General features: G+C 38.1%; 2 protein-coding genes across 7 annotated transcripts; one reads left to right on the forward strand and one right to left on the reverse strand.

Annotated features, from left to right (window-relative positions):
- Positions 1-22,445: 22,445 nt before the first annotated feature.
- Positions 22,446-268,210, forward strand: Tsen2 (tRNA splicing endonuclease subunit 2). 5 transcript variants are annotated; one of them, XM_090376069.1, is made up of 9 exons: positions 22,446-22,794; positions 36,278-36,366; positions 78,857-79,415; positions 93,713-93,769; positions 108,627-108,765; positions 155,477-155,637; positions 192,389-192,490; positions 241,415-241,482; positions 267,850-268,210. In XM_090376069.1, the coding sequence occupies exons 1-8, from the start codon at positions 22,582-22,584 to the stop codon at positions 241,472-241,474; spliced, it is 1,380 nt and encodes a 459-aa protein (XP_090232195.1). In that variant the 5' UTR covers positions 22,446-22,581; the 3' UTR covers positions 241,475-241,482; positions 267,850-268,210. The 5 variants fall into 5 exon arrangements, with proteins under 5 accessions (XP_090232195.1, XP_090232194.1, XP_090232197.1 ...); XM_090376068.1 differs by having other exon boundaries at positions 241,415-241,470; XM_090376071.1 differs by having other exon boundaries at positions 192,389-192,478.
- LOC150084438 (oxysterol-binding protein-related protein 1-like) lies at positions 266,373-973,413 on the reverse strand. 2 transcript variants are annotated; one of them, XM_090376066.1, is made up of 26 exons: positions 973,245-973,413; positions 932,420-932,603; positions 927,219-927,304; positions 914,691-914,765; positions 892,494-892,605; positions 868,640-868,725; positions 847,123-847,267; positions 838,184-838,296; positions 796,491-796,564; positions 770,288-770,351; positions 733,100-733,201; positions 715,758-715,889; positions 698,570-698,794; positions 692,483-692,672; positions 548,629-548,791; positions 524,172-524,247; positions 515,885-516,019; positions 480,108-480,205; positions 452,769-452,945; positions 425,638-425,716; positions 397,056-397,174; positions 371,819-372,044; positions 355,845-355,967; positions 335,763-335,883; positions 308,254-308,344; positions 266,373-267,757 (listed from the first exon to the last, which is right to left on the reverse strand). In XM_090376066.1, exons 2-26 carry the CDS (start codon positions 932,577-932,579, stop codon positions 267,655-267,657), a joined length of 3,075 nt encoding a protein of 1,024 aa, XP_090232192.1. In that variant the 5' UTR covers positions 932,580-932,603; positions 973,245-973,413; the 3' UTR covers positions 266,373-267,654. The 2 variants fall into 2 exon arrangements, with proteins under 2 accessions (XP_090232192.1, XP_090232193.1); XM_090376067.1 differs by lacking the exon at positions 698,570-698,794.
- Between the last annotated feature and the right edge of the window lie 74,226 nt (positions 973,414-1,047,639).

A 1,047,639-nucleotide genomic window follows, 5' to 3' on the forward strand; every position in this document is an offset into this window, starting at 1 on the left:
AAATCCGGGTTTTATCAGCTTTGGTGTCTGCAAGGAGATCATTCTGTATTCCATAAAATTACATGGAGGTCTGATGTTTTTGACAGTAGCAGAAGGCACTATGTAAAATGTACAATTCCAGACAAAATAATACTCCAGCTATGACCTCCAGGGTATCAGTTGAGAAAATCCTGCAGACATGGAGAAATTTAAGAATCACGGATCTTTGCAAGGAGGTTAGTTTTGATTTCAGTTTAATGTTCTTTATTCTGTCATACCAAACCGGAGCAGCATAGGTTGCAATAGGTATGATTACTGCCTAGTAATATAAGAGAAGAACTCTGCGTCCAAGCTCCCAATCAGTTCTTGTAATCCTAAGAATATCCATAGTAAATTTCTTGATTTTATCTATTAGGTGGTTTACGTGGAGAGTACGATTGAGTCTATCATCAATGATCACACCAAGATATTTTAAGTGCTTGACATACGGTATTCTTGTTAGCTATTTTCAAGATAGGAGGACGGTGAATATTTAGTTGATATTTAAAAATCATGAGCCGGGTTTTGGATGGAGCTATTTTAAATTTGTTGGTAGTTGCCCATTTCATGAGATCCTCTAAGACCGGAGAAGCTCTTTCTTGAATTTGTTACCTGGAGTCGCCAGAGAAGACAATGACAAGGTCATTGGCATATGCAAATGGAGTAGCAAAATCAAAATGTCTGGTAAGCCATGTATTTAGTGTAATGTTGCAGAAGAGCGGCCGAGAACAGAGACCTAAGGACATCCTCTATTGACAGCTCATGTTATACTGTAGGTTTTTCAAGTAACCTGTATAGATCTGTGTTAAAGTAGGTTCGGATAGCTTGGTACAACTCGGAGGAGCATGAGATGTTTCAAAGACTTGCAAGGGCACTCTCCGACCAGAGGCAGTAAAAAGCACATTCGAAGTCTATGAAGATGGTCATTTCATATTTTGATGTGGAATTCTGGATGTAATTTTTTAACCCAAGAAATGCATCTTGACTGAACTTACCCTTAACGAACCCATACTGGTCAGGTGAAAAGATGTCTTGAGTGTGGAAGAGATCATAGATTCTTGGGGCTAGTAGTCGTTCGTAGAGTTCCCCCGATTTCGGCAGGAGAGGAACAGGGAGGAAAGCTCTAAGGTTCGATGGGGGCTACCTGAGTTTTCTTGGTAGTTTGAATAGTGAATTCTTCCAGAGATGGGAAAAACTACCACAAAGAAGACATTTTTTGAAGAGATTTAACAAGATGTTAAATCTCTTCAAAAAGCAGTCATTAAGAAGTTCGAAGAAACCTGTCCTAACAGGACAGGTTTCTTCGAACTTCTTAATGACAGTATTCTCCAGCAAGTGAGGTCCAGGACATTTTTGGACACTGATTTTATTTAAAGCTGTTTGAAGCTCTTGTCGAGTAAACAGGTCAGTATCCACATTGGAGGAGCATTGAAGATTGAGGATTCTTGTTATGGATTGAGTGGAATAGTCTATTGACTGATCATCCTGAGGGAAAAGTTTATCCAGAATCATTTTGACAGTATCAAGCCAGGTCGTGGTTTCAGAGTCATCAGTCAGTATGGAATTGTAAATAACTGGACTCCCAAACAGTGGAAGTTAGTTATTTTCTCTGATGAGAACAAATAAAATTCGACCTGCATGGTTTTGATGGGAGACAAACGATTCGCCATAGACGTGGTGAAGAATAGCATCCAGACTTTATGGTGTCTACAGTGAAATTCTCTACCAGCTAAGTGATATGGGGATGCATTTCGCGTCGCGGTGTAGGTCACCTACAGTTTATAAAAGATTCCGTAAATGCCAATGGATACCTGGCTGTATTGGAAGGCAAATTGCTGCCATCTATTAGAGCCCGTTTCAACCTGCCAAGTAACTGCATCTTTCAAAACGATTTTGCTCCTTGTCATCGGGTGAAAAGTGTAAGTAGGCACTTCTGTGGTTATTTTAGCTTCATTTCTGTATTAGAGGTTCGAAAGTAATGTGTTTACATTTGTTACATGTGAAAAAATGTTTAGAAAGGTCCATTACAACTCTTACTTGCCACTTGGCCAGGAAACTGCCCGGACCTGAATCCTATAGAGAAGTGCTGGCATCGTGTGGAATCTGCAGTTGTCGGAAAGAAATCAAAGACCCTTCTTGAAATTCAGGAAGACATAATTCGTGTTTGGAACCACGAACTATTAGTTAATTGTCTTCAGAAATTGATCTTTTCAATGCCTCGAGGGTTTGGTGCTGTCATCACGGCTAGAGGCAGTTCAACTAAATATTAGGTTGCACCTGGTGAACTTTTCATTTTGTTTTCCCTTTAAAATGATAAACTGCAGCAAATTGAGGGCTTCTTGATAACATTTCTGTCCTAATTGTCATGTTTACCAAAACTGTTGTATAAAGGTTTTAAATGCACAATTTCGAATATTTTGAGAGTCCCTATCAAATATTACTTAGCTTTGCCTTAACTATTAATAAATATATTTTGTCTATATTTCTATTTGTGACCATCATCGTCAGCCATTTTCAATCCACTGCAGGACGAAGGCCTCTCCAGCAACTTTCCAGTTCCTTCTGTTTTGTGCAATGGCTATCCATTTACTACCCACAAACTCACGAATTTCATCTGTTCATCTCCGTCGTTGTCTTCCAGGATTTCTTCCAGCTCCTCTTGGGTACCATTCTATTATTCTCTTATTCCATCATGTCTTCGAGGTATGTGTCTTGCCCATGACCATTTTAGTTCTTTAGTTTTGATAAGAATGTCTTTACTTGAGTTTGCTGCCTAATCCATGTGTTTCTCTTCTTATCTAACAGTCTAATTCCCAATATAATTCGGAATCACTAACGCATTTTAAAAAATTAAAGGAAACGATTATAAACTTTAGAACAGATGAGCATTTTTTACGTGTACTTGAAAACTCAGCAAACATTGCTAGCTGATTACAAATTGACACTGATTTTCCGAAAGAATGAGAAGGAAACATAAAAAATTATTTGATTGTGAATCTGGAGATGAATTTGTGCCAATACCAAAAGATAATTTTAAAATAAACTTCTTTTTTCCCATTTTAGATAATACAAGCAACACAATAGAGGAACGTTTTGAACAGCTCGAGGTTTATAAAAACAATTTTAATTTTTTACAATGTTTAAGTGATATAAGTAAAATGGCAAAAGATAAAGTTTTAGTAGATTGTTCAAATTTAGAATTATAGTTATCAGATGTCTGCCAGGGGCAAAGGTTGATGACGTTGTAGAGCAGATGTCATCTTTTAAGGGCAGAAAAGGTGATATAGTTGTACACGTTGGCACTAATGATATTAAGAGTAGGAGACCGGCGGAATTACTTAAAATGTACAGGTCACTGATGAAAAAAAGCCGTGAATTAAGGTTGAATTTGAAAGTGTCTGCAATTCTGCCCAGCCACGATAGAAGGGAGTATATGATGAGAGCCCTGTCGATCAATTCGGCCCTGGAAAGTGTGCAAGGCTCAAGGGGTAGAATTTTTTTCAGCCTGGACTGTACTTGTTAACAGGAGAGACTGCCTCTACAGGGATGGGATACACTTAAATAGAAAGGGTGCAAGAATGTTTGCTGATGCTATCGAGGTAGTGTTAGGTGGGTCGGAAAACTGCTAGATTGGGGGGATACAAGGACTAATAGATTAACAGTAGCCACTGGCAGAGGTGAAAGTGATTCTTGCACTGCTTCTATTGCAATGAGCCGCAGCCTGGAAAATAAGATGCAGGATATTTCAGAGACTGCTGGGAATCATTGGGGTACAAGTAAACACATGGGTTGTGTTAGGGTAGCTAAGAAAAAGAACAGGTGCATGTATACTTGCGTGTACACCAATGCTAGGAGTTTAGTAAATAAATTTGATGAATTTGAGGTATTGCTGCCTAATTGTTGCAAAGGCAGATATTGTTAGGATTTCAGAGACGTGGTGTCACACAGATATAAGGAATGCAGAACTGGAATTTGGGGAGTAAAATGTCTACAGAAAGGATAGACAGGATAGGAAGGGAGTAGGGGTTATGCTATTAGTTAAGAAATACATAAAATCCAAGGAAGTGAAGCCAGTCGACATCGCCGGACAGTGCAGTGTCGAGTCAGTTTGGTGTGACATAAGCATTGGGAGATCAAAATTGAGAGTAGGAGTGTGCTATAGGCCCAATGACTCTGATGAGTATAATAAGAAACTGTACGGGGAAATAGAGTGGCCTGTAGGCCTCATTTCAAGAAGGATGTACAGCTGCTGGAACGAGTACAGAGAAGGGCAACAAGATTAGTGAATGGAACAAAGGGGTGCTCTTACGAAGAAAGGCTTAAATTTTGCAAATTACAGTGTCTAGAGACTAGGCACCAATGAGGTAATCTGATAGAGGTGTATAAAGCCTTGAATGGTTTGAGCATGCTCAATGCTGATGGGATCTTTCCTCTTGCTCAGAATAATCACACGAGAGGGCATAAATTCAAATTGAGGAAAGACAGATGTAGGATAGACGTGCGGAAATTTGCCTTTAGCCAGCGGGTGGTTGGTTAGTGGAACAGACTTCCATCCCTTGTCGTGGAAGTTGATAGCCTAAATAAGTTTAAGGCTCAGCTGGACAGGTATTTCGAACGAACAGAGGGGTGAAGTGGAAGTGGTTATTTTCTATTTATTTTTATTTATTTATTTTTTTTTTTTGGCTGATGCTGCAGAAGCTTGCTTTCTTGCATTAAATGCCTCTACTAATGCTAATGCAAATGCTAATGTCACCAACGAGGAATGTCCAAAAAATAGTGTTGCTGTTGATCTTGCAAATGAAATACAAATTTTTCAAAATTTTATATCCATGAATCAGACTGAACAAGAAATTTAAAATTTTATGTTCAAAAATAATTTAACACTGTACTTCCTAATATATTTATTTCGTTAAGAATAATGTTAATAATTCCCATATCAGCAGCTAGTGGTGAGCGCTCTTTTTCTAAATTAAAATTAATAAAAAATTACCTGAATTCATCAATTCATCACCAAAGATTAAATAATTTGGCAATAGAAAGTGATATTCGTGATTCTTTAGATTTAAAAAATATTGTGACTGATTTTGTTACAGACAAAGAAGACAAGTTAAATTTATATAATGTTTTGTTATTGTTTTTTATTATTATTTACATTTTTATTTTAAGTTTAGCATTAGCATTTAGCATTAGCATTAGTAGAGGCATTTGATGCAAGAAAGCAAGCTTATGCAGCATCAGCCAAAAAAAAAAAAAAAAACCACTTCCACTTCACCCCTCTGTTCGTTCCAAATACCTGTCCAGCTGAGCCTTAGACTTATTTAGGCTATCAACCTCCACCACAAGGGATGGAAGTCTGTTCCACCAACCAACCACCCGCTGGCTAAAGGCAAATTTCCTCACGTCTATCCTACATCTGTCTTTCCTCAATTTGAATTTATGCCCTCTCAGGTGATTTTTCTGAGCTAGAGGAAGAATCCCATCAGCATTGAGCATGCTTAAACCATTCAAGGCTTTATACACCTCTATCAGATCACCTCGCTGGTGCCTAGTCTCCAGACACTGTAATTTGCAAAACTTAAGCCTTTCTTCGTAAGAGCACCCCTTTGTTCCATTCACTAATCTTGTTGCCCTTCTCTGTACTCGTTCCAGCAGCTCTACATCCTTCTTGAAATGAGGCCTCCAGACCTGTATACAGTACTCTAGGTGTGGCCTGACCATTGCCTTATACAATGGAATAATCACCTCCTTATCCCTGCTGGAAAAATTCCTGTATATCATTGACAATACTCCATGAGCTACTCTTGCAGCCCGTCTGCACTGCTCAGAGAACTTCATATCTGCCTGCACAACCACCCCCAAGTCCCTTTCATTCTCTACCACTGTCAGTGTAGTACCACAGAGTTGATACGTTGCTCTGGGGTTGCTGTTTCCCATGTGTAGTACTTTACATTTGTCAATGTTAAACTTCATTTGCCACCTCTCAGCCCAACTGCTCAACCTTTCCAGATCCTGTTGCAGCAGCATAGTGTCAGTAGTGTCCTTGACAACCCTGCCAACCTTTGTATCATCTGCAAACTTGGACATTAAGCTTGATATACCATCATCAATATCATTTATAAATACAGAAAACAATAATGGACCCAACACTGAGCCCTGAGGGACTCCACTAATAACATTAGTCCACGATGAGCAGTGTCCATTGATTACCACTCTCTGTCTTCTCCCCCTCAACCACCTCTTTATCCATAGCAGCAATTTGCCTCCAATGTCACACTGCTCCAATTTGTGTAGCAGTCTTCCATGTGCAACAGTATCAAAAGCCTTTCTAAGATCCAAGTATATAATACCAAAGTTATTCCCTGCATCCAGTTCTTTTGTGACTGCATCATAATATCCAATCAAGTTGGTCAGGCAAGACTTCCCCTTAACAAAACCATGCTGTGTCCGAGCTATAACTGAAGTCTTGTCTAAATGATCCTGCAGTGCTTCTTTAACCAGTGCCTCCATTAATTTTCCTGGAACAGAAGTTAAGCTCACAGGTCTATAATTACTTGTGTCAGCCTTTGATCCTCCTTTGTGAATTGGGGTCACATTTGCACATTTCCAGTCTATGGGTACCTCCCCTGAGTCCAAGGAAGCTCTCATAATTATGGCTAAGAATTTGCTTACTTCCTTTACTGCCTCCTTTAATATAACTGGATAGATCCCATCCACCCCGGGTGCCTTTCTTGTGTTTATCTTCAACAGTTTCTCCTCCACTTTACTCCCAGTTATTTCAAGATTCTGTAGCTTACTGCTAGAGTTGAATACACCTCTGGCATTCCCCTTGCTGAATAACTCCTCATGTGTGAATGTCGATGCAAAATATTCATTTAGTTTGTTAGCTACCTGAGCAGGATCATCAACAGTTGACCCATCAATATCAAGTGGACCAATCTGATTCATTCCCTTCCTTCTAGAGTTAATATAAGTTTATATATAATCTAAATATAAAACAGTATGAAAAAGCTGTTTAAGTATGGGTAATGTATCTCCATCATTTCTACTACCCACGTAGTATGTGTACATCGTTTTATAATGTTTCATATTGTGAATACCTTCACAACGAGTTGACTAGGTATTGCACTACTTCGAATAAGTAACGCTTCTCTGGTAGAGAACACTACTGTTACTTATTCTGAGATGACCACCACCACCACCACCACCACCCAGTCGGCACCGTATCGAAGCTAGTTGTGTATGTGTAGGATAATAACTCTACTATCCACTTGTCCCTATTAGACTTAGAAAAGCAAAAAATTAGAGAGAAAGTTATAGTAGGAGAGGAAGAAGAAAAGAAACGGTGTAGAAGAATGAAAGCGACTAACTGCTTCAACTCACACCACTCAAAAACTCATAGACTCCTCGAATAGGCAACGCTGCCAGAGTGGGGAACACTGTTGTTACGTATTCTCGGAAACTCCGGCAGCATAAAGCTCCTCCTAACGGAACCGGTGTGAAGCTAGTTGGCTCATCATCGGTGAGTGGACAGGTTCCCTGTTGCAATAGTGACAACCCAGTTATGAAATACAACTTCACAATATGAGAGATGCTTGATTGGGTGCATGATTTAATCTAAATATATTTCTTGACTAAATGTCAAAGAGTATGAAAAAGCTGTTTAAGCATGGGTAATGCATCTCCATCATTTCTACAACCCAGGTAGTATGCATGCATCGTTTTATTATATCTTATATTGTGAATACCTTCAAAACGAGTTGCTTTGGTATTGCACTACTTCGAATAAGTAAAGCTTCTCTGGGAGAGAAGACTACGGTTACTTATTCTCATACCCATGCTTAAACAGCCTTTTCATACTCTTTGATATTTAGTCAAGAAATATATATAGATTAAACCATGCACACCATCAAGCATCTCTCATATTGTGGAGTTACACTTCATAACTGGGTTGTCACTATTGCAACAGGGTACCTACCCACCCATCAATGATGAAGCCAACTAGCTTCCAAACGGCGCCATCTGAGAATAAGTTACAGTAGCGTTCTCTGCTAGAGAAGCGTTACTTATTCGAAGTACTGCAATGCCTATGGAACTCGTTGTGAAGGTATCACAATATGAGATATAATAAAATGATGCATGCATACTACCTGGGTATTAGAAATGATGGAGATGCATTACCCATGATTAAACAGCTTTTTCAAGTTTATATAATGTTTAATTTTATTGTCTGCCAAAGGAAAATAAATGTATTTTGTTTTTTTATTTTACTTTTAACATATGCATTTACTTTATGTATCATAATATATGTTGTTTTGTGTTTAAAAAAATAAAATTATATGTTAAATTGGAAATAAATTTCCAAAAAAAGTTTTTGATATAAGAAAAATGATCATGGGGGCGGCTACATATTGTGGCCTGGTGCGAATTGACTATGTCTGTTGTTCGGATTACAAGAATTGACTTGGGGCTTGGACGCAGAGTTCTTCTCTTATATTACAAGGCAGTATTCATACCTATTGCAACCTATGCTTCTCCGGTTTGGTAGGACAGAATTAAGAACATTAAACTGAAATCAAAACTAATCTCCTTGCAACGATCCGTGATTGTTAAATTTCTCCATGCCTGCAGGACTGTCTCAATTGATGTCCTGCAGGTCATAGCTGGAGTATTACCTCTGGACTTGCATATTTTACATCGTGCCTTCTGTTACGTTCAAAAACATTAAACTTCCATGGAATTCTACAGAATACAGAATGATATCCTTGCAGAAACCAAAGTTGTAAAAACCGGGATGGTCTGATTTAATAAAAATGGCAAGTTCGTTGGGATACAACCCCTGAAGGCAGAACTAGATATTAATTTATATCAGATGTCTCCTTTACTGCCAACAAGAAAATATCCCTATAGTTCTCTCCAAACCATATGATAATAATATATCATTCATGATAAATGATATTATTATCATTTATCATAACCGAACATGGCTCTTTTATCTCCAAACACTTTCAGTTCAGAATAAGCAATATAGATTCTTGCCTATGTCTCCAACTGGAACAATCTGCTCTATTACTGCCCTTTTTATGCAGACCTACGGAAATCCCTAAAAGACCATATAAACACCTTCTCACCTGGCAATGAATAACATTTAGTACAATCTGCCTCACACCTTGGAATCTTACAACAATTTGCTTCTGATTTATTTGCTAGAAGAAAACTTCTATTGGCCAGTTCTGCTTCAGCTTCATCTCAGTCTCCTATGGTGCCTCCAGCACCTTCAATAATGTTGTCAGTTTCAACAGTGAGCAGTGTCTTGCAAAGTTAAAAATTGTCACCTTGAAAAGCTCTTAGAAGATCATCTTTTTGAAAATCCACCCCACATTGATCCAGTTTTATTTATTTTTTTTTTTACTTTTAATTCCCCTCAGGCCTGGCAACCTGAGGATTGCTGGCACCCACTGATATTGCACTGCCTTCAGTGGGTGAGGGATTGGGTCGATCTTAGACAATTCGCTTTATTATTTTATATTATTTATTTTTTTTTCCTATTAAAACTGTGGGTATGATTTTTATTTTATTTATCTTTTTTTATTTTATTTTATATTTACAATCATTACTTTATTTATTATTTATTTTTTACTTTTATTTATAATTTTTTTATCTTTTTTATTTTGTCACTTTATTTATTTATTATTATTTTTACTTGGTATCTATTTTTTTAAATCTTATTTGACTTTTATTTTTCTACTTTTATCTTTAAATTTATTTTTTAATATTTTATTTTCCTTTAATTTTTTTGTTAATTTATTATTTTTTTTATTTATTTTTTCTCTATGCTGGTAGCCTCAGTGTGAGTAGCTGTGGGTACGGGAGTACCCACAGCTACTCACACTGAGGGATATAAAGTGGGATATAACCAGTTTTGCCCGAGGCGTTTTATGGGCGTGGTTTCACTGGAGCTGCTTTCTGATTGGCTATTGTGCTGACCCCGTTCCTCTCTGTTCCTGATTGGCTGAGTTAAGTGCAAAAAAAATTATTTTGGTTATGATCTTGTTTGCTAGATGGTGCTGCGTGTTTTTTATTTTTTTAATTTTTATTTATTTTTACTGAGGTTCAAACCCCTGTCTTTTCGTGATGGCTGTCTCACGCTTATCCACTGGGATACTCTTTAAGTTGAGTATATGTGTGGAAATGTTGCTGGTATCAGTGTGAGTGTAACGTCAAGAGACCTGTATTCTGCAATGACTGGGGGCCCCGGCGCTGAACGTTATTTATTTCTTCTCTTATCTCGTCTGGTTCTATGTACTTGTAAGAAAAAAGTTTTTTTTATTTCCAGTGTTGATGCTATTGGAAATATATACTGTGTTGTTTTTATTAGTCCACTTTACCGACGAAAAGCTGAAAGTAAAGATTATTTTATTTTATGTGTTTGATGGTTAGATATATTTTTTCCCAATAAGTTAGTCTGTGGGTGTTTGCTCCTTCTATTGGTCCTTTTTGCAAGCTGAAAATGAAAATTTTTTTCCTTCTTAATCAAGAATGTAAATTTTTTTTTTTTTTTTTAAATTTTCTGTGTTGATACTATTGGTGATGTGTTCTATGTTTAGAGGCACACTTTACCGTCGAAAACCTGAAAGTAAAGATTTTTTTGTGTTCTATATTGTTTGATGTGTAAATTTATTTTTTCCCCAATAAGATAATCTGTGAGTAGTTGTTCCATCTATCGGTCCCTTTTGTAAGCTAATTATTTTCCTCTATATTGAAATACAGTATAATGATTTTACATTCTTAAAAGTAATTTCCCAAAGTTTAAGATTTTTAAAAACTATTGATTAGTTTTAAATTTTAAAAAGTTATTTCTCTTGTATCTAAGAAATGACAAGCTCAATATTAAAAAAAAGAATTTTTTTTATTATCACAAGAGATTTACAGGGTTAGCGTTAAAATGCACAAAAGGCTAAGCTATTAAGAGAAATGGTAAAAATCAGTACAGTCACTTACTTGATTTGTAGAGTACACAATACTTTTCTTTTTTCCTGGCTGAATGGGTATTTAGTACATTTAAAACTTTTAAATTCCACTCGATGTCGCAATAACACAAGCGAACTGTGAAAACGAATGCCTAGCCTCCTGTGGAAAATAACATTTTCCACAGAAGGCTAGGCATTCGTTTTCACAGTTTCCTGCTGTGGAAAATAACATTTTCCTGCTGTGGAAAATAACATTTTCCACAGCAGGCTGCTTTCGAACGAAAATAACATTTATACTTACAAACTTGGTAACAAACCCATATATATAACTCCCAGGGGCTCACATCTGGTGAGTATGGGCTTGGCACACCCAGGGTCCTGAGCTGGATATCATCATTGATTCCTTTCCCTTTCTACTTCTCTCTCTCTCTCTCAGGGTAATAGGGAATTTTTTTTTTTTTTTTTTTGGCCGGTGCTGTTGTTGTTATCTGGTTTTTTGGGAGCATTAGCAACTAAGGCCATATTGCTCCAGGATATAGGGTGGTCATTCCCTGACCTTTCCGCATCCTCCGTATTTGGTGGTGACGGGCTCAAACCCCGGTCTAATCAAGAAGCGTGTGCTATGCACTGCTGCTCCTTGCCACCTGGCTACGGAGGCGCCTTTTGGCCGGTGCAGCATACGCCTCAGGCTTCCTTGCACCACATGGCTAATAATAATAATAAACACACAGAAAGAGCTCAAAGCTGTAACTTAATTTTTGTAAGTCCACACTTCAGAATGCATGCGTCCTAGTTACTGATGTCACATTGTTGGCTTTTACACCCTTCTTCCCCAAAATATAAGGGGACTGTGTTACCCGTCCGAAGGAAATAACACTGCATGTATTTAAACTTTTGGTTTAAATACATGCGGTGTTTAAACTTTTGGTTTAAATACATGCAGTGTTTACACTTTTGGTTTAAATACATGCAGTGTTACTGCCTTTTTACCGCTTTACTTTCCCCACAGTACAAAAATAATCATGCCCCTTGGGCTGACCGCAGAAAAAAAAAACAACGCATGGACTCCATGGCATAATAACGCACGCGGACTATATATATAAAAAAAAAAACATTCTGCTTTCTAAGATCATCAAACTTTGTAGGCACTGACATTTTGACATCCGCACAGAGAAAGTTTCAAGCAGCAGCTGAAGTACAAAATGTTACCACCATGCGCAGAAGTTAACATCACGTAGTTTCCAGTTCTCTCTCAGTACATCCGCAACCCAACGCTCCCAGGCTGAGGGGGGCAATAAAACTACGCGACTGAAGCCGTGTTAGTCAAAACAGTTCCATCTTTTTGCTCCCCAAAAATACAAGAATAATTATGTTGCCAAGTCCGATTGTAATTAAACAAAGGTGCCAGTTTTACTTCAAAAGAATACCGCAGCTTTATGATAGCAGGTGTGGCAATAGAATTCGTTTGAATTGTGGTGTAACGAAAGCTATTTTTCTTCTTAGGAATAAAATTCTATAGATAAAATAAATATTTATTTCCATTTACTATATACAGTATTTTCTTAAATTCATGTTGATCCTTTAGAAAGGCAAAAAAATTAGAATTACAGAAAACCAGTATCTTTTTTTTTTTTTCCCTCGCAGCGCTCAAATGTCGCACTTCAGAGAGAAATGTTCTCAAAAGCACCTTTCATTTTTTTGAGTTTAAATGAAAATATATACTTTTAATTCGGAAATCAAACAGTATTCATCTTTAATACAAAAAATCTACAAGAATAGAGAAAGCGGCGTCACAGTGAGAGAAAAACCCGTTTATCGGTTAATTTGATTAAAATTCCATACTAATTTGATTATAATTCCATACAAAAATACGAAAGTTTTTACAATAAAAATCGCTATTTTAAATTCATTGTTGAATGTTCATTTCAGTCTATGATTCGTATGCGATGTCAATGTAAGCATATCTTAAACACTGAATATCACTGCAATCGTTAACAAAGTGTAACTTTCAGTCTGGAAACGCTAACTTTGCTTTTTAGCGATAATTTTAAAAGATATATTTCTGTCGCTTATTTGTTTAATCGTATTTATAGAGAAAAAAAAATCAGGTTCGAAGGTTTCCTATTGGCTAAGGCTTTTAGAATTAGCATTAGTAGAGGCATTTGATGCAAGAAAGCAAGCTTATGCAGCATCAGACAAGAAAAAAAAAAAAAAAAAAAAAACACTTCCACTTCACCCCTCTGTTCGTCCGAAATACCTGTCCAGCTGAGCCTTAAACTTATTGAGGCTTTCAACTTCCACGACAAGGGATGGAAGTCTGTTCCACCAACCAACCACCTGCGGGCTAAAGGCAAATTTCCGCACGTCTATTCTACATCTGTCTTTCCTCAATTTGAATTTATGCCCTCTCAGGTGATTATTCTGAGAAAGAGGAAGAATCCCATCAGCATTGAGCATGCTCAAACCATCCAAGGCTTTATACACCTCTATCAGGTCACCTCGCTGGTGCCTAGTCTCCAGATACTGTAATTTGCAAAACTTAAGCCTTTCTTCTTAAGAACACCCCTTTGTTCCATTCACTAATCTTGTTGCCCATCTCTGTACTCTCTACATCCTTCTTGAAATGAGGTCTCCAGACCTGTATACAGTACTCTAGGTGTGGCATGACCATTGCCTTATACAAGGGAATAATCACATCCCTGTCCCTGCTAGAAAAATTCCTATATATCATTGACAATACACCATGAGCTGCACTTACAGCCAGTCTGCACTGCTCGGAGAACTACATATCTCCCTGCACAACCAGCCCCAAGGTCCCTTTCATTCTCTAATACTGTCAGTGTAGTACCACAGAGTTGATACGTTGCTCTGGGGTTGAAGTTTCCCCTATGTAGTACTTTACATTTGTCAATAAACTTCATTTGCCACCTCTCAGCCCATCTGCTCAGCATTTCCAGATCCTGTTGCAGCAGCATAGTGTCAGTAGTGTCCTTGACAACCCTGCCAACCTTCGTATCGTCTGCAAACTTGGACATTAAGCTTGATATACCATCATCAATATCATTAATAAATACAGAAAACAATAATGGACCCAACATTGAACCCTGAGGGACTCCAATAATAACATTAGTCGCGATGAGCAGTGTCCATTGATTACCTCTCTCTGCCTTCTCCCCCTCAACCACCCCTTTATCCATAGCAGCAATTTGCCTCCAATGCCACACTGCTTCAATTTGTCCAGCAGTCTTGCATGTGCAACAGTATCAAAAGCCTTTCTAAGATCCAAGTATATAATATCAGAGTTATTCCCTGCATCCAGTTCTTTTGTGACTGCATCATAGTATCCAATTAAATTGGTCATGCAAGACTTCCTCTTAACAAAACCATGCTGTGTCCGAGCTATAACTGAAGTCTTGTCTAGATGATCCTGCGGTGCTTCTTTAACAAGTGCCTCCATTAATTTTCCTGGAACAGAAGTTAAACTCACAGGTCTATAATTACTTGTGTCAGCTTTTCATCCTACTTTGTGAAATGGGGTCACATTTGCACATCTCCAGTCTGTGGGTAACTCCCCTGAGTCCAAGGAAGCTCTCATAATTATGGCTAAGGGTTTGCTTACTTCCTTTACTGCCTTTCTTGTGTTTATCTTCAACAATTTCTCCTCCACTTTATTCTCAGTTATTACAAGATTATCTAGCTTACTGCCAGAGTTGAATACACCTCTGGCATTCCCCTCGCTGAATAACTCTTCATGTGTGAATATCGATGCAAAATATTCATTTAGTTTGTTAGCGACCTGAGGGATCATGAACAGTTGAACCATCGATATCAAATGGACCAATCTGATTCATCCTCTTCCTTCTAGAGTTTACATAAGTAAAGAACTCTTTGTTGTTTTTCTTTGCATCCTTTGCCAAAGATTTCTCATAATCTGCCTTTGCCTGCCTAACCTCCTTTGTGACTTGGTTACAGACCAGCTTATATCTATCATAGGCTTCTGTGTGATGTGTTAATTTATATGTATCCCATGCAGTTTTCTTCTCTGCCATGTGTCTCATTAGTTCATCTGACATCCATTTAGGCCTAAACCTTGAACAATATTTCTTAGTTGGTATGTAAATCCTGGTAGCTTCCAAGATAGGTTCTTTCAATGCTTCCCATTTTGAATTTGCTGTTGGTAACATCATCAGTTGGTCCCACTGTATAGAAATTAAATACTGTCTCAGACCATCGTAGTCACCTTTATGAAAGCAATAACCCTTCCCTTTACCCCTGATGATAGTTACCTCTTTGAGTAAATCCCATTTCAGCACACTGTGATCACTGCCACCTAGTGGTTCATTTATCCGCAGATTCTTAATGCATGAAGAATCACTACTGATAATCAAATCAAGAGTATTACTCCCTCTAATTCCCTTCCAAAAATTCTGATGTAGAAAACAATCATCCAGTAAATCCACTTAAGCCTTGCTAGTGTGTAACTGACCAACCCCGGACGAACCCGTTTGCAGTTCTTTCTCTTTTATGGGTTGTGTTAGGATAGCTAAGAATAGAAATAGGTGCATGTATACTTGCGTGTACACCAATGCTGGGAGTTTAGTAAATAAATTTGATGAATTTGAGGTATTGCTCAAAACATGAAAGGCAGATATTGTTGGGATATCAGAGACGTGGTGTCACACAGATATAAGGAATGCAGAACTGGAATTTGGAGAGTACAACATCTACAGAAAGGATAGACTGGATAGGAAGGGAGGAGGGGTTATGCTATTAGTTAAGAAATACATAAAATCCAAGGAAGTGAAGCCAGTGGACATCGCTGGGCAGTGCAGTGTCGAGTCAGTTTGGTGTGACATCAGCATTGGGGGATCAAAATTGAGAGTAGAAGTGGGCTATAGGCCTAATGACTCTGATGAGTATAATAAGTAACTGTACAGGGAAATAGAGTGGGCCAGTAAATCAGAATCTTATAATGGGAGATTTTACTTTCCCAGATATTGACTGGAATTTGGGGGCTGGTCACTCACACACTAGCAAGGCTTTTGTGGATTCATTGGATGATTGTTTTCTACATCAGCATATTCGGGAGGCAACTAGAGGGAGGAATACTCTTGATTTGATTTTCAGCAGTGATTCTTCATGCATTAAGAATCTGCAGATAAATGAACCACTAGGTGGCAGTGATCACAGTGTGCTGAAGTGGGATTTACTCAAAGAGGTAACTACCATTAGGGGTAAAGGGAAGGGTTATTGCTTTCGTAAAGGCGACTAAGGTGGACTGAGACAGTATTTAAATTCTATACAGTGGGACCAACTGATGATGTTACCAAAAGCAAATTCAAAATGGGAAGCATTCGAAGAACTTATCTTGGAAGCTACTAGGCTTTACATACCAACTAAGAAATATTGTTCAAGGCTTAGGCCCAAATGGATGTCAGTTGAACTGATGAGGCATATGGCAGAGAAGAAACATGCATGGGATACATACAAATTAACACATGACACAGAAGACTATGATAGATACAAGTTGATCTGTAAGCAAGTTACAAAGGAGGTTAGGCAGGCGAAGGCAGATTACGAGAAATCTTCGGCAAGGGATGCAAAGCGTTCTTTACTTATGTAAACTCTAGAAGGAAGGGGGTGAATCAGATTGGTCCACTTGATATCGATGGGTCAACTGTTGATGATCCTGCTTAGGTAGCTAACAAACTAAATGAATATTTTGCATCGACATTCACACATGAGGAGTTATTTAGCGAGGGGAAAGCCAGAGGTGTATTCAACTCTAGCAGTAAGCTAGAGAATCTTGTAATACCTGAGAGTAAAATGGAGGAGAAATTGTTGAAGATAAACACAAGAAAGGCCCCCAGGGTGGATGGGATCTATCCAGTTATATTAAAGGAGGCAGCAGAGGAAGTAAGCAAACCCTTAGCCATAATTATGAGAGGTTCCTTGGACTCAGGGGAGGTACCCATAGACTGGAGATGTGCAAATGTGACCCCAATTCACAAAGGAGGATCAAAGGCTGACCTGTGAGTTTAACTTCTGTTCCAGGAAAATTAATGGAGGCACTAGTTAAAAAAACATTGCAGGATAATTTAGACAAGACTTCAGTTATAGCTCGGCACAGCATGGTTTTGTTAAGGGGAAGTCTTGCCTGACCAATTTGATTGGATACTATGATGCAGTCACAAAGGAACTGGATGCAGGGAATAACTTGGTAGTATATACTTGGATCTTAGAAAGGCTTTTGATACTGTTGCACATGGAAGACTGCTGCACAAATTGGAGCAGTGTGACATTGGAGGCAAATTGCTGCTGTGGATAAAGGGGTGGCTGAGGGGGAGAAGACAGAGAGTGGTAATCAATGGATACTGCTCATCGTGGACTAATGTTATTATTGGAGTCCTTCAGGGTTCAATGTTGGGTCCATTATTGTTTTCTGTATTTATAAATGATATTGATGATGGTATATCAAGCTTAATGTCCAAGTTTGCAGACGATACAAAGGTAGGCAGGGTTGTCATGGACACTACTGACACTATGCTGCTGCAACAGGATCTGGAAAGGTTGAACAGCTGGGCTGAGAGGTGGCAAATGAAGTTTAACATTGACAAATGTAAAGTACTACACATGGGAAACAGCAACCCCAGAGCAACGTATCAACTCTGTGGTACTACACTGACAGTGGTAGAGAATGAAAGGGACCTGGGGGTGGTTGTGCAGGCAGATATCAAATTCTCTGAGCGGTGCAGAAATGCTGCAAGGTAGCTCATGGTGTATTGTCAATGTTATATATAGGAATTTTTCTAGCAGGGATAAGGAGGTGATTATTCCCTTGTATAAGGCATTGGTCAAGCCACACCTAGAGTACTGTATACAGGTCTGGAGGCCGCATTTCAAGAAGGATGTGGAGGTGCTGGAACGATTGCAGAGAAGGGCAGCAAGATTAGTGAATGGAACAAAGGGGTGCTCTTACGAAGAAAGGCTTAAATTTTGCAAATTACAGTGTCTGGAGACTATGCACCAGCAAGGTGATCTGATAGAGGTGTATAAGGTATTGAATGGTTTAAGCTTGCTCAATGCTGATGGGATTCTTCCTCTCGCTCAGAATAATCACCTGAGAGGGCATAAATTCAAATTGAGCAAAGACAGATGTAGGATAGACGTGCGGAAATTTCCCTTTAGCCAGAAAGTGGTTGGTTGGTGGAACAGACTTCCATCCCTTGTCGTATAAGTTGATAGCCTAAATACGTTTAAGGCTCAGCTGGACAGGTATTTTGACCGAACAGAGGGGTGAAGTGGAAGTGGTTTTTTTTTTTTTTTTTTTTTTTTGGCTGATGCTGCATAAGCTTGCTTTCTTGGATGAAATGCCTCTACTAATGCTAATGCTAACCCACAAATTCCAGTCAATATCTGGGAAATTAAAATCTCCCATTATAAGACTCTCTGATTTTACTGGACCACTCTATTTCCCTGTACAGTTTCTTATTATACTCATCAGCGCCAGATGCCAACCGCAACCAAACATTGCCGACCAAATGCAGAAGCGAAGGCTCAGATGGTTTGGCGACGTATGTAGAAGGGCACGAACAGAATACCATCCAGACTCCTTTGGAGACAACGATCAACCCAATGGAGCATCCAACAGACCGTTCCTTGGAAAACGTGGGCCAAGCAAGTGGAAAATGACTTGAAGAGCCGACGTCTCGACCTCAACCAGGCCAGGCCAGGACTGACACCATGGATCGTAAAGTATGGAAGAACATCACAGAGCAAGTCCGAAACCCTGCGGCACCTACAGCAGCATACTGGTTGCATGGCCAAACGCCTCCCCCAGCTGCCATCTAAGGACCAAGAAGAAGAAGAAGAAGAAGAATATTCATCAGAGTCACTAAGCCTATAGCCCACTTCTACTCTCAATTTTGATCTCCCAATGCTTATGTCACACCAAACTGTCTCGACACTGCACTCTCCAACGATGTTGACTGGCTTCACTTCCTTGGATTTTATGTGTTTCTTAACTAATAGCATAACCCCTCCTCCCTTCCTATCCTGTCTATCCTTTCTATAGACGTTGTACTCCCCAAATTCCAGTTCTGCATTCCTTATATATGTGTGACACCACGTCTCTGAAATCCCAACAATATCTGCCTTTGCAACAATTAGGCAGCAATACCTCAAATTCATCAAATTTATTTACTAAACTCCTAGCATTGGTGTACACGCAAGTATACATGCACCTGTTCTTTTTCTTAGCTACCCTAACATAACCCATGTGTTTACTTGTACCGCAATGACTCCCAGCACTGTCTGAAATATCCCGCATCTTGTTTTTCAGGCTTCTGCTCATTCCAGTAGAAGCAGTGCAAGAATCTCTTTCACCTCTGCCATTGGCTACTGTTAATCTATTAGTCTTTGTCTCTCCGCAAGCTAGTAGTTTTCTGACCAACCGAACACTGCCTCGATAGCATCAGCAAACATTCTTGCACCCTTTCTATTTAAGTGTATCCCATCCCTGTAGAACAAGTTTCTCCTGTTAACAAGTACAGTCCAGTCTGAAAAAAATTCTACCCCTTGAGCCTTGCACAATCTTTCTAAGGCCGAATTGAACGACCAGGCTCTCCTCATATACTCCGTCCTTTCGTGTCTGGGCAGAATTGCAGACACTTTCAAATTCAACCCTAATTCACGGCTTTTTTTCAACAGTGACCTGTACTTGTTAAGTAATTCTGCCGGTCTCCTACTCTTGATATCATTAGTGCCAACGTGTACAACTATATCACCTTTTGTGCCCTTAAAAGATGATATCAGAATAAATATCAGAAAAGATAATATCGTCACTTAGATGATCGGAATATCAGAGCAAGTACTCTATACTTCCTCTCACATTCCGAATCTCTAAGTGACGGTAACTGATCTGTTTTAATTGTTAAACTATACAAAATATACGAGACATTACCGAAGTAAATTTAAATTAATAGGAATCAAAATCGTTAGTGGAAGTTGAACATTTACAAAATTCCATGGTATACATGCAAAATAATCTCATTGGCTTCAAAAAATGAAACATTAGATTTGCATTTTCAAAACAATTTGAGTGATGGAAACTAGCATTACCCATTGTGAAAATTTCACAATTGGTAGCAAATCTTTTATTGTCTAATATTTTCCGGAAAATTTTTAAATAACTTTTTTAAAATTAAAAAAAATTTAAGTAAATAAATTTTTTTCCGACGCAATTCAACAGCCAATCAGAAAGCAGCTCCAGAGAAACCACGCCCATAAAACGCCTCCGGCAAAACTGGTTATATCCCCGCTTCAACTACTTAACGGATTTGCTATCTCCCCCCCCCCCACTGGTATACTACCTCCAGTAGGGTGAACTCTCGCAACCATTGGTATAGTACCACCTCCAGTGGGTGCGGGACTTCGCCCTCTTCAGGGCAGACAAGGATTGTAATGGTCTAAGTCCACTTGGCTTGGGACATATCTAGTTGTGACCCACTTCCTCGTAGCGTAGACGAGCACTGGGCACGCTTTCCTTCCTTTCGTTCACTTACTCCTTTCGTTATACTTTTTTTTTTTAAGTGACCGCTCTTGAAATTTATAAGAGTGCACTTCGGAGTCGGACTGTTTATTTTGCGCTATAATATCAAACCATTTCTTGCGGGGGGTTAAGTGTTCCTTTGTTCACTTTTCTCAAGTGCAGCTCCCGCTCTATTTACCGTAAACAAAACGGCCTCTAACTGACACTACAATTGTCCCGTTCGTAGACCGAACTGCCTCCATTGACAATGCTAATTTACGCTCTACCTCAAACAAACAAGAGTGCAAACATCAGCAATTTGCTTAACTCTGTTTGTTTAAAATATAATAAATTTCGAAATAAAAAATTTATTATTTTTCTGGAGTTATAAGATTGGGATCTTACACATCCCTATAAAAACTGTATGCGACCCGTTGACCACGTGAGGTACGAGAGTGCGATGTTAGTCGACCTACATAGCATAGATAAGGTTGCCAGTGGTTCAGTAGGTAGTAAAATTCCGAGCGTAATGGGTAAAAGGAAGGATTTATGGGACTTTGATAAAGGACAGATTGTGGGTGCTCGACAAGCTGGTGCCTCGATTTTCCAAACGGCTGAACTGGTGGGGTGTTCGAGTGCTGCTGTACTTAAAGTGTACCAGGACTGGAGTCAAAATGGTCAAACGACGACCTGACAGTGAAACTGCAAAGGTCAGCGAAAGGTTGATGTTAGAGGTAAGTTCCGGGTCCGACGACTTGAACAGGTACAACACTGTTGAAGAGTTGACTACCTAATACAACATGGGCCAACCCGGAACAATATCTGGCATGACCATGCTTCGCACCTCTGGACCATTCCATCATACGACCCCTACAGCATCCTCTTCTAACCAAGGTTCATCTGCGTAATAGACTCACCTGGTGCAAAGAGCATGCAAGTTGGATGTTAGAAGACAGGAAGAAGGTGTTCTAGTCGGGTGAGTCACGTTATTTACTCCACACCGTGGATGGTCGTGTACGGATTTAGCGTCAACAACATGAGGCTCTTGATCCATCATGCATGGTATCAAAGTGCAGGCTGGTGGAGGCGGTTGTATGGTGTGGGGCATGTTGCACTGGCAGGAACTTGGACCCCTGGTGCATGTGGAACAACATAACAGTGTTCTCCCCTCTATTACACTTTTTACCAAATGGCGATGGTGTCTTCCAAGATGATAATGCGCCGAGCCATCGGGCACTTGGTTTGCAGGAATTGTTTGAGAAACACACTTCTGACTTCCAGCATATCGATTGGCCTTTCCATAGTGTCACCTGTGGGACACTATGGAAAGGCATATCAGGCTTCTGGCTACACCAATTACCTCTATACTTGTATTGCTGGGCGCCTTACACACAGCTTGGTTGGCCATACCTCCCGAACGTTTACGACCTCTTGTTGAATCAATGCCACGTCTGATGGCTGCTGTACAGAGGGCAAAAGGAGGACCTATGAAGTATAAGGTAGGTGGTCATAATTCAGTGATCGCTCAGTATATAAAAATAATGTGTATTTAAAAATTTTTTTCTGAATTACTGAAAAAAGAAAGAGAGTACTGTACGTGGTAAATTTCCACCATAGAACTGGACAAATAGATTGAGTGACATGCACATGCTCCTTCAGAATACGCAAATTAGACATAATTTGGAATCAGAACTTCAATCCTAGGTAGGAGCTGTCAATTCGCCGCTGTCAGGATAAAGTAAAGAATTATCTAAAACTGTTTTGGTCAAAAATCCATATAGTTTAAATGTACCATAATAAATAATAAAAAAAAAGTAACGAGTTTTCATCGTTTTATAATCACGGTTATAAGTAATGAATCGTTACCGTTTTATGATAATTTCCCATATGTAACACGTTATGATGCAGCTGTAGCACAGCGAAGTATATGTTACTACTCTGTGAGCAGTAGCGTGTTGGAGTTGTTTCATTGTAATGCGATTTAGGACTTCAAAGTAGGGAATTATTGTACTTGTGAAATATAATTTTGTTCAGAGAGGCTTTACTACAGTTCTTTGATATTTCGTTATGAGCTACGTTCCAGAACTGAAATTAAGACCTAAACGTAATGTTTTTATAACAAAACAGGTTCCATTTCCACTGCCTCTTGCTTTTGGTGGAACGGGCCAGCTAGAAAAGAGCGAAATTGCCGTAGCATACTGGAATTACTATACTGGATATTTACAGAAGGATGGAATTGTTGTTACGGACCCGTCAAGTATAAATGCATTGTATTATATGGTAGGTGCAATAATACAATTTAGCAAAATTGCAGTCATCATACTCAGGTCTTGTTGTGATCATGAATATGATCATGACTAATGTCGAAAAGTCCCGTCCACTTAGGATTTTCGGAAGTTTTTAATTTATAGACACAATGTCTTCTCCCACTCGTCGTTCGTTGGAGTTCTGATGTATTTTGGTGATGGATTTAGAGCTCTCGGACCACGGATGCCGGGTACAATGGATTACTAATGGTTTGCCTCCGAGGGTAGAATTCATTTTCGTTATTTTAATATTCGTTAAAATTCAAGGAGAATGTGTGTATGAAGAAACGTCCTACATGCATATATTGAGGTAATTCCTCTCATTATTTTGAAAATTGATTAATAACGTAGGACATACTGAGCCTTGTTGCTCTTTCGTTTACCGACTTAAGTAAAGAAGTCTGCTGCTTTTCTTTGCATTATTTACCAGACTTAATTTGCCTTAGCTTGCCTAACCTCTTATTTGATTTGATTATAGTATGTCTGCTGTTGACTTCTGTATCATCTGTTAATTTATATGCAACCCATGCATTTTTTTTTTTCTCTGTCATAAGGTTCATCTGACATCCATTTCGGACAGTAATCGAGGCATGTGATACAAGAAAGCAAGTGCATGAGCTTATGTAGCATCAGCCAAAAAAAAAAAAAAAAAATTCACACAACCATTCCCTCTAAATGTTTGTCCAGTTCATCCTTGAATTTATTTAAGCTATCAACTTCCACAACGACATATGGAAGTTTGTTCCAACAATTAACCACCCACTGGCTAAAGGCAAATTTCCGCACATCAGTTCTACAACTGTCTTTCCTTAATTTGAATTTATGCCCCCTTAGGTTCGTATTCTGAGCAAGTGGAAGAATCCCATCAGAATTCAGCGTGCTCAACCCATTCAAGGCCTTATACACCTCAATCAGATCACCTCGCAGGTGCCTAATCTCCAGCCGCTACAATTTGCAGAACTCTTGGTAAGAGGATCCCTTCATTCCCCTCACCAATCTTGTTGCCCTTCTCTATACACGCTCAAGCAAATCTACATCCTTCCTAAAATGGTGCCTCCAGATCTGTATGCAATACTCAAGGCGTGTCCTGACCATTGCCTTATACAAAGGAATAATCACCTCCTTTTCCGGCGCCTCCGTAGCCAGGTGGGAAGGAGCAGCAGTGCATAGCACACGCTTCTTGATTAGACCGGGGTTCGAGCCCGTCACCACCAAATACAGAGGATGCGGAAAGGTCAGGGAATGACCACCTCATATCCCTGGAGCAATATGGCCTTAGTTGCTAATGCTCCTGAAAACCAAATAACAACAATAACCTCCTTTTCCTTGCTAGCAAAATTCCTGTATATCATTAACAAAACCCCATGACCTGCTCTTGCAGCCTCTCTGCATTGCTCAGAAAACTTCATATCTGACTGCACAATTACTTCCAGGTCTTTTTCATTTCCTACCACCCTAAGTGTAGTACCACACAGTTGGTATGTTCCTCTGGGGTTAATTCTACCCATATGCAGTACTTTGCATTTGTCAATGTTGTCTTCAGTTGCCACTTCACCCATCTGGCCAAATTTTCTAAATCCTGTTGCAGTAGCACACTGCCATTACTTCCATTAACAACCCTGCCAACCTTTGTATCATCTGCAAACTTTGACACTAAGCCTGATATACATTCATCAGTATCATTGGCCTTAGTTGCTAATGCACCAATAAAATCCAAACCAAAATCAATATCATTGATAAATATAGAAAACAACAGTGGGCCCAAAACTGAACCCTGTGGGACTCCACTAATAACATTAGTTCACAAATAGCAGTGCCTATTGATTACCACCCTCTGTCTTCTCCCACTCAACCACCCTTTTATCCATTGTAGCAACTTACCCTTAATACCATTCTTCTCCAATTTATACAGTAGTCTTCCATGTGCAACAGTGTCAAAAGCTTTCCTGAAATTCAAGTATATGATATCAAAATTATTTTTTGCATCCAGTTCCTTTGTAACCACATCATAGTATCCAATCATATTTGTCAGACAAGACGTTCCCTTAACAAACCCATGCCATGTTTGAATTATTGCTGCAGTCTTGTCTAGATGATCCTGCAATGCATCTTTAACCAGTGACTCCATTATTTTACCTGGAACAGAAGTTAAACTAACTGGTCTGTAATTACTCATGTCATCCTTCAGTACCCCTTTTTGAATTGCAGATACATTTGCACATCTACAGTCTGTGGGGACCTCCCCTGTGAGTCGAAGGATGCTCTCATAATTATGGCTAAGGGTTTGCTTAGTTCCTTTGCCGTCTCCTTTAATATAACTGGATAGATCCCATCCACCCCATTGGATAGATCCCATAGATCCCATTTGTTAACAAAGTGTAACTTTCAGTCTGGAAACGCCAACTTTGCTTTTTAGTGATAATTTTAAAAGATTATCGCTAAAAAGCAAATCTGACCACCCAGGTGCCTTTCTTATGTTTAACTTCAACAATTTCTCCTCCACTTTGCTCTCAGTTATTACAAAATCATTAAGTGCCCTGCTACAATTTGATAACCTTCTGGCATTTTCCTTCCTTAATAACTCATGTGTGAATAGATGCAAAATACTCATTCAGTTTGTTTGCTATCTGAGCAAATTGATATCAAGTGGACCAATCTGACTCATCCCCTTTCTTTTAGAGTTTATAAGTAAAGAAATCCTTGCTGTTGTTCTTAGCATCCTTTGCCAAAGATTTCTCGTTATCTGTCTTTACTTGCGCAATCTCCTTTGTGACTTGATTACAGACTAGTTTATATCTGCCATAGGCTTCTGTGTCACCTGATAATTTATATGCATCCCATGCATTTTTCTTCTCTGCCACGAGTCTAATTTATTCATTTGACAACCATTTAGGATGTCAGATGATTCTTGAATGGGATCTCTTAATTGGTATAAAAAGCCTAGTAGATTCTATGATTACTTTCCTGAATGCTTTCTATTTAGAATTTGGTTTACATCAGTTGGTTCCACTGCACAGAATTTAAAAACTATCTGAGATCACTGCAGTCAGCTTTACGAAAGCAAAGATTTGCCCTGGACTAGTTACATCTTTAAGTACATCCCACGTCGGTACACTGTGACCACTGTAGAATTTGTTTACTCACATTTATAGGATTATTTATTGGGTGGTCAGAAATTGTAATTCTGACCACCCAGTAAATACCTGGCAGTGATGGTGTGGCATCTGACATGTCTTTCAAAAATAATTCCCCCACATTACACTTTAAAATCCAAAAATTATTTCTAGTTTCCCAAATGTAGGCAAATTTTACTGCAGTATTTCCTGAATTTTTTTTATGGAGTAATTAAATATTAGCAGCTGTCACTACTCCCACAAGTTAAGCAAATATCTACAGTTACATAGTTGTTTTTGAAAAATTTGTTATTGTTTTCATATAGTAAAAATGCAGAAATGCAACATGATATTCATTCAAGATGGATGCTATTCCTCAAGAAGCAAGGTAAGTATCACATATTGTGCATTGTCAAGCACATCAGATTTGAAATAAAATTTTGAAAAATAGTATGTAATATGACATATTTTAAAAGTTTTTTGAAGTATTTGTACATACGATAAGCAGAAGTATATGCACATATGCATGTTTAAAATTTCACATGCTTAATGGCCTTTCAACAGAAAATATTTTCAGTATAATATATTTTTTGCCTAATATATATATTTTTTAATTTTCAGAAGAATTAATGTTCTGTATGATTTTTATAAAAATTATAAGTACATTTTATTATTATTTTTTTAGAATGAAAAGATCCATACAGTAATTATTGCAATCCTTTAATTGACTGTCCTGTAGCTATTTTGACACAATTACTTATAAGATGGATGTAGAAAATAATTTCAACATTGTATATTTGAACTTTAACAGTTCAAACGTTCCAGCTCAGACAGTAACCTCCTTTGTGAGAGGTTACTGTCTGAGCTGGAATGTTGTAATTATGTTTAAGATTCTAATATGGATCAGAAAGGGTGGCTGCAGGATGTGAAGCACAGGATTGCGAGCATTGGTTATGTTTTAGACTGGTCAAACATTAGTAGTAGGGTCTTCAAGGATTAGTTCGGGGACCATCAGTTTAGTAAGGACCATGGATGTCCTTTTGACGATTTAGCAAACATTTGCTTGTTGCAATAGGGGGTCATTATCCTGCTGTGTAAGGCTGCACTTAGAATACTGCATCCAAGTATGGAAACTAAATCTTAAACAGATATACTGCTCCTTGAAAGAGTACACAAATTGGCAACCTGTTTGGTAAAATCTACAAAAGGGCACTCATATAGTTATATATTTTGAATATGTTGGCTATTATAGAGCTTGGAAATCAGGCACCTTAGTGAGAACTTGATTGAGGTTTATGAGCCTCAGAGGGAATAGAAATGAATGAATACAAAATTTATGCTGTTAAATTTGTGCATAAATTCAAAGTACAGAGAAAGAGATTGTCTGTAATTGTAGAATATAAATTTAATTTTAAGTCAGTGAGTTGTTAATTGCTGAAATAAGTTACCTCCAAGGATGGTTGAGACTGACTGCTTTATGAAATTCTGAAATCACCTGGTCACCTTCATGAGGAAAGAAACAAATAGGTTATTTTCTGTTGTTTTATATTTTTCTTTTTTATTTTATATATATATATATATATATATATATTTTTTATGAGAACCCCAAACACGAGAGGTATTAGAACCTATAGTACTTAGTACCGTGCTTGGGTTGGAGGTTGAGAAGACGAAAGAAGATATTTGTTGATATTGGACTTGAACTTCTGTAGATTGTAATTTTCAGGAAATACGTATGAAGGAAGGTTGTTCCAGAAAATGGCAGTTGAATGAATAAATGAGGAAGATGAAAAGTTGGTTCTGTGGGTTTGAAGTTGGACAGTAAATGGATGTTGGCTGGTGGCGGCACGTGTTCGGACTGTTTTGAAAGAGAGAGCGGGAATTATAGAAGCCAATTCAGAAGAACAGTGCCCATGGAAGTATCTGTAGAAAAGGCATGCAGCCGAAACAGTGCGTCTATGAGAAAGCGAGTGGAGAGACTCTGTTAGAGATGAATCATTAATTAACCTAACTGCCCTCTTCTGAATGGAATCAAGAAGCCTGATAGAGGTTATGGGGGCACCACCCCAGATGTGGGAACAATATTCCATGGCGGATTTGCGATTTATACAGAGTGAGCAGTTGTTTGGAAGAAAAGTAACGCCGAGAGTGAAAGAGAAAACCAAGTTTTTTAGATGCAGAGGAAGCAATATTTGTAATGTGCTTGTGCCAAGAGAGATCAGAAGTCAGGGTAATCACCAAAAGAGATATATCATTTTGCCTAGAAATCGGAGTGTCACTAAAGATAAGCATAGGAGCAGAAGAATCCTTTTTGCGAGATATAAGACAAGACTGAGTTTTAGAAGGGTTGAAATCAACTAAGTTGTCTTTGCCCCACTGGAGAATTACCTGAAGATCGGCATTTAAGGAATTGGCAGCAGATTTTCGAGAACTTGAAGCTGATTGAGCTGGACAAGGTTTCTCAAAATGGAAAGTTGAATGCAATGTGCTATCATCGGCAAAACTATGGATAGGATTTCCATTCATTGGAAGAAGGTCATTAATATACAAGAGGAAAAGAGTGGGGGAAAGAATTGAACCTTGGGGAGACACCGGCATTAGTGGAGAAGTTAGAAGACAGAGAGCCATCTACCATCACCCTCAGTGAGTGATCAGAGAGAAAACTGGATAACTAATTACTAAAAACAGTTGGCAAACCATAAGATGGAAGCTTGTTTAGAAGACCTTTATGCCAAACACAATCAAAAGCCTTTGAGATGTCAAGAGCAACTACTTGTGTTTCACCGAACCTTTCCATTGAATTAGTCCATAAATGGGTAACATAAGCCAGAATATCACCAGTGGATCGACACTGACGGAATCCATACTGGCGATCGTTGATCAGATGGAAGGTTTCTAGGTAGTTTAAGAGTTGGCGGTTAATTGATTTCTCCATTACTTTAGAAAGAGTAGAAGTAATTGCAATGGGACGATAATTGGATGGGAGGGATTTGTCACCCTTTTTAGGAACTGGCTGGATATGAGCAAATTTCCAAGCAGAAGGAAAAACACCTTTGGAATAAGAAAGTGAAAAAAGGCGGCAAAGAATAGGAGTAAGTTCAGGAGCACAGGTTTTGAGAACAAGTGGAGAAGTACCATCAGGACCTGGAGCTTTCTTAGCATCAAGATTCATCAAAATCCTTCTGATATCCTTTTGACGGAAGACCACAGCAGGCATTGAATGGAGCGTGTTAGGAATGGTGGGAGGTGTTTTACCAAGATCATTAATACATGAGCTTGAAGAAAAATGGGATGCTAGCAGGTCAGCTTTATCCTTGGCTGAAGTGACAACAGAACCATCTGGTTTGGACAGAGGTGGGAGCAGAGATGGGCAAAAGTTGCGGCCAATAGCTTTGGCAAGAGACCAGAATGCTCGGCTACCATTAGGGCAAGAAGCAAGTTTTCTACTCTTAGCCTGTTCAAACTCTAGTTTGGACTGATTAATAACTAATATATATATATATATATATATATATATATATATATATTTATTTTGTACTTTTTTATTTATTTAGTTTTTTACCAGTGCAGGAAAAGCATGTGGAAAATTTGCACTGTATGGCTAATACGGTAAAAATATTTAGTATGCAGTATCCCTGGTCGTGGCCAATGATTTTTGCTTGAATCCATCCCCGAAGTCACGTAAAATCCTAACCTTTTTCACTAAACAAAAATGAAAGTCTATTAAAAACATGACTCTTCCTATAAGTGTTTTTTTCCTTCTAATTGTAACTATTATTCTCATTTTATGTCCTTCAGTTCGTAGGCCACACACAGTGGCTAGCAATTACATCCTTCACTTCGACAGAACCAATCATATCCTCCACTTCAACTTTTTGTTTACCACACTCAGGGGTATCAAATACTAAATTTCAACCGGCTAATACTAATGAAAGTGACAACCATGAATGCAATTGTCCATAGCTCTATTTGGATCCTTTTAAGTATACATATGCCCGTTTTACTTACTGAAATATTAAACAGCTATACAATACATAATTAGAAAGGCAAGAATAACCAATACAGCATAATAAACACCTAGGAAAAGCTTGCTGTGAATCATAAAACAAATTGTTCTGCAAGTTTTTTATTTACAGCGCAAACAGTACAGCCCACAGATGACACTCTCCCTTACTTTAGAAAGCTCTAAAGATTTATTAATATAAGATAAACAAAAATTAATATTGATAAAAATTAATTTTAAAAGCTAATAAATGCACGGCCACTCCAACTTGCATCGCTGATTGTTTAAGTTCAAAAATGTGAACCAAAACACTGTCCAATTTAGTAAAGTCCACCTCTTTTGTTTTGTCAACAATTGTTAAAGACCAATCTCAGACAAGTACAGAAATATATCATACAGTTTGATAAATGACAAACTGATCATAGCTTGTTACACTGCAGATTTTAGCCTAAGTGTTTATACATACAGTGAAAGTATGGCTCTCTTCATACAGTTATTCAAAAAATAAATAATTTTGGTAACTTTGGGACTTTTTGTGGCCAGTAGACTTTATATTGTGAATAAGACCATAGTACAGGGGTCGGCAACCTGCAGCTCTTTGAGCATGTAACTCGGGCTCTTTAACTTTTAGCCCACATGAAGCAAAGTTTGAAATGGAGTTAGAGGACTTAAAAATCAAGGATATGTGGAGTGCAAGACTAAAATGCCTTAAAACTGAAATTGAGGAATTGGAGAGGCAAAAGGCTGCCCTTGCAATTCTGCATAAATGGATGCCAATAGATGTGTTGAAAAAGCAAGGCCAAATTGTTTTCGATGTGTGGTGTAGCTTACTGGACACACATAAATTTGAAAATATTTGTGTTTCGACTTCTCAGTGTTTGGTTCGACTAATTTCTGCGGGCAAATATTTTCGAACATACTAAAAATAAATCAAGAAACCGTCTGAACAATGCAAGTCTCTCAGCATGCTTAAAGATGAAAATTATGGCATACTTCCCTGACGTTGAGAGACTCAAGAAGTTCAGCAGCAAAAGTCACATTAATTAGAAATATTATTAATAAATAATATTTCAAAATATATATATTTTTTAATAAAACACCTCACTCTATTCCATTTTCTAAAAACTCCCCCACCCCTCCCCCAGCTTGAGCTGAAGTAGGGCTCTTCGGATTCTCCTTTTTTTTTAAAATTAGATCAAAAATGGCTCTTCACTCAAAAAAGGTTGCTGACCCCTGCCATAGTATGTTCACTTATGTCAGTTGAAAAATGTTGGTCACCAAAAACAAATGCATCAGTATGAAGCTGTCAGTGAAGTTTTTTGAAAGTATTAAGTTGAACATAATGTATTTAACTTTAATATAATTTAATTGGGAGGACCAGTTTATCAGCAACGTTTGGAGAATAAGTTTTGATTAAACTGAAATGTCTAAGTTCTGCAAAAAAAAAAAAAGAAAACCACCCAGGTTTTTAAAATGTCTGGATTTTGGTCAATTCTGGTTTTTGGACAGTCCAAAGTAGTTAAGGAAATTATAAAATCAAGAGCGAATTACATATGACTAGTAAAGTTTGTGCCAACATATTACTAAATTGCTCTGTAAGAATATAAATTCTTTCTCTATTTCTCTCCCCCCCCCCCCAATTTTTGTTAATTTATGGTGGTAGTGAGCTGCCAAGCTGCCTAAAACGTTATGTATAAAAAACCATCGGTTTGTAGTAATTGCGGAATATTGCAGTTAGTTGTATGATATCACACTACAAATAAAAATCATCCTTATGATAGAAGTATATAGTCAGGCCTCCTAAGTCTGGCAGCCTTGAGACGAGATCCCAGAATTTGCTAGATATTGGGTAATTCTTAGGGTTGCCAACCATTCAACATTTTAAATTTTGCTTTTTAAGTGTCATATTTCATCCTTGAGTGCCAAAAAGAATACCAAATAGCATTTGTATTGACATCACAGTGCAAATGATGAAATGAAGGCAAAGCTTGCCTTCTTGCCTCTTGCTTATACAGCATCAGCCAATAAAAAAACATCTCCCATTTCATCTATTCATTCCTTCCAATAGTTTATTTTGTTCATTTCTTCCTTGAATTTATTTAAGCTATCAACTTCCACAATAACAGATGGAAGTTTGTTCCAGGATTCAACCATCTGCTGGCTATTCTGCAGTCATTCTTCCTCAATTTGAATTTGCGCCCTCTCCTGTGTGGTCTTAGCAAGAGGAAGAATCCCATCAGCAGTGAGCTTGCTCAATCCATTCAAAGCCTTAAACACCTCAATCAGATCACTTCGCAGGTGTCTAGCCTCCAGACACTGCAGTTTGCAGAACTGAAGCCTTTCTTGCTAAGAGCACCCATTTGTTCCCTCGCCAATTTTGTTGCCCTTCTCTGTACTCATTCCAGCAGCTCCATATCCTTCTAAAATGAGGCCATTGGATCATCACCTTATCTCTGCTAGCAGAATTCCTGTGTGTCATTGACAAAACGCCATGAGCTCTACTGGCTGCCTGTCTACATTGCTCAGAGAACTTCTTATCTGATTGTGCAATTATGCCCAGGTATTTTTCATTTTCTACTACCCTGAGTGTAGTACCACAGAGTTGGTATGTTACTTTGGGGTTGGTACATTAATACCACCCATATGCAGTACTTTTCATTTATCAATGTTAAACATCAATTGACATTTCTCAGTTCATCTGCCTAACTTTTCTAGATTCTGTTGCAGTAGCATACTGTTGTTAATTGTTGTGCCAACCTTTGTATCACCTGAAAACTTTATATTAAGCCTGATATACAGTAAACCCTCGATTTAATGGACCAGATAAATAACAATTCAGTTGTTATTTATTGTTATTATTTTTTTTTTTTTTTAGGAGCATTAGCTAGCAACTAAGACCATATTGCTCCGGGGATATGCGGTGGTCATTTCCTGACCTTTCCGCATCCTCCGTATTTGGTAGTCACGGTCTAATCAAGAAACGTGTGCTACGCACTGCTGCTCCAGCCCACCTGGCTGTGGAGGTGCCTTAATAATTCAGTAATGTACATATTAATCTCGACCATATTATTTTTTTTAAGTTATACAAAACTTTAGTGTTATTATTAATTAAAAATTAATAATAATTACCTATTTCCATTATTGTTTTGATAATTACCTACTTTTATTTTTATAATCAAATTCAGGAAATTGTTTTTTATTCTTTCTGAAAATGTGTTCATATAGCTGTTTTCCTAGATAAAAAACAGATAAGATAAGAGCAGGCGGTGACTTGCGAGCTGAATAGTGCTTGGGACACTAAACTGTAGGTCTACCGACTCGCTTTGTTTCGGTCTCAGTCTATCATGTGGTCAGGTTGTATACAGAGTGTTGTGATTTCCGAATTGTGACTTTATTTATTAAATAATTTTAAAATCCTTACAATTTAAAATGGCATCAAGTGATAGAAGAGTTAAAAGAAAGTGTGTGAACTTAAATGTGGCACAAAAAATTAGAGCTAATTGAGAAATTAGAACAAGGCATCTCAGTAGCACGTGTTTGTGAAATTTATGGCGTAAAAAAAACAAACTTTCTGATATCTGTAAATCAAAGGCCAAATTGCATTGCAACATAATTTTATGTTGTACAGTACTGTATATTGTATTAAAGCTTTTTTTTAACATTAAGAACAATAAAAGATTGCCCCCCCCCCCAGGTTACATTCGATTTAACGAATGTTCGGCATTAACAGACACCCCGTCTCCCTATTAGTCCGTTAAATCGATGCTTTACTGTACCTTCATCAGTATCATTGATAAATATAAAAAAAACAACAATGGGCCCAAAGCCCATTAATAACTTTAATCCATGAAGAGCAATGTCCATCGATATCCTACTTACTATAAAATATTCTACTTACAGTAAATTTTGTCCTGAGGCTCTCACAGACATTCTCTCACTTATGCCATTCTGGGTTTGTTACCTGGGAGTCTAAAACACTCAAGAAACTGATATTTAGGTGACAAGTCAAGTGTAACTTGAATGTCACCCAAAATTAAGCAAAGATTTTTGCCTAATTCGGCAAAGTCTGGTCTGTGACAGCCAAAACCTTTGCCTTATACCTTCACAGCGGTGAGACTGTTAGTAACCTGGGTATGATCCCCCATGTGCAAGTCCTGAAATAGAGCACCTAGCATACTGGAGGTGACCACCCAGGTCACCACCAACCAATGTAAGCAGAGGTTGAGGTGTGGCACCCACATCACATGGAGGAATGCCATCCCTCTGTGTTACCAGGCAGTACTAGGTGGTCGATGACTCACCAACTGGTGTAATACCACCACTTTGCTTATTGGAGACTTGAATTGTTGAACCCATGTTTATAGTCTCAAGCAAAGTTCCGACAACGTCCCACCTCTTCCACAATGCAGTATGATTGATATCTTTGTAATTATGTTGGACCTCATGGTGAAATCCAATCTTCCTTACATTTTGAGGTTTCAGCACTGTTTTAGAGTTGAACCCTTACATTTTGAGGGTTCAGCTCTAAAACAGTGTGTGCAGGCCGGCCACTAGATAGTTCACCAGACCGAACCTATTGGTAAATCTCCAAGAGGCTTCCAGATCAGCTAGTATATAATTATGCTGCCTCTACTCTGCAAGATAGTGATTGGAGGGAGTCTGAATAGTGTGTATGCAGGGGGGGGGCATTGTTAAGGTCACGTTATGAGCTGGTATATTCTTGCCATGTGTATGCCATATCCAAAAATTTCAGTACTTCATACAGCATGTCTTCACCACTTTTTCTTACTATTGAGTATGTCATGAATTGTCAAACTAATAGAACAAACTTATCTGTCTAAACTTCCCAAACACTTTCTTGTTCATTTCACAAATATATGTGGTCTCAGTTCTAATCTCAACGATGTCCATTTCCATTTACAGTCTGCTAAACCCCCATGTACTTTTTCTGACAGAATCTCAGTTATCAGTTGATTAAACCACTGCTCATCTCAGTTTTCCGAATTATTCACTGTATGATTCCTTTCTCCTCAAAGGTGGTACTTGTGTATGTGTCCATTCTGATATTCCCTGTTAGAGACTTTGTAATTTGGAATCTCCTCGTTTTGATTTTCTCTGGCTTAAAATCTCTCTACCACATTCTGTCAAATTCATCTGTTGGTTCTATCTTTCTCCCAGCTCCACTAATCATTTGGAACTCGTTGACTTCTTCTCTTTAAAACAATTTTCTCCAGTTCAACTTTCCTGACAGTGAGGTAATTTTCCTTGGTGATTTTAATGTTACAACTCTAACTGGCTTCTGTTTTTTTTAGTCGCACGGAATGCAGCTGAACATGACCACACTCAGCAGGCTCAAGCTTGCTAGAGACTCCTTATCATGAAGGGTTTGCATATTCCATTAAATCATTTACATTTCTATTACTCAAATAGAAATTGTTTTTTTATCTGTTTGGAACCATATGTGCAAGAAACATAAAAATAAAGGTACATTTCCCTAAAAAATAATTTCAAAGAAATTATTTTTTAGGGAAAATGTACTTTGTAACCCTCAACTGATAAGTGTTACTGTTGTTAAAAGATGTATGGGTGGTGTGTAAGGATTATTTTCCAATTGTTTACTCTGTGGTTTAGAAAATTGGTTAAAACTGTCAAGAAAGGCTTTCATAAGTAAAACTAATTATAAAGTCAAATGACATAAGAAAGCAAACTTTGCTACATCACCAAAAATAAAATAAAATAAAACAAAACGAATACTACTACTACTAATAATAAAATGTAATATAATCTAATGTGTTCCACAGACTGCGATATAAATATATTTGTAAAATATATTTAATCTAATGGTTATTAAATCATTTATATTCCAATTCACAGGTAAAAATCTCACAAATTATTTTTACTAATGATATAATCATTAATTATTTTTTATGTTAACAAGCCATACAAGAGTATAAGCTAAGCATGCAAAGCAATATTCATTCTGCACAGAGGAAAAAGAAATTAGAGGGAACTTGCTAAATTGTACTGTTTAGAATAGCACTTATTATAAATAACCTCAACCCAACCCTGCTTATACACAAAGTATTTGCTTTTTCTGTAGTTCCAGGAGAAAATGAAATTGAGCTGGTTGAAACAAATGAAAGTTAACAGTGAAGCAGAAGGATTAAATTTCTTTATTTGGTTAAAAGTTTTATCAGATATTGGTGATGCTACAGGCAGTTGCTTTAAAATAATTATTTTCTTGTTACAGTGAACATATTATATACACTTCTAAAAAACTTAGTTTCTCCCCTTCTAAGTATTGCACTCATTGAAAGAATTTTTTATATATCTAATTTCAGGGATTTTTTGGAAAGGGAACCATGTCCAGAGGTGCCCCTCTGTATAATAGATTATCTGAAAGTGAATTTCCTGTCATGAGCCAAAGAAGGTGAATATTGTTGCAAAATTGAGGTAGAATTCATGCATAATTTTTTATGTGTATTATACAAGTTTGTAGCTTACTTTCAGGATTAGTTTTTTTTTGCCTCCAGCTATGTACTTCAAATAATTTCAGTTCTAGTTTTATCTCTTCTAGAAGCTTGGTATATTATCTTTGCATAATCACAGTGATAGTTGGAAAATGTGATTATTGTGCAATGAATACACATTGCTCTAATAGGAAACTTATTTTTGCTATAAAAATAGTTTCCAGAAGGATATTAGGTATTTGTCATTTGAGTGAACCTTTGTCTAGGCAGCAACCTGGTCTTTCACCCATATGCTACTTATTCTTAGCTTAGCTACATCTTAACCTTTCTGGTTAATGATCCAAGTTTAAACAAAATCAAAATAACATGGAAGCAATGACCTTTGGCATTGCAACGGGGATGGCATCTCCGCCCACACCACGAGTTACCGTCCCCACCACGAGGAGTTAGATCACCCCATCCAAGAAACCTTATTCCTAATGACCAAACTCTCGTTGATCAAATTATTTTAATTTGATCAACGAGATGTGTATTGTAAGAAGAGAGACAGACTCGCTCTCTTCTTACAATATACATGTAATTGGCATCTACAATCACTACAACAATAAGCGATTTCATATTTCTCCATATTATTTTAACCTTTACACTGGGCAAGAGAACCCTTGCTGGGTCGTGCGTAGGTACGCACGAGCCAGCATATATCACTATTGGCACTTTCAGGCCATCGACTGGAAGAGCCACCCTAGATCCTGCACTTTAGGCCCTTTCTTCCAACCAAAGGTGGAGGCACCATACATCAACACCACAGAATTATATTCTAATTTCATAATTGGTTCTTCTTTTGATTATATCTTAATTTGCATAATAACAGTGATAGTTGGGAAATGTGATTATTGTCCAATGAATGCATTGCTCTAATGGGAAACTTATTTTTGCTATAAAAATAAATTTTTAAGAAGGACATTAGGTATAAGTAAATATTCTGCTTTGCACATTTGAAAGTGGAAACAAATACAGTAAGCGGCTAATTCTAATAACCAGTGGTTATTAGAATTAGCCGCTTTATAGAATCAAACTTCAAAGAACTGATCCAAATCAGTAAAATGCACTACACTTTCATCGTTTATTAGAATCCCATCTTCTGTTATAGAAATCAATTTTGAATACCTCTGTAATATTTTTCTAAAGCACATTTCTGGAGGTCACAACCATAAAACAATAAAAACAATTTGCAGTTTCCAGTTTATTGGGCTTTTCTGTTAGTGCAATAAATGGGTAGTAAACTCGATCATTGCATTTGCTATAATACCGGTATAGCTGGAATTCTGTTTTCACGTTATTTTGGTAAAATGTGTTTCCGCTTCACCGAAATCTGCTGTTCATTTATATATCTAAACTTTATCTCACTTGTGTGTGTTGTGTTAGTTCCAATTTGTGTGTGTGTGCTGTGTGCTTTATTGAAGCTGATCTTTTTTTACTGTGTTTTAAATTTTATTACTCAAAAAAAAAAAAAAAAAAAAAAGTCTGTGAACAGAAAGAGAGTGAATTTGAGTGTAAAAGATAGGTTGTGAATTATTGAAACATGATAAATTAAACTTAGGCAATATGTTTCAAAGGGAAGTGGCAGTAAAACAGGATTCTGATGATTCTGCAGCTGACATCTGGTTGAAAACCTCTTGGCAACTGTGTTAAGCACCTATGTTATTGTTGTTTGGTTTTTAGGAGCATTAGCAACTAAGGCCATATTGCTCAGGGGATATGCGGTGGTCATTCCGTGACCTTTCCGCATCCTCTGTATTTGGTGGTCATGGGCTCGAACTCCGGTCTAATCAAGAAGCGTGGGCTACGCGCTGCTGCTCCTGCCCACCTGGCTACGGAGACGCCTTAAGCACCTATAATCTTGAAGGTATTTTTAATACAGATGGAACAGGATTGTTCTACTGGTCTACCCCAGACCATTGCATGATTTAAAAAATTCCTCTACATCTGTAGGAAAGGTCGACAGGATTACAGTTCTTTTAACATGCAACATGACAGGAACGATCAAGGTGAAGCCGTTAGTTATAGGCAAGAGTAAAGCACCTAGATCAGCGTTTCCCAAACTGGGCAGACCCCTGGGGGTCTGTAGACCAGTTCCAGGAGGTCCGCAAAACATTCAGAAGGTATTAAGTAATATGTGTTTATTTTCTTAAAAAAATATATTGATAGAATCATGAATTTCATTATAGAACATTACTTATTTTTGATATAATTAGTATATATAATTGTATACATATTTCAAATTATTTGTTCTATCTAGAGCGAATTTATGATATGTATATTTGTAAGTATGTACACTGGAAAATGTTTAACATGAAAAATCGGTTAAAATGAAAAAATATTCTGAACCTGACAAAATGCTGTGATTTCATGCATTTATTTTCTTTTAACATGAAAATATTTCGCATCTCAGAAGAACAAAAAATATACCGGCTGCCGCGTCATCACTAAATTTTTACTGTTTATGGCTTTATGACTCAACTTTCTATTGACTAGGCTCAGAGGTGGATTTAATGGCGGGCGCACCGGGCGCGCGCCTTGGGCCCCGACTTCTGAAGGGCCCTTCAAAACCCCAAACTTTACACTTTTTTTCTAATGACACCAAGTTTGGTTTCATATGTGCAATTTTAATTACGTACAAGTTTACAATCGGTGGTAAAACCTGATAGTATGTTTATATTCACTTATTTTCATTATTTCATTACTACGCTGCATACTATACACATACTACGCTGCATAGGCCCCGCGCGGCTGCGCTACTGCTCATTGGAGCAATAGAATCGTATTTGCTACTTTGTACTTACAAAGGTTCTCCTGCTGTGCAGACTTAAGATATACGCGTATTTGCATATATCGTTGAAATTATATTAAGATAAAATTAATTCCCGTTGTTACATCAGCACCTGGATTTTCGTAGTTTATGAATATTTTTTGAATTTTAATTAACCATTAATTTATTGCACTATAACAAAAAATATCTTCTCTAGTATTGTAATCATTCAGACTATTAAATTTTATATTTTTCTTTTCATTGGTAGGCTACCAATGGTAGCTAGAAAAATGAAACGACATCTATCAGGGGCTGAAAAAAGACGTGAATATAATATAATACATATATTATATTCAAATTTTATTGGAAATAAAACATTAATAGTACATAATATTTTTTATTTATTTAAAAAAATGGTTAACATGCATTTCTATTTTCCCTGTCTCTTTTTTTTTTTTTTTAAGGGTCCCAATATTTTCTTCTGCGCCCGGGGCCTCAACCGACCTTAATCCGCTTCTGACTAGGCTGACATTTGATAATAAACAATATGTAGATAGTACAAGGATGCCGCTTGCAGCACATCATCTTTATCATTTTAAACAAATGGTATTACCCATCGGCAGCCAAAACATTTAATTTACAGTCTTGAAGTGAGTGACATGTACTGTATAAAGTGGTGAATTTCGTGTTTAGTAAAAAATCTGTAAATTTATCACCCTCAACTGTACAGTGGAAAAATCAGGGTGTAAACAAAGCCCAATTTTGCTTAAAGTTAAAATGGAGTTGCTTAAAGCAATAGATGTAGAGGATTCTTCAAAAGCAGACATTTGTAAAAAGTTCGGAATCGCTAACTCTATGTTGTTGGCGATCATAAAGAATAGAAACCAACGTATTGCAACGTTTGAGCCAGATAGGAAACGGATGAGAATGGCCACACACAAAGATTTGGAGGTTGCATTCCTTGATTGGTTCAAACAAGCTAGGTCTTAGAATGCTCCAGTATCGGGACCTCTATTAATGGAAAAAGCAGGTGTTTGCAATTCAAATGGGGATTGAATTCACTGTGAATCCAGGCTTGATGGAACGTTTAAAGTAAAGAAACGGCATCATTTTTAAAAATGTTTGTGGTGAAGCGAATCAAGTTTCACCGAGTATGACATCGGATTGGCTGAAGTGTATTGCCCACAGTGCTTGAAAAATATAGCACGAGAGATGTCTTTAACACTGACAAAATGGGGTTGTTCTATCGCTGCTTACTCGATAAAACTTTATCGTTTAAGGGACAGCAGTGTTCTGGCAGAAAAAAGTCCAAAGCATAAAAAATACCGGTTGAGTACACTGATAGGGTAATCCGAGGATGTAGGAGAAACTACTTCTTATTTGTACTACTATATTTTCTTTTCTCCTTCATGGAGTTCAGGTTCTATTATATCCCACTCTATTAGTTTTTATTCATCTTACTATCTACATGTTTCTCTTTGTGTTAACTTAATTTTAATTAATTAATTATTCTTTTTTACCATATCCATCACATAGGGGTCACCACATGTATATTAACTCACTAGAGGGATTGTTATTTCATGACGACTATTGTTGTTACTACATTATGTCCTGGATACAGTAGATATGCCTTATACTTTATATTTATTCTTATTTTAATTATTAAATTACGTTCTCTGTCGGGTCAACGATGTTCAATATGTGCTTGCATTTGTACTATGTTTCTTTTGATTCTAAAAATTTTTAACTACCTTTAATTGGTTTAGATTCAAATTACTTAATCTCTGAATTTATATATCTTAGCAAATATTGATCATTACAGAAACAGAGAACTCCCTGTCGTTTTTTGCCTTCAGTCTGGGTGGTTGGCCCCTATTGAAGTCACCTAGATTGTGGTAGACAACAATAAGTTTTATGTACATATTTTAATTTTTTGTATATATATATTTATATATCATACCTTAATTTACTAACCTTACTTTATCCCTTGCATTTCTTTAAATCCATCTTGGCATTGTCTGCTTGAATTGTTTTCAATATTATACAACATTTTATACACATTATGGTCGTAATGCATAATTGCTCTAGCAAGTGCATTGGCTCATAAGTATTACCATATCCAGTTATAATTTATTAACTTTCTTTCTTTTATATTGCTCATATAAATATATATACAGGGTGATTCACTACCAGTGCGACAAACTTGCAGGAGGTGTAGGTGCACAAAGACGAATCGGAATCACATAGCATTGCAGGGAATCACATCGGAATCACATAGCTCTACCGAAATGCCTTCGTCATGCGGTAGAGGACATTGAACGGGAGGTCGCGTGAACAGCAATCCTGCTGGAAGTCAGCATTTGCGAACCATTTCTGTTGAAGAAACCAAGTAGCAAAAGTCCTCCGGAGTGGATAATCTGCAGGCTCCAATGATTGGACGTGTTGCAGATGGTATGAACTCATTTGGTTTGTTGACAGTATCCTCCATACAGTGGATTGGGAAATACCCAATCGTTGGCCTATCGCTCGAGTACTCGTACTCAGATTGCCTTCTGCAAGACGTAGGACATTCTGTTCATTGTCTGGCGTCCTTTCGCTCTTGATTCACGGTACCTCTCGTGAAACAACCAGTCTCACGTAACCTTCTGTGCACATGTGCGAAAATCGTATGACGAGGAGCACGCCTGTGCATGAAATGTTCCTGGTACAAGCGCAGAGCGGCACGCCCATTACAGTCCTCAGCTCCATACGCGAGGTGCATGTTGGCCAGTTCAACGTTTGAATACTCGTCCATCCTACTGCCTCGGGAACTGGTTCACAAATGCTGACTTCCAGCGGGATCGCTGTTCATGCGACCTCCTGTTCAATGTCCTCTACCGCATGACGAAGGCATTTCGGACCCTGCAAAGCTATGTGATTCCGATTCGTCTTTGTGTCCCTTACACCTCCTGCAAGTTTGTCGCACTGGTAGTGAATCACCCTGTGTGTATATCGAACACACACACACACACACACACACACACACACACATATATATATATATATATATATATATATATATATATATAATTATAAAAATAAATAATATATATATACACACATCACGCAGAGCAAACCAGCATCTAAGGCTTCTAGCCTGAATGGTAATGAGGTCACCTCCTCCAAATATTATCATCCTCACTACAATCTAAAATTTAACAAATGCTCCAACAAACTTTGCCTTATGTGCCCATACATGCATGCACAACATATTTTGAACAATACTGAAGATCCAGTATTCTTCAAAAGCAGCAACGTAGTTTATCTTTTAACGTGCCGAACCTGTAATAAAAAATATGTGGGACAAACTGGTAATAAACTCCACCTCAGACTTAACCTGCATAGGTTAGATATCAAGAATTACAATAACTGCAACTCGGAGCTTGAAATAGTGTACAATCACTTCCAAACACATTGCTTTACTAACATCTATATTTCCATCCTAGCACAAGTAGCGGAACCTAATGCCCGAAATCAACAGGAAGAATTATTCATGTTAAAATTAAAAACTCTCTATTCGTATGAACTCATCAATAAGTTCAATCATAAGACCATCACAAATAATATTACAGATATGACAAATTCCAAGTTACTAAAGGTCTATATACATCCAGACCTTATAGGCAGAGGTGAAAGTGATTCTTGCACTGCTTCTATTGGAATGAGCAGAAGCCTAGAAAACAAGATGCAGGATATTTTAGAGACTGCTGGGAGTCATTGCGGTACAAGTAAACACATGGATTGCGTTAGGGTAGCTAAGAATAGGAACAGGTGCATGTATACTTGTGTGTACACCAATGCTAGGAGTTTGGTAAATAAGTTTGATGAATTTGCAATCAAAGCATCAAAGGCGGATATTGTTGGGATATCAGAGACGTGGCGTCACACAGATATGAGGAATGCAGAACTGAAATTTGGGGAGTACAACATCTACAGAAAGGATAGACAGGATAGGAAGGGAGGAGGGGTTATGCTATTAGTTAAGAAACACATAAAATCCAAGGAAGTGAAGCCAGTCGACATCGCTGGACAGTGCAGTGTCGAGTCAGTTTGGTGTGACACAAGCATTGGGAGATCAAAATTGAGAGTAGGAGTGTGCTATAGGCTTAGTGACTCTGATGAGTATAATAAGAAACTGTACAGGGAAATAGTGGGCCAGTAAAATCAAAGAGTCTTATAATGGGGGATTTTAATTTCCCAGATATTGACTGGAATTTGTGGGTTGGTCACTCACACACTAGCAAGACTTTTGTGGATTTACTGGATGATTGTTTTCTACATCAGAATGTTCGGGAGGGAACTAGAGGGAGTAATACTCTTCATTTGATTATCAGTAGTGATTCTTCATGCATTAAGAATCTGCAGATAAATGAACCACTAGGTGGCAGTGATCACAGTGTGCTGAAGTGGGAGTTACTCAAAGAGGTAACTATCATCAGGGGTAAAGGGAAGGGTTATTGCTTTCGTAAAGGTGACTACGATGGTCTGAGACAGTATTTAATTTCTATACAGTGGAACCAACTGATGATGTTACCAACAGCAAATTCAAAATGGGAAGCATTCATTCAAAGAACTTATCTGGGAAGCTACTAGGCTTTACATACCAACTAAGAAATATTGTTCAAGGTTTAGGCCTAAATGGATGTCAGATGAACTGAGACACATGGCAGAGAAGAAAAATGCATGGGATACATATAAATTAACACATGACACAGAAGCCTATGATAGATATAAGCTGATCTGTAACCAAGTCACAAAGGAGGTTAGGTAGGCAAAGGCAGATTATGAGAAATCTTCGGCAAAGGATGCAAAGAAAAACAGCAAAGAGTTCTTTACTTATGTAAACTCTAGAAGGAAGGGGATTAATCAGATTGGTCCACTTGATATCGATGGTTCTACTGTTGATGATCCTGCTTAGGTAGCTAACAAACTAAATGAATATTTTGCATCTACATTCACACATGAGGAGTTATTCAGGGAGGGGAATGCCAGAGGTGTATTCAACTCTGGTAGTAAGCTATATAATCTTGTAATAATTGAGAGTAAAGGGGAGGAGAAATTGTTGAAGTTAAACTTAAGAAAGGCACCTGGGGTGGATGGGATCTATCCAGTTATATTAAAGGAGGCGGCAAAGGAAGTAAGCAAACCCTTAGCCATAATTATGAGAGCTTCCCTGGACTCAGGGGAGGTACCCATGGACTGGAGATGTGCAAATGTGAACTCAATCCACAAACGAGGATCAAAGGAAGACACAGGTAATTACAGATCTTGTTAGTTTAACTTCTGTTCCAGGGAAATTAATGGAGGCACTGGTTAAAGAAGCACTGCAGGATCATCTGGAGAAGACTGCAGTTATAGCTCGGACACAGCATGGTTTTGTTATGGGGAAGTCTTGCCTGACCAATTTGATTGGATACTATGATGCAGTCACAAAAGAGCTGGATGCAGGGAATAACTTTGATATTATATAATTGGCTCTTAGAAAGGCTTTTGATACTGTTGCGCATGGAAGACTGCTGCACAAATTGGAGCAGTGTGGCATTAGAGGCAAATTGCTGCTATAGATAAAGGGGTGGTTGAGGGGGAGTTGTTGTTGTTGTTGTTTTGGTTTTTAGGAGCATTAGCAACTAAGGCCACATTGCTCCGGAGATGTGCGGTGGTCATTCTGTGACCTTTCCGCATCCTCTGTATTTGGTGGTCACGGGCTCGAACCCCGGTCTAATCAAGAAGCATGTGCTAGCACTGCCGCTCCTGCCCACCTGGCTACGGAGGCACCTCTGAGGGGGAGAAGACAGAGTCGTAATCAATGGGCACTGCTTATCGTGGACTAATGTTATTAGTGGAGTCCCTCAGGGTTGGGTCCATTATTGTTTTTTGTATTTATAAATAATATTGATGATGGTATATCAAGCTTAATGTCCAAGTTTGCTGACGATACAAAGGTTGGTAGGGTTGTTAAGGACACTGCTGACGCTATGCTGCTGCAACAGGATCTGGAAAGGTTGAGCAGTTGGGCTGAGAGGTGGCAAATGCAGTTTAACATTGACAAATGTAAAGTACTACATATGGGAAACAGCAACCCCAGAGCAACGTATCAACTCTGTGGTACTACACTGACAGTTAAAAAAAAAAAAAATAAAAGGTACCTGGGGGTAATTGTGCAGGCCGATATGAAGTTCTCTTAGCAGTGCAGATGGGCTGTAAGAGTAGCTCATGGTGTCTTGTCAATGATATACAGGAATTTTTCTAGCAGGGATAAGGAGGTAATTATTCCCTTGTATTAGGCAATGGTCAGGCCACACCTTGAGTACTGTATACAGGTCTGGAGGCCTCATTTCAAGAAGGATGTAGAGCTGCTGGAAAGAGTACAGAGAAGGGCAACAAGATTAGTGAATGGAACAAAGGGGTGCTCTTACGAAGAAAGGCTTACGTTTTGCAAATTACAGTGTCTGGAGACTAGGCACCGCGAGGTGATTTGGTAGAGGTGTATAAAGCCTTGAATGGTTTGAACATGCTGAATGCTGATGGGATTCTTCCTCTTGCTCAGAATAATCGCCTGAGAGGGAATAAATTCAAATTGAGGAAAGACGGTTGTAGGATAGATGTGTGGAAGTTTGCTCTCAGCCAGCGGGTGGTTGATTGCTGGAACAAACTTCCATCTGTTGTTGTAGAAGTTGATAGCTTAAATAGATTCAAGGCAGAACTTGACAAACATTTGGAGTGAGTGGATGGGTGAAATAAGTGTTTTTTTTTTTTTTTTGGCTGATGCTATATAAGCTTGCTTTCTTGTGTCTTGTGCCTTTGCTAATAACTAGGTCGCTATATTTATTTAGTTAAAAAAGTACAATTCAATTGACGAGGTATAAGGTATGTTCGTTTCAAATGGCACCTGGGATTTCTCTGAACTCCGCGTGTTTTGAGGGCAGTGTATCGAGGACAGTACACTGTCAAGCCAGAGACTTGAAAGTGCGTGGGCCATGTCTGTGCAGTGTTATATGTTGTGCCCATTATTTGACCAGCTTATTGGCCGCCAGGCCCCTAGTGGGGCCTGATGTTGCCCATACCTTGCCACGTGGAGGCTAGTCGGGTGTATCCAGTATCACAAGAAATTGCTCTGGCAGGTCTTGCCACCTAGTTTCCTGAGATTTCAATGGCTAGGATCTTAAAAATAAAAAAAAAAATTTACGCATTTGACTTTAGTGCTTAATGGGATTGCTGTTAGGAAATCGCTGGTTGGGGTTGAACGCTAAAGAGATGTGTTAAAGGCCTAATATGTCGGGCAAAATTTTGATGTTATTAAATTTAGACATGAGGCTACATGCTAGATAAAAGCTAATAGTGTTTGTTGTCTTAGAGATTTAGACGAAACCGGTGGAATTTAGATGTTGATTAGAATTTGGCGGCATTGTTAAGGGTGTACCTTGGTTGATTTAGTGAGGGGGGGAGACTGAATACTGGGGGGAAAACAGATAGAAATATAAGGATGATAGAGTAGGCATCCCCAAAGAGGTCAGTGGAGACGAGCCCCACCAGGCCAAGTATTGAGGGGTAGGCAGGAAGGAGAGGAGACAGAGATCCATCTCCCCTCCCTGCCTGGGGATGGGGTTTTAAAGGGAACCAGGTTAGAGTACCTAGTTCAGATCGCCAATGGCGTGTTGGCAGCAAAGCCGCAGAATGTCTTCGTCAGTGTCATGTCCAAGCAGTGTCGAATCCGGTATGAAGGTCAAGCTGCCCATCCTGTTCCGGGGGTTGGATATGTTAGCTGGCAGTGGGGAAACCAATAGGCGAGGAGGTGGGAGAGAGACACACATTATTTCATTCATAATCTGCATTCTCACTCTACTTGCATTTTTTTTTTTTTTTTTTTTCCCCCACTCAACTCATTCATCTATTTCTCACACACCAGGAGGGAGTGCAATGATGTGTAGTGTAAATTTAAATACTAATTAAAACAAGTTTTTGTGGTTTGTGTTTTTTTTTTCTCACACACTTACACTTTTATTCATTCTTCTAGATCTCATCTCATTTATTCGACTCTTACTTTCTGCACTGCACTCCCTGGGAACCTCAACTTACTGTTATTCTTCAGTTGTGGTGCAGGCCTAGCCGCAAGTTTTTTTTTTTGCAGGCCAGGGGAGAATGCAGTGATAGTGTTTATGTGGTTAGTAAAAGTTTGTTAGTACAGTATATGTAAAGTAATGCAAGTTATTTTTAACTTTCTATTTTTTCGGCCAATTACATTTGCTCTTCCACTCATTCCCATTCACTCTCTCTTTCCCCTCATGCTAGGTCACTCTTTCTTTCACCAAAACTGCCATTTATTCCCTTTTCCATAATTCCTAGTTCACTCAGTGCCCAGCCTATTCATTCTATCTTTCATTTTCATTCTTTTTTTCATTCTTCTTTCATTCTACATTGGATCCCCTTGCTGCTAGCTTACTGATATTTTTCAGTTAATCTGCTTCCCTGGCTGCCTGTACATCTCCCTTCCCTGCATGGTTACTTATTTGGTGTGGGGCCCTAGGTTCCTACACATGGCGGGGTAGTCCTGGGGAGTTTTCTTATATCATGTTGTGTCAGGGTGCAGAATACTGCTGCCCTAACAGTTTTTAAGTCATCATCTGGGCGTGGTGGGAAACCTGGGCAATTTTACTATTGATTATTGTCTAATTCTGGGGGGCTCAATTGCCATTCTTTGGATTGCTCTGCGCATTTCGAATACTTTCTGTGTAAAAGATGTAAAAGCTTTATAATTTTGCTCTTGTATGATGAACAGATGTTCTTCTCCCCTGGAAAGGGGACCAATCTGTGCTATTAGCTCTGTTCTGGGTTATGTCATATATTATACATTCATATAGAATGTGTGCCGTCTTCACTTTTGCCACAGGTGCAGTTTGGATCATAGGTCAGCCCTAAGGAGGTTAGTTTTGCCTTTAGGGAGCCATGACCTGTCAATATAAATGTTGCCGAAAGTCCAGGGGCATACCACTTGGGTGGCTCTGGGCTAACCGTGGCAGAAACTGTTTGGTAACCAGACCTTTGCTTTCCTGCTCCCACTTTGTTTGCCATATCTCATGGACCTTTGTGGCTATTCTTTTTCTTTCATCATTGAAGGTGTTGGTTGTGTCAAGGGCTATCCCCAGAAATTCTGTGGGTATGCCCTTTTTAAATCTATAATATAAGCCTCTTTTGGCTACTTCCAGGTAAAGTGGGAGAGTTCCGGCCAGCAACTGTAGTGCAGGTGTGCTTACTGTGTGACATGCTCTGGTAATACTGAGTAGTATTGCCCTTTGTATTGATTCTAATTTATTCCTATTTCTTACTATGGCTGAGCGGATGAACCATGCACCGGCTCCATAGGTGATAAAAGGTAGGAACATTGCACGGATGACTGCCAGGGTCTTTCTTTTTAGCCCCCAGTCTGCTCGACTGATCCTGGCAATCATACCTGCATAATTTCTCACTTTCTTTGCCAAGTAGATCAAATGGGGATAAAAAGTTAGTTTTGAATCAAAGACCACTCCAAGATGTTTTAGTTCTGTTACCATTTTTATAGTGGTTGTGTTAATTTTGATTTCTGGACGTCTGCTTATGTCCAAATTGCCTTTTAGAAGTATTTGTTTGGTTTTTTTGGTTTTGAGCATGTGAATTTGTGCCCACTCCTGCAGCTGCAAGAGGGCGGCGTTTGCTCTTTGCTCTAAAATCACTCGTGAGTTACCTTTTTACAAGGAAAATCATGTCATCTGCAAAGGCCAGGCTTTCCATGGGGCCCAGATCCAAGGCCAGAAATTCATCCAGAACAATGTGCCAAAAGAAAGGTCTAAGGATTGAACCCTGTGGACAGCCTTTATTCACAGGGCGTGTCAATTCCTGGAACCTTGTGCGTATTGAGACACTTCTGTCTGTAAGGTAGCTGTTTATTACCTTATAGAGGTTTTGTGGGGCATTTGCCTGGCGAAGTCCCCTAAGGACACTAGGCCACCAGAGTGAGTCAAATGCCCCAGCAAAGTCAATTGATTGCCAGCATATATTTCTCCTCTGTGTTTTTAACTGTTGTCAGTAAGTGGTGCATGGCATCCTCCGTGGAATTGCCCTGCTTAAAATGGTACTGATTGTTGGAATGCAAACCTGCTTCTGTGTAATATTGAGCTAATCTGCTATATATTAGTCTTTCATATATTTTCCCTAGTACAGGGAGTAGGGCTATTGGTCTATATGATTTGGGATCAGTAGGGAGTTTTTCAGCGTTTTTGAGAATCTTAACACAGCTTGTTTCCATATTTTTGGGAATATACAGTTATTATATAGTGCTATTAATTTATCTAGTGCTATTTCTGCTAACTTTTTGATAATCTCGCTAATTTTTTGATTATCTAAAACCAAAAAACCAAAGTTTTTTGGTTTTAGATAATGCTATTTCTAAGTCTTATCATATTCAGTGTTTTCTTTTATAATGTTTAGCTGGGTGGGGGAATGAGTCCCAGTTTCAGTCTGAATGATACTGTCTAGGATGTTATTTACAGAATCCACCCAACACAGGGTTGGGGTTCCATCTGGTTTGACAGTAGTTTCTAAGACATCTCCTCTTGGCAGCTTGTTGGTCACTATTCTGTAGACAACTCCCCAGGGGTTATTGTTTCCAGTAGTTCCCACTAAGTGCCTCCAGCATTCCCTTTTCTTGTTTCTTATGAGGGCTGTATACTGATTCCTGAGAGTTATATAAGAATCTCTCAGTGCATCCACCTCATTTTGTGGCCAAGATGTTCTTTGAAAATGTCTCCTCGCCTGGTGTACCCTACTTCTGAGTATAGTCAGTTCGGGGCACCACCAGGGAACTGTCTGCTCCCTCGGTTTTTTCCGTGGGATAGACAGGGTTGCTGTTTTTTGTTAAAATGTTTGTTATAGTCAGTGTTTGCTCGTCCGGGCTACAGTTGCCTGATCTAGACCACTCATTTTCCTGTTTTTGCGGCTCAGTTGCTGTATGTTCTGCAAAAATCTGCCAGTTTGCCTTTTTAAGGTTATACCTTTTGATATCCAAGGGAGTATTGGGTTGTTTGTAATTGCCTGTTCAGTTTGAAGGAAATGGCTCTGTGATCTGATGTGGTCCAAGCTGGCTGGATACACCAGTCTGTGATTTTATAAGCTATTGAATTGGTGGCAAGAGTAACATCAATGTCACTCTCCCACATGGTACTGCTAAAAGTTGGGAGGGTTATTTGGTTGGTTTAGCACTTGAAAGAGTGAGGTGGCTATATAGTCTGAAAGTATCTGGCCATTGTGGGTGCCTGCTCTCTTTTCTGTACGGCTGTGCCATAAGTCTGACCGGCAGTTGACATCAGCACACACTATGATATTTGCAGTAGGTAGCAAGTTTGTGACTACTTGTAGGTATTCAGTGGTTGGGTTTATATCTTCCCCTGGTCTGAATATAGTGAAATAATGTAAAACTGTCCTACAGCACTGGTGATATGGGCACACACTCCCACTGGGGAGCAGAGGTGACCCACCTTTGTGAATGTAAGGTCAGTATTTTTAACTACTATTGCTGTAGAAGGGACACCTCTCAGGTGATTATTCTGAGCAAGAGGAAGAATCCCATCAGCATTGATCATGCTCAAACTATTCAAGGCTTTGTACACCTCTATCAGATCACCTCGCTGGTGCCTAGTCTCCAGACACTGTAATTCGCAAAACTTAAGCCTTTCTTCGTAGGAGCACCCCTTTGTTCCATTCACTAATCTTGTTGCCCTTCTCTGTACTCGTTCCAACAGCTCTACATCCTTCTTGAAATGAGGCCTCCAGGCCTGTATACAGTACTCTACGTGTGGCCTGACCATTGCCTTATACAAGGGAATAATCACCTCCTTATCCCTGCTAGAAAAATTCTTATATATCATTGACAATAAACCATGAGCTATTCTTGCCGCCTGTCTGCATTGCTCAGAGAACTTCATATCTGCCTGCACAACCACCCCCAAGTCCCTTTCATTCTCTACCACTGTCAGTGTAGTACCACAGAGTTGATACGTTGCTCTGGGGTTGCTGTTTCCCATGTGTAGTAATTTACATTTGTCAATGTTAAACTTCATTTGCCACCTCTCAGCCCATCTGCTCAACCTTTACAGATCCTGTTGCAGCAGCATAGTGTCAGTAGTGTCCTTGACAACCCTGCCAACCTTCATATCGTCTGCAAACTTCGACATTAAGCTTGATATACCATCATCAATATCATTTATAAATACAGAAAACAATAAAGGACCCAATACTAAAGCCTGAGGGACTCCACTAATAACATTAGTCCACGATGAGCAGTGTTCATTGATTACCACTCTGACTTCTCCCCCTCAACCACCCCTTTATCCATAGCAGCAATTTGCCTCCAATACCACACTGCTCCAATTTGTGCAGCAGTCTTCCATGTGCAACAGTATCAAAAGCCTTTCTAAGATCCAAGTATATAATATCAAAGTTATTCCCTGCATCGAGTTCTTTTGTGACTGCATCATAATATCCAATCAAATTGGTCAGGCAAGACTTCCCCTTAACAAAACCATGCTGTGTCCGAGCGATTAGCATTAGTAGAGGCATTTGATGCAAGAAAGCAAGCTTATGCAGCATCAGCCAAAAAAAAAAAAAAACCCCACTTCCACTTCACCCCTCTGTTCGTTCCAAAAACCTGTCCAGCTGAGCCTTAAACTTATTTAGGCTATCAACCTCCACCACAAGGGATGGAAGTCTGTCCAACCAACCAACCAACCACCCGCTGGCTCAAGGCAAATTTCCTCACGTCTATCCTACATCTGTCCTTCCTCAATTTGAATTTATGCCCTCTCAGGTGATTTTTCTGAGCTAGAGGAAGAATCCCATCAGCATTGAGCATGCTTAAACCGTTCAAGGCTTTATACACCTCTATCAGATCACCTCGCTGGTGCCTAGTCTCCAGACACTGTAATTTGCAAAACTTAAGCCTTTCTTCGTAAGAGCACCCCTTTGTTCCATTCACTAATGTTGTTGCCCTTCTCTGTACTCATTCCAGCAGCTCTACATCCTTCTTGAAATGAGGCCTCCAGACCTGTATACAGTACTCTAGGTGTGGCCTGACCATTGGAATAATCACCTCCTTATCCCTGCTGGAAAAATTCCTGTATATCATTGACAATACTCCATGAGCTACTCTTGCAGCCCGTCTGCACTGCTCAGAGTTCTTTTGTGACTGCATCATAATATCCAATCAAGTTGGTCAGGCAAGACTTCCCCTTAACAAAACCATGCTGTGTCTGAGCTATAACTGAAGTCTTGTCTAAATGATCCTGCAGTGCTTCTTTAACCAGTGCCTCCATTAATTTTCCTGGAACAGAAGTTAAGCTCACAGGTCTATAATTACTTGTGTCAGCCTTTGATCCTCCTTTGTGAATTGGGGTCACATTTGCACATTTCCGGTGTATGGGTACCTCCCCTGAGTCCAAGGAAGCTCTCATAATTATGGCTAAGGGTTTGCTTACTTCCTTTGCTGCCTCCTTTAATATAACTGGATAGATCCCATCCACCTCCGGGTGCCTTTCTTGTGTTTATCTTCAACAGTTTCTCCTCCACTTTACTCCCAGTTATTTCAAGATTCTGTAGCTTACTGCTAGAGTTGAATACACCTCTGGCATTCCCCTTGCTGAATAACTCCTCATGTGTGAATGTCGGTGCAAAATATTCATTTAGTTTGTTAGCTACCTGAGCAGGATCATCAACAGTTGACCCATCAATATCAAGTGGACCAATCTGATTCATCCCCTTCCTTCTAGAGTTTACATAAGTAAAGAACTCTTTGCTGTTTTTCTTTGCATCACTTGCCAAGGATTTCTCGTAATCTGCCTTCGCCTGCCTAACCACCTTTGTAACTTGGTTGCATATCAACTTGTATCTATCATAGGCTTCTGTGTCATATGTTAATTTGTAAGTATCCCATGCATTTTTCTTCTCAACATCCATTTTGGCCTAAACCATGAACAATATTCCTTAGTTGGTACGTAAAGCCTAGTAGCTTCCAAGATTAGTTCTTTGAATGCTTCCCATTTTGAATTTGCTGTTGGTAACATCAACAGTTGGTCCCACTGTATAGAATTTAAATACTGTCTCAGTCCATTGTAGTCGCCTTTACGGAAGCAATAACCCTTCCCTTTACCCCTAATGGTAGTTACCTCTTTGAGTAAATCCCACTTCAGCACACTGTGATCACTGCCACCTAGTGGTTCGTTTATCTGCAGATTCTTAATGCATGAAGAATCACTGCTGATAATCAAATCAAGAGTATTACTCCCTCTAGTTGCCTCCCGAACATGCTGATGTAGAAAACAATCATCCAATAAATCCACAAAAGCCCTGCTAGTGTGAGTAACCAGCCCCCAAATTCCAGTCAATATCTGGGAAATTAAAATATCCCATTATAAGACTCTCTGATTTACTGGCCCACTCTATTTCCCTGTACAGTTCCTTATTATACTCATCAGAGTCATTAGGCCTATAGCACACTCCTACTCTCAATTTTGATCTCCCAATGCTTATGTCACACCAAACTGACTCAACACTGCACTGTCCGGCGATGTCGACTGGCTTCAGTTCCTTGGTTTTTATGTGTTTCTTAACTAATAGCATAACCCCTCCCCCCTTCCTATCCTCTCTATCCTTTCTGTAGACGTTGTACTCCCCAAATTGCAGTTCTGCATCCCTTATATCTGTGTGACACCACGTCTCTGATATCCCAACAATATCTGCCTTTGATGTTTTGAGCAATACCTCAAATTCATCAAATTTATTTACTAAACTCCTAGCATTGGTGTACACGCAAGTATACCTGCACCTGTTTCTATTCTTAGCTACCCTAACACAACCCATGTGTTTACTTGTACTGCAATGGCTCCCAGCAGTCTCTGAAATACCATGCATCTTGTTTTTCAGGCTTCTGCTCATTCTAATAGAAGCAGTGCAAGAATCTCTTTCACCTCTGCCAGTGGCTACTGTCAATCTATTGGTCTTTGTCTCCCCCCCCAAGCTAGCAGTTTTCCGACCCACCTAACACTGCCTCGATAGCATCAGCAAATATTCTTGCACCCTTTCTATTTAAGTGTATCCCATCCCTGTAGAAGCAATCTCTCCTGTTAACAAGTACAGTCCAGGCTGAAAAAAATTCTACCCCGTGAGCCTTGCACAATCTTTCCAGGGCCGAATTGATCGACAAGGCTCTCATCATATACTCCCTCCTATCGTGTCTGGGCAGAATAGCAGACACTTTCAAATTCAACCCTAATTCTCGGCTTTTGTTCAACAGTGACCTGTACTTGTTAAGTAATTCTGCCGGTCTCCTACTCTTAATATTATTAGTGCCAACGTGTACAACTATATCACCTTTTGTGCCCTTAAAAGATGATATTCGCTCTACAACGTCATCAACCTTTGCCCCTGGCAGATATACCCTGGTCCTGTTCCACCTATCATTTTTACAAAGCATGTTCCCCGTTTCCCTGACAATAGAGTCACCAACAACTACTAGTTCCTTCGGGACCAGCGCATTCTGCCTTGGGGGTTGTCTCTGTGTCATGCGATGCCCAAGTGCAAGCTCTGGCGTTGATGTGGGCAGCTGAGAGCTTGATGGGTCCCTCAATTTAGTTTCTTCGAGGGCATCCACCCTGTCCTTCAAGCTCTCATATAGGCCCACAAGAACGCCGAGTTGTTGCTTGATATCGATACACTCCTTGCATCGCGCACACACAAAGACATCCCCCTTGGCAGTATCATGTCCCGTACCCGATTGCTCTGCAAACATCAAGCAAACAGTGCATTTTATAAGGCTGTGAGTCAGTGGACAACTGCCCCCCTCAGTTCTGCTCTGAGCCACAGCACTTCCATTAGCTTGAGCCTTTTGCTTTGCCGCTCTGGTCTGAGTCATGATTCTATTAATTTATTAATTATTTATAATTAATTATGTTATATTATTTATGTTAAATATAATTAATTATATTACGTTTGTAATCTAAGTCGTTATATATATATTTATTTAAACGTACAATTTAACTGCTAACGAAGTTCAACTAACGCTATCTAGTACGGTATATAACTATCGTATCACAAAGGCGGGAAAATTATGAACGGTACCGGAGTTGAAACACGTGGAAACCTTTACCGATACTTTTATGCAATTACGAGGCCGAGTAAAGAATAAATACACCAAATTAATCAGAAAATCACAAAATAATGTTATACTACTAAATTTAAATCAAAAGTTTTAGAAAAACAATAATTTCAAATCAATAAATAAGAAAAATCCACTTAGCAGCTTTGAACACGCCAACTCTAGACGTCTCTATAACTGAAGTCTTGTCTAGATGATCCTGCAGTGCTTCTTTAACCAGTGCCTCCATTAATTTTCCTGGAACAGAAGTTAAACTCACAGGTCTATAATTACTTGTGTCAGCCTTTGATCCTCCCTTGTGAATTGGGGTCACATTTGCACATCTCCAGTCCATGGGTACCTCCCCTGAGTCCAAGGAAGCTCTCATAATTATGGCTAAATGTTTGCTGACTTCCTTTGCTGCCTCCTTTAATATAACTGGATAGATCCCATCCACCCCAGGTGCCTTTCTTGTGTTTGTCTTCAACAATTTTTCCTCCACTTTAATCTCAGTTATTACCAGATTCTCTAGCTTACTGCTCGAGTTGAATACACCTCTGGCATTCCCCTTGCTGAATAACTCCTCATGTTTGAATTTCGATGCAAAATATTCATTTAATTTGTTAGCTACCTGAGCAGGATCATCAACAGTTGACCCATCGATATCAAGTGGACCAATCTGATTCATCCCCTTCCTTCTAGAGTTTACATAAGTAAAGAACTCTTTGCTGTTTTTCTTCGCATCCCTTGCCAAGAATCTCTCGTAATCTGCCTTCGCCTGCCTAACCTCCTTTGTAACTTGGTTACAGATCAACTTGTATCTATCATAGGCTTCTGTGTGACGTGTTAATTTGTATGTATCCCATGCATTTTTCTTCTCTGCCATATGCCTCATTAGTTCATCTGACATCCATTTAGGCCTAAACCTTGAACGATATTTCTTAGTTGGTACGTAAAGCCTAGTAGCTTCCAAGATAAGTTCTTTGAATGCTTCCCATTTTGAATTTGCTGTTGGTAACATCATCAGTTGATCCCACTGTATAGAATTTAAATACTGTCTCAGACCATCGTAGTCACCTTTACGAAAGCAATAACCCTTCCCTTTACCCCTGATGATAGTTACCTCTTTGAGTAACTCCCACTTCAGCACACTGTGATCACTGCCACCTAGTGGTTCATTTATCTGCAGATTCTTAATGCATGAAGAATCACTACTGATAATCAAATGAAGAGTATTACTCCCTCTAGTTGCCTCCCGAACATGCTGATGTAGAAAATAATCATCCAATAAATCAACAAAAGCCTTGCTAGTGTGTGTGAGTGACCAGCCCCCAAATTCCTGTCAATATCTGGAAAATTAAAATCCCCCATTATAAGACTCTGATTTACTGGCCCACTCTATTTCTCTGTACAGTTTCTTATTATACTCATCAGAGTCATTAGGCCTATAGCACACTCCTACTCTGAATTTTGATCTCCCAATGCTTATGTCACACCAAACTGACTCGACGCTGCACTGTCCAGCGATGTCGACTGGCTTCACTTCCTTGGTTTTTATGTGTTTCTTAACTAATAGCATAACCCCTCCTCCCTTCCTATCCTGTCTATCCTTTCTGTAGACATTGTACTCTCCAAATTCCAGTTCTGCATTCCTTATATCTGTGTGACACCACGTCTCTGAAATCCCAACAATATCTGCCTTTGATGTTTTGAGCAATACCTCAAATTCATCAAATTTATTTACTAAACTCCTAGCATTGGTGTACACGCAAGTATACATGCACCTGCTCTTCCTCTTAGCCACCCTAACACAACCCATGTGTTCACTTGTACCCCCATGATTCCCAGCAGTCTCTGAAATATCCTGCATCTTATTTTCCAGGCTGCTGCTCATTCCAATAGAAGCAGTGCAAGAATCACTTTCTCCTCTGCCAGTGGCTACTGTTAATCTATTAGTCCTTGTAGAATACACCTGAGGTGTATTCTATTATTTTATAGCCTCTTGGGTATCCTTGAACCCTACCCATATGTGTGTAGGGCTCTTGGATTACCGAGATATCTATATTATTTTCTTCCAATTTGAGTTTGATCTGATCTGCAACGGCTCTTGCTCTTTGAGCATTCAATTGGACAAGATTTAGAGCCCTAGTCACATTTATGTTTTCAGTCTGGCCCATAGTTGGTCCTAGATTGTATAAATTTTACCCTAAATCCCCTGTTTTTTATAACAGGAGCATTTATCATTCCTGATACTATGTGCATAGTCAGTCAGCTGTTTTACAGGTAGCACATTTTGGCTGCTGATTTTTATTTTGGCAGTTCTTGTAATTGTGGCCACTGACTGCACAGTGGCCACTGACAGGGGAATTCTGACTGCAGTCTCTGGCAGTATGGCCATATTTATGACAGTTAAAGCACTGCTGTACAGGAAAGAATTCCCTGAATTTATGGCTGGTCCAGCCAGCGTAGACTCTTTGCTGTTCTTGTAGGTTTTTACAAATTCTGGGTGACACTTCCACAATGACGTTGAATTGCCCATTTCTTTTGTTTTTTGTCCTTCTTTTTAGAAGAAATTCTTTGGCAAACTCATCCAGTTCCATTATATTGATAAAGTTTTTTTTTTTTGTAGAAATCCAACATAAGATCTCTTTCCAGAGTTGTCTCAGGGATGTAAAATATAATAAGTACTGTATACAGGTCTGCAGGCCTCATTTCAAGAAGGATGTAGAGCTGCTGGAACGGGTACAGAGAAGGGCAACAAGATTAGTGAATGGAACAAAGGGTTGCTCTTACGAAGAAAGCCTTAAGTTTTGCAAATTATAGTCTGGAGACTAGGCACCGGCGAGGTGATCTGATAGAGGTGTATAAGGCTTTGAATGGTTTGAGCATGCTCAATGTCAATGGGATTCTTCATCTTGCTCAGAATAATCACCTCAGAGGGCATAAATTCAAATTGAGGAAGGACGGATGTCGGATAGATGTGCAGAAATTTGCGTTTGGCCAGCGGGTGGTTGGTTGGTGGAACCGACTTCCATCACTTGTTGTTGAAGTTGATAGCCTAAACAAATTTAAGGCTCAGCTGGACAGGTATTTCGAACGAACGGAGGGGTGAAATGGGAGTGGTGTTTTTTTTTTTTTTTTTTTTGGCTGATGCTTGCTTGCTAAGCTTGCTTTCTTGCATCATATGCCTCTACTAATGGTAATGCTAATAATGTTGGGGTTTCTGCCCCTTGGCTTTTTTGTATGCAGTCCCAGTTTTACTACCTCTGGGTTGGTTTCAATCTTTTTAACATCCCCCTTATTTGTTACTTCAGTTAAAACTCCATTATCTTTTATTTTTCTTATGTTATTCACTTTTATTTCTTTCAAATGAGGTTTTAATTTTGTCATGACAGTATCTCTGACTGCCTCACTGGATTTGTATGTAGAGTCAGGCTTAGCCTTTAATGATTATGTTTGTTTCTTTTGCCTTTGGTATTTCCTTAGTCTTATTGTTGGTTTGTTTAGTTTGTGATGAATCTGCTTTGGTGGCCCTTGCTACTTGGGCATAAGTCAAAGTATTTATTTCTTTATAATTATTCTTCTCTTCAGTCACTGTTTCTACTTTTGCCTTCAATACTTTGTTTTCTCTATTAAGTTCAACCACTCTATGTTCCAAAACAGACCAGCAGTTCACTATCTGCAATCTTGTTTCAGATGTAATCCTATTTGTCTGTTTATAAAGAAACTCTTCTAGGAACAGTTTCATTTCTTTAATTTGTCTTATGGGATCCTCTATTTGATTTATAATCTGAAATTTCCTCTCGTCCTCTGTTTTTGTTACCTGTGGTTCTAAATTACCATTCTCCTTTTGATCTGTATTTTCTACCTGGTTGTTGCCTTTTCTAGCCTGTTTTACACTAAGGTGCCATGATTCTAAGTCTTCGTTTGTGATTTCTTCATTGTTTAGTGCCTCTATCCCACAATCAGGCAGGTCCTTCAAGTTAGGATCGCTTTTTTTTTTTTTTTGATTTTTCAGTTTTTACCCATGAGTTTTGGTCTTTGCCAGTCATTCTGCTGTTATTATAAACATTTCTTATATCCAGGGGAGTAATTTAAGGTATATTTTATCGTCATGGGCCTATTAAAACCCAAGATGCAATGTTTTCCAGTTTTGGCGAGAAAACACACACACACACACACACACACACACACACACACACTCACACACACACACACACACACACACACACACACACACACACACACACACACACACAAAGAAAGGTACTCTTATAAGCAAGAATATGTTTAATCTGAGTGAAATTTACATTTCCCCTCACAAATAACATGTATCCAGCTAATTTGATTGAAAAATTTATCCCAATTTTTGGAATTTTGAGGCGTTGCAGTATCGAAATCGGCAATAGTAGGATTGCTGAAGCTGTAACAATCGTACTGTGCGTAAACACATTCAAAAAGCCAATAATAGCTACAAACAACTATAACTAACAAGCTTGCCTGAATAATACTAGTTGTTTTCCTCTGTACACAGCATGTAGAATCCAAGTTTTATGGTTTTTGAAGCCGGAAAATCCAAGAAATCTTCTCTGCCGCCATCGGTTACCATCCGCCGTTTACATCAAGTGGAGCTTCTTGTAGATGTCTCCTTTCAACTTCGCGATCACAGCACTGACAATGAAACTTAATAAGATTAATAAATTTTACTGATTAATTGATACTACCATACTTGCTATCTAGTTTTCCATTAAACCTTATGCTAGCACATGTATCTTATAACAATGGTGGCAAGTTATGAACGGTTAATCTAAGGAGACGAGGTATTATTTACTTTCCAAATCACATTATCTAAATTCAAAATAAACCACGGAGGTCTATAAGCTACTTATAGAAAATAATTGAATCTAACAATTACATCAATAAAACAGCTAAGTATAATTGCTTTTCGAAAACGTTTCGTTCGCGGGAGCTGCAAAACCTGTCTACACGTGGATTTGACACCCTTACCGATATTAAGTAATAACCTACAAAATCTCTATCTAAATTCAATTTAAACTAAAGTATTGTTACTAGGAATATAAAGCAACTCTAAAAAATAAATTAATGTGCCGATTTAAGTCAATAAAAGCAAAAACTTCTCTATTTGCGGGAGCCATAAAATCTTCACTTGTTCACATGTACTCTCGCACCCTGTTGTTGTTGTGACAGGCCCCCAATTTCCTGGTAGGCTAGCCCTGACTGCAGTGGGGACTAGCCTACCAGAAACCTCCCCTGCGTGGTTGATGTCATGCCTCTCTCTTCTGAAGCATTGCCTGGGATCTGCAGACACTGGCTTCAGCTGGCCTGACCATTATGCGATTTGAAATTGTACTTCTGTAATGTGATTTCCTCTCCCACATATGGTGTCTTTGCCCTCTGACTTTACTCCTTTTTAATACCCATTTCCCTACCCCACCTCCCATCGAAATCTTCTGTTTTCCAGGTGGAGGCCTTCCTACAAAAATACCTTCTTTTCTTCATCTATGTTCCCCTACTCAAATTGTCTCCCCTGCACTCTTTTCTAATAAAAACTGTTTTTTAAGGCAAGCTTTGGTGAAGCTAGGGTTTGCCCCAGCCAGTGAACCTTTCATGTTTTACAACCTGGCCCAATTCTCATGTACACATTATACTCCACATATTGAAATTCAGTGTCACTTTTATCTGAATTACACCGTGTCTCCGACATCCCTACAGTGTCTGCATTTGATGACGAAATCAGTAAATCAGTACAGCCAGTCTTCTTATTACAGAGTAGTTGTGTTCCTAGAAACCCTCATGCAATATAAATAATAGGCCTTATGGGAAAAATAGGGTTAGGTGCCAATGGCCCAAGGTTGAACGCACATTTGTAACCAAAACATTACCAAACACAATAAATAATCGTAATAAAATATGCAAGTATTTTATTACAATTTTTATATAATAAAATATTGCTAATGCTTATGCTTTTATCGTAAGCAAACTTGCTCCTGATCTCTTCTTTGTTTGATCTTCTATCCAAACAGATAACAGACATTCTATCTCTTACAATTTTTTGTGTCTTGATCTAATGTATTTTTTCACACTTTGTTCCTGCTATAAAAGTTGCTTTTATTTTATCTGCATTCTTTCTAATTGTTCTCAGTGGTTAGGTTAAGTTATTTCCTAACCTAACCTTAAGTTAGGAAATAAGGTTTCCTAACTTTGTCTGTCATGCCAACATGTCAATCAATATATCGTTCTCGACTTCTACTGCCACTACCGATAACATACACAGTCTGTTTATCAAGAATGCAGGGAGAAACTGTGGTACCAGCAAACCAGTTTGTCTGGTAAGTTTCTCATAGTTTGCCGTGGTTCTCATGTTGGCTTTCTTTACCTTAGCTGCATTTCTTTTTTTCTCTGAACCTGCAGTATCTTCACCAGCACGCTTCCTTTTCACAGTGTTTTCAAGTATTTTACTCATTTTTAGGGAATCAAGCACAGTTACAGTATAAAAAGAACAAAAATTACGAAGCACGTTTGATACACACAAACAAAGCAGCACACGTGTAGCAACTGAGTAAACATCGCAGTAAGTGTTGCATTCAGCTTTTGTGATTCTGCTGTGTTCAACTGCCATTTCTTGTAAATGCAAAGCCAAATCATGCAGAAGCAAATTCGGTTCGTTATATGTGACATTGTTCCCCTGTTTATAAATCATGTATGGCCGAATTCGTGTGGTGTAAACGCGTGTTATGCAAGGACTGACTGTACTTCAAATTCATAAGTTTTATTTGATGAATTTGAACTACTGATTGCATCATAAAATGTACACTAGCATTAATGTACATGCAAGTATACATGCACCTGTTCTTACTCTTAATTACTCTTAACACAACTACCCATATATTTACTTGTACCACGATAACCCACAGCAGGGCTTGTAATCCCCAATACCTTGCTTTCAAGGCTGCTGCACGTTCCATATAAGTAGTTAAAGAATCACTTTCACCTCTGCCTGCAGCTCTAGTTACTCTGTTAGTCTGTCTCTCCCCCCCACACAAGCTAACGGTTTTCAGAGCCACTTAATAACACTGCCTTAACAGCATCAGCAAATATTCTTGCACCCTTTCTATTTAAGTGTGGCCTATCTCTATAAAAACAGTCTCTCCTCTAAACAAATGTAGACTGTGCCAAGAAAAATTCTGCTCCACGAACCTTGCACGTTCTCCCCAGAGCTGAATTGATTGCTAAGACTCAGTATGTACTCCTTATTGGTTCTGTGCGGGATTGCAGACACTTTTAAAATTAATCCTAACCTGTGACTTTTTTCCAGCCTTGCTCTGTATTTGTTAAGTAAATCCTCAGATCTCCTACTCTTAATATTGTTATTGCCATGTGTACAATATTATCACCTTTTCTGCCTGTTAAAGATGATATTTGCTCATTTGCTCTACAACATCATCTACTTTTGCTACAGGCAGACATACCCTAGTCCTATTCCACATATCTATTTCGCATAAAATATATTTCCTGTTTCCTTAATAGTAGAGTCAGTGACAGTAACGACCTCCTGTGGGACCAGTGCACTGTCTTTTGGATTGTCTATGTTACCTGATGCACAAGTATAAACTCTGTAGGGGTGAGTCAGCTGTGGAGGGGGGTGTAATTCTTTCTCCATTTGGTGAAATGAACTTGAGGGGGAGGGAGCTTAGAATTTTTAGTTCTTCTACCCTTATATCAGGGGCCAATCATTTGCGTGAGTTTATTTTGTATATATTGTATTGAATTTTATTTCTTCCATTTAGCTGAGTTATACATTTATATAGTTTATATTGGAATTTTCTGTTTTATCTTGATTGACCAGATCAATACATCTTTGCATGGATGTGCCCATCTGCACACACACTGAGTTTCTTGGCTGACTGATTCCACTTAGCTTACTAATTTACTAAGCATAAATTTGTACATAGCTGGTGATCTGAATTTTGGATCTCCTTTTGTTGTGTATTATAGTATTTTATTTATAATATTTTTACTAGCATGTCAGTGAGGATAAGAAAATCTTTTATTGGCTCTCTTCCTAATATCAGTGAACATGAAGAACTGGGTGAGAATTCATGATATATATTTAATGACAGTGCCAGTGGCCTCTCTGATAGGTAGAGCTAGAAAAATTTTATCTCATGCTGCTGAGATGGTAATAAAATAGAAAATTAGAGAAGTTTGCTTTGGTTGTAGCTCCAAAAGTGCTCCACCTAAAAGAAAACAAGAGGTGGCCTTAAAAAATAAAAGGAAAAATACAGGAATGGATACGAAAAGTGTAAAAGAAAAAAGGTGGTGTGGTAGCAGAATACACTACTGAAATGGACCTAATGGAACTATCCTTCATAGGATCCAAAGCTGCTACCTCAGCAGAGAAAGAGGATACTAAAATATTCCAACCAAATTTGAAAGAGAAGAGAGGAATTTAGTTCAGGAAAGTCCTCAGTTCAATTTCATTTGAACTGAACTGAATAATTGAAAGAAAAAAAAAATTTAAATACATAATTTTGGTTAAACTTCTCAGTTTTATTGAGAAGTTTATTACTGATGGAATAGTAGTGACACAAATTTTGTTTTGTGGGGTGACTTGGTGGTTGAGAACCTGAGATGCACATTAAAAATAAAGTCATAGGGGCAAAATTAGAAGAACACAAGGTTAACAAGTTAGGCAATTAATTATTTATAGCCATTTAATTATTGATTAATTAAATAATAATATAAAAGTAATTGTTTTTAGTTCACTGCACATAAGATGTCCACAAATCAAATTTAACACAACCACTATAAAAATGGTAGCAGAACCAAAATATCTTGGAGTAGTCTTTGATTCAAAATTAACTTTTTATCCCCATTTGATCTACTTCGCGAAGAAAGTGAGAAATTATGCAGGTATGATTGCCAGGATCAGTCGAGCAGACTGGAGGTTCAAAAGAAAGATCCTGGCGGTCATATACCATGCAATTTTCCTACCTGTTATCACCTATGGAGCCGGTGTGTGGTTCATCCGCTCGGCCATAGTAAGAAACAGGAGTAAATTAGAATCAATACAAAGGACAATACTACTCACTATTACCAGAACATGTCGCACAGTAAGCACACCTGCACTACAGTTGCTGGCTGGAACTTTCCCACTTTACCTGGAAGTAGCTTATATTATAGATTTAAAAAGGGCATACCCACAGAATTTCTGGGATAGCCCTTGACACAACCAACACCTTCAATGATGAAAGAAAAAGAATAGCCACAAAGCTCCATAAGCTATGGCAAAAAAAGTGGGAGCAGGAAACCAGAGGTCTGGTTACCAAATGTTTTCTACCATGGGTGGCAATTGTTAGCCCAAAGCCACCTAAGTGGTATGCCCCTGGACTTTCTGCAACATTTATATTGACAGGTCACGGCTCCCTAAAGGTGAAACTAACCTCGTTAGGCCTGACTGATGACCCAAACTGTACCTGTGGTGAGAGTGAACACTGGGCACACACATTCTATATGAATGTATAATATATGACATCCCCAGAACAGAGCTAATAGCACAGATTGGTCCCCTTCCCAGGGGAGAAGAACATCTGTTCATCATAGAGTCAAATTATAAAGCCTTTACATCTTTCACACAGAAAGTATTTGAAATGTGCAGAACTATCCAAAGAATGGCAGTTCAGCCCCCCCCAGCAATTAATCAATAATTAAAATTGCCCAAGTTTCCCACCATGCCCAGACGATGACTTAAAAACTGTAAGGATAGCAGTATTCTGCACCCTGACATGGCAAACCTCCCCAGGACTACCCTGCCATGTGTAGGAACCTGGTGCCCTATGCCAAATAAGTAATCATGTAGGGGAGGGAGATGTACAGGCAGTCAGGGAAGCAGATTAGCTGAAAAATATCAGTAAGCTAGTAGCAAAGGGATGCAATGTAGAATGAAAGATAGAATGAATAGGCAGGGCACCGAGTGAACCAGGGATTATGGTAAAAGGGAATAAATGGCAGTTTTGGTGAAAGAAAGAGTGACCTAGCATTGAGGGAAAGAAAGAGTGAATGGGAATGAGTGGAAGAGCAAATGTAATTGGCCGAAAGAATACAAAGTTAAAAATAACTTACATTGCTTTATTTTATACCAACAAACATTTATTAACAACACAAACACTATCACTGCATTCTCCCTTGGCCTGCAAAAAACTTGCAGCTAGGCCTGCACCACAACTGAAGAATAACAGTAAGTTGAGATGCCCAGAAAGTGCAGTGTAGAAAGCAAGAGTTGAATAAATGAAATGAAAGCCAGAAGAATGAATGAAAGTGTAAGTGTGTGAGAAAAAGAACACAAACCATAAATGCTACAGTTAAGTGCACACTAACCCTAGTTTTAATTAGTATTTAAATTTACATTTTGCATCATTGCATCTTCCCCTGGTGTGTGAGAAAAAAGATGAACGAGTGTGAGTGAAAAAAATAATAATATATATATATACAGGGTGATTCACTACCAGTGCGACAAACTTTCAGGAGGTGTAGGGGGTACAAAGACGAATCGGAATCACATAGCATTGCAGGGTCCGAAATGCCTTCGTCATGCGGTACAGAATGTTGAACGGGAGGTCGCATGAACAGCGATCCCGCTGGAAGTCAGCATTTGCGAACCGGTTCCCGAGGCAGTAGGATGGAAGAGTATTCAAACGTTGAACTGGCCGACATGCACCTCGCGTATGGAGCTGCGGACTGTAACGGTCGCGCCGCTCTGCGCTTGTACCAGGAACGTTTCCTGCACAGGCGTGCTCCTCATCATACGATTTTAATCATATGATGAGAAGGTTACGTGAGACTGGTTGTTTCACGAGAGGTACCATGAATCGAAAGCGGCCGACGAGGACACCAGACAATGAGGAGAATGTCCTACGTCTTTCAGAAGGCAATCCGAGTACGAGTACTCGAGCGATAGGCCAACGATTGGGTATTTCCCAATCCACTGTATGGAGGATACTGTCAACAAACCAAATGAGTTCATACCATCTACAACGTGTCCAATCATTGGAGCCTGCAGATTATCCACTCCGGAGGACTTTTGCTACTTGGTTTCTTCAACAGAAACGGTTCGCAAATGCTGACTTCCAGCAGGATTGCTGTTCACGCGACCTCCCGTTCAACGTCCTCTACCGCATGACGAAGGCATTTCGGACCCTGCAATGCAATGTGATTCTGATTCGTATTTGTGCCCCCTACACCTCTTGCAAGTTTGTCGCACTGCCAGTGAATCACCCTGTATATAAATAAAATATAAGAAAAAAGTATAAAAATAGAATGCAAGTAGAGTGAGAATGCAGATTATGAATGAAGTAAATGTCTCTCTCCCAATCTTTCACCTGGTGGGTTCTGCGCTGCCAACTAACATATCCCACCCCCGTAGTGTGATGGGCAGCTTGACCTTCCTACAGGATTTGACACTACTTGGACATGACACCAATGAAGATATTCTGTGGATTTGCTGCCAACACTCCATTGGTGATCTGAACTGGGTACTCTAACCTGGTTCTCTTTAAATCCCCATCCCCGGGTAGGGGAGGGAGGACACAGGTCTCTGTTTCCTCTCCTCCCTGCCTACCCCCATACTTCACTTGGTGGGGCTTGTCTCCACTGACCTCTTTGAGGATGTCTACTCTATTGTCCCTATTCTTCTATCTGTCTCCCCCCCAGTCTTCAGTCTCTCCCCCTTCTCTCACTAAACCGACCGAGTACACCCCTTATCAATGCCGCCAAATTTTAATCAACGCCTAAATTCTACCATTTTCTTGTAAATCTTTTGGCCAAATTCTAGTGTACACCCCTTTTTTTCTTCTTATTTTTTTTAAGGCCTTGCCACTGAAATCCTTGGAAATTAGGTGGCAGTAGGGGCCCAATGACTAAATGGTCAGAGAAACAACAGAACGTAATGCTTCCCAACAGACCACTCCCCACACATTTTTTAAATCCCTGGCCTCCACAGAGTTCTGTGTCACTCACAAAGAATACAATGTGGAGATGGGGGAAACCCCTGGTGCCGTCAGACAATTAACACACTTTACACATAACTGCACAACTCTTTGTAATGTATATTACTTATTTCCTTCTGGATTGTTTTTCTTATTTCCTACTGGATCTGTGCAGATCTGTGATCTACAATGTTTTTTGTGATGTATGTTATTTATTTCCTTCTGGATTTTAATATAATTTGAAATGCAACATATATTTCATGGAATCTTTTGTGATTTAATAAAATATATAAAATAGCAACACATTCCTCAGTTCTTAGTTTGCTGACACTTTCTTAATATATTTTTCTTATTTTCTTCCTGGATTTTAATCATAATTGAAATATAGAGGCCGCTGTAGCCTAGTGGTCAGGCGCGCGGGTGCATAAGTACACGTGCCTTGAGTGACCGGGGTTCAAGCCCGTGACTGCTGAATACGGTGCTGTTTCTTGTATTCTGGCTATCTTGAGAACTCCTCTGACCGTTTGTTCGTCCTGGAGTATAAACAGAAAATTTATTTATTAATTCACGTATTTCGTATTTATGCTGTAGTAATTAATATAATTAACCTATCATTAGTCCTCGGAAAACTAGAAATTCCTCTGGTACATGAAAGTGAAAAAATCAGCAAAAAAATAATTCAAAAAATTGTTAATTTTTTTGATGCCACCAATATTTTCAAACTTTTCTGAACACATGTGAAAAAAATGCATGTTCTGTAAAAACATATGTTTAATTAATTTTTGAAAATTAAAATCTTTTTAGATCTGTTGAGCAAATGCAAATTTAAAAACTGTATGCTTCAACAAACCCTTTGATTTTGATTAGATGCCTAATCAAAGGGTTTGATTTTGATTAGGGATCTACTGTTTAAATCAAATGAGTACATACTACTAACATTTTAAATCAAATGAGTACATACTAATGTAATTATTTGATTTAAAATGAGTACAGTAGTATGATATTTATTTGTAATTTCCTGATTACTTGGCCTTTCTGATTGCTTAAAAAACCACAGTCTACTTCTGCCGTCATTGTGTTCTATTGATAAGAAGGTTCACATTTTGTCACCATTATTTTAGTATTCATATAGGATGGCATTTCCCAAACTGGGGTCCGCGAAACAGTGGTCAACCACTTATATATTCACATACAGGTAGTTCTTGACTTTACGAGTTAATTCGTTCCTAGCGCACGCGCTCGTAAAACAAAAACTCGTAAAGTGGGAATTTATTTCCCATAGACATAAGCTTAAAAACAGGGGTTATGTTCTCAACAATGAAATTATTTAGCTAATTAGTTTGTTTAAACAATGATTGATTTTTCAATCATTGTTTAAACAATTTTAAAAGTTCATTAAGAAATGAAAACGTAGCCTGTAAAATCAAGCAAATTATAATAATAGAGAAATTATTTACGACTTACAAATGTTAAAGAATATTTATTCTTCATCATCATCGACTAAATGCACACTTGTTGATCACTCATTATTGGCTCGGCACTTGTTGGTTTATTGCAGAAGGAGTCGTCGTCTTCAGAAATTTTTCAAGAGGCGTCTGTTTCCAAGATAATCTATTTTCTTTATAAATTTCACAATATCATGCATAAGCATTTTTTAACGGCACGCATAAATTGCAACTAACATGATTCGCATGAAGTAACAAGTTTACGAAGCTTAAAAAAAGGAACGAAGAGAAGATTCTGAAAATTTGTTTTTTATATGATTGAAAATTTCAATAAAGGGCAAACACATTTCACCGTAATAATGTGAAAACCACACAATTCCAGCTGTCGGTATTTTGGCAAATGCAATAACATTGAGTTTACAGGTGACCCCCGCTTAACACTGATCATTCGTTCCGGAAAAACAGAGCGCTAAGTGAATCCGCGCTAAGCGAGCGCGGCTTTCCCATAAGGTAACATATGTATTTATGAGCTGCGGTCAGTGCCATAGGATATAAACAGTAATGAAAAGATGCACAAATGTTGGTCAAAATATTTAATATTCAAATATTTGCACATATAAAATATTCTGCATTGCATACGTATAATTATGTGGTAACTACTTGCGTATCAAAAGTAAATTTAAAATTCCAATTAAAATAATGAATTTAATTTAATTGATGAATTTAATCATGAAAAATGTGTAAATTTTGAGTTGAACTTTGGCCCTCTTCCAAATAAACTAAAAGGGGTATTAATTTTAAATCCCCCGCAGCGTTACAACCAACAATAAAGTCAACCGATCCTTCGCCGCTTTGAAACCTGGCATGTTTTTTTCTTCTTTCAATGTGAAACTTCTTTTTAGGCATTCGTTTCCACAAAAGTCCTGCTTTATCTATGTTAAAAACGTATTGAGAAGGATAACACATAATACTGTACCCCTCTTCAATAATTTTAACAAGTTCTTTTTTGAAAGTTTCGGCTCCTTGATCTGCACTTGCGGCTTCTCCCTGGATTTTAAATCTATTCAACCAGCCCTTACTAGTTTTAAATGGTTCCACATTTTTTTTTTTTTTAGGCGAGTTTTCTTCAGATCATCATATTGGCTAATCTCTTTCTCTCTCTCTCTCTCTTTTAATATTTAACTTAACTGAATTCTGCATTGGAATATTATCTTCAATAAAATTAGTCTTTCCATTTCAATCCTAATAGCTGGCCTAGTCCTAGTTGCTTGCAGTGGAACAGCTATCTTTCCCGCTGCAAAAATTAATTCTTTATTTTTTTATAATTGTTCTTACAGTTAAAGTTGCAAGTCCTAAATTATGGCACACATCCGTTTGTCGTTGACCGGAATCGATTCGCTTCAAAACGTCTAATTTAATTTTCAAATTCAGTCTTTTTCTTACATTTATAGTCTTCGTACTGCGCCCAGACGTTGTTGCTTTTTCATTCCTTTCAGTCATTATTAGCTCTTCGAAAATGTAACTGCGTTGGTTGAATTAATTACGATACAATGTTCAAGTAAACTTTCCGTTACGCACGATGTCTAATACTCTACTGAGTGATGACTAGACTTCGGATAAATGCATATAACGCAAATATTACAAGCAATATACTTGATCATTTTTTAAAATGTTGATCTCGGAACTACGTAACAAGTCACTGTACTGAAACTAAATTAGCGTGCGAGAAAATTTCACTGAGCGTGGGAAAATTTCTCAAGTCGGCGTGGGAAACGTTTTAATGCTGTTTTGATATTCATTTTCAAGCTATCGACTCCATCAGATGAAATGATTTCGTTAATATGTCAAAAATGTAATCTGTAAAAGAGCGTTATAGTGATCTGTGACAGCATTATAGTCAGATACGGGTTATAATATAAGAACAGCGTTATAGCGAATCAGCGTAAAGCGAACCGCGTTATAACGGGGGCCTGCTGTACTACCCGTTTATAATTGCTTGCAGTAACAGAAAAGCCCAATGCACTGGAAAGTGCAAATTGTTTTTATTGTTTTATGGTTGTGACCTCCAGAAATGTGCTTTAGAAAAATATCACAAAGTCATTTAAAATTTACTTATGTTACTTATTGTTTGTTACTTATTGTTTATCATAATGCAAAAAAATTAGTTTTTTTGCATTATGATAGTATTTAGTATTTATGAGAGTTTAGTATTAGTAGTGGAAAATTATGCAAGAAAGCAAGCTTATAAAGTGTCAGCCAAAAAAAAAAAAAAAATCGCGTGCGTACCCCCTGTACACAGGAAAGATGTTTTATGTGTAAACATCTTTGACAACACCTACTAAATTTCTTACTTGATTCTTATAACGGAGCATATGATAAAAATTTCCTACTTGATTCTTATAACGGAGCATATGATAATGATGAAAGTGTAGTTCATTTTAATGATTTCAATTGGTAACTAATACAATTTACAAACCATGCTCACGACCTTTTAGATGGCCTTAAGGTCACGTTTGTGACCTTAAAATGACATTTTAGAGAGATAAATAGCTTCATTATACAGCGAAAATTTCAACTTCCGAGATCTTAAAAGGAATTACCAAAAAACAAGGTGTTATTCGGTTCACATTACGATATTTTAAATACGAGGGTGTCTCTGGAACTAATTAATATCGTAAACGGGGTACCCTTTATTGTATAACTATGCACATGGTTTAGAATGCGATATTTATGAATGTTTAACATTCAATTTTTTGCAATTAAATGTTCATATTTTTGATTTTGTTGATACTTGATACTTGGAAAAAAAAAAAAAAACTCGTAAAGCGAAAACTGCCTGTATATGAATATAACATACATGCATATGTCATATATATATATACTATCATTGATTTGTATTAAATATTAACATAAATTAAATTATCATAAAGGGAATAAATAAATAATTAGGCGTTCATTAGAGGCAGCGACATGCAATTCCTCCATATGAAGCTGAAATACATCCAATATTTTAAATTAAATAAAACATAAGCCAGTAGTATGGCAAAAACTATAGAGCGAAAATTAACATAAAAATAACCCAAATAAACAAACAAACAAAAAAAGAAATAGTCATAATAGTAGCCCGATAACCCTTATGTAATTTCGAGTTTTAAATCCGATTAATAAAACTATACAAATTTTAGAATAATGCCAATTATATAATAATTTAGCGGTACCCCCCAGAGGTACCAGTTTCCGAAAGACGTTATCGTTTGGTAGTTCCTTTAACCCTCTTTTGGTGGGTTTGAAATAAATTGAAATAAAATATAGACTGATGGTCAGTCTATATTTTATTTCAATTTAGTTTGATTTTGTTATCGTTTGGTAGTTCCTTTAACCCTCTTTTGGTGATATTTCACGTCTTTCGGAACTGGTACCTCTGGGGGGTACCGCTAAATTATTATATAATTGGCATTATTCTAAAATTTGTATAGTTTTATTAATCGGATTTAAAACTCGAAATTACATAAGGGTTATCGGGCTACTATTATGACTATTTCTTTTTTCGTTTGTTTGTTTATTTGGGTTATTTTTATGTTAATTTTCGCTCTATAGTTTTTGCCATACTACTGGCTTATGTTTTATTTAATTTAAAAAAAAAAAAAAAAAAAAAATATATATATATATATATATATATATATATATCTGATAATTAAAATAAATATGATATTTAAAATAAAAAACAATAAAAAACATCAGCCAGTAGTACGGCAAAAATGCAGAGCGAAACGAAACGCAAAATAATATAAGATAAACAAACAGGGAAGGGAAAGTAGAGATAAGACAAAAAGGTAGTCGATAATCCCCTGTATAATTTAGTAATTAAACCCAATTAATAAAAACGATGTAAATTTAAAATAATGCCAATTATATATAATTTAGCGGTACCCCCCTCGAAGGTACCAGTTCCAAAAGACGTGAAATATCACCAAAAAGGGGTTAAAGAAACTACAAAAACTAAAATATCAAAATAATAGACTGACCATTATGCCCCATATCGACAGAGGACCATGAGGCCAATAATGGTCATGGAATATATATATATATATATATATATATATATATATATATAGGGGTCTGTAAAAATTTTTTTGATATCTGAAGGGGTCTGTGAACTTTTTGGTTTTTGAAAGGTTCCGTAGATCTCAGTAGTTTGGGAACCACTGATACAGGAGATACTTGTAGAGTTATTAGTTTTTAATTATTTGTGTAATCAGTATTAGAAGAGGCTTATGAATTATATAATTTATAGCAATGCATACGTGTTTCAATAATTTAGCTTTATCACATAGTACATAACATACGACATTAATATTCATACAGCTATTGGTATCAGGGATTTGGTGTAAATATAGCATTGCATAACTAATATAGTGGAATTGTAGGTTTTTAATAAAAATATATATAATAGCATATTATATAATAATATATAGCATATATATATATTTTTTTTGTTTTAGCTAATAACCCTGCCTGTTACTTTGAATTTGTTTGTTACTTATTGTTTATAATCGCTTAAGAAACCACAGTCAACTTGTGTCATCATTGTTTTGTATTGATAAGAACATTTTAATTTTGTTACCATTTTTATAGTAATGAGGGCATGGTAGGGGAATTCTGGTGTTTTAATTGTGGAAAATAAGTAGCTCAAAAGTTCGTATCACGTCCATTAGATAAATTTATTGTCTGTTATAATTACTTAGAACTTACAAATGTAATGGTTTAGCATTGGTAGAGGCATATGATGCAAGAAAGCAAGCTTATACAGCATCAGCCAAAAAAAAAAACCCCTTCCCATTTCACCCATCCATTTGCTCCAAATTGTTTGTCTAGTTCTGCCTTGAATTTATTTAAGCTCTCAACTTCTACAACAACAGATGGAAGTTTGTTCCAGTAAACAACCACTCACTGACTAAAGAAAAATTTCTGCACATATATTCTACAACTGTCTTTCCTCAATTTTAATTTATATTCCTTGAGGCAATTAATCTGGGCAAGAGGAAGAATTCCATTAGCATTGAGCTTGCTCAAACACTTCAAGGCCCTTTACATCTCAATCAGATCACATCGCCGGTGCCTAGTCTCCAGACACTGTAATTTGAAAATCTTAAGCCTTTATTTGTAATCGCAACCCTTTGTTCCATTCATTACATAACGTATATAACGTAAACTGAGAGATAACAAATGCATGCAATGTAAACTTGATATTGCAATATGAATGTATGTTTAATAACGTAAACTTCTCAACATGATACATATTACTGCGGCACAACTGGTGCAGAGTGTTATTACTGCATTGGGTATGTTAGTTTAGTAGTGTAGTATTTTTAAATAAATTGAATTTGAATGGATATTGTGCCTTAGACTAGAGCAGCAAAGCAAAGGACTCAAAAATAGTGGGAGAACTGAGGAGGGCAGTTGTCCTCTGAATCATGGCATAAAATATACTGTTTGTTCCATGTTTGTGGATGGAACAGGACATGATATCGACAAGGAGGATGTCATTATATGTGTGTTCAATGTAAAGAGTGTTAGGATATTAGGGGCCAATCAGCATTGTTATGGGCCTTTATGAGAGCTTGAAGAACAGGGTGTATGCCCTCAAGGGATTTAAATTGGGGCCCCATCAAGCTCTCGGTGCTTACCTCAATGACAAAGCTTGCACTTGAGCATCGGGCAACAGAGGCAACCATCAAGGCAGAAAGCGCAGGTCCCATATACAGCAACTAGTTGTTATTAGTGGCTCTATTGTCAGGGAAACAGGAAATGTATTGTGCAAACAGGATAGATTGAATAGGACCAGGGTATGTCAGCCAGAGACAACAGTTGATGACATTATAGGGCAGCTGTTGTCTTTTAAGGGCACAAAAGGTGATATATTGTTATACACGGCACTAATGACATTAAGAGTAGGAGTTCAGCAGATATACATAAAAAGTACAGGGCAACGTTGAAAAAAAAGTCATAAGTTAGGGTTAAATTTGAAAGTGTCTGCAGTTCTGTCCAGACACGATAGGAGGGAGTATATGATAGCCTTGTCAATCACTTTGACCCTGGAGATAGTGTGCAAGGCTCGTGGGGTAGAATTTTTCTCAGCATGGTCTGTAATTGTTAACAGGAGAGATTGCTTCTACATGGATGGGATACACTTAAATAGAAAGGGTGCAAGAATATTTTCTGATGCTATTGAGGCAGTGTTAGGTGGGTCAGAAAACTGCTAGCTTGAAGGAATTCACAGACTGATAGATTAATAGTAGCACAGACAGAGGTGAAAGTGATTCTTGCACTGCTTCTATTGGAATGAGCAGCAGCCTGGAAAGCAAGGTGCTGGGGATGTCAGGGACTACTGGGAGTCATGGAACAAATAAATACATGGGCTGTGTTAGGGTAAATAAGAGTAAAGACAAGTGCATGTATACTTGCATATACACCAATGCACAGCATTGGTGTATAAGCAAGTATATACACCTCAGATATTGCTTTGTTATTTAAACCTACATTTCCGCTTATAAAACAAATTAACAGACAGGCTGTCGGTTAATTTTTTTTTATTTTTATTTATTTGATTAATTTGTTTTATTTGTTGAAAGATTTTAAATACCAAAGTGTTTTTGTTTATTCTCCATTAATATAACACGATATTTAAGTTAGTCTTATTTCTGTCAATAGTGAAGAGCAATTGGGGTTATTTGTAGCTGATAATTTTTTTTTTTTTTTTACTTGTTCCCAAGAATCATACTAGCAACTGTGCACGTGGTTATCACTACATGTATAACTTTAGTAATTCATTTCAACTATGATAAAATGCCTCAAAGACAAATTATCTAGTATAATGAATATATCACTTCCAGTCCATTTTTATAAATAGTTTTTTTGCATTATGATAGTATTTAGTATTTATGAGAGTTTAGTATTAGTAGTGGAAAATTATGCAAGAAAGCAAGCTTATAAAGTGTCAGCCAAAAAAAAAAAAAAAAATCGCGTGCGTGCACCCCCTGTACACAGGAAAGATGTTTTATGTGTAAACATCTTTGACAACACCTACTAAATTTCGAACAGCTAGAACTGAAATCACGAACGATGTAATTTATGCTCATGTCCGTTACTTACCCTACCAAACCAATAGGCGCCTCCGTAGCCAGGTGGGAAGGAGCAGCAGTGCGTAGCACACGCTTCTTGATTAGACCGGGGTTCGAGCCCGTCACCACCAAATATGGAGGATGCAGAAAGATCAGGGAATGACCACCGCATATCCCGGAGCAATATGGCCTTAGTTGCTAATGCTCCTAAAAACCAAATAACTAACTAACTAACTAACCAAACCAATGTTAGTGATAAATAGGATGCATGCTCCTGCTGCTTACTGTACCAAATCAATTTGTTTTGAAGAGGTTAGGCCAATAGCCTAATTGCCCATTTGATTGTAGAGTAAGCAGCGGGCTTTTGTATTCTATTTATCACTATTATTTATTCGGTAGAGTAAGTAGTGGGAGTGAGCATAAATTACATCGCTGCTATTCATTCAATCATGATCCAGCATGATGCTGGATCCAAGAGCACATCCAAGATCACCTCCCATGATCCTTTGCTTTAAATGCTTTACTTTACGTTAAATTTTGCAAGATATCCATTTCTCCAGTTACCAAAAGGTTTCTACCACGGGTGGCAATGGTTAGTTCAAATTGCAACAATACAAGTATTTGTATTGTTACAATCATGCTATCATGTTGAATCATGTTACTCTGTCATGCTTTATCGCAAATTATACATGCAATGCTATGAGATCTACAAGAAATGACAGTATCCACTCATAATACGCTATCAAAACTGACTTTGCTCAGGATCTCAACGAGTATAAGCATGAGATGGTAATGCTGCACATTCCATTTTGCAATGGGGAACCAGAGATACTGTCAGAGATGAAATATGTCAAGATCTACAACGACAATGAAGAGCTCATACTAGATCATAAATTGTATGAATTGGACTTGGACATTAACAAAACAATTGAAATATGTAAGATGTGTCGAGACAATGACGACATTGACCCTGATGAAGCATTCAGACCTGCATAGCCTTTAATGCAACTGCGAGAAGAAGACTCCTTTCGAAATTTTTACAATCATCCAAACAGTGAGATGAATGAGGATCTACAGCTCACCATGCTCAACTAACTCAGCACAATTGCAAAAAAATGCAAAAACTTGATGACAAACGAAGACTTCTGAAACTTAATGAGAATGACCAATGAGAAGCAAAAGATTCTGCTCATACATGTAATTTGGAGTCTTATCTCCCAATCATGAACCAAATCAAATATTTTTGACCGGCCCAGCTGGTTACAGAAAAACGTTTATGATTTGCTTCTTGATGGAAATATACAACCCCTTTCAGTAATACAGATGGGTACCGTAACACCTACATTACATGTGCTTCAACTGGTAAGGCTGAAGCGCATGTAATGTAATGATATTGGATGTGCTCAGAGTTGGTTTATGTCAGTTCTGAGCACATCTAAGATCACTGCCCTCGAGATATCCATTTCTTTGGTTACCAAAAGGTTTCTGCTATGGGTGGCAATGGTGAGGCCAAAGCTACCTAAGTGGTAGCTTTGCTGCTGGTTGCAGAAAAATGTTTTTCTGCAACCAACCGGTTTTTTGCTAGCTTTGAGCACATCCAAGATACCCCTGTAATCCTTTGCACGATCTCCTCTCCCAACTCCATTCTTTTTGCCTTTCCCATGTTTTTTACGCAACTAGCTGGTTCATGCCAGCTGTGAGCACATCCAAGATCACCTCCCATGATCCTTTGCTTTAAATGCTTTACTTTACGTTAAATTTTGCAAGATATCCATTTCTCCAGTTACCAAAAGGTTTCTACCACGGGTGGCAATGGTTAGTTCAAAGCTACCTAAGTGGTATGCCCCAAATCATAAACATTTTTCTGCCACCAGCTGGTTTATGCCAGCTCTGAGCACATCCAAGATCACCTCCCATGATCCTTTGTGGGATCTCTTCTCCCAACTCCGTTTTTCTTTGTTATGAAACGGGAATGACATAATTTCAGTCGCAAAATCGTGACAAATTGAGTTTACTACCGTCCAAAATTTAGTAGATGACGCCAAACACATCAAAAAAAAAAAAACAAACATCCACACACTTCACCCATCCATTACCCTCCAAGAATCTGTCTAGTTTTTCTTTGAATTTTTTCAAACCACCCACTTCCATAACAACAGATGGAAGTTTGTTCCAACAATCAACCACCTGCTGACTGAAGGCAAACTTCTGCACATCTATCCTGCAACCATACTTTTGCAACTTGAATTTATGCTCCCTCATGTGTGTAGTCTCAGCAAGAGGAAGAATGCTAAAATATATAGCTTATTCAATCAATTCAAGGCCCTTAAAGACCTCAATCAGATCTCCTTACAGTGCCTAGTCTCCAGATGCTGTTATTTGAAGGGCTAAAGTCTCTCTTGGTAAGAGCAACCTTTTGCACCCTTCACCAATCTGGTTCCCTTTCTCTGTATCCATTCCAGCAGATCCACCTCCTTCCTAAACTGAGGTCTCTAGACCTATATACATCTTCAGGATGCACCTAACCATGGCTTTGTACAAAGGGATAATCACTTTCTTATCCCTGCTAGCAAAGTTTCTGTATATCATTGACAAAACTGCATCAGCTGTCCTGGCAGCCTGTCTGCACTGCTCAGAGAATTTCATATCTTACTGCACAATTACCCCCCATTTGTTAGCTCCTTGAGTGTAGTACCACATAACTGGTATGTTAAAATTTGTCAGGTTTTATCAATCTTATTGGCTGCTACTGGGTACTTAAATTTAATGCTAAAAGTTACTAGAAGTTATCAAAAGTTCTGTTGTATTTTATAAAATAAAAAAAAAAGTCTGCTAATATATAAGAAATATGATAAAAGTTAATCAATGTTTTTAGGTATGAGCGTCATTTGAAAAGAAAAAGAGAGGAAGAGGAGGGGGAGCAACAAAGAGATGCTGAAAAATGTCTTGAAAATTTAGAAGTATCAAGGGATTATTGGAGCCATGTTGACAAAAGTGAGCATTCGGATGATTATAGTGAAGATGATGATGCAGATGATAACATGCATGAGCAAGAACAGGATGGTCAAAAACAGTGTATGGTAAAAGTAATCATTGAGAATAATGAATTGCCAAAAGAAAATATGAAAGATGATGTAAAAAGAAAGAGTGAGCAGAATAGTGTTACAGAATTAACAGGTTTAGATGAGAATAAAAAAGTTAATATGACAGACTCTGAGAAGAAAGAATCTTTAAAAGACACCACAATAGCTGATGCTGACCAAGGGGATGAAATTAATAACAAAAGAGTAGATAACAAAAAAGGTGAACAGAGAGAAACACATAGCCACCATAGCGATGGTATAGATGTCAGCCAGTTGCAAAGCACTCCTCCAAGTTTTATAGTTGAGGATCCATGGCCTGTAGAAGAAATGCTCAAGTTAACATTTGAAGAGGTATGATTTTTAAATTTTGATCTTCCAAGTGATGTTTTTATTTCTGTATATACAGTAGTTTTATTTTTTTAGAAGTTAACAGTTAAACACCATTAAGTTATTAATCCTTTATATTAAATGAGTAAGTGAGTAATACTAGTTCATTATAGGTTAACTGGTAGATTTCTCTGTTGATAATTTCTGCATATATTTGTTCTTGTTATATTAATAAGTTATTACAAAATAAATTTGGCATTTTCTATAATAGATTTGAATATAGTTATTGTTAACTATGTACTAGCATTATAATCATGCTCTGCAAATACTCAATAAAAAACCGTTACATTTGTTCTGCACACTTTTTTAATTAGTGAAAAGAAATTTGATATATCTGTGTAAATGTGTTTGTTATACATATAGGAATATAAGTGTTTTTTTTTTTTTTTTGTAACAGTTTTTAAAATAATGCAAACATTTTTAAAGTGATTGCTTCATATCCTATTTGATGTTACTTAAACTAAAAATTTATCAAGTGAATTAAATTTTTTTATTTTACAAATTCGTAGTTTTCCCTTAAAAATATTTATTTTGGAAAAATTAGTTTAACGGATGGAATTTTATATTTCACTGTGGTTGAAACAGTGTAATCGTATTTATCCAGGAGTGATATCTTATGACTTGATTTTGTTTTGCACAGATACAAACAGTATCATCTCAGAATGCAAGCTTTGCTGGCGGTATATGGTATAATAAGTTGCTGTTGATATAAAAAATCATTAGTACAGAAAGAAAAAGTCTGAAATATGAAAATTTATATATATTTAAAACATGAAGCATATGCAAATATTGAACTTAGGATAAATAAAACAGATCTATAATGCTCAATGAGTTCTACACTTATATTAATAAAAAGAAATAAAGAGGAATTTAGCTCAGTGCTTTTTTGTAGACTGCTTCACTACAACACCCTCCTAAATTCAATCAGATATAAAATTATTTCTCAATGGTTTCCTTCCCTCACAGACATGAATGGTCCGATGTATCCACGATCAATAGTCAAGATCTCCCAACCCAACCATCAACACATCAAACCACCACCACATAACCCCGAGAGTCAGAAGATCATTTATATGTCTGTGAGGGAAGGAAGCCATTGACGAACCCACCGCTTGACAGTTAAATAGGTACACTGCATCACTGCATTCACTGCATTCACGTACATGGTAATTCGATGTCAGTATGGATAAACATTGTAAGTTAACCGACTTTAAAGAGGGATGATGGTGGGTGCCTGATGCATGAGTTACTCTATCGCAAAGGTGGGACAGAAATTGCACTATCCCCGTTTGCCCGTATCAGTAGGGTATCGGGAATATGCCATTTCTGGAATAACATCTCTGTGGCAGGAGAAAGGTGTTAGATGAACGTGGTTGCTGATGTCTGTTTTGCATTGTTTCAGCCAACCAGAGAGCGACAGTGGCACAAATCGCTGCCAAATTCTATGAGGGAGGTGTCAGAAACATCTCCACCAAGACCATCAGGTAATCATTAGCCACATAGGTTATGGGAGCCACCGACCCACCAGAGTCCCATTACTAACACCACGACACAGGACTCTGCTTCAATTGGGCAAAAGAATATCGGCACTGAACCTTGATTGATTGGAGACTGGCCTCCTGGTGTTTCGGGCAGACGGGAGGGTGTGTATCTTGTGGAAACAGTGTGAAGCTATGCACCCATCATGTTAACAAGGAACTGTTCAGGCAGGTGGACAGTTAGTAATGGTCTGGGTGTGTTCAACTGGCACACGTTGGGACCTCTGGTACATCTAAACACCATCTCTGAATGGTCCAGGTTATGTCTAAGTCCTTGCAGACCATCTGCATCTCTTCATGACCATCGTGCACCCACAGAGCAATGAACCCTTCCAGCAGGACAATGCGCCTCCCCACAGAGCTGTGGAGACTAGAACATGGTCCAAAAAGCAGTCCGCAGATTTTACCACCATGGAATGGCCTTCCTGGTCACTGGACATGAACCCTGTGGAGCATCTTTGGCATGCTGTGGAAAGGTCCGTTTGAGCTTTGGATACTCCATCCAGGAATGTGATGAAATTATGGACAACTGCGTAGCAGGCATGGATGGAAATACCTCTGGAACGCTTTCATGAACTAGTGGACTCAATGCCTCACTATGTGACTGCCCTTATCCGGGCAAAATGTGGGCCTGCCCATTACTAGGTAGGTATCCCATGATTTTTGCCCACTCAGTGTATACTACTGCAACAGGATCTGGAAAAGTTCAACAGTGGGCTGAGAGGTGGCAACTAAAGTTTTAACATTAACAAGTGTAAAGTACTACATATGGGTAGCAGTAACCCCAGAGTAACGTACCAACTGGGCGGCACTACACTGAGGGTAGTGGTGAAAGAAAAGTACCTGGAGTAATTACTCCAGGTATTGTGCAGTCAATACCTGGAGTAATTATTCCAGGTACTGACTGCACAATTGTGCAGTCAGATACAAAGTTTTCAGAGCAGTGCAGACAGGCTACAACAGTAGCTCATGGGGTCTTTTCAATGATATGCAGGAATTTTGCTAGCAAGGATAAGGAGGTGATTGTCCCATTGTATAAGGCAATGGTCAGGCCACACCTTGAATGCTGCATATGTCTGGAGGCCTCATTTTAGGAGGATATAGAGCTGCTGGAACGAGTACAGAGACGGGCAACGAGATTGATGAGTGGAACAAAGAGTTGCTGTTACCACGAGAGGCTTAAGTACTGCAAATTGCAGCATCTGGAGACTAGGCACCTGTGATGTGATCTAATTGAGAAGGCTTTGAATGGTTTGAGCTAGCTCAATGCTGATGATTCTTCCTCTTCCTTAGATTACTCCTCTGAGGCGACTTAAATTCAAATTGAGGAAAAACAATTGTAGAATAGATGTGTGGAAATACACAGCAGGCCCCCGTTATAATGCGGTTTGCTTTACGCTGATTCGATATAACGCTGTTCTTATATTATAACCCGTATCTGACTATAATGCTGTTACAGATCACCATAACGCTCTTTTACAAATTGCATTTTTGGCATATTTAACGAAATTGTTTCATTTGATGGAGCCGATAGCTTGAAAATGAATAGCAAAACAGCATTAAAACGTTTCCCACGCTAACTTGAGAAATTTTCCCAAGCTCAGTGAAATTTTCTCGCACGCTACTTTAATTGCAGTACAGTGACTTGTTACGTATTCCGAGATCAACATTTTAAAAAATGATCAAGTATATTGCTTGTAATATTTGCGTTATATGCATTTATCCGAAGTTTAGTCATCACTCAGTACAGTATTAGACATCGTGCGTAATGGACAGTTTACATGAACATTGTATCTTAATTAATGCAACTAATGCAGTTACATTTTCGAAGAGTTAATAATTGCGGATAAGTATGAAAAAGCAACAACTTCTGAGCGCAGTACGAAGACTATAAATGTAAGAAAAAGACTGAATTTGAAAATTAAATTAGATGTTTTGAAGCGAATCGATTCCCGTCAACGACAAGCAGATGTGTGCCATAATTTAGGACTTGCAAGTTTAACTGTAAGAACAATATAAAAAAATAAAGAATTAATTTTAGCAGCTGGAAAGATAGCTGTTCCACTGCAAGCAACTAGGGCTAGGCCGGTTATTAGGATTGAAATGGAAAGACGTTAACTAATTTTATTGAAGATAATATCCAATGCAGAATTCAGTTAAGTTAAATATTATTAAAAAAGAGAGAGAGAGAGAGAGAGAGAGAGAGAGATTAGCCAATATGATGATCTGAAGAAAACTCACCTAAAGAAAAAAAAATGTGGAACCATTTAAAACTGGTAACGGCTGGTTGAATAGATTTAAAATCTTGGGAGAAGCCGCAAGTGCAGATCAAGGAGCCGAAACTTTCAAAAAAGAACTTGTTAAAATTATTGAAGAGGGGTATTGTGTGTTATACTTCTCAACAAGTTGATAACATAGATGAAGCAGGACTTTTGTGGAAACGAATGCCTAAAAGAAGTTTCATATTAAAAGAAGAAAAAAGCATGCCAGGTTTCAAAGTGGTGAAGGTTCGGGTAACTTTATTGTTGTGTGGTAACGCTGCGGGATTTAAAATTAATACCCCTTTTAGTTTATTTAGACGAGGGCCAAAGTTCAACCCAAAATCGACACATTTTTCATGATTAAATTCATCAATTAAATTAAATCAATTAAAATTAATTTAGATCATGAATTAAACTGATTTTAATTGGAATTTTAAGTATAATTTTGATACGTAAGTAGTTACCACATAATTATATACGTATGTAATGCAGAATATTTTATATATGCAAATATTCGAATATTAAATATTTTGACCGACATTTGTGCATCTTTTCACTACCATTTATTATTGATTAGGAAATATCCTATGGCACTGACCGCAACTTACAAATACATATGTTACTTTATGGGAACGTGGAGCTCGGTTAGCGCGGATTCACTTAGTGCTCTGTTTTTCGGGAATGAATTATCAGCGTTAAGCGGGGGTCACCTGTACTTTTAGCCAGTGGGTGGTTGATAGTTGGAACAAACTTCCATCTGTTGTAGTGGAGGTCAACACTTAAATAAGTTCAAGGTAGAACTAGACAAACATTTGGAGTGAATGGATTTGTGAAATGGGAAGGGGTTCTATTTTTTTTTTTTTTTTTTTTTTTTGTTGATGGTATATAAGCTTGCTTTCTTGCATCATATGCCTCTAGTGATGCTAATGTTATTGTCACAATGTCTGAATTTGATGACTTATTCAGTACAGTACTTATTCATTCTTGTATGTAAAGGTTACTGCCTTTGCATACAAGAATTCTTTGTACCTCTTAAGTAAGTCCTTAGATTCTTCTACTCTCAACATCATTAGTGCCAACATGTACATCATCATCACTTTTTATGCCTTTAAAAGATCATATCTACTGTACAGCATTTGCACTTTTGCATTCTACTTTTGCTTCTGGCAGACATGTCCTTGTCCCATTCCACACAAACGTTTTGCACAGTATATTTACTTTTCCCTCTGACATTTATTTATACATCTACCTAATAATGAGGTGTAACCCCTTTAGCCATATTTGTCCATGTTTATTCAGTTGTTTACACAGATGTTTCAAATTGGTTGGTTGTGGATCTCTATTCTGAAGAGTTTGTTCCACTTCATCCTACCAAGGGCTCGGTTGGATTCACATGCTGACTGGGGAGACTCTCACAGCAGGCGGAATTTACTGTTATGTTTTTGGAACCAATTCTATGCAATGCTATCCTTTTGACATGATACATTATCCTGTTGGGAGGTGAACTCATTGCATTGTTAGAAACAGTTTCCAGATTATCTGATGTTGCTCCAGGATGTCAAAGGTGTCAAGAATAAAGATATCGACCATATCAATCCACCTGAGCACTTTGTAGGATGAAATGGAACAAGTTCTTCAGAGTACAGATCCACAACTATCCAATTTTCTGGTATCAAGGTTCCCACATCTGCAAAGATATGTACAAGACTTGCTGTTTTTGACATATTCTGCTCTTTCCAATAGCATGAAACAGCAGGAACCAGCAGTCATCAGACCAGGCAACATTTTTCCAATCCTCCATTAAGTATTGGTGTTTCTGACGCCACTGTAACTGTACTCTCTTGTTTTTAGCTGACAGGGATAGAACCTGGTTTGTTTGTTGGCTATAGTACCCCATCCTTGAAAATGTATGATGAATTGTGCATTCCGAAATACCTATTTGGTTACCTCTGTTCTACTGGGTTGTTATTTATTACCATGCACAAGTTTTGTCAGGCTCTGCTGGCCTCCTACATCAATGAACTATTTTTGATCAGAGGAATTCCATTGGTTGGTTGTTTCTTGGTTATTGGATAAATCTTAATACTCCTGAAACTGGTCCTTGAGGTTGTCACAGGCATTCTCAGATATGCCAGACAAGCTGTACTTGCTACCTGGGAGTCTAAAACGCTGATGATAAAAAACTGATATTCGGGTGACACTCAAGTCAAGTGGACCCAATTTCAGCTAAGTCCGGACGGTCTGTGACAGCCAAATTCTCTGCTTGCACCTTCATGATGGTGGGACTGTTAGTAATCCTGGGTATAACCTCCATGCACAAGTACATGGTGGGTGACCACCCAGTTATGAACCAATGTAAGCATGGGTCGAGGTGTGGCACCCACACCATGTGGAGGAATGCTGCCACTCTATGTTACCAGGCAGTACTAGGTGATAGATGACTCATCAACTGGTGCAATACCACCACCACTTTGCTTATTGGAGGCTTGAAGTGGTGGAACCCATGTTTAGTCTCTAGAGCTAAGTTCTGGTCATCTCTTCCATCATGCAGTATAATTGATGACATTTGAGGTTATGATGAACATCGTGGCGAGATCCAGTATTCCTTACATTTCGAGGGTACAGCTATAAAACGGTGTTCACAGGCCGGCTGTTAGTACACTGGACTGAACCTATTGGTAACTCTCTAGGAGGCTTCCGGATCAGCTAGTGTATAATCTTGTTACCTCTACTCTGCCAGATGGTGACTGGAGGGATTCAGAGTAGTGTATATGCGGGGGGCATTGTCGAGGCCACGTCATGTTAAGGATCTGGGTATATTCTTACCATGTGTACTCCATATCCAAAGATTTCATTACTTCATACAGCATGTCCCACCCACTTTTTTCTTACTATTGAATACACCATGAATTGTAAAACTAATAGAGCAAGCTTATCTGTGAAAAGATCTAAACCTCCCAAACACTTCCTAATTCGTTTCACAAATATACGTGGTCTCAATTCTAATCTCAACGATGTCCATTTCCACTTGCAGTCTGCGAAACCCCATGTACTTTTTCTGACAGAATCTCAGTTATCGGTTGATTCAACTACTGCTCATCTCACATGCCCAAATTATTCGCTGTATGATTTGTTTCGCCTCAAAGGTGGTACTTGTGCATATGTCTGTTCTGATATTCCCTGTCAGAGACTTGGTAATTTGGAATCTCCTCTCTTCGATGTTCTCTGGCTTAAAATCTCTTTACCTCATTGTGTCAAATTCATCTGTTGTTTCTACCGTTCTCCCAACTCTACTAATCTCTTGGAGCTCTTTGACTTCCTCTCTTTGCAACTTGATTTTCTCCAGTCCAACTTTCTTAACAGTGAGGTAATTTTCCTCGGTGATTTTAATGTTCACAACACCAGCTGGCTTCCATTTACTAGTCACACTGACCCAGCTGGTCAATATACTGAGGCTTTTGCAATTACTAATGACCTTGCACATATTGTTCGTTTACCTACAAGAATACTGGACAATCCTAATCATACAGTCAACACGCTTGATCTGTTTCTCACAAGCAACCCTTCTTAGTACACGGTTGAAGTGAGAGATCCTTTAGGCACTTCAGATCACAACTTGGTGATTGTCCCTTCTCCAATGGAGCCTTTATCTCATGGCTATTCCCAAGTTCGTGTTGTTTGGCATTACAAGAATGCAAAATGGGATGACCTGCAAGATTTCTTTTCCTTGGTCGGATTACTGTTTCAAAATTTCTGATGTCAACATTTGCTCAGATCATGTCAGTGAAATTATTCTTGCAGGAATGGAATTCTTTAACCCACACTTCACTTTAAAATCTCATCCTTTATCTAAACCTTGGTTTTCCAATAAATGTGCTAAGGCTGTTCAAGAGAAGAATGTTGCATATCGTAATTGGCTTGTTTCTATTTCTTCAGTTTAATTTTCTGCCTACACCAAAGCTCGCAACAATTGTAAAGCAGTTATTAATCAGTCCAAACTAGAGTTTGAACAGGCTGAAGGTAGAAAACTTGCTTCTTGCCCTAATGGTAGGCGAGCATTCTGGTCTCTTGCCCATCTCTTCTACCACCTCTGTCCAAACCAGATAGTTCTGTTGTCACTTCAGCCAAGGATAAAACTGACCTGCTAGCATCCCATTTTTCTTTCGACTGATGTATTAGTGATCTTGGTAAAACACCTCCCACCATTCCGAACACGCTCCATTCAGTGCCTCCTGTGGTCTTCCGTCAAAAGGATGTCAGAAGGATTTTGACAAATCTTGATGCAAAGAAAGCTCCAGGTCCCAATGGTATTTCTCCACTTGTTCTCAATACCTGTACTCCTGAACTTCTATTCTTTGCTGCCTTTTTTCACTTTCTTATTGCAAAGTTCTTTTTCCATCTGCTTGGGCGCCTCCGTAGCCAGGTGGGAAGGAGGAGCAGTGCGTGGTACACGCTTCTTGATTAGACTGGGGTTCGAGCTTGTCACCACCAAATATGGAGGATGTGGAAAGGTCAGGGAATGGCCATATTCCCGGAGCAATATGGCCTTAATTGCTAATGCTGCTAAAAACCAAATAACCAACAAACAAATCTTCTGCTTGGAAATTTGCTCATATCCAGCCAGTTCCTAAAAAGTGTGACAGATCTCTGTCATCCAGTTATAGTCCCATTGCAATTACTTCTACATTTTTCTAAAGTGATGGAGAAATCAATTAACTGCCAACTCCTAAACTACCTAGAACCCTTCCGTCTGAATAATGATCGCCAGTATGGATTCTGCCAGTGTCAATCCACTGGTGATATTCTGGCTTATGTTACCCATTTATGGACCAATTCAATGGAAAGGTTCGGTGAAACACAAGTAGTTGCTCTTGAGATATCAAAGGCTTTCGATTGTGTTTGGCATAAAGGTCTTCTAAACAAACGTCCATCTTATGATTTGCGAACGGTTTTTTGTAATTGGTTATCCAGTTTTCTCTCTGATCGCTCACTGAGGGTGATGGTAGATGGCTCTCTGTCTTGTAACCTCTCCACTAATGCCGGTGTCCCCCAAGGTTCAGTTCTTTCCCCCACTCTTTTCCTCTTGTATATTAATGACCTTCTTCCTTTGACTGGAAATCCTATCCATAGTTTTGCCGATGATAGCACATTACATTCCACTTTCCATTTTGAGAAACCTTGTCCTGCTCAATCAGCTTCAAGTTCTCGAAAATCTGCTGCCAATTCCTTAAATGCTGATCTTCCGGTAATTCTCCAGTGGGGCAAAGACAACTTAATTGATTTCAATCCTTCTAAAACTCAGTCTTGTCTTATATCTCGTAAAAAGGATTGTTCTGCTCCTATGCTTATCTTTGGTGACAATCCGATTTCTAGGCAAAATGATATATCTCTTTTGGGGATTACCCTGACTTCTAATCTCTCTTGGCACAAGCACATTACAAATATTGCTTCTTGTGCATCTAAAAAACTTGGTTTTCTCTTTCGCTCTCGGCATTACTTTCCTTCCAAACAGCTGCTCACTCTGTATAAATTGCAAATCCACCCTACCATGGAATATTGTTTCCACATTTCGGGTGGTGCCCCCAAAACCTCTCTCAGGCTTCTTGATTCCATTCAGAAGAGGGCAGTTAGGTTAATTAATGATTAATCTCTAACAGAGTCTCTCCACTCACTGTCTCATAGATGTACTGTTTCTGCTGCATGACTCTTCTACAGATATTTCCATGGGCACTGTTCTTCTGAATTGGCTTCTATAATTCCTGCTCTCTCCTTCAAAACAGGCCGAACTTATGCAGCCACCAGCCAACATCCATGTACTGTTCAACTTCAAACTCACAGAACCAACTATTCATCTTCCTCGTTTATTCATTCAACTGTTGTTTTCTGGAATAACTTTCCTTCATACGTATTTCCTGAAAATTACAGTCTACAGAAGTTCAAGTCCAATATCAACAAATATCTTCTTTCGTCTTCTCAACCTCCAACCCAAGCACGGTACTAAGTACTATAGGTTCTAATACCTCATGTTTGGGGTTTACATAAAAAAAAAAAAACTCAGTTGTACATGAAACCTCTGTGGAGTTGCAGTTTTTGAGATACTCATTCCAGCCACATTAAAATTCACTTAATTCTTTCATCTTGCTCATTCTCATATCATTGTGGACCATTCCATTTTACCTGTCTGATATACAGGAATTATGGAGTGGTCATGATGTATTGGTTGAGTTCCTAGAACACATGCATAGACAAAGATTCGCGCAAATTAAGACCTGTTATGCAATAGCATTAGTATTAGTTGAGGCATGTGATGCAAGAAAGCAAGCTTATACAGCATCAGCCAAAAAAAAAAAAAAAAACCCAAACAGATTCGCATTTCACCCATCCAGTCACTTCAAATGTTTGTCTAGTTCAGACTTTAATTTATTTAAGCTATCAACTTCCACAGCAACAGATGGAAGTCTGTTCCAGCAATCAACTACCTGCTGGCTAAAGGCAAACTTCTGCACATATATTCTACAACTGTCTTTCCTCAATTTGAATCTATGCCCCCTCTGCTTCTTAATCCAAGCAAGCGGAAGTATCCTGTCAGCATTGAACTTGGTGAAACCATTCAAGGCCTTATACACCTTGATCATATCACCTCGCGGGTGCCTAGTCTCCAGATGCTGCCACTTGCAGAACTTAAAAGCTTTCTTCATAAGTGCACCTCTTTGTTCCTATCACCAACCTTGTTGCCCTTCTCTGTACTCGTTCTAGTACCTCTACATCCTTCCTAAAATGAGGCCTCCAGACCTGTATACAGTACTCAAGGTGTGGCCTGACCATTGTCTAGGACAAGGAGACAATCACCTCCTTGTCTCTGCTAGAAAAATTCCTATATCTCATTGACAAAACTCCATGGCCTGTTCTGGCAGCCCGTCTGCACTGCTCAGAGAACTTCATATTCGACTGCACAATTACCCCGAGGTATTTTTCACTTTCCACTTCCCTGAGTGTAGTACCACACAGTTGGTACATTTCTCTTTCTTTATTACTACCCATATGCAGTACTTTGCATTTGTCAATGTTAAACTTCAGTTGCCACTTCTCAGCCCATTTTCCCAACTTATCTAGATCCAGTTGGAGTAGCATACTGTCTTTAATGTCATTAACAACCCTGCCAACCTTTGTATTATGTGCAAACTGGGACATTAAACCTGATATACCTACATCAACATCATTGATAAATATATAAAACAACAATGGGCCCAACACTGAACCCTAAGGAACTTCACTATAACATTTATCCACGAAGAGCAGTGTCCATTGATTACCACTCTGTCTTCTCCCACTCAACCGTCCCTTTATCCATTGTAGCAACTTACCCTTAATGCCATATCTCTCCAATTTGTACAGCAGTCTTTCCTATGCAACAGTATAAAAAGCTTTCCTGAAATTCAAATATATGATATCAAAATTATTTTTGTCATTCACTTTCTTTGTGACCACATCATAGTATCCAATAAAATTTGTCAGACAAGACTTTCCTTTAACAAACCCATGCTGTGTCTTAACTATTACTGCAGTCTTGTCTAGTTGATCCTGCAATCCTTTAATCAGTGATTCCATTATTTTCCCCAGAACACAAGTTAAACTAACAGGTCTGTAGTTACTTGTGTCAGTTTTTTGAACCCCCTTTGTGAATTGGTGATACATTTGCACACCTCCAGTCCATGAGGACCTGCCCTGAGTCCAAGGAAGTTTTCATAATTATGGCTAAAGGTTTGGTTACTTCCTTTGCTGCGTCCTTTAATATAACTGGATATATCCCATCCACCGCAGTTTCCTTTTTTATGTTAAACTTCAACAATTTCTCCTCCACTTTGCTCTCAGTTATTACAAAATCACTTAGCTGCCTTTTAAGAGTTTGATAAACTTCTGGCACTCCCCTCATTGAATAACTCCTCATGTGTGAATGTAGATGCAAAATACTCATTTAGTTTATCAGTTACCTGAGCATGATCATCAATAGTCAACCCATCTATGTTAAGTGGTCCAATCTGATTCATCCCTTTCCTTCCAGAGTTTACATAAGTAAAGAACTCTTTGATGTTCTTCTTTGCATCCTTTGCCAAGTATTTCTTGTAATCTGCCTTTGACTGCCTAACCTCCTTTGTGACTTGATTACAGACTAGTTTATATCTGCCATAGGCTTCTGTGTCACCTGATACTTTATATGCATCCCATACATTTTTTCTTCTCTGCCATGAGCCTCATTAGTTTATCGGAAATCCATTTAGGTCTGAACCTTGAACAGTATTTCTTAGTTGGAATGAAAATCCTAGTAGCCTCCAAAATTAAGTCCCTGAAGGCTTCCCATTTAGAATTCAACATTGGTAACATCATCAGTTGATCCCACTGTACAGAATTTAAAAACTGTCTGAGACCCCTGTAGTCACCTTTACGAAAGCAGTAGCCCTTCTCTTTAGCCTTGATGGTAGTTACATCTTTAAGTTATTCCCACATTGTGATCACTGTCACCCATTGGTTCCTTTATCTGCAAATTCTTAATGCATGAATAATCACTACTGATAATCAGATCAAGAGTATTACTCTCTCTGGTTGCCTCTCAAACACTTTCTTGTAGAAAACATCATCCAATAAATCCACAAAAGTCTTGCTAGTGTGTGAGTGACCAACCCAAAAGTTACAGTTGATATCAGGGAAGTTAAAATTCCCCATTATAAGACATTCTGATTTACTGGCCCACTCGGGCGCCTCCATAGCCAGGTGGGAAGGAGCAGCAGTGCGTAGCACACGCTTCTTGATTAGACCGGGGTTTGAGCCCATCACCACCAAATATGGAGGACGCAGAAAGGTCAGGAAATGACCACCACATATCCCGGAGCAATATGGCCTTAGTTGCTAATGCTCCTGAAAAAAACACAAATAAGTGGCCCACTCTATTTCTTTGCACAATTGATTGCTCATTATACTCATCAGATTCATTAGGCCTACAACACACACCTACTCTAATTTTTCCATTCTCAGAGTTTAGGTCACACCAAACAGACTCAAAATTGCATTGTCCACCAACATGAATTGGATGCACTTTCTTTGATTTTGTGTTTCTTAACTAACAACATTACCTTTCCGACATTTCTGTCTTGTCTATCCTGTCTGTATACATTGTACTCCCCAAATTCCAATTCTGCACTGCTTATGTCTGTGTCAGACCACGTCTCTGATATCCCAACAATATCTGCCTTTGATGTCTTGACTAGCACTTCAAGCTCATCGAATTTATTAACTATACTCCTAGCATTGGTGTACATTCAAGTATACATGCTCCAGTTTCTACTCTTAGTTACCCTAACACAGCTCATGTATTTATTTGTTTCACTATGACTCCCAGCAGTCCTGGAAATCTCCATTGCCTTGCTTTCCAGGTCCCATCCCTGTAGAAGCAGTCTCTCCTGTTAAAAAGCACAGACCAGGCTGAGAAAAATTCTACCCCTTGCTTGAGCTTTGCACAGTCTCTCCAGGTCCGAATTGGTCAACAAGGCTCTCATCATATACTCCCTCCTATTGTGTCTTGGCAGAATTTCCAGTTGCTGATGCGCCAATAAAATACAAACAAACAAACTTGGCAGATTTGCTGACAATTTCACATTCAATCCTAAATCACGACTTTTTTCAACATTGACCTGTACTTGTTGAGTAAATCTGCAGATCTCTTACTCTTAATGTCATTAGTTTCAACGTGTACAACAATATCACCTTTTGTGCCCTTAAAAGATGATATCTGCTCTACATCGTCATCAACCTTTGCCCCCTGGCAGACATACCCTGGTCCTGTTCCACCTATCAATTGACATTATGTTATCTAACATAGTGTCAATAAAAAATAGAATCATGTAGTGCACCAATTTGAATTATATCTTGCCTTTTATATAAAAATATTAAGTGTTGAGTATTATATTGTTGCATCACATTTAGCACACAATTAATGTTGTTTGCTTTTACTAATTGATTGATGCCGACCGGGCTAGCCGGGTTTGTAAAGTGCCTTCCTGGCAACCCAAAGGTTGCGGGTTCGAATCCCGCCTCGGGCTTGGATCAGAGTACTGCAAAAATCTTGGGAGGTGCATTATGGCCACAGAAGCCGAAGCGCCAACAACTAACTTAAAAAAAAAAAAAAAAAATTGATTGATACTTTTTACTTTTAATTACCTTATTACACTGTGTTAGCCTTTCTTCTTTACTTTTCTGTTCAAGGATGTGATAATTTGCCTATTGTTGTATTATCTTTACTCTGGTAGAATTTTCTACCAGGTCTTGCTAAAATGTGTAGCTTTGATTTTATATTGATAAAAACTGATATAAAAATTAATAACCTTCAATTAATATGAGAGTTATTGTAATAAACTTACAAATTTGTTTTGTTGAAGTTTTCAGATATTTCATACATGTCTTCCAATAGGCTTTCTTCCTTTCATATGGACTTGGATGTTTAATTGTTGTAGATGAAGATGAAAATGTAAGTTGTTTAACTTTTAATTCAGATATGAACTTGAAAAAAAAAAAACAAGTTTCTTATTAAGGTATTCATTTTATCTTTTTTCGATCTTTTATGTGTAAATATTTTATCTAGATTGATAACAGAGCATTTCGTGTTTTTTTTACTTATACATTATTAAAAATTAGTAGAGGGTTACTACTGAATATTGATTTAAGCTTAGATAAGCTGATATATTAATGGAGTATTTTTATTCCTTTAATATTAGTAAAATAATAAGAGGAGTTTACCTCAATATAGTGCGTAGAACACTTCCGTATGATATCCTCCAGAAATTAAAACGGAAAAAATCGACAACTTACCGGTACATTAGAGTAAAATATAAATAATTAAATAATCAATTTAACACAATTCAAATCAATTTAAAACAATTAAAATTCAAATTAACACAATTAAAAGAATCTAACGAAAATATTCAAAACGATTTTCCTTCCTCACTAAGGAAGGAAAATCCTGCATTTTGAATATTTTCGTTAGATTCTTTTAATTGTGTTAATTTGAATTTTAATTGTTTTAAATTGATTTGAATTGTGTTAAATTGATTATTTATATTTTACTCTAATGTACCCGTAAGTTGTCGGTTTTTCCATTTTAATTTCTGGAGGGTATCATACGGAAGTGTTCTATGCACTATATTGAGGTAAACTCCTCTTATTATTTTACTAATATTATTATCAACGTAGAACATATTGAGTAGTACAGCTCTGATTCATACTATCTAATCTTATTCCTTTAATATACAGCTGTCTGCAATCAGTTTTTGTTTTAAAATAATATTTATAAAATATTTATAATTTATAATTAATATTTATAAAATAATTCCTATAATTTCACATCACAATTTCTACATATACAAATTTGTCTTTGCCCATAATATGTAAATATTACTACATATTATGGAAGTAGATTAATCAGTTGTTATCACCTGTAAATAACAATGATTGCCTGTGCTCATAGATGGCAATGTTAGGTAGAGCTAACACGTGAAACTTGTCTGTTTTCCACCTCTCTCTCTCTCTCTCTCTCTCTCTCTCTCTCTCTCTCTCTCTCTCTCTCTCTCTCTCTCTCTCTCTCCCTAATAATGGAAAGACAGCTTGTTGATGTTGGAACATGTAGTATATGTGTGATGATAGCATTTGAAAAATTGGGCAGTGATGTATAATATTTGATAATTTTAGTGCACAGCTGGTGTAGTAATCCTCCTAACATGAAGGCAGCAACAGCAGCTGCCTTCATTTTAGGAGAATTTCCAGGAAATTCAGAAGCAAATGGAATTGCCAAAACATCACTTTACAGAGCATCCAGCTATCCAGTGGCTGACTCTTGAACTGGCAGTTCAGCCTTCTTAGATCAGCGGGAAGTTGCTAACCTGGTGATGGTGGCAGCAGATCATCTTACAGGTATCCCCCCCCCAAATGACATTTCCTGTGTTAACCATTTTCAATGATTAAAAGTCTGAAATTTTTTGAACCGTCTTAAATATATTTGAACTTAACTGCAATAGTTTTGGAAGTGATTTTCATAAATAAATTATAGGTGAGAATCTGGTGACTTGCCACCACCTTTACAACTTTTTAGCTTCAAGAGTGGTACCATGCAAGCACCTGCTGAGTTTGTTTATAGTTTAAGGGTACTTGTTTTTCATCTCCCACCCACTAGTTCAGTAAACATCTACAGTCTTATCTTAGTTGTTTTTGAAAGTTTTTTTTTTTTTTTTTTTGTTGTTTTCACATAGTAAAGATCGTAACCATTTGAGTATAATATGCAAGGCTGGCAGTTCAGGCATTCCCAAAAAAATTTAGGTATTGATTCTTTCAAAACAGGAATATTACATCATGTGAAAGAATTTCAAGCGAGTCAGGGCAAAAAGCATGCAAAAAATATGCAACACAGAAATTTTAATAGAGACTGTCACCAAACCTGATCCTGAGGGCATAAGGGCCCAAGAGGTGGATAAGTTAGGACTTTAAAGCAGTGTCCCCCTCCCCAAAGGCAGAGGCCCATCAGTAATTATCTTTGATGTTGAGAAATAAAAAATCATGAACTCTCTGATGAGCGAAATTTGCGACAAAACCTTCCTTAGAAGGTTTTGGTTTTGTCATAATTTTTCCATCCTTCTTTAAAGAGTACTCTGAAAAGGTCTCTAGTCATCGGAGTTAATAACATATCTATACCAATAGTAAAGGAATTAAAGTACGTGGAAGTTGTATTTGACAATAAGCTAACCTTCTTCCCACATCTAAACTATTTAGCCAATAAAGTCAGAAATTATGTAGTCATGATTGCCCGAATCAGTAGATGGCCTAAAAAGGCAAACATTAACTTTAATTCAGAAAGCTATCTTCTTACTAGTAATCACCTGTGGAGCTGGTTTCTGGTTCACCAGAGCAGCCATAGGAAGAAATAAGAGGAAAATAGAATCCATGCAAAGGATAATTTTGCTCACTACCACCAGTGCTTGTTGCACAGTCAGCAACATCCACTGTGCAAATTTTGGCTGGCCCCCTACTGTTGGACCTTGAGATAATATGCTGAGGATTTTACTACTGCTTAAAGAAGGGTGTCCCCACTAACTTCGTGGAAATAGTCCTCAACCTAGACAGTCCAATCAACTAAGAAAGGTAACATATTGTCCTCAACCTAGACAGTCCAATCAACTAAGAAAGGTAACATATTGCTACGCTGCTGAACTAGAAGTGGCAAACCAGTTGGGCAAAAACCACAAAGGGGGAGGTGACCAAGAAATTCCTGCCCCAGGTATCTGGTTAGCCCCAAATCTCCACTGTGGTTTATCCTTAGACTTTACATTACTTTTATTCGTGTGCCAATGAGGACTGGACTCACATGTTATATAACTGCCCACAATATGACACTCAAAGAAGTACCCTAATCACTAAAATTGGATCTCTCCCAAGAGCATATGAACATTATTCATTACTGAGGAGCGCCTCCGTAGCCAGGTGGGAAGGAGCAGCAGTGCGTAGCACACGCTTCTTGATTAGACCGGGGTTCGAGCCCGTCACCACCAAATACGGAACATGCGGAAAGGTCAGGGAATGACCACCGCACCGGAGCAATATGGCCTTAGTTGCTAATGCTCCTAAAAAAAAAAACCAAATAAATAAAAAAAATTACTGAGGAAACCTATTACAAAGCACTGGAAGACTATCTATGCCCTGAGAGTATTTAATATAAGAAGATTAAATATGAGGACCTTAATTCAATCTTGTAGGCATACTAAAATGAAAATGCTAGCAGTCTTTTCTCCTACTGGCTGCCACTAGATGAAGGATACAGCAAAACTTGACGTTCCCTGTAAAGTTACCTATAAAAATGGATATGCAAACAAACTAAATCACCATAGAGAAGTAACCCAAACCTGATGTGACCAGGGACTGCACAAGAGTGCAAATTGAAAGGTATAGAACACAAAATTATAAATGTGCAAGCTAGGAGGTTAGGATGTTACCACCAGCCAGGAATTAAAGGACTCTGGAAGTGTGAGAGTGTGTATATGAATGGAAGATTGTAAATGATAACTCTGCTCATGTATATATCAGTAAGTGTATGTGTACTGGTTGTTGCTAGTGTTTAATTATGTTTTGGACCTGGTGATATGCAAAATGAAAGTGTAACTAGTATATGAACTGAATTATTGTGTGCTTGGATTATTTAAGAATGTGTGTGACAGGATGTCATGCTAGCTTGGGTGGTTTCACACATACCAGCAAGTGTGAATATGAGATGGAGCATGAGTTTGAGTATAAATATGAGTATGATTTTGGATTGAATGTTTATTGAAAGTATGTGAATATCTGCTTATAAATGAGAGTGAAGGTGTGTGATTGATGATTGATTTTGTATGAAAGCTAAGTTGTTGGTGGGTGGATGGTTAACTCTGTGCATGCATGAATGACTAGAGTAAGGATGGATGTGAACATACATGATTTTGTAGAATGAAAGCCACTGTCAAGCATGTCAGGTTATTACTCATCCTGTGAGTGCCAGTGATGTATTATTTACAAGTGCTGGTCCTGTTCGTGTGGTGGATGAATGCTGGTATGATTACTACGAAAATTTTTATTTTTATTTCTCAGAGCAAACTAAACTAAAATTACAATTAATTAGCTTTCGGCTGAATAGACAGCCTTCTTCAGATAGAAAAATACTTTGAGTGGCAGTTGGAATAGAGATGTGCACTGCCAGGATGGTGTGTGAGGTGCGTTGGCTAATTGTTTGAGGTTGATGTTTGTGGCTGTGACGTATGGTGGTGACGGGGCCAGCATTTGTCTATGGACAGAATTACTGCTTCTGAGAAATAAAAATAAAAATTTTCGTAGTATGAATCCAGAGCACGTAGGCCTCTTTCATTATAGCTGGTATGATTGTTTATATGCCTGCATATGATGAGTCTGTGTGCAAACGTTCATGTCCCCACCATGTGTGAATGTACTCATGACTGTTTACCTGTCCTGAATGTGTAGAAGTGAAAAAAAAATTGCAAAATATGTGTGCTGTCTGTATTCAGGGTGCTGTGATGAGTGTTTTTGTGCAAGATTTAGTGAGCGAGTGAATACTTGAGTAAATCCTTTTTTATTGTTCTTGACTGTGCACCCTTGAATATACATGAAAGAAAAAGAAAAATTGTGATGTGTAATTACTTGTTGTGGCTACGTGTTAGGTATTATATTTGTTAGTATGACTAAACTGTGGCTAGTTATATATAAAAAAAGTTTTTATATTTGTAAGCAAGAAAGCTATATGTGTTTTGTGTTGTTGTGGATATCATCATCAGCCGTTTTTTCCGCCACTTTTTTCCTTTCTTTTCTTACATCTATATCAAGTGTGCATCTTAACCATTCTGTGATCACTTCTAACATTTACCTTGTTCAGGACGGTAACATCATTCACAATATATCTTCTCTTAGTGAGGATGAAGTAGATTTCATTAGTTGTTAATCCATTTGGGCTCTTCCATGTCCACTTTCTGTTCTCCCTTTTCTTGAAAAAAAGTGTTCGTTGCTGACATTCCTCGAGATTCTGCAAATTCCACAAGCTTTTCACCTCTGTTGTGGATAGTCTCCTACCAAATGTGACTTACAGCTGGTGGGTGGTGCTCCTGATGGGGCCTACATCCTCAGCCGCCCCTGATTGAGACCATACTTCCTGACACCATGCTGACTCCTTGGCAGCATGGTATGGGATATTGACACTGGGGGCAGCCAGTGTTGGGGTTAATTGCTCAATAAACTAGGGCCCTGTCTCTATCTCTATGATTTTTACCCCACTCTATTAGTCTCTCTCTCTCTCTCTCTCTCTCTCTCTCCTCTCTCTCTCTCTCTCTCTCTCTCTCTCTCTCTCTCTCTCTCCTTACCTAAACATTTCACCTAGAGGAGCCTACCATTACAAACACTTTATATTGACCTTATCGGTCTTCCTCTGTGGAGGATGGGCACCTTCCACAGGGTACCCCTTCTGTTCCCTATTCTTCTAATTCCTGGTGGAAGTCTTCCTATCATCCACCACCTTTGCCTTCTACTATACTTCACACTTTCACTGTCTCCCCCACACCCCTTTTTAACAAAAAACACTTTTTTTTTTTTTTTTTTTTGGTATTCCTGGTAACCCAGACGATGCCAGGGTTCCCCCCTGCCATAGCTATTATGAGTCCCTACTTACTTAGCCTGGTTATCCATGTTCAGTTCTTCAAATAGACCTTTGGGGTTGGGAAAAGTTCTGACTCATAACTGTAATGCAACACACCAACCGTATAACTGAAACTTTATTAAAATAATAATATAAAACCAGATCAAATTTTGTAAAAATAAAAAACACTGTTTGTACAATGAAAGTGATAAAATAATAGATAAAAATCAAAACATAGAAATTACACTATACAGGTAGCCCTCGATTTGCACCGGGGTTAGGTTCCTGGGGAGATAAGCACACATGGATTCGGCACAAATGAAACCCTTTAATATAATGGAGTCAATCGGAAATCACAGGGTTAGGTTCCGGGCACCAAAAATTTTACCTACCTCTTTGCATCGATTGTTTTATTTTATTAGCATTCTTCATAGTTGTAGTAATAGTCGATGGAGGCATATTCTTAGCCCTACACACATTAGGGTGGCTTTCATCAGATTCTATCCTCCGAATATTGCACTAGGATTCAATTAACTACTTTTACCAGACATGGCGTGTCTTTATTCTATTAAATTAAAAACTTTATAACACGATTGGAAAAAACTGCACACGGCTATCACTATTGTTATTATTTAATTTATTAATAGCACAATTAATAAAAAAATGTTAGTGTAATAAATTTCCAACATGTGTAAATAGCGTAAACAACAACCAACTAAATGCTTCACCATATGCACCTTTACTATCCGCATCCACGACTGGTTACTTTGAGGGCGGGAATCTTTCTCGTCTCTGATACAAATGCGCTAATTGCTGATTGGCTCAGATTGTCCTAAATCACGTGAACAGTGCACAGTATGATGCTGATAAATTGTCGGACTATTTGAAACTTTCAATTTATAAAAAAAATTCCAAAATAATAATAAAAAAAATATGGTGTTCTGGTTAGTGATCGGCACTATTGCAAATTGGCGCAAATCGGACCAGTGCAAAACGAGGACTACCTGTACAGAATTAAAAGTGATAAAAACAACCGTAGCTTTCAGAGGCAACTGCCTCCTTGATCAACAGTAAGACTTAACTTGTCACTGTACATCCTTAAATAACTTCAAGAATTATGGTTGAATATGGATTCCCCTGTCTCTATTAATACTTTTATGCTCAGAAGATGTCTCTATTAATACTATTATGCTCAGAAGAAGGATGTAGCCCAGAAGGGCTATGTCCTTTTAATGTAGTTTGACATTGTCCCCTTTTTTTATTTTTTATGCATTTCTTTTACTTTGTTGCCCATGCCTCAGTGTATTGACTGTGGCTGGCTTATCTGGCTGGAGTGGCTGATATCTTCTGTTATGGTTTGAATGCTACTGCTTGATGACCAGTGTGTCTCTGTGGTGTTGACGCAAGGGAAGCTGAATGTTATTGTTTAGGACAACCTTTGGATGGGGAAGTTGTTTCATCATTTCTGTTTAAATTAGAAGTGTTCCTGTAAAATGAATAGTTCTAAAAATGTTCTGCTGTTTTCTTTTCTGTTTGTTTTTCTTTTTCTGCATTGGTGGACTTAGCGTTAGTTGATATATATATGATACAAGAAGCAAGCTTATACAGCATTATCCAAAAAAAAAAAAAAAAACCTTCCCATTTCACCCATCTGGTCACTCCAAATGTTGTCTAGTTCATCCTTAAATTTATTTGAGCTATCAACTTCCGTAATGACATACGTCTGTTCCAGCAGTCAACTACCCGCTGGCTAAAGGCAAACTACTATACATCTATTCTGCAACTGTCTTTCCTCAATTTGAATCTATGCCCCTCAGGTTTGAAATCTGAGTAATCAGAAGAATCCCACCAGCATTGAGCCTGCTCAAACCGTTCAAGGCCTTATACACCTCAATCAGATCACCTCACAGGTGCTTAGTCTCCAGATACTGCAACTTGCTGAACTTAAGCCTTTCTTGGTAAGAACACCCCTCTGTTCCTCTCACCAATCTTGTTGCCCTTCTTTGTACTCCTTCTAGCAATTCTACATCCTTCCTAAAATGAGGCCTCAAGGCAAATTTCCACATATCTATTCTACAACTGTCTTTCCTCAGTATAAATCTATGCCCCCTCAGGTTCTTAATCTGAGCAAGAGGAAGAATCCCATCAGCATTGAGCTTGCTCAGCCCATTCAAGGCCTTATACACCTCAGTCAGATCACCTCGGATGTGCCTAATCTCCAAGTGCTGCAATTTGTGGAACTTAAGCCTATTTTGGGAAGAGAATCCCTTTGTTCCCCTCACTAATCTTGTTACCCCTCTTTGTATTCATTCTAGCAACTCTACATCCTTCCTAAAATGAGGCCTCCAGACCTGTACATAGTATTTCAAGGTGTGGCCTGACCATTGCCTTGTACAACGAGATAATCACCTCCTTGTTCCTGCTAGCAATATTCCTATATATCATTGACAAGACTCCATGACCTGCTCTGGCAGCCCATCTGCACTACTCAGTGAATTTCATATCTCACTGCACAATTACCCTCAGGACTTTTTCACTCTCCACTTTGCTGAGTGTAGTACTGCACAATTGCTATGTTTCTCTTTGGTTACTGCTACCCATATGCAGTACTTTACATTTGTCAATGTTAAACTTCAGTTACCACTTCTTAGCCCATTTGCCCAACTTATCTAGGTCCAGTTGCAGTAGCATACTGTCTTAACTGCGATAAGAACCCTGCAAACCTTTGTATCGTCTGCAAACTTGGACATTAAGCCTGATATACCTTCATCAATATCATTAATGAATACACAAAACAACAATGGGGGGCCATCACCGAACTCTGGGGAACTCCACTATTAACATTAGTCCACAAAGAGCAGTGTCCATTGATTACCATTCTTTGTCGTCTCCCACTCAACTATCTCTTTATCCATTGTAGCAACTTGCCCTTAATGCCATATTGCTCCAATTTGCACAGCAGTCTTCCATGTGCAACAGTATCAAAAGCTTTCCTGAACTCAAAGTATATGATATCAAAATTATTTTTTGCATCCAGTTCCTTTGTGATCACATCATAGTATCGAATCAAATTGGTTAAACAAGACATCTCTTTAACAAACCCATGCTGTCTTAATTAGTGACTCCATTATTTTTCCCAGAACACAAGTTAAACTAACACATTTATAATTACTTGTGTCACCTTTTTCAACTCCCCTTTTTGAATTGGGGATATATTTGCACACCTCCAGCCCATGGGGACGTCCCTTGAGTCCAAAGAAACTCTCATAATTATGGCTAACTTCCTTTGGTGCCTCCTTTAATATAATTGGATAGATCCAATCTACCCCAGGTGCCTTCCTTATGTTTAACTTAAACAATTTCTCCTCTACTTTGCTCTCATTTATTACAAAATAACTTAGCTCCCTGTTAGAGTCTGAACTTCTGGCATTCCCCTCCTTGAATCACTCCTCATGTGTGAAATATAGATGCAAAATACTCATTGTTTATCAGCTATCATGAGAACATGATCATCCATAGTCAAACCATCAATGTTAAGTGGACCAATCTGATTCATTCCATTCCTTCTAGAGTTTACATAAGTAAAGGATTCTTTTCATCCTTTGCCAAAGATTTCTCGTAATCTGCCTTCGCCTGCCTAACCTCCTTTTTGACTTGATTACAGACTAGCTTATATCTCCATAGGCTTCTGTTTCACCTGATAATTTATATGCATTCCATGCATTTTTCTTCTCTGCCAAGAGTCTCATTAATTCATCTGACATCCATTTAGGTCTAAACCTTGAACAGTATTTCTTAGTTGGTATGAAAAGCCGTAACCTCCAAGATCAAGTCCCTGAAAACTTCCCATTTAGAAATCCCCATTGGTAACATCATCAGTTTATCCCACTGTATAGAATTTAAAAACTGTCTGAGACCACTGTAGCCACCTTTATGAAATCAAAAGCCCTTCCTTTTACCCTTAATGGTAGTTACATTTTTAAGTAAATCCCACATCAGTACACAATGATCACTGTCAACCAATGGTTCCTTTATCTACAAATTCTTAATGCACGAATGATCACTGCCGATAATCAGATCAAGGGTATTGCTCTCCCTGGTTGCCTCTTGAACATGTTGTAGAAAAGTCATCCAATAACTCCACAAAAGTCTTGCTAGTGTGTGGATGACCAATCCACAAGTTCCAGTCAATACAGCATGCCCCCGTTATAACGCGTTTTGCTTTACGCTGATTCGCTATAATGCTGTTCTTATATTATAACCCGTATCTGACTATAACGCTGTCACAGATCACTATAACGCTCTTTTACAGATTGCATTTTTGGCATATTTAACGAAATCGTTTCATTTGATGGAGTCGATAGCTTGAAAATGAATAGCAAAACAGCATTAAAACGTTTCCAGTGCCGACTTGAGAAATCTTCCCACGCTCAGTGAAATTTTCTCGCAAGCTAATTTAATTGCAGTACAGTCACTTGTTATGTAGTTCCGAGATGAACATTTTAAAAAAATGATCAAGTATATTGCTTGTAATATTTGCGTTATATGCATTTATCCGTAGTCTAGTCATCACTCAGTACCGTATTAGACGTGCGAAACCGGCAGTTTACTTGAACATTGTATCGTAATTAATGCAACCAACGCAGTTACATTTTCGAAGAGTTAATAATGGCTGATAAGAATGAAAAAGCAACATCTGGCGCAGTACGAAGACTATAAATGTAAGAAAAAGACTGAATTTGAAAATTAAATTAGACGTTTTGAAGCGAATCGATTCCCATCAACGACAAGGGGATGTGTGCCATAATTTAGGACTTGCAAGTTTAACTGTAAGAACAAATATAAAAAAAAAATGAAGAATTAATTTTAGCAGCAGGAAAGACAGCTGTTCCACTGCAAGCAACTAGGGCTAGGCCCGCTATTAGGATTGAAATGGAAAGACTAATTTTATTGAAGTTAATATCCAATGCAGAATTCAGTTAAGTTAAATGTTATGAAAGAGAGAGAGAGAGAGATTAGCCAGTATGATGATCTGAAGAAAACTCACCTAAAAAAAAAAAATGTGGAACCATTTAAAACTGGTAAGAGCTGGTTGAATAGATTTAAAATCTAGGGAGAAGCCGCAAATACAGATCAAGGAGCAAAACTTTCAAAAAAGAACTTGTTAAAATTATTGAAGAGGGGTAAAAAAGGTAAAGTGCAGCCATTATCAACCCACTGCAGGATGGAAGCCTCCTCAACAATTAATGCTGAGGGAAATGGACCATAATCTGCCATGCTGGTCCAGTGCGGGTTGGCAGATCGACCGTATTCAGCAGTCAGGGGCTTGAACCCCGGTCTACTCAAGGAGCGTGTGCTACTGCATTCCCGCTCCTGACCACTCGGCTATGGAGGCTGTCTTGTGTGTTATACTTCTCAACAAGTTTATAACATAGATGAAGCAGGACTTTTGTGGAAACGAAAGCCTAAAAGAAGTTTCATATTGAAAGAAGAAAAAAAACATGCCAGGTTTCAAAGCGGTGAAGGATTGGGTGACTTTATTGTTGGGTGGTAACGCTGCGGGGGATTTAAAATTAATACACCTTTTAGTTTATTTAGAAGAGGGCCAAAGTTCAACCCAAAATCTCCACATTTTTCATGATTAAATTCATCAATTAAATTAAATCAATTAAAATCAATTTAGATCAATTAAATTCATAATTTTAATTGGAATTTTAAATTTAATTTTGATATGTAAGTAGTTGCCACATAATTATATACGTATGTAATGCAGAATATTTTATATGTACAAATATTGAATATTAAATATTTTGACCGACATTTGTGCATCTTTTCACTACCGTTTATTATTTATTAGGAAATATCCTATGGCACCGACCGCAACTTACAAATACACATGTTACTTTACGGGAATGCTGAGCTTGCTTAGTGCGGATTCACTTAGCGCTCTGTTTTTCTGGAACGAATTATCAGCGTTAAGCGGGGGTCACCTGTATATGGAAAGTTAAATTCCCCCATTGTAAGACATTCTGATTTACTGCCCACTCTATTTCTCTGCACTATTGCTCATTGTAGTCATCAGATTCATTAGGCCTATAACATACACAGCTCCTCTCATTTTCCCTTTTCCAGTGCTTATGTCATACCACACTGACTCAACGTTGCATTGTCCACCAATATCAATTGGATGCACTTCCTTAGATTTTGTGTTTCTTAACTAACAGCATAACCACTCCCACTTTTTCTGTCCTGTCTATCCTTTCTGTACACATTGTACTCCCCAAATTCCAATTCTGCACTGCTTATGTTTGTGTGACACCACGTTTCTGATATTTCAACAATATCCAATTTTGATGTCTTGACCAGCACTTCAAACTCATCAAATTTATTAATTATGCTTCTAGCCTTGGTGTACATGAAGTATACATGCACCTGTTCCTATTTTTAAAAAAAATAAATTATCTGTTTGTACTCCTTGACGACCAAACGGTCAGAGGAGTTCACAAGATAAGACAGAATACAAGACACAGCACCATATTCAGCAGTCACGGGCTTGAACCCCTGTCACTCAAGGCACGTGTACTTATGCACCCGCGCGCCTGACCACTAGGCTACAGCAGCCTTATTAAGCTACCCTAACACAGCCCATGTATTTACTTGTTCTACAATGACTACCAGCAGTCTCCGAAATCCCCAGCACCATGCTTTCCAGGGTACTGTTTATTCTAATAGCAGCTGTGCAAGAATCACTTTCACCTTTGCCTGCTGCCACTGTTAATCTTTTAGTCAGTGTATTCCCCCAAGCTAGCAGTTTTCTCACCTACCTAACACTGTCTCGATAGCATCAGCAAATATTCTTGCATCCTTTGTATTTATGTGTACCCCATCCCTGCAGAAGCAGTCTATCCTGTTAACAAGCACCGACCATGCTGAAAAAAAATTCTACCTCATGAGCCTTGCTCAATCTCTCCATGGCCAAATTGATTGATAAGGCATCATCATATACTCCCTCCTATCATGTCCGGACAGAATTGCAAACACTTTCAAAATCAACCCTAAGTCGTGACTTTTTTTCAACAATGACCTGTACTTGTTAATTAAATATGCAGATCTGTTACTGTTAATGTTATGTACAAGGGGATAATCAGCTCCTTGTCTCTGCTAGCAAAATTCCTATATATCATTGACAAGACTGCATGACTTGCTGTGGCATCCCATCTACACATCTCAGACAACTTCATATCTGACTGCACAGTTGCCCCCCCATGTCTTTTTCATTCTCCATTTCCCTGAGTGTAGTACCACACAGTTGGTACATTTCTCTTGGGTTACTGCTACTCATATGCAATACTTTGCATTTGTAAAACTTTAGTTGCCACTTCTCAGCCCATCTGCCTAACTTTTCTAGATCCTGTTGCAGTAGCATACTGTCTTTACTGTCATTAATACCCCTGTCGACCTTTGTATCATCTGGAAACTTGGACATTAAGCCCTATATACCTTCATCAATATCTTTGATAAATACACAAAATAACAATCGGCCCAGCGCCGAAATCTGGGGACTCCTCTAAATAACATTAGTTCATGAAGAGCAGTGTCCATTTATTACCACTCTGTTGTCTCCCACTCAACCATCCTTTTATCCATTGTAGCAACTTGCCCTTAATGGCATTCCACTCCAATTTGTACAGCAGTCTTCCACGTGCAACAGTATCAAAAGCTTTCCTGAAATCCAAGTATATGATGTGATAATTATTTTTTGAATCCAGTTCCCTTGTGACCACATCATAGTATCTAATCAGACTGGTCATACAAGACCTCCCCTTATCAAACCCATGCTGTGTCTGAACTATTACTGTGATCTTGTTTATCTGATCCTGCAATGCTTTAACCGGTGACTCCATTATTTTCCCCAGAACCGAAGTTAAACTAACAAGTCTATACTTACTTGTTACACTTTATAACTAAAGGTGTGGTTCTCAATTCCCACATGATATGCAGCATCACTGGTTCTAATGTTGCCTTGTTAGTGTCATATGTGCATTTATCATCACTTTTCTATACATTTGTTTGATATACAAATTTATGTGTTCCTGTCGGTGAGTTTGTATACAGTTCCTGTTTCCACGAGAGAGAGAGAGAGAGAGAGAGAGAGAGAGAGAGAGAGAGAGAGAGAGAGAGAGAGAGAGAGAGAGAGAGTGTCACTGTGTGCAAATTAACCATGGACACTCTTTAGTTTGGGTCCATCCTTTGATTATTGTTGTTAACCTTTGCCAGTTCTTTTGACAGACTTCCCAAAATCTGGGTGGTAGGAAGGATTATATGTTTTGGGAAGGAATATTTCTCCCCCTTGTGTCTTTGATTTTGTAATTTAGTGTTGTTTTCCACATAGTATCAACTACAGTGTGGTTTGATATCTATTTGGAATAGTGTTTATTTTGTTTCACCCAGGTGTGGGATGAATATGTGAGGAGCCTTAAAATAAGAACAGTTATCATTCCTGCTTCCCTACTTCTGGGGTGGTTCGTGGTGAAGTAGAGTAATCTTCCTGTATATGATTGCAATCACTGGCTTTTCCTTTGTTGAGCACATTTAGGATCTATTGATTTGTCAGGCTCTTTCGCTAAGGTGAACTGGATATTGCAATAACTTAAGAAGGAATAATGGACAAAGAAATTGTTGAGACAGAGAGGTCATCAGAACTATGTCATTAGACTTGGATTGTTCTGTCCATTTTGGTGTTAGTCTTGAATTCCCTGCTTGCTGTCACCAGAGCAAGATGCTATCTGGAAATTGTTTTTCTTTATAAGCTAACTAAAACTTTGGTGGAGTTCTCAAGTTTTAGAGTACTACTGTCATTACAAATATGATAATTTTTTACACTAGTTATAATCATGTTGACTAGAAAAAAAATATATATATGAAATATCACTCAAACTATCATACTATAAGAATTTAAAAATTCAACTCTATTAGCACTGCATGCACTTGCTCATGTTACATTAAGTATCATGCCCTGATAAAAGGGTAGTGATTACATTGCATAACAATAACACACATTTTATACAATTCTCTAATTAATATTAACTATATTATTATTAATATAGCTTATTTTTCTAGTAAATATTGGATTTTCAGATATAGGTAATTAAAATTCTGTTTTCAATCATAGATGTTGACAATAGAAGAAATATGGAATAAGTTTTGTGAGTCTGCAGGCATTAGTTTCCCAGTGATGTATACTGTTTATCATCATTTCCGCAGTAAGGGTTGGGTTGTTAGATCTGGACTGAAATATGGAGCAGATTTCTGTAAGTACTGAAAGTTTGTATAAATATAGATGGGGGGGAAATGTGTATATACATGTATATAGTTGAAATTAAGTTTAAATTAATATGCGTTAAAGAAAAGCATACAAGAATAAAGTAAGAAAAATAATATGAAAAATGTAGTAAGGCAAAAATTGGTAGCTGCAGTACATTTACAATCTGCATTCTGCTTGTAAAACACCTTATTGAATTTGAAAAAGTATGCAGTGTGGCTAAGCCAAGTAAGAAGCAAATAGAAAGGAAAACAATAAACTGTAGTAACAAAAAACTGGGTTGGGAGAAATAAATCAAGAATAAAAGGTTGGAAAAGAATGTTTTTGAATTAATTTAGAATTTATAGTCAATTAAAACAAATTTAGCAGTATCCCATTGATGGCATGCAAGGCTGAATTATGGGAAATATCACTGTGTACAGAACTAAAAACCTACCACAACAACTTTACCATAATGTGAAGGAAAAATAAATCAAGACTGACTGACTATTGGGCCCCATCTCTTCAGAAGGCCACAAGACCTATAATGGTCATGGATCAGTGCATTGACCCAAGTGACAAATAATCAAAATGCCAATGTAATGGATTTGCTTGGTAGCGGTCATCATGGAGTGAGAAAATAACATGTAGCAGAAGAAAGTACCCACAAAGCAGTGCCAAACTACAAACAAAGAATAAAGTTAATAGGAAATAACTATGATATAGATGGCAGTATGGGTGGCGCTTTTGCATTACATCCCACTACTACCATGTAATTGGGCCGCATGTGCCCACATTGTTACCACCATGGGAGCCCTTTACGTTGTGGCCCTGTACTACCGCCCAGGCGAGGACATCACCTTCGCCATAAATTACCTTCGGTAATCAACAAACTCAAGAATAATCATTGGCGCAGACGGCAACTGCAGATTCTCTGTGTGGCACAGTCACACACCTGATCGACCAGGCACAAGGAACGGTCAAAAATTAGAGGAGTTCCTGGCAAATGCACCAGTAACGGTATTAAGCCTCCCACACAACCTGCCGACCTTCTGCAATACGTTGTTGGAGTCAACTATAGATGTCACCATGGCCTCCAGAAACATAGCCAGCAATATTACTGGATGGTCGGTCCAAGATGCCTGGACCACCTCTGACCACCGTGCCATAACCTTCCAGGTTACCTGCTCACTAACCAGGAACCCAGTACCAAGATGAATACAGCACGGTACGCTATTCAGGAAGCAAATTGGGACACCTTCCAGACTGAAATCTCAGTTGCCTTACAGGAAAATAATGCCGAATTCCAGACCACTAGGAACCCAGAACTCCTTCAGCGAAAGACAACAACCTTCATCACTCAGGCCCATGAAGCTGCAATACCTGGGAAACACCCAGCCCCTGGTGTTTCCCCGGGTGCAGTGCCATGGTGGAACTGGGACCTGCAGCACCTTAGAAAGAAAGGGCCAGAAGATCTTGGCCAGCTGCAGACGTGGAGGCCTTATGGCAGCAGTACAGAGAAGTGAGAAATGCCTACACCGTGCAGATACGTCACTGCAAACAGGAGACTTGGCAGCGATTGGTTACAACTACTGGCAATAACAGTCCCTGGGGGGGGGGTGGTCTACAAGATCACCACAAACAAGCTCCCTCGGGGGGAGGTTGTCGCTACTACCAGAACTCCACAAGGTGCCATGACTACAAACTTGGAAAGCACCATAAACGATATTCTGGACGTGGTCTTTCAACCACCGGCTGAACTGCAGACTGACGATCAGAAGAAAATGTGCCAAGATAATGCAACCTACAATTACCAAGCAATGGAAATGCCTTTCACCAGGGAGAAGTTAGCAGCATCAACTATCAGAGGAAATATATGCCCAGGGCCAGACCTGCTAGAACCAGAAATTGTTAAAAAAAAAACAGTGGAACATGCCCCTGACCTGATGCTAAATCTTTACAACAAATGCCTCCAGGCAGGAGCCTTTCCAACATCTTGGAAGGTTGCCAATGTCAAACTTATCCTAAAAAATCCTTCCAAGTCGCCTATCCTCCCAGACTCTTACAGGCCTCTATAACCTTGCTCTCCATGGTCAGCAAGCTCTTCGAGTGCCTATTACATGCTCGTCTCCAACATCACTACAATACTGCAGGACTAACAACACCCAACCAGTTCAGCTTTCGACAGGATCATTCTGCCATAGATGCCCACCAGCACCTCCTGGGGAAAGTGGAGAACCGCAACATAAAATACTTCTTTGTGATTTCTGTGGACTTCGCTGGGGCGTTCGACACACTTTGGTGGCCGAGCGTCCTGGCCAGACTTAGAGCGGCAAATCTTCCCAGCAACCCCTATCAGACCTTACAGAACTACCTATCCAACAGATTCATAGTAGTGAATGCGCCCTATCAGACCCTCTGTAGAAGTATCCACCGGGGCTGCCCGCAGGGTTCGGTCCTGAGACCATTCCTATGGAATGTTGTCTTGGACAGCTTCCTCATCTTGGAGAAGTGGATGCTCAAGCATTTGCCGATGACCTCATTCTCTCCGTCTCGTCGAACTCAAGGACAGAACTGGGCAAAACAGAATCACCTGAGAATATCACCGGAAAAAACCAACTCAGCCTTGCTGAAAGGGAACTTGGACCTATGACAGCCTCCTCAAATTGAGATAAACCAGACGACAATAAAATTCTCCAAACAACTCAAGTATTTAGGTGTCATCCTAGACCACAACCTATCCTTCAAAGACCACCTACAAAACATCCAAACCAAGATTAGGAAATATGCTGCCCTCGTTGCTAGGGTCGCTCGAAGGGACTGGGGCCTTGGCCAGCGTATGCTACATATCTTCTACAAAGCCATATTTATACCTATCGTCACATATGCCTCTGGTGTATGGCATCACAAGGCTACTACTGCAGTCAACCGACATATCATCGACTCAACCCAAAGATCAATTCTACTATTTACTTCTCGTGCCTGCAGCATGGTGAGCATCCACAGTTTACAGGTCCTGACCGGAGTACTCCCCCTTGACCTGGAGATTGTGGGCCAAGGATTACTTTACCACCTGGCAAAGGGCACCTCAAGGACTTGTCTCAGACATACAACTGACCCAGCAAATAACCGCACCGCCGAAAAGAAGAGGCTCTACGCTCACCTGCTACAGGTGTGGCAAGAGAGATGGACAAACTCCCATATAGGGGAGATAACCAGAAAGTTTATACCTGATGTCGGCAGGGTCTATCCTAAGTTCCCAACATGGTTCTCAACTGGACTCCATGCGGCATACCTTCTCACCGGACAATGCACCATCAATGCCAAACTTTTCCTTTTGGGAATTGAAGAGGACCCTACCTGTGTTTGTGGCGGTCTGGAGAGCTGGCAACATCTAATGTATGATTGCCAGCTTTATGACGACCTCCACAACATTCTAATAACAAAGATCCTATATTGTTCTAGAGGATGGGAGCACAACATACTGGATACAAAACAAGAGTACCTGGCTTTCTCCTGCTATGCCCAAGAGCTCTTCGCAAGAAGATGAGTGCTCGCTGCAGTGGAGCACAACTGAACCCTATACATGACAACCAGGAATAACAACTTAACCTACTTAATAAAGGACAAGAACTGACTTGACTAAACTGGATGGGACCTGCTCCCATGAGTGATATCCCAAATGGGAACACCAATACCACTAAAGACCAACTGCAGCTTGCTGCTGGCCATCTCGGCTCTCAAACCATGCTCCCTTGCATGGTCCTATCTTTTCCTCTCTCCCCCGGCAGGGGGAGGGGACGGTATTTTCCGTCCCCTCACCTCCTTGCCACTCCTCTCTTAGCCTGGTGGGGCATGGGCCTGCCCCACTGATTATCTGGGGTTGCCTTCTCTATTGTCCCCATATTTCTGTCTTTTCCCCCCAGCCTTCTGTCTCCCCCCACTCTACCTAATACGCAAGTGTATACCCCACATAACTTAAAATTTAATAATGACTAAATTTAATTGCGTTCACACTAAACTCATTTAGCCCTTCTACTCAATTTTCTTAACTCCCACTGAGCGAATATTTTATTATATATATATATATATATATATTTTTTTTTTAGGTCCTAGCCACTGAAATCTCAGGAAATTAGGTGGCAGGACCTGCCAGAGTAAATATTTCAATACTAGTATACCTGGTCTGCCTGCACGAGGCATAGTGTGGACAACATTGGGCCCCAGCAGGGGTCTAGCAGCTAAATGGCCAGAAGAACAACAATACACAATACTACACTCATACAATATCCATACACTTTTAAATCTCTGGCCTTTACAGTGAACTGTTACACCCACAATGAAAGCAACGCGGAGATGGGAGAAACCCCTGGTGCCGTTAGACACGAACATACTATACACTATACTACCATGTAATGGGGGTGGCGCTGTGGTTGCTTATGTGAACAGATGCATCAGCACGAAGCTCCACTTGATGTAAACGGCAGACAGGCCCGACAATTTTGCTGGATTTGTATTGCTACTAGAATTTCACAATAGATTTTTTTAGTTCTGAGTGCAATTGCTGATGGAGATAAGTAATTTAATCCAGGTAAGAGTTTTGTTGGTTGTCTTTGAGTGTGTTTTGTGCAGCGGAATTGTTACAGCCATTGGATTTCTTGCACCTCAAAAACTCAAGAGATTTTGAGTATATTGAATTAAAACCACTTACACTAAACTTATTTTGGATGGGGAACTTGATTCTAACAGTAGTTTTAATCTATCATTAGAATTTGAGATAGTTTTCTTTATTCTTAGCGGTTTTCCCGCCAAAACTGGGAAATCACGATTCTTGAGTTATAATAGGCATAGACTGAAAATAAGAACATTAAATTACTCCCCTCAACATAAGGGACAATATGAAATGGATAAAATGACTGGAAAAGAACAAAATCTGGACGATAAAATCCAAAAATACCAAATCACTACTTAAACACGAGATTATCCGAGACTCTGAAGTAAAAGTATTAAGGGAAAGGACTCCCAATAACAATGATGAGATAAATAATGAAGACATAGATACATGTTATCTAGGCCTCCTTAGTATGAAAAGGGCCAAAAAAGGGAGGAACCTAGTTGAAAATAGAGGGTAAAGAGAAAGAAAATAAAGAACAGATTGATAACAAAACAGAAGAGGAAAAAAGGTTTCAGACGATAAATGAGATGGAAGACCCAATTAAACAAATAAGAGTTAAAACTCTACTTAGAAGACCTCCTCCACAACCAGACGAACAACTAACATCTGCAACTAGACTGCAGATTGTTAGTTGCTGGACAATCTTGGAGCAAAGAGTCCTAGAACTAATCCACAAGCACCAAATGGCTTTCTTTATTCATCACGGTTACTTGAGGTGACAAAGTCGCTAATTAATGATCCACCGGCGCTCTTTGATAAATAATGAGTAGATTAATAAAGTGACATTCTACCTGGGTTACTCAAACGATAATTACGCTTGCCATAAATTCTACAGCAGCCTGCCTGTCTGGTGGGAAAATGTTCTCCTCAAGGCCTTAAATCTTCCGTACTGATGTCTGTTTAAGGCACATTGCTGTGTCACTCGCCGTTTGGTTTTGTGTGCTGCAAATGACTTAATTAGCATTCTCTTTTATCATTTGGACGCGGAGGTTTCTTAAATGAAACAGCAAGAAAACTTCTTTGGATTGTATTAAGTTGGAGGATATTTTCTAATTTTCTGAGAAAACCCACACACTTTCCGATAAACATCGCATGCATTCTACGCTTATAAAATTGTTTTCCGGATAAGCTGGTTTCTTATAAAACAGCCAGTAACAATTAGAGAATAACAGTGTCTAGTTTTAAGCAAGAAACTTTGATAATAACCGAGGTTGTTGTTTCTGTTGTCGTCCTTGGGAATTTCGTGGCATCAACTGCTCCGATCATAATGCAACAGATCTCATAGTGGTCCAGTTCCTATGGCTTGGCTGAAAAATCTGGAACACCTCACCAGAAAAGCTTATTCTCTCCCTCTGCCTGAGATTGGCTATTTATCAACCTAACTGAAGAGGCCTTTAAGACGTTAACCGCCATGAGACATGAAGTAGTGTCTCAGGCTTATTCGTACGAAAGACCTTGTGACACACATGCCGTGTCACATGGTATTTATTCATTTGAGCTCTCTGAGATGGTACACCATTCAATTGGGACTATAGTTACTGCTGGAACTTGAATATAGTTTTATCCTGTAGTTATTGTGAAATTTTCTAATAATTGAAACAGTCTTGATAATTAGGCTGTTTTATGATTGAATGTCGTTTGCTCGTTTCAAATAGACTTACTGGAGAAATATGTAATTTTTTTAAAATCACAATAATGCAAATAGACTCATTGGCGAAATATTAAAAACTTTTACTCAGTATTACAGCACGTATATGTCCCTGCATTGATTCAACATCTAGTCGGATCTATGCAGAGACGAATAGTGAAAGGAAAAATAGTAAAATCTGGAGCCTGTCTCCAGATTTCACCATTCTTTCATCACGATTTTGGCAACCGCGGCGTTGTGGTAAATTGAACTGCAAAGTCGAACTGCTCTTACAAAAATAACACAAACATTCTCAATAGAATTTAATCTGGAGAATTAGGTGGCCAAGGAAGATGTTTGTAATGTTCCTCGAACCAATCATATACAATTTTTGCATGGTGATAGTTGGGCGTTGTCGTCTTGAAAGAATCCGTGGCCATCCGGGTAAGAATGAAGTATTGCAGGGTAAATTTGGTAAGAAAGGACAGAAATATTTGGAAAACAAAACCTTTTATGAATGGACCCAGTCATACCAACAGAACAAACCATGACACTACATTCAGCCGCTTGAGTGGTGGACGCGAGACAGTCTGGATCTATGGCTTCATGAGGCTCACGTCAATTTTTTGCCCTACCATTTGTGCAAAAATGTGTAAGTCGAAACTCGTCACACCATATGATCTTTTTATACCTGGCCTGGGCAAGCTTTTGGCTGAGGGGCCACAATAGGAATTCAAAAAGAAGGCGTTTTTAGATATATATTATTTGTTATCATGAAGAAGAAATATAACATAAAAAAATTATTCTGGAACAACCAAGGATTTAATGAGATGAACGGAACTGTTTTACATCTTTTAACATTTTTTTTAAATTCGGGTGTTAATTTTGTAGTTGAGATTCTTAAAACTGCTTGTAAATGTTCATCGGTGATGCTTGATCGTAAAGAATTTTTATTTAGATTCATGATGGAAAATGTTTGTTCACATATGTAGGTTGATCCAAAAATTACCAACATTTTTCGGGCAAAATCTTTAAGTTCGTCGAATTTGTTCGAATTAAGAGTATTGTAAAATTTACAGATTTTCTCACAACGGCGCAATTCCCTTAAATCGGTATCACACTTCAGATCTATAATCTGAAGCTGTAGTTCACTCGGTGCACTATCAATTTCTATTGAAAATGGGTCGCGCACTATTGCCAAACTTGTCTCAATTTTTTGGAAGTCGCCAGATCTTTGTGAAAAGTCGTCATTCAAAGCGTCGATAATTTCACAATATTTTTCAAACTTATTTTCTGAAAACTTATTTTCATTTGTTAATCAATAAATGTCGAAGGAACAACTGGAGTTTTAATTGAAATCCATTCAAACTTTTTACCATATCATGGGCGTATAAATTTTTCCCTTGTAACATGGTGTCGAAAGTATTTAAGTGTGTCACGATGTCCAGGGTAAACGCAAAATTACAAATCCAGTTATTATCAGTTAATTCGGGAAAGTCCATAATATTTTTCAGTTTTAAAAATAGAACGATGTCATCTTTAAGATTGCATACTCGCCGAAGAACTTTTCCTAAGCTAAGCTATCGAATTTGGTTATGATAAGGAATATCTTGAAGAAAATTAATGAGTTGTCTGTGTTTCAGACCCCTCGATCGTATTAAATTTACTAGTTTAATGATACAAGATGTGACACATTCAACTTTTAACACATTTTTACATAATACTTGTTGATGTATAATACAATGAATTGTAATTAAATTATAACCAGGATAATTTTCACAAATTTTATCCCGAATTTTCTTTAACGGTCCAACATTTTTTACCTGTCAAACTTGGTGCTTCGTCAGTTGTTACGCTTACCATTTTGTTCCATTGTAAATTATATCTTGTTAAGCATTTTTCAAATACTGTATATCAGCCCGTTGTTTGGTCTTTAAGAGATTCCATTGAATGAAGCTCTTCAATAATTTCAAAATTAGAGGTACATCCACATATGAAAATGAATAACTGCGCAGTATTCTTTTGGTCGTTACTTTCATCGAGAGCTATCGAGTACCATGTTATGGATTCTAATACTGATAATAATTGCTCATTCAAATTTGTATCGATACACTCAATTCTTACTACGGTTCGCCGAAATAAACTTATATTCTCAAATTTGTGTTTACTGTCAGGACATATAATTCCACAAGCTTCAGTCATACATTCTTTAATATAGTCTCTATCAGAAAAAGGCTCGTTGCTTTTTTCAATTATACGAGAAATAACAAAACTTGCCTCTACAGTAGCTTCTTGTTTCTTAGCCACATAAACACATTTTGTTGTCTAGATAAATTTTGAATCAATCCATCAGCAGTTTTCTTTCTCATTTCCGGAGTTGAATTGGCACCATATTCGGAATGTTTAGTAGTGAAATGTCTTTTAATATTATACTCTTTCAACACTGAGACACTCTCCCGGCAGATGAGACAAATAGTCTTGTAATTTACCGGTATGTTAGCAAAAAAATATTTTGTTCCACTCTGCCTTGAAGACACAATGCTCTTGTTGAATTTTTCGTTTTATTAATTTTTAAAAGGGTGTAAATATTATTTTTATGGCTACTGGCACCAAGATGATAACCGAAGATAACGCAAAAAAACTAATTGCTGGATGGCTGTCAGAGAAAACAGATTGGAACTGCGGCCGGTCAGCAGTCCTATCCTATTACTCCACCACTGCAGCAAAGCCATTGTCGTTTGTTTTGTTTGTTATTTGGCTTTTAGGAGCATTAGCAACTAAGGCCATATTGCTCTGGGATATGCGGTGGTCATTCCCTGACTTTTCTGCATCTTCCGTATTTGGTAGCGATGGGCTCGAACCCCGGTCTAATCAAGAAGCGTGTGCTATGCACTACTGCTCCTTCCCACCTGGCTACGGAGGTGCCGAAGTCGTTGTCGTCATCACTGGTTGTCTGTTACCGTAGTTTCGTGCGGTTAGTTTATAATCGCAAATTATACCATTATAAAAGCACCCGTTGGCTCGCTCCAGTTCGCGCACAATTTCAAATTCTATCTCAATTTGAACAATACAGAGATAAAACAATTTACAAGTCAACAAATTCTATAATGTATTATATATACAAATTTATTTTCTAAAAAGGCGTCGCAAAAGGTATAAAATAAGTAAACTTTTTTAGAAAATACAATTAAAGCTCGTGGGCCGCATGTGGCCCATGGCCCATAGTTTGCCCGGGCCTGTTTTATAGTACTGTGCCATGGTCCGGTCTAGTCTAGGCGTTGGCTGCACCATTGTGTTTTCTTAGTTTTGGCTCCTGGATGTGAATCTCATTTTTTTTTTAAGTCAAAAAGTGGCTTTCGTATTGGCACACGACTACCATTTCCCAGTTTCTTTAACTCTCGCCACATAGTTTGGCTAGAAATAGGGTTTTCTTAGCCTAAATTGAAAATTTCAGTCATTTTCTGTGAACTGGAACTTCTATTCGGATGCACAATTCACTTTAAATTCCAGTGGTCTCGTTCTTAGAGTACCTACTTTCTGCTGCATTTCTTCCTTTTTAGAGCTGCAGTCTCCTTTCATCTTCCATTCATTGTATACTTTCAAGATGGCTTGCTTTCGACACACACACCAGTGCTTTCCTTTGTTTTCTTAGTTTTGGCTCCTGAACGTGCCTCAACAATAACAACTTTCTGAAAATTAGAAAGATCGGTAGTGAATCGATTAAGACGCCCAGAAAAAGAATTTTAAAAAAATGAGCAAACTCTCGTATTAGGGTTAACTGAGGACAACCTCATCCACCCATTTGTATTATGTTCACTAATTGCGTGTGTTCTTTGGTCCATTTGCCCGTTTTTTCTGGACGAAAAACCAGAGTTTTCTCGGATGAAAAATCGTACCATTATCAGATGAGACCGACTAACGGCCATGGAGTGGGAAAAATCCCAAAATATCCCATTCCTCGCATCTGAACTCGGGCTTTGTGCACCTGGTGTGGGAAGGATGGTAATTATAATCACTATACTACCCGTGAGGATAAACCAGGAAGGATACAGTATTTATTTGATACCAAGGAACTTGTGATCGCACCATGTGACAACTTGCAAATGCAAACCGGAAATTTAATTATCTGTTGACGCAAATTCCAAACGAATTCTAATTTTTTGACAATGAATGTATAATAAAGCATCGTATTTAAAATTGATCAGAACAGAACTCAAATATCGTAGATAACCCCGGGGACTCACATCTGGTGAGTATGGGCTTGGCACACCCAGGGTCCTGAGCTGGATATCATCATTCTTCTCTTTCTTGGTGATTCCCCTCTACTTTTGTCTCTCTCTCTTTCTCAGGGTAACTCGGGAAGTTTTTTTTTTCCTGGTGCAGAATAAGCCTCAGGCTTCTTTCACAATGTGGCTATTAATGATGATAATAATAATAAACACAAAATATAGAGTATTAAGATCTAAAATAGACAATGTGACTGAGGAAAGAAACAATTATGAAGAAATGAACACCCTAAGTTAGCGGTCAGCAACCTGCGGCTCTTTGAGCATGTAACTGTGGCTCTTTAACTTTTAGCCCACATGAAGCACAATTTGAAATGGAGTTAGAAGACTTAAAAATCAAGGGCACATGGAGTGCAAGACTAAAATGCCTTAAAACTGAAATTGAGGATTTGGAGAGGCAAAAGACTGCCCTTGCAATTCTACACAAATGGACGGTGAAAGATGAGTTGAAAAAGTAAGACCAAATTGTGTTCGATGCATGGAGTAGCTTACTGGATACGTATATAAATTTGAAAATATTTGCGTTTGGACTTCTCTCAGTTTTTGGTTCGACAAATTAAATTTAGACAAATTTCTGTGGGCAAATATTTTTGAACATAAACTATATTTATTAAAAATAAATCAAGAAACCGTCTGAAAAATGTGAGTCTCTCAGCATGTTTAAAGATGAAAGTTACACACACTTGCCTGATGTTGAGAGACTCACTCAAGAAGTTTAGCAGCAAAAGTCGTATTAATTCATACCTAATTGGATGTTCGTTACGTTTTTTCAGTATTAATAAATAATATTTCAAAATATATATTTTTTAATGAAACACCTTCCTACTCTATTCCATTTCTTAAAAAACTCCCCCCCCCTCCCTCTCCTCCCAGCTTGAGCTGAGGTGCAGCTCTTTGGATTCTCTTTTTTTTTTAATTAGATCAAAAATAGCTCTTCAGTTAAAAAAGGTTGCCACCCCCTGCCCTAAGTTATGCTCAAGTAGCAAGAGCAGGCAAAACAGAGTTATGCCCAACCCAACTTAATAAATCTAAGGAAACACCCAGTAGTAAAGATACTAATATAGTTATATTAAAAGCAAAACCTGACTCAGTCTACAAATCTAGTGAGGCAGGCAGGCAGGGAAGCTTTAGTGACCCAACTAAAGCCCCACCTAAAAAAACATTAAAATAAATAGCATGAGAAAAGTGAGAGAAAATAGTGTGCTACTGGAAGTAGCAAACAAAGAAGATCTGAAAAAGGGAAACAACTTGAAATCTTAAAACTTGGATTAAAACCTGAAAAACCAAAAGGAACGAATCCACATACACTGCTTTTTGACATCATACAAACTACACCAGAGAAACAACTAATGACAGACATATACCATAGAAACTTCCAAGAAATATTTGAATATAGATGAGTTTGCTGAACAGTTTCAACTTAAAAGAGCTACAAAATGTCGAAAAAAATGGCCAGTAAATGTCACAGTGGAGATTTCCCCCAAGATCTGGAAGCACCTACAAGGAGAACAAAGAATCTATATTGGCCGGATTAGTCATAGATTCAGGGAGAACTTCCCTGTACAAAAGTGCTTTAATTGTCATAGATCTGGTCATACTGCCAGGGACTGCAGTCAGAAAACCCCTGTCTGTGGTTACTGCACAGTTACTGGCCGGACATGACTACAAGAACTGCCAAAACAAAAAATCACAGCTGAAATGTGCTACTTGTAAGGCAGCATGGCTGACTCACTATGGCCACAGTATCAGGGATGACAAATGCCCCTGTTATAAAAAAATTATAAAACTTATTCAATCTGGGACCAATTATGGGCCAGATTGAAAACATAAATGTGATTAGGGCTCTAAATCTCATCCAGATGAATGCTCAAAGAGGAAGAGCTGTTGCAGATCAGATCAAACTCAAATTAGAAAAAAATATAGATACCTTGGTGTACTATATGTGTAGGGTTCTTGGTACTCCAAGAACCCTACACACTTATATATGGGTAGGATACCCAAGGATACCCAAGGGGCTATAAAATAATAGAATTCACCTCAGGTCCCTTCTACAGCAATAGTAGTTAAAAATACTGACCTTACAGTCCAAAGAGGGGTCACCTCTGCTCCCCAGTGGCAGTGTGTGTCCATATCACCAGTGCTGTAGGACAGTTTTACATTATTTCACTATATTCCAGACCAAGTGAAAATATAAATACAACTATTGAATGCCTACAAGCAGTCATAGACTTGCTACCTACTGCAAATATCATAGTGTGTGCTGATGTCAGCTGCTGGTCAGCCTTATGGCATAGCCATACAGAAGACAGAGCACAATGGCGCACACAATGGCCAGATACTATCAGCCTATATAGCTACCGCACCCTTTCAAGTGCTAAACCAACCAAATAACCTCCCAACTTTTAGCAGTACCATGTGGGAGAGTGACATTGGCGTTACTATTGCCACCAATTCAATAGCTTATAAAATTACAGACTGGTGTATCCAGCCAGTCTGCAACACATCAGATCATAGAGCCATCACCTCCAAACTAAACAGGCAATTACAAACAACCCAATACTCCCTGTTAGATATCAAAGGGTATAACTTTAAAAAGCCAACTGGCAGATTTTTGCAGAATATGCAACAGTTGAGTTGCAAAAACAGGAAAATGAGTGGTTTAGATCAGGGATCTGTAGCCCGGATGAGCAAGCACTGACTATGACAAACATTCTAATAAAAACAGCAAACCTAATTTATTTATTTTTGTTACAGAGCATTAAAATTATGATAAATGCTCTGTGTAACAAAAATAAATAAATTATGAATCCAGAGCACGCAGGCGTGTTTTATTATGTACAGCAAACCTGTCTATCTCATGGAAAAAACTGAGGAAGGGAAGAAGGGTGTATCAGGCGAGGAGAAATTTTCAGCCAGAACATCTTGGCTACAAAGTGAGGTGGATGCATTGAGAGATTCTTATAGAACTCTCAAGAATTATTATACAGCCCTCATAAGAGACAAGAAAAAGGAATGCTGGAGGCACTTGGTGGGAACTACTGGAAACAATAACCGTTTGGGAGTTGTCTACAGGGTAGTGACCAACAAGCTGCTAAGAGATGTCTTAGAAACTACTGTCAAACCAGATGGAACCCCAACCCTGTGTTGGGCAGATTTTGTAAATAACATCCTAGACAGTATTACTCAGACTGAAACTGTGGATCATTCCCCCACCCAGCTAGACATTATAAAAGAAAACACTGAATATGACAATGCCAATATTGAACCTCTGTTTACTATACAAGACATAGAAATAGCACTATTTAAAACCAAAAATAATAAATGCCCAGGCAAACTCTTAGAGGTTGAGTTTATCAAACAATTAGCAGAAATAGCACCAGACAAATTAATAGCACTATATAATAACTGTATGACAGAAGGTATATTCCCAAAAACATGGAAAAAAGCTGTGTTAAGACTAATTCTCAAAAGCCCCGAGAAACCCCCTACCGATCCCAAATCATATAGACCAATAGCCCTACTCCCTGTACTAGGGAAAATACATGAGACTAATATATAGCAGATTAGCTCAATACTACACAGAAGCAGGTTTACATTCCAACAATCAGTATGATTTTAAGCAGGGCAACTCTATATAGGATGTCGTGCACCACCTACTGACAACAGTTAAAAACTCAAAGAAGAAATATATGCTGGTAATCTCTGTTGACTTTGCTGGGGCATTTGACTCACTCTGGCGGTCTAGTGTGTTTAGGCAAATGCCCCACAAAACATCCATAAGGTAATAAACAGCTACCTTACAGACAGAAGTGTCTCAGTATGCACGGCGCCTCCGTAGCCAGGTGGGAAGGAGCAGCAGCAGTGCGTAGCACACGCTTCTTGATTAGACAGGGGTTCGAGTCCATCACCACCAAATGCAGAGGATGCGGAAAGGTCAGGGAATGACCACCGCATATTCCCGGAGCAATATGGCCTTAGTTGCTAATGCTCCTAAAAACCAAATAACAACAACAACATCAGTATGCACAAGGTGCTAGGAATTGACATGCCCTGTGAATAAAGGCTGCAGGGTTCAATCGTTGGCCTTTTCTTCGGAACATTGTTCTGGATGAATTTATGACCTTGGATCTGGGCCCCATGGAAAGCCTGGCCTTTGCAGATGACATGATTTTCCTTGTAAAAGGTAACAGGCTAGTGGTTATAGAGCAAAGATCAAATGCCTCCCTCTTGCAGCTGCAGGAGTGGGCACAAATACACATGCATTTTTAGCATTAGTAGAGGCATATGATGCAAAAAAGCAAGCTTATGCAGCATCAGCTAAAAAAAAAAAAAAAAAAAAAAGCTCCCATTTCACCCCTCCATTCGTTCCAAATACCTGTCCAGCTCAGCCCTAAATTTATTTAGGCTATCAACTTCCACAACAAAGGATGGAAGTGTGTTCCACCAACTAACTACTCGCTGGCTAAAGTCAAACTTCCGCACATCTATCCTACATCTGTCTTTCCTCAATTTGAATTTATGCCTTCTCAGGTGATTATTCTGAGCAAGAGGAAGAATACCATTAGCATTGAGCATGCTAAAACCATTCAAGGCTTTATACACCTCAATCAGATCACCTAGTCTCCAGACACTGTAATTTGCAAAATTTAAGCCTTTCTTCTTAAGAGCAACCCTTTGTTCCATTCACTAATCTTGTTGCCCTTCTCTATACTCCTTCCTACAATTCTACCTCCTTCTTAAAATGAGGCCTCCAGACCTGTATACAGTACTCAAGGTGTGGCCTGACCATTGCTTTATACAAGGGGATAATCACCTCCTTATCCCTGCTAGAAAAATTCCTGTATATCATTGACAAGACACTGAGCTACTCTTGCAGACCGTCTGTACTGATCAGAAAACTTCATATCTGCCTGCACAATTACCCCCAGGTTCTTTTTGTTCTTTACCACTGTCAGTGTAGTACCACAGAGTTGATATATCACTCTGGGGTTACTGCTTCCCATATGTAGTACTTTTTATGGCACTATATCCGTATTAACTAAAGAAAAGGACTGAAGGTTAAGCTTGGTGAGGAAACCAAATCTATGTAGTTGGGGGGGGAAGTATTTATTTATTTATTAATTTTTATTTCCCTGTACCTTAGTATCACCGTCAGTGACCATTGTTATGATTTTCGTACAGCAGCCCCACAAGCTGCCTGACTGCGTAAAAAAAAAATGAGAATTTCCAGGAGCTGAGGAATATTCCCCCCCTCCCCACAAGATTATATATTTTATATAGTATATCCTATATATATTATATGTGAGCTGTCAGTTTCTCAAGAGCTATGACAAATATAAAACAAAAGTCATTTATTTTACAGATCTACTTACAATACATAACTGGTGTTCATTTACATCTAATCTATTCATTTTTCTTATTTAATCTGTTAATACATGCTATCATTTCCATAAAATTTCTCTCAATTAACAATCTAAATTCTCTACAACTTCAAACACTAAACTAATCAATCTTAATCACTTCCTCATATTTCTCTTCACAACAGCAATCCATATGTCGCTAACTTAATGCTAACAATTCCATGTAATCTCTCTTAATTTTTAATTATCAATTTTCTTTACAAGGTCAACCAATAAACCAATTCAATACTACATTTCCTTATTTCTCGTGTTTCTTCACCCTTACTCTAAAATAATCTCCCACTTTATCTAAGTACCATTTTGAAAACAACACAGTTCAGAGGACTTGCCTTTCTACTCTTTCACGGTGGGATTCCTTTGTGCAGGTTTCTTCCATGGAGTGCGGTGATTCTCTCTCTCTCCCTCCCTCCCTCCCTCCCTCCCTCCCTCCATAGTTGAACTCTTCATCTCTGCTATATAGCTCTTCCAGTACTGTCTTATTTTGAGAACAGTTCTCTGTTAATACTGAAAGAAATTACCAGTAGTAGTAGTAGAAGCCAAGGCGCAATCTGACTGGGCTGTTATTCAACTTTCCAGATTAACTTCTACATGCCCTGCGGAACCCTTCACTATATAGCTGGACACTCCCAGAACTGGACCCGAACTGAACCCAAAACTACCACTGGAAGTCTGCAACTCCTCCGAAAAACAACAACAAACCAACCCCTCTTTTAGTATGAGCACCTTATTTATTTCCTTCTCATTTATTTATTTATTGAATTGATTGCATTACAATCGCCCCTTGTACTACTTTTTTGTATGCAAGCTTATATGCAAACCCCTCTGGAGTTTGCACACATTTACCTATCTCCCCCTATATAATTTAAACCTGATGCAATCATGGTGTTATTCTTTAAACTCACTATTCTTACCTTTGGTGGGAAAAACAGAATATTTTCCCCACACAACGAAACACTTTCATCTTTTACTGCAAGATCACCTGTTCACAATACCTTCGAACTGCTCCATGCCGACACCTTTCCCAAAATGCACTAAGTGTCGCATCCTCAAGTAGCAGTGTAACGGAGGGATTAAACTATTGTTCAGAAGCTTTTAATTTTAACCCTTCTGCACCTGCCATACCATTGTTCACCATATTCCTTAATTGCACTACGAGGCCTATAGCCACTAATGGAAATATTTCAAAAATGATGTTTTCGTTATTCTTTAAGTGTTTACTTCCACACACACACTGTACTTAATAAGACAAATATATTTGTAAGATTTTATGTCTTACAGTCTCATGACATTTTCAGGTTTCCGTTGCATTTGTACTGTGTATAACAATCCCTCATTTGCAAATTCAGCAGTATTAATGATTTATTTTTGTTGATTTTATAACCTTTACGTGAATAAATCATAAACAATTATTTTTTAAATTAGTACCAAAAAACCAGTATTTTTGTATCAATACCGGGATTTGAATACTGGAAAAAATTACCGGAATCTCGGTATTGTAAGCCCCACTGCCAGGGAATGCAGTCAGAAAATTCCTGTGGTAGTGCCCACTGTGCAGTCACTGGCCATGATTATAAAAACTGCTGAAACAAGAATCAGCAGTAAAAATATGCTACATGCAAGTCAGCATGGCCGACTGACACAGCATCAGCAATGTTAAATGTCCTGTTACCAGAAAATGGTTAAATTAACTCAATCTAGAATCAATTATGGGTCGGATTGAGAATGTAAATGTGACTAAGGCTCTAAATTTCATCCAGTTGAATGCTCAAGGAGCAAGAACTGTTGTTGTTCAGATCAAACTCAAACTAGAAAAAAATGATATAGAATTTGACTCTGTACTCCAAGAACCCAAAATGGGAGAAATTCAAGAAATTCAAAATGGGAAGCATTCAAGGAATTAATCTTGGAAGCTACCAGGCTTTACAGACCAACTAAGAAATTTTGTTCAAGGTTTAGGCCTAAATGGATGTCAGGTTAACTAATGAGACATGCATCAGAGAAGAAAATTGCATGGGATACATATAAATTAATGCGTGACATGGAAGCCTATGCTAGATATAAGCTGGTCTGTAACCAAGTCACAAAGGAGGTTAGGTAGGCAAAGGCAGATTATGAGAAATCTTTGGCAAAGGATGCAAAGAAAAACAGCAAAGAGTTCTTTACTTATGTAAACTCTAGAAGGAAGAGGATGAATCAGATTGGTCCACTTGATATCGATGGTTCTACTGTTGATGATCCTGCTTAGGTAGCTAACAAACTAAATGAATATTTTGCATCTACATTCACACATGAGGAGTTATTCAGGGAGGGGATTGCCAGATGTGTATTAAACTCTGGCAGTAAGCTAGATAGGACATTTAGTCCTTGAGGTTGTCACAGACATTCTCTCAGATATGCCAGACAAGCTGTACTTGCTACTTTGCAAGTCTAAAACGCAGATGGAAATGATATTCAGGTGACACTCAAGTCAAGTGGACCCAATTTCGGCGAAGTCCGGATGGTCTGTGACAGCCAAATCCTCTGCTTGCACCTTCACGATGGTGGGACTGTTAGTAATCCTGGGTATAACCCCCCATGCACAAGTACATGGGGGGTGACCATCCAGGTGTGAACCAATGTAAGCAAGGGTTGAGGCGTGGCACCCACACCACATGTAGGAATGCCACCCCTGTTACCAGGCAGTACTAGGTGGTAGATGACTCTCATCAACCGGTGCAATACCATCACTTTGCTTATTGGAGGCTTGAAGTGGTGGAACCCATGTTTAGTCTCTAGAGCTAAGTTCCGGTCAACCCTTCCCCATCTCTTCCATCATGCAGTATGATTGATGACTTTTGAGGTTATGATGAACATCATGGCGAGATCCAATATTCCTTACATTTCGAGGGTACAGCTCTAAAACTGTGTTCGCAGGCCAGCCGCTAGTTAGTACACTGGACCGAACCTATTGGTTGCTTCTAGATCAGCTAGTGTATAATCTTGCTACCTCTACTCTGCCAGATAGTGACTGGAGGGAGTCCGAGTAGTGTGTATGCGGGGAACAATGTCGAGGCCACATTATGTCAAGGATCTGGGTATATTCTTACCATGTGTACTCCTTATCCAAAGATTTCATTACTTCATACAGCATGTCCCACCCACTTTTTTCTTACTATTGAATACACCATGAATTGTCAAACTAATAGAGCAAGCTTATCTGTGAAAAGATTTGAACCTCCCAAACACTTCCTAATTCATTTCACAAATATACGTGGTCTCAAATCCAATCTCAATGATGTCCATTTCCACTTGCAGTCTGACAAACCCCATGTACTTTTTCTGACAGAATCTCAGTTATCACTTGATTCAACTACCGCTCATCTCAGATGCCCAAAACATTCCCTGTATGATTCCTTTCGCCTCAAAGGTGGTACTTGTGCATATGTCTGTTCTGATATTCCCTGTCAGAGACTTGGCAATTTGGAATCTCCTCTGATCTTCTCTGGCTTAAAATCTCTCTCTACCTCATTGTGTCAAATTCATCTGTTGTCTCTACCGTTCTCCAACTCCACTAATCACTTGGAGCTCTTTGACTTCCTGTTTGCAATTTGACTTTCTCCAGTCCAACTTTCTTAACAGTGAGGTAATTTTCCTTGGTGATTTTAATGTTCACAACTCCAGCTGGCTTCCATTTTCTAGTCACACTGACCCAGCTGCTGAGCCTTTTGCAATTACTAATGACCTTGCACAGATTGTTTATTTACCTACAAGAATACCGGACAATCCTAATCATACAGTCAAAACGCTTGATCTGTTTCTCACAAACAACCCTTCTAAGTACACGGTCGAAGCGAGAGGTCCTTTAGGCACTTCAGATCACAACTTGGTGATTGTCTCTTCTTCAATGGAGCCTTTACCTCATGGCTATTCCCAACCTCGTGTTGTTTGGCATTACAAGAATGCAAAATGTGATAACCTGCGAGATTTCTTTTCCTTGGTCGGATTACTGTTTCAAAACTTCTGATGTCAGCGTTTGCTCAGATCATGTCAGTGAAATTATTCTTGCAGGAATGGAATCCTTTATCCCACACTCCACTTTAAAATCTCGTCCTTTATCTAAACCTTGGTTTTCCAATTAATGTGCTAAGGCTGTTCAAGAGAAGAATGTTGCATATCGTAATTGGCTTGTTTCTAATTCTTCAGTTTCATTTTCTGCCTAAACCGAAGCTCACAACAATTGTAAAAGCAGTTATTGATCAGTACAAACTAGAGTTTGAACAGGCTAAGATTAGAAAACTTGCTTCTTGCTCTAATGGTAGCCGAGCGTGCTGGTCTCTTGCCAAAGCTATTGGCCGCAACTTTTGCCCATCTCTGCTCCCACCTCTGTCCAAACCAGATGGTTCTGTTGCCACTTCAGCCAAGGATAAAGCTGACTTGCTAGCATCCCATTTTTCTTCCAACTCATGTATTAATGATCTTGGTAAAACGCCTCCCACAATTACCAACATGATCCATTCAATGCCTCCTGTGGTCTTCCATCAAAAGGATGTCAGAAGGATTTTGATGAATCTTGATGCTAAGAAAGCGCCAGGTCCCGATGGTATTTCTCCACTTGTTCTCAAAACCTCTGCTCCTGAACTTACTCCTATTCTTTGCCACCTTTTTTCACTTTCTTATTCCAAAGGCGTTTTTCCTTCTGCTTGGAAATTTGCTCATATCCAGCCAGTTCCTTAAAAGGGTGACAAATCCCTCCCATTCAATTATCGTCGAATTGCAATTACTTCTACTCTTTCTAAAGTAATGGAGAAATCAATTAACCGCCAACTCTTAAACTAACTAGAAACCTTCCGTCTGATCAACGATCGCCAGTATGGATTCCGTCTGATCAATGATTGCCAGTATGGATTCCGTCAGTGTCGATCCACTGGTGATATTCTGGCTTATGTTGCCCATTTATGGACTAATTCAATGGAAAAGTTCGATGAAACACAAGTAGTTGCTCTTGACATCTCAAAGGCTTTCGATCGTGTTTAGCCTAAAGGTCTTCTAAACAAGCTTACATCTTATGGTTTGCCAACTGTTTTTAGTAATTGGTTATCCAGTTTTTTCTCTGGTTGCTCACTGAGGGTGATGGTAGATGGCTCTCTGTCTTCTAACTTCTCCACTAATGCCGGTGTTTCCCAAGTTTCAATTCTTTCCCGCACTATTTTCCTCTTGTATATTAATGACCTTCTTCCTTTGACTGGAAATCCTATCCATAGTTTTGCCGAAGATAGCACATTCCATTCCGCTTTCCATTTTGAGAAACCTTGTCCTGCTCAATCAGCTTCAACTTCTCGAAAATCTGCTACCAATTCCTTAAATGCTGATCTTCAGCTAATTCTCCAGTGGGGCAAAGACAACTTAGTTGATTCCAACCTTTCTAAAACCCAGTCTTGTCTTATATCTCGAAGAAAGGATTCTTCTGCTCCTATGCTTATCTTTAGTGACACTCCGATTTCTAGGCAAAATGATATATCTCTTTTGGGGATTACTCTGACTTCTAATCTCTCTTGGCACAAGCACATTACAAATATTGCTTCCTCTGCATCTAAAAAACTTGGTTTTTTCTTTCGCTCTCGGCGTTACTTTTCTTCCAAACAGCTGCTCACTCTGTATAAATCGCAAATCCACCTTGCCATGGAATATTGTTCCCACATCTGGGGTGGTGCCACCAAAACCTCTCTCAGGCTTCTTGATTCCATTCAGAAGAGGGCGCCGACCGGGCTAGCCGAGTGGGTAAAGTACCTGCCCGGCAACCCAAAGGTTGCGGGTTCGATTCCCGCCTCGCGCTTGGATCACAGTACTGCAAAAACCTTGGGAGGTGCAATATGGCCACAGAAGCCGATGCGCCAACAACTACCAAATCAAAAAATCAAATCAGAAGAGGGCATTTAGGTTAATTAATGATTCATCTCTAACAGAGTCTCTCCACTCGCTGTCTCATAGATGTATTGTGTCTGCTGCATGCCTCTTCTACAGATACTTCCATGGGCACTGTTCTTCCGAATTGGCTTCTATAATTCCCGCTCTCTCTTTCAAAACAGTCCGAACACGTGCCGCCACCAGCCAACATCCATTTACTGTCCAACTTCAAACTCACAGAATCGACTTTTCATCTTCCTCGTTTATCCATTCAACAGCCGTTTTCTGGAACAACCTTGCTTCATACGTATTTGCTGAAAATTACAGTCTTCAGAAGTTCAAGTCCAATGTCAACAAATATCTTCTTTCGTCTTCTCAACCTCCAACCCAAGCACGGTACTAAGTACTATAGGTTCTAATACCTCTCGTGTCTGGGGTTTACATAAAAAAAAGAATCTTGTAAAAACTGAGAGTAAGTGGAGGAGAAATTGTTGGAGATTAACATAAGAAAGGCACCTGTGGTGGATGGGACCTATCCAGTTATATTAAAGGAGGCAGCAAAGGAAGTAATCAAGCCCTTAGCCGTAATTATGAGAGCTTCCTTGGACTCAGGGGACATACCCATGGTCTGGATATGTGCAAATGTGACCCCAATTCACAAAGGAGGATCAAAAAAACAGACAACACAAGTAATTATAGACTTGTTAGTTTAACTTCTGTTCCAGGGAAATTAATGGAGGCACTGGTTAAAGAATCACTGCAGGATCATCTGGACAAGACTTCAGTTATAGTTTGGACACAGCATGGTTTTGTTAAGGGGAAATCTTGTCTGACCAATTTGATTGGATACTATGATGTGGTCACAAAGCAACTGGATACAGGGAATAACTTTGATATCATATATTTGGATCTTAGAAAGGCTTTAGATACTGCTGCACATGGAAGACTGCTGAACAAATTGCAGCAGTGTGGCATTGGAGACAAATTGCTGCTATGGATAAAGGGATGGTTGAGTGGGAGAAGACAGAGTGGTAATCAATGGACACTGCTCATCGTGGACTAATGTTATTAGTGGAGTACCTCAGGGTTCAGTCTTGGGTCCATTGTTGTTTTCTGTATTTATAAATGATGTTGATGATATCAGGCTTAATATATATCAGTATATCAGGCTTAATGTGTATGTTTGCAGACGATATGAAGGTTGGCAGGGTTTTTAGTGACACTAATGACAGTACACTGCTGCAACAGGATCTAGAAAAGTTGAGCAGATGGTCTGAGAGGTGGCAAATGAAGTTAGCCTGTGCGGACGTTGCTGCTTAAAGCTCATGAAACAGAGAAGTTTTTCCTGATTTATTTTCTGCTTTATTAGTTTAAATTGTCATATTAACTTATTTTCTAGAGTAGCTTTATATTCCTAGTTACGATACTTAGTTTAAAGTTTAACTTAGACAGAGATTTTGTAGATATTACTTAGTATCGGTAACGGTATCAAATCCACGTGTCACAAATTGAACGAGAGGTCTTTTTTTTTTTTTTTTTTTTTTAACCAAATTTAGTCGATTTATTAACCAATTGTTATATCAAATTATCTTCTATAAGTAGATTATAGACCTAGTTAGGATCCTTAGTTTATTCTAAATTGAGATAGCGAGACTTGGAAGCTAATCAATACTTACGAGTCCGTAGAAATACCGTTCGTGAATTCCCGCCATTTTTACACGATAGCATAAGCTTAGTGTAGTATAGTGCATAATATAATATTGTCAATTAATCAGTAAATCTATTAATCTTGATAAACTTTATTGTCAATTAAATTGTATTTTTAACTCTATATATATATAACGACTTAATCGTAACAAATAATTAATACATAACTATAGTGGTACACGTGATACGGAAGTTGTATAAAGGGAACTCGTAGAAAACACTAGATACCGAAAAAAATAAAAAATAAAAAAAATAATTGTTTTGGGATATAACTTAAGGATTTAATTTTTGTTTTGAATTTTATTAAATTAAATCGGAATCATGACTCTGACCAGAGCAGCAAAGCAAAAGGCTCAAGCTAATGGGAGTGCTGTGGTTCAGGGGAGAACTGAGGGGGGGCAGTTGCCCTCTGAATCACAGTCTTTTAAAATGCACTGTTTGCTTGATGTTTGCGGAGCACTCGGGTACGGGACATGATACTGCCAAGGGGGATGTCTTTGTGTGTGCACGATGTAAGGAGTGCAAGGAAATCAGGCGACAACTCAGCGTTGTTATGGGCCTTTATGAGAGCTTGAAGGACAGGGTGGATGCCCTCGAAGGAAATAAATTGAGGGGCCCATCAAGCTCTCAGCTGCCTACATCAACGCCAGAGCTTGCACTTGGTCATCAGGCAACACAGAGGCAGCCCCTTAGGCAGAATGCACTGGTCCCACAGGAACTAGTAGTTGTTGGTGACTCTATTGTCAGGGAAACGGGCAACATGCTTTGTAAAAAGGATAGGTGGAAATAGGACCAGGGTATGTCTGCCAGGGGCAAAGGTTGATGACGTTGTAGAGCGGATATCATCTTTTAAGGGCACAAAAGGTGATATAGTTGTACACGTTGGCACTAATGATATTAAGAGTAGGAGACCGGCGGAATTACTTAGCAAGTACAGGTCACTGTTGAAAAAAAGCTGTGAATTAGGGTTGAACTTGAAAGTGTCTGCAATTCTGCCCAGACACGATAGGAGGGAGTATATGATGAGAGCCTTGTCGATCAATTCGGCCCTGGAGGGATTGTGCAAGGCTCAAGGGGTAGAATTTTTTTCAGCCTGGACTGTACTTGTTAACAGGAGAGATTGCTTCTACAGGGATGGGATACACTTAAATAGAAAGGGTGCAAGAATTTTTGCTGATGCTGTCGAGGCAGTGTTAGGTGGGTCGGAAAACTGCTAGTTGGGGGGGGATACAAGGACTAATAGATTAACAGTAGCCACTGGCAGAGGTGGAAGTGATTCTTGCACTGCTTCTATTGAAATGAGCAGAAGCCTGGAAAACAAGATGCAGGATATTTCAGAGACTGCTGGTAGTCACTGCGGTACAAGTAAACACATGGGTTGTGTTAGGGTAGGTAGCTAAGAATAGAAACAGGTGCATGTATACCTGCGTGTACACCAATGCTAGGAGTTTGGTAAATAAATTTGATGAATTTGAGGTATTGCTCAAAACATCAAAGGCAGATATTGTTGGGATATCAGAGACGTGGTGTCACACAGATATAAGTAATGCGGAACTGGAATTTGGGGAATACAATGTGTATAGAAAGGATAGACAGGACAGGAGGGGAGGAGGGGTTATGCTATTAATTAAGAAACACATAAAGTCTAAGGAAGTGAAGCCAGTCGACATCGATGGACAGGGCAGTGTCGAGTCAGTTTGGTGTGACATAAGCATAGGGAAATCAAAATTGAGAGTAGGAGTGTGCTATAGGCCTAATGACTCTGATGAGTATAATAAGATATTGTACAGGGAAATAGAGTGGGCCAGTAAATCAGAGAGTCTTATAATGGGGGATTTTAATTTTGCAGATATTGACTGGAATTTGTGGGTTGGTCACTCGCACACTAGCAAGGCTTTTGTGGATTTATTGGATGATTGTTTTCTACATCAGCATGTTCGTGAGGCAACAAGAGGGAGCAATACTCTTGATCTGATTATCAGTAGTGATTCTTCATGCATTAAGAATCTGCAGATAAATGAACCACTAGGTGGCAGTGATCACAGTGTGTTGACGTGGGATTTACTCAAGGAGGTAACTACCATCAGAGGTAAAGGGAAGGGTTTTTGTTTTCGTAAAGGCGACTATGATGGTCTGAGACAGTATTTAAATTCTATACAGTGGGACCAACTGATGATGTTACCAACAGCAAACTCAAAATGGGAAGCATTCAAGGAACTAATCTTGGAGGCTACCAGGCTTTACATACCAACTAAGATATATTGTTCAAGGTTTAGGCCTAAATGGTTGTCAGATGAAGTAATGAGACATGTGGCAGAGAAGAAAAATGCATGGGATACATACAAATTAATGGGTGACATGGAAGCCTATGATAGATATAAGTTGGTCTGTAACCAAGTCACAAAGGAGATTAGGCAGGCAAAGGCAGACTATGAAAAATCCTTGGCAAAGGATGCAAAGAAAAACAGAAAAGAGTTCTTTACATATTTGAACTCGAGAAGGAAAGGGATGAATCAGATTGGTCCACTGGATATTGATGGTTCAACAGTTGAGGATCCAGCTCAGGTGGCTAACAATCTAAACGAGTATTTTGCATCTACATTCACGCATGAGGAGTTATTCAGGAAGGAGAATGATGTAGGTAAAGTAAACATTGGCAGTGAGCTGGATGATTTTGTAATAACTGAGAGGAAAGTGGAGGAGAGATTGTTGAGGATAAACATAAAAAAGGCACCTGGGGTGGATGGGATCTATCCAGTTATATTAAAGGAGGCAGCAAAGGAAGTATGCAAACCCCTAGCCATAATTATGAGACCTTCTTTGGACTCAGGGGAGGTAACCATAGACTGGAGATGTGCAAATGTAACCCCAGTTCACAAAGGAGGATCAAAGGCTGACACAAGTAATTATAGACCTGTTAGTTTAACTTCTGTTCCAGGTAAATTAATGGAGGCACTGGTTAAAGAAGCACTGCAGGATCATCTAGACAAGAATTCAGTTATAGCTCAGACGCAGCATGGTTTTGTTAAGGGCAGGTGTTGCCTGACCAATTTGATTGGATACTATGATGTAGTCACAAAAGAACTGGATGCAGGGAATAACTTTGATATTATATATTTGGATCTTAGAAAGGCTTTTGATACTGTTGCACATGGAAGACTGCTGCACAAATTGGAGCAGTGTGGCATTGGAGGCAAATTGCTGCTATGGATAAGGGGTTGGTTGAGTGGCAGAAGACAGAGAGTGGTAATCAATGGACACTGCTCAACGTGGACTAATGTTATTAGTGGAATTCCTCAAAGTTCAGTGTTGGGTCCGTTGTTGTTTTCGGTGTTTATGAATGATATTGATGATGGGATATCAAGTTTAATGTCCAAGTTTGCAGATGATACATAGGTTGTCAGGGTCGTTAAGGACACTACTGACGCTATGCTGCTGCAACAGGATCTGGAAAGGTTGAACAGATGGGCTGAGAGGTGGCAAATGAAGTTTAACATTGACAAATGTAAAGTACTACATATGGGAAACAGTAACCCCAGAGCAACGTATCAACTCTGCGGTACTACACTGACAGTGGTGGAGAATGAAAAGGACCTGGGGGTAATTGTGCAGGCAGATATGAAGTTCTCTGAGCAGTGCAGACGAGCTGCAAGAGTAGCTCATGGTGTCTTGTCAATGATATACAGGAATTTTTCTAGCAGGGATAAGGAGGTGATTATTCCCTTGTATAAGGCAATGGTTAGGCCACATCTTGAGTACTGTATACAGGTCTGGAGGCCTCATTTTAAGAAGGATGTAGAACTGCTGGAACGGGTACAGAGAAGGGCAACAAGATTAGTGAATGGAACAAAGGGTTGCTCTTACGAAGAAAGGCTTAAGTTTTGCAAATTACAGAGTCTGGAGACTAGGCACCGGCGAGGTGATCTGATAGAGGTGTATAAGGCTTTGAATGGTTTGAGCATGCTCAATGCCAATGGGATTCTTCATCTTGCTCAGAATAATCACCTCAGAGGGCATAAATTCAAATTGAGGAAGGACGGATGTCGGATAGATGTGCGGAAATTTGCCTTTGGCCAGCGGGTGGTTGGTTGGTGGAACCGACTTCCATCACTTGTTGTTGAAGTTGATAGCCTAAACAAATTTAAAGCTCAACTGGACAGGTATTTCGAACGAACAGAGGGGTGAAATGGGAGTGGGGTTTTTTTTTTTTTTTTTTTATCTGATGCTGAATAAGCTTGCTTTCTTGCATCATATGCCTCTACTAATGCTAATGCTAAGTACTACCCAGAGTAATATATCAACTCTGTGGTACTACACTGACAGTGGTATAGAATGAAAAGGACCTGGGGATAATTTGCAGGCAGATATGAAGTTTTCTGAGCAGTCTGCAAGAGTAGCTCATGGTGTCTTCCTGTATTCAATGATATACAGGAATTTTTCTAGCAGGGATAAGGAGGTGATTATCTCCTTATATAATGCAATGGTCAGGCCACACCTTGAGTACTGTATGCAGGTCTGGAGGCCTCATTTTAAGAAGGATGTAGAATTGTAGGAAGGAATACAGAGAAGGGCAACAAGATTAGTGAATGGAACAAAGGGTTGCTCTTAAGAAGAAAGCCTTAAGTTTTGCAAATTACAGTGTTTGGAGACTAGGCACCTGCTAGGTGATCTGATTGAGGTGTATAAAGCCTTGAATGGTTTTAGCATGCTCAATGCTGATGGAATTCTTCCTCTTGCTCAGAATAATCACTTGAGAGGGCATAAATTCAAATTGAGGAAAGACAGTTGTAGGATAGATGTGTAGAAGTTTGCCTTTAGTCAGCTGGTAGCTGATTGGTGGCAGATATGAGTCCCCAGACTTCCATCTTTTGTTGTGGAAGTTGATACTCTAAATAAATTTAAGGCTGAGCTGGACAGATATTTAGAATGAACGGAGAGGGTAAACTTCATCAGCCAAAAAAAAAAAATAAACCACTCCAAAACAAAATTGGAGTATTTTTTTTTGGTTGATGCCAGATAAGCTTGCTTTCTTGCGTCATATGCCTCTACTGATGCTAATCCTACACACATATAGATAGAGTTCAAGGATACCCATGGGACTATAAGATCCTGGAATACACCTCAGGTGTCTCTTCTACAGCAATAGTAGTAAAAATCACTTATCTTGCTGTCACAAAGGAGGGTCCCCTCTGCACACAATGCACTGGGGAGCAGAGGTGACTCATAATGGCCAAATTCTCACAGAGTATATTGCTACCTCTACATTTCAGGTGTTAAATCAACTGCGCAACCTGCCTATGTTTAACAGTACCATGTGGGAGTGTGACAATGATGTCAGTCTTGCCACAAATTCTGTAGCATACAAAATTTCAAACTGGTGTGTCCAGCCTGGACTACATGAGATCACAAGCAATAACTTTTAAGTTAAACACACAGCTACAGATAGCACCACAGTCTCTATCAGATATAAGAAGATACAAAATAAAGAAAGCAAACTGGAACATTTTCACTGAACTCACAGCAGCTACAGAGCTGCAGAAACAGGTAAATGAGCAGTCTAGCTCAAACAACAATTATAGCTCTGATGACCATGCATGATCACCAAAACAACAAACCTGTTTATCCCGAGAAAGATAACCAGGAAGAAGGTAGTTCCCTGGTGATTCCCTGAACTGACTATGCTCAGGAGAAGGATACACCAGGCAAGGAGACATTTCCAGAGGTCCCGAGCATCTTGGCTCCAAAATGAGGTTGATGCTCTGAAAGATATCTATAGGACTCTCAGGAACCAATATACTTCTCTCATAAGAGAAAAGAAAAAGAAATCCTGGTGGCACTTAGTGGGAACTTCTGGAAATGTCGACCCATGGGAGTCATGTATAGAATAGTGACCAACAAGTTGCCAAGAGGAGTCATCCTTCAAACTACACTAAAATCAGATGGAACCCCAAACCTACATTGGGCAGTGTGTGTTAATAACATATTAGATACTATTATCCAGACTGAGGCTGGGGATTATTCTCCTACCCAGAGTGACATAATCAATGAGAATGCACACTTTGAAAAAGCCAATGTAGAGTCTCTATTTACAATGGAAGAATTACAAGCAGTTTTAATTAAAGCCAAAAACAAATGCCCTGGCCTCATAGATTTCATGTAAATAATAAAAGAATTGCTGAAATTGCATCTGATAAATTAATAAAAATTTATAATCACTGACTGAGTGGGAAAATTCCTCAAAATTTCGAAAGTAGCTGTGCGCAGGCTCATATTAATGAACTCTGAGAAAAACCTCCCACAGACCTCAAATCATATGGACCTAGAGCTCTACTTCCAGTAATGGAGAAAGTATAAAGCATCAGTCACCTGCACAGATGATTCTGGGTACTTGTCCACACCATGGGAAGGTGGGCCAGTCCCAGCAAAATGCATACTCTCTCAAGAGAGACTCTGACCCACCTATTATTGCCAAAATTTGGGCCAAATTCCTCTGGCAGGCCCATTCCAGAGGGAGGAGGAAAAAGAAAGAAGAGTGGAAAAAAAAATAGAGGTAAAAAGGAAGAAAAATAAAAATAAATAAATTAATTAAATAAAATAATTAATAATAATGAAATAAATTGGCTGCACTAGAATTGGAACTCAAACTAGAAAGGCAGAGCACGTGAATAAAAAAGAAAAGAAAAAATTAAGCAAATAAAAAAATAATAAAAAAATAAAATAAATAATAATAAAAAAAAATAATAAATAAGTAGAAATAAAAATAAAATAAATAAATAAATTGGCTGCACTGGAGTGGGAACTCAAGGCAGAGCACGTGAAGCACAAATTAAATAAATATTAAAATAATAATTTAATCAAATAAAAAAAATATATTAAAATAAAGAAAAAAAAATAAAGTAAAATAAAATAAATGAAATTAAATGAAAATAAATGAATAAATAAACTAGCTGCACTAGAGTGGGAACTCCAGACAGAGTATGTGGAGGGGGAAAGGAGAAAGAAGGTGGTGGCATGCGAATATGGAACCCTTAAGTCTCTGAGAGGTATTGTTAGGTACAGTAACATGTTGCTCTGCTTCCTGCACTCAAAGACTTGGGATGCATAGGATTGGAATGCCTTTAGATTGTCAGGTGTTTGGAGTAGAGGCTCTGGCAGAATCTCAACCTACTAGACTAAAGCAGGATACCATTCAGTCAGTATGGATTTAAACAGGACAACTCTATGGAGGATGCCATGCACCATCTACTCACAGCAGTAAAAAACACATAGAGGGGAAAAATATATGTTGACAATTTCAATAGAGTTTTCTGAAGCATGACTTACTCTGGTGGCATAATGTCCTTAGGAGCCTCTGGCAGACAAATGCCCCAGAAAACCTCTATTAGATAATAAACAGCTACCTTAAAGACAGAAGTGTCTCAGTTCATACAAGGTTCCAGGATATGACATGCCCCGCAGGGCTCAATCCTTGGCCCTTTCTTCTGGACAATTGTTCTAGATTAATTTTTGCCTTTGGATCTGGGCCCATTGGAAAGCCTAGCCTTTGCAGACAATTTGATTCTCCTTGTAAAAGGAAACACAAGAGTGGTTGTAGAGCAAAGATCAGATGCTACCCTCATGCAACTGCACGAGTGGGCATCTATATAAATATAGATGAGCAAGTTTGAATGTCTTATTATGGATGATTTCAATTTGTCCCTTATTGATTGGAGCAAGTGGAAGGGAAACTTACCAGGAGGAACAAAATAAACTAGATGATTATTATAATTTTTATCAGCATGTTAGAGAAAATATTAGGGGATAATATTTCATACCTCGCTCTCCAAGTGGTCAGGAAAGGGAGTGCAGCAGCATGCACTCTTTTATGGTTCATGTCTGTGACTGCTAAATACAATTAACAATTGTATTCATGATTTATTGTAAACTTCTCTGATCATTCCAGAGTATAAACAAGAGGCTCTTGTTATACTTCTGGTCTGTGGCAGACTTATTTTATTTTACTTTTGCACATAACTGCTTCACACCACACTGATTCTGTGCCACCATGTGCAAGTTCTGAATCTGGAAAAGCTTTTGTTACACTCAGCCTGACACTCCCCTCCCTTAAACACATTATACATATCACAGTGAAATTTATTATCTGCTATTTTTGGATGGCATCACCTTTATGTTAGCCTTATTTTATCAGCATTAGTTATCCAAACCAGAAGAATTCACTCATTTTATTGTTACAACTCCTGACATTACTATAAACAAAGTTAAGATTTGTGTAGTTTATGACCTGGATATCATCATTCTTCTCTTCCTTTTATCCCTTTTATCCCTCCCTCTCTCTCTCTCTCTCTCTCTCTCTCTCTCTCTCTCTCTCTCTCTCTCTCTCTCTCTCTCTCTCTCTCTCTCTCTCTCTGGGTAGTTCAGAATTTTTTTTTTTTTTTTTTGACTGGTGCAGCATAAGCCTCAGGCTTCCTTGCACCATATGGCATAATAATAATAATGCTGGCACACCCCTTCAAGTTATTTGAGCTTGTTTATATGGCATTTTTTTCCTGTTTGTAGGAAATATCTCTATCCTTGGTACATCTTTCCAATATTAGCATTTAAAGTCTTAAACAAGAACCCATTAGCAGTGGTTGCAATGGTCCCAAACAATTGGGCCTCTGCAGCCACTACTCTTAATTGGATTTCAGACTGTGATGCATCATAAGTTCTCTCGCCCCTTCCCAGGTGGCAGTTTGTTTTTTTCACCATATTACTACTGAGTAACACACTTCTCCTTTTAGAGAAGTGTGTTACAAGTAATGCCACATAGAGAAATTTGCGGTGGTATCTATACAATTTCAGGGGTCAACGCTTTTCATAAGACTTTTGGTGTCTTTTTTTTCTCTCTGCTATAAAACATGAATGTTAGTCCTACCATAGCTGTAACAGTGAAAATGAGAAAGTATCAAGAAAGGTTTCACATTAACAGAGTGGCATTATGAATATCAATTTAATTTACATGTTAACTGCATAATCAGCACAATTATGAATTATATGAGCTAAACCATAGTTTTTTTTGTTTTTTTTAAGATTGTTTAATTAAATAAAAAAAATAAATTTTCTTGTTATACTTAGGGATGATCACATGGTTAGAGGAGTTGTTGTTGTTTGTTGTTTTGGTTTTTAGGAGCATTAGCAACAAAGGCCATATTGCTCCGGGATATGCGGTGGTCATTCCCTAATATTTCCTCATCCTCTGTATTTGGTGGTGACGGGCTTGAACCCCAGTGGTTAGAGGAGTTCAAAAGACAGAGAGCATACAGGAAATAGTACCATATTCAATGGTCACTCGAAGTTTGTGTACTTCTGCATCCTTGCGCTTAACCACTCATCTACAGCAGCCTTAAAACAACCATTATCACTCACCTACTGAAAGCATTTTTTTATAAAATGCACATTATTTTTCCCATCCAAATTTATATTTGTATTATTAGCTGATCATGTAATATATAGTTTGTTTTTAATTCTTTTAATATATTTGATGACAATACTTCTGTAGTTCCTTTGCTGATGTCAGAAAAATTGATTAGCTTTGGATTTTCTTATATATAATTGGGAATGGAAATGGTTTTTACAGTAGATTCCCCATTATCTGGGACTTAAAGGAAATTAATTTACCAAGATAATCAAAACTTGAATTTATTTAAGCTATAAACTTCCACAACAACAGATGGAAGTTCCAGCAATCAACTATCCGCTAGCTAAAGGAAAATTTCCGCACAATTATTCTACAATTGTATTTCCTCAATTTGAATTTATGCCCTACTTTCGCTTTCTCAGTTTTGTAATCTGAGCAAGCGGAAGAACCCCCATCAGAATTCAGTGTGCTCATCCCATTCAAGGCCTTATACGCCTCAATCAGATCACCTCGCAGGTGCCTTGTCTCCAGCCACTGCAATCTGCAGAACTTAAGCCTTTCTTGGTAAGAAGACCCTTCATTCCCCTTGCCAATCTTGTTGCCCTTCTTTGTACATGCTCAAGTAACTTGGACATCCTTCCTAAAATGAGGGATGTCTGTCCTCCAGAACTGTAAACAGTACTCAAGGCTTATTGCCTTATACAAAGGGATAATCACCTCCTTTTCCCTTCTAGCAAAGTTCCTTTATATCATTGACAATACCCCATCACCTGCTCTGGCATCCTGTCTTCATTGTCAGAAAACTTCATATCTGATTGCACAATTACTCCCAGGTCTTTCATTTTCTACCATCCTAATTATTTTTTGCATCCAGTTCCTTTGTAACCACATCATAGTATCCAATCAAATTTGTCAGACAAGACTTTTCCTTAACAAACCCATGCTGTGTCTGAATTATTACTGCAGTCTTGTCTAGATGATCTTGCAATGCTTCTTTAACCAGTGATTCCATTATTTTCCCCGGAACAGAAGTTAAACTGCCGACCGGGCTAGCCGGGTGGGTAAAGTGTCTGCCTGACAACCCAAAGGTCAAGGGTTTGAATCCCACCTCGGGCTTGGATCAGAGAAAATGCAAAAACTTTGATAGGTGCAATATGGCCACAGAAGCCGATGCGCCAACAACTATAAAAAAAAAACAAAAAAAACCTAACACATCTATAGTTACTTGTGTCACCTTTTGATCCCTCTTTGTGAATTGGGGATACATTTGCACATCTCCAGTCTGTGGGGGACTTCTCCTGAGTCCAAGGATGCTCTCATAATTATGGCTCAGGGTTTGCTTTCTTCCTTTGCTACCACCTTTAATATAACTGGATAGATTCCATCCACCCTAGGAGCCTTTCCTCTGTTTAACTTCAACAATTTCTCCTTCACTTTGCTCTCAGTTATTACAAAATAATTAAGCTCCCTGTTAGAGTTTAATAAGCTTCTGTCCTTCACTTCCCTAAAGAATTCCTCATGTGTGAATGTAGATGCAAAATACTCATTGTTTGTCAGCTATTTGAGCAGGATCATCGACAGTGGAACCATCGATACCAAATGGACCAATCTGATTCATCCCGTCCTTCTAGAGTTTATATAAGTAAAGAAATCCTTTCTTTTTTTCTTAGCATCCTTTGCCAAAGATTTCTCGTAATGTACCTTTGATTGCCTAATCTCCTTTGTGACTTGATTACAGACTAGTTTATATCTGCCATAGGCTTCTTTGTCACCTGATAATTTATATGTATCCCATGCATTTTTCTTCTCTGCCACAAGCCTCATTAATTAGTTCATCTGACATTCATTTAGGCCTAAACCTTTAACAATATTTCTTAACTGGTATGAAAAGCCTAGTAGCTGCCAAGATTAATTCCTCGAATGCGTCCCACTTTGAATTGAATGGATTGAGTGGATTGAGCAAGCTCAGTGCTGATGGCATTCTTTCTTTTGCCCACACTACACAGTGAGGGCATAAATTCAAATTGAGGAAGGATTGTTGCAGGATAGACGTGCAGAAGTTAGCCTTCAGCCAGTGTGTGGTTGATTGCCAGAACAAACTTCCATCTGTTGTTGTAGAAGTAGGTAGTTTGAATAAATTCAAGGAAGAATTAGACAAACTATTGGAAAAGTTGGACAGGTGATGTGGGAACTTTTTTTTTTTTGGCTGATGCCGTATGCATTCTTGCATCATTTCCCACTATTAATCCTAATGCTAAAAACATAAAATTTATATATATATATACATGTTGTATTCATGTTTATAAAATTGTACTACAGAACAAATAGATTTTACATGAAATTTAATACAAACATTTTTTGAACAAGGAAAACGGTGAAGTTTGCTTTTCCTACTTGTGAATGATACTAAGTAAATCTCAAAACACCTTTGTTGTTCTATGTATTTGAGGAAAGACATGTCAAAGTGCACTTTTTCATATATATTTAAGAGCTAAAGTTTTTGTTTGCCAGAAAGAATAGTCCTTTTCTTACCCAAATTCAAACTTAGATAAGAATGTTAATAACCACAAACTGGCAGTGAAATTGATGGATTACTGAAATATGAAATATGGGTTACTGAAATATGTACAACAATGCTAGGAGTATAGTAAAAAAAAATTGATGAATTTGAAGTGCTGGTCAAGTCATCAAAGGCAGATATTGTTGGGATATTAGAGACATGGTGTCACACAGATACTGCTCTGAAATTACAGAAACTAGTCTGTAATCAGGTCACAAAGGAGGTTAGGCAAGCAAAGACAGATTATGAGATATCTTTGACAAAGGATGCAAAGAAAAACAGCAAAGACTTTACTTATGAAACTTTACAAGGAAGGGGATGAATCAGATTGGTCCACTTGATATCGATGGTTTGACTGTTGATGTTTCTGCTCAGGTAGCTGACAAACTGAATAAGTATTTTGCATGTAAATTCACACATGAGGAATTCTGTATAGGAGTGGAGGCCAGAAGCTTATCAAACTCTACCTGAGAGCTAAATGATGTAATAACTGAAAGTAAAGTGGAGGAGAAATTGTTGCAGTTGAACATAAGAAAGACAGCTGGGGTGGATGGGATTGATCCAGTTATATTAAGGGAGGCTGCAAAGGATGTAAGTAAAACTTAGCCATGATTATGAGAGCATCCTTGGACTTAGGGGGATGTCCCCATGGACTGGAGATATGCAAATGTATCCCCAATTCACAAGGGGGATCAAAGGGTGACATGAGTAATTACAGACATGTTAGTTTAACTTCTGTTCCCGGGAAAATAATGGAGTCACTGGTTAAAAAAGCACTTGCAGGATCATCTGGGCAAGGCCACACCTATATATCACACACACATGTGTGTGAAATATAAAAGGGGACGTCTTGTTTCTTTTTTCTGATTAATCTGATTGGATATAGTGTTATTTGTACTGTGGCTCCGGAGGTTTCTCCCAACTCCACGTCAGACAATGTGATGAATACAAAACTCTGTAAAGGCCAGATTTATGTAGGTTAGTGAGTAGAGTTGTGTTATTCATCTAATCTCAATTTTACCATCCAGTGCCACAACAAGGCAGACTGGGCAGTAGGGAGTGTAAAGATTTGGCAGGGCTAACTCTCTGTGGTAGCTAAGTCAACAAACAGGGAGAGCCCAGTAAAAAAAAAAAAAAGAAAAAAAAAAAGGTGAAAATAGATGATAGTGCTAAGAAGACAGGAAGTGGGAGAGAATTAAAATGGTAGAATAAAAGAAGAGGGCAGTAATTTGATTGGATGCAAAAAGTAATTTTGATGTCATATACTTGGATTTTAGGAAAGCTTTTGATATTGTTGCACATGGAAGACTACTCTACAAATTGGAGCAGTATGGCATTAAGGGCAAGTTGCTACAATGGATAAAAGGATGGTTGAGTGGGAGAAGACAGAGAGTGGTGGTCAATGGGTACTGCTCTACATGGACTAATGTTATTAGTGGATTCCCCCAGGTTTGGTGTTGGGCCCATTGTTGTTTTTTGTATTTATCAATGATATTGTTGAAGGTATATCAGGCTTAATGTCCAAGTTTGCAGATGATACAAAGTTTAGCAGAGTTGTTAATGACAGTACGCTACTGCAACAGGATCTGGAAAAGTTGAGCAGATGGGCTGAGAGGTGGCAACTGAAGTTTAACATTGACAAATGTAAAGTACTGCAGTAATCTCAGAATAACGTACCAACTGGATGGCACTACACTCACGGTAGTGGAGAATGAAAAAGGACCTGTTTCTTGTCACACCCTAGGCACAGCAAAAGACATACTTTTAATTTTCCCCGTTAGCCACAGCACATATGTGGAGTCCAACGTTTGTGATTATCAATCTTGCAACCAAAATACAAAGAATGTGCATGTTTAGTAATACTCTAGATTTTCTGCCACTAACCTTTTTATTGTAAATTGTCCACACAGGTAGCAGTTTGAAAACAAAAGCAAATGAAGTATCTGAATCACCCTTACAATTTTGTCATAGTGATTCAGACAATTCGTTTGCTTTTGATTAAATATTTTAACAATATAATTCTAAGAAAAACACAGAAGAAACAAACAATATGCAATAGGTATGCAGCTGAAATGTACATGCTCACACTACAACTGTCTTTACATTACGAGAGAGAGAGAGAGAGAGAGAGAGAGAGAGAGAGAGAGAGAGAGAGAGAGAGAGAGAGAGAGAGAGAGACGGTTGAATATGTTAACGCTCCCTGTCATTACCATCACCTGTGAGTACGTGCAGCCATTGTTATTTTTCTGGTGATACAACTGATTATCTGCATTCCATCTACTTCCCTAAATTGTAGTAAGATATACATATTATGGGAAACAAAAAAATGCAAACTTCTATATGTATAAATTGTGATGTGAAATTGTAAGAATTATTTTATAAATTTATGCACAGAAATTGACTTTAAACAGCTGATATATTAGTGGAGGTAAAAAATCTTGTTGGTCAGTATTATTTTATATCATTTCCCATGAAAAGGATGTGGGCACAATGAATACAATGCTGTAGGTCAAAAAATGCTCCAGATTAAAAAAAAAAAAAAAAATTAAATTAAATTCTCTGTTGCTTTTGTATATAAGTTATAGGCTTTCCATGATATAATTGGTGTAGATGATAAAAATTATAGTCATTAAAAGTTTTAAAATTTTTAAAAATCAGAGTTTTAAAATAAATCATAAATTCAGTTAGCCCTTTCTTTTACTCTATATAGTGTCTATGGCTTGACATTTGCCATATGCTAGTTACAACACTGACATTTACACTAATGCTGCCAAAGTTAAATTTTTATTCTAATGACACTAAGAGCATGTTGCTCATATCTGTGTGCATGTATTTTGTCTGTGGAAGTGCATGTTCACAGGCTGATTTGCACGATTGTACTGGCTGAAAAAACCTGGTAATAACTAACTTATTTGTTATTTTATTTATTTATTTATTTATTTTTTTAGGAGCATTAGCAACTAAGGCCATATTGCTCCGGGGATATGTGGTGGTCATTCCCTGACCTTTCCACATCCTCCATATTTGGTGGTCACGGGCTCGAACCCCGGTCTAATCAAGGAGTGTGTGCTATGTACTGCTGCTCCTGCCCCCCTGGCTACGGAGGCACCGTAATAACTAACAGGGTAAAACCATATCCCCTTCCAGCTGAGATTGGTTAACTACAACCTTGATTGAATAGAACTTTAGAAATTCCTCCAATCACCAAAATACCCACACCAAATGAGTCTTTGACATTTGCAGGGGGGATTGGGTCTAGTTCTGTTTGCCTGAATAGTGGTAAGGGAATCTGCTATTTTTGATAATTTTGAGATATCTCCCAGTGAGAGTGCAGGTGGCATGATATATCCTGGCTGCTACTTGTTTGGAGAGGTCTGGGTTCTATTCTTGTTGATGCTTGAAGGAATTTCTAAAGCCCTCTTCATTTGAGGTTGTATTAGTTAGCCAATCTCAGGTGGAGAGAGTTCAACTTTTGCCCCACCAGCTATTCTCAGTTTTTCAGCCTACACAACATGCAGACCAACTTGTGAAAACACTTCTACAGACAAATATAGTCTGTCCTCGTATAGCACGATAGTTGTGTTCCTAGAAACCCTCGTGCAATATAAACAACAGGCCCTATGGGAAAAGTGGGGTTAGGTGCCGACCACCCAAAATTGAACACACATTTGGAACCAAAACATTACCAAACACAATAAATAATCGGGTAATTTTAATCGTTATAAAATACTTACGTATTCTATAACGATTAAAATACGTAATAAAAATATATATATTTTTAATTATAATAAATAATAAATATTTTTTATTATTTCTTATATTATAATAAAGTATTTTTAGTATTTTTTAATACTAAAAAGTATTTTTTACAAATAAAATACGTATTTTATTTGTAAAAAATTTATTATATTAAATAAAATAGTCGTAATAAAATACTTACGTATTTTATAATACGTAAGTATAAATTATAATACGTAAGTCGTAATAAAATGCTTACGTATTTAATTACAACTATTACGTAATAAAATATTGCTAATGCTTTTGCTTCTATCGTAAGCAAACTTGTTTTTTGTTTGATTTTCTTTCCAAACAGATGACAGCTGTTCCATCTCTTCCAATTCTTGTGTCTTAATCTAATGGATTTTAATTACACTTTGAGTTGTTCCTGCTATGAAAGTTGTTTTTATTTTCTCCGCATTCTTTGTAATTCTCGGCGTTGCCTCATTTAGGTCTGTAGCATGTGCAATATCACATGGTCTTTCATTTCGCTCAAAGCGTTTCACAATTTCATATTTTTTTCTCTATCGACAGAGGCAGACTGGCCATAAGCCTTACCCGGGAAATCCCGGAGGCCGGTGTGATTTTGGCCATAAACCATAGTATGAGGCCACTATAAATTTTCCCGGGTAAGAATTCTTGATCCAGTCCGCCTCTGTTTATCGATATTGCTTTTTTTTTTTCTCTCTCTGAATCTGCAGTGTCTTCGCCAGGACGCTTCCTTTTCACACCTTTTAAGTATTTTACTAATTTTTAGGGAATAAAGCCCAATTACAAAACGAGGAGGCACGCTTAAACATAAACAAAGCTGCGCGCGTATAACAACTGAATAAACAACGCCGTAAAGGCCGAGATACACTATTAACACCCCACATTTTACTAAAGCACATTTCTGGGGGTTACTACCATAAAACAATAAAAACAATATCCAGTTTCGTTTCTGCTAGTGGAATCTGTTATAAACTGGTAGTAAACTCCATCTAATTGCATTTGCGATTATATCGATAGCTGGAATTGTGTTGGTTTTTACGTTATTATGGTGAAATGTGTTTCCCCTTCACTGATATAAAACACATAAATACATTTTCAGAATCTTCTCTTCATTCCTATCGTGTTGCTTTCAGTTGGGGTGATTCCACGTTCGACTGCCATTTCTTGTAAACACAATGGCGAATCGTGCATAAGCGAATTCGGTTCGTGTTATATAAGATAACGTTACCCTATTTATAAATCGTGTATGATCGAATTCGTGTAATGTAAACACGTGTTATACGAGGACCGACTGTACATGATATGGAAGGTGCCTCCGTAGCCAGGTGGGCAGGAGCAGCAGTGCGTAGCACACGCTTTTTGATTAGACCGGGGTTCGAGTCCGTAACCACCAAATACGGAGGATGCGGAAAGGTTAGAGAATGACCACCACTCACCCCAGAGCAATATGGCCTTAGTTGCTAATGCTCCTAAAAACCAAACAACAACATGATATGGATGTGAGTGACAGTTACTAGTACCATTAATAATCATTTGAATTTGATAATTTTGAAAGCGCTTCACTTAAACTGGAACACTGCCATTAGCTGTGTTCCAGTTTTAATTTTAGTCTGTTTTGAGACAGTGTCTCATTAGATGGCAAGTGGCTTCTCTTAGTAACTTTTGATTAACGTTAAATAATATATCAAGCCTTAATGAAAAGCCAAGAAGTATATAGAAGAAGCACTTCTGATTAAATATAGAGAGAAAGTGAAATATATTTTAACCCTTAGTACTATGTTGCCTTGACCCATTTCAAAAAATTGCTAACAGTGAAGGGGTTTTATTTGAACGCAGGCATGGAAATTATATGATAAGAGATGCTACGCTACTTCATGTTTTTCTCTCATTTTATCTGGGGACAGTTTGGTTGTTCTGTTGATTGTGACAGGGTTTATTATCTTTCTATACATTAAAATAATTTATCTCCTAGTGATATTTATTCAGCTAATGGGAGAAGAGGAATGTGGGTTGTGTGGTAATACGTAACAAATACTAAAATACGTAACAGAAGCTTGTTTATTGTCTAAAACAAGCTTCTGTTTTAGCATGCTCATACTAGATAAATCTTGTGCAAGTGCTTTGTTTATCTAGCATGACCACGTGGTACTACTTTTGATTTCCATATGTGATGTATTTATTTAAAGACTAAATGCACAAGGCATAATATTAACCGATATTGGTTTAAATTAACTATATAATAATTATGTACATACACCATAGTTTACCTATAAAATTAAACTACATATGTAGTGTAAAGGCATCGTTTAATTTTATCTCATATTTTGGCTACCTTCATATAAAATTTTATTTGAATAATTTATTCAGATAAAATTTAAACAAAGGTCCAATTAAAAAATTGGACCTTTACACTATGTATATAGTTTAATTTTATGGGTAAACTATGGTGTATCTACACCGATATTATACAGGGTGTTTCAGTTAAACGTTTCAGAACTTCTAAGAGGGGTAGGGTACATCCTGACAACTCGAAATCATATAGCAATGTGGGGTCGGAAATGCTTTCCTGAAGCGGTGTTGTACACAGAAGCACCATAAAGAAAAGAGACCGTAAGTGAGAAATCGTTTTAATAATACATGAAAAGAAGCAAAAGGTACATGGATTAAAGTAAGTGTTCGAAGTTTCTTCCACGGGCTACAATGCATGCCTCACATCTCCGACGCATGGACATCCGAACATTCTGGAATACTCCAGGCGAATTTCGAATTTCTTGAACAAGAACGCCAAGTTAGTAGGATGGATGAATACACGAACGCAGAGTTAGCCGATATGCATTTGGCGTACGGGGCTGCAAATTGTAGTGGGCCAGCCGCACAGCGTTTGTACGCGGAACGATATCCGACGAGGCGTATTCCCATTCATAATTTCTTTGCAAGACTGCACCAGAGGTTAGCTGAGAGAGGTTCATTTGAAAGAGCTGACAGGGACAGGGTAAGAACAGCATGGACTCCAGCCGTCGAACAGAATGTGCTGCAGCATGTACAGGGGAATCCAAGAACGAGTACGTGAAGTCTAGCAAACGCAGACTTCGCGTTTCCGATTGCAGCGTCTGGAGGATTCTCCGAGAAGAAGACATGCATCCGTTTCACGTGCAGCGTGTCCAGACACAGCAACCGGAGGATTATGCACCTCGTATTGCTTTCGCACAGTGGTACCTTGGAAAATGTGTACAAATCCCCTTTTTCCTGCTGAAGTGTTGTTTTCCGATGAGGCATCCTTCACAAGGGAAGGAATTTTCAACACGCATAACGACCATATCTGGGCAGTCGAGAACCCGCATGCAATACGACGTCGTGCAGCACAGATTCGAGTTTCGGTCAATGTATGGGCCGGTATTATGGGAGATCACCTCATCGGACCTTACCTGTTACCGTGTCGTCTAACCGGACCTATCTACTTGATCTTTCTGCAGCAAGTATTGCCACAACTTTTGAGAGATGAACAGATTTCTGCATCGACGCAACAGACAATGTGGTTCCAACACGATGGAGCCCCTGCCCATTATAGCGGAGATGTTCGTAACTACCTGGATGTCACATTTGGTCAACAGTGGATCGGACGTGGTGGTCCCGTGCGTTGGCCTGCTCGGTCACCCGACCTATCATGTCTTGATTTTTATTTCTGGGGTCATATGAAATCGCTAGTTTATGACACCCCTGTTGACAATGCTGAGGAGATGGTTGCAAGAATTGCAGTAGCTGCCGAAGAAATTTGAAATTCGCCTGGAGTATTCCAGAATGTTCGGATGTCCATGCGTCGGAGATGTGAGGCGTGCATTGTAGCCCGTGGAAGAAACTTCGAATACTTACCTTAATCCATGTACCTTTTGCTTCTTTTCATGTATTATTAAAACGATTTCTCACTTACGGTCTCTTTTCTTTATGGTGCTTCTGTGTACAACACCGCTTCAGGAAAGCATTTCCGACCCCACATTGCTATATGATTTCGAGTTGTCAGGATGTACCCTACCCCTCTTAGAAGTTCTGAAACGTTTAACTGAAACACCCTGTATAGTAACATATATATGTATTCATAGCTGAGGAAGAGACACACACAGTATCGAAAGCTTCTGTAAGTATTTTATTTTATCAAAAGAAGCGAGAGCAACAAGCAGGGGGCGAAGCACACTAGTTTTTATTATTTTTTTTTTATGAAAGGTATCAAACCCTATAGTACTTAGTACCATGCATGAGTTGAAGGAGATGCCAGAAATTTTAGCATTAGCATTAGTAGAGGCATACAATGCAAGAAAGCAAGCTTACGCAGCATCAGCCGAAAATAAAATCCTCCCATTTCACCCCTCCATTTGTTCCAAATGCCACAACAAAACTTCCATACATCAACAACAGACTTCCACAACAAAAGATGGAAGTCTGTTCCACCAAACAACCACCTGCTGGCTAAAGGCAAATTTCCGCACATCTATTCTACAACTGTCTTTCCTCAATTTGAATCTATGCCGCCTCAGGTTCTTAATCTGAGAAAGAGGAAGAATCCCATCAACATTCAGCTCGCTCAACCCATTCAAGGCCTTGTACACCTCGCAGGTGCCTACTCTCCAGGCATTGCAATTTGCAGAACTTAAGCCTTTCTTGGTATGAGCACCTTTTGTTCCCCTCACCAATCTTGTTGCCCTTCTTTGTACTTGTTCTAGCAACTCTATCAACATCCTTCCTAAAATGAGGCCTCCAGACCTGTACACAGTACTCTAGGTGTGGCCTGACCATTGTCCTGTACAATGGGATAATCACCTCCTTGTCCCTGCTAGCACAATTCTTATATATCATTGACCAGACTCCATGACCTGCTCTGGCAGCCCGTGTGCACTGCTCTGCGAACTTCATATTTGACTGCACAATTACCCCCAGGTATTTTTCACTTTCCACTTCCCTGAGTGTAGTATCACACAGTTGGTATGTTTCTCTTGGGCTATTGCTACCCATATACAGTACTTTGCATTTGTCAATGTTAAACTTCAGTTGCCACTTCTCAGCCCATTTTCCCAACTTATCTCGATCCAGTTGGAGTAGCATACTGTCTTTACTGTCGTTAACAACCCTTCCAGCCTTTATATCATCTGCAAAATTGGACGTTAATCCTGATATACATTCATCAATATCATTGATGAATACTCAAAACAACAATGGGCCCAGCACCAAACCTTGGGGAACTCCACTAATAACATTTGTCCATGAGAGCAGTGTCCATTGATTACCACTCTGTTGTCTCCCACAATTTTGCTATGGAGACCAAAGATGGGTTTCACCACTTCAAGCCTCCAATGAGTAAAGTGGTGGTATGATGAGTATCTTTTAACATATATTGTTAGTATCAGTATTAGTGTTATATCTTTCTATACATTAAAATAATTTTCCTCCTAGTAATATTTATTCAGCCCATGGGAGGAGATATGCAGGTTATGTGGTAATATGTAACAAATACTAAAATATGTAATAGAAGCGTGTTTTACTGTCATAAAACAAGCTTCTGTTTAAACGTGGTACACGCCATGTTTATCTAATAACCACGCAGTGCCATTGTTGATTTCCATATGTAACGTTTTTATGTATTCATAGCAGAGGAAGAGAGAGTGTTGAAAGCTTCTGTAAGTATTATTTTTCTTTATCAAAAGAAGCAAGTGCAGCGCCCTAGTTACTATTATATTATTAGTGTTATATTATATTAGTATTAGTAATGGTACTTGTTGGTATCAGTACTAGTATTACCATGCATGGGTTGAAGGAGATGGTGGGGCAGTTGCCAGAAGCTCTGCTCTGGAGGCTAAACATGGGTTTAGAAACAACATCCTTATCTGTGAATTTACCTAAAATTACTAATTTTGTTTTTAATTTGAATAGCATCACTAAAGGAGGCAAATACGCTGTTTAGTTAAAAACTGAGATGTTGCCATTAATAGTTGTTTCAAGAATTACTAGTCTTTTGTCGTATGGCACCAGTGGCCTTAATTATTACTAATTTGTTACAGTGGATCAACATAGCCCAGTACCAGGGTTAAAATATGCTTGTACCTCTCAATATGTACTTAATCATAAGTTTTTCTTCTCAGCATGCTTAGCTCTCATTTGGATGATATTTTATTCACCTTTTGGCACAAAGTTTTTTGCTAATTGAGGCCAAATTCCAAAACAGGCTGCAGTGGCAGTGTTCCAATTTTAATTGAATAGCACCACCTTGTTACCCTTTTGTCACTGTTGACAGGGGGAACAAAGCATCCCCAAACAAAATTTAGTAACATCTGTTATCATATTAAAATCAATGCCTGCATTAAAATAAATCTCTGCACTTTTACTGACGTACAGAGTATTGAGCTGGAAAGAGAATATCTTCTAGTGCATGATAATTGCAGTTCTTGTGTCACCTTTCCAGGGATATATTCTAGAAATCTAGGACATTACTGAGGATAGTATTAGAATGGGCAAATGGTGCAAGGAAGTGGACTGTTATTGCATCTCCCAAAAAAAAAAAAAAGTTTTACATTCTCAATCTCAACACTTTTCCCATCAAACTTTTGCCTATTTTGGGAGGTAATTTATTCAACTGATCTGCAACATGCTGCTCAAAGGAAAACAACTTCATAACATCCAAATTGGGAGATACTATATGTAAGTGGAAGGAAGTTAGCCTTTGAAATATCATATATATGCGAATCACTGTCTTGTTCTCTGTCCATTTCTAAGAGTAACATTGAACTTCCACTGTGCTCATAACAAGGTTATAGAAATCGTACCTGGTGAAGCAGCCCCCTTTCGATATTTTCTAGACTTCCTTGGGTTTACTAGAGAAGATTGAACTTGTTTTGTTCAGTTGGGTTCTTTTAGAGTAGACCCAAAATGGAATATCCTGGTTTTTTTTTTTTTTTTGTGACACTGTATGTCACCTGTTTTTCTAGGTTGAATTTTCTGTTTGTAAAGGAAGGAAACTAAAGAATCTTGTAGAAAATCATACTCCCGATCTGAGGCCTACAGTAATAAGATAATCAGTAATGAGGAGAAAAGAACTAAATCAAAACAGTAGGAGGAATTGAATTGTTGTTTCCATGCTATGCTAAGCAGATGACTGTTTGTCACAACACTTGTTATAGGAAGTTTGATTTTATTTCATTTATTAAACATTTGTTCAAAGTTTAATGGCATTGTTCTGCACCATTTATTCATTATTTAGTATTAGTAGTGCTAAATGAAGTAAGGAAACAAGCTTATCAAGATCAGCCAAAAAAAAAAGGAAAAAACAGTAATGAAAGATTATATACAAATTTAGAGCTGATCAAGTCACAATAAAAGTGTTTACACCTAATATATATATATTTTTCTTCCTAGTATTATATAAAGATGGCCCTCCTTTCTATCATGCTTCATATTCAGTTCTTGTAAGAAATGCCTATTTGGGATCGTTACAAGAGGTTCATTCACTTTGTCCACGACGATTAACTTGGACAGTCCTTGCAGCTCTTGCTCGTGTTAGTGCACATGCTGCTAAGGTATGTATTTTTATAAAAATTTTGGGGAAAAAATACAAAATACTGTTTTTTTTTTTTTTTTTTTTTTTTCCCTTCTCCTTTCTTAAAGGGAATTTTAAAATCAGTGATTAGTGAAATTAAGTAAATGCCAGTTTTTTTTTTTTTTTTTTTAATTTTAATTATTTTCAAGAAAATCTAGAGACAAAAGAAATGCAAACTTTCATATCTCTTAAGATGTTTGGCCTGCAAACTTTCTACTCAGAAATACAGTCAAGTTAATATGTGGTCAAAAAAAAAATCTTATTCTTTCTTTCTTTTTTTTTTATGAAAACCCCAAACACGAAAGGTATCAAAACCTATAGTACTTAGTACCTTGCATGGGTTGAAGGAGAAGTATGGGGGGAGGGGGATGCTGGAAACTTTGCTCTAGAGACTAAACATGGGTTTCACCACTTCAAGCCTCCAATAAGCAAAGTGGTGGTATTTCACCGGTCGATGAAAGTCATCTACCACCTGCTTGAGCCTGTAACCAAAGTATACCGGCATTTATTATTGAATTATACATTAACAAGACAAGATATGTGGTGTGTCAATAAAGTTTCTGGACTGGTTATGTTTCAATCATGTTTCAGTCAGTTTGAAAATAAATGGAAGTGGTATGTTGTAGTTCAAACTTCCTCCAGTAGATGGTGCTACGGAGATTGTCCAGTAGGCTGAACAGACTGCAAATAACAACCAATTTCATTAGTGGCAATAACTTTAAGTGTTGTGATTTTGCAAAGCAATAAATGAATATCAAACTTGCTTTAAACTGGAAAATCTGCAAAAGTAATCATATGAAATGTTAAGAACTGTTAATGGTGATGAAATGTTAAGTTGTATTAGTGTGTTTGAATGGTATAAGCAGTTCAAAAACTGACGTGAAGATGTTTGTGATGACCCAAGGATTGGGTCATCGCAACTTCTTGAAATGAGAACTGAAATGAAACTCATCGACTTCTTGAAATGAGGACGTTTGGGAAATTGTGGCAAGAGATCGTTTTTTGACCCTAAGAAATGATGGCTGATGAGTTGGATGTGAATTAGGAGAACATTTGTCAAATTCTGCGTGAATATTTAAGGAAAAGGAAGGCCTGTGTAAAATTTGTGCTGCATAGCTTCACAGATGACAGAATCACCAAAGAATGTCATCGTGCAAAGACTTCATCCAGACTTGTCAAGACAATCCTAATTTCCTTGACTATTGTTACTGGAGATGAGTGCTGGGTGTTTCAGTATGACTCAGACCATGCAGTGGACTTCAAAATCATCACCAACTTTATGGAAGTCCAGTAGCAAGATGATCAGCATCATCTTGCTACTGGACGTTTTTTGATAAACTGGGTATGATTTACAAGGAATTTGTACCTGAAGGGTAGAGGGTCAATGCTGCATTCTATGTACAGGTGCATCAAAGACTATTGAAGAACATTTCCCAAGTGTGGAAAAAGTGCTTCAGTAGTCTTTTTTTTTTTTTTTTTTGAGAGAAAGGCAGCTGGTTTTTGTCACAATAATACCCCCACCCATTCCACATTTGTTGTCATTCCTGATGAAACATGGCATTGTGCAGGTCAACTATTCATCCTACTCTCCCACTGCAGCACCTGCAGACTTTTTCTTTCTGAAGGTGAAAACTGCCCTCAAAGGAAAGAAATTTCAGGATATTCAGGACATAAAGAAAAACAAGTGCCAAATTCAGCATTATCTCTTTGGATGTCTTTGCTGACCCTTTTCAGAAACTTTTAGAATGCTGTAATAAGTGCATTCAGTCAGCTGGTGATTACTTTGAATAAAAATAAACCATTTTTGAGCTCCTTCACTTTGTGTTCTTTTTATTACACCAATCCAGGAACTTCATTGCCACACTAGGAACTTCATATGTGAAATCTCTTCAATCAGTGTTATCATCTAAGCATAGTGGTGTCCAACCTGTGGACCTGATCCAGCCCGCGATTAATTTTTATAAGGCCCGCATGGAAAGTGAACTAAAACAGCATCGATTGCCACTGCGTGTACAGGCATGCAACTGTCTAGCTCAACTGTGTCAAACAGATACATGTGGTTCAGGGAAGTCATGTGTATGCTAAATACAGTTATGTATTTTGATATAGCTTGTTCATTGCATTGAATTAATTATTAATTTGTATTGAATTTAAAAAATCAATTAAAAAATGTTCGAAAAAGGGGGAAAATCGATGTCGTGTTTTTGATCCAAGGTGGACTGAAAACTATTTCTTCATTGATTACCACGAAAGAGCAGTGTGATTGGTGTGTCAGGAGACTGTGTGAGTTTTTAAAGAATATAATTTAAAACGACACTGATTCCAATCATAAATCTTATGATCAACATAAAGGAGTGCTGAGAAAAGAAAAGTGTTCAAAGTTACAAAACAAATTAAGAAAACAACAAAATATACTGAAAACATATCAGTAAAGAAATTTATCTGCTGTACGTGTCAGTTATCAAGTTGCACATTTTATTGCTTTTGAAAGTAAACCATTCAATGATGGTGAATTTATTAAGTGTTGTTTGTTAAAAGTTGTAGAGGAAATTTGTCTGGAAAAATGGACAGTGATACAAGACATTAGTTTGTCTCTTAGCATTAGCATTAGTAGAGGCATATGGTGCAAGAAAGCAAGATTATGCAGCATCAACCGGAAAGAAAAAAAAAAAAAAACTCCACTTCCATTTCACCTCTCAATTCGTTCGAAATACCTGTCCAGCTGAGCCTTAAATTTATTTAGACTATCAACTTCCACAACAAGGGATGGAAGTCTGTTCCACCAACCAACTACCTGCTGACTAAAGGCAAATTTCTGCACATCTATCCTACATCTGTCTTCCCACAATCTGAATTTATGCCCTCTCAGATGATTATTCTGAGCAAGAGGAAGAATCCCATCGGCATTGAGCATGTCAAACCATTCAGGGCTTTATACACCTCTATCAGATCACCTCTCTGGTGCTTAGTCTCCAGATACTGTAATTTGCAAAACTTAAGAATTTCTTCGTAAGAGCAACCCTTTGTTCCATTCACTAATCTTGTTGCCCTACTCTGTACTCGTTCCAACAGCTCTACATCCTTCTTGAAATGAGGCCTCCAGACTTGTATATAGTACTCAAGGTGTGGCCTGACCATTGCCTTATACATGGGAATAATCACCTCCTTATCCCTGCTAGAAAAATTCCTGTATATCATTGACAAGACGCCATGAGCTACTCTTGCAGCCTGTCTGCACTGCTCAGAGAACTTCATATCTGCCTGCACAATTACCCCCAGGTCCTTTTCATTCTCTACCACTATCAGTGTAGTACCACAGAGTTGATACGTTGCTCTGGGATTGCTGTTTCCCATATATAGCACTTTACATTTGTCAATGTTAAACTTCATTTGCCACCTCTCAGCCCATCTGCTCAACCTTTACAGATCCTGTTGCAGCAGCATAGCGTCAGTAGTGTCCTTAACAACCCTGCCAACCTTTGTATCGTCTGCAAACTTGGACATTAAGCTTGATATACCATCACCAATATCATTTATAAATACAGAAAACAATACTGAACCCTGAGGGACTCCACTAATAACATTAGTCCACGATGAGCAGTGTCCATAGATTACCACTCTGTCTTCTCCCCCTCAACCATCCCTTTATCCATAGCAGCAATTTGCCTCAATGCCACACTGCTCCAATTTGTGCAGCAGTCTTTCATGCGCAACAGTATCAAAAGCCTTTCTAAGATCCAAATATATAATATCAAAGTTATTCTCTGCATCCAGTTCTTTTGTGACTGCATCATAGTATCCAATCAAATTGGTCAGGCAAGACTTTCCCTTAACAAAACCATGCTGTGTCCAAGCTATAACTGAAATATTGTCTAGATGATCCTGCAGTGCTTCTTTAATCAGTGCCTCGATTAATTTTCCTGGAACAGAAGTTAAACTCACAGGTCTATAATTACTTGTGTCAGCCTTTGATCCTCCTTTGTGAATTGTGGTCATTTGCACATCTCCAGTCTATGGGTACCTCACCTGAGTCCAAGGAAGTTCTCATAATTATGGCTAAAGGTTTGCTTACTTCCTTTGCTGTCTCCTTTAATATAATTGGATAGATCCCATCCACCCCAGGTGCCTTTCTTGTGTTTATCTTCAACAATTTCTCCTCCACTTTACTCTCAGTTATTACAAGATTCTCTAGGTTACTGCCAAAGTTGAATACACCTCTGGCATTCCCCTTGCTGAATAACTCCTCATGTGTGAACGTCAATGCAAAATATCCATTTAGTTTGTTAGCTACCTGAGCAGGATCATCAACAGTTGAGCCATCGATATCAAGTGGACCAATCTGATTCATTCCCTTCCTTCTAGAGTTTACATAAGTAAAGAATTCTTTGCTGTTTTTCTTTGCATCCTTTGCCAAAGATTTCTCGTGTTCTGCCTTCGCCTGCCCAACCTCCTTTGTAACTTGGTTACAGATCAGCTTATATCTATCATAGGCTTCTGTGTCACCTGTTAATTTATATGTATCCCATGCATTTTTCTTCTCTGCCATATGTCTCATTAGTTCATCTGACATCCATTTAGGCCTAAACCTTGAACAATATTTCATAGTTGGTATGTAAAGCCTAGTAGCTTCCAAGATAAGTTCTTTGAATGCTTCCCATTTTGAATTTGCTGTTGGTAACATCATAACTGCATAGAATTTAAATACTGTCTCAGACCATCATAGTCGCTTTTATGAAAGCTAAAACCCTTCCCTTTACCCCTGATGGTAGTTACTTCGTTGAGTAAATCCTACTTTAGCACACTGTGATCACTGCCACCTAGTGGTTCATTTATCTGCAGATTCTTAATGCATGAAGAATCATTACTGATAATCAGATCAAGAGTATTGCTCCCTCTAGTTGCCTCCCAAACATGCTGATGTAGAAAACAGTCATCCAGTAAATCCACAAAAGCCTTGCTAGTGTGTGAGTGACCAACCCAAAATTCCAGTCAATATCTTGGAAATTAAAATCCCCCATTATAAGACTCTGATTTACTGGCCCACTCTATTTCCCTGTACAGTTTCTTATTATACTCATCAGAGTCATTAGGCCTATAGCACACTCCTACTCTCAATTTTGATCTCCCAATGCTTATGTCACACCAAACTGACTCGACACTGCACTGTCCACCGATGTCGACTGGCTTCACTTCCTTGGATTTTATGTGTTTCTTAACTAATAGCATAACCCCTCCTTCCTTCCTATCCTTTCTGTACACATTCCAGTTCTGCATTCCTTGTATATGTGTGACACCACGTCTCTGATATCCCAACAATATCTGCCTTTGATGTTTTGAGCAATACCTCAAATTCATCAAATTTATTTACCAAACTCCTAGCATTGGTGTACAAGCAAGTATGCATGCATGCACCTGTTCCTATTCGTAGCTACTCTAACACAACCCATGTGTTTACTTGTACCGCAATGACTCCCAGCAGTCTCCGAAATATCCTGCATCTTGTTTTTCAGGCTGCTTGTCATTCAAATAGAAGCAATGCAAGAATCACTTTCACCTCTGCCAGTGGCTACTGTTTATTTATTAGTCCTTAATCTATAGAAATATAAATATAGTTAAGCGATTAGTCTTGAGAAAGAATTATGCAAAGAGTAGAAGATATTGGAAAGAATTTGTTCGATCAACTTTCGAAAACATAAAACAAATGAAATATTTTAGTGTGGCACTGGATGACAATACTGATGTAAATGACATGGCCAAACTCCTCATCTTCATAGTGTATATAAAAGAAATCACAGTACGATGAATAATATATATAAAAAAACAGTTAATATGCTGGACACAAATTTGAATATTCATATTCTGAAAGGAAGAATCACTTTTCCAACTGGACTAGCTCTTGCTCATCGGTATGCTTCTGACTGCTATGTTGTCTTCCATGGCGAAATGATACCAGCATACAAAGATAGCATGCTGGTATCATGTGGGCATGGATTAATGATAATTTTGTACCAGTTGGAGATATAGCTGATCTACAGAGTGCGGAAGAACTACAGGTGAGAATCTTTTTGAAAATTTTTGCCAATCTATCGAAAAGTTTGGATTAAATATTAAAAACCTGGTAGGAGCCACAACTGGCGGTGCAAATATTATGATTGGTAAAAACATTGGGCTTATGGGTAGAATAACCAAGAAAATGATAGATATCGGAGCTGAAACTCCAATTGGAATTCACTGCATTGTGCATCAAGAAGCTCTTTATGGAAAAGTATTGGATCTCCAACACTTTATGAAGTGGTTATTTCAATTGTAAATTTTACAAGATCACATGGCCTTAATGATGTGGCTGTTCAAGCATCACTGAATGTTTCAACACAGAATAAGGGAAACCAATAAAATAACTTATCAAATATGGAGTGGCTGTTTGACCTTACAATTCATACATACATTTCTAGCCATTTAAATGCTCTTAATTTAAAACTACAAGGGAAAAGAAAATTGGTCTGATTTGTTTGGTGACATCAAATCATTTCAGAATAAGTTGTTATTATTTAAATCCCAGTTGAGCAAGACAATTTAGTTCACTTTGAATGTTGTACTGAGCTAAAGGAGAAACACATTTTCAAAGAATCGTTGCCTTTCGTTATTACAATTACTTTTTGACAAGTTTGAAAGCCGATTTTCTGATATAACATCCCATGAAAAAAAAATAAGCTTTTGTACGAGAACCCATTTACTTCTATGGCTGAAAACTACAATCCCAGATTGAAACTTGAAATTATTGATCTTCAAGCCAAAATATGATTCAAAAATAAGTATATAGGCTGCAAAAATAAACTATTTGAATTCTACAAGGGTTTTCCCATCCGAAGATTTTCCTCTAATAAAAGAAAATGCCACGAAAATGGCTACTTTGTTCGAATCAACATATGTTTGCAAGGAGATTTTTTTTCACTCTTAAAATCAAATAAATATTTAAAAAGAAACAGAATAACAGATGAGCATTTTTTTTTTTTTTTTTTTTTTTTTTTTTTATGAAAAACCCAAACACGAGAGGTATTAGAACATATAGTACCATGCATGGTCACAATATTACATTAATACACCATCCGTTGAGTTAAAATAATTTAATACTGTATACAGGGTGATTCATTATCAGTGCAACAAACTTGCAGGAGGTGTAGGGGACACAAAGATGAATCGGAATCACATAGCATTGCAGGGTCTGAAATGCCTTCGTCATGCGGTAGAGGATGTTGAACGGGAGGTCGCGTGAACAGCGATCCCGCTGGAAGTAAGCATTTGCGAACCGTTTCTGTTGAAGAAACCAAGTAGTAAAAGTCCTCCGGAGTGGATAATCCGCAGGCTCCAATGATTGGACGCATTGCAGATGGTATGAACTCATTTGGTTTGTTGACAGTATCCTCCATACAGTGGATTGGGAAATACCCAATCGTTGACCTATCGCTTGAGTACTCATATTTGGATTGCCTTCTGCAAGACATAGGACATTCTCCTCATTGTCTGGCGTCCTCGTTGTTCGCTCTCGATTCATGGTACCTCTCGTGAAACAACCAGTCTCACGTAACCTTCTGTGCACACATGCGAAAATCATATGATGAGGAGCACACCTGTGCATGAAACGTTCCTGGTACAAGCGCAGAGCGGCACGCCCATTACAGTCCGCAGCTCCATACGTGAGGTGCATGTCGGCCAGTTCAACGTTTGAATACTCGTCCATCCTACTGCCTCGGGAACTGGTTCGCAAATACTGACTTCCAGCGGGATTGCTGTTCACGTGACCTCCCATTCAACGTCCTCTACCGCACGACGAAGGCATTTCGGACCCTGCAATGCTATGTGATTCCAATTCGTCTTTGTGCCCCTTATACCTCCTGCAAGTTTGTCGCACTGGTAGTGAATACCCTGTATATACAAACAATACAGAGGATACTGTAACAAAATCTATTTACAATAACTGATAGTGAATAAAGCCTAAAAACAAAATAAAATACAAATTTTAAAATACAATAAAATATATAAGATTAAAACTATTAAAACTATACAATTGTAGCTTTTGGGGGCGTCTGCCTCCTTTCTCAACAAGAAATAATACTTGTGCAGCACATCCTTAAGTATCAGGTTCAATGCACATGTGGTTGATCAGGCGCATGAACAAAAGGACTGTAGCCTCAAAAAGGGGGTGAAGCCGCACATCACTATTCATAGTATTGTTGTTGAATACTATTCATAGTATTGAATGAGCAAATCCACAAGCTCTCGAGCCACTTGTGGTCCCAGAACTTATGCGCCCAATCAAGGATGACAGCATTTTCTGGGGAGAACTGGTGCTGTATTTCCCAGAATTGTTCAGCAACAGCTAACTGTAGTCTGACTGTAGTCAAACCCTGTAGTCTGTATGGCACTCATGTGTTTCCCCCAGATGATCCTTAAGCTGCCGCCCCGATTCGCCGCCGAAGGTACCATGCATGGGTTTGAGGTTGAGAAGACGAAAGAAGATATTTGTTGACATTAGACTTGAACTTCTGTAGACTAATTTTCAGGAAATACGTATGAAGGAGGGTTGTTCCAGAAAATGGCAGGTGAATGAATAAACGAAGAAGATGAAAAGTTTGTTCTGTGAGTTTAATGTTGGACAGTAAATGGATGTTGGTTGGTGGCGGACTGTTTTCGGACTGTTTTGAAAGAGAGAGAGTGGGAATTATAGAAGCCAATTCAGAAGAACAGTGCCCATAAAAGAAGTATAATGGAAGTAGAAAAGGCATGCAGCAGAAACAATACATCTATGAGACAGTGAATGGAGAGACTCTGTTAGAAATGAGTCATTAATTAACCTAACTGCCCTCTTCTGAATGGAATCAAGAAGCTTGAGAGAGGTTTTGGGGGAACCGCCCCAGATGTGGAAACAATATTCCATGGTAGGGCGGATTTGCGATTTGTACAGAATGAACAGCTCTTTCGAAGAAAAGTAACGGCGAGAGTGAAAGAGAAAACCAAGTTTTTTTCGATGCAGAGGAAGCAATATTTGTAATGTGCTTGTGCTAGGAGAGATTAGAAGTCAGGGTAATCCCCAAAAGAGATATATCATCTTGCCTAGAAATCAAAGTGTCACCAAAATTATTATTATGTATTGAGATTGGCATCACAAATTTGCAACCAAATTTTGAAAAATTATTTAAAAATATCTAGCCTCAATCATTTCATTAAATGTTAAGTTTTGTCCAGTAACTGTTATTGTAATCAAATTTTTGAATATTTCAATTTTAGTTTTATCATTATATAGTCAGTTCTCGTATAGCATGATAGTTGTGTTCCTAGAAACCCTCATCGTGCAATGCAAAATCGTGCAATATAAACAATAGGCCCTATGGGAATAATAGGGTTAGCTGCCCGACCACCCAAGATTGAACACACATTTGTAACCAAAACATTACCAAACACAATAAATAATCATAATAAAATACATAAGTATTTTATTACGACTATTACGTAATATAAAATATTGCTAATGCTTTTGCTTCTGTTGTAAGCAAACTTGTTTTTTGTTTGATTTTCTATCCAAACAGATGACGGCCATTCCATCTCTTCCAATTCTTTGTGTCTTGATCTAATGGATTTTAATTACACTTTGAGTTGTTCCTGCTATGGAACATGAACATGAACTGTTTTTATTTTCTCTGCATTCTTTCTAATTCTCGGCCTTGCCTCATTTAGGTCTGTATCACGTGATATCACATGGTCTTTCATTTCACTCAAAGTGTTCCACAATTTCATATTTTTTCTCTGTCGACAGAGAAAAAATATGAAATTGTCGACAGAGGCAGACTGGCCTTAAGCCTTACCACGGTAACCCTTGTGGGCCGGAGGCCGGTGTGATCTTGGCCATAAACCATAGTATGAGGCCACCACAAATTTTCCCAGGTAAGGACTTTTGACCCAGTCCACCTCTGTTTATCGATATTGCTTTTCTTTTTCTCTCTGAATCTGTAGTGTCTTCACCAGGATGCTTCCTTTTCACACCTTTTAAGTACTTTACTCATTTTTAGGGAATAAAGCACAATTACAAAATGAGGAGGCACGCTTGATACACATAAACAAAGCTGCGCATGTGTAGCAACTGAATAAACAACACTGTAAAGGCAGAGATACACTATTAACAACTCACATTTCTGAGGGTTACTACCATAAAACAATAAAAACAATTTCCAGTTGCGTTTCTGCTAGTGGCATCTGTTATAAACTGGTAGTAAACTCAATCTAATGGCATTTGCGATAATACTGATAGCTGGAATTGTGTGTGTTTTACCTTATTATGCCGAAATGTGTTTCCTCTTCACTGATAAAAAGAAACAAATGCATTTTCAGAATCTTCTCTTCATTCCTATCATGTTATGTTCAGTTTGGGTGATTCCGCTTTCGACTGCCATTTCTCATAAACACAAAGGCGAATCATGCATAAGCGAATTCGGTTTGTGTTATATACGATATCGTTCCCCTATTTATAAATCATGTATGATCGAATTCATCTAGTGTAAATACGTGTTATACGAGGACTGACTGTATTTATTTATTCACCTTAATATTGAAAAGTAGTGATCCTTTTCAGATTGTAAATTTTCTGAAATGAGCATTTAAGCAAAAGTAAAGTATTTTTTTTAAAACAAAAGTGAAGTATTTCAAACAGAAACAAAAGTAAAGTATTTAAAAAAACAAACAAAAGTAAGTCATATTTTTATAATTTTAATAAAATCTAAAAAATAAATCAATGACATGTATCTGTTGCAATAAAAGTGCTGGGAATTTGCATTTTTTTATATATAGCTTGAAAAGAAAAAAAAAAAAAAAGAAAAAACTTTTACGAGTAACAAGATATAGAAAATGTGACAATTTTTTCTCGAATCAATTTGTGTGGCCCACGAAACAAATCTAACTTTGAATACGGCCCCCTTACGGGAAAAGGTTGTACACTGATCTAGCAGATTCCTAATGAAAATATGTCATACCTACTATAATTAAGATTGAGTAGGGGCCTAACCCACTGCCATAAGTTAAAGAAATGAGAAATTGGAAGGGGAAGCTGTTTGTCTTCCCCCTCTCAATGGACTCACAATAACTTTAGATACTCCTGGAAGTATCTACCGGACAACACCAGAAAAATTTTAATGAATTTTCACCAGTCATGTTAATGATTTGTATAACTGTTTGAACAATCACAACTGAATCAAAATCATTATATCCTCATTGATGAATAAAATTCAATTGAAAGGTCTTAAATGTTGTTCAGTAGTTAATTTTTTTCAAAATCTCTATTGTCCTGGAAATGTTTTATATTAATAATAATATTATTTCATAGTGTAGCACTAGAACAAAATTTTGGAGAATAGTGAATCTAAGTGCTATTCAACCTGTGTAGATTGAGATCAAGCTTTAATGTCTACAAGGAATGAAGATAATTTTCAGTCATTTTGTGGTACTTATACAACTTCCTCAGTGTAAGAACAGTGAATGTGTGAGTGTGAAATTAAAAATTTTATTTTTTTATTTTTTTTTATGAAAGCCTCAAACACGAGAGGTATTAGAAACTATAGTACTTAGTACCGTGCTTGGGTTGGAGGTTGAGAAGACATTTGTTGACATTAGACTAGAACATATGTAGACTGTAGATTTTCAGGAAATACTTATGTAGGAAGGTTGTTCCAGGAAACAGCAGTTGAATGAATAAATGAGGAAGATGAAAAGTTAGTTCTGTGAGTTTGAAGTTGGACAGTAAATGGATGTTGGCTGGTGGCGGCACGTGTTCGGACTGTTTTGAAAGAGAGTGTGGGGAATTATAGAAGCCAGTTCAGAAGAACAGTGTCAATGGATCTGTAGAACAGGCATGCAGCAAAAACAGAACATCTATGAGACAGTAAGTAGAGAGACTGTTAGAGATGAGTCATTAATTAACCTAATAGCCCTCTTCTGAATGGAATCAGAGAAGCCTGAGAATTTGCAATTTGTACAGAGTAAACAGCTGTTTGGAAGAAAAGTAATGCCGAGAGCGAAAGAGAAAACCAAGTTTTTTAGATGCAGAGGAAGCAATATTTGTAATGTGCTTGTGCGAAGAGAGATTAGAAGTCAGGGAAATCCTTATAAGAGATATATCATCTTGCTTAGAAATTGGAGTGTCACCAAAGATAAGCATAGGAGCAGAACAATCCTTTTTGCGAGTTATAAGACAGGACTGAGTTTTAGAAGGATTGAAATCAACTAAGTTGTCTTTTAGTTTATTGCGGTGTACAGTTTGGAAACCACTGGCATATGCTAAACATAACATTATTCTTTGTTCAGTGTAGGTGAAATACTAACATATTCTATCAGTGTTCAGCATGAGATGATTAGCATTATTAGTCATATGATGCAAGGAAGCAAGCTTATACAGCATCAGCCATAAAGAAAAAAAAAAAAAAAAAAAAATTCAATTTCATCAATCCATTTGCTCCAAACAGTTGTCCATTTCTTCCATGAAATTATTTAAACTAACAACTTCCACAATGACAGATGGAAGTTTCTTCCAGCAATCAACTACCCACTGGCTGAAGGAAAATTTCTGCATATTTATTCTACAACTGTCTTTCCTCAATTTGAATATATGCCTCCTCAGGTGCATAGTCTGAGCAAGAGGAAGAATCCCATCAGCATTCAGCTTGCTCAAACCCTTCAAGCCCTATACACCTCAATCAGATCAACTCACAGGTGCCTAGTCTCCAGATCCTGGAATTTGCAGAACTTAAGCCTTTCTTGGTAAGAGCAACCCTTTGTTCCCCTCACTAATCCTGCCCTTTTCTCTGTACACATTCCAGCAACTCTACATCCTTCTTAAAATAAGGCCTCCAGACCTGTACGCAGTGTCCATTGATTACCACTCTGTCTTCTCCCACACAATCATCCTTTAATCCATTGTAACAACTTGTCCTTAATGCCATACTGCTCCAATTAGTACATCAGTCTTCCATGTGTAACAGTATCAAAAACTTGGCTGAAATACAAGTATATAACATCAAAATCATTTTTTGCAGTACTCAAGGTGTGACCTGACCATTGCCTTAAACAAAGCGATAATCTTGCCTCCTTATTTTGCTAGCAAAATTCCTGTACCGACAACTCTTGGTTTACGAACGAGTTCCATCCCAAGACATTGTTCGTTATACGTTTTGGTTTGTATTTGATATGTGCATATAGCACAGTGGTATCGTCACCATCCTCCTCAAACCGGGTGGAAAAGGCCCGGATTCGAATTCCGTCGATGACGCGAGGAACTTTAATGGGCTATTTTAATTCCATGGCTGAGTTAGTCTGTCTCAGGCATAGATAGCAAGCATTTTTTCCCCAGATATTGGGGTTTTTTTTGTCCAGCAAAACAGGCAACTCGACCAGAGAACATGCACAATTTAGAGACATAATACATACATCGATGAGCCAAAATATTATTACCAGAGAGTCGTTATGCAAATCGAAGCAACTGCAGGTGAACTACGGTGCATGCGCAGGTTGGGACATGGCGTAGAAAACACATGATACTGAGCTCCATTAATTAGTGTTACTCTTGTTCTTCAGATGGGAAAGGCAGCGGACTTAAGCAAGTGTGACAAAGGCCAAGTTGTAATGGCCAGATGACTGGGTCAGAGTATATCCAAAATGGCACAGCTGGTGGGATGTTCACGGTCAGCCACGGTTAGTACCTACCAAAAGAGGGGAACCTACGAACCGCCGGCAATGTGTTGGACGACCATGGTTCATCTATGCTTGAGGTGAGCAAAGGCTCTTCCGGATGGTACGTGGGAACAGAAGGGTGGCTGTGGTGCAACTTGCTGGTAATTGGAATGCTGGTGACGGGAGTAATGTGTCACAACACAGAGTACATCAAGCCCTGCTGAAAATGGGGCAGCGTAGCCGCAGAAGACTCCAAGTGCCCATGCTAACCACGGTTCATCAGCAATAGCTCCTGCAATGGGCACACGAGCATCGAAACTGGACCTTGAGTGATTGGAAGAAGGTCGTCTGGTCCGATGAATCGCATTTCCTGATGCACCATGTCTACGGCCGGGTACGTGTGCATCATTTACCTGGGGTAGTGATGGTGCCTGTATGCACCGTGGGATGAAAACAAGCCGGTGGTGGCAGTGTCATGCTTTGCGCGATGTTCTGCTGGGATGCCTTGGGTCCAGTTATTCAAGTGCCTGGCACTGTGACATCTACCACCTACCTAGTCATCATTGCTGACCAGGTACACCCTTTCATGGCAACAGTCTTCCCCTCTGGCGGTGCTGCCTTTCAGCAGAATAATGCACCATGTCACATTGCCCGGATTGTTCGAGACTGGTTCGTGGAACATGAGGAAGACTTCCTGGTATTTCATTGGTGTCCAAATTCCCTAAACATCAATCCCATCAAGCATCTGTGGTTTGTGTTGCAACAGCTGCTCCGATCTCTTACTGACCTGGTTACGGACCTTACAGAAGTTAAAGGATCTGCTGGTTATGTGTTGGTACTAGATACCACAAGACACATTTAGAAATCTTGTGGCGTCCTTGCCTCACCGGGTACAAGCTGTTTTGGCTGCACGTTGTGGACCAACATCATATTAGGGTGGTCATAATGTTTTGGCTCATTGGTGTACGAGGATATATGTAAGAAATTATGGGTGGCCCTAAATAATAATTTGAATTTGTTCATTATGTGTATCTTGCATTCCTGAGCTTTTATGATACGTATTGTGTAAGTTAGCAGCCATTTTGAAGCATTAACTATACCATGTACTAAACATTACAATAAAACAATGTTTTATTGTATAGACCATTCAATGTTTAGTGGCGCGCAAACTTATTTCGCTTGCAACCCCCTTTATTAAATATAAAATTGACGCGACCACCCATGTAAATACAGAGGTGGGATGACCAGATTTTTAGAGAAAAAACAGCATTTTATAAATTATAGAGTAGACAATTTTATTCGAGTACCGAGAAAGGAATAAAACATTTCTTTCTTTTTAATTTATCCATTAAAATAATTGTTTAATTGAATATAGTAAAAACAACAAATCAAATTCTTATTCTTCAATTAAAATTACAAACCAATAAAAAATTAACAAAACAAAACAATTAATGAGAAGGATGAGCCTGAATAACCCGTATAATATTTGGCTCAATATTTGAAATTGCTAATCTCTTGTCCCCTGGATCAAGTCTGGAATGCTGTTTTGTTTTTATAGCTGTTTATTTTGAGAAACCAACCTCACATAAATATGTAGACCCAAAAGGTAGCAATGTTTGTATCACCATTTTTGATAATTCTGAATACTCGTCTTGAAGAGAAAGCCAAAATTTTTCATTAGTTGTAATGTTGAAACGAGCATGTAATGCTTCGTCACACGACAGGTCGATATGATCTTCCTTTTGCTCAATGGTAATTTAGGGGCATGAAGAAATATCAAAAGCAAAGGGACCATGAATCCAATACAACTTTTTTTCTGGAGAAACATGAAATCGTTTGGAAAAATTCTTAATTAGCATTGTCAGGTGGGTGGCAATGATATCTCTAAATAGTAAAATGTCAATATTACTGCTATTAACAAAATCAGAAAAACATGGGAACATTTCAATGTTATTATGCTCAAATTCAGTTTTCCAAAGATTAAGCTTCTTTTTGAAAGCTTCTATTTTATCACTGAGTATTAATACAGTCAGTCCTCGTATAACACGTGTTTACACTACATGAATTCGATCATACACGATTTGTATATAGGGGAACGATATCTTATATAACACGAACCGAATTCGCTTATGCACGATTCGCCTTTGTGTTTACAAGAAATGGCAGTCGAACGCAAAATCACACCAACCGAACGCAACACGATAGGAATGAAGAGAAGATTCTGAAAATGTATTTATGTTTTTTATATCAGTGAAGGGGAAACTCATTTCGCCATAATAACGTAAAAACACACACAATTCCAGCTATCGGTATAATCGCAAATGCAATTAGATCGAGTTTACTACCAGTTTATAACAGATTCCACTAGCAGAAATGCAAATGGAAATTGTTTTTATTGTTTTATGGTAGTAACCCCTAGAAATGTGCTTTAATAAAATGTGAGGTTTTAATAGTGTATCTCTGCCTTTACGGTGTTGTTTATTCAGTTGGTACACGCGTGCAGCTTTGTTTATGTGTATCAAGCGTGCCTCCTTGTTTTGTAATTGTGCTTTATTCTCTAAAAATGAGTAAAATACTTAAAGGTGTGAAAAGGAAGTGTCCTGGTGAAGACACTGCAGATTCAGAGAGAAAAAGAAAAGCAATATCGATAAACAGCGGCGGACTGGGTCAAAAATTCTTACCCGGGAAAATTTATAGTGGCCTCATACTATGGTTTATGGTCAAAATCACACTGGCCTTCGGCCCACCGGGGTTTTCCCGGTAAGGCTTATGGCCAGTCTGCCTCTGTCGATAGAGAAAAAATATGAAATTGTGAAACGCTTTGAGCGAAATGAAAGACTGTATGATATTGCATGTGCTACAGGCCTAAATGAGGCAATGCTGAGAATTACAAAGAATGTAAAGAAAATAAAAACAACTTTCATAGCAGGAACAACTCAAAGTGTAATTAAAATCCATTAGATCAAGACACAAAGAATTGGAAGAGATGGAATGGCCGTCATCTGTTTGGATAGAAAATCAAACAAAAAACAAGTTTGCTTACGACAGAAGCAAAAGCATTAGCAATATTTTATTACGTAATAGTCATAATAAAATACTTACGTATTTTATTACGATTATTTATTGTGTTTAGTAGTGTTTTGGTTACAAATGTGTGTTCAATCTTGGGTGGTCGGCACATAACCCTATTTTTCCCATAGGGCCTGTTGTTTATATTGCACGAGGGTTTCTAGGAACACAACTATCATGCTATACGAGGACTGACTGTATATTTGTTCCCTGTCCTTGAAGATTTAAATTTAAATCATTAAGTGTTTCAAATATATCAACAAGGTAACTAAGTTTTCCAAGCCATTTTTGATTTGTAAACAATTCGGCAAGGTTCTGATTTGTATCTGATAAAAACAATAAAACTTCATGTTTGAGGTCAAAAAGACGTCACAACGCTTTACCACTGGACAATCACCTCACTTCAGTATATAAAAGAAGCGTTTCATAAGCGGATCCCATTTCATTACAAAGTATAGTGAAAAGTCTGCTATTTAAGCTTCTACTCTATTAAAAGTTGATCACACTTACTTCATCTTTCAAAACTTCGTACAAATCAGTTTGCATTTCCTTCGCTACTAATGCTTCCCTACGTGTAATGCAATGATTAAAAACTATTTGGAGCAACTTCGTTTACTTTGCCCTTTAAACCTTTATTTTCTCCTGTTAATGCAGCCTCACCATCAGTACAAATCGCAACACAGTTCTTCCACGTCAGATTATTTTTTGAAAGAAAATATAACATCAAAAATATTCTCGCCTGTCGTTCTTCCTTCCAAAGCTTTGCAAAATAGAAAATCCTCCAAAATATCTCCCTCATAGCAGTATCTGACATATACAATTAGTTGAGCAAGGTTTGAAATATCTGTGGATTCATCTAACTGCGTTGCAAAAATTGGACTTTCTCTCAATAGATTTAATAAATTGAATTTTATGTTGTCCGCGATAACTGCAATACGCCGCCAGACTGGGTCTCTGGACAGAGGAATGGTTTTTAAATCGTTGAAGCACTTTTCTCCATGCATAATTGAAATCATTTTTATTACAGCAGGGAGAACAAGGGATTCAGAAATAGTATGTGATTTCAAATTTTTTCCTATTAAATACGAAAATTCTAATGATGCTCTTAAAGCTTTACAAGGAACTGTTGTATTTTTCTTCATGAAAGATTTCTGACTTTGTATGGCGTCGGCATGGCTTTTGAAAAAGGAATCAGTTTTTTTTATTAGCTCTGGATGTTTCGTATGCAAGTGTCTTTTGAATTTAACAGGTTTCATGCTTTTGTTAGCCAGTTTTTCGTAGCATATTACGCACAAAGGATGTTGCTCATCATCAACAACACTGTAGGTGAAGCCGTACGTAATAAATTCCTCTTGATATTTTCTATTCTTTTTCGTTCCTTTTGATTTGGAATATGATGGCTGTCTACAAGAAATTGGTCATTGCACTTCACTTGAAATAACGTTAGTGTCCAAATTTTCACACGATATAATATTTCTTACCTTATTAGCTTCTGAAATACCTGTAGCAATATTATTGTCATCACTCCTTGGCCTTTTTGTTCTGATTACCCAGTTGTCCATGGTAAAATATGTATTTTTTTCTTCTTAAAAACAACGATAATAATAATGAAACGTGCAATAGAAAAAGTAGCAGAAGAATGAAAAACACATCCAAGTTGTATGAAAGCACCGAATTATGAAGCAGAATAAAGCACACACGCAACACACTTGCTATATATATTTACTGCTACCGCATATTCGCACCTCTGTCCTTTAGTCAATTTGAGAATTTCTGCTGTAGCATAGCAAGCACGAATTAAGAGCTAAAGGGATTACAGCAAAGGGTTTAATTGAATATTACTTCTTGGTACTACTCGTTGCTGAGTTGTACTGAGAAGTATTAATATATACTGAGAAGCTGCATCAGTCAGCCACTTTTTGTGTCCATGGTCAGTGAGCAAATTAAGGCAAATTGCAGAAGCAGTAGGGTTCATTCGTATCTCAGACTTAGTTTTAGTAGTAAGATTTCTACATGTACGGTATCGAAAAGTAATGTTAACAACAGATTTAGTAACAACAATATCTTCTATATGCATTAAAAAAAAAAAAAAAAAAAAAAAAAAAAATTATTTAAAAATTTTTTTAAATAATTTTTTTAATTATTTTAAAATAATTATTTTAAAAATTATTTTACAAATGTGTGTTCAATCTTGGGTGGTCGGCACATAACCCTATTTTTCCCATAGGGCCTGTTGTTTATATTGCACGAGGGTTTCTAGGAACACAACTATCATGCTATACGAGGACTGACTGTATATTTGTTCCCTGTCCTTGAAGATTTAAATTTAAATCATTAAGTGTTTCAAATATATCAACAAGGTAACTAAGTTTTCCAAGCCATTTTTGATTTGTAAACAATTCGGCAAGGTTCTGATTTGTATCTGATAAAAACAATAAAACTTCATGTTTGAGGTCAAAAAGACGTCACAACGCTTTACCACTGGACAATCACCTCACTTCAGTATATAAAAGAAGCGTTTCATAAGCGGATCCCATTTCATTACAAAGTATAGTGAAAAGTCTGCTATTTAAGCTTCTACTCTATTAAAAGTTGATCACACTTACTTCATCTTTCAAAACTTCGTACAAATCAGTTTGCATTTCCTTCGCTACTAATGCTTCCCTACGTGTAATGCAATGATTAAAAACTATTTGGAGCAACTTCGTTTACTTTGCCCTTTAAACCTTTATTTTCTCCTGTTAATGCAGCCTCACCATCAGTACAAATCGCAACACAGTTCTTCCACGTCAACACAGTTCTTCCACAGTGGTGCACAACCCCTCTAGGGGTTGTGCACCACTGGTATAGACCATAAACTAATCTAGCCATTATGGTTTCTCGTATACGATACATAACGTAAAATAAAATAAGAAAAGAATGAAAAAAGAAGATATCTTACTTGTTAATTTTAATTAAAAACATAGAGAGTTACAAAATAGAAATAAAGAAAATAAGTACAGTACTAACATAATATATGTACTGTATTCAACTTTTACTCGTCAGTATCTTCATCAGAGTTCAATATTTTCCATATAAGTGACACTAGGTTTAGATGAGGTAAATGGAAGGGCGTCTGATAATGAAGAAACAGCTGGGTTTCCACTTTTTTAAAATATGTTTTTATAGAAGATTGCATAGTTAAGTTTCTTTTTTTCTTCAAAAAATCTCACTGTAGCATGCTAGACAGTCATAAACGCCTCATTTTACTTTTGCAATTCTTTCCATATTTACGTCTTTTTCTTCCAAGATTGCCAATCCCTCAGAAATTGATATAAAAGCTTCAGCCATTTTTCTCCCAAGAGAAAACATTCTATGCGGCGTGACATTTAAACCAATGTTTTTTTTACTGGTTAGATTAATTTTATTAACCAAAAACAGTTCAGTATAAATAGACAAATTCTGTATGATCCAGTAAAGTTTTATAATAAACGATAAGTGACATGTTGCTTTCAGGGTGACAAATTTAACAGATACAGAGTTGTGCATGCATGAGATTAAACATTCAACTACCAGGATGCTGCTCATTGTTGTTGCACTGATGTGTGTGGATTTGCTGTCAGCATTTATCCAGTTTCAAGATAGTTGCCTGTAAGATAGGGTGTAGCCTTGTGCCCTTGCAGCGATTCATAGTCCTTGAATTGCACGAGATGTTAAGCGACTCTACCCAGAGGCGGTGGCAAAAGTGTCAGGATTGGTCAATAACTTCGTAGTCGCGCTTGGGATTAAGTTCATGGCGGGTCACCAGAAATGTTCCGCAATTGCAGATTGATCAGTCTCACCAAGGCGACTTGACCTGTCATGCTCTGCAAGGCATCTTGAGCTTTTCCCTATGTAGCAGCTGGTACAATCTTTGCAAGTTATGTGGTATACCACACCGTGGTGCATAAGAGGGGCGATCGGAGTCTTCATGTTAGAAACCAGAGAACGCAAACTTCTACCCCAGGTAGTTGCAAGCATTTTATGCAGTATTCCCGGAGGATTTTTGAAATCTGGCCCGACATGTCCAGATAGTAGGGAATGTAGGCGGTGGGTATATTGTCATGCGTTGATAACAGTCTCGGGTGGATCGAGAGCTCCTGCACTTGCAATAAGCACTTGTCCAATGTGTGGGTTGGATAGCCACAATTGACCAGGTCCGTTCTCACTCTGGAAATCTTGGTATGCCTAGCTTCATCTGAGCTGGAATGGCTCCAAGCATGGGAGAATAGGGTGCGGATGGTGCTGTTGAGATGGCTACGGGCGTGGCCTGATCTGTAGTTGGTAAACTGCCTGCACCACATTGGCTTACGGTACACAGAGGTTTCCAGGTGTGGACCCACACATTTTACAAGGACATCTAAGAATGGAAGGGGCCTGTCAACTTCCAGCTCTAAAGTGAACTGGATGAACACTGACAACGAATTGAGGTAGTCCAGTAATGTTGCTTCAGAACCACGTGGGATGACAGCTAATATGTCATCGACGGAGTCATTACTGTAAGCCAATTTGGTGTGGACAGTTTACCAACTACAGATTTGGCTATGCCCCTAGCCATCTCAACAGCACCGCCCGCACCCTATTTTCCCTTGTTTGGAGCCATTCCAGCTCAGATGAAGCTAGGCGTACTGAAATTTCCAGAGGGAGAATGGACCTGGTCAATTGTGGCTATCCAACCCACATATTGGAGAAGTGCTTATTGCAAGTGCAGGAGCTCTCGATCGACTCGAGACAGTCATCAATGCATGACAGTATACCCACTGCCTACATTCTGGACATGTTGGGCCAGTTTTCAAAAATCTCCCGGGAATACTGCATAAAATGCATGCAACTACCTGGGGTAGAAGCTTGCGTTCTCTGGTTTCTAACATGAAGACTCCGATTGCTCCTCTTATGCACAGCAGTGTGGTATACTGCATAACTTGCAAAGATTGTGCCAGCTGCTACATAGGGGAGAGCTCGAGATGCCTTGCAGAGCACGAAAGGTCAATTCGCTTGGTGAGCCTGACCAATCTGCAATCGCGGAACACTTCTGGTCGACCCGATCTGTCTGACCTTAATCCCAAGTGAGACTACGAAGTGATTGACCAATCCCGACACTTTCGCCACCGCCTCTGGCTAGAGTCGCTTAACATTTTGTGCAATTCAAGAACTATGAATCGCTGCAAGGGCACAAGGCTACACCCTATCTTAGAGGCAACTATCTTGAAACTGGATAAACGCTGACAGCAAATCCATACATGTCTGTGCAACAACGAGCAGCATCCTAGTAGTTGAATGTTTAATCTCGTGCACGCATCACTGCATGCACAACTCTGTCTGTTAAATTTGTCTCTAATGTCTTTATCGCATTAGAATTTTGCTGAAGAAGGGGTCCATTTAACCCTGAAAGCTACATGTCATTAATTGTTTATTATTAAAAACTTTACTGGATCATACAAAATTTGTCTATTTATCTACTATGGAATTTAGTACAACAGGCCCATTTATCTACAACAGTTCAGTATAATTATCATATAATAATTTTCTAATAATTATTTTAATAAATAAATTTATTTAAATCTTACAATTATGTTCACTATACGTTTGGCATTTCGTTTTATAAGGAACTCTGTCTATTGCCGACTTTAAGAAATTTTGAATGAATTGTGACGTTTGTTATAGTGAATGTTCTTAAATCTAACATTTGTAAACCGAGAGTTGCCTGTATATCATTGTGAAGATCCCATGAGCTGCTCTGGCAGCCTGTCTCTACTGCTCAGAAAACATCATATCTGACTAAACAATTATCCAAAAGTCTTTTTCATTCTCTGCTACCCTGTGTGTAGTACCACACAGTTGGTATGTTACCCTGGGGTTACTGCTATCCGTATGCAGTACTTTGCATTTGTCAATGTTCAACTTCAGTTGCCACCTCTCAGCCCATCTGCCCAGATTTTCTAGATCCTGTTGCAGTAGCATACTGTCGTTAACCACCCTGCCAACCTTCATATTGTCCTCAAATGTGGACATTAAGCACAATATACCTTCATCAATATCATTGAATACAAAAACAAACAACAATGGTCTCAATGCCAAACCCTAGGGGACTCCACTAATAACATAAGTCCACAGAGAGCAATGTCCACTTTTTACCACTCTCTGTCTTCTCCCACTCAACCATCCTTTTATCCATTGTAGCAACTTGCCCGTAATGCCATACTGCACCAATTTGTACAGTAATCTTGCACGTGCAACAATATCAAAAGCTTTCCTGAAATCCAAATACAGCAATACCTCGAATAGCATGGCTTCAAATAGCATGGGTTTCACTATAACACAGTTTTTAATTAAGTTTAAATCGAAAATTTATTGTACATAATAAAACTCATTCAATAGCCTAGACATGTACTCTACATATATGCTGCATTATAGTAGCCTAGGTACACGTACATATATGCTGTGGTGCCAACTCTGTTGTCTCACATGCACATGTGCCAATAGCTTCCCTCAGGCAGTCAGCAGTAACATGCAGCAGTGTTCAGTATTCTTAATTTCATCCTGACGAGATGATGTTGATAGCTTTTCAAACTTTTCATTTCACAATTTATTTTTTACCCCTTTAAATACATTTGCATCTTGGCTAGAAATCAACAACAACATGTGTTCTGTTTGGAAGCATGTTTTGCCCCATTTGGCAAATTATTTCACTGGTTTTGAATCAAATTCAGACAATTGCCAAATATGTGAAGATTGGAAAAGACTTGGGATTCAAAACATTGGACACTGCCAATGTACGTGACTGTATTGACTCACATGCAAATGACTTAGATGATGCAACTCTCCTTGAAATTGATGAGCAAACTGCATAAGAAGAGGAAAACAATTCTGAAGTGGATAACACTGTAGTGGCAACAAAAAAGAATTTTCAACAGATGAATTGGAGAAAGTTTTTTGGGGGGGTTTACATGGCCTGCGAGGCAATTATGAATGGAGATCCAGATGTTGAATGTAGCATCAAGATATGGCAAATTTTACAAGATGGGATGCAATGCTAAAAAGACTTGAACACTGAGAAAAAGAAGAGAAGACTTCACCAGACTTTATTATTGAAATACCCAAATGAACAGTAAACCTTTATTCTCATCTCTCATGATGTTACCTTTTCATTAGGTGCCTCTGTAGCCAGGTGGGAAGGAGCAACAGTGCGTAGCACACGCTTCTTGATTAGACTGGGGTTTGAGCCTGTCGCCACCAAATATGGAGGATGTGGAAAGGTCAGGGAATGACCACCGCATATCCCGGAGCAATATGGCCTTAGTTGCTAATGCTCATAAAAACAAAATAACAACAACAACCACCTTTTCATTAATAAAATTTTTGAAATATTTTTTATTTCAAATAGCTTTAATTGGCTATCGCAAAGTGCAAATTGTTTATAGATTTATTATAATTTGTTTATAGACTGTTTTTCTGGTACTCATTCAATTAAAACCCATTATAATTATACCTCAATCAGCACAGTTTCATATAACATGGAACAGTTTCGGTACTAATTATCAGTGCTATGCGAGGTATTGCTGTATATGATATTAAAATTAATTTTTGCATCCAGTTTCTTTCTGACCACATCATAGTATCCAATCAAATTAGTCAGACAAGGCTTCCCCTTAACAAACACATACTGTTTGTGAACTATAACTGCAGTCTTGTGTAGATGATCCTGCAATGCTTCTTTAACTAGTGACTCCATTATTTTCCCTGGAAAAAAAAGTTAAACTAATAGGTCTGTAATTACTTGTCACCCTTTTATCCCTCCTCTTTGAGAATTCGGGATACATTTGCATGTCTCCAGTCTGTTGGGACCTCCCCGGAATCCATAGATGCTCTCATAATTATGGCTGAGGGTTTGCTTACTTCCTTAACTGCCTCCTTTAATATAACTAAAGAGATCCAATCCACCCCTGGTGCCTTTATTATGTGTAACACAATTTCTCTTCCACTTTGCTCTCAGTTATTACAAATTCTTTTAGCTACCTGTTAGTTTGATAAACTTCTGGCCTCCACTTCCCTACAGAATTCCTCAGGTGCGAATGTAGATGCAAAATACTCATATAGTTTGTCAGCAACCTGAGTAGGATCATCAATAGTCAAACCATTGATATCAAGTGGACCAATCTGTTCATCCTCTCGCTTGTACAGTTTACATAAGTAAAGAAGTCTGCTGTTTTTCTTTGCATCCTTTGCTAAAGGTTTCTCGTAATCTGTTTTTATTTATCTATCTAACCTCCTTTGTGATTTGAATCCAGACTAACATATCTAAATTTCTGTGTTGCCTAATCATTTATATGCATCCCATTGTATATTTATTCTCTGCCATGAGTCTCATATGTTTATCTGACATCCATTTAGGCCCTGGAGATAGTGTGCAAGTGAGCCTTGCACACTATCTCCAGGGCTTACTTAACATGAAGAGTATTTCTTTATGGATATGAAAATCCAGTAGCTTCTTGAATGCTTCCCATTTAGAATTTGCTGATGGTAACATCATCAGTTGGTACCACTGTATAGAATTTAAAAATTGTCTGAGGCCACTGTAGTCATCTTTACAAAGTGAAAACCCTTCCCTTTACCCTTCATGGTAGTTACATCTTTAAGAAAATCCCACTTCAATAAACTGTCATCACTACTACAGAGTGGTTCCTTTATTTGCAGATTCTTAATGCATGAATAATTTCTGCTGATAATCAGATCAAGAGTACTACTCTGTTTGGTTGCCTCTCATATATGCTTCTGCAGAAAACAGTTATTCAGTATATCCACAAAAGTCTTGCTAATTTGCAAATGACCAACCCACAACTTTCGATCAATATCTGGGAAATTAAAATCCCACATTATATGACTTCTGATTTACTGGCCAACTCTATTTTTCTGTACAGTTGTTTGTTGTACTCATCAGAGTCATTAGGCCTATAACACGATAGCTTCAATAGATTCAAGGCAGAACTCGACAAACATTTGGAGCGAGTGGATGGGTGAAATAAGGGGTTTTTTTTTGGCTGATGCTATATAAGCTTGCTTTCTTGCATCATGTGCCTTTGCTAATGCTAACGCACCCCTACTCTTATTATTTTTGCTTTTCCAGCACTTATGTCACACCAAAACTGACTCATTATTATTATTATTATTATTATTATTAGCCATATGGCGCAAGGAAGCCTGAGGCTTATGCTGCACCAGTAAAAAAAAAAAAAAAAATTTATGAATTACCCCGAGAGAGAGAGAGAGAGAGAGAGAGAGAGAGAGAGAGAGAGAGAGAGAGAGAGAGAGAGAGAGAGAAGGGAATCACCAAGAAGAGAAGAATGATGATATCCAGCTCAGGACCCCTGGGTGTGCCAAGCCCATACCCACCAGATGTGAGCCCCTGGGGTTAAATATTGCACTATCCACTAATGCACTGCCTTAGATTTTGTGTTTCTTAACTAACAGCATATCCCCCACTCCTACCTTCCTATCCTTTCTGTACACTTTGTACTCCCCAAATTACAATTCTGCATTCCTTATGTCTGTGTGAAACCACGTCTCTGATATCTCAACAGTATCCACCGTCGATGTTTTGACCAGCACTTCAAATTCATCAAATTTATTTACTATACTCCTAGCATTGTTGTACATGCAAGTATATATGCGCCTGTTCTTACAGGTGCCTCTGTAGCCAGGTGGGCAGGAGCAGCAGTGTGTAGCACATGCTTCTGGATTAGACCGGGATTCGAGCCCGTCACCACCAAATATGGAGGATGCGGAAAGGTCAGGGATTGACCACCGCATATCCCGGAGGAATATGGCCTTAGTTGCTAATGCTCTTAAAAACCAAATAAACAAACAAACAAACCTGTTCTTACTCTTAGTTACTCTAACCCAGCTCATGTATTTACTTTTTTCATGATGACTCCTTGTATTTCTTGAAATCCCCAGCACCTTGCTTTCCAGATTGCTGCTCATTCCAACAGAAGCAGTGCAAGAATCACTTTCACCTCTGCCTGCTGCTACTGTTAATCTATTAGTCTGTGAATTACCTCAAGCTAGCAGTTTTTGGAACCACTTAACATTGCCTCAATAGCATCAGCAAATATTCTTGCACCCTTCTAGTTCAGTGTATCCCATCCCTGTAGAAGCAGTCTCTCCTGTTAACAAGTAAAGACTGTGCTGAGAAAACTTTTACCTCACGAGCCTTGCACACTATCTCCAGGGCTTACTTAATTGATGAGGCTCTCATAGTATACTCCCTCCTATCGTGTCTGGGCAGAATTGCAGACACGTTCAAATTTAACCCCAACTTGTGACTTTTTTCAAAATTGACCTGCACTTGTTAAGTAAGTGCTTTTGCCCCTGTCAGACATTCCCTGGTCCTGTTCGAACTATCCTTTTTGCGCAATATATTTCTAATCTCCTGATAATAGAATTATCAATATTAACTGGCTCCTGTACGACCAGTGCATTTGCCTTGAATATTGCTACTGTGTTGCCTGATGCACAAGTGTGAGCTCTGTCGTTGAGTTGAGCAGCTGAGAGCTTGGTGGGCCTCCCATTTTAACTCCTTTGTTGGGTATTCATGCTACTCTTCAAACTCTCATAGATGCCCATCAAAATTTCTCCTTCATTTCTCCTCCACGCCACAGCACTCCTGCTGCCTTGTGCCTGTTGCTTTGCTGCTCTAGTCTGGGGCATGATTTCCATTTAAATACAATTTAATTGATTAACAATGGAAATTAGTAAGATTAATAAATTTAACTGATTAATTGACAATACTACACTAAGCTAATAGATTCCTAAATCCAGTAATATATATTACACTATCTAATTTTATGCTGTCAAGTTTGAGATATATGTAACGTTATACTACAGGGATTCTGAACGGGGCAATATTTCCCCCAAGGGGGTGAAAATTGTTTTTTTGGGGGGGGGGGCAACAATCATGGGATCACAATGGTTTGTGGCCTTCCAAAGTTCAACCCTACCCGACGACATAAAAATTAGTAATTAGACGAAATTAAAAATTAGACTAAATTAGTAAGATTACTAAATTTAACTGATTAATTGACAATACTACATTAAGCTAATAGATTCCTAAATCTAGTAATATATATTACAGTAATACCCCGACTTACGCTACCCCGACTTACGCGAACTCGGAGTTACGCGGTTCTTGATTTTTTCGTTTGGCAACGCTGCCGCCCACTATCTTCAAGGTCGTTTTTCATATGTTATCGATATACGGTGCGACGGCGGAGATTGAGAGCGAAAGATGAACAAAATTCAACTTTGCTGCTTTTATGTTTTTTATATCAGTGAAGGGGAAACACATTTCACCATAATAACGTAAAAACCAACACAATTCCAGCTATCGGTATAATCGCAAATGCAATTAGATCGAGTTTACTACCAGTTTATAACAGATTTCACTAGCAGAAACGCAACTGGATTTTTATTGTTTTATGGTAGTAACCCCTAGAAATGTGAGGTGTTAATAGTGTATCTCTGCCTTTATGGTGTTGTTTATTCAGTTGCTACATGCGCGCAGCTTTGTTTATGTGTATCAAGCGTGCCACCTCGTTTTGTAATTGTGCTTTATTCCCTAAAAATGAGTAAAATACTTAAAAGGTGTGAAAAGGAAGCGTACTGGTGAAGACACTGCAGATTCAGAGAGAAAAAGAAAAGCAATTATCGATAAACAGAGGCGGACTGGATCAAAAATTCTTACCCGGCAAAATTTGTAGTGGCCTCACACTATGGTTTATGGCCAAAATCACACTGGCCCACCGGGGTTTCCCCGGTAAGGCTTATGGCCAGTCCGCCTCTGTCGATAGAGAAAAAATATGAAATTGTGAAACGCTTTGAGCGAAATGAAAGACTATGTGATATTGCACGTGCTACAGGCCTAAATGAAGCAACGGCGAAAAGCACATGACAATTGCAAACTTGACAGGTTGAAAATTGAAAAGGGCTCAATTGTAAAGGGCTTAAAAATTTTAGAAAACATAGACTCCAACGAAGAACGCGTTATAGCTACAAAGCAAGGAATAAAAAAATTATTAGCTTGCTACGAAGAAATTCTGCGTGAGAACGCGCTGTGTCGAGAGACGAATTTGTTAGATTTTATGAAGCCATCGACATCGAAATAACTTTTTAACGTAAGTCATTTGTTTTTTTAATACATATTTTGTATTAATATGTATAAAGAACTGCAATTTTATTAATATTTTTCTTCTAAACTAGTGTTTTTGTTGGTCCTTGGTCCCAATTAAGCAAAATTTATATGTATTTATATGCAAAGTTGTACCCCGACTTACGCGAATTCGACTTACGCGATTTTCGTCGGACCCACCTATCGCGTAACTTCGGGGTATTACTGTACACTATCTAGTTTTATGCTGTCAAGTTTGAGATATATGTTACGCTATATTGCAAGGATTCTCAACGGGGCAATATTTCCCCCAAGGGGGTGAAAATTGGTTTGGGGGGGAGACAACAATCACGGGATTACAATGGTTTATGACCTTCCAAAGTTCAACCCTACCCAATGACATAATCTCATTCCTTAATATTTAATTTCTCTCATTGGGTTTTCTTTTCCCCTGATACAACTGACTTTTAACATATAGATATATTTTATTAGGAGTGAGTGAGAAATTTTGATAAAAGGAAGTGGCTTGATTTAATTCAACCACCTTTGCCCTTCATAGGCATTAAATGCCTAAGTGCTTCCAGAGGTAGTCTCCACAAACCTTGGCGTTTGCACCTTTCCAACAGCTGCGACATTGGTAGTAGTGTTGCCGTGGTTTATTTATTTATTCTTTTGTTTCATTGGTCAGTATATGAGGCATGGATGGGATCAGGAAATGTTTCAGTCTATTGTTTCCACTTTCTAAGCGACAATCAGTATTGATTTATTGGTTCCTTGTGGAAGTTGGAAATTGTTTATTTTTGATCCACAGTTCTTTTTGTGAGCGACATGAGCTACGAGAGTTAAATAAAAATAGTTTAAATTTTATTATTTAATTCTTTGTAGTTATTCATCCCATCATCAATCATGTAAAGTGCTGAAAAGAAAAAGTGAAAAGAAAAGAAAAAAGGTGGCTAAAAGCAAATTTCAGCAATTCTATTCTACAATTGTCTTTTTGCCAATTTCAATTTATGTCCCCTTTGGGTTGAGTAATCTGAGCAAGAGGAAGTTTTCCACCAGCATTAAGCTTGCTCAAACCATTCAAGGCTTTATACACCTCAATTAGATCACCTCACAAGTGCTTAGTCTCCAGAGACTGCAGTTTGCAAAACTTAAGTCTTTTTTGGTAACAGCAACCCTTTGTAACTCTCACCAATCTCGTTGCCCTTCTCTATACTCATTCCAGCAGCTCTACATCCTTCCTAAAACGCGACCACCAGACCTGTATACAGTACTCAAGGTGTGGCCTGACCATTGCCTTATACAGGGGGACAGTCGCCTCCTTATCCCTGCTAGAAAAATTTCTGTATATCATTGACAAGACACCATGAGCTACCCTTGCAGCCTGTCTGCACTGCTCAAAAAACTTCATATCTAACTGCACAATTAATCCCAAGTCCTTTTCATTCTCTACTACTCTGAGTGTAGTACCACATAGTTTCATTCTCTACTACCTTGAGTGTATTACCACACAGTTGGTATATTACTCTTGGGTTATTGCTGCCCATATTCAGTACTTTACATTATTCAATGTTAAACTTCAGTTGCCACCTCTCAGCCCATCTGCTCAACTTTTCTAGATCCTGTTGCAGTAGTACACTATTGTTACTGTCATTAACAACCCTGCAAACCTTCGGATCGTCTGCAAACTTAGACATTAACCTTCATATACCTTCATCAATATCATTGATAAATATAGAAAACAACACTGGGCCCAACACCGAACCTGAGGGGGGGGGGACTTCACTAATAATAACATTAGTCCATGAAGAGCAGTGTCCATTGATTACCACTCTGTCTTCTCTCACTCAACCATCCTTATATCCATTGGAGCAAATTTTCCTTAATTATACTTCTCCAGTTTGTACAGTAGTCTTCCATGTGCAACAGTTCTTGCATACACTGTATTGTGCATCGACATCATCTGGTTGCAAAAAATATTAGTCCAGTTCTTTATCAATCTTTCAGTATAGTTATTAAAACCATCAATAAAATAAAGTCACATAGCAAATATTATCACCTTTTCAAAAAATTTTGTGTTGATAATGAAGAAAGTATGAGGCTTCTTTTACATACAGAAGTCAGATGTCTTTCTAAAGGAAACTGTCTAACAAGATTTATAAACCTTTTTGATATGATAATTAATGTTTTAGAAAGCAAAGGAGGTACAGATTTAACCAAGGAGATCAGCAAACACAAAAACAACATATACTATATGGCTTTAATTTTTTGAAAACAATGAAATATCACTTCAACCTCAAGGGAAATTAATTACAGTGATAGACTGCAAATGTGTATTAAAAGCCTTCACTGAGAAACTGGAAATATTTGAAAGGAGTTAAATGAGAAAACAATTTCATGGTATGCAAGAGTTAGTTAAATCAATGAATCTCTCAGTGAGAATGATCTTAAGAATTATTTGGATCATTCGTGTTCTTTAAAAGGTGAAATGAAAAATAGATTTTCAGATTTATTTTCTTTTGAAGTAAAGCCTTGGATGTTAGATCCAATTGGATGTGATGCTGGGTCTGCTTGTGAAGAACTTGTTGAATTAAACTGTAAAGAAGAATGCAAATATAAATTCGAAAAAGGTGAAATGGCTGAGTTGTGGGGACCAAAAAGAACTAAACTTCTTTATCCAACAATGTGGTTTGAAATGGCCAAAGTACTTCTTTGTTTTCCAATGTCTTATATGGTTGAAAGTGGTTTTAGTTAAGCAAATGAAATATTAACAAAGGAAAGAATCAGAATTGATATATGTTCAAGAGGAGACATTAGAATTAAACTTACTAATACCGAGCATTGAACTTTTAGCTAAGAAGCATCAGGCTCAGGGATCCCATTGAATAAATAGTAGAATATGAAGTATTTTCTTGCTTAAAATTTCATGGCAATTAGGAAAAAAAATTGTCTAAAAAGCCCTTTAGGGGGTGATAATTAAAAAAAAAAGGTTGAGAAACAATGCTATACCGTAAGATCACATTGTTAAATTAATTATACCCTTACCTAAACAAAAGAGATATATGCCCAAGAAGTGATTAGAGCAGTCGAGCTGCTTAATTATCACATTTAAAACCTTACTATTTCTCTGCACTACTGGTTACATGCTATGATATTCATGCCAAAATACCGATACAATAGCGGGACAAGTAGCAAGTCTAACTTACAAAGTCACTAGCTTACTTTAAAAAAATAAGATAACGAACTTGACTAAGGCTATTTAATCTGTTTGTAAAACAAAATTTAATATCTTAATTAATCAAAAAAAGTAAAAATTTCCAAAAATTTTACCTATTTGCAGGAGCATAAAAATTCTTTCTGGTACTTTATTTATGACTGCAGGTTTTTTCTCTCAGAAACTGAATGTTATACACCATATCACTGAATAGATTACCAAAACCACCTGTTATAAGATTATTTATAAAAAAAGAAACCTGCAAGTGCAAAAATGAATTTTTAAATTGGAAGACAGTAGCCCTTCACATGACTAATGGCATCATGAAGGTCACTTGACTGCCTAAGATTTAAGTCACTACATAAGCCTTACCTTCTGTCAACAAGTGCATGCTATGCTAATTAAAATTCTATCCAATGAGCCTTGCACATTCTTTCCAGACTGGAATTTATTGGAAAGCTCATACCATAAATTTTCTCACTTTTTATGCCTTCACAAAATTCCACACACTTTTACATTAAATCCCATTTAGCATTAGTAGAGGCATATGATGCAAGAAAGCAAGCTTATATAGCATCAGCCAATAAAAAAAAAAAAAAAAAACCTTCCCATTTCACCCATCAAATTTCTCAATACGTTCCCATAATTCTGAATTTAAGACCTTAGATCAGTGGTTTTCAACCTTTTTTTTTTTTTTTAATAACGGAACCCCTAAGTAATTTATTTTATTTTGCGGTACCCCTACTCAATACTCAATTTTCTGTCTGTTAGATCAGATTTTCTCTCTCTCTCTATATATATACACACACACACACACACACACACACACACACACACACACACACACACACACACACACACACACACACACAGTATATAATAATTTTATTCTTTATATAGAGGTACTAAGTAAACATCAATTATAGATCACCACAAATATGATTAAAGAGGCCTGTGCACTCTGGATTCATTAATTTAATAATAATAGATCACCACAAAATTAAAAAGATACTGTACACCTTTTTATAATGAAATAAACATAAATTTTAAAAAATAATACGTTTAAGTAACTTAAACCCAAATTACGTGGCACCCCTGTAATGTTCTTGCGGCACCTTGGTTGAAAACCACTGCCTTAGATGATCAATGTTTAATATCATTAGTGTTTGCGTATCTAACAATATCATATTCTGTGTTCTTAAAATAAATAAATAAATTAATTAATTTCTATTTATATATGGCCAAAGCTAGAGGAGTTCACACATGTATGGCTGAGGACAGAGAATCTTATAACTGTTAATACAATTATACAACTTCTTATAGCTGTTTTATTGCAGCTGATGTGCAAGAGCAGCAGATAACAATGGGCCAAGCATTTTTTGTGCAGCATACTGGTTCAATACAATAGTAGGCATTCTTACATCTGTGTATGTTATCCTGGTGCCACAGCCAGCTCAAAAGTGATAATTGTTCTACATCATGAAATTTTACCCCTGAAAGACATAACCTAATCCTTTTCCACCTATCTTTGTTACATGGCATATTCCCTGTTTCTCTAACAATTGAATCATCCAGAATTACAATGTCCAGGAGGACCCTGTGATTTCTGCCCCAGTGATCCATTGCTTCTGCATCTGTATGGAGTGATGGATCACTGCGGTAAAAGGTCACTGGACTTATACTCAGAAGTATAAGTCCAGTTTTGAGTTGAATTTGTTAGTACAGCTGAAACTCATTAAAACGTGATGCCGCTTATAATGCAATACAAGCATGGCTCCCATTTTTTATCAGTTGAAACATGTTTTTAGTCATTGAAGATCAACATTTTGTATACCTTCTGAACAAGTGGCAATATTTGCAATTTAATGCGAATCTGTGATACGCATTATCTTTTGATTTCCTTAAGAACAATAATAAATGACTTGTCAACTTTACTTGTTGACTTGTATTGTCGAGGCACTCACTTGTTTGCAAACTGGACTTAAATTTCTTGAAACAGAAAAGGTAGATTCCCTTTCAATTTTACAGCTAAAATGCCTTATTGAAATCGTTAAAAAGAAACGGAGATGCAATGAAACAGTCAACCTCTGATATAGTTTTTTTTAAATATGAAAGAAACTACTAAAATGTGCAAAAGTTTGTTCACTAATGTCTACTTAGTGGAAAGAACATGGAGTGCATTGTTTTCTTTTCCTTCCAAATTTTCGGCCATTTATTAATTTCAAAACATGAATGTAAAGTCAATACAACAACGTGGAAAAGCAGTTTTGATTAGTTTTTGACAAAAGGTGTGTGTTTATAATGTTTAATGTATATTTAACAACATGAATATTGTTTTTTTTTAAATAGTTTATTGTACAGCGTGCATCAATAAAAGATTGAAACAATACAATTGCATATTATTTCCATTATTGAATTTTGGGTGATTTTTCTAAGACATAGTATTGCAATTATCTCACAGAAAAGAGACGAGCAAAATTAATAGCATGTATGAAGTTTGAATGCTGAAAAATGGCTAGAATTTTCTAACACGACCCTGCTTATATTGCAGTGTGATTCTTTGGACCCCAAGCATAGTGTTATAATGGGTTTTGTATGTACTCTGAGGCCTCAATTTAATTTGATCCAGATCATTAACTCTTTTTCTCAGACATTGTTCTTGTCCATGAAAATGCTTGATTTCCTTCCACTGTTTTTGTATGAAGCACACAATGAGCAGCAGGCTGATTAGCATCCTGCTAATACTTAATACATGAACACTATTATTTTTCTAATGTCCACAGCAAGGTTTTCTAATGCTTGCTCTAAAGCTTTCTGCACTGTCTTGTTGTAAGACCAAGGCCGTTTCTTTCATACTGCTTTTATGAGTCTGCTGATGGGAGTTCCATGTCATAATTTTTGCATAAAACAGCCATCATACTTTGTCCGTTGTTTCTAATTTTGGTTTCTTTAAAGTGGGATGAGAACTTCACTACCTTTTTGAAACAAGGTGAGTGAAAAGTTCTTATAGATTTCTTTAACAATTTTTACTCAGCCTTTTACAGTTCTCTCCCATATCTGCATTCAACAGCATTTTTTTTTTTTTTTTTTCGATTGACCTTTATTGATTCTTTCTAGAGTATCCATCTTAGTTTTTGTAGAAACAACAACTCTCTTTTGTTACCCATATTTCATTAGTTTATGTAATAATTAAATTAAGTACTGTAATAAAAATAACAAATAAATTCACTGGAAGAAACACAACTGCCCTCTTGGGATGCATAAAACTCAACATGTGGGTGTGGCATACCACACTAGACTAGCTTACTATTGCAAGCATACTAAGTGAGTGGCAATGGCAGTGTGCCATTGGGCAACAGACAGTATGTTTTAAAGGGGGAAGGGAGAAAGCATTGGTTAATCTGGTGAGTTGGTTAAGCAGTGAGTTAAGAGAGCTTTACTTTATTGGCAAGATAATGCAAGGAAGCAAGTTATACAGCATCAGCAGAGGGGAAAAAATTTTACCCACTTCATTTGCTTATTTCTTCTAATAATTTATTCAGTCCTTTAATTTATCAAACTGTCCACTTTACATTACATGAAAGTTTATTCCACCAATTGATTACTCTCTGACTGAAAACAAATATCTGTCTATCAGTAATCATCCTTTTTCAATGTAAATTTTTTTTTTTTTTTTTTTTTTTGTGTGTCATCAGTGAAAAAGTTTGCTCAACTCTTTTAAAGCCTTAAGCAAGCACTTCATTTTACTACATAGATGCCTAGTTTCCAGACTCCAAAATTAATAGAACCCTTCAGTCTTTCTATGTAAGAATAGCCTTTTGGCCATCCAACTAATCTTGTTGCTCTTCTCTGAACTCTTTCTTACAGATGTTCTTCCAAAAAATGAGGTTTCCAAATGTGTAGTACTGTATTACGTATATGATTTAACTAGTGCTTTATATAATGTGATAATCACCTAATTACCTGTTTTGCAGGTAGTGTTCATGTATATCACTGACTGAATCACAGAGCTGTTCCAGCAGATGGTCTACATTGCTCAGTTCAATTTTCCCAGCTTGTATATTATTTTGGGATCACTATTGTGCAAATGATTTGCACCCCGATTTGCCTTTCTACAGCCCATCTGCCTAGTTTAAAGAAATCTGCTCAAAGTAACATTCCCTGATTAATGCCATTAACAATATTCTTGTATCATCAGCAACTTAGACATTAAACTTAATGCCTAAGTTAGAACTTTACTGTTTTAATAAATATTGTTGAAAAGTAAGGGATCCAACATCAGACCCTGATAGACTCTGCTAATAATATTAATCCATGAAGAGCATTAGTCACCTCTAACTATTTTCTGTCTTGTATCACTTAATTGCTCCTTTATCAATAGTATTAACTCACCTCTAATACCACATTGCTCCTCTGGTAAATTTTAATAACAAGGACAGTCAAAAAAAATTCTTAAGTCTAGACTGTTTTTATGCTTAAATCACATTTTTAATTGTTCTGTGAGATTAAAAAGCAGAAAAACATTTTAATTATAATATTTCTCTCTCTCTCTTACAGGAAGTTTTGTTATGCTACGTACTGCATCCCGACAAACTGTCTGAACATGATTTTTCTAATCCTTATTGTCTTTCCAGATTTAAAATACAGGCAAGTAAAAATGTAAATACAGTAAGACCTTGATTATCTAAGTTTATATTAAGTAGTAGTAGTAGTAGTACCATGTGATACAGGAAAGCAAGTGTATGAGCTTATGCAGCATCAACCAAAAAAAAAAAAAAAAACCAATCATACCATTCCCTCCAAATGTCTGTCCAGTTCCTCCTTAAATTTATTTAACCTATCAACTTCCACAATGACAGATGGAAATTTGTACCAGCAATTAACCACCCGCTGGCTAAAGGCAAATTTCCGCACATCTATTTTACATCTGTCCTTTCTTAATTTGAATTTATGCCACTTTAGGTTCGTAATCTGAACAAGTGGAAGGATCCCATCAGAATTCAGTGTGCCCAACCTATTCAAGGGCTTATACACCTCAATCAGATCATCGTGCAGGTGCCTAGTCTCCAGCCACTGCAGTTTGCAGAACTTAGCCTCTCTTGGTAAAAGGATCCCTTTGTTGCCCTTCTCTGTACACGCTCAAGCAAATCTACATCCTTCCTAAAATGAGGCCTCCAGACCTGTACGCAGTACTCAAGCATGTGGATCAATCCACTTGATATCGATGGTTCGACTGTTGATGATCCTGCTCAGATAGCAAACAAACTGAATGAGTATTTTGCATCTACATTCACGAGGAGTTATTAAGGTTTGAAAATGGCAGAAGGTTATCAAATTGTAGCAGGGTGCTTAATGATTTTGTAATAACTGAGAGCAAAGTGGAAGAGAAATTGTTGAAGTTAAACATAAGAAAGGCACCTGGGGTGGATGGGATCTATCCAGTTATATTAAAGGAGGCGGCAAAGCAACTAAGCAAACCCATTTACTGATATCAGGTAAAATAATGGAGTCACTGGTTAAAGATGCATTGCAGGATCATCTAGACAAGACTGCAGCAATAATTCAGACGCAGCGTGGGTTTGATTATTATTATTTGAGTACTGCAAATAAGTAACTGTTGGGCAGCTGGGCAAAGCAGAAATAAATATTAATAATAAAAATAAAGAATGTTAGATGTTAAAAGAATGCACAATAATCCAGAAGTGAAATATTTTATGTTAGTCAATAGTGCATGTCTTGAAATTATTTATTTGACAGCGTGTGGATCGATAAGCCTTGTCACTTACTTTAATCGGATGCAAATCAGGTTAAACAGAAAACTTGACTTGATAAATATTGACAGCTGGAATAGTATTAGTAGCGGCAAATGATCCTAGAAAGAAAGAAAGCTAATGTTATTATTTGGTAACAAAATTCGTTTTTGTTTTTTTGTCAAAAGTTGATCCAGTACATGCATCATATTATATAGCATTTTTCACTGGTTCTGATGTTGGGATGTTACAATTGATATTAAAAATGTTGTTCAATTTGTAATATGGAATGATAATCTTAAGCTTAATTTTTAAAAAGTAAACTTATCACCCAGTGCATTTAGAACTTTTTTAAACCAATTTTATTAAATACATGCGATAATAAAAAGAATAAAATTTTAATGTTGTTAATGCCTACTGTTTAATTTTGTTTAAAAACTTTTCAGAATTACTCTGTTCATATATATTTTTATTGCATTTGAATAATAATAAATGCTAAGCATTAATAAATGAATCCCAATCCCTTAGGTGCACCTAGGTTCTGAGGGTACTAAAGCCCCCAAAACAAAAGTTAACAGTGTGAAATATATGCTCCTCTCCCCAAACAGAATATCTGGATAAATTTTAAAAATTTCTATCTGCGGTTTACACTGGATTCCTGTGGTTTTGTATTTGATAGTTAATATCCTCTGGCATAGTCTGATAAGAAAGGTTTTTAGTATTAGCTTATGTAATATCATTCACGTAGAATTTATGGTTAAAAAGCTTCAGACTGCAAGAGTTTACTGTCATATAAATTAGTGCAGTAGCATTATTTCTGTACACATTGAATCAGCTGATGAAGTTGTGCAGTGGCATCATTACATAATATCTCATATTGTGAATTCATTTGATTGGTACTACCCCACACAAGAGCACCATTATCATCAGTTGCCTATCTCATTATGTCTTGAATAAGTAATGCTTCCTCAATAGAGAAGGCTATTGTTACTTATTCTTGTGAGGAGAATAAGTAATAAGAATTCTCGAGGAGGTGAGTGGATAGGTACCCATTCACAGAGGAGGGGGCAAATAGCCCCGAAACAGCTGTCTGGGTGGTGGTATCCACTGAGAATATGTAACAGTCTTCTAGAAAAAGTGGAGAAAGAATTCACAATATGAGATGTTTACATAATGATGCCATTCCACTAATTTATATGACAGTTAACATTATTCTTAAAACACAAACACACAAAACTGTCACTAGATTTAATCTGGGCCTTTGTTAATCTCAAAGAACTAGCAGGTCTTACAAGATTGATTAAGTGATATGTTTATCTAATGGTTAATAACTCTAGCTGAAAGAAAATTTTCTTACACCTAGAATGCAAAAAGATAAAAAAACAAAAAAAAACCTCACCTCTTAAAGTCATCCTCACACAGACATCTGGTATGAGTGATAAAAAATAAAGAGAACATATGAAGAACCCATTTTGAAAGCTGTTGCTCTGATACAGTTCTAAATGTTGAATCTTTCTTAATCTGTATTAAAATATTTGGATTATATCTCAAAAGATTTAATCACAGATTTACTTTTACAAAACAAAAATAAACATGGCAAATATTGTAAAAGCACATCTCTTTCTCATGTAAAAACGTCACAAAACCCAAAGGCTCTCAGGGAATGCTCAATAGGAATGCAGCAACCATTCTCCCCCCCCCACATCCATTAAACACAAAATGTACAGAAAATACATCTACAATTGGCAGTTTTATGCAGGCTGTTTTCTGTGACATTTACATTGCCCATGATGAACAACAAGCTCATGTTTCTGCATGAAGGTGCTGAATTTCAAACATGAGTTTCCAACTGATTTGGAAAACGTCAGTGTAGTTTTTGCAATGAATTGTTTGTGGCACTTGTAATGGCTTGGCTGTCTAGCTTCACAGAATTCCTCAAAATATAATGTGAACCTTGAGCAGATATTAATATTAACAGTAGTAGTGACTTATGGTGCAAGAAACCAAGCTTATAAAGCATCAGCCAAAAAAAAAAAAAAAAACACCTCCCACATCACTTGCCCATCCCCTCCAATAATTTTAGTTCTTCCTTGGATTTATTCAAACTACCTACTTCCACAACAACAGATGCAAGTTTGTTCCAGAAATCAAGCATCCGCTGTATAATGGCAAACTTCCACACATCCACCCTGAAACTATCCTTCCTCAGTTTGAATTTGTGACCCCTCATGTGTATAGTCTAAGCAAGAGGAAGAATGCCAGCATCATTGAGCTTCAATCCATTCAAAGCCTTAAACACCCCAATCAGATCATTTTGCATGTGTTTAGTCTCTATATGGTGCAATTTGTAGAATTGAACCTTTTCTTGGTAGAACCATCCTTTCATGCGATTCACTTATCTCATTGCCCTTATCTGCACCCATTCCAGATCTACATCCTTCCTAAATTGAGGCCTCCAGACCTGTATGCAGTACTCAAGATGCAGCCTAACCATTGCTTTGAACAGTAGGATAATTACTTTTATTGCTGTAAGCAAAGTTATTGTATGTCATTGACAACCCTCCCCATGAGCTGCCTTAGCAGCCTGTCTGCACTGCCTAGAGAACTTTACATCTGACTGAACAGTTACCCCTGATCTTTTTCATTTTCCATTACTCTGATGTAGTTCTAGAGTTGGTGTGTTAATCAGGGATTACTGCTACCCTTATGCAGTACCTTGCATTTGTCAATGTTAAACTTCAATTGCCATTTGTCACACTATCTGCCTAATTATTTTAGATCTTGTTGATGTAGCTTACCCTGATTGCTGTTATAGACCACCTTTGTGTCATCTGCAAATGTAGACAGTAAGCCTGATATACCTTCTCAACATTAGCATTAGTTGAGGCATATGGTGCAAGAAAGCAAGCTTATAGAGCATCAGCCCAAAACAAAACAAAAAATCCCCCTTCCCATTTCACCCATCCTGTCACTCCAAATGTTTGTCTAGTGCAGCCTTAAATTTTTTTAAGCTATCAACTTCCACAACACCAGATGGAAGTCTGTTCCAGCAATCATCTACCTGCTGGCTAAAGGCAAACTTCTACACATCTATTGTACAACTGACTTTCCTCAGTTTGAATCTATGCACCCTTAAGTTCTTAATCTGAGCAAGCGGAAGTATCCCGTCAGCATTGAGCCTACTCAAATCATTGAAGGCTGTACACACCTTGATCAGATCACCTTGCAGGTGCCTAGTCTCCAGATGCTGCAACTTGCAGTACTTAAGCCTTTCTTCGTAAGCGTACCCCCTTTGTTCCTCTCATCAACTTGTTGCCCTTCTTTGTACTCGTTCTAGCAACTCTATATCCCTAAAATGAGGCATCCAAACTTGTATACAGTACTCAAGGTGTGGCCTGACCATTTCCTTATACAAAGGGATAATCACCTCTTGTCTCTGCTAGCAAAATTCATATATATCGTTGACAAAACTCCATGACCTGCTCTGGCAGCTTGTCTGCACTGCTCAGAGAACTTAATATCTGACTGCACAATTAACCCCAGGTCTTTTTCATTCTCCACCTCCCTGAGTGTAGTACCACACAGTTGGTACTACACTCGGGGAGAATGTTGATTTCTTTTGGGTTACTGCTACCCACGTGCTTTGCATTTGTCAATGTTAAACTTCAGTTGCCACTTCTCAGCCCATCTGTGTAACTTTTCTAGATCCTGTTGCAGTAGCACACTGTCTTTACTGTCATTAATAACCCTTCCAATCTTCGTATCATCTGCAAACTTGGACATTAAGCCTGATATACCTTCATCGATATCATTGATAAATACACAACAAAACGACAATGGGTCCAGCACCGAACTGTGGAGGACTCCACTAATAACATTAGTCCATTTAGAGCAGTATCCATTTATTACTACTCTCTGCCATCCTACTCAACCATCCCTTTATCCATTGCAGTAACTTGCCCTTAATGCCATACTGCTCCAATTTGTACAGCAGTCTTCCATGTGCAACAGTATCAAAAGCTTTCCTGAAATCCAAGTGTATGATATCAAAATTATTTTTTGCATCCAGTTCCTTTGTGACCACATTGTAGTATCCAATCAAATTGGTCAGACAAGACTTCCCCTTAACAAACCCATGCTGTGTCTGATCTATTACTGCTATCTTGTCTAGGTGATCCTGTATCACCCCTTTAACCAGTGACTCCATTATTTTCCCTGGAACAGAAGTTAAACTAACAGGTCTATAATTATTTGTGTCGCCCTTTGAATCCCCTTTGTGAATTGGGGATACATTTGCACATCTCCAGTCCATGGGGCTCTCAGAGTTATGGCTAAGGGTTTGCTGACTTCCCTTGCTGCCTCCTTCAGTATAACTGGATAGATTCCATCTGCCCTAGGTGCCTTTTTTATGTTTAACTTCAACAGTTTCTTCTCCACTTTGCTCTAAGTTACTACAAAATCACTTAGCTACCTGTAAGAGTGTGATAAACATCTGGCATTCTCCTCCTTGAATAACTACTCATGTATGAATGTAGATGCAAAATACTCATTCAGTTTATCAGCTACTTTAGCAGGTTCATTTATAGTCGAACCATCTATGTTAAGTGGACCAATCTGATTCATGCCTTTCCTTCTAGAGTTTACATAATTAAAGACCTCTTTGCTGGTTTTTTTTTGCTTCCTTTGCCAAAGATTTCTCGTAATATGCCTTCGCCTGCCTAACCTCCTTTGTGACTTGATTACAGACTAGCTTATATCTGCCATAGGCTTCTGTGTCGCCTGATAATTTAAATGCATTACATGCATTTTTCTTCTTTGCCACGGGCCTCATTAATTCATCCAACATCCATTTAGGCCTGAATCTTGAACAGTATTTCTTAGTTGGTATGAAAAGCCTAGTGGCCTCCAAGATTATGTCCCTGAAGGCTTCCCATTTAGAATTCACTGTTGGTAACATCATCAGTTGATCCCACTATATAGAATTTAAAAACTTTCTGAGACCGCTGTAGTCACCTTTATGAAAACAAAAACCCTTTCCTTTACCCTCGATCATAGTTACATCATTATGTAAATCCCACATCAGTACACTGTGATCGCTTCCACCTAGTGGTTTCTTTATCTGCAAATTCTTAATGCATGAATAATCACTGCTGATAATCAGATCAAGGGTATTACTCCCTCTGGTTTCCTCTCAAACATGTTGCTGTAGAAAACGATCCTCCAATTAATCCACAAAAGTCGTGCTAGCGTGCGAGTGATCAACACACAAGTTCCAGTCAATATCTGCAAAGTTAAAATCCTCTGTTACAAGAAATTCTGATTTATTGGCCCATTCTATTTCTCTGCACAACTGTTCATTGTACTCATTCGTCATTAAGCCTATAACATACTCCTACTCTCATTTTCACTTTCCGAGTGTCTGTTTGGAAAATTTTCATTTTCCAAACAGACTCAACATTGCACTGTCCATCCATGTCAACTGGATGCACTTTCTTAAATTTCGTGTTTCTAAACTAACAACATAACCACTCCCACCCTTTCTGTACATATTGTACTCCCCAAATTCCAATTGTGTGTCACTAAGTCTCTGATATCCCAACAATATCTGCCTTTGATGTCTTGATCAGCACTTCAAATTCATCAATTTTATTTACTGTACTTTTAGCATTAGTGTACATGCAAGAATACATGCACTTGTTCTTACTCTTTGTTACCCTAACACAGCCCATGTATTTACTTGTTCCGTGATGACTCCCAGCAGCTCTTGAAGTCACCAGCAACTTGCTCTCTAGGCTGCTGCTCATTACAATGCTCATTACAATGCTCATTACAATAGAAGCAGTGCAAGAATCACTTTCACCTCTGCCTGCGGCTACCGTTAATCTTTTAGTCTGTGAATCCCTCCCCCCAATCTAGCAGTTTTCTGACCCACCTAACCACTGCCTGGATAGCATCAGCAAATATTCTTGCACCCTTTCTATTTAAGTGTATCCCATCCCTGTAGAAGCAATCTTTCCTGTTAGCAAGCACAGACCATGCTGAAAAGTATTCTACCCGGTGAGCCTTACAAAATCTTTCCAGAGCTGTATTTATTGACAGGGCGCTCATCATATACTCCCTCCTATCGAGTCTGGGCAGAATTGCAGACACTTTCAAATTAACCCTAACTTACAACTTTTTTCCAGCATTGACCTGTACTTGTTAAGTAAATCTGCAGCTCTCTTACTCTTAAAGTCATTAGTGCCAACACTACAGTAGTCAGTGTAGGAACACAACTATCGTATAGCACGATAGTTGTGTTCCTAAAAACCCTCCTGCAATATAAACAACAAGCCCTATGGGAAAAATAGGGTTGGGTGCCAATTACCAGATTGAACACACATTTGTAACCAAAACATTATAATCGTAATAAAATACGTAAGTATTTTATTACGACTATTACATAAAAAAATATTGCTAATGCTTTTGCTTCTATTGTAAGCAAACTTGTTTTTTGTTTAATTTTCTATCCAAACAGATGACAGCAGTTCCAATTCTTTGTGTCTTGATCTAATGGATTTTAATTAATTAAACTTTGAGTTTTTTCTGCGTTGAAAGTTGTTTTTATTTTCTTTGCATTCTTTCTAATTCTTGGCTCATTTAAGGCTGTAGCCCATGCAATATCACATGGTTTTTCATTTCACTCAAAGCATTTCACAATTTCATATTTTTTCTCTGTCAACAGAGGCGGATAAGCCTTACTGGGAAAACTCCGGTGGGCCGGAGCCCAGTGTAATTTTGGCCATAAATGCTAGTGTGAGGCCACTACAAATTTTCCCGAGTAAGAATTTTTGACTCAGTCCGCCTCTGTAAATATTGCTTTTTTTTTTCTCTCTGAATAATGTCTTCACCAGGATGCTTCCTTTTCACACCTTTTAAGTATTTTACTCAGTTTTAGGGAATAAAGCACAATTACAAAATGAGGAGGCACACTTGATACACATAAACAAGCACACTTGATACACATAAACATAAGCTGTGTGCATGTAGCAACTGAATAAACAACACCATAAAGGCAGAGACACACTATTAACATCTCACTAGCTCACATTTTACTAAAGCATATTTCTGGGGGTTACTACCATAAAACAATAAAAACAAGTTCCACTTGCATTTCTGCTAGTGGAATCTGTTATAAACTGGTAGTAAACTCTATCTAATTGCATTTGCGATAATACCAATAACGGGAATTGTGTGGGTTTTTACGTTATTATGATGAAATGTGTTTCCCCTTCACTGATATAAAAAACATAAATACATTTTCAGAATCTTCTCTGCATTCCTATCATGTTGTGTTCAGTTGGAGTGATTCCACGTTCGACTGCCATTTCTTGTAAATGCAAAGGCTAATTGTGCATAAGCTAATTCGGTTTGTGTTATATATGATATCGTTCCCCTATTTATAAATCGTGTATGATCGAATTCGTGTAGTGTAAACATATGTTATACGAGGACTGACTGTATCACCTTTTGTGCCCTTAAAAGATATTGGCCCTACAATGCCATCAAGTTCTGCCCCTGGCAGACATAACCTGGTCCTTTTCCACCTATCCTTTTTTGCATAATATGTCCCAGTTTCTCTTACAATAGAGTCACTGACAATAACTAGTTCCTGTGAGACAAGCGCATTCTGCCTTGGACATTGGTGTTGTTGTATTGTCTGATGCACAGGAGTGAGCTCTGGCATTGAGTTGGGCAGCTGAGAGCTTGATGGGCCCCTCAAATTAATTTCTTCGAAGGCATTTACCCTACACCTCAAACTCTCATAGACGCCCATCAGAACGCTGAGTTGGCACCTAATTTCTTCACAGTCTCTGGACCTAGCACACGCAAAGACATCCTCCTTGGCTAGATCATGTCCTGTTCTAGACAATTATGCAAACATTTCGTGCATTGTTTTGGACTCTGATGCATTGGAGAAGCACCCCCTTCGGTTCTCCTGCAAGCCATAGCACTCTGGCTATTTTGTGAATGCTGCTTTGCTGCTCTAGTCTGGGTCATGATTCCATTAAGTATAATTTAATTAACGATGAACTTTAATAAAATTAATAAATTTTACTGATTAATTGATAATACTATACTAATCTAACAGATTTCTAATACTGTGCTACATTTTTTGCTATCTAGTTTTATGTTAAACCTTACGCTATTCCATATTGTATAACAATGGTGGCAAGTTATGAACTTAATCTATGGACACTAAGTATTAGCTTTCAAAATTTCTATTTAAATTCATAAATAAACCATGAAGCTTGGCTAGAACTATAAAGCTACTTATAAAAAATAATTTAGTATAACAATTAAGTTAATAAAGCGACTAAATATAAATGAAAACTTAGCATTTGCCTGAGCTGCAAAAAGTTTGGTCAACATGGTGATAACCTCGTACCCAAACCGTATATCATTAATAAATACAGGTGACCCCCGCTTAATGCTGATAATTTGTTCTCGAAAAACAGAGCGCTAAGTCAATCCGTGTTGTGAGCATTGCATTCCCATAAGGTAACATATGAATTTGTGAGTTGCGGTCGGTGCCATAGGATATTTCCTAATCAATAATAAACAGTGGTGAAAAGATGCACCAATGTCGGTCAAAATATTTAATATTCAAATATTTGTACATATAAAACATTCTGCATTACATACATATATAATTATGAGGTAACTACTTACGTATCAAAATTAAACTTAAAATTCTAATTAAAATCATGAATTTAATTGATCTAAATTGATTTTAATTGATTTAATTTAATTGATGAATTTAATCATGAAAAAAATGTGTCGATTTTGAGTTGTACTTTGGCCCTCTTCCTGGTAAACTAAAAGGGGTTTTAATTTTAAATCCCCCACAGCGTTATCGCCCAACAGTAATGTTTTAGGCATTTGTTTCCAAAAAAGCCCTGCTTCATCTATGATAAAAACTTGTTGAGCAGTATAACACATAATACACCTCTTCAATAATTTTAAGTTATTTTTTGAAAGTTTTGGCTACTTGATCTGCACTTGCGGATTCTCCCTGGATTTTAAATCTGTTCAACCAGCCCTTACTAGCTTTAAATGGATCCACATTTTTTTTTTTTTTTTAGGTGAGTTTTCTTCAGATCATCATATTGGCTAATCTCTCTCTTTTTTTTTTTATAATATATAACTTAACTGAATTCTGCATTGGATATAATCTTCAATAAAATTAGTTAAAGTCTCTCTATTTCAATCCTAATAGCCGGCCTAACCCTAGTTGCTTGCAGTGGAACAGCTGGCTTTCCCGCTGTTAAAATTAATTCTTTATTTTTCATAATTGTTCTTACAGTTAAACTTGCCAGTCCTAAATTATGGCACACATCCGCTTGTTGTTGACTGGAATCGATTTGCTTCAAAATGTCTAATTTAATTTTCAAATTCAGTCTTTTTCTTACATTTGTAGTCTTTGTACTGCATTCAGACTAGGGATTGTTTCCCTTGATCCTGGGATCACGGTTGATTTTTGCTGCGGGATTTCCCGGTCTGAATTACTAACTTTAATAATCAATATTAACAGTCTTACACACACATTTTATATATATATGTGATCATCGTGCGCTGACAAGATAAATAGTTTCTTCATAATTTGAGATATCATCAGCAATAAAGATGTGTATTATTTTAATTTAGAAAACTATTTATTTTCATACATTATATATGCTTTATATACATATTTGCAATATGTATATAAAGCAGAAAGCGAAAGGCCAGCACTTTCTTACATATCTCTGTAATGTCATCGTCGGCATTTCTCAAGTCTCGACTCTTCTCGATTATACATGTAATTTGTCCTAGAAAGATCCTCTTGCAGTTAAGCCGCTTTATATTATTTTGTTTTAATATTTTGTGACAATGGAGAGATCAAAAACATTCGTCTGGCAGTACTTCATTAAATGTAATAATGATGAAGAAGCAAAGTGTAGTCATTGTGGTGTAATACTGAAATGTAGAGGTTTTTCTACAAGTGGCTTGTAGAAAAACCACTTTGGCATTTAGAAACTAAACATTCTATTGAGAAGCCTACGTCGGCAAATGATTGTAACCTTAAACGTTCTGCAGGGGATGAATCTGTAGAAATGTTTGAAATGTTTGCTCTTTGAAATGTTTAAAAAGTGTTCATTCTCAGCCAACATTGTTTAGTTTTTTAGAGAAAGACACAAAAGAAGAAATCATTGCAAAACTTGTAGCTGTAGATGGATTTCCTATCAGTGCCATATGTAAAAGTGAATTTATTCAGCAAGCATTCAGTGAAAAAGGTTTGCTTCTTCCTAAAAATCCCAATTATGTTATGCAATTAGTGTATAAACAGTATATTATAAAAGAAAATATAATAAAAGAAATTGAACAATCATTAAAAAATGGTAAGAGATTCAGCCTTTCTCTAGATGAATATTCTTCGCTTAAAAACAAGCGTTATTTAAATATTAATGTTCATCAAGATAAAGACAAATTTTGGAATCTAGAAATGATTGCTATTAATAGTAGAATAAATGCCGAAGAAATGGTTGAAGAAGTAAAACAGAAGTTATTGGAGTTTAAATTATCAATAGAGCATCATATAGTTGCGTGCATAACGGATGGGACGAGTGTTATGGTGAAATTCGGACAGTTGATAGATTGTGAACATCAGCTTTGCTATGCCCACGGTATACACCTTGCAATATGCGACGTTCTATACAAGAGACGGAATGATTTGGAAGGTGTAATTGAGGTAGAAACAACTGAAGACAGCAAGGAAGATTTAGAAGAGGATGAAACTGAAAATTACGATTCAAATCTAAGCTTCGAAAACAATCCTGATAAGGAACAATGTGATTTCAGAGATGACCTATTCTCCAGTGCATTAAACATAGCTAATATCATTAATAAAGTTAGAACGATTGTGCGGATGGTTCGAAAGTCTCCTTTGAAAAATGATACTCTTCAGAATTATGTTAAATCTTCATTCAAGCAAGAAAATTTAAGCCTAGTACTCGATTCTAAAACTAGATGGAACAGTTTGGTAGCCATGTTAGAATGATTCTTACAGTTAAAATCACAAATTGAAAAAACAATGATTGACTATAACATGAAAAATTCAATATGTGAAGCAGAGTGTACAGCTCTTAACGACCTTGTCTGTGTGCTGAAACCCATCGAAATCAGATCGCAAAACCTTTGCAGTCGTGATGCGACACTTCTTACTGCATAGGGAGTTTTTTCTTTCATCATACAAGAACTTTCTGAGCAAAATTCTATCTTTTCGAGAAAAGTTCAGAAACCACTAATTTTAAGGATAAACGAGAGAAGGCAAAAAGCTTTGGTTGGATTATTGAAGTATATAAAAACTGGAAAACCGTATTATAGAAAAATAGTAGAAACCGAGTTGCCTTGTTGGTTACAGCAAAACGAATAATAACTCGTCTTGGGTTTTCCTCTTCTGAATCATCGCAATCTGATTCGTCACATTCCGATTCCGAGAAAGTGTGACAGTGAGAGCGAAAGACAGCAGACGCTTTGTGAGAAATTGGCGCGTCAAATTAAAAAACAAACTGAATGTGTTTCTAAAGACCCTCAACATGAAGCTGAAGGTCAATCACTTGCAAAGAATATATCCAAGGAGTTCGAAATCTTTGAGGCAACTGGTGAAAAAACAAATGTATTAAAATTAATGGACGCTTTCGAATCCATACCACCAACAAGTGTAGAAGCTGAAAGGTCCTTTTCGGCTACAGGACTATTTATAACCAAACTTAGAACTAGACTCAGCGATAAAAGTGTAAATTGCCTGTGTTTCTTACGTTCATATTACATGTAAATTGCCAAATCAGTTTCAAAATAAAGTGAAATAAATTTTTGTTTAACAATGTAGTCACTAGTCTGTCAAGGTTTAAAAAGAACATTAGCATTAGTAGAGGCATTTGATGCAAGAAAGCATATTTATGCAGCATCAGCCAAAAAAAAAAAAAAAAAAACCACCTCCACTTCACCCCTCTGTTCGTTTGAAATACCTGTCCAGCTAAGCCTTAAACTTATTTAGGCTATCAACCTCCACGACAAGGGATGGAAGTCTGTTCCACCAACCAACCACCCGCTGGCTAAAGGCAAATTTCCGCACGTCTATCCTACATGTCTTTCCTCAATTTGAATTTATGCCCTCTCAGGTGATTATTATGAGCGAGAGAAAGAATCCCATCAGCATTGAGCATGCTCAAACCATTCAAGGCTTTATACAACTCTATCAGATCACCTTGCTGGTGCCTAGTCTCCAGACACTGTAATTTGCAAAACTTAAGCCTTTCTTCGTAAGAGCACCCCTTTGTTCCATTCACCAATCTTGTTGCCCTTCTCTGTACTTGTTCCAGCAGCTCTACATCCTTCTTGAAATGAGGCCTCCAGACCTGTATGAAATTTCGGCTTTCGAGGGCCCACCCGTTTGCCTCTGAGCGGTTTCACGTACTCTTGAACTCTCTCTTCAAAGTTCTTTGCAACTTTCCCTCACGGTACTTGTTTGCTATCGGTCTCACGGCCGTATTTAGCCTTAGGTGGAGTTTACCACCCACTTAGGGCTGCACTCCCAAGCAACCCGACTCCAAGGAGATCGCAACCGACGGAGACGGCATCAGCTATGGGCCTCTAGGTGTGGCCTGACCATTGCCTTATACAAGGGAATAATCACCTCCTTATCCCTGCTGGAAAAATTCCTGTATATCATTGACAATACTCCATGAGCTACTCTTGCAGCCCGTCTGCACTGCTCAGAGAACTTCATATCTGCCTGCACAACCACCCCCAAGTCCCTTTCATTCTCTACCACTGTCAGTGTAGTACCACAGAGTTGATACGTTGCTCTGGGGTTGCTGTTTCCCATGTGTAGTACTTTACATTTGTCAATGTTAAACTTCATTTGCCACCTCTCAGCCCATCTGCTCAACCTTTCCAGATCCTGTTGCAGCAGCATAGTGTCAGTAGTGTCCTTGACAACCCTGCCAACCTTTGTATCGTCTGCAAACTTGGACATTAAGCTTGATATACCATCATCAATATCATTTATAAATACAGAAAACAATAATGGACCCAAAACTGAGCCCTGAAGGACTCCACTAATAACATTAGTCCACGATGAGCAGTGTCCATTGATTACCACTCTCTGTCTTCTCCCCCTCAACCACCCCTTTATCCATAGCAGCAATTTGCCTCCAATGTCACACTGCTCCAATTTGTGTAGCAGTCTTCCATGTGCAACAGTATCAAAAGCCTTTCTAAGATCCAAGTATATAATATCAAAGCTATTCCCTGCATCCAGTTCTTTTGTGACTGCATCATAGTATCCAATCGAATTGGTCAGGCAAGACTTCCCCTTAACAAAACCATGCTGTGTCCGAGCTATAACTGAAGTCTTGTCTAAATGATCCTGCAGTGCTTCTTTAACCAGTGCCTCCATTAATTTTCCTGGAACAGAAGTTAAGCTCACAGGTCTATAATTACTTGTGTCAGCCTTTGATCCTCCTTTGTGAATTGGGGTCACATTTGCACATTTCCAGTCTATGGGTACCTCCCCTGAGTCCAAGGAAGCTCTCATAATTATGGCTAAGGGTTTGCTTACTTCCTTTGCTGCCTCCTTTAATATAACTGGATAGATCCCATCCACCCCGGGTGCTTTTCTTGTGTTTATCTTAAACAATTTCTCCTCCACTTTACTCCCAGTCATTTCAAGATTCTCTAGCTTACTGCTAGAATTGAATACACCTCTGGCATTCCCCTCCCTGAATAACTCCTCATGTGTGAATGTCGATGCAAAATATTCATTTAGTTTGTTAGCTACCTGAGCAGGATCATCAACAGTTGACCCATCAATATCAAGTGGACCAATCTGATTCATCCCCTTCCTTCTAGAGTTTACATAAGTAAAGAACCCTGCTGTTTTTCTTTGCATCCCTTGCCAAGGATTTCTCGTAATCTGCCTTCGCCTGCCTAACCTCCTTTGTAACTTGGTTGCATATCAACTTGTATCTATCATAGGCTTCTGTGTCGTGTTAATTTGTAAGTATCCCATGCATTTTTCTTCTCTGCCATATGCCTCATTAGTTCATCTGACATCCATTTTGGCCTTAACCTTGAACAATATTTCTTTGTTGGTATGTAAAGCCTAGTAGCTTCCAAGATAAGTTCTTTGAATGCTTCCCATTTTGAATTTGCTGTTAGTAACATTATCAGTTGATCCCACTGTATAGAATTTAAATACTGTCTCAGTCCATCGTAGTCACCTTTACGGAAGCAATAACCCTTCCCTTTACCCCTAATGGTAGTTACCTCTTTGAGTAAATCCCACTTCAGCACACTGATCACTGCCACCTAGTGGTTCATTTATCTGCAGATTTTTAATGCACGAAGAATCACTGCTGATAATCAAATCAAGAGTATTACATGTTAAGTGTTTCAGAAACACTTAACGTGTATATATATATATATATATATATATACAGTCGAACTTCCCTATAACGAATTCTATAAATCCAGCGAAAAAATTCGTTATAGAGAAATTTCGTTATACAGAGAATACCTTTTTTATTAGAAATTGTTATTTAATTAGAAAATGAAAATGAATCTACATTTATTTTTAATGTATTTTATTTCAAAAACACTTATTTAAATTACGCTTACACAATTTTCGCCAGTAAGTATCACAAATTAAAAAAAATCCGTAATTTTCGTTTGCACAGTACAATTAAAAAATGTCTGATTCTCAAAGAAAACCTCACATTTGTTCAGAGCATTAAAAACATTATCAGGAACATTTTCACAAAACTGTAGACCCATACGAACCGTTTTAAAAGTGTTAATCATTTCTTCACGAGTTGGCTTTTCTACGGGTTGTTCTGATGTGTCTTCAGCGTCATCGTTAATTTCTTCGTGATCATGGCCGTGTCTAACACTGTTCAGCAGTATTTCATCTTCATTTGGATGTTCTGTTGTAGTCAGGTCTTGATCTACATAAACATAACTATCCAGTGTTATTTCATTTTCGATGTTTCCGGACGATTCTAATATTTTCCAAAAGTTTTTCAGTTGTGAAAGGGGCAGTTCATCTTGTTCATCCAGTTGATGTTCGACTTCTGCATTCAATGCAAATCCCGCTTTCGAAAAACAATTTTGAATAGTGTATTCAGTGACATCGTTTGTCCAAACTTTTGCCAGTTCAGAGATGCAATCTCTAAGGTTAATTGTAACTTCCAAGTTTCTATTGTCTGATAACGCATTGACAATCTTCATTATTATTCTCTTTTTTTCGATAATGAAATTTAAAATTTTTAATTATGCCTTGGTCCATTGGCTGGAGTTTTGATGTCACGTTTGGTGGTAAAAACAATAACTTCACACTTTTAAGTTTGGCAGAAATACTGGCAGGATGTGCTGGACAGTTGTCAGTTACCAACACGATTTTCCTTTTTTCTTTTGTTATACGCTTGTCTAGTTTTAATATCCAGTCTTCAAAGATATCACTGGTCATCCATGCTTTTTTATTAAAGCTGTAGTCAACTTCCAAAGATTTTGTGCCTCTAAAAACATCTTGGGTTTTTTGATTTTCCGATTACTAAAAGTCTTAATTTTTCACTTCCTGTCATATTTGCTCCAACTAGCACAGTGATTCTTTCTTTGCTTTGTTTTCCGCCAAAACATTTATCATCTTTAAAAGCAAGAGTTCTATTCGGTAAACATTTAAAGAATAAACCCATTTCGTCAGCATAAAAAAACATCCTTAGGTTCATATTCTTCCAAAATCTTCTTTAAGGTATTGTTCCTCCAACTGTTGCAATCTTCTTCACTTACATTAACACTTTCTCCACAAATAACCTTTTCCACAATTCTGTGGCGCTTCTTAAATTTATCTAGCCACCCAGTGCTCGCATTAAATTCTGTATGTCCCAGGGACTGTGCAAATTTCAGAGCTTGTTGCTTAATTATTGGACCCGATATTGGTATATTCTTTTCACGTATCATTTGCACCCATTTTAGAACAGCTTTATCAACATCTTCGTATATACACAACTTAATTCGCTTCTTGTCTGCTGCTCCTTCAATTGCATTTAAAATTGATTCTCGATTTTTTAAAATCGTAGATAAGCTGCTTGCAGGTATGCCATATTTCTCCGCAATATCTTTTTTCTTAAAACTCTGGTCAATATCATGAAGAATCTTTACTTTATCATTAATACTTAAACATTTTCTCTTCGACATTTTTTCCCCAAATTTAAAAATCACTGGACTGTAGCTCTTGCCGATACATACACCGCAAACTTCGCTGCGCTGGCCATATAGTGAATTGTTAGTACAGGTACCTCCTACTCAATGACGTTTGCTTGCCAATTCAACAGTATCACGTGACTTTTCCTATCAATCACTTTGAAGAAATATACGACTTTCATTCATATATAAAATTTACGGTTAATGTATGCTGTATGTTACTTTTCAAAAAAAAAAAAAAAAAAAAAAAAAATACAAGAGCATATAGCCTATGTGATTGATGACAAATTGTTCTAAAAGAACTAAATAAAAAAAAAAAATTTTTTTCATGAAAACCATCTACTAGGAGTCCAGTTAGATGAGAACGGACATATCATATAATGATTGACAGGAAGGTCACGTGGTACGGTTGAGGTGAGAAGCGAATGTCACTCAGTAGGCGTTCGTTACTAAAAATCGACTATGGCATCATTCTATGTATTGCCGCCGCAGCACGCTAAAGGCTTACCGCAGCGAATTTCGTTTTCCCCTGAGCCAACATCAATTTACAAATCTATCCTATTTATTGTAAAGTTTATGACCACTTTTAAGAAAACCCATTTGGTTTTATAACTGTAACAAAAATGAAACAAAGACCTTCCTACGGGCGTCAATGACCACAAGTATTCACTAAAAGAATGATTAATTCCAGATGCTAATGCGTAATTTCGGAGGGAAGGAGGTCGTATATTTTTAAAAATTCGTTATAGAGAGACTAACACTTCGCTATATGGGGTTAATTTTACATGTAATTTCGTTTCAAGGTGCAATGTTTTGCGAAAAAATTCGTAATATAGAGAAATTCGTTAAATAGAAGTTCGTAATAGAGAAGTTCCACTATATATATATATATATATATATATATATATATATATGTGTGTGTGTGTGTGTGTGAATAAATAAAATGCTGTAAAATTTTCAGTTTTAATTCCACCTACAATAATCCCGGGAAAAGAACATTTTTATTCCCAGATCCCGGGATTACCGAAATCCGGGAAAAAGACAATCCCTAGTCCAGACGTTGTTGCTTTTTCATTCTTACCTTCCATATTGTTAACACTTCGAAAATGTAACTGCGTTGGTTGCATTAATTATGATACAATGTTCGAGTAAACTGTCCGTTACGCACGATGTCTAATACTGTACTGAGTGATGACTAGACTTCGGATAAATGCATATAATGCAAATATTACAAGCAATATACTTGATAATTTTTAAAATGTTTTTTCTCGGAACTATGTAATAAGTCACTGTACTGCAATTAAATTAGTGTGTGGGAAAATTTCTCAAGTCGGTGTGGGAAACGTTTTAATGCTGTTTTGCTATTCATTTTCAAGCTATCAACTCCATCAAATGAAATATTTCATTAAATATGCCAAAAATGCAATCTGTAAAAGAGCGTTATAGTGATTTGTGACAGTGTTATGGTCAGATACGGGTTATAATATAAGAACAGTGTTATAGCGAATCAGCGTAAAGCGAACCGCATTATAACGAGGGCCTGCTGTATAAAAAACAACATTAGGGTCCAGCACTGAATCCTGGGAGACTCCGCTAATAACATTCCTCCATGAAGAGTAGTGTCCATTAATAACCACTCAACCATCACCTTTTCCAGAGAAGTAACTTGTACTTAGAGCTACACTGACTGCACTGTCTTTTATGTAAAACAGTATCAAAAGCTTTCCTGAAATCCAAATGTATGATACAAAACTTATTTTTTGTATCCAGTTCCTTATTACTGCATCACAATATCCAGTCACATTAATTGGGCAAGTTGCCCCTTAAAAGATTTATGCTGTGACTGCAGTATAATTCCATTCCTGTATACCTGGCCCTACATTAAATCTTTAAACAGAGACACCATTATTTTTCCTGGAACAGAAGTTAACATAACAGGACAGTGATTACCATTGTCACCTTTTGATCTCCTTTTGTTTGTGAATTTGGGATATATTTGTACATCTTCAGTCCATAGGGACAACCTTCCTCCACTGAATCCAAAGATACTTTCCTAATTATTGCTAAGGTTTTGCTTATCTCCCTTGCTGCCTCCATTAATATAATTGGACAGATCCAATCCCCTCCAAACACCTTTTTTTTTTTATGTTGAGCTTATTCCTCTTCCATTTTCCACTCTTAATTTATCACATTATTTAGTATTAGAAATGGGCACATGTTGCAAGGAAGCCTATGGCTTATGCTGCACCAGCCAAGAAAAAACAATAATAAAATAAAATATAAAATAAAATAATAATAATAATAATAAGAAAATTACAAAAAATAATAATTAATAAGAGAAAAGGAAATGGACAACCTATGCGTTTCCTTCCTCCTGTAGGTAATTCAGCTGACCTTTGAATTTCCCCAGACTGTCAGCTTCTACCACCCATGTAGGTAACTTATTCCAGTAATTTATAACTCGTTGGCTAAAATAAAACTTCCTGCAATCCAGTCTGAACGTCTCCTCATGTAACTTGAAATTATGGCCCCTTAGTCTAGAATCATTTATAACTGTGAAATTATTCATTTTACTTATGCCTCTCAAAGCCTTAAACACCTCAATCATGTTTCCTCTAAAGTGCCTAGTTTCCAAGCCACATATTCAAAGTCTTTCCTCATATGGACGCCCTTTTGCTGATCTCACCAGGCAAGTTACCTGTCTCTGGATCCTTTCAAGAAGCACAATGTCTTTCTTTAGGTGCAGTCTCCATACTTGCAGTATTCCAATTGTGATCTAACAATAGCCTATATAATGGGATTATGATGTCCTTATCTCTACTAGCAATTGTTCGATAAATCATCGATAGGACACTGTGGGCCTTCTTACAACCAGTGTACAATGCTTGGAGAACTTCATATCTCACCGTATTGTCTGCTGGCTTTAGTTCAACTCTGCCAAGTGTATAAGTTATTTTGGGGTTACTGTTCTCCAGGTGCAATACCTTACACTTTGCTGGATTAAAGCATAGCTGCCATTTTTCTAATCATTTGGTGCAAGAATATATCCTGATGCTATCGAGGCAGTGTTAGGTGGGTCGGAAAACTGCGAGCTTGGGGGGGGGGGAGACAAAGACGAATAGATTAACAGTAGCCACTGGCAGAGGTGAAAGTGATTCTTGCACTGCTTCTATTGGAATGAGCAGAAGCTTGAAAAACAAGATGCAGGATATTTCAGAGACTGCTGAGAGTCATTGCGGTACAAGTAAACACATGGGTTGTATTAGGGTAGCTAAGAATAGAAATAGGTGCATGTATACTTGCGTGTACACCAATGCTAGGAGTTTAGTAAATAAATTTGATGAATTTGAGGTATTGCTCAAAACATCAAAGGCAGATATTGTTGGGATATCAGAGACGTGGTGTCACACAGATATAAGGAATGCAGCACTGGAATTTGGGGAGTACAACATCTACAGAAAGGATAGACTGGATAGGAAGGGAGGAGGGGTTATGCTATTAGTTAAGAAATACATAAAATCCAAGGAAGTGAAGCCAGTGAACATTGCTGAATAGTGCAGTGCCAAGTCAGTTTGGTGTGACATAAGCATTGGGAGATCAAAATTGAGAGTAGGAGTGTGCTATAGGCCTAATGACTCTGATGAGTATAATAAGAAACTGTACAGGGAAATAGAGTGGGACAGTAAATCAGAGAGTCTTATAATGGGAGATTGTAATTTCCCAGATATTGACTGGAATTTGGGGGCTGGTCACACACACTAGCAAGGATTTTGTGGATTTATTGGATGATTGTTTTCTACATCAGCATGTTCGGGAGGCAACTAGAGGGAGGAATACTCTTGATTTGATTATCAGCAGTGATTCTTCATGCATTAAGAATCTACAGATAAATGAACCACTAGGTGGCAGTGATCACAGTTTGCTGAAGTGGGATTTACTCAAAGAGGTAACTACCATTAGGGGTAAAGGGAAGGGTTATTGCTTTCGTAAAGGCGACTACGATGGACTGAAACAGTATTTAAATTCTATACATTGGGACCAACTGATGATGTTACCAACAGCAAATTCAAAATGGGAAGCATTCAAAGAACTTATCTTAGAAGCTACTAGGCTTTACATACCAACTAAGAAATATTGTTCAAGGTTTAGGTCTAAATGGATGTCAGATGAACTAATGAGGCATATGGCAGAGAAGAAACATGCATGGTATACATACAAATTAACACATGACACAGAAGCCTATGATAGATACAAGTTGATCTGTAACCAAGTTACAAAGGAGGTTAGGCAGGCGAAGGCAGATTACGAGAAATCTTTGGCAAGGGATGCAAAGAAAAACAGCAAAGAGTTTTTTACTTATGTAAACTCTAGAAGGAAGGGTATGAATCAGATTGGTCCACTTGATATCGATGGGTCAACTGTTGATGATCCTGCTCAGGTAGCTAACAAACTAAATGAATATTTTGCATCGACATTCACACATGAGGAGTTATTTAGCGAGGGGAATGCCAGAGGTGTATTCAATTCTAGCAGTAAGCTAGAGAATCTTGTAATAACTGAGAGTAAAGTGGAGGAGAAATTGTTGAAGATAAACACAAGAAAGGCACCTGGGGTGGATGGGATCTATCCAATTATATTAAAGGAGGCAGCAAAGGAAGTAAGCAAACCTTTAGCCATAATTATGAGAACTTCCTTGGACTCAGGTGAGGTACCCATAGACTGGAGATGTGCAAATGACCACAATTCACAAAGGAGGATCAAAGGCTGACACAAGTAATTATAGACCTGTGAGTTTAACTTCTGTTCCAGGAAAATTAATCGAGGCACTGATTAAAGAAGCACTGCAGGATCATCTAGACAATATTTCAGTTATAGCTTGGACACAGCATGGTTTTGTTAAGGGAAAGTCTTGCCTGACCAATTTGATTGGATACTATGATGCAGTCACAAAGGAACTGGATGCAGGGAATAACTTTGATATTATATACTTGGATCTTAGAAAGGCTTTTGATACTGTTGCACATGGAAGACTGCTGCACAAATTGGAGCAGTGTGACATTGGAGGCAAATTGCTGCTGTGGATAAAGGGGTGGCTGAGGGGGAGAAGACAGAGAGTGGTAATCAATGGACACTGCTCGTCGTGGACTAATGTTATTAGTGGAGTCCTTCAGGGCTCAGTGTTGGGTCCATTATTATTTTCTGTATTTATAAATGATACTGATGATGGTATATCAAGCTTAATGTCGAAGTTTGCAGACGATACAAAGGTAGGCAGGGTTGTCAAGGACACTACTGACACTATGCTGCTGCAACAGGATCTGGAAAGGTTGAGCAGATGGGCTGAGAGGTGGCAAATGAAGTTTAACATTGACAAATGTAAAGTACTACACATGGGAAACAGCAACCCCAGAGCAACGTATCAACTCTGTGGTACTACACTGACAGTGGTAGAGGATGAAAGGGACCTGGGAGTGGTTGTGCAGGCAGATATGAAGTTCTCTGAGCAGTGCAGACGGGCTGCAAGAGTAGCTCATGGAGTATTGTCAATGATATACAGGAATTTTTCCAGCAGGGATAAGGAGGTGATTATTCCCTTGTATAAAGCAATGGTCAGGCCACACCTAGAGTACTGTATACAGGTCTGGAGGCCTCATTTCAAGAAGGATGTAGAGCTGCTGGAACGAGTACAGAGAAGGGCAACAAGATTAGTGAATGGAACAAAGGGGTGCTCTTACGAAGAAAGGCTTAAGTTTTGCAAATTACAGTGTCTGGAGACTAGGCACCAGCAAGGTGATCTGATAGAGTTGTATAAAGCCTTGAATGGTTTGAGCATGCTCAATGCTGATGGGATTCTTCCTCTTGCTCAGAATAATCACCTGAGAGGGCATAAATTCAAATTGAGGAAAGACAGATGTAGGATAGACGTGCGGAAATTTGCCTTTAGCCAGCGGGTGGTTGGTTGGTGGAACAGACTTCCATCCCTTGTTGTGGAAGTTGATAGCCAAAATAAGTTTAAGGCTCAGCTGGACAGGTATTTTCGAACGAACAGAGGAGTGAAGTGGAAGTGGTTTTTTTTTTTTTTGGCTGATGCTGCATAAGCTTGCTTTCTTGCATCCAATGCCTCTGCTAATGCTAATGCTAATTTTTATGATCATCCCTGAAGTCTATTTAGGTCATTCTGAAGAAGCTCTGCATGGCAGTGATCGTTAAGTAATCTACCAATCTTTAATATCATCTGCAAATTTAGACATCACACCCTCTCAACTATCCCTTTATTGATGTTATGAAAAACAAAAACGACAGTGGTCCTAATACTGATCCTTGGGGAATCCCACTTCTTACAGCTTATAAAGTAAATGCTTTGATGAAATCCAAATAAACAATTATTCAAAATTAAAATTAAAAAGTATCAAAATTATTCCCAAAGTCTTGCTCTTCAGTGACCCTGTCAAAATAGTTAACCAGATTAGTTAAACCTGATTTTCCCTTTACAAAACCATGCTGAGTATCCTTCAGAATTTCATTTCTATCTAAGTGACTCTGAATTCCACCCTTGATTATAGTCTTCATGATTTTCCCTGCTACTGAAATTAGACGAACTGGCCAATAATTTCCCATTTCTCTCTTAGAACTGCCCCTATGTATTGGAGATACATTGGCACTTTTCCAATCCAATGGAATCACTTCCGAGCCGAGTGATGCTCTCATAATTAGCCTCAATGGTTCAGTGCACTCACTTGCAGCCTCCCTTAAGATTATATGCCATTAACTCCTGGAGCATTACTGGCCTGTAGGCTCGAAAGTTTTTTCAATAAATAAACGTGAAATTTCAACATCATTAATTACATTTTTTTTCAACTTCACTCCCATAATTTCTCATTGACCTAAAGGGTTTTTCTTCTGTAAATATCGATGCAAAGTAACTTGAGTTCATCTGCAACTTTAGCTGCGGGTATCTAATACTATCCCATATCCATTATATAAGGGTCCCATATGGTTTGTCCTTCTCTTCTTTGCATTTAGATATGTGAGGTAATCCTTAACCCTCTCTTTTTATTACTCTAACTTTTTCATGCTGTATTTTTCTGCTCAAGTAATCTGGCAACTTCATTATTCATCCAATCTGGAATACTCCTCATGGAGTGTTTTTTTAATGGTATATATGCATTCAAGGCTTCTGTGATTAATGTTTTAAAGGTATACCATAATTCAGTTGTATTCTCTCACTGTGAAGTATCTATCTGGTTAATAGGGGCCATGTAGCACTTAAGCTGTCGTAATTTCCTTTCCTGAAATTATAACCCATTCCTTTGCCTTTTACTACTGTTACCTCTCTCTCTATCATCCACTGTAGAACTCCATGACCACTTCCTGCTAGTGGTTCTTGTACTGGCAGACCTATTATGTCATCTGGTTAATGGGTGATGATGAGGTCTAGAGCAGTGGTCTCCAAAATGTTTTGGTCGCACACCCTTATTTTACTTAAAAGGACTAGCATTGCACCCTGGAATAAAAAATTAAATACAGCAATACCTCACTTAGTACGGCTTCAAATCGCACGGGGTTTCACTATAACACAGTTTTCAATTAAGTTTTTGAGTGAAAATTTACTGTACATATTAAAACTCATTCGATAGCCTAGTCACGTACTCTACATATATGCTGTATTGGCATAGCCTAGGTACGCGTGTATACTGTATATACTGCAGTGGCAATTCTATTGTCTCGAGAGAGAGAGAGAGAGAGAGAGAGAGAGAGAGAGAATGAATGAATGAATGAATCTTTATTGCCCTTCATGGCCATAAAGCCAGAGTTTACAGTCTCCTGATACTTCTGGGATACTTGAACAATTATTAATAATTTGAAAAAAGGTAATTATACAAATGAAAGCATATTTCAATACAAAGGAAAGAACTCCTCACAAGAATTGGGTCTGATCGAGCTGGATTAACATAGAGATGAGAGCACCAGCTCAATCAGACAGAAGCAGATGCAAGGTACAGATCAGTCATTTCTGATTAGTCCTGCTCATCATAATTTTTTCCCCATATGTCCAATCAATGGTGAATTTGTTCAGGTCAGCATCAAGTGCCTGGGTTTGATAGATTTTCATTTCACTATTTTTTACTCCTTTAAATACCATCGAAACTGTATTTGCATCTTGGCTAAAATTCAATGCCAACAACATGCATTTGTTGCATTCTGTTTGGCAGCATGTTTTGTCCCATTTGGCAAATGATTTCACTGGTTTTGAATCTGAAGTTCAGACAATTGCAGAAGAAATTGTGAAAATTGGAAGAGACTTGGGATTCGAAACTTTGGACACTGCCAATGTACATGACTGCATTGACTCACATGAAAATAACTTAGATGATGCAAATCTCCTTTAAATTGACAAGCAAATTGCATATGAAGAAGAGGAAAACAATTCTGAAGTGGCACCAAAAGAATTTTCAGCAGAAGAATTGGAAAAAAATTTTCGGGGGGGGGGGGTTGACATGGCCTGTGAGGTGATTATGAATGGAGATCCAGATGTTGAATATAGCATCAAGATATGGAAAATTTTACAAGATGGGATTCGATGCCACGAAGACTTGTATGTCAAGAAAAAGAAGAGACAACTTCACCAGACTTTATTTTAATACCTAAATAAACAATAAAGCTTTTTTCTCATCTCTCATGATGTTACCTTTTCATTAATAAAATTTTTGCAATATTTTTTATTTCAAATCCTTTTAATTGACTATCAAGTGCAAATTGTTTACAGACTGTTTCTCTAGTATGCATTCAATTAAAGCCCATTATAATTATATTTTCAATCAGCACGGTTTCTCGAGCCTGTGACCATCGCACATCCCCGGAGCAATATGGCCTTAGTTGCTAATGCTCCTAAAAACCAAATAACAAACAAACAGCAAGGTTTCACATAACATGGATCAGTTTTGGTATCAATTATCTGTGTTATGTGGGATATTGCTATATATAAGTTTAATACTTTTTTTTTTTTTTTTATTTATAAATCATTTACACGGAAATCATTTGTTTGATCTACGTTTGTTCAGTAAGTTAAACAAGGATGGAAGATATATTCCGAGCCCGAAGCGCGCAGGTGGCTGCTTTGTTTCAATGGGTGAAACTGACAGCATGATCAAACAAAACAGCATATTGAAGTATTAAAAAAAATTTATAATTTTTATTTTCAATTACATTTCGAAAAACTGAAGTTTTCATAATTAACAAATATTGATTTATTGCGGATTATCTCCCACACCTCCATGGATCATCACCCAACTTTGGCGACCACTGGTCTTGAGTATTCTTAGGCGCCTCTGTAGCCAGGTGGGAAGGAGCAGCAGTGCGTAGCACACGCTTCTTGATTAGACTGCAGTTCGAGCCCGTCACCACCAAATACGGAGGTTGCGGAAAGGTCAGGGAATGACCACCGCATATCCCCGGAGCAATGTGGCTTTAGTTGCTAATGCTCCTAAAAACCAAAATAACTAACTAACTAGAGTATTCTTTTCCTTGATATGTTGATACAAATAACAATAATCTAATTGATTTAAAAATTTTGTCTCCCATGTGGAATTTCCTTTCCATTTGCTCCAATTAATTAGAGGCAAATTAAAATCACCCATAATAAGACAGTCACACTTATTTGCTCATGCCATTTGCATGTAGAGGCTCTCATCATAATCGTCACAGTCACCTGGCCTGTAGATTACTCCCACTCTCATTATATCATAGCTTCCAACTATTTCACACCATAGAGATTCTATACTAGCATGCGAAATGTCGTAATCCGGGAAAGCTTTTGTCACGCTCGGGCTTCCTTTGATAAGAAGCATGCTTCCACTATCCTTTCTATGTTCTCTATCCTTCCTAAATACATTATATCTCTGGATGGCACCATGTTTCTCTAAGCCCTATTTCGTCAGCATTACTTGTTCTAACCAGGAGTTCAAATTTGGTCATTTTATTGACGACACTTCTGACATTATTGTATAAACAATTAAGACTTAGTGTTCTTGTATAGTTAACCACCCTGACATACCCCTTAAAGTTATTTAAGCTTGCTTCCCTGGCATTTGTTACCTGCTCATTTGAAACGTTTCTCCCTCAGAACATCTTGTTAATAAACTAATACGTTCTATCGCGATAACAGACAAGAACTCTTGAGGTACGTGCAAATGTTAATTTGACCAATATTATCGGATAAACACATACCTATATTACCCTTGTCCCCCCAAACCCCTCAACGTGGGCACCTGTACGTGGTGAGGGGACCTCCCAGTGATGCTGCTGGACTTGCAGACTAGCATCACTGGGATCCAACGCCCACAGCCCAGGTTCCAGGCTTACATCAATGGAATCCGGCGTTTTTGCCGTGCGCTGCAACCCGTGGAAATTCGGAAAGGGGGATCCTGGTGGTTGAGAGGCCCAGCTTCAATACACCACTTTGGCCCCTGCTTCGACAAGACGGGAGGTCCTGGAAGGCCCGGCTAGGATCAATCGGCTAGTAGGCTCGCCTGCGAGGGTCAACCGTGTCAATGCCATGCCCCTACCCTCATGGTCCGAGGGACAGGATTCAGGCTGGTGGCAGTGTGGGTATGGTGTCTGGGTAGCCCTGGCGTTCCACTCCCGAGCGCATTTATTGCATGCCGGGTAGTGGGCGTCCCTTTGGGCTCCGTGGTGAGTGGGGAGCCCGGGCACTGAACCATATAAAAACTTTATGAATCCTGATAAATTAACTCCTTCAGGGGCCCCAACCCGGTCCCTATCCGAAATCAATGAGAAAGACACAGACAGCAGTATTGCTAAAAAGAGGCAGCGAACCAAATTACCATCAGGGCCTGTCCCACGGTTCTTAATCATGCATTCTACCAATGAAACGCCGATTGGTAAAATGTCGCCCTTTTTTATTCAAAAAGGTTTACATGGGTTAGCAGATTTACCCAAATCAGTTAAGAGGCTTCGTTCTGGAGACCTTTTAATTGAATCTAAAAATGATAGGCAATCTGAACATCTACTCCGAACAACATCAGTCGGAGGAATACCCATAACAGTGACACCACACAGAACACTCAATTCATCGAGAGGTGTCATTTTGGAGTGGGACCTTCTCGACGTAACCGAGGAGGAAATCTGCTCCGAATTAAAACCACAGGGAGTCATTGCCGCCAAGAGAATCACTGCGCGAAGGGATGGAAAAATTGTTAAAACCAGGAGCGTTATCCTGACTTTTAACTCTCCTAAATCTCCTGACGAGATTAAAGCTGGATATATCAATTGTTCAGTACGTCCATACGTTCCGAACCCTTTACGGTGTTTTAAATGCCAGAAGTATGGACATTCTCAAATGGCCTGCCGTGGAGTCCTTGCATGCGCTTGATGTGGTGCAAAGGACCACGAAACAACAGCATGTTCAGCCGCAAAACCGACCTGTATTAACTGTGAGGGAGAACACCCGGCCTACTCACGAGCATGCCAGAGGTGGAAAGAAGAAAAAGAAATTCAACGGCTGAAGACAGAGCTAAACATATCATACCAGGAGGCAAGGAAATCGGTGAAACCCCTGAATATCAACAGACCTAACTACGCCCAGAAGGTAGCAGGGAGATGTTCCGTCGGAACTCAGACGGACATGACCATTCCTCCAAAGGAGTCTTTCACTTCCATCGCGCGTTATCTCTTAAGTTCTCAAAAACCTGCACAGAAGGACCAATCAGCTGCCACTCCCATATCGGTACCTCCTAATGCTCCACAAGTAACAAAGGTAATTATGAAAGAAAAGAATAAGAAAGGGGAAGTCCCCCCAGTACCCAAGAAAAGATGGATGTCGAGCAGAAGGAGGTACCCGAAGATTCAGTCTTTTAACTCTTTGCGGAGGAAGAAATGGACACGGGACAGCGTCCATTCTTCCCCAAAAAAGACAAATCCAAGACTGATAAAAGTAAGCCCTCAGCACCTCGGAAGCCGCCTGATGGACCCACCAAGCCAAAATAATGGCTAAATTCCTACAATGGAATTGTCGTGGATTCCAGCAAAATATTGATGACATCAAGGCTCTCCTGCAAAAGCATGAGCCAGTTTGCTTTTGCTTGCACAATTAGCCCCAGGTCCTTTTCGTTCTCTACCACTGCCTTTGTAGTAAAACAGAGTTGATACATCACCCTGGAGTTACTACTTCTCATATGTAGTACTCTACATTTGTCAATGTTAAACTTCATTTGCCGTCTCAGCCCATCTGCTCAACTTTTCTAGATCCTGTTGCAGCAGCATACTGTCATTAGTGTCCTTAACAACCCTGCCCACCTTCGTATTGTCTGCAAACGTGAACATTAAGCTTGATATACCATCATTAATATCATTTATAAATACAGCAAACAACAATGGACCCAACACTGAACCCTGAGGGACTCCACTAATAATAATATTAGTCCACAATGAGCAGTGTCCATTGATTACCTCTCTCTGTCTTCTCCCCCTCAACCACCCCTTTATCCAAAGCAGCAATTTCCCTCCAATGCCACATTGCTCCAATTTGTGCAGCAGTCTTCCATGTGCAACAGCATCAAAGGCCTTTCTAAGATCCAAATATATGATATCAAAGTTATTCCCTGCATCCAGTTCCTTTGTGACCACATCATAGTAATCAATCAGATTGGTCAGGCAAGACTTTCCCTTAACAAAACCATACTGTTTGGGAGATATAACTGAAGTCTTGTCTAGATGATCCTGCCGTGCTTCTTTAACCAATCCCTCCATTAATTTTCCTGGAACAGAAGTTAAACTAACAGGTCTATAATTAATTGTGTCGCCCTATGATCCTCCTTTGTGTATTGGGGTCGCATTTGCACATCTCCAGTCCATGGGTACCTCCCCTGAGTCCAAGGAAGCTCTCATAATTATGGCTAAGGGTTTGCTTACTTCCTTTGCTGCCTCCTTTAATATAACTGGATAGATCCCATCCACCCCGGGGGCCTTTTTTATGTTTATCTTCAACAATTTCTCCTCCACTTTCCCCCTCGACGTGGGCACCTGTACGTGGTGAGGGGACCTCCCAGTGACACTGTTGGACTTCCAGACTAGCATCACTGGGATCTAACACCCACAGCCCAGGTTCCAGGCTTACATCAATGGAATCCAGCGTGTTTGCCGTGCGCTGCGACCCGTGGAAATTCGGAAAGGGGGATCCTGGTGGTTGAGGGGCCCAGCTTCAATACACCACTTTGGCCCCTGCTTCGACAAGGCGGGTGGTCCTGGAAGGCCCGGCTAGGATCAATCGGTTAGTAGGCTCGCCTGTCAGGGTCAACCGTGTCAATGCCACGCCCCTACCCTCATGGTCCGAGGGACAGGATTCAGGCTGCCGGCGGTGCGGGTATAGTGTCTGGGTAGCCCTGGCGTCCCACTCCCGGGCGCATTTATTGCATGCCGGGTAGTGGGCGTCCCTTTGGGCTCCGTGGTGGGTGGGGAGCCCGGGCACTGAACAATTTAAAAAACTCAATGAATCTTGATAAACTTATTTCTTCAGGGACCCCAACCCGGTCCCTATCTGAAAACAATGACAAAGATACTGATAGCAGTATTGCTAAAAAGAGGCAGCGAACCGAACTACAATCAGGCCTGTCCCAAGGTTCCTAATTATACACTCCACCAGTGAAAAACCAATTGGTAAAATGTCGCCCTTTTTTATCCAAAAAGGGTTACATGGGTTAGCAGGTTCACCCAAATCAGTTAAGAGGCTTCGTTCTGGAGACCTTTTAATTGAAACTAAAAATGACAGGCAATCAGAACATCTACTCCGAGTAACATCAATCGGAGGAATCCCTATAACAGTGACACCACACAGAACACTCAATTCACCGAGAGGAGTCATTTCGGAGTGGGACCTTCTCGATGTAACCGAGGAGGAAATCTGCTCCGAATTAAAACCCCAGGGAGTTATTGCCGTCAAGAGAAATACTGCGGGAAGGGATGCAAAAATTGTTAAAACCAGGAGCGTTACCCTGACTTTTAACTCTCCTAAACCTCCTGATGAGATTAAAGCTGGATACATCAACTGTTCAGTGCGTCCATACGTTCCGAACCCTTTACGGTGTTTTAAATGCCAGAAGTATGGACATTCTCAAATGGCCTGCCGTGGAGTCCTTCATGCACTCGATGCGGTGCAAAGGACCGTGAAACAACAGCATGTTCAGCCGCAAAACCCACCTGTATTAACTGTGAAGGCGAACACCCGGCCTACTCACGAGCATGCCAGAGGAGGAAAGAAGAAAAAGAAATTCAACGGCTGAAGGCAGAGCTAAATATATCATACCAGGAGGAAAGGAAATCGGTCAAACCCCTGAATATCAACAAACCTACCTATGCCCAGAAGGTAGCAGGGAGATGTTCCGTCGGAACTCAGACGGACGTGACCATTCCTCCAAAGGAGTCTTTCACTCCCATCGCACGGTATCTCTTAAGTTCTCACAAACCTGCACAAAAGGACCAATCAGCTGCCACTCCTATATCGGTACCTCCTAATGCTCCACAAGTAACAAAGGTAATTATGAAAGAAAAGAATAAGAAAGGGGAAGTCCCCCCTAGTACCCAAGAAAAGATGGATGTCGAGCAGAAGGAGGTACCCGAAGATTCAGTCTTGGAACTCTTTGCGGAGGAGGAAATGGACACGGGACAGCGTCCATTCTTCCCCAAAAAAGACAAATCCAAGACTGATAAAAGTAAGCCCTCAGCACCTCGGAAGCCGCCTGATGGACCCACCAAGCCAAAATAATGGCTAAATTCCTACAATGGAATTGTCGTGGATTCCGGCGAAATATTGATGACATCAAGGCCTTCCTGCAAAAGCGCGAGCCAGTTTCCTTTTGCTTGCAGGAGACATATCTAAAGGCAAATGACGATCCCACGATGCATAACACCACCATTTTTCGTAAGGATAGAATTGCGGATGGCTCTGTACATGGGGGAGTGGCTATCATTGTGGGTAACCGGACCCCAGTGCAGCCCTTGCTAATTACAACTAGCATAGAAGCTGTTGCAATTCGCCTTACGGTGGGTTTTCTATTAACCGTCTGCTCTATCTATTTGCCACTTGGGACTGACATCTCCCAGGAAGACCTTGATGATCTTCTAACGCAGTTGCCGTCCCCTTTCTTACTTCTCGGGGATATGAATGGACATAACACCCTGTGGGGTAGTGCTAAAATCAATGGAAGGGGACGAGTCATAGAGCATATGCTAAATGACAATGACCTTTCCCTTCTAAATACTGGAACAAACACCTTCTTCCACATGCCTACCCGTACTTTTTCTGCCATTGATCTGTCTATCTGCTCCCCTTCTCTGCTCCCTTCACTCACTTGGGAAGTGGAGGAGAATCCATACGGAAGTGATCACTTCCCTGTGATAACCTCGTTACACAGTGGGAGACCATGTCTTCCCTACAGTTTACCACGGTGGAAGATTGATTAGGCTGACTGGACTGCCTTCCAACATCAGGCAAATTTTGATCTTAAAAATGTTGTCCAAGTAGCTGCGAATGCTGTTCCAAAAACATCTGCCCGGTTTCCACCATTTCCCAAACCTTGGTGGAATTCACAATGCACAGCAGCAAAAAAGGCTCAAAACAAAGCGTGGGGGATATTCCGCCGATATCCTACCACGACCAACCTTATACCCTTTAAACGTGCCCGAGCCAAAGCACGATATATCCGCTGTCAGAGTCAAAAGGAATCGTGGATCCGTTTTACATCATCTATTAACTAGTCTACCAACTCTAAGGTAGTCTGGGATAAAATCCGGAAAATGAAGGGGAAATATACATCCCACCCTTCTTCAATCCTAGATTATAATGGATGCGCTATTGCAGATCCAACTGCAATAGCCAATTCTCTTGGGGAAACATTCTCTAACATCTCTGCAACATCTTCATATTCCCCAGAGTTCCTGGTCCTGAAATATAAAATCGAAAAACAGGCACTTAACTTTAAATCTAAGAGCATTTATCCCTACAACGGGGATTTCACTATTCAGGAACTGAAAAGAGCCCTCTCTCTTTCCAAAGCAAGTGCCGTTGGACCAGATGGCATCCATTATGAAATGGTTAAACATCTTTCACCAAAATCTATGGATTGTCTGCTCCTTCTGTATAACAGAATCTTTACTGAAGGGCAAGTTTCCGAACGAAAGGCAATCGTTCTTGCCTTTCCTAAGCCAGGAAAGGATCCAAAAGTCACCACCAATTATCGTCCTATTGCTCTGACTAGCTGTCGGTGCAAAATCCTGGAGAGAATGGTTAATTCTCGTTTAATATGGTATCTCGAATCAAATGACCTTCTCTCCAACATCCAGTGCGGCTTCCGAAGGAACCGGGCCACTTTGGACCATCTTATTAGGTTGGAAGCATCCATCCGGGATGCTTTCCTAAAACGCGAACACTTGGTGTCGGTGTTCTTTGACATGGAAAAAGCGTATGACACAACTTGGAGATTTGGCATTTTAAAAGATTTACATAGCCTAGGCCTTAGAGGGCATCTCCCCTTTTTTATTCAAAACTTTTTAGCCAATTGATCGTTCCAAGTTTGTGTGGGATCCTCACTCACGCTCCTTTAGCCAAGAGGAGGGAGTACCACAAGGATCAGTATTAAGTGTCACGCTTTTTGCCATCAAAATAAATTCCATCGCAGAACAACTTCCTCCAACTATAAACAGTGCCCTCTATGTTGATGACTTTAGCATTTTTTGTCAGTCGTGCAACATGAGGGTTATTGAAAGACAACTGCAGAAAGCCATTGATAGTCTGAATTCCTGGGCACTTGCTAATGGCTTCAGGTTCTCGCCAGAGAAGACCGTTTGCGTACACTTTTGTCGCAAGCGTAATCTTCATCCTGAACCTGAATTAAGGCTCGGACAAAATGCTATTCCAGTAGCGGCGAACACAAAATTCTTGGGACTCATATTTGATAAAAAACTGACCTTTTTGGATCATATTCGTCAACTCCGCACAAAGAGCACACGTGGACTTAATATTGTCCGCTCTCCTCTACATCTTGGGGAGCAGACTGATGTATCCTTCTTCGGCTTTACCGTGCACTTGTTCGATCCAAACTAGACTATGGGTCCCAGGTATATTCCTCAGCCAGAGACAGTGTCCTGCGATGGCTGGACCCCGTCCATCATCAGGCCCTACGTATTGCTACTGGAGCATATTGCACATCTCCTGTCCAGAGCTTATACGTCGAAGCAAACGAACCACTGTTATCGCTGTGACGTAAGCAGTTGTCTTTAAAGTACGCTTTAAAACTGAAATCCCTGCCAGACCATCCTACATGGCCATTCGTTTTTGAGCCACGATGGGAAAATTTATACAATACCCGTAAGACTGCCAATCGTCCTTTTGGTATTCATCTGGAGGCAAATCATGGAGGCATTGATCAAGGGTGGAATTCAGGATCATTTGGATAGAATTGAAATTCTCAAGGATACTCAGCATGGTTTTGTAAAAGAAAATCATGTTTAACAAATCTGGTTCGCTATTTCGAAAGGGTCACTCACGAGCTGGATTTAGGGAATAATTTCGACATTGTTTATTTAGATTTCAGCAAAGCTTTTGACTCAGTCCCACATGAGCGGTTGCTTTATAAGCTGGAACAGGTTGGAATCACTGGGAAAATCCTTAGATGGATAGAAGGATGGCTTCAGGGCAGGAGGCAGAGGGTTGTGATAAATGGCTATTCCTCAGATTGGGTTGATGTAAGAAGTGGGGTTCCCCAAGGATCAGTATTAGGACCACTGTTGTTTTTAATTTTCATAAACGACATTGATGAAGGGATAGAGGGCGTGATGTCTAAATTTGCAGATGATGTTAAAATTGGTAGAGTAGTTAATGATCACTGTCAAGCTGAGCTTCTTCAGAGAGACCTAGATAGACTTCAAGAATGGTCAGAAAAATGGCAGCTGTGCTTTAATCCAACAAAGTGTAAGGTATTACACCTGGGAAACAGTAATCCCAAAATAACTTATTCACTTGGTGGAGTTCAACTAAACCCAGTACTGGAGGAAAGGGACTTGGGTGTTACGATACGGTCAGACATGAAATTCTCTGAGCATTGTAAACAGGTTGCAAGGAAGGCCCATGGTGTCCTATCGATGATCTATCGAACTTTTGCAAGTAGAGATAGGGACGTGATGATCCCATTATATAAGGCCTATGTTAGACCACACTTGGAATACTGTGTTCAAGTATGGAGACCGCACCTAAAGAAAGACATCGAGCTTCTTGAAAGGGTGCAAAGAAGGGTAACTCGCCTGGTGAGATCGGCAAAAGGGCGTCCTTATGAAGAAAGACTTCGAATATGTGGGTTGCAGAGTTTGGAAACTAGACACCTTAGAGGAGATTTGATTGAGGTGTTTAAGGCTCTGAGAGGCATCAGTAAAATGAATGAGGACAATTTTCAAGATTATAAATGATGCTAGAACTAGGGGACATAAATTCAAGTTACGCGGGGAAATGTTTAGATTGGACTGCAGGAAGTTTTATTTTAGCCAGCGAGTTATAAATTACTGGAATAAGTTGCCTTCATGGGTGGTAGAGGCCGACAGTTTGGGGAAATTCAAAGGTCATCTGGATAGTACTTTCGGGTAAGGGAAGCGCATAGGATGATAGGATTAATTTCCTTTTTATTTAATTTTTAATTTCCTTTTTATTATTTTTATTTATTTATTAATTATTATTATTTATTTATTTAATTTTTGTTTTTATCATTGTTTTGTTCGGATTTTTTTTTTTTTTTTTGGCTGGTGCAGCATAAGCCATAGGCTTTCTTGCACCATACGGCCGTTACTAATACTAATACTAATCTCCAAGAGCTACTCAAAGAACTTAATATCAAGGTAGACAAGGTTGCCCAAACACCAAAGCAGCCCTTTCCACCCTGGCATGCTTATGTCCCGGCATGTGACAGTCTAGTCTGCGCAGGAATCGTAAGGAGGAAGTTGTTCTTGCCCGGACCCGCATAGGACATAGTCATTTGACACATTCGTTTTTGCTGAGGGCTGATGACCCTCCTATGTGTGAGTCCTGTGGCACAATTTTAACTTTTAGACACATTTTAATTGATTGTCCAGTTTTTAGCAATATCCGTCTTACCGCTTTTAATCATTTGGCTGAGCCGTATACACTCAGTCAGATTTTATCTGACAATGACAATGTGTCTGCTATTTTTAGTTATTTTAAATCAGTAAAGGTTTTTACTTGTATTTAATATTTACATGTTATTGTTATTTCTTTACTGATTTATTTTTTCTACATTTTATACCTTTGTTATTTTATATACTGACATGGTGACCTAAGTAATTAGGTCAGTGGAAATTTAAATATCACCTTAGTTTGGTGCATTATAGCCTTAGTTGCTAATGCGCCAATAAAAACCAAACAAACAAACAAATCCCCCCGAACTAGCAGTTTCCCTGAACTTTTAAGGTATCCTCCATAATACTGGCCAAAACTCTTGCACCACCTTTGTGTAAATGTATTTTGTCTCTACAAAACACATTCCTATTACCTACAAGTGCTGGCCAAGCTGAGAGAAATCCCCCCCCCCCCAAAGCCTTGCAGAGTCCTTTAAGTCTTGAGTTAATCCACAAGGCTGTCAGCATATAATCCCTCCTATTGTGCCTGGACAGAATTGCAGACACATAGACATTGTGACCTAACTCAATACATTTCTTCAGCATGGGCCTATATTTGTCTAACAAATCATCAGATCATGTGCTTAATGTCATTAGTCCCCACATGAATAATAATATTCTTTTTACCCCCCCTTAAAATCTGAGTGTGTTGGTGACATCATTAACAGTTACTCCTGGCAGACATACCCTGGTTCTAATCCACCTGTCCTTATTACAAAAAATATTTCCTGTTTTCCTGACAATAGTCTCCTAATAAAACTAAGTCCTTTTGAACCAGAGTAGTTTACACTTAGTTATTCTGTTCTGGGGCCTGAATCGGGGGTGCATCACTTGGTATGTTACTAGAGTCCCCGGCGAGCTCCCAGTTACATTATTCTCGAGGGCAAACACCACCCATTTTTTCAATCACTCAAATTGTTCTAGCAATACACCAAATTGTAACTTAAGATCGATGCACTCCTTACAACTGTGACAAAGAAAAGAATCTCCAAGTGAGCTAGGATTATCCACTAGGTTGACCTTGGAATACATGCCATAGATGCTGCAAAGAACAAAATCATGACTCATCCGGAAATCGGCTATTTTCGTATGAGTCGTGGCACCCTCTGACAAAGTGTTCAAGGCAGCTGTAATAACCATTATAAAATTTACTAATTATTTTAATAAAAGAAATTTTTAAAAATTATATTTATAATAAAAAAATTAAACTATTACAGGAAAAAAACTTTAAAAATAAACTTTACAATATGCTAAATAACCTTCAAAATCCTGCTCTACTTCACTAATTCTCTCTTATCTATACTTCTTTACTCTCGCTGTGAAGAGCTCTAATAGGCATGTATGCTCACCACGAATGCCAATAGTAGAAATCAATTTAGCTGCCTCTCAGATTCTGATGAACTTCAAGAATTCCCATCAATAAAGAACTCCTCATGTATGAAAGCAGATGTAAAATATACCTGTTCAGCTAGTCAGCAACATCATTCATAGTTAAACTATTGACATCAAGTAGACAAGTGTGATTCAACCCTTTCCTTCCTTCCTTCTACTGTTAATATAAGTAAAGAAGTCTTTGCAGAGATTTCTCATAATCTGCCTTAGTTTGTCTGACCTCCTTTCTCAATTGATTACAGACTAGTTTATATCTACCACAGACTTCTGTATCACCTGATAATTTATAAGCATCCCATGCATTTTTCCACTCTGCCATGTGTCTCAATAGTTCATCTGACATCCATTTAGGTTTAAGCCCAAAACTGTATTCCTTAGTTGGTGTGAAAAGCCTATTAGCTTTTAAGACTACTTCTTTGAGTACTTCCCCTTTAGAGTTTGCTGTTGGTAAAAATATCAGATGGTCCCACTGTATAGAATTTAAAAGCCTTCTGAGACCCCTGTAGTCACCTTTGCAAAGGTGAAAGCCATTCTCTTAACCCTTGAGAGCAGTTGGGTCATTATGTAAATTCTATATTAGCACCCTTTGATCACTGCCACCCAGAGGATTTTTTATCTGCAGATTCTTAATGCATGAAGAATCACTGCTGATAATCAGATCAAGAGAATTGTTTCCTCTTTAACATGCTGCTGTAGAAAACAGTCATGCAATGAATCTACAAGTCTTGCTAGTGTGTGAGTGACCATCCCACAAGTTCCAGTCAATATCTGGAAAGTTAAATTCCACATAACACATTCTGAGTTACTGGCCCATATAGCTTTTTGTCATTGCTGTCATAGTAATTAGGCATATAACACAATCCTACTCTCTTTTGTTTTCTCATTGAAAACTGACTCAACATTACTGGCTGCCCATGTCAACTGGATTCACTGTCTCAGGTTTAATGTTTCTTAAAGAGCATAACTTCCACATACATATTCCTGTCCTTTTCATACATATTGTACTCCCCGTATTCAAATTCTGCATCCTGCCCGAGTGACACCATATCTCTGATATCATCACAGTGTCGCATTTGATGGTTTAATCAGTATTTAGATTTATTTATTATGCTCCTAGCATTAGTGTACACGCAAGTATACATCACCTGTTAGTTACTCTAATACAGCACCATGTATTTACTTGTTCTGTGGTGATTTAGAGTAGGCTCTGAAATCCAGGACATCTTGCTTTCTAGGCTGCTGCACATTCTAATAGAAGCTGTGCAAGAGTCACTTTCACTTCTGCTTGCTTCTATAGTTAGTTGATTAGTCGGTGTATTTCCCCTAGTTATCATTTTTCGAACCCACCTAACACCTTCATCAATAGTATCAGTGAATGTTCTTGCAACCCTTCTATTGAAGTGTCTCCCCCTGTTAACAAGTGACCATGCTGAGAAAAATTTTACCCAACGAGCCTTGCACAGTCTTTCCAGGGCCAACTTGGCTGACAAGGCTCTCAACATGTACTCCTTCATGTCATGTCTTTTGTTAAGATTTCTGACACTTTCAAATTTCATCCTAACTTGCAACTTTTTCCCAACATTGCCCTGTACTTGTTAATAAGTTCCCAGATCTCCTACTCAATATCATTTGTGCCAACACATACAAAAGTATCACCTTTCATGCCCTTAAAAGGTATTTGCTCTTCAACATCATCTACTTTTGTCCCTAATAGACATATCCTTATCTTATTCTTATGCGAATGAGTTTTTTTTTTATGATGATGGTTCTGGATGGTTAGAACCATCAAGTATGGTTATGTGATTCAATTTGTGCAATACAAATAACTAAATTTTATTCCACAAAGAATATGCGACACAAGAATAAGAATTATGCCCTAGGAGTCCTTCATCACTTTTTCAAATTTTAATTTCACAAAGGCTGATGAACCAAAATGAGGAATGTGCATGTTTCTCAGATGGGATCTTATTAATTTTTATTTCATTTCAATACTGCAAGTTCATCAAATTGCATGGATTGAAGAGGTGTATTTCATTACAGTAATACCCTGAAGTTATGCGATGGGTACAACGAAAATCGCTTAAGTCAAATTCTCGTAAGTCGGGGTACAACTTTGCATATAAATACATATAAATTTTGTTTAATTGGGACCAAGGACTAACAAAAACACTAGTTTAGAAGAAAAATATTTAATAAAATTGCAGTTCTTTATACATATTAATACAAAATATATATTAAAAAAAATAAATGAGTTACATAAAAAAGTTATTTCCATGTCAATGGCTTCATAAAATCTAACAAATTCGTCTGACGACACAGCGCCTTCTTTTTTTCATGCAGAATTTCTTCGTAGCAAGCTAATAATTTTTTTATTCCTTGCTTTGTAGCTTATAACGTGTTCTTCATTGGAGTCATGTTTTCTAAAATTTTTAAACCCTTTTCAATTGAGCTGAGACCTTCTGTCAAGCTTGCAATTGTCATGTGCTTTTCTGGTGGAACTCTGTCTGAAGTGTCAGATACTTCAGTGACGTTTTGCTCACACATCTCTATGAGCTCATTCATTGTCAGCTCCTATGTGAATCCAACAGCTCGTTGACATCATCATCACCATTGGCTTCCAAATCTAATTGCCTGGCAAGATTAACAACTTCTTCTATCACATGAGCGACATGATCAGTTTCTGGCATTGTTTTCTTCTCATTTTTGAAAAAAAATGGACAAAGTTTCTTCCAGACACCATTCAATGTTTTTTGTGAATTTCATCCCAAGATTCTTCAATGATTCTTACGGCATCTAAAACATTGAATTGTTTCCAAAAGTCTTTAACAGATATCTCGCTATTTTGTCTCATAGCTTCATTCAGACGTGCAAACGAACGCCTCGTGTAGTAAGCCTTGAATGTTTTGATGACTCCCTGGTCCATCGGTTGAAGCAAGCTGGTTGTGTTTGGAGGCAAAAACACAACTTTCACACATGGGTCGAAATTAATTAGGGTGGCAGGAGGGTGACCGGGTGCATTGTCAATAAGAAGCATCACTTTAAATGGAATCTGTTTAGACTTGTAATAACGTTCGACTTCGGGTATGAAGTGGTGACCAAACCAGTCCTCAAAAACGGAAGCTGTCACCCAAGCTTTATGATTTGACTTCCAAATCACTGGTAAGCTAATTTTAGATATATTTTTTAAAACTCTTGGGTTTTCGGAACAATAAATTAAGAGAGGTTTTAACTTGCAGTCACCAGCTGCATTCCCGCCAACCATCACTGTCAATTGATCTTTGGAAACCTTAAAGCCTGGAAAGTTTTTTTCTTCACGCACAATAAAAGTTCTTTTAGGCATCTTCTTTCAGAACAGGTCAGTCTCATCCATGTTAAATACGGTTTCACTGCTATAGTCACCTTCTTCTATCATAGCCTTGAGTGTCTCAGGAAAAGAAGACACAGCTTCTTTATCGGCAATTGCCGCCTCTCTGCGATACTGTGCCAGTTACAGCGAGTTTTAAATCAGTTGAACCAACCGTTACTAGCTACAAAGTTTTCATCTTTTCCCGCCTACCCAGCTTCTTCTTTCAACCTCTCAAATCAGCTTAGTTTAATAGCATACAGTGTTCTGATTGACTGGACAATTCTTCACTTTTACTTGATTATCACACCATAATTTCAGCATTGTTTCCATCTCAGCAATAATACCATGACGTTTACGAATTATGCTTGAGTTCAAGGATTGAGCATTTTTCACCACTTTGAGAATTCTTTCTTTATCTTTTATGATTGTTCTTACTGTGGATTCCGGTAGCTCAAACTTCTTTGCAAATTCACAAATTTTCACTCTGCTATCAAAATCCTTGATAATGTTAAGTTTACATTTCAAAGATATCGTTTTCCTTTTCTTACTAGGTGCAAGAGAATCAGATTTACTTCGTTTTAAACGACATAGTTTTTTTAAGGGTTTAGAAAATATATAACAAAACAATCTTAACTTTCGTTGATTGTAGAATCATAATTGTGCACGTAGAGTTCACATGAAACACGTCCAATGCATATCACAGCAAGAGAAACACTGAGGGTCGTTTTTCATATGCCATCGATATACGGCTCGACCGACGCAATCCATTTCTCTCGCGAAAACAATGTAATTTCCGACAAAAGTTGAGCACGAATTCGAACGCTCACACATAAATATGACAGTTGGAACACAAATTCTTGTATATGTGTGCAGCTCATGTGTGGCAGCAAAGTTGAATTTTGTTCATCTTTCACTCTCGCTCTCCGCCGTCGCACCGTATATCGATAGCATATGAAAAATGACCTTGAAGATAGTGGGCGGCAGTGTTGACAAACGAAAAAATCAAGAACCGCTAACTCCGAGTTCGCGTAAGTCGGGGTATTACTGTATACAGAAGCAATTGCTATTGTGTTTGTTAATTATTTTTCACAAGGCTTCAAGCATTAGAAAAAACATTAACTTTATTTTACTTCACTTCAACAGAACCAGTATTAACACATTAGATCTTCATTATGTAAGAATTTGGTAATCTGGATCTCTCACTCCCATCAGCTTCAGTGAAATTGTCTTCACTGGATCAGATTCACCAACTCTAACAAGATGTTATGGTAGTCATTAGGTAATATCTTCTTTATGTAAGAATCTGGTACCTAGGATCTCTCTCTCTCTAATCAGCTTCCAACCACTCAGTGAAATTGGCTTCACTGGATCAGTTTCACTATCTCCAACAAGGCTTGTGTTAGTAACTGCCCTTGAACAAGAGGGTTCTGAAAAGTAAGTTAACACATTTTTTTTCTCAATGATGTTTAATAATACAAAGTTGAAATTACACACCAAGAAATAAGTGAACGTGCACTACTTCTCCACAAAGTCTCCAGTTTTATCGATGCACTTGTCCAAACGATGGATCAGTTTATCAATACCAGTACTGAAGTCTGTACCCACACACAGTATCCAACATCGCACTGCCTGATGAACTTCCTCATCTGTGGTGAAATGCTTTCCTGAAAGATGTTTTTTCAGAGAGCCGAACAAAGGGAAGTCTGAAGGCACTAAGTCTGGGCTGTAGAGGGGATGTGACAGTTTCCCAATGATTACGGTGCAACCACTCACGAGTGGTGTGGGCAGTGTGTGGAGTTGCATTGTCATGCAACAAAATTGTGCTGCTTGTCAGGAGTCCTAGTCATTTGCATTGAATGTTGGCTTTTAGCTTTTCCAATGTTTCACAGTAAAGCTGTGCATTGATTGTTCCTCCCTTCGGCAAGAAATCCACCAACAGAGAATGCCTTGGCGCTCCCAGAACACTGTGGCCATTACTTTTTGGACACTGGGAACAGTTTTAAATTTTTTGTGCACAGGAGATTGTGGATGTTTCCAGGTCATGGAGTCTTGTTTGCTCTCTGTGGTAAAGTGATGAACTCACATTTTGTCTACTGTGATTATGCGAGCGAGAAAATCTTCTCCTTCGTCGCTGTATTGCAACAGGTTCTCCAGACACATCCCCATGCGTTTTGCTTTGTCCTCCTCTGACAATTGTTGGGGCACCCAGCAGTAGTACACTTTTCAAAAGCCAAGGACATTGCAAACAGTCGACTTACTCACGTTCACTATTTGTGCACCTGTTTTCAAGAACGATGTCCCTAATGCACAAAATGTCTTCTGACTTGCTCGATGAAGGCCTGCCCGCCCGCCCGATGTCGATCTTCAATGTCAACACGGTCCACTCTAAATTCATTGCACCAAAAACACACCTGCTTCTTTGTCATCACCTTTTTGCCATACACAGCAACCAATTCATGGTGAATGTCACTTGGTGAAGACCCTTTTGCTTGCAAAAAGTGAATAACTTCACAAACACCTGTTTTGGCCCACGCTCGCATGGTAGCTGCCATTTTGCAGCTGGAATCTGCTGTGAGGCAAGAGTACTGCAACACTACGCTGGCAGTCTTTTTGAATGTTATTAATGGGTCTATCTGTCCACCATGTTTCATCTCATTCCCTTTCACCATTATTAAGAAAAAAAATGTGTTACCTTTTTTTGGAAACCCCTCACAGTGTCTTCCATTTTGTCCAGCTCCTCCACAATCATTATTACTTCAACAAGGAATTTCTTCCAGTAGAACCTTTTGCATGTGAAGACTTCTTGATCCGTCAGCTGGATCAAAGCAGTTGTGCTATACTGTAATGCTAGGCACCTAATTTTTCCAGCATAGCTGCAGTTTTTATGTTGAAGGAATTTTGTCAGTGATCAATGAAGACATGTATCCTACAAGGAGGGGGGAGGGAACCTTGAGGACTTCAATCTGATAACATCAAACCTCAGGTTTGAAATAGTTGTAGAACTAGTCAGAGATTGGATAAACTGTAATAAATCTTCTAAATCTCAGGGTAACTTGGGAATATTTTTTGACTGGTGTAGCTTATGCCTCTGACTTCCTTGCACCATATGGCTAATAATAATAAATGACTGAGAATTCATACGTGGTATCCTTAACCGCTCAAGATCACCATGACTGCTCCAAAACAGTGTAGCTAGTAGTCAATAATAAAAAAACATGCAGTCTTATTAGCATTATTTTACATGGACTAAGGAGTTCTGAGTTTATTTTCTAATTGAGACATTTTATATCATGTCATTTGAAATAAATTTTGAAAAAAGTTGAAAATGGAAGTAAATAATATCAAATATTATTATTTTACATCAGGTAATATCTAGTATTATTATCTATTATATACATAATCAGAAATATGTGCATTTAATGTTTTTTTAAACTGGAAAATGGGAGAGATTAAGATTCATTTTTATATTTTATACCTATAATGTAATTTTTTTTTTTCAGCAGAATTAATAATTGTATGTTTTTGAAAGTAAAAGGTGTAAAAAACACACTTTTTAAATATTTAGTTTTTATTAAAAACTAAAAAAAAAATCACATGTATTGCAATCTATTAAAAAGATGAAATATGGTATACTCCAAGCAGAATTAAAAAAAAAACCTATAAACATTTTCCAGAAATTAAAGTTGTCACCTGTCAAGTCATGGGCTACTAAGGATGTTACTACTAGGGGGTCACAGTACTACAGAATTAATGTGGTGGTGTCTGTGGCAAGTTACCTGTCAGATGACCTTCAAAACTAATGTTCCAACATTAATCAATGATTAAAAATGAGAAATTTTTTTTACCTTCTTAAATATAGGCATACTTTAACTTCAATAATTTCTAAAGTGATTTTCTTATGGTTTTCATGCATGTTCTTGAGAAGTCAGATGATCCCACCCCACCATCTTTGCAACCTATGTGGCTTTTTGCTTGAAGAATTGGTACTGACCAATTCCGTGTTTGTTTATAGTTTCAGGTTACTTGTTTTTCTTCTCTCACTAGTATAGTAAACATCTACAATCTTATTCTTTTTTTGAATTTCAGTTGCATGCTGTAATGCACGCAAAAAAATTGAAATTAACATGAAAAAACAAAAATAACTAGTAATATTGAATTTAAAAATTTTTTTTTAATATTATTTATATACATATGTAATAAGCATAAATCTTATGCACATGGGCATGTTTTAAATTTTGCACATTTAACAGTCCTTTTAATGAAAGAGAATAAGGACTGATGTTTCTATTTTGTCTTTTTATAGTTTTTTTTAAATTTAGTTTTCAGCAATTTTTTTTTTTTTGTTTTTTGAAAATAAATGATGTGAAACATAGCATGTTTTAAAACTAAATTTTTTTTATTAAAACTTAAGAAATACATACAATAAATAGTGCAGCCCATTAAGACCAGATGGAATATTAACATTATTTAATTAGCATTCAGAAATTAAAGAGTTGACACCTGGCAGGTTGTTATTGTTATTTTTGGTTTTTAGGAGCATTAGCAACTCAGGCCATATTGCTCCGGGATATGCGGTGGTCATTCCCTGACCTTTCCGCATCCTCCATATTTGGTGGTGACGGGCTCGAACCCCGGTCTAATCAAGAAGTGTGTGCTATGCACTGCTGCTCCTTCCCACCTGGTTACGGAGGCGCCTACCTGTCAGGTGACCTATCACTTTTTGTTAGACTTTGGAGTGGCACTACTTGCTGGGCTAATGAATACAGGTTTTTTTTTTTTTTTTTTTTAATACTAAATTGAGAGTTTTCACAAAATGGGATTATGTAGAATGACATTAAGAAGCTTTCATCTTCTAATAAGATATTGTGTATCGTTATAATTTCTTTAAAATTAATTTCTGATTATTAAACTGATTGATAGTATTGTGGAACTTTCTTTCAGATCACTCTGACACGTTCAATTCATGTGGAGTTGCTACACCTTTGCTTTTTAATTGTGCACCTAGAGAAACACTTAGTTTTTCATTAAGATCCACCACTTTTTTGCTACCCTCTTTTCAACATGATGTGCAAGATCAAATTTTTTTGCCATTTCTATTTCTGGGATGTTTTAAATTTTACTCCTTCATGGATTTATAAAGAGTAGTAGGTATGAATACTATTAGGGTGGAAACACACTATTATCACTTCACGAGACTTCACTTGTATACATATCTCTGTCAAATGTGGGGGAGCATTATTTTATTGCTTGGAAATGCAGTGTTGTGATTGGCTGTATTCATTCACAAGATAACACGTCGGGCTTCAAGGCCGAATGACATTGTCAGGAAGTCAGATTTTTTTCTGTTCGAACAGAAATTTCATTAGCCATGACAAGAGGAAAATGCTAATAGAAAATTAAATTTAAGTAAATAATCTGTTTTCAGCGCACAAGCAGGAATATCCGAAAACAAGTAACTTCAAGGACGTGGCTCCTGTGCCTTTCCAAAGCACCCTCCACTTCGACCAGCTACTCGGCATACTCACCACAAATGTCCAGTCACAGGGATGCTCAAAAATGGCAAAACTAGGAAAATAGACTAACAGAATTACAAATTGAAAGGACGAACAAGTCGATCATTTCAATTTGCACAACTCGTTTCTTACAAGTTTAATTTTTAGGGTTGAGAAGTAGTTTTTTGTTATTAAATTTCATTAAAAATTTTTGTTTCATATTTTCAAAATTTTTTGAATAAGTCCTTATTCAAAATTAAACTTGTAGTATTTCAACTTTCCTTTAACATATAATTAATTTTTCCTTAGCGTTTATTGAATTTTGAAATTGCGTATTTTGCCCTGGAATGTTATCCTTAATTGGATTATATAGGAAATTAAATTCTTCTTTATTCATTCGTAAGTACATCTTGAAACGATTTTCATCTTCTTCTAAGTCCTGCAGTAAATGATGGAATTCGCCTTTTTCTGTTCTCTTCCAGTTTATGTTGTGTTTTTGGGTACTCTTTTGTTTTCTCGGCTATAAGAAAAGCGCATGCATTTTCTAAATCTTCTTCAAAATCTGAAGAGGAGGATGAACTGTGGCAATTCATTTCGCTTCAGCTTTCCTCAAAGAGAGACACATATACGTTACAGGTTGCCAGATGTACCCTTTTGGAAGTATAATGAAATTTCCAAGATACCCCTTTTTTAACATTTGAAAAAAGCAGAAATCATAAAACACCCTGTTGAGATGATTATATAGGAAGAAAGAACTAACTGACGATAAAGTTGTTGAAATGCACCCTTAATTAAAGACTCAAATACGACATTATATCCTATTTACAAAGAGGGTTGTAGAATATTCATATTATGCTTACTTTGTAACATTCTACTGTGAAGTAGAATGTGACTTCTTTTTTATTTCGTTGTAATGTTTTAAGGCTCAAGCAACAAACATTTTTTTAATTTAAAATTCCCAATATCAATATCGATTTGCTGTATGAAGAATATGTTCTGTTGAAATCATTTTGTAGAAATATTGTGAAAAAAGACCTCAAAATACTACAGATGTTTGGATAAAAATTTTAAATGCATACGAAGTACGTAATACAGAAAAAAATATTAATTTTGTTTTTGCATTTGCCTCAAATGCAATGAGTGAGTGAGTATTTAGCTCAATGTTTAACATATGGAAAAAGGATAGAAATAAGAATGTTGAAGAACTGTTGCAGAAAACCAATCACAATATGTCATGCAAAGAATTTTACGCATATGCACTAAAAAATGAAAAACTGTTAAAGAAAATTTGCTAAAATGAAAAGTATTGCTAGGTAAATATTTTCTTTTTGATAAAATAAATCAGGTTTATTGAATATGCATTGTAAACAATTATGTAAAACATTTGATGTTAATATTTATAAAAGATTCCTTTAGTGTTTATCAAATTTTCCGAATTAAACGAATTAAAGCATGGGCTATAATTTGGTTAATTTTATTTAAATTTGACTAATTTTGCATTCCAAGAATTTGTAAAAATCAACAAAATATAGAAATAAAATGGTAATTAAAATTGTTTGGTTTTCTTAAGATATAATGCGAGTACCCCTAAACAAGGAATGAATACCCCAAACATAAGCATGAGTACCTCGAGATCAAATTTACATTAAACAGGGACCACAGAGTACTATTTTTGTGATGAGATTCACATGATGTGATAATAGTGTGTTTCTGCCCTTATCTACAAAGCACCACCTCAACCAAGAATAAGCTGATTTCGTGCCACAGGCAGTGTGGCTTTGCTGCATGTTCAATATGAGATACCACCACTTGTAAAAGATTATTGCTGTGAAGTAACGATTTCTGGCAGAGAGAAAATATCAGTGCAGCCATAATCAAGCTGAATCGAGCAACAATTTCTGGAAGGTCAAAACATTCTAACACAAACTAAGTTATATACTAAAGTGAAATTCACTAAACTTAATATTTCACGAAATGTGTGAACAATAAAAGGATTTCAGTGTTCATAACTTGCAAGTTAACTGTTAATATATTTGTTATTTTTTTCTTTTTAGGGCAGCTGCAATCTTCCAGTTTTGCATGTGTGTTTATTGATTTATTATTATTATTATTTTTTTCTGTTATATAGGAAATACTTTTAAGAAGGTGGGTTGCTTCCCAAGGTAGAGAAGATGAAGGCAGTTTGTAAGCTTCAATGTGGGTGTTATATATAAAATGAATTTTTAAATTTAATTAAATATTTTCTGATAGATTTATTAATTTCTCTCAAGGTTTGTTCTAAACCTAAGTAGTAGACTGCAATAAAATATATCAAGTTCTTTGTTGATGTTTTTTCAGATTTTAAATGAAATGTAAATATACATCATCCTTTGAAACTCTATGAAATTGTAATGTCAAAAGTTGTAAATAGTCACTTGTTATTGCAAAAGTAGAAATGGGGAGGGGGAAATTTTAAATTTTATAATATGCATTTTTCCTCGAGGTTTTTTTTTTTTTTTTTTTTACTACCCAGTCTGCAATGGTTATTTAAACAGTGTTAGATACTTCACTTTTTTTTTTTTTTTTTTAAAACAGGAAATATCAGCTGTTAGCTACCATAAAAATAGGTGACAAAGTATAGCCATACATTGAGTTTTTTTTGCCAGCTAAAAGTTATGATTTGATCTTCACTTTTTTGTTAAAGGTGATTAAAAATTAGTTTCCCCAAGATATTTTAAATTTTTTTATGCTATTACTTTATCACTTGGTGTGCCACAGCATTTATAAATACAGTCAAACTCACTGCATTTCATCATGATTATTTGAACACAAAGCAATATCATTCTTTCCTTCAACTGGCAGCTAGCACTTGCTATTTGTTGTTATAAATGGTGTTAGTCATATTATGATCAGAATTTGTAAATAGGGTAGATCTGCCTCAGGTCCAAACTGATTTAAACTAGCACAAGCACTTTCCTTACTACACATAAAAAAAAAAAAAATACTTTTGCATGTGGTATTGATCTCTCATATTGTAAGATTATTGTTATGGGTTACTTCAGTGTTACAAATAAACAGCAGTTTACAAACAAGTATTGTAATGAGTGTTTTATCTCTCCAAGAAGCAATGCAGTCACATGCCTTGCAAGTCACTGTTCTATTGCACTGTGTTGATTAGCATTAGTAAAAAACCCTTTCCCATTTCACTTATCCATTCGCTCCAAAAGTTTGTCGAGTTTTTCATCGAATTTATTTAAGATTTCAACTTCAATAATGACAGATGGTAGTGTCTTCCAGCAATCAACATCCTGTTGGCTAAATGAAAATTTCCACACATCTATTATACAACTGTCTTTCTTCAATTTGAATTTATTCCCCCTCAAGGGCGTAATCTGAGTAAGAGAAACAATCCCATTAGCATTGAGCTTGCTCAAACAATTCAAGGCCTTATACACCTCAATCAGATCACCTTGCAGGTGCCTAGATACAAGATGCTGCAATTTCCAGAATTTAAGCTTTCCTTGGTAAGAGCAATCTTTGTTCCACTCACCAATCTCATTACCATTCTCTGTACTTGTTCCAGCAGCTCTACATCCTGTCTGAAATGAAGCCTCCAGACTTGCATGCAGTACACAAGGTGTGGCCTGACCATTATCCCTGCTAGAAAAATTGTTGTATATCATTGACAAGACCCCATTACCTGCTCTAAAGCAGTACAGACTGCTTTAGAAACTTCATATCTGACAGAATAATTACCCTCAGGTCTTTTTCATTCTACACTGCCCTTGAATGTAGTACTGCACAGTTGGTACATTACTCTGGGGTTACTGCTACCCATATGCAGTACTTTGCATTTCTCACCTCAGCCTAAGTTTTCTACATCCTGTTGCAGGAGCATACTGTCATTAACAACCCTGCAAACCTGTACATTAAGCCTGATATACCTTCATCAGTATCATTGATAAATACAGAAAACAACAATGGGCCCAACACAGACTGCAGGGACTCCACTAATAACATTAATCCATGAATCATTGATTATCACTCTGCCTTCTCCCACTCAACCATCCCTTTATTTCATACTGCTCCAATTTGGACAGCAGCTTCCACGTGTAACAGTATAAAAACCTTTCCTAAAATTCAAGCATATGATATCAAAGTTATTTTTTGCATCCAGTTCCTTTTTAATGACATCATAGTATCCAAACAAATTGGTCAGACAAGACTTCCCCTTAACAAACCCATCATGTGTCTGAATTATTAGTAGTGCAGTCTTGTCTAGGTGATCCTGTATCACCTCATTAATTGATTAATGAGGTGATACAATTGGGGTGAATTGGGGATACATTTGCACATCTTTATTCTGTGGGGACTTCCCCTGAACCCAAGGCTGCTCCCATAATTACTGATAAGTGTCCTTTGCTGCCTCCTGTAATGTAATTGGATAGTTCCATGCACTCCAGGTAGCTTTCTTATGTTTAACTTCAATTTCTCCTCCACTTTGCTCTCAGTTATTACAAAATGATGTAGCACCCTGGTAGAGTTTTATAAACTTCTTACCTCCACTTCCCTACAGAATTCCTCATGTGAATGTAGATGCAAAATACTCATTCAGTTCGTCAGCTACTTGAGCAAGATCAACAGTCGAATCATTGATTTCAAGTGGACCAATCTGATTCATCCCCTTCCTTGTAGAGTTTTCACAAGTCAAGTTTTTGCCAAAGATTTCTGGTAATCTGCCTTTGCTTGCCTAACCTCCTTTGTGACTTGATTACAGACTAACTTATATTTACCATAGGCATATGTATCACCTGATAATTTATATTCATCCTATCAATTTTTCTTCTCTGTCATAAGTCTCAGTTCATTTGATATCCATTTGGGCCTAAATCTTGAACAGTATTTCTTATTTGGTATGGAAAGCCTGGAGGCGCCTCCGTAGCGAGGAGCAGCATTGCGTAGCACACGCTTCTTGATTAGACCAGAGTTCAAGCCCGTGACCACCAAATATGGAGGATGCGGAAAGGTCAGGGAATGACCACCACATATCCTCGGAGCAATATGGCCTTAGTTGCTAATGCTCCTAAAAACTAAATAACAAACAAACAAACAAAAGCCTGGTAGCCACCAAGATTTAGTCGCTGAAGGCTTCCCATTTAGAATTTAGCTTTGGTAACACCATCAGTCGACCCCACTGTATAGAATTTAAAAACTGTTGGAGACCACTGTAGCAAAAACCCCTCCCTTTACCCCCTGCTGCTAGTTACATCGTTAAGTAAATCCCACATCAGTGCATGATCCGTGCTGCCTAGTGGTTCCTTTATCTGCAGATTCTTAATGCATGAATAATCACTGCTAATTATCAGATCAGCAGTGTTACTCCATCTGGTTGCTTCTGTAGAAAACAATCATTCAATAAATCTAATATGTGAACAACCAACCCACAAGTTTCAATCAATATCTGGGAAGTTAAAATCCCCATTATAATACATTCTGATTTACTGGCCCAGTTTTTTTCTGTACAGTTGTTCATTGTACTCATCAGTCATTAGACTATAATACACTCCTACTCTCATTTTTGCTTTCCCAGTGCTTGTCACACCAAACTGACTCAACATTGCACTGTCTTAGATTTTGTACACACTGTATTTCCCAAATTAGAATTCTGCATTCCTTATATCTGTGTGACACCATGTCCCTTATATGCGAACAAATCTGCCTTTGATGTCTTGACCAGCACTTCAAATTCATCAAATTTATTTACTATACTCCTAGAATTGTTGTACATGCAAATATGTTCATACTCTTAGTTACCTTAACATAGCCCATGTATTTACTTGTTACATGATGAACCCCAGCACCTTGCTTTCCAGGCTGCTGCTCATTCTAATAGAAGCAGTGCAAGAATCACTTTCTCCTCTGCCTGCACTACTGTTAATCTATTAGTCTGTGAATTTCCCCAAGCTAGCAGTTTTCTGACCCACCTAACCCACCTCAACAGCATCTGCAAATATTTTTGCACCCTTTCTAATTAAGTGTATCCCATTCCTGCAGAAACAGTTTCTCCTGTTAACAAATATAGAGCATGCTGAGAAAAATTTTACCCCATTAGCCTTGCACAATATCTCCAGGGCTGAATTGATTGATGAGGCTCTCATCACATGCTCCCTCCTATTGTGTCTAGGCAGAATTGCAGACACTCTTAAATTTAACCCTGAATTGTAACTTGTTTCGATATTGACCTCCACTTTAGCATTATCAAAAAAACAAGCTTATATACCATCAGCCAAAAAAAAAAAAAAAAAAAAAAAAAACTCATTCTCATTTTACCTATCCACTTGCTCCAAATGTTTGTCTGGTTCTGCCTTGAATCTATTTAACCTATCAACTTCTACGACAGATGAAAGTTTGTTCCAGCAATCAACCACACACTGGCTAAAGGCAAACCTCCGCACATCTATCGTACAACTGTTTTTCCTCAATTTAAATTTATGCCCTCTCAGGCAATTTTTCTGAGCAAGAGGAAGAATACCATCAGCATGCTGAAACCGTTCAGGCTTTATACACCTCAATCAGATCACCTCGCAAGTGCCTGGTCTCCAGACACTGTAATTTGCAAAAGTTAAGCCTTTCTTTGTAAGTGCAACCCTTTGTTCCATTCAGTAATCTTGTTGCCTGTCTTTGTACTTGTTACAGCAGCTCTACATCCTTCTTAAAATGAGGCCTCCAGACCTGTATACAGTACTCAAGTTGTGGCCTGACCATTGCCTTATACAAGCGGATAATCACCACCTTATCCCTGCTAGAAAAATTCATGAATATCACTGATAAGACACCATGAGCTACTCTTGCAGACCGTCTGCACTGCTCAGAAAACTTCATATCTGCGTGCACAATTACTCCCAGGTCTTTTTCATTTTCTATTACACAGTTAGTACATTACTCTGGGGTTAATGCTACCTGCCTGCACAATTACTCCCAGGTCTTTTTCATTTTCTATCACACAGTTAGTACATTACTCTGGGGTTACTGCTACCCATAAGCAGTATCTTTGTATCCCCCCAAAAGCAGTTTTCCAATCCACCTAACACTGCCTCGATAGCATCAGCAAATATTCTTGCATTCCTTCTATTTAAGTGTATCCCATTAAGAATATATTGGGAATACACCATTTCCAGAATAACATTGTGGACAATGCTGTTGGTGCAGAAAGGTGATGGATGAACATGGCTATCGATGTCTGTCGCATTGTTTCAGCCAACCATAGAGCGACAGTTGCACAAATCGCCACTGACTTCAATAAGGGAGGTTCCACCAAGACCATCAGGTGATCATTAACCGCCACAGGTTATGGGAACCGCCAGCCCACCAGAGTGCCATTGCTAACACCACAATCGTACACCTCAACTGGGTGAAAGAACATTGGCACTGGACCTTGCATGATTGTAGACGGGTCTCCTGGTCCAATGACTCCCATTTCCAGTGGACGAAAGGGTGCATATCTGGTAGAAACCGCACGAAACTATGCACCCGTCGTATCAACAAGGAACTGTTCAGGCAGGTGGACGGTTGGTCTGGGGTGTATTCAACTGGTACATGTTGGGACCGCTGGTACATCTAGATGCCTCTGTGAACGGTCCAGATTACATACCCATCCTTGCAGACCATCTGCATCCCTTCATGGTCATTGTGCACCCACAAGGCACAACTCTTTCAGTAGGACAATGCACCTCCCCAGAGCATTGGTGACTAGAACATGGTTCAAAGAGCATTCTGCAGATTTTACCACCATGTAATGGCCTCCTTGTTCACGAACCCTGTGCAGCATCTTTGGGATGCTGTGGAAAGGTCCATTCGCGCTTTGGATCCTCTACCCAGGAATACGACAGAATCATGAACAGCAGTGCAGCAAGCATGGATGGAAATACCTGGGGAATGCTTTCATGAACTAGTGGACTCAATGCCTCGCCGTGTGACTGCCCTTATCTGGGCAAAAGGTGGACTTACCCATTACTAGGTTGGTATCCCACGATTTCTGTCCACTCATTGTACATGTTAAGTAAGTCCTCTGATCTACTCTCCCTTCCGCACTCAATCCAGTGACATTTTTTCCCTTTTGCATCATGTTAAGTGTGACATCATATTTATTAGTGACCACCTGGGAGTATCAGGTGTGGTTGCTTGTCAGCATCAACTAACTGTACTTGGATCTTATCCAATGTGAACAGTAATTTTCCAAATGGAAATTCCAACCTCATGGATTGACCATGCAAACCCATTCAGTTGGATCAGTGCCATGTACTACAATATCATCTTATATCTGCTCTACAACATCATGTACTTTTGCTCCTGGCAGACTTACCCCAGTCCTATTCTACATGTCCTGTTTCCCTGACAAGAGAGTCACTGACAATAACTGCCTCTTGTGGGACCAGTGCATTCTGCTTTGGAATTTACCGCCTTATTGTCTGATGCATAAGTAAGCTCTGATTGCCTGATGCCAAAGGGACTGCATCGAGTTGGGCAGCTGAGAGCTTGATGGGTCCCCCATTTTAATTTCTTTGAGGGCATCTACCCTCCTCTTCAAAGTCATAAATGCCCATTCATGAAAATGCTGAGATGATGCCTAATTCTTCACACACTCTCTGCACAGAACACACACAATGACATCACCCTTGGCTATAACCCATCCTGTTCCAGAAAGATCGGTGAACATTGCACAATTTGGACATTTTTTATTCCGTGATTCGTAGGAGAATCGCTCCCTTCAGTTCTCCCCTGAGGTACTCCTTTGTGCCCGTTGCTTTGCTGCTCTAGTCTGGGTCATGATTTCCGTTTAAATACGATGTGTAATTGATCAACAGACGCTACCACTAAGCTAATAATGCAGTGGCAGAAAAAAGGGCCAAATAACGGATTACCATTCTCCTAACAGCAAACATGACTGGCACAGAGAAGCTTCCTCCTTTAATCATTGAGAAAGCTCAGAAGCCTCACCGCTTTAAAGACATTATTTCTGTGGGCAAATATTTTCGAACATGAACTATATTAAAAATAAATCAAGAAACCAACTGAACAATGCGAGTCTCCTCATCATGTTTAAAGATGAAAATTACAGCATACTCGCCTGATGTTGAGAGAATTGCTCAAGTTCAGCAGCAAAAGTCACATTAATTCCTACATAATTGGATGTTAAGCTTTTTTCAGTATTAATAAATAATATTTCAAAATATATATTTTTTTAAAAAATATCTTCCCACTGTATTCCATTTCTTAAAAAAAACTCTCTTCCCAACTTGAGCGGAGGTGTGGCTCTTCGGATTATCTTTTTTTTTTTTTTAATTAGATCAAAAATGGCTCTTCACTCAACAAAGGTTGCCGACCCCTGTTATAGACCAAAGGAGGTCATATTAAATATTTAAAAAGTGTATTTCTTTGGTTTTTGTAGTTGATGAAATAAATATAACTTTGAAAAATATCTCTCTCTTCACATTCATTTGAATAAGTCTCTAGCTAAGTGAAAATTGGGATAAATAGCATACCTAAAACTTTTTTGGGGACAGCAGGACATTATGCCCAAAACTGGGACATCCGATCACCCTAGTTTTGAGTGATCTTGATATTTATCAGTGGGGGCTGACTGATGCTCAGATGAAAGTTTTCATTAACATAGTTTTGGTTTTGCACAAAAAGGATGGAAGGGAGGGGAACAGGAGTAATGTTTTTGGTAAGAAGTACACAGAATCTAAAGCTGTGCAACCAGTTGACATGAGCTATCAGAATAATGCTGAATCATTTTAGTCTAAAACATACAGTAGCAGTATGTTTTAGGCAAATAACTGTGATGAGTATAATAGTCCAGGCAAACTAAAGCAATTTTCCCCTTTAACCTGGGCAAAATTGCTTCAGAAGTATTCTAAAGAGTTTTTAGCTCAGGAATCATTGCTGAATAACATTTCCAAAATCCGACCCCGGGAACACCCCCAAAAATGGATTTCAAGATGGCGGACAGGGCTGTGTCCTAATAAATGCAAAAAAGAAACTAATTTACACTTTGTAGAGAGACATAATGCTTTTATTTACAGTCAAAAATGTTCCAAATAAAAATAACTCAAAAATATACCACACAACCATTTTTTGAAATTTTGATATTAAAAATATTTTACAGAATTTAAAAAAAAAAAAAAAAAAAAAAAAATGATTATTTCAAAATCTGTTTCTTATTATTATTCTGTTCATTACTCCAAAGTGCCGCAATAACGCCGAAGATCAAAATCCATCCAATTATTCATAGCTGTAATGTTAGTGAAAGTGATATTAAGAAGGTTGCAACAGTTGACATTAGGGAATAATAGAAATGCGAGAAGCATGCTGAGGGGCATCTCATTCAGCAGACTTCCAGTACCCACTGCCTTGATAAGTAAATTTAGTCTTCTCTGGCAGATCTGTGCAGCAGAAAGATCAGGTCCAAGTTGGTCAGGAACAATGCAAGCAATTCGCTGTGGATCAACTGTTTCACATCCAGGTGTGGCATCGATCATGTTCCTTCCCATCATAGATATAGCGGCAAGTGACATGACCTGCATATTCTCAACTCTTATGATATCTGAGCAAGATAGCACACAATCAAAATGTCCCATGTATTATTACCTTTGATCAGCCTTTATTTTGGAAAGCTTCCAAAATCATCAATGAACACCTGCAAGAGACTGTTTAAATGCTGGGAACATTTTACACTCTGATTAATCTTTTGGGTGCAATTGGTACTCTGATGAATGGTTCAGGATTGTCTGAAGTACTTCAAGAAATCCATGGACCAAATGCTGTGCTACAATATGATGGCTGGAAAAGCTGTTTCCAGAGCGATTCGAGGTCATATGATAGTAGATGCAGCTCTTAGTACTTGTTGTTGTTTTGGTTTTTAGGAGCATTAGCAACTAAGGCCATATTGAGGCTTTTGCTGTACCAGCAAAAAAAAAAAAAATCTGAGTTACCCTGAGAGAGAAGTAGAAGGGAATCACCAAGGAAGAGAATGATGATATCCTAAAGAATGATGTACAAATTGTAGAGGTATGGCATCAAGGTTAAGCTGCTACAATGGATAAAGGGATGGTTGAGTGGGAGACAACAGAGAGTGATAATCAGTGGACACTGCTCTTCATGGACAAATGTTATTAGTGGAGTTTCCCAGGGTTCGGTGTTGGGCCCATTGTTGTTTTGCATATTTATCAATGATATTGATGAAGGTATGATGAAGGTTTAATGTCCAAGTTTGCAGATGATACAAAGGTTGGCAGGGTTGTTACCGACAGTAAGCTATTTCTAATGGATCTAAATAAGTTGGGAAAATGGGCTGAGAAGTGGCAACTGGAGTTTAACTTTGACAAATGCAAAGTACTGCATATGGGTAGCAATAACCGAAGAGAAATGTACCAATTGGGTGGTACTACGCTCAGGGAAGTGGAAAGTTAAAAAGACCTGGGGGTAATTGTGCAGCCAAATATGAAGTTTGCTGAGCAGTGCAGATGGGCTGCCAGGGCAGGTCATGGAGTCTTGTCAATGATATATAGGAATTTTGCTGGCAGGGACAGGGAGGTGATAATCCCGTTATACAAGGCAATGATTAGGCCACACCTAGAGTACTGTGTACAAGTCTGGAAGCCTCATTTTAGGAAGGATGTAGAGTTGCTAGAAAGAGTATAAAGAAGAGCAACAAGATTGGTGAGGGGAACAAAGGGGTGCTCTTACCAAGAAAGGCTTAAGTTCTGCAAATTGCAGCACCTGGAGAGTAGGCACCTGCGAGGTGATCTGATAAGGCCTTGAATGGGTTGAGCAAGCTGAATGCTGATGGGATTCTTCGTCTTGCTCAGACAAAGAACCTGAGGTGGCACAGTTTCAAATTGAGGAAAGATAGTTGTAGAATAGATGTGTGGAAATTTGCCTTTAGGCAGCAGGTAGTTGATTGGTGGAACAGGCTTCCATCTTTTGTTGTGGAAGTTAATAGCCTAAATAAATTTAAGGCTGAGCTGGACAGGCATTTGGAACGAATGGAGGGGTGAAATGGTTTTTTTTTTTTTTTTTTTGGCTGATGCTGAAGCTTGCTTTCTTGCATCGTATACCTCTACTAATGCTAAAATGGTGAGATGGAGAAGGGGTAAACTGAATAAAATAGATAATTCTCTATTATAAATCATGAGAGTTGGCAGTTATGCTCATCCTGCACATAGCCTAGACTTGTCTCAGTTTGATTCTTTCCCCCTATTTAGACATATGAGAATCTTTTTTTTTTTTTGTTGTTAAAGACAGCCAGGACCAAATTGTACCTGTCTTAAAATGGTAAAGAAGAAAGATGGAACTTTATTATAAATTACTCATATTTTATTGTATAGTCCAGTCTGATTAAAGTAAGTAAAAAGTCCTATATTAGCATCATCTCTAGGAAGGTGAAATAATGCCAGTACAATTGTACATCTTCAAGTGACTGAAAAGTGCTTGAGCAGATGATCAGAACGTGACAGTCTATTAATGTTAATTAACAGTCAATTGTGTATGCCAAGATTCAGAGTGTTGGCATTCATCAAGAGATGGAGGTGAGCAAGATGTTTTTGCCTGTTCCTTATTCATGATAATATTACTTCATCCCTCATGCTTTGTCAGAAGCTAGAGGGCCACAGCTTTGGATCTGGTTTTATCAGGTAAAGTCAGTTTGCTGAGTAACCCATCCAAATTAGTGACCAGCTCTCATAATGTGCTTTATGGGTAATAGGTTTATAATCAGTTATGGCACTTGAAAAGATTGTGAAGTTTCTGAACAGTTGGTACATTTCTCTGGGGTTACTTCTACCCATATGCAATACTTTGCATTTGTCAAAGTTAAACTTCAGTTTCTGCTTCTCAGCCCAGCTTTTCTAGATCCTGTTACAGTAGCATACTGTCATTACATTAAGTTGGGTATGATTGAGAGTTTAGTAATGTGATCCAGAGCTAGGTTGATAGTGTAAAGCTCATATCAAGTTACTACCCAATACTGGTAATGACTGAAGCAGCAAAAGAGAGGAAGGCTGTTGCAACTGCTATCAGAGTATCAGTTTTCAATTCATCAATATAGATTTTGCAGGCCTGTGAGTTAAAGGGAATAGGATACAACTACTGCCTAATCCCACTTTTGAAAATGGCCATCATAAATTGCATGGATATTGATCCAAGATGGGTATGGTAGAGTTTTGCCCGAAATACATTGCCTATTTTGATATTCCAAGCTTGAGTAGTTCCTTAAGTCTAAATGGAACAGGCCAGTTTTCACTTAGTCCACTATCATAAATTGTATACCAAATTTATGATAGTAGATCGTTGGAAAACCAGTACAGATTACTGTTGCTGTAAGCTCACAGCAAGAGTAATTTTTTCCTATGGAGATGTAACAGAGGTTCATGGGCTTCGACGTAAAAATTGTGAACTGGGAAGTTGCTGAAATTTTCAGAGCACTATGTTCAATTGTGTTTAATCACTGTATTGATAAGCAGGGTGGATACACAGAATAAAATATACATACTTCTCATTTTTTTAGTAAATGATATAAATTTAACTCTGTATCTGTTGTATTTATACTTTTATGGCCAAAAGAGGCAGCACTTATATATAAAATAACCTCAAAACAAGCAAAGAACTGTTTACAGACTTGGTATATGCAAATACCAATTCTGTAAACAAAAAAACAAGTACTGCTACAAATAGCACAGAGTTCAAGCAGTGCCAATATTAAGCAGTTAATTTTCTGTGCCTTTACCTTTATAGCACTGCTCATTGACTACATATGTCATAGCAAACATCACTTTTAGTGGAGTTTGAGGCATATATGGAACAAACATTAAGAAGACTAGACTGAACTGTGTATATATGTAAAAAAAAAAAAAACCATTTGCATAACAAATATAAATCTACAGTTGGGCAGGGATTACTGTTATAATATGCCTTCAAACAGATACATAGGATTTTTTATCTGTGGATTTCTGTTTTGATTACTTGTTAAGACAACTGATTATGACTGTTTCAAAATACTCCTGCAGATTTTGCTCTCTTCAAAAATGTTAAAAGTTTTGTTTATAACAATGGCCCTACTGTCTAGACTTTCTGTCAGCAGCACTTCCAAAGCTTCAATGGAAGATATGAACCCCCAACCCAAGAACTGATACTGAAAAATGTACTGCAAAGGATTGAAACTAGTTTTTTTTTTTTTTTTTTGGGAAAACCAATTCTTTTCGATTTGGTTCAAAAAACAGATTAGGGCTATTCGATGACAAACTGATTTTCCAAATAAGAATAATTGCATTTGGAAAAGCAATTCGTAGAATTCAAATTAAAGTAAGTTATATAATATCACAATAATAAACTCATGCACCAACCGTTTAAATTGGATTAAGAAAATTTTAATACTGTAAAATAAAATATAGTTCTATTTACAATAAATATAAAACTTGAAATGGATTAAAAAATATATATAAAACAATTAAAATATAGGATAGAAGCGCTAAAACTAGACTAGCTTTCGGAAGCATCTGCTTCCTTCCTCAACAGTACGTTAAAACTTACACAACACATCCTTAAATAGCAGGCTCACGGCACTTACACAGGTGGTTTGACTGGTGCATGGGTGGCACTCCCTTCATGTGTATTAAAACTGGAAATGGCTGAGGAGTGCGGAAAGCAAAACCGTTCATCTGTACTGAGGACCACAGCCTCAAAGAGAGGATGCATACGCATACCCCTGTCTCTGTTAATAGTATTATTGTCTGATGAACAGATTCGCAAGCTCTCGAGCCACTTGCGGTTCCAGAACCCATATGCCTGGTCAATGATGACTGCATCCTCTGGGGAGATCTGGTGCTGCTTCTCCCAAAAATGTTCAGCCACAGCAGACTTTCCATAATCTGCGGCTTTTAGCATTCATGTGTTCCCCCAGATGATCCTTAAATCTCCGCCTAGTTTCACCCACATAACACTTCCCACAATCCGGGCACTTTATCACGTATACGACCCCAAGTTTGCACTTATACCTTCCAAAACACCTATTGCTGAAATAACCATAGGTATTGAAAAGGCAATTGGTAAATTGCCAGTGACTGTGGCTAACGAAATTCATTTTAAACCTGCTGCTATTCTGAGTCAAGCTAAGACGCCGCCCTCTAACCTTAACTTTAGTCAAAGAAGAGCATTAAAAGAACTTAGACATGATGATAAAATCGTGGTCTTACCAGCTGATAAAGGTAGATCGACTGTAGTTTTAGACAGGGAGGATTATCATAAAAAAGCTTTGAAACTTTTACAGGACAGTTCTACATATAGGGTTACCCGAAGAAATCCGCTGGTTAACCTAGAACGACATGTTAATAAAGTTGCGCAGCATTGGCTAAAAGCGGGGAAGATCACCAAAGAGGTATTTTGGTCTTTGCATGCAACAGGATGTCAGCTTCCCAGATTCTATGGTCTTCCGAAAATACATAAAGTGGGGGTCCCACTCAGACCTATTGTATCTTTTATTGGAAGTCCCACTTACGCTTTGTCTAGATTTTTAGCTAAGTTGATTGCCCCTATAGTAGGACACTCTATTTTCACTGTCAAGGATAGTAAGGATTTTGTGAGCTTTATGAAGGATCAAACTATAGAAGGAAGTGAAATTATGATATCCTTTGATGTAGTATCATTATTTACATGCATTCCCATTTCTCATGGGGTACAGTGTTTAAGAATGGCTTTAGAAAGAGATGATACTTTAAGTAGTAGGTCTACTTTAAATGTGGAGGATATTTGCTCCGGTGTGGAACTTTGCCTTTCTAGCACCACTATGGTGTACCAAGGAGTTATGTATAAGCAGGTTCATGGTACAGCCATGGGTTCTCCCATTAGCACCATAGTAGCGAATTTGGCCATGGAGGAACTGGAAAACAGGATGGAGTACTTCATTTGCTTAACAGCTTCTCCCAATTTATCCAGTTCACCTCAGAGGTGGAAGCAGCTGGTACCCTCCCATTTCTAGACATATTGGTCTCTAGAGCAGGACTTAGGCTTAAAACAACAGTGTTTAAAAAAACCTATGTGCCAGAGCCAACACACTCACTATAGTTCGATGCAAACTATGCAACATAAGAACAGCGTCACTAAGTCATTATTAGATAGGGTAGAGTCCCACTGCAGTACCTCTGAGGATAGAGAAAAGGAAATTAGACGAGTCACAGCAGACCTTAAGAAATGCGGCTACCCCCAGAGGGTCATGGACAAATATATAAGAGGGGTGATGCCCAGGCAAAGTGAACCGTTTGTGCCAGTTGCCACAGCATACATTCCCTACTATCTGGGCCTTACTGAGCATATAACGAGTGCTTCTTGAATGCCAGGCACGCTGTGTGCAGCTTCCAGGCGTAGGTTGCACATGGTGGTGTCCAGGTTAAGGACCCTATAACGAATGATTTCAGTAGTGGGGTCATATGTGATAAAGTGTCCGGATTGTGGGGAGTGTTATGTGGGTGAAACTAGGTGGCAATTTAAGAATCGTCTGGGGGAACACATGAATGCCATAAAAGCCGCAGATTATGGAAAGTCTGCTGTGGCTGAACATTTTTGGGAGAAGCAGCACCAGATCTCCACAGAGGATGTGGTCATCGTTGACGGGGCACATGGGTTCTGGAACTGCAAGTGGCCCGAGAGCTTGCAAATCTGTTCATCAGACAATAATACTATTAACAGAGATGGGTATATGTATGCATCCCCTCTTTGAGGCCGTGGTCCTCAGTACCGATGAACGGTTTTGCTTTCCACGCTCCCGAGCCATTTCCGGTTCTGGTTCTAATACACATGAAGGGAGTACCACTCCTGTACCGGTCGAACCACATGTGAGCCTGGTTTTTAAGGATGTGTTGTGTAAGTTTTAACTTACTGTTGAGAAAGGAAGCGGATGTTTCCAAAAGCTAGTCTAGTTTTAGTGCTTTTATTCTATATTTTAATTGTTTTATATATATATTTTTATACATTTATTTTAATCCATTAAGTTATATATTTATTGTAAATAGAACTATATTTTATTTTACAGTATTAAAAATTTCTTAATCCAATTTAAATGGTTGGTGTATGAGTTTATTATTGTGACATGAGTTTTTCGAACCTCAGAAGCCTGTTTCAAGATAAAGTTATATAATATTTTAACTTACTGTTTTAAAAACTCAGTTGACAACTTGTTAGCTATAAATTCTGTTTGTACACAGCAGACTTTTGACTGCTGTAAGGAAACATGCTTTGATCTTAGGAATTCACAACAAAGTTGTCTGGCCACCAAACTAATTCCACACTTTACCCAGTTTATTATCTCTCTTTTTTTTTTTTTTTTTTTTTAATGAAAACCCCAAACATGAAAGGTATCAAAATCTATAGTACTTAGTACCGTGCATGGGTTGAAGGAGAAGTATGGGGGGGGGGGGAAATGCCGGAAAACTTTGCTCTAGAGACTAAACATGGGTTTCACCACTTCAAGCCTCCAATAAGCAAAGTGGTGGTATTTCACCGGTTGATGAAAGTCATCTACCACCTGTACTATAATAAATCTATCTTAATACAATTAAATATTTTAAGTTGTAACACATCATTGCTAGAACAAAGTGTTATTACTACCAGTATTTGCATTACGATTATGTCTTTTGATGTTATGATGGGCATCACGGCAAAATGTGTCTTCCTTACATTTCAAGGGTACAGCTCTAAAAAGTTTTGGCAGGTTGGCAACTTGATAGTTCACCTAGACTGAACCTATTTGTAACTCTCTAGGAGTAGAGTATCAGTGGTCTCAACTACTTCTCATCTTAGTTGGCCTATTGATTTGCTCTATAATTCCTTTCACTTTAAAAGTGGCACTTGTTCATCTGTTGCCTCTATCATTCTCCCAACTCCACTAATCAGAACTCTGACTTTCTTTCTTTGAAACTCATCTTTCTCCAATCCAACAGAGAGGTAATTTTTCTTGGAGATTTTAATGATTCCAATTTCAGCTAGTCAAGGTACTGAAGCTTTTGTTTACAGTTACTAATGACCGCACTCAGATTGTTCATTTACTTATCAGAATACCTGACAATCCTAACACACCCAAAACCATTGAAAGTACACGATCAAGGTGAGTTGTTCTCTAGAGCCTCAGATTACAATTTGGTGATGGTCTCTTCTCCAGTGGAGACTTTCTCTCATGGCTGTTCTTAGCTTAGTGTTGTTTTTGTTTGGCATTACAAGAATGCAAAATGGAATGATCTGCAACAATTCTGTTCTTCCTTTGCATTTAGTGTTTACTGAAACCAAATTGTGTTAGTAAAATTATTCTTGTGGGATAAAACCCTTTATTCCACAATCAACCTTAAAATCTTGTCCTTTATCTAAAACCTTAGTTTTCCAATAAATGTGCTAAGGCTGTTCAAGATAACAATGCTACATATTGCAATTGGTGTGGGTCCAAATCTCCAGGTTCATTTTCTGCCTACACTAAAGTTTGCAACAATTGTAAAGCAGTTATTAATCAATCCAAACTTGACTATCATTTGACAAAATGATAGTCAAGCATTCTGATCTCTTGCCAAAGCTACTGGCTGCAACTTTTGTCCATATATCATAATGCAGTCCCATCTCTTTTTGATCAGTGTTATCAATACAGTAATTAAAAGTGAAATTACACTGGTCAAAACAATTGTCCTTTGGGGGAAGGTCGTAGGTTTTTCACTGTACGGTCGCATGTTTTCAGGCTCCTGTTCAATGAATAGTTTAAAGGATTATGCTCAACATCTTGTCGAGTTTCTGATATCCAGCAAATCAGTTTCTAGCGTGCTTTTTCCTGAGGCAAGTTGTACCCACTAAATGATCAGGTAAACAACTTTATTCTCAATTTAAAAACTTGAATACATATCTTATTTTGTTCAGCCAAGCATTATAGCCAGCGGAATGCTTTCCAGCACAAGGTCACGTTGACCAGCATTTTAGAGATCACCTAAATTAGGTCAACCAGCAGGTGGTCTGTATACTTTGTCTTACTGCAGCGGACATTGGCTACCCGCTGGGGCACTTAAAGAAGGGAAAGTCGTGCTAACGCTAAATATAACTGAACACAAACACTCCTCACATAGTAGGAAGTGCTTTTATTGCCTAGCAGTTGAACACTTTAAAAATAAGGAACTTGAGAAACTAAATAGAATTTGCAGTAATTTTTCTAATAAATAAAAAAAATAATAAAAATTGCAGAAGCCTTCTGCCCCAACTGTAGTGCTACCTTAAACATTTGTTCTTTGCCAATTCTCCCTCCTTTTAATAATCATTATGCCTCGCGCAAGCCAACAAACTTGTGATTGCTGCGGAAAAAATATTAAAGTCTTTTTGATCTGTAATGGCCCCTGCAAAAGAAGCCTGGGGGAGTGCTGTTCTGGAAGATCTACGATTCCAAAGATAATTTCCATGGCTTGATCTAGATACTACTGCAGCCAATGCAAAAGCAGCATTTCAAGTGCTGGAAAAAACAATGCAGAGAGACAGCACAACAACTGACCAAATCTCTCCCGCTCCTGCGGACTTATCTGTCAAGGAGCTACAATTAGGCGAAATCTACTGCCCAGAAAAGGGAAAGAGAAGCAGTTGTGAACCCAAGGATTCACAACAATTGACTCGCTCGCACCCGGACGTGACCGAAGAGACCAGCAAAGAGGTGAACAAAGATGCACATGAAGAAACAAATGAAGTGCCAGAACCAGCTGCAAACCCAAACCCCACTCTACCCCCCTCTAACTGGAACCCCAATTGACCAAATTATGGCTATCAGAGGGACGCCCGAGGAGTATGTGGGAAAATCATCGAAAATTACTGCTGCTATCCGCACTGACCTCATTACCATATTCAGCAAGATGGAAACGGTGATTTTAAACTCTACGTCAAATACGAAAAACTGCAAGCGAAATGGGAGGTTCGCCCTCAGAAAGGGGGAAAACAAATGCAACAACGCCCCTACCTTTGCGGAGGCGTTGCGGAATGGTGCTAAAGTAGCACCATTCCGCAATGGTGCTAATGGACCCCAAACCAAAACACATTAGCACCATTGCGGAATGGTGCTAATGGACCCCAAACCAAAACACTAACAAGAAAGACAGAATCACATACAATCCTGATTAAGCAGACAGAAGACGCGCAGCTTGACACAAGTGACGCTGTAAAGGAGACCTTAACCAAAAATCTAAAAGATCAAATGAAGACAATCCAGATCAAAAGTATGCGGAATAAAAATAGACACCCAGGTGTGGTAATTGAAACCAACTCCAGAGAAGAGGCACAAACAATTTTAAGTAATGAAAATATGACCAAGTACAGTTTAAAGGCAGAGGCTCACAAGAAAAAAGGACCCTCAATTGTCTTATTTGACATACAGCAAGGTGTAACCCCCAGAAGAACTCAAAGAGGAAATTTACCACAAAAATCTAAGTCTGCACCTACCTGTGGAGGAAGAAGACGTTAGCCCAAAATACAGTACTAAATCTAAAACACATTCAAATGTCAATTGGTTAATCCAGCTCTTCACGCGAGCATGGCAAATCTTAGAAACACAGAGTCGCATTTTCATAGGCTGGGGAAGCCATAGGTTTAAGGAGCATATTTCAGTTACGAAATGTTACAAGTGCCTTCACTTTGGCCACACATCACACACACATGCAACCAGCGTGATTCAACATGTGGCCACTGTGCCCAGAAAGGGCACAAGTACAGAGACTGCCCAGCAAAAGACCAGCTCCCAGTCTGTGCAAACTGCAAAGCAGTGAAAGCTCCTCATCAACACTCAATCAGGGATGAGAACTGTATGGTATACCTGAAAGCCAAAAGCCAATACCAAATGAGAATCAACTATGGATAGAGGCCCCCTCTACAAACTGCCACCATGAAATAAAAATAGTTCAACTGAACGCACAAAGAGCGAGGCTGGTAGCTGACCAACTAAAAGTGAAAATAGAAGAAAACCAAATTGATGTGGCCTTATTACAGGAACCGTATGTTCGCTCAGGTGTGGTCACAGGTTACCCTGATAAAATGGTCTACTGTAAAACCGAAACCCCATGGGCAGCAATAATCATCATAAACCCAGAAATCAGCACAACAAAGATTACACCACTCTGCACTGCAAACAGTGCCTGTGCACAAATCATAACTCAGTTAGGGTCTTTGTTCCTGTTAACAATATATACTCACCCTGGTGAAGACATCACCCCAGTGATCTCAACCATTCGGATGGCTCTTGAGACTCTCCCGGGGGGGGGGGGGACGACTACTAATAGCCATGGATGCAAACTGCAGATCTCTGCTCTGGCACAGTCACACCCCTGACAGATCTGCACAAAGAAATGGTGCAAAACTAGAAGAATTCTTCCTAGCCACAGGCCTCCAAGTAATAAACCGACCAGATCAACTTCCAACTTACAGCGGCCCCCTTTGGGAGAGCACCATAGATGTTACAGCAGCCACCCCAGACATAGCCAAATGGACTGTACAAGAAGCCTGGACCACGTTGGACCACAGAGCGATACCATTTTCTCTGATTCACTCTGTGGAACGGACCCCTCCGATCCCACGAGATGTGATACGGTACAATTCAAAAAAGGCAGACTGGCAACGTTTTCGGACTGAGCTAACAAGAAGACTCCCTGAAGCACTCCTTCAGACGATTGCGTACAGATTATTACCACTGCCATAAGATCTGCATGTGATCTCTCCATCCCACGCAGAAGGCCCTACTGGTATGCAGTTCCCTGGTGGAATCCCCAACTACAGGATCTCAGAAGAAGAGTCCACCATGCAAGAAAAATGTTCCAGCAGGCTCGATCAAGGCTACCTCCCCATGAGGTAGATGCCGCCAGGGAGGCTTACCGCATTGTCAGAAATGAATATGCAAAGCTAATTCGTAAAAGTAAAAAGCAAATGTGGTAAACCCTGGTATCCACTTCTGGGGCATCGTTTTCAAGATCGTAACAAACAAGCTGCCGCGAGGAGAGGTACTCGATACGACACTAAAGATGGATGGCTCCTCTGCTTACACCTGGAAGGATAGCATTAACAATATTCTAGACACCATTTATCCCATTGAAGCTGCAGCTATGACTCAACAACAACAAGAAATAGTAGATGAAAATCACAACTATCATCCTGCCTCTGTGGAATCCCCCTTCACTAACATTGAGATTTTTGATTTTTTTTTGATTTGGTAGTTGTTGGCGCATCGGCTTCTGTGGCCATATTGCACCTCCCAAGGTTTTTGCAGTACTTTGATCCAAGCCCGAGGCGGGAATCGAACCCGTGACCTTTGAGTTGCCGGGCAGTTACTTTACCCACTCGGCTAGCCCGGTCGGCCTCACTAACATTGAGATGGACTTGGCAATAAACAAAATGAAAGTAGGAAAAACACCTGATGCTGATCTGCTAGAAGTGGATGTGGTTAAAAAATTTGCAGAATGCCATCCTGTTACTCTCCTAAGCCGTCTAAATAGGTGCCTGACAGAAGGCACCTTTCCAACATCCTGGAAAACAGCAACCCTCAAATTTATATTGAAAAATTCTGACAAGCCACCACAAATTCCAACCTCCTACCACCGGATTGCCTTGCTCTCTGTAATGGCCAAGCTACAAGAATGCCTGCTCCTATTTTGCTTTACCGCCAGATATGAAGAACAAAAACTTCCAAGTGACAAGCAATTTGGAATCAAAGCAAGTAACAGCACAGAAGATGCCATTAACAGATTAATCACTCAAGCAACTCACACAGCCTTTAAGTACTCCCTTGCAATCATGGTAGACTTCGCTGGGACCTTTGATAGACTATGGTGGCCCAGTGTTCTTCGGAGGCTTCGGCAATCAAATGTTTCCAACAACCTATACAACAGTTTAGGGTCATATTTAACTGGTAGAAAAGTCCAAGTTACCAACAGATTCCAGACAGTGACTAGGTACATCGATCGAAGCTGTCCGCAGGGCTCTGTGCTTGGCCCTTTCCTCTGGTCTATTGTCCTGGATGAGTTCCTGGGCATGGACCTGGGAGGTGTTGAGTCCCTTGGCCTTCGCGGATGATCTTGTCCTTTTGGTATGTACTAACACCAGGACGAACCTGGAGAAAATGGCAAATGGAGCACTGGTAAAACTTCAGAACTGGGCAGCCCTGCACAACCTTACCATTTCAGGAGAGAAAACAAAGTCCGTACTCCTTAAAGGCAGGCTACAAATCACAAGACCACCTACAATAAAATTAAACTTTATGCCCATAACGGCTGCACAATGAAGTCAAGCTCCTAGGTATCTTCTTAGACTCGAGGCTTACCTTCCACCACCACTTAAAGTATCTAGCCAACAAAATTCAAAGGTACAGTGCTATAAGGTGGGTCAGCAGGGCAGACTGGGGGCTGAAGCACAAAGCTCTTACTTTGATATACCAAGCGGCATGCGTGCCAATTGTGTGTGTTATGGTGCCTCCATCTGGTACCAAAAAGCCATCCTAGCAAGAAATAAACATAAGCTGGATTCAATCCAGAGATTCATGCTCATTTCAATTTGCAGGGCGTGCCATACCGTCAGCACCCCTGCTCTGCAGGTATTAACTGGATGTCAGCCATTATACTTAGAAGTGGTTAAAAGAGGGCTTTTTTATCACTTAAGGAAGGGAGTTCCAACCCAACTGCTAAATTTTCAACTTGACACCACAAATGGCACCAGGCAGGAAAGACAACAGATATGGCAACATGACTGGGACACTACAACAAAAGGGGCCATCACAAAACGATTCCTTCCATCCGTAAGTTCAACTCACCCAGAACCTCCACCCTGGTTTTCACCTGGCCTCCATGTGACCTTTATCATCACCGGCCATGGATCCTTCCAACAAAAACTGACCACCATGGGAATCGAGAATCAACAAAAACTGATCCACATTGCCAATGCGGCGAAGAGGAGTCCTGGGGGCACCTCATATATGAGTGCCCCAGCTACGACAACATTAGGCTTAAATTCCTCACCACAATACAGAGAAACCCTCGCAATCAAGAATCCACTCTGCTACTTGAGGAAGATACCTATAAGGCATTAACCACCTATGCGCTTAGGCGAGCTAAGATTGCAGAACTCAGAGCCCAAGAATTAAACCAGACCGGCGTGTGATCCTAGGGTAGGATCTATTGCAGGCACCATCCAAGGTGCAGGATGCTGGCACTCCTCGGAGTGCAAGATTTAAAAGTCATCGTAAACCCGAAATGGGTAGGATATACTGCTGGCACCGATCTAGGTGCGGGATTGCTGGCACTGACCTCAGTGCAGGATCTACAGGCACTATGCCATTGGCAATTACACAGGGGCACCTGCCCCCTGTGACTTTTAAACCCACACTATTTCCTATACTTCGCCTAAATTAGGGTGGATTTATTCTCCCCTGTCAACCCACCCAAATTCATTCCCCCTCAAATCCTCTCTTTTTCTATGCCTCTCTCTCTCTCTCTCTTTTTTTTATCTTATTATTTTTATTTATTTATATATATTTTTTAATCTGTTACTTTATTTTAATTTAATTTAATTTATTTATTTTATTATTTTTTTTTCTTGGTCTGTCAGGAAGCTCGTGCAACCCTGGCGGAGGCCAGCCAGAGTATAATGGGCAGCCTGGCTCACCTCCCAGTGGTGGTGGTGGGCAACGTGGGGTTCCCTTAGGGGCCTTGCGGCTAAGCAGCCAGAGACAGAACAACAGACCACAGCACAACTCTGTCACAAACCAGACACCACACTTTTTCTGGCTTTTACAGAGATTCTGTAAATTCTTCACAAAGTACCATGGTGCAGATGTGGGAAACCACATCTGCACCATGGTACTTTCACAAAACACTATGCCACTATGGTCAAAACAATTAGGGTATTATTTTACAATCCATCGGACAATTTAGAGTAATATTCATTGTGGTGGAACAGCAATAACAGCTTTTATTCATTCATGGATTAATGAGCAGATTACAGAGTTTTTGACAAATACAGGCTGGGGACATGCAAGTTTAGTGAATACTTGACAACACAGATGCATCTCAAATGGATTTTCCCAAAGTCAGAGTTCTATTTAGTGGATTTGGGAGAATGATAGAGGCAACAGATGAACAAGTACCACTTTTGAAGTGCTTTATAACCTTGGAGAGTCATCAGGAGACTGGAAGTGGAACAGTTAACAAAATGCCAAGCTGTACCATGGTCTTGTGTGTCTCAAGCATATCAGCAGATTAAGAAAAAATCAGTCCAAAGGATCCAGACCATTCGTAAATGTCTAGGCTAGAGTTGTAAACTATCAACAACATTAGAGGAGATTGCTATCCCTTCCCTGTTGCAATTGACAGATGAATGCTAGCCAGCTACTTGGATGCTTTGCAACAGAAACAGACAAGAACCTGAGTGTCAAGACATGGGTCCTGCTAGAGCCTGAAGTCAGATTCTCATTGGATCTTAGTGTTTTTTTTTTTTTTTTTATGTGAACCTCAAACACGAGAGGTATTAGAACCTATAGTACTTAGTACCGTGCTTGGGTTAAATGTGACATAACTCTCTGTATGTAAGGGATCATCAGTTTGGTGGATTGCCGATATGGGGTGGTATTAGTCTCTATTGTCATATACAGATCTCAACTAATGGTTTTTCCCTATATTGATTCTGTTGGGATGACAATGCTCAATCCCATAGGGCACAGCTGGTCAACAATATGTTGTAAAATGAGTGTATTGTATGGATTACCTTTTGTGTTCCTCTGATCTGAATCCTATTGAGCACATCTGAGATGCCATAGGAAGATGTATTGCAGCTCTTCTAGACTGTCCAGTGACACTTAGCAGCTGGAAACAGCACAGACACAAGAGTGATGACTAATTTCACAACTTACAGATACCTTGTTTTATTGCTGCATCACAGGTGTGGGGACCAAGCACCAAAGTTGCCTGTATATATAATCTAGAATGGTGACAAAAACTGTTCCTACAAGTTCTACCTTTATTTCTGTGGTGATGGTGCTCATCATTCAAAATAACAATTTCTATGTCGAAATAGTGATTACTACTTTTTTAACTTTGAAAAGTTTCAATGTGTACTGACTGGAACTTAGTTTCAGCTCCATTATGAAGCTGAAACATGTCATATTTAATATGCTATGATCTAATTGTTTATACCAGTGTATTTTATTTAAAAAAAAAAAAATTGTAATGAACCACAGAAAATACACTTTATGCAGATAGTGGATTTGTTTATTTGTGTATATTTAATTATTTAATTTGCACCAAGGTAATTAAGGTCAAGTGGCATCTGTAAACAACGTGTACAGTGATTAACTGCTGTTTTGGCTGTGAGTGCTTCAGTTGCTTTTGTTTTTATAAATGATAGATAATTATATATCAATAGCACTTGAGAAGATATTGTTGCTTGGTTTTTTCAAGTGTCACTGGACACTTTTCTTAATGGTTGCATGACACTCAATATTTTCCAAATGCTTAGCCACTCTTCTCAACTGACCTGATTCAACGTGACATCTAGATGTTGGAGGGAAATTTTACTAAGAAATATTCAAACTCTGTAATCTTGAAGTGCCATTAATATCACACTTGATTGTAAAGAAGGGTCAATTTTGGCTACACTTTCACATTGTTCATTCCAAGTTTCACTTTGGGTCACTGTGTTCCATGTTACAAACTTTCAAGTTGACAGTATAATTGCAATGATCATGCATGATCATTATAATTCTCACAGAAGCTTGTCCCATTTGATAAATTTTTACTTCTTATAATAAAACTTATCTTCTTAGTGATGTTTGTGTTATATTGTGTGTAATGTTTGTGTTGTCAACATTAATATAATTATGTACACAGAATTTAAAATAAACATAAAACATTTTGAAACTTTATTCAGTTGGAACAAAGTTGTACAATTATACAAGTAATTAAATAACTTTGCTAGGTTTTATGATTATCTATATGATATGCTTGAATAGGGAACTAAATGTTTATAATAAAAAAAAATTATACAAATAGTCAATGCTATATAAAAAAGGAGTGGGAAGGAGCTGTAAATAATTTAAAACATTAAGCATACAATAAATTTTTAACAAAGCCGAAGTGAACATATTTAGCAATCTTATATTACTTTATATAATGTACTATATTGGTTTCATTAGTTATGAAATATTTTTATAAGCCAATAATTGTAAGGTAAATTACAAAAGTAGTGATCTATTCAAATAATCCAATAAAAATTTAGGGTACTTGTCTATTATTACTCCACCAGTGTAAGTTACAAGTAAGGCTGGTCTAAACCTAACCAGTATATATTTATGTATATTGACTTAACGTAAATATACACTGGTTAGGTTATGTTAAATTTACTTAACATTTTTGGCAGGAGGCTAATTGACAAGTACCATATTTAATTTTTTTTGCAATGGCCAGAAATGATCCTTGATATGTTTAAATCTCTCAACAAAACACTATTAAGAAGGGTAGTCAAATTTCCAACTGAACAAAGTAATCAGCTTTGTATTATAAAATGTATTTACACATATACACAACCACTACAAGTGTTGTCACCACTGAGGATGGCATAACTAAAGTCCCTGGTATGGGTGTCTGTTTTATCAACACTTGCCTATGCTATAAAATTTAAGAATATGTGAGCAACATTTATATACATTTTTTTACATGAATATTATCTTTTGTATTTTCTGAAAAATCAAGTTGGCATCTTTTCCTTAATACCTGCAGCTCATTATCTCAAATTGTATGTTCTATGGCAAGTAGTATTTCTCACTTAGAGGCATCTTAACCACCATAGTGCTATACATCTGTATAAATGGCGTCTTTTGAAAAGCCATAAAAGAATGGACGTCAATAAAAGTTTTCACAGCATTTATCAAAATATTAGAAAAAACATTTACAAAATAGTACAGGCAACCTCGTCCATGTAATATGTTCATGCTATATGTTGAGACAGTTGTTTGGCTATTATCATGGAATTGCATAATTTCAAGTAATTTTCAAAAACAAAATATTAACTGTTATCAAGGCCTCATCAGTGAGCACAAAAACAACTGGTATGATATAATTTTCTGTTTCAAATAACTTATTACTGTAGACTACAATAAAAATGCAACCAAGACTGGGAAACATTAATATCAGACATATGTACAGTCATTTACAGAATTACAAACCTTGGTATTTACTGGTGCTTTTATATACAAACCATCCTTGACTAGTGACAGGACTTTTAATCTGGTTCTGATCAAGATGACCAGCCCTGATAACTAGCTTCTTGTATATAAAAAAGGACATCCCTAATATATAATTGTCAAAAAATATCTGGACAACTTGTATAATCTCGTTCCCAATAATTGCCATTGAAAGTCCAAACTTCTTCTCTTTTAAATGGGTGAGGTTTTAACTCAAACCACCTATAAGAATAAATATATATTAGTTAATATACTGCAAATGAATGTGCATCTAATATTGCAAATGAACTTTTGTTTTTTACAATTTGTTTCAGAGTAAGTTGAATATTGAATATGGAGTAATTTGGAGTCCTGAGCCAAATTTTGAATTAACAGGCAAAGCTGAACATTTCTGTGGCACAAACTGTATAAGAAAAAATGTTTGTTCAGTTTCAGAAGTCCTTTTCAAAGTGGTGGAGGCCAAATCAGTGTATGCAGGAGGGTTTTATGGAAGATGGGACAGATCCATTTGTGTTCTACAAGAGCTGCACTGACATTATTAAAAGCATGATTCCTTTCACTGTCCCAAAATAAAGAGAGATTAGTGAATGGCTGTTTCAGTGAGATAATACATTGTCACAAAGAAAAAAGTTATTTGATTTTAAAAATTGTGTGTTTAACTAGCCAACTGCATCACTGGGCCAAAACACAACAGAAAATATTTGGTCAACTATTGATAGCAAGCCTGAAATCACCAATGCATTTGGTTCAAGGATTACAAGAAAAGATCAAGTTTTTATAGGAAAATCTAGATAAATCTTTTTGTAAAAGCAGTGTTCATCATTACTGTTTTTTGTAAATAGCTTGCATAATCTTTGCTCACAATAAAATACCATGTTTGGAACTTTGATAGCTACAAATTTTTTTCATAGCTACATAAATAAGAACATTGATGTCACACAAACTACAAACAGATAGGTATAATAATCATTTAATCAATTTGTTTTTTAATACATAATTTTAAATTCAGAACCAAAAGATATCATGTGCTCCATATTTTTCAACAGTACTATACACAGTTGATAGACTGATGCTAAAAGTTTTACTTAATCAGTTCACTGGAGTTTCACTCTTGAGTTCCTTCTTGGAAAAGGTTACAATGTAACCTTTTCCACAATAATCTCTTGGCATTTTGCACCACTACATCATAATTTTCTAAGCTACCTGCTGTTCTTTTAGCTGACATAATTAAGGGAAAATGCAGCTAAAATTATATATGCAATTCCTGAACTATGAATCTCTCTATATACCATACAAACTCCTGTTGAAAATAATTAAATTCCTTTTGAAAATGATCAAGAAAACAAGCTTTATAAGCTTGTTTTCTTGCATCATTTGCCACTACTAATACTAAACCAACAGCAAATATGGTAATAGGGACAATCACAGATTTGTACAATAAGTCACAATTCCAAAGTTTAATCTGCCCCAATCCTTTCTAGAAACTCATAGAAGTTGAGCAATATATTTCTTAACCTGCCAAAAATTTACAGAAGTATTTCTGGTAGGAGAAAAGTTTCCCCTTGAAGACTATTATTTTAGATAGAAACTCTTTTAACTTGTTGCAGACAGTCCAGCAATGAAGTACAAAACAAATTTAGCTCATTTCATATATCCATACACCAAAATTAAGAGATCACCAGCACATGCTAATAGAACAGTATTAAAATCTTGGGCAAGCCACTCATCAAGGACAACATTCCAGAAGAGTGGCTTGAGAATGGATCTTTGTGGGCATTCATGACTAACATTTCTAGAGATAGAGTGGGCTTTGGTTGTGATAGAATGTTGCTTAAATTATATTAAAATGTCTAGAACATACTTATGGTCATCTTGCATAATGAAGTTATGAATTCCACTAAGATATCAACTGTATCCTTTGCTGGAGGTTAAGTCATCCTGGTTAGTAGAAGTAAGACTAAAACTTTGAATTCAAAATAGTAGATATTAATCTTTCAAAAAGCTAGGTGAAAGGTATGTATGCTTTTGGATTCAACCAAAATTTGTCAGGCTTGGGTATTACTTTTAATAGTGCAGTCTTTCAAGCAGAAGGAAAATAGGCTTCATCTAGGCATCTGTTAAATAAAAGTAATAAATACATTCAGTTTAAGTGAATGAAATTTCTTAATGAATTCTCCTTCTAGCAATTCAGGAGCACGGCACTTGTTTTATCAACAGCAGTGGAAAGTTCAATAGCAGTAAGTGAAGGAGTAATCTCTGAAGGCCTCATTTTAGCAAGGATGTAGAGCTGCTGGAATGGGTATAGAGAAGGGCAATTAGATTGGTGAGGGGAATAAAGGGAGTGAGATAATGCATTGAGAAAAACTTTATTTCTGCAATTTGCAGTATCTGGAGACCAAGTACATGCAGGGAAATGATTGAGGTGTTTGAGACCTTAAACACTTCTGAAAGATATGTTTAAGGCCTCGAATGGATTGAGTAAGCTAAATGTTTACTGCATTCTTCCTCTTTCTGAGACTACACATGAGGGGGGCATAAATTCAAGATGAGAAAAGATGGTTGCAGGATAGATGTGTGGAAGTTTGCCTTCATTCAGCGGGTGTTTGATTGTGTATAGAGGTATAAGAATTACCAAAAAGGTTACATTAACAGAAGTCGATACAAGATAAAAGTGAAGGAGTAATCTCTGAAGACTTAAGACCTCTTAATTTCATAATGGATGGAAAATTCAGTGGTAGTTGCCAACTGAAAACAATCTATTTAAAATTTTGTTGACAGTATCCTCCCACGAATAGATCTCAGCATTATCATAAGACTGAAGTTATACTTCAGACCCAGCATGGGTTTGTTAAAGGGAAATCTTGTCTGACCAATCTGATTGGATATTATGATGTGGTCACAAACGAACTAGACGCAAAAAAATAAGCTATGGCATTATGGATACCAGACTATATGATTCCTAATCAACCTATGTACAATGCTCGACAAAATTAACAGAACACACAGAAAACAAGGTGTAACTTGTACAGCAATGAAGTGGGACAAAATTTTGTACAGTGGTGTACCATAGAATAACGATGAAATGAGCAGACAGAGAGAAACTTCGGGCAGGTAAAAGGGACATTTATGGATGTATGAGAATTACCAAAAAGGTCACATTACAGAAGTCAATACAAGATGCTCGAAAATATGGACACATGACATCAGTACTGCATATGAGAATCTCCAGCGGCTAAACAGGCCTGACAGCAATGAACTACACTTGATATAAGGGTGTTTATAAGATTCTGTAGCAACAAATCCCATTCTTCCACCAGCACAGACCTTAGCTTACCAAGTGACCAAGGAGTTGGCTGTCGGTGTGCGATGTGATGCCCAAGAGCACCCCACACGTTTGATCAGATTTAAGTCTGGTGATCGTGCTGGCCATGGCAGTTGGATATCTTCAGTTTCAAGATGTTCCTCCACCACTTGAGTTCTGTGTGCAGTGGCACTGTCATGCACAAAAAGAAAATCTGAGTCAACTGCACCCCTAAAAAGTCACACATAGGTTTCAAGGATCTGTTCTCTATGCAGTTACAATACCCTTATTAAAAACATGAAGAGGGGTGCTGCCAATGATGATTATTCTGCCCAATACAAGAACACTGCCTCCACTGTGTCCCCTTCTCTGATGTTGGAGGGATGGTATCGCATTCCTAGTCTCTTTAGTCTACAAACAGATTTTAGAACGTCTAAAATCTGTTTGTAGACTAAAATGGGACTCATCAGAGAACAGAAGTGTACCCCTTTGTCAGGGCTCCAAGTCACAAGTTCGTGGCACCAGTTTCGATGAGCAGTGGTTTGGAATTAATGGGATACAAACCACATGCTTCCTTGTGTAGTCCACTTGAAATGAGCCTTCTTAACACAGTCCATTTGGAAATGTTTTCACCTGTGGCTGCAGCAATCTGAAGAGACAGTTGATGACAGAACATTGTAGAGTTCAGTCTGGCTGTTAGTGCCAGATAGCGGTCTGTTCTGGTTGCCCGAGGGCAACCTTGGGCAGCCAGCTCTTCCTGTAACTGTTCCTGTCTCCTGAAACTGCTTCCACAGTGCTGAGACGACACTGCGTGACACATTAAGTCAGCGTGCCACCTATGCCTGCAACTGCCCAGCTTCAAGTAGTCCAATGGCCTGCCATCTCAAAGAATCATCTAAATGATGATGACTTACCATCCCGAGTACTGGAGATGTGGCTATTCCACTGAGCAAGCCAAAAAACGGGAATGAAGTGATGTGATCGCAACCTATGGTTTTATAGGCATGAATAATTCACATAATGTGAGGATGTGTAAGGTGATATATTGGATAGTCGGAATTTGCTTGCCATGATGCCTATTATATCAAATATTCGCCTTCAGTAACACTGTTCATGAAAAACATTTTGTTCTGTTAATTTTGTCGATCAGTGTATTAAGCCCTGTGGATCAGAATTCCCAGTAGCTTTGACAATTTGCTTCCAATAAGCAGTTTTATCTTTTATTATCTTTTTATAATATTTCCGTTTGGATTTACTGAAGACTTGTTTAGAACATTCATTTTCTTGGGCAGGCCAGGATCTGTGCATCCTCTGAAGATTGTGATGGGTGGCAGAGTTGTCCTCAAGAGCAGTGAGAGTTGGGTTCCACCAGGGAATAGGTGAACGTTTTGAGTGTTTCTTCTTAGTGGCAGACAAATAAGCGTTATAAAGGACATTCTTGAAAACATAAAAGTAGCAGTTATGTTTTCAAGCAAAGACAAAGCTTGCTCAGAAAATAAATTAATGGAATAAGAAAATTTAGTCCAGTTTAAACTCTTCTGCAAAAATCTCATTTATTATCAGGAGATATAGCCAGAGGCATTAGAAACAATCAAAATAAATTGCCTGATGTCAGAGTTACCAACTGCCCTAGTTGGTAACTCTGACCAACTTCTAACATCCACACCTAACTTCTTTATATAAGCTTGTCAGACATTGCCATTGTTCTACTAGCCAATTTAAACATATATCCAGAGACAGTTAACATGTATACATGCTTCAAAATCTATTTGTTTTTACTTCAGTAGTTTGCATTAATTTAAACTCTTTAAATTCTATCTTTTTGTTTAGCACGTCTGTGTAGATAATAGTAAATGTAATATTAAGTGCTATGCAGTTTTTTGAAGTAATCAATTCCACATGTTTACAGTTTCTAGCATATACCCAATGCTGTACTGTAGGGTAACCTTCAATGCTGGCACTAAGAACAATTGATTTTGATTCTTTTTTTTTTTTTTTTTTTTTTTAAATTTTATGAAAGGTCAGCAGTGGAACATAGCTTGGAATCATGTAATTACCGCCAATTATCGCATTCAAAAATCGCATATTTTTCAATGTCACCACCTCATTTCCTCTGTAATTTCACCATCAGGAATATATTTCTTGAACAGTGCACCCACATGATTAGCATGATTCAGAGGAAGATTAAGTTCTGTGTTAAAGTGCTAATAAACATTCAACAAATATGACTAACACCTTCATTATGAAGGGATAGCTGAGTAGCAGAAGACAGTGGTTAATAATGGCTATTGCTCTTTGTGGATAAATTTTATGAGTAGCGTTTGGTGTTTGACCTATTACTGTTTTTACTATTTTTCAATGATACTGATGTAGATATATCTAGCTAACTGTCCAAGTTTGTAAATATTAGAAAGGTGGGCAGGGTTGTTAATGACAGTAGTCACAGTAGTATAGAAAATTTCTCTATGTTTATGATTTTTATTTCATAACTTTATGGATTCTTAGTGTGGACTAATGCATGAGGAACTGTTTCATTTACTATTAAGGAAATAAAATGAAAACTATCTGCAAGACATGGAATAGCCATCAGTGGTATTGAGTACCTAGGCTTAATTTTGTGTGCATAGTAACTGCAAATAAATGACTTTGTTCAAAGAAACTATAATTTTCTCTGAATAAAGTTGTTTATAGTTGTCTTGCACTTAGTCTTGAAACTAGTAATTTAAAGTCATCTTTGCACTTATAGTCTCGAGACTATAAGTGCGAAGTCGTACACTTTTTGAGCTCCTGCAAAGGGATATTTTTTGGAAATTTTTACTGTAATCTTGATTAATTAACATATTAAACTGTGTTTTACAAATAGATTAAATTGGCATAGTAGCAATCATTAGCCCTTTTTTTAAAATTTAGCTAGTGATTTTGTAAGTTACGACTCACTACTTGTACCGCTATTGTATCAGTGTTCTGCCGCGAATATTGTAGAAAGTAAGCAGTAGTGCAGAAGAACAGTAGGGTTTTAATTGTGATAAATAAGTAGTTTGAATTCTAATCGCTTCAGGATATATATTTTGTATTTAGCTAAGGATATAACTAATTTAACATTGTGATCGTTACAGTACAGCATAACTTGATAGCATAAGTCAGTGGTTTTCAACTGGGGTGCCGCAGCAACAATTCAGAAGTGCCACGTAATTTGAGTTTAAGTTACTTAAGCTTATTATTATTATTATTTTTAAATTTATATGTTTATTTCATTATAAAAAGGTGTACAGTATCTTTTTAATTTTGTGATCTATAATTGATGTTTACTTAGTACCTCTATATAAAGAATAAAATGATTATATACTGTATATATATATATATATAATTTGTATTATGAAATGTAATCAACTATCATATAACATATATTTTAATATTATATATAATCAAGTTAATCCAAAAATTAAACAGAGAGATAGAAATTAATATATATTAAAAATAAACAGAAAAAATAGTAGGAAAGCTAACATCACCCCTATATCTTTACACCCCCCTATATATTTTTCTGTTATTTTATCGGTTGGGTTAAGTTCTTTTTCACTTTACTGGTTTGCCATGCTACTGGCAAATATCCTATTTTAATTTAGCGCACACAGAGAGAGAGAGAGAGAGAGAGAGAATCAGATCTAACAGGCAGAAAATTTAATAGCGGTGCTGCAAAATAAAAATAAAATAAATGACTTAGATGTGCCGTTATTAAAAAAAGGTTGAAAATCACTGGCGTAAGGTATAACCTAAAAATGGATAATGCAGATTACTGCATTAGCTTAGGGTAGTATTGTCAATAAATCAATTAAATTTATTAACCTTATTAATTTTCATTGTTAGTTAAATTGTTTTTAAACATAAATATTTCCCCAGACTACAGCAGCAAAGCAACAGGAGTGCAGTGGCTAGGTGGAGAACCAAAGGGGACAATTCTCTAACACATCACAGCATAAAAAAATGTGCAACTTGTGATATGTTTGTGGATCTTTCTGGTACAAGACATGATCTAGCCAAAGAGGATGTCTTTGTGTGTGCTAGGTGCAGAGAGTGTCAAGAAATTAGGTGCCAACTTTGCGTTCTGGATGAGAGTCTGTGAGAGTTTGAAGAGTGGATGCCCCCAAAGAAATTAAAATGGGGTGCTCATCAAGCTCTCAGCTGCCCAACTCAATGCCAGAATGTGCTGGTTCCACAGGAGCTAGTTATTGTCAGGGAGACGGGAAATATACTGTGCAAAAAGGATAGATGGAATAGGAACAGGATATATATATCTTCCAGGGGCAAGGGTTGATCTTGTAGAGCAGATGTTATCTTTTAAGGGCATAAAAGGTAATACTGTTGTACATGTTGGCTAATAACTTTAAGAGTAGGAGAACTGCGGACTTACTTAACAAGTACAGGTCAACGTTGAAAAAAAAAAAAAAAAAAAAAAAAAGTGTGAGTTAGGGTTAAATTTGAAAGTGTCTGCAATTCTGCCCAGATACAATAAGAAGTATATAATGGGAGCCTTCACAATCAATTCGGCCTTGGAGAGATTGTGCAAGACTCATAGGGTAGAATTTTTCTGTGCGGACCGGTGCTTGTTAATAGGAGAGACTGCTTCTGCAGGGATGGGATACACTTAAATAGAAAGGCTGCAAGAATATTTGTTGATACTATTGAGGCAGTGTTAGGTGGGTCTGAAAACTGCTAGCTTGGGGGTTTTTGCAGACTAATAGATTAATAGCAGCAGTCTGGAAAGCAAGGTGCTGGAGATTTCAAGAAATGCTTGGAGTCATCATGAAAAAAAGTAAATACATGGGTGGGGTTAGGGTAACCAAGGGTAAGAACAGGTGCATGTATACTTGCATGTACAATAATGCTAGGAGTATAGTAAATAAATTGGATGAATTTGAAGTGTTGGTCAAAACATCAAAGGTGGATATTGATGGGATATCAGAGACATGGTATCACAGATATAAGGAATGCAGAATTGGAATTTGGGGTGTATAATGTGTAAAATAAGGAGAGGATAGGAAGGGAGGAGGGGCTATGCTGTTAGTAAAGAAACACAAAATCTAAGTAAGTGCATCCAATTAACATGGGTGGACAGTGCAATATCGAGTTAGTTTCGTGTGACATAAGCACTGGGAAAACAAAATTGAGAGGACCGTGTTATAGGCCTAATGATTGCAATGAGTACAAAGAACAACTGTACAGAGAAATACAATTTGTCAATAATCAATTTTCTTTTAATGGGGGATTTTAATTTCCCAGATATTGACTGAAACCTGTGTGTTGGTCACTTGCACACCAGCAAGGCTTTTGTGGATTTATTGAATGATTGTTTTCTACAGCAGCATGTTCGGGAGGCAACTAGAGGGAATAATACTCTTAATCTGATTATCAGTAATGATTCTTCATGCATCAAGAATCTGCAGATAAAGGAACCACTAGGTGGCAGTGATCACAGTGTGCTGAAGTGGGATTTACTCAAAGAGGTAACTACCATCAAGGGTAAAGGGAAGGGTTTTTACTTTCGTAAAGGTGACTAAAGTGGTCTCAGCTTTTAAATTCTATACAGTGGGACCAACTGATAATGTTACCAACAGTAAATTCTAAATGGGAGGAAATCAAGAAATTAATCTTGAGAGCTAAAGGCTTTTTGTTTGAACTAAAAATACTGTTCAAAGTTTAGGCCTAAGTGGATGTCAAAGGAACTAATGAGACTCGTGGCAGAGAAGAAAAATGGATAGGATGTATATAAATTATCAGGTGACACAAGTTGGTAATCAAGTCACAAAGGAGGTTAGGCAAGTGAAGGCAGATTGCCAGAAATCTTTGGCAAAGAAAAACAGCAAAGAGTTCTTTACTTATGTAAAATCTAGAAGGGGATGAATCAGATTGGCCCACTTGATACTGATGATTCAACTGTTGTTGATTCTGTCAGGTAGCTAACAAAATGAATGAGTATTTTGCATCTACATTCACACCTGAAGAATTCTGTAGGGAACTGGAGGCCAGAAGCTTACCAAACTGTAACAGGGAGTTTATCAAACTCTAAATGATTTTGTAATAACCTGAGAGCAAAGTGGAGGAGAAATTGTTGATGTTAAACATAAGAAAGGCACCTGGGGTGGTTGGGATATATCCAGTTATATTAAGGAGGCAGCAAAGTGTTAGCAATGATTATTGTTGTTGTTATTCGGTTTTTAGGAGCATTAGCAACTAAGGCCATATTGCTCCGGAGATATGCTGTGGTCATTCCCTGACCTTTCTGTATTTGATGGTCATGGGCTCTAACCCCGATCTAATCAAGAAGCGTGTGCTACTCACTGCTGCTCCTTCCCACCTGGCTATGGAGGCGCCAGACCTAGGGGTAATTGTGCAGTGAAATATGAAGTTTGATGAGCAGTGCAGAGGAGCTGCCAGGGCAATTCATGGAGTCTTGTCAATAATAAATAGGAATTTTGCTAGCAGGGACAGGGAGGTGATTATCCCATTATACAAGGCAATGGTCAGGCTACACCTAGAGTACTGTGTACAGGTCTGGAGGCCTAATTTTAGATAGGATGTAGAGTTGCTAGAACAGGTACAGAGAAGGGCAATTAAATTGGTGAGGGGGAACAAAGGAGTGCTCTTACCAAAAAAGGCTTAAGTTCTGCAAATTGCAACGTTTGGAGACTAGGCACCGGATCAAATTGAGGAAAGAAAGTTGTAGAAAAATTGACAGCTTAAATAAATTCAAGGCAGAACTAGACAAACATTTGGAGTGAATTGATGGGTAAAATGGGAAGGTTTTTTTTTTTTTTTTTGGCCGATGTTGTATAGGTTTGCTTTCTTGCATCATATGCCTTTACTAATTCTAATGCTAATGCTATTTACTTGTAATGATGTCATAGTGCTATTTTGTTTATCCATTTTGCAATTGTTTATATGAGATGATTAAACATGTGATCTTCAATTAGAAATCTTACCTGCTCTCACTGCACGTTTTTCAATCAATGTGATATTATTTGAGTGATTTTCCAATAAAAGTTATTAATGGGACATGCATTTAAAAAGTAAAGAGACTGCTGATTAGAAACATGAGAACTGATGGTGGGGAAGTAAAAATATCAGTTTTCCTGGCTTAATATGAGTTTTTGAATATGTTTTCTTGTGTAATAGAGAAGACACAGTTATTCGGTACTTTGAAGTGATTCATGGAAATAATTACTTTTTGGAAATCTTCATTAGTATTTTGAGTTGAATGCAGTGGAAACTGCATTCCACTCAAATGGATCCTTCTGACTGAAATATGTATCACTGCTCATGTATAAAAAAAGATAGACATTGTTATCAATGGATTTAAGTATAACTTACAGCAATTATACAAGTATGCAATCGATACAATAAATTTTATATATACACCACGCAATGATTAAAACGTGAACAGTCTTTGTGAAATTTCAATACTGAACTGTGATGGTTAAGGTTACTACTTATCCACTCATTTGTAGTTAAAATAGTAAATTGATTAAAGAAAACTATCTTATAGTCAAGAAAGTTCAACTGTTCTTCTAGAAATAAAGGGTGTCTGCAATAACTTAGGTTTTATACAAGATAAAAACAATCTGTAAAATGCATTGGAAAGTTAATTTATTTTAGTGTTCAGGATATGTAATCATAAGATTTAGATTCAACATAATCTTATCATTACTGATGTAAAGTGTAGTATCATTTTGCGATTCCATAAACAAGTTCTTCAGTTGTGTTTAAATTATGGCATTAATTGCATTTGTGATCTTGTTATGTAGAGCTGCTGGATGAACATATGAACATCATTTTACACTTTCGCTGCTGGCTTTCCCAACAACCTTTTTGGGCTTTCTTCTCACTATGACTGCATTAATCAGCCCTGGTGAAGGTGGCCTGACAAAAATATCTGGTTTTCCTTCTGTGAAGTTGGAAGTTCTAAAAATAGGGATGTTTCCCTTCCAAGTGGATTAAAATCCAAATTGCATATTTGTGATCAGAAAGCAGCAAACATGTTAAAAAGTAAGGTTTCAAGGAGTAAACCACACCTTTAACATGCTCCATAGAAAAAGCCAATGGGGTATATAAGGTAAGTGAGCTGGCCAATAACTGGCCTACCTCTGCTGATCCATTTATTTGGAAAGACTTCATTTAAATATTGTTGAACATTCTGATCAAAGTGCTCCATCTTGCTGAAAAACTGTATTGGCTTTAATTTTACATTTTATTACTTACTTTTTGCATTGTTGCTTTAGATACACTGAGTTCCAGAGATACCCACCTTAAAAGAGTGATTTTTGTGGGCTTTGCTGAAAAGCTTCTTCACAGATGTCACAGTCTCCTTATTTAATTTGCACCTTCGAGTTTGCAGCTTATCATTAAAGGAATCAATCTCTTTAAACTTTTTTACGCAGTGTGAAATTGAATTTCTGTGTAGTGATTCCGTTGCATAATGTGCTGTAAATTTCAATGGAAGAGAACATGAACACAGTTCATGTTCTCTTCCATTGAAGAAATCTCTTGTAGGGTAGGTAAATTATCTGAAAAAATTAAAAAAAAAAAAAAAAACTTATTTTTGTTCATAAGAACTAGAATAAATTATCTTTCCAATGCAGTTGGATTGTTTTTATTTCAAGTGATTGCAGTTTTAAAGTGCACAAGGAATTTCTGAACACCCTGTATGTGTATGCATTCATATTCTCTTTATCTAATATCAATATAAACAGTATGCTACATCAATAAGATTTGGATAAATTTGGCAGATGGGCTGAAAAATAGCAACTGAGATTTAAGTTGCTATTTTTCAGCAAAAATACAGCATTTGGGTAATAATAATCACAAAAGGGTACTGTACAGTTCAACATGAAGGTCTCTGAGTAGTCCAGACAGGTTGTTATCAGCCAGAGAGTAAGTCATTATTGTATGAACTTCTACCTAGTTGTGCTGAAGTGGGCAGTTTGAATAATTTTAAAGTAGAATACAAAACAGATTTTTTATTTTTAAATGGCTGAAGCTGTATAAGCTTGCTTCCTTGCATGTCTGCCAGGGGCAAAGGTTGATGACGTTGTAGAGCGGATATCATCTTTTAAGGGCACAAAAGGTGGTATAGTTGTACACATTGGCACTAATGATATTAAGAGTAGGAGACCAGCGGAATTGCTTAGCAAGTACAGGTCACTGTTGAAAAAAAGCCGTGAATTAGGGTTGAATTTGAAAGTGTCTGCAATTCTGCCCAGACACGATAGGAGGGCGTATATGATGAGAGCCTTGTCGATCAATTCGGCCCTGGAGGGATTGTGCAAGGCTCAAGGGGTAGAATTTTTTTCAGCCTGGACTGTACTTGTTAACAGGAGAGATTGCTTCTACAGGGATGGGATACACTTAAATAGAAAGGGTGCAAGAATTTTTGCTGATGCTGTCGAGGCAGTGTTAGGTGGATCGGAAAACTGCTAGTTGGGGGGGATACAAGGACTAATAGATTAACAGTAGCCACTGGCAGAGGTGGAAGTGATTCTTGCACTGCTTCTATTGAAATGAGCAGAAGCCTGAAAAACAAGATGCAGGATATTTCAGAGACTGCTGGGAGTCATTGCGGTACAAGTAAACACATGGGTTGTGTTAGGGTAGCTAAGAATAGGAACAGGTGCATGTATACCTGCGTGTACACCAATGCTAGGAGTTTGGTAAATAAATTTGATGAATTTGAAGTATTGCTCGAAACATCAAAGGCAGATATTGTTGGGATATCAGAGACGTGGTGTCACACAGATATAAGGAATGCGGAACTGGAATTTGGGAAATACAATGTGTATAGAAAGAATAGACAAGACAGGAGGGGAGGGGAGGAGGGGTTATGCTATTAGTTAAGAAACACAAAGTCCAAGGAAGTGAAGCCAGTCGACATCGATGGACAGGGCAGTGTCGAGTCAGTTTGGTGTGACATAAGCATAGGGAAATCAAAATTGAGAGTAGAAGTGTGCTGTAGGCCTAATGACTCTGATAAGTATAATAAGATATTGTACAGGGAAATACAATGGGCCAGTAAATCAGAGAGTCTTATAATGGGGGATTTTAATTTCCCAGATATTGACTGGAATTTGTGGATTGGTCACTCTCACACTAGCAAGGCTTTTGTGGATTTTTTGGATGATTGCTTTCTACATCAGCATGTTCGTGAGGCAACAAGAGGGAGCAATACTCTTGATCTGATTATCAGTAGTGATTCTTCATGCATTAAGAATCTGCAGATAAATGAACCACTAGGTGGCAGTGATCACAGTGTGCTGAAGTGGGATTTACTCAAGGAGGTAACTACCATCAGAGGTAAAGGGAAGGGTTTTTGTTTTCGTAAAGGTGACTATGATGGTCTGAGACAGTATTTAAATTCTATACAGTGGGACCAACTGATGATGTTACCAACAGCAAACTCAAAATGGGAAGCATTCAAGGAACTAATCTTGGAGGCTACCAGGTTTTACATACCAACTAAGAAATATTGTTCAAGGTTTAGGCCTAAATGGTTGTCAGATGAACTAATGAGACATGTGGCAGAGAAGAAAAATGCATGGGATACATACAAATTAATGGGTGACATAGAAGCCTATGATAGATATAAGTTGGTCTGTAACCAAGTCACAAAGGAGATTAGGCAGGCAAAGGCAGACTACGAAAAATCCTTGGCAAAGGATGCAAAGAAAAACAGAAAAGAGTTTTTTACCTATTTAAACTCAAGAAGGAAAGGGATGAATCAGATTGGTCCACTGGATATTGATGGTTCAACAGTTGAGGATCCTGCTCAGGTGACTAACAATCTAAATGAGTATTTTGCATCTACATTCATGCATGAGGAGTTATACAGGAAGGAGAATGATGTAGGTAAAGTAAACATTGGCAGTGAGATGGATGATTTTGTAATAACTGAGAGGAAAGTTGAGGAGAGATTGTTGAGGATAAACATAAAAAAAGCACCTGGGGTGGATGGGATCTATCCAGTTATATTAAAGGAGGCAGCAAAGGAAGTAAGCAAACCCCTAGCCATAATTATGAGAGCTTCTTTGGACTCAGGGGAGGTACCCATAGACTGGAGATGTGCAAATGTAACCCCAATTCACAAAGGAGGATCAAAGGCTGACACAAGTAATTATAGACCTGTTAGTTTAACTTCTGTTCCAGGTAAATTAATGGAAGCACTGGTTAAAGAAGCACTGCAGGATCATCTAGACAAGAATTCAGTTACAGCTCAGATGCAGCATGGTTTTGTTAAGGGCAGGTCTTGCCTGACCAATTTGATTGGATACTATGATGTAGTCAGAAAAGAACTGGATGCAGGGAATAACTTTGATATTATATATTTGAATCTTAGAAAGGCTTTTGATACTGTTGCACATGGAAGACTGCTGCACAAATTGGAGCAGTGTGGCATTGGAGGCAAATTGCTGCTATGGATAAGGGGATGGTTGAGTGGCAGAAGACAGAGAGTGGTAATCAATGGACACTGCTCAACGTGGACTAATGTTATTAGTGGAGTTCCTCAGGGTTCAGTGTTGGGTCTTTTGTTGTTTTCTGTATTTATAAATGATATTGATGATGGTGTATCAGGCTTAATGTCCAAGTTTGCAGATGATACCAAGGTTGGCAGGGTTGTTAAGGACACTACTGATACTATGCTGCTGCTACAGGATCTGGAAAGGTTGAGCAGATGGGCTGAGAGGTGGCAAATGAAGTTTAACATTGACAAATGTAAAGTACTACATATGGGAAACAGTAACCCCAGAGCAACATATCAACTCTGTGGTACTACACTGACAGTGGTGGAGAATGAAAAGGACCTGGGGGTAATTGTGCAGGCAGATATGAAGTTCTCTGAGCAGTGCAGACGAGCTGCAAGAGTAGCTCATGGTGTCTTGTCAATGATATACAGGAATTTTTCTAGCAGGGATAAGGAGGTGATTATTCCCTTGTATAAGGCAATGGTTAGGCCACATCTTGAGTACTGTATACAGGTCTGGAGGCCTCATTTCAAGAAGGATGTAGAGCTGCTGGAACGGGTATAGAGAAGGGCAACAAGATTAGTGAATGGAACAAATGGTTGCTCTTACGAAGAAAGGCTTAAGTTTTGCAAATTACAGAGTCTGGAGACTAGGCACCGGCAAGGTGATCTGATAGAAGTGTATAAGGCTTTGAATGGTTTGAGCATGCTCAATGCCAATGGGATTCTTCATCTTGCTCAAAATAATCACCTCAGAGGGCATAAATTCAAATTGAGTAAGGACGGATGTCGGATAGATGTGCGGAAATTTGCCTTTAGCCAGCGGGTGGTTGGTTGGTGGAACCGACTTCCGTCACTTGTTGTTGAAGTTGATAGCCTAAACAAATTTAAGGCTCAACTGGACAGGTATTTCGAACGAATGGAGGGGTGACATGGGAGTGGTGTGTGTGTGTTTTTTTTTTTTTGGCTGATGCTGAATAAGCTTGCTTTCTTGCATCATATGCCTCTACTAATGCTAATGCTAATCATTTTGTCACTATTAATACAAATTCTAAATGAGCAGCTATAAATTTTTATTTTATCTTTCATCACAGGCTTCCTCTGACAGTTGCATTCATGTTTTTGGTTATTTTATTTTATTGCAAAACAATCAGTCATTGGCCATGCTGTGCAATGTGGCAGAATGATGGGTCCCTCCTACAGGTCTTTAACTGTACTAGAACATTGGTTACTCAATTTCATCCCAATTAGATGAAATAGCCATGATGTTTCTTATAGGATTTCAGTCATATCGTCATTTGAAGAGCTGATGACCTCATTTACAAAACTCTTTACAGCAGATACACTCCTGATGATTGGTGTTTGTATTATACAGTAAAATTAATAAAACATGGAAGATATCTAAATTTTCAGATTTTTGTAATAATGAGCTCTATCAAAAATGCCAAAACTCAACTATTTTCTTTGACCTATTCACTTTAGGGTTTGTCTAATAATAATATTTGGATTTTCTTTATAAGAGAAACCAAGAAAAGAAACTGTGTCATTGAAATGAAAAGATATAACTAGTAACCAAACTGGTAACACTAGAATTAAAGTTTTAATATTAAAGGAAATGTGAAAACCAATTACAGGTGACTCCCCCGCTTAATGCTAATAATTCATTCTGGAAAAGGAGTGCCAAATGAATCAGTGCTAAGCAAGCATCATATTCCCATAAGGTAACGTGCATTTGGAATTGAGGTCTATGCTATAGGATATTTCCTAATCAATAATAAAATGTCAAAAGATGCACAAATGTCAATCAAAATATTTAATATTCAAAAATTTGAACATATATAAAGTATTCTGCATTACATATGTATATAATTATGTTGATGTCACTACATCACATATCAAAATTAAACTTAAAATGACAATTAAAATCATGAATTTATTAATCTGATGGTCCTGGGCTGTAGAGTTTTGTATTTAGGTTAGGCAGGCGAAGTCAGATTACGAGAAATCCTTGGCAAAGGATGCAAAGAATGCAAAATAAAAACAGGAAAAATTACTTATGTAAATGCTAGAAGGAAAGGGATGAATCAGATTGGACCACTTAATATAGATGGGTTGACTATTTATGATCATGCTCAGGTAGCTGATAAACTGAATGAGTATTCTGCATCAAAATTCACACGAGGAGTTATTCAATGAGGGGAGTACCAGAAGTTTATCAAACTTTAGCAGCAAGCTAAGTGATTTTCTAATAACTAAGAGCAAAGTGGAGGAGAAATTGTTGAAGTTAAACATAAAAAAGGCAGCTGGGGTGGACAGGATCTTTCCAGTTAATATTAAAGGAGGCAGCAAATGAAGTAACCAAACCCTTAGCCATAATTATGAAAGCTTCTTTGGACTCAGGGGAGGTCCCCATGGACTGGAGGTGTGCAAATGTATCACCAATTCACAAAGGGGGGTTCAAAAGGTGACACAGGTAACTACAGACCTGTTAGTTTCACTTGTGTTCTGGGAAAATAATGGAATCAATTAAAGAAGTATTGCAGGTACATCTAGACAGGTCTGCAGTAATAGTTAAGACAGCATGGGTTTGTTAAAGGGAGGTCTTTTCTGACCAATTTGATTGGATACTATGATGTGGTCACAGAGGAACTGAATGCCAAAAGTAATGTTGATATCATATACTTGGATTTCAGGAAAGCTTTCGATACTGTTGCACATAGAAGATGTTGGGCCGATTGTTGTTTTGTTGTTATTTGGTTTTTAGGAGCATAAGAAACTAAGGCCATATTGCTCTGGGGATATGCGGTGGTCATTCCCTGAGCTTTCCGCATCCTCCATATTTGGTGGTCACGGGTTCGAACCCCGGTCTAATCAAGAAGCGTGTGCTATGCACTGTTGCTCCTTCCCGCCTGGCTACGGAGGTGCCTGTTGTTTCGTATATTTATCAATGATATAAATGGAGGCATATCAGGTTTAATGTCCAAGTTTGCAGATGATACAAAGGTTGGCAGGGTTGTTACCGAGAGTAAAGACAGTATGCTACTCCAACTGGATCAAAATAAGTTGGACAAATGGGCTGAAAAGTGGCAACTGAAGTTTAACATTGAGAAATGCAAAGTACTGCATATGGGTAGCAATAACCGAGGAGAAACGTACCAACTGTGTGGTACTACACTCAGAGAAGTGGAACGTGAAAAGACCTGGGAGTTATTGTGCAGTCAAATATGAAGTTCGCTGAGCAGTGCAGAGGAGCTGCCAGGGCAAATCATGGAGTCTTGTCAATGATAAATAGGAATTTTGCTAGCAGGGACAGGGAGGTGATTATCCCGTTATACAAGGCAATGGTCAGGTCACACCTAGAGTACTGTGTGCAGGTCTGGAGGCCTAATTTTAGATAGGATGTAGAGTTTAGATAGGATGTCGAGTACAAAGAAGGGAAACAAGATTGGTGAGGCGAACAAAGGAGTGCTCTTACCAAGAAAGGCAAATTGCAGCACCTGGAAGTAGGCACCTGCAAGGTGATATGATTGAGGTGTATAAGGTCTTGAATGAATTGAGCAAGCTGAATGCTGATGGGATTCTTCCTCTTTCTCAGATTAAGAACCTGAGGGGTACAGATCCAAATTGAGGAAAGACAGTTGTAGAATAGACGTGTGGAAATTTGCCTTTAGCCAGCAGGTAGCTGATTCGTGGAAGACTTCCATCTTCTGTTGTGGAAGTTGATAGTCTAAATTCATTTAAGGCAGAGCTGGACAGGCATTTCGAACGAATGGAGGGGTGAAATGGGAGTTTTTTTTTTTTTTTTGGCTGACGTTGAAGCTTGCTTTCTTGCATCGTATGCCTCTACTAATGCTAATGCTATTTTTTGGATTGAAAAATGTGTCGATTTTGGGTTGTACTTTGGTCCTCTTCCTGGTAAACTAAAAGGGATTTTCATTTAAAATCCCCACGGCGTTACCACTGAACAATAAAGTCAACTGATCTTTTGCTGCTTTGAAGCCTGCATGTATTTCTTCTTTCGATATGAAACTTATTTTAGGTATTCGTTTCCAAAAAGTCCTGTTTCATCTATGTTAAAAATTTGTTGAGAAGTATAACATCCCTCTTCAATAATTTAACAAGTTCTTTTTTGAAAGTTTCAGCTCCTCCTGGTGGCTTCTGCATGGATTTTAAATCTATCGAACCAGCCATTTCCAGCTTTAAATGGTTCCATATTTTTTTTTGAGGTGAGCTTTCTTTAGATCATCATATAGGCTAATTGCTTTTTCTTTAATAATATTTAACTTAACGGAATTCTGTGTTGGATATTATCTTCAATAAAATTATTTAGAAGTCTCTTCATTTCAATCATAATAGCTGGTCTAGCCATAGCCAATTTATTGGTTTCAGTGGAACAGCTATCTTTCTCACTGCTAAAATTAATTCTTTATTTTTTTATAATTGTTCTTACAGTTAAACCTGCCAATTCTAAATTATTGCACATATCCATTTGTCTTGATTTGCTTCAAAATTTCTAATTTATTTTTCAAATTCAATCTTTTTGTTAGATTTGTAGTCTTTGTTTGTTATTTGATTTTTTAGGAGCATTAGCAACTAGGGCCATATTGCTCTGGGGACGTGCGGTGGTTATTCCCTGACCTTTCGGCATCCTCCATATTTTGTGGTCACAGGCTCGAACCCCGGTAGAATCGAGAAGCATATGCTATGCAGTGCTTCTCCTGGCTACGGAAGCGCCTTTGTAGTCTTCGTACCACATCCATATGTTGTTGCTTTTTCGTTCTTATCTGCCATTATTAACTGTTTGAAAATGTAACTGTATTGCATTAATTATGATACAATGTTCAAGTAAATTGTTCGTTAAATTATGATACAATGTTCAAGTAAATTGTTCGTTACGAACAATGTCTAACACTGTACTGAGTGATGACTAGACTCAGAATAAATGCATATAACGCAAATATTACAAGCAATATACTTGATAATTTTTTAAAACATTGGTCTCGGAATTGCACAAGTCACTGTACTGCAATTAAATTAAAATAGCATGGGAAACATTTAATGCTGTTTTGCCATTCATTATCAAACTATCGATTACATCAGATGAAACGTTTTTGTTAAACATGCCAAAAATTCAATCTGTATGGTGGTAAAGAGCATTATAGTGAGATATGGATTATAATATTAGCATTAGTAGAGGCATATGATGCAAGAAAGCAAGCTTATTCAGCATCAGCCAAAAAAAAAAAAAAAAAAAAAAAACAACCACTACTCCCATTTCACCCCTCCGTTCGTTCGAAATACCAGTCCACCTGAGCCTTAAATTTGTTTAGGCTATCAACTTCAACAACAAGCGATGTCAGTCTATTCCACAAACCAACTGCCCGCTGGCTAAAGGCAAATTTCCGCACATCTATCCGACATCCGTCCTTCCTCAATTTGAATTTATGCCCTCTCAGGTGATTATTCTGAGCAAGAGGAAGAATCCCATCGGCATTGAGCATGCTCAAGCCATTCAAAGCCTTATACACCTCTATCAGATCACCTCGCCGATGCCTAGTCTCCAGGCTCTGTAATTTGCAAAACTTAAGCCTTTCTTCGTAAGAGCAACCCTTTGTTCCATTCACTAATCTTGTTGCCCTTCTCTGTACTCGTTCCAGCAGTTCTACATCCTTCTTGAAATGAGGTACCCAGACCTGTATACAGTACTCAAGGTGTGGCCTGACCAATGCCTTATACAACAGAATAATCACATCCCTGTCCCTGCTAGAAAAATTCCTGTATATCATTGACAAGACACCATGAGCTACTCTTGCAGCTCGTCTACACTGCTCAGAGAACTTCATATCTGCCTGCACAATTACCCCCAGGTCCTTTTCATTATCTACCACTGTCAGCGTAGTACCACAGAGTTGATACGTTGATCTGGGGTTACTGTTTCCCATATGTAGTATTTTACATTTGTCAATGTTAAACTTCATTTGCCACCTCTCAGCCCCTCTGCTCAACCTTTCCAGATCCTGTAGCAGCAGCATAGTATCAGTAGTGTCCTTAACAACCCTGCCAACCTTGGTATCGTCTGCAAACTTAGACATTAAGCCTGATACACCATCATCAATATCATTTATAAATACAGAAAACAACAATGGACCCAACACTGAACCCTGAGGAACACCACTAATAACATTAGTCCACATTGAGCAGTGTCCATTGATTACCACTCTCTGTCTTCTGACACTCAACCATCCCTTTATCCATAGCAGCAATTTGCCTCCAATGCCACACTTCTCCAATTTGTGCAGCAGTCTTCCATGCGCAACAGTATCAAAAGCCTTTCTAAGATCCAAATATATAATATCAAAGTTATTCCCTGCACCAGCTCTTTTGTGACAACATCATAGTATCCAATCAAACTGGTCAGACAAGACCTGCCCTTAACAAAACCATGCTGTGTCTGAGCTATAACTGAATTCTTGTCCAGATGATCCTGCAGTGCTTCTTTAACCAGTGCCTCCATTAATTTTACTGGATCCGAAGTTAAACTAACAGGTCTATAATTACTTGTGTCAGCCTTTGATCCTCCTTTGTGAATTGGGGTTACATTTGCACATCTCCAGTCCATGGGTACCTCCCCTGAGTCCAAAGAAGCTCTCATAATTATGGCTAGGGGTTTGCTTACTTCCTTTGCTGCCTCCTTTAATATAACTGGATAGATCCCATCCACCCCGGGTGCCTTTTTTATGTTTATCCTCAACAATTTCTCCTCCACTTTCCTCTCAGTTATTAGAAAATAATCTAGCTCACTGCCAATGTTTACTTCACCTACGACATTCCCCTTCCTGAATAACTCCTCATGTTTGGTAGATGCAAAATACTCGTTTAGATTGCTAGCCACCTGAGCTGGATCCTCAACTGTTGAACCATCAACATCCAGTGGACCAATCTGATTCATCCCTTTCCTTCTTGAGTTTAAATAGGTAAAGAACTCTTTTCTGTTTTTCTTTGCCTCCTTTGCCAAGGATTTCTCATAATCTGCCTTTGCCTGCCTAATCTCCTTTGTGACTTGGTTACAGACCAACTTATATCTATCATAGGCTTCCATGTCACCCATTAATTTGTATGTATCCCATGCATTTTTCTTCTCTGCCATATGTCTCATTAGTTCATCTGACAACCATTTAGGCCTGAACCTTGAACAATATTTCTTGGTTTGTATGTAAAGCCTGGTAGCTTCCAAGATTAGTTCCTTGAATGCTTCCCATTTTGAATTTGCTGTTGGTAACATCATCAGTTAGTCCCACTGTATAGAATTTAAATACTGTCTCAGACCATCATAGTCGCCTTTACGAAAGCAAAAACCCTTCCCTTTACCTCTGATGGTAGTTACCTCCTTGAGTAAATCCCACTTCAGCACACTGTGATCACTGCCACCCAGTGGTTCCTTTATCTGCAGATTCCTAATGCATGAAGAATCACTACTGATAATCAGATCAAGAGTATTACTTCCTCTAGTTGCCTTCCGAACATGCTGGTGTAGAAAACAATCATCCAATAAATCCACAAAAGCCTTGCTAGTGTGTGAGTGACCAACCCACAAATTCCAGTCAATATCTGGGAAATTAAAATCCCCCATTATAAGACTCTCTGATTTACTGGCCCATTCTATTTCCCTGTACAGTATCTTATTATACTCATCACAGTCATTAGGCCTATAGCACACTCCTACTCTAAATTTTGATTTACCTATGCTTATGTCACACCAAACTGACTCGACACTGCCCTGTCCATCAATGTCTACTGGCTTCACTTCCTTGGATTTGATGTGTTTTTTAACTAATAGCATAACCCCTCCTCCCCTCCTGTCCTGTCTATACTTTCTATACACATTGTACTCCCCAAATTCCAGTTCTTCATTCCTTATATCTGTGTGACACCACGTCTCTGATATCCCAACAATATCTGCCTTTGATGTTTTGAGCAATACCTCAAATTCATCAAATTTATTTACTAAACTCCTAGCATTGGTGTACACGCAAGTATACGTGCACCTGTTTCTATTCTTAGCTACCCTAACACAACCCATGTGTTTATTTGTACCGCAATGACTTCCAGCAGTCTTTGAAATATCCTGCATCTTGTTTTTCAGGCTTCTGCTCATTCCAATAGAAGCAGTGCAAGAATCTCTTTCACCTCTGCCAGTGGCTACTGTTAATCCATTAGTCTTTGTCTCCCCCCAAGCTAGCAGTTTTCCGACACACCTAACACTGCCTCGATAGCATCAGCAAATATTCTTGCACCCTTTCTATTTAAGTGTATCCCATCCCTGTAGAAGCAATCTCTGCTGTTAACAAGTACATTCCAGGCTGAAAAAAATTCTACCCCTTGAGCCTTGCACAATCTTTCCAGGGCCGAATTGATCGACAAGGCTCTCATCATATACTCCCTCCTATCGTGTCTGGGCAGAATTGCAGACACTTTCAAATTCAACCCTACTTCACGGCTTTTTTTCAACAGTGACCTGTACTTGTTAAGTAATTCCGCTGGTCTCCTACTCTTAATATCATTAGTGCGGCGTTATAGCGGCATTAGAACAGCGTTATAGCGAACCCTGTCATAATGAGGGCCTAATGTAAATAAAAAATTAATTTATTAGTTAAATTAATAAAGATCCAATTAAATCCAATTTTATTTGCACAGTTTATGTCATACATCACTCTTAACTAGAACAAACACATTAACTGCAGAAATTTTTTTTTAAATTTTTTTTTATGTAAACCACAAAACACGAGAGGTATTAGAACCTATAGTACTTAGTACCGTGCTTGGGTTGGAGGTTAAGAAGACGAAAGAATATATTTGTTGACATTGGACTTGAACTTCTGTAGATTGTAATTTTCAGGAAATACGTATGAAGGAAGGTTGTTCCAGAAAACGGCAGTTGAATGAATAAATGAGGAAGATGAAAAGTTGGTTCTGTGGGTTTGAAGTTGGACAGTAAATGGATGTTGGCTGGTAGCAGCACGTGTTCGAACTGTTTTGAAAGAGAGAGCAGGAATTATAGAAGCCAATTCAGAAGAACAGTGCCAATGGAAGTATCTGTAGAAGAGGCATGCAGCAGAAACAATACATCTATGAGAAAGCGAGTGGAGAGACTCTGTTAGAAATGAATCATTAATTAACCTAACTGCCTTCTTCTGAATGGAATCAAGAAGCTTGATAGAGGTTTTGGGGTCACCACCCCAGATGTGGGAACAATATTTCACGGTAGGGCGGATTTGCGATTTATACAGAGTGAGCAGCTGTTTGGAAGAAAAGTAATGCCAAGAGCGAAAGAGAAAACCAAGTTTTTTAGATGCAGAGGAAGCAATATTTGTAATGTGCTTGTGCCAAGAGAGATTAGAAGTCAGGGTAATCCCCAAAAGAGATACATCATTTTGACTAGAAATCAGAGTGTCACTAAAGATAAGCATAGGAGCAGAAGAATCCTTTTTGTGAGATATAAGACAAGACCGAGTTTAGAAGTGTTGAAATCAACTAAGTCGTCTATGCCCCACTGGAGAATTACCTGAAGATCGGCATTTAAGGAATTGGTAGCAGATTTTCGAGAAGTTGAAGCTGATTGAGCAGGACAAGGTTTCTCAAAATGGAAAGTGGAATGCAATGTGCTATCATCGGCAAAACTATGCATAGGATTTCCAGTCAATGGAAGAAGGTTATTAATATATAAGAGGAAAAGAGTGGGGGAAAGAACTGAACCTTGGGGGACACTGTCATTAGTGGAAAAGTTAGAAGACAGAGAGCCATCTACCATCACCCTAAGTGAGCGATCAGAGAGAAAACTGGATAACCAATTACTAAAAACAGTTGGCAAACCATAAGATGGAAGTTTGTTTGGAAGACCTTTATGCCAAACAAGATCAAAAGCCTTTGAGATGTCAAGGGCAACTACTTGTGTTTCACCGAACCTTTCCATTGAATTAGTCCATAAATGGGTAACATAAGCCAGAATATCACCAGTGGATCAACACTGACGGAATCCATACTGGCTATCGTTGATCAGACGGAAGGTTTCTAGGTACTTTAAGAGTTGGCGGTTAATTGATTTCTCCATTACTTTAGAAAGAGTAGAAGTAATTGCAATGGGACGATAATTGGATGGGAGGGATTTGTCACCCTTTTTAGGAACTGGCTGAATATGAGCAAATTTCCAAACAGAAGGAAAAACACTTTTGGAATAAGAAAGTGAAAAAAGGCGGCAAAGAATAGGAGTAAGTTCAGGAGCACAGGTTTTGAGAACAAGTGGAGAAATACCATCAGGACCTGGAGCTTTCTTAGCATCAAGATTCATCAAAATCCTTCTGATATCCTTTGGACGGAAGACCACAGGAGGCATTGAATGGAGCGTGTTGGGAATGGTGGGAGGTGTTTTACCAAAATCATTAATACATGAGCTGGAAGAAAAATGGGATGCTAGCAGGTCAGCTTTATCCTTGGCTGAAGTGACAACAGAACCATCTGGTTTGGACAGAGGTGGGAGCAGAGATGAGCAAAAGTTGTGGCCAATAGCTTTGGCAAGAGACCAGAATGCTTGGTTACCATTAAGGCAAGAAGCAAGTTTTCTACTCTTAGCCTGTTCAAACTCTAGTTTGGACTGATTAATAACTGCTTTATAATTGTTGCAAGCTTTGGTGTAGGCAGAAAATGAAACTGAAGAATTAGAAACAAGCCAATTACGATATGCATCATTCTTCTCTTGAACAGCCTTGGCAAATTTATTGGAAAACCAAGGTTTAGATAAAGGACGAGATTTTAAAGTGGAGTGTGGGAGAAAGGATTCCATTCCTGCAAGAATAATTTCACTGACACGATCTGAGCAAACGTTGACATCAGAAGTTTTGAAACGGTAATCCGACCAAGGAAAAGAAGAAAAGAAGTCTCGCAGGTCATCCCATTTTGCATTCTTGTAATGCCAAACAACATGAGGTTGGGAATAGCCATGGGATAAAGGTTCCATTGGAGAAGAGACAATCACCAAGTTGTGATCTGAAGTGCCTAAAGGACCTCTCACTTCGACCGTGTACTTAGAAGGGTTGTTTGTGAGAAAAAGATCAAGCGTATTGGCTGTATGATTAGGATTGTCCAGTATTCTTGTAGGTAAATAAACAATCTGTGCTAGGTCATTAGTAATTGCAAAAGCCTCAGCATCTCAACCTGCTGGGTCAGCGTGACTAGAAAACGGAAGCCAGCTGGAGTTGTGAACATTACAATCACCAAGTAACATTTTGTCCTTATCAATGATAATCCAAGCCATCAACCTTTTTTATTTAGTGGACAGCATGTGTACTTAACTTTCATTATTGGTAACAAAACCATTTTTCTTGGTGGTCAACAGCTCTTGTACAGTTGCTATAGTAACAACAAAAACAGTGGAGTGCACAAGATGGAGCATGCAAAAACATTACCATTTTATTAGTCATATAGGCTTGAACCCAGTCACTCAATTGTGTGTACTGATGTCATCATCTGCTTTAAAAAACTCCAACTAAATCCATATGCTCCTACAACATCTCATCCCTCTGTGTCAATATCAACATTTGCTTGCTAGACCATGTTTTCAATGATATTTCCAATGTGGACACTCTCTGAACCACTTGATACAATACTGTTCCAAGCTCCTGGTCTGCACTTGTTAACAGGAGAGACTGCTTCTACAGGGATGGGATACAATTAAATAGAAAGAGTACAAGAATATTTGCTGATGCTAACGAGGCAGTGTTAGGTGGGTCGGAAGACTGCTAGTTTGGGGGGATACAAGGACCAATAGATTAACAGTAGCCACTGGTAGAGGTGAAAGTGATTCTTGCACTGCTTCTACTCGAATGAGCAGCAGCCTGGAAAACAAGATACAGGGTATTTCAGAGACTGCTGGGAGTCATTGCAGTATAAGTAAACACATGGGTAGTGTTAGGGTAGATAAGAACAGGAACAGGTGCATGTATACTTGCATGTATACCAATGCTAGGAGTTTGGTAAATAAATTTGATGAATTTGAGGTATTGCTCAAAACTTCAAAGGCAGATATTGTTGGGATATCAGAGACATGGTGTCACACAGATATAAGGAATGCAGAACTGGAATTTGGGGAGTACAATGTGTACAGGAAGGATAGACAGGATAGGAAGGGAGGAGGGGTTATGGTATTAGTTAAGAAACACATAAAATCCAAGGAAGTGAAGCCAGTCAACATCGCTGTGCAGTGCAGTGTCGAGTCAGTTTGGTGTGACATAAGAAATTGGGAGATCAAAATTGAGAGTAGGAGTGTGTTATAGGCCTAATGACTGTGATGAGTATAATAAGAAAATGTACAGGGAAATAGAGTGGGCCAGTAAATGAGAGAGTCTTATAATGGGGGATTTTAATTTTCCAGATACTGACTGGAATTTGTGGGTTGGTCACTCACACACTAGCAAGGCTTTTGTGGATTTATTGGATGATTGTTTTCTACATCAGCATGTTTGGGAAGTAACTAGAGGGAGTAATACTCTTGATCTGATTAGTAGTAGTGATTCTTCATGCATTAAAGTGATCACAGTGTGCTGAAGTGGAATTTTCTCAAAGAGGTAATTACCATCAGGGGTAAAGGGAAGGGTTTTTGCTTTCGTAAAGGCGACTGTGGTCTGAGACAGTATTTAAATTCTATACAGTGGGACCAACTGATGTTGTTACCAACAGCAAATTCAAAATGGGAAGCATTCAAAGAATTAAATTTGGAAGCTACTAGGCTTTACATACCAACTAAGAAATATTGTTCAAGGTTCATCTGACGTAACTGGAGGTCAGATGAACTAATGAGACATAGCAGAGAAGAAAAATGCATGGGATATATATAAAAATTAATGAGTGACATGGAAGCTTATGATAGATATAAGCTGGTCTGGTCTGTAACCAAGTCACAAAGGAGATTAGGCAGGCAAAGGCTGCAAAGAAAAACAACAAAGAGTTTTACCTATGTCAAATCTAGAAGGAAATGGATGAATCAGATTGGTCCACTGGATATTGATGGTTCAACTGTTGATGATCCTGCTCAGGTGGCTAACAAACTAAATGAGTATTTTTGTATCTACATTCAACCATGAGGAGTTATTCAGGGAGGGGAATGACAGTGGTGAGTTAAACTCTGGTGAGCTAGATGACTTTGTAATTACTGAGAGGAAAGTGGAGGTTTGTTTGTTTGTTTGTTTGTTTTGGTTTTATTGGCGCATTAGCTACTAAGGCTATAATGCGCCAAGACCATGTCATTTACAAAAAAAATTTAAACTTTCAGTGACCTAATTAGTTAGGTCACTATGTCAAGAAGTATAAGAAAAATGTACATTTTATAAACAAGTAAAAATATTTATTGATTTTAAAAATCTAAAAATAGCAGACACATTGTCATTGTCGGATAAAATCTGACTGAGTGTATATGGCTCAGTCAGATGATTAAAAGCAGTAAAACTGATATTACTAAAATCTGGACAATCAATTAAAATGTGTCTCATAGTTAAAATTGTGCCACAGGACACACACACATAGGAGGGTCATCAGCCCTCAGCAAAAACGAATGAGTTAAATGACTGTGTCCTATGCGGGTCTGGGCAAGAACAACTTCCTCCTTACGATTCCTGCGCAGACTAGACTGCCATGGTTCAATTACATGCTTTATACAATATAGTTTATTTCCAGTCTGTCTATTCCACGAGTCCTGGCATTGGGAGTGTATGTTTTGGTGTATTATTTGCCTGTAGTCTGTATAGGGGACTGACAGGCAGCGGTTATTATTGGGAATTGCTGATTTGGCTGCGGCATCAGCCAAATCATTTCCCCTAATCCCAATGTGGCTGGGAATCCAGCAGAAGCGGATATCATATTCACGTCCAAGGAGGAAGTGAATCTTCTGCTGAATACTAGACAGAACTGGATGAGGATTATACCTCACAGATATTAAAGCCTGTAACACACTGAGAGAATCGGAATATAAAATGAACCGTTGGTTCATTTTATATTGTTCAAGGTTTAGGCATTCACTAATGTGATCCAAGGCTAACTCTATAGCATGCAGCTCTGCAGTAAATATACTGCATTCAGAGGGAATCTGCTCCGATGTAGTGCTGTCTGTAAAGACAGCAGCAGATCCCACATATGAGTCCAACTTCGAACCGTCTGTGTAGACTGGCGCGAAGTCGGAATGTTCAGCTCGGTGTGCTGAATAAAGCTGCAGGTAGACCGATGATGGAGTGTCCGACTTTCCCCAATTTCTAAGGGACAAGTCACATGCTGGGACATGAGCATGCCAGGGTGGAAAGGGCTGCTTTGGTGTTTGGGCAACCTTGTCTACCTTGATATTAAGTTCTTTGAGTAGCTCTTGGAGACGAATACTAAAAGGACGATTGCAAGTCTTACGGGTATTATATAAATTTTCCCATCGTGGTTCAAAAACGAAGGGCCACGTAGGATGGTCTGGCAGGGATTTCAGTTTTAAAACGTACTTTAAAGACAACTGCTTACGTTGAAGCGATAACGGTGGTTCGTTTGCTTCGACGTATAAGCTCTGGACAGGAGATGTGCGATATGCTCCAGTAGCAATATGTAGGGCCTGATGATGGACGGGGTCCAGCCATCAAAGGACACTGTCTCTGGCTGAGGAATATACTTGGGACCCATAATCTAATTTGGATCGCACAAGTGCACGGTAAAGCCGCAGAAGGGTGCACCGGTCGCCACCCCAAGATAAAGAGGAGAGCGAGCGGAATATATTAAGCCCTCTTGTGCACTTTGTGCGGAGTTCACGAATATGATCCAAAAAGGTCAGTTTTTTATCGAATATGAGTCCCAAGAATTTTGTGTTCGCCGCTACTGGAATAGCATTTTGTCCGAGCCTTAATTCAGGTTCAGGATGAAGATTACGCTTGCGACAAAAGTGTACGCAAACGGTCTTCTCTGGCGAGAACCTGAAGCCATTAGCAAGTGCCCAGGAATTCAGACTATCAATGGCTTTCTGCAGTTGTCTTTCAATAACCCTCATGTTGCACGACTGACAAAAAATGCTAAAGTCATCAACATAGAGGGCACTGTTTATAGTTGGAGGAAGTTGTTCTGCGATAGAATTTATTTTGATGGCAAAAACCGTGACACTTAATACTGATCTTTGTGGTACTCCCTCCTCTTGGCTAAAGGAGCGAGAGAGTGAGGATCCCACACGAACTTGGAACGATCGATTGGCTAAAAAGTTTTGAATAAAAAGGGGGAGATGCCCTCTAAGGCCTAGGCTATGTAAATCTTTTAAAATGCCAAATCTCCAAGTTGTGTCATACGCTCTTTTAATGTCAAAGAACACCGACACCAAGTGTTCGCGTTTTAGGAAAGCATCCCGGATGGATGCTTCCAATCTAATAAGATGGTCCAAAGTGGACCGGTTCCTTCGGAAGCCGCACTGGATGCTGGAGAGAAGGTCATTTGATTCTAAATACCATATTAAACGAGAATTAACCATTCTCTCCTGGATTTTGCACAGACAGCTAGTCAGAGCAATAGGACGATAATTGGTGGTGACTTTTGGATCCTTTCCTGGCTTAGGAAAGGCAAGAACGATTGCCTTTCGCCAGGAGTCCGGAAACTGCCCTTCAATAAAGATTCTGTTATACAGAAGGAGCAGACAATCCATAGATTTTGGTGAAAGATGTTTAATCATTTCATAATGGATGCCATCTGGTCCAACAGCACTTGCTTTGGAAAGAGTGAGGGCTCTTTTCAGTTCCTCTATAGTGAATGCCCCGTTGTAGGGATAGAGGCTCTTGGACTTAAAATTAAGTGCTTGTTTTTCCAGTTTATGTTTTAGGACCAGGAACTCTGGGGAGTACGAGGATGTTGCGGAGATGTTAGAGAATGTTTCCCCAAGGGAATCGGCTATTGCAGTTGGATCTGCAATAGTGCATACATTATAATCTAGGATTGAAGAAGGGTGGGATGTATATTTCCCCTTCATTTTCCGGATTTTATCCCATACTACCTTAGAGTTGGTAGACTGGTTAATAGATGATGTAAAACGGAACCACGATTCCTTTTGACTCTGACGACGGATGTAGCGTGCTTTGGCGCGTGCATGTTTGAAGGCTATACGGTTGTTCGTAGTAGGATATCGTCGAAATATCCCCCACGCTTTGTTTTGACCCTTTTTTGCTGCTGTGCATTGTGAATTCCACCAAGGTTTGGGAAATGGTGGAAACCGGGCAGATGTTTTTGGGACAGCATTAGCAGCTGCTTGGACGATGATTTCTGTGATGTACTTTACTGCGTCATTGATCGGCTCCCGACTGACTGTACTGAAGTCGAAATTTGCCTGATGTTGGAAGGCATTCCAGTCACCATGATCAAATTTCCACCGTGGTAACCTAAAAGGAAGACATGGTCTCCCACTGTGTAACAAGGTTATCACAGGGAAGTGATCACTTCCGTATAGATTCTCCTCCACTTCCCAACTGAGTGAAGGGAGTAGAGAAGGGGAGCAGATAGAGAGATTAATGGCAGAAAAAGTACGGGTAGGCATGTGGAAGAAGGTGTTTGTTCCAGTATTTAGAAGGGAAAGGTCATTGTCATTTAGCATATGCTCTATGACTCGTCCCCTTCCATTGATTTTAGCACTACCCCACAGGGTGTTATGTCCATTCATATCCCCGAGAAGTAAGAAAGGGGACGGCAACTGCGTTAGAAGATCATCAAGGTCTTCCTGGGAGATGTCAGTCCCAAGTGGCAAATAGATAGAGCAGACGGTTAATAGAAAACCCACCGTAAGGCGAATTGCAACAGCTTCTATGCTAGTTGTAATTAGCAAGGGCTGCACTGGGGTCCGGTTACCCACAATGATAGCCACTCCCCCATGTACAGAGCCATCCGCAATTCTATCCTTACGAAAAATGGTGGTGTTATGCATCGTGGGATCGTCATTTGCCTTTAGATATGTCTCCTGCAAGCAAAAGGAAACTGGCTCGCGCTTTTGCAGGAAGGCCTTGATGTCATCAATATTTCGCCGGAATCCACGACAATTCCATTGTAGGAATTTAGCCATTATTTTGGCTTGGTGGGTCCATCAGGCGGCTTCCGAGGTGCTGAGGGCTTACTTTTATCAGTCTTGGATTTGTCTTTTTTGGGGAAGAATGGACGCTGTCCCGTGTCCATTTCCTCCTCCGCAAAGAGTTCCAAGACTGAATCTTCGGGTACCTCCTTCTGCTCGACATCCATCTTTTCTTGGGTACTAGGGGGGACTTCCCCTTTCTTATTCTTTTCTTTCATAATTACCTTTGTTACTTGTGGAGCATTAGGAGGTACCGATATAGGAGTGGCAGCTGATTGGTCCTTTTGTGCAGGTTTGTGAGAACTTAAGAGATACCGTGCGATGGGAGTGAAAGACTCCTTTGGAGGAATGGTCACGTCCGTCTGAGTTCCGACGGAACATCTCCCTGCTACCTTCTGGGCATAGGTAGGTTTGTTGATATTCAGGGGTTTGACCGATTTCCTTTCCTCCTGGTATGATATATTTAGCTCTGCCTTCAGCCGTTGAATTTCTTTTTCTTCTTTCCTCCTCTGGCATGCTCGTGAGTAGGCCGGGTGTTCGCCTTCACAGTTAATACAGGTGGGTTTTGCGGCTGAACATGCTGTTGTTTCACGGTCCTTTGCACCGCATCGAGTGCATGAAGGACTCCACGGCAGGCCATTTGAGAATGTCCATACTTCTGGCATTTAAAACACCGTAAAGGGTTCGGAACGTATGGACGCACTGAACAGTTGATGTATCCAGCTTTAATCTCATCAGGAGGTTTAGGAGAGTTAAAAGTCAGGGTAACGCTCCTGGTTTTAACAATTTTTGCATCCCTTCCCGCAGTATTTCTCTTGACGGCAATAACTCCCTGGGGTTTTAATTCGGAGCAGATTTCCTCCTCGGTTACATCGAGAAGGTCCCACTCCGAAATGACTCCTCTCGGTGAATTGAGTGTTCTGTGTGGTGTCACTGTTATAGGGATTCCTCCGATTGATGTTACTCGGAGTAGATGTTCTGATTGCCTGTCATTTTTAGTTTCAATTAAAAGGTCTCCAGAACGAAGCCTCTTAACTGATTTGGGTGAACCTGCTAACCCATGTAACCCTTTTTGGATAAAAAAGGGCGACATTTTACCAATTGGTTTTTCACTGGTGGAGTGTATAATTAGGAACCTTGGGACAGGCCTGATTGTAGTTCGGTTCGCTGCCTCTTTTTAGCAATACTGCTATCAGTATCTTTGTCATTGTTTTCAGATAGGGACCGGGTTGGGGTCCCTGAAGAAATAAGTTTATCAAGATTCATTGAGTTTTTTAAATTGTTCAGTGCCCGGGCTCCCCACCCACCACGGAGCCCAAAGGGACGCCCACTACCCGGCATGCAATAAATGCGCCCGGGAGTGGGACGCCAGGGCTACCCAGACACTATACCCGCACCGCCGGCAGCCTGAATCCTGTCCCTCGGACCATGAGGGTAGGGGCGTGGCATTGACACGGTTGACCCTGACAGGCGAGCCTACTAACCGATTGATCCTAGCCGGGCCTTCCAGGACCACCCGCCTTGTCGAAGCAGGGGCCAAAGTGGTGTATTGAAGCTGGGCCCCTCAACCACCAGGATCCCCCTTTCCGAATTTCCACGGGTCGCAGCGCACGGCAAACACGCTGGATTCCATTGATGTAAGCCTGGAACCTGGGCTGTGGGTGTTAGATCCCAGTGATGCTAGTCTGGAAGTCCAACAGTGTCACTGGGAGGTCCCCTCACCACGTACAGGTGCCCACGTCGAGGGGGAAAGTGGAGGAGAAATTGTTGAAGATAAACATAAAAAAGGCCCCCGGGGTGGATGGGATCTATCCAGTTATATTAAAGGAGGCAGCAAAGGAAGTAAGCAAACCCTTAGCCATAATTATGAGAGCTTCCTTGGACTCAGGGGAGGTACCCATGGACTGGAGATGTGCAAATGCGACCCCAATACACAAAGGAGGATCATAGGGCGACACAATTAATTATAGACCTGTTAGTTTAACTTCTGTTCCAGGAAAATTAATGGAGGGATTGGTTAAAGAAGCACGGCAGGATCATCTAGACAAGACTTCAGTTATATCTCCCAAACAGTATGGTTTTGTTAAGGGAAAGTCTTGCCTGACCAATCTGATTGATTACTATGATGTGGTCACAAAGGAACTGGATGCAGGGAATAACTTTGATATCATATATTTGGATCTTAGAAAGGCCTTTGATGCTGTTGCACATGGAAGACTGCTGCACAAATTGGAGCAATGTGGCATTGGAGGGAAATTGCTGCTTTGGATAAAGGGGTGGTTGAGGGGGAGAAGACAGAGAGAGGTAATCAATGGACACTGCTCATTGTGGACTAATATTATTATTAGTGGAGTCCCTCAGGGTTCAGTGTTGGGTCCATTGTTGTTTGCTGTATTTATAAATGATATTAATGATGGTATATCAAGCTTAATGTTCACGTTTGCAGACAATACGAAGGTGGGCAGGGTTGTTAAGGACACTAATGACAGTATGCTGCTGCAACAGGATCTAGAAAAGTTGAGCAGATGGGCTGAGACGGCAAATGAAGTTTAACATTGACAAATGTAGAGTACTACATATGAGAAGTAGTAACTCCAGGGTGATGTATCAACTCTGTTTTACTACAAAGGCAGTGGTAGAGAACGAAAAGGACCTGGGGCTAATTGTGCAGGCAGATATGAAGTTTTCTGAGCAGTGCAAGAGTAGCTCATAGTGTTTTGTCAATGATATACAGGAATTTTTCTAGCAGGGATAAGGAGGTGATTATCCTCTCATATAAGGCAAAGTTCAGGCCACACCTTTAGTACTGTATGCAGGTCTGGAAGCCTCGTTTTAAGAAGGATGTAGAGCTGTTGGAAAGAGTACAGAGAAGGGTAACAAGATTAGTGAATGGAACAAAGGGTTGCTCTCACAAAGAAAGGCTTAAATTTTGCAAATTTCAGATTACAGTGTCTGGAGACTAGGCACCTGCGATGTGATCTGATTGAGGTATATAAAGCCTTGAATGGTTTGAGCAGGTTCAATGCTGATGGGATTCTTCCTTTTGCTCAGAATAATCACCTGAGAGGGCATAAATTCAAATTGAGGAAAGACAGATATAGGATAGACGTGCGGAACTTTGCTTTTAGCCAGTGGGTAGTTGGTTGGTGGAACAAACTTCCATCCTTTGTTGTGGAATTGATAGTCTAAATAAATTTAAGGATGAGCTGGACAGGTATTTGGAATGAATGGAGGGATGAAATAGGAGTGGGTTTTTTTTTTTTGCTGATGTTGCATAAGCTTACTTTCTTGCATTGTATGACTCTACTAATGCTAATGCTGAGCAACATTATGAATAGCTTCTATGATACTCTACTTTGTAAATTGTTCCCTCCATCTATGTTGCAGATCAAGTACCTACCTTATCAGGCAGGCTTCTTGTGTTGTCTTGAGGTTAATAATGCCTTGATCCAGTTAAAAAGCATAAAGCTGGTTAGTTTGGGTGGTGTGTGTTCTGCACAACGATTTAATATCATCAAAGTGTTCCTTTTTCCAGATGCCATTCGTCTGTTTATGCTTGCCTACCAAGACCGAAAAACTCTGAATACAAACCAATATAATAGCATGGAAGTTGGTTAACTACATTAAGACATCTGGTCTTGAAAATTTTTTACTTAATTTTGGGATTTACTTAAATCTGGAATTCTTTACTTAATTCTGCAGCATTCCAAGACCCTTTTAAAATATCAAATGCTATCTTTGGGAAAATAAATTAAATTTAATTAGGATTGCTAATAAATTAATTAGGATTGTACCAAGCTTTATATTAGTTACACAAAATAATATTTATTTTCTGGGGATGAAACAAATAGACTTTGCAATGTATATTAACTGAATTTTGTAACTAAATTCAAAAAATAGCAAGGGCTTAATTTTTCAGTACTCACCTTGATCGATCTGCAATTGTTATGATTTGAATGGCAAGAGGTGACTAGCTTTAAGGTGATTGGTTCTTAAAATTAAAGGGTGGGTAAATAGTAATTATGATGGAAATGGGATTAAAATATGTGCAAGGAAGTAGAAGTGCACTAACTTCGTCGTTGGTTGTTATTAAATTGGGTTCAATTGGGATTCTAAATAGTAGATAAACGAAAAGTCGTAACGAAGGACTTTCATTAAAAAACGTCTTCAGTTGGCGAGTTAAATGAAAAGGGAACGCGTACTGTATTTAAGAAGAATTTTGTAATCCCGTGATGCACTTTGTTACTTGTGGGAATCTCAGATTGGTGAGATTCCAAACCGGAGAAAGATTGAAGGGGAGTTTCGCATTTATAATATTTAGATCGGAGTGGTGACGAAACCATTCTATAATGAGGGCTTTGAATTGTAAAATTTTGTAACTGTTTTTTAATTTTAATATGGTAATAGCCGAGTCAACTAGGGGAGTATGGTTGTTGGAGTGGGCATGTAAAGTAAGTTCAGTGCTAGATTGTCCAGTTCTGAAGCTATTGTAGTGATAGTATGCTCTGGTATTAGATGATTGGGTTGAACCAAATTTGGTTGTGGTACTACCAATGTAACAGGCATTACAATTGTGGTGACATTTTATTAAATAAATAATATTATTCATTTCATTTGTTCGATATTTGTGTGTTTCTTTATATTTATTGAAAAGTGATCCGAGTTTGTTATAAAAGGAAAAAATGAGTGATGTCTGTACCTGCAAATATTCGCCGAAATTGTCCTGCAAGATTACTATAAGGAAGCACAAGACATGTTTTACTATTTATGATGTGTTTTATAGGGTTATTGATATTATTTTTTGTGATGGAAATGGTGTGTTGGATTAATTTTGGAGGGTAATTTCTGGCCATGAATTTTTTTGTGAGATATTGTAACTCATTGGATAGGTCGTCTTGTGAGGTACTGAATTTAATGGCATTGTAGGTTTGGTTATAGAGAATGGATTTTTTTATGTTGAAAGGGTGGTGCGATGTAAACTGTAAGAATTTCCCTGTGTGTGTATGTTTTCTAATGATCTTAGTTCCTAGTTTAGTACCTATTTTATATATGGTGAGATTGAGAAAATTAATTTGTTTTATTGGTTTCTGTTTCGAGTGTGTATTTAAGTCAATTGAATTGAATTTTGTAAAAAGGTTATCAATTATAGTTTTGTTTCCTATTAAAAGTACATCATTGGAGTATCGCATGTATAACTTAATCTCGGAAGGGTAAGGTTGAAAATAAAAGGATTTTATTTTCAACTGTGGCTAAGTAAATTTCAGAAAGGGGAGCAGAGATGCCCAAGCCCATGGGTAACCTGAATATTTGTTGGAAGATCTGATTGTGAAATCTGAAATGCCTGGCGTCTAATAGTAGAGAGGTGAGTTCTAAAATATTGTCTATAGAAAGGGAAGTGCGATTAATGAGACTATTGTCGGAAGTTAAATATCCACGAAGGGCTTGTAAGGTGAAAGGTATATATACGTTGGTGTAGAGTGATACGACATCAAAGATGCTAGAATATCATCGTCAGCGATTATGGTGGTTTTAATTTTCTCAAAGGCTTGGTTGGTATTACTGATTTTAAATTTGGAAAACCTGGTGAGTGGAGATATGATTTTTACTAGAAATGAGGATAAGTTTGCGAAGGCGGATTTACTAAAAGAAATAATTGGTCTTAAGGGGTGGCCCGGTTTATGTAGTTTGGTAATTCCAAACACATGGGGGAGAATATTGCTTCGTATGCCTATCTGCTGTAAGGTAGGTAGGGTGATTTCTTTATTAGACTGGAGTTTTCTAAGGATAATGTCAAGCTTGTTTTTTTAATTTAGATATATTATAGAAATTATTAATTATATAGGTGTCTTGGTCTGCTAGAATTTGTTTCATTTATCTCCTCTGTCTGCTTTTTGGATAATAATGTCGGGGATTTTACTTAGTTTATGAATATCATTGAGTTGTTGTTTAGATATATTAGATTGGGAGGGGAGTTTGAGTTAATAATAGTGTTAGTCTGATGTAAAATGTGCCATTTGTCAGGGTGATGTTTGAGTTTTGTTTGAAGTTCAATAATACTTTCTTTTATGGGATATTGATGGCTTTTTATTGCAAAGTTGAATCGATGCTCTAAACTTGCGAGTTTGGTAGGAGTGAAAGTTTTAGAAGAAATGTTAACTGTGGAAATTTGTGGAGCTGTTATTTTTGTTTCCTGGGTAAGTGTGATCCATTTTTTAGAATGTCTTAGTTCAACCTCTTTTAAGAGCTGTATTAATACGTATATTGTTGAGGTTCGTGAATTCCATCTAGGTATTAGGTTGCAAGTTTCTCTTAAGTAATGTATCTGGTGTTGCAGTTGATATTTCTTATTAAATCTTTTCCGTAGTTCATCTCGTATGATGGCGATGGAAGTTTGACGTGCGATGCATGGGTATTTTTTGTAGATTTTATTTGGGAATATACGGGTGAATTTTGGAATCACATTGTGATTTAGGCATTTCTGTAGAAAGGTGATATGTAATTTGTTAATGAAATGCTTGATAAGTATTTTTGAAAATCGTATCTTACTATCTGGCAGGTTGAAAGGCATTGGGATGAAAATTAGATAGATGGTGCAGATTAGGTGTATTTTATGCGTTAAGAAAATCTAATAATTGGACACTTAGAAGTTAATAGTATGTCTTAAAGCACTGTTTTATTGGACTAAATTCAAAAAATAGCAAGGGCTTAATTTTTCAGTACTCACCTTGATCGATCTGCAATTGTAATGGTTCGAATGGCAAGAGGTGACTAGCTTTAAGGTGATTAGTTCTTAAAATTAAAGGGTGGGTAAATAGTAATTATGATGGAAACGGGATTAAAATATGCGCAAGGAAGTAGAAGTGCACTAACTTCGTCCTTGGTTGTCATTAAATTGGATTGAATTGGGATTCTAAATAGTAGATAAGCCAAAAGTCATAACGAAGGACTTTCATTAAAAAATGTCTTCAGTTGGCAAGTTAAATGAAAAGGGAATGCATACTGTATTTAAGAAGAATTTTGTAATCCTGTGATGCACTTTGTTACTTGCGGGAATCTCAGATAACGTGTACCAATGTAACAGGCGTTACAATTGTAACGTCTGTTACATTGGTAGTACCACAACCAAATTTGGTTCAACCCAATCATCTAATACCAGAGCATACTATCACTACAATAGCTTCAGAACTGGACAATCTAGCACTGAACTTACTTTACATGCCCACTCCAACAACCGTACTCCTCTAGTTGACTCGGCTATTGCCATATTAAAATTAAAAAACAGTTACAAAATTTTACAATTCGAAGCCCTCATTATAGAATGGTTTCGTCACCACTCCGATCTAAATATTATAAATGCGAAACTCCCCTTCAATCTTTCTCCGGTTTGGAATTTCACCAATCTGAGATTCCTGGAAGTAACAAAGTGCATTATGGGATTACAAAATTCTTCTTAAATACAGTACGCGTTCCCTTTTCATTTAACTTGCCAACTGAAGATGTTTTTTAACGAAAGTCCTTCGTTACGACTTTTGGCTTACCTACTATTTAGAATCCCAATTGAACCCAATTTAATGACAACCAACGACGAAGTTAGTGTACTTCTACTTCCTTGCGCATATTTTAATCCCGTTTCCATCATAATTACTATTTACCCACCCTTTAATTTTAAGAACCAATCACCTTAAAGCTAGTCACCTCTTGCCATTCAAACCATAACAATTGCAGATTGATCAAATTAAGCCCTTGCTATTTTTTGAATTTAGTCCAATAAAACAGTACTTTAAGACATACTATAACTTCTAAGTGTCTGAATTTTGTAATTAAATAATATTTATATAAACCAAGCCTGTATTAATGAGATTAACTTAGTTCATAAAATGGCAATGCATTAAATGTTGTGTCTGACAGTGGATATTGTATTAATTTTGAACTTAGTTGCCTATAGTTATCAATTTCTATAGTAAAAAGTCATTCTGCAATGCATTCACTGCAGCATATTTAAAGAATAAAATGAATGAATGATTTTGATTAGACATTAGCAACCTGTGAACTACTTGATTCATAGGTTGCTAATGTCTCATCAAATCAGTAATGAGGTTCTTCACAGCATTACTATTTACAAATTGTGTTTCTTTATGATCCTGCTAACAAAGCTGCGAATTAAAAAAACTCCAGTTCTTCAATCTCCACCACCCGCAAAGTGAAAAAAGAACAGGTATTGTAAAGTGATGAGGATAATCTTTACAGCCAGATATCCTACAGAAATGAGCAGCCAATAGAATGCTAGTGTCAATGTTGTTGTTGTTATTTTTGGTGCAAGGGCTGCTTATACCATACTGCACCTCCAGTGTCAATGAACCATACTATGCTGAATTTTTGCACATAATATTGGAACATTTGGAGGAGGGGGAGGGTACAATATATTCTCCTTTATTATGATAATCATGCTGTGTTTATTAGTTCAAATTCAGCACCATATGATTTTTGGTTCTTTCCAGAATTGCAGGTAGACGAGGGTGGATGATTTCCATTGATTAAGATATACATAAAGCACACAAGCAAAATTCAAGCTGTTAAAGATAAGTGGATCGCTCTCCAAAGTAGATGGTCGGAAAAGGGAACATGTGGATCAAAACAATTAAATATTTATAATTGTCTTATTAATTATGAACAGTCATTCTTCAAAGATCACTATGATTGGCTAATGGAAAAAAAAATATTTTGGTTTTAATATTTGTGGGAGAAAGTTTTAACAATTGCATTATTTTATATAATTTAAAATATCAGCACGTAATACATACTTTGGTTTCCACACTTCATTATTTTTTTTCCTTAATTTTCGTGTAACTCTCTGTTTTTCTTCCATTCTATTTTTTTCAGCTGCTGCACCATCTAAAAAATATACAAAATTTATTTTGTAGTTCATTGTGTCTCTAACTGCATTATATAGAGAAAACTAAAATTGCACTAATAATGGGAAAACAAAGTTTTTTTTTTTTCTCTGAAATATTTTAAATGAAGACACACAATCCATTTGCTGGTAATGAATTTTAATTTTATTTATACACACTAGAAGGTACAAAACCTTTGATTCTCATACTGCTAAAACTTTACAGGCCTATAATACAATGTACTAGAACAATGGTTTTGTACAGTGTGTTTCAATAAAACTAAAATTTGTTGACAACAACATAGATTAAATGTCTCTGCATTTAAAATATTTTGAAAGCTCCATATAATGTCTGTTAATTTCTTTTTTCCTTCAAATAATTATTTAATCTATAATATTATTTTAGCTTACATAATCACAAACAGTGAATAAACACTAATTCAGCTTAATAAATAAAACTTCATTATTTTTTTAATTTGAATTTTAATGGAATTTTTAGTTTTCCCATAGCACAGGTCACAACTTTTGAGTTTCAAAATCCTGGAGTTCAGGTAATTGCAAGATTAGGAGGAAAACAGCAGATTGAAAAATGCAGCAATTTTTTTTTAAAAGTCACCACTTCATTAGAAATTAAATTTTACTGAAAAATTACACATTTTATGCTAAAGTACAGTAATAGGACTGTCTATCAGTATAGCATGCTTATAAACATTATTCTCTGTGGATTTCTGTTGGATTGTCTTTTAGACAAACTGATTACGACTGCTTCAAGAAAAATGTTGTGGCAGATTTTTCATCTCTTCAGAACGTTGAGTAAAAGTTTTGTTCATAATAATGGCTTTGCTGTTTAGACTTGGCCGTCAAGAACATTTCCAAAGCTTCACCAGAAAGAAAACATCTGAACATGGCTTGGGATTTGTTGTGTTTCAAGCAACCTTTGTATGTATACTTTTCAGTTTATCCAACCATATACCACCCACACATCAGTTGTACATTGATTATTTTTTCTTATATAATAACATCTAGTAAGTTCTCACACTGAAATTGACAGAACTGATGCTGCCAAACACCTAGTCCTTCATTTCTTTCTTTATCTTCTAATGACAACAAGAAGTACTGGAAACTTGTGCACCAAAAATTTAAAACTTGAAAACAATGCATTGCCAAATGATGAAATTTGTGCTACCTCAGCATTTATAAGAACACCATTTTTTAATGGGAACTTGTGCACATACAGATAAAAAGTACTTGAAGTTCTTGTTGTTAGTTGCCCTGTTTGCCATTTGTTTATTCATCATTGCTTATCTGTCACATGCACACCATAGTCTGTGATAGCTCACATTGGATCATATTGCTATTACATCAGTTTGCTTTATATATTTATTGAAAATTTCTCAAAATGGTTTATTTCATTGAAACCTTAATGTTACTTTCAATTATTTAAATATTTTCAAGATAACTTAAGAGTTAAAAATATTTTCAGATATTTTATTTTAATATACTTCTTGCTATTATTAATGAAATTAATAAAAATTTTCTAATGAACTTTACAAATGCACATAAAGCAAGGATTTGGCAAAGATGTGAATAAAGAAGTTATTTAATGCTAGTCACAGATGTTTGTTTGTTTTTTTTTAATGAAAACCAAACCCCAAACACGAGAGGTATTAGAACCTATAGTACTTACTACCGTGCTTGGGTTGGAGGTTGAAAAGATGAAAGAAGATATTTGTTGACATTTTGATATGTTTAAATGCAATTTCCTGTTACAAATAAATTTACAAAGAGGAAGAAAAATAAAACTGAAAATTATTTTTTTAAGAATCATGAAGCTGCAGAAATAAACTGGTGACTTTATTTAGAACATCTACTTTATGAAGTTTATACTAAGAAAAACAGTTAGCAACTCAAAAACGTGAATTTTTTTTGAGTGTGAGGGTAAGACATACATGGAGCAAGGTTAAGCAGTCACCTATTTTTCTATTTATTAATATTCTTATATTAAAAGTGATAAATGTGACTTTAAAGAACATCTGTGCTTTTTATGCACATATATATATATATATATATTTTTTTTTTTTTTTTTGCCTTTGGAATGTATATTTTCATGCAATACATGCATATGCAAATCAGTACACATGGAAGTTGATTAACAATATTCATCATGGCTTCAATAATGTAACTATGATGAAAAATAAGGACTTCCTGTACTTCTTCATTGAACAAAAGAACAGAATCTTCTCTTCTTTTAAGCTATCCATGACCTTGGTAGTAGAAATGCCTATGACTAAGTCAAAATAATTTTTCCGGTTTGGTATTATTTATTTATTATTTCTTTTTTAATGAAAACCCCAAACACAACGTATTAGAACCTACAGTACTTAGTACCATGTATGAACTGAAAGCAGAAGATACTTGTTGAGAACAGACTTGAATTTCTGTAGATTGTAATTTTCAGTAACACATGTGAAGGAAGGTAGCTTCAGAAAACATGCAGAAGAGATAAATGTGGAAGGGGAAATTGGTTCTGTGAGTTTGGAGTTGGAGAGTGAATGAATGCTGACTGTTTGCAGCATATATTCAGACTAGTTTGGAAGAGAGTGGGAGAATTATAGATGCCAATTCAGAAGAATAATACCTGCTGAAATATCTATAGAAAAGGCACGCAGCAGAAACTGAACATCCATATGGGTCATTCATTAACTTAGCTGCCCTCTTTTGAATGGAGTCAAGAAGCTTTAAAGAAGTTTTGGGCACACCACAATACACATGGGAACAATATCCATGGTAGGGCACATTTGAGATTTATACCGATGAGTGATTGCGTAGAAAAGTAACACCATAAGCAAACAAAAAAACCCATTTTTTTTTCTTTTCTTTTTCCTATTTTTTTCTTGCACAGGAGGCAATTTTGTGATGTGATTGTGCCAAAAGAGATTAGAAATAAGAGTAATCCCTAATAGAGGTGTGTTCTTGAAATCTGAGTGTCATTGCTTTAGAAGGATTGATGTTTCCCCAGGGGCTCACATCTGGTGAGTATGGGTTTGGCACACCCAGGGTCCTGAGCTGGATATCATCATTCTTCTCTTTCCTGGTGATTCCCTTCTATTTCTGACTCTCTCTCTCTCTCTCTCTCTCTCTCTCTCTCTCTCTCTCTCTCTCTCTCTCTCTCTCTCTCTCTCTCTCTCTCTCAGGGGTAACTCACTTTTTTTTTTTTTTTGGCTGGTGCAGCAAAAGCCTCAGGCTTCCTTGCACCATATGGCTAATTATAATAATAATAATAATAAAATTAAGTTTTCTTTACCACATTGGAGAATTACCTGGGAATATGATTAGCATCTAAGGAATCAGTGGTGGATATTTGAGAAGTTTAGGCTGTTTGTGCAGGGAAAAAATTTCTCAAACTGGAAGGTAGTGTGCATTTCTTAGCAAAACTGTGGATAAGGTTTCCAGTTGGTGGAAATCATTAATATACAGGAAGAGTGGGAAAAAAAGATCTGACCCTTGAGGAACACCAGCATAGTGGAGAAGCTAGAAGACTGAGTGCCACCCTTCATCATCTGCAGTGAGTATTCAAAGTTTATTTATTTATTTATTTAATTTTTTTTTCAGTGAAAGGTCTTCCACTGAAATACCCACTACAAGGGAGGGGAAATGGATACCCAATTACAAAAAACTGACTTTTTTTGGTAATTGGTATCCACAGGTTTCAGCAGGCCATAAGATAGGAGCTTGTTCAGAAGACCTTTATGGTAGACTTGATCAAGAGCCTGAGAAATATCAAGGGCAATTGCTTGAGTTTCATCAAAAAAAAACACAAAAACACTTCTATTTAATCTGTACAAAGATGAAAACACAAGCCAATATATCACTACAGGATTGACACTCATGGAATCCATACTCAATATATTCAATATATACATATCATTCAACATGTCTACGAGTAATGACATCAATACATGGATGCGAGGTATACTGGACTGAAGAGCTATGTGTGGATTTTCAAAAAGCATAATATTTAAAAGAAACAAGCAAATTACTTCATTCAACCCAGACGATAGGAATGTGAACAAACTTTCTACACAAGCAAGGATAACATACCTAGAATTATCAGCTTATTTAGGATTGCTTTCACCAGAAGTTTGTGATTCAGATTTCCTTTTTTTTTGTTCATCAATTTGTCTTCATTGAAAACTTTTGACCCATGAACTGGACTGGAACATGAATCAGTGACACTCACTGGTGATTACCTGTACTTTTCAGTTTGGTAACTATGAATGGCTTTTCCAACCTGTTCATCAACTCTTCAGAAATTGTGCTCTCCTTACAGATGTCCTCCAAAAACATGTTGTTCATTAATGATTAAAAATCTAAATTTTTTTTTTTATTTGAGATGTTTGGAAGAGAAAAATTATTTACTTGGAATTAAAATTAGTAGAGGCATTTGATGTAAGAAAGCCCTTCGATGCAATCATAATGCCAATGTGCACAACACTTTGGGCTCCATATAAGAGTAGTCCTGGCAGTGCAATGTTTTCTGGCATGTGAGCACTTCTTATTCCACTTGGCAGTTTCTTTTTGGGAGCAGATCCAGTTTCTTCAAAATTACTCACCTATGTTTTAATGGCATAAGCAGGCAATACAATATCTCTATGCTTAAAGCTTCGAGATCCTGTACTGCCTGCTTAAAGCTTGAAGTGAGTGCAAAATAAACATCAAGCAATGTTATAACTATTGTTTTAGTAAAATGCCTTGACAGCAAAGAGCACACTTCCACAGCTTCATGATTACTAATTGGCAAGGGAGCATGTCAGGTGACACAATCCTCCTCACCACATTGGTACACAGAAAATCAGTTTTTAAAATCAGCGGTTTCCTTGCTCCACCATGTAACTGCTTTCGATTTTAGGGTGTTACTATAAAAAATCAGTTTCATCCTTCTGGAACAATGAATAAAAAGGTACTGATCATTTGCAAAGATAGACTGTGTCTTAGAGGTTGAGCTGAGTAAAGCTTCTTTTGTTGTTCCATATGAGACTAATCGATACACAGAGCATGCCCTTGAAAGGCATACAAACATAGAAGTGGTTTCAGATTTGTATTCATGCACCCTTTTCAAACAATAACATTTTAATTTTGTAAAGGAGGTTTGGGGACACCCTGTTCTCACCTTCAGTACTGCTTGGAACTTAGTACCAAAATTTCCAAGTTCTTTGGGTTTGTGGAATGCTGTATAATTTTTTAAATTATTTTAAATTATTTTAAATTCTATCATTTGGATAGAATTGAAATTCTCAAGGATACTCAGCATGGTTTTGTAAAGGGAAAATCATGTTTAACAAATCTGGTTCGGTATTTCGAAAGGGTCACTCACGAGCTGGATTTAGGGAATAATTTCGACATTGTTTATTTAGATTTCAACAAAGCTTTTGACTCAGTCCCACATGAGCGGTTGCTTTATAAGCTGGAACAGGTTGGAATCGCTGGGAAAATCCTTAGATGGATAGAAGGATGGCTTCAGGGCAGGAGGCAGAGGGTTGTGATAAATGGCTATTCCTCAGATTGGGTTGATGTAAGAAGTGGGGTTCCCTAAGGATCAGTATTAGGACCGCTGTTGTTTTTAATTTTCATAAACGACATTGATAAGGGATAGAGGGCATGATGTCTAAATTTGCAGATGATGTTAAAATTGGTAGAGTAGTTAATGAACACTGTCAAGCTGAGCTTCTTCAGAGAGACCTAGATAGACTTCAAGAATGGTCAGAAAGATGGCAGCTATGCTTTAATCCAACAAAGTGTAAGGTATTACACCTGGGACACAGTAATCCCAAAATAACTTATTCACTTGATGGAGTTCAACTAAACCCAGTACTGGAGGAAAGGGACTTGGGTGTTACGATACGGTCAGACATGAAATTCTCTGAGCATTGTAAACAGGTTGCAAGGAAGGCCCATGGTGTCCTATCGATGATCTATTTAACTTTTGCAAGTAGAGATAGGGACGTGATAATCCCATTATATAAGGCTTATGTTAGACCACACTTGGAATACTGTGTTCAAGTATGGAGACCGCACCTAAAGAAAGACATTGAGCTTCTTGAAAGGGTGCAAAGAAGGGTAACTCGCCTGGTGAGATCGGCAAAAGGGCATCCTTATGAAGAAAGACTTCGAATATGTGGGTTGCAGAGTTTGGAAACTAGACACCTTAGAGGAGATTTGATTGAGGTGTTTAAGGCTTTGAGAGGCATCAGTAAAATGAATGAGGACAAAATTTTCAAGATTATAAATGATGCTAGAACTAGGGGACATAAATTCAAGTTACGGGGGGAAATGTTTAGATTGGACTGCAGGAAGTTTTATTTTAGCCAGCGAGTTATAAATTACTGGAATAAGTTGCCTTCATGGGTGGTAGAGGCCGACTGTTTGGGGAAATTCAAAGGTCATCTGGATAGTACTTTCGGTTAAGGGAATAGGATGATAGGTTTAATTTCGCGCATAGGATGATAGGTTTAATTTCGTTTTTATTTATTTTTTATTTTATTTTTTTTATTTATTAATTATTATTATTTAGTTATTTATTTTATTTATTTATTTTTTTTTTTTTTTGTTTTTATCATTGTTTTGTTCGGAATTTTTTTTTTTTGGCTGGTGCAGCATAAGCCATAGGCTTTCTTGCACCATGCGGCCATTACTAATACTAATACTAATTTAATTTTGTTAGTAAGAAAATTGGAAGAAGAACCAGTTCCAACTGCAGGAATTTTCACAATAAGTCCCAGTAATACTACTAGGATTACTGAGGGAAACATTGGCTGCAGCAGACACAGCAGGAGAATGAGCTCTGATGGCATATACTCCAATTGCACAATCTTTAACTGACTCAACTGTGTAGTAGTAGTGCCATGTGATGCAAGAAAGCAAATGTATGAGCTTATGCAGCATCAGCCAACAAAAAAAAAAAAAAAAAAATCACACCATTCTCTCCAAATGCCTGTCCAGTTCCTCCTCAAATTTATTCAACCTATCAACTTTCACAACAACAGATGGAAGTTTGTTCCAGCAATTAACCACCCGCTGGCTAAAGGCAAATTTCCCGCACATCTATTCTACATCTGTCTTTTCTTAATTTAAATTTATGCCCCCTTAGAGGTTGGTAATCTGAACAAGTGGAAGGATCCCATCAGAATTCAGCGTGTTCGATCCATTCAAGGCCTTATATACCTCAATCAGATCACCGCACAGGTGCCTAGTCTCCAGCCACTGAAATTTGCAGAACTTAAGCCTCTCTTGGTAAGAGGATCCCTTCATTCCCCTCACCAATCTTGTTGCCCTTCTCTGTACACGCTCAAGTAAATCTACATCCTTCCTAAAATGAGGCCTCCAGACCTGTACACAGTACTCAAGGTGTGGCCTAATCATTGCCTTATACAGAGGGATAATCACCTCCTTTTCCCTGCTAGCAAAATTCCTATATATCATTGACAAAACCCCATGACCTGCCCTGGCAGCCTGTCTGCATTGTTCAGAAAACTTCATATCTGCCTGCACAATTACTCCCAGGTCTTTTTCATTTTCTACCACCTTAAGTGTAGTACCACACAGTTGGTACGTTTCTCTGGGGTTACTTCTACCCATATGCAGTACTTTGCATTTGTCAAGGTTAAACTTCAGTTGCCACTTCTTAGCAAATCTGCCCAAATTATCTAGATCCTGTTGCAGTAGCACACTGCCATTACTGTCATTAACAACCCTGCCAACCTTTGTATCATCTGCAAACTTCGACACTAAGACTGATATACCTTCATCAATATCATTGATAAATATACAAAACAACAGTGGACCCAACACCGAACCCTGTGGAACACCACTAATAACATTAGTCCAAGAAAAACAGCACCCATTGATTACCACCCTCTGTTTTCTCCCACTTAACCATCCTTTTATCCATTGTAGCAACTTACCCTTAATACCATTCTGCTCCAATTTGTACAATAGTCTTCCATGCGCAACAGTGTCAAAAGCTTTTCTGAAATCCAAATATATGATATCAAAATTATTTTTTGCATCCAGTTCCTTTGTAACCACATCATAATATCCTATCAAATTTGTCAGACAAGACTTTCCCTTAACAAACCCATGCTGTGTCTGAATTATTGCTGCAGTCTTGTACAGATGATCCTGCAATGCATCTTTAACCAGCGACTCCATTATTTTTCCCGGAACAGAAGTTAAACTAACTGGTCTGTAATTACTCGTGTCACCCTTTGATCCCCCTTTGTGAATTGGGGATACATTTGCACATCTCCAGTCCGTGGGAACCTCCCCTGAGTCCAAGGATGCTCTCATAATTATGGCTAAGGGTTTGATTAGTTGCTTTGCCGCCTCCTTTAATATAACTGGATAGATCCCATCCACCCCAGGTGCTTTTCTTACGTTTAACTTCAACAACTCCTCTTCCACTTTACTCTTAGTTATTACAAAATCAGAAGGTTATCAATTTGATAACCTTCTGCCATTTTCAAACCTTAATAACCCCTCACGTGTGAATGTAGATGCAAAATACTCATTCAGTTTGTTTGCTATTAGCATTAGTAGAGGCATTTGATGCAAGAAAGAAAGCTTATGCAGCATCAGCCAAAAAAAAAAAAAAACCCACTTCCACTTCACCCCTCCGTTTGTTCAAAATACCTGTCCAGCTGAGCCTTAAACTTATTTAGGCTATCAACCTCCACGACAAGGGATGGAAGTCTGTTCCACCAACCAACCACCCGCTGGCTAAAGGCAAATTTCCGCACGTCTATCCCACATCTGTCTTTCCTCAATTTGAATTTATGCCCTCTCAGGTGATTATTCTGAGCTAGAGGAAGAATCCCATCAGCATTGAGCATGCTCAAACCATTCAAGGCTTTATACACCTCTATCAGATCACCTCGCTGGTGCCTAGTCTCCAGACACTGTAATTTGCAAAACATAAGCCTTTCTTTGTAAGAGCACCCCTTTGTTCCATTCACTAATCTTGTTGCCCTTCTCTGTACTCGTTCCAGCAGCTCTACATCCTTCTTGAAATGAGGCCTCCAGATCTGTATACAGTACTCTAGGTGTGGCCTGACCATTGCCTTATACAAGGGAATAATCACCTCCTTAACCCTGCTGGAAAAATTCCTGTATATCATTGACAATACTCCATGAGCTACTCTTGCAGCCCGTCTGCACTGCTCAGAGAACTTCATATCTGCCTGCACAACCACCCCCAAGTCCCTTTCATTCTCTACCACTGTCAGTGTAGTACCACAGAGTTGATACGTTGCTCTGGGGTTGCTGTTTCCCATGTGTAGTACTTTCCATTTGTCAATGTTAAACTTCATTTGCCACCTCTCAGCCCATCTGCTCAACCTTTCCAGATCCTGTTGCAGCAGCATAGTGTCAGTAGTGTCCTTGACAACCCTGCCAACCTTTGTATCGTCTGCAAACTTGGACTTTAAGCTTGATATACCATCACCAATATCATTTATAAATACAGAAAACAATAATGGACCCAACACTGAGCCCTGAGGGACTCCACTAATAACATTAGTCCATGATGAGCAGTGTCCATTGATTACCACTCTCTGTCTTCTCCCCCTCAACCACCCCTTTATCCCTAGCAGCAATTTGCCTCCAATGTCACACTGCTCCAATTTGTGTAGCAGTCTTCCATGTGCAACAGTATCAAAAGCCTTTCTAAGATCCAAGTATATAATATCAAAGCTATTCCCTGCATCCAGTTCTTTTGTGACTGCATCATAGTATCCAATCAAATTGGTCAGGCAAGACTTACCCTTAACAAAACCATGCTATGTCCGAGCTATAACTGAAATCTTGTCTAAATGATCCTGCAGTGCTTCTTTAACCAGTGCCTCCATTAATTTTCCTGGAACAGAAGTTAAGCTCACAGGTCTATAATTACTTGTGTCAGCCTTTGATCCTCCTTTGTGAATTGGGGTCACATTTGCACATTTCCAGTCTATGGGTACCTCCCCTGAGTCCAAGGAAGCTCTCATAATTATGGCTAATGGTTTGCTTACTTCCTTTGCTGCCTCCTTTAATATAACTGGATAGATCCCATCCACCCCGGGTGCCTTTCTTGTGTTTATCTTCAACAATTTCTCCTCCACTTTACTCCCAGTTATTTGAAGATTCTGTAGCTTACTGCTAGAGTTGAATACACCTCTGGCATTCCCCTCACTGAAATAACTCCTCATGTGTGAACGTCGATGCAAAATATTCATTTAGTTTGTTAGCTACCTGAGCAGGATCATCAACAGTTGACCCATCAATATCAAGTGGACCAATCTGATTCATCCCCTTCCTTCTAGAGTTTACATAAGTAAAGAACTCTTTGCTGTTTTTCTTTACATCCCTTGCCAAGGATTTCTCGTAATCTGCCTTCGCCTGCCTAACCTCCTTTGTAACTTGGTTGCATATCAACTTGTATCTATCATAGGCTTCTGTGTCGTTTGTTAATTTGTAAGTATCCCATGCATTTTTCTTCCCTGCCATATGCCTCATTAATTCATCTGACATCCATTTTGGCCTAAACCATGAACAATATTCCTTAGTTGGTACGTAAAGCCTAGTAGCTTCCAAGATTAGTTCTATGAATGCTTCCCATTTTGAATTTGCTGTTGGTAACATCATCAGTTGGTCCCACTGTATAGAATTTAAATACTGTCTCAGTCCATCGTAGTCACCTTTACGGAAGCAATAACCCTACCCTTTACCCCTAATGGTAGTTACCTCTTTGAGTAAATCCCACTTCAGCACACTGTGATCACTGCCACCTAGTGGTTCATTTATCTGCAGATTCTTAATGCATGAAGAATCACTGCTGATAATCAAATCAAGTGTATTACTCCCTCTAGTTGCCTCCCGAACATGCTGATGTAGAAAACAATCATCTAATAAATCCACAAAAGCCCTGCTAGTGTGTGAGTGACCAGCCCCCAAATTCCAGTTAATATCTGGGAAATTAAAATCCCCCATTATAAGACTCTGATTTACTGGCCCACTCTATTTCCCTGTACAGTTTCTTATTATACTCATCAGAGTCATTAGGCCTATAGCACACTTCTACTCTCAATTTTGATCTCCCAATGCTTATGTCACACCAAACTGACTCAACACTGCACTGTCCAGCGATGTCGACTGGCTTCACTTCCTTGGTTTTTATGTGTTTCTTAACTAATAGCATAACCCCTCCCCCCTTCCTATCCTGTCTATCCTTTCTGTAGACATTGTACTCCCCAAATTCCAGTTCTGCATCCCTTATATCTGTGTGACACCACGTCTCTGATATCCCAACAATATCTGCCTTTGATGATTTGAGCAATACCTCAAATTCATCAAATTTATTTACTAAACTCCTAGCATTGGTGTACACGCAAGTATACCTGCACCTGTTTCTATTCTTAGCTACCCTAACAGAACCCATGTGTTTACTTGTACCGCAATGGCTCCCAGCAGTCTCTGAAATATCCTGCATCTTGTTTTTCAGGCTTCTGCTCATTCCAATAGAAGCAGTGCAAGAATCTCTTTCACCTCTGCCAATGGCTACTGTTAATCCATTAGTCTTTGTCTCCCCCCAAGCTAGCAGTTTTCCGACCCACCTAACACTGCCTCGATAGCATCAACAAATATTCTTACACCCTTTCTATTTAAGTGTATCCCATCCCTGTAGAAGCAATCTCTCCTGTTAACAAGTACATTCCAGGCTGAAAAAAATTCTACCCCTTGAGCCTTGCACAATCTTTCCAGGGCCGAATTGATCGACAAGGCTCTCATCATATACTCCCTCCTATCGTGTCTGGGCAGAATTGCAGACACTTTCAAATTCAACCCTAATTCTCGGCTTTTGTTCAACAGTGACCTGTACTTGTTAAGTAATTCTGCCGGTCTCCTACTCTTTATATCATTAGTGCCATCGTATACAAATATATCACCTTTTGTGCCCTTAAAAGATGATATTCGCTCTACAACGTCATCAACCTTTGCCCCTGGCAGACATACCCTGGTCCTGTTCCACCTATCCTTTTTACAAAGCATGTTCCCCGTTTCCCTGACAATAGAGTCACCAACAACTACTAGTTCCTTCGGGACCAGCGCATCTGCCTTGGGGGTTGCCTCTGTGTCACGTGATGCCCAAGTGCAAGCTCTGGCGTTGATGTGGGCAGCTGAGAGCTTGATGGGCCCCTCAAATTATTTCCTTTGAGGGCATCCACCCTGTCCTTCAAGCTCTCATATAGGCCCACAAGAACAGGGCCCACAAGAACTATCTGAGCAGGATCATCAACAGTCGAACCATCAATGTCAAGTGGACCAATCAGATTCATCCCCTTCCTTTTAGAGTTTATATAAGTAAAGAAATCCTTGCTGTTTTTCTTAGCATCTTTTGCCAAGGATTTCTCGTAATCTGCCTTCGCCTGCCGAACCTCCTTTGTTACCTGATTACAGATTAACTTATATCTGCCATAGGCTTCTGAGTCGCTTGATAATTTATCTGCATCCCGTGCATTTTTCTTCTCTCTTACGAGTCTCATTAGTTCATTTGACAACCATTTAGGCCTAATCCTTGAACAATATTTCTTAGTTGGTACGTAAAGCCTAGTAGCTTCCAAGATTAGTTCTTTGAATGCTTCCCATTTTGAATTTGCTGTTGGTAACATCATCAGTTGGTCCCACTGTATAGAATTTAAATACTGTCTCAGTCCATCGTAGTCACCTTTACGGAAGCAATAACCCTACCCTTTACCCCTAATGGTAGTTACCTCTTTGAGTAAATCCCACTTCAGCACACTGTGATCACTGCCACCTAGTGGTTCATTTATCTGCAGATTCTTAATGCATGAAGAATCACTGCTGATAATCAAATCAAGAGTATTACTCCCTCTAGTTGCCTCCCGAACATGCTGATGTAGAAAACAATCATCTAATAAATCCACAAAAGCCCTGCTAGTGTGTGAGTGACCAGCCCCCAAATTCCAGTTAATATCTGGGAAATTAAAATCCCCCATTATAAGACTCTGATTTACTGGCCCACTCTATTTCCCTGTACAGTTTCTTATTATACTCATCAGAGTCATTAGGCCTATAGCACACTTCTACTCTCAATTTTGATCTCCCAATGCTTATGTCACACCAAACTGACTCAACACTGCACTGTCCAGCGATGTCGACTGGCTTCACTTCCTTGGTTTTTATGTGTTTCTTAACTAATAGCATAACCCCTCCCCCCTTCCTATCCTGTCTATCCTTTCTGTAGACATTGTACTCCCCAAATTCCAGTTCTGCATCCCTTATATCTGCGTGACACCACGTCTCTGATATCCCAACAATATCTGCCTTTGATGATTTGAGCAATACCTCAAATTCATCAAATTTATTTACTAAACTCCTAGCATTGGTGTACACGCAAGTATACCTGCACCTGTTTCTATTCTTAGCTACCCTAACAGAACCCATGTGTTTACTTGTACCGCAATGGCTCCCAGCAGTCTCTGAAATATCCTGCATCTTGTTTTTCAGGCTTCTGCTCATTCCAATAGAAGCAGTGCAAGAATCTCTTTCACCTCTGCCAGTGGCTACTGTTAATCCATTAGTCTTTGTCTCCCCCCAAGCTAGCAGTTTTCCGACCCACCTAACACTGCCTCGATAGCATCAACAAATATTCTTACACCCTTTCTATTTAAGTGTATCCCATCCCTGTAGAAGCAATCTCTCCTGTTAACAAGTACATTCCAGGCTGAAAAAAATTCTACCCCTTGAGCCTTGCACAATCTTTCCAGGGCCGAATTGATCGACAAGGCTCTCATCATATACTCCCTCCTATCGTGTCTGGGCAGAATTGCAGACACTTTCAAATTCAACCCTAATTCTCGGCTTTTGTTCAACAGTGACCTGTACTTGTTAAGTAATTCTGCCGGTCTCCTACTCTTTATATCATTAGTGCCATCGTATACAAATATATCACCTTTTGTGCCCTTAAAAGATGATATTCGCTCTACAACGTCATCAACCTTTGCCCCTGGCAGACATACCCTGGTCCTGTTCCACCTATCCTTTTTACAAAGCATGTTCCCCGTTTCCCTGACAATAGAGTCACCAACAACTACTAGTTCCTTCGGGACCAGCGCATCTGCCTTGGGGGTTGCCTCTGTGTCACGTGATGCCCAAGTGCAAGCTCTGGCGTTGATGTGGGCAGCTGAGAGCTTGATGGGCCCCTCAAATTATTTCCTTTGAGGGCATCCACCCTGTCCTTCAAGCTCTCATATAGGCCCACAAGAACAGGGCCCACAAGAACTATCTGAGCAGGATCATCAACAGTCGAACCATCAATGTCAAGTGGACCAATCAGATTCATCCCCTTCCTTTTAGAGTTTATATAAGTAAAGAAATCCTTGCTGTTTTTCTTAGCATCTTTTGCCAAGGATTTCTCGTAATCTGCCTTCGCCTGCCGAACCTCCTTTGTTACCTGATTACAGATTAACTTATATCTGCCATAGGCTTCTGAGTCGCTTGATAATTTATCTGCATCCCGTGCATTTTTCTTCTCTCTTACGAGTCTCATTAGTTCATTTGACAACCATTTAGGCCTAATCCTTGAACAATATTTCTTAGTTGGTACGTAAAGCCTAGTAGCTTCCAAGATTAGTTCTTTGAATGCTTCCCATTTTGAATTTGCTGTTGGTAACATCATCAGTTGGTCCCACTGTATAGAATTTAAATACTGTCTCAGTCCATCGTAGTCACCTTTACGGAAGCAATAACCCTACCCTTTACCCCTAATGGTAGTTACCTCTTTGAGTAAATCCCACTTCAGCACACTGTGATCACTGCCACCTAGTGGTTCATTTATCTGCAGATTCTTAATGCATGAAGAATCACTGCTGATAATCAAATCAAGAGTATTACTCCCTCTAGTTGCCTCCCGAACATGCTGATGTAGAAAACAATCATCTAATAAATCCACAAAAGCCCTGCTAGTGTGTGAGTGACCAGCCCCCAAATTCCAGTTAATATCTGGGAAATTAAAATCCCCCATTATAAGACTCTGATTTACTGGCCCACTCTATTTCCCTGTACAGTTTCTTATTATACTCATCAGAGTCATTAGGCCTATAGCACACTTCTACTCTCAATTTTGATCTCCCAATGCTTATGTCACACCAAACTGACTCAACACTGCACTGTCCAGCGATGTCGACTGGCTTCACTTCCTTGGTTTTTATGTGTTTCTTAACTAATAGCATAACCCCTCCCCCCTTCCTATCCTTTCTGTAGACATTGTACTCCCCAAATTCCAGTTCTGCATCCCTTATATCTGCGTGACACCACGTCTCTGATATCCCAACAATATCTGCCTTTGATGATTTGAGCAATACCTCAAATTCATCAAATTTATTTACTAAACTCCTAGCATTGGTGTACACGCAAGTATACCTGCACCTGTTTCTATTCTTAGCTACCCTAACAGAACCCATGTGTTTACTTGTACCGCAATGGCTCCCAGCAGTCTCTGAAATATCCTGCATCTTGTTTTTCAGGCTTCTGCTCATTCCAATAGAAGCAGTGCAAGAATCTCTTTCACCTCTGCCAGTGGCTACTGTTAATCCATTAGTCTTTGTCTCCCCCCAAGCTAGCAGTTTTCCGACCCACCTAACACTGCCTCGATAGCATCAACAAATATTCTTACACCCTTTCTATTTAAGTGTATCCCATCCCTGTAGAAGCAATCTCTCCTGTTAACAAGTACATTCCAGGCTGAAAAAAATTCTACCCCTTGAGCCTTGCACAATCTTTCCAGGGCCGAATTGATCGACAAGGCTCTCATCATATACTCCCTCCTATCGTGTCTGGGCAGAATTGCAGACACTTTCAAATTCAACCCTAATTCTCGGCTTTTGTTCAACAGTGACCTGTACTTGTTAAGTAATTCTGCCGGTCTCCTACTCTTTATATCATTAGTGCCATCGTATACAAATATATCACCTTTTGTGCCCTTAAAAGATGATATTCGCTCTACAACGTCATCAACCTTTGCCCCTGGCAGACATACCCTGGTCCTGTTCCACCTATCCTTTTTACAAAGCATGTTCCCCGTTTCCCTGACAATAGAGTCACCAACAACTACTAGTTCCTTCGGGACCAGCGCATCTGCCTTGGGGGTTGCCTCTGTGTCACGTGATGCCCAAGTGCAAGCTCTGGCGTTGATGTGGGCAGCTGAGAGCTTGATGGGCCCCTCAAATTATTTCCTTTGAGGGCATCCACCCTGTCCTTCAAGCTCTCATATAGGCCCACAAGAACAGGGCCCACAAGAACTATCTGAGCAGGATCATCAACAGTCGAACCATCAATGTCAAGTGGACCAATCAGATTCATCCCCTTCCTTTTAGAGTTTATATAAGTAAAGAAATCCTTGCTGTTTTTCTTAGCATCTTTTGCCAAGGATTTCTCGTAATCTGCCTTCGCCTGCCGAACCTCCTTTGTTACCTGATTACAGATTAACTTATATCTGCCATAGGCTTCTGAGTCGCTTGATAATTTATCTGCATCCCGTGCATTTTTCTTCTCTCTTACGAGTCTCATTAGTTCATTTGACAACCATTTAGGCCTAATCCTTGAACAATATTTCTTAGTTGGTACGTAAAGCCTAGTAGCTTCCAAGATTAGTTCTTTGAATGCTTCCCATTTTGAATTTGCTGTTGGTAACATCATCAGTTGGTCCCACTGTATAGAATTTAAATACTGTCTCAGTCCATCGTAGTCACCTTTACGGAAGCAATAACCCTACCCTTTACCCCTAATGGTAGTTACCTCTTTGAGTAAATCCCACTTCAGCACACTGTGATCACTGCCACCTAGTGGTTCATTTATCTGCAGATTCTTAATGCATGAAGAATCACTGCTGATAATCAAATCAAGAGTATTACTCCCTCTAGTTGCCTCCCGAACATGCTGATGTAGAAAACAATCATCTAATAAATCCACAAAAGCCCTGCTAGTGTGTGAGTGACCAGCCCCCAAATTCCAGTTAATATCTGGGAAATTAAAATCCCCCATTATAAGACTCTGATTTACTGGCCCACTCTATTTCCCTGTACAGTTTCTTATTATACTCATCAGAGTCATTAGGCCTATAGCACACTTCTACTCTCAATTTTGATCTCCCAATGCTTATGTCACACCAAACTGACTCAACACTGCACTGTCCAGCGATGTCGACTGGCTTCACTTCCTTGGTTTTTATGTGTTTCTTAACTAATAGCATAACCCCTCCCCCCTTCCTATCCTGTCTATCCTTTCTGTAGACATTGTACTCCCCAAATTCCAGTTCTGCATCCCTTATATCTGTGTGACACCACGTCTCTGATATCCCAACAATATCTGCCTTTGATGATTTGAGCAATACCTCAAATTCATCAAATTTATTTACTAAACTCCTAGCATTGGTGTACACGCAAGTATACCTGCACCTGTTTCTATTCTTAGCTACCCTAACAGAACCCATGTGTTTACTTGTACCGCAATGGCTCCCAGCAGTCTCTGAAATATCCTGCATCTTGTTTTTCAGGCTTCTGCTCATTCCAATAGAAGCAGTGCAAGAATCTCTTTCACCTCTGCCAGTGGCTACTGTTAATCCATTAGTCTTTGTCTCCCCCCAAGCTAGCAGTTTTCCGACCCACCTAACACTGCCTCGATAGCATCAACAAATATTCTTACACCCTTTCTATTTAAGTGTATCCCATCCCTGTAGAAGCAATCTCTCCTGTTAACAAGTACATTCCAGGCTGAAAAAAATTCTACCCCTTGAGCCTTGCACAATCTTTCCAGGGCCGAATTGATCGACAAGGCTCTCATCATATACTCCCTCCTATCGTGTCTGGGCAGAATTGCAGACACTTTCAAATTCAACCCTAATTCTCGGCTTTTGTTCAACAGTGACCTGTACTTGTTAAGTAATTCTGCCGGTCTCCTACTCTTTATATCATTAGTGCCATCGTATACAAATATATCACCTTTTGTGCCCTTAAAAGATGATATTCGCTCTACAACGTCATCAACCTTTGCCCCTGGCAGACATACCCTGGTCCTGTTCCACCTATCCTTTTTACAAAGCATGTTCCCCGTTTCCCTGACAATAGAGTCACCAACAACTACTAGTTCCTTCGGGACCAGCGCATCTGCCTTGGGGGTTGCCTCTGTGTCACGTGATGCCCAAGTGCAAGCTCTGGCGTTGATGTGGGCAGCTGAGAGCTTGATGGGCCCCTCAAATTATTTCCTTTGAGGGCATCCACCCTGTCCTTCAAGCTCTCATATAGGCCCACAAGAACTATCTGAGCAGGATCATCAACAGTCGAACCATCAATGTCAAGTGGACCAATCAGATTCATCCCCTTCCTTTTAGAGTTTATATAAGTAAAGAAATCCTTGCTGTTTTTCTTAGCATCTTTTGCCAAGGATTTCTCGTAATCTGCCTTCGCCTGCCGAACCTCCTTTGTTACCTGATTACAGATTAACTTATATCTGCCATAGGCTTCTGAGTCGCTTGATAATTTATCTGCATCCCGTGCATTTTTCTTCTCTCTTACGAGTCTCATTAGTTCATTTGACAACCATTTAGGCCTAATCCTTGAACAATATTTCTTAGTTGGTACGTAAAGCCTAGTAGCTTCCAAGATTAGTTCTTTGAATGCTTCCCATTTTGAATTTGCTGTTGGTAACATCATCAGTTGGTCCCACTGTATAGAATTTAAATACTGTCTCAGTCCATCGTAGTCACCTTTACGGAAGCAATAACCCTACCCTTTACCCCTAATGGTAGTTACCTCTTTGAGTAAATCCCACTTCAGCACACTGTGATCACTGCCACCTAGTGGTTCATTTATCTGCAGATTCTTAATGCATGAAGAATCACTGCTGATAATCAAATCAAGAGTATTACTCCCTCTAGTTGCCTCCCGAACATGCTGATGTAGAAAACAATCATCTAATAAATCCACAAAAGCCCTGCTAGTGTGTGAGTGACCAGCCCCCAAATTCCAGTTAATATCTGGGAAATTAAAATCCCCCATTATAAGACTCTGATTTACTGGCCCACTCTATTTCCCTGTACAGTTTCTTATTATACTCATCAGAGTCATTAGGCCTATAGCACACTTCTACTCTCAATTTTGATCTCCCAATGCTTATGTCACACCAAACTGACTCAACACTGCACTGTCCAGCGATGTCGACTGGCTTCACTTCCTTGGTTTTTATGTGTTTCTTAACTAATAGCATAACCCCTCCCCCCTTCCTATCCTGTCTATCCTTTCTGTAGACATTGTACTCCCCAAATTCCAGTTCTGCATCCCTTATATCTGTGTGACACCACGTCTCTGATATCCCAACAATATCTGCCTTTGATGATTTGAGCAATACCTCAAATTCATCAAATTTATTTACTAAACTCCTAGCATTGGTGTACACGCAAGTATACCTGCACCTGTTTCTATTCTTAGCTACCCTAACAGAACCCATGTGTTTACTTGTACCGCAATGGCTCCCAGCAGTCTCTGAAATATCCTGCATCTTGTTTTTCAGGCTTCTGCTCATTCCAATAGAAGCAGTGCAAGAATCTCTTTCACCTCTGCCAGTGGCTACTGTTAATCCATTAGTCTTTGTCTCCCCCCAAGCTAGCAGTTTTCCGACCCACCTAACACTGCCTCGATAGCATCAACAAATATTCTTACACCCTTTCTATTTAAGTGTATCCCATCCCTGTAGAAGCAATCTCTCCTGTTAACAAGTACATTCCAGGCTGAAAAAAATTCTACCCCTTGAGCCTTGCACAATCTTTCCAGGGCCGAATTGATCGACAAGGCTCTCATCATATACTCCCTCCTATCGTGTCTGGGCAGAATTGCAGACACTTTCAAATTCAACCCTAATTCTCGGCTTTTGTTCAACAGTGACCTGTACTTGTTAAGTAATTCTGCCGGTCTCCTACTCTTTATATCATTAGTGCCATCGTATACAAATATATCACCTTTTGTGCCCTTAAAAGATGATATTCGCTCTACAACGTCATCAACCTTTGCCCCTGGCAGACATACCCTGGTCCTGTTCCACCTATCCTTTTTACAAAGCATGTTCCCCGTTTCCCTGACAATAGAGTCACCAACAACTACTAGTTCCTTTGGGACCAGCGCATCTGCCTTGGGGGTTGCCTCTGTGTCACGTGATGCCCAAGTGCAAGCTCTGGCGTTGATGTGGGCAGCTGAGAGCTTGATGGGCCCCTCAAATTATTTCCTTTGAGGGCATCCACCCTGTCCTTCAAGCTCTCATATAGGCCCACAAGAACAGGGCCCACAAGAACTATCTGAGCAGGATCATCAACAGTCGAACCATCAATGTCAAGTGGACCAATCAGATTCATCCCCTTCCTTTTAGAGTTTATATAAGTAAAGAAATCCTTGCTGTTTTTCTTAGCATCTTTTGCCAAGGATTTCTCGTAATCTGCCTTCGCCTGCCGAACCTCCTTTGTTACCTGATTACAGATTAACTTATATCTGCCATAGGCTTCTGAGTCGCTTGATAATTTATCTGCATCCCGTGCATTTTTCTTCTCTCTTACGAGTCTCATTAGTTCATTTGACAACCATTTAGGCCTAATCCTTGAACAATATTTCTTAATAGGTATGAAACTTTGTAGCTTCCACGATTAATTCCTTGAATGCTTCCCACTTAGAATTTACTGTTGGTAACATCGTCAGTTGATCCCACTGTACGGAATTTAAAAACTGTCGGAGACCGCTGTACTCGCCTTTATGGAAGCAAAAACCCTTTCCTTTACCCCTGATGGTAATTATATCTTTAAGTAAATCCCACAAATGTACTTTTAGTTAAAATTATGCCTCAAATCAGAGCAGCAAAGCATGTGGCTAAGAGTTGTGAGGATGACTAAGCTTGTTAGAGGAGGGATTGTCAAAGGCAGGTCTACAAATTAAGGCCTTACTACAGCATATATTTAAACTGACTACAGCCAGACAAAATGACATATGTGCTAAATACAAAGGTATGTGGTGTGTGTGTGGAGGGGGGAATTAAGTAAAAATTCAGCATTTGATGGATGAATTTGGGTGCATGAAGAAAAGTCATATTCCTCAAAAGAATCAAATTGGGATTTATCAAGTAGTCAGTTGTACAATTATAATACAATTCAATGCTAGAGTCTATCCTCACATCTAGCTGCATAGCAGGATCAAAAGAAGGCACTGGTCCTAAAGGAATTATTGATTTAATTGACAGGAAGTATGAAATACAGGTAGTTCTCAACTTATAAGTTAATTCGTTCCTAGCGTGTGCTCGTAAAGCGGGAATTTATTTCCCATTGACAATGTTAAAAATAGGGGTTACGTTATCAACAATGAAATTAGTCAGCTAATTAGTTTATGTTTAAACAATGATTGATTTATCCAAAGAAATGAAAACATAACCTGTAAAATCAAGCAAATTATAATAATAGAGAAATTATTTATGACTTACAAATGTTAAAGAATGTTTATTTTTCATCATCATCGACTAAATGCACACTCGATCACTCATTATTGGCTTGACACTCGTTGGTTTGTGGCACAAGGAGTCGTCTTCTTCAGAAATGCTTCATTTCCAAGATAATCTTCTCTTTATAAATTTCAATAGCATGTATAAGCATTTTTTAACGGAATGTACAAATTGCAACTAACCTGATATGCACAGAGTAGCAAATTTACAAAGTAAAAAAAAAAAAAAAAAAAAAAGGAATGAAGAGAAGATTGAAAATTTATTTATGTTTTTTATATGATTGAAGATTTCGGCAAAGGGTAAACACATTTTGCCATAATAACGTAAAAAGCCCCACACAATTCCAGCTATCGGTATTTTCACAAATGCAATAACACCGAGTTTACTACCTGTTTATAGTTGGTTGCAGTGACAGAAAAGCCCAATAAACCGGAAAGTGCAAATTGTTTTTATTGTTTTATGGTTGTGACTTCCAGAAATGTGCTTTAGAAAAATATCACAAAGCCGTTTAAAATTGGTTCTTATAACATATGATAACGATGAAAGTGTAGTGTGTTTAATCATTTGAATTGGTAACTAATACAATTTATACTATAAAAACGACCTTTTAAGGAGTTATATAGCAAAAATTTGAACTTTCATGAATGAATTAACAAAAAACAATGTGTTACTGGGTTCACATTACGATATTTTCACGATATGATGGTAACGGATTAATATTGTAAAGTGGGGTACACTATTGTGTAGTATTGTATAGCTATGCGTGTGGTTTGAAATGCAGTATTTATGGATGTTCAACATCATTTTTTGCAATTAATTTTCACATTTTTGATTTTGTTGACTTGAAAAGAAAAAAAACTTGTAAACCCGGGAACTTGTAAAGCGAGAACTGGCTGTATTAGCTTTAGTAGTGGAAAAATAATGTAAGGAAGCATACATATGCAGCATTGGCCAAAAACACATGGGCACTATGCACTTCAGTTTGCCCATCACTTCTAATAATTTGTCCAATCCATTTTTAAATTTACTCAAACTACCCCCTTCTACAATAGCAGATAAAAGTTTATTCCAACCATCAATTATTGTTGGATTTATTGATGCATCAGCAACTAATGCTATAATGCACATATCAGAGTTTTAATGAGCCTGGGGTTGAGAAGGAAAAGCTATTTGCTCTTAGGTATAATGGGCATTCAGTGATTAGATATTTCATCGTGGGATGAGTTTGATGGTAATGCACAGATGAAGGTCATTCCTGTGAGTAGGTAGCCATGAGTTAGATGGGTATGTGTAATATGGAAAGTAGTATTTCTTCCTTCCCACTTCTTCTTAAGCTTGATAGTTATTACTTATAATCATTTTTAATCTCAAAGAGTGTGTGCTTGCCAAATTAGTAACCATTCTTCCCTACAGATGCATTGCATAATGGATTTATAATCAGTGTAAGGGAAGCAAGATCATTTCCAGTTTGATCAGACTGGAAACAACCTTGGCAGCAGAGTCTGCTAGTTTATTTCTATTATATGAAAATGCTGATTAGGGCAATCAAGTTTGAAGCAAAATGTTTCAAAGTGTTATTGTTAAAGATTTTTGTCTTTTAAAACTTTATTGTGAACTTCCACTATAGGTTCCTTAGGTTACTCAAACTACCACTATAGGTAATAATGTTCACAAAAAAAGAATCTTTAATTGCAGCAATGATAGACATACAATTAGTCCCGTCATGGCAAGGTGGTGCCAAATCAAATCACTAATCTTCTATTTTAAATTAAAAAAAAAAAAAAAAAAAAAACTTTTTTTTTACTTGTAGAATACCCATTAGGCTCCTGTATAACATTAGAAAATCCTGAAAGAGTAATAGCCTTTGTAGCTTGCATTTTTTTTTTTAACAGAAAACTTCACTTTTAGATCTTTTCATATGGTTTAGATTTTTTTTTATGGGTTCCAAAACTCTAATTATTAATGAAAAGTCACTATTAAACTAATATTCCACTGAAGTGCATTTAAATAAATTATTAAATAAAGTATTTTAGTTTTGGTATATGTTTAGAGTGACAAATAGGCAAGTCAACTATTTGAAATACATATGTTGTATGCTTAGAACATTGGCTAGAAGTGTTGTTTACAGTGAATGTTTATTGGTATGGCTCCAAGAAAGAGGATAGCTTTGCCAGTCACTATCACAACTAATGCAGTACGATAAACTAACAAAAACTTAATATTACTGCAATTAAGTACTCCATAAATTCTCTGATAAAACTCAATTATTACAGTAATACAGTCGAAGCTCTTTATGGCAACCTTCTTTTTAACATCCCAACATGTTATAACATCTTATGTGGTTGGTCCAGGCCAATTTCTATTTTACATTAACATTTCTATAACATTTCTATTTTACATTTCTATAATGCTATTTTACATTTAGTATAACAATCTTGAAAGTAAAAGGATTTCTCTTTAACGACCATAAATTTCTACCTCTTAATCTGAATTTTCACTTTCTTATTGCAATATTCACAATTAAAAATGACAACAATGCTTCAAATATATTGAGCAATTGCAGCCTGACCATGGGAAATTATTTTTTAAGGTTTCCTACGCTCTTCCTCACAGTGTAGTAATCAATTGAACATCAGCTAGAAGTGAGTTGCAGTGTATGTTTATTGGTATGGCTCCAAGAAAGCAGATAGCTTTGCCAATTGCAGAAAATTAGCATTTTGCAAGCTGTAGATAATGTGTATTCTAAGACTGACATCGCCAAACAGTTCTGCATTCCTAAGAGTACTCTGTTGACTATTCTGAAAGATTGGTTATTATTTGGTTTTTAGGAGCATTAGCAACTAAGGCCATATTACTCCGGGATATGCGGTGGTCTTTCCCTGACCTTTCCGCATCCTCCGTATTTGGTGGTGACGGGCTCGAACCCCGGTCTAATCAAGAAGTATGTGCTACGCACTGCTGCTCCTTCCCACCTGGCTACGGAGGCGCCAGTGAAAGATTGGAAAAAGATTGAAAGTTTAAAGAAATCTGCTGCTGTTGCAGCAGATAATATCTAAGCATGAAAGGCAAAGTATCCGGATCTTGAAAAGGTAATTTTGGAATGGCTAATGATGACGCATTCCAAAAAGAGTTCTTGTAGATGGTAACCTTTTAAAAGCCAAGGCTGAATCGTTTGCACATCGAATGGATATTGAAGAATTTAAAAGTTCAGATGGATGGTTCCAGAAATTTAAGACTTGTCATGGCCTGTCTACAAAAAAGTGTGTGGTGAAAGTGCAGCCGTGGACAGTGACGCTACAAAGGAATGGAAGGAAAATTGATGACATACGACCACAATGACATCTTCAATACTGATAAAACTGGACTCTTTTTTTTTTTTATTTTTTTTATTTTTTTAAATTTCTACCGGATAAAACACTTACATTTAAAGACAAGAACTGCAGTGGCAGAAAAAAGGTCAAATAAAGGATTATCGTTCTCCTAACAGCAAACATGTCAAGTAAACGACCTACGTGCAATTACTTCAGTTCTTAAACCACTTGATCATGATGTAATCCAGTTTTTTTAAGGAAATTAACTACCGAAGAATGCTATTAAATAAAATTGTGTAATGTCTTGAAAGCAAAATTCAATACAAAATTGACATCCTGCAGGCAATGTATTTGTGTTTAAGCATGGAATGAAGTAGATGAAAAATTGATTGCCAACTGCCCCAAACATGCAGGATTTACTGCCTTGAATGATTAATGAAACTGCTAAGGGTTAAAGTATACAAAAATATACATGAACTGAGAAGTGATTTATGGAGAAATCACATGACTTCACTTTGGCACTATGATAGGCTTTGTAATTTGGTTCTGATCTAGTTTTCTCACAACACAGTAAATTCTAATGCATCATATATAAATACACAGCAAAATTACTATATCAGTAAGACTGACGTAATGGTCACCAAAAGAAAAAAATTTACAGTTGAATAAAAGTTAAAGATTATGAAGGGGGGTCGAAACAAAATGCAGTATATTTCGCAAGAAATCCAGAAGAAAAGATCCATGGTTGAATGAAAGAGGAAGAAAAATTGCATTCATTTGTAGACTCTGTAGAAGATGAAATAGGCCTCCAAAGAAAAAAAAGAAAATTGGATTTTGTGAAAACAGTGATGTGGGCCAATATTTATACAAGTAGTTTCTACAGAAGCAAATTGAAGGAGTACCGATAAATGGGATAATTCTGAAAGCACAGACACTTAAATTTCACAAGCTACTTGATGAAGATGACGCATTTAAAGCTGCTGGAGGGGGATCATCATGGAGTATCCCAGGTTAGTCTCGTAGGTGAATCTGCATTTGGTGACGTTACAGAAGCAGAAGCATTTCCTGAATTTCTGCGTAATGTGATTCAAGATGGTGAATTCACAGGACCGTTGGACAATTATTAAACAGTGCATTTCAGGTTAAGAAGCAAAGGCTACTTGTACTTAGTGGCAGTCTTGGTGCAAATGTTGCTTGAATTGAGGTGGATGCGGAAGCTCCAGTTGCTCATTATCTGAGTGAGGAAGAAATCACAGTCTGTAAATATTGGGAAGCCAATCAACAAACAGAAGGCCAGTCATACAGAGTGACTAAGAAGATAATGTGGATAACTTGTGTAAGGAACAAAGCTCCAGAAATTAACAAAGTGCTTGAAAACATTAATGAGGTGATGACATGGTTAGAATGTCAGAGTGATAGTGAACATCTACATTTATTGTATTGACCACTATTAAGAATTATGTACTGAAAAAATGCTATTGTTAGATCTGGCAAACTAAAGCAGTCACTGGACACCTGCATTATATCAAGGTTGCACTGTATTTTATAAACATATTCAAATGCAACTGACACCAAAAACTATAAAAAGATCATAAGTTTACTAATATATGACAATTAATTCACACACAAATCTCTGGCTGACTGACCTCGCTGAGAGGTTTGCTTTATTATACCAACTGACATGCAGGGAGCAGGTCAGGGTTGAAATAGCCTAGAAATTTCTACCCTCAGCAGCCTCAAAAGCAGCAAGGTCGAGAAAACTCTTAACCAGAACCTCTCAATCAACAGTCCAGCTAGCATGAAAAGATGGACTAAAAACTATGTGAAAAGTATGAAATATTTTGCAAAAAACTGAGGATGCTTGGGGAGGGGGGGGGAAGTGGACTGCACATTCAAAATCAGTGTTAAAAATATGCCAAGTCCACTATATTTCTGTCAAAAAACAATTTTCATTGCTGTTCAGTGTAACAAAGTCAATAGTTAAGGAAGTCAATAGTCAATAGTTCAATATCATCCAGATAGGAATAAAGCCATAAGGCAGTAATTTGTCATCTCTTGTGTTGTCTTTTTGACTTGTGTTGCTTCGGCAGATGGGTAATAGCTAATGTATCATTTGTATTAATTTAACACAGAGGTAAAACTTAATCATGTAAAGAAATTTAAAAACTTTTAATTTTCACAGATGGACCATCCCATACCACAGCATAAGGTTGACTGATATTGGCCTTTGAGAAGATGTCATTTTGCCACAGATATTTTTGCCTTATAATGTGACTTGAGTTTACTACATAGTGGCTGTTCCAAAAGACCCTTTTTTTGCATCTATCCCTCCCACCCCAATCCAGAATTGGTTACTAACTTTCAGTGGTGGTGCCTGAAAGAGATCTTAAACAAGTTTGATAAAGCCTGCTGAGAATTGGAATAAATCTGTTAATTTTTATCTTAAATGGTGAAAATACACACCCTAAAATATTATAGTTATGGATATCAAAATCATTCCAAATTATTACTAAACTTAACCAGTACGTGCCTATGTCACCTTCTTCAAGTCGTCTAATATCTGGTCGAAATCTACAGTCTGTTGGAGGCAATATTTCTGAACCATCATCCAACTCATTTAATGCCATGGTAAAAAGAGAGAACTGGTAATACTGAAATTATTTCAATGAAATATATTAATAATGAAATAAGAAAAAAAATAGAATATTAACATATATGATGGTAAGGAATAACTCATTTCTCCAATTTTTACTAAATCAATATTTGTAGATATGCATTTCACTTCTAGAGGATATCACCAATTATAACCTATAAATCAGAGTATGAAAAAATATAACAAAGGTTTCAACAGCACACAGACTATTGCTAAAGTTGTATCTTAGGAGATCTCCTCTTGACTGAAATTCTGCCATTTACTTAATAAAATGTTAATTATTGCTATTGAAAAGTTTGGAAACAAACCATCTAAATCCACAGCCTGCCTTCATCTCATAAAACCTAGTATGCATAAAATGCATGCCATCTCTCTCTCTCTCTCTCTCTCTCTCTCTCTCTCTCTCTAAAAACATCACAAATATATAAAATTACCACTAACCTCAAAGCATTCAACATTTTGTAACATTCACGGAATGCTGGTGATGCTCCAAAAATTAGAAGCTGTAACAAGTACGTCAATTTTTCATTACTTTTTTTTTCTTTTCTCTAGTTAATATTAACAGTAATAGCAAATGAGGCAAGCAAGCAAGCTTATATATCATATATTTTGGCTTCATATCCCATATCATTTTGTAATAAGTGTAGGTGGAGAATGAAGCCAAAATATATGATATATGGGCACTTTGTGGTTGTTATCTAAAAGAAACAATACCATTAAACAAAGAAAGATGTTATAAATATCTGTGGAAGAGGTTACCAGTGTCTACAGTGAACAGCCTCAAAAGATATAGATAAGGGTAATATAGATATGCGTTCCTCCAGTGATATCGGTCAAAGTAATATTCTTGTTTGTTACTGCAACAGAACATATTAGCAAGACGTTCTGAGAGGAGAAACATTTCAAATGAGCAGGTAACTAATGCCAGGGAAGCAAGCTTAAATAATTTCAAAGGGTGTGTAAGGATAGTTAACTATACAAGAACACTAAGTCTTAATTGTTTATACAGTAATGTTAGAAGTGTCGTCAATAAAATGAGTGAATAAAGGAGAATGGGCCCGTGGTACTGGATTCCATGATTTAAGAGAGCAGGAGAGTAGGTGATTGAACAGGCTAGGTGATTGTGAAGATTATGATGAGAGCTTCTACATGCAAATGGAATGGGCAAGTGAGTATGGATATGCGGTATTACTCTCTTAAAATGAGTGAATTCGAACTACTGGTCAGGACAACTAATGCTGACATAATAGGACTTAAGGAAATGTGGTGCCACCCAGAAATAGGGGATGACGAATTTCAGTATGGTATGTACAACGTATTTAGGAAGGATAGGATAGATAGAAGGGGTGGTGGGGTGTGGTTCTTATCAAAAGCAGCCTAAGTGCGACAAAAGCTTTCCTGGATTCAGATGTTTTGCATAATAGTATAGAATCTGTAGGTTGTGCGATAGTTAGAAGCAAAGGTATAATGAGAGTGAGAGTAATCTATAGGCCAGGTGATTGTGAAGATTATGATGAGAGCCTTTACATGCAAATGGAATGGGCAAGTGAGTATGAATGTCTTATTATTTGGAAGGAAACTACATGGGGGCCAAAATTTTTAAATCAACTAGATCAGGGGTGTCCAACTTAATCTGTGATGCCATCTACTTTTTTTCTTCAAAATGTGCCAACATCTACCATCTCAAGAATTTCATTGCACATGGTTAAAAAAGTTAATCAACACATATTGAAAAATGTTGTTTATAAATTTTAAATGCATACTTATTTAAATTTTTAATTTATACGAAGTTTGCGTCTTCAAGTCATTTTCCAAGCTTTCAAAATCGGGGATATACTGTGATAAGGTCAACCGTAAACAATCTTCTGTATATAAGTCCGTAAAAGTAGAGCGATTCTTCGTCTTTGTTTGTTTCAAATATGAAAAGGTTGATTAACATAGATATGTGGAACCAAAACAGGAATTTAGAAGTTCACTGCATTTTTTTACAATTGGGTACTTTTCTCGGCAAATGTATTTCCAAAAGACTTTTTCTAATGATCTGGCTTTTAAGAAGATATTGTTTCGGAATGTAATAATTTCATTTCCAAGTAATATTTTCTCCAGATGAAAAATCTCAGGGATTTTTTCTGCAATTTGTTTCATATCTAAGTCGACATTAAATGGATTGAACAATGTCTTCAATTGTTTAAAAATCATCCACAACTTTCTCAATTTCAGAAACATATTTCTCACTATTAAATTCAAAAACTTGATATTTTTGCAAATGACCTTGCTTATTTGCAAAATGATAGAATTTTTTTTCTTTGAGATCCTTAGCCATTGCCAAAAATTGATATTTATATGCAGAAATACTACTAATCTTGTCACCCACATTTTTATTTTTTACTTGGAATTCCAAATTCAGATCACTTAATTTACTGGTAAAATCTGCCAAAAAAGCCAAATTACACAACCACTCTGTATCTTGTAGCTATTGATAATCATCCCCACTTTGATCAACAAATTTTTTAATTTCATTCAGCAAATTTTGAAATCTCTGTAGAAACTGCAGTTTCTACAGAGTTATTGCGGTACAAGTAAACACATGGGTTGTGTTAGGGTAGCTAAGAAAAAGAACAGATGCATTGTACACCAATGCTAGGAGTTTGGTAAATAAATTTCATGAATTTGAGGTATTGTTAAAGCATCAAAGGCGGATATTGTTGGGATATCAGAGAGATGGTGTCACACAGACATAAGGAAGGCAGAACTGGAATTTGGGGACAACGTCTACAGAAAGGATAGGAAGGGAGGAGGGGTTATGCTATTAGTTAAGAAACAAATAAAATCCAAGGAAGTGAAGCCAGTCGACATCGCTGGACAGTGCAGCGTTGAGTCAGTTTGGTGTGACATAAGCATTGGGAGATCAAAATTGGGAGTAGGAGTGTGCAGGTATAGGCCTAATGACTCTGATGAGTATAATAAGAAACTGTACAGGGAAATAGAGTGGGCCAGTAAATCAGAGAGTCTTATAATGGGGGATTTTAATTTCCCAGATATTGACTGGAATTTGTGGGTTGGTTATTCACACACTAGCAAGGCTTTTGTGGATTTATTGGATGATTGTTTTCTACATCAGCATGTTCAAAAGGCAACTAGAGGGAGTAATACTCTTGATTTGATTATCAGTAGTGATTCTTCATGCATTAAGAATCTGCAGACAGAGGAACCACCAGGTGACAGTGATCACAGTGTGCAGAAGTGGGATTTACTCAAAGAGTTAACTATCATCAGAGGTAAAGGGAAGGGTTATTGCTTTCGTAAAGGCGACTACGATGGTCTGAGACAGTATTTAAATTCTATAAAGTAGGACCAACTGATGACGTTACCAACAGCAAATTCAAAATGGGAAGCATTCAAAGAACTTATCTTGGAAGCTACTAGGCTTTACATACCAACTAAGAAATATTGTTCAAGGTTTAGGCCTAAATGGATGTCAGATGAACTAATGAGACATATGGCAGAGAAGAAAACTGCATGGGATACATACAAATTAACACATGACACAGAAGCCTATGATAGATACAAGTTGATCTGTAACCAAGTTACAAAGGAGGTTAGGCAGAAGGCAGATTACGAGAAATCTTTGGCAAGTGATGCAAAGAAAACAGCAAAGAGTTCTTTACTTATGTAAACTCTAGAAGAAAGGGGATGAATCAGATTGGTCCACTTGATATCGATGGTTCAACTGTTGATGATCCTGCTCAGGTAGCTAACAAACTAAATGAATATTTTGCATCGACATTCACACATGAGGAGTTATTCAGCGAGGGGAATGCCAGAGGTGTATTCAACTCTGGCAGTAAGCTAGATAATCTTGTAATAACTGAGAGTAAAGTGGAGGAGAAATTGTTGAAGATAAACACAAGAAAGGCACCTGGGGTGGATGGGATCTATCCAGTTATATTAAGAGGCAGCAAAGGAAGTAAGCAAACCCTTAGCCATAATTATGAGAGCTTCTTTGGACTCAGGGGAGGTATCCATAGACTGGAGATGTGCAAATGTGACCCAAATTCAAAAAGGAGGATCAAAGGCTGACACAAGTAATTATGGACCTGTGAGTTTAACTTCTGTTCCAGGAAAATTAATGGAGTTAAAGAAGCACTGCAGGATCATCTAGACAAAACTTCAGTTATAGCTCGGACACAGCATGGTTTGGTTAAGGGGAAGTCTTGCCTGACCAATTTGATTGGATACTATGATGCAGTCACAAAAGAACTGGATGCAGGGAATAACTTTGATATTATATACTTGGATCTTAGAAAGGCTTTTGATACTGTTGCACAACGAAGACTGCTACACAAATTGCAGCAGTGTGGCACTGGAGGCAAATTGCTGCTATGGATAAAGGGGTGGTTGAGGGGGAGAAGACAGAGAGTGGTAATCAATGGACACTGCTCATCGTGGACTAATGTTATTAGTGGTGTCCCTCAGGGTTCAGTGTTTGGTCCATTATTGTTTTCTGTATTTATAAATAATATTGATGATGGTATATGAAGCTTAATGTCCAAGTTTGCAAACGATACGAAGGTTGGCAGGGTTGATAATGACACTAATGACAGTACACCGCTGCAACAGGATTTAGAAAAGTTGAGTAGATGGGCTGAGAGGTGGGAAATGAAATTTAACATTGACAACTGTAAAGTACTGCATATGGGAAGCAGTAATCCCAGAGTAACATATCAACGCTGAGGTACCACACTGACAGTGGGGGTAATTGTGCAGGCAGATATGAAGTTCTCTGAGCAGTGCAGATGGGCTGCAAGAGTAGTTCATGGTGTCTTATCAATGATATACAGGAATTTTTCTAGCAGGGATAAGGAGGTGATTATTCCCTTGTATAAGGCAATGGTCAGGCCACACCTTGAGTACTGTATACAGGTCTGGAGGCCTCATTTCAAATAGGATGTAGAGCTGCTGGAACGAGTACAGAGAAGGGCAACAAGATTAGTGAATTGAACAAAGGGTTGCTCTTACGAAGAAAGGCTTAAGTTTTGCAATTTACAGTGTCTGGAGACTGGGCACCGGCGAGGTGATCTAATAGAGGTGTATAAAGCCTTGAATTGTTTTGAGCATGCTCAATGCCGATGGGATTCTTCCTCTTGCTTAGAATAATCAGCCGAGAGGGAATAAATTCAAATTGAGGAAAGACAGATTTGGATAGATGTCCGGAAATTTGCCTTTAGCCAGCGGGTAGTTGGTTGGTAGAACAGACTTCCATCCCTTGTTGTAGAAGTTGATAGTCTAAATAAATTTAAGGCTTAGCTGGACGGGTATTTCGAACGAACGGAGGGGTGAAGTGGAAGGTTTTTTTTTTTTTTTTTTTTGGCTGATGCTGCATAAGCTTGCTTTCTTGCATCAATTGCCTCTACCAATGCTAACTTACTCCGACTCAGCCCTCTCACATCTGTGTGTAATATCAGATCTGGTTAAATTTCATTGAGTTGCATTTTGAAGTCTCCTTTGAAGAGATTGTCCTTTGATGGAATTCACAATTTTGAAAGCTATGCTATTAACATTTTTGATATTAATTTTTGCTGGCTAACACTTCTTAGTGGATGATACCGAGGTAAATCAAAAAATCTGGGAATTCATCATCCTTATGGCATAATGCGATGAATCGGTTAAGATGCCCTGTCATTGCTTTAAATCCATCTTTTATTATTATTACGAGCTTAAATAGCGGTAATTTAATTTTTTAAATAAAATTTTTGAATGCGTTAAATATATCAAGACCTCTAGTTTTTTCTTTTAACAAAACCATACCCAGCAATTCTCCTCTAGCGGCAGAATTATTGAAAACCATACATATAAAAATGAGCAATTGAGCAGTATCACTGATGTCTGCAGATTCATTCATTTGCAAAGAAAAGGAAACACAATCAGCAACATGAGCACGCAATTCGTTCACATTTTTACTCATTTTTTTGATGGTTCGCATCACAGTATTTTGAGATAATTGCAAATGGTCCTTGAGGTTGTCGCAGACATTCTCTCAATTATGCCAGATAAGCTGTACTTGCTATCTAGGAGTCTAAAACGCTGATGGAACTGATATTCGGGTGACATTCAAGTCAAGTGGACCCAATTTCGGCGAAGTCCGGATGGTCTGTGACAGCCAAATCCTCTGCTTGTACCTTCACGATGGTGGGGACTGTTACTAATACTGGGTATAACCTCAATGCACAAGCAAACTGTGGGTGACCATCCAGGTGTGAACTAACGTAAGCAGGGGTCAAAGTGTGGCGCCCACACGACATGGAGGAATACCGCCCGTGTTACCAGGCAATACTAGTTGGTATATGACTCGCATCAACCAAGGCAATACCACCACATTGCTTATTAGAGGCTAGAAGTGGTAGAAACCATGTTTAGTCTCCAGAGCTAAGTTCCAGTCAACCCTTCCACATCTCTTCCATAATGCAGTATGACTGATTACTTTTGAGGTTATGATGAACATCACAGCAAGATCCAATCTTCCTTACATTTCAAGGGCACAGCTCTAAAATGGTGTTTGCAGGCCAGCAGCAAGTTAGTACACCGGACCAAACCTACTGGTAACTCTTTAGGAGGCTTCCGGATCAGCTAGTGTATAATCTTGCTACCAGATACTCTGCCAGCTAGTGACCGGAGGGAGTCCGAGTAATGTGTATGCGGGAGGCATTGTCGAGGCCACATTATGTCAAGGATCTGGGTATATTCTTACCATGTGTACGCCATATCCAAAAATTTCATTACTTCATACAGCATGTCCCCCCCCCACTTTTTCTTACTATTGAATTCACCACGAATAGTCAAACTAATAGAGTAAGCTTATCTGTGAATAGATCTAAACCTCCCAAGCACTTCCTAGTTCATTTCACAAATACACGTGGTCTCAATTCTAATCTGCATGATATGCATTTCCACTTGCAGTCTGCCAAACCCCATTTACTTTTTCTGACAGAATCTCAGTTATTGGTTGATTCAACTACTGCTCATCTCAGTTGCCCAAATTATTCACTGTATGATTCCTTTTGCCACATAGGTGGTACTTGTGCATATGTCCATTCCGATATTCCCTGTCAGAGACTTGGTAATTTGGAATCTCCTCTTTTTGATCTTCTCTGGCTTAAAATCTCTCTACCTCGTTGTGTCAAATTCATCTGTTGTCTCTATCGTTCCCTACTCCACTAATCACTTAGAGCTCTTTGACTTCCTCTCTTTGCAACTTGACTTTCTCCAGCTTTCCTAACAGTGAGGTAATTTTCCTTGGTGATTTTAATGTTCAGAACTCCAGCTGGCTTCCATTTTCTAGACACAACGACCCAGCTGGTCGAGATGCTGAGGCTTTTGCAATTACTAATGACCTTGCACATACTGTTCATTTACCTACAAGAATACTGGACAACCCTAACCATATAGTCAACATTTAATCTTTTTCTTACAAACAACCCTTCTAAGTACACAGTCAAAGTGAGTGGTCCTTTAGGCACCTCAGATCACAACTTGGTGATTGTCTCTTCTCCAACGGAGCCTTTATCTCATGGCTATTCCCAACCTCATATTGTTTTGCATTACAAGAATGCAAAATGGGATGACCTGCGAGATTTCTTTTCTTCTTTTCCTTGGTCAGATTACTGTTTCAAAACTTCTGATGTCAACGTTTGCTCAAATTGTGTCAGTGAAATTATTCCTGTAGGAATGGAATCCTTTATTCCGCACTCCACTTTAAAGTCTCGTCCTTTATCTAAACCTTGGTTTTCTAATAAATGTGCTAAGGCTGTTCAAGAGAAGAACATTGCATATCGTAATTGGCTTGTTTCCAATTCTTCAGTTTCATTTTCTGCCTACACCAAAGCTCGCAACAATTGTAAAGCAGTTATTCATCAGTCCAAACTAAATTTTGAACAGGCTAAGAGTAGAAAACATCCTTCTTGCTCTAATGGTAGCCAAGCATTCTGGTCTCTTGCCAAAGCTATTGGCAAGAGACCACAACTTTTGCCCATCTCTGCTCCCACCTCTGTCAAAACTAGATGGTTCTGTTGTCACTTCAGCCAAGGATAAAGTTGACCTGCTAGCATCCCATTTTTCTTCCAACTCATGTATTAATGATCTTGGTAAAACACGTCCCACCATTCCCAACACGCCCCATTCAATGTCTCCTGTGGGCTTCTGCCAAAAGTATGTCAGAAGGATTTTGATGAATCTTGATGTTAAGAAAGCTCCAGGTCCTGATTTTATTTCTCCATTTGTTCTCAAAACCTGTGCTCCTGAACTTACTCCTCTTCTTTGCTGCCTTTTTTTTCATTTTCCTTTTCCAAAGGTGTTTTTCCTTCTGCTTGGAAATGCTCATATCCAGCCAGTTCCTAAAAAGGGTGACAAATCCCTCCCATCCAATTATCGTCCCATTGCAATTACTTCTACTCTTTCTAAAGTAATGGAGAAATCAATTAACTGCCAGCTCTTAAACTACCTAGAAACCTTCCGTCTGATCAACGATCGCCAGTATGGATTCCGTCAGTGTCGATCCACGGGTGACATTCTGGCTTATGTTACCCATTTATGGATATCGTTGTTGTTGTTTGTTTTTTAGGAGCATTAGCAACTAAGACCATTTTGCTCCGGGAATATGCAGTGATCATTCCCTAACTTTTCCACATCCTCTGTATTTGGTGGTGATGGGCTCGAACCCCGGTGTAATCAAGAAGCGTGTGCTACACACTGCTGCTCCTTCCCACCTGTCTATGGAGGTGGCCCATTTATATTGAATAAATTCAATGGAAAAGTTTGGGGAAACACAAGCAGTTGCTTTTGACATCTCAAAGCCTTTCGATAGTGTTTGGCATAAAGGTCTTCTAAACAAGCTTTCATCTTATGGTTAGACAACTGTATTTGTAATTGGTTATCCAGTTTTCTCTCTGATCACTCACTGAAGGTGATGGTAGATGGCTCTGTCTTCTAACTTCTCCACTATTGCTGGTGTCCCCCAAATTTCAATTCTTCCCGCTACTTTTCCACTTGTATATTAATGACCTTCTTCCATTGACTGGAAATCCTATTCAAAGTTCTGTCAACAAATATCTTCTTTCATCTTCACAACCTCCAACCCAAGCATGGTACCAAGTATTACAGGTTCTAATACCTCTCGTGTTTGGGGTTTTCATGAAGAAAAAAAAAGAAAAAAGATCTTTAAGAGCACATTTAATTTCATTTTTGTTTTTAAAATTTTGAAAAAGAGAATCTGTTATTTCTAAAAATGTGTCTTTGATGAATTGACCATGAGAAAATGGTTTGCATCTTTTTGAAAGAAGATAACTCACTTTAAATGATGCTACAGTTATTGCTTTAGATTGTAAATTAGGTGTCATGAAGAAATTTTGTTGTGCGAATAATCTGGATTTAAGTTCTTTCAATTTATATTTTCTAAAGTCACTATTAGGTGGAAAATCCGATAGGTATTTACCATGGAGTGCGTTTAAGTGGCTTTCTAAATTTTTTTTTGGGCACAGCCATAGAAGCATTGCAAATCAAACAACATTTTTCTTTTATCATTACAAAAAAGTATTCTAGTTCCCACTCTTGATGAAAGTGATACATTTTACTCTTTTTCGTAGTATTTATTTTAAATTAAAGGGTATTAAATTAACGTATAAGTATTGTCCAGTTATTAAGTAAGCTTAATAAGAATTCAACACATACACTATGCTTTCCACAACGTAACTGCTTGAATTTTCGCTAGACAAGCCTAGCAGCTGCGCAGCAACAAAAGTAGTCACTTGGTTCAACGGATTTGTAATAAGGGTATGCAGTGACACGCATAACAACAGCAACAACATTTAGATTTTAACAAATCTATTTTTTATATATATTTCAAATTCGTCATGACTGACCAAAATTAAAGCCGTGATCAACTTGTTGGCCACCCCTGAACTAGATGATTGTTATTTGCATCAACATGTCAGGGAAAGTACTAGGGAAAAGAATATTCTAGACCTGATCATCACCCATGAACCAGATGGCATAATAGGACTGACAGTACAGGAACCAGTAGTAGGAAGTGATCACGGAGTTCTACAGTGGAAGATGAAGAGAGAGAGAGAGAGAGAGGTAGTAGTAGTTAAAGGCAAAGGAATGGGTTATAATTTCAAAGAACAGAAATTAAAACTGTTTAAGATGCTATATGTCCTCTATTAACTGGGTCCTTAATCACAGAAGCCTTGAATGCATATATACCATTAAAAAAAATACTCCAAGAGGAATCCATGTTGCCAGATTATTTGAGCAGAAAACGATGGCATGGAAAATTTACAGAGCAATAAAAAGTACTGAAGCCCATAACAGCTACAAATTGATCTGTAATAGTGCCACAGAAAAGGTTATGTTGACAAAGGCAGGTTATGAGAAATTGCTGACAAAGAGTGGGGATAAGGAATTCTTCACATATATAAATGCAAAGAGACGGACATATCAGATCAGACCCTTATGTAATGGACGTGGGATAGTATTAGATACCCCAGCCGTTCAAATTAACGTTCAAGTTCCTTTGCATCGATATTTCCAGAAGAAAAACATTTCATGTCAATGAGAAATTATGGGAGTGAAGTTTAAAAATATGTAATTAATGATACTGATATTTCACATGAATTTTTAATGAAAAACTTTCGAGCCTACAGGCGAATAAGACTCCTGGGGTTGATGGTATATACCCCTATAATTTTAAGGGATACAGTGAGTGCACTGAACCATTATGGATAATTATGAGAGCATCACTGGACTCAGGAGAGATTCCATTGGATCGGAAAAGTGGCAATGTATCATCAATATGCGAAGCATTGGCACTTTTCCTCTTCAGTAGTAGGGAAAATCATGGAGACAATGATCCAGGGTGGAATTCAAGATCATTTAGATAGAAATAGAATTCTGAAGGATACACAGCATGCTTTTGTAAAGAGAAAATCATATTTAACAAATATGGTTAGATATTTTGACAGTGACAGGGTCACTCATGAAGTGGATTTAGGGAATAATTTCGACATTGTTTATTTAGATTTCAGCAAAAAGCATTTCACTCAGTCCCACATGAGCAGTTACTTTATAAGCTGGAACAGGTTGGAATCATAGGAAAAATCCTTAGACGGATAGCAGGAGGCAGAGCATTGTGATAAATGGCTATTCTTCAGATTGGGTTAATGTAAGAAGTGGGGTTCGCCAAGGACCAGTATTGGGACCACTGTTGTTTTTAATTTTCTTAAATTACACTGAAAAATTTATAGATGATGTAGAGTAGTAAATGATCCCCGCAAGCAGAACTTCAGAGTGACCTAGATAGACTTCAGGAATGTTCAGAAAAGTGGTAGCTATGCTTTAATTCAGCAAAATGTGAGGTCTTATACCTGGGGAACAGCAACCCCAAAATAACTTAACTCCACTAAGTAAATGCAACCAAGCATAACAGCCTGGTTGCATTTACTTAGTGGAGTTGAACTAAAGTCAGTATTGGAAGAAAGGGACTTGAGAATTACAATAGGATCAAACATGAAGTTCTCCAAGCATTGTAGACAAGTTGCAAGGTCCATGGTGTCCTTTCGATGATATATTGAACATTTTATAGTAGAGACAAAGATGTCATAATCCCATTACATAAGACTATTGTTAGATCATACTTGGGATACTGTGCTCAAGTATGAAGACCGGCACCTAAAGAAAGACATTGAGCTTCTTGAAAGGGTCCAAAGATGGGTAACTCACCTGGTGAGATTGGCAAAAGGGCATCCATATGAGGAAAGACTTTGAATATGTGGGCTGCACAGCTTGGAAACTAGACACCCGAGAGGCAAAAGTAAAATGAATGAGGATGAAATTTTCATGGTCGTAAATGATTCTAGAACCAGGGACCAAAAATTCAAGTTGGGGGGGGGGGGTATGTTTAGACCAGATTGTAGGAAATTTTATTTTAGCCAGCGAGTTATAAATTACTGCAATAAGTTACCTACATGAGTAATTGAGGCTAACATTGAGGCCTATGGGAGGAGGAAAATGCATAGATTCTCTATTTTTTTAAAATTATTATTAATTATTTATTAAATTTAATTATTATGATTTCACTCTTTTTTTTTTTTTTTGGCTGGTGTAGCATAAGTTTTAGGCTTCCTTGCACCATATAGCCTTTACTAATACTAGAAGCGTGTGTGTTATAGGGGTTTATCGGCGCATAAGCTGCTGTGGCTATAATGCGCCTATTCACATGAAAATGCTAAACACAAAATTTAAGCATAGCTAAAAACATAATTTAGGCATAACAGCTTGGTTGCATTTACAGAGATATTTTAGAATTTATCATAAAGTCCAATTATTCTCAGATAAGAGAAAAACTCGATGTTTGCACCATCTCGAATAATATGTTGTAATGTCATTGGTTCTCGCAGATTTCTCAGGGAACACAGGATTGATGTTCTGTCCTGTTGATAGTGAGGGCAGTCAATCAGAATATGTTTCACTGTTAAATTTTCTGAACAGTATGGACATTGAGGAGGATCTTCGCCTCGAAGCAGATGGAGGTGGGTCAGATATGTGTGTCCAATACGTGCCCGTGCAAGAACCACTTCTTCTCTTCGCACTGTTTTGGTGCTAGCGTGCCAATGCTTTGGATCATGTTTCAACTGGTAGAGTTTATTATTCGTTTGGGTGTGCCATAGCTCTTTCCACTTTGCGAAACCTGCTGTTTGTATGATGTGACAGTAGTCAGAGGCTGGAACCGGAATGGAGGTTAAATCAAAGGTTGACGGATTTTTAGCATTTTCATCAGCAAGTTCGTTACCCTTTATCCCCGAATGTGCTGGGATCCGGCAAAAGGTCACTGATTGATGGCATTCTTCAATTTGTAATAGGAGTCTTTCAATTTGATTTAACACAGGATGAGCCTTGTAGGACGAGTTTTGCATTGCAGTTATTGAGCTGAGAGAGTCTGTGTATACAACATATTTTATAGATGGGTTGAGATTCAGGTTTTCTAAAGCTAATTTTATTGCATGAAGTTCTGTGGAGAAGCTGCTGTACTCAGGTGGAAGGGCAGCTGAGATGATAGTAGAGGGAAATACTGCCGCTGCTCCAACGGCTGAATGTGATTTGGAGCCATCCGTATATATGGGCAAAAAATCAACGTATTTCTGAATATGGCTTGCATGGAGTTGTTTCATATTGAGTGTTGGTAGACGATTCTTTCCCCATTTGTCGAGATAAGTATCGAAATATAACTGAGGAGGCGGAATCCATGGTGGTTGGGAGTAATTCATTAAATGTTGCCTGTTGAAAATTTGAACATTCCAACTCTGCATTAACTCAATGAGGCGTAAGCCTGCTGGTCTTATTTTACTGGGTTTATTTCTATAGAGGTTTTGAAGTGGTGGATTAAAGAAGTATGGCTGAATAGGATGATGATCGCAATTTTGTATTCGGGCTGCATACTTAAGAAGCAGCGTTTTTCTGCGGAGGTGAAGGGGGGGCTCATCAGCTTCAATGTACAAACTATGAGTAGGAGATGTCCTGAAAGCACCAAGTGCAATGCACTATGCTGTATAAGATCCAGCCATCTCAGTGTACCCTTACGGGCGGAATCATAAAGAGGAGCACCATAATCCAATCGGGATCTGATCAATGCTCTATATAAGAGCAACAAAGATGTACGATCTGCTCCCCAAGACAAGGCAGATAAAGCTCTGAGTATATTCAGCTTTTTGAGGCAGGATATACACACAGATTTAATGTGCTCAAGGAAATTCAGTTTCCTGTCAAGGATTAATCCCAAGAATCTGATGTTGTTAGTCACTGGAACAGTAAAGTTTTGCATCTGAAGTTCGGGATCTGTATGCATTTTCCGTTGATTACAAAAGTGGATTGCAACAGTTTTTTGCTGTGATAGATGCAGCTGCCGTTCAATGGATCTCATATTCAGAGAATGGCAAGAAACAGAGAGATCATCGGCATAAAGGTAGGTCTCAACAGTATTTGGAAGATCTTTTGTGATGGAGTCGATTCTTAGGGCAAAAAGGGTTGCACTCAGTACGGACCCTTGTGGCACTCCTCCTTCCTGTAAAAATGTCATAGAAAGCGAGTTGCGGCATCGAACTTGGAACGAACGAGTCCTGAGAAAGTTCCTGATGAATATAGGAAGGTTGCCTCGTAGACCTAGAGCATGGAGGTCACTGAGAATGCCACGACGCCAGGTAGTATCAAATGCCTTTTCTATGTCTATGGAAACCATAACAAGATGTTCATTTTTCACAAAGGCATTACAAATTGCAAACTCAGCTTTGATCATGAGATCTAAGGAGGACCTGTTCTTTCGAAAGCCATGCTGATTATTGCTAATTAGTTGTTGCGTTTCGATGATCCAAACAAGGCGATTATGGATCATTTTTTCAAGTAATTTACCGAGGCAACTGGATAGAGAAATAGGTCTATAACTGTTAGGACTGGTAGAATCTTTACAGGGTTTCAAAAAGGCAAGAACTGTGGCATGATGCCAAGAGCTGGGATAAATGTTTTCCATAAATATCCGGTTATAATAGACCAGCAGTATTTGTAAATTTCTGTCACCAAGGTTTTGTAACATAATGTAAGATATTCCATCTGGCCCAGCGGCACTGTTGCGTGTTGTTTTAATGACATGTATAAGTTCATGATATTGAAGAGGCTGATTGTATGGAAAGAAAACTGAGGTTCGAAAGTTGATGGCTCGTTGTTCAGTCTTGGTCTTTATTTTCTGGAAATCCGGAGAATAATTTGATGTCGCAGAAACTTCGGCAAAAGTTTTAGCCAAGGCATTTGCAATGTCTTCAGGAGCAGATAGTTCTTGCCCATTCCATGAAAGAATTGGTGAAGGGGTGGTTGGAAATTTTCCGGAAATCTGCCTGATTTTCTTCCATATTAACCTGGAGTTAGTGTTTCTGTTTATGGTAGATGCAAACCGAATCCAAGAATTTTTCTTTGCTTCTCTTTGAATGCGACGTGCTTTTGCTCTTAGTTTATTGTAATTGATAAGATTAGCTGTGGTTGGGGATCTACGAAATAAATTCCACGCTTTATTTTTTAACTTCTTAGCTATCGTGCATTCTTGATTCCACCAATAGTTAAGGTGCCGTCGGGATTGGGGATTCGACAATGGAATTGAACATTTAGCTGCAGATATTATATGTGAAGTGATATAATCTGTGGCTTCATCTATTGACTGTGTTCGTATATATTGTTCATCCAGGGTGACAACTGATTGAAATTTGACCCAGTTGGCTTGAGAGAACTTCCATTTCCTGCAGGGTATGACTAATAGTGGTTGTGCAGTGAGCAGATCGCAAATAATCAGAAAATGGTCACTGCCCATGGGATCGTCCATAACAGACCATTCTATAATTGGAAACAGAATCGGGAACATATTGATAGATTGATTGCAGAGGTTTGTCCAGTTGGTAGTTGTATGTGAGTCGGTCCACAAGTATTAAGAACAGTAAGGTTTTCCTTATCCAGAAAGGTTTCAATTAAGCGGCCATGTATATCTAATTTTGTCGATCCCCATAAAGGGTTGTGACCATTGAAATCACCCAAGAGACAGACAGGGGGTACTAGTTGCATTAGCAGGTTTTCAAGATCTTGGCAAGAGAAGGTATGACTTGGTGGGAGATAGACTGATACCAGTGTTAAAGCAATCTGGGTTATCAAACGTACAGCGACAACTTCAATTGTAGTTTGCAAAACAATTTGCTTGGTCGGGATCTTTGAGCTGACTAAGATGGCCACGCCCCACGGGCAGCATTTGAATTATTACGATCGTGCCGATAGATGGCATAGTTCTTTATGTTGGTGGAAATTTGCGGAGTTAGATAGGTTTCCTGTAGACAGAAAGGCAGGACCAGTGCCCGGTGTGACCAAGTGTAAAGTAGTAAGTGTTAGTAAAAGAAATATGAAAAATAAAGAAAGGTAACTTTTCTTTCTTGCTCTGTACAAGTACTTTTGTAACAGTAGCTGATTTTAAACAAATAAATTTCTTAAGGGCAGGAACTTAATATAACTCAAATTGCTTTTGGATAATCACACTTTATGCACAGAGAAAACGCTCGATCACAATCGCTTGGCACCAGGGGCCAATACTAGAAGCATGACCCCTGCACCCCTTCTATCTTCCCTCTCTTTCCAATGCATTATACCAATCATCATCACCAATTTCTGGAGGATACCACATTTTTGTTAGCCCTATTATATCAGCATTAGTTGTCCTAACCAGTTCAAATTAAGCCATTTTATTGACGGCTCTCCTAACATTACTGTAGACACATTTGAGACTAAATAATCTTCGACAGTTTACTACCCTGACACACCAGGTTTGGTTTGTATCTCAAACTAAAATGTTCCCTCTCCTTTGAAACATTACCCTCAGAATATCTTATCAACCTTGGCTGTTGTGGCAAAAAACAAGAATTCATGAGGTGAGTACGAGCATTACTTTCAACCATATCATCAGATAAATGTGGATCTATATTACCCTTTCTCACCTCTAACCAACAGTTTCCCCGAACCCTTGAGGCATCTTCAATGATAATAGCAAAAATCCTTGGCCCACCTTTGTTCCAACGAATACTAGCTCTACAAAATAGATTTTTACTACCTACATAAAAATAGCCTGCATTTGTAGGTAGCAAAAATCTGTAATAAAAATTCTCCCACTCAAAGAGTCTTGCAGATTCTCTCGAGTCCACTAGGCTTTCAGCATATATTCCCTCCTATGGTGTCTGGGCAGAATTGCAGACACATACACATTCTGACCTAACTCACAGCATTTTTTCAGCATAGTCCTATATTTTTCCAACTGACTTACTATCGTTAGTCTCCACATGATTAATAATTCTCTCTTTACCTCCCTTAAAATCTGACAATGTGTTGGTAACATGCATGAACTGGCAAACACACTCTGGTTGTAGACCACCTATCTTTATTACAAAAAAATGTTACCAGTTTCCTCGACAATAGAGTCAACCAATAAAACTAGATCACTTTTGACCAGAGCAGTCTGAGCTTGACTATTCTTTTCTGGGTCCCAAATCAGGTGGATCACTTGGCAGGTGTGGAGATACTTGAGTCCCTGACAAGCTCCCAGTTACATTTGTTTCTAGGGCAAGCACTCATTTCTTCAGATTCAAATTTTTCTCGTAACACACCAAGTTGTAATTTGAGATCAGGATGCTCCTTACATCGATTGCAAAGAAAAGAATCACCAGATGAGCTAGGCCTGTCAACTAGACCAGTCTTAGAATACATGCCGCACGCTGTACAAACGATGAAGTTATGACTCACACCAGAAATGCCTGCAGGTACAGTAAATCCCCGCTATTCATGGGGGTTATGTTCCTGAGAAATGCCGTGAATACTGAGTTATGGCTCCCATAGTAATAAAGGGGTTCCGTTCCAAAGTATGACATATATAAGAAAAACTAGTCTAAAATTTTGTCTATGTATGTATTATATGTACCTTCATAATATGACTATGTACATAGTGAAATGCAAGCGTATGGCATCGAAATGAAAATAAGAAACAATTTAATATTAAATGTAATATTTATTAGAAATTTGAAACCAGTGCCTTTGCTAGCTAAAAAACTTATCCCACCAGTGCTATCACCAGTTTCGCTAAAGTGTTGATAAAGGAGTTTTACCTTTTCACGAATGATGAGTGAACTTAACGGAATTTTATTTCGAGTTCGGTCTCTATCCACAGATTTAAAGCTTTTTCCATTTTTTCTAATTTAACATCACGAGTTACAGAGCAAATTTTGAAGCAATTAGCACGTTTTCATGGACACTACGGCAGATTTTTTCTTCTGATTTCTTGATTGATTTTATAATGTTTTGCCACTGAGGAGACACTTTCACCATTAGAAATTTTGTCTAATAACTCAATTTTATTCGCTAATGTCATCGCCTTCTTTGATCTTTTCACATTTTCCTTGTTATTCGTAGCCATATTTTTGTATGGGTTAGAAAGAACTTGTCCACAATAAAGTCACCTTCTTCTGCTAACACACTCGAAAAAGTCTGTTTTACACTGCAAAACGGTAGATTTATCACTTTTGTAAGCATATCAATTTACAAAAAGATAAATTTTATTCAATTTATAAGCATATAAATTAAAAGCAAACGATGAAACCTTCCATGACAAGCGCATAACACATACTGAACAAGGATTAGTGAGAAACATCCACGCTTGCAATTTTGTCACCCCCCCCCACCCACTGAGTGCTGTTTTGACCGGGAAAGATAATTTTAGACACGCCCATATTTTTTTATGGTGGAAAATGTTCACGCTGCTTTAAAATTCACATTTTTTTAGGTTTCATTTTATATTAAATCAGTGACTGTGAATTCACGAATACAGATACCACGAATAGCAGGGGTTTACTGTATTTCCATTTGAATCCAAATGTCCCTAGACTTTGTATTGTAAGTGGATCTTGTAGCAACCATAATTTAATTAAAATATGAACGTTACAAAGATTATGAAATTAAAATATCGCAGAAATTAAACTGTTGCCAAAAAAACTTAATTCACTAAACAAGTTAAATTTAAGCTACTGAACGAAAGTTACGAAATTCCTGCCAAAATATCGATAGAATAACAAGTGTCGTCACGGGAAGACTTCAGACTTGTCAAGACAATCATCATTTCGACTTTATTGTCACTAGAGTATTGGGTGTTTCTGTATGACCCAGAGATGAAGTGTTAGAGCATGCAGTAGACTTCAAAATTATTGCCACGGTCCAAAAACTTTTTTGTACAGAAGTAAAAATTTATGTAAGTTCAAGATCAAGACAAAATGCTGATCACTTCAGAGAACAAGGTATATTTACAGAAAACAATAACTACTTTTTTAGTAACTAACTTTTTACAAAACGCAAGCTGGTCATCACGAACAGTATGTAAAGCCATTAGCGATTTTTTGTAATTCTGAATGTGATTTCAGTCTAGAAAATGATGCAACAACCTGAAATTCAGTCTATAACTGAACATACTCAACTGACAACCACTGTAAGTGGTTCACTTTTTAGAAGTTGAATGTTTAGCAAGTTTCTTGTAATGGAGATAGCCAGCATTATTCTTGTAAAATAATAAGTTCCAGAACACCCTCACCAATTCCTTTCCATTTACATTAGACCTCCCCCTTCCTAAATTAAATTTAATTTCTCAGATGTTCAAGGTTTCATTTTAAAAAATCTTAAAAGAAAAATTATCCACAAAAAAAAAAAAATAAATAAACTTCAAAACAAATTATCACCATATGTGAAAAAAGGCCTAAGTACCCAGGATTTATGCTTGGAGAAACAATGTTGTGCCACTGGGAAAAACGGATTAAATAAACAGGTTGAGTTAAAATTCTTTTAATAAACTAGGTTAGGAACAAAAAAAAACAAAAGTAATAAACACAAAGGCTTTTGGACATCATTCTTCAGTTGTGACTGTGGCCATTATTGTAAAATACAGAATATTATGTGCATGCCATGGTGGTCAATCACGTGACAAAAATGACGTGCTAAAGGTGCTTGCAACAATTAGCTGGTTGAAGCGGAGACTTGTGGTCGTAGTTATAATACTTGGGAATGCTCTGAGTGCCAACATTTGTCAGCTATTAACAATAAATATTAACAGTAATACCTATTAATCTTTGTGTAATAACATGTCTAAATAGAATGTCTTATTATTTGAACATTAATTTTTGCTTTAATGTGTTTTGTTAAACAAGGTTCAGAATGGCATTCTGGAGTGTCCCCGTACAAAAACAGCTGTTCTTTTTTGTTAACAAGATAAAAGGTATTGACAGTGAAAACTTGGCAAAATCAAACATGAAAAACAGTATATTTGGGGAGTAGATTTTAACAAATACACAATATTCATACCTCGTCTGAATAACTTGGACGTGGGTCAGCTTTCCAAAGTAGTACTGAGTTTTGAACGTCTAATGAAGAATCAGAATTAGGTTTTGGAGCTTCATCTTTTTCATCATCTAATTTGCTAGAAGCCTTATGAAATGGAATGGTAGAGAAAAAAAGAAAAGAAAAAAAAAAAAAAGCCATTAAAATATATTCAGCTATTAAAATATAATCAGTCTTCAAGTTTCCATTTAACCAGTATAACTGAATTAAATTCATTTTGAAAAGCAACCAATAAATAGCAGAAATACTTGTTTTTAAAGAAACAATTTGTCAACATGCACACTTATTATGCCTCATAAGTATACAGCACTTCATAGAATTACTTCATACTTGATCAATGTTGAATAATATAGTGCTAAGTGACGATGAATATAAAGTTGCAGAAATGCTACTAACTTCTGGAAGAAATAAAAAATACAATATGTGTAGTTAGTTGAGTGCAGACAACAATTGATGAAGTTAACAAACTCAGCAATATTATTTATATCCAGGGATGCTTTATCCAATGGGCAAAGTGGGAAACTACCCAAGGAGCCCCTAATTTGAGCAGTTCCCAAAACAATAGTTACCACTAGTTCTGAAACTTTCTCAAAGTATTTCTGAATATCTTACGAATATATCCGAAGATCTTTTTTTTTTTCTCAATGCTATAGTAATTCTCCAAAAATTTATACCATAAAAAATATGTGGCACAGAAAAAAAAAAAAAAAAGTACCTGTATTTGTGCATTAAATGCATACAAACCTAGATAGAGCCACTCTCAAAGTACTCTCTTTGAATAGCGATGGAACTGTGTTGGCTGGATAGCACAGTGAACACCTGGAGCAACAATAATATTTCATTTTCTGTGGAGCCTCATTAATGCTTTCAGTTTCAGGAAAAAAGAAAAAATAGCATAGTGACAGAACAGGCATGTAAGGGGACACAGATGTAGTAATAGAAGAGTACTGTGTTTAGCGAGCTCTTGTTGCATGAGAAATGAGTAGTGTGCAAGTGCAATGTCATGCAACAACTACAATTCTTTCACTGACCCTGATATTTCTAACGAACTGCCTCGCACAGCCAACATAGCACCTGTACTTTTTCCTCATTCATGATGGCACCTTGGGGAATAAATTTATATCCACAATAACAAGTGGGGGTGGGGACCTTTTCTTTATGATCTGTCTTGCTGAATTTATTTATTTGCACCAAATGGAATGGTTTTCTTTTCTTTTTTTAAATTGATGATTCACACTGTTGTGGGTCATAAACAAAACACCAAGTCTCATCCCCAGTGATGATGGACCCTAGGAAGAAAACTGCTACCAGATGCCATTACAAGATTGCCATAAACTGGCATCTGCTTATTGCATTTGTTGAGGCATCTAAGACATATGCTGAGCAATATGATGCATGATGAAGTGATTACTTAAAATTACACGGTAGCTTATATATGAAATGTTTAAAACTTCTGAAAATTTATTAACGGTCATACTGATTCTGATTCACAAGCTGTCTGGCTGTTTCAGTTTTTTTCTGGCATATGGGCAGTTAAAGTTAAGTTTGTCACCATGATAATCCTCTTGGTAAACCTGATGCACCATTTCCAACATTTCAGATTTCTTCAAGCATTTGAAAATTTTAATGTTTATGTGATGTCCCAAATTTGATATTTTTCACACTTAGAAAATTGTTATAAAATAAATTCCATTTTTTTAATAACAATTTCTAACATAACACAACAATTTTACATCAATTTATTATACACAGCAAAATATATTTACTGAATGATGAGAGATCAAAGATTAGTTTTATTCATTAAATCTAATTACTGCCCTTTTGTTTACTGTGTCTAAATCTATTCATAAATCCGCCACAACAATATATTGTGAAGTACTAACTTTTATTAATATCATTTTGTTGAAGAACAAAATGATATTAATACTTCATATACTTATGTGCAGCAGGGTTCCAGGGTATGTAAATTTGTCAAAAGGCAATTTTCACAGATTGTTGTTGTTGTTATTTGGTTTTTAGGAGCATTAGCAACTAAGGCCATATTGCTCCAGGAATATGCGGTGGTCATTTCCGCATCTAACCTGCAATCATCCTTCCTCAGTTTGAATTTATGCACCTTAATGTGTGTAGCCTTAGGAAGAGGAAGATGTCGTCAACACTTGGAGAATCCATTCAAAGTCTTAAAAATCTCAGTCAGAAAGCCTCGCATGTTCTGCAATCTGTAGAAGTGTAGACTTTCGTGGTAAGACCATCTTGTTGGCCCTCCCCTCCACTAGTCTTGTTGCCCTTCACATTCCAGCAGATAAGCACTTCCTAAAATCAGGCCTCCTTGAATGTTGAATGCAACATTCAAGATGCAGATTAACCACTGCCCAGTACAATGGGATAATCACCTTCTTATCCCTGCTAGAAAAGTTCCTGTATATCATTCACTAAACCCTGTGAGCTGTGCTGGCAGCATTCTACACTGCTTATAGAACTCCATAATCTGACTGCAGAATTACCCCCATGTGTTTTGCATTTTCCACTACCCCGAGTGTAGTATCACACAGTTGGTACATTAATTTGGGGTTCTTCTTCTCTGTGTGCCACCTCCTAATGGAGGTCGGCGGTGACCATGGCAAATGCCTCTGTCTCTTGTAGCTCTGAACAGCTACTCTGTGTTCAGTCCTGTCCAATTCTTAATGTTATCAAGCTCCTCCCAGGCTTTCTTCTTCCTTCCATTCTCCCTTCAATAATTAGTTGTGGAATGACGTATTTGTTGTTCCTCATCAGGTGTCCAAGATATGCCGTTTTCATTTTCTTTATGTCCTTCAGCAATTCAGGGGTTTTTCCAATTCTTTGCAGGCTGCTCTCATTAGTCACTTTTGCTGTCCATGGTATCTTTAACATTCTTCTGTCTTTGAAATGTCAACATTTCAAATGCTTCTAGTTTTTTCGAGGTGTTAGTTTTCAGTGTCCATGTCTCGGCACCATACAACAAAACTGACTAAACGTGACATTGAAGATGACATCCAAGTAAATGTTAAACAAGAGTGGGGGAGAGTCACATTTTTGTCTCGCACCACGTTGAATGTTGATGTTTTCTGTCTTTCTGCCATCAATTACAACAGATACTGTTTGGTTACAGTAGAGGTGTTTGATTATTCGGATGTCCTTTTCATCAAGGCCAGACTCCACAAGGATCTCGATGAGATCAGTGTGTTAAACTCAATCAAGGGCTTCTCAAAGTTAATAAAACAAAGATGGACATCAGTCTGTTCTCTGTACCTTTGCATCATGACATGGGCACAAAATAGTGCTTCTCTTATACCCAGTCCTTTTCATCATGGCCCTACACCTCAAGGATCTCGATGAGCTTGGTGCGTTGGACTTAATCAAAGGTCTTCTGAAAATCAATAAAACAAAGATGGGCATCAATCTATTGTTCTCTGTGCCTTTGGGCACAAAACAGTTCTTCTCTTGTATCCAGTCCTTCCCCACTATAAGACATTTATATTTGTCTTTTATTATTTATTTATCTTTGCCTACTCAAAAGTTATTTTGAGTAGGCAATGTTTTCCCTCCCCACAACTTCTGTATAAACTTTTGCTCACTGATTGACAGCTTCTACTAAGGCAAATACATCTTTCAGGTTGAAATTTTTAGCGTCATTAGGCATGGGTTGATTGTCTTAAATATGAACCCTGAAAATGTGAATAACTTCAAGGAAAAGAGTGCTAAAGACATTAAATTTACAAGCAAAAAAATTTTTTTTACTCTATGCATGGTGTCACAATCTGTTGACAATATAAATGTGCATATCCAATGCAAACAGTAAATGAACACAATGTTCAGAGAGGAGCATTATCTCAAACCAGAGTTGTGTAACTACTCAATGTGATTTTTGTAGGCAAATTCATTCTATTTCATTTTTTTTAATGATAACCCCTCAAATGTGAAGTGTTTAGGAACCTAAGGTAGTTTAGTGCGTGCATGTGTTGAAGTTTGAGAAAGAGGAAGATACTTTCTGACATTAGATTTCAATTTCTACTGATTGTAATTTTCAAGAAATGTATGAAGGAAGGGATAAATAAGAGGAAAAGTTAGTTATGATAGTTTGGAGTTGGAGAATAAATCGATGTTGACTAGCTCAGAGATGTTTGTACTGTTTCAGAAGAGGGCAGTGGAATCCCAGATGCCAATTCAGAAAAATGATGGTCATGGAAGTATGCATAGAAAAGCCATGCAGCAGAAAATGAATATCTATATAACAGAGGGTAGACCTGATATTTGTATAGTGAGCAGATGTACAAATCTAAGAAATGAAAAAGAATATCCAGTTTATTTGATACAGAGGAAGCAATACTTGATTATAGTTTAAGATGAGCGTGGAAGAAACATTCTTTTTTGAGAGAAATAACACAAAACTGAGTTTTAGATGGATTTTATGAGTATGTACATATATGTAAATTTTGATTCATAACCTGTGGAGTGCATATTTATATATGTTTCAAGTCAATTCATGTGTGTCAATTTATGTGTAAATTGTCAAGAAATATTCAAAGAGGTGTTGCGAAATCTAAGTGTTTCCAAGTAATTGTAGACTCAGGTTATAATAGATGACAGTACGCCACGATTCTTATAGAAGTAACCATTCTATCATATGCATATTCTGTGATGTGAATAATGCGAGGCAGTCTGATTGAAGTGTATTGAGAGTGGGTGCAAGAGTACATGTGAACAGGCAAAGTTTTTACGGCTCCAGCAAATAGAGACGTTTTTGCTTTTTATTGACTTAAATTGGCATATTAATTTATTTTATAGAATTGCTTTATATTCCTAGTAACAATTCTTTAGTTTAAATTGAATTTAGATAGAGATTTTGTAGGTTATTACTTAGTATCGATAAGGGTATCAAATTAAATTTCATTGCCAATTGAATTGTACTTTTTTAACTAAATAAATATAGCGGCCTAGTTATTACAAACGTAACATCATAAATTAATACATATAAGTTGACGGGGGATAAGAAAGTCATATAACGTAACTCGGAGATAAAATTCAATACAGAAATACATATATATGGGTATAACTGCATTGGATATAGGTTTAAGGTTGTATTTTGTATTGGAATTGTATTGAATTTGAATAGAAATCATGATTCAGACCAGAGCAGCAAAGCAAAAGGCTCAAACCAGTGGAAGTGCTGTGGCTCAGGGGAGAACTGAGGGGGGGGCGGTTGTCCTCTGAATCACAGTCTATTGAAATGCACTGCTTGTTTGATGTTTGTGGACAATCAGGAATGGAACATGATATTGCCAAGGGGAATTTCTTTGTGTGGGCGTGATGTAAGGAGTGCAAGGAAATCAGGCGCCAACGCGGCATTGTTATGGACTTATATGAAAGCTTGAAGGACAGGGTGGATGCCCTCAAAGGATTTAAATTGAGGGCCCATCAAGCTCTCAGTTGCACACATCAATGCACTTGAACATCACGCAACACAGCGGCAACCCACAAGGCAGAATGCACTGGTCCCAAAGGAACTAGTTGTTGCAGGTTACTCTATTGTCAGGGAAACGGAACATATTGTGCAAAAAGAATAGATGGAACAGGACGAGGACTTTATCATCCTTTAAAGGCACAAAGGGTGATACTGTTGTACACGTTGGCACTAATGATATTAAGAGTAGGAGACCGGCAGAATTACTTAACAAGTACAAGACAATGCTGAAAAAAAGCCATGAGTTAGGGTTGAATTTGAAAGTGTCTGCAATTCTGCCCAGACACGATAGGAGGGAGTATATGATGAGAGCCTTGTCGATCAATTCGGCACTGGAGAGATTGTGCAAGGCTCAAGGGGTAGAATTTTTCTCAGCCTGGTCTATGCTTTTTAACAGGAAAGACTGCTTCTACAAGGATGGGATACACTTAAATAGAAAGGGTGCAAGAATATTTCCTGATGCTATCGAGGCAGAGTTAGGTGGGTTGGAAAACTGCTAGCTTGGGGTGATACACGGACTAATAGATTAACAGTAGACGCTGGTAGAGGTAAAAGTGATTCTTGCACTACTTCTATTGAAATGCAATTGAGCAGCAGCCTGGAAAGCAAAGCAATGTGAATTTCCAGGACTGCTGGGAGTCATAGTGGAACAAGTAAATACATGGGTTGTGTTAGGGTAACTAAGAGTAGAAACAGGTGCATGTATACTTGCATGTACACCAATGCTAGGAGTATAATTAATAAATTCGATGAGCTTGAAGTGCTAGTCAAGATATTAAAGGCAGATATTGTTGGGATTTCAGAGACATGGTGTCACACAGACATAAGCAGTGCAGAACTGGAATTTGGGGAGTACAATGTGTACAAAAGGATAGACAGGACAGGAAGGGAGGAGGGGTTATGCTGTTAGTTAAGAAACACAAAATCTAAGGAAGTGCATCCAATTGATGTGGGTGGACGATGCAACGTTGAGTCTGTTTGGTGTGACATCAGCACTGGGAAAGAAAAAATGAGAGGTGTGTGTTATAGGCCTAATGAATCTGATGAGTATAACAAGTAATTGTGCAGAGAAATAGAGTGGGCCAGTAAATTAGAGTGTCTTATAATGGGGGATTTTAATGTCCCGGATATTGATTGGAATTTGTGGGTTGGTCACTCATACACTAGCAAGGCTTTTGTGGATTTATTGGATGACTGTTTTCTACAGCAACATGTTCAGGGGGCAACTAGAGGGAGTAACACTCTTGATCTGATTATCAGAAGTCATTCTTCATGCATAAAGGAACCACTAGGTGCTAGGTGGCAGTGATCAATGTGCTGAAATGGGAATTACTCAAAGAGGTAACTACCGTAAAGGGAAAGGTTTTTGCTTTCGTAAAGGTGACTACGGTGGTCTGAGACAGTATTTAAATTCTATATAGTGTGACCAACTGATGATGTTACCAACAGCAAAATCAAAATGGGAAGCATTCAAAGAATTAATCTTGGAAGCTACTAGGTTTTTCATACCAACAAAGAAATATTGTTCAAGATTTAGGCCTAAATGGATGTCAGATGAACTAATAAGACATGGCAGAGAAGAAAAATGCATGGGATACATACAAATTAACACATGACACAGAAGCCTATGATAGATACAAGTTGATCTGTAACCAAGTTACAAAGGAGGTTAGGCAGGCGAAGGCAGATTACGAGAAATCTTTGGCAAAGGATGCAAAGAAAAACAGCAAAGAATTCTTTACTTATGTAAACTCTAGAAGGAAATGGATGAATCAGATTGGTCCACTTGATATCGATGGTTCAACTGTTGATGATCCTGCTCAGGTAGCTAATAAACTAAATGAATATTTTGCATCAACATTCACACATGAGGAGTTATTCAGCGAGGGGAATGCCAGAGGTGTATTCAACTCTGGCAGTAAGCTAGATAATCTTGTAATAACTGAGAGTAAAGTGGAGGAGAAATTGTTGAAGATAACATACGAAAGGCACCTTGGGCGTATGGAATCTATCCAGTTATATCAAATGAGGCAGCAAAGGAAGTAAGCAAACCCTTAGCCATAATTATGGGGGCTTCCCTGCATTCAGGGTAGGTACCCATGGGCTGGAGATGTGCAAATGTGACTCCAATCCACAAAGGAGGATCAAAGGGAGACCCAGGTAATTACAGACCTGTTAGTTTAATTTCTGTTCCAGGGAAATTAATGGAGGCACTGGTAAAGAAGCATTGTACGATCATCTAGACATGACTTTAGTTATAGCTCGGACACAGCATGGGTTTGTGAAGGGGAAGTCTTGTCTGACAAATTTGATTGGATACTATGATGTATTCACAAAGTAACTGGATGCAAAGAATAACTTTGATATCATATATTTGGATCTTAGAAAGGCCTTTGATACTGTTGCGCATGGTTTTTTTTTGGTTTTTAGGAGCATTAGCAACTAAGGCCATATTGCTCCGGGAATATGCGGTGGTCATTCCCTGACCTTTCCGCATCCTCCGTATTTGGTGGTGACGGGCTCGAACCCCGGTCTAATCAAGAAGCGTGACTGCTGCACATGGAAGACTGCTGCACAAACTGGAGCAGTGTGGTGAAGTAATTTTCTGTGGTGACTTTAATGTTCATAACTCCAGCTGGCTTCCATTTTCTAGTCACAGAGACTCAGCTGGTTAAGACGCTGAGGCTCTAGCATATTAATAACCTCATAGAGATTATTCATTTACCCAGAATACCCGACAATCTTAACCACACAGCCAATGCTCTTGATCTTTTTCTCACAAACAACCCTTCCAAGTACATGGTCGAGGTGAGTGGTGCTCTGGGCACCTCAGATCACAACTTAGTGATGGGCTCTTCTTCAGTAGAGCCATTCTCTCATGGCCACTCTTGCCCTCGTGTTATTTGGCATTACAAGAATAAAAAATGGGATGATCTGTGAGATTTCTATTCTTTTTTTTCCCTTGGCTGTATTACTGTTTTAAACCCTCTGATTTCCATATTTGCTTAGATCATGTCAGTCAAGTTATTCTTGTAGGGATGAAATCCTTTATTCCACACTCCACCTCAAAATCTTGTCCTTTAGTTAAAACTTGGTTTTCCAATAAATGTGCTAAGGCTGTTCAAGATAAGAATGTTTCACATCACATTTCACGTGCATCCATTTCTTCAATTCATTTTCTGCCTATACCAAAGCTCATAACAATTGTAAAGCAGGTATTAATCAGTTCAAACTAGATTTTGAATAGGATAAGAGTAGAAACTTGCTTCTTCTCTAGTCAGTAGTCGAGCACTCTAGTTTCTTGCCAAAGCTATTGGCTGCATCTTTTGCCAACATATCTCAAATCTGTTAAAACCTGATGGTTCTATTGCCACCTCAGCTAAAGCTTGACCCTCAGCTGACCTGCTTGCACCCTACTTTTCTTCTAATTCTTGTGTTGATGATTTTGGTAAACCATCTTCTATCATAAATTTGAAAGTGTCTGCAATTCTGCCCAGACACGATAGGAGGGAGTACATGATGAGAGCCTTGTCAATCAATTCGGCCCTGGAGGAAATGTGCAAGGCTCAAGGGGTGGAATTTTTTTTAGCCTGGTCTGTGCTCGTTAACAGGAGAGACTGCTTCTACAGGGATGGGATACACTTAAATAGAAAGGGTGCAAGAATATTTCCTGATGCTATCGAGGCAGTGTTAGGCGGGTCGGAAAACTGCTAGCTTGGGGGGGGGATTCACAGACTAAAAGGTTAAAGTAGCCACAGGCAGTGTAGGTGATTCTTGCACTACTTCTATTAGAATAAGCAGTGGCCTGGAGCGAGGGGTGTAGGGGGTTTCAGGCACTGATGGCAGTCATCTTGAAACAGGTGGGTATTGTTCAAGTTAAACATAAGAAATGATGGATGGGATCTATCCAGTTATATTAAAGGAGGTGGCAAAGGAAGTAAGTAAACCCTTAGCCATAATTATGAGAGCATCCTTGAACTCAAAGGAGGTCCACACAGACTGGAGAGGTGCAAATGTGTCCCCAATTCATAAAGGTGGATCGAAGGGTGACACGAGTAATTAGAGACCGGTTAGTTGAACTTCTGTTCTGGGTAAAATAATGGAATCTCTGGTTAAAGATGCATTGCAGGATCATCTAGACAAGACTGCAGCAATAATTCAGACACAGCATGGGTTTGTTAAGGGAAAGTCTTGTCTGACAAATTTGATTGGTTATTATGATGTGGTTACAAAGGAACTGGATGCTAAAAATAATTTTGATATTATATACTTGGATTTCAGGAAAGCTTTTGATACTGTTGTACATGGAAGACTACTGTACAAATTGGAGCAGAATGGTATTAAGGGTAAGTTGCTACAATGGATAAAAGGATGGTTGAGTGGGAGAAGACAGAGGGTGGTAATCAATGGGTGCTGCTCTTTGTGGACTAATGTTATTAGTGGAGTCCCACAGAGTTCGGTGTTGGGTCTACTGTTGTTCTGTATATTTATCAATGATATTGATGAAGGTATATCAAGCTTAGTATCAAAGTTTGCAGATGATACAAAGGTTGGCAGGGTTGTTAATGACAGTAATGGCAGTGTGTTATTGCAACAGGATCTAGAAAATTTTGGCATATGGGCTGAGAAGTGGCAACTGAAGTTTAACATTGAAAAATTCAAAGCACTGCAGATGGGTAGAAGTAACCCCAGAGAAACATACCAACTGTGTGGTACTACACTTAAGGTGGTAGAAAATGAAAAAGACCTGGGAGTAACTGTAGAGTCAGATATGAAGTTTTCTGAGCAATGCAGATAGGCTGCCAGGGCAGGTCATGGGGTGTTGTCAATGATATACAGGAATTTTGCTAGCAGGGAAAAGGAGGTGATTGTCCCTCTGTATAAGGCAATGGTCAGGCCACGCCTTGAGTATTGCATGCAGGTCTGGAGGCCTCATTTTAGGAAGGATGTAGATTTGCCTGAGCATGTACAGAGAAGGGCAACGAGACTGGTGAGGGGAATGAAGGAGTCCTCTTACCAGGAGAGGTTTAAGTTCTGCAAATTGCAGCAGCTGAAGACTAGGCACCTGTAAGGTGATCTAATTGAGGTGTATAAGGCCTGGAATGGGTTGAGCATGCTGAATTCTGATGGAATTCTTCCACTTGTTCAGATTACAAACTTAAGGGGGCATAAATTGATGAAATTGAGGAAGGACAGATGTAGAATAGATGTGTGGAAATTTGCCTTTAGCCAGCAGGTGGTTAATTGCTGGAACAAAGTTCCATCTATCATTGTGGAAGTTGATAGGTTAAATAAATTTAAGGAGGAACTGGACAAACATTTAGAGGGGATTGTTTTGTAATTTTTTTTTTTTTTTTTTTTTGGCTGATGCTGCATAAGCTCATACACTTGCTTTCTTGCATCACATGCTACTACTACTACTACTACTACTTATTCCCAGTACACTCCACTCAATGCTTTCTGTGTTCTTCAGTCAAAAGGATGTCAGAAGATTTTTGAACAATCTTGATGCCAAGAAAGCTGCAGATCCTGATGGTGGTTTTTCACTTGTTCTAAAAACTTATGCTCCGGAACTTACTCTTATTCTATGTCGTATCCAGCCAGTTCCTAAAAAAAGGGGCAATAAATCGCTCCTATCCAATTATTGTCCCCTTACACTTTCTTCTACTCTTTCTAAAGTAATCGAGAAATCCATTAGCTGCCAAGTCCTAAATTATCTAGAAACTTTCCACCTGATCAATGATTGCCAATACTGATTCTGTCAGTGTTGATCCACTGATGATATTCTGGCTTTTGTTATCTGTCTATGGACAAATTCAGTGGAAATGTCTGATGAAACTCAAGCAATTGTTCATGACATTTCAAAGGATTCTGATCGTGTTTGGCATGAAGGACTCTTCAATAAGCTTCCATCTTGTGGACTGACAAAGTTTTCTCTCTGATTGCTCACTGTGGGTAATGTAGAGGGCTAGTCCTCTAACTTTTACACTGATGTTGGTGTTCACCACAGTTCAGTCCTTTCTAGCACTCTTTTCTTCTTTTATATTAATGACATTTTTTTCATTTACTGGAAACTTTATCCATAGTTTCACTTATGACAACACACATTGCATTTGGCCTTCCAGTTTGAGAAACTGCATCCTGCACAAACAGCTTCAACCAATATCTACTACCAATTCATTAAATAATTATCTCCAGGTAATTCTCCAGTGGGCCAATAACTTAGCTGATTTCAAACCTTCTAAAACTGAGTCCTGTCTTATATCTCTGAAAAAAAAAAAAAAAAATTTTTTTTTTTTTTTTTTTTGGGAGATATAAGACAGGACTGCTTACAGGACAGGACATTTCTGCTCGCATGCTTATTTTTGATGACACTAGGATCTCTAGACAAGATTACATATCTCTATTAGGGATTACCCTGACTTTTAATCTCTCTTGGCATAAGCACATAAATATTGCTTCCTCTTCATCTAAAAAATTGGGTTTTCCTTTTTGCTCTCTGTGTTACTTTTCTTCCAAACAGCTGTTCACTCTGTACAAATCGCAAATCTACCCTCTGTTGAATATTGTTCCCATATCTGGGGCTGTGCCCCCAAAACTCCTCTCAGGCTTCTAGATTCCATTCAGAAGAAGGCAGTTAAGTTAATTAATAACTCATCTCTAACAGAGTCTCTCCACTATCTGTCTTACAGATGTTCTGTTTCTGCTGCATGCCTTTTCTATAGATACTCCCATGGGTACCATTCTTCTGAATTGGCTTCTATAATTCCTGCTCTCTCTTTCAAAGCAATCCAACCTTATGCCTTAACTAGTCAACATCCTTTTACTGTCCAACTTCAACCTCACAGAACGAACTTTTCTTTTTCCTCATTTATTCATTCAACTTCCATTTTCTGCAACAGCCTTCCTCCCTACGTATTTCCTGAAAATTACAGTCTACAGAAATTCAAGTCTACAAGTACCTTCTTTCATCTTCTCAACCCATGCACAGTACTAAGTACTATAGGTTCTAATACCTTTTGTGTTTGGGGTCTTCATTAAAAAAAAAAAAAAAAAAAAATCCCATATCTAAAAATTTTTAAAAAATATTGAGTATAGAGCAAATACAGCCAATAAATAATAAATTTAGACCAGAACCGCCTGACCATGCTGAGACCAAAAAGGTGTGAAATATTGCTAAATTGATACGATAAACCAACCAAAAAATATGGACAAAGTATATTTGTGGAAGTTATACTGCTTTACCCTCCTATTTGTTCTCACGTATTTTTATTTTTAAAATTCCCCTCTTTCACAAATAGGGATAAGTATAGAAATGCAGTTTTTGATACATTTTGATCAGGTGTAGTCCCCTGATTATGTATTAATATTTATTTTTAGCTAACAGCAGATTTTAATTTTATAATTTTTCTCTCCCCTTTCCTGGACTTATAACCAAAGTATCCAACCCTTATCTGGTGTTTGCTATTTGCTATTACTCTATATATTAATCCAATCATTTTTGCTTTACAGTTCCCTTCTCTCTCTAATTGGCTATCCAATTCAGCCTATAATTTTATTTAATTCATTATATCATATAAGATATTCACATTCTTTTTCTCTTTCTCATGCCTTCAGTATCTCCAATTTCTGCTATTCTTCTATTAGTTTTGGCATTCTGTGTAATTTAAGCCTCCAGCTTTGCACTTTTTAACAGATTTATTACTTTTACCTCATATATATAAACTTTTCTTTCCTTTGCTGCTGCTTTTTTTTTGCACTCAGGTGCAACTGTCATATTATTTTTTATTTTTAGCTCTCTATTATCACTTTAACTTTTCACCCCATTTTTATCCTTATTACATATATATATTACACAATTAATAATAAAAATAGGTTGTAGTGATAAAATGGAACGTCTAAAAAAGAAGGAAAAAAAAATAAATAAAAATAAAATAATAATATATAATAATGGATTATGGATCCAGGACACTGCTACTAACAGCAGAAATGCCCAGCAACCATAATGAGATTTAGGCAAATAGATTAGATAAGATAAGTGCATGGGTAGGAGTGCTGACCTGATAGGTGTAGCTTCAATGGAAAAAATTAAAAGTACCTGCAAAATTATATAAATAAAATTACATGAAAATATATAAATGGTAAAGTCCTAAGATTTTAGCTATGTAATCAAGGGCTGGCAGCCAAAACCAAAGGAAACACAGCAATAAGCAAGGTCCCTGTTTCTGTTATGATGTACACGTGGCAGGCAGAAAAAGTGAGCAAACATATACATCATAGCCGACCAGACAGAGACCAAAAAGAAAAAGAAATAAAAAATGAAAACAATTTTGAATAGTGTATTCAGTGACATCGTTTGTCCAAACTTTTGCCAGTTCAGAGATGCAATCTCTAAGGTTAATTGCAACCTCCAAGTTTCTATTTTCTGATAGCGCATTGACAATCTTCATCATTATTCTCTTTCGATAATGAAATTTAAAATTTTTAATAATGCCTTGGTCCATTGGCTGGAGTTTTGATGTTACGTTTGGATGAAATACTGTCAGGATGTGAAGGACAGTTGTCAGTTACCAACACGATTTTCCATTTTTTTCTTTTGTTATATGCTTGTCTAGTTTTAATATCCATTCTTCAAAAATATCACTTGTCATCCATGCTTTTTTATTAAAGGTGTAGTCAACTTCCAAAGATTTTGTGCCTCTAAAACATCTTGGGTTTTTTTGATTTTCCAATGACTAAAAGTCTTAATTTTTCACTTCCTGTCATATTCGCTCCAACTAGCATAGTGATTCTTTCTTTGCTTTGTTTTCTGCCAAAACATTTATCATCCTTAAAAGCAAGTGTTCTATTCGGTAAACATTTAAAGAATAAACCCATTTCGTCAGCATTAAAAACATCCTTAGGTTCATATTCTTCCAAAATCTTCTTTAAGGTACTGTTCCTCCAACTGTTGCAATCTTCTTTACTTACAATAACACTTTCTCCACAAATAACCTATTCCACAATTCTGTGGCGCTTCTTAAATTTATCTAGCCACCCAGTGCTCTCATTAAATTCTGTATGTCCAAGGGACTGTGCAAATTTCAGAGCTTGTTGCTTAATTATTGGACCCAATATTGGTATATTCTTTTCACGTATCATTTGCACCCATTTTAGAACAGCTTTATCAACATCTTCGTATATACACTACTTAATTCGCTTCTTGTCTGCTCCTCCTTCAATTGTATTTAAAATTGATACTTGATTTTTTAAAATCGTAGATTGCAGGTATGCCATATTTCTCCGCAACATCTTTTTTCTTAAAACCCTGGTCAATATCATGAAGAATCTTTGCTTTATCATTAATACTTAAACACTTTCTATTCGACATTGTTTCTGCAACTGTAAAAATTACTCGACTGCAGCTCTTGCCGATACATACACTGCAAACTTCGCTGCGCTGGCCACATAGTGAATTGTTAGTACTTTCTACTCAGTGACGTTCGCTTGCCAATTCAACAGTATCACGTGACCTTTCCCATCAATCACTTTAAAGAAATATACAACTTTGTGAATTTCTTTTATTCCGCTTTCATTCATATATACACAAAAGAAAATTTATGGTTAATGTATGCTGTATGTTACTTTTCAGGAAAAAAAAAAAAAAAAAAAAAAAAAAAAAGAGCATATAGCCTATGTGATTGATGAAAAATTGTTCTAAAAGAATGAAATTAAAAAAAAAAAAAAATCATGAAAACCATCTACTGGAGTCCAGTTACATGAGAACGGACATATCATATAATGACTGACAGGAAGGTTACATGGTACGACTGAGATGAAAAGTGAATGTCACTCAGTAGGCGGTATTAAAAAACCGACTATGGCAGCATTCTATGTATTGCCGCCACAGCACGCTAAAGGTTCACTGCAGCGAATTTCGTTTTCCCCTTAGCCAACATCAATTTACAAATCTACCCTATTTATTGTAAAGTTTATGACCACTTTTAAGAAAACCCATTTGGTTTTATAACTGTAACAAAAATGAAACAAAGACCCTCCTACGGGCATCAATGGCCACAAGTGTTCACTAAAAGGATGATTAATTCCAGATGCTAATGAACAATTTTGGAGGGAAGGAGGCCATATATTTGAATGGCTGTTCAGCAGTAAATGCTTGAAAATCTTCAAATTTGCTTTTACTAATTTTTTTAAAAATTCACTATAGAGAGACTAACACTTCGCTATATGGGGTAATTTTATATGTAATTTCATTTCAAGGTGCAATGTTTTGCAAAAAAATTCGTAATATAGAGAAATTCGTTAAATAGAAGTTCATAATAGAGAAGTTCCACTGTATATATAGAAAATGTATAATTTTGTGCAAAGAAAATATATAATTTTATTGAAAAAATTTTTTAATATTGTTTCACGCGCGTAAATTAATTACAGAGACCAAAGATAACTTTGCTTCACTTACCTGTTCTAAACATCTCTCTTTATCTTTTACTTCTGCTGTATTATTTTCTTTTGTAGGTGAGTGTGTAGTTGGCTGTTCAGTTGAACTTGAATTTTTGGGGGGATTTGAATTTCTTTTCTCCTTATCTTTTTGCTCCTTCAACCATAAGTACTCATCATACGCCTCAACATCAGTGGTTTTGAAATATGAAGTCCAGTTTCCAAACATGAAACGAAGCTTCCGCTTTCTGATAATAAAATAATTACAAATAGTTCTAGCAGTGACACTTTAATCTTCTAACAGCAATGAGGCAAAAGAAATTTAAAAAAAAAACGAATAAAATTTTTTGTACAATTAGTGCTGAGGTATATTCTGCATGCAGGTAGTTATAATGCTAATAATGACAAATTCTATGACAAATTTAATATGAGGTTATTACTATGTTGGCCAAGATTTTTGCAACTCTGGCAAATGCTAAGTTTTTATATATATTTAGTTGTTTTATTGACCTAATTGTTATGCTATATTATTTTCTGTAAGTAGCTTTATAGTCCTAGTCAAGCTCCTTGGTTTATTTGAATTTAGATAGTGATTTTGAAAGTTAACTCTTAGTGTTCGTAGATCTTACCATTCGTAACTTGCCACCATTGCTAGACCATACAGAATAGCGTAACGTAAATCCCGAACTTCATAGTGTAAGATTCAACATAAAACTAAACAGCGGAATACGTAGCAACATATTACAAATCTGTTAGATTAGCATATTATCAATTAATCAGTAAAATTTTTTAATCTCATTAAATTTCATTAAATAAATTACACTTAAATGGAATCATGCCCCCAGACTAGAGCAGCAAAGCAGCGAGCACAAAGTAGCAGTAGGGCTGTGGCTCTCGGGAGAACCGAAGGGGGCAATTCTCCGACACATCAGTCTAAAAAAATGTGAAAAATCTGAAATGTTTGAAGACCTGTCTAGAAGAGAATATGATCTAGCCAAGGAGGATGTCTTTGTGTGTGCTAGGTGCAGAGACTGTGAAGAAATTAGGCGCAACTCAGCGTTCTGATGGGCATCTATGAGAGTTTAAGGTCAGGGTATAGGCTCTCGAACAAATTAATATGAGGGCCCATCAAGCTCTCAGCTGTCTAACTCAATGCCAGACCGCACTCCTGTGCAGCAGGCAACACAGCAGCAATTTCAAAGGCAGAATGCACTGGTCCCACAGGAATTAGTTATTGCTGGTGAATCTACTGTCAGGGAGAAGGGGAATATATTATGCAAAAAGGATAGGTGGAACAGGACCAGGGTATGTCTGCCAGGGGCAAAAGCTGAGTACGTTGTACTCAACTTTTGCTGTTAGTTAAGATATCATCGTTTAAGGGCATAAAAGTTGATATTGTTGTACATGTCATTAATGACCTTAAGAGTAAGAGATTTGCAGATTTACTTAAAAAGTACAGGTCAAAGCTGAAAACAAAGTCAAGAGTTAGGGTTAAATTTGAAACTATCTGCAATTCTGCCCAGAAACGATAGGAGGGAGCATACAATGAGAGCCTTGTCAATCAATTCGGCCCTGGAGAGATTTTGTAAGGCTCACGGGGTAAAATACTTTTCAGCATGGTCTGTGCTTGCTAACAGGAGAGAGACTGCTTCTACATGGATGGGATACACTTAAATAGAAAGGGTGCAAGAATATTTGCTGATGCTATCAAGGCAGTGTTAGGTGGGTTGGAAAACTGCTAGCTTGGGGAGATTTACAGACTAAAAGATTAACAGTAGCCACAGGCAGCGGTAAAAGTGATTCTTGCACTGTTTCTATTGAAATGAGCAGCAGCCTAGAGAGCAAGTTGCTGGGGATTTCAAGAGCTGCTGGGAGTCATCATGGAACAAGTAAATACATAGGCTGGGTAACTAGGAGTAAAAAAGATGCATGTATACTTGCATGTACACCAATGCCAGAAGTATTGTAAATAAATTTATTGATGAATTTGAAGTGCTAATCAAGGCATCAAATGCAGATATTGTTGGGATATCAGAGACATGGTGTCACACAGATATAAGCAATGCAAAATTGGAATTTGGGGAGTACTTCCTACCCAGTCTATCTTTCTATACATCTATACAGAAAGGATAGACAGGGTAGGAAGGGAGAAGGGGTTATGCTGTTAGTTAAGAAACAGAAAATCTAAGGAAGTGCATCCAGCTGACATGGGTGGACAGTGCAATGTTGAGTCTGTTTGGTGTGACATAAACACTGGGAAAGGGAAAATGAGAGGAGTGTGTTTTAGGCCTAATGACTCTGATGAGTACGACAACCAGTTGTGCAGTGAAATAGAGTGGGCCAGTAAATCAGAATATCTTGTAATGGGGGATTTTAACTTTCCAGATATTGACTGTAACTTGTGGATTGGTCATTCGCACGCTAGCAAGACTTTGGTGGATTTATTGGAGGATTGTTGTCTACAGCAACATGTTCGAGGGGCAACCAGAGGGAGTACTCTTGATCTGATTATCAGCAGTGATTATTCATGCATTAAGAATTTGCAGATAAAGGAACCACTAGGTGAGAGTGATCATAATGTACTGATGTGAGATTTACTTAAAGATGTAACTACCATCAAGGGTAAAGGGAAAGGTTTTTGCTTTCATAAAGGTGACTACAGTGGGATCAACTGATGTACCAATGATGAATTCTAAATGGGAAGCCTTCAAAGGGACTTAATCTTGGAGGCTATTAGTGTTTTCATACCAACTAAGAAATACTGTTCAAGATTCAGGCCTAAATGGATGTCACATGAATTAATGAGGCTCATGGCTGAGAAGAAAATTGCATGGGATGCATATAAATTATCAGGCGACACAGAAGCCTACGGCAGATATAAGCTAGCCTGTAATCAAGCCACAAAGAAGGTTTGGCAAGCAAAGGCAGATTACAAGAAATCTTTGGCAAAAATCCAAAGAAAAACAGCAAAGAGTTCTTTAATTATGTAAACTCTAGAAGGAAGAAAATGATCAGATTGGTCCACTTAAGATAGGTGGTTTGACTATTGATGATCCTGCTCAAGCAGCTGATAAACTGAATGAGTATTTTGCATCTACATTCACACATGAGGAGATATTCAAGGAGGAGAATGCCAGAAGTTTATCAAACTCTAACAGGGAACTAAGTATTTTTGCAATAACTGAGAGCAAAGTGGAGGAGAAATTGTTGAAGTTGAACATAAAAAGGCACCTGGGGTGGATGGAAGCTATCCAGTTGTATTGAAGGAGGCAACGAGAGAAGTTGGCAAACCCTTAGCCATAATTATGAGAGCATCCTTAGATTCAGGGGAGGTCCCCATGGACTGGAGATGTGCAAATGTGACCCCAATTCACAAAGGGGGTTCAAAGGGTGACTCAAATAATTATAGACCTGTTATGGTTTAACTTCTGTTATGGGGAAAATAATGGAGTCACTGGTTAAAGAGGTGATACAGGATCACCTAGACAAGACAGAAGTAATAGTTCAGATACAGCATGGGTTTGTTAAGGGGAAGTCTTGTCTGACCAATTTGATTGGCTAATACGGTGTGGTCACAAAGGAACTGGATGCAAAAAATAATTCTGATATCTTGGATTTCAAGCAAGCTTTTTATACTGTTGTACATGGAAGACTGCTGTACAAATTGGAATGGTATAACATTAAGTGCAAGTTGCTGCAATGGATAAAGGGATGGTTGAGTGGGAGACGGCAGAGGGTGGTAATAAATGGAAACTGCTCTACATGGACCAATGTTATCAGTGGAGCCCCCCCCCCCCAGAGTTTGGCCCATTGTTGTTTTGTGTATTTATCAATGATGGTATATCAGGCTTATTAATGACACTAAAGACAAGATGCTATTGGAATAGGATCTAATAAAGTTAGGCAGATGGGCTGAGAAGTGGAAACTGAAGTTGAACATTGACATCTGCAAAGTATTGCATATGGGTAGCAGTAACCCAAGAGAAATGTACCAACTGTGTGGTACTACACATTCAGGAAGGTGGAGAATGGAAAAGACCTGGGGGTAATTATGCAGTCAGATATGAAGTTCTCTGGGCAGTGCAGACAGGCTGCCAGAGTAGGTCATGGAGTTTTGTCAATGATATATACAAATTTTGCTAGCAGAGACAAGGAGGTGATTATCCCTTTGTATAGCTCAATGGTCAGGCTACACCTTTAGTACTGCATACAGGTCTGGGGTCCTGATTTTAGGAAGGATGTAGAGTTGCTAGAACGAGTACAGGGAAGGGAAACAAGACTGGTAAAAGGAACAAAGGGCTGCGCTTAGGAAGAAAGGTTTAAGTTCTGCAAGTTTCAGCATCTGGAGACTAGGCACCTGCAAGGTGATCTGATTGAGGTGTATAAGGCCTTAAATGGTTTGAGCAGGCTCAATGCTGATGGGATACTTCTGCTTGCTGAGACTAAGAACCTCAGGAGGCATAGATTTAAAGTGAGGAAAGACAACTGTAGAACAGATGTGTGGAAGTTTGCCTTTAGCCAGCAGGTAGTTGATTGCTGGAACAGACTTCTTGTATCTGTTGTTGTGGAAGTTAAAAGCTTAAATAAATTTAGCACTGAACTAGACAAACATTTGGAGTGACCGGGTGGGCGAAATGGAAGGTCTTTTTTTTTTTTTCCATAAGCTTGTTTTCTTGCATTATACGCCTCAACTAATGCTAATGCTCATGCTAAATCAAATCTACACACAGCATCAATCATCACATGTTGTGATGCATATCAAGCATGAGTTACGACACTCCTAACTTTCAGATAAATGGCAATTCCCCAATAAAGCAAGGTACAGTAGACTGTTGAAATAACAGCACCCCAAATAAAGGCACATTCAAAATAATGGCACATTGAGATCTGATATATACATACACATAGCACAGATGTCTTACAGTGCCAAAAAAAGAAAACAGCAAGTTATGTGATTACTGTATTGATTTATGTTCGCCATTTTGAAAGTGATTACTGTATTGATTTATGTTCGCCATTTTGAAAGTGAATTCTGTATTGATATCACTGATTATACCACTGCTTTACATTTATTTAAACCCCCCCCTCACTATATCTCCTAAAATTAATAAACCTCATACAGAGAAAAAAAAAAAAGATCAACAATAAAGCTTAGTGACAAACTTGATATAATCCAAACTATTACATCACCCAGAATGTTAATTCATATACCCACGTGTATTGTGTCTGTAAATTGCGTGTTCCCTACCCAATTTGCCTGGTTTTCTGGACGAAAACTCCTAGTTTCTGGGAAAAAAACCTTGCTATCTATTCCTGAGAACCACTAACTCAGCCACGAAGTGAATAAAGCCTATAAAAGTTCCTTGTGTCATCCACTGGATTCGAACCCGGGCCTTTTCCACCTGGTGTGGAGAGGGCGGTGATGGTACCACTGTGCTACCGTGCAGACTAAACTTAATATAATAAAGAAAATAGAACGGGGTGTAAGCAGAAGTGTATTAATTGCAGAATATAACACTGGATCGCCAACAGTTTTGTTTTTTTTATGTGCAGTTAATAAAATTGCATTCTTAATCTCTCTATTTCTTATTTGGCCTCATTATTTCTCCATTAAATACATTAAAAATAAAACTTTCTAGATAACAGAAAAATTGAAAATCGAAATAACGGCACCTTGAATCCCCAAAGCTACCGTTATTTCGAAAGTCTACTGTATATTTCTTTTAATTTTCAGTGAGTGCCATTACTTAGATGGACCTTTCATTAGTTATTTTCACTTCACTAGCAGGCAGGTACCAAAAACTCACGAACTGAAAATAATCAGCAGTATATTTCACTTTTGTTGCTGTGGGTTTAATGGCACATTGGTAACTGTGGCCATAATATGCCAATAACAGGCTTTATAAGATTTGTGGTTTTCTTACAGAGACAGCAAATATGATATTTATTGATTTCTTACAGTTGGAATGGGTGTAGAGAAGGGTAATGGGATTAATGAGGGGAACAAAAGGATACACAACAAGAAAAGACTTCAGTTCTGCAAACTGTAGTGTCTGGTAACTAGGCACATGCAAGGCGATCTTGTAAAGGTGTTTAGGGTACTGAATGGCTGAGTAAGCTAAATGCTGATGGCATCCTTATTATCTTGGACAACACACATAAGATGTACCAATTTATATTGATCAAGGATGGTTGCATGACAGATGTACAGCAATTTGTTTTCAGCCAGAGGGCACCTGATTGATCAGCTTATGGAAGTGGTTATGTTGAATGAATCTAAGGAAGGACTAAACAAATTATTAGAGGGATTGGAGAGGTGATGCAAGAATTTTTTTTTTGTTGTTGATGCTGCAAAAGCTTGCATCATTTGCCAATACTAACACTATGCTGATATGCATGCTGTGGAGAGAGAGAGAGATAATGGTTAACCTTGCTTTTTTTTTGACGGAGTTTGCAGCACATTATTAAATGGCATTACTGACAATTTTGGCACTGTGGATAGTCTCATTATTTTGAAAAGGCAACTTTTTTAGATGTGTAGGTAAAAATGGATTTGAGCAATGGTGAATTCCTCTTTTCTATTTGATCTTAAACTGGATATCCACTGTTCAGGTTTATGTTTGATTTGAAATGGTTTAGTTAAATGTTGTGCTCCCCCAGTGCAATGACATGTCAGTTTCACATAAAGAATATATGTCAATACATAGAATCTTAGAGAGAAGCGAGACTGGATTTATAGAATTTTTAGCATTATAATCTGTACATTCATTTCCAGGGATTGCTGCATAACCACAAATCCAGCCAAAACTGACTAGTTGATTGTTTTTAAACTTTATTAATGTGGCTCAGATTTTGTGCAACAAAAGGTGAGTGGAAGAGTGTTCACATTGAACAGCCCAGAGAGCACTAAAAGAGTAACTAATTCAACTTTATTCTGTTTTTTAACAGAATAAAGATATAGTGAGGGTTCAGAGACTTCTGTAGAGTCTTAAAACTGGTTATGTTCGAAAGGCTCCTAGCACGTTGATTATATATATGGTCAAGCCATTTCAATACACCACTTTTGTTTGACTGAGGCATAAAAAGAAGTATCATACCCTAGTTTTGGTCTGATCAGAGTGCAATATAAAGCAGTAGCATGTAAGAATCTGCACTCTTGGGATTTTCATGCTCACAACTGAAGTGGGATTCAGTTTTTCTAGTTGCATGAACACAGCTGGTGCAGGTGCTGAGGCTTTTGCAATCACTAATCACCTCACACTCAGCTTGTTCATTTTTTTTTTTTTTTTTATGTAAACCCCAAACACGAGAGGTATTGGAACCTATAGTACTTAGTACCGTGCTTGGGTTGGAGGTTGAGAAGATGAAAGAAGATATTTGTTGACATTGGACTTGAACTTCTGTAGACTGTAATTTTCAGGAAATATGTATGAAGGAAGGTTGTTCTAGAAAACGGCAGCTGAATGAATAAACGAGAAAGGTGAAAAGTTGGTTCTGTGAGTTTGAAGTTGGACAGTAAATGGATGTTGGCTGGTGGCAGCACGTGTTTGGACTACTTTAAAAGAGAGAGCGGGAATTATAGAATCCAATTCAGAAGAACAGTGCCTATGGAAATATCTGTAAAAGAGGCATGCAGCAGAAACAGTACGTCTATGAGAGTGAGTGGAGAGACTCTGTTAGAGATGAATCATTAATTAACCTAACTGCCCTCTTCTGAATGGAATCAAGAAGCCTGAGAGAGGTTTTGGGGGCACCACCCCACATGTGGGAACAATATTCCATTGCAGGGCGGATTTGGGATTTATACAGAGTGAGCAGCTTTTTCGAAGAAAAGTAACGGCGAGAGTGAAAGAGAAAACCAAGTTTTTTAGATGCATAGCAAGCAATATTTGTAATGTGCTTGTGCCAAGAGAGTTTAAAAGTCAGGGTAATCCCCAAAAGAGATATATCATTTTGCCTAGAAATCGGAGTGTCACTTAAGTTAAGCATAGGGGCAGAAGAATCCATTTTGCGAAATATAAGACAAGACTGAGTTTTAGAAGGGTTGAAATCAATTAAGTTGTCTTTGCCCCACTGGAGAATTACCTGAAGATAAGCATTTAAGGAATTGGTAGCAGATTTTCGAGTAGTTGAAGCTGATTGAGCAGGGCAAGGTTTCTCAAAATGGAAAGTGGAATGCAATGCGCTATCATCGGCAAAACTATGGATAGGATTTCCAGTCAACGGAAGAAGGTCATTAATATACAAGAGGAAAAGAGTGGGGGAGGGAACTGAATCTTGGGGGGGACACTGGCATTAGTGGAGAACCATAAGATGGAAGCTTGTTTAGAAGACCTTTATGCCAAACACGATCGAAAGCCTTTGAGATGTCAAGAGCAACTACTTGTGTTTCACCGAACCTTTCCATTGAATTTGTCCATAAATGGGTAACATAAGCCAGAATATCACCAGTGGATAGACACTGACGGAATCCATATTGGCGATCGTTGATCAGAAGGAAGGTTTCTAGGTAGTTTAAGAGTTGGCAGTTAATTGATTTCTCCATTACTTTAGAAAGAGTAGAAGTAATTGCAATGGGACGTAATTTAATGGGAGGGATTTGTCACCCTTTTTAGGAACTGGCTGGATATGAGCAAATTTCCTAGCAGAAGGAAAAACACCTTTGGAATAAGAAAGTGAAAAAATGCGGCAAAGAATAGGAGTAAGTTCAGGAGCACAAAAGTTTAAGAACAAGTGGAGAAATACTATCGGGACCTGGAGCTTTCTTAGCATCAAGATTCGTCAAAATCCTTCTGACATACTTTTGAAGGAAGACCACAGGAGGCATTGAATGGAGCATTTTGGGAATGGTGGGAGGTGTTTTACCAAGATCATTAATATGTGAGTTGGAAGAAAAATGGGATGCTAGCAAGTCAGCTTTATCCTTGGCTGAAGTGACAACAGAACCATCTGGTTTGGACAGAGGTGGGAGCAGAGATGGGCAAAAGTTGCGGCCAATAGCTTTGGCAAGAGACCAGAATGCTTCGTTACCATTAAGGCAAGAAGCAAGTTTTCTACTCTTAGCCTGTTTGAACTCTAGTTTGGACTGATTAATAACTGCTTTACAATTGTTGCGCGCTTTGGTGTAGCCAGAAAATGAAACTGAAGAATTAGAAACAAGCCAATTATGATATGCAACGTTCTTTTCTTGAACAGCTTTAACACATTTATTGGAAAACCAAGGTTTAGATAAAGGACGAGATTTTAAAGTGGAGTGTGGAATAAAGGATTCCATTCCTGGAAGAATAATTTCACTGACACGATCTGAGCAAACGTTGACATCAGAAGTTTTGAAACAGTAATCCGACCAAGGAAAAGAAATTTCACAGGTCATCCCATTTTGCATTTGTGTAATGCCAAACAACACGAGGTTGGGAATAGCCAAGAGATAAAGGCTCCACTGGAGAAGAGACAATCACCAAGTTGTGATCTAAAGTGCCTAAAGGACCTCTCACCTCGACTGTGTACTTAGGATTGTTTGTGAGAAAAAGATCAAGCGTGTTGGCTGTATTTTTTTTTTTTTTTTTTTTTATGAAAACCCCAAACACGAAAGGTATCAAAACCTATAGTACTTAGTACCGTGCATGGGTTGAAGGAGAAGTATGGGGGGAGGGGGATGCCGGAAACTTTGCTCTAGAGACTAAACATGGGTTTCACCACTTCAAGCCTCCAATAAGCAAAGTGGTGGTATTTCACCGGTTGATGAAAGTCATCTACCACCTATAGTATGATTAGGATTGTCCGGTATTCTTGTAGGTAAATGAACAATCTGTGCAAGGTCATTAGTAATTGCAAAAGCCTCAGCATCTCAACCAGCTGGGTCGGTGTGACTATAAAACAGAAGCCAGCCGGAGTTGTGAACATTAAAATCACCAAGGAAAATTACCTCACTGTTAGGAAAGTTGGACTGGAGAAAGTCAAGTTGCAAAGAGAGGAATTCAAAGAGCTCTAAGTGATTAGTGGAGTTGGGAGAACGGTAGAGACAACAGACGAATTTGACACAATGAGGTAGAAAGATTTTAAGCCAGAGAAGATCAAAGAGAGTAGATTCCAAATTGCCAGTCTCTGACAGGGAATATCAGAATGGACATATGCACAAGTACCACCTTTAAGGCAAAAGGAATCATACAGTGAATAATTTGGGCATCTGAGATGAGCAGTAGTTGAATCAACTGATAACTGAGATTCTGTCAGAAAAAGTACATGGGGTTTGGCAGACTGCAAGTGGAAATGGACATTGTTGAGATTAGAATTGAGACGATGTATATTTGTGAAATGAATCAGGAAGTGCTTGGGAGGTTTGGATCTTTTTGCAGATAAGCTTGCTCTATTAGTTTGACAATTCATGGTGGATTCAATAGTAAGAAAAAGTGAGGGGGGGGCATGCTGTATGAAGTAATGAAATTTTTGGATATGGCGTACACATGATAAGAATATACCCAGATCCTTGACATAACGTGGCCTCGACAATGCTCCCCGCATACACACTACTCAGACTCCCTCCAGTCACTAACTGGTAGAGTAGAGGTAGCAACATTATACTAGCTGATCTGGAAGCCTTCTAGAAAGTTAGCAATAGTTTCGGTCCAGTGTACTAACTAGTGGCCGGCCTGCGAACACAATTTTAGATTTGATTTGATTTGATTTTTTTATTTTTTATTGGCGCATTAGCTTCCGAGGCTATAATGCGCCAAGGCCACACCATTTTAGAGCTTTACCGTCGAATTTACCTTGTAGAATAGCAGGCAACCCTAATCACATACCAAATACTCCTGATTTTCTTCTCACAGACAATCTTCAAAGTACATTATCAATGTTAGTGGTTCTCTAAGCACCTCAGATCACAACTTGGTAATAGTCTTTTCTCTAATGGAGCCACTCTCTCATGGGCATTCTCATCTTTGTGTTGTTTGGCATTAAAATAATATAAAATGGAATGATCTGTGAGATTTCTATTCTTCTTTTCCTTGGTTCACTTACTGTTTTAAACCTTGTGATACGTTTTCTCAAATGATGTCAGTGAAATTATTATTGTAGGAATGAAATTCTTTATTCACATTCCAAACATTTTATTGCATTCCTTGGTTGGATTACTATAGCAAATTTTCTGATCTCAACATGGTAAAGGTATATAAAGAGTCTACAGAAAAGCTATCCTTAAACTACTGAAACCTATGAGTACACTGCTTTCTGTTAAGTGCTGATTTATCTGAATCATTACATCAAACAATCATTAAAACTTAGGATGTTATAACTTATGCCCATGTGCTCTCAGCGTATCTTCTGTTTATGTTCACAAGTCAATCAGTTTACTGCCTGCAACTCCCAAGTCATTCAATCAACTGGTTGCATACTCTTCTTCGTTATTATGATATATAATGTTAATTTTATGCAGCCCACCCGTTAACTGTGTATATTCCCAAGAAATTAACCATGTTTGGTTTGCTCTTGGGGTGTTCTTCAATTGGCTGTTCAATCATTTCCAATCAGTAGTTAGTTATATTAGCCACTGAAATATGTTATCAAAATGAAATAGAAGGTAGTTAGCTTTTAACTATGCATTGAGCAGAATATCAGGTATCAGGGACTTGCTTGATATTTATATGTTCTTATTTATACTCCAGCATGGCCACTGGCATGACCACCAGGTCAGACAAGTTTACAGTAAATCATGAAAAATCATTAATCATATTTAGCAGTCATGCGGGCTGAACCACTCAGGATCCACTTAGAGAGCATGTGCTATTGCACTCTCACTCCTGACCACTTGGCTACATCAGGCCTAGTACTTCACTTACAATTAGTTATGTAATCAAATCACAGGTCCTCACTTTTATGCAATGGCATATGAGAGAAATACTACCCCTCAAATTATTCACTTGAACAGCAAGATACGGGAGCAGTACTATCCCCCCCCCCTCTTTTGCCTTTGTATAAGTCAGGGACTGTAATTCACTTAACAGTATCAGTTATGTAAATGAATCATGGCTCTCCACTTTTGTATAAGGGGAAAAAGGGAGAAATAGTTTTACTCTCATATCTCACTATTAAAATTAATATATATCTACTATAAGTACTAAATTATGATATCAAGCAAGTCACTGATACCTGATTTAAAAATTGTTAGGTTTTTTTTTTTAAATTTAGAAATAATTGATCACACCATGTTTATTTTATACTTAAGTTTTCAACCTTTGTTCCTTTGTGCAGGATATTAAGCCATTAATTGGGGGGGGGTCATGACCTACTAATTTTGATTGGAGATTTTAGATGCTACCATGTTTCCTGTTCAAATAAATTTCCAAGTAGCACATAACTTTCTAATTCCATCAGAGCTATTTTAAGCATGAAAGTTGCTTATGTTTTTTGGCCAGTGATGTTACACTGATGACCAAGTGCCAGTGTTCTTCATACACATGATTTGCAATTTGATGTCTCAGCGTGCTGATTACCAAACCCACGGAAGAAAACCTTGTGTACGATTGACATGTTTTTCTGTTTATCGAGTGTAGTGGGAAGCAGCCGAGTAGTGGAAAAGCAGTTTGCCAGTGGATATTTTGTAGTCTCTTTCTTTACCTTTGCTCCCATTGTTTGCTTAGACAGTTTCAGTGAAATTATCCTTGTAGGGATCCTTTATTCCACACCACACCTTAAAACCTTGTCCTTTATGTAAACCTTGGTTTTCCAATGTTATATACCTTTGCACTAAGGCTGCTCAAGATAAGGATATTGCATATTACAAATGGCTTGCATTCAAATCTCTAGCTTGATTTCCTGCCTAAACTAAAGCTCATAACAATTGTAAAACAGTTATAAATCAGTCCAAATTAGATTTTGAACAGGATAATAGTAGAAAACTTGCTTCTTTTACAAATGGTTGTCAAACATTCTGGTCTCTTGCTAAACTATAGGCTGCAACTTCTGTCCACCTATACTCTCACCTATGTTAAAACCTGATGGTTCTACTGCATTCTCAACTAAAGATAGAGCTGACTTACTTCATTTATCCCTTCTTTCACAATTCCACTCAATTCCTTCTGTGGCCTTCTGACAGAAGAATGTTACAAGTTCCAAATAATCTTGATGGAAAGATTATTTGCTGCCCTGCATTTTGCAGGGCAAGAAAGCTCAGGAAATTGATGTAGAAATGAAAGTTGTGTATGGGCAGAATTGTCCATTCTATGACACTGTAAAAAGTGGAAACAGGAGTTCGCGTGGACAAGTGTTTTTGATGAGACAAGAGAAGGAAGGCCATCAACATCCACAGACAGTGAGATGGTTGTAAAGGTTGAGTAGCTGGTGCTGAGTGACAGACATGCGACAATTCATTTCATCACAAATGCAGCGGGAATTAATTACGGGTCTGCCATAGCATTTTACATGACCATCTGCACATGTCTAAGGTCTCCGCATGATGGGTTCCAAGTTTGCTGACGCCTTTGCAGAAGCAATGTCAAATGCAATGTTCTTGCCAACTGTTGGATTTGTGTAATGCAGATGTTGAAAACTTTTCTGACAGTTTGGTGACAAATGACGAATGCTGGGTGTACAAGTATGATTTGGAGACTAAAGACATGTGTGGACGCCGCTTTGATTTGTCTCAGGAAGTCATCAATGAAGTGGAATTGTGGTTTCAGGCAAAAAGTGCAGACTTCTATGATCAAGGCATTAAATAACTAATTCACAGATGGGAGAAATGTGTTACTATACATCAGGCATGTCAAACTCGTTTTGCACCACATGCCTTCAATACTCAAAAAATAAACAAAATACAATTTTTAGAATTACTGTATTTAGTATATAGATAACCTGTTTTGTATCTTATGTTAGTTTTTAAATTAAAAATACTTTACAATATTTAATAAAAAATAAAACAATAAAACCACAATTTATTATTATATAATTTTTTAGAGGACACTTGGCATCATTTTCCACAAAGCAGATCATCAAAATTTGGTTGAATGTCTTGAGCTGATGTAATCTTTAAGATTGATGATACATGGTGATTGGTTAATCTTGACCTTTCTGGAGTTTTGTTATTTTTCATCGAAGAAAACAGTTGCTCGCATAAGTACGCACTCTCAAACATAGCCAGTATATTAGTAGTGAAAGATAACATATCTGGTAATCGATCTGCGGGTAAATAAAAGTGCAAAAGTCTGGAATTCCAACTTCCGTATATTTTTGCTTTAGCAAAGAGTCACATTGGATTTCAATTAATTCCATTTGTAAGCTGCCATAAACAATTTCAATATCAATAGACATAGGCGAAGTAAAAAGACAAAACTGTAATTCTCAGTTTTTGAAATCAGAAAATCTTCTATCGAACTCCACTTCTAACAACTTTAATTTGGTGCGTATATTTTGTAAATTTTAAGTCAGGTGATTTTAACAAGAGATTAGTAACTTTTAAAATGAGGTGAGTTTTCTTTTTCTATTTTTTTGCACCAAAGTAATAATTTTTCTTTGAAAACATTAATATTATCAAATAACACTGTAACAATGTGATGTTTTCCTTGAAGTTTAAGATTAAGTTGGTTAAGATGACTCGTAATGTCAACTATCCAGATCCTTTATCTATTGTACATCTTTTAAATTCAGTACATTCATAATTCTTTGTTTCCAAGAACATTACGATTTCATCCAGAATTTCAAAGAATGGTTTTAAGACTTTATGACTTGAAATCCATCGAACTTCTGTATAATACGGTAGATCAGTGTTGTTAACTTTCTATGTCTTCCAGAAATGAAACAAACTGTCGATGGTTTAAGTCCACGTGATCGAATAAATTTATAATTTTGGAGACTGTTTTTTAGCATATGTCCGATATTTAAAACCTTGGAACATAATACTTGCTGGTGAATAATGCAATGAAAATGTTCGAAATGATTATTACCACGTTGTTTGCACGTTTCTTTTAGTTTTGCAATGACACCCTTAGTAATACCCGTCATGGCAGGTGCACCATCAGTTGCAAGACAAACTAACTTGTTCAATGGTAATTTATATTTATTGAGAATTTCCATGATTGCACAAAAAATATCAGCTCCAGTGGTTGTATCATACATAGGAATAATTTCTAAAAGTTCTTCACTTACTTTGAAGTTCACATCACACCCACGAATAAAAATGGTCAGTAGAGCAATATCTCAAATGTCTGTACTTTCGTCAATTGTAAGAGAATAAGCTTCAAACGTGGATATCATTGAATTGAGCTGATTTCTTAAATTCTCAGCTATTTCATCGATCCTATTAGCTACTGTGTTTCTACTTAAGCTTACACTTTTGAAGCTTTTTACTTTCTCTGGACACAACACTTCTGCTACTTTAATTAAACACTTACTAATAAAATCTCCTTCTGTAAAAGGTTTTGATTTGCTTACAATTAAATGTGATAACAAGTAACTAGCTTTTGCAGCTGCTGTATTTTCCTCAGAAGGTTTGGTAAATAAGTTTTGCTGCTTTTTAAGAATTGATTTCAATTCTAACAACTTACTTTCACGATGTTTCTCAATGTATTTATCATAGATTTATTTATTATATGTATCATGTCTCCTGATATTGTCTTCTTTGCAGACTGAAATAGATTTACTACATATTATGCATACTATTTTGCTCTTTTTCTGGATGCAGTAATAGTCTAGCTCCCATTTCACTTGGAAGTTATGGTGTTCTTCTTTGACTGTTCTTTTCTTACTCATACTGGTATTAGGGGTTGACATAATGTTTATTATTATGCATCTTTTTAATTTAATACAAATAAAACACAAAATTAACTGCACACAGTTAAAAATATAATTCACGAATATACAACTGAGCAAACACTTTTTGCAGTCTGTAGTACTCGAAGCTGCAGGTGGAGGCTTAAAAATGAAACATTATGTCCTATATTTTCTCTCTTTTTTGAGCGCTGCATTGAAAATTGCTTAAATGTAAAATTCGAAATAAATTATGTGAAAATAAAAATAAACTTGATTAGTATTTTTTTCCCATTTCTTTTAATTAAAAAAAAAAAAAAGAAAAAGATTTTCAAGAAATCTCGGCAGGCCACAGCCTTTACTTTGGAGGCCTGCAGGTTTGACATGCCTGCTATACATGGGAAGTACACAGAAAAGGATTAAAGTTCCTGTGAAGTTTCACCTTTCTAGGGCTATTATTTCTAAGTAAGGGTACAAACGTTTTGATACCCCCTCATATTAATGACCTTCTTCCACCAACTGAAAATCCTATCAAGAAATTTGTTGATAAAGCACTATGTTGGAAACTCTTGCAAAAAAAAAAAAAGAAAAAAAAAGTCCACTGCTCCTTTGTTCAATTTCAACAACATTTCTAGTTAAGATCACATATTTCTACTAGGAATTACTCTACATTTCAATCTTTCTTGGCATGAGCATATCACAAATGCTGAATGAAAAACCTGATTTTTTTTTTTTTTTTTTTTTGCTCTTGCTTTATACCTAAACAATTCACTTTGTGCAAATCTCAAATCCATCCCACCATGGAATATTGTTCCCACATCTGGGGTGGTGGCCCCAAAACCCTCTCATAAAACTTCCAGACTCCATTCGAAAGATGGTAGTTAAGTTAATCAATGACCCATCTCTTACAAAGTCTCTCAACTCACTATCTCATAGCAGTTCAGTTTCAGCTACATGTGTCTTCTACAGATACTTCCATGAGCACCATTCTTCTGAATTGGCATCTGTAATTCTGCCTTCTCATCCCTCAACCCATGCATAGTACTAAGTACCATGGGTTGTAATATCTTTTGAATTTGGGGTTTTCATAAAAAAAATTTTAAATAAATAAATAAATAAAAATTCACCTATTTGAAGCCAGTCCGGATATATATATATCTGGGCTGGCTTCGAATTCCTATAAATAAATAAATAAATAAATAAATAAAAAAAATAACCATTCACTGTTCAAATTCAAACTCGGAACCAACTTTTCCTCTTCTTCATTTATCCCTTCTACTTCTGTTCTTTGGAACAACCTTCCTTCAGATGTATTTCCTGAAAATTACAATCTTCAGAAATTCAAGTCTAATGCCAACAAGTATCTTCTGTCAACGCAATTTAAAACCCATACATGGTACTAAGAACTGGATGGTTATAAAATAAGTTTCCCTATTCAGGAGACCCTAGTTTCAAAAACGGTTAGAGATAGTACTGTGAAAATCAGTGGGCATGTCATTTAAGGTATCGGGAAGCAATCTGTAGAAGAAAAAAAATTAGTTCAAATTTCAGCCACCAGGGGAGAAATTGGCTGTAAACACAAGATGGAATACTTAACTTAGGATTAGATTTTAATATCAGAAATCTACAGATATTGTTCTACATACTTTCCTTCACTTGAGATGACATTCTGAAAACGGAGGAATGCATGCGACACAGTTTCGCATAGCATCTCATTGGGGATGTTGGCTATATGCTGTTTAATGCTTGCTTTCAAATTGACAAGCATCTGTATGCTGCCATGATAAACTGTCTTTCAGGTATCCCCATAGCCAGAAATCACAGGGATTGAGATCTGCTGATCAGGCTGCGGAAAGTCTCTAGAAATGATTTCCGAATGTTGAACGGAGCAGTTCCTTCACTTGTTGACCAACGTGGGGAGGGGCACCATCTTGCAGAGCAGGAACAATGTGATCTCTTAGAAGAGCGCAGTACTACGCATTACTTACTATACACCTTACGGGGCCATGAGGTGTAGACTCTTCAAAGAAAAACGGTCCAATTATAAACACTGCCGTGAGTCCACACCATACTGTAATGCAGTGGTCTCAAACTGGCAGCCCACGGGCCGCATCCAGCCCCCAAAGCAATTTTACAAGGCACGCGAATACATTTCAATTATGTATTTGTTGTAAATACGGTGCTTAGAGTTTTAGAGACATAGAGATAGGGACTGAGCTCATGTGCGCGACTGCTATTGAAGGAAAAAGAGATAGAATGAATAGGTTGGGGCTTTGTCTTGTGTCACTGTATGCTTGTATGCCAGGCCACGTGACTGGGGTAAGGTGGGAGAACTTCCCACATCGGTCCAATCAGTAAATTTAGTTTGCCAGCCGACAGTTGGTGGCACTTCAATATTCTGGTGTTTCAGATTTTTTCTGAGTTGGTACTTCTGATATATATTTTGCTTGAGTCAGTCACTAGTTGATTAGCTGGATGCACAGCTACACAGTTCATATTGCTATATAGATGGAGACAAACTAACATATTTATTTGTGCTTGTTTATACTTGTTGTTAGATTAACAATGTAGATCTAACGTATTGATATAATGTAGATTCTACATTATATCAATACCTATCGTTTAGAATTGTGCATAACTTTTGAGTGTTACTTTCATACGAAAATTCATCTTGTTAAATTAAAGTTGTAAATAAAATTATAATAGTGATTTTAATTAAGAGATTAAACCGCCATGTCTTTAACAAATGGTAAAAGAAAAGTGGATGAAGGAGGACGTGTTTTTCAAGATAAATGGAAAATTATGTACTTTTGTAGTGTGCAATAAAATTGTATGTTTTATTTGTAATAAGGGAATATCAGTTCCAAAAGAATACAATTTACGTCACCATTACAAAACAAATCATAAAGAAAAATTTGAAATGTTGTAAGGCAAATTGAGGGAAGAAAAGTTTCAGTTTCTGAAATCTGGCTTACAACGACAACAAATTTTTTTTTACTGAAGCAAATAAATCCAGTGAAGCAACAGTTAACACAAGTTTTGCTCTTGCGCACATCATTGCAAAACAATCAAAATCATTTACTGATGGCGAATTTCTTAAAGATTGTTTGATTAAGTCTGCTGAACTTCTTTGTCCTGACAAACAACAATTATTTAAAAATATTAGTTTGGCAGCCAACACGGTAGCGGAATGTATTGACGAAATCGCTAGTGATTTACGATGTCAGTTAAAAGAAAAAAGTATAGATTTTGCAGCATTCTCAATAGCAGTTGATGAGAGTACTGACATCACAGATGTCACAACTTGCCATTTTCGTACGAGGTGTTACTGATGAATTTGAAGTAATTGAGGAATTATTGGAAATAATTCCTATGAAAGGAAAAACTGGTGCAAAGGATATTTTTTCTGAAATAAAAACTGTAATAGATAAATACAAATTAAGTTGGGATAAAATAGTTGGATTTGCAAGTGATGGTGCAGCTGCTATGGTTGGTAAAAAAAACATGAAGTAGCAGTAAAATTAAGAAATACAGTGAAAGAAGAAAAATTTCAGTATAATTTTTGCACTATACATTGCATTATTCATCAAGAAGCACTTTGTGCCAAAAGTTTGCAGATGGATAATGTTATGGAAACAGTAAACTTTATCCGTGCACGAGCTCTGAATCATCGAGAATTTGTTGCATTGCTTGAAGAAATTGAAAGTGAGTACAGAGAAATGATTTATTATAACGAGGTGAGGTGGTTAAGTCGAGGAGCTGTATTAAAACGTTTTTTTGATTTAATAAATGAAATTAAAATTTTCATGACACAAAAAAATAAAACCATCGACGAGCTACATAATGATACATGGATAACAGATTTAGCATTTCTTGTTGACTTAACCGGCCATTTAAATATTCTCAATAAAGAGCTGCAAGGAAAGAATAAACTTATCACTGACATGTATGCTTGTATTAAAGCTTTTAAAGTTAAACTGCAATTATGGGAAACACAACTGGAATCAAAAAATTTCATACATTTCCTACATCTTAAATCCTGCCCTATTATTTCAAATGAAAATCTCTAGAATATGCAAGAAAGATAGCATTATTACGACAAGAATTTGAAGAAAGATTTAAAGATTTTAATGATTTGGAGTCCGATTTTACATTATTTTCATTACCATTAAAAACAAACGTGAATAACGCACCAGAAAATCTACAAATGGAGCTAATTAATTTTACAGTGTGATATAAATCTTATTCAAAGATTTGAAGATAACGATTTGATTAACTTTTATTTGTACTTGTCAAAAGATAAATACCCTCAGTTACGAATTTTTGCAATAAGAATAATCGCTTTGTTTGGGAGTACATTTATATGTGAACAGTTTTTTTTCGCAGATGAAAATTAATAAGTCTAAGAAAAGAACCTGACTGACTGATGAGCAGCCTGTGCGAACGTACATTTTTGCTGCTCCTGGAACAGAGAAGTTTTTTCTGATCTATTTTCTGTTTTATTAACTTAAATTGGCATATTAACTTATTTTCTGGAGTAGTTTTATATTCTTATTTATGATACTTAGATTAAAGTAACTTAGATAGAGATTTTGTAGGTATTATTTAGTATCGGAAAGGATATCAAATCCACGTGTTACCGTTTGTAAATAGCCGCCATTGTAACGCGATACAAAATATCTCAAACTAGATAGCATAAGCTTAATATAGTATAGTATAGTACATAATATTGTAAATTAATCATATAATTAATCTTGTTGAATTTCATTGTCAATTAAATTGTACTTTTCGCTATACATATAACGACTTAGGTTACGTAACATAAATAATTAGTAAAAGATAAATAATTAATACTTAACTTGATACGGAAGTTATATAAAGGGATTTCGTAGATAACACTCGATACTGAAACATAAATATAGCGTTATAACTGTGTTGAGATATAAGTTTAGAGTTTTTAATTTTGTACTGAAATTGAAATTTTATTGAAATTAAATCGAAATCATGACTCTGACCAGAGCAGCAAAGCAAAAGGCTCAAGCAAATGGGAGTGCTGTGGCACAGGGGAGAACTGAGGGGGGCAGTTGCCCTCTGAATCACAGCATATTAAAATGCACTACTTGCTTGATGTTTGTGGAGCAGTCTGGTACGGGACATGATACTGCCATGGGGGATGTCTTTGTGTGTGCACGATGCAAGGAGTGTAAGGAAATCAGGCGACAACTCAGCATTGTTATGGGCCTATATGAGACCTTGAAGGACAGGGTGGATGCCCTCGAAGGATTAAAAGTGAGGGGCCCATCAAGCTCTCAGCTGGCCACACCAATGCCAGAGCTTTCACTTGGTCATCACGCAACACAGCGGCAGCCCCCAAGGCAGAATATGCTGGTCCAAAAGGAACTAGTAGTTGTTGGTGACTCTATTGTCAGGGAAATGGGAAACATGCTTTGTAAAAAGGATAGGTGGAACAAGACCAGGGTATGTCTGCCAGGGGCAAAGGTTGATGACGTTGTAGAGCGGATATCATCTTTTAAGGGCACAAAAGGTGATATAGTTGTACACGTTGGCACTAATGATATTAAGAGTAGGAGACTGGCGGAATTACTTAACAAGTACAGGTCACTGTTGAAAAAAAAGCCGTGAATTAGGGTTGAATTTGAAAGTATCTGCAATTCTGCCCAGACACGATAGGAGGGGGTATATGATGAGAGCCCTGTCGATCAATTCGGCCCTGGAAGGACTGTGCAAGGCTCAAGAGGTAGAATTTTTTTCAGCCTGGTCTGTACTTGTTAAAAGGAGAGATTGCTTCTACAGGGATGGGATACACTTAAATAGAAAGGGTGCAAGAATGTTTGCAAAATTATTAGCCTTACAGTGGAATACGGCATGTCCACTTCGTGAGAAACAGCTGGCACACTTGCACTACCACGTGGAAATTGACTTGATAAATCCACGACAGCCATAGCCACATCTTCAACACAAGAGGAGTCCACTCGTTTTCGACCTCTAACTGGTTGAACACCAAGATGTCCTGTCGCTTAAAATTTTGCAATCATTTTGAGGACAGCACAGTCATAGGTCCATGCCTTATGTGCTTCTGATGCTGGAATTCTCTGATAGCCGCAGCTGCATCTTTGCTGTTCTGATAGTTCAGCTTCAATAGCACCTTTTCGTGCAACGTTGTTGGCATTGCTGCTATAGTGCAGGCAAACATGTATGATTTTGAAGAGACTTTTATACAGTACAGTAGAGCTGAGTAGTGGTGCTGTGGGAATAATTTACGATCATGCAAATAACATAAGTTATTTGCATAATCGTAACTAAGATAGTTACGCACTATACAGTGACAAATTTTGTAACTAATTTTTTTCTTCCAATAAATGTGAGCACATTCTTTATTGTACCTGTTGTCCAAATTTCTCTTCAGTACGAGCCTTAGAACTCACTCCACAGCCCTCTACATAGGGATACTTCAATTTTAACAACCCTGTATATATGCTACTTTATGTGTTTCTTCAGTAATGTCAGTCTCTTGTCCTGAAGTAGTTTTGAATACTTGTTGCTGATACTTTCCATCTTTCATTTTCTTAAGCGCAGACTTTTGATGTTCTCCTTATAGTTTAGCACATTTGTTGTCCTTATAAGTCGCATAATCCTGATGTGCATTATATTTCTTCACTGTTGCCAATATGGCATCGCAGAGCAAACACATTTTATTGTTCACTGCAACAATGCAATACTGCAATTCCCATTCTTCATCGAATACTCTCTTTTCTTCCTTTAATGCTCTTTTCTTATGACACAATCGGGTTACCAGTAAAAATTAAAAATGAAATACACAGACTGATTGATTGAAGATTCAGTTTTAAAGGAAACACGCAATGGAAATTGATGGCAATGGAAGTGGAGAATGACCGGAACATCAAATGATACAAGTCAGCGAGATGAGTCAGCTGATAAGTAAGGCAGCATTGCCAAATGAAGTTCAGTTTCAAGTGGAAGCAATGCCATATCATCTATATGGGAAAGAATAATATTCTGTAAAGATTAGTGAATTAGAATAAATGCTTAATTTGTATTTACTTTAATATATAATTCATTATTTTCCTTAACTAGAAAAGGCAATGCATATATTTTATTTAATGCATACCTTTTCTTTAACATGTTACAGTTCTTTCTTAAGAAGCTCTCAGGCCTGTGATGCGAATCATTGGGTGGTTGCCAGTTTGCCAATACCGAGTTGCCACTGACAGGCCTGTCGCTAACTACACAGTTATCGATATAAATAATTTTACCACTTCACTTTGTTTTGTCCTCTATCGATCTATCTAATATTAGAATTTTTATGCCTTTTATGTTTCTTTTGCTAATGTAAGGCGTAAATGTAAACAAATTTATGTAAGGAGAATAATGATATATAAAATTTACCTTAAAAATATTTTGTGTTGGGTGTTATGTCATGAAATAAAAGGCAGATTTTGCACTTCAGAGAAATAGACAAAAGGTCGCAACTGGTACCCCACCCCCACTCCTAAGCTCTGCTAGTAGATGTTGCAGGATATTCTTCTTCCATGGATTGTTAAAAACACAGAAGATAGACTGCCATTTCCACAGGACTAAGATTTGATACACTCTTGAAGATATCTGTGAAAGAACCCATACTGTATAACCATTCATTCATATTCTTTCATAAAAAATATGACAGAATGTAACTGATCAAAGAAAACTACAAAGCAGACAAGTGTGTAATAACCAATTTTTTCAGACACTGGACTTCTATCAACACTGTTTATCTAACTTCCTGTTGTTTTCCACAAACTTGTCTTTTGTAAATACAATTAGAAAACAAAGAATATAAACATTTCTGCATTACTGTTGCCATAACCCCACAAATGATTGTAAATTTACTCTTTGCAATACAAAATATTATAAAGGGGGAAAAATTCCAGGAATAAATGCAGATCCACTACCAGCTCTAGAAACTTACAGAAGAACTTGGGTTTTTCATGGCATAACTGTGTGCTGTGTCTTGCTGGTTGGAAATATCTACTCTAGAATATGACTGCTGAAAAGCATCACTTTATCAGTTAGTACTGAAATAAAAAATAGCAAAAGGATGCAAGGCAGCAAAGCTTATGTGGCATCCATCATCAAGCAAACAAAAATATCCGAAAAAAGTTAGCTTCCCTATTTCCACATTTTACCAATCGTTTATTCAGCATACAAGCAAATGTCTATTGCCTGCTTTGGAAATCCATGCTAAATCATATCACCACATAAGACAGTCACCTTTCCCATCTTACAGAGTGGTGCATTACAGTAAAATTTGCATTAAAAACCACAATCTTATTTTTGATGCAATTATTACTGCTCATTCTTTTAAGTTTACATTGTGACATTTTAATATACTGCATAGTAAACTGCAAGGAAAGCACTAAGAGTACACACAGGCAGAACTCGATTATGTGGAAGTCATGAAATCAGAACTATCGGCACAGATGGCTGCATGACATCACTCTTAAGTGCATTTGTTATAAGAAACTGATAATCTGGAAAGTTTACTTTTCACGAGACTGCCAAGTAAAAAAATGTATATTTTGCAAAAATATATTTATGTTATAAATTCTAAATATATTGGTATTAATTCATGTCATGTTAACCCTATGTATGTGTCTTTAATTCAAGTCTAAGATTTTATACTCAGCACTTAAATTAACCTTAAAGCTAGTTAAGACACCTCTGTAGCCAGGTGGGCAGGAGCAGCAGTGTGTAGTACACGCTTCTTGATTAGACCGGGGTTCTAGCCCGTGACCACCAAATACGGAGAATGCGGAAAGGTCAGGGAATGACCACCGCATATCCCTGGAGCAATATGGCCTTAGTTGCTAATGCTCCTAAAAACAAAATAACAAACAAATAAAATAAAACAAGTCTTTTTAGTTTTATTTATTTTTTTATTAATTAATAAAGAATATAAGGTATGTTCTAAAACTTATGCATTTTGTAACTCGATTTAAAATTCCTTAAAACATCAAATGAAATTCTGCTTCACTGTAGAAGTGTCTTATTTACTAACTGTTACCTACCTATGTTATTCATCATGCCTTTCAACTCTTGTATCAACGAAGATTAGAATTGTCAGATATATAGCAAAACAAAAGGTGCTTAGTCATTATTTTTGAGTTTGTAAAAGGGTTGCACAGTGGTGTACTTAATAAGCATCATGCATTTGTTCATACATTAATATTAAAATCTCTTATAAGCTTTTACAAGCTTAATAAAGCTTTTATAAGCTTATAATATTAAAATCTCTTATAAGCTTATAATATTAAAATTTCTTATAAGCTTATAATATTAAAATCTCTTAAAAGCCTTGCATCATGTTACTAATACTAAAGACATGGTATAGCAGCACTGTTAAAACAACCTAGTGGTTTCACAGTAATTTTCAGTTTCATTAATTACTATAAAATAATGTTGATCAATATACAAAATTTATAGAACTGAAATATACAACTTACTCGGGACTAAAAATAAAGCCTTCAACACAGTTAAGATCACGCCAAAACCAACCGGCTGGTTTGAAATTAACAATCGTCCTGAGTCCATTTGTGTGACAGGTAATTTCCATCGAGCCACACTACAAAAAAGAGTAAGGGTTGATAATTTCCTGGTTAACTGGTTTTTCATTAATACTTACTAAAACATAAAATAAAATTACTATTTAAAGTAAACAATGTCAAAATAAAATTTATCAAACTGAATATGAAAGGGTAAAGCTTCAAGGTTTACACAGATATGACTCAGCATATTCAAATGTGCATTATACAGTGGCGAAAAATGCATCATCCTTAAAAAACGTAACATTTGTAGAGAAACGTATAAGATATTGTTTGATTACAGCCATTTTTTTTGTCGCAAAGCAAAGGTATTGCATCAGCCGTTTCTATAAATATGGCATTAGAAGGGTATACACACTCATTAGTGTCCTGTTTTGCAGAGGTGTAAGCATGGCTCCATACGTTCAAGTTGCCACCAAGAAAAAAAGTGTAGCTGTTGCTCTGTCCCAGGAAGGGCTTTCTATGTGTGCTATCACTGAAAAAATAGGCTGCCACCAGTCAACAGTATCCCAGTTGCTGAAATTAAAGTGTGAAAACAGTGACGTGAAGAGAAGACCTGGATCAGGCCGTAAGAGGGCGACTACACCTTCCCAAGATTGATATTTGAAATAGCTATGCTTTCGTAATCACCATGCTGGTGCTCCTGATCTTAAACTGGACTTTGAGATGGCTTCTGGAATGTGGTCCGCATGCCTATCGGCCAAAAAAAGAGAAGAAGCCTTTGTTAACCCAATAAATGAGGAAGAAGTGACTTGGTTGGGCTAAAATGCATGTTTTATGGACAAAAGAGCAATGGGACACTGGCATTTTTTCTGACGAATTGAAATTCAACCTGCATGGCTAGGATGGGAAGAGATATGTCAGAAGATGAAAATCGGAGGCATACCATCCCAACTGCATAACACCGACTGTAAAGTTCCCAGTGGGTCAGATGGTCTGGGGATGCATAACAAGTAAAGGGGTGGGGCGAATTAAGTTTATTAATGGAATGGTGAATACAGAAACCTACACTGCTATCTTGGAGGAGTGCCTGAAACCCGTTATTAGTGATCACCACACAAATGTCCAAAACTGCAGTTTTCAACAGAACTCAGCACCTTGCAGCACAGCAAAATTGGAAAGTTTTATGCTATTTAGATTTAATGATGAGATTGTCTTCTTGTCTCACAAGGACACTACTGACACTACGCTACTGCAACAGGATCTGGAAAGGTTGAGCAGATGGGCTGAGAGGTGGCAAATGAAGTTTAACATTGACAAATGTAAAGTACTACATATGGGAAACAAGCAACCCCAGAGCAACGTATCAACTCTGTGGTACTACACTGACAGTGGTAGAGAATGAAAGGGACCTGGGGGTGGTTGTGCAGGCAGATATGAAGTTTTCTGAGCAGTGCAGATGGGCTGCAAGAGTAGCTCATGGTGTATTGTCGATGATATATAGGAATTTTTATAGCAGGGATAAGAAGGTGATTCTTCCCTTGTATAAGGCAATGGTCAGACCGCACCTAGAGTACTGTATACAGGTCTGGAGGCCTCATTTCAAGAAGGATGTAGAGATGCTGGAACGAGTACAGAGAAGAGCAACAAGATTAGTGAGTGGAACAAAGGGATGCTCTTACGAAGAAAGGCTTAACTTTTGCAAATTAAGGTGTCTGGAGACTAGGCACCGGCGAGGTGATCTGATAGAGGTGTATAAAGCCTTGAATGGTTTGAGCATGCTCAATGCTGATGGGATTCTTCCTCTTGCTCAGAATAATCACCTGAGAGGGCATAAATTCAAATTGAGGAAAGACGGATGTAGGATAGACGTAAGGAAATTTGCCTTTAGCCAGAGGGTGGTTGGTTGGTGGAATAGACTTCCATCCCTTGTCATGGAAGTTGATAGCCTAGATAAGTTTAAGGCTCAGCTGGACAGGTATTTTGAATGAACAGAGGGGTGAAGTGGAAGTGGTTATTTTTTATTTATTTATTTATTTATGTGGTTTTTTTTTTTTTTTTTTGGCTGATGCTGCATAAGCTTGCTTTCTTGCATCAAATGCCTCTACTAATGCTAATGCTAAAGTTTTAAAACATACTTACACCAAAGTTTTCCCTCATTTTTCTCCCTTAAGGTGCAGTCATACCTCTGAAATGCTGGCATTATAGTGCCCGGCAACAGTTCACATTTGAACAATATTGAAAATTGCTGGTACATAATGTGGCCTAAAATTTTTCAGAAGCCAACAAGTAAGTTTCAGCTGCAGGAGAGCATTGTAAGGGTGTGGGACCACGAAAGTGGGCAACTTTATATATCCAGAAGTTGAGTAACTCTATGCCAGATTGTTGCAAGACTGTAATTGCAGCTTGAGGAGGAATGACAAAAAATTGAGGACTTACTTTGCTGATTTACAGTACATAATAATATTATGTTAGTGCATCATAGCCTAAGTTGCTGATCCACCAAAAAATCTAACAGCAACAACGACTATTACATCAACTTGTCTTTTCAGTTTGTACACATAAATGCAAGGAAATGTACGTTTGGTTGTCATGATTGCTATGTACATGATTTCTCATATTTCCATAAATTATGCATTTTACCCTTTGAGAAGATATTTATGGCAATTACGTATTAATGGACAGGAAGGGAGGAGGGGTTATGCTGTTAGTTAAGAAACACAAAATCTAAGGAAGTGCATCCAATTTAGAAATAGAGTGGGCCAGTAAATCAGAGTGTCTTATACTGGGGGATTTTAATTTCCCAGAGATTGACTGAAATTTGTGGGTTGGTATAAATCCACAGCATAAATCCAATCATCCAATAAATCCACAAAAGCCACAAGGCTTTTGTGGATGACTTATTGGATGATTGTTTTCTACAGCAGCATGTTCGGGAGGCAACTAGAGGGAGTAATACTCTTGATCTGATTATCAGTAGTGATTCTTCATGCATTAAGAATCTGCAGATAAAGGAACCACTAGATGGCAGTGATCACAGTGTGCTGAAATGGGATTTACTCAAAGAGGTAACTACCATCAATGGTAAAGGGAAAGGTTTTTGCTTTCGTAAAGGTGACTACGGTGGTCTGAGACAGTATTTAAATTCTGTACGATGGGACCAACTGATGATGTTACCAACAGCAAATTCAAAATGGGAAGCATTCAAAGTATTCATCATGAAAGCTACAAGGCTTTTCATGCCAACTAAGAAATAATGTTCAAGATTTAGGCCTAAATGGATGTCAGATGAACTAATTAGACATGTGACAGTGAAGAAAAATGCATGGGATACATATAAAATAACAGGTGACACAGAAGCCTATGATAGATATAAGATGGTCTGTAACCAAGTCACAAAGGAGGTTAGGCAGGATAAGGCAGATTACGAGAAATCTTTGGCAAAGAATGCAAAGAAAAACAGCAAAGAATTCTTTACTTGTGTAAACTCTAGAAGGAAGTGGATGAATCAGATTGGTCCACTTGATATCGATGGTTCAACTGTTGATGATCCTGTTTAGGTGCCTAACAAACTAAATGAATATTTTGCATATACATTCACACTTGAGGAGTTATTCAGAGAGGGGAATGCCAGAGATGTATTAAACTCTGGCAGTAAGCTAGATAATCTTGTAATAACTAAGAGTAAAGTGGAGAAAAATTGTTGAAGATAAACATAAGAAATGCACCTGGGATGGATGGAATCTATCCAGTTATATTAAAGGAGGCGGCAAAGGAAGTAAGCAAACCCTTAGCCATAATTATAAGAGCTTCTCTGGACTCAGGGGAGGTACCCATGGATGTGCAAATGTGACCACATTCCACAAAGGAGGATCAAAGGGAGACACAGGTAATTACAGACCTGTTAGTTTAACTTCTGTTCCAGGGAAATTAACGGAGGCACTGGTTAAAGAAGCATTGCAGGATCATCTAGACAAGACTTCAGTTATAGCTCGGACAAAGCATGGGTTTGTTAAGGGGAAGGCTTGTCTGACAAATTTGATTGGATACTATGATGTAGTCACAAAGGAACTGGATGCAAAGAATAACTTTGATATCATATATTTGGATCTCAAAAAGGCTTTTGGTACTGTTGCACATGGAAGACTGCTGCAAAAATTGCTGTTATGGATAAAGGGATGTTTGAGTGGGAGAAGACAGAGAGTGGTAATCAATGGAAACTGCTCTTCGCGGATTAATGTTATTAGTGGAGTCCCTCAGCATTCGTTTGTTTGTTATTTGGTTTTTAGGAGCATTACCAACTAGGGCCATATTGCTCCGGGATATTGTTGGTCATTCCCTGACCTTTCTGCTTTCTCCATATTTGGTGGTGATGGGCTCGAACCCGGGGTCTAATCAAGAAGCGTGTGCGACGCACTGCTGCTCCTTCCCACCTGGCTATGGAGGTGCCTCCTCAGCATTCACTGTTGAGTCCATTGTTCTTTTCTGTATTTATAAATGCTATTGATGATGGTATATCAGGCTTAATGTCGAAGTTTGCAAACAATACGAAGGTTGGCAGAGTTGATAATGACACTAATGACAGTACACTGCTGCAACAGGATTCAGAAAAGTTGAGCAGATGGGCTGAGAGGTGACAAATGAAATTTAACATTGACAAATGTAAAGTACTTCATATGGGAAGCAGTAATCCCAGAGTAATGTATCAACGCTGTGGTACCACACTGACAGTGGTAGAGAATGAAAAGGACCTGGGGGTAATTGTGCAGGCAGATATGAAGTATTCTGAGCAGTACAGATGGTCTGCAAGAGTAGCTCCTGGTGTCTTGTTAATGATACATAGGAATTTTTCTAGCAGGGAGAAGGAGGTGATTATCCCCTTGTATAAGGCAATGGTAAGGCCATACCTTGAGTACTGTATACAGGTCTGGAGGCATCATTTTAAGAAGGATGTAGAGCTGTTGGAAAGAGTACGAGAAGAGCGACAAGATTAATGAATGGAACAAAGGGTTGCTCTTATGAAGAAAAGCTTAAGTTTTGCAAATTACAGTGTCTGGGGACTAGTCACCTGCAAGGTGATCTGATTGAGGTGTGAATGGTTTGAGCATGCTCAATGCTGATGGGATTCTTCCTCTTGCTCAGGATAATCGCCTGAGAGGGCATAGATTCAAACTGAGGAAAGACGGTTGTAGGATAGATGTGTGGAAGTTTGCCTTTATTCAGCAGATGGTTGATTGCTGGAACAAACTTCCATCTGTCGTTGTAGAAGTTGATAGCTTAAATAGATTCAAGGCAGAACTAGACAAACATTTGGAGTGAGTGGATGATGTGTGAAATAAGGGTTTTTTTTTTTTTTTTTTTGGCTGATGCTATATAAGCTTGGTTTCTTGCATCATGTGCCTTTGCTAAGGCTAATATTTATAATGGAAATTGCACTACCCTTTCATCGTTATCATATGTTCCCACTATAAGATTCAGTTTTAAATGCCTTTATGATATTTTTCTAAAGCACTTTTCTGAAGGTCACAACAATAAAACATTAAAAACAATTTGCACTTTCCGGTTTATTGGGCTTTTCTGTTACTGCATTTAATTATAAATGGGTAGTTAACTCGATCTTATTGCATTTGTGATAATACCGATAACTGCAATTATTTGGGTTTTTACACTATTATGATGAAATGTGTTCCCTTCACTGAAATCTACAATCACATAAAAGACAAATTTTCAGAAACATCTCTTCATTACTATTTACATATTACAATAATGAAGGGAAAGCGACCAACGAAAAGTGCAAGTGATGGTAGTGCCAGGAAATGAAATAAAATTCATTTAGAAATTAAGATGAAAATGATTAAGAAGTATGTAGCAGGACAAAGTTTGTCATCTATTGCAAGGAAATTAGGTCTCGCTGCTTCAACAGTGAATACTATTTTAAAGGACAGTGCACATATAAAAGAACATGTCAAAGGATGAACACACTTAAGATCAACAATGATCACAAAACAACGTTCTGGTGCTATATTGAAGATGGAAGAGCTGTTAATAATATGGATGGAAAATCAGATTCAGAAGCGAGTGCCCGTGAGTCTAATGACCATTCAAGCAAAAGCAACAAGTATTTATAAAGAGCCGAGTGCACAGGAGTGGGAGTGCAGTAGCACACGCTCTTTGAGTAGACCGGGGATCAAGCCCCTGACTGCTGAATACGGTCGATCTGCCAACCCGCACTGGACAAGCGTGGCAGATTATGGTCCATTTCCCTCCGCATGAATTGTTGAGGAGGCTTCCATCCTGCAGTGGGTTGATAATGGCTGCACTTTACTTTACTTTTATGGCAAACCCTAAGCCAAGTTCATGGTAAGCATCGGGTGGTTTAATAGGTTCAAGCATTGCGCTGGTTTCCACAATGTTTATGTATGCGGTGAAGTAGCCAGTGCCGATTCTGGAGCTGCAGAGAAATTTTGTGACATGTTGGAAAATATTATTGATGAAGGCGGCTATTCAATGCAGCAATGTTTTAACATTGACGAGATGCTCTGAACTAAAAAAAAAAAATGGCAGATCAAACTACATTGCCAAAGAAGAAAATACAATGACAGGTTTCAAGGCATCAAGAGATAGGGCCACGCTCTTGCTTGGGGCTAATGCAGTGGGAGATCACAGATTAAAACCACTGCTTGTGTACCATTCTGGAAATCCTAGTGCATTTAAGGGAATCAATAAAGCAACCTTACCCGTGCATTTCCGACTGAACCAGAGAGCACATATAACAATATCTCTCTTTGAGGATTGGTGTAAATGCTGCTTCATTCCCGAGGTTGAAAAATATTGTAAAGACAAAGATGTTCCTTTCAGGATTTTGCTTCTATTAGATAATGCTCCTGGACATCCTATGCATCCAGATGATTTCAATTCAAACAGGAGAGTCATATTTCTATCGCAAAACACGACTTCACTCATCCAACCTATGGATCAGGGTGTTATTTCGAATTTAAAAGCACACTATTTATGCACATTTGCTCAGGCACTGTCTTGCAGCAGACAATGAGAAAAATTTTACGTTAAGAGACTTTTGGAAATCTTACAATATTTACCACGCCATCTTAAACATTAATAAGGCCTGGGCAGAAATTACTAAAAGTTGTTTAAATGCCACGTGGAAGAAAGTATGCCCATGGCATGTAAAAGGCTTCGAAGGATTTTAAAAATATGAATCATATGAAAAGGTTACAGATAAGATTGTAAAGAATGCAGAGCTTCTTCAGTTGGAGGTTGATGCCAAAGACGTTGAGGATTTAATAGAGGAATAAGAGAAGGAATTATCTAACGAACTTATTGACTTGCAGGCAGCAATAGTGAAAGAAGAAAATGCTGATAAAGCTCAAGATGAACCAAATGAGGAGCCGAGACGCTTCATCAACAGAGAGATGGCAATGGCATTTCGTGAAATTGCAGCGGCAACATTGAGGTTTGAGAAGATGGATCCTGACAGCGATTGATTCTTAAAAGTTAACAGAGGAGTGAATGATATGCTTGCTTCCTACAAAGAAATCTACGATGAAAAAAAAAAAAGCCACCGTCCAGTCATCCATTAATATGTTCTTTCGTAAGGTTCAGTGGCCAATCCCTTCTAAATCTCCACAGCCCTGAACCTCTGTAGTGGCGTACTTATCAGTTGAAGAGGTCAATTCTGGAAACGATGCTTGAGATGTAAAACTTACTGATGTTATTCCTATCTCCTCTCTTTCTTTGTAATTTTATAATTTTGAAATACACACTTTTATAATTTTTCCTGTACATGAGATAAAAAATTGAATAAATACAATAAATAATTCCATTCACACGTTCGTTGAACATTTATTTTTTGGTTCAATCAATTCAGCGAGCACAGCTGCAACTGCTCCGACTTACGTAGCATTCCGTGGAATGCATCCATTACATAAGTCGGGGAGTTCCTGTACTTGAATTTCATGAAAGCTTTTGTTACTGTTGCATATGAAGGACTGCTTTAAACTGGAGCAGTGTGGTATTAAGGTCAAGTTACTGATATGGATAAAGGGATGGTTCATTGGGAGAAATAACAGAGTGGTTTCCAATGTTATTAGTGGAGTCCTGCAGGTTTCAATGCTAGGTCCACTGTGACTTAATGTGATATATCTTCATCAATATCTAGCAGGAATTGTAGAAGCCAATTCAGAAGAACAGTGCCCATGGAAGTATCTGTAGAAAAGGTATGCAGCAGAAACAGTATGTCTATAAGACAGCGAGTGGAGAGACTCTGTTAGAGAGGAGTCATTAATTAACCTAACTGCCCTCTTCTGAATGGAATCTAGAAGCATGAGAGAGGTTTTGGGGGCACCACCCCAGATGTGGGGTGGTGCCCCCATGTAGGGTGGGGTGGCATCACCCCCACCCTACATGGATTAGGCAGCAAACTCAAGTAAAGGACATTCTTATCAAAACTAAAGAACTAAAATGGTCTTGGGCAGGACACATAGCTCGAAGACATGATGACAGATGGACTAAGAAAATAACAGAATGGTACCCAAGAGGACCTAGAAGAAAACCTGGAAGACAAAAGCGGAGAGCGATAGATGAAATTCATGAGTTTTTGGGTAGTAAAATGGATGGCCGGTACTCAAAACAGAAGGAACTGGAAAGTTGCTGGAGAGGCCTTCATCCTGCAGTGGATTGAAAATGGCTGATGATGATGATGATGACCCCAGATGTGGGAACAATATTCCATGGCAGGGCGGATTTGCGATTTGTACAGAGTGAACAGCTGTTTGGAAGAAAAGTAATGCTGAGAGCGAAAGAGAAAACCAAGTTTTTTAGATGCAGAGCAAGCAATATTTGTAATGTGCTTGTGCCAAGAGAGATTAGAAGTCAGAGTAATCCCCAAAATAGATATATCATTTTGCCTAGAAATCAGAGTGTCACCAAAGATAAGAATAGGAGCAGAAGAATCCTTTTTGAAAGATATGAGACAGGACTGAGTTTTCGAAGGATTGAAATCCTTCTAAAACTCATTGCCCCACTGGAGATCAGCATTTAAGGAAATGGTAGTGGATATTTGAGAAGTTGAAGCTGATTGAGAAGTGCAAGTTTTCTTAAACTGGAAAGTGGAATGCAACGTGCTATCATTGGCAAAACTATGGATAGGATTTTCGGTCAATGGAAGGTCATTAATATACAAGAGGAAAAGAGTGGGGGAAAGAACTGAACTTTAGGGTGACACCAGCATTAGTGGAGAAGTTAAAAGACAGAGCCATCTGGTTTACAGAAAAGTGGCCGCCATCATTTCGCCTCCAGTAGATAATGAGTAGGCTACAGAAATGCAAATACTACAGAAGTACAGTCAACTCTCGATAACTCGAATTTTTATTGAAGTCCCAGCCCCTTTAGTGGAGATTCCATGTTAAACTCTCTTGATTACTCGAACTGAACTTCCGATAACTCTAACTTTTCTGAACAAATTTTCAAAATGACATTCGTGTACAAATTGTCACGTAGCTTTTAAACTAATTTCTCCCCTTTTGTATGTCTTCAGGGTTCTCTTTCCATTGTGAAAGGATTAACTGGAACTGTTAATAATTTTTAAATGGAAAGAATACATACTCGACCACGAGGGCGATAGTCACGTGGTTAGTAACGGACATGGGGGAGGGAACAATGACTAATCTTATAGGAGTCTTTTCAGTAACAAGTGAATCTTGTTCTGATTTGTCTAAATTCAAACAATAAAAGTTCCTGCATCTGGCTCCCCTCACATTTCGTGGTGCAGTCGACAGCACGCGTTGGCTGTTTTCGCCGCCTCCACAGAGAAGTAAGATATAGAGTGGACTCTTGCTTAATTCAGAAATGTTCCACCTGCAAAGGGCGTGTTTGGAAGGCCAAGTTGTGAAAGTCATAACTAAACATAACCATGCAGCTCAAGCTGCAAGGTCGGAACCATTGCAATTGATTGGTCAAATACGGCAACATGCAACAACCACGAACGAATGGCCACAGCAAATCGTTGCATCAGTTATTGCAGAAGCTCATACCAATGTCACAGCATTACTTCCTAAAAAGGATTCACTTAAACGAACCATTCGTCATGTTCGATGAAACAATGGTACTCCTGCTTTACTGGGCAATCTCCAGGACCTAGTAATTCCATAAAATTATCAAGAAATTATTATCGATGGCAATGTACAACAGTTTCTAATTATATTATAGCTCTTCAGTTATAGCTCAGACACAGCATGGTTTTGTTAAGGGGAAGTCTTGCCTGACCAACTTGATTGGATACTTTGATGCAGTCACAAAAGAACTGGATGCAGGGAATAACTTTGATATTATATACTTGGATCTTAGAAAGGCTTTTGATACTGTTGCACATGGAAGACTGCTACACAAATTGGAGCAGTGTGACATTGGAGGCAAATTGCTGCTATGGATAAAGGGGTGGTTGAGGGGGAGAAGACAGAGAGTGGTAATCAATGGACACTGCTCATCGTGGACTAATGTTATTAGTGGAGTCCCTCAGGGCTCAGTGTTGGGTCCATTATTGTTTTCTGTATTTATAAATGATATTGATGATGGTATATCAAGCTTAATGTCCAAGTTTGCAGATGATACAAAGGTTGGCAGGGTTGTCAAGGACACTACTGACACTATGCTGCTGCAACAGGATCTGGAAAGGTTGAGCAGATGGGCTGAGAGGTGGCAAATGAAGTTTAACATTGACAAATGTAAAGTACTACACATGGGAAACAGCAACCCCAGAGCAACGTATCAACTCTGTGGTACTACACTGACAGTGGTAGAGAATAAAAGGGACATGGGGGTGATTGTGCAGGCAGATATGAAGTTCTCTGAGCAGTGCAGACGGGCTGCAAGAGTAGCTCATGGAGTATTGTCAATGATATACAGGAATTTTTCCAGCAGGGATAAGGAGGTGATTATTCCATTGTATAAGGCAATGGTCAGGCCAAACCTAGAGTACTGTATACAGGTCTGGAGGCCTCATTTCAAGAAGGATGTAGAGCTGCTGGAATGAGTACAGAGAAGGGCAACAAGATTAGTGAATGGAACAAAGGGGTGCTCTTACGAAGAAAGGCTTAAGTTTTGCAAATTACAGTGTCTGGAGACTAGGCACCAGCGAGGTGATCTGATAGAGGTGTATAAAGCCTTGAATGGTTTAAGCATGCTCAATGCTGATGGGATTCTTCCTCTAGCTCAGAAAAATCACCTGAGAGGGCATAAATTCAAATTGAGGAAAGACAGATGTAGGATAGACGTGCGGAAATTTGCCTTTAGCCAGCGGGTGGTTGGTTGGTGGAACAGACTGCCATCCCTTGTGGTGGAGGTTGATAGCCTAAATAAGTTTAAGGCTCAGCTGGACAGGTATTTTGAACGAACAGAGGGGTGAAGTGGAAGTGGGTTTTTTTTTTTTTTTTTTTTGGCTGATGCTGCATAAGCTTGCTTTCTTGCATCAAATGCCTCTACTAATGCTAATGCTAACACTACAGTTCTGACAGTGGGGAAGTTGTCCCACCTGTTTTGAAAGTTCGGAATTCACATAGAATACTGTTATGAGGACAATCCATTCTTTTTTATGTCAAACACGAACGAAAACCTTTGAGATGTCAAGAGTAACTGCTTGTGTTTCACCGAACTTTTCCATTGAACATGTCCATAAGCCAGAATATCATCAGTGGATCGACACTGACGCAATCCATACTGGTGATAGTTGATCAGACGGAAGGTTTCTAGGTAGTTTAAGTGTTGGCGGTTAATTGATTTCCCCATTACTTTAGAAAGAGTAGAAGTAATTGCAATTGGATGATAATTGCATAGGAGGGATTTGTCACCCTTTTTAGGAACTGGCTGGATACGAGCACATTTCCAAACAGAAGGAAAAACACTTTTGGAATAAGAAAGTGAAAAAAGGCGGCAAAAACAGGAGTAAGTTCAGGAGCACAGGTTTTGAGAACAAATAGAGAAATACCATCAGGACCTGGAGCTTTGTTAGCATCAAGATTTGACAAAATCTTTCTGAAATCCTTTTAACGGAAGACCACAGGAGGCATTGAATGGAGCGTGTTGGGAATGAAAGAGGTGTTTCACCAAGATCAGTAATACACGAGTTGAAAGGAAAATGGGATGCTGGCAGGTCAGCTTTATACTTGGCCAAAGTAACAACAGAACCATCTGGTTTTGACAGAGGTGGGAGCAGAGATGGGCAAAAGTTGCAGCCAATAGCTTTCGCAAGAGACCAGAATGCTCAGCTACCATTAGAGCAAGAAGCAAGTTTTCTACCCTTAGCCTGTTCAAAATCTAGTTTGGACTGGGTTAATAACTGCTTTACAATTGTTGCGAGCTTTAGTGTAGGCAGAAAATGAAACTGAAGTAATTGGAAACAAGCCAATTACGATATGCAACATTCTTTTCCTGAACGGCCTTAGTACAGTTATTGGAAAACCAAGGTTTGGATAAAGGACGAGATTTTAAAGTGGAGTGTGGGATAAAGGATTGCATTCCTACAAGAATGATTTCACTGATACAACCCAAGCAAACGTTGACATCAGAAGTTTTGAAACAGTAGTCCGACCAAGGAAAAGAAATCTCCCAGGTCATCCCATTCTGCATTCTTGTAACGCCAAACAACATGAGGTTGGGAACACCCATGAGATAAAGGCTCCATTGAAGAAGAGACAATCACCATGTTGTGATCTGAAGTGCCTAAAGGACCAATCACTTACACCGTGTACTCAGAAGGGATATTTGTGAGAAAAAGATCACGCGTGTTGGCTGTATGGTTAGGATTGTCTGGTATTCTTGTAGGTAAATGAACAATCTGTGTAAGGTCATTAGTAATTGCAAAAGCCTCAGCATCTCAACCAGCTGGGTTGGTGTGACTAGAAAACGGAAGCCACCTGGAGTTGTGAACACTGAAATCACCAAGAAAAATTACTTCACTGTTAGGAAAGTTGGACTTGAGAAAGTCAAGTTGCAGAGGCGAAGAGTTCCAAGTGATTAGTGGAGTTGGGAGAATGGTAGAGACAACAGATGAATTTGACACAATGAGGCACAGAGATTTTAAGCCAGAGAAGATTGAAGAGAGAAGATTCCAAATTACCATGTCTCTGACAGGGAATATTGGAACAGACATATGCACACCTTTGAGGCGAAAGGAATCATATAGCAAATAATTTGGGCAACTGAGATGAGCAGTACTTGAATCAACCAATAACTGAGATTCTGTCAGAAAAATTACATGGGGTTTGGTAGACTGCAAGTGGAAATGGACATCGTTGAGATCAGAAATAAGCTTATTCTATTAGTTTGACAATTCATGGTGTATTCAATAGTAAGAAAAAGTGGGGGGGGGTGATGTATGAAGTAATGAAATTTTTGGATATGGCGTACACATGGTAAGAATATACCCAGATCCTTGACTAAACGCGGCCTCGACAATGCCCTCTGCATATACACTACTCTCGGACTCCCTCCAGTCACTATCTGGCAGAGTAGAGGTAGCAAGGTTATATACTAGCTGATCCAGAAGCTTCCAAAAATGTTACCAATAGGTTCGGTTTGGTGTACTAACTAGCGGACGGTCTGTGAATACCGTTATAGAGAGGTACCCTCGAAATGTAAGGAAGATTCGATCTCACCATGATATCCATCATAAGCTCAAAAGTCATTAGTCATACTGCATGATGGAAGAGTTGACTGGAATTTAGCTCTGGAGACTAAATATGGGTTCCATGACTTCAAGCCTCCAATAAGCAAAGTGGTGGTATTGCACCAGTTGATGAGAGTCATCTACCACCCAGTATTGCCTGGTAACACAGAGGGGCGGTATTCCTCATTTTGTGATGTGGGCACCACACTTCGACCCTTGCTTACATTAGTTCACACCTGGGTGGTCACCACAGTTTGCTTGTGCATGGGGGTTATACCTAGGATTAGTAACAGTCCCACCATCAGGAAGCTGCAAGCAGAGGATATGGCTGTCACTGAGTGTATGTACTTTGCCAAAATTGGGTCCACAAGGCTTGATTATCACTCGAATATCAGTTCCATCAGACTCCCAGGTAGAAAGTATAGCTTGCCTGGCTTATCTGAGAGAATGTCAGTCACAACCTCAATGACCAAAAAGTACACAAAGTACAGCATCTGGAGACTTGGTATCTGTGAGGAGATTGGTTTAAGTTGAGGCTTTGAATGGATTAGCATTAACATTAGCAAGGGCACATGATGCAAGATAGCAAGCTTATATAGCATCAGCCAAAAAAAAAAAAAAAAAAAACACACACACACACACCGCCTTCTCCTTTCACTCATTCACCCGCTCCAAATGTTTGTCTAGTTCCACCTTGAATCTGTTTAAGCTATCTACTTCTACAATGACAGATGGAAGTTTCTTCCAGCAATCAACCACCCGTTGGATAAAGGCAAACTTCTGCACATCTATCCTACTACTGTCTTTTCTCAGTTTGAATTTATGCCCTTTTAGGCGATTATTCTGAGCAATAGGAAGAATCCCATCAGCATTGAGCATGCTAAAACCATTCAGGGCTTTATACACCTCAATCAGATCACCTTGCAGTGCCTAGTCTCCAGACACTGTAATTTGCAAAAATTAAGCCTTTCTTGGTAAGAGCAACCCTTCCATTCACTAATCTTGTTGCTCTTCTCATACTCGTTCCAACAGCTCTACATCCTTCTTAAAATGAGGCCTCCAGACCTGTATACAGTACTCAAGGTGTGGCCCGACCATTGCTTTATACAAGGGGATAATCACCTCCTTCTCCCTGCTAGAAAAATTCCTGTGTATTATTGACAAGACACCAGGAGCTAATCTTGCAGACTGTCTGCACTGCTCAGAAAACTTCATATCTGCCTGTACAACTAACCCCAGGTCTCTGGGGTTACTGCTTCCCATATGCAGTACTTTACATTTGTCAAGGTTTAACTTCAGCTGCCACCTCTTAATCCATCTGCTCAACTTTTCTAGATCCTGTTGCAGCAGCGTACTGTCATTAATAACACTGCTGACCTTTGTATCAACTGCAAACTTGGACATTAAGCCTGATATACCATTATCAATATCATTAATGAATACAGAAAAAAACAATGGTCCCAACACTGAACCCTGGGGGAGTCCACTAATAACATTAATCCACAAAGAGCAGTGCCATAGATTACCACTCTCTGGTCTTCTTCTTCCACTCAACCATACCTTTATCCATAGCAGCAATTTGCCTCCAATGCCACACTGCTCCAATTTGTGCAGCAGTCTTCCATGTGCAACAGTATCAAAGCCTTTCTGAGATTCAAATATATGATATCAAAGTTATTCTTTGCATCCAGTTCTGTTGTGACTACATCATAGTATCTAATCAAATTGGTCAGACAAGACTTCCCCTTAACAAACCCGTGCTGTGTCCGAGCTATAACTGTAGTCTTGTCTAGATGAACCTGTAATGCTTCTTTAACCACTGACTCCATTAAATTCCCTGGAACAGAAGTTAAACTAACAGGTCTGTAATTACCTGTCTCCCCCCCCCCCTTGATCCTCCTTTATGGATTTGGGTCACATCTGCACATCTCCAGTACATGAGTACCTCCTCCGAGTCCAAGGAATCTGTCATAATTATGACTAAGGGTTTGCTTACTTCCTTTGCTGCCTCCTTTAATATAACTGAATAGATTCCATCCACCCCAGGTGCCTTTCTTATGTTTATCTTCAATAATTTCTCCTCCACTTTACTCTCAGTTACTATAAGTTTATCTAGCTTACTGGCAGAGTTTGTTACACCTCAGGCATTCCCTTCCCTGAATAACTCCTATGTGTGAATGTAGATTTGTACATTTAGTTTGTTAGATACCTGAGCAGGATCATCAACAGTTGAACCATTGATATCAAGTGGACCTAACTGATTCATCCCCTTGTTGTTGTTGTTGTTGTTTGTAGTGCAAAAGCTGCGTTGGCTATATTGTGCCGATTCATCCCCTTCCTTCTAGAGTTTACATAAGTAAAGAACTCTTTGCTGTTTTTCTTTGCATCCTTTTCCAAAGACTTCTCGTAATCTGCCTTTGCCTGCCCAACCTTCATTGTGGCTTGGTTACAGACAGCTCATATCTATCATAGGCTTCTGTGTTACCTGTTAATTTATATGTATTCCGTGCATTTTTCTTCTCTGCCACAAGTCTAATTAGTTCATCTGACATCCATTTAGGCTTAAATCTGGAACAACATTTCTTAGTTGGTATGAAAAGCCTAGTAGCTTCCAAGATTATTTCCTTAAATGCTTCCCATGTTGAATTTGCTGTTGGTAACATTATCAGTTGGTCCCACAGTATAGAATTTAAATACTGTCTCAGACCACAATAGTCACCTTTATGAAAGTTAAATCTCTTCTCTTTACCCCTGATGTTAGTTACCTCTTTGAGTAAATCCCACTTCAACACACAGTGATCACTGCGCCTAGAATTTCCTTTATCTGCAGATTTTAATGCGTGAAGAATCACTACTGATAATCAGATCACAAGTATTACTCCATCTAATTGCGTCCCAAACATGCTGCTGTAGAAAACAATCATCCAGTAAATCCACAAAAGCCTTGCTAGTGTGTGTGAGTGACCAACCCACAAATTCCAGTCAATCACTGGGAAATTAAAATTCCCCATTATAAGACACTCTGATTTACTGATCCACTCTATTTCTCTGCACAATTGCTCATTATACTCATCAAACCAAACAGACTCAACATTGCATTGCCCACCAACATCAATTGGATGCAACCTTAGATTTTGTGTGTTTCTTAACTAACAGCATAACCCCTCCTCCCTTCCTTTCCTGTCTATCCTTTCTGTATACACTGTACTCCCCAAATTCCAATTCTGCACTGCTTATGTCTGTGTGACACCACGTCTCTGATATCCCAACAATATCTGTCTTTGATTGAGCAAGCTCAATGCTGACAATGATGGCATTCTCCCTCTTGGTCGGACTAAACATGAGGAGAAAAAAATTCAAATTGAGGAAGGCTATTTGCCGTTTAGATGTGCAGAAGTTTGCCTTCAGCCACCAAGTGGTTGATTATTGGAACAAACTTCCCTCTGCTGTTGAGGATGTGGGTAGTTTTAATAAATTCAAGTAAGAACAAAATAACAAATAGAATTCAATTGTGAATAAGCATTTTTCATGAACAACCATACTGCTTGCTATTTCTAGTTCAGCTGGGAATTAAAACCAAACCAAGCTGCATCACATATCAACTGCGCAGTTGACTCGAGCACACGGTGTGTGACCTTGGAAGTCAGTCAATTTATGCCCATTCGGTTTTGCCTAAGTAACAATGGAAGTGGCATCCAGGAACAGTATGCTGATCTAAAATTTTGTTTCCATCTCAAACAGACATCAGGTGGAGCATATGAAAGGTTAAAAGAGACTTATGGTAAGTCTATGCTTCTATAGAGCACAGCTCACAGGTTGTTTAGAATGTTTAAAAATGGATGTGATTCAATTAGAAAAATTCTGGAGCTTCAAACACTGCTGTCATCATGGAAAATAAACAATGAACACTGCATCCATGAAGGAAGATTATCATATAACAGTACCGCAACTGGCAGAGATGTAGAGAATATCAGTAGGAAGTTAGCACGGTATTCTCCTTGGCCATTTGCATGACACGTATTTGTAAATGCTGGGTTTCAAGACTACTCACATTTGAGTAGCAGCAAGTTCGAATGAAGGTCTGTTAGGTGCTGCAATGAATGGTTACTGAAGATGGTGAGGCTCTGCATAAGGTCGTAATGGCAAATGAGACAGTTTCTTCATTTCGATCCAAAGAGTAAGCAATAAAGCTCTATTTGGAAGTCTACATCATCACAACACTGAAAAAAGCAAAAGTTGTGGCTTCTGCAGGAAAGGTTATGGTTTCCCTCTTTGACATTCAAGGAATGGTTTATAAGCATGTTGGGACTTGTCATATGAGTGTTACAAAACCTTGCTACAGAACTGTACCATACACTTTGCAGGATCAAATTTGTAGCAAATGAGTGGATGCAGGTGAGACCTCACATCGTGCATACTGTCATCGAGTACTTAGCCAGCATCAAAGTCAAATGTGTTCCTCATCTACCCAACAGCCTTGACTTCATACTCTTATGATTTTTTAAAAAATTTTTTATTTCCTAAGTTAAAGCTGCAAGAAAAACATTTCCAGCCAGAAGAAGTTGTAAAGGCACAGGTTGTTGTTGTTATTTGGTTTTTTAGGAGCATTAGTAACTAAGGCCATATTGCTCCGTGGATATGCGGTGGTCATTCCCTGACCTTTCCGCATCCTCCATATTTGGTGGTCACGGGCACGAATGCCGGTCTAATCAAGAAGCGTGTGCTACGCACTGCTGCTCCAGACCACTGGCTATGGAGGCGCTAAAGGCATAGGAGGCAATTCTCAAATGCATGTAAAAAAATTGGCTTCCACCATGATTTTGAAGAATTGCAGAGTAAGTGCATTCAGTAGTGTAAGAATGCCAAGGGCACCGATATTAGAAGGGTGCCACTGACAGGCCACACCAGTTCTGTGACAAGCTATTTTGACACTCAAGACTAGTGACGAAATGGGGCCCCAAGATGGTGTTAAATCAGGATCAGTGCATAGGGTTGGGTGAAAATTAATTTTTGCCAAATGGTATTTTCAGGGAGCAATTCAAGCCTACAAGCATCCTTAAATCTGAGTACAAACTGCATAACAGCATAGCTCTATTTGCCATCCAGAATGTACCTTTGAAGGGACCCATTTCGCTATTTCTTAGATCATCGATTAATGAAATTTATATTTTACTGAAATTGAGGAAACTTGCAAAAAAAAAAAAAAAATAGTACCAGTTGAAAAGAGGAAGGCAAAACAAGAGACAGAAAAAAAAAAAGGCCAGGTGTGCATGTTGAAGATAAATCATCGAACTTCGATGGAATAAAAATTTTTTGTTTTTCAATAATTGATTCTGTTATAATGCAGTTAAATGAAAGATTTGAATTTCCAAAAAAGATAGTAGAAGACTAATTTTTTGACTGGTGAAGCGTTCTATTCAATGACAAGTGAGGATTTAGAAACTAAATCCCCCATTATAAGACACTCTGATTTACTGGCCCACTCTATTTCTCTGCACAATTGCTCATTATGCTCATCAGATTCATTAGGCCATTTTATTGCTAGAAAAATACACTGAAATTAATCAAGACCAACTTAAAATTGAAATCAATTGCTTCAAACACCAAATAATTGAAATTGAAATATTAGAAAACAAAAATTCCCATACAATATATTACTTAGATGTTTTAAATGTATTAGATAAATGGCAGTTACAAGAAACCTATCCAACTATTGAAAAAGCTCTTAATATTCCTTACAATGCCAACGAGAGTAGCCACTGCTGGAAGGAGTTAAAACTTAAGAATTATTTGAAATTGATGTCAGGACAAGAACGCACATCATATCTATGTCTCTTTTCAATTGAACATGAACTTGCTAGCAAAATAGACTTCAATGAAATATCACAAATTTTGACACTAAAGCAACAAAAATTAAGCTTTGATGTCATTTAATAATTTTACGTTTCTATATAATAACTTTATGTACCTATTCATATAAATCTGTGATTTTATATATTAATATTGTTTCTTCTGTATTTTTTTTATTTTGTTATTAAATAGGAAGTTTATTTGTTTTACATTATATATGTATACACAACCAATGATATTATTTATGTTTCAACTCAATAAAACAATCGGATCTCTTTAAAATACAGTCAGATCTCTATTTAAGGAATTCGATTGTTTGTGTGCAAAAATTCATCAATTAAACAGAAATTTCGATATAAAGAAATATGACCTTTTCAACAATTGTTTTTAATTGTTGAAAAGATAAAATAAATAAATAAATTTTCTAACATTTTAAAATTCATACATACATAATACATACATATATTAGGAGTATAGTTAATAAATTTGAAGAGCTTGACGTGCTAGTCAAGACATCAAAGGCAGATATTATTGGGATATCAGAGACGTGGTGCCATACAGATATAAGCAGCGCAGAACTGGAATTTGGGGAGTACAATGTGTTTGTTTGTTTTTTAGTTTTTAGGAGCATTAGCAACTAAGGCCATATTGCTCCGGGGATATGCGGTGGTCATTCCCTGACCTTTCCGCATCCTCCGTATTTGGTGGTCATGGGCTCGAACCCCAGTCTAAATCAAGAAGCGTGTGCTATGCACTGCTGCTCCTGCTCACCTAGCTAAGGAGGCACCAGTACAGTGTGTACAGAAAAGATAGACAGGACAAGAAGGGAGGAGGGGTTATGCTGTTTGTTAAGAAACACACAAAATTTAAGGAAGTGCATCCAACTGATGTTGGTGAACAATGCAATGTTGAGTCTGTTTGGTGTGACATAATACAAAAGTTGGCAGGTTTGTTAACGACAGTATGCTACTCCACTGGATCTAGATAAGTTGGGCCAATGGGCTGAGAAGGGGCAACTGAAGTTTAACATTAACAAATGCAAAGTATTGCATATGGGTAACAATAATCCAAGAGAAATGTACCAACTGTATGGTACTACACTCAGGGAAGTGGAAAGTGAAAAAGACCTGGGGGTAATTGTGCAGTCAAATATGAAATTTGCTGAGCAGCGCAGATGGGCTGCCAGAGCAGGTCATGGAGTCTTGTCAATGATATATAGGAATTTTGTTAGCAGGGACGGGGAAGTGATTATCTCATTGTATAAGACAATGGTCAGGCCACACCTAGAGTACTGTGTACAGGTCTGGAGGCCTCATGTTAGGAAGGATGTAGAGTCACTAGAATGAGTACAAAGAGGGCAACAAGATTGGTGAAGGGAACAAAGGGGTGCTCTTACCAAGAAAGGCTAAAGTTCTGCAGATTGCAGTGCCTGGAGAGAGTAGGTTTGGTTTAGTTTGGTTTTTTTTTTTTTTTTAGGCGCATTAGCAACTAAGGCCATATTGCTCCGAGGATATGCGGTGGTCATTCTCTGACCTTTCCGCATCCTCCGTATTCGGTGGTCACGGACTCGAATCCCGGTCTAATTAAGAAGCGTGTGCTACGCACTGCTGCTTCTGCCCACCTGGCTACGGAGGCGCCGAGAGAGTAGGCACCTGCGAGGTGATCTGAATGAGGTGTTAAGGCCTTGAATGGGCTGGGCAAGCTGAATACTGATGGGATTCGTTCTCTTACTCAGATTAAGAATCTCAGTGGGCATAGATTCAAATTGAGGAAAGACAGTTTTGGAATGGATGTGCGGAAGTTTGCCTTTAGCCAGCGGGTGGTTGATTGGTGGAACAGACTTCCATCTTTTATTATGGACAGGCATTTGGAACAAATGGAGGGATGAAATCCCTCCATTTCTATTTATCACTAACATTGATTTGATTCGGCAGAGTAAACAACAGGCGCGAGCATAAATTACATCGTTCATGGTTTCGGTTCTAGATGTTCAAAATTTAGTAGGTGTAATGAAAGATGCTTATACATAAAACATCTTTCGTGCGTACAGGGTACACACACGATTTTTTTTTCATAGTACATGATGCACACAATATTACTACACTTAAGAATTATTATTTTGGAAAATATTTGGCTATCTTTTGTTTAATAATATGGGTAAACTATGGTGTATCTACACCGATATTATCTAGTTATTTAAATCCATATGCTATTATGCCCTGTGCATTTTCTTTTGGAACATTGTTTTGGATGAGTTTCTGGCCTTGGATCTGGGCCCTGTGGAAAGCCTGGCCTTTGCAGATGACATGATTTTCCTTGTAAAAGGTAACTCATGAATTATGAGTGGTTATAGAGCAAAGAGCAAACACCGCCCTCTTGCAGCTGCAAGAGTAGGCACAAATGCACCTGCTCAAAATATTGCCTAAAAAAAACCAAACAAATACTTCTAAAAGGCAATTTGGACATAAGCAGACATCCACAAATCAAAATTAACACAACCACTATAAAAATGGTAACTGAACTAAAATATCTTTGAGTGGTCTTTGATTCAAAACTAACTTTTTACCCCCATTTGATCTACTTGACAAAGAAAGTGAGAAATAATGCAGGTATGATTGCCAGGATCAGTCGAGCAGACTGGGGGCTCAAAAGAAAGACCCTGGCGGTCATATACCGTGCAATATTCCTACCTGTTATCACCTATGGAGCCGGTGCGTGGTTCATCCGCTCGGCCATAGTAAGAAATAGGAATAAATTAGAATCAATACAAAGGACAATACTACTCACTATTACCAGAGCATTTCGCACAGTAAGCACACCTGCACTACAGTTGCTGGCCGGAACTCTCCCACTTTACCTGGAAGTAGCCAAAAGAGACTTATATTATAAATTTAAAAAGGGCATACACACAGAATTTCTGGGGATAGCCCTTGACACAACCAACACCTTCAATGATGAAAGAAAAAGAATAGCCACAAAGCTCCATGAGCTATGGCAAACAAAGTGGGAGAAGGAAACCAGAGGTCTGGTTACCAAACGGTTTCTGCCACGGGTGTCAATGGTTAGACCAGAGCCACCTAAGCGGTATGCCCCTGGACTTTTTACAACATTTATATTGACAGGTGACGGCTCCCTAAAGGCGAAACTAACCTCCCTAGGCCTGACCGATGACCCAAACTGCACCTGTGGCGAAAGTGAAGACTGGGCACACATTCTATATGAATGTATAATATATGACATCCCCAGAACAGAGCTAATAGCACAGATTGGTCCCCTTCCCAGGGGAGAAGAACATCTGTTCATCATAGAAGAGCAAAATTATAAAGCTTTTACATCTTTCACACAAAAAGTACTCGAAATGTGCAGAGCAATCCAAAGAATGGCAATTCAGCCCCCCCCCCCCCAGCAATTAGACAATAATGAATAGTAAAATTGCCCAAGTTTCCCACCACGCCCAGACGATGACTTAAAAACTGTTAAGACAGCAGTATTCTGCACCCTGATAGAAACCTGATATAACAAAACTCCCCAGGACTGCCCTACCATGTGTAGGAACCTAGGGCCCACACCAAATAAGTAACCATGCAGGGGAGGGAGATGTACAGGCAGGGAAGCAGATTAACTGAAAAACATCAGTAAGTTAGTAGCAAGGGGATCAAATGTAGAATGAAAGAAGAATGAATGAATGAAAATGAAAGATAGAATGAATAGGCTGGGCACTGAGTTTTTTTTTTTTTTTTATGTGAACTAGGAATTATGCTAAAAGGGAATAAATGGCAGTTTTGGTGAAAGAAAGAGTGAATGGGAATGTGTGGAAGAACAAATGTAATTGGCCGAAAGAATACAAAGTTAAAAATAACTTACATTACTTTACATATACTGCACTAACAAACATTTACTAACCATATAAACACTATCACTGCATTCCCCCCTGCCCTGCAAAAAAAAAAAAAAAAAATATATATATATATATATATATAAAAAAATGCAAATAGAGTGAGAATGCAGATTATGAATGAAATAAATGTGTCTCTCCCCCACCCCCTCGCCTGATGGATTCCCCACTGTCAGCTAACATATCCCACCCCCAGAGCGGGATGGGCAGCTTGACCTTCATACCGGATTCAACACTGCTTGGACATGACACTGACGACGACATTCTGCGGCTTTGCTGCCAACACGCCATTGGCAATCTGAACTGGGTATTCTAACCTGATTCCCTTTAAAACCCCATCCCCAGGCAGGGGGGAAGATAGATCTCTGTCTCCTCCCCCTCCCTGTCTATCCCCCATAGTTTGCCTGGTGGGGCTCGTCTCCACTGACCTCTTTGGGGATGCCTACTCTATCATCCCTATTCTTCTATCTGTTTTTCCCCCAGTCTTGAGTCTCCCCCCTCTCTCACTAAATCGACCAAGGTACACCCTTAACAATGTCGCCAAATTCTAATCAACGTCTAAATTCCACCGGTTTTGTCTAAATCTCTAAGACAACAAATACTGTTAGCCTTTATCTAGCGTATAGCCTCACGTCTAAATTTAATAACATCAAAATTTTGCCTGAGCTATTAGGCCTTTAACACATCTCTTTATTGTTCAACCTGAAGCAGCGATTTCCAAACAGCAATCCCATTAAGAACTAATGTCAAATGCGTAATTTTTTTTTTTTTTTTTAGGTCCTAGCCACTGAAATCCCAGGAAACTAGGTGGCAGGACCTGGCAGAGAAATTTGTTGTGGTACTGTATACACCCGGCTAGCCTCCATGTGGCAGGGTATGGGCAACGTCAGGCCCCACTAGGGGCCTGGCGGCCAATAAGCCGGTCAAACAATGGGCACAACATATCACACTGCACAGACATGGTCCACACACTTTCAAGTCTCTGCCTTGACAGTGTACTGTCCTCGATACAGAGAAACACATGCGGAGTTGGAAGAAATCCAAAGTGCTGTTTGACATGAACATACCTTATACCTTATGTGCATTTCATCTTTAAAATACGGGATTTTGGTGTACATCGATCATTAAAAAATGTTCATATTTGTTTTAACACTTAAATACGTGTATGTTCAGGAACATTTTCTTCACACTGAAGTCTTCAACAAAGTTTCAGAAGCTGCCAACATTTCATGTTCAGAAGGTCTAATATCTTCGTTGCCCTCATTTTCTTCCTCTTGTTATCGGTATTGTCCCTAGTTCTTGAAACTAGTCTTTAAATTTGAATTTTTTTTTTTTTTTTTTTTTGAAACTGTTCAAAATGTCGGCGTCATTTGGATATTCAACTACTGTGACTATGTCAACAGAAATAGGGGAAATTCACTTCCGCAAAACAAAAGATGACCAACTGTAGGATTAAAGGAAACCATTCTCTCCTAAATCTCTGACAGGGGGCATGCAGTAGAAGGATGATCATAGCCTACTGTTCGAATGTGGAATATGCCTTGCTCTGCTCACTGGCTATGGATACACAGAAAGTAGTTGACCAACTCTACTTCTTGGTACGTGTAATAGGTAGTTGGTTGGATAGATTTTAAGGGTACCACTGAGTTTGAGATGGTAATTTCTTTAGCCCTTAATTCATACTTAAGCAACAGCACTATTGCGTCAACTGTTTGCAGGCCAGAGGTGCGAATAGCAAGTACCCAGTTAAGTCTCTCATAATCCATTCGTTATTATGGAAAATTTCCTTCATTCTGCAGAAACTATTTTAAATGTAATTACCAATAGGAACTCAAAAAAATTCGATATAAAGAAGTTTGTTAAACAGACTGTACTTATTATTTATTATGATTTTACTAATTATCGAAAAAAGGCACGTAGCCACGAATTTGCCAAGGGCGTCAAAAACCTAAAAAGCCAAGTACAAAAGTAAAAAAGAGGTAAATTGTGGCATCCAAACCTGAAGTAAATTCAAATTTACGTTTAACTTTAATTGATTTTTAATTAAAAATTAATTAAAAATCACTGCACACACACACGTTGTGAGTGTGTGCAGAATGACTCTTACGTGCACAGTCAGTGTCAGTAAGATGCCGACTGTGCAACAGAAAGTGCAGTGTGTTATGGTACGCCAAATTTAAATTTGTCATAACAGTGCAATGTCGATTACGTACTTACAGACAAGATGCACCAACCGACAAGACTATAATATGTTGGTTTAATCAGTTTAAGGAAACTGGCAGTGGAGACATTAAGAAATCTCCAGGCCAACCACCAGCATCTGAAAAGAATGTGGAGTGCTTGAGACAGTCTTGCTTATGTAGTCCAAAGAAATCCATTGCTTGTTGCAGCTTGGCATTCCAAAGACCACCATTCAGAATGTGCTTCATAAATGACCGAGACTGCATGCATACAAGATTCAACTCAAACACGAAATCAAACCTGAAGACTGTCCCAAATGTACTCAATTTGCTAGTGTCATGTTAAATGAGATTGACAATGAAAGTTATTTAAAACGCATTTTGTTTAGTGACAAAGCAACCTTCCACATAAATGGGTGTGTTAATCATCACAACTGTAGAATTTGGTGGTCACAGCAACTAAATGTGTGGCGTGGACTAATGCACGATCGCTTGCTAGGAGTTAGTTAGTTAGTTATTTTGGTTTTTAGGAGCATTAGCAACTAAGGCCATATTGCTCCGGGATATGCGGTGGTCATTCCCTGACCTTTCCACATCCTCCGTATTTGGTGGCGACAGGCTCGAACCCGGTCTAATCAAGAAGCCTGTGCTATGCACTGCTGCTCCTTCCCACCTGGCTACGGAGGCGCACCGCTTGCTAGGACTATTTATGTTTGCTGAAAGGAGAATTAACTGGCAACATTTATTTGGATATGCTTCAGCTTTATGTTTTCCCTCAAGCTGAAGGCATAGAAAGAGAGAAAGGAGTAACTGTAATTTTTCAGCAAGATGGTGCACCGCCTCAGTTCAGCAGTAATGTGCAGAATGCCCTAAATGGCAGGTTTGCTGATCATTGGATTGGAAGAGGTGGACCTGTGCCTTGGCCATCAAGAAGTCTTGACTTGACACCATTAAACTTTTTCTTGTGAGGCTACCTAAAGAACATCGTCTACACAGAAAAGATTCGCTATCTGCAACATTTAAGAGAGAGGATCACAGCTGCAATAGCAATCGTTATACCGAATATGACTGAGCGCACATGGACAGAGAACGGTGCTCATATTGAAACATACTAAGATATGAAGTAAAACTTGAGATATTAACAAATAAATCAATTGATTGATGTAAGTATTTGTGTAGTTTTTTATGATGAAATCACAAACACCTTTTTTGATGATCCTGTATATATACAGTGGAATCTCGTTAATACAAAATTCAAAGGACTTAAATTTTCACATTTTGTAATAACGAGGTTTGTAGTAATGAAGTCCCCCAAAAGTGTCTAAATTTTACCTTTTTTTTGTATGTGCTGTATTGCTGTATATCTAATAATAATAAATAACAATAATATCAAAAATAAATTAATAAAAATAAAATAAAATAAAAACAAAAGCCTTGTCTAACAATACAGTAATAGAAATAATGATTTTTAAAGATTCTATTTTATTTGTAAGATAAACTAAGAGAAAAGCAATATTAACGGAAATGAAAATATTGTACGGTATATATTTTGATATATACAATATTTTAGTGTCACAGTAAAAAGAATTATAATATTAATAGAAAAGGAGACATACAAACCATTAACGTTTTAATTGATTAATCTAATTTAAAGAAAGAATCCAATGTTGTTTGCACAGTTTTTGTCCTATATGCATTTTTAACTACAGCACAGACGTTATCAAACGCAATAACAACACTTTCACCATTAGAAATTTTATCTAATAACTAAATTTTATTCGCTAATGTCATCACCTTTGATCTTTTCACATTTCCCTTGTTATTCGTAGCCATATTTTTGTACGGGTTAGAAAGAGCTTGTCCAAATCAAGTCACTTTCTTCCATTAACACACTTGAAAAAGTCTGTTTTACACTGCAAAACGGTAGATTTATCACTTTTGTAAGCATATCAATTTATAAATTGATAAATTTATTCAATTTATAAGCATATAAATTAAAAGCAAACGACGAAACCTTCCATGACAAGTGCTTACACATACTGAACAAGGATTAGCGAGAAACATCCACGCTCGCGATTTTGTCACCCCTCTCTCCCCCCACCCACTGAGCGCTGTTTTGACCGGGAAAGATAATTTTAGCCATGCCCATGTTTTTTTATGGCGGAAAATGTTCACGGCGCTTTAAAATTCACATTTTTTAAGTTTTATTTTATGTTAAATCAGTGACCGCGAATACAGATACCGCAAATAGTGGGGGTTTACTGTATTTAGAAATCACGTATGTTAAAGCAATTTGGATAGGTGGTTGTGCACATAAGACTACCCTCAATTATTACAAATCTCTTCATATGACTTCCCCCCGCTCCAGCCGAAGGAGGCCCACTGTACACTTTTGTTACCTACACAACTGGCATAGCTTGCATTTCTTTTATATTAAGGTGTGTCTAATTCCACCTCCACCGCCATTTTAGAGTGAATGCTTCCCTTCTGAGAAAAAAAATTAGCTACTACTACTACTACTCATTTTCTTTAAAGTATGTCAATCAATAGTCTTATTTTTCTGATATGTTGATGCTAGGCCTTTTCATTTATTCTAACAATTTATGCTGAAATGATACTTACATTAAGGCATTTGACAGCCATAACCCTATAATAATATTACAATGCCTTATTCACTTAAACTAATTTGTAGCAAGAGAAAGAAAGCAGCCGGAACCAGTCCTTGGTCTCATTTTCACATAATCAAAACTTTAAGAAAGCTGTTATAATGTTATGCTGTAAAATAAATGTTGTGTTCTTAAGTTTAATTTCTATATGGAGAACCCTGCAAACAAGTTATTTAAACTAATGAAAATCAATAATGGTATCCAAAATACAGATAACCAAAACTCTTCAAGAATTTGCAAATTATTTTTAAAAAATTATATCAATTTTACTTACCTGTTCAAACCATAATTTTCCAACAATAATATTATGAACACAGCAATTAATATTACTCCACGAATAAACCTCATTATGCCTATAAATAAAAATGAGAGTACTGAAAGTTAAATACAGCATCAATGAATAAGTTGTATTCATTACTTTTAAAAGCCATCAAATAAATAAAGCCAAATGCAAGAAACGTTATGCATTTTCCTTCAGCAGTAACTGTACAAAGCTTTGAATGTATGATAGTATTTGAGAGTTCACTTACAAGTGACTGAAATATGTGTCATGGCAAAATTATACGAGGACACACATATTTTATGTTAAATCAGCGACCGTGAATACGCGAAAACAGATACCACGAATAGCGGGGGTTTACACCTTTCTGTGTGTGTGCTTGTATGTATGTTAATGCAACAAACTGATTATTAATAAAATTACAAACCTTCGAAGTGATATCCCTACTCTAAGTTTTCAAGCTGCATCATATTGCTAATTTCACTTTTTGGTAAAGGTACACCCCAAATGCCATAACACGATTGTTATTATTGTATGTAGCATATTAGTAACTAAGATCATATTGTGCTGTGCATATTATGTCTGTATGAATGTGTGTTCATGGGAAAATTTGCAATTTTGTGGGAACTGAAAAATCTGGAATAACTCAGAGAAGTAATCGTAGAAGCTACTAAGCTTTATATACTGATTAAGAAATACTGTTCAAGGCTTAGAACTAAATGGATGTCAGATGAACTCATGAGATGCATATAAATTATCAGGTGATACAGAAGCCAATGGTTGCTATAAACTAGTCATCATCACACCGCAAAGGAGGTTAGGCAAGCTAAGACAGATTACAAGAAGTTACTGGCACAGAAAAGCAGCAAAGACTTCTTTACTTCTGTTAAAAGAAAAAAGAAAAGGGTTGAATCACATTGGATGACTTGACATTGAAGATTCTTGCTCGGGTTGCTGAAAAACTGAATAAGTATTTTGCATCTAAGTTCACACAAGACGAATTTTTTAGGGATGGGATGCAAAGTTTATCAAATGCTAACAAGAAGCAAAATGATTTTATGATAACTGAGAGAAAAGTTTTCTCACCTGTTCAACAACAGACGTCATTGTACAGGTGAGAAAAAGACAGAATCAGTGTAATAAATCTGTAGAGTTGGCAGCTCTCTTATCCCAAGAAAATTTAGAAATCATGGTTGGCTTACAATAAAATCACGTGATTTATCTACAAATGTAGTTATTGATGAAAATGAGAATGAAAGCAACGGACTCTTCTGCTAGAAATAAGGCAGAACTAGATTTTAAAAGGACTGAAGTTAACTAAGTTATTTTTTCACTCCAATGGAGATTTATCTGGCTATACATAAAGGATTTCCAATCAATGGGGAAGTTCACTAATATACACTGGAAATGTGCTGTGAATCACTGTGCTGATGTATGTAGAATAACCAGCTGTGAGGATTAGGTGAGTATCACAGTAAGTGTGGGGGGATGTTGTTGTTTTGCAACTAGCTCTCATTTTTGGCTTAAGGAGGTGTACCATCAACTTTGAAAACAGTTTGGTTAATTACATCAACCTTAGAGTTGTGGTGCTATCTCCTGAGAACACAACAATGGTGGGACCATTTCCAGCAGGCTAAGACCTGCTGGGAATGACCCAAAAATCAAAGGAACAGAAGAGGTGAGAACATAAGTGTGGGAAGTTTTAAATGATAGAAAAGAATCATTCCACTGCTGTCAGCAAGATCGCATGCCAGTGAGCAGAGAACCCCCCTCCCAAGCATCACCACCATGAGCTAGGTAGGGATCAGCAAGAATGGAAGGGGAAGAAGTCAAAGTAATAATGGCAAGGGAAGAGCAGCTTTGGCAGAACCATGGATTAAATTGGAAAACCATGGATTAAAGAAAGGTTTCATTTGATTTCTATTTTTTTGGTGCAAGAGCGAAAGAGTATAGTGTGCCATAGCCAAACCACAATTAAAAGAAAAAGTTCTTTTTTTTTTTTTTTTCATAACCTTTTGGGAAGGTTACAGCATCAAAATACATATATAAATATAAAATCTTTATAGTTGTATTTAACTTGCGTTGCCTTAGTTTTGCATCTGCTTCTCTTCTATTTCTTCTTCTGTTAATTTTTTTACCACTTCCATATAATTTTTACTTGATGACTATGATTTTATAACATATCAATAATATACTATATGGGCAGAGTAGGTCCCAGGTTCTGTTGTTCTGGGCAGTACCCTGTCTCAATACTATAGTACTTTACATATACACAATACACACATTCTGCAGAGCACTTCAACATTGAATGCTTCCTACATTAACTATCATGGGATTCATACTGCCTATCTATATAACTCTGATCTTAAGTTTAATGCTTGCAACAATAAACTTTGCCTTACATGTCCTAGCATAAATCCTCAGCACCATTCAGATAACTCATCTGCACCTATCTTCTGTAAATTATTTAATGTTATTTACCTCATTACTCGCAATATCAAATATGTTGGGCAAACCAGTAAAAAAATTACACCTCAGATTCAACCTACACAGATCAGACATTAAAACAATGGCAAATGTAAAAAATACTAATAAAAACAATAATAGTATACAGAACATAAAACTGAATAACAGCAATTTCAACTACATAGTTTTATGAATATATGTATCGCTGTGCTTGCCCATATTCAGGATACTACTTCTCGTTTAAGACACGAGGAACTCAATAGGTTAAAATTTAAAACCCTTTACCCATATGGGCTTAATAATAAATTCATCATACATTTATCACTGATCACAACATGGACATGCGTATTTATGGAAAATTCCAAATGGTTAAATTTCTGGTCAAACCAAGGGTTTATAGATCACATAATAAATCTAAGAACAATTTTAAAAAGACATAAAACCCTTGATGGTATCTTCAACTTGTCGTAGTGATGGAGCTTGTCTGCTCCGACAACCTTGGGAGCCATGCTGGCAGTAGCGTAGCTACTAGTAGGGTCACCCAAACCGGACAGATCTTCGTGAGGTAGGAGCTAGACCATAGGTTCCCAAACTTTTTCGGGCCACCGCACACTTTGCAAGACATAAATTTTGTAACGTCCCCCATTGTAACAGTTTTCTGCGCTCAAGCCGTTTGATATTTTCGACGTAAATAGCAACTAATGATACATTACTGCTTATGCCGTTAAATTATTGAAAAAGTAGTGGCCAATATGTGCTTATTGCTATTCTGATTTTGATGAAACAGCCCATATGTAAAGATTGTAAAGTGTATGCTTGAATAACATTATGCACAGTTTCATACAATGGTTTAAATATGAAAATTCGGAATACATATTAAGAGATTGCAAATGCATTAGTAAGAATCTTATTGTAATAATTAAAACACTATCAAATATATTACAAAATTGTTTATTTCAAACTTATAAAGTAAAAATACAAAGCAAAAATAACAAATTAATGTGAAGTTTCATATAATGATTTAAATATGAAAATTCGGAATACATATTAGGAGACTGTATTACATTAGTAAGAATCTTATTGTAATAATTAAAACACCATCAAATGTATTAAAAAATTGTTTATTTTGAACTTACAAAGTAAAAATACAAAGAAAAAATAATAAATTAATGTGAAGGATGAGCCTGATGCATTTTTAAAAGTTTGTTAATATCGGGTTCAACTTTCATTAAAAACAGTTGTAAATTGCCATGCTCAGTTATATGCAATCGGTTCCTTTTCTTAGATAGTAAATTCGCTACAGCACTAAACCCACGCTCAGCCAAATAAGAAGATGGAAATGTAATTAAAAATTTCTGCACTATTTCCCATAATTCAGGGTACAGTGTCGGTATTGATTTCTGAAGCCAGAACTCTTGGTATCCACTTTTGAATTTTATTTTTAGTTCTTCATTTGTTGTGAGTTCTATGAGTTCCTCTTCTAAATTTGATGATCCTGCTGTGTTTACATGTGAGAAAGGATCTAGAACCCAATTTGTTATATTCATGTTTAGAATATCCTTGAATCGCTCATTAAAATCAGCATGGAAAACCTCCAAGTGTTGGCAGTATGTAAATAAATCTTCCTTTTTGAGAGACACTGCTGATAAATTTGAAAAGTGGCTATATTCCCCTCGTACGATTCTTTTATGAATCGTACGTATGATAAGAGTAGTGCTTCATTACTTGGGAGAGTTGATTCGTTGAGTTGAATGGAAAATTGGCATGTCTTCAAATAATCGCACAATGATTTTTCAACGTCTTGAGCCATTTCATTGATTCTTCTTTGCACTGAATTATTACTCAAAGGAATTTTCCTGATGATATCTGACGCTGGCTTATGGAGCACATTGTTTATTACTTCTTTTACTGCCGGCAAGATTAATTCCTCACCAATTGTGTGTGATTTTCCTGCTTTTGCGATTAATAATGAAATATTATAAGAAGCTTGTACTCCGTCATTATCTTGTTTAGTGGACGACGCAAAAAGTTTTGATATAGTTGGACCTTTAAAATATTTTTCTTCTAGTACCTGAAAATAGGACAAATCTTTATCCTTTTCGTCAGCATGCATTTTAGTCAAATGCTCTTGTAGCCTAGAAGGCTTCATTGCTTCATTTGAAAATACTTTTTTTGGCAAATCAAGCACATAGGTAATAACTGGTTCATAGGAGACTGAATAAAGCCATATTTCAAATACTCAATACTGTACTGTCGACATTTCTTCTTAGATTCAGACGTAATGAAGTAATAAAATTTGCAACAATATTCACAAAATAAAAGATTTAATTTACACTTTGTATGACTCCACTTATCTATCACACTTTCGACTGATGATTGTAATGAAACTTATTCCTAAACAGCAAAAATGTACGATCACATATCAATTTATGAATTATTACATCAGCAAAACGGCCTCGGAAGCTTTGAAGATGAAACGCGCTATGGCATTAGTTTAAAATTCGTGCCTAATCTGTCTCAAACGAATCAACAGATGCGGAGATATAATTGACTGGTCAAGCTTACGTCATTAGCGTTACCAAGGTGATACAAGGAGAAAATAAAACTGTAAACAATTTTCATGGAAAACAAACAGTTGAGCATCATTACTTGCGAACAATATTTTGCATTGTCACTCCGTCACAACATTTTGCTTTTACTGCTTTTCATAATTGTTGTACGAAAGAATTGCAACGAATTGGTTTTGAAAAACAAAAATATCGCATTTCCTTTCATCAGTATGTATTGTATCTACTAACAAAAAATATAGAAAATTCATCTATTGGAAGCCATACTGGAAATGGAAGGAAAAAAAAAATTGTCGTAAAAGTGATCACTACAATGTGCATTTCATAAAAAAAAAGTTCGCTTTATTGTAATTGCTTCTAGAGGACTAAATAATAACAGCAGTTTCATGGATGTATATTTGATCTTCTTATGAACTTTCAAGAAAATATTTCTATTCGTAGCTGTGTTATAAACTTCGAAAACTGATGTCGAAGGAACTTCGCATGCATCTTACCTGGTGTGCAAACAGGGGGGGGGGATATATATATATATATATATATATATATATATATGCTACGAGTAACAGATTGTTTTATATGTATTTGAAACCATCAAAAAATTTGAGGGAAAAATTGAATTTTCATTATCACACACACACACACGCCCGAAAAATTCACCATAAAGTGTCGTAATTTCACTTCTCTTGCGCTGACAGAGCTGCTGTTTGCCGAATGAAGGAAAACGGGGTTCATTTTCCTGAAATTTCCACTTCCTTTTATTCACTTGGGGGGGGAACTCCTTAGGGGAGGGAGTTCACCCTTTCTAGTCCGACCCTAAGGGAAAGAGACAGAAAGAAAGAAATAAAAATACTCTTTTGGTGGGAGGAAGGCCAGGAGATTGTCAAAGGTCCACAACTGTAACTTTCAACCCAGATGCTGAAGTTCTAGTAAGTCAGTTTCATCACGGATTCGAAAGTATTTGTTTATTGCATTCAGTTTCACAACAGATGCTAAAGTTCTAATAAGTCAGCGTCATAGTAGGATGCCTAAGTTCAGATTAGTCCGATTTTTGTCCAGTGTGCATTCAATAAAAAACCCTCTTTGCTTTATTGTAATTGTTTTTTGGAACAATTTTCCTTTGAGTGACTGCCTTGTACAGTTGTAGACACTTCCTTCCAGTCAGTAAAATCATCAGTAGTCGTCCTTTATTGTACCTAAAGTACAAGCGGTTTTTGCTCCTAATCGAAGTAGAAATTTCGAATTTTGCCCAAGTCGATTATCTGCACATATTGAAAATTAGGATGGTAAAAGAGTTCATAATTGGTGCCATTGGTGGGCAGCATTCCGACTAACAAATTTTCTGTTTATAGTCCAGGATGACCACACGGTCAGAGATCCCGAAATAGAGAGAGAGAATACAAAAAACCGCATTGCATTTAGCAGTCACTACCTTGATTGTGTGAAATTGCTCGCCATAAACCACAGCAAAACAAGAGAAGTGATGGGGAGAAAATCAATTTTTCAGCAGGGTTTATCTTTTTATTGCAGCTCAAAACAGCATTATGACCGTGAATAGTGAATTTATTCAGCTTCTGTACTAAAACAGAATTTCTCCCTTTGCGATGACATCAAAGCGTAACAAGCAAATATCTTCTAAGAATACTTTTTGGGCAGCCGTTAGTCGCAATCTGTTAGCTTTGTACTGTTAGAAAATATTGCAGTTTTGTGAAGAATACACATTTCAAGAAACAATCTGTTATTCATAGAGGATAATTTTTTTCTTCTTCTTTTGTCCACAAGTTTTCAAAGTTTATAACGCAGCTACAAATAGAAATATTTTCTCGAAATTTTGTTAGATCAAACCCAGGAAACTGCTGTTCTGATATTGTTTACTAAAAACAATTACAATAAAGCAAACTTTTTTTTTATTATCAAATGTGCATTGCAGTGTTATCAGTTTTACACCAATTTTTCTCGTTTCTAAAAGATGAATTTCCCTGATTTTCTGTTCGTAGGAGTAATACACGTTGAAGAAAGGAAATACGATCTGTTTGCCTGTAAAAACAGTTGTTGCTATTGTTTCGCTTTATTGCTTTTTATGTCAACACACAGTAGCTCGCGTTGTTGCATTTCAAAGGCCCTAGGCTAATTAGGGTGGGTTTAGAAAAATAACAGAAAAAGGCCTAAAAAAACACACACTTGATGTCAGATTTTTGTCATTTGCGTGAAATTCAATAGAAGGTTTTGAAAACTGAAGTGGGAAATCGAAGAAAACAGTTCTGTCTTCACCTATAGCGAATTTCATCTGTGTCCATATAGTAAAAATTATAGAATTTATTAGATGACCTTTGAACTGGGTCCACTGTACCCGAGGAGTTAAAAATATGGATAATCCTAGAACAATCACCATGGCAAGAAAACTACAACAACCGGCCTGGAGTTCTCAGTGTCCCTTTAATGGGACACTGAGAACTCCAGTTAGGGGTGCTAAGAATCCCCAGACTCAAAACGGTGAACGTTTTGCGAATTGGAACATAGTCAGAACACTGTCTGCTGTGGGAAAACTTAAGAATGCAATCCAGGAGATGAAAAGACAGTATACAGGTGATGGGGCTATGAAAACTAGATGGCCTAGTTCAGGCACGTGTGTTTCCGATGACACAACCTTGTACTACTCTGAAAATGACAACAGCATACACCAGCATGAAGTGGAGATCCTAGTCACAAAGGATGTTTCCAACTGCGTCCTCAACTTTGTGCCACATTCCAAGTGAACATTGTTACTCCAACTGAAGGGACAATTTTTAAATGTCAACATAATTCAAGCATATGCTCTGATGGCTGAGGAAGATGTGGAAATTGAACGTTTTTATACAGAGTTGAAAGGAATAGGCAAACTAACAAAGAAACAAGACCTAAATTTTGTTATGGGATATCTGAATGCTAAGATTGGAAAAGGCAGATCTGGTGAAACTGTAGGAGAATTTGGTCTTGGAGCAAGGAATGAAAGGGAGGATGGGCTGATACAATTCTGCCAAGAGGAGAACTTGATGATTGCTAACACCTGGTTTCAACTCCCCAAGAGAAGGTTCTGTGCACAGAAATCGCAACTAGAGAGCATACACAATGTGGTCAGAAATCAAATTGATTTCTGGTTTGTTGTAGTGGTGTTTTCTGGCACAAGGGCAACTTAGGCCATATTGCACCTCCCAAATCAATTGATTTTACATATAGGAACTGCTTGTACAGCAGTTAGAAATGGTCATACATTTAAATTTGTTTTAAATAGAAAAAATTCAGAGATATTTGCTTCTTTACCTATGATGCTATTGAGAGACAGAGGTTGTTGCAGATCTGGAATGAAACTAAAATCCATTCATCGGGTGTTGTTAAACAAGCTACATTCAAGGAGTATGTTTTACTGTAAGTGGTTGCGAGCAGTGCACACACTGAGGAGGATCATTCCTTGTAAGCAGATATAGATGGGTGAGGTGAGTGTGACCTATTCGGATTCTGGCTAAGATTACTTCTTTTCTATTTTTACAAAGGCTAGAAGTCCATAATTGTAGTTCGGGTTTTATTTGAAATAGCTTGTTATTTGTTTGCATTTTCCACAGAAGTGTCCATTGTTCCATGCATGTTCTCCATATTTTGTGTCTATAATCAGGATATGGGACTAGGTCATTTGTTGAGGCTATGTTGGAAGGATGCTTTGCAGCATCATCTGCACATTCATTTCCTGGAATACCACTGTGGCCAGGGATTCAAGAAAAGATAACAGTTTGTTGATGCTCATGAAGCTGTATCAGCTTATGTCTTATGAGTTTTAATAAAGGATTGTTAGGTGAGAAAGTGCCTTTCGAAGCTAAAATAGCACTTTGTGAATCAGTATATATTATACTTTTATTTATTGACAGCAGTAAGATATTTTTCAGAGCAAGCTTAATGGCATGAAGCTCAGTGGTATAACTGCTACATTCGGCTGGAAGTAAAAATGAGACAATTGAATTAGGGAAGACAGCAGCTGCATCCACTTGATTGTCAGACTTTGAACCATCAGTATAGATCTTGGGGAATTGGGGGTACTTTTGTGTATGGGCATAATGTAGTTGTTGAATGTTAATCTTTGCTATGGAACCTTTACCCCATTGCTCAAAGTATTCATTAGAAGAGAGTGTGAAGTTAGTCCAAGGGGGATCTGGATCTTTTGATTCTCTGAGGATATTATAAAATTGGATGTTCCAGCTTTCTGCTAGAATCTGCAGTCTGATACCAGCAGGCCGAATTGTTCTGGGTTTATTTGTATAGTGGGTTTTCCACTAAGGATCATGCAGGAGTGGCCAATCAGGATGAGTAGGCAGGCTTTTAATTTTAGCTGAGTAATTCATCAGCAACATCTTTCTTCTGATGCTAAGTGAAGGTTTGTGAGCCTTAACATAAGACTTTGAACTGGTGATGTTCTGTATGCACCTAGGGCTATCCGAAGAGAGGAATGTTGGATGGGTGCAAGATGAGCTAAGGTGCTTTTTCCCTAGCTGAGCCATAAACAGGTGCTCCGTAGTCTAGCTGAGATCTAATTAGGGACTTACATAAGTGGAGCAGGGTATAACAATCTGCACCCCAAGATGTACTGGAGATGACCCGGAGTATATTCATTTTCTTTGCGCAAGTGGTTCTTAGATATTTTATATGCTCCTGGAAGTTTTAATTTCTTATCAAAAATTAGCCCTAGGAGATGAATACTGTACACGATTGGTAGAGGGTGATTGGCCAAGTGTAACTAAGGTTCAGGATGCATTCTGTGCTTTGTGTAGAAATGTATGGCTGTAGATTTGTGGCTTGACAGTCTGTATCCATTTTGTACCATCCATAATTCAATGTTGTTTATGGATATTATCGTAGATGCCTCACTATATAGTTCATATTCTGGGAATCGCAGGATGGTAAGGTCATCCGCATAGAGATATAAGCCAACAGTGTTTGGAATGCGGTTTGTGATATTGTTTATTTGTAGTGAGAACAGAGCCTGGGACTCCTTCTTCTTGTATATATGTTTGAGATAAAACGTGCTGGTACATAACTTGGAAAGATCTGTGTCGAAGGAAGCTTTGAATAAAATATGGTAAATGCCCTCTCATATGAATAGAATGAAGATCTCTTAGGATGCCATATCGCCATGTGGTATCAAAAGTCTTCTCTATATCAAGGCATATCATGACGAGATGTTGATTTCTGATGAATGCGTTTCTTATGATTGATTCAGCTTTTGTCATGAGGTCTAGGGAAGATCTTTTCTTTCGAAAACCAAACTGATTGTTACTGATTATGTTTCGGGATTCAAGATACCAGGTGAGACGATGGTGAACCATTTTTTCCAAAGTCTTACTCAAGCAGCTGGTTAGAGAGATTGGTCTATAATTGTGTGGAATCGAATGATCTTTTCCAGTTTTCGGTATAGCTATTATATAAGAATTTTGCCAGGAAGTGGGGAATACATGTTCTGAGAATATCCGATTGTAAAGTTTAAGCAATGAAGATAGTGATTTCTGATTGAGATGTTGAAACATTATATAGTAAATTTCGCAAGGGCCAGGAGCACTGTTTCTTGAGGTATATATAGATTCTTTCAGTTCAGATATTGTTAATGGTTGGTTGGTTATAGGGTAAACACCATGTAGCTTTGAAGTTCAGTTTCCTTTTCTCAGTTTCAGCTTTAACTTTTTGGAAAGACTGTTGATATGCGCTTGAGGTGGACAATTCACAGAACACAGTTCCTAAGGCATTGGCAATCTCTCCAGGAGAGGAGATCTCCTTCCATTCCAGTTAATAATAGGAGAAGGTGATAGATGATATTTTCCACTTTGATTCTTTATTTTTTTCCAGATTATTCGGGTATCAGTATCTTTGTTGATTGAGGAGGCAAATTTTACAAATGAATCTTTTGTGGCCTTTCGCCGGATGAAACGAGCTTTGGCTCTCAGTCTCTTGAAGTTAATAAGGTTGGCAGTGGTGGGATATTTGTGGAAGGTATTCCATGTTGCATTTTTTTCCCTTTTCGCTTTATTGCAATCACCATTCCACCAGTGATTGGTATGCCGACGGTTTCTTATTTGAGACTGTGGGATGACGGCTGTTGAAGCTGTTAGTATCTGCTTTGTAATATATTCGGTGGCAGCGTCAATAGCACAAGATGTAATGATATCCTCATCAAAAGATACACGATTGGTAAATTTTGTCCAGTTCGCTTTGGAAAATTTCCATTTTGTTTTTGTTTCTGTTTGTTTGGAATGGGTGGTTTGAATGCTACAAATCAGCAGAAAATGATTGATGTTTAGAGGATTGTTGTGTATTATCTACTCTATGGTTGGGAACAGGATCGGAAAGCAGTGCTTGACCCAGTAGGAAAATGGATGTAGGTGGGTAAGCCAGTGTTCAACAGTGTCAGATTCTCTCTATCAAGTAGCATTTCTATAAGTTCACCATGTCCATCTGAGACCAGAGAACCCCACAATGGATGATATCCATTAAAATTACCTAATAGACAGATCAGAGACAGTAATTGAGAAATAAGGTTTTCCAGATCCTGAAATGTGCATGGATGGTTTGGCGGAAGATATATCGAGACTACTGTCAATGTGATACTGATAACTGTGCGGACGTGCCTTTCTGCCGCTCTTGGAACAGAGAAGTTTTTTCTGATTTATTTTCTGCTTTATTAGTTTAAATTGACATATTAACTTATTTCTAGAGTAGCTTTATATTCCTATTTACGGTACTTAAAGTTAAAGTAACTTAGATAGAGATTTGTAGGTATTACTTAGTATCGGAAAGGGTATCAAATCCACGTGTTTACCGTTCATAAACAGCCGCCATTGTTACGTGAAAATTAATCAGTAAAATCTATTAATCTTGTCGAACTTCATTGGCAATTAAATTGTACTTTTAACTATACATATAACCACTTACGTTACGGAACATAAATAATTAGTAAAAATAAATAATTAATACATAACTTGATACGGAAGTTATATAAAGGGACTTCGTAGATAACACTCGTTACTGAAACGCGATACAGCATATCCGGAATTCGATAGCATTAGCTTTGTATAGTATAGTGCATAATATAATATTGTCAATTAATCAGTAGATCTATTAATCTTGTTAAACTTCATTGTCAATTAAACTGTACTTTTAACTATATATATATAACGACTTAGAGTACAAACGTAACAAATAATTAATACATACTTGATACGGAAGTTATATAAAGGGAACTCGTAGATAACGCTCGATACTGAAAAATAAATATAGCGTTATAACTGTGTTAAGATACAAGTTTAAGGTTTTAATTTTGTTCTGAAATTGTAATTTTATTGCCATTTAAATCAAAATCATGACTCTGACCAGAGCAGCAAAGCAAAAGGCTCAAGCTAATGGGAGTGCTGTGACTCAGGGGAGAACTGAGGGGGGGCAGTTGCCCTCTGAATCACAGCCTTTTAAGATGCACTGTTTGCTTGATGTTTGCGGAGCAATCGGGTACGGGACATGATACTGCCATGGGGGATGTCTTTGTGTGTGCACGATGCAAGGAGTGCAAGGAAATTAGGCGACAACTCGGCGTTGTTATGGGCCTATATGAGACCTTGAAGGACAGGGTGGATGCCCTCAAAGGAAATAATTTGAGGGGCCCATCAAGCTCTCAGCTGCCCACATCAATGCCAGAGCTTGCATTTGGTCATCTTGCAACACAGAGGCAGCCCCCAAGACAGAATGCGCTGGTCCCACAGGAACTAGTAGTTGTTGGTGACTCTATTGTCAGGGAAACGGGGAACATGCTTTGTAAAAAGGATAGGTGGAACAGGACCAGGGTATGTCTGCCAGGGGCAAAGGTTGATGACGTTGTAGAGCAGATATCATCTTTTAAGGGCACAAAAGGTGATATAGTTGTACACGTTGGCACTAATGATATTAAGAGTAGGAGACCAGCGGAATTACTTAACAAGTACAGGTCACTGTTGAAAAAAGCCGTGAAGTAGGGTTGAATTTGAAAGTGTCTGCAATTCTGCCCAGACACGATAGGAGGGAGTATATGATGAGAGCCTTGTTGATCAATTCGGCCCTGGAAAGATTGTGCAAGGCTCAAGGGGTAGAATTTTTTTCAGCCTGGAATGAACTTGTTAACAGGAGAGATTGCTTCTACAGGGATGGGATACACTTAAATAGAAAGGGTGCAAGAATATTTGCTGATGCTATCGAGGCAGTGTTAGGTGGGTCGGAAAACTGCTAGCTTGGGGGGAGACAAAGACTAATGGATTAACAGTAGCCACTGGCAGAGGTGAAAGAGATTCTTGCACTGCTTCCATTGGAATGAGCAGAAGCCTGAAAAACAAGATGCAGGATATTTCAGAGACTGCTGGAAGTCATTGCGGTACAAGTAAACACATGGGTTGTGTTAGGGTAGCTAAGAATAGAAACAGGTGCATGTATACTTGCGTGTACACCAATGCTAGGAGTTTAGTAAATAAATTTGATGAATTTGAGGTATTGCTCAAAACATCAAAGGCAGATATTGTTGGGATATCAGAGACGTGGTGTCACACAGATATAAGGAATGCAGAACTGGAATTTGGGGAGTACAATGTGTATAGAAAGGATAGACAGGACAGGAGGGGAGGAGGGGTTATGCTATTAGTTAAAAAACACATAAAATCCAAGGAAGTGAAGCCAGTCGACATTGATGGACAGGGCAGTGTCGAGTCAGTTTGGTGTGACATAAGCATAGGTAAATCAAAATTGAGAGTAGGAGTGTGCTATAGGCCTAATGACTCTGATGAGTATAATAAGATACAGTACAGGGAAATAGAATGGGCCAGTAAATCAGAGAGTCTTATAATGGGGGATTTTAATTTCCCAGATATTGACTGGAATTTGTGGGTTGGTCACTCACACACTAGCAAGGCTTTTGTGGATTTATTGGATGATTGTTTTCTACACCAGCATGTTCGGGAGGCAACTAGAGGGAGTAATACTCTTGATCTGATTATCAGTAGTGATTCTTCATGCATTAGGAATCTGCAGATAAAGGAACCACTGGGTGGCAGTGATCACAGTGTGCTGAAGTGGGATTTACTCAAGGAGGTAAATACCATCAGAGGTAAAGGGAAGGGTTTTTGCTTTCGTAAAGGCGACTATGATGGTCTGAGACAGTATTTAAATTCTATACAGTGGGACCAACTGATGATGTTACCAACAGCAAATTCAAAATGGGAAGCATTCAAAGAACTTATCTTGGAAGCTACTAGGCTTTACATACCAACCAAGAAATATTGTTCAAGGTTCAGGCCTAAATGGTTGTCAGATGAACTAATGAGACATATGGCATAGAAGAAAAATGCATGGGATACATACAAATTAATGGGTGACATGGAAGCCTATGATAGATATAAGTTGGTCTGTAACCAAGTCACAAAGGAGATTAGGCAGGCAAAGGCAGATTATAAGAAATCCTTGGCAAAGGATGCAAAGAAAAACAGAAAAGAGTTCTTTACCTATTTAAACTCAAGAAGGAAAGGGATGAATCAGATTGGTCCACTGGATGTTGATGGTTCAACAGTTGAGGATCCAGCTCAGGTGGCTAACAATCTAAACGAGTATTTTGCATCTACATTCACACATGAGGAGTTATTCAGGAAGGGGAATGTCGTAGGTGAAGTAAACATTGGCAGTGAGCTAGATTATTTTCTAATAACTGAGAGGAAAGTGGAGGAGAAATTGTTGAGGATAAACATAAAAAAGGCACCCGGGGTGGATGGGATCTATCCAGTTATATTAAAGGAGGCAGCAAAGGAAGTAAGCAAACCCCTAGCCATAATTATGAGAGCTTCTTTGGACTCAGGGGAGGTACCCATGGACTGGAGATGTGCAAATGTAACCCCAATTCACAAAGGAGGATCAAAGGCTGACACAAGTAATTATAGACCTGTTAGTTTAACTTCGGTTCCAGGAAAATTAATGGAGGCACTGGTTAAAGAAGCACTGCAGGATCATCTGGACAAGAATTCAGTTATAGCTCAGACACAGCATGGTTTTGTTAAGGGCAGGTCTTGTCTGACCAATTTGATTGGGTACTATGATGTAGTCACAAAAGAACTGGATGCAGGGAATAACTTTGATATTATATATTTGGATCTTAGAAAGGCTTTTGATACTGTTGCGCATGGAAGACTGCTGCACAAATTGGAGAAGTGTGGCACTGGAGGCAAATTGCTGCTATGGATAAAGGGATGGTTGAGTGGCAGAAGACAGAGAGTGGTAATCAATGGACACTGCTCAACGTGGACTAATGTTATTAGTGGAGTTCCTCAGGGTTCAGTGTTGGGTCCATTGTTGTTTTCTGTATTTATAAATGATATTGATGATGGTGTATCAGGCTTAATGTCCAAGTTTGCAGATGATACCAAGGTTGGCAGGGTTGTTAAGGACACTACTGATACTATGCTGCTGCAACAGGATCTGGAAAGGTTGAGCAGATGGGCTGAGAGGTGGCAAATGAAGTTTAACATTGACAAATGTAAAGTACTACATATGGGAAACAGTAACCCCAGATCAACATATCAACTCTGTGGTACTACGCTGACAGTGGTAGAGAATGAAAAGGACCTGGGGGTAATTGTGCAGGCAGATATGAAGTTCTCTGAGCAGTGCAGACGAGCTGCAAGAGTAGCTCATGGTGTCTTGTCAATGATATACAGGAATTTTTCTAGCAGGGACAGGGATGTGATTATTCCCTTGTATAAGGCATTGGTCAGGCCACACCTTGAGTACTGCATACAGGTCTGGAGGCCTCATTTCAAGAAGGATGTAGAGCTGCTGGAACAAGTACAGAGAAGGGCAACAAGATTAGTGAATGGAACAAAGGGTTGCTCTTACGAAGAAAGGCTTAAGTTTTGCAAATTACAGAGCCTGGAGACTAGGCATCGGTGAGGTGATCTGATAGAGGTATATAAGGCTTTGAATGGCTTGAGCATGCTCAATGCCGATGGGATTCTTCCTCTTGCTCAGAATAATCACCTGAGAGGGCATAAATTCAAATTGAGGAAGGACGGATGTCGGATAGATGTGCGGAAATTTGCCTTTAGCCAGCGGGCAGTTGGTTTTTGTGGAATAGACTCCCATCGCTTGTTGTTGAAGTTGATAGCCTAAACAAATTTAAGGCTCAGCTGGACAGGTATTTCGAACGAACGGAGGGGTGAAATGGGAGTAGTGGTTGTTTTTTTTTTTTTTTTTTTGGCTGATGCTGAATAAGCTTGCTTTCTTGCATCATATGCCTCTACTAATACTAATGTTAATGCTAATGCTAACTATATGTGTAGCAACAGCTTCTAATGGCATTTTCAAAGGAATGTGCCTGGAGGGGACTCGTGATTCCACGGGCACAGCTACTCCTCCTCCGTGGGGCTATTAGTTTCAGATCGATGTTTTCTGAAGGTAGTATAATTTTTGACTGAAACTGAGATTTTTGGTGTTAAATTCATTTCTTGTAGGCACATGGCAGCAGGTTTGAAACGGTGAGTTCATTTACAGATATTGTCAATATTGCTGCGAAAACCTGTGCAATTTCCCTGTATGATTTGTTCCATTATTTAGTTTTGTGGGTGGCTTGTTTATATCTTTCGAGTTTTGGTTTTTCTTTTCTTGAAAAATTAGGGGCATTCTGAGTCACTGCTTTCTTTCTTATCGTCATCTGCATGTATTTCAAGCAGATCTTGGTTGGTTATGTCATCTGTGTCCATGCCTCATCAGGATCTGATTTCTGCAAATTATTCACTGCTTGACAACAGGAAAGTCTCTGGGATGGAACAGTTAGTGGTGTATTATTGCATTGGTCTACTATGTTTGGTGGAGATGGATGTGACTGGAGGAATGGTCACTTCTGTCTGATATGCTACTGATTGGTGACTGTAAGTAGCAGAAGCATAGGTGTATTTTGGCATACTTAATTTTACTTGTTTTCTTGCCTCTTGGTAGGAAACCTTATTTTCAATTTTATATTTTTGTATTTTTTTCCCCAACTTCCAGAGGTTGCAGTCTTTGGAATATGCTGGATGGTTACCCTTGCAGTTTGGACACTGTGCAGTTGATACCTTACATTCTGTTTGTGTATAAGTTTTACACCCACAGTTTGCACAGGTTGTATCTCCACGGCATGCTGTCTGCGACTGGCCAAATTTCTGGCATTTAAAACATCTTAGAGGGTTCGGGATATAGGGCCAAATGTGACAGTTTAAATATCCTGCCTTGACTGAAGATGGTAGGTTTGGAGAACTGAAAGTTAAAATTATACTCCGGGTTGGGACTAAATTGCCATCTTTTCGGATCATGATCCTTTTTGCCTGAGTGACGTTTTGTTCTTTTAAGTTGCTGAACTATTTCGTTTTCGGGGATGTTCAATAAATTCCATTCAGTGATCACTCCCTTTGAAGAATTGAGGGTGGTATGTGGTGTGATTTGAACTGGGATTCCACTCAAGAATGTTAGACGTAGTAGTAGTTCAGAGTGTCTAGAATTGGTGGTCTCTATTAACAAATCTCCAGATTGAAGACGTTTCACCATTTTTGGTGAACCTGCAGCACGTTCAAGGCATCTCTGAATGGTGAAGGGGGAGAGCTTGCCGACAGGTTGCACTGACAGAGAATGTATAATCAGGAATGCTGGTAATTCCTGACTGCCAGTGTCTTTCTTGATTGTCTTTGAGATAGAGAAGGCATGGTCAGTATCGTGATTGTCAATTTGTTGAGAGCTCTTTGGCTCTAAACGTGGGAATTCATTTGTTTCCATCTCTGCTCCTTTTAGCCCTGAGGGTTGGATTTCCTCCCAGGTTACAGGCCCCACCATGTGGAGGCAGGAGCAGTGCCACCAGTGACCAAGCGGATGTGTAAATTAGTAGAGTTGGTTAGTAATAAATATAAAGACTAAGAAAAGAAAGGTGGATTTCCTTTCTTGGTTCTTACTTTTGATCTCTAAAGTGCAGAACTGCTTCAAATAAACAAAAGAATAAGCACACTAGAAAAGAAACAAAACTATATCACTTTAGAGAGCCCTCTATTATCACAGTAAGAAAATCGCCTGTCACTATCGCTTGGGGCCAGCGTTTCTGGAGCAGTATTAAAAGCACCAAGGCACCCCAGTGCACATACTGATTCTAACCACAATGCAGTCATAACCAAGATCAAGCTGAGATTGAAAGCTATTAAGAGAATTAAACCAATGAACGAAGTTGACTTAGAGAAGTTAAAAAATCCATCGTAAAAAACATATCAGTTAATGAAGACTTGCCTTAAAGGGAGAATGCAACACATTCACAGGCAGAAGAGGGGAGTAGAAGATCTTTGGAAGAGTTTTAAATCAGTTCTGACTGAAACGAGCTTAGAAGTTCTAGGTTATGAAAAATGCCTGAAGGAGGGCTGAATGACATTAAATTTTGACATTCATGAAGAAGCACAGAGCATTTAAGACCTGCAATGCGCTAAGGTACAAGGAGGTGAATAGACTGATTAAAAACAAAATTAGAGGAGCTAAAGAGAGCTGGAACACAGAAAAATGCAGAGAAATAGAAGCACTGCAAGAAAAGCATGATGATTTGATGATTTCAATCCTCATAAAAAGATTAAAGAGATTTCAGGAATTAATATAATAAAATAACCAACTTCAATCAGAAATGACAAAGGTGATATTATCATGGGAGAATCAGAAAAACTGGAGATGTGGGCTAAATACATAAAAGACCTCTTCGCCGATAGTAAATATAAGTTAGATGATAACAACAATGCAGTGGTAGGGCCATCCATCCTACGATCTGAGGTGAAGAGGGTGATTAAATCAATGAAGAAGGGAAAAGCCAAAGGACCTGATGAAAGCAGAGTGGAAATAGTCAAATTGCTTGACTATAAAAACACCAACATTCTTGTTGAATTACTTAACAGAATTTATGACATGGGCAACAACCCTCGGGACTGGTTGACATCAACGTTCATTACTCTTACCATCAAATTTTCAGGAATTGTGAGCAGTCGATGGACGGTTTGCATTTAGGGTAGGACTGGGTATAAGACAAGCACTATTTTGTGCCCACGTCATGATGCAAAGGTACAGAGAACAACAGACTGATGTCCATCTTTGTTTTATTATCTTTGAGAAGCCCTCTGATTGAGTCCAACACAATGATCTCATCGAGATCCTTGAGGAGTCTGGCCTTGATGAAAAGGACATCCGAATAACACCTGTACTGTAACCAAATGGCATCTGTTGTAATTGATGGCAGAAAGACAGAAAACATCAACATTGAACGTGGTGTGACACAAAGATGTGACTCTCCTCCACTGTTGTTTAACATTTACTTGGATGGTATCTTCAAGAGAGCATTAGATGAAAAAATTAAGAAATATCTGTTAATGGTAGAGTGATTAACAAACTATGTTATGCAGATGACCCTGTACTTTCACAACTAATATGCAGGACTTACAGATACTTCTCAACCTTGTGAGCGAGGAAAGTGAAAGAATGGGCGTAGGGATTAATATCAATAAGACTAAGCTCGTGGTCCTTAATGGGGCAATGCCAAAACCTCCCCTCATATTAAATGGAAGGCTGATAGAGAGAGGTGAGAAAATCAAATATCCAGGCTGTTAGATCAATAACAAAAACGACCGTATATGGAAATAAAAGCAAGGATTGAAATGGCCAGGTAGTATTTTCTTAAAATGAGACCTGTATTGTGCAATGGAAACCTGGATTTCCACCTTTGAATCTGGATTATGAGATGTCACATCTGGTTAGTTCTGTTGTATGGACATTGAAAAGCCCCTCTAAAAAACTAGAAGCATTTGAAATGCAGAAGTACAGAAGAATGTTAAAGACACCATGGACAGCAAGAATGACCAATGAGATTGTCCTGCAGAGAATTGAAAAAACCTGTGAATTGCTGAAGGACCTAAAGAAAAGAAAAACGGCATATCTTGGACACCTGATGAGGAACAACAAATATGCAATTCCATGGCTAATTATTGAGAGGAGAGTGGAAGGAAGAAGAAAGCCTGGGAGAAGATGCACATCATGGCAAGACATCATCAAGAATTGGTCAGGACCGAACACCGAACAGCTGTTCAGAGCTACCAGAGACCAAGAGCCATTTGCCATGGTGGTTGCTGACCTCTGTTAGGAGACGGCACATGGAGAAGAAGAAAGATATAAATAAACTAGGTGATTTCATCTGTTCTTAAAGATTGGGACAATGGTGCTGTATATCTATATTCTATATACAATATACCGTATTTCCCATGTATAAGACGCATCTTTTTTTGAAAAATTTGTGGTCTAAAAACTGGGTGCGTCTTATACAGTGGTTGTAGATTTTTTTTACTTGCATTTCCCGCTTTGTCGTGCTTGTTTTCTTTGCACTCATTGTTTCGCACTTGGTACCGGTATATTAGGTTACGTTTTGCCACGTTCTGCCCAGAAATGGCTCAGAAAAGATTTTCGTACAGTGCTGAATTCAAGTTAAAAGTGATCCAGTTTGCAAAAGTGAATGGAAATCGTGCTGCTGAACGTAAGTTTGGTCCTCCTCCAACTGAGAAAACAATCTGAGACTGGCTACGGGAAGAAGAAACCCTACTGAAAACGCCACGGCAGAAGAAGGCCATTAGAGGCAAGTCAGCAAAATGGCCTAATTTAGAGAGGGAATTGAAGATATAGATTGATGAGCAAAGGGCAATTGGAATTCCTGTGTCCACAAAGATGGTTCACAGCATGAGGCAAGAATTGCTGATGAAAAAGAAGTTACTGATTTCAAAGGAGGACATAATTGGTGCTTCAGGTTCATGAAACGGAATGGACTAAGCATGCGTACACGCACCAGACTTGCCCAAAAGATGCCTGAAAGCTATGAACAGAAGGTCTTTGAATTTCGTCGTTTTGTCATTCAATGTCGGAAGACATATCAGTTTGGGTTGGGACAGATTGCAAATATGGACAAAGTCCCCTTTCAATTTGATGTCCCAAGTAACAGAACTGTTCATAAGAAGGGGGTGAAAACTGTAACTGTGAAGACAAGTGGACATGAAAAGAGCCATTATACAGTTGTTCTAGCTTGTTGTGCCGACAGAACCAAGCTGCCTCGGCGCCTCCGTAGCCAGGTGGGAAGGAACAGCACTGCGTAGCACACGTTTCTTGATTAGACTGGAGTTCGAGCCTGTCACCACCAAATACGGAGGATGCGGAAAGGTCAGGGAATGACCACCGCATATCCCAGAGCAATATGGCCTTAGTTGCTAATGCTCCTAAAAACCAAATCACAAACAAACAAACCAAGCTGCCTCCTATGCTGATTTTCAAACACAAAACAATGAAAAAAGAAGACATTCTTCGAGGAGTGATTGTCCACGTTCATGACAAGGGTTGGATGGGATGAAGATCTGGTTTGAGAAAGTTTGGAGCAGGAGACCAGGTGGGATCTGAATATTATACAATTATCATTGTTGGGTGTTTTCTGTCTATCAGTGGCCCTTGTCCATAAATAATTTTTTCCCATTTTTCCTACCTCTTCATATAATCTTTATATATATATATATAATTAGATCAGAGTATAAATGGAGGAATGATGACCACATCAGATGTATTAACAATGGAAAAAATAAATAGGTAATTGTAAAATAAAATGTAAATTAAAATAAAATTAAATAAAAATACATATAGTACTTAATGCAATAGATCCATGATTTTAACTTCGTCATCAAGGGTCAGCAGCTAAACTCAATACAGCAAAAAGCAGCTATGTATGTTTCTGATATAAAACATACGTAGTAAGAGGTAAAAATGAAGGCTGATGTATATTTCATAGCTGACCCGATAGAGACCAACAAGGAAAGGAATAAAAACCAGATCATATCTAAAGTAAAAATTAAGATAAGATTAAATAAAAAGAAATAAAATAAAATAGCAAGCCACCCAAGAGGAATTTAAAAACAAAAGTAATGTAAAATGCAGACGAGTTGATATTGAAAGGGTGGATAACTTACATCGGTGAAATGGGCTGAGGGAAGCAAACTTCAGTCAAGCTGTATTGGCGAAACAAAGAAGTTAGCAAATTAGTTCTCGGCGTATTAATAACATGTTGAAATAACCCCAAATGTGGGAAGGGGAGAAGGTATAAATAGGTCAAAGTTACCTGTGTAGTAGGAAGGTTGGCAATTAAACAAATGAAACATAAACAACCCAGTATAGGGGAGAAATATCAAACTGACAAAGTAGAGACAAAAAAAGGCTCTAAACTTTGTTGGAGACGAAAAAAGCCTTCCAAGCATGGATCAATTCAGTGTCTGCTAATATATTCCATAACTATAAATCTTTATTGCCTTATGGTCACTCTTTCTGCTGGTATTAAATGCCAACTTTCCAAAATTAAACAACAATTAGCAGATATACATAAACATTTTGTTATCATTTCAGTGGACAAAGCTTCTAGCAATTATGCCATTATTTGTAAAGCCTTTTATTTACAGACTTTAAATGCAGAACTTAATTTCAGTGCTGCCTACAACTCCATCACCAATGACAGCAGTATAATCACTATACACAGTGGCAACCCCCAAGGCAGCATGCGCTGGTCCCAAAGGGACTAGTTGTTGTAGATCACTCTATTATCAGGGAAACGGGGAACATATTGTGCAAAAAGGATATTTTGTTTTGGTTTTTAGGAGCATTAACAACTAACGCCATATTGCTCAGGGAATATGCGGTGGTCATTCCTTGACCTTTCCGCATCCTCCGTATTTGGTGGTGACTGGCTCACACCCCGGTCTAATCAAGAAGCGTGTGCTATGCACTGCTGCTCCTTCCCACCTGGCTACGGAGGCGCCTGCAAAAAGGATAGATGGAACAGGACCAGGGTATGTCTGCCAGAGGCAAAGGTCAATGATTTTGTAGGGCAGATATCATCCCTTAACGGCACAAAGGGTGATATTGTTGTACACGTTGGCACAAATGATATTAAGAGTAGGAGACTGGCAGAATTACGTAACAAGTACAAGACAATGCTGAAAAAAAAGCCATGAGTTAGGGTTAAATTTGAAAGTGTCTGCAATTCTGCCCAGACACGACAGGAGGGAGTATATGATGAGAGACTTGTTGATCAATTCTACCCTGGAGAGATTGTGCAAGGCTCAATGGTAGAATTTTTCTCAGCCTGGTCTGTGCTTGTTAACAGGAGAGACTGCTTCTACAGGGATGGGATACACTTAAATAGAAAGAGTGCAAGAATATTTGCTGATGCTATCGAGGCAGAGTTAGGTGGGTTGAAAAACTGCTAGCTTGGGGGGATAACCGGACTAACAGATAAACAGTAGCTGCTGACAGAGGTAAAAATGATTCTTGCACTACTTCTATTGAAATGCAATTGAGCAGCAGCCTGAAAAGAAAGGCAATGGGAATTTCCAGGTTGCTGGGAATCATAGTGGAACAAGTAAATACATGGGCTGTGTTAGGGTAACTAAGAGTAGAAACAGGTGCATGTATACTTGCATGTACACCAATGCTAGAAGTATAGTTAATAAATTCGATGAGCTTGAAGTGCTAGTCAAGACATTAAAGGCAGATATTGTTGGGATATCAGAGACATGGTGTCACACAGACATAAGTAGTGCAGAACTGGAATTTGGGGAGTACAATGTGTACATAAAGGATAGACTGGAAGGGAGGAGGGGTTATGCTGTTAGTTAAGAAACACATAAAATCTAAGGAAGTGCATCCAATTGATGTGGGTGGACAATGCAATGTTGAGTCTGTTTGGTGTAACATAAGCACTGGGAAAGGAAAAATGAGAGAAGGTGTGTGTTATAGGCCTAATGAATCTGATGAGTATAATGAGCAATTGTACAGAGAAATAGAGTGGGCCAGTAAATTAGAGTGTCTTATAATGGGGGATTTAAATTTCCTAAATATGACTGGAATTTGTGGGTTGGTCACTCACACACTAGCAAGGCTTTTGTGGATTTATTGGATGATTGTTTTCTCCAGCAGCATGTTCGGGAGGCAACTAGAGGGAATAATACTCTTGATCTGATTATCAGTAGTGATTCTTCATGCATCAAGAATCTGCAGATAAAGGAACCACTAGGTGGCAGTGATCACAGTGTGCTGAAGTAGATTTACTCAAAGAGGTAACTACCATCAAGTGTAAAGGGAAGAGTTTTTGCTTTCGTAAAGGTGACTACGGTGGTCTGAGACAGTATTTAAATTCTATACGGTGGAACCAACTGATGATGTTACCAACAGCAAATTGAAAATGGGAAGCATTCAAAGAATTAATCTTGGAAGCTACTAGGCTTTTCATACCAACAGAGAAATATTGTTCAAGATTTAGGCCTAAATGGATGTCATGTGAACTAATTAGACATGTGACAGAGAAGAAAAATGCATGGGATACATATAAATTAACATGTGACACAGAAGCCTATGATAGATATAAGCTCGTCTGTAACCAAGTTACAAAGGAGGTTAGGCAGGCGAAGGCAGATTACGAGAAATCTTCGGCAAAGGATGCAAAGAAAAACAGCAAAGAGTTCTTTACTTATGTAAACTCATAAGTTTTTCAGATTTGCCCCAAACAAACGGCTGCCCTGATTAAAAGGTGGCCCAAATAACCAGAATCCACTATATATATATATAACTATTGACAATTCTACATAATTTCTAAAGTTGCTTATTTCTAGTGTTCGACTACCAGGCAATAAATCACTTCTTACACTATGAGGACATAGTTTGTCATTCAGTTATTTTAGCATAGCACGACTTTCCCTTCTTTTAAGTACCCCAATGGGTAGTCATTCTCTGCTGCAGAAAGACAACATAAACAGACTACCTGCAGGCTGACCTGATTAAGGGGAAGTGGTGATCTCTAAGTCGCTGGTCAGCATGACTTTGTACCGGATTGCATTTCGCTGGCTATTATGAGATGAAGGGCTTGGCTGAACGTACAAGATATCCATTCAAGTTTTGAAATAGAAAATAAAGTTGTTTACCTGATCATTTAGTAGGAGCAACTTGCCTCAGGAACAAGCACGCCACTGAAAGTGGTAGAGAATGAAAAGGACGTGGGGGCAATTGTGCAGGCAGATATAAAGTTTTCTGAGCAGTGCAAGAGTCTGTGAGAGTAGCTCATGGTGTCTTGCCAATGATATATAGGAATTTTTCTAGCAGGGATAAGGAGGTGATTATCCCCTTGTATAACCAATGGTCAGGCCACACCTTGAGTACTGTATACAGGTCTGGAGGCCTCATTTTAGGAATGATATAGAGGTGCTGGAGCGAGTGCAGAGAAGGGCAATAATGTTAGTGAATAAAACAAAGGGTTGCTCTTATGAAGAAAAGAAAGGCTTAAGTTTTGTAAATTACAGTGTCTGGAGACTAGGCACCTGCGAGGTGATCTGACTGAGGTGTATAAATCCTTGAATGGTTTGAGCATGCTCAATACTCATGGGATTCTTCCTCTTGCTCAGAATAATCATCTGAGATGGCATAATTTTTTTTTTTGGCTGATGCTATATAAGCTTGCTTTCTTGCATCATGTGCCTTTACTAATGCTACGAGGGTAACGTTGACCTATTTACACTTTCTCCCCTTCCCACACTTGGGGGTTACTTCATGCAGAGAACTAATTTGCTAACTTTTTTGGTTCACCGATACAATTTGGCTGATGTTTGCTCCCCTCAGCCCATTTCACCGGCTCCTCCTTGGCATCACCGTAAGTTGTCCGCCTTTGTCAATATCATCTCGTCTGCGTTTTACATTACTTTTGTTTTTAATTTCCTCTTGGGTGGCTTGCTATTTTATTTTATTTCTTTTTATTTAATCTTATCTTAATTTTTACTTTTATTTTTTACTTTAGATTTGATCTGGTTTTCGTTCCTTTCTTTGTTGCTCTCTCTTGGGTTGGCTATGAAATATATGTCAGCCTACATTTTTACCTCTTGCTACGTATATTTCATTTCAGAAACAGAAGCCTTGCTTCTTGCTATATTTCTATTGGTTTTTGCTGCTGACTCTTGACGATGAAGTTAAAGTCATTGGATCTATGGCATTAAGTACTATATGTATTTTTATTTAATTCTGTTTTAATTTACCTTTTATTTTACAGGTACTTATTTATTTTTTCCATTGTTAATACATCTGATGTGGTCAGCAGTCCTCCATTTATACTCTAATCTACTTATCTATATTCCATTATGGTCAGTGGGTATTTCTCCTATTACTGGCAGTGCCCCTTGTCCATAACCCATACCAAATTTTTTAATTAACATTCTTTTCATTTAAGCTGTTACTATTCACTACAACTACTTGTTATTAATACATTATATATATAGAAAGAGAGAGAGAGAGAGCACACACATTATACTATTCAACAAACATACCAGTGAATGGTGGATACATGACTAAGAATGTACATCCCACCCGTATATGTAGATTTCCTGCCCATCTCAGCAGAAAATCTCATATATGGGTGGGACGTACATTCATAATATTACATGCACAGTGGATGTGTATTCATTAAAACGTCACATGCATATTGAACTATAGCAAACCATGTCAACAGACTAAGTCTGCTGACAGGGTGGTTTGCTGTAGTTCACTGTGCATCTGATATTTTTTTAATTAAGTATATATAAAAAAGTTCTCATTTTTCTTATTAATGTATACTTTGAAATAAAATTACAAATATCATTTTCAAGTGTTTTGTAATAATAAAAAAAAAAAAAAAAGAGAGAAATAAAATATATTATTTTAATATTTTACAATATATTTCTTTTGGTACACACTGCAAAGAACTAATTGGTGACCAACGATTTTAAGTCCTTGAAAGGTAGCAAGACCTTCCCTCAAATAATATACCATTTTAGTCTAGATTCAGTTATCTGTTCAGTTTGACTGATAAAGACAGCAAATGCTGCACAATAAAAATCTGCTATAATAAAATGTGTGTAACTGGTATCAGAGTGGCAAAACAAGTTGAACTGATACAGATAGCCACATAAACTTCAAAATAACAATCAAATAATGACTTACTTAAGCAGATGTAAAGTAATAGTTCCTTCAGGTTTAATTTCAACATATTTTCCCCAGAACTTTAGTTTTGGATAAATAGATCCATAAAACATAAAATGAGAAGAATCTGCATGGAAAGCACTCACAGGAGGATGATGACTCACTTGTTCACAAACTATTCTGAAATCCATATCTTTTCTGAAAAATATATATCAAACAACTAATGTATATATTTTTTTATTTCAATACTTATCAAATGATTATATTTATAAAAATCTGTAATACTGATACATCAAGGAAAATTTGACATTAATAAACGATTGCAAGATGGAAAAAATCACACCAAAAGTTACGACGACTTATACAGACATAAGTCAAAGAAGCTTTTGATTCTACATATTACTTTCATTAAATGAGCAGCATGTGGAAGAAAGTTTTTCTTCCATTTGCTGCCTGGCTGATCATCTAGATTTCATAATCATCATAATTAAAGTGCATTAATAGTTTATAAAAATTGGATCCTACTGAAACTTGAGTACCTTTTTCAGGAAAATTCTGAGGAATGAATAAACAATGCCAAAGTTTATTTAAAAATTAGTTATTAAAAAAAGGGGGGGGGGGATGGCAACCATTAAGAATGACCAAAGTTTTTGAACAAAAGATCAAATCTCAGTTGCCCAGCTCTCAAATGCATGAAGACAGTTTTTTTTGGTTATCAATATTTAACTTTTAATTATAGTATAGAAGATATTAGACAGTAATCAGTGCATTATAGCCTAAGTTGCTGATGCACCAACAAATTTAACAACAACAACAACAACAATTATAGTATAAAACATTCAGAGAAATATATGCCATTTTTTGTTTATAATAGCAAATTGCAATGAATGGCATCGATTTAATTGTATCTCATATTGTGATTCCCATCACAATGAGTTATCATGTATTGTACTACCTCAAATAAGTAACACTTCTCCAATGGAGAAGACTATTGTTACTTATTCTCAGTGGATATCACACCACCACCCAGATGGCACGATTTCAAGGCATGTCGGCCTATCGTCTGTGGGTGAGCAAGTACCCTGGGGATGGCAACACCAGACAACGATAGGCTGAATAAGTTGTTGTTGTTGTTTGGTTTTTAGGAGCATTAGGAACTAAGGCCATATTGCTCCGGGCATATGAGGTGGTCATTCCCTGACCATTCCGCATCCTCCGTATTTGGTGGTGATGGGCTCGAACCCGGTCTAATCAAGAAGCGTGTGCTACACAATGCTGCTCCTTACCACCTGGCTACGGAGGCGCCGCCAAATAAGTAATGCTTCTCTAATAGAGAAGACTATTGTCTTCTCCATTGGAGAAGCATTACTTATTCGGGGTAGTGCAATACATGGTAACTCGTTGTGAAGGGAGTCACAACATGAGATACAATTAAATCGATGCCATTCATTGAAATTTGCTATTATGAACAAAGAATGGTGTGTATTTCAACAAATGTTCTATAGTGTGGTCCTTGAGGTTGTCACAGACATTCTCTCAGATATGCCAGACAACCTGTACTTGCTGTCGGGAGTCTAAAACACTGATGGAACTGATATTCGGGTGACACTCAAGTCAAGTGGACCCAATTTCGGCGAAGTCTGGACGGTCTGTGACAGCCATATCCTCTGTTTGCACCTTCACGATGGTGGGACTGTTAATAATCCTGGGTATAACCTCCATGCACAAGTACATGGTGGGTGCCCACCCAGGTGTGAATTAACGTAAGCAGGGGTCGAGGTGTGGCACCCACACCACATGGAGGAATGCCACCCCCTATGTTACCAGGCAGTACTAGGTGGTAGATGACTCATCAACCAGTGCAATACCACCACTTTGCTTATTGGAGGCTTGAAAGTGGTGGAACCCATGTTTAGTCTCTAGAGCTAAGTTCCGGTCAACCCTTCCCTATCTCTTCCATCATGCAGTATGATTGATGACTTTTGAGGTTATGATGAACATCGTGGCGAGATCCAATATTCCCTATATTTCGAGGGTACAGCTCTAAAACGGTGTTCGCAGGCCGGCCGCTAGTTAATACACTGGACCGAACCTATTGGTAACACTCTACGAGGCTTCTGGATCAGATAGCGTATAATCTTGCTACCTCTACTCTGCTAGATGGTGACTGGAGGGAGTCCAAGTAGTGTGTATGTGGGGAGCATTGTCGAGGCCACGTCCTGTCAAGGATCTGGGTATATTCTTACCACGTGTACGCCATATCCAAAAATTTCATTACTTCATACAGCATGTCCCACACAAATTTTCTTACTACTGAATACACCATGAATTGTCAAACTAATAGAGCAAGCTTATCTGTGAAAAGATCTAAACCTCCCAAGCACTTCCTAATCCATTTCACAAATATACGTGGTCTCAATTCTAATCTCAACGATGTCCATTTCCACTTGCACTCTGCCAAACCCCATGTACTTTTTCTGAGCGAATCTCAGTTATCGGTTGATTCAAATACTGCTCATCTCAGTTGCCCAAATTATTCGCTGTATGATTCCTTTCGCCTCTAAGGTGGTACTTGTGCATATGTCCGTTCCTATATTCCCTGTCAGAGACTTGGCAATTTGGAAAACCCTCTCTTTGATCTTCTCTGGCTTAAAATCTCTCTACCTCATTGTGTCAAATTCATCTGTTGTCTCTACCGTTCTCCCAACTCCACTAATCAATTGGAGCTCTTTGACTTCCTATCTTTGCAACTTGACTTTCTCCAGTCCAACTTTCCTAACAGTGAGGTAATTTACCTTGGTGATTTTAATGTTCACAACTCCAGCTGGCTTCCGATTTCTAGTCACACCGACCCAGCAGGTCGAGATGCTGAGGCTTTTGCAATTACTAACGACCTTACACAGATTGTTCATTTACCTACAAGAATATGGGACAATTCTAATCATACAGCCAATACGCTCGATCTTTTTTTCACAAAAAAAAAAAAAAAAAAACCTTAAAATTACATGGTCGATGTGAGAGGTCCTTCAGGCACTTCAGATCGCAACTTGGTGATTGTCTCTTCTCCAATGGAACCTTTATCTCATGGCTATTCCCAACCTCGTGTTGTTTGGCATTACAAGAATGCAAAATGGGATGACCTGCGAGACTTCTTTTCTTCTTTTCCTTGGTCGGATTACTGTTTCAAAACTTCTGATGTCAACGTTTGCTCAGGTCTTGTCTGTGAAATTATTCTTGCAGGAATGGAATCCTTTATCCCACACTCCACTTTAAAATCTCATCCTTTAAATAAACCTTGGTTTTCCAATAAATGTGCTAAGGCTGTTCAAGAGGAGAATGTTGCATATCGTAATTGGCTTGTTTCTAATTCTCCAGTTTCATTTTCTGCCTACACCAAAGCTGGCAACAATTGTAAAGCAGTTATTAATCAGTCCAAACTAGAGTTTGAACAGGCTAAGAGTGAAAACTTGCTTCTTGCCCTAATGGTAGCTGAGCATTCTGGTCTCTTGCCAAAGCTATTGGCCGCAACTTTTCCCCATCTCTGCTCCCACCTCTGTCCAAACCAGATGGTTCTGTTGTCACTTCAGCCAAGGATAAAGCTGCCCTGCGAGCATCCCATTTTTCTTTCAACTCATGTATTAATGATCTTGGTAAAACAACTCCCACTATTCCCAACACGCTCTGTCAAAAGGATGTCAGAAGGATTTTGATGAATATCGATGCCAAGAAAGCTCCAGGTCGAGATGGTATTTCTCGACTTGTGATCAAAATCTGTGCTCCTACACTTGCTCCTATTCTTTGCCGCCTTTTTTCACTTTCTTATTCCAAAGGTGTTTTTCCTCCTGCTTGGAAATTTGCTCATGTCCAGCAATTCCTAAAAAGGGTGACAAATCCCTCCCATCCAATTATCGTCCCATTGCAATTACTTCTACTCTTTCTAAAGTAATGGAGAAAGCAATTAACCGCGAACTCTTAAACTACCTAGAAACCTTCAGTCTGATCAACGATCGCCAGTATGGATTCCGTCAGTGTTGATCCACTGGTGATATTCTGGCTTATGTTACCCATTTATGGACTAATTCAATGTAAAGGTTCGGTGAAACACAAGTAGTTGCTCTTGATATCTCAAAGGCTTTCGATCGTGTTTGGCATAAGGGTCTTCTAAACAAGCTTCCTCTTATGGTTTGCCAACTGTTTTTAGTAATTGGTTATCCAGATTTCTCTCTGATCGCTCACCGAGGGTAATGGTAGATGGCTCTCTGTCTTCTAACTTCTCCACTAATGCCGGTGTCCCGCAAGGTTCAGTTCTTTCTCCCACTCTTTTCCTCTTGTATATTAATGACCTTCTTCCATTGACTGGAAATCCTATCCATAGCTTTGCCAATGATAGCACATTGCATTCCACTTTCCATTTTGAGAAACCTTGTCCTGCTCAATCAGCTTCAACTTCTCAAAAATCTACTACCAATTCCTTAATTGCCGATCTTAACGTAATTCTCCAGTGGGGCAAAGACAACTTAGTTGATTTCAACCCTTCTAAAACTCAGTCTTGTCTTATATCTCTTAAAAAGGATTCTTCTGCTCCTATGCTTATCTTTAGTGACACTCCGATTTCTAGGCAAAATGATATCTCTCTTCTGGGGATTACCCTGACTTCTAATCTCTCTTGGCATAAACACATTACAAATATTGCTTCCTCTGCATCTAACTTGGTTTTCTCTTTCACTCTCGGCGTTAATTTTCTTCCAAGCAGCTGCTCAAGTCTGTATAAATCGCAAATCTGCCCAGCCATGGAATATTGTTACCACATTTGGGGTGGTGCCCCCAAAACCTCTCTCAGGCTTCTTGATTCCATTCAGAAGAGGGCAGTTAGGTTAATTAATGATTCATCTCTAACAGAGTCTCTCCACTCAATGTCTCATAGATGTATTGTTCCTGCTGCATGCCTCTTCTACAGATACTTCCATGGGCACTGTTCTTCTGTATTGGCTTCTATAATTCCCGCTCTCTCTTTCAAAACAGTCTGAACATGTGCCGCCACCAGCCAACATCCATTTACTGTCCAACTTCAAACTCACAGAACCAACTTTTCATCTTCCTCATTTATTCATTCAACTGTCGTTTTCTCGAACAACCTTCCTCCATACATATTTCCTGAAAATTACAGTCTACAGAAGTTCAAGTCCAATGTAAACAAATATCTTCTTTCATCTTCTCAATCTCCAACCCAAGCATGGTACTGAGTACTATAGATATCAATACCTCTCATGTTTGGGGTTTACATAAAAAAAAAAAAGAAAAAAAAAAAAAGTAAATTCCCAATTCATAATATATTATGCTTCATGCATTTATTTACTTAGTAAAATTTTTAGTATTTTTTAAAGTTATTTAATGTTCCAGATTCATCTACTGAAGTAATTAGTCCATATTGCTCCTATTGAAAAAGGAATGGTATTTTCTTCATAACAATGCATTTTCGTGATTGAGATATTTTATTTTTAGTTAAAATAATTAAATGCACTTGGCATAATACTTTAAGAGTTTAATATCTATATAATATCGGTGTTTAGATACACCCTAGACACTCTTAAAAAACTACAAAGTAGTTGTTGTGGGCATCATTTGCTCTTTCTCATATTGTGCTCTGCCTTCACGACGAGTTGCCATGATACTGCACTACCTCAAATAACTAACGCTTCACTAATAGAGAAGACTATTGTTACTTATTCTCAGTGAATACCACCACCCTTTTGGCATCTCTCATATTGTGCGATTAACTTCACAACTGGGTCGTCATGTCTGCAATACTAGGGTACCTGCCCACCCACTGATGATAGGTGAATAGCCTTGAAACATGTCTGGGTGGTGGTACTCACTGAGAATAAGTAACAATAGTCTTCTCTATTAGTGAAGCGTTACTTATTTGAGGTAGTGCAGTATCATGGCAACTCGTCGTGAAGGCAGAGCACAATATGAGAAAGAGCAAATGATGCCCACAACAACTACTTTGTAGTTTTTTAAGTGTCTATAGTGTATCTAAACACCGATATTATATTTATTTTTAGTGTATACAGTTTGTTAACTATAGAAAAAAAAAAAAAAATCTGAATAAAGAATCTATTCACTGATGTATTCTCTATACATATATTTATATCTGTAATAAAAAAGAAAGTCAATAATTATAACGACTGTAACTAATATTTATGGATCAATGCAGTTGCAGAGCAATCATGCATTACAACCATAATGTGTATAAAGTATTGAGGGTAATAATAGAAAATAACAGAAAAGGTAAATCAATCAAATAATACCATTCAGGGAATTTAGCAAAACGCAAAGGATTTAAAAAAAATAATAATAAATAATTATCGCTTTTTACCCACAATCCTTATATATGACTTGAACTGGGGCCAACCACCCAGACTGAAGGCAAAAAATGACAAGAAGTTCTCTGTTTCTGTAATGATCAATATATGCTAAGTAATTTAAATCTAAACCAAATATAAACCAACTATAGTAATCAAAAATGGTTAAGAAATTTTAGAATCAAAAGTAAGAAAATATAATTATAAATGTAAGCACATATATTAATCATCGTTGACCAGACAGAGAACGTAATTTAATGATTACGATAAGATTAAATATATAATACATACTACATATCTACTGTATCCAGGACATAATGTAGTAACAATAATAGTCGTCAAGATCAAAATAATATGTGGTGCCCCCTATGTGATGGATATGATAAAAATAAATAAATAATTAATTAATTAACCAATTAAATTTAAGTTAACGCAAAGAGAGAAACATGCAGATAGTAAGAAGTAAAACTAAAGGAGTAGGAATAATAGAACCTGAAAAATAGTGGTATAGATAAGAAATAGTTTCTTCTACGTCCTCGGATTGCCCTAATAATTTCGGAGAAATGAAAATAAAGAGTGTAGGACAGCTTAAAGACAATACAAGATATAAGTTGTGGCTTGGGTATGCCTGGGATCGCAAACCTGTTCCTATAGTAGGACCCTGAGCTGAATTTGCATGTTACCTCAGCGTGAACTTAAGTAAACTTAAATGAATTTAACTATGTAAAAAAAGATACACTGTAATTTGCAAGCTGGTGGGTACAAGTTTTCTACGCCTTAAGACACCAAGAAAGCAAAGTGTATCCTATGTACATATATACATGGCACTTTGTTAGTGGGGAACTGGTGCAAAAGGTGACCTCTCATACTGATCTTGGCCTCACCTGGGACGTTGGGCTCACATTTCAGCCTCACTTTGCCAGGATGAGGCAGAAGACGTAATAATAGCTGCTCTTTGGGCAGTGCGTCAAGAGCTCATTGGTGTGCATCAGCCAGCGCTGCTTGTTCGGCACATCCTGAGGTGCATTACGCCGATTCCTCTCTATGCTTCAGAAATTTGGTCATCTGCACCTGCCTCATACCTTCAGAAGTATCTCAGTTTAGAGTACTGGTTGCTTAGATGGATGAACAGGGTGGTAGGCCACCCCCTTACTATCCCCAGACCTATCCTACAAGCAAATCTGGGCACCACTCCCTGGAGACATATATCATGACAAAAAATGTCCTCATGCTTGCACGGCTTATAACGAGGCGAACTGATGCTCCATCGGTATCCACATTAATCTCTGGCCCTAGGAGGGCAAGAGGGGAGCACCCTGACTCCTGTCTCCCTCTACGTCTTATGCTGTCAAACATCGATTCCCTGAGGAACATGTTTCCAGCAAATTGTCTTCGGATCTTTAATAAATTTAGGATCCATCCTGATAGGTTCTGTGAAGACAGACCCTATAGGAAGGAAATCCTCAAGAACTGCTACCAAATTATGAACTTATAATACTCACCTGCTCCTGGACAGACTGTTTTTTTTTTTTTTTAACTTGCCTATTTGTATATGACAAAGATTTTTTGTCTTCATGCAATCATATGTTTTGTATATTACTGTATATTTTGTACATTATTGTATATTTAATCCTGTAAATATCTCGGGTCAAGCACGCATGTACTGTTGTTAATTGTATATGCATTACTCGCACCTTAGTCTGTATATATTCACACCCTTCTGGCACAGAGCCGTCCCGGGGTGACCCAAGATTTCTTAGGAAATAAACTGATTTTAATAATAATAATAAAAAAAAATATGACAATTATAATTGTATTGAACCAATGGGTTCAGAAAACAAATTTTTGAAATTAATTATGCTTATCGCTTTCCTGAAGTGGTATTTCAGGTAAGCGATGGGGAAATTATTATTAATCAACTTGTTCTACAATGCTATTATGTTTGCTGAACAGTTTTTATTATTATTGCAAATATAAGCAATACTCAGACACTGGGATAAAATGATATTAGCATGCCGACTACATTGAAATTAAATGCGTCTCTATTATATAGGTTTACGCTATATTATTATAGAATATTTCTATATGAAGATCCAGGTAATTTGCTATAGTATCAGAACTATTAGTTTTTTCTAATACAAATTCTTCTGGATATAATTTACTGTAATTCTGAACAAAATGTGGACAATTAAACACACATAGATCATCTATATATCTGAATATAAGTAGGTTATCTTGGAATGCTCTTTCTGTATAATATAGATAAAGGTTTGCGATTATGATTTATGCTGGACTTCCCATAGGGATGCCATTCACTTGCAAGTATGACGATGTTCCATCATATACATAATTATTAAAGATGCATAAATTTATTAGAGTATCCCAATAGGTTAAATCAACCTTTATAGCATTTTTATTTTCCAAATATAGTTTCTGAAGAAAGATAATAATAATATAGACGTAATAATATAGACGTAAATGTATATAATAAAAGAGACGCATTTAATTTCAATGTAGTCGGCTTTACAAACTGGAGATCTAATATATCAAAATCAGTGCATACCAATATCATTTTATCCCAATGTCTGAGGATTGCTTATATTTGCAATAATAATAAAAACTGTTCAGCAAATATAATAGCATTGTACAACAAGTTCATTAATAATAATTTCCACATCGCTCACCTGAAATACCACTTCAGGAAAGCGATAAGCATAATTAATTTCAAAAATTTGTTTTCTGAACCCATTGGTTCAATACAATTATAATTGTCATATTTAGTGCCATGTATATATGTACATAGGATACACTTTGCTTTCTTGGTGTCTTACGGCGTAGAAAACTTGTACCCATCGGCTTGCAAATTACAGTGTATCTTTTTTTACATAGTTAAATTCATTTAAGTTTACTTAAGTTCACGCTGAGGTAACATGCAAATTCAGCTCAGGGTCCTACTATAGGAACGGGTTTGCGATCCCGGGCATACCCAAGCCACAACTTATATCTTGTATTGTCTTTAAGCTGTCCTACACTCTTTATTTTATTTCTCCGAAATTATTAGGGCAATCCGAGGACGTAGGAGAAACTATTTCTTATCTATACCACTATTTTTCAGGTTCTATTATTCCTACTCCTTTAGTTTTTCTTCTTACTATCTGCATGTTTCTCTTTGCGTTAACTTAAATTTGATTGGTTAATTAATTAATTATTTATTTTTATTTATTTTTGCCATATCCATCACATGGGGGGTACCACATATCATTTTGATCTTGACGACTATTATTGTTACTACATTATATCCTGGATACGGTAGATATTGTCCTGGATATTGTATAGAATCTGATTGTAGTATGTATTATATATTTAATATTATTGTAATCATTAAATGACATTCTCTGTCGGGTCAACGATGATTAATATATGCTTACATTTATAATTTATTTATATTTTCTTACTTTGTTTTCTAAAATTTCTTAACCATTTTTAATTACTATATTTGGTTTAGATTTAAATTACTTAGCATACATTGATCATTACAGAAACAGAGAACTTCTTGTCGTTTTTTGCCTTCAGTCTGGGTGGTTGGCCCCAGTTGAAGTCATCTGGATTGTTGGTAAAAAGCGATAATTTTTTTTTTTTTTTTTTTTTTTAAAATCCTTAGCGTTTTCCTCAATTCCCTGAATGGTATTATTTGATTGATTTACCTTTTCTATTATTTTCTATTATTATCCTCAATACTTTATACACATTATGGTTGTAATGCATGATTGATCTGCAACTGCATTGACCCATAAATATTAGTTATAGTCGTTATAATTATTAACTTTCTTTTTTATTACTGATATAAATATATACAAAAGCTTTGCTTAGGTTATGTATGCACTACCTAAGATTGCTTTTTCTATTATATTTCTTTTTTCTTAATTTTACCTTCATTGAATTTTTCTGAATTTTACCTTCATATATTTTATGAGTGCGCATTTTGGGTTTTATCTATATTATATTTTATTTTATATTATATTTCGACATTTTCAATAACTTTGTTCTTATTATGCTACTTAAAATCTCTAATAAGAAAATACTGCATCGGCAGAGTAGGATAAAAGTGACTGAGGATACTATTGTTACCCTGGTTAGTAATCCTAACCATGTTAATACCTTGACACATACACAAATATCACACACTTTACAGAGCAATTTAGCATATAATGCTTCTGGCACTAATATCCGATTACCACTTCTTAAATTTCAACCTTGTAATAACAAATTATGTCTTACTTGCCCCTATATGCATTCAAATCATGCTACAATTAATATAAATTCGTAAACATTCTGTAAAATGAATAATGTTATATATATGATCACTCGTCATACTTGCAATGTTAAATATACTGGTCAAACCAGCAATAATCTACATATCAGAATGCACTTTCATCATTCCGATATTAATACTTATAATAACAAGTCCAGTAAGGAAACAGGTAATCTTGAACACGATACTGAATTTAGACATTTCCAAAAACATACTTTTGGCAATATTTTCATTTCAATACTTAATGTAATTAATAACACAAATGAAAGATTATTGCAAGAAGAAATTAGCATGTTACAACATAAAATACTATATCCATACGGTCTGAATAATAGATTTAATCAAAAATATATGACGAACAATTTGAAAGATATTTGTGTTTATAATATGTTTCAAATTGCCAAACTTCATAAATCTAATTGCAAAAGAAAATATAGTAAATCCAAAACATATAAAAGCAACCAAGAGAACATCTAGGAGACTTCATAGATTTATTCAAAATGTGGGACACCAATCCTATAAATATTAGTAAAATACATAACACACTTTTCAGTATTAAACTTAGTGTACTCAAAGCACTGAGCAGGAAAGCCAATGATGATGTCTTTGCATCTTCTCACCTTATGCACCTTATACTAGACACTGTTAAATTCAGAATTAATATTTTGAATATTAACAAGAAACCAGAAAACTCTGTTCTCGTCTTATATTTTCAAAATAAAATGATGGATAATTTGGATATACAAAAAACTATTAATTTACGTAATGACTTGCTGCCTATTAATAACTTACATATTAATATCAGATTTAGATATTCTAAACCATTTGGTCTTAAAGTGTGTAACTATAAAATAATAGCTACAAACCTTCACAAAATTAACATCAGACAGGATACATGTGTTTGCCACAAACCTTCATTTCATAGATACGTGGATCCTAACCATAACCACATTATAACCAGCGATTTAGATATAATCCATGTCCTGAACTTAGAGATATTTTATAGCTTGGTTTTAAATTTCGACTTAATCTACCTATTAATAAATCTACCTTTAAAAAATTGTTATTTATAGATTTAATAAAATACTGCATAAGATCAGCACAGAAATATAACATACCAGTTGAGTCAGCATACCACATGTGGTTATTTACAATGCTTAATATCATATCTAACAAATATAACCAATTGAAATTCATACCGTATAATCTATATAATACAAAATTAATAAATAGGCAGCTCAAAGATATACATGAACATTTTGTAATTACTCCCGTTGACAAAGCTGCTTGCAATTATGCAATTATATGTAAGTCATATTACATAGAAATTATTAAAAATGAACTACAGTCTGACTATACACATAAATACATAGCATCTTTCCATAATATAATAATCAAAAAATTAATTGCATTGCATAAAAAATTAAAGTTAAAGTATAATAACCTAAAATATCCGTTTATATATGGTATACCCAAATTTCATAAATCACCTATTGCATTTAGATTCATAACATCATGTAGAGATAGTTATGCTAAAATTCCAGGAAAAACAGAAAAATTACTTAAAATTATATTAAATAACGTAAATAAAACTATCATAATAAATAATAACTTACAGATTATAAATGCAATAAAAAATAACAATATTCCACAAATAAAAACATTTAACTTTAACAGTTTACTTACTAGCATTAATCTTGATAATTTAAAAGTCGTTCTCAGAAACTATATTTGGAAAATAAAAATGCTATAAATTGTGATTTAACCTATTTGGATACTCTAATAAATTTATGCATCTTTAATAATTATGTATATGATGGAACATCATTAGCATTAGTAGAGGCATTTGATGCAAGAAAGCAAGCATATGCAGCATCAATCAAAAAAATAAAATAAAATAAAATAAAATAAATAAATGAATAAAAAAAAAAATAACCAATTCCACTTCACCCCTCTGTTCGTTCGAAATACCTGTCCAGCTGAGCCTTAAACTTATTTAGGCTATCGACTTCCACAACAAGGGATGGAAGTCTGTTCCACCAACCAACCACCCGCTAGCTAAAGGCAAATTTCCTCACGTCTATCCTATACATCTGTCTTTCCTCAATTTGAATTTATGCCCTCTCAGGTGATTATTCTGAGCAAGAGGAAGAATCCCATCAGCATTGAGCATGCTCAAACCATTCCAGGCTTTATACACCTCAGTCAGATCACCTCGCTGGTGCCTAGTCTCCAGACACTGTAATTTGCAAAACTTAAGCCTTTCTTCGTAAGAGCAACCCTTTGTTCCATTCACCAATCTTGTTGCCCTTCTCTGTAGTCGTTCCAGCATCTCTACATCCTTCTTGAAATGAGGCTTCCAGACATGTATACAGTACTCTAGGTGTGGCCTAACCATTGCCTTATACAAGGGAATAATCACCTCCTTATCGCTGCTAGAAAAATTCCTATATATCATTGACAATACACCATGAGCTACTCTTGCAGCCCTTCTGCACTCCTCAGAAAACTTCATATCTGCCTGCACAACCACCCCCAGGTCATTTTCATTCTCTACCACTGTCAGTGTAGTAACACAGAGTTGATACGTTTCTCTGGGGTTGCTGTTTCCCATATGTAGTACTTTACATTTGTCAATGTTAAACTTCATTTGCCACCTCTCAGCCAATCTGCTCAACCTTTCCAGATCCTGTTGCAGTAGCATAGTGTCAGTAGTATCCTTGACAACCCTGCCAACCTTCGTATTGTCTGCAAACCTGGACATTAAGCTTGATATACCATCATCAATATCATTTATAAATACAGAAAACAATAATGGACCCAATACTGAACCCTGAGTCCACTAATAACATTAGTCCATGATGAGCAGTGTCCATTGATTACCACTCTCTGTCTTCTCCCCCTCAACCACCCCTTTATCCATAGCAGCAATTTGCCTCCAATGCCACACTGGTCCAATTTGTGCAGCAGTCTTCCATGTGCAACAGTATCAAAAGCCTTTCTAAGATCCAAGTATATAATATCAAATTTATTCTTTGCATCCAGTTCTTTTGTGACTGCATCATAGTATCCAATCAAATTGGTCAGGCAAGACTTCCCCATAACAAAACCATGCTGTGTCTGAGCTATAACTGAAGTCTTGTCTAGATGATCCTGCAGTGCTTCTTTAACCAGTGCCTCCATTAATTTTCCGGGAACAGAAGTTAAACTAACAGGTCTATAATTACTCGTGTCAGCCTTTGATCCTCCTTTGTGAATTGGGGTCACATTTGCACATCTCCAGTCCATGGGTACTTCCCCTAAGTCCAAGGAAGCTCTCATAATTATGGCTAAGGGTGTGCTTACTTCCTTTGCTGCCTCCTTTAATATAACTGGATAGATCCCATCCACCCCAGGTGCCTTCCTTGTATTTATCTTCAACAATTTCTCCTCCACTTTACTCTCAGTTATTACAAAGATTCTCTAGCTTACTGCCAGAGTTGAATACACCTCTGGCATTCCCCTCGCTGAATAACTCCTCATGTGTGAATGTCGATGCAAAATATTCATTTAGTTTGTTAGCTACCTGAGCAGGATCTTCAACAGTTGACCCATCGATATCAAGTGGACCAATCTGATTCATCCCCTTCCTTCTAGAGTTTACATAAGTAAAGAACTCTTTGCTGTTTTTCTTTGCATCCCTTGCCAAAGATTTCTCATAATCTGCCTTCGCCTGCCTAACCTCCTTTGTAACTTGGTTACAGATCAACTTGTATCTATCATAGTCTTCTGTGTCACGTGTTAATTTGTATGTATCTCATGCATTTTTCTTCTCTGCCATGTCTCATTAGTTCATCTGACATCCACTTAGGCCTAAACCTTGAACAATATTTCTTAGTTGGTATGTAAAGCCTAGTAGCTTCCAAGATAAGTTCTTTGAATGCTTCCCATTTTGAATTTGCTGTTGGTAACATCATCAGTTGGTCCCACTGTATAGAATTTAAATACTGTCTCAGTCCATCGTAGTCGCCTTTACGAAAGCAATAACTCTTCCCTTTATCCCTAATGGTAGTTACCTCTTTGAGTAAATCCCACTTCAGCACACTGTGATCACTGCCACCTAGTGGTTCATTTATCTGCAGATTCTTAATGAATCAAGAATCACTACTGATAATCAAATCAAGAGTATTACTCCCTCTAGTTGCCTCCCAAACATGCTGATGTAGAAAACAGTCATCAAATAAAAGCCTTGCTAGTGTGTGAGTAACCAGCCCCGAAATTCCAGTCAATATCTGGGAAATTAAAATCCCCCATTATAAAAGTCTCTGATTTACTGGCCCACTCTATTTCCCTGTAAAATTTCTTATTATACTCATCGGAGTCATTAGGCCTATAGCACACTCCTACTCCCAATTTTGATCTCCCAATGCTTATGTCACACCAAACTGACTCGACACTGCACTGTCCAGCGATGTCGACTGGCTTCACTTCCTTGGATTTTATGTGTTTTTTAACTAATAGCATAACCCCTCTTCCCTTCCTATCCTGTCTATCCTTTCTGTAGACATTGTACTCCCCAAATTCCAGTTCTACATTCCTTATATCTGTGTGACACGACATCTCTGAAATCCCCACAATATCTGCCTTTGATGTTTTGAGCAATTCCTCAAATTCATCAAATTTATTTACCAAACTCCTAGCATTGGTGTACACACAAGTATACATGCACCTTTTCTTTTTCTTAGCTACACTAACACAACCGATGTGTTTACCTGTACCCCAATGATTTCCAGCAGTCTCTGAAATATCCTGCATCTTATTTTTCAGGCTGCAGCTCATTCCAATAGAAGCAGTGCAAGAATCACTTTCACCTCTGCCAGTGGCTACTGTTAATCTATTAGTCCTTGTATCCCCCCAATCTACCAGTTTTCCGACCCTAGATTGGGGGGATACAAGGACTAATAGATTATACATGCAAGTGAATGGCACCCCTATGGGAAGTCCAGCATCAAGCATAATCGCAAACCTTTATCTATATTATTATACAGAAAGCATTCCAAGATAACCTACTTATATTCAGATACGTAGATGATCTATGTGTGTTTAGTTGTCCATATTTTGTTCAGGACTACAGTAAATTATATCCAGAAGAACTTGTATTAGAAAAAACTAATAGTTATGATACTATAGAAAATTACCTGGATCTTCATATAGAAATATTTCATAATAATATAGACGTAAATGTATATAATAAAAGAGACACATTTAATTTCAATGCAGTCGGCCTTACAAAACTGGAGATCTAATATATCAAAATCAGTGCATGCTAATATCATTTTATCCCAATGTCTGAGGATTGCTTATATTTGCAATAATAATAAAAACTGTTCAGCAAACATAATAGCATTGTACAACAAGTTGATTAATAATAATTTTCCCATCGCTTACCTGAAATACTACTTCAGGAAACCGATAAGCATAATTAATTTTGAAAATTTGTTTTCTGAACCCATTGGTTCAATACAATTATAATTGTCATATTTAGTGCCATGTATATATGTACATAGGATACACTTTGCTTTCTTGGTGTCTTACGGCGTAGAAAACTTGTACCCATCGGCTTGCAAATTACAGTGTATCTTTTTTTACATAGTTAAATTCATTTAAGTTTACTTAAGTTCACGCTGAGGTAACATGCAAATTCAGCTCAGGGTCCTACTATAGGAACGGGTTTGCGATCCCGGGCATACCCGAGCCACAACTTATATCTTGTATTGTCTTTAAGCTGTCCTACACTCTTTATTTTTATTTCTCTGAAATTATTAGGGCAATCCGAGGACGTAGGAGAAATTATTTCTTATCTATACCAGTATTTTTCAGGTTCTATTATTCCTACTCCTTTAGTTTTTCTTCTTACTATCTGCATGTTTCTCTTTGCGTTAACTTAAATTTGATTGGTTATTTAATTAATTATTTATTTTTATTTATTTTTACCATATCCATCACATAGGGGGTACCACATATCATTTTGATCTTGACGACTATTATTGTTACTACATTATGTCCTGGATACGGTAGATATTGTCCTGGATATTGTATAGAATCTGATTGTAGTATGTATTATATATTTAATCTTATTGTAATCATTAAATGACATTCTCTGTCGGGTCAACGATGATTAATATATGCTTACATTTATAATTTATTTACAATTTACTTATATTTTCTTACTTTGTTTTCTAAAATGTCTTAACCATTTTAAATTACTATATTTGGTTTAGATTTATTACTTAGCATATATTGATCACTACAGAAACAGAGAACTTCTTGTCGTTTTTGGCCTTCAGTCTGGGTGGTTGGCCCCAGTTGAAGTCATCTGGATTGTTGGTAAAAAGCGATAATTTTTTTTTTTTTTTTTTTTAAATCCTTAGCGTTTTCCTCAATTCCCTAAATGGTATTATTTGATTGATTTACCTTTTCTATTATTATCCTTAATACTTTATATATATATATATATATATATATATATATATTGATGATATTTTAAGGAGTCCTTATGTGGTGTGATGTAATGACTAGATCGTAGATATAGCTTAGCTTAATTTTTCAGCACTCACCTCATGGTAATCCGCTTAGATGATTGAAAGTTTCACCACATATAGAGTGGTTATGAGATTCTAATAACTTACGGGGATTATAAATTTAAAAAGTAAGTTATGGGGGTTTAAAAATTTTACTAAGAAAGGAAAGTGCACCTTACATTCTATGGTTGTCTAATTAAAATAAATTAAATGAAGTGAGATAAAGGCTAATAGCCGCGCACGAACGACTTTCGAAATCGTCTTCAGTTAGCTATGGTGGGGAGGGAAGAGCGGGCATGTGTGTTATATACAGGTTGAGTTCCCGAAATGCATTTCTGTGCACGTGGAAACTTAATACGTGCTAAATAACCAATTATGGGGGGGGGGGAGAATTAGCGGGAATCTTTTTGTTTAATATGTTAAGTGATGTGTGGCACTTAACCCACTCAATGACGAGGCCTTCGTTTTGAAGGATTTTGTAACTGGAATTGAGTTTAACTATTGCGATTGCTGAATCAATGAGTGGGTTATGATTAAAAGATTGAACTTGTTGTGTTAGTTCTGTACTTGCTAAATTAGATTTGAAGCTATTAAAGTGGTAGTATGCAAGTGTGTTTAGAAATTTTTGATGTCCCAAATTTTGCTGTTGTACTGCCTAAGTAACATGCTTCACAATCTGATTAGCATCTAATCAAATATATAATGTTATTATGATCTTGTGTCCCGTACTCGTACGTTGTCTTGTATGAATTGTTAGAACTTAATTTGTTATAAGATGTAAATATTAATTTGATATTTGTATTCTTAAAAATCTGTTGAAGTCGTCTAGCATATTGTTGATGGTATGGGAGGGCGATAAGGGGTTTGTGTATCTTATTCATGTGGTTATTAATTTTGCTTGGGTTATTAGTATTATTATGGACTTTGGTGATGGTTTCTTTTATTAGTTGTAATAAGTATTGCCTGTCGATGAATTTTTTGGTAAGGTATTGCAATTCTACGAATAGGTCTGTTTGTGTGTGACTATATTTGATAGCATTGTTGGTTGGTTTTTTTTTTAGGAGCATTAGCAACTAAGGCCATATTGCTCCAGGGATATGTGGTGGTCATTCCCTGACCTTTCCGTATTTGGTGGCTCACGGGCTCAAACCCCGGTCTAATCAAGAAGCGTGTGCTATGCACTGCTGCTCCTGCCCACCTGGCTACGGAGGTGCATGATAGCGTTGTATATCTGATTGTATAGAACTGCTTTTTTGATGTATAGAGGATGGTGTGAGTGGTAATGTAAGAATTACCTGTATGTGTGTTCTTTTCTGTATATTTTGTTGCTTAAAGATGTATCTATTTTGTATATAGTGAGGTTTAGAAAATTAATTTTATTATCGGTTTCTACTTCAAGGGTAAATTTGAGTCTCTCATGTGTTGTATTAAAAGTGTTCAGTAAAGTATCGATATTGGTTTTGTTGCCCATTAAGAGGACGTCGTCCACGTATCTCATATATAGTTTAATCCCTGGGGGAAAGGGTTGGAGTATTTTTTTCCAATAGAAGCGAGGTAGATTTCAGATAAAGGGGCAGAGATACCGAGGCCCATGGGAAGGCCGAAAATTTGTTCGTAGATGTTATTTTAAAATTTAAATTGTTCAGCATCAAGTAACAGTGACGTAAGTTCTAAAATGTCATTAATGTTTAAGTCAGTACGTTTTATCAAAGTGCTGTCTTTAATTAATAGTTCTTTAAGAGCCAGTAGCATGGTTTCGATGTGTATGTTTGTATATAGGGAGACGACGTCGAAGGATGGGAGAATATTGTTTTCAGATATGGTCATGGAAGTTATACATTCGTGTGCCTGTTTAGTATTGTAGACCCTGAACAGAGAAAATCTCATTAAAGGTGAAATAATTTTGACAAGGAATTTGGATAGATTAGCATAGGCGGACTGTTTATAGGAAACAATGAGCCTTAAAGGATAATCTTGTTTATGGAGTTTGACTATTCCAAAAGGAGCCTCCATAGCCAGGTGGGAAGGAGCAGCAGTGCGTAGCACACGCTTCTTGATTAGACCAAGGTTTGAGCCCGTCACCACCAAATACAGAGGATGTGTATTTGGTGGTGATGAAATAACAAACAAACTATTCCAAAAATGCGTGGGAGAATATTACTGCGTATCCCTATTTGCTGGAGGGTGTGTAAATTAATTTGTTTGTTGGCTCTGAGTCTTCTTAGGATCTCATCAAGTTTATTTTTAAGTTTGTTAAAGTTAAACGTGTTGCAAACTCTGTATGTCATCGAATCTGACAGGATGTGTAACCTTTTCTGTATATATGTATTTTTGTCCATGATTGCGACATTATAATTGTATTATAATGTTCGGAATTTTCGTGCTCTCGTATGTGGGTTAGTTGTTGTTGGTGAATATTAGCTTTACTAGTTAATTGGGAGTTAAAAACAGCATGGTTTCACGTATGATATGATATTTATCTGGGTGGTCATCAAGTTTAGTTTGTATTTCAATCATGGCGTCTTTAACTGGGTAGTGGTTGCTGTTAATGGCGAAACTGAATCCATATTCTAGACTAGAAAGGGGTAAATGTTTGTGTAGAGATGTTAACAACCGAGTTGTTGGGGTTCTTTTTTGTATCTTCTGGTGAGTGTATCCCATTTCTTGGTGTGATTTTGTGTAATCTGACTTAAAGGTTTCGTGTGTTGTTCTGTTGTACGTAATTGTACCAAGTCATGGGGGTTAGTTCTCTAAGCTTGAATTTGAGGGTATGTATTTGATCTAAAAGGAGATATTTTTCTCTGTATCTTTTCCTTAATTCAGCTTTAATTATGGCAATACAGGCTTGGTGTATAATAAAACGGTATTTTTTAACAGTATTTTTGGTGCAAATACGAGCGAAATTGGGGATTATGTCATACGTGAGACATTTCTTTAAGAATGTAATGTGGAATTTTTCGGAAAAGTATTTAACTAATAGTTTTGTGAAATGAAGTTTTCTATCGTGCAGATCTGAATGCATTTGGGAAAACGTGGAAATGATAGACATGCGGAAGAGATGTAATAAATAGTTAAAGGATTTGTGTTAAATTGGCTGATGATATTTTAAGGAGTCCTTATGTGCTGTGATGTAATGAGTAGATCGTAGATATAGCTTAGCTTAATTTTTCAGCATTCACCTCATGGTAATCTGAAAAATGCATGTATCCCATGCATTTTTCTTCTCTGTCATATGTCTAATTAGTTCATCTGACAACCATTTAGGCCTAAATCTTGAACAATATTTCTTTGTTGGTATGAAAAGCCTAGTAGCTTCTAAGATTAATTCTTTGAATGCTTCCCATTTTGAATTTAATGTTGGTAATATCATCAGTTGATTCTACCGTATAGAATTTAAATACTGTCTCAGACCACAGTAGTCACCTTTACGAAAGCAAAAATCCTTCCCTTTACACTTGATGGTAGTTACCTCTTTGAGTAAATCCCACTTCAGCACACTGTGATCACTGCCACCTAGTGGTTCCTTTATATGCAGATTCTTGATGCATGAAGAATCATTACTGATAATAAGATCAAAAGTATTATTTCCTCTAGTTGCCTCCCGAACATGCTGCTGTAGAAAACAATCATCCAATAAATCCACAAAAGCCTTGCTAGTGTGAGAGTGACCAACCCACAAATTCCAGTCAATATCCAGGAAATTAAAATCACCCATTATAAGACACTCTAATTTACTGGCCCACTCTATTTCTCTGCACAATTGCTCATTATACTCCTCAGATTCATTAGGCCTAGAACACACACCTACTCTCATTTTTCCTTTCCCAGTGCTTATGTCACACCAAACAGATCAACACTGCATTGTCCACCAACATCAATTGGATGTACTTCCTTAGATTTTATGTGTTTCTAAACTAATAGCATAATCCCTTCTCCCTTCCTGTCTATCCTTTCTGTACACATTGTACTCCCCAAATTCCAGTTCTGCACTGCTTATGTCTGTGTGACACCATGTCTCTGATATCCCAACAATATCTGCCTTTGATGTCTTAACTAGCACTTCAAACTAATCGAATTTATTATCTCTCTTTGCACAGTCTCTCCAGGGCCGAATTGATCGATAAGGCTCTCAACATATACTCGCTCCTATCGTGTCTGGGCAGAATTGCAGACACTTTCAAATTCAACCCTCACTCACAGATTTTTTTCAGCATTGTCTTGTACTTGATAAGTAATGCTGCCAGTCTCCTACTCTTAATATCATTAGTGCCAACGTAGCCAACAATATCACCCTTTGTGACCTTAAAGGATGATATCTGCCCTACAACATCATCAACCTTTGCCCCTGGCAGACATACTCTGGTCCTGTTCCATCTATCCTTTTTGCCAACAACTAGTTCCTTTAGGACCAGTGCATTCTGCCTTGGTGGTTGTCTCTGTGTTGCATGATGTTCAAGTGCAAGCTCTGGCATTGATGTGGGCAGCTGAGAACTTGATGGGCCCCTCAATTTAAATCCTTTGAGGGCATCTACCTTGCCCTTCAAGCTCTCATATAAGCCCATAACAATGCCGAGTTGGCGCCTGATTTCCTCACACACACAAAGACATTCCTCTTGGCAATATCATGTCCTGTTCCTGATTGTCCACAAACATCAAACAAGCAGTGCATTTCAATAGACTGTGATTCAGAGGACAACTGCTCCCCCTCAGTTCTCCCCCTGAGCCACAGCACTTCCACTAGTTTGAGCCTTTTGCTTTGCTGCTGTGGTCTGAGTCATGATTTCTATTCAAGTTCAATAAAAATTCCAATACAAAATATAACCCTAAACCTATATCCCAATGCAGTTATACCACTATATATATGTATTTCGGTATCGAATATTATCTCCGAGTTACATTATATGACTTTCTTATCCCCTGTCAACTTATATGTATTAATTTATGATGTAACGTTTGTAATAACTAGGTCGCTATATTGATTTAGTTAAAAAAGTACAATTCAATTCACAATGAAATTTAATAAGATTAATAAATTTTACTGATTAATCGATATTACTATACTTGCTATCTAGTTTTGCGTTAAACCTTATGCTAGCACACGTTGTATTCTATAACAATGGCGGCAAGTTACGAATGGTTAATCTATGGACACGAAGTATTATTTACTTCACAAATCGCGCTATCTAAATTCAAAATAAACCACAGAACTTGACTAGGTCTATAAGCTACTTATAGAAAATAATTTAATCTAACAATTAAGTCAATAAAGCGGCTAAGTATAATTAAAAACTCTCATTTGTGGGAGCTGCAAAACCTGTCTATACGTGGATTTGATACCCTTACTGATACTAAGTAATAACCTATAAAATCTCTATCTAAATTCAATTTAAACTAAAGTATTGTTACTAGGAATATAAAGCAACCCTAAAAAATAAATTAATATGCCAATTTAAGTCAATAAAAAAGCAAAAACTTCTCCCCTGAAGTTTTATGAAGGTATATCAGCGTTAATGTCTAAGTTTGCAGGCAATACAATGGTTGGCAGGGTTTTTAATGACAGTAAAGACAGTATGCTACTGCAACAGGATTTAGGAAAGTCAGGCCTGGTTTGGTTTAGGTTTTTATGGCGCATGGCCAACTAAGGCTATTATGTGCAAAAGTCCAATATTTAAATAACACAGGTTAAATACACAGGAATATATTAATATGTATAAATGGTTAAAAGGCAAGTAAAATATCTGATAAAAGAAATATACACAATGTGCATAAAAAAAAAAAAAACCATTAATAAAAGTGTATAGTTTGTTTGTTGTTTTTAAAAAGTTAAAATTTGCAGACATATTGTCTTTGTCAGTTAAAATCTGACTGAGTGCATAGGGCTCAGTCAGATGGTGGAAACACTAAGAAAGTTAGGCAGGTGGGCTGAGAAGTGGCAACTGAAATTTAACATTGACAAATGCAAAGTACTGCATATGGGTAGCAGTAACCCAAGAGAAACGTACCAACTGTGTGGTATTACACCTAGGGAGGTGAAGAATGAAAAAGACCTGGGGTAAATGTGCAGTCAGATATGAAGTTCTCTGAACAGTGCAGACGGATTGCCACAGCAGGTCATGGAGTTCTGTCAATGATATATAGGAATTTTGCTAGCAGAGACAAGGAAGTGATTAACCCTTTGTATAAGGCAATGGTCAGGCCACACCTTGAGTACTGCATACAGGTCTAGAGACAACTCTACATCCTTCCTCATTTTAAGAAGGATGTAGAGTTGTCAGAACGAGTACAGAGAAGGGCAACAAGATTGGTGAGAGGAACAAAGGGGTGTACTTACGAAGAAAGGCATAAGTTCTGCAAGTCACAGCATCTGGAGACTAGGCACCTGCAAGGTGATCTGATTGAGGTGTATAAGGCCCTTGAATTTGAGCAGGCTCAATACTGACAGGATACTTCCGCTTGCTCAGATTAAGAACCTGAGGGGGGCATAGATTCAAATTGAGCAAAGACAGTTGTAGAATAGATGTGCGGAAGTTTGCCTTTAGCCAGTGGGTGGTTGACTGCTGAAAGAGACTTACATCTGTTGTTGTGGAAGTTGATAACTTAAATAAATTTAAGGCTGAACTAGGCAAACATTTGGAGTGACCGGATGGGTGAAATGAGAAGGTTTTTTTTTTTTTTTTGGCTGATGCTGTATAAGCTTGCTTTCTTGCATCGTATGCCTCAACTAATGTAAGATAATGTCTCTTCATACAATTAGTGCTCAATTTTATTCATTAACATGATCATATTATGGTGACCAACCATAGCTTAATCTGCTTAATGAACAATTACTGGTCACTCAGTAATTGTTCATTAAGCAGAGCAATCCACTTCTGGTTGCCAGTTGTTGGTTGCCAAGTGCGATGATCTTTTGTCTGTTTTACTGATATCCAAAGAAGAAATATTTTTTACACTCCCCACCTTACAAGCAAGTTGCAGTTTATGTAAGTGTATATGTCAAGTATTTAAATTTTTTATTATAAAACCAATATACCTCATTTTGTAAGTAGCAATCGGATGGAGTAACCGATATCAGTGGGTCACAACTGTCTTATTCTGGGGTGAAGCAATCCAATGGTAGGTTGCTAATTCACTTCAAACTATAAAACTTCATGTCAATATAACTGATACATTTACCTTCTGCCCTTCATACCTCAAGTACAGTATATCTAATAATATACTAACAAACATAATATCATAAAATTTTAGATATTTTGAAATTTATGTATATTGTGAAAAAATTGTGATATTATTTACTGTATGGTAAATAAAGTGAATTAGCATTAGTAGAGGCATATGATGCAAGAAAGCAAGCTTATGCAGCATCAGCCAAAAAAAAATAATAATAAATAAATAAAAAAAATAAAATAAAAAATAAAAAAAAAAACCCACTCCCATCTCACCCCTCCATTCGTTCGAAATACCTATCTAGCTGAGCCTTAAATTTATTTAGGCTATCAACTTCCACAACAAGGGATGGAAGTCTGTTCCACCAACCAACCACCCGCTGGCTAAAGGCAAATTTCCTCACGTCTATCCTACATCTGTCTTTCCTCAATTTGAATTTATGCCCTCTCAGGTGATTATTCTGAGCAAGAGGAAGAATCAAATCGGCATTGAGCATGCTCAAACCATTAAGGCTTTATACAACTCTATCAGATGACCTCGCCAGTGCCTAGTCTCCAGATGCTGTAATTTGCAAAACTTAACCCTTTCTTCGTAAGAACAACCCTTTGTTCCATTCACTAATATTGTTGCCCTTCTCTGTACTCATTCCAGCAGCTCTACATCCTTCTTGAAATGAGGCCTCCAGACCTGTATACAGTACTCTAGGTGTGGCCTGACCATTGCCTTATACAAGGGAATAATCACCTCCTTATCCCTGCTAGAAAAATTCCTGTATATCATTGACAAAACACTATGAGCTACTCTTGCAGCCCATCTGCAATGCTCAGAGAACTTCATATCTGCCTGCACAATTACCCACACGTCCTTTTCATTATCTACCACTGTCAGTGTAGTACCACAGAGTTGATACGTTTCTCTGGGGTTACTGTTTCCCATATGTAGTACTTTACATTTGTCAATGTTAAACTTTATTTGCCACCTTTCAGCCCATCTGCTCAACCTTTTCAGATCCTGTTGCAGCAGCATAGCATCAGTAATGCCCTTAACAACCCTGCCAACTTTGTATCGTCTGCAAACTTGGGCATTAAGCTTGATATACCATCATCAATATCATTTATAAATACAGAAAACAACAATGGACCCAACACTGAACCCTGAGGAACTCCACTAATAACATTAGTCCACAATGAGCAGTGTCCATTGATTACCACTCTCTGTCTTCTCCCCCACAACCATCCCTTTATCCATAGCAGTAATTTTCCTCCAATGCCACACTGCTCCAATTTGTGCAGCAGTCTTCCATGTGCAACAGTATCAAAAGCCTTTCTAAGATCCAAATATATAATATCAAAGTTATTCCCTGCATCCAGTTCTTTTGTGACTACATCATAGTATCCAATCAAATTGGTCAGGCAAGACTTTCCCTTAACAAAACCATGCTGTGTCTGAGCTATAACTGAAGTCTTGTCTAGATGATCCTGCAGTGCTTCTTTAACCAGTGCCTCCATTAATTTTCCTGGAATAGAAGTTAAACTCACATGTCTATAATTACTCATGTCAGCCTTTGATCCTCCTTTGTGAATTGGGGTCACATTTGCACATCTCCAGGCTATGAGTACCTCCCCTTAGTCCAAAGAAGTTCTCATAATTATGGCTAAGGGTTTGCTCACTTCCTTTGGTAAAGAACTCTTTTCTGTTTTTCTTTGCATCCTTTGCCAAGGATTTCTCATAATCTGCCTTTGCCTGCCTAATTTCCTTTGTGACTCTGCCTAATTTCCAAAACCTCTCTCAAGCTTCTAGATTCCATTCAGAAGAAGGCAGTTAGGTTAATTGAAGGCTCCTCTCTAACAGAGTCTCTCCACTCTCTGTCCCATAGACGTACTGTTTCTGCTGCATGCCTTTTCTACAGATACTTCCATGGGCACTGTTCTTCTGAATTGGCTTCTATAATTCCTGTTCTCTCTTTCAAAACAGTCAGAACACGTGCAGCTGCCAGCCAACATCCATTTACTATGCAACTTAAAACTCACAAAACCATCTTTTTATCTTCCTTGTTTATTCATTCAACTGCCATTTTCTGGAACATATGTATTTCCTGAAAAGTACAGAAGTTTAAGTCTAATGTCAACAAATATCTTATTTCGCCTTCTCAACTTCCAACCCAACAGTACTAAGTACTATAGGTTCTAATACCTCTCGTTTTTGGGGTTTTCATATAAAAAAAAAAAAAAAAAAAAAACATGAAAAGCTACTTGTCAGCATTCTTTGCTCTCTTAGCTAGTGATTTCTCATACTCAGTCTTTACTAACTTAATTTTTTTCTGTAGAACTATTATAGATAAACTTGTAGTTTTTAAATGTATCACTACTTTTCATCACTGTAACTTTCCTGTGTCATCTTTTGCTGCTGCATTAGGCTGGCCAGCTCTGTATTCATCTATTTCAACATCCTTCTAGTAGTGACTTGGATGAATACATGATTGATGTAAACACTTACAGGAGACCTGATTGAGGTCTATAAAGCTGCAAGAGGGGAAAGAGGTTTAGTCTGGGTAGTGGGAAATTTTAGCCAGTGAGTTCTTACATACTAGAATAAATTACCTCCATTGGTATTTGATTCTGACAGTTTGGAGTTTGGCTAAAGTTGGCGGGATTGTTGCCTATGTGAGGAGAGAAACGTATAGATAGTTTATTGTTTTCTTCTTTATATATTTTATTTTTATTATTATTTTCATTGTTTTTTTTTTTTTTTTTTTTGTTTATTTATTTTTTGGCTGGTGCTCTCTTTTACTATATGATTAATACTATTTATGACTAAGTACAAAAGTAATATTGCTAACGTGCTTTTATTGTTTGTACTAGTCATTATTATTAGTTAAAAAACAAAAAAGAGACCCTTTACATAACTCACTTAGTGTGTGCAATAACAACAAAAATGCTAGTATAGAGCCTTGTATTACCTTACAAGTTCATAAGTTTCTCCAAGCAGAGGATTGAAAGGTTTACCCAGTCTCTCCCAATTAGATGCCAGAGCTGACACAGCAAATGCTGCAACGTGCTAATTAGGAAAAATAGAATAAATTATTTTCCTATTGCAATACAGTTTATATTATGTATTTATCAAATATGCTTAAATTTGTATATATCTAACTGCAAAACATTATACTGAAGAAGCACTTAAAGGTTTATGTACACACAGATGTGAGACAAAAAAAATTAGTAACTTGTGGTATGAAAGGCACATAATAGTTTAAACATATAATAATAATAATAATATATCTTCTATGCTTATTTGCTTACAGCAATGAAATTAGAGTTTAAGGTTAACCCACTTTTTTTCTATTTACAGGTGCCAGTTATGACTGCAGAAACAAGGGTTTCCGGCAAGAAAGATTGGGTGCAGAAAAGATGTTTGTGAGTGGCAAAAAGGAGTGAAAGCATTTGGCAGGTCTAAATGACATACTGTGCTAAAAAAAGTAGCTAAATTTGTTGGTGTTTCAGAAAGAATTTATGGAATAGTGCAAGTTCAAATAAACCAGAAATCAGCAGCAGAATTCTGATCAAAACCTGTGCTAACTGATCATGATCAATAAATTTGCTTGATATGATCAATCAGGATCAATTCAGAGTCAATTCAGAAATTGACTGATGAAGTCCATGGTTAATTGTTTGCAGCACTTCTGTTTGTTCTCAATATGCAATTCCATGAATTGCATAATATGGATATTTGGAGTAGAGTCCCCCAAAACAAGGTTGATATTAACAGCTACATATGGTGCCTCCCTAGCCAGGTGGGCAGGAGCAGCAGTGCGTAGCACACGCTTCTTGATTAGACCGGGGTTCGAGCCCGTTACTACCAAATACGGAGAATGCGGAAAGGTAAGGGAATGACTACTGCATATCCCCGAAGCAATATGGCCGTAGTTGCTAATGCTCCTAAAAACCAAATAACAAATAGCTGCATATAAAAAAAAGCCCGACAAATACAGGCCTAAAAGTCATTAAAACTCTACTTTGGATGACTGAAAAGCTGTGATGTGGTCTGATGAAACCAAATTTTGCCCATACTCTTATCATGCCAGCATCAAAGTTCACAGGAGAAGCAATGAGGCACTTCATCCAGACTGAATAAAAGGTGTCACATAAGCTAGTGGTGGGTCAGTGATGCTTAAGAGATGTTTTAATTGAGTCCCCATCTTGAAATATCAACCAGGATGAACCAGGCTCACTGTACAAATATTTTGGATGACAACTGTCCAGTTCTTCACTGTTTTAAAATGGTACAAGGAACACACGGGAGTAGCGGAGCATTTAAATTGGGCAGCCAGGTTATTAGATTAAATCCTACTGTGAATGTATAGGACTATCTTGAAGGGAAAGCGAAACACACCAGCTTTTATAAAATCTAAATGAATTCCAGGCTCAAATGTTTTAAGAATGGACTTATACTGATACAACTATTTAAGGGGCATAATTGAAACCCTACCAATGAGAATTCATGAAGTAATTTGAGGTAAAGGAGGGCATTACACATTATGAATTGAAAAATTACTCAGGTAACTAATTTTTTGCCATCCTGTGTCGGTATATAATTAGTAAGAGTAATGGTAGAGAGAGAGAGAGAGAGAGAGATGTGATTTGATTTTTGTGGGGCAAAAAAAACAAGGTTATAGTGCACCACAACAAAGATAAAATTCAAAATCGATTTCAAAATTTTAAAAACTGCTGACACATTGTCACTGTCAGTTAAGTCTGAATGAGTGTATATGGTTCAGTCAGATGGGTAAAAAGTGGTAAAACAAGCATTTCTAAATCTGGTACAGTCATATAAAATATGTTGAACAGATAAAATGGTATCATATTGCTCACACATAGGAGTGTCATCAGCCCACAGCAGAAAGGAGTGTGTCAGATGACAATCCTATGCGGAGCTGAGTAAAAACAACTTCCTCTTTACGATCCCTGTGAGAGAGACCCACAGTTTTTTTACAGGCACACCCAATTTTATTAAAACATCTTAAAAATAGGAAATTTCATTTTTAAAACAAACTGAATTTTTTTTTTTGTAGCATTACTTGCTGGGCCACACAGTCAAAAATGTAAAATTTTGAAACAATATGAATAAAGTAATGTTTACGCACAAACACAGGACAGCTAAAAGTCAGAAAGTATTTGATATTTTTTACTGTACTTGTGATAATATGAATTTTTTTGTGTTTTTTGGATCAAAGAGGATTTCTCATAATGAATAATGTAATGAATAAAATAATATATAATATTTCAAGGGTGTCCTGAATTTTGGCCCACTGTGTGTATAAACAAAAAAATGTCAATAAGAATGCTAGTTCTGCAACAAAAACAAGATTAAATATACAGCTGAAACCCATTAAAACGCAATGCAAGTGTGGCTCCTATTTTTGTCAGTGTTTTTAGTCACCGAAGATCAACATTTTGGATTCCTTGTGAATACGTGGCAATATTTTCAGTTTAAGAATCCGTGATAGACATTATCCTTTGATTTCTGTAAGAACAATAATAAATGACTTGTAACTTTACTTGTTGACTTGTATTGTGGAGGCACTCGTTAGTTTGCAAACTGGACTTAAATTTCTTGAAACAAAAAAGGTAGATTCCCTTACAATTTTATAGTTAAAATGGTTTATTTTATTGAAATTTTTAAAAAGAAACAGAGATGCAATGAAACAATCAATCCTTGATACAGTTTTTTTTAAATATGAAACTGAACATGACTAAAATGTGCAAAAGTTTATTCACTAATTCTACTGAGTACAGTAGTTGAAAGAACATGTGAGTGCATTATGTTTTCCTTTTTCTCCCGAATTTTTGACCATTTGTTAATTTTAAAACACAAACATAACAGTCAATATAACCACGTGGAAAAGTGGTTTTGTCAGTATTGATTTGTTTTTGTGACAAAAGGTGTCTGTATTTATATATTCACAACAATATGAATATGGTTTTTTTTTTTAAATACTTTATTGTACAGACAGTACAGTGTATCAATAAAAGATTGAGACAACACAAATTATTATTTCCATTATTATGTAATGCAATTATCGCGCAAAAAAAGAGATGAGCAAAAGAGATGAGTCTGACTGCACAAATACATGCAGGTCTTTTTCAATTTGCATTACCCAAGTCGAGAATGAACTATACACTACATAGTTGGTTTGGTTTATTATTCTGGGATTACCGCTACCAATATGAAGCGGAAACAATATGTTAAAGCTGTCAACAGGGCTAAGATTATGTTGTGGAGAAAATATGTTGAAGAGCAAGGATCCAGAGATCCATGGAGTACTGTTTTTAAAGTACTAACAAACAAGAAAAATCTATATGAAGTTGTTAATACCATTGGAGTTGGCAAAAATCAACTTTAACTTGGCACAATTCTGTGGACAGAATTCTGGAAGACCTCTTTCCTGATATTGAAATTGCGAATGAAAACCTAGAAAAACAACAAATGATTATTGAAAATGCTCAGCATCAATCAATGAACGTGGAGCAAAAGTTCTCGATTGAAGAAGTTAGTGAATCCATGAGCTGCGCAAAGAGTGGGAAGTCACCGGGCCTAGATAAAATTGAAGTTGATGTTATGAAAAAGTCATATGAATTGAAACCGGAATTGTATATTGAGCTATTTAATAAGTGGATAGAAGAAGGAGTCTTCCGCCAATGTTGGAAGAATGCTCGGGTGAAATTAATTGTTAAAGGCATGGACAGAATGTTTAATGAGACAGGGTCGTACCGACCTATTGCTCTGCTCCCTGTTATAGGCAAAGTGTATGAACGGCTGTTGATCAACCGCTTAATGATTATCCACAGAGGATGCTGTGTAGCAATTGATACACATGGTCAAGCACAGAGTGATACTAGGTACTTCCTTGCTATATTTGTGGATTTCAGGGAAGCATTCGACCGGCTATGGTGGGAGGGAATTTTGAGTAGAATAAAGATTTCTAACTGTTCACAGAATTTATATTCTGTGTTTAAGAGTTATTTTTGTTCTAGAGAAATAGTTGTTAAGACAAGCTATACTCAATTTATTAAGAAGGTTTCATGTGGATGCCCACAAGCCTTGATGACTGGCCTCTTTGCGTGGAACACCGTATTAGATGAATTTTTAAAGGAAACAGATTTCTGGCATAACATTTATAGTGTATGCTGATGATTTAGCAGTATTAATACAAGGAAACTCTCGTTCTTTGATTGAAAACAGAGCAGCAGAGGTTTTAGGTATGTTAGAAAATTAGTGTCAAAATTACAAGTTGCAAATTTCCAAGGGAAAGACTGTTCAGATGCTTCTGAAGGAGCGCCTTAGTATAAATAGAGCCCCTACTGTTAGGCTTTATGGGGACGCCATTCAGTATGCATGCGGTATTGAGCACGTCAAGTTTTTTTAAACTAAAATTAGAACATTATATGCCAAGCTTCGGAGGATCATTAGGACTGATTGAGGAATCAAAGGATGATCTTTAAATTTATTATATGACTGTTTGTTCCTCCCAATCGTGACCTATGTTGTTGTTGTTGTTGTTTGGTTTTTAGGAGCATTAGCAACTAAGGCCATATTGCTCCGGGATATGCGGTGGTCATTCCCTGATCTTTCCGCATCCTCCGTATTTGGTGGTGACAGGCTCAAACTCCGGTCTCAAGAAGCGTGTGCTACGCACTGCTGCTCCTTCCCACCTGGCTACGGAGGCGCCTTCGTGACCTATGTCTCTGGAGCTTGGGTTCACAGAATTCATAATGTTATAATACAGAAATATTTGATTCAAGCCCAGAGATTCGCTCTTCTCGGGTTGACATGTGCATGCTGCACTGTCTCCTCTGAAGCCTTACAGATTATTTTTGGAAGGTTTACTGTTCAGTATGGGGTTTTGTTGGCTGGATTATTATATTATAAAAAACGTAATATTAGAAGGACTATTCTGGGCATAACATCTTGCCCAGAGGAAAACAGGAACTATTCTAAAGCTGATTTGAAATCTGAGAAAAAAAGAATTGTCTTGCAAATAATGGACATGTGGCAAGATGATTGGGAAAATGCAGAAAAAGGCAGTCAGACCTTTATGTTTTTCCCCCAATAATAAACTTATTAATCCAAAGTTAAAACCATGGCTTCAATTTGGTTTTGATGCCACAAGCCTCATTACTGGACATGGATTGGCATATAAATTGTCATTGTTAAGACTACGTGAGCAAGGGTCATGTGTCCTGTGGTGAACTGGAAACATCTGAACATGTTATGCTGGATTGTCATTGTTGTTTGGATGTCAGATCAAAATCAGAAAGATCAGTCGGTATTTTAGAGAAAGAGTAAATCTGGGTTCTGTTCACAGATTGTCGCCTATTTGCATATTTTAATGAGTTTGTGAGTGAAGTATTTAGAAAATGTTTTGTTTGTTTGTTTGTTATTTGGTTTTTAGGAGCATTAGCAACTAAGGCCATATTGCTCCGGGGATATGCGGTGATCATTCCCTGACCTTTCCGCATCCTCTGTATTTGGTGGTCACGGGCTCGAACCCCGGTCTGATCAAGAAGCGTGTGCTAGGCGCTGCTGCTCCTGCCCGCCTGGCTACGGAGAAGATGGAAAACACTAATGTGAGATAGCGATGGCCCACCACCTTGCAGATGGGAGTGGAACCCACCTGATTAAAATGAAGAATAAAGTCGGTTTTCCTTACTTGGGGCCTAGTGGCCAAATTGAAAGTTCAAAAACAAAAATAAGAAAGGAAATTATGCATTGAGCTCTTTTCACTGCCTATATCAATCCACTGTAAATAAACAACTTCAATTCAGTTAACAGCACAGCGTTGCAACTGATTGTCATGGATAGGCTGCAGCCTAGGGAGTGGCCTTTAGCATTAATGGAATTTTAAATGTACCCATATGAAGTACTTTGTAAATTTTAAACTTCAACTATTTTTCTGCACATCTGAATAATTTTTCTATATCTTGTTACAATAGCAAATCTGATTACTGTGATTAAACAACCCATCAACCTTTATATTGCTGGCAAAATCAGACATTAAGTCTGATATGCATTCATCAATATTATTAATAAATAAAAAAAAAAAAAAAACAGGGAAAGCAAAATTGAGAGGAGGAGTGTGTTATAGGCCTAATGACATTGATGAGTACAATGAACAACTGAACAGAGAAGAGTAGGCCAGTAAATCAGATCATTTTATAATTGGGGATTTTAACTTCCCAGATATTTACTGGAACTTGTGGGTTGGTCACTTATACACTAGCAAGGCTTTTGTGGATTTATTGGATGATTGTTTTCTACAGGAGCATGTTAGAGAGGCAACTAGAGGGAGTAATACTCTTGATCTGATTATCAGCAGTGATTCTTCGCAGATTAAGAATCTGCAAATAAAGGAATCACTAGATTGCAGTGACCACAGTGTGCTGATGTGGGAATTACTTAAAGATGTAACTACCATCAAGGCTAAAGGGAAGGGCTTTTGCTTTCGTAAAGGTGACTACATGGGTCTCAGACAGTATTTAAATTCTGTACAGTTGATCCCACTATACAGAATTTAAAAAGCCTTCAGGGACTTAATTTTGGAGGCTAGTAGGCTTTTCATTCCAACTAAGAAATGCTGTTCAAGGTTTAGGCCTAAATGGATAGCAGATGAACTGAGACTTGTGGCAGAGAACAAAAATGCATGGCATGCATATAAATTATCAGGTGACACAGAAGACTATGGTAGATACACGTTAGTCTGTAATCAAGTCACAAAGGAGTTTAGGCAAGCAAAGGCAGATTATGAGAAATTTTTGGCAAAGGATGCAAAGAAAAACAGCAGAGACTTCTTTACTTATGTAAACTCTAGAAGAAAGGGGATGAATCAGAATGGTCCACTTGATATCGACAGTTTGATTGCTAATAAACCTGCTGAGATAGTTGACAAATGAATGAGTATTTTGCTTCTACATTCACACATGAGGAATGTAGTAGAAATGTCTGTAGGGAACTGGAGGCCAGAAGCTTATCAAACTCTAGCAGGAAGCTAAATGATCTTGCAATAACTGAGAGCAAAGTGGAAGAGAAATTGGTGAAATTGAACATATGAAAGGCACCCGGGGTGGATGGGATCTATTAGCAAACCCTTAGCCAAAATTATGAAAGCTTCCTTGGACTCAGTGGAGGTCCCCACAGACTGGAGATGTACAAATGTGTCCCCGATTCACAAAGAGGGATCAAATGGTGACACGAGTAATTACAGACCTGTTAGTTTAATTTCTGTTCCAGGGAAAATAATGGAGTTGCTGGTTAAAGAAGCACTGCAGGATCATCTAGACAAAACTGCAGTTATAATTCAGACACAGCATGGATTTGTTAAGGGGAAGTCATGTCTGACAAATTTGATTGGGTACTATGATGTGATCAGAAAGGAACTGGATGCAAAAAGTAATTTTGCTGTCATATACTTGGATTTTAGGCAAGCTTTTGATATTATTGCACATGGAAGACTATTGTACAAATTGGAGCAGTATGGCATTAAGGACAAGTTGCTACAATGGATAAAAGGATGGTCGAGTGGGAGAAGACAGGGTGGTAATCAATGGACACTGCTTTTCATGGACTAATGAAAAGATTCCCAGGGTTTGGTGTTGGGTCTAGTGTTGTTTTCTGTATTTATCAGATATTGATGAAGGTATATCAGGGTTAATGTCTAAGTTTGCAGGGTTGTTAATGACAATAATGATAGCATACTGCTGCAACAGGATCTGGAAAATTTGAGCAGATGGGCTGAGAGGTGGCAACTGAAGTTGAACATTGACAAATGTAAAGTACTGCATACAGGTAGCAGTAATTCTAGAGTAACATACCAACTGTGTGGTACTACACTCAGGGTAGTAGAGAAAGAAAAGGAACTGGGGGTAATTGTACAGTCAGATATGAACTTTTTGAGCAGTGCAGACAGGATGCAAGAGTCGCTCATGGTGTCTTGTCAATGATATTTAGAGAAATTTTTCTAGCAGGGATAAGGAGGTAATTGTCCTCTTGTATAAGGCAATGGGTAGGCTACACTTTGGGGTGCTGCATACAGGTCTGGAGGACTCATTTTAGGAAGGATCTGATTTGATTTTGGGTTTACTGGCACAAAAGCAACCTAGGCTATAATGCACCAACGACGATCTTTAGGAAGTATGTAGAGTTGTTGGAACAAGTACAGAGAAGGGCAAAGAAATTGGTGAGTGGAACAAAGGGTTGCTCTTACCAAGAAAGACTTAAGTTCTGCAAATTGCAGCGTCTGGAGAATAGGCACCTGCAAGTTGATCTAACTGAGGTATATAAGGCCTTGAATTGTTTGAGCTTGCTCAATGCTGATGGGATTCTTCCTCTTGCTCAGATTACCTGAGGGAACATAAATTCAAATTGAGGAAAGACAATTGTAATATAGAGGTGCAGAAATTTCCTTTTAGCCAGTGGGTGGTTGATAGTCGGAACAAACCTCTATCTGCTGTAGTGGAAGTCGAAACTTACATAAGTTCAAGGAAGAACAAGCATTTTGAGTGAATGAATTTGTGAAATGGGAAGGTTTTTTTTTTTTGGCTGAGTATATAAGCTTGCTTTCTTGCATAATAAGCCTTTATTAATGCTAATGATAATGACAGAACCAACACTAAACCCTGGGAACTCTGTTAATAAAATTAGTCCAAAAGGAGCCGTGCCACTGTTAACCACTCTGTCTTGTACCACTCAACCATCCCTTTACCCATAGCAGTACCATGACCTTAATGCCACAGTGTCCCAATTTGTATAGCAGTCTTTTTTTGTGCAACAATAATGCAGTCTGAAATCTAAGAATATGATGAAAAATTATTTTTTTGCATCTAGTTCCTTTGTTACTGCATTATACCCAACCAGGCTGGTCAGACAAGATCATCCCTTAAAAAATTCATGCTGTGACTGTAGCATAACTCCATTCCTGTCTAGATGGTCTTGGATTACTTCTTCACCAGTGCCTCCATTCTTTTCCCTGGAACATTAGTTAAGCTAATAGGTCACCTTTTAATTCCTTTTGTAAATTTTGGGATACGTTGATATATTTTCTCTCCTTAGATACCTCCCCTGAATCCAAGGATATCCTAACAATCATGGCTAAAGCTTTGCTAACATCTTTTGCTGCCTCCTTTAATATAACTGAATAGATCGCATCAGCAACAAGTGTCATTTATTTATTTTTTTTTGTTTAATTTCAACGATATCACTTTTTTCACATTCCTCTCAGTTATCATCAAATCAATTATCTCCCTATTAGAATGTGATAAACTTCTGTCATCATCATCCCTAAAAAATTCCTCACATGTGAAGGCAGATGTAAAACGTCTATTCAGTTTGTTGGAAACCTAAGCAGAACCATCATCACTTAAACCATTCATATCTAGTTGGTCAATGTGATTTATCCCCTTCCCTCTAGTGTTTCCATGAGTAAAAAATTCTGCTTCTTTTCTTTACATTCTTTCCGAAGACTTCTCATAATCAGCTTTAGCCTACCTAACCTCCTTTGTGATTTGTTTGCAGACTAGTTTATATCTATTGTAGGTGCCTATATTACATAATTTATATGAATGCCGTGCATTTTAGATCTCTGCCATGAGTATTCTCAGTTCATCTGACATCAGTGTAGATCTAAGCCTTGAACAGTATCTCTCAGTTCATATAAAAAGCTTAGCAGCTTCTGCGATTTCATCCAGAATGTTTCCCATTTTGAATTCGCCTATTGGTAACTACATCAGCTGGTGCGTACAATTAAATCTCACATCAATACAATGTGATCACTGCCACCTGGTGGGTCTTTTATCTGCAAATTCTCAATTCATGAAAGGTTGCTGCTGATAATCAGATCAATAGTATTACTTTTCTCATTGACTCTCTAACATGCTGGTATAGAAAACAATCATCTAATAAATCCACAAAATTCTTGCTACTGTTTCTGTGAACAATCCACAAGGTCCAATCAATACCTGGAAAGTTAAAGTTTCCAAAGAGTTTCCCGCTCTGTACATCTATACAGTAATTTGTTGTATGCACCATAGTTATTAGACCTATAACACAGATGAGAGGATTGAAATTGTAAAGTGGCAAGTAAAATATAAATATGAACTGGCATGAAGAAGTTGCACACCAGTTCAAGTTTTTTGGACATAAACCACCTGTATACAATGAATTGTGAAGAAGTTTGATGCACAATCTTTGCAGAATAACACTGTGATTACATAACCCTATAGGCCTTGTATCTCAAAGACATCTACCAATTTGGAACTAGTAAGAGAAAGATAGGGCATCAAAAAAATTCTGAAAAAAAATATCTAAGAAAGCAAAGTTTGAAACTTAAAATATCTAAAACATGCTTAAATAGAATCATAAAGGAACTTAAAAGCAAAGTTTATCATATCATTTTGCCAAGAAGTTTGAATGAGGATGACCTAGATATAAGATTGGAATTTGCTGAATGATTTTTGACTGTGAATGTTACAAACCCAGATACAGTTGACAGTGTTTTGTGGACTGTAGAATTCACGTTAACATACATAGAACTGTTAGTCACCATAATTGTGTTTATTCATTATAATCACACCATAATCCATAATTATTCTTTAACAGGGATTTAAATGCTCCTGGCTTGACAGTCTGGACTGGAATTTAGATTGCAAGTTCTTAGACCTTTTTCCTTTGATGGAACTGTGACAGGAGAAAGCTACCTGAGACTGCTAAAAGACAAAATCATTCCAGTAATGCAGTCTGAAATCAATTTTCAGTAATGATTTCCTTTTTTATGTAGGATGGAACACTAGGTCACTATATTTAGATCAGACAGTAAGTTTTCACTGAATGGCCAATGTACTCACCAGATTTAACACCTTGTGATTAATTTATATAGGGATTCTTAAAAGGTAAGTATTTAGTAATAAACATTGAACTCTACTTGATATTCAGCAGTTAACAGTTGGAGAATTGGAGAATACTTCTGAGGAACTGTGCTTGCATGTCTGTGGCCTGTAATTTTGGAAACACCAAAACAGTAGCAATATTGAACAGATGTAACTTTTTTTTATTTTTTTTTATTTAAGGTTATTTATGCACATTCTATTGTACTAGCATTAATTGAAATATATACTTATTTCCTTACTTATTGGACCACCCTCTTGTATACAGGGTGACTCATTTCTACACAACTATCCTACAACCATCCTGTCGCAATATAAATTTATATTCCCTTATGCATGTTATTTGAGCTGAATTATGCCATCCAAATTTAGCTTACAAAATCAATTCAGAGCCATAAACACTTCAGTCAGATTTACCCATATTAATTTACCTTAATAATCTTGCTCTTCTCTATACCCTTTCAACAGATCCCTCATAAATTAGGCTTTCAGGCCTGTCAGGTTGTGGCCTAAACAGTGCTTTATATACATTGAAAGGTGCCTCCTTATCTCTGTTGGCAAAATTCTTATATATCATTTAAAAAACTTGATGAGCTGTCCTAAAAGCCTAGCAGTATTGTGGAGAATACCACATGGTTTGTGTTATTCTGAGATTACTTCTACATATATGCAGTATATTGCATATGTCAATATTAAACTACAATTGCCACTTCTCAACCAAGTCACCTAATTACCTTTGTATCATCTGAAAACTTAGGCTTTGTCTGATATGCTTTAATCAATATCATAGTAAATAATGAAAACATCAATAGGCAGCGCAATGAACCCTGGGGTACTCTACTAATAACAGTCCAAGAGGTGCAATGCCAATTGATAACTACTCTGTCTTCTCTCACTCAACTATCTCTTTATCATCATCGATGTTGATGTCTCACTCTAGAAGGAAGAGCTCTTGGAAGAGATTTTCAATAGAAATCTATTTGGACACACAGACAGGGAGGAGGCAGCCAATGAAATGAAGATTCTGTTCTCAATTACTACCAGGTCACAGGAAAAGCTCAACTGGATTTTCCAGATATCTCCCAGGATTAGAAAATTTCTGCATAAGCAAGAAAGGATCTTCTTGGGCTGGTTATCATACCGTTTCCGGAACTTTGTACCAGTTATGAAATGTTACAATTGCCTAGGATATGGCCATACCTTCAAGAAGTGTCTCAAAAACCAGCCAATCTGTGAGTTTTGTGCAGAGGCAGGACACCTTACAAGAACTGTCCAAATAAATCCTCCCCACCAACCTGTGCCAACTGCAAAGCTATTAATAAACCCAGCAATCACTCCATTCGGGATGGAGAATGCCCTGTATATAAAAGAGCAGCTGAAATAATCTGTAACAATACAAATTATGGATAATAGGCCATTAACCTGACAACATCCAGACTTCACAATGCCCAAATAAATGGACAAAAATCAATCTCTGTGGTTTCTCAGCTCCATCCCATCATGAAAGAATTTGACCTTGTCCTTCTTCAGGAACCCTACAGCATTTGCGGCAGAATCTCTGGATATCCACTTACATACCGGAAGAAACAGACTACAAACCAGCTATGCCTTGCAACCCGGACCTAGTTGTGACCAGACTTGATTGCTTATGCACCTCCCACATGGCTGCTACCACTGTGGAAGGCTGCTTTGGCCACATCTCAGTCCTTACATCCTACTTTCAGTTTGGCACTGACATCCACCTGCATATTGCCACCCTGGAATGGTCTCTTGCCCTGCATGAAGATTCACATGTTATCATCGAAGCCGACTCCAATGCACACACTACTAGTTGGTACAATGCCACCACTGATTTACTTGATGAATTTATTGCTGCCCGCAGATTGCAGGTCACTAATCTACCGGGTCAACCAACCACCTACTCTTTAGGAACGGGGAATCCAATTTGGATGTTACCCTTATAACGCCTTCCCTCAGCAACTGTCTCCAACAATGGCAGGTGCATGAATATGCAACCACCAGTGATCACCGCCTTATCACAATACTGTATTACTGATCAAGTTACCCCTCGCCAAATCTACATGCATGATACTTCCAGGTTCTCTATAAGATCGGCTAAATGGGACATTTTTGATGAGACCGGGAAGCCACCTGCATCCCCTCTGCCCTCAATAGGTATCACTCCATGAATAGTAGGGACATTTTTGATGAGACTGGGAAGCCACCTGCATCCCCTCTGCCCTCAATAGGTATCACTCCATGAATAGTACCCAGAAAACAGATTTTGTTCAATCATTGTTCCTGAAAGCCTCACAAGCACCGATGAAGAAATGTTCTAAAAGTCCAAGGTCCATCCCCTGGTTGCAGGATCTTACTAACCTATGGAATGATCTCAAGTATCCACGTAGAGCATACCAGCATAAATGCAGAAATGAGCCTCCCCACATTGCTGATCAATACATAGAAAGATTCAGAGCCCTTCACAGAGAATATGGCAATAGGATTTACCATGCCAAACAAAACTTGTGGCACACACTGGTAGAGATAGAAAGGAAGAAGAACCCTTGGGGCCTGGTGCATAAACTTGTCAGGAACAAAATCAGGTCAGGTCTACAGACATCATCAATTCCATATGCAATAATGGCTCTCCTGAGACAACAAATTGGTTGGACTCAATGAACAAAATTCTGGATGATTTGATTTACCAAGATGATGCTGCCCTAAACACAGATTTCCATAATCAAGTCACTATCGACAACCAACACTTAAAACCTACTAAAATTGAAGATCCTTTTACTGAAGAGGAAGTGGCCATGGCCATCAACATGATCATGAATGGCAAGGCTCCTGGTCTGGACCTCATCGAGGGGGAATCTGTCAAACGTCTTTGGACTGTTGCTCCTGCTATCCTCATTCAGGCTTTCAACACCTGCCTGAAAGATGGCATATTTCCATCATGCTGGAAGCTTGCAAACCTGAGACTTCTATCAAAGGATCCCACTGGCAGGACATCAGCTTTACCAATACTGGGTAAAGTGTTTGAGAGACTCTTGCTATTTCGCCTCCAGCCTGCATACGAAGCTAAAGGGGTCTTGTAGCTCCCCTTCAGGCCGAGTTGTTGCACAATTGATGCTCTGACCACGATTCCGAAACTTGCAAGAGATCCTGAGGCTACCAATGTCTTTGCAATTTTTATAATTTTAAGGGCGCCTTTGACACCATTTGGTGGTCGGCCATCCTACAGAGGGTCAGGGCCACTGACTGCTCTCAGAATCTGCTCAACTGCCTCAAGAGCTACTTCTTTAACTGACATCTCACCATCAAAACATAGTTCCATTCCATCACCCGGCAATTTACCAGAGGCTGCCCCCCAAGGCTCCATCCTTGGTCCAGCAGTGTGGAATATCCTGGATGATTGGCTTCTGAGGATATATCCCATCGTCACACAAACTTCTTATGCTGACGACCTTGTCATCGTCGTTGAAGAACCTACAATAGAAACTAGGGCCAGTGCAGTACTGCCTGCCCTTTCCGAGTGGGCTGAGAACAACAAACTTTCAGTCTCTACTGAAAAGAGCAAAACCCTTCTCCTGAAAGGAAAGTTGGATGTGAGGAGGGCTCCGACCATCCGCTATAAAGGGCAATCACACTGGTTGACCGAGGAACTTTCATTCCCCACCTATGTTCCATCAAATAGAAAATTAAAGCCTATATTACCATGCTGGCACGCTTCACCCGCAAAGACTGGGGCCTCAAAGGCCGGGTTTTACATATTCTTTACACAGCTCTATTTATTCCCATTGTCACATATGGTGCTGCAGTGTGGTATACCAGGATAACGATAGTCTAACGATATTCTGGTATACCAGGATAACGATAGTGAGAATGCAATGTCTGATCTTTCAGGTCCAGTGGCTTATGATGCTGCAAATGACTCGTGTATGTCGGACCATGTCAACCGCTACACTACAAGTTCTTACTGGATGCCTAGCCCTAGTTCTCCATGTCATATATTTCGGGCTCTTTCATGCCATCAAGAAGAATAAAGAGGTTGAAATACTCACCATTAAAAAGCGTACAGACACTAACATCAAACATGAAATGACCCGTGTGTGGACTGAACTGGTTTCCCTATGGCAGACATAATGGAATAACTCATCAACAGGTGAAATTACTAAACTCTTTATTCCGGATGTCACCTTCCTCAACAAATGACGTTGCAACTGGTTCTATCCTAACGTCCTTTCGAGTGGCCATGGATCATTTAAAAGGCGTCTTCTTGACTTTGGTCTGGCTGACGATGCTTTTTGCATCTGTGGTGAGTAGGACTGGAACCACGTGATACACTCCTGTCCGATCTATCTTAACCACCACAACCAGCTTCTTCTGGCCCTCAATGCACCCACAATCCATCCAGAGGGTATTGGAATCAGAAGAAGCCTACAAAACATTCTCGACCTATGCCACCATGGTCTTAAACAGACGACGCCATCATTCACAACCACTAACTCTGGCACAACTATGACTACTGCAGCTCATTCCGTCAACTAGCTTCCCCACTGCCAATCGCACCAGAAATTAAATAACTTGTCAGCCATAAGGTTATACCAAACCTGGTAATGATTCTCTACTTTACAGAATGCACCATTGCAATCACGTCACCAAATCTCTATTAAGTGGTCACTCAAGAGCTGCTTCTAATTTTTTTCCCTGTACATCCACAGTAACTTCATCTTCTCCTGCAATGCTCCAACATGTTCTTTGCTGCTCCTAGAAGACTTCACCGGGTGATTCTCAACTTCTCTTGACAAAGCTTCCACCAGATATTCTTGCCGACACCGACACTTCTCTCTGCAGGGGAAAAACCAATGGGATTCCTGCCTTCACCTCTTCTCCTTGAAGTTCCTTTGCTGATGCCACCTCTCCATCGGCATGGGATTAGATGCTTTCAGGACACTCCCCAGGCGGGATTTTAACTACCCTTGATGAATCCTCATTGAAGGGGTTCTGCTGACGCTGGTCAACTCACAGGGGTGGGATCATCTGGCTGTTTGGCCTTCTGCTGGGGATAGCCTTCCGCTCTGCCTACCCTTGCTTCCTTCCCCTTTTCTTACCTTTCCTATCCTATCCAACTCGCTCTGTTCCTCTAACTTGGCCTCTCTCCTCTCTTGCTTTGCAAGTAGGGAGAGAGCCCGTCAGGCGTTCCTTCTACCTTCCTGGCCCAGCTCCTTGTGCTGGTGGATGCATGCCAAAAGGCTCCTTCCATGGTGATCAAGCCTCCCAGTAACTGAGGCCAGTCAAACAACACACTACTCACACATAACCCACACTGACTGGCCTTGCAATGTTGTGCATACATCACAGAGTACTCAATGCAGATTTGTGGAGAACCACAGGAACCACTTGACAAAAACACTATGTCCACTATCTCTTTATCTGCACTACAGCCAGTGACTGATGCACCCAAAATCCCATCCCTTTATCCAGAGCAGTAACTTGCCCCTAATACAACACTGCTCCAATTTGTACAGCAGTCTTTCATGTGGAACAGCTTAAAAAGCTTTTCTGAAATCTAAGTATATGTCAGAATAACTTTTTCATCCAGAACTGGATACAAAAAATTTGTCACATCCTTCTGTAAAGAAGTAATGCAGAACCATTTAAACAGGAAGCCTGCATTATTTCTTTCACCAATGGCCCATTACTTTTACTGGAACAAAGGTCAATCATACAGGTCTTTAATTATTCACTTCACCTTTTGATCCCCCTTCAGCTATAATTATTGCTAAAGGTTTACTTACCTCTTTTGGTGCTTTGTTTAATATAATAGGATAGATCCCATTTGCCGTGGGTATTTTATTTAATTTTGGCTTCAATAATTTCTCTTCCACTTTCTTCTCTATTATCACAAAATAATTTAGCTCTTAATTATATAGCAAAAATAAATTATATAAAGAAAATCAGTTATCAATAATGAGCTGTACGGTGTGATTTAATAGGATGCAAGGAAGTAAAGCTTATACAGCACCAGCAAAAAAATAAAATAAATAATAATAATAAAAAAAATCACCATCTGCCATTCCTCCCAATAATTTTTCCAAACCTTCCTTAAATTTTTTCAAACTATCTACATCCACAACATTAGTAGGTGGCAGTTTATTCCAATGATTGATTACTCTTTGGCTGAATGCAAATTTCCCCACATTTATTCTGTAGCCATCATCCTTTTCTGATTCTAAGTTACGCTCCCTTTTGTGTTTCAACTTAGAAAGAGTAGAAATGCTATCAGCATTTAGTTCACTTCTCCAATTTAAAGCCGTATACACTTTAACTAAATCACAATGCAAATGCCAGACTGCAATTCAAGTATCACTATCTTCCTTGGTAAGAATATCATTTTCAGCCTCCCCACCTAATCTTGTTGCTCATTGCTGCACACTGGGAGAGAATTTCATGTTAGATTGTACAATTAACCTTAGATCTTTTTCATATTCCACTAGTTTGAGTTTTGTACCACCCAAACAGTATGTTATTCTGGGATTGCACAGCTCGCTACACCATATGAACAGCAAAAGGCATCCTTATAATTTTCCCAGTTATCATTGTTGTCACATTAGCATTAGTAGAGGCATAGGCACCTCCGTAGCCAGGTGCGCAGAAGCAGCAGTGCGTAGCACACGCTTCTTGATTAGACCGGGGTTCGAGCCCGTGACCATGAAATACGGAGGATGCGGAAAGGTCAGGGTATGATCACCGCATATCCCCGGAGCAATATGGCCTTAGTTGCTAATGCCCCTAAAAACAAAATAACGACAACAGTACAGGCATATGATGCCTCTACTGTTTTTTGGCTGATGCTGCATAGCCTTATGCAGCATCAGCCAAAAAAAAAAAAAAAAAAAAAACCACTTCCACTTCACCCCTCCGTTCGTTTGAAATACCTGTCCAGCCGAGCCTTAAACTTATTTAGGCTATCAACTACCATGACAAGGGACGGAAGTCTGTTCCACCAACCAATCACCCGCTGGCTAAAGGCAAATTTCGGCACATCTATCCTACATCTGTCTTTTCTCAATTTGAATTTATGGCCTCTAAGGTGATTATTCTGAGCAATAGATGACTTTCATCAACTGGTGAAATACCACCACTTTGCTTATTGGAGGCTTGAAGTGGTGAAACCCATGTTTAGTCTCTAGAGCAAAGTTTCCGGCATCCCCCTCCCCCCATACTTCTCCTTCAACCCATGCATGGTACTATGTACTATAGGTTTTGATACCTTTCGTGTTTGGGGTTTTCATAAAAAAAAAAAAAAAAAAAACAGGAAGAATCCCATCAGCATTGAACATGCTCAAACCATTCAAGGCTTTATACACTTCTATCAGATCACCTCGCTGGTGCCTAGTCTCCAGACACTGTAATTTGCAAAATTTAAGCCTTTCTTCGTAACAGCACCCCTTTGTTCCATTCACCAATCTCTGTACTCATTCCAGCATCTCTACATCCTTCTTGAAATGAGGCCTCCAGACATGTATACAGTACTCTAGGTGTGGCCTGACCATTGCCTTATACAAGGGAATAATCACCTCCTTATCCCTGCTAGAATAATTCCTGTATATCATTGACAAGACATCATTAGCTACTCTTGCAGCCCGTCTGCACTGCTCAGAGAACTTCATATCTGCCTGCACAATTACCCCCAGGTCCTTTTCATTCTCTACCACTGTCAGTGTAGTACCACAGAGTTGATACGTTGCTCTGGGGTTACTGTTTTCCATATGTAGTACTTTACATTTGTCAATGTTAAACTTCATTTGCCACCTCTCAGCCCATCTGCTGAATCTTTCCAGATCCTGTTGCAGCAGCATAGTGTCAGTAGTGTCCTTAACAATCCTGCCAACCTTTGTATCATCTGCAAACTTGGACATTAATCTTGATATACCATCATCAATATCATTTATAAATACAGAAAACAATAATGGACCCAACACTGAACCCTGTGGGACTCCACTAATAACATTAGTCCCCTATGAGCAGTGTCCATTGATTACCACTTTGTCTTCTCCCACTCAAACATCCCTTTATCCATAGCAGCAATTTGCCTCCAATGCCACACTGCTCCAATTTGTGCAGCAGTCTTCCATGTGCAACAGTATCAAAGCCTTTCTAAGATCCAAATATATAATATCAAAGTTATGCCCTGCATCACGGTATCCAATCAAATTGGTCAGGCAAGAACTTCCCCTTAACAAAACTATGCTGTGCCTGAGCTATAACTGAAGTCTTGTCTAGATGATCCTGCAGTGCTTCTTTAACCAGTGCCTCCATTAATTTTCCTGGAACAGAAGTTAAATTCACAGGTCTATAATTACTTGTGTCAGCCTTTAATCCTCCTTTGTGAATTGGGGTCACATTTGCACATCTCCAGTCCATGGGTAACTCCCCTGAGTCCAAAGAAGCTCTCATAATTATGGCTAAGGGTTTGCTTACTTCCTTTGCTGCCTCCTTTAATATAACTGGATAGATCCCACTCACCCCGGGTGCCTTTTTTATGTTTATCCTCAACAATTTATCCTCCACTTTCCCCCACTGTATAGAATTTAAATACTGTCTCAGACCACCGTAGTCACCTTTACGAAAGCAAAAACCCTTCCCTTTACCCCTGATGGTAGTTACCTCTTTGAGTAAATCCCACCTCAGCACACTGTGATCACTGCCACCTAGTGGTTCCTTTATCTGCAGATTCTTAATTTGAAGAATCACTACTGATAATCAGATCAAGAGTATTACTCCCTCTAGTTGCCTCCCGAATATGCTGATGTAGAAAACAATCATCCAATATATATCCACAAAAGCCTTGCTACTGTGTGAGTGACCAACCCACAAATTCCAGTGAATATCTGGGAAATTAAAATCCCCCATTATAGGACTCTCTGATTTACTGGCCCACCCTATTTCCCTGTACAGTTTCTTATTATACTCATCAGAGTCATTAGGCCTATAGAACACTCCTACTCTCAATTTTGATCTCCCAATGCTTATGTCACACCAAACTGACACGACACTGCACTGTCCAGCAATGTCGACTGGCTTCACTTCCTTGGATTTTATGTGTTTCTTAACTAATAAACATAACCCCTCCTCCCTTCCTATCCTTTCTGTGCACATTGTACTCCCCAAATTCCAGTTCTGCATTCCTTATATCTGTGCGACACCACGTCGCTGATATCCCAACAATATCTGCCTTTGATGTTTTCAGCAATACCTCAAACTCAAATTCATCAAATTTATTTACCAAACTCCTAACATTGGTGTACACGCAAGTATACATGCACCTGTTCCTATCCTTAGCTACCCTAACACAATCCATTTGTTTACTTGTATCGCAATGACTCCCAGCAGTCTCTGAAATACCCTACATCTTGTTTTCCAGGCTGCTGCTCATTCCAACAGAAGCAGTGCAAGAATCACTTTCACCTCTGCCAGTGGCTACTGTTAATCTATTAGTCCTTGTATCTCCCCAAGCTAGAAGTTTTCCGACCCACCTAACACTGCCTCGATAGCATCAGCAAATATTCTTGCACCCTTTCTATTTAAGTGTATCCCATCCCTGTAGAAGCAATCTCTCCTGTTAACAAGTACATTCCAGGCTGAAAAAAATTCTATCCCTTGAGCCCTGCATAATCTTTCCAGGGCTGAATTGGTCGACAAGGCTCTCATCATATACTCCCTCCTATTGTGTCTGGGCAGAATTGCAGACACTTGTGTGTAGAGAATAGAATATGTATGTGGAGCCTCCAAGTTTTGTCCTGATCACCAATTTTGCAACTAAAGTACAAAGAATGCACATTTGGTAATACTGTACCTTGCATTTATCACCGTTAAATCTCAATTGCCATTTTACAACTGATCTCCTTAGTTAATCAAGATCCCTTTGAAGTAGCACATCCTGATTACTATCATCAAGCACTTAGCGATGATATATCATCACCAACCTTAGACATCAAGCCTGAAATAGTTACAAGAATATCATTATTATGAGGGACGGTCAATAATTTACTCTCAACTAGAATATACTTCAGTTAGGAATTCATATTATGCAACAGGTGGCATGAAGCTGAGGGCCGATCACTTCTAAAATTTCTTCATTTGCAAACAAAAAAACAAAACAAATCCTTGAGGAGAAATCCAAGAAACAAATCGTAGTGAGCAATTCCTACGTATGTCTAAAGTTGCAACCATATGCTAACAACTCCTCAACAGCTCTATATGAAAGTGTTCTGCACAACAGTCGGATCTTCCTAGAGAGAATGTTGATGATTTTTTGACTGAACTGTGAAATGGATAACTACTGGTATATCACCCAGAAACAAGGTAAGAAAACAATGGACACAATCACCTTCACTTATCTCACAGAAAAGCCCAGCTTCACTTGTCGGCCAACAAGATCATGTTGTTGGTCTGGTCTTCCAGGATTCTAAAGGTATTATCCTTACAGATTACCTCCAAAAAGGTAATACATCACTGTGCAGTATTACAGAAACCTCTCGAGAAAGTTAAGAGATGCTATCAAATTGAAGAGATGTGGGAAGCTAACCAAAGATGTCTTCCTCCTAGCCAACAATGCTCCTGCTCACATGTATGCTGTCACAAGGTATAAGGTATGTTCGTGTCAGACGGCACCTGGGATTTCTCCCATCTCCACGTGTGTTTCGCTGTATCGAGGACAGTACACTGTCAAGCCAGAGACTTGAGAGTGTGTGGGCCATGTCTGTGCAGTGTCATATGTTGTGCCTATTGTTTATCCGGCTTATTGTCCGCCAGGTCCCTAGTGGGGCCCAACGTTGCCCATACCCTGCCACATGGAAGCTAGCCGGGTGTATCCAATATCACAACAAATTGCTCTGGCAGATCCTGCCACTTAGTTTCCTGGGATTTCAGTGGCTAGGACCTATTAAAAAAAAAATTTTATGCGTTTGACATTAATGCTTAATGGAATTGCTGTTAGGAAATCGCTGGTTGGGGTTGAACGCTAAAGAGATGTGTTAAAAGCCTAATAGGTCGGGCAAAATTTCGATGTTATTAAATTTAGACATGTGAGGCTATACGCTAGATAAAAGCTAATAGTGTTAGTTGTCTTAGAGATTTACACGAAGCCGGTAGAATTTAGACGTTGATTAGAATCTGGCAGCATTGTTAAGGGTGTACGGAGTCGATTTAGTGAGAGGGGGAATTCTGAAGATGGGGGGGGACATAGAAGAATAGGGACTGATAGAGTAGGCATCCCCAAAGAGGTCCGTGGAGACGAGCCCCACCAGGCGAAGTATGGGGGGTAGGCAGGGAAGAGGGGAGACAGAGATCCGTCTTCCCCCTGTCTGGGAATGGGGTTTTAAAGGGAACCAGGTTAGAGTACCCAGTTTAGATCGCCAATGGCATGTTGGCAGCAAAGCCGCAGAATGTCTTCCTCAGTGTCATGTCCAAGCAGTGTCGAATCCGGTATGAAGGTCAAGATGGCCATCCCACTCCGGGGGTGGGATATGTTAGCTGGCAGTGGGGAACCCACCAGGAGACGCACACATTTACTTCATTCATAATCTGCATTCCCATTCTACTTGCATTCTTTTTTTTTTTTTATTTTAATATTTTTTTCTTATTTTATAATTTTTTTTCCAAGTTTTTTTTTATTTTTATAAATATATATTTATTTATTTTTTGTAATACTTTTTTCTTATTTTATAATTTTTTTCCCAAGTTTTTTATAAATACATATATATATTTATTATTATTTTTTTTTTTTTATTATTTTTTTTGCATTCAACTCATTCATCTTTTTCTCACACACCAGGAGGGGATGCAATGATGTGTAGTGTAAATTTAAATACTAATTAAAACTAGGGTTAGTGTGTACTTAACTGTAGCATTTATGGTTTGTGTTCTTTTTCTCACACACTTACACTTTTATTCATTCTTCTAGCTCTCATCTCATTTATTCGACTCTTACTTTCTGCACTGCACTCTCTGGGCACCTCAACTTACTGTTATTATGTATGCTGTCACAATGAACTTTGTAATCAGATGTGGTTTTGAAAATTGGCTACATTCTAAGCTATAATACACATCCTATGATTCCCTGCACCCCGATAGCCATAAACTAGTAAGTATCTACTGTGACAAAGTCTTGAAAAGGAAAGGAAGGTAGGCTGCAATATAAACCAATATATACCCCGAGACAGTGTTCTCTTAAATAAAATTTAAATAAGATATACTGGGATGAAAATATCTTCTAGGGAACTACATAAAACTAAACTGCTATAAAACACATTGCAGGATTTAATGGTAAGAGTCATATAGTGCAAGGAAGCCACAGGCTTTTGCTCCACTGGCTGGGAAAAAAAAAAAAAAAAATCCACAAATAGACAAGAATATACAAATTATTTGCTTCCCTTCTCACATAAGTAACTATAACTACTCAGTTGACCTTTGAATTTATTCAAACTGTCAGCCTCAACTACCTGAGAGGGCAACCTGTTCCAGCAATTAATGACTAGCTGGATAAAAGAAAAATTCCTACAATCTAGTCTAAAAGCTCTTCCCCTGTAATTTGAATTTATGCACTCAAATTTTAGAATTCTCTATAACAGTGTGAAAATTCCATCTTCATTCATTTTACTAACCCCTCTCAGTGCCTTATAAACTTCAATCAGATCACTTCTGAGGTGCCTGGTTGCCAAGCTCTGCAGCCCACATAATTGGAGTCTCCTTGTATGGTCGTCTTTTGCCAATCTCACCATGCAAGTTGATTGTCTTTGGACCCTTTCAAGAAGCTCAATGTCATTTTCAGATGAGGTCTCCACATTTGAATACAATATGCCAAATGTGGTCTTACAATTGCCTTATACAGTGGGACTATGACCTCCATATCTCTACAGGATAATGTTCGACAAATCACTGATAAGACACCATCGGCTTTCCTGGCTGCCTGTCTACACTACTCAGAAAACTTCATATCCACCCATATTATGTCTCAGATGCCTTTCTTCCTCTACTGTTTTTAATAAAGTCCAAAGCTTATAATTTATTTTTGGGTTGCTATTCCCCAAGAGTAAGACCTTGCATTTTGCTACATATAAACATAGCTGCCACTTTTCTGACCATTCTTGCAGCCTGTTCAATAAGCCTAAAGGAGCAGTTGGTAGTGACCATTAACTACTCTACCAATCTTTATATCTTCTGCAAATTTTGGCATCAAGCCTTCTATATCCCACAGGTGATGCATTTATGAAAATCAGAAACAACAGTGGTCCAAGAACTGATCCTTGGAGCACCCCATTTCTGACTTTACACCAATCTGAAGAATATCCATTAATCACAACCCACTGCCTTCTGCCCACAGTCACCCAACAATCCATCATAGAATTCTTCCAGTAATCTCATATTCTAGCTCATAAAGTAACCTCTCATGAGGGACTGAGTCAAATGCCTAACTAAAATCCAAATAAACTGTTTTGAAATTGTTCCCTACATCCAACTCATGAGTAATTGTGTCAAAATAGCTTACTAAGCCAGTTATACATGATTTTCCCTTAACAAAACCATGTTATGTGTTATTCAGAATGGGATTAAATGTCCCCAGATTGCACTCTTAATCACCAATTCTAAAATTTTTCCTACCACAGAAATCAGACTAACCTGTCTTTGGTTACCAAATTTGCTCTTAGAATCACCTTTATGTATTGGTGATATGCTGGTCCTTCTCCAATCCAAAGGAATCTCTCCCAAAGATGCCCCCATAATTAACTTCAATGGTTCAATACACTCCTTGGCAGTCTCCCTCAAAATATGCCACAAACTCAAGGAGCCTTACATGCTTTTACGCTCAAAAGTTTTTCTAACAGTCATCTATAATTTGGAAACCACAAAGTTCATATGACTGCCTCACTTGCACAGCCTCTTCTCATCATGAAGGGTCTTTTTTTGGTCAAGACAGATGCAAAGTAACTGTTCAATTCACCCGCAACATCGCCTGGGTTGGCTAAGACTTTCCCACACACGGTGCACAAAGGTTCGATCTGATTTGCTTTTTTCTTCCTTGTATTCAAGTACATGAAAAATTTCTTGTCCCCATTCTTTGCTCTCTCTCTCTCTCAGTGCTTTTTTTTATATGCAGCTTTGGTATCTTTAACCTTCTATGTGGTACTATTACACAACTTGTAGCTGTTGTAGGCTTCAGTACTTTTAATTGTTCTGTAACTGGCCAGCTCCACATTCATCCATTTCGACATCCTCCTCCTGCAATATTTTCTTAATGGTACATATGCATTCATAGCTTCTCTGATTTTTGCTTTCAAGGGATTCTATAATTCAAGACTATTGGTCTTCACTCTGCAATATGCCCAATTAACAGTTGCCATATAGCACCTTAAACTGTCACAGTCCCCTCTTTTTAAATTAAAACCTGTGCCTTTACTTTTAACTACTGCAACATTTTTCTTCATCTTCCAACTGACAACTGTGTGTGATCCCTACCTACCAATGGTTGTTGTATTTTAAGTATTGTGATGACATCTAATTTGTAAGTAATGATAAGTCAAGAATATTCTCACCCCTAGTATTATCTCTCACATGCTGGTTCAAATAATAATCTTCTAGTTTATTTAGAAATTTTTTTTTTCCCAAGGTGAGTTTCCCTACCACTTATTCCAATCAATCTCAGGCAGATTGAAGTCGCCCATAATAAGACATTCACACTTGCTTGCGATTCCATCTGCATGTAAAGTCACTCATCATATTCTTCTGGTCTGTAGATTACTCCTACTCTCATTATAGCTTTGCTTCGAACTAACTCACAAAACACAGATTCTATGATGACAAATGCTCAGCACAGAATTAGCAAATGCTCTTTTTGTACTCAGGCTGATTTGATGACAACACCACCCTTCCTATCTTCCCTATAAACATTATATGCACCTTAGTGAAATCGCATCCCCAATTCCCTGAACCTTTAAGGTATCCTCAAAGGCGGTGAAAAACTATTTGTACCACCTTTGTTCAAATGAATACTATCTCTACAAAAGAGTTTCCTTCTATCCACCAACACCACTAAGGGAAGGCATACACACTGAACTGTGTGAGACCCTGCTTACTTATAAGCCTACTCTAAAGAATGTCCATTAACTATTCTCCCCTCTCCTTTCACTTAACCAGCCTCCATCCTCTGGAGGATCTTCCCAGTAATCCCAACACCCTACAGTTTATACAACAGTCTAAACTCTTTACTGAAATTTGCATTTTTTCCTGGACAGAAATGGAATCTTCCAAGACAATAATGTGCATTTCATCAAGCCAGAGAGAGAGAGAGATCTCACGATTTTGACTGGCCCCCAAATTTGCCTGACCTCAATTCATTTGAACACTTGTGGAATGTTTTGGAATAGAAATGAGGCATATGGACAAGCAACTGTCATCTATTCCGACATCATGCTGGCAGGCAGCATGGCTGCAGATGCCTATAACATTTTCAGACATCTAGTGGAATCAGTGCCTAGGTGAACAGTAACTGTTATCCACGTGAATAATGGCTGAACCCAGCATTAGGTAGGTGATTATAATTCAGTGTTCACTGAGTGTAAATGATACTGACAAGGGTATCTCCAAGGTAAGCAGTTGAAGTTTTTTGATTTGAATGTGGGAAGGATGGTTAACAATCTAAGCAGGTCATGTGGATCAATGGTATATACTATCCAAAAAATAGCAACTAAATTTTAATGCTTCTAAACATAGCGTTTCATTTTTAGAACAGAAATCTGAGAGTCACGTATAAGCTAAGGGGAAAGGAGCTAAGAGCAGTTTACGACAAGAAAGACTTAAGTGTTTTCATTCAATCTGATGTGAAATTTTGCATATGGTGGTGGCTAGAAAGGCACACAATGTCCATGATTTACAGGGCCTTTGTTAGTAGCAATCTTTGTTGCTTTCAGTGGTAAATTTTGTGTTCTAGATCTAAAATGTCTATTGAGAGCCACATGTTAGCATTAGCAGAGGCACATGATGTAAGAAAGCAAGCTTTATATAGCATCAGCCAAAAAAAAAAAAAAAAAAAAAAACCCTTCCCATTTCACCCATCCATTCACTCCAGATGCTTGTCTAGTTTTGCCCTGAACTTATTTAAGTTGTCGATTTTGATTACGACAGATGGAAGTTTGTTCCATCTGTCATAGTGGAGATTGTCTATTTTCTTTTCTCTTATTAATTTTATATTTATTTGTTAACCATCCACTGGCTAAAGGCAGATTTCCACACATCTATTCTACAATTGTCTTTCCTCAATTTGAATTATGTCCCTTCAGGTGAGTAATTTGTATTACATCAGCATTGAGCTTGCTCAAACCATTCAAGGCCTTATACACCTCAATCAGATCACCAGTTTTATTTTAGCCAATGAGTTATAAATTACTGGAATAAGTTACCTACATGGGTGGCTCGTGGACAGTGAGGAAATTCATAGGTCAGCTGGGTGACCTTTGAATTTATTACCTACATTTGAATTAATTACCTACGTGAGGAGGGAAATGCATAGGTTGTCTATTTCATTTTCTCTTATTAATTATTATTTTTTTAAAAATTTTCTTCTTATTATTTATTTTATTTTATTTTTTGGCTGGTGCAGCATAGGCTTGCTTGCACCATGTGGCCGTTGCTATACTTTGGTGCCTAGTCTCGAGACACTGCACTTTGCAGTACTTAAGCCTTTCTTGGTAACAGCAACCCTTTGTTCTGTTCACCAATCTTGTTGCCCTTCTCTCTACTCGTTCCAGCAGCAGCTCTACATCCTTCCTAAAGTGAAGCTTTCAGACCTGTATGCAGTACTCAAGGTGTGGTCTGACCATTGCCTTATACAAGGGGGCAATCTCCTCCTTATCCCTACTAGCAAAATTCCTGTATATCATTGACAAGCCACCATGAGCTACTCTTGCAGCCTGTCTACACTGCCAGAAAACTTCACATCTGACTGCACAATTATCCCCAGTTGTCTTTCATTCTCAACTTCCCTGAGTGTACCGAACAGTTGGTACGTTGCTCTGGGGTTACTGCTGCCCATACGCAGTACTTTGCATTTGTTAATATTAAACTTCAGTTGCTACCTCTCAGCCCATCTGCTCAACCTTTCCAGATCCTGTTGCAGCAGTGTACTATCATTAACAACCCTGGCAACCATCATATCATCTGCAAACTTGGACATTAACCCTGATTTACTTTCATGAGCAATTCTTGCAACCTGTCTGCATTGCTCAGAAAACTTCATATCTGACTGCTCAATTACCCCCAGGTCCTTTTCATTCTCCACTATCCTGAGTTTACCTTTATTTTTGATATAAAAAAAAAGGTAAACTGCAGTCATTATCAACCCACTGCAGGATGGAAGCCTCCTCCTCAACAATTCATGCTAAGGAAAATGGACCGTAATCTGCCACGCTGGGCCAGTGCGGGCTGGCAGATCGACCGTATTCAGCAGTCAGGGGCTTAAATCCTGGTCTAATCAAAGAGCGTGTGCTACTGCACTCCCACTCCTGACCACTCAGCTACGGAAGCTGTATTTTTGATGTAGGATGCTTCTTTTCCAACCAACTCTCCTAGTCCAACGTGCTAACAATTCTTTGCGAAGGTGATATAAATTTTACAAAAATGTGAAACATCTTCCCCAATGTCAGAACAGTAGTGTACAAACCCATTGGTCTCAATATTGAGCACTCACCCCAACTTATGTCTTCAAACACCATACCTCTGCCAGCAAGGAAAGCATTATGTAGATTGACATTAAAATTTAAAGGTCCATATTTATTAAGCCTTTAAAATTTTAAATTTTAAAGGCTTAATAAATATGGAGCGATTATTCTCTTCGTTCCTGTAGATTGACATTAAAACTAAAATTTAGGGGTCTAAAAAGCTTAATGAATTTGGGGCAATTATTCTCTTCATTCCTTAAGTCGGACTAGAACTTTTCAAAGCGTCATGTTCACGGGAATAAGAGCAACATACAATTAATCCGAAACTTTTGTCTTATGTTGTAATGTTTGTTCTTCACTCATGCGCATAAGTGATCAATCGTCGGATAATAGGAATGGTCTACGGATATTGATTGAATTTTCAGTTTCATCTCTAGGGTTTCCGTGATAAGTAATTTGTGGTAGTTGTGTTGAATATTTATTATTTTTATTTCATTAAAGCCGAGAGAATGTCGTTCATTTACTGTGTGAAACGAAAGTTCCAATGCATTTGAACGACCCGCCCAAAACCGAAGCTTCGTGTTGTTTTGCTCGAAGCTGTGCCACTCCCATGGTAGATCCTACATAAATGGCGTTGCAATTTTTGCATAGCATGCTGTGATTGGAATATAGTGTTTGAAGGTCGATTTCTGAAGAATTTATTCATCGGTTTTGCTATAATTTTCATGTCGGTTCCCCTGCATATTTGGTTAAGTTTATTGTACCAGTACGCGACATATGGAATGGTAGTGAAATGTATTTTGGCCTTGTCGGAATTTTATGCAATGTTTTTTGGGAGGTTGTTATTTATTTTTTCACATGCTAATGTTTTAATTTTACTTATATAGGTTAGCGGGTAATGCCTATTTGAGAATCTTATTGTTAATTCATTTATTTCTGCCGTTAGAGAAATCTGAGTGGAAGAATTTTTAAAGGCGTTAAGAAAATGTAGCAACAATATTTTGCTGCTTCAGGTTATTTGGAAATTTCTTCTGACCAGGCACAATCCTTTCATAACTGAGGCATATTAATCTGGTGGAAATTCTTCCAGCAGGTTAATATGTCTCACACTAGGCCAGAACATGCATTCTCATGTTACTGACTATTGTTATCAAAATTGATTCATCATACAGTGGTGGCACACCCAGTCATCATATCTTAGTCCAGTTGAACACTTAAACTTGTTCCACCTCAGTGGAACAAGCTTCAGAGCAGAGATATACAATCAATTTGCAAAACTCTGGGAAGCAGTTGAGTTAGCATGGACCAGCAGCCCTGTGGAACCCTTTCGACACCTCGCTGAGCATATGCCACAAGGAATCTAGGCTGTTCTAAGGACCTAAGTGGGAGCTACTCCCCATTAGGTAGGTGTACCATGACAGTAGACAAAAATCGTGTTATACATATGGTATATGTATTCTGAAGAGTCCATATGTGAAAAATTATACATTCATTCATGTGTGCATACACATATGCACAAATGTCAAGGGTTTAGTGTCAGGCAACTTTTAACTACAAAATCATTTTGTACTCAACATTTTTGTAATTAACCAAGAAAAAGCCATTTGACATTTTCTTGGTTTACCAGAAATGTGCTTATAGTCCGAACTAACTTGTAAAGTACTAGAGAGATACAGTTTCATGACATGATATGCATTGTTATTTGTATAAAGTAAAACTAAAGTTGTCTCAAAACAAAAACGCAATTTTGTAGTTAATGTCTGACACTAAACCCTTGGTGTGTGCATGAAGGGGGCTAATAGTTGTCCTCATGGACGTTTTTGGGTTCTTCAGAAGGGAAGTATGTGATCTACACGGAATGGTCTGCTATATCCCCAGAACTCAATGCATTAGATCATGTGTAGGATGATCTAGGCAGATATGGCTGTCATCTCCAAGCAACTTCAAGCTTGCATCAGTTGTCAGGTGGTAGATGACTTTCATCAACCGGTGAAATACCACCACTTTGATTATTGGAGGCTTGAAGTGGTGAAACCCATGTTTAGTCTCTAGAGCAAAGTTTCTGGCATCCCCCATACTTCTCCTTCAACCCATGCACGGTACTAAGTACTATAGATTTTGATACCTTTCGTGTTTGGGGTTTTCATAAAAAAAAAAAAAAAAAAGGAAGAAGGATGTCATTATGACTCTATGCATCACAATTGTTAGACTGTTTGTAATACTGTATTCAAGTCTGCAGATTACACCTAAAGAGACAGACCCCCTGGAGAGAGTGCAAATGGTGATAAGTGCAAATTAATGAAAATATGAAGAACAGCTGAGAAGATATGAACTATAGAATTTACCCATCAGGCATCTGAGGGAGATATGCCTGAAGTGTATAAGGTGCAGAAGAGGTTGACTAAAATGAATGAGAAATGCCTGCTCTCCCTCATAAGTGAAAAAACCCAGGGTAAACAAGTATAAAATATCAAGGAATAACAGAAGTTCAAATCTCTTGAAGTTCAACTATGGGTGGTAGGCTGCAGAAATAATGGAATAAGTTGCCTCCCAACATGGCAGAGGCAGTGAACCTAGCTAAGTTATAACTGGAAATGGATGGTTACTGTGTGGGAAAGGGAATAGCATGAATATTCTTTTTATTTTATTATTATATTTTTTGGCTAATGAAGAAAAATTCTGGTTTCTCACATCATTTGATCTTACTAATATGAAATTGAGGTTTACCATATTTAGTGTTTATCAAGTTTGACATTTAATATTAAAATCTCCACAACATAAGCATCTCCTAAGTATATGGCAAAGGAGACAAAAAATCTGAATAAGTCTATCATATATTTCAAGATTGTTTTATTTAAATAAAAATATTTTTAAATTTTACACTTTTTGAACATACAGACAGTGAAGCTTCAGCAGGTATAATAGTGGGATGTGATGCAAGAAAGCAAGTGTATGAGCTTATGCAGCATCAGCCAAAAAAAAAAAAAAAAAAAAATCACACCATTCCCTCCAAATGCCTGTCCAGTTCCTCCTTAAATTTATTTAACCTATCAAGTTCCACAACGACAGATGGAAGTTTGTTCCAGCAATTAACCACCCGCTGGCTAAAGGCAAATTTCTGCACATCTATTCTACATCTGTCTTTTCTTAATTTAAATTTATGCCCCCTTAGATTCGTAATCTGAACAAGTGGAAGGATCCCACAAGAATTCAGCGTGCTCGACCCATTCAAGGCCTTATACACATCAATCAGATCACCGTGCAAGTGCCTAGTCTCCAGCCATCGCTATTTGCAGAACTTAAGCCTCTCTTGGTAAGAGGTTCCCTTCATTCCCCTCACCAATCTTGTAGCCCTTCTCTGTACACGCTCAAGCAAATCTACATCCTTCCTAAAATGAGGCCTCCATATGCAGTACTCAGGGTGCAGCCTGACCATTGCCTTATACAGAGGAACAATCACCTCCTTCTGCCTGCTAGCAAAATTCCTATATATCACTGACAAAACCCCATGATCTGCCCTGGAGGCCTGTCGCATTGCTCAGACAACTTCATATCTGACTGCACAATTATTCCCAGGTATTTTTCATTTTCTACTACATTAAGTGTAGTACCACACAATTGGTATGTTTCTCTGGGGGTTACTTCTACCCATAAGCAGTACTTTGCATTTGTCAAGGTTAAACTTCAGTTGCCACTTCTTAGCCCATCTGCCCAAATTATCTAGATCCTGTTGCAGTAGCACACTGCCATTACTGTCATTAACAACCCTGCCAACCTTTGTATCATCTGCCAACATCGACACTAAGCCTGATATACCTTCATCAATATCACTGATAAATATATAAAACAACAGAGAACCCAACACCGAACCCTGTGGGAATCCATTAATAACATTAGTCCACGGAGAGCAGCACCCATTAATTACCACACTCTGTCTTCTCCCACTCAACCATCCTTTTATCCATTGTAGCAACTTACCCTTAATACCATTCTGCTCCAATTTGTACAATAGTCTTCCATGTGCAACAGTGTCAAAAGCTTTCCTGAAATCCAAATATATGATATCAAAATTATTTTTTGCATCCAGTTCCTTTGTAACCACATCATAATATCCTATCAAATTTAACAAACCCATGCTGTATCTGAATTATTGCTGCAGTCTTGTCTAGATGATCCTGCAATGCATCTTTAACCAGTGGCTCCTTTATTTTACCCGGAACAGAAGTTAAACTAACTGGTCTGTAATTAATCGTGTCAACCATCGATCCCCCTTTGTGAATGGGGAACACATTTGCACATCTCCAGTCCGTGGAGACCTCCCCTCAGTCCAAGGATGCTCTCATAATTATGACTAAGGGTTTGCTTAGTTGCTTTGCTGCCTCCTTTAATATAACTGGATAGATCCCATCCACCCCAGGTGCCTTTCTTATGTTTAACTTCAACAATTTCTCTTCCACTTTGCTCTCAGTTATTACAAAATCATTAAGTATCCTGCTACAATTTGATAACCTTCTGGCATTTTCAAACCTTATGTGGGAATTGTAGATGCAAAATACTCATTCAGTTTGTTTTCTATCTGAGAAGGACCATCAGCAGTCGAACCATCAATATCAAGTGGACCAATCAGATTCATTCCCTTCCTTTTAGAGTTTATATAAGTAAAGAAATCCTTCCTGTTTTTCTTAGCATCTTTTGCCAAAGATGTCTTGTAATCCGCCTTCGCCTGCCTAACCTCCTCTGTGATCTGATTACAGATTAGCTTATATCTGCCATAGGCTTCTGAGTCGCTTGATAATTTATATGCATCCCATGCATTTTTCTTCTCTGTCACGAGTCTCATTAGTTCATTTGATAACCATTTAGGCCTAAACCTTGAACAATATTTCTTAATAGGTATGAAACTTTTAGTAGCATCCACGATTAATTCCTTGAATGCTTCCCACTTAGAATTTACTGTTGGTAACATCATCAGTTGATCCCACTGTACAGAATTTAAAAACTGTCTGAGACCACTGTACTCACCTTTATGGAAGCAAAAACTCTTTCCTTTACCCCTGATGGTGATTATATCTTTAAGTAAATCCCACATCAGTACATTGTGATCACTGCCACTTAGTGGTTCCTTTATCTGCAAATTCATAATACACGAATGATCACTGCTGATAATCGATCAAGAGTATTACCCTCTCTGGTTGCCTCTCGAACATGCTGCTGCAGAAAACAATCATCCAATAAATCCACAAAAGTCTTGCTAGTGTGTGAATGACCAACCCACAAGTTCCAGTCAGTATCTGGGAAGTTAAAATCCCTCATTATAAGACATTCTGATTTACTAGCCCACTCTATTTCTCTGTACAATTGTTCATTGTACTCATTCGAGTCATTAGGCCTATAACACACTCCTATTCTTATTTTTGCTTTCGCAGTGCTTATGTCACATCAAACTGACTCAACAGTGCACTGTTCCATCTATATCAACTGGATGCACTTCTTTTGATTTTATGTCTTTCTTAATTAACAGCATAACATCTCCTCCCTTCCTATCCTGTCTATCCTTTCTGTACACATTGTATTCCCCAAATTCCAGTTCTGCATTCCTTATATCTGTGTGACACCATGTCTCTGCTATCCCAACAATATCCGCCTTTGATGTCTTGACCAACACTTCAAATTTATTTACTATACTTCTAGCATTGGTATACATGCAAGTATACATGTACCTATTCCTAGTAACCCTGACACATCCCATATACCCACCTCTTTCACGATGACAGTCATCAGTCCCTGAAACCCCCAGCACTCCTCGTTCCAGGTCGCTAATTATTCTAATAGAAGTTGTGCAAGAATCGCAGGGCCTTCACCTCTGCCTGCGTCTACTTTTAACCTTTTAGTCTGTGAATCCCCCCAAGCTAGCAGTTTTCCGACCTACCTAGCACTGCCTCGATAGCATCAGCAAATATTCTTGCACCCTTTCTATTTTAATGTATCCCATCCCTGTAAAAGCACTCTCTCCTGTTAACAAGCACAGACCAGGATGAAAAAAACTTTTACCCCTTGAGTCTTGCACATTTCCTCCAGGGCTGAACTGATTGACAAGCCTCTCATCATGTACTCCCTCCTATCGTGTATGGGCACAATTGCAGACACTTTCAAATTTAATCCTAATTCATGACTTTTTTGCAATATTGACCTGTACTTGTTAAGTAAATCTGCAGATCTCCCATTCTTAATGTCATTGGTGCTAATGTGTACAACAATATCACCTTTTGTGCCCTTAAAAGATGACATATGCTTTACAACGTCATCAACTTTTGCCCCTGGCAAACATACCCTGGTCCTGTTCCATCTATCTTTTTTACACAATATATTCCCCATCTCCCTGACAATAGAGTCACCAACAATAACTAGTTCCTTTGGGACCAGCGCATTCTGCCTTGGAGATTACCGCTGTGTTGCCTGATACCCAGGAGTGAGCTCTGGCGTTGATTTGGGCAGCTGAGAGCTTTACGGGCCACACATTAATTTCTTCGAGAATTTCATCTACCCTACACCTCAAGCTCTCATAGACGCCCAGTAGAATGCTGAGTTGATGCCTAATTTCTAGACACTCTCTGTATCTGGCAAACACAAAGACATCCTCCTTGGCTAGATCATGTTCTGTTCCAGAGAGTTCGGCAAACATTTCACAAGTTGCACATTTTTTAGGCTGTGATACGTTGGAGAATTGCCCTCCTGAGTTCTCCCCTGAGTCGCAGCACTCCTGCCACTTTGTGCCCGTTGCTTTGCTGCTCTAGTCTGGGGCATGATATTTTAAATTAATAAGATCAATAAATTTAATTAATTAATTGTCAATACTATGCTATCTAATAGAATCCTAAATGCAGTGATGCGTATTATGCTATATAATTATACATTAGAACTGCCTAGTTACCACAATTAAAAATGTATATAATGACTTTAAGTTGGTTCTTTAAATTAAGAAATGTAGTGCAGCATGAATAATGAACATTTATATAAAATCATCAAAAATCAAAACATTTAGTAAATACTTTAAAAATGGTAACAGTTAAAAAGGAATGCAATACCTCGAGCCTTTGCACTGGGTCATCACAATCAACTGCCTTCTTTATCAGATGATTATATTCCATATATTCTGATATACGTTGTAAAAAACTAATTGGCTCATTAAAAACAACTGGCATGGTGATTTTTGATAATTCCTAAAGTAATTAAAGAAAATTTAGTCATTAATGTTACTAAACATAATAATTAAATTGGAAAATAATATATTATCTGTTAGGACAATGAACAAGCTTAAAAGCAATTTCTCTTGGAATACATACAAATCATTTAAACATTTTCCCAATCAAATCCTCAATCTAAAGAATATAAAGTATAACCAGTTAATTATTGTTAATCAATGAAAAAACTTTATAGTAAGTCTTAAAGTACCGTATTAATTCTGAAATCAATAATATGGCGATGGCTTAATTTATCAGTACTCACCCCAAATTATCCATGTATTATCACATTGAAGTTATAGAAAATGTAAAAATATTAAAATACAATTAATTAAAAATAGAAAAGTTGAGCTACATTAGTAATTTAAGATTAAGCCCAGAGGAAGAAGTGCACCACCCATTCCCCCGGTTGTCATTTATAAAATCACTATGTAAATAGAAAAACTAAAATCTTAAAAAGTTGTAACATAAGAGGTCAAGAGTCCAAACGATATACTATCGAACTATTCACCTCCAATTAGCTGAAAGTGTAAGCGAAGACAGAGTTTAAAAAGAAGTTCTAGGTCCCCATGATGCACTGCTTAGACACGTGGGAATTTAATATGTGCAAGATTCAATATTGGAGAAAAACTAACTGGTAATTTTGCATTTAATATTTCGAGTGAAGTGTTGTGACGGAACCATTCTATTGCTAGTTTCAAGTATTTTATAATTAGACTTTAATTTAATTAAAGTAATGGTGGCATCAACTAATGGATTTTGATTCTGAGCCTCTGTGTAGTGTAAGCTCAGTATTTGACTGATTGGTTCTGAAACTATTGTAATAGTAGTATCCTTGTGTATTCGCTGTTTTTGATGAACCATATTTTGTAGTGGTCCTGCCTATGCAGCAAGCGTCACTACCATTTGAAAAGATATACTATACTGTTAACGTCCTGTGTTTGGTATGTGTATGTTTCTTTATATTTATTGAAAGACGCACCTAATTTATTATAAGAAGAAAATATCATAGTGATGTCAGTGCCTGCGAACACTTTACGAAGTTGTCTGGCAAATCGGCTATTGTATGGGAGTACTATTTGGGTGCCTTCTGTATAATTTTTTTTAGCAGAAGAAGAAGAACAACAACTCTTTATTGCATACAAAATGCACATGTCGTACACAATACTCTTCACAGCTACAAGCCAGGGGTTTACAGTAAAGACTAAAGGTTATAGAGTCTAATACAAGGTTACAAAGGCTAATACAATATTACAGTACAGGCTAATACAATGTAATAAACAAGGATGAGATAGGAGAAAAAAAATATTATTACTAATTATACAAGTGTAGGAAAGCAAATGAAAAATTTACATATGAACATATATACACAACAGCATGTTATAATGTTAAATTATTCTCCAGGGAGCAGCCTTTTACAGTGCTGGAGTCATCTAAGCAGAAGCAGAAAGTTGGAACAATGTAGTGAGGGATCCATGGGAGTGATGGACAGGTCCTTGGGAGCAGTTTGTAATGTCCTGTGACGGGTCCTGAGAAGGAAGTGGATGGAGTAAGTTCTGCCTGTATTTTTTATCCAATTCGAACTTGTAGAGGTCGCCATCTAAGGAGTATATGTACTGCAGACTGCAGCATTTGCACAGGTAAAAACCAATTGGATAACTTTAACCGGTTTGGGGTGGCCTGAAGGACTGGATTGGCCCGAAGGCTTGGGACTGAGATCCTCCAACCGCAGTTAGCCCAGAAGTCTGTGTCCGAAATGATGCCAACCATCATTTTTACAGCAAAGACGAGTCTTCTCTCATGGATAATGGCAGGAATATTTTGTAGTGGTCCTGCCTATGTAGCAAGCGTCACAACCATTTGAAAAGATATACTATACTGTTAACATCCTGTGTTTGGTATGTGTATGTTTCTTTATATTTATTGAAAGACGCACCAAATTTATTATAAGAAAATATCAGAGTGATGTCGGTGCCTGTGAACACTTTACGAAGTTGTCTGGCAAATTGGCTATTGTATGGGAGTACTATTTGGGTGCCTTGTGTGTAATTTCTACAAATATTACTATTACGAGGACTGTTGATATTGTTTTGTACACACTGCATTGTGTTTTGAATTAAATGTGTGAGATAATTCCTAGCTGTGAACATTCTTGTTAAGTATTGCTATTCTGTGGTTAAAACTTGCGAATGACTATATTTAACAGCATTGTATATTTGATTGTCTAGTACGAACTTTTTTGTGTTGTATGAATGGTGAGAGTGAAAATGTAAATATTTCTGTGTTTTCTTTTTGAATGTCTTAGTCCTGAGCCTATTGTCTTTTTTGTATATGTATTGTTAAATTTAAGAAATTAATTAATACTATCGCCTTCCCTTTAGTTCAAGAGTGTATTTCGATCTGTTATGTACGGAGTTGAATTTTATTAAAAGGTTATCAATAATAGTTCTATTACCAATTAGTAACACATCATCGACATATCATATAAACAATTTGACTTTGGGAGGGGGGGAGTGGCTTAAGTATATGTTCCGCTGCAGCTAAGTTAATTGCTGGAACAAACTTCCATCTGTCGTTGTGGAAGTTGATAGGTTGAATAAATTTAAGGAGGAACTGGACAGGCATTTGGAGGGAATGGTGTGATTTTTTTTTTTTTTTTTTGGCTGATGCTGCATAAGCTCATACACTTGCTTTCTCGCATCACATGCCACTACTACTACTACTACTACTACCTCAGAAAGAGGAACTGAAGTACCTAATCCCATAAGGAGTCCATAAATCTGCTTGAAAATTTCATTTTGAAACCAAAAGTGTCTTGCTTTGATTAAGATAGAGACCAATTCTAAAATTCTGTTAATGCCAAGGGTAGTACGACTTGAAAGTGTGTTCTCCATTATTAATAGTTCCCATAATTTTTGTAATGTGTAGTCTATATTCATGTTAGTATAGAGAGAAACGACGTCATAATAAGCAAGTATGCCATTGTCTGATATCGTAACAGTATTAATGCATTCAAACACTTGGTTTGTATAGTGTAAATCTGTTTTGTATTTTGGTTTGTATAGAGTAAATCTGTTTTGTATTTTGGTTTCTATTGTTGTTTGTTGTTGTTATTTGGTTTTTTAGGAGCATTAGCAACTAAGGCCATATTGCTCTGGGGATATGCGGTGGTCATTTTCTGACCTTTCCGCATCCTCCGTATTTGGTGGGCATGGGCTCGAACCCCGGTCTAATCAAGAAACCATCAGGGTGCCTCCGTAGCCAGGTGGACAGGAGCCCACCTGGCTACGGAGGCACCCTGATGGTTTCTATTGTGTAAAATCCAATAGGTTCTTTCAGACAGTGAAACATATAAAATAGACAACACACAGGTTCATGGTTAAAGAACCAACTCAAGAGACTTAGTACGAGTAAAGAGATAAACTTACACACACTGCAAAATATTGGCATTCAGAATAACATTGTTTCACAGCATTGTAAAATTGCACAAACGAGGTATCTGTTACAACCCATCGTTCATTTAACAATTGGCTTTCGCAACTTTATCGTCGTTCTTCGTCAACATAATATCACCTTTAAGGAATTTTCAGAATTCAGGGTACACAATACAAACCAATTGTTTGAATGCATTAACACTGTCGCAATATCAGACAATGACATACTTGCATATTACAACATCGTTTCCCTCTATAATAACGTGAATATAGACTACACATTACAAAAATTATGGGTCTATTAACAATGGACAACACACTTTCAAGTTGTATAACCCTCAGCATTAATAGCATTTTAGAATTGGTCTCAATTAATCAAAGCAAGACACTTTCGGTTTCAAAATGAAATTTTTGAGCAGATTTATGGACTCCTTATGGGACTAGGTACTTCAGCTCCTCTTTCTGAGATTTACTTAGCTGCAGTGGAATGTAAAACACTTCAGCTACTCCCCCCGAAGTCAAATTGTTTATATGATATGTCGATGATGTGTTATTATTTGGTAACAGAACTATTATTGATAACCTTTTAATAAAATTCAACTTGGTACATAACAGACTGAAATACACTCTTGAACTAGAGGGAAGGCAATAGTATCAATTTCTTTAATTTAACAATACATATACAAAAAAAACAATAGGCTCCAGACTAAGACATTCAAAAAGAAAACACATACAGAGAAATATTTACATTTTCACTCTCACCATTCATATAACACAAAAAAGTCCGTAGAATACAACCAAATATACAATGCTGTTAAATATAGTCATTTCCAAGAAGATTTAACCACAGAATTGCAATATTTAACAAGAATGTTTACAGCTAGGAATTATCCTTCACAGTTAATTTAAAACACAATATCATATGTTCACAACAACATCAACAGTCCTCGTAATAGTAATATTTGTAGAAATTACACACAAGGCACCCAAATAGTACTGTCATACCATAACAAATTTTCCAGATAACTTTGTAAAGTGTTCACAGGCACCGACATCACTGTGATATTTTCTTCTTATAATGAATTAGGTGCTTCTTTCAATAAATATAAAGAAACATACACATACCAAACACAGGACGTTAACAATACAGTATATCTTATTAAATGGTTGTGATGCTTGCTACATAGGCAGCACCACTACAAAATATGGTTCATCAAAAACAGCGAATACACTAATGTACTACCATTACCATTGTTTCGGAACCAATCAGTCAAATACTGAGGTTACACAACATATACAGCCTCATAATCCATTAGTTGATGCTGCCATTACTTCAATTAAATTAAAGTCTAATTATAAAATACTTATATTTGAAAATCTAGCAATAGAATGGTTCCATCACAACACTTCACTCGAAATAATAAATGCAAAATTACTTTTCTCCAATATGGTTGTCTTGCACATATCAAATTCCCATGTGTCTAAGTAGTGCATCATGGGGACCTAGAACTTCTTTTTAAACTCCGTCTTCGCTTACACCTTCAGCCAACTGGAGATGAATGGTTCGAAAGTCTATCGTTTGGACTCTTGGCCTCTTATGTTATAACTTTTAAGATTTTAGTTTTTCCATTTACATAGTGATTTTATAGATGACAACCGGGGGAATGGGTGGTGTACTTTTTCTTCCTCTGTGCTTAATCTTAAATTACTAATGTAGCTCAACTTTTCTATTTTTAATTAATTGTATTTTATTATTTTTACCTTTTCAATAACTTCAATGTGATGGTACATGGATAATTTGGGGTGAGTACTGATAAATTAAGCCACTGCTATATTATTGATTTTTAGTTAATCATTGTTAGCATAGCATAGCAAGAAATAAAATTAATTTTATTTATTTCTTGCTATGCTTTGCTGGAGTCTGTGCCATCTCGTGCCCTAACACCAGTGGTATCCAACTAAACAATATGATACTTTGCCATGACTAAGTTGTGCATCTCACATTGCACAATGTAAAATTACATCTTCGTATTCAGATTCAATTTCTAAAAGAAACTGGAAACATTTGGTGATTAAAGCCATGTGATCTTATAAAATTTACAATTGAAATAACCACATTCATAACATGTTGGAAGTTCAATACTTTTCCATAAAGAGCTTCTTGATGCATAATGCAGTGAATGTGTGTTTTAAAATTTCATTTTAAGAATGATAACGTTTAAATACAGAGACTCTCCGACTTACGTAAAATAGACTTACGAAAATTCAACTTTACGTAAGTTTTGCCGGCCAGTGTAAACTTAAAAAAATCGTGGAAATGTATTTTGCATCCCATAGGAATAAATGGAGGTATCGTGAAAATATCGTAATGTGATTCCAATAACATGGTTTTTTTTTTTATAATTCGTTCCAAGCCCTTGGAAGTTGAAAAATTCGCTATATTATTAAGCTATTTATCTCTCTATAAGGTCATATTTATAATAGAAATTGCACTACCCTTTCATCGTTATCATATGTTCCTGTTATAAGAATAAATTTTGAACCCCTTTGTGATATTTTTCTAAAGCACATTTCTGGAAGTCACAACCAAAAAACAATAAAAACAATTTGCACTTTCCCGTTTATTGGGCTTTTCTGTTAGTGCATCTAATTATAAATGAGTAGTAAACTCGATCTTATTGCATTTGCAATAATACTAATAACTGCAATTGTGTGGGTTTTTAAGCTATTAAGGTGAAATGTGTTCCCATTCACTGAAATCTTCAATCATATAAAAAACAAATTTTCAGAAACTTCTCTTCATTCCTATTTAAGTATTACAATGATGAAGGGAAAGCGACCAACAAAAAGTGCAAGTGGTGGTAATGCCAGGAAATGAAACAAAATTGATTTAGAAATGAAAATGAAAACGATTAAGAAGTACGAAGCAGGACAAAGTTTGTCATCTATTGCAAGGGAATTATGTCTCGCTGCTTCAACAGCGAATACTATTTTAAGGGACAGTGCACGTATAAAAGAACCCGTCAAAGGATCAATGCACTTAATATCAACAGTAATCACAAAACAGCGTTCAGGTGCTATATTGAAGATGGAACAGCTGTTAATAATTTGGATGGAAAATCAGATTCAGAAGCGAGTGCCCCTGAGTCTAATGACCACTCAAACAAAAGCAACAAGTCTTTATAAAGATATTAAGGATAAGTACGACAAATCCCAGCCCAAGTTCATGGCAAGCAACGGTTGGTTTAATAGGTTCAAGCATCGCTCTGGTTTCCACAATGTTAAAGTATGCAGTGAAGTTGCCAGCGGCGATTCTGAAGCTTCAGAGAAATTTTGTGATGTGGTGGAAAAAATTATTGATGAAAACAGCACGAATTTTTGTTTTAATTATTTCAATGATTTGTCATTAAAATAATTCAATACTGGTGGATCAATGACACATTCTCTGGTAAATTATAACTTCTAGCAGAAATGGATTCTCTCATAAAATTTCTTCTCATTAATGTCTGATGGATATAATATCTAAAGTAGCAAGATGAGAAATAATCTCTGCAAATCATATTGTCTATGTACATATTTTAAAACTGAAAATTTTGGTTAATAATTTTTTACTTGAAATATCTGGGGAATTTTCACAATTTTTATATCCCTCTTCAATGGTAATTTTGTGGACCAGATTTAAAATGCCTATGCAAGCCACATATTGATGATCTCTTTATAGATCATCAAATTAGAAACTGTTTTGCATATGGCTTTGTCTTTATTGTCATCCCACTTGTCAAAATATCTCGAAACTCTGATCTACTCCACTTCCATCACTAATTTCCATAATGTAACTAAAGGTTAATTAAACAAATAAAATTGAAACAAAATTATACTAAAGTCTTATAAATATTAAATAGCCATTATTATTGCCTGTCAATATACAAAGTGAGAACAAAGACTCAAAAAAACATTTCAATAAATGTTCGTTTGAGATCATTATTTCAGAAAATTTTAAAATGAGGATTTGTGTGAATCTTAGTACACTCCTGGAAAAGGAATTCCCAGTTCCTAAGCACTAATATCAAATAAAAATATGCACTGTCAGCAAAAAAAAAAAAATAAACAAAAAAAAAAACCATAACTGATTAAGTTAAACAGAATTTCCCGGGTTAGGTTTATTATTTTATATGGCAAAAATAGCTTGTAAAAATGGATGATGAAAAGCAGGGGCTACATTACAACTCCATGAATCCTAAATGGCAGTTCTAACATTTTTGTTTGAAGACATGCAATATAGTTTGTGTAATTTAAAAAATTTCAGGCAGCTTGTTTGACTCAAAAAAATTCTATCAACAAGTTCATTACAGATTTACATTAAATAAAAATCCAGACATGCTTTCAAAAATGTTTCTAAGCATGCACATATATGAAAACAAACGTCTTGAGTGTACCTATATAATATTTTTGCCACTTGTTATTCATCAACTGGACAAGTCTAATGTCTAATGGTTTAAATGTATGGTGGAAATATCATAGCAAGGCCTTTTTGCTCTTCTATAGTTTGCCAGTCTCAGTGGGTATGCAGAACTTCCCCTGTGAGGTAAATTGGGGGGGGGGCATGCTTCTACAGACAACAAACATCAATCAGTACAGCTTTCATCAATGGTTGGTTGTATACTTAATAAACAAATTAATAAAAACATCCACTTTACCCTTCCAATGCATTGCTTAAGTATACTCCACACGCTGAAATCATTCCTAGAAAACATTGGGACTGGTAAGCGTGACCTAGAGATAAAGTAAAGAATATTAACAATAAATAATATAAATATGACAATTGGTAGAAATGTCTAAATTTTGCATAATCCAGTAATTCAAATGCATTGGTCACATATACAAGTTTAGGGACTGAACTAATACAGGTAGTTCTCAACTTTAAGAGTTAATTCGTTCCTAGTGTGCGCTCGTAAAGTGAGAATTTATTTCCCATAGACATAATATTAAAAATAGGGGTTACGTTATCAACAATGAAATTAGTTAGATAATTAGTTTATATTTAAACAATGATTGATTTATCCAAAGAAATGAAAACGTAGCCTGTAAAATCAAGCAAATTATGATAATAAAGAAATTATTTATGACTTACAAATGTTAAAGAATGTTTATTCTTCATCATCATCATCGACTAAATGCACACTCGTTGATCACTCATTATTGGCTCGGCACTCGTTGGTTTGTTGCACAAGGAGTCGTTGTCTTCAAAAATACTTCAATAGGCATTTATTTCCAAGATAATCTTCTCTTTTCTTTATAAATTTCGATAGCATGCATAATCATTTTTTAATGAAAAGCACAGATTGTAACTAACACGATTTGCGTGGAGTAACAAGTTTACGAAGCAAAAAAAAAAAAAAAAAAATAGGAATGAAGAGAAGATTCTGAAAATTTATTTATGTTTTTTATACGATTGAAAATTTCAGTAAAGGGCAAACACATTTCACCATAATAACATAAAAACCCAAACAATTCCAGCTATGGGTATTTTCACAAATGCAATAACATCGAGTTTACTACCCGTTTATAATAGCTTGCTCTAACAGAAAAGCCCAATAAACCGGAAAGTGCAAATTGTTTTTATTGTTTTATTGTCGTGACTTCCAGAAATGTGCTTTAGAAAAATATCACAAAGCTGTTCAAAATTAGTTCTTATAACATATGACAATGATGAAAGTATAGTGTGTTTAATGATTTGAATTGGTAATTAATACGATTTCCACTAAAAACAATCCTTTAGGGAGTTATATAGTGAAAATTTGAACTTCCGAGGTCATGGAATGAATTACCAAAAAACTGTATTACTGGGTTCACATTACGATATTTTCGCGATACAATGGGAATGGATTAATATCGTAAAGCGGGTTACACTGTATTGTATAGCTATGCGCGTGGTTTGAAATGTGGTATTTATGAATGTTTAACATTCATTTTTTGCAATTAATGTTCATATTTTCGATTTTGTTGATACTTAAAAAAAAAAAAAACTCGTAAACCCGGGAACTCGTAAAGCAAGGACTACCTGTATTTTGGAATTATGAAGCTTACGTCTTATGTGGATGGCTCCCCTTCATAGTAGTCTCCTGAACATAAACACTTCCAACTTCTGGAAATAATCCCGAATGTTTCTTTGGAATTACTAATATTTACTGTATCACAATCTGATAATTTCTTCAATCATTGCAAATCTGTGACCTTTCAAGGGGCCTTAAGCTTTTGGTTGTTGTTGATATGGAGGTTTGATGGCGCATAAGCTACTTTGGCTATAATGCGCCTATTCATTTATTATAAAAAGAGATGAAAAAAAGTTTCATAAATTCAGAATTGATTAAAAAGTCCAGTTTGCTTTAAGAAGTTGAAAAATTCGGAAATATCTGCATCATCTCCAATGAGATTCTCTAAAGTTATTGGTCTACGAAGATTAACCAGTGATAGCAGGGTTGAAGTTCTGTCTTGTTCATAGTAAGGACAGTCAATGAGAATGTGTTTAATACTCAGATTTATATTACAAAGTGGACACTGTGGCGGATCATTCCCTGTGAGTAAATAAAGGTGGGTCAGATAAGTATGTCCTATTCTTACCCTTGAAAGGACTACCTCTTCTCGTCTTGATGTGTGGACCCTGGAGCGCCAAATTTTTGGATCATGTTTAAATTGAAAGAGTTTATTATTAATTTTAGAGTGCCATATTGCTGTCCATTTTGACAGGCATGCAGCCTGAATGGTTAATGCATAGTCTGATGGCGGAACAGGGATATCAGTTAAGTCGAAGCTAGTTGGATTTTTTGCAGCTTTATCAGCCAGTTCATTGCCCAAAATGCCAGAATGAGCTGGAATCCAGCAGAAGGTGACCAGTTGACTGCGTTCTTCAATTTGTAATAATATGCTTTTTATTTCGTCTAGAACAGGTGTACTTTATCTAAGGAGTTACATAAAGCCAAAATTGAGCTGAGGGAATCAGTGTAAATAACAGATTTTAAAGCACAGTCAGAAGAGAGATTCTGTAAAGCTAGTTTGATTGCATATAATTCAGCTGAGAAGATACTGAATTCAGATGGCAAGGATGCTGAAATAACGGTATTTGGAAACACTGCAGCCGCTCCAACGTTTGAATTAGATTTAGAGCGTTCTGTATAAATTGGAGAAAAGTCAAAGTACCTTTGAATGTGAGCTTCGTGAAGTTGTTTGATATTTGATGTTTGTAAAATGTTCTTTCCCCATTGAGAGAGGTAAGTGTCACAGGTCGGTATAGGAGGTGGAACCCATGGTGGTTGAATACAAGTCGTTACCTGTTGTATGGAAAGGATGGAAACATTCCAAATTTGCATCAGTTCAAGAAGGCGAAGACCAGCTGGCTTTACTATGCTTGGTTTATTTCTGAAAAGGTTTTCTAATGGTGGATTGAACAGGTATGACTGAGTCGGATGCATGGCACAGCTTTGTATCTTGACAGCATACTTCAATAACAGTGTTTTCCTACGTAAAGTTAGTGGGGGTTCATGGGCATCAATGTAGAGACTTTGTGCTGGTGATGTTCTGAAAGCACCGAGTGAAAGTCTCAAAGCACTCAATCTGGCTGAATCATAGATGGGAGCTCCATAATCAAGACGGGATCTGATTAATGCCCGATATAGCCGAAGTAGAGATGTACGATCTGCGCCCCATGTTTGGGAGGATAAAGCTCTGAGTATATTTAACTTTTTTAGACAGGAAGTATGCACATTTTTAATGTGGTCTATAAAATTTAACTTATTATCAAGTGTTAATCCTAGAAATCTGATGCTATTAGTGACAGGGATGGAGACATTATAAATTTGAAGTTCAGAATCCGGATGAAGTTTGCGCTGTCTACAAAAATGGATGGCAACTGTTTTCTGCTGTGAGAGTCGATAGCCATTGATGCTGGCCCACTGTTGTATTTTATTAAGTGATATCTGGAGCTGCCGTTCAATAGACCTCATGTTTTGGGAATGGCAGGAGATGGAAAGATCATCTGCATAAAGGTAGGTCTCAACTGTATTTGGAAGATGATTGGTGATGGAATCTATTCTAAGAGCAAACAAAGTGGCACTCAGTACTGATCCCTGTGGTACTCCTTCTTCCTGTATAAACGTTTTGGAGAGGGCATGCTGGTACTGAACTTGAAACGATATAGTATGTAGGAAGTTCCGAACAAATATAGGAAGGTTGCCTCGCAGACCAAGAGAGTAAAGATCACTAAGTATGCCATGCCGCCAGGTAGTGTCAAAAGCCTTCTCGATATCTATCGAAACCATTACAAGATGTTCACATTTAACAAAAGCATTTCGAATGGCGAATTCAGCCTTGACCATAAGATCTAAGCATGACCTATTTTTACAAAAGCCATATTGGCTATGGCTCATTAGATGTTGTGACTCAATGATCCATACGAGTCTTCTGTGGACAATGTTTTCAAGGATTTTGCTCAGGCAGCTTGAGAGAGAGATCGGTCTATAGTTATAGGGGTTAGTTGGATCTTTTCCAGGTTTTAGGAATGCCAAAACAGTAGAGTGATGCCAAGAAGTTGGAAAAACATTTTCTAAAAATATACGATTGTAAAAAAACCAGAAGCAGGCTTAAAGCTTTGTCATCGAGATGTTGAGGCATGACATAATAAATCCCATCTGGCCCGGCAGCACCATTGTGGGCTGTTCTAATGGCATGCAGAAGTTCAGAGTATTGCAGAGGTTTGTTATATGGAAGAGTACGTGCGGTTTGAAATTTTATGGCATGCTTTTCTCTAGTGGTTTTAATTCGTTGGAATGATGTAGAATATGCTGATGCCGCTGATATTTCAGCAAAAGTATTGCCCAAAGCATTAGCAATATCTAAGGAACTGGATAGATCTTGCCCTTTCCAGGAGAGGATTGGAGAAGGTATAGTAGGAAACTTACCAGATAACTGTCTAATTTTTTCCATATAGTTTTCGGATCAGTGTTTCTGTTAAAGGTCGATGCAAAACGGGTCCAGGATTCTTTCTTGGCTTGCCTTTGTACAAATCGCTTTTGCTCTTAGCTTCTTATAATTAATGAGATTGGTTGTGGTTGGACATCGCCGAAATAAATTCCAGGCTTTGATTTTTGCTTTCTTTGCTTTTGTGCACTCGTCATTCCACCAGTAATTATAATGCTTGCGATCAGGGGGATTTGATAATGGTATTGTGTCCTTGGCCACTTTTAGGAGATGTGATGTAATCTGTTACATTATCAATATTCTGGAGCTGGATTTTTTCCTCGTCAAGAGAGATTGATGATCGAAATTTTGCCCAGTTTGCATGAACAAATTTCCATTTCCTCCGGAGCTTGTTTGAAGGAGTCTGTGATATTAAAACATTGCATATGATTGGAAGGTGGTCACTGCCCATTGGATCATTTAAAACGTACCACTCTATGGTTGGAAAGAGTATTGGAGAACAAATTGAGAGATCTATTGCTGTTGTTGTTGGCTTAGTTTTATTGGCGCATCAGCAACTAAGGCTATAATGCGCCAAAACCTTGTCATGAAAATGATAAAAATCTTTCAGTGACCTAACGAATTAGGTCACTAAGTCAGGGTATAAAAGCCACGTATAAATTGTAAAAGACGAATATCAGTAAACAAGGTAAAAATAATAAGATTTTTTAAATATGGTTAAAAAGGTTTACTGATTTCAGGAAACTAAAAATAGCAGACACGTGGTCATTGTCAGATAAAATCTGACTGAGTGTATAAGGCTCAGTCAGATGGTTAAAAGCGATAAAACGAGCATTACTAAAACTGGAACAGTCACATAAAATATGTTTAACGGATAAAATGGTGTCGCATTGCTTGCACATAGGAGGGTCATCCGCCCTCAGCAGAAACGAATGTGTCCTATGCGGAGTCGGGCAAAAACAACTTCCTCGCTCCGATTCCTGCGCAGACTGGACTGCCATGTTTGTATTAGAGGCTTTATTTGGTATAATTTATTTGTTCTCTCTCTATGCCATAGTTCTTGCCATTGGGAATATATCTTTTGGTGTATTATTTGCCTGTAGTCTGTATAGGGGACTGACAGGCAACGATTGTTAGTGGGAGCTGCTGATTTGGCTGCAGTGTCAGCCAAATCATTTCCCTTTATCCCAATATGGCTAGGAATCCAGCAGAAGCGGATATCAAATTTATATTTATGAAGAGAATATATCTTCTGCTGAACCCGAGAGAGAACTGGATGACAGTTGCGTCTCAAAGATAATAAAGCCTGTAATACACTCAAAGAATCAGAGTATATTATTAACCTTTGGCATTGAGAAGTTCGAATGTGATCCAAGGCTAACTCTATAGCATGCAGCTCTGCAGTGTATATGCTGGATTCAGGAAGAATCTGCTGAGATATTATAGTGTCCCGAAAGACAGCAGCAGATCCTACGCACGATTCAGACTTAGAGCCGTCTGTGAAGACGGGCAGGAAGTCGGAATACTCAGCTCGGTGTGCGGAAAAGAGCTGATGGTAGACAGATGACGAGGTCTCAGATTTTACCCATTTCTTAAGGGAGAAGTCGCACAATGGAGTATGAGCATGCCAGGGTGGAAGAGTCTCTTTTGGTGTTTGTGCAACCTTGTCTACCATGATGTTAAACTCTCTTAGTAGCTCTTGGACACGAATATCAAAAGGTCGGTTGGCACTCTGACGGGTATTGTACAAGTTTTCCCAACGTGGCTCAAAGACAGATGTCCACGTAGGATGGTCTGGCAGGGATTTCAACTTTAAAGCATAGCTTAAAGACAACTGCTTACGTCGAAGGGATAACGGTGGTTCATTTGCTTCGACGTATAAGCTCTGGACAGGAGATGTTCGAAATGCTCCAGTAGCTATACGGATAGCCTGATGGTGGACGGGATCCAACCATCGAAGGACACTGTCTCTAGCTGAGGAGTATACCTGGGCCCCGTAGTCCAATTTGGATCGTACAAGTGCACGATAAATACGTAGTAGGGTGCACCTATCTGCTCCCCAACGCGTAGAGGAGAGAGAGCGAAGAATATTTAGTCCCTTCGTGCACTTTGTACGAAGCTGACGAATATGTTCAAGAAATGTCAACTTTTTGTCAAACACAAGTCCCAAGAATTTTGTGCTTGACGCTACTGGAATAGCATTTTGTCCAAGCATTAATTCAGGTTCAGGATGAAGATTACGCTTGCGACAAAAGCGTACGCAAACGGTCTTCTCCGGCGAGAACCTGAAGCCATTAGCCAGTGTCCAGGAATTAAGGCGATCAATGGCTCTCTGCAGTCTTTCAATAACCCTCATGTTGCACGACTGGCAAAAAATGCTAAAGTCATCAACATAGAGGGCACTGTTTACAGTTGGAGGAAGTTGTTCTGTGATGGAATTTATTTTGATGGCGAAAAGCGTAACACTTAATACTGATCCTTGTGGTACTCCCTCCTCTTGGCTGAAGGAACGAGAGAGTGAGGATCCCACACGAACTTGGAAAGACCGATTGGCTAAAAAGTTTTGAATAAACACGGGGAGATGCCCTCTAAGGCCTAGGCTGTGCAAATCTTTTAAGATGCCAAATCTCCAAGTTGTGTCATACGCTTTCTCCATGTCAAAGAACACCGACACCAAGTGTTCACGTTTTAGGAAAGCATCCCGGATGGATGTTTCCAGTCTAATAAGATGGTCCAAAGTGGAACGGTTCCTTCGGAAGCCGCACTGGATGTTGGAGAGAAGGTCATTTGATTCTAAATACCAGATTAAACGAGAATTAACCATTCTCTCCAGGATTTTGCACAAACAGCTAGTCAGAGCAATAGGACGATAATTGGTGGTGACTTTTGGATCCTTTCCTGGCTTAGGAAAGGCGAGAAGGATTGCCTTTAGCCAGGAGTCCGGAAACTGCCCTTCAGTAAAGATTCTGTTATACAGAAGGAGCAGATAATCCATAGATTTTGATGAAAGATGTTTAATCATTTCATAATGGATGCCATCTGGTCCAACGGCACTTGCTTTGGAAAGAGCGAGGGCTCTTTTCAGTTCCAGAATAGTGAAATCCCCATTGTAGGAATAAATGCTCTTAGATTTAAAGTTAAGTGCCTGTTTTTCTATTTTATGTTTCAGGACCAGGAACTCTGGGGAATACGAAGATGTTGCAGAGATGTTAGAGAATGTTTCCCCAAGAGCATTGGCTATTGCAGTTGGATCTGCAATAGCGCATCCATTATAATCTAGGATTGAAGAAGGGTGTGATGTATATTTTCCCTTCATTTTCTGGATTTTATCACAGACTACCTTAGAGTTGGTAGACTGGTTAATAGATGATGTAAAACGGATCCACGATTCCTTTTGACTCTGACGGTGGATATATCGTGCTTTGGCTCGTGCACAAGCATAAGGTTGGTCATGGTAGGATATCGGCGGAATATCCCCCACGCTTTGTTTTGAGCCTTTTTTGCTGCTGTGCATTGTGAATTCCACCAAGGTTTAGGAAATGGTGGAAACCGGGCAGATGTTTTTGGAACAGCATTCGCAGCTGCTTGGACAATATTTTCTGTGATGTACTTAACTGCATCATTGATAGACTCTTGGCTGACTGTGCTAAGATCAAAATTTGCCTGATGTTGGAAGGCAGTCCAGTCAGCCTGATCAATCTTCCACCATGGTAACCTAAAAGGAAGACATGGTCTCCCACTGTGTAACAAGGTTATCATGGGGAAGTGATCGCTTCCATATGGATTCTCCTCCGCTTCCCAAGTGAGTGACGGGAGTAGAGAAGGGGAGCAGATAGAGAGATCAATGGCAGAAAAAGTACGGGTAGGCATGTGGAAGAAGGTGTTTGTTCCATTATTTAGAAGGGAAAGGTCATTGTCATTGAGCATACGCTCTATGACTCGTCCCCTTCCGTTGATGTTAGCACTACCCCACAGGGTGTTATGTCCGTTAAAATCCCCGAGAAGTAAGAAAGGGGGAGGCAGCTGCGTAAGAAGATCATCAAGGTCTGCCTGGGAGATGTCAATCCCAGGTGGCAAATAAATGGAGCACACAGTTAATAGAAATCCCACTGAAAGGCGAATTGCAACAGCCTCCATGCTGGTTGTAATCAGCAAGGGCTGCACTGGGGTCTGGTTACCCACAAGGATAGCCACTCCCCCATGTACAGAGCCATCCGCAACTCTATCCTTTCAAAAAACTGTGATGTTGTGCATGGTGGGATCATCATTTGCCTTTAGATATGTCTCCTGCAAGCAAAAGCAAACTGGCTCGTGCTTTTGCAGGAGGGCCTTGATGTCATCAATATTTCGCCGGAATCCACGACAATTCCATTGTAGGAATTTAGCCATTATTTTGGCTTGGTGGGTCCATCAGGCGGCTTCCGAGGTGCTGAGGGCTTACTTTTATCAGTCTTGGATTTGTCTTTTTTGGAGAAGAATGGGCGCTGTCTGTGTCCATTTCCTCCTCCGCAAAGAGTTCCAAAACTGAATCTTCGGTTACCTCCTTCTGCTCCACATCCATCTTTTCTTGGGTACTAGGGGGGACTTCCCCTTTCTTATTCTTTTCTTTCATAATTATCTTTGTTATTTGTGGAGCATTAGGAGGTACCGATATAGGAGTGGCAGCTGATTGGTCCTTTTGTGCAGGTTTTTGAGTACTTAAGAGATACTGCGCGATGGGAGTGAAAGACTCCTTTGGAGGAATGGTCATGTCCGTCTGAGTTCCGACGGAACATCTCCCTGCTACCTTCTGGGCGTAGGTAGGTTTGTTGATATTCAGGGGTTTGACCAATTTCCTTGCCTCCTGGTATGATATATTTAGCTCTGCCTTCAGCCGTTGAATCTCTTTTTCTTCTTTCCACCTCTGGCATGCTCGTGAGTAGGCCGGGTGTTCGCCTTCACAGTTAATACAGGTGGGTTTTGCGGCTGAACATGCTGTTGTTTCGTGGTCCTTTGCACCGCATCGAGCGCATGCAAGGACTCCACGGCAGGCCATTTGAGAATGTCCATACTTCTGGCATTTAAAACACCGTAAAGGGTTTGGAACGTATGGACGCACTGAACAGTTGATGTATCCAGCTTTAATCTCGTCAGGAGGTTTAGGAGAGTTAAAAGTCAGGATAACGCTCCTGGTTTTAACAATTTTTCCATCCCTTCGCGCAGTAATTCTCTTGACGGCAATGACTCCCTGTGGTTTTAATTCGGAGCAGATTTCCTCCTCGGTTACGTCGAGAAGGTCCCACTCCGAAATGACACCTCTGGATGAATTGAGTGTTCTGTGTGGTGTCACTGTTATAGGGATTCCTCCGATTGATGTTGTTCGGAGTAGATGTTCTGACTGCTTGTCATTTTTAGTTTCAATTAAAAGGTCTCCAGAACGAAGCCTTTTAACTGATTTGGGTGAACCTGCTAACCCGTCGAACCCTTTCTGAATAAAAAAGGGCGACATTTTACCAATTGGTTTTTCTCCGGTGCAATGCATGATTAGGAACCTTGGAACAGGCCCTGATGGTACTTCAGTTCGCTGCCTTTTTTTAGCAATAATGCTATCTGGATCATTGTCTATGTTTTCAGATAGGGACCGGGTTGGGGCCCCTGAAGAAATAAGTTTATCAGGATTCATATAGTTTTTTAAATGGTTCAGTGCCCGGGCTCCCCACCCACCACAGAGCCCAAAGGGACGCCCACTACCCGGCATGCAATAAATGCGCTCGGGAGTTGGACGCCAGGGCTACCCAGACACTATACCCGCACCACCGCCAGCCTGAATCCTGTCCCTCGGACCATGAGGGTAGGGGCGTGGCATTGACACGGTTGAACCTCGCAGGCGAGCCTACTAGCCGATTGATCCTAGCCGGGCCTTCCAGGACCACTCGTCTTGTCGAAGCAGGGGCCAAAGTGGTGTACTGAAGCTGGGCCCCTCAACCACCAGGATCCCCCTTTCCGAATTTCCACGGGTCGCAGCGCACGGCAAACACGCCGGATTCCATTGATGTAAGCCTGGAACCTGGGCTGTGGGCGTTGGATCCCAGTGATGCTAGTCTGGAAGTCCAGCAGCGTCACTGGGAGGTCCCCTCACCATGTACCGGTGCCCACGTCGAGGGGAGAGAGAGAGAGAGATAGAGAAGAGAGGAAGAGAGAGAGAGAGAAGAGAGGAGAGATATATTGCTGAGGTGTGTCCAGTTGGGAGTTGTATGTGAGTGTGCGCACCAGTATTGAGTAAGGTGAGGTTTTGTGACTCTAGAAAGCTTTCAACGAGTCGACCATGTGTGTCTAGTTTGGGATCGCCCCCATAAGGGGTGGTGCCCATTAAAATCCCCTAATATACAGAGAGGTGGAGGTATCTGTATGAAGTGATCTTCAAGATCTTTTAAACAGTAAGTATGGTTTGGTGGTAGGTATATTGGGACATTGAGATATTAGTTGGGATCTTTGAATTTATCAGGATTGCTACACCACCATGGGCAGCATTTGCTGTGTTATGATCTTTTCGATAAAGACAATAGTTCTTTATTGAAGGAGAAATTTGCGAGGTTAGGTAAGTTTCCTGAAGACAAAGGGCAACTGGAGAATATTGGTTAATTAGATCACGGATATCATCTGTGTGCTTATGACGTTCTAATTTAGATTTATCGTTTTTGGAGAAAACTGGCCGACCTGTGTCCATTTATTCTTCTGCATGGATTTCTAGAAGGGGATCTTCCTGTATGGATGTGCCATCTGTGTCCATGGTTGTGTCCTGAAAATTTTTTACTACATTTGCATTTGAACTATGGGATATAGTATCTATGACTGGAGTAGGAGATGGCCCTGGTATTGTCAGAGGAGTATTGTTTGCGTGGTCAGAGAACTTGGATTGTTGCTTAGAAAGAACATTTCTAGCCCAATCAGAAATTGATTTGTTGGTGGGAACTGTTACATCAGTTTGAGTGGAGACTGTCTGATATTTTTTTACAGCATTGGCATAGGTCATATTTTTGATTATAGTAGGAGCAACTAATTTTCTCGCTTCTGGGTTACTGACTTTGTTCTCAACTTTGTATTTTTACTATTTTTTTCTCGGTTTTCCACTTTTCACATGTCTTGGAATATGCAGGATGGTCACCTTTGCAATTTGGGCAGGTCATTTTTGTAGCTGTACTTTGTATGTGATCTGCAGATCCACAATTTGGGCAGACAGGAACTCCTCTGCATACAGCTTGTGAGTGGCCATACTTTTGGCATTTGTAACATCTTAAAGGGTTTGGAATGTAAGGGCAGATGCGGCAAAGTAAATAGCCTGCTTTTACAGAGGAGGGTAAGTTGGGTGTATTGAAGGTGAGAATAATATTTCTTGTAGGTGTAAGTTCATTATCTTTTTTAACCATTATTCGTCTTGCTTCAATTGTGTGTTGTCCCTGCAGCTCTTGGGTTATTTCTTCCTCGGTGACGTTCAATAAGTCCCAACTGGAGATCACACCCTTAGATGAATTTAGGGTTGTGTGTGGAGATATTTTAACTGGAACGCCAGCATAGCTTGTAAGTTGTAACAGCTTCTCGGAATGTCTGTGGTTGGTGGTTTCTACTAGTAAGTCTTCTGATTGCAGTCTCTTCACCGTCTTGGGAGATACTGCAATACCCTCCAGATGTTTTTGTATGACAAATGGAGACAATTTATTCATGGGCTGACTAGTAAGAGAGTGGATGATTAAGAATGATGGGCAAGGTTGCTCCATCCGATCAGTCTTTTGTCTCTTTGGATTTTCGTTCTCAATATCCTGATGGTCTGTGTTTGCCATGTTTGCTCCTTTTAGCCCTTGGCAAGTGGACTTACTTGCCAAGATTTCCGGCCCCGCCACGGGGAGGCAGGAGCAGTGCCACTGGGAGGCCAAGCGGTTAAAGTGTTAGTTAGTTAGTGGAAATAGAAATATATGGATAAATAAATTAGATAGTATGAATCAGAGCTGTACTACTCAATATGTTCTAAGTTGATAATAATATTAGTAAAATAATAAGAGGAGTTTACCACAATATACTGTGCAGAACACTTCTGCGCAGTATATTGAGGTAAACTCCTCTTATTATTTTACTAATGGATAAATAAAGAAAGGTGAGTTTCCTTTCTCTGTTCTAACTTGTGGCTTTTAAGTGTAGAACGATATAGAAATAAAGCTGCTAATAGAAATGTATGAAATTAGAAAAAACTTTAATCGCTTTTGATGAGCCCTCTATATATTGAAGAAAAATCGCTTGACCTTGAATTCCCTTGGCACCCGGGGCCTTAAGCTTTGGGGGGGGCGGAGTATCACAGAGCTAAATCCATTGAGCAGATGAAAACTGCACTCTATTTGCAAGAAATCAGGGATAGAAAGTGTCAAGTGTGTGGGAGGATTGTCATGATGCAAGCATTAATTCCCTAAAGCACTTTCCCAGCCATTTTCCCCAACAACATCAGGCAATCATCACAAACCTGTTCCTGTTTTCCTGTCTCGAAGGACAAACTCATAATAATCAATGCCATGTCAGCCAAAAAATACAGTAAGCACGATCTTCACATTTGATCAAGATTACCTTGCTTTTTCGAGCCCTTGAAATGATCAAGTCTTCCAATAAGATGATGGTTCCAGGTCATAGCCCCACAACTTTTACAGTAATGATGGAAGAAGCCAAGTATGGTTCAGCAGCACACTGACAAAGGTGCTTACATGTGAGAACTTGCTACTCTCCGTGATCATTGGTGAGGTTGCAAATCACAACTTGGCTGAAGCACACTGAATTGACCTTGAGTTGCCATGTCCTATAAGAAATACCAATTTCACTAGAAATTCAGTGGATAGTTAAACTTCAATCATGATCAAAAGCGAGTGAATCATCACTGGTTTTTGAATTTGATGGATGCCCATGGTGCGAATCATCTTTGATATAAAAGTATCCCTTTCAACTTTGCAAACCATTTAAAAAATCTACAAACGACATAGGGTATCTTCTCTGAAAGCTGTTTTTAACATTGCATGGATTGGATTTCTGTTGTATTTTCCCTTATTTGAGACAACATTTAACACAACTTCTCTGCTCGGTAAAATCAATTGTTTTTAAAATGTGGAAAAACAAATAAAACACCTTCTATTCAATAAGTGCTTCATACTGACTGCAATAAATGGGCATTTCATGCTATTATGTCTAGACAAGTTGCCAAACATGGTGCAACAAGCTGAAACTTGCTGCAATTTAAAGATACAAAATCAGCCTCTAAACTTTTTGATAATATGTCATAAATGGTGATACCATGTTAACTCTATACAGTTTTATGATTTGATGGCTGGCTTCCATGGAAGTCTACTCATCCACTCAATTTAAATAAAGCTGTTTTTCATAAACGACTAGCTGAAGATACATTATATTACGCATAAATATTTAATTGGAAAAAATAATCCAAATTAAATACATACAAAGCACAAAGTTTCTCAAAATTAATAAAAATACTGTACTGTATATTGAAAATATATTGACAGTTTTGAACCATGCATGTGAAGTACCAAAATCAGCTGCTAGGTATTTGGTAACACTGCATCAGCTACCTACATGCCCACCTGTTACCGCTGCTCCTGTTCTCTCAGTTTTTTGTTGTTCTTGTTCAGAGTAGACCAGTGTTTTTCCTGTTACAAAGACTCAGCTATTTCCCTAACATGGCCCAAAGCAAAAAAGAAGTGAGACAGTAGTAGAAAATAGCACTCTATTATAATGGAGATGAAACTAGACATTATAAAATGAGTGGAAAAGAGTGAGAAGCAGGCTGATGTAGCAAGTGCGTTGGGCTTAAGTCACTCTAAAGTGAACAAATTTTTTCCAGGACAAAAATCAAATTCTTGAACATGTAAAGCATTCTATGCCAATGCAGTCGATAATAAGCAAGAAAAGAAGTCCAGTAATTGAGGAAATGGAGAAACTTTTAAGTGTGTGGCTGGAAGATAAACGAAAGCAAATGACTTGTAGCCTACAGCTCCTTCAAGAAAAAGCAAAATTTATTTGAAGACAATGAGTAAACATGGTGAAAGTGCTGCTGAAGAGCACACACACTGAGGAGGATCATTTCCTGTCAGTAGATAGAGATGTGCGAGGTAAGTGTGACCTATTTGGGTTCTGGCTAAGATTACTTCTTCTTTTCTACTTTTATGAAGGCTAGAAGTCCATAACTGTGGTTCAGGTTTTATTTGAAATAGCTTGTTATTTGTTTGCATTTTCCACACAAGTGTCCATTGTTCCATGCATGTTCTCCGTATAGCGTGTCTATAATCAGGATATGGAACTATATGGAACTATGAGACTAGGAGGAAGTGGCTTTCAAAGCTAAAATAGCACTCTGTGAATCAGTATATATTATGCTTTTATTTATTGAGAGGAGTGAGATGTTTTTCAGAGCAAGCTTAATGGCATGAAACTCAGCAGTATAACTGTTGCATTTGGCTGGAAGTGAAATTGAAACAGCTGTATTACAGAAGACAACAAATGCACCCACTTGATTGTCAGACTTTGAACCGTCTGTATAGATCTTGGTAAAGTGAGGGACTTTTGTGTATGAGTAAAATGTAGTTGTTTGATGTTAATATCTGCTATAGAACCTTTACCCCATTGCTCAAAGTATTCATCAGAAGGCAGTGTGAAGGTATTCCATGGGGGATCTGGATCATTTGATTCTCTGAGGATATTATCAAGGCAGGCTTTTAATTTTAGCTGAGTAGTTCATCAGCAACATCTTTCTTCTGATGCTAAGTGGAGGTTCGTGAGCCTCAACATAAAGACTGAACTGGTGATGTTCTGTATGCACATAGGGCTATCCTAAGAGAAGAGCTTTGGATGGGTGCAAGATGGGCTAAGGTGCTCTTCCTAGCCGAGATCTAATTAGAGACTTATATAAAAGGAGCAGGTTATAACGATTTGCAACCCAAGATGTAGTGGAGATGACCTGAGTATACAGGAGACCCTCGTTATAATGCAGTTCACTCTACGCTGATTCGCTATAATGCTGTTCTTATATTATAACCCATATCTCACTCTAATGCTGTCACAACTCACTATAATGTTCTTGTACCAGCTTACAGATTAAATTTTTGGCATTTTTAACAAAAATGTTTCATCTGATGTAGTCAATAGCTTGAAAATGAAAAGCAAAATGGCATTAAAACATTTCCCACGCCAATTTAATTGTAGTACAGTGACTTGTTACGTAGTTCCGAGATCAACATTTTAAAAAATGATCAAGTATATTGCTTGTAATATTTGCATTATATGCATTTATCCGAAGTCCTAGTCATCACTCAGTACAGTGTTAGACATCTGTAATGGACAGTTTAATCAAACACTGTATCATAATTAATGCGACGCATTTACATTTTCGAGGAGTTAATAATGGTGGATAAGAATTAAAAAGATTACAAAGGTAAGAAAAAGACTGAATTTGAAAATTAAATTATACGTTTTGAAGCGAATCGATTCTGTTCAACGAAAAATGGATGCGTACAATAATTTAGGACTGGCAGGTTTCTGTAAGAACAATTAAAAAAAATAAAGAATTAATTTTAGCAGCGAGAAAGACAGAGGTTCCACTGCAAAGCAACTAAATGGGTTAGTGCTAGACTGGCTATAATGATTGAAATGGAGAGACTTCTGAATAATTTTATTGAACATAATATATCCAACAGAGAATTTCATTAAGTTAATTATTATTAAAGAAAAAGCAATTAGCCGATATGATAGACTAAAAGGTTAACAGTGGCCGCAGGCAGAGGAAAAAGTGATTCTTGCACTGTTTCTATTAGAATGAGCAGCAGCCTGGAAAGCAAGATAATGGAGATTTCCAGGACTGCTGGGAGCCATAGTGGAACAAGAAAATATATGGGCTGTGTTAGGGTAACTAAGAGTAGGAACAGGTGCATGTATACTTCCATGTACACTAATGCTAGGAGTAGAGTTAATAAATTTGATGAGCTTTGAAGTGCAAGACATCAAAGGCAGATATTGTTGGTATATCAGAGACGTTGAGTCACACAGATATAAGAAGTGCAGAATTGGAATTTGGGGAGTACAATGTGTACAGAAAGGATAGACAGGACAGGAAGGGAGGAGGGGTTATGCTGTTAGTTAAGAAACACAAAATCTAAGGGAGTGCATCCAGTTGACATGGATGGACAGTGCGACGTTGAGTCTGTTTGGTGTGACACATAATCACTGGGAAAGGAAAAATCAGAGTAGGTGTGTATTATAGGCCTAATGAATCTGATGAGTATAATGAGCAACTGTGCAGAGAAATAGCGTGGGCCAGTAAATCAGAATGTCTGAAAATGGGGGATTTTAACTTTCCAGATATTGAGAGGAATTTGTGGATTGGTCACTCGTACACTAGCAAGACTTTTGTGGATTTATTGGACGACTGTTTTCTACAGCAGCATATTCGAAAGGCAACTAGATGGAGTAATACTCTTGATCTGTTTTTCAGCAGTGATTATTCATGCATTAAGAATTTACAGATAAAGGAACCACTGAGTGACAGTGATCATAATGTATTGATGTGGGAATTACTTAAAGATGTAACTACCATCAAGGCTAAAGTGAAGGCTTTTACTTTCATAAGGGTGATTACAGGGGTCTCCGACAGTTTTTAAATTCTGTACAGTGGTAAAAATGAATCTTCACATTCATGTTACAACCTAGTATTTTTCTGAAACTAGTAAAGCGGGTTATTGCCAATCTCCGTACAAACTTTGATTTATAAATGTCTAAAAACATTTTCAAAACATTCTTGAATGCTAACCAAGTCTCCACTATTTTCTGAGACCTAGAATTTGTGAAATCACCTTGCCGCTGCTCTCTGATTTATGGTCTGTCAAAAGCACCACAAGACAGTTTGGGATCACTTATCTCAAGAAATTGAAACAATGTAGCAAAACTAACCTCCATATTTATCTATGGCTTGTTTCATTAGATCCAGATTTATACGTAGTACTGATATGGTATGTGATCAGTATCACAATGTACTGATATGGGAATTACTTAAAGATGTAACTACCATCAAGGCTAAAGGGAAGGGCTTTTGCTTTCATAAAGGTGACTATAGGGGTCTCAGACAATTTTTAAATTCTGCACAGTGGGATCAACTGATTATGTTATCAACGTTGAATTCTAAATAGGAAGCTTTCAGGGACTTAATCTTGGAGGCTACTAGGCTTTTCATTCCCACTAAGAAATACTGTTTAAGGTTCAGGCCTAAATGGATGTCAGATGAATTAATGAGGTTCGTGGCAGAGAAGAAAAATGTATGAAACGCATATAAATTATCAGGTGACACAAAAGCTTATGGCAGATATAAGCTTGTCTGTAATCAAGTCACAAAGGAGATTACGAGAAATCTTTGGCAAAAGATGCAAAGAAAAACAGCAAAGTGTTCCTTACTTATGTAACCTCTAGAAGGAAAGGGATGAATCAGAGTGGACCACTTAACATAGATGGGTTGACTATTGATGATCATGCTCTTGTAGCTGATAAACTGAATAAGTATTTCGCATCTACATTCACACGTGAGGAGTTATTCAATGAGGGGAATGCGAGGAGTTTATCAAACTCTAACAGGGAGCTAAGTGATTTTGCAATAACTGACAGCAAAGAACCTGAGAGGGCACAGATTCAAATTGAGGAAAGACAGTTGTAGAATAGATGTGTGGAAATTTGCCTTTAGCCATTGGGTGGTTGATTAGTGAAACAGACTTCCATCTTTTGTCGTGGAAGTTGTTAGCCTAAATAAATTTAAGGCTGAGCCGGACAGGCATTTGGAATGAATGGAGGGGTGAAATGGGAGGTTTTTTTTTTTTTTTTTTTGGCTGATGCTGCATAAGCTTGCTTTCTTGCATCATATGCCTCTACTATGCTAGTAGTAGTAGTAGTAGTGGCCTGTGATGCAAGAAAGCAAGTGTATGAGCTTATGCAGCATCATCCAAAAAAAAAAAAAATCACACCATTCCCTCCAAATGCCTGTCCAGTTCCTCCTTAAATTTATTCAAGCTATCAACTTCCACAACGACAGATGGAAGTTTGTTCCAGCAATTAACCACCCGCTGGCTAAAGGCAAATTTCCGCACATCTATTCTACATCTGTCTTTTCTTAATTTGAATTTATGCCCCCTTAGGTTCGTAATCAGAACAAGTGGAAGGATCCCATAAGAATTCAGCATGCTCAATCCATTCAAGGCCTTATATACCTCAATCAGATCACCGTGCAGGTGCCTAGTCTCCAGCCACACAATTTGCAGACCTTAAGCCTCTCTTGGTAAGAGGATCCCTTCATTCCCCTCACCAATCTTGTTGCCCTTCTCTGTACCCGCTCAAGTAAATCTACATCCTTACTAAAATGAGGTCTCCAGACCTGTACGCAGTACTCAAGGCGTGGCCTGACCATTGTCTTATACAGAGGGATAATCACCTCCTTTTCCCTGCTAGCAAAATTCCTATATATCATTGACAAAACCCCATGACCTGGCCTGGCAGCCTGTCTGCATTGCTCAGAGAACTTCATATGTGACTGCACAATTACTCCCAGGTCTTTTTCATTTTCTACCACCTTAAGTGTAGTACCACAGAGTTGGTATATTTCTCTGGGGTTATTTCTACCCATATGCAGTACTTTGCATTTGTCAAGGTTAAACTTCAGTTGCCACTTCTTAGCCCATCTGCCCAAATTATCTAGATCCTGTTGCAGTAGCAGACTGCCATTACTGTCATTAACAACCCTGCCAACCTTTGTATCATCTGCAAACTTCGACATTAAGCCTGATATACCTTCATCAATATCATTGATAAATATACAAAACAACAGTGGACCTAACACTGAACCCTGTGGGACTCCACTAATAACATTAGTCCACGAAGAGCAGCACCCATTGATTACCACCCTCTGTCTTCTCGCACTTAACCATCCTTTTATCCATTGTAGCAACTTACCCTTAATACCATTCTGCTCCAATTTGTACAATAGTCTTCCATTCGCAACAGTGTCAAAAGCTTTCCTGAAATCCAAATATATGATATCAAAATTGTTTTTTGCATCCAGTTACTTTGTAACCACATCATAATATCCTATCAAATTTGTCAGACAAGACTTTCCCTTAACAAACCCATGCTGTGTCTGAATTATTGCTGCAGTCTTGTCTAGATGATCCTGCAATGCATCTTTAACCAGTGACTCCATTATTTTACCCGGAACAGAAGTTAAACTAACTGGTCTGTAATTACTCGTGTCACCCTTCGATCCCCCTTTGTGAATTGGGGATACACATTTGCACATCTCCAGTCCGTGGGAACCTCCCCTGAGTCCAAGGATGCTCTCATAATTATGGCTAAGGGTTTGCTTAGTTGCCTTGCCGCCTCCTTTAATATAACTGGATAGATCCCATCCACCCCAGGTGCTTTTCTTACGTTTAACTTCAACAATTTCTCTTCCACTTTGCTCTCAGTTATTACCAGATCATTAAGCACCCTGCTACAATTTGATAACCTTCTGCCATTTTCAAACCTTAATAATTCCTCACGTGTGAATGTAGATGCAAAATACTCATTCAGTTTGTTTGCTATCTGAGCAGGATCATCAACAGTCGAACCATCGATGTCAAGTGGACCAATCAGATTCAACCCCTTCCTTTTAGAGTTTATATAAGTAAAGAAATCCTTGCTGTTTTTCTTAGCATCTTTTGCCAAGGATTTCTCGTAATCTGCCTTCACCTGCCGAACCTCCTTTGTGACCTGATTACAGATTAACTTATATCTGCCATAGGCTTCTGAGTCGCTTGATAATTTATATGCATCCCATGCATTTTTCTTCTCTGTTACGAGTCTCATTAGTTCATTTGACAACCATTTAGGCCTAAACCTTGAACAATATTTCTTAATAGGTATGAAACTTTTAGTAGCTTCCACGATTAATTCCTTGAATGCTTCCCACTTAGAATTTACTGTTGGTAACATCGTCAGTTGATCCCACTGTACAGAATTTAAAAACTGTCGGAGACCACTGTACTCGCCTTTACGGAATCAAAAACCCTTTTCTTTACCCCTGATGGTAATTAAATCTTTAAGTAAATCCCACGTCAGTACACTGTGATCACTGCCACCTAGTGGTTCTTTTATCTGCAAATTCCTAATACATGAATGATCACTGCTGATAACCAGATCAAGAATATTACTTTCTCTGGTTGCCTCTCGAACATGCTGCTGCAGAAAACAATCATCCAATAAATCCACAAAAGTCTGACTAGTGTGTGAGTGCCCAACCCACAAGTTCCAGTGAATATCTGGGAAGTTAAAATCCCCCATTATAAGACATTCCGATTTACTAGCCCACTCTATTTCTCTGTACAATTGTTCATTGTACTCATTCGAGTCATTAGGCCTATAACACACTCCTACTCTAATTTTTGCTTTCGCAGTGCTTATGTCACACCAAACTGACTCAACAGTGCACTGTTCATCTATATCAACTGGATGCACTTCTTTTGATTTTATATTTTTCTTTATTAACAGCATAACACCTCCTCCCTTCCTATCCTGTCTATCCTTTCTGTACACATTGTACTCCCCAAATTAAAGTTCGGCATTCCTTATATCTGGGTGACACCACGTCTCTGATATCCCAACAACATCCGCCTTTGATGTCTTGACCAACACTTCAAATTCATCAAATTTATTTACTATACTTCTAGCATTGGTATACATGCAAGTATACATGCACCTATTTCTATTCCCAGCCACTCTAACACATCCCATATACCCACCTGTTTCACAATGACTGACATCCGTCCCTGAAACCCCCAACACCCCTCGCTCCAGGTCACTACTTATTCTAATAGAAGTTGTGCAAGAATCACCTTCACCTCTGCCAATGGCTACTGTTAAACTATTAGTCCTTGTATCCCGCCCAAGCTATCAGATTTCCGACCCACCTAACACTGCCTCGATAGCATCAGCAAATATTCTTGCACCCTTTCTATTTAAGTGTATCCCATCCCTGTAGAAGCAATCTCTCCTGTTAACAAGTACAGTCCAGGCTGAAAAAAATTCTACCCCTTGAGCCTTGCACAATCTTTCCAGGGCCGAATTGATCGACAAGGCTCTCATCATATACTCCCTCCTATCGTGTCTGGGCAGAATTGCAGACACTTTCAAATTCAACCCTACTTCACGGCTTTTTTCAACAGTGATCTGTACTTGTTAAGTAATTCTGCCGGTCTCCTACTCTTGATATCATTAGTGCCAACGTGTACAACTATATCACCTTTTGTGCCCTTAAAAGATGATATCTGCTCTACAACGTCATCAACCTTTGCCCCTGGCAGACATATCCTGGTCCTGTTCCACCTATCCTTTTTACACAATATATTTCCCGTTTCCCTGACAATAGAGTCACCACCAACTACTAGTTCCTTTGGGACCAGCGCAATCTGCCTTGGGGGTTGCTGCTGTGTTGCGTGATGACCAAGTGCAAGCTCTGGCGTTGATGTGGGCAGCTGAGAGCCTGATGGGCCCCTCAATTTAGATCTTTCGAGGGCATCCACCCTGTCCTTCAAACTCTCATATAGGCCCATAACAATGCTGAGTTGTCGCCTGATTTCCTTACACTCCTTACATCGCGCACACACAAAGACATCCCCCATGGCAATATCATGTTCCGCTCCAGATAGTTCGCCAAACATTTCACAAGTTGCACATTTTTTTAGGCTGTGATGCGAAGTGTATTAGTGATTGAGAAGTGTATCTCCTCCTCCAATTTTAAAGACATTTTCTGACTGCTTGTTATTATAAACTGTATGTATTTACAAATTACTTGGAAATGCAGATGGGGGACATAAGCACTTGCTAGAAGATTTAGACAATTCATACATAAACAGACACATCACAACTTGAAGTGACCTCGAAAAATGTATATATGTACATTTTTGCAAATGTACATATGCAGCCCTCAAGGCCTATATGTGAAAAATTAATATAATGAAATGAATATAAATATATGTACTCCACAAAAGGATACACACAGTAAATGGAACAGTATTAGCCAGATATTATCACAGAAGTATAAAACCCACTTTGCATAAAATATTAGCAGAATTTTGGTAACATCATGTGAAGTATTTGTTAGTAAAAAAAAAAAAAAAAACTCGTGTTACTGAAGGTACACACAGAATCTTTAATTATTTGAACACTGGTTGGTTAGTTGAATTTATTCAGGGGAAAAAAAAAAAAAAAAATATATATATATATATATATATATATATACAAGGTGATTCACTACCAGTGCGACAAACTTGCAGGAGGTGTAGGGGGCACAAAGACGAATCGGAATCACATAGCATTGCAGGGTCCGAATTGCCTTCGTCATGCAGTAGAGGACATTGAACGGGAGGTCGCGTGAACAGCGATTCCGCTGGAAGTCAGCATTTGTGAACCATTTCTGTTGAAGAAACCAAGAAGCAAAAGTCCTCCGGAGTGGATAATCCGCAAGCTCCAATGATTGGACGTGTTGCAGATTGCATGAACTCATTTGGTTTGTTGACAGTATCCTCCATACAGTGGATTGGGAAATACGCAATCATTGGCCTATCGCTCGAGTACTCGTACTCGGATTGCCTTCTGCAAGACGTAGGACATTCTCCTCATTGTCTGGCATCCTCGTCGTTCGCTCTCGATTCATGGTACCTCTTGTGAAACAACCTGTCTCACGTAACCTTCTGTACACACGTGCAAAAATCATGTGAGGAGGAGCATGCCTGTGTGGGAAACGTTCCTGGTACAAGCGCAGAGCGGTGCACCCATTACAGTCCGCAGCTCCATACGCGAGGTGCATGTCCGCCAGTTCAAAGTTTGAATACTCGTCCATCCTACTGCCTTGGGAACCGGTTCGCAAATGCTGACTTCCAGCGGGATCACTGTTCACAGGACCTCCCGTTCAATGTCCTCTACCGCATGACGAAGGCATTTCGGACCCTGCAATGCTATGTGATTCCGATTCGTCTTTGTGCCCCCTACACCTCCTGCAAGTTTGTCACACTTGTAGTGAATCACCCTGTATATATACTTTGATATTTTTAAAAACTGATATATAAATAAACATTCTTTAAAAAGTATATTTTCATGCTTCAGGAGCACATATGTGAAAAATATATGTGCACACATATGTTGTGCAAAAGGGTTAAAGAGAAATAGTGAAACTTGTGAAAGAAGTAATAAACATGGATTTCAATTTGAGTGAATTTTGATTGCACCTACCTCAAGTGTTAACCCAAACAAAGCGATTTTTATATTTTCAACTTAAACTACAAGCATTAAATTGAAAATACTGTAATAACAAGTTGGGTTATTACGTCTGTGTGGGAAAATGGCTATGTTATATAATTTCACTTTCTTTCAAAGGGATCGGGTAAATTATACTGTTCAAATATCTTTTCTCTTTCAGTTAGCAAAACCTGGGGTACATATACTGAAATTAATGGTGGGGGGGGGATGAAGATTAGACACCAGAAAAACTGTTCTTCACTGAAAGAGAAATTAGCTATCGGGACAGAACAAACTGAAACTAATTGTGCAGAGCTGGAGAGATATCTGTATGAAATAGGTGAAAATAAGTTACAGGAAATAAATTAGTTACATTTTATTTAGCTGTCTAATGATACATAGTCCAAACTCCTTGCATTATTTTGCCTATAGCTCCCATACTAACTTCTACGTGAGTTGTAAATTATTCAGCATATCAGTTTATTTGTTATATACAAATAAATTTTAATTAACATTCAGCCAAGATAAACTTACCAAGTATCACCAAAAGAAATCTGTTATAATAAAGAGAGGTTTGATCAAGTTAAACTCCATTTAAAATGACTTTTGCCTGATGATAAAAGGATGCCAATTAAATGCCTCCCTATTGGAAAATGGTCGAGAACCTCCTGCTCTAGCAGTTTTAAACATGCCAGTAACAATGACTCGGTTAGAAAGTTTGAGATATTTGATATAATTGTATTTTTTTATGCCCCTAAACTAAAGAAACAAGAAAAAATAAAATAAAAATAGCTAAATTATTCACATCATATTATACTTATGTATTTGCAATCAGCATTAGGAGAAATCATTTACCTTCCCCATTTTGATCTTTCTCTTTCTTTCATTGAAGCTGATATTGAAGCTGCAGTGGATGATGGAAAAGAAACAAACACGTCACTTTCTGTAGCTGTCTTAATGGAATGTTGTTCACTTGGTTCTTGTTCCTCTGGAGAAGCTATGGGTGTAGGTGAATCATCTGTTAGAAAACAAGTCATTAAAAATTAGTTTCTTTTTTGTTTTTTTTTACATATGTAATGAAAGATGAGAGAGAGAGAAAAAAAAAAAAAGAATTACAAATCTCAGTCCCTACCACCCTGCATTGAAATTGAAAAAAAAAAAAAAATAATAAATAAATAAATAAATAATAATAAATATTTAGTCACTCAAGAAAATACATCAAAGCTTGCTGAGTTAAATTGCACAAGTTACATTATTTAATGCCAACTGGGCGGGTAAAGTGCCTGCCGCAATCCAAAGGTCGCGGGTTTGAATCCCACCTCGGGCTTGGATCAAAGTACTGCAAAAACCCTTGGGAGGTGCATTATGGCCACAGAAGCTGATGTGCAAACACCAAAAAAAAAAACAAAAAAAAAACATTATTTAATTTTTCTTCCATTCCACATAGATCTTTTTCTATCCTATTAACTCGAATATAACCACAGCTGAAGTTGCAGATGAACTCAACAGTTACTTTGCATCGATATTTACAGAAGAAAAACCCTTTACGTCAACGAGAAATTATGGGAGTGAAGTTGAAAAAAATGTAATTAATGATGTTGAAATTTCACATTTATTTAATGAAAAAACTTTTGAGCCTACAGGCCAGTAAGGCTCCTGGGATTGATGGCATTTACCTTTAATCTAAATGGAGACGGAAAATTAGTGCACAGAACCATTGAGGCTAATTATGAGAGCATTACTGTACTTGAGATTGATTCGATTGGATTGGAAAGTTAGTCTAACTAAGTTAGAAAGTTAGACTACGTTAGTCTAACTTCAGCAGTAAGAAATATGTGGGTTTAACTAATCTGGTTAGCTATTTTGACAGGGTCACTCAAGAGCTGAGCCTAGGGAATAATTTCGACATTGTTTATTTGGATTTCAGCAAGGCATTTGACACAGTCCCACATGAGCAGTTACTTTATAAGCTGGAACAGGTTGGAATCACAGGAAAGTCCTTAAGACGGATAGTTGGATGGCTTCAGGGCAGGAGGCAGAGGGTTATGACAAATGGTTATTCCTCAGATTGGATTGATATAAGAAGTAGGGTTCCCCAAGGATCAGTATTAGGACCACTATTGTTTTTGATTTTCATAAATGACATCGATGAAGGGATAGAGGGCGTGAGGTCTAAATTTGAAGATGATGTAAAGATTGGTAGAGTAGTTAATGATTGTCGCCAAGCACAGCTTCTTCAGAATGACCTAGATGGACTTAGGGATAGTCAGAAAAATGGCAGCTATGCTTTAATCCAGCAAAGTGTAAGGTATTGAACCTAGGGAACAGCATCCCCAAAATAACCGATACACTTGGCAGAGTTGAACTAAAGCCAGTAGTGGGGGGAAGAGACTTGGGTACTGCGATACGGTCAGACATGAAGTTCTCCGAGCATTGTAAACTGGTTGCAAGGAAGGCCCATGGTGTCCTATCGATGATTTATCGAACAATTGAGAGTAGAAATAAGGATGCCATAATCCCATTATATAAGCCTATTGTTGGACCACACTTGGAATACTGTGTTCAAGTATAGAGACTGCACCTAAAGAAAGACATTGTGCTTCTTGAAAGGGTTCAAAGATGGGTAACTCACCTGGCGAGATCAGCAAAACGGTATCCATATGAGGAAAGACTTCAAATATGTGGGTTGCAGACCTTGGTAACTAGGCACCTTAGAGGAGATTTGATTGAGGTGTTTAAGGCTTTAAGCAAAATGAATAAGGACGAAATTTTCACCGTTATAAATGATTCTAGAACAAGGGGGCCATAATTTCAAGATGGGGGGGGGAGTTATTTAGACTGGATTGCAGGAAGTTTTGTTTTAGCCAGCAAGTTAAAAATTACTGGAATAAGTTACCTACATGGGTGGTAGAGGCTGACAGTTTGGGGAAATACAAAGGTCAGCTGGATAATTACCTAAAGGAGAAGGGAAATGCATAGGTTGTCCAGTGGTCTCCGACAGTTTTTAAATTCTGTACAGTGAGATCAATTGACGATGTTACCAACAGTAAATCCTAAGTGGGAAGCATTCAAGGAATTAATCGTGGATGCTACTAAAAGTTTCATACCTATTAAGAAATATTGTTCAAGGTTTAGGCCTAAATGGTTATCTAATGAACTAATGAGACTCGTAACAGAGAAGAAAAATGGATGGGATGCATATAAATTATCAAGCGACTCAGAAACCTATGGCAGATATAAGCTAGTCTGTAATCAGGTCACAAAAGAGGTTAGGTAGGTGAAGGCAGATTACGAGAAATCCCTGGCAAAAGATGCTAAGAAAAACAGCAAGGATTTCTTTACTTATATAAACTCTAAAAGGAAGGAGATGAATCTGATTGGTCCACTTGATATCGATGGTTTGACTGTTGATGATCCTGCTCAGATAGCAAACAAACAATGAGTATTTTGCATCTACATTCACACATGAGGAATTATTAAGGTTTGAAAATGGCAGAAGGTTATCAAATTGTAGCAGGATACTTAATGATTTTGTAATAACTGAAAGCAAAGTGGAGGAGAAATTGTTGAAGTTAAACATAAGAAAAGCACCTGGGATGTAGATGGGATGGGATCTATCCAGTTATATTAAAGGAGGCGGCAAAGCAACTAAGCAAACCCTTAGACATAATTATGAGAGCATCCTTGGACTCAGAGGAGGTTCTCACGGACTGGAGATGTGCAAATGTATCCCCAATTCACAAAGGGGGCTCGAAGGGTGATACGAGTAATTACAGATCAGTTAGTTTAACTTCTGTTCCGGGTAAAATAATGGTTAAAGATGCATTGCAGGATCATCTAGACAAGACTGCAGCAATAACTCAGACACAGCATGGGTTTGTTAAGGGAAAGTCTTGTCTGACAAATTTGATAGGATATTATGATGTGGTTACAAAGGAACTGGATGCAAAAAATAATTTTGATATCATATACAGTGGATTCCGGTTATTTGGGCCACCGGTTAATCGGGGCAGCCGTTTATTTGGGGCAAATCTTAAAAAACAAAAACCAATCGAGAAAATAGCCAGGGTTTACTTCGCTTAATTGGGACAAAATGCCGTTTAATCGGGGCAGGAGACCTCAGCACTGGAGATTACCCTACGATTGTCTCCGACCGTACCACGTAGTTCGGTCGGATTTTTGGAGGTCACAACCATAAAACAATAAAAACAATTAGCAGTCACCTGTTTATTGGGCTTTTCTGTTAGTGCAATCTATCATAAACGGACAGTAAACTCGATCTTATTGAATTTGCGATAATACCGGCAGCTGAATTCTGTGGGTTATTATGGTAAAATGTGTTTACACTTCCATGGAATCTTCAATCATATAAAAAAAATAATTTTCAGAATCTTCTCTTCGTTCCTATTTTTAAAGCTTCCTAATTTGTTACTCCGTTCTCACTTGCGCGTGTTGTGTTACTTGCAATTTGTGTGTGCCCTCTTCTTTGTTATTGATTGCTTATCTTTTTACTGTTTTAAATTTCAGCCCCCACCAACAAATGTTCAGTGAACAGAAATGTCAACTAGTTTAGTTAGTATGTACATATTACAGTACGTATTAATTATTCCGGTTATCACGTATATTCTTCCAATTTTCACGTATCATTTAATTTTTTAATTGGTAAGGTAATAAAGGGTAAATTTGTGCTTAATATATCTTTACTTTTATAGCCTGTGGATAATATTCCTCCTATTTTCGCTAATTAGAATCGCTGTTTAATAGAATTAAAATTCAATTCACAAACGTGATCATAATGACCGGCGCTTACTGCACATCGTATAGTGAACGGTACTTTACTATTTTGAGTTCGTCGTAACGTGATTTGATTGTACAGTGAACTAATTGTAAAGGGGGGGGTAAATTGTATTTTTAACTATTTACGTGAAACTTCGGATAATTGGGGCAGCCACTTAATCGGGCCAAAATGCACTAGTCCCGATGTGTCCCAAATAACCGGAATCGACTGTATTTGGATTTCAGGAAAGCTTTTGACACTGTTGCGCATGGAAGACTATTGCACAAATTGGAGCAGAATGGTATTAAGGATAAGTTGCTACAATGGATAAAAGGATGGTTAAGTGCGAGAAGACAGAGGGTGGTAATCAATGGGTGCCGCTCTTCATGGACTAATGTTATTAGTGGAGTCCCACAGGGTTCGGTGTTAGGTCCACTGTTGTTTTGTATATTTATCAATGATATTGATGAAGGTATATGAGGCTTAATGCCGAAGTTTGCAGATGATAAAAAGGTTGGCAGGGTTGTTAATGACAGTAATGGCAGTGTGCTACTGCAACAGGATCTAGATAATTTGGGCAGATGGGCTAAGAAGTGGCAACTGAAGTTTAACCTTGACAAATGCAAAGTACTGCATATGGGTAGAAGTAACCCCAGAGAAACATACCAAATGTGTGGGAGACATACCAAATGGATGGTAGAAAATGAAAAAGACCTGGGAGTAATTGCGCAGTCAGATATGAAGATTTCTGAGCAATGCAGACAGGCTGCCAGGGCAGGTCATGGGGTTTTGTCAATGATATATAGGAATTTTGCTAGCAGGGAGAAGGAGGTGATTGTCCCTCTGTATAAGGCAATGGTCAGGCCACGCCTTGAGTACTGCGTACAGGTCTGGAGGCCTCATTTTAGGAAGGATGTAGATTTACTTGAGCGTGTACAGAGAAGGGCAACAAGATTAGTGAGGGGAATGAAGGGATCCTCTTACAAAGAGAGGATTAAGTTCTGTAAATTGCAGTGGCTGGAGACTAGGCACCTGCGTGGTGATCTGATTGAGGTGTATAAGGCCTTCAATGGGTTGAGCACGCTGAATTCTGATGGGTTCCTTCCACTTGTTCAGATTACGAACCTAAGGGGGCATAAATTCAAATTAAGAAAAGACAGATGTAGAATAGATGTGCGGAAATTTGCCTTTAGCCAGCAGGTGGTTAATTGCTGGAATAAACTTCCATCTGTCGTTGTGTAAGTTGATAGGTTGAATAAATTTAAGGAGGAACTGGACAGGCATTTGGAGGGAATGGTGTGATTTTTTTTTTTTTTTTTTTTTTGGCTGATGCTGCATAAGCTCATACATTTGCTTTCTTGCATCACATGCCTCTACTACTACTATTTCTTTTTCTCTTATTAATTATTATTGTTTTTTTCTTATTCTTCTTTTTTCTTCTTATTATTATCAATTTGTTTTTATTCTTATTTTATTTATTTATTATTGTTATTATTTTTCGTTTTGTTATTTTATTTTTTATTTTTTTTGGCTGGCACAACATAAGCCATAGGCTTCCTTGTACCACGTGGCCATTACTAATACTGTTGTGCCTCCGTATCCGCTGATTCAGGTACCCGCAGCTAACCACGAAAAAACAATGTTTCAGTTTATTTTTTATGATGTTGCATATGGTTTGGCCACCAACATTATAATGTTTCTTTAGAGATTTAACGGATGCACCGTTTTCAAACTTTTGAATAATTTCAAGTTTTTGTTTAATTTGAAAGCACAACTCTTGCATTTGCCCATCATTTTACTGATTTCTAAACAAAAAGATAAAATAAAATAGTTATTATAAAAAAAAAAAAAAAAAAAAATCCGACATCCGTGACATAAATAACGAAATAAAATTTGTTCTTTTGCGGTGCGATGGAACACAACAATTGACATGATGCACTAAATGAAACTAAACATTTGGTCTCTCTTTTTTTTTTTTTTTTTTTGTTTTGAGCGGTAAGAGTGAAGACAGCAGGGGTTGCAAGATAATAGGTACACTAATCTCCAATGGCGACTTATAACACTGGTTCTTGTCACTTATTTACGACTTGCAAAATAAATGTTTATACCTATTCTAGTTATTACTTGAATTTTATGATTTCTGATTGATATACAGGGTGTCTCAAAAATACATGGCATAACTTCAGGAATGAGTTCCTCATATGTAGACAATAAAAATATTTTATATCAACATAGTTCCGGAAATTCTTGGTTCCCGAGTTATTAAACGGAATGTCTTATCTCCCACAGGTGATTTCCTTCATCGCAAGGTACTTCATTCATTTTTTTTTTTTTTCATTTACACACACACACAGTTTATGTACAATTTCAAGATAAATATACAATTAATTTATATACATGATTTGTTATATAGTATCGGCATAAATACACCATAGTTAACCCATAAATTTCAACTACGTAAGTAGCATTGAAGGCATAATTTTAATTGTATCTCATATTGTGGTTGCCTTCACAATGAGATAGCGGTATTGCACTACTTCAAATAAATAATGCTTTCTAGTAGAGAAGACTACTGTTATTTTTTTCCAGAGGATACCACCACCCAGACAATCATTCCGAAGCTAGTGGGTTTCATCATCAGTGAGCGGGGAAGTTACTCTGGTAATGCAACATGCCATCACGGTTGCGAAGTTATATCCGCAATATGAGAGATGCCAGAGGGTGTTGGTAAAAATGTAATTTGAAAACGAAATTCACAAGGCATAATTCTTATGGGTTTTGGTAATCAACTATATAGTATCGGTGTAAATACACCATAGTTAACCCATAAATTTGAATTACGTAAGTAGCATTGAAGGTATTGTTTTAATTGTATCTCATATTCATCAGTGGATGGGCAGGTACTGATGATGAAGCCCACTAGCTTCGAAACGATCGTCTGGGTGGTGGTATCCTCTGAAAATAAATAACAGTAGTTTCTCTATTAGAGAAGCGTTATTTATTTGAAATAGTGCAATACCGTATCTCATTGTGAAGGCAACCACAATATGAGATACAATTAAAACGATGCCCTCAATGCTACTTACATAGTTCAAATTTAGAGGTTAACTATGGTGTATTTACACCGATACTATATAGTTAATTACCAAAACCCATAAGAATTATGCCTTGTACATTTCGTTTTCAAAATACATGATTTATATACATTTTCCACACACACACACACACACACACACACACACACACACACACACACACACACACACACACACACACACACACACACACACAGTGTGTGTATTCTGGTATCAGGGTGGCTCCTATGCAGATGCCCATCTCCACCTTGTCCTCTGTGATCGTACAGAAACTCTGTATAGTGAGCTTGAAAAAGTGTTGGTATTTGGTGTTAGAGTGGCGAGTTTTGTTGTTATCATCTATCTGCTTTTTTTTTTTTGCATATAGATCCCGCACCCACCGGAGGTAGTGCAATACCGATGGGTGCCATCAATCCCACTCCCAGGTTGCCCATACCTGGGAGCCAGCAAAAAAAATAAAATAAATAAATACTGAGCAGCTGAGGACCACAGTTGAAGTCGCTTTCTAAAGACATTAGACGTGAAGTCTTGCAGGGCTCTGAAATTGCCAGCATTATCCATTAGAACACTGACATTCTCTTCCGATAATTCTGGAACCAGACTTAATAGTGTGTGCCTGAATTGTACATACTCTGGGCAATGCAGGAGAACATGTTCCCAGGTCTCAAAACCGCGACAAGTACAAAACGGGTCCGGCTCTAAACCACGCTCAAAAAGCTTAGCCCTCAAAGAGCCATGCCCCATTAATAAATAAGACGTATACATTTTATGCGTGAACCATAATTTTATACTTGGAGATGCTAAGTAATCAGCTTGTTGAATATATCTCTTTGTGGTTAGGCCATGTTGACTCCCATCCCATCTTTGTTGCCATATTTCTGTTAGCTCTCTCCAAATTCTTTTCATATTTTATATCATTTGCAGGATCAGATGTTATGCCATGCACAGTAATCGAAAGGGCCTTCTTTAGTTTGTACAGCATTCCACGATACGTAATGTATAGATCTAAGGGCATCACTCCTCCTAAGACTTGTAGGGCATTTTGAAGTAGTTCTAGGAATATTAAGTATCGTCAGTAATACAGATTTCTGCAAATAAATTAACTTAGTTTTCATGTTTACTTTGATAACGGTTTGGTGTCAGACACTAGCTGCATAGGATACCACAGGAAAATTGTTTTGTAGTATAATAATAAAGATTTCTTAGTCAGGCCCCAAACTTTCCTGGAGATCCTGACCACCGATGCAGTAAAATTTCGAATTTTGTTCTTTAAATTTGAGACATGTGGCTGCAAACTCATCCTATCATCTAATAGAACACCTAGATATTTGGTCTGAGGTACATAAGGTATTTGTCTATTATTGAATAGGATCCTAGGAGGTCTGTTATAATTAAAATGTTTGCTGAAAGTCAAAGTTTGTCTTGCTTTGAGAAATTTTCAGTTTGTTAGGCCCAGGATAACAAATCATCAATAATAGGTTGCATCTTCTCTTCAAGGATTTTTCTTGACCTTCCTTTGATAGCCACCACCAGGTCATCAGCGTAAGCAATTTTGAGTACATTGTGATGCGATCTCAAGAGCCATTGATCCAGGACTGCATTCCAGAGGAGAGGCCCCAATATCGACCCCTGGGGGCATCCTCTGGAAACCTGAGAATTACAAGTAAGATGCTTAGCACTAACCTTGACTGAACGTTCACAAAAATAAGACTGTAAGACTTATTTTACTTACTTACTATCAGTTTATTAACACAAGGTTCACCCCATGTACAGCAAGTGGGCTAGGAGGGTGAAAATAAATTTTCTGTTTATACTCCGCGATGACCAAACGGTCAGAGGAGTTCACAAGATAGACAGAATACAAGAAACAGCACCATATTCGGCAGTCACGGGCTTGAACCACGGTCACTCACGGCACGTGTACTTATGCACCCGCATAAGTACACGTTTAAAAATATAAAGGCTACGGTGGCCTTTGTAGACATAATCGTCACAATTTGCAGACCTCAAGGCGCTCTCCCACCACAATGAGTCGAAAGCACCCTCAAAGTCCACAAACACGGCCAGGACATATTTGGATGCAGTTTTGTGCAAAAGAAGTCAGAGTTGTTATTGCTTCCTCAGTTGATTTTCCCTTTTTAAACTGATTTAGAACAGAGTTGTTTTTCTTCTAGCATTTTTTGAAATTGTGGGGCTAAAAGTCTCTCAAATAGTTTTCCTAAGTTCGCCAGCAGCGAGATAGGTCTATAAGCAAGAGGATCCGATGGTGGTTTCCCTGGCTTATGAAGGATCTTTAATAGAGCCACTTTCTACTGCCTAGGAAAAAGTCCCTCTAGGAGGCATTTATCTATAAGATTTAATAAGATCTATAGGTAAAGATCAAAAAATAACTATAATAAGGTTCTCAATCAGATCTGTGCCGGGACATTTCTTACTATTTAGTTTACCAATAGCAGCTCCAAGATCCAAAAGAGTGAATGGTTCAATGTCCGTAGGACCACAATATATTTCATTATTTTGCCTTATCTCCTGTTGTTCCGGTGTGTCAAGTTCAAGGATATCTTTAGGAAAAAGATTAGAGACGATAGATTCAATTGTTGTCTCCCAGTCATGAGTTTCCTGACCTTGTACCAAGACAGTGTTATACACATCTCCAGCAATCATTTTGTTTTTTTTTTTTTCTTCAAAAAGGCCTCTGGGGTTGGGAATATTCATATTCATAATAACTGCACAATCATACACCAACCGTTATTAAAAATATAAATAGTGTTATGTTATATTAAAATAATGATGTAGATAAATGAAATAAATAGAATGATATAATTCCAACAGATAAAACTGATAAAAAGGTAACTGTCTGTACAATAAAATATGAAATTTTAAACTCCAAAAGAATTATTTACAATAAAACAATGTAGATAAAACACAAGATAATAAAAGCGCTAAAACACTAGCTTTCAGAGGCATCCGCCTCCTTTTTCAACAGTGAGGTTTATCGTACGGCACATCCTTAAATATCAGCAGGCTCGTGGTTCTCAGCACATGGAACAGGAGCATGGGCAGTATTCTCCTCATGTGCACTGGAACTGGAAATGGCTCGGGAGCATGCCAGGTGGAACCGCTCATCCAGTCGAAGAGGGGATGAATGTGGATTCCCATCTCTATTAATGGTATTGCTCTCAGAGGAACAAATCCGCAAGCTCTCGAGCCATTTGCGGTCCCAAAATTTATGTGCCCGGTTGTCCATAACAGCTTCGTCTGGGGAGATTTGATGGTGCTCCTCCCATAAATGTTCTGCCACAGCAGACTTCCCATAATCCAGTCTTTATCGTGTTCACATGCTCCCCTAGATGATCTTTGAACCGACGTTTTGTTTCACCAACATAACATTCCCCACAATCCGGGCACCTGATCTCATACACGACCCCACTTCTAAATTCCCTTGGTATGGGGTCGTGTATGAGATCAGGTGCCAGGATTGTGGGGAATGTTATGTTGGTGAAACGTCAGTTCAAAGATCGTCTGGGGGAGCATATGAACACAATAAAGACCGCGGATTATAGGAAGTCTGATGTGGCAGAACATTTTTGGGAGAAGCACCATCAAATCTTCCCAGTGAAGCTGTTATCGTCGACAGAGCACATAAATTTTGGGACCTAAAATGGCTCGAGAGCTTATGGATTTGTTCTTCCGAGAGCAATACCATTAATAGAGATGGGAATTCGCATTCATCCCCTCTTCGAGGCGGTGGCTCTTGGATGGGATGAGTGGTTCCGCCTGGCACACTCCCGAGCCATTTCCGGTTCAAGTGCACATGAGGAGAATACTGCCCATGCTTCTGTAGAAACACGTGCTGAGAACCGTGAGCCTGCTGATATTTAAGGATGTGTCGTATAATAAACCTCACTGTTGAAAAAGGAGGCGGATGCCTCTGAAAGCTACGGTGTTTTAGCGCTTTTGTCATCTTGCATTTTATCTACATTGTTTTATTGTAAATAATTCTTTTGCAGTTTAAAATTTCATATTTTATTGTACAGACAGTTACCTTTTTATCAGTTTTATCCGGTGGAATTATATCATTTTATTTATTTCATTTATCTACATCATTATTTTAATATAACATAACACTATTTATATTTTTAATAATGGTTGGTGTATGATTGTGCAGTTATTATGAATAATCATTTTGTTTCTGGTTAAATGGTATATTAAACCCCACAGTTCTGTTTCCTATTTCTTCCACCAAGTTCTGCCAACAATTACATTTAGAGTTGGCAATTTCCTTGTGGTATCATTTCCTAAGATTACTATATGTTTCTTTATAGTTCTGTACATCCTCATTTGATAAGTTCCTTCTCGATTGGAAAACTTGGGTCCTCAAACAGGTCGGCTCAGGGAACTAAAACTTTTTCGTGTTGTTTTCTTTTGGCAGACTGTTGCATTGCGAGAAAAAGACAAGGTACTGACAGAATCTGGTAGTTTTCCATTCCCACCATGTACTCAAATCAGGAGCAAGCAGATATGCACTTTATGTAGGGTTTGTCAGATGGCAATGCTCTGGAGGATTGTCGTTTGTACCACGAAAGGTTCCCAGAACGAAGATGTCCAGACAGGAAAACGTTTGAAGGTATCCATTACCACTTTTGTGAACATGGGACCTTTACACCTTGTGCTGCTGACAGAGGATGACCAAGTTCTATGACTCCTGAAGTAGAGGAGATTTTGGATGTTGTGCATGCCACTCCTGGAATCAGCACATGCAGAACAGCAATGTAATTGGCTGTTCAACGTTCGACTATTTGGAGAGTGTTGCGAGAATACCAACTGTATCCTTACCATCTGCAACGGGTACAATGATGACAACGGGAATTTGACATCGTCTTCGCGAGTCCATGAGATGTCGATGTGAGGCCTGTATTCAGGCAGAAGGTGGACATTTTGAACAATTACTATAAGGTGATGTGAACAGTTAAGTGTCATAGACAGACCTTCAAAACTCGGAAACCAAGCATTTCTGGAACTACATTGATATACAATATTTTTATTGTCTACATATGAGGAACTCATTCCTGAAGCTATGACGTGTATTTTTGAGACACCATGTATATATTTTTTTAATTTGGAGTCTTGAAGTGTCCCGGTTAATCCAATCCCGGTAAATCGAGAGTCTGCTATACTTTATTATTACCGTATTTAATGTTGGTAATGTCTTACTGCGTGTTTAATTTATCAATTAAACTCTATTATACATATGTATGTACAAGAAAATAATGTTGTATATGGGATCAGCAGGTGTTTGCTTATATCTGTGATTTCAGCCATCCACGGTATATCTTGAAACGTATCCTCCCGCGGATACGGGATCTTACTGTACTATAGTATTCAAGGTTATAGGTTGTCATTACAGTAGTGGTCATTATTATATACAGTCCATTCTGGTTATTTTGGACACATTGGGACTAGTGCATTTTGGCCCAATTAAGTGGCTGCCCCAATTATCCGAAGTTTCACGTAAATAGTTAAAATACAATGTACCCCCCCTCTACAATTGGTTCACTGTACAATCAAATCACATTACGACGAACTCAACATAGTAAAGTACCGTTCACTATATGATGGCAGTAAGCGCCGGTCATTGCGATCACGTTTGTGAATTGAATTTTAATTCTATTAAACAGCGATTCTAATTAGCGAAAATAGGAGGAATATTATCCACAGGCTATAAAAGTAAAGATATATTAAGCAAAAATTTACCCTTTATTACTTTATCAATTAAAAAATTAAATGATATGTGAAAATCGGAAGAATATACGTGTTAATCGTATATTCTTCCGATTTTGTTTAGAGATATTTTGTTAAGAATATATGTACATACGAACTAGTTGAAATTTCTGTTTACTGACATTTGTGGGTGGGGGTTAAAATTTAAAACAGTAAAAAGATAAGCAATCAATAACAAAGAACACAGGGCACACAAATTGCAAGTAACACAATATGCGTAAGTGAGAACGGAGTAACGAGTTACAAAGCTTTAAAAATAGGAATGAAAAGAAGATCTGAAAATTAATTTTTTTATACGACTGAAGATTTCATGGAAGTGTAAACACATTTCACCATAATAACCCACAGAATTCCCGCTATCAGTATTATCGCAAATTCAGTAAGATCGAGTTTACTGTCCGTTTATGATAGATTTCGCTAAAAGAAAAGCCCAATAAACAGGCGACTGCTAATTGTTTTATGGTTGGACCTCCAGAATTTCGACCGAACCACGTGGTACCGTCGGAGACAATCGTAGGGTGCTGCGGTCTCCTGCCCCGATTAAACGGCATGCTGCCCCGATTAAGCGAAGTAAACCCTGGCTATTTTCTTGATTGGTTTCTGGTTTTTAAGATTTTCCCAAATAAACGGCTGCCCCGATTAACCAGTGGCCCAAATAACCGGAATCCACTGTACTTTTTCAATCAAGAATAAGTGACACTACATTCAAAGTATAAGACAAAACAAACAAAGAATGAACGGACTATGTAAAGCTGACAATACTGCATTAAAACTATGAATTTATTTTTCCAATTCTAATTGAAAAAAAATTCAGAATGGGTCAATAAATATTTTTAAACGGTCCAAATGTAAAGTTTCATAAAAATCTGTCCACTGGGAGTTGAGCTGGTACTTGCAGGCGGATGGATGGTCGGACATGGCGAAAACAATAGGTATATATATATATATATATATATACACACCCCCTTCCAAGGATATCACCTTTTTTGTGGTGGAAGGGATTGAGTACCTCAGTGAACCTGCCAGCCATGCTGGCAGTAGCTAAGCTACTGCCAGGGCCTCCCTTGCCGGACAGGTCAATGCAGAGAGGTCAGATAAAGTGCGTCCAAGGCAGGACTGAAGGTAGCCCCCATCATCAGTCTAGGCTGTGAACAGTTATTATTTCAGATGAAATAATAACTGTTCTGAAACAATAACTACTCAAAAGTCTCAAGAAAAAAGAAACCACATCGTTAACATGGATTATAACTTGGCCTGGAAAAAGGAATCGAGATGGAAAACAAAATTAAAATTTAATTATTGGAATATAGCCACTTGGAATGTGAGAAGTATACATCATAAATACAGTGCATTCTGGTTAACTGGGGCACCAGTTAATCAGGGCAACCTATGAAGAACAGAAACAAAACAAATATTTAGCCTGAATTTGTTCCGCTTATTTGGGCCAACTCACTGCTTAATTGGGACAATGAAGGTCGTGATTGAACAATAAACTAATTTAGACGGTTCGTAACAAAGAGATCATGCAGGCAGCAGCCGAGTCAGTTATTGCGAAGTCGTGCTGTACAGTGGTTGTTTTACATTTGTTGTGTCGTGGTAATCGGATTCTGAAGAAATTTTGCTTGCAGTTGTTTATGATCACACTAGGTACATATGTATACATCTTGTGGGTTAGAATGATTTTGGTTTCCCCTCCCCTTTTTTTCAGTACATTTAAGACCCCTGTCAAGATGTCACGTAAAGATTTGTTGCTTTCAGAAAAAAATCGCTATTCTTGATAAGATAAAAAAGTCAACCTCCTAACATCAGTCATCGTCAGCTAGCGGAGATAATAAAGGTGCCAAAATCTACAATTTCACGACTTCTACAGCAACAATAAAAACTTGAGTGGACATTGCACGTGGATTTAAAGAAAACATCTCATGTGGGTGTAAGCGGCCCTATGCTAAAAACCAAGTCAGAAGAGTTGGCCAAAAAGCTAGGTCACAAATTTCAAAGTGACGGATGGTTGGTTGTCTCGATGGAAGTGTAGACATGACATTAGTTACAAAAAAAGCACATGGCTTGAAGGACAGTGCTGAGCAATGGAAATCTGAAAAACTGCCAGAGTTGCTTAAAAAATTTAGTGGGGATGACATTTACAACACCGATGAAACAGGTCTGTATTATCGTACTATGCCGGATGGTTCCCTCAGCTACCAACACATAACACTGTCCGGTTCAAAGAAATCAATGGATCGTGTAATAGTGTTGTGCTGCTCAAACATGTCAGGAAATGATAAACTCAAACTTTTGGTTATTGATAAAAGTGTCAAACCTCATTGTTTCAAGGGGCTTACAATAGGCAGTTTGCCAGTTTCATATTATGCCGATAAGAAGGCACGGATGACCACATATTTTTATGCAATGGCTAATGAACTGGGACGCAAAACTGCAACAGAAATCCAGAAAAATTCTGTTGATATTGGACAAATGCACCGCACACTCTAATGTAGCTGGTTTAAAAAATATTGAACTGGAATTTTTATCCCCTAACACCACATCCCTGATACAGCCTATGGATGCGGGAATTATAAAAAATTTGAAGACCTATCATCGCAGAAAGCTGGTTAATCACATCCTTGAAGCAATTGAGGAAAATCTGCTGACATCATCTTCGAAATCAATAGAGGTTAGTGCAAAAGTTTCAATGTTAAAAGCTGTACAATTTATCGTCGATAGGTGGCGAGGAATAAGCAGCAAAACAATTCGGAATTGTTTTGCTAAATGTGGTTTCACAACTAATTGTGATTCAGACACGATAAGCTGTAAAGAAAATGAAATGGCTTTGGAACTGCAACAGGTCCAAAATTGTGAAGAATTTTTAACGATCGATGATAACCTTCAATGCCACGATGAAAATGAAGATTACGAGGAAACGATTATTGAACAAATTGCGGCAAACACTCAGAGACACCAAAAGACCAAGAAAATGATGACAATGATATACCTAAGCGAGTGACTAACCAGGATGCCAGGAAATGTATCGCTGAATTGAGATGTTATTTCATGCAGGAAGGCAATGAAGGCAGTCCTTTATCAGCATTAGATACCTGCGCCGACTTTGTTCAATTGCAGTCCATAAAGAGAACACGTCAGTGTACACTTCATAATTTTTTTCAAAGTAAGAACCCTTAAGTAATGTGTAACCTTTGCTTTACACGGACATTATTCTGTACTGTATCTTCATTTTACATATGTACATTTTGTTTGCTTTTAGCTTTAGTTATTTTTAAATAAATGTTTGTACCAAAAGAACTTAAATACGGTGTGCTTTCTTTAAATACCACATTCCCTTTATTTTATTCATACCTTTTTGCCTCCGTTAGAATGTGCTTTTCAGCTCATTAAAATTTCGCTTAATTGGGCCAAATCCTTCAATCACAAGAGCTTAGCCTTAACGAAAAGTTAGGAGGTGACCCGTCTTTTACTGCGAGTTTGCGGTAGTTATCAAGGTGGAACGAGTGTCATGGAATCCGACAGCTCAGAATTACAGGTGAAAGTCTTTCTGGTGATTGTGTTGCAAGCAAAGAATTTAAAGTACAGTTTCTCAAGTTTATTAGTGAAGAAAGTTTAGTTCCATCCCAAATTTTTAATGCTGACAAGTCTGGTTTATTTTTCAAAATGTTACCCAAAAAAACGCTTGTCTCAAAACTTGACACTTCAGCTAAAGCACATAAATCAAGTAAGGAAAGAGCAGTATCGCATCTGGAAATTTCAAGTTACCACTGTTAGTCATAAGAAAATCTGCTAAGCCCAGTCCTCTTAAAAATGTGAACTTAAATGCCCTCCCAGCTAAGTACACGTCACAAAAATCAGCTTGGATGAGCTCAGATCTTTTTAAACATTGGTTTTTCATCTTGTTTGTTCCCTTAGTTAAAAAATATTTAAGGGATCAAGGACTGGAAGAAAAAGCAGCTTTATTCATTGAAAATGCTCCAACCCACCCAACAAAAGAAAAACTGAGATCTGGCAACATCTCCGTAAATTTTTTGCCACCCAACATTACTGCACTATTACAGCCTATGGATTAAGGAGTTATAGAAGCTGTGAAACGACGGTACAGAAAGAAGCTGATAATCTCACTGTTAGAACAACAAGAGGGAACTTGAAGGAAAATCAAACTTTATGGACCTTCTTAAAAATGTCAATATAAAGACTCATTTATTTTTCTGCTGCAGCTTGGGACGAAACTGATAAGAATGCCCTTATAAAATGCTGGAAAAAACTTTGGCCTGAAGTTCCAATAGAAAGATCTGAGGAGACAATATTTCTTCGGATCCTGATGATGACAAGGATAATTTGTATTCTTTCAACCTTAAGGAAATAAAAACCCTTCCCTTTACCCCTCATGGTAATTATATCTTTAAGTAAATCCCACATCAGTACACTGTGATCACTTCCACCTAGTGGTTTCTTTATCTGCAAATTCTTAATGCAAGAATAATCACTGCCGATAACCAGATCAAGAATATTACACTCTCTGGTTGCCTCTCAAACATGCTGCTGCTGTAGAAAACAATCATCCAATAAATCCACAATAGATTCCTAAATGCAGTGATACATGTTATTTGGTTTTATAGGAGCATTAGCAACTAAGGCCATATTGCTCCGGGGATATGCGGTGGTCATTCCCTGACCTTTCCGCATCCTCCGTATTTGGTGGTCACGGGCTCAAACCCTGGTCTAATCAGCAGTGATACATATTACACTATCCAATTTTATGTTAGAGCTACCTATTTACCACAATTAAAAATTTAAATTCCTTACTACTCACTATACGAAATCAAATCAACGGCTGCAAGATTCAAATGAAACCAACGGTTTTACGAATATTAAGTAGTAACCTACAAAAACTTCTCCCGCTCAACCTTTATAAATAGCAGCAACTTGCTCTTAATACCATACAGCTCCAATCTGTAGAACAGTCTTTTATGTGCAGCAGTATTAAAAGCTTTCCTGAAATCCAAGTATATGATATTAAAATTATTTTTTGCATTAATTCCTTTGTGACCATACTGTTGTAGCCAATCAAATTCGTTAAGCAAGATTTCCTCTTAACAAACCCATGCTGTGTCATCAGTCTTGTCTAGATGATCCTGCATTGCTTCTTATTATTCCTGGAACAGAAGTTAACTTAACAGGTTTCTAATTACTCGTTTCACCCTTTGTGAATTGGGAATACATTTGCACATCTCCTGTCTGTTGGAACCACCCTTGAATCCAAGGATGCTCTCAGAATTATAGCTAAGGATTTGCGTACTTCCTTTGCTGCCTCCCTTAATATAACTGGATATATCCCATCCACCCCGAGTGTCTTTCTTATGCTTAGCTTCAACAATTTCTCTGCCACTTTCCTCTCAGTTATTACAAAAATCATTTAGCACCCTGTTAGAGTTTGATAAACTTCTGGCCTCCGCTTCTCTACAGAATTCCTCATGTGTGAATGTAAATGCAAAATACTCTTTCAGTTTATCAGCTACCTGAGCAGGATCATCAAAATTCAAACCATTGATATCAAGTGGACCAATCTGATTCATTCCCTTCCTTCTAGAGTTTACATAAGTAAAAAAAGTCTTTGTTGTTTTTCTTTACAAAAGATTTCTCGTAATCTGTCTTCGCTTGCCTAACTTCCTTTGTGACTTGATTACAGACTAGCTTATATCTACCATAGGCTTTTATACATCCCATGCATTTTTTCTTTTCTCGTAGATTGAAAGATTAATTCCTTCAATGCTTCCCATTTAAAATTTGCTGTTGGTAACATCATCAGTTGCCCCACTGTATAGAATTTAAAAACTGTCTGAGACCACTACAGTCAAATTTACAAAAGCAAAAACCTTCACTTTACCCCTGATGGTAGTTACATCTTTAAGTAAATCTCACATCTGTAAACTGTGATCACTGCCACCTAATGGTGGCTTTATCCAGATTCTTAATGTATGAATAATCACTGCTGATATTCAGATCAAGTGCATTACTCTTTCTGTTAGAAAGGGTAATACACTTGATCTTGAACATGATGCTGTACAAAACTCTCATTGAATAAATCCAAAAATCTTGTTTGTGTGCAAGTGACCAACAAGACATCCTCCTTGGCTGTAACATGATCTGTTCCAGCGACATCTGGAAACATTAAACAAACAGCACATTTTGTAAGGCCATGATTTCCCTTTTAGTTCTCACTGGAGCCACAGCATTCCTGCTATTTAAGCCCATTGCTTTGCTGCTCTAGTCTGAGACATGATTTCCATTTTAATTTAATCTGATAATACTACACTAAACTAATAAATACCTAAATGCAATAATATCTCTAGTTCAGGATTCAGTGATACGTATTACACTAGCAAGTTTAAGTTATTATATATTTAGCAATAGCAGAGGCTATTGTGCAATAGCAGATGCAAGAAAATAAGTTTATACATCAGCAAAAAAAAAAAAAAAAAAAACCAACCCATTTCACCCAGCCATTTGCTCCAAAAGTTTATCCACTTCTTCCTTGAATTTATTTAAGCTATCAATTTCCACAACGACAGATGGAAGGTTGTTTCTGCAACTACCACTGGCAAAGGCAAATTAGCACATGTGCATTCTACAACTGTCTTTCCTCATTTTGAGTTTATGTCCCCTCAAGTTTGTGATCTGAGTAAAAGGAAGAACCCCATCAACATTGAGCTTGCTCAAACCATTCAAGCCATTATACACCTCAATCAGACCACCTCGCAGGTGCCTAGTCTCCAGCCACTGTAATTTACAGATCTTAAGCCTTTCTTCATAAGAGCACCCCCTTTGTTCCCCTCGCAAGTCTTGTTGCCCTCCTCTGTGCTTGTTCTAGAAGCTCTGCATCCTTCCTAAAATGAAGCCTCCAGACCTGTACACAGTACTCATGGTGTGGCCTGAGCATTGCCTTATACAAGGGGATAATCACCTCATTTCTGCTAGCAAAATTCCTGTATATCATTAACAAGACCTCATAACCTGATCTGGCAGCACATCTGCAATGATCAGAAAACTACATAAAATATTTAGCATTAGTAGAGGCATATGATGCAAGAAAGCAAGCTTATTCAGCATCAGCCAAAAAAAAAAAAAAAAAAAAAAAAACACACACCACTCCCATTTCACCCCTCCGTTAGTTCGAAATACCTGTCCAGTTGAGCTTTAAATTTGTTTAGGCTATCAACTTCAACAACAAATGATGGAAGTCGGTTCCACCAACCAACCACCCGCTGGCCAAAGGCAAATTTCCGCACATCTATCCGACATCCGTCCTTCCTCAATTTGAGTTTATGCCCTCTGAGGTGATTATTCTGAGCAAGATGAAGAATCCCATTGGCATTGAGCATGCTCAAACCATTCAAAGCCTTATACACCTCTATCAGATCACCTCGCCGGTGCCTAGTCTCCAGACTCTGTAATTTGCAAAACTTAAGCCTTTCTTCGTAAGAGCAACCCTTTGTTACATTCACTAATCTTGTTGCCCTTCTCTGTACCCGTTCCAGCAGCTCTACATCCTTCTTGAAATGAGGCCTCCAGACCTGTATACAGTACTCAAGATGTGGCCTAACCATTGCCTTATACAAGGGAATAATCACCTCCTTATCCCTGCTAGAAAAATTCCTGTATATCATTGACAAGACACCATGAGCTACTCTTGCAGCTCGTCTGCACTGCTCAGAGAACTTCATATCTGTCTGCACAATTACCCCCAGGTCCTTTTCATTCTCCACCACTGTCAGTGTAGTACCGCAGAGTTGATATGTTGCTCTGGGGTTACTGTTTCCCATATCTAGTACTTTACATTTGTAATGTTAAACTTCATTTGCCACCTCTCAGCCCATCTGTTCAACCTTTCCAGATCCTGTTGCAGCAGCATAGCGTCAGTAGTGTCCTTAACAACCCTGCCAACCTTTGTATCATCTGCAAACTTGGACATTAAACTTGATATCCCATCATCAATATCATTCATAAACACCGAAAACAACAACGGACCCAACACTGAACCCTGAGGAACTCCACTAATAACATTAGTCCACGTTGAGCAGTGTCCATTGATTACCACTCTCTGTCTTCTGCCACTCAACCATCCCCTTATCCATAGCAGCAATTTGCCTCCAATGCCACACTGCTCCAATTTGTGCAGCAGTCTTCCATGTGCAACAGTATCAAAAGCCTTTCTAAGATCCAAATATATAATATCAAAGTTATTCCCTGCATCCAGTTCTTTTGTGACTACATCATAGTATCCAATCAAATTGGTCAGGCAAGACTTGCCCTTAACAAAACCATGCTGCGTCTGAGCTATAACTGAATTCTTGTCTAGATGATCCTGCAGTGCTTCTTTAACCAGTGCCTCCATTAATTTACCTTTCTAAGATCCAAATATATAATATCAAAGTTATTCCCTGCATCCAGTTCTTTTGTGACTACATCATAGTATCCAATCAAATTGGTCAGGCAAGACTTGCCCTTAACAAAACCATGCTGCGTATGAGCTATAACTGAATTCTTGTCTAGATGATCCTGCAGTGCTTCTTTAACCAGTGCCTCCATTAATTTACCTGGAACAGAAGTTAAACTAACAAGTCTATAATTACTTGTGTCAGCCTTTGATCCTCCTTTGTGAGTTGGGGTTACATTTGCACATCTCCAGTCTATGGGTACCTCCCCTGAGTCCAAAGAAGCTCTCATAATTATGGCTAAGGGTTTGCTTACTTCCTTTGCTGCCTCCTTTAATATAACTGGATAGATCCCATCCACCCCAGGTGCCTTTTTTATGTTTATCCTCAACAATCTCTCCTCCACTTTCCTCTCAGTTATTACAAAATCATCCAGCTCACTGCCAATGTTTACTTTACCTACATCATTCTCCTTCCTGAATAACTCCTCATGCGTGAATGTAGATGCAAAATACTCGCTTAGATTGTTAGCCACCTGAGCAGGATCCTCAACTGGTGAACCATCAATATCCAGTGGACCAATCTGATTCATCCCTTTCCTTCTTGAGTTTAAATATGTAAAGAACTCTTTTCTGTTTTTCTTTGCATCCTTTGCCAAGCATTTTTCGTAGTCTGCCTTTGCCTGCCTAATCTCCTTTGTGACTTGGTTACAGACCAACTTATATCTATCATAGGCTTCCATGTCACCCATTAATTTGTATGTATCCCATGCATTTTTCTTCTCTGCCACATGTCTCATTAGTTCATCTGACAACCATTTAGGCCTAAACCTTGAATAATATTTCTTAGTTGGTATGTAAAGCCTGGTACCCTCCAAGATTAGTTCCCTGAATGCTTCCCATTTGGAGTTTGCTGTTGGTAACATCATCAGTTGGTCCCACTGTATAGAATTTAAATACTGTCTCAGACCATCATAGTTGCCTTTACGAAAACAAAAACCCTTCCCTTTACCTCTGATGGTAGTTACCTCCTTGAGTAAATCCCACTTCAACACACTGATCACTGCCACCTAGTGGTTCATTTATCTGCAGATTCTTAATGCATGAAGAATCACTACTGATAATCAGATCAAGAGTATTGCTCCCTCTTGTTGCCTCACGAACATGCTGATGTAGAAAACAATCATCCAATAAATCCACAAAAGCCTTGCTAGTGTGCGAGTGACCAACTCACAAATTCCAGTCAATATCTGGGAAATTAAAATCCCCCATTATATTATGCTATTATTACACTATAGCCTCCATATCTGAGTGGTCAGGAGTGAGAATGCAGTAGCACACACTCTGAGTCGATCGGGATTGAAGTCCCCAACTGATAAATATAGTCGATCTGCCAACCCGCACTGGACCAGCATGGCAAAATATGGTCCATTACCCTTAACATGAATCATTCAGGAGGCTTCCATCCTTCAGTGGGTTGACAATGGCTGCTGTTTATGTTACAATTTTTATCTTTTTACTGTTACAATGGCAGAGTTTTAAATTAGTTATGGCCTTATGAGAAATAAACAGTAAATGTCTTAAAATTGATAAATGTGCAATATTTAGTGATACAATAAATCAGTTCTATGTCTAAAGACGTTCAGTATTTGAGCCAATGACCTAAACATAAGTGTCTCGTGAAGTAAGGGGAAAAAAATGGCCCAAGTGATCTATTCGAATCTTCAATAAAGGGAATAAACCTTCAAAAAACATTGTTTTCATTCACATTTCCAAGAAAGAGCAGCTGACAACACTTTTCAGCATTCAGTAATTTCATATTAAATATGGATGGTAGAAGGTGTGACAGATTTTTTTTTTTTTTTTTTATGTGAACCCCAAACACGAGAGGTATTAGAATCTATAGTACTTAGTACCGTGCTTGGGTTGGAGGTTAAGAAGACGAAAGAAGATATTTGTTCACATTGGACTTTAACTTCTGTACATTGTAATTTTCAGGAAATACGTATGAAGGAAGGTTGTTCCAGAAAACGGCAGTTGAATGAATAAATGAGGAAGATGAAAAGTTGGTTCTGTGGGTTTGAAGTTGGACAGTAAATGGATGTTGACTGGTGACGGCACGTGTTCGGACTGTTTTGAAAGAGAGAGCGGGAATTATAGAAGCCAATTCGGAAGAACAGTGCCCATGGAAGTATCTGTAGAAGAGGCATGCAGCAGAAACAGTACGTCTATGAGAAAGCGAGTGGAGAGACTCTGTTAGAGATGAATCATTAATTAACCTAACTGCCCTCTTCTGAATGGAATCAAGAAGCCTGAGAGAGGTTTTGGGGGCACCACCCCAGATGTAGGAACAATATTCCATGGGCAGGGCGGATTTGTGATTTATACAGAGTGAGCAGCTGTTTCGAACAAAAGTAACGCCGAGAGCGAAAGAGAAAACCAAGTTTTTTAGATGCAAAGGAAGCAATATTTGTAATGTGCTTGTGCCAAGAGAGATTAGAAGTCAGGGTAATCCCCAAAAGAGATATATCATTTTGCCTAGAAATCGGAGTGTCACTAAAGATAAGCATAGGAGCAGAAGAAACCTTTTTGCGAGATATAAGACAAGACTGAGTTTTAGAAGGGTTGAAAACAACTAAGTTGTCTTTGTCCCACTGGAGAATTACCTGAAGATCGGCATTTAAGAAATTGGTAGCAGATATTCGAGAAGTTGAAGCTGATTGAGCAGGACAAGGTTTCTCAAAATGGAAAGTGGAATGCAATGTGCTATCAACGGCAAAACTATGGATAGGATTTCCAGTCAATGGAAGAAGGTCATTAATATACAAGAGGAAAAGAGTGGGGGAAAGAACTGAACCTCGGGGGACACCGGCATTAGTGGAGAAGTTAGAAGACAGAGATCCATCTACCATCACCCTCAGTGAGCGATCAGAGAGAAAACTGGATAACCAATTACTAAAAACAGTTGGCAAACCAAAAGATGGAAGCTTGTTTAGAAGACCTTTATGCCAAACACGATCAAAAGCCTTTGAGATGTCAAGAGCAACTACTTGTGTTTCACTGAACCTTTCCATTGAATTAGTCCATAAATGGGTAACATAAGCCAGAATATCATCAGTGGATCGACACTGACGGAATCCATACTGGCGATCGTTGAGCAGACGGAAGGTTTCTAGGTAGTTTAAGAGTTAGCGGTTAATTGCTTTCTCCATTACTTTAGAAAGAGTAGAAGTAATTGCACGATAATTGGATGGGAGGGATTTCTCGCCCTTTTTAGGAACTGGCTGGATATGAGCAAATTTCTAAGCAGAAGGAAAAACACCTTTGGAATAAGAAAGTGAAAAAAGGTGGCAAAGAATAGGAGTAAGTTTAGGAGCACAGATTTTGAGAACAAGTGGAGAAATGCCATCAGGACCTGGAGCTTTCTTAGCATCGAGATTCGTCAAAAAATCCTTCTGACATTCTTTTGACGGAAGACCACAGAAGGCATTGAATGGAGCGTGTTGGGAATGGTGGGAGGTGTTTTACCAAGATCATTAATACATGAGCTGGAAGAAAAATGGGATGCTAGCAGGTCAGCTTTATCCTTGGCTGAAGTGACAACAGAATCATCTGGTTTGGACAGAGGTGGGAGCAGAGATGGGCAAAAGTTGCGGCCAACAGACCAGAATGCTTGGCTACCATTAGGGCAAGAAGCAAGTTTTCTACTCTTAGCCTGTTCAAACTCTAGTTTGGACTGATTAATAACTGCTTTACAATTGTTGCGAGCTTTGGTGTAGGCAGAAAATGAAACTGAAGAATTAGAAACAAGCCAATTACAATATGCAACATTCTTCTCTTGAACAGCCTTAGCACATTTATTGAAAAACCAAGGTTTAGATAAAGGACGAGATTTTAAAGTGGAGTGTGGGATAACGGATTCCATTCCTGGAAGAATAATTTCACTGACAAGATCTGAGCAAACATTGACATCAGAAGTTTTGAAACAGTAATCCGACCAAGGAAAGAAAGAAAAGTCTCGCAGGTCATCCCATTTTGCATTCTTGTAATGCCAAACAACACGAGGTTGGGAATAGCCATGAGATAAAGGTTCCATTGGAGAAGAGACAATCACCAAGTTGTGATCTGAAGTGCCTAAAGGACCTCTCACTTCGACATGTGTACTTTGAAGGATTGTTTGTGAGAAAAAGATCAAGCGTATTGACTGTATGATTAGGATTGTCCGGTATTCTTGTAGGTAAATGAATCTGTGCTAGGTCATTAGTAATTGCAAAAGTCTCAGCATCTCGACCTGCTGGTTCGGTGTGACTAGAAAACGGAAGCCAGCTGGAGTTGTGAACATTAAAATCACCAAGGAAAATTACCTCACTGTTAGGAAAGTTGGACTGGAGAAAGTCAAGTTGCAAAGAGAGGAAGTCAAAGAGCTCCAAGTGATTAGAGGAGTTGGGAGAACGGTAGAGACAACAGTTGAATTTGACACAATGAGGTAAAGAGATTTTAAGCCAGAGAAAATCAAAGAGAGGAGATTCCAAATTGCCAAGTCTCTGACAGGGAATATCAGAACGGACATATGCACAAGTACCACCTTTGAGGCGAAAGATTTGAGATTACTGGAAAGCAGGGTTGGTCCTAGAGTCAGATGCAAGAATTAAAGTTTGTACCATCTGCCTCCTTTCGTTGGGATCCTTTTCAGTCAGGGGGCTGGGTACATTGTATATCCACCCACATGATCATCCCTGCTAGAGAAAAGTTTCCTAAAAGCACTGCACAATAATCAACCAGTAGCAAAGGGAAGAGCACAATATGCTTCTCCTGCCCATCAGATTGAGGACAACCACAACTTATTGTGAACACTCGGAGAAGTCAATATACAGAGCACCAAAAAAAAAAAAAAAAAAAAGCTTTGGATATACAGTGAAACATTCATAAACAGACCTCTCTAAAAGGAACAACTCTTTTTGTAGGCACTCAGGCTTGCGTGCCAACCATAACTATTAGAGATTACACATTAAATGACTTCTCCAAAACAGACATTCCATGATTCAGGTGTAGATATTTAAGTGTCCTTTTGGAATTTGCATGCAACCTCCCTAGACACTTTCAAGGGTAATTGATACATGTGCATTTTCATTTGTCAGTGCATGAAGGTAAAGGTCAGTATAGTAATACTAATTAGCGTTGTGATAGACACAGACTACTCATGGAGCAGATGGCACATTTTGTTGATACACTCTCCCCTGCAAGTAAGGGGTGCATACAAACTTATTTGGTCTGTCCAATGCAGTTCCACTGTTGTGCATCATGCAGTAAGGCAATAAAATTGCCAAAATTTAAAAAAAAAAAAAAAAAAAACAGTACTGTAGCTAGTCTGTATATAGGTTATTTGTGATATGTACATACAAAAAAAAAAAAAAAAACTAAAAGAAAGGAATAGAGCTATAATACATTTCTCTATCCTTTTCTTTCTCTAAAAAAAAACCTCTATCAGCAGGCTGTAGAGAATTTTCCACATCCACGAATCTCCATTACAAAACATTAATATGTGAATAGAGTACATGATACAAATCTGAAACCACTTCCAGTTGATGAAGATATGTTCAAGTGTTTATTCACCAATTGGAAAGTAGGCAGCAGCAAAATTGTAGGCTGCAGCTCATTGCACTAAAGTGTGCATCCCTGAGAATGAACACTTTAGTACAATGAGCTGCAGTCTGCCACCACTTACATTTCGAAATAAATTTCAAACACAGTTTAAAAAGAAACCACCTAATAGATCCACAGTTCAGCAACAGTACAGAAAATTCATAAAGGACACCTACTTGCACAATCATCCTGGCAGAGGTGGTAGGCAAACAAAAGTCAGCAAAGGTGGCAGTGGAGCTAGCTCAAGGAAGTTTTACATAATGCCCAGGGAAATCCATACGATCTAATGATCATGAGCTTAACATGCCAAGGTAAACAGTGGGTACTGAGGATGAAACCATACATAGATGATCAATGACAAAACCAAGATGACAGAATTTTGTTGGTAAATTTCTATATGATTACAAATTTGCAATTATGCCCTTTTGCAAATGCCCTTCTGCAATTTTCCAATTAGTGAATAAAAACTTGAAAATATCTTCTCTCACATAAGTGTTTTCAGATTTGTATCATGTACCCTATTGATGCAATAACATTTTATTTTTCTAAAGGAGGTCTGTGGACACACTGTCCATTTGATATTCTTGTATATTCAATAAAAACTATGTAATGCTTGACATTACTTTCATAACTGCAGTTTCCAGCTTTTTTGACTGAAGGACAATGAGATTTTCTCATGTTGTCACTTACCACTTTCGCTCAACAGTGAAAAATGGTGGTAATTTAAGTACCTACATAGAAATTTTGTGTATGCAGTTTTTCCTTCAGAATACTGGTGAAACTTTTCCTAGGCATTACATTAATTGAATGCTAATTGTTTTTAAGAAATAAAATTTCTTGTTGTTTGTAACAGGATTATGAAAGAGAAGAGTTTTTAATTATTGGTGGGGGAGGGGGATTTATGGTTTTTTTTGAAAACCCCTAGCACAAGAGGTATTAGAACTTATAATACTTAGTACCATGCATGGGTTGAAGATGAAAGAAGGAACTTATTGACATTAGACTTGAATTTCTGTAATTGTAATTTTCAGGAAATACATATGGAGGGAGGTTGTTCCAGAAAACTTATTCCTCATTTATTTTCCATATGGAAAATAAATGAGGAATAAGAAAAGTTGGATCTGCGAGTTTCAAGTTGGAGAGTAAAAAGGTGCTGACTGGTTGCAACACATGTTCGAAATGGTTTGGAAGAGAGAGCAGGAATTATAGAAGCCAATTCAGAAGAACAGTGCCTGTGAAAGTATCTATAGAAAAGTATGTAGCAGAAACAGAACATATATGAGATAGAGAGACTGTTAGAGATGGATCATTAATTATGATCCACCATTCACATTCATAAATGCCCAAAAATGAAATGCTCTAAACAAATCAATTTATATAGTTGCTTTTTTTTTTTTTTTTGATTTGGTAGTTGTTGGCGCATCGGCTTCTGTGGCCATATTGCACCTCCCAAGGTTTTTGCAGTACTTTGATCCAAGCCCGAGGCGGGAATCGAACCCGCGACCTTTGGGTTGCCGGGCAGGTACTTTACCCACTCGGCTAGCCCGGTCGGCTTATATAGTTGCTTACTAACAGTTAATTAGGTGTTGACTAAATTATTATTATTATTAGCCATATGGTGCAAGGAAGCCTGAGGCTTATGCTGCACCAGTCAAAAAAAAAATCCGAATTGCCCTGAGAGAAAGAGAAGTAGAAGGGAATCACCAAGAAAGAGAAGAATGATGATATCCAGCTCAGGACCCTGGGTGTGCCAAGTCCATACTCACCAGATGTGAGCCCCTGGGGTTAATATGTTGTGTTTATTATTAAGACTTAATTTTAATACAATATGTACAATGATAATAATAATAATAAAAAAAAAAAAAAAAACTGTTAGTAAGCAACTACTTAGAGTGAATTGCATTTAACTGAATTATTGAAACTGGCTACACTGACTCGACTCTGCAAAATCGGACGCCTGTCTATAGTGGATACTATCTCTGACAAAATAGTGTCCGCTTTATATAAATGTGCAATCTTTAATATCCTTCTTAAATAAATTTATTACTCAAATATATTGTTTTGTTTTTTTTTGACAGAGTAGTAAAGTTTACGATCGGTAGTATTAATACTCATCACTGATCAATAGTTTTGTAGGGTTAAAGTGAGAAAAAAAATTTAGTAAGCTTTGTGCTTGTGCTTTTTTGTCAAAGGAAAATTTAAAGCACTTATGGACTTATTACTTAAGGTATCCATGATACTAATTATAGTTTGACAATAACTTACGAAAATTACATCGTCTAGATATCTACTTATCATTTGAATTTAAAAATAATAATATATGCTAATTATCAAATGGGTGTACAAGCCAAAGTAGAAAATTACCTGTTCTACCGTTGATATGGTGAACGTTATTTGCATTATTAATCTCTCTTGCTCTGAAAGGATTCAAATAATCCACAAGAGAAGCTAACATGATTTTCGGTATAAACGCTAAACAGCAGTTGAAATAATTAGCATTACGAACGAGTTTCGTAACACAGATTTCTTACTTCGAAATGAAAAAGCAGCAAAATGTAAATCGTACAGAGACGCACCAATCATACACATGTAGCTGCTCGTAGCGCCCCAGCTGTTAACGAAGCCGTTACGGTACCTACTAATGAACAAAACAATCATTCTTCGCAGGGAATTTTTGCCCATTTGAGAACAATGTGTGTGTGTTTTTTTTTTTTTGTTTTATGAGTTGCAGAAACATTTTGGGTATGCTTTGAAAACACCGACGTCCGGATGAAACTCATCAGATGGTGTCATAGGTTTTTGTATTTTTATTCATTATTTTTTTTTTTTTTGGTGTGTGGAGCGTGGCATAACTTTACTCTCAGATAAAACTTGCCCACAGTATGTATCCAGATTCCTATGTAATTCTAATCCAAGTGAAACAACCATGCTAAGAAACTGTAGCAGAAATGAGTTGTAATTCGTCGGCAAAAATAAGATCCGAAACAATGTTCAAAACATATCAACCAGAAACGTCTCCGTTGATCGATTTACTTGTTAAAATTAAGCTGCAAACATTTCGGGTAAAAACTTTCAAAGAAAAGTTTTAAACAAACAATGGATTACTATTGCCGAAAATTTGAGCACATTCCGAATTAATCGTTGGGTACAAATATCTGAGGTAATGAGCAGTGGCGTAAATGTCAGCACGCTGGAGAAACTTTTGACAAAAAGTATATTCTGTTCCAATATTAACATTAGGATAGGCTTCAGTGCAAGGTGATTACCCATGGATCTTTGCGACAATTAATGGCAAGCAGGTCTAGTTCCTCCCACTGCTTCGCAGTGATCAGAAGATCTAGTCCTCGAAGCAAAATCGCTCCCTGGTTTTAAACTGGGGGGGGGGGGGGGGGCGCTTCCCAATTTTAGACTAGCACTCAAGGGGTTAAATCGGGGAAAGTATTCCACCTTTGCTGCTGGTTTTAAATCAAGAAATTAAAATTTCACACAGTTACAGACAGCAAAACTGCATTCACTCTAACCCAAAGTCATGGTGATTAGCAGTCAATTACTGTGAAGAAGTGAGAGGTGCTAGACCTGCCTATCATTAGCAAAGGCACATGATGCAAGAAAGCAAGCTTATATAGCATCAGCCAAAAAAAAAAAACCCTTATTTCACCCATCCACTCACTCCAAATCATTCACTGTCACAAAGATCCATGGGTAATAACCTTGTATTGAAGACTAAACTAACATTCCTGTTATTGATATTTTCCAATTCAAAATACCGAGCATTAGTGGTTTTTATGCTGTGCAATAACTTGGTATTTTTTCGACTATTTTATGACCTGTCACTAACAGTGGTGAAATTACCATACCATCCCCAAGACGGGGAGTAGAGCATACCAGAATTTGTAGTTTCGGCTCTGGTCACTCACACATCATAAACCTCTGTATACTAAATCAAAAAAAAAAACCTGCAAGACACGTTGAATGAATATTGCAACATCTATCAAACAATAATACAGGCAACCCCAATATAACATGGTACTTCTACAACAAGGTTTTACTCTAACACAATTGATAAATTGTGGCAATCCTCGCATAACACGGTACTTATATAATATGGTTTCGCTCTAACATAGTAAGAGAATTGTGGCAAACCTCACATAGCATGACATTTTGGGCAGGGTAACTCTTGCTGTTATGTTGGATGTAATTTTTCAATATTTTCATTCTTTTTATGTATCCCCACTGTTGACTCACTAGTCGTTATGCAAAAAAAATTGAGAAATCCCTGTATTTTATTTTGTTGGGAAATCTCCATGTTAAGTTCTGTGCTATTGAACTTGTGCTTGTTTGAGACCATAAAAATTTGTGACTTCAATGAGTGCAGTTTGTGACTTTTAAGGTTTTTATTGATTGTTTATAAAATTTTCCAGGTATGTATTACTAAACTTTGTTCTTAAGAACTGTATTGGAATAATTTCTTTGTTGCAAATTAAATTCCAGCCCTAAATTATACCTAAGGAAAGTAAAAAAAGCACTGCTCAAAAGAACTTTATTTCTCTAGAATCAAAGATACAAATTTTGGAATGTTTGAAAAAGGGGAAAGGTATCATAGATTGCAAAAAGTTTAAATTTAAATTAAGCAACAATCTTGCCATAAAGCAAAATGAACAGAAAATTAGAACTGTTGTTGCTGTAGGATGTTTCTGCAAATAAGACAGTTCGTCCCCGAGCACTAATAATTGAAAAAATGGAAAAAGCACTCAGTATTTGGATATTACTATTTTTAATAAAAATTAAGTTTCTAATAGTTATATATAAATATAAAAAAAAAAGATGTATTTTGTGCTTTTGGAATGTAACCCCCTCCCCTTTTTGTACTGATTCTTAGTCCTGTATAACACGGGGCACTATACAAGATTTTATAGGGACCTAACTACAGTGTTATATGAGGGTTACCTGTATTTATAAATTGCTCACTTTGTATCTATATAATTGCCATATAGCTGAGTGAAAATAGCTGTTATTACATTTCCTAACACAGAAGGCAATCCTATATATAAGTAACATGTGCTATTATCACTTTTTATGTTTATTTTCTTTCAGAAGAAAATCTGATGCATTTAATGAACCTATTTATTCTGATACAGCAGTTGACTACAGAAACTGTTCATAGTACATCCATCTAGACTGGTAAATCTCACTTGTACACACACACGAGGCTGGAAATGTAGGTGGATGCAACCCCCCCACTGACTAGTTCCAGAGCAGTTGTGACTATCTATCATGTTCCTGGGAGTTGAAACTATCTTTCTTAGAACTACATAAATAAAGTGCCCATCTAGGTCTGAAAAGCCATTTATACCACTATATAGAAAACAATATAGACTATCTACATAATATATATATATATATAATTTTCCAAAAATATTTTTTTTAAAGGTTTTTCTTTTACTACCCTGTGCAAAAGGAAAACAGACTGCCCTTTGAAGGGAGGAATCACAATCTATTAAGCATCTATACTGGGAAGTCCCTGGATTTTCTAAAGGGGGTAAACAAGTTCAGGGACCTAATTATTATTATGTCATATGATGCAAGGAAGCCTGAGTCTTATGCAGCACCAGCCAAAAAAAAAAAAAAAAAAAAAAAATTCCCATATTACCCTGAGAGAGAGAGAGAGAGAGCAGAAGTAGAAGAGAATCACCAAGAAGGCAAGAAAGAGAAGAATGACGATATCCAGCTCAGGACTCTAGGTTTGCCAAGCCCATACTCACCAGATGTGAGCCCCTGAGGCAATTCAGTGTTCTGGGAAATTGTACTTTAATCACGTAGCAGTAAAAAATCCAAATTATTTTAATTATAGTGGGAGCTGCAGTCCCTAAGATGGGACTGCAGAGGCACTAAGATTTGAACTCATTGTTTTTAATATTGTTTGTACAGAATATCACCACATTTCAATTTTTATACAGAAAACTTAATGGCATAATTAAAATTTTAAATGACAGACACTCATTTAAAAAATAATACAATTTTTAAAAAATAATACAATTTCACATCAAAATGTCATTCTTGAAAATTTATCATTTCAGCTACTTGTTCTCATGATATAACAGTTCAAGGCCAAGGTTACTGCTCTGACTCTGATAATTTCAACTTTTTTTGTTAGCTTTAACTTTGAAAGGACTTGTTCACCTATTGCAAAATGAAACATATTGAAATTAGATTTCAGAATGTTCCATTGTACAGCAGAACTGTGAGGAAAATAATATGCACATACACAAGATATCAATAAGAGTTATTCACATCAAAGCAATGAAAGAAGTTTACATAAATGGATGTCTCCCAAGGCTCTATTTTTGATTTATGAAATTTTGAAATGGAAGGAAAATGCTACAGAAAATAAATCAAAGGAAGAATTATTATTTCTATAAAAATCATTAATGTTCAAATATTTATACTAACTGAGAAATAATAAATTTTCTGTTTATACTCCAGGACGACAACACGGTCAGAGGAGTTTACAAGATACAGAGAATACGAGAAATAGCACCGTGTTCAAAGCAGCTACAGTCACACATGAGAGATTCTTTAGGGAAAAAGATGCCAGAAGTTTATCAAACTTCTGGCATCAAGAAAGATGCTAAATGATTTTGAAATAACTAAGAAGAAAGTGGAAGAGAAATTGTTAAAGCTAAACATAATAAAGGCATCTGGGATGGATGGGATCTATAGTTATAAGAGAATTTTTGAGTCAGCAGAGGTGCTTATGGACTGGAGATGTGCAAATGTATCTCTAATTCAGAAAGGGAGATCAAGAGTAATTACAGATCTGTTGGTGTAACTTTTGTTCCAGCAAAATAATGAGATCACATTAAAGAATTAATGCAGGACCATCTAGTGAGGATTGCCATTATACTGCAGTCAAAATATAGATTTGTACAAAATGCAAAAAGTAATTCGGATATCATATACTTGGATTTCAAAGAAGCTTTTGGTTCTGAAGCAGTATGGCATTAATGGCAATCTATGGCTATGGATAAACGAATGGTTGAGTGGGAAAAGACAGAGAGTAGTTATTAACAGACACTGCTCTTCATGGATTATGATTATTAGTGGAGTCCCCCGGGTTCAGTGCTGAGGTCATTGTTGTTTTCTATATTTATTAATGATATCGATGAATGTATATCAGGCTTAATGTCTAAGTTTGCAGATAATACAAAGGTTAGCAGAGTGATTACTGACAAAGTATACTATTGCAAGAAGAGCTAGAAAAATTAGATGGGCTGAGAAATGGCAGTTCAAGTTTAACACTGACAAATGCAAGGTATTGCATAAGGGTAGCAGTAATCCCAGATTAATGTACGAAATGTGTGATACTACACTCAGGATAGTGGAAAATTAAATTAAAAAGGCTTGGTGTAATTCTTCAGTCAGATATGAAGTTCTTGTTACATTGTAGACAAGCTGCCAGTGCAGCCCATGGGGTTTTGTCAATGATATTCACAAATTTTGTTAGCTGGGATTAGGAGGTGATTATCCCTTTGTACAAAGCAGTTGGTAAGCCATGTCATGAATATTGCATTCAGGTTAGAGGACTCATTTTAGGAAGGAGATAGATCTGCTGGAATGGGTACAGAGAAGGGCAACAATAAAAAGTTGTTCTTACCAAGAAAGGCTTCAGTTCTGCAACTTGTAGCATATGGAGACGAAGTATCTGCAAGATGATCTGCCTGAGTTGTTTAAGGCTTTGAATGGATTGAGCAAGCTCAATTCTGATGGCATTCTTTCTCTTGCTCAGACTACACACAATGAGGGGGGCATAACTGAGGAGGGACCGGTGCAAGTAATTGTGTAAAAATTTGCATTCAACCAATATGTGGTTGATTATTGGAACAAAAGTCCATTGAATGTTGTGGAATTGGTTAGTTTAAATAAATTCAAGGAAGAACTAGCAAATTAATATTGGAGAGCATGGACAAGTGATGTGAAAAGTTTATTTTTTTTTCCCTCACTGATGCTTTATAAACTTGCTTTGTGGCATCATTTCCCACTACTAACACTATTCATGTGTATATATAACCTATGTATAAGTATAATGCAAAAGCATCAATAATACATAGCCAAATCTGAATTAACAGAATGTTAGCAAAACGGCATCGTTTTAAGTTATATCACATATTGTGAATACCTTCACGAGTTGCCATGATATTTTACTACTTCGAATGAGTAACGCTTCACCTGAGGAGAAGACTAATGTTACATATTCTCAGATGGATACCACCACCCAGACGGCACCATTTCAGGGCTATTTTGTATATGTGTGGGATAATAACTCGACTATCCACTTGTCCCTATTAGACTTAGAAAAGCAAAAAAGGTAGAGGGAAAGTAATAGTAGGAGTGGAAGAGGAAAAGAAACGGTTTAGAAGAATGAAAGGGACAGTAACTCCAACTCAAAAACTCCTCGAATAGACAACGCTTCCCCAGTGGAGAAGGCTGTTGTTACCTATTCTTGGAAACTCCCGACATCATCAGGCTCCCCCTGGTGCCGTTTCAGGGCTATTTGGTCCTTCTTCAGTGGGTGGGTAGGTACCCGAGTGATGCAATGATGACAAAAACAGTTATGAAGTATAACTCCACAATATGAGAGATGCCTGATGGTGTATGACGTGTTTAGACTCTAAAGCGTTTAGGGCTGAGGCCTCAAGCTATGGAAAAGTCTAGACTATGTATATGCCTGAAATGGTGCTGTCATTCATGGGATATTATATAAGGTGGTAGATGACTTTCATCAACCGGTGCAATACCACTACTTTGCTTATTGGAGGCTTGAAGTGGTGAAACCCATGTTTAGTCTCTAGAGCAAAGTTTCCGGCATCCCCCTCCCCCCATACTTCTCCTTCAACCCATGCACGGTACTAAGTACTATAGGTTTTGATACCTTTCGTGTTTGGGGTTTTCATAAAAAAAAAAAAAAAAAAAAAAATCATGGCAACTCGTTGTGAAGATATTCACAATACAAGATATAACTTAAAACAATGCCATTTTGCTAACATTCTGTTAATTCAGATTTGGCTATGTATTATTGATGCTTTTGCACTATACTTATACATAGTCTAGACTTTTCTATAGCTCGAGGCCTTAACCGCTTTATATATATAACCTTTAAAGTAAGTACTCAAAATGACCTTTGTTGGCTTAATAATGACCGGTGTTCCACTAATTCATTGACACTATTCTACACTCCTCTATCTTCTGTAATTGTAGACAATTCTTGATTTTTCATACCAACTGAGAAATACTGTTCAAAGCTTAGACCTAAGTGGATGTCAGATGAACTTAGGAGACTTGGTGCAGAGAAAAAAAATGCATGGGATGTATATAAATTATTGGGTGATACAGAAGCATATCGTAGATATAAACTAATCTACAGTTCACAAGGTTTAGGCAAGCTAAAGCAGATTAGGCTTTTGCATTCTTTTCCAGAAGTCTCTAGTAAAAAAGAAATCAGCAAAAACTTCTTTATTTATGAAAACAACAGAGGGAAGTGACATTGGTCCACTTGATATCGATGGTTTAACTGTTGATGATCCTGTTCAGGTTGCTGGCAAACTGAATAGGTATTTTGCATCTATATTCACAAATGAGGATTTCTTTAGGGAAGGGGATGCCAGAATTTTATCAAACTCATAATAAACTAAACAATTTTGTGATAACTTAGAGGGCAGTGGAAGAGAAATGGAAGTTAAACATTAAGTCACATCAGGTGGGTGGAATCTATTCAGTTATGTTAAGTGAGACAGCAAAGGAGGTAAGCAAATACTTAGCCATAATTATGAGAGCTTCTTTGGATTCAGAGAATGTCCCTATGGACTGGAGATGTGTGAATGTGTCCCCAGTTCACAAAGGGGATCAAAACATGACATGAGTAAATACAGACTTATTATCTTAACTTCTGGTCCATGGAAAATAATGGACAGGAATGCAATTGTTATACTGCAATCACAATACGCATTTGTTAAGGGGCAATCTTGTCTGACCAATCTGGCTGGATACTATAAAGAACTGGATGCAAAAAAAACAAATACTAAGATTAGGGGTCGAAGTCCAAGCCAAACCTTCTTCTGGTGACACCTGGGAAATGCTCAGTAAATTCACAGTAGACTAACTTGGCTGGTGAAGCATATTAAGGCCAATCACCTAATATGTGGATTTTTTTCAAGATTACAAAATCTTTTATTTGCACTAATTCTGCTCCCTCTTCTCTCTCAGATGATATGATACTTGCAGGCCAAAACCCTTTGGGAAGTTTACAGGTTTGGTTTGGTTTAGTTTTATTGGCGCATCAGCAACTAAGGCTATAATGCGCCAAGTTTACAGGTTGATAAAGGAAAGAATAAATGCTCTATAAACATCAATTCTGGAAAAACTCCTTTAACAATATCTATTTATAACTTTCGCAGCCTTTTGAAATGCGGAAAACCTCAATGTAATCTGTATTCAAGAAGACCAATGGAAAACAGAATTAGAGTGGAATGAAATTAGATCAGGAGACAACAAATGGACCCTTATCCCCACAGCTGACAAATCTAGCAATGGTTGGAATTCTTGTCAATATCAGAATTTATAATAAACTATCTTCAATTTAAAGTATTTCAAACAGAATAATTTCAATTTCACTAAATTCAAATCCAAAAGCTACCATTACCTGTATATATGCGCCCATAGAAATTAGTTAGTTATTTGGTTTTTAGGAGCATTAGCAACTAAGGCCATATTGTTCTGGGATATGCGGTGGTCATTCTGACCTTTCCGCATCCTCCGTATTTGGTGGTGACGGGCTCGAACCCCGGTCTAATCAAGAAGCATGTGCTACGCACTGCTGCTCCTTCCCACCTGGCTACGGAGGCACCTTTCCATAGAAATGGGTGAAGAAATAGACAAAGAAAGATTTTACAAAGATCTATCAAACTATGTGATCAATACCCACAATCTTCACCTCATTGGAGGAGACTTCAATGCTCAAAAGGAAGTTTCTGGCACTAATCAAAATATAGGGCACTAATCAAAATATAGGTCATTATGCCTTTCATGAATACACAAATGAAAATGACTATTTACTGAACTTTGTAACTCACATAACCTCGTAAACTTACAGTCCATATACTCACATAGACCTGGGAACACCCAAATGGAGCAAAAACACAAACGCTTATTAATGCAAATGGACACGATCAGAACAAAACTGCAGAGCCTACAACAATGTAGAGATAAACTTGAATCATAGAATAGTCAGTGCCCACATTAAACTTTGTGTTAGTGCACCCAAGCCTACCAGCAAAAATAATCCTAAATATAATTGGACTGGTTAAACAAATAAATTCAAGCACCCTCAATAAAGAAGCATTAACAGACAATCTAGTTTTCAGTAATATAATAAATACTTTCAGAAAATTCGCAAAACGAGAGAAATGTACAATATAGCCAGTTCATTAAGTAATAAAGAAAGAAAGCCTAGGAAACTAAGAATCAGAGGCAGGGATGGAAGAGCACTCGAAAAGAAATGGAAGAATGGAAAAAACATTTCCAAAACCTATTGTCTCCAGCACTCCCCACATACACAAAAACCTTACCCAATATAGTAGTCCAAAATGTTCTCCCAATCAATTGTAACTATACAGGAATTAGAAAAAGAGTTACAGCAACAAAAAAAAAAAAAAAAAACAGGAAGGCATCAACAGCAGAGGCCATTAAGTATGGAGGATCCAATCTCAAAGAACAACTCTTAAACATATTCAACACAGTCCTAGCCATTGGGACTATTCTTTCACAATGGAAGGAAAGACTTATTATACCAATATCAAAAAAGGGTTATCTCAATAGATCCAAAAATTACAGAAGAATTACACTTCTATCAATTGTTTTTGAAAATTTATAACAGGATGCTATTAAATAGAATAGAACCTCATATTACTCCTCTATTCCGCACGAATCAAGCTGGATTTCTTAAAAACCACAGTACTCTTGAATATAACCACTGTATTACATTACTTGAAGAAGCTAAAGACAAAAATCTTCCACTGATTTTAAGTTTCATAAATTTCACCAAAGCATTCGACTCAGTTAATAGGTCAAGAATGTTTGAAACATTAAAATTTTAGGGAATTTCCAAACAAATTATTAAAGCAATAGCAGCGCCCTATGAATATTATTTTTTGCCAAAGTCCTCATCAAAAGTGAAAAAAACAGACAAATTTCCAATCACCACCAGAGTTCTACCGGGAAATACCTTAGCTCCTTTTCTTTTTATAATAACCCTAGATTATATTCTCAGGCTAACAGGGAAGGAATTCAGGCTCATCCTAAAGGATTCTAAAGGTCAAATTTTCCTAATTGGGATCTGAGCTTTGCAGACGATATTGTGCTTATTAATTACAGCATTTCATTGGCACAAAAACATTTTGACATGCTTTGCCAAATAGTAGAAACCTTTGGACTAAAAATCAACAGTAGCAAAACAGACGTTTTTATAAATTAATTAGAAGGATCCATTCAAGTAAACAAAACTGACAGATTAGAATTAAAAGATTTTCAATACCTAGGTGCATTCATAAATGACTCACTAAATGATTTTGGCTTTGCAATTTCATTCAACATTAAACAAAATATGGAAATCCCCTCTAATCCTACAGATAGAAAATTAAGATTATACAAAAGCACTAGTTTGTCATTATTCCTTTATGGTGCACAAATCCAGAATGTTTCGATTAAAAAGGCTTCTAATATCATCAATAGTTTTGGCACTTTCTGCCTCAGGACTTTATTAGAGTACTCCAGGAGGGACCATATTACCAATACAACAATTTTAGAAGAAAGCCTTTAGGAACCTTTGGTGATGACTCTCTAAAAACGCCAATTGAGATGGCTAGAAGACCAACTCAGACATCTGCCAGCAGCCCATTTCATTCCACTTCCTCTCGGCCATAGGAAATGAGGAAGACCTAAAATTCAGTTTTGGCAGCATCAGTAAAATCCTTAACGAATCAGCACAATTATCTCCTACTGACACTTTCAAAATAGCACAACACAGAGAGACTTGGCTCTTGCTCATACAATACTTTTCCTTTATCAGATTTCTTATTTCAGAATTGCTTGTTTACTTGTAAATTTATTTATTATATACAGTCAAAGCTCTTTATAGCAACCCACATTTTAATGTCACAGGACATTAAAATGTCCTATGTGGTTGATCATGGCCAATTTCATATTAACCTAATGCTATTTTACATTTGGTTTAATGACATTGAAAATAAAAGGATTTCTCTATAACGACTATAAATTTCTACCTCTTAAACCGAATTTTTACTTTTTCATTACAATATTCACGTTTAAAAATGACAGAATGCTTCAAATATAATGAAGTAATTGATGAGATTGCAGTTGGACCGTGAGAAATCATTTGTTAAGATTTCCCATGCTTAAAATTTACAGTACTGTAATGAAATTAACCTCAGCTAGATGTTCATTTCATTAAACAGAGTGTATATTTACTGGTATGACTCCAAGAAAGCGGATAGCTTTTCCAATCGCAGAAAAAATTTCGATTTTGCAAACTAGATAATGGGTGCATTCTAAGACTGACATTGCCAAACAGTTTGGCATTGCTAAGAGTACTCTGTTCACTATTCTGAAAGATCAGAAAAAGATTGAAAGTTTAGAGAAATCTGATGCATCAGGTAGGATTTGAGCAAGAAGAACACTCCAATAACAGGGAAGAAATATTTGAGCATGTGTGTCATCACCTAAACTTAAAGGAAAACTTGTGCTTCTAAGATTATACAGAAGTGGATGCAGACATTGAATATTTCAAGATATGCATGGATGATGAGGAACTCATTGCAGACATAATAGAATCTTCAGAAATTTGTAGTGATCCAGACGAGGAACCTACTGTGGTTGAACAAGAAGTTTAAGTGAAAGATGCTTATCAAGGACTAGAACTTGTACATTGATTTTTTAAAACGCAGCCTAACTGCAAAAGTGAAAAGGCTGCTATTGCACATCTTCATAATTATCTTTTAAAAAAAGCTCTACGATTGAAACAGCGTGTTTTGACAGATGATATTAAAGCATGCATAGCCGAGTGGGCAGGAGCAGGAGTGCAGTAGCACACGCTCTTTGAGTAGACCAGGGTTCAAGCCCCTGACTGCTGAATACGGTCGATCTGCCAATCTGCACTGGACCAGCGTGGCAGATTATGGTCCATTTCCCTCAGCATGAATTGTTCAGGAGGCTTCCATCCTGCACTGGGTTGATAATGGCTGCACTTTACTTTTTTTTTTTTTTTTTTATTAAAGCATGAAATAATTCTCTTGTTAGGTATTGATAGATATGTAGCCTATAATGAAATTTACAATTTAATTGTAACCTTAATATATTCTACAATCATAATTTTCTTGTTTAATACAGTAGTACATATTATAAATAAGATTATACTATATTGTATTAGTAGAATTACATTAAATATTCAAGCTTTTACTTGTTTTGTTGCTGAGTTTATAAACGATCGATATAACGTCCTTCCAATATATAACAACTGTTTTTCTCATACCCTTGGGGAGCTGTTATATAGAGCTTCGACTGTATATTGCTTCCCTATTTCCATTGTATTTTTGTAAATAAACTATGATGATGATACTTAGATTTAGGAAAGCTTTTTATACTGTTGCACATAAAAGATTGGTGCAGTTTAGCATTAAGAGCAAGTTACTGCTATAAATAAAGAGTTGGTTGAGTGACAGAAGACAGAGAGTAGTTATTAATAAATTCTGCGCTTCGTGAAATAATGCTACTAGTGAAGTTTCCCTGGGTTCGATGCTATGCCAGTTATTGTTTTCTATATTTATAAATGACACTGATGAAAGTATGCCTGGCTTAATGTCTAAATTTGCAGGTGATACAAAGGTTGGCAGGTTAGTAAATTACAGTAATCAATGTAAAATATCACATCAAGATCTAAAAAAATAGGTTGATGGGCTCAAGCCAATGGGAGTGCCGTGGCTCAGGAGAGAACTGAGGGGGGCAGTTGCCCTCTGAATCACAGCCTATTAAAATCCACTACTTGCTTGATGTTTGTGGAGCAGTCAGGTACGGGACATGATACTGCCATGGGGGATGTCTTTGTGTGTGCGCGATGCAAGGAGTGTAAGGAAATCAGGCGACAAGTCAGTGTTGTTATGGGTCTATATGAAAGCTTGAAGGACAGAGTGGATGCCCTCGAAGGATTAAAAGTGAGGGGCCCATCAAGCTCTCAGCTGCCCACACCAATGCCAGAGCTTGCACTTGGTCATCACGCAACACAGCGGCAGCCCCCAAGGCAGAATGTGCTGGTCCCAAAGGAACTAGTAGTAGTTGGTGACTCTATTGTCAGGGAAACAAGAAACATGCTTTGTAAAAAGGATAGGTGGAACAGGACCAGGGTATGTCTGCCAGGGGCAAAGGTTGATGACGTTGTAGAGTGAATATCATCTTTTAAGGGCACAAAAGGTGATATAGTTGTACACGTTGGCACTAATTATATTAAGAGTAGGAGACCAGCGGAATTACTTAACAAGTACAGGTCACTTGAAAAAAAGCCGTGAATTAGGGTTGAATTTGAAAGTTTCTGCAATTCTGCCCAGACACGATAGGAGGGAGTACATGATGAGAGCCCTGTCGATCAATTCGGCCCTGGAAATATTGTGCAAGGCTCAAAGGGTAGAATTTTTTTCAGCCTGGTCTGTACTTGTTAACAGGAGAGACTGCTTCTACAGGGATGGAATACACTTAAATAGAAAGGGTGCAAGAATGTTTGCTGATGCTATCGAGGCAGTGTTAGGTGGGTCGGAAAACTGCTAGATTGGGGGGATACAAGGACTAACAGATTAACAGTAGCCATTGGCAGAGGTGAAAGTGATTCTTGCACTGCTTCTATTGGAATGAGCCACAGCCTGGAAAATAAGATGCAGAATATTTCAGAGACTGCTGGTAATCATTGGGGTACAAGTAAACACATGGGTTGTGTTAGGGTAGCTAAGAAAAAGAACAGGTGCATGTATACTTGCGTGTACACCAATGCTAGGAGTTTAGTAAATAAATTTGATGAATTTGAGGTATTGCTCAAAACATCAAAAGCAGATATTGTGAGGATTTCAGAGACATGGTGTCACACAGATATAAGGAATGCAGAACTGGATTTTGGGGAGTACAATGTCTACAGAAAGGATAGACAGGATAGGAAGGGAGGAGAGGTTATGCCATTAGTTAAGAAATACATAAAATCCAAGGAAGTGAAGCCGGTCGACATTGCTGGACAGTGCAGTATCGAGTCAGTTTGGTGTGACATAAGCATTGGGAGATCAAAATTGAGAGTAGGAGTGTGCTATAGGCCTAATGACTCTGATGAGTATAATAAGAAACAGTACAGGGAAATAGAGTGGGCCAGTAAATCAGAGAGTCTTATAATGGGGGATTTTAATTTCCCAGATATTGACTGGAATTTGGGGCTGGTCACTCACACTAGCAAGGCTTTTGTGGATTTATTGGATGATTGTTTTCTACATCAGCATGTTTGGGAAGCAACTAGAGGAAGTAATACTCTTGATTTGATTATCAGTAGTGATTCTTCATGCATTAAGAATCTGCAGGTAAATGAACCACTAGGTGGCAGTGATCACAGTGTGCTGAAGTGGGATTTACTCAAAGAGGTAACTACCATTAGGGGTAAAGGGAAGGGTTATTGCTTTCATAAAGGCGACTACGATGGACAGTATTTAAATTCTATACAGTGGGACCAACTGATGATGTTACCAACAGCAAATTCAAAATGGGAAGCATTCAAAGAACTTATCTTGGAAGCTACTAGGCTTTACATAACAATTAAGAAATATTGTTCAAGATTTAGGCCTAAGTGGATGTCAGATGAACTAATCAGACATGTGGCAGAGAAGAAAAATGCATGGGATACATACAAATTAACACGTGACACAGAACCCTATGATAGATACAAGTTGATCTGTAACCAAGTTACAAAGGAGGTTAGGCAGGCGAAGGCAGATTACGAGAAATCTTTGGCAAGTGATGCAAAGAAAAACAGCAAAGAGTTCTTTACTTATGTAAACAGTAGAAGGAAGGGGATGAATCAGATTGGTCCACTTGATATCGATGGGTCAACTGTTGATGATCCTGCTCAGGTAGCTAACAAACTAAATGAATATTTTGCATCGACATTCACACATGAGGAGTTATTTAGCGAGGGGAATGCCAGATGTGTATTCAACTCTGGCAGTAAGCTAGAGAATCTTGTAATAACTGAGAATAAAGTGGAGAAGAAATTGTTGAAGATAAATACAAGAAAGGCACCTGGGGTGGATGGGATCTATCCAGTTATATTAAAGGAGGCAGCAAAGGAAGTAAGCAAACCCTTAGCCATAATTATGAGAGCTTCCTTGGACTCAGGGGAAGTACCCATGGACTGGAGATGTGCAAATGTGACTGCAATTCACAAAGGAGGATCAAAGGGCGACACAAGTAATTATAGACCTGTTAGTTTAACTTCTGTTCCCGGAAAATTAATGGAGGCACTGGTTAAAGAAGCACTGCAGGATCATCTAGACAAGACTTCAGTTATAGCTCAGACACAGCATGGTTTTGTTAAGGGGAAGTCTTCCTGACCAATTTGATTGGATACTATGATGCAGTCATAAAAGAACTGGATGCAGGGTATAACTTTGATATTATATACTTGGATCTTAGAAAGGCTTTTGATACTGTTGCACATGGAAGACTGCTGCACAAATTGGAGCAGTGTGGCATTGGAGGCAAACTGCTGCTATGGATAAAGGGGTGGTTGAGGGGGAGAAGACAGAGAGTGGTAATCAATGGACACTGCTCATCGTGGACTGATGTTATTAGTGGAGTCCCTCAGGGCTCAGTGTTGGGTCCATTATTGTTTTCTGTATTTATAAATGATATTGATGATGGTATATCAAGCTTAATGTCCAAGTTTGCAGATGATACGAAGGTTGGCAGGGTTGTCAAGGACACTACTGACACTATGCTACTGCAACAGGATCTGGAAAGGTTGAGCAGATGGGCAGAGAGGTGACAAATGAAGTTTAACATTGACAAATGTAAAGTACTACATAGGGGAAACAGCAACCCCAGAGCAACGTGTCAATTCTGTGGTACTACACTGACAGTGGTAGAGAATGAAAGGGACCTGGGGGTGGTTGTGCAGGCAGATATGAAGTTTTCTGACAGTGCAGACGGGCTGCAAGGGTAGCTCATGGTGTTGTCGATGATATATAGGAATTTTTCTAGCAGGGATAAGGAGGTGATTATTCCCTTGTATAAGGCAATGGTCGGGCCACACCTAGACGACTGTATACAGGTCTGGAGGTATCATTTCAAGAAGGATGTAGAGATGCTGGAACGAGTACAGAGAAGGGCAACAACGTTAGTGAATGGAACAAAGGGGTGCTCTTACGAAGAAAGGCTTAAGTTTTGCAAATTACAGTGTCTGGAGACTAGGCACCAACGAGGTGATCTGATAGAGGTGTATAAAGCCTTGAATGGTTTGAGCATGCTCAATGCTGATGGGATTCTTCCTCTTGCTCAGAATAATCACCTGAGAGGGCATAAATTCAAATTGAGGAAAGACAGATGTAGGATAGACGTGAGGAAATTTGCCTTTAGCCAGTGTGTGGTTGGTTGGTGGAACAGACTTCCTTCCCTTGTCGTGGAAGTTGATAGCCTAAATAAGTTTAAGGCTCAGCTGGACAGGTATTTCGAACGAACAGAGGGATGAAGTGGAAGTGGTTATTTTTTTTATTTTTTTTTATTTATTTATTTATTTATTTTGGCTGATGCTGCATAAGCTTGCTTTCTTGCATCAAATGCCTCTACTAATGCTAAAAATGGCAGCTGAAATTTAACACTGACAAATGTAACGTACTGCATTTTGCTAGCAATATGTAGTACCCAGAGTAATCAATCAACTGTGTAGTACTACACTCAAGGTAGTGGAAAATGAGAAGGACATGTAGGGTAAAGTGCTCTCAGCATTATAGACAGGCTGCCAGGATAGCTCATGGAGTTTTTCTCAATGATATACAGAAATTTTGCTAGCAAGAATAAGGCAATGGTCAGACCACTGCATACGGGTAGGTCTGGATGATCTTATTCTAGGAAGGCAGCTCAGCTTCTGGAATGGGTAAAGAGAAGAGTACCGAGATTGGCGAGGGGGAACAAAGGGGTGCTCTTACTAAGAAAGGATTCAGTTCTGTAAATTACAGCATCTGCAAGGTGATCTGTTTGAGGTGTTTATGGCTTTGAACAGAATGAGGAAGCTCAAATGTTGATGGCATTCTTCCTCTTGCTTAGAGTACACACGAGATGGCATAGCTTCAAATCAGGGAAGAATCAGGGTTGGACCAAGGTACTTTTTGTTCCAGAGGCCAAAAAATTTTTTCAGAGCTCTTTTACTTGTAAAATTTGTAAAAATTGGTGCCTCGGGCATGAGCCCTGGTAGCCTATACTTTAATTCGGCACTAGGAAGAATGGTTGCAGGATAGATATTTGTCTTCAGACGTATAGAAATTTGTCTTCAGCTAGAGAGTGGGTGACTGGTTGAGTAAACCTCCATTTCCTAACGAATGTAGGCAACGTGCCTGTCAAAACTTCCGCCACAAGACCCTCAACATTTGGATCGGCTGCCTTCATTGAGATTTACAAAATGCTTCAACCAGTAAAGCAGCCCTGCTGGTCGAACTTAGAAGTTTGGTTCCTGATCTTGTTTACTCCAATATAATCCATACTTTGTGCTCCCAAGCTGTGAGAGAATCTGATCACTACTGTACACACCAAAAACGTAAGTTCGCAGTTATAATTGGTGAGTCCCTTGAATTTCGTCATCAGCATAGTACCACTTCCACAAATTGCACACAATTTGTATTGAACTTAAGCAACAAGTAGATCAGTTGACCCTGGGTATGAAATTTGCTGTTCTCCCACAAAACCCACCAATCACTGATATTGCTTTAGATGTAGAAGCGTGTTTAACACATTTCCCTGAAGGAGTGGCAAACACAATTCGCCTGAAAACCACAGCAATATTACATCATGCTTGCTCTGCTTCGTCCAATCCCAACCGCAAAGAAATCTCTGCTCTTAAAGCAGTGAAACAAGACTCATCCATCATCATCCTACTGGGAGATAAAGGACGTCGAACTGTCATATTGAATCACACAAATTATGAGACGAAAGCCCTGTTGCTCCTGCAGGACAGGGCACTTCTGTTTACCAACCTTTAACCGTTCCTCCCATCAAAGCCTTGGAACGATGGAAGTCGAAAGTAAACATCCTTGTCAATGGTTGGTTTAAACAGAAGAAAATAATAGAATCCACATGTAGAATCGCCTCCATGCTTCCAGTTGCCAGATTTTGCAATTAAACAGACTACCAAAAGTTCACAAAGAAGGTATACCGTTAAGACCCATTGTCTCCTGTTGTGGCTTGCCGAGTTATGAGTTGGCGAAGTTTGTCTCGGGACTTCCTTTTTTCCCTAGTAGGGCAAGATCACCAACACCGTTTCCAACAGTACTGAATTTATAGAATGGATCTGAACCCTATCCATCTCAGAAGATCAAATCATAGCATCATTTGATGTAGTCTCAATTTTCACCTCCATCCCAGTGGAACTTGCCATCACATGTGCAAAGGAACTTTTAGCATTAGCATTAGCAGAGGCATTTGATGTAAGAAAGCAAGCTTATGCAGCATCAGCCAAAAAAAAAAAAAAAAATAGAGTAAAATAAATAAATAAAAAATAACCAAAAAAATTCCACTTCACCCCTCTGTTCGTTCGAAATACCTATCCAGCTGAGCCTTAAACTTATTTAGGCTATCAACCTCCACGACAAGGGATGGAAGTCTGTTCCACCTACCAACCACCCGCTGGTTAAAGGCAAATTTCCACACATCTATCCTATATCTGTCTTTCCTCAATTTGAACTTATGCCCTCTCAGGTGATTATTCTGAGCAAGAGGAAGAATCCCATCAGCATTGAGCATGCTCAAAACCATTCAAGGCTTTGTACACCTCTATCAGGGCGCCTCCTGCACTGCCGCTCCTGCGTGGGCAGGAGCGGCAGTGCGGTAGCACACGCTTCTTGATTAGAAGCTCGAACCGGAGTTCGAGCCCATTACCACCAAATACGGAGGAAGCGGAAAGGTCAGGGAATGACCACCGCATATCCCCAGAGCAATATGGCCTTAGTTGCTAATGCTCCTAAAAACCAAATAACAGTACACCTCTATCAGATCACCTCGCTGGTGCCTAGTCTCCAGACACAGTAATTTGCAAAACTTAAGCCTTTCTTCGTAAGAGCACCGCTTTGTTCCATTCACTAATCTTGTTGCCCTTCTCTGTACACGTTCCAGCAGCTCTACATCCTTCTTGAAATGAAGCCTCCAGACCTGTATATGTAAGAGCACCCCTTTGTTCCATTCACTAATCTTGTTGCCCTTCTCTGTACTCGTTCCAGCAGCTCTACATCCTTCTTGAAATGAGGCCTCCAGACCTGTATACAGTACTCTAGGTGTGGCCTGACCATTGCCTTATACAAGGGAATAATCACCTCCTTATCCCTGCTAGAAAAATTCCTATATATCATTGACAATACACCATGAGCTACTCTTGCAGCCCGTCTGCACTGCTCAGAGAACTTCATATCTGCCTGCACAACCACCCCCAGGTCCCTTTCATTCTCTACCACTGTCAGTATAGTACCACAGAGTTGATACGTTGCTCTGGGGTTGCTGTTTCCCATATGTAGTACTTTACATTTGTCAATGTTAAACTTCATTTGCCACCTCTCAGCCCATCTGCTCAACCTTTCCAGATCCTGTTGCAGCAGCATAGTGTCAGTAGTGTCCTTGACAACCCTGCCAACCTTCGTATCGTCTGCAAACTTGGACATTAAGTTTGATATACCATCATCAATATCATTTATAAATACAGAGAACAATAAAGGACCCAATACTGAACACTGAGGGACTCCACTAATAACATTAGTCCACGATGAGCAGTGTCCATTGATTACCACTCTCTGTCTTCTCCACCTCAACCACCCCTTTATCCATAGCAGCAATTTGCCTCCAATGCCACACTGCTCCAATTTGTGCAGCAGTCTTCCATGTGCAACAGTATCAAAAGCCTTTCTAAGATCCAAGTATATAATATCAAAGTTATTCCCTGCATCCAGTTCTTTTGTGACTGCATCATAGTATCCAATCAAATTGGTCAGGCAAGACTTCCCCTTAACAAAACCATGCTGTGTCCGAGCTATAACTGAAGTCTTGTCTAGATGATCCTGCAGTGCTTCTTTAACCAGTGCCTCCATTAATTTTCCGGGCACAGAAGTTAAACTCACAGGTCTATAATTACTTGTGTCAGCCTTTGATCCTCCCTTGTGAATTGGGGTCACATTTGCACATCTCCAGTCCATGGGTACCTCCCCTGAGTCCAAGGAAGCTCTCATAATTATGGCTAAGGGTTTGCTTACTTCCTTTGCTGCCTCCTTTAATATAACTGGATAGATCCCATCCACCCCAGGTGCCTTTCTTGTGTTTATCTTCAACAATTTCTCCTCCACTTTAATCTCAATTACAAGATTCTCTAGCGTACTGCTAGAGTTGAATACACCTCTGGCATTCCCCTCGCTGAATAACTCCTCATGTGTGAATGTCGATGCAAAATATTCATTTAGTTTGTTAGCTACCTGAGCGGGATCATCAACAGTTGACCCATCGATATCAAGTGGACTAATCTGATTCATCCCCTTCCTTCTAGAGTTTACATAAGTAAAGAACTCTTTGCTGTTTTTCTTCGCATCCCTTGCCAAGGATCTCCCGTACTCTGCCTTCGCCTGCCTAACCTCCTTTGTAACTTGGTTACAGATCAACTTGTCTATCATAGGCTTCTGGGTCACATGTTAATTTGTATGTATCCCATGCATTTTTCTTCTCTGCCATATGCCTAATTAGTTCATCTGACATCCATTTAGGCCTAAACCTTGAACAATATTACTTAGTTGGTATGTAAAGCCCTAGTAGCTTGCAAGATAAGTTCTTTGAATGCTTCCCATTTTGAATTTGCTGTTGGTAACATCATCAGTTGATCCCACTTTATAGAATTTAAATACTGTCTCAGACCATCATAGTCGCCTTTACGAAAGCAATACCCCTTCCCTTTACCCCTAATGGTAGTTACCTCTTTGAGTAACTCACACTTCAGAACACTGTGATCACTGCCACCTAGTGGTTCATTTATCTGCAGATACTTAATGCATGAAGAATCACTACTGATAATCAAATCAAGAGTATTACTCCCTCTAGTTGCCTCCCGAACATGCTGATGTATAAAACAATCATCCAATAAATCCACAAAAGCCTTGCTAGTGTGCGAGTGACCAGCCCCCAAATTCCGGCCAAGAGTCCAGCCAACTCTTGGATAATGACCAGACCCTTGGCAGCAGGACCAAACTAAGATCAGACGATATCTCCGCCGTCTCCAGACTGGGCTTAACAGGTGTCGCAATTATGTTCGACGACTCCATTTACCAACAGGTTTATGGCACAGCCATGGGTTCCCCAGTTAGTTCAGTCATGGCAAATATCGCGATGTAAGAATTAGGGGGTCATGCACTTACGAATGTAGCAGATCTCATCACCTTTTTGTTGTCGCTACATGGATGATGTGTTTGTGGTTATTCCAAGAGATTCGAGCGACCGGCTCTGAGAACACCTCAATTCTCGCCTTTCATAAAATTCACCATTGAACTAGAATTGGACAATACCCTGCCATACTTAGACACCCTTGTCCAATGCGAGGGCACATGCTTGAATACAACTGTCTACCATAAACCAATTTACCAACTTTCAGTCAGCACCCATGCGCAGCCATCTTCTTGGCACTGCATGGGACCTTGTTAACTTGTGCCTGGATCCACTCTAGTTTTGTAGATGAGAGGTGCACCGAGATTGCTCAAGTCAAGGTGTATCTTGCAAGGTGTGGCTATCCCACCAGTGCCCTTGTCAGGTGTGACCTACAGACATATGACCACGTAGCAACCAACAGGAACATCCAAGGTAATGACTCAACCGCTACCGCCTTCATCCCATACTACCCAAACCCATCGCAACAAGTTTCTAGGGTCCTAAAATCACATGGGATAAAGTGCATACAGTTCCCAAGCAGAAAGTTGCAATCCTTCATCTCTAAAGTGAAAACACCAGTTCCCACCTTACTACAAAGTGGTCTAGTGTACTGCATCTCTTGCCATGACTGCACTAGCTGCTACATTGGGAAAACTGGTAGACGGCTCGGCAAACGTCTTTCAGAACATGAAAGAACCATCTGCTTAGCAGACATAGAACACTTCTGGTCAACCCGCCATGACATTGACCCACACCGCGATGTCGTGATTGCAGATAGGGCCCGCCACTCTTGGCGACGCACCTGGTTGAAGTCGTTGAACACCACATGCTCTAATACCTCAGTCAACAGAGGATGTCGTGTCCACCCTATTATTGAAGCAACCATTTCAATGAATAACAAACGTTGGAAATGTTCACATACGTCACAGCCACAGGCTTCAACATCAAACAGTTAACTATTGCATCACACATCATGCCAGTATACACCTTCATGTTCCACACTCTTAACTGTCAGTTTGACTGATGAAGGTTACCATGATAACCGAAAGCTTTTATGCTGTATGTATTTAATATATTTGGTATATAATGTATATAATATAGTTGGTTTTACAATTAGTATTAAACCTGTCATTATTTATTCTGTCTTCCGTTTCGCTCTGTGTCACACAATAATCCAATAATAATGAATCCAGAGCACACAGGGCTCTTTAATTAATGCTATGATGTTATCTGTCACGCCTACATGTCAATCAATATATTGTTCTCAACTTCTACTGCTGCTACTGATAACATGCACTGCCTGTTTACTGAGAATGCAGGGAGAAACTGCAGTAGCGACAAACCAGTTTGACCAGTAAGTTTCCCATAGTTTGTGGTGGTTCTTGTGGTGGCTTTCTTTATCTTCACCCATTAACCTACATTAATACTAATGTGAACAACAGTATCACCTTTTGTCTTAAATGCAAGATAATTGCTCTACAATATCGTTAAGTTTAACCCCTAGCAGACATACCCTGGTCCTATTCCACTTTTCCTTTTTTGAACATTTTTCTCTGATAATAGATCACTGACTGTAGCTGGTTCCTGGGGAACCTGATATCACTGCTGTGGAGGATGTCATCATGTTTTCTGGTACTTAAGCACAGGCTCTAGCATTAAGCTGGGCAACTGAGTGCTTGATGGGTCCATCTCTTTTATTCCTTTGAGAGCATTAATTTGTACTTCAGGCTATCATATAAGCCCATTAGAACACCAAATTTGTGCTTACTTTCCTGATACTCTTTAAAATGAACTCACCAAAGGCATACCCCATGGCTCTGTCATGTCATGCTACAGGCAGTACACAAAAAGGGAACAAGAAACATACATAATGTATGTCCTAATTTGCAGATCTACCCTAAGCAGGTCTCTGAGTATGGGCTTGGCATACCCAGGGTTCCTGAGCTGGATATCATCATTCTTCTCTTCCTTGGTGATTCCCTTTTATCTCTCTCTCTCTCTCTCTCTCTCTCTCTCTCTCTCTCTCTCTCGGGGTAGTTCACAATTTTTTTTTTTTTGGCTGGTGCAGCATAAGCCTCAGGCTTCCTTGCACCATATGGCATTATAATAATAATAATAATAATAATAATAACCAAAGCACCAAATTCCTGCTACTTTAAGCTTTTTCTGCTCTTGTCTGAGGTATGATTTTAGTCTCAACTTAATTTAAAAGTGACACACAAAACTAAGAGATATGAATGTGATAATGCTGTTCTAATCCTAGATTATTTGATGGCAGTATGAACTACACTATTTAAGTTATGTATGTAATTCTTAGCTAAATACAAAAATATACCAAACAACATGATTAGGACCTTTCAGCTGCTTATTAAAAATTTAAATCATCACAATCACTGCTATGATGTACTATACTACAAGTTCCTAATTATGTGATACAATGTTTGTGTCAAAATTACCAATAACAAAGCTAAGAATATAAGTTGTACCATAATATTCTTAGCTCAGGAGTACAGGTTTTGAGAATAAGTTGAGAAATACCATCAGGACCTGGAGATAATGCCTTTCTTGATATCATGACTGTTCAAAATTCTTCTAACATCCTTTTGATGGAAAACCACAGGAGGCATCAAGTAGAGTGTACTAGGAATAGTAGGAGGCAGTTTACCAAGATTATCAATACAAGAGTTTGTTGTTGTTGTTTTGGTGTTTATTGGCCCATTGACAACAGAGATCATAGTGTGCCAGTTCATTTGTTATACAATGTTCTCTTTATATAAATCTTGTTCAAATGTAAAAGGTTAACTGTTTCTGTAGTATTATATTAATATTTACAGCAGATGGTATATGTTGATTGTTTGTACGAATCTAAAAACATCTGATACGTGTTCCTTGTCACTTAAAAGATCTTTAAGGGTGATGTTTTGGTTTCCTTTATATAATGATGAAAAAATTCGGTGTCAATCATTTTCATATGTTGGGCATTCTGTAAGTATATGTTTAACTGCTTGGATAGTATTGCATACTTGGCATCTTGGAGGTTCTTCTGCACGTAATAGATAACCATTTGTGAAATGCGTATGGCCTATTTGCAATCTGGTCAGAACAACTTCTTCTCTCCTTGATTTCCTTATGCTCATTTTCCAGTGCTCAACTTTTGGTTTCATTTCATATAATTTATTCCATGTTTGTTTTTGCCAGAGTTCTTGCCATTGGGTTAGACAGCGATTTTTAATGATTGGTTTGTAGTCCTTATGTGGAACTGCAAAATATTGTTCTTGAAGGTTAGTGGTTGATTTTGCAATTCTGTCCGCTTCTTAATTTCCTTGTATCCCTTTGTGTCCTGGTATCCAGCAGAAAAGTATCTCTTGTTTTTATTTGTGAAGCCTGTTAGTATCTGTTTAATTTGTCAGAGTACTGGATGGGTTATATTGCTTGTGTTTTGTATGGCTTGGATAACACTTAATGAATAACAGTATATTACTGTTCTCAAGTGGTAGGTGGTTCTGAAATGCTCCAGGGCTATCTGAACTGCTACTAATTCTGCAGTGTAGACACTGAATTCTTTTGGGAGTTGGCATGACAATGTAACATCTGGAAATACTGTTGATGCACCTACATGGTTCTCTGATTTTGATCCGTCTGTATATATTGGTATGTGATTGGGATATTGCATTCTGTGTGCTGCATGCAGTTGCTGTCTGATGAAGTATTTTTATTCCAGTTTTGTGTGAGGAGTTCATAAGCTGTGGTATGGTTTATCCATGGTGGATCTATATGTCCTTCTTGATTTGCAACGTTATCTATTTTGAGATCATGTGTTATCAGTAGCTCCTGTAGTCTGATGCCTAGAGGCTGGTTTGCTCTTTTGCAGTTCCTATGTGTGTGTGTGTGTTTGTCTGTGGTATGGTTGTTTATTGGCGCATTAGCTGCTATGGCTATAGTGCGCCTATTCGTAGGAATATTAAAAAATAATCCAGTTTAAATTAGTTTCAGTTCTGAAGCCTATTTATAAAAGATGATACACTCCAATTTGTTTTAAAAAGCAGAAAAGCTCATTAACATTTGCGTCCTCTCCAATGATATGATGTAAATTCAATGGTTCTCGACGATTAGCCAGATTTTGAAGTATTGCAGCTCGATGTTGTTGATACTGTGGACAGTCAATCAGAATGTGTTTGACTGTTAGATATGCTAAGCAGTGTGGACACTGAGGAGGATCATCGCCCATTAGTAGATGGAGGTGAGTCAGATGGGTGTGTCCTATTCTCATTCGTGTGAGTACCACTTCTTCCCGCCGCACTCTGTGATTGCTGGAGAGCCAGAACTTTGGGTATTGTTTCAGCTGGAAAAGTTTGTTATTCGTTTGGTTATGCCATAATTCTGTCCACTGTGCATGGCATGCTGCCTGAATTAAGATATTATAATCGGGCGCTGGAATAGGGACAGAAGTTAGGTCTGAACTTGGACTTTTGGCAGATATATCAGCCACTTCATTCCCTTTTATGCCTGAATGTGCTGGAATCCAGCAAAACTTCACTAGTTGTTGACGATGATAAATCTGCAATAACAAACTCCTGATTTTCATTACAATATGGTGATTCTTTTGAGATGTATTCTGCATTGCTTTAATTGAGCTGAGAGAGTCAGTATAAACTATATATTTTGCAGATGGATGTAGAGTAAAATTTTCTAGAGCTAACTGTATTGCATACAGTTCTGCTGAAAAGTTTCTATACTCAAGTGGGAGAGAAGCTGATATGATAGCAGAGGGAAACACTGCTGCTGCTGCTCCAACAGTTGACAGAGATTTGGAACCATCCGTATATATCGGTAAGAAGTCGGCATAGGTTTGAATATGGCTAGCATGCAGTTGTTGCACAGTTACTGCCGGTAGGCAATTCTTTCCCCATTGAAGAAAATAGGTATCAGAGGTCAGTTGAGGAAAGGTGGTCCATGGTGGATGAGAGTAATTCTTTATCTGTTGCCTATTGTGGAGAGGAACATTCCAGTTCTGTGATATTTCAAGGAGCCGTAGGCCAGCCGGTTGGATTTTATTTGGTTTATTTCTATAGAGATTAACTAGTGGTTGATTAAAAAGGTATGGCTGAATAGGATGCAAAAGGCAAGTCTGTATTTTGGCTGCATATTTAAGTAGTAACATTTTTCTACGAAGATGCAAAGGGGGCTCATTAGCTTCAATGTATAGACTCTGAGCTGGAGATGTCCTGTATGCACCAATTGCAATCCACAATGCATTATGTTGAATAGGATCCAGCCAGCGTAGCACACTCCTTCAGGCAGAATCATAAACTGGAGCACCATAGTCTAAATGGGATCTAATCAGTGCTCTATATAAGAGCAGCAAAGTTGTACGATCTGCTCCCCAAGAGAGGGCAGATAAAGCTCTTAGCATGTTGATCTTTTTAAGACAGGCAGTACGTATTAATTTAACACGATCTAAGAAGTTGAGCTTACTGTCCAGGATTAGTCCTAAGAATTTCATATTTCTGGCAATCGGAATGGCGGAATTTGAAATCCGAAGTTCAGGATCTGCATGCAATTTGCATTGACAGCAAAAGTGGATCGCAACTGTTTTCTGTTGGGAAAGACGATATCCATTGAGCTCAGCCCACTTTTGAACTTTATTGAGGGACATCTGCAATTGCCTTTCGATAGATCTCATGTTCTGAGAATGGCAAGAAATAGCGAGATCGTCAGCGTAAAGGTAAGCCTCTACAGTATTTGGGAGTACTTTTGTAATGGAATCAATTTTAAGGGCAAACAAGGTTGCACTCAAAACTGATCCTTGTGGTACTCGTTCTTCCTGCGAGAATGTAGCAGAAAGGGAATTTTGATATCTCACCTGGAAAGATCGGCTCTTGAGGAAGTTCCTAATAAATATGGGTAGGTTGCCTCGTAGACCAAGATTATATAGGTCACTGAGAATGCCATACCACCAGGTAGTATCAAATGCCTTCTCTATATCAATGGAGACCATGACAAGATGTTCGTTTTTCACAAAGGCATTGCGAATTTCAGATTCCGCCTTGATCATCAGATCTAGGGATGACCTGTTTTTGCGAAAGCCATGTTGACAATTACTCAGTAGATGTTGAGTTTCAATGATCCAAGTGAGTCGACTATGGATAATTTTTTCAAGAATTTTACCAAGGCAACTTGACAAAGATATTGGTCTGTAACTATTCGAACTGGAGGGATCTTTTCCAGGTTTCAAAAACGCCAAAACTGTAGCATGGTGCCAAGAGGTTGGATAAATATTTTCCAGGAAGATCCGGTTAAAAAAGATTAGAAGCAGTTGTAAGTTTTTCTCATCGAGATGCTGCAGCATGACATAATATATGCCATCTGGCCCAGAGGCACTGTTTCGTGTTGTTCTGATGGCCTGTAAAAGTTCACAATATTGCAGAGGCTGATTATATGGAAGTGACAGTGAGGTCTTAATTTTCTGGAATTTTGGAGTGTAGTTTGATACAGCCGATATTTGAGCAAAAGTTTTGCCCAAGGCATTGGCTATATCTAGAGGAGCAGAGAGTTCTTGCCCATTGCAGGAGAGAATTGGGGAAGGAACAGCTGGAAACTTCCCAGAAAGCTGCCTAATTTTTTTCCATATTAGTCTGGAGTCAGTGTTCTTATTGATAGTTGATGCGAACCTAGTCCAAGAATCTTTCTTGGCCTGCTTTTGAATGTAACGCGCCTTTGCCCTTAGTTTCTTGTAGCTAATTAGATTAGCTGTGGTTGGAGATCGACGGAATAAATTAAATGCTTTATTTTTTTCCTTCTTTGCTTTTGTGCACTCTTCGTTCCACCAACAGTTAAAATGGCGTCGGGACGGGGGATTTGATAACGGAGTTGAGTACTTAGTTGCAACTAAAAGGCAGGATGTAATATAATCAGTAACTTCATCTATGGGCTGTAGTTGAATAGTTTTTTTGTCAAGAGTGATTGCTGACTGAAATTTGGCCCAATTGGCTTTAGAGAATTTCCATTTCCTGCAGGGCTGTTGTAATTGTGGTTGTGTAATCAACAGATTACAAACAATTGGAAAATGATCACTGCCCATGGGATCATCCAGGGTGGACCATTGCATAGCTGAAAACAGTGTCGGGGAGCAAATCGATAGGCAGAAGTCTGTCCATTGGATAACTGTATATGGGTGTGCGAGCCACTGTTAAGAAGAGTGAGGTTTTCTTTTTCCAGTATTTCAATCAGTCAGCCGCATCTGTCTAATTTAGATGAACCCCATAAAGGGTGGTGGCCATTGAAATCCCCTAGCAGACAGATAGGGGAGGGTAGCTATAATAAAAGTTCTTTAAGATCATTATAAGAGTAAGCATGATTTGGTGGGAGATAAACTGAGACTAGAGTTAATGCAGTCTGAGTAATCAGACGCACAGCGACAGCTTCGATTTGGGTTTGGAGAGTGATTTGCCTAGCTGGAATCCTTGTACTAATTAAAATAGCTACACCACCACAAGCAGAATCAGATGTATTCCGATCTCGTCTATAGACCGAGTAGTTTTTTATAGAAATGGAAATTTGAGTAGTTAAATAGGTTTCTTGCAGGCAGAAACCAACTGGAGAGTAGCGATTAATTAAGTAACGGATGTCGTCAATGTTTCCATGAAAGCCTCTGCAGTTCCATTGCAAGATGTTAGGCATTACTTGAATTTAGAAGAAGAAGCTGTACCTGACGTGGCTGTCTTATGGCGTTCTGGCTTTGGTTTGTCTCTTTTTGGAAAGGAAGGGCGACCAGTGTCCATCTCTTCTTCGGCAAATATTTCCAGAATTGGATCTTCCTGTTTGGATGGGTACTCTGCCTCCATCGATGATAGCGATTAATTAAGTAACGGATGTCGTCAATGTTTCCATGAAAGCCTCTGCAGTTCCATTGCAAGATGTTAGGCATTACTTGAATTTAGAAGAAGAAGCTGTACCTGACGTGGCTGTCTTATGGCGTTCTGGCTTTGGTTTGTGTCTTTTTGGAAAGGAAGGGCGACCAGTGTCCATCTCTTCTTCGGCAAATATTTCCAGAATTGGATCTTCCTGTTTGGATGGGTACTCTGCCTCCATCGATGTGTCCCGAGTAATCTTTTTTGAAGTCAAACTATCATTATTTGTAGTAGTGGCATTCACTGGTGGAGATTGAGATTTTGTTGGTATTGTGAGAGGCGTATTATTTGCTTGGTCTGAGTGCTTAACGGGACTGGACTTGCTGAGAGAGGACAGCCTGAGCCCAGTCAGAGATGGAAGTGTTTGAAGGAACGGTAACATCAGTTTGTGTGGCAATGGTTTGATATTTTTTTGCAATATTGGCATAGGTACGGTTAGGCATACTGGGTGCAATTAATTTTCTTGCCTCTTGATAACTAACTGTTTTCAACTTTATATTTTACAATTTTTTTCTCTGTTTTCCACCTCTCACACGTCTTAGAGTAGGCAGGATGGTTCCCTTTGCAGTTCGGACATATCATTTCTTTCACCAAACAATCACTTTGAATGTGATCGGAGGATCCACAGTTGGGACAAATTGGGTTGCTTCTGCATGTCGTTTGAGAGTGGCCATACTTTTGGCATTTATAACATCTCAACGGATTTGGTATGAAAGGACGAGTGTGGCAAAGTAGAAATCCGGCTTTTACTGATGAGGGCAGGTTTGGACTGTTGAAGGTAAGAATGATATTTCTGGTAGGTGTGAGAATATTGTCTTTTTTTATCATTATTCTTTTTACAGCTATTACATTTTGTTCCTGAAGCTCTTCTTTAATTTCTTCCTCCGTCACATTCATCAGGTCCCAACTAGATATTACACCCTTTGATGTATTTAGGGTTGCATGTGGAGTTACTTTCACTGGAATACCAGCAAAAGTTGTCTTTTTTTAGTAATTTCTCAGAGTGCCTGCTATTTAGAGTTTCAATAAGTAAGTCCCCTGATTGCAGTCTCTTAACCGTCTTGGGAGACCCTGCAATACTTTCAAGATGTTTTTGAATTAAAAAGGGGGATAGCTTACTGAGAGGCTGTTCAGATAGTGAGTGCATTATTAAGAATGCAGGTAAGTCTGACGCCGAGGGATTGGTTTTCAACCTCTTTGCTTGCGATGCATCATGGTCATGGTCATTTTCTGTGTTTGGCCGACAGCTTGACGGCTCTAACGTTGGAAACATATTTTGTTCCATGTTGGCTCCTCTTAGCCCCTGGCAGATGGACTTTTCTGCCAAGATTGCCAGCCCCGCCACGGGGAGGCAGGAGCAGTGCCTGGTGTGACCAAGCGAAAAGTAGTAAGTGGTTAGTAGTAAACTAGAAGAAATAAAGAAAGGTGCCTTTCCTTTCTTGCTCTGTACAAGTGTTTTTGTTACAAGAGCTGTTTTTAAATGAATAAATTTATTAACGTCAAGAACGTAAAATAACCGTAGATCACTTTTGGGAAATCGCAGTAATAGCACAGAGAAATCGCTCAGTCACATTCACTTGGCACCCCGGGCCGAAAATAAAGTTGTCCAAGTCGGATGTTCTCTTATGCATCTTATCCTGTAAGCATACAGCAGTGACAACTGTTGTCTCATCAGGAACAGTGGTGATTCATTTGCCTCTGTATAGAGACTGTATATAGGGGATGTGCGGAAAGCTCCTGTTGCTAACAAGAGTTAGTAGAAAAGTAGTCTTCAACTAAAGCTTTATCTTTTGTTGAAGATGCAATGGAACAATCAGGTTTTATTATAAATTCGATGAGCTTGAAGTGCTAGTCAGGACATCAAAGGCAGATATTGTTGGCATATCAGAGACATGGTGTCACACAGACATAAGCAGCGCACAACTGGAATTTGGGGAGTACAATGTGTACAGAAAGGATAAAAAGGACAAGAAGGGAGGTGTGGTTATGCTGTTAGTTAAGAAACACATAAAATCTAAGGAAGTGCATCCAATTGATATGGGTGGACAGTGCAATGTTGAGTCTGTTTGGTGTGACATAAGCACTGGGAAAGGAAAAATGAGTGGGTGTGTGTTATAGTCCTAATGAATCTGATGAGTATAATGAGCAATTGTGCAGAGAAATAGAGTGGGCCAGTAAATTAGAGTGTCTTATAATGGGGGATTTTAATTTCCTGGATACTGACTGGAATTTGTGGGTTGGTCACACACACTAGCAAGGCTTTTGTGGATTTATTGGAAGATTGTTTTCTATAGCAGCATGTTCGGGAGGCAACTAGAGGGAGTAATACTCTTGATCTGATTATCAGTAGCGATTCTTCATGCATCAAGAATCTGCAGATAAAGGAACCACTAGGTGGCAGTGATCACAGTGTGCTGGAGTGGGATTTACTCAAAGAGGTAACTACCATCAGAGGTAAAGGGAAGGGTTTTTGCTTTCGTAAAGGAGACTGCTGTGGCCTGAAACAGTATTTAAATTCTATACGGTGGGACCAACTGATGATGTTATCAACAGCAAATTCAAAATGGGAAGCATTCAAAGAATTTATCTTGGAAGCTACTAGGCTTTACATACCAACTAAGAAATATTGTTCAAGGTTTAGGCCTAAATGGATGTCAGATGAACTAATGAGACATATGGCAGAGAAGAAAAATGCATGAGCTACATATAAATAAATGGGTGACATGGAAGCGTACGATAGATATAAGCTGGTCTGTAACCAAGTCACAAAGGAGATTAGACAGGCAAAGGCAGATTATGAGAAATCCTTGGCAAAGGATGCAAAGAGTTTTTAACTTCTATAAACTCTAGAAGGAAGGGGATGAATCAGATTGGTCCACTTGATATCGATGGTTCAACTGTTGATGATCCTGACATTCACACATGAGGAGTTATTCGGGGTGGGGAATGCCAGAGGTGTATTCAACTCTGACAGTAAGCTAGATGGATGGAATCTATCCAGTTATATTAAAGGACGTGGCAAAGGAAGTAAGCAAACCCTTAGCCATAATTATGAGAGCTTCCCTGGACTCAGGGGAGGTACCCATGGACTAGAGATGTGCAAATGTGACCCCAATCCACAAAGGAGGATCAAAGGGAGACACAGGTAATTACAGAGCTATTAGTTTAACTTCTGTTCCAGGGAAATTAATGGAGGCACTGGTTAAAGAAGCATTGCAGCATCATCTAGACAAGACTTCAGTTATATAGCTCGGACACAGCATGGGTTTGTTAAGGGGAAGTCTTGTCTGACTAATCTGATTCGATACTATGATGTAGTCACAAAGGAAATGCATGTAAAGAATAACTTTGATATCATATATTTGGATCTTAGAAAAGCCTTTGATACTGTTGCACCATGGAAGACTGCTGCACAAATTGGAGCAGTGTGGCATTGGATGCAAATTGCTGCTATGGATAAAGGGATGGTTGAGTGGGAGAGGACAGAGAGTGGTAATCAATGGAAACTGCTCTTCGTGGACTAATGTTATAAGTGGAGTCCCTCAGGGTTCAATGTTGGGTCCATTGTTGTTTCCTGTATTTATAAATGATATTGATGATGGTATATCAGGCTTAATGTCCAAGTTTGCAGACGATATGAAGGTTGGCAGGGTTGTTAATGACACTAATGACAGTACACTACTGCAACACTTTTCAAATAGGGTACTGTCTTGAGCAGATGGGCTGAGAGGTGGCAAATGAAGTTTAACATTGACAAATGTAAAGTACTACATATGAGAAGCAGTAATCCCAGAGTAACGTATCAACTCTGTAGTACCACACTGACAGTGGTAGAGAATGAAAAAGACCTGGGGTAATTGTGCAGGCAGATATGAAGTTTTCTGAGCAGTGCAGACGGTCTGCAAGAGTAGCTCGTGGTGTCTTGTCAATGATATACAGGAATTTTTCTAGCAGAGATAAGGAGGTGATTATCCCCTTGTATAAGGCAATTGTCAGGCCACACCTTGAGTACTGTATACAGGTCTGGAGGCCTCATTTTAAGAAGGATGTAGAGCTGTTGGAACAAGTACAGAGAAGGACAACAAGATTAGTGAATGGAACAAAGGGTTGCACTTACAAAGAAAGGCTTAAGTTTTGCAAATTACAGTGTCTGGAGACTAGGCACCTAAAGGTGATCTCATTGCGGTGTATAAAGCCTTAAATGGTTTGAGAATGCTCAATGCAGATGGGATTCTTCCTTTTGCTTAGAATAATCGCCTGAGAGGGCATGCATAAATACAAATTGAGGAAAGAAAGTTGTAGGATAGATGTGCGGAAGTTTGCCTTTAGCCAGCGTGTGGTTGATTGGTGGAACAAACTTCCATCTGTCGTTGTAGAAGTTGAAAGCTAAAGCAGAACTTGACAAACATTTGGAGAGAGCGGATGGGTGAAATCAGGTTTTTTTTTTTTTTTTTTGGCTGATGCTATATAAGTTTGCTTTCTTGCATCATGTGCCTTTGCTAGTGCTAATAAGTAGGACTACAGATGGACAAAAGTTGCAGCCAACAGCTTTGGTAAGAAATCAAATTGCTCAACTACCACTTGGACAAGTTTTTACTGAAAGCCTGTTAAAAATCAAACCAGGAAATCTGGATGCAAATGAAATGTGATATGCAATGTTCTTGTCTTGAACAGCCTTAATACTTATCGGGAAAAACCAAGGTTTAGATAAAGGATAAGTTTTAAGGTAAAGTGTGGAATAAAGGATTTCATCTATACAAGAATAATTTCACCAATACGATCTGAGCAAATATTGGCATCAGAAGATTTAAAACAGAAATCCAACCCAAATCTCGCAGTTCGTTACATTTTGCATTCTTGTAATGCTAAATAACATGAGACTGAGAATAATCATGAGAATAGCTCCATTGGAGAAGAAAACCATCATTAAGTTGTTATCTGAGGTGCAAGAGGACCACTCAACTTAACTATGTACTTTTAAGAGTTGTCCACGAGTAAAAGACCAATGATTATTTATGATTTTCTTGTATTCTAATAGGTAAATAAGAAATCTGTGCATGGTAATTAGTGACTGCAAAAGCCTCAGCATCTTGACCGTGGATCTGTGAAAACTGAAACTAGAAAACTTAAGCCAGCTGGAATTGTGAACATTAAAATCACTAAATAAAATTACTTCACTGTTGGGAAGGTTAGACTGGAGAAAGTAGATTCAAAGAAAGAAAGTTAAGGAGCTCCAAGTGAGTGATTAGTGAAGTTAGGAGAACAACAGAGACAACAGGCAAATTTGACAGCGTTGTTATTTGTTATTGTTATTTGGTTTTTAGGAGCATTAGCAACTAAGGCCATATTGCTCCGGGAATATGCGGTGGTCATTCCCTGACCTTTCCGCATCCTCCGTTTTTAGTGGTGATGGGCTCGAACCCCGGTCTAATCAAGAAGCGTGTGCTACGCACTGCTGCTCCTTCACACCTGGCTACGGAGGCGGCGCAAATTTGACAGCTGAGGGTTTTAAGCCAGAGAAGATCAAAGCGAGGATAATCCAAATTAATAAGTCATTGATATGGAATATCAGAAAAGACATATGCACAAGTATTGCCTTGAAGCAAAAGGAATAGTAGAGGGACTTGCTACCTAGTGGAATTACCAATTTTCTCACCTCCTAATATGGAATGTTCATTCTGCTCTTTGTGGTTGAATTTTCTTTTCTTGTTTCCAATGTTAGTATGTATATCTACAGAGTGCAGTGCTCACTTTGACAACTGATACAAATGGGTTTTGTTGCAGAACATGCCTTGCTGTTGTTGTCTTTTGCACCACAGGTGAGCACAGGCAAGTGTTCCACAACAGGTCACATGCAAAATCCTCTCACTCTTGTCTTCCCCAAGGTATCCCTCAGAGGAAACAGCAGTGTCAAATCTGATACCACAAATCTCAAATAAAATACTTTTCTTTGAAAAATAAGTCAAACCTGCATGAGCAACGTAAGTCTAAAGCACCTGTAAGGTGTCCATTGAAACAGCCCTACATGTGCCATGATGATTGAAATTCCTTCAGAGTAGTTGTTCTTAGTGTTTGTCATTTTTGGTTTTAATTACGGGATCCCCTGAACAAAGCCTCTTAACTGATTTGGAGGAACCAGATAGCCTCTCTAAACCATTTTGAATGAAAAAGGGTGAAATTTTACCAATAGCGTTCAGGCTGTTGGGTGAATGATTATTTGAGTAGAGCCTGATATTACTTTGGCTCAAAGATTCTTTGCTGCATTGGCATTATCTATATAATATCGGTGTAAATACACCATAGTTTACCCTTAAATTAAACTACATAAGTAGTGTAATGGCATAGTTTGATTATATCTCATATTGTGGCTACCTTCACAAAGGGATACCAGATATTGTACTACTTTGAATAAATAATGCTTTTCTAGTTGAGGAGACTACTGTTATTTATTCTCAGTGGGCACCACCACCCAGACATGTTTCGGAGTTTTTTGGCTCACTCGTTGGTGGGCGGGCAGGTACCCTAATAATGCAGACATGGTGGTGCCCACTGAGAATAAATAACAGTAGTCTCCTCTACTACAGAAGTGTTATTTATTCGAAGTAGTACAATACCTGGTATCTCGTTGTGAAGGTAGCCACAATATGAGATATAATCAAACCATGTAGCTAATAATAATGCCGTTACACTACTTATGTAGTTCAATTTATGGGTACACTATGGTGTATTTACACCGATATGATATAGTTAATTTCAATCCATAACATATTATGCCTTGTGCATTTAGTCTCCAAAATATTGGCATTATCTGTATCATGGCTTAGATAGGAACCATGTTGGGGCCCAGAATCAATTACATATTAGTATTTGTGAGATTTTTAATATGCTTGACTCCCCACCCATCACAGAGCCCAAAGGGACACCCATTACCAGGCAACAATAAATGCACATGTGAAAAGATAGTTGCCTAGGATCACTTCGCTTACAAGGGCTGTTGTGTTAATGCCATGCCCCTACCCTCATGGTCCAAGGGCAAGGATTCAGGCTCACAGATGTGGTGGCCGAATAGTCCTGGCATCTCGTTCTCTGCTCCAACAAGACAGGACCTCCTCTCTTGTTGAAACAGCAGAAAAAGTGGTACTATGAAGTTGGACCCCTTTGACCATCAGGACTCCCTTTTCACAGGTTGCAGTGTATCATAAAAATGCTGGATTCCTATGGTGAACTTAGGTTGTGGGCAGTGGATCCCAGTGAAGCTAATCTGGAGGACTAGCAGCATTTCTGGTGGGCCCCTTCACCACATACTGGTGTCCACATTCAGGGAGGAGAATAGATGTGTGAAAACTTACTTTCAGCCAGAGAGTAATTGATCGTTGGGAAAAACTTCCATCTGGAGTTGGAGAAGTGGGTAGTTTGAATGATTTATAGGATTAGACAAATTGTTAGAGGATTCTGCTAAAGTTAATTTTTATCCACTTAGATATAAATTGTTATTTTGAATGGGGGGGGAGACAGCTTGTCAACATTCAGTGAGAAATTAAATAGGTGCTTCTTGACAATGGGAACAATATTGGAGTTTTTTTTATTTCATTTTGCAGTTGCAGAAGCTCACTTACTTGCATCATTATTCCTTAATACTACTACTACTAATATGAATTAGTAACTGAAACACATAACTATTGCTTTATGATAAAAGAATGACTATTTGTGATATGTTGTTGTTTGTTGGATTTATTGGTGCAAGGGCTACTAAGGCCGTATGCACCTATTACAATCTTATTTGGTAATATTTGTGATATGGCTAAACTGGCGAATACTCTTTATGCTGCATGTGAGAATTTTACTGGGCATTTGCAAATGAAGTACACCAGGGGTGGCCAACTTAATTTGTGATGTGATATACTTTTTTTTCAAAATGTGCCGGAATTTACCATCTCAAGAATTTCATTGCACATGGTTAAAAAAGTTAATGAACACATATTTAAAAATGTTGTTTATAAATTTTAAAATTAAATATAATTCAAATTCTTATTTTAAATTCATACGTACAATATTTAAATTTTTAATTTATGTGAAGTTTGTGTAATCATGTCATCTTCTAAGCTTTCAAAATTGGGGGTATATTGTGATAAGGCTGACAGTAAAAAATCTTCTGTATGCAAGTCCGTAAGAGTACAGCGATTCTTCGTCTTTGTTTGTTTCAAATACGAAAAGCCCAATTCACATAGATATGTGGAACCAAAACAGGAATTTAAAAAATTCACTTTTTTTTACATTTGGGTACTTTTCTTGGCAAACAGATTTCCAAAAGTATTTTTCTGATGATCTGGCTTTTAGGAAGATATCATTTCGCAACGTAATAATTTCATTTTCAAGTAATATTTTCTACATGTGAAAAATCTCAGCGTATTTTCTGCAATTTGTTTCCTATCTAGGTTGATATTAATTCAATAAGAAATATATTGAACAATGTCTTCAATTGTTTTAAAATCACTGAATCTAGTTGCAAAATCGTCCACAACTTTCTCAATTTTGGAAACATATTTCTCACTATTAAATTCAAAAATAGGATATTTTTGCAAATGATCTTGCATATTTACAAAATGATCAAATTTATTTTCTTTGAGATCTTTAGCCTCTGCCAAAAATTGATATATATATATATTTTTTTTTTTATGAAAACCCCAAACATGAGAGGTATTAGAACTTATAGTACTGTTGCTTGGGTTGGAGGTTAAGAAGACAAAATAAGATTTTTTCTGACATTAGACTTGCATTTCTGGAATGTAATTTTCAGGAAATACATATGAAAGAAGGTTGTTCCTGACAACAGCAGTTGAATGATAAAGGAGAAAGATGAAAACTTGGTTCTGTGAGTTTTAAGTTGGACAATAAATGGATGTTGGCTGATGGCAGCATATGTTCGGACTGTTTTGAAAGAGAAAGCGGGAATTATAGAAGCCAATTCAGAAGAACAGTGCCCATGGAAGTATCTGTAGAAAAGGCATGCAGCAGAAACAGTACATCTATGAGAAAGTGAGTAGAGAAACTCATTTAGAGATTGAGTCATTAATTAACCTAACTGCCCTCTTCTGAATGGAATCCAGATGCCTGAGAGAGGTTTTGGGGGCACCGCCCCAGATATGGAAACAATATTCCATGGTAGGGCGGATTTGCGATTTGTACAGAGTGAACAGCTGCTTGGAAGAAAAGCAAAGTCAAGAGCAAACCAAGTTTTTTTAGATGCAGAGGAAGCAATATTTGTAATGTGCTTGTGCCAAGAGAGATTAGAAGTCAGGGTACTTCCCAAAAGAGATATATCAACTTGTCTAGAAATCAGAGCATCGCCAAAGATAAGCATAGGAGCAGAAGAATCCTTTTTGTGAGATATAAGACAACACTGAGTTTTAGAAGGATTGAAATCAACTAATTTTTCTTTGCCCCATTGGAGATCGGTATTTAAGGAATTGGTAGTGGAGAAGTTGAAGCTGATTGTTCTTCAAACAGGCCTCTGAGGTTGGGTATGTTCATATTGTAGTTTTAAATGTTTTTCACCAACCTTATGTAGAAATAAAACACAAAGAAAACGAAAACTGGAATCTTGATAACTATGTATTTATAATAAGTTATATTTGTCTGTATTTACAATAAATTATATTTAACTTTACAACTAAAATATATGAAATATACATATAAAATATACATTAAAATATACTGGGTTAAGAACAATAAAATACATTAAAATATACTAAATTAAAATCGATAAAACCAAAGCTTTCGAAGGCTCCTGCCTTCTTCTTCAGCGGTCTTCTTCTTCTTCACCGCTGAAGAAGAAGGCAGGAGCCTTCGAAAGCTTTGGTTTTATCGATTTTAATTTAGTATATTTTAATGTATTTTATTGTTCTTAACCCAGTATATTTTATATGTATATTTCATATATTTTAGTTGTAAAGTTAAATATAATTTATTGTAAATACAGACAAATATAACTTATTATAAATACATAGTTATCAAGATTCCAGTTTTCGTTTTCTTTGTGTTTTATTTCTACATAAGGTTGGTGAAAAACATTTAAAACTACAATATTGAAGCTGATTGAACAGGGCAAGGTTTCTCAAAATGGAAAGTGGAATGCAATATATGCTATCATCGGCAAAACTATGGATAGGATTTCCAGTCAATGGAAGAAAGTCATTAATATACAAGAGAAAACTGGGGGGAAAGAACTAAACCTTGGGGGACACCACGATTAGTGGAGAATTTAGAAGACAGAGAGCCATCAGAGAGAAAACTGGATAACCAATTACAAAAAACAGTTGGCAAACCATAAGATGGAAGCTTGTTTAGAAGACCTTTATGGCAAACACGATCAAAAGCCTTTGAGATGTCAAGAGCAACTGCTTGTGTTTCACTGGACTTTTCCATTGAATTTGTCCATAAATGGGTAAATAAGCCAGAATATCACCAGTGGATTGACACTGATGGAATCCATACTGGTGATCGTTGAGCAGACGAAAGTTTTCCAGGTAGTTTAAGAGTTGCCGGTTAATTGATTTCTCCATTACTTTAGAAAGAGTAGAAGTAATTTCAATTGGATGGGAGGGATTTTTTAGGAACTGGCTGATATCCAGCCAGTTCCTAAAAAGGAACTGGCTGGATATCAGTAAATTTCCAAGCAGAAGGAAACACACCTTTGGAATAAGAAAGTTAAAAAAAAAAAGAGGCAAAGAACAGGAGTAAGTTCAGGAGTGCAGGTTTTGAGAACAAGTGGAGAAATGCCATCAGGACCTGGAGCTTTCTTAGCATCGAGATTCGTCAAAAAATCCTTCTGACATTCTTTTGATGGAAGACCACAGGAGGCATTGAATGGAGTGTGTTGGGAATGGTGGGAGGTGTTTTACCAAGATCATTAATACATGAGTTGTAAGAAAAATGGGATGCTAGAAGGTCAGTTTATCCTTGGCTGAAGTGACAACAGAACCATCTGGTTTTGACAGAGGTGGGAGCAGAGATGGGCAAAAGTTGCGGCCTGTAGCTTTGGCAAGAGACCAGAATGCTCGGCTACCATTAGGGCAAGAAGCAAGTTTTCTACTCTTAGCCTGTTCAAAATCAAGTTTGGACTGATTAATATCTGCTTTACAATTGTTGCAAGCTTTGGTGTAGGCAGAAAATGAAACTGAAGAATTGGAAACAAGCCAACTACGATATGCAACATTCTTCTCATGAACAGCCTTGCCACATTTATTGGAAAACCAAAGTTTAGATAAAGGACGAGATTTTAAAGTGGAGTGTGGAAAAAAGGATTCCATTCCTAGAAGAATAATTTCACTAACACGATATGATCTGAGCAAATGTTGACATCAGAAATTTTGAAACAGTAATCCGACCAGGGAAAATAAATCACGCAGATCATCCCACTTTGCTCTGGAGTGGGTTCCACCATGTCAAGCCTCCAATCACACCTCTTTGGTGTGATATATTGCATCAGTTGATGAGTCATCTATTGCCTGGTAACACAGAGGGGCAGCATTCCTCGGTGTGGTGTGGGTGTCACACCTTGACCCCTGCTTACATTGGTTTGTACCTGGAGGTTATGCCCAGGGTTACTAACAATCCCACCATCATGAAGGTGCAAGCAGAGGGTTTGGTTAGCACAAACTGACCAGACTTTGCTAAAATGAGCCACTTGACTTGAGTATCACCAGAATATCAGTACCATCAGCATTTTAGACTCACAGGTAGCAAGCACAGCTTGGCATATCTGAGAGAATGTCTGCGACACTCAAAGACCAAGGCTCTTAGTTAAGAAGCATATTAAATCTGAGGCAGTGTCCAATCGACACGGGTGTCCAGTGAAATACGGAGTCAGTTTGGCGTGATATAAGCAGTGGTAAAACAAAACTGAGAGGAGCGTGTTATAGTCCTATGACTGTGACGAGAATACCAAACAGCTAAATTAGAGAAATAGATCAGGCCAGTAAATCAGAACATCTATAATGGGAGATTTTAACTTTACAGATGTTGACTGAAATTTGTGGGTTGATCACTCACACACTAGCAAGACTTTTGTAGACTTCTTCGATGACTATTTTTTACAGCAGCATGTTAGAGAGAGGCGACATGAGGAAGCAATACTCTTGATCTGGTTATCAGCAGTGATTCTTCATGCATTAATAATCTGCAGATAAAAGACACACTGAGTGGCAGCGATCATGGTGTAATAATGTGGAATTTAATTAAGGACATAACTGTCAAGGGTAAAAGGAAAGGCTTTTGCTTTCATGAAGGTGGCTACAGTGATCTCTGACAGTTTTTAAATTCTATACACTGGGACCAAATGATGATGTTACCAACAGCAAATTCTAAATGGGAAGCATTCAAGGAGGTAAATATAGAAGCTACTAGGCTTTTCATATGAATGAAGAAATGACATTCCAGACTCGGACCTAAATGGATGTCAGATGAACTATTGAGACAAGTGGCAGAGAAGAAAAATGCATATAAATTACCCGGTGATACAAAAGCCTATGGTATTTGTAGAAGAATAAGAGAAATTTACCTCAATATTGAACGTAGAACATAAATATAAACTGTCTGTAATCAAGTCATAAAGGGAGTTAGGCAGCCTAAGGCAGATTATGAAAAGTCTCTGGCAAAAACAGCAGCAAAATCTTCTATGCTTATATTAATAGCAGAAGGAAGGGGTTAGATCACATTGAGCCACTTCAGGGCCGTGCTGAGCCATTTTAGTACTACCTGAGGCAAGAAAGATAAATTGTGCCCTACTGTTAATGTTGGCAGTTATTTAATCATTCTTTTGGTGCTCCTTTCAGCTTTTAACCTGAGGAAAGAGCCTCGTTCACTTCACCCTCTGAGCCTCTTGATGTCAAAGTTAACTGCTGATGACTCTGCTTGGTTTCTGACAAATTGAATATGTATTTTGCATCAACATTCATACATGAGGAATTCTTTAGGGAAGGAGATGCCTATCAAAAGTTTATAAAATTCTAATGGAGAGTTAAACATTTTATGATAACTGAAAGGAAGTGGAGGAGAAACTGTTAAAGCTTAACATAAAAAAGGTACTTGGGGTGGATGGAATCTGTCCAATTATATTAAGGAAAGCAGCGAAGGAGGTAGAAAACTCTTAACCACAATTATGAGCATCCTCAGACTCAGTGGAGGTCCCTGTGGACTGGAGAAGTGTGAATATATTGAAATTCATAAAGGGGGATCAAAGGCAACATGAGTAATTATAGATCTGTTAGCTTAAAGTCTGTTTCAGGGAAAAATAATGGAATAAATGGTTAAAGAAGTAACGCAGGACCATCTGGACAGGAATGCAATTATACTGCAGTCACAGTATGGATTTGTTAAAGGGCAGTCTTGTTTAATCAATCTGATAGGTTACTATGGAAGTGAATGGAAGAAAGAATTTTGATATCATATACTTGGATTTCAGAAAGGCTTTTGATACTGTTGTACATAAAAGATGGTGGTACAAACTGGAGTAATGTGGCATTAAGGGCAAGTTACTGCTATGGATAAAGGGATGTTTAAGTGGAAGAAGACAGAGTGGTTATCAGTTGGCACTGTTCTTCGGGAACTAATGTTATTACTGGCGTTCCCCGGAGTTCACTGTTGGACCCATTGTTGTTTTTAATATTTATTAATGATACTGATTAAAGTATATCAGGCTTAATGTCCAAGTTTGTAGATGATACGAAGGTTGGCAGGGTGGTTAACGACAGTAATGACATGTTACAGCAACAAGCGTCTAGAAAAATTAGATCAAGGTGAGAAATGGCAGCTGAAGTTTAACAGTGACAAATGCAAGGTACTGCATATGGGTAGCAATAATTCTAGAGTAACTTATCAACTGTATGGTACTATATTCAGGAGAGTGGAAAGTGAATATGACCTGGGGTAATTGTGCAGTTAGATATGAAATTCTCTGAGCAATGCAGACTGGCTGCCAGGACAGCTCATGGGATTTTCTTAATGATATACAGAAACTTTGCTAGCATGGATAAGAGGTGATTATCTCCTTGTAAGGCCATGGTTAGGCTGCATCTTGAGTACTGTATAGTCTGAAGGCCTCACTTTAGGAAGGATATAGATCTGGTGGAATGGGCGTAGAGAAGGGCAACCAGATTAGTGGATGGAACAAAAGCGTGCTCATACCTAGAAAGGCTTCATTTCTGCATAGTGTAGCATTTGGAGACCTGGCACCTGCAGGATGATCTGATTGAGGTGTTTAAAGCCTCGAAAAAGCTAAATGTTAATGGCATTCTTCCTCTTGCTGAGATTAAACATGAGGAAGCATAAATTAAATTGAGGAAGGATGGCTGTAAGATAGCTGTACGGAAGTGGATGGTTTGAATATTATTATTATTATTATTAGCAGCCATATGGTGCAAGGAAGCCTGAGGCTTATGCTGCACCAGTCAAAAAAATTCCCAAGTCACCCTCGGAGAGAGAGAGAGAGAGAGAGAGAGAGAGAGAGAGAGAGAGAGAGAGAGAGAGAGAGAAGTAGAAAGGAATCACCAAGAAAGAGAAGAATGATGATATCCAGCTCAGGACCCTGGGTGTGCCAAACCCATACTCACCAGATATGAGCCCCTGGGGTAATATATCAAGGAAGAACTAGACAAATTCTTGTAGGGTATGCATGGGTGAAGTGTGTGGCTTTTTTTTTTTGGCTGATGCTACATAAGCTTGCTTTTTTGCATTGTTTTCCACTACTAGTACTACTATTTGAATTATTGGGTGACCAATACACACAATCATGTCAGTTTACTATACTACTGAGATTGAACATTGCCTCATCCACCACAGAATTTTGCATCGTCGCTCATCTTCACTTTAAACCATTCACAAAACAAAACTTGGCAATTGGGACCATCTTTATTCCTATCAAAAAACACAAAGTCACACTTAACTCTGTCATCTTGAAACATGCATAGACATTATTACTTTAAAATACCAAGTGTAAAATAATCGTGATGGGAAACCAGTTTAACCAGGCTATGATAAGATTGGTACAGACCAGCAGATGGACCCAAATGCCACTCTTCATATGGCTGTTTTGGTGCTTTTAGTCACTTCATTAGTTAAGAGCTAGGCAAGAATGAAAGGCTGTATTAACCAACTCCTCTTTATGCTTTGTAAGTGCAACCATTTTATTTCAGTAGAATGGAAAACTAATGTTACAAAGATCGAGACTTCAACCGAAAATGCAAAAAACACAAAATACTCAAAGAAATAAAACTATCTTTTCAAGAAAAAGAAATAAATAAAATAAGTCACATAAATACAACCTAATATGAAATGCACATAAGTGCTATTGTCTCAAAATTTACATAGACATTTTAAATTTACATTTTAATGTATTTTAAAATATTTGGTATGAGACCTGCTAATAAATGAAGGAACACCAGTTTAACTGAGCTATGAAAAGATTACTATTGACCAGCATATAGACACAAATACTGGTCAACAATAAAATGGTTAATGCAATATTTATTTTAGGTCTTTCAGTCTTGCCTAGCTCATCACCAATGATGTAACAAAAAAAGCATTGAAATGGCTGTATGAAGAGTTATATTTGCATTCATCTGTTAGTCAATAGTAATTTTGTCATAGCCTTGTTAAACTGGCTTTCCTTCATTTATTAGCGGGTCTCACACTTGGTATTTTTATGTTATAATAAATTCATCCCTATTGTGTAGCAACATCGGGATTGCTACATGATAAGAACAAAGTGTAAGCATACATTGCCATCTCAGAAGAGATTTCAATGTACATTTACAAGTCTCAAAAAGAGAAAGAATGCCATTAACATTCAGCTTACTCAATCCATTCAAGGCCTTAAACACCTCAATCAGATCACCCTGCAGATCTGAAGCCTTTCTAGGCTTTGATTTGATTGGGGCATTAGCAACTAAGGCTATAATGTGCCAAAACCAGGTCATATATAAAAAGTTGCCTTTCTAGGTAAAAACACCCTTTTGTTCCCTTTCTCTACACCCATCCCAGCAGATCTACATCCTTCCTAAAGTAAGGCCTCCAGACCTGTATACAGTACTCAAGGTGTGGCCTGACCATTGCTTTATACAAGGGGATAATCACCTCCTTATCCCTGCTAGCAAAATTTCTGTATATCATTGACAAAACCCCAAGAGCTGTTCTGGCAACATGTCTGCACTGCTCAGAGAATTTCATATCTTACCGCACAATTACCCCAGGTTTTTTTCATTTTCCACTACCCTGCGTGTAGTAGTATCACATAGTTGATAAGTTACTGTGAGATTACTACTATCCATATGCAGTACCCTGCATTTGTCAATGTTAAACTTCAAATGCCATTTCTCAGCCCATAAACCCAATTTTCCTAAACTTGTTGTAGTAACTCACCCTGATTAGTATTGTTAACCCCCATGCCAACCTTTGTATCATCTGTAATCCTTATTCATATTTCAATCTCCTTCCAGCATTATTTGGATAATTCTCACATAACTACATGTAATTTTTCTTATAATTTAATTTTTGCTTATTACTGGTCTTATCCTTGAGTACTGCAATGCTATCCTGGTATATCCAATAAAAGTTTCTCACCAGTGGGGTCAGATCTACATTCATTTCTCTTAGGTTCAATTCTTCTCAGTATCCTCATTCCTTTAGACTTAATCCTCATTCTGTCCTTGGACATTTAAACTTATTATCAAATTTTACTTGAACTAAAAATTACTCTGGAATGGTATGCACTCAACCTTTAATGGACATTCTCTTAGTCATTAATATAACACATGCATAGTCTGAAATTTGGTGGAGTATAATTTATTTGATTTTTCCATACTTGTATGCCTGAAATATAGGATTCCAAACTGAATCTGGAAATGCCAATTTAGCTAGTAGTTATATCAGTTGATTGTTTGTAATATGTTTAATGCAACAGTTACTGTTCAAATAATTTATATGATGCAATCTATTGTTTTCTTTACCTTTATATATATAATTTTTTTTCTGTTTATGCATATTATAAAATCATAGTATTATGTTTTGTTTGGTTTTCTTAATTTTGTATTTTGATCTGCTTGCATTGGCAGATTTTATTATTAGTAGTGGCAAGTGATGCAAGTAAGCAAGCTTATACAGTATCCCCTCCAATAGTTTGAATTTATTCAAACTACTAACTTCCACAGCAACAGATAGAAGATTGTTCCAACAATCAATCACCCACTGGCAAGCTTCTGAATTTATGTCATGTGCATAGTCTGAGAAAGAATGTCATCACTACTGAGCCCCAAACACTCCACTCAGGCCACCTTGCAGGTGCCTAGCCTCCAGATGCTGCTGTTTGCAGCCTCTGCATGTACACAACACATTTTTCAATATCATTTCAAGTAAATCTCAAATAATGCTACAAAGTATAGTCCTACTGTCATGAGAATGAACTCAAGTTCACCACCATACCCAGCCTATCTAAGAAGTATAGAAAACAAGAGTGAATGCAGATATATCATAGATTGATCAAAATGTAATGAGAATTGCTTATGTATATTTATTTAAAATTAATCTCAAAATCAAAGTACCTTAATCACTCCTAAAACAGACTGCATACAGTGGTGACCTCAACTGTAGTTATAGTCCCCTAACAAAGTTTGCTATGACATTCCATTTTACTTTGTTTTCTTCCTGGCATTAATATTGTACCCATTAACTTTCATCTCAGGCCTTACATAAGAAATGTCTATTATTACCAGCTGCATTTTAGTCACATTACAGGAAAATTTGCAGTGTTTACACTGAACTATACGTGAGTGTGGGCGTGGCACACCCAGGGTCCTGAGCTGGATATCATCATTCTCTTTCTAGGTGATTCCCTTCTACTTCTCTCTCAGGGTAATGCGGAAATTTTTTTTGGCTGGTGCAGCATAAGCCTCAGGCTTCCTTGCACCATATGGCTAATAATAATAATATACCAATGCTTGTGACAAGTGGTATATATGGTCATGATCATATTTAACATGTATTATATCGTTACATTAATCTAATCATCAGCATTTTTTATATTCTTTCAGCCCTCTATATCTTCCTTCCTTACTCTTACATTTCCTTTCCTTTCTTCTTATAGGTTGGCAGCTTGCAGAATGAATATTTCAGCTTATTGCAGTACTTTGATAAAAAAAAAAAAAATTCCCATTAATTTGAAGTGTTTAAAATAGGGGGAAAAAAACAGGAAATGTCAATATCATTAATTTAAGTAACTGAATAAATCATGTTTAATTAAGTTCAAAAATAATCACTGATTTAAATTAAAAATATATATATTTGCTGCACGGACCATAAAAGGCCCTCATCTTTGCACACCATTTGGTCTTACTAAAATTAATATTGTGTAAAACTGTGTGATTACTTCAAAATTTGTCAGTGTTTACTAAGCTGTTTTGTCATTAAAATTAGAATTTTAACATAGTAATCGTTAAATTGTTTTAAAAATGGGCAAAAAAGAAAGAAAATAATGACAAAGGGTAGCTTACCAAAGAATGATGATCCTTCGGCCATTTAAATAACACAATCCCGAAAGAGGAGATAAATATGTTATGCAGGCAATAACGTCATGCCTCTAGTATCAACTCATGTAGGTGGAATATTATTAGCCTCTCAATAAACTTTTACATTATCTCGTAACTCCATTAACATTTTAAATGCTTAAAACTTTTCAGAGGGGACTATTCAACACATACATTCTTTCCATATTATATATATACACACATATATCTGCAATTTCACATATATATCTATAAGTTCACATATATATTCGCCTGAATCGTCATAAAAGTCGCTATTTGTGTGACTCCACGTGATATCTCGAGACCGAATAAACATGCATTGATCTTATCAATGAGCCGGAGTAATTTCTCATCCTTTTGTGCTATTTATTGGTTTTATCTTTTTAAGAAATAAATTACTTAAACGTAATAAACTGCTTATGTATTAATTTCTTTTATTATACACCTTCTTTCCATCGTTTCATTACTCTGCGTTATGCATTTCTCATCCATTCTTGTTTTGAAATGGAAACAACTCTTCGAATTTGTACAAATAAAATGTAATGTTCGTTTGCTTCTTTTCTGAATATATTTACAAAGTGCCCACTTTGGCTATACGTAACAAAATGACAGAAAGCATTTTATACAAAGTAGAAAGATGTACTGTACTACTTTCAGTTTCACTCCTTGCCGCAAGAGGCAGTCACACAAGCGGAGTAGTCATTTCGTTGCAATTGGAAGACTTAGCCAATCACAAACAATTCAACCACTCAGCTATAATAAAATGTGCGATCAGCTGTCTTATGAGTCACCACCTGTATATAACAAAGAGAGAGAGAGAGAAAAAAAAAGAAGCCAAATCAACATATAATTTATTTATTCATTCATTTAACATAAAAATAATATATTATTAAAAATGAAATCTATCTCACCTAGGATTGCCACTTTTTGACATGAGGTTTATCTGCGGGCGTATCACTTCAGAAATGATTATATTACGTAAGCTAGTTTTTATTGCGAATTACTGAACTCATCTTTAGGTCAATAGCGTTGCTAATAGTGAGAGATAACTCACCTGATATTAAACCATCATATTAGCACATGATAATTAGCTTATCTAATATTTTAGATTTCAAAAAAATATCGGCAGGAGCAGTTAAATGATAAATTATGTGATTTTATGTTTCTGAACGATCGACGATATATATAAATAAAGATCTAAAAACATGCATTTCTGCTGTAGGTGAAGGGCATAGTAATACCGCAATAAATAATATTATTATTAGCTATATGGTGCAAGGAAGCCTGAGGCTTATGCTGCACCAGCCAAAAAAAATTTGAGTATCCTGAGAGAGAGAGAAGTAGGAGGGAAGAACGATGATATCCAGCTCAGGACCCTGGATGTGCCAAGCCCATATTCACCAGATGTGAGCCCCTGGGGTATAATAGTCTAGGAACCAGCTGTTTGATCGCATCAGTGTTTTCGTGATTGAATCCCAACAAAGATACCTAATTCTCACCCCCCCCCCAGTTGTATTAGTAGCTACTGTAAAAACAATGAAGTTATAAACCTTGTAACTAGGAGGTTGTAAGAAAAATATGCTTTTCTATTCTAAACATAAAAAAATTCTTATATGGCATCTACTCTTTTGCCAGGTAGCTCAGAGTATAAAGGAAAATATTTCATCAAAGCTGTATACAGGCAGTCTGATTATTACATTGTTTCAATATATCATTTATAACCTTAAAATTTTAAATTCTAAATTTAAAAATATTCACTTATTTTATCCTATCAAGAAGTACTGTAATGAAAAAATCTCAAACAAGGTCTTGTTTGTTTTTGACAACAAGGCTTATAATCCTGTTAATATTGAAGATCTGGATGACATAAGGCATTTTTGTCATCCAAAAAAAATGACCTCCTTGTTGAAACCAAGGGGTGACAGCAACATTCAAAGCATATCTCCTGCAGATCTTGAAAGTGATCACCGCTGCTGCTCCTCTTATGTTTCAGGTGCATCAGTAGCTTAGACTGTATCGTGCTATTGTATACTCAGGACCGTACTTATACTTCTCGGGAGCCAAGGTACTAAGCTCTTACAGGGACCCCTTTAAAGATACCAGAGGTCCAGAGTCCAAAAAGAAAAAATTTGCATATATAAATATAATCAGAAAAAAAAAAATATTTTTACCAATCTGTTTAAACACAAACATTGCAATACAAAGATTGCTTTAAAAATTTGAGATTACAGAGGCCATGCGAGGCCCCCCCCCTCTATGTTGGGGCCCAAGCCTTATGCGCCTGTTTATAAGTACAGCCCTGTGCACATTGTGTGTGTACAACTGTGTTTGTAGGCTGAAGAACCCATTACAACTTATTTTGTTATTTATTACTTATTATTTCTTCTCTTCACCTAAGGTCAGCTAACTACAGCCTTGATTGAAGAAGCCTTTAGAAATTCTCCAGTCTAACACGAGACTCAATCCAGACCGCTCCAAATGAGTAACAAGTAGTGAAACCACTATACTGTCACAGAGAACTATGTGATCATCAAGGCAGCCGACAAGGACTAGATATCTGGAGGGAATATAATATTAAGAAAGCCATGGATAATATTGAAGCATTGTGGGAGAAGTCATTCAGGTTGTGATGAATGTTGTGTGACCAAGGCCATCTTTTGGTGTTCACAGGCCTTAGGTACTCCTCATTTGGTATTTGTAGGTCCTTCATTCCAAGGCCTCACTACATTATATCAAAACATTAAAATGCCATTGTCTTAATTTTTTTTTCATGTTTTTAAAGAAATTCAAAAGCATTCCTATAAATTTGGTTTTGAAGTTATTTCCACAACACTTAAATCACTCACAATACAAACTTTGATTACATTGTGAATGATTTTGCTAACAGAAAATGCCAAAGCAAGAATTCATCTTAAAAATCAGCATTTATTGCTGATTTTTAAGATGAAATTTTATTCCTGGAATAAAACTGTTGAATTAAATTTTTGGGGCCCTATTTTTTGTAGGACTTAGGCATAGTGACTAATACAAAAGGTGGCCTTGTGTGTGATAGAATATATGCCAGAGTGCATTCACAGTGTTCAGGAACTTGTCAGTCTTCCTGAAAGCCAGTTACAGATTGTGGAATTGGCAAATGATAGAGACAGTTTAATCATTTGAGTGAGTTGTAGTAACAAAATGTAAAAGTATAGGAGGAGAAAGAAATGCAGTGCAAGTACAACAGCTCGTTAAAAAACATGTGACTGATACTCAGTTTTTTTGAGAAATGGGTGGCCATTCTTCTTGAAGATGACTAAAACATGGAACATAGTGACAAGTTTGAGTTCAGTCAAGACTTGAATGATCTGGCACTGCTATAATGAACCATATGAATATTTATCTATACAGTATACTACTTGTGTTTATTTTTATTGCTTTCCCATTTTATTATTGATTTGTTTAACTTTTGTTTTTAATGAGCATTTAAGTGAAGCTGAAATTTAAGTTGGTAAGTCCAAAAATTTGACCACTGGAATGCATCTCGCCTTTAAATATAAATGCACTTATGTAAAAAAAAAACATTTTTGATTTATTTTATTTTGATACGTTGCCCTGATATAAATTGAAGATTATCTGTACTATCATTCAAATACTGTTTTCTATTGGTTATCCATGCTGCCTATGCATCCTTGCACTGCTCTGGCCTACTAGGTTATGATTACTATTTTTCAAAAAAGCAATCCATTCTACTAGAAACTGTTGACTCCAGTAATAAAGCTACCTCATTGTGTCTGTATTTGCTATGCAGATAAACTTATGTTCACAAAAAGAAAAGTAAAGAAGGAAAAAGCCTTTAACTGCTGGAGCCATAAATAATCTAAAATGGGTTGGTTGGTATATGAAAAATATTAATCATTGACTTCATTCTAATCATGACGAGTCTGTGCAAGCAATTGTGTATCCTTCTTTGTACAATAAAAATACAGATTTACCTATTTAATGATCACCAGTTGTCTTTTCTCAGTTCAATTATTTCAGTTTCAAACATTTGAAACCTGACTTGCAGTATCATTAACGCTATCATCATCTTGAAAAGGTTTTGAAATTAATCACTACCTTGTATTATATATAAATAAAATAAAAAGATTTTTTAAAAACTATCTGAATAAAGAACCATTATTAGTAATAACACTAGTATTATTATTTATATTTTATAAAGAGCTGGATCAATATAGGCTGTACAGTATATTCTAATGATATTTAAATTGCATTTAGCTCTGCAGTGGCGCCTCCGTGGGCAGGAGCAGCAGTGTGTAGCACACGCTTTTTGATTAGACTGGGGTTCGAGCCCGTGACCACCAAATATGGAGGGTGCGGAAAGGTCAGGAAATGACCACTGCATATTCCCGGAGCAATATGGCCTTAGTTGCTAATGCTCCTAAAAACCAAATAACAACAACAGCTCTGCAGTACACAACACACACACTAGATATGTTTGGAGGCTCTGGGGAAATCACAGTTATTGTTGTGACAACTAGTGAGTCTGAGTTGGATAATCAATAAAAATGTGGTGATAATCTGCGAAGTTTGGTGCATAAGCTGCATGTAACTGTTGGAGGGCTCTGTTTTGGGATCCCCCCCCCCCCATTTTTGAAAGTAATCTTTGCATTAAGTGGGGGGGGGGGTTGATGTGATGCTTGGCTATCCTGAATGACATTGTTAAGTTTAATTTGCCACTCCATGAGCAGGTTTCGCAAACAAAATTTTACTACAAATTTTTAAAGCATAATTCAGGAAGAGATTTTGTTTACATAAATGGAGAGGTGGTTCATAAGCTTCAATACAGACTTTGCACTCATGATGAGTAAAAATCTAAAAGTTCTTGCAGCTATTTGCAGGGCACTGTGATGAATGGGATCAAGCCATTTCAACAAGCTTTTTCTTTCCAAATTGTATTATAGTCCAGTATAAAGTTAGCAGAGTGTAATAATCTGTTATAAATGTTTAAGGCCTTTAATACACACTGTCCCAAATGTCACTGTGTATTTTGGTGAAATCAGGTGAATTAGAGATTAATGACTTAATAGCATGAGTACAAGTTTCTTTTTATACAATATCCAAGTTTGAAACAGAAAAAAAAACATACAAAGGTCAAGAATTTAATTATTGCTTTCCACATGTGCCCCCATCAGTGTCCCTGCAAATTTAAAATCGCTACTGTGTTGCAGAACACATTTGCAAGCATTTCAGGAGTAATTTACTGTACTGCCTCCCCAGTGGCGTAGCTAAGTTTTTTGGGCCCCTTATTTTTATTAAAATAAATTTTAATTAGGTATAATATAAAAAAAAATGTTTAATCATTTTAATAACATAAATATGTATTTTATTTACGATTTCTTTATAATTTTACAAACATCAAAAACATGAAAATTAATATTACAATATGATACTACTTATTAAATGCAATTTGACAAACAAAAATTATACTATAGCTAATAAATTTACAAAAAAAGTTAAAATATTACTTTTAGCACTTTTTCATTTGCACAAGCATTAATAAAATCAATTTTAATAGCATATTTATGCTCAATAGCCAACATTGCAAGATTGCACAGTCTACACCAATAGCATTTCTTTTATAGTATTTTATTATTCGTAATTTACTAAATGATCTTCTTTCGGCAGAGGCAGCTGGCAGGGTAAAAAATAACATAAATAAAAATAAAAATTTCTGAAAAGTCAAATAAAAAATTGTCTGATAGACATGTCTGCTGATAAATCTTGTTTAATAAGTGCGATTAAATTACAATATTGAATTGGCAGTTGGCGAGAGAGTACAGATGAATACTTTATGAGATTTTCACACTCACTTAATATATCGGCATTTGACATATTATTTTTTTCGATTCTAGTATTCAAAATAATTTTTTACTAACTCCATACTTTCAAAACGATTTTTAATTTGTATTATAATTTTGACTAAAACAGTAAAAAACACTGATTGAAAAAAAACAACTAATGTCTATTATCAAAAAAAATCTGAAGCTAATTCATCGTACTGTCTTTTAGTTCTATGTTGTCGTTTGTCTTCAAATTTGGGATCTACCCCGAACTCCTTGGGAATTTCCTCAGACTCGTATTTAATTTGTTCATATGAATTTCGAATGTTTTGTAAATTTTTACTGATTCGATCCAATAGAGAAGTACATTCATTGAGGTTTATATCTTGCTTCTGTTGAGTTTTTGAAGCATAATTAATTTTGCACATCATATTATTCAAAAATAAAATCAAATGTCATCATTTGCTTCATTATTCTAGGTGCTTCGTCTTGGTCTGCTTTTTTAGTTGATTTAAGATTCATTCTGTCAAAGCTTTTATAATATCTGCAAAACAAACTTTCACAGCTGTTATTGACTGTAATCTACCACACCAGCGATTATGGTTGAGTTTTTTAATGTAACTTCAGATTCCCCAGTAAATTTAGAAAGAAGATCCCATCTTTTTGTACTATTTCCAAAAAAATTATACAAAACTTGAAGAATGTCGAAAAATGATGAAACATTATCACAACAATTTACGCTATCATTAGAAACTAAATTTAAATTGCAACTTGCACAATGAATGTACTCTGCATTTGACTGGATCTTTTTAATGTGTGACTGCACACCATTATAAACCCCACTCGTGGCATTAGTCCCCCATCACATCCCTGACCATAACATTTTTCAATGGGGATATTTAGTTTGTGTAATATTTTCATTATATTATCAGTCATCATTTCTGCCATGTGTGATCATTCATGTCACAGAATCCTAAATATGTTTCACAAATTTCAAAATCATTGGATTTTTCATTTTTGTCGTGAATTAGCATTAGCATAGGCATATGATGCAAGAAAGCAAGCTTATGCAGCATCAGCCAAAAAAAAAAAAAAAAAAAACACACACCTTCCACTTCACCCCTCCGTTCGTTCGAAATAGTGGTTTGTTCCACCAACCAACTACCCGCTGGCTAAAGGCAAATTTCCGCACATCTATCCCACATCTATTCCGCACATCCACTTACGGTCCCAGAACCGTAAGTGGCTCGAGAGTTTGCGGATCTGTTCTACTATCAACATTAATAGAGATAGAGGTACGCGGATTCATCCCTTCTTTGAGGCCACTATCCTCAGAAGGGATGAACGGTTCCGTATGACTCCCGCTCGAGCCACTTCCGGTTCCACAATGCAAGAGAACGGAACGCGTGAGAATGAAACACGTGATGAGTACCATGAACCTGCTGATATTTAAAGATGTACTGCAGAATAAGAAAATACCACTGAAGAAGAAGGCTGGAGCCTTTGAAAGCTATGGTTTTTTATCGCTTTTAACTTAGTATATTTTAATGCATTTTATTGTTCTTAATGTAGCAGATTTTAATATTTTATATGTATAGTTTATCATAAAGTTAAATTTATTGTATATACAGGTTATTATAATTTATTATAAACACAGTTATTAAAAGTCCAGTTTCCTTTGTGTTTTTATTTCTACGTAAGGTTGGTGCAAAACACTAAAATCTACAGTATGAATATACCCAACCTCAGAGGCCTGTTTGAAGAATCACAGGTCTATAATTACTTGTGTCAGCCTTTGATCCTCCTTTGTGAATTGAGGTCACATTTGCACATCTCCAGTCTATGAGTACCTCCCCTGAGTCCAAGGAAGCTCTCATAATTATGGCTAAGGGTTTGCTTCCTTCCTTTGCTGCCTCCTTTAATATAACTGGATAGATCCCATCCACCCCAGGTGCCTTTCTTGTGTTTATCTTCTCCTCCACTTTACTCTCAGTTCTTACAAGATTATCTAGCTTACTGCCAGAGTTGAATACACCTCTGGCATTCCCCTTGCTGAATAACTCCTCATGTGTGAATGTCGATGCAAAATATTCATTTAGGTTGTAGCTACCTGAACAGGATCATCAACATTTGAACCATCGATATCAAGTGGACCAATCTGATTCATCCCCTTCTTTCTAGAGTTTACATAAGTAAAGAACTCTTTGCTGTTTTTCTTTGCATCCCTTGCCAAAGATTTCTTACAATCTGTCTTCGCCTGCCTAACCTCCTTTGTAACTTGGTTACAGATCAACTTATATCTATCATAGGCTTCTGTGTCACGTGCTAATTTATATGTATCCCATTCATTTTTCTTCTCTGCCGTATGTCTCATTAGTTCATCTGACATCCATTTAAGCCTAAACCTTGAACAATATTTCTTAGTTGGTATGTAAAGCCTAGTAGCTTCCAAGATAAGTTCTCTGAATGCTTCCCATTTTGAATTTGCTGTTGGTAACATCATCATCAGTTGGTCCCACTGTATACAATTTAAATACTGTCTCAGACCATCGTAGTCGCCTTTATGAAAGCAATAACCCTTTCCTTTACCCCTGATGGTAGTTACCTCTGAGTAAATCCCACTTCAGTACACTGTGATCATTGCCACCTAGTGGTTCCTTTATCTGCAGATTCTTAATGCATGAAGAATCACTACTGATAATCAAATCAAGAGTATTACTCCTTCTAGTTGACTCCCGAACATGCTGATGTAGAAAACAATCATCCAATAAATCCACAAAAGCCTTGTTAGTGTGTGAGTGACCAAACCAAAAATTCCAGTCAATATCTGGGAATTTAAAATCCCCCATTATAAAACTCTCGGATTTACTGGCTCACTCTCTATTTCCCTTTACAGTTTCTTATTATACTCATCAGAGTCACTAGGCTTATAGCACACTCCTACTCTCAATTTTGATCTTCCAATGCTTATGTCACACCAAACTGACTCGACTCTGCACTGTCCAACGATGTCGACTGGCTTCACTTCCTTGGATTTTATGTGTTTCTTATATAATAGCATAACCCCTCCTCCCTTCCTATCCTGTCTATCCTTTCTGTAGACGTTGTACTCCCCAAATTCCAGTTCTGCATTCCTTATATCTGTGTGACACCACGTCTCTGATATCCCAATATCCGCCTTTGATGCTTTGAGCAATACCTCAAATTCATCAAATTTATTTACCAAACTCCTAGCATTGGTGTACACGCAGGTATACATGCACCTGTTTCTATTCTTATCTACTCTAACACAACCCATGTGTTTACTTGTACCGCAATGACTCCTAGCAGTCTCTGAAATATCCTGCATCTTGTTTTTCAGGCTTCTGTTCATTCCAATAGAAGCAGTGCAAGAATCACTTTCACCTCTGCCAGTGGCTACTGTTAATCTATTTTTCCTTGTATTCCCCCAAGCTAGCAGTTTTCCGACCCCCTAACACTGCCTCAATAGCATCAGCAAATATTTTTGCAACCTTTCTATTTAAGTGTATCCCCTCCCTGTAGAAGCAGTCTCTCCTGTTAACAAGTACAGACCAGGCTGAAAAAAATTCTACCCCTTCAGCCCTGCACAATCTTTTCGGGGCCGAATTGATTGACAAGGCTCTCATCATATACTCCCTCCTATCGTGTCTGGGCAGAATTGCAGACACTTTCAAATTCAACCCTAATTCACAGCTTTTTTTCAACAGTGACCTGTACGTGTTAAGTAATTCTGCCAGTATGTGAACATGTCGTACAATAACACTTAATTGATCTTTTTTTGTTAATAGAATTGCTCTAACAATTCTGTTAACTCATTTTGGATAGTGGGGCTTAAATAAGTTACTGAACCAGATGACTTATTAATAATTTTTCATTACGTCATCATAGTAGGAAAGTAAACAGACTTGCGATAAAAAATGCCATTGTAAACTTCCGAAAATCCTTCCCAATGACCGCGAAATGCTAAGAATTTTTAGCCAACATAAGTTTTATCCAAAATAACCTCATTTTCCAAAATGAGGATCTGTATCTTACTTGTTCCTGAAGATCTTTATCAATTGTGTTCTTTGCCACATTGCATGTATAGCACATGCCTTGATATGATGTTGAGAAACACTAAGTTTTTATTGAAAAGAGATTTTTCCAATCTCATAGTCCGGAGTAGAACAGCCACAAATGAGGAACTGGACCATACATTGAAGTAGAATAGTAGTATATGTCACTAAAACTTCTATTTTGTTGTTCAGGATCCTTTGGAAATAGTCCTTTAGGTCTCTGAGGTGACAAACGCATAATTTTTCTTTTTGTTTCATCAGAAATGTTGATGTCCACGTATTCTCCAAGATCGCTTGAGGGAATAAATGGTGCAGTGCGTACAACACTAATTTCCGACAAAGGCATATCTATTATTGTTCAATTGTTTTTGTTTGATGACCCTGATTGATTTAAATGATCCACAGATATATTTCTGTGTATATATTTCAGATATATTTCTTATAAAGTTCACAAATTCCTTGCTATCCTTAACTACTAAACTGGAGCATCCCACTATAGGAGCAATAACATTATAAGAAGCCAGTCTATAGGTGAAGATGAACTAATGATCTAGTTTGACGTTGTATCTCTATTCACATGTATCCCCATTGGACATGGAGTGCATTGTACAAGGTTGGCCTTGGAGCAGGATGATAACTTAAGTGCTAGATGTTTACTAAGTATTGATGATATTTGTAAAGGCATTGAGTTTTGCCTCGCTAGCACTACCATGATCTTTCAAAAAGTTATGTACAAGCAGGTCCATGGCATGGCCATGGGTTCCCCCATTATTGCCATTGTGGCCAATTTGGCAATGGAGGAACTGGAAACCAGGATGTTTTCATCAGTTGGATTTCCCCATGCGTGAGTGGGGGGAGATATGTGGACGATACGTTCACCATTTTAAAAAAGGGGAAGGAAGATGAGGTTCTCAGTTTACTTATCAGATTCTCCCCATTTATACAATTCTTGATATTCGGGTGACACTCAAGTCAAGTGGACCCACTTTCGGCGAAGTCCGGACGGTCTGTGACAGCCAAATCCTCTGCTTGCGCCTTCACGATGGTGGGACTGTTAGTAATCCTGGGTATAACCTCCATGCACAAGTACTTGGTGGATGACCACCCAGGTGTGAACCAACGTAAGCAGGGGTCGAGGTGTGGCACCCACACCACATGGAGGAACGCCGCCCCTCTATGTTACCAGGCAGTATTAGGTGGTAGATGACTCTCATCAACTGGTGAAATACCACCACTTTGCTTATTGGAGGCCTAAAGTGGTGGAACCCATGTATAGTCTCTAGAGCTAAGTTCCGGTCAACCCTTCCCTATCTCTTCCCTCATGCAGTATGATTGATGACTTTTGAGGTTATGATGAACGTCGTGGCGAGATCCAATATTCCTTACATTTCGAGGGTACAGCTCTAAAACGGTGTTCGCAGGCCGGCCACTAGTTAGTACACCAGACTGAACCTATTGGTAACTCTCTAGGAAGCTTCCCGATCAGCTAGTGTATAATCTTGCTACCTCTACTCTGCCAGATAGTGACTGGAGGGAGTCCGAGTAGTGTGTATGCAGGGAGCATTGTCGAGGCCACGTTATGTCAAGGATCTGGGTATATTCTTACCACATGTACGCCATATCCAAAAATTTCATTACTTCATACAGCATGTCCCACCTACTTTTTCTTACTATTGAATATACCATGAATTGTCAAACTAATAGAGCAAGCTTATCTGCGAAAAGATCTAAACCTCCCAAGGACTTCCTAATTCATTTCACAAATATACGTGGTCTCAATTCTAACCTCAACGATGTCCACTTCCACTTGCAGTCTGCCAAACCCCATTTACTTTTTGTGACAGAATCTCAATTATCGGTTGATTCATCTACTGCTCATCTCAGATGCCCAAATTATTCGCTGTATGATTCCTTTCGCTTCAAAGGTGATACTTGTGCATATGTCCGTTCTGATATTCCCTGTCAGAGACTTGGCAATTTGGAATCTCCTCTCTTTAATCTTCTCTGGCTTAAAATCTCTCTACCTCATTGTGTCAAATTCATCTGTTGTCTCTACCGTTCTCCCAACTCCACTAATCACTTGGAGCTCTTTGACTTCCTCTCTTTGCAACTTGACTTTCTCCAGTCCAACTTTCCTAACAGTGAAGTAATTTTCCTTGGTGATTTTAATGTTCACAACTCCAGCTGGCTTCCGTTTTCTAGTCACACCGACCCAGCAGGTCGAGATGCTGAGGCTTTTGCAATTACTAATGACCTAGCACAGATTGTTCATTTACCTACAAGAATACCGGACAATCCTAATCATACAGCCAATACGCTTGATCTTTTTCTCACAAACAACCCTTCTAAGTACACGGTCGAAGTGAGAGGTCCTTTAGGCACTTCAGATCACAACTTGGTGATTGTCTCTTCTCCAATGGAACCTTTATCTCATGGCTATTCCCAACCACGTGTTGTTTGGCATTACAAGAATGCAAAATGGGATGACCTGCGAGACTTCTTTTCTTCTTTTCCTTGGTCGGATTACTGTTTCAAAACTTCTGATGTCGACGTTTGCTCAGATCGTGTCAGTGAAATTATTCTTGCAGGAATGGAATCCTTTATCCCACACTCCACTTTAAAATCTCGTCCTTTATCTAAACCTTGGTTTCCCAATAAATGTGCTAAGGCTGTTCAAGAGAAGAATGTTGCATATCGTAATTGGCTTGTTTCTAATTCTTTAGTTTCATTTTCTGCCTACACCAAAGCTCGCAACAGTTGTAAAGCAGTTATTAATCAGTCCAAACTAGAGTTTGAACAGGCTAAGAGTAGAAAACTTGCTTCTTGCCCTAATGGTAGCCGAGCATTCTGGTCTCTTGCCAAAGCTATTGGCCGCAACTTTTGCCCATCTTTGCTCCCACCTCTGTCCAAACCAGATGGTTCTGTTGCCACTTCAGCCAAGGATAAAGCTGACCTGCTAGCATCCCATTTTTCTTCCAGCTCATGTATTAATGATCTTTGTAAAACACCTCCCACCATTCCCAACACGCTCCATTCAATGCCTCCTGTGGTCTTCCGTCAAAAGGATATCAGAAGGATTTTGATGAATCTTGATGCTAAGAAAGCTCCAGGTCCTGATGGTATTTCTTCACTTGTTCTCAAAACCTGTGCTCCTGAACTTACTCCTATTCTTTGCCACCTTTTTTCACTTTCTTATTCCAAAGGTGTTTTTCGTTCTGCTTGGAAATTTGCTCATATCCAGCCAGTTCCTAAAAAGGGTGACAAATCCCTCCCATCCAATTATTGTCCCATTGCAATTACTTCTACTCTTTCTAAAGTAATGGAGAAATCAATTAACTGCCAACTCTTAAACTACCTAGAAACCTTCCGTCTGATCAACGATCACCAGTATGGATTCCGTCAGTATCGATCCACTGGAGATATTCTGGCTTATGTTACCCATTTATGGACTAATTCAATGGAAAGGTTCGGTGAAACACAAGTTGTTGCTCTTGACATCTCAAAGGCTTTTAATCGTGTTTGGCATAAAGGTCTTCTAAACAAGCTTCCATCTTATGGTTTGCCAACTGTTTTTAGTAATTGGTTATCCAGTTTTCTCTCTGATCGCTCACTGAGGGTGATGGTAGATGGCTCTCTGTCTTCTAACTTCTCCACTAATGCCGGTGTCCCCCAAGGTTCAGTTCTTCCCCCCACTCTTTTCCTCTTGTATATCAATGACCTTCTTCCATTGACTGGAAATCCTATCCATAGTTTTGCCGATGATAGCACATTGCATTCAACTTTCCATTTTGAGAAACCTTGTCCAGCTCAATCAGCTTCAAGTTCTCGAAAATCTGCTGCCAATTCCTTAAATGCCGATCTTCAGGTAATTCTCCAGTGGGGCAAAGACAACTTAGTTGATTTAAACACTTCTAAAACTCAGTCTTGTCTTATATCTCGCAAAAAGGATTCTTCTGCTCCTATGCTTATCTTTAGTGACACTCCGATTTCTAGGCAAAATGATATATCACTTTTGGGGATTACCCTGACTTCTAATCTCTCTTGGGACAAGCACATTACAAATATTGCTTCCTCTGCATCTAAAAAACTTGGTTTTCTCTTTCTCTCTCAGCGTTACTTTTCTTCCAAACAGCTGCTCACTCTGTATAAATTGCAAATCCGCCCTGCCATAGAATATTGTTCCCACATCTGGGGTGGTGCCCCCAAAACCTCTCTCAGGCTTCTTGATTCCATTCAGAAGAGGGCAGTTAGGTTAATCAATGATTCATCTCTAACAGAGTCTCTCCACTCGCTTTCTCATAGACGTACTGTTTCTGCTGCATGCCTCTTCTACAGATACTTCCATGGGCACTGTTCTTCTGAATTGGCTTCTATAATTCCCGCTCTCTCTTTCAAAACAGTCCGAACATGTGCCGCCAACAGCCAACATTCATTTACTGTCCAACTTCAAACCCACAGAACCAACTTTTCATCTTCCTCATTTATTCATTCAACTGCTGTTTTCTGGAACAACCTTCCTTCATACATATTTCCTTAAAATTACAATCTACAGAAGTTCAAGTCCAATGTCAACAAATATCTTCTTTCGTCTTCTTAACCTCAAACCCAAGCACGGTAACAAGTACTATAGGTTCTAATACCTCTCGTGTTTGGGGTTCACATAAAAAAAAAAAATTCACCTCGGAGGTGGAAAAAGCTGGGTTCCTCCCGTTTCTGGATGTCCTGGTTAGCAGAGATGGGTCTAGAATTAAGACAATGATTTATAGAAAGCCTATGTGCCATTGCCAGTATGTTCATTACAGCTCGGCACAGGCTTATCATCATAAGAATAGAGTAGCCAGGACGTTGTTGAATAGGGTGGGGACCCACTGTAGTACCCCCAAGGATAAGGAAATGGAAATTTGCAGAGTCACGGCAGACCTCAGGAAGTGTGGGTACCCCCAGAGGGTCTTGGACAAATATATTTATAGGGTAGAGTCCAATCGTAGGGAGTCGCCTGCCCCTGTGGCTACCGCATACATTCCTTACTATCCGGGCCTTTCAGAATGCATTGTACGGGCATTGCGGGAGTGTCAGACCCGCTGTGTGCAACTTCCGGGACAGAGATTGCACACAGTGGTGTCTCAAGTTAAAGATCCCGTAGCCCAGGACTATACTATTAGTGTGGTCTATGAGATTAAGTGCCCGGATTGTGAGTAATGTTATGTGGGGGAGACGGGGCGACGTTTAAAAGACCGTCTGGGGGAGCACATGGCTGCTATTAAGACTGCTAATTATGCGAGGTCTACTGTGGCAGAGCATTTCTGGGAGAAGCAGCATCGGATCTCCCCTGAAGACGCAGTCATTACGGACCGTGCCCATGGATTTTGGGAACGCAAGTGGCTCGAGAGCTTGCGAATCGGTTCATCCAGTCGTAATACTATTAACAGGGACAGGAGGACACGTTTACACCCCCTGTTTGAGGCCGTTGTCCTCAGACGGGATAACCGGTTCTGTTTATCACGCTCCCAAGCCACTTCCGTTTCGGATGCGCGCGTGGGGAATGCCGACCATGTGTCTGATGGACCACGTGCATGAGTGCCATGGGTCTGTTACTTAAGGATGTGTCATTGTAGTAACAGTATACTGTTGAAGAAGGAGACAGCAGTCTCCGAAAGCTTCAGGTTTTATCGCTTTTAATCCGGTTTATTATAGATAATTTTATTGCTTCGGTATATTTTTAACGTTTTATCATAGTTTATTTTATCGTAATTTATTGTAATATTTTAGTCTTCCGATAGTGTATCACATTATTTTATTATTTTTATAGTAAAAATTTTTTTTATTCCTTGGCTGGTGTTTGTCTTTAATTATTGCAGTATGGAATTTCCCAGCCCCATAGGCCTGTTTGAAGATAAACTTCAGTTGCTACTTCTCAGCCCATTTGCCCAACTTTTTCATCGTGTTGCAGCAGGATACTGTCATTACTGTTATTAACAACCCTGCCAACCTTTGTATCATGGTCAAACTTTGACATTAAGCTTGATGGTAGATTGTCTCTTCCTATAAAAAGACACCTTGATACCCTTTCCAAGAAGATTCCCCTGCTGATGCCATGATCCTAATAACTGAGCCATTGTTTTGGAGAGTTTCAAATCTCTGACCAAATCATTCAATTCTGCCTGAGTGATTAGATGCGGCTTTGCAGTATCAAGAGTTGAAAAGTCTGGATCTATACTCGTTTTGGGTTCTGCATCTACTGGTGACTCCTTTTTCAATCCTATATCAGAGTCAATACCATAAGTTTTTGGTGACATTGGACTGGCATTGTATCATTATGAGGAACAGGTCTCAGAGCAGAAGATATGTTGGGATACTCAACTTTATGCTTGGATTTCCCAGAAAACTTCTTTTGCATGACCAGTATGACCAGTATCTTTACCAACTTGTGTATTAAAATCCCCCATAACAATTTGATCTTCTTTTTCCTTTAAATACTCCTCAATCTCTTCTCCATCTCCATATAACGTTGTTATATTTGAGGAAGAGATGTGGTGTCACACAAATAAGGAATGTAGAATTTGGGGAGCACAATGTGTACAGAAAAGATAGACAGCATAGGAGGGGAGGAGTTATGCTCTTAGTTAAGAAACCCAAACTCTAAGGCAGTGTATCCAGTTAACAATTATTTGCTGTGCAATGTTGAGTCAGATTGGTGTGACATACGCACTGAGAAAGCAAGATTGAGAGTAGGAGTGTATTATAGGCAAATAACTCAAATGAGTACAACAAACAACTGTACAGAGAAATAGAGTGGGCCAGTAAATCAGAGTGTCTTACAACGCAGAAGGAATTTTAACTTCCCAGATATTAATTGGAACTTGTTGGTCACTTGCACGCTAGAAAGACTTTTGTGGATTTATTGGATGATTGTTTTCTATACCAGCATGTTTGAGAGGCAACCAGAGGGTGTAATACTCTTGATCTGATTATCAACAGTGATTATTCATGCATTAAGAATCTGCAGATAAAGTAACCACTAGGTGGAAGCGATCAGAGTACTGAGGTAGGATTTACTAAAAGATGCAACTACCGTCAGGGGTAAAAGGAAGGGTTTTTGCTTTCGTAAAGGTGACTACAGTGGTGTCAGACAGTTTTTAAATTCTATACAGTGGGACCAACTGATGATGTTGCCAACAGCATATTCGAAATGGGAAGCATTCAAGGAATTAATCTTGGAAGCTATTAGGCTTTACATACCAACTAAGAAATACTGTTCAAGGTTTAGGCCTAAATGGATGTCAGATGAACTAATGAGACTTGTGGCAGAGAAGAAAAATGCATGGGATGCATATAAATTATCAGGAGACACAAGCCTATGGTAGATATAAGCTAGTCTGTAATCAAGTCACAAAGGAGGTTAGGCAAGCAAAGGCAGATTATGAGAAATCTTTGGCAAAGGATGCAAAGAAAAACAGCAAAGGTTTCTTTACTTACTTGCAAAGACGTCTTTACTTAATGGCCAAAAGGCCAGGGCCTTTTGGCCATTGCAACTATCCAATTCTGTAACTGTTACAATTGAAGGTGGTACAATAAAAAAAAAAATTAAAAAATAAGATTCTCATCTTAACAGTAAAAGGAAGGGGATGAATCAGATTGGTCCACTTGATATCGATGCTTCTACTCTCGATGATCCTGCTCAGGTAGCTGACAGACAACGGAACCCCCACAACAACAACATGATATTATTTTAATATCATGTTGTTGTTGTGGGGGTTCCGTTGACACATAAGCAGCCTTGGCTATAATTTTGCCTCTTAATTAATATCATGTACTTGGATTTTAGGAAAGCTTTTGATACTCTTGCATCTACATTTATACGTGAGGATTTCTGTAGGGAAATGGAAGCCAGTAGCGTATCAAACTCTGGCAGAAAGCTAAATGATTTTGTAATAACTAAGAGCCAAGTGGAGGAGAAATTATTGAAGTTAAACATAAAACTTGGAGTGGATGGGATCTATTCAGTTATATTAAAGGAGGCAACAAAGGAAGTAAGTAAACCTTTAACCATAATTATGAGAGCATTCTTGGACTCAACAGAGGTCCTCATAGACTGTAGATGTGCAAATGTATCACCAATTTGCAAAGGAATGATCAAAGGGTGACATAAGTAATTACAGACCTGTTAGTTTAGCTTCTGTTCTGGGAAAAATAATGGAGTCACTAATTAAAGAAGCATTGCAGGATCATGTAGACAAGACTGCAGTTATAGTTCAGACACAGCATGGGTTTGTTAAGTGGAAGTCTTGTCTGACCAATCTGATTGGATATGCTGATGTGGTCACAAATGAAATCGATACAAAAAAAAAAAAAAATTATTTTAATATCATGTTGTTGTTGTGGGGGTTTTGATGACACATAAGCAGCCTTGGCTATAATTTTGCCTCTTAATTAATATCATGTACTTGGATTTTAGGAAAGCTTTTGATACTCTTGCAAATGGAAGACTACTGTACAAATTGGAGCAATATGGCATTAAGGGCAGTGTTGCTGCTATGGAGAAAGGAATGTTGAGTGGGAGAGGACAGAGAGTGGTAATAAATGGACACTGCTTTTCGTGGAATAATGTTATTAGTGGAATCCCCCCCAAGGTTTAGTGTGGGACCCATTGTTGTTTTCTATATTTATCAATGATACAGTTGAAGGCATACCAGGTGTTCGTATATGATACAAAGGTTTACAAGGTGGTTAATCACAGCAATGACAATATGCTACTGCAACAGGTTCCAGAAACATTAAGCAGATGGGCTGAGAAATGGCAATTGAAGTTTAACACTGATAAATGTAAAGTATGCCATATGGGTAGCAGTAACCTAAGAGTAATGTATCAACTTATGTGCGGTACTACACTCAGAGTAGTGGAGAATGAAAAAGATCTGGAGTAATTGTACAGTCAGATATGAATTTTTCTGAGCAGTGTAGACAGGCTACAAGAGTAGCTCATGTGGTCTTGTCAAATATATATAGGAATTTTGCTAGCAGAGATAAATAGGTGATTAGCCTCTTGTATAAAGCAATGGTACGGCCACACATTCAGTGTTATACCAGTCTGGAGATATTAAAAAAAGATGTAGAGCTGCTGGAACAAGATTGGTGAATGTAACAAAGGGTTGCTCTTACAAGGAAATGCTTATGTTCTGCAAATTGCAGTGATGGCTGGAGACTAGACACCTGTGAGGTTATCTGATTGAGGTGTATAAGGCCTTGAATGGTTTGAGCAAGCTCCATGCTGATGTGATTCTTCCTATTGCCCAGATGAGTTGCCAGAGGGGACATAAATTCAAATTCAAAAGACAGTTGTAGAATAGATGTGTGGAAATTTGCCTTTAGCTAGCGGTTGGTTCGCCAATCCATTCACTACAAACTTTTGTAGCGAATTGGTTGGGTGAAATGGGAGGATTTTTTTTAATTTTATTTTATTTGGCTGATGCTGTTTAAGCTTGCTTTCTTGCATCATATGCTTCTACTAATGCTAATGACCTTTTCCTTACTTTTATGTCCTATTTGCACACCAACCTGCAGAATGTTGGTGTATGTATATACATCAACATTCTGCAGGTGTATATACATACACCTGCAGAATGTTGATCCCTTTTTGTCCTAGTATCATCTTGATCTCACCTTATGTCATTTATTTGGTTAACCTCCAGAACTCTTTCCCTTCATTCTGGGATCACTATACCCACTCCACTTCCCCCCGCCCCCTCTTTGTGTCCTGACCACCAAAGCTTAATTCTTTTCTAGGTCCTTCTGTCCTTTGTCCCTCAACTTCCCTTCACTCAATCCCAATGCATCTAGCCTTCTCTCCATTACACCTACTAACTCTTCCTTCCTGCCTTTAAAATTTCAGTGTTCAGAGTTTCACACCCTTTTTTTCCATTTGCCATTGTTAATTATACAATTCTCTCTGTCATTAACTATAGAATTATCAGACTATGTATATAAAAATGAGATTTTCAGTTAGCTTCCACAATGTATATCAGTTTACTTATTTTTTCCCTTCCCCCAACTCAAACATTCAGGTTTGTAGTGGTATGGCCTCCGTAGCCAAGTGGTCAGGAGCGGGAGTGCAGTAGCACACACTCTTTGAGTAGACCAGGGATCAAGCCCCTGACAGCTGAATACGGTCGATTTGCCAACCCACACTGGACCAAGCATGGCAGATTATGGTCCATTTCCGTCAGCATGAATTGTTGAGGAGGCTTCCATCTTGCAGTGGGTTGATAATGACTGCACTTTACGTTTTTTTTTTACATCTTGTTACTGCAGCATCTTACAGTCTAAAATCATAAATATTTATGATTATAATCATATAATAATAAATAAATATATAAATAATCATAAATATTTATGATTATTATTTTTCATAATCATTATTTTATTTTTTATATAATTATTTTATACAATATTATTTTTCATAATCATAATCATAAATGATTATGATTATGAAAAAAATCATAAATAAAATATTTATGACTATAAATAATCATAAATATTTATGATTATTTATAGTCATAAATATTTTATTTATGATTTTTTTTTTCAGCAGAATTATTTTGTTTTGTTTAAATTAAGTGTAAAACATACATTTAAAGAAGCACTGCAAACCATTAATAAAAGGTCAAGCATTGGTGTACCCCAAAACAGTAATCCATAAACCAAAAATTTTTTTTGAGAAATAAAACAGAAAATCAGTGGCGTAGGAACTCCTTGACATTGGGGCAGGTGTCAAGGGCGCCGACAGGAGAAGGGCGCCACTGACAGGCCACATCAGTACAGTGCCAAGCTAATTCGACACCCGAGGCTAGCTGATGAAATGGCGTCCCTCGACGATGTTGAATCAAGATGACAGCACAGGGAGGGTGAAAATTAATTTTCACATGGTGATTCAAGCCTGCATGCATCCTTACATCTGAATACATACTGCATAGTATCATAGATCTATTTGCTGTCCAGAATGTAACTTTGAAGGGATCAATCAGGTGATCGCTTCATCAGCGCATGCTCGAACGCACAGTAGTCGCAATTCATGCATTGTGTACAAACTGAATAAGTTATAGTGTTTTTGCGATTGCTATATAAATAGGTTATCATGAATATTGTGATTTATAATTTAAATAAAATAATAAAGGCCAAATTAATTTTAGACATGCCACCAAAGGGAAAAAGTGGACATCAGTACCACACAGAAAGACTGCATAAAGAGGAAATTAGAAAAAACATTCCGCTAGTTTACAAAACTGGCTTACAATACGCCACTCCAAACTTGAAAGTGACAAAGAAAACGAAAATGATCTGAATAAAGATAAAACAAATGATGATACCACTGAAATGGAAGTCCAAGAAAAAGCTCAAACAGTTGAAGTTATTTTAAAAGAATTAGAAAGTGTGGACAATAACCAACAACAGTCGGCAGAAGAAACAATTATGACAGCAATAATATTAACATGGAACATGCAAGTCTGAATTTTAATGATCCAATCACTTGGAACTTTAATACCCACAAAAACAGATATCTTATGGTGCAACATGGTCCCAAACATATAGTCTTAAATACGTATCCTGTCACTAATGGCCAATGTTTCAATAATTCGTGGAAATACAAAAATAAAGGTATTGAAAAAAAAAAAAAAAAAAAAAAAGAGAGAGAGAGAGAGGAAATGGTTATTTTATTGCAAAAACAAAGATGCAATATATTGCTTTCCGTGCCTCTTATTTGTATCTGGCACAAATAATGTTCCATTTTGCAGCTCAGATGGATTTAAGGATTGGAAACATCTAAATCCAAACGTTCTTTTTCATGAGAATTCATTACAACAACACATAAACAATTTCACAAATTGGAAATTATTAGAAAAGGGTCTTCAAAAAGGTGGACTAATTGACGATGCTGCACACAAGCAGCTAAGAAGCAAAATTTCGAAATACCGTCATATATTGAAATCTATATTGTTCTGTGCTGAAAATAAGTTGGAATTTCGTGGACATGCTAGTAATATCGATACCGAAGAAAAAAATTGTGCCGTATTTTTACAGTTGATAAAATTTGCCAGCCAATTTGACTTTCATGGAAGTGAAACGGCATCGTTTCAAAGCTATTGGCCTATCTTCGGAAATTCAGAATGAATTTATTAATTTGTTAGCAACAAAAGTACGAAGTGAAATAACTTAAAATAACAAAATGCAACAAGGCATAATATGTTAAGAGCAAGAGTTTTATATCTATATAATATCGGTGTGGATACACCATAGATTACCTCTTAAGAAAAAACTAGATAGTAGTGTGAGAGGCATCATTTCCTCTGTATCTCATATTGTGGCCGACGATAGGCCAATAGCTTTGAAATGATGCCGTTTCACTTCCACGAAACAACAGATGACCGCTTGTCGGGATAAAGGGAAACCACTCTCTTTTAAATCTCTAACAGGGTGCTTACAATAGAAGGTTGACCAGAGCCTAATGTCCGAATGTTTAATACACGTTGGTCTGGCTATGGATACACAGAAAATAGATGACCAGCTCGATTTCTCGGTATGTGGGACAGGTAGACAGATAGGTTTTAGGGATCCCACTGAGTTGCAGATGGTAATCTCTTTATCTTTTAATTCGAGCATAACAACAGCACTATTGCTTACTTGATGGGTGCAAACGATGTGTACTCAGTTAAGTCTTGTAATGCAGTCGTTATACGTAAAATTTTAGTTTCCATAAAACGAAGAAATAAAAAAATTCGGTAAAGAATAAAATTCTATTTAGAGAATTCTAAAAAAATTTGGTAAAAAGAAAACATTTATCTCTAAATAGAAAAATTCGCTATAAAGAAGTTTGTTAAACAGAAGTCTGACTGTACTTATTGTTTATTATGATTTTACCAATTATCGAAAAAAGGCGCGTAGCCATGAATTTGCTAAGGGGCCAAAAACCTAGCTAAGCCTCTGGCTACCACATCCAAGTTTATGGGCTGTTGTTATGAAGGCTTAATACGAGTTTGTTTTTGGGTCATATGCCGCTTGAAAAGGATCCATAGCAGGGGATCCCCAAACTTTCTGGAGTTGCGACCCCTTAATGAAATCCTTTATACTTCATTGACCCCCAATTATTTAATAAAAAAATAATAAATATAACAACAATATTTTAAGGACTGTTTCTGAGTTTAATTGCAGTGAAGAGGATGAATTTATAACGAAAAATGTGGGAAACATTTAATGAAGCTCTAAATGGGGTCTTTGATGTATATATCATTTAAAATTAAAATATTTCAAGTATTTTTTACTTATTTTAATTTAAAAATTTACTTTTGAAGTCTCCGTTTTTTTTTTGAACTCCTCTGTAAAAATAAAACCTATATAATATCGGTGAAGATACACCATAGATAACTCTTAAGAAACTATGAGGGTAGTGTGGGAAGCATCATTTGCTCTGTATCTCATATTGTACTCTTCCTTCACAACGAGTTTCCATGGTATTGCACTACCTCAAATAAGTAACGCTTCACTAATAGAGAAGACTACTGTTACTTATTCTCAGTGAGTACCACCACCCAGACGGCACCGTTTCAAAGCTATTGGCTTATTCAGTGGGTGGGCAGGCAGGTACCCTGGTATTGCAGACATGCAATACCAGGGTACCTGCCCACCCCAGTTGTGAAGATAATCACACAATATGAGAGATGCCAAAAGGTTTATACGATAATATTTAAAAATAACTAAATGCAACAAGGCATAATACGTTAAGAGTAAGATATTACTCTTACTCTTAACATATTATGTTAAGATACACCGATATTATATAGTTTAATATCTATATAATATCGGTGTAGATACACTATAGATAACTCTTATTATTATCGTAAAAATAAAACATATTAAAAATAAAGTAACATATTCTTTATTGAATTTTATATATGATATTAAATATTACATTTATTGAACATCATTAATGTGAAGCATCTGGTTGATGGGTTTTAATATAGGGTTTGAGGCTTGTGAGTTTTAATCTTAACTCACCATGCTCTTCCAAGTCTAGTCAGTTCCTCTCTTTTGCTATTTATGTGACTAAAACTGACTTCAACCATGTAAGTGCTCAGAAAGGGGGAAACAAATAAAAATGGCTCAACAACTGCAGAAAGTTTGGGATTTTTTTTTTTTTTTTTTTTTTGTAATGTTTATATTCTTCCAATAATAAACTTCTGGCATCCCCTTCCCTAAAGAGTACCTCTAGAAAACAGTCTCTGAGTATTTCTCAATCATGCAGACCTTGATCTCCTTGTGTTCTAACTGGTGGGCCTGCATCATCCCCAGATATTTGTATGTCTCTCCAGTCATGGCTTCAATCTCTTCAGCTGGTAGTTTTGTCCAACTACGTGTCCTTGATGTATTTTTCCAGGCCATTTTTCCAGGCCAAATTGTATCCAAATGTCAAGATATGGTCCGGAGTAGCTGTTAGAGTTGATTCTCAGTTGTGGCAGAGTTTGATCATCCATGTACATCAGGTGAGAGAGGGTGTACAGGTTCTTCTTCCCTTCCTTTAGGGTATATTCATATTTGGTGTTATGAGCATGGTGGACAGTGGGTTGAGTACTAGACAGAAACATAGTAGGGCTTAGGGTATCTCGCTGGAAGATTCCTCTTCTGATGGGTATTAGTCTGGTCATGATGTTCTTAAACTTGATGGTAGTCCTCCATTTTTCCATGGTTGCTTCTAGGAAGTGTGTCAGTTTTGGGTTGACTCTGCAGATCTTCAGTGTCTCTATCAGCTAGCTATGGGGCACGTTAAGACCTTGAAGCAGTCAATGTAGATCGTGTACAGGTTGCGGTTCTTCTTGTAGGCTTTCCCCATAATTGCAGCTTCAATGGTCAATTGCTCCTTGCATCCTTTGCCCATCTGCTTTCATCCCTTCTGCTGCTTGGCCATGAAGTTCTGGCTCTCCAAGTGGTTTGATATTTTTTTAGTTATGCAACTGGTCACGATCTTGTACACTGTTTGGGGACAGGTGATTGGTCTATGCTCTGCCGGGTTTGTGGTGTCTTTGTCCTTAGTCTTGAGGTAAGTGATTCCTTGAGTGAGAGACTCTGGGATTGTGTCAGGGTGCCTTATTATCTGGGTGAATTGCTCTGCTATGTGCTTGCATGTGCAACTGAACTTCGTGAACCAGTAGTTATCTATTTCTGGGTTTTGCCAGTTGTGCGACTTCCTGATCAACTTTTGTACTTTTCCTCCTGAATCTCCCATTCTGTTATCTCTTATAAGTTCTTGGTTTTCTTCTTTCTAAATCTATCCAGGGGGCACAGCAGTTATGGATAACTTCACTTCTTCACAGGGTGCCTCAGAACTCTTTGAGTGCCTTCTGGTTGTGGGGGGGGGGGCATTGCATTCTTTCTCCTATTGTCCAGTTTTCCCGTAGAAAGCTCTCTGGTGGCAAAGTCTCTCACTGCGTGCCAGGAATTTCTGCTTGAAGGTGTCAAGAGCATTCTTTGATCCTCTGATTATAGGTCTCATGTTTGCTGTGGATGTAGTCTTTTTTGAGGATGGCCTTAGCTTTAATGATCAGCTTTTTACTTCTGTTACCCCTTTGGTGCTGCTGGTTCAGTTGGCCTACTTCACTCTTATCTCTTCTATCTTCTGCTGTAGCCTTCTTTCCGAGGCTGGTGGTTCTTTGCATTTTGTGTTATGTTGTTCTTTGGTTTCCCTTCCGTTCATCCTGGTGGCTGCACAGTAAATGGCTGTGTGGATGATGTCCAGTACTACTTTGTTATTGTTGAGAGAATCTGGTATTATTCACCTATTGAGGCGGTCTGTCACTTACCCCAAGATTCTGTTGGGTTTCTTCTTTGGTATGGTGTGGGTCTTTGTGGGGTCCATTCTCTCTAATTCTGCTAAAGTTTTCTTCCACTTTTTTTTTTCTATTCTGGAGATTGTGATCTCATCTGTTTCTACTTGGGCTGCTCCAGGTTGTAGTTCTTGTACTTGCTGTTCCTCCTCCAGTTCTAGTTCCATTTTGTCTGTATTCATTGTTGTTTATAGCTCACATCCTGCTTGATTTTTTTCAAGATTGTTATTAAGTTCTTCTTGACGGTGTCTGCTATTCTCTGTTCATTGACCTGATCAGTTAGGAACCATTCCAACCACTTGTGTAGTTTCTTTCTGTACATTGTCATGTCTGTCTCTAGCTTTGTTACTTTGTAGTATGCTTGCACAATGAATGTATTCATTTCGATGTATTGGCTGCTTCCTTCCTGGGTGGTTACTAGCACAGTTGCACAGGAAGCACTTCCAGTTGGTTAGGGATGGGTGGTCTGACAAACTAACCCCTCTGCCTAAGGCCTGAATGCGAGTCACTTTATCCTGTGCCATACTCAGTGCAGTAGGTTCACTATTTTTACTTCTCATCTTTATTCAACTATGGAGGTGGACCCGTTTTAGCTTTAGCTTCCAGTGATGGGTGGGTGGTAGTTATGGGAGTGATACTAGATGGTGCCAGTCTATGCCTCAGGTGCCACTTCGACATTGGGGAACGTAGGTCTGATGAAGCAATTTTTGTGATTTTTTTTTATTATTATTATATAAAAATAAACTTATCAAACTGTGCATTTAGAAGTTTAAACAGTTATATTAGTTGGTGTAAGAGAGATAGAGAGAGAATAAAATTACAAATTCATTAATTTTGTGCATAATACATATAAAGCACATTTTAGATATATGAAGTGCTACCCAAACGTTCCCGAAATTTGAATGTTGCGCGGGAACTATGTCTAGTATGGACTTGTGGCGCTAAGTAACATGCGTGATTCCTTTGTGAATCAGTGTGCCACGTGGCATCGGGCTCGACAGAGTGACTGAATATTTATGTGCAGTTCTTTGGCAGTGTGTTTCGAGTAGTTTGTGATTGTTGTGATGGCTGATGTGAGAGAGCAACGTGCTTGCATCAAGTTTTGTTTCCTTCTTAACGATACAGCAGCAGAAACCCATAATAAGTTGAAACAAGCTTTTCGTGACAATGCTTTAGGCCAGACGCAGACCTACTACTGGTTTAATCGTTTTAAAAATGGTTGAATGTCAGTTGATGATGACGATCACTCTGAGTGTCCATCATTGAGTAACACCCTGGAAAATGTTGCAAAAGTTCAGGTGCGGATCCGTGAGACCACAGGCAGACCATCCACGACATTTGTGGCATTGTAGGACTATCGTACCACACGTGTCAGCGGATTTTGTCAGACGAGTTAAACATGAGAAGGATTGCGGCTTCATGCCACAGTGACTGAGTGAAGACCAAAAGCAACATCACATCAAATTAGCAGAGATCTTCAAGAACGGGCCAGGAATGATCAAAACTTCCTTTCTAAGGTAGACACTGGTGACAAGAGTTGGGTTTATGGGTATGATCCAGAAACCAAGCAACGATCATCCCAGTGGAAGAGCCCATCTTTGCCCCTGACCGAAGACAGCCTGACAAGTGAGGAGCAATGTGAAGTCCATGCTGATCTGTTTTTTGGACATTGACAGGATTATCCATAAGGAATTCATCCCTCCTGGCCAGACTGTCAATGCAAAGTTCTACTGCGATGTCCTGAAGTGATTAAGGGAAGCAAGCCATCAAGAGGAAACATCCAGAGAGGTGCCTGACAAAGAACTGGGTCCTTCATCATGACAATGTGCAGGTCCACATATCTCTCACTGTGGTACAGTTTTTGGCATCCAACAACATGAAAATCATCCTCCACCCTCATTATTCGCCAGGCTTAGCCCCCTGCAATTTCTTCCTCTTCCCAAGAATGGAAATCAAGCTGAAGGGTCGAAGATTTGATAGTGTAGAGGATATCCAAACTGAATTGCAGGTGGTACTGAACACTATGATGAAGGACTTTCAGGACACATTCAAATCATGGGAGAAGTGCTGGGATCGGTGTTTATGCTCGCAAGAGAACTACTTCGAAGGTGACAGTGGCGAATAATACTCAGGGTGAATCTAATTTATTTTATAAATACATTTCGGGAACTTTTGGGTAGGACCTCATATTACCGTACTACAATTTGTTTAATGAAAGCTTTTTAAAATTATTCTGCACATACGTTTATTGCAATTACTGTATGTAATAAATATTGTACAGTAATAAAGTAATCCCAAACCGCTACAAAAATTGGTAAAAAAGTTGGGTGCCTGTTATTCAAAATTTCTGTTATCTCAGGCAGCTCCAGTGCCATTCACTATGGCTCAAGGTCCCACTATTTATTTTCACTATATGACGGAGTTTCACTTGATGATATTTTGCACTTATGTAGCTGATAAATTAGGATACAACCCCCACCCAATAACATGTTTCAAATTTTCAAAATTTAGAAAGAGCCAAAATCTGCAAAGCTATGTGGTTGCCATTTTCCAGATTTACAGCTGTCTAATTTATTTTAAGAAAATATATAATGTTGATGTTGCTTTCAACACTGTTTAAAATAACCCTGCAGTGTGGCCTAAAATCTTAAACTCTTCTACACCATATGAATCACGATAAAATGATTAGAGAATCAGCATATTGCCATTAAAAGCATCAATTGACTTCACAGAAAATAAACTGCCTCCCAGGCTATAAATCAATTGAATTAAAACAGAAACTAAATCATGACTATAGCTACAGTGGCAGTTTGAAAGTACAAGATTTTTATATGGAGATGGCATTTTACAAAAGAACTGTCATTTCTATGTTTATCACATCTATGTTTAACTTCTCCCGAGACTATTAATTAAAATACATACATGATACTATATGATACTATATGCCAATGATACTGTATGTTTCTCAGCGGATAGCAGTGGTAACTAAATATTTTGTTCAAAATAACACTAGTGTACCATAGTTTTCAATACTCCTTTGAATAGTTAAGATAAAAGCTTGTAATATTTCAGCTGTGGGAAAATTAAGGTTGTAGTATATGGTATGAATTTTTGAGTCAGAAAACCAGTGTTTTTCTTCGAAAAAAAAAAAAAAAAAAACACTGGTTTTCTGAACATGTCTAAATTAACTTTCTTTGAGTAAATATCACAATTTCTCAGCAGATAGCAGTGTTAACTAAAATATTATGTTCAAAATAACACCGGCATATGGGCACTCCCTGGCTTATGTAATACTCGACTTATGGAAATTCAACTTTACGTAAGTTTTTGCTGGCCAGTGCAAACTTAAAAAAATTGTGGAAATGTATTTTGCATCCAGTAGAAATAAATGGAGGTATCGTGAATATATTGTAATGTGAATCCAATAACTGTTTTTTTTTTGGTAATTTGTTCCAAGACCTCAGAAGTTGAAATTTTCGCTATATAACTAAACTTTTTATCTCTCTAAAAGGTCATTTTTATAATGGAACTTTCGCTTCACTTTCATCGTTATCATATGTTCCATTATAGGAATCAATTTTGAACCTTTGTGATATTTTTCAAAAACACAATTTTTTCCTTTTATTTTTATTTTTTACCCTAGATTTCATCTGGTTTTCATTCCTTTCCTTGTTGGTCTCTGTCAGGTCAGCTATGAAATATACGTCAGCCTACATTTTTACCTCTTGCTAAGTATATTTCATATCAGAAACAGAGGCCTTGCTTTTTGCTATATTTCCATTGGTTTTGGCTACTGACCCTTGATGATGAAGTTAAAATCATTGGATCTATATCATTAAATACTATATGCATTTTTATTTAATTTAATTTACCTTTTATTTTACAGGTACATATTTATGTTTTTCCATTGTGAATGCATCTGATGCGGTCAGCATTCCTCCATTTATATTCTAATCTACCTATCTATATTCCATTATGGTCTTTGGGTATTTCTGCTATTACTAGCAATGGTCCTTGTCCATAATCCATACCAATTTTCTAATTATCATTGTTTTCAAGCCATTACTATTCACTACAACCACTTGTTATTAATACATTATATATATATATATATATATAAATACAGTCAAACCTGAATATAACGAAATCGATTATTCATTCAAAAAAAATCGTTATACAGAAATTTCATTTTAAAGAAATATGACCTTTTCAAAAATGAAAAATACTATAATTCAACATTCAAAAAATACAGTAAAATATGGGAAATAAATCTGAAATAAGTGTGAATTAATAAATTTTCTAGCATTTTAAAACAATTAATTTATTAATACACACATATTAAGAAATGACTACTTACATGAGACACACAATATATTAGTACACTTTTAAAAATTATTTCATAAAATATATATATATTTTTTTGTACATTGAATTTTACTGGTCATCGTTCATAAAAATGTTTGCATTTGTTTAAGCACTCAAATATATTTTCTGGCACATTTTCTTCACACTGAAGGCCTCGACTCAGAGTTTCAATGCTGTCAACATTTCATGTTTGGAAGGTTTAATATTGCCCTCTTTGACCTCATTTTCATTCAACTCATCATCAATATTGTCACTAGTTCTTTGAATGTTCTCCAAAATGTTGGAATCACTCAGATATTCAGCTACTATGACATCATTATCAACTCCTAAAAATTCAAGAACAATTTCTCCACTGATCAAACCTTTCGCTTGGAATTCTGCCCAAGATTACTTAATGTCTTAGCATTAGCATTAGTAGAGGCATTTGATGCAAGAAAGCAAGCTTATGCAGCATCAGCCAAAAAAAAAAAAAAAAACACACTTCCACTTCACCCCTCTGTTCGTTCAAAATACCTGTCCAGCTGAGCCTTAAACTTATTTAGGCTATCAACCTCCACGACAAGGGATGGAAGTCTGTTCCACCAACCAACCACCCGCTGGCTAAAGGCAAATTTCCGCACGTCTATCCTACATCTGTCTTTCCTCAATTTGAATTTATGCCCTCTCAGGTGATTATTCTGAGCTAGAGGAAGAATCCCATCAGCATTGAGCATGCTCAAACCATTCAAGGCTTTATACACCTCTATCAGATCACCTCGCTGGTGCCTAGTCTCCAGACACTGTAATTTGCAAAACTTAAGCCTTTCTTCGTAAGAGCACCCCTTTGTTCCATTCCCTAATCTTGTTGCCCTTCTCTGTACTCGTTCCAGCAGCTCTACATCCTTCTTGAAATGAGGCCTCCAGACCTGTATACAGTACTCTAGGTGTGGCCTGACCATTGCCTTATACAAGGGAATAATCACCTCCTTGTCCCTGCTGGAAAAATTCCTGTATATCATTGACAATACTCCATGAGCTACTCTTGCAGCCCGTCTGCACTGCTCAGAGAACTTCATATCTGCCTGCACAACCACCCCCAAGTCTCTTTCATTCTCTACCACTGTCAGTGTAGTACCACAGAGTTGATACGTTGCTCTGGGGTTGCTGTTTCCCATGTGTAGTACTTTACATTTGTCAATGTTAAACTTCATTTGCCACCTCTCAGCCCATCTGCTCAACCTTTCCAGATCCTGTTGCAGCAGCATAGTGTCAGTAGTGTCCTTGACAACCCTGTCAACCTTTGTATCGTCTGCAAACTTGGACATTAAGCTTGATATACCATCATTAATACCATTTATAAATACAGAAAACAATAATGGACCCAACACTGAGCCCTGAGGGACTCCACTAATAACATTAGTCCATGATGAGCAGTGTCCATTGATTACCACTCTGTCTTCTCCCCCTCAACCACCCCTTTATCCATAGCAGCAATTTGCCTCCAATGTCACACTGCTCCAATTTGTGTAGCAGTCTTCCATGTGCAACAGTATCAAAAGCCTTTCTAAGATCCAAGTATATAATATCAAAGCTATTCACTGCATCCAGTTCTTTTGTGACTGCATCATAGTATCCAATTAAATTGGTCAGGCAAGACTTCCCCTTAACAAAACCATGCTGTGTCCTGTAGTCTTGTAGTCCATGTCTTGTAGCAGTTCATCATTCTCATCGCTGTTAACTGGTGTTTTTGCGAAACACTTCTCATTTTCCGTCACGTCTTGACTCCGCACTTTTTGCCAACTCTGATATGCACATCAGCAAATCTATAACAGAATCTATAGGCTGGTTGGTTTCTATTATCAGTATAATTTTTTTCAGTATGCGCCTTCAATAGTGCATTTTCAAATTCTCAATAATGCCTTGGTCCACTGGCTGCAGTTTAGATGAGGTATTCAGAGGGAAGAAAACAAGATTCACACTTGTAAGTTTCCAAATTACTGAGTGAAGGTGGGCAGGGTAGTTGTTGACAATCAAAGTGATTTTTCTGTTTCTTTCATCATCTTTCTATTGAAATTTAAATCCACTGTTCAAAAATTTCACTTGTCATCCAAGCTTTTTTGTTGTAGTTCAAGTTGAACGACTTTACTCCTTTGAAACATCAGGGTTGTTTATTTTTGCCTATTACCAAAAGATTCAGTTTTTCATTACCAGCCATATTTGCACCAAACAAGACTACAATTCTCTCCCCACTATTTTTACCACTTAACACATTTATTGCCTTTAAAAGTCAGTGTCTTGTTCGACAAACATTTAAAAAATAAAACTTGTTTTGTCAACGTTGAATATGTCTTTGGCCTTGCAGTCTTCCATAATTTTTTTCAAAACTGTTTCTTTCCAATGGATACAATCTTCTTCAATTACAACCCCACTTTTACCAGAAATAACCTTTTCGAGTAAGTCATGGTGCTTTTTAAATTGGTCCAGCCAACAAGAACTGGCTTTGAATATTTTATGCCCCAGAAAAGATGCATACTCCCTAGCCTTTTCTTTTATTAATGGCCCTGATATTGACATGTTTTGGTCTCAAATCAACTTCACCCACATAAAAACGGCTTTATCTACATCTTCATACAAGCATAATTTCACACGCTTCTGACTGGGTCCCGTTTCCTCAAACAGTTTGAGAATCGAAACATGGTTTTTCAGAATGATTGACACGCTACTGGCAGGGATACCAAATTTTAAAGCGATTTCTTTTTTTTTTTTAAGCCCCGATCTACACTATTATGCACTTCCACCTTTTCCACTACACTCAAGGATTTCTTCTTAGACATTGTAAGGTTACTTGCACAGCAGTTAAAACAAAATTGATTTAGGGACCACTTGTACTTACAATACAGAGACAGGTGAAATTTAGTGAAAGTGTGGGAGACTCATTTCTGCAAAACAACATATGAATATCTGGGATAAAGGAAAATCACTCTCTCCTAATTCTCTAATAGGGTGCTTACAATAGAAAACAGGTTGACCAGAGCCAATGTCCATGTTGGGAATATGCCTTAATCTTTACCAACATACTGTCGACATAGGGATCAGTTGACTAGCGCAACTTCTTGGTACAGTAAAGGCTTTGCGGGCACCACTAAATTGTGAAATGCTCTTAAGAATTAAACCCTTTAGCTATTAAAAGCTAAAGTGATTAATTCTTAATCCTTTTAGCTCTTAATTCATGTTTTCAACAGCATCAGCTCTACTGCATAAAGGCTAGAGGTGTGAACAATGAGGTCTCCCAAAATCTGTTCATTATATGGAAATTTTCTTTGTTATATGGAAACTATTTTCAATGTAACGACCAAGGAGAAATCAAAAAAAGTTCACTATATGGAAGTTCGTTAAACAGGTCCAATTTATGTGTGTACATATATATATATATATATATATATATTGATTTTTATTTTTTTTTATATATTGACATTCCTAAGTTTACAAATTACCCACACTTACAAATAGCTTACAAACCACTTGAATATATATATATATAGTGTGCATTGGGATATAGCTTGAAACAGGCCTATGGGGCTGGGAATTTCCATACTATAATAATTAATGATAGACACCAGCCAGGAATTAAACTAAAAATTTACTATACAATGAAATAATATACAATGAAATATGATGCAAATAAAATAAAACACTGATTAAATTATAGTTAAAATATAGTTAAAAACAATAAAATTAATTAAAATAAACTAGGTTAAAAGCGATAAAACATACAATCTGGAGCTTTCGGAGAACTGCCGTCTCCTTCTTCAGCATACTACCAGTGCTACAACACATCCTTAAGTAGCCGGTCCATGGCACTCATGCACGTGATCATCAGACACATGATCTACATTCTCCATGCGCGTATCGGAAATGGAAGTGGCTCGGGAGCGTGTCAAACAGAAACGGTCATCCCTTCTGAGGACAACAGAAGGGATGACCGTTTCTGTTTGACATGCTCCCGAGCCACTTCCATTTCCGATACGCGCATGGAGAATGTAGATCATGTGTCTGATGATCACGTGCATGAGTGCCATGGACCGGCTACTTAAGGATGTGTTGTAGCACTGGTAGTATGCTGAAGAAGGAGACGGCAGTTCTCCGAAAGCTCCAGATTGTATGTTTTATCGCTTTTAACCTAGTTTATTTTAATTAATTTTATTGTTTTTAACTACACTATAATTTAATCAGTGTTTTATTTTATTTGCATCATATTTCATTGTATATTATTTCATTGTATAGTAAATTTTTAGTTTAATTCCTGGCTGGTGTCTATCATTAATTATTATAGCATTGGGATATAGGTTTAGTGTACTATTTTTAATTTATTGAAACTGAATCGAAATCATGCCTCAGATCAGAGCAGCAAAGCTCATGATAGTTGGAGTGTTCTAGCTCGGGGAGAACTGCGGGGGATATTCCTCTGAATCACAGCCTTTTGAAATGTACCGCTTGTTTGATGTTTGTGGAGCTATAAGAAATGGGACATGATAAGGCCATGGGGGATGTCTTTATGTGTGCTCGATATAAGAAGTGTGATGTTAGGCACCAACTCAGCATTGTTATGGGCCTTTATGAGAGCTTTAAGAACAGGGTAGATGCCCTTGAAGGATTTAAATTGGTGGACTCCGCAAGCTCTCAGCTACCCACATCAATGTCAGAGCTTGCACCTGATCATCAGGCAACACAGATGCAATTCCCGAAGCAGAATGCGCTGATCCAAAAGATTTGTCGGTGACTATTGTCAAGGAAACAGAGAATATATTATGCAAAAACGATACGGGGAAAAGGACCAGGGTATGTCTGCAAGGGACAAAAATTTATGATGTTGTACAGCAGATATCACTTTTTAAGGGCACCAAAGGAGATAATGTTGTACATGTTGGCACTAATGACATTAAGAGCAGGAGAACGACGGAATTACTTATCAAGTACAGGTAAATGTAGAAAAAAAAACTGTGAGCTAGGGTTCAATTTGAAAGTGTCTGCAATTCTGCTTAGAAACGATAGGAGGGAGTATACAATGAGAGCTTTGAAAAGCAATTCAGCCCTGGAAACCTTGTGCAAGGCTCATCGGCTAGAATTTTTCTCATGGACAAATTTTTCTAGAATTTTTCTCAGCCTGGTCTGTGCTTGTTAACAGGAGAGACTGCTTCTGCAATGATGGGATACATTTAAATGGAAAGGGTGCAAAAATATTTGTTCATGCTATTGAGAGTTAGGTCGGTCGGAAAGCTACTAGCTTGTGGGGGGGGGATACGCAGACTGATAGATTAACAATAGCTGCTGGAAGAGGTGAAAGTGCTTCTTGCACTGCTTCTATTGAAATGAGCACCGGCCTGGAAAACAAGTTGCTGGGGATTTCAGGTACTGCTGGGATTCATTGCGGAACAAGTAAATACATGGGCTGATATAGGGCAGCTAATAATAAGAACAGGTGTGTGTATACTTGCATGTACACCAATACTAGGTTTGTTGTTATTTTGGTTTTTAGGAGAATTAGCAACTAAGGCCATATTGCTCTGGGATATGCGGTGGTCATTCCCTGACCTTTCTGCATCCTCCATATTTAGCCCAATGCTAGGAGTTTAGTAAATAAATTTGATGAATTTGAGATGCTGGTCAAAACATCAAATGCAGATATATTGTTGAGATATCAGAGACATGGTGTCACACAGATATAAGAAATGCAGAATTGGAAATTTAGGGAGTACAATGTGCACGGGGAGGATAGTCAGAATAGGAAGTGAGGAGGGGTTATACTGTAGTAAGAAACACATAAAATCTAAGAAGGTACATCCAGTTGACAGTGCAAGGTTCAGTCAGTTTGGTGTGACATAGGCACTGGGAAAGCAAAAAGAGGGTAGGAGTGTGTTATAGGCCTAATGACAATGAGGTGTGTAATGAACAACTGTACACAGAAATAGAGTGGACCAGTAAATCAGATTATCTTATAATAGGGGATTTTTACTTCCTAACTGGAACTTGTGGGTGGGTCACACGCATACTAGCAAGGCTTTTGTGGATTTATTGGATGACTGATTTCAACAGCAGCATGATCGAGAGGCAACCAGAGGGAGTAATACTCTTGATCTGATTATCAGCAGTGATTCTTCATGGATTAAGAATCAGCAGATAAAGGAACCAATAGGTGACAGTGATAACAATGTACTGACGTAGGATTTTCTAAAAGATGTAACTACCATCAAGGGTAAAGGGAAGGATTTTTGCTTTTGAAAAGGTAACTATGGCAGTCTCAGACAATTTTTAAATTCTATACAGTGGGATCAAATGATGATGTTATCAACAGCAAATTCTAAATGGGAAGCATTCAAGGAATTAATCTTGGAAGCTACTAAGGTTTTCTTATCAACTAAGAAATATTGTTCAATGCTTAAGCCTAAATGGATGGCAGATGAATTAATGAGACTCGTGGCAGAGAAGAAAAATGCATGGGATGCATATAAATAATCAAGAGACACAGAGGCCTATGATAAATATAAGACAGTGTGTAATCAAGTCACAAAGGAGGTTAGGCAAGCAAAGGCAGATTACAAGAAATCTTTGGCAAAAAATGCAAAGAAAAACAGTAAAGATTTCTTTAGTTACGAAAAAATTCTTACCCTTCCTTCTGCTACTGCTAGAAGGCAGGGTAAGAATCACATTGGTCCAATTGATATCGATGGTTCGATTGTTGATGATTCTGCCTGGTAGCTGACAAACTGAATGAGTATTTTGCATCTACATTCACACATTGAAAGGCACCTGGAGTGGATGGGATCTATCTATGTATATTAAAAAAGGCAGCAAAGGAAGTAAGCAGGCCCATAGCAATGATTATGAGGGCATTCTTGGATTCGGGGGGGGAGGAGATGATTCTCCAGTCCGTGGGGACTGGAGATGTGCAAATGAGATGTCCCAACTCACAAAGGAGGATTAAAGGGTGACACAGACCTGTAAGTTTAACTTCTGTTCCAGGGAAATTAATGGAGGCATTGGTTGAAGAAGCACTGCAGGATCATCTAGACAAGACTGCAGTTACAGTTGAGACAAATTATGGGTTTGTTTAGGGGAAGTCTTGTCTGACCAATTTGATTGCATACTATGATGTGGTCACAAAGGAATTGGATGCAAAAAATAATTTTGATATCATAAACTTGGATTTTGGGAAAGCTTTTGATACTGTTTCACATGGAAGTTTACTGTACAAATTGGAGCAGTATGACATTATGGGCAAATTATTCCTATGGATAAAGGTATGGTTGAGTGGGAGACGATAAAGAGTGGTAATCAATGGACACTGCTGTTCATGGTAATATTATTAGTGGAGTTCCCCAGGGTTCGGTGCTGGGCCCAATGTTGTATTTTTTGTATTTATTAATGATATTGATGAAGGTATATCAGGCTTAATGTCCAAGTTTGCAGACAATATGTAAGTTTATAGGGTTGTTAATGACAGTAAAGACAGTATGCTATTGCTACAAGACGAGAAAAGTTGAGCAGATGGGTGGAAACTGAATTTTAACATTGACAAATATAAAATAATGCATATGGGAAGCAGTAACCCCAGAGTAACATATCAATAGTGTGGTACTACAGTCAGGGTGGTAGAGAATGAAAAAGACCTGGGGGTAATTTTGCAGTCAGATAAGAGCTGCTGGAACAAATACAGAGAAGGGCAATAAGATTGTTGAATGAAACAAAGGGTTGCTCTTACAAGGAAAGGCTTAAGTTTTGCAAATTGCAGTGGTGTCTGGAGACGAGGCACCCGTGAAGTTATTTGATTGAGGTGTATAAAGCCCTGAATGGTTTGAGCAAGCTCAGTGCTGATGGGATTCTTCCTCTTGCTCAGATTAGTCACCTGAGGGGACATAAATTGAAATTGAGGAAAGACAATCACAGAATAGATGTGCAGAAATTTGCCTTTAGCCAGGGGCTGGTTGATTGCAGGAACAAACTTCCTGCAATCAAGGCAGAACTAAATGAACATTTGGAGTTAATGGATGGGTGAAATGGGAAGGTTTCTTTTTTTTTGTTGGTTGATGCTACATAAACTTGCTTTCTTGCATCATCTGTCTCTACTAATGCTAATGCTAACATATGCTTTATAATTACCATATAAAATGATGTCACCCAATAGCCATGATGCGGCATGTTTTTTTTTGTGTATGATATGATTTTTTTTTCCGATTAAGTCTTTCAGTTCCTACTTTAATACAGTAGAAAGTCAGTTATCCGGAATAATTTGAAAGGCTGATCCTTCTTCTTTATTTTATTAATGGTAGTACAGTAAGCTCCGATTATAGTGATCGCATTTGCAAATTGAATTTTGATTATAATAAGCCAAAGATCGAGTTCACTAACTGTTTATAACAGATTGCACAAACAAAAAGTGCAATAAACCAAAAACTGCAAATTGTTTTTATTATTTTATGGTTGTGATCTTTAGAATTCTATGTGACGTTCAGAAATGTATTTTAGAAAAATATCATAGAGACTATTGGGTTTTCTCGGAAACCACAAGTGAATTTCAGATTAGTTTTAACTCCAGATTTGGTAAGAATAATATCGGCCTGAAACTGTGTGATTTACTATTTTTCTCAATTTTTATGGTAAAATGTGAACAAAAAAAGGAAATTATTAATAGAATTAGAAAAGGTGAAAATTTAGGAAATCTCTCCAAAGAGTTTAATGTGGGAACTTCGACAATTTATGACATCAAGAAAAATTCCAATGCTATAACAGAATTTGTGTCGATTATGGATAGTGAAGGAGGATCTAGCAAATAAAGCACACTTTATTTGTGGTTTCTTCAGAAGCAAAGTATAGGTGAACCAGTATCTGGCCCAATGTTGTGTGAAAAAAGCTTTGGATTTTAATCAAAAATTAATAGGTAATGAAGATTTTAAGGCAAGCACAGGTTGGCTGAAAAACTTCAGCAAACCTTTTAGATATTCAAGGCGAGAAACTTTCTGCAGACAAATTGGCAGTGGTGTCCTTTAAAAGGAAGTTTTCTTCAGTTATACCAAATTAAGAGAAAGAAAACATTTATAATGTTGATGAGACAAGCTTATTATGGGAAGCGTTACTGAGAAAAACCCTAGCCACTAAAAGAGAAATGCCTGCACCAAGTTTTAAGATGATAAAAGAGTGAGTTACAATTGCTGTGTGTGCCACTGGGATGCACGACTGTCCGTGCTCATTATCGGTAAGTCGAAAAAATGAGAGCATTTAAAAATATTTCTAATTTTCCTGTTCTGTATAAATATCATAAAAATGCCTGGATGGATGTTTCTGTTTTCCAAGATTGGTTTATATATATTTTTTTTATTTAATTAATTTTTATTTAATTTAATATTACTGGAAAATTTGGCTATCCGGAAGAGGTCTGACATCAATTATTCTGGATAACTGATGCTGTACTGTACTGTATTTTCTCAAATTTGATAGTAAATACAGTATACTGAAGACATACTAAAATGAAGAGTGTAATTAGAATTTACAAAGACAAAAGATAATATATACCTAAAAAAGCTTCACGGCAAAATATTCCAATATTTTTCAAATTTTAGATAAAATTTAGAAGAAACAGATAAAATACAAAACTAGCATGATATTTTGTCAGAATTAAATAATTTAATTCTGCCAGTAATCTGACAAATGAAAAGAAGAAAAGAAATCTCAAAAATCATCCTATTTTGCATTCTTGTAATGCCAAACAATATGAGGTTAAGAATGGACACGAGAAAAAAGGCTCCATTGGAGAAGGGAACATCACCAAGTTGTGATCTGAGGTGCCTATAGGACCGCTCACCTTGATGATGTACTTAGAAGGGTTGCTTGTGAGAAAGAGATCAAGCATGTTAGCTGTGTGGTATTCTAGTAGATAAATAAATAATCTGTGTAAGGTCATTAGTAATTTCAAAAGACATCATCTTGATCAGCTGGGTCTGTGTGACTAGAACATGGAAATCATCTGGAGTTGTGAATATTAAAATCACCAAGGAAAATTACCTCACTGTTAGCATTAGCATTGTTAGAGGCATACGACACAAGAAAGCAACCTTATGCAGCATCAGCCAAAAAAAAAAAAAATTCCTTCCATTTCACCCCTCCATTCATTCCAAATGCCTGTCCAGCTCAGTCTTAAATTTATTTAGGCTATCAACTTCCACAGTAAAATATGGAAATCTGTTCCACCAATCAACTACCCGCTGGCTAAAGGCAAATTTTTGCACATCTATTCTATAACCGTCTTTCCTCAATTTGAATCTATGCTCCCGCAAGTTCTTAATCTAGCAACTCTACATCCTTCCTAAAATGAGGCCTCCAGATCTGTACACAGTACTTTAGGTGTGGCCTGACCATTGCCTTGTATAACGGGATAATCACCTCCCTGTCTCTGCTAGCAAAATTCCTATATATCGTTGACAAAACTCAATGACCTGCCCTGGCAGCCCGTCTCCACTGCTCAGCAAACTTCATATTGGACTGCACAATTACCCCCAGGTCTTTTTCACTTTCCACTTCCCTGAGTGTAATATCGCACAGTTGGTACATTTCTCTTGGATTATTGCTTGGACTTTGCATTTGTCAATGCTAAACTTCAGTTGCCACTTCTCAGCCCATTTGCCCAAATTATCTAGATCCAGTTGGAGTAGCATACTGTCTTTACTGTCGTTAACAACCCTGCCAACCTTTGTATCATCAGCAAACATGGACATTAAACCTGATATACCTTCATCAATATCATTGATAAATATACAAAACAACCATGGGTCCAACACCAAACCCTGGGAAACTCCACTAATAACATTTGATCACGAAGAGCAATGTCCATTGATTACCACTCTTTGTTGTCTCCCACTCAACCATCCCTTTATCCATTGTAGCAACTTACCCTTAATGCCATACCTCTCCAATTTGTACAGCAGTCTTTCAAGTGCAACAGTATCAAAAGCTTTCCTGAAATACAAGTATATGATATCAAGATTATTTTTGACATTCAGTTCCTTTGTGACCACACACCATAGAATCCAATCAAATTGGTCAGACAAGACCTCCCTTTAACAAACCCACGCTGCATCTTAACTATTACTGCAGTCTTGTCTAGATGATCCTGCAATGCTTCTTTAACCAGTAGTTCCATTATTTTCCCCGGAACACAAGTTAAACTAACAGGTCTATAGTTATTTGTATCACGTTTGGAAACCCCTTTGTGAATTGGTGATACAATTGCACATTTCTAGTCCTTGGGGACCTCCCCTCGGTCCAAGGAAACTCTCATAATTATGGCTAATGGTTTGCTTAACTTCCTTTGCTGTCTCCTTTAATATAAGTGGATAGATCCCGTCCACCAAAGGTGCCTTTTTTATGTGTAACTTCAACAATTTCTCCTCCATTTTGCTCTCCGTTATTACAAAATCACTTAGCTCCCTGTTAGAGTTTGATAAACTTCTGGAACTTCCCTCATTGAATAACTCCTCATGTGTGAATGTAAATGCAAAATATTCATTCAGTTTATGAGATACCTGAGCATGATCCTCAACAGTCATGATCCTCATCTATGTTAAGTGGACCAATCTGATTCATCCCTTTCCTTCTAGAGTTTACATAAGTAAAGAACTCTTTGCTGTTTTTCTTTGCATCCTTGGCCAAAGATTTCTCATAATCTGCCTTTTCCTGCCTAACCTCCTTTGTGACTTGATTACAGACTAGCTTATATCTGCCTGTAGGCTTCTGTGTCAGCTGATACTTTATATGCATCCGATACATTTTTCTTCTCTGCCACAAGCCTCATTAATTCATCTGACATCCACTTAGGCCTAAACCTTGAATGTATTTCTTAGTTGGAATGAAAAGCCCAGCAGCCTCCAAAATTAAGTCCCTAAAGGCCTCCCATTTAGAATTCAAGGTTGGTAACATCATCAGTTGATCCCACTGTACAGAATTTAAAAACTGTCTGAGACCCCTGTAGTCACCTTTACGAAAGCAAAAGCCTTTCCCTTTAGCCTTCATGGCAGTGTTACATCTTTCAGTAATTCCCACATCAGTACGTTGTGATCATTGTGACCCAGTGGTCCCTTTATCTGTAAAATTCTTGATGCATGAATAATCACTGCTGATAATCGATAATCAGATCAAGAGTATTACTCTCTCTGGTTGCCTCTCGAACATGTTGCTGTAGAAAACAGACATCCAATAAATCCACAAAAGTCCTGCTAGTGTAAGAGTGACCACCCACAAGTTCCAGTCAATATCAATGTAAAGTTAAAACCCCCCATTATAAGACATTCTGATTTACTGGCTCACTATTTCTCTAAACAACTGCTCATTATACTCATCAGATTCATTAGGCCTATAACACACGCCTACTCTCATTTTTCCTTTCCCAGTGCTTATGTCATACCAAACAGACTCAACATTGCATTATCCACCAACATCAACTGGATGCACTTCCTTAGATTTTATGTTTCTTAGCTAACAGCATAACCCATCTTCCTTTCCTGTCCTGTCTATACTTTCTGTACACATTGTACTCCCCAAATTCCGATTCTGCATTGCTTATGTCTGTGTGACACAACATCTCTGTTATCCCAACAATATCTGCCTTTGATGTCCTGACTAACACTTCAAGCTTATCAAATTTATTAACTACACTCCTAGCACTGGTGTACATGAAAGTATACATGCACCTGTTTCTACTCTTAGTCACCCTTACACAGCCCATGTATTTACTTGTTCCACTATGACTCCCAGCAGTCCTGGAAATCTCTACTGCCTTGCTTTCCAGGCTGCTACTCATTCTAATAGAAGCAGTGCAAGAATCACTTTTGCCTCCGCCTGCAACCACTGTTAACCTTTTAGTCTGTGTATCCCCCAAGCTAGCAGTTTTCCAACCCACCTAACACTGCCTCGATAGCATCAGCAAATATTCTTGCAGCCTTTCTATTTAAGTGTACCCCATCCCTGTAGAAGCAGTCTCTCCTGTTACAAGCACAGACCAGGCTGAAAAAATTCTACCCCTTGAGCCTTGCACAATCTCTCCAGGGCCGAATTGATTGACAAGGCACTCATCATATACTCCCTCCTATCGTGTCTGGGCAGAATTGGAGACACTTTCACATTCAACCCTAACTCGCAACTTTTTTTCAACATTGACTTGTACTTGTTGAGTAAATCTGCAGATTTCTTAATGTCATTAGTTACAACGTGTACAACAATATCACCTTTTCTGCCCTTAAAAGATGATATCTGCTCTACAACATCATCAACTTTTCCCCTGGCAGACATGCCCTTATGCACACATGCAGTCGTTAGCACAGCTCAGAGGGAGATTACAAAAACATAACACTTCATAACAATTCTAAAAATTTATCATACATGATGAATTGATATTAGGGCCATTTTTGTGGGAAGTTCCAGAACCTTGTTTAAACAAGGTGAAAAAAACATTATAATGAAATAAATGCTATATATTAGTGACATATAATTTTCAAATAATAGAATACTATGCTTTTCATTCCATAAATTATTATGTAATTTATAAATAATAAAAGACAATAATAAAAAAAATATGAGGGCAGGATTTGAACCCGATTCATTTCATGTGTGTCAAATATTTTATTCAACACAGACCAGCAAACTTGAAGCCAATTCCTTAATTAGAGATCAAAAACAAAATTTTAACTTTAATGACAAAGCTCTAGTTTCACTGTGTTCGTTAAAAGAAAGGATGATGAAAAACTGATAGGTTGGTGTGGAGATAAAGGGTAAAAAAAATCTCTATCAGAAATAAGGAGAATGGGTAGCCATGTATAATAACTTATAATTTATATTTAACACATATAAACTGCTATTATATAAGTTATAGATGAGTTCAGATGAACATAAGACACTTCTGTACTGAAATACCTACAGTAAAGCCAAGCTGTGTTAATTTAACATAGTAGTAGTTGGCGCATGTAATGCACGAAAGCAAGTGTATGAGATTATGTAGTATCAGCCAAAAAAATAAAAAAATAAAATAAAAACAATTTCACACATCCATTCCTTCTAAAAATTTATCCAGTTCCTCTTTGAAATTATTTAAGCTATCAACTTCCACAATGCCAGTTGGAAGTTTGTTCCAGCAATCAACTACCCACTGGCTAAAGGCAAATTTCTGCACCTCTATCATACAACTGTCTTTCCTCAATTTGAATTTGTACCCCCCTCAGGTTTGTAATCTGAGCAAGAGGAAGAATCCTATCAGAATTGAGCCTGCTCAACCCAATCAAGGTCTTATACACCTCAATCATATCACCTCACAGGTACCTGGTCTCCAGATGCTGCAATTTGCAGAACTTAAGCCATTCTTGGTAAGACGACCCAACCCCTTCGTTCCCCTTAATCTCGTTGCCCTTCTCTGTACTCGCTCAAGCAACTCTACATCCTTCCTAAAATGAGGCCTCCAGACCTGAATGCAGTACTCAAGGCATGGCCTGACCATTGCCTTATACAAAGGGATAAAAACCTCCTTTTCCCTACTAGCAAAATACCTGTATATCGTTGAAAATACTCCAAACTTGCCCTGGCAGCCTGTCTGCACTGTTCAGAAAACTTCATATCTGATTGCACAATTACTTCCAGGTCTTTTTCATTTTCTACCATCCTAAGTGTAGTACCACACAGTTGGTACATTTTTCTGTGGCTACTTCTACTCTTTTTGCATTACTTTGCATTTGTCAATGTTAAATTTCAGTTGCCACTTCTAAGCCCATATATCCAACTTTTCTAGATCCTGTTGCAGTAGCATACTGCCATTATTGTCATTAACAACACTGCCAATCTTTGTATCATCTGTATACATGGACATTAAGCCTGATATACCTCATTCAATATCACTGATACATATACAAAACAAAAGTGGGCCCAACACTGAACCCTGGGGGATTCCACTAATAACATTAGTCCACAAAGAGTTCATTGATTACCACCCTCTGTCTTCTCCCACTCAACCACCCTTTTATCCATTGTAGCAACTTACTCTTAATACCATACTGCTCCAATTTATACAGTAGTTTTCCAGGTGCAACAGTATCAAAAGCTTTCCTGAAATTCAAGTATGGGATACCAAATTTATCAGACAAGGCTTTCCTTTAACAAACCTGTGTCAGAATTATTACTGCAGTCTTGCCTAAATGATCCTACAATGCTTCTTTAAACCAGTGACTCCATTATTTTCCCTGGAACAGAAATTAAACTAACAGGTCTATAGTTACTTGTGTCACCCTTTGTGAATTGGGAATACATTTCGACATCTCCAGTCCGTGGGGACTTCCCCTGAGTCCAAGGATGCTCTCATAATTATGGCTAAGGGTTTGCTTACTACCTTTGCCGCCTCCTTTAATATAACTGGATAGATTTCATCCACTCCAGGTGCCTTTCTTATGTTTAACTTCAACAATTTCTCCTCCACTTTGCTCTCAGTTATTACAAAATCATTAAGGTCCCTATTATAATTTAATAAGCTTGTCCACTTCCCTAAAGAATTCCCCATGTGTGAATGTAGATGCAAAATACTCATTCAGTTTGTCAGCTACCAGAGCAGGATCATTACCAGTCAAACCATCGATATGATGTTTACCATCTCATTCATCCTCTTCCTTCTAGAGTTTATGGAAGTAAAGAACTCTTTGCTGTTTTTTTTAGCATCCTTTGCCAAAGATCTCTTGTAATCTAGCTTTGCTTGCCTAACCTCCTTTGTGACTTGATTACAGACCAGTTTATATCTACCATAGGCTTCTGTGTCGCCTGATAATTTTTATGCATCCCATGCATTTTCTTCTCTGCAATGAGTCCCATTAGTTCATCTGACATCCATTCACACCAAAACCTTGAACAGATTCCTTAATTGGTATGAAAAGCCTAGAAGCCACCACGATTAATTCCTTGAATGCTTTCCCATTTTGAATTTGCTGTTGGTAACATCATCAATTGGTCCCACTGTATAGTTTAAAAACAGTCTGAGACCTTTGATGTTTTGACCAGCACCTCAAATTCGTCATATTTATTTACTAAACTCCTAGCATTGGTGTACATACAAGTATACATGTGCCTCTTCTTATTCGTAGCTTCCCTAACACAGCCCATATATTTACTTGTTCTGCTATGACTCCCAGCAGACTCTGAAATCCCCAGCACCTTGTTTTCCAGGCTGCTGCTGCTCATTCCAATAGAAGCAGTGCAAGAATCACTTTCACCCCGGCCGGCGGCTATTGTTAATCTATTATTTTGTGTATCCCCCAAACTAGCAGTTTTCCGACCCACCTAACACTGCCTCAAAAGCATCAGCAAATATTCTTGCACCCTTTCTATTTAAGTGTATCCCATCCCTGTAGAAACTGTCTCTCCTGTTAACAAGCATGGACCACGCTAAGAAAAATTCTACCCCTTGAGCCTTGCACAATCTCTCCAGGGCCGAATTGATTGACATGGCTCTCATCATGTATTCCCTCCTACGTGTCTGGGCAAAATTGCAAACACTCAAATTTAACCCTAACTCACAACTTTTTTTCAACATTGACCTATACTTGTCAAGTAAATCTGTAGAACTTCTACTGTTAATGTCATTAGTGCCAACGTGTACGATATCACCTTTGTGTCCTTAAAAGTTGATATCTGCTCTACATCATCAACATTTGCCCCTGGCATTCATACCCTGGTCCTATTCCATCTATCTTTTTTACACAATATATTACCTGTCTCCCTGACAATAGATTCACCAACAATAACTAATTTCTGTGGGACTAATGCATTCTGCCTTGGAGATTGCCGTTGTGTTGCCTGATGTGCATTAAGAATGCACATCATGCATTAAGAATCTGCAGATAAATGAACCACTACCCCTTGAGCCTTGCACTAGGCAGCAGTGATCACAGTGTGTTGAAGTGGGATTTACTCAAGGAGGTAACTACCATCAGAGGTAAAGGGAAGGGTTTTTGTTTTCGTAAAGGCGACTATGATGGTCTGAGACAGTATTTAAATTCTATACAGTGGGACCAACTGATGATGTTACCAACAGCAAACTCAAAATGGGAAGCATTCAAGGAACTAATCTTGGAGGCTACCAGGCTTTACATACCAACTAAGAAATATTGTTCAAGGTTTAGGCCTAAATGGTTGTCAGATGAACTAATGAGACATGTGGCAGAGAAGAAAAATGCATGGGATACATACAAATTAATGGGTGACATGGAAGCCTATGATAGATATAAGTTGGTCTGTAACCAAGTCACAAAGGAGATTAGGCAGACAAAGGCAGACTACGAAAAATCCTTGGCAAAGGATGCAAAGAAAAACAGAAAAGAGTACTTTACCTATTTAAACTCAAGAAGGAAAGGGATGAATCAGATTTGTCCACTGGATATTGATGGTTCAACAGTTGAGGATCCTGCTCAGGTGGCTAACAAACTAAACGAGTATTTTGCATCTACATTCATGCATGAGGAGTTATTCAGGAAGGAGAATGATGTAGGTAAAGTAAACATTGGCAGTGAGCTGGATGATTTTGTAATAACTGAGAGGAAAGTGGAGGAGAGATTGTTGAGGATAAACATAAAAAAGGCACCTGGGGTGGATGGGATCTATCCAGTTATATTAAAGGAGGCAGCAAAGGAAGTAAGCAAACCCCTAGCCATAATTATGAGAGCTTCTTTGGACTCAGGGGAGGTACCCATAGACTGGAGATGTGCAAATGTAACCCCAATTCACAAAGGAGGATCAAAGGCTGACACAAGTAATTATAGACCTGTTAGTTTAACTTCTGTCCCAGGTAAATTAATGGAGGCACTGGTTAAAGAAGCACTGCAGTATCATCAGACAAGAATTCAGTTATAGCTCAGACGCAGCATGGTTTTGTTAAGGGCAGGTCTTGCCTGACCAATTTGATTGGATACTATGATGTAGTCACAAAAGAACTGGATGCAGGGAATAACTTTGATATTATATATTTGGATCTTAGAAAGGCTTTTGATACTGTTGCACATGGAAGACTGCTGCACAAATTGGAGCAGTGTGGCATTGGAGGCAAATTGCTGCTATGGATAAGGGGATGGTTGAGTGGCAGAAGACAGAGAGTGGTAATCAATGGACACTGCTCAACGTGGACTAATGTTATTAGTGGAGTTCCTCAGGGTTCAGTGTTGGGTCCGTTGTTGTTTTCGGTGTTTATGAATGATATTGATGATGGGATATCAAGTTTAATGTCCAAGTTTGCAGATGATACAAAGGTTGGCAGGGTTGTTAAGGACACTACTGACGCTATGCTGCTGCAACAGGATCTGGAAAGGTTGAACAGATGGGCTGAGAGGTGGCAAATGAAGTTTAACATTGACAAATGTAAAGTACTACATATGGGAAACAGTAACCCCAGAGCAACATATCAACTCTGCGGTACTACACTGACAGTGGTGGAGAATGAAAAGGACCTGGGGGTAATTGTGCAGACAGATATGAAGTTCTCTGAGCAGTGCAGACGAGCTGCAAGAGTAGCTCATGGTGTCTTGTCAATGATATACAGGAATTTTTCTAGCAGGGATAAGGAGGTGATTATTCCCTTGTATAAGGCAATGGTTAGGCCACATCTTGAGTACTGTATACAGGTCTGGAGACCTCATTTCAAGAAGGATGTAGAGCTGCTGGAACGGGTACCGAAAAGGGCAACAAGATTAGTGAATGGAACAAAGGGTTGCTCTTACGAAGAAAGGCTTAAGTTTTGCAAATTACAGAGTCTGGAGACTAGGCACCAGTGAGGTGATCTGATAGAGGTGTATAAGGCTTTGAATGGTTTGAGCATGCTCAATGCCAATGGGATTCTTCATCTTGCTCAAAATAATCACCTCAGAGGGCATAAATTCAAATTGAGGAAGGACGGATGTCGGATAGATGTGCGGAAATTTGCCTTTGGCCAGCGGGTGGTTGGTTGGTGGAACCGACTTCCGTCACTTGTTGTTGAAGTTGATAGCCTAAACAAATTTAAGGCTCAACTGGACAGGTATTTCGAACGAACGGAGGGGTAAAATGGGAGTGGTGTGTTTTTTTTTTTTTTTTGGCTGATGCTGAATAAGCTTGCTTTCTTGCATCATATGTCTCTACTAATGCTAATGCTAATGCTAATGTACAAGACTGAGTTTTGGCATTGAGTTGGGCAGCTGACAGCTTGATGGATCCCCCACTTTAATACCTTTGAGGCCATCTACTCAACTCTTCAAACTCTCATAAGATGAGGTCAGATGAACAAAGCACACTTTTGTTATGGAAATACTACAGCAAAAGCAAGCTATTTTAATCTAACATAGTAAAAATGACACAGGAAATATCAATAAATACAAAAAAGAGACTCAAATTAATACCGTCTTGAAGAATATCTTGATCATCACTGTTACTCTGATCTTCATGGTATTCATCTTGTTCTTTTACATTTGATATACTATACTGCATTTCTGGTTGGGCAAACTGAAATTCTTTCTGTGGTAATAACTGCCTTTGTCCTGTTTCCTGTTGTTCTCATTTCTAACTTTTTTCTTTGGTCTCTCTGATTTTTTTTTTCTGCCATGTTCTTAAATCTCCATACTTGATTTTCATTTTTACTCATGATACTATTAGGAAAGTTGGACTGGAGAGAGTCAGGTTTCAAAGAGAGAAAGTCAAAGAGTTCAAGTGATTAGTGGAGTTGAAAGAATGATAAAGGCAACAGATGAATTTGATAGGACATTGTAGAGGGATTTTAAGCCAAAGAAGATTGAAAGGAGGAAATACGAAATTACAAAGTCTCTGACAGGGAATATCAGAACAGACATATGCACAAATACCACCTCTGAAGTAAAAGGAATCATACAGCAAATAATTTGACACATCTGAGATGAGCAGTGGTTGAATCATCCATTAACTGTGATTCTGTAAGAAGAAGTACATGGGGTTTGGCAGACTGTAAGTGGAAATGGACATTATTGAGATTGGAACTGAGACCACATCTATTTGTGAAATGAATGAAGAAAAGTCTGGGAGGTTTAGATCTTTTCACAGATAAGCTTGGTATATTAGTTTGACAATTTGTGATGTATTCAGTAGTAAGAAAAAGTGGGGAGGACATGCTGAATGAACTAATGAAATTTTTGGATATGGTGTACACAAAGCAAGAATATACCCAGCTACTTGACAATAATGTGGCCTCAACAATGTCTCCCATATACACTCTACTCAGACTCCCTCCAGTCACTATCTGGAAGAGTAGAGGCAGTGGGATTATACATTATCAGATCCAGAACTTCCTAGAGGGTAACCAATAGGTTTGGTCTGGTGGACTATCTAGCAGCCAAGCTGCAAACACTGTTTTAGATTGTACCCTTGAAATGTAAAATAGATTGAATCTTGCCATGATGTCCATCATCACCTCAAAAGACATCAATTATACTTCATGATGAAAGAGATGAAGATGGCAGCCAGAGCTTTCCTTTGAAGACTAAACATGTGTTCCTACATTTCAAACCTCCAGTAAGTAAAATGGTGGTATTGCACCGGTTGATGAGAGTCATCTACCACCTAATAACGCCTGGTAACACAGAGGGGCGACTTTTCTTCATATGATAGAGGTGCCACACATCGATCCCTGCTTACGTTGGTCATGATGGTCACTTTCAGTATATTTAATGCTGTATTTAAGAATTCGCATATGGGGGTTATACCCAGGGTTACTAACAGTGGCATTATTGTGAAGTTGCAAGTAAAGGATATGGCTGTCACAGAGGGATCGGACTTTGCCGAAATTAGCTCCACTTGAGTGTCACCTGAACATCAGTTCCATTGGTGTTTTAGACTCCCAGGTAGCAAACCCAGCTTGACATACCTGAGAGAATGTCTGTGACAGCTTCAAGGGCCATCTGAATTTATTATACATGTGTATCAATCATACATGTATCAATCATACATTATACATGTGAACCAACGTAAGCAGGGGTCGAGGTGTGGCGCCCACACCACATGGAGGAATGTCGCCCCTCTATGTTACCAGGCAGTCTAAGGTGGTAGATGACTCTCATCAACCGGTACAATACCACCACTTTGCTTATTGGAGGCTTGAAGTGGTGGAACCCATGTTTAGTCTCAAGAGCTAAGTTCCAGTCAACCCTTCCCTTTCTCTTCCATCATGCAGTATGATTGATGACTTTTGAGGTTATGATGAACATCGTGGCGAGATCCAATATTCCTTACATTTCGAGGGTACAGATCCTAAAACGGTGTTCGCAGGCCGGCCACTAGTTAGTACACGGACGGAACCTAATGGTAACTCTCTAGGAGGCTTCCGGATCAGCTAGTGTATAATCTTGCTACCTATACTCTACCAGATAGTGACTGAGTAGTGTGTATGCGGGGAGTATTATCAAGGCCACGTTATGTCAAGGATCTGGGTATATTCTTACCATGTGTACGCCATATCCAAAAATTTCATTAATTCATACAGCATGTCCACCCACTTTTTCTCACTATTGAATACACCATGAATTGTCAAACTAATAGAGCAAGCTTATCTGCGAAAAGATCTAAACCTCCCAAGCACTTCCTAATTCATTTCACAAATATACGTGGTCTCAATTCTAATCTTAACGATGTCCATTTCCACTTGCAGTCTGCCAAACCCCATGTACTTTTTCAGACAGAATCTCAGTTATTGGTTGATTCAACTACTGCTCATCTCAGATGCCCAAATTACTCGCTGTATGATTCCTTTCGCCTCAAAGGTGGTACTTGTGTATATGTCCATTCTGATATTCCCTGTCAGAGACTTGGCAATTTGGAATCTACTCTCTTTGATCTTCTCTGGCTTCAAATCTCTCTACCTCATTGTGTGAAATTCATCTGTTGTCTCTACAGTTCTCCCAACTCCACTAATCACTTGGAGCTTTTTAACTTCTTCTCTTTGCAACTAGACTTTCTCCAGTCTAACTTTCCTAACAGTGAGGTAATTTTCCTTGGTGATTTTAATGTTCACAACTCTAGCTGGCTTCCATTTTCTAGTCACAACGACCCAGCTGGTCGAGATGCTGAGGCTTTTGCAATTACTAATGACCTTGCACAGATTGTTCATTTACCTACAAGAATACCAGATAATCCTAATCATACAGCCAACATGCTTGATCTTTTTCTCACAAACAAACCTTCTAAGTACTCAAAGAGGTATACTACCATTAGGGGTAAAGGGAAGGGTTATTGCTTCCGTAAAGGCGACTACGATGGACTGAGACAGTATTTAAATTCTATACAGTGGGACCAACTGATGATGTTACCAACAGCAAATTCAAAATCGAAAGCATTCAAAGAACTTACATTGGAAGCTACTAGGCTTTACATACCAACTAAGAAATATTGTTCAAGGTTTAGGCCAAAATGGATGTCAAATGAACTAATGAGGCATATGGCAGAGAAGAAAAATGCATGGGATACTTACAAATTAACACATGACACAGAAGCCTATGATAGATACAAGTTGATATGCAACCAAGTTACAAAGGAGGTTAGGCAGGCGAAGGCAGATTATGAGAAATCATTGGCAAGGGATGCAAAGAAAAACAGCAAAGAGTTCTTTATTTATGTAAACTCTAGAAGGAAGGGGATGAATCAGATTGGTCCACTTGATATTGATGGGTCAACTGTTGATGATCCTGCTCAGGTAGCTAACAAACTAAATGAATATTTTGCATCGACATTCACACATGAGGAGTTATTCAGCAAGGGGAATGCCAGAGGTGTATTCAACTCTAGCAGTAAGCCACAGAATCTTGAAATAACTGGGAGTAAAGTGGAGGAGAAACTGTTGAAAATAAACACAAGAAAGGCACCCGGGGTGGATGGGATCTATCCTGTTATATTAAAGGAGGCAGCAAAGGAAGTAAGAAAACCCTTAGCCATAATTATGAGAGCTTCCTTGGACTCAGGGGAGGTACCCATAGACTGGAAATGTGCAAATGTGACCCCAATTCACAAAGGAGGTTCAAAGGCTGACACAAGTAATTATAGACCTGTGAGCTTAACTTCTGTTCCAGGAAAATTAATGGAGGCACTGGTTAAAGAAGCACTGCAGGATCATTTAGAGAAGACTTCAGTTATAGCTCAGACACAGCATGGTTTTGTTAAGGGGAAGTCTTCCTGACCAACTTGATTGGATACTATGATGCAGTCACAAAAGAACTGGATGCAGGGAATAGCTTTGATATTATATACTTGGATCTTAGAAAGGCTTTTGATACTGTTGCATATGGAAGACTGCTACACAAATTGGAGCAGTGTGACACTGGAGGCTAATTGCTGCTATGGATAAAGGGGTGGTTGAGGGGGAGAAGACAGAGAGTGGTAATCAATGGACACTGCTCATCGTGGACTAATGTTATTAGTGGAGTCCCTCAGGGTTCAGTGTTGGGTCCTTTATTGTTTTCTGTATTTATAAATGATATTGATGATGGTATATCAAGCTTAACGTCCAAGTTTGCAGACGATACAAAGGTTGGCAGGGTTGTCAAGGACACTACTGACACTATGCTGCTGCAACAGGATCTGGAAAGGTTGAGCAGATGGGCTGAGAGGTGGCAAATGAAGTTTAACATTGACAAATGTAAAGTACTACACATGGGAAACAGCAACCCCAGAGCAACGTATCAACTCTGTGGTACTACACTGACAGTGGTAGAGAATGAAAGGGACTTGGGGGTGGTTGTGCAGGCAGATATGAAGTTCTCTGAGCAGTGCAGACGGGCTGCAAGAGTAGCTTATGGAGTATTGTCAATGATATACAGGAATTTTTCCAGCAGGGATAAGGAGGTGATTATTCCATTGTATAAGGCAATGGTCAGGCCACACCTAGAGTACTGTATACAAGTCTGGAGGCCTCATTTCAAGAAGGACGTAGAGCTGCTGGAACGAGTTCAGAGAAGGGCAACAAGATTAGTGAATGGAACAAAGGGGTGCTCTTATGAAGAAAGGTTTAAGTTTTGCAAATTACAGTGTCTGGAGACTAGGCACCAGCGAGGTGATCTGATAGAGGTGTATAAAGCCTTGAATGGTTTAAGCATGCTCAATGCTGATGGGATTATTCCTCTAGCTCAGAAAAATCACCTGAGAGGGCATAAATTCAAATTGAGGAAAGACAGATGTAGGATAGACATGCGGAAATTTGTCTTTAGCCAGCGGGTGGTTGGTTGGTGGAACAGACTTCCATCCCTTGTGGTGGAGGTTGATAGCCTAAACAAGTTTAAGGCTCAGCTGGACAGGTACTGTCCTGCTGAACAAACAGAGGGGTGAAGTGGAAGTGGGTTTTTTTTTTTTTTGTTTTTGCTGATGCTGCATAAGCTTGCTTTCTTGCATCAAATGCCTCTACTAATGCTAATGCTAAAAGTACACGGTCGAATTGAGAGGTCCTTTAGGAACTTCAGATCACAACTTGGTGATTGGCTCTTCTCCAATGGAGCCTTTATCTCAAAGCTATTCCCAACCTCGTGTTGTTTGGCATTACAAGAATGCAAAATGGGATGGAATGACCTGCGAGATTTCTTTTCTTCTTTTCCTTGGTCGGATTACTGTTTCAAAACTTCTGATGTTAATGTTTGCTCAGATCGTGTCAGTGAAATTATTCTTGCAGGAATGGAATCCTTTATCCCACACTCCACTTTAAAATCTTGTCCTCTATCTAAACCTTGGTTTTCCAATAAATGTTTTTTTTTTTTTTTTTTGGTAGTTGTTGGCGCATAGGCTTCTGTGGCCATAATGCACCTCCCAAGGTTTTTGCAGTACTTTGATCCAAGCCTGAGGCGGGAATCGAACCCGTGACCTTTGGGTTGCCAGGCAGGCACTTTACCCACCCGGCTAGCCTGGTCGGCTCCAATAAATGTGCTAAGGCTGTTTGAATATTCTTCAGCTTCTGTTCAACAGAAGAATGTTGCATATCGTAATTGGCTTGTTTCTAATTCTTCAGTTTCATTTTCAGTCTACACCAAAGGTCGCAACAGTTGTAAAGCAGTTATTAATCAGTCCAAACTAGAGTTTGAACAGGCTAAGAGTAGAAAACTTGCTTCTTGCCATAATGGTAGCCGAGCATTCTGGTCTCTTGCCAAAGCTATTGGCCGCAACTTTTGCCCATCTCTGCTCTCACCTCTGTCCAAACCAGATGGTTCTGTTGTCACTTCAGCCAAGGATAAAGCTGACCTGCTAACACCCCACTTTTCTTCCAACTCATATATTAATGATCTTGGGAAAATACCTCCCACAATTCCCAACACGCTCCTGTGGTCTTCCATCAAAAGGAAGTCAGAAGGATTTTGATGAATCATGATGCTAAGAAAGCTCCAGGTCCCGATGGTATTTCTCCACTTGTTCTCAAAACCTGCACTCCTGAACTTACTCCTATTCTTTGCCACCTTTTTTCACTTTCTTATTCCAAAGGTATTTTTCCTTCTGCTTGGAAATTTGCTCATATCCAGCCAGTTCCTAAAAAGGGTGACAATCCCTCCCATCCAATTATCGTCCCATTGCAATTACTTCTACTCTTTCTAAAGTAATGGAGAAATCAATTAACCGCCAACTCTTAAGCTACCTAGAAAGCTTCCGTCTCATCAACAATCGCCAGTATGGATTCCTTCAGTGTTGATCCACTGGTGATGTTCTGGCTTACGTTACCCATTTATGGACTAATTCAATGGAAAAAGACCTGTGAAACACAAGCAGTTGCTCTTGACATCTCAAAGGCTTGCGACCGTGTTTGGCATAAAGGTCTTCTAAACAAGCTTCCATCTTATGGTTTGCCAACTGTTTTTAGTAATTGGTTATCCAGTTTTCTCTCTGATCGCTCACTGAGGGTGATGGTAGATGGCTCTCTGTCTTCTAACTTTTCCACTAATGCCGGTGTCCCCAAGGTTCAGTTCTTTCCCCCACTCTTTTCCTCTTGTATATTGATGACCTTCTTCCATTGACTGGAAATCATATCCATAGTTTTGCCGATGATAGCACATTGCATTCCACTTTCCAGTTTGAGAAACCTTGCCCTGTTCAATCAGCTTCAACTTCTCGAAAATCTGCTACCAATTCCTTAAATGCCGATCTTCAGGTAATTCTCCAGTGGGGCAAAGACAACTTAGTTGATTTCAACCCTTCTAAAACTCAGTCTTGTCTTATATCTAGCAAAAAGGATTCTTCTGCTCCTATGCTTATCTTTGATGAGACTCCGATCTCTCTTGGCACAAGCACATTACAAATATTGCTTCCTCTGCATTTAAAAAAACTTGGTTTTCTCTTTCGCTCTCGGCGTTACTTTTCTTCCAAACAGCTGCTCACTCTGTATAAATTGCAAATCCGCCCTGCCATGGAATATTGTTCCCACATCTGGGTTGGTGCCCCCAAAACCTCTCTCAGGCTTCTTGATTCCATTCAGAAGAGGGCAGTTAGGTTAATTAATGATTGATCTCTGACAGAGTCTCTCCACTCGCTGTCTCATAGATGTACTGTTTCTGCTGCATGACTCTTCAACAGATACTTCCATGGGCACTGTTCTGAATTGGCTTCTATAATTCCCGCTCTCTTTTTCAAAACAGTCTGAACACGTGCCACCACCAGCCAACATCCATTTACTGTCCAACTTCAAACTCACAGAACAAATTTTTCATCTTCCTCGTTTATTCATTCAACTGCTGTTTTCTGGAAGAACCTTCCTTCATACGTATTTCCTGAAAATTACAGTCTACCGAAGTTCAAGTCCAATGTCAACAAATATCTTCTTTCGTCTTCTCAACCTCTGACCCAAGCACGGTATAGGTTCTAATCCCTCTCGTGTTTGGGGTTTACATAAAAAAAAAAAAAAAAAAAAAAAAAAATCACTATACTTCAAAATCTAGTTTACAGTCAATTAGTGCATCCTAAATGCAAATATATAACATGACAGTGAAACAGTTTGATGTTTACTTAACTTTTTTTTTTTTAAATAGATTCTAAGCCTGCTCCATGGATTAAACCTTACAGTCAGGGAATTATAAGTTCTTTTCCAGGAATGGTTTATCTGGATTTAGGCACAAAGGTTTTAATCATAATTGTAATAATTTTGAATTCATCATTCTGATAGAAGTGCTGATGATATTTCTGGTCATAGCAGGTTGCAGAAATGATTATACTATGGTAAGTGCCGGTTATAATAATCATATTTGCAAACTGAATTTTGATTTTAATAAACAGCAATTCTAATAATCACAAATCAACAAATATTATCCTCGGGCTATAAAAATACAGATATAAAGCACAAATTTACACTTTATTACCAGAATTTTATTAAAAATTAAATGATATATGACAATTGAAAGAATATCATTCACAGATTAGCAAAATAAAAATAAATATATACTTATGTACATAGCTTAATTAATATACATAGTAATTAAACATAACACTTTGTAATATGATTATAATTTAAAATAGCCACTTATTTTAGATTGTTTTAAATTATTACTGCAAAGTCTATTTATAGATTTTTCAACATTGTATAAAAGTCTATATTCACGATCACTTGCACCAGTTTCTTCCAATGCTCTCCTCAGGATGGCTATAGCTTCATGTGTTTGCTGTTTTATAACTGGAATTCTTTTGGGTTCATCTTCATTTTCCTCCTCCTTGGCAAAATGTTCAGGGGGCAACCAGACGGGGTAATACTCTTGATCTGATTATCAGCAGTGATGATGCATGCATTAGGAATTTGTAGATAAAGGAACCACTAGGTGACAGTGATCACAGTCTACTGATATGGGATTTACGTAAAGATGTAACTATCATCAAGGGTAAAGGGAAGGGTTTTTGTAAAGGTGACTACAGTGGTCTCAGGCAGTTTTTGAATTCTATACAGTGGGATCTACTGATGATGTTAAAAACAGTGAATTCTAAATGGGAGGGCTTCATGGAATTGATCTTGGAAGTTACTAGGCTTTTCATACCAACTAAGAAATACTGTTCAAGATTTAGGCCTAAATCAATGACAGATGAACTAATAAGGCTCGTGGCAGAGAAGAAAAATGCGTGGAATGCATATAAATTAGCAGGTGATACAGAAACCTACAGCATATAGATTTCTGCATCACCTATAAGCTAATAAGCTAGTCTGTAATCAAGTTACAAAGGAGGTTAGGCAAGCGCAGGCTGGTTATGAGAAATCCTTAGCAAAGGATGCAAAGAAAAATAACAAGGACTTCTTTACTTATGTAAACTCCAGAAGGAAGAGGATGAATCAGATTGGTCCACTTGACATTGGTGGTTCAACTATTGATGATCCTGTTCAGACAGCTGACAAACTGAATTATTATTTTGCATTTTCCATTCACACATGAGGAATTCTGTAAAGAAGGGGAGGACAGAAGTTTACTAAACTCTAACAGGAAGCGAAATGATTTTGTAATAACAGAGGGCAAAGTGGATGAGAAATTGTTGAATAAAAAGGCACCTAGGGCAGATGGAATCAATCCAGTTATATTGAAGAAGGCAGCGAGGGAAGTAAGCAAACCCTTAGCCATGATTATTAGAGCATCCTTAGATTCAGGGGGATCCCCATGCAAATGTATCCCCAATTCACAAAGGTGGTTCAAAGGGTGATGCAAATAATTATAGACCTGTTAGTTTAACTTCTGTTCTGGGGAAAATAATGGAGTCACTGGTTGCAGGATCATCTAGCCAAGACAGCAGTAATAATTCAGACACTACCATGGGGTCACAAAGGAACTGGATGCAAAAAAATAATTTTGATATCATATAAAGTCTGTCCTCGTATAACATGTGTTTACCTTACATGAATTCGATCATACACGATATATAAATAGGGGAACAATATTGTATAAAACACTACCGAATTCGCTTATGTACGATTCGCCTTTGTGTTTACAAGAAATGGCAGTCGAACACAGAATTACCCCAACTGAATGCAACACAATAGGAATGAAGAGAAGATTCTGAAAATTTATTTGTTTTTTATATCGGTGAAGTGGAAACACATTTCACCATAATAACGCAAAAACCCACACAATTCCAGCTATTGGTATTATCGCAAATGCAATTAGATCAAGTTTACTACCAGTAACAGATTCCACTAGCAGAAATGCAAACTGGAAATTGTTTTTATTGTTTTTTGGTAGTAACCCCCAGAAATGTGCTTTAGTAAAATGTGAAGTGTTAATAGTGTGTCTCTGCCTTTACGGTGTTGTTTATTCAGTTGCTACATGTGAGCAGCTTTGTTCATGTGTATCAAGCATGCCTCCTCATTTTATAATTGTGCTTTATTCCCTAAAAATGAGTAAAATACTTAAAAGGTGTGAAAAGGAAGCATCCTGGTGAAGACACTACAGATTCAGAGAGAAAAAGAAAAGCAATATGGATAGACAGAGGCGAACTGGGTCAAAAATTCTTACCAGGGAAAATTTGTAGCGGCCTCATACTAGTGTTTATGGCCAAAATCACACCGGCCTCCATCCTCTTCTGGCCTCCAGCCCACTGGGGTTTCCCAGATAAGGCTTATGGCCAGTCCGCCTCTGTAGATTGAGAAAAACATATGAAATTCTGAAACACTTTGAGCAAAATGAAGACCATGTGATATTGCATGTGCTACAGGCCTAAATGCTGAGAATTAGAAAGAATGCAGAGAAAATAAAAACAACTTTCACAGCAGGAACAACTCAAAGTGTAATTAAAATCTATTAGATCAAGACACAAAGAATTAGAAGAGATGGAACGGCTGTCATCTGTTTGTATAGAAAATCGAACAAAGAACAAGTTTGCTTACAATAGAAGGAAAAGCATTAACAATATTTTATTATGTTTTTTTTTTTTTATGTGAACCCAAAAACACGAGAGTTATTAGAACCTATAGTACTTAGTATCGTGCTTGGATAATAGTAGTAATAAAATACTTACGTATTTTATTACAATTATTTATTGTGTTTGGTAATGTTTCGGTTACAAATGTGTGTTCAATCTTGGGTGGATGGCACCTAACCCTATTTTCCCCATAGGGCCTGTTATTTATATTGCACGATTTTGCATTGCATGAGGGTTTCTAGGAATATAAGTATCGTGCTATAAGAGGACTGACTGTGCTTGGATTTGGTATGGCATTAAGGGCAAGTTGCTGAAATGGATACAGGGATTGTTGAGTGGGAGATGGCAGAGAGTGGTAATAAATGGACATTACTCTACATGGACTAATTTTAAACTCTAGTTTGGACTGATTAATAACTGCTTTACAATTGTTGCGAGCTTTGGTGCAGGCAGAAAATGAAACTGAAGAATTAGAAACAAGCCAATTACGATATGCAACATTCTTCTCTTGAACAGCCTTAGCACATTTATTGGAAAACCAAGGTTTAGATAAAGGACGAGATTTTAAAGTGGAGTGTGGGATAAAGGATTCCATTCCTGCAAGAATAATTTCACTGACACGATCTGAGCAAACGCTGACATCAGAAGTTTTGAAACAGTAATCCGACAAAGGAAAAGAAGTCTCGCAGGTCATCCCATCCCATTTTGCATTCTTGTAATGCCAAACAACACGAGGTTGGGAATAGCCATGAGATAAAGGTTCCATCGGAGAAGAGACAATCACCAAGTTGTGATCTGAAGTGCCTAAAGGACCTCTCACTTCGACCGTATACTTAGAAGGGCTGTTTGTGAGAAAAAGATCAAGCGTATTGGCTGTATGATTAGGATTGTCCGGTATTCTTGTAGGTAAATGAACAATCTGTGCTAGGTCATTAGTAATTGCGAAAGCCTCAGCATCTCGACCTGCTGGGTCGGTGTGACTAGAAAACGGAAGCCAGCTGGAGTTGTGAACATTAAAATCACCAAGGAAAATTACCTCACTGTTAGGAAAGTTGGACTGGAGAAAGTCAGGTTGCAAAGAGAGGAAGTCAAAGAGCTCCAAGTGATTAGTGGAGTTGGGAGAACGGTAGAGACAACAGATGAATTTGACACAATGAGGTAGAGAGATTTTAAGCCAGAGAAGATCAAAGAGAGGAGATTCCAAATTGCCAAGTCTCTGACAGGGAATATCAGAACGGACATATGCACAAGTACCACCTTTGAGGTGAAAGGAATCATACAGCGAATAATTTGGGCATCTGAGATGAGCAGTAGTTGAATCAACCAATAACTGAGATTCTGTCAGAAAAAGTACATGGGTTTGGCAGACTGCAAGTAGAAATGGACATCGTTGAGATTAGAATTGAGACCACGTATATTTGTGAAATGAATTAGGAAGTGATTGGGAGGTTTAGATCTTTTTGCAGATAAGCTTGCTCTATTAGTTTGACAATTCATGGGTGTATTCAATAGTAAGAAAAAGTGGGTGGGACATGCTGTATGAAGTAATGAAATTTTTGGATATGGCGTACACTTGGTAAGAATGTACCCAGTTCCTTGACATAACGTGGCCTCAACAATGCTCCCTGCATACACACTACTCGGACTCCCTCCAGTCACTATCTGGCAGAGCAGAGGTAGCAAGATTATACACTAGCTGATCCGGAAGCCTCCTAGAGAGTTACCAATAGGTTCGGTCTGGTGTACTAACTAGCGGCCGGCCTGCGAACACCGTTTTAGAGATGTACCCTCAAAATGTAAGGAATATTGGATCTCGCCACGACGTTCATCATAGCCTCAAAAGTCATCAATCATACTGCATGATGGAAGAGAAAGGGAAGGGTTGATCGGAACTTAGCTCTAGAGACTAAACATGGGTTGCACCACTTCAAGCCTCCAATAAGCAAAGTGGTGGTATTTCACCGGTTGATGAGAGTCATCTACCACCTAGTAGGTTATCTGATTGAGGTGTACAAGGCCTTGAATGGTTTGAGCAGGCTGAATGCTGATGGGATACTTCCACTTGCTGAGATTAAGACCCTGAGTGGGCACCGATTCAAATTGAGGAAAGATGGTTGTAGACTAGACATGTGGAAGTTTGCCTTTAGCCAGCAGGTACTAATTGATTGCTGGAACAGACTCTCATCTGTTGTTTTTGAAGATGATAGCTTAAATAGATTTAAGACTGAACTAGAGAAACATTGGAGTGACCGGATGGGTGAAATGGAAAGGTTTTTTTTTTGCCTCAACTAATGCTAATGCTAAAATTATCAGTAACAGATTGGGAAATATCTTCATCTGTTAAAGCTGTAGTAACTTGTAGATCACCATCAATGTCTGCCCAATCATTACACTCCTGTTCACCCATGTCTTCAAGCTTTTCAACGTAATCACCATCTTGACTTAGTTGACCATCCTGAATAATTAATTCACATTTTTTGAAACAGTTGCTAATGCAGGTTTCGGAAACCTCATTCCAGGCATTCATTGTCATATGAAGTGCATCTAAAACAATTATCTGCTTTGATATATCAGATGATGTCCCCAAACATATAGACTGGATAATTCTTCGACTCATCCGATCTATAAAACATCTTAAAGGTTCTTATTATTCCCTGGTTTTGAGGTTAAATCAGTGATGTGGTATTCGAAGGTAGAAAAACTAATTCAATGTTTTTGAAAGTCAACTTTGAATGAGCAGGGCAATTGTCCAAAACCAATGGAAATTTTTTGTTTTTCTTATTCAATTGCAAATCCCATTTATGAAGATAATCTTCAAATAACGAAGCTGTCATCCAAGCATTGGTTATTATTGGCATATTCAACAGGCAGCTGTTTTACTCCTTTAAAACATCTAGGCGATTTAATCCTGCCTATAACTAATGGCTTCATCTTGATTGTTCCTGTCACGATCATTTAAAAGAACTGTAATCATGTCTTTGATCTCCTTTCCTGTATCCACAGAGGAATTTTTAGAAATCATGCATTGGTCTGGGGTAGCCCTATAGTACAACCCTGTTTCGTCTGTATTAAAAATATCTTCAGGATTATAAGTGCTTAGAAAAGCACTTATAATCAACCAGTTGTCAGCTGCAGAACCATCAGAATTCTGTTTTTCTCCATGAAGGTTTTTGTAAATAACATCATGCCTTTCCTTCCATCTTGTCAGTGATCTGTCCGTTGCCTTAAACTCTTCCTGTAGTTTTTCAGCAAAATCATTAGCTTTTTGAAGAAGAATGCTAGGATTGATTGGTGCATTAAATGAACTGGCCTGTTTGAACCAAACAAACAGAGCTTCATCTACTGTTTGGCACTTCCCTTCATGCTTCCTTTTTCTGGTTTCACTAATCTCATTAGTGTTTAATGTGTGATGTGATTTTAACAATTTTGATAAAATTAACTCAGACACCCTAATTTTACTGCTGCTTCCTTTGACACACATTGCTTAAGTGTAATTTGTCTTATGTTTCTATAATTTGTAGCTTATCTTTTACGCTGAAATTCACTCTCTTTCTGTTCGCTGAAATTTGTTTGGGTAGGAAAATTCCTTGCCTATAACTAATGATTATACTACACTTAGTGCAGATTATAGTGCATTTTATACAGTAGAAAAGATAAGCGTCAATCAAGAACAAAGCACATGGCATGCACAATTTGGAACTAACTCAACGCGTGCAAATGAGATACAGAGTAAAAAGTTTACGAAGTTTAGACATAGGAATGAAAAGCAGATTTCAGTGAAGGGGAAACATATTTCTCCATCATAAATAATGTAAAAAAACACACAGAATTCCAGCTATCAGTATTATTGCAAATGCAATAAGATCAAGTTTACTACCCATTTACAACAGATTGTACAAACAAAAAAGTCCAATAAACCAAAATCTGCAAATAGTTTTTATTGTTTTATGGATGTGACCTCTAGAAACGTACTTTAGAAAAATATCACAGAGGCATTCAAAACTGATTCTTATAATCGAAGATGTGATTCTAATAAACGATGAAAGTGTAGTGGATTTAATTGATTTGAATTGGTTCTTTGAAATTTGATTCTATAAAGCAGGTGATTCTAATAACCAGTGTTCATTATAACCAGGGCTTACTGTATAATTTGAAATTTTATTACTGCTAAATTATTGTCATGAAAATTGATTTGTCAAGAGCTTTGTAAGAAAAAAAATTAAAGCATTTTTCCTGTCATTTTTGTATTATCTTTTTTTAATTTTTTATATGAAAATATCAAATCAAAATAAAGTTCACGTTCAAAGTCAATATAAGGTTTACTTTCGGTGTAACTCTTGAGCCTGTTTCTTTTTATACAAATGTTGAATTCTTGCCTGAATTTTTGACAAATGCACACACTCTCATTCTTCCTTGACAGATGACTGATGATTTCTTTCTTTGCTTTTAATGTTCTCAAATATGAGAAAGCTTATTTGCAGAGGTAAGAAGTTGGAAACTAGAGTAAGATGTTCACTTACTCTAGTAAGTGAACATCTTACTCTAGTTTTTGTCGAGAAATGATACTCTTTTTCTTACTGAAATCCAAAACACATTGAGTGACATTTCATTAAATTTTATCTTCAAAGTTTGATTGCACTGCAATTCAGTCAGTCGTTTTTGTAGACTAAGTCAATTTTGTGAATTTGATGAAAACTCAACAAAAGGATTCCTAACCCAGTTATACATTTCTGATGACAAAGAAGAAAGTACTGGTTAAGCTTTTCTGTTGGTGATACCAAATGACAGATAATTAATGGGAGGTCTTACAATCTGTCCGACTGTGAACCTGAAGTAGAAGTGGAAACATTTTAAAATTTCCACTTGATATGTGTTTTTCCTGAATGACCAAACCTGTATCAACTAAGACTGTAATAGGTGCATTATGGCCTTAGTAGGCATTGCATCAAAAAATTAAACAAACAACAACAGGGGATCACATCTGGGGAGTAAGGGCTTGGCACATCCAAGGTCCTGAGCCGGATATCATCACTCTTCTCTTTCTTGGTGATTCCCTTCTACCACTCTCTCTCTCTCTCAGGGTAACTGAGAAATTTTTTTTTGGCTGGTGCAGCATAAGCCTCAGGCTTCCTTGCATCATATGGCTAATAATAATAATAATAAATAATAATATTCTTCAATGCAAGAAATTTGTGTGTAAAAGTTAGAATGTTTTCTTTTGGGCTCTGCAAGCTGGTGTTCAAGATTTAGTGTTGATAATTATCTGCTAAGCAGGCTATTCAGCAGCCATTTTGTATTTTAAAGATTGTCCGAAAAACTGCCTTTATTATTATTATCCTTAAAGAAAAATAGTACTTTCTCTCACAACTCAAATACCTTGGTAAAACTTTACTCTTTTGAAAGCCATCTAATCTTGAGTGTAAAAGGAGAGTCACATAGTCTTTCTGCATATTTTTACATAGATGCAAACATGTGACTTAATGGGACACTGCTTTATAAAACTAGCCATGTTCACAGATACATCAAGGACTTGTTTTAAATCCTCTCCAATAGTTTTCAAAAGAAGAACTTTCCAGCAGAGGAAGCAGTGAGTTATTATGATATCGGGGATTTTTCCCTGATATCATAATAACTCACTCAATAAATAATATTTATTTATTGAGCAGCTGATCGAGGAAGCACCATCAGTGTAAATTCCAACACTGACTCCATGAAAAACCACACGATTCCAAATAAGAAGACAAGATATTGAAAATGTCTTGACCACTGGTCTTTACTGGTAGTTCTTTACAACAGCAAAATTTTCAATTTCAAATTGTATTAATGTCAACAGCTGAGCTTTACTTGTTATGTCTGTTGACTCATCAACTTGGAGAATAAAGTTAGTATTTTTTTTTTTCAGACAAGATGCCTTCAATGTCACATGATATATCATCCACATGCTGAGTATATGGATGATATATCACATGACAAAAATTTCTGTAATATTTCAAGGGATATATGGAATTTAAAAAAAAAATTTAATTCTTTTTTAAAAATTAATTTTTTTTTTATTTATCCCATAAATTCTTGTAGGATCTTGGTTGAAAAACACTGCAATAATTGCTTAATTTCTTTAGCTCTGAAAAGATGAATAAATCAAGGATCATAAGCACTTTTTTAATAACTGTTTCAATTTAAAATAATAAACTGAGCCAAACTGTCAATATTAGCATTAGTAGAGCCATACGATGCAAGAAAGCAAGCTTATGCAGCATCAACCAAAAAAACCCGCTCCAATTTCACGCCTCCGTTCATTCCAAATACCTGTCCAGCTCAGCTATATTATTGAAGTCTAGTACCAATAATATTGACACATATACAAACATGAATAAAGGAATTAAATAATGCTATAAAAAACTTAAAATTTGCAAAATTATTCCATATGTTACACATATATCGGTTCCAATATCTTTTAAAGTACAAATGGTATTCAATGCAACTAATTCTGTGACATTGCTTAATTCTATGACAGCTCTACTTTTTATCCAGGGTATTCTCATATAATATCTATATAATTTTAAAGAAGATTATATACATTACTTCACAGTAAAAATTATAGCAAATTCAGGAGATCTACAACATAAATGGGTTTGAGGTGAGAACTATACTGTTCTAGAAGTCTGTTTACTGAATAACGAAATTTATTTAGTTTATTAAAATTATATAAATAAAGAAGTAAAAACAAATACCTCCATCATAAGCATCGAAAAATTCATCGTAATCTGTCTCAGCATGATAAATAGGAGAGCGAGAAGGAGAATTAAAAGAAGATGCAGTTATGGAACGTTCTAGTTCATGGTGTTCTTGAGCTAACACATGCAAAGCATCCTGCAAGACTCTACATCGTTCTTGTTCTTGTTTTAGCTGTAACATACGGACCTGAAAATAAAATTCAAACGAAGATCTCCAATTAGATACAGTCAAATAAAAGTTGTCTTTCTAATGGCAACTTTTATTTGATTTGTTTATTTGTAAAGTACATATTTCTATTAGTTTCAAACTTGCATGAAACTAAAAATATGTTTTTAGTTTCCTGAAAGTTTGGAAGCATCCATATTTGTGCCTGAATTCCACTTTATGAAGCAATATTAAATTTTTGCATATTCACTTACTCCACAATAATTTAAATGTAAATGAAAGCATAATAAATATGAATGTGATATTTTGTTGTATAAAGAAAAGGAAATGCTTCACAGCATTATTACTAGTTATATTTCCACCCAATTTAGTAAACTTCCTTTTTTTTTTTCATTATATAAAACTAAGAATACTATTTACATAATTTATAAACTAAACTCAAAATATTGAAAATGATAAGGTAAATAAAACAAAAACTAAATGAGCTGAGAATTTTACTACTGGTGAAAAAACTTATGCAATTCAAGTCCTGAAAACTTACTAGCTGCCACATGCATCTAGACATGTGTTAGTACTTACAACTCATTCTGTCACATCACTTCTTGACCTAATGGTTAGCATTAGTAGAGGAATATATGACGCAAGAAAGCAAGCTTATACAGCAACAGCCAAAAAAAAAAAACCACCCCTTCCCATTTCATCCATCCATTTGCTCCAAATGTTTGTCTAGTTCTGCCTTGAATTTATTTAAGGTGTCCACTTCTACAACAGATGGAAGTTTGTTCCAGAAATCAACGATCTGCTGGCTAAAGGCAAATTTCCGCACATCTGTTCCACAACTGTATTTCTTCAATTTCAGTTTATGCCTCCTCAGATTTGTAATCTTTTTTTCTCTGCCACATGTCTCGTTAGTTCATCCGACATCCATTTAGGTGTAAACCTTGAACAATATTTCTCTGTTGGTATGTAAAGCCTAGTAGCTTCCAAGATTAATTCTTTGAACACTTCCCATTTAGAATTTTCTGTTGGTAACATCATCAGATGGTCCCACTGTTTAGAATTTAAAAACTGTCTCAGACCACCATAGTCATCTTTACAAAAGCAAAAACCTTTCCCTTTACCACTGATGGTAGTTACCTCTTTGAGTAAATCCCACATCAGCACACTGTGATCACCACCTAGTGGTTTCTGTATCTTCAGATTCTTAATTCATGAAGAATCACTACTGATAATCAGATCAGGAGTATTACTCCCTCTATTTGCCTCCCAAACATGCTGCTGCTGCTGTAGAAAACAATCATCCAATAAATCCACAAAAGCCTTGCTAGCATGTGAGTGACCAACCCACAAGTTCCAGTCAATATCTGGGAAATTAAAATCCCCCATTATAAGACAATCTGATTTACTGGCCCACTCTATTTCTCTGTACAGTTATTCATTATACTTATCAGAGTCATTAGGCCAGTGTTCATGTTACACCAAACTGACTCAACACTGCACTGTCCATCCATATCAACTGGCTGTACTTCCTTAGATTTGATGTGTTTCTTAATTAATAGCATAACCTCTTTTCCCTTTCCCTTTCTATAATGTCTATCCTTTCTGTACACATTGTACTCCCCAAATTCCAATTCTGCATTCCTTATATCTGTGTGACACCACATCTCTGATATCCCAACAAGATCCACCTTTGATGTTTTGACCAACACTTCAAATTCATCAAATTTATTTATCAAACTCCTAGCATTGGTGAATACACAAGTATACATGTACCTGTTCTTACTGTTAGCTACCATAACACAGCCCATGTATTTACTTATTCTGTGATGACTCACAGCAGTCTCTGAAATCCACTGCTCCTTGTTTTCCAGGCTGCTGCTCATTCCAATAGAATCAGTGCAAGAATCACTTTCATCTCGGCCAGCGGCTATTGTTAATCTATTAGTCCGTGTATCCCTCAAAGACAGCAGTTTTCCAACCCATCTAACACTGCCTTGATAGCATCGTTAAGTTTAGAAATAATGTGAAAATTATTGGCATTATTAATTACATTAAGAATTGTAATCTCACTCTCCTCTAACCTTTCTTGCCAAAACTTAAGCCTGCCAGTGCTGGAGCAGAACTCTGTTATGGCACCATGATTTGCGTCATTTCAAGAGTTAGTAAGTAGCCATTCCGTGACACCTATTGTTGCGAGAGTTCTTCTATTTGGCTATTTTGGTAGGTTGTTCCAGAATAAAGTAAACTCTTGAGGAGATGGGGGATAATTACCTGTCTCCTGTCATAGTTAATATTACATGGCCTAGGCCAATTTTTAATCCTTTTGCAAGTGAACTGCCTGAACATGTGTGTGATCTCCACAATAAATTTTCGATAGGGGTGGGCTCTGTGGAGCCCACTCCTATTGTAACCAGAAGTAACTATGCCTCTCTCACCTTTCTTTTTTCCTTCAGGGGATTCAGAGATATTGCATCAACCTATGACTATAGTATGATTCATCTCAGGTCTCAATTCCCTTTTTGTGAATTTTGATTGATTTAATTATATGTAGGTAAGCATTGTCTAGTGAGTGAAAAAAAGTGTTCAGGAAGTTTCTGACTAAAATTTGAAAAAATATTATTTATGAATGCCTTTGAATACTCTGTTTTCAACACAGATCAATTGCTTTGAGTATAAACTGATTTCCAAGTGGACCTTTGTCACAGTGATGATAAGACAACTGAACTAGTCATGTAGTCTGTTGCTTTTGCTACATTTTCCTACACTATTCTGATGTTCATATCTATAGTTTCAAATCACACAGCAGGAAGAATCCCAACAGCATTGAGCATGCTCAATGCTGATGGGATTCTTCCTCTTGCTCAGAATGAGAGGGCATAAATTCAAATTGAGGAAAGACAGATGTAGGATAGATGTGCAGAAATTTGCCTTTAGCCAGGGGGTAGTTGGTTGGTGGAACAGACTTCCATCCCTTGTTGTGGAAGTTGATAGCCTAAATAAATTTAAGGCTCAGCTGGACAGGTATTTCGAACAAACGGAGGGGTGAAATGGGAGTGGGTTTTTTTTTTTTTTTTTTGGCTGATGCTGCATAAGCTTACTTTTTAAACATCCATATGATAGTGCATAGAAAGTTTGTAAGGCATGGATCGCTAAGGAACATGATTGTCCTCTTTTGGACAGACTCTAGAAGACTGAGAGAGGTTTTGGGATGTCATCTCAGATTTGAAAACAATATTCCATGGTAAGGCAGATTTGAGATTTGTACATAGTGAGTCGTTGTGAGAGCAAAAAAAAAAAAAAAAAAAAAGAAAACCCATTTCTTTTGCTGCAGACAAACAATTGTGAACTGCATATGCCAAAAGAAATTAGAAGTCGTCAAGATAATCCCAATAATATGCAACCTTCTCTTTAGAAATTTGAGCATTTCAAAAATAAGCATGAGAGCAGCAGACTCTTGTTTTTTTACAAGAAATAATACAGGACTGAGTTTCAGAAGACTGAAATTTAAGTTGTTTTTTTTTTTTTTTTGCTATCAGTGACAAAACTATAGAAAGGATATACACTTAGTGGAAGATCATTAATACATAACAGAAAAGAGTGGGAGAAAGGACTGAACCTTGGGAAAATACCAGTATTATTACATAATATATAAGCAGAAAAGAGTGGGAGAAAGGACTGCACCTTGGAGAAATATCAGTATTTCTCCAAGGAAGGAAGAAAATAGAAAACTATTCATCATTATCCAGTAATGAGCTGCCAAAATCTTAAAAACAAGTTCCCTATAAAAATTTCTGGATATAACACAGTATGCATTTTTTGTACATTTCTCCATAAGAAGTGGCAATGCATTGAGCCATTCAGAATCATACTTAATATCAATATAAAAAAAAAAACATTTATACATGTTTATTACAATAGAAAAAAGTATTGCTTAATTAAACAAATTTAAAATATGTACATTTGAAATGACAAAGATATAAAGAAGTATTAAGTAATCAAGCCATAATAATGTTTATGAAAGAAATGCCTATTATTCTTGTATTATGAAATATTACACGTGCTAATTAAGTTATTAAAAATAAAAAGTGTAATATAATCATGTTGAAGTATACAATGCAACAAACAATATTTTAGAGAATACTGGCAACTCCTGTTGGTAAAATAATAAAGTAGACGTTTGTCTCACATCAGGATTAACTTGAATGTGTATTGCAGCCTGCAATGCACATATTAACATAACTGTTGACTTATCTGTTAGAGAAACCGCTGTTTAATTGCTATAAATTCGCATTCCTTTGCATTCAAAGTTTATTTTGTACACCATATTGTTTTCTACACTGTTTTATAAGATTAAGATTATTTGATTTTGAGATCATGTTATAACATTTGTCTGTGTAAAAATTTTTAAACACTGATTTGCATGAGCCGTGCAAACTGGCACCAGCTCATCACTGCCATTACCCAAAGTAAGCAATCAGAGAGAAACTGGCTACCCAGATGCAAAATGCAAAGGAAAATCAAAAGATCGAAGTCTGTTTATAAGATATTATTATTATTATTAGCCATATGGTGCAAGGAAGCCTGAGGCTTATGCACCAGTCAAAAAAAATTCCCGAGTTACCCTGAGTGTGTGTGTGTGTGTGTGTGTGTGTGTGTGTGTGTGTGTGTGTGTGTGTGTGTGTGTGTGTGCGCGCGCCTTTGGGCAGCTAACTGCAAATTGTGATTTACTGAAATTCAAGTTTTGTTTCATCAAGTTTTCTCTGGCTCCCCACCTGCCAGCCTATTGGTGGTGCTAAAGTACTAGTTTCCATTAAACTTCCAAGATTGTAATGCATTGGTAATGTGTTTCTTTTTTATCCATTTTTTTTAAATTACTAGAAAAATAAATGCACGAGGCATAATAAACTACGAATTTGAAATTTGCTACAGAACTGTCAGTGTATATACAAAATATTTTGTTCGTAGTACTGAACTACAACAGTAGTGTAAAAGGCACTTCTGAAGGTACTAGTGAATCTTAAGCATACTCTCATCCTTTATGCAAAATAATCACCCCTTAGATTGTATCTCATATTGTGACTACCTTCACAAGTTACCATATGGCACTACCTTGAATAAGTAATGCTTCACAAATGGAGAAGACTATTGTTACTTATCCCAGATTGCACCATTTCAAGGCTTATTGCCCTATCCTCGGTGGGTTGGTAGGTACATGCCAACATGCCAACACGCAAACGTAGGTACACGCAAACATGCCAACCCAGTTGTGAAGTATAATTCCACAATATGAGAGAAGCCAAATGGTGCACATAGTAATAGTACCAGAAAAATAAATGTACAAGGCGTAATAAACTACGAATTTGAAATTCACTACAGAACTGCCAGTGTGTATACACAATATTTTGCTCATAGTAGTGAACTACAACAATAGTTCACTGGCAGTTCTGTAGTGAGTTTCAAATTCATAGTTTATTATGCCTTGTGCATTTATTTTTCTAGTACTATTACTTTGTACATCATTTGGCATCTCTCTCATATTGTGGAATTATACTTCACAACTGGGTTGGCATGATTGCAACACCGGGGTACCTACCCACCCACTGAGGATAGGCCAATAAACCTTGAAACGGTGCCATCTGGGTGGTGATATCCTCCGAGAATAAGTAACAATAGTCTTCTCCAATGGTGAAGGGTTACTTATTCGAGGTAGCGCAATATCATGGTAACTTGTTGGGAAGGTAGACACAATATGAGATACAATTAAATCGATGCCTTTTACACTACTGTTGTAGTTCACTACTTTTAACAAAATATTGTGTTTTTTCACTGGCAGTTCTGTAGACTATTTTTTAAATATCAAAAAATTATTATATAATTCAGATAACGGGTAAAAAAAAAATCAAGATAAAAAACCTTGCCTCTTCTTGCTGAGAAAATAGATTCATACAATGAGCAAGACTGGAAGCTACTTTATAGGAAGACTCAATAATCATATTCAGTTGGCTAAATATTAGCTGCCAAGAGGTTTCACAACAGTCAGCAGAAATCTTTCCACCATTTTCCACTTTTGTATTTTGTTCTTGTATAGCCATCTTTGCAGATATTATTTCTCGTTCCAAAAGTTGCTGATGAGCTTGAGCAGTCTATTAAGAGAGACAGAGAGAAGAAAATATATAATAAAGAAAAGAAGGTTTAAGCCAAATATTAATTACCAAAATGTGGATTTAATATTCAGGCTACATAAAAAACTTCTATTTGCTGTACTTTCTAAACAAAGTTATGTTATTTTATCAAATGATGGTGAATTAGATATGCTGTATCACATTTTGTTGTCTGCAAAGTCCGAAAGGGATAAAAAAAAAACAGTTAATCACATAAAATACATATACTAGTGTTAACATCTTATTAATAATAAATATAATAAGGAAAACTAAAATTCCATTAGAGAAAAATAATTATCTTCCAAAAATTTAAGACAATTTTGATTCTGTAATCTGTAAAACACATCTGTAAAATGTCTTTTGAAGGTTAAAATTGGAGTGTTTCATTTTAATCTTCAAACTCAACCTGGTTTGTCTAGGACTTTCATAGCAAAATTTAAATTATTTTTTCAAAATTATTAAAAGTTGGAGGAATTTTTGATCCTGACTACCCTAACCAATTTGAACTAAGAAAAAACCCAGCAGTATAGCTGAATTTATATTTATGATATACTTATTAAATAAGTCCTACGTTTTTCCCATAAGCTTTACATTTTTTTTATTGGTTTTACTGTTTATTTTTAATTTGCCTGTAAGAGGTTTCTTCCTTTTTTTTTTTCTTTTTACGATGAAAATGGAGTGCAAGTAGAGATAGGGACGTGATAATCCCATTATATAAGGCTTATGTTAGACCACACTTGGAATACTGTGTTCAAGTATGGAGACCGCACCTAAAGAAAGACATCGAGCTTCTTGAAAGGGTGCAAAGAAGGGTAACTCGCCTGGTGAGATCGGCAAAAGGGCGTCCTTATGAAGAAAGACTTCGAATAGGTGGATTGCAGAGTTTGGAAACGAGACACCTTAGAGGAGATTTGATTGAGGTGTTTAAGGCTCTGAGAGGCATCAGTAAAATGAATGAGGACAAAATTTTCAAGATTATAAATGATGCTAGAATTAGGGGACATAAATTCAAGTTACGGGGGGAAATGTTTAGATTGGACTGCAGGAAGTTTTATTTTAGCCAGTGAGTTATAAATTACTGGAATAAGTTGCCTTCACGGGTGGTAGAGGCCAACAGTTTGGGGAAATTCAAAGGTCATCTGGATAGTACTTTCGGGTAAGGGAAGCGCATAGGATGATAGGTTTAATTTCCTTTTTATTTATATTTTATTTTATTTTATTATTTTTTTTTATTTATTAATTATTATTATTTATTTATTTATTTATTTTTTTTGTTTTGTTTTTATCATTGTTTTGTTCGGATTTTTTTTTGGCTGGTGCAGCATAAGCCATAGGCTTTCTTGCACCATGCGGCCGTTACTAATACTAATACTAATATTAAAATTATGTTTTAAACATCCCAGTAAATATAGTTAAAAGATGGGTGCTAACACAATCATCACATCACCACTGCAACTATTCAAAAACTGTTGGCAACGTTTTTTCAACAGTTGCCTACTATGAGCATAGGAAGGGAGGTGGGGTTATGCTATTAGTTAAGAAACACATAAAATCCAAGGAAGTGAAGCCAGTCGACATCGCTGGACAGTGCAGTGTCGAGTCAGTTTGGTGTGACATAAGCATTGGGAGATCAAAATTGAGAGTAGGAGTGTGCTATAGGCCTAATGACTCAGATGAGTATAATAAGAAACTGTACAGGGAAACAGAGTGGACCAGTAAATCAAAGAGTCTTATAATGGGAGATTTTAATTTCCCAGATATTAACTGGAATTTGGGGGTTGGTCACTCACACACACTAGCAAGGCTTTTGTGGGTTTATTGGATGATTGTTTTCTACACCAGCATGTTCAGGAGGCATCTAGAGGGAGTAATACTCTTGATTTGATTATCAGTAGTGATTCTTCATGCATTAAGAATCTGCAGATAAAGGAACCACTAGGTGGCAGTGATCACAGTGTGCTAAAGTGGGATTTACTCAAAGAGGTAACTACCATCAGGGGTAAACGGAAGGGTTATTTCTTTCGTAAAGGCGACTGCGATGGTCTGAGACAGTATTTAAATTCTATACAGTGGGACCAACTGATGATGTTACCAACAGCAAATTCAAAATGGGAAGCATTCAAAGAACTTATCTTGCAAGCTACTAGGCTTTACATACCAACTAAGAAATATTGTTCAAGGTTTAGGAATAAATGGATATCAGATGAACTAATGAGACATATGGCAGAGAAGAAAAATGCATGGGATACATATCAATTAACACATGACACAGAAGCCTATGATAGATATAAATTGATCTGTAACCAAGTTACAAAGGAGGTTAGGCAGGCGAAGGCAGATTACAAGAAATTTTTGGCAAGGGATGCAAAGAAAAACAGCAAAGAGTTCTTTACTTATGTAAACTCTAGAAGGAAGGGGATGATACCGAAGCAGTCATATTAGCATTAGCATTAGTAGAGGCATTTGATGCAAGAAAGCAAGCTTATACAGCATCAGCCAAAAAAAAAAAAAAAAAAACCACTTTCACTTCACCCCTCTGTTCGTTCAAAATACCTGTCCAGCTGAGCCTTAAACTTATTTAGGCTATCAACTTCCACGATAAGGGATGGAAGTCTGTTCCACCAACCAATCACCCGCTGACTAAAGGCAAATTTCCGCACATCTATCCTACATCTGTCTTTCCTCAATTTGAATTTATGCCCTCTCAGGTGATTATTCTGAGCGAGAGGAAGAATCCCATCAGCATTGAGCATGCTCAAACCATTCAAGGCTTTATACACCTCTATTACATCACCTCGCTGGTGCCTAGTCTTCAGACACTGTAATTTGCAAAACTTAAGCCTTTCTTCGTAAGAGCACCCCTTTGTTCCATTCACTAATCTTGTTGCCCTTCTCTGCACTCATTCCAGCAGCTCTACATCCTTCTTGAAATGAGGCCTCCAGACCTGTATACAGTGCTCTACGTGTGGCCTGACCATTGCCTTATACAAGGGAATAATCACCTCCTTATCCCTGCAAGAAAAATTCCTATATATCATTGACAATACACCATGAGCTACTCTTGCCTCCCATCTGCACTGCTCAGAGAACCTCATATCTGCCTGCACAACCACCCCCAAGTCCCTTTCATTCTCTACCACTGTCAGTGTAATACCACAGAGTTGATACGTTGCTCTGGGGTTGCTGTTTCCCATGTGTAGTACTTTACATTTGTCAATGTTAAACTTCATTTGCCACCTCTCAGCCCATCTGCTCAACCTTTCCAGATCCTGTTGCAGCAGCATAGTGTCAGTAGTGTCCTTGACAACCCTGCCTACCTTTGTATCGTCTGCAAACTTCGACATCAAGCTTGATATACTCTCATCAATATCATTTATGAATACAGAAAACAATAATGGACCCAACACTGAGCCCTGAGGGATTCCACTAATAACATTAGTCCACGACGAGCAGTGTTCATTGATTACCACTCTCTGTCTTCTACCCCTCAGCCATCCCTTTATCCACAGCAGCAATTTGCCTCCAATGCCACACTGCTCCAATTTGTACAGCAGTCTTCCATATGCAACAGTATCAAAAGCCTTTCTACGATCCAAGTATATAATATCAAAGTTATTCCCTGCATCCAGTTCTTTTGTGACTGCATCATAGTATCCAATCAAATTGGTCATGCAAGACTTCCCCTTAACAAAACCATGCTGTGTCCGAGCTATAGCTGAAGTCTTGTCTAAATGATCCTGCAGTGTTTCTTTAACTAGTGCCTCCATTAATTTTCCTGGAACAGAAGTTAAACTCACAGGTCTATAATTACTTGTGTCAGCCTTTGATCCTCCTTTGTGAATTGGAGTGACATTTGCACATCTCCAGTCTGTGGGTATCTCCCCTGAGTCCAAGGAAGATCTCATAATTATGGCTAAGGGTTTGCTTACTTCCTCTGCTGCCTCCTTTAATATAACTGGATAGATCCCATCCACCCCGGCTGCCTTTCTTGTGTTTATCTTCAACAATTTCTCCTCCACTTTACTCTCAGTTATTACAAGATTCTCTAGCTTACTGCTAGAGTTGAATACACCTCTGGCTTTCCCCTCACTAAATAACTCCTCATGTGTGAATGTCGATGCAAAATATTCATTTAGTTTGTTAGCTACCTGAGAAGGATCATCAACAGTTGACCCATCGATATCAAGTGGACCAATCTGATTCATCCCCTTCCTTCTAGAGTTTACATAAGTAAAGAACTCTTTGCTGTTTTTCTTTGCATCCCTTGCCAAAGATTTCTCGTAATCTGCCTTCGCCTGCCTAACCTCCTTTGTAACTTAGTTACAGATCAACTTGTATCTATCATAGGCTTCTGTGTCATGTGTTAATTTGTATGCATTCCATGCATTTTTCTTCTCTGCCATATGCCTCATCAGTTCATCTGACATCCATTTAGGCCTAAACCTTGAACAATATTTCTTAGTTGGTATGTAAAGCCTAGTAGCTTCCAAGATAAGTTCTTTGAATGCTTCCCATTTTGCATTTGATGTTGGTAACATCATCAGTTGGTCCCACTGTATAGAATTTAAACTGTCTCAGTCCATCGTAGTCGCCTTTACGAAAGCAACAACCCTTCCCTTTACCCCTAATGGTAGTTACCTCTTTGAGTAAATCGCACTTCAGCACACTGTGATCACTGCCACCTAGTGGTTCATTTATCTGCAGATTCTTAATGCATGAAGAATCACTGCTGATAATCAAATCAAGAGTAATCCTCCCTCTAGTTGCCTCCTGAACATGCTGATGTAGAAAAAATCATCCAATAAATCCACAAAAGCCTTGCTAGTGTGTGAGTGACCAGCCCCCAAATTCCAGTCAATATCTGGGAAATTAAAATCTCCCATTATAAGACTCTCTGATTTACTGGCCCACTCTATTTCCCTGTACAGTATCTTATTATACTCATCAGAGTCATTAGGCCTATAGCACACTCCTACTTTCAATTTTGATCTCCCAATGCTTATGTCACACCAAACTGACTCGACACTGCACTGTCCAGCGATGTCCACTGGCTTCACTTCCTTGGATTTTATGTATTTCTTAACTAATAGCATAACCCCTCCTCTCTTCCTATCCAGTCTATCCTTTCTGTAGACGTTGTACTCCCCAAATTGAAGTTCTGCATTCCTTATATCTGTGTGACACCACGTCTCTGATGTCCCATCAATATCTGCCTTTGATGTTTTTAGCAATAGAATGGATATAACAGAAACGTACCCGTACTGTATGTACCATCATTTGTTTGGGTATCACTCACATTCTTATAAGTGATGCTTAAATGAATATAGAGGGTGTAAAAATTTAAAGTGAATGTAAATCTCAAGTTGTAAATAGAAAAACTAGGACAAACGAAGACAAATTTTAAACACCCGTGAGAACGTCCGAGGACACCTTAAAAAAGAGGACATGTCCTCGGAAACCCGGACGTATTGTCACCCTATTAGTGGAGTCCCTCAGGGTTCAGTGTTGGGTCCATTGTTGTTTTCTGTATTTATAAATGATATTGATGATGGTATATCAAGCTTAATGTCCAAGTTTGCAGATGATACAAAGGTTGACAGGGTAGTTAATGACACTAATGACAGTACGCTGTTGCAACGGGATCTAGAAAAGTTGAGCAGATGGGCTGAGAGGTGGCAAATGAAGTTAAACATTGACAAGTGTAGAGTGCTACATATGGGAAGCAGTAATCCCAGAGTAACGTATCAACTGTGTGGTACTACACTGAAAGTGGTAGAGAATGAAAAGGACCTGGGGGTAATTGTGCAAGCAGATATGAAGTTTTCTGAGCAGTGCAGACAGTCTGCAAGAGTAGCTCATGGTGTCTTGTCAATGATATACAAGAATTTTTCTAGCAGGGATAAGGAGGTGATTATCCCCTTGTATAAGGCAATGGTCAGGCCACACCTTGAGTACTGTATACAGGTTTGGAGGCCTCATTTGAAGAAGGATGTAGAGCTGTTGGAACGAGTACAGAGAAGGGCACTAAGATTAGTGAATGGAACAAAGGGTTGCTCTTATCAAGGAAGGCTTGAGATTTGCAGATTACTAGGCACCTGCAAGGTGATCTGATTGGTAGGTGTATAAAAGCCTTGAATGGTTTGAGCATGCTCAATGCTGATGGGATTCTTCCTCTTTCTCAGAATAATCACCTGACAGGGCATAAATTCAAATTGAGGAAAGACAGTTGCAGGACAGATGTGTGGAAGTTTGCCTTTAGCCAGCAGGTAGTTGATTGATGGAACAGACTTCCATCTTTTTTTGTCGAAGTTGATAGCCTATATAAATTTAAGGCTGAGCTGGACAGGTATTTGGAATGAATGGAGGGGTGAAATGGGAGCGGTTTTTTTTTTTTGGCCAATGCTGCATAAGCTTGCTTTCTTGCATCGTATGCCTCTGCTAATGCTAATGCTGATGCACCATTTTTCTTCATCTTCCAATTGACAACTGCATGATCACTATGTGCCAACAGTTCCTGTATTTTAAGCCCTTTGATATCATCTACCTTAATGCTGACCTTCAGATAATTTTTCAGTAGGGCAAAGATAACTTAGTTAATTTCAATCCTTCTAAAATTCAGTCCCAGCCAAAAAAAAAAAAAAAAAACCCTTATTTCACCCATCCACTCACTCCAAATGTTTGTCAAGTTCTGCTTTGAATCTAATTAAGCTATCAACTTCTACAACAACAGAAGGAAGTTTGTTCCAGCAATCAATCAACCACCCTCTGGCTAAAAGAAAACTTCCACACATCTATCCTACAAACGTCTTTCCTCAATTTGAATTTATGCCCTCTGAGGCGATTATTCTGAACAAGAGGAAGAATCCCATCTGCATTGAGCATGCTCAAACCATTCAAGGCTTTATACACCTCAATGAGATCACTTTGCAGGTGCCTAGTCTCCAGACACTGTAATTTGCAAAACTTAAGTCTTTCTTTGTAAGAGCAATCCCTTTGTTCCATTCACTAATCTTGTTGCTCTTCTCTGTACTCATTTCAACAGCTCTACATCCTTAAAATTAATTACTCATTTTTTATTATTAAGAAAATAGCCTCTCAAAAAGCATAGTGTATTAAAACTGCCATCGTCTAACCTTGATCTAATTTTAGTGCAAATAGTACCTGCATTAGAAAATGCTTGTTCTGATTCAATGCTAGCTGGACAAATTGTCATTAATGCATCAAAAACTTTTTTTTAGAAATTTTTCTTTCAGTTTTTGCTCTGTGAAGTAATTTCCTTTTTCACATCTTTTCTACTTATTTTCTTTACATTAGTGTGATCAACATCTAACCTGGTTTTATGTTTAATGAATAAATTCAATTTCTCTTTCATCCTTAAAAGTGTATTTGTAGGGTCTGTGGTTGAATCAGTTTCTGTGGATGAATTGGAAGTTGATGATGTCGTTCTGATTGAGTGGCTAACAACATGATCTCCCCTTAATTCTTTATCATTGTCAGATAAGTGCTTGAGTAGTTCTACAATTTCATTCCATTACCATTACCATTAATAGAGGCATATAATGCAAGAAAGCAAGCTTATATAGCATCAGCCCAAAAAAAAAAATAACCTTTTTAACCCATCCATTCACTCCAAACGTTTGTCTAGTTCAGTTTTGAATTTATTTAAGCTGTCAACTTCCACAATGACAAATGGAAGGTTGTTCCAGCAATCAACCACCAGCTGGCTAAAGGCAAATTTATGCACATCTATTCTACAACTGCCTTCCCTCAATTTGGATTTTTGCCCTGTCAGGTGCAGAATCTGAGCAAGAGTAAGGATCCCATCAGCACTGAGCTTGCTCAAACCATTTAAGGCCTTACACACCTCAATCAGATCACCTTGCAGGTGCCTAGTCTCCAGATACTGCAATTTGCAAAACTTAAGCCTATCTTACTTTCCAGGCTAGTGCTCATTCCAATAGAAGCAGTGCAAGTATCACTTTCACCTCTGCCTGTGGCTACTGTTAATCTTTTAATCTGTGAATTTCCCCACGCTAGCAGTTTCTGACCCACCGAACACTGCCTCGGTAGCATCAGCAAATATTCTTGCACCCTTTCTATTTAAGAGTATCTCATCCCTATAGAAATAATCTCTCCTGTTAACAAGCACAGACCATGCTGAGAAAAATTCTACACCATGAGCTATGCACAATCTCTCCAGGGCTGATTTTATTGACAAAACTCTCATCATACACTCCCTCCTATTGTGTCTCGGCAGAATTTCAGATACTTTCGATTTTAACCCTAACTCGCGACTTTTTTTCAACATTGACCTGTACTTGTTAAGTAAAGCCGCAGATCTCCTACTCTTAATGTCATTAGTGGTAACATGTACAATATCAAACGTTGTGTCCCTAAAAGATGATATCTACTGTACAATCATCAACTTTTGCCTCTGGCAGGCATACCCTGGTCCTATTCCACCTATCCTTTTTTGCACAATATATTTCCTGCTTCCCTGACAATAGAGTCAATGCTGACGATGCTACTAGAGACGGTCGTGTTCAAAGCCGCTAAGTGGATTTTTCTTATTTATTGATTTGAAATTATTGTTTTTCTAAAACTTTTGATTTAAATTTAGTAGTATAACATTATTTTGTGATTTTCTGATTAATTTGGTGTATTTATTCTTTACTCGGCCTTGTAATTGCATAAAAGTATCGGTAAGGGTTTCCATGTGTTTCAACTCCGCTACCGTTCGTAAATTTCCCGCCATTGTGATACGATAGCGTTAGTTGAACTTCGTTAGCAGTTAAATTGTACGTTTAAATAAATACATATAACGACTTAGATTACAAACGTAATATAATTAATTATATTTAACATGATTAATAACATAACATAATTAATTATAATTAATTAATAAATTAATAGAATCATGACTCAGACCAGAGCAGCAAAGCAAAAGGCTCAAGCTAATGGAAGTGCTGTGGCTCAGAGCAGAACTGAGGGGGGCAGTTGTCCTCTGACTCACAGCCTTATAAAATGCACTGTTTGCTTGATGTTTGCAGAGCAATCGGGTACGGGACATGATACTGCCATGGGGGATGTCTTTGTGTGTGCGCGATGCAAGGAGTGTATCGATATCAGGCAACAACTCGGCGTTCTTGTGGGCCTATATGAGAGCTTGAAGGACAGGGTGCATGCCCTCGAAGAAACTAAATTGAGGGGCCCATCAAGCTCTCAGCTGCCCACATCAACGCCAGAGCTTGCACTTGGGCATTGCGTGACACAGAGGCAACCCCCAAGGCAGAATGCGCTGGTCCCGAAGGAACTAGTAGTTGTTGGTGACTCTATTGTCAGGGAAACGGGGAACATGCTTTGTAAAAAAGATAGGTGGAACAGGACCAGGGTATGTCTGCCAGGGGCAAAGGTTGTTGACGTTGTAGAGCGAATATCATCTTTTAAGGGCACAAAAGGTGATATAGTTGTACACATTGGCACTAATAATATTAAGAGTAGGAGACCGGCAGAATTACTTAACAAGTACAGGTCACTGCTGAACAAAAGCTGAGAATTAGGGTTGAATTTGAAAGTGTCTGCAATTCTGCCCAGACACGATAGGAGGGAGTATATGATGAGAGCCTTGTCGATCAATTCGGCCCTGGAAAGATTGTGCAAGGCTCAAGGGGTAGAATTTTTTTCAGCCTGGACTGTACTTGTTAACAGGAGAGATTGCTTCTACAGGGATGGGATACACTTAAATAGAAAGGGTGCAAGAATATTTGCTGATGCTATCGAGGCAGTGTTAGGTGGGTCGGAAAACTGCTAGCTTGGGGGGAGACAAAGACCAATAGATTGACAGTAGCCACTGGCAGAGGTGAAAGAGATTCTTGCACTGCTTCTATTAGAATGAGCAGAAGCCTGAAAAACAAGATGCATGGTATTTCAGAGACTGCTGGGAGCCATTGCGGTACAAGTAAACACATGGGTTGTGTTAGGGTAGCTAAGAATAGAAACAGGTGCAGGTATACTTGTGTGTACACCCATGCTAGGAGTTTAGTAAATAAATTTGATGAATTTGAGGTATTGCTCAAAACATCAAAGGCAGATATTGTTGGGATATCAGAGACGTGGTGTCACACAGATATAAGGGATGCAGAACTGCAATTTGGGGAGTACGTCTACAGAAAGGATAGACAGGATAGGAAGGGGGAGGGGTTAGCTATTACTTAAGAAACACATAAAAACCAAGGAAGTGAAGCCAGTCGACATCGCTGGACAGTGCAGTGTTGAGTCAGTTTGGTGTGACATAAGCATTGGGAGATCAAAATTGAGAGTAGGAGTGTGCTATAGGCCTAATGACTCTGATGAGTATAATAAGGAACTGTACAGGGAAATAGAGTGGGCCAGTAAATCAGAGAGTCTTATAATGGGAGATTTTAATTTCCCAGATATTGACTAGAATTTGGGGGCTGGTTACTCACACACTAGCAGGGCTTTTGTGGATTTATTGGATGATTGTTTTCTACATCAGCATGTTCGGGAGGCAACTAGAGGGAGTAATACTCTTGATTTGATTATCAGCAGTGATTCTTCATGCATTAAGAATCTGCAGATAAATGAACCACTAGGTGGCAGTGATCACAGTGTGCTGAAGTGGGATTTACTCAAAGAGGTAACTACCATTAGGGGTAAAGGGAAGGGTTATTGCTTCCGTAAAGGCGACTACGATGGACTGAGACAGTATTTAAATTCTATACAGTGGGACCAACTGATGATGTTACCAACAGCAAATTCAAAATGGGAAGCATTCAAAGAACTTATCTTGGAAGCTACTAGGCTTTACATACCAACTAAGAAATATTGTTCAAGGTTTAGGCCAAAATGAATGTCAGATGAACTAATGAGGCATATGGCAGAGAAGAAAAATGCATGGGATACTTACAAATTAACACATGACACAGAAGCCTATGATAGATACAAGTTGATCTGTAACCAAGTTACAAAGGAGGTTAGGCAGGCGAAGGCAGATTACGAGAAATCCTTGGCAAGGGATGCAAAGAAAAACAGCAAAGAGTTCTTTACTTATGTAAACTCTAGAAGGAAGGGGATGAATCAGATTGGTCCACTTGATATTGATGGGTCAACTGTTGATGATCCTGCTCAGGTAGCTAACAAACTAAATGAATATTTTGCATCGACATTCACACATGAGGAGTTAATCAACAAGGGGAATGCCAGAGGTGTATTCAACTCTAGCAGTAAGCTACAGAATCTTGAAATAACTGGGAGTAAAGTGGAGGAGAAACTGTTGAAGATAAACACAAGAAAGGCACCCAGGGTGGATGGGATCTATCCAGTTATATTAAAGGAGGCAGCAAAGGAAGTAAGCAAACCCTTAGCCATAATTATCAGAGCTTCCTTGGACTCAGGGGAGGTACCCATAGACTGGAAATGTGCAAAATGTGACCCCAATTCACAAAGGAGGATCAAAGGCTGACACAAGTAATTATAGACCTGTGAGCTTAACTTCTGTTCCAGGAAAATTAATGGAGGCACTGGTTAAAGAAGCACTGCAGGATCATTTAGACAAGACTTCAGTTATAGCTCAGACACAGCATGGTTTTGTTAAGGGGAAGTCTTGCCTGACCAACTTGATTGGATACTATGATGCAGTCACAAAAGAACTGGATGCAGGGAATAACTTTGATATTATATACTTGGATCTTAGAAAGGCTTTTGATACTGTTGCACATGGAAGACTGCTACACAAATTGGAGCAGTGTGACATTGGAGGCAAATTGCTGCTATGGATAAAGGGGTGGTTGAGGGGGAGAAGACAGAGAGTGGTAATCAATCGACACTGCTCATCGTGGACTAATGTTATTAGTGGAGTCCCTCAGGGCTCAGTGTTGGGTTCATTATTGTTTTCTGTATTTATAAATGATACTGATGATGGTATATCAAGCTTAATATCCAAGTTTGCAGACGATACAAAGGTTGGCAGGGTTGTCAAGGACACTACTGACACTATGCTGCTGCAACAGGATCTGGAAAGGTTGAGCAGATGGGCTGAGAGGTGGCAAATGAAGTTTAACATTGACAAATGTAAAGTACTACACATGGGAAACAGCAACCCCAGAGCAACGTATCAACTCTGTGGTACTACACTGACAGTGGTAGAGAATGAAAGGGACTTGGGGGTGGTTGTGCAGGCAGATATGAAGTTCTCTGAGCAGTGCAGACGGGCTGCAAGAGTAGCTCATGGAGTATTGTCAATGATATACAGGAATTTTTCCAGCAGGGATAAGGAGGTGATTATTCCATTGTATAAGGCAATGGTCAGGCCACACCTAGAGTACTGTATACAGGTCTGGAGGCCTCATTTCAAGAAGGATGTAGAGCTGCTGGAACGAGTACAGAGAAGGGCAACAAGATTAGTGAATGGAACAAAGGGGTGCTCTTACGAAGAAAGGCTTAAGTTTTGCAAATTACAGTGTCTGGAGACTAGGCACCAGTGAGGTGATCTGATAGAGGTGTATAAAGCCTTGAATGGTTTAAGCATGCTTAATGCTGTTGGGATTCTTCCTCTAGCTCAGAAAAATCACCTGAGAGGGCATAAATTCAAATTGAGGAAAGACAGATGTAGGATAGACGTGCGGAAATTTGCCTTTATCCAGCGGGTGGTTGGTTGGTGGAACAGACTTCCATCCCTTGTGGTGGAGGTTGATAGCCTAAATAAGTTTAAGGCTCAGCTGGACAGGTATTTTGAACGAACAGAGGGGTGAAGTGGAAGTGGGTTTTTTTTTTTTTTTTTGGCTGATGCTGCATAAGCTTGCTTTCTTGCATCAAATGCCTCTACTAATGCTAATGCTAATTCAACAGTATACTTTTACTTACAGTATTGAAAATTCCCCCAGTTTAATATTTCTGGGTTATGTAAAAAGCGTAAAATATCAGAGTAAATGGTACATCTTTCTTTCACTCGCAAGATAATTTTTTGCTTCAGTTCATTACTTAAAAAGAAATTTTGCTTGGATAGTTCACATCTAACATGAATTCTATTATTATATCTGCAATATACAAAGTCGTGTTTTCAGAACACAATGATGCTACTGCTACCTTTATAGCCTGTAATATCAGTATCATAGTGTTTGAGAGCAGCACAAGTTCATTTTCAGTATAGGTCACATCTGAATTAATGTCAATGAGACTCTTTCTAACAGAATTTTTTACTTCTGAAAAACGCTCCAACATGGCCAACAAACTGCTCAATGTGTTTTAGATACCAATATCAGAGACGATTCCTTACCCAATTCCTCTGTAATATGCTTCTGAAGAATATAATTTTTTAGGAGTGATTTGCGAAACATTTTGACAACATGGCGTATTTTCGTTATTAAAAAATTCAAACGTTCATCTCGTAAAACATTCATATCATAATCACCATCAATAAAATGTTCTTGTGTCACTTCTAAGCCATTGAACTCATTCGCAAAGACTTCTGAACCTACATCCTTATTATCAGGCTCAGAACCTATTTGTTCCTCCCGTTCTTGAGAATCACTTTTGTTGTAAAGTATTTTCACTACTGCCAACTGAATTCCGTAAGCCATACACAATTGGTTGTTCGCATTAATAATTTTTGCAACTTTCTTCATTAATGCAGCTCCATCAGTTATTACAGAAACAATATTGTTGAAATTAACATTAAATTCATTTAATTTTATTTCTAACAATTCAAGACAGTTTTCATCACACAGAGATCCGTATGTGTGAATCAAACCGAGATTTCAAAATTTATCACTTGCATGCAGAATAACGTTCATATAGCGACGGTTTTTTAGCTATGTCCATTTGTCACATGTCACATGTTTGTCACCGAATGATTTTCTGCGAAGTCTGTGCTCTGATATTTCTTTTACTACCTCTTCGTGAATTTTTGGGCATTTGACAACATTTTTAATTGAGTTTGGTGACGTTGGAATATTCACGTAACCACTTACAGACAAGAGTCTTTTCAAATATTCAGATGTACAAGATTTTGTGAATGGAAATCCATCTAGTGCAGCCATAGGAGATATTACAGCCGGAAGGGAGTCGCATGCATTTTCTTGAAAAAATTAGTAATTTTTTGATGAGATTCAATGGATGTAGTTGTACTAGTGTAACCTACAATTGTTTCTTCTGCTTTTCGTTTCAATTAATTGATGTTATGAAATCGTTGGAGGTGATTATGCAGTTCACTAATACTCCCACCTACTGCTCTGATAGTTTTTGAGCACTACATACAGACACCTGCGTCTCTTCCTTGTGTGCGATTGAAGTAATGCTATGGCAAATTTTTATTCATCACTAAAAATAAAAATGTTTTTTATTTTACTTATGAGTTAAGCAAATTATTTTTATGGATAAAACAGAAACTTCTCCTAATGCAACTCTACCTAGAGTTGCATTAGGAACTGCTGCATTCGCATGAGGCACGCTTGCACCATTGTCACTTCTGGGAATAACTTTGATAAGCTTATTGTTACTTGTGTTCAGTAGTACGCAATCTAGTCCCCCAGAAATAACAGAGTATGGGAAACGTATTAGTAGTAGTAGTAGTAGTGGCACATGATGCAAGAAAGCAAGTGTAGGAGCTTATGCAGCATCAGCCAAAAAAAAAAAAAAAAACAATCACACCATTCCCTCCAAATGCCTGTCCAGTTCCTCCTTAAATTTATTTAACCTATCAACTTCTACAACGACAGATGGAAGTTTGTTCCAGCAATTAACCACCCGCTGGCTAAAGGCAAATTTCCGCACATCTATTCTACATCTGTCCTTTCTTAATTTGAACTTATGTCCCCGTAGGTTGGTAATCTGAACAAGTGGAAGGATCCCATCAGAATTCAGCGTGCTCAACCCATTCAAGGCCTTATAGACCTCAATCAGATCACCGCGCAGGTGCCTAGTCTCCAGCCACTGCAATTTGCAGAACTTAAGCATCTCTTGGTAAGAGAATCCCTTCATTCCCCTCACCAATCGTGTTGCCCTTCTCTGTACACGCTCAAGCAAATCTACATCCTTCCTAAAATGAGGCCTCCAGACCTGTATGCAGTACTCAAGGCGTGGCCTGACCATTGCCTTATACAGAGGGACAATCACCTCCTTTTCCCTGCTAGCAAAATTCCTATATATCATTGACAAAACCCCATGACCCACCCTAGCAGCCTGTCTGCACTGCTCAGAAAACTTCATATCTGACTGCACAATTACTCCCAGGTCTTTTTCATTTTCTACCACCTTAAGTGTAGTACCACACAGTTGGTACGTTTCTCTGGGGTTACTTCTACCCATATGCAGTACTTTGCATTTGTCAAGGTTAAACTTCAGTTGCCACCTCTTAGCCCATCTGCCCAAATTATCTAGATCCTGCTGCAGTAGCACACTGCCATTACTGTCATTAACAACCCTGCCAACCTTTGTGTCATCTGCAAACTTCGACATTAAGCCTGATATACCTTCATCAATATCATTGATAAATACACCATTGATTACCACCCTCTGTCTTCTCCCACTTAACCATCCTTTTATCCATTGTAGCAACTTACCTTAATACCATTCTGCTCCAATTTGTACAGTAGTCTTCCATGCGCAACAGTGTCAAAAGCTTTCCTGAAATCCAAGTATATGATATCAAAATTATTTTTTGCATCCAGTTCCTTTGTGACCACATCATAATAACCAATCAAATTTGTCAGACAAGACTTTCCCTTAACAAACCCATGCTGTGTTTGAATTATTGCTGCAGTCTTGTCTAGATGATCCTGCAATGCATCTTTAACCAGCGACTCCATTATTTTACCCGGAACAGAAGTTAAACTAACTGGTCTGTAATTACTCGTGTCACCCTTCGATCCACCTTTGTGAATTGGGGACACATTTGCACATCTCCAGTCCGTGGGAACCTCCCCTGAGTCCAAGGATGCTCTCATAATTATGGCTAAGGGTTTACTTAGTTGCTTTGCCGCCTCCTTTAAAATAACTGGATAGATCCCATCCACCCCAGGTGCCTTTCTTATGTTTAACTTCAACAATTTCTCCTCCACTTTGCTCTCAGTTATTACAAAATCATTAAGCACACTGCTACAATTTGATAACCTTCTTCCATTTTCAAATTGTAATAATTCCTCACGTGTGAATGTAGATGCAAAATACTCATTCAGTTTGTTTGCTATCTGAGCAGGATCAGCAACAGTCGAACCATCGATGTCAAGTGGACCAATCATATTCATCCCCTTCCTTTTAGAGTTTATATAAGTAAAGAAATCCTTGCTGTTTTTCTTAGCATCTTTTGCCAAAGATTTCTCGTAATCTGCCTTCGCCTGCCGAACCTCCTTTGTGACCTGATTACAGACTAGCTTATATCTGCCACAGGCTTCTGCGTCACCTGATAATTTATATGCATCCCATGCATTTTTCTTCTCTGTCACGAGTCTCATTAGTTCATTTGATAACCATTTAGGCCTAAACCTTGAACGATATTTCTTAATTGGTATATAAAGTCTAGTAGCTTCCACGATTAATTCTTTGAATGCTTCTCACTTAGAATTTACTGTTTGTAACATCGTCAGTTGATCCCACTGTACAGAATTTAAAAACTGTCTGAGACCACTGTACTCCCCTTTATGGAAGCAAAAACCCTTTCCTTTACCCCTGACGGTAGTTACCTCTTTGAGTAAATCCCACTTCAGCACACTGTGATCACTGCCACCTAGTGGTTCCTTTATCTGCAAATTCTTAATACACGAATGATCACTGCTGATAACCAGTATTTTTGGCATAGGAAGTCTTTCGATTACTCATTTGGATGTAACACCGAAAATTTTGTACCGAAATACCGGTAATGCAATTCCTAACATACACACATGCACACACGCACACAGATTCAGCTGACGCCCATAAAAGTCAACCTTACCTGTAATACAACTTGCATTGTTCCTATCGATTTCACATCACCTAAGTCTTCATCACTGTCTGAATCCAATATTCCTTGTTTCAAATAATGAGTGCTAAATTCTATGTGTTCTACAATGGAATTTACCCATTTCTAAAGTAAATAAATAAAAAAAAATTGAAAATAAACACATGCAGCAACAAATTGATTTTATAATTAATTCTTAAAATTCTCAATTTTAAATGGTCAAAAATGCACATTGCATTACAAATGATGATCAGGTTACTGAGATTACCAAAACTGAATGAGATTACTAACACAATGAACAGACTGTAACCATTACCAAACCTTCCATTATTAATCAAATCAATTATTAATCCTTCAATGTGCCTTACATCTAAAATCATAAAAACCGAGAATTAACTAACAAAACAAGTGTTGAAAGGCAAGTTCCCATGAAAGAGGTAAGGATTAGGAAGCAAAAGTGAACTGAAGAGGAAGAAAAGTTACTTTAGTGAATTTGGAATTACACTGTGAAGAATCATTGAGTACCCTGATTTTTTTTGGATAGCATCACAGATGATTCATTTTAATGCACTAAACACCGACTCAAACAAAATAAAACAAAGCTTTCGTATAAAATAAATCTGTAAAATAAAATATAAACTGAGGTAAAATAAAATAAAACACAATAAAATAAAAATGTAGTTAAAAGTGCTAAAAATATTAAAATCACTAAAACCACTATACAACAATAGCTTTCAGCAGCAGCTGTCTTCATCAGCTGACTTTTGGTTGTTAGAGCCTGTGGTTTCTGGAACTGGAAGTGGCTGGAGAGCTTGTGGATATGCTCGTCCAGACACTACAGTATTAACAGTGATAAAGGCTGCCGTATTCATCCGTTCTTTGAGTCTCTTATCTTAGGGAGGGACAAACAGTTTAGAATGGTTTGTGCCTGAGCCACTTCTGGTTCCAATGTATTGGAAGTTAATACTGATCATCTGCCGTGTGGGGCATTGCAGACCTGCTGGGAGGTATATATATATATATTGTTTGGATAACCCATAACCATTTCAGCTGATGAAGGTAGCTGCTGCTACCGAAAGCTAAAAAAATTCAGCTGATGAAGGCAGCTGCTGCTGCTGCTGCTGAAAGCTATTGTTATATAGTGGTTTTAGTGATTTTAATATTTTTAGCACTTTTATTTTATTGTATTTCATTTTAACCTCAGTTTATATTTTACTGTACAGATTTATTTTATATTAAAGCTTTGTTTTATTTTGTTTGAGTCAGTGTTTAGTGCATTAAAATGAATCATTGTGCTCCTGACTCTGGAGGCCTTTTTAATGATCACAGATTTTAATATTAGTATTAATAAGGGCAAATTAATGCAAAGAACCCATGCTTATTTGGCATCAACCTAAAAAAATAAAAAACACAATCACCTAGTTTCTTCAAGATATAAATCCATTCTTAAAATTTACACAAGCATGTTCTAGTTACACAAGATTAGATGATTTATTAATAATGCATTGCCTGAAAGAAAATTTTCTCCTATTCAGTTTACATCTCTCCTTCCTCAATTTAAGTGCCATTTCTGTAGTTCATACCTGTGATATAAAAAAAAAAAGATATCACCATTGTTTAATGCAAATAATGGTCTTAAGACTTTGAAACCCATAAAATTAAAATCATTCACACACACACTCTCCCGCTCTCTCTCGCTAGAAAGTCTATTTATATCAACAACTAATCCTGTTACTTATTGCTACACATTTTCCAACAAATCTGTAACTCTCCAGATACACAATTGAATTTAGACTTTTGTCCTTACTAGCAAATTTCCTGTACATCATAGAAGAAAACTTCATATCTGCCTACACAATTACACCCAAGTACTTTTCGTTCTCTATCAATTTCAGTGTAGTACCACAGAGTTGATACGTAACTCTGGGGTTACTGCTTCCCATATGTAGTACTTAACATTTATCAATGTTAAACTTCATTTGCCACCTCTCAGTCCAGCTGCTCAAAATAAACTAGATCCTGTGGCAGCAGCGTACTGTCATTAGTGTCCTTAACAACCCTGCCAACCTTCGTATCGTCTGCAAATTTGGACATTAAGCTTGATATACCATCATCAATATCATTTATAAATACAGAAAACAACAATGGACCCAACACTGAACCCTGAGGGACTCCACTAATGACATTAGTCCAAGATGAGCAGTGTCCATTGATTACCACTCTCTGTCTTCTCCCACTCAACCATCCCTTTATCCATAGCAGCAATTTGCCTCCAATGCCACATTTCTCCAATTTGTGCAGCAGTCTTCCATGTTTAGCAGTATCAAAAGAATTTCTAAGATCCAAATATATGATATCAAAGTTATTCCCTGTATCCAGTTCCTTTGTGACCACATCATAGTATCCAATCAAATTGGTCAGGCAAAACATTCCCTTAACAAAACCATGCTGTGTCCGAACTATAACTGAAGTCTTGTCTAGATGATCCTGCAGTGCTTCTTTAACCAGTCCCTCCATTAATTTTCCTGGAACAGAAGTTAAATTAACAGGTCTATAATTACTTGTGTCACCCTTTGATCCTTCTTTGTGAATTGGGATTCACATTTGCAAATCTCCAATCCATGGATACCTCCACTGAGTCCAAAGAAACTCTCATAATTATGGCTAAGGGTTTGCTTACTTCCTTTAATATAACTGGATAGATCCCGTCGACCCCGGGTGCCTTTTTTATGTTTATCTTCAACAATTTCTCCTCCACTTTCCTCTCAGTTATTACAAAATCATCTAGCTCACTGCCAGAGTTTAACCCACCTCTGGCATTTGCCTCCCTGAACAACTCCTCATGTGTGAATTTAGATCCAAAATACTCATTTAGTTTGTTAGCCACCTAAGCAGTATCATCAACAGTTGAACGTTCTACTGGGCGTCTATGAGAGCTTGAGGTGTAGAATAGATGCCCTCGAAGAAATTAATATGAGGGGCCCGTCAAACTCACAGCTGCCCAATGCCAGAGCTCACTCCGGGGCATCAGGCAACACAGCGGCAATCTCCAAGGCAGAATGCGCTAGTCCCAAAGGAACTAGTTATTGTTGGTGATTCTATTGTCAGGGAGATGGGGAATATATTGTGTAAAAAGGATAGATGGAACAGGACCAGGGTATGTCTGCCAGGGGCAAAAGTTGATGACGTTGTAAAGCATATATCATCTTTTAAGGGCACATAATGTGATATTGTTGTACACGTTGGCACCAATGACATTAAGAGTAGGAGATCTGCAGATTTACTTAACAAGTACAGGTCAATGTTGCAAAAAAGTCGAGAGTCAGGGTTAAATTTGAAAGTGTCTGCAATTCTGCCCAGACAGGATAGGAAGGAATACATGATAAGAGACTTGTCAATCAATTCGGCCCTGGAGGGAATGTGCAAGATTCATGCGGTAGAATTTTTTTCAGCATGGTCTGTGCTTGTTAAAAGGAGAGACTGCTGCTACAGGGATGGGATACACTTAAATAGAAAGGGTGTAAGAATATTTGCTGATGCTATCGAGGCAGTGCTAGGTGGGTCGGAAAACTGCTAGCTTGGGGGGGGATTCACAGACTAAAAGGTTAAAAGTAGCTGCAGGGAGAGGTGAAGGCCCTGTGATTCTTGCACAACTTCTATTACAATAAGTAGCGACCTGGAGCGAGGGGTGCTGGGGTTTTCAGGGACTGATGGCAGTCATTGTGAAACAGGTGGGTATATGGGATGTGTTAGTTTAACTAATAATAAGGATAGGTACATGTATACTTGCATGTATATCAATGCTAGAAGTATAGCAAATAAATTTGATGAATTTGAAGTGTTGGTCAAAACATCAAAGGCAGATATATTGTTGGGGTAGCAGAGACGTGGTGTCACACAGATATAAGGAATGCAGAACTGGAATTTGGGGAGTACAATGTGTACAGAATGGATAGACAGGATACGAAGGGAGGAGGTGTTATGCTGTTAATTAAGAAAAACATAAAATCAAAAGAATTGCATCCAGTTGATATAGATGAACAGTGCACTGTTGAGTCAGTTTTGTGTCACATAAGCACCGCAAAAGCAAAAATAAGAGTAGGAGTGTGTTATAGGGCTAATGACTCAAATGAGTACAATGAACAATTGTACAGAGAAATAGTGGGCTAGTAAATCAGACTGTTTTATAATGGGGGATTTTAACTTCCAAGATATTGATTGGAACTTGTGGGTTGGTCACTCACACACTAGTAAGACTTTTGTGGATTTATTGGATGACTGTTTTCTGCAGCAGCATTTCGAGAGGCAACCAGAGAAGGTAATACTCTTGATCTGGTTATCAGCAGTGATCATTCGTGTATTAAGAATTTGCAGATAAAGGAACCACTAGGTGGCAGTGATCACAGTGCACTGATGTGGGATTTACTTACAGATATAATTACCATCAGGGGTAAAGGAAAGGGTTTTTGCTTCTGTAAAGGTGAGTACGGTGGTCTCAGACAGTTTTTAAATTCTGTACAGTGGGATCAACTGACGATGTTACCAACAGTAAATTCTAAGTGGGAGCATTCAAGGAATTAATCATGGATGCTACTAAAAGTTTCATACCTATTAAGAAATATTTTCAAGGTTTAGGCCGAAATGGGCATCAAATGAACTAATGAGACTCGTGACAGAGAAGAAAAATGCATGGGATGCATATAAATAATCAAGCGACTCAGAAGCCTATGGCAGATATAAGCTAGTTTGCAATCAGGTCACAAAGGAGGTTAGGCAGGTGACGTCTTTTGCAAAAGATGCTAAGAAAAACAGCAAGGATTTCTTTTCTTATATAAACTCTATAAGGAACGGGATGAATCCGATTGGTCCACTTGATATCGATGGTTCCAGTGTTGATGATCCTGCTCAGATAGCAAACAAACTGAATGAGTATTTTGCATCTACATTCACACATGAGGAGTTATTAACGTTTGAAAATGGCAGAAGGTTATCAAATTGTAGCAGGGTGCTTAATGATTTTGTAATAACTGAGAGCAAAGTGGAGGAAAAACTGTTGAAGTTAAACATAAAAAAGGCACCTGAGGTGGATGGGATCTATCCAGTTATATTAAAGGAGGTAGCAAAGCAACTAAGCAAACCCTTAGCCATAATTATGAGAGCATCCTTGGACTCAGGGGAGGTCCCAACAGACTGCAGATGTACAAATGTATCCCCACTTCACAAAGGGGGATCGAAGAGTGACACGAGTAATTACAGACCAGTTAATTTAACTTCTGTTCCGGGTAAAATAATGGAGTCACTGGTTAAAGATGCATTGCAGGATCATCTAGACAAGACTGCAGCAATAATTCAGATACAGCATGGGTTTGTTAAGGGTAAGTCTTGTCTGACAAATTTGATAGGATATTATGATGTGGTCACAAAGGAACTGGATGCAAAAAATAATTTTGATATCATATACTTGGATTTCAGGAAAGCTTTTGACACTGTTGCGCATGGAAGACTATTGTACAAATTGGAGCAAAAGGGTAAGTTGCTACAATGGATAAAAGGATGGTTGAGTGGGAGAAGATAGAGGGTGGTAATTAATGGACTAATGTTATTAGTGGAGTTCCACAGGGTTCGGTGTTGGGTCCTCTGTTGTTTTGTATATTATCAATGATATTGATGAAGGTATATCAGGCTTAGTGTCCAAGTTTGCAGATGATACAAAGGTTGGCAGGGTTGTTAATGACAGAAATGGCAGTGTACTACTGCAACAGGATCAAGATAATTTGGACAGATGGGCTAAGAAGTGGGAACTGAAGTTTAACCTTGACAAATGCAAAGTACTGCATATGGGTAGAAGTAATCCCAGAGAAATGTACCAACTGTGTGGCACTACACTTAAGGTGGTAGAAAATGAAAAAGACCTGGCAGTAATTGTGCAGTCAGATATGAAGTTTTCTGAGCAATGCAGACAAGCTGCCAGGGCAGGTCATGGGGTTTGATATATAGGAATTTTGCCAGTAGGGAAAAAGGAGGTGATTGTCCCTCTGTATAAGGCAATGGTAAGGCCACGCCTTGAGTACTGCACACAGGTCTGGAGGCCTTATTTTAGGAAGGATGTAGATTTGTGTGAGCGTGTACAGAGAAGGGCAACAGGATAGGTGAGGGGAATGAAGGGATCCTCTTACCAAGAGAGGCTTAAGTTCTACAAGTTGCAGTGGCTGGAGACTAGGGACCTGTGTGGTGATATGATTGAGGTGTATAAGGCCTTGAATGGGTTGAGCATGCTGAATTCTGATGGGATCCTTCCACTTGTTCAGATTACGAACCTAAGGGGGTATAAATTCAAGTTAAGAAAAGACAGATGTAGAATAGATGTGCGGAAATTTGCCTTTAGCCAGCGGGTGGTTAATTTCTGGAACAAACTTCCACCTGTCGTTGTGGAAGTTGATAGGTTAAATAAATTTAAGGAGGAACTGGATAGGCATTTCAAGCGAAATGTATGATTTTTTTTTTTTTTTTTGGCTGATGCTGCATAAGCCCATACACTTGCTTTCTTGCATCATATGCCACTACTACTACCACTACCATCAATATCCAGTGGACCAATCTGATTCATCCCTTTCTTTCTAGAGTTTACATATGTAATTAGCATTAGCATTAGCATTAGTAGAGGCATATGATGCAAGAAAGCAAGCTTATTCAGCATCAGCCAAAAAAAAAAAAAAAAAAAACACACACCACTCCCATTTCACCCCTCCGTTCGTTCGAAATACCTATCCAGTTGAGCTTTAAATTTGTTTAGGCTATCAACTTCAACAACAAGTGATGGAAGTCGGTTCCACCAACCAACCACCCGCTGGCCAAAGGCAAATTTCCGCACATCTATCCGACATCCATCCTTCCTCAATTTGAATTTATGCCCTCTGAGCTGATTATTCTGAGCAAGATGTAGAATCCCATTGGCATTGAGCATGCTCAAACCATTCAAAGCCTTATACACCTCTATCAGATCACCTCTCCGGTGCCTAGTCTCCAGACTCTGTAATTTGCAAAACTTAAGCCTTTCTTCGTAAGAGCAACCCTTTGTTCCATTCACTAATCTTGTTGCCCTTCTCTGTACCCGTTCCAGCAGCTCCACATCCTTCCTGAAATGAGGCCTCCAGACCTGTATACAGTACTCAAGATGTGGCCTAACCATTGCCTTATACAAGGGAATAATCACCTCCTTATCCCTGCTAGAAAAATTCCTCTTTATCATTGACAAGACACCATGAGCTACTCTTGCAGCTCGTCTGCACTGCTCAGAGAACTTCATATCTGCCTGCACAATTATCCCCAGGTCCTTTTCATTCTCCACCACTGTCAGTGTAGTACCGCAGAGTTGATACGTTGCTCTGGGGTTACTGTTTCCCATATGTAGTACTTTACATTTGTCAATGTTAAACTTCATTTGCCACCTCTCAGCCCATCTGTTCAACCTTTCCAGATCCTGTTGCAGCAGCATAGCGTCAGTAGTGTCCTTAAACCCTGCCAACCTTTGTATCATCTGCAAACGTGGACATTAAACTTGATATCCCATCATCAATATCATTCATAAACACCGAAAACAACAACGGACCCAACACTGAACCCTGAGGAACTCCACTAATAACATTAGTCCACGTTGAGCAGTGTCCATTGATTACCACTCTCTGTCTTCTGCCACTCAACCATCCCCTTATCCATAGCAGCAATTTGCCTCCAATGCCACACTGCTCCAATTTGTGCAGCAGTCTTCCATGTGCAACAGTATCAAAAGCCTTTCTAAGATCCAAATATATAATATCAAAGTTATTCCCTGCGTCCAGTTCTTTTGTGACTACATCATAGTATCCAATCAAATTGGTCAGGCAAGACCTGCCCTTAACAAAACCATGCTGCATCTGAGCTATAACTGAATTCTTGTCTAGATGATCCTGCAGTGCTTCTTTAACCAGTGCCTCCATTAATTTACCTGGAACAGAAGTTAAACTAACAGGTCTATAATTACTTGTGTCAGCCTTTGATCCTCCTTTGTGAATTGGGGTTACATTTGCACATCTCCAGTCTATGGGTACCTCCCCTGAGTCCAAAGAAGCTCTCATAATTATGGCTAGGGGCTTGCTTACTTCCTTTGCTGCCTCCTTTAATATAACTGGATAGATCCCATCCACCCCAGGTGCCTTTTTTATGTTTATCCTCAACAATCTCTCCTCCACTTTCCTCTCAGTTATTACAAAATCATCCAGCTCACTGCCAATGTTTACTTTACCTACATCATTCTCCTTCCTGAATAACTCCTCATGCGTGAATGTAGATGCAAAATACTCGTTTAAATTGTTAGCCACCTGAGCAGGATCCTCAACTGTTGAACCATCAATATCCAGTGGACCAATCTGATTCATCCCTTTCCTTCTTGAGTTTAAATATGTAAAGAACTCTTTTCTGTTTTTCTTTGCATCCTTTGCCAAGGATTTTTCGTAGTCTGCCTTTGCCTGCCTAATCTCCTTTGTGACTTGGTTACAGACCAACTTATATCTATCATAGGCTTCCATGTCACCCATTAATTTGTATGTATCCCATGCATTTTTCTTCTCTGCCACATGTCTCATTAGTTCATCTGACAACCATTTAGGCCTAAACCTTGAACAATATCTCTTAGTTGGTATGTAAAGCCTGGTAGCCTCCAAGATTAGTTCCTTGAATGCCTCCCATTTTAAGTTTGCTGTTGGTAACATCATCAGTTGGTCCCACTGTATAGAATTTAAATACTGTCTCAGACCATCATAGTCGCCTTTACAAAAACAAAAACCCTTCCCTTTACCTCTGATGGTAGTTACCTCCTTGAGTAAATCCCACTTCAACACACTGTGATCACTGCCACCTAGTGGTTCATTTACCTGCAGATTCTTAATGCATGAAGAATCACTACTGATAATCAGATCAAGAGTATTGCTCCCTCTTGTTGCCTCACCCTTTGAACCCTTTGCTGTTTTTCTTTGCATCCTTTCCCAAGGATTTCTCATAATTTGCCTTTGCCTGTCTAATCTCCTTTGTGACTTGGTTACAGACCAGCTTATATCTATCATAGGCTTCCATGTCACCATTAATTTATATGTATCCCATGCATTTTTCTTCTCTGTCACATGTCTCTTTAGTTCATCTGACATCCATTTAGGCCTTAACATTGAACAATATTTCTTAGTTGGTATGTAAAGCCTAGTAGCTTCCAAGATTATTTCTTTGAATGCCTGCCATTTTGAATTTGCTGTTGGTAACATCATCAGTTGGTCCCACCGTATAGAATTTAAATACTATCTCAGCCCACCGTAGTCACCTTTACGAAAGCAAAAACCCTTCCGTTTATTCCGTTTACCCTTGATGGTAGTTACCTCTTTGAGTAAATCCCACTTTTGCACACTGTGATCACGGGCGGGGGAGAAGAAGCCTCATGGAACAATCTTGGCTGGGTAGCGTAAGAGTAACTGGATAAAGGTAACTAAAAGTAAGAACAGTCACATGTATATTTGCACATACACTAATCCTAGGAGCACAGTAAATAAACTTGATAAATTTGGAGTACTGATTACATCATCAGTATATGGACATTGTAGGGATACTGAAGATGTGGTGTCACTCAGGCATAACATATGCAGAATTTGAATATGAGAAATACAATGTGTGCAGGAAGGACATATTTTATTATTATTATTGGTTGTGCTGTTGCCCCAACCAAACCATGAAAACTTTGCAAATTACAGTGTCTGGAGACTAGGCACCAGTGAGGTGATCTGATAGAGGTGTATAAAGCCTTGAATGGTTTGGGCATGCTCAATGCTGATGGGATTCTTCCTCTTGCTCAGAATAATCACCTGAGAGGGCATAAATTCAAATTGAGGAAAGACAGATGTAGGATAGATGTGCGGAAATTTGCCTTTAGCCAGCGGGTGGTTGGTAGGTGGAACAGACTTCCATCCCTTGTCGTGGAAGTTGGTAGCCTAAATAAGTTTAAGGCTTGGCTGGACAGGTATTTCGAACGAACAGAGGGGTGAAATGGAAGTGGTTATTTTTTATTTATTTATTTTACTTTAATTTTTTTGGCTGATGCTGCATAAGCTTGCTTTCTTGCATCAAATGCCTCTGCTAATGCTAATGCTCTATTCAATGCCTCCTGTGGTCTTCCGTCAAAAGGATGTCAGAATCATTTTGATGAATCTTGATGCTAAGAAAGCTCCAAGTCCTGATGGTATTTCTCTACTTGTTCTCAAAACCTGTGCTCCTGAACTGACTCCTGTTCTTTGCCACCTTTGTTCACTTTCTTATTCCAAAGGTGTTTTTCCTTCTGCTTGGAAATTTGCTCATAGCCGGCCAGTTCCTAAAAAGGGTGACAAATCCCTCCCATCCAATTATAGTCACATTGCAATTACTTCTACTCTTTCTAAAGTAATGGAAAAATCAATTAACCACCAACTCTTAAACTACCTAGAAACCTTCTGTCTGATCAACAATTGCAAGTATGGATTCCATCAGTGTCGATCTACTGGTGATATTCTGGCTTATGTTACCCATTTATGAAAAATTCAATGGAAAAGTTTGGTGAAACACAAGCAGTTGCTCTTGACATTTCAAAGGCTTTTGATCATGTTTGCCATAAAGGTCTTCTAAACAAGCTTCCACTTATGGTTTTCCAGCTGTTTTTTGCAATTGGTTATCCAGTTTTCTCTCTGACCTGAGGGTGAGGTCACTGAGGGTGATGGTAGATGGCTCTCTATCTTCTAACATCTCCACTAATGCTGGTGTTCTCCAATGTTCAGTTCTTTCCCTCACACTTTTCCTCTTGTATATTAATGACCTTCCATTAATTAGAAATCCTATCCATAGTTTTGCTGATGATAGATCATTGCATCCCACTTTTCACTTTGAGAAACCTTGCCCTGCTCAATCAGCTTCAACTTCTCGAATATCCACTACCAATTCCTTAAATGTCAATCTCCAGGTAATTCTCCAGTGGGGCGAAGACAACTTAGTTGATTTTAATCGTTCAAAAACTCAATCTTGTCTTATATCTCACAAAAAGGACCTTCTGCTGCTATGCTTATTTTTGGTGACACTCTAATTTCTAGGCAAAATGACAATCTCTTTTGGGGATTACCCTGACTTCTAATCTCTCTTGGCACAAGCATATTACAAATATTGCTTCCTCTGCATCTAAAAAACTTGGTTTTCTCTTTTGCTCTCGGCATTACTTTTCTTCCAAACAGCTGTTCACTCTGTACAAATCGCAAATCCGCCCTACCATGGAATATTGTTCCCACATCTGGGGCGGTGCCCCCAGAACCTCTCTCTCAGGTTTCTAGATTCCATTCAGAAGAGGGCAGTTAGGTTAATTAATGACTTCTCTCTAACAGAGTCTCTCCACTCGCTGTTTCATAGACATACTGTTTCTGCTACATGCCTTTTCTACAAATACTTCCATGGGCACTGTTCTTCTGAATTGGCTTCTATGATTCTTGCTCTCACTTTCAAAACTGTCCGAACATGTGCTGCCACCAGCCAACATCCATTTACTGTCCAACTTCAAACTCACAGAACCAACTTTTCAATTTCCTTGTTTATTCATTCAACTGCCGTTTCCTGGAACAGCCTTCCTTCATACGTATTTCCTGAAAATTATGGTCTACAGAAGTTCAAGTTTAATGTCAACAAATAACTTCTTTCATCTTCGCAACCTCCAACCCAAGTACAGTACTAAGTATTATAGGTTCTAATAACTCTCGTGTTTGGGGTTTTCATAAAAAAAAAAAAAAAAAAGGTGCATGTATACTTGCATATACACCAATGCAAGGAGTATAGTATATAAATTTGATGAATTTGATGTGCTGGTGAAGACATCAAAGGCTTATGTTGTTGGGATATCAAAGACATGGTATCGCAGATATAAGGAATGCAGAATTGGAATTTGGTGAGTACAGTTAGTGCAGAAAGGATAGACAGGATAGTAGGGGAGGAGAGGTAATGCCTGTTAGTTAAGAAACAAATAAAATCTATGGAAGTGCATCCAGATGATATAAGTGGACAGTGCAGTGTTTGGTGTAACATAAGCACTGAGAAAACCAAGTTCAGAGTAGGAGCGTGTAACATTAAGGTATATGTTAGAAGAAGGAAGCTTATATAGCATCAGCGAAAAAAAAAAAAAAAAATTCCCATCTCACCCATCCAATCAGTCCAAATGTTTGTCTAGTTCTACCTTGGTGACCTTCACTACAACAGATGGAGGTTTGTCCCAAATATCAGCCACCCATTGGCTAAAGGCAAATTTCCGCACATCTATTCTAACAACTGTCTTTACTCAATTTGAATTTATGTCCCCTCATGTAAGTAATGTGAGCAAGAAGAAGAATCCCATTAGCATTAAGCTTGCTTAAACCATTCAATGTCTTATACACCTCAATCAGATCACCTCGCAGGTGGCAAATCTCTGGAAGCTGCAATTTGCAGAACTTAAGCCTTTCTTGGTAACATCAACCATTTGTTCCACTCACCAATCTCGTTGCCTTTCTCTGTACTCATTCCAGTAGCTCTACATTCTTCCTAAAATGAGCTCTCTAGACATGTATACAGTACTCAAGGTGTAGTGAGACCATTGCTTTATACAGGGGACAATCACCCCCTTATCCCTGCTGGCAAAATTGACAAGATACCATGAGGTACTCTTGCAGCCTGTCTGCATTGCTTAGAAAACTTCATATCTGACTGCACAATAACTCCCAGATACTTTTCATTCTCCACTAACCACGTTCAGTACTTTACATTTGTCAATGTTAAACTTGAGTTGCCACCTCTCACCCCATCTGCTCAATTTTTTCAGATACTGTTGCAGTAGCGTACTATCACTATTGTCATTAACAACTCTGCCAACCTTCATATCTTCTGCAAACTTAGACATTAAGCCTTTTAGACATCAATATCATTGACAAATACTGAAAACAACTATGGGCCTAACCCTGTGAGACTCAACTAATAACATTAGTCCACAAAGAGCAGTATCCACTGATAACTCTGAATTCTCCCAATTAACCATTCTTTTATCCATTGTAGCAACTTGCCCTTAATGCCATACTGCTCCAATTTGTACAGTAGTCTTCCATGAGCCACAGTATCAAAAGTTCCCTAAAATACAAGCAAATGATAACAAAATTAGTTTTTACATCCAGTTCCTTTGTGACCACATCATAGTATCCAATAAAATCTGTCAGACAAGACTTCTCCTTAACAAAGCTGTGTTTGAACTATAACTGCAGTTTTGCCAGATGAGCCTTGCTTACATAGTCTAGATGAGCACTGATTCCTTAACAAGTGACTCCATTATTTTCTCTGGAACAGAAGTTAGACTAACAGGTTAGTAATTACTCATGTCACCCTTTGATCCTCCTGTGTGAATTGGGGACACATTTGCACATCTCCAGTCCATGGGATCTCCTGAGTCTAAGGAAGCTTTCATAATTATGGCTAATGCTGCTTCTTTTAATATAACTAGATAGATCCCATCCACTTCAAGTGCCTTTCTTATGTTCAATTTGAACAACTTCTTCTCCACTTTTCTCTTACTTATAATAAAATCATTTAGCTTCCTGCCAGAGTTTGAATTTAGTCACAGCATGGATTTGTTAAGAGACGACCTTATCTGACCAATGATTAAACACTGTCACAGTAACAAAGGAACTCGATGCCACCACCACTTCCCTACAGACTTCCTCATGTGTGAACGTAGATGCAAAATACTTATTCAGTTTGTCAGCTACCTCAGCAGGTTCGTCAACAATCCAATCGAACTGTCGATGTAAAGTGGACCAATGTGATTCATCCCCTTACTTGTAGAGTTTACATAATTAAAGATATCATTACTGTTTTTCCTTGCATCCTTTGCCACAGATTTCTAGTAATCTGCCTTTACTTGCCTAACCTTCTTTGTGACTTTATTACAGACTATCATATATTTATAATAGGGATCTCTGTCTCTCGATAATTTATATGCAACCCATGCATTTTACTTCTCTACCACAGATCTTATTTGTTCATCTGACATCCATTTAGGCCTAAACTTTGAACAGCATTTCTTAGTTGGCATGAAAAACTAGTAGCTTCAAAAATTAATTCTTTGAATGCTTCCTGTTTAGAATTTGCTGTTGTAACATCATCGGTTGGTCACTCTGTATAGAAATTTAAAAAATCTATTATAGTGTTATAGGCCTAATGACTCTGATAAGTACAACAAAAACTGTAAAGAGAAATAAGGTGGGCCAGTAAATCAGATTTGTCTTATAATGGGGGATTTTAACTTTCCAGATATAGATTGGAATTTGTGGGTTGTTGACTCACACACTAGCAAGACTTTTGTGGATTTTTTGGATAATTGTTTTCTGCAGCAGCAAGAGGCAACCAGAAGGAGTAATACTCTTGATCAAATTCAGCAATGATCATTCATGCATTAAGAATCTGCAGATAAAGTAAGCACTAAGTGGCAGTGATTACAGTGTACTGATGTGGGATTTACTTAAAGATGTAGCTACTTTCAGGGGTAAAGGGAGGAGCTTTTGCTTTCTTAAAGGTGAATACAGTGGTCTCAGAGATTTTTTAAATTCTATACAGTGAGACCAATTGATGATGTTACCAACAGCAAATTCTAAATGGGAGGCATTCAAGGAATTAATCTTGGAAGCTGCTAGGCTTTTCATACCAACTAAGAAATACTGTTCATGGTTTAGGCCTAAATGAATGCTAGATGAACTAATGAGGCTCATGGCGGAGAAGAAAAATGTATGGGATGCATATAAATAATCAGGAGATTCAGATGCCTATGGTAGATATAATATAGTCTGTAATCAAGTCACAAAGAACATTAGGGAAGCAAAGGCAGATAATGAGAAATCTTTGATGAATGATCAAAAAAGATTGGTCCACTTAACACGATGGTTCGATTGTTGATGAACCTGCTGAGGAAGCTGACAAAGTGAATAAGTAATTTGCCTCTACATTCACACACAAAGAAGTCTGTAGAAATGTAAAGTACTACATATAGGTAGCAGTAACCCCAGAGTAACGTACCAACTGGGTTGTACTACACTCAGGGTAGTGGAGAATGAAAAGGATCGGGGGGGGGGGGGGGGGGGTAATTGTGCAGAGTGCAGACAGGCTGCTAGAGTAGCTCACGGTGTCTTGTCAATGGTATACAGGAATTTTGCTAGGAGGGATAAGGAAGTGATTATCTCTTGTATAATGCAATGGTCAGTCCACACTTTGAGTACTGCATATAGTTCTGGAGGCCTCATTTTAGGAAGGATCTAGAGCTTCTGGAATGAGTACAGAGAAGGGCTACGAGATTGGTGAATGGAACAAAGGGTTGCTGTTACCAAGAAAAGCTTAAGTTCTGCAATTTGTAGCAACTGGAGACTAGGCAACTGCAAGGTGATCTACTTGAGGTGTATATGGCCTATGCTTGAACCATTGGTGTATATGGCCTATGCTTGCTCAAACCATTCATGTATATGAATGGTTTGAGCAAGCTTAATACTGATGGGATTCTTCCTCTTGCTCGGGTTACTCACCTGAGCGTCATAAATTCAAACTGAGGAAAGATAATTGTAGACTAGATGTGCGGAAATTTGCCTTTAGCCCGGGTGATTGGTAGTTGAACAAACTTCCCTCTGTTGTAGTGGAGATCAACAACTTAAATAAGTTCAAGTAAGAACTGGATATGCTTTTGGAGTGAATGGATGGGTGAAATGAGAAGAGTTTTTTTTTTTTTTTTTGGTTGATGCTATATAAGCGTTTGCTTGCTTCATAAATCTCTGCTAATGCTATACAAAACGGCAGTAAGGGCTGCTATGGACTATGGATAAAGGGATGGTTGAGGGAGAAAAGACAGAGAGTGGTTATCAATGGACACCGTTTCTTCTCATCGACTAATATTATTAGTGTTGTCTCAAATGGTTCGATGTTGTTGTCAGTATTTATTAATGATATTGATCAAGGTATACCAGGCTTAATGTCTAAATTTATGGATGATACAAAGATTGGCAATATAAATTATGGCAGGATGGTTAATGACAGTAATCGAGATAAGCTACTGCAGCAATATCTCGAAAAATTACATTGACAATTGCAAGGTACTTCATATGGGTAGCAGTTATCCCTATTAACATATCAACAGGTACTACAATCAGATTTTGTGCAAAATGAAAAAGATCTGCGGGGTAACTATGCAATCTGATATGGAGTTCTTTGAGCAGCACATATATGCTACTAGGACAGCATATGGGGTTTTGTCAACGATATACAGGAATTTTGCTAGCAGGAATAAGGATGTGAAATTTCCCATCGTATAATGCAACAGTGAAGCCACATCTTGAGTACTGCATACAGGTCTGAAGGCCTCATTTTAGGAAGGATGTAGAGCTACTAGAATGGGTGTAGAGAAGGGCAGCGATATTGGTGAGGGGAACAAAGGAATGCTATTACTAAGGCTTCACTTCTGCAAATTGTATTGTCTGGTGACTAGGCACCTGTGATGTGATGTGATCTGACTGATGTATTTAAGGCTTTGAATAGATTGAGAAAGCTCAATTCTTGTGAATTCTTCTTCTTTCTCAGGCTATGAACAAGGTTTGTTTTGTTTGTTTGTTATTTGGTTTTTAGGAGCATTAGCAACTAAGGCCATATTGCTCCGGGATATGCGGTGGTCATTCCCTGACCTTTCCGCATCCTCCGTATTTGGTGGTCACGGTCTCGAACCCCGGTCTAATCAAGAAGCATGTGCTATGAACTGTTCCTGCCCACCCGGCTACGGAGGTGCCTATGAACAAGGGGGTATAAATTCAAACTCAAGAAGGATGGTTGCAGCATAAATCTGCAGAAGTTTACCTCTGGCCACCAGGTACTTAATTGTTGGAACAAACTTCCATTTTTTTGTTGTTGAAGTGGACAGTTTCAATATATTCAAGGAAGGACTAGAAAAACTGTTAGTGGGAATGGATAGGTGTTGTGGGCAGCTTTTTTTTTTTTTTTTTTTGCTGATGATGTAGAAGTTTGCTTTCTTGCATAATTTGCCACTACTAATACTAATATAATTATTTTTACTCTCTACCTTTTCCTTCCTCCACTGGGTCTTCTTTATTTTCTCTCTCTCCTGTTAACTTTTACTGAGCTCCTACACAAGCTTATTTGCAATATTTGTACACTGTATGTACCTTTCCTTACTTTCATACATGATATTTACTCTTAGGAAACTTAAATTTTAAAAAATGTTTATGAAGCAAAAACATAAATACCTGACGGTCAACTTGTTGATAATAAACAAATGGAACACTGAACCGCTGGCTTGTATTGTCAGAAAAATGAATCATGAAGGCAGCATCATCAGCTGGATCTAACTGCACATCAAAATATAATTAAAATAATATATTCAACATACAATCTAAAATTAATAAAAAATATCTATTTAATATCATGCCATATGAATTAGTGAAGAGGAATGCAAAAACTTCAAGTTGATGATGACATTCACAAAAATTTTATACAAACCAAAAAAACAAATTACAAAACAAACAGGAATAGAGAAAATGTGATGTTTCATCTTGTATTTGAGAACTCATAATTCAAATGTAGATATGTAAATACATTTAAAAAAACATTTAAATTTAGACAGCCAAATGGATTTTATAACTTTCTGAATTTTATGAAGTCTTTTAGTGAATCGAACATTTCTGTATGCAAAATTAGCTTATTTTTAATAAAATCCTGATAGCTGTCTTTTTAAGAAATAATTTGAAACATGATTTTTCATAAAAGAGAATGGACCTGTGGCACTAGTTTCCATAGTTTGGCAAAGGAAGAATACAGTGGAATCGGTGGATATGGCAACTAAAGGAATTTTAATACAGTGAAGAAGCATTCGGGGTAACGAACTCCTTCCTCAGCTAAGTACATCCACACAGAAATGTAAACATAACATAACGATAGGAGGGAGTATATGATGAGAGCCTTGTCGATCAATTCGGCCCTGGAAAGATTGTGCAAGGCTCAAGGGGTAGAATTTTTTTCAGCCTGGACTGTACTTGTTAACGGGAGAGACTGCTTCTACAGGGATGGGATACACTTAAATAGAAAGGGTGCAAGAATATTTGCTGATGCTATCGAGGCAGTGTTAGGTGGGTCGGAAAACTGCTAGCTTGGGGGGAGACAAAGACCAATAGATTGACAGTAGCCACTGGCAGAGGTGAAAGAGATTCTTGCACTGCTTCTATTAGAATGAGCAGAAGCCTAAAAAACAAGATGCATGGTATTTCAGAGACTGCTGGGAGCCATTGCGGTACAAGTAAACACATGGGTTGTGTTAGGGTAGCTAAGAATAGAAACAGGTGCAGGTATACTTGCGTGTACACCAATGCTAGGAGTTTAGTAAATAAATTTGATGAATTTGAGGTATTGCTCAAAACATCGAAGGCAGATATTGTTGGGATATCAGAGACGTGGTGTCACACAGATATAAGGGATGCAGAACTGCAATTTGGAGAGTACAACGTCTACAGAAAGGATAGACAGGATAGGAAGGGGGGAGGGGTTATGCTATTACTTAAGAAACACATAAAAACCAAGGAAGTGAAGCCAGTCGACATCGCTGGACAGTGCAGTGTGGAGTCAGTTTGGTGTGACATAAACACTGGGAGATCAAAATTGAGAGTAGGAGTGTGCTATAGGCCTAATGACTCTGATGAGTATAATAAGGAACTGTACAGGGAAATAGAGTGGGCCAGTAAATCAGAGTGTCTTATAATGGGAGATTTTAATTTCCCAGATATTGACTGGAATTTGGGGGCTGGTTACTCACACACTAGCAGGGCTTTTGTGAATTTATTGGATGATTGTTTTCTACATCAGCATGTTCGGGAGGCAACTAGAGGGAGTAATACTCTTGATTTGATTATCAGCAGTGATTCTTCATGCATTAAGAATCTGCAGATAAATGAACCACTAGGTGGCAGTGATCACAGTGTGCTGAAGTGGGATTTACTCAAAGAGGTAACTACCATTAGGGGTAAAGGGAAGGGTTATTGCTTCCGTAAAGGCGACTACGATGGACTGAGACAGTATTTAAATTCTATACAGTGGGACCAACTGATGATGTTACCAACAGCAAATTCAAAATGGGAAGCATTCAAAGAACTTATCTTGGAAGCTACTAGGCTTTACATACCAACTAAGAAATATTGTTCAAGGTTTAGGCCAAAATGGATGTCAGATGAACTAATGAGGCATATGGCAGAGAAGAAAAATGCATGGGATACATACAAATTAACACTTGACACAGAAGCCTATGATAGATACAAGTTGATATGCAACCAAGTTACAAAGGAGGTTAGGCAGGCGAAGGCAGATTACTTATGTAAACTCTAGAAGGAAGGGGATGAATCAGATTGGTCCACTTGATATTGATGGGTCAAGTGTTGATGATCCTGCTCAGGTAGCTAACAAACTAAATGAATATTTTGCATCGACATCACACATGAGGAGTTATTCAGCGAGGGGAATGCCAGAGGTGTATTCAACTCTAGCAGTAAGCTACAGAATCTTGAAATAACTGGGAGTAAAGTGGAGGAGAAACTGTTGAAGATAAACACAAGAAAGGCACCCGGGGTGGATGGGATCTATCCAGTTATATTAAAGGAGGCAGCAAAGGAAGTAAGCAAACCCTTAGCCATAATTATGAGAGCTTCCTTGGACTCAGGGGAGGTACCCATAGACTGGAAATGTGCAAATGTGACCCCAATTCACAAAGGAGGATCAAAGGCTGACACAAGTAATTATAGACCTGTGAGCTTAACTTCTGTTCCATGAAAATTAATGGAGGCACTGGTTAAAGAAGCACTGCAGGATCATTTAGACAAGACTTCAGTTATAGCTCAGACACAGCATGGTTTTGTTAAGGGGAAGTCTTGCCTGACCAACTTGATTGGATACTATGATGCAGTCACAAAAGAACTGGATGCAGGGAATAACTTTGATATTATATACTTGGATCTTAGAAAGGCTTTTGATACTGTTGCACATGGAAGACTGCTACACAAATTGGAGCAGTGTGACATTGGAGGCAAATTGCTGCTATGGATAAAGGGGTGGTTGAGGGGGAGAAGACAGAGAGTGGTAATCAATGGACACTGCTCATCGTGGACTGATGTTATTAGTGGAGTCCCTCAGGGCTCAGTGTTGGGTCCATTATTGTTTTCTGTATTTATAAATGATATTGATGATGGTATATCGGGCTTAAGGTCCAAGTTTGCAGACGATACAAAGGTTGGCAGGGTTGTCAAGGACACTACTGACACTATGCTGCTGCAACAGGATCTGGAAAGGTTGAGCAGATGGGCTGAGAGGTGGCAAATGAAGTTTAACATTGACAAATGTAAAGTACTACACATGGGAAACAGCAACCCCAGAGCAACGTATCAACTCTGTGGTACTACACTGACAGTGGTAGAGAATGAAAGGGACTTGGGGGTGGTTGTGCAGGCAGATATGAAGTTCTCTGAGCAGTGCAGACGGGCTGCAAGAGTAGCTCATGGAGAATTGTCAATGATATACAGGAATTTTTCCAGCAGGGATAAGGAGGTGATTATTCCATTGTATAAGGCGATGGTCAGGCCACACCTAGAGTACTGTATACAGGTCTGGAGGCCTCATTTCAAGAAGGATGTAGAGCTGCTGGAACGAGTACAGAGAAGGGCAACAAGATTAGTGAATGGAACAAAGGGGTGCTCTTACGAAGAAAGGCTTAAGTTTTGCAAATTACAGTGTCTGGAGACTAGGCACCAGCGAGGTGATCTGATAGAGGTGTATAAAGCCTTGAATGGTTTAAACATGCTCAATGCTGATGGGATTCTTCCTCTAGCTCAGAAAAATCACCTGAGAGGGCATAAATTCAAATTGAGGAAAGACAGATGTAGGATAGACGTGCGGAAATTTGCCTTTAGCCAGCGGGTGGTTGGTTGGTGGAACAGACTTCCATCCCTTGTGGTGGAGGTTGATAGCCTAAATAAGTTTAAGGCTCAGCTGGACAGGTATTTTGAACGAACAGAGGGGTGAAGTGGAAGTGGTTTTTTTTTTGTTTTTTTTTGGCTGATGCTGCATAAGCTTGCTTTCTTGCATCAAATGCCTCTACTAATGCTAATGCTAACATAAACCGTTAGAAATGCAATAAACTAAATAAGCAGTGCATGCTCACCTTACTGGGAGAGCGCGCACATGAACATGAGTGTTCAATCACTTACTATGTCAGATCAGGTAATTGCTGTTGGTACCCGGCGTGTATATGGGATGATTGCCAGCATTTGTCATGCTTTAACACTACAGACTCCAAAATTGGGTGTAGTCTTGTACCTCTACTGTGATTTAAAACTTTTTAACAGCAAAATATGTTTAGGGACTCTAAACATAGGCGGTGATAGTAGTGCTGGGATTGGTCGATCACCTCGCTGTCGTGACTGGGATTGAAGTCATGTTGAGTTGATCAGAAATGCTCTGCGATTGCAGAGTGCACAGAGTCACCTAGGCGGACGGACCTATCATGTTCCGCAAGGTGGTCCTGGAGTCAGCTAAAGCTTCCCCCACATAGCAGCTGCCACAATCGCGGCAAGTGATCAGGTATATAATACAATAAGAGAGTGGCAATGGGCAAAGTAATCCGGTATACAATACAATAAGAGAGTGACAATGGGCGAAGTAATCCAGTATACAATACAATAAGAGAGGGGTGATGGGTGTATTTACTCTCGATACCAAGAGTAAAAACACCCATCGTCCCTCTCTTATGCAGCAGTATTGTATATTGGATCACTTGCCACAACTGTGGCAGCTGCTATGTGGGAGAAAGCTGCAGAAAACTCCTGGACCACCTTGCGGAACATGATAGGTCTGTCCGCCTAGGTGACTGTGTGCACTCTGCAATCGCAGAGCATTTCTGATCAACTCAACATGACTTCAATCCCAGTCACGACAGCGAGGTGATCGACCAATCCGGGCACTACTATCACCGCCTATGTTTAGAGTCCCTAAACATATCTAGCTGTTAAAAAGTTTTAAATCACAGTAGAGGTACAAGACTACACCCAATTTTGGAGTCTGTAGTGTTAAAGCATGACAAATTCTGGCATTCATCCCATATACACACCGGGTACCAACAACAATCACCTGATCTGACATAGTAAGTGATTGAACGCTCTCACGTTCATGTGAGTGCTCTGCCAGCAAGGTGAGCACGCACTGCTTATTTAGTTTATTCCATTACTAATGTTTTATGTTATGTTTATATTTCTGTGTGTATGTACTTAGCTGAGGAAGGGGTTTGTTACCCCGAAAGCTTCTTTACCATATTAAAATTCATTTAGTTACTGTATCCACTGGTTCTACTGTATTCTTCTTTTGCAAAATGATTTTTCATACTGGTTTTACATTATTTATGGGTAATAACAATATCACATGAACATGGTAGCTGAAACAATTCAGTGTGGTTATTCCACAGTTAAAAGTACCTATATTTGCAGGCAAGTGCTAGTTAAATTTATGTTATAGGCTATTTGTTAAGTTTTATTCCAAGTATTGCACTATAAATAAACTGTGCTTTTCCAAAGAGAGGTATAGAATGATTCAGAATTCAAACAACCCAACATGTTGCTTGAATTCTGAATCAAAAGTGTTGATTTATCAATGACAAGTGAATTAAATGTAGGCATTGAATTATCACTGATAAATTTTTAAAATGCAATTCTAACTGCAATAGCAGTGCCACTAGTCATACCCAGATATCCAACAGTAGTTAATTTTATGTTAAGTCCTCAGACACACTCTCTTTTGTTCTTCTCACTAATCTTGATGCTCTTCTCTGCAACTGCTCGAACAGATCCTCATCCATTCTAAATTGAAGCTTCCAGACCTGTATGAAGTACTCAAGATATAGCCTAATCATTGCCTTATATATCAGGACAATCATCTTATCACTGCTCGCAAAATTCCTATATATCATTGAAAAAACCAAATAAACAATCCTAGCAGCCCACATGCACTGCTCAGAGAACTTTATATCTGACTGCATAAATACACCAAGAACTTTTTCGTTCTTCACTATCTAGAGTGAGGTACTACACAGTTGGTTTGGTGTATTATTTTGGTATTACAGCTATCCATATGCAGTACTTTCATTTGCCAATGTTAAACTTTAATGCAACTTTAACCTATTGCCTAATTTTTCTAGATCTTATTGCAGTAGAATACTCTGATTACTGTCACTAATCACCCTGCCAACATTAGTAACATCTATAAACTTAAACATTCAGCCTGATATGATTTCATCTGACATTTGTGGATTATGAAAAGGCATTTGACTCCATACAGCATAAGGCAATGTTTCGGGCACTGGAAAGACAAGGCATAGATACCCCATATATTATGATTTTGAAGAAAATATATGAGAGTGCTACCTCCTTTATTAGCCTAGACAAAGACAGTAGCAAATTTAAAATCGAGAAAGGAGTTCGACAAGGTGACACAATATCTCCGAAGCTATTTACTGCTGCCCTTGAGGAAGCTTTCAGAAGATTAGACTGGTCGCAGAAAGGAGTCAATGTGAACGGAGAGTACCTAAACCATTTATGATTTGCAGATGACACTGTGGTTATAAGCCACGATCCCAAAGAATTAGAGGAAAATCTTAATCAGTTATGCACAGTTAGTAAGGATTTTGGACTAAAGATGAATATGGCTAAAACAAAAATAATGATGAACAAGTATGCCACGGAAAGGGAAATAATGATTGAAGGAGCAGTAATTGAAAAGGCGGAGTCGTATACTTATCTGGGACAAGTTATTAGCTGTAATAATGATAAATGGCTGGAAGTCAAGAGAAGAATAAATTTTGGATGGATAGCATTCAGGAAATATAGTCACATACTGAAGAGCAATATCCCAGTTTGTCTGAAACATAAAATAATGAATCAATGTATACTCCCCACCATAACTTATGGAAGTGAAACTTGGGCACTCACCAAAAGAATGGAAGAGAAGCTGAGAACTACACAGCGAAGAATGGAACGAATTATATTGGGAATCAGACTGTTAGATAAGAAGAGAAACACATGGATTAGGCAGCAAACTCAAGTAAAGGACATTCTTATCAAAACTAAAGAACTAAAATGGTCTTGGGCAGGATACATAGCTCGAAGACATGATGACAGATGGACTAAGAAAATAACAGAATGGTACCCAAGAGGAGCTAGAAGAAAACCTGGAAGACAAAGGCGGAGATGGATAGATGAAATTCATGAGTTTTTGGGTAGTAAATGGATGGCCAGTGCTCAAAACAGAAGGAACTGGAAAGTTGCTGGAGAGGCCTTCATCCTGCAGTGGATTGAAAATGGCTGATGATGATGATGATTTCATCAATATCATTAATAAATACAGAAAACAACAATCAGCACAGCACCGAACACTGTAGGACTCCATAATATCATTTGTGCAAGAACAGTGCCCAATGATAAAAACTCTGTCTTCAACCACCCCTTTTGTCAACAACTTGCCCTTAATGTCACAATGCTCCAATTTGTACATCAGTTACAAAAGCTATTTGGAAATCTAAGTATATGATGTCAAAATTATTCTTTACATCCAGTTCCTTTGTTACTACATCATAGTATCCAATCAAATTTTTCTGACAAGGTCACCACTTAAAAAAATCCATGTTGCGAGTGCAGTATGACTCCATTATTTTCCATGGAACAGAAGTCAAGTAAACAGGTCTCTAATTATTCTAATTATAATGTTGGTGACCAAACCATAAGTGCCATTGTAAAAAATTGAGGGAAGCTATTAGATTTAAAATCGACATCGCAAAAAATAAATGCATGTCCAATATGCACTACTCACGTATTAATTGGACACGCGAGTAGTGTGTGCTAAGTTTTTCATTTTTTTTATCTATCGCTATATTTTTTTACGTAGGTTGCTGAACATTTTTTGATACAGTAAGTCGCCGACTTATGTAGCTTTGGACTTACATACGTTATTTATATATTATTTATATGACTGAAGATTTCAGCAAAGGGGACACACATTTCACCATAATAACGTAAAAACCCACAGAATTCCAGCTATCGGTATTATAGCAAATGCAATAAGATCGAGTTTACTACCCGTTTATAACGGGTAGTCTATTACTACCTGTTAATAGACTGTGCTAACAGAACAGAAAAGCCCAATAACCAGGAAAGTGCAAATTGATTTTATTGTTTTATGGAATTGACCTCCAGAAATGTGCTTTAGTAAATTGTGAGCTCGCATGGGGTATAATAGTGAGTTTTCGCCTTAACCCTGTGAAGTTCTTTTCAGAAAATTTAATTTTGACTGTTATCACGGTGCCGACTAAGAGAATAAGTGACAGAGGTACTAGTAAATCTATCAAGAAAAGGAAAGCAATTGTTTTGGATTAGAAAATTAAAATAAAAAGGATGTAAGAAAATGGCCAAATATTAACAAGTATCATGCGGAATTCAGATTTGTCAGTGGCAACGTTGAACACAATAAAGGAGAAAGACAGGATACGAGAAGCGGTGAGGTGATCGGCACCAATGAAGTTAACTATAATAACCAAGGCTATGAAATACAAATCAGTTTTTACAGTACAATACCATCCTTTTTTTTTTCCTTTTATGTTTCCTTTTCTTATGTGCCACTCAGGATACTTAACCACTGTCCCCAGATAAAGTTTTTAATTGAACTAATTAAAAACACAACTATTTTTCTTCATCCTTTGGAGGATATTATGTGGTTTTTGTAATTTTGGCATATCAAGGATATAGTAGCAATATTTTATTAGTCGTTTCCGAGTTAGTTACATGAAATTCGACTTACGTAAGAAGTCCTGTAATATACTCTTACGTATGTTAGGGACTTGCTGTTTAAAAGAAAAGTAACGTCAAGAGCAAAAGAGAAAACCAAGTTTTATAGATGCAGAGGAAGCAGTATTTGTAATGTGCTTGTGCCAAGAGAAATTAGAAATCAGGGTAATCCACCAAATATCATTTTGCCTAGAAATTGGAGTGTCATCAAAGATAAGCATAGGAGCAAAAGAATCCTTTTTACAAGATATAAGACAAGACTGAGTTTTAGAAGGATTAAAATCAACTAAGTTGTCTTTGCCCCACTGGAGTTCGGCATTTAAGGAATTGGTAGTGGATATTCGAGAAGTTGAAACTGATTGAGCAGAGCAAGGTTTCTCAAAATGGAAAGTGAAACGAAATGTGCAATCATTGGCAAAACTATGGATAGGATTTTCAGTCAATGGAAGAAAGTCATTAATATACAAGAGGAAAAGAGTGGGGGAAGGAACTGAACTTGGGGGGACACCAGCATTATTGGAAAAGTTAGAAGACAGAGAGCCATCTACCAACACCCTCAGTGAGCGATCAGAGAGTACACTGGATAACCAATTACAAAAAACAGTTGGCAAACCATAACATTGAAGCTTGTTTAGGAGACCTTTATGCCAAACAGGATCGAAAGCCTTTGAGATGTCAAGAGCAACTGCTTGTGTTTCTCCGAACGGTTCCATTGAATTTGTCCATAAATGGGTAACTTAAGCTAGAATATCACCAGTGGATCGACACTAACGGAATCCATACTGGCAATCGTTGATAAGATGGAAGGTTTCTAGGTAGTTTAAGTGTTGGTGGTTAACTGATTTAGAAAGAGTAGAAGTAATTGCAATGGGGCGATAATTGGATGGGAGGGATTTGTCACCCTTTTTAGGAACTGGCTGGATACGAGCACATTTTCAAACAGAACGAAAAACACTTTTGGAATAAGAAAGTGAAAAAAGGGGGCAAAGAACAGTAGTAACTTCAGCAGCACAGGTTTTGAGAACAAGTATAGAAATACCATCAGGACCTGAAGCTTTCTTAGCATCAATATTCGTAAAATCCTTCTGACATCCTTTTGACGGAAGACCACAGCAGGCATTGAATGGCGCGTGTTGGGAATGGTGGGATGTGTTTTACCAAGATCATTAATACAGAAGTTGGAAGGAAAATGGGATGCTAGCAGGTCAGCTTTATCCTTGGCTGAAGTGACAACAGAACCAACTGGTTTTGACAGATTCGGGAGCAGAGATGGGCAAAAGTTACGGCCAATAGCTTTGGCAAGAGATCAAAATGCTCGGTTACCATTAGGGAAGAAGAAAGTTTTCTACTCTTAGCCTGTCAAAATCTAGTTTGGATTGATTAATAACTGCTTCACAATTGTTGCGAGGTTTGGTGAAGGCAGAAAATAAAAATGAAGAATTGGAAACAAGCCAATTACGATATGCAACGTTCTTCTCTTGAATAGCCTTAGCACATTTATTGTAAAACCAAGGTTTAGATAAAGGACGAGATTTTAAAGTGGAGTGTGGGATAAAGGATTCCATTCCTGCAAGAATAATTTCACTGACACGATCTGAGCAAATGTTGACATCAGAAGTTTTGAAACAGTAATCCGACAAAGGAAAAGAAGTCTCGCAGGTCATCCCATCCCATTTTGCATTCTTGTAATGCCAAACAACACAAGGTTGGGAATAGCCATGAGATAAAGGTTCCATTGGAGAAGAGACAATCACCAAGTTGTGATCTGAAGTGCCTAAAGGACCTCTCACTTCGACCGTATACTTAGAAGAGTTGTTTGTGAGAAAAAGATCAAGCGCATTGGCTGTATGATTAGGATTGTACGGTATTCTTGTAGGTAAATGAACAATCTGTGCTAGGTCATTAGCAATTGCAAAAGCCTCAGCATCTTCACCAGCTGGGCCGGTGGTGAATTCTGGCAATGATGTTCGAAAAGTAAAACTTGATGATGTTATGCCTGTCTCCTCTCTTTTTGTAATTTTATAATTTTGAAATTTTTATAATTTTGTACACTTTTGTAATTTTTTCTGTGCATGAGATAAAAAAAAATTGAATGAACATTTCTATTTACATGTTCATCAAAGATTTCTTTTTTGTTTCAATCAAATTTGCAAGTGCTGCATAAGTTTTCAGGGAAATTCTGACTTATATAGAGTTCTGTGGAACACAACCCTTATATATGTCGGGGAGTGGCTGTACTTCTGCCAAAATAGGCTAAAAGTAAGGTTAACCCCAGTAAAGATACATGCTCTTGCTAGAAACCTGTGTGTTATTAAAAATGAGCATGGGAGTAGCAAACATTTCTTTCTTTAATTTTTTTTTTTTTTTTAGAAATAAAAATGGAATTTAGTTAAGTTAAGATCAGTTACTTAACCTGTCTTTTCGATGGAGTCTAGAGTCTAGGAGGTTTAGAGAGATTTTGCAAGTAACATCCCAGAAGTAGAAAAATATGTCAAGGGAAGATGGATTTGCAATTTATACTGAGTTTGCAACTCTTCTAAATAAAAGTAATATGAAGAATGAAAGAGAAAGACCAATTTTTTTTAAATACAGATGTAAAAGATATTTCTAATACATGTCTGCCTAGACAGGTTAGATATTAGGGTTACCCCCAAGCAACAGTATGTGTTTTTGTCTAGTAAACTCATCATTACTGAAGATGAGCATGAAAGTAGCAGTTTTTTTTTTTTTTTTTTTAGGGAAAGGAAAATGGACTGGAATTTAATAGAATTGAAACATGGCTATGTCAAGACTTTTAAAAATCAGCTCTTAATCCTTTTATAAGTATGCACAGATAAATTTTTTCTTGTAAAGGAATAAAGGATTATGCAAACATATACATTTTCAAGGTTCTTTCAACATAGTATCATTTCTCTTGAAACTCTATAGAGACAAGCTGCTTGTCTGTCAATTGTGTTTACAAGTAATAATAGCTGTTTTTATAATAGATGATAACCAGCATAGGAGGACATACACTTTCAACAAAATTCAAGATGATATGTCACATCAGCTTGAATTCTTTGGAATCCGAATCCAAATCTGAAATGCATGCAAAACATAGAGGATATATAAACATTATAAACAGAGATATTAAAATTTTTTATCAGCTTTTATGATTTTAAACTCCAATTTTTTAATGAAATTTTAAGTTTGATTTTATTTAGTCCCACTAAGCTCGGCTATAAAGTCAAAACAAGGGGAAAAAATAATATTTAAAAGTATTTATGTTCATAATTTTTCAGATTTTACAAACTTACAAATTCCTTGAAAAAGTTTAATTGGAGTCACATGCATGGTCAAAAAAACAAACTTGTGAATGGGTTGGCAAGAAAATGCTATCCCTTTCCATTTTTTGAAAGGACAACTCATTCTATATTTTGCCGCCTCTTCCTCCAATATATAAAAAGATGTATGTTCATTTTACATCCTTCATGTTTCCATGTTAAAAGTTGCAAACTAAAGTTAAATTACCCTTTCTATATACTCCCAGGTATTTTCGATTTATTCTTTACATATAATACATAACCTTTATCCTCATTCCATTAGAATGACTACCTTGTTCCTCTCTAAATTCATTTTAGCTTGCGATAGTTTTAGACCAGTAAAGGGAACATCATCTCATTGGCTTTCCGGAGGTTTCACTTCTGAAATTTCTTCAGCCATTTTGTGTACTTTACTCGTGATAAAGTCACTAGCATTTTGGAATTTTCCTGTTTCTTCTATTTACTTTATGGGTAAAATTTATATATTTCCTTAAAATTTGGTGCTAAATTTTAAGTCAACATGAATGACATACTGTCTTGATTAACTTTTTCAAGCTTTATTTCCTGTTTGGTTGGTGACAGCAAGAATATAACATTTGAAGTTAATTAAGCTGATTTCTCTCCACTAGAGAACTAACCTAAAGATCAGTACTTTAAGAACTGGTGACAGATATTCAAAAAGTTAAAGCTGTATATGTGTAAAGCAGGGGTTGTCAAACTGCAAAATAAAATTCCTATCCACGGTCTTTCTGTACTACCTTCAGAAACTATCTATCATTACATTCAATGGGGAGGGAGGGGGGAGAGAGAGAGTTGGTTACTGATTTAAAAAACTAGAAGGCAAAACATAAAATGAAAGCTTTTCTCGAAAAATGTCTCAAGAGTTATGTTTACCAATTTTTAAATGAAGTCTGTCAACAAAAAAATAACACAAACCAAAATATGTGGATCAGCAATCATTAGATCATTAATCAGATGGAAGGTTTCCATATATTAAGTGTTATCAGTTGATGGATTTCTACATTATTTTGAAAAGGGTTAAGATAAGTACAAAAAAATAATAATTGAAAGGGAGGCATTTGTCACCCATTCTTCAGAACTGGAGAAAAAAACACAGAAGTACATTCTGTTCAAAATTTTTATGCTCTGTCATACAGTAATATGAAAGAGCATAGAAAGGTAAAGCAATGTAAAACAGAATAAAAAAGTGGGGCACAAGTTTTAAAAATAAGTGAGAAATGTCATCAGGTGTTGGAGACTGCTTGGTATTGAGTTTGTTTGGGATTCTTCAAATATCTTTCTATTGTAAAACCAAGCAATGTACTGAGTGCAGTGTGTTCAGTACAGTAGGGGATTTACCAAGACCATCAATGCAAGTGTTACATGAAAAGCATGCCAACATGTCGGTACTTGTTGTCTCAAGAGTTTATTGTTCATACTCTAGAACTTTCAAATTAGAATTCATACTTATTAATAACTTGTTTGCTATTACTAAAGCTTATGAAACTTGTCACAAGCTTTAGTAATAGCAATTTAGTAACAGGCAGAAAATGAAGCTGGAGATTTTAATATAAGCCCATCGTAAAATGATTTATTCTTATAAATAAAATCAAGAGAAGTACAGCGGACTGGATCTTATGATGTTAATCTTTGGGCAGTGCACTGTGGAACACTGGAATAAGTTTACTGCAAGGGTGATTGTAGCACAGAGTGTTTGTAAAATTTCAAGGAAGAATTGGATAAAAACGTTATGGGAATCCTTGGATAGGCACTGTCTTACAAGAGTAATATGAGAGAGGTTTTTACTTTATTTATTTATTTTTTTGGCAAATGCAGAAAAAGTTCACTCCCTGGCATCCTGGAAATTTTTGGAGGGGGGAGGAAATCACAGTTTAGAAAGAGGATGTTTTAAGGTGGACTAAACGATTTCATTCCCACAAGAATAATTTGAGCAATATAATCCAAACAAGAATTTGGTCAGATTTAAAACAGCAGGCCAACCAACAGATATTGGAATATAAAATTATGCAAATCATTCTATTTTTTTTTACTGTTGCTGCCAAACAATGGTTGATAATGGCTGTGAACACTGTATTAGAGAAGAGATGATGAAAAAGATGTGACCCGAGTTCCAAGATGCTATCACTGACTATATACCATAAAGGTTTGTTGGTAAGGAAAATATCAGGTGTTAGGTATGTCAGTAGATGTGTGAGGAGTCTAGTATTCTATTAGGTAAATGAACAATTTATTTAAAGTCACTAGTAATAAGCAAAAACCTTAGCACCTCTACAAGTTGGGTTCATACAACAATAAAATTGAAGCCAGCTAGAGCTATAACTATTGCAATTATCAAGTAAATTATTTCACTGGTAGGAAAATTATTAATGGAGAAATTTCAGTTTCACAGAAATCAAGAAGTTCCAAATTTTTGGAACTTTTTTGAAAGTTACAAATTCAAATTTTATGTGATAGAAACAGAAGATAAATTGGAAAGAATGTAGTTTGTTTGTTTGGTTTTTAGGAGCATTAGCAACTAAGGCCATATTGCTCCGGGGGTATGCGGTGGTCATTCCCTGACCTTTCCGCATCCTCCGTATTTGGTGGGCACGGGCTCGAACCCCGGTCTAATAAAGAAGCGTGTGCTACGCACTGCTACTCCTGCCCACCTGGCTAAGGAGGCACCAAAGAATGTAGTAAAAAGGATTTTGAGCCAATGGAGATCAGAAAGAAGAGATTCCAGAATATGAAGTTTCCAGTAAGGAATATCAGTGTGGGCATGTGCAGATATTACCTTTATATCTGAAGGAATACAGGGAGTAATTAGAACAAATGAGATCAGATCAATGGCTGCTCAGGAACATTATAGTTAAGATTCTCTCATAAAAAATAGCTGGGACTCAGTAGATGTAGACATGTAGGCAAATGACATAACTGAGATTATAAATGTGATCTCATATATTTGGGAAATGAATTAGAGAGTTATCAAGAAGTTTAGTTATTTTGGCAGATAAATTTTAAGTCTGAGGAAGGATTAGTAAATCAGAATGTTATATTACTCTAATTTTCCAGAGACTCACTGAAACCTGTGCAATGGACACTCACCTAGTAGTTGGGCACTTTTTGATTTAAGAGATGACTGCTCTTACATCAGCATGTTAGAGATTCCACAAGGGAAAGTAATATTCACGACCATGCTATCAATAAAGATCCATCAGATATTATGAAGCTTCAAATAAAGAAATCACTGAAGAGCAGTGGTCATGGTGTATTAATGTGAAAGTTATTTAGAGAATTAACTACAATTACAGGAAGGGGGACACAAGAGGAGTATAATTGGCTTAACATCATTTAAATTCTATTCAATGGGAGCCCAAACGATAACTAATAAAATATAAATTCAAAATAGGAAATGTTTTAGAAAATTACTTTGGAAGCTACTAAATTTTTTATATCAACAAAAAGTTATTATTCGACCAAAATAGAAGACAAATCAAGTGAACTTAGCAACAGAGAAGAAAGAGGTATGGGATAATTATAAATTATCAGAGGAGCAACGAATCCTACATTAAATTAATTCAGTAATAAAGTTACTAAACTAATGTTAGCCATGCTAAGGTAGATTATAAGGAGTCCTTAGCTAAGGGGGCAAAGAACAGTAGCAAGGAATTCTTTACTTATGTTAGCACTAAAAGAAAAGGCCAACCATATTGTTCTTCTTCGTAACTGCATTAACAGTACTGATAATCCTGAACTGGTTGCTAATAAGATGAATAATGTGACAAGTTTCATATTGCATGTACATTAACATGTCAGGAAGTTTTTAATATTGAGGATACTGGTGACATTACTAAGAAAAAACTAGAAGCAAAGTTATAACAAGTAAAAGTGAACAAGGCACCAGGAGGTGATGCAATCTATCTAATTCTATTGATGGAAGCAGCAAGAATGCTTGAGCAAACTTTTAATTATAGCGTGAGAAAAGTGTCTCCTATTCATAAAGGTGGCTCAAAAGTTGAAATGACAAAAAATTTGTCAAGTTGACATTACCATTAGTAGAGACATATGATGAAAGAAAGCAAGCTTATATAACACTACCAAAAAACCCAAAAAAAAAAAAAAAAAACACCTTTCTGTTTCACCGATCCATTCACTCCAAAAGTTTATCTAGTTCAACCTTGAATTTATTTAAGCTGTCACCTTCCACAATGATGGAAGTTTGTCCCAGCAATCAACCACCCGCTGGTTTAAGACAAATTTCCCCACATCTATTCTACAACTGTCTTTCCTCAATTTGAATTTATGCCCCCTCAAGTACAGAATCTGAACAAGGGCAGGAATTTCATCAGCACTGAGCTTGTTCAAACCTTCAAGGCCTTATACACCTCAATCAGATCACCTCAAAGGTGCCTAGTCTCCAGATGCTGCAATTTGCAGAACTTAAGCCTATCTTGGTAACAGTAATCCTTGTCTCATTGCCCTTCTCTGTACTCATTCTAGTAGCTCAACATCTTTCCTAAAATGAGCCCTCCAGACCAGTATGCAGTAACCAAGATGTGCCCTGACCAATGCTTTATACAAGGAGATAAATCACCTCCTTATTCCTGCTAGCAAAATTTGTAAATATCACTTACAAGACCCAATGAACTAATCTTCCAATATGCAGTACTTTGCTTTTGTCAATGTTAAACTTCAGTTGCCACCTCTCAGCCCATCGGCTCAACTTTTCTAGATCCTGTTGCAGTAGCAAACCGTCCTTACTGTCATTAAAAACCTTGCCAATCTTTGTATCATCTGCAAACTTGGACATAAGCCTGATATATCTTCATCAATATCACAGATAAATACAGAAAGCAACAATGGGCCCAACATGGACCCCTGGGGAACTCCACTAATAACATTAGTCCATGAACAGCAGTGTCCATTGATTACCACTCAACCATTCTTCCATTTATTGTAGCAACTTTCCCTTAATGCCATACTGCTCCAACTTGTACAGTTGTCTTCCATGTGCAACAGTATCAAAAGCTTTCCTAAAATCCAAGTATATGATATCAAAATTATTTTTTGCATCCAGTTCTTTTGTGACCACATCATAGTATCCAATCAAATTGTTCAGACACGAACTTAACAAACACAAGCTGTCTAAATTATAACTGCAGTCTTGTCGAGATGATCCTGCAGTGCTTCTTTAACCAGTGACTCCATTAATTTCCACAAACAGAAGTTAAACTAATAGATCTGTAATTACTCGTGTCAGCTTTTGGTCCCCCTTTTTGAATTGGAGATACATTCGCACATCTCCAGTCCGTGAGGATCTCCCCTGAGTCCAACAATGCTCTCATAATTATGGCTAAGGGTTTCCTTACTTCCTTTGCTATCTCCTTTAATATAACTGGATATATCCCATCCACCCCAGGGGCCTTCCTTATGTTTAACTTCAGCAATTTCTCCTCCACTTTGCTCTCAGTTATTACAAAATCATTTAACTACCTGTTAGAATTTGATAAGCTTCTAGCCTCCACTTCCTGACAGAATTCCTCATATGGGAATGTAGATGCAAAATACTCATTCAGTTTGACAGCTACCTGAGCAGGATCATCAGCAGTGAAACTATCGATATCAAGCGGACCAATCTGATTCATCCTCTTTCTTCTAGAGTTTATATAAGTTAAACAGTCTTGGCTATTTTTATTTGCATCCTTTGCCAAAGATTTCTTGTAATCTGCCTTTGCTTGCTTAACATCCTTTGTGACTTGATTACAGACTATCTATTGTACCATAGGCATCTGTCTCTCCTGATAATTTATGTGTCCCATGCATCTTTCTTCTCTGCAACAAACCTCATTAGTTCATGTGACATCCATTTAGGCCTACACCTTGAACAGTATCTCTTAGTTGGTATGAAAAGCCTAGTAGTTTCCAAGATTAATTCCTTGAATGCTTCCCATTTAGAATTTGCTGTTGGTAACGTCATCAGTTGGTCCCACTGTATAGAATTTAAAAAACATCTGAGACCACCTTTACGAAAGCAAAAACCCTTACCTTTACTCCTGATGGTAGTTACATCTTTGAGTAAATCCCACATTAGTACACTGTGATCACTGCCACCAAGTGGTTCCTTTATCTGCAAATTCTTAATGCACAAATAATCACTGCTGATAATCAGATCAAGAGTATTACTCCCTCTGGTTGCCTCTCGAACATGCTGCTGTAGAAAAAAGTCATCCAATAAATCCACAAAATTCTTGCTAGTGTGTGAGTAACCAACCACAAGTTCCAGTCTATACCTGGGAAGTTAAAATTCCCCATTATAAGACAATCTGATTTTCTGGCTCACTCCATTTCTCTGTATGGTTGCTTGTTGCACTTATCAGAGTCATTAGGCCTATAACACACTCCTCCTCTCAAGCTTTGCTTTCTCAGTGCTTATGTCATACCAAACTGACTCAACATTCCACTGTCCACCCATGTCAACTGCATGCACTTCCTTAGATTTTATATGTTTCTTAACTAACAGCATGACCCCTCCTCCCTTCTATCCTGTCTATCTTTTCTGTGCACATTGTACTCTCCAAATTCCAATTCTGCATTCCTTATATCTGTGTGACACCACATCTCTGATATCCCAACAATATCTGCCTGTGATGTAGTCACCAGCACCTCAAATTCATCAAATTTAGTTACTATACTCCTAGCATTGGTGAACATGCAAGTATACATGCACCTATCCTTACACTTAGTTACCCTAACACAGGGGTCGGCAATCTGCAGCTCGCGAGCCGCATGCGGCTCTTTGAGCATGTAACTGCGGCGGAAATAGAGTTAGAGGAACTAAAAATCAAGGACATATAGAGTGCAAGACTAAAATGCCTTAAAACTGAAATTGAGGATTTGGAGAGGCAAAAGGCTGCCCTTGCAATTCTACATAAATGGATGCCGATAGATGAGTTTAAAAGGCAATACCAAATTGTGTTTGATGCATGGTGTAGCTTACTGGATACGTATATAAATCTGAAAATACGGTAGGCCCTCAATTTAACGGATTAATTGGGGAAGGGGTGTCTGCTATAACCGAAAGTCCATTAAATTGAATGTATTTTAAAAATATATATTAATAATGAACTTACAATGTACACGACGTATTAAAATGTTATTGTAATATATAAGCATGAATAAAATATTATTAAAATGTATAAGAATGAATAAAATATTATTATAATGTACGTTGAGTAATTTATACATGCCACTAAAAACATCTGTTAAAAATATAAAAATAAATTTGCAACAGGAACCAAACTTTATTTTAATTTAACACATCAAAAACTATACAATGTAACTATTAGTGTTTCCATCACTTTTTTTTATTTTTTTCCCCTTAAAGCTCACAAAGTTGTTTACAATGTGAACATTAGTTTTTTCATTTAAATCCATTTTAGAGCGGAAAAAAAATTCTTTAAAATTCGTAAACCCCATTGAATAAAAAATTACAAAAAAAATGTTAAAAAAAGATACATAATATTCGATATTAATATTAACTTAATGAAAATATCACAATCTTCAGAGTAAGAAACAACTGTCATTTGGAGTGAGAGGTGTTAATTCCTTGCTGGTAGAGGGTTCTGGTGAAACAGGTCCAGTTGATGAAGTGGTCTTGAAGAAATCATCAAGCTTCAATTGCCTTACACCTTGGTGCTGCTCCCTTATTACTGTAGATTGAAATTCTCTAAAATGTTCATAATAAATAAGCACATCAGGGTCTGATGATGATTCAATATAATGTATGATGTCATCCATATGTTGTCTTATAACAGACAATTTAGGATGAGGTGCAACTGATTCTTCGTCTTTGTCATCGTCCTCTTGTTCTCCATGAAGAATATTTTCTGCAATCTCTACTTTTACAAGAAATTTGACAGCCCAGATCACCATCATTTTCGAGCCACTGTTCCACATCATTCTCGGTTGCATTTTTGTTGTCGGCTCTCAGAAGAGTGTCCTGAAAATTAAACTCCTCGACTCCCTCAAAGTCCATTTCAGGTTCTATGTCATACAACAACTTCTTCCAAGCATTGGCCAAGGTAGTAATCTTCATATCTTTCCACATAACTACTGCTAAGTTGGATAGCAGATCTGACGTTGTATGCATGTAAATTTTGCAGTATCCTGGTGCCTCTTGTATCTTCTTCTGTGTCTTCTGTTTCTTCCAAAACAACCATCACCTCTTCAAAAACTACTTCTTATACAACCTCTTACATGCAATGGTTACACCTGATCCATCGGTTGTATCAGTGAAGTAGTGTTAGGAGGCAGAAATACATATTTAATTCTCCCATCCCTGCTAACTAACCTCTCAGCATTAGGATGAGCAGGTGCATTATCTAGCAATAAAACAGGATTTATTTCACAAGAAGGAATTTTCAGCACATCTGTCTGATGTGGGACACTAACAGATATAAATAGGTTCTAAAGTTTGACTTTAGGACAGAAATTTTTTGTCTGTTAAATCCGAAGTCCATTAAATCGGGGTCCGTTAAATAGAGGGCCTACTGTATTTGTCTTTGGTCTCAATTTTTGGTTTGATGAATTTATGCAGGCAAATATTTTTGAACGTAAACTATATTAAAAATAAATCAAGAAACTGTCTGAGCAATGCAAGTCTCTCAGCACACTTAAAATGAAAATTACGGCATACTTCTCTGATTTTGAGAGACTCGCTCAAGAAATTCAGCAGCAAAAGTCATATTAATTAGAAATATTATTAATAAATAATATTTCAAAATACATACACCGAAGAGGCAAAACATTATGACCACCTACCTAATATGATGTTGGTCTTCCCAGTGCAGCCAAAAAACAGCTCGTACCCAGCAAGGCATGGATGCTACAAGATTTCTAAATGTGTCTTGTGGTATCTGGAACCAACACGTAACCAGCAGATCCTTTCACTCCTGTAAGTTCTGCCGCAGATTGGAGTTGCTGTTCTAACACAAACCACAGATGCTCGATGGAATTGATGTCTGTGGAATTTGGAGGCCAGGGCAATACCTGGAAGTCTTCCTCATGTTACGTGAACATGTCTCGAACAATCCGGGCGATGTGACATGGCGCATTATCCTGCTGAAAGACAGCACCGGCAGAGGGGAAGAACGTTGCCACAAAAGGGTGTACCTGGTCAGCAATGATGTTTAGGTAAAGTGTAAAGTAAAGTGTGTTGATGTCTAGCGGCACCAGGGGTTTCCCCCATCTCCGCGTTGCTTACACTGTGGGTGTGCCAGTTTGCTGGAAAGCCAGAGAGATTTAAAAGTGTGTGGGTATTGAATTTGTGTTATGTCGTGTACCGTTTAGCCACTAGACCCCTGCTCAGGCCCAACATTGCCCCACTTATGCCCTGTGGAGGCAGACCAGGAATCTAGTAGACTGCTTTTACTCTGGCAGGCCCTGCCACCTAATTTCCTGAGATTTCTGTGGCTAGAACCTAAAAAAAAAAAAAAAAAAAAAAAAAATTTAAATATATATACAGGGTGTTTCAGTTAAACGTTTCAGAACTTCTAAGAGGGGTAGGGTACATCCTGACAACTCGAAATCATATAGCAATGTGGGGTCGGAAATGCTTTCCTGAAGCGGTGTTGTACACAGAAGCACCATAAAGAAAAGAGACCGTAAGTGAGAAATCGTTTTAATAATACATGAAAAGAAGCAAAAGGTACATGGATTAAAGTAAGTGTTCGAAGTTTCTTCCACGGGCTACAATGCACGCCTCACATCTCCGACGCATGGACATCCGAACATTCTGGAATACTCCAGGCAGCGTGTCCAGACACAGCAACCGGAGGATTATGCACCTCGTATTGCTTTCGCACAGTGGTACCTTGGAAAATGTGCTACAAATCCCCTTTTTCCTGCTGAAGTGTTGTTTTCCGATGAGGCATCCTTCACAAGGGAAGGAATTTTCAACACGCATAACGACCATATCTGGGCGGTCGAGAACCCGCATGCAATATGACGTCGTGCAGCACAGATTCGATTTTCAGTAAATGTATGGGCCGATATTATGGGAGATCACCTCATCGGACCTTACCTGTTACCGTGTCGTTTAACCGGACCTATCTACTTGATCTTTCTGCAGCAAGTATTGCCACAACTTTTGAGAGATGAACAGATTTCTGCATCGACGCAACAGACAATGTGGTTCCAACACGATAGAGCCCCTGCCCATTATAGCGGAGATGTTCGTAACTACCTGGATGTCACATTTGGTCAACAGTGGATCGGACGTGGTGGTCCCGTGCGTTGGCCTGCTCGGTCACCCGACCTATCATGTCTTGATTTTTATTTCTGGGGTCATATGAAATCGCTAGTTTATGACACCCCTGTTGACAATGCTGAGGAGCTGGTTTCAAGAATCGCAGTAGCTGCCGAAGAAATTCGAAATTCGCCTGGAGTATTCCAGAATGTTCGGATGTCCATGCGTCGGAGATGTGAGGCGTGCATTGTGGCCCGTGGAAGAAACTTCGAACACTTACTTTAATCCACGTACCTTTTGCTTCTTTTCATGTATTATTAAAACGATTTCTCACTAACGGTCTCTTTTCTTTATGGTGCTTCTGTGTACAACACCGCTTCAGGAAAGCATTTCCGACCCCACATTGCTATATGATTTCGAGTTGTCAGGATGTACCCTACCCCTCTTAGAAGTTCTGAAACGTTTAACTGAAACACCCTGTATATATATATAAATAAATATATACATATACACATGCACATAAAAAATATATATGTGTGTGTCTTCAATTGTGTGGGAAAATATCGCTTAGATGTAAAAAGGCCGAAAGTGGGCATAGTTAATTTGGAGTTGTTTAAAATTTTGGTGTGGGGGCATTACGCTTGCACAAAGATAGAGGGGGGAGACTGTAGAGTGGGGGAGTAAGGCAGAAGTATGGGAACAATAGAGTAGGCAACCCCAGTAGATCAGTGAGGCATATACATGCCTCACCAGAAGGAAAGGAGGGGTGTGGGCCCTCCAACCCCAGGATTTAAAGAGAGTCGGGCTAGGTTGCCCGGCTCAGATCGCCATGTGGCGTTGGCAGCTGGGCTGCATGTCACACACGTCAACTCCATCCGAGTTGTAGGTCCGGTACTTGTCCTGGAACAGGAGCAAGGATCCCTTTATTCCAGCTATGTGGATGTCCTCAGGTTCTGCTTGTGGTTGTAGGTGACTAGTCGTGTACCTCGTGAGTGTTCATTATTAAGTTCACTTCTTGTTCCTCCTTCTTCATTGTCACAGTCGATGTTCCTATGATCCAGTCCGGTTTGTTTTTTTTTTTTTTAGACGGGGTCTCGTCCTTGCGGGCAATCCCCGAGTGTTTATTTGTTCTTTTATTGTGTTTATAGCAGAAGGCTGTTCGCCTACTTTGTGAATTGATATTTGTCCTCAGTCGGGGTCTTGGCTGTGATAGGACACTGGGGTTTCCTTTTTGTTTCACCTGATTAGTTACAGGCTTTTCTCGCTGGTTACTGTCCTTATTTTGAAACATGATCCAGTTACTTTAGTCAGGATTGAATTTATCCTGGGAGTGTTGTCAATTGTGGGCGATGGCGTAGTTGGCTCTCCATCTTGCAAACAATTTCTGGGCAAAATCAGTGAACGCTAGGTACTCGTCTTTGGTGTCCAGGAGGTTTTGTTCAAGGCCTCTTGGTAGGTATCTGATCTTGGTGATTAGGGTGTTGTGTAGGTCATCATAGAGCTGGCAGTCATACATGAGGTGCTGCCAGCTCTCTAATCCTCCACAAACATAGATGGGGTCGTCTTGGATCCCAAGGAATGATAACTTTGCATTGATGGCCGCATGGCCTGTGAATAGATAGGTTGATTGTAAGCCAGGAGAGAACCAGTTGGGGTGATGTGGGGTATACCCGAGTCACATTAGGTATGAATTTTCTTGCGATGTCCCCAGTACTGGAGTTTTGCTATCTCTCCTGCCACACCTGTATTAGGTGCACGTTCAGTCTCTTCTTCTCTGTTTTCTGATTAGCACCCGGCGATGTGACATGGCGCATCGCTGGGTGCAAGGCTGTCGCCTGTTGGAAGTGAGTGTGGCCTTTTGGAACCACGCTCCTGTGGCATACGTTATGATGGGGATGTACACAGCCTTGTAGAAAAGATGGAGCGTGCGCCGGGTGAGCCCGCAATCCTTTCAGGTGCCTCTCACGATCATGGCTGAATAGGATCTGATTTTTTTGCGGATGTATTTTATATGTTCCCTGAAGGTTAGTTTGGTGTCTAGGATCACGCCAAAATATCTGAACTGTGTAGAGAATTTAATGGTTGGATTGGTTATCTTTATTTGTGGGGGCTGTCTGATTTGTAAGGTGCCTTTGAGCAACATTGAGTTGGTCTTTGCTGGGGAGATGTGCAGCTGATTGTGTCGAGCCCATTGCTGCAGTTTGTCCAGGGAGGTGTAAAGTGTTCATTGTATAACGGCCCCAGGGGTTTCCCCCATCTCCATGTTGTGTACTCTGTTTGTGAAACACAGAACACTGTGAAGGCCAGAGATTTTAAAAAGTGTAAGGTTGTTTATGTTGTGTTGTTCCTCTGACCTTTTAGCCATTGGGCCCTAGTGGGACCCCCCCATTGCCCACACTTACCCCCGAGGAGGAAGGTCAGGCATAGAGGGATCACATTAGAAGTAGGTACTCTGGCAGGCCCTGCCACCTAATTTCCTAAGATTTCAGTGGCAAGGGCCTTAAAAAAAATAATAATAAAAAATAAATGTATATTCAGTTAGAGTAGGGGTGAAGACTGAAGAAGGGGGGGACAGATAGAAATATGGGGATGATAGGGAAGGCAACCCCAGAAAGATCAGTGGGGACTGGCCCCACCAGGAGAAAAAGGTGGTGGCAGGGAGGGGGAGGAGACAAACCCATCCCCTCTCTCTCCCTACTAGGGGAGGGGGGGTTAAAGTGAACCAAGTTAGGATACCCAGTTCAAAATGCTAGTTGGCCAAGAAAAGCAGTTGACATCTAATGGAATGCCGATGGCGTTGTCAGCCTTCATCTAGGAGATTGTCTTATTGGTCACATCCGTGAGAGTCAAGTCCAGTAGTATACGAACCTTTTGTCTTTCTTAGATTGTCTTAATTTGTGGGTTGTCTCTATTCAAAGGTTCTTAACTTGGTAGTTATCTTTGGTGGGTGACATCTTTGGAGAATGTATGGTAGATCACACCAATGATGGTAATGCTGGTCACATTTTGCTGCCTTGTTTCAGTACCATCAGGGTCCCTAGGTTTATTTAGTAGAGGGTTATCACGTTGCTGTGATTAGTTGTCTTCTCCTCAAGAAAAGCTGCTGTGCGTAGTTGGTGAGAGCTTGATATCCTTTGTATCCAGTAGGTGGTTTTCTTTATGATAAGCTGGCAGCGGAGGTCATCGTAGAGGGGGCACTCGTGCATGAGGCCATCCCAGTCCTCATTTCCTCCACAGGAGCATGTTGGGTCCTCTCCTAGGCCAAAGGTGGTTAGTTTTGCCTTTATTGCACTATGGCCAGTAAGCAAATACGTGGCATACAGGCCTGGAGAAAACCATATTGAGGATTTTGGATAGACTCTGCTAATATCTGGGATGGATTTCCTGGTGATTTCCCCATTGGTTGAATTTGTCCAGCGGTCCTGGCACACGCTGCATGTGTGCTTGAAGTCTCTTCTTCTCTATTTTTTGGTTGTTGGTAAGATTCAGCTCGAATCTCAAGCAGGTCTGAGACATGCCCTTAGAAAGATGATACAACATTCCAGTTCTCACCACCTCCAGGTCAAGGGGGAGGGCCCCCACCAGGACCTGGAGGGCGTGAGTACTTACAGTGCAGCAGGCATGAGAGATGGAGAGCAGGACCGTGTGTTGAGTGGAATCCAAGATTCATCTGTTTACTGCAGTTGTAGCCTTGCCAAACCAAACTCCGGCTGCATACGTAATCACAGGAATGAAGATAGCTTTGCAATACAATGAGAGGGTTCGCTTGTTGAGATCCCAGTCCCGATGGGAGATCCTAGCAACCATGGCAGTATAGTTTCTTACTTTGGTTCTGATGTATTTAAGATGAGTTTGGAAGGAGAGTTTTCTGTCTAGTACTATGCCAAGATATTTCAGTTGCTCCGACAACTTTATGGTCTTGTCTAGGGAGGTGTTGGCCATGCTTTCCAGTTCTGCTCTTGAATATGCCGTAATGGTAATGATGAGGTCATCGGCAAAAGCCTGAGTTTTGACCTCGCCATGATTCTAGGTAAGGAAGCCGTCCCACAGTAGGGGGCCCAGGACGGAGCCCTGCAGACAGCCTCTATAAATGTTCCTAATCAGTGTCTGGAAGGGGGCTTTCACTGTGATTTCTCTGTCTGAGAGGTAGCTCTGTCTGAGATGAGATTGTAGAGGTTTCCTGGAACACTAGCAGCCCTGAACCTCGCCAGGACGCTCAGCCACCAAAGGGAGTCAAATGCCCAGCGAAGTCCACAGAGATCACGAGGAAGTATTTTTTGTTGCATGTGGCCACTTTATCCAGTAGGTGCTGAAGCACATCCACTGCCGAGGACCCCCATCTGAAACCAAACTGGTTCGTGGAGGAAAGCCCAACCCTGTCATAATGCTTTCAAGACGTTTAGGTAGGTGGTAGACATCAGATTGCCCAGCACATGGATGACTGGACCCAGGGTATCCCAGCAGAACATTGCCCAAAGCACGACACTGTCGCCACTGGCTTGTTTTCATCCCATGGTGCATCCAGGCACCATCACTTCCAGACGACCTTCTTCCAATCACTCAAGGTCCAGTTTCGATGTTCGCGTGCCCATTGCAGGCATTGCCGCTAGTGAACCATGGTTAGCATGGGCACTCAGTTGCCTGCGGTTACACAGCCCCATTTTCAGCAGGGTTCGATGTAGTGTGTGTGTGTGTGTTGTGACACATTACTCCCGTCACCAGCATTCCAATTACTGGTGAGTTGTGCCATAGTTGCCCTTCTGTTGCCATGTACCATCCAGGAGCGCTTTCGCTCACCTCGAGCATTGATGAGACGTGGTCATCCAACACTTCGTGGGTTCCCCTCCTCGGACCACTTTCGGTAGGTACTAACCACGTCTGACTGTGAGCATGCCACCAGCTGTGCCATTTTGGATATGCTCTAATCCTGTCGTCTGGCCATTACAATTTGGCCTTTGTCAAACTCACTTATGTCCGCTGCCTTTCCCATCTGAAGAACAAGAGTAACACTGATTAACGAAAATCAGTATCAGGTGTTTTTTATACCATGTCTCGACCCGCTGCACGTGCCATAGTTCACCTGCAGTTCACTGCTCCCGTAGTTCATCTGAAGGTGAACTACGGCACGCGCCGTAGTTCACCTTCGATTTGCATAATGACTCGCTGGTCATGAAGTTTTGGCTCATCGGTGTATATTTTTAATAAAACACCTTCTCACTCTATTCCATTTAAAAAACTCCCCCACCCTTCAGCATGAGCTGAAGTGCGGCTCTTTAGATTCTCTTTTTTTTTTTAAATTTAGATCAAAAATGGCTCTTCACTCAAAAAGGTTGCTGACCCCTGCTCTAACACAACCCATGTATTTACTTGTTTCATGATGATTCCCAGCAGTCCTTGAATTCCCCAGCACCTCACTTTGAAGCTACTGCTCATTCCAATAGAAGTAGTGCAAGAATCACTTTCACCTCTGCCTGTGGCTACTGTTAATCTAGTAGTCTGTGAACCCCTCCAAGCTAGCAGTTTTCCAACCCAGCCAACATTGCCTCAATAGCATCAGCAAATATTCTTGCACCTTTTCTACTTAAGTGTATGCTATCCCTGTAGAAACAATCTCTCCTCTTAACAAGCACAGATCATGCTGAGAAAATTTGTACCCCACAAGCCTTGCTTAATCTCTCCAGGGCCGAATTGATTGACCAAGCTATCATCATATACTCCGTCTGGGCAGAATTGTAAACACTTTTCAGACTTCTCTGCCAGGGAGGATTATGCCGCTTTAGTTAAGGATTCAATACAAGACAAGCATGGAATTACAAAGGAATCACAACCCAGATTTGTTAATGGTAAAGCATATCCAACTAATCTAATTAGTTACTACAAGGAAGTCAGTAAATAACTGGATGGAAGGAATAATTTTGACATCATGTACTTATAGGGCAGTAAAGCTTTTTATGCAGCCCCACATGAATGATTGTTGTATAAATGGATAAATGGAACAAATTAAGGGCAATTTACTACTATAGACAAAGGGTTCATTAAGTTGTATAGGAAAGAGGGTAAATCATAAATGGAAACTGCTATTTATGTACTAATGTTATGGGTGAAGTCTACAGGGTTGAGTTTAGTTCTTGGCCCCTTACTGTTTCTAATGATACTGATGCAGTTTTAAGAATATTTGATTCAAGTTTAACGTATGCTTGCTGATGATAAAAAGTTTAGCATTAGCATTAGCATTAGTAGAGGCATTTGATGCAAGAAAGCAAGCTTATGCAGCATCAGCCAAAAAAAAAAAAAAAAAACCCACTTCCACTTCACCCCTCTGTTCGTTCAAAATACCTGTCCAGCCGAGCCTTAAACTTATTTAGGCTATCAACCTCCACGACAAGGGATGGAAGTCTGTTCCACCAACCAACCACCCGCTGGCTGAAGGCAAATTTCCGCACGTCTATCCTACATCTGCCTTTCCTCAATTTGAATTTATACCCTCTCAGGTGATTATTCTGAGCTAGAGGAAGAATCCCATCAGCATTGAGCATGCTCAAACCATTCAAGGCTTTATACACCTCTATCAGATCACCTCGCTGGTGCCTAGTCTCCAGACACGGTAATTTGCAAAACTTAAGCCTTTCTTCGTAAGAGCACCCCTTTGTTCCATTCACTAATCTTGTTGCCCTTCTCTGTACTCTTTCCAGCAGCTCTACATCCTTCTTGAAATGAGGCCTCCAGACCTGTATACAGAACTCTAGGTGTGGCCTGACCATTGCCTTATACAAGGGAATAATCACCTCCTTATTCCTGCTAGAAAAATTCCTGTATATCATTGACAATACTCCATGAGCTACTCTTGCAGCCCGTCTGCACTGCTCAGAGAACTTCATATCTGCCTGCACAACCACCCCCAAGTCCCTTTCATTCTCTACCACTGTCAGTGTAGTACCACAGAGTTGATACGTTGCTCTGGGGTTGCTGTTTCCCATGTGTAGTACTTTACATTTGTCAATGTTAAACTTCATTTGCCACCTCTCAGCCCATCTGTTCAACCTTTCCAGATCCTGTTGCAGCAGCATAGCATCAGTAGTGTCCTTAACAACCCTGCCAACCTTTGTATCGTCTGCAAACTTGGACATTAAGCTTGATATACCATCATCAATATCATTTATAAATACAGAAAACAATAATGGACCCAACACTGAGCCCTGAGGGACTCCACTAATAACATTAGTCCACAATGAGCAGTGTCCATTGATTACCACTCTCTGTCTTCTCCCCCTCAACCACCCCTTTATCCATAGCAGCAATTTGCCTCCAATGTCACACTGCTCCAATTTGTGTAGCAGTCTTCCATGTGCAACAGTATCAAAAGCTTTTCTAAGATCCAAGTATATAATATCAAAGCTATTCCCTGCATCCAGTTCTTTTGTGACTGCATCATAGTATCCAATCAAATTGGTCAGGCAAGACTTCCCCTTAACAAAACCATGCTGTGTCCGAGCTATAACTGAAGTCTTGTCTAAATGATCCTGCAGTGCTTCTTTAACCAGTGCCTCCATTAATTTTCCTGGAACAGAAGTTAAGATCACAGGTCTATAATTACTTGTGTCAGCCTTTGATCCTCCTTTGTGAATTGGGGTCACATTTGCACATTTCCAGTCTATAGGTACCTCCCCTGAGTCCAAGGAAGCTCTCATAATTATGGCTAAGGGTTTGCTTACTTCCTTTGCTGCCTCCTTTAATATAACTGGATAGATCCCATCCACCCCGGGTGCATTTCTTGTGTTTATCTTCAACAATTTATCCTCCACTTTACTCCCAGTTATTTCAAGATTCTGTAGCTTACTGCTAGAGTTGAATACACCTCTGGCATTCCCCTCGCTGAATAACTCCTCATGTGTGAATGTCGATGCAAAATATTCATTTAGTTTGTTAGCTACCTGAGCAGGATCATCAACAGTTGACCCATCAATATCAAGTGGACTAATCTGATTCATCCACTTCCTTCTAGAGTTTACATAAGTAAAGAACTCTTTGCTGTTTTTCTTTGCATCCCTTGCCAAGGATTTCTCGTAATCTGTCTTTGCCTGCCTAACCTCCTTTGTAACTTGGTTGCATATCAACTTGTATCTATCATAGGCTTCTGTGTCATGTGTTAATTTGTAAGTATCCCATGCATTTTTCTTCTCTGCCATATGCCTCATTAGTTCATCTGACATCCATTTTGGCCTAAACCTTGAACAATATTTCTTAGTTGGTATGTAAAGCCTAGTAGCTTCCAAGATAAGTTCTTTGAATGCTTCCAATTTTGAATTTGCTGTTGGTAACATCATCAGTTGGTCCCACTGTATAGAATTTAAATACTGTCTCAGTCCATCGTAGTCGCCTTTACGGAAGCAATAACCCTTCCCTTTACCCCTAATGGTAATTACCTCTTTGAGTAAATCCCACTTCAGCACACTGTGATCACTACCACCTAGTGGTTCATTTATCTGCAGATTCTTAATGCATGAATAATCACTGCTGATAATCAAATCAAGAGTATTAATCCCTCTAGTTGCCTCCCGAACATGCTGATGTAGAAAACAATCATCCAATAAATCCACAAAAGCCCTGCTAGTGTGTGAGTGACCAGGCCCCAAATTCCAGTCAATATCTGGGAAATTAAAATTTCCCATTATAAGACTCTCTGATTTACTGGCCCACTCTATTTCCCTGTACAGTTTCTTATTATACTCATCAGAGTCATTAGGCCTATAGCACACTCCTACTCTCAATTTTGATCTCCCGATGCTTTTGTCACACCAAACTGACTCAACACTGCACTGTCCAGCGATGTCGACTGGCTTCACTTCCTTGGTTTTTATGTGTTTATTAACTAATAGCATAACCCCTCCCCCCTTCCTATCCTGTCTATCCTTTCTGTAGAATTCCAGTTCTGCATCTCTTATATCTGTGTGACACCACGTCTCTGATATTCCAACAATATCTGCCTTCGATGTTTTGAGCAATACCTCAAATTCAAATTTGTCAGGTACTTTGGCTTCTAGGTGGTGTCTCTCTCTCTCTCTCTCTCTCTGGTAACAACACAGAGACAAAATAGTTATAAACGAGTCAAATAGTTATAAACTAGGTTTCCATTGCACAATATAGGGCTCATTTTAAGAAAATACTATCTGGCCATTTCAATCATTGCTTTTTTTACATATTTGTTTTTTTTTTTTTTTTTGTCATTGATCCAACAGTCAAGATATTTCATTTTGCCAACTCTATCAGCCTTCAATTTAACATGAGGGGAAGTCTTGACATTGCCCCACTAATGACCATGAGCTTAGTCTTATTAATATTAATCCAGAGGCCTACTCACACGATTGAGGAGTATCTGTAAGTCCTGCATATTAGTTGTACAAAGTACAGTATCATCTACATAGCGAAGGTTGTTAATCACTCTTCCATTGAGAAATATTCCTTTATTTCTTACCACCTAATGCTCTCTTGAAGATGACATCCGAGTAAATGTTAAACAGGAGGCGAAGAGTGCACAACCTTGTCTTACTCCATGTTCAATGTTATCTGTCTTTCTGCCATCAACTACAACAGATGCTGTTTGGTTCCGGTAAAGGTTTCTGATTATTTGGATGTCCTTTCCATCAAGGCTGGACTCCTCAAGGATCTCAATGAGCTTGGTGTGTTGGACTTGATCAAAAGCCTTCTCAAAGTCAATAAAACAAAGATGGGCATCAACCTGTTGTTCTGTACACCTTTGGGCACAAAATAGTGCTTCTGTTTCACCCAGTCCTTCCCTAATTCCAAACTGTTGTTCTGTACACCTTTGTGCCCTGGGCACAAAATAGTGCTTCTGTTGTACCCAGTCCTTCCCTAATTCAAAACTGTGCATTGTCCATTGATTGCTCACAATTCTTTAAAATCCAATTTTGAATTATTTTTAGGAATATTTTGAGGACTTGGCTCATCAGCTGATTAGTCTGACGTCTCCAAAAATCCTGGTGTTTAGTTTTTTGGGAAGATTGATGAATGTTGATGTCAGCAAGTCCTGAAGGATGTTGCCCATGTTGTAAATTCTGTTAAATAATTCAACAAGAATGTCAGTGTTTTTGTAATTGAGCAATTTGACTATTTCTGTTGTGATTTCAACAGGTTCTTTGGCTTTTCGCTTCTTCATTGATTTAATCACTCTCTCCACCTTAGGATGGATGGATGGCCCTACTACTACATCGTTGTTGTCATCTATCTCACGTTCACTGTCAGCAAAGAGGTCTTTTATGTATTTAGTCCACATGTTCAGTTTTTCTGAATCTTCAATGATAATCTCACCTTTGTCATTTTGGTATTGAAGTTGGTTGTTTAGTTCTATTAATTCCTGAAATCTCTAAATCTTTTTGTGAAGATTGAAATCATCATCCTTTTCTTGCAGTATTTCTCTGCATTTTTCTGTGTTCCTGCTCCCTGTAGCTCCTTTAATTTTGTTGTTAATCAGTCTATTCACCTCCTTGTATCTTAGTGCATTGCAGTTCTTAAATATTCTGCACTTCTCCACGAGTGTCAAAATGTCTTACATGTGCAACAGTATCAAAAGCCTTTCTAAGATTCAAATATATAATAACAAAGTTATTCTCTGCATCCAGTTCTTTTGTGACTGCATCATAGTATCCAATCAAATTGGTCAGGTAAGACTTTCCCTGAACAAAACCATGCTGTGTCCGAGCTATAATTGAAGTCTTGTCTAGATGATCCTGCAGTGCTTCTTTAATCAGTGCCTCCATTAATTTTCCTGGAACGGAAATTAAACTCACAGGTCTATAATTACTTGTGACAGCCTTTGATCCTCCTTCGTGAATTGGGGTCACATTTGCACATCTCCAGTCTATGGGTACCTCCCCTGAGTCCAAAGAAGCTCTCATAATTATGGCTAAGGGTTTGCTTACTTCCTTTGCTGCCTCCTTTAATATAACTGGATAGATCCCATCCACCCCAGGTGCCTTTCTTGTGTTTATCTTCAACAATTTCTCCTCCACTTTACTCTCAGTTATTACAAGATTATCTAGCTCACCGCCAGAGTTGAACACACCTCCGGCACCCCCCTCGCTGAATAACTCCTCATGTGTGAATGTCGATGCAAAATATTCATTTAGTTTGTTAGCTACCTGAGCAGGATCATCAACAGTTGAACCATCGATATCAAGTGGACCAATCTGATTCATCCCCTTCCTTCTAGAGTTTACATAAGCAAAGAACTCTTTGCTGCTTTTCTTTGCATCCTTTGCCAAAGATTTCTCGTAATCTGCCTTCGCCTGCCTAACCTCCTTTGTAACTCGGTTACAGACCAGCTTATATCTATCATAGGCCTCTGTGTCACATGTTAATTTATATGTATCCCATGCATTTTTCTTCACTGCCATATGTCTCATTAGTTCATCTGACATCCATTTAGGCCTAAACCTTGAACAATATTTCTTAGTTGGTATGTTTGTTTGTTGCTTGGGTTTTATTGGCACATTAGCGACTAAGGCTATAGTGCGCCAAAACCTGGTCATAAAAAGTAAAATTTACAGTGGCCTAATGATTTAGGTCACTATTAGTTGGTATGTAAAGCCTAGTAGCTTCCAAGATAAGTTCTTTGAATGCTTCCAATTTTGAATTTGCTGTTGGTAATATCATCAGTTGGTCCCACTGTATAGAATTTAAATACTGTCTCAGACCATTGTAGTCGTCTTTACGAAAGCAAAAACCCTTCCCTTTACCCCTGATGGTAGTTACTTCTTTGATTAAATCCCACTTCAGCACATTGTGATCACTGCCACCTAGTGGTTCCTTTATCTGCAGATTCTTAATGCATGAAAAATCACTACTGATAATCAGATCAAGAGTATTACTCCCTCTAGTTGCCTCCCTTACATGCTGATGTAGAAAACAATCATCCAATAAATCCACAAAAGCCTTGCTAGTGTGTGAGTGACCAACCCAGAAATTCCAATCAATATCTGGAAAATTAAAATCCCCCATTATAAGACTCTCTCATTTACTGGCCCACTCTATTTCCCTGTACAGTTTCTTATTATATTCATCAGAGTCATTAGGCCTATAGCACACTCCTACTCTCAATTTTGATCTCCCAATGCTTATGTCACACAAAACTGACTCGACATTGCACTGTCCAGCGATGTCGACTGGCTTCACTTCCTTGGATTTTATGTGTTTCTTAACTAATAGCATAACCCCTCCTCCCTTCCTATTCTGTCTATCCTTTCTGTACACATTGTACTCCCCAAATTCCAGTTCTGCATTCCTTATATCTGTGTGACACCACGTTTCTGATATCCCAACAATATCTACCTTTGATGTTTTGACCAATACCTCAAATTCATCAAATATATTTACCAAACTCCTAGCATTGGTGTACATGCAAGTATACATGCACCTGTTCCTATTGTTAGCTACCCTAACACAACCCATGTGTTTACTTGTACAGCATTTACTCCCAGCAGTCTCTGAAATATCCTGCATCTTGTTTTCCAGGCTTCTGCTCATATTTAAGACCCTTCCAAAGATTTTACACTGCCCTCTCCTCATGTCTATGCATGTGTTGCATTCTTTTGTTAAGTCATGTCTTCATTAAATGATATGTTTCTGGATTTTTTTAACTTCTCTAAGTCAGCTTTCTTCGTCAGTTGCTTTCTCCTAATAGCCTTAAATATTAGCTTAATCTCAATTATGACTGGATTGTGGTCAGAATCAATATCTGTACTGGGGCGTGTCTTGGTGCTTTTAATACTGCTCCGGAAATGCTGATTAATCATAATATAGTCAATTTGATTTCTGACCATGTTTTGTGTGCTGTTTAGGGACAACTTCCATGTATAAAGCCTTTCTTGGGAAATTGATACCAGGTGTTAGCAATCATCAAGTTCTCCTCTTGCCAAAACTGTATTAACCAATCCCCTCTTTCATTCCTTGCTCCAACCAAATTCTCCTATAGTTTCACCAGATCTGCCTTTTCCAACCATAGCATTCAGATCACCCATAACAATATATTGGTCTTGTTTCTTTGTTAGTTTGACTACTTCTTTCAGCTCTGTATAAAAACGTTCAATTTTCACATCTTCCTTATCAGCCATTGGAGCATATACTTGAATTGTGATGACATTTAAAGGTTGTCCCTTCAGCTGGAGTAACATTATTTGCTCGGAATGTGGCACAAAGTTGAGGATGCTTTTGGAGAGATATCCCTGGTGACTTGAATGCCACTCCATCTGGAGTATGTTGTTTTCATTTCCAGAGTAATACAAAGTTTTGTCTTCGGAAACACATGTTCCATCTAGTTTCGCATACCCCCACATTTGTACATTAAGTCTTTTCATTCCTTGATCTCATTCTTAAGTTTTCCCACAGCAACCAGCATTCTGACATTCCATGTTCCAATTCTCAAAAGATTCACCATTTTGAGTCAGGGGATTCTTAGCACTCCTGTCCCATTAAACGGACGCTGGGAACTCGGGGGGGGGGGGTTGTTTTCTTGTGGTGGTGATTGTTCACCCCTAGCAAGAAAACTACAACATAAAATGACAATCACCATGGCAATATTATTATAATATTGTCCAAAAAAGAAAAATTGTAATTTTTGATAAATAATAAAGGAACAGGGGAGGGGGATACAAAAGAGCAAGACTAGATTCAATTTATCTGGGGAACTGAGCGCACATCACTAGGCAGATATGTACTCAATTAAACCAAATTAAAGGGGGCTGCTATGGAATACAGCCAGGCCTTGCATAACGCGAGTTCGATTAACGCGTTTTTCAGTTACCACTATTTGAAAAAATTATACCATTTTTCACTTTACACAATCCAAATTTCCAGTTATCACAATCTTTTTTTATGTGATAGTTGAAAAAGATTTGAATCACGCATTAAGCTTACTGTGCATCGGATGGGCAATAAACAAACGTTTGCCTGTTGCCTGTCTCAGTGTGTTCCATCAACCATCGTGTTTCTTGTTTGTTTCCTGCTAATAAAGTAAATGCAGATTTGCATTTAAAAATTATAATTTTTAAATGAGCCAGATGAAAATGTTACTGCAAAGGAATAACAATAAAAGAACTAGATGAAATCTTTCACATCGCAGAGAACCTCAAACAAAAGGTTTGAGGTTCTCTGCGATATTTATTTCGCCAGGGCCCGGAGAAGATTGTTGTTGGCTATCGGAAATTGATTGATGTAAAGAGAAAGTCAACACTGTTCAAATGACTCTGTTCAGATATTTTCATAACAAATTGTTTCTTCATTGTGTATTCTGTGTCAGAGGTTCCCAAACTTTCTCAGTTCATGGTGCCCTTAGTGTCTCGGTAATTTTTTCACGCCGCACTTAAAGAAATAACTAACAGTTCCGTTTATTAAGTAGTTAGGTCCAAACAACTTAATAAGAAATGTTGAAACTATGAACTAACTTGAGCTAGTAGTTTGCGTGGTGTCTGATGGATGTCAAGTATCACTGTGTTTCCCTTGAAAATTTTAAATATTCTGCGGTGCACAGTTTGGGAACCACTATTTTATGCAATAAACATTTAATTCCATAATTATTTTCATTATCTTTTTATATGGTATACAGTTAAAAAGTTATTTTTAAAATTTTTTATGGACATTCCTGAAGGTCAAAGACCAATTATAATTTTTCCTATTGATTATTATATTCGTTTTGTGTGATGTAAAACAAATATAATAATCCACATGATGCACTCGCGGGACAAATTAATCACATTAATTGAAGTCAGCCTGTACTTATATCAGAGGTATAAGTATGGATCAATGCCAGACCTCTGATATAAACCACTCATTACACAACTCATAATTTCTTTTTGGTAGAAGGACTAAATATACTTCAAACAGATTTTTGTAAACTTTATTCATTCTCATCATTATTTTCTGTAATGCCAAATTTTAGCATAATTATAATATACTGAATTCCTTCCCATAATTTATATATCAAGGGGGGAAAAAAAACTGCTTAGTTCAACTTACTACCACTTTTCCTCCATCTAAGTATTTATAACCTTTTCGTTTAGTTCCAGTTGTTGAATCTGCCCTAAGAAACAAAAATATTATAGTGAGTCATAAAAATGATAAAGAATAGTCCAGTCAAATTATAATAAAAGATATCTCCAAGGCCATTAGTGGATGGGCCTGTGTTGTGTTGTGTTAGTAATTATGCAGTGTCTACTTCACAAAATTAATGAATACTTTTCATTAATTTTCTTATCTTTGTCAATTATACCACAATCACCATAAAATAAAATATTCTATTCATAATGGTAACTAATTTTAATTAAAAAAAAAAAAACAAATAAGCATGACCTAAGTGCTTCATATTAGCCGTTTCAAAATTTTCACACACAAACAGTCCACAACATAGTCACAAATAGATACTTTTTAACACCCCCCCCTTCCAGTGAAACAAAAGGAAGAAAGATGCATTAATGATGTTCTCCCTGAGAGTGCAACAATTTTCACTCATTCAGAGTGGTCTGTGATTGAAACACAGACCACTCTAAATGAGAATGAGAAGTTGGAAAAATTGTTAACAAACAGTTTCTAAATCAAAGTGATCCCTGAAGTGTTACAAATTTTCTTCCAAGTATGATATATACAGAGCAGTTAAAATGCTCTGTAAAGAGCATTTTAACTGCTCTGTATATATCATACTTGGAAGAAAATTTGAACTACTATTCATGCCCCACTTGTGAGTCAAGTCAGCCAAATTCCAAAAAGGCAATCATTCCACAATAACTAAATCTTCTGCTGGAACCTTCATGATTGAGATTTTTAGTAACCCTGAGTATATTATCCCACATGCAAGGTCAGAAACACTGCACATAGCATATTGGAGGTGGCCACCCAGGTGTGAACATAAGGGCATCCACAGCTGTCGTTAAGCAAGATGTCTGTGTCAATAAGTGGTAGGTGAGTTTCATCACCCAGTGCAATACCACCAATTTGCTAACTGGACACAAAGTAGCAAAAATCATGCTTTGTCTACAGGACAAAGTTACAACTATCCCCATCTCTCTCTCTTGTTGTGTAATACAAGTTATCTTTTGAGATTATGATAGGCATCATGGCAAGATCTGATATTCCTTACATTTTGAGGGTACAGTGCTTAAAATGGTTTTCACAGGCTGGCTGCTTGATAATCCACTGGATTGAACCTTTTGGTAACTCTCTAGGAGGCATCCATATCAGCCTGTGTATAATTTTGTTCACAGCCTCTACTCCACTAGCGACTGACTAGAGGTAGTCAAAGAAGTGTGCATGCAGGAGAGCACATTATCAAGGAGCTGGGCATATTCTTGCTGTGTCTATGCCATATAGCTATATAGTGCAAAAGCCTGTGGCTTCCTTGCACTTATGGCAAATACTATTATGAGTACTATTACTATATCCAAAAATATTGGATATCCAAAAATACTATATCCAAAAAATGTTTGTTGTTGTTGTTGTAATATCCAATCCCATGTGTAACAAGGGAATACTAGGTGGCAGATGAGTCTCATAAATGCAAACCACCATCTGCTTATTAGAGGCCTGAAGTTGTGAAAAACCATGTTTATTCTCCAGAGAAAAGCTCTGGCATCTCCCCATCCCTTCAACGTTCCTTAAGTTTTGAAGAAACAGCTTTAAAATGGCTTTTACAAGTCCACCACTATATCGTCCACTGAACCTACTGATAAATTTCCAGGAAGCATCTGGAGGGTTATCAGTAGTAATATTAGGTAATGTTATGTTAAAGAGCTGGGTATAGACTATATTAAAAAACTATATTCATACAATATATTCCCCATCTCCCAACTTTTACTATATCTACATCATGAGCAAACTAATAAAATCAAACACCTATGAAAAGATCTACACCAACAAAATATTTTCCTAACTCATTTCACAAACAAATATCAGTTCCAATATAAATGATATCCATTGGCACAGAGTCTGCCAGGAGCCTTACTTTTTTGGACAGAATCTGAATTACTGATTCCATCAGCCACCATCCATCTCTGTTCCCTAAGTATTTCATCTATAAATTCTTTGGCTACAAAAGCATACTTGTGCATATGTACCCTCTGAAATTCCTAGTCAGAGATGTCCTAATCTGGAATCTCCTCTGGCTTAAAATCTGTTTGCAACATTCTGCAAATTTATCTGTTCATCTATCATTCTCTGAAATTCACCTTTCTCCAATTTAATTTTCTTAACAGTGAAGTACATTTTGTTGTAATTTTGTTTAGTGAATTTAATGTGCACAGCCTTAACTAGCTTTAATTTTCTTACTGCGCATGTTCAGTGGGTTGAAATTCTGAGGCTTTTGTGATTATTAATAACATTACATAATTTGGGCATTTGGTCACCCAAATACCAGATAATCGTAACCACACATCCAATGATCAATCTTTCCCTTATAAACAGCTTTTCAAAATAGTGTACATCATTAAATGTACTGTGTTGTGATCTGAGGTCTTCTGGTACTCAGAACACAACACAGTGATAGTATCTTTTCTGATGGAGCCTCTCTATCTTACATCCACTCTCAACCTTGTGTCATTTGGCATTACAATAATTTGAAATAGGACAACCCATGTGATTTCTATTCCTCTTTTCCCAGATGAATTATTGTTTCCAAATCCAAATGTGTGCTAAGATTGTCAGTGGAATTATTCTTGTATTAAAAATAAAAAAATAAATAAATAAATTTTCTGTTTATACTCCGGGACGACCAAACGGTCAGAGGAGTTCACAAGATAGACAGAATACAAGAAAGAGCACCGTATTCAGCAGTCACGGGCTTGAACCCCGGTCACTCAAGGCACGTGTACTTATGCACCCGCGCGCCTGACCACTAGGCTACGGCGGCATTATTAGTAGTAGTAGTGGCATGTAATGCAAGAAAGCAAATGTATGAGCTTATGCAGCATCAGCCAAAAAAAAAAAAAAAAAAAATCACACCATTCCCTCCAAATGCCTGTCCAGTTCCTCCTTAAATTTATTCAACCTATCAACTTCCACAACGACAGATGGAAGTTTGTTCCAGCAATTAACCACCCGCTGGCTAAAGGCAAATTTCCGCACATCTATTCTACATCTGTCCTTTCGTAATTTGAATTTATGCCCCCTTAGGTTCGTAATCTGAACAAGTGGAAGGATCCCATCAGAATTCAGCGTGCTGAACCCATTCAAGGCCTTATACACCTCAATCAGATCACCGCGCAGGTGCCTAGTCTCCAGCCACTGCAATTTGCAGAACTTAAGCCTCTCTTGATAAGAGGATCCCTTCATTCCCCTCACCAATCTTGTTGCCCTTCTCTGTACACGCTCAAGTAAATCTACATCCTTCCTAAAATGAGGTCTCCAGACCTGTACGCAGTACTCAAGGCGTGGCCTGACCATTGCCTTATACAGAGGGATAATCACCTCCTTTTCCCTGCTAGCAAAATTCCTATATATCATTGACAAAACCCCATGACCTGCCCTGGCAGCCTGTCTGCATTGCTCAGAAAACTTCATATCTGCCTGCACAATTACTCCCAGGTCTTTTTCATTTTCTACCACCTTAAGTGTAGTACCACATAGTTGGTACGTTTCTCTGGGGTTACTTCTACCCATATGCAGTACTTTTCATTTGTCAAGGTTAAACTTCAGTTGCCACTTCTTAGCCCATCTGCCCAAATTATCTAGATCCTGTTGCAGTAGCACACTGCCATTACTGTCATTAACAACCCTGCCAACCTTTGTATCATCTGCAAACTTCGACACTAAGCCTGATATACCTTCATCAATATCATTGATAAATATACAAAACAACAGTGGACCCACCGAACCCTGTGGGACTCCACTATTATAGGGATGAAACCCTTTATTTCACAGTGCATGCTAAAATGTCATCCTTTATCTAATCCTTGGCCTCCAATAAATGTGCCAAGACTGTTCAAGGTAAGAACATAACATACTGAAAGTAGCTTCTATCCAAATCTCCATCTTCATTATTTCCCTACACTAAAGCTTGCAATGGTTGTTAAAAAAAAAAAAAAAAGTTATTAATCAATTCAAACTCAATTTGTTCAAAATTAAGTTTGAATTGATTAATAACTTTTTTTTTTTGGCTAAGTGTAGGAAACTTGCTTCTAATCCATATAGTAGCTTAGCCTTCTTGTCTCTGGAAAAAGCTATTGGTTGCAACTTTTGTTCATTCATATTCCATCTATTTTACAACCCAATGGCTCAACTGAATCATCATCCAAAGAGATAGCTGACCTGTTAGCTTCCTACTTTACCTCTAATTATTGCATTAATGATCTTAGTAAATCACTACCATACCAATCGCACTGTACTCAATCCTTCCTATCTGCGAAATAGAATTCTGAACAACCTCGATGTCAAGTCTCCAGGTCCTGATAGCATTTCTCCACATGTTCTCTAAACTCATGCTCCTGAGCTTGCTTCTATTCTGTGGCACCCTTTTACACTTTCTTATTCCATTAAAGTTTTTCCCTCTGTATGGATATCGGATCATATTCAACCAGTTCCTAAAAAGGGTGACAAATCCTTGAATTCCAATTATCATCCCATTGCACTTACCTCTATTCTTTCCAAAGTAATGGAGAAATCCATCAACTTCAGAGCCCTCTGTAGCTGAGTGATCAAGAGCGGGAGTGCAATAGCACACGCTCTTTGAGTAGACCGGGGTTCAAGCCCCTGACTGCTGAATACGGTCGATCTGCCAACCCGCACTGGACCAGCGTGGCAGATTATGGTCCATTTCCCTCAGCATGACTTGTTGAGGAGGCTTCCATCCTGCAGTGGGTTGATAATGGCTGCACTTTACCTTTTTTACCATCAAAGTCTTATATTATCTCAAACTCTTCCATGGTATATCATGCATATACTTTTGACATTTGTTCACAACTATCTGTCTCATTTCAGATTTGTATAAGGACATCGTTAGTAGATTTGATGGAGAGCAGCCAACAACTGAAACATGATCCTCTTAAATTTCACAAGGACTTGAAGAAGTAGTCATTATGGGTTCCCTATCTTTATTTTATTTTTTGTAGAGGTCGTACTCTTCCTTTGGTGTGTGTCAAATGGACATGTCTCCTTGTGCACTGATAATGGTGGTCACATTAGTTTGTTTTTAATTTTATGATTTTATCTTGGTACTCAGGTATCAGAAAGGCATCATGACAAGCATAATTGACAAGCTTAATGTATTAGCACAGTGTTTTTGTTTTGTAGTACAGGAATATTCTGTTTTCTACAAAAAAATTGCTATCTATAGAAATTCGAGCCTGATGTCAACAAGTGTCGTCTTCTATTTTCTCAAACTTGAAACCACACACAGTACTAAGTAGTACAGGTTCCATCACCTTTTGTGTTTGGGGTTTTCATTAAAAAAAAAAAAAAACAATATACTGAGACAGCAAATTTCACCCATTTTTATCTGTTCATATGCTGCCCAATAGCATATTGCTTAGTCCAAAGGACTGCAGCCTATCAATATGCACACATAAGTTAGCTATCATGGAAACAGTTGTATTATCAAAAATGCCTAAAACTGGGAGATCAGTGAAGCAACTATATGCAACTTTTTTCTTCCATAATATACTACAGAGAATAGGTAGGAAATTCAGATGCACCGTTTAAAAAATACATATTACCATCTTTCATTATTGCTGTTTTTGCATTGTGCACTTTTTTCTGCGTCGCATATTGACTCTTTTAAATGTTTAAATTAAAACTGCTGGCTCCTCTAAAAACAGCAAACAGAAACAATTCCGATCAGTACTGGATCCGTACCACTTAACAGATTTCAGTTGGGGATGGGGCAATGAATCTTGTCAAACAATTTGGCCCTGGAGAGATTGTGCACACCTCATGGAATAGAATTTTTCTCATGTCTTTACTTGCATGGTCTTTAACTTTTAAATTATAACTTAAACAGAAATCCCTAGAATATGCTATCAGGGCAGTGTTAGGTGGGGTGGAAAACTGCTAGTCTGAGAGGATGATTGCTTCTAATTTTACATGCAGTAGCCTGAGACATTCTGGGACATTCTATTGCATGCTAGTGCCGGGAGCACAGTAAATGCAGATATCAATCAAAAAATGGTGCTACTTAGACATGGGGTGAAAAAAGTGAATATGGTATGTAAAATGGGTACAGAAACAAAGAAAGGGCAGGAAGGGGAAGAGGATTATGCTCTTGGTTAAGAAGAAATCAAAAGGTAAGGTGCACCCAGTTGATAGGGGTGGCCAGTGCAATGTTGAGTCAGTTTTATGTGACTTAAGTATCAGGATAACAAAAATGAGAGTAAGAGTATGTTAGAGGCTAAACGACTATGATGGATATAGTGAAGAGAATAGTAAATCAGAATAGAATAGTAAATCAGAATGTCTTATAATGGGGGATTTTAACTATCCAGACATTGACTGAAACTTTTGGGTTGGTCACTCACACAGTAGCAGTACATTTATAAATTATTGGATGACTATTTCCTACTTCAGTACGTTAAGAGAGGCATTTTCATTTCATTTTGCCACACTAATGGTATTCCTTGAGATTAAACCTCATCCATACTTTAATTACTCTTATCTTTCATTAGACAGACTAAATTTGTTTCTCACACTTTTAAATCAAAAATTTGAAATATGTAAACTCAAGTAACTATTAAAATATTAGAAAATGAACAGAAAAGCTAAAATCAAGATTACTCGAACTGTTTAGACCAAAAGACTCTATTGAGTTACCACCCCTACCACTATGAAGTACAGGCAACCTCCGTATAACATGGCACTTCTACAACACGGTTTCGCTCTAACGTGATTGATAAATTGCAGCAATTCTCGCACAATGCGGTACTTATAAAACATGGTTTTGCTCAAACACAGAGAATTTCGATAAACCTTCATAACAGAATACTATAACAGAGTATTTTTGAGCTTTTGTGCAGGGGTAACCCTGGTATTATGTTGATGTAATTTTTCAAAATTTCCACTCTTTTTGAATCCCCGCTGTTGACTCACTAGTCAAAAAAAAATCCCTGTATTTTATTTTGTTGGGAAATTCCCATGTTACGTTCTGTGCTATTGAACTTGTGAAAAAATATAGATTTCAAAGTGTTATTACTATTGGATAGCATAGCACACCAGGCCATCCAAAAGATTTAAGTCATCCAAACATTGAAGTTATGTTCCTACTGCCACAGTTGTACTGGATTAATACAACTTTCATTCAGCCGTTAGATCAAAGCATTATATCCACCTTTAAAACTCATTCCATCAGAAAATCGTTACAGTGGATTTTGAAAAAAATTGATTCCAAATCTATTGAAGTAATGGAGGCATGGAAACATTTCTCAATTGTGGACTGTATAAGAATCATAACTTTACTGCTGAAAGAACTGAAACTGTCAACATTAAATGCGTGTGGAAAAATGTATGGCCAGGTCAGTTCATTCAGGAAATATGATCGAATGGGCAGAAAACGGAATCGGTGCAATAGTAGAACTTGCTATGTCGGTAGGAGGGGAAGGGTTTCATGATATGACTACTGAAGCCCTCATGGGTAGCACAGTTGATAGAATCACCCTCCACCCCCACACTGGCTAGAAAAGAACCCGAGTTCGAATCCCGTCAATGAAGGGAGGAATTTTTACTGGTCTGTGTATATAGACAACATACACAGAGTAACATGGCCTTAGTCGCCAATACTGCTAAAAAAAAAAAAAAAAAAAAAAAAAAGATATGATTACTGAAGAAGTTCAAGAATTACTGGCAGAAAAAGAAGCCGGCATAGTGGATTTGGTGCAAATGACATCGGAGGTAAAATCAAATCAATTCAGATGATAATATCGCAGATTCTAAACTTCCAAATTTTATACTAAAAAGCATAGGGGAAAGAATAAAGTTAGCTGAGCAATTAGAATCTTATTTTTTGAATGCAGATTCTTAACTGAAAGAAGTCCAAAGTTCAAAAGGGAGCTTCAAAAATGCTTAGTTTGATACGATGACATTCGCAAAGATTTATCAAGCAAAAGCAAACAAACCTAGATTACTGATTTTTTAAAGAGAGCAGAAGATACACAAAATCTAGAATGGTGTATTTTTGTTAACATTTTGTTAACGAAATGGTGTATTTTTGTTACCTTTTGGAACGTAACCCCCCCTTTTTTGTACTTTTTCTTAGTCCCATATAACACAGTTTCGCACAACACGACATTTTACAGGAACCTAATAACCATGTTATATGAGGGTAACCTGTATAGCATTACTATAATCTATTTGCTTTTTCTTTTTAATCATCTCATTTGCAAGTCCTGCAAATATCTTTAAAATGCCAATATCAAGGATAACATTACTGTAAGGAATGGAAATCAAGCTGTTGACAATTGCTTTCATCGCAGGAACAGTGGGTTCACCTGCTTTGACAATAAAACTCTGGACAGGGCAAGTTCTAAATGTCCACGTAGCAATATGAATGGCTTGGTGCTGAACTGGGTCTAGCCACTGTAGTACAGTCAGTCCTCGTATAGGACGATAGTTGTGTTCCTAGAAACCCTCGTGCAATGCAAAATCGTGCAATATAAACAACAGGCCCTATGGGAAAAATAGGGTTAGGTGCCGGCCAACCAAGTTTGAACACACATTTGTAACCAAAACATTACCAAACACAATAAATAATCGTAATAAAATACGTATTTTATTACGTAATAAAATATTGCTAATGCTTTCGCTTCTATCGTAAGCAAACTTGTTTTTTGTTTGATTTTCTATCCAAACAGATGACAGCCGTTCCATCTCTTCCAGTTCTTTGTGTCTTAATCTAATGGATTTTAATTACACTTTGAGTTGTTCCTGCTATGAAAGTTGTTTTTATTTTCTCTGCATTCTTTCTAATTCTCGGCATTGCCTCATTTAGGTCTGTAGTACGTGCAATATCACATGGTCTTTCATTTCGCTCAAAGCGTTTCACAATTTCATATTTTTTCTCTATCGACAGAGGCGGACTGGCCATAAGCCTTACTGGGGAAACCCCAATGGACCAGAGGCCGGTGTGATTTTGGCCATAAACGCTAGTATGAGGCCACTGCAAATTTTCTCGAGTAAGAATTTTTGACCCAATCCGCCTCTGTTTATCGATATTGCTTTTTTTTTTTCTTTTTTTTTTTTCTCTCTGAATCTGCAGTGTCTTCACCAGGACGCTTCCTTTTCACACCTTTTAAGTATTTTACTCATTTTTAGGGAATAAAGCACAATTACAAAACGAGGAGGTATGCTTGATAAACATAAACAAAGCTGCGCGTGTGTAGCAACTGAAAAAACAACACTGTAAAGGCAGAAATACACTATTAACACTTCACATTTTACTAAAGCACATTTCTAGGGGTTACTACCATAAAACAATTTCCAGTTGCATTTCTGCTAGTGGAATCTGTTATAAACTGGTAGTAAACTCAATCTAATTGCATTTGCAATTATACCAATAGCTGGAATTGTGTTGGTTTTTACGTTTTTATGGTGAAATGTGTTTCCCCTTCACCGATATAAAAAACAAATACATTTTCAGAATCTTCTCTTCATTCCTATTGTGTTGCATTCAGTTGGGGTGATTCTGTGTTCGACTGCCATTTCTTGTAAACACAAAGGCGAATCGTGCATAAGCGAATTTGGTAGTGTTTTATACAATATTGTTCCCCTATTTATAAATCGTGTATGATCGAATTCGTGTAGTGTAAACACGTGTTATATGAGGACTGACTGTACACGGTTTCTAGCTGATGTGTATACTTGGAACCCATAGTCTAATTCCAACAGATGACTCCTTCTGTTCTTGTGGAGAATGATTGTGTCTCATATTCTGACAGATGATACATTCCTCTAAAAAATGCCATGCTGTTTCTTCTTCTCCACAAGAACAGAAGGGAGATTCCAGAAAATCTAATTTGTTCAACTTTAATTAAGAGAACCATGTCCAGTTAAAAAGCAGCAAACAGATATACTAAAGACAAGTCAATGTCTTATTTTGCTGTTAGCAAAATCCATATCAGCAATATAGGAGACGGTAACTCTTTCTTTTCTGAAGAATACTAGGCTTTATCTCCAATTCAGCCTTCAATCTTTGTCTTCCTCTTTTTATCATATGAGGGTTATATTCAATAGTAGGCTCTGGACATGCCTCTACTCCAGCAATACTGAATCTTCTGTTCCTTTTAATATTAAACTCTAAAGCTCTTCTTATAAATAATTAAGCTATAAATCTAAAAAACTACATCCACTGCCAACATTCATAATATGAATGTCATCATTCAAAACAGTCCTTGTAAACTTATTTATAAAAAAACAAGACAAATTGTTGAAAGGAAGTAAGTTGCCTTCACATGTGAACTATTGGAACATATTAGAACCAGTGAGTCCTTACTGCTGATGCATAAGTTACAACAGGAAGAAAAAATCCTTCATTAAGTCTCCAAGGATCTGGTTTCAAGACTCCACTCAACTCTTCTAATCTTCACAAATATTCTCTTAACCTTCTAAGATATTTAGCATGTTCAAGAAATTGCATCTTCTCGTTGAATATAAGTCCTACAAACACTTCTACCAAAAAGTCTATAATCGCAGAGTATGACAACAGTTTTCATTAATTTTTTTGAAATTAGCTATGAAAATGTAAGATTTAATATAAAAACAACACCCTACAAAATATTTTAAGATTTTTTATTAAAAATTGCAAATTTACAGCAAAACTTGCTGATGTTATGCCTGTCTCCTCTCTCTTTTTGTAATTTTATAATTTTGTACAGTTTTGTAATTTTTCCTGCACATGAGATAAAAAAAATTGAATAATTCTATTTACATGTTCGTCGAACATTTCTTTTTTGCTTCTATCAAATTCGATACGCATAGTTGAGAGTGTGGAATTTCCCTAAATGCTTATTTAGAGAAATTCCGACTTACATAGTGGTCCGCAAATGAAACCCTTACGTTAATTGGGGAGTGGCTGTATATTATAATAAAGGCATAAAAATAAATAAAATATAACAATAAATAAATAGCAATAAAAAGGTAAATTTTAAATATGAGTATAGAGGCAAAATGATTTTAAATAACTAAAAACAGAAGACACGTGGTCATTGTCAGATAAAATCTGACTTGAATATATAAGGCTCAGCCAGATGACTAAAAGTGGTAAAATATAAAGCATGCTTGTGTCTATGACGTGGACACTCAGTTAAAATATGGCAAATGGTTAAAACGGTGCCACAATTCTCAGACGAAGGAAAGTCATCTGCCCTCAGCAAAACTGCATGTGTAAGATGACTGTGTCCTATGCGGAGGCAAGTCAGAACAGCTTCCTCTCTTCACTGCACAGACTAGACTGCCAGTGTCAGATTACAGGCTTTATCTGATACAGCTTGTTTGTAACCTGCCCGTGCCAAGATTGCTACCATTGGGAGAGTAGTGTAAGGTTTATCACCTGCCTATAGTCTCTATGGGATACTAACAGGCCATAAGTGTTGTGGGGTCCTGGTTATCTGGCCACAGCATCTGGCAGTTCATTCCTCTTGGTCCCAATGTGGCTTAGAATCCAGCAGAAACAAATGCTGAATAAATGCTCAGACAGAGAATGTAACATCCTCTAATCCGGGTCAGGAACGGATGAGGATTATACCTCATCCCCAATAAAGCCTGCAGTATACTTAGAGAGTCAGTATACACCTTTGGTACTTGTGAGTTTTAATGTGTCCAAGGCTAATTGTATAGCATATAACTCAGCTGTTTGTGCTTATATCTATATGCTGCATTCATGGGGAATCTTCCCCATGAATGCAGCATATAGATATAGTGCGATCTGGGAAAATTGCAGCAGATCTGACAGATGACTCCGAGCCACCAGTAAAGACAAGTAAGAAGTCAGAGTATTGGACTCGGTGGGCAGCATAGAGTTGTCGGTAGACAGAAAGTGGGGTGGTAGCCTTACCCTAATCTTTGATGGAAAAGTTGCATGATGGGAAGCAGGCATGTCAGGGTGGAAGTAGTTGTGTTAGTGACTGGGCAACGTTGTCTACTGTGATGTCCAGTTCTCTGAGAAGTTCTTGGACACAGAAACCAAAAGGACGTTTGGTAGTCTGACGGGTGTTATAAAGAGTCTGTCATCGCGGCTTGAAGATGGATGTCCATGTAGGATTGTCTGGCAGGGATTTCAATTTAAAAGTATATTTTAGTGACAACTGCTTTCATCGCAGGAACAGTGGGTTCACCTGCTTTGACAATAAAACTCTGGACAGGGCAAGTTCTAAATGTCCACGCAGCAATACGAATGGCTTGGTGGTGAACTGGGTCTAGCCACTGTAGTACATGGTTTCTAGCTGATGTGTATACTTGGGACACAGTCTAATTTAGATCAGAGAAGTGCATGATAAAGGAGGAGAAAATTGCAGCGATCTGCACCCCATTTATTGGAAGAGATAGCATGTAGGAGGTTCAATCCCCTCAAGCACTTTGTCCACATTTGATGGATATAGGGTAAAATCTTATTGAACATGAGCCCCAAGAATTTTGTCTTGCTACTGGAACGATGTTTTGTCCAAGCTTCAGTTCTGGTTCAGGGTGAAGGTTCCACTTGTAACAAACGTATATGCAAATGGTCTTCTGAGGTGAGAACCTGAAACCATTGGCCACTGCCTTTTGATAACCCTCATGTTGCATGACTGCAAAAAGATGCTAAAGTCGTCAACAAAGAGGACACTGTTTAAGGTTGAAGGAAGTTGTTCAGTGATAGAATTAAATTTGATAGCAAAAAGCGTTACACTTAGTACTCATCCTTGAGGAACTCCCTCCTCTTGGCAAAATAGCCAAGAGAGAGGATCGCACAAACTTGGAATGGCCAGTTTGAGAGGAAGTTTTTAATAAAGATGGCAATGTGTCCCCTAAGACTAAAGTTATATGTCTTTTAAAATTCCAAGCCGTCATATGCTTTTTCCATATCAAAGAAAACCGACACCTGATGCTCACATTTCAGGAAAGCATCATGGATAGATGTTTCCAGGCAGATTAAATGGTCGAGTATTGACCCGTTTCTTTGGAAGCCACACTGTGTCCTGGAAAGAATATTGTTAGTCTCCAAAAACCACAAGTCTAGCATTGACAATTCTTTCCAGGATCTTGCACAAGCAGCTGGTCAGAGCTATAGGATAATAATTAGACAGTATCTTTGGATCTTTTCCTGGCTTAGGAAAGGCAACTACGATTGCCTTATGCCAAGAGTCTGAAAACTGCACTTCGATATAAATTCTATTGTAGAGACAGAGCAGACAATCCACAGATTCTGAAGAAAGATGTTTAATACTCTCATAATGGGTGTCATCAGCCCCCAAGTACTCGCCTGAGAACAAGAAAGTGCCATCAGTTCACTATGTGTAAAATGCCGATTGTATTGTTTACAGCCATTTGAGGACAGCTTCAATTGCTACTTTTCAAAGTTTTGTTTGATGGTCAGAACCTCTGGGGTGTAGGATGTTATAGCAGACACATTGGCGAATGTCTTCTAAGAGAGTTCGCAATTGCAGTTGGGTCTGCAATTGCACATCCATTATGTTCTAGGATTGTTAAAGGGTGTGATGTGTATTTCCCTTTAATTTTCCGGACTATGTCCCAGACGACTTTTGGTATTGCTGCCCAGCTGATGGAAGATGTAAAGTGGATCCAAGATTTTTCAAACTCTGACGTCTAATATAACATGCCTTGGCATGTGCATGTTTGAAGGCTATTAGATTTTCTGTGGTAGGATATCGAAGAAATATCTCCCATGCCTTGTTTTGTGCCTTTCTTGCTGCTGTGCATTCTACATTCTACCATGGTTTTGGAAATGATGAAAACTAAGCTGATGTCTTCGGAATTGAAATTGCCATTGCTTGGACAACAGTGGCTGTAATGTGCCTTAACATGTTATTAAATGGCTCCTTGCTGACTGTGATGCTTTCAAACAATGCCAGATCTTTGAAGGCATTCCAGTCAACGTGATCAATCTTCCACTGTGGTATCCTAGACGGGTGGCAGGGTCTCCCATTGCAAAAGGTGGATATCACGGAGAAGTGATCACTACCATAAAGGTTGTCTTCAACTTCCCATGTACAAAGAGAAAGGAGAGAGGGGGAGCATACAAGAGATCAATCGCAGTAAATGTTCGGGCGGGCATGTGGAAGAGGTGTTATGTCCCACATTTAGCAGGGCCAGTAATTTTTTTCAAGCATGTGCTCTATAGTCCGACCCCTTCCATTACTGTTAGCACTACCCCATAGGGTATTGTGCCAATTAAAATCCCCTAGTAACAGAAAAGAGGATGGCAATTGCATAATGAGATCATCAAGGTCTGCCTGAACAGTTACAAGAAATCCTACTCATTTAGCCACTCACTGCTAATTTAGAGTATGTGGCCTCTAAATTAACAGTGAGTGGCAAAGTTTGAAAGGGGGGTATGGTTACCCACAAAGGGCGACTTTTCCATAGGTAGGCCCATCCCTAGTTCTTCTGCCTTTCAGATTTTGGGAACAGTTATGCATATGAGGGTCCTCATTTGCTTTAAATGTCTCTCTCCTGTAAGAAGAAGAAGCAGCAGCATATTGGCTCATACTTACGTAGGAGGGCCTTGATGTCTTCACTGTTTCAACAGAAATCACGGCAGTTCCACAGCAGAAATTTGAAAGTGGACATTACATAGATTTGGGGGGTCTGTCTGTGGACTTCCAAAGGGCTGAGGGATTTAGTTTCTCAGTCTTGGATTTATCCTCTTTGGAAAGACTGGACGTTGTCCAGTGTCCATATATTCGTCAGCAAAAAGTTCCAAGACCACGTCTTAATGTTTTTCCTTCACCTCTATCTCCATTTTTTCATTTACCATGGGCAGCGAATCAGATTTTTGGTTTCCTCATTATTTTGTTCAGGTACAGGTGGAGCAATAGGTGGTATCGATATGGGAGTGGTAGCTGACTGGGGGTTTTGAACTGCCATATGAGCGTTGAGTATTCAGTAAGTGGAATTGTTATATCTGTTTGAATTCCAACAGATTGCTTCTCTGCAGCGTTCTGTACACATATGGGTTTATTACTACTTACTGGCATTAACAGTTTCCTTGCCTGTTAATGCAAGCAAAAAAAAAAAAAAAGCACCTGAGGCTGATGAAATCTAACCAATTATTTTAAAAGAAGTAGAAAAGGGGTAAGCAAACCATTAGCCATAATTCTCATAATTATGGCTAAATGTCTCTCTAATCATAAAAGGGGTGGGGGTAACCTAAGGGCAAAGTGGCTAAGTACAGGCCTGTAAGCATGACTTTCACTGCACTGCTCAGAGAACTTCATATCTGACTGCACAATTACCCCAGGTCTTTTTCATTTTTCACTACCTTTAGTATAGTACCACACAGTTGCTACATTAATCTGAAATTACTGTTAACCATATGCAGCACTTTGCATTTGTCAATGTTATATCTCAATTGCCATTTCTTAGCCCAACTGCCTAATTTTTCTAGATCCTGCATCAGGATCTAGAAAAATTAGGCAGTGGCAGCAAAGGAGGTTTGCTTACCTCCTTTTCTGCCTACCTTAATATAATTGGATAGATCCCATCCACCCCAGATGCCTTTCATACATTTAACTTCAGCAATTTCTCCTCCACTTTCTTCTCAATTATTACAAAATCATTTAGCTCCCTGGGGTGGATGGTCATAATCATTTTCCACTAGTCATACTAATATAAAACTAATTATAATATGAAACTGTTTACATTCCATATTTTTGTCCTCCACAACAGTTCAGTCAGTATGATACATCGCCATCTGCCACTGTGGTGATGTCGAAGTTCAATTTCTGTCAATAACTGTAGGAATTTCTAGAGTCCTCTTTCACTGGAGGCTGAAGTTATCTGATGAAGAAAACACAAGTGGGGTTTTTCCTGTGGGTTATTCCAGGTTTTTCAGCCTGCAACAATGTGCAAATTGCCCAGTGAACACATACATCTGCATACACACAAAATATAAAAATGGATATTAGCAGCAAAGTGTGGTGCCAATAAAAATAATAATTAAATTATTTTTATGTAAATACAATTATTGGAATATAATGTTTGTGGAATATTCCCTGCATGCTTTCCTCTACCCAAATCCAATTCTCTTAACAATAATCCTAAGTTTTCTTGAAGCATTTTTCTGGTTCCCAGCAGAGACACAAAGATAACTTGCATTGTTATAACAATTGAGAGGTATATCAGTTCTGCTGCATCAAAAAATTTTGGAAAAAATCTTTTTTGACGTATGCTTTTTGCAGCCTACATATCCCTAATAGTTGGATATACAGTCGGATCTCTCTTTAACGAACTCCCATATAGCTAATTTTTCCATTTAGCGAATTTTTTTGATTTCCCCTTGGTCATTACATTAAAAATAGCTTCTGTATAATGAAGAAAATTTCCATATAACAAACTGATTTCAAGAGACCTGGGTATGTGTTGTTCGCACCTCTGAACGTTTAGGCAATAGAGCTGATGCCGTAGAAAGCACAAATTACGAGATAAAAGGATTAAGAATTAATCCCTTTAGCTTTTAAAAGCTAAAGAGATTTATTCTTGAGAGCATGAATTAAGAGCTAAAAAATTCCACAATTTAGTGGTGCCTATACAACTGCCTCTATCGTATCGAGAAGTTGTGCTATGATTAAAGCATATTCCTGACACTGACACTGGCTCTGGTCAGTCAGCCTGTTGTCTACTGTAAGCACCATATTAGAGAATTAGAAGAGTTTCCTTTATCCTGAAAATTCATCTGTTTCACAAAAATGAATCATTCACACCTCCATTAAATTTCACCTGTCTCTGTTTACATGGTAGGTTCAAGTCGTGCCTAAATCAGTTTAGTTTTAACTGCTGTGCAAGTAACCTTACATGTCAAAGACGAAATCCTTCAGTGTAGTGGAAAAAGTGGCAGTGTTTAATAGTGTAGATCGAAATATTAAAAAAAAGAAATCACTTTAAAATTTGGTATCTCTGCCAGTAGTGTGTCAATCATTCTGAAAAATCGTGTTTTCATTCTCAAACTGTTTGATTAAACGGGACCCAGTCGGAAGCATGCAAAATTATGCCTGTATGAAGATGAAGCTGTTTTTAAGTGGGTGAAGTTGACTCGAGACCAAAACATGTCAATATCAGGGCCATTAATAAAAGAAAAGGGTTGGGAGTACACATCTTTTCTGGGGCATAAAACATTCCAAGCCAGTTCTGGTCGGCTGGATAAATTTAAAAAGTGCCATAGCTTACTCAAAAAAGCTATTTCTAGTGAAAGTGGAGTTGTAATTGAAGACTACCCATTGGAAAGAAACAGTTTTGAAAAAATTACAGAGGACCACAAGCCCAGACTGAGACCTTCAAGTGTGAAGAAAATGTGCCAGAAAATATATTTGAATGTTTAAACAATTGTGAAAATTTTTATGAATGATGTACATTAAATCCAGTGTACAAAAAAATAACCAAATATTTTAAGAAATAATTCTTTAAAATGTACTAATACAGGGTGTCTCAAGAATATTGGTATATTATGTTTAGGGGAGGTAGGTAACATCTAAAGCATAGGTTCCCAAAGTGGGTGGTACCACCCCCCCCCAGTGGGTGCTAAAGGGGGGGGGGGGCGATAGTAGGTTCAGAAGCAATTGGGGGACGTTCAGGCGGTCCAGGGGTCGGTGGCTCCTTATTCGTATTTTTATCTCCTCAGGTCCAGCGTACCCAGTTCAAAGGTCAACTAATAAATTCTATAATTTTTACTCTATGGACATAGCGGAAATTCGCTATAGGTGAAGCCAGAACTGTTTTCTTCGATTTTCCCACTTCAGTTTTCAAAACCTTCTATTGGATTTCACGCAAATGACAAAAATGTGACATCAAGTGTGTATTTTTTTAGGCCTTTTTCTGTTATTTTTCTAAACCCACCCTAATTAGCCTAGGGCCTTTGAAACGCGACAACGCGAGCTACTGTGAGTTGACATAAAGAAGCGATAAAGCGAAACAGTAGCAACAACTATTTTTAAAAGGTGAACAGATCGTATTTCCTTTCTTCAACGTGTATTGCTCCTACGAACAGAAAATCAAGGAAATTCATCTTTTAGAAACGAGAAAAACTGGTGTAAAACTGATAACACTGCAATGCGCAGTGTTATCAGTTGTTTTTTTTTTATCAAAAAAAAAAAAAGTTTGCTTTATTGTAATTGTTTTTAGTAAACAATATCGGAAGAGCAGTTTCCTGGGTTTGATCTTCTAACGAAATTTCGAGAAAATATTTCTATTTGAAGCTGCGTTATAAATTTCGAAAATTGGTGTGCAAAAGAAGAAAAAAAACATCATCCGCTATGAATAACGGATTGTTTCTTGAAATGTGTATTCTTCACAAAACTGCAATATTTTCTAACAGTACAAAGCTAACAGATTGCGACTAACGGCTGCTCAAAAATTATTCTTAGAAGATATTTGCTTGTTACACTTTGATGTCATCGCAAAGGGAGAAATTCTGTTTTAGTACAGAAGCCGAATAAATTCACTATCCACAGTCATGATGCTGTTCTGAACTGCAATAAACAGATAAACTCCGCTGAAAAACTGATTTTCTCCCCATCACTTCTCTTGTTTTGCTGTGGTTTATGGCGAGAAATTTCAAACAATCAAGTCCGTGACTGCTAAATGCGGTGCGGTTTCTTGTATTCTTTCTCTCTATTTCGGGATCTCTGACGGTGTGGTCATCGTAGAGTATAAACAGAAAATTTGTTAGTAGGAATGCTGCCCACCAATGGCACCAATTATCAACTCTTTTACTGTCCTAATTTTCAATATGTGCAGATAATCGACTTGGGCAAAATTCGAAAGTGCTACTTCAATTAGGAGCAAAAACCGCTTCCCCCAACATAACGAATTACTTTAGGTACAATAAAGGATGACTACTGATGGTTTTACTGACTGGAAGGAAGTGTCCACAATAAAACATCTGTACAAGGCGGTCACTCAAAGGAAAGTAATCGTAGTCATTTGTATTCAAGGACAAGCTATACAACAATGTTTGAAATGTATAATTCAGTTCACTGGCTAATATTTCCAGGGGGATTATTGCAAAATATTGTTCCGAAAAACAATTACAATAAAGCAAAGAGGGACTAATCGGACTAATGTGAACTTAGGCATCCTACGATGAAGCTGACTTATTAGAACTTTAGTATCTGTTGTGAAACTGAATGCAATAAAGAAATACTTCCGAATCCGCGATGAAACCGACTTATTAGAACTTCAGCATCTGTGATGAAAGTTACAAGTGTGGACCTCTGACAATCTCCTGGCCTTCCTCCCACCAAAAGAGTATTTTTATTTCTTTCTCTCTGTCTCTTTCCCTTAGGGTCAGACTAGAAAGGGGACCTCCCTCCCCTAATGAGTTTTTTCCCCCCAAATGAATGAAAGGAAGTGGAAATTTCAGGAAAATTAACCCCGTTTTCCTTCATTCGGCAAACAGCAGCTCTGTCAGTGCAAGAGAAGTCAAATTACATTTGGAGCTCAGATTGGAATTCAAGCAAGCAAATGTATGACACTTTATGGTGAATTTTTCAGGTGTGTGTGTGATAATGAAAATTCAATTTTCCCCTCAAATTTTTTGATGGTATCAGGTGAGATGCATGTGAAGTTCCTTCGACATCAGTTTTCGAAATTTATAACGCAGCTATGAACAGAAATATTTTGTTGAAAGTTCGTAAGAAGATCAAATATACATCCATGAAACTGCTGTTCCAATTTAGTCCTCTAAAAACAATTACAATAAGCGAACTTTGTTTTTATGAAATGCACATTGTGGTGATCAGTTTTACGACAGTTTTTTTTTTTTTCCCCTTCCGTTTCCAGTATGGCTTCCAACAGATGAATTTCCTTGATTTTTTGTTGGTAGATACAATACATACTGAAGAAAGGAAAGAAGATATTTTTGTTCTTCAAAACCAATTCATTGCAATTCTTTCGTACAACAATTACAAAAAGCAGTAAAGGCAAAATGTTGTGACAAAGCAACAATGCAAAATACTGTTCGCAAGTAATGATGATCAACTGTTTGTTTTCCACGAAAATTGTTCACAGTTTTATTTTCTCCTTGGATCACCTTGGTAACACTAATGACATAAGCCTGACCAGTCAATTATATCTCCGCATCTGTTGATTCATTTGAGACAGATTAGGCACGAATTTTAAACTAATGCCGTAGCGCATTTCATCTTCAAAGCTTCCAAGGCCGTTTTTCCGACGTAATAATTCATAAATTGATATGTGATCATGTAAGATCCATTCTTACAAATATTATGTTAATAAAATTTTACCAATTTTTTTGGAAAATATCTAATGTTTAAAACAGACAAGCACTCAGCAGAATTTGCTTGCGCTGTGTACATTTCATTAGGGACTGGATTAGCGTGGCAACAGGAGGGACGCTGACCTGTAGGTAGTACAATGGGAAGGCCAGTTTTGATGCGGTTCTTGTTTACAAAATGTAGGGCTGTACCCAACTTATGGCAGCAGGGGACAAAAGAACGCCCACACCCTAGAATGGTTTTGGACTCCATCCAAAGGGAAGACCTCAGATCAGAGAGCACACCGTGTTCGAGTGATAAACAAAGTACAAACGGGCCGACACAGAAGGTACTCTCAATAATTTCAAGGGCGGTAACTTGAAATAGAGTGTGACGGAAGAGATAAATGGAATGGTCATTCCAAGGGTAGTTCTTGAGATTGCTTAGCACCCGGATGTTCTCGACATAAAGAAGGGAGCTCGACCTACCAGATGTGGGTCGGGACGACGTCGAAAAAAAAATGAGCGAATGAAATTAAGGAGAGATGGAGGACTACCAAATGATTGGACAAAAAATAAGGAAGGGAGTTTGAAGCAAAAAAGTGATGCAGAGAGGAGAGGAGAGCCCAAGAAAAACAGAGTCCCAAAACCTGAAAGGAAAGGATCCGGAGGAGAATCCCGGGGAGAGGTCCATGAGAGTAGTGGAAAGAAATTTTGGGAGTGTGGGAAATGCGTACAAAAAGTCCAACTATGATAGTTTAGTTAGTGAGTAAAGGTAGTAGCGAAAGGCAGTATGATCAGTGCAAGGAAGGCCGTTCGAGTTTCCCTAGAGAGTTAAAAGGAAGCAGTCGTGGAGAAAGATTCTAGTACGCGGTAGGAACGTCTAAGTGTCGAGCCGGGAGCACACTTAGCGAGTCTACGGAGGCTGAGCTCAGAGAGGAAATAGCGGAGGAAGACCTGAAGGATCGGAAACTCACCCAGGTGGTAGGAAAAGATAGCAAGTAAGTTTGTTTAAGAAATATATTAACAGAAACGATGTTACAAAGAAATAGACGAGAAAGGAATAATGCACAGGACAGTCAATAAAAGAACTGTAGTTAGTGGAACTTTTATCGTTAGTGATAGATATTAGAATCAATAACTAGAGAGAGAGAGAGAGAGAGAGAGAGAGAGAGAGAGAGAGAGAGAGAGAGAGAGAGAGAGAGAGAGAGAGAGAGAGAGAGAGAGAGAGAAAGAGTGTGTACGTTACTATTCTGTGATTAGAGGTATTGGTTAGAAACTTAATGAAATGTGTTAAAAGTAAAAGAGTTGATATCATGAATTGTCTAATTGCTATTAATGGAGTGAATTGATATTTCCTCCATAGAGTATGTAAGAGAGAGTGAAGATTTATTGGAGTTATTCAGTGTATGTTGGAAAGAATATATATAATAAATATATAAGTGAGAATAAATCATCATCATTTATTTATCCCCCCCCACAATTGTCGAGTGAGAGAATAAGTAAATCATTCTTCATCCCCCTCCCCGCCACAATCATACATTTTTGCTGTTTAGAAATAAGTTTCATTATTTTTTGTGTGCTTTGCCAACAATTATCAGTTGAAAGTGTGATAGATAAGTGGAGTCATACAAAGTGTAAATTAAATCTTTTATTTTGTGAATATTGTTGCAAATTTTATTACTTCATTATGTCTGAATCTAAGAAGAAATGTCGACAGTAGGGTATTGAGTATTTGAAATATGGCTTTATTCAGTCTCCTATGAACCAATTATTACCTATGTGCTTGATTTGCCAAAAAGTATTTTCAAATTAAGCAATGAAGCCTTCTAGGCTACAAGAGCATTTGACTAAAATGCATGCTGACGAAAAGGATAAAGATTTGTCCTATTTTCAAGTACTAGGAGAAAAATATTTTAAACGTCCAACTATATCAAAACTTTTTGCGTCGTCCACTAAACAAGATAATGACGGATTACAAGCTTCTTATAATATTTCATTATTAATCGCAAAAGCGGGAAAACCACACACAATTGGTGAGGAATTAATCTTGCTGGCAGTAAAAGAAGTAATAAACACTATGCTTCATAAGCCAGCGTCAGATATCATCAGGAAAATTCCTTTGAGCAATAATTCAGTGCAAAGAAGAATCAATGAAATGGCTGAAGACGTTGAAAAATCACTGTGCGATTATTTGAAGACATGCCAATTTTCCATTCAACTCGATGAATCAACTCTCCCAAATAATGAAGCACTATTCTTATCATACGTACAATTCATAAAAAAAGAAAAGGTTTGTCAAGAATTATTATTTGCTAAAAATTTGGAAGCGGACACAAAGGGAGAATCTATATTTAATACCATGAATAAGTTTTTTCAAGAGAAAGACATTCCTATTCGTAATATTTTGTCTGCTGCTACTGATGGTGCTCCAGCAATGACAGGGCGCCACAAGGGTTTCATAGTGCATTTGAAACAAGCAGTACCAAATGTACTCGCTATACATTGTGTTCTTCATCGTCAACATTTGGTTGCGAAGAATTTAAGTGAACGCTTGCATATGTCGCTCCATTACGTTATTAGAGCAGTCAACAAGATTAGAAGCAATTCATTGAGTGACAGATTGTTTAGCCAACTTTGTAGTGAAAACGGTGAAGATTTCAATCGTTTGCTGCTTCACACAGAAGTTCATTGACTTTCTAAAGGTATTTGTCTGAATCAATTTTACAATTTGTTTGATTCAGTACTAGAGTTCCTAGAAAACAGAGACGACGGATTGCGGGCCAACCTGATTACATCCAAAAATGACATCGCTTATTCGACAGACCTCTATAAAATATTTAATGAAGTCAATCTACAATTACAAGGTGATGAATGGAATTTAATTAAAACAAAAAAACGTTATTGCCGCTTTTGTGGGGAAACTTCTTCTGTTCAAGCGGAATCTAGGCCGAGGGGAATATAGCCACTTTTCAAATTTATCAGCAGTGTCTCTCAAAAAGGAAGATTTACTTACATACTGCCAACACTTGGAGGTTCTCCATGCTGATTTTAATAAGCGATTCAAGGATATTCTAAACATGAATATACCAAATTGGGTTCTAGATCCTTTCTCACATGTAAACACAGCAGGATCATCAAATTTAGAAGAGGAACTCATAGAACTCACAACAAATGAAGAACTAAAAATAAAATTCTAAAGTGGATACCAAGAGTTCTGGCTTCAGAAATCAATACCGACACTGTACCCTGGATTATGGGAAATAGTGCAGAAATTTTTAATTGCATTTCCATCTTCTTATTTGGCTGAGTGTGGGTTTAGTGCTGTAGCGAATTTACTATCTAAGAAAAGGAACCGATTGCATATAACTGAGAGTGGCGATTTACAACTGTTTTTAACAAAAGTTGGACCCGATATTAACAAACTTTTAAAAATGCATCAGGCTTATCCTTCACATTAATTTGTTATTTTTTCTTTGTAAGTTCGAAATAAACAATTTTCTAATACATTTGATGGTGTTTTAATTATTATAATAAGATTCTTACTAATGTAATACAATCTCCTAATATGTATTCCAAATTTTCATATTTAAACCATTGTATGAAACTTCACATTAATTTGTTATTTTTGCTTTGTATTTTTACTTTGTAAGATCGAAATAAACAATTTTGTTTATTTCGTGACATTTCCGGCTATGGGTTCCTATGTGATTCACATTCCTTTAGATGTTACCTACCTCCCCTAAACGTTTGTACCAATATTTTTGAGACACTCTGTATATTGTGCACATCATGTAAGTAGTCATTTCTTAATATATATGTATTAATAAATTAATTGTTTTAAAATGTTAGAAAATTTATTCATTCACACTGATTTCTGATTTATTTCCCATATTTTACTATATTTATGAATGTTGAATTACAGTATTTTTCATTGTTGAAAAGGTAAAATTCTTTATAATGAAATTTCTGTTTAACAAATATTTTCAAGAGAACAATCAATTTCATTATATAGAGGTCTGACTGTATTCTGGAAAGAGATATCACTAATTTAATTTTTATTTGACAATATATTCAGAACATTATCTTTCTCTCAAAAAAATAGAACACACTTGTATAGTATAATAAGTTGTAATACAGGTAATATTTTGGACAGTTTTTTTTTTTTTTTTTATGAATGACAATACAACCATCTAAATTCTGGGAAATTTCAAGTTCCAGCATGGATTAAGTCCCACGATTGCCTAATTTGAAAATATTTTAATTGTGTGCAATTATAAAAAAAAATTTTGGCACATTCATATTCATATTCTTTTATTTTCACACATTCATATGATTTTTTAAACAGAAAAGCACAGTTTACCAAAATGTAAATACTAGATAGTGAATTTTTATTTTTATTTTTTTTTAATTTAAGAAAAGCAGAACACAAAATCAAAATTGAAATGCAATTTTCTAATGGAAAGTCAATATTTTCAGAAAGTGGATTAAGAATCTAAATTTACAGCAAAAGAACAATGTTTTATAATTCAAAATCTCACAAAGTAATAATATGCTTTCATTAACAATACTAGAAGATACATTTGGCTGAAAACGTACTAAAACATAATTTAGCTTTTTTAATTGAGTGATGAATCCAAGAGAAAATAAATTTTCTGCTTATTTTCAATACACTTCAGACAGATATGTACATGTATATTTTTAATAAGAGTGTTATATATCTTTAATAATAGGGAATATTAGTAGTAGCAAATGATCCAAGGAAGCACGCTTATACAGAATCAGCCAAAAAAAAAAACTACTCTATCCATCTAAATTTTCAATCCCCTCTAATAATTTTCTAATTCTTCCTTAAAATTTATTCAAATTACCTCCACAACCCACATGAAAGTTTGTTACACTCTGGCTGAAAGCAATTGTCAGACATGTAGTATCCCGTTTTTCATTTTAAATTTATGTCCCCTTTTGTATACCATTTGGGAAAGACTTAGGATGACATTTGTAATTAATTTCTGCAATCCATTTAAGACCTCAAACACTTCAATCAGGTCTCCTCATGAGTGAATAGTTTCCAGAGACTGCAATTCACAAGATTAAGGCTTTCCTATTAAGAATGTCCTTTTCTGTTCCTGACTAATCTTGTTGCTCTTCTCTGCACCCATTCCAACAGATCCACATCCTTCCTAAAAGGAGGTTTCCAAACCAGTGCAGAGTATTCAAGATATGGCCTAACCACTGCCTTAAACAACAGAACAACCACTTCCTTATCACTGCTGGAAAAATTCCTACATTAATGATGGAACCCATGAGCTGTGCTAGCAGTCTGTCTTCATGTCAGTGTGTACAATTATCTCTAGATTTCATTCATTCTCCACCACTTTGAGCATACCTTAAATGCATGCACCGTACTAAGTACTATAGGTTCTAATACCTCTCATGTTTGGGGTTTTCATGGAAAAAAAAAAAAAAAAAAAAAAAGTACCACCCAAATGGTATGTTATTCTGAAATTACTGCTACTCGCATGCAGTATCTTGCATTTTTTGATGTTAAACCTTAATTGCCACTTCTCAGCCCATCTGCCTAATTTTTTAGGTCTTGTTGCAGCATTAAACCCTGATTTCTATCATTATCTACCTGCCAATCTTCGTATTATCTGTAAACTTTAACATTAAAATTGATATGTTGTCATCAATATCTTTAATAGACACTCCGTTAATAAATAAAATATACACAATATTTAATAACTGTATCGAAACCAAGATGCCATTACTACAAGAAAAATTTGTGAGTAGACAAGACTTAATATCATTGCTATTTAAAAAGTCCATTACCTTGAAACAAAGAAAGATATCACTCCTCTTTCTAAAACTGCCCACACAGGTTTCCACCCAAGAAACCGAGATTTCTATGACAAATATTGAAAATTATCAATCACTGGCAACTGATATTACTGAGAGTATTAATTCCCTTCCCTAGACAACATAGAGATAGGGAAAGGAAATAATAAAGAAAAATGTTCTTATAAACATGGCCTGAAAACACCTGCTTGCCAAGAGACTAGAAAAATTTCAAGAAACTTTCAGCAAAGAGGTGTTTTATATAAAATGTCACAGAACTGTGACAGTATAACAGGTTTTTTTTTTTTTTTTTTTTTTTAAATCTAGATTTTGAACTTAAGATTAAATTTCACTGAAAACAATGTTTTTTTTATTGATTAACACAATTATGTATTTTTTAAGTAAATTATCATGTCCATAACTGACAATTTTAAAGATTAATATTAAATTAATACAAGACTCTTGCATCACATGAAAACTAGGACTGAGAATCTTTAATGAGAAACCTCAATACATACTTTAAATGACTAGGCTTCATTTCAAGACAATACTGTCTCTTCAGACCTTGTGAAAGTGGAGAGATTCATGTTGTAAATGGAGCCCTAAAAAAAAAAGTTAGAAAAAAAGTCTGCCCTGGGGCAGACTTTTTTTCTAACTTTTTTTTCTATTATTAATTTTGTAGCATAAGTAGCTATAACAGATTATTCTGACAAATTTATAAATGTATCAGTATAACTCAATGGTTTTTTTTTTTTTTCAGATTAGATGAGCACAGAACAATTCTATGCTCATATTCATAATCTCAATTTAAATTACTGGTCATATCACTATATCACTATAAATGGTCATATCACTATTTTTACGTATTCTATGCGCATTATAGCCTAAGTTGCTAATGCGCCAATAAAACCCAAACCCAAACGTATTCTGTAACATGGCCACATATGAATGCTTCATGTTATTTTTTTATTGGTAAACTTTAAAGTAATTTTACAATTTTATTTTATTATAAAATCATAATTTTATATAAATAATACGTATTAGTAAAATAATAAGAGGAGTTTACCTCAATATAGTGCGCAGAATACTTCCATATGATACCCTCCAGAAATTAAAACAGAAAAAATGACAACTTACCGGTACATTAGAGTAAAATATAAATAATTAAATAATCAATTTAACACAATTCAAATCAATTTAAAACAATTAAAAATCAAATTAACGCAATTAAAAGAATCTAACGAAAATATTCAAAATGATTTTCCTTCCTGAAGCTGACAACGCTTTTCGACCTTATGTCGTGATCACAGGAATGAAAATTACCGAATCGGGTTAAACCTGATACTTAAATAGAAATTATTTGTCTTCGCGCATGCGCGTAAAGGTCCACTCATCGGAGATCAAATATGGCCGCCGAACATTAACCGAATTCTCGTGTAATTTAATTTCAACGGTTTCTGCAATTAATAGTCGCGTATAATTACGTTGAACGTTAAGTATTTTGGCTTCGTTAAATAAAAAAGTATGTTTTTCGTTAATGGCATGAAAGGCTAATTCTGACGCTGCTGAACGAGAAGCCCGAACCGAGGCTTCATGTTGATTTACTCGAATATTAAGAGAAAATCGGGTCGAACCCTGATAAGACGAGTCGCAATCACCGCAAGAAATGTTGTATACCAGATCATTAATTTGTGTTGCGAACGTTGAAAGAACCGAGCGATTGTTCAGTATAGTGTGTAACTTCCGTATTGGCCTAGCTACAATTTTAAATTCGGTATCTTTAAAGAATCTGTTAAGCTGTTTGTGGCACTGTACAACATATGGGACAGGAATAAAGTATTTTTTGATATTACTATTGTTGATTGGTGTAGTATTTTGTATCCTATCCTTAGCTTGTACCCTAATTTGGTTTATTGTGGTAATGGAATAACCCCTGTTTAAGAATCTGCTAGTTAATATTTGTATTTCTGAGTCTAAAGCAGATTCCGTCGTTGAATCTGCTTTAGATATTTTCGTTAGATTCTTTTAATTGCGTTAATTTGATTTTTAATTGTTTTAAATTGATTTGAATTGTGTTAAATTGATTATTTAATTATTTATATTTTACTCTAATGTACCGGTAAGTTGTTGTTTTTTCCGTTTTAATTTCTGGAAGGTATCATACGGAAGTGTTCTATGCACTATATTGAGGTAAACTCCTCTTATTATTTTACTAATATTATTATCAACGTAGAACATATTGAGTAGTACAGCTCTGATTCATACTATATAAATAATACGTATATAATACATACATAAATTTTTAGTTGAAAATAATACATATCAAGATTTAAGGTGCAAAAACATGGCTGGTATCATTACTTTTTACTGAATTTTGTTTTCTTTTAGACCACTATAGGTACTTATGAATAAATAATTATATTCATAACTCCAGCAGTTTAAAAAGCTGTAGATAAAGCATTTATAACATTCTAACTTATTACACATTAACCCTCCAAAAAGTACCCTGATGCAAATCAGTTTCACACTGGTGTCACTGTTACTCACTTCAATAGTGTGTTGGCTACAAGATTGCAGTTTCAAAGATGCTCATACTGGCTTGTCAGGTACCAATTACCATGACACATTCAAAATCACTTAGTTCTTTCATCGTTCCCATTGTAGTGCTAAATTGCACATATACAGCATCCCTACATATCTGTCATGATATGTAGGAATGCTGCATTTATATCATGATACAAACACATGATGCTGTTACTAAAGGAACATTCCAATTTTATGAAGAAGATTGGTACGCCTAATCATTCAGTGTATAACAACTGGTCAGAAAGGGCCCAGCGGGAGTAATGTTTACATTACTCATTATTCTGCTCCTTCAGTCTTGGGATGGATGCTTTTTCTGGAACTCTCAGTTTCCATCTCCTACCAAATGGAGATAGGAGTAGGATTACCAGTGATTAAGCAAGAATGTGAAAGAATATCTAATATGTTGCAAAAAAAAAAATAATAAAGACCTTAAGGAGATCATACTTTAATCAGGATAAGGTCCTAACAGGTTAAGTCAGACAAGCAAGATGTTCAAACAGTTGACTACTGCAATGTACAAGAGAGGGAAGTACTTAAAAATGTGTGAAAACAGTGGACTCACAGTCTACTGTTTTATTATGATTGCATAATATTTTTCAATATACAGGTGTTCTGTGATGTATGCAAAGGTGCCATTCCTGAAAACCCTTGCATAAAAGGATGCACATAACAAATAATTAAATGGGGAAAATTAAGATGCATTCAGCAACCCAAAATAATGTGTTCCAGACCCGTTTTCAACATAATTTTATTGCATTTAAATGATTACTTTTATTACATTTAATAATTATGAAAGTGGTATTTATTAATGAAAGCAGACAACGCAGCTTAGGTAGATGAGTGGTAGTGGAAGTGGTAGTAGAGATTTTATGTAGTCAGTGATATTGAAGTGACATCTGCAGGGTTGGATTCCACACCAAGAAGTGAAACATCAATAGAGCTGATATCATAGAGGACTGTCCTTATCAGACAGCACCAGAGGTGGTGAGGGTGTGATAGAGGCTGTAGGTAAGAGAGGGGTAGAAGAAGTGAAGGTGAAGGATCTAAAAGGGAGTGGAGGAGGAAGGCATTAGGAATGCTAGTTCAGTTTTGCTTTTCAGCATAACTCTCCCTTGGATTGCAAGAAGATTGTATAATTCTATAGACTTTTGTCCAATCAACTTGTATTGGACACAGTAGGTTGGTATAATGAACTGTTACAGTTTGACCTATTAGAACATATTCCACCATTATTATTCCTTTTGAATCCCAAAAAAAAATTACCACCATCACCTTTTCAGTCAATGGAACTGTTTTTTCGATTTTCAGAGGTGGAAATCTCAGATGTTTCCACTGTTTTGACTGTTGCTTTCATTTAGGATGATAGTGGATTTAAATTTCATCCCTGATTACAAATCTTGCAAATAACAAAAAGTTCCCAGATATGTTTTATAACATGCCAGAAATTCTGAGGAAGTTTTGTACCTATCTTGTAGAAACCTATCACATACCCAATTCCCTTGTTAAAATATTTTGCACCTATTCGTTTTTGCACTAGGTTTTTCGGGTTCTTTCACCTGTTTGGCCGCTACTTTGCTTCCACTTTCTGCTGTCCCTTGAACTTCTCTTAGTTCTGGCACCTTGTGTGCTTTTCGTTTCCATTTTCGCAGACACTTTATTTGTTCTACAAACCACACATTATTTATATCCTTCTGCTTCCTCTACTGCTACACTGCACGTTTTGGAGCATTAGACATTCTATAACTTTTGTTATTTTCCTTTTCCTGCTTATTTTGCTTCTTAACTGTTATATATTTCTAGTATATATATATTAGTCAATTTTTTTTAATGGTATCTATGTGTAGGGAATTAGGTGTATAAGGACCAAACTAACAAGTTAGTAAACTAGCTTTAGTCTGGAAGGCCTATATAAAATTATATTAATGAAAATGGAAATAAAAAGTGATGTGAACAATGAAAATAACAATAAAAAATGATAACAAACAATGAAAATAAAATTGTAAATAACATTCTTCCACTTGGTCATCTGTCTGCTACTTCTTCTGGGGCATTGAGCAGACCTATAGCCATACTAAAAGAATATCTCATATCAACAGAAACCCATTTCTGTTGTCCCCATTCCAGTTTTGCCTGATTTTAATTTTTTGGTGATTGTACAGAAATTAAATGGGGAATGCTAATAAATGAGAAAAAATAATGTGTTAAATTAAAATTTTGTAAAAATAGTGTCAGAATCAGGAAACTGGGATAGGCGACACAAAGCCCAACGGGTATGTATATATGTATTAAATGAGAATGGGTTCTTATTTCCTTCTTGTACTGTGATGGTCAGGCTGAAAAGAAATCAAATCCCGCCTTCTGGTTGTTTTATGTGTGCTGATTAAATGATACTGCGCAGCCGTACTTTTTATTGACTGTTTGTTTGTTATTTGGTTTGTAGGAGCATTAGCAACGAAGGCCATATTGCTCCGGGAATATGCGGTGGTCATTCCCTGACCTTTCCGCATCCTCCATATTTGGTGGTGACGGGCTCGAACCCCGGTCTAATCAAGAAGCGTGTGCTACGCACTGCTGCTCCTTCCCATCTGGCTACGGAGGCGCCTTTCATTGACTATGGTGTGATGGTGAAATTGCTGTAGGCAATGTGCCCTATGTCAATGCAAATGTTCTGATAGCCTCGAGAGGGTTTTTATTTGAGTTAGTGGGGGGGGGAAGTTGCCTCTGATGGCAGAAGAAATCTATATAAATGAAATGATGTGTTTATACAAGTACAATAAGTGTTAGTATGATTAATTACAAGAAGTATGTTAATGAAAAAGTGTGTTAATGTAAATATATAGGAAATGCTATCCCCTGGACAAGGGCCGGTATAGCTTTTCTAAGGCATAACGACCCATGTATGTCTAAGGGGATAGCTATATACATATTTACAGCCTCCTTCAAAATGTGAATTTTCACCCTGTGTCTCTAGGTTTTATACTGTGTTTGTAATTAAATGAACAGACATGAACTTTATTATGTGTTTAAAATAATACCTTAGGCACAATTATTCTGTTGTTAGGAGTTTGATACAAGTTGATAAATTACCAATTATTAGATTGTCTGTTTTTTGGGAGGGAGGGATTTTTAATCAGCCGGGTTACAGTGCGGTCAGATGACGAGCCTCTTCTTAGTGCAGTAAACCCGGGAATCAAAATTGGGAAGTCATTTATCTGGGCAATAATCTTTATCTTAGTTTGATGAAGGACACTGGTTTTAGACAATCAGGCAAAGATGGGCTACGGGCCATTTATTGGTGTTATAGTTCTAAACTGGTTCAGTGTATTTTCAATAAGTGTATTAGGATCGATGTTGGGGTGATGTAGGATGAGGTTCGCAAGTATGACTGCTTTAATATGATGTCTGCTGTAATTGGCAAGTATATTATTCTTGATGAGAATATCTATCAGTTTTTTATTGCTTCCGTCATGCTATCTAGATTATTGCAGATGTGTATTAACCTGTTTGTCTGATTTCTAATAGTGTTGCCATGGATATGTTTAGCCAGATTGCTCTCCCAGTTTGTAAGCTTTATAGCTGGGAAGCTAAAATGATCTCTCTTATCATAATGTCGAGCGTAAACATTGTCATTGGTGATAGTGATTTGGCTGTCGAGATAGCAAGCTTGTATATATATATATTTATATATATATATACAAATAAAGCAATAAACATAGAAAGAGAAAATTTGATGTGATACAAGAAAAACAGTATGGATGAAAGTAATTTATTTATTTGGAATAATGCATACACTAATTAACATGTATACAAAAGTACAAACTAAAAATTAACACGAATGTACAGTAATTGAGAATATGCAACTGTTTACAGCTATGAACAACCTATAATTAAAAAAAAGTTACTTCAGCATATCAAGACTCAGCTTCACAACAAATTTTTTCGGAACAAAACTGTCATTCTTGTGAATATTTATTGTTTCATAGCGTGAAATACCAGACTCAAAGATGAATAATTTTTTCTAAGAGGCAAGGAGTACATGTATTGATGACTGGAATTTTCTTGAGGAATGTGCAAAGGAATAAGAGTTAGAGGAGCAGGAGAGTGAATAAAATTGTGGACTAAATTATAAATGAAACAGCAAGACTGAATGCCACATAAATTAAGCCACATCATAAGAGAAATTAAATGAAACTTGTTGCATAGAGTATTGTAATCTCTGTGATTGAACTCTGTGTGTTTCTTGAAACAGAGGAAATGAATAAATTTGATTTGAATACATTAAAGTACAAGATGTGTTGAGTATGGGGTTGGCACACCCAGGGTCCTCAGCTGGATATCATCATTCTTCTCTTTCTTGGTGATTTCCTTCTACTTCTCTCACTCACTCACTCACTCACTCACTTGCACACACGCACGCACACACACACGCACACACACGCACACACGCACGCACGCACACACACACACACACACACACACACACACACACAGGGTAACTCAAATTTTTTTTGGCTGGTGCAGCATAAGCCTCAAGCTTCCTTGCACCATATGGCTAATAATAATAATAATAATAATATTCATCTGAGATGCCTATAGTCTGCATTATTTTATGGATTGCAAATTAATGGTCTGCCATTTCATGTACTGCATCAATGTTTTTTTGGCAATTAGTCATTACTGGTTATCCACTACAAGGATTATCTTTCTCTCTCTCCCTCCCTCACCCCCCCCCCATTTAAATTCCTATTTCTTTCACCATGGCATATGATGGAGCAGATGCACCCAAAGTCTGACTAATTTTCTTTATTCATCGCAGAACCTAAATACAATGCTGCTTGATGCACAACATAATCACACATACACTGTTATTCAAAGAAAGTGCATCGCCCCTTAAAATTGTAATTGTCATCTGAATAACGTAAGTATATGGTAATATTTCGTACAGATTGCATCAGATAAGATTGACACGGCGTAAGTGATGACATAATATTGCATCAGCTGTTACTTTCAGGTATATAAGCATGCTCTGCAAGAGTTGGCAGTCATTCCTTGCTTGTATCACAGGATGGAGAGTTACGTGCAGTTGACCCCATGAAGAACGAGTGCTATTGTTGCTTTACGTGAGGAAGGATGTTCTTCTTGTCATATTGCTTATAGAGTGTCTTGTAATCAGTCGCAGTGAGTAGATGTCTTTCCAAACTCAAGAATACTGGTTCTGCTGATAAGAAAAAAGGAACCAGATGGAAACGAGTCTATATGCCAAAACAGGACCGCGTTTTGAAGCATGGTCCTGTTTTGTCTTACGGTTTTGCCTTAAAAACCGTAAGGCTTCTTGCTACCACTCCTGTATGGGAAGAACATACAGGAGTGGTAGCAAGTTCAGTAACAGTCAGAAGATGCCTCTTCAAAAATGGATGTGTAGCCCATCGTCCTAAGAAGAAGACCTCCTCACACAAAAAAATTAAAAAGGCCCAATTAATTTGGTGTACGGAGCATGTCAAATGGACCCCCGAGCAATGGAAGTCAGTTATTTTCTTGGCTGAGAAGAAATAAAATTCAACCTGCATGGCTCTGATGAGAGACAAACGATTCGCTGTAGATGTGGTGAAGAATACCATACAGACTGTATGGTGTTTACAGTGAAATTCTCTACCAGCCAAATGACATGGGGGTGCATTTTGTATCACAGAGTAGGTCAGTTGCAGTTTATAAACAGTTTCGTAAATGCCAATGGATACCTAGCTATATTGGAAAGCAAATTGCTGCCAACTATTAGAGACCATTTCAACTTGCCAAATAACTGCATCTTTCAGGATGACTCTTCTCCTTCATCGGGCAAAAAGTGTAAGTAGGCACTTCTGTAGTTACTTTAGCTTCATTTCTGCATTAGAGGTTCAGCGGAAATGTGTTTAGATTTGTTACAGGTGAAAAAATGGTTGGAAGAACGATCCGTTACAACTCTTAGCTGGCCAGGAAACAGCCCAGACCTGAATTCTATAGAGAACCGTTGGCGCATCATGTGGAATCTGCAGTTGCCAGAAAGAAACCAAAGACCCTTCGTGAACTTCAGGAAGCTATAATTCGTATTTGGAACCATGAAATATCAGTTGATTATCTTCAGATATTGATCTTGTCAATGCCTTGACGGTGTGCTTCTGCCATCAAGGCCAGAGGCAGTTCAACTAAATATTAGTTTGCACCTGGTGAACTTTTCATTTTGTTTTCAATTTAAAATGATAAACTGAAGCAAATTGAGGATTCTGATAACATTTCAGCCATAACTGTCCTGTTTACCAAAACTGTTGTATAAAAATTGCAAATGCTCATTTTGGAATATTTTGAGAGCACCTATCAAATATTACTTAGCTCTGCCTTAACTATTAATAAATATCTTTTGTTTATATTTATATTTGTGATGCTAGTCATTAATGTAAAATATCTAAAAACAATGTTCAAAATGAGGAGACATTTCTTAGACTCCTTGAGGAGCAATAAAGTTGATTCCTATGATCAGGTAATTACCGCTTATTTTATCATTCAATAACTAGTTGAAGAATGTGAGGTCAGCATTATTTCTTCTGCACCGTAATGTCTCCAATTTAAAATTTTTGCACTACTCTGTACATGATTTTGAATTATATTCAAGACCTCTTTAATAGCACAAGTAACATAAAGCTCTTTTTTGAACTTTCTCTATATCTGTTGTTTGGTAAGCAGTATTTTGTAACAATAGCTGGGAAACATAATGAAGAACAGGCTTAACATATACAGTATTTTATAAAGCAGCAGGAATATATGAAGAACAGGTCTAATGTTTATTTTATAAAGTTGCAGGAAGGTATCAACATTGTGGAGATCTTTGGATATTCTTTTTAGGAATCCCAGTTTTTTATAGGCCACTTTTATCACACTTATTATTTGTAAATTAAAGGATGTAGTTCCTTAAAGTGAACCCCAAGTTTTTTAGGGAAGTGTCCCTTTTGACTATTTTTTTTAATGATTGCATAAGAAAAATTATATTTGTTTTTCTTGTGTACATCAGCAAAACTTATCAGAACACATTATCAGACCATCAGACAGTTTTTGTGCGAGAGAATTCTCCCACAAAATTCAAAAGAATGCAGTCTATGTTGTTTCATATAGCAGGGTATATCTTTATGTCATCAGCAAAAATAATTATGTTGATTTTGAGATCTTCTATTATTAATTGTGGAAGGTTGTGGAGGTATATCAAGAAAAACAGAGGTCCAGTGATGATCCTGCAGGACTCCCTTTGAATTTGAATTTTTTTGGGGACCTTCCTTTATAAAGAATAGTCAGGGATCTGTCTTCTAGAAAACTGGAAATCCATTTGTGTGCAGTGCTCTAAGTCCATAAGAATACAGCCTGTCAAATAGTCTCTTGGCATTACAGGTTTTTCTTAGGTCAAACAATATTGAGTCCATTTGTAGCCTTTCATCCAATGATATTTTAATTTGTGATATAAAAGTTTTCATGTCTGAGCAAGAGGAATACCCTTTGAAGAATCCATATATATGATCCAATAAGTTCAGTCTTGTGAAGTTGAAAAGTTGTCTTATTACCACAGATTCTATAATTTTTGAAAACAAATTAGGCAAGTAAAATTTTTTTTTTTTTTTTTTTGTTTGTTTTAGTTAGTTGTTGGCACGTTGATGTGGCCATAATGCACCTCCCAAGGTTTTTGCAGTACCGTAATCCAAGCCCGAGGCGGGATTCGAACCCACGACATTTGGGTTGCCAGGCCGGCACTTTACCCACCCGGCTAGCCTGGTCGGCAAGCAAGCAGATAGGTCTCTATTAGCGTTAGCATTAGTAGAGGCATATGATGCAAGAAAGCAAGCTTATGCAGCATCAGCCAGAAAAAAAAAAAAAAAAAACTTCCATTTCACCCCTCTGTTCGTTCGAAATACCTGTCCAGCTGAGCCTTAAATTTATTTAGGCTATCAACTTCCACAACAAGGGATGGAAGTCTGTTCCACCAACCAATCACCCGCTGGCTAAAGGCAAATTTCCGGACATTTATCCTACATCTGTCTTTCCTCAATTTGAATTTATATCCTCTCAAGTGATTATTATGAACAAGAGGCAGAATCCCATCAGCACTGAGCATGCTCAAATCATGCAAGGCTTTACACACCTCTATCAGATCACCTCGCCGGTGCCTAGTCTCCAGACACTGTAATTTGCAAAACTTAAGCCTTTCTTCGTAAGAGCACCCCTTTGTTCCACTCATTAATCTTGTTGCCCTTCTCTGTACTTGTTCCAGCAGCTCTACATCCTTCTTGAAATGAGGTCTCCAGACCTGTATACAGTACCAAGGTGTGGCCTGACCATTGCCTTATACAAGGGAATAATTACCTCCTTATCCCTGCTAGAAAAATTCCTGTATATCATTGATAAGACACCATGAGCTACTCTTGCAGCCTGTCTGCACTGCTCAGAGAACTTCATATCTGCCTGCACAATTACCCCCAGGTCCTTTTCATTCTCTACCACTGTCAGTGTAGTACCACAGAGTTGATACATTGCTCTGGGGTTGCTGTTTCCCATATGCAGTACTTTACATTTGTCAATGTTAAACTTCATTTGCCACATCTCAGCCCATCTGCTCAACCTTTCCAGATCCTGTTGCAGCAGCATAGCGTCATTAGTGTCTTTAACAACCCTGCCAACTTTTGTATCGTCTGCAAACTTGGACACTAAGCTTGATATGCTGACGAGGCTACTAGAGACGGTCGTGTTCAAAGCCGCTAAGTGGATTTTTCTTATTTATTGATTTGAAATTATTGTTTTTCTAAAACTTTTGATTTAAATTTAGTAGAATAACATTATTTTGTGATTTTCTGATTAATTTGGTGTATTTATTCTTTACTCGGCCTTGTAATTGCATAAACGTATCGGTAAGGGTTTCCACGTGTTTCAACTCCGCTACCGTTCCTAATTTTCCCGCCTTTGTGATACGATAGTTATATGCCGTACTAGATAGCGTTAGTTGAACTTCGTTAGCAGTTAAATTGTACTTTTAAATAAATACATATAACGACTTAGATTACAAACGTAATATAATTAATTATATTTAACATGATTAATAACATAACATAATTAATTATAATTAATTAATAGAATCATGACTCAGACCAGAGCAGCAAAGCAAAAGGCTCAAGCTAATGGAAGTGCTGTGGCTCAGAGCAGAACTGAGGGGGGGGGGGCAGTTGTCCTCTGACTCACAGCCTTATAAAATGCACTGTTTGCTTGATGTTTGCAGAGCAATCGGGTACGGGACATGATACTGCCAAGGGGGATGTCTTTGTGTGTGCGCGATGCAAGGAGTGTATCGATATCAGGCAAAAACTCGGCGTTCTTGTGGGCCTATATGAGAGCTTGAAGGATAGGGTGGATGCCCTCGAAGAAACTACATTGAGGGGCCCATCAAGCTCTCAGCTGCCCACATCAACGCCAGAGCTTGCACTTGGGCATTGCGTGACACAGAGGCAACCCCCAAGGCAGAATGCGCTGGTCCCAAAGGAACTAGTAGTTGTTGGTGACTCTATTGTCAGGGAAACGGGGAACATGCTTTGTAAAAAAGATAGGTGGAACAGGACCAGGGTATGCCTGCCAGGGGCAAAGGTTGATGACGTTGTACAGCGAATATCATCTTTTAAGGGCACAAAAGGTGATATAGTTGTACACGTTGGCACTAATAATATTAAGAGTAAGAGACCGGCAGAATTACTTAACAAGTACAGGTCACTGTTGAACAAAAGCCGAGAATTAGGGTTAAATTTGAAAGTGTCTGCAATTCTGCCCAGACACGATAGGAGGGAGTATATGATGAGAGCCTTGTCGATCAATTCGGCCCTGGAAAGATTGTGCAAGGCTCAAGGGGTAGAATTTTTTTCAGCCTGGACTGTACTTGTTAACAGGAGAGATTGCTTCTACAGGGACGGGATACACTTAAATAGAAAGGGTGCAAGAATATTTGCTGATGCTATCGAGGCAGTGTTAGGTGGGTCAGAAAACTGCTAGCTTGGGGGGAGACAAAGACCAATAGATTGACAGTAGCCACTGGCGGAGGTGAAAGAGATTCTTGCACTGCTTCTATTAGAATGAGCAGAAGCCTGAAAAACAAAATGCATGGTATTTCAGAGACTGCTGGAAGCCACTGCGGTACAAGTAAACAAATGGGTTGTGTTAGGGTAGCTAAGAATAGAAACAGGTGCAGGTATACTTGCGTGTACACCAATGCTAGGAGTTTAGTAAATAAATTTGATGAATTTGAGGTATTGCTCAAATCATCAAAGGCAGATATTGTTGGGATATCAGAGACGTGGTGTCACACAGATATAAGGGATGCAGAACTGGAATTTGGGGAGTACAATGCCTACAGAAAGGATAGACAGGATAGGAAGGGGGGAGGGGTTAATGGGAGGTTTGAGCATGCTCAATGAAGATGGGATTCTTCCTCTAGCTCAGAAAAATCACCTGAGAGGGCATAAATTCAAATTGAGGAAAGACAGATGTAGGATAGACGTGCGGAAATTTGCCTTTAGCCAGCGGGTGGTTGGTTGGTGGAACAGACTTCCATCCCTTGTGGTGGAGGTTGATAGCCTAAATAAGTTTAAGGCTCTGCTGAACAGGTATTTTGAACGAACAGTGGGGTGAAGTGGAAGTGGGTTTTTTTTTTTTTTTTTGGCTGATGCTGCATAAGCTTGCTTTCTTGCATCAAATGCCTCTACTAATGCTAATGCTAATATACCATCATCAATATTATTTATAAATACAGAAAACAATAATGGACCCAACACTGAGGGACTCCACTGATAACATTAGTCCACGATGAGCAGTGTCCATTGATTACCACTCTCTGTCTTCTCCCCCTCAACCACCCCTTTATCCATAGCAGCAATTTGCCTCCAATACCACACTGCTCCAATTTGTGAAGCAGTCTTCCATGTGCAACAGTATCAAAAGCCTTTCTAAGATCCAAGTATATAATATCAAAGTTATTCCCTGCATCCAACTCTTTTGTGACTGCATCATAGTATCCAATCAAATTGTTCAGGCAAGACTTCCCCTTAACAAAACCATGCTGTGTCTGAGCTATAACTGAAGTCTTGTCTAGATGATCCTGCATTGCTTCTTTAACCAGTGCCTCCATTAATTTTCCTGGAACAGAAGTTAAACTCACAGGTCTATAATTACTTGTGTCAGCCTTTGATCCTCCTTCGTGAATTGGGGTCACATTTGCACTTCTCCAGTCTATGGGTACCTCCCCCTGAGTCCAAGGAAGCTCTCATAATTATGGCTAAGGGTTTGCTTACTTCCTTTGCTGTCTCCTTTAATATAACTGGATAGATCCCATCAACCCCAGGTGCCTTTCTTGTGTTTATCTTCAACAATTTCTCCTCCATTTTACTCTCAGTTATTACAAGATTATCTAGCTTACTGCCAGAGTTGAATACACCTTTGTCATTCCCCTTGCTGAATAACCCCTCATGTGTGAATGTCGATGCAAAATATTCATTTAGTTTGTTAGCTAACTGAGCAGGATCATCAACAGTGGAACCATCGATATCAAGTGGACCAATCTGATTCATCCCCTTCCTTCTAGAGTTTACATAAGTAAAGAACTCTTTGCTGTTTTTCTTCGAATCCCTTGCCAAAGATTTCTCGTAATCTGCTTTCGTCTGCCTAACCTCCTTTGTAACTCGGTTACAGATCAACTTATATCTATCATAGGCTTTTGTGTCATGTGTTAATTTATATGTATCCCAAGCATTTTTATTCTCTGCCATATGTCTCATTAGTTCATCTGACATCCATTTAGGCCTAAACCTTGAACAATATTTCTTATATGGTATGTAAAGCCTAGTAGCTTCCAAGATAAGTTCTTTGAATGCTTCTCATTTTGAATTTGCTGTTGGTAACATCATCAGTTGGTCCCACTGTATAGAATTTAAATGCTGTCTCAGTCCATCGCAATCGCCTTTACGGAAGCAATAACCCTTCCCTTTACCCCTAATGGTAGTTATCTCTTTGAGTAAATCCCACTTCAGCACACAGTGATCACTGCCACCTAGTGGTTGTTCTATCTGCAGATTCTTAATGCATGAAGAATCACTACTGATAATCAAATCAAGAGTATTACTCCCTCTAGTTGCCTCCCGAACATGCTCATGTAGAAAACAATCATCCAATAAATCCACAAAAGCCTTGATAGTGTGTGACTGTCTACTAGTGTAAGATCACCTTTCTTATGTACACAAGTGGATATATACCACTTGAAAAGGATAGATTTATTATGTGAAGTAATGGCTACGCCAGATTTTGTGCACATTTTTTCCACAGTATTAACTGAAAACCATGCAAGCCTTCTGAGAAGTCCTTTTTCATACTAAAGATTGTGTTAAAATGTGACAAACTGTAATTGACTTCAAAGTCTGAGAGGACATCTTCATAGTTCACGGCAACAGCATCAACTCCATTTCTATTGTTTTGTTGTTTGTAAATCCTCTCAAAGTGGTAAGCAAAGTAATCTATGTCAGTTTTCAGATCACTATTCTTGGGAATTTTCAGGACAGCTGCAGGGTCATTTTTGTTTTTGGATTTTACAAAACTACAGATTGGTCTATATAATTTTTCCTGAGTATTTCATTTTTTATTGAATTTGGATATCCATGAAAGTCACCTCAAGAAGTTTGTTTACAATACTTCTTAGTTTGGAATAGTTGTTATATAAGAAAGGCTCATCACTTTTCTTGTACAGTGGATTCTGGTTATTTGGGACACATCGGGATAGTGCATTTTGGCCCGATTAAGTGGCTGCCCCAATTATTCGAAGTTTCACATAAATAGTTAAAAATACAATGGACCCCCACATTACAACTGATTCTCTGTACGATCAAATAACATTACGATGGACTCACCATAGCAAAATACATTCACTCTACGATATGTAGTAAGCCTGGTCATTGTGATCATGTTTGTGAATTGAATTTTGATTCTATTAAACAGCGATTCTAGTAAGTAAAAATAGGAGGAATTATAATAGGAGGAATATTATCCACAGGTTATAAAAGTAAAGATATATTAAGCACAAATTTACACTTTATTACCTTACCAATTAAAAAATTAAATGATACGTGAAAATCGGAAGAATATTTTCCACAGGTTAGCAAAATAAAAATGAATTTATGCTTACGTGCATAGCTTTAATTAATATGTACTGTAATATATACATACTAACTAGCTGATATTTCTGTTCACTGATATTTGCGGGGGGGGGGGGGTGTTAAAATTTAAAACAGTAAAAAAGATAAGCAATCAATAACAAAGAACACAGCACACACAAATTACAACTAACGCGATACATGCAAGTGAGAACAGAGTAACAAGTTATGAAGCTTAAAAAATAGGAATGAAGAAAAGATTCTGACAATTCATTTATATTTTTTATATGATTGAAGATTTCATGGAAGGGGAAACACATTTCACCATCATCATCATCATCAGCCATTTTCAATCCACTGCAGGATGAAGGACTCTCCAGCAACTTTCCAGTTCCTTCTGGTTTGAGCACTGACCATCCATTTACTACCCACAAACTCATGAATTTCATCTATCCATCTCCGCCTTTGTCTTCCAGTTTTTCTTCTAGCTCCTCTTGGGTACCATTCTGGTGACCTCCAGAAATCCGACCATACCAGGTGGTTTGGTTGGAGACAATCGTAGGGTAATCTCAAGTGCTGTGGTCTCCTGCCCCAATTAAATGGCATGTTGTCCCAATTAAGCGAAGAAAACTTTGGCTATTTTCTCGATTAGGTTCTGTTCTTTAAGATTTGTCCCAAATAAACGGCTGCCTCAATTAACCGGTAGCCCAAATAACCAGATTCTACTGTATTTCTGGTGAATCTTCAGTTTAGTTCCTTTGAGAACCACTGGGGATGCCTGGCAGTCCTATCTGCAAAGCTAGGAATAGGGGTGATAATGGATTCATTAATTATTTTAAAGAAACAGTTATTGGCAGATTTCATTTCTGTATTTTTCAATACTGGATTCCAGTCATAACATTTTAGTGTTTTATTACACTCCAACCAGATGGCTCTTTTGAAGTTAAATCTTGTAGTATTTTTCAGCTTCTCTTTCTCCATTCATTGATGATGTAATTTTTAGCAAGAAAAATGGAGGGATGTGATCAGATTTGAAAAGTGTGGTACAACTTTGAACTAAAAATGGTAAATTTGAAATTATAAAGTACAAATAATTGGCACATTTGGTAGATATACAGTAAACCCCCGCTATTCGCGGGGGTTTACTGTATATCTACCAAATGTAAACTGATGTAAAAACCAAATGTAAAATGAAAATGTGAACATTTTCCGCCATAAAAAAAACATGTGCGTGGGCTAAAATTATCTTTCCCGGTCAAAACAGCACTCAGTGGGGGGAGAGGAGTGACAAAATCGCGAGTGTGGATGTTTCTCGCTAATCCTTGTTCAGTATGTGTTATGCGCTTGTCATGGAAGGTTTCGTCGTTTGCTTTTAATTTATATGCTTAAAAATTGAATAAATTTATAAATTGATATGCTTACAAAAGTGATAAATCTAACATTTTGCAGTGTAAAACAGACTTTTTCGAGTGTGTTAATGGAAGAAAGTGATTTTATTGTGGACAAGTTCTTTCTAACCCGTACAAAAATATGGCTACGAATAACAAGGGAAATGTGAAAAGATAAAAGAAGGTGACATTAGCGAATAAAATTGAGTTATTAGATAAAATTTCTAATGGTGAAAATGTCTCCTCAGTGGCAAAATATTATAAAATCAATGAGTCAACGGTACGATCAATCAAGAAATCGGAAGAAAAAATCCGCCATAGTGTCCGTGAAAACGTGCTAATTGCTTCAAAAATTTGCTCTGTAACTCATGATGTTAAATTAGAAAAAATGGAAAAGGCTTTAAATCTGTGGATAGAAGACCGAACTCAAAATAAAATTCCGTTAAGTTCACTCATCATTCGTGAAAAGGCAAAACTCCTTTATCAACACTTTAGCAAAACTGGTGATAGCACTGGCGGGATAAGTTTTTTAGCTAGCAAAGATTCTGGTTTGATAGATTTGTTTCGAATTTCTAATAAATATTACATTTAATATTAAATTGTTTCTTATTTTCATTTCGATGCCTTATGCTTGCATTTCACTATGTACTGTCAATGTACATAGTCATATTATGAAGGTACATATAATACATACATACATAGACAAAATTTTAGACTAGTTTTTCTTATATATTTCATACTTTGGAACGGAACCCCTTTATTACTATGGGAACCATAACTCAGTATTCACGTTTTTGGTATTCGCGGCATTTCTCAGGAACGTAACCCCTGAACGTAACATTACTGTACTGCATTTTTGTCCTTGAGGCTTGTCACAGACACTCTCTCATTAAGGCATGCTCCTGAGAGTCTAAAACACTGATGAAACTGATATTTAGGTGACATATGTAAGCCAAGCCAAATTCAGTGAAGTCTAGTCATTTACAACAACCAAATCCTCTTCTTGGTGGGACTGTTAGTAACCTTGTGTAACCCCATTATTGTGTGTGTGGTGTGGACACCACATACAGGAATACTGCCCCTCAGTGTCACCATGCAATACTAGGTGGTAGATGGCTCTCATCAACAAGTGCAGTACCACCACTTTGTTTATTGAAAGCTTGAAGTGGTGAAACCAATGTTTAGTTTCCAGAGAAAAGCTCCAGCAACTCCCATCTCTTCTATCATGCAGTATGATTGATGTCTTTTTAGGTTGTGATAGGCATTGTGGCAAGATCCAACCCTCCTTACATTTCAAGGATACAGTTCTAAAACGGTGTTCATGGGCTATCTGCTAGATAATCCACCAGACTGAATCTATTTGGTAACTCTCTGGGAATCTGGTTCAGCAAGTACATAATCTCGATGTTTCTACTCTACCAGGTATTGACTGGAGGGAGACTGAGCAGTGTGTATGTTGGGGGCATTGTTGAGGCCACATTATACCAAGGAGCTGAGTATATGCTTTTACATGTATGCCATACCCAAAAATCTGATTACTTCGTACAAATCCCCCCCCCTGCCCAATTTTACTTTCCTGCTGAATACATCACAAATAAGTCACACTAATAAAACAAACTTATCTGTAAAAAGATCTAAACCTCCCAAACACTCCCTAGTTCATTTCATAAATATATATTAGCTCAGTTCCAATCTCAATGATGTTTATTTCCTCTTACAGTCTGCCAAGCCCTACTTACTTTTTCTAAGGAATCCTAATTATTGGATTCTCAGTTGTACTAATTATTTGCTGTATGATTCCGTTTGCTTCAAAGGTAGTACTTGTGCATATGTTCACTCTTTGATGTTCCCTGTAAAAGACTTAGTAATTTGGAATCTTCTTCTTTCAATCTTCTATGGCTTAAAATCTTTCAATTCCATTCTCTCAAATCCATCTGTAGCCTCTATCATTCTCCCATCACCAATACCACTTGGAATTCTGTGACTCCCTTTTTCTGAAACTTGACTTTCTTGAGTCGGACTTTGTAAACAGTGGGAAATTTTCTATGGTGATTTTAACATTCACAACTTTAGCTGGCTAATCACATGGACCCAGCTGATCAGGATCTGAGACTTTTACAATTACTAACAACCTCAGATAGACTGTTCATTTATCTAACAGGATACTAGACAATCCTAACTACACACCTAACACTCTTGATCTTTTTCTTGAAAACAATCCTTCAAAGTACACAGTCAAGGTGAATGAGCTGCTAAGCAATTCAGATCACAACTTGGCAATGGTGACTTCTTCAATGGAGCCTTTTTCTAATAGCTATTCTCGGTCTTGTGTTGTCTGGCATTATAAGAATGCAAAATGGGATGATAAGTGCAATTTCTGTTCTGCTTTTCCTTTGATGGATTACTGTTTTAAATATTCTGGTGCCTATATTTGCTCAGATTGTGTCAGTGAAATTATTCTTGTATAGATGAAATACTTTATTCCACACTTCAACTTAAAATCTTATCCTATACAACACCTTGGTTTTCCAATAAATGTGCTAAGACTGTTCAAGAAAAGAATTTTACATACTGCAATTGGCTCACATACAATTCTACAGATTAATTTTAAGCCTACGCTAAAGCTCACACCAATTGTAAAGCAGTTATTAATCAATTCACACTTGATTTTGAACATCCTGTCAGTAGTACTTGCTTCTGGTCCAAATGGGAATTGAGCATTGTGGTCACTCAACAAAGCTACTGGCTGCAACTTTTACCCTAATCTATACTTCCACTTCTGTTAAAACCTGATTGTTCTGCTGCCTCCTCAGCTAAAGATAAAGCCAAATTACTAGCATCCTACTTTTCTTCTAACTCTTAGCATTAGCATTAGTAAAGGCATATGATGCAAGAAAGCAAGCTTATGCAGCATCAGCCAAAAAAAAAAAAAAAACTTCCACTTCACCCCTCTGTTCTTTCGAAATACCTGTCCAGCTGAGCCTTAAATTTATTTAGGCTATCAACCTCCACAACAAGGGATGGAAGTCTGTTACACCAATCAACTACCCGCTGGCTAAAGGCAAATTTCCGCACATCTATCCTACACCTATCTTTCCTCAATTTGAATTTATGCCCACTCAGGTGATTATTCTGAGCAAGAGGAAAAATCCCATCAGCACTGAGCATGCTCAAACTGTTCAAGACTTTATACACCTCTATCAGATCACCTCGCCGGTGCCTAGTCTCCAGACACTGTAATTTGCAAAACTTAAGCCTTTCTTCGTAAGAGCACCCCTTTGTTCCACTCATTAATCTTGTTGCCCTTCTCTGTACTTGTTCCAGCAGCTCTACATCCTTCTTGAAATGAGGTCTCCAGACCTGTATACAGTACTCAAGGTGTGGCCTGACCATTGCCTTATACACGGGAATAATCACCTCCTTATCCCTGCTAGAAAAATTCCTGTACATCATTGACAAGACACCATGAGCTACCCTTGCTGCCAGTCTGCACTGCTCAGAGAACTTCATATCTGCCTGCACAATTACCCCCCAGGTCCTTTTAATTCTCTACCACTGTCAGTGTAGTACCACAGAGTTGATACATTGCTCTGGGGTTGCTGTTTCCCATATGTAGTACTTTACATTTGTCAATGTTAAACTTCATTTGCCACCTCTCAGCCCATCTGCTCAACCTTTCCAGATCCTGTTGCAATAGCATAGCGTCAGTAGTAGTATCCTTAACAACCCTGCCAACCTTTGTAACGTCTGCAAACTCGGACATTAAGCTTGATATACCATCATCAATATTATTTATAAATACAGAAAACAATAATGGACCCAACTGAACCCTGAGGGACTCCACTAATAACATTAGTCCACGATAAGCAGTGTCCACTGATTACCACTCTCTGTCTTCTCCCCCTCAACCACCCCTTTATCCATAGCAGCAATTTGCCTCCAATGCCACACTGCTCCAATTTGTGAAGCAGTCTTCCATGTGCAACAGTATCAAAAGCCTTTCTAAGATCCAAGTACAGTAATACCCCGAAGTTACGCGATAGGTGGGTCCGACGAAAATCGCGTAAGTCGAATTCGCGTAAGTCGGGGTACAACTTTGCATATAAATACATATAAATTTTGCTTAATTGGGACCAAGGACTAACAAAAACACTAGTTTAGAAGAAAAATATTAATAAAATTGCAGTTCTTTATACATATTAATACAAAATATGTATTAAAAAAACAAATGACTTACGTTAAAAAGTTATTTCGATGTCGATGGCTTCATAAAATCTAACAAATTCGTCTGACGACACAGCGCGTTCTTTTTTTCACGCAGAATTTCTTCGTAGCAAGCTAATAATTTTTTTATTCCTTGCTTTGTAGCTATAACGCGTTCTTCGTTGGAGTCTATGTTTTCTAAAATTTTTAAGCCCTTTACAATTGAGATCTTTTCAATTTTCAACCTGTCAAGTTTGCAATTGTCATGTGCTTTTCGCCGTTGCTTCATTTAGGCCTGTAGCACGTGCAATATCACATGGTCTTTCATTTCGCTCAAAGCATTTCACAATTTCATATTTTTTCTCTATCGACAGAGGCGGACTGGCCATAAGCCTTACCGGGGAAACCCCGGTGGGCCAGTGTGATTTTGGCCATAAACCATAGTGCGAGGCCACTATAAATTTTCCCGGGTAAGAATTTTTGATCCAGTCCGCCTCTGTTTATCGATAATTGCTTTTCTTTTTCTCTCTGAATCTGCAGTGTCTTCACCAGGACGCTTCCTTTTCACACCTTTTAATTAAGTATTTTACTCATTTTTAGGGAATAAAGCGCAATTACAAAACGAGGAGCACGCTTGATATGCATAAACAAAGCTGCGCGCATGTAGCAACTGAATAAACAACACCATAAAGGCAGAGATACACTATTAACACCTCACATTTCTAGGGGTTACTACCATAAAACAATAAAAATCCAGTTGCGTTTCTGCTAGTGAAATCTGTTATAAACTGGTAGTAAACTCGATCTAATTGCATTTGCGATTATACCGATAGCTGGAAATGTGTGGGTTTTTACGTTATTATGGTGAAATGTGTTTCCCCTTCACTGATATAAAAAACATAAAAGCAGCAAAGTTTAATTTTGTTCATCTTTCGCTCTCAATCGCCGCCGTCGCACCGGATATCGATAACATATGAAAAACGACCTTGAAGATAGTGGGCGGCAGCGTTGCCAAACGAAAAAATCAAGAACCGCGTAACTCCGAGTTCGCGTAAATCGGGGTAGCGTCAGTCGGGGTATTACTGTATATAATATCAAAGTTGTTCCCTGCATCCAACTCTTTTGTGACTGCATCATAGTATCCAATCAAATTGGTCAGGCAAGACTTCCCCTTAACAAAACCATGCTGTGTCCAAGCTATAACTGAAGTCTTGTCTAGATGATTCTGCAGTGCTTCTTTAACCAGTGCCTCCATTAATTTTCCTGGAACAGAAGTTAAACTCACAGGTCTATAATTAAACTCACAGGATCAAAGACTGTGTCACATTTGCACATCTCCCGTCTATGGGTACCTCCCGAGTCCAAGGAAGCTCTCATATGTATGGCTAAGGGTTTGCTTACTTCCTCTGCTGCCTCCTTTAATATAACTGGATAGATCCCATCCACCCCCTGGTGTCTTTCTTGTGTTTATCTTCAACAATTTCTTCTCCACTTAGTTGAATACACCTCTGGCATTCTCCTCACTGAATAACTCCTCATGTGTGAATGTCGATGCAAAATATTCATTTTGTTTGTTAGCTACCTGAGCAGGATCATCAACAGTTGAACCATCGATATCAAGTGGACCAAACTGATTCATTCCCTTCCTTCTAGAGTTTACATAAGTAAAGAACTCTGCTGTTTTTCTTTGCATCCTTTGCCAAAGATTTCTCATAATCTGCCTTTGCCTGCCGAACCTCCTTTGTGACTTGGTTACAGACCAACTTATATCTATCACAGGCTTCTGTGTCACGTGTTAATTTATATGTATCCCATACATTTTTTTTCTCTACCACGTGTCTCATTAGTTCATCTGACATCCATTTAGGCCTAAACCTTAAACAATATTTCTTAGTTGGTATGTAAAGCCTAGTAGCTTTCAAGATAAGTTCTTTGAATGCTTCCCATTTTGAATTTTCTGTTGGTAACATCATCAGTTGGTCCCACTGTATAGAATTTAAATACTGTCTCAGACCATCGTAGTCGCCTTTACGAAAGCAATAATCCTTTCCTTTACTCCTGATGGTAGTTACCTCTTTGAGTAAATCCCACTTCAGCACACTGTGATCACTGCCACCTAGTGGTTCCTTTATCTGCAAATTCTTAATGCATGAAGAATCACTACTGATAATCAAATCAAGTATATTACTCCCTCTAGTTGCCTCGCAAACATGCTGATGTAGAAAACAATCATCCAATAAATCTACAAAAGCCTTGCTAGTGTGTGAGTGCCCAACCCACAAATTCCAGTCAATATCTGGGAAATTAAAATCCCCCATTATAAGACTCTCTCATTGACTGGCCCACTCTATTTCCCTGTACATTTTCTTATTATACTCATCAGGCCTATAGCACACTCCTGCTCTCAATTTTGATCTCCCAATGCTTATGTCACACCAAACTGACTCAACACTGCACTGTCCAGCGATGTCAACTGGCTTCACTTCCTTGGATTTATGTGTTTCTTAACTAATAGCATAACCCCTAATCCCTTCCTATCCTGTCTATCTTTTCTGTACACATTGTACGTCCGAAATTCCTGTTCTGCATTCCTTATATCTGCGTGACACCACGTCTCTGATATCCCAACAATATCCGCCTTTGATGCTTTGAGCAATACCTCAAATTCATCAAATTTATTTGCCAAATTCCTAGCATTGGTGTACATGCAAGTATACATGCACCTGTTCCTATTCTTAGCTAGCCTAACACAACCCATGTGTTTACTTGTACCGCAATGACTCCAAGCAGTCTCTGAAACATCCTGCATCTTGTTTTCCAGGCTACTGCTCATTCCATAAAAGCAGTGCAAGAATCACTTTCACCTCTGCCAGTGGCTACTGTTAATCTATTAGTCCTTGTATCCCCCTAAGATTCAACCTTCAAATACCTTCATTTCACTCTTGTATTGAAGGTCTTGATAAACCACTTCATACCATTCTCAGTACACTCTACTCAATGCCACTTGTGGTCTCCTATTAAAAGGATGTCAGAATAATTTCAAACAATCTTGATGCCAGAAAACTCTAGGTCGAAGTACTATTTCTCCCACTTGTTCTCAAAACCTGTGCTCCTGCTCTGTGTTGCCTTTATACGTTTCCTTATTCCACTGGTATTTTTCCTTGGAAATTTACTCATATTCAGCCAGTTCCTAAAAAGGGTGACAAATACCTCTCCTCTCATCCAGTTATCATCTCATTGCACTTATCTTTATTCTTTCCAATGTAACAGAGAAATTAACCACCAACTTCTAAACTATCTCAAAACCTTCTATCGATCGATGATTGCCAGTATGGATTCTGTCAGTGTCAATCCACCAGCCATATAATGGCTTATGTTACCCATCTATGGCCAAATTAAATGGAAAAGTTTAGTAAAACTGAGGCAGTTGCTCTTGACATTTCTACGGCTTTTGATCATGTTTGTAATTGACTTATGGATTTCTGACTGTTTTTTGCAATTACTTATCCAGTTTTCTCTCTAACCGCTTGCTACAGGTTATGACATATGGCTCTCTGACTTCTAACTTCTCCATTAAGGTTCGGTTCTTCCTCCAACACTTTTTCTCTTGTATATTAATGACCGTCTGCCACTAACTGGAAATCCTATCCATAGTTTTGCTAATGATAGCAAATCACATCCCATCTTTCAATTTGAGAAATTTACACTGCACAAATAGCCTTGGTGAAGGTAAAGAGAGCCAACACGAGAACCACAGCAAACTATGGGAAATTTACCAGACAAACTGGTTTGCTGCTACTGCAGTTTCTCCCTGCATTCTCGGTAAACAGATGGTGCATGTTATCGGAAGTGGCAGTAGAAGTCAAGAATGATATACTGATTGACATGTAGGCATGACAAATGACGCACTGATTGGTGCGTGAATACAACAGACAATAACAACATTGCTTTAAGTGATTGATTTATTGACGTTATGATATGCATATATATATAAAGGATCTTTCTTTTCCTATTATTTCCTAACCTAACCTTTAAAGTTAGGTAAGGAACCCTTTTCCTATCCTAACATTTAAGGAAACCTAACCTAACATTTAAGGTTAGGTTAGGAAATATAACAAAAAATAAAGAAACCTTGGTAAAACTTAAGAACAGGATGTGCAATCCAGCGTAATGTAATTTAATCTTTTTTCACCAGCCTGCTTGAATCCATCCCAAATTAGTGGCATAAACTAACCTAACCTTTTCTCACTATCCAAAAATGAGTCTATTAAAAACCTATACTAAAAACAACCCACACAATTAAAAAACGCCAAATGTCTGGAGTGCTTGATTTGATTTTATTTGATTTTTAATGGTGCATTGGCAGCTAAGGCCATAATGCGCCAAGTCAAATTTAACAGGATACTAAACATTTTGGTAGCCTAGGCTACCACGTCAAGGAAGAAGAATTTTCTTCTTCCTTGTTTATCCCTTCAAGTTCTGTTTTCTGGAACAACCTTCCTCCCCGTGTATTTACTGAAAATTACAATCTACAGAAATTCAAGTCTAATGTGAACAAGTATCTCCAGTCTTCTCATCCTTCAACCCATGCATGGTACAAAGTCCTATAGGTTCTAATACCTTTAATGCATGAGAACTTTTTATAATAAATTAAAAAAAATAAATAAATAAAAAACCATTTCTCTACTGGTAATGAAGCTCTGGATGTGTGGAAGGCAGCCCCATCCTGTTAGAAGTGGCTTTTCGTATATTTTTTCGAGAATCGTTCTAAATGACAAAAAATATCTGATTTCTTGTACTCAGGGAAGAAGATACAGTGATTTTCTAGTAATGATAAATATCTATATCTGTGTCTTAATATCTATATCTGATATATATATCTTTATTGCAATTGGTGAATAAAAATATATGGATTACATATAGTACTGATACAATACTGATAAGCAACAATGCTAGGGGGGTTTAACATATTATTATAGCTATAAAATAATTACAAAGAATAATTATTTACAAAGGATAGCTATTTACATGTTTTGTTACCACAATGGTCATCACAGTGTCATGTTTGCTTGGCATTGGCTGGGTCACTGCCCTTGGAACCAAATAAGCAACCACTCAGCTTACCATGAGAACTATTCCCTGAGTACACATCTTCTGTAGGATTTGTCCTCAATAAACATCTTGAATTCACTATCATCTTTTGAATGTTTTGGAGAATTTCCATGGGAAGGAATCTCTTAACTTTCCTGAGCCTCCATGCTACAGACCGAAGAGATGGGAGGGCTCTTAGGGATTTTAGCCGACCGGGCTAGCCGAGTGGGTAAAAGTACCTGCCCGGCAACCCAAAGGTTGCGGGTTCGATTCCCGCCTCGGGCTTGGATCAAAGTACTGCAAAAACCTTGGGAGGTGCAATATGGCCACAGAAGCCGATGCGCCAAACAACTACCAAATCAAAAAAAAAAAAAAAAAATCTTAGGGATTGTGTGTGTGGGGGGGGGGGAATTCTCCATTGATATAGCTGCCAGAAACTAGGCATGTTTATTTTGCCCTTGCCATTTTTACTGTTGCGAGTAAGTGAAGAGAGAAGATTCACTCTTAAACTTTTCTATAGTTTAGTAGTTCCATTATTTGTGAAGCAAGTGTGAGTAACAGAAGTTGATGCTTGTACAGGATTCAATGAAGCAGCCAATGCTTATCAGAATAAATGGTTTACAACATGGTTTTCACTGCTCACACCCAGATTTTAGTTCCATAGGTAATTATAGGCTGAACAAACCAGTATATGTATTGAAGTGTGTTCTCATAAAATTTTGTTGACATTAAGGTTTTGCTTGGCAAGCCATCTGATTCTGCCAACTTTGTTGTGAATATCTGCAACATGGCATTTGAAGCTAAGTTTAAAGTCAAAACGATCCCGAGATCTCTGTGCTTGGTGACTGGTGGGATGGGTGTCCCATGGATTTCGAAGTTCAGCTGCGTTGGATGTTTTTACAGAGCATATCATTAGTGTAGATTTTGTTGGATTTATTTTTAGGGAGAACTGTGAGAGATATATTAGATTCTGTAGGCTGCTGACGATAGACTCAGATGCGGTATCTGGTCTGTCGGTCTTGGGTATCTGGTAGAGGATCTTCAATCATCAGCATACTAATAAAATTGATTGCTACACAAGAATGGATAGATTGCAGCAGTGAAGAGGAGCCCAGATAGAGCTCCTCCTTGTGGAACACTTACATTAACTAAAGATTTCTTATCCATAGTCAGGTGGAGAACGTTAGTCATTAAGAGCAACTTCAAGAATATCACCTTTGACCTGGTGCTTCCTCACAAAACTCAAGGAGAGAACATATGTCAATGCATGCAAATGTCGACTGGATACCCAGGTAAACAACTGCCAACTCAGCCCTATCTTGAAAGGCCTCTAGAATGATGTTGCTGGTTGCCAGCAGATCAGTTTCAATACATAATGGATATATGGAGAATCACATAGCAGAATTTGATTGGTTAAGATGGGAAGAAGGCACTTCTCCATGACTGTGAGGATACATGAGGCTCTCATTATTGGTCTGAACTGTGTCACTGAGGTGGTTCCTTGTGTTTTGGGAATGGGTTGCACTGTATATTGGTTACAGGCTGTTGGGAAGGTTTGAGTGAGTGAGGATGCCATTTAGGATTCCTAGGAGTGCACCTCTGACAGAAATATTTTTTTGTTTTTTTTTACTAAAACCGCAAACACGAGAGATATTAGAACCTATAGTACTTAGTACTGTGCTTGGGTTGGAGGTTGAGAAGACGAAAGAAGATATTTGCTGACATTAGACTTTAACTTCTGTGGACTGTAATTTTCAGGAAATACATATGAAGGAAGGTTATTCCAGAAAACGGCAGTTGAATGAATAAACAAGATGAAAAGTTAGTTCTGTGAGTTTGAAGTTGGATAGTAAATGGATGTTGGCTGGTGAGGGCATGTGTTTGGACTGGTTTGAAAAAGAGAGCGGGAATTATAGAAGCCAATTCAGAAGAACAGTGCCCATGGAAGTATCTGTAGAAAAGGCATGCAGCAGAAACAGTACATCTATGAGAAAGCAAGTGGAGAGACTGTTAGAGATGAGTCATTAATTAACCTAATTGCCCTCCTCTGAATGGAATCTAGAAGCCTGAGAGAGGTTTTGGGGGCACCGCCCCAGATGTGGGAACAATATTCCATGGTAGGGTGGAATTGCAATTTATACAGAGTAAACAGCTGTTTGGAAGAAAAGTAATGCCAAGAGTGAAAGAGAAAACCAAGTTTTTTAGATGTAGAGGAAGCAATATTTGTAATGTGCTTGTGCCAAGAGAGATTAGAAGTCAGGGTAATCCCCAAAAGAGATATATCAACTTGCCTAGAAATTGGAATGTCACCAAAGATAAGCATAGAAGCAGAAGAATAATTTTTGCAAGATATAAGACAAGACTGAGTTTTACAAGGATTGAAATCAACTAAGATGTCTTTGCCCCACTGAAGAATTACCTGTAGATTGGTATTTAAGGAATTGGTAGAGGATATTCGAGAAGTTGAAGCTGATTGAGCAGGGCAAGGTTTCTTGAACTGGAAAGTGGAATGCAATGTGCTATCGTTGGCAAAACTATGGATAGAATTTCCGGTCAATGGAAGAAGGTCATTAATATACAAGAGGAAAAGAGTGGGGAAAAGAACTGAACATTGGGGGACACCAGAATTAGTGGAACTGCTTGTGTTTCACCGAACTTTTCAATTGAATTTGTCCATAAATGGGTAACATCAACCAAAATATCACCAGTGGATAGACACTGTGGAATCCATACTGGCGATCGTTGATCTTAAACTATCTAGAAGGTTTCTAGATAGTTTAAGAGTTGGTGGTTGATTGATTTCTCCATTACTTTAGAAAGATAAGTAATTGCAATAGGACGATAATTGGATGGGAGGGATTTGTCACCCTTTTTAAAAACTGGCTGTATATGAGCAAATTTCCAAACAGAAGGAAAAACACCTTTGGAATAAGAAAGGAATATCTGTATGAAAAAAGGCGGCAAAGAACAGGAGTACGTTAGGGAGCAGACGTTTTGCGAACAAGTGAAAAAATACCATCAAGACTCGTAGCTTTCTTAGCATCAAGATTCATCACAATTCTTCTGACATCCTTTTGGCGGAAGACCACAGGAGGCATTGAATGGAGCGTGTTGGGAATGGTGGGATGTGTTTTACCAAGATCATTAATACAGAAGTTGGAAGGAAAATGGGATGCTAGCAAGTCAGCTTTATCCTTGGTTGAAGTGACAACAGAACCAACTGGTTTTGACAGAGGTGGGAACAGAGATGGGCAAAAGTTACGGCCAATAGCTTTGGCAAGAGATCAAAATGCTCGGTTACCATTAGGGAAGAAGCAAGTTTTCTACTTTTAGCCTGTCAAATTCTAGTTTGGATTGATTAATAACTGCTTTACAATTGTTGCAAGCTTTAGTGTAGGCAGAAAATAAAACCAAAGAATTGGAAACAAGCCAATTACGATATGCAACATTCTTTTCTTGAACAGCCTTAGCACATTTATTGAAAAACCAAAGTTTAGATAAAGGATGAGATTTTAAAGTGGATGTAGAATCAGGATTCCATTCCTACAAGAATAATTTCACCAATACGATCTGAGCAAATGTTAACATCAGAAGTTTTCAAACAGTAATCCAACCAAGGAAAAGAAGAAAGGAAATCTCGCAGGTCATCCCATCTTGCATTCTTGTAATGTCAAACAATACAAGTTTGGGAATAGCCATGAGATAAATGCTCCACTGGAGAAGAGACAATCACCAAGTTGTGATCTGAGGTGCTTACTCACTTCGACCGTGTACGTAGAAGGGTTGTTTGTGAGAAAAAGATCAAGTGCGTCGGCTGCATGGTTAGGATCAGGGCTTACAATACCGAGATTCTGGGATCCCGAATACCGGTCATTTTTTTCTCTTTAAGATTTGAAATACCGGTACCGATACAAAAATATCAGTTTTTTGGTACTAATTTAAAAAATAATTGCTTATGATTTATTCACATAAAGGTTATAAAATCGACAACAATAAATCATTAATATTACAGAATGTGTAACAGACGAATTGCTATACACAATACAAATTAAACAGAAACCTGAAAATGTCATGAAACTAAGACAAAATCTTACAAATATAAAGGATGAAGTTGAAGAAATTACGAGAAATTTACAGAAATGTTTAGTATTGAGTTGGTTTATTGGTTGAAGTTGTAAAGAAAATTGATATTGCTAAATTAAGACAGATATATATATATATATATATATATATATATATATATATATATATGGAATTTTTAGTATTAAGTCAGCTTGTGGATTGTTGTTGTGAAGAGAATTCATATTGCTGATTAAGAGAAATATAAGGAAGTGATTAAGATTGAATTAGTTTAGTGTTTTCAGCTGTAGAGAGAGTTGATATTGTTAATTGAGAGAAATTTTATGGAAATGATATCATGTATTAACAGATTAAATGAGAAAAATTAACAGATTAGATGTAAATGAATACCAATTATGTATATACTTGTAAGTAGTTTTGTATGATAAATGACTTTTTTTTATAATATTTGCTTCATTGCCCATGAGAAACTATGGGAAAATCCTTCAGCTTCTGCAAATTCTGATTTTTTAATGCAGTCAGGTAGCTTGTGGGCCTTAGTGCTTGAGGGGAGCTGCTGCTGCTGTATGAAAATCATACAATGGCCAGTGACACAATACCAAGGTACAGGGAAATAAAAATTAATAAATAAATAAATAACCCCCACATCTTAGATTTGGTTTCTTCATGAAGCTTGAACGTCAATCCCTTTCTTTTGTTAATACGGATATAGTGCCATAAAAAGTAAAAAAGAAAATATGATTTTTTGAAGATGAGGGAATAAGGAGAGAGGTAAACTGCAACTTGACTATGATTCCAAATTATCAAGTCTCTGACAGGGAGTATCGGAACTGAAATATGCACAAATACCACTTTTGAGGTGAAAGGAATCATACAGCGAATAATTTGAGCAACCGAGATGAGCAGTGGTTGAATCAACCGATAACTGAGATTCTGTCAGGAAAAAGTACATGGGGTTTGGCAAATGGAAATGGAAATCGTTGAGATTAAAACTGAGACCACGTATATTTGTGAAATGGACTAGGAAGTGTTTGGGAGGTTATCTTTTTGCAGATAAGCTTACTCAATCAGTTTGACAATTTGTGGTGTATTCAATAGTAAGAAAAGTGGGGGAGGGACATGTATGAAGTAATGAAATTTTGGATATGGTGTAACATGGTAAGAATATACCCAGATCCTTGACATAACGTGGCCTCGACAATGCCCCCTGCATATACACTACTCGGACTCCCTCCAGTCACTATCTGGCAGAGTAGAGGTAGCAAGATTATACATTAGCTGATCCAGTAGCCTCCTAGAGGGTTGCCAATAGGTTTGGTCCAGTGTACTAACTAGTGAGGATGCCATTTAGGATTCCTATGAGTGTACCTCTGACAGAAATACTTAAACTCTTTAGGATAAATTGTGGGATTCCATCATATCTGGCACATGACATTGGTAAGAGGCATTAATGTCACAGATTAGCTTTCTTTTTAATATAATGATGATGAATGTGAGGGCTTCTTGCTGGCATTTGTAAAGTCTTACAGTCTGATATACCTTGTGGAATAAATCTTGTCACATGGTCAAGCCATTCAATTGGGTTAGTTGTTGGGGAAATTATCCTGCCTCACTTTGAATGATGTCTTTCCATTCTTGATTGTTTTATCAATATATGCTTTTATGGCTTTAGAGTTGCTTTTATTAAACTTAGCACGAGATATTGAGTATTAGATCCTGTCTAGTGGGTCTGAAGTGGCTTTTTCGTTTGCATGAAGCCTTTGCTTATTTTGGAAATCCAAGCTGAGCTTGGAGTTTCAGAAAAAAGCAAACCACCATGCTTTGCTCTGACTAGAGATAGTGAGTTTTTGAAGCTGCAGTTTGAGAAATATAATTCAGCCAGCAGGTAAGAAAATGCAGCCTGAGCTGTGGGCCATTTTGATTCAGGGCTTGGGTAAAAATGGATGTTGCAAAGCAATATTTCATAGTTTTCTTAACCGGTGTCTGATGTTACCTTAGCACCTTATACGTGACTGGAAGTGAAAAGGCTATAGGTACATGGATGCTGTTTCAGGCTGGCTGTCAAAGGTCATAGTTTCTATTGCAAACATGAGGTATAACAAATTAGAGCCTCTAGTAGGGGCATGATTCTGAAGACTCGCTCCAACAGCAGCTAGACTGGAAGAAAGCAACCTGAGAAGACTCTGTTGGCCAGAACTGCTGATATTGAAGTCTCCACATATCAGTAATGATACCATTGGGTGGCACTGATTAATGATCCAGTTGGAGACCTCTTGAATACAATCTTCTGTTGGGGGTGGGGAATGAAGACTGCATATGTCAAGTTTGTTGCCATTGTAAGCTGAGTGAGACCCTTGCAACTTCAAATAGGTCTGTTTTCATTTCAAAATGGCTGAAAACTTTACTTGTGTTGTACATGGCAACACCTCCTCCTCTACACACTCTCTCTCTCTCTCTCTCTCTCTCTCTCTCTCTCTCTCTCTCTCTCTCTCTCTCTCTCTCTCTCTGTCACTGGATGCAAATAGGCCTGAGAATCTGACAGGCTGAGAAAATGCGAGAACATCTTAATTGGGGACAAGTCTCCGTAATGCACAGCAAGTCAAACATACTCAACAGGAGAAGGATTTCCAGGTTCTGAAGCTTATTTCTCATGCTTCTAGCATTTTGATAGAGTGTTATGCACATCTGAGAGGGTTGACTTATGTCCTTGTTGCGGCTCTAGGTGGTCAGCAAATATGTCTAGGTTTTGTTCTGGAGGTGATCTTCACTTCAATATTCAATATGGCTTTCAGACACTGTTGAAAATTTTTCATATTGCATGTAAGCTATATCTATGCTGTCAGGGCCATCTGAAAGGTTCGGTTCAATATTACCAGAATATTCCTCTCTGTTAATTGACTTGATAGCATGTCTAAATCAACTTTTCCTTTCCCTCATTAAGGTTTCATACTGCTCTGGATGCTGTCCACTGGTGGAGGGGTGCTTGGTTGAACAGAAATGTTTTTCACAAGTACACCTGCTGGCCATTATAAGGAAAGTATTATTAGTTTGTAATTAAATTCCACAGTTGTGATTTTAAATGAAACATAGCATGGTTGCTTTGTAGAAAGCCTAGTTACATACGCATCTATACCTAAATCTTCATTTAAATATGATCTCATCTGTTCCACCTTAGTCTATGCAGAAAGCTGAGAGACAAAAATCAATCACTTATGTGGGAGGAGTTTCTGTAGGATCGCATGGATTTTCACTGTGTCGGTGGTTGATTGATTTTTATTGGCACATTAGCAACTAAGGCTATAATGCGCATGCGTGTCAGTGGTCCAAACTATGGGCTTCATATGGTAATATGTGGTAATATGGCTTTTCTAGTGTGCTCTCTGGGCTTTTTTTTGCATTTTTGCTTGCCTGCTACCACTGGAATTGTTTTAGGATAATGTTGAGGTTCTGGCGGTGTTGTTCCACGTAAAATGCAGTGGTCATATAAAGCATTCCGGGCTGATTTGCAATGAGGAGGATTCTTGTGGATTACTTCTTATATGATAGGGAGCATCCTGTGTCTTTATGAATGTAATTGGCATATTAGGATTTGGATCGGCCTCATCTTCCTGAACAGCACTTGGGTGGGGATGTTGCCTAGGGGCGATCCTTCGAGGAATCTGGATGGCTGAGACATACAATTAAAAGCTTTTATGTATGTAGCACTGCTGCTGAATTCTGAGCCTGGTACAGATGACTTATGTGCTCAAAACTGTGTGGAATGAGAAGTACTGTCCTGATGTGATTTATGCCTGGAGAGGTGAGAGGAGGTCATCAGTTCAGATGCTGAGTTCCTAGAGATGGGAAATCCATTATACCATTGATCATTCTCAATCCTCACTAACAGTTGTATCTGCAATGGCGAGATAGTGTTCCTGATTGGAAGGTGATATCCTTCAGCTGCCTTTTTCTGGGAGTGTGAATAATCTTTCAGGAACTTAATCTTGGAGGCAACGAAGCTTTTCATTCCAACTAAGAAATACTGTTCAAGGTTCAGACCTAAATGGCTGTCAGATAAATTAATGAGTCTATGGCAGAGAAGAAAAATGTATGGGATGCATATAAATTATCAGGTGACACAGAAGCCTATGGCAGATATAAGCTTATCTGTAATCAAGTTACAAAGGAGGTTAGGCAGGCAAAGGCAGATTACGAGAATTCTTTGGCAAAGGATGCAAAGAAAAACAGAAAAGAGTTCTCTACTTATGTAACCTCTAGAAGGAAAGGGATCAATCAGATTGGACCACTTAACATAGATGGGTTGACTATTGATGATCATGCTCGGGTAGCTGATAAACTGAATGAGTATTTTGCAACTACATTCACACGAGGGAGGAGTTATTCACTGAGGGGAATGCCAGAAGTTTATCAAACTTTAACAGGGAGCTAAATGATTTTGTAACAACTGAGAGTAAAATAGAGGAGAAATTGTTGAAGTTAAACATAAGGAAAGCACCTGGGGTGGAGGGGATCTATCCAGTTATATTAAAGTAGGTAGCAAAGGAAGCAAGCAAACCCTTAGCCATAATTATGAGAGCTTCCTCGGACTCAGGGGAGGTCCCCATGGACTGGCAGTGTGTAAATGTATCACCAATTCACAAAGGGGGGTTCAAAAGTTGACACAAGTAACTATAGACCTGTTGTTTAACTTGTATTCTGGGGAAAATAATGGAGTCACTGGTTAAAGAAGCATTGCAGGATCATCTAGACAAGACTGCAGTAATAGTAAAGGCACAGCATGGGTTTGTTAAAGGGAGGTCTTGTCTGACCAATCTGATTGGTTACTATGATGTAGTCACAAAGGAACTGAATGTCAAAAATAATTTTGATATCATATATTTGGATTTCAGGAAAGCTTTTGATACTGTTGCACATGGAAGATTGCTGTACAAATTGGAGAGGTATGGCGTTAAGGGAAAGTTGCTACAATGGATAAAGGGATAGTTGAGTGGGAGATGACAGAGAGTGGTAATCAATGGGCACTGCTCTTCATGGACAAATGTTATTAGTGGAGTTCCCCAGGTTTCGGTGCTGGGCCCATCATTGCTTTGTGTATTCATTAATGATATTGATGATTAATATATAATGTATATAATGATTAATGTCCAAGTTAGCAGATGATACAAAGGTTGGCAGGGTTGTTAACGACAGTAAAGACAGTATGCTACTCCAACTGGATCTAGACAAATTGGGAAAATGGGCTGATAAGTGGTAACTGAAGTTGAACGTTGACAAATGCATAGTACTGCATATGGGTAGCAATAACCCAATAGAAACATACCTACTGGGTGGTACTACATCAGGGAAGTGGAAAGTGAAAAATACCTGGCAGTAATTGTGCAGTCAAATATGAAGTTTGCTGATCAGTGCAGATGGGCTGCCAGGACAGGTCATGGAGTCTTGTCAATGATATATAGGAATTTTGCTAGCAGGGACAGGAAGGTGATTATCCCATTGTACAAAGCAATGGTCAGGCCACACCTAGAGTACTGCGTACAGGTCTGGAGGCCTCATTTTAGGAAGGATGTAGAGTTGCTAGAATGAGTACAAGGAAGTACAAAAAGATTGGTGACGAGAACAAACGGGTGCTCTTACCAAGAAAGGCTTAAGTTCTGCAAACTGCAGCACCTGGAGAGTAGGTACCTGTGAGGTGATCTGTTTGAGGTGTATAAGGCCTTGAATGGGTTGAGCAAGCTGAATGCTGATGGGATTCTTCCTCTTGTTCAGATTAAGAACCTGAGGGGGCATAGATTCAAACTGAGGAAAGACAGTTGTAGAATAGATGTGCAGAAATTTGCCTTTAGCTAGCGGGTGGTTGATTGGTGGAAAAGACTTACATCTTTTGTTGTGGAAGTTGACAGACTAAATAAATTTAAGGCTGAGCTGGATAGGCATTTGGAATGAATGGAGAAGTGAAATGGGAGGGGTTTTTTTTCCCCTTTGGCTGATGCTGCATAAGCTTGCTTTCTTGCACCGTATGTCTCTACTAATGCTAATATGGTCTTTTAGAGGATTGATCCTCACCCCTACCAGTTATAGGAAGCTGTTTAAGACATGTAGATTGTACTCAATGGGGGATACTGATCAAGAACTCAGTGACATCATTTTCACTGGGATTTGTGGGGTAAGAAAATGATTATATTTCATTTTGCAGTCAGGACAAATTAACATGACATTACTCTTCTCATAGTTTGGATATATCTTAATGAGCTCCTGCGAATTCAGTAGGTTAGTCAGCTCCTTAGGATCATCAAGTGTATTCAGTTCAATCTTGTTATAGATGTCAAGGAGAATAAGTTTAATGTCTTTGTTAAATCAGTGCAATATGCAGCTCTGCGATATTTGCTTTCAACGTATTGCAGCCAAGTTCCATTTTAGGAATTACATCTGATGAGGAGATCTAGAGGTTAAATAATTCCTTTTCGATGTAGTTAACCATCAACATCACCAGTTTAGTACTGTGGTTAATTGCATCCATTGCAGATAGGACAGCAGTGTCTGTTTTTGTTCTCTTGATCTTAGAGTTTTGTCACTACATTATTAGTCATCCATATGTGAGAATCTTTAAACTGATCAAGTTTGGTTACCAATTGTGTGACTGTGACTAAAATTGAGTTCACAAGAGCTCTCAACTCTTCAATGGCATTAGAAGCTGTCTGTTCTAAATGTATTCTAGGGGAGGTGGGTAATGCAGCATTAATGTTATCTTTGTCATTATCAGCCAGTTTGCAGGCTTCACATTTCCAAGATAGTTTGATCTTTTTTTGCAAGTTTTTCAGATATGAATATGGGCTACAAGGTGCACAGAGACAAACTAATTTACAGGACATGCAAGCTAAAAAATGTTCAGCTTGCCTATAGCATCCTGTGCACAACACAGTTTCCCCCATGCCAGTAGAATGTCAGATAATGAAGTTTCTAAATGGGCTTGATAAGTTTAGTGAAATCCCTAAGGATTTCTGAGGTGAACAGAGAAAACAGGAAGTGTCACTGCAAAGGCAGCGTAAGTGACACAGTTCATGAAGAAACACTGAGACATCAGGCATTCAGCAACAGAGCAGGCTATCAGCATGGGAGGTCATGTTAACCTCCATGACAGGAGGAAGTATATGATGAGAGCCTTGTCGATCAATTCGGCCCTGGAAAGATTGTGCAAGACTCAAGGGGTAGAATTTTTTTCAGCCTGGACTTTGTTAACAGGAGAGATTGCTTCTACAGGGATGGGACACACTTAAATAGAAAGGGTGCAAGAATATTTGCTGATGCTATCGAGGCAGTGTTAGGTGGGTCGGAAAACTGCTAGCTTGGGGGGAGACAAAGACCAATAGATTGACAGAAGCCACTGGCAGAGGTGAAAGAGATTCTTGCACTGCTTCTATTAGAATGAGCAGAAGCCTGAAAAACAAGATGCATGGTATTTCAGAGACTGCTGGGAGCCATTGTGGTACAAGTAAACACATGGGTTGTGTTAGGGTAGCTAAGAATAGAAACAGGTGCAGGTATACTTGCGTGTACACCAATGCTAGGAGTTTAGTAAATAAATTTGATGAATTTGAGGTATTGCTCAAAACATCAAAGGCAGATATTGTTGGGATATCAGAGACGTGGTGTCACACAGATATAAGGGATGCAGAACTGCAATTTGGGGAGTACAACGTCGACAGAAAGGATAGACAGGATAGGAAGGGGGGAAGGGGTTATGCTATTAGTTAAGAAACACATAAAAACCAAGGAAGTGAAGCCAGTCGACATCGCTGGACAGTGCAGTGTTGAGTCAGTTTGGTGTGACATAAGCATTGGGAGATCAAAATTGAGAGTAGGAGTGTGCTATAGGCCTAATGACTCTGATGAGTATAATAAGGAACTGTACAGGGAAATAGAGTGGGCCAGTAAATCAGAGAGTCTTATAAATGGGAGATTTTAATTTCCCAGATATTGACTGGAATTTGGGGGCTGGTTACTCACACACTAGCAGGGCTTTTGTGGATTTATTGGATGATTGTTTTCTACATCAGTATGTTCGGGAGGCAACTAGAGGGAGTAATACTCTTGATTTGATTATCAGCAGTGATTCTTCATGCATTAAAAATCTGCAGATAAATGAACCACTAGGTGGCAGTGATCACAGTGTGCTGAAGTGGGATTTTCTCAAAGAGGTAACTACCATTAGGGGTAAAGGGAAGGGTTATTGCTTCCGTAAAGGCGACTACGATGGACTGAGACAGTATTTAAATTCTATACAGTGGAACCAGCTGATGATGTTACCAATAGCAAATTCAAAATCGAAAGCATTCAAAGAACTTATCTTGGAAGCTACTAGGCTTTACATACCAACTAAGAAATATTGTTCAAGGTTTAGGCCAAAATGGATGTCAGATGAACTAATGAGGCATATGGCAGAGAAGAAAAATGCATGGGATACTTACAAATTAACACATGACACAGAAGCCTATGATAGATACAAGTTGATATGCAACCAAGTTACAAAGGAGGTTAGGCAGGCAAAGGCAGATTATGAGAAATCCTTGGCAAGGGATGCAAAGAAAAACAGCAAAGAGTTCTTTACTTATGTAAACTCTAGAAGGAAGGGGATGAATCAGATTGGTCCACTTGATATTGATGGGTCAACTGTTGATGATCCTGCTCAGGTAGCTAACAAACTAAATGAATATTCTGCATCGACATTCACACATGAGGAGTTATTCAGCAAGGGGAATGCCAGAGGTGTATTCAACTCTAGCAGTAAGCTACAGAATCTTGAAATAACTGGGAGTAAAGTGGAGGAGAAACTGTTGAAGATAAACACAAGAAAGGCACCCGGGGTGGATGGGATCTATCCAGTTATATTAAAGGAGACAGAAAAGGAAGTAAGCAAACCCTTAGCCATAATTAGGAGAGCTTCCTTGGACTCAGGGGAGGTACCCATAGACTGGAAATGTGCAAATGTGACCCCAATTCACAAAGATGAATCAAAGGCTGACACAAGTAATTATAGACCTGTGAGCTTAACTTCTGTTCCAGGAAAATTAATGGAGGCACTGGTTAAAGAAGCACTGCAGGATCATTTAGACAAGACTTCAGTTATAGCTCAGACACAGCATGGTTTTGTTAAGGGGAAGTCCTGCCTGACCAACTTGATTGGATACTATGATGCAGTCACAAAAGAACTGGATGCAGGGAATAACTTTGATATTATATACTTGGATCTTAGAAAGGCTTTTGATACTGTTGCACATGGAAGACTGCTACACAAATTGGAGCAGTGTGACATTGGAGTCAAATTGCTGCTATGGATAAAGGGGTGGTTGAGGGGGAGAAGACAGAGAGTGGTAATCAATGGACACTGCTCATCGTGGACTAATGTTATTAGTGGAGTCCCTCAGGGCTCAGTGTTGGGTCCATTATTGTTTTCTGTATTTATAAATGATATTGATGATGGTATATCAAGCTTAATGTCCAAGTTTGCAGATGATACAAAGGTTGGCAGGGTTGTCAAGGACACTACTTACACTATGCTGCTGCAACAGGATCTGGAAAGGTTGAGCAGATGGGCTGATAGGTGGCAAATGAAGTTTAACATTGACAAATGTAAAGTACTACACATGGGAAACAGCAACCCCAGAGCAACGTATCAACTCTGTGGTACTACACTGACAGTGGTAGAGAATGAAAGGGACTTGGGGGTGGTTGTGCAGGCAGATATGAAGTTCTCTGAGCAGTGCAGACGGGCTGCAAGAGTAGCTCATGGAGTATTGTCAATGATATACAGGAATTTTTCCAGCAGGGATAAGGAGGTGATTATTCCATTGTATAAGGCAATGGTCAGGCCACACCTAGAGTACTGTATACAGGTCTGGAGGCCTCATTTCAAGAAGGATGTAGAGCTGCTGGAACGAGTACAGAGAAGGGCAACAAGATTAGTGAATGGAACAAAGGGGTGCTCTTACGAAGAAAGGCTTAAGTTTTGCAAATTACAGTGTCTGGAGACTAGGCACCAGCGAGGTGATCTGATAGAGGTGTATAAAGCCTTGAATGGTTTAAGCATGCTCAATGCTGATGGGATTCTTCCTCTAGCTAAGAAAAATCACCTGAGAGGGCATAAATTCAAATTGAGGAAAGACAGATGTAGGATAGACGTGCGGAAATTTGCCTTTAGCCAGCGGGTGGTTGGTTGGTGGAACAGACTTCCATCCCTTGTGGTGGAGGTTGATAGCCTAAATAAGTTTAAGGCTCAGCTGGACAGGTATTTTGAACGAACAGAGGGGTGAAGTGGAAGTGGGTTTTTTTTTTTTTGGCTGATGCTGCATAAGCTTGCTTTCTTGCATCAAATGCCTCTACTAATGCTAATGCTAACCTTGTCCACACAAGGAAATGAAGAAAGTGGCTATCTTTATCTGAGGTGGAAACTACAATTAATATTATAAAAAAAATTACCTGAATTTGACTGAGAGATGCAATGAGACCTAACCATTGGACCTTTTGGGAGGTGAGATGGCTGCAGATGAAAAATCACTTTTCAAAAGCTTGTCATAACCACTTAAAATTGCAACATTTGAGGAGCACCATGAAGGCACACACACTCACCAAGGACATGCATATGCACTCCTGATATCAGTTGGGTGGTCAAACCTGTATCTTCTATTAGTCAGTAACTGTTCAATAACTATCCTGTAGTTATTCTGTCTCTCGAGAATGGACAGGCAGGTATGCTGAAGTATTTTTGTTTAGCATGTTAACTGCATGTTGATGCATATATGCATGAAGGGGTTTATAATTCACTTAGATGAAAAAACCACCTGACTTTAAGAACCATTTTCTTACGACTGGATGGAAGAAAAACTGGATATTTCTCAAGCAACCTTCACCAGTGGCTGATTAATTCTGCCATAGTGAGAAGAAAGCCCAAAAGTGTGTATGTGTGTGTGTGTGTGTGTGTGTGTGTGTGTGAGAGAGAGATTCATTTGAAATCCAGCTAATATAGCAACTTTTGTGTCATATTTGGGAAACTTCAATTTTCATGAGTTAAGGAAAAAAGGGAAAGAGACGTTTTACACAACCTAAACACATCAGTAGGTACCCCATGCAGAAAAATAAAAAGTATCTTACCTACCCTCAAAACAGCACCCTCAAATCTTGCAGCTGTTTTCTGAAGCTGTTTTACTGGCTGAACACTAAGGATTTGCTTCATCCATGGATTAATTGCCAAATCTATTGCCAACTGACCTGCAAAAGCAAAAATTGTAATTAATCAATATATTTACATATATATTATTTTTTTCATATATTCTCTCATCACACAGGTTCTCTCATATATTAGTATTCCTTATTTTGTCTGTTTAATTATTACTTAATAATGCAATTTTTTCACAAAACTGCAAAAATTACATTATTAATTTTAAATTATTAATTAAAATTATTATTAAAAATTATTAAAATTATTAATTAAATTAAACTGCAATAATCTGACTGAAGAACTGACTAAAGCTTCTAGCAAATAAGATTTCTCTTTCAAGCTACCATTAACTATAAATCACTATAAATAACATTTCTATAAATGTAAAACAATGAAATGCTGGAGCAGAAACACAGAATTTCAAAAACACACATTTCAATGAGTCTTATTATAAGAATAAAATCAGGAGAAATATTTTAAAAAAAGTAAGAAGTACAATCGAGAATTGTGTGATATGAATTTTACTACTGCCTTACTGCTTAGCCAATCAGAAAGGATGAAGTCATCTGTAAACAAAAAGATATGAAACAGTGGATATATTGTATAATCAAAGAAAACATCTGAGTAGAACAAATTTCTTTCTTTCTTCACAGCAATTAATGCAGCCTAATTCAAACTCTGTATTAATATTTATTTTCTGCTTTTCATTCTGATTTCTAGTATTCTGAGTTTCATTTTTTTGACTAACATTAATATTTTTCCTGGATGTATTTTGGATATCTCCAAAATTCTTTAAAGATTATTGTGCTTTACTTTTATCACCTTGTTTTTTATCTTCTTTTTTTTCCGATTTTTCAACCTTATTGTCATTTAGTCGTATAAATGGAAAAAGAAGTTTACTGTGCTTTTTCATACATTTCATTGGCATATTTATGTTTTCTCCTACCCCTCACCATTTTTTATGGAACCTTAATATAGCCAAACATGGTACTTTTCATGGACATATCCACTGTAGTTGGAAGGGGATTAAAACTGAAACTAGTACAGAGGCATGAGAATGTTTACGTTTACTTATGACAGTTTACTTAAAAGCCTATTGGCCACCAGACAGAATTTGCATATTGAACTTTTAGTGCAATAGCAAGCTGTCAAATAAATTTTTAAAAGCATAATTTAACATTTTCTTCAACTTTAATTTAAATATAACCAATATTTGAAGAATCAGTTCACTATTCAATGGCATAACTCAGAAAACAAGATTTAACCTACTTGGAGTGGGGAGGAAACAAGTCTTAAATATGCTAAAAATATTTTGAGACGGCCAGATTTAAGACATTTACTAGGTAAGAACTACACTTCCCCCTCCCATAGAACTGTCATTGCTCAATATAGTTGTATGAATATGAGGAAGAATATTACTTACAAAATGTGAGAAAACAAAAAAGAAATCCAAAAATTCAAAAGCTAAAAATTCTAAACAAAATTAAATAAATGAAATATATAATTAAACACAATAAAATTTATTCAAATAAACTTTAAATAAACACAAACAATTTTTTTTTTTTATTTAGTTCCCCCCTTACAAAACCTTTAAGTTGAAAATGCCATAAATACCACAGAAAACCTTAAAAAAAATTTGATTCAGTCATGTGAGGTTTTTAAATAAATGATAAGTAAATCACAATTACTCTATTTAAATTAAAAAACAATCAATCTTTACAACATAAACAATTTTTTTTTAATATTTTTGAAAACACAGTATAACTGGGATAACAAATTCCCACATAAGACGTTTGCCCCTGTACAAGGTTTGGTTTCTTAATTCCCAATTTCAACTCTATATATTGTAATGCATTATTTTCCTGCATAAAGAAGTTTCCCAGATAAAAAGCTTTCCCGCATAAAGTACGAGATAAAGAATACAGTGTATTATTATAATGATGTTTTTTAAATATAGACATTCTTTATTTTTATATTAAAAAATATAAAACAATATAAACATTTTGGTAATAAACAAGTTAGTGCATAGCATCAATTTAGCTTGTAGTAAACCACAGAAGTAGCTGAAATGACATTGTTTTTTACATCTCATATTGTGAATGCCTTCATAACGAGCTGCCCTGTTATTGCACTACCTCCAATAAGCAACGCTTCAACGCTGAAGAAGACTAATGTTACTTATTCTCAGCAGAAACCACCACCTCTGGGTGGTGGTATCCACTGTCGAAGGTAGTTCAATATCAGGACAACTTGTTGTGAAGGCATTCACAATATGAGATACAGTATAACAAAAACGATGCCATTTCATCTACTTCAGTAATTTACTACAAACTAAAATGATACTATGCACTAATTTGTTCAATTAGTGAACTTTCCCTAGTCAAAGGCTTTCAGCGCTAAAACCTTTTTTAGTATAAACATTTTGATATAATGGAAGTAACATACTGCAATTGTTTTCATCAATATCCATAACTGGATATGTTGACCACGTTAAGCAATAAGTTCTGATGGTTGTGAACTGTTCTGAATTACTTAGTGGATTGTTGCTCTGTCGTATTGTAAATTGTGACCTTTTAAGGTATGTTGAAACTCCAAAGGAGCTCATTCTTCCAACTTGGTAATGAGTTTAATGAACAGAATATTAAGCAATTAGAAATTCTCAGTTTAAAAATGTTTCCCATAAGCAGAGTAAAATAAGTAAAATTCTGAAATAGTACTTAAAAATCATCATTAACTTATGTATGTGTATCTTTTTATTTTTATTTGTGTAGTTAATATTTCATACCCTTAATGTAATTTTCCCATCTAAGAAGTTTTCCCTTGTAAAAAGTTCTAAACCTCCATGCCCTTGGAAAACTTATCTGGATTCTACTGTATTTATCTATAGTATTCACCTATAGTGCAAGGAATCCATAGGCTTTTGCTGCACTGCAAAAAAAAAAATAGATAAGAAAATGAAAATTATATGCCTCCCTCCTCACACAGGCTCACTTCCCTCCTCATCCAGTCAACCTTTGAATTTATTCAAACTGTCAAGCTTCAAGTACCTGCAAGGGCAACTTGTTCCAGCAATCAATGACTCGCTAGCTAAAAGAAAACTTCCTACAATTTAATCTAAACCTTAACCCATGTAATTTGAATTTATGACTCCTAGTTCTGGAATTCTTTATAATAGTGAGAATTCCACTTCATTCATTTTACTAATCCCTCTCAGAGCCTTAAAAACCTCAATCAGGTCACCTCTGAGGCTCCTGGTTGCCAAGCTCTGTAGTCCACATAATTGAAGACATTCCTCATACGGTTGTGCTTCTGCCAATCTACCCATTCGAAGTGCCCATATTTGGATCATTTCAAGAACTTCAATGTCTTTTTTCAGATGAGGGCTCCATACTTGAACACAGCATTTCAAATGTGGTTTTACAATTTCCTTAAATAGTGGGATTATGATCTCCCTAGCTCTACAGGATAATGTTCAATAAATCATAGATAGGACACCATGAGTTTCTTGGCTGCCTGTTTAGACTGTTCAGAAAACTTCATATTTGGCCGTATTGTAACTCCCAGGACCCTTTCCTCCTGCACTTTTTTAAATTCAACCCCACTAATTGTATAATTTATATGTGGGTTGCTATTCCCCAAGTGTAATACCTAGCATTTAGCAGCATTAAAACATAGCTGCTACTTCTCTGACCACCTTTGAAGTCTGTTGAAGTCATCCTAAATGAGCGATGCTTGGCACTGATCATTAACCACTCTGTCAATCTTTACATCATCTGCAAATATTGACATCACGCCTTCTATCCCTTCGTCGATGTCATTTATGAAAATGAGAAACAACAGTGATCCAAGAATTGATCCTTGAGGGACCCCACTCCTGACATTACACCAATCTGAAGAATATCCATTAATCCAACCTTCTGCCTGCAGCCACCCATCTTAGAATCTTACCAGCAATCTCAATCTGTTCAAGCTTATACAGTAACCACCTATCATGAGGGTTCAAGTCAAATGCTTTGCTAAAATTCAAATAAACGTTGAAATTGTTCCCAAAATCCAGCTCATGAGTGACTATGTCAAAATAGCATACTAAGTTAGTTAAACATGATTTACCTTTAACAAAACTGTGTTGTGTGTTTCAGAATGCCATATCTATCTAAATGTCCCTGGATTGCACTCTTAATCATTGCCTCTAAGATGTTTCCTAACACTGCAGCCAGACTGCCTGATCTGTAGTTACCAACTTCACTCATAGAACCACTTTAATGTATTGGTGTACATTTGCACTTCTCCAATCTAAAGGAATCTTCCCTGAGTCCAAAGCTGCACTCATAATTAACCTCAAAGGTCCAATACACTCCCTTGCACTCTCCTTCAAAACTACAGGGTATATGCAACTGTGGGAGCTTTACTTGCCTTTATGCTCAAAGGTTTTTCTAATAAAAAATCATATGTAATTATGACATTACTAATTTCATCCCTGACCTTATTTATAGTACTACACTGGTGTGCAAAATTTAAGGACCAGTCAGGTTTTCACCTGTAGCTTCTCATAGGAGTGGATATGGGAAAAGCATACCAAAGGAACTTCGTAAGGTACAGAAATGATGAAGGAAACAACACTGATCAGAAGCAAAACAGTACAGATGGACTTTATTCAAAAATGGCAACATAGCATAGGCTGCCATGCTACAGATGCATCACTGCCAAAGATGGAACAAAGGGAAGAGGTTGTCCTCAGTAGGAGATATGGCCACCTACTGATGTAAGAAAAGAAAGGAAAAAACTGATTCGAGTAAATAATATGAAGGTCTTTGAGATAACAGAAGAGGAGTAAAAGTAGTATGTACTGGAACCTAAGAACAAGTTTGATCTTTTGCAGACTGCTCAGGACCAAGATAACTTTCTGAAAGTGTTAAAGCCCAAGAAACCTATAGGTAAAAAGAAATCCAAAGAAGAAAAAATTAGTCAAGAAACACTTGTCATGATGAATAGAAGACAACAAATGAAGAGCAAGATTAAACACTGACAAGGACAAAATTGAGTATACTGAGTTATACAAAGCCATTAGAAAGAGACTCAGAGAAGACATAAGAAGATTTAACACAAGAAAAGTAGAACAAGCATTAAGGGAAAACAAAGTACTTAAATCAACAGCCATGAGCAGTAATACAGAAAGACAAATGATACTGAAACTGAAGAATTGCGATGGTGTACTTATAAATAGCAAAGAAGACATAATTCAAATAGCAGAAGACTACTATAGAGAATTATACAAGGAGCGAGAGAATGATGCCAGCAGTGGCAAAGATGGATCGCAAATTAGTAATGCATACGACATATGTGATATTCTTCCTGATGAGGTAAAACATGCATTGAAGAAAATGAAGAATCAGAAAGCCCCAGGGGAAGATGAAGTTACTGTAGAGTTGTTAAAATTGGGAGGAAGACACATGACATAAAAACTGGCAAGATCCTTCACAAAATGCATTAGAAAAGGTGTGATTCCTAAGGAGTGGAATAATGCAATCATAGTTTTGCTGCATAAGAAAGGAAATAAATCAGAAATTGGAAATCATAGACCAATTAGCTTGTTATCCCACATCTACAAGTTGTTCACAAGGTTCATTACTCACAGATTAGAAAGAATACTTGATGAGAATCAACCGAAAGAACAAGCTGGCTTTAGGACAGGATTCTCAACTATGGATCACCTCCACGTAACATCACAGCTAATGGATAAAGCAAATAAATATAAAATGCCATTATGCCTGGCATTTGTGGATTATGAAAAGGCATTTGACTCCATACAGCATAAGGCAATGTTTCGGGCACTGGAAAGACAAGGCATAGATACCCCATATATTATGATTTTGAAGAAAATATATGAGAATGCTACCTCCTTTATTAGATTAGACAAAGACAGTAACAAATTTAAAATTGAGAAAGGAGTTCGACAAGGAGACACAATATTTCCGAAGTTGTTTACTGCTGCCCTTGAAGAAGCTTTCAGAAGATTAGACTGGTCCCAGAAAGGAGTCAATGTGAATGGAGAGTACCTAAATCATTTACGATTTGCAGATGACATTGTGGTCATAAGCAATGATCCCAAAGAATTAGAAGAAAATCTCAATCAGTTAAGTAGAGTTAGTAAGGGTTTTGGACCAAAGATGAATATGGCTAAAACAAAAGTAATGATGAAAAAGTATGCCACTGAAAGGGATATAATCATTGAAAGAGCAGTAATTGAAAAGGTGGAGTCATATACTTATCTGGGACAAGTCGTTAGCTGTAATAATGATAAATGGCTGGAAATCAAGAGAAGAATAAATTTTGGATGGATAGCATTCAGGAAATATAGTCACATACTGAAGAGCAATATCCCAATTTGTCTGAAACGTAAAATAATGAACCAATGTATACTCCCCACCATAACTTATGGAAGTGAAACTTGGGCACTCACCAAAAGAATTGAAGAGAAGCTGAGGACTACACAGTGAAGAATGGAATGAATTATATTGGTAATCAGACTGTTAGATAAGAAGAGAAACACATGGATTAGGCAGCAAACTCAAGTAAAGGACATTCTTATCAAAACTAAAGAACTAAAATGGTCTTGGGCAGGACAAATAGCTCGAAGACATGATGATAGATGGATTAAGAAAATAACAGAATGGTACCCAAGAGGAGCTAGAAGAAAACCTGGAAGACAACAACGGAGATGGACAGATGAAATTCATGAGTTTGTGGTTAGTAAATGGATGGCCATTGCGCAAAACAGAAGGAACTGGAAAGTTGCTGGAGAGGCCTTCATTCTGCAGTGGATTGAAAATGGCTGATGATGAATGTCAATGCAGACTTTGCACCGCCTGTCCATACTTAGAACAATGTTGTTGATTAGTTCTTTCTGTAACATCGTCCATATCTCTGTCAGCACCATCTTCAGCTGGTGACCATTTTCTGGTGGGTGTGGATGTGCACATCTCCCCAGAGTGTCCCATATGTGTTTGATGCGATTTAGATCGGTGGAATGGGCAGGCCAATCCATAAGAACAATGTCCTCACTGTCCAAAAGCATAACACAGCTCCAGTGCGATGGGGTGTGGCATTATCATCCATAAACACGAACTTGGGGCCAATGGCATCTCGAAACAGACGCACATGGGGAAGGACTAACTCAGTACAGTAGCATGCACTGGTTACTGTACCACCTTCCAGTATCTGGAATTGTGTATGTCCATCAAAGATAACGCCTACCCAGATGAAAACACCTCAACTGCCATATCAATCCCTTTCAGTGATGTTTAACTGTGTGCCAACCTCTTGCCAGATTAGATGATATCCAGAATTGCTGCTGAGACTGAATCTACTCTAATCAGTAAAGAGTACTTTAAGTACAGATTTTGTAGCTGTAACCTTTAGAAATAGTGTTGGTCCTTACGTTTTGCACCTCAGTGTATTACAGATCAACTTGTACCTGTTAGTACTTTTCAGTACTTTTCATTGCTCTGTAACTGTGCCATGCTATCTTTTTTCTGCTCTATTTGACCAGTCAGCTCTGCAATCATCCATTTTGACACCCTCCTGCAATATTTTATTAAAGGTATGTGTGTGTTTATGGCTTCTGTGGCTTTTGCTTTAAAAGTATTCCATAATTCAAATGTATTCTCCATCCCTCAGCAATCCACCCAATTCACAGATGACAGACTGTCAAAGTCCCCTCGTCTGAAGTTAAAATAGCCTTAAATTGTCAAAGTCCCCTCTTCTGAAGTTAAAATAGCCTAGATTCTTTGGTAGCCAGGATAGACTGGAACAAATAAGTCATTAATAAGTTTTGGAATAAGTCATGGCATTTCAAAAGTTTTGGAAATTAGACATTGATATGACAGGGAAAATTACAATACTTTTAACAGTATTAAATAAGTATTAAATAATGTATAAAACAGTATTAAAAAAATGTATATAAACAGTATTGATAATAGTAGTGGTAATAGTAAGTATGTACTCTTACATGTAAGGTGTTAAAATTGCTGATAATAATAGTGATAACAGTAAGAGCATTAACAATCATATTCTTCTGCAAAATCATATTTTGTCGTGGAAACCAAATAAACAAACTGCTATTGCTTTTTAAGAAATCTGATAATGCATAAATTGCAATATGTAATTTATGCATTGAGATCTTTATTCTCTTTCACAATATGAATAAAAATCTGAAACAATTCAGTATTCATTAAAAGAGAGAATGGAGACAGCTTGCAAAATGATTTATTAAGCTGGATTAACGATAACATTTATTTTTTTTATTTGTTTAAATTTTCCAAATTAATAAAATTAAAATTCTATTTACAATTTTAAAAAAATTGCTATTTTTTTAAATTTTAAATTTAAATGTTAATTGTTAATCAAGATTAATAAACTCTTTCTAAACCAATGCACTGAAGCATTTCCCATGCAAGAAACCTGAAAGAAGGAATTTCAATGCCATCTACAACAAAATTTAGCATTACACCTCAAGGGATAAAACTTGAAAAGAGAGGGAAGGAGTATTTTGTTCAGGTACTATATCACTGAAAGAAACATTTATAAAAAATAAATGTTTTATTATTAAAACATGATTATTAGAAATTTAATTTCTAATTATATGACATGTTAATTTGATATCAAAGAGTAATTTTACCAAGGAAGGAATAAAATAAACTTAATGTGTATGTATTAAAAAAAAAAAAAAAAAAGTTGAAGAGTGGTGAATAATACACTTCGGTTTATTCCACCTTTAACAACATTGCATCTAAAAAAAAAGTGAACGTTTTTCAGCAATAATAATAAAATACATATAAGTGCAAATATATGTATTTGTATTTGTGTAAATAGCAAACCTCTTTTGTTTCTAATAGATGAATTGATTCCACTCTGAAGAAGAAAAACTGCAGCCTCCTTTCGACCTCTATATGCTGCACAATGGAGAGGTGTGTTACCTGAAGAGTCTGTACAATTAATATTTGGTGCAGGTACACTTTGAAGCTTTAACAAAAAGAAATAATAAAAGAAATTTTAATATAGTTGGTTTATGGCATAAATAGATCTTAGTTTTGATAAAAATCTTATCTTTCATTTTGAGTTCATTTTATAATAGTTTTGTATATACTACATGAAAAACAATGTGTGGGCTTTCAATTCTAAAGGTAAAAATGTACTTAACTCCAAGTACAATTTGCAGTGTTAGAACAGTTTAATGAACCCTACATTCGGAAAGAGTTTTTCCAATTGAGGCATGCTCAATTCAATAAATAATCTTGCTTAAAAGATGACATTTCCAAATCAAGTTTGTTTGTTTGTTATTTGGTTTTTTAGGAGCATTAGCAACTAAGGCCATATTGCTCCAGGATATGCGGTGGTCATTCCCTGACCTTTCCGCATCCTCCGTATTTGGTGGTGACGGGCTCGAACCCCGGTCTAATCAAGAAACGTGTGCTACGCACTGCTGCTCCTTCCCACCTGGCTACGGAGGCGCCCTTCCAAATCAACTGCAGAATTCTGTTTGAAAAAGTTTTAACATGGACAAGTGGTGCAATAAAAACTAAGCTTTTGTTGCATCTGTTAAGAGGAGTGAAAAAAAAAAAAAAAAAAACCACTACCCATTTATTTCACTACTCATAATTCAAATTATCTCTAATTTTCCACAAGATGTTGACTTCAACCAAGGTAACTTATTCCAATAATTAGCAACTAACTAAAAGAAAACTTCATATAATCCAGTCTATAGCTCTACTCTTGTAATTTGAATTTATGGCTCCTGCACCTTGTATCATTTACAACTGTGAAAACTTTTGCCTTCATTCATTTTACTGTCCCCTCTCAGAGCCTTATAGACCACAATAAGGTCCCCCTCTAAAGTGACTAGCAACTAAGTTTTGGAGCTTGCACATTCAATATTATTGCTCACATAATGACCTTTTGCTGATTTCACCAAGAATGTCACCTATCGCTGGGCCATTTCAATAAGCTTGATGTCTTTTTTTTTTTTAGGTGTGATCTCAAAATTCAGTTTCACCATTGCCTTATACAATGAGATTAAAACTTATAACCTCCCTACTTGCAAATGTCTGATAAATCATCCAGAGGACACCATGGACCCTCCCTGTTGTCTGTCTACATTGCATGGAGAACTTTGTGTTCACTTGGATCATAACTCAAATTGTTCTCTCTCCTTATCCTCTACCATCTATAATTCAACTCCTCTTAATAATCTTACATTTTGTTGCATCAAAACATAACTGCCTGAAGGAGTGCTGTATAATGCTGATCATTAACTGTACTGATCTTGACATCTACAAATTTTCAATCATCACACCTGTTTCACAAAAAAAAAAAAAAAAAAAGTGTGTTTTCTCTTTTTGTGGTATTTTTATTATTAATGGTGCTGGCTCTTTTAGGATGTGGGTCTCTTTGAACAGGGAGCTATGTGTTTGCTGCCCCAAAGGTAAGTGTTGCCTCAGTCCTCCTTTTTTTCTTTTCTATTCTTAGTTTTATATTCATTAATTCATTTATTTTATTTTATTTATTTTTGTTTTGATAGGAGTGATAGATTCACTCCTATAAGTATACGGGTGACATGGAAGCCTACGATAGTAGTAGTAGTAGTAGTGGCATGTAATGCACGAAAGCAAGTGTATGAGCTTATGCAGCATCAGCCAAAAAAAAAAAAAAAAAAAAAATCACACCATTCCCTCCAAATGCCTGTCCAGTTCCTCCTTAAATTTATTCAACCTATCAACTTCCACAACAACAGATGGAAGTTTGTTCCAGCAAATAACCACCTGCTGGCTAAAGGTAAAAATCCGCACATCTATTCTACATCTGTCTTTTCTTAATTTGAATTTATGCCCCCTTAGTTTCGTAATCTGAACAAGTGGAAGGATCCCATCAGAATTCAGCGTGCTGAACCCATCAAGGCCTTATAAACCTCAATCAGATCACTGCGCAGGTGCCTAGTCTCTAGCCACTGCAATTTGCAGAACTAAAGCCTCTCTTGGTAAGAGGATCCCTTCATTCCCCTTACCAATCTTGTTGCCCTTCTCTGTACACGCTCAAGTAAATCTACATCCTTCCTAAAATGAGGCCTCCAGACCTGTCCGCAGTACTCAAGGCGTGGCCTGACCATTGCCTTATACAGAGGGATAATCACCTCCTTTTCCCTGCTAGCAAAATTCCTATATATCATTGACAAAACCTCATGACCTGCCCTGGCAGCCTGTCTGCATTGCTCAGAAAACTTCATATCTGCCTGCACAATTACTCCACGGTCTTTTTCATTTTCTACCACCTTAAGTGTAGTACCACACAGTTGGTACGTTTCTCTGGGGTTACTTCTACCCATATGTAGTACTTTGAATTTGTCAAGGTTAAACTTCAGTTGCCACTTCTTAGCCCATATGCCCAAATTATCCAGATCCTGTTGCAGTAGCACACTGCCATTACTGTCATTAACAACCCTGCCAACCTTTGTATCATCTGCAAACTTCGACATTAAGCCTGATATACCTTCATCAATATCATTGATAAATATACAAAACAACGGTGGGCCTAACACCGAACCCTGTGGGACTCCACTAATAACATTAGTCCAAGAAGAGCAGCACCGATTGATTACCACCCTCTGTCTTCTAGCACTTAACCATCCTTTTATCCATTGTAGCAACTTACCCTTAATACCATTCTGCTCCAATTTGTACAATAGTCTTCCATGCGCAACAGTGTCAAAAGCTTTCCTGAAATCCAAATATATGATATCAAAATTATTTTTCGCATCCAGTTCCTTTGTAACCACATCATAATATCCTATCAAATTTGTCAGACAAGACTTTCCCTTAACAAACCCATGCTGTGTCTGAATTATTGCTGCAGTCTTGTCTAGATGATCCTGCAATGCATCTTTAACCAGCAACTCCATTATTTTACCCGGAACAGAAGTTAAACTAACTGGTCTGTAATTACTCGTGTCACCCTTCGATCCCCCTTTGTGAATTGGGGATACACATTTGCACATCTCCAGTCCATGGGAACCTCCCCTGAGTCCAAGGATGCTCTCATAATTATGGCTAAGGGTTTGCTTAGTTGCTTTGCCACCTCCTTTAATATAACTGGATAGATCCCAACCACCCCAGGTGCTTTTCTTACGTTTAACTTCAACAATTTCTCTTCCACTTTGCTCTCTGTTATTACAAAATCATTAAGTATCTTGCTACAATTTGATAACCTTCTGCCATTTTCAAACCTTAATAATTCCTCACGTGTGAATGTAGATGCAAAATACTCATTCAGTTTGTTTGCTATCTGAGCAGGATCAACAGTCGAACCATCGATGTCAAGTGGACCAATCAGATTCATCCCCTTCCTTTTAGAGTTTATATAAGTAAAGAAATCCTTGCTGTTTTTCTTAGCATCTTTTGCCAAGGATTTCTCGTAATCTGCCTTCGCCTGCCGAACCTCCTTTGTGACCTGATTACAGATTAACTTATATCTGCCATAGGCTTCTGAGTCACTTGATAATTTATATGCATCCCATGCATTTTTCTTCTCTGTTACAAGTCTCATTAGTTCATTTGACAACCATTTAGGCCTAAACCTTGAACAATATTTCTTAATAGGTGGACATGTGTTTTTGTAATGGGCGGCACCTAGAACGTCAGTTCATCTCCGCCTCGTATCTCTGTGAAGAACAGTACCACTGTAGAAGGGCCAGAAATAAGTAGTGTATGTTTGTGTGTATTCTGTGTGTGTTCTGTTGTTGTGTCTGACCGCTTGGCTACCCAGAATCATCAGTCACCTGGACAGATGATTCTGGGTACTCGTCCACACCACGGGAAGGTGGGCCAGTCTCAATGGAGCTCGCACTGTCTCAATTCGAAACTCTGACCCACCTGATGTTGGCAAAAGATGGGCCAGATTCCTCTTGGGGCCCACTCCAGAGGAGAGGGAAAAAAAAAAAAAAAAAGAATTACCCCGTGGTGTTAAAAAAAAAAAAAAAAATATATATATATATACACATATACATATATAAAAAAAATAATAATAAAAAAATAAATAAATAAATAAATAATAATAAATAAAATAATATAAAATAATAATAATAAATAAAATAATATAAAATAATAATAATAATAATAATAAATAAAATAATATAAAATAATAATAATAATAATAATAATAATAATAATAATAAATAAAATAATATAAAATAATAATAATAATAAAATAATAATAACAAAAAAAAATAAATAAATAAAAAAAATTTAGGCAATGTTGCTCCCTATTGAGCAGCTCCACCAGCCAAAGGAGTAGAATTATTCGTAGCCGTATAACTAATTCTTCTTGTGAAAACATCAGATGCAAACTGCTGAAGAGCAACATAAGAATTCTTGTTTCCCACCAGCAAAGTTTCATGCCCATGAGAGAGAGTAGAAACTGATGAACGAAGAACATCTCTAAAGTCATTATACAGCGGACATTCAAATAAAATGTGGCTCCAATTTTCATTTTCCCCACATTGACAAGCTTCCGTTCTAGAAAGACCAAAACGACATAGTTTTTCGTTAAGAGATCCATGTGCCATTAAGAGGAAGGATGTATATAAGTCTAAAGAGAACCAAGCAGGTTTCTGCTTTACACAAAAGGTCACCTCAGGGAAAAAAGTCCTAGTAACAGATCCGACAGATGACATATCCCAGTGGGTCTGCCACAGATTTATCATTTCATTCCACAAACGATTACGTTCTTGCTTAATATCTGAATTAATATTCAGAACCAAACCCATAAATTCAGTTGATAGTTGGTTTTTTAACCTATAACAAAGACCTCTGTAAGCTACGTGAAGGTCCAATGGCAATACACCTGCAAGAACATGCAGTGCAGAAGTTGAAACAGTTCGACAAGCTCTTAACATACATAATAATATTGTGCGTTGCATAGTAGCCAACTTCAATCGAAATTTAACAGTTCTAAGCCTGTGAAAGCATACACCTGCAGCATAAGTAGCCATAGGAAGGAATACGGCGTTATAATATTCTCATGGTACGTCTAAAAAGTCCCCAGTCTGAACGAGAAATTTTTACAATAGCACCAGTGAATCTTCTGATCTTTGTTGTTACATTATTTAAATGAGAGACAAAATTAAGCTTTGAGTCGATTGTAATCCCAAGTAATTTAGTTTCAGAGACAAGTGGAATCCTGTTATTATTAATCTTCACTAAAGGGGGTCGTTGAGGGTTTAAATGTGATCCAAAGATCATCATTTTAGTCTTGGACGAACTTATTGTCAATTTATTATCCACTGTCCATTGGAATAAATTTTGTAAGACATCATTGGCATTACTTTCGATAGCAGATCTAGATGAACCATGAATTAAGATAGTAAGATCGTTGGCATAAGTGATGATTTTGGTACCACTGAAACTACGGGAAATCCAATCCTGCAATACCATATTCCATATAAGAGGCCCTAGGATAGACCACTGGGGACACCCTCGTGAAACTTCTCTAGACACCTCCTGAAATTTAGATTTCACTAAAATGTGACGATTACTGAAATAGCTTGTAAATAGGTGGTATAGTTGCTGAGAGCATCCAGCTGATCGTAACTGTTCGAGAGCACTCTGCCACCATAGGGAGTCAAAAGCGCCCTCGAAATCAACAAAGGTAGCTAACGTGTACTTTGATGTTGAACTCTCAATGTTGCCAGCAAATTCAACAAGTGCATCTTCACAGAACTTCCCTACACAGAACCCGTATTGATTAGAGGACACCATATTTTTCGCCTGAAGAAGATCAGTAACACACAGAGTCATTAGACGTTCTAGAAACTTCCCAAGATTTGGCAAAAGTGCAATAGGACTATAAGATCTGGGATTTAATGCTGGTTTATCTGGTTTTTTAATCAGTTTTAAAAGCGCAATTTTCCACATATCAGGAAAGAGACCTTCTTGGAGACATTTGTTAAAAAGTAAAAGCAGTACTTGTGGACGCAATTTGAAAAATCGCAAAATAAATGTATTTTCAACCAGGTCTATCCCTGGACATTTCTTAATATTAATCTTTTTAGCAACAGCAGTTAACTCATCAATAGTAAATTCTTCTGTCTGAATATTGGTGGTATAAAGCGAATTTGCAACTCGAATATTTGAATGTACAACAGAATCAGTAATTATATCAGCCACCGGGAATAGTCTGTCAAGAATAACATTAACTGTATTCATCCAATCAGTGGTCTCCAGAAAATCTTCTTTCACAGTGCCGTATACATCTAAAGAGTGAATCTTATTACGAGCTATCTTATAAATAAGACCCCAAGGATTATCATTACCAGCAGTGTGAACAAACTCCTTCCATGTTTCCCGCTTACGTGTGGCAATAGCCTTTACATAACGTTGTTTGAGTGAAATATATTGAGAGTAAAATTAAGCTACTTCATCAGAGTGCCAATCCCTACGTCGACGCTGATATTTTCGACGGGCTTGATGTACCTTTTTCCTTAAAGAAGACAATTCTGAGGTCCACCAGGAACAGATCTTTAATCTAATCTTTTTCTTGCTGGCCGATTTGTATGAGGCCTTAAGTAATGACTGGAGTAATAAGGAAGCAATTCCAGCAGCCATAAAAGAGTGAAGAGACGAAAAGTCTTGTTCAGGGAAATCTGCAGAAATGGAGGAGTCAAATAATTCCCAGATATATGATTTATGGAAAATCTGACTAAAGCTGGCTGTAATAGAAATTGATCTCCAGGTTTAGAAAAAGGTAATAGGTATGAAACTTTTAGTAGCTTCCACGATTAATTCCTTGAATGCTTCCCACTTAGAATTTACTGTTGGTAACATCGTCAGTTGATCCCACTGTACAGAATTTAAAAACTGTCAGAGACCACTGTACTTGCCTTTACGGAAGCAAAAACCCTTTCCTTTACCCCTGATGGTAATTAAATCTTTAAGTAAATCCCACGTCAGTACACTGTGATCACTGCCGCCTAGTGGTTCTTTTATCTGCAAATTCCTAATACATGAATGATCACTGCTGATAACCAGATCAAGAGTATTACTTTCTCTGGTTGTTTATTTTGTCTTATTATGGTTGCTTATTATGTCTGTCCTTATTCTGTGATGAAACATGAGAATTCAAATAAGAAAAAAAGACTGTTTAGTATTTAGTAACAGGAGCGTTTAAATTTGGTTAAATTAGTCTTATGTCATAAAACAACTGAGGTTATAATGCACCAATTAGAACTGGGTTGGTTGGTTGGTCGGTTGTTTTAATTTTTTTATGGTGCATTGGCAGCTTAGGACATAACGTGCTAAGTCATAAAGAATTGGAAAAAAGGAACATTCTCATATTGTGAAATATGCTCCCAAAAACCAGGACTGTAAGATTTGGAAAGAGGAGGGGTTATGCCGTTAGTTAAGAAAAACGCAGACTAAAAATCATATTAAACAATAAAATGTAAAATGTCCAAAAAAATTTATAAAATCTTTTACTATCAAGATTTATATATTAACTTGAGCAATCCGAAAAATAAATAAGTTTTGAATATATCATATTTCAAGCAGTCAATTTTTTGGATTTCAGAACTGTGCTTCATTGAGAAGACAGTGAAAATAACACTGATTTGCTGTAAAGGGTTAACTATTTACTTTCGAAAACAGTCTGGAATTCAAGAAGACAAATGAACAGTTTGCATTCTAGCTAGTTCAGCACAACTGGAAAATGGAAGCTAATTACATTTACAGACATTCAAGCAACCAAAGAAAATTACTTCACTGTTGTTAGGAAAATTTGAATTTAGAAAGTCAGGCTTTACAGACAGCAGGTTGAAGTGCCAAATAATATTAGAGTTGCAAGATCAATAAATGTGCTATTACTACAACTAAAGACATTATAAGTCAAATGAGATCAAAAAGAAAAGGTTCCAGATTAAGAATCCTCTGATAAGGAATATTAGAGCAGATACATGCATAAATTATCTTTCTGATAGTATAAAACAGACCTACAATGATCAATATGTTCTGCATTGTATTTCAATATTTGTAGAAGAATAAGAGAAATTGTGCTAGTCAAGACATCAAAGGCAGATATTGTTGGGATATCAGATGTGGTGTCACATATATAGTGTAGAATTGGAATTTGGGAAGTACAATGTGTACAGAAAGGATGGACAAGACAGGAAAAGAGGAGAGGTTATGCCGTTAGTTAAGAAACACACAAAATCTGAAGAAGTGCATCCAATTGACGTTGGTGGACAATGCAAAGTTGAGTCTCTTTGGTGTGACATAAGCACTGGGAAAGAAAAATTGAGAGTAGGTGTGTGTTATAGGCCTAATGAATCTGATGAGTATAATGAGCACTTGTGCAGAGAAATAGAGTGGGCCAGTAAATCAGAGTGTCTTATAATAGGGGATTTTAATTTCCCATAGATTGACTGCAATTTGTGGGTTGGTCACTCACACACTAGCAAGGCTTTTGTGGATTTCTTGGATGATTGTTTTCTATAGCAGCATGTTCGGGAGGCAAGTAGAGGGAGTAACACTCTTGATCTGATTATCAGTAGATTCTTCATGCATTAAGAATCTGCAGCTAAAGGAATCACTAGGTGGCAGTGAACACAGCGTGCTGAAGTGGGATTTACTCAAAGTAACTAACTACCATCAAGGGTAAAGGGAAGGGTTTTTGCTTTCATAAAGGTGACTACGGTGGTCTGAGACAGTATTTAAATTCTATACGGTGGGACCAACTGATGATGTTACCAACAGCAAATTCAAAATGGGAAGCATTCAAAGAATTAATCTTGGAAGCTACTAAGCTTTTCATACCAACTAAGAAATATTGTCCAAGATTTAGGCCTAAATGGATGTCAGATGGACTAATTAAACATGTGACAGAGAAGAAAATTGCATAGGATACATATAAATTAACATGTAACACAGAAACCTATGATAGATATAAGCTGGTCTGTAACCAAGTCACAAAGGAGGTTAGGCAGGCGAAGGCAGATTACGAGAAATCTTTGGCAAAGGATGCAAAGAAAAACGGCAAAAAGTTCTTTACTTATGTAAATTCTAGAAGGAAGGGGATAAATCAGATTGGTCCACTTGATGTCGATGGGTCAAATGTTGATGATCAGGTAGCTAACAAACTAAATGAATATTTTGCATCTACATTCACACATGAGGAGCTATTCGGGAAGGGGAATTCCAAAGGTTTATTAAACTCTGGCAGTAAGCTAGATAATCTTGTAATAACTGAGAGTAAAGTGGAGGAGAAATTGTTGAAGATAAACATAAGAAAGACACCTGGGGTGGATGGACTCTATCCAGTTATATTAAAGGAGGCGGCAAAGGAAGTAAGCAAACCCTTAGCCATAATTATGAGAGCTTCCTTGGACTCAGGGGAGGTACTCATGGACTGGAGATGTGCAAATGTGACCCCAATCCACAAAGGAATATCAAAGGGAGACACAGGTAATTACAGACCTGTTAGTTTAACTACTGTTCCAGGGAAATTAATGGAGGCACTGGTTAAAGAAGCACTGCAGGATCATCTATACAAGACTTCAGTTATAGTTTGACACAGATTGGGTTTGTTAAGTGAAAGTCTTGTCTGACCAATTTGATTGGATACTATGATGTGGTCACAAAGGAACTGGGTGCAAAGAATAATTTTGATATCATATATTTGGATCTTAGAAAGGCCTTTGATACTGTTGCACATGGAAGACTGCTGCACAAATTGGAACAGTGTAGCATTGGAGGTAAATTGCTGTTATGGATAAAGGGATGGTTGAATGGGAGAAGACGGAGAGTGGTAATCAATGGACACTGCTCTTTGTGGACTAATGTTATTAGTGGAGTCCCTCAGGATTCAGTGTTAGGTCCATTGTTTTCGGTATTTATAAATGATACTGATTATGGTATATCAGGCTTAATGTCCAAGTTTGCAGACAATACGAAGGTTGGCAGGGTTGTTAATGACACTAATGACAGTACGCTGTTGCAACAGGAAAAGTTGAGCAGATGGGCTGAGATGTGGCAAATGAAGTTTAACATTGACAAATATAAAGTACTACATATGGGAAGCAGTAACCCCAGAGTAATGTATCAACTCTGTGGTACTACACTGACAGTGGTAGAGAATGAAAGGGGACCTGGGGGGGTTATTGTGCAGGCAGATATGAAGTTTTCTGAGCAGTGCAAACAGTTCGCAAGAGTAGCTCATGGCGCTGTTGTTGTTGTTTGGTTTTTAGGAGCAATAGCAACTAAGGCCATATTGCTCTGGGGATATATGGTGGTCATTCCCTGACCTTTCCGCATCCTCTGTATTTGGTGGTCGCGGACTCGAACCCGGGTCTAATCAAGAAGCATGTGCTACGCACTGCTGCTCCTGCCCACCTGGCTACGGAGGCACCAGCTCATGGTGTCTTGTCAATGATATATAGGAATTTTTCTAGCAGGGATAAGTAGGTGATTATCCCCTTGTATAAGGCAATGATCAGGCCACACCTTGAGTACTGTATACAGGTCTGGAGGCCTCATTTTAAGAAGGATGTAGAGCTGTTGGAACAAGTACAGAGAAGGGCAGAAAGATTAGTGAATGGAACAAAGGGTTACTTATTCGAGGTAGTGCAATACATGGTAACTCATTGCCCTTTACACTACTATCATAATTTTACCTTTAAGAGTTGTCTATGGTGTTTTTACACCAATATTATATAAAGTACTGCAGTATAATTATAGGGAACACTACACTAGTTTTTGCCTTTTTAAATGCAATGGCATGGTTTAAATGTATATCACATGCTTTTGGTTGTAAAAATATATAACTGAATATACTGAAATTGACAAAAACATTGCCAGCACATACACGTAATTATGTAACCATTCATAGGTGGTTTCCTCCTTCCCTCTCAGAGCTAAATGTTTTGTGACTGTTCCATGTGCAATTGATGTTTCATTGATGTAATTTTTATTGAATCTCCAACTGAGGGGGAGATGGGAAAAACTGAATATCTACATTAATTACTCTTTCTTGGATAACTCTGTATTTGGTGGTCTTTTCTGTTGTTTATAAAAATTTAATCATCTAATTGAGGGAATATATAACAGAAAAGAATATAATAGCTCAGTAGTTTACACCAGTGTTTTTCATCTGCTGATCCATGGACTGGCACAGTAATAGGCCATGGCACCTTGGCCTATTATTTGCTGGTCTGTAAAATAACAGGCCACAGACTTTTGAAAATATTGTTTGAACTAAGGCAAGAAGTTGAATTATATTTACATGAAAAAAATTCGGCATTTGCTGACTGCTTCAGTTGTAAAGAATGGTTAGCAAAACTAACATATTTAGCCAATATATTTTTCGTTGTGAACAAGTTGAATTTGAGCGTTCAAGGACAGATGACAACAATATTAATTTGAACAATAAAATGGATGCATTTAAAAAAAAAGTTAACACTTTTGTGCAAGTAGGTACATGATAAAAAATTATGATATGTTTCCTTTGTTTTCTGATTTTGTGGGTTGAGTGAAACTGGATATTGTAAGCATCAAAACAATTATTTTTAAACATCTTGAAGTTTAAAAAGCATTTGATTTTTTTTCTAATCGCAGATCCACCAGAGGAAGATCTACGATTAGAAAATTTTTGGGTTATAGACCCATTTGCTGTATGTGAAAACAATAAGCTGACTCACACTGAAGAGGAACAATTAACTGAACTGTCTTCAGCTTTGAACTAAAGCAAGAAGTTCAAACTAAAAGATAAAATCAGCCTTTAACTCAATGAGTGTGTCTCAATTTTGGCCAAATCTCAAGGCTGAATATACAGCATTATAAGAAAATCCAATCAAGTTTTTATTACCATTTTCAACCACTTTGTGAAATCACCTTTTCAGCCATGACTGTCATAAAGACAAAAGAAAGAAATCAGCTTGATGTTAATTGCACCCTACATTTAGCAGTTACATCTCTCAGTCCAAGAATAGGCAGAATGCGCTGGTCCCAAAGGAACTAGTAGTTGTTGGTGACTCTATTGTCAGGGAAACGGGAAACATGCTTTGTAAAAAGGATAGGTGGAACAGGACCAGGGTATGTTTGCCAGGGGTAAAAGTTGATGACGTTGTAGAGCGGATATCATCTTTTAAGGGCACAAAAGGTGATATAGTTATACACGTTGGCACCAATGATATTAAGAGTAGGAAACCGGCAGAATTACTTGACAAGTGCAGGTCACTGATGAAAAAAAGCCGTGAATTAGGGTTGAAATTGAAAGTGTCTGCAATTCTGCCCAGACACGATAGGAGTGAGTATATGATGAGAGCCCTGTCAATCAATTCGGCCCTGGAAAGATTGTGCAGGGCTCAAGGGGTAGAATTTTTTTCAGCCTGGTCTGTACTTGTTAACAGGAGAGACTGCTTCGACAGGGATGGGATACACTTAAATAGAAAGGGTGCAAGAATGTTTGCTGATGCTATCGAGGCAGTGTTAGGTGGGTCGGAAAACTGCTAGATTGGGGGGATACAAGGACTAATAGATTAACAGTAGCCACTGGTAGAGGTGAAAGTGATTCTTGCACTGCTTCTATTGGAATGAGCCGCAGCCTGGAAAATAAGATGCAGGATATTCAGAGACTGCTGGGAATCATTGGGGTACAAGTAAACACATGGGTTGTGTTAGGGTAGCCAAGAAAAAGAACAGGTGCATGTATACTTGCGTGTACACCAATGCTAGGAGTTTAGTAAATAAATTTGATGAATTTGAGGTATTGCTCAAAACATCAAAGGCAGATATTGTTGGGATATCAGAGACGTGGTGTCACACAGATATAAGGAATGCAGAACTGGAATTTGGGGAGTACAATGTCTACAGAAAGGATAGACAGGATAGGAAGGGAGGAGGGGTTATGCTATTAGTTAAAAAACACATAAAATCCAAGGAAGTGAAGCCAGTCGACATCGCTGGACAGTGCAGTGTCGAGTCAGTTTGGTGTGACATAAGCATTGGGAGATCAAAATTGAGAGTAGGAGTGTGCTATAGGCCTAATCACTCTGATGAGTATAATAAGAAACTGTTTGGAGAAATAGAGTGGGCCAGTAAATCAGAGAGTCTTATAATGGGGGATTTTAATTTCCCAGATATTGACTGAAATTTGGGGGCTGGTCACTCACACAGTAGCAAGGCTTTTGTGGATTTATTGGATGATTGTTTTCTACATCAGCATGTTCGGGAGGCAACTAGAGGGAGTAATACTCTTGATTTGATTATCAGTAGTGATTCTTCATGCATTAAGAATCTGCAGATAAATGAACCACTAGGTGGCAGTGATCACAGTGTGCTGAAGTGGGAGTTACTCAAAGAGGTAACTACCATTAGGGGTAAAGGGAAGGGGTATTGATTTCGTAAAGGCGACTACAATAGACTGAGACAGTATTTAAATTCTATACAGTGGGATCAACTGATGATATTGCCAACAGCAAATTCAAAATGGGAAGCATTCAAAGAACTTATCTTGGAAGCTACTAGGCTTTACATACCAACTAAGAAATATTGTTCAAGGTTTAGGCCTAAATGGATGTCAGATGAACTAATGAGGCATATGGCAGAGAAGAAAAATGCATGGGATACATACAAATTAACACGTGACACAGACGCCTATGATAGATACAAGTTGATCTGTAACCAAGTTACAAAGGAGGTTAGGCAGGCGAAGGCAGATTACGAGAGATCCTTGGCAAGGGATGCGAAGAAAAACAGCAAAGAGTTCTTTACTTATGTAAACTCTAGAAGGAAGGGGATGAATCAGATTGGTCCACTTGAGATCGATGGGTCAACTGTTGATGACCCTGCTCAGGTAGCTAACAAACTAAATGAATATTCTGCATCGACATTCACACATGAGGAGTTATTCAGCGAGGGGAATGCCAGGGGTGTATTCAACTCTAGCAGTAAGCTAGAGAATCTTGTAATAACTGAGAGCAAAGTGGAGGAGAAATTGTTGAAGATAAACACAAGAAAGGCACCTGGGGTGGATGGGATCTATCCAGTTATATTAAAGGAGGCAGCAAAGGAAGTAAGCAAACCCTTAGCCATAATTATGAGAGCTTCCTTGGACTCAGGGGAGGTACCCATGGACTGGAGATGTGCAAATGTGATCCCAATTCACAAAGGGGGATCAAAGGCTGACACAAGTAATTATAGACCTGTGAGTTTAACTTCTGTTCCAGGAAAATTAATGGAGGCACTGGTTAAAGAAGCACTGCAGGATCATCTAGACAAGACTTCAGTTAAAGCTAGGACCCAGCATGGTTTTGTTAAGGGGAAGTCTTGCCTGACCAATTTGATTGGATACTATGATGCAGTCACAAAAGAACTGGATGCAGGGAATAACTTTGATATTATATACTTGGATCTTAGAAAGCCTTTTGATACTGTTGCACATGGAAGACTGCTGCACAAATTGGAGCGGTGTGGCATTGGAGGCAAATTGCTGCTATGGATAAAGGGGTGGTTGTGGGGGAGAAGACAGAGAGTGGTAATCAATGGACACTGCTCATCGTGGACTAATGTTATTAGTGGAGTCCCTCAGGGTTCAGTATTGGGTTCTTTATTGTTTTCTGTATTTATAAATGATATTGATGATGGTATATCAAGCTTAATGTCCAAGTTTGCAGACGATACGAAAGTTGGCCGGGTTGTCAAGGACACTACTGACACTATGCTGCTGCAACAGGATTTGGAAAGGTTGAGCAGATGGGCTGATAGGTGGCAAATGAAGTTTAACATTGACAAATGTAAAGTACTACATATGGGAAACAGCAACCCCAGAGCAACGTATCAACTCTGTGGTACTACACTGACAGTGGTAGAGAATGAAAGGGACCTGGGGGTGGTTGTGCAGGCAGATATGAAGTTCTCTGAGCAGTGCAGATGGGCTGCAAGAGTAGCTCATGGTGTATTGTCAATGATATATAGGAAGTTTTCTAGCAGGGATAAGGAGGTGATTATTCCCTTGTATAAGGCAATGGTCAGGCCACACCTAGAGTACTGTATACAGGACTGGAGGCCTCATTTCAAGAAGGATGTAGAGCTGCTGGAACGAGTACGGAGAAGGGCAACAAGATTGGTGAATGGGACAAAGGAGTGCTCTTACGAAGAAAGGCTTAAGTTTTGCGAATTACAGTGTCTGGAAACTAGGCACCAGCGAGGTGATCTGATAGAGGTGTACAAACCCTTGAATGGTTTGAGCATGCTCAATGATGATGGGATTCTTCCTCTTGCTCAGAATAATCACCTGAGTGGGCATAAATTCAAATTGAGGAAAGACAGATGTAGGATAGATGTGCGGAAATTTGCCTTTAGCCAGCGGGTAGTTGGTAGGTGGAACAGACTTCCATCCCTTGTCGTGGAAGTTGATAGCCTAAATAAGTTTAAGGCTCAGCTGGACAGGTATTTCGAATGAACAGAGGGGTGAAGTGGAAGTGGTTATTTTTATTTATTTATGTTACTTTTTTTTTTTTTTTTTTTTTTTTTTTTTGGCTGATGCTGCATAAGCTTGCTTTCTTGCATCAAATGCCTCTACTAATGCTAATGCTAATAGAAAAATTGATTACCGATGATGAGCAGCAACCACACTAATTATCAGAATGATATTTTTCAAAAATTTTATGTTATTAAACTCTCTTATTCTTATGTATTGCCATGTCTTTGTGCTTAAGTTTGATAGAACATACTGAATGACAAAAAACTTTTTTATTTAAAGAGATTTCTTATATATTTTTTCTTGAAACATTTTAACCAATTGTTTCTTGCCTTGAATTTATCAAAGCAAAGTTTGAAGGTTTGATATGATCAAAACCTTCTACAACATGTATTAATGAAATTTAATTGAATAAAGTATTTTTTTGGGACAGGAATATTACATACTTAAGGAAATGCTTGAATTCCAATATAAATACAAATAAAAATATAAATAATAAAATGAAAAGAGAATGATAACATTTTTCAAAAGAAAAGAAAAATAAGGTGCAATTCTTTCAAAATAAAAGAGAAATAAAAATTCTTACAAAACACAATATATCAAGCTCCATTTTCGTCTTTCTAAGTCAGATGACTTGTCAGCAGGTGACTGATTGACATTAAATTCTGTCAATTTTATTAATAATTATATTAGAAAATTCTTAAATCTTCATTTTTACCTTTCATTTTACAATTTTTAATTTGGAATGCAGTTTGCTAAATTTTATCGGTCCTCCGTAGAATGTTTATAACCGTTACCAGTCTGCCACTGGTTTTCAGTTGAGAAACACTGGTTTTTGTTGTTGTTGGAGGTTTTACGGAGCAATGGCAGCTAAAGGCCATTATGCACCAAACAATAGTAGAAGAGAAACACTGGTCTACACTACTGCAATGGTTTCCAAAGTGTAGTTTCCAGTGATCTACAATTCAGGAACCACTGCAGTAATTGGTTCCCCCTATGAGGTACAGAGTTTAATCCTACTGGTGTCTATGCATGTATATGTCTAGGGTGGAGTCGTAGTGGAACATTAGCTCAAATCCACCATCCTAACCTGTGCTATAACAGAAGAACCTGTAAACACCAATTATGTGTTTGTTTGTTTGTTTGTTCAGTATGGTGTTAAGAAATATTGTTGACTGGCCATTTAGCAACCAGTAAGTGATAACCATCACAGTTATTGATTCCAGGTTTCCATCCCTGCCGTGAGGTGGGCCATGATGAATGAATAATGAATGTCTCCTACCAAAAACGCAGGAGGGTGCGCAAACAAGGTCCATTACCGGCAAACCATTGCCAGCACTTGCACAGAATTTTGTAACCATTCATATGCTTGAAAGAATAGAAGAAAAATATAAGGAATCAGAAGAAAAGGGAGAAAAGAGAATGCTGCTAGTGTCTGTTGTGAAATTCATGTTTTGCCATAAACCAGTTTATGGAAAAAAAAGGAATGGTTTGTTAAGAGGAAGTCTTGTCTGACCAATTTTATTGGATACTATGACATGGTCACAAAGGAACTTTGTTTTGTTTTTTTTGTTATTTGGTTTTTAGGAGCATTAGCAACTAAGGCCATATTGCTCCGGGATATGAGATGGTCATTCCCTGACCTTTCTGCATCCTCCATATTTGGTAGTAGTAGTAGTAGTGGCATGTGATGCAAGAAAGCAAGTGTATGAGCTTATGCAGCATCAGCCAAAAAAAAAAAAAAAAAAAAATCACACCATTCCCTCCAAATGCCTGTCCAGTTCCTCCTTAAATTTATTCAATCTATCAACTTCCACAACGACAGATGGAAGTTTGTTCCAGCAATTAACCACCCGCTGGCTAAAGGCAAATTTCCGCACATCTATTCTACATCTGTCCTTTCTTAATTTGAATTTATGCCCCCCTTAGGTTCGTAATCTGAACAAGTGGAAGGATCCCATCAGAATTCAGCGTGCTGAACCCATTCAAGGCCTTATACAGTCGGTCCTCGTATAACACGTGTTTGCATTACACGAATTCGATCATACACGATTTATAAATAGAGGAACGTTATCTTATATAACACGAACCGAATTCGCTTATACACGATTCGCCTTTGTGTTTACAAGAAATGGCAGTCGAACGCGGAATCACCCCAACTGAACGCAAGACGATAGGAATGAAGGAGATTCTGAAAATGTATTTATGTGTTTTATATCAGTGAAGGGGAAACACATTTCACCATAATAACGTAAAAACCAACACAATTCCAGCTATTGATATAATCGCAAATGCAATTAGATCGAGTTTACTACCAGTTTATAACAGATTCCACTAGTAGAAACGCAACTGGAAAATGTTTTTATTGTTTTATGGTAGTAACCCCTAGAAATGTGCTTTAGTAAAATGTGAGGTGTTAATAGTGTATCTCTGCCTTTACAGTGTTGTTTATTCAGTTGCTACACACGCGCAGCTTTGTTTATGTGTATCAAGCGTGCCTCCTCGTTTTGTAATTGTGCTTTATTCCCTAAAAATGAGTAAAATACTTAAAAGGTGTGAAAAGGAAGCGTCCTGGCGAAGACACTGCAGATTCAGAGAGAGAAAAAAAAAAACAATATGGATAAACAGAGGCGGAGTCAAAAATTCTTACCCGAGAAAATTTATAGTGGCCTCATACTACGGTTTATGGCCAAAATCACACGGGCCTCCGGCCCACCGTGGTTTCCCCCGTAAGGCTTATGGTCATTCCGCTTCTGTCGATTGAGAAAAAATATGAAATTGTGAAACGCTTTGAGCGAAATGAAAGACCATGTGATATTGCACGTGCTACAGACCTAAATGAGGCAACGCCGAGAATTACAAAGAATGCAGATAAAATAAAAACTTTCATAGCGGGAACAACTCAGTGTAATTAAAATCCATTAGATTAAGACACAAAGAATTGGAAGAGATGGAACGGCTGTCATCTCTTTGGATAGAAAATCAAACAAAAAGCAAGTTTGCTTACGATAGAAGCAAAAGCATTAGCAATATTTTATTACGACTTACGTATTACGTATTATAAAATACGTAAGTATTTTATTACGACTATTTTATTTAATATAATAATTTTTTTACGTATTTTATTCGTTTAAATAATAATAATAATTTAAACAATTTAATAATAATTTAAATAATTTAATAATAATTTAATATAATAATTTTTTTTACGTATTTTATTCATATAAAATACTTTTTTAGTATTAAAAAGTACTAAAAATACTTTATTATAATATAATATTATTTTTATTACGTATTTTAATCGTTATAAAATACTTACGTATTTTATAACGATTAAAATTACTCGATTATTTATTGTGTTTGGTAATGTTTTGGTTCCAAATGTGTGTTCAATCTTGGGTGGTCGGCACCTAACCCCACTTTTCCCATAGGGCCTGTTGTTTATATTGCACGATTTTGCATTGCACGAGGGTTTCTAGGAACGCAACTATCGTGCTATACGAGGACAGACTGTACACCTCAATCAGATCACTGTGCAGGTGCCTAGTCTCTAGCCACTGCAATTTGCAGAACTTAAGCCTCTCTTGATAAGAGGATCCCTTCAAATCCCCTCACCAATCTTGTTGCCCTTCTCTGTACACGCTCAAGTAAATCTACATCCTTCCTAAAATGAGGCCTCCAGACCTGTACGCAGTACTCAAGGCGTGGCCTGACCATTGCCTTATACAGAGGGATAATCACCGCCTTTTCCCTGCTAGCAAAATTCCTATATATCATTGACAAAACCCCATGACCTGCCCTGTCAGCCTGTCTGCATTGCTCAGAAAACTTCATATCTGACTGCACAATTACTACCAGGTCTTTTTCATATTCTACCACCTTAAGTGTAGTACCACACAGTTGGTACGTTTCTCTGGGGTTACTTCTACCCATATGCAGTACTTTGCATTTGCCAAGGTTAAACTTCAGTTGCCACTTCTTAGCCCATCTGCCCAAATTATCTAGATCCTGTTGCAGTAGCACACTGCCATTACTGTCATTAACAACCCTGCCAACCTTTGTATCATCTGCAAACTTCAACACTAAGCCTGATATACCTTCATCAATATCATTGATAAATATACAAAACAACAGTGGACCCAACGCCGAACCCTGTGGGACTCCACTAATAACATTAGTCCAAGAAGAGCAGCACCCATTGATTACCACCCTCTGTCTTCTTGCACTTAACAATCCATTGTAGCAACTTACTCTTAATACCATTCTGCTCCAATTTGTACAATAGTCTTCCATGCGCAACAGTGTCAAAAGCTTTCCTGAAATCCAAATATATGATATCAAAATTATTTTTTGCATCCAGTTCCTTTGTAACCACATCATAATATCCTATCAAATTTGTCAGACAAGACTTTCCCTTAACAAACCCATGCTGTGTCTGAATTATTGCTGCAGTCTTGTCTAGATGATCCTGCAATGCATCTTTAACCAGAAACTCCATTATTTTACCCGGAACAGAAGTTAAACTAACTGGTGACGGGCTTGAACGCCAGTCTAATCAAGAAGTGTGTGCAACGCACTGCTGCTCCTTCCCACCTGGCTACGGAGGCGCCACACACACACACACACACACACAAAGAAACTGGATGCAAAAAATAATTTTGATATCATATACTTGGATTTCAGGAAAGCTTTTGATACTGTTGCACATGTAAAACTACTGTACAAGTTGGAGCAGTATGGCAAGTGTATTAAGGCAAGTTGTTGCTTTGAATAAAGGGATTGTTGAGCGGGAGAAGACAGAGAGCGGAAATCAATGGACACTGATCTTTGTGGACTACTGTTATTAGTGGCATCCCCCAGGGGTCCATGTTGGGCCCATTGTTGTTTTCTGTACTTATCAACGATATTGATGAAGGTACATCAAGCTTAATGTCCAAGTATGCAGATGATACGAAGGTTGTTAATTACACTAATGACTACTGCAACTGAATCTAGAAAAGTTGAGCAGAATCTAGAAAAGTTCTGCATATGGGTAGCAGTAAGACCAGAGTAATGCATCAACTGTGTGGTACTACACTCAGGGTGGTTGAGAATGAAAAAGACCTGGAGGTAATTGTACAGTCAGATATGATGTTTTCTGAGCAGTGCATGCAAGAATAGTTCATGGTGTCATGTCAACAATATACAGGAAGTTTTCTAGCAGGAATAAGGAGGTGATTATCTCCTTATATAAGGCAATGGTCATGCCACACCTTAAGTACTGTATACAGTCTGCAGGCCTCATTTTAGAAAGAATGTAGAGCTGATCGAATGAGTATAGAGAAGGGAAACAAGATTGGTGAATGGAACAAAGGGTTGCTATTATAAAGAAAGATGAGTTCTACAAATTGCATTGTCTGGAGACTAGGCACCTGTGAGGTGATCTGATTGAGGTGTATAAGGACTTGAATGTTTGAGCAAGCTCAATGCTGATGTGATTCTTCCTCTTGCCCAGATTAGTTGCCTGAGGGGACATAAATTCAAATTGAGGAAAGGCAGTTGTAGAATAGATGTGCAGAAATTTGCCTTTAGCCAGCGGGTAGTTGATTGCTGGAACAAACTTCCATCTGTCATTGTAGAAGTTGAAGGCAGAACTAGACAAACATTTGGAGTTTAATGGATGAGTGAAATGAGTTTTTTTTTTTTTTTTTTTTGTGGCCGATGCTATAGCTTGCTTTCTTGCATCATATGCCTCTACTAATGCCTAATGTTAACTGTATTTTTATGTCCCTCTTGGGGATCACAATCATGCTCGCATTATATTCAAAACCGAAGCATAATCAGGTGCACTATACTGAAGTTGCAGTGTATTAAATCACTGACAAGTTTCAGCAAACTTACCAGTTTTTCAAGAGTTTGTACATCTCCTTCACGGGCAGAATGCAGTAATTTTTCCTCTTTCTTTCTTAAGTCGACATCTTCTGCAGCTATAATAGAAAGGAACTTCATTGGAACATAAGTTTAGAACTGGTTATAATCAAATTTGAAATTTGTTTTAAAACTAATTATTTTTTATAAGATAAATAGAATGCAAACTTAAACACAACTTGTGTTTTCACATGCGTGTTGATTTAGCATTAGTAGAGGCATATGATGCAAGAAAACAAGCTTCTACAGCATCAGCCAAAAAAAAACACGCTCCCATTTCACCTCTCTGTTCGTTCCAAATACCTGTCCAGCTCACCCTTAAATTTATTTAGGCTATCAACTTCCACAACAAGGGATGGAAGTCTGTTCCACCAACCCGCTAGCTAAAGGTAAACTTCCGCACATCTGTCTTCCCTAATTTCAAGATCAAATCTGTTGTTTATATCAGGACTTTACAAATTTTTTTTTGGGAATGGTACCATTAAGGGAAGGGCTTTTTTTTGGTATTTTTTCTGGCTGACGTTGTATAAGTTTGTTTTCTTGCATCACATGTCTCTACTAATGCTAATTTTGCAGACCTGTAGAAACTAGCATCTTTAAAAATGGTAATAACGATAAATTAAAAACAGCAAATATGTGTGTACAAATGAAATAAAAAGTAAATGAAAAAAACTAACAAAAAATCTGCAGAACCTATGGATTCAAATTGTGGAACTCAAGCATTACATGCAACACACACTTTATAAACCACTCCTCTAAACAGTTCAGAACCTTGGATATTTCTTTATCCATATAAAAATATTATCAACGTACATTAGAAACCTTTATCCCGCACTTTTTTTTTTCCATTTTTCTTTTCTTTTTCATTTTTATGAAAATCCCAAATGCCAAAGTTATCAGAACTTATAGTTCTTAGTATCATATATGGGTTATAGATTGAGAGGACAGAAGATATGAGCATTAGAATTGAATTTCTGCAGATTGTAATTATTGGGAAATGTATACAGGTGCCAGTTGTGCCAGAAAATAGAAGTGATTGGGATAAATGATGAAGAGAAAAAGTTGGTTCTGTGAGTTCAAAATTGAACAGTGAATGGATGCTGACTTGTTGCATGTGTCTGGACTGGTTTGAAAGATAATGAGGGAATTATAGATGCCAATTCAAAAGAACAGTACCCAGGAAGTATCTAGAGAAAAGGCATGCATCAGAAACTGAATATTTATGAGAGAGAGAGAGAGTGGAAAGACTTTGTAAGAGGTAATCATTGATTAACTTGACTGCCCTCTTTTGAATGGAGTCTAAAAGCCTGAGAGAGGTTTTGGGGACATCATTTCAGATGTGGAAACAGCATATTCCATTGTAGGGTGGAATTCAAATTTGAACAGAGTAAGTAACTGGTTAGAAAAAAAAGTAACACTGGGAACAAAAAAGAAAACCTAGTTTTTGGATGAAGAAGAAGAAATATTTGTGATGTGCTTACACCATCAAGAGAGATTAGAAGTTAGGGAAATTCTTAGTAGAGACATGCGATCTTGTCTAGAAATCTAAGTGTCATCAAAGATGAGCAAAGAAGCAATATACTCTTTTTTTTTTAAGAGAAATAACATAGGGCTGAGTTCTAGAGAGACTAAAATTAAATTTTCTTTGCCCAGTGAAGGCACCTGGAGATTGGCACCTAAGAACTTGGGTGGAGGACATTTGAGAAGCTATAGCTGTTTGTGCAGGGCAAGGCTTCCCAAATTGGAAGGTTGAACACAATGTGTTATCATCAGAATAAATATGGATAGGATTTCCCAGTTAGTGGAAGAAAGTCATTAACAAAATGAAAAGAGTTGGAAAAAGAGCTGAACCTTGGAGAACACCAGCATTGGTGAAGTTAGAAAACAGTGCCATCTACCATCACTCACAGTGAATAGTCAGAGAGAAAACTGGATACCCAATTGCAAAAACAGATGGCAACCAATAAGATAGGAGGGTGTTTAGAAGATCTTTAGGCCAAAAAAGATCAAAAGCTTCAGAAACATCAAACTTTTCCATCAAATTTGTCCAAAGATGAGTAAAATAAGGCAATATACCACCAGTTGATCAACGCTGATGGAATCCACATTGTCGATCATTGATCAGATGGAAGGTGTTGAAATAGTTTTAAGAATTGGTAGTTGATGAATTCCGCCATTATTTTGGAAAGAGTAGAGATAAGTGCAACAGGGCAATAATTGGATGAGAGATTTGTCACCCTTTTTAGGGACTTCCTGGATATCAGCAAATATCCAAGCAGAAGTAAAACATCAGTGAAATAAGAAAAGGTAAAGAGTCTAAATAGAAACAGATGCAAGCTCAGGAGCACAGGTTTTAAGAACAAGCGAGAAATGCCATCAGGACCTAGAGCTTTCTTGACATCAAGATTGGTCAGATCTCAGTATGCAATAGAATCGTCAGCTTTAATACAGGTGGGAGTATATATAGACAGAAGTTGAAGTTGTGGCCAAAGTTTGAGAAAGAGACAGAATGCTCAACTGCTAGCTAATTGGACAAGAAGCGAGTTTTATATTCTTAGCCTGTTCAAAATCTAGTTTGGAGTGATTAATAACTGTTTTACAATTGTTGCAATATTTGCTTTTCTCTCATAAAAAAAAAAAAAATATATATATATATATATATATATCAGTAATGATAAAGTAAACATAGTAAAGATCCTCTCTCTCATTAAAAATCTCATAGAACTGCAACAAACTGAAACTCTGTCTAAAACATATGGTTTATATTCATATCTTACCTGTTAACATGATACTGGAATGGAATTTCTTGGTCCAGTTGAGGACTGGGAGAGGTAGGAGTGGACTGAGTGTTTTTATAGGTTGGGGATTGACTTAGATGTAGTCAACGAGAGGTTGTTGCATGGCTAAGCCGGCAGATTTTGGGGACAGGGATATATTATGGAGGGAAGATTAGGCTGGTTCTGAGGTTAAGAGAAGGGGGAAGCATGAGTAATACAGTAGTAATAATATTTGCCATATAGTGCAAGGAGGCCACAGGCTTTTGCTGCACTGGCAAAAAAAAAAAAAAAAAAAAAAAACACAACAAACAAAAAAGTAGACAAGAATATGCAAATTATATGCTTCCCTCCTCACACAGGTAACTATCCAGTTGACCTTTGAATTTATTCAAACTGTCAGCTTCAAGTACCTGTGAGGGCAACTTGTTCCAGCAATCAACGACTCGCTGGCTAAAAGAAAACTTCCTACAATCCAATCTAAACCTCAACCCATATAATTTAAATTTATGACTCCTAGTTCTGGAATTCTTTATAATATTCTTCCACCTTCATTCATTTTATTAATCCCTCTCAGAGCCTTATAAACCTCAATCAGGTTACCTCTGAGGTGCCTGGTTGCCAAGCTCTGTAGCCCATATAACCAAAAAATTCCTGATACGGCATGCTTCTACCAAACTAACCATTGAAATTGCAGGTTTTTGGACCCTTTCAAGAACCTCAATGTCTTTTTTCAGATGACTGTGGCTTTATAATTACCTTATACAGTGGGATTACGACCTCCCTATTTCTACAGGATAACATTCAATAAATCATCAATAGTACACCATGGACTTTCCTGGCTACATGTTTACACTGTTCAGAAAACTTCATATCTGCACATAATGTAACTCCCAGATCCCTTTCCTCCTCCACTGTTTTCAATTCAATCCCACCAAGTACATAATTTATGTGTGGGTTGCTATTACCCTAGTGTAAGACCTTGCATATAACAGCATTAAAACATAGCTGCTACTTCTCTGACCACCTTTGAAGTCTGTTCAAGTCATCCTGAAGGAACAATGCTTGGCACTAATCATTAACCACTCTGCCAATCTTTATGTCATCTGAAAATTTTGACATCATGCCACCTATCCCTTCGTCGATGTTATTTATGAAAATAAGAAACAATAGTGATCCAAGAACTGATCCTTGAGGGACCCCACTCCTGACGAATATTCATTAATCAACAACTCTCTGACTTCTGCCCTGCAGCCACCTAGCAATCCATCTTAGAATTATATAACCAATAATCCCAACCTGTTCAAGCTGATACAGTAACCTCTCATGAGGGGCCGAGTCAAATGCTTTGCTAAAATCCAAATAAACTATGTCAAAATTGTTCCCTAAATTCGGCTCATGAGTAACTGTGTCAAAATAGCCTAAGTTTGTTAAGCATGATTTACCCTTAGCAAAGTCATGTTGCGTGTCCTTCACCTTCAACTAGAGCAGTGTGCACTTGAATATTCAAGTGATGCACTCCCAATTTGGGGGGGGGGGGAGCACATCACTTGGCAGATCAGGAGATACTTGAGTCCCTGACAAGCTCCCAGTTAGTTTTGTTTCTAGGGCAAGCACTCATTTCTTCAGTGACTCAAATTCTTCTCATAATGCACCAAGTTGTAATTTGAGATCAGTACACTCCTTACATAGGTTGCAAAGAAAAGAATCACCAGACAAGCTAGGTCTGTCTAATAGACCACCCTTAGAATACATGCTACAGGCTATACAAATGACAAACTCGTGACTCACACTGGAAATAACTGCAGGCATTTCTATTTGAGTCCTAAAGTCACTGGGCTTTGTGTTTTAAATGAATCTTGTGACAATCACAATTTAAGTAAAATTTGAACTTTACAAAGATTATGAAATTTAAATTTACACTATTTAAATTTGTTAACAAAATGTTGCAGAAATTATTAAACTGTTGACAAAACTTAAATCACTAAAGAATTTTAGTGATTAAGATACCAAAAGAAAGTTACAAAATACCAGCAAAAATATCAATTACAAAGGATATTTGAATATGATAACAAAGGTTGTTATTGTTATTTGGTTTTCAGGAGCATTAGCAACTAAGGCCATATTGCTCCGGGGATATGCGGTGGTCATTCCCTGACCTTTCTGCATCCTCTGTTGGTGGTGGTGATGGGCTCGAACCCCGGTCTAATCAAGAAGTGTGCGCTATGCATGATAACAAAGGGTATCTGAATATAATGTGAGGAATGGTTTGAGAGTATATGTATTTTTCTAAACTTTTTAACTTGTTATGGATTGTTAAACATGATATGATTAATCGACATATGATCTATTCAATAATCGATTGTGTTATACTACCAGCCCCATTAAAAAAAAAATCCAATATCCCAATAAAATTATCATACAGTTGCCAAATTGTTATGGTAATTATGATAATGATAATAATTTCTGGTTAATTAACTGCTTATTTCAATTCAAGTTTATGTTTAAATTTTAAATTAATTTTAACTTGATTTTGACTGGGACTTCCTGGAGTTACTTTTCCATTAAGTAGTTTGGGACTTCTTCAAGATATCTGCATGGAATAGGTTGCAATAAGCATTGTGGCAGTTAACGCCTTGTTTCTTGTTGATTCCGAAGCTTCTGAAACATTTTATAAAGTAGGCTTCTTTGAAGGTTCTTCTATAGTACAATGAATCTGTTGTCAGTACTATGGTGTTTGAGAAGTCCCATGTGCCTCTTCAGGAAAGGGCATGTGCAGGACTTTTGATTCTGCTGTTTTGTGTCTTTCTTATGTTCTTGTGTCTTTTTGTCAAGTCTTGTAGGCTGAGTTGCATGAGCATTGTATAAGCTACACAGGGTCTCTAGGGTTAGATGGTTGATATTTGTTCCTGGATGGTTTTTTGTTTCAAATATTGGGTTCCTGCATAGAATAGGGACGTTGTAGGTTTTTGCTATGATGCTAATGCCTGGGATGTTTGTTTGTTTGTTATTTGGTTTTTAGGAGCATTAGCAACTAAGGCCATATTGCTCCGGCATATGCGGTGGTCATTCCCTGACTTTTCTGCATTCTCCATATTTGGTGGTCATGGGCTCGAACCCCAGTCTAATCAAGAAGCGTGTGCTATGCACTGCTGCTCCTGCCCACCTGGCTATGGGCCTGGAATGTATGGAATAATGAGCTTGGTCTTATGTTTGTCTTCTTTTTTTTGTGCCAGTCTGGAACTGTTGTATTATAATCTCTTTTAAAAAAAAAAAAAAAAAAAAGTCTAACATTTTGCAAGGAATGTTCCAAATTCAATGAATAAGGTATAGTGTATTTAGACTAAGAGATACAAAATGTGAAAATTTTGTTACATTAAGAGATACAAAATGTGAAAATCAATAACAAGAGATTTATAGTTTCCATTTTCGTGTCTTCATTTCGGCAATTTATCGATAACTGCATCAAAATTAATTTTACTGGTATATTCATTTTCAGTAGATAATATAGCTAGACTTGATAATCTAGTCTGATCCATTGATGAGCAGAAGTAATTTTTAATTAATTTTACTTTGGAAAAGTTTCTTTTGCAAGAACCTATAGATACACATACTGTTATAAAAGAACCTTAAACACAATAATAAATTTGGTAGAGATTCTGAAAAATCCCACTTCATAATAAACTCTAAACACTGCAAAGTTGTCCACTGTTTTGCTTCCTCAACAATTATTTTTGAGGCTTGTAATTGAGGTCTTAGTCAGCAAATTTCTAATACAATTTCTTCATGATGAAATTCATCGAAAATTTCGGTCAGCTTTGAAATATGCATTTCATATTCTTCTTTCTTCACAACAACCAAATCATAAGGTTGAATAATGGCAAACATTGAAAGAATTTATTCTGTAGCTTTCGAACAAACCTCCAATTCTTGATGAAACCTATTCAGGCATTCATACATCACTCTTTTTAATTATTCTTTGGAGTATCAGTCTAGCATCCTTCATCATTTCTCCTGGCATTTGTTTTTTTTATCCTTATTTTTCCTCTTCTCCCTATTGAAATGCCCATTTCCTCACAAGTTGTATTTGTGAAATGAAGAGCCCTTCCTGCAGTTTTATTTCTTTCTTCATTAATAAATAATTTTAAGGTCTGTAACTTTACAACACATTTTTGCAGGCTTATTCTGACTGTTTGAAAAACAGTCGCTCAAATAAGTAAAACTTTCAACATTAAATGCATGATGGAAAAATGTATGGCCAGAGTCAGTTCATTCATGAAATATGGTCGAACCACATTTCCTGATGAATCAGGAATTATTGGTAGAAAAAGAGGCTGGCGAAGTGGATTTGGTGGAAATGGCATCGGAGGTAAACCAAATCAATTCAGAGGATGATGTGCAGATGAAAATTCTGAAGTTCCAACTTTTACCCTAAAAAGCATACGGGAAGGCATAAACTTAGCCTTGCAATTACAATCTTATTTTTTGAATGCAGATCCTTCAACTGAAAGGAGCACAAAGTTCAAAAGGGAGCTTCAAAAATACTTAGCTCCATAACATAAAATTTACAAAGATCTATCAAGAAAAAGATACTCAAAATCTAGATGCTGCAAAAAAAAAAAAAGTTCAGATGATGAAGATATCCTGCAACAGAGAAAATGTTCTTGTTTGATTGTGCTTAGCAGTGATGAAGAGGAAGAAAATTAAATGAATGTACATTATCTAACAAATAAAATTTAAATGCTCGAGGCATAATATATTATGAGTTTAAAATAGACTATAAAATACCGGTGTAAATATACCATAGCGAACCCATGATGAAAAACTACATAAGTAGTGTAAAGGCATTGATTTAACTTATCTCATATTGTGACTACCTTCAAAATGAGTTACCATATATTGCACTACCTCGAATAAGTAATACTTCACTAACAGAGAAGACTATTGTTACTTATTCTCAGTGGAAACCACCACCACCCAAAGGGCAGTGTTTCAAGGCTTATTAGCCTATCTTCGGTGGGTGGGCAGGTACCTAGTGTTGCAATCATGTCAACCCAATCGATGCCTTTACACTACTTACGTAGTTTTTCATTATGAGTTCACTATGGTGTATTTACACCGATATTTTATATTATCTAACATATATGTATCACAGTTTGTAGGACGTTTGTTCAGTTATTACTATTTTTAATAAAAATTAAATTAAGTTTCTGTTAGTTATAAAAAAATATGGTGTATTTTTGTTAGCTTTTGGAACATAATCTCCCTTTTTATACTGGTTCTTAGTCTCGTATAACACGGTTTTGCACTACATGAGATTTTATAGGAACCTAACTACTGTGTTATATGAGGGTTACCTGTATATTACAATTACCAATATTACATGGGCTCGAACCCCAATTATAAATATACAATTCTAAAATATTAAGTTTGAATTATTGTTACAATAGAAACCAGGTATTAAATTAAGTAAATCTTAGGTAAATACAAGATTAACTTTTTATATATTAGAATTGTATCTCTACCTTGACGTGATGGTGGGGCTTGTACGCTCTAGTGATCCTGAGAGCTATGTCAGTGGTAGCTTAGTTACTGGTAGGGCCTCCCAAGCCAAACGAAAGTGAAGAGACAAACGAAAAGAGATACCCTGGTCCTCCAGGTTGAGTGCAGGGCTGACAACCCTGCCCTATAAAAGATCTAACCGTTATATATAACTTGACAAATGAAACCGGATAGCCCTTATGGAAACAGACCAGGGCTCGAAATAAGGACACGAGTTTGGTATTGAGATCTGGAACTTGGAATGTGCATACTCTGTTGCAGGCTGGAGCTACGAACGCATAGCAGAGGAAGTTGAAAAGTTTAAGATGGATATTGTTGCTCTCCAAGAAGTTAGATGGAAAGGTAAAGGTGTGATTAATAAGTCGAAATTTACAATTTATTACTCTGGAATTGATAAAAAGACAGGGAGAAAAGGGTGTAGGATTTCTGATTTCTAGGAGAATGCACAGATCAGTACTTGCCTTCACACCAGTGTCTGGGAGAATTTGCAGCCTTAGAATTAAAGGTAACTTCCATAATGTTACCTTCATTAATGTGTACTTCAACTGAGGGTGCGAATGATGATGATGCAGATGGATTTTACAATGAACTCCAGGCTGTGTGTGAAAGAATTCAAAGACATGATGCTATTATAACTCTCAGTGACTTCAATGCTAAACTAGATAGGGAAGAAGTTTTCATGGGTCTTTGGAAGACACAGCCCCATAACTACCTGGTTTCCAAGAAAGAATATTCATAAAGGTACATGGAAAATCCCTGGTACAAATCAGGCTAATCAGATTGATCATGTGCTGGTCTCTAAGAGGTGGGCTATTGCAATTGAAAATGCCCATTCTTTTCGGGGCATCAGCTCCAATTCTGATAATTTTCTAGCAGGAGCCAGAAAAATAGAGAAATTGAAAGACAGGCTTGTTGAAACAAAGTATCAAGCAGAGTTGGCCCGAAGACAACTGCAGGAACAGGAAAACAGTGACAAGATTGAAGGTAAACAGACTTGCATAAAGGCTGAAATTTTGGGTGCAGCACATGTAACCTTGGGTGAGACCTCAAGGCCAAGAAATGAGGAATGGTATGATGATGAGTGTTGAGTAGCAGTAGAATTGAAGAGACAAGCCAGCATGAAATGTTTGCAGTAGAATAGCAGAGTGAATAGTGAACACTACAAGAAAAAACAGATTGCCACAGCTAGATTGTGTAGAAAGGAAAAGAGAGAAGCTTTAAGAAGGAAGGTCGACAAAATGGTGGAACATTACAAGGAAATCATTCTTCTTCTCCTCCTTACTTTCTTGGTGATTCCCTTCCCTTCTCTCTCTCAGGGTAACACGGGATTTTTTTTTTTTGGCTGGTGCAGCATAAGCCTCAGGCTTCCTTGCACCATATGGCTAATAATAATAATAAGTAGAAAGTTTCATAAGATTAAAGAAAGTACACAGGAATTCTGATTAAAAGTTACTGCATGTAGGGATAATGAAGGGAACTTGCTGACTGAGAGAAAGGAGGTTCTAAAACAGTACAAAAAGTATTTTGAGAGAATTTTGACAGGAGATAAGACTGAAACAAAACAACTATTGTACTATACAGTAGAACTTTTCGAAGAAATTCAAAAAGTTAAGTGCTTGAAGAACTTTAAAGCACCAACAGCTGATGGAATAACTGCAGAGTTGCTGAAGAATACATAATCTGATACTATTAATGTGGTCTGAAGAAAAAATCCCGGATGAATGGCCACTTTGAATCATACAGCCGATTCACAAGAAGGGCAATAAACTGCTTTGCTCTAACTATAGAGGTATTACATTTCTGAGCATTACTTACAAGGTTTTGTCGGGAGTTATTTATAATATACTGGCAGCACATTCAAAGAAAATCATTGGAGAATATCAGTGTGGTTCACTGAATATAACTGATCAGATTTTCATTTTGAGGCAGATACAGGAAAAAGCATTTGAGTATAATATACACTTATTTAATCCATATGTAGATTTCAAACAAGCTTTTGATTCACTCAACAGAGAAGAAATGTTAAATGATCTCCTTCTCCTGGGCATACCTGCAAAGATTGTTAGGCTCATAAAAGCAACCCTGGCTGGCTCTAAAGTAGTGGTGAGAATTGACAATGAGCTGACCACTCCCTTTGACATTAACACTGGTGTTAAACAGGGAGATGCACTCTCTACTGTGTTATTTAACTTGGTTTTAGAGGTGGCTGTCTGAAAATTAGAAGTGACTGGACACATAGGAATAAAGACAGTGCAGGTCTGTGCATATGCTGATGATGTCGCTATTATCGGTAGGACTAAAGGAGCACTGGAGGAAACAGTGGCCAGACTGAATAGTGAAGCACAAAGAAGAGGACTTAGGATAAATGAAGGGAAGACAAAATATATGGAAGTCCGGAGAATGTCAGATAACAAAGAAAATTTAAGAACCAACAGCTTCTCGTTTGAGCATGTTCAGAATTTCGCCTATCCAGATTCGCAGATAAACCAGTCCAACTCTATTACTAATGAAATTAAGTCCCATATCCTGAGTGGAAACAGATGCGTCTATCAGAGCCGCTGTGACCCTATGTGCCGCCAGTAAGCGAAATCAAATTTCCCATCCCAAAATATTTGGATTAAAAAATAAAATAAGGCGTAAATAATTATTATTAATTGATTGAAAAAGAAAAGAATTACAACATATCTTACATATAATATGATGAAACAACAAACAAAAATAACAAAATCATTCTGAAATTCTGTAAATAAACTTTAAATTCTAAATCACAGTAATCGTGCCCACAATAATAAAATAAAAGGAAAATTATAATGTTAAATAAATTTGTTTCCTTAGGAAACATTTTAAAAAAATTTTTGAAATTTTATTAATTATTAATTTTTTAAAATTTATTAATTATTTCATTTATGTTTATTTTTTTCAAAAGATCATTTTCTATTGAAATTATTGCCAAATTAGAGAGTCATTGTTGAGACATTGTCGATTATAAACAATTTTTGATTAATTTTAATTTTGAAAAACTCTGTTCACCTGAAGCAACTGAAATTGGTAAAGTTAGAAAAATTCTTAAAGCAACTGCTACAATATAGAAACTGCTACATTTAGAAAAATATCTGCAAAATCGTTTTTAAAAATATATTGTAAAACTTCCAATGGATTAATATTGTCTTTAATATAAATTTGAAGTACAGTAAACCCTCGATTTAACTGACCCCGATATAACGGATTTCGGATTTAATGGACCGGACAAATAATAATACAGTAATGTAAATATTAATCTCAACCATATTATTTTTTTTTTAGGTTATACAAAACTTCAGTATTTTAATAAATTAAAAATTAACAATAATTACCTATTTCCATTATTGTTTTGATAATTACCTACTTTTATTTTTATAATCAAATTCAGTTTCCTGAATTTGATTATAAAGTCAGGAAATTGTTTTTTTATTCTTTCTGAAAATGTGTTAAAATAGCTGTTTTCCCAGATTACAGAGAAGAGCAGGTGGTGACTTGCGAGCTGAACATGACTCAGGACACTAAACTGCAGGTCTACCGACTCACTTTGTTTCGGTCAGGTTGTATACAGAGTGTTTCTGTGATTTCTGAATTGTGACTTTATTTATTAAATAATTTTACAATCCTTACAATTTAAAAATGGCATCAAGTGATAGAGGAGTTAAAAGAAAGCATGCAAACTAGCTGTGGCAATCTGTTTTTCCTTGTAGTGTTCACTATTCACTTTGCTATTCCACTGCAAACATTTCACGCTGGCTTGTCTCTTCAATTCAATTATATGTGGCACAGAAATTAGAACAAGGCATCTCAGTAGCACATGTTTCTGAAATTTACGGCGTAAAAAAACAAACTGTTTCTAATATCTGTAAATCAAAGGCCAAATTGCAACATTTTTCTTTAAAATAGTGTTAATAGCTCTTTTTTACTTAAGAACAATAAAAAAATGCCCCCCACCCCAAGGTTACATTCGATTTAACGGACTTTTGGCATTAACAGTATTGATGTTAAATCATCAATATTGGACTCATTACGATCAACGTCACTTAAATAGCAAATCTGCAAAAATTTAATAAATCATCATCTGACCATTTTTTAAATTCAGAAATATTATAAAGCATTTTAAATATTTCTCCATGTTCTTTCATTTTTGTAAACCTTTCAGTTAAGGAGAAAATTGTTGTGTTATTTAAAAGAAAATATTAACGTTGAAATTTTGTTGCGGATCCTGAATAGCTTCCGCTCTACTTTCATAATCGAAATGACATATTTTCCTTACAGTGCTTGCTTTTGGAAACGATGCTTCAATGCCAATGATAGTAGCCATATTTTTTGGGCTGCTTCCTCTGTTCTATTTTCTTTAAAAATTCCATGATATTTTGTAGACATGTATATCAGAATCCATTTTTTTTTTTTTGAAGCATTTTACTTACTGGAATAATTTTATTTAAAATATCATGCCAAATTATAATCAAAGAAACTTATAAGACGTTATTTTTAAGGTTATTGATTTATTATTATTATTATAATTAGCCATATGGTGCAAGGAAGCCTGAGACTTTTGCTGCACCAGACAAAAAAAAAAAAAAAAAAAAATTTCTGAGTTACCCCTGAGAGAGAGAGAGAGAGAGAGAGAGAGAGAGAGAGAGAGAGAGAGTCAGAAATAGAAGGAATCACCAAGAAAGGGAAGAATGATGATATCCAACTCAGAATTATGGGCGTGCCAAGCCCACACTCAAGAGATGTGAGCCCCTGGGGGTGTTTCTTCCTTGTATCCATATCTCTATTTTTGTCTTCAGCGATTATACCAAAATCATAACAAAATATGTAGTTTCTTTAGTATTTTATCTGTAATATTTTATGAAATTATTTCAATATTTTCATTTTGTATTTGATCACCCAAATAATGCACAATATTTTTCGATTCAGATTTCTGAATAGGGTGAATATTTTCTGCCATAACTGAATCAAATTTAGCAATTGTTTCACTAAGTTCTAAAAAGTTACCATTATCATTTTCATATAAATCTTTTGAAGATCCCCTGAATGCTATATATTGCTTTGCTAAAAATAGTATCGTATATATTATTCTGGCTGAAAACCAGACATGGCCAAAGAACGGAGTGATTGTCCGGTCAAGTTCGATAATTGGCTGATTATTGGGAATGCGTAATTTACATCATTTTGTTTTTCTGATTGTTTGATTGGATTTCTGATTCCTCAGGAAATGTGAAATTATTGTGCTGTAGTTCCATTTGCAAAAGGATGGATGTAAGACTATAATTGAACGGTGTACGAGTGTGAATTTTCTAGCTTTGGAATAGAAGTGTTTTCAGTATGGAAGTTTGATGAAGTGTACAGTAGCCGAGTGGTCAGGAGTGGGAGTGCAGTAGCACACGTTCTTTGAGTAGACCGGGGTTCAAGCCCCTGACTGCTGAATACGATCGATCTGCCAACCCGCACTGGACCAGCATAGCAGATTATGGTCCATTTTCCCTCAGCATGAATTGTTGAGGAGGCTTCCATCCTGCAGTGGGTTGATAATGGCTGCAATTTACTTTTTTTTTTTTTTTTTTTTTTTTTACCAGCGGACAGGCAAGGTTTTTGGGGTTTTTTTCCAAGTTGTTTCTTGACGATTTGGTGTTTTTTGCAGTAACTGTATGAGTTGTTAGTATCAGGTTCTCTTTATACTAGCAGGGGTGTGGTGGGCAGCTGGGTTCAGACAAAACCCACATAGGACAAGGCCAACTTGGACGAAACTGCCTTGGACAAATAATAACACAAAATATTCCCAGAGAAGTGTTCTTTAAGTGTTCATTCTTAAAGAACTACAAATACAGTTAGTCCTCATATAACATGTGTTTACACTACACGAATTTGATCATACACGATTTAAAAATAGGGGAACGATATCGTATATAACATGAACCGAATTCACTTATGCATGATTCGCCTTCGTTTTTACAAGAAATGGCAGTCGAATGCGGAATCACCCCAACTGAATGCAACACAATAGGAATGAAGAGAAGATTCTGAAAATGTATTTATGTTTTTTATAGCAATTAGGGGAAACACATTTCACCATAATAACGTAAAAACCCACACAATTCCAACTATCGGTATTATCACAAATGCAATTAGATCATGTTTACAACTAGTTTATAACGGATTCCACTAGCAGAAACGCAACTGTAAATTGTTTTTATTGTTTTATGGAAGTAACCCCCAGAAATGTGCTTTAGTAAAATATGGGCTAGCGAGGTGTTAATAGTGTGTTTCTGCCTTTACAGTGTTGTTTATTCAGTTGCTACACACATGCAGCTTTGTTTATATGTATCAAGCGTGCCTCCTCATTTTGTAATTGTTCTTTATTCCCTAAAAATGAATAAAATACTTAAAAGGTGTGAAAAGGAAGCATCCTGGTGAAGACACTACAGATTCAGAGAGAAAAAGAAAAGCAATATCGATAAACAAAGGCGGACTGGATCAAAAATTCTTACCCGGGAAAATCTGTAGTGACCTCATTCTAGCGTTTATGGCCAAAATCACACTGGCCTCTGGCCCACCGGGGTTTCCCTGGTAAGGCTTGTGGCCAGTCCACCTCTGTCGATAGAGAAAAAAATGTGAAATGCTTTGAGCAAAGTGAAAGACCATGTGATATTGCATGTGCTACAGGCCTAAATGAGGCAATGCCAAGAATTACAAAGAATGCAGAGAAAATAAAAACAACTCAGGAACAAGTCAAAGTGTAACGTAGGAACACTCAAAGTGTAATTAAAATCTATTAGATCAAGACACAAAGAATTGGAAGAGATGGAACAGCTGTCATCTGTTTGTATAGAAAATCAAACAAAGAACAAGTTTGCTTATGATAGAAGCAAAAGCATTAGCAATATTTCATTACGTGATAGTCGTAATAAAATACGTAAGTTTTTTATTTATGATTATTTATTGTGTTTGGTAATGTTTTGGTTACAAATGTGTGTTTAATCTTGGGTGGTCGGCATGTAACCCTATTTTTCCACATAGGGCCTGATGTTTATATTTTTCCTCATAGGGCCTCGTGCATTGCACGAGGGTTTCTAGGAACACAACTAACATGCTATGTGAGGAATGACTGTATTGTAATAAGAAAAAAAATTATGGCTTAAACATTTTGTATTATTATTTGTCCGAGTGGATTTTGTCCTACTTTGCACTTTAATTGAGGGGAATTTGTGCTACACACAGGGTCTGACATATTGTGATGTCACGTGACACCCCCTGGTAACATGAAGGCGAGGAAGATAGGGAGAAAACAGTGAGTGGGAGGTGCCTTCACGTTCTATCACTGCCTTCTTCCTCTCTTTCTGGCCGCAGTATGGGGTTATACCCATGTTCTGGATATAATCCTGCAAATATAAATATGAAACACAGATTCAGATAATAAGCAAATTATCATAAGTCTGTAATTTCGTGTATTGTATTTATTTCAAATGAATTATTTGCCTGCCGTGTTGAATACTGGTAAATGTTAATCAATCAGATGACCAGCATGACTTCTGGGTATCTAGGAGGCAGTGGATAAGCACTAATTGTCTGAAGGCCAGAGGTGCAAACAATGCATTCCGAATTAAGTCTCTCATAATCTGTTCGTTATATGGAAATTTTCTTTGTTCTACAAAAACTATTTTAAATTAAAAAAAATTTTTTTTTTGGCACCCTCCTGAACTGCTGCCAGTAAGCGATACTTACCTCGCCTACTCATTTGCAGTGGCCCTGGTTTCTATGCACATGAAAAACTAATGAAGTCCAGAGTATTGAATGGACATTTAAAATTAAGGTATATACAAAAATCTCATTAGACCAGTTGTAACATACGGTTGTGAAGCTTGGACAAGTAAAGATGAGCGGTTGTTGAGTGTTTGAGTGTAGAATTTTGCAAAAATTCTTTAGGCCCATACAAGAAGTTGATGGATCCTGGAGGATCAGAAAGAACCTTGAACTTGACAATCTTATTCAGGGTGTGGACATCGTCGATTTGTGAAGAGCCAGAGACTTGCCTGGTTGGGACATATTATGAGAATGGATGACAGCAGAACAACTAAGAGGATAATGGAATGGAAACCTATTGGTAGGAGGACAAGAGGAAGAACGGGGAAAAGATGGATGGATGACGTAGAAGAGGACTTAAAGGCCATGAAAATAAGAAGTTAGAGAAGTTTGACTTCTGGGAGAGCTTACCAGTGAAACATCATTGAGAAGGCTAAGACCCACCCTGGGTTATAATGCCAGAAGAAGAAGATATTAAAATTGCAATACATATTTTGCAGAAATGAATTTCAGTAGATTTCTTTTCTGCTAGAGAATAGCCTTTCCATAAGTACCATGATTCTATTTTGGCTATGGAAAGTTGAAATTGCTTTTCAATGGTATTAGTTTGTGACTGACAAGAGATGATGAGGTCGATGGTAAACATGTAGAATTCAACTGTATTTGGTATGTTCCAAGTCATGTTGGTAATTCTTATTGTAAATAATGTTGCACTGAGGATGGAACCCTACAGTACACACTACTCTTGGTCAAATGATTTGGATAAATTGTTCAGTTAGTTAACCTAAAATGTTCCGTGGCATTGGAAGTTTTATATAAATTGGGGTAATTGGCCTCTTAAACCAAAAGAATGAAGATCTCGAAGAACAACACATCAGCAAGTGGTATCGAAGGCTTTCTCAATATCGAGATTAACCACAACCAGGTGTTGTCTCCTTATGAAAGCAGTGAGGGGATGTTTGCTTCTGGTTTGATCACGTCTAATGAGGATCAATTCTTCTGAAACCCATAATAATTACTGTTTAGCATGTTTTTAGTTTCCAGGAACCACATTAGTCGCCCTATGAGCCATACTTTTCAAGACTTTACCTAAACAGCTAGTCAGTGAAATCAGCCTCTAATTATGTGAAAAGTACAATCCTTTCCTAGCTTCAGGTAGGTTAGGATAATTGAGTGATGCCAGGAGTTTGGGTAAGTATTTTCTAAAAATATTTTATTGAAGAAATTTAACAATGAGCTTTTTGCTTTGTTTCGTTGTTAAACATTATGTAGTAGACTCCATCTGCACCACTACTGGATGTTTTATTGAGAGATTCTAAAAGTTCTGATGACACAAATGGCTGGTTGTACGGGTGTGATACCATAGTATAGAAGTAGATTTGTACTGTTCTACAGATACCTTAATTTATTGAAAGAATGAACTGTAAGCAGATACTGCCAATAATACTGGCAAATGATTCAGTTAAGACATTTGTTATAAATGTGCTAAGGCTTGAACAGCCTTAGCACATTTATTGAAAAACCAAGGTTTAGATAAAGGATGAGATTTTAAAGTGGAGTGTGAAATAAAGGATTCCATTCCTACAAGGATAATTTCACTGACACGATCTGAGCAAATGTTGACATCAGAAGTTTTGAAACAGTTATCCGAACAAGGAAAATAAGAAAGGAAATCTCGCAGGTCATCCCATTTTGCATTCTTTTAATGCCAAACAATACGAGGTTGGGAATAGCCATGAGATAAAGGCTCCATTGGAGAAGAGAAAATCACCAAGTTGTGATCTGAAGTGCCTAAAGGACCACTCACTTCGACTGTATACTTAGAAGTTTGTGAGGAAAAGATTTGTTAGAAGTTTGTGAGGAAAAGATCAAGCGTGCTGGCTGCATGGTTAGGATTGTCCGCTATTCTTGTAGGTAAATGAACAATCTGTGCAAGGTCATTAGAAATTGCAAAAGCCTCAGCTAGGTCGGTGTGACTAGAAAATGGAAGCCCACTGGAGTTGTGAAAATGAAAATCACCTAGGAAAATTACCTCACTGTTAGGAAAGTTGGAGTGGAGAAAGTGAGATTGCAAAGAGAGGAAGTCAAAGAGCTCCAAGTGATTAGTGGAGTTGGGAGAACGGTAGAGACAACAGATGAATTTGACACAATGAGGTAGAGAGATTTTAAGCCGGAGAAGACCGAAGAGAGGAGATTCCAAATTACCAATTCGGAACGGACATATGCACAAGTACTACCTTTGAGGCGAAAGGAATCATACAGTGAATAATTCAGGCAACTGAGATGAGCAGTAGTTGAATCAACCGATAACTGAGATTCTGTCAGAAAAAGTACATGGGGTTTGGTCATTACCAAAACAAAAAAGAAGAACAAAGGATCCAAAGAAATAACTTCATAATGATATACTCAGCCGTACCAAGTGAAATGTGGGCATCATCGGGAGTTGCTGTTATAATAAAGAAAGAATGGGAAAACAAAATATTAGACTACTCTTGGATATCACCCAGAATATTGAAATTAAGACTAAAAATTCTATCTTATACAATAACAATCATTGGCATCTACGCACTAGTAGAAGGCAACATTGATGAAACCACAGAATTTTATGACGAATTACAACAGATCATAGACCAAACTAACAAAAACGAATACCACATACTAGCAGGAGATTTTAATGCAAGGGTTGGTGCTGAATCCGTAGACAAATGTATAGGATCAGAAGGTGAACCTGTCCTCAACAATAACGGAAGATACTTGACAGACTTCTGCATTTTTAATAAACTTAAAATTACAAATACTTTTTTCAGACACAAGAATATCTATAAATTCACATGGGAAGCAAGAAACACAAAGTCTATAATAGATTATATTATCATTAATGAAACTTTAAATGACAAAATTAGAGACAGTGTATTCAAAGGCAGTGAAATTGATAGTGATCACTACCTAGTAGAAAGCACTTTCAAAATAAAAAGACATTATCTTAGTAGAAAGAAGAAAATACCAACGAAAACTACTAAGAAATTAAAAATACATTTGTTGGAGATGAAAGTACTAAATTCCTGTATGAAAGTTGATTGAAAGATAAACTCAAATCAGATGAAAGCGATAATGTTGAGGAAATCTGATCAAACATGAAAAAATCAATTCTGGGAGCTGCTGAAGAAAGTCTTGAATATAAACCTATAAAAAATAAAAACTGGCTAAGAACTTGGAACGAAGAATTGAAACAATCAATCAATGAGAAAAAAAAGACCTATAAACTGTTCCTACAAACCAAATACCTACATCTACACATAAAATCTAAAAAGCTTAGAGCAGAAGTTAGAAAACTAACAAGAAGAATCTGACGAGATGACTGGGATAAATTTGTTAAATCTTTAGAACGTGATATCACAGGCCCACAGAGAAGAGGTTTTAAAATTTTTAAGAAATTACAACTAGACACAAATGATCAAATAAAAACCAACTCCATCTCTCAAGTAGAATGGAAGCAACACTGTTCCAAACTATGGTACAACCCTGGCACTAGGGAATTGGAAGATGAATCTGTGGTAACCGAAGATGAAGAAAATATAACAACAGAAGAACTAGAGTTATTATTACAAAAACTGAAAAAGCCCAGGCATAGTCAATTTGAATGTAAAACTATTTAAATATGGTGGCACCTTACTAAAAAACACACTACTAAAATTATTTAACATCATATGGCATAAGAAACAGATACCCAAAGATTGGGAAACATGAATGGTAATCAATTTACACATAAAAGGCTCCAGAAATAACCCTAACAACTACAGAGGGATAACACTGCTATCAACTGCTTCAAAGCTATACTCTAATATACTAAAGAATAAACTTAATAAATACAGTGAACAATTCTTAGAAGAAGAACAATGTGGATTCAGAAAAGGGAGAAGCACAAAAGATGCCATTTTCTCATTACAACAAATTTTGGAGAAAAGAGAATTAAATGGTTGGTTATTAGGATTTTTATGGCGCATCAGCATATAGTGTGCCAAGAGAATTAAATCTACCAACATTTCTGCTATTTACTGATTATAAAAAAGCATATGACAATGTAAACCAGGAAAAACTTTGGCAGATTCTATGTGAAGAAAATATCCCAACCCAGCTCCGGAAAGCGGTGCAAAGCCTTTATAAAAACTCAAAAGTCTGCATAAAATATTTTAATGGTCAACTCTCAGACCCATTTAATGCCAATAAAGGAGTCAAACAAGGATGTGGACTATCACCATATTTATTTAATATCTATATCAATAAAATTATTAAAGAATGGAAACAAACCATTAACAATGGAATACAGTTGAACAACAGGAATAAAATCCAAACTATATTATATGCTGATGATCAAGTTATAACAGCAAAATCTGAAGATGAACTACAGACAGCACCAAATGAACTGAATAAAATAGGTAAAAAGTACGAGATAAAAACAAAATCAATGGGATTATGTGGAAAAAACATACAAAGAGTCAAAATTGTTATCGATGACAAAATAATAGAACAAATATCTGACTTCACCTATTTGGGAAATTTAATATCAAATGAAGGGAAAGACATCCATACTAAACTACAAAAATAAAAAAAAAAAATGAATGGAACGATTAAATGCCACTTCGGAAAACAAATGACAACTGAAACAAAATTACGACTGGACAACATCACTTCAAAATCAGGTATCTTCTACAGCTGTGAGACTTGGGTCATAAATAAGAAAAATGCACACAAACTAGAAGCAGTACAAATGAGATTTTTAAGACCATTTGTACTGCTTAACATCATATGGCATAAGAAACAGATACCCAAAGACTGGGAAACATGAATGGTAATCAATTTACACATAAAAGGCTCCAGAAATAACCCTAACAACTACATTAGGCTTTACAAGATTAATTACAAAGAAATTTAGATATCCACGAGAAATTAAAAGTAGATAACATAGTAAATGACATAAAACGGTATCAGAAAAAGTGGAGCACCCACCTAGAAAGAATAAACCCAGACCGGATCCCAAAAGTAGCCTTTAACTACAAACCTTTAGCATTAGTAGAGGCATATGATGCAAGAAAGCAAGCTTATGCAGCATCAGCCAAAAAAAAAACACTTCCATTTCACCCCTCCGTTCGTTCGAAATACCTGTCTAGCTGAGCCTTAAATTAATTTATTTATAACCTACAAGCAAGAGAGATGTGGGTCGACCAAGACAACCATGGCGAGATCAAGACCACCTCCAAGAGCTACTATGGAACAGGTCTTAAAAGACCCAAGCCAGACCAAGTTCATGACTATGATGAATTACATCTTTTCCTTTCTTTTTAGTTTCTGTTAGTGCACAAATGTTAGTTTTTTATTTTCTAATTCTCCTACTATTTCTTCTTCTTTTCCAATACAAGACCTTACATTCCTTGTTCTTACAGTTATTATTTCTTTTTTCATGTAGAATTTCCCTAATCCGTTCCTAGTGAATTCAGTCTGGTTTCTATCCTTTAATTTTCTTTGAGCATTTCAATTTTACATCTAAAGGGTGGGTTACTAGCCCTTCTCTTCAATGGTGGACTATACTTTGTCTCACCCTATCCTTCAATTTATCTGGCTAGGGTGGCCCTACCAGGAGCTTAAACTCCTGCCAGCATAGCTTTTGGTGTCATTAAGAGAGACGGCAAGGGAAGTAAGAAAACTGTTAGCCATAATTATGAGGGCATCCTTGAATTCAGGGAGATCCCCGTGGACTGGAGATGTGCAAATGTATGCCCAATTCACAAAAGGGGGGAACGATATGAGTAATTACAAACCTGTCAGTTTAGCTTCTGTTCCAGGAAAAATTATGGAGTCGTTGGTTAAAGAAGCAGTGCAGGATCATCTACACAAGGCTGCAGTTACACTTCAGACACATCATGGGTTTGTTAAGGGGAAATCTTGTCTGACTAATAGGACCGTATACTACGATGTGCTTACAAAGGAACTGGATGCAAAAAATAATTTTGATATCATATACAGTAAACCCTCAATTTCACAGACTAATAGGGAAGAAGGGGTCTCTGTTAATGCCAAAAGTCTGTTAAATCGAATGTAAGCTGGGGGGCATTTTTTATTGTTCTTAATGTAGTTTTTATCTTGTGCAACTTTCATGTGTTTTCTACTCCCCTCTGTAAAACCACATTTAGAGCTATCAACACTGTATTTTAAAGAAAAATGTTACAAATTGGCCTTTGATTTATGGATATCCATAAATCAAAGGCCAATTTGTAACCAGAAACTGTTTATTTTTTACGTCGTAAATTTCACAAACACGTGCTACTGAGATACCTTGTTCTAATTTCTCAATTAGCTCTAATTTCTGTGCCACATTTAAGTTCACACACTTTCTTTTAACTCCTCTATCCCTTGATGCCATTTTAAATTGTAAGGATTGCAAAATTATTTAATAAATAAAGTCACAATTCAGAAATCACAGAAACACTCTGTATACAACCTGACTGCACGATAGCTTGAGGCATAACGAGACCAAAACAAAGCGAGTCGGTAGACCTGCAGTTTAGTGTTCCCGAGTCAAGTTCAGCTCACAAGTCACCGCCTGCTCTTATCTGTAATCTGGGAAAAAAGCTATTTGAACAAGTTTTCAGAAAGAATAAAAAACAATTTCCTGAATTTGATTATTAACATAAAAGTAGATAATTATCAAAACAATAACAGAAACAGATAATTATTAATACTTTTTAATTAATAATAACACTGAAGTTTTGTATAACCTAAAAAAAATAATATGGTTGAGATTAACATGTACATTACTGTATTATTATTTGTCCGGTCCGTTAAATCCGAAATATCGGGGTCCATTAAATCGAGGGTTTACTATATATATCATGCCCCTCAGTTCATATTTGCTCAAACTTGTCTGAGGTTTTCTGAACATGGTAGTAGAGATTTCCATTGGGATGACATGACTGCTGTTTTTGTGTCCAAATTGTATGAATATACTAGATCATAATAAAATTTTATAAAAAAAAATATGGACCATCTTAAACTTGTTCATCTTTTAATAAATAAAAAACAAAAACACAGAGATTCCTTCCCTCTTCAGGTCTGAAAAAATGTATGGGTAGCTTCCAGAAGAAAAATTCAGCTTTTTCAGATGTTATGAGGCATCTCTCAATGAATTAACTATGAACCATTAGTTCCAGAACATTTCTGTCTTGCACAGAAGTTTACCACTCTTTGCACCTTGAAAACCACTTGAATATTTATGCTTCTGATAGAATCTTCTCCAATTAGTGTCATAACACATTCTTTATTTCTGTAACAATTTTACCATTATCAGTAGCACTATAATGTAAATATTCTCACAGTCTGTGGGTACAAACACACAGAGACATACTAGTAACTTTTTTATGCAGTGTTAAATTTCTTTTTGCTATCTCCAAATCTGCAGAAACATTTAGTTTTTTTTTCCATACATTTGAAAAATTTTTGTAACTCACTGTATTGATAAAAATGCAAACAAAAAACCCAGAAATATTAACTAACTAATCACGAAAAAAGGTTGTTCATTTTATTTTTCTAATAATTCAAAATTCTTATCCATTCATTAAAGAGCATGGATGCATGATAAAGATACAATTACATAGCAAGAAAGAAATTACCTTTAAGCAATTTTTTGACATCATTTACTTTGGCAACATCTTTTGCAGTCTGACCTTCTCCATTTCTAATAAACTCATTTGCATTATTTGCCAGTAACAATAAAACTAATTCCTGAAAAACAATATTAATACTAAATGACATTTATAAAATAAATAAGCAATACTGATATAACAAAAATCAACGAAATATCTATTTTACAGCATTAGAATCATGGATGTATAATTATAAGTATCTCCCTCCCACACACTAAACTTTTTTTAATGGAATTAATAATATCTGCCTTATCTTTAAGAATAAGTATAATTATTTAACTGAAGTATAATCAAAAACTGATCACAATTCAATTTTAAATTCTCATGCACTCAAGTAAGTAGCACCGTAAAATTCTTATTGAGTTTGATACAATAGTAGAAAATATAACAATCGCTACACTTGCATTGATATCATTAAAGTTGTACAGTTATTGTAAACGGTATATCTAAACCAAATGGTTTAGATATACCGTTTCCAAAATAGTGTTCTGCAGAACCCTGAGATTCTGTGAAGTGAAAGCACAGGTTCCACCAGAAAATAAGGGGGGTGGGGGGAATCATCAGAATTCTTCCTTCTCCTCTAATCTGATTTTCCTGTAAAGGCTCATCTGGTTTCATCAAATATCCTGTTGTCAGTTTTTCTCTGGGCACTCTCCCTGACAGTGAAGTCTCTAACTGAGTGCCAGGAGTTTCTGCTTGAGGGTGTCAAGATATGCTTCGATCCTCTGATTATAGATCTCAGGTTTGCTGTAGATGTTGCCTTTCTTGAGGATGACCTTCATGTTGCTGATCAGCTTCTTACTCCTGTTACCCAGTTGGTGCTAGGTCAGTTAGCCTACCTTCACTCTTATCGCTTCTATCTTCTGCTGTGGCCTTTCCAGGCTGGTGGTTTCTTGTCTTTGCATTTTGTGTTATGTTGTTATCTGAGTTTCCTTTCCATTCATCCTAGTAACTGCCACAGTAGCACAGTAAATGGCTGTGCAGATGGCATATAGTGTTACTTCAATGTTGAGATAATCTGGTATTATTTGCCTGTTGAGGTGGTCTGTAACTTTCCACAGAATTCTATTGGGTCTCTGCTTTGGTAGGTTCTAGGTCTTTGTAGGGTCCATTCCCTTGAATTCTGCTAGGGCTTGCTTCCACTATTCCTCTATTCTAGAGGATCATAATCTTGTCTGTTTCCACTTTGTAGTTCTTTAACTGAAGTATAATCAAAAACTGATCACAATTCAATTTTAAATTCTCATGCACTCAAGTAAGTAGCACTGTAAAATTCTTATTGAGTTTGATACAATAGTAGAAAATACAACAATCGCTACACTTGCATTGATATCATTAAAGTTGTACAGTTATTGTAAACGGTATATCTAAACCAAATGGTTTAGATATACCGTTTCCATTGTGTCTGTATTTGTTGTTGTTTGTAGTTGGTCACTCACATCCTGCTTAATTTTTTCCATGATTGCAGGAGCTATCAGGTTCTTTTTGACAATGGTCCGTCTCTGGTATGCTATTTGCTTTTTGGTGACCTGTACAGTCAAAAACCATTCCAACCACTTGGTGTGTAGTTTCGTCCTATATATTATCATGTCTGTCTCTAGCTTCATTACTTTGTAATTATGCTCACATGATGAATGTATTCATTTCAATGCCCCACTTCATGCGTCGGCTTCTTTCTTCCTGGGTCACTAGTACAGTTGTGCAGGAAACACTTCCAGATTGTTTGGCTGGGTTGTCTTACTCTTCCATTATGGCAGCCATATGGGAAGACAGTGCCACTCGCTCGACTGTCATCTGTGGGAGATTGTCTCCGAATTCTTGAACTGACCCCTTTGACTAAGGCACGAGTGACTTTATCCTGTGCCATACTCAATATTTCTACTTCTCATCTTTATCCAGCTATGGAGGTGGACCTGTTTTAAGCTTTGGCTTTTGCATCTAGTAGTGGGTGGTTGTGGGAGTAAAATCAGATGGCTCAGCCATTACTTCGCCCTTGAGAAAAGTACATCCAACGAGGTGACTTTTTCACAATTTTTTTTTTTCCAGGTGCGATTTTAACCCAGGTCCATGATATTGGCAGTCCAGCATCGTAGCCACTAGACTAATCATACCATTATTACTGCTATTATTATTAGTAGCAGTAGAGGCATATGATGCAAATAAGCAAGCTCGTAAAGCATCAACAAAAAAAACTCCAATATCACCTGCCCATCCCTTCCAATAATTTGTCTAGTTCTTCCTTGAATTTATTCAAACTGCCCACTTGCACAACAACAGATAGAAGTTTGTTCCAACAACTAACTACCTACTGGCTAAAGGCAAATGTTCACACGAGCTTTCCTGCAACCAAGGCGCCTCTGTAGCCAGGTGGGAAGGAGCAACAGTGCGTAGCACACGCTTCTTGATTAGACCGGGGTTCGAGCCCGTCACCACCAAATACAGAGGATGCGGAAAGGTCAGGGAATGACCACCGCATATTCCCTGAGCAATATGGCCTTAGTTGCTAATGCTCCTAGAAACCAAACAACAAATAAACAAACCTGCAACCATCCTTCACAATTTGAATTTATGCCATTCATGTGTAGTCTGAGCAAGAGAAAGAATGCCATTAGCATTGAGCTTGCTTGATCCATTCAAAACCTTAAACACCTCAATCAGATCACCTGGTAGGTGCCTAGTCTCCAGATGCTGTAATTTGTGGAACTGAAGCCAGTCTTGGTAAGACCACCATTTCATTCCCTTCCAATCTCATTGCCCTTGTGGGTGACCCAACAGCTAAATGGTCAGAGAAACAACAAAACATAATACTACACAACAAACCACTCACCACACACTTTTTAAAACTCTGGCCTCCACAGAGTTCTGTGTCATACAAACAGAGTACACAATGTGGAGATGGGGGAAACCCCTGCTACCATCAGACAACACACTTTACTTTTTTCTTTTATGAAAACTCCAAACACGAGACGTATTAGAACCTATAGTACTTAGTACTGTGCTTGGGTTGGAGGTTGAGAAGATGAAAGAAGATATTTGTTGACATTAGACTTGAACTTCTGCACACTGTAATTTACAGGAAATACGTATGAAGGAAGATCGTTCCAGAAAACGGCAGTTCAATGAATAAACGAAGAAGATGAAAAGTTTGTTCTGTGAGTTTCAAGTTGGAAAGTAAATGGATGTTGGTGGTACATCTTCAGACTGTTTTGAAAGAGAAAGAGTGGGAATTATAGAAGCCAATTCAGAAGAACAGTGCCAATGGAAGTATCTATAGAAAAGGCATGCAGCAGAAACAGTACATCTATGAGACAGAGTGTGGAGAGACTCCATTAGAGATGAGTCATTAAGTAACCTAACTGCCCTCTTCTAAATGGAATCTAGAAGCCTGAGATAGATTTTGGGAGCACCGCCCAAAAAGTGGGAACAATATTCCATGGTAGGAAGGATTTGCGATTTGCACAGAGTGAACAGCTGTTTGGAAGAAAAGCAACGCCGAGAGCAAAAGAGAAAACCAAGTTTTTTAGATGCAGAGAAAGCAATATTTGTAATTTGCTTGTGCCAAGAGAGATTAGAAGTCAGAGTAATCCCCAAAAGAGATATCATCTTGCCTAGAAATCAGAGAGTCACCAAAGATAAGAATAGGAGCAGAAGAATCCTTTTCGCAAGATATAAGACAGGACTGAGTTTTAGAAGGATTGAAATCAACTAAATTGTCTTTGCCCCACTGGAGATCATCATTTAAAGAAATGATAGCAGATATTTCAGAAGTTGAAATTGATTGAGCAGTGCAAGGTTTCTCAAACTGGAAAGTGGAATGCAATGTGCTATCATCGGCAAAACTATGGATAGGATTTTCGGTCAATGGAAGAAGGTCATTAATATAGAAGAGGAAAAGAGTGGCAGAAAGAATTGAATCTTCGGGGACACCAGCATTAGTGGAGATGTTAGAAGACAGAGAGCCATCTACCATCACCCTCAGTGAGCGGTCAGAGAAAACTGGATAACCAATTACAAAAAAACAGTTGGCAAACCATAAGATGGAAGCTTGTTTAAAAGACCTTTATGCCAAACGTGATCAAAATCCTTTGAGATGTCAAGAGCAACTGCTTGTGTTTCACCGAACTTTTCCATTGAATTTGTCCATGAATAGGTAACATAAGACAGAATATCACAGTGGATCGACACTGATGGAATCCATACTGGCGATCGTTGATCAGACAGAGGATTTCTAGGTCATTTAAGAGTTGGCAGTTAATTGATTTCTCCATTACTTTAGAAAGAGTAAAAGTAATTGGATGGGAGGGATTTGTCACCCTTTTTAGGAACTGGTAGAGAATGAAAGGGATCTGATGGTGGTTGAGCAGGCAGATATGAAGTTCTCTGAGCAGTGCAGACGGGCTGCAAGAGTAGCTCATGGTGTATTGTCAATGATATATAGGAATTTTTCTAGCAGGGATAAGGAGGTGATTATTCCCTTGTATAAGGCAATGGTCAGGCCACACCTAGAGTACTGTATACAGGTCTGGAGGCCTCTTTTCAAGAAGGATGTAGAGCTGCTGGAACGAGTGCAGAGAAGGGCAACAAGATTAGTGAATGGAACAAAGGGGTGCTCTTACGAAGAAAGGCTTAAGGTTTGCAAATTACAGTGTCTGGAGACTAGGCACCAGCGAGGTGATCTGATAGAGGTGTATAAAGCCTTGAATGGTTTGAGCATGCTCAATGCTGATGGGATTCTTCCTCTCGCTCAGAATAATCACCTGAGAGGGCATAAATTCAAATTGAAGAAAGACAGATGTAGGATAGATGTGCGGAAATTTGCCTTTAGCCAGCGGGTGGTTGGTTGGTGGAACAGACTTCCATCCCTTGTTGTGGAAGTTGATAGCCTAAATAAGTTTAAGGCTCAGCTGGACAGGTATTTTGAACGAACAGAGGGGTGAAGTAGTGTTTTTTTTTTTTTTTTTTTTTTTGGCTGATGCTGCATAAGCTTGCTTTCTTGCATCAAATGCCTCTACTAATGCTAATGCTAACTGGCTGAATATGAGCAAATTTATAAGCAGAAGGAAACACATCTTTGGAATAAGAAAGTGAAAAAAAAGGCAGTATAGAACAGGAGGAACTTCAGGAGCACAAGTTTTGAGAACAAGTAGAGAAATACCATCAGGACCTGGAGCTTTCTAAAATCCTTCTGACATCCTTTTGATGGAAGACTACAAGAGGCATTGAATGGAGCATGTTGGGAATGGTGGGAGGTATTTTACCAAGATAATTAATACATGAGTTGGAAGAAAAATGGTATGCTAGCAGGTCAGCTTTATCCTTGGCTGAAGTGACAATAAAACCATCTGGTTTTGACAGAGGTGGGAGCAGAGATGGGCAAAAGTGCATCCAATAGCTTTGGCAAGAGACCACAATGCTCGGTTTCCATTAGGGCAAGAAGCAAGTTTTCTACTCTTAGCCTGTTCAAAATCTAGTTTGAAGTGATTAATAACTGCTTTACAATTGTTGTGAGCTTTGGTGTAGGCAGAAAATGAAACTGAAGAATTGGAAACAAGCCATTTATGATATGCAATGTTCTTCTCATGAACAGCCTCTCATGAAGCCACAGAAAATCGAAAAGAGGAGATTCCAAATTACCAAGTCTCTGACAGGGAATATCGGAACTGAAATATGCACAAATACCACTTTTGAGGTGAAAGGAATCATGCAGCGAATAATTTGAGCAACCGAGATGAGCAGTGGTTGATTCAACCGATAACTGTGATTCTGCCAGAAAAAGTACATGGGGTTTGGCAGACTGCATGTGGAAATGAACATCATTAAGATTAGAACTGAGACCACATATATATTTGTGAAACGAACTAGAAAGTGTTTGGGAGGTTTAGATCTTTTCACAGATAAGTTTGCTCTATTAATTAACTATTCATGGTGTATTCAGTAGTAAGAAAAAGTGGGGAGGGACATGCTGTTTGAAGTAATGAAATTTTTGGATAGGGTGTACACATGGTAAGAATATACCCGGATCCTCGACAATGCACCCCCGTATACACACTACTTGGACTCCCTCCAGTCACTATCTGGCAAAGTAGACGTAGCAAGATTATACATTAGCTGATCCGGAAGCCTTCTAGACAGTTACCAATAGGTTCAGTCCAGTGTTCTAACTAGAGGCCGGCCTGCGAACACCGTTTTACAGCTGTACCCTTGAAATGTAAGAAAGATTGGATCTCACCATGGTGTCGATCATAACCTCAAAAGACATCAGTCATACTGAATGATAGGAGATAGGGAAGGGTTGAACGGAACTTAGCTCTGGAGACTAATCATGGGTTCCACCACTTCAAGCCTTCAATAAGCAAAGTGGTGATATTGCACCAGTTGATGAGAGTCATCTACCACCTAGTACTGCTTGGTAACACAGAGGGGTGGCATTCCTCCATGTAGTGTGGGTGCCACACCTCGACCCCTGTTTACATTGGTTCACACCTTGTCACCCACAGTGTGCTTGTGCATGGGGTTATACCCAGGATTACCAACAGTTCCACCATCATGAAGGTGCAAGCAGAGGATTTGGCTGTCACAGACCGTCTGGACTTCGCCGAAATTGGGTCCACTTGACTTGAGTGTCACCCAAATATCGGATCCATCAGCGTTTTAGACTCCCAAGTAGCAAGTACAGCTTGTCTGGCGTAGCTGAGAGAATGTCTGTGACAACCTCAAGGATCACCTGCCCTTAATTGCCCTTCTCTGCACCAGCAGATCTACATCCTTCCTAAAATGAGGCCTACAGACCTGTATGCAGTATTCAAGATACAGCCTAACCATTGCCTTATACAAAAAATGGGATAATCACTTCCTTATCCCTCGTGGAATAAAATTCCTCCCCAGCAAAAAATAGTAATTTTTATTTTAATATTCATTAAAAGACTTCGGATGTTGAAATTTTCGCCACATTTTTTGTTTAATTTTAATTCAAATTTTCTTCTTACTGCACTCTTTATGGGTCATATTATCTGTTTACACAGTGTTGTAATTATAAAACATGAATTCAATAAATTTATATCAAATAAACACAACATAAAAAAGCACATCACCTAGGTGTGGTACTCGCTAGGTGGTACACGGCAAAAAAAATAGATCACTAAAATTCAAAAGACATGAAATTTTCAAGATAATTAAATGGACAATATTTCTGGCTCCATACATTGTAATTAAAAGCCATTATTTAAAATGTTGGCATTTTCATTTTATGGTTTTCAGGTTCCCTTTATTTTCACCCAAACCATCTCTTGATAGTGTTTCACACAACCGGTCTACTTGCGACTAATTCTTTGTTTTTATATCACAAACAAGATAATGATTGGATCACAGCCCGTGAATAAGTTCACCTGAATTGGTCCCTCAATGACAGACTACTGTAATTAAAAAGTGTTCCATGACTTTCAGGGGAAGGGCTAAATGATGTCTGGGAAGAGAGAAGTCTCCTGCAGCCACTATTTCAATCGTAGACAGTTTCGCTTTATGGTTTTCAGATTCCCTTTATGTTTTTTTCACAGCAAGAGTCTACTCGTGGCTAATTCTTCCTTTGTATACCACAAACAAGACAGTCTGGTCACAGCCTATAAACAATACATTTTATAATCTTTTTATTATATATGTATCTGTACTGTAATACTGCAAGATTGCATGAAGATACGCTTAGGCCAGAATGAGTTATCAAAAAATTAATAAATGAAGTGATTGATACATATGCAAAGAAAAAGCAAAGGAGAGTAAGATTATTATATTACTTGCATGTTTGATTATGATTTGTATAATTTTTTTGCAAATTTTAATCAGTGATTTTCATATTATTAAACTGTGATTATTGTCAGTAATGTGGTTTTTGTGAACTGGCTTTTAGTATTTATATGTTAAATAATAAATATTTCCTTTTGTTTCCTATTTTGTTTTCTCATATTCTCTTATTACATTCATTCATAAATATAGAGATTTGTTTGTAACATATCCAACAGCAAATTCAAAATGGGAAGCATTCAAAGAACTTATCTTGGAAGCTACTAGGCTTTACATACCAACTAAGAAATATTGTTCAAGGTTTAGGCCAAAATGGATGTCAGATGAACTAATGAGGCATATGGCAGAGAAGAAAAATGCATGGGATACTTACAAATTAACACATGACACAGAAGCCTATGATAGATACAAGTTGATATGCAACCAAGTTACAAAGGAGGTTAGGCAGGCGAAGGCAGATTACGAGAAATCCTTGGCAAGGGATGCAAAGAAAAACAGCAAAGAGTTCTTTACTTATGTAAACTCTAGAAGGAAGGGGATGAATCAGATTGGTCCACTTGATATTGATGGGTCAACTGTTGATGATCCTGCTCAGGTAGCTAACAAACTAAATGAATATTTTGCATCGACATTCACACATGAGGAGTTATTCAGCAAAGGGAATGCCAGAGGTGTATTCAACTCTAGCAGTAAGCTACAGAATCTTGAAATAACTGGGAGTAAAGTGGAGGAGAAACTGTTGAAGATAAACAAAAGAAAGGCACCTGGGGTGGATGGGATCTATCCAGTTATATTAAAGGAGGCAGCAAAGGAAGTAAGCAAACCCTTAGCCATAATTATGAGAGCTTCCTTGGACTCAGGGGAGGTACCCATAGACTGGAAATGTGCAAATGTGACCCCAATTCACAAAGGAGGATCAAAGGCTGACACAAGTAATTATAGACCTGTGAGCTTAACTTCTGTTCCAGGAAAATTAATGGAGGCACTGGTTAAAGAAGCACTGCAGGATCATTTAGACAAGACTTCAGTTATAGCTCAGACACAGCATGGTTTTGTTAAGGGGAAGTCTTGCCTGACCAACTTGATTGGATACTATGATGCAGTCACAAAAGAACTGGATGCAGGGAATAACTTTGATATTATATACTTGGATCTTAGAAAGGCTTTTGATACTGTTGCACATGGAATACTGCTACACAAATTGGAGCAGTGTGACATTGGAGGCAAATTGCTGCTATGGATAAAGGGGTGGTTGAGGGGGAGAAGACAGAGAGTGGTAATCAATGGACACTGCTCATCATGGACTAATGTTATTAGTGGAGTCCCTCAGGGCTCAGTGTTGGGTCCATTGTTGTTTTCTGTATTTATAAATGATATTGATGATGGTATATCAAGCTTAATGTCCAAGTTTGCAGATGATACAAAGGTTGGCAGGGTTGTCAAGGACACTACTGACACTATGCTGCTGCAACAGGATCTGGGAAGGTTGAGCAGATGGGCTGAGAGGTGGCAAATGAAGTTTAACATTGACAAATGTAAAGTACTACACATGGGAAACAGCAACCCCAGAGCAACGTATCAACTCTGTGGTACTACACTGACAGTGGTAGAGAATGAAAGGGACTTGGGGGTGATTGTGCAGGCAGATATGAAGTTCTCTGAGCAGTGCAGACGGGCTGCAAGAGTAGCTCATGGAGTATTGTCAATGATATACAGGAATTTTTCCAGCAGGGATAAGGAGGTGATTATTCCATTGTATAAGGCAATGGTCAGGCCACACCTAGAGTACTGTATACAGGTCTGGAGGCCTCATTTCAAGAAGGATGTAGAGCTGCTGGAACGAGTACAGAGAAGGGCAACAAGATTAGTGAATGGAACAAAGGGGTGCTCTTACGAAGAAAGGCTTAAGTTTTGCAAATTACAGTGTCTGGAGACTAGGCACCAGCGAGGTGATCTGATAGAGGTGTATAAAGCCTTGAATGGTTTAAGCATGCTCAATGCTGATGGGATTCTTCCTCTAGCTCAGAAAAATCACCTGAGAGGGCATAAATTCAAATTGAGGAAAGACAGATGTAGGATAGACGTGCGGAAATTTGCCTTTAGCCAGCAGGTGGTTGGTTGGTGGAACAGACTGCCATCCCTTGTGGTGGAGGTTGATAGCCTAAACAAGTTTAAGGCTCAGCTGGACAGGTATTTTGAAAGAACAGAGGGGTGAAGTGGAAGTGGGTTTTTTTTTTTTTTTTTTGGCTGATGCTGCATAAGCTTGCTTTCTTGCATCAAATGCCTCTACTAATGCTAATGCTAATATACATATGTTTTAAATATTAAATAATAAAAAATTATACATATATACAGTAGGCCCTCGTTATAAAGCAGTTCACTTTATGCTGATTCGTTATAATGCTCTTCTTATATTATAACCCATATCTCACTATATCGCTGTCACAACTCACTATAATGCTCTCTTACCAGTGTACAAATTGAATGCTTTTACATATTGAATTTTTGGCATGTTTAACAAAAACATTTCATTTGGTGTAGTCCATAGCATTAGAATGAATTGTAAAACAACATTAAAACGTTTTCCCACACAGACTTGAGAAATTTTCCCGTGCTCAGTGAAATTTTCTCCCATGCTAATTTAATTGCAGTCCAGTAACTTGTTACTTAGTTCAGAGATCAACATTTTAAAAATGATCAAGTTAAGGAACATGCAGCATTGCTTGTAATATTTTCATTATATGCATTTCAGTACAGTGTTAGACATCACCTGTAAAGGACAGTTTACTTGAACGTTGTATCATAATTCATGCAACGGAGTTACATTTTCGAAGAGTTAGTAATGGTGGATAAGAATGAAAAAGAAAACAACATCTGGAGGCGATACGAAGATTACCCCCAAAGTTTACATTCTCTCCTCCCAGTGCAGTGCAAAGACTCTGGATTCAATACTGTCTATGGTGGTTTTGGATGTGCCACGCACAATTTTTTGAGCATGCTCTGCATACTGGAATGCAGCCAAACATGGCCGCATCCAATTTCCAACCTGATAAGGCCTCCTCATGGAGGTTCACATATGTCTATTATTGGAACACAAATTGTGCTTTGTATCTGTTATGAAATCAATGTGCAGGAAAACTCGGAAGAACCAACATATAAATAAAAAATAAATTTTCTGTTTATACTCCGGCACGACAACCAAGTCAGTAGAGTTTACAATAAATCGTCAATACAAATATTTATCGTATTTAGTAGTCACGGGCTTGAACCCCGGTCCATTCAAGGAACGCGTGCTAAGCTCTCTCGCTCCTGACCACTGGGTTACGTCAGGCCTCATACAATTAAAATAAAATTTTTGGTGGTAAATGCACCTCCTAACCCTCACACCAGTAAGAGGCTAAATTATCTTACTGTCAGTAAAGGATGCATGTAAGGCATATAAGAATTATTTTCCAAATATTCACTCTGCAGTTTATAAAATTTGTTAAAACTGTCAAGAATGGTTTACATAAATCTAATTTTATATTTCTAAAATCTATCTAATCTAATAGTTAAATTATCTGTTATTAAATTGTTAATTTTTACAATTTACATGTAAATATCACACAATTATTATAATTAATGATTATAACCATTAATTAATTTTGTATAGTGACCAGCTGAGCAAAGCATAAGATAAGCACACAAGGTGATATTCATTCCACACACCGAGGAAAAAAAATTAAAGGAAACTGTAGTTGTTAATATACAAGAGGAAAAGATTGGGAAAAAGAACTGAACCTTAGGGAACACCAGCATTAATGGAGAATTTGGAAGACAGAGTGACATCTATCATCAACGACAGTGGGTATTCAGAGCAGAGGTGGACTGGGTCAAAAATTCTTACCGGGGAAAACTTGTAGCGGCCTCATACTAGTCTTTATGGTCATGTTGTTTATGGGCAAAATCACACCGACCTCCAGCCCACCAGGGTTTTCCCCAGTAAGCCTTATGGCCAGTCCACTTCTGATTCAGAGAGAAAACTGAATATTCCATTGCAAAAAACAGTCAGCAGGACATAAAATTATTATTATTATTAGCTATATGGTGCAAGGAAGCCTGAGGCTTAGGCTGCACCAGCCAAAAAAAAAAATTCATTCCCGAGTAACCCTGAGAGTGAGAGAGAGAGAGAGAGAGAGAGAGAGAGAGAGAGAGAGAGAGAGTAGAAGGAAATCACCAAGAAAGAGAAGAATGATGATATCCAGCTCAGGACCCTGGGTGTGCCAAGCCCATACTCACCAGATGTGAGCCCCTGAGGATATGGAGGCTTACTTAGAAGACTGTTATTTGTGAAAAATTCCATATCTCAAATGATGAAAAACTGCACAAACCCATGTATAAGGTTTCACAGCAGATGACTCAGGAAAGATCCTCTCCTCACCACTGATCATTGTCGACAGAGAATGCTGTGGTGCCAACAACACACCGGTTGGACAATGGAGGACTAGAAAAGTGTGCTGGTCAGATGAATCCAAATACCTGGATTTATCTGCAAAACGAGTCCATGGACTCATCATGCATGGCACCCACTATCCAAAGCGGGTCACGATGGTTGCTTTGCTGGCAAGAACTAGAACCCCTGGTGCGTACGGATGAACATTTCACTGGTGAGGTGTGCAGACATGTAGAGTGGCGTCAAACTGGAGTTCCAGGTGCCACCCCACAACAGGACATGTATAGCATTGTATGTACAGTATCTTATGTAGGATGGCACCTGAACATCAGTTTAACTCCGCCTCGACACTGTGATAACTAAAAAAACTGTAAAAGGCCAGAAATGTCTGTAATGTTATGTTTGTGCAGTGTGTGTGTGCTGTTGTGTTAATAATAATAATAATAATAATTTATTTATCCCTATTTTATGTTACACTTTTTTGGGAGATAACAGCAAAAAGGGAGGGAGAACACATAAGCCAATGGCTTTTTAGGGGGTGTTCCCTTAAAAAAATTATGAATATACAAATATACAATTGAAAAATGTACAGTTCTGAAATTGTACAGGTAATGTTCAATAGGAAAGACAAATAAATTGGAGTTTTTTTTTTGTACATTTCTTTACAGAAGACTTCAAAAAGCATCGCTACTTATAACATCATTTCGAACATTTTTACAATTAAATGAGAGAAAAGAAAAAATGATGAGAAAAATGCACAGAAATTTACAAACATTTGCAAACTGTTTCCTTTAACATTTGTACATTATTTCCATGTTCGTGTTTTTAAAATCCAGGAGTTGAGTGGAAGGTGATTTGAATCAGACATCCCTGGTGATGTGTTCAATTAGTAGTTTCTTGAATTGATTTAGTGAAGTGACATTTTTGATTTTTTGCAGGAAGTTTGTTCCAGGTTTTAGCACCTCTGTATTTTATACTTTTCTGACCTATGGCTTTTCTGAAAAGCGGAATCTTCAGGTTGGCTTCATTTCTTAGATTGTATGATATTTCTTCTTCGTCTGTGGTTATGAAAAAGGATCTGAAGAGAGGGGGAAAGTCTGCTATCTTCATAGCATTGTAAACAAGGATCACCTCGGCTTTCTGCAATAGCTGGTAGATGCTTAGGAGTCTCACTTCCTTGTATCTCAAACTAACCAATGCATTCCAGGGAAGGCCCAAAATTGAACAAACGCATCAATTGAGAATGGAGTTGATTCTCGCAAGATTTTCTTAGCTGGTGGTACCCCATGAGATGATTCCATAGGTGAGGAGCGGCTGAATTAAAGAGAGGAATACTTGTCTGAGAAGAGAAGAAGACACCCAGGCAGAGGCCCTGCGAATATTCCCGCTAGTGACGAAGTTTTCTTTCGTAGGGTTATCATTTGTTTTGCCCAACTTAGTTTATCATCTAGCCAGATTCCGAGAAACTTGGTTTCATTCACCCTTTCAAGTTGTTTTTCTTTGTATGTTACATCTAAATCAATATTTAGTGGTTTGTTTTTCGTTCTAAACACCATATATTTTGATTTTTCTGGATTCAGTATAAGCTGATTCTTTTGAAGCCAATTATGCATCACAGAAAGCAAGGCAGAGATTTTGAGTTTTTGGTTTGGTTTGGTTTGGTTTGTTTGGATTTTTTTGGCGCATTAGCAACTACGGCTATAATGCGCCAAGACTAGGTAATATTTAAAAAATTATAAATTCTCGGTGACCTAATTAGTAAGGCCACCATGTCCAGATATATAATAACAAAGATATAAAAAATAAATCAATAAAGAAGTAACAATAGCATAAATTAAATACAATTAAAAACTTTTATTAATTTAAAATAGCTAAAAACAGCAGACACGTTGTCATTGTCAGATAAAATCTGACTGAGTGTATATGGCTCAGTCAGATGATTAAAAGCGGTAAAACGGATATTGCTAAAATCTGGACATTCAACTAAAATGTGTCTTATTGTTAAAATTGTGCCACAGGACTCACACATAGGAGGGTCATCAGCCCTCAGCAGAAACGAATGAGTTAAATGACTGTGTCCGGGCAAGAACAACTTCCTCCTTACGATTCCTGCGCAGACTAGACTGCCACGGTTCAATTACAGGCTTTATACAATATAGTTTATTCCCAGTCTGTCTATTCCACAAGTCCTGCCATTGGGAATATATCTTTTGGTGTATTATTTGCCTGTAGTCTGTACAGGGGACTAACAGGCAGCGGTTATTATTGGGAATTGCTGATTTGGCTGCGGCGTCAGCCAAATCATTTCCCCTAATCCCAATGTGGCTGTGACTCCAGCAGAAGCAGATATCATATTCACGTCCACAGAGGAAGTGAATCTTCTGCTGAATACTAGACAGAACTGGATGAGGATTATATCTCACAGATATTAAGGCCTGTAACATGCTAAGAGAGTCGGAATATAAAATGAAAAGTTGGTATTGGCATTTACTAATGTGATCCAAGGCTAACTCTACAGTGTGCAGCTCTGCAGTAAATATGCTGCATTCAGAGGGAATCTGCTCTGATATAGTGCTGTCTGTAAAGACAGCAGCAGATCCCGCATATGATTCTGACTTCGAACCATCTGTGTAGACTGGCGCGAAGTCGGAATATTCAGTTCGGTGTGCTGAATGAAGCTGCAGGTAGACACATGATGGAGTGTCCGACTTTCCCCAATTTCTAAGCGACAAGTCACATGCCGGGACACGAGCATGCAGGGTGAAAAGGGTTGCCTTGGTGCAACCTTGTCTACCTTGATATTAAGTTCTTTGAGTAGCTCTTGGAGACGAATACCTAAAGGACGATTGGCAGTCTTACGGGTATTGTATAAATTTTCCCAACGTGGCTCAAAAACGAATGGCCACGTAGGATGGTCTGGCAGGGATTTCAGTTTTAAGGCGTACTTTAAAGACAACTGCTTACGTCGAAGCGATAACAGTGGTTCGTTTGCTTCGACGTATAAACTCTGGACAGGAGATGTTCGAAATGCTCCAGTAGCGATACGTAGAGCCTGATGATGGACAGGTTCCAGCCATCGAAGGGCACTGTCTCTGGCTGAAGAATATACTTGGGACCCATAATCTAATTTGGATCGCACAAGTGCACGGTAAAGCCGTAGAAGGGTGCATCAGTCTGCACCCCAAGATACAGAGGATAGCGAGCGGAGCATATTAAGGCCTCTTGTGCACTTTGTGCGGATTTGACGAATATGATCCAAAAAGGTCAGTTTTTTATCGAATATGAGTCCCAAGAATTTTCTGTTCGCTGCTACTGGAATAGCATTTTGTCCGAACCTTAATTCAGGTTCAGGATGAAGATTACGCTTGCGACAAAAGTGTACGCAAACGGTCTTCTCCGGCGAGAACCTGAAGCCATTTGCAAGTGCCCAGGAATTCAGACTATCAATGGCTTTCTGCAGTTGTCTTTCAATAACCCTCATGTTGCACGACTGACAAAAAATGCTAAAGTCATCAACATAGAGGGCACCGTTTACAGTTGGAGGAAGTTGTTCTGTGATGGAATTTATTTTTGACACTTAATACTGATCCTTGTGGTACTCCCTCCTCTTGGCTAAAGGAGCGAGAGAGTGAGGATCCCACACGAACTTGGAACGATCGATTGGCTAAAAAGGTTTGAATAAAAAAGGGGAGATGCCCTCTAAGGCCTAGGCTATGTAAATCTTTTAAAATGCCAAATCTCCAAGTTGTGTCATACGCTTTTTCCATGTCAAAGAACACCGACACCAAGTGTTCGCGTTTTAGGAAAGCATCCCGGATGGATGCTTCCAATCTAATAAGATGGTCCAAAGTGGACTGGTTCCTTCGGAAGCAGCACTGGATGTTGGAGAGAAGGTCATTTGATTCGAGATACCATATTAAACGAGAATTAACCATTCTCTCCAGGATTTTGCACAGACAGCTAGTCAGAGCAATAGGACGATAATTGGTGGTGACTTTTGGATCCTTTCCTGGCTTAGGAAAGGCAAGAACGATTGCCTTTCGTCAGGAGTCCGGAAACTGCCCTTCAGTAAAGATTCTGTTATACAGAAGGAGCAGACAATCCATAGATTTTGGTGAAAGATGTTTAATCATTTCATAATGGATGCCATCTGGTCCAACGGCACTTGCTTTGGAAAGAGCGAGGGCTCTTTCCAGTTCCTGAATAGTGAAATCCCCGTTGTAGGGATAAATGCTCTTACATTTAAAGTTAAGTGCCTGTTTTTCGATTTTATATTTCAGGACCAGGAACTCTGGGGAATACGAAGATGTTGCAGAGATGTTAGAGAATGTTTCCCCAAGAGAATTGGCTATTGCAGATGGATCTGCAATAGCGCATCCATTATAACCTAGGATTGAAGAAGGGTGGGATGTATATTTTCCCTTCATTTTCCGGATTTTATCCCAGACTACCTTAGAGTTGGTAGACTGGTTAATAGATGATGTAAAACGGATCCACGATTCCTTTTGACTCTGACGGTGGATATATCGTGCTTTGGCTCGTGCACGTTTAAAGGCTATAAGGTTGGTCGTGGTAGGATATCGGCGGAATATCCCCCACGCTTTGTTTTGAGCCTTTTTTGCTGCTGTGCATTGTGAATTCCACCAAGGTTTAGGAAATGGTGGAAACCGGGCAGATGTTTTTGGAACAGCATTCGCAGCTGCTTGGACAGTATTTTCTGTGATGTACTTAACTGCATCATTGATAGGCTCTTGACTGACTGTGCTAAGATCAAAATTTGTCTGATGTTGGAAGGCAGTCCAGTCAGCCTGATCAATCTTCCACCGTGGTAACCTGAAGGGAAGACATGGTCTCCCAGGGAAGTGATCGCTTCCGTATGGATTCTCCTTCACTTCCCAAGTGAGAGAAGAGAGTAGAGAAGGGGAGTAGATAGAGAGATCAATGGCAGAAAAAGTACGGGTAGGCATGTGGAAGAAGGTGTTTGTTCCAGTATTTAGAAGGGAAAGGTCATTGTCATTTAGCATATGCTCTATGACTCGTCCCCTTCTGTTGATGTTAGCACTACCCCACAGGGTGTTATGTCCATTCATATCCCCGAGAAGTAAGAAAGGGGGAGGCAACCGCGTTAGAAGATCATCAAGGTCTTCCTGGGAGATGTCAGTCCCAGGTGGCAAATAGATAGAGCAGACGGTTAATAAAAATCCCACCGTAAGGCGAATTGCAACAGCTTCTATGCTAGTTGTAATTAGCAAGGGCTGCACTGGGGTCTGGTTACCCACAAGGATAGCCACTCCCCCACGTACAGAGCCATCCGCAATTCTATCCTTACGAAAAATTGTGGTGTTATGCATTGTGGGATCGTCATTTGCCTTTAGATATGTCTCCTGCAAGCAAAAGCAAACTGGCTCGTGCTTTTGCAGGAGGGCCTTGATGTCATCAGTATTTCGCCGGAATCCACGACAATTCCATTGTAGGAATTTAGCCATTATTTTGGCTTGGTGGGTCCATCAGGCGGCTTCTGAGGTGCTGAGGGCTTACTTTTATCAGTCTTGGGTCTATCTTTTTTGGGGAAGAATGGATGCTGTCCCGTGTCCATTTCTTCCTCCGCAAAGAGTTCCAAGACTGAATCTTTGGGTACCTCCTTCTGCTCGACATCCATCTTTTCTTGGGTACTAGGGGGGGGACTTCCCCTTTTTTATTCTTTTCTTTCATAGTTACCTTTGTTACTTGTGGAGCGTTAGGAGGTACCGATATAGGAGTGGCAGCTGATTGGTCCTTCTGCGCAGGTTTTTGAGAACTTAAAGGATAACGCGCGATGGGAGTGAAAGACTCCTTTGGAGGAATGGTCATGTCTGTCTGAGTTCCGACGGAACATCTCCCTGCTACCTTCTGGGCGTAGGTAGGTTTGTTGATATTCAGGGGTTTGACCGATTTCCTTGCCTCCTGGTATGATATATTTAGCTCTGCCTTCAGCCGTTGAATTTCTTTTTCTTCTTTCCACCTCTAGCATGCTCGTGAATAGACCGGGTGTTCGCCTTCACAGTTAATACAGGTGGGTTTTGCGGCTGAACATGCTGTTGTTTCGTGGTCCTTTGCACCGCATCAAGCGCATGCAAGGACTCCACGGCAGGCCATTTGAGAATGTCCATACTTCTGGCATTTAAAACACCGTAAAGGGTTCGGAACGTATGGACGCACTGAACAGTTGATGTATCCAGCTTTAATCTCGTCAGGAGGTTTAGGAGAGTTAAAAGTCAGGATAACGCTCCTGGTTTTAACAATTTTTCCATCCCTTCGCGCAGTGATTCTCTTGACGGCAATGACTCCCTGTGGTTTTAATTCGGAGCAGATTTCCTTCTCGGTTACGTCGAGAAGGTCCCACTCCGAAATGACACCTCTCGATGAATTGAGTGTTCTGTGTGGTGTCACTGTTATAGGGATTCCTCCGATTGATGTTGTTCGGAGTAGATGTTCTGATTGCCTGTCATTTTTAGTTTCAATTAAAAGGTCTCCAGAACGAAGCCTTTTAACTGATTTGGGTGAACCTGCTAACCCATCTAACCCTTTTTGAATAAAAAAGGGTGACATTTTACCAATCGGTGTCTCATTGGTAGAATGCATGATTAAGAACCTTGGGACTGGCCCTGATGGTACTTCAGTTCGCTGCCTTTTTTTAGCAATAATGCTATCTGGATCGTTATCTATGTTTTCAGATAGGGACCGGGTTGGGGCCCCTGAAGAAGTAAGTTTATCAGGATTCATATAGTTTTTTAAATTGTTCAGTGCCCGGGCTCCCCACCCACCACGGAGCCCAAAGGGACGCCCACTACCCGGCATGCAATAAATGCGCTCGGGAGTGGGACGCCAGGGCTACCCAGACACTATACCCGCACCGCCGCCAGCCTGAATCCTGTCCCTCGGACCATGAGGGTAGGGGCATGGCATTGACACGGTTGACCCTCGCAGGCGAGCCTACTAGCCGATTGATCCTAGCCGGGCCTTCCAGGACCACCCGTCTTGTCGAAGCAGGGGCCAAAGTGGTGTATTGAAGCTGGGCCCCTCAACCACCAGGATCCCCTTTCCGAATTTCCACGGGTCGCAGCGCACGGCAAACACGCCGGATTCCATTGATGTAAGCCTGGAACCTGGGCTGTGGGCATTGGATCCCAGTGATGCTAGTCTGGAAGTCCAGTAGCGTCACTGGGAGGTCCCCTCACCACGTACAGGTGCCCACGTCGAGGGGAGATTTTGAGTTGGAGCTCATTAGGGTCTTTATCTGTGATTAGGATGGAAATATCATCGGCATACGCTACTAGGTGAGAAGATGGAAGAAGAGAGAGAAATTCATCGATGTAAAAAAAAAAATAGGATAGGTCCAAGAAGTGAGCCTTGAGGTACTCCCCTGGAGAAATAACAGATGTCAGAGTATGATTGATTTGTTCTTACGACAAACAGCCGATCGGTAAGGTAGTTTTCAAGGAGAAGGTTAATTTTCCCTCTCAAGCCAAGGTTACTGAGTTTGTTATGTAGAATAGTATGGTTTATGCAATCAAAAGCTTTAGATAAGTCAAGAAACAGTGCTATGGCATAGTGACCCTTTTCAAGACAATCAATGATCCTTGAGCAGAAGTCAATAATTGCATGGATCTTTTAGAGCAATAAGCATACTGTTGTTGATGGATGAGCTGATTTTCTTCAAGAAAACCCATGAGTCTGCTATGAAGAATTTTTTCGAGTAATTTTGCAAAAACTGTTTAGTTTAGCTAAGTTGGGTAAAACAAATGATAACCCTACGAAAGAAACAAACTGTGTTGTTTAGTTGTTTCTGGCCACTTTGCCATACAGAAAGCAATCACCTGGAAAGCCTGCTCAGTGCTCATCTACACCAAGGGTGGGCCACAACTAAGCGTGAAACATGGTGGACCTTCACACTAGAATCACTGTCTGCCTTAAAAGACAAAATTCCACGCCATGTGCATGCCTTGTTGCAATTTTTTCCCAGAGAGAAATGGGACCTTCCAAGGTATAATGTGCCGTGTCATCGGGCCCACACTGTGCATGAGTATTTCAAAGAACATGGTGAAAATATCACCCATCTCAATTGGCCTCTAAATTCACCTAATTTCAATCCAACTGAACACCTGTGGGATGTTTCGGAAGGAGAAGTAAGGTGTATGGACATGTAACGTTCATTTATTCCAACACTGTGGAATAAATGAAAGTTATATCTGCAGCCATGCTGCCAACAAAAACTTGCTGGCAGCACGGCTGCAGATCCCTATAGACGTCCTCAGACATCTAGTGGAGTCAATGCCCAGGCAAACAGTGGCTGTTATCCATGTGAACAGTGGCTCAACACAGTACCAGATAGATGGTTATAATTCAGTGATCACGGTGTGCGTGCATGTGTGCGCGTGTGCGTGTGTGATTAGACAGAGAGGGAGAGTTTAGTTTTTTTTTTTTGGTTGCAACATTCTATGATCAGATCTGCATGAGATGGTGATCAAGATATTCATTCAAATGCATTGACAGTTCTGAGTAATTAAATAGCAGAGATGTGTGTGTGTATTTCTTTCACAGGTGGCACAAAATTGGATACATACACTTAAATTAAGGAAGGGCAGTTGTAGACTGGATATAAGATATCTGATCTACAACTAACCTTCCTTTTCTTTCAGCCAAAGGATTATTAACTGTTTGAAAAACTCACTACCTAATTCCATAGCCTAGAAAGCCTGCATAACTTTAAGGAAGGGATGGACCTACATGAAATCAGGTGCCAATTTTTTTATATTTATATATTTATTTTAAAACTTATACTAAATAAAGCTGGCTTCCTTCCATCATTGTGACCTTATTAATAATAACTGTAATGAATGGTACAAGATACCTATCTCTATGAAGAAGACTGGTAACTAGGAATGAACATATCACAACATATTAACAAATTTCTTGGGATCTTAAAAATACATTTATAAAATATATAAATAGTAGTAGTAGTGGCATGTGATGCAAGAAAGTAAGTGTATGAGCTTATGCAGCACCAGCCAAAAAAAATAAAAAATTCACACAACCATTTCCTCTAAATGTTTTCCGTTCCTCCTTAAATTTATTTAACCTATCAACTTCCACGACAGATGAAAGTTTGTTCCAGCAATTAACCACCCGCTGGCTAAAGGCATCTATTCTACATCTGTCTTTCCTTAATTTGAATTTATGCCCCTTAGGTTCGTAATCTGAACAAGTGGAAAAATCCCTTCAGAATTCAGCGTGCTCAACCCATTCAAGGCCTTATACACCTCAATCAGATCACTGCATAGGTGCGTAGTCTCCAGCCATTGCAATTTGCAGAACTTAAGCCTCTCTTGGTAAGAGGATCCCTTCATTCCCCTCAACAATCTTGTTGCCCTTCTCTGTACACGTTCAAGCAAATCTACATCCTTCCTAAAATGAGGCCTCCAGACCTGTACGCAATACTCAAGGCCTGAGCACTGCCTTATACAGAGGGACAATTACCTCCTTTTCCCTGCTAGCAAAATTCCTATATATCATTGACAAAACCCATGACCTGCCTTGGCAGCCTGTCTGCATTTCTCAGAAAACTTCATATCTGACTGCACGATTACTCCAAGGTCTTTTCCATTTTCTACCACATTAAGTGTAGTACCACACACATGTTTAAATGTGAGACAATGTCTTTCAGAATCTAACAGAATAACAATAATTATATAAATATAATTTCTTTCTCCTTTTCAGAACAGCACTTACAAAACTTACATGTGATTAAGGGAATGTTCTTTTATGAACAATCATTTATATATGCTAAAAATATTTACACAAAAACAGTTGATTTAATAAATTCAATAGCATTAAAAATGCACAACAGAATTATATTATATTCAGAAAATTTTGTTATGGAATAAAATTTGATTACTTACTTCTCTCCCTGTGTAAGCAGCTTTATGAAGTGGGGTATCTCCTCCATCATTAACAACATTGACATCAGCACCATGCTTAAAAAAAAAAAAAAGGCAGTTGTAGTTATAGGCAGATTTAAGTAAATAAAATTTTGAATAACAAAACTCGGGCATGACTATGACTGTTGATATTTATAGGGAAGTAATATCCATCTTGGATGGATATTACTGGTAAAACACCTCCCACCATTCCCAACATGCTCCATTCAATGCCTCCTGTGGTCTTCCATCAAAAGGATATCAGAAGGATTTTGATGAATCTTGATGCTAAGAAAGCTCCAGGTCCCCATGGTATTTCTCCACTTGTTCTCAAAACCTGTGCTCTTGAACTTACTAATATTCTTTGGCGCCTTTTTTCACTTTCTTATTCCAAAGGTATTTTTCCTTCTGCTTGGAAATTTGCTCATATCCAGCCAGTTCCTAAAAAGGGTGACAAATCCCTCCCATCCAATTATCGTCCCATTGCAATTACTTCTACTCTTTCTAAAGTAATGAAGAAATCAATTAACCGCCAACTCTTAAACTACCTAGAAACCTTCCATCTGGTCAACGATCGCCAGTATTGATTCTGTCTGTGTCGATCCACTGGTGATATTCTGGCTTATGTTACCCTTTTATGGACTAATTCAATGGAAAGGTTCGGTGAAACACAAGTAGTTGCCCTTGACATCTCAAAGGCTTTTGATCGTGTTTGGCATAAAGGTCTTCTAAACAAGCTTCCATCTTATGGTTTGCCAACTGTTTTTAGTAATTAGTTATCCAGTTTTCTCTCTGATCACTCGCTGAGGGTGATGGTAGATGGCTCTCTGTCTTCTCCACTAATGCCGGTGTCCCCCAAGGTTCAGTTCTTTCCCCCACTCTTTTCCTCTTGTATATTAATGACCTTCTTCCATTGACTGGAAATCCTATCCATAGTTTTTCCGATGATAGCACATTGCATTCCAATTTCCATTTTGAGAAACCTTGTCCTGCTCAATCAGCTTCAACCTCTCGAAAATCTGCTACCAATTCCTTAAATTCTGATCTTCAGGTAATTCTCCAGTGGAGCAAAGACAACTTAGTTGATTTCAACCCTTTAAAACTCAGTATTGTCTTATATCTCGCAAAAAGGATTCTTCTGCTCCTATGCTTATCTTTAGTGACACTCCGATTTCTAGGCAAAATGATATATCTCTTTTGGGGATTACCCTGACTTCTAATTTCTCTTGGCACAAGCACATTACAAATATTGCTTCCTCTGCATCTAAAAAACTTGGTTTTCTCTTTCGCTCTCGGCGTTACTTTTCTTCCAAACAGCTGCTCACTCTGTATAAATCGCAAATCCGCCCTGCCATGGAATATTGTTCCCACATCTGGGGTGGTGCCCCCAAAACCTCTCTCAGGCTTCTTGATTCCATTCAGAAGAGGGCAGTTAGGTTAATTAATGATTCATCTCTAACAGAGTCTCTCCACTCGCTTTCTCATAAACATACTGTTTCTGCTGCATGCCTCTTCTACAGATACTTCCATGGGTACTGTTCTTCTGAATTGGCTTCTATAATTCCTGCTCTCTCTCTTTCAAAACAGTCCGAACACGTGCCGCCACCAGCCAACATCCATTTACTGTCCAACTTCAAACCGACAGAACCAACTTTTCATGTTCCTCATTTATTCATTCAACTGCCGTTTTCTGGAACAACCTTCCTTCATACGTATTTCCTGAAAATTACAATCTACAGAAGTTCAAGTCCAATGTCAACAAATATCTTCTTTCGTCTTCTCAACCTCCAACCCAAGCACGGTACTAAGTACTATAGGTTCTAATACCTCTTGTGTATGGGGTTCACATATAAAAAAAAAATCTTAATTTGAAAATTATCCATAAGAAATTCAATCGTTTATGCTTTTTTGAGATCTTATCAATAACTGTTACAAAGCATTAAAGAAAGTGGAGGTTAGAGGAGACACAGCAAGAACAGAAAAGTAGAAAAAGAGAGAGAAAAGGAAAGGGGAAATCAATAATAATCAGATTGTTGAGGGGGGAGAGAAATGGATGGATTCAGAGGTAGGAAAAAGGAACAGCAGTCCTCTACCCACTTTTCCCCTCTTGATATTTGAGAAAATCTTGAATGATTAAGAGAAATTTCTCCTTTTCTTGTACCTCTTGATAGCCAAAATGTGCAGAGCTTTTAGATAAAGTAAGTGACCTTCCAGAAGCAATACAAATATACAGGGTGTTTCAGTTAAACGTTTCAGAACTTCTAAGAGGGGTAGGGTACATCCTGACAACTCGAAATCATATAGCAATGTGGGGTCGGAAATGCTTCCCTGAAGCGGTGTTGTACACAGAAGCACCATAAAGAAAAGAGACCGTAAGTGAGAAATCGTTTTAATAATACATGAAAAGAAGCAAAAGGTACATGGATTAAAGTAAGTGTTCGAAGTTTCTTCCATGGGCTACAATGTACGCCTCACATCTCCGACGCATGGACATCCGAACATTCTGGAATACTCCAGGTGAATTTCGAATTTCTTCGGCAGCTACTGCGATTCTTGCAACCAGCTCCTCAGCATTGTCAACAGGGGTGTCATAAACTAGCGATTTCATATGACCCCAGAAATAAAAATCAAGACATGATAGGTCGGGTGACCGAGCAGGTCAACGCACGGGACCACCACGTCCGATCCACTGTTGACCAAATGTGACATCCAGGTAGTTACGAACATCTCCGCTATAATGGGCAAGGGCTCCATCGTGTTGGAACCACATTGTCTGTTGCATCGATGCAGAAATCTGTTCATCTCTCAAAAGTTGTGGCAATACTTGCTGCAGAAAGATCAAGTAGATAGGTCCGGTTAGACGACACGGTAACAGGTAAGGTCCGATGAGGTGATCTCCCATAATACCGGCCCATACATTGACCGAAAATTGAATCTGTGCTGCACGACGTCATATTGCATGCGGGTTCTCGACCGCCCAGATATGGTCATTATGCGTGTTGAAAATTCCTTCCCTTGTGAAGGATGCCTCATCGGAAAACAACACTTCAGCAGGAAAAAGGGGATTTGTAGCACATTTTCCAAGGTACCACTGTGCGAAAGCAATACGAGGTGCATAATCCTCCGGTTGCTGTGTCTGGACAGGCTGCACGTGAAACGGATGCATGTCTTGTTCTCGGAGAATCCTCCAGACGCTGCAATGGGAAACCCCGACTGCGTTTGCTAGACTTCGTGTACTCATTCTTGGATTCCCCTGTACATGCTGGAGTCCATGCTGTTCTTACCCTGTCCCTGTCAGCTCTTTCAAATGAACCTCTCTCAGCTAACCTCTGGTGCAGTCTTGCAAAGAAATTATGACTGGGAATACGCCTCGTCGGATATCGTTCCACGTACAAACGCTGTGCGGCTGGCCCACTACAATTTGCAGCCCCATACGCCAAATGCATATCGACTAACTCTGCGTTCGTGTAATCATCCATCCTACTAACTTGGCGTTCTTGTGCCAAATTAAGATTCCCTGCACTAAAGCTCAGAATTTTCGATTCTGTCCATTGGTATATGATTTCGAGTTGTCAGGATGTACCCTACCCCTCTTAGAAGTTCTGAAACGTTTAACTGAAACACCCTGTATATTGCTGGCACCACATTGCCAGACTCTTTTTGTTGTTGTTATTGTTTTTATCATGACTCCAAACTCAAAAGTTATTGGAATCTATAGTACTTGAATAGCCAAAAAACAGAAGTAGAATGAAAAAATGAGAAAGATGAAAGGTTTAGTACTGTTTGAGCTGAATTGTGACTGGATATTGAGTTTATGCACATATTCAAAAAATAAAAAAGTGGAATTGCAGATACTAGTTGCAGGAATGGATGTTGCACTTGGTGCACACATTGAAAACAGAAAAAAAGAAGTTGAACTCCTGATGTTAGTTCAAAAGAACAGTGCCAGTAGAAATATCTGTAGAGAAAGCAAGAGCAGAAACTGAACACATGAAGAATATGAAATGGAAAGAGTGTTCGAGTGGGAGATCTCTAATTAGCCTGACAACCGTCATCTAGATAGTCTAGAAGTGAAGTTTTGGTGGACACTGTCCCAGATGTGGGAACAATATTCTATGGTAGGGTGGGCATGTGATTTTAATAGAATTAAGGACTGTTTAGATGGAATGTATTAGTGAGAACAAAAGAGAGACTTTTTTTTTTTTTATGCAGAGAAAGCAATATTTGTGATATGCTTGTGCCAAGAAAGGTTGGAAGTCAGAGTTAATTCCCAATAAAGATATGTGATCTTGTCTAAATATCCAAGTGTTGGTGAAGAAGAGCATGGCAGTGGCAGCATACACTTTTTGAAAGAAATAAGAGAGGATTAGGTTAGAATTACTGAAATTAATTAAGTTTTCTTCTCCCAATGAGATAACAACCAAGAAGCCAGCATATAAGGAACTGGCAGAGAATATTTCAGATGTAGTGTTTATTGAACCATAAAGTGAAATGCAGTGTTCTATCATCAACAACACAATGGAGACAATTTCAAAGTCAATGGAAAGAGGAGGAAAAGATATACAGGACAAGGAGGGCATATGAAAGAAGAACAGAAGCTTAGTATAATATCTTTATTGCAATCACCGAAAATAAGTAAATTTTACATGTATGCCTGATGCAATGCTCTAAAAGCAAAAATGCTAGGGGTTAACTCCAGCACTAGTGGCAAAGTGAAAGACGAAGAGCCATCTATTATCACATACTATGAGTGATCAGAGAGTAAACTAATCTTTCTGAATTGCAAAGGTTGGATGGCAGACCATAAGATAGAAGCTTGCTTAAAAGGCATTTATGCAAAACAAAATCTAACACTTTAAAAATTACAAGAGCACCTGCTTCAGTTTATCCAAACATTTCCATGTAATTTGCCCAAAGTTGATTAATATAAGCCAAGATATCAAAGCAACACTAAGTGCTTTGGTGTTCACTAATCACAGTTGGTATCAATAGTGGCAGAATGATTCAAGAAAGCAAGCTTATACACAGCTCAGCTAAAAAAAGAAAAAAAAAAAAAAAAATTTTTTTTTCTCCCCATCTCTTCTAATAATAGAATTTGTCCACTCTTGTGAACTAATTAAAATTAGCCACTTCCACAACATTCAAGATGAATTTTATTCCAACATATATTTATATTTTAATTACTCTACAGTTAAAGCTGAATGCAAATGTCTGCACATATATATAACCTGCAACTATTCTTTTCCAATTTAAATTATTTCCCCGTGTGTGTGTGTGTGTGTGTGTGTGTGTGTGTGTGTGTGTGTGTGTGTGTGTGTGTGTGTGTGTGTGTGTGTGTGTGTGTGTGTGTGTGTGTGTGTGTGGTTTTCAAAATGCTGCAATTCACAGAACAAGGCTTTCGTGGTAAGGGTACCCTTCTGCCTCTCACTAACCTTAATGCTCTTCTCTGCACCTGTTCCAATAGATATATATCCTTAGTACTTAGGATGCAACCTAACTAATGACATATAATGAGATAATAATGTCTTTGTCCCTGAGTAAAGTTCCTCTATATCACTGACAGAACCTTTCTTCAGAGTCCATCTGCACTGCTCAGAGAATTTCAAGTTGGAATGTAAAAGCACCTCAAGGTCTTTTTTATTCTCCACAACCTTGAGTTTGGTACCAACCAAATCATTTATTAGCATACTATTCCGGGATTACTGGTACCAAAATACAGTAGGTTGCATTTATCACAGTTAAACTTCAATGGCCATTTTTCAGTCCAAATTTATCCAGATCTTGTTGGAGAAGCATACCCTGATTGTTCCATTAACCAATGCTCATATTTGTATCAGCAGCAAATTTAGATATTACACTTGATACGCCTTCATCATTTATTATTATCACTAATAAATACTGAAAACAGTAGCATTAGCATTAGTAGAGGCATATGATGCAAGAAAGCAAGCTTATTCAGCATCAGCCAAAAAAAAAAAAAAAAAACAACCACTACTCCCATTTCACCCCTCCATTCATTCGAAATACCTGTGCAGATGAGCCTTAAATTTGTTTAGGCTATCAACTTCAACAACAAGCGATGGAAGTCTATTCCACAAACCAACTGCCCGCTGGCTAAAGGCAAATTTCCGCACATCTATCCGACATCCGTCCTTCCTCAATTTGAATTTATGCCCTCTCAGGTTTTTATTCTGAGCAAGAGGAAGAATCCCATCGGCATTGAGCATGCTCAAGCCATTCAAAGCCTTATACACCTCTATCAGATCACATCGCCGATGCCTAGTCTCCAGGCTCTGTAATTTGCAAAACTTAAGCCTTTCTTCATAAGAGCAACCCTTTGTTCCATTCACTAATCTTGTTGCCCTTCTCTGTACTCGTTCCAGCAGCTCTACATCCTTCTTGAAATGAGGCCTCCAGACCTGTATACAGTACTCAAGGTGTGGCCTGACCAATGCCTTACACAAAGGAATAATCACATCCCTGTCCCTGCTAGAAAAATTCCTGTATATCATTGACAAGACACCATGAGCTACCCTTGCAGCTCGTCTGCACTGCTCAGAGAACTTCAGATCTGCCTGCACAATTACCCCCAGGTCCTTTTCATTCTCTACCACTGTCAGCGTAGTACCACAGAGTTGATACGTTGATCTGGGGTTACTGTTTCCCATATGTAGTACTTTACATTTGTCAATGTTAAACTTCATTTGCCACCTCTCAGCCCATCTGCTCAACCTTTCCAGATCCTGTTGCAGCAGCATAGTATCAGTAGTGTCCTTAACAACCCTGCCAACCTTTGTATCATCTGCAAACTTGGACATTAAGCCTGATACACCATAATCAATATCATTTATAAATACAGAAAACAACAATGGACCCAACACTGAACCCTGAGGAACTCCACTAATAACATTAGTCCACGTTGAGCAGTGTCCATTGATTACCACTCTCTGTCTTCTGCCACTCAACCATCCCTTTATCCATAGCAGCAATTTGCCTCCAATGCCACACTTCTCCAATTTGTGCAGCAGTCTTCCATGCGCAACAGTATCAAAAGCCTTTCTAAGATCCAAATATATAATATCAAAGTTATTCCCTGCATCCAGTTCTTTTGTGACTACATCATAGTATCCAATCAAATTGGTCAGACAAGACCTGCCCTTAACAAACCCATGCTGTGTCTGAGCTATAACTGAATTCTTGTCCAGATGATCCTGCAGTGCTTCTTTAACCAGTGCCTCCATTAATTTTCCTGGAACCGAAGTTAAACTAACAGGTCTATAATTACTTGTGTCAGCCTTTGATCCTCCTTTGTGAATTGGGGTTACATTTGCACATCTCCAATCCATGGGTACCTCCTCTGAGTCCAAAGAAGCTCTCATAATTATGGCTAGGGATTTGCTTACTTCCTTTGCTGCCTCCTTTAATATAACTGGATAGATCCCATCCACCCCGGGTGCCTTTTTTATGTTTACCTTCAACAATTTCTCCTCCACTTTCCTCTCAGTTATTAGAAAATCATCTAGCTCACGGCCAATGTTTACTTCACCTACGACATTCCCCTTCCTGAATAACTCCTCATGTGTGAATGTCGATGCAAAATATTCATTTAGTTTGTTAGCCACCTGAGCTGGATCCTCAACTGTTGAACCATCAACATCCAGTGGACCAATCTGATTCATCCCTTTCCTTCTTGAGTTTAAATAGGTAAAGAACTCTTCTCTGCTTTTCTTTGCATCCTTTGCCAAGGATTTCTCATAATCTGCCTTTGCCTGCCTAATCTCCTTTGTGACTTGGTTACAGACCAACTTATATCTATAATAGGCTTCCATGTCACCCATTAATTTGTATGTATCCCATGCATTTTTCTTCTCTGCCATATGTCTCATTAGTTCGTCTGACAACCATTTAGGCCTGAACCTTGAACAATATTTCTTGGTTGGTATGTAAAGCCTGGTAGCTTCCAAGATTAGTTCCTTGAATGCTTCCCATTTTGAGTTTTCTGTTGGTAACATCATCAGTTGGTGCCACTGTATAGAATTTAAATACTGTCTCAGACCATCATAGTCGCCTTTACGAAAACAAAAAACCCTTCCCTTTACCTCTGATGGTAGTTACCTCTTTGAATAAATCCCACTTCAGCACACTGTGATCACTGCCACCCAGTGGTTCCTTTATCTGCAGATTCCTAATGCATGAAGAATCACTACTGATAATCAGATCAAGAGTATTACTCCCTCTAGTTGCCTCCCGAACATGCTGGTGTAGAAAACAATCATCCAATAAATCCACAAAAGCCTTGCTAGTGTGTGAGTGACCAACCCACAAATTCCAGTCAATATCTGGGAAATTAAAATCTCCCATTATAAGACTCTCTGATTTACTGGCCCATTCTATTTCCCTGTACAGTATCTTATTATACTCATCAGAGTCATTAGGCCTATAGCACACTCCTACTCTCAATTTTGATTTACCTATGCTTATGTCACACCAAACTGACTCGACACTGCCCTGTCCATCGATGTCGACTGGCTTCACTTCCTTGGATTTTATGTGTTTTTTTAACTAATAGCATAACCCCTCCTCTCTTCCTATGCTGTCTATCCTTTCTGTAGACGTTGTACTCCCCAAATTCCAGTTCTGCATTCCTTATATCTGTGTGACACCACGTCTCTGATATCCCAACAATATCTGCCTTTGATGTTTTGAGTAATACCTCAAACTCATCAAATTTATTTACTAAACTCCTAGCATTGGTGTACACGCAAGTATACATGCACCTGTTTCTATTCTTAGCTACCCTAACACAACCCATGTGTTTACTTGTACCGCAATGACTTCCAGCAGTCTCTGAAATATCCTGCATCTGAAATATCCTGCAGTAAGTGAACCCTGAGGAACTCCCTCAGTCCATAAGGAGAAGTGGCCATTAATAACCACTCTTTGCCTCCTGTAAACTCAGCCATCCTTTTATCCATAGTAGTAACTTGTCCATTATGCCATAATGCTGCAATTTATACAAAAAACATTTGCAAGGGGAACAATATCAAAAGCTTTTCTGAAATCTAAGTATATGATGTCAAAATTATTTTCCTTTTGCATCCAGTTCCTTTGTAACTTTTATATTAGCTAATCAGATTGGTCAGACAAGCTTGCCACTTAACAAATTGATGCTGCGACTCCAATACAACTCCATCCATGTCAACATGATCTTGTATCATTTCTTTTAACTACTGAACCAATTTTTCCTTGCATAGAAAGTCAAGCTTATAGATCTGTAATTATTCCCTTCACCCTTTGATCCCCATTTGTGAATAAGAGACAATCTTCCCATTTTCAATCTATAGGAACCTCACTTGAATCCAAAGGTGCTTTCAAAATTTTGGCTAAAGCCTTTCTGACATCATCTGCTGCTTCTTTTTTAAAACAATCTAATAGATTCCATCAACCCCAAGTACCTTATTAACTTTTAGCATAATTTCTCTTCCACCATCTTCCCATCCCTAAAAATTTCTGCATACGTGCAGCCAAACCTTTGGCTTATATAATGAGATGACTTCTTTTCTCCTGATGGACAAGTTAGTAATAGTAATAGAGACATGTGATGCAAGAAAGCAAGCGTATGAACTTATGTAGCATCAGCCAAAAAAAAAAAAAAAAAAATTTACACAACCATTCCCTCTAAATGTTTGTCCAATTCCTTCTTGAATTTAAGGTATCAACTTCCACAACAGATGGAAGTTCATTCCAGCAATTAACCGCCTGCTGGCTAAAGGCAAATTTCCGCACATCTATTCTACATATGTCTTTCCTCAATTTCGATTTGCCCCCTTAGGTTTGTAATATGAACAAGTGGAAGAATCCCATCATAATTCAGCGTGTTCAACCCATTCAAGGCCTTATACAACTCAATCAGACCACCTTGCAGGTGCCTAGTCTCCAGCTGCTGAAATTTGCAGAACTTAAGCCTTTCTTGATAAGGGGATCCCTTCATTCCCCTCACCAATCTTGTTGACTTTCTCTGTACACACTCAAGCAAATCTACATCCTTCCTAAAATGAGGCCTCCAGACCTGTACACAGTACTGAAGACGTGGGCTGACCATTACCTTATACAAAGAAATAATCACCTCCTTTTCCTTGCTAGCAAAATTCCTGTATATCACTGACAAGACCCCATGACCTGCTCTGGCAGCCTGTCTGCATTACTCAGAAAACTTCATATCTGACTGCTCAATTACTCCCAGATCTTTTTTATTTTCTACCACCCTAAGTGTAGTAACACACAGTTGGTACGTTCCTCTGGGGTTACTTCTACCCATATACAGTACTATGCATTTGTCAATGTTAAACTTCAGTTGCCACTTCTATGCCCATGTGCCCAAATTTTCTAGATCCTGTTGCAGTAGCACACTGCCATTACTGTCATTAACAACCCTGCCAATCTTTGTATCATCTGCAAACGTCGACACTAAGCCTGATATACCTTCATCAATATCATTGGTAATTATACAAAACAACAGAGGATCCAACACCGAATCCTGTGGGACTCCACTAATAACATTAGTCCACAAAGAGCAGCACCCATTAATTACCACCCTATGTCTTCTCCCACTCAACCATCCTTTTATCCATTGTAGCAACTTACCCTTAATACCATTCTGCTCCAATTTGTACAGTAGTCTTCCATGTGCAACAGTGTCAAAAGCTTTCCTGAAATCCAAATATATGATATCAAAATTATTTTTTGCATCCAGTTCCTTTGTAACTACATCATAGTATTAAATCAAATTTGTCAGACAAGACTTTCCCTTAACAAACCCATGCTGTGTCTGAATTATTGCTGCAGTCTTGCCTAGATTATCCTACAATGCATCTTTAACCAGTGACTCCATTATTTTACCCGGAACAGTAGTTAAACTAACTGGTCTGTAATTAATTGTCACCCTTCGATCCCCCTTTGTGAATTGGGGATACATCTCCATTCTGTGGGGATCTCCCCCCCCCCCGAGTCCAAGGATGCTCTCATAATTATCTCTAAGGGTTTGCTTAGTTCCTTTGCCACCTCCTTTAATATAACTGGATAGATCCCATCCACCCCTGGTGCCTTTCTTATGTTTAACTTCAACAATTTCTCTTCCACTTTGCACTCAGTTATTAAAAAATCACTAAGCACCCTGCTACAATCTGATAACCTATTAGCATTAGTTCTGTCAGTGATATTAGTTCCTCTAATATCACTGACAGAACACTGAATGAGCTTTTCTCAGAGCACATCTACACCACTCAGAGAACTACATGTTGTACTCTACAAGCATTGCAATATCTTTTTTCATTCCCCACAACCTTGAGTTTGGTACCAACCAAATAGGTGTTATTCTGGGATTACGTCCACTAAAATACAGTATCTTGCATTTATCACTGTTAAACCTCAATGCCCATTTTTTAGCCTATAGATGCAAAATAGTTATTCCATTTGTTCACATTTTATATCTTTGTTAATGCCTGAGACTGAATGGCAACAATCCCCTGATGACCAATGGGAGGTGGCCAGGTATCAAAATTTTAATAGTGGATTGTTGCTATTCAACCTCAGGCATTGAAAAAGGCATAAAACGTGAGCAGTATCTCACATTCAAATAGAGCAGTCTTACTCAGACAAGCCAGTGTGAGAAGCTGTTCACAGGTATAACAGGTATGCTGTTTTAAGTATATTTATTTATAAAATTGTAATAATAATTGCATATTATAATTTATAAAACTTTTTAATTCATTTTCTGAACTAAAATCAGTACTGTAAAAATGTTAATAAGGTAAATCTAATTTGAAAATGTATAAATTTTAATTTTAAATTTGTTGTTAAGAATGCAAAATTAACTTGTAAATTTAAATTTAATTTAATTTGAAAAAATTTCAAGGATGTAACTTTAATTTTAAAATTGTTTACAATGTAAATTTAAATTTTCTCCATGTTCCCCTTATTTTATTTTAGTCCTGTATAGCCTGATGATGGGATTCAACAAGGATTCTGAAACATCACCTTTGTAATAAATTTTGGAATTAGATCAAAAAACTTAATTAATAAACTAATTTTGCATTAACCACATGGTATAAAAGTAGTTCATTTCAAAAAATTAATCCAGGCAAATTTTATACTTTAAAATAAACAATTTTTTTTTATACTCTAATGCAATAATCCACTAATATTCTAATCCAGAGGAAAGAGTAGTTTACATCTTCACTATTAACTGCTTCTCTCAACCAATAAATCAGCATCACAGTTGGCAAAGGTCCATTCAGGATGTGAATGGACATGAGCATTTCAATCATGAAATATGAAAATTAATGAGCATGTGTGATACCACATGACCACATCCTGAATAAAGAACACTATTTCAGATCAAAGAATATACCTGATGAGAAATAAATCTGGGAAAAGTACTGATTTTTGCTTACGTTACAATAGTAATAATATATATAGTTACAAATTTGTAAACCAGAAAAAATAATTTACCTTTATCAATATTTCTGCAACAGTCTTATGTCCAAAATAACAAGCCAAATGCAAAGGAGTCCAACTCATGTTACTTTTTTGTTTACCTAAACACAAAAATGTCTATAAATTATAACTGCTATTCAGTAATATCATTTATGTTCAAAATTACATATGCTACATTCAAAAAAATAGTGGTGAAAAGTACTGCAGTTTTGAGTCCCCCCACCCCAACAAAAAAAATATTTTTATAACCCCAAGTACAAAAGTAAACTGAACTCAGAGACAACAGTTTACTGGACTAAGAGAACTCAGAAAGAAGAACTGAAAACAATAGAAAGGTAGAGTAAGTAATGCAGCCACTAAAATTAAAAAACACACTTTATTCATTTTACCTACTTTTGTAAAAGAATAAGAGAAGTTTACCTCAATATGATATGTAGAACACTTCCATATGATATTCTCCAGAAATTAAAATGAAAACAAATTAAAAAATTGAAAATCTTACATTACAGTAAGAAATAATTAAAAATCAAATGAACACAATTAAAAATCAATCTAACACAATTAAAAATTAAGTAAAAAATTAATTTAGCGAAAAAAATTGCAAAATGATTTCCCTTCCTTTGTTAAATTCTTCCTTTTTTCATTAAATTAATTTTTTACATAATTTTTAATTGCGTTACATTGATTTTTAATTGTGTTCATTTGATTTTTAATTATTGTATTATTTCTTACTGTAATGTAAGATTTTTGATTTTTTAATTGTTTTCATTTTAATTTCTGGAGAGATTCATATAGAAGTGTTCTACGTATCATATTGAGGAAAACTTCTCTAAATCTTTTACAAATATTGATATCAACGTAGAACATATTGAGGATTATAGTTCTGGTTCATACTATCAAATTCATTTTATCTACATAATTGATATCCATTATACAACCTTTACTAAGGCAAGTGTTCTCATTAGTATATAATGAGGCAGCTTGTCTGTTGATGACCGAATATAATGCTGTAAACAGCCAAACCCGATTCAACTATTAATGAAAGAATTATACTGTATGATTAAACGTTTTTTATTCAATAGAAATAAATTGAACAAGTAGACATAGATGTATTCTTAATGCTGATTTCGTATGTGCAGCAAACCCTGAGTTTGATGGGAGGTGGGAAAAGGAGTATAGTAACTTAATTAAAGAAATCATTTCTGCTCTTTTTTTTTTGGGAACCCTCCTCCCTCAAAGGTTGATGACGTAGAGTGGATATCATCTTTTAAGGGCACAAAAGGTGATATAGTTGTACACATCGGCACTAATTATATTAAGAGTAGGAGACCGGCAGAATTACTTAACAAGTACAGGTCACTGTTGAACAAAAGCCGTGAATTAGGGTTGAATTTGAAAGTGTCTGATATTCTGCCTGGACACGATAGGAGGGAGTATATGATGAGGGCCTTGTCAATCAATTCGGCCCTGGAAAGATAGTGCAAGGCTCAACGGGTAGAATTTTTTTCAGCCTGGTCTGTACTTGTTAACTGGAGAGACTGCTTCTACCCGGATGGGATACACTTAAATAGAAAGGGTGCAAGAATATTTGCTGATGCTATCGAGGCAGGGTTAGGTGGGTCGGAAAACTGCTAGCTTGGGGGGATACAAGGACTAATAGTTTAACAGTAGCCGCAGGCAGAGGTGAAGGTGATTCTTGCACAACTTTTATTAGAATAAGTAGCGACCTGGAGCGAGGGGTGTTGGGGGTTTCAGGGACGGATGGCAGTCATCGTGAAATAGGTGGGTATATGGGATGTGTTAGGGTAACTAGGAATAGGTGCATGTATGCTTGCATGTATACCAATGCTAGAAGTATAGTAAATAAATTTGATGAATTTGAAGTGTTGGTCAAGACATCAAAGGCGGATATTATTGGGATAGCAGGGACGTGGTGTCACACAGATATAAGGAATGCAGAACTGGAATTTGGTGAGTACAATGTGTACAGAAAGGATAGACAGGATAGGAAGGGTGGAGGTTTTATGCTGTTAATTAAGAAAAACATAAAATCAAAAGAAGGGCACCCAGTTGATACAGATGAACAGTGCACTGTTGAGTCAGTTTGGTGTGACATAAGCACTGCGAAAGCAAAAATAAGAGTAGGAGTGTGTTACAGGCCTAATGACCCAAATGAGTAGAATGAACAATTGTACAGAGAAATAGAGTGGGCTAGTAAATCGGAATGTCTTATAATGGGGGATTTTAACTTCCCAGATATTGACTGCAACTTGTGGGTTGGTCCCTCACACTAGTCAGACTTTTGTGGATTTATTGGCTGATTGTTTTTTGCAGCAGCATGTTCGAGAGGCAACCAGAGAGAGTAATACTCTTGATCTGGTAATCAACAGTGATCATTCGTGTATTAAGAATTTGCAGATAAAGGAACCACTAGGTGGCAGTGATCACAGTGTACTGATGTGGGATTTACTTAAAGATTTAATTACCATCAGGGGTAAAGGAACGGGTTTTTGCTTCCGTAAAGGTGAGTACAGTGGTCTCAGACAGTTTTTAAATTCTGTACAGTGGGATCAACTGATGATGTTAACAACAGTAAATTGTAAGTGGGAAGCATTCAAGGAATTAATTGTGAATGCTACTAAAAGATTCATACCTATTAAGAAATATTGTTCAAGGTTTAGGCCTAAATGGTTATCAAATGAACTAATGAGACTCATAACAGAGAAGAAAAATGCATGGGATGCATATAAATTATCAAACGACTCAGAAGCCTATGGCAGATATAAGCTAGTCTGTAATCAGGTCACAAAGGAGGTTAGGCAGGCGAAGGAGATTATGAGAAATCCTTGGCAAAAGATGCTAAGAATAACAGCAAGGATTTCTTTACTTATATATACTCTAAAAGGAAGGGGATGAATCTGATTGGTCCACTTGACATCGATGGTTCGACTGTTGATGATCCTGCTCAGATAGCAAACAAACTGAATGCGTATTTTGCATCTACATTCACATATGAGGAATTATTAAGGAATTATTAAGGTCCACTTGACATCGATGGTTCGACTGTTGATGATCCTGCTCAGATAGCAAACAAACTAAATGAGTATTTTGCATCTACATTCACATATGAGGAATTATTAAGGTTTGAAAATGGCAGAAGGTTATCAAATTGTAGCAGGGTACTTAATGATTTTGTAATAACTGAGAGCAAAGTAGAGGAGAAATTGTTGAAGTTAAAGTAAAGCACCTGGGATGGATGGGATCTATCCAGTTATATTAAAGGAGGCAGCAAAGCAACTAAGCAAACCCATAGTCATAATTATGAGAGCATCCTTGGACTCAGGGGAGGTTCCCAAGGACTGTAGATGTGCAAATGTATCCCCAATTCGCAACGGGGCATCGAAGGGTGACATGAGTAATTACGGACCTGTTAGTTTAACTTCTGTTCCGGGTAAAATAATGAAGTCACTGGTTAAAGATGCATTGCAGGATCATCTAGACAAGACTGCAACAATAATTCGGACACAGCATGGGTTTGTTAAGGGAAAGTCTTGTCTGACAAATTTGATTGGTTATTATGATGTGGTTACAAAGGAACTGGATGCAAAAAATAATTTTGATATCATATATTTGGATTTCAGGAAAGCTTTTGACACTGTTGCACATGGAAGACTATTGTACAAATTGGAGCAGAATGGTATTAAGGTTAAGTTGCTACGATGGATAAAAGGATGGTTAAGTGAGAGAAGACAGAGGGTGGTAATCAATGGGTGCTACTCTTTGTGGACTAATGCTATTAGTGGAGTCCCACAGGGTTCGGTGTTGGGTTCACTGTTGTTTTGTATATTTATCAATGATATTGATAAAGGTATATCATGCTTAGTGGCGAAGATTACAGATGATACAAGGGTTGGCAGGGTTGTTAATAACAGTAATGGCAGTGTGCTACTGCAACAGGATCTAGATAATTTGGGCAGATGGGCTAAGAAGTGGCAATTGAAGTTTGACCTTGACAAATGCAAAGGGTATAAGGGTACTGCATATGGGTATAAGTAACCCAAGAGAAAAGTACCAACTGTGTGGTACTACACTTAAGGTGGTAGAAAATGAAAAAGACCTGGGAGTAATTGTGCAGTCAGATATGAAGTTTTCTGAGCAATGCAGACAGGCTGCCAGGGCAGGTCGTGGGGTTTTGTCAATGATATATAGGAATTTTGCTAGCAGGGAAAAGGAGGTGATTGTCCCTCAGTATAAGGCAATGGTCAGACCACGCCTTGAGTACTACATACAGGTCTGGAGGCTTCATTTTAGGAAGGATGTCAATTTGCTCGAGCGTGTACAGAGAAGGGCAACAAGATTGGTGAGGAGAATGAAGGGATCCTCTTACCAAGAGAGGCTTAAGTTCTCTAAATTGCAGTGGCTGGAGACTAGGCACCTGAACGGTGATCTGATTGAGGTGTAAAAGGCCCTAAATGAGTTGAGCATGCTGAATTCTGATGGGATTCTTCCACTTGTTCAGATTACGAACCTAAGGGGGCATAAATTCAAATTAAGAAAAGACAGTTGTAGATTAGATGTGCGGAAATTTGCCTTTAGCCAGTGAGTGGTTAATTGTTGGAACAAATTTCCATCTGTTGTTGTGGAAGTTGATAGGTTGAATAAATTTAAGGAGGAACTGGACAGGCATTTGGAGGGAATGGTGTGATTTTTTTTTTTTTTTTTTTTTGGCTGATGCTGCATAAGCTCATACACTTGCTTTCTTGCATCACATGCCACTACTACTATTACTATTCACCATGGGAGCAAGAATTTTGGAAACTACTGCAATAGCTAGTTTGCTTCTGGTTGGTACCAATATTTAATTCTGCCAGTTTCTATTGCAAAATTGTTTTGCCAAACATTTTTTATGTTTATCTTGGGTATATGATTACACTTTTGACGTCTTGGCTTATATCAAAATACCCAGCTTCATTTTAAGCTTACAACAGTTGTAAAAGGGTTACTAAAAAATCCAAAACTACAGTATAATAAGCATAGTATATCAAAGTTGCACTGCATATGCTTATTCTCCCTCTAAAAAGCATATTAAGCATACATTTCTATACAGTTCAACTGCTGATACAAAATTCATGAATGTTGCTAAAAAAGTATTCTGAAATTCTGCTCAAAAACCGCAAGAAATAATCACAACTTCTATTTGAAATATTATATATTACCTTTACAGTTGACATCTAGCATAATTTTTCCTTGGATGTATGCATCTAAAAGCTCAGTTAAAATATTTAAACTTCCTGTCCGTGCACTCTGCAACAGCATCTCTTCTGGTGCTGAGTGGATTGAATAATGTGTTTCTGTAATTTCTTCCTCTTCTAACATGCTTCATATGCTTAGTACAAAATCCTACAAGAAAAATTAAATTAATAATAACAACAAATGGTTTAATTTTCATATATTAAATGAATATGTTTACATTAATAGCTTAATACTTCATTAATAATGAAACTAATAAATTAAATTAATAACTTATATATAAGAATATTTCCCAGCTTTACAAGAATGAATATTTTTTGCCTTATGATGTACACTAGATGTACACACAAAAAGCTGAACCAGTGTAATCCGGAATGTTGTGCCAGTTAATATGGAGTAATATTTTTAAGTTGAAGAAAGAATGAATAAACAAAAGCATAAATTAAAAAATAATATTTGGACATTATTAAATAAAGAACAGTAATGTATCAATTACAGATACACTTTTTTTTTTTTTTTTTAATGAGAACCCCAAACACGAGAGGTATTATGACCTATAGTACTTAGTACCGTGCTTGGGTTGGAGATTGAGAAGACGAAAGAAGATATTTGTTGATATTGGACTTGAACTTCTGTAGATTGTAATTTTCAGGAAATACGTATGAAGGAAGGTTGTTCCAGAAAACGGCAGTTGAATGAATAAACGAGGAACATGAAAAGTTGGTTCTGTGGGTTTGAAGTTGGACAGTAAATGGATGTTGGCTGGTGGCGGCACGTGTTCGGACTGTTTTGAAAGAGAGAGCGGGAATTATAGAAGCCAATTCAGAAGAACAGTGCCCATGGAAGTATCTGTAGAAGAGGCATGCAGCAGAAACAGTACGTCTATGACACAGCGAGTGGAGAGACTCTGTTAGAGATGAATCATTAATTAAACTAACTGCCCTCTTCTGAATGGAATCAAGAAGCCTGAGAGAGGTTTTGGGGGCACCACCCCAGATGTGGGAACAATATTCCATGGCAGGGCGGATTTGCGATTTATACAGAGTGAGCAGCTGTTTGGGAGAAAAGTAACGCCGAGAGCGAAAGAGAAAACCAAGTTTTTTAGATGCAGAGGAAGCAATATTTGTAATGTGCTTGTGCCAAGAGAGATTAGAAGTCAGGGTAATCCCCAAAAGAGATATATCATTTTGCCTAGAAATCGGAGTGTCACTAAAGATAAGCATAGGAGCAGAAGAATCCTTTTTGCGAGATATAAGACAAGATTGAGTTTTAGAAGGGTTGAAATCAACTAAGTTGTCTTTGCCCCACTGGAGAATTACCTGAAGATCGGCATTTAAGGAATTGGCAGCAGATTTTCGAGAACTTGAAGCTGATTGAGCTGGACAACGTTTCTCAAAATGTAAAGTTGAATGCAATGTGCTATCATCGGCAAAACTATGGATAGGATTTCCAGTCAATGGAAGAAGGTCATTGATATACAAGAGGAAAAGAGTGGGGGAAAGAACTGAACCTTGGGGGACACCGGCATTAGTGGAGAAGTTAGAAGACAGAGAGCCATCTACCATCACCCTCAGTGAGCGATCAGAGAGAAAACTGGATAACCAATTACTAAAAACAGTTGGCAAACCATAAGATGGAAGCTTGTTTAGAAGACCTTTATGCCAAACACGATCAAAAGCCTTTGAGATGTCAAGAGCAACTACTTGTGTTTCACCGAACCTTTCCATTGAATTAGTCCATAAATGGGTAACATAAGCCAGAATATCACCAGTGGATCGACACTGACGGAATCCATACTGGCGATCGTTGATCAGACGGAAGGTTTCTAGGTAGTTTAAGAGTTGGCAGTTAATTGATTTCTCCATTACTTTAGAAAGAGTAGAATTAATTGCAATGGGACGATAATTGGATGGGAGGGATTTGTCACCCTTTTTAGGACCTGGCTGGATAAGAGCAAATTTCCAAGCAGAAGGAAAAACACCTTTGGAATAAGAAAGTGAAAAAAGGCGGCAAAGAATAGGAGTAAGTTCAGGAGCACAGGTTTTGAGAACAAGTGGAGAAATACCATCAGGACCTGGAGCTTTCTTAGCATCAAGATTCATCAAAATCCTTCTGATATCCTTTTGACGGAAGACCACAGGAGGCATTGAATGGAGCGTGTTAGGAATGGTGGGAGGTGTTTTACCAAGATCATTAATACATGAGCTCAAAGAAAAATGGGATGCTAGCAGGTCAGCTTTATCCTTGGCTGAAGTGACAACAGAACCATCTGGTTTGGACAGAGGTGGGAGCAGAGATGGGCAAAAGTTGCGGCCAATAGCTTTGGCAAGAGACCAGAATGCTCGGCTACCATTAGGGCAAGAAGCAAGTTTTCTACTCTTAGCCTGTTCAAACTCTAGTTTGGACTGATTAATAACTGCTTTACAATTGTTGCGAGCTTTGGTGTAGCCAGAAAATGAAACTGAAGAATTAGAAAAAGCCAATTACGATATGCAACATTCTTCTCTTGGACAGCCTTAGCACATTTATTGGAAAACCAAGGTTTAGATAAAGGACGAGATTTTAAAGTGGAGTGTGGGATAAAGGATTCCATTCCTGCAAGAATAATTTCACTGACACGATCTGAGCAAACGTTGACATCAGAAGTTTTGAAACAGTAATCAGACCAAGGAAAAGAAGAAAAGAAGTCTCGCAGGTCATCCCATTTTGCATTCTTGTAATGCCAAACAATACGAGGTTGGGAATAGCCATGAGATAAAGGTTCCATTGGAGAAGAGGCAATCACAAAGTTGTGATCTGAAGTGCCTAAAGGACCTCTCACTTCAACCTTGTACTTAGAAGGGTTGTTTGTGAGAAAAAGATCAAGCGTATTGGCTGTATGATTAGGATTGTCCACTACGGATGTGATCACAGTACAGATCAACTACAAGTATTAATCCAATAAATATGCTAAGACCGTTTAAGATAAGAAGACACCATATCATGACGACCTTATACTCAAAATCTCTAGCATCATTCTCTGCCTATACTAAAATTCACAGTATAATAGGGTTATTAATAAATCCAAATTTAAATGAACAAGCAAAGAACAGGAAACTTGCTTCTTGTCTAAAAGTTATTCAAGTGTTATGGTCTCTGAAGAAAGCTACTGCATACAAGATCTTGATAATATTTTTCCACTTAAGCATAAAACCGGTGATCCTCATTTCTGTTTCGCCTCTCCTTTTTATAATATAATTACTTCACTAGTGAGGGCTGATGACCCTCCTATGTGTGAGTCCTGTGGCACAATTTTAACAATAAGACACATTTTAGTTGAATGTCCAGATTTTAGCAATATCCGTTTTACCGCTTTTAATTATCTGACTGAGCCGTATACACTCAGTCAGATTTTATCTGACAATGACCACGTGTCTGCTGTTTTTACCTTCTTAAAGTCAATAAACATTTTTGATCTTATATAAAATTTACATTTTTCTTTTATACATATGTTATACATCTTGACATAGTGACCTAACTATGTAGGTCACTGAAAGTTTAAAAATTTTTTTATATACGACCTGGTCTTGGCCCATTATAGCCTCCGCAGCTAATGCGCCAATAAAAACAAAACAAAACAAAACAAACAAACAAAAACTTCACTAGTGTTTTTCCATCTGGATGGAATTTTGCTAATATCCAGCAAATTCCTAAAAGCAAATTTCAATTACACTGGCCAGCAAATTATAATTTTTTTTCTTTCTCATAATAAAGAATACAACCCATGTGTATTTTAACAGTGCCAAACATGAATATGACCTTAAATTTTTCTATCATGTCTGATTTTTAAGGATATTAACATTTCTTTATTTATGGGCTTAAAATGTTTTGAGCCCTGATTTCCACTTGTACGTTTCTTACCCCAACCCCAAATCCCTTGTAAGTGACCAGCATCAATCAGCAAGCAAATATAATCTGGAACCCAAAAGTTCAGCTTGTTTCTTAAAAAGATTTAAGTCTCCAATTAGGTCATATATTTCCATTTGAATAATCAAATAAGATTGACCCTCTTGTTAAGTAGCAGGCTCACACCCACTACTTACTGTACCGAATCAATGTTAGTGAGTGCATTTAGGAAGTGATATCATTTGCTTCATTTCCATTACCAATTGGTTTAGCTTCAGTCCGAAAGTGCAGTAGTGCTTTCACTGCATTAGCGTCATTTAGGAAATGATGTCGTTTCCGTCTGACATTTTTATTGCTAATTGGTTTTGCTTCCATAAAAAAATGCAGTAGGTGCCGCAAAAGATGTTTTCACATCAAAAGTATTTACAACTTAAAACATTAATTACACATTAATCATACACACTTAACATTTGGTTACCATACACCCAGTTAACATAACCTGATGCTACATGCAATCCGCATTAGCATTAGTAGAGGCATATGAGGCAAGAAAGCAAGCTTATCCAGCATCAGCCAAAAAAAAAAAAAAAAAAACACGCTCCCATTTCACCCCTCCATTCTTTCCGAGTACCTGACCAGCTCAGCCTTAAATTTATTTAGGCTATCAACTTCCACAACAAAGGATGGAAGTCTGTTTCACCAACCAACCACCCACTGGCTAAAGGGCAAACTTCCACACAACTTTCCTACATCTGTCTTTCCTCAATTTGAATTTATGCCCTCTCAAATGATTATTCTGAGCAAGAGGAAGAATTCCATCAGCATTGAGCATGCTCAAACAATTCAAGGCTTTATACACCTCAATCAGATCACCTCGCAGGTGCCTAGTCTCCAGACACTGTAATATGCAAAATTTAAGCCTTTCTTCCATTCACTAATCTTGTTGCCCTTCTCTGTACTCATTCCAACAGCTCTACATCATTCTTAAAATGAGGCCTAAAGATCTGTACACAGTACTCAAGATGTGGCCTGACCATTGCCTTATATAAGGGGATAATCACCTCCTTATCCCTGGAAGAAAAATTCCTGTATATCATTGACAAGACACCATGAGCTACTCCTGCAGACCGTATGCACTGGTCAGAAAACTTCATATCTGCCTGCAAAATTACCCCCAGGTACTTTTCGTTCTCTACCACTGTCAGTGTAGTACCACAGAGTTGATACGTCACTCTGGGGTTGCTGCTTCCCATATGTAGTACTTTACATTTGTCAATATTAAACTTCATTTGCTACCCCTCAACCCATCTGCTCATCTTTTCTAGATCCTGTTGCAGCACCGTACTGTCATCAGTGTCCATAAAAAAATGCCAACCTTCGTATCATCGGCAAATTTGGACATTAAGCTTGATATACCATCATCAATATCATTTATAAATAAAGAAAACAACAATGGACCCAACACTGAACCCTGAGGGACTCCACTAATAATATTAGTCCACGATAAGCAGTGTCCATTGATTACCACTCTGTCTTCTCCCACTCAATCATCCCTTTATCCATTAACAGCAATTTGAATAAAATGCCACACTGCTCCAATTTGTAAAAGCAGTCTTCCACGAGCAACAGTATAAAAAGCCTTTCTAAGAGCCAAATATATGATATCAAAGTTATTCCCTGCATTCAGTTCCTTTGTGACCATATCATAGTATCCAATCAAATTGGTCAGGCAACACTTTTCCATAACTAAACCATGCTGTGTCCGAGCTATAACTGAAGTCTTGTCTAGATGATCCAGCAGTGCTTCTTTAACCAGTGCCTCCATTAATTTTCCTGGAACAGATGTTAAACTAACAGGTCTATAATTACTTGTGTTGCCCTTTGATCCTCCTTTGTGAACTGGGGTCACATTTGCACATCTCCAGTCCATGGGTACTTCCTCTGAGTCCAAAGAAGCTCTCCTAATTATGGCTAAGGGTTTGCTTACTTCCTTTGCTGCCTCCTTAAATATAACTGGATAGATTCCATCCACCCTGAGTGCCTTTTTTATGTTTATCTTCAACAATTTCTCCTCCACTTTCCTCTCAGTTATTACAAAATCATCCAGGTCACTGATAGAGTTCAATTCACCTCTGGCATTACCCTCCCTAAATAACTCCTCATGTTTGAATGTAGATGCAAAATACTCATTTAGTTTGTTAGCCACCTGAGCAGGAACATCAACAGTTCAACCATCAATATAACAGGTAAAGAACTCTTTCCTGTTTTTCTCATAATCTGCCTTTGCCTGCCTAATCTCCTTTGTGACTTGGTTACAGACCAGCTTATATGTATCATAGGCTTCCAATGTCACCCATTAATTTATATGTATCCCATGCATTTTTCTTCTCTGCCACATGTCTCATTAGTTCATCTGACATCCATTTAGGAATAAACCTTGAACAATATTTCATAGTTGGGATGTAAAGCCTAGTAGCTTCCAAGATAATTTCTTTGAATGCTTCCCATTTTGAATTTGCTGTTGGTAACATCATCAGTTGGTCCCACTGTATAGAATTTAAATACTGTCTCAGACCACCATAGTCACCTTTACGAAAGCAAAAACTCTTCCCTTTACGCCCGATGGTAGTTACCTCTTAGTGTAAATCCCACTTCAGCACACTGTGATCACTGCCACCTAGTGGTTCCTTTATCTGCAGATTCTTAATGCATGAAGAATCACTGCTGATAATCAGATCAAGAGTATTACTCCCTCTAGTTGCCTCCCGTACCTGCTGATGTAGAAAACAATCATCCAATAAATCCACAAAAGCCTTCCTAATGTGTGAGTGACCAACCCACAAATTCCAGTCAATATCTGGGAAATTAAAATCCCCCATTATAAGACGCTCTGATTTACTGGCCCACTCTATTTCCATGTATAGTTCTGTATTATACTTATCAGAGTCATTAGAACTATAACACACTTCTACTCTCAATTTTGATCTCCCAATGCTTATGTCACACCAAACTGACTCGACACTGTACTGTCCTGCGATGTCAACTGGCTTCACTTCCTTGGATTTTATGTGTTTCTTAACTAATAGTATAACCCCTCCTCCCTTCCTATCTTGTCTATCCTTCCTGTACACATTGTACTCCCTAAATTCCAGTTCTGCATTCCTCATATCTGTGTGACACCACGTCTCTGATATCCCAACAATATCTGCCTTTGATGTTCTGAGAAATACCTCAAATTCATCAAATTTATTTACCAAACTCCTAGCATTGGTGTACATGCAAGTATACATGCACCTGTTCCTATTCTTAGCTACCCTAACACAACCCATGTGTTTACTTGTACCGCAATGACTCCCAGCAGTCTCTGAAATACCCTGCATCTTGTTTTCCAGGCTGCTACTCATTCCAATAGAAGCAGTGCAAGAATCACTTTCACCTCTGCCAGTGGCTACTGTTAATCTATTAGTCCTTGTATCCCTTCAAGCTAGCAGTTTTCCGACCCACCTAAACCTGCCTTGATAGCATCAGCAAATATTCTTGCACCCTTTCTATTTAAGTGTATCCCATCCCTGTAGAAGCAGTCCCTCCTGTTAACAAGTACAGACCAGGCTGAAAAAAATTCTACCCCTTGAGCCTTGCACAATCTTTCCAGGGCCGAATTGATCAACAAGGCTCTCATCATATACTTCCTCCTATCGTGTCTGGGCAGAATTGCAGACACTTTCAAATTCAACCCTAATTCACAGCTTTTTTTCAACAGTGACCTGTACTTGCTAAGTAATTCCGCTGGTCTCCTACTCTTAATATCATATTGATACTGTTTGTTTTGTTTTTTTAGGAGCATTAGCAACTAAGGCCATATTGCTCTCTGAATATACGGTGGTCATTCCTGACCTTTCTGCATTCTCCGTATTTGGTGGTGACGGGCTCGAACCCCGGTCTAATCAAGAAGCGTGTGCTACTCACTGCTGCTTCTTTCCGCCTGGCTACGGAGGCACCTATACTGTTTGTCTGATATAAATATGTAAATCAGTATCCACATACAGTTTCACATGTCTGGCACACTATAATGCTATCTTAGTAAATGACTACAATAATTGTGCACTGCTGATTCCTAGGATCCAGAACACATTGACAGAAAAATTATTTACTTATTTATAATATTAGAAGCTAATGTGTCTTATAAATATGAAAGCAAAACTAAAACAAAGGTTTTGCTTTTGTGGCAATTATAATTTTGGCAGTCTCAAGCATGCTGCTGCTCTGGTTACAGATACAGTAAACCAGGGTTTCTTAACCAGGGGTCCGTGGAAGGATTTCAGGGGGTCCGTGAGCTTGGATGGGATAATTTCCTTCACTTATGAATGTATGTAATAAATTGCAATTGTATTAGCTGTATCTGTAATTACCAATAGAAATAACAGATATTTTCATATATTATAGTTATTGCATATCACGAAAAATCACTTACGCTCATTGTTACTTTGAAATTATGGCAGTTATTAGACCTGCCGCTAGATCACAGTTGATTGCAGTCCTGCTGTGAACAGACTATTGTGCGACGTAGTGGGCAAACTATCCGGCAAATCAGCGCCTAGTAGGCCACTTTTAACATGAATAGAGACGCTGGCTACGAGTGTAAACCAAGTATGTTCAAACACGTCCTACGTTTAGATAACAGTTGAAGTGTGTAATTTAACCTTTTCACTGCTATGTTCGTGTATACCGGTCCAACGGTGGAGGCCCCTACAGTGCTACAGGCATGTATGCACACCCACTGTGTGTCTGTCGATGCATACAGTCTTCGTATATGTCTTTCTTAGTTGCTAATATTGCATTAATTATTTTTACCTTAATTATTTAACATTTGTTACAGACCAAATTTAAGTTGAAATGTCGAAGAAAAGGAAGTATGATGAAAACTATGTATTATTTGGTTTCACTTGCATTAATGAACGTGACGGGACTCAAATACCGCAGTGTTTTTTGTGCAGAAAAATTCTTGCGAACGGAAGTATGAAGCCAGCAAAACTGAAAGACCATCTCAAGTCTGTCCGTGCTGAAAATGCATCTAAAGATGCTGGTTTTTTTTGTGCGAAAAAATCTCAATTCGAAAAAGCAGGGACACTTCCAAAACTTGGATTTGCCATTTCATGAAAACCTTTTCTTGAAGCATCCTATAAAGTTGCTTACCGGATTTCCAAGCAAAAGAAGCCCCACACTACTGGAGAGACTTTAGTAAAGCCATGTGCACTGGAAATGGTCGAATTGGTCTGTGGACTGGAACAGAGAAAAAAATTGGAAGCTGTTCCCTTGTCAAATGATGTAATACATTCTAGAATAGTTGATATGTCTATTAATATTTTGAAGCGGGTCATCAAGGAAATGGCAGCCTCGCCATTCTCCTTGAGTATGCAATTTCTCAATGTAGCCAGCTCCTTGTTTTTGTTTGCTCATGTGCATGCTGACGCCATCAAAGAAGAATTCTTATTTTGTGAGTCTCTTTCAGAAACTACAAAGGCCGTTGACGTTTTCGAAATGGTAAAAAGTTTTTTTTACAAACGAAACTTTGAATGGAAAGGAAAACTTCATTCTCTTTGCACTGATGGAGCTCCTGCGATGCTTGGTAATATATCTGGTTTTGCTACTTTAGTGAAAAAAGAAGCTCCTCAAGTCATCGTCACTCATTGCTTTTTACACAGACATGCACTGGCAACAAAGACTCTTCCAACAACCCTGAAAGAAGTATTGTCAACAGCCATAAAAGTTATCAACTTTATCAAAAGAAGTTCTCTGAATCATCGTATTTTTAAAAGATTTTGTCAAGAAATGGGAGCAGAATATGAAGTGCTTCTCTACCACACAGAAGTACGCTGGCTTTCAAGATGACAAGTCTTGAAGCGCTTGTTCGAACTAAGGGCAGAAGTTTCACTTTTTCTGGAAGAAAGAGAAAACCCACTCTTGGAACATTTTGAAAGGAAGGATTTTATCCATGGGTTGGCTTACCTGGCAGATATTTTTCACCATATAAATGAGATAAATCTTTCCATTCAAGGTCATGAAGTCACCACTATGGATGCAACTGAAATATTACAAGCTTTCTTGGCTAAGTTACCAATATGGAAGAAGAGAGTAGAGACCGACATTCTTGCAAACTTTCCACTGTTACAGAAGTGCTTTACCAAGATGTAGTTGAAATGCAACTTCTCTCTCAATTTTTTTGAAAAGAGATATCTGCGAACACTTGGAAATATTACAGAACTCTTTTAAAAGTTATTTCTATCTTGAAGGCATGAAAATTGAACCATGGATCCGAAATCCTTTCCTTTTTGATATAAACTGTATCGAAGATGTTGACTTAACCAAAGATAAACTCATTGATCTTAGGTTAAAAAACTTACTACGATTGGAGTTTACCTCAAAAAGCCTTGGAGAATTCTGGTGTTCCCTGAGAGAAGCCAATCCTTGTCTTGTAAAGAGAGTTATGGAAGCCTTGATACCATTTGCAACAATATATCTGTGCGAATCGGGATTTTCAGCACTTGTAACAATGAAAACAAAAAATCGAAATCGATTAGATGTCCAACATGACATGCATGTTGCCTTGTCAAATACCACACCACAGTTTAATGTTCTTATTCAAGATAAACAACAACAGTCTTCACATTGATATGTCCTTAAAAAATAAAATTTAACTTCAACTTTCCTATATTTTAAATGTATTGTATTATTATTCAATGTGTTAAGATAGAAACACATATATTACTGTATAATGTTTTTTTTTAATTTTGGTAACTATTTCATTAAACTGGTTTTTTTGTAATTTTATTTTATGCATTTAAAAACATTATTCTGAGAAGAGGTCCATGGCATTCACCTGACTGGCAAAGGGGTCTTGGAACTAAGAAGGTTAAGAAGCCCTGCAGTAAACCCACGATGTAACGGACCCTGATATAACGGATTTCGGATTTAACAGACCGGAAAATAATAATACAGTAATGTACGTATTAATCTCGACCATATTATTTTTTTAGGTTATACAAAACTTCAGTGTTATTATTAATTAAAAATTAATAATAATTACCTATTTCCATTATTGTTTTTATAATTACTTACTTTTATTTTTATAATCAAATTCAGGAAATTGTAGTCAGAAAATCACTTTTTATTCTTTCTGAAAACATGTTCAAATAACTGTTTTCCTAGATTACGTATAAGAGCAGGTGGTGACTTGCGAGCTTAACGTGACTCGGGACACTAAACTGCAAGTCTACCGACTCGCTTTGTTTTGGTCTCAGTCTGCCTCAAGCTATCGTGCAGTCAGGTTGTGTACAAAGTGTTTCTGTGATTTCTGAAATTTCACAATTCAGAAATCACAATTTAAAATGGCATCAAGTGATAGAGGAGTTAAAAGAAAGAGTGTGAACTTAAATGTGACACAGAAATTAGTGCCAATTGAGAAATTAGAACAAGGCGTCTTTGTAGCACGTGTTGTTAAATTTACGGCGTAAAAAAACAAACTGTTTCTGATATCCGTAAATCAAAGACCAAATTGCAACATAATTTTATATTGTACAGTACTGTATATTGTATTAACGCGCTTTTTTTTTTACATTAAGAACAATAAAAACGCTCCCCCCCCACGTTACATTTGATTTAACGGCCTTTCTGCATTAATGGACACCCCTTCTCCCCTATTAGTCCGCTAAATTGAGGGTTTATTGTACTCACGTTCATAGTTTTAGTAGAAAAAGAACTCACAGAAGTGCTTTTTACCATGTGATCTAGAGGAGTGAAAAGGGAAAACAAAGTACATGAAACCAGTGAGGTGAAAATTCTAGAGTTCAAGGGATCGCTTTCACCTTTAAGCAGCATTATCTGAGAAGAACCATGTCTCTGACTATTACTGCTACTGATGAGAAGGAGGCAATAACTATCATGCAGATTTGGAAGGGGTACAGCATCCTTGTGGCAGTGTAAAACATAGAAAATATATTAAGCAATTCACTAGAAGGGTTGTTGGAGAAAACTTTGCCTGCAGTTTGTCCATGACTATGAAGATTAACCCCAGGGGCTCACATCTGGTGAGTATGGGCTTGGCACACCCAAGGTCCTCAGTTGGATATCATCATTCTTCTCTTTCTTGATGATTCCCTTCTACTTCTCTCTCTCTCTCTCTCTCTCTCTCTCTCTCTCTCTTAGGGTAACTCGGGAATTTTTTTTGGCTGGTGCAGCATAAGCCTCAGGCTTCCTTGCACCACATAGCTAATAATAATAATATTTCCATAAAACAAAAAACAAAAAAAAAAAAAAAAAAAAAGTCACAAAGGAAAGTTCAGACAGGCAAAACACCTTAACCTCAAAGTGTGAACGAGTTTCTGGAGTCTTGTACAAATTTCATTAAGTTGAATGCACAATTGTGAATTGAACGCAGGAATGACAGCAATAATGAAATGTCAAGTACCCCTTCAAAGAGCCTGAAGCTCAAATATTTAAGAGTAATCATGATGAAGGTGAACACACAATAAGAGTCATAGGAAATTCTAATTGTATGACTGATGTTGAAAGAAGCAGTAATTCTGTTAGAGGTCTTTATGATGGCACATATTTGCTATAAGATTCTTCATAATAAAAAAAAAGACAACTAAGCTTTCTTTGAATGAATTTTTCAAACTTCAGAACCATCCATAATAGTTTATCAGTAATGTAACAGTAATTGAATTTATTATTAATATTTAATTTTAAAAAAAATCAAGCTATTAACAAATATTCAAGAATGTAGCTTGGAAAGTTGAGTTTATATATGGTAAATGAATGTTCATTTAGCTTACACTGACTTAATGTACAGTTCCGAGAAAGCATTGTATACATTAACTGAGCATTAGCAGTACATTCGAGGTTATTATGTAAATAATACAGTGTAATCTGTCAGAACACAAGTACAATTTAAAAACTAATTACACAAAAACAAAAGCATCAGCAAATTACAAAGTTTTAAAGATAGCATTGAACAGATCACAGATGCGCAATGACTATTTGTGCAATAAGAATCTGCATATAAAGGACCCACTAGGTGGCAGTGATCACAGTGTACTGATATGGGATTTACTTAATGATTTAACTTGGTCTTTGAGGTTGTCACAGACATTCTCTCAGATATGCTAGTCAAGCTGTACTTGCTACCTGGGAGTCTAAAACGCTGATGGAACTGATATTCGCGTGACACTCAAGTCAAGTGGACCCTATTTCGGCGAAGTCCAGACGGTCTGCGACAGCCAAATCCTGTGTTTGCACCTTCACGATGGTGGGACTGTTAATAATCCTGGGTATAACCTCCATGCACAAGTATGGTGGGTGACCACCCAGGTGTGAACCAACGTAAGCAGGGGTCGAGGTGTGGCACCCACACCACATGGAGGAACGCCGCCCCTCTATGTTACCAGGCAGTACTAGGTGATATATGACTCTCATCAACTGGTGAAATACCACCACTTTGCTTATTGGAGGCTTGAAGTGGTGGAACCCATGTTTGGTCTCTAGAGCTAAGTTCCGGTCAACCCTTCCCTATCTCTTCCATCATGCAGTATGATTGATGACTTTTGAGGTTATGATGAACGTAGTGTCGAGATCCAATATTCCTTACATTTCGAGGGTACAGCTCTAAAACGGTGTTCGCAGGCCGGCCGCTAGTTAGTACACCGGACCGAACCTATTGGTAACTCTCTAGGAGGTTTCTGGATCAGCTAATGTATAATCTTGCTACCTCTACTCTGCCAAATAGTGACTGGAGGGAGTCCGAGTAGTGTGTATGCGGGGAGCTTTGTCGAGGCTACGTTATGTCAAGGATCTGGGTATATTCTTACCACGTGTACGCCATATCCAAAAATTTCATTACTTCATACAGCATGTCCCACCCACTTTTTCTTACTATTGAATACACCATGAATTGTCAAACTAATAGAGCAAGCTCTTATCTGCGAAAAGATCTAAACCTCTAAAGCACTTCCTAATTAATTTCACAAATATACGTGGTCTCAATTCTAATCTCAACAATGTCCATTTCCACTTGCAGTCTGCCAAACCCCATGTACTTTTTCTGACAGAATCTCAGTTATCGGTTGATTCAAGTACTGCTCATCTCAGATGCCCAAATTATTCGCTGTATGATTCCTTTCGCCTCAAAGGCGGTATTGTGCATATGTCCGTTCTGATATTCCTTGTCAGAGACTTGGCAATTTGGAATCTACTCTATTTGATCTTCTCTGGCTTAAAATCTCTCTACCTCATTGTGTCAAATTCATCTTTTGTCTCTACCGTTCTCCCAACTCCACTAATCACTTGGAGCTCTTTGACTTCCTCTCTTTGCAACTTGACTTTCTCAGTACAACTTTCCTAACAGTGAGGTAATTTTCCTTGGTGATTTTAATGTTCATAACTCCAGATGGCTTCCGTTTTCTAGTCACACCGACCCAGCAGGTCGAGATGCTGAGGCTTTTTCAATTACTAATGATCTAGCACAGATTGTTCATTTACCTACAAGAATACCGGACAATCCTAATCATACAGCCAATACGCTTGATCTTTTTCTCACAAACAACCCTTCTAAGTACAAGGTTGAAGTGAGAGGTCCTTTAGGCACTTCAGATCACAACTTGGTGATTGTCTCTTCTCCAATGGAACCTTTATCTCATGGCTATTCCTAACCTCATGTTGTTTGGCATTACAAGAATGCAAAATGGGATGACCTGCGAGACTTCTTTTCTTCTTTTCCTTGGTTGGATTACTGTTTCAAAACTTCTGATGTCAACGTTTGCTCAGATCATGTCAGTGAAATTATTCTTGCATGAATGGAATTCTTTATCCCACACACCACTTTAAAATCTCGTCCTTTATCTAAACCTTGGTTTCCCAATAAATGTGCTAAGGCTGTTCAAGAGAAGAATGTTGCATATCGTAATTGGCTTGTTTCTAATTCTTTAGTTTCATTTTCTGCCTACACCAAAGCTTGCAACAATTGTAAACCAGTTATTAATCAGTCCAAACTAGAATTTGAACAGGCTAAGAGTAGAAAACTTGCTTCTTGCTCTAATGGTAGCCAAGCATTCTGGTCTCTTGCCAAAGCTATTGGCCGCAACTTTTGCCCATCTCTGCTCTCACCTCTGTTCAAACCAGATGGTTCTGTTGTCACTTCAGCCAAGGATAAAGCTGACCTGCTAGCATCCCATTTTTCTTTGAGCTCATGTATTAATGATCTTGGTAAAACACCTCCCACCATTCCCAACACGCTCCATTCAATGCCTCCTGTGGTCTTCCGTCAAAAGGATATCAGAAGGATTTTGATGAATCTTGATGCTAAGAAAGCTCCAGGTCCCGATGGTATTTCTCCACTTGTTCTCAAAACCTGTGCTCCTGAACTTACTCCTATTCTTTGGCGTCTTTTTTCACTTTCTTATTCCAAAGATGTTTTTCCTTCTGGTTGGAAATTTGCTCATATCCAGCCACTTCCTAAAAAGGGTGACAAATCCCTCCCATCCAATTATCATCCATCCCGGCATGCGACTTGTCGCTTAGAAACTGGGGAAAGTCGGACACGCCATCATGTGTCTACCTGCAGCTTCATTCAGCACACCGAACTGAATATTCCGACTTCGCGCCAGTCTACACAGACGGTTCGAAGTCAGAATCATATGTGGGATCTGCTGCTGTCTTCACAGACACCACTATATCAGAGCAGATTCCCTCTGATTGCAGCATATTTACTGCAGAGCTGCACGCTGTAGAGTTAGCCTTGGAACACATTAGTAAACGCCAATACCAACGGTTCATTTTATATACCGACTCTCTTAGCATGTTACAGGCTTTAATATCTGTGAGGTATAATCCTCATCCAGTCCTGTCTAGCATTCAGCAGAAGATTCACGTTCTCCATGAACGCGAATATGACATCCGCTTCTGCTGGATTCCCAGCCACATTGGGATTAGGGGAAATGATTTGGCTGACGCCGCAGCCAAATCAGCAATTCCCAATAATAACCGCTGCCTGTTAGTCCCCTATACAGACTACAGGCAAATAGTACATCAAAAGGTACATTCCCAATGGCAGGATTCGTGGAATAGACAGACTGCGAATAAATTATATCGTATAAAGCCTGTTATTGAACCGTGGCAGTCTAGTCTGCGCAGGAATCGTAAGGAGGAAGTTGTTCTTGCCCGGACCCGCATAGGACATAGTCATTTGACACATTCCTTTCTGCTGAGGGCTGATGACCCTCCTATGTGTGAGTCTTGTGGCACAATTTTATCGATTAGACACCTTTTAATCGACTGTTCAGATTTTAGCAATATCCGTTCTAGCATTTTTAATCATCTGACTGAGCCGTATACACTCAGTCAGATGTTATCCGACAATGACCATGTGTCTGCTATTTTTAGTTATTTTAAATCAATAAGGCTTTTTACTTGTATTTAATATTTACATGTTATGTTATTTCTTTATTGATTTATCTTTTCTACATTTTATACCTTTGTTACTTTATATACTGACATGCTGGCCTAAGCAATTAGGTCAGTGAACATTGCATTTTTTATATATGACTTTAGTTTGGCGCATTATAGCCTTAGTAGCTAATGCGCCAATAAAACCAACCAAACAAACAAACAAACAATCCAATTATCGTCCCATTGCAATTACTTCTACTCTTTCTAAAGTACTGGAGAAATCAATTAACCGCCAACTCTTAAACTACCTTGAAATCTTCTGTCTGATCAACGATCGCCAGTATGGATTCCGTCAGTGTCTATCCACTGGTGATATTCTGGCTTATGTTACCCATTTATGGACTAATTCAATGGAAAGGTTCGGTGAAACCCAAGTAGTTGCTCTTGACATCTCAAAGGCTTTTGATCGTGTTTGGCATAAAGGTCTTCTAAATAAGCTTCCATCTTATGGTTTGCCAACTGTTTTTAGTAATTGGTTATCCAGTTTTCTCTCTGATCGCTCACTGAGGGTGATGGTAGATGGCTCTCTGTCTTCTAACTTCTCTGCTAATGCCAGTGTCCCCCAAGGTTCAGTTCATTCCCCCACTCTTTTCCTCTTGCATATTAATGACCTTCCATTGACTGGAAATCCTATCCATAGTTTTGCCGATGACAGCACATTGCATTCAACTTTCCATTTTGAGAAACCGTGTCCTGCTCAATCAGCTTCAATTTTTCGAAAATTTGCTACCAGTTCCTTAAATGCCGATCTTCAGGTAATTCTCCAGTGGGGCAAAGACAACTTAGTTGATTTCAACCCTTCTAAAACTCAGTCTTGTCTTATATCTCGCAAAAAGGATTCTTCTGCTCCTATTCTTATCTTTATTGACACTCCGATTTCTAGACAAAATGATATATCTCTTTTGGGGATTACCCTGACTTCTAATCTCTCTTGGCACAAGCACATTACAAATATTGCTTCCTCTGCATCTAAAAAACTTGGTTTTCTCTTTCGCTCTCGGCGTTACTTTTCTTCCAAACAGCTTCTCAATCTGTATAAATCGCAAATCCGCCCTGCCATGGAATATTGTTCCCACATCTGGGGTGGTGCCCCCAAAACCTCTCTCAGGCTTCTTGATTCCATTCAGAAGAGGGCAGTTAGGTTAATTAATGACTCATCTCTAACAGAGTCTCTGCACTCGCTGTCTCATAGACGTACTGTTTCTGCTGCATGCCTCTTCTACAGATACTTCCATGGGCACTGTTCTTCTGAACTGGCTTCTATAATTCCCGCTCTCTCTTTCAAAACAGTCCAAACACGTGCTGCCACCAGCCATCATCCATTTACTGTCCAACTTCAAACCCACAGAACCAACTTTTCATCTTCCTCATTTATTCATTCAACTGCCGTTTTCTGGAACAACCTTCCTTCATACGTATTTCTTGAAAATTACAATCTACAGAAGTTCAAGTCCAATGTCAACAAATATCTTCTTTCGTCTTCTCAACCTCCAACCCAAGCACGGTACTAAGTACTATAGGTTCTAATACCTCTCGTGTTTGGGGTCCACATATAAAAAAAAAAAACCATCAAGAGTAAAGGACGGGATTTTTGCTTTCGTAAGGTTGACAACAGTGGTCTCAGATAGTTTTGAAATTCTATACAGTGGGACGAACTGATAATGTTACCAACAGAAAATTCTAAATGGGAAGCATTCAAGCTACTAGGCTTTTTGTTCCAACTAAGAAATACTGTTCCAGGTGTAGACATAAATGGATGTCAAATGAACTTTGTGGCAGAGAATAAAAATACATGGGATACATATAAATTATCAGCCAACACAAGAGAATTATGGTAGACATAAGCTAGTCTGTAATCAAGTCACAAAGGAGTTTAGCAAGCGAAGCCAGATTACAAGAAACCCTTGGTATAGGATGCTAAGAAAAACAGCAAGGATTTCTTTACTTATATAAACTCTAAAAGAAAGGGGATGAATCAGATTGGTCCTCTTGATATCAATGGTTCAATTGTTGATGATCTTGCTCAGATAGCAAACAAACAATGAGTATTTGCATCTACATTCACACATGAGGAGTTATTAAGGAAGGAAAATGCCAGAAGGTTATCAAATTGTAGCAGGGTGCTTAATGATTTTGTAATAACTGAGAACAAAGTGAAAGATAAATTATTGAAGTTAAACATAAGAAAGGCAACTGGGTTGGATGGGATCTATCCAGTATTATATTAAATGAGGCAGCAAAGGAAGTAAGCAAACCCTTGGGCATTATTATGAGAGCATCTCTGAATTCAGGGGAGGTCCCCGTACACTGAAAATGTGCAAATGTATCCCCGATTCACAAAAGGAGTCACAAGTAATTACAGGATTTAATAAAGAGTAGATGTCCTTGATGTTTAATTTTTTAAGATTCTCATGTATATTTTTTTGTGCTAGGGACAAATTCTTCATGAAACCATGTTTTAAACAAACTTGAATCCATCCATGCATTTTTTTGATTTGCGTAGGCAAAAATTTTTTAAAGCTTGGGGGTTCTTTGACTTTCCAATGAGAGTTAATCTAAGCTTAAGTCCCTTGATGAATCTGAACATACCAGTACCATCACTGTCACCTTGCTTCATTTATAACCAGGAGCTGATTTTTTTTTCTAGCTGCAAGTGTTTTGGATGGGAGCATTTTATAATTCAGGCCTGTATCATTACAATTGTAAATTTGATCCAACTTCTCTTCTGGAATAATTTTTGCTAATTTAGCAGTAAATGTTGCTATTTCTTCCATACTAGCTGATAATTTTTCCCCAGTGATGTTCAGATTTCTAAGTCCAAACCTTTTTTTCCAATGATCCAACCAACCAATACTTGCAGAAAATTGTTCTGCCCTTTCATTAAAATGCTTATGAAATTCTAAAGCCTTAGCCTATAAAATTGGTCCAAAAATCAGGCTTCCTTTGTCTCTCATCTGTGTGAACCACAAAAAAAAAAAAAAAAAAAAAAAAAAAAGAGCTTCAGAAGTTTTTTCAAATTCTTCTTTCTTCATTATTTTTCTATTCACCAACACCTAAGTCACTAGCCACTTTTTTCATTGTTTCTCGTTGATCCAAGCATTTGATTGCATTCAACTTCATATCTAAAGACACAACAACAAGCTTCTGTTTTCCACTCGTAGTGCTTACACTAACCCTAATAACATACATGAAACATGAAAAATTGGTCAACTACTGAGTGCCGGGCATTCAGGATGAAGGGTCCATAGTAACGAATGGTTGTCAGTGTAGTATCTCAAATAGAGAGCTTTACAGTAACTGAAAAAAAGTTTCTAATACCCTGGCTTGGCCTAAAACTGAGAAATTAAAGAAAATGTTGTCTATTTGAGTCTTTCCAGTTGTTGTGAATGAAAAGGGTGGGAGAAGCGACTGGCAGGTGAGGGCTATGCAAGACTCCACGCAAGTACCTCCCCCCCACCATCACCACTGGCTCTCTGAGTACCTCCTTGCCGGAGGACAACTCTAGCTTTGAAAATTGTTAAAAAAAACTTCTCATCACAAAATTTATAAATGACCTTTACAGAATTATTAACCAACTATTTAGCAACCTTCTTGTCACCAAAAGAAGAGTTACTTAGTACAAAGAAGCACACTATCAAAGTGCAATAAAAAATTGTTTTTTTTTTTTAATTTTAACACAAAAAGTAAATGGCAGATTTCAATCAGAATAGTTTTCCCTTGATAAGCATCAAATAATGCATAGCTAATGTGACTTTTAAATTTTTAGCTCCATTAGCAATGGAAATAGAGGGAGGGACACAAAAATTACTCCAACAGTGTATAATAAGCTTTAGGTTGTCGACAACATTTTCTCGGACACTTCTCAGACAAATCCCACACTTCTCAGACAAATTTTTGTCAACAACAATCAACATGCCATTATATTGGCCCACATGATGTACAAGCCCATGCAAAATTTAAAGTCAATAGGTTGAGTGGTTCCAGAGATACAATGCTGTGATAGACAGAGGGACAGACAGATAACCGAGTGACATTATAAGGGTCCTTCGTTAGCCTACGGACCCCAAAAAAAATTAGAAAATTTGACATTAAAATTTTTAAATTTTTTATTTCTTTTTTATTAAATCTTTAAAATTTGAGAGTAAAAAGTCTCAATAAACGTAAAAGATCAGCATGACTCAACAGTGTTAGTTCCCACTCTGTATTGAACTACATATTCTTGTCTTTGATGACAAAGTATATACAACTTTTCGACAATTCACCTTGGATAATGGGGAACCTCGGTTAAACTAGACACTACTATACTTTGCATTTGTCAATGTTAAACTTCAATTGCCACTTCTCAGCCCATCTACCCAACTTTTCTAGATCCTGTTGCAGTAGCATACTATCATTATTGTTGTTAACCACCTTGCTAACATCTGCAAACTTTGCAGATGTTGGCAGGGTTTGATATACCTTGCCAACCCCTGCAAACTTTGCAGGGGTTGGCAAGGTATATCAGGCTTAATTTCCAAGTTTGCAAATGTTGTAACATCTGCAAACTTGGAAATTAAGCCTGATATACCTTTATCAATATCATTGATAAATACAGAAAACAACAATGGTCCCAACACCGAATCCTGGAAGACTTCACCAATAACAGTAGTCTACAAAGAGCAGTGTCCATTGATTACCACTCTTTGTCTTCTCCCTCTCAACCATCCCTTTACCCATAGCAACTTACCCTTAATGCCATGGTGCCTCCATAGCCAGGTGGGCAGGAGCAGCAGTGCGTAGCACATGCTTCTTGATTAGAATGGGGTTCGAGCCAGTGACCACCAAATACGGAGGATGCGGAAAGGTCAGGGAATGACCACCACATATCCCCAGAGCAACATGGCCTTAGTTGCTAATGCTTCTAAAAACCAAATAACAACAAACCCTTAATGCCACACTGCTGCAATTTTTATAGCAGTCTTTTATGTGCAACAGTATCAAATGCTTTTCTGAAATCCAAGTACTGTATATGATATCAAAATTATTTTTTGCATCCAGTTCCTTTGTGACCACATCATAATATCCAGTCAAATTGGTCAGACAAGTTTTCCCATTAACAAACCCATGCTTTATCTGAAGTACAACTGCACTATTCGCTAGATATTCCTGCATTACTTCTTTAACCAGTGACTCCATTATTTTCCCAGGAACAGAAGTTAAACTAACAGGTCTTTAATTCTTTTTTCACTGTTTTATCCCCACCTTTGTGAACTGGGGATACATTCGCACATCTCCAGTCTGCTGGGGACCCTCCCTGAATCCAAGGATGCTCTCATAATTATGGCAAAGAGTTTCCTTATTTCCTTTACTGCCTCCCTTAATATAATTGGATCATCATCAGCCATTTTCAATCCACTGCAGGATGAAGGCCTCTCCAGCAACTTTCTAATTCCTTCTGTTTTGTGCAATGGCCATCCATTTGCTGCCCACAAACTTTTGAATTTCATCTGTCCATCTCCATTGTTGACTACCAGGTTTTCTTTTAGCTCCTCTTGGGTACTGTTCTGTTTTTTCTTAGTCTATCTGTTGTCATGTCTTCAAGCTATGTGTCCTGTCCAAGTCTATTTCAGTTATTTCGTTTTGATAAGAATGTCCTTTACTTGAGTTTGCTGCCTAACCCATGTGTTTCTCTTCTTATCCAACAGTCTGATCCCTAATATAATTCATTCCATTCTTCACTGTGTAGTTTTCAGCTTCTCCTCCATTCTTTTGGTGAATTCCCAAGTTTCACTTCCATAAGACATGGTGGGAAGTATACATTGGTTCATTATTTTAATCAGACAAATTGGGATATTGCTCCTCGGTATGTGACTATATTTCCTGAATGCTATCCATCCAAGATTTATTCTTCTCTTGACTTCCAGCCAATTATCATTATTACAGCTAATGACTTGTCCAAGATAAGTATATGAATCCACATTTTCAATTTCTGCTCCTTCAATGATTATATCCCTTCTTGTGACATACTTGTTCTTCATCATTTTTGTTTTAACCATTGTCATATTTAGTTTGAAATCCTTACTAACTCTGCATAACTGATTAAGATTTTCCTCTAATTCTTTGGGATCATGACTTATAACACCAAATCATGTCATCTGCAAGCTTCATCAAGGGCAACAGTAAACAACTTTGGAGATAGTGTCTCCTTGTTGAACTCCCTTCTCAAAAATTTAAATTTGTTACTGTCTTTGTCTAGTCCAGTGTTTCTCAACCTTTATTTTAATTATCATCCCCTAATGGGCTTTTTAGACAATTTTTTTCCTAATCGTCCCCATGAAATTTTAAACAAGAAAATACTTTATACTTTTTTTTTATTCAATGGGATCCCTGGGCCAGATGCTTCTTAGCTAAAAGTTCAATGTTCAGTATGACGTCAGTCTGGTGAGTATGGGGTTGGCACACCCAGGGTCCTGAGCTGGATAACATCATTCTTCTCTTTTTTTGGTGATCCCCACCTACTTCTCTCTCTCTCTCTCTCTCTGAGTATACTCAAAATTTTTTTTTGGCTGGTGCGGCATAAGCCTCAGGCTTCCTTGCACCATGTGGCTAATAATAATTTTAATGTCTCCTCTTGAACATATATCAATTCTATTTCTTTCCTTTGTTAATATTTTATTTACTGAACTAAAAGCACTTTCAAACATATAAGACATTGGAAAAGAAAGAAGTACTTTTGCCATTTCGGATCACATTGTTGGATAAAGAAGCTTAGTTGTTTTTGATGCCCACAACTCAGCCATTCCACCTTTTCGAATTTATATTTGCATTCTTTGTTACATTTTAATTCAATGAGTTCTTGAATTTATTCACTAGCAGATCCAGCATTGTATCCAATTGGATCTAACATCCATGGCTTTATTTCAAAAGAAAATAAATCTGAAAATCTATTTTTCATTTCACCTTTTAAAGAACACAAATGATCTGAATAATTCTTAAGATCATTCTCGGTGAGAGATTCACTGATTTCAGCTAACTCTTGCATACCATGAAATTGTTTTCTCATTAAATTGCCTTCTAATATTTCCAGTTTTTCAGTGAAGGCTTTTAATATACGTTTGCAGTCTATCACTGTAATTAATTTCCCTTAAAGTGATACTTCATTAAGTTTTCAAAAAATCCAAGACAATAGTATATGTTATTTTTGTGTTTGCTGATCTCTTTTGCTAAATCTGTCTCCTTCGCTTTCTAAAAAACTAATTATTGTATCAAAAAGGTTTACAAATCTTGTTAGATAGTTTCCTTTAGAAAGCCATCTGACTTCTGTATGTAAAAAAATCCTCACATACTGTTCTTCGTTATCAACATGAAATTTTCTGAAAAGGCAATCATATTTGCTATGTGACTTTATTTTACTGATGGTTTTAATAACTATACTGAGAGATTGATAAAGAACTGGACTAATATTTTTTTCAACCAGATGATGTCGGTGCACAATGCAGTGTACTGCAAGAACTTCAGGACACACTTCCTTTAGGTGAGCTATAAAACCTTTAAGCCTTCCAACCATGGAGGTAGCACAGGATACCAAATTTTCCAATGGTACTTGTTTTTCATCAAACCAAGTTCTTACAGCAGCAAAACTGGATGCTCCAGCAAAGTCAGTTTCTAAAGATTTTACAAACAACGTCTCTTCTTGCAATGTACAATCATCATCAAAACAACGAACATATGCCATTAGAAAGGCCTTATTATCAGTAACTGTGGATTCATCAATCTGAACAGAAAATTTTCTCATTTTAGTTTGTCATTTAGCTGCTCTCCAACGTTAACTGACATCTCATTGATTCATCTTCGAATTGAATCATTGCTAATTGGCAATGCTTTTAAAATACCGGAATGATTTTGATGCATCGCTGTTGAAATTAGTCTCCAATGCAGGTCATATAACAGTCTCAGCAACTGTAGGAGTACTACCAGTTTTTGCAATGATTTCTTCAATTTTATAAGACAATCATTCCACCATCATTTGTCTGTGTGTTCTTAAATAAGAAAGTAACAGTGTTACGTTGTTCAAAAATTGTTTTAAATTTTTTAAATATTCAATATGTTTACCAACTTTACCAGGCTGTTTCCTTTTTAAGTGATCTAAAAGTCTTGATGGTTTCATAGCCACATTTGAAAAAGAATTATTACACATAAGACTGTCTTGAGTCAAATGGGCTTTCAATAAAACCATAACCTAGATATTCATCCAGATACTGTCAACACTTTTTATTTTCAACACTTGACATGATTGATAATGGAGTGAATAACTATAAAGAATTAAATAATAAAATATAAACTATTTTTATTTAACTCTCATAGCCCATGTCACTCACAAAAGCACTGTGGATCAAGAATAAACAACCTCCACAAGGAAACAAAAAATCAATGCTAATTGTCGCTTAGAAAGTAGAAACAATAGACTGAAACATTTCCTCATCCCGTCCATGCCTCATATATTGACCAATGAAACAAAAGAAATAAATAAACCACGTCCACCAGGCTGCCACCGCGGTCGCAGCTGTCGGAAAGGTTCAAACACCAAGGTTTGAGGAGACAATACCTCTGAAAGCACTTAGGCATTTAATGCTTATGAAAAGCAAAACTGGTTGAATTAAATCATGCCCACTATCTTTCTTTTATCAAAATTTCTCACTCACTCCTAATATAATATACCTATATGTTAAAAATCAGTTGTCTCAGGGGAAAAGAAAACCCAATGAGAGAAATTAAATATTAAAGAATAAGATGTTATTGGGTAGAGTTGAACTTGGGAGGGCCACAAACAATTGTAATACCCATGATATTTTTGCCTCCAAAAACCAATTTTTGCCCCTTGGGGGCAATACGCCCCCGTTGAGAATGATGGATCCTGTCCAGAGGTTCCGAACTTTCTCAGGGTTTGGGTTTGGGTTTTTTTTTTTTTTTAGGAGCATTAGCAACTAAGGCCATATTACTCTGGGATATGCGGTGGTCATTCCCTGACCTTTCCGCATCCTTCGTATTTGATGGTGACGGGCTCGAACCCCAGTCTGATCAAGAAGCGTGTGCTACGCACTGCTGCTCCTTCCCACCTGGCTACGGAGGCCGTATTTGATGGTGACAGGCTCGAACCCCAGTCTGATCAAGAAGCGTGTGCTACGCACTGCTGCTCCTTCCCACCTGGCTACGGAGGCGCCACTTTCTCAGGTCATGGCGCCCTTAGTGTCTCAGTAATTTTTTCATAGCACCCCTCAGCCAAAAGAAATACCAAACAGTTCCATTTATTAAGTAGTTAGGTCCAGACAAATTCAGTGCATGACTGTTGAGGTTGGCCATGGTACATGCATACATGCCTACCCATGGTGTGGATGGTACATGCGTAGTTGTGGCCTTCCAATGTTGTAGACAGACAGCCTGCCTTGTGACAAAATAATTACACACATTTCTGGCCTTTTACAGAGCTCTATAATCACCACAGTGTACAAAAGTAGAGTTTATCTGTCATTTAGGCGTCATCCTTCATAAGATACTATACATGTCTATACAAACAATTTAATAAGTAATGTTGAAACTGTGAACCACCTCAAGCTTCAAGTTCATGTGGTGTCCATCAGATGTTGAGTATCGCTGTGTTTTCCTCGAAAATTAAAATATTCCGCAGTGCACAGTTTGGGAACTGCTGGTCTAGTCAAATAAAAGGAGGTAGAGTTCTTGTATATTTATGCCTTGTCTTTCCAGTGCTCAAAACATTGCCTTATGCTGTATGGAGTCAAATGTCTTTTCATAATGCATAAATGCCAGGCACAATGGTATTTTATATTCATTTGCTTTCTCCATTAGTTGCAATATTACATGAAGGTGAGGCATAGTTGAGAATACTGTCCTAATGTCGGCTTGTTCTTTCAGTTGATTCTCTTCAAGTATTCTTTCTAATCTGTTAGTAATGACCCTTCTGAACAACTTGTGGATATGAGACAAGCTAACTGGTCTATAATTCTAATTTCTGATTTATCTCCTTTCTTATGCAGCAAAATTGTGATTGCATTTTTCCACCTTGTTAGGCATCACATCTTTCCAAATATATTTTGTGAAGAACCTTGCCACTTTCTGTGCCATGTCTCTTCCTCCAAATTTTAATAACTCTACAGTAACTTTGTCTTCACCCGGGGCCTTCTGATTCTTCATTTACTTCAATGCATGTTCTACCTCATCAGGGAGAATATCGGGTATGTCATATGTGTTGCTAACTTGTGATCCATATTCCTCACTATTGGCATCATTACTTTGCTCCTTATATAATTCCTTACAGTAGTCTTCTGCTATTTATAAGTACACCATCACTATTCTTCAGTTTCAATATCATTTGTCTTTCTGTATTACTGCTGATTTTCCCTTAATGCTTTTTCTACCTTTCTTGTGTTAAATCTTCTTATGCCCTCTCTGAGGCTCTTTCTAATGGCTTTGCATAACTCAGTACAGCCAATTTTTCCCTTGTCATTTAAATTATCTTACTCTTCATTTGTCATCTTTGGTTCATCATGAAAGTATTTCTTGACTAATTTTTTCTTCTTTAGATTTCTTTTTACCTATATGTTTCTCGAGCTTTATCACTTTCAAAAAGTTGTTGTATTCTTCATCGATATCTTGGTCCTGAAAATTCTGTAGAAGCTCAGACTTTATCATTAGCATTAGTTGAGGCATATGATGCAAGAAAGCAAGTTTATACAGTATCTGCCAAAAAAAAAAAAAAAAAAAAAACATCACCCATCCGGTCACTCCAAATGTTAGCATTAGCATTAGTAGAGGCATTTGATGCAAGAAAGCAAGCTTATGCAGCATCAGCCAAAAAAAAAAAAAAAAAAACCCACTTCCACTTCACCCCTCTGTTCGTTCAAAATACCTGTCCAGCTGAGCCTTAAACTTATTTAGGCTATCAACCTCCACCACAAGGGATGGAAGTCTGTTCCACCAACCAACCACCCGCTGGCTAAAGGCAAATTTCCACACGTCTATCCGACATCTGTCTTTCCTCAATTTGAATTTATGCCCTCTCAGGTGATATTTCTGAGCAAGAGGAAGAATCCCATCAGCATTGAGCATGCTTAAACCATTCAAGGCTTTATACACCTCTATCAGATCACCTCGCTGGTGCCTAGTCTCCAGACACTGTAATTTGCAAAACTTAAGCCTTTCTTCGTAAGAGCACCCCTTTGTTCCATTCACTAATCTTGTTGCACTTCTCTGTACTCGTTCCAGCAGCTCTACATCCTTCTTGAAATGAGGCCTCCAGACCTGTATACAGTACTCTAGGTGTGGCCTGACCATTGCCTTATACAATGGAATAATCACCTCCTTATCCCTGCTGGAAAAATTCCTGTATATCATTGACAATACTCCATGAGCTACTCTTGCAGCCCGTCTGCACTGCTCAGAGAACTTCATATCTGCCTGCACAATCACCCCCAAGTCCCTTTCATTCTCTACCACTGTCAGTGTAGTATCACAGAGTTGATACGTTGCTCTGGGGTTGCTGTTTCCCATGTGTAGTACTTTACATTTGTCAATGTTAAACTTCATTTGCCACCTCTCAGCCCATCTGCTCAACCTTCCCAGATCCTGTTGCAGCAGCATAGTGTCAGTAGTGTCCTTGACAACCCTGCCAACCTTTGTATCATCTGCAAACTTGGACATTAAGCTTGATATACCATCATCAATATCATTTATAAATACAGAAAACAATAATGGACCCAACACTGAGCCCTGAGGGACTCCACTAATAACATTAGTCCACGATGAGCAGTGTCCATTGATTACCACTCTCTGTCTTCTCCCCCTCAACCACCCCTTTATCCATAGCAGCAATTTGCCTCCAATGTCACACTGCTCCAATTTGTGTAGCAGTCTTCCATGTGCAACAGTATCAAAAGCCTTTCTAAGATCCAAGTATATAATATCAAAGTTATTCCCTGCATTCAGTTCTTTTGTGACTGCATCATAGTATCCAATCAAGTTGGTCAGGCAAGACTTCCCCTTAACAAAACCATGCTGTGTCTGAGCTATAACTGAAGTCTTGTCTAAATGATCCTGCAGTGATTCTTTAACCAGTGCCTCCATTAATTTTCCTGGAACAGAAGTTAAGCTCACAGGTCTATAATTACTTGTGTCAGCCTTTGAACCTCCTTTGTGAATTGGGGTCACATTTGCACATTTCCAGTCTATGGGTACCTCCCCTGAGTCCAAGGAAGCTCTCATAATTATGGCTAAGGGTTTGCTTACTTCCTTTGCTGCCTCCTTTAATATAACTGGATAGATCCCATCCACCCCGGGTGCCTTTCTTGTGTTTATCTTCAACAGTTTCTCCTCCACTTTACTCCCAGTTATTTCAAGATTCTGTAGCTTACTGCTAGAGTTGAATACACCTCTGGCATTCCCCTTGCTGAATAACTCCTCATGTGTGAATGTCGATGCAAAATATTCATTTAGTTTGTTAGCTACCTGAGCAGGATCATCAACAGGTGACCCATCAATATCAAGTCGACCAATCTGATTCATCCCCTTCCTTCTAGAGTTTACATAAGTAAAGAACTCTTTGCTGTTTTTCTTTGCATCCCTTGCCAAGGATTTCTCGTAATCTGCCTTCGCCTGCCTAACCTCCTTTGTAACTTGGTTGCATATCAACTTGTATCTATCATAGGCTTCTGTGCCATGTGTTAATTTGTAAGTATCCCATGCATTTTTCTTCTCTGCCATATGCCTCATTAGTTCATCTGACATCCATTTTGGCCTAAACCTTGAACAATATTTCTTAGTTGGTATGTAAAGCCTAGTAGTTTCCAAGATAAGTTCTTTGAATGCTTCCCATTTTGAATTTGCTGTTGGTAACATCATCAGTTGGTCCCACTGTATAGAATTTAAATACTGTCTCAGTCCATCGTAGTCGCCTTTACGGAAGCAATAACCCTTCCCTTTACCCCTAATGGTAGTTACCTCTTTCAGTAACTCCCACTTCAGCATACTGTGATCACTGCCACCTAGTGGTTCATTTATCTGCAGATTCTTAATGCATGAAGAATCACTGCTGATAATCAAATCAAGAGTATTACTCCCTCTAGTTGCCTCCCGAACATGCTGATGTAGAAAACAATCATCCAATAAATCCACAAAAGCCCTGCTAGTGTGTGAGTAACCAGCCCCCAAATTCCAGTCAATATCTGGGAAATTAAAATCTCCCATTATAAGACTCTCTGATTTACTGGCCCACTCTATTTCCCTGTACAGTTCCTTATTATACTCATCAGAGTCATTAGGCCTATAGCACACTCCTACTCTCAATTTTGATCTCCCAATGCTTATGTCACACCAAACTGACTCAACACTGCACTGTCCAGCGATGTCGACTGGCTTCACTTCCTTGGTTTTTATGTGTTTCTTAACTAATAGCATAACCCCTCCCCCTTCCTATCCTGTCTATCCTTTCTGTAGACGTTGTACTCCCCAAATTCCAGTTCTGCATCCCTTATATCTGTGTGACACCACGTCTCTGATATCCCAACAATATCTGCCTTTGATGTTTTGAGCAATACCTCAAATTCATCAAATTTATTTACTAAACTCCTAGCATTGGTATACACGCAAGTATACCTGCACCTGTTTCTATTCTTAGCTACCCTAACACAACCCATGTGTTTACTTGTACCGCAATGGCTCCCAGCAGTCTCTGAAATACCATGCATCTTGTTTTTCAGGATTCTGCTCATTCTAATAGAAGCAGTGCAAAAATCTCTTTCACCTCTGCCAGTGGCTACTGTCAATCTATTGGTCTTTGTCCCTCCCCAAGCTAGCAGTTTTCCGACCCACCTAACACTGCCTCGATAGCATCAGAAAATATTCTTGCACCCTTTCTATTTAAGTGTATCCCATCCCTGTAGAAGCAATCTCTCCTGTTAACAAGTACAGTCCAGGCTGAAAAAAATTCTACCCCTTGAGCCTTGCACAATCTTTCCAGGGCCGAATTGATCGACAAGGCTTTCATCATATACTCCCTCCTATCGTGTCTGGGCAGATAGGAGGGAGTATATGTTTCTCTAGTTCAGCCTTAAATTTATTTAAGCTATCAACTTCCACAACAACAACAGATGGAAGTCTGTTCCAGCAATCAGCTACCCGCTGGCTAAAGGTAAACTTCCACACATCTATTCTACAACTGTCTTTCTTCAATTTGAATCTATGCCACCTCAGGTTCTTAATCTGAGCAAGTGGAAGTATCCCGTCAGCATTGAGCCTGCGCAAACCATTCAAGGCATTATACGCCTCGATCAGATCACCTTGCAGGTGCCTAGTCTCCAGATGCTGCAACTTGCAGCACTTAAGCCTTTCTTCATAAGTGAAACCCTTTGTTCCTCTCACCAATCTTGTTGCCCTTCTCTGTACTCGTTCTAGCAACTCTAAATCCTGCCTAAAATGAGGCCTCCAGACCTGTGTACAGTACTGATGGTGTGGCCTGACCTTAGACAAAGGGTTAATCACCTCCTTGTCTCTGCTAGCAAAATTCCTATATATCATTTAAATAAAACTCCATGACCTGCTCTGGAAGCCTGTCTGCACGGCTCAGAGAACTTCATATCTGACTTCACAATTACCCCCAAGTCTTTTTCATTCTCAGAGAGTTGGTACGTTTCTCTTCGGTTACTGTTACACATACACAGTACTTTGCAAATGTCAATATTAAACTTCAGTTGCCACATCTCAGCCCATCTGCCTAACTCTTCTAGATCCTATTGCAGTAGCATTCTGACTTTACTGTCATTAAGGCAGTCTGCTGACGAGGCTACTAGTGACGGTCGTGTTCAAAGCCGCTAAGTGGATTTTTCTTATTTATTGATTTGAAATTATTGTTTTTCTAAAACTTTTGATTTAAATTTAGTAGTATAACATTATTTTGTGATTTTTTGATTAATTTGGTGTATTTATTCTTTACTCGGCCTTGTAAAAGTATCGGTAAGGGTTTCCACATGTTCGTAACTACCGTTCGTAACTACCGCTACCGTTAGTAACTTTCCCGCCATTGTGATACCGTACTAGATATACCGTAGGTTATATACCGTACTGATAGCGTTAGTTGAACTTCGTTAGCAGTTAAATTGTACGTTTAAATAAATACATATAACGACTTAGATTACAAACGTAATATAATTAATAACATAACATAATTAATTAATAAATTAATAGAATCATGACTCAGACCAGAGCAGCAAAGCAAAAGGCTCAAGCTAATGGAAGTGCTGTGGCTCAGAGCAGAACTGAGGGGTGCAGTTGTCCTCTGACTGACAGCCTTATAAAATGCACTGTTTGCTTGATGTTTGCAGAGCAATCAGGTACGGGACATGATACTGCCAAGGGGGATGTCTTTGTGTGTGCACGATGCAAGGAGTGTATCGATATCAGGCAACAACTCGGCGTTCTTGTGGGCCTATATGAGAGCTTGAAGGACAGGGTGGATGCCCTCGAAGAAACAAAATTGAGGGGCCCATCAAGCTCTCAGCTGCCCACATCAACGCCACAGCTTGCACTTGGGCATCGCGTGACACAGAGACAACCCCTAAGGCAGAATGCGCTGGTCCCGAAGGAACTAGTAGTTGTTGGTGACTCTATTGTCAGGGAAACGGGGAACATGCTTTGTAAAAAAGATAGGTGGAACAGGACCAGGGTATGTCTGCCAGGGGCAAAGGTTGATGACGTTGTAGAGCGAATATCATCTTTTAAGGGCACAAAAGGTGATATAGTTGTACACGTTGGCACTAATAATATTAAGAGTAGGAGACCGGCAGAATTACTTAACAAGTACAGGTCACTGTTGAACAAAAGCCGAGAATTAGGGTTGAATTTGAAAGTGTCTGCAATTCTGCCCAGACACGATAGGAGGGAGTATATGATGAGAGCCTTGTCGATCAATTCGGCCCTGGAAAGATTGTGCAAGGCTCAAGGGGTAGAATTTTTTTCAGCCTGGACTGTACTTGTTAACAGGAGAGATTGCTTCTACAGGGATGGGATACACTTAAATAGAAAGGGTGCAAGAATATTTGCTGATGCTATCGAGGCAGTGTTAGGTGGGTCAGAAAACTGCTAGCTTGGGAGGAGACAAAGACCAATAGATTGACAGTAGCCACTGGCAGAGGTGAAAGAGATTCTTGCACTGCTTCTATTAGAATGAGCAGAAGCCTGAAAAACAAGATGCATGGTATTTCAGAGACTGCTGGGAGCCATTGCGGTACAAGTAAACACATGGGTTGTGTTAGGGTAGCTAAGAATAGAAACAGGTGCAGGTATACTTGCGTGTACACCAATGCTAGGAGTTTAGTAAATAAATTTGATGAATTTGAGGTATTGCTCAAAACATCGAAGGCAGATATTGTTGGGATATCAGAGACGTGGTGTCACACAGATATAAGGGATGCAGAATTGCAATTTGGGGAGTACAACGTCTACAGAAAGGATAGACAGGATAGGAAGGGGGGAGGGGTTATGCTATTAGTTAAGAAACACATAAAAACCAAGGAAGTGAAGCCAGTCGACATCGCTGGACAGTGCAGTGTCGAGTCAGTTTGGTGTGACATAAGCATTGGGAGATCAAATTTGAGAGTAGGAGTGTGCTATAGGCCTAATGACTCTGATGAGTATAATAAGAAACTGTACAGGGAAATAGAGTGGGCCAGTAAATCAGAGAGTCCTATAATGGGAGATTTTAATTTCCCAGATATTGACTGGAATTTGTAGGTTGGTCACTCACACACTAGCAAGGCTTTTGTGGATTTATTGGATGATTGTTTTCTACACCAGCATGTTCGGGAGGCAACTAGAGGGAGGAATACTCTTGATTTGATTATCAGCAGTGATTCTTCATGCATTAAGAATCTGCAGATAAATGAACCACTAGGTGGCAGTGATCACAGTGTGCTGAAGTGGGATTTACTCAAAGAGGTAACTGCCGTTAGGGGTAAAGGGAGGGGTTATTGCTTTCGTAAAGGCGACTACGATGGACTGAGACAGTATTTAAATTCTATACAGTGAGACCAACTGATGATGTTACCAACAGCAAATGCAAAATGGGAAGCATTCAAAGAACTTATCTTGGAAGCTACTAGGCTTTACATACCAACTAAGAAATATTTTTCAAGGTTTAGGCCTAAATGGATGTCAGATGAACTGATGAGGCATATGGCAGAGAAGAAACATGCATGGGATACATAGAAATTAACACATGACACAGAAGCCTACGATAGATACAAGTTGATCTGTAACCAAGTTACAAAGGAGGTTAGGCAGGCGAAGGCAGATTACGAGAAATCTTTGGCAAGGGATGCAAAGAAAAATAGCAAAGAGTTCTTTATTTATGTAAACTCTAGAAGGAAGTGGATGAATCAGATTGGTCCACTTGATATCGATGGGTCAACTGTTGATGATCCTGCTCAGGTAGCTAACAAACTAAATGAATATTTTGCATCCACATTCACACATGAGGAGTTATTCAGTGAGGGGAAAGCCAGAGGTGTATTCAACTCTAGCAGTAAGCTAGAGAATCTTGTAATAAAGTGGAGAGTAAAGTGGAGTAAAGAGCTGAGAGTAAAGTGGAGGAGAAATTGTTGAAGATAAACACAAGAAAGGCACCCGGGGTGGATGGGATCTATCCAGTTATATTAAAGGAGGCAGCAAAGGAAGTAAGCAAACCCTTAGCCATAATTATGAGAGCTTCCTTAGACTCAGGGGAAGTACCCATGGACTGGAGATGTGCAAATGTGACCCCAATTCACAAAGGAGGATCAAAGGGCGACACAAGTAATTATAGACCTGTTAGTTTAACTTCTGTTCCTGGAAAATTAATGGAGGCACTGGTTAAAGAAGCACTGCAGGATCATCTAGACAAGACTTCAGTTATAGCTCAGACACAGCATGGTTTTGTTAAGGGGAAGTCTTGCCTGACCAATTTGATTGGATACTATGATGCAGTCTCAAAGGAACTGGATGCAGGGAATAACTTTGATATTATATACTTGGATCTTAGAAAGGCTTTTGATACTGTTGCACATGGAAGACTGCTACACAAATTGGAGCAGTGTGACATTGGAGGCAAATTGCTGCTGTAGATAAAGGGGTGGCTGAGGGGCAGAAGACAGAGAGTGGTAATCAATGGACACTGCTCGTCGTGGACTAATGTTATTAGTGGAGTCCCTCAGAGCTCAGTGTTGGGTACATTATTGTTTTCTGTATTTATGAATGATATTCATGATGGTATATCAAGCTTAATGTCGAAGTTTGCAGACAATACAAAGGTAGGCAGGGTTGTCAAGGACACTACTGACACTATGCTGCTGCAACAGGATCTGGAAAGGTTGAGCAGATGGGCCGAGAGGTGGCAAAAGAAGTTTAACATTGACAAATGTAAAGTACTACACATGGGAAGCAGCAACCCCAGAGCAACGTATCAACTCTGTGGTACTACACTGACAGTGGTAGGAATGAAAGAGACCTGGGGGTGGTTGTGCAGGCAGATATGAAGTTCTCTGAGCAGTGCAGACGGGCTGCAAGAGTAGCTCATGGTGTATTGTCAATGATATATAGGAATTTTTCTAGCAGGGATAAGGAGGTGATTATTCCCTTGTATAAGGCAATGGTCAGGCCACACCTAGAGTACTGTATACAGGTCAGGAGGCCTCATTTCAAGAAGAATGTAGAGCTGCCGGAACGAGTACAGAGAAGGGCAACAAGATTAGTAAATGGAACAAAGGGGTGCTCTTATGAAGAAAGGCTTAAGTTTTGCAAATTACAGTGTCTGGAGACTAGGCACCAGCGAGGTGATCTGATAGAGGTGTATAAAGCCTTGAATGGTTTGAGCTTGCTCAATGAAGATGGGATTCTTCCTCTCGCTCAGAATAATCACCTGAGAGGGCATAAATTCAAATTGAGGAAAGACAGGTGTAGGATAGACTTGCGGAAATTTGCCTTTAGCCAGCGGGCGGTTGGTTGGTGGAACAGACTTCCATCCCTTGTCGTGGAAGTTGATAGCCTAAATAAGTTTAAGGCTCAGCTGGACAGGTATTTTGGACGAACAGAGGGGTGAAGTGGAAGCGGTTTTTTTTTTTTTTTTTGGCTGATGCTGCATAAGCTTGCTTTCTTGCATCAAATGCCTCTACTAATGCTAATGCTATCATTGATAAATAAACAAAACAACAATGGGCTCAGCACAGAACCCTGGGGGACTTCGCTAATAACATTAGTCCATGTAGAACAGTGTCCATTTATTACCACTCTCTGCCGTCTCCCGCTCAACCATCCCTTTATCCATTGCAGTAACTTGCCCTTGATGCCATACCGCTCCAATTTGTACAGCAGCCTTCAATGTGCAACAGTATCAAAAGCTTTCCTGAAATCCAAGAATATGATATCAAAATTATTTTTAGTATCCGGTTCCTTTGTGACCACATCGTAGTATGTGATAGGTCAAACTAATAGGTCTATAATTATTTGTGTCATCCTTTGAACCCCCCTTTGTGAATTGGGGATACATTTGCACATCTCCAGTCCATGGGAACCTCCCTTGACTCTAAGGATGCTCTCATAATTATGGCTAAGGGTTTGCTTCCCTTGCTGCCTCCTTCATTATAACTGGATAGATTCCATCTGCCAATGTCTTTTTTATGTTTAACTTCAACAATTTTATCTCCACTACTCTCAGTTATCACAAAATCACTTATCTCCCTGTTGGAGCTTGATAAACTCTGGCATTCCCCTCCTTGAATAACTCCTCATGTGTGAATGTAGATGCAAAATACTCATTCAATTTATCAGCTACTTGAACAGGATCATCAATAGTTGAACCATCTATGTTAAGTGGACCAATCTGAATCATTCTCTTCCTTCTATAATTTACATAACTAAAGACATTCTGCCTTCGCCTGCCTAACCTCCTTTGTGACTTGATTACAGACTAGCTTATATCTGTCGTAGGCTTCTGTGTCACCTGATCATTTATATGCATCACATGAATTTTTCTTCTCTGCAACGAGCCTCATTAATTCATCCGACATCCATTTAGGCCTGAACCTTGAACAGTATTTCTTATTTATTATGAAAAGCCTAGTAGCCTACAAGATTAAGTCCTGAAGGCTTTTCATTTAGAATTCATCATTGGTAACACATCAGTTGTTCCCACTGTATAGAATTTATTAAAACTGTCTGAGACTTCTGTAGTCACCTTTACAAAAACAAAAACCCTTCCCTTTACCCTTGATCGTAGTTACATCTTTAAGTAAATCCCACATCAGTACACTGTGATCACTGTCACCTTGTGGTTCCTTTATCTGCAAATTCCTAATGCATGCAACATCGCTGCTGATAATCAGATCAAGGGTATTACTCCTTCTGGTTGACCCTTGAACGTGTTGCTGTAGAAAACAATCCTCCAATAAATCCACAAAAGGTGGATTTATTTTTGCTGGCGTGCGAGTGACCAACCCACAAGTTCCCATCAATATCTGGAAAGTTAAAATCCCCCATTACAAAAACATTCTGATTTACTGGCCCATTCTATTTCTCTGCAGAACTGTTTATTGTACTCATCAGCATCATTAGGCCTATAATATACTCCTACTCTCATTTTCCCTTTCCCAGTGTTTGTCACGCCAAACAGACTCAACATAGCACATCCACACATGTCAACTGGATGCACTTCCTTAGATTTTGTGTTTCTTAACTAACAGCATAACCACTCCTCCCTTCCTACCCTATCTTTCCTTTCTGTACACATTGTACTCCCCAAATTCCAATTCTGCACTGCTTATATCTGTATAACACCATGTCTCTGATATCCCAACAATATCTGCCTTTGATGTCTTGATCAGCACTTCAAATTCATCAATTTTATTTACTATACTTCTAGCATTAGTGTACATGCAAGTATTATTTTATTATTAGCCATGTGGTACAAAGAAGCCTAAGCTTATGCTGTACCAGAAAAACAAAACTTTCTGAGTTACCCTGAGAGACAGAATCAGAAATAGAAGGGAATCACCAAGACAGCAAAGAATGATGATATCCAGTTCAGGACCATGGGTGTTCCAAGCCCATACTCACTAGATGTGAGCCCTGGGGAAAGTATACATGCACTTGTTATTACTCTTAGTTACCCTAAACACAGCCGATGTATTTACTAGTTCCATGATGACTCCCAGCCGCTCTTAAAATCCCCAGCAACTTGCTCTCTAGGCTGCTGCTCATTACAATAGAAGCAGTGCAAGGATCACTTTCGCTTCTGCCTGCGGCTACCATTAATCTTTTAGTCTGTGAATTCCCCCAAACTAGCAGTTTTCCGACCCACCTAACACTGCCTCGATAGCATCAGCAAATATTCTTGCACCCTTTCTATTTAAGTGTATCCCATCCCTGTAGAAGCAATCTCTCCTGTTAGCAAGCACAGACCATGCTGAAAAAATTCTACGCTGTGAGTCTTGCACAATTTCTCCAGGGCTGAATTGATTGACAAGGTCTCATCATATACACCCTCCTATTGTGTCTGGGCAGAATTGCAGTCACTTTCAAATTTAACCCTAACTCGCACCTTTTTTTCACCATTGACCTGCACTTCTTAAGTAAATCTGCAGATCTCTTACTCTTATGGTCATTAGTGCCAATGTGAACAATAACATCACCTTTTGTGCCCTTGTTCCTAAGTTCCAGTAGATACTTTTTTTTCTTCTCTTCTGTTATCTCAAAGACCATATTATTTACTCAAGTCAGTTTTTTCTTTCTTTTCTTACATCTGTATCTGGATATTACAAAATCATTTATTTCCCCTGTTAGAGTTTCATAAACTGCTGGCCTCTACTTCCCTAAAGAATTCCTCATGTGTGAATGTACATGCAAAATACACATTCAGTTTGTCTGCACACTGAGCAGGATCATCAACAGTCACAACAACAACAATATCAAGTGGACTTATTTGATTCATCTCCTTCCTTCTAATGTTTACATAAGTGCTGTCTTTCTTTGCATCCTTTGCCAGAGATTTCTTGTAATCGGCCTTCGTCTGCCTAACCTCCTCTGTGACTTGATTACAGACTAGTTTATATCTACTACAGGCTTCTGTGTGGCCTGATAATTTATATGCATCCCATGCGTTTTTCTTCTCTGCCACATCTCATTAGTTCATCTGACATCAATTTAGTCCTAAACCTTGAACAGCATTTCTTAGTTGGTACAAAAAACCTAGTAGTAGCTTCCAAGATTATTTCCTTAAATGCTTCCCATTTAGAATTTGCTGTTGGTAACATCATCAGTTGGTCCTACTGTATAGAATTTAAAAAATCTGAGACCACTATAGTTATCTTTACGAAAGCAAAAACCATTCCTTCTACCCTTGATGGTAGTTACATCTTTAAGTAGAGCCCATATAAATACGCCGTGATCACTACCACCTAGTGGTTCTTTTATTTGCAGATTCTTATTGCATGAATAATCACTGCTGATAATCACATCAAGAGTATTACTCCCTCTTTAATACAAATATAAAAATACCTAGCAACCATAATTTGTCTGTATGGTGCTAGATATAGAGTCCTGCATGTCTCTGTTGTATTATACCCACACCTGTAACAACCAACTGAACTAAAATCCTATCTTACCCCACCCTCCAACAAAAAAAAATTTAAATGATGCATTAAGAAAATATGCTTTAAATTTTCTGCATGTCAGTAATAATGAAATACAGTTATTTTTAAATAAATATCACTCAATCGATAATGCTATTTTATTAATATACAGTACATAAAAATAAAAAAAATTGAAAAAAGTCAAGTCTCTTCGGATGTAACTACTACTTTACATGCCCTGCCCTGCAATATGCAGAACTGAATTCTCTATGCAACTGTACAGAGAAATAAAGTGAGCCAATAAATCAGAATGTCTTATAATGGCAGATTTTAACTTTCCACATATTGAATGGAACAACTTCTTGATCACTCACACACTAGCATGACTTTTATGGATTTATTGGATGACTGTTTTCTACAATGTTAACAAATACTTATAATATGAAGAAATTTTATTTTAGCAAGTGGGTCATTAATTGTTGGAATATACCACACTTTCTAATCATGTAGAACTAGAAAGCTTATGTATATTTAATTAGAGAAGAGTTTGCAAGTTTAATGGGCAAAACAAATGACGTTTTTTTCTTTCTTTTTGGAAAAATGATGCTAAATAAGTCTGGCTTTCTTGCATTAAACTGCCTTTATGAATACACACATATAATATATATATATATAAAATTTTTACCAAACTTATGTCAGCTGCCAAATATCAACACACAGAAGTCAACATATTGATATTCTTCTGTAAATAAGTGTTTGCTTACCCACTACCTGTTCATACAAATGTATTGTGTTTGGAGTAAATAGGGATTCCTCAGGCTAATCGGAAAGTGTGGAACCACCTGCTTTTAATCAGAAAAATAAATTAATGTTTAAGAACCTATTTCACAGGTTCTTAAACATTAATTTATGATTAAACATTAGTTTTAAGAACCTGTGGATGACTTCTTAAACAACTATGTTGTTAAGAAGTCGTCCAGAGTTGCTTTAATGACTTTTGGCAATGCTTTGCAAGTACATATCAATGCAGGAGAAACATTAGGAAGCAAATACCCAACAGCTCATTAACATCTTATATCCTATTTGTACGAAATCGGTCCAAAAAAATTGAGATACAGGCTATAATTCATAAAATAAACCACACAGTACTACTGTACAGTATGAAACCGTTTTAGTTGCATCTATTCTTCTAACCCCTGCAAATATTGGATCTGAAAATTTAAAATACTTGACACATTAGGAATACTTAACAAACGTGATTTTAACTCTCCTGATTTTAACTCGTTATATCGCAACTGAATTATAATGTTGTGCCATATTTTAGTAAACAAAAAAAAAAAATGGGGACAAGGCTTCTAAAATAGCAAATTTTTGGAAAAGTACCACTTCGCTCCTTCCTAGATTAAAATATAGTTTCAGCTTTTCTAAATCGGTTTATTAATTCAGATTAAGCTAGGCTACGAATGAAAAAAGCAAAAAAAAAAACATGGAAATACGCCTCTCCGACTATACACATGCATTACTGACACTAAGCAATTTTCTAAATTACTCTTCAGCATCACATTCAATCACACAGTACCTGATTCCAAAGAGTCGGAAATACATAATGAGCTAAATTAAGCTCTTGTAAAATGCAACGTTTTCAGCATATGAAAATAACATCAGTTTTGCTGCTGTTATCAACACTTTTAGAAGCTGTGTGTTCTTTATTTTTGGGTTTTGTACATTTAACTTACTAGAATTAAAATCAAAATTATTTCCTCACCGGATGAGACAGGAGAAGTGTATATAGCAGGTTTGTTTGTTTGTTTTTTTGCTGTTTTCAAAACATTCTATCACAACAGAACATTTATGTGTAAAATGTTCAGAGCAAAGATTTTACAATAAATATAATAGAAGCACTATCAGCAAACACAAAGCTTTACTTTTCCACCCATTCCATCCATGTGATAAACTAACGTTCTTCTATACATCACGTGGATAGTTTCACTAAGAGGAGGGCCGTGGAAATGGGAACATGTCATACTTTCCCACTCAACGATCATAATTTGTCATGTTTTTTCCAGCAACCCACCTAGCTGGTGGCAACAGCCACATAACAATACACAAAAACCAAACAAAAAAAAAGAGAAAGCATTGGGGGAAAACTTGTGCGCATAGCGATTAATCTTTTTTTTTTACGAAAGACTATATTGCAAAGAAACAACGACCATGTAAAAAACATTTATTTCTACACATATGCAGTTAGATCAACGGTTAATGTTAAAATATGCTTTAAAAATCGTATGTTCTCCTTTACTTTACACACGTTATTATTATTATCATCATCATTAGCCATATGGTGCAAGGAAGCCCGAGGCTTATGCTGCACCAGCCAAAAAAAATTTCTGAATTACGCTAGGTGAGAGAGAGAGAAAAAAAGTCAGAAGTAGAGGGGGATTCATCAAGAACCAGAAGAATAATGATATCCAGCTCAGGACTCTGGGTGTGCCAAACCCAAACTCACCAGATGTGAGCCCCTGGGGTTATTTTTGTTGTTATTATTATTATTATTATTAATCATCATATGGTTCCAGGAAGCCTGAGGATTATGCTGCACCAGCCAAAAAAAATTTCTGAATTACTCCGAGAGAGAGAGAGTCAGACGTAGAAGGGAATTATTATTATTACTATTGCTGCTCTTATATTATTTCTCCCTGGTTGAGGGTTCCAACTCGTGACGGGTATTGCTACCAAGTACACAGGGTGGTTGTTGTTAAGTCTGATGTTACTGTTGGTCGAGAAAATCTCTGACAATCCTACAAGTGTTCAGGATTGTGACTTTCTGGAGTTCCTTGTGTTCGCTGAGAAACCTATAGCTGCTAGGCTGTTATGTAGGGTCTTCAGTACCATACCTGTGTTTGACACGATGATCGTGATGGTCGTTACTTGTTGCATATGCCACATCTCTTTGATCTCCTGTCTTAGGTTAGTGTACTTCCTGATATTTTTCTCCATGGGTTTTCTGCAGGTTGCCAGTGTTGGGTACCGCCAGGAGCTCCTATCTGGTGAGTATGGGCTTGACAAACCCAGGGTCCTGAGCTGGATATCATCATTCTTCTGTTTCCTGATGATTCCTTTCTGCTTCTCTCTCTCTCTCTCTCTCTCTCTCTCTCTCTCTCTCTCTCTCTCTCTCTCTCTCTCTCTCTCTCTCTCTCTCTCTCTCTCTCTCTCTCTCAGGGTAATTAACAAGTACAGGTCACTGCTCAAAAAAAGCTATGAATTAGGGTTGAATTTGAAAGTATCTGCAATTCTGCCAAGACAAGATAGGAGGGAGTATATGATGAGAGCCTTGTCGATCAATTCGGCCCTTAAAAGATTATGCAAGGCTCAAGGGTTAGAATTTTTTTCAGCCTGATCTGTACTGTTAAAGGAGAGACTGCTTCTACAGGGATGCGATACACTTAAATAGAAAGGGTGCAAGAATATTTGCTGATGCTATCGAGTCAGTGTTAGGTGGGTCGGGAAACTGCTCGCTTCGGGGGATACAAGGATTAATAGATTAACAGTAGCCACTGGTAGAGATGAAAGTGATTCTTGCACTGCTTCTATTGGAATGAGCAAAATATTGGAAAACAAGATGCAGGGTATTTCAGAGACTGCTGAGAGTCATTGCGGTACAAGAAAACACATGGGTTGTGTAAGGGTAGCTAAGAATAGGAACAGGTGCATGTATATTTGCATGTACACCAATGCCAGGAGTTTGGTAAATAAATTTGATGAATTTTAGGTATTGCTCAAAACATCAAAAGCAGATATTGTTGGGATATCAGAGACGTGGGGTCACACAGATATAAGAAATGCAGAGCTGGAAATTAGGGAGTACAATGTGTACAGGAAGGATAGACAAGATAGGAAGGGAGGAGGGGTTATACTATTAGTTAAGAAACACATAAAATCCAAGGAAATGAAGCCAGTTAACATCGCAGGACAGTACAGTGTCGAGTCAGTTTGGTGTCATGTAAGTATTGAGAGATCAAAATTGAGAGTAGGAGTGTGTTATATTACTAATGACTCTGATGAGTATAACACGGAACTATACATGGAAATAGAGCGAGCCAGTAAATCAGAGAGTCTTATAATGGGGGATTTTAATTTCCCAGATATTGACTGGAATTTGAGGTTTGGTCACTCACACACTAGCAAGGCTTTTGTGGATTTATTGGATGATTGTTTTCTACATCAGCACGTACGAGAGGCAACTAGAAGGAGTACTACTCTTGATTTGATTATCAGTAGTGATTCTTCATGCATTAAGAATCTTCAGATAAAGGAACCACTAGGGGGCAATGATTACAGCGTGCTGAAGTGCGATTTACTCAAACAGTTAACTACCATCAGGGGTAAATTGAAGGGTTTTTATTTTCGTAAAGGCGACTACGACGGTCTGAGACAGTATTTAAATTCTATACGGTGGGACCAACTGATGATGTTACCAACAGCAAATTCAAAATGGGAACCATTCAAAGAACTTGTCTTGGAAGCGACTAAGCTTTACATACCAACTAAGAAATATTGTTCAAGGCTTAAGGATAAATGGATGTCAGATGAACTAATAAGACATATGGCAGAGAAGAAAAAATTCATGGGATACATATAAATTAACAAATGGCACAGAAGCCTATGATAGATATAAGTTGATCTGTAACCAAGGTACAAAGGAGGTTAGGCAGGCAACGGCAGATTACGAGAAATCTTTGGCAAAGAATGCAAAGAAAAACAGCAAAGAATTCTTTACTTATGTAAACTTTAGAAGGAAGGGGATGAATAAGATTGGTCCATTTCATATCGATGGTTCAACTGTTGATGATCCTGCACAGGTAGCTAACAAACTAAATGAATATTTTGTATCGACATTCACACATGAGGAGTTAGCATTAGCATTAGTAAGGAGTAAGGAAGAGTAAGCATTTGCTGCAAGAAAGCAAGCTTATGCAGCATCCACTTCACCCCTCCGTTCGTTCGAAATACCTGTCCAGCTGAGCCTTAAACTTATTTAGGCTATCAACTTGAACGACAAGGGACGGAAGTCTGTTCCACCAACCAACCACCCGCTGGCTAAAGGCAAATTTCGGCACATCTATCCTACATCTGTCCTTCCTCGATTTGAATTTATGCCCTCTAAGTTGATTATTCTGAACAAGAGGAAGAATCCCATCACCATTGAACATGCACAAACCATTCAAGGATTTATACACCTCTCTCAGATCACCTCGCTGGTGCCTAGTCTCCAGACACTGTAATTTGCAAAATTTAAGCCTTTCTTCGTAAGAGCACCCCTTTGTTCCATTTACTAATCTTGTTGCCCTTCTCTGTACTCGTTCCAGCAGCTCTACATCTTTCTTGAAATGAGGCCTCCTGACCTGTATACAGTACTCTAGGTGTGGCCTGACCATTGCCTTATAGAAGGGAATAATCACCTCCTTATCCCTGCTAGAAAAATTCCTATATATCATTAACAATACACCATGAGCTACTCTTGCAGCCCGTCTGCACGGCTCAGAGAACTTCATAGCTGCCTCCACAACCACTCCCAGGTCCTTTCATTCTCTACCACTGTCAGTTTAATAACCCAAAGTTGATACGTTGCTCTGGGGTTGCTGTTTCCCATGTGTAGTACTTTACATTTGTCAATGTTAAACTTCATTTGCCACTTCTCAGCCCATCTGCTCAACCTTCCCAGATCCTGTTGCAGCAGCATAGTGTCAGTAGTGTCTTTGACAACCATGCCAACCTTCGTATCGTCTGCAAAATTTTACATTAAGCTTGACATACCATAATCAATATCATTTATAAATACAGAAAACAATAATGGACCCAACTCTGTACCCTGAGGGACTCCACTAATAAATTAGTCCACGATGGGCAGTGTCCATTGATTACCACTATCTGTCTTCTCCACTTCAACCACCCCTTTATCCAAAGCAGCAATTTGCCTCCAATGCCACACTGCTCCAATTTGTGCAGCAGTATCAAAAGCCTTTCTAAGATCCAAGTTTATAATATCAAAGTTATTCTATGCTTCCAATTCTTTTGAGACTGCATCATAGTATCCAATCAAACTGGTCAGGCAAGACTTCCCCTTAACAAAACCATGCTGTGTCCTAGCTATAAGTGAAGTCTTGTCCAGATGATCCTGCAGTGCTTCTTTAACCAGTGCCTCCATTAATTTTCCTGGAACAGAAGTAAAACTCACAGGTCTATAATTACTTGTGTCAGTCTTTGATTCTCCTTTGTGAACTGGGGTAACATTTGCACATCTCCAGTCTGTGAGTACATCCCCTGGGTCCAGGGAAGCTCTCATAATTATGGCTAAGGGTTTTCTTGCTTCCTTTGCTGCCTCCTTTAATATAACTGGATATATCCCATCCACCCCAGGTGCCTTTCTTGTGTTTATCTTCAACAATTTCTCCTCCACTTTACTCTGAGAGATTACAAGATTTTCTGACTTACTGCCAGAGCTGAATACATCTCTGGCATTCCCTGAATAACTCCTCATCTGTGAATGTCGATGCAAAATATTCATTTAGTTTGTTAGCTACATGAGCAGGATCATCAACAGTTAACCCATCGATACCAAGTGGACTAATCTGATTCATCCCCTTCCTTCTAGAGTTTACATAAGTAAAGAACTCTTTGCTGTTTTTCTTTGCATCCCTTGTCAAGGATTTCTCGTAATCTGCCTTCGCCCGTCTAACCTCCTTTGTAACTTGGTTGCATATCAACTTGTATTTATCATAGGCTTCTGTGTCATGTGTTAATTTGTAAGTATCCCATGCATTTTTCTTCTCTGCCATATGCCTCATTAGTTCATCTGACATCCATTTTGGCCTTAACCTTGAACAATATTTCTTAGTTGGTATGTAAAGCCTAGTAGCTTCCAAGATAAGTTCTTTGAATTCTTCCCATTTTGAATTTGCTGTTGGTAACATCATCAGTTGGTCCCACTGTATAGAATTTAAATACTGTCTCAGTCCATCGTAGTCGCCTTTACGGAAGCAATAACCCTTCCCTTTACACCTAATGGTAGTTACCTCTTTGAGTAAATCCCACTTCAGCACACTGTGATCACTGCCACCTAGTGGTTCATTTATCTGCAGATTCTTAATGCATGAAGAATCACTGCTGATAATCAAATCAAGAGTATTCCTCCCTCTAGTTGCCTCCCGAACATGCTGATGTAGAAAACAATCATCCAATAAATCCACAAAAGCCCTGCTAGTGCGTGAGTAACCAGCCCCCAAATTCCAGTCAATATCTGGGAAATTAAAATCTCCCATTATAAGACTCTCTGATTTACTGGCCCACTCTATTTCCCTGTACAGTTCCTTATTATACTCATCAGAGTCATTAGGCCTATAGCACACTCCTACTCTCAATTTTGATCTCTCAATGCTCGTCACACCAAAGTGACTCAACACTGCACTTTCCGGCGATGTCGATTGGCTTCAGTTCCTTGGATTTTATATGTTTCTTAACTAATATCATAACCCTTTCTCCCTTCCTATCCTTTCTGTAGACGTTGTACTCCCCAAATTCCAGTTCTGTATTCCTTATATCTGTGGAATACCACATTTCTGATATCCCAACCATATCTGTCTCTGATGTTTTGAGCAATTCCTCAAATTCATCAAATTTATTTACTAAACTCCTAGCATTGGTGTACACGCAATTGTACATGCAGAGTTATTCAGCGAGAGGAATGCCAGAGGTATATTCAACACTGGCAGTCAGCTAGATAATCTTGTAATAACTGAGAGTAAAGTGGAGGAGAAATTGTTGAAAATTAACACAAGAAAGACACCTGGGGTGGATGGGATCTATCCAGTTATATTAAAGGAGGCAGCAAAGGAAGTAAGCAAACCCTTATCTATAATTATGAGAGCTTCCTTTTACTCAGGGGTGGTAGCCATAGACTGGAGATGTGCAAATGTGACCCCAGTTCACAAAGCAGGATCAAAGTCTGACACAAGTAATTATAGATCTGTGAGTTTAACTTCTGTTCCAGGAAAATTAATGGAGGCACTGGTTAAAGAAGCACTGCTGGATCATCTAGACAAGACTTCAGTTATAGCTCCGACACAGCATGGTTTTGTTAAGAGAAAGTCCTGCCTAACTAATTTGATTGGATACTATGATGTAGTCACAAAAGAACTGGATGCAGGGAATAACTTTGATATTATATACTCGGATCTTAGAAAGGCTTTTGATTCTGTTGCACATGGAAGACTGCTGCACAAATTGGAGCAGTGTGGCATTGGAGGCAATTTTTTGCTATGGATAAAGGGGTGCTTGAGGGGGAGAAGACAGAGAGTGGTAATCAATTGACACTGCTCATCGTGGACTAATGTTATTAATGGAGTCCCGCAGGGTACAGTGTTGGGTACATTATTGTTTTCTGTATTTATAAATAATCTTGATGATGGTATATCAAGCTTAATATCCAAGTTTGCAGACGATACAAAGGTTGGCAGGATTCTTAAAGATACTACAGACGCTATGCTGCTGCAACAGGATCTGGAAATGTTGAGCAGATGGGCTGAGAGGGGGCAAATCAATTTTAACATTGACGAATGTCAAGTACTACATAGGGGAAACAGCAACCCCAGGGCAACGTATCAACTCTTTGGAACTACATTGACAGTGGTAGAGAATGCAAAGGACCTGGGGTTAATTGTGTAGGCAGATATGAATTTCTCTGAGCAGTGCAGACGAGCTGCAAGAGTAGCCCATGGTGTCTTGTCAATGATATACAGGAATTTTTCTAGTAGAGATAAGGAGGTGATTATTCCCTTGTATAAGGCAATGGTCAGGCCACACCTTGAGTACTGTATACAGGTCTGGAGGCCTCATTTCAAGAAGGATGTAGAACTGCTGGAACGAGAACAGAGAAGGGCAACAAGGTTAGTGAATGGAACAAAGTGTTGCTCTTACTAAGAAAGGCTTAAGTTTTGCAAATTACTGTGTCTGGAGACTAGGCACCGGCGAGGTGATCTGATAGAGGTGTACAAAGCCTTGAATGGTTTGAGTATGCTCAATGCTGATGGGATTCTTCCTCTTGCTCAGAATAATCACCTGAGAGGGCATAATTTCAAATTGAGGAAGGACAGATGTGCGGAAATTTGCCTTTAGCCAGCAGGTAGTTGGTTGGTGGAATAGATTTCTTTCCCTTGTTGTGGAAGTTGTTAGCCTAAATAAATTTAAGACTCATCAAGACAGGTATTTCGAACGAACCGAGGGGTGAAGTGGAAGTTGTTTTTTTTGGCTGATGCTGCATAAGCTTCCTTTTTTGCATCATATGCCTCTACTAATGCTAATTTAGGAATATTTTTTTTGCCCGGTGTAGCATAAGCCTCAGGCTTCCTTGCACCATTTGGCTAATAATAATAATAATAATAATAATAATAATAATAATAATAATAAAGATAGGTAGCCTTTCCTTCTTGTCCACAAGGTTTTATGTCCAGTCTGTGGTGTGGGATAGTCCTATCGGTTATTATGGCGCCTTTCCAGTACAGCTTGTGGGTTGTGGTCTCTAGTACTGTCTGGGATTCGTATTTGTAGTACGGTACACTTTCTTCAATCAATTGGTATTTCCTTGCTAGCTTCTGATGTATTATCCTGGCTATCTGGTCGTATCTATGAGTGTACTCAGTCTGGGTATCACCTTGCATCCCGCGGTGATATGTTGGATCGTTTCTGAGGCCAGGTGGCATCGTCGACATGTGTCATCTAACACTCCGGGCTCCTTGACGATGTATTTTCTATAGTTCCTGGTGTTGATTACCTGGTCTTGGATGGCGAGCATGAATCCTTCAGTCTTGGGGAAGAGCGTCCCGCCCGTGAGCCATGCATTGGAAGGAATTTTATCTATGTGGCCCTGATCGAGATCCTTGTAGTGTCTGCCATAAAGTGTCTTCTCTGCCCATCTTTCTATCTTCGTTTGTACTTCCTGGTTGGGGGGGGGGGAGACTCCTCGCTTAGGTTGAATGGGATATACCACTTGTCTATTTTCCTTATGGGCTGGTGGAGTACTGCTGTGTGTTTCTGGAAGTATTCCTTCAGCTTAACTATCGCTGTCTTCTGTTGCTCAATGAAGTCTATCAGGCCCCTTCCTCCTTCTTCCCGGGCAATTTTCAGTCTTTCCACGGCAGTTCTCAGGTTGTGTTGGTGGCTCTTAATCTTCATTGTCCTTGTCTTCTTCATGATATTCTCCAGCTCGGTGTTAGTCCAATCTATGACCCCGAAGGAGTTATTAGCACTGGGAATGCATAGGTGCTTACGACTCTAACTGTGTTCCGTCCATTCAGCTTTGCTTTCAGCAGGCTTCTGAGTTTCTGATGGTATTTTTCGGTCAGGCAGGCCTTAATTTCCTTGTGCTGTAACTGCTGAGCTTGCATCATCCCCAAGGATTTTTAGGCCTCTCCCTCTGCCATGGCTTCCATCTTTTTACCACTCTGCAGCTTGTAGTTTCGGTTGACTAAATTTCCCTGACGCAATCCGTGGGTCTTGCATTTGTCTAGACCAAATTCCATCCTAATATCCTTGCTGAATTCTTCGGTGATCTGGAGTAGTTGCTGAAGGTGCTTCTTGGTTCCCGCGTAGAGCTTGATGTCATCCATATACATCAGGTGGATGAGGGTGTATAGGTTCTTCCTTCCTTCTTTGAGGTTATATCCGTACTTGCTACTGTTGAGCATGGTAGATAGCGGGTTAAGTGCTAGGCTGAACCAAAGGGGGCTCAGGGCATCTCCGTGAAAGATTCCTCTCCTGATGGTGATTGGCATGGTTGTGATGTTTTCGACTTTAATGGTGGTACTCCATCTCGCCATCGTTTCTCCTAGAAAGTTTGTCACTATCAGCTTGACTTTGTAGATTTTCAGCGCCTCTATTAGCCATCTATGAGGCACGGAGTCGAAGGCCTTGCGGTAATCGATGTAGGCTGTGTACATGTTGCGGCGCTTCTTGTATGCTTGCTCCATAACCGCAGCATCTATGGTTAATTGCTCCTTGCATCCTTGCATCCTTTGCTCAGCCGCTTGCATCATTGCATCCTTTGCTCAGCCGCTTGCATCCTTTCTGCTGTTCGGCGATTATCCTCTGGCTCCCCAAGTGATCTGTTATCTTCCTGGTTATGCAGCTGGTCAGGATCTTGTACATTGTTGGCAGGCAGGTGAGTGACCTATATTTCGCCGGGTTTCTTGTATCTTCGTCTTTAGGCTTCAGATATGTGATTCCTTGAGTGAGAAACTTCGGAGAAACTTTTTATTATTATTATTATTATTTACTATGTGTTGTGATTTCATTATCTTTTCTGTTAGATAAGAAATTTGTATGCAAAAACTGTTGTAAATGAAGAATTACAACTTGTTGTCAAGAACTTTACTTTACTTAACAAGTTCATTTATTGTAAACAAATTCTCTTGATAAAAATAAATTGTATTGTATTGTATTATTAGCCATATGGTGCAAGGAAGCCTGTGGCTTATGCTGTGTGTGTGTGTGTGTGTGTGTGTGTGTGTGTGTGTGTGTGTGTGTGTGTGTGTGTGTGTGTGTGTGTGTGTGTGTGTGTGTGTGTGTGTGTGTGTGTGTGTGTGTGTGTGTGTGTGTGTGTGTGTGTCAGAAGTAGAAGGGAACCACCACAAAAGAGAAGAATGATGATATCCAGCTCAGGACCCTGGGTGTGCTAAGCCCATACTCACCAGGTGTGAGCCCCAGGATTAGAATTAAATAAGTTAAGTATATATAGACTTAACTTATTTATACATTATTACTTATTAAATTGAGGTACTGCTTGGGAGCATAGGTTTGTAGTGATCCCAACCAACTGGCAATTATATGTAAATCAAGCCCTGATATGGATAGTCTTATATATAAAAATATATAACTTAGATACATATAAAAACAACAAATTAATATAAATTTAAAGAAGATTAGAGAAAACTGGAGAAACTGGAGAAAATGAGCAAAAGTTAGTGAAAATTAACATTCTCCCTTATAACCATACCATAAGGGAAAATAACTTCAGTGAAATTTACAAAACAGCGAATTGCAACAAAATAGGCCACAAGAGAAAGCAATACTCTTGATCTGATTAGCATTAGTAGAGGATACGATGCAAGAAAACATGCTTATTCAGCATCAGGCAAAAAAAAAAAAAAATTCCAATTTCACACAACCATTCGTTCCAAACGTTTGTCCAGTTCTTGAATTTATTTAAGCTATCAACTTCCACAATGACAGATGGAAGTTTATTCCTGCAATCAACTACCCGATGGCAAAAGGCAAATTTCAGTACAGCTATTCTAAAACTGTGTTTCCTCAATTTTAATTTATGTGCTCTCAGGTTCGTAATCTGAGCAAAAGGAAGAATCCCATCAGCATTGAGCCTGCTCAACCCATTCAAGGCCTTATACGCCTCAATAAGATCACTTCGCAGGTGTGTAGTCTCCAGATGCTGCAATTTCCATAATTTATGCCTTTCTTATTAAGAGCACCCCTTCCTTCCTCTCACTAATGTTTCAGCACTTCTCTGTACTTGCTCTAGAAACTCTACATCCTTCCTAAAATGAGGCCTCCAGACTTGTACGCAGTATTGAGGACATAATATGACCATTGCCTTTTACAAAGAAATAATAACCTCCTTCTCCCTACTAGTAAAGATCCTGTATATCATTAAGAAGACACCATGACCTGCTCTGACCGCCTGTCTGCATTGCTCAGAAAACTTTATACAGTACACATATACAAAATGTATACATATATACAAAACGTAAGGCCCAACACTATTTCTAAAGTTTACAACCACACAATCAAACGAAACAGCCTTGTGGCCCTTCTGTAGAAAGCTGGTGTGCATGCAAACATTTGAATCGTGATGAGAGGGTTCACATAAACATATAAAAGCAGCAGTTCAACAGTTATGTGCAAATTACCGAATGGTGAGCACGATTGTTACAGATGTTCGATTAGTTTCATACAGTGCTACAGACAACGAAATGGCCGGTAGACAACGTCTGGATGACTTTACCCGGGGTCAAATAATTGGGAAGCTCGAAAAAGGTCGAAGTGAGAGGAGTGTGGCCGCGAGTTCGGAATCTCCAATAGCATCGTCTCACTTGCGTGGTCAACTTTCAGAACAACACCTACAGCTCGAAGGACCAGTGGTGGTCGTCCACGAAAAACAACGCACTATGATGACCGCTATATGCTCCTACAGGCCAAGTGGGAAGCACACAGCGAGATCCATTGCAAATCAGCTGCACAGGAGCACAGGATGCAGGATATCGCGCATTACTGTGGCCAGGTGTCTCCACAAAGGGGGACGTTTGCCGACGGCCATGACGCTGTGTCCCTTTAACAGCTGCCCGTCGGACACATCGTTTACAGTGGTGCATCGAACATAAGACTGAACAGCAGCGCAATGGGGTAACGTACTCTTTCCTGATGAGAGTAGATTCAGTCTCAGAAGCGATTCTGGATGTCAACTAATTTGGCGAGAGGTTGGCACACGGTATCACCCCACAAACATCATCAAAAAGGATCTATATAGCGGTCGAGGTGTTCTCGTCTGGGGAGGCGTTATCTTGGATGGATATACACAACTCCAGATACTGGTAGGTGGTATTATAACCGGTGCACGCTACTGTACTGAGGTAATCCTTCTCTATTACGTCTGTTCCGAGGTGCTATTGGCCCCGGGTTCGTGTTTATGGATGATAACACCAAACCCCATCGCACTGTAGCTATTGATATGCTTTTGGAAAGTGAGGACATTGTTCGTATGGATTGGCCTGCCCGTTCCGAAGATCTAAATCCCATCGAACACATATGGGACGCTTTGGGGAGACGCCTAGCGGCACGTCCACACCCACCAGAAAATGTTTACCAGCTGAAGATGGCGCTGACAGAGGAACGAACGATGTTGCTGCAAGAACTTATCAACAACATTGTTCTAAGTACGTACAGCTGGTGCAAAGCCTGCATCGCCATTAGGTATGGGAATATCTCCTACTGATGAGGACCACCTCTTTCCTTTTTTCCATCATTGGCAGTGATGCATCTGTATCATGGCAGCCAGTGCTATGTTGCCATTTTTTAATAAAGTCCCTCTGTACGGTTTTGTTTCCGTTGTTCTGTCGGTGTTGTTTCCTTCATCATTTCTGTTCCCCACGAGGTTCCTTTAGTACGCTTTTCCCATATCCAGGCCACTCCTATGAGAAGCAACAGGTGAAAACTTGAATGGTCCTTAAGTTAACAGTAGCCACTGGCAGAGGTGAAAGTGATTCTTGCACTGCTTCTAATGGAATGAGCAGAAGCCTGGAAAACAAGTTGCAGGATATTTCAGAGATTGCTGGGAGTCATTGCTGTAAACGTAAACACATGGGCTGTGTTAGGTTAAGTAAGGAAAAGAACAAGTGCATGTATACTTGCATGTACACCAATACTAGGAGTTTGGAAAATAAACTTGATGAATTTGAGGTATTGCTCAAAGCATCAAAGGCGGATACTGTTGGGATATCAGAGACGTGGTGTCACACAGATATAAGGGATGCAGAACTGGAATTTGGGGAGTACAACGTTTACAGAAAAGATAGACAGGAAAAGAAGGGAGGAGGAGTTATGCTATTAGTTAAGAAACACATAAAATCCAAGGAACTGAAGCCAGTCGACATCGCCGGAAAGTGCAGTGTTGAGTCAGTTTGGTGTGACATAAGCACTGGGAGATCAAAATTGAGAGTTGGACTGTGCTATAGGCCTAATGACTCTGATGAGTATAATAAGAAACTGTACAGGGAAATAGAATGGACCAGTACATCAGAGAGTCTTATAATGGGGGATTTTAATTTCTCAGATATTGACTGGAATTTGTGGGTTGGACACTCACACACTAGCAAGGCTTTTGTGGATTTATTGGATGATTATTTTCTACATCAGCATTTTCGGGAGGCAAAAAGAGAGAGTAATACTCTTGATTTGATTATCAGTAGTGATTCTTCATGCATTAAGAATCTGAGATATAAAATAGAACAACCACTAGGTGGCAGTGATCACTGTGTGCTGAAGTGGGATTTACTCAAACAGGTAATTACCATCAGGGGTAAAGGGTTTGGTGATTGCTTTCGAAAAGGCGACTACGATGGTCTCAGACAGTATTTAAATTCTATACACTGGGACCAACTGATGATGTTACCAACAGCAAATTCAAAATGGGAAGCGTTCAAAGAACTTATCTTGGAAACTACTAGGCTTTACATACCAACTAAGAATTATTGTTCAAGGTTTAGGCCTAAATGGATGTCAGAGGAAATAATGAGACATATGGCAGAGAGGAAAATGCTTGGGATAAATATAAATTAACAGGTGACACAGAAGCCTATGATAGATATAAGTTCATCTGTAACCAAGTTACAAAGGAGGTTAGGCAGGCGAAGGCAGATTACGAGAAATCTTTGCCAAGGGATGCAAAGAAATACAGCAAAGAGTACTTTACTTATATAAACTCAAGAAGGAAGGGGATGAATCAGATTGGTCCACACGATATCGACGGTTCAACTGTTGATGAACGTGCTCAGGTAGCTAACAAACTAAATGAATATTTTGCATCGACATTCACACATGAGGAGTTATTCAGCGAGAGGAATGCCAGAGGTGTATTCAACAGTGGCAGTAAGGTAGATATTCTTGTAATAACTGAGAGTAAAGTTGAGGAGAAATTATTGAAGGTAAACACAAGAAAGGCACCTGGGGGGGGGGAATCTATCCAGTTATTTTAAAGGAGGCAGCAAAGGAAGTAAGCAAACCCTTAGCCATAATTATGAGAGCTTCCTTGGACTCAGGGGAGGTACCCATAGACTGGAGATGTGGAAATGTGACCCCAATTCACAAAGGAGGAACAAAGGCTGACGCAAGTAATTATAGATCTGTGAGTTTAACTTCTGTTCCAGGAAAATTAATGGAGCCAATGGTTAAAGAAGCACTGCAGGATCATCTAGACAAGACTTCAGTTATAGCTCGGACACAGAATGGTTTTGCTAAGAGAAAGTCTTGCCTGACCAATTTGATTCGATACGATGATGCAGTCACAAAAGAACTGGATGCAGGAAATAACTTTGATATTATATACTTGGATCTTAGAAAGGCTTTTGATACTGTTGCACATGGAAGACTGCTGAACAAATTGGAGCAGTGTGACATTGGAGGCAAATTGCTGCTATGGATAAAGGAATTTTTGAGTGGGAGAAGACAGAGAGTGGTAATCAATGGTCACTGTTCATCGTGGACTAATTTTATTAGTGGTGTCCCTGGGGGTTAAGTATTGGGTCCATTGTTGTTTTCTGTATTTATAAATAATATTGATGATGGTATATCAAGCTTAATGTCCACGTTTGCAGACGATACAAAGGTTGGCAGGGTTGTTAAGGATACTACAGACGCTATGCTGCTGCAACGCGATCTGGAAAGGTTGAGCAGATGGGCTGAGAGGAGGCAAATGAAGTTTAACATTGACAAATGTAAAGTACTAGATAGGGGAAACAGCAACCCAAGGGGAACGTATCACCTCTGTGGTACTACACTGACAGTGGTAGAGAATGCAAAGGACCTGGGGGTAATTGTGGAGGCAGACATGAAGTTTTCTGAGCAGTGCAGACGGGCGGCAAGGGTAGCTCATGGTGTCTTATCAATGATATACAGGATTTTTTCTAGCAGGGATAAGGAGGTGATTATTCCCTTGTATAAGGCAATGGTCAGGCCACACCTTGAGTACTGTATACAGGTCTGGACGCCTCATTTCAAGAAGGATGTAGAACTGCTGGAACGAGTACAGAGAAGGGCAACAAGATTAGTGAATGGAACAAAGGGTGCTCTTACGAAGAAAGGCTTAAGTTTTGCAAATTACAGTGTCTGGAGACTAGGCACCGTCGAGGTGATCTGATAGAGGTGCATAAAGCCTTGAATGGTTTGAGCATGTTCAATTCTGATGGGATTCTGCCTCTTGTTCAGAATAATCACCTGAGAGGGCATAAATTGAAATCGAGGAAAGACAGATGTAGGATAGATGTTCGGAAATTTGCCTTTAGCCAGCGGTATTTGGTTGGTGGAACAGACTTCTATCCCTTGTTGTGGTAGTTGATAGCCTAAACAAATTTAAGGCTCAGCTGGACAGGTATTTCGAACGAACGGAGGGGTGAAGTGGAATTTTTTTTTCTTTTTTTTTCTGGCTGATGCTGCATAAGCTTGTTTCTTGCATCACATGCCTCTACTAATGCTGATACTAATGCTAAGTTTTGAACACCAGTGTACGAATACACAAATGCCCCCAGGTGTTTTTCATTCTCTACCACCCTGAGTGTAGTGCAACACAGTTGATACGTTTCTCTCGGGTTATTTCCACCCATATGCAGTACTTTTATTTGTAAATGTTAAACTTCAGTTGCTACTTCTCAGCCCATCTGCCCAACTTACTTTTCTGGATCTACTTGAAGTAGCATGCTGTCATTAGCATTAGTAGAGGCACATGATGCAAGAAAGCAAGCATCAGCCAAAAAGAAAAAAAAAACTCTCCCATTTCACCCATCCATTTGCTCCAGAAATCAACGATCCGCTGGCTAACGGCAAATTTCCGCACTTCTATACTACATCTGTCTTTCCTCAATTTGAATTTATGCCCTCTCAGATGATTATTCTGAGCAAGAGAAAGAATCCCATCAGCATAGAGTATGCTCAAACCATTAAAGTCTTTACACACCTCAATCAGATCACTTCACAGGTGCCTACACTCCATACACTGTAATTTGCAAAATTTAAGCCTTTTTTTGTAAGAGCAACCCTTTGTTCCATTCATTAATCTTGTTGCCCTTCTCTGTACTGGTTCCAACAGCTGTACATCTTTCTTAAAACGAGGCCTCCAGACCTGTATACAGTACTCAAGGTGTGGGCTGACCATTGCCTTATACAAGGGGATAATCACGTCCTTATCCCTGCTAGAAATATTCCTGTATATCATTGACAAGACACCATGAGCTACTCTTGCAGACCGTCTGCACCCCTCAGAAAACTTCATATCTACCTGCACAATTACTCCCAGGTCCTTATCGTTCTCTTCCACTGTCAGTGTAGTACCACAGATTTGATACGTTACTCTGGGGTTACTGCTTCCCATTTGTAGTACGTTACATTTGTCAATGTTAAACTTCATTTGCCACCACTCAGCCCATATGCTCAACTTTCATAGATCCTGTTGCTGCAGCGTACTGTCATTAGTGTCCTTAACTATCCTGCCAACCTTCGTTTCGTCTGCAAACTTGGACATTAAGCTTGATAATTAAGCTACGTTGCCATTTTTGAATAAAGTCCCTCTGTATCGTTTTGTTTCCGTTGTTCTCTAGGGGCAACTACCTCTTTGGTGGGCTGCCCCCTCCCTGTTTTTCAGCAATTGATGATATACCTTCATCAATATCATTTACAAATTCAGAAAACAACAATGGACCCAACACTGAACCCTGCGCGACTCCATTAATAACATTAGTCCACGAAGAGCAGTGACCATTGATTACCACTCTGTTTTCTCCCACTCAACCATCCCTTTATCCATAGCAGCAATTTGCCTCCAATGCCCTACTGCTCCAATTGGTTCAGCAGTCTGTCATGTGCAACAGTATCAAAAGCCTTTCTAAGATCCAAATATATGATATTAAAATTATTCCCTGCATCCATTTCCTTTGTGACCACATCGTAGTATCCAATCAAATTGGTCAGGCAAGACTTTCCCTTATCAGAATCATTCTGTGTCCGAGCTACAACTGAAGTATTGTCTAGATGATCTGGCAGTGTTTTTTTACCAGTGTCTCCATTATTTTTTCTGGAAAAGAAGTTAAACTAACAGGTCTATAATTTCTTGTATTGCCCTTTGTTCCCCCTTTGTGAATTGGGGGTTACATTTGCACAGCTCCAGTCCATGGGTATCTCCCCTGAGTCCAAAGAAGCTCTCGTAATTATGGCTAAGGGTTTTCTTACTTCCTTTGCTGTCTCCTTTAATATAACTAGATAGAGTACACCCACTCCGGGTGCCTTTTTTATGTTTATTTTCAACGATTTCTCCTCCACTTTCCTCTCAATTATTACAGAATCATCTAGCTCATTGCCAGAGTTCAATTCACCTCTGGCATTCCCCTCCCTAAATAATTCCTCTTGTTTGAATGTAGAAGCAAAATACTCATTTAGTTTGTTAGCCACCTCAGCAGGATCATGAACAGTTCAACCATCACTATTCATTGGACCAATCTGGTTTACCCCTTTCCTTCTAGAATTTACATAGGTAACGAACTCTTTGCTGTTTTTCTCTGCATCCTTTGCCAAAGATTTCTCATAATCTGCCTTTGCCTGCCTAATCCCCTTTGTGCCTTGGTTACAGACCAGCTTATATCTATCATAGGCTTCCATGTCACCCATTAATTTACAGGTATCCCATACATTTTTCTTCTCTGCCATATGTCTCATTAGTTCATCTTATATCCATTTAGGCCTAAACCTTGAACAATATTTCTTATTTGAATAAAGTGTCCTGTTAACAAGTACAGACCATGCTGAAAAAAATTCTAACCCTTGAGCCTTGCACAATCCTTCCAGGACCGAATTGATCGACAAGGCTCTCATCATATACTCCTTCCTATCGTGTCTGGGTAGAATTGCAGACATTTTCAAATTCAGCCCTAATTCACGGTTTTTTTTCAACAGTGACCTGTACTTGTTTAGTAATACCGCCGGTCTCCTACTCTTAATATCATTACTCCAACGTGTACAACAATATCAGCTTTTGCGCCCTTAAAAGATGATATCCGCTCTGCAACGTCAAAATTACTGTGATTATCATCATCAATGATTCTTCGTGCATTAAGAATCTGCACTTAAGAGAACCGCAGGGTGATCACAATGTACTGATGTGGGAATTGCTTGATGTAATTACCGTCAAAGGTAAAGAAAAGAGCTTTTGCTCGAGAACGGGTGGCCACAATAGTCTCGGGCAGTTTTTAAATTCTATACAATGGGACTACTGGTGATAACACCACCAGCAAATTCTAATTGGGAAGCACTCAAGAAGTAATCGCAAGAGCAACGAGGCTTTTCATAACAACTAAGAAATACTGTTCAAGGCTCAGGCTTAAATGTATGTCAGATAAACGAATGAGACTTGAGGAAAATGCATGAGATGCATATAAATTAATAGGCTATAGAGAAGTTCATGGTAGTCGAAAATTAATATGCAAAGGAGGTTAGGCAAGTTATGTTTGATTACTAGAAGTCTCTAGCAAAGAATTCAAATAAGCCAGCAAACACTTTTTTTTTTTTTTTTATGAAAACCCCAAACACGAAATGTATCAAAACCTACAGTACTTAGTACCGTGCATGGGTTGAAGTAGAAGTATGGGGGGAGGGGGGAATGCCGGAAACTTTGCTCTAGAGACTAAACATGGGGTTCACCCTTTCAAAATTTCTCTACTTAACAGCAGAAGGAAGGACCAGAATCACAATTGTCCACTTCACACTAAAGGTTTAACTGCTGATGATTCTGCTCAGGTTTCAGACAAACAGAATAGGCATTTTTCATCTCTGAATTCCTCAATCGTAAATGAGGAATTCTTTAGAGAAGGGAATACGAGAAGCTTATCAAACTCTAACAGAGAACTAAATTACTTTTAAATAACTGAGAGAGGAAAATGGAAGAGAAATTATTAAAACAAAATAAAAAATGTATATAATAATAAAAGTCACCTAGGGCAGTGGTCTCAAACTGGCAGCCCGCGGGCCGCATCCGGCCCCCGAAGCAATTTTACACAGCCCGCGAATACATTTCAATTATGTATTTGTTGTAAATACGGTGCTTATAATTTTAGAGACATAGAGATATGGACTGAGCTTATGTGCGCGACTGCTATTGAAGGAAAAAGAGATAGAATGAATAGATTGGGGCTTTGTCTTTGTCACTGTATGCTTGTATGCCAGGCCACGTGACTAGAGTAAGGCGGGAGAACTTCCCACATCGCTACAATCAGTAAATTTAGTTCGCCAGCCGACAGTTGGTGGCGCTTCAGTATTGTGGTGTTTCCGATTTTTTCTATTGAGTTGGTATTTCTGATATATATTTTCCTTGAGTCAGTCATTAGTTGGTTAGCTGGATGCACAGCTGCGCAGTTCATATTGCTATATAGAAGGGGGCAAACTAACGTAAGGCCCGTCAGCTGCTTTCAGATCGTGCATTCGGCCCGCATGCAATTTGAGTTTGAGACCACTCACCTAGGGTATGGGATCTATCCAGTTATATTAATGGAGGCAGAAATGAGGTAAGCAAACACTTAGGCAAAATAGCAGGGCATCTGAAACATGTAATTACAGAACTGGTAGTTCATCTTCTACTTACTGGAAAATAATGGATTCACTGGTTATGGAAGTAATGCAGGATCATCTACAGAGGAACGCAATTATGCAGAAGTTACAACATGGATTTGTTAAGGGGAGAACTTGTCTGACCAATTTAATTGGATTCTATGACTTCGTAACAAAGGAATTTGATGCAGAAAATAATTTTGATATAATCTACTTGGATTTCAGGAAAGCTTTTGATACCGTTGCACATAAAAGACTGTGTACAAATTAGAGCAGTGCAGCATTAAGGGCAAGTTACTGCTATGGATAAAGGGATGGTTCAGTAGGAGAAGACAGAGAGTGGTTATTAATAGACATGGCTCATCGTGAACTAATGTTATTATTCGAGTCTCAAAAATGTTCAGTGCTGGGCCTATACTTTTTAATGATATTGATGAAAGCATATCGGAATTAATATCTAAATTTCCAGATGATATAAAGCCTTGCAGAATAGTTAATAAATGTAATGAAGGTAACCTTCTGCAAGCAGGTTTAGAAAATTTAGGCAGATTAGCTGAGAAATATCCGTTTAAGTTTAACATTGACAAATGCAACGTGTTGCATATGGGTAGTAATCCCACATTAACGTACAAACTGTGTGTTACAAAACACTCAGGGTAGTGGGAAATGAAAAAGACCTAGTGGTAATGTGCAGTCAGATATGAAGTTCTCTGAGCAATGCAAGGAGGCTACCAGGATAACTTGTGAGGTTCTGTCAATGATATACAGGAATTTTTCTATCAGAGATAAGAAAGTGACTGTCCCATTGTACAAGGCAATGATTATGAGTGGTTAAAATTGCCTGCGTTCCGCCCTTCCCCCGAATGGATGATAGGCAGCTGGCCATAGTAACCCCTGCCTGTACAAGCAGACACCATGCCATTGCTAGTTAGCCGGAGTGGTGTGGGACGTTGACACTGGCAAACAGGGCTTGCCCCTTGGCCAGTGTGAGATTGAGCACCAACTCAGGGACTCCAACATAGGGATTCTTTCTCTATGAACCTTCATTCCTACGATGCGGATTGGTTGTTCTCTCACTCCCCCATCCTCTCCCCCAACGTGGCTGGCCCCAGAGGTGTATTGCTAAAATAAAATAATACCGGAAGGCTCATTCTCCCGAAGACTATATGATAACGCTACATCGACTGTACAGTAACTGAATGAGACTTCAGAGTCACGGTTCATAGAACAACCAGTTCTAGCGTTCAGCTTATGGCGAATCAAAATGCAGCATTCGCACGCATCACAGTATATCTCATTCGTTGGATCTCTTTATCTAACACATTGTACTTTAGTAAGTAATGTTCAAGTTTCATTGCGAAATTCATATTTTTGTTTTTAAATAAATTTTTAAATAAATCTATTAATTTTAAAGATTACTATTAATATATATTTTTAGTAGCAATGGGTAAAATAGATATTTCTCCCTCCCCTTTGATTATGCCATTGTTTCATAATATTAGGTGTATAAATTTAATGATTTTCTATTATGACATTTAGAAAAAAGTACCGGAACGTCGTTCCGGCCCGAATACACCACTGGCTGCCCCTTTCCCCATTTTGCATGGTGGGTAACCCCATCTGTAAACTCCCCCCCCCCTCCGAGACAGGATGGACTTTCTACCCTGGGGGCCCTCTTCTGTCCCATTTTCAACTAGGCACCTCTACTATTGCTTCCGCTTTCTCTCTACTACTTTACTACTCCCCCCACTTCCTGTCTTCCCACTATCACCTTCAACCTTTCATTTTTTTTTTTACTGGGCTCTTGGCTACCGCAGGGTTAGCCCCACCAGTGCTTTATACTCCCTAATACACAGCCTGCCTCCTCATGGTGCTGAAAGGTAAACTAGAGATTTTTGTGTGAAAACATACCCTTAGGCTAAGAGGCCAGATGAACAACACAACCAGCATAACGCACACTAACACTACACGAACACTCGCTAATTTCCAACTCACTAGTTTCCAAAGATTTCAGCGGCAAGGATTAAAAAAAAATTAAAGTTGAAAAATTAAAATTAAAAAAATTAAAGTGGTTAAAAAAAAGAAGTTAGAGTGAGTGGGGTCTAGATATTGAGGAGAGAGGGGGAAATAGTTCAGAGTAAGGGAACCAAAGGGAAGATGTTCCCATATTACAATGGTGGTTTACTCCATCAGATGAAAAAGGGGAGGGGAAAATGAAGTGTCAGCAGCAGAGCGTCTTGACGATCGCTCTTCTATCCTGTCATATTGTCTTTGCATCATGTCATACCGAGGTTGTTAGTTCCTGCCAATGCACTGATTTCCTTGGTGGTGTCAAATCCGTGAGATAAGGTCCAGATAAATCATTTGTCTAGTTTTATTTGTGTTGTCAAGTCCATGAAGTAGATTCCGGATAGATCACTTTCAAGCAGGATGCCTCTTTGTTCCTCGATGATTCATTTTATCTAATTCTTTGGTGCTTTCCGGTTTCGCATTATCGAGTATTTTATCGTGCGAATCGGATGGAGTCCCGCTCAGGTCTCCCAGTGGTTGGATTCGTTAATCTTCCTTGGGTAGCTTGGTTGTCGCGTCAGGTGGTTTCTAGTCATCTTGGTCGGCATCATTGCGTTGGAGGGCAATTTGCATTCTTCTTTATGCAAATAAGTCTTGTGTGAATTTACTAAATGCTTTGTACTCCTCCTCCGTTTCTAAGAGATAATGTTCTCGATTCCGGGGAAGGTAAGTGATTTTAGTCATCAGTATGCATGCAGCGAAGGTTTTCGTACTGTTCGCATTCATACAACATGTGCTGCCAAGTTTCCAGCTCTCCGATCCGCATGTTGGTTCATCGACTATTCTCATTGCGTTGAGCTTCGCATTAATCGCGTTGCGTGTGGTTAGAAGGTAAGTAGTCTTCAGTCCCGAGTAGAACCACAGTGGAGTTTTCGGGTAGAGTCTGCTAACTTCAGGGATCAATTTTCGTGTTATTTCTCCCTTATCCGAGTTTAACCATTTCTCCTGCTGCAAGTGAAGCACCAGTCTGTTTCTCCTGCTTTTTGCTGTTTTCTGGGTCGAGTGTATATCCCAAAAATGTGACCTGGGTTCCGATTGAAAGCCAATACATTAGTCTACAGCGGTCTACTTCTAGGTCTGCTATGGTTTGTGGTTAACGGGATGCACACCACTGGCGTCCTTTGGCAGTCATTGAATTGGGCCCTCTTAACACAGTCCGGTTGGAATGTTTTCACCTGCGGTCGCAGCAACCTCAAGAGACAATTGATGACAGGACATCATAGCGTTCCGTCTTGCTGTTAGAGCCAGATAGCGGTCTGTTCTAGTTGACCTAGCTCTAGCGCTCGGGCGATCTTGGCTAGTTCTACTTGTAACGGTTCCTGTTCCTTAAAACTGCTTCCATAAAATTAAAAATTATTATTTTAGGGTTGCCCATAATCGAATACAACATTAACCCGTATTTGTGTTGTAAATTGTGTGTGTTCTATGGTCGATTTATTATTATTATTAGCTACATAGTGCAGGGACGCCTGGGGCTTATGTTGCATCAGCCACAAAAAAAAAAAAAAAAAAAAAAAAAATTCCCGAGTAACCCTAAGAGTGAGAGAGAGAGAGAAAATGCCAAAAGTCATTTTTTTCCCTAAAAATTTGGGTTTTTCGTCCAGCAAAACAGGCAAATCGACCATAGAACACACGCAATTTACAGACACAAATACGGGTTAATGTATCCAATTACGGGCAACCCAAAAATAATTTGAATGAACCTTAAAGTCATTTGAATAATTTGAAGGTATATCAGGCTTAATATCTACGTTTGCAGATGATAGAACAGTTGGCAGTGTGGTTAATGACAGTAAGCAAGGTACGCTACTGCAACAAGGTCTAGAAAAACGAGGCAGACGGGCTCAAAAATTCCATTTGCTGTTTAACATCTACAAATTCTAGACACTTCATATGAGTAGTAGCTCGAGACTACTGCTACCCGTAGTGTAATACCAACTGTGTTGTACCAGAGGCGAACTGGTCATAAGACTTAGCGGGGAAACTCCTGTGGGCAAAAAAAAAAAAAAAAAAAAAAATCTATTATATATAGGTCACCCGAATAATTATGTGTTCTATGGTCGATTTGTCTGTTTGCTGGAAAAAAACCTTGCTATCTACGCCTGAGACCGACTAACTCAGCCACGGAGTGAAAAAAGTCCATTAAAGTTACTCGCGTCATCGACGGGATTCGAACCTGGGCCTTTTCCACCCTGTGTGGGGAGGACGGTGACTATGGTCGATGTGTTACTGTGTTACCCGCAGACCCTGGTGGGCCAGAGGCGGATGTGATTTTCAGGATGTGATTTTCACCCTGACTTTCGATGCATTCTATTTGTTTTTCCTGGTAAGAATTATTTACCCAGTCCACTTTTGCGTACTACCCTCTTTTTTTGGCTGATAATAATCTTGCTTTCAACAATTGTAATTACTAATTCTAATACTGTGTACTTCTTTAGCAAATGACCCGATTATTTTCCCATACAACAGCAGTTACGCTAATAGGTATGTAATTACTCATGTTACACTTTGATCCACCTTGGTGAATTGGAGATACCTTTGCAAAAACTTCAATCCACAGAGCCTAACCTGACTATAAAGATACTCTCATAATTATTGCTAATGGTTTGCTTACCTCCATTGTTTTCACCCTTAATATAATGGGTAGAAACCATTCACGTCAGGTGCCTTTTTTTTTCTTTTTTTCTTTTTTTTTTGTTTAGCATCAACAATTTCTCTTCCACTTTACTCTCATTTATCACAAAATCATTAGCTCTCTGTTAGAGTCTGATTAACCTCTGGCATACCTTTCCTAAAGAATTCATCTTGTGTGAATGTAAATAGAAATATCTCCTCAGTTTGTAAAAAACCTGAGCAGTATCATTTAAACCACATTAATACCAAGCGAATTTATGCCCTTCTTTCTAGGTTTCTGGGAAGTCTTTGCTGCTTTTCTTTGTATCCTTTGTACACCTGATAATTTATATGAATCCCAAGCATTTTTCTTCTATGCTGCGAGTTGATTTGACGTCATTTAGATCTAAGCCATAAACAGTGTTTCTTATTTGGTATAAAAAGCCTAGTAGCTTGTACGATTATTTCCTTTAATGCTTCTCATTTGGAATTTGCTGTTGCTGCCATCACCAGTAGTCCCATTGTATAGAATTTAAAAACTGCCTGAGATCACTGTAGTCACTCTTACGAAAACAAAAGACCGTTACCCTTGATGCTGGTTACATATTTTGTAAATTCTACCTCAATACACTGTAATCCCTGGCACTTAGAGGTTCTTTTATGCATAGGTTCTTAATGCATGAAGATAATTAGATCAAGAGTGTGGCTTTCTCTTGTTGACACTATATAGCCTGTCCATACAGAGGTAACAACGGTCAATATTTTGGCCCTGTAATAGGTTTCAGAAACAAAATTGCTACTAGTTGAATCATTTCATTAGATGTTTCTATATGTTTCTTTGCTAGTTGCAGAATTTTCCTTCTTGTTGCATGTTTCCATATTGAGAGTAAACTTCAGAGAGAAAATAGCAGCAAGCAGTGACATGTGCGAAATCTCCACGGTTGTTTTTCTAATGTGGACGGTTACCAGTAGATACATCTTGTTGACCGTTGACAGTTGTCTTTTGATTATTTTCCATTCGATTGATAACATTGATTCATTGTAATATTGTGTTCATTAATTTGACTATGTTCTGAATTATTCCTTGAGCCAGCGAATGGTATGTATTTAAAATGTGTTGTTTGAAGATAATGGATCACTAAGTGATCCAATGTTTGAAGACAATGGATCACTAAGTGATCCACTGTCTTCAAACCTGGAAATATATACATAAAGGAGTTAAACGTTTAATTGTATTTTTTTACCACTTCTTTAGTGACTGCGAAGTCAGTAACTAATTATTATTATTATGGAATTCTTAAAATATTTTATCGTATGGTATCAAATATTTTGTGGGAAACAGTCTGGGTAAATACGACTATCTGCACAAATTCATTCATGGTCAGGAACACCCATTACTTCTCCTCCGTCAGAGATGACTGGATCACAAATCTATCATTTCCCAATAGCAGTCATCTATAGGAATGCCAATTTCTTTAACGTTCCATGAAACGAGAGGATCACAAAGCTATTTGCGCAACAACATTCATCTACAGAAACATCAATTCCTTCACTGTCCCAGGAAACGAGCGGACTACGAAGCTACCATTACGCTGGCTCCTCTTATGGGGCAGTGACAACAGATAAATGGAATGAGGCAAAAAACATCAATTCCGACTTTGGCAGTGACATTACCCGGGCTCTTTTAAATTCACAGTTCTACTAACATGTTTTTGTCCTTTTGTGGGGGGGGGGATATTTAATGATGATATTTTATATATTTTGTATACGTTTTATTTTTAAACCTTATTTTAATCTATCCCTTAGCTATTTCTTTCCCCCTTTTTCTTGGAACCATAAAGGCTGTTGTTGTTATTTTCTTTATTCCTTTAAACAGGGGGGGGGGGGTCCTCCTTCCCTTCCAAGACCCACAAGCTATCTGCTGCGCAGTTAATCGGCACCCTTCTTACTCACTTCTTTGTCATTAAGGATTTTGTATCAGAAGATCCAAGTTGGAGGAAATACTGATTTTTTCTTATTTGTGTTATTATCTCCCCGTGCTAGAATAGTTCCCGTGACTTACAGTTAATGCTTGGTGTCAATATCACACATAAAGCTCATGATAAAACAAACTAGATTTATTTACTTGTTTATACAAGATATTTACACACACTATATAATTCATAATATCCAATTTCTTACAACTAATTATTAATATACAAGGGGTAATTCAATTAAGTTTCACCTCCATCCTATATACTCTAGAGAGGAATGTTCTACAGAATAAATATTATACACTGTTATTACTAGTTATACATTCCATAAACTTGACCCTTTTCAGGTTTAACAACTTTCCTTATTTTTCAGATACTTCTAATCACAGATGAGTAACACTCACACACTTTCTTTCTCTCTTTTTCCCTAGTTAGTGACTCTAATTTCTATCACTTACGATAGTGTTCATCTGGTTTCAGTTCTTTACTGACTGTCCTGTCCATTACTTTTTCTTTCGTTTATTTCTTTATAACACCGTTTCTGTTAATAAATATTCTACATAAACTTACTTGCTTTCCTTTTCTACCACCTGGATGAGTTTTCCTTCTTTGCTTCTTCCGCTATTTCCTCGCTGGACTTGGCCACCGCAAACTCGCTAGATGTGCTCCCGGCTCGACCTCAGACGTTCCTATTGCGCACAGGATCTTCCTCCAGGACTGTTGCTTTTTTTTCCTCAGTGGATAACTCGAACGACCTTCCTTACTCTGACCCTTCCGCCTTTTTTTTTGCTATTATTCTACCCACTATACTTCCATTTTTTTCGGAACTTTCTATATGCGCTTCCCGCACTCCCAAAAATATCTTTCCGCCACTCTCACGCCTCTCCCCGGAATTTCCTCCGGATCCTTCCTTCCAGGCTTCCGGACTCTGACTTTCGGGCTCTCCCTCCGTCTTCTTCCTGCATCCGAGTTTTGTTTTCAACTCTCCCTTATTTTTCGTCCAATCATATTTTTCTCTCCCTCTTCATCTTTAATTTCATTCGCTTATTTTTTTTTTCTCGTCGTAAGGACCCGCGTCTGGTAGGTCGAGCTCCCTTCTTTGTGTCGAGAACATCCGGGCACTAAGCAATCTGTAGAACTATCTTTGGGATGCCTGCTACCACTTACCTCTTCCGTCACGCTTCCTTCCAAGACACCGCCTGTGAAATTATTGAGAGTGCCTCCCGTGTCGGCCTGTTTGGACTGTTTACCGCTCGAACACGGTGAGCTCTCTGATCTGGGTCTTCCCTTTGGATGGAGTACTGAACCACTTTAGGGGTGTGGGCGTTCTTTTGTCCCCCGCTACCGTCAGTAGGCCACAGCCCTTTTTCTGTACACACGAACTGTGTCAAACTGGCCTACCCATTGTATCACAGTTCGGTCAGCGCCCCCCCCCCCTGCTGTTAAGCTAATCTCTCAGTATTCAAAGGTGCACCGCACAAGCAAATCTGCTGAGTGCTTATCTACAAAAACATTAGATATTGTAAATTATAAATTCCAAAAAATATATGTAAGAATAGTTCTTACACTTTTTTAATTTTTACATTTCTTTAATTTTCTGTTTCTTAATAGAATACCAATAAATACTTATTTAAATATTATTATACTTAAATACTAATATTTAATAATTTACTATTGTATTTTACGTGAAATTGCAATAAAATCTTTAAACATCATTAATTTATTTGTTTTACATATCTTTACTTCCTGTTCAAGTGTTCCTGCCAGGACATCACATATTTCTGGTATTACAAGAGAAATAGCTTATTTTGATATATTAAATGGTACATCATGGAGTGGTAGGAATCTCCTGTTACCAAGAATCTTAATGTGACCAGAAAGCGCTCTTCGGCAGATATATTATGTCTCCAGCTGTATCTTGCGTTGAGATAATTGGCCAAATTTTGTTTAGTAATGTTTCCAAATCAGAGCTTGACATTCGGGGGAAATTTTTCAGGTGGCTATCAAATGTTAACTGATCGTCAAGTTTCAAATCGGTTCATGAGCTCTGTCCGTCCTCGATGAATCGTTTTTTAAGGAAGGTTATACCCAGCAGTTCCGCTTCTACTTCTTCCATTCGTTAGTCTCGCTAGTATGTGAGTGGCAACCACAAGTTCCAGTCAATATATGGAAAGTTAAAATACCCTATTAGAAGACATTCTGATTTACTCTACATTTGCTCGTTATTCTAGTCAAAGTCATTAGATTTATGAAGTCCTGTTCATACAAAGCCAACAATTGTTAATATTTATATTGATTTATGTCGAAAGACGTTTCCATAAACATGAAACATGCAGTAACAAGACAAGAAGGTTGAGCCCTCCATACATGAGAAACATGTTTCTGGCACAAAGCATCCAGCAACTAGTTGCTCCATGTTTCTCAACACTAGTGTAAACAAAGATTTGTGGATCTGCTAGTTAGTCCATATTTAGTCAGTGTATTTAGTGAACATGTGGAAAGAAGTAATAATAGCCTTCGTTGTTCTTAGTGAAGGAGACGAAAGGAAGAAATGGAAGCAGAACTGCTGAGTACGATCTTCCTTAAAAAAAATTATTCATCAAAGACGGATGCAGCTAATAAACCTATTTGAAACTTGACGATCAATTAACAGTTGGTATCCACGTGAAAAATTTCCTCTGAATGTCAAGCTCCGATTTGGAAACATTGCTAATCAAAATTTCGCTGAAAGTTAACTTTCAGCGAAAAACACATCAAAGCAGGTCTGCGCACACACGTTATCGATCGTACTACGACGTCAAGGGTTCAGATTAGACAGAGTCACCGTCAGAATCAAAGGGTAACTTTCTCTTTCGCTGAAGTGCCTTTCTCCCTCGCCTTGGTGGTCAGCATATTTTTTGTTTTGAAATTCATATTGTGATTGGTCAATTTGTACGCACATTTCTAGGCTTCTCAATGGCTCAGATCCTGGTCATTTCAAACAGCCTTTAAGGTTTAAAAATGGATTGATTTGGTTGTATGCTTTCAATTGCGCCCTTACCTCGTTGTTTCTACTTCTGATTATTCTCTGCCTTGGAAATTTGCAATGAAGTCTCAAGACTATTTCGATTCAAGTGATGGCAGTGAACTTCTACGTATTGATGAAGAGGTCGATTTTTAGTTTTGATTCGCTTTCAAGATTACAGGCCTCAACTCCAGTGAGCTCCTGGTGTTCTTCAGACAGTATGACAGGTACGAATCATTGTTCGCAATCTGCAACAATCCTATTTTCAACATCATCATCATCATCAACGGCCAGGCTATCAGGTGAGTCATCGGAGTGGCATGAACGGGTAAATTTAACAATAACAAACTTTTCGGGTTGTACACTTTGTTTGAGCATTTTCGAATCAGAAGCTCTTTTGGTTTTGTGTGCGGGCTCGATGTCAGTCGAAAAATACGATTTTAAATTCGGAAAGGAATTTCCTTCCGATCGCAGGTAGCTCTCCAGATCACTCCAGGTATAACCCTTGAAAGGATAAAATTCAGTCGTCGCTCTACGTGCATACGACGCCAACGGAGGGATTAAGGCGGATGTTTCCTGCCAATACTCTGGAGCTCTTTAGAGACTTCAAAATCTACCCGAACAGGTACTGCCATGACAAAGACTACAGGAAGCTGATAGCAGCGGACTTGTATACTACACTACAAATTTAATGAAGATGAGAGTGTACATTTCTATGGAATTTGTGCCTATGAACTCTTGATCATCTGTAATGAACGATTTTTGTATCAAGTGACTGTTGATGTATTTATTCTTACGAATTTATTGATTTATTTATTCTTATGTATTTATTGATTTATTTATTCTTATGTATTTATTGATTTATTTATTCTTATGTATTTTCTGATTTTAAATGTTGCCGTCTAATTTGTTGTAGGATGTCTGTATTAGCCACCCTCCTAGATAATGTCTGTAGAGGTGTGTTAGATAAATAAACTGATAATAATAATAAAAAAAAATACAAGTCATTTCATTCCAGCTAGTTGTAAAAATGTGTTCTCTGCTTAACTTCTCTACATTTGTATGGCTTTGTGCTGGTATGAATAGAAGTTCTTTGACTTTTTGTGTGTGTGCGTCGCGACGTCAATAGAAACAAGTAATATAAAAAAAAAAATTTAAAGTCAATTTCTACTTAGGTCAACAAAGAAAAATTTTATTTTAGTTACTTTTTATTAAATAATTACAATTAATATAAATATGTATATACATATGACAGAATCACAATATTAAAGCAAAAATTTATCGATTTTCGCAAGAATTGAACTCGCATTCTTCACCTTCACGTGAAAAATACTAAAACCCTTGCATTTTACCGATTGTGATATTGCCTGTTGATTTCAATTTTATTCCTAAATTTATATCCTGCTAAATATCTTATATAAGAGAAATTTTTTTCTCCCATATAAAACTAAAATGAATTAATTAAATTTAATTAATTAATTAATAATTGAAAAAACTGTATTAACATCAAGTGTCATCCACTACAAGTTTTAAAAAATGTATTTGAACTTGAGTGGATGAATAAAAAGTATTTTATTAACGATTGAAAATTTGAACAAGATATATAAATATATATAGGGGAGAGTGTGAACTAATAGTAGGAATTGAAAAAATACGGGTTCTAACATTGGAAAAGGGAAATTTCGTTTCGACTGGAGGCTCCGCTTAATACTGAAATAAGAACATTATAATGGCTAAATACACCGATGAGCCAAAACATTATGAGCAGCGAGTCGTTATGTAAATCGGAGCAACTGCAGGTGAACTAAGGCGCGGGTCGGGAGTCGGAACGCGGTATAAAAAACACCTGATACTGAGCTCCGTTAACCAGTGTTACTCTTGTTCTTCAGATGGGAAAGTCATCATCATATAAGCAACAGAGTCTAAATGTGTCTCCTGAGCATTTGCCCATATGCACTTTATTCAAAAATTCATCTAAAATACAATTACTTTTAATAATAAAAATTTGGAAACAACCAACACAACAGTGATCAAATTTTGAAAAATAATTTCTATCTTTCAAAGTACTCAGTTGATTTTATGATTCACAAACTTTGGTCATTAGCCTATCATCACAGGACAATAATTTAATATTTCCTGTGATTCTAGTTACCGCCCTTTCCTCGAGGGAGGATGACCTCTACTGATTCAGAAGAGTTTATCTAAATATTTATCAAACATAGTAAAATTTATTCTATCTTGGAACATTACATCTAATGTTCCAAGATAGATGTTTGGTAGTCCTTACTTAGATCAAGATTAAGCGCCAATTCAAGAACGAACCTCAAGTCCTGATAATGAGGACAATAAACCATAACATGGAGACCTGATTCCATTTCTCCACAGGAACATTATTATTATTATTATTATTATTATTATTTTTTTTTTTATTATTATCCACATGGTGCAAAGAAGCCTGAGGCTTATGCTGCACCAGCCAAAAAAAAAATTCCCAAGTTACCCTGAGAGAGAGAGAGAGAGAGAGAGAGAGAGAGAGAGAGAGAGAGAGAGAGAGAGAGAGAGAGAGAGAGAGAGAGAGAGAAGTAGAAAGGATTCACCAAGAAAGAGAAGAATGATGATATCCAGCTCAGGACCCTGGGTTTGCCAAGCCCATACTCACCAGATGTGAGCCCCTGAGTTAAACATAGCCCTGAATCAGCCAAACCAAGTTCATTCAGCTTTGCTCTCAATCCATGCCCAGTCAAGATGAAGCACGCCTTCAAGCCAAACTGCAACCACGGCTTCATTTTATAATTTATCATAGCAACATTTGGGATAAAGTGATGTGTTTCTCTACCTTTATCTGAATTAAGCCATCTACTTTGCCAAATGTTCGTTAATTGTTCTGATATCCTTCTTCTCTCGCTCTCCAGCAGTCCCCTATCCGGCAGCACTCCGCAACCGGACAAGACTGAATGCCAAGAAGTTCAGTGGAAGTGCCTCGCTTTAAACAGTACACTAAATCAGCCAGAACCACCAAGAGGTCCGCCGGCATTTTCCCAGATATAACTTGTATAGCGTCTGTAGATACAGTACGACAGACCCTAGTTATGCCCAGAAGAGCAAATCGTTGAGCAGACAGCAAGTGTCTCTTCACTGTAGAGTTTATCGCTCTACTGAACCAAACTCCGGCGGCATATGTCAATATAGGTACGAACACACACTCGTAAAGCATGTTTAATTCTCGACCTTTGATGCCCCATTTAACACTTATAACTCTACGAAGCTTGGAATATAGGAGCTTGGTTTTCTGCTTCAGAAATTTTGCGTGCTCCATAAAAAAACAATCACTCCTCCAGACACAAATCCAGGTATCTGACGCACCTCACATACTTAAGAGAGAGACATCTCCACACCTCACAAGTGGTGGCCTCGTTGCACTTAGTTTGCCTTTTAAACGCATGGTAACAGTTTTAGTTGTTGAGATGCTCAACTTGTGTTTTCCACTCCAGTCGAGCAACTTATGGAGAATGGCACTAGCCTTCTCTTCAAGTTCTTTCCTTGAATCTCCCTCAATAACGAAGGCCAGATCATTTGCAAATGCAATTGCATGAGAGGTCCCCAAATCTCTATGCAAAAATTCATCTAATACCATGTTCCAAACATAAGGGCCTAATATGGATCCCTGAGGGCATCCCCTCTCAACGTTGTAAACTTCTTGCTGAAACCTTGTTCTTACAATTACACTACGATCCGAGAAATAACTCTGAAAGTCATTTTAGAGATTGCCGTGACAGAGTGCAGCTCTAACCCTGCGGAGGATACTTCCCACACACAGGGCATCGAACGCACCTCTAAAGTCTAAGAATAAACCAAGTACATATCGAGCCCTTGCCTCCTTAACAAAATTCATCATTGTTCTGATGGCATCCTCAGTCAAGGAGCCCTTTTTAAAACCAAACTGGTTTTCAGAACTCAAATACTGAGCCTCATATCTTTTCTGGTGTCTAAACAAGAGCAACCTCTCGTAGACTTTTCCCAGTATTGACAATAAGGCAATGGGCTAATAAGATGTCGGCTCGTTCATGGGCTTCTCCGGGCTCTTCAGAATCACTCTCAAGACCGCAGTTCTCAAAGTCTTAGGAAATATTCCTTCTTCCAGACAAGTATTATACATGTCCAGAAGAATAACTTGATGCTTGGAGAAAAACTGCTTAAACGTGAGTTTCAAGGAAATCCTCATCCGGCCCCTTATCATCCTTCACCTGGTTTAGAGCCAAAATTAGTGAATGGACACTCAATTTGATCATTATTGTACATACTATTTTCTAGAAATATATTTTCTTGGTCAATATCATTTAAACCCTCTTTAAGAAAAACGGTTCTTAAAATTTGGTTAACCGTCGGACCCCAAGCAATAGTCTCACCCTGGGCCTAATCCCCAACACTATGCACAATATCGGCCAAATATACTTTTTCAGTTATAATCTTGTAGACCGGATTCCACGGATCAAAGTTTCCTTGCCTCTCCACGAAAACTTTGCCATGCTAATCTCTTGTACAACTTTATATTGGTAGAGTATTCTTGCTTTAAGGTCATGTAAAACACTTTTAATTCATTTGGACCATAGCCTCCACTCCTCTTTGGTAGTCCTTACGAGCAGCTCTCACCTTTCTCTTTAAAACGTCTAACTCGGAGTTCCACCACGGCACTTTCTTCAAATACTTTCTTTTTCTTTTCATGGATAATCTTGAGGCACTCTGTAGGACACTTGTAATCAGTTTTATCTTTGTTTTAGCAGTCATATTTCTCCAGCCATCAACTTGATTTAACTGACTTTGAATAATGCTATCAAACTTGTCCCAATTTGCAGTTTTCATGGAGAACCTATTGGTCTCCAGACAAGTTTGCGGTTCCCCAGTCACAACATACTCATAAGAAATGCATCTATGGTCACTGCTCGTCATACCCTCATGAACCTTCCAGTTTTGTACGTGCACAATCGAGGCACTAGAGCAAATAGTGATATCAATGTAGGACTCCCCAGATGTGGAAGAAAAGGTGGGCAGCTGCGAAGAGTCATTCACCACATCCCAGCCCACAGATGCAAGGAAGTCCTCTAGATCCATACCTCTATCATCAGACTCCCCCCGCACCCTAGAGCGTGGAACCGGCATTTAAGTCCGCAGCAACTATCACAGGCTTCATTCTCAACCTACTCTCTACCGTCTCGAAATATCTTAAATATGACTCAAGTAAATCATTATATTTGCAGTAAAGGGAAACCAACCAGGTACAGAGATCCAAGAGGGCCAACTATTTCTGCACATATTCCATACTCATTGCAGTGACATAATCATTGTTACTCCCAAATCTGGGTTAACAACCACAATTGCCGAATACGGCTCTTCGCCACACTCAAGGACTCAGTAACATCCCGGATATCTCCTCACCTTTCCAAGGTACGACTAAGGTTCCTGTGAAAGCACTAAGTCAAAACCCCTGTCCTCAACCTCCTTAACCATCTGGACAGCCACCACTTTTGATCTTTGCGCATTTAATTGGACAATTTTTAAAACAGAACTTAATTTTCTATTCATAGTCAGTTCTTTTGCGATTTAGCCCTCATACTCTGGACAGGTTCCATTCACAGCTGTGTGCTCACTAGAAACCCGCTTTCTCCAGTAATTTATGCATCGTGGTGCTTCTATAATAATTGGACAATTTTTATAGGAGTGTCCTTTAACCGAACAATGACCACAGAAAGCCTCGCTTTTACAGTATTTTGCTATGTGGCCAAACGCTATACATCTATAACACTGAGTAACTGTAACACTATCACGGATTCGACAAGACAACCACTTTACAAATACTCTTCCAACACTTAACAATTGTTTATGAATAGTTCCTGTAACCTGCAAGATCCAGTTACTCAAGTTTTTATTTCTCACTTTGTTCACTGAAATCACTGACACACTGTCCTGGAAGACTTTTTTGGTACACTCTATAATCAACCTCCTGTTCCACGTCGAAAATTAATATTTTTGGACTCAGCTTCTTAACTTTTTCAATTTTCATTCCAAGTTCCTTAAACTTAGAACATATAGCGATCTCTTCAATACCTTTTCTGTTTCTGCTTTTATTATTACCCGCTTATCACGGATAGCTCTAGTATTGCAGAATATAAAGGTTTTTTACTTTTATATTCTGCAATACTGATCTCACCGCCTTAAGCAGATCAGCCTTCATTTCCTCACTGCTCTTATAACATTCATTTTTTCTTGTAATAATTGCAACTTTTGGCTTAACTGGTTCCTTTAAGGAAACTACTGTTGCATAATCTTTAGGAGGAGGGTCTTGGCTCTCCTTCTCCTTAGTCCTCAGAACCTGACCTGGTGACGGGAGTAATGTGTCACAACACACAGTACATCGAACCCTGCTGAAAATGGGGCTGCATAGCCGCTCCGAGTGCCCATGTTCACCATGGTTCACCGGCGACAGCGCCTGCAATGAACACGCGAGCATCGAATCTGGACCTTGAGATGATTGAAAGAAGGTGGTCTGGTCCGATGAATCACGTTTCCCGTTGCACTATGTTGGTTGTCTACGCGGGTAGCACAGTGGTAACGTCACCGTCCTCCCCACACTGGGTGGAAAACGCCCGGGTTCAAATCCCGTCGATGACGCGAGGAACTTTAATGGGCTGCTTTTTTCACTGCGTGGCTGAATTAGTCGGTCTCAGGCGTAGATAGCAAGGTTTTTTCCCCAGAAACTTGGGTTTTTCGTCCAGCAAACAGACAAATCGACCATAGAACACACGCAATGAACAGACATAAGACACAGCACAGCGGATGAATTTAATTATTCGGGTGGCCTAAATATAATAGTTTTTTTTTTTTACCATGTTGGTAATTTTTACTTTATCCAGTTTAAGCAAGCACACTTGATGTTGCTTAAATATACACTTTAATCTTCTGCTAACAACTAAAAATAAACTTAAACGGAAAAATTAGAATCTTAAGGAAAAATTAATTGGAGACACCGAGAAATTGTTTTTGTGAAAATGCTAAAAGGTCACAAACACAAGTCAGATGACCTCAACCAACAGAGGAACACTTTGTCTCCAGAATGTATTGCCTGAAAATTTCATTCCTAATACACGCCCCAGAATGCAACGTTTCCATTTCAGAACCCTAATTAAGTCGTCCCCAGAATGTAATGCACATAATTAACATTCAAAAATAATTAAAAGTCCTACTTTTGACATCACAAACGCTACTTTCAAAGGCAACAACTAATCTGAAACTACCTGTGGATGTTTCCTTATTTTTAAGGATAAGTACTGCTTGAAAAAAATAAACTTTGATATTAACTGCTAAAGAGGTTATTGCTGCCAAAACTAAAAATAAATTTAACTGATTAAAAGAAGGTATCTGAAGACAAAAATAAAACTAATTGCCTGATTTAGCATTAGTGGAGGCATATGATGCAAGAAAGTAAGTTTATGCAGCATCAGCCAAAAAAAAAAAAAAAAAAAAAAAAAAAATTTCACAGCTTCGTTCGGTATATTCCAAATACCTGTCCATCTGAGCCTTTAGCCTATCAACTTCCACAACAAGGGATGGAAGTCTGTTCCACCAACAAACTACCCGCTGGCTAAAGGAAAATTTCCGCACATCTATCCTACATCTGTCTTTCGTCAATTTCAATTTATGCCCTCTCAGGTGATTCTTCTGAGCAAGAGGAAGAATCCCATCAGCATTGAGCATGCTCAAACCATTCAAGGCTTTATACACCTCTATCAGATCACCTCGTCGGTGCCTAGTCTCCAGACACTGTAATTTGCAAAACTTAAGCCTTTCTTCGTAAGAGCAACCCTTTCTTCCATTCACTAATCTTGCTGCCCTTCTCTGTACTCATTCCAGCAGCTCTACATCGTTCTTGAAAAGAGCCCTCCAGACCTGTATACAGTACTCTAGGTGTGGCCTGACCATTGCCTTATACAAGGGAATAATCACCTCCTTATCCCTGCTAGAAAAATTCCTATATATCATTGAAAAGACACCATGAGCAACTCTTGCAGACCGTCTGCACTGCTCAGGAAACTTCATATCTGCCTGCACAATTACCCCAGGTCCTTTTCGTTCTCTACCACTGTCAACTACATTGACAGTGGTAGAGAACGAAATTGATACGTAACTGTTGGGTTACTGGTTCCCATATGTAGTACTTGACATTTGTCAATGTTAAAATTGATTTGCCACCTCTCAGCCCATCTGCTCAACTTTTCTAGATCCTGTTGTAAGAGCGTACTCTCATTAGATAGGCCTCCGTAGCCGAGTGGGCGGTAGCGGGAGTGCATTAGCACATGCTCCTTGATTAGACTGGGATTCAAGCCCCTGACTGCTAAATGCGGTTGATCTGCCAACCCACACTGGACAAAAGTGGCAGAGTATGGTCCATATTCCTCAACATGAATTGCTGAGGAGGTTTCCAGCCAGCATCGGGTTGATAATAGCTGGTCTACCTTTTTATTACTGTCATTAGTGACCTTAACAACCCTGCCAAGCTTCGTATCGTCCGCAAACTTTGACATTAAGATTGATATACCATCATCAATATCATTTATAAATACAGAAAACAAGAATGGACCCAACACTGAACCCTGAGGGATTCCACTAATAGCATTAGTCCGCGATGAGCAGTGACCATTGATTACCACCCTCTGTCTTCTCCCACTCAACCATCCCTTTATCCATTGCAGCAATTTGCCTCCAATACCATATTACTCCAATTTGTTCAGCAGTCTTCCATGTGCAACAGTATCAAGAGCCTTTCTAAGATCAAAATACATTATATCAAAGTTATTCCCTGCATCCAGTTCCTTTGTGACCACATCATAGTATCCAATCAAATTGGTCAGGCAAGACTTTCCCTTAACAAAACAATGCTGTGAACGAGCTATAACTGAAGTGTTGTCTAGATGATCCTGCAGTGCTTCTTTTACCAGTGCCTCCATTAATTTTCCTGAAACAGAAGTTATCAGGTCTATAATTACTTGCGTCGCCCTTTGACCCTCATTTATGAATTGGGGACACATTTGCACATCTCCAGTCCTTCTTTGGACTCAGGGTCTCAAAATCCTGAGTCCAAAGAAGCTCTCATAATTATGGCTGAGGGTTTGCTTACTTCCTTTGCTGTCTCCTTTAATATAACTGGATAGATCCCGTCCATTCCGGGTGCCTTTTTTATGTTTATCTTCAACAATTTCTCCTCCACTTTCCTCTCAGTTATTCCAAAATCATCTTGCTCACTGCCAGAGTACAATTCACCGCTGGCATTCCCCTCCCTAAATAACTCCTCAGGTGTGAATGTAGATGCAAAATACTCATTTAGTTTGTTAGCCACCTGAGCAGGATCATCAACAGTTGAACCATCAATATCCAGTAGACCAATCTGATTCCTCCCTTTCTTTCTAGAATTTAAATAGGTAAAGAACTCTTTGCTGTTTTTCTTTGCATCTTTTGCCCAAGATTTCTCATAAGCTGCCTTTTCCTGCCTAATCTTCTTTGTGACTTGGTTACAAACCAGCTTATATCTATCACAGGCTTCCATGTCATCCATTAATTTATATATATCCCATGCATTTTTCTTCTCTGCCATATGTCTCATTAGTTCATCTGACATCCATTTAGGCCTAAACCTTGAAAAATATTTCTTAGGTCGTATGTAAAGCCTAGTAGCTTCCAAGATAATTTTCAAACTTTTACATTGGAAATTATGAGTTTTTTCAGAAAACACTGTTATTTGCAGATTTACACTTTATTTCTTGGGAAGGACTCAAATTCGTACAAGTCAGCTTTTCATCCAGTGCCAACACATAGTTTGGGCGGAAATTCTAACTTTAATAACCACAAGTTAGAATTTTTCAGGTTCTCATCATGCAGAAGGGCCCACCACTTTTGGGAAAATATCTATAAATAAGGCGGTTTCGGCTTTTCATCCCACTATCAACACAAGAATGGATATTCTAAGTTTAATGCCTACAAGTCAGATTTGTTTTCCGCATTTCATCCCGCAGAAAGATTCACCACTTTTGTTAAAATTCTGAAGTCGGGTTTCAACCAACGGAGATACACTTTAATTGCTTTGTGAAAATTCTAAGTTTAATGAGTGAGTACAAAGTGAGATTTTTTCAGCTTTCTATCCCGTGATAGCGGCAGGTGGGGCTCCCGGACCTGCAGCACCAAAATCAACTTTCAAAAATTTCCACAATTCAAGCGGAACCTGCCCCGAAAATTTTAATCTCTCATAAAGTTCTGAAAGCAGCCCTATTAAAGCTGATACCGAAGGGACCATGTAGGCCAAAGAATAATCCACTATCTTATCGACCTATTGTTCTCCTCCCTGGATTAGGAAAGGTGTTTGAAAGGATGCTGGCGAGACGGATTACTGACTATATTGAAAAAACTTAGGCTAGTCTGGCAAACAATATGGTTTTACTCCAGGTCGTGGAACAGAAGATGTGCTTCGGGCAATGCGAAACTATATATTAGGCTCGAACAGTAAGTATGTCCTTGGAATCTTTATTAACTTTGAGGGAGCTTTTGACTCCAATCAATGGAGCAGCGTTCTTATGATGCTGAGGTTGTTGCAGGTTGTTCAACTAAGATCTTTAGGGTGGTAAAGGACTACTTCACGCACCGTACAGTGACTGTTAAGTCGTCGGTTGAGTCTATTGTATGAGAAGAGACCAGGTGATGCCCTCAAGGATCGGTTTTTGGACCACTAATGTGGAACCTAGTTTTGGAGGACTGGTTGCGTAGGGTCTTCGAGCATACAGAGATGGTGGCATATACCGATGATCTTGTGTTGCCTATGGAAGGAAATACAGGGATGCAACTAGAAACCAGGTCTCAGCAGGTTTTGTTTGAACTTAATAACTGGTGTAGGTTACGTAAACTGACTGTATCAGGACCCAAAACAAGGGCAATGGTCTTTAAGGATTGCTTTTCGAGTAGAAGACCCCCGGTTGTTAGAATGAATGGGTCGAGCCTAAAATCGGTAAGGCAATTAAAATATCTAGGCATTATGTTTGACGAATCTTTGACTTTGACTTTCAACTCACATGTTACTTATCTATCAGAAAAGGTGAGGAAATTTATTGGGATGATTACTTGAATCACTAGAGTTGGCTGGGAAATAAAAGGTAAGGCACTGAACTTGCTATATGAATGTGTATTTATACCCATGGTAACGTATGGTGCACCAATTTGGTTTGAACGTGTAAGTGGAAAAAGTATTTACTAGAAAGCTCAGTTCCATTCAAAGAGTAATGGTCCTTAGGATGTGCATGGCATGCAGAACTGTGTCGACCACAGCTTTTCAGACTGTGACTGGAAAATTGCCTATTGATCTGCATTGTGCATTATATTGTGCATTGGCTTACTTCATCCGCTGTGGCATTCCCTGTTCTTTTCTAAATATACAGGTGGACATTTTGGCAGATCTCAGGAAGGAAAGGATAAGATCTGGGATGCTTTGGTAAAAGTCTGGCAAGAGTATTGGAGTGTTTGTGATAAAGGGCAGATTACACAAAAATTTTTCCCAGATTTAAGAAATGCAGCCTCGATAAAATTCAAATGGTTTGCCCCAAACTTACAAGCTATGTTCTTATTAACTGGTCATGGTTCGATTAATGCAAAATTGCATGATTTAGAAATTAATTAAAGATCTAGTTGCCACTGTGGCGAAAGAGAATCATGGGAACATATTATGGTCCTTTGGATGTGCATGGCATGCAGAACTGTGTCGACCCCAGCTTTGCAGAATTCAATTACGATCTACCAATTCAATTCATAGATCACAGTACTCCTCACAACTGTGAGGAGTACTGTGATCTACGAATTGAATTGGTATCTCAGGTTTGTAATCTAAATCTTATGGCAGAAGGCTGCGAGACAATTCTAGTTGATAAACAGGACCACATCTTGGCTTTCCAAGCCTTTGCAACTGCAATATTTCTTAGGCGGAAGACTCTTCTGCATCTCGAAGCCTTGGATTTGTAATGCGGTATGGTGTATGCCGAATTACCTAGAATTCTGTGAAATCGTGGAGGCTTGAATCTGCTATATCCACTGCAACTCCAGCTCCTTGTGCTCAATTACCTAAAGTTCTGTGAAATCGTGGAGGCTTGAGTCTGCTATATCCACTGCACTCCAGCTCCTTGTGCTGGCATTTCTGTTCTCAGCAGCTCCTTGTGCTGGAATTTCTGCTCACTGCAGCTCCTGGCGCTGGTATTTCTCTTCTCGGCAGCTCCTAGCGCTGCTGACTTTCCAACAGACTGTGAACAGATGCAGATCTTTTCAATGAAGTTCGGACTTTGTCTGAAATTTAATTATATGTATATTTTATTTTTTTATGTAATTTGATTATTTTTCAATTTGTTCATATCAATCTTTTTTGGTCATGGCAGGTTTTTTCCCTCCCTGTACTTGGGCAAACAGTAGAGGGAGTATATAAGAATACTGCTAAATTATGTATAACTGACAGTGGGGTTGCCATTGGTTGGCTGGGACCGCTTTAAGTAATAAAATATCAATCAATCAAATATCAATCTCATACAGTCGTTGTAGGTAGCACAGTGGTATTGTCACCGTCCACTATCCACACCGGGTGGAAAAGGCCTGGGTTCTAATACCGTCGATGACGCAAGGAACTTTAATGGGCTTATTTCACTCCGTGGCTCAGTTAGTCGGTGTCAGGCATAGATAGCAAGGTTTTTTCCCCTGGCAACTCGGGATTTTTGTCCAGCAAAACAGGCAAATCAAGCATAAAACACACGCAATTTACGGACATATTACATATATGGGTATATATTAGAAATACTGGGTGGCCTTAATATAATAGTTTGAGTTTTTTTGATCCCTCGTAGAAGTCCCGTTTGAAAACCAAAAGTAAGTTTCCCCCAGAATGCATTGCTCACATAATTATCTTTCAAAATATTCACAAGTTTTACATCACAACCGATACATTCAAAGGCAACATCTTACCTTTCACTACCAGGGCACTCGTCAGTCATGAGGATACATTGCCAGCAACCAAGCATGCCGAACCAAGTTCGAGACCACCTCAAAACAAAAATAAAATTGAAAAAATACCACCATCTAGAGAAGAAAAAAGAAACAAACTGGACGTACGCAGCGCCAACTAGCGGGCAGGACAAGAAACGCAACCGGATGTAAACAACGCTACCTAGCGGATCAGAAATTAAACTTTTTTCCCATGCCGTCACTTCCGGGGTAAAAGGTCGATCGATACCTACTGCAGATACTGAGATCGACTAACTCAGTCACATTGTGAAGAATGCCCATAAAACTTCCTCTGCTCATTGGATTTATTTGAACACGGGCATTTTCCACCTGGTCTGTGCTTGCAAGCGTATGCTACCCGCGAAGGCTGCAAACAGTAGAAGAGTTTGCATATTCATCGTGACTGTACACATTTTGAATTAAGGGAGTCGGGTATTTTATTATTTATTTTTTTTTTTTTTTAGCTCTAACGGGCGGTCCATTTTATTGTGGTAACATACGGGTTCGAACCTGCAGTCTCCTTACTTGTTGTCGCGTATGCTAGCTACTGGACTACAGTTGGCTGAGGAGTAGTGTTCTTAATCTTGGACTTTAGTTGTTTCGATGATGTCAACCTTCGTTGAAAAATATCTCATGTGGCGGTTTTGATTTGAAATTTGGGTATCTATATACAGGGTCATCGAAAAAGGTGTCCGTGATCTTCGGAAATATTTGATCGATTGCTGTGATCGTAGCAGCAGTGTAGTAACTCACTAAGTTTTATTTGAAATCTCAACAGTGACCTTGGCTTTGCCGTGAGTGTGCCTAGCTAGGAAGACAATTCAACGAACCCGAGTACACCTTCCCCCCCCCCCCCCCAGAGAGGTAGCTGCGGCATGGGAGGATTTCCGTGTGATAAGAAATGCATACTCCAAAGAAATACGCAGATATAAGAAGAGGTCATGGCAAACTTTAGTTTCCATAGTGAGAAATGGCGGTCCATGGGGCATTGTATTCCGGATCGTTACAAACAGGCTCCCCAGAGGTGAAGTTTTGGACACCACAATCAGGCCGGATGGAACCTCGAAATACTCTTGGTCTGCAAACTGGACAATATCTACCCGACTGATAACTTGGCAGCGACACTGGAACAACAAGAAATCATTGACAGAAACAGGGCATACATATCAGATACTAGTGAACCGCTCTTCACATCCCTGGAAATGAATTTGGCCCTGGCCAAAACGAAGGAGGGTAAAATCCCAGGCTTGGACTTGCTGGAGGTTGACGTAGAAAAAAAGTTCGCAGAACACTATCCTATAACTCACTTAAGTTTATTTAATAGATGCCTTGCTGAAGGAACATTTCCTGACTTCTGGAAAATTTCAACACTCAAGTTAATCCTAAAACACCCGAAAAAACCACCTCAAGTCCCAACTTCTTACAGACCAATAGCCCTGCTTCCTCTTTCGGCCAAACTCCAAGAACTTTTGCTCTCCTGTCTCATCGACTACTACACAGAGCAACAAACAACAATTACCATCTCCGCATCAATTTGGATTTAAAACAAGCTGCAGTACGGAAGATGTTACCCACAGATTAATCTCTCTAGCTACCCAGACAGAATCTAAATACTCCCTAGCCATAATGGTGGACTTTGCTGGGGCCTTCGATCGACAATGGTGGCCCAGAATACTTCAAAGAGTTCGGCAGGCCAAGACGTCCAGCAGTCTATATAACGATATAAAGTCTTACCTCAGCAATAGAACAGTGCAGGTAACCACCAAATACCAAACAGTCACCAGGAATATACTGCGGGGCTGTCCTCAGGGCTCTGTCCTTGGGTCATTTCTTTGGTCCATTGTCTTGGACGAGTTCCTGGGGATGGATCTCGGCAAGGTCAAGCCCCTGGCCTTTTCTGATGATCTCGTACTGGTTGTTCATTCTGGTACAAGAGCCGCATTGGAAGTATAAGCCAACTTTGCACTGGGAAAACTTCACGACTGGACTGCCATGCAAAAATTAATAATCTCCAGTTAAAAAGCAACGTCAATCCTCCTAAAAGGAAAACTCCAAATCCGAAGGCCACCAGTAATGAAAATTAACAACACCCCAATCCGTCTCTACACAGAAATCAAGTATCTGAGCCTGTATCTAGACGACAACTTATCCCTGACAGATATTTTAAGTGGGGGTGGACCCCACTTAAAGTATCTGTCAGCTAAAATCCGAAAATACACTGCAATGATAAGGAGGATTAGTAGAGCGGATTGAGGCCTAAAGAATAAAGCTCTATCATTAACATATAAGGTAGTATACGTCCCAATTGTGTGCTATGGAGCCTCCATCTGGTGTGAAAAGGCAATCCTGGAAAGGAACAAGCACAAGCTTGAATCCATTCAAAGATTTATGTTATTATCGGTTACCAGGGCATTCTATACTGTCAGCACCCTTGCATTACAAGTCACTACATGATACCTACCTCTCCATCTGGAAGTTGTCAAGAGGGGTCTCTTCCAGCGCCTGAAGAAGGGAATCCAAATACAATTGTTGAATCCGCAGTTGGACCATGCAAATAACCCTAAAAAGGAAAGAAGAAAAATTGCAGACCACCTGCAAAACCTCTGGCAAGAAACATGGGATACGACGCCGAAAGGAGCAATCACCAAAAGGTTTATTCCTTCAATAAGCCGGACTTTCCGAAAGCCTTCTCCCTGGTACTCGCCTGTATTGCAAGTCACCTTCCTGCTTACAGGCCATGGACCGTTCCAGCAAAATTAACAGTCATGGGAATAGAAAATAACCCATATTGCCACTGTGGTGAAGAGGAGTCCTGGGGACACCTCATGTACGAGTGTCTCTCTTACGAGAATGCCAGACTTCAATTCCTCACAGAGATTCAAGGAAACCCTCGCAATCAGGAGTCAACTTTACTTCAAGAAGAGGCCACATAACTAGCTTAACACGCTACGCCCAGGCTGTTTTCAATTCTAGAAGGGCAAGACTTGTGGAACTCAGGGCAGAACAGAGTGTAGGATAATGCAAGCACCCTGGTTGCAGGATTTCAAAGGCAAGTGGCCATGCTAACCCGATAAGGGTAGGATTCATACTAGCACTCCTTAGAGTGCAGGTTATTCAGAGAGAGAAAGCGCTCAAACAGGACCACTTGCTCCTGTGACTTTCAACTCCCTTCTCCATCCCCTACCTTAGAGTGGACTGCCTTCCCTATTGGTCCATTCCAACCACTGTTCCCCACAATCTGATCTTTTCTTCTTCTTCTTCTCTTACTCCCACATATGCTCTCTTCAAAAAAAATTAAAAAATAAACTTTTTTTTTCTCTCTTTCCTTTTTCTTTTTTTATTTATTTTATTTTTTAAAATTTTTATGGCCTCTGTCAGGAAGCTCAGGCAACCCTGGCAGAGGCCAACCAAAGTATAATGGGCAGCCTGGCTCACCTCCCAGTGGTTGTGGCGGGCAAAGTAGGGTCCCACTAGGGGCCCCGCGGCCAAGCAGCCAGAGACACAACAACAGAACAAAACACAATACTACATAAACCAGACATTTCACTTTTTCTAGCTGTACACTAGTTCTGCATTTCATCACAGAGTACATATGGCGCAGATGTGGGAAACCACCGGTGGCGCCTGAACCTAAATACTATGCCACTATGCCACTATTTCCGAAGACAGCTAAAATGGAAATCACAGACACCTTTTTCGACGAACCTGTATATCGTGTTCGCTTAGGTATGCTGCCAAAATTTTCCAACTGCTAATTGTTGCAACCACCCGTTCACGCAGTTCACCTCGTATGCCCACTATACCGGTGCAGGTAACCACCAAATACCAAACATTCCTTATTAATTTTTGTACTAACATTTTTCGACTGAAGAAAGGCAATCTATGCCTGAAAGCTATCGATGCATGTTTATTTTAACCGTTTGTTTTATCTGTCTTCAATTTTAATAAACCGTTCTAAGTTTTAAGAAGTGTAAAAATGGTTGAAGTGTGTAAGAACTTTGAGAAGTAGAAGAAATGCTAAATTAGAAGAAATGCTAAAAATAAAAAAAAAATTAGAGGAGAGATCTAATAGACTAAAAAAAAAAAAAAAAATCAAATTATTATTTTACGGTTGCCCGTAATTAAATACATTAACCCGTATTTGTGTCTGTAAATTGTGTATGTTCTATGGTCGATTTGCCTGTTTTGCTGGACGAAAAAACCCCAGTTACTGGGGAAAAAAACCTTGCTATCTACGCCTGAGACCGACTAACTCAGCCACGGAGTGAAAAAAAGCTCATTAAAGTTCCTTGCGTCATCGACGGGATTCGAACCCAGGCCTTTTCCACCCGATGTGGGGAGAACGGTGACGATACCACTGAGCGCAGACTCTAATAGTCTATAGTTTGTATAATCAACAAGCTGTAATTAATGAGGAAGAGCACGGCATAGGAAATATGTGGTACAACTGTGAGTAATTGCAATGCAAGATATTGGGGACATGAGTTAAACACATCGAATACACTAAATGCTGTCATGATGGAAAGGGTTCACTTGACCCACTTTCTGAGACATCTTTTTTTTTTTTTTTTGATTTGGTAGTTGTTGGCGCATCGGCTTCTGTGGCCATATTGCACCTCCCAAGGTTTTTGCAGTACTTTGATCCAAGCCCGAGGCGGGAATCGAACCCGCGACCTTTGGGTTGCCGGGCAGGTACTTTACCCACTCGGCTAGCCCGGTCGGCATGAGACATCTACTCTATTACTACTTATAGGGGATACACGTGAAGCAAATAACAACAGAGAACATATACGAGAGTACAATCCAGCGATGGCGTTCGCATCAATGGGCGCAGAGATTAAATCACCGCCTGGAAATGGTCCATACTATTTTAGAATACACGGCCAGATTTACTATTTGGTCTCACCGCTATATCCAAACGAGGAAAATAAGTCAGGATATGGACAACTTTATATTTTTGATTCTGTTGAAGCAACAACAAAACGGCTTGAAAAACAATGAAACCAAGAGGGTATTGGCTAAAGTAATGCAACAATTGGACGAGATGCTCCGACAAGTTAACCCATTTGCTGAGTCATATAAACAAATGCATCAAATAACCCAGGCCAATCCAACAATGAATGTGAGTATGGCATTTATAGAAGACCTGGACTTGGATAAGAGACGATATAATGCGCCTAAATCCAAAACGGACGTTGCTGCAATATTTGTTGGAGAAGATGGCTAAAGTAATATTGGCTAAAGTAATGCAACAATTGGACGAGATGCTCCGACAAGTTAACCCATTTGCTGAGTCATATAAACAAATGCATCAAATAACCCAGGCCAATCCAACAATGAATGTGAGTATGGCATTTATAGAAGACCTGGACTTGGATAAGAGACGATATAATGCACCTAAATCCAAAACGGACGTTGCTGCAATATTTGTTGGAGAACATGAGGAACTACCTGCAAATAGAGACCTATGCATATACTCTGCAGTGACTGCTCTAAAATTATATCACTGCTAAACAAGAATGGTGAAGACTGAAGGATCCAGATTAAACTATTTACGCCATAATCAGAAAGATGGCATATGTTACGCTAGGTAGTATACACCTACAGTGGCGGACAAAAAAACTGCATCACTTGTGAATTTTGCAAATATGTTTTGCGCTGCATTGTGGGTTGCAGAAATGTTTAAAATGCATTTGTTAGATGGGATATATATCTCTGTGAATGAAATCCAAAAAGACTCCACCTAATATACCTAATTGCCATAAATATCTCCCCAAAGGGTAAAATGCGTAATTAATGGAAATATGAGAAATCATGCAAATAGCAATCATGACAACCAAACATACATTTTTTGAATTTTTTTGTACAAACTGAAATGACAAGTTAACGTAATAGTATTATGTACTGTAAATCAGAAAAATAAGCCCTCAATATTTTGGTGTTCCTCCTCGAGTTGCAATTACAGCCTTGTAACGATCTGGCATAGAGTTAATCAACTTCTGGATATACGGTTGCCCCATTTCGTGGTACCACAGGCTTACAACGCTCTCCTGGAGATGAATCTTACTTTTTGGCTTCTTCTGAGCAATTTTACACGACATTATGTACCAGCAATTTTCCATAGGGTTTCACTGTTGCCGGCCAGTCCAACATTGTATTGCAATGCCAGCATTTCTGAGGTATGACTGCACCTTAAGGGAGAAAAACGAGGGAAAACATTGGCATAAGTATGTTTTAAGCCTTGTGAGACAAGAAGACAAACTCATCATTAAATCTAAAAAGCATAAAAATTAGCGATTTTGCTGTGTGGCAAGGTGTTGAGTCCTGTTTAAAAATGCAGTTTTGGACGTCTGTGTGGTGATCCCTAATAACAGGTTTCAGGCACTCCTCCAAGATAGCAGTATAGGTTTCTGCATTCACCGTTCCGTTAATAAACTTAATTCGCCCCACCCCTTTGCTCGTTATGCATCCCCAGGCCATCTGACCAGCAGGGAAATTTACAGTCGGAAATTTACAGTCCAAGCCATGCAGGTTGAATTCCGATTCGTCAGAAAAGATGACGGTGTCCCATTGCTCTTTTTTCCATGAAACATGCGTTTTAGCCCATGCAAGTCGCTTCTTTCTCATTTGTTGGGTCAACAAAGGCTTCTTCTTGAGCCGATAGGCATGCAGACCACATCCGAAAGCCGTCTTTGGATAGTTCGTGCACTTGTTTCAACACCAGAGGCCATCTCAAAGTCCAGTTTTAGATGAGGAGCACTAGAATGGCGATTAAAAAGCCATAGCCGTTTCAAATATCGATCTTGAGAAGGCGTAGTCACCTCTTACGGCTTGATCCAGGTATCCTCATCACATTACCGGTATCACGCTTTAATTTCAGCACCCAGGATATTGTTGATTGGTGGCAGTCTATTTTACCAGTGATAGCATGCATAGAAAGCCCTTCCTGGGACAGAGAAACAGCTACACATTTTTTTCTTGGTGTCAACTGAACATATGGAGCCATGCTTACACCTCCACAAAACAGGATACTAATGAGCGTGTATATCCTTCCAACACCGTATTTATAGAAACGGCGGATGCAATATCTCGCAATTACTGTCTGATGCAATAGATGCGTTATCTGACGCAATACTTTTTCTTCGCGACAAACAAAATGACTGTAATCAAACAATATCTTATACGTTTCACTACAAATGTTACTCTTTTAAGGTGCTGCAATTTTTTTGTCCGCTACTATATTTCTATACAGGGTGATTCACTACCAGTGCGACAAACTTGCAGGAGGTGTAGGGGGCACAAAGACGAATCACATAGCATTGCAGAGTCCGAAATGCCTTCGTCATGCGGTAGAGGACGTTGAACGGGAGGTCGCGTGAACAGCGATCCCGCTGGAAGTCAGCATTTGCGAACCGGTTCCCGAGGCAGTAGGATGGACGAGTATTCAAACGTTGAACTGGCCGACATGCACCTCGCGTATGGAGCTGAGGACTGTACTGGGCGCGCCGCTCTGCGCTTGTAGTAGTAGTAGTAGTAGTGGCATGTGATGCAAGAAAGCAAGTGTATGAGCTTATGCAGCATCAGCCAAAAAACAAATCACACCATTCCCTCCAAATGCCTGTCCAGTTCCTCCTTAAATTTATTCAACCTATCAGCTTCCACAAGGACAGATGGAAGTTTGTTCCAGCAATTAACCATCCGCTGGCTAAAGGCAAATTTCCGCACATCTATTCTACATCTGTCTTTTCTTAATTTGAATTTATGTCCCCTTAGGTTCGTAATCTGAACAAGTGGAAGGATCCCATCAGAATTCAGCGTGCTCAGCCCATTCAAGGCCTTATATACCTCAATCAGATCACCGAGCAGGTGCCTAGTCTCCAGCCACTGCAATTTGCAGAACTTAAGCCTCTCTTGGTAAGAGGATCCCTTCATTCCCCTCACCAATCTTGTTGCCCTTCTCTGTACACGCTCAAGTAAATCTACATCCTTCCTAAAATTAGACCTCCAGACCTGTACGCAGTACTCAAGGCGTGGCCTTACCATTGCCTTATACAGAGGGACAATCACCTCTTTCTCCCTGCTAGCAAAATTCCTATACACTGTATATCATTGACAAAACCCCAAGACCTGCCCTGGCAGCCTGTCTGCATTTCTTAGAAAACTTCATATCTGACTGCACAATTACTCCCAGGTCTTTTTCATTTTCTACTACCCTAAGTGTAGTACCACACAGTTGGTACGTTTCTCTGGGGTTACTTCTACCCATATGCAGTACTTTGCATTTGTCAAGGTTAAACTTCAGTTGCCACTTCTTAGCCCATCTGCCCAAATTATCTAGATCCTGTTGCAGTAGCACACTGCCAGGAACATTTGTACCAGGAACGTTTCCCGCACAGGCGTGCTCCTCATCATACGATTTTCGCACGTGTGCACAGAAGGTTACGTGAGACTGGTTGTTTCACGAGAGGTACCATGAATCGAGAGCGAACGAGGACCCCAGACAATGAGGAGAATGTCCTACGTCTTGCAGAAGGCAATCCGAGTACGAGTACTCGAGCGATAGGCCAACGATTGTGTATTTCCCAATCCACTGTATGGAGGATACTGTCAACAAACCAAATGAGTTCATACCATCTGCAACGCGTCCAATCATTGGAGCCTGCGGATTATCCACTCCGGAGGACTTTTGCTACTTGGTTTCTTCAACAGAAACGGTTCGCAAATGCTGACTTCCAGTGGGATCGCTGTTCAAGCGACCTCCCGTTCAACGTCCTCTACCGCATGATGAAGGCATTTCGGACCCTGTAATGCTATGTGATTCCGATTCGTCTTTGTGCCCCCTACACCTCCTGCAAGTTTGTCGCACTGGTAGTGAATCACCCTGTATATTGGAACCTGGTAATCGAGAATGTGGTTGTTGTAGGGTTGTACGAGCATCGGCGACCATGTTCCTCCAGGTGTACTGTCTGTAAATTGCGTGTTCTGAGGTGGATTTTCTGTTTGCTGGACGAAAAAACCATGCTACCCTAGTATATCTGCGCGCGTAGCACAGTGGTATCGCCACTGTCCTCCCCACAGTGGGTGGAAAGGCCCGGGTTCGAATCCCGTCGATGACGCGAGGAACTTTAATGGACTTTTTCACTCCGTGGCTGAGTGTGTCGGTCTCGGGCGTAGATAGCAAGGAGAGAGAGAGAGAGAGAGAGAGAGAGATTCTGCGTGTTAATAATTTTGTAAAGATATTGGTTCAATTCTGTCATTACATTAATATTTTAAGGACATAGAAAAGAATATTCGAATACCAGAATACTCTGATCATCCCTCATTTGTGTAAAATAGATATTAGGGTGAACAGATTTCAAGGGTTCAGGAGAGGAACCTCATAACAAGAACTCTAATTTGAGCTCATCTACTCTTCGCTTCATGTATTTTTTTGTCCACATAATCCGATTAATCACTAGAAAAACACATTAAAGAAAGCAGAATCCATAATAAACTGTCCTGTTGGGGCTATCCAAGAACGTCATCTAACCGTGTGTATTAATTTATTCGATTTGCCTCTTTTGCTGGCCAATAAATCGAATTTTCTGGGGTAGGGGGACTTTGTTTGCTGTCCTCGCCTGAGACCCAATAACTCAGTTAAGGAGTGAAAAAAGCCCATAAAAATTCCTTTCGTCATGACTGGATTATTTTAGGCAGCATAGCATTTTAAATATTTTTTCTATCTAAACTATTTATGCACTGAATTATATATTTATTTTCCTCTCTTATATAATATCGGTGTTTAGATACACCATAGACACTCTTAAAAAACTACAAAGTAATTGTTGTGGGCATCATTTGCTCTTTCTCATATTGTGCTCTGCCTTCACGACGAGTTGCCATGATACTGCACTACCTCAAATAAGTAACGCTTCACTAATAGAGAAGACTATTGTTACTTGACGACCCAGTTGTCTGCCATGTCTGCAATACTAGAGTACCTGCCCACCCACTGATGATAGGCCAATAGCCTTGAAACATGTCTGGGTGGTGGTACTCACTGAGAATAAGTAACAATAGTCTTCTCTATTAGTGAAGCGTTACTTATTTGAGGTAGTGCAGTATCATGGCAACTCGTCGTGAAGGCAGAGCACAATATGAGAAAGAGCAAATGATGCCCACAACAACTACTTTGTAGTTTTTTAAGAGTGTCTATGGTGTATCTAAACACCGATATTATATAGATATTAAACTCTTAAAGTATTATGCCAAGTGCATTTAATTATTTTAAATTTCCTCTCTTATGAACGTTATAAGAACTAGCATCAAGCAAGATATGCTGGTTAGTTGTAATTTAAGGCGCATCAGCAAGTTAGGCCATATTGCATGTGTTCTGTGGTCGATTTGCGTTTTGCTGGACAAAATACCAGAGTTTCCAGGAGGGAAAAACCAAGTTACTCTCGCCTGAAACCGACTAAATCAGCCACATTGTGAAAAAGACCATAAAAATTTCTTGCGTGGTTGACGGGACTTAAGCTCAGGCCTTCTACTCGGTGTGGGGAGGATGGAGATTATACCAATTGTGCTGGTCCCGAGGGCGCAAGGAATGCAATCATGTTGAAAACTATTAATATGCTTATTAATAACTCTTTATCCTCTGGAACGGCCGTATTGAAAAGAAAAATTTACAGTTATTTTGAGAAAGATATCATTAATCGTATCAAGTTGGCTCGAAACTCGATCGAGTCAAACATGTATACGTGAACATGCTATATCAGGTGTATTAACATGTTCTGTTACCATTCTGAAGAGTAAATTATTAATAAATACAGTATTGGCGGTTGTAGTCTATACTTGACAAAGTGGAAAATATCTTTAATTTTGGATTCGTAGAGTAGTTGTAGGTAGTTGTACAACGTTGTTGTACCACTACCTACACTCAGTTTAATATTCCTATCTATATTCCATTGGCTTAATGGTTGGTTATGGTTGTAGGGTTTTAGGCGCATTAGCGACGTAGACCATAGTGCGCAGTATGCATTATGTCTATAAATTGAGGTGTTCTGTGGTCGATTTTCTGTTTGCTGGACGAAAAGTCCAAGTTTCCGGGAAGAAACACCATGCTACCCTCACTGAAAAAAAAAAAAAAAAAAAAAAATATATATATATAATATTAAGGTCACCTGGAAAGACACTTTCAACTACCCATGTGTATTGTCTGGTCGATTTGCCTGCTTTGCTTAAAGAAAAACCTTGCCTATCTACGCCTGAAACCAACTAACACAGACACAGAGTGAAAAAAAGCCCATAAAAGTTTCTCGCGCCATCGACAGGATTCGAACCCGAACCTTTTCCACCCGGTGTGGGGTGGACGGTGACGATCCCACTGTACTACTCGTGCAAACGTCTATCCTCGCATAGGACTGATTAACTCAGCCAGGTTGTGAAAAAGGCCCACAAAAATCACACGCGTCTGACAACACTCGAACTCAAGTATTTTCCACCCACTGTGGGTAGGACGGGGATTATATCAGCTGAGCTATGCATAATTTACTCTGTATAATAATCATGGATTTCAAAATAAACAAAAATGCTATATATTTTTAATGAAAAATAAAAATAACATGCACCACATAGTTTGTGGACATTCCTTAATGAAATGTAAACATTATACAATAAAACAAAAAAAAATCGAAAAACTGTTCATTTTAAAAAAGACTATGGAAATGTCAGTATGTGTTAGAGGATTAAGTATGATCGCTATTTCTTTTATTGCCAGTGACATCTTGGAGAACTTTATCTACTTGTCCAACAAATGTAGGGAAATGCGAATCTGTCAAACAGAGGAGTATTAATTCTCGTAGTTGTTCATCATGAAGGTGAGTATGGCGATATGCGACTGGTATTCGGATTGCCTCTTGCGACTCCTAAGAGAAGAATGTATACATATCACCAACACTATAAAGAACTAAAAGACAAGACTATATAACTATGATTGCAGTATGTAACAAAACAGTTTGTTTATATTTATATTTAACTGTTTCTTAAATGCGTTTTGTATGCTGAATCCAACGAAGTCAATGGTTTTCCTCTAGTCTTTTCTATCAATATTTTGGCGGCAATTAAGGTTTTATTTTATTTTACTTCGTGAAATTTATATGTACTGTATTACATAACTACCATCACAGTGATCATATGAACCTAGCGTACTTGTATAAAGAGTTTTTTTTTTTTTTTTTTGCAGTTTTTCATGACAACCAGCCGAAATTTATCCGGACACATTCTGCACTCGGTTTGTGAATATTACATTGGTTCGAAGTGCACACCAACTAAAAAATACTGTTCAGGGCTTAGACCTAAATGGATGTCAGATAAATTAATGTGACTCATGGCAGAGAAATAAAAACGCATTAAATGCATATAGTTTACCAGGTGACACGGAAGCCTATGGTAGATATAAACTAGTCTGTAATCAAGTCGCACAGCAAGTTAGGCAAGCTGAGGCAGATTTCTAATTCTTCAGACTTCTTTGACAAGGAATGCAAAGCAAAACAGCAAAGACTTCTTTAATATGCAAACACCAAAGGAAAGTGGATGAATCACATTTGTCCACTTGATATGGATGGTTCAACTGTTGATGATCTCCCTCAGGCTGCTGACAAAATGAAGTATTTTGCATCTATATTCACTTATGAAGAATTCTTTAAGGAGCGGATGCCAGAAGTTTATCAAATTGTAACAGGGAGCTAAATGATTTTTTAATAACTGAGACGACAGTGGAATATCAATTATTTGAAGTTAAACATAAAAATGGCACCTGGGTAGATGGGATCTATCCAGCAATATAAAAGAAGGCAGCTAAGGAGGTAAACAAACAATTACACATAATTATTAGAACATCTTTGCACTCAGGAGAATCCCCTCGGACTGGAGATGTATGAATGTATTCCCAATTCACAAAGCGGGATGAAAAGGTGACACGAGCAATTACAGACCTATTAGCTTAAACCCTGTTCCAGAGAAAATAATAGTCACTGGTTAAAGAAGTATTGCAAAACCATCTACAGAGAAGGGCAGTTATACTTCAGACACAAAACGCATTTGTGAAAGGGAAATCTTGTCTGACCAATTTTATTGGATACTATGATCTTCTTCTTCAAGAGGAGTGTTTCCATTTACAATGGGTTCCTCAGCCTACAAGTTATTTCTTGTTAGGAACTTTTTCCCCGCCATAAAGTGCGGTTCAAGGTGTCTTGGTCAGTTAAGCCTCGGTCTGTCATGCACTCCCGTACTCCATCCATCCATGTCCTTCTAGGTCTTCCTCTTCTCCTTCTTCCAGGAGGTATCCATTCCAGAATAGCCTTTGGATATCTGTTTTCTTGCATCCGTTTTACATGTCCGTACCATTTTAGACGCTTTTCTTTGATGGTGTCAATAATAATCTTTTTCACTTCCATTTTTTCCCTTATGTCTTCATTCCGTTTTCTGTCTTTTCTAGAAGTTCCTGCTGAGCGTCTCCAAAAATCCATTTCTGTGGAAAGCAATTTGTTTTCCGCTCGCCTATTCAATGTCCATTTTTCAGCTCCATACAATAGAAGACTTTGTACAATCGTTTGAAATATAAGTTTCTTTGTTTTATTTAGGATATTTTTGCTCCACAGAACAGAGTTTAACATGCCGATAGCCTTTCTGCCATCTGTAATTCTCTTATTGATCTCTGCTTGGGATGATCCACCACTTTGTAAGATGATCCCAAATATTTGAATTTATCGACTTGTTTGATTTTAAAACCTGCAATATTTAGAACGTGCCCTGGCCCTGAAGACAACATTTCAGTCTTGCTAAAATTGATTTTTAGACCCCGTTGTTTATATTCCTCAAACAATGGACGACATGCATACTTTGCATCTTCTAAGTCTTGTGCTATCACCACCTGATCATCTGCAAAAAGTAAATTGTGAATATAGGTGTTCTTATTAATCGGCAATCCCATTTTATTACATTTTTTTGACCAGGATCTTAGGCAGATGTCGATATAAATTTTGAAAAGTGTTGGTGACATGCAACAACCTTGTAATAAGCCTTTTGAAGTGTGGAATTCAGGTGACAAAGCTGATCCCACTTTAATTCTGAAATTAAAGATGATGCAATCTATGATACTATGATGCAATCACAAAAAGAACTGGAGGCAAAAAATAATTTTATCATATACTTGGATTTCAGGGAAGACTTTGTTACTGTTGCACATAAAAGATGGATGTACAAATTGGAGCATTGTAGCATTAAGGGCACGTTACTGCTATGGATAAAGGAATGGTTGAGTGATAGAAGACAGAGAGTGGTTGTCAATGGACACTGCTCTTCGTGGACTATTGTTATTAGTGGAGTCCTCCAGGTTCGGTGTTGGGTTATTGTTGTTTTCTATTTTTATCAATGATATTGATGAAGGCATATCAGGCATAATGTCCTAGATTGAAGATGTTACAAGTCTTAGTAGGATGGTTAATTACAGAATGACAGTATGCTATTGCAAAACGATCTAGAAAAATTAGGCAGATGAGCTGAGAAATGACAACTGAAGCTTAACATTGACAAATGCAAAATATTGTACTGTATATGAGTAGCAGTAAGTAACCCCCGAGTAACGTACCAACTATGCGGTATTACACTCAGGTTAGTGTAAAATGAAAAAGACCCGGGAGTTATTGTGCAATCAGATATAAAGTTCTCTGAGCAGTGCAGACAGTCTTCCAGGACAGTTAATGAGGTTTTGTCAATGATGAACAGTAATTTTTCTAGTAGGAATAAGGAGGTGATTATTCCTTTATATAAGGCAATGGTCAGACCACGTCTTGAGGTCTCATTTTAGGAAAGATATAAAGAAGCTGGAACGGGTACAGAGAAGAGCAACGCAATTGTTGAGGGGAATAAAAGGGTGCTCTTACTAAGAAATTCTTCAGATCTGCAAATTGCAACGTCTGGAGACTAGGCACCTGTGAGGTGATCTGATTGAGATCTTTAAGACTTTGAATGGACTGAGCAAGCTCAATGCTGATGGGATTCTTCTCACGGCCGCTGTAGCCGAGTCGTCAATGCCCAAGTGGATAAGTACACGTGCCTCGAGTGACCGGGGTCCAAGCCAGTGACTGCTAAACACGGTGCTGTTTCTTATATTCTTTCTATCTTGTGAACTCCTCTGACCATTTGGTCGTCTCGGAGAATAAACAGAAAATTTATTTATTTATTTATTTTACTCGGACTAAGCACATGAGAGGGCATAAATTCAATTTGAGAAAGGATGGTTATAGAACAGATATATGGAAATTTATCTTTAGCCAGAGGGTAGTTGTTTGCTGGAACAAACCTCCATCTCTTTTTGTCGAAGTGGATTGCTTACATAAATTCAAGCAGGAACTGGACATTCTGTCGGATGGAATGGATAGGTGAATGGTATTTTTTTTTTTTTTTTCGCTGACTCTGTATAAGTCTGCACCATTTGTTCCTACTAATACTAATACATAAGATCGTTAGCAGTATCAAGTTTCGCAGCGTACATGAAATTTGTTTTGAAATGCCTATGTGGACAAAGATAAAGATAAAGACAAATTTTTGAAGTAATTGCATAATTTAATCTTTTGCATATTTTAATCTTTATTTTTATCAGCTCAAGACAGATAGATAATCATTCAGTAATGCAGTCGTAATGGTATATATATATATATATATATTTGAGTTAAGTTGTAATGTATAACATGAATAGTTAAGTTGTAATGTATAACATGGCTAGTAAAATAGCTACTCAAGAAAAACCAAAAACCTATACGGGTGCTAAACGTATAGGAGTGTCAAGGAGTGTCAGTAATGAACACTTTTTCAAGAAAAGGGTGAACAGAAAAGGGTGGAAGAAATAATATAAATATGCCAAAAATAACATAAAATAAGATTATATATGCCAAAAATAACATATAATATTACAGATTAGAAATAATATTATAAAATAGATATAAATTAACAATCCTATTTTCTTTTTACATACTTGGATATATATATATATATATATATTTAAATAATGTTGGAAAGAAGTATTACTTAATAAAAATAAAAATGCCGTACTGCTGGCATTATTTTATTATTTTAAACTTTATTCTAATTGATATGACTATATATATACCATTGAGGGGAATAACGTCAGCAAGTTTTACCTTTCGAGCATCGTTGCCAGAATTAACTCGCCGGCTGATAAGCACGCCGCTGCGGAAGTTGAGGGCTGTGGAGATTTAGAAGGGGTTTTTTCCACCACATCACAAAATTTCTCTGCAGGTGCAGAATCGGCACTGGCGACTTCACCGCATATTTTAATATTTTGAAAACCAGCGTGGTGCTTGAACCTATTAAACCATCCATTGCTTGCCACGAACTTGGCTTGGGGTTCGCCGTACTTATCTTTAATATCTTAATAAATACTTCTTGCTTTTGCTTGAATGGTCATTGGACTCAGGGGCACTTGCTTCTGAATCTGATTTTCCATCTATATTATTAATAGCTTTTCCATCTTCGATATAGCACCTGAACGCTGTTTTGTGATCACTGTTGATCTTAAATTTGTTGATCCTTTAACATCTTATGGTTGAATTTGAAAGTGTCTGCAATTCTGCCCAGACACGATAGGAGGGAGTATATGATGAGAGCCTTGTCGATCAATTCGGCCCTGGAAAGATTGTGCAAGGCTCAAGGAGTACAATTTTTTTCAGCCTAGTCTGTACTAGAGTTGGAAAAGGAATTAGAAAATGTAAATTGGAATATCATCAGTTTGGCTGAAACAAGAAGAAGAAATGAATCACTTATAAGTTTATCAAGCGGAAATCAGCTGTACACCAAGGGAAACAGTGAAAGGAGTGAAGGTGGAGTTGGCTTTCTGGTCCATAAAGATATAAAAAACAACGTTTTGTAATTCAAAAGTACATCACCAAGGGTGTCAAGACTGCTTCTCAGAATTTCTAAGAGGTACAAACTAAAGGTTATAATGATTTATGCACCAACATCGAGCCATGATGATGAAGAGGTTGCAGAAATATACACCGAAATTGAGAGACTTCTAGATGAACAGAAAACTCACTACACTATCATTATGGGGGACTTCAATGCTAAGATTGGAAAGAAAGGGGAACTATAGGAAATTTTGGAATTGGTGAAAGAAATGAAAGAGGTGAAAGACTTGTGGAATTTGCCGAATCTCAAGGAGTGTCAGTAATGAACACTTTTTCAAGAAAAGGGTGAACAGAAAGTGGACATGGAAGAACCCAAATGGATTAACAACTAATGAAATCGACTTCATTCTCACTAACAGAAGATATATCATGAATGATGTTACTGTCCTGAACAAGGTAAATGTTGGAAGTGATCACAGAATGGTAAGATGCACACTTGATATAGATGTAAGAAAAGAAAGTAAAAAACTGACTCTAGTAAATAATAGGAAGATCTTCGAGATAACAGAAGAGGAGAAAAAGCAGTATGTCTGGAACTTAAGAACAAGTTTGAGCCTCTACAGACAGTTCAGGACCAATATATCGACAAGGAACATTACAACTTTCTGAAAGTGATAAAGCCCAAGAAACCTATAGGTAAAAAGAAATCCAAAGAAGAAAAAATCAGTCACAGACGACAAATGAAGAGCAAGAAAAACACTGACAGGGAGAAAATTGAGTATACTGAGTTATGCAAAGCCATTAGAAACAGACTCAGAGAGGACATAAGAAAATTTAACACAAGAAAAGTAGAACAAGCATTAATGGAAAACAAAGGATTTAATTCAGCAGTCATGAGCAGTAATACAGAAAGACAAATGATTCTGAAACTGAAGAACAGCGATGGTGTACTTATAAATAGCAGGGAAGGCATAAATCAAATAGCAGAAGATTTCTATAAAGAGTTATACAAAGAGCAACAGAATGATGCCAGCAGTGGGGAAGATGGATCGCAAATTAGTAACACATACAACATACCTGATATGCTTCCTGATGAGGTAGAACATGCGTTGAAGAAAATGAAGACTCAGAAGGCTCCGGGGGATGATGAAGTTTCTGTAGAGTTGTTAAAATTGGGAGGAAGAGACATGACACAAAAACTGGCAAGACTTTTCACAAAATACATTAGAAAAGGTGTGGTGCCTAAGGAGTGGAACAATGCAATCATAGTTTTGCTGCATAAGAAAGGAGATAAATCAGAAATTCGAAATTATAGACCAATTAGCTTGTTATCCCACATATACAAGTTGTTCACAAGGGTCATTACTAACAGATTAGAAAGAATACTTGATGAGAATCAACCGAAAGAGCAAGCTGGCTTTAGGACAGGATTCTCAACTATGGATCACCTTCACGTAATGTCACAGCTAATGGAGAAGTCAAATGCATAAAAAAAACACCACTATGCCTGGCATTTGTGGATTACGAAAAGGCATTTGACTCTATACAGCATAAGGCAATGTTTCGGGTACTGGAAAGACAAGGCACAGATACCCCCATATATTATGATTTTGAAGAAAATATATGAGAATGCTACTTCCTTTATCAGACTAGACAAAGACAGTAGCAAATTTGTAATTGAGAAAATTGAGTTTGACAAGGGGACACAATATTTCCGAGGTTGTTTACTGCTGCCCTTGAGGAAGCTTTCAGACGATTACACTAGTCGCAGAAAGGAGTCAATGTGAATGGAGAGTACCTAAACCATTTACGATTTGCAGATAACATTGTGGTCATAAGCCCAATCCCAAAGAATGAGAGGAAAATCTTAATCAGTTAAACAGTGTTAGTAAGGATTTTGGACTAAAGTTGAATATGGCTAAAACAAAAGTAATGATGAACAAGTATGCCACAGAAAGGGATATAATGATTGAAGGAGCAGTAATGAAAAGGTGGAGTCATATACTTATCTGGGACAAGTCATTAGATGTAATAATGATAAATGGATGGAAGTCAGGAGAAGAATAAATTTTGGATGGATAGCATTGAGGAAATATAGTCACATACTGAAGAGCAATGTCCCAGTTTGTCTGAAACGTAAAATAATGAACCAATGTATACTCCCCACCATGACTTATGGAAGTGAAATTTGAGAACTCACCAAAATAATGGAAGAGAAGCTAAGAACTACACAGCGAAGAATGGAACGAATTATATTGGGAATCAGACTGCTGGATATGAAGAGAAACACATGGATAAGGCAGCAAACTCAAGTAAAGGACATTCTTATCAAAACTAAAGAACTAAAATGGTCTTGGGCAGGACACACAACATGATGACAGATGGACTAAGGAAATAACAGAATGGTACCAAAGAGGAGCTAAGAGAAAACCTGGAAGACAACAACGGAGATGGAGAGATGAAATTCATGAGTTTGTAGGTAGTAAATAGATGGCTATTGCACAAAAGAGAAGTAACTGGAAAGTTACTGGAGAGGCCTTCACCCTGCAGTGGATTGAAAATGTCTGATGATGATGATGATGATGATGAGGTTCGTAATCTGAACAATTGGAAGGATCTCATCGAATTCAGCGTGCTCAACCCATTCAAAGCCTTATACACCTCAATCAGATCACCTCGCAGGTACCTAGTCTCCAGCTGCTGCAATTTGCAGAACTTAAGCCTCTTCTATTAAGAGGATCCCTTCAATCCCGTCACCAATCTTGTTACCCTTCTCTGTACACGCTCAAGCAAATCTACATCCTTCCTAAAATTAGGCCTCCAGATCTGCACGCAGTACTCAAGGCGTGGCCTGACCATAGCTTTATACAGAGGGACAATCACCTCTTTTTCCCTGCTAACAATATTCCTGTATATCATTGACAACACCCCATGACCTGCCCTGGCAGCCTCTTTGCATTGTTCAGAAAACTTCATATCTGACTGCACAATTACTCCAAGATATTTTTCATTTTCTACCTCCTTAAGTGCAGTACCACACAGTTGGTACGTTTCTCTGGGGTTACTTCTACCCATATGTGCCGATCGGGCTAGCCGGGTGGGTAAAGCGCCTGCCTGGCAATCCAAAGGTGGCGGGTTCGAATCCCGCCTCGGGTTTGGATCAAAGTACTGCAAATACCTTGGGAGGTGCATTATGGACAGAGAAGCCGATGCGCCCATAACTACCTACCCATATGCAGTACTTTGCATGCATTTTTCAATGTAAACCTTCAGTTGCCACTTCTCAACCCATCTGCCCAAATTTTCTAGATCCTGTTGCAGTAACACACTGCCATTAACAACCCTGCCAACCTTTGTATCATCTGCAAACTTCGATACTAAGCCTGATATACCTTCATCAATATCATTGATAAATAGACAAAACAACACCGAATCCTGTGGGACTCCACTAATAACATTAGTTCACGAAAAGCAGCACCCATTGATTACAACTCTCTGTCTTCTCCCACTCAACCATCCTTTTATCCACTGTAGCAACTTACCCTTAATACCATTCTGCTCCAATTTGTACAATAGTCTTTCATGCGCAACAGTGTCAAAAGCTTTGCTGAAATCCAAATATATGATATCAAAATAATTTTTTGCATCCAGTTCCTTTGTAACCACATCATAATAACCAATCAAATTTGTCAGACAAGACTTTCCCTTAACAAACCCATGCTGTGTCTGAATTATTGCTGCAGTCTTGTCTAGATGATCCTGCAAATGCATCTTTAACCAGTGACTCCATTATTTTACCAGGAACAGAAGTTAAACTAACTGATCTGTAATTACTCGTGTCACCCTTCGATTATGGCTAAGGGTTTGCTTACTTCCTTTTCCGCCTCCTTTAATATAACTGGATAGATCCCATCCACCCCAGGTGCCTTTCTTATGTTTAACTTCAACAATTTCTCCTCCACTTTGTTCTCAGTTATTGTTGTTGTTATTTGGTTTTTAGGAGCATTAGCAACTAAAGCCATATTGCTCCGGGATATGCGGTGGTCATTCCCTGACCTTTCAGCATTCTCCGTATTTGGTGGTGACGGGCTCGAACCCCGGTCTAATCAAGAAGCGTGTGCTACACACTGCTGCTCCTTCCTACCTGGCTACGGAGGCGCCTTCTCAGTTTTTACAAAATCATTAAGCACCCTGTTACAATTTGATAACCTTGTGGCATTTTCAAACCTTAATAACTCCTCATGTGTGAATGTTGATGCAAAATACTCATTCAGTTTGTTTGCTATCTGAGCAGGATCATCAACAGTGGAACCATCGATATCAAGTGGACCACTCAGATTCATCCCCTTGCTTTTAGAGTTTATATAAGTAAAGAAATCCTTGCTGTTTTTCTTAGCATCCTTTGCCAAGGATTTCTCGTAATCTGCCTTCGCCTGCCTAACCTCCTTTGTGACTTGATTACAGACTAGCTTATATATATCATAGGCTTCTGTGTCGCCTGATATTTATATGTATCCTGTGCATTTTTCTTCTCTGTCACGAATCTCATTAGTTCATTTGACAACCATTTAGGCCTAAACCTTGAACAATATTTCTTAATAGGTATGAAACGTTTAGTAGCTTCCACTATTAATTCCTTGAATGCTTCCCACTTAGAATTTGCTGTTGGTAACATCACCAGTCGGTCCCACTGTACAGAATTTAAAAACTGTCTGAGACCACTGTAGTCACCTTTACGGAAGCAAAAACCCCTTCCTTTACCCCTGATGGTAAAATTATATCTTTATGGAAATCCTGCATCAGTACCCTGTGATCACTGCCACCTAATGGTTCCTTTATCTGCAAATTCTTAATACACGAATGATCACTGCTGATAACCAGATCAAGAGTATTGTAATTGAGCGTTTGATATCACCACGATTACCCTTTATGCAAATTCGTCGTTTAGGTCATGAACATGGACAATATGGGATCATTGTACAAGAAATAAATGTACCAATTAAAGTAAATACCATGGTTCATCAATTACCTAGAGATTTAGATGACGATCATGCCATTAACGTACATATAAAACGAAGACATACATAAATCATCATATTTAGAAGGATGTGCGCAGAAGAAAATAGTGAAAATATGGTTGTGGTATTTGATAAATTCACCTTTGTATTAATTCTACGGCATAACAGTAGGTGACGATTTCTTGAGGTCAAATGATGATAACGAACAGGAACATTCAGATGAAATTGTGGAACCTGTTAACAATGATGATGAACTATTGTTAATTCAACAACAAGCATTATTATGGTCTGAAGATAAATATTTATGTATAGCACCGGGTCAGAAATCATCTCCAACAAGTTTCATATTTGATATACATGCAGAAGAACTTTCTTTTCCAGCTATATATTTGGATTGCTGTAAGATTGTGTCCGGTTCGTGATATCGAAACGGACACAGTCATACAGCAATCCAAAATATTGATATTAAGTGAAACGTGCTTGGATAATGATTATTATTATTATTATTATTATTATTATTATAGAATTGCAAATGTCTAACTGTGGAAGAGTTTCAAATCATTGTTACCTTGCGTTATGGATTGACTACAGTCTAAGTTGGGTAATGCATACAACAAACTTGTACAAAAAAAATGAGATTTTATGGGTACTTTTTCTACTACATTAAGAATAAGTTAAATCTTAGAACAAAAGTTACCTTATTTTATGCATTAGTGGACTCCCAACTCAATTATTCAGTAAATATATGGGCACGAGCAAATAAAACAGAAATAAGGGCAATAAACAACTTAATGAATAGGATTCTGAAAATTTTAATGGGGACAAACTCTTGGAATGGCCTGAACAAGAGAAGGCAATTTTTGTTGAAACATAAAATACTATATCCAGTTCAAAAACTGAAGTTAAATCTATTCTTAAAAAAAAAATCTTAACACTATTTTTGAAGACGAATCTGCAAAGAAATGTCTCACAAAATTTAAGGAACCCAAAAGCAATTACTTTGCCTCACCCTAGCCTAGTGGTCAGGCGCGCGGGTGCATAAGTACACGTGCCTTGAGTGACTGGGGTTCAAGCCCGTGACTACTGAATACGGTGCTGTTTCTTGTAATCTGTCTATCTTGTGAACTCCTCTGACCGTTCGGTCGTCCTGGAGTATAAACATAAAATTTATTTATTTATTTTATTTTAAATAGATTTGGAGATAGGCACACAATGAATATAATAAACAACTTGTTGGCTAGCATTGATTTCAGGCTCAGGAGAAGTTACCCCATCTCCAAATTAAAATTCCTAATAAGAGAATTCTTGATACTCAGTGACACAGTAGATTAGAATTGATATGCAGATAAACTACTACCTCTGTTTACAGTGTGGAATATACTATGTGTAGTGACTTCATAGTCTTTTCTGTAAGATAACAAATTTGTTCAAAACTGTTGTAAAGGAAGAATTACAACTTGTTGTCAAGAAATTTACTTTTCTTAACAAGTTCATTTATTGTAAACGAATTCTCTTGATAAATAAAATTGTATTGTATTATTATTATTATTATTATTATTATTAATAGCCATATGGTGCAGGGAAGCCCGAGGCTTATGCTGCACCAGAAAAAAAAAAAAAAAATCCCGAGTTACCCTGAGAGACAGAGAGTCAAAAGTAGAAGGGAATCACCAAGAAAGACAAGAATGATGATATCCAGCTCAGGAACCTGGGTGTGCAAAGCCCATACTCACCAGATGTGAGCCACCGGGGTTGAACATATATTACTTAAACCATTCCAACTCGTGACTCAATTTAAAATGTCGAATGTTCGTAGTGGTGGTGTTGCGATATATCAACATGAGGGTTCAACTATCGTCAGTACATAACATATCTTTGCAACAACATAATAGCAGCAATGCGACAACGGTATCGGATGAAATTGGAGACATTTTTGGATCTTTTTGCAAATTCAATAGTGAATCTATTTTCATTGTTGACATACACATCACTCCAGGGATGTCGATAGATATAATTCAAAAATTCATAAACAAGAATTTGATGCCGTATTCTATTGAAGGTGCAAAATTATTGGAAGAGCCACTGGATCGTATACCTATAGTTCTTGCTGGTGATTTCAATCTAGAATTAAATTCTGAGGCTGGAAAGAAGTTTTGTAAATTTATGAAAGATGTCTTCAATTTAGATATTAAGTCAAACACTTTAGTAAATACTACACGTAATGGAACGACAATCGATGGAGTATTCACTCGGGAATTAAAATCATTTGAGTGTCAAAATTATATATCTTATTTCAGTTATCATAGATCAATAATTTTAGTGTTATTATAATATATTTTATACGAATTATTTCATTGTACACTAGTACAATGAAAAATTCCATTCATTGTATTTCATTGTACTGAAATTATTTTTCAATAAAAGTAATGCAGTAATACTTTTTTATTTATTTTACTGTACCAGTTTCATAATTTTTTATTTTACTGTATCAGTTTCATAATGAGTTCCTGCAGTAAAGACGTTTTTAACGGCTGCCGCTGCGACATTATCAGTGACACCATCAGTCTCAGAGCAGAGAGGCAGCAACTCATTATGTACCTGGTATATATATTTTTTAAAAATAATGTTTGCATTGTTATAATTTATAGTTTATGGACTTATTAAAAATACTTCTTATATTAATAATACCTTTACGGAATTGCTAAATTAAAAGAAAAAGATATCAAAAGCAATAATTTTAATGAATAGAAAAATCTACTAGCAGTTCTCAAAAGCGATACGATCACCTGGTAGCCTTCAACTCCATCTCAACAATTATTTTGAAATGATGATGTCGATACAACTGGGAATGTTTCTATAAAATATATCCCTGGTGACTCGCTTCCTGTTGGCAATCCTGAGGAACATAACTCTTTTTACAAACAAACCAGGTTTCTGAACAAGCCTTGCGATGACTAGTCCATTTTTTGTAGACTGAGGTGGATTTAGCAGTCTCAACAATACAAAGCATTCCGTTTTGATTTTCGTGAAGGAGAGTTTATTTAAAAATTTCACAAATTTCGTCCTTGTGTTTTTTTTTTTTTTAGATCTTTTCAATAAATGCTTGTCATTTCCCAAACGTTCGGATGTCTGCATTCCTAGAGGTAATTCCTCAGCTTTCAACCCAATTTCAATATCCTAAAGCATATTGACTTATTATTCATCATATAGATATGGCCGTCATTCAGTGTAGCCACGTGTTCTGGAGCTCCTGAATGTTGAGTTATTTTAATGTGTTTAAAGTGTTTTCTTCCACTGAAAAAGTGTACCAGCTAAAAGAACTTCGCAAGAGGATTACGTGGGTAAAAAAAATTTGTTATTACGAGGGTTATCTTGTCTGCACTCTCTCGTCATTTACCAAATCCCTTTAGGCTTAGCAGTCTGCTAACGCTTTGCTGTAGCCACACGCGCATTGTTAACAGTTAGGCCTAGTGGATATTGCTGTGTATACGATACGTATATAAATTTTTGAATTGATAATCTGTCCAGTAATAATGGCTTGCATCTTCTTCCTCAGGTAATGTTTTATTTTATATGATTTCTTGGCTGATTTTATCAATACGATACAATATTTCCAACTCCCCGGGGATTTTCTGTATTTGCCGTTCAGTTTTTCACTGTCTTCAAGGACGCTGCTAATCCTTTAAATCGTAATTACCTTTGGTTTCTGCAGCCATGAGCGAACCTACTACTTGCACAGGGTGTGGTTATCAAGTTGACTATGTCCTCGTGTGCACTTCGTGCAAAGCCGTTCGCCTCTGTGGGCAATGTAGCCCATACGCTAATCTGAAAAGACTCGCAAAGAAAATTAAAAATTCTTGGAAATGTCAACTTTGCAAACAAGCAGAAAATGACTCGAGGAATATCGATGACACTTCACCTAACTTACAAACCGATCCGGAGTGCGTATCCCTTCGGGATTTTATTCAGCTACGTGATTCTGTAAACGAAATTCAGACCGCAATCTCTCAACTTTCTGCTGAGTTTACACAGTTAAAGGACTCAGGGCAACAGAGAACCGACATCACAGGTGCGAAACCTGACGAACTTCTAGAACTGAGGATACCTGAACCCGGTGTGTCATATTCTGGAACCAAGGACGCAGTTGTTGAGAGTACCGAGCGGCTGATCTCCAGATTTAATCAGCTTGAAAATAAATTATTAAACTTCAGGACACCCTCATCAGAAGCAATAGCGAAAATAGATCATGGAAATGAAATCTCAAAAGCACAACTGGCAGAGCTACAAGACGACATCACAGTGCTACACAAAGAAAACAAGGAGATGAAATTTATACTCCTTGATATCTATAATAAGATCGAACTGAGTAAGCTAGCAGATCCGAGCAAACTCACTAACCTTCTGAACTCAGACGAACTTCGTAGATTATATAAAAATTATCCAAAGGCCATTACAGTATCAGTCTGCCACGAATGTAGCAAAAAATCAATCCCCAGTCCTCCATCAGAAGCTCCAGGTAGGAACGAATCTGAAAAACGGACATAGGATTTCGTCGAGCGCCATCTCCTCACTCCAGCCAGCTTCTAAAAACAGATGGGAAAGGACAAAAACCATCCACAAAAGTGCATCATTCACGTGCGCTCAAGAAGAACCTGAAAAGGGCAACTGATATTAATCACCACTCAACAAATGAGAGGTTTCCACAATTACAGAAGCAGGCTCCACCTACGGTCAATGGCACCGCATGCATAAACTCTCTTACTTGCAATAACGAATTCTCTACCTCTATGCCAATGAGGCAAAAGTCATCATTTCCACCTTCATACCCAACTCTTGGCAATGCCTGTCCTGTCATACCTCATTCGCAATTCTCATATTCACAAGGCCTGGGATTAAGTGTCGGAGCGAATTCAATATTCGAACCAGCGGATTCCTCCACATTACAATTTCCACTCCCAGTTCACCCCACTGCATATCCATCCTATCCTATGCAACCAGAGGAAAGTACAAGTAGGAACCTCAGAGTGAGCCAACGAACAAGTACGGCTTCACGTGAATGGCTTCGAATTGGCACATCGACCAACTCCAAACTGCAGCCTTCCCACACACCTCCCAGACGGCAGAAGTCCAGATCCTCTAGCGGACTTTTCGTATCTCGCTTAGCCCCAACTACCACAGCAAATCATGTTGCTGAAGTTCTACGTGATCAACTAAACCTTCGACTAAAGGTGCAGCAACTTCACACCAGGAACCCCCGCTGCGCATCGTTCAGGGTTGAATGCGCACAGGACCTGTTCAATTTAATTGGAACCGAATCTATATGGCCTATTGGCACCATTATTCGACCCTACTATAATAGGAGAACCAGTCACCTTCCCCAACCTCCACTTCTGCACCAAAACCAAGTCTGCATCATCACTACCCACAGCTGACTGGACTTGTTCCCGGACAACTTCCAAAGATCTCAACAGTCCTCCTTTCGTACCACTGCTCTGCCAAACCCCACAGTTAAGGCACCACTCCGCCATGATAAGAGTATCCTGAGTCCCCTAGGTGATGGACCCCATAAAATACCAGTCCATATTTCGTCAGGACGTCGAGCCGTTCGCTTTCGAACACGCCAACTCAGAACACCTCCAATCAGGACGGAAGTTCGTCGAACACCTGTCATCAGGGTCTACTTCCAAAATATCAGGTCCATTAGGAACAAACTAGACTCAGCAGAACAGATCTTTCTCTCCCAGGTCGCTGATGTGGTCTGCCTCGCAGAAACGTGGCTTCAACCTAATCAAGATACACTCTTCTGCTCAGCTATTGCTGGTTACAACATGCTGTCTGCATCCAGGGAGCAATCTAGAGGCGGTGGAGTAGCCATACTGTACAACTCCTCCCTATTCTCATATGAGAATTCGACCTCAACTACAACTGAAGATTTCGAAGCGATTATAGTCTCGCTACGCTTCCACTCCAGCCACATTGATATCGCATCTGTGTATACTGTGTATATTCCCCCAGGGCCTACAATTGAAATTATTGAAGATTGGGGAATTGGCTCTTAAACCATCTTCGTCCGTCTGCACAACGCCTTGTTTGTGGTGATTTTAACCTGCCTCCAAACCGACATCACCTCTTTATCAGGCTCTGCGAGTTCTTCAAATCCATCAACATGATACGGGTCAATGAGAACCCCACCAGGGGATTGAACCTACTGGATCTCGCTTTTGATTCAACACCATGCACAGCTGAGGATGATCCCATCGCATTCTTCCTGTCTGATCACCAGCCCATAGTGTTGACATGGTCATTGCAGGTGCCAAACTTCAACATCCCTGATAACAAAATAGTCAAATACGTTTCAGCACCTAAATACCTTAATCCTCAACTCTGTGTAGAAGCAGCATCTTGCATTCCTTGGGATGTCCTCATTGACTGCGACCTCAGCCTTGCAGTGACACTCCTGTCTGACTGGATTAAATCCGTCACCGACTATGCTGCCACCAAACGAGTAACAGTAACTCCCCGTTCCAGATCGTGGTGGACTGCTGATCTTAACAACAGCTTCAAAATGAAACAAGTCCTACATAAGAAATGGAAGCATACAAATGACAGTAAAGACAGAATCGCCTTTTCCCGTGCCAGGGCCCACTTTAATCGAAAGAAAGCTGACGCAATCCAAGTGAACCTTAACCGCACTTTGAGGAAAGGAAAGCCATTCTATGCTGCCCCACATGGTGGATTCAATCACATGCTTGATCCTCAAGAATGGCTCAAATACATCGCCAGATTTTCAAATACAACCACAGTCCCATCTACAGTTGTCCAGCCTGACTATGAAAACCCTTCAGATGTCCTAGGGACTATCCAGATCACGGAACAGGAGCTCATACGTGCCATCAATTCCCTTCCCACAACAGCCACTGTTGGGGAGGATGGAATTCCACAATTTATGATCAAATGCTTAAGCACATTCATCATAGGCCCTCTTCTCTCGATCTACAACAGATGCCTCGCTGAGCATTATTTTCCACCCCAGTGGAATAAATACAGAGTGTACCCCATCCCCAAAAACCAATTTGCCTCAAACGTCAGCCAGTTCAGACCCATATCAGTTGCCTCTTGTCTGTTAAAAACTCTTGAAAAGGCTTTGCTACCCACAATCACTCAACAAATCCTCCAGACGAAACCACCTGAAATCCATTATGCTATCGCAGGAAAATCATCAATCACTAACTTCGCAGCCACCACAGAACGCATTCTCTCAGCATTCGAACAAAGAGCTGAGCTAGCAACCACACACCTCGACATAAGCGCAGCCTTTGATGCCGTGTCGATTCCGGCCTTGCTCCTCCTACTTAAGGAGAATTTTCACATTCGAGGTGATATGCTGTGCTTTTTGGAATCACTTCTCAGTCACAGAATACTTATTCTCCATCGTTAGCAACATACCCTATCCTGCGACATTACTGCTGGAGTACCGCAGGGGGGTGTCCTGTCTGGTGTCCTGTTCACAGCCATCATCGTGCCCATTATTGCCTCAACGAATGGTCTCCTATGCTATGCCGATGACTTCAAACTGCTGACTCCAATTAACCCTGGCGACGACCCCGCCCAGCTTAGCAACAGGATCAATTCCCAACTTAAGGATCTAGAATTGTACCTGGCAAACTTCAATCTAAAAATCAACCCTCTGAAGTCTGCTCAGGTTATATTCTCCCTTAAATCCATGCCGACAGTACTCAACGTTTCACTCGCAGGGGTACGAATACCAAACGTACCCTCGCACACAGACCTTGGCGTTCTGTTCGACCAAAAGATGTCCTTTGTCCACCAGATCGACAAACTCAGTACCAGATTTTCTCGTCTACGGTGGATCTCAAAGCAGCAGCTGCTACACGTCCGACATCCTGCCACTGTTAAAAGGTTCATCACCTCCACCGTCTACCCTGCCATTCTCTATGGTGCAGAAATATGGGCCTCTGCTGCACATACAAACCTTAAGCGGGTGTACACTGCTGAATACTGGCTACTGAAATGGGCGAATAACAAGCTTCGGCTACCTCCCGCTACCACAACTACCATGATGGCACAAGCACTCGACATCCCGAGGTTGAAGTTCCTGATCGTTGAAAAGAGGCTGGTCTTCACAGCCAAACTCATCTCAGGCCAAATATCATCTCCAAATATTTGGAATGCTTGCTCTTGGAGGATTCCACAGCCAAGCCTAAGGTCGGTACCAGCACTTGTGGCTCACCACAACAGGCTTGTACTCACCGAAAGATTTCTGCCCAAGCAGATGCTCGCTGCCCTCAACCGTGTGGACGCCGACATCGACACCATAATAAGTAAAAAGAAGGACAGACACAAGTTTATCAAAGCTCTTGAAACCTGAATCACTGCCAACTTGTATTTGTTTTTCTTTATTTGTGTTCAGCTCCTTGTTTTTATGATGTATTTGTATTTCTTTTTGCATTTGTAATCTGTATTTTGTAGCCTTTTGTATGTGTTCGCTATATTTTGTAGCCATTTGAATTTGTACTTATGTTATCTATATGTGAACCCCTGGCGCTCGTCGCCGTGATGGGATATTGTGCTGTAAATCTACTTCACAATAAAGATTTATTTATTTATTTATTTATTCAACTGGCCATTGTTGGAAAAACACTGCTGTCAGTGCTAATTGCTGCCAGCATCATCATTTTCTTACCGAACATCTTTTATATCCACTAATCAGTTTGGATTTTTCCCAGAATGGGGTAGGAAGGCTTTGGTTGAGCTTCTTTCTCATGTTTTCTGCAAACAAAATTAGTATGTCCTGTCCATTTACATCGACTTTTCTGGAGCTCTCATCCCATTTACCTGCCTTAGGTCTGCTGACTGAATCAGCCCATATTTTATTTTGTTCTCATTCGATATCCAGGTGTTTCAATTGGTAGCCTTCAAAGTTCTCTTTTAAGACCATCTGGAACCTTGCTCTAGGATGAATGGCCGCTCGGATCCTTTCCTGATAGTAGTGCCCTTGCTTATGCTGATGACCTACCTCTTTTTATCCATGGCAACTCTCGATCTGCTATTGGATCTTCCTCTAATAAAGCTCTGTTACATCTTTCTTATTTCTTGCCAATAAGTTTTCATTCTCCATAACGAAAACCAAATATGCTCTTCAAAAGCAAACTTAGCATAATCACTCCCTCTGTTAAAATCACGTATTAATTCCTTCACATGGATCGCCATCTGTGTTTTGCAATTGGCTATCCAGATATCTCTTTAACAACTCACTGACTTCAAACCTTCCGACTAACACTGGTGCCCCCAATTTCAGTTTCCCCCTACTCTTTTCTCTTATATATAAATGTTCTTCTTTCACTGACATGAAATTGTATCCAGTTTTACTGATGACGGCACACACTACATTCCATCTTCCAGTTTGAGAAACAGCTTTAATTTCTTGAATATTCAACACCAATTAAATGTCAATTTAAGTCTCATTTCTCAAAAAAAAAAATGTCTGCTGCTTCTGTGGTAATCTTTGATGATACCCATGTTTCTGCACAATACCGTGTATGATTAAACTGAATTAGCATAGTAATTCCTAACTCTACTTTGGCTTAAGCACATCACAATATTGCTTTTTTTGCAGAAAACAAATTGAGTTTTGTTATTGCTCTCTAGGCATTATTTTTCCTTTAAACACCTCCACACTCTGTACAAATCTAAGTGAAATATTGCTCCCCATCTGAGGTGCTTCCCCCAAACCTCTCTCAAGCTCCTTCACTCTATCCAAAAGTGTTGTTCCACTTTTGAATAGTCACGTAGGTATATCTCGAACATTACCATCTACTGAAATTCAAGACTAATGTCAACCAATATCTTCTATCTTCTCAGCTTTCAATTCATGTATGTTACTAAGTACTATAGGTTCTACTACCTTTGGTGTTTGGGATTTTCATAAAAAAAAAAAAAAAAAAAAGCCTTGTTAAGCTGACTGCTCATAGGAACTTGTCAGCAGGCAATTCCTCCAGTTAAGTGCCAAAACAACAAAAACTATGAGATGTCAGTGCATTGGCGAGTTACAAACTGATGC

The sequence above is a fragment of the Mastigoproctus giganteus genome, chromosome 6 (genome assembly GCF_048544385.1).
Source record: "Mastigoproctus giganteus isolate SK-2022 chromosome 6, ASM4854438v1, whole genome shotgun sequence".
Taxonomy (NCBI): Eukaryota; Metazoa; Arthropoda; class Arachnida; order Uropygi; family Thelyphonidae; genus Mastigoproctus; species Mastigoproctus giganteus.

Bases quoted from the DNA above. Each gene is read 5' to 3' on its own strand.
- Tsen2 (XM_090376068.1), top strand. From the start codon at position 22,582: ATGAGCTACGTTCCAGAACTGAAATTAAGACCTAAACGTAATGTTTTT. The intron at 22,795-36,277 runs GTAGGTGCAATA...ATCTAATTTCAG, and splicing joins TAAATGCATTGTATTATATG to GGATTTTTTGGAAAGGGAAC. The intron at 192,491-241,414 runs GTAAATACAGTA...TCTGTTATATAG, and splicing joins AAATACAGGCAAGTAAAAAT to GAAATACTTTTAAGAAGGTG.
- LOC150084438 (XM_090376066.1), bottom strand. From the start codon at position 932,579: ATGTTAGAAGAGGAAGAAATTACAGAAACACATTATTCAATCCACTCA. The intron at 892,606-914,690 runs GTAAGTAATCAA...ATTGTTTTTCAG, and splicing joins CTGCTTACACAGGGAGAGAA to GAATTAGTTTTATTGTTACT. The intron at 847,268-868,639 runs GTAAGTTTGCTG...TTTTTGTTAAAG, and splicing joins TACAAACTCTTGAAAAACTG to CTTCAAAGTGTACCTGCACC.